The 1153433-nt window shown below is 38.3% G+C and overlaps 9 protein-coding genes across 14 annotated transcripts; 7 read left to right on the forward strand and 2 right to left on the reverse strand.

Annotated features, from left to right (window-relative positions):
- Nucleotides 1–39065: 39065 nt before the first annotated feature.
- LOC146003648 (dorsal-ventral patterning tolloid-like protein 1) lies at nucleotides 39066–635804 on the forward strand. Its single transcript, XM_083141997.1, has 16 exons — nucleotides 39066–39807; nucleotides 314623–314682; nucleotides 438274–438414; nucleotides 576287–576373; nucleotides 581784–581961; nucleotides 591752–591963; nucleotides 593701–593911; nucleotides 599576–599784; nucleotides 604264–604489; nucleotides 611204–611397; nucleotides 614255–614492; nucleotides 616201–616418; nucleotides 618023–618205; nucleotides 621297–621426; nucleotides 622638–622819; nucleotides 633553–635804. The coding sequence occupies exons 3-16, from the start codon at nucleotides 438291–438293 to the stop codon at nucleotides 633753–633755; spliced, it is 2595 nt and encodes an 864-aa protein (XP_082998123.1). The 5' UTR covers nucleotides 39066–39807; nucleotides 314623–314682; nucleotides 438274–438290; the 3' UTR covers nucleotides 633756–635804.
- Nucleotides 635805–660969: 25165 nt separating this feature from the next.
- Nucleotides 660970–740915, forward strand: LOC146003509 (uncharacterized). Of its 2 annotated transcripts, none has more exons than XM_083141796.1 (10): nucleotides 660970–661115; nucleotides 685231–685398; nucleotides 692158–692242; nucleotides 696023–696191; nucleotides 707572–707739; nucleotides 710330–710457; nucleotides 717501–717588; nucleotides 727532–727800; nucleotides 737508–737651; nucleotides 740621–740915. In XM_083141796.1, the coding sequence occupies exons 2-10, from the start codon at nucleotides 685292–685294 to the stop codon at nucleotides 740816–740818; spliced, it is 1356 nt and encodes a 451-aa protein (XP_082997922.1). In that variant the 5' UTR covers nucleotides 660970–661115; nucleotides 685231–685291; the 3' UTR covers nucleotides 740819–740915. The 2 variants fall into 2 exon arrangements, with proteins under 2 accessions (XP_082997922.1, XP_082997923.1); XM_083141797.1 differs by lacking the exon at nucleotides 660970–661115 and adding an exon at nucleotides 680563–680666.
- A 7252-nt stretch (nucleotides 740916–748167) lies between these two features.
- Nucleotides 748168–775126, reverse strand: LOC146003649 (uncharacterized). Of its 3 annotated transcripts, XM_083141998.1 has the most exons (4): nucleotides 774853–775126; nucleotides 770203–770361; nucleotides 752267–752631; nucleotides 748169–750064 (listed from the first exon to the last, which is right to left on the reverse strand). In XM_083141998.1, the coding sequence occupies exons 1-4, from the start codon at nucleotides 774985–774987 to the stop codon at nucleotides 749194–749196; spliced, it is 1530 nt and encodes a 509-aa protein (XP_082998124.1). In that variant the 5' UTR covers nucleotides 774988–775126; the 3' UTR covers nucleotides 748169–749193. The 3 variants fall into 3 exon arrangements, with proteins under 3 accessions (XP_082998125.1, XP_082998126.1, XP_082998124.1); XM_083141999.1 differs by lacking the exons at nucleotides 770203–770361; nucleotides 774853–775126 and adding an exon at nucleotides 757097–757394 and having other exon boundaries at nucleotides 748168–750064; XM_083142000.1 differs by lacking the exons at nucleotides 770203–770361; nucleotides 774853–775126 and adding an exon at nucleotides 756692–756849 and having other exon boundaries at nucleotides 748168–750064.
- A 41953-nt stretch (nucleotides 775127–817079) lies between these two features.
- LOC146003656 (uncharacterized) lies at nucleotides 817080–991086 on the forward strand. 3 transcript variants are annotated; one of them, XM_083142007.1, is made up of 4 exons: nucleotides 817080–817289; nucleotides 838027–838269; nucleotides 839454–839827; nucleotides 988550–991086. In XM_083142007.1, exons 1-4 carry the CDS (start codon nucleotides 817158–817160, stop codon nucleotides 990606–990608), a joined length of 2808 nt encoding a protein of 935 aa, XP_082998133.1. In that variant the 5' UTR covers nucleotides 817080–817157; the 3' UTR covers nucleotides 990609–991086. The 3 variants fall into 3 exon arrangements, with proteins under 3 accessions (XP_082998133.1, XP_082998136.1, XP_082998135.1); XM_083142010.1 differs by lacking the exon at nucleotides 988550–991086 and adding an exon at nucleotides 880412–882351; XM_083142009.1 differs by lacking the exon at nucleotides 988550–991086 and adding an exon at nucleotides 865422–870643.
- A 30658-nt stretch (nucleotides 991087–1021744) lies between these two features.
- On the forward strand, nucleotides 1021745–1023129 carry LOC146003658 (uncharacterized). Its single transcript, XM_083142012.1, has one exon. It carries the CDS (start codon nucleotides 1021815–1021817, stop codon nucleotides 1022967–1022969), a length of 1155 nt encoding a protein of 384 aa, XP_082998138.1. The 5' UTR covers nucleotides 1021745–1021814; the 3' UTR covers nucleotides 1022970–1023129.
- Nucleotides 1023130–1052397: 29268 nt separating this feature from the next.
- LOC146003781 (uncharacterized) lies at nucleotides 1052398–1053034 on the reverse strand. The gene is made up of 2 exons (XM_083142196.1): nucleotides 1052905–1053034; nucleotides 1052398–1052609 (listed from the first exon to the last, which is right to left on the reverse strand). The coding sequence occupies exons 1-2, from the start codon at nucleotides 1053032–1053034 to the stop codon at nucleotides 1052398–1052400; spliced, it is 342 nt and encodes a 113-aa protein (XP_082998322.1).
- An 855-nt stretch (nucleotides 1053035–1053889) lies between these two features.
- Nucleotides 1053890–1056873, forward strand: LOC146003782 (uncharacterized). Its single transcript, XM_083142197.1, has 2 exons — nucleotides 1053890–1053966; nucleotides 1055774–1056873. The coding sequence occupies exons 1-2, from the start codon at nucleotides 1053890–1053892 to the stop codon at nucleotides 1056753–1056755; spliced, it is 1059 nt and encodes a 352-aa protein (XP_082998323.1). The 3' UTR covers nucleotides 1056756–1056873.
- Nucleotides 1056874–1072761: 15888 nt separating this feature from the next.
- LOC146003510 (uncharacterized) lies at nucleotides 1072762–1076234 on the forward strand. Its single transcript, XM_083141798.1, has 2 exons — nucleotides 1072762–1072870; nucleotides 1074865–1076234. The coding sequence occupies exon 2, from the start codon at nucleotides 1074941–1074943 to the stop codon at nucleotides 1075910–1075912; it is 972 nt and encodes a 323-aa protein (XP_082997924.1). The 5' UTR covers nucleotides 1072762–1072870; nucleotides 1074865–1074940; the 3' UTR covers nucleotides 1075913–1076234.
- Nucleotides 1076235–1112623: 36389 nt separating this feature from the next.
- LOC146003783 (uncharacterized) lies at nucleotides 1112624–1115773 on the forward strand. The gene is made up of 2 exons (XM_083142198.1): nucleotides 1112624–1112732; nucleotides 1114726–1115773. The coding sequence occupies exon 2, from the start codon at nucleotides 1114802–1114804 to the stop codon at nucleotides 1115771–1115773; it is 972 nt and encodes a 323-aa protein (XP_082998324.1). The 5' UTR covers nucleotides 1112624–1112732; nucleotides 1114726–1114801.
- Nucleotides 1115774–1153433: the final 37660 nt, after the last annotated feature.

A 1153433-nucleotide genomic window follows, 5' to 3' on the forward strand; every position in this document is an offset into this window, starting at 1 on the left:
AAAACTGTCAATGTATTTTTAATAGATCCACGACATATAGCACACTTATCGAGTTGTGAGGCACAGGATCGACAACTGACAAAATGTCTGCACGGGAGAAACACTATATCGCAAACATTCAAAAAACAGATTTTACAAATCATTACAGAATCTACATTTTTTTCAATAACTTTTTTTGCAGAGTTTTCTCTATTAGCACAATATTTACATTCAACCTTATAATGTAGTAATGCAACACTTTGTATAAAACTACAATGGGGCACTGCTGCCAGATGTCTTATAACAGGACAATCTTCCGGTGTCCAATCACAAAATCCATAAAAACAATATGAACACAGTACTCTATCACCGTGGCCTGAATAGTAACATCCTGCAGTCACTAACTCTTCAGGTGTCTGTTGTAATCCTACAGGCCACTTTTCGTAAGTTTTGTATCGAGAATCGACTGATAGGTAGTTATTACAATGCCCCGAAAATCGGTAGCAGGGGTAACTGAACACTTCCATAAATCAGCCAAAGAAAAACAATCTGATACAATAGGTGATGGGGTTCCAGGTATTGGTGATAACGGTACCGGCACAGTATCTTCTACATCACTATCGAACAGGGCTCTGGAAAAACCAAGACGATTCGAAGATACCACTGGAAAACAGGGGTGTCCTTCTAATTTACGTAGTAGAGAACGGTTGCAGGTAGTACACCACAAAATAGTTTTGTTCACTAACACGGCAAGCCACTCTTTCACTCTTTGTTTTAAAGCTTCAGCAATCTCATCTTCATCCTTCCTCTGAATGAGTTCACACGAACATTTGTGACTGGGAAATCCTGTTCTCTCATCCGTAAACTTTTTTCTTTCCACTATCTCCTTCAACGTCTCGCAGGAATGATGGACTGCTTCTCCCGATCTATTGAACAGGTAACATCCGCACCATGGAGCTTCACGTAGTGCTACGTACATAAACGGGAACTGTTTCAACACTCGCTGTACAGCCCCACGATCGGTATCGATATCGCCGCAGGATTCTATGACTTCCCAAAACTCTTCGTAACTTATCTCGTAGAAATTCAGAGCTTTCTCCGGAAACGTTATGTAATACTCTGCCATTGTGACACACTCTCGTTCTTTTTATACCGTCTACATATATATACCCTTCTTCCTATTACGTCATTTTCCTTAAACATGTCCAAATAAATACTTTTTGTATTCTTAAATTAATACAACGATCATTGAATCAAATGAGTCAGCAACATTTTCCCGGCTTCTCAAAGACAGGTTGTTGACCTCTATACTGAATGCGTCATTAAATTCGTAAACCTAAATCAACCTCTGTACCGAAAAACAAACATAATAAAATAAAAAAACAACAACAGTAAAACATTCCCCATCCGTTATCTATAACCTTTTAACCTCTATCTCAAACTCCACACATTTTTGGAACCCTGCCAAATAATAACAATGTCTGCTTGTCCACTCGAACATTAACCCGAGCAGGGAATTTCCGGTCACGTGACTTTCACGTGATTTTGGCGGGAAATTCTCAGAATCGACCCGAATCAACAATTTCTTATCACGTGATTTTCACGTGATTCACACAGCATTTCCTAAACCTGAACCTCTTATCTATAACCTTTCACCTTTCTCAGACAACACTTTAATCATCATTCAACTGACTCAGTAATTTCCTGTTGAAATCAAGCTCGGGAATTTCCCGTTACGGGGTCAAAAAACTCTTCAACCAATCAAAACACAAAACACCTATGGCGTCATCATCTCCTCATCCAAACAACCAATCAAATCTCTCACCCATATCTCAAACCCCGCCCATTTCTGGCCGAACTCCAAAAACAAACAATGCTTGCTTGTCCACTGCCCTTTATCATCAATTGATCTTTCATCGATCTTTTCCAATCAATTGATTTATCGGACTATATCCGGGAACATAACTACTAACTTACTGTTAATTCGGAGAATGAGGTCATTTGCACCATCGTAATATGCTTCAAAGTGTCCGGAACTCCTATTTTCACCGGTAAAGTGTTAAGCCTAACTCTGTTAACAGTGACGCATTTACTTTGGGAAGGGCAAGGACTGTAACTGAAAAAACAAAACAATACATGTTGTACATGTTGTGGAAGTCTACAAACTACAAGAGTAAAGTTGTGCATATAGTATGATGCGTAAATATTACCGTGCAAATTTGTCTACTGCAATTTCCCTTAATTTTTCTCGTGTCTTTCTTTTTAAAGAATTGAATTGTACTCGTTCTTCGTTATTTGTTTCTTTTTGCTATTTGAAGACTAAAATTGGTAAACGCTGTAAGTGCCACAATAATTCAAACACCGTTTCCCATGTTAAACTGTGAAATGTGCCATGCTTTAAACGTGAAATATGGCTGGTAGCCCTCTAAGTAGTTCAAAGGGCGTGTAAAGAGGTCACTAGTGTGCACGTTTGTATGGGCTGATCAAGGGGTCCCGGGTTCGATACCCGGTGGAGGCACATAGTGGTTCGCAATTCGGATCCCATTTTAAACTGTAGGTCCAGTCCCGATTAGCCTTACTGTGCATAAAGTGGACTTAAAAACTCCAAATGAATCAATCAATCAATCGTACGGGCTGATGTGCGGAACGATGCGATTTCCTAACACTTTCGCTTTTGGCACTTACAACGTTTACCACTTTTAGTCCTCATTTAATTCATAGCATTACTGTTACTCATGGCCGCAATGCACGCTGGGAGAGAGATAAGCAAGCGAAATAAAATGCCAGCTCCCAATATCAACCTCATGCGCAGAGCATAGCCAGAGGCATAGCCGCTGGTTGCAAACTTGGAGCAAATGCACGTTTGCAGTTGTTTTTTCTTTTGTCTCTGGGAGGCACTCGCATGCAGAAGGTGTGTTCACTTGACCTGGAAATGCGATAAGCGGAGTTAAATACTCGCGGAGGAGGGAGGACTACCGCTTTCCTGCCTTTTCTTGCAGTCAGAAAGGGAAAACTGTAAATCAGCGTGTTTTTCTGCACCCAAACCATAACGACCGTGCAAATGAAGTCGTTGACAGATAACGCCCACTACACCGCGGCGTCAGTACCTTGGCAATGATATTCAAGGAAATCGGAAGGCATTTTTAAATACAAAAACCACAATCGTGAAAGCAGGCTTGCTAGGTCATAATCGCAAACTGCCACATATCGTACGGGCAGTGATGCCAACCGTAGGGACATGTCCCTACTCATAGGGAGTTTTCACTGAATTTCGCCCGCGTAGGGACAGATTTTGCCAAATGAGGGAAAACGTATGGACTTTTTTCAATCTTGGAAAATAACATTTTATTGTGCAAAGGTGCAAAGCTTACTCGCCAGTCAGTTGCACTTTCTTCGTGCTCGGTTTGGAATGAATGGATTAGTATATCTGGGTACTTTAGCGAGGAGGAGAAAAAATAACTAATCTCATCAGAATTTTGGAACATGTTATCGGTTACCAAGAACTTTCTTTTTTGAAAACATTTCCACTCTTGCGAAAATAGTGCTAACATTGCCACATTCTAACGTGGAAACGGAAATAATATATTCAATGTTAAGTGATACAAAAACAAAAAAGAGAAATAAAATGGGACCAGAATTGTTAAAGACTGCAGGAAATACAGCATCACCAACCAACATCTATCTCTTCACAGCAGCAGCATGTATGACTTCAAATAACATAATCAACAGTAAACGACTCAAAGTTATTCATTAATAATGTGGAAGCACCGAGCAGAAAGTAAATGTGTATATTTTATCTTCTGTTTTGCATGCTCATGAGGTGTTGTTTCTTTTAGTCGCTTTACTTGGCGTAGGGAGATTTGGCCAGTTGTAGGGACATTTTGATTACGTCTGTAGGGACATTGCCGAAAAATGGTTGGTAACACTGCGTGCGAGGGGGGGGGGGGGTTACATACTATAATATGTAATAGCCACCTTTACAAGAAAAAAAAGCATATGCTAGTAGGTGGCAGGGTGACAACTTGAAATTGTGATTCGCTCAAAAGTACATTTTAAAACCGTTTGTCAAAATAAAGTTCCACTACTCATACGAGGGGTCATCGTCGCATGAGGGCTAATGGGTAAATTTAATAAAATGAAAATAATTTCCCCCAAGTTCATTTCATTTTTATGGAATATGCGGATAAATATAACTGTTTTTCACTAAATTTTTAATAAGCATCATATACTTACATACAAAAAAGATAAAGTGAAGAAAATTCAAAGAAAATCTTTTTACTAGGGAAAAAATACGTCACGGATAGGATTCGTCAATAACAAATGTGCATACGTATAAATATTAAAAGTTTCTTCCTAGCTTTCTCAGCAAACGATAGCTAGCTTTGTGTTTTGCCGTTGAAACGCACAAGAAGGTTAGTGTAACAGTGATCGTTAAATTCATTGCTTGTTATAGGGTTACTGGAGCTAATTTCAAAAGGAACTATTTAAACGTAGCGTTACTTGAAAAAGTTACTCGTTAGTTCCAAACACTTCCCGGGTTCGAATCCCAAACTGAGCATGGGTGTTCTTTGTGAGCATCAATTTCATCATATCACTTATCCTCATCTACGCGATTAGCCAAAGGCCTATCGCAAATCGAACTCAGCCGGCTCCCGTGGCGGAGTGGTTAGCACAGTGCACTACGACGCCAGGGGTCCCGGGTTCGAATCCCGGCCTGGACATGTGTATTCGTTGTGAGTGCCCGTTTATCAATTTCATCATATCACTATAGTGGAACAACAAGCAAAACAACCTGCGCAGACCCGCGATTCTTGTGCACCGTACTCCCGCGAGGAGGGGAGGGGGAGAGTGGACCATGCTTCCTTATGGCCCGATCTGAACGGAAGAAAGCTGCGTCCAAGGGTTTTTCCTTGTGGTCGATCTATACTACATCTTATGGTATCGTCACAGTTAGCCAAAAGTGTCAGAAAAGTGAAGTAAAATAATCAAACACTTTGATAATTGCGAGATGAGTTGTTGTATTGTCGAACAAGGGCACCCGCAGAGGGCGGGGGGCTAAGGGGCTCTTGTCCCCCCTGAGCTATCTGGAAAGACTTCACATAATTCAAATTTTGAAATTGTAGCGTAAAAACATAGAGGGGTGTCTTGAATGACAACAGATTATTTGCCTATGCAAATTAGCATAGTGCTGTGGATAGTTTGAGAATTCCCTTAACTGGGGGAAAGCTGCAATCCACATTTCCCCATTTAAAGCACTGCTGCCTCCCACATCCTGAGAAAAATCCTGCACGCGGCCTTACTTTCGAACTTTCTCTTCTACGGTAAACAAAATCTTTTATATCCAATACTCTGTTTGTTGTTGCTCCACAAAGCCTTTCACCGGTTCTTTTACTTCAAATTTAAACTTACAAAACAGAAGTAGAGGTTTACGCTGTTCAAACCGCAGACAGATGTTGTTCCTTTCAGCTTCAAAGTTTTCTACAAGCTGTGCCACTCCCCACAAGCAGTACGTACACAAGTGTTGCCACTCGCTCGTGCAAAAATCCCACGAGCAACTTACAAAGTCCACCTACAGATGGAACCACAAGTCAAGGGGGCAACTTGCTCAATGTGTTTGGCACGGGCAGGTGGATAACAGGTGAGTCGATCGGAAGCGGTGGACGGGCATTAGATGGCAAGGAATGACGTCATGAAGCAAAGTCGTACAATGGTGCAATTTGTTTCCCAGAACACCATCACAAGGAAAATTAGTGATACGAGGGCTGCTCAAAAAGTTTCTGCAATCAATATGAAAAAAGACATATGAAATTCTGGGAATGTCTGTATTGTTTTTCAAAGTATTCACCCTTAAGATCGATACACTTTTGCATACGCTCAAACAAATTTTGAAAGCATTTTTTCCACTCTGAAGCTAATACCTCAGAAACCGCTGATCGGAATGCGTCAAGAGCTGCTTCAGGCGACACAAATCGCTCACCACCCATCTTATTTTTCATGTGTGGGAACAAAAACAAGTCATTATGTGATAAATCAGGTGATTACGGACAATGAGTCATTAATTCGACATTTTTACTGGACAAAAAATCAACAGTTTGGTGTGCTGGGTGGGAACTGGCGTTGTCGTGGTGAAGAATAATGCGATGATTTGGGTTTGTTTTACGCAATTTATTGATGACTTCTGGCAAACAAATTGTTGTATACCACTCAGCATTTACAGTCCTTCGATTTTTAAAGCTATTGTTGCCACATGTCCGGTATAACCGAAGAAACAAGCAATCATTTGCTTGGCAGCACTCCTCGAACGAAAAACTTTTGTTGGTTTCGGCTCACTTTGAAACACCCAAACAGTGGATTGCTGTTTAGTTTCGGGTTCGTATGAATAGATTCAACTTTCGTTCCCTGTAACGATGTAGTACACTAAATTTGGCTTGCCTCGGTTGAATTTTTTGAGCATTTCTTTACACCAATTTACACGAGCCTGTTTTTGAGCTTCGGTCAAGTTGTGTGGAATCCAACGGGTTGAAAGTTTCCGTACGTTTAGATGACCATGCAAAATCGTATGTACTGCTTTCATGTCAATGTTCAAGGATGCCTGAATCTCACGGTATGTGACATGCCGATCTCTCTCAATCATTTCACGCACAGCATCAACATTACTGGCAACAACAGACGTGGATGGACGACCTTCACGAAATTCATCACTGAGAAATGTGCGACCACGCTGGAAGTCGAAAACCAATTGTACACAGTCCTATTGGATGGTGCTTCATCGTCCCCAAAAGCCAAATGAAGTCGCTCGATGCATTGTTTCGGTGTTAAACTACATTTGAAATCATTAAAAAATCATTGCCCGAAAGTGTTCACGATAAATTTCCATTTCTCACACGAAACTACTTCTTCAAAGTGCTGTGAAAAATAAACGAATAGGCTTAAACAAACAAACAAAGATAATTTAAACATAAAAAAGGTCTATTCTTCCGATTTTTATAATAGCGGAACACTAGCGCCACTGTTGGTGGTAGTTTGCAAAATGTTTTCAAGCAGCCATCGTATAATCAAAATACGATTCAGAGGAAAATTACGGCTTTCGAAAAGTTATTATTTTTCTAAAGGGAGAAAGGATCAATGCATACCTACATGAAAATATATGACAAGAGAAGAATGGCTATTTACGGCCATATCTTATTTGTTACAACAATGGCGTATTTATTATTGAACTCGACAGGCTTCCCGTGTTATCTGTTTAACCGCCGGTAAACCAACGTTTTTCATATACATAGAAATTGTAAAATTTGAAGTTGTCGGACTTTTTTTGTATGTAATTAATACAGGGTGATTCGAAAAATGTTAACACTATATGGGGAAATGAAAAATGTACTACTCACCGTCTACGTTTACTTCTTTAATGTAACACCCATGTGTGCATAGACTGTCACACAATAAACATACAACTGTATAACACACCAAACACGAATAAAATCGTGTACTACAGCACAGGTTCCTCCTCTAAGCAAATTTTCTATTTCCCATGTAGTATTAATTTTTTTTAATCATCCTGTATATAATAAATATATACAATATATAAAAATTGTTGCACCAAATCAGGTCAAATTTACAGAATTTTAAATGATGCGGGAAAAAAGGTTCCTGGACCGAATTTAATATCATCCGGAAAGAAGGTTCCTGGACCGTATTTAAATTGATCGGGGAAAAAAAGGTTCTTGGACCGAATTGAAATACTTTACAGATAAAAAGGTTCTTTACGGTCCAGAACCCATTTACGCTTGCTGATTTTCTCTCCTCGACCGGAATTGAATTTATTTAAAATTCCTGGACGTTTAACAACCCTGGTCTCAGATTCGAATCCCGGCCTGGTCATGGATGTTTGTGAGTGTTCATTCATCAGTTTCATCATATCATCACTCATCCCCATCTTCGCAAATTAGCCAAAAGTGGCACAAAAGGCGACGTAAAATAAATCAAATCAATCAATCAATCAACAGACAATAAAGTTAAACTACTACCATTCCATGAAGAGAGTTTTATGTCTTAGGGGTATAACAGCTATAGTGGAACCACAAGCAAAAAAACCTGCGCAGAAGCACATCGCGCCGGCGGGTGCGGGAAAGGGCAGGGGGGAAGGAACATTCAGCTGGCTCACGTCAGCGTTGCCAGGGCTATTGATTTCTCGGGAGAAATCCTTAATAAACTATTGCTATGGAATCTCCAAAGGGCAGCTCAAAAACACGTTCGCTGCTCATCTTACTTGAACATGGAGGGAGATATGGAGTGGAACTCCACTCAGCCGTGAAAAGTGCTGTTTGAACTGTGGAATTATGTCAAACCCTACTCAATTGTGCTAGGACATTATTTTATTACTTTTACTACATTACTCTATTTCTATTTTAGTTATTTTACGTCGCTTTTGTACCTCTACCGGTAAGTACGACAATATGGATGAATGAAAAACTGATGAAATGGATGATGTGACACAAACACAGTGAAACGTCCTTGCCTTACAAGGTAGAAACACTGACTTTGTAGCGTGGGCAAATTATGTTATACATGTATGTGTTTGTGAGTGTGTGTGTATTTCTAGCATATGGGGAGGATGGGTGGCAGCCTAGCATAAGCGTTGCTATCTTGAATTATTGAGGAAGACATGCTGTCTAATTCACCAAATATATTTCACATACGTAATGCATTTTCTCATTATGGTGTAGGACGCGTACCCATTCCTATCGATAGCTGTACACCGAACACCAGCAGAAGGCAAATTGATTTGTTTTTGTTAGCATTCGACTTGAAAGATTGTGGAAAATCGCCGACAACGAAAGGCGGCACGTTCATCTGTGAACACAACTTTCTACCATTTCCTGTCATAAAAATTCCTCGCGAAAATAGAGGCATCGCAAACCTCTTGTGTCGGTGCTGAGAAAGGGCAAATTTGAGGGTGTTTTCCACGCACCCTCTAACCGGAAAATGCGGAAGAGATGAAAGATGTTGGTCGGTTCCCTCGGGCAGTTTACTTTCTTTTGTTTGAAACATGTTCACTTCTGAAATGGAGATCTTCGGAATATTTTCGCCAAACACAGGGTGCTGGGTTTAGCACCATTGTTACAAAAGTATCTGTGACGTTTACACCGTAAACAATGAGCGCCACTCCCCTTGCCCCCCCCCCCACCCCCGTGAGCACGACTATGCCGCCCCTCCGCCCCCAAGAACGTCGTTCATTCGCTAATATTAGATCATCGGATTTTGTAGCAGATCTTCTGGTTTTCCAAGGAACGATCTCCCGAATTTTTCAAATCTGACCTGGCAACACTGCCCCGAACACCGATAACGGCACGGAAGTTGCGCGAACGCTTTGGACGGAAGGTTTTTTTCCTTGTGGTCGAGCTATAGAACAATGCAGGCCCATGGGCGTGGCCAGAAAATTTTGTAAGGGGAAAGGGGGGCAGGTCATTGATAAAACTTTAATAGTACAAGTAATAACAATAATAATTATTATAAAATAATTACTATTGTGAACTAAGTAATTACAGGGTGGCTACTCACCGGGAATTCCTTGAATTCCGGGAATTGTGCGTGAATTCTACGTGAATGTTTCTCCGTAGACGTGAAAAATTATTTAATTCAAATCCCATTGAATTTATATATATTTATAAATGCCCTGAGGCACTTTTTCACCGTTTAGCTTTTATTTTTATCGAGGAAGAAAGAGATAGCTGTGTGGAAAACAAAACAGAATTATCTCAATCCGTTTACTCTGTAGTGTCCTTTCAAGAACAGTCTATCTGACAAAAGAAACATTGAAATTGATTATGTAAATTTGAGTTTGAAATTTTTATACAATTAACAATTTTTAGTAGATTAGTATATCCCGTTACATTTGTGACGTGTTTGCACATGTATTTCGAGTCTGAGCATGTGAAATGGCAAATGTAAATTTCGCACCTTAAATTAAATATTAAATATTAACACACACACACCGTTTAATTGAATTGAAGTAGATTTTTTGAATACATTGGAATCGCACACACCTTTTATATTGTTAATATATTTGTGTGTGTGTGTGTTTGCGCGTGTGGATGGCAAGAGGTGGTAATACGTAAGGTTGAAATGCAGAAAACATCTACTTGTAACCTTGCATTTTTAGAAAGTTTGCCTTGAAAACCGGGAATTACACTTAAATTTTATCATGGTCTTAGAATGGCCACCCTGAATTAGAATAAACTCATTTAATTCGGAATTATTATTATTATTATTATAAAATTGGGGAGAGACTTCTACTCGATGCACCACATTACATCCAGCAGAAATATTTTTCATGATTTTTTTTACATTTCACACATAGTGTAGTGAAATAGATAGTTAATCTATTTTGTTATTAAATTTTACATACGTGATGCAAGATAACGCTTTGAAAGTTATGGGGAAATTTTAGTCAAAATTATGTTGTGTGATCTCTCACATAAAAGTCTAGTTTTTGACATTTTGAAAACTGTGGAATAAAAAAGAAATCGTAACCTGGTTTCTGCATTTTACACTAATATTTTTTTCGTCATAACGCAGTGTTTAACTTTGGTTGTTCTGTTCGAATACTAACTTAGTTGTATTTATGTTACTAACAATAAAAATAACATTATTTCTTCATTTTTGTAACTTGAACGACGTCAATTTCTAGTGGGAGTTCGACCCCCCCCCCCCCCCGACGCCCATGTGTAGGGTCTGCGGCCAAGGATAAAATATGAAATCAAAGCTTAATGAAGTAAAATAAAGAAACTCCCAACAGTGGAAATCGTTTTGTTGCATTCATTCCCGCTCCCTAACCTATTTCCTCCTCCAAGCCATCCGTTTGTATCTTGAACCCGACGTGACGTCAGCCCTCATAGGGTTACCATGGTTACACAACCGTCCAGGGATCAGTCCCCGCTTGACCCCAAGTTTTACATGCTTCTCTCTCTCTCTCACGGCTCCATTCGAGTAAGTTTTCGTCAAAAGACAGTAGATCTTCATCTGTTTCCTCACCAAGGAGGCCTCCGAGTGCGGCGAGAGGGTGGTTAACTTCACTCAAGTGGCGGGGAAGGGGGGGGGGGGTTAGATAGTTGAAGAGAGTTGTTCGCGGGATTCAACCTCCTCAGTTGGTGACTGATAAGAAGTTAGGATTATCTTCAGTAGGGATGGCCAAATCCGAATAAAATTTTATCCGGATATCGGATATTCTGATATCCGGATTATCCGTTGCGTCCGAAACGGATATCAGATAATTTTAAATCCGGATATTCGTTATCCGGATTTTGTGTAGCTCCTCTCATCCTACATCCCAGTTTGGTGTCTAGGTTGAGGCGTGAATAAGGGTGTTGATCTGCTGCTCTTGTCTTCTTCTTCTGGTAAATATGACAGCTGTGTGGCGTTAGTCTTAAACCGCCATTTGGTGAATCAAGTCTGTAACCAAGGATGGCCGCACCCCTTTTATCAAAACCAATGTTCAACCGGATACATTAACTCTGGCAGTGCCATATTATACCATGCCGTCACGTTGAGCACCGACTGTTAGGTATTGAAGTGAGACAGCTGTTCTTTCCTCTCCCTGGTAAAAATCCTCCAGTTACTCGTGTACGTCATTGGCCTCCCTTGAACAAGCTGTTCTTTTCAAATTTCTGAACATGTCGTTGGTATGCTAAAATCAAGCAAAAATGAAACAAGTCGCAAGTATTCTATAGTTTCATTGGCATGTTATCATAGATACCTACTAAAATTGATTAGTATTTGATTTAATGGCTAAAACATGCATTTATGTTTCATGCTTTCTTAATTTTCAACACCGCACAATTTATGTAATTTTTGATGTTAATATATATTGTATATAATATGTATTAATGAAACCTTGAATACGTACACAATTTAGTGTCCACGTCGCTCCATGTTGCATATGTGTGAAACGTATATCGTGCATAAAAGTTAATGTTAATGTAAAAAAGAATATTATTTGGAATGCATTTATCAAGCATTTTCTGTCTTTCAAAAATAGTTTGTGTGCTTGTTTTCCATTATTAATGTGAAAACTTGAAAAAATCATTCAAATCGTTTGTTCGAACACAAATGCTATAGCACCAACTTCTACCCCCTTTTTGCATCATTTACGAGGATAACGTCTTTGATACTTCTACTACTACTACTACTACTACTACTACTAGTAATAACAATTATAATGTTGGTCCCGGGTTCGAATCCCGGCTTGGGCATGGATGTTTGTGAGTGTCCATTGATCAATTTCATCATATCATCACTCATCCCCATCTTCGCAAATTAGCCAAAACTGGCACAAAAGCTAAGTAAAATATAGGAAATCAATAATAACAATAAAAATGTTATAATAATAACATTATTATTATTGGTACGTTTATCCTGGCAATTGCCCCTCCCCCAGACAAAAATTCGTGGTTGCGCCTCTGGTATAATACATCCTAAAGTACTAGAATAGAAATACATGAGCAAATTTTATTGTACAAAATTATCAATGGATCAACGGAAAAGCAGGAAATTTAAAATTTATTGAAATTCAATGAAAACAAAAATAGGTTTGCTTTTGCAGTAAATTGTTCATTAGTCACGTCAATGGTAAAGGTATTGTAATATATAAAAGACTGTGTGAAACTGTGTAATCGATTTTCATTCTCTATAAGTACGGGGGAGGGGGGTGCTGTTTTGCTTATCGTACCCCTTGTTCACTAATCCTGAAACCGCCAGTGCTGTTGAGTAGCATCCATTTATACTCCCTCCCAGTAATCTGCGGAGCAAGCGAACGAAAACCTGTCCCCTGCGCAAGTAGTGACTCGAGAGGGCTCAACCAATGAACGCGCGAGAGGGGGAGGTGAGTCTGGGGCATGGAGGTAAGCCCTGCGCGCTGTTTCTGAAGCCGAGTCACGTGACAGAACCAGATAAGTCAGACCAAAGCATTCGAAGACGCCATAAGAAAGCATGTAATTCTGTGTACTTTCCAATAAGATTTACGAAGCAATGATGCCTGCTCAACACATGGCTGTACTACAGCGCCTAGAATAACGTAGTGTGGAAAACGGCATGGTTCTGCCGTCTCTCGCTGGTTCCACTCGAAAATGATCCGCTAGAGGCGCTGGTGTTGACCCCGGTGCTTGGTGTTCGACTGCTTATAATGGAAGTAAATGGGGATTTCGCTGCAACGTCTGATTCTTTCCCTTGTAACATTTCTTTGTATCAGAAAATTGTTATGATGTTTGGTACAGTAGTCGCGAAAATATTAAAGAATATTATGAACCGTCGATCATGACCTGTCCTTGAGTTTTTTATTAACAATACGGAAGAAAACATATGTATGGATTGTAACACGTAACATGGCAATTGCTGCGAGAATTAGTATTGTGTATGCATTATCCTGAAAGGTTCATTAATATTGTCATTGTCACAAATATTATTTTTATGGAATTTCACACAGACAATACTCGTTTATTTTTCAAAGATTGTTTTACATCCACTCGCGTGTTGTCAAACTTACCGCCCAAAAACTCGCAAGCGTGAAATATGGCACTTTTCGTTTCCCGCTTACTGGAAAAATGTAAACAACGCGTTGGTTGAGTTATATTTTCATTAATGTTCTACTTACCAATCGACACGAATGTAAAGCAATTTGTTGATAGAGATGACAAGGTACATCCTAATCGGCTATTTGAACTCCATGGAATATGAAATTAAATTCTTTCGAATACCTGCATTTCGGGAAAATGACTTCATAATATGTACGCCACGAAACATTTTTTCTCCTTCATGACACTATTTCAATTTTATTAGTATACAAAAATAAACTTGTGTACACAATCCAACATTTGACGTCCAGCCTCACATGCGATATGTTGATGCTCGTGTTGCGTTGCACATAAAACGTATTTATGTTACTTTTCTGTGTAAATTAATGCCATTTCGTGACTGCAAATCACTCCACAAATATAATTGTTTCCATCAATTCACTTACCGCCTTTCTAGAGAAACAAATCTACACAATATATTCCAAAATCTAACTAAGCCGCATTACTTTCATAACAAAATTAGCACCGGGGTCGATTTCACTGCCATCTACTTGTCATCGTCTCGGGGAACCAGTTTCTTGAGTCGTTTTCCACACTACGTTATTCAAGGCGCTGTAGCTGTACTAACAGAAGCGATAGGAAACCTGAAGGAATAATGTTCCATAAGCAAATAAAAATAGTTATAGTTTGTTTTGTAAAGCGTAAAGTAAACGTCGAGTTTGCGTTTGTAGTTGGAGACTACTTCCATGCTCCTTCCAGTCCGCGTGCGCTTGCAGCAGCCGATGCGATGTTCTTCTGTCTGTTAAGTCATTGGTTGAAGTAGATGCGGCCATCTTACGCCGACAAACTTAAGCTCCGCCCACTGGCTTCAAAACGAAAGCAAGGAGCGATACGAGACTGCAGGCACCTCCTGGTCTGGGGCAAATGCGGGGCAACGCGACTGCAGTTACCAGCCGATCGCACAAACTCGCACCGACACTCCCCTTCTCTACCGTTACGCGCGGCGTTGTTGCGCAGATTCGTGAAACAACGGCAGGGAATGAATTTTAAAACGTAGTTCTTGAGAAAGAAGTTGCAGGGGGATAGAAACTTCCATAGATTACGCCATAGAATTCGAACATAGTTTCCATTAAATGTATCGTGCATTCTCAAAATATTATTGCGCCTAAATTCTTCTCCCGTTCTTTGCGAAACTTTTCCTCTCGTGCGTTTCCTTCATAGTTCGGCGAGCTTCTCACGAGAGCCATCTGTTGAGCGATTCTGCAACGACACACACCGGCAATTCATTCTCCTCGCCCCCGCCCATCGGATAATTGAAACGCGATAATGCTGATGTAGATTACGTGAGATAATGCATGCAGCAGTTCCCTCCGCTCAGGAACGAACCGGATTGCAACCGTTATCTCTCTGATAGCTCCCACGGTCGCAGTTCGCGCGGCGAATCCTTGCGGGTTGCGATAAAACCTCGCCACACACCGCTCGGTGAACCCGTGGGAGTCGAATTACCATGAAAAAGAATCGCCCCCGAACTTTTGTTTATTTTTGTATTTTACGTCATGGTATGGGCGCTACCAGGAATTTGTATTGGGGGCGTCAGGCCTTGGATATGAAATTTAATACAACAGGGTGTTTACCAGTCAAGAAAAACTAAAGAAATCAACAAATAGGTGAAGAAGTCAATAAAAAGTCAAGAAATTATACTTGTGGTCAAGAATTTTTGCAATCACAATGACTGATTGATTTAGTTTATTTTACTTCACTTTTATGCCCCTTTGGCTAATCGCGAATATGAGGATGAATGGCGGCAACATGAGATGGATGAAGGGACAATCACAAACATACAAGGATGAGAACACGGGCCCCATATGAGATTGTACTGACTGTGAGTCCGGACGCCAGAGCCTCGCTAGTCTGCCAAATGCAGTCCAGGATGCATTAATAGATAAAACAAGCCTAGTTCTCTTGTTAAATACATCTCCAGTTTTCATCTTAACTGGCCTTTTGGTAGGGGTTTTTCATTTTCTTAATTGTTAATTTCCAACTTTACTTAAGTAGAGTTCTATAAAAAAGGTTAAGAAAAACGAAAAAAAGTCAAGAATTTTGGTAGACACTCTGTACAAACAATATAATAATAAAGTAATAATTATAAAGAATTATTATATAGGGTGTTCCGTATAGGACGCCGAATTAAATAAAAATAGGGAAAATATCATGAAAATAGTTACATTTCACATATATGTAAGCAGTAACATCTCCCATTTGCGTATGAAAGACAATGTCAGGCATATGTCCACCCCTACTAAGTCTGCATGCATTTATACACTCCACAAAATTATTGATGTCTGTCCTGATGCCTCCAATCACCCGTATGATTTCCGCCTTCAGTTCCAAAAGGGTTCGTGGTTTGTTGGCGTACACCTGCGATTTCACAAACCCCCATAAGAAGAAATCACAGGATGTAAGATCACACTCCACCTGCCAAAACCCACACCACACAGTCGTTCTCAGCGGATGGATGGATTTCACGCTCCTGGATTATTCGAGGATTTTCGGAAGGAAACCACAACAAACGAGTCAAAACAATTGAGGCTACATTAATCGGCATGACAACAGATGCCAACATTGGTAAGAACAGGCCTGCCAACCTCGAAACAAAACAATAGCACTCGATCCAAATTCGGCGTCCTATACAGAACACCCTTTATTTTCAATTATTGTTGTTATCGCTTTGTAATCAAGGGGTCTCAGGTTCTATCTCTACAGACATTATGTACATTAATGCCTGGTGGAAGAGTATACGATATTCCCAGTGACTTAATTGCACCTGCAAAAGTGTCACACAGGATGAGTGAGGAATTATATAGTTTCATGCAAATTCACTGTACGCCTGAAACAGAAAGTTTTTTTGATTGATAGATTGAAATATTTTTTTTGGGTGTGTCAAGACGGGTTATTTGCACCCGTCACATTATACAGAGTGTCCACAAAGTCCTCCTTGAACTTTGAATAGCTGTAAGTTGGTAACGAAATGTCGGAGATGAATACGACTTTAACACAGAGAGAATGGTCCTTTGGCATGTTTTTACGGTTAAAAGAAATACAGCACGTACCTGAAGAAACGCAGGAGGGGGAGGGGTATTGTGCAAGGGGGAGAAAAAAATGAACAAAAACTTCTCTCAATTCCTGGTTTACGACAACTTTCTCTGAACTTTTAGTCTTTACGTACACAGGAATGTCGAAAGAGGTTAATTTTTTTGGTTGCAATGTGTAGGGTGACAGAGAAATCAAATTTTATGACGTCAGCAGGAAAACCTACTTTTTGCACATTTTCACGGCACGGCAGTTTTCAAAGCTGCAAGCATCAAATTGCACGGCACGATGCATACTGGGTATCTACACAACATGGGTAGAAAAAGTACTGGCATTGACGAATACATATTTATTTTGAAAATCAAGGGGTCCTGGTTTCGATACCCGGTGGAGGCACATAGTGGTTCGGATCCCACTTTAGACTCTAGGTCCCGTCCCGATTAACCTTACTGTGCATAAAGTGGACTTAAAACACCAACTCAAACGAAAGTTAAAAATAAGTATATTCCAAAATCATGTACCAATTCAAGCTAAGAGATTACTGTTATTTTGATGTCATTATGTAGGTATTAAATAAACATAAACGTGTTTTTTTACAGAATTATAGTATTTTTAAAATAAGGGTATTATTTTTGCTCATTAAAACTGTAAATATACGAGGGTGGTTCAGCATGCTCCGCCCCTGACATAGAAGGAACCCTCGTAGGAAAACCAAATCACTGTCACTTTTCAACATAGTCACCTGCAACATTAACACACTTTTCCAATCGGCCTTCCAGTACCTCAATCCCAGCAGAAAAAAATTCCTTTGGTTGGTCCTGCAACCAAGCATTCACAACATCCATAACCTCGGAATCACTGGAAAAATGTTTTCCACAAAGGTGTTTCTTCATGTTCGGGGACAGGTGGTAGTCACTGGGGGCCACATCTGGAGAATAAGGGGCAGGCACGTATCCAGAGCGGGGGCTTAGGGGACTCGAGCCCCCCCGAAAGTTTTAGGTTTACACTAGATAAAATGAGGTTTTTGGTTTCTTGTGGTGTGAAATAAAATAATGTGACAATAATTTAAGGAGAGAAATAATTATCGAGGCAAGACTGAGAATGTCCCGTAACCCAGTTATTGATAATAGCACGTATCCAAGATGGGGCACAGGGGGCTCGACCCTCTCCCCAGGAAATTTTTCAGTTTCGTTAGATAAAATTAGGTTTTTGGCGTCTTGAATAATGTGAAAATAATGTAAGGAGAGAAATAATTATCGATGCAAGATGAAGCATGTTTTATACCCCCTGTTATTGTTAATAGCACGTATCCAAGGTGGGGGTAAGTTGGCTCGAGCCCCCCCCCCCCTCAGGAAATTTTTCAATTTGCACTAGATAAAATTCGATTTTTGGCGTCTTGAATAATGTGAAGACAATAAATTTATAAATCTGAGAGAAATAATTATCGAAACAAGACGGAGAGTCTTCTATAATCTTATTATTGTCAATAGCACGTATCCAAGGTGGGAATCAGCTCGAGCCCCCCTTCAGGAAGTTTTTCTGTTTACACTAGATAAAATTAGGTTTTTGGCTTCTTGAATAATGTGGTGATAATTTAAGGAGAGAAATAATTATCGAGGTAAGACGGAGAATGTTCTATAACCCTGTTGTTGATAATATTGCACGTAAACTTTTCTTGCGCTTTCGGTGTTGTCGCAGCGCACTTGAGCACTATGTAAGAAACTTGTCAGCATTTGGAAGCTGCACAACAAAGGTAGCGCCACACGTAGGACGATTTGTTGTAATTTATAATCTCTGGAAGGCGGGAGAGGGTACGTTCTTGAATGAGAGAATGAGTCAACTACTGGCAATATTAACGAATCGTTTTGCGTATCTGCGGAACGTTCTAGAATATGATGAGGATATAAATACGCGTATTCAATTTTTCGGTTGATCTGTACAAAGAATCGGTTAATGAGATTTTAGAGGTAAGTGACAATTCATACATTCGATTGGTGATCAGATCAGTCAGCGTCCTTTGGTTGCTTTATAAGATATAGTGATTCGAAAATGAAGACATTGACGACAGCAGAACTTCCGGGGCCTCAGTGTAGTGCTAGTTCGGTTCGAGGGCCGAAGAGATCAAGGTGTGTGTGTCTGTCTGTCTCTCTCTCTCTCTCTCTCTCTCTAAAGTGAATATTTCAGCAGCAACGGATATTGGAGTGGTTTATTAAAACAGAAATAAGCTGCATAGATCAACTGAAAATCCAAGTTTTGAGTGATGATGTAGTTTATCCAAAACTAAATTTCGTATATTAAATGACCGAATATGTAAATTAAGAATAAAAGGAAAATTCAACAATATGACCTTTGTATCTATATATGCACCAACTGAAGACACAAACAAAGAAGATATTGAACATTTCTATAGCGAACTGTCAGATGTATGTGATAGAGTACCAAAACATGATACACTAATTCTACTAGGCGATTTTAATGCGAAAATAGGTAATGAATCCAGCAGCAGCGGAGTGTCAGGCAGATTTTCCCTACACAAAGAAACAAGTGACAATGGAGAAAAGCTGATACAATTAGCACAATTACAAAATCTTGATATCAGTAGCACTAGATTTAAGCATAAAAAAATCCACAAAGGGACCTGGAAAATACCCGGTGAACAACGATGTAATCAAATTGATCATGTATTGATCAATAAGAGGAGAGCTACATTAATAATTGATGTCAAAACATATAGAGGACCTAGTTGCGATACGGATCATTATCTTGTTAGAACTAAAATAAGACAAAGAATTAGGATGGTTAATGAAGGAATATACAAGAAAACTAAAAAATGGAACATAGAAAAATTGAAGAAATCTTTTATACAAAACACATACAGACAAGAAATACAAACGAAACTTGATGAAATAGGAGAAGAAGATGATGTAGAAGTGGAGTGGGACAATTTAAGAAACATCATAGATAGTACTGCTAATCAGGTTTTAGGAACCAAAGCATATGAAAAAAATGAAGATTGGTATGATGAAGAATGTAAAAAGGTGGTTAAAGCAAAAAATGAAGCTAGAAATAGATGTTTTAATAGAACTACAAGAGCAAATAGAGAAAAATATGAAAATCTGAAAAAGCATGCTAAGAAAATGTGTAGAGAAAAGAAACGTCAAGCAGTAAAAACACAAATAGAAATGTTACAAGAACTAAACACCAAAAAAGAATATAGAAAATTCTATCGAACCCAGAAAGTTATAACACAACAGTATAAACCAAGAACTAGAAACCTAAAATCCAAAGATGGTCAAATCCTAACTGAACAAGCAGAAATAATGAACAGATGGAAAGAACACTTCCAGGGAGTTAAACACAACCAGGATTTAGAAGTGCCCTATAGGAATACGATGAATCAGCAGGATAATGAAAACATATTAGTTGATGCACCAACATACGAGGAAGTGGAGACAGTAATTAAAAACTTTAAAAAGATGAAAGCACCAGGAATTGACAATATGAATAGTGAACTTATACAAGCAGCCGGAAAAGAAATGTATCGTCGAATACATAAACTTATAATTAATATATGGATTCGAGAACAAATGCCAAATGATTGGAACATAGCACTAGTATGCCCTATACTTAAAAAAGGAGATAAAACAGTTTGTGAAAATTATAGAGGCATATCACTATTAAACAACCTATATAAAATACTTGCAGCAATAATTAACATCAGATTAACTGATTATGCTGAAGACATCATAGGAGAGTATCAAAGTGGATTTAGGAACAACAGAAGTACTACAGATAATATCCTGATGATGCGTTTGATTTTTGAGAAATGCTATGAATATGATATAGATTTGCATGTCTTGTTTATTGATTTCAAACAAGCTTTCGATTCAATATATAGACCAACAACACTACAAAGGCTACAAGAAATTGGAATACCAAATAAATTAGTAAGATTAATTCGAATGACAATTCAAAACACTAGAGCCTCAGTTAAAATTGAAAATGCAAGATCGGACTTTTTCGATGTCATGACAGGAGTGCGCCAAGGAGATCCTCTTTCAGCAACATTATTTAATTTAGTTTTGGACTCGGTGATTAAAAAATTAGATGTGAGAGGAGACATCAGTACGAGACTAAAACAAGTCACAGCATATGCTGATGATGTAGCTATTGTAGCAAGAACTAAGAAAGCTCTTTCAGAAACGTTTATAAGCCTAGTAGAGGAAGCTGCAAGAGTAGGACTCCAAATTAATGAAAAGAAAACTAAATACATGAATAATAATAGAACTAACATGAATAATAATAGATCAATATTAATAGATAATTACTCCTTTGAATGTGTTAGTAATTTTACATACCTTGGATCTATACTTAATGAAAACAATAAAATAGAATCTGAAATAGATGAAAGAATAAGGAAAGGTAATAAGGCCTATTATGCAAATGTATCCCTGCTAAAATCGAAACTTCTGAAACGAAATACAAAAATGAAGATATATCTTACTATGATAAGACCAGTGGTTACATATGCTGCTGAAACCTGGACCCTAACACAGAAGGATAGAAACAAACTAAGTATATTTGAGAGACAAATTTTAAGGAAGATCTTTGGCCCGGTACAGATAGAACATGATATATGGAGAATAAGAAATAATGTGGAACTAGAAAAATTAATCAATGGTGCAGACATTATACGACATATTAAAAGTCAAAGAATTAAATGGTTAGGCCACATACAAAGAATGGATAACATGAGAACTATAAAACGTATACTAGAATGGAAACCTATGGGAAGGCGACCAATTGGAAGACCTAGGATGAGATGGATTGAAGATGTATGCGAAGATTTAAAGATTCTCAAAGTTAGAAATTGGAAAGAAATGGCAAAGAAGAGGAAAGATTGGAATGATTTGTCTGAGAAAGCTAAAACCCACAAAGGGTTGTGATGCTAATGGAAGAAGAAGAATTTCGTATATGCAGTCCGAGAATATCATGGTATAGAAAAATACTTTTGTTTAAGCCTACTGGGTTCGAAAAACATTCAAACACTTAACTACCATAAAGAGTCAGCCGAAAATTTTATGATTGTCGAGAAGAGAAAGCAAGATGTTGCATATGTAGACATTTTAGGTGGAAATTGCAGGCTCTACCAGGACCCAAATCAGAGCTCTACAAACTGAGCCATCCTTGACTTCAACCGATTATTCGTTAAAATGTCTACATAGTACATGTCCTGTGTATATCAAATCGTAAGGTGTTGCCTGTATAGAACAAGCACAGAAAATATAGGAGAGACAAGAAAACTGAGGAGCATCCCCACCGGTTGAGGATAATTTTTTTCTGTGGTCAACAAGAGCTACTACTTCGAGGTGACAATGACAGTGGCCTAATAAGGGAGATTTCACACCGTGTCGCCTGAAGATTAGGTTTGTGCGGCCTTTTGTGTCGCTACGGTGTGAAACGTTGCTGTTGATTGGCCTATTCCAATCGACATGTATCGCGTGTCCCTTCGGTCTGAAACCTTCCTAAGTCTTGAAAATCCAAGTCACAAGGATGGAAAATTAGGGCCTTGCTAAGGTTAGGTGTGAAAGCAGGCAGACGACAGCATCCTAAAGAATCATATCTAAACCTGCAGGAAGAACGCATCTTACTTCAATATCCAATACGGAATGATAAAAACTTCTGGTGAGTTAATTTTAAAAAATGTGTCCGAGATAAAGAGAGGCGTGCCCAGGATTTTCGGAAGGGAGAGGGGTTACGCATACCTACTATTTTTGGTGGTCAGTCCTGATTTTGCCATTTTTTTCCTGTCTTTGACGTTCCTCATTTTTTTAAAAAAACGAATACTGGGTCAAATGGGGTTATGACCTCACCAACCCTCCCTTGGGCACGTGACTGGAGATAAATAAGTAAGCATTTGATCATACTGGGAGATGAAACATTAGATGTGTTGGGAACGGAAGGGTTTTCACTGTGCATTAATTGTTTCGTGATCCACCTGTATTCGAGAAGACTTCCTTTGTTTCGAGCCGATATATGACAAGACAGCGGAAGCTGTGACAGGCATTTTTGAACACTTGTGAGTGCTAAGGCCTGAATCTGAACAATTTGGTGGGTTTCGGCTTTTATAAGAGCTGCAAACATGGGAGGACAAGACATGTTAGTGGTGTTCAGGCTCGAATCGTAGAGAAATATTCGAGAACTGTCTGCGTCCAGTTCGCAGCCCACAATTTGAATCTCGCGTTGTCGATTGGATTGTCCATCCCGTGCATGTGTAACAGCTTCGTAAAAACACTCAAAGACACCATAGACATTTTTATGCCTGATGAGAAGAAATGGACAAACACACATACTGAGATGGTTCTGGTATAGAATGTTAATGCATGGAAACAGAGGAGTCGAGTGGTAAAAAATGTTCAGATTTCACGTTCTGATTAAAATGACAGCCTTACAGTGGCGACGATTTAAGGGATAGTTGCTCCCCATTTTTTATTTTCTTGCCTCAACATTATGGCCTCTTAATGTTAAGCCTTGTCTACCAAGAGAAAGTAAACTTTCCTTGCAACACCCTCCGCACCCCCCCCCCCTTCGTTTTGTTGGAACCCAATTGCCACCACTGGTCTTGAACATATAATTGTGAGGTTCTTACTATACCCCTTAAAAAATGGGGTTGAGCCCCCCCCCGAAAGGAATTCCTGGATACGTGCCTGATAAGGGGCATGAGGGACAATTTCGAACACTGCTGCATGAATTGCAGCCACCGCAACTTGGGAGGTGTGGGCGGGAGCATTGTCACAATGGAACAACAAACCACGGGCGAACATTCCGCGGCGTTTCTCCTTGATGGCAGTAAGTAATTCTTCAATTAGGTTTGCAGAATAAACACCTGTGATTGTCTTTCCCTGTTGGAGATAATCTATCAAAAGGATTCCTTCTGCATCCCAGAACACAGATGCCATCACTTTGCCCTTTGATGGTTGAACCTTGAATTTCTTTGGGGGTGGAGAATGGGGGTGTTTCCATTGCATGCTTTGACGTTTACTTTCGGGATCGAAGTGGTGAACCCACTTTTCATCCATTGTAACAAATCTCTTCAGAAACTTTGGCTTGTCAGCCTTTATTGTCCGCAACAGGTTCTGACTTGTCACACGAAGTGTCCTCTTTTTGTTGACCGTCAGCATTCTCGGGACCCAATGTGCAGAGATTTTTTTCATTAACAAATGATGATGAATAATTGAATGCATACTGCCAGTTGAGATGCCACATGTATCTGCTATATGGCGGACAGTCACTCGCCGGTCTGCCAAAATCATGTCATGCACTTTTGTAATCATTTCTGGTGTGGTTACCGTTCCAGATGGGCCACCACCATGCTCATCTTCACATGTCTGCCGACCACATTTAAATTCACGGCACCATCTCTTCACTAGATCATATGAAAGGCTAGAGTCTCCAAGAGTTCCCACCATATCTGCATGGATGTCTTCCCGTGTTAGATTTTTCTTGAGGAAATATTTTATCACTGCTCGGACCTCAGATTTTCCCATTGTTTCACATGTGGCTACACTTCTTACTGATCATCAACGTGTAACGAAAAGAGAAATTGTTGTAAATTCTTGAAACTTCGTGGATATTAGTCTAAAGAATGAACAATGTTACATATCAAATTACAGGTCTCTACTATTACTGGAAATGGGTCAGGGGCGGAGCATGCTGAACCACCCTCGTATAACATGGTTATGTTTTTTATTGGATAAGGGTTGAAAGTAGGAGAATGGAGGGGCTCAAAGTTTATCTGGAACCCACCCTTGTTGCATTTTACCGGGGTGTACTACCCCTTACACCCCATAGCAGAAAAGTATAGGCTTCTTACAATTTCTGAAATAACAATTTCTTCGACAATACACACGCTATATTAGAGCGTCTCAACCTCAAAAGTCAGTATGGGTTAAATGGAGCGTGGCGTTGCCAGATCAACAAACGCAGTCGCATCGAGTCGCTGTTAATCGCCAATGATTGCGACAAATTTACTTCCTTAATATCGTATAGGCAATCATCAAAATCTATGTATTTGATGCATTTTGATAAAAAAAACCTATAGTTACCTCAAGATTTTCATGTAAATGTTTATATTTCGACGTAACTATTTACCATTGTACATTTGCATTATACTGTATGTGTAATACAGGCAACTATTGTTACTTCTTTCGTTGAATGTTGTATCCTTTACATAAAGAGAATTAAATAAATGCAACAACAAACATTAAGATACATTTTTTATGGAAAATAAAGCACACTGCACTTCCTATGAACCGGGGCAAATGCCTGCAACTGAATTGTAACCTTCGTGGCGCGCAATGAATTTGATACGCGAGACAGAAACAAACTACGATTGCGGAATAAATAACGGTGCTGTGGAGTAACAATGCATTCTAAAAATAACTTCAAACAATGGTCAACACTTTTCTCGCTTGGTCTGCATGTGTATCGCTACAAACCGAAAAGTTTCTCTCTAACCAACTTTTTCGTGTTACGGTCTGATGACTAGGGATGGCCAGATCCGGATCCTGGCGGATCCGAAATCCGGATCCGGTTGGTTCCGGATCCTAAATTTTTTCGGATCCGGATCCGGAATGTACTTTCGGATCCGGATTCAGAACTTTCGGATCCGGATCCAGAACTTTCGGATCCGGATCCAGTACTGTCGGATCGGGATCCGGTACTTTTGGATCCGGATCCGGAATTTTCGGATCCGGATCCGTGTTGCCATCCCACATGCGCTTCTTTGGAAAGTAAGAATGTGTTTATAACATATTGTTACCTGCGTGCGCGATTTGTAATTAATTAATGCACATACAAGGGAGGTCTAAGTCTCCCCCTCCGATTTCCATGAAACTTGGCAGGTGTATAGATAGGCCCAAAGGAAGAAATAAGTGTTTTTGTGTTTCAGCTAAAAAACGGTTTTAGGGGGCAACCCCCCTGAAATGTCAAGATGAGGAGAAATTGAAGTGGGGATCTGACCCCGAAACTACGTAAATATGGCATAGGAAGAAACAGGGGGCATAGGGCCTCTCTATACACCTGTCAAATTCCATGGGAATCGGAGGGGGACACAGGGGTCAGATGATCCCCACGTCAATTTGTCCTCATCTTGACATTTGAGGGGGTTTGCCCCTAAAACAGTTTTCTAGCCGAAACAAAAAAAAACAACAAAAAAAACACGTATTTCTTCCTTTGAGTCCGTTTATACACACACCTGCCAAGTTTCATGCAAATCGGAGGGGGACACAGGGGTCAGATCCTCACTTCAATTTGTCCTCATCTTGACATTTGAGGGGGTTTTGCCCCCTAAAACAGTTTTTTTAGATGAAACAAAAAAATACGTATTTCTTTCTTTGGGCCCCATTATACACCTGCCAAGTTTCATGGAAATCGGAGGGGGACACTTAGATAACCTCCCTTGTTAGTCTTACACTTTGTAATTATATAACACTGCATATATTATAATGTTTTATTTTAATTTGTAAAACTGTAACTGTAGAACAATTGTATAATTTTTGTATAACATTTCTATCTTGTTAAATGTGTTAAAGGTTTCATCCTGAATGGAATGTCTCACATTTATGTGTGTTTTCATTTCCAATACATTCTAATGCATACATATTCGTTTCAATGGCATTTACAAAATCACCTCTGACATTTTATGTTAAACAAGTAAGATTATTTTTGTGCACCTGTGTGTTAGCCGATGCGTAGCAAAGTATTTTAGGAACAACACTTGAAAAAAATTCTTGTAGGACTTAGTAATGAAAAATTTCTTTGTAATCGAAAATCATAATACCTTTTAAGGTGTGGTAATATTATAATGGGATTGAGATACGAAACTCTCGGATCCGGATCCCGATTTTCGGATCCGGATCCAGATCCGAAACTTTCGGACCCGTAATTTTCCAGATCCGTAACTTTTGGATCCGGATCCGAACGGATCCTGATCCGTTTGGCCATCCCTACTGATGACCTATATATATAACTCTCCTAGTAAGCAAATTAATTCACTCAGGCGAAGAATATCATATCTACAAAAATCATAGATACCGTAGAAAAAAAAAATGGCGAAGTTGTTCAAGCGGTTTGATATTTATGGCTTTTGAAGTATTTACTAGAAAAAAAATAAGCGTTTTGCAAAATTGCATAATTATGAAAAAATCAGATCACATGAATTTATGACAGTTTATATAATGACGTCAGTAAATAGAGCATAAAAAACTCTACAGGATAATGATTTCACTGTTTGAAATTTTTTACTTTTACATTTTGTAAATTTTGTAACATCTCGCAACGCAGCGGTGGTAGAGAAGGACAGAGCTATTGGCAAAACTCATGCATTAGAGAAAGAGGGAAGTACTCCATTTACTTCCATACTGACTTTTAAGGTTGAGACACTCGATAGACGAACACAGTCTATCTTCACATTTACTTCTTCTTCTCAATACTTTTGTCAATTCCGATGAAGCCACTCAATGAAATTAATTTTCATGTTATGGTTATGACCAGCTTATTGCACGTCCTTTAAAATTATTCGAAGAAATATTGTCTTTCATTAGGACACAAGGCTTGCAATTAAAGTCGGTACATTAACCTAGCAGAAATATCATTCAAAAAAGGCAGTAAGAAGGTTTAAACCGCAAAATTGTAGGTTTAGAGGAATTATACATAAAAGGCTTGATTGTAAAGAGGTTTATTAAACATAATGCCTGAAGGGCTTGAGACTACATAAATGATAATAATAATAATAATATAAACCCCAATCTAAATTCAATAAGTAAGCAAGAAACAATTTTACAGAAATTAAATTATACAATTAAATCTTTAAATTAATATGTATTTCTAACTAAGACTTCCTAACACTTTAGTTAATGAAAAGGGATTATAGTAATTTCAATTAAATATCCAATTTTAATATTCACGTTTTCCCCAAGAGACCTATCTCATAATAGAACAAAGTGCTTTAACTAAAAAAAATGCCCAACTAAATACACTACATAAAACAACTTAAAATGCAAAACTACTACAAAAACCGCTACTCCCTGGACTTTGTTCCATTCCGAGTATGTCCCTTTTTACACTGGAAAGAACTCAACTTAACGTGCTCTAAACCTCAGCTAATAGGTGGGAAGTGAAGTTCCCACACGAGGATCGCTTTTCTCCGACATCCGGTATTTCTTAGCCACGCCCTTTTTTCAAAGCCATCTGGTGGCAAACTAACTACAGTCGGTCCGCGATAAGAAGCGGTGTGCAATCAGAACGAAGAACGGCAGAACGTGACCAAATTCTGTCTCCTCTTTGGCTGCCATGTGGCTGGGGGTTTTCTGCATTGCCACGTTCGCACAAACAGGCGGACAGACTAATCAGCTGTTGGCAAGCTCGGGAAAAAATAAAACGTCACGCGAAATTAAGCACGTACGTATCAGTATGCTAATATATGTTATATCCGTCGTAAAGTGATAAATTAACGAATCTAGAAGGTTCTTGTAGGTTAACGTTAACTTCCCATGTGAATTTTAATTTCTGGGAAGCGTGAAACATTTTCTCTTCCTGCTCTAAACAGGAACCGAAAACCTTCACTGAAAGAACCTTTGTTGTGTTTTTATTATGGTACATTGCAAGCATCAGCTACCAGCATCTTTTTACTCGTGTTGTATCGTATCACAATTACCAACAAAAGAAAATGCATCTTGTGTTATGAACAACTGTGGCAAATCTCTCTCCTTTGATTTCATGCCGCCTCTCTTTGCTTTCTTTGTCACGCCGCGATTGTTGAAGCTTCAGAACGTACAAATGAAATGTATTTCTTGAAAATTAGGGCGAATTACGTATAAACAAATTACGTACAACTTCGTTTCGTTAACACGTTTTTAAAATATATTTTGCGGAACGTACAAAAATTCACCTCTAAAACAGAATTTCACAGAACTGAGTTACTGTATTACGGAGAAGAATTTATCACGAACAAATCAATTGTGCGTGAATTGATTGATTGAGTTGGTGTTTTAAAGTCCACTTTATGCACACTACGGCTAATCTGGAATGGACCTACAGTTGGAAGTGGGATCCGAACCACTATGTGCCTCGACAGGGTATCGAACCCAGGACTCCTTGATTACAAGGCGACGAGGCTTACCCTACCACTGTACCATCGGGGAGGCACATGTGGGTGTGTGAAGTGAGTTAATTTTGGAAGCTACATGACAATACAGGCTCTGGCAATACAGAGTTCAATAAATTACAACGAAACGCTTGGCAATTGCTCGATTTCCTTAACATTAATGATACATTTGGTACATGTGTTATTAATGCTTCGAGCTACCTGTATGTAGAAACATAAAAATGAATGAAAGAACAGAAGTAGTATTTAAAGAATCAGTTGTTTTTGCTGAGAATGAGAACAATGGAAGTGTCCCGTTGTTGACTGTTTAACCAGATGTTTAATCCTACACGTGTCTCTGTGGGCTCTCGAAAATCCTGAAGTTGGTCGATCCAGCAACGGCGCATCACTACCAGGGCAGGTGGTTCCACGCCGGTTGCTAGCGCGTCCCGACTGTAAACATTTCTATTTTTTTTCACTCTAAGTGAATGGTTCAGGAACATATCATCCTTACCCAAAAGAAACAAGCAGTCATGAACATACTAGCGCTAGTAACAACGATCATGCCTTTAGAGTTTGGTCTCCCAGTATAGTTAACAGACGGAAAACAGTATCATCAACCGAGGTGCCTGTGTGTTCTTCACTTAAATTAAGCTAAGAACTTGGACCTGTGTAGTAAGTATTGAAGCCTCCACGTACCGTTGGCTTTACCCCAAAACACAGGCATTCCTAATTACCCGTGGTGCTCCGCACCCACCCTATGCAGACGACATTCTGTTGCGGCGGAAGGCTTAGCTCCATGTTTCTCATTAATCTTTTCCAGCGTATCACAGCACATAAAGCTTTGACTTCCCCCCGCCGCCCCTTTGGTCTTTCTCACAGGGGATGAGGGTGGGTGCACGCTGGCTGAAGCTAATTACATCCGCCGGTAGAGGGCAGGGATGTTGTTGGGTTTGAAGAGAAAAACGCTCGGAGTAATGTTAATTTTCGCACCATGAAGCTATCCCCCCCCTCTCTGGGAGACAATTACCAAGTTCACTTTTGTCCGTTTTGAAGCCTCAGGTCACCCTTTCATCCACCCCGCAATCTGTCAATTGATTACATATTTATTTTTTCCCCATTTATATGAACCTTGTAAATGTTCATTTACAATTGAAAGTCTGTTTCGCCGTCCTCCGTAGCGGAGTGGGACGCCATAGGTCCCTGGTTCGAATCCCGACCTGGGCATGTGTGTTCTTTGTGAATGTCCTTCATCAGTTTCATCATATCATCACTCATCACCTTGGCGATTAGACAAAAGTGGCAGAAAAGCGAAGTAAAATAAATTAAATCAATCAAAGTTTGTTTAAAGTCCCCTTCATGCTAAGATCACGACTGGATTTACATTTGGAGTCGAACTTGGCACCACGTGTCTATAGCTATGACGAGGGCGTGCGGATCGATAACCTAAAGAATTTCCCCAAAATTAACATAATACGATCTTGAAATAATAAGAAAATGACCTAAAAATTTTATAATGTGACCTATAGGGTAAAGTGCCCGAAATCCGTCCCCTGTCCTAAATTCGTCCCCCTCTTTAACTTGCATGGAAAGTGCTGCCATTTTGCGAGAGCAGCAGGAAAATCTTCAGAACTATTCGGTTGCCTACTGGCAGTGATGTAGTTGCTCTTTTCTGTTCATTCATGCTTCAATTTTTCAAAAATAGTTTGTGTGAAAGCTTGCTACAGTGTGAAATCAACTTGAAACAGTTATATTATCGCCTCGCGGTAAGTTTTTCATAATTTAGTGATTGATAATTATAGATTAGTACTTGAATATTGCGTTCTAGTTGTCACAGCCATGTAGCTGTAGTCGTTTGGTCAGGAGCAGTCGCCATTGTTGTTACAACTGGAGTCCTAAATCCGTCCCCTTTGAGATTCTCAAATCCGTCCCCGGGGACGGATCTAGGACCCACATTATGTATCTATCTTGTGATATATTTTATTTTTTTCCTGACCACTTAGACTAGTTTCGATTGATGTATGATCACTTGTCGACCTTTATATAGTGTGTTTAACACTTCTATGCCTTATTTTTTAAAATAAAATTAATGCGTATTAATAAAAAGTATATATTAAACTTAAAGGTCAGAGGGGGCATGTGCCTTCCTCCTCACTCAACAGACAAGCTACAGCCTTTGGATGTAGCATTTATGTTTCCTCTGAAAACTCTATACTGAAAGGCTATAGAGCAATGGTTGGCCTCTAACCCAAGCAGAATTGTGAGGAAACTACAAGTATCCATTTTGTTCTGCAATGCGTACCTTCGTGCTGCTACTCTTGAAACTGCCGTCAATGGATTTATGAAAACTGGAATTAGACAACTTGAAGAGCCAGAGGTGCCTGACAATGGAGGGAATGATGACAACCAGAATGCTCCAGCTCCACCTCAAGTGGTCAGTCCAAGAGACATCCAGGAAGTTCCAGTAATCCAGCCTTCCACATCTTCTAGAGCCGGGACCGCATTCTTGGTAACAGGAAGTCCACGTAAGATGTATCTAAAAGCCTCTATGGAAAAGAAACGAATGGCGGAAGAGCGTCAGAAGAAACAGTCCCAATCAAAGGCCAAGAAACGTCTCACCATAGAAGATAAAGATCAGCTTGGAACATCATCGACAAAACCTCCCCAAAAGAAGAAAAAGAAATGTGACTCAAGTTCAAGCGACTCTGAGGATGAAACACAAGTTCCACTGATGTCCACCGATGACGAGGATAGTTCAAGCGATGAAGATGTGTTATGTCCTATTTGTGGAAAGCGTTTTTCGCAAGACAAGCGAGGAGAGAAATGGGCAAAGTTTTCGAAATACTTCCAGTGGTGCCACGAGATGTGTTCATCTTCAACGAAAGTCAAAACCTTTGTTTGCGATTTTTGTCTGGATGGGTAAAAAGATGTAACTTAAGTATAAAAATGTATAAACATGTTTTCATCTCAATAAATTTATTACAAGAGATTTTAAAGCTGTTTTTATCAAATTTCCCATAAAATAAATGAGTAGAAATGAACTGGAAAGAGGGGACGGAATTAGGACACATTTTTTGAAAAATCAAAATTTGTGTTCCTTTCATTTATTTACTCTTTTTGGTTAAGAAAGAATTATTTAGTAGAATCAGACCAGCAACACTAGTAGGTATGGAAATGAGTTGCTTCAATCAGTTGTTGAATTATTTTCAACTTTAAACAAATTTTCAGAATTGACGATTTGGCTTAGGGGGACGGTATATGGGCACTTTACCTGAACGTTGCGAATCTTGAACTTTTCCTGCCGACCTTCCTGACGGAGTAGTTAGCACAGCACGTTACGATGTAAGGGGTAGCGGGTTCGAATCCCGGCTTCGGCATGGGTCATGGGCTTAACGCTGTGCCTACTTTTGAGGGGGCGGAATCGAACTTGGGACTTAACTTTGGAGGGGCAGGCTGAAAAAGTTTTTCATATCTCATAAAAATAGCATCCAGGATTAATTGCTAGATAACCGTAATGTTTGCGAAGACATAAGTATTATTCTTTATTTCTTAAATTCCAGGAGGTTAATAATTAATTAAAATAAATTTTAATAAACTTGAAAATTTTGGTGGGCAAGAACCCCTTTGCCCCCATCAAGTTACATCTATGACATGAGTGTTATTTTTGAGTGTCCCTTCATCAATGTCATCATATCATCACCGTTAACCAAAGGTGGCAGAAAAGTGAAGTAAAACAAATAAAATGAAGCAATTGAATTTTTCACAAATGACGTGAGAGTCCGCTACTTGTGAGATCATATGAATAATTCAACATAATCAGATGTTTGGGGGAGCCCGACCCTGTGGCCGAGTGGTTAGCACATCGCGCTGCGACGCCAAGGGTCCCGGGTTCGAATCCCGGTCGGGCTTGGATGTTTGTGAATGTCCATTCATCAATTTCATCATTTCATCACTCATCCCCATCTTCGCAAATTAGCCAAGAGGCACAAAACGCGAAGTAAAATAAACTAAATCAAAATCAAAAAAATCAGATGTTTGGGGTTGAACTAGTGAAACTAAGGGGAAAACAATTTGTATTTTTCTTATTTTAATTCCGACTTGATTTGTAAATGCCTGTCCTGTTCTCGCGTCGGTTTGGAAAGGCAAGTCTAGGCTCTTCTCGAGTGTCGAAATGCATAGCTATAGTACAATACTTTTCACGGTCGATTCGTCCGTGGAGCGGCACCTAGAGTACCGGGCACTGGCAGCGCGTCTGCCGGCTTTCAGACCCACAGCTGTACGCTGACCTTGCCGCTGGACGCGTCAGTGCTTCAGTATCCAGATGGCTGGTGTCCAGTTTGCACGTGTTTGTGAAGTGTTAACAAGTGTTTTAGTTTACGTATTACTGGTGCCTTTCTGCAGTCTAATAATGCCAGGCTGTCCGTACAATTTAAAACATTTTTTTTATGTACGACTCTGACGTCATTACGAATTCTTATATGGAAGTTAGAATTCGTTTTGCAGCACAATTCACAGATGTTTCTGTTCCACACAGAGGCAGTGTTTGGATACTTGCGAACAAATTTAGGGAAACAGTGTCTGTTCTTGATAAGAAGCGAAGGGTAAAACGCCGTGTGCTTACTTAGGAGAAACTTGACGACGTTGGAGCATACTCCTCAAAAATCCCTCCAGTGCCTTGCACAAGAAACATACATTTTCATGACGTCTGCGTGGCGAGCTACCAAGCTTTTAAACCAATTAAAAGAATTGGAAGAAAATATCAGGAAATAAATTAAAGCAATTTCAGAAGGGGAACTGATACGTGTTAGTGAAAATTTCCTAAAGAAGATGCCGTAAATGTGTGGATGAGGACAACATTTCCTCTTGTGGAGTCCAATTACTTTCGGAACATCTCCAGCAGACTGAGCGAGTCTGTCTAGCGAGCCTAGTGGGTGTGCAGAGATTGAGCAAGAGGCTTAGCGATAGGTTCTGGGTTGACATGACGTCAGCGGCTCGCTTGGTTGATTGGCTGCTTCCAGAGTTGTGACTCGTTCCGAAGTTTCAAATACATAACAGCCAAAGGTATTGCGGAAATAATCTTCCTCTAATAAGGTACGTGCTCATTATAATTGTAACTGTCAATTTAATTGTACGAGCTTATTTCATTACATAGCTAGCGGTTCCAGTTACGCGGATGTTGCATCCAGTTTACCGGCAGACGATCTCCCTTCCCGGCGCGCAAGTCGTCGCTCCACGGACGACTCAACCCTGAAAAGCACTGTCCTAGCAACATGCAGTTAACTACAGTTTTGCCTGGTACCATGTGGCAGTCAACTTTCGTGCTGTGGTGGAGACTGAAATTTCTCTGTCGATATGCTAAAAAAGGGGGAGCCAAGGAAGGGACGGATTCCTAGCGATATCCTGCAGTTTGCTCTTTTCATAATTAACGAAAAGTCGCCCTTGTTTGAGCAGGTTAGAAGGAAAAGGGGGGGGGGTGTAAAAGGGTGAGGGTGCGACAATAATTTGGTGGTAGATTCGGTCTGTTGGCTTTGTACCTCTGCTGATTACATTCTGAAACTTTTTCCCGTTCTCGTCGGAATCACAAAATGTTGGTCGGGTTCGATTTTTCGAGAGGCGTGTTTAATCGAAGTTTTAATTACTTCCGCCGGATCGAAGGCCGAATTGTCCACGAGGGCGAGAATGAATCCAGAAGCGTGTTTTCGAAGTTGGAGGACGAGATTTCTTTCCTCGAAGCTAGGAGGAAAACTATTGCGTTTGGAAGGTCGAATTGCGTAGGCGCGATGTGGGAATCCTTCTCTCCCCCCCACCCCTGGGAAAGAGCCGTGCCGGTAACTGAAGGTACACTCAGCAGCAAAAGTAATAGTAGGCGAATTGTCCTCCCCGATGGCGAAGTGTTAGCGTCGTTGCCTTGTAATCAAGGGGTCCCGGGTTCGATACCCGGTGGAGGCACATAGAGGTTCGGATTCCACTTTGAACTTTAGGTCCAGTCCCGATTAGCCTCACTGTGCACAAAGTGGACTTAAAACACCAATTCAATCAAACAATCAAATCAGTAGTAGGCGAATTGTCCGTTACAATTTTCTAGGGGTGTGCGGGACAGAATTTCTTTGGTCGAGACGGAAATTTTTTAAATTCCCGACGTTATGGACCGGAAAAATTCGCAACTTCCCGATTAAGTCTGGGAATTTTCGGTACGGAATATGTTCGAAATGTCCCGACGATCTGGAAATCTCTAATTCTACACGTCATTTTCACCTTAAGCGATTGTTTTTCCATTTCTGGAATAAAAACTAACAATTTCCGAGAAGTTTCAGACATTTACAATGGAGAAAACATCGAGAATTAACAACTTTCAAAAATTACCACTTTGAATTTCCCTAAGAAATCGGGATCGGGACGGGAAGTTTATTTTCCGATCCCGACTTTTCGGGATCCCACACACCCCTACAATTTTCATTCAGTTTGATTTGCACGATCTGATGATCACGAATTTAAATAAGAACATTCTAACTAGGGATCTTGATTTCTCGCAACACCGAAAAATGTTAAAATGTTAATTGTTACGAAGAAAGTGTTTATGCATGTACTGACTTATGTGTGTTGCCTAACCTCTAGGACTTCAATGGCAACTTTTCACTAGGAAGTTCGTCTATCGCCTCAGAGTTAGGCAACACGCATAACGCATTCCATGGAAACAAGTAATTTAGGTTCCACAGGTCCCATCTTTATTGACGGTGAATGTACAGTAACATGTTCTAAACACATTTTTCAGCATTCGAAATCGCGAAATAACGCGAATTTTGGCTTAATGTCCGAATTTCAACACATTTTGCGCTCAAAAAACAAGAAAATTATTGTTTTTAGGCTTTAAAAAATAAAATGTACCATGTTTATGGAAGTATAGCGTGCACATTTTCCCAAATTTTATCTCCCCCCTTCAAAAAACTATGGTGCGTGTTATACATGGATTAATTCTGACAGCTACACGAAACCATGTGTACATGGATGTTACCCACCCATCTTCTATCGGAACGTTTAGCGTTACCGAGCAAAGTAGCGCGATTTTGTCGGAGATCGAGTGTGCTCCGACCGTCACACGGGAACCGTAACGTCGGCATTTGTCGCGCGAGAAATAATGGAAAATATCTTATCCTAAAATCGTTCCCAGCGAATGAAACTGTAACGAACATGCATAGGGCATGTACACAAAATAAAATACTAGTTTAAAAGCACAATGAAGGAATGACTTCAGGTATATTTGGCAGAAAAGCGTGCTTAAGTACCTAAAAACACCAATTTAGGTAAATACTGTAACACCAAAATGTGAAAAAAAATGAACGCCGAAAAATTGGGGTCCCTCTAGAGACCGGATTTTAAAGGGAAGTCCTTTGTCATTTTTCAACACGGATCATGGAATAAATAACAACAGTGTTGTTATCTTCCACCAACAAGAATACTTGGTTTTGACTTCCCTTTTTCAGCCCACATTCCCATTGTTTTTCCTTTTTATGAAATATTTTATTTTCTGGTTCCTCTATTGACAAGTTTTTCAGCCCACATTTCATTTTTTAAAAACATTTCCTTGGTCCCTTTATTGATAAGATATCAAAAACTTTGTATGACTATTTTCCACAAACAAAACATTCAACAATTGTCTATCGCCTTCTACCCTACCATCGCTCCATGAGTGATGGGATTACGTTTGCAACGATTGTTGCAACAATGCGATCTGGGCTTAAGCAGTAATAAACGCGTTGTAAGGAGTCCGCCTGTTGAGTTGAAACTTGAATGTGTACTTTTCTGATAGATTTAGATTATTATTATTGGGAAGTTTTTAGAAAAGTGTTAACTTTACTGTGTGACAGTAAACGCGGTAAATTGTTTCAAGGAATATGTATCCCTTTTGTGTTGGTATATTTTGTGTTTTCGTTTAAACTGATAAAAAAGGTAAAGTTCTCCCCTGTGCATAGCACCACGCCATGAAGGCGTATAGAGGGTGTGGGGGTAACGCCCCACACTTTCTCGATCCGGTCGTGAGTGGGGGTGATGTGATCAGCATCACGCCCCTGACCGCCTTTACCCCCCAAGGTTTCCCCCAGGTACCCATGTTATTCGACGCTGGGTGGGCGCCGGGGCCGCTTCGATCGTTAGAAAAGTTCCCGGATTTGAACCGGCCGGGGATCGAACCCGGGACCTTTAGCATGGTAGTCAGACGCGTTACCGACTCAGCCACCGCGGCCAACCTTTAAACTGATAAACCGTAGTCATTTTTCATGTCCTTTTCTTGGCAATAATTTTCAATTTTTTTGGTCCTCTTGAGGATTACGCAACCGTACGTACCAGCGAAAAAACGTACCTACCACCTGACCGGCTACCTGCGAAGGGTCTTCTAATGAGTCCACATTTTTTCTTTTGTTTTATCTTTTCGTCTTTTTTCGATTTTCGTTTTAGTTATGTCAGTTCTAACCTAACCTAACCTAGCCTAACCTAACCTTTGTCGTGTAATTGGTAATAGGCGTGTCTTCCTCTCGAATCCTTTTCTTCGCCTCTTGCACACGCTTCTTCACATCTAACTGAGCATCATTCGGGACTCCACAAACGTGATCACTCGACGGGCCACTAACCACTTTATTCTCTTTTGATTTTAAGTTCAAGCGTTTTCCTTGAAGTGGTACGTTTTGTCGCGGAGTAAATATCTTGAAGGTAGGTGTTTATCTGAGTGGTACGTTTCGTCGCGAAAACCCAGGTTGTACGTTTTGTCTCTGGTACGTTCTGTCGGGACACCTCTCTTTAGAGTAAACTTTTTCCCTTTAAAATCCGGTCTCTAGTTATAACACTCTGCTCACAAATGAAGTGGTACTACTGGGTGACGTTGTGCTTAATCCTCATTGGTTGGCATGGTCGGTGACGAATCAACCATACCGAGTCTTGACTTGAGCACTGTTACCGATTTGCTTCGTTTTGGAACCAGATCTGGTTCTTTTGCACGCTCGGTTGACTCCTAAAAGTTTGAAATGCTCCAAGGAGCTTTTTAGCCCAACGAGCGTAAATTAGGTTCCAAATTTAGCCATTTTAGTATTATACTGTCAATAAATTAACGTATAGATCAGTTTGTCCAGTCGCGATTAGCCTTCCTGTTCATAAACTGAAACAAACTCATCCATCTCGTCTTATCATTTTTCTCCATCGTCGCGTAGCGTGAAAGAAAAGCAACATAAAATAACCTCAATCAAATCATCGTCGTTGAGTAACTCAAGAGGTAGAATAGGAGCGTAAATTTATCAAAATAAAAATCTGCGTATAAGTAAGAGGGATGATTTGTAATGATGATTGTTAATATCTTTCACGTTTGCCCCAAGTAATGATCCTATCAACGCCCCCCTGTGTGGACCTTTCATTATTGACGAATGTACGTTCTTGGCAGTTTCTTTCAGAGGGAAGATTACGGGGGTTGAAATCCGTGTGCATTACGCTAGACCACGCTACTATGCGGGCTCCCTCCCCCGCGTTTCGGCATAAATGAACTCACCCAGATCTGCAAACTCGGGAGATCGTCGGGTTTCAGGCGGTTCCCATTTCAGTGGTAGGAGTTGCGGGTGTAGGGTCAAGCGTAGGGCAGGGTTCGAAGAGAGTGGGGGAAGGAGAACACAAGAAATGTTGAATGGAAAGGAAGCCTTGGGATGGAGAATATCTCGCGAGATGCTCGCGCCAGTGACGGGAGAGTGGTCCAGAGTGTAACACGAGTTTCCTCCATGTGCGCGGTTTGATCATCGGGTACCCATCATCGGTTCTCCATCTTCCACCTACAACTTTCTTTCAACTCATAGACGTTTCGCGATAAACGTCAAGTGCTCAAGAACAAAAATAGATCGTCTAGAAGCTTTACGTTAAATAGAAGTTTATGCAACGAATAGCAGATATTCCTAGATCAACGCTGAGAAATTTGGTGCGAAAAACCGCTGTTTTTTACTGTGCTGCCATCTCGCGCTGATTCAAACAACGACCGTTACGTGCTTTGCCCCCTTCCCCTCCCGAAAAGGGGCCACAGTAATAGTGTTGTGTTTTTACATCGTAGTTTAGTCCATAAGTGTCCTGCGAGTTGTGAGAGAATATTTGTAGAATAGTTGTTTAGGCTAATCGACAACTCCAATTTAGTGACTGCCTCTTTTTTTAGCAAACACAAACACATACATGTAACAATAATTGTGACTTACTTAGTGTTTTCTTGTAGTTACTGACAATTCTTATTAACTTTTGGGCGTGTTTTGGTGCTCGGTTGTCAAACAACGAATCAGTGAAAGCAAGGTTGTTGGTTAAGTATCGCCAGAACGATTAGGAATGAGATTTTGAGCGTGTTTTTTTCGCAGCAGCGCCATCGCACGGATAGACACGGCGTGAGAACAAGCGACGATCGCAACCCGCAGTGGGAACCGAGCGAATATCGACTTTTCCCAGATGCTCGCCCCTCCCTTGGTTCGGATGTTGGTCCTGCGCTAAAGCCGAACTACCCTCGTCTCGACACGTGTGAACTATTTGGTGTCATGGGTGGGACTGCATGATAAGCCACAGTGTGCTACCGTCTTGTCTTATAGAGTAGTATCACCAACCACCCTCTCCCCTCTTCCAGTCTCTAAGGTCTAGCAGCATCCCCCCTTCTATCTTCCAGCATCTCTGGACCATTCTGGAGCGATCGACCGGCGTAAATCCCACGGATTTCCATGGTGGGGAAGGATACGAGTGTGGTGTTCAGAACGGTGGTGTGCTCGTAACACAGTGCTCTTTGGTGCGACAGAAATTTCACCACTTTTACTCCAAACATTGTCATAGCGCGGGGTCCGGCCCACGGCGGAACATGGCCGTCGATTTCTGAGCCGAGTGGGTGAAACCGAAAAGCGACAAGGACCGAATGGTACAATGGACCCGGTTCACGGTGACTTAGGGACAGGTCGCGATCGCACACGGCAAGCTGGAGAGGTGGTCTCGTACGAGAGAGTGATCCTGTGACCCTTCGCAACGAATTGACAAGGGGTGAGTACCCACAATCCTATTCTCTTTTCTGCATGCAGCCTTTCTCTACTGCGGTACACTTAACTACACGTATCTGCCTTTAAGATTCGGGTTACATAAGCTCGGCGCCCCTGTACCCCAGTACCTTTACGGTTAATGCCACAAGACAGTTAATTGACCTTTTGTGGGCTAAAACCGAAATCCAAACGTATTTTCGTTTCGCTCTTTCCATTGCCTGCAAAACCATCTTTACTCCCCACGGTCTAGTAATCAAGAGGTTACGAGTTCGATTCTCACCCTCTGATCACACTTCCATCACCAGGATCCTCTATACATCACTACCCCCATACTGATTACTCCTAATTGGGTCTTGGGAGAGGGGCGTCAATCTCCCTTCCACACAGTACACTCTGGACTGAATTTTACAGTCTAACGAAGTTCTGACGCCTGTAGCTGCAACCAGGATAATCCTCTGTGTGGAGCGTGTTTTGTTGTCCTTATATGTTTGTGATTGACCTTCATCCATATCAGCTTACCACCATTCATCCTCATCTTCGCGATTAGCAAAATGTGGCAGAGAAATGAAGTAAAACAAACCAATTAAATTTCGTTTTGGGACAGAATTCTATAAAATTAGTGGCGGCAATTAGAAGGTGGAAGTTGCCCCCCACTTTTTGCAGCTTTTTGCTCTCACACTACGCCCTCTTAATGCTATGCCTTGTTTACAAAGAAAAGGTAAACTGTCCTTCCCCTCCCCTTGTTTTGGTACCAAAACGCCGCTACTGTATAAAGCGAATTGTTGTTTCTTTATGTTTGTTCCCTCAGCCGGCTCATCAATCCATCCACATCGCCGCGATTAATCTAAAAATATAAAAAATCGCCATAAAATAAAACACAAACGATCGCGTACATACAGTGAACATGACTACCAACACATTATCACAATGATCTAACCTCAGTACGTATAAGAGCCACAAGATGGGGTGCTTAGCAATTGTATCGGTGAAAAGGGTTACTTCATAAGTTGTATCCACAGTTTACCGCTAACACACGTCAAGTTTCTTAAAGCCTCATTGGCTGCCGTGAGTATCCGGGAGGGGCGGGGCACAGGAAAATGTCTGCCGGAAATTGGGACAATGGACACACTTCTCGCGTAGAATCAGCAATATTATATACATACAAGTGTAAGCAGTGGCGGCGAATGGGTTCCAAAACTTGGGGGGGGGGGGTGGGGCAAGGACAGTATATTTTCCCTTGGTATATAAGGTTTAGCATCGTGTGGTGGCCAAAGTGGTAAAAAGTGGGGGGCATATGCCCTCCCCTCGCCCCCCCTAATCGCCGGCACTGAGTGAAAGCCGTTATCTATTTTTACATTTAGACGCTGCTTGTGTTGGTCTAGCGGTTAGCGCCCTGATGTCAGCGACCCTTGCTATGAATGTGTTGAAGGAAACGTAAAGGGCGGTGAGAATTTCAGAACTCGTCATATTTTTACATATTTGGAAAGTTTCATTTTAATAATAACAGCGAATGTGATATTTAAACGTATCTATTAAAAGAGAACACAGTACATATCATAAATATCAAGTGCCCGCTTCACAGTTTCGATTACTGGATTACCACGTGATCAGTAAAAACCCTGCAATATAATGATTTTATTTTTTACAGCAAAATTATTGATGAATAATAAGCCCCCCTCCTAAAGTGTACTGGTATCGCTGTCGCCTTGTTATCAATAGGTACCTTGTTCGATCCCCCGGTCGAGGCACATATCGGTTCATATCCCACTTTAACCTGTAGGTCCATTCCCAATTGACCTACCTGAGTATAAAGTGGACTTAAACTGGCTTGACTTGATGGGTTTTCAAATGTTATTGCCAAAATCTGCAATATATAGATACATGTAATATGGCCATGAAAGCTAAACACAATCATGTGTTTATTTACTGTTAGTACACATACAAGTAATGATTTGATTTAGTTTATTTTACTTGGCTTCTCTGCCACTTTTGGCTAATTGCGAAGATGGGGATGAGTGATGATATGTTGAAATTGATGAATGGACACTCACAAGACGCCCAGACCGGGATTCGAACCCGTTACCACTGGCGTATAAAAATATGTGGTGTACTTTCATTTTAATGTTAATATGCTGGTGTCAGCGATATGATATTCATGAGAAAAAGGGATAAATGCAGACAATAAGAAATGCTGGATATTAGGTGTTAAAAACAGCCAGCAATGTTTGGATTTCCTTATTTAATCCTAGTCCTGTATGTTCTAACAGCATGCTCAATGTATACTCCTGTTCAGTGGCACATTCTTCAACTGTCCAACCCTTTAAAGCGTCCCATTTTATGTGAACAGGAGTATACAAAAGCAATCACCAATGCTTTCATCTTTAATCTTCCTCTCACAAAGCAGCAACTTCCTTTTCAATTCTGATATCTTGTCCAATGTGTGCAGGATTCTCTTGTACCTTGTAGAGATACATTCAGAATGCTGTACAAAGGCACTATCAATTAGGTTTTCAGCATTATCATGGCTTTCTTCTATATGGTACAGTACGAGTGCAGTTTCTGTCTGAGTTAAAAAACACGAGACATGACATTACCCATGGACGAGCAACGCGAGTTGCAGTAATATCGTATCATTATCAGAGCTAGGAATTTTAGGTGCAAAAATTTGCCAATAAAGGTGCAAAAAAGGTGCCAATTTTTGTACAAAAAAGGTGCTAAAATAGGTGCTAATTTTCAGATGTAAAATTTATTGTGAGCAGTGCATACAAATATGATTAAACTTGTCTGGATAAACACATAGAATATTCTCTGGTTTTGAATTGTTTACTATAACTAAGCAAAGAAAATTATCTGATACATTAGAAAGCAACATAAAGGAAAACATGCTTCTTCTTACTTGCTTAGAATTAGTCATCTAGAAAATTGTTAAAATAGATTACATTCAAAATTTCTATGTTCTTCTGAGTGAGGCTACATCTGCGGTCACTATGCAGATACAAGTGATGCGTATTTCGTTTTCAACTGGTAATCCACATCCTTGTTGGTTGCGACTTCTTGAACATCAGGGTTTTTGGCTAAACTTTGTTCTAACTTCTCTTTCCCGACCCCTTGCAGCTCTCGTTGCACAGCCATCAAAACAGCCCACTGCTCCTCCAGTTTTGTGATTGCAGTAGTAAGGAAAGAGAAGCCATGTGCAATATAGAGTTCATCTTGCAATTCCTGTTTTAAGTGCAAGTTTTTTGGCTTTTTCTACAGCTGAGGAATCACTAGGCAAAGCATCTAAAAATTTCGATATTGTTTGGAAATGATTGCAAATAAACACTGCAGCTTTTAACCATGTACCCCATCTAGTGAGGATGGGAGAGGGAGTTTCGTAATTTCTACGTACATCTGTATTCTAGAAGGAGCCTTTTTCAGTATTTTCTTAATGCTAGAAACAAATTCGTTCACATATGTATATTCATCTTTAAGAGCTTCACAAACTCGATGCAAATCATGAACAATGCAGGTCACATGTTTTAAGTTAGGATACATATTCTTCAGATTAGAAGAATAAATGCAGCTAACATGTAAGATGCTTGGTTGAAGAACTAACCACACACTATCATATTTTACGCCCTCTGGCCACAATACAAAACATGCATCATTGAAACTTTGCATTACACTTGCATTATCTGTTTTTCCGAGAAAATAAGTTTTTAAAAGCATGGGTTTCACTTGATGTCCATTGAGAGGTGCTACTAAAATGTTCAAAATGTACCTGTTTTGTCTATCTGTGGCTTCATCTAGTATGAAATAGACTGGATGGTCAGCTACTACTTGCCTGATCTGCGAGATTTTAGCTTCATAAAGAGGTTGAAGGTAAGATTTCCTTAAGGTGCTCTCATCTGGAACTGACTTCCCAGTATATTTTTGCAAATATGATTTCATGACAGGATTGTTAAGTTTCGAAAGAGATATTCCACACGCTATAATTGTCCTTGCTGCCTCACTGAAAAATTCATTTGTATTTCCGGAACTCGAAGATGCAAGTGCCTCACCAATGAATTGCTGTCGCCTCCCACCTTTACCATCTCGTAGTTCTTTATTCCTGACGTTCTTCCCACTTTGTAGATGCTGCACAACCCAAGTGCGTTGGTGTTTGTCATCTACAACAATAGGAATATCACACACATCACACCTCAGAACAGATCCATCACTCTGAATGCCGTCACCGCTAAACTGTTTAACAATGTCCTGCAGTTTCCCAACATTTACTGTATGTTTTGGCATGGTGAACAAGCAAATCTGATGCATCGATCAGTCGATCACAGACTGCAGTTACCTTGCTAGCTGAGACGGGAGAAGGAAACAAAAACAAAACAGCTTTCCTACAACAATTCGTAAACAGTACAGCATAGGACAAAAAGAGCACAACTTCTAGCAATTGTAACGTGTCATTGTTGGCACTGTTTAAAGTCCGTGCGCTTACTACATTAACGTCCAAGAACTGAAGAAAGCCGATTCATTTTTGTGCGGTAAACAAGAATCGCGTGCCAAGAAGCCGTGCCTCGAATGTGGGTGGGGTTAAACAGCGCGCGAGTTGTATTTAAAAGAAATGATAAAGATTCAAAAAGGGCGAAAAGGTGCAAAAGGTTCTGAGATTGTGAAAAAGGTGCAAAAGGTTCTGAGATTGTGAAAAAGGTGCAAAAAGGTGCAACCGAAACATCATGAGTAGAGTTCAATACATGCTTATTTTGGGGATGAGTCACTTTTTTACCCATTTTTACACAAAAAAATTTAAGGTGCAGCACCTAAAATTCCTAGCTCTAATCATTATACAGAATGATGGAGATCAGAACCAGTCATTCCCATGATTAATTAATGGGTGATGTAACTTATTCATCCTTCATCCTCAATGATGAGAGCACTCGTCATTAACATGACAAGTTAAACGCTTGGCAGTGCGAAAGGCACAACTAAAACTAAACAGCTTAACAATTAGAAAAGACAATGGTCACTCATTGGGTATTATGAACCTTTGAACCTGAATCATGGCTGGGTTATGATAATTACCTGTCTATCTGAAGAGTGATGATTGATACAAAGTAACGTCGAATAAAATAAAACTAACAGCTCTCTAGGCGTCCTTGCTCGTTGACCAGGACTCTCCTTACTTTCCCTCAACTCCTTTCTCCAAGCTCCTCTCTCTCCTCAATCCAAATCAAAAGTCAGTCCCTTCTCCGTCTGTCTCACCTCTATATCACTCAGGCCATGGAGACCTTCCTCCATGCCGAATCGTGATTTTTACTACCTCTATTGCAAACAGCTGACTCTATAAAACTGATGGAACTTCCTATATCCTGAATACATCAGGAAGTTTGCAAAGCACAACACTGTACATTATTTACATACCACAGAGGTTGAGACAACTGAAGTAAACAAGTGAATGCCCTGGTCAACATGAAGCATCAGAGAGGCTTTAAATAAAATATAATCTTATGGATTGATACGATATAGAAGAAGAAATAGAAGTTTATTAACACATTTTAAACTTTCAGAAAAAATAAATACTTTTGCGGAAGTTTTCGCGCCTCCCCAGGAAGACGCGCCTCACAGTTTGAATACCACTGCATTATAAGGAAATAATGGTTTTAGAGAATGTTTCCTCAAGTGAGATAAAAAATTATTTCTCCAATTAGGATTGAATTTAGGAATGTAAAACTTGGGGGAGAGAGAGAACATCGAACCGCCACTGGGACCAAGCTACGTATATTTCCATAAAAATATTTAAAACGTGTAAAAATGGGGAGGAGTATCTTTCCACCTATGCATATGCACATAGAAGCTTAGAGAGTGAACAAATTTTCTGTTACAAACTACATATTCTCTTTGCTTCGTCTGGTACCGAGTCTCCATATTTCTTACGTGGCGATAAATTTTGATATCGACCCCAATCAGTGACGTAGGTGTTACCGTAACGTGCTAAGCTTATTAAGGGTTCGAATCCCAAGATAATTACTTCACGAATCGCGTTTTAGAACAATGTGCTGAAAGTAAAATTGTGTGGGGGAGAAGGCATTTTTCAATGTTTCGATCTTAGTCTATTTGAAATACAGTACAAAATGGACTTGATACAACACCATTGTCCCATATAACCCAAGAAGATACAGATTCAATATCAAATAAATTGTCTGCAACGTGCGTAAGTTTCTAACTCACTCACTCTCTCGCCTTCTTAAACCAGAAGGTTTGTGGCTGCAGCAACACAAGCCTTCCATCTGTCCCGATCTGGGCAAGATCAATCTTTTCCACTCTTACCAATTTTTTTAGGTCCATTTCAAAGTTATCCCTCCATCTTTGTCTTGACCTTCCTGCAGGTCTCTTACCATCAAGTTTCTCAACAAGAATCCTGTAAACTCTTCTTTCCCCATTCGTGCCACATGGCCTGCCCACCTAAGTCTTCTTGATTTAATGATTCTAATAATATCTAGACATGAATATGTAACCTTCTCCACTCACCTGTCTCCTCATCTCTTTTAGGTCCAAATATTTTCATAAGGATTTTTATTTTCGAATATTCTTAATTTATGTTCCTCTTTTAATGTAAGGGACCAAGTTTCATATCCATACAATACTACAGGCAAAATTACTGTTTTGTATATTTTAACCTTAAGTTTCTTAGATATTACACGAGACGATAAAAGTTTATGAAGAGAAAAGTAACACGCTTTTCCTGAATTCACTCTGCTCTTTATTTCCTTTTTAATATAATTTTAATTTGTTAGTATTACACCTAAGTACTTGAATTTAGAACCTGATTCATACAAATATATGTGTGTGTGTGAATTAAGATCTGCCCCCCCCCCCAAACACACACGTTTTCAGCAATTTCGCACCCTAATGCCACTAGAAAGCTATACCTTATTCTTCTCTTGTGCATTGATATACATGTGGATAGTGGATACACGCAAACGCTCTACATTGTTACGTTGGAAGGAACAACTGTTCGTTAAATAGGAAGTGTTCCGGTTTTTTTTTTGGTCAGTCACTCAGTGTTTCTCAAACTGTGGTACACGTACTCCCAGGGGTACATGAACGACTTGAAGGGTGTACGCGATCAGCTTGGAAGGGAAATGTCGAGAAAACCCACACGACAACATTTTCGCTGTAGGTGTGTAGAGCAGATTTCATAGCTTTAACACTGGAGAGGAAAATAAGGCTGATTTTGTCACTGACACACTTATCTTTGTTTCATATGTTTTGAAATAAAATACTCGTTCGAATTCGTTGGTGCCGAATCTCCGCTTGAAAGTTTCACAACCACACGTCAAGAAAGGCACATCCTTCTCACTAGAAACTCTGAGGATTTGCAATAAGAACTCCAAAATTATGCTTGACAGTTTGTTTACAAACTTATTTGTGTTCTTTCCTTTTTTCAACAACTCTGGAAAATTATATTAAAATTAAACTTCTTAGCATGTGTTTCACATTTTTATTTTTGTAACTTTTCATAAAGATTGTAAACGTAGGAACACCAAATATACGAGGGTTGGGGAGTAAGTCATGGCAACCCAGTAATAATTCGACAATCAAAGGATGTATTAAAAATTTGTTGTATACAACTGAAAGAGTATCTATTATGGATATTTTGTTGGTACGAATCATGATAGAAAACCCAAGCAACCCTGTGACATACACATGTGCACATGTTACAAAAACTTGTCTAATTACGTATGACAAACCTTCGAAATAATCTCCCGCATTGTCCACAGCACGCTGCCATCGATGTGGAAGAGTTCCTGCAGCGACATCTACGACGTGCCCTTAGGGAGAAGCGTCCAGATCTACTCCACGAAAATGCAAGGCACATAAGGCATAAGGCAGCTCGTGTACGGGACCTACTGCCCAGCGTGCTGTGGACAATGCGGGAGATTATTTCGAAGGTTTGTCATACGTAATTAGACAAGTTTTTGTAACATGTGCACATGTGTATGTCACAGGGTCAGACAGATTTTTGTAACTTGTACATTAATACATGTGTATGTCACGGGGTTGCTTGGGTTTTCTTTCATGATTCCTACCAACAAAATATCCATAATGGATACTCTTTCAGTTCTATATAACAAATTTTTAATACATCCTTCGATTGTCGAATTATTACTGGGTTGCCATGACTTATTCCCCAACCCTCGTTATAATAAACGTAGTATTCTAATGTTTATTTGTCTACCATCTTACCTTATACAGCCCGAATGCCATTTTGCTCAATTGCAGATACACGCCTCCAACATACCAGAAATGCCCCCACCAATTAGGCAGACGAAAGAAAATGCCAAAACACACTTATTCGGAGATACACCAGATGTTTAGTTACGACTACAGCGCCTAGAATAACGTAGTGTGGAAAACGGCATGCTTCTGCGCTCTCAGGCTGGTTCCACTCGAAAATGATCCGCTAGAGGCGCTGGTGTTGACACCGGTGCTTCGTGTTCGACTGCTTATAATGGAAGTAAATGGAGTTTTCGCTGCAACGTCTGATTCTTTTACATGAAGCATTTCTATGAATGTGATAATTGCTATGATATTTGGTACAGTGGTCGCGAAGATATTAACGAACATTCTAGACAGTCGACCACGTCCTGTTATCGTCATACTTTTGTTAATAATACGGGAGAAAAAATACGCGTGGAATGTTCTTAGCAACTAAATTTTTGTGTATGAATTAGGTTCATTATTCTTATCATCATCATCATTTCTTTTAAAGGTATACACACTGAAGCATTTGTATTTTTGATATTTACTGTCTCTTTTCTTCCGCTTTAAACTAATCGCGGCGATGATGATAATGATGATTGCATGAAACGACAAGGGGAAACCCCACAAAACTTTCTTAGTGCCATCGACATGAGTGTAAGGCAACTTTCAAACCAATGGGACAAGCGACACGGGATGTTCACACTGTCACACAAGTGACACACACTTCCAGACTGTAAAATAGCATTCATTGCACATGAGGGTCCAAACAGCAAACGACACGTTCATATGGCGTATTCGCGTGCTACTTGTTACTTTGGTCGGAAAGCTCCTTAAAGGAAGGGTGCTGAGACCGAAGCGACGCGCTACAGGGGGAGTTCCCAACTAAGTGACAAGCGACATGGTGCCTTCAGTCTATTAGCAAGCGTTGCTTGCGAACAACAGATAGGCGACACGATAAACCGCACAATACAACAACAGATCTAGGCGACACGATAAGCCACACGTGTCGCTTTGTCGCTTCTGCGTCGCTCAAACTGGGCCATTTCCTCAATAGCTTGCAACATGTTGCCGTGATTTGTTGTTCGCGCATACGCGATGCAATGAGTGTCTTGTTTAGTGAGATTGCGCACCAAAGCGACAAGCGCCACGCGACACTTATCGCTTGAGGATTTCACCAACCGAACGATGGCCTGTGCTTCCTGTCATGCCGCTACGATGTGAAATGTTGCTCTTGATTGGCTCCTTTCCAAGCAACATGTTACACTTCGGTATGAAAGTTGCCTTGGACCGAATGACCTGTGTCGCTTTGGTGTGAAATCCTCGTATCGTTTGTCGCGTGTCGCTTTGGTGTAAAATCTCCTTGAGGAAACGGTGCAGTCAGAGCTTTTGTCCCTACGGTTCGAAAGGCTGCATTGATTTCCGACTGCTCGCTTTCAAGCGACATTTGTGGTTTGTCGCCTCGGTATGAAATATCTCTCAGGATACTATTTATATTCTAATAACATAGAAAAATAAACTCTAATACACAGTCCAAGACCTGACGTCCGGAATCACATTACGATGTTTCTTCTTGTGTTACGCATGCTATTTATTTATTAATTTTATTTTACTTTTCTTTCCAAATTAATGCCATTTCGTGACTGCAAATCACTCAACAAATATAACTGTTTCCATCAATTCACTTACCGCCTTTCTAGAGAAACAAATCTACACAATATATTCCAAAAACTAACTAAGCCGCATTACTTTCATAACAAAATTAGCACCGGGGTCGATCGCACTGCCATCTACTTGTCATCGTCTCGGGGAACCAGTTTCTTGGGTCGTTTTCCACACTACGTTATTCAAGGCGCTGTAGTTACGACTGAAGGGTACAATGAGAAAAATGTTTGAGAACCGCTGCTCTAGATGAATGATTCTGTGCACATGTCATTCTTTTCCCATATCTCCTTCCACCGTTTGCCGTACACTTAAACGCCAGAGTTTGTTAGAATGTATTCTTGCAGACTGAAACGAGTCTCTGGCCTCTGGACTTACAGCCAGCACAATCTCCATCTGACTAGTGTTTTCTTGTCTATGTGTGTTTGTGACTGCCCCGTCATCCATATTATCTTATCCATTCGTCTCCATCCACGCCAAAAGTATCAGAAAAGCAACGTCAAATGGCTACAGCCGGATTGCGCACACTTTTCCGGTTTTATCAGTGGTATCTGATAAGCCGTTGACAAGCTGTCACAATGTACGGACAAAAAAATGAAGCGATGTTGTCAGATGTAAAATGTTCTCAAGCCGTTCTCACTTCTGTTGTGTTTGTTTGTGTGTGTGTGGATTTACACGTGTTTTTGCTGTGTTTTGCCTAACCTAAACTAACCTAACCTATCTTGACTTGCTACATTTACTGGTAAAATTATATTTTTTATTTAATCCTTAAGAGATTTACTATTTCGTTTCTAATTTCTCTCTCTCTTGTTGTCTAAAGGAGAAAACAGTTTTGCGCACAGACTAAAGCTATCAAAGTGGCAACGTTCGTCAAGATCTGTGCGCAAAACAGATCAGTGAGATTTGTGCGCAATCCTGGATCTAAAGTGTGCGCAATTCGGTTGCGGCGCGTCAAATGACCCAATTAAATCAATCGATCAACAGGGTAAGTCTTGAAGCTTTCCTAGCGACCAATGATGAAAAGTTTCTCTCGGGCTATCGACGTTAGCTGTCGAAAGCTTGGAATGCTTTCCATAACTCACCTGGTCGATAGTCCGAGAGAATCTTTTCATCCATAATACAGAGTGCCTGCCAGTCAAGAAAGTCAAGGAGAAATAAATAAATCAATAAAAGTCAAGAAATTAAACTAGTGGTCAAGAATTTTGGCTATCACAATGACTGTCTGTTTTAGTTCAGTTTTCTTCACTTTTCTGCCCCTTCGGCTCATCGCGAAGGTGAGGATGCATGGTGATAAACATGGAACGGGTTTATTTGTAAATACATATTTATCTACGAAGCTGAAATCAGTTATATTTTGTATTATCTTTGCGCATCATGACATGTAGGCTCAAAAAATGAAGTTTTTATATTCCATATTTTTACATACGAGTATATTAGGTTTTGGCTCATATTTTTGTTATTTTTATATATTATTTCCATATTTCAGAACATTTCTGAACATATACTCCATATTTGCGCAATAACTACATGTCCCGTGTGACCGAAAGAGCTGGGTGATTATCTTGCGAATATCTGACAAATTTGAAATACGCTCCCATTCTTGCGATATTGAAAACAGTTTCAGTCAATGTGGGGTGTAAGGGGTGACCTTCCACGTAGGCGCCCAAAAGTCAACCTCACTTCCACGTAGTGCACCCTGGACTAAAGACTAACGAGGCTCTGGCGACTGGCACTATGGCCAGTATAATTTTGTGTGTGTTGTCCTGTTTGTTGTCCTTGTGTGTGCTGAGTGCCCGTTTACGGCCTCAGCTTTTAACAGAAGTCAGAACATTTTAACATTTTTAGTTATGCAACGCTAGAGTTGTTATTTGTAATGATAAGGGGCTGGCCCCCGTATAATGTGACGGGAGAAAAATAGCCTAAGTGCTGACGCTCCCAAAATTTTAAATTCAAAATCAAATCAAAGTTTCAGTCAATGTAAATCCATTTTAAGAGACAACAGAAGGAAATTCACGTTCGAACACTTACGGGAAATGTTTTGTTTTTCATTGTTTTGGAAATAGAAAATGAAAACAAATTTTGTACTGTTTTACAATTAATGTCAATTTAAGTGTACTGTATTTTTTGTAGCTCGTGTAGTGTCTGATATTATTAAAATGTATTTTTTTTACAATTTGAAGTCAATATTTAACTTCATACTTTGATGAAAATAAGTAAATATGTATTTCCATATTTAGCACATTTTTACTACATATAAATCCGTTCTCTGCTGATATATACAAATATATAGGGTTGACCACATGAGCCCCACATAAGATTATACTGGCTGGCCAGAACCTTACTAGTCTGCCAAATGCAGTTCAGGATGCATTAATAGATAAAGCAAAGTCTAATTTCCCTTGTTAAATACAGCTTCAGTTTTCATCTTACCTGACCTCTTGGTAAGGGTTTCTCATTAAATAAAAAAAATATTTTCTTAACCGTTAATTCCCAACTTTACCTAAGTAGGGGCCGAATAAATAAAGGTTAAGAGGTCATGAAAATTCAAGAATTTTGGATTTGTTATTTCGGTGAACACCTTGTAATATCAGCACATAAAAACATTTTAACAAGATACCAAAGTATACAAAGTTACGAGAAAAAATAGACATTTCATCAAAATGGTTTCAACATATCCAGGATTTCAGACCTTTAATCGGGAAGGAGGAATCCACTTCTGATTTTCCACACATGAATAATTCGCTTCAAAGGAGAATTTTCAGTGACGTTCACTTCTGTCTTTTCAAAAGCACAGATATTTTAATGGATTAGTTTGCTTTTTGCATTGTTTTACTCTGTGTTGGGGTTGAGGAGGGGGAGGACAGTTGTACCCCGTTTTCTCCACAAAATGCGCCTACATATCCTTTTATTGAGAATATTGGTATTTTGATGTTATCATTTTTGGACACCTCTACTAGCCTCCTAAATTTTATACAGACAACGGCGATGAAAGATGTTAAAGTGTAGTTAATGTTAATTGTTAATTGGCTTACGTGGTTCAGAGGTTAGTGTTTAATAGTGACACTGTGCTTTGGGCTCCGACTGTGGGACGGCATGGGTTCGAGTCCGCCTGGGTTCAGTCTCTGGGTTCTCGGCCTGCGTATAGGACCGGTGGCAACCCACCATCGTGAGGAAATTGGGGAGCTACGACTGAGTAGCGTAACCCGGTCGCGGATATCTCCTATAGCGGCTGGGGATTCGACGTGCTGACCACAATTACCCATTGAAGAACTCCACGCCTCTTGGTAGGATTATGGGAGGGAGACTGGCAGTCGGGAGATTAGGCCAAGGCCCTTCGAGGGCTGTCGAGCCATGATTATAGTTCATTTATTTATATTGCCATCAGAGAGAAAAATCTTATTACGATGGTAATATAATATAAATGGAAAGTTAAATATAAATATGTTATACAATGCTATACTTACACGTATATATATACACACACGATTATTATACACACAGTATGATACAAAAATTATGTAATTAGGTTGTATACAATCATCCCTCCCAGCGTCGAACAACATGGGTACCTGGGGGAAACCCTGGGGGGTAAAGGCGGTCAGGAGCGTGATGCTGATCACATCACCCCCACTCACGACCGGATCAAGAAAGTGTGGGGCGTTACCCCCACACCCCCTATACGCCTTCATGGCTTTATCACTTTATCTTTACCTTTTTACAATCAGAATCATAATTAAACGCTGCAAGATGCTAACATATTAATATGAAACAGACAGTGTATGATTTGTAAGTATCAATGCATACACATCTAGTATTTATTGATTGATTTTGTTTATTTTACTTCGCTTTTCTGCCACCTTTGGCTAATTACGAAGATGAGGATGAGTGATGATATGACGAAATTGATGAATGGTCATTCACAAACAACCATGCTCAGACCGGGATTCGAACCCGGGACCCATGGCTTTGTAGCACGATGTGATAACCACTCCGTCACGGGGACCGACATCTAGTATTATTATAGACTATGGGACAGATATTTACAATTAGATGTATAGAGAGTTTAGATATTGGTTTCTGAAGATTATTAATTGACAGTGTAAAGTAGTTTTTTTTTTAGTATTTGATGATAGTATTTAAACCACTGATATAACCAGTGACGTGCACTGAGGAGTAGCTAGTCTAGCAGAGATAGATCAATCAATCTCACATCTCGAATTATATTCAAATCACAATATTTATTGTCTTGTTTAAACCACCACAGCTCATATGCAACATTTTCTTTTCCACGCGCTTCTCGTCCATCGGTGTTCTCCGCGGGCAAAGCTGGCTGGATACCCTAGCTCGCTCTTCTTCAGCCAGGCCAGTTTCCAGGTAGAAACGGCCGGCCCAAGGAAAAGGAAGATTTCGACCTCTACTTCCCTTGCCCCCACGCCCCCCGCTGCAATGGTTGAAAGCCCAGGCTTTCAGGTCCCCCAGTCTATCTCCTATAGGACAGATAGGGGATTGGTTTCTCATATTTTTTTTTGTAAATCCTCTAAAGAACACAGGGTAAAATTTTCTGCAGTACTTATGTTCTCTGTATTTACACAACCTTTTACACGTTGTGCATATGTGTGTATGTATAATATGGGATGTAGTTTTATTATTTATAAAATGGGAACGTGTTATGTGCAGACAATAATGTTTTTCAAATATGGAATATATAATGATTAAATTACAAATATGTGCTCAGGCTCTCTCTGACTCTCGTTTTAGTAGTGTTTTATTTAAATATACTAATATATTGGCCTGTAACAGTCATAAATACGGATGTATTTATTTGGGCAAGAGAACGCGTGTTCATATTGTGGTTGGTTTGGTTTATTTTACTTCGCTTTTCTGCCACATTTGGTTATCGCGAAAATGAGGATTGAGTGATGATATGATGAAATTGATCAAGGGACCTCATATGAACAATCCAGGCCAGGATCGGAATCCGTGATGAGTGCGCATTCTTGTCCTATGTGTTGCAGTGAATAATGAAATAATTTGGAATGAAAAATGTATCTCAGAACTCAAAAAGTCAAATGAATATCATTGAAGAAACTACAAAAAAGTGTGTTGTGTTTTGTTTCCTGTCACCAAATCAACCAAGCGCGGGGGAGTGGTTATCACAGCGCGCTACGACACCAGGCGTTCCGGATTCGAACCCCGACCCGGGCATGGGCGTTCCCTGTGCTAGTCCCTTCATCAGTTTCATCGTATCATCTTCACAATTAACCAAATGTGACAAAAAAGCGACGCTAAGTAACAAAAATGAAATCAAATCATTGATTGATTGCTCAAATTGGTTTATTTTACTTCGCTTTTCCGCCACCTTTGGTACAACAAAATAGATGAAGGAACACACACAAAGAACACAAATGGCCAATCCGAGATTCGAACCCAGGATCTCTGGCTTAGAGTCAAATCAAATAGTTTTTTTATTTTCGAATGTGGGTGGGGGTTACGTGTACTTTTTTCTAGTACTCATTCATAATTTTAAAATCTTTTCCTGTTATTGACATTCTTCTTTTTTGAAGAAATACTGGCCCTAAAGAGAGGAGGGGTGTGACTCACACGAACCCCCCCCCCCCTTGAGCACGCCACTGACTGCTACCCCAAGTGTCGACGTCACCGCACGTCACTGGATATAACCTCAGTGATGAGGATAAAAGACTACCCCAACCTTAAATTGGATGAAAGTTCTTAATCATTTTGTTCATTCATCGAACCAGTCTATCGTCGCGGATAGCCTAGTAGCAGATAATTATTATTCTTCTGAAGTGCTCATCCTTGCTCAAGATCTTCTTTACATTAGAGAATTTTACTCCCGCCTTCATCTCTGTGTTCACTTCATCTTTACGTCCTCCTATTCTTTGTTTTCTGAGCCTTAGTATTTACAGAAGGGAGCTGGGAACTTGTTTATATTATGTTCTTACTCTGTGCGTTTCTCCACTTGTTCCCGTCTTCCGCTGTAGCTTTCGCAATTCGCATGTTGAGCGATTTGTTTGATCTTGGATGAGTTTCTCTCTCCCGAGGCTTTGTAAGACGGAGATCCCTGAATTTTCTCCTTTTTGGGAAGGTTTCTTAACCCCATGCTGGGGTGGAAGATCTGGCGTTGAAATCTTGAACAATGGAGAGGTTTCGGCTTTGTACTCCATTCTGGGGTTGCCAATGTATTTTTCTTCTTCTAAGTATTCTTCGTTCAGTTAATAAGTTTCCCTTATTTCTCCATGTCTCACATAACACTTGTAACACCTCGTAATACTTTTTGCGAGACTCTGTCCTGACGTATTCAAGAATTCCCATTCCTCTGACCTCCAGAAGGTTCTTCTCACACTAACGCCCTCCAGTACCAAACTCTCCAACTGCGATACCAGTAAGACACCTTCTTTTTATGTTTATTCGCCTCGCAATCACTTATCTCTACACTTCTTTCTAGACCCTTTACAAACATTGTAATGCAGAACTTTGAACAGTTATAAATTAGCAACTAATATAGGCTTGTACAATACATATCACACCCCATTAGTAACTTTATATTAACCTTCAACCTCTAAACTAGTATCATTTATTTAATATCATATCCACAATACTCTTATTGACCTTAATTTTGCTAACTTGTCCTCTCTAACTTTAAGATCTAATGATTAATAAACTTTAGACAAGAATACTTCCAAACTTTAGTTTCGATTACGCAGTAACCAAGACTAAATGCAAAATTCTTAACCCTACTAACACTTTTATATGTAAACCAATGATGATTCTGGACACCGAATAATCATTGATCCTCGTTCTGGTATGATATTAAATCATACCATCATGTACAGGGTGGTCACAAAGTGGGCGTACCAAGTTGGATTACTTGATATGATTACTTGGATTATAAATCTATCTATCTTCTATATATATAAAAATTGATATATGTGTGTGTGTGTGGGTGTGTATATTTGTTTGTTCCGGCATAACTCTCGAACGCCTGGAGCAATTTCAACCAAACTTGGTACACGTATCACTTGCAATCTTGAAATAAATACTGTGGGGGTAAGACACCCCTGGCACCCCTAGGGGTGGGGTGGGAAGGGGTGACATGTAAAAATAATTGAGAACCACCCATATTAAATTCTGCACAAACAGACATCCGTGACTCTATGCAATCCACACAACGATAGTGTTTCTCGGGTTGTCTAACATTCAGGCTGTGTTTCGAATGGAATCCATAGTTTTCGTGACACTCCCAATGCGGTTCAACTCCAAGTTCATCACCTATCGGCATGGGAGGGGGAGGGGGGAAAGAGGGGGTGAAAAATAAAATGCCACAAATGACCTAGATTAGTGTCGAATCCATAATTTTCGGAGTCGCTAAGCTAATTGGTGACATTCACGATCACATTTAAAATTAGTTATTTTACAGTATAGTTAGAATTCATTATTTTCCTGTGTAATACAAGATTGGGATAAATATATACCTGGGCAACGCCGGGTATATCAGCTAGTAAAGGATAAAGAACAAAGAAAAATGTGGAATCCGGTAAATATCTCGCGTAACTGACGTTGCGGTATAATTTAAGGCACCGGGACAATAGCGCATACCCCCGAATGTATGCGGGTGGAGAGGGTATTTTTGGGAGTTCCCCTTTTTGTATGTCTCAGTATACTTATTTGTTGATTTCAACAGGTGCATACCTCATCACAGAATTGCAATTACATATATTTTACTTATGTTCCTGCAGGTTACTAATTGTTTCTTCTGGCAAAACTTTCCTTTGCCTGCATTATCCTACATGTGTTTTTTTCCTGCATCTTCCTTGGAGTTTGTTTGAAGTTCACTTTGTGCAAACATAGGCTAATCGGGACTGGACCTACAGTTTAAAGTGGGACCCGAACCGAGTATCGAACCCGGGACCCCTTCATTAAAGGCGACGACGTTACCAGTACGCCATCGGGAGGACCTCCAAGATAGCAAAATTCCTCCAATTCATTGATTCTATTCTGCCCTATCAAAATTCTTGCATAAAATCATCAATGGCAAATTAAAAACGAATTACTAATCAGTCAATTTCTTCTACGAGTACCCAATCGACCAACCCAGAACGTAAAGCTCTCACTACAAGGCTATCCCTCCTACAGCGGTCTCTTTTCTATAAGCTTCTCCGTTTATATAATAAACTGGCTCCAAATATTGATATTTTCTTGTCAAATCGCAATTTCCGACACTCGTTAAGAATATACGTGTAACTTGATTATTTTCTGTGCCATCTTGTATTGTTTTGTTTAGTTGTTGTTGTTTTCCTGTTGCTACAGCTTCAGTATGAACTGGTCTTTCAGTACCTATCTAAAACATTAAGTAAATAAATAAATATATGCTAGTACTTATCTGAATCATTAAGTAAATAAATAAATATCTGCTAGTACTTATCTGAAACATTAAGTAAATAAATAAATATCTGCTAGTACTTATCTGAAACATTAAGTAAATAAATAAATATCTGCTAGTACTTATCTGAATCATTAAGTAAATAAATAAATATCTGCTAGTACTTATCTGAAACATTAAGTAAATAAATAAATATCTGCTAGTACTTATCTGAATCATTAAGTAAATAAATAAATATCTGCTAGTACATATCTGAATCATTAAGTAAATAAATAAATATCTGCTAGTACTTATCTTAAAAAATAAGTAAATAAATAAATATCTGCTAGTACATATCTAAATCATTAAGTAAATAAATAAATATCTGCTAGTACTTATCTGAAACATTAAACGAATAAATAAATATCTGCTAGTACTTTTCTGAATCATTAAGTAAATAAATAAATATCTGCTAGTACTTTTCTGAATCATTAAGTAAATAAATATATGCTAGTACTTTTTTGAATCATTAAGTAAATAAATAATATCTGGTACTTATCTGAATCATTAAGTAAATAAATAAATATCTGCTAGTACTTATCTGAATCATTAAGTAAATAAATAAATATCTGCTAGTACTTATCTGAATCTTTAAGTAAATAAATAAATATCTGCTAGTTCTTATCTGAAATATTAAGTGAATAAATAAATATCTGCTAGTACTTATTTGAATCATTAAGTAAATAAATATCTGCTAGTACTTATCTTAAAAAATAAGTAAATAAATAAATATCTGCTAGTACATATCTAAATCATTAAGTAAATAAATAAATATCTGCTAGTACTTTTCTGAATCATTAAGTAAATAAATAAATATCTGCTAGTACTTTTCTGAATCATTAAGTAAATAAATATATGCTAGTACTTTTTTGAATCATTAAGTAAATAAATAGGCCGCGGTGGCTCAGTCGGTAACGCGTCTGACTACCATGCTAAAGGTCCCGGGTTCGATCCCCGGCCGGTTCAAATCCGGGAACTTTTCTAACGGTGGAAGCGGCCCCGGCGCCTACCCAGCGTCGAATAACATGGGTACCTGGGGGAAACCCTGGGGGGTAAAGGCGGTCAGGGGCGTGATGCTGATCACATCACCCCCACTCACGACCGGATCAAGAAAGTGTGGGGCGTTACCCCCACACCCCCTATACGCCTTCATGGCGTGGTGCTATGCACAGGGGAACACTTTACCTTTTTTTTTTTTTTTAAGTAAATAAATAATATCTGGTACTTATCTGAATCATTAAGTAAATAAATAATATCTGCTAGTACTTATCTGAATCATTAAGTAAATAAATAAATATCTGCTAGTACTTATCTGAATCATTAAGTAAATAAATAAATATCTGCTAGTACTTACCTGAATCTTTAAGTAAATAAATAAATATCTGCTAGTTCTTATCTGAAACATTAAGTGAATAAATAAATATCTGCTAGTACTTATTTGAATCATTAAGTAAATAAATAAATATCTGCTAGTACTTATCTGAATCTTTAAGTAAATAAATAAATATCTGCTAGTTCTTATCTGAAACATTAAGTGAATAAATAAATATCTGCTAGTACTTATTTGAATCATTAAGTAAATAAATAAATATCTGCTAGTACTTATTTGAATCATTAAGTAAATGAATAAATATCTGCTAGTTCTTATCTGAAACATTAAGTGAATAAATAAATATCTGCTAGTACTTATCTGAATCATTAAGTAAATAAATAAATATATGCTGCATACCATTATTGCTGACTTCCGTTATCATAGCTCGCTACGATGCCAGGGGTGTCAGGTTCGAATCCGGGTGTGGGTGTGGGCTTTTTTGTGAGTGCCCCTTCATCATATCATCACTCATCCGTGCGTTTATGTAATATGAACCAAACAGGCTGTAATGTGTATATGCTTCATCTTTAAGTCTTATTTCCAAGGACTACTATACACAAAGAAGAATATAAATATACTTGTAGTTATAAATTAAACAGATTTTGAAGAAACCAGGTCAAGCGAATTTATTGATTTATTTGATTGGTCTTAAAACGAGCAGATCCAGAACAGAGGAACTGTGTGAATTTTTGCAAGATTAATCAATTGTATTGGGGTCGCTTGACAGAGTAACTAACTGGAAATAGTGTTCAATGTTTTTTACGGTCTTAACATATTTCATACCGGAAAGTTCCTAAACATGACTTGCATATTGTCTTTAAACATGAAGATTGCAAGCAGCCGTAATTTACGCAGAACATTGTACTTCTTCATCAGTTGAGAATGTGTCCGGCCACATCTTAAGAACTGCATACGTTGGAGCTCTAAGTTTGCACACGGGAGGTGTCGGGACATCCCCTAATGTGCCCCCATAAATAAAAAATGTAGAAAGTACGATTAAAATAATGAAAATAATATCAGTGTTAAAAAAGTACGGAATTTCGTTTCATTTGACATGCACTGCTGTGTCTCTGCAAAACAGTTTGATACTGTTTACTTCAGGCAGTGTCCAAGACCGTACTTGAAGCGAGCATTCTCCGAGCATGGTCTTGCAGTGCGGTCTTCAAGTCGTGGACTGGAAGTGAATGTCTTTCGAATTGCACTTCGACTGCAGCGCCAAAAACGATCAGTAGATAAAACTGAGGACACGTGATTTCCCGTCGTTTTAAACACTTGTTTTTCACAATAGAAATCACATAGCATTTTCAAATGCTCGTACACATACATTTCCACACATTAGAAGAACTTCAACCAACAACTTGCTGGCCTAATCCTGTATTGCTGGCTTTCTACCTCCGTGATTTCAAACAAATGAACAACGAGTGCAGAAGCCACGTGATCAAGCCTGCAACGATCCGTGCTCCGAGCTGTGGTCTCGATTGCTCGTGTACTTGGAGCTTTCTTCTAACCTTTATTTTCCACATAAAAATGTCCTTCTGAACGTGTATCAACTCATTTACTTGTTTATTTTTTAGGAAGTTCTAGATGGAGAACACAGTGGTAATTTTACACTGTTACTTTAAATACTATTACAATGTTCTTGTTTAATAAACGGAGAAAGATCTTTAAAAATAGACATCTCCTAGCGAGAATCGAACCTGGGACCGCTTACAGTTCAGTCAAGAACTCTAACCACTACACCATGCCTTTAGCGTTTGCTGGAGCAACAATTTTCAATGTTCTATCTCCCTAATATGTAAATGTCGTTCGATAGACATTATTATAGGAAACATTTGAGAGGTTTCAACACTGCAGGACAATTTTATCTTTTTATGGTACTGTAAGGAAGAATTCACACCGAAGAGACAAGATGCACGCGACACACGGCAAGCGACACTGGTTTCTTTGCTCAGTTTGCATGATGGTACCGATATAATTGCATTAATCAGTTTATTAGTCACCAGAAAAAAAGTAACAAGAGACATTCTGACATGTAAATTGCGTTGTAAAATTTGTGCAAGTTATTGAAACTAGGGAGAGGCATGTTGTGCATGAGAAAACTAAGAAATAATAGTATGCTCTGACCTCAAACTATATACGCTAGACTTTTCAGCCTGAATAAAGCGAATACCTAAAAACTAGAGGAATGGTTCTCAACCTTCGTGAAACCATCTCACGGTATTTTTTTAAAGTCAATGCCCTTAGCCGAAGAATTTTCCTCGTAAATCTTTACAGTATTTAAAATTTTATGCATGAATGAACATGTACCTATGAAATTAAATATTGATAAATAAATTCTAGCATAATCATAAAGAGCAATAATAGTTTGATTAAGTGTAGGATTGTTGACAAATATAAAAATTTGGAAGACAAAGTGGTAACGTCGTCTCCTTGTAATTAAGTGATCCCGGGTTCGATAACCGGTGGAGGCACCGGGCAGATCCAGTTCTGTTTAGTCTATTTGTGGATAAAATGGACTTAAAAAACGAAAATTCACAACTCAAATATGATATTGGGATTATGATAGTTGTCAACCACTTTCAGTGGAACCTTTCGCAGCTCAGTATAGTTGATACCAGAGCACGGTATCGGGTCGCGGCCCAGCAGTTGAGAAGCAATGCACTAGAGTACTTTTACCATGTTGACTAATATATTTTGGACTAAAGTGCCTCCATAAGCTCACTTTTTCAAATATAAGCAGTCAGGTAAATGGCCAAAACACGGCGTCTTTACACTATCTTGATTGCAAATTACAGCCGATAAGTGTATCAAAAAACTTGTTAAAGCGAAAAGAACGCTGTGTTTAAATCTTAAAACATTGTACATATCGATACTTTATTATATCAGCAAATTAGAGGTTCAAATATGATCCCGGCTTGGCTATCTTCCAGAGTCTAAATATAGCTCGTTGGAGTGAAGCATTCACTGCGCATGCGCAAAAAACAAACTGAAGCAACAAGATGCACGGCATTGAGAAAACGGCACAGTCCGAGAGACACGTAAGCGACACGTGCATCTTACCGTGTCTCTTCGGTTCGAAAGGTTGCATTGATTACTGAGTGTTGGCTTCCAAGCGACACGTGTCTCCTGTCGCATGTCGCGTGTCTCTTCGGTGTGAATTCTCCCTTACAGGCGAAATGCATGTGTTTAGACGAAAGTCTCGTGTCCAGAAAATTATTATGAAATGTAGTTGTTACCTAAGAAAAATACATGCTTAGATAGCACCCCCAAATAAATTAGTCTGCATACGCCCATGTCCAAGGTACAGCCTCCCCAACCCCTTGCCTCTTATCGTGCCCTTCCACCCTCTTGTCTGCTACCCCTAGGCAACTGCAATTGGAGAACGATTGCTTTAACAGGTACTTAAAAAGGCCAGGCAAATCTTTCCGCGTAAACACATCTTCTCTTTGATCTCCCGCCGAGCAATTACCGGTCATTCGAACCGCGAGCCAGTCTCCAGCGCCCTCTGCAAATGGCTGTCGATACTCGCTTGTACACACTTAATGGACCAATCACGGGACCCATTGTGCAGCGCGGCTGGCAAGCGGCCTACCCTAACCGTTGAGTGCGAGTTTAAATTTAACCCATCGCAGGATCTTCGGAGGCGACGAGAGAAAAAAAAAGTTCTGAATGGCTTCGCGCGGGATAAACATGGCGGCGAAACGGAGCGATATTGGTTTTCAGAGAAGCGGTCGTTCGAGAGTCGAAGCGATGGCGTTTTATAACAGTTGATCGCCATTTTGGAGCTGATGTGGCTCCATGCAGAGGTGTCGTAATCACTTAACGCGTGCGATGAAGCCAACAAGTAATTTCCCGCCAATGGCGATCGGCCTGGTTGCCTCGAGACAGTTATTGGTTACGATGCGGGCGTTTTGTGTAATAACCATAGGATGTAGTAACTATCTACACAGGGTGAACCAGATCCACAACATTAAAACACAAGTGTGCATCTTTTTTGATAGACTCTATGACGTAAAGGGTTAGTGCCTGCAACCTAACCTAACCTCTTCTTCCACAGAATAGGATGTCCACAAAGTCCGGATAACGGATAACCGGATTTCAAATTATCCGATATCCGTTTCGGATGCAACGGATAATTCGGATATCCGGGTAGTACAGATTTGCTGAAGGGTTTGTAGATAATCCGTACAGTGAAATACAAACATGACGAATAAAAAAATACGCGGATAGTCCGTAAAACGAACGAACTTTGCAGATAATTCACACATTCGGATAATTCGAATATCTGGATATCGGATATTCGGATAATCCGAATATCCGATATCCGAAAATTTGAAATCCGGATAAAACAGGATATGGCATTGAGTGGGATGAAGCCAAGCAGATAGGAAGGGAGAGGAGAGTACTAGTAAAAAAAATTGAAGGAGGCCAAGGAAATAGAGAGGAAAGGGGAGAAGACACAATCAACTGGAATGGGGGACTGAAGATAAACAAAGAATGGAAGAAGGTATTAGAAAGAGTGGAAAAGGACAGGAGCGAAAGAGGAGAGAAGAAGGAAGAGAAATGAAGAAAGAAAGGATAAGGAAATAGAACGTGAGATAAAGAGACCAACCACTTTCCAGATGAAATATTCTTGTGCCTGGAGGTAGTGATTTCTGTGTATATATATATCCTCCTGTTTTGTACCTTGTTTCATTTGTACATGGTACAGAGTCTGAAGAAGACCTTGCTAAAAGGTTGAAACGTTACGTTTAGTTTATGTTTTAAAATAAAATAAATTCTACCTTGGTCAGCATATTTAGTTTTGCAAACCGCATGCCTTCCAAGTCTGATTTAAGCCTTCCAAACAGGTAGAAATCACTTGGGGCGAAATCGGAACTGTATGGCGGGTGTGGCAGAAGGTCCCATTTCAATTTGCTGAGGGTTGCCATAGTTGTTTTGGCTGTATGAGGCCGTGCATTGTTTTGAAGGAAGGCTAACCGCTCCCCCCCCCCCTTCCGCTTGGATCGGATCTGTTCCTTCACTTCCGTTGTCAGGAGTTCTGAGTAATAATCTGCAGTGACTGTTCTGGCATCTGTAAGAAAGTCTACCTGGGTAACGGGTGTGTGCGGCCGACGATCATGCGGTTCATTCTCCACGCGTTGTCTTCCCTCTCTGAAGTACTTACACTACTCAAACAAACAAACCACACTCTTCCCCACAGGCCCGTACCCAGGATTTTTTTGATGGGGGAGGGGGCAAGCCCGAAACCGTTGATTATTTATATGTATATATTTATATATACTGCTGGACAAAGAAAACCGGACACCTTATTTTGACATCTGAATTGCAATGACAGCTCGCAGGTATATTACAGAATGTTCGGCAGATCATGTAGTACCATATGCACCATTCATAGGCTCGGACTTTGTTTATGCATTCGTACTTAATTCAGTTTCTGCAACATTTAGTTAGCCTTCGAATCAGAGCTTTTATCGACCCATTGCGTTATCATAAAAAAAAATGCAAGTGTCCGGTTTATTTTGTCCAGCAGTGTGTGTGTGTGTGTGTGTGTGTGTGTGTGTGTGTAGTGCCTTTTATGGTCGAGGGGTCCGTGGAGCGGCTGCTAGCGTGGCGGGAAGTAAGATCGCATCTGCCGGCATTTAGACCCACAGCTGTACGCTGACCTTGGCACTGCACGCGTCAGTGCTTCAGTATCCAGTTAGCTGGTGTCCGGTTTGCACGTGTTTGTGAAGTGTTAAGGTGTTTACAAATGTTTTAGATTGTTTTGTGTTAGTTTGCCTATTACTGGCTCTTTTCTACAGTCTAATAATGCCACGCTATGCGTACAATTTGAAACAATCTATTTTTATGTAGGACTCTTACGTGATTACGAATTATTGTAGGGAAGTTGGAATTCCCAGATGTTCCTTTTTCACACAGATACAGTGTTCGGATACTTGTGATCAAACTTAAGTAATCGGGGTATGTTCTTGATAAGAAGCGAAGGGTAAAACGGGCGTGTGCTTAATGAGGAGAATCTAGAATCGAAAATCCCTCCGTTGGCCTTGCATTAGAAACATACATTTTTATGATGTCTGCGTAGCGAGTTACCAAGCTTTTAAACCTGAAGCCAGATATTAGAGTACAAATAATTGAACGAAAATATCAGGAGAGTAGTTGAAGCGATTTCGGAAGAGGAACTGATACGTATTAGTGAAAATTTCCTTTCAAAATGCCGTAAATGTGTGGATGCAGGAGGACATCATTTCCAACACCTCTTTTAACAGGGTACAGTCAACGGCAAAGATAATGGTAGGCAAATTGTCCACCGCTATTTTCACTACTTTATTATTCTACATCCTGTGTTGTTTTAAGGAATGAAACAATGTTCGTTGGAAGCAGGCATTGTTCTCTGCTTTTTGACGTCTTTATTTCAATTCATTGTCATCACATTGTGTAATTCAGACCGAATGAAAATGGTGGTGGACAATTCGCCTACTGTTTCTTACGCCGTTGTGTGTACATGCTTATTTCAATTGTAACTGTTAATGTAATTGTACGAGATTATTTCATTACGTAGCTAGCGGTTCCACTTACTTCTCACAGTTTGCCTGTAGACGCGATTATATTTCCCGCCGCACTAGCTGCCGACCATAAAAGGTAATGTGTGTGTGTGTTATATAAGTTATATTTAAAGAGTCATAGTTTGCATTTCTGATTTAAAATAGAAGTATACCATATTTAACAATTTTTCTAAGCTGTGAAGAACATTTTTTGAAACATGCGTTACTACTACTACGTAAATTCTAAATGTACGACACACATGTTGGACGACTACAACTTGAAATAAAATTTCTGTTTCATTTAGTTCGTGGTGATAACGAAATCTTTACGATGCCTCCTCGTAAATAACCATCATCAATAATTCATGAAATTTTCATATTGACTGGCTTCCTTTCGCACTTTAGAATGCAAAATTTAATATGCATTTTGAGGATATTCGAGTTCAATTTTCATAAACTCTCGCAGCTCTTAATACGAGGATTTTAGCTGCAGTAATATCTAATTCAAACATTTGATTAAGGAGTAATAGAACAGAGATATCGGCGTGTTTAATCTTAAATGTGGTAGTTCACTGAAGGCTATGAATGTTCTGGTATAGTCTATTCTGCTCTATTTATTTTCTAATGAACTTCATGTAAATCATCTATTAATTAAATAAATCATCTACCAATTACCCTGGGATTGCATGGATCTCTGAGATTCAAAGATGAAAATGCTGCCCACAGGGAGAATCAAGTGGGGGGGGGGGGGCACTTGCCGCCCTAGAATAACAAGAGATTACCTACTTTACTCTTCTTTCTCTCTCTATTTTTCTTGTAACTATTTTTCTCTACTTCTTTTCCTTGTATCTTCTTTCTAGTTTTCACCGGCCTCTGTTGCGGAGTGATTAGCACACTACACTACTACGCCAGAGGTCCCGGGTTCGAATCCCGTGTCCCTGCCGACCAATGGATGGTCGTCTGCTGCTCTCCTGTCACAGACTTCGTTTCGTAATAACTGCAAACACAAGTAGCACGTTGTTGAAATCTCCAATCCTCCATTGCGACTGACTGTATGGTCTCCTCTCTACCGTTCCCCTTCCCACCAGCCACGAAAGGTTATCGCGCCGGCGCAGTATCCATTTCATGTGATTTTATCAACTGTCGTTTTTTGTGTTTGTCAACACATGTGTATTGCATATTAATGTTGTGTAAATTAGTACAATAGTGCTGTTGATTGCAGGCACCTGTTGGATTTATTAATTATGTGTGTAAAATTGTAATTTGTATTTATTTGTTGCTTTAACTGTGCTGTGCAAATCTAGTATGAACGTCTTAAGGGAAAGAGGGGGGCCAACTATTGAAAGTAGCAATTTTGCAAGTCGCGAGATATGACTAGAATTTTTGGTTTTTGCCGCTATGTAAATTTTTTAAGTCTCCCCTTTTAAAAACAGACTTTGAGTTTGAATTGAGTTTTGAGTACACTTTTATGCACAGTTTAAAGTGGAATGAAAAGCACCATGTATCCCCACCGGTCGATATTGGTGAGATAGGGAAGTATGGAAGACATGTGAAATGGCTCAATTATGGATCTTACAGAAACCGAAGGAGTAGTATTTGTTAGAAATTCCAACTCATTTTCCATTAATTTTTATACAAAATTAATTAGACATTAAAATATTATATATTCTTCAATTCTTCGACATGGCATTGTCCATCTTATTTAAAAATCAAAAGAGGAGAATTTGTTTAAAATGAAGTGTTTTGCAAACTACTACGGAATTTAACATAATTATTGTAGAATATTTAACCCAACCAAATTTAAAAGTAATGTTTATGTCTTTCTCACATAGGTATTTTTTCTTTTTATTGAGGTACAATTGGGAGACTAAGTTGTTTCTCTTTTTTAAATGTTCTCATTAGTGGCGCAAATGAATCGAAGTTGTAAGGAAATATAACCTCTTCTGAAAATGCGTTTCGCTTTTCTATAAATGACAAGTGACTGGCCAATGTTGTGCCCTCGTAGTATGCAAAAGCACCACTCACTTGCACTCTTTATTACATCAGTTCATCAATCATCATCATTATGGCGATTAACTCAAGAGGCATAAAATCACCATAAGGCAACTGAAATTGCCTGAAGAACAAAAACCCAACCACACACTTTAAGTATTTATATCACATCAGCTAACAAAGGTATTACTGAATTTAAAAGTTTTGCTCATTACTGATAGAATTAACATTTTAATACTGCATTTGTACTGTAATTTATTTTAAATCAACTATATTAATACACGCTTCTAGTTTTTATTAATTATGTAAAACAGTCTTAGAAATCTGCTAATAATGTTTGGTTGGTCGTCTTTCACTGGATCTTGGTCCTCCTTGAAAGATTCTTCTTCTTGGCAAGGTTTTGCGTTTAGGCAAGTGTCCTGATGTGTTTCCAATAAGTCTGTCTTCACCTTTGAACGTTTTCGAGCCTCAAGCTTCTTCTTTGCTAGCAGTTTTTGTTTGTATCTGATGTTTATTTGCGTTCTTATTTTATTATAATCCTCTTCTGCCTCGTGAAGAAGCTTTTTGACTTCTCGACAAAGAAGTTCCTTTTCTTCCACTTTGTCCGACACCGTGTCTGTGATGGTGGCAGACTCCTTCATCAGTTCCGCGGCCGCTTCCTTCATCTTCTTCATTCTTGGCTCATTACTACGGTGGTCAGTGTGGAACTTCCGCAATATATCCAATTTTAATTCCTCCGTACCATGTAAGTTGGTCGCATTTTCCTTCATGCGTTGGAAGTATTTGCTCAGATCACTGTATTCAATGAAAAATGTCTCATCGGCCTGAGAGTCATCATGCTTCCGGTCTATATTCCATGTCTTGTGATCTCTCGGGCATTTTCCATCCTTTACTTCCTGCTGCCTATCAAAAGAGTACCTCCTCGCATCGGAAAATGTATCTTCTTCCTCAGCGTCATCATGCATCCTGTCTAATGGGTTTTCCCTTATATTCCATGTCTTGTGATCTTTCGGGCTATTTTCATTCTCTACTTCCTGCTGCCTATCAAAAGAGTGCCTCTTCGCATCGGAAAAGGCCTCATCCACCTGAGCTTCATCATGCTTTCGGTCTAATAGGTTTCCCCTTATTTTGCAAGACTTGTCATATTTCGGGCAATTTCCATCATTAACTTCTTGTTGCCTCTCTAATGAGTCTCCCTTAACCTTAGAACGTTTCTGAGCCTCAAGCCTTTTCTTTGCCAGAAGATTGTGTTTATATCTGTTGTTTATTTGCGTTCTTATTTCATTATAATCCTCTTCTGCCTCGTCAAGAAGCTTTTTGACTTTTCGACAAAGAATTTCCTTTTCTTCCACTTTGTCCGACACCGTGTCTGTGATGGTGGCAGACTCCTTGATCAGTATCGCGGCCGCTTCCTTCATCCTCTTCATTTTTGGCTCATTTCTACGGTGGTCAGTGTGGAACTTCCGCAATATATCCAATTGTAATTCCTCCGTACCATGTAAGTTGGTCGCATTTTCCTTCATGCGTTGGAAGTATTCGCTCAGATCACTGTATTCAATGAAAAATGTCTCATCGGCCTGAGAGTCATCATGCTTCCGGTCTATATTCCATGTCTTGTGATCTCTCGGGCATTTTCCATCCTTTACTTCCTGCTGCCTATCAAAAGAGTACCTCCTCGCATCGGAAAATGTATCTTCTTCCTCAGCGTCATCATGCATCCTGTCTAATGGGTTTTCCCTTATATTCCATGTCTTGTGATCCTTCGGGCTATTTTCATTCTCTACTTCCTGCTGCCTATGAAAAGAGTGCCTCTTCGCATCGGAAAAGACCTCATCCACCTGAGCTTCATCATGCTTTCGGTCTAATAGGTTTCCCCTTATTTTGCAAGACTTGTCATATTTCGGGCAATTTCCATCATTAACTTCTTGTTGCCTCTCTAATGAGTCTCCCTTAACCTTAGAACGTTTCTGAGCCTCAAGCCTTTTCTTTGCCAGAAGATTGTGTTTGTATCTGTTGTTTATTTGCGTTCTTATTTCATTATAATCCTCTTCTGCCTCGTCAAGAAGCTTTTTGACTTTTCGACAAAGAATTTCCTTTTCTTCCACTTTGTCCGACACCGTGTCTGTGATGGTGGCAGACTCCTTGATCAGTATCGCGGCCGCTTCCTTCATCCTCTTCATTTTTGGCTCATTTCTACGGTGGTCAGTGTGGAACTTCCGCAATATATCCAATTTTAATTCCTCCGTACCATGTAAGTTGGTCGCATTTTCCTTCATGCGTTGGAAGTATTCGCTCAGAGCACTGTATTCAATGAAAAATGTCTCATCGGCCTGAGAGTCATCATGCTTCCGGTCTATATTCCATGTCTTGTGATCTCTCGGGCATTTTCCATCCTTTACTTCCTGCTGCCTATCAAAAGAGTACCTCCTCGCATCGGAAAATGTATCTTCTTCCTCAGCGTCATCATGCATCCTGTCTAATGGGTTTTCCCTTATATTATTCCATGTCTTGTGATCTTTCGGGCTATTTTCATTCTCTACTTCCTGCTGCCTATCAAAAGAGTGCCTCTTCGCATCGGAAAAGGCCTCATCCACCTGAGCTTCATCATGCTTTCGGTCTAATAGGTTTCCCCTTATTTTGCAAGACTTGTCATATTTCGGGCAATTTCCATCATTAACTTCTTGTTGCCTCTCTAATGAGTCTCCCTTAACCTTAGAACGTTTCTGAGCCTCAAGCCTTTTCTTTGCCAGAAGATTGTGTTTATATCTGTTGTTTATTTGCGTTCTTATTTCATTATAATCCTCTTCTGCCTCGTCAAGAAGCTTTTTGACTTTTCGACAAAGAATTTCCTTTTCTTCCACTTTGTCCGACACCGTGTCTGTGATGGTGGCAGACTCCTTGATCAGTTTCGCGGCCGCTTCCTTCATCTTTTTCATTCTTGGCTCATTACTACGGTGGTCAGTGTGGAACTTCCGCAACATATCCAATTTTAATTCCTCCGTACTATATAAGTTGGTCGCATTTTCCTTCATGCCTTGGAAGTATTTGCTCAGATCACTGTATTCAATGAAAAATGTCTCATCGACCTGAGCGTCATCATGCTTCCGGTATAATGGGTTTCCCCTTATCTTGCAAGGCTTGTCATCTTTCGGACAATTTCCATCCTTTACTTCTTGCTGCCTCTCATATGAGTCTCTCTTAACCTTTGAACGTTTCTGAGCCTCAAGCTTTTTCTTTGCTAGCAGTTTTTGTTTGTATCTGATGTTTATTTGCGTTCTTATTTCATTGTAATCCTCTTCTGCCTCGTCAAGAAGCTTACTGACTTTTCGACAAAGAAGTTCCTTTTCTTTCACTTTGTCCGACGCGACCTTCTTGAATTTCAACACAACATTCTTTATAACGTTGTAGTACTGGTCTCGCACGTCGTACATTATTCTTAATTTTTCACCGGGCGTTATCTCATGGGCCTCAACTTTATTTACGCTGTCCTCCATATTCCTGAGCGTTCCTATGGTCCAGGTATAGAAGTCCCAAAGGTCATCTTGCGAAATATCTTCAGCCTGCACTGTCATATCTCTTTTTTCTCCTTCGGACTTGGGGTGGTAAAATAATGTCAGATCTTTGCGTATCTCCACAAAGCTTCGCGAGCGTTCAGAAATGTCTCTCTGGTGTTCGAGTCTAGAAAAATTCCACTTGAGCCCTTCATCGCCTGGAAGATCTGACCACCTCACATCTTCGGTGCTTTCTTCGATCTTTGCCCCAATCATGTGAAACTGATCTTCGACTATCTTCCCAAAAATTGTGACCGTGTCTTTGATGCTTTCAGACTCCCCGATCAGTTCCGCCGCCGCTTCCCTTATCTTCTTCAGTCTTGGCTCCTTACTCTGGTGTTCAGTATCCAATTTCTGCACCAGATCCCACCTTTCCTTAGATCCTAATTCCTCCGTAACATTTAAATTATGTGCCGTCTTTTTCATGCTTTTAAAGTTTGTGCTCAGGTAGTCACATTCTAAGAAAAATTTCTCTCGTTTTGTGAAGTCCGTTTGGGTAGTTATGTAGTTTGGAATGGGGATGTCTTCTTCTTCACTTCTGCAATCAGCTTTTCTTTCTTTCGTCATTGCATCCCACATTCCTGTACGTTCTAGTTCATCGTCTGCCTGATATTTGTCCTCGGATTCTCTATCAAGGCCTTTTAGCATGAAAGTATCCAATCTTTCGAATTCTCTTCTTTTACGATATTTGTTCTTAATGCTTGCCTCACATTTTCCCGAATTTATACTCAACTTCCTCTGCTGTCGTTCTCTGGAGTGGATAGCATTCGTTCCAAAATATTTCAACGCAGAGGTAAATTTTCCAATGAAATGGTCGATTGGGCTATACGACATTGCATACAGTTCTACATTGCAACTCGTTTCTCTGAGTTTTTGTGTTGAAGCTATCAAGTTCTGCTCTCGCACATATTGCATTTTGTCGGCTTTTTGGGAATACGAACGACGTTTGTTTTTTTGAGCTGTATGCCTAATAGGAAAATAACGAATCTTTCCTGTTGTTTCATCCTGCACGCAATATGCTCTTTGCTTACTAATACCTTGCTCGGGACACTTGAAAAAGTACATAACAAGTACTCCAACATACTTTAACTTATAAGTACCGTATGCTGGTAACATTTCTCTCATGTACCAGTGTGTCAACTTGCAGAAACTAAGACTGTGAAATCTTTTATCCAACTCCCTAAGATTTAAACGTTTCTCCACTAGTTTGTTTCGTCCAAATGTTCTCTGTGTAACTACTAACTGCTTCTCTACAATTTGTATTGGCTGAAGAAACTCATCACTTGAAATTTGAAGAAGTCTATCGCATGCTTCTTGCTCTGTCCACATAGTAAGATCCTGGCTCTCGGTGATACCAGTAATATCACCACCATGCGAGAGATAATACTCTGCTGCTAATTCTGCTATATCTAAAACTTTAATCCTGTACAACTGAAGACTGCACGAAGATTCATACGCCTCGATGAATATCATCCTACGCACTGATCTTCGTACGAGGGATCGAGGGGTTGTTCTCATAGCTTCCTGCATAACAGGGCTTAGCAGTCGTCCTCTCGTCATAGCTCGCAAGAGACCTGGGGTCTGCCTGCGTGCTGTCACTGGGCACTGCATTGTTGAATGGTGTTGTTTCTATTTAGAAAACTGCGATCGTTAAAAATCTAACTGTTCTGGATCTCAATCGAAAGCTTTCTGCGCTTTCACGCAACGTTACAACAGTGGAAGCATTGTTACTTGCACCTCGCATTGTTAGAAGTGATGCCTGATGCATCAACAAGAATGATTTATCAATGTTGATCAAGGATGGTCCCGTTCTTCGTCTTGTAAAGATTCAGAGGTATCCGTGTCATCGTTTCGATTTGAGCCTCTGGGCATCTCATTCCTACCCTCTTATTTTGTAATCCGGTTTAACATTCCGTTACATCAAACACAACTTATTTATAGAGATCTCTTTCCTTTGGCGGGTATGACTACCTCAGAACAGGATTCAATCTTGTACATTGAAAAAATAAAATTAAAGACACAATGAAATCAGTATACGAAAGACATTGAGTAACGCTGTCATTAGAAAACTTGAAATGTGTCCTTTCATCAATTTCATCGTATCATCACTCATCCTCATCTTCGCGATTAACCAAAAGTGGCAAAAGTAAAATACACCAAATCAATCAATCTTTCTAATCTCGACCTTTTCTATTTTAGTACTTTTTCGTTCTTTTTTACTTACTGTCTTCTTGAGCATTCCTTTTTTTATGTTTTCCCTACTATTTTCGGTCCCTTTCTTCTTTCTCTCCCTTATCTGATGTTCTTCTTTCTTCTCTGCTTCTTTCCACTGCCATGCTTCTCTCTCTCTCTCTCTCGCTTTTCTTTCTTTCTTTCCTTCTCTCTTGTCTCTCACTTGGCTATTTCTTTCTCATTCTCTATTTATTTCGTATTCTGTCTTTCTCTCTATCTTTCGCACCTCTATATCTTTCTCAAGCTTTTCTATTTTTCTTTCTCTCTCTCTCTTTTGCTTCTTTATTTCATTCTTATTCTCTGTCTCTCTCGCATCTCTTCTCTCTTCTTTCTCTATTTCTTTTGTATTTTCTTTTCCTGCTTCTCTATTTATTTAACTTTTCTCTCTGGTTTCTCCTTTTCTTTCTTACTCTATCTATGTATCTACCTCGCATCTCTATTTCTTCCTTTCTTTATCTCGTCTCTCTCGTTTGTATATTTTTAGTATTCTCTCTCTCTCTCTCTCTCTCTCTCTCTCTCTCTGTCTGTCTCACTTCTCTATTTCATTCTTTCTCCTTCTCGCCAATCTCTGTATCTGCATTCTTCCATCTATATCTCTACATACGTGATTTGCATTGTTTTTCCTATTTCATTTATTTCTCCCATCTCTCTCTGGCTGTGTGGTGTGTGTGTGTGTGTGTGTGTATATATATATATATTTCAATTATTAAATCATTAATTACTATCATTAAACATGTACAAATAAATAAATTTGGTACATATATAAACCAGCAAATTAATTCCTTTAACAACTGGCTCAAAATGCCAAGAAATTAGACAATAGGTGAAACGTTTTTAATAAGTGTTAGATTTTATTTAATTATTGCTTTCTATTAAAAATGATCAATAAAATTTGATACTTTTATTCTATTATGTTTCTATAATAGTGTAAATCTGTTAATGATCTCTCGAAAGGAAATATTTCCTTATCAGAGCTGTAGCTAAAGATTTCAGCACCCAGGACGAGAATAGTTTTTCGCACCCCCTCCCCTGCCTAGATGTAGCTCGCATACTTAGACATTGAAGAAATTTTATGTATATACTCTTTTCCGCTGAATCCGATGAAAGAAAACTTAGCATTCAAGAAATGTGGTTAATGAAAGGACAGTCGGTTGTGCATCCCACCTCATCTTCATTGAAGCAGTGTGTGTTATTGTTCACATCTGCAAATTGGGTTGCAAATTAACGATCTGATAACTAGGTGGAGGGGTAAAAAATAAGAGACTTCAAGAACACACTAGTTTCCTATTAAATTTAAGCGCTATATTTTATTTCCGACGAGAGGAGGTGAGAAATGGAGGAGAAATAGTAGGTCGGTTTAATTTCTGTGTTCCAGGGGTCCAGGGTGACTATAATGACAACCCCCTCCGCAGCTACGGCTCCGTTCAGTTAGTCCATTTTGAATAATTATAAAATCTTATCAATGACTATAGAAGTGCGTTTTAACCGCATGCTGTTACCAGCTGTAAAGAAGGAAACAGACAGACAGAGAGAGCAAGAGATGTATGCAACATTCACACACAGAAAGACATTTTTCTTTGCTATTCCTTCCTTGTATGTGTTTCTGATATTATTCTGAGTAAGGTATGTATGAAGTCAAAACAAATTCCTTATTTTAATTTTTATAACACAAACTCTTCACCTCGGAAAATTTTGATGGGGGGTGAATTTTAATAGAACAAGATTCTTGGTGGGAAGATGGGAGGGAGATCCCCCCTCCGCCATGGGGATTCGTACCCTGGACGTCATCACCATCGCTATGGTAGTATTGCAGCTGGATGTACAATTGTAGTGTTGCCATATCATGGACCAAAGTGACCGAAAAAATCAACGCCCTCTCATTCTCTTCCTGACCCGATAATCAACAGTACAGTCGCTTACAGAGAACGGCTGTCACATGGCGTACAGCTCTGTGCTTATTGCTTACATTTCATTCTCATTCGAATAATACAATATCCCCAAATTAACAATGTTTTCAATTTTCTTATACCATCACCATTGAACAGCCATGATTTGATTTGTAATAAAGATAATCTATGTTTACAAAGTAATATATTTATAAGTTAAATGACATATATTAGGAATGATTCTTATAATGAAGAACATGCCTGAATGTGAATTAACAAAATAACAGGACATTTTCTCATCAAGACTGCAGTTCAAAAAGAATCAGGACAGGGATTAAAAATAGTGATCTGTCCGTACGAAATTGAGCGGTTTGGTAACTTTACATCAACTAACTAACTAGCCTTCTTAAACCCGAAGGTTCATGGCTGCAGTAACACAGGCCTTCCATCTTTCCCTATCTTGAGCACGTTCTATATACTCTTTTCCATCCCTACCGATTTCCCTTAGGTCAATCTCAACGTTGTCCCTCCATCTTCGTCTTGGCCTTCCTACAGGTCTCTTACCATCAGGTTTCCCAACAAGAATCCTGTAAACTCCTCTTTCCTCTCCCATTCGTGCCACATGGCCTGCCCACCTAAGTCTTCTTGATTTAATTATTCTAATAATATCTGGACATGAATACAAATTATGTAGTTCTAAATTATGTAACCTTCTCCACTCACCTGTCTCCTCATCCCTTTTAGGTCCAAATATTTTCCTAAGGATCTTATTTTCAAATACTCTCAATTTATGTTCCTCTTTCAATGTAAGGGACCAAGTTTCACATCCATATATATACTACAGACAAAATTACTGTCTTGTATATTTTAACTTTTAGTTTCTTAGATATTAAACGAGAAGACAAAAGTTTATGAAGAGAGAAGTAACATGCATTTCCTGAATTAAGCCTACTTTTTATTTCCTCTTTAATATAATTTTCATTTGTTAATATTACTCCTAAGTATTTGAATTTGGAAACTGGTTCAAACGAGTTGTTATCAATAATTAGATTTTGATTATTACTTTACATCAATGGTCATAAAACTAAAATTGCTAAATATACTACACTGCAGATTTGTGGAGTCTGCCTCTCTCCATAAACAACCCATCCATTTATGCAAGAAGAAAATTGAAATTCTTTTGGAAAATCTGAAAAATCGTCCATATTATTTTTGTGGTATTTTTATAGGTTCGCATTGAAATATTTCATGGCTTGAGGGGGGGAGGGCATGGCCCCCTTGTCCCTCCTTGGGTACGGGCCTACCTCCCCATACTGTTGTTTGAGTGTCTGCAAAATTTCAGATGGCTGGACGTATTGTCTAACGAGAAATTTGATCACAATTCGTTGTTCAACGCTCCGCGGCATTTTCTGTTCGCTCATCACTCTAGCAACACTCAGACACCACTGAACAGGTTCTAACCTGCGCGGGAGGGAGGGTGGGGGTTGTGGCGCTATTCTCCCAAGGACCCACAACTGCTGTGCATGGCAGGTTGTTTGAAAAAAAAAAAAAAGTCCGGGTCATATTTGAATGACCTAGCATATATATTTAGGTGGCCGCGGTGGCTCAGTCGGTAACGCGTCTGACTACCATGCTAAAGGTCCCGGGTTCGATCCCCGGCCGGTTCAAATCCGGGAACTTTTCTAACGGTGAAAGCGGCCTCGGCGTCCACCCAGCGTCCGATAACATGGGTACCTGGGAGAAACCCTGGGGGGTAAAGGCGGTCAGGGGCGTGATGCTGATCACATCACTCCCACTCACGACCGGATCGAGAAAGTGTGGGGCGTTACCCCCACACCCCCTATACGCCTTCATGGCGTGGTGCTAAGCACAGGGGAACACTTTACCTTTACCTTTTATACATGTATTTAGTTATTATAATCAAAATACGGAATTTAATATGGACTTAACAATTGTAAAAGTGGGAATTTTCATTAGGAAAACGTCTCACCAAGCCAAATGGAGTGCACTGGGTTTATTTTACAGTTGCAATGGAAAATTCAAATACAAAATGTGTTTTATCTTGTGTTACCAAAACAATGGATTATCAAACTTTTTTGTGCTGAAACATGAATCCAAAAGCGCAACCACGATTTTTTGTCTGGGGAGGGCCAAGTACCAGGATAAGCGTACCAATAATAATAATAATAATGACATTATTATTATTATTAGCACAGGCAAGTTATTTGCCTGTTATTGTTATTAATATTATTATCAATAGTAGTAGTAGTAGTAGTACCAAAAACGTTATCCTCCTCGTAAATTACGCAAAAAGGGGATAGTAGTCTGTGCTAAAGCATTTGGTTGGAACAAACTATTTTAAATATTTTTTTCAAAACGTTCAATTTCACATTAACTAATAGTAATGGAAAACAGTCAGACAAACTGTATCTTTGAATGGCAGAAAATGCATGATAACAGCATTCCGATTATAATTATGATATGTGTAACGTTCATGTACAACATATGTTTTACACATATGCAACATGGAGTAACGTAAAATAAGCATACATATGCAACATGCTTAACACTAAATTGTGTACGCATTCAAAGTTTCTTTACTATACTATACTATACTATACTATACGAGTATATATTATGTAAATCATTGGCGTACGCAGGATTCTTTCGGGGGGGGGTGGACTTGAAGAATTGCATGACACATAACTGCGTTCAGTGACGCAGTGGTACAAAATTCAACCTACCCCTTCCCCCTTTCTCTCTCTCTCTCTCTCTATACACACACACACACACACACACACACACACACACACACACACACACACATATATATATATATATATATATATATATAATGCGACGGCATGAAAATTCAGTTTTAGAATAGCACTCACAGATTTCCTGTCTTTTAATAGAAAGTTTAAAAAAATAAATTTTATTTCTCAATTTTTAAGAATTTATAGTTATAGTTCCGAAACATATTATTATCATTAATAATAATTATCTTAATAGGGTTACAATTAAGTCATACAATATTTCATTTAATACAATATTAAGAGAAATAATGGATTTATGTCCTATACATAAAGTTCTGGATCTCCTGGGCTCATTTCGAATGTGATGGAATGGAAAATTAGAAGTTTGTCACGTGAAAATAGCGACTAAACGTGCATCTATTCATTGTTTAACAGAGTGCGATTTGAAGGGGGCATGGGAAGGATTTCTCCCTCTGTCTAGAACATCGTTTCTCAACCTATGGGGCGCGACCCACTGGTGGGTCCCGAGGAAGGTTTCGATGGGTCGACATTTTATTTACGGTGTCTTAAAAACCTATTTCATTTAAGTTACTAAGATATATTGTTTTAACAATTCAACGTAGTCCAAACTCTACTTATCTGTTATTCACGCTCTACCATTGCTTTTTACCGGCATGTTTAACCAAGGTAAATCGGATATTTCATTTTCGTTCCGGTCGCCGCAATAAGTTCTTAATAACCTGTGTGTGTGTTGTTCTGTAATTTGCTTACGCAAGCGTAAGACAGGGCTTCTTAAAGTGCTTGATGTTAGCATGGACCCGGATTTTGATGACAATTCATCTTTTAACTGGTGCAACGTAGACATTGCTAACTAGTACAGAAATCCTGAACACCCTCCTCAGGTTGAAGAAATGTAATTTTTTTCGGTCATTTTTTATTTGTCGGTCATTTTTAAAAATTATGCGTCATTTTTAGGTCATTTTAAAAAAAATTGCGTCAGTTTTAGGTCATTTTTTAAAAAAAAAAAAAAAAGCGTCATTTTTAGGTCATTTTTAAAATTATGCGTCATTTTAAGGCCATTTTCAAAAATTTTGCGTCTTTTTTAGGCCATTTTCAAAAATTTTGCGTCATTCTTAGGAATTTTTTTTTAAAAAAATGCGTCATTTTTAGGTCATTTTAAAAATTTTGAATCATTTTTAGTTCATTTTTTAAAAGTTTGCGTCATTTTTAGGTCATTTTTAAAAATTGTACGTCATTTTTAGGTCATTTTTTAAAATTTTGCGTCATTTTTAGGTCATTTTTAAAATTTTGCGTCATTTCTACGTCATTTTTCGGTATTTTTAGAAATTGTGCGTCATTTTTAGGTCTTTTTTAAAAAATGTTGCGTCATTTTTAGGTCATTTTTAAAAAGTTTGCGTCATTTTAAGGTCATTTTTTAAAAAAATTGTGTCATTGCATGCTGAAACATAAGAAGTTCAACAATCTCTGTTTTGCCTGAATGTTATCTTGCGGTACGTACTCTGTCTTTAACTAGCAGCGCAACAAAGCCTGTCTGAAAATCGCGAAATGCAACATTTCTTATTCACAGTCCGTATAGTACACGCGTTTACTTCATTAACGTCGAAGAACAAAGGAAAGCTGCCGCCACAAACGTGGGTGGGGATAAATAGCAGTTGAGTTGTTTTCGTCCAATGATACTCAACCTTCAGCCAATGGGCGCAGCTGTCATTGTGCTCGTCTACTCCACGTGGAGTCTCAGTCACATTGTTGGAGCTGGTGGGCGCGCTTCGTTGACTTCAAAGCCAGCCGGTCGTTAACGTAGCTAGCGCGTCGACTATACAACATACCAACGTGAAGAAGCAATCGTTAAATTGTTTGTCTTGGAATATATATATTATTTTCAATAAGCAGATTAAGTTTTGTACGAATTTTTGGGTCATTTTTCAAAGATTTTGGGTCATTTTACAGGACTTTTGTAGTCATTTTAATGGTCATTTTTTAAAGATTTTTATGTCATTAAAATCGGGGCCCCTATAAACTGGGTGCACACCCCTGCAAGTAATTCTGCCGGTGCCAACGCTTATGGGCCCCATTAAGTATAATACCGCAGATAAGGCTATACAGATATGGAAAGAGGCGGGAAAACCGATGCACCGACCTCCCGCTGAGAATCGCCACTCGCAATAAGTTTTGTTTCTTTTGCGAGCCAAGGAATTTCGAAAAGGAGGGTTACGTTTCCTATTTTTAATAGTCAACCTTCATTTTGTCATCTTTTCCTACCTTTGCGCTTCTTTTTTTGGGACTACTGGGCCAAAGGGGCTTATGACTCCAACCAACCCCTCTTGGGCACGCCACTGAACAGTTTCTGTCACTTCCTCGTATTTTGTGGGAGAGCATTTGCCCCTCAAATGCGTATGCTCGTACTGCCTATCCGAAACGTGCACTTATCGGCATATTTCGACCGTACATTGTTCACTTCAAAACCGAAATGTATTTTCTGCTTCATTTGGCACCGGCATTATCACGCGGAAGCGATTCGCAAATGGACTGGCGATTCTCAACGCAGTGTTGGCAAAACATGCCGGTTGAATACACTCACGGTGCATAAAAAAAAAAAATCACCATGCTCGCGCTCCATAATTCGGACGACACGACCAAAAAAAAATCTCTTCTCGCAGGATGAAAACGTGTTTGGAAATGCGAAATTGTCCAAACGAACGAGAGGTGGGAAGAAATACTGGCACACGTTTTTTTTTTCGTTCGAGTTTCAATCAATCTCCGCGTTGGCGCTGGTGTAGTTACATAACGCGCCATTCGGCTTCTTGGCCATGTCGGCACTTTCGGCATCGTCGGCTGCGAGAAATGGGTTATTAATGTCATTTTTCGATCTTTCCGTTCCGCCGGGCAGATGTATACAATGGTGTGAGCACACGCGGACATACATGCATAACGTGGAAATCGATTTTCGAGCACAGCGCTCTCAGCTCCATCTACACGGGATTAGCGGGAACTTGCTGAACGTCTACGATATCACGTTCCTGATATATACCTACGTATACTTCTCCCGGTACGTACACTTCACACTACACTTTGGAGCTGGTGTTGTCTCGGCTGAAGGTGTCATGTGTGAATCATGATTTTCTTTCGCCATTGTTGGTAATCATGGCTGCGACTAACCTAAATAGGGACAAGGCGACGGAAAAAGGTAAAGATTTATATTGTACCCAGCTGGAGACTGCAACACGTGAAGAAGACAATATAAGCGATCCAAGGTACTTTTGTACAGAGGCGGAACCAAGAAATTTTGTCTGCGGGGGGGGGGGCAAATACCAGGATAAACGTACCAATAATAATAATAATAATGACATTATTATTATTAGTGTAGTAGTACTTTCAAAGATGTTATTATCCTCATAAATTACGCAAATAGGAGGTAGAAGTTGGTGCTAAAGCATTTGTTTGGAACAAACTATTTGAAATATTTTTTAACACATTAGCTAATAATGGAAAACAAGGACACAAACTGTATATTTGAATAGCAGAAAATGAATGATAAATGTTTTCCGAAGGTATGTTTTACACACGCAATATGAAGCGACATAAAATAAGAAAATACATATGCAACGTGGCAACACTAAATTGTGTACGTATTCAAAAGTTTATTCAATACATATATAGAACACATATTATTTAAATACATTACAGAAAACATTTACATTGCGAGCGAAGCGAGAAAGAATTTAGATCCAATTTTTGCAACTCTTTACATTTAGGTCGCTCGGCGCCCATGGCCGACTCCCGCCGCCCCCTACTTACTACATCTCTGAACTTTGCAATACTGAGAAAATGAGGCATTGCGAGCGAAGCGCGCAAGAAAATTTTACATGTAATTTTATTTGCATAAAATTTGAATTACGGGGAGCAATTACTCCTCTGTGCCCTCCTGAGGTGCCCTTGGCCGTCAACGTTTGCCCGAATTGGCTTCCGTCGAAGGTTGGAGGCAATTCCCCCTGCCCCCCCCCCTGTAGTTGCGCCACTGCTTTTGCAACAGCCTGTAGAGATACGCAATAACAGAACGTTGTGGGGGAAGGGAGGGGCTGGGTATTGTCAGTTAATTTTTTTTCCGTAGGGGGGAATCGTCAATTATCTCAGATGAGCAACACACACAGTCCATCCACTCGTGTACCGTTTATTTATTTAGTTCATTTTGCGTCACTTTCCTGCATCGTTTTGATAATGAAGGGGATGAATGCTGATGGGATAATACCAATGAAGAGACAATCACAACTCGCCTATAATACGGTACAGAATCTGGTAAAAGTCCCCTTTATGCATTTCTGCGTGATTTTCACGCACCAAAAATTGCATCATTTGCAGTTTATGCACGTAAATGTGTTATTTCAGTCAACATTTGTCAATTTACACGTTTGTGGTTGTGTGTGTGTGTTTTTGAACAACTTTTGAAACGCAGGTTGAAAATGGTAATTGCGAAATATTTTATAGCGTATCACGCCCCTAAATACACCCCAGGTGTGTAATATTCACTGTTGAAATTCCAGCCCTTTCCGAGAAAACATCCTCCTCGGTACACTATTGGTGTAAACGCATGTTTTGGTGGGGCATCATATTCAATGTCCAGGTGAATTGTGTTCAAAAATATACTTATTCAATCGTTTGACATATTACAGGGTAGCGAATTCCGGGAATTTTTCTCCGTAGACGTGAAAAATTGTAACTTTTATTAATCCAAATCGCATTGAATTTATACACATTTATAAATGCCCATGAGGCCAGCTTTTCACAGTTTAGCATTTATTTGTATCGAGGAAGGAACATAAAGCTGCGTGGGAAATAAAACAGAATTCAATCCGTTTACTTTTTTAGTGTCCTTCGCAGAATAATACATTAGACAAACGAAAGATTATTGGAAGATAATCTTGAAGTTGATTTGTTAAATTTCAGAGTGAAATCCTTTTATATTAACAATTTTTCGTAGATTAGTATATTCCGTAACAATAATGACTTGTGATTGTAGAAGATTTCGAGCCTGAATATGTGAAATGGCAAATTTAACGTTACTTAAACACTCCGTACCTTAAATTAAATATATATATACACACAGTGTATACCGTTTAATTGAATTGAATTATTATTAGAATTTGCAATAGAATTGAAATCACAGAGATCCTATATGTTATTAATATATTTGTGTGTGTGTGGGGGGGGGGGGTTTAGAGGCGTTAATACCTAAGGCTTGAATAGAGAAAACGACAGCTTGTACCCTTAAATTCTTGGAAAGTTCGCCTTGAAAACCGGGAATTATACTTGAATTTTATCATGGTCCTAGAGTCACCACCCTGTATTAGTACTTTTGTTGTTGACAGCTCCCTTTGGTACTACTAGGGCGTGTCATGGGTGCTCCTTGTAACTGTTCCTTCATCAATTTCATCACGTCATCACTCATCCTCATCTTCGCGATTAACCAAATCAATAAACACCAACATAGGCTACACGAATGACACAAATCATTGACGCCTGTGGATCCAGATGGCATTTCACACTATACAATATTCGGCCTCCCCGATGGCGTAGTGGTATCATCGTTGCCTTGTAAGCAAGGAATCCCGTTTTCTATACCCGGTGGAGGCACATTGCACAGTGGTTCTGATCCCACTTTAAACTGTAGGTCCAGTCCCGATCAGCCTATATGTTGCATAAAGTGGACTTAAAAAACAACAGCAATAATTCAAACATTATGAAATACCGGGTGTTCCGTTCAAATCTCCCTAATTTCAATTAATCGTAGAAAAGAAAGTATGAATGATAGAGCAATGAAATTTCAGAGAATTAAAGAAAAACTCATAAATTTTATTTTTCACGCACTAATACACACTAATACACGTCCACATGTGCCCCATTGGTAGCGCGAACAATATCCGGTCTGTATTCAACTTCTTGCCATGTTCTCTCCAACATGTCGCCTGTTACTGTTGCAATCGTAACTCTGGGATGTTATTCACTGGAGTCGCAAACACACGATCGTTGACGTAACCCCAGAGGAAGAAGTTCAACAGAGTGAGGTCAGGTGAACGTGGCGGCCACCGTATCGGTCCATCGCGTCTGATCCAGCGATTAGGAAATGTCGAATTGGGAGACCTCCGAACATCCAGACTCCAGTGTGGGGGAGCACCATCTTGTTGGAAGATGATGTCCGGTTGTAGAGCAACTACCTGGGGGTACACAAACTGCACCAACATGTCCAAGTACACAGAGCCTGTTACTGTATCTTGATTGAAAACAAACGGACCGATTACCCTGTCCTTCATTAGACCACACCAAACATTCAATTATGGGCTATCGCGGACATGTTCTCTGTACACAAGTGGGATTTCAGATCCATAGATCCGTACGTTATGCCAGTTGACAATCCCCGACTCGTGAAACGTTGCTTTGTGTGAAAACAGGACGTTGTCAAGGAAGTGAGGATTCATGTCGATACGCTGCAGCATTTCCATTCCAAATTCTTTGCGGCGCGGCTTATCATCTGGCTTCAATTGTTGCACAATCTGCACTTTATACGGATCAACCAAAGCCGCTTGTGCAGAACAAGATGCATTGTTGTTGGAGGCACATTGAATTTCCTAGATGCCTGGCGGATGGATTTACTCGGGCTTCTCTGAAACCATAGTCTATGCTGAAACCCCGCTCGAATTTCTTCCACCTTTCCCTCCGACACACGGCGATCTCCACCAGATTGTTTTAGGACACTGCCGGTTGTTAGAAACTTACTAAACCACAGCCTAATTGATTTAGCATCAGGTGCAACTCCTCCGTACACTCGTCTGAAATTTCGTTGCGTTGCAATCACAGATTTTGTCTCAGCATACCACACCACTGCCTGCGCGCGTTGTTGAACAGTCGCCATATTTATTTATGCGACCGTGGCGCTGCGTAGTGAGCAAATGGACAACTTCAAGTCATGAAAACAAAACTTGGAGATCAGGCCTTTCATTTGGTGTTACAGTTATTTCACAATCCATCGTATTTCGTTCACAGTAATTAATTGAAATTAGGAAGATTTGAACGGAACACTCTGTATGTCGTAATTACCATTGTTAACCTTCGTTTTAAAAGTTGTCAATTAAAGGCGTGTTTGTATTTATTACTTTGTATCTTCTGAGTTCTTTATTGTTTCATTTGAAAGTGTTGATTTTCACAACATTTCTGGAGGGGCTATAGCCCCATCAGTTCCTCCCTGCGTACGCCAGTGTCTGTACTCAAATTCATTAAAATTTACTGCGTGATTGAGCTTCTACTTGCCTTTTACCAGCACCTACGCGTTAACCGCTCAGTGTATGATGTCATCTCTCGTCAGCCAATGGGCATTCGCTGCCAATCAATGACTAACCTGTTATCGAGCCACCTTATTGACAACTCACCCAAAGTTCCTACTCTGGATTTTTGAAAGAGAACGCTTCCCCGTGCATCGTACACTTGCAACATCCGAGGACTATTGGACATTATGTACAGCGGAAGCCGTCCTTTTTGCTTCCCCACGGAAACATAATTTCGCCAGGAATGACTTTTAGAACCGCTCTGAAGGAATTGCTTGGCGTTTTATTTTTGCCACCTAGTTCCGCCCACCCCCTCTGAAAAAAACAGCCTCCCCTCTCTGTCTCGCCGTGGGGACCCCTCCCCAACACGCACCAACACCTGGTCTTATTATAAATTTAAAAAGGCTTCGCGGAGTGGTATTATTCCTTACTTGAAGAACGGGGGAGGAAGGGGGATCCCCTGATAATCTCTTGATGGATGCTCCTGTGCGAAGACGGCCATCCTGGTGAGACAGGGTTGCCACCCCTTGAAACATCCGAGAGATGAGACGAGACAAAAAAATTTGAAAGTGTTGATTTTCACAATTTCTGAAGGGGCTGTAGCCCATCAGTTCCCCCCTGCGTACGCCAGTGTCTGTACTCAAATTCATTAAAATTTCCTGCGTGATTGAGCTTCTACTTGTCTTTTAGCAGCGGGGTTGCCACCCCTTGAAACATCCGAGAGTTGAGACAAACCAAAACATTTGAATAGACAGTACTCGAGCGTATGATGTCTATAAAGCCGTGTATTTCCGGGGGAAGTATCAAGGCAAGTGGGCGGGCAAAAAATTTTAAAATAAATAACACGTAATATGGCTGTCTTGTATTTTATTTTACGTCACTTTTCTGCCACTTTTGACCAATCGCGACGATAAGGTTCAGTGGTGATTAGATGAAATTGATGAAGCGGACGCTTACAGAGAACACCCATGTCCTGGCCGGGATTTGAACCCGGGACCCCTGGCATCGTAGGGTGCTGTGCTAACGAGGGATTGCTAAATCCGGATATCGGATAATTTTTTTCCGCATTTCAAATATCAGGATAGCGGATATACTGATATCAGGATATTGGATGATCGGGTTATCCGGATATCCGAATGTGTGCATTATCCGGACAGCGTTATCGTTTATCCGTTTTACGGCCTATCAACATATTCTTCTATTCGTCATTTTCGGGCTTCACTGTACGGATTTTCTTCAAATCGTTCATAAAATCTATTCTATCTGGACATTCGAATTATCCGAATATTCGGATTATCCGTTGCATGCAAAACCGATATCGGATAATTTGAAATCCGGATTTAGCGTAGTGGTAACGTGGTCGCTTTGTAATAAAGGGGCCCCGGGTTTGATATCCGGATTTTGTGACCATCCCTAGTGCTAACCACTCCGCCACGTAGGTCGGCTTCATGAATTTGCTGAGAAGTAACATTTAAATGCGTGGAATTTGCACAGAAACACAAAGTTCCATACAAAGCCGCAGAAACGTCAGGGCATTCTGGAAACCCAGACTTGCGGAGACGGGAGGGCACCATGTGTGGACTTCCTCCAGCTGGCGGTTGCATTCCTGGAGAGGTATCGGATCCGGGGACTCCCCGAGGAGAGGCCCACTGTGAATAATTCAGCGGGGAGGCAGTAACAGGCATCTGGGAGAGTCCTCCCACGAGGAGGAGGCAGAAATTCAATTTTTTTGGGAGGAACTGAGGCACATTTCTTGAGGAGACCATCATCCTTTAGACTCTATCCTTACAACCTGCCCAGTGGTACAGTCACGGGGAGACCTGGGGTGTAACGATCCCCTTGACCCGTGCATAAATGCCGCTTGTTTCACTCCATTTTCTCTATGATGACAGAAATAGTTCAATTGAATTGAATTGTTAAGTCCACTTTATTCACAGAAAGGTTAATCGGGACTGGGCCTGCAGTTTAAAGTGGGATTCGAACCACTGTGCAATGGGCCTCCACCGGGTAGCGAACCCGGGAACCTTTGATTACAAGGCGACGACGTTACCACTACGCCATCGGGAAGAAAGTTAATGAAACGGAGAATGAGAGAAATAAATAACGAACAAACAAATAGGAAAAGTACTATGTAAGGAAACAGCGAAATAGAGATGGAAAATGATAGAGAAATATAGAAAACATAAATGTAAGGGAAGAGATGGACAGAGGGAGAAAAATAAAAGATAAATTTAGGAAACGTAGGAAGAAGGCAAGGATAGACAGGGAGGGAGGCAGAGAAATAAACTAAAGAAAAGAAAGAGGGGAAGGAGCTATGTAAAGAGAAATAATGGAATGGCTGGCAATTACGAAAATAGAGAATTTCAAAGGAGAAGAGAGAGATAGAGAGAAGGAGAAGAGATCAAAGAGAGATTTAAGCAAACAGAGGAAGACCGAAATAAAGAGAAAAATTACTATTCAAAGAAACAACGAAAGCTGGGAAATGATGGGGAGATATGGAAAACATCAATATAAGTGATGAGAGGTAGAGAGTGAGTGAGAGAGAGAGAGAGAGAGAGAGAGAGAGAGAGAGAGAGAGAAATGAAAGAAAAATTAAAAAAAACACAGGAAGATGGCAAGAAAAGAACGAAAGAGAGAAAGAAATGAACAGAGAAGAAGAGTTATGCAAAGATACAAAAAATGAAAGTGATAGAATGCCAGTAGACAGAGAATTCCGAAGGAATGGAGAGAGAGAAAGAGACATGGCGGGAAGTGTTAATGAAGTAGAGGAAGAGAAGGAAGAAAAGAGGGAAAGAACTTTATAAAGAAGGAGCGAAGGAAGAATTTGAAATTGATAGATAAATGCATAGGAAGAGAATGGGAGAGAGAGAAAAAGAGAAAAATGATTGAAAACGAGGATGAAAGAAAGGAAAGAAATAAACTGAAAAATGTGAAAGAAGAGAATTAAAGTATTAGAGAAATAGAGGAAAACCAAGAAACTCATTAGACTCCTCTCAGCTGCTCTCAGAAATCCCTTTTTATGTACCATATAATAAGGTAAGACCACGGAAAGAGCTGTTTCAAGTACCGAGGGCTCAAACAAAGTCAGCCAATGCGGCATCCAGTCGGAGAATGTGTAGGTTATATAACGAAATTGCAAAGACATATGATAAGATAGACATCTTCCAAAGTTTTCGAAAATTCAAAAGGGAAACAGAAACTTATTTCCAAAGCCAGACTTAACTTTGTTTATTAGTTCAGTCTCTTTATGTACAGGCGTAGAGTCCATCCTATTTTTCTTTTTCTTTTGTGTTATTAACTAATTACTGTCATTACATCTATATATCATCGTTTTTAAATGTAAGGTGAAGTACATATGTTTTTCCTTGGTTATTTTCTTGGTTATCATGTGTAAGTTCTAACCCAAACTGTCAGGTTAATACTTTATACTTCTCTTTCATATCTAATCTTATATTAATTTTTATATTACTGTAACACAAATATTATCATATTATTGTACTTTTTGAATTCTTCTGATTGCATATTTTGTGTACCAAACAGTGTTATAATACAAGACACTGTAAATGGGCATTTGCCTGTAGTGTCATGTCTTTAGATAAATAAATAAAGAAGGAAATACAGGACCTGAAGAAAATAGAAGAGAAGGGAGAAAGATAGAAAGAAATATATTTTTAGCCAAGACCACCATAGCAAAACCAACGTGAATGTGTCTTCCTCGAGGTAACCCGAATGGTGTCTCACAACTGTCATTTCCTTACCTTAAAAATTAACTTCTGGTAATGAGCAATTAATCACGGGTAACAAGATTGACAGATTAATTTGGCATATTTTACTTAGCTTCTCTGTTACTTTTGGCTAATCGCGAAGATGATGATGAGATTGATGAAGAGACACTCACAAATAACACCCACTCCTAGTCCTGGGTGGGGCCAATGCCCCCCTCCATTCGAACGCTGATTATATTTACTTAAGACTGCTCACTAACGAAGCACCAGCGTCGCTAACATTCAGGAAAATACGTTTTCCAAGTGTGTGAAACGTAAGAGAAAGTTAGTCAGCTTCCCGCTTACCCTCTTGGTTCATCTCCGAATTTTTCCCCTATAATTATAACCCCTTCCGCCGGCGGCGAGTTGGAAACTAGATAAGAACACGGGTGCGAGTCTTCTGGGACTCGTGGTGTGGCCGCAGAGCCTACTTCTGTAATTCACCTCAATGGCTCTGCAGGGACGGGGAAACGAGATGAGGAGGAATCCGGGAGAGGATGGTCACCGGAACGAGATCCTCCGGGCAGGAATTCAGTTTTAAGGATGAGGATTTTTTGAATCTTAATAAAGAAAAACGATCGCACGGAGGGATTCCTTAATCAGGCGATTTATAATAACTGCGTTGCACAAAAGTTGTGCCGTAGATTGTTTCGCAAAGTAAATGCTGTACCAGATTGTTGTACAGCTAAAGTACGCTTTGTTTCAGGAAGGAAATAGCTGTTCCGATCGTTTTACAACGAAGGGATATATTGAATCACAAAGAAAATAGCAGTCTTGATTGTTTTACAGCGAAAGGACATATTGTTTCCCAAAGGTAATAGCAGTCCTGATTATTTTACAGTGAAAGGACAAATTGTTTCACAGAGGAAATAGTAGTCCTGATTGTTTTACAGCAAAAGTACATATTGTTACACAAAGGGAATAGGAGCCCTGGTTGTTTTACAGCGAAAGGACATATTGTTTCCCAAAGGTAATAGCAGTCCTGATTATTTTACAGTGAAAGGACAAATTGTTTCACAGAGGAAATAGTAGTCCTGATTGTTTTACAGCAAAAGTACATATTGTTACACAAAGGGAATAGGAGCCCTGGTTGTTTTACAGCGAAAGGACATATTGTTTCCCAAAGGTAATAGCAGTCCTGATTATTTTACAGTGAAAGGACAAATTGTTTCACAGAGGAAATAGTAGTCCTGATTGTTTTACAACAAAAGTACATATTGTTACACAAAGGGAATAGGAGCCCTGGTTGTTTTACAGCGAAAGGACATATTGTTTCCCAAAGGTAATAGCAGTCCTGATTATTTTACAGTGAAAGGACAAATTGTTTCACAGAGGAAATAGTAGTCCTGATTGTTTTACAGCAAAAGTACATATTGTTACACAAAGGGAATAGGAGCCCTGGTTGTTTTACAGCGAAAGGACATATTGTTTCCCAAAGGTAATAGCAGTCCTGATTATTTTACAGTGAAAGGACAAATTGTTTCACAGAGGAAATAGTAGTCCTGATTGTTTTACAGCAAAAGTACATATTGTTACACAAAGAGAATAGGAGCCCTGGTTGTTTTACAGCGAAAGGACATATTGTTTCCCAAAGGTAATAGCAGTCCTGATTATTTTACAGTGAAAGGACAAATTGTTTCACAGAGGAAATAGTAGTCCTGATTGTTTTACAGCAAAAGTACATATTGTTACACAAAGGGAATAGGAGCCCTGGTTGTTTTACAGCGAAAGGACATATTGTTTCCCAAAGGTAATAGCAGTCCTGATTATTTTACAGTGAAAGGACAAATTGTTTCACAGAGGAAATAGTAGTCCTGATTGTTTTACAGCAAAAGTACATATTGTTACACAAAGGGAATAGGAGCCCTGGTTGTTTTACAGCGAAAGGACATATTGTTTCCCAAAGGTAATAGCAGTCCTGATTATTTTACAGTGAAAGGACATATTGTTTCACAGAGGAAATAGTAGTCCTGATTGTTTTATAGTGAAAGTATGTATTGTTACACAGAGGAAATAGCAGTCCTGATTGTTTTACAGCGAAAGTTACTTTCACATTTTCCAATAAATTTAGTAGAATGCAGAATAATTAGATGGTATTAACATTTGATCTTTCTTTATGAAGATGAGCTTCCAAAATGAGATATATATATAACAGATATAACAATGTGTGTGTTGAAACGACGGATAATTTGTATTGTTTGAATATGGTATTCTCAGTACGTACGGCTTGATGCTGCTTATATGTTGAACCGATCCGTTACCTATCAATGATGACGTTTCATGTAGACAAGTGCACAGGCCTTATTACAAGAAGGCATTGGCAAGCGCGTACGCCCAGAATACAGTTCCACCTAGTCGTGTACTAATCTGACACATTTGGCATCCGTAACGAAACTGTGACGTAATTGCTAATGTATGGATACAATTAATGATACATTAATTGATACATAGATGATCAAATACAGTCACACTGTAGTCGAAGAAGGAATATATAGATTCGCTGACTGGATGATCGGCCGAGCTACAAGAAGAGTGTAATATAAGAGATTGCATTCACTAGAATATTCTATATCTGTACTTTGTGGTGGTGCTATAAAGATGGCCATGAAACTAGAGAAAGTGTCAAATTTATCCAGAGACTTCTTGTGTAGACAGAGAGTTCCAACTACCCATGATTTCTCAATGTCTTTCTCTTTTTCTCTCTCTTCCTCGGTTTCTCAGTATTTCTTTTATGTTGCTTTCTTTCTCTCTCCCTCGGTTCCCAATTCCTATCCTCCTCCTTCTTTCTTGCCTTCTGTCTCTCCCCCTGTTTCTAAATCATTATCTTTCTCTCTCTTCCTCCATTTCCAAATCCCTATCTTACCTTCTCTTTCTTTTTCTCTTTTCCTCCGTTTCTAAATGTCTTAAATCTCCTTCCTTCATTCTCCCTCTTTATCGGTTTCTTTCTTTTTCTTTCTATCTCTTCCTCCGTTTCTCAATCTCTTTATTCTTGATTTCATTCCCTCTCTTCCTCCGTTCCCTAATCTCTATCTTTGTTTCCTATCTTGCTTCTCCTCTTTTGCTCTGTTTCCTAATCTTTCTTTTCTTTCCTGCTATCCTTCTCTCTCTCTTTGTCCTTTCTGAATTCTCTCTTACTTGCTTTCCTTCTTTCCTTTCCTCCCTTTCGTAATCTCTACCTTCCTTTATCCTTCCTTCTCTCTCTTTTTCCTTTCTGAATCCTCTTTTATGCTTTCCTTCTTTCTTTTCCTCCCTTTCGTAATCTCTACCTTTCTTTATCCTTCCTTCTCTCTCTTTTTCCTTTCTCAATCCTCTTTTCTTTCACTTTCCTTCTTTCCCTTCCTCCCTTTCGCAATCTCTACCTTCCTTTATCCTTCCTTCTCTCTCTTTTTCCTTTCTGAATTCTCTTTTCTTTCACTTTCCTTCTTTACTTTCCTCCTTTTCGCAATCTCTACCTACATTTTTTCTTTCTTGCGTTTATTCTATCATTCTCACTCCATCTCCTTTCTGAATCCTTTCTTTCTTGCTTTCGTTTTTTCTTTTCCTCCCCAATCTCTACTTTCCATTTTCTTTCTTTGTCTCTGTCCCACTCGATCTTTCTATATATTTCACTCTCTGTCCCCCCTCCCTCTGTGTGTAGGTGAGCTTCTATCTCTACTACAAATGATAGCGAAGGTTTCTCACGTAGGCTGCTTCAGTGGGCGCTAAGACCATTTCACGGGGGCGCTTGAGCCCACCCTTGCCCACCCGTTGGCGCCACCCCCCACTCTAGGATCAATTTTGGCACTGAGCACTTTCGCTTTCTTTGGGAGTTCCCTCAGTGCAACAAGAATCGCCCCGTGGCGACACCATTTGGCGAAAGGTTTCGTGTCGTGCAGACGTTCCATGGTGTTTAAGAAGTCCGCACTTATTTATACGATGCAACTTTGGTGCGGGTTGGGGGTCATACCATTGATAGAACTTGAGGAGTATAAATTAATAACGAAAAAATATTGTTATCATAGTTGTGATCATTATTATACAATAATAAATATAATAAAATCAATTTTATCCCAAGTTTATATTATTATTATTATTATTATTATTATTATATTCTTGGAGAGACGTTTCAAGTGTAAACATTTCACTCAGTTAGTGTACTGAAATGCATAGTTATTCTGTTTTGTTATTAAGTTTTGCATACCTCGTTTAAGAGAACCTTACAAGTTAAGGTGAAATTTTAGTCGTAAAGTTCATGTTTTCTGACGTCTCACATAAACCTCTAACTTTTAGAATTTAGTAAACTGTGGAACCATTTATTTCATGAATTAAATTTAAATCATAGAATAAGATAAAAACATACTGATACTTATATTTTATACTCAAATTTTACGTTTACTAATGTAGTTAATCATTGACACAAAATAATTATGGTTTCTTTGCTATCCAGGTAAGTGTCCGATGAGGGTCGGAACGTCAATGTATGACAAGTTGCTTGTTAGGTGAGTGTGTGAAGGGGTTTAATTTATTTTTGCAACAAGGACTTGGCAACAAGATTCCTCGTGTTTTACTGATTTTATTGTAACACGTAATAATTCCCTAATAATACCCTACTATACATCCTGGCACCTTTTGTACCTTGTGTAAAAATTTTACGAAATGTGCGTTACCATTCGTCACGCCATCTCGAGATTTTTTTGTTTTAGAAATTTTAAATTGGAAGTACAGTATTCCACTGCATAATCGTCGTAGATTTTATGCCAAATATTTCTGCAAAAAGGTAAGGTGCGACAATTATGTGAAGCTTTTCTTTCTAGATGCTGGTATTAATGATACTTAAAAACTTTACTACTAAAGTGTCGTGGGGTGCAAGATTAGGATGCAAGGCAGCACCTTACGTGGGAAATGTTAGTATCTGTGGGGGCAATGAGACAATCGGGGGGATGCTTTGCAAAAATTTTGTTAGCTGGGTGGAATACCATCCCCCGAATCCCCCGCATCCCCCCTTACTTACAGCACTAATGTAAGGAATAGGCATGAATATAACCACGTCCAAATCGAAGCACATCATTTCTTCGTGATTGTTTTGCAAACATTTATATCGACTGAAAAAGAAGTTAACACATTAGTTCTTATTGATTTGTGCATTATGTGTCTTGCTATTGCAAAACTTTATAAGGAAGTGGAAATTGTTTAAATGAGTGCAAATCGACGGAATGAAACTCACAGTTTGTCTGTTCCTTAACTGTACATTGTTTTTAAACCTATTAAGAGCTATATAGTTACGTAACCTAGCGCGGCTTCCTTTGCAGTTTTCCATACAGACTGAAAATAGGGTTAGATGTAAACAGTTATTTAAACGCTAGAAGCTAGTGTTGGGCAATATATAGTCCAGGCGATATCTACTAGACGATATATCGTCACGATATTTGGCGATATAAATATATATCGTGGAGACGATAAATCGCCGATATCACGATACGGAAAAAAATATCGTGTATCGTTTGTGACGATATTATATTGACGATATATCGCGATATCAAATTTTCGGTAGCGTCCATCCCTACTAGAGACTCCTTCCTGCTACCTTCTTTTATAAAATAGGCAAGTCAAAGAACTTGGCATGTTGTTTCATTCCGCTATTTTCACAATATTAATGGTCTTTGTCACTCATTTTAGTGCGCCCCCTAGGCTATAGCCTAAGACAGCCTGGTGGCAACTCCCCCTCTGTCTGCGATAGCATGCTAGTTATGGTGAATAAAACGCGCGCTTTAAAGCGACCCGCCCCTCCTCATTTTGGCATTTGAAAAACCGTTGATGGAACGCTATATGCTTCGTTCCACTCGAATGATCTTCGGCGAGCCTATCGGCGGTTTGTTTGCACTGTATAATTGAGAAGTCGTTTGCGGGGGTGGAGACACAGTCCCCCGTTTCTCCAGGGGTCAAGTAACAGAGGGACGGTGAAATCCTATAATCTTTTAGTACAGGGTGGGGGAAGAAAAAGGTAACCACTGTCTCATTTCCATGTTTCGGATACCTTTTTTGGCCCCACTGTGTATACCTAACCCTTCATTCAAGTTTCCTCGTCAATAACTTTCCAATCGAAACGCAAGAGTCACAACGTGGGAGGCGAGTGTGAATTTTTTCACGTGGTACAGAGGTTGCTACATGTAGGGCGTTAGTGATGGTATTTACTATATTATAATATTCTCAAATAACCTGTACTTTCTTAGTTCTCTTTCCAGTTCAATATATTTTCTTTTCGTACTTAAAGGGCTTTGTAGGTTCTTTCACCATCTGGTACTAAGATCGTCAACTTCAGGTTTTCTACTCTCACGGCGGGCGGCCCTCATGCTGGCAAGGGAAGTGGGGGGCGGGTAATACGCAGCAGACCAACCAGACAACAGCTGTGGCGCCACGAGTTACGATGTCGCGGGAGGAGGTTCTACAGGCTGTTGTGTTTCTTATCGCTCTGGATTGTTAGCTTCCCCTCTCCTCACTTTCCTTGCCAGCATAGGCGTGCGCAGACCCTCTGATTAGGGGGGGGGCAAAAGCCTTCATGCAAGTTAATTCGGGAAAGATAAACCTCATTTTATCTCACTGTTTTAGTTTCATTGTGTGTGTATGTGTGTGTGTGTGTGTGTGTGTGTGTGTGTATACCGAGTGGTCCATTTATAATGATAGTATGGAATATCGCATACAGAATGCATCCAATCGAAAAATTGCACAGAATAAACGTTTGATACTATTGAGGGGGTAAGTCAATGCCGCAAAAATTTCGTCGCCGCCACACACCCCTTGGAGGAGGGCGTAAATTTGAAATTTCAAATGGAATACCCCCATTCGTTTTACATATTTGGATTCCGTGTTGAAAAAGAAGAATTTTTTGTTTGAAAAATTTTGTAAAAAAATTGCAAACTTCGAACATTTATAAACATTTGGTAGTTTCAGGTTCATTTTGTTCCCTTTATGTAATAACGGTTTTGGTTTCCGTTGAGAACATTGCATAAACGAATTTTATTAAAAAAATGTGTGCAAAGAATTCGGCAAAAGAAAATTGTTTGCAATTTATGTTTTTGTGTAACAATAAATAATATTAATTTGTTCCAACTCTTTCGTTTCAAGGAACAATTTCATATGAACAACACTACTCACTACTCTATTCAGGCTCGAGCCATGTTGAACACAAAGTTTCCTGGTCGATGGATAGGATGAGGACCCGTTTCTTGGCCAGCTCGTTCACCCGATCTCACGTCGCCTGATTTCTGCCTTTGGGGACTACTTAAAGAAAAGTGCTACCACGAAGTTCCAAAAACGCCAGAAAACATGAGGCAACGAATTATTGATTATTGTGCCTCTATCACTCCTGACATTTTGGGACGAACAGTGTGGAGCTTCAGCTGCTTGTTTCGCGAATAATTATACGTATGTTCAACGTGTCCAAAACAGAGCTCTCCGCATCATATATGCAGCGGATCGTTTCACCTCTACAGCGCAGATCCACGAAGATGCGAGAAAAAAACCAAGTTTTGGGCCATGCAGCCTCATCATCGTAACCCAACAATCCAGATGCTAGGACACATCCAACCGGCTAGAAGAACTCGCAAGCTGCCCCGTCTCCAGTAAGGGACTGGACTTTTTCAGCGATCTTCAAAGTCAAGTAGCGTTACTCTGGGACAGTACTTGGATGGGTGACCGTTTCGAAGGAGCGCGACGGCTCTTCCCTTCAGACCATCAAGAAGTGCAAAACCTTGGAAACCACTCCTCGCCTGCGACAGCTGCACGGCGTCAACAGAAGAACAATGTTAATAAGAACCTCCAGCTACAATACTAACGTAGACGCCCGGAGGCAAAGCTGTGAAGCTGAAACTCCACATCTAATATAAACCGCCATGATCCGCTACTCTTGTCCAATTATGTCCTTTTACGAATCGATTCTTGCCTTTTAAACAATTTTACAAGTGTCGTTCGTAACAGTTATTCAGGGTGTCTACCAGCCAAGAAAGTCAAGAAAAAAGTCAAGGAATTATGCTTGTGGTGAAGAATTTTTGCTAATTTTTTTTACAGTATAGTGAATTTACATTGTTATATACCTGTACTGGGATTTCATAAAATTGAATATTTGGAAATCTAAAATTGTATTGAGTTGTGGTTAAGATTTGTTCACTTTGTTCCTTAAGAATTACATTCTTGTATGCTGAAGTGTTGCAAAATTATTAAATAAAGTAATGTGGCCATTCCCCATCCAGGATGAAGTCTGAAGCATTAATTTTTACAAAGCAAGTCTAAATCTCTTCTTAAAGTACAGCTTCAGTTTTCATCTTATCCGGGCTTGTGGCGGGGGTTTTCATTAAAGGAATATACCGGGTGGTCCAAAAGTCCCGGAACGGTCACATATCGTGAGAAATACACATCGAATCGGAAAACGAAAAAATACGTGTTTAATAAGTGAAAGAAAGCTATTCAATGATATCACACTTGATTCCCCACCCCCGCCCCCTGGAGGTGGGGCGGGGGGCAACTGTGAAATTTTAAATGGAAACCCCATTTTGTATTGTAAAATTGGAAAGAGGACTTCATTCCGAGTCCAACGAGCTATCACCCATCTCTCTAGCTCAATTAGGAACGGAGATATGGCGATTCTAAATTTTCGGGGAAAAAAATCAAAGGGGCGCTCTCTGCCCCTAATTGAGCTAGAGTGAAAGCGATTGCAGATTCACTCTAGCTCAATTAGGGGCAGAGAGCGCCCCTTTGAATTTTTTTCCCCGAAAATTTTAAATGGCCATATCTCCGTTCCTAATTGAGCTAGGAGGATCGTTGATAGCTCGTTGGACTCGGAATGAAGTCCTCTTTCCGATTCTACATGGGGCGGGGGTGGGCTATTAAGTGTGATATCATTGAATAGCTTTCTTTCACTTATTAAACACGTATTTTTTCGTTTTCCGATTCGATCTGTATTTCTCACGATATGTGACCGTTCCGGGACTTTTGGACCACCCGGTATATACATTTTCTTAATTTTCAACTGTACCCAAGTGAGGGGCCATTAAATTGATGTTAAAGAAAAAAGGGGGAAAGTCAAGAAAAATGAAAGAATAGAAACGCCAAGAAAAAGTCAAGAATTTTGGATTTATTTTGGTAGACACCCTGTTATTGCTTCATGGACATTTTCATATGCTTTGTCCTACAACAGAAGTCTTGCTTGTACAGTCACGGACACGTCTGGGTTGTAGCAACGCTATTGACTTTCAATGGGATCATTACAACCCAGAAGTGACCGTGACTGTACCAAAAGACGGCGGCTGTAGAGGGGCTTCAAAATCATTCCTCGCGGGGACAACAATTTACCTCATATGTCAGGGATACCTAGGTATATTAGGTGGAGGGTCTTTGGCACCCCCCTGTAAATTTTCAACAATGTTCTCGATGTACAATGTCATCCTGTAGCAAGAAAGTTGACACCATAACACACAGCATGGCCTAGTGAGTAAAATGGGTATTTGGAGCGAATGCTACTGTTTTAGTTGTATTGAGGTGGGCTAGTTGGCGTATAACGTTCAATCTAATTGTTTGCTTTTCGACGAAACCTGCGTTTTGTTGTCCCGGCAGAAAGAGTCCTGTTTATTTATCCGCGTAGGGAAGGGGAAGGGGCGGGGGAGATTAATTACGCGACGAAGGCTGAAAATACTTGCATTGGAAAGTGCCCATCGTGATAATAGTGCAAATATGACGTGTTTTCTGATGGCACACCATCAACAGGTAGTAGGCTACTTGCAAAAATATATATACATGGTGTAAAAACTAAATATGCTGACCAAGGCAGAACTTTATTTTATTATAAAACATAAACTAAACGTAACGTTTCAACCTTCTAGCAATGTCTTCTTCAGACTCTGTACCAAGTACAAATGTAACCAGGTACACAACAGGACGATATATATATATACACAAAAATACTCCCCTCCAGTCTATTAGAAATTAGTTCTGGACCAATCTAGCAGGTGGTTTTCCCTTGTCAAATGTCCTTTCACCTGAAAGAGAATGTCGCTGGACTTTTTATCTCACGCTCTTTTTCCTTCATTCTTCTTCCTTCCGTATCGTACCCAAGGTATTGGGCAAGAAGTATAAAGTCTTAGCATAGCAGATATCAGAGAAAGGAATGCTGAATAAGTAATCAGGCAAAGGTCGGGTGATTGACTTGGAAGGCGTATGTGGCATGAGTATTGGAATTGTCAGGAGGTGTGATGAGTTGGCGAGAATAGGAGAGAGAGTAAGGACTACGGATTGTGAGAGAGGAGCAAAGTGGGGAACGACTATTGGACGATGGTGTGTGACAAGAGACAAGTGATAGTTGAGAGGACAAGCTAGGAACAATCTCCATATATTTGTAAGGCAAGTAATATCCTTTCCTTAACCAATCCATATCGGTTCAGTCACGGAGAGTATAAAACCCATATCTAATCTATGCTAATTTCTATCGCCATTCCTTTAAAAGGTAACCTCTTGCATTTGTCACATTTAGGCCAAGCGAGTGATAACCATCTGAGAGATGAATAACAAATAACTACATCACCCAATTAAATCTAGAGGTTCTACGTTCGATCCCAAACGCAGCATGGGAGTTGCGTTACGTGGTGGAGGCTGCTTAGGGCTTCTCATAAATTTTTTTGCAAATGGGATGCGAAAACACTGCAGTACGTGAAATACTGCGAGTTTCATCTAATTCATCCCGAAATATGATGAAAATAATAGAGCCTTCTACCTTTTCAAATTACGTACGTGCGATATGGCGCCGGAATTTTCACTTGTTAGCGCTTCACGTTGTGTTAATTATCAATTGTTACCAAAGATCAAGAAAAGAAAGCAAAAGGTAGGCCTAGCAATATGCTACGCGGTAAGGCGCAAATAAATAAGAGTAGAGTTTTAACTAGGTTATTCGGCGATTGGCTTGTGAAAACATGAGAATTGACATTAGGATGTTACATAAAGGTTGGTTAAATATTTTAAAGATGTGTTCGGTACTGTCGTCACTCTGTTACGCGATTGTTGAACCTAACTTATCAAATTTTTGGGAGAGTAAACAATTGAATTGCTGATAATGTCCTGTCAAAGCCACGGGGGGATGAGAAATGTAAACAAGCAACTTAGTGCTAATTTTAAGCTAATCAAGCATTTTTCCTGCGCATAGGCTAATCATAGAATCATGGCGCAATCTAGATTTATCCACCCCGACATTTTCAAAACTATCCAGTTTCAAGGTAACATTCACGAGGATGTATTAAAATTCATTGACAAATTTGAAAGTTTAGCTATTCTTAATGAGTGGAATGACTTAAAGAAAAGGCAAATGCTACCGGCATTTTTGAGTGATTCAGCATTGGAATGGTTCAATACTTGGAGTCGAACTCAGGAAGCACAGGATATAGATTTTGTAACTTTAAAAACTAAAATTGTGGAAGAATTTACGGAACCGGGGGACACTTTTCAATTAGAAGAACAAATCAGATTACGCTTCCATCAGGAAAATGAACCTGTTTCAAAATATGTGAGAGAAAAACAGTTATTGTTATTAAAATTAGATCCTGCCATGGACATTTGTGAGCAAATTAAGCAAATAAGCGGGGGTTTACAACCTAACTTTATGAAAGAAGTTTATAACAGGGAATATGATTCAGTGCATGAAATGTTACGAGACCTGAAACATGTTGAACAATTCAAATATCTTGTGAAAAGACGTAAAATTCTAGAAACTGAATGTGAGACAATGAAAGCTCTGTCATTTTCTGAATCGAGTCGAGCATACATGCCGACTCAGCAAGCTATCACGTTGCAGCGCACGGTCAATGGTCATGTTGACATAAGTTATTCTCAGGCTAATCGGGAGATCGAGGAAAGATTAAATGCACTACAACAAGACCTTGATCAATTACAGTCGAACGCGGGACTCCAGTCTCATGAGTCAGATTTAGTTTCGCAATTTCAGAATCTTGAGGCTAAAGTAAATGCACTTGCAGAACATCGGAAAAAACATTCATTCACTGAGTCATCATTCTCATATCCAGTTAGAGAATATGAACATAGAGATAGAAACAATAGAAGAACCTATTATCATAATAGTAATCATAGAGCTCAGAATAGAAATACATGGCATAATAACCACAATAATAATCTCGACACACAGTCGCAAAGCTCGCATCGGGGGCGATGGCGCAATGGCGGTAACCCTCGATTTCAGCGTTCGCATTTTTCATCTTCATCTCCGCGAACATTTTTGGAGCAACAACAGGGACGCGAAGATCCAAATAACCATACTAATCAGGTTGTAAATACAAATCATTCTACTTTTCGTCAGAACAGAAGCAATTTTAAACGAGTAAGACCTGCATATGACGGGGACCTAGGTGTAGGACCTTCGGGAAAAACTCTAACGGTCTCTACTTTTCCTTCTGAAGATCTGATTTACATCAATGTGAAAGTAGATGGGGAAATTCGACAGTTCATCCTGGATAGTGGAAGTCAAATTTCAGTAACGGGAGATAAGAACATACCAGTCAATGCCAAGCGATTTAATATAAATACTGCGATTAGAGGGGTCACTAATAGTCAACTGACGGTTAAGGAAATTGTGTTACTACCATTTTCTATACATAACCAAACATTTGTTCATCCATTTAGAATCGTTAAGGATTTTAATCAAGTTACTATATTAGGAAATGATTTCTTGAAGGGACAAAAGGCTAAGTTAGATTTTGAGGAAAATAAGCTTACATTGCATAGATTCGGCACACCTCCAAGAAACCAAATTAAAAATGAGAATAAGAAAGCTTTTGACGTGTCAATCAAAGTTTCCCATTTATTACAGCATGTTTTGCAACCAGAATTTGTAGCTGCTAAAAAGATAAAAGTGAAACCCAGGACGCATTTGTGCATTCCATTGAAATTGGCTAATTCATATGACAAGGATAGAACACTCTTGGAACCGGACCTACAGTTTCAAGAGAAAACGGGATTGATGGTTGCCAGAGCAATTATTAATCCGGATTCGAATCTCATTTGGATCACAAATCCTTTAAATTATAATGTTACAATTAAGAAAGGCACTATTATCGGGAAAGCTGAAACATGGGATAGGCCAATCATGAGTAACAATAATGATGAGAATAAGGATGAAATTGGTGAACAGGCACAGGTTTTTGCGACGGAAGAGTTAGGGAACGTCAGTGACGCACGGGCGGACCCTAGTCGGTTTGATGTGAATCCGAATTTAGAACCCCAGCAAAAGGAGCAACTTTTGGCTGTTTTAATGAAATATCCACATGTTTTTGCGTGGTCAAAGGATGATATAGGTAGAGCCACGAATTATAAACATAGAATTCAACTAAAAGATGACACAGAATTTCACTTAAAATCCTACCCAATTCCAGTTCACCTTCGTGATGAAATTAAAGATCAGATTGAGACTTTATTAAAGCAAGGTGTTATTTCTCCTACAAAATCACCCTTTAACTCTCCAGTTATCCTTGTAAAGAAGGCAAAGGGGGGTTATAGATTATGCCAGGATTATCGCAGATTGAATGTTTCGTCTGTATTTGACGCTCTGGGTGTGAATATCATCAATGAAATATTATACAATATGGGGGGCAAGAAATACTACTGTACGGCAGACTTGAAGAGCGGATTCTTTAATATTCCTCTCACCGAGGACAGTAAGAAATATACAGCATTTACAATACCAGGAATGTCACAGTATCAAATGAACGTCGTGCCACAGGGCCACGTCAGTTCATCAAGTGCGATGACTCGTTGCATTCACCTAGCGTGCTCAAACTTGGATCCCAATCACTTTGCCCATTATGTGGACGATTTGTTTTGCTTTGGAAATACCTTTGAAGAAATGCTCGTAACTCTGGAGAAAATGTTACAATGTTTACAGGCCGCGGGATTAAAACTTGCGATAGAAAAATGTCACTTCGGCTACACTGAGGTTATTGCTTTACGACATAAAATTTCAAAATTTGGCTATCGGATCAATGACAAAATCATTGATTCTATCAAGAAATATAAGACACCGACAACTGTGAAACAAGTTCGCACATTTCTCGGATTAACATCTTATGTCAGGAAGTTTTTAAAATCATATTCCGAGATGGCACTTCCCTTGCAAAAATTGATAGGAAAAAAGAAGAAATTTCTCTGGGGGGAAGAACAGCAAACTGCGTTTGAGAGGTTGAAAGAAGCTTTACTTACAGCTCCTGTATTAATGGCATATGATCCATCAAAAGAAGTAAGGGTATATACGGATGCAAGTAGTAAGGCTATTGGCGCGGTGATTTTACAACCGAATGCGAACGGTGATTTTCAGCCTATTTCCTATTGCAGTAGAGTTTTAAAAGACCATGAAACTCGACTTTCAACCATCGAGCAAGAATTGTTGGCAATCATATACGCATTTAAGTCATTCAGATTCTTTTTACTTGGGAGACATTTCGAATTATTTACCGACAACCAAGCAATCACATTCATTCGCTCCTCAACGCAACTTTCAAACAAATTATTTAGATGGTACACGTTGATGGCCGAGTTCGATTTTACGCCAATTCACTGCAAAACTACACAAAATATGGCGGATGCTATCAGCAGAGAAACAGAACATGATCCAAAGGATGAAGATGAGGAGCTTCCAGAGCCACGTACATTGTTATTGTTAGATGAGACAATTGATGTTGCTATACACCAACGAGAGGATTCTTTTTTTGGACATATCATCAATATTTTGGAAGGAAAAGAAGACGAGGGGGGCAACAACCCACCCAACCCCTCCCTGCAGAGGCAAGCTTGCTATTATGTTATGGAAAATGGACTTCTTTATAGACAACATAAACTGGGAGCTACGACTAAAAAATTATTATGTATACCGAAGTCACTTCGCAACACTGTTATTGAGACATTACATAGTTTACCAGCTGGAGGAGCGCATTACGGCTTCACAAAAACATACAAAAATGCACTGGATAGGATTTACTTTCCATTTATGAAGAACCATATTCAGAAAATGGTCAAGGAGTGTGTAATTTGTCAGCAGAATAAGCGCATAAAAGGAGCGCCATATGGAGAACTTTTAACGTTCAACTCACAGAAACCATTCGATAGAATCGCTTTAGATTTTAGCGTACCGTATCCACAAAGTGGTTTGGTCTGCCATAAATATATACTAAGTGCAATCGATCATGGTACTCGATTTTTAATTGCTCAATCAGTAGCAGATACTTCAAGTGAGACAGCAGCTAACTTCCTTTTTGAAAATGTAATTCTACGCTTTGGATGTCCTTCTCGTATAGATACGGACAGAGGTACTTCATTCACAGCTAGTTTATTTAAAGAACTATCGGAGAAATGTGGAATCCATCTGAAATTCGCTCCAGCAGCTAATCACAATTTAATTGGATTATTGGAACGATCACATGCTATTTTACAGGGACTTATGAAAAACTTCGTGAACTCAAAACACACAGATTGGCTTTTATACTTGCAATCGGCAGTATGGTCGTACAATGTTAATTACCAGGAGAATTTGAAGAACAGTCCATTTTTTCTTCTTCATGGATTTACGCCTAGATTAGTCTGGGAGAGCGGACTACATTTAACGCCCAGTGTGAATGTAAACAACGAGATGAGATTCAAGATTCTCGAAAAAGCACGAGAAGCATCTTATGAGTCTCTACAGAAACGCCACCGACAAGCAAAAAAGTACTACGATAAACGTCATCAGTCCATTGAATTTACACCAGGAGAATTGGTTCTAGTATACGATGGCAGTCATCGTGTACACACCGCTAAATGCTTTTCGGGAGTATATAAAGGACCTTGTAAAATTATAGCAAAAGAAAATCCCAATGTGTACAAAGTGGAATATAAGACAAAACGGGGACAGACAGTCGTAGACTCAATTTCGGTCCAGAGATTGAAGAAATACTATGCTTCGGAACACGGTAGCGGCGATGAGAATGTAAAGGGTGAAGATGAGACTGAAGAACAGGAACAGTCAGGAGTGAATGAGTGAGAACATACCTTTTACCCTGTACGTAACTTACTTTTCAGTACTCTGATGCACTAAATAAATTTTACGTCTTGCAAATATTTTTTTAAACGAACAAACACTAAAATTATGTGAAATATTATTGTTTAGCCCTTAATAATTGCACGGAAGTGTAAAACTAGTTATTACCACACTAAAATCATTAGTTATAACACGTAGACATCGAGGTTTCATAATAATGAACAACAAGTACAGTAACGCGCAATAATAATAATAATTAATATTATTGTATTCACGGATAGTGAACAAAGGGAATGGTGATGAATATAAATTGCGCGCAAGGAATTTTCCTCAGATTTTTGTAGGCCTGCAGAGAACTGATGGAAATAATCTTTTGTGAACTACAAAAGATAAATAGTGTAAGTCAATAATAGACTTTAGTATTTTTTTTATGAATAAAATGTGTTAAACACATTAGGTAAGGAAAATGAGAATTAAAATTCTCTATGATTTAGCGTGGTTAGTCAAAATAGGGTTTAAACAAGTACACATTTTAATATTTTAATCGTTAAATTTAAGTAATAATTACATTTATAATTTTAATAACTAGATAAATGACAGAAATATGAGATTATCAGTTTTATAAGATTTAAATAACGTTAAATAAAGAGAACAGTTATAATAAGAGCTGACTAGGCATACAGCCAGTAAATTATTCAATTAAACAAGTTACAGATCAATAATAACTAAATAAGAATTGCGATAATAAGAATTATAATATAGATAATAATAATAACGAAGATAATAGTAAACATATTGAGTTCTTTGATATTTACGACAGTCTTGAAGAAGTAAAGTATCTTTCATTAAACATGTACATTACATTGATCCATCTAATTTGGGATATTTCATTCTAAATATCACTCTACAATTATTGAATGTTATAATCAAGTTGCTTAGAGTACTTCCTAAGATATTTTCCCGTATTGTAAAATCCCACTACCATAAAATTTCCCTCACATGTATTTCACACTTCTCGAAGCGATATCCAAAGTCAACTTCAAATGCCTTCATGGTAAAATGTCTTTCGTCAGCAAAAGGATAAAGTTCAACTCGGATGCAACGGAAATCCTTCCTCCTTAAGCAATGGGGAAACTTGAGTTACATTCAGAGAGACCGAACAACTGAAGAAATATGCAAGTTAGGCATTCTATTCGTTTCTTGCGGCAACGATATCTACCTACATCGGCAGGAGCAACATTCTCTCTTGACATGAAGTAACCAACACGTTGCAAATTAAACAGCAGATATCTCACATTCCACATTAGCCGGCGAACTGAATAAACTGCCGACAGAGCATTCTTTCAACTCAGGCTACCGACTTCAAGGATACAAAAGAACATGCAACCTTACGTCCGTTCGGAACAATATTTCTTCATCTGGCAACATTTAGAATATAAATTGTAATTAAGTTTTCATTTTGTCATTTAATTTTAGGTGATTATATATATATAGTTAAACACTACCTATTGTCAACTTTCATTTTTTTTGTCTCCATATTTTTTTGTATACACAATTGTATATATATCTTTAATATTCTTAGACTGATAACAATATCATTAGGGGGGAAAGAGTCAATAATGGACAACGAGATTTCGAATTCTTAGAATATTATTTTACGTATTTCAATTTATGTGGACAATATTAGCAAGTGCACAGGATATTTTACAATTAATCTTTATTAATGACGTTATTTTTAACAATATTATACTAACAGAAGGACGATCGTTCGACACATTATTTTTTTAGGTAATATTTGAAGTATTTCATTTCATTCAATTGTTATTTATAGATATTTTCAGTTAATTTAAGAGTTCATATATTTTCAGAAATCAATTATACGTAATTTAAATTTGCAGTAGTATACAGTCAGTATACACTCATAACATCTTTAAGAGTATTTACAGCATTACATTCTATTCATATGTAAAGTTCAATTTGTTTTCAGTAATTATTAGTAGTTATATTTTTTTCTCTTTTCAAGATTCTAATTATATTTGGTGTGTAAAGGATGGCATTCATCAGAATTTGGGTAATTTATATTAAGAGTAAATGTTATGACTGAATCGGTACTCCTTTTCAAATTCCATTTCCTAAAATGTAACAACCCTCAACTACAAGATTTTTCATACTTGTAATATTTACAAGCACTATTTTTTAAAATAAGGGTGACTTAGAGGCGCCCTTGTCTCAACAAAACCTCTACACATACCGATATATTAAGTTCTCTCACACAAACAACATTACACTAACGATCAGGAGGAAATGCCTGTTCGGTATATGAAGCAAATTTCCTTTCCAAAACCTACCTGAATTGCCTCACAGATAACTCAAATTTTAACGGTGAAATGAACATTTTAACAATATTATGAAACCATGTTAACAGTCCTCAGTTCAGCTTTTTCACAGATGTCAAAGTCTAGAGATGGTCACCAGCTAAAAGCTTGGAGAAATAAGAAATCAACACGATTTACACCTGAAGGACGCAGAGAAATTATTTTGATCTACGAACATTTTTGATAATTTCTCAAGATTTTTATTTCTGAGATTTTTCTTTTATTTTTTCGACACGTGGAAACATGAATTACAATTAGACCTTTCATTAATTTTAATTACGCAGTTCAGCGAAATCAGTCGATAAGCACCAAATCGTTTAACACGGATCTCCCTTATTCTATTTTAATTAACTCCTACTGAAGTCAAGTAGTAGTGAGACCTGACATTCAACGCTGATAATACATACATCGATTTGAAGGAATATTTACATACAACTCAATACTTCACATTCACAATTCGACGATATGCAGTTCTCTACTATACGTTTTTCATCAATGACAATATTTGTAGCTGCAAAGTTAATGCATCAAAGTGGAAAACATTTTTCACGGCCACAAGGAACTAATATATACATATATACGTGGTTTGGTTCAAGAAGAAACTTCATTGCTATACGCAAAGACTATTATGTGACGATAACAAGAGTAAAATTATGGTATTTTACTTGAACTCTTTATGAGAATCAGGATAACTCAAGGATTATTTTATGGACAAATGTTAGTGCTGTGATTTTATCTATCGAACACTATTATATTCTTATTTTCAAATACATAAATTCATATACATATATTATTATTCAAGGACAGTTATTGATACAGTGTATATATTTTGATTAACTTCAAATTTTCTAACTAAATATTTATTGTGATAGTTCACATATATTATAAATAAAAACGACAGCGATCTTTAAATGATACAATAAAATAAGAGACGGTGAAATTTACATCGATAATGACATATGTGTGCAAGTGTAACTCGGATGAGTATCACAAACGTTGCTAATTTTGTAAATATTAACTTCCAAATACATAACAGTGTTGTACAGTGTCAGTGCTTGCAGGATCGATTACACTACTTCGCTAGTGTGTCATTGAGACATAAATTTTGACAAGATCCATTCTTGTGGAACAATGCTTTTATAATTTTCTCACGTGGTGTCAGAGTGTTGCATGCTTATGCACGGACTTCGCTACGTCATCATGTAGTATTGGAACTCAGATGTGTAGCGTAAGCCTCTCAATGAATACGCGCACGAGCAGATTGTCGAGTTAGCATAACAAACTCACGTGCCAGTGTTTACCTTTTATATGCTTTACGCAGACATGTATTTTATTTCTTCTCTTTTTTTTCTATCGAGACTTGTGATATATCTATATTTTCAGGACCTATATTATTCCATTTACATATATTCTGGGTAATGGTATGTTATTACAATATTTTTAGTATACTATATTTTATAATAAAAAAAAATCTCTCCATAGAAAGGATCGATATGGAATGCAACTTTAAATCTTTCATATTTAAGTGAAAATCGAAAGATTTTCTTTAGGGGGTAGAGGAGCGTATCGTACCCAAGGTATTGGGCAAGAAGTATAAAGTCTTAGCATAGCAGGTATCAGAGAAAGGAATGCTGAATAAGTAATCAGGCAAAGGTCGGGTGATTGACTTGGAAGGCGTATGTGGCATGAGTATTGGAATTGTCAGGAGGTGTGATGAGTTGGCGAGAATAGGAGAGAGAGTAAGGACTACGGATTGTGAGAGAGGAGCAAAGTGGGGAACGACTATTGGACGATGGTGTGTGACAAGAGACAAGTGATAGTTGAGAGGACAAGCTAGGAACAATCTCCATATATTTGTAAGGCAAGTAATATCCTTTCCTTAACCAATCCATATCGGTTCAGTCACGGAGAGTATAAAACCCATATCTAATCTATGCTAATTTCTATCGCCATTCCTTTAAAAGGTAACCTCTTGCATTTGTCACATTTAGGCCAAGCGAGTGATAACCATCTGAGAGATGAATAACAAATAACTACATCACCCAATTAAATCTAGAGGTTCTACGTTCGATCCCAAACGCAGCATGGGAGTTGCGTTACGCTTCTCTCCTTTTTCTCTCTTGTCCTTTCCACTCTTTCTAACATCTTCTTCCATTCTTTGTTTAACTTCAGTCCCCCATTCCAGTTCATTGTGTCTTCTTCACCTTTCTTCTCTATTTCCTTGGACTCCTTTCATTTTCTCACTAGTATTCTCTTCTCCCTTTCTATCTGCTTAGCCTCATCCCACTCTATGTCATGTCCTGTTTCTCTCATGTGTTTAAATATCGCATTTCTCTCTCTCTTAAGTCGTACATCATCCCTATGATGTTTGGAAGAAAGAATGGAAGAAGGTGTTAGAAAGAGTGGAAAGGACAAGAGAGAAAAAGGAGAGAAGAAGGAAGAAGAATGAAGGAAATAGAGCGTGAGATAAAGAGTCCAGCGACATTCTCTTTCAGGTGAAAGTACAGTTGACAAGGGAAAGCCACCTGCTAGATTGTTCCAGAACTACTTTCTAATAGTCTGGAGGGGAGTATTTGTGTGTGTATATATATATCGTCCTGTTGTGTACCTTGTTACATTTGTACTTGGTACAGAGTCTGAAGAAGACCTTGATAGAAGGTTGAAATGTTACGTTTAGTTCATGTTTTATAATAAAATAAATTTCTGCATTGGTCAGCATATTTAGTTTTTATATCATGGAAACAAGGCTTAATGGTGTTATATACAGGGTGATTCAGATTTCCTATTACACACTTCTAGGGGTTTTAGAGGGGTAGTCAACCCACATTGACGGAGGGCGACGTCTTCAGTCACCTGATGTCATGTGTGCTGCTTCCAACCTCCTCTGTTTACAATCCGGTGTGGTTTGACCTTCACGACAGTTGCTATCCAGTCGTTACGGAAGACAGTACAGTATGATTGAATACACGTTTGCCGAGAACACCGACATGTTGTTAATTTACAGCGAAGCTAGACGTAATGGTAGAGCTGCGCAACGTCTGTATGCAAAGTTTTTTTTCCGCATCGTGTCACTCCATCACATACCATTTTTGCCCGATTAGGTGATGATGGAGATGTGAAATTTTGTGATCTTGTCATCTGTGTAGTATCAAAACGGTACGTTTCCGGACATGGGTTCCTTATCAAAACTTGATCTACTAAGTCCTCTCTACAACCCCTAGAAGTGTGTAATAGGAATTCTGAATCACCCTGTATATATTTTAATTGGATGTCGGTAATCGATCTATTATTGGTTACCACGGTGAACTACGAGGCCAGGTGTACCGGGTTCGAGTGGGAAAGTCTTGGTTTGGAGTCCACAGGAAGGCTAATCGGAACTGGACGTACAGTTTGAAGTGGTAATCGAATCACTATGTGGTGCCTCCACCAGGTACGAGGCGACGACTTTACCTCTACGCCATCGGGGAGGCCCATACCTGGTTCGAATCCCTGCCTAGGTATGGGTGTTGTTCGTGAGTGTCTCTTCATCAATTTCATCACTCATCCTCATTGTCGAGAGTGGGATGAAAGGGGTGGCTGTTTCTACGGATACCCAAATGCCAACTTCCCTTCCAAGAATTACTGTACTAGCGGGGCTTTTGCGTCTCAACTCACGGCCAGTGTAATCCTATGTGGTGCTCTTGGTGTGTGCATGGGCGTCCGGAAGGGGGGGGGGGCAAGGGGAGGACCCGTGCGCCCCCCTGGAAAATGAAAGTCAACCAAACATTATATATTTTTGACATATAATTTCATTTCAGCCTCAACAATATTTATTAATTATTGTTTGAATATGATAAATTCAAATTTAAGCAATGTTTTTTGAGGGAACAATACTATTATTGGGGAAAATGTGCCTTGTTTGCCCCCCTGGAAAAAAATACCTTCCTTGCCCCTCCCTGGAAAAGATCCTGCAGACGTCCATGGGTGTGTACTGTCCTTGTGTCTTTGTGATTGTCCATTCATCCATTTCGTCTTATCACCAGTTATCCTGATCTTCGCGATTTGCCAAAACTGGCAGAAAGGTGAAGGTAACGTCAAGTTCCCCGTGCACATAGCACCGTGCCATGAAGGCACATTGAAGGGATATGGGACATTCTCGAGGTGATGTGACCAGCACCACGCTCCGGCCGCATTTACCCCCCCCCACACACACATTTGCCCACAGGTGCCTATTGATTTGAAGCTGGGTGAGCCCCAGAGTCGCTTTTCGCGGGGTGCCCTAACTTCCGACCTAAGATCATCCACCCAGGGAATCGAACCTGGGTCTCAGACGCCCTACCGACGCTTCTTATAAAGCGGCGCCATTGAATGTGTCAGAGGATCCTTGGAGAATGTGGTTGTTGATGAACTTTAATTAGGCAGGGTTGTTAAAGGACCAGGAATTTTAAATAAGTTCAATTCCGGTCCTGGAGAGAAGATCAGCAAATGTAAACGGGTTCTAGACCATAAAGAATCTTTCTATCTTTAAGGTATTCAATTCGGTCCAGGAACCTTTTTCCGGATCAGTTTAAATAGGGTCAAAGTTCGATATTGAAGTGAAACAATACGCAATTTGGACCGAATCTAAATTGTGCGAGATAAAAGGTGCCGGTCCCATGGGTTCCGGTTCTTTAGTAACCATGTATTTAGGTTCGAGATGACGATAACGCGAAATAAAGTTTTAAAATATGCATTTAATATCCTCCAAAATGGCTGTCTCTACTATTACTCCTCTCAAGAGTTTTAACACAACAGAGAGGCTGTGAGTTCCTCACCCCCTCCCCTGCTTGTGTCGGGCCACGTATCTAAAGCGTTAGTCACCCCCTTTCTCTTAGAAACAAGGAAGTGTAATTCCCACATTGATAGAGATCATGACGGGAAAATCTTTCCTGAAAATCTTCTTGATGCGAATATCAGTTCTTTCACCCCACTGTAAGTCGGGGGGTGGCGATAGGGATAATGGAATTATCCTGGATAACGGAGGGACCACAATCTGTTGATTTATACACATTTTCTACTGGCGAAATGCGTGTTCAACTTTGTCAGCCGCCGGAAGAATAATATATAGGGGCTGACTGAAGAACAACTGGCGCGCTTCTCACCAGATGACTCTGCCCGGCAAACCACACATCTTCGGTTAAAACAGCAACCGAAATCTTGTGCGATTTACAATGCAGGATGCTGCAGGAAATCCACCGTTCGCTGCAGGAATACGAAAGTAGGGACAAGAGGAGAGGAAGAGGTGAAAGACGAATCTCAAACAGAGAAGGAATATCTCTCGGAAACAATCCACAGAGTGGCTATTTCGTGAGGCAATATGGCGGACAGGAATCCTCGGCTAAGCTCTATGAGAATCGTGAAGCGCATGCGTAATAGAGCCAGATTTTGTGGATTCTTTTCCAGGGCTGCCTGTATATATCAAGGCACGTGGGCATGCTTGCAAATGAGACCTGTACGCATAATTTTCGCACATCGTTTCAGCCACATCTAGTGAATGTATTGTGTACATTTCCTGCAAGAGTGAACGTAACTGAACAAAATGGCGTATTGCCTGCATTTTCTTGTAACGGCAACTGAACAAAATGGCGGGATATGGAATATGTTTTGTATTTTGCGACACATTTTCACCTCTCTGGGTTATCCGCGACAATGCGCATGGTGAATTATGAAATCCACGGAGGAACAAACTCGGTTAAACTCCTAAGACTCGAATGTAGGATGTCAGTGGTAGATTCGATTTAGAAGGAAAACTTCTGTCTTGAAACTTTCCACTCATTTTTTCGGCAGTGGCCTGTTCTGGAAAATGTGTGTGGGTTACATCATAAAGTAGCCTAATATAAGGAACCTGAACCCAATATAGCGTACCTAAGGTTTGAGATTGTTTCTAATGGTGTACAAAGTCAGAAAGGTAAAACTAATCGCAGGATTCAAAAGAGGGAACATTTCTAGACGTTTACTAAAAATGGGAGCCAGTTAAAAATAATAATATAGACGCAGGAAAGATTTTTTAAAAAGTTACGTTTAGGCCATATGGAGTACATATGTACCCAATATGGCCTACTCATATATTTTGTTCTTCACACACTACGTGAACATAAGAGTAACGAATATCACATTTGCACTAAATTTTGCATGTCCTTCACGATATATTCCCATGTAGGCCATATTGAGTCTAACTTACACAGGGTTCTGTTTTCCTTCGTTATAAACAGGACTTTGGATTAAAGTCTGAACTAAGTATATTGTTATAAAGTACAAACTATGAGCTACCATAATATGTACTAGAGATATAAACACGTATCAGTTGGAAGATGTAAGTAATAACTTATCTATGCAATATTAGATCACGTAGAACACAATCACGAGGTCCATATATTTGCCTTCTTTGTCCTCAAGTTACAGCACTATTCTGTTCCGCAACACTCCACCCTTAGCGGGTCGCTTCTGGCAGGAAAAACCCAAATAAACAAGTGAATGGCTCGTAGTCCTGGGTTCCCATAGAGTTCCTCACCAGAGCGCTCGAAACCAAAGAATTAACCACAGGCATGAACTTACTGAATTAATGTTGCAGGGTGATTGCTGAAAACTCGCAGAAATGGGTTTTATACCAGGTTTGTTGAAGGTCCAGGAATTTTAAATAAATTCAATTCCGGTCCAGGAGAGAAAATCAGCAAGGACATGGACCGTAAAAAACCTTTTGTCTGTAAAGTATTTAAATTCGGTCCAGGAACTTTTTTTTGCCGATCAATTTAAATACGGTCCAGGGACCTTTTTTCAACGAAACAATTCGCAACTTGGACCGAATTTAAATTCTGCGAGAAAAATGGTTCCGGTTCTGCAACAGAACCCAATATAACCCATTAGAATTTATGGGTTCTAGGACCTTCAAGAACCCTGCTCTATATATTTATTTACATCAAACATGGCTCGGATTCTTCCATCAATTCTCTAATTTACATTAATTACATTTCTCTAATTTGAGCCCCACGGCGGAACCGCCTCGGGATGCTTTTTCTGATGGGAGGCCGCTGAAGACCGAAAGATCACTCTCCCTTCTGCTATCCGTTTCACACACACTGTGTCCTGCCCTCTGTCAAAGAGGCCATATTTATACTTCCTCCGTCGTCGCATGGGAGAGGGCTGAAAGTTCAAATCTTATTGGCTCTTTTAAACTACACTGAACCATGGAAGAAGCCCAAGCATACAGAATTATACACAAACACATAAGAAAACAAATACTGTTTGTAACAATAGGTAAAGCCAATAGGTTCAATCACGTCAGTCTAAATGACACTAACGCCATCTGTTGAAATAACCATGTAACTGCTTGGAAACATCAAATAGGCCATATTGGGTTCAGGTACCTTACAGGGTGTCCATAAAGGCTATTTACAACTTCTCAATGTAAGAAAATTACTTTCGATTGACATGGAAACTCAAGGTATTTTGTGTACAGTCAGCTTTGTCATGTGCTCCTTTCGTTGCATGTAGAGCATGTCAGTATGTCAGCATGTCGACACTGTATTGGCAGAGATAGTCAAATTACTTGACCTTAGCTATGTGGCGCGTAGCCACGTAACGCTCTAATTTTTCATCGCATTTCCGTAAAAATGGATGAAAAGTCCAAGGATCTCGCTACGTAACGTTCTACCCTGTAGAACTTGGGATCGAACCAATGGGGTTGTATCTCATTCCCCATTTAATAACACTCGCTTGCTGCGACAGCCCTAAAAGGCCCAGATGTGAGGTAACTAAGCTAATATTTAAGTAAATGACATGACATGTTTAAGTCCCAATACTTCTGACTGTGAATGGCAGATTACAGGAAAAGGGATAACTTACCCCGTTCGGTACGAATAGCCTCTCTCCTAGCAGTGTTACTCCTCTCAGCGATGGCAATCAAAAGAGTCCCTGGTTTTGTGCATGTTGCCCCGATCTTCATTCACCTTCCACCAGGTGAGCCACGGCCGCTTCCTGTGTAAAACCTCTTTCTCAACAAAATCTAGAAGCAGATTCTGACAAGTCTGGACAAGATTCTACTCGTACCGATGGGATATGTTACGACGTAAACTAACTTTTTTTTATGGGGCTACTTCGAAAGTTCACCACTGTTGGCAGGGCTGCATATCGACTGTGCAGAGAGTTGGAAATCTGATTAGATGCTGAATACGTGCCACCAAATGTGGCAATACAAAGTGGACTGTACACAAAATATCTTGTATTAGGTCGTAGGTATTTTTCTTTTCTTGGAGTGGGAGTGCTGCAATTGTAAAGGTGAATAGTACATAGCTGCTTTCTAAGGGAGCGAAATACTCAATGTTTTGTATATATATCTAAGAAACTAAAAGTTCAAATATACAAAACAGTAATTTTGCCTGTAGTATTATATGGATGTGAAACTTGGTCCCTTACATTGAAAGAGGAACATAAATTGAGAGTATTTGAAAATAAGATCCTTAGGAGAATCTTTGGACCTAAAAGGGATGAGGAGACAGGTGAGTGGAGAAGGTTACATAATTTAGAACTACATAATTTGTATTCATGTCCAGATATTATTAGAATGATTAAATCAAGAAGACTTAGGTGGGCAGGCCATGTGGCACGAATGGGAGAGGAAAGAGGAGTTCACAGGATCCTTGTTGGGAAACCTGATGGTAAGATACCTATAGGAAGGCCAAGACGAAGATGGAGGGACAACGTTGAGATGGATCTAAAGGAAATCGGTAGGGATGGAAAAGAGTATATAGATCTTGCTGAGGATAGGGAAAGATGGAAGGTCTGTGTTGCTGCAGCCATGAACCTTCGGGTTTAAGAAGGCTAGGGAGTTAGTTAGTTAGTTTTGTATATTTATAACTTTCCACCCTCAAAAATGCCAATCCGGGGTCATTTTAAGTGGGTTTGCATTTAAAACTCTGGTCTTGCACGAGTTCTTCACTGCTTTTATTTGAAAATGTTGATTTTCTCAATATTTCCGAGGAGGCTGTACTGTACGCCAATTAATATGAAGAGTTGAATTTTAGAAATGTGATATGTAGCTACTATGTATGAAGAAATAAAATGCTCGGTGATGGTGGCGTTGCAAGCAGAACTTCAAATATGAAAAATTTTAAGGTCACATCATTTCCACTTCAAGTTTATTTGAAACTGAGATATTCTCTTTTCTGGGAACTGCGTCCCAATAATGTATTCTATAAGGATCTCCGTGGGTGGCAGAAGGTAAAAAATTGTAGCTGTCTGGAAAACAACTACTTGAAAAAATAAGTGAGAAGAAATACGCGTCGCCAGTAGGGAAACAATTCGAAAACTTACATGGTAAGTAAATAAGTACCTACCAGTAGAAGTTGTAGGTGAGTGGTTAGTGTTACCGCTTCACATTCTGAAGGATGCGTGTTCGAGAGCGGTTACAGATTTTTTTTTTAGTTGCCAATGAGGCACCAAAATATGTGTGTTCGAATCCGCATTTAGACAGTGATTTTTTAAAATCTGTAACCACAGATTCTCGAATACATGGGATGTGGGAAGTGCATACCACATGCATTTTAAATCTATGATTTCACCTGCTAATTTCGAAAAGCACCTTAGATTTTCCCGTCTTAAATAAATAAATAATAAATAACCCATGGCGCGACAGACCTCGAAGGGCCTTGGCCTATCTCCCGACTGCCAGTCTCCCTTCCACAATCCTACCTAGAGGTGTGGAGAACTTTAACCGGTATTGGGGTGACATTGGGTCAGCACGTCGAACCCTCAGCCGTTATAGGAAATTTTCGAAACCGGCTTACGCTACTCACTCGTAGCTCCACAATTTCCTCACGATGGTGGGTTGCTACCGGTCCTATACACAGGCCGAGAACCCAGATATTGAGCCGACGCGGACTCGAACCCATGCCGTCCCTCAGTCGGATTCTTATATACAGCTACAGATTTTACAACACAATTATAATGTTAAGATCTGAACTAATTCTGTCGACTCATATAACCTAATATGTTCTTAGCTACTTTTCGTTTTAAAAATTGAAATTCTATTCAATAAAAGCTCCAATTTTTGACGTGGCTGCAAAGAATTTCCACATTAACGTTCCACTGTTTCTTGATCTGTATGGCTCCTTCACATGCATTTCCACATTTTGTAAGAAGATTAATATCGAGTAGTTACTCAGAAACGCATTACATTTTTATTAAAAAATAACGGTCGTGCCGATATGTCTAATTAATTCCATCGTAGGTATACACTAGTTGGCACTGCACTGTAAAAAAAAAAAATTGCCTTTGACGAGAGGCGAACCCAGGACCATTGATATGTTGGGAAGTTATCATACCGACTTAACCACAATGTCACGTTCACTGTATTTCATTTGTTCACTTTGGTTTCTGTAAAAATAAACTACAGGACGACTTTATATGTTATTCGACAATGAATGCTAGTTTAAGTATTTAAGGGAAGTAGGGATTATGCACAGAAAAGTCTATTTTGCCCGGGATGGAATTCACACAGGAAGTTAGTTCCTTGATCGCTCTGCAATGGGACGTTACCCAAAGGGTCGTGGAAGTGTGATCTCTGCCTCAATGTGTAGCATCCACGATAAGATATATGAATATATGACGTCACACCTTGGTTCAATCACGTGGATCCACAATCGAAACCTCCGTGCAGGAGAGAGACGAGTAATTTTGTAAGCAATGGTTGTTTTTGTCGGGCGAAGGGGGGGGGGGGGAGAATTGATATTCTTTCTATTTTTAAGAAAAGTTTGTATGTGGATAGGGAATGATGAATGCAGTGATACAAAGTCGATATCTTATTCGCTCACTGCATGCATACAATGCCTGAAACTACATAACTTTTCAAGGTATAAAACAACATAAATAATTTATTATTTTAATAGAAAGTGAAGAAATATAAATGGGAAATTACAAGAGACATCACTTTATGAAATGACAGCTTCCCACGAGGCTACTAACAATTACATAATTAACGTTAGCGTCAGTTTCAAAACTATTTGCAATTTCTATTAAAAATAAATACATTTGTCATCAAATACGCAAGAAATTTTTTTACAGGCTTGCATTAGTTGGCATTTAAAAAAACACTGCTCGAACCGGGGACCCTTCGTGTGATGAGCAGGTATCATAGTAACCGGACCACACCGTCCTTCTTGATTTATCGCTTATATGCTCCTACTCATGTGTTGAAACAATATTGCACTATTCTATCTGCTATTCATAAGAAAGTATATTACAATTAAATTAGTGTTCCTGGAAACTACGAAACATAATGTCTCCTTGTTAACTCTACATATTGTAAACGAGCACATTTAGAATTCGGTCATGTCGTGTATGATTCAACAGTCTACCTAAGCGAGCTGAGCATGCGCAGTTCTACGATTGGCAAGCTTCGTGATCTCTGTCTGAGCCCACAATTCACACAGTGAACGCGAAGGTTCTCAGCAGCATGACGTCATCCTTGGTGGTTGTTTTTCGGCGGGGTGCCCAAGAATTTGAAAAGGAGGTATATGCAATGGCGTATCAATGGGTGGGCGAGCGCCCGGCGCCTCGCGTCTCATGGGTTTAATACGAGAAATGTATTAAATAGAAGTGAGGAAAAAAAAGAAAAAGCTAATTTTTGTAGGGAATAAAATTAAAAATTTAAAATTATTGTCATATTTCTCATGTGTAACATTTTCGCAAAAATTCACGATAGCTCACGTGGACATTTTTACCCATTTATTCATTTCTCGAATAAAATAAATTTGTCTTTTATTTTCTTCTTTCGCTCGACCTTGCACTCCCGATTTTAATATGTTAACAATAAAGCACCTCCAACTGGCATGAAGCAAGTGCGAAGGCAATGGATAATATAAGCAGTTTTTATTTACTTCCTGCAGCTTTCATACTTTAGCTGTAGGAAATCAAAGAAAGACATTTTTAGGGTGAGTGAAATTATTAAATATTATTTTCTTCAATAATTTATTATTTAAATATGATAATTTGCTGACGTTTCTCTGAAGATCTTGTATCGATCCACGTTAAGATTTCAAATTTAAAAACGGATGGGGCCTCGCGATATGTTGCTACGCCACTGGGTATATGGGTTGTCATTGTTCTTCTATTTTATTTTAAAAAAAACAATCAACTTATATTTTACCTCACAGGGTGGGCCTCAAAGGGTTAAGATTTTCACCAATATCTCTCTGTCCACCCTATTGCCCCCTGTTAGAAGTAATTTACTATTGGAGAAACTACACGAAAAACACATCCTAAGTGGCATCGACAAGGAATTAGATTTATCGTATTTTGCTTCTGATAAATGTCGACAATACACTAATTCTACTTAATAAAAAAATAATCGGCTCTAAAAGAGATTCGAACCTGCGATCTTCAGACAACTAGACCAGGCCTTGACCACTTTCCCACTTTACCACTCCAACAAACTAACTTGTAATTTTGTCTTAAGAGTCGTCAGCAATCTTGCAAACTTTGTTCAGCTACACTAGTTTATTTTTACAAGCTGGAATAGACAAAGTCTGCAACTCAGAACTAGACTTCTGTGGCAACTTATTCTCTCCCGTCTACATTACTGTGACAAAACTCACGTAATGTAAATGTGAAGTGGCATTGTCACATGTTGCAAATAATTTATCACGCCAACGTTAGTTCCAGATTTGGCCACAGCCACCAAGCATTTACTATCTGGACATGTAATAGTACAACCAATCTCTCTCTCTCTTCTGTCAGTTGCGGAATTAATGTGTATAAGTGAATTATACTGTATAATTGATTGATTTAGTTTATTTTACATTGCTTTCCAGCCACTTTTAGCTAATCGCGAAGATGGATGAGTGATGATATTGATTGATGGATTCATTGGTTTGCTTTATTACTTAGCCTTTTGTGCCACTTTTGGCTAATTAGCGAAGATGGAAATGAATGATGATATGATGACATTGATGAATGGACACTCACAACTATCCATGTCCAGGCCAGGATTCGACCCCGGGACCCCTGGCGTCGTAGCGAGATGTGCTAACCACTTCGCCACGAAGGTTGGCAGTAATTTCTTTATATTGTGGAAAAATAACGATTACAAGAATGATCAGCCTTCAAAATCACATGGCTACTTTTTTCTGTTGAGGCTGAAACGATGTCTAAATGTTAATTATGTCGGCCGTTTCCTTTGAAATAATGCCCATAAGTAAATTTATGCCTCCCGTATCGCGGAAATGAAATAGATCCCGCTAATATCGCCAAGTTCTCCCCGTGCCTGTTCTTATTTGACCACGCCCAGACCCAATCGATACTCTCTCCAGTGCCACGAGGACCCAAAACGCACCGCCTCGCTCGGCGCTACGTGCGGGGGGCTGTTCCGAAACCGTTTGGCCCCCCTTTGGAGATGCCTCGTACTACGTTGCGCCACGGACGACAGGGTAAAATTATATTCTTCATGTTCATCTCAGGGATAATTTTCTAGGCAAGGACGCATTTAGGGAGGGGGGGGGGTTTCCAGGGGGTCAGGAACCTACCCGATAGACTTACCATTAAAATTAAATAACGAAAATATGCTTGTTTATCATTTATTGTATAATTGATGGTTATTAATTTCTTTTGAACTTATATTCGGATCATACGGCTTTGAAGAACAGTATCAAAAATGTATGCTTGCACACTACTTATAATAATATGCATAAAAGCACGAACTTTACTTTTCGCCAACTGGATCTAACATCCTTTTTTGTTATTCAATAAATATTGAATTCTGCATCTATTTCACATTAATTTCTTTGCCAGGGCACTTGTTTTAATGCAAATTTTGGTGATATTAACTAAAAGTATGTAGATAAAGAATACGTGCAGTTATATCTCCATTTATATACCGTCGTTTTACCTACTCAAGTAATAAAAATATATTAATTACTTATATATTTAATTAGTATTTATTATGTTATAATTATTTTAATTCTAACATTATTATTATTATTCCTAAGACATTTCGTTCGGACCCCCCCGAAATAAATTTCTAGATACGTGCTTGCTTCTAGCGGAAGCTTCTTCAGTTGTTAATTTTTTTAGAGAGAGTTTGTTTCGGGTACTTAATTTGTCGCCATTCCCCGTAACCCGTTCCGAAACCAGAGGATCCCGGCTCGAGCCCTGGTCAAGTACATAAGTTCCAGTCATTGTTCCGAAAGTTACTTCCTTAAAATAACCGAGTTCCAGTCAAGGTCTCCTGCAGGATTTTTTCTCAGGAGGGGCAGCGTAAGATTTCATATCTTGCCCTTCACTCATAGAAACTTTTTTTTTATCGTCATCATCATTATTATTATACCTGTGTAAAACAATAGTTCGTCCTTGGGGAATCTGTGGACAGAAAATTAACAAGCTTAACAGAGCAGGCCTCATCTCCAGGAAGGCATCAACTCGAGGAAAGGGTGTCGCGACAAAACGTACCACTTGGGTTTTCGCGACGAAACGTACCATTCAGATAAACAGCTACCTGTGAAGTTTCCACTAATAATTTCAAAATGTTTACTCCGCGACAAAACGTACCACTTCAAGGAAAACGCTTGATCTTGCCCTTGACATGTCAGACATTACAACATGGTGCACTATCCAGCACCCAGCTAGGATATTCGTTTTACCTCATTAGTCATTACGACTTTGATCTCTTAGGTTAGGTTAGGTTCGGTCGAGTATCGAGAGAATGAGGAATCCGCATGCGTGCCGCTCTGATGAATAGCTTGAAATACACTCTCAAGCCCCAGAATCAGCGAAGCTAACCCTTTTCTTTGATTATTTTGTAAAATAGTTGGTTGCAAAACGTGGAAATTCCAATAACAGTGTGGAACTGTCCAAAGCCTGGATTGAAATCAGCAAAACTAGAGAAAACCGTAATTTCGGTAAATGATTTTTGATGCCGTCCCATCAAGTGGTACGTTTTGTCGCATCGCAAATATTTTAAGACTTATTAGAAGACCCTTCGCAGGTAGCCGCCCAGGTGGTAGGTACGTTTTGTTGCGTATTCGAGGCAAGCCCCGGCACCTACCGACCTGTTGGGTGAGATTGGGTCAAGGCAAGGACTATATAAACCTTTTCCTGCTCCCCCCAAAATAGGCAATAGTTAGGATGACGAGTTCTGTGAACTATCCAATCTCTAACTGAGCACGAATATTTTGAACAGCAGGTAAAAACAGCGAATTGAAAATGATTCTAGAAGATTTACAAAAGAATAGCACAGAAATTACCAGCGGATGTTGATTTGCATCTAGCGAAAGGCTAGTCTTTGAAAAGGCAATATCGTTGATACTTTCGCTTCGAAAATGTTCCAGCAGGAACTTACCGCAAAAGAGGAAAGTTGTTTGACTTTTGCATGAAAGTATTTCGACCTCTGTCGGGCACATCTACATGCTTAGCTCCGTGAACGGCCATTCTTTGCTTAAAGCACCACATCCGCTGACTCCGGCTGAATAACAACCAGAGCTCCTCGTTCGAGGCGATCACGAAGGGGGTTTATCAGCTGCGCAGTACAAAGGACATTTATGGTTATTCTCCTCAGTTTTGTCTTTAAACTTAGCCTTCACTTGCATTCTGTTCGAGCCGCATGGAAGTGCGTTCGGTGAACAACTGAATGCAGATAGGTTTTAAGCCCGTTCAGGGGAGCCTTGTGTTAGAAACAAGAGAGGGTCGTGCTTGGTCGCGCTTGCATATCATTAACAGGAAGTATTGTCTACAAAGGCAAAACAAAGTGCATTATCGGCATTGGTAGCATTTCCGGAAATACAGCGTGGGTGTGGTGGTTAAAAGTTTAGGAATGTACAAGACACACAGAAAGTCCAATCATCATTATTCCACCAAATAATACAAGTCAGTCTCCGTGTGAAATCAACCAATGACCTGAACCTTGACATCTAAATAATTGATAATTTTTTGATACAATGGTAGTGCCCATAAAGTTGACATAAACTGTACAAATTCAGATTTTTTTGGGCTCTTAATTTTTGAGCTATTGACTTTAAAAAAAGGCAACAATCACAAATCTTTAGACAGTTGTAAATCAGAAACTATTTGACCTAGAGAGCTCAAATTGGTGTCATTCTTCTTCTTTTAATTAGCTTTAATTTTAAATGGAACACGACTGTGGTATTCGAATTTTGTAATTTTTCAGAAATTCCAAAATAAAGTTGTTGTTTTTTAAAAAATCTCAAAAACACCCCTTATAATTTTTTGAGAAAAATATGTCTCAAAGACGTCAATTGACTAGTTGTGTGGAAAATTTAGCGTACGGAATCGAGAGCTTCTTCGCTCGAACAAGCAAAACGATCGATATACGCTCGAAGCCCAGTAGTACACGTATAACCATAATTTGTCTGTGATAATGAAACCTAAACGAACCCAGGAATTTAAGTTTCCATTGCATTTTAAGCTTACCAGGCAAATGATCATAAAGGAAGAAAGACTTAGCGTTTTACGACAGTTAGTGACAGTCATCTTACTCTTGTCCTTGTCCTCTTTGGGGTCTGTCCCTCTCGAAGGCAATTTCGTCCGACGCCCTCTGGCTCCTCACACTTGATATGTGGTCAGGATGGAGGACAAAGAAGAGTTGAACCAACCAAGCAGAGAGACTAAGTGGAAAGTCTTCAGAACTTTCTTCTTCGGTTTGTGTTTCGTTATCTTAATTGGAAGAAAGTTGAAAAGTTTTGTAGGTTCACCACCGGACCGGCTCTTCTTCTAGCTGTAATCCTTAAGGGTCGACTCTCGGCCGGTGACTTAGTGGGAAGCTTAAGAGTGGCTCTTCTCAGTCCCCTCTGCTTTTCCGTGTCCTGGTTGGAATTCGGTTTGGAAGGAACAGTTTTTGACAGTGGTGTACCCTTTGGCCCAAAAATAACGTCAAAGGCATGAAAAGATGGCACAATGAGGACTGACTACTAGAAAAAGTATACGTAAACCCCTTTCGAAAATGTCGGGCATGCCACTGGTTCTCGACTGCATAATTCTGCCCCTTTCTGTCGGAAACTGATTTTATGCCTTTTCCGGGGCCTCGCTCCAACCTAACCTACTCCCACGCACATTTTCCACGTGAGAAATTACCTCCTGCTTGCTTGAGTAGGTTATACAGAGGTTAGGTGCTTTCAGCGTCTGGTTTCAGTCACACGCTACTTCATTTCTTTGTGTTTCGATTGCTATTGCAATCTTGTTATATATCTATAAATGTAAATAAACAAATAAGTTGCATTGTTGTTGTCGAGTTGTGGAGGCTGTTCCCGGGAGAAGGATAAGTGCCGATTTGTGGAGGAGATCTCTGCGATTTGTAAGTAAATATCATCTTTTGTACTACGTGATTACTAATTATTACAGTAAACAACATCACGTTGTTTTGGAGAAGAAGGAGGGTATCTCAAATGAAACGAAATTCCTAACCCCTTCAAGTCGATCAACTTTTATTTGAAACTCTTTTTGAAAACGCTTCGTTTGTCAGGTATTTCGAGTTATGAACTTAAATTGCCCGCCCTGCACTTATATATTATTTATTTTAGTTCGCTTTTCTGATACTTTTGATGAAGATGAGGATGAATGGTGATGAGATGGATCACTAACAGATATGGACGCCACAACATGCACCCCACTGAGGATTATTCTGGCCCGAGTTCCGACGCCACAGCCTCGCTAGTCTGCAAAATGCAGTTCAGGGTGTGCTACGTATATGGGAGGTTGGCATTTTGGTGTCATCCCCTCACACCCCATATATAAGGCCTCCCTGATGGCGTAGTGGCAACGTCGTCGCCTTGTAATCAAGGGATCCCGGGTTCGATACCCGGTCGAGGCACAGTGGTTCGTATCCCACTTTAAACTGTAGTCACGATTAGCCTTTCTGTGCATAAGGTGGACTTAAAGCAATAGTTCAATCAATATATATATACATACATGTATGTGTGTGTGTGTGTGTGTTGAGGCTTTTTCTCGATTTCCATCTGATAAGTCCTCTAAACCAATCGCTAGACAAGACTTCCAAGGCTCACAGAACAAATAAAATCTTGAAGAGAGCTGGTAGCTTTAGCACGGCATCCATATCTCTCCGTCAGTGCTATTAACCGACTTACTATAAATCCTCTCCAACATTTTCTTTCCTCCTCCCTCCTCCCAACCCCGAGCGCCACTTCTCTTCTGTCTTCTTTGAGTTTGCGACATTTTTCATTAGAACGGAGCAATTTCCGGAGGGTCGCAGCCCCCCTACTCATCATCTCCCCTCCCTCTGCGCCAGCGCCAAGTTCTAAATCGGCCACATCAAAGGGCCAGGGCTCTCATTGCGTCTTAAGACTTCCGCCGGAGAAATTACTTCCAAGTTGCCAGCTTTATTTAAACAAGTCAAGATGGAGGACGAAGAAACTTAGTCTGGTTTCCTTGGAGCGAAATCTTTAACTGCGAGTTTCAGAAAACCTTATTCTCGAGCGCTTTCCTCCGTGGCGGAGTGGTTATCGTATCGTGCTACGACGGTCGAATCACGGACTGCGCGTGGATGTCATAAGTGTCCAGAAGATTGACCTGGTTAGAGATCGCCTAGTTCATCGAACTCTCCAGCGTAACTATCGCCTATTTTTGGGGAGCAGGAAAAGGTTTTATAAGCTCTTGCCTTGACTCATCTCACCCACCAGGTCGGCACAAAAAATTCAAGTGTTAACCTTTAGTCCCCCGCCGTTCCATATGTGGAACAAAAAAAGTATGTCCCTGTCAGCCGCGGTTGCATATATGGAACAAACAGCTTTAGATACAATTATCGAGGGTTTGCCACACTTATATTTGTATATTGAGGTTGAAACACTGACAGTTCGGTTCGGGAACATGTGTTTACGAAAATTCCAAATCCCCCCCCCCTCCTTTCTCGGAATATGTCACGTGTTTGGGCTCACACTTGATAGACACAATGAATGCTTGGAATTTACGATGTTGTTTTCCTCCAAGCTTCCAACGCTGTGATTTAGTACTGATAAGGCACACATTCTTCTTTGTGTTTAGACCTGGTGATCCAAAAAAGCAAAAGTTCCGGTTTTTACCCAAAGTAGCTGGAGAAGAGGGGGCAAACTCCACATTTTATGTTTTTTCATTGAAATTCGGGGGATGCAGCTCCCGCCCGTAACCCCCCGCGGTTGGGGCATCCAAATTTTACATGGTTGCATGCACTGATGTTCTACCTGCAAAACAAAAGTTATCCGAAGTAGATTGGTCCCATAGTGTCCGAGTTATAACAATTTTATAAATAATATGCAAATTCGCTGTTTTGAGGAAAAAAACAGAGTTTTACGTTTTGCCTTATTATTCAGATTGTATTGCACCCACGAACATGAATCAAGTTTCATTCTGTTGTGGAAGGTCCATTCTTTGAAAAAAAGCAAAAGTTCCGGTTTTCTCCCCAAAGTAGTTGGAGAAGAGGGGGCAAACTCCTCATTTTTATGTTTTTTTCATTGAAATTCGGGGGATGCAGCACCCGCCCGTAACCCCCCCCCCCCCCGCGGTTGGGGCATCCAAAGTTTACATGGTTGCATGCACCGATGTATTACCTTCAAAACAAAAGTTATCCGAAGTAGATTGGTCTCATAGTGCCAGAGTTATTACGATTTTTCTCCATTATGTATACGAATTCAAATTTCGCGCTCAAAGCCTCGGCTACACTGGGCTTACTTTCGTCAGACCGCGCGGCGTACTAAAGGTACAAACTGCCTTCCCCCTAAGAAAAAATGTCAAAAAATGACATTTTGATCTATTAGGATACACAACTTTGACCTTAAAATGTATTATGAATGAATAATGTTGAGGATATACACAAATATAATTGTAGCCTATAATATGCTTAACATCACAGATTTTGTCTCATTGTCCTAGGACTTACCAGAGCTGAGATAAAAAAGTTGCCGCTGATGCTTACGAATGGAGAAAATGACGCGCGCCATGATAAAAAATCACCGCCATCTTCAAATCGGTGATAGTGAAAATAAAATAACAGTGGTTCTGAACTGTCAACATATGAGGCTAACACCACACAAAAAATATACTTTTTAAAAAATGGTCAAGCACATACCACTTCGTATGGATTGACCCGGATAAAACTTTTAGGTTATTACTCCCTTTGGAATTTTTTTGTAGGAGCGCCCAAGTCTTAAGCCATGCTGGTGGAAGGGGGAGTCAATACATAAACCAGAAGGGGCATTTTGAGAACTTTGTGCTATGGGATTTGCATAGGACTTTTCAAGAAGTCGACGGTTTTTTTGCACACTCCGTGATTTGATCTGGTTTCGCTCTTACCATTTTCACTACAGCCGTAACTTCTTCAGTTAAGCTCTATTCGATCGATATGTTTCCTCCTATGTTAATATTTTCAAGGTACCCAATTAATTACGAACAAAGCTTGTTATGCTGGCGACTTTATGCTCAGGTAGGCTGATGGGGCTGGACCAGTGCCTCCGACGGATATCCAACACTGGACCCCTAAATCACATGGCGACAACGTTACCACTCCGCCATGTCTGAGGTCCCTTACGGTTAAAAATTCGACGACAGTGCCAGAGGTTTTGGTCTACTTGGTTGAACGTATTCGTCATTTCTTTTCAGCAGCCATAGAGTTGGAGGATCGGCGAGGGTGTCCGACGACGGGTCTCACTTATAGCACACTTCTCAACCACCTTCTTGGTGAAGCCCCGCCCTTCGACTTGTGACGTAACAAAAATTAAGATTAAAATTTAAAAGAATGCTAAGAACCTAACATGTCTAACCGGGAGAGGGTTGATATTAATGATCCAACATTAAGATTCAAAAGAAATGACTTTTTAGTAGTTCAAGGTTTATACCAGGTGGCGCAAAAGTCAGTTTACCCATACACAAATTCAAGTTTATACACAAAATTCAAGTGTACATACAAAATACAAGTAGATACACAAAATTTCAGTTTCAGTGGTTTTGTTCAAAGTGTCCTCCATTGTTTGCAATGCATTGTGGGCAACGATCAACAACAGAATTGCAATACGATGCAGTAAACTTGTATCATTGTTGATGACATGAAACGCATTGATAATCGAGTCTTTCAGTGCATCCAAATCTGCCGGTGATGATGAGTATACCATATCCTTAACAATTCCCCACAAAGCCAAATCGCATGGCGTCAAATCACAAGAACGCGCGGGCCAATCAATGGGACCACGGCGTCCTATCCACTCTTCAAACGTGCCATCTAACAACAAACAACCACACTACAATTTCTTCTTCTTTTTCTGACCCTGCCAGACAAAACACGACTTTGGCCAACGTTCTTGTATTTGTAGTATGGGACAGTAGTAATCTGTGGTATGGGATTTCAGTTACACAACTTTTCCAGTTCCCGTGTAATACGAATACGATGCACGACAGATGACACTAATAAATCTTCATTTTTACACTTTTACATTCCATGTTCTGTTTATATTTCGATTTGACATTTTCGTGCGTATCCATATAAAATCCAAATAATTGGTATTGATAAATCAGATAAAAGAGAAAGTAAAGATATAAGAAATGGAATTTTAATCGTATCAGATTTTTATATAATATATTTCGTTGGTGATTGAATTGATCGCATTCCAAAAATAAATGTTGGGCATCTGGATTATCTTTACCACATGTACAATTTTGTTGATGTATAATACCTATTTTCGCTAAATGTGCTGGTGTACGTACGTGACCAGTTCGTAATCTATTAATAAAAATTATAACCTGTATTGGAAGAGGACACCTGTGGAACCATGGTTGACTTGCATCAAATTCCGCCAGCCATCTATATGTATGACCTACCATCGTCAATTGTTCCTTGCAGCAAATTATCCACACTACAACAAGCCAGAAACTCAACTGTCGACAAAAGAATAACGAGTGCACTGTTGCCAGTGTTACACGACAATGTTTCCAACCGTATACCTCAAAAATATTACTCTGCACAAGAAGCAAATACACTATCATAATACTATTATCAATGTGCTTTTTGAGTAAACTGACTTTTGCGCTACCCTGCATTTTGAAGTTTGGTTAAAAATTTTTCATCCTAGTCTATATGAGATGCTGAAGGGGCAGAATTGACAAATATGCACGTTAAACTGGCTTGTTTAGTAGAAGATTCACGCCTTGAAGTCTACTTAATTGGTATGAGACAGCTATGCTGTACGAATGTACAGATACAACACTGTTCCAGTTGATGCAAGTTTATTTACATAATGTGAAAGCACCACAAGCCTACATAGCAGTGGCAGCTGGCCAAGTGCAACAAGTGCAGATGTTTTCACCTAATTTTCAAATTAATATTGACATTTTTCATTTGCTTGTTAAATTAAACTATTTCCCAGCAGAACGCACACAATAATACTCAAATAACACGCCGCTCGGCGCTACGCACGTGAAGAGTTCGTCCCAACCCAAGAGCAAACACCGCCAGGTTGCGGAAAACTTAGCCGGTAGTCATGGCAACGGTGACGTCACCTAGCGTTGGCCTTGAACGGGTGTCGCCTTCTAGATGAAGCAGTTCTCTCGTCGGAGAAAACATTGCATCCAGTGGTTGTGGCAAAATCTTTGCGTTCTCGCGAGATCTTGTTCCGCGTGTGTGTTTCGCGTTTCCTATCGTGTGTTGTGTTCATGTGTTGAGCTGTGGTTTCTACAATCAACCCAGTAAATGACTTAGTGTGTAATTTGTTGCAGACACCATTTTCCAGATGGACGGATGAAGACAAAAAAGACGTTTTAAATTGGGGGGGGGGGGGGGCACTGGCACTTACTATTTGTTTTTCATTGCCTATAAATATACTTCTTCACCTGTTATTTTAGGCACGAGCCGCTACTGCTACATAGCTTTTAAGATAAACTCGCTGAAAGAAAAACATTTTCTCTTCTCAACTTGCCAGTTTGATTTCAACGAGACAAATAAACTAAACGGACCTCTCGCCTTTTAAATATAACTAAAACAACAATGATTCACTATTCTGTATTCTATTCACTGTATCTGAAACTTTAGGTAAAATAATTAAATAAATATTAAATCACTTCTCCGCGTAGTATGGAAGAGAAAGTTCATGAACTAAATATAATTATGTGAGCGTGCAGTATAGAATGAGCTTGGCCTTCTCCATATCGTGGATGCTCGGACACCTTAACAACGTGTCTACCTGGAGGAAATAGCACTTCCGCTTCCTGGGTCAGAATCCAAAATGCTCTGCCTGAAGGGCTGCGAGTTTGCACAGATGCTTCGTTATTACGTCATTGCCTAATCCATTTTATTGACCTCTGGTGGCAATATTAAATATTCCATCAAACTGCCAGAAATGAAAGCGAGATAAACAAAACGACGGTTCCGCGCGCACTACGGTCCATACAAAGATATCGACTCTTGAAATTCCTTAATGTTGTGATAATAGTAGAATAAAAGAACAAGTTCTTTCCTTCCTTATTTCATGAATGAATGTAGAAGGAAGGAGTTTCTAGAGTTTAAATAACTTCTTATAACATAACCCTATTTTCAGTACTGTATTTTGCCCGCCCTTGTGGCGGGGTGGTTAGCACATCGCGCTACGACGCATGGGGTCTCGGGTTCGAATCCTGGTCAGGTCATGGATGTTTGTGAGTGTATTTTCATAAATTTCATCATATCATCACTCATCCCCATCTTCCCAAATTAGCCAAAAGTGGCACAAAAGGCGAAGTAAAATAAAGCAAATCAAATCAGTACTGTATTTTAACCAGAGTGCAAGTCTGTGTAATAACGAAACTGTTAATAATAATAAAAGCCGGGCTTAAATTTTATAAATCCACCCTGTGCCTAACGTAACGAAGGCATGTAGTGTGATGTCAGAAGACAATGGGCGGTGCTTGATCATAAAGGTGATGGAGAAGCGTGCCGTCAGTTAAAGCCGTCTAACGACAGAGCAGGAAAGCAGGCAGCTACTCGCATCGTGAACTGGGAGGCAAAGAAAACGAAGTTCGTATTACACACGTTTTACTGTATTTATTCTCTCCGCTTAGAAATTCTCCGAGAGTTCCGTGCGCTTTTATCGCCTGGGAACACGCATTTGTCGGGCTATCAGGAAACAGTTCACTTTCCAGTCTTTAATTATCGACGGCGCGCTGGAAAAAAAAAAAGGGGCTCATTATTGCCTCGGAGTCTGCGTCAAAGGGGATGCAATTGGCGGGCGGCGTCCCAGGCGGAGACACGTAAATGACATCAAAGCCTTGCCGGCCGCAAGGGTCAGTACTTTGATTGCCGCGCTTCCGTCTCTTCCCTTGGAAATTTGCTTCGAATAAAACTCTCTCTCTCGAATTGAAGTGTGTGTGTGTGTGTGTACACAGTATTGGACCACTTTCGCTCGCTCAAACTCGTTCGAATTTCTCACGCTCGAGCGTGCCATGCTCGGTCATACTGCACTCGTAGTGGAATGATTGGCAACGTCCCGTATGCGTATTTACAAACCCTATAGTACTGCAGAACCTTCAGCGATATTTGGCTTCTGATTGGCTGCCATTCCGGAAGTTGATGCAGCGTTCCTTTGAGTTAACGCTAGATGGCAGGTTTCAAATTAACAGTGTAGATTTCAGATATCCATCCCAACAAGATAAGAAAACCATTTACACTAAGGTTTATTTGTTAGAACAATTATATAAATTAATGTTTTTCCCGTATTTCGGAGCCAAATAAGCAGCACTGTCACCTAAAACAGATACATGGAAGGAAAACACACTATGCAATTACAATTCTAAATCATAATTCCCTATATTATTAAGTAAGACTCAAATTTAACACACATGAAAGTATGCATTATTTACAGACGAAACGTGATATGGATACACATGCTGACAGGCCTGCTAAGCAATTACAAATATTGTATCACATTCCAAGAAGTACGTGCACATCATTGTTCACTTACCGAAAGGGATAATCATATTCTGCGATGCGACTATTGTATCAATAAAAAAATAATGAAATGCAAAATGCAATAATCGTACTGTTTTGCTTCTTTTAAAACTGACAACCAATATACTAATTAATATTTGTTTACTTAAGCGAGGAAATTTAACATTTTCAAATCTAAAAGGCCTAGAACTCAGTGTTTTTAAATTGTTGTTTTTCTAATTTCCGGGGGAAGGTCTCCGGACCCCTTATAAGCTAGGGGATATTCAACAACCCTGAGGTACATCATATGCTTCTCCCAGCGTCTGCCCACCCCCAAAGCAAAAGTTCAAACTTCGCCCATGACTCAATCCAACATCATTTCAATGTGACAGTAAGATAACATAAGAAAAACATAAAATGTTAGCCTAAGCAGTTTCAGCCCATAATCATCTATTTCATTTTCACATATCTCTGTAAGTTCACAAAACAGCATTTTAACACGGAGATGATGACTATGCTAACTTATTTTTCAATTTCACTTCGTCTTTTACTTCACGATGCATATTTGAGGCTCCACTACCATAGACAAATGATGGAAATTAACATACTAATAGGTTTCGAGAATTCGAGTGTATTTCGCTCGTTCGGTCGTTTTTCGCTCGGAGCAGTAGAGCTATCAATTCTGTGTGCCATCTATCGTTGCCCGTTCGAACTATTTGCCGCTCGAGCGAAAAAAGCTCATTGCAGCACCCAACTATACACACACACCAGGGTGTGAACCAGTCAGGGAAATTTTCTGTTTTTCTGGAAAATCAATATTTTTTGTCGGAGTGCCCTAGAAGTAAGAAGAAAAGCTCAAGCAAGCAATTTTAAATTTTTGAGTGATTTGCTTTATTTTACTTCGCTTTTGAGCCACTTTTGACTAACTGCGAAGATGGGGATGAGTGATGATATGATGAAATTGATGAATGAACATTCACAGACATCCATGTCCAGGCCGGGATTCGAACCAGGGACCCCTGACGTCGTAGCGCGATGTGCTAACCACTCCTCCACAGGGGTCACTTTTAAATTTGTTGTGGACAAAGGATAACTACAGTTTGATACACTGACTATTGCTGACGGTTACAGTGGAAATTGCATATTGAATACTGTAGGAAAGGGGCCATGTTTTACTAGAAATCTATTACAGTAAGTGGCTATTCGCATTTACTACTTTCTTGTTGCAATTTTTGGGTTGTGTTTGAATGATCTTTCTATTAATAGATATATTTTAAAAAAAAATTCTGTAATGTATTATTACTTATGCTATAACTGAATGATTTTTATAAAAAAATAATTATCTGTTTATCATTAGTCAATACGTGGCAAAAATTATGTAAAGCTCATCCCTGATGGCCATAATGAACAGTCATTTCTAGTTACTACGTTTAAGTTCATTTAGTGGATTTCTAAGTGTGGTGGGCCTTCACGATGGCGCAGGGGTAGCGTCGTCGCCTTGTAATCAAGGGATTGCGTGTTCGATACCCGGTGGAGGCACATAGTGGTTCGGATCCCACTTTAAACTGTAGGTCCAGTTCCAATTTGTCTTACTGTGCATAAAGTGGACTTCAAACACCAACTCAATTAATCAATCCATGTAAGTGTAGTGTTTAGCCCTTAGGACATTTTGGTGTCGGAGCATTTTTGTACTTACACTCTTCTTATTTACTTTACTGTATTAGTATATCATTCTAAAAATCATCAGGTTTTTCTGCCCCACCCTGTATTTGGGACTAGGGTAATTCGATGTCAAATCAACAAAGAAAAAATAAATTTTGGAATTTGATGTCATAGATTTGACTAATTTTTGATATACATACATGTTTCTTATCATCTGAAATATAGAAAATATTATTTTTTTCATGTTGCAGGTTTTTGAGTTATTGAAATTTGAAAATTGACAAAATTGCCCAAAAACCGCTCACCGCTGAAACTTTAAATACAATTTGCAAGAGACCTATTTCAACTACAGGGCTGGGCATGGTCTCATTTTGAAGCTTATGAAGAGGGCATGTTTGGTGTTTTGCGAAAACCAAATTTTGAAAATCCTTCAAAAATTTTATTTTACAATTACCATCTTGAAATTTTGTCTCAACCTTCAGTAGATGTGTAAAATTTTTGAAATTTTAGTTTTTTAGAAATTGTAAAATGAAACTTTGATAAGACTTTCAAAATTTGTTTTTCGCAAAACAAAAAGCCAAGCATGTTGTATATCAAATGAAAGCCCTCTTCATAAGCTTCAAAATGAGACCATGCCCAGCCCTGTAGTTGAAAAAGGTCTTTTGCAAATTTTATTTAAAGTTTCAGCAGTGAGCGTGTTTTGGGCAATTTTGTAAATTTTCAAATTTCATTAACTCAAAAACCTGCAACATGAAAAAAATATTTTCTATATTTCAGATGATAAGAAACATGTATATCAAAAATTATTCAAATCTATGACATGAAGGGTTTATGCACTGGTTGATTGGACATGGAATTACCCACTAACACTAGCCTAAAACTTAACATGACTTCTTCAAGATGGTTTCCGGATGGGACATTTAATGTTGCACCTACTTTATTTTATCAGCTGCATACAATGAATGAGCAGATACAGAGCTGGGTACTTCCAACGTTATACGTCTTGATGGCAAACATGTTATGGCAAACATAGGATATGATATACGTATATAATATTATAGGCAACCAAGTAGGTGGAATTTCTTCCTTCTAGCTCGTGAAAGTGAGGATTTCGACTTGTGAAAATGACTAATCTTTCGAACCATTTTGCAATCTTTTTTTAAAACGAAAAACCACGACAAAATCTCAATCCTTGTAAGGCGTGTAAAGGTAACCGCACCAAATGTTAAGCATCAAAATGCCCAGCCACCATAGAGTGTGGCACCTAAATTTCCTAGCACCACAAATTACTGGCACCAATACAGGGTTACTATAAATGATTCATTCGATTTGAAAACACTGTATTTTCCAAAGTATTGCACATACAGATATGAGTTGGCAGCACGAGTGCAGGGCCTGTACAAAATGGCGACAAACCGAGAGAAGAGTTTTTGTGTGTTGGAATATGCGAGATGTTCATCCGTGATTGCAGTGCAGCGTGCTTTCAGAAGAGAGTACAGAGAAGAACCACCATGTAAACAAAGCATTTTGTGATGGTATCGGCAGTTTATGGACTCTGGTTGTCTGTGTAAATGTGTCTGTAGAATTCGACTACAGCTTGGATGTGTATCGTGTGGCTAGGGGGCACACACAGAACATTTGCAGAATGTGAGGAAAACTTGGCGAGTTTATAGTTATTTTCATGTATCATTCATATCTGTATGAGCAATACTTTGGAAAGTACAATGCTTTCAAATCGAATGAATTATTTATAGTAGCCCTGTATTTCCTGACAACAAAATGTCCAAGCATCAAAATGTCATAAATGTCCTCTCACCAAAATACCCTAGCACCAAAATGCCCTGGCACCAAAATGTCATTGCACCAAAATACCCTAGCACCAAAATGCCCTGGCACCAAAATGTCCTGGCACAACAATATCCTAGCACCAAAATGTCCTAGTGTCATAGTCTCAAAATGTCCTGGAACGAAAATGCCCTAGCACCAAAATGTCCTGCATTAAAATGTCCTTGCATCAAAATGTCCTTGCACCAAAATGTCCTAGCACCAAAATGTCATTGCACCAAAATGCCCTGGTACCAAAATGTCCTGCATTAAAATGTCCTTGCATCAAAATGTCCTTGCACCAAAATGTCCTGGCACCAAAATGTCATTGCACCAAAATGTCCTGGCACCAAAATGTCCTAGTACCAAAATGTCCTAGTGTCAGCCTCAAAATGTCCTGGAACGAAAATGCCCTAGCACCAAACTGTCCTGGCACCAAAATGTCCTAGTACCAAAATGTCCTAGTACCAAAATGTCCTGGCATCAAAATGTCCTGGTATCAAAATGTCCTAGCACCAAAATGTCCTGCATTAAAATGTCCTTGCATCAAAATGTCCTTGCACCAAAATGTCCTAGCACCAAAATGTCCTGGCACCAAAATGCCCTGGTACCAAAATGTCCTGGCACAACAATATCCTAGCACCAAAATGTCCTAGTGTCAGCCTCAAAATGTCCTGGAACGAAAATGCCCTAGCACCAAACTGTCCTGGCACCAAAATGTCCTAGTACCAAAATGTCCTAGTACCAAAATGTCCTGCATTAAAATGTCCTTGCATCAAAATGTCCTTGCACCAAAATGTCCTGGCACCAAAATGTCATTGCACCAAAATGTCCTGGCACCAAAATGTCCTAGTACCAAAATGTCCTAGTGTCAGCCTCAAAATGTCCTGGAACGAAAATGCCCTAGCACCAAACTGTCCTGGCACCAAAATGTCCTAGTACCAAAATGTCCTAGTACCAAAATGTCCTGGCATCAAAATGTCCTGGTATCAAAATGTCCTAGCACCAAAATGTCCTGCATTAAAATGTCCTTGCATCAAAATGTCCTTGCACCAAAATGTCCTAGCACCAAAATGTCCTGGCACCAAAATGCCCTGGTACCAAAATGTCCTGGCACAACAATATCCTAGCACCAAAATGTCCTAGTGTCAGCCTCAAAATGTCCTGGAACGAAAATGCCCTAGCACCAAACTGTCCTGGCACCAAAATGTCCTGGTATCAAAATGTCCTAGCACCAAAATGTCCTGCATTAAAATGTCCTTGCATCAAAATGTCCTTGCACCAAAATGTCCTGGCACCAAAATGTCATTGCACCAAAATACCCTAGCACCAAAATGCCCTGGCACCAAAATGTCATTGCACCAAAATACCCTAGCACCAAAATGCCCTGGCACCAAAATGTCCTGGCACAACAATATCCTAGCACCAAAATGTCCTAGTGTCATAGTCTCAAAATGTCCTGGAACGAAAATGCCCTAGCACCAAAATGTCCTGCATTAAAATGTCCTTGCATCAAAATGTCCTGGCACCAAAATGTCCTAGTACCAAAATGTCCTAGTACCAAAATGTCCTGGCATCAAAATGTCCTGGTATCAAAATGTCCTAGCACAAAATGTCCTGCATTAAAATGTCCTTGCATCAAAATGTCCTTGCACCAAAATGTCCTGGCACCAAAATGCCCTGGTACCAAAATGTCCTGGCACAACAATATCCTAGCACCAAAATGTCCTAGTGTCAGCCTCAAAATGTCCTGGAACGAAAATGCCCTAGCACCAAACTGTCCTGGCACCAAAATGTCCTAGTACCAAAATGTCCTAGTACCAAAATGTCCTGGCATCAAAATGTCCTGGTATCAAAATGTCCTAGTACCAAAATGTCCTAGTACCAAAATGTCCTGGCATCAAAATGTCCTGGTATCAAAATGTCCTAGTACCAAAATGTCCTAGTACCAAAATGTCCTGGCATCAAAATGTCCTGGTATCAAAATGTCCTAGCACCAAAATGTCCTGCATTAAAATGTCCTTGCATCAAAATGTCCTTGCACCAAAATGTCCTGGCACCAAAATGCCCTGGTACCAAAATGTCCTGGCACAACAATATCCTAGCACCAAAATGTCCTAGTGTCAGCCTCAAAATGTCCTGGAACGAAAATGCCCTAGCACCAAACTGTCCTGGCACCAAAATGTCCTAGTACCAAAATGTCCTAGTACCAAAATGTCCTGGCATCAAAATGTCCTGGTATCAAAATGTCCTAGTACCAAAATGTCCTAGTACCAAAATGTCCTGGCATCAAAATGTCCTGGTATCAAAATGTCCTAGCACCAAAATGTCCTGCATTAAAATGTCCTTGCATCAAAATGTCCTTGCACCAAAATGTCCTGGCACCAAAATGCCCTGGTACCAAAATGTCCTGGCACAACAATATCCTAGCACCAAAATGTCCTAGTGTCAGCCTCAAAATGTCCTGGAACGAAAATGCCCTAGCACCAAACTGTCCTGGCACCAAAATGTCCTAGTACCAAAATGTCCTAGTACCAAAATGTCCTGGCATCAAAATGTCCTGGTATCAAAATGTCCTAGTACCAAAATGTCCTAGTACCAAAATGTCCTGGCATCAAAATGTCCTGGTATCAAAATGTCCTAGCACCAAAATGTCCTGCATTAAAATGTCCTTGCATCAAAATGTCCTTGCACCAAAATGTCCTGGCACCAAAATGCCCTGGTACCAAAATGTCCTGGCACAACAATATCCTAGCACCAAAATGTCCTAGTGTCAGCCTCAAAATGTCCTGGAACGAAAATGCCCTAGCACCAAACTGTCCTGGCACCAAAATGTCCTAGTACCAAAATGTCCTAGTACCAAAATGTCCTGGCATCAAAATGTCCTGGTATCAAAATGTCCTAGTACCAAAATGTCCTAGTACCAAAATGTCCTGGCATCAAAATGTCCTGGTATCAAAATGTCCTAGCACCAAAATGTCCTGCATTAAAATGTCCTTGCATCAAAATGTCCTTGCACCAAAATGTCCTGGCACCAAAATGCCCTGGTACCAAAATGTCCTGGCACAACAATATCCTAGCACCAAAATGTCCTAGTGTCAGCCTCAAAATGTCCTGGAACGAAAATGCCCTAGCACCAAACTGTCCTGGCACCAAAATGTCCTAGTACCAAAATGTCCTAGTACCAAAATGTCCTGGCATCAAAATGTCCTGGTATCAAAATGTCCTAGTACCAAAATGTCCTAGTACCAAAATGTCCTGGCATCAAAATGTCCTGGTATCAAAATGTCCTAGCACCAAAATGTCCTGCATTAAAATGTCCTTGCATCAAAATGTCCTTGCACCAAAATGTCCTGGCACCAAAATGCCCTGGTACCAAAATGTCCTGGCACAACAATATCCTAGCACCAAAATGTCCTAGTGTCAGCCTCAAAATGTCCTGGAACGAAAATGCCCTAGCACCAAACTGTCCTGGCACCAAAATGTCCTAGTACCAAAATGTCCTAGTACCAAAATGTCCTGGCATCAAAATGTCCTGGTATCAAAATGTCCTAGTACCAAAATGTCCTAGTACCAAAATGTCCTGGCATCAAAATGTCCTGGTATCAAAATGTCCTAGCACCAAAATGTCCTGCATTAAAATGTCCTTGCATCAAAATGTCCTTGCACCAAAATGTCCTGGCACCAAAATGCCCTGGTACCAAAATGTCCTGGCACAACAATATCCTAGCACCAAAATGTCCTAGTGTCAGCCTCAAAATGTCCTGGAACGAAAATGCCCTAGCACCAAACTGTCCTGGCACCAAAATGTCCTAGTACCAAAATGTCCTAGTACCAAAATGTCCTGGCATCAAAATGTCCTGGTATCAAAATGTCCTAGTACCAAAATGTCCTAGTACCAAAATGTCCTGGCATCTAAATGTCCTGGTATCAAAATGTCCTAGCACCAAAATGTCCTGCATTAAAATGTCCTTGCATCAAAATGTCCTTGCACCAAAATGTCCTGGCACCAAAATGCCCTGGTACCAAAATGTCCTGGCACAACAATATCCTAGCACCAAAATGTCCTAGTGTCAGCCTCAAAATGTCCTGGAACGAAAATGCCCTAGCACCAAACTGTCCTGGCACCAAAATGTCCTAGTACCAAAATGTCCTAGTACCAAAATGTCCTGGCATCAAAATGTCCTGGTATCAAAATGTCCTAGTACCAAAATGTCCTAGTACCAAAATGTCCTGGCATCAAAATGTCCTGGTATCAAAATGTCCTAGCACCAAAATGTCCTGCATTAAAATGTCCTTGCATCAAAATGTCCTTGCACCAAAATGTCCTGGCACCAAAATGCCCTGGTACCAAAATGTCCTGGCACAACAATATCCTAGCACCAAAATGTCCTAGTGTCAGCCTCAAAATGTCCTGGAACGAAAATGCCCTAGCACCAAACTGTCCTGGCACCAAAATGTCCTAGTACCAAAATGTCCTAGTACCAAAATGTCCTGGCATCAAAATGTCCTGGTATCAAAATGTCCTAGTACCAAAATGTCCTAGTACCAAAATGTCCTGGCATCAAAATGTCCTGGTATCAAAATGTCCTAGCACCAAAATGTCCTGCATTAAAATGTCCTTGCATCAAAATGTCCTTGCACCAAAATGTCCTGGCACCAAAATGCCCTGGTACCAAAATGTCCTGGCACAACAATATCCTAGCACCAAAATGTCCTAGTGTCAGCCTCAAAATGTCCTGGAACGAAAATGCCCTAGCACCAAACTGTCCTGGCACCAAAATGTCCTAGTACCAAAATGTCCTAGTACCAAAATGTCCTGGCATCAAAATGTCCTGGTATCAAAATGTCCTAGTACCAAAATGTCCTAGTACCAAAATGTCCTGGCATCAAAATGTCCTGGTATCAAAATGTCCTAGCACCAAAATGTCCTGCATTAAAATGTCCTTGCATCAAAATGTCCTTGCACCAAAATGTCCTGGCACCAAAATGCCCTGGTACCAAAATGTCCTGGCACAACAATATCCTAGCACCAAAATGTCCTAGTGTCAGCCTCAAAATGTCCTGGAACGAAAATGCCCTAGCACCAAACTGTCCTGGCACCAAAATGTCCTAGTACCAAAATGTCCTAGTACCAAAATGTCCTGGCATCAAAATGTCCTGGTATCAAAATGTCCTAGCACCAAAATGTCCTGCATTAAAATGTCCTTGCATCAAAATGTCCTTGCACCAAAATGTCCTGGCACCAAAATGTCATTGCACCAAAATACCCTAGCACCAAAATGCCCTGGCACCAAAATGTCCTGGCACAACAATATCCTAGCACCAAAATGTCCTAGTGTCATAGTCTCAAAATGTCCTGGAACGAAAATGCCCTAGCACCAAAATGTCCTGCATTAAAATGTCCTTGCATCAAAATGTCCTTGCACCAAAATGTCCTAGCACCAAAATGTCATTGCACCAAAATGCCCTTTTACCAAAATGTCCTGGCACAACAATATCCTAGCACCAAAATGTCCTAGTGTCAGCCTCAAAATGTCCTGGAACGAAAATGCCCTAGCACCAAACTGTCCTGGCACCAAAATGTCCTAGTACCAAAATGTCCTAGTACCAAAATGTCCTGGCATCAAAATGTCCTGGTATCAAAATGTCCTAGTACCAAAATGTCCTAGTACCAAAATGTCCTGGCATCAAAATGTCCTGGTATCAAAATGTCCTAGCACCAAAATGTCCTGCATTAAAATGTCCTTGCATCAAAATGTCCTTGCACCAAAATGTCCTGGCACCAAAATGCCCTGGTACCAAAATGTACTGGCACAACAATATCCTAGCACCAAAATGTCCTAGTGTCAGCCTCAAAATGTCCTGGAACGAAAATGCCCTAGCACCAAACTGTCCTGGCACCAAAATGTCCTAGTACCAAAATGTCCTAGTACCAAAATGTCCTGGCATCAAAATGTCCTGGTATCAAAATGTCCTAGCACCAAAATGTCCTGCATTAAAATGTCCTTGCATCAAAATGTCCTTGCACCAAAATGTCCTGGCACCAAAATGTCATTGCACCAAAATACCCTAGCACCAAAATGCCCTGGCACCAAAATGTCCTGGCACAACAATATCCTAGCACCAAAATGTCCTAGTGTCATAGTCTCAAAATGTCCTGGAACGAAAATGCCCTAGCACCAAAATGTCCTGCATTAAAATGTCCTTGCATCAAAATGTCCTTGCACCAAAATGTCCTAGCACCAAAATGTCATTGCACCAAAATGCCCTGGCACCAAAATGCCCTGGTACCAAAATGTCCTGGCACAACAATATCCTAGCACCAAAATGTCCTAGTGTCAGCCTCAAAATGTCCTGGAACGAAAATGCCCTAGCACCAAACTGTCCTGGCACCAAAATGTCCTAGTACCAAAATGTCCTAGTACCAAAATGTCCTGGCATCAAAATGTCCTGGTATCAAAATGTCCTAGTACCAAAATGTCCTAGTACCAAAATGTCCTGGCATCAAAATGTCCTGGTATCAAAATGTCCTAGCACCAAAATGTCCTGCATTAAAATGTCCTTGCATCAAAATGTCCTTGCACCAAAATGTCCTGGCACCAAAATGTCATTGCACCAAAATACCCTAGCACCAAAATGCCCTGGCACCAAAATGTCCTGGCACAACAATATCCTAGCACCAAAATGTCCTAGTGTCATAGTCTCAAAATGTCCTGGAACGAAAATGCCCTAGCACCAAAATGTCCTGCATTAAAATGTCCTTGCATCAAAATGTCCTTGCACCAAAATGTCCTAGCACCAAAATGTCATTGCACCAAAATGCCCTGGCACCAAAATGCCCTGGTACCAAAATGTCCTGGCACAACAATATCCTAGCACCAAAATGTCCTAGTGTCAGCCTCAAAATGTCCTGGAACGAAAATGCCCTAGCACCAAACTGTCCTGGTACCAAAATGTCCTAGTACCAAAATGTCCTAGTACCAAAATGTCCTGGCATCAAAATGTCCTGGTATCAAAATGTCCTAGTACCAAAATGTCCTAGTACCAAAATGTCCTGGCATCAAAATGTCCTGGTATCAAAATGTCCTAGTACCAAAATGTCCTAGTACCAAAATGTCCTGGCATCAAAATGCCCTGGCATCAAAATGTCCTGGTATCAAAATGTCCTAGTACCAAAATGTCCTAGTACCAAAATGTCCTGGCATCAAAATGTCCTGGTATCAAAATGTCCTAGTACCAAAATGTCCTAGTACCAAAATGTCCTGGCATCAAAATGTCCTGGTATCAAAATGTCCTAGTACCAAAATGTCCTAGTACCAAAATGTCCTGGCATCAAAATGTCCTGGTATCAAAATGTCCTAGCACCAAATTGTCCTGCATTAAAATGTCCTTGCATCAAAATGTCCTTGCACCAAAATGTCCTGGCACCAAAATGTCATTGCACCAAAATACCCTAGCACCAAAATGCCCTGGCACCAAAATGTCCTGGCACAACAATATCCTAGCACCAAAATGTCCTAGTGTCATAGTCTCAAAATGTCCTGGAACGAAAATGCCCTAGCACCAAAATGTCCTGCATTAAAATGTCCTTGCATCAAAATGTCCTTGCACCAAAATGTCCTAGCACCAAAATGTCATTGCACCAAAATGCCCTGGCACCAAAATGCCCTGGCACCAAAATGCCCTGGCACCAAAATGTCCTGGCACAACAATATCCTAGCACCAAAATGTCCTAGTGTCATAGTCTCAAAATGTCCTGGAACGAAAATGCCCTAGCACCAAAATGTCCTGCATTAAAATGTCCTTGCATCAAAATGTCCTTGCACCAAAATGTCCTAGCACCAAAATGTCATTGCACCAAAATGCCCTGGCACCAAAATGCCCTGGTACCAAAATGTCCTGGCACAACAATATCCTAGCACCAAAATGTCCTAGTGTCAGCCTCAAAATGTCCTGGAACGAAAATGCCCTAGCACCAAACTGTCCTGGCACCAAAATGTCCTAGTACCAAAATGTCCTAGTACCAAAATGTCCTGGCATCAAAATGTCCTGGTATCAAAATGTCCTAGTACCAAAATGTCCTAGTACCAAAATGTCCTGGCATCAAAATGTCCTGGTATCAAAATGTCCTAGTACCAAAATGTCCTAGTACCAAAATGTCCTGGCATCAAAATGTCCTGGTATCAAAATGTCCTAGTACCAAAATGTCCTAGTACCAAAATGTCCTGGCATCAAAATGTCCTGGTATCAAAATGTCCTAGCACCAAAATGTCCTGCATTAAAATGTCCTTGCATCAAAATGTCCTTGCACCAAAATGTCCTGGCACCAAAATGTCATTGCACCAAAATACCCTAGCACCAAAATGCCCTGGCACCAAAATGTCCTGGCACAACAATATCCTAGCACCAAAATGTCCTAGTGTCATAGTCTCAAAATGTCCTGGAACGAAAATGCCCTAGCACCAAAATGTCCTGCATTAAAATGTCCTTGCATCAAAATGTCCTTGCACCAAAATGTCCTAGCACCAAAATGTCATTGCACCAAAATGCCCTGGCACCAAAATGCCCTGGTACCAAAATGTCCTGGCACAACAATATCCTAGCACCAAAATGTCCTAGTGTCAGCCTCAAAATGTCCTGGAACGAAAATGCCCTAGCACCAAACTGTCCTGGCACCAAAATGTCCTAGTACCAAAATGTCCTAGTACCAAAATGTCCTGGCATCAAAATGTCCTGGTATCAAAATGTCCTAGTACCAAAATGTCCTAGTACCAAAATGTCCTGGCATCAAAATGTCCTGGTATCAAAATGTCCTAGTACCAAAATGTCCTAGTACCAAAATGTCCTGGCATCAAAATGTCCTAGTACCAAAATGTCCTAGTACCAAAATGCCCTGGCACCAAAACGCCCTGGTACCAAAATGTCCTGGCACAACAATATCCTAGCACCAAAATGTCCTAGTGTCAGCCTCAAAATGTCCTGGAACGAAAATGCCCTAGCACCAAAATGTCCTGCATTAAAATGTCCTTGCATCAAAATGTCCTTGCACCAAAATGTCCTAGCACCAAAATGTCATTGCACCAAAATGCCCTGGCACCAAAATGCCCTGGTACCAAAATGTCCTGGCACAACAATATCCTAGCACCAAAATGTCCTAGTGTCAGCCTCAAAATGTCCTGGAACGAAAATGCCCTAGCACCAAAATGTCCTGCATTAAAATGTCCTTGCACCAAAATGTCCTAGCACCAAAATGTCATTGCACCAAAATGCCCTGGCACCAAAATGCCCTGGTACCAAAATGTCCTGGCACAACAATATCCTAGCACCAAAATGTCCTAGTGTCAGCCTCAAAATGTCCTGGAACGAAAATGCCCTAGCACCAAAATGTCCTGCATTAAAATGTCCTTGCATCAAAATGTCCTTGCACCAAAATGTCCTAGCACCAAAATGTCATTGCACCAAAATGCCCTGGCACCAAAATGCCCTGGTACCAAAATGTCCTGGCACAACAATATCCTAGCACCAAAATGTCCTAGTGTCAGCCTCAAAATGTCCTGGAACGAAAATGCCCTAGCACCAAAATGTCCTGCATTAAAATGTCCTTGCACCAAAATGTCCTAGCACCAAAATGTCATTGCACCAAAATGCCCTGGCACCAAAATGCCCTGGTACCAAAATGTCCTGGCACAACAATATCCTAGCACCAAAATGTCCTAGTGTCAGCCTCAAAATGTCCTGGAACGAAAATGCCCTAGCACCAAAATGTCCTGCATTAAAATGTCCTTGCATCAAAATGTCCTTGCACCAAAATGTCCTAGCACCAAAATGTCATTGCACCAAAATGCCCTGGCACCAAAATGCCCTGGTACCAAAATGTCCTGGCACAACAATATCCTAGCACCAAAATGTCCTAGTGTCAGCCTCAAAATGTCCTGGAACGAAAATGCCCTAGCACCAAAATGTCCTGCATTAAAATGTCCTTGCACCAAAATGTCCTAGCACCAAAATGTCATTGCACCAAACTGCCCTGGCACCAAAATGCCCTGGTACCAAAATGTCCTGGCACAACAATATCCTAGCACCAAAATGTCCTAGTGTCAGCCTCAAAATGTCCTGGAACGAAAATGCCCTAGCACCAAAATGTCCTGCATTAAAATGTCCTTGCATCAAAATGTCCTTGCACCAAAATGTCCTAGCACCAAAATGTCATTGCACCAAAATGCCCTGGCACCAAAATGCCCTGGTACCAAAATGTCCTGGCACAACAATATCCTAGCACCAAAATGTCCTAGTGTCAGCCTCAAAATGTCCTGGAACGAAAATGCCCTAGCACCAAAATGTCCTGCATTAAAATGTCCTTGCACCAAAATGTCCTAGCACCAAAATGTCATTGCACCAAAATGCCCTGGCACCAAAATGCCCTGGTACCAAAACGTCCTGGCACAACAATATCCTAGCACCAAAATGTCCTAGTGTCAGCCTCAAAATGTCCTGGAACGAAAATGCCCTAGCACCAAACTGTCCTGGCACCAAAATGTCCTAGTACCAAAATGTCCTAGTACCAAAATGTCCTGGCATCAAAATGTCCTGGTATCAAAATGTCCTAGTACCAAAATGTCCTAGTACCAAAATGCCCTAGCACCAAACTGTCCTGGCACCAAAATGTCCTAGTACCAAAATGTCCTAGTACCAAACTGTCCTGGCACCAAAATGTCCTAGTACCAAAATGTCCTGGCACCTAAATGTTCTGGCGTCAAAATGTCCTGGCACCAAAATGTCCGATCATCAAAATTTCCTGGCACCAAAATGTCCGACTCCCACAAATGTATAAATACGTGAATTACCCTCATGACTTGTTTTATAAAAATCACGGATTTTTTTTTAATGAAACTGTAGACACCCTGACACACACATGCACACTAAAAAAAACATATGAAGGGCGCCCGGACTACATTTTTGAATAAAGGTTTTTAATCTTGATACCCCAAAAGTCATGAAATCGGCACCGCTAAATGAAACATGCAAAAGTGCAACAAAAAGTGAAACAGAAGTGTAAAGAATGAGCCTAGAAGACGGGTGGTTGAAGAAGTGTCCGTGTGGCGAGAAAGGGAAAGGAAAGAAGGAGATGGTGAGGAGCGGATGACAGCAAAGGAGTTGGCAAGAGTCCCTCTGGCGGTGAGGGCGATCAATAAGCCTCCGCCGAAGAAGTATAAAATCAAAATGTGGGTCAGTATTCCTCGCTGCGACGGGCAGGGAATGCGGTTTCCTTGTAGCAGGTGCCTCGTTGGGGGAGAGAAGCATTCTCCGCCACCACCTGCACCACGAGCAGATGCGTCCTCCGCGGGGGAGGCTAGATGAGAGAGAAGGGCGACACGCACACACAAGCACGTTTGCCCACTTCCGTGGCGGAATGGTTAGCATACCGCGCTACGACTTGGGACTCCTGGGTTGAAATCCCGGTGAAGGGATCAGTGATGTGCCGTAGACTATAAGTTTACGTCTACATGCGTTATCTACACGTAATCTACGCGTAGATTACATTGGGTTGAAGTTTACATAGACTACGTAGACAATCTAACGTGCATTAAAATTAATTTTCAAGGCTTTCATAAAAGGAAAGTGACATTTTCAACTATATTGGTTCCGAACGAAATGAAATAAATCCTATTTACAACAAAATGTATCTTCTAGAATTAAATAGTATGCAAAAACAACAACAGATGGCAGTCGTGAGCCAACAGTGGTCTTTTTCCCATAAAACACTAGAATATTTCCTATATTAGGTCTCTTCCTAGGTGAGAAATTGTTCGAATTTGGAAGCAAGAGTATGAAAATTTTTTTTGCAAATCAACAACTGATACGCAGTATACTTTTGTTTTACTTCCACGGCGCCCTTTGCTAAGTTATCACCTTTCGCCATGTTGTTTACATAGATTACGTAATCTACGTGTATAAAATAGTCTATGTGTAGAATGTAGACTATCGTTGTTTACGCGTAGACGCACATTACTGCAAGGCATGCGTGTTCTACGTGATTGCCCCTTCATCAATTTTATAATTCATCTTCATCGCAAAGGTTAGCCAAAAGTGGCAGAAAAGCGGCGCCAAATAACAAGTTAATAAAAAATCAAACGTACGAATTGGTGTTCTAAAACCACTTTATACACAGTAAGGCTAATCGGGACTGGACCTACAGTATAAAGTGGGATTCGAACCACTACGTGCATCCACAGAGTATCGAACCCGGGACCCCTTGATTACAAGGAGATGCCGCTACCACTGCACCACCGGGTACGTACGTACGAACGTACGAACATAATATGCTGTAAATTTGTGCACACCTCCACATAAATAGGGTTTGATTTGATATCTAGCGTCGCATCTCTGCTCCTTTTGGATCATCGCAACGATGAGGATGAGTGATGACGTGATGAAACTGATGAACGGACTGTCACAAAGAACACCCAGGCTGGGATTCGAACATGAGACTCCTGACGTCGCAGCGCGCTATGCTAACCATTCCGCCAAAGACATCGTTTCTTTTGTACAAAGATCCACTTTTCCAATGAAGTCTGGCAGTTTCTGCGATGTTTCTTCACGGAGCACAAAGTCCACCAACGAAGGAGATACCTTGGTAGGAAGACAAGTTAAACCAAAGTTCCCGTAGGAAGGTTTGTTTTCTCCCGGCTGAAGAAACAAATAAGATCCCTACAGTTATTTGAGCTGGTTTCCTCCTTCTCCCGTCATGCATTTCAATTTCCGGTGAGCTGGATATTTCCGCCCCCTCGCATCGCCAGGCTTCAAAGGGAGAGGACCTCCCCTCTGGGCAAACGTGGAGGTCTCTGATGAGTTCCCATGGAAACGGGGCACCGTTTGGTCCGCCAGTGACTCCTGCAATATCTCGCGAGTAAACAGACTCGCTTCTAAAGGTTTTCGAACTTCTCGAGGCGACGCATCCAGGGAACGGGACTTGAAACTTGAAGTTAGTTTTGCAATCGGCCGCTTCTTCCAGTCTGGCGCTAGCGTCGACCGTGACGTGGGCGTTTACAGCCAATCGTAGGAGTTACTGAGAGCGCATGCGTCGTTGCGCACCTGTCACAGCAGAGCACTCCTCTTGGGCGGGAAATTTGAGTATCTGTATCAATATTGTCTATATTTTAATTATTTCTGCGGCGTTTTCATCTTTAGATTAACTCTTGAAGTAGAAAGGATTGCAGAGCAGTAATACGCACACTGTAAGTACTTGACAGGAGAAATGACCGTGTGACTACTATCTCAGTTTTTAAAGTATTAACGACCATCTCATTGTAGACTTAATTAATGTAATTTTAGTGATTCAGTTGTTAAATGTGTACTTGGAAAGTGTACGATAAGTGAGACTCTTGCAAGATATAATATTGAAATTTATAAAAAAAAACTGTTACTTTTCAGTTTTTGTAAACCAACAGGCGGATGGTTATATCTTGATGGTAGAATGCAGTAAGTTTTATGCTAACTTCTAACAGTACACACATGTAGTAGCTTCAACAGTCATTACAGGGCCTCCGAGATAGCGTAGTGGTAACGTCGTGACCTTTTAATCAAATGGCCAGTGGCAGATCCAGATGTTATAGTTCGGATAGAAAAAATTCAGTCGGGTACTCATCTCACGGACAGTGGTGACTATTAGGAGGGACGTGGGAGGCAGTTGCCCCTTCCCCCTCCCCCCATGGTGTCTTAAAGATAAGCCTTGTCTACCAAGATAAATTAAACTTTACTTTCCCCTCCAGTTTTGGCAGCCAATCGCCGCTAGTGCACAGAGCTACGACAGCTTATTTGAGTCTTCAAAAATATTAAGTATAATCAGAGGTAGAAAAATATAGGGCGCCTGAAAATTTTTACCCGGCGCTTGAATTTTCAAATACAGTTCTAAAAAAAATGTTTTTTTTTAATATTTAGATTTCGATTTTCGAAATTTCCATTACTTTTTTTAAATAACAAGCACAGTGTTTTTTGATGTCTTTGTGTTTTCTGAATCACGTGTATAATCAAAGCACAATAATAAACTTGGTATTATAAATTTCTGCAATGTTGCTAGCCGCATTTCAAAATCTGCGGTGATGTGGTAGGGAAGACCACACCGACGCAAAGAATTAATTACATTTCATCCAAGCTTGTATTAATTAATAAATTATTTTTTTTTAGATACTAGCTGAATACCCGGCGTTGCCCGGGTATTTATTTATCCCAATCTTGTATTAGACAAGAAAATAATGGATTCTAACTATAGTGTAAAATGTAACTAATTTTAAATGTGATCGTGAATTAGCTTAGCGACTCCGAAAACTATGGATTCGACACCAATCTAGGTCATTTGTGGCATTTTATTTTTCACCCCCTCTCACCCCCCATGCCGATAGGTGATGAACGTGTACACATTGGGAGTATCACGAAAGCTATGGATTCCATTCGCAACACAGCCTGAATGTTAGACAACCCGAGAAACATTATCGTTGTGCGGATTGCATAGAGTCACGAATGACTGTTTGTGCGGAATTTAATATGGGTGGTTCTCGATTATTTTTACATGTCACCCCTTCCCACTCCACTCCTAGGGGTACCAGGGGTGTCTTACCCCCACAGTATTTCTTTCCAGATTGCAAGTGATACGTGTACCAAGTTTGGTTGAAATTGCTCCAGGCGTTCGAGAGTTATTGCTGAACAAACAAACACACACATACACCCATTTTGATATATATAGAGATTTCATAATATGTAGCTCTTTCTTAGTTGCATTTATGGCATTCTAACACCCTATTTGTACGAAAAAGGTGCTGCAGCCTGAATTATTTTAATTTCTTTTATAACCCTTGGCATAATAATATATCGAAGAAAGTAGCTGCTATTTCCACTGTAGAACCTCAAACCAGGATTCGAAGACGTTATTGCATTGGAAAACTGCTTATAGGTCTGTTATCCTATTCAATAGCAAATGTTCCTTCCTCGGGACCAACCAATAACCACTCGTGCATTAGAAGGTTATGTAAAGGGATAACTCTTCCGAGCATTATTCAAACAAAGGAGGGAAAGTATTTAGGGGAGATAAGGGATTGGAAGGAAGAGGGGCCTTTGTGTTCTCCGCAGAAGAGGAAAGGAAACGGAGAAACAAAGCTGAAGAAAATCTCCTCGCAGATGAATCCAAAACTTCTTATCTCGGACTTAATTTTCTGTCTCCGAAGCACAAATGCAAGCCTTGCTCCCCCTTCCCCCGCGTTAAGAAGCTTACAGCATAATATTAATACAAGTGTTGCGCGGGATTTTCTGAGGAACAAAGGGAGAATTTCCCTCCCTTTTCCCTTCGTGAGGGAAATTTTGACATGCAAAGAAAGGGTTCCGTAATTTTTTTCCCTTATGCAGAACGTACATTGATTTTTAGGAGCAGCATAGACGGACAAAGATGTTCTTATATGTCCCAGACTTATCTTTGTTGACGTCTAACAATAAACTCTATCAACAGTGAATTTAATTGTATTTATTAAAAGAGGGCCTCCCCGATGGCGCAGTGGTAGGTAGCATTGTCGCCTTGTAATCAGGGGTCTCGGGTTCATTCTCGGTGGAGGCACATAGTGGTTCGGATCCCACTTTAACCTGGAAGTCCAATCCCGATTAGCCTTACTGTGCGTAAAGTGGACTTAAAACACCAAATCAATCAGTTAATTAAAAGACTGAGATCAGGTCGTTTATGCACTAGGCAACATTTATGCAGAATTGGAATAACGAACAATAAAAGAGGTGCGAATGTGGCTGGGAAAGCGCAGACGCGCAACATGTAATACTGGGATGCTAAAAATATAATAGAGAGAAATATATTATATAAAACTTTATGTAACTTAAAGGTTTAGTTTCCAATAAATTTGTCAACTTGGTTGTCAATCCAGATGTTCGGATGTTAACATTTTTAAGAAAGTGTAACATACCATTGTAAAGGGGCACGTTTTTCTTTTTGAATCTATGTCTGTTAAATAGGGAGGAAAGACGTATATTTTTAATGTAAAGCAATTATGTATATTTTATATGTATATTATAATGGACAAAAAAGGATCGAGAGCTGTTAGGTCCAAAATAAAGGAATGAATGAGTGAATGCTTTTAAACTTCAGTTTGTTATCTATATCTTTCATTCGCATATGAGTTTTGAAAAGATGGATCGTTTAACGATAAGAAAAAGTTCCGCTACACTGTAAACAGCTGACTGGAGAAATGATGGTCTAAAACCGCCAATTTTAGTTACCATTCAGTAACCTCCTAACCCCCGTGAGGGCCAGGGCCTACCTACCTCACTCCCACAAAGAGTGGGAGATCATCCAACCTGTTAAGGAGTGACGTGTGGTCAGTACGATGAACCCCAAGTTGTTATTGTAGGTTTCCCATGACTGGGTTACGCTACTCACTCGTAGCTCCCCAATTTCCTCACGATGGTGGATGGCCACCGATCCCATACACTGGCCGAAATCTCAGCAGAAAAGTTGTTACGCTTCCCCCAGGAGACTCGAACCTGTGGGCGTCCCGTAACCGGAGTCCAGAGCATGACCGCACGGCTACTGCGGTACGTCACCTTCTAACAGTGCATGTGATATCAAAAATCAACATTGTAATGTAACGAGTGCACTCACGGTCCCCGAAATGGCGTGTCATTCATACCCCGGCACGGGGCTAAACGTCGTTGTGTGTACGGGAAACCGGTCGTGACTCTTACGGTCCAGGTTTTCAAGTTCGGTACTGAGACGGTCGTTTATTGTCGTACTATTGCGAGGCGGGGATAAATACCTTGAAATGTTACACTGCTTTGTTTACCTTTGATATGTAGATTCGAACAATCATAACTCACTAATAGCATAATATCAGATACCTGAAATACATGAAATAACAACACTGACGAACGGTAACAAGTGAATATATATTGTAACAACAAAAAAATATTGCAATCAACAACTGTTTACAAAGCCTCCTCAATCTCTCACTCATTCACTCTCTCTCTCTTTCACACATCTGAGGTATTTTTACATGTGAAGTATAGATACAAATCATGGATCTCATTAACATATCATTCCTTTTTAATTTTAAACCTTTATGTGAATTTAGGGTATTTGTCTGCCAGCTCCTGTACTCTTTTAAATTAATTTATGTGCCAGTCCTCAGAAAGCAGTTATCTAAAACAATTGGGTCGGCGTGGTCAAATCTTTCGTTCGAATGAACGTATGCATCCAGTAGTAAGCACGACATTTAACAAGTTTCTCGGACAGGGGTAATACACATAAGCCTCTCTCGTCCAATGAGAACAACTACACCATTACATAGTGCTGCAAAACTTAATCGGCTCCAGCTGCCGGAATACACAAATCAATCGTCGGCGCGAGCAAAAATTACATCAATAACCACTATGCAATAAATAATACTACTTCACGCGCACGACCTTGTAATATAAAATATGCTTTGCACAATTAAAAAGGACTCATCAGTCAACTATTGACAAATTAAATGGCGCGACGGGGCGGTCGGTTACACAAAAATGGAGCACACTTTGACAATTTACACTAAAAATTAAAGTAATGGAATGGAGCTTCTAACTCTGAATGCAGACAATTAAATTAGAACATCTGAACATGAAATTACCCTTTTTTATAACAATATCAAAAATTATCAGACACGGAAGTTAGGTTCGGGGTTCCTGAGTCACTTTGCAAGTAACTGAGACTTCGGCGTTAGCGTTACGGCGTTGATACAAACAATGCACGTTTACATGGACATATATCATCTGAAGAATACTCTACCGGACTCTGCTACATTGCGTGGTCATTCATCTCTCCTGAACGCGGGACTTGCACACGGTTCCTTTGTGGCGAAATTGTTCTCCGAGGTCGATCGCGACGAAGGTTGATTGCGACGATATGGTGTACTTGCACCTCATTAGCACTTCGGGCGTTCCTCTTGTCACTAGCGTCGGGTGTACGTGGTCACGCGCCGGTCCGGAATCTCTCTAGACTCGGGCATCAATTGGACGTCGATCTGGAATCATCTCTCTCTGGTAACGGGCTTCGATTGGACGTCGATCTGGGGTCGTCCTTCCCCCCCCCCCTCTCTCTCTCTCTCTCTCTGGTAACGGGCTTCAGTTAGACGTCGATCTGGAGTCATCCTAATCTCTCTCTCTCGGGTAACGGGCTTCGATTGGAACGTCGAACTGGAAATGTTCTTCGGGCTTTGGGCAGTGGTTGGCTTTGGCGTCGTTTTTGGCGCTGGCTGGCTGGCTTCGCCGGATGATGGCGATGCATCGTTGCAGGTGTCAGGGAAGTCGACGGACTCCCTTCTCTATCTCCTTTAGCCGCCCATTATTATGTAGTCCACACGTGGGAAAAACAAATCACCGCGTAATACTTCACCAAAATAAGGCGCACACTGGTAACTCTATCTGCAACTCGCTCACGGTACGTAAGAAAACGAAGTCCACGGACACAAAACAATAGCCACGCGAGAGTGTAGCGCGGAGATGCTCTCTCTATGAAATCCGGGTAAAAACTGTGTCTGGACTCGTAGTACTCTTGTTTTTATATCACTTTCGAATTTTGTCCGTTGAGAAGCACGCTAAAGTGGCTTGGCTTCGGTTTCCGAGGAGATGGAAATGACCTCTGTCCATTGTCTCGAAAAGCGGTCACCGGCGCGTCCTCGATTCTTGCAGGCTTGGGCTCCAGCTGATTTTCCTGGTCATCCGTGAAGAATGGGTTCGCCCACCCGCTGCGACTCCTAGCCCGGTCCTGACGAAAAAAATCCTTCCTTTTCTCCGTGTTGGTGCAAATATGCCATGTTGTAAGCAGCAATGACAGTTCGGCTGTCACTCAGGAAAAACCCGTCTCCCATCTCCCGACGTCTGGCTCGGATACAAGTTTATCCACAAAATAAATCAAACCTCACACTTTTATATTTGAACATAAAATGAATCAATAAACAAAAAATAATTTATATCGAACTGCGTTTCAAATGTCACTGGATACCGTGACAGTAATTTACCTACATTTCGTTTATTTACACTGTAATTCACCTAAAATTCATATAGAGGAAAGTCACCAAAACCGACATACCGTTTTGTTTTATAACCTTAACTCAGAGTAGAGAAGGAATTTTCTGAAGTAGAATACACCAATGTGAACATCAATTCCATGCCCAAGTATAAGCTGCGTAGCAAGATCTTATTACAAAAACATTTTGTTTCACAAAATAGTTTTTTCACGAAAGGTACAATCATGCCATCTGAGGAAATCGGTTTCTAAACCGACATACCTGTTTGAATAAGGAATTAAATTACAAAGCAACACAAACGAATGTATCTGATAATATTTTAATGGCTTCTATCAGACAATAAATCAATTCCTTTCATCAACATGAAAAGAAATGTAATTTTTTGGCCTATTTAATGGCGACACAAATAGTCTTTTTCAGAAATCACAGAGGACATGTCATATTCTGCACCTGCAGATTGAACATGATACACATTCACCTCAGAATCAAGTCCTTCACAAAAAATACATTTAGCATCTATGGCATTTTCATCTGGCGCAACGATTTAATTGTCAATTGTTGACGTTTGTCGGTTTAGGGAACGACGCCATCAACAACAATAACCTCAAAAGTCTACAAACACCACATCTTCACAACTAAAATAAATATATGATTGGAATCGTTATTCTATCTACAATAACGTGATTAAAACTATAAAACTTTTCTCATTCCTCCAGTATGAATAATACAGCACTATGGACAGACAAACAAAAATATTGAAATCACCCCAAAACAAAAAAAACTCTCCCTACACAAAGAAAATCGTCACGAACGTTTGTTTCGCTGGTTGCACAATATCTCGGCTGTGAAATAGGGGTGTGTCGGTTTAGGAGCTCTATGTCAGTTTTGGTGACTTTCCTCTACGTATACTGTAATTTACACAAGTTTCTGTTTTCTTGTTTTTTCAATTTTTAAACGTTAATCTCGGTCATTTCCATCCAGTTCAGCGCCAACTAGGGTATTCGTACTGGAAATCCAGTTCGGTGTGATTCGGCCTTAAGAATTGTCCCAGTTAGTATTTTATCAACGGAGGCAGAACCATTTTCTAAAACCTCCAACATATCCTCAACACCCTATAAAATTTTAACGAATGTCATTTTCGCTCTAAATGTACCCTTACATCCCTAGATGGGAAATTCTGGATAAACTTTGCTACCATCCCTATCTGATCCCCATATCAACTTTTACGACATTGTTTTGTTGTCTCTAGTCTCCTGCCTGTCCCAACAGGGGCAACACATCTCAATTCTTTCGCGAATTTTGAGTTATGTCCGCCTCTAAGTTTCTGTGTCACGTGACAAAACGCCGGAACCTGGCGGGGGACGATGTACATCCCCGCTTTCCCCATTACTCACCCTATTCCGCCCGACGTATAGACGTCACGTGAGTTACGGCGGCTTGTCAGACAGACAATCGGAGCGGAGAATGGCCGTAGCTCACGGTGGAAGCCGCAGGAAGCGGAGGAGACAAGCGGCTCAAAGAGATGATAAAGAGGCTGTAACCGTTTCAACGAGAGAAACGTACTTATTCCATAGCCAAGTACACTGAATTTATATTACACCGAATGCTGGAGCATTTTGTATTTTCCTTCACACTGCTAGACGCTGCCGTAAGATCTCCAACATTGATTGGTTGATTTTTACCAGGTCCAGGAACCCATCAATTCTATTGGCAACAGGACCGGAAACTTTTTTCTCCCACAATTTAAATTCGGTCCAAGTCGCGTATTGTTTCATTCCGTGTCAACGCAGAGAAAAAGCTCATTCGTTATTTTTACAAGAAGAGGACCACATTTCCAACCGGCACTAAGCCTTCATGGCAACAGGATTCCACCAGCGCAACGAGTCCGCTACCTGGGGTGTAGGAAGAAATTATGGTAAACCGAGGAAGGTTTGAAAATTTGAAACGGTTTTAGAGAATTCTTTGTTTACCCCCAACCTTCTACCGATTTCCTGCCATGAAATTTCCTCACGAACAAAATCTGGCAGGATAAAGAAAAGATAGAAGAGGATGGATCGTGGCATGGTTGTAAAAAGCGTGTCGCTGTGTAAGCATACTCCCGTTTATTTGAAACACTTCCGCTGGTGAAGTCAAAATAAGATTTGGACCTAATTTTACTTTTATTTCCTGAAAACATATTCCTTTGAATTAGATTTTCCCTCTCCCAGAGACTCACGTTTGCAGATTATGCTATATTTTACCATTATGCCAAAATAAATAGTGCTTTGTGCCAACAAAGATCAAACTGTGCTAGGTTTAGTACCATTTTGCTGGGGTTTGCATCACTGATTGAGGAAACCCTCGATTCTTCCTCGCTGGATGCCTTAAAACCCATCTGTTTGTAGTGCTACCTACGTGATTCCATCGGATTTGGGTTGCAGCTGGAGCGAGCGACAACAGTCAACTCTTGACAGTAGCTAACCTACGTACACTGAGCTCATAATTTTATACGGGAGAGTTGCCGAAATTGGACCAGTTGGCACTATTTTGCTTCTGCATCAAGAACAAGACACAGAAAAAGAACGAAATTGTAGGTATGGGAAGCACAAACTATTAGCTTTCACTTCATATATGTATTTCAACAAAAAAAATGCAGGAACCAATATAATAGCGTACATAAACGAAAGAAGTGACATCCGTCAATTATAGGCAACTGGTTTCGTAACTTGGACCACACGTTGCTTAGGTTGGACCGCTCACAAAAGGCATGTACGTATGTATGCCTACGGTATCTAGACACCTGCAGCACTCACTGCACACACACCATTGTGGTATTTACTCCACGTTCGCAGCTTGGAACAGCACCTACCTGTGAATTTCCTCTCTTTGCTACAATTTCTTGTGGACGTTTCTGGACTGTGGTGAAACCTGACTCATCCACGTTGAATATTCGGTCAGCTTTAAAACCAAAAAAAACATACCTTCTACTACACTCGCTCAAGCCATAGTCCCCATTATTGTATGCTGCTATAGCCATTTGCAATTCCATCTCTGTCCACAGCCCATACTTTCCACGGTCCAATTTGGGAAACACGTGGTGGTCCAACTTAGGCAATTATACCCCATTAATAAAAAAATGACGCTACACGAACATACGCAACTAAACCATAGATTTACCACATGTAGTTAGTGGTTTATGAATTGCACTTTTATAATACACTACAGGACATTTGATTACTTACCCCTAGTCTACACAAGAGCTTAAGATCCGAAGCACAATAATTGCAACACGAACAATGGAAACACAATAACAGTATTCCTACTTCCTCGAACGTCTCTAGTTGACTGACCGTTCAATCATTTGTACATGGCACTGACTACAACCAGTATTGCCAACTCACCTGTTTCAAATACTCGTCTATAGGCAAAAACAAAGTCGGTCCAACGTAGGCAAAGATCCTATTTCAGCAACTCTCCCCTAACACACATTATTATGAAACTCCTAAGATGTAGAGAACTGGAAGCAAGTATAAATGAACTGTAGGAAGTTCCTCACTTCCTACATGGAGGAATCGCCCTGCGTGGAGTCCTCTTCGACAGAAGCATGACCTTTGGAGATCACATGAAGGAACTTGCTGATGGAGGTAACAGATGCATCGGGCAACTTTCTTCCATCCTGAAGACTTCGGCGCTCACATGGAAGAATAGACTTAATATATACAGGCTGCCCATTCGGACACTGATCACCTATGCATGTATAATATGGATGCACAGTGCTCCAAGTCGTTTAAAAAGACTTCAGGTTGCACAAAATGCAACCGTTTTTTTTTATTACTTTAATTTCTTATTTAGACGTGACATTTTACTGTTGCTTTGAGTGTATTAACCTGATTCGGCTTGCGAGTTCTGTGTTTATAGTACCAGACAGAGGCGTCTCCTGAATGCATGCGGTGCATGCTACGCATGCGCCAATTGTGGGATAAAAGGACAGCTTCCTCTGCGACGACATTAATGAGCATTTCTACATTCAAATTTCTTCATATAGGAGAAGTATTTATTTTACACGATAGCGCTCAACTAAGATTATATTACATTTCTTGGATCTGAAGTGACGCATGCGTCTATTATGGGAAAAGAATTATTACTTTCTTTCACTTCAGATCCAAGAAATGTAATATAAGCTTAGTTGAGCGTTCTCGTGTAAATAAATACTTCTCGTATATGAAGAAATTAGAATGTAGAAATGCTCATTAATGTTGTCGCAGAGCAAGCTGTCCTTTTCCCCACAATTGACGCATGCGCAGCATGCACCGCATGCGTTCAGGAGACGCCTCTGGTACCAGACCGACTAGTCACTCGCAACTCTTTAGTTAGTTAAGTAGTGAACAATTAATAAGATTGACATCACAGTAGATTTTACACTATAAATCGTAGTATTTCCACTAACCAATATATACCTTTCTTCTTATGCTGCTCTCTTGTCTTCTTTCTTTGTCTGAGAGTATGGTGTGAAACTATAGTAGTCTACTTCCACTTGCGATTTACGCTACCGTCTAACTTATTTTCACGACGCCCGGATAAACTTTGGTCAACCGCGGGAATCTCGCAACGCGACGTCTTATGGCACTACTGCCAACCGAGGAAGTTGACGTTAAGCTTTTTGTGTCCCGAACTGAACTGTTCACGTCCTTTTTCACCACGCATCCCATTACAACTCCAAGACTATGATTGGTCTTAACACAATCACGCCATGCAATGTTCTCCAATGGCATTCAGTCTCTTACTCACCTGGATACAGCTCCTATTGCGACACTATGCAATCCATTGTCCTAGTTGTTTTTCTTTGCTAGGATCATGGCTCAGCACATGCAACTAAACACGCTCACTGAAGCCTAACACTCTTCCTACGCACACTTTCTGTTCCGCGATATCAAGTTCTTATCGAAACAAAACATCCTTTCGTCTTACGTGTAACTTGTTATACGTGACACAAAGTAATCGGTCACGAAACAAGAGTGAGGATTATTACTCCAAACGTTGAAATTAGAGATGCTCTTGGTGAGGAAACACTCGTGCGTCGAATCAAAGTAAAGTTCTTGTCAATTCAGCCACACCACTATAGCCCTGTGTAGAATTTTGACTTCTCTCTCGTTGAAAGTAAGAAAGGTTTGGTTAATCTAAAGGCCGATAGATGGCACAGTGCAGGTATTACGTCACTCAGTCTACCGATATCAGTGTAGGTATTCTGAATCACTTCACTCCACTTCCAGCTGGCACAACGTTTAGCTCCTAGTCGAACCGGACACCCGACGTGACGGAAAGGTTCAACAAGGGATTGGAATTAGATGCACGTAGTGGTGAAGGTTTAATTTCTTTAGAAGATAATTTGCTTAACACTATTTTGTTTAGTTTTTGGTAGAATTAGTATTATTACATTGATTTTACGTGTTGAGTTCTTACCCGAGTGATCACCAATTCAGACAAATGGGGTGGGGGAGGGGGAATCAACACAGGATAATCACAGATAATGCCTCATGCAATAAAGTACAGTGTGGATTGATAATGATAGCCTCTAAAATAATCAGCAGAGACAGAATCAATTGTTATTTAGAAACAATTTGATTGTCATTGTTACATGAATGTTCATGTTGCGTAAAGAAAGCATCAATTTAATTATTCTGGATGTTTATTGTAATTATTCAGTGACAGTATATATATATATATATATATATATATATATATATATATATATATATTAGGTCAGTCAAAAAGTAAATGCAATCATTTTTTTTTATTTGTCACAGCAACAATAGAAAACTTACAATGATATCATCTTCCAACATAGTCCCCCTGCACTTCAATGCACTTGGTCCAACGTTCCACAAGCTTTCCGATACCTGAGAAAAAAAGGTTTTCGGTTGAGCAGAAAGCCACGTGTGCACCGCTTCCTTCACCTGTTGATCTGTGTCAAATCGACGGCCTCTTAAAGCATCTTTAAGTGGACCGAACAGATGTTAATCCGACGGGGCGAGATCGGGACTGTATGCAGGATGCTCTAACACCTCGAAGCCCAGATTCTGAAGAGTTTGAGCGGTGTTGGCGGCGGCATGGGGACGCGCGTTGTCATGCAACAAAAGAATGCCTTCCGACAATCGACCTCGTCGTTTGTTTCGAATTGCAGTCTTCAACTTGTTCGAAAGCATATCACTGTATCGTTCACTGTTTATTGTTGTTCCCTTTTCCACATAATGTTCCATAATTACCCATTCTAAGTCCCAAAAAAGTGTGAGCATCACTTTTCCTGCAGAGTGTTGACGCTTGAGTTTTCTCTTCACTGGAGATTCAGGGTGTTTCCATTCCATGCTCTGGCGTTTGCTTTCACGTTCGAAGTGATGGATTCATGTTTCATCTCCAGTGATGATTCGTTTCAAAAAGGCTTCACCTTCGTTAGCATGTCTGTCCAATAATTGCTGACAGATTGTCACACGATTTCGCTTGTTCTCGTCAGTGAGATCTTTAGGGACCCATCTCGCACAGACTTTATGGAAGTTGAGCCTGTTATGGATAATTTCATATGCAGAACCATGACTAACGTGCATATGGTTTTCAACTTCATCAACAGTCTCGTCGGTTATTCAGAACCAGCTCACGGACTTGCTCAATGTTGTCATCAGTAGTGGATGTGGCTGGACGACCTGCTCTTTCCTCGTCCTTCACATTTGTTCGACCGCTTTTGAACTTTTCAATCAACTGGTAAACACTTCGCAGCGGTAAAACATTGTCACCGTATTGTGCTGAAAGACTTCTATGGATTTCAGCTCCTGGTACACCTTCAGATCACAAAAAAACGGATTACAGAACGCTGTTCTCCTGTGGTGCACACGGACAGTGGCGCAGCCATGTTTACTTGGCAACACTGCAGAGCGAACTGAAGTGATGACGCTGTAACCTGCCACAGGCGAAGACAACGACACTATCTATCGGCTTGCGAGCGCAGAAAGCTGTAGAGCCAACCTACGGAAGAAAAGAAAAACATTGCATTCACTTTTTGACTAACCTAATATATATATATATATATATATATATATATATATATATATATATATATATATATATATATAAAGTGCCAAAAGCGAAAGTGTTGGGAAATCGCATCGTTCCGCACATCATCCCGTAAGAACGTGCACACTAGTGACCTCTTTACACGCCCTTTGAACTACTTAGAGGGGTACCACGTTTACCACATTATAAAGCATGGCACATTTCACAGTTTAACGTGGAAAACGGTGTTTGAACTATTTTGGCACTTACAGCGTTTACCAATTGTACTCTTCAATTGATGAAATTAATTAATATACTTGTTAACTTAGTGTAACACGTACCTTTGGTATACCAGTTTCGCTGGTTCTTAGCTATCATTCACCTGTATTTTCGGAAGGGTACTTTCTAGCCCAATTAAAACTAAAATCTTAAGATGCAATTTCCGAATCAGAACAAGAACGGGAGGACTATACCACCCCAATCCGACCATTAGTGAAATTGAATTGCAAAGTCCACGGCGACACATATACAAGCCACCAAGGATGGATGACTAATAACAAAACATCTAGAACTGTCGAGATCCTGCCATTGGGAAGGGGGGGGGGGGAGCAAGGAAATCCAAACCGGGGGGGACTAAAATAACATAAAGAAAATCCTGCCATGTCGTCTTGCTAAGCCTATTCTTTGCTTTTGTCCGCTGTCGTCAGTGCAATGAATAGTCAGTCAGAGCCCAACAAGGGCTCACACTCCAAAGCAAACACAACCCGCCAAGATACTGACTTGACTTGATGTTCCTGGACCGAATTGAAATACTTGACAGATAAAAAGGTTCTTTACGGTCCAGAACCCATTTACGCTTGCTGAATTTCTCTCCTGGACCGGAATTAAATTTACTTATCCTGGACCTTTAACAAGCCTGGTTTTTATAGTATGACCAGGAGCGTTTATTCTAGGCTATCTGCGAAGCCTGAAGTCTAGAGAATAAAATTCATGAGAATAATCGATCAGAAATTGTAACTATTATCATTCATATTAGTGGGATGATGATGCTAATTCTGGAGTTGGCAACCTGATTTCCTATGAGTTGGCAACCTGATTTCCTATGGGTTGGCAACCTGATTTCTTATGAGTTGGCAACCTGATTTCTTATGAGTTGGCAACCTGATTTCCTATGAGTTGGCAACCTGATTTCCTATGAGTTGGCAACCTGATTTCCTATGGGTTGGCAACCTGATTTCTTATGAGTTGGCAACCTGCTTTCATATGAGTTGGCAACCTGATTTCGTATGAGTTGGCAACCTGATTTCTTAGAAGTTGGTAAATTTTCTATTCATAGCCTAGGACCAAGTACATAGTGAAATAGCCCAGATCTGGGACTCAGTATACGCTATTGAGTATGACATAGTATGTATCAGTACATATTTTTTGCCTGTCACACAAACAGGGATAAGCCCCTTAGCTAGACTGAAGACAGGGACTTCAGCCTTAAGTGGTACGAACGTTGATAATCACGAAACTATACTATGGAGGGTTCTATCAGGCCGCTGTTTTGATTTTGAACTGTAAATTAGCTGTTCTGTTATTTTGAATTTCTGACGCGTTTCACGTGACTTGACATGGCTATCATACTATTTTAATAACTACCATGTTCACTTGTTAACGGTACTGTGGTAGCAGAGGAAACTGACCGTCTTAGGGAGATTTCAGACCCAAGCGAGCCAATCAACAGCATTAGCAGACTAACGAGGCTCTGGCGTCTGGGCTCACGGACTCGTGTTGTGTTGCCCCTGTATGTTCATGATTGTTCCTTCGTCTACCGCATCTTATCACTAGGGAATGGATTTTAAGGTGCAGCACCCTTCCAAAATTATAGCTCTTTTCATGCCGATCGTTTGAGATATGTATTTTAGGACATGAAATCAAATAAAATGAACACACTTTGTTGCACCTTTTCGAGATATTAGCATAGTTATCCCCTTTTTACCCCTCTTTGATGCTTCAGCACCCTTTTCCTTTCTTTTCATTCTAGTTTTGTTAAAAAGAAATGAACAGAGAAATAAATGATTTTCACTCTTCTTGAGAAACTACATAAAATTGTATAGTCTCATTTTGTAGAGCAGAACGAGAGCTATAAAATGGTATAATATAATCATTGCAGCCCAAATAGTTCCCAAGATAATGTAGCAAAACCCGCGAGAGAAAACACAAACTTCAACAAAACCTATTCGTCAGATTCACAGTTCTCTCTGCGGTCCGCGCGCATTATATATAAAAGGCGCAGAATAAAGAGAGTATTTTATCAACACCATCTATTGAACCTTTTTGAAAACATTTTCAGAACATTTTTTTTCCTTTCCCGACCATAATTTTGCACCTTAAAATCCTTTCCCTACTTATCACTATTCATCCTCATCTTCGCGATTAGCCAAAAGTGGAAGAAAAGCGAAGTAAAATAAATCAAATAAATTAATCATTTACTTCCAGGGCTGCCCCCAAATTTTCTTTTATTGGAAGCCGAGTGAACCTCAGAGCCTCTTCCTCACGTAGCCTTACAGACTATTCTATCGCGTCTGTCTCTATCTCTCTACATACACACACACACGCACGCACATGTTTGCTCTTTGTTCTTTAACCTTGGCGTATCAACGTTTGTTCTTGTGTCAAAACAATGCCCCAACTGCACGCGTATATTTCTACTTGGAGTTTCTGTAGAAAGTATCGATTTCCAATCTGCGTGTATGTGCTTTCGATCACCCTGTGGAATGCGTTCGCATTGTTCATTCATACGCGACGTTTGTTTTCTTTGTGCTCCAATGGGAAAACGCGGCGCCAAAATTCCTTCCGCAAATTCCGGCTCTTTCCGAGCCTTTGGTGTTACCGGCGCTTGTTCTCGCACAATCACGGTGGCAGGGAGGTTTTCAAATCGGGCCGAATCCCCTAATATGACGATTCGACAGAATTCCTTGTTTAGAAAGAACTGTAAAAGGTAAAGGTAAAGTGTTCCCCTGTGCTTAGCACCACGCCATGAAGGCGTATAGGGGGTGTGGGGGTAACGCCCCACACTTTCTTGATCCGGTCGTGAGTAGGGGTGATGTGATCAGCATCACGCCCTTGACCGCCTTTACCCCCCAGGGTTTCCCCCAGGTACCCATGTTATTCGACGCTGGGTAGGCGCCGGGGCCGCTTCCACCGTTAGAAAAGTTCCCGGACTTGAACCGGCCGGGGATCGAACCCGGGACCTTTAGCATGGTAGTCAGACGCGTTACCGACTGAGCCACCGCGGCCACTGTATCTATGTTTAAATTGTTCTCATGAGGAAACTTGCGCCGTAAAGGACAATATTTTGTAATGCGCTGACTGCTATTAAACACTGTTCAAACTGGGTGCCTTCAGTTACGCTCAACGTTGGAGCAAAGCGCGGTTTTATGGCATTTCCTGCGGCGCATCGAGTATCTGAGCGCTGAGTAAGCAACGTGATCTAACATTTTGTAACAAATATTTATTTATTGAAATTTCCAGCACAGCAGATCCATTTTAAACCGGAAAGAAACAATAGTAAAACCGTACACTAGTGTTTAAAAAGAACACAAAAATATGATAAAATGAAATAAACAGAATAAACAAGCCAAAACCGTAGCAAGGTAAACAGATCAGTTTCACAATAGCGCTACTTATGTACAATTTTTTCTAAGTTGGTTATAAATGACATATATGAAGTATATATTTACTTGTTTGAGATGTTGTTCAACTGATCCGGTAACCTATGGAATAGTGAACGTTCAACGAGTGATAGTCTGGGAGTTGCAGTGTGGAAATTTTCCTTGCTCCGTGTTTTATGTCTGGGCACTCTGAGAGAGAGAGAGAGAGAGAGTTCGTGGAGTGGGATGCTGCATCTTAGGTTTCCATCAATGATCTTAGTAATTTCATATCTGCAATGTATCTACTAGATTCTGGAGTATTACTGTGTACGTTTACGAGGGCCTGCAGTCTATATCGAGCGATGGAGATTCTAACAATTAGTAACTTTACAAAAATGTAAAATATTATTGTTTCGTTCGACAATTGTTAAGGCTTTCAACTCTCAGTTATTTTCGTAAAATGTTACAAATACTATTTTTCTATTTTTTTAAACTAGATTTATTGATATTTTATTAAGTTTACACTATTTGGAGCATTTATGAGAAAAGAACGTGACGATGACAGGTGACAATTATATCAAATCAAAAAATATACAATATGTCGAACTATTTTCAAGATGGCGGCTGCCAGCGTGCAGATAGCGATTGGCTACTCGGCTTAAATTTTTTATAATGATATAACAATTATTCCTACCAAGTCTCTTGCTTTTATCAAAAAGTCAATGATTCGAGACAGCTCCCGGACTGTGGCTGTATTTATCATTAAAATACATCAAAACTTATATCGTTTTAAAGCTTATAAATTAGGTTACAACTTTTATTTCGAAGAATTTCCTGTCATTTAATTTATTCAAAAGTTCCAAGGCAAAAACTTAAAAAAGTAGTACAAAAGCTACATTTTTTAATTATTATGCTTTGAATTACGGTAAAATCACTGACATTAGTGGAGAATTAAAAATAACTTTTTTGTAGCCCATCTAATGAGGATTAAGACAAAGAAAGATTATCTGCCTACGACCGTTGGTTATGGAGATATAGGTCTTCAACTGAGAGTATACGAAATTAATGTTTTTATAGGGGGAAGGGACGGGGACTTTTGGGATTTTGCACTGCTGGTGGCTTTCTAACAACTGACCAAAATTCAGCTTTTATGGAATTAATCCCGACATTGAAAGTTTCTTGTCCTTCATTGACTGGGCTATTAGGAATCAGTAATGCTCCTGTGCCGCTATTTTAATCAAACAAGTGCGATTAATGCACCCAACATGGACAGTCTTTTGTTCATAACTTCAAAGTCGATTCATTGTGGTATTGTATTGAAGTGTACCCAATTAGTTCAATGGAGAATATGCTTCTTGGAATTCTCCTCCACCTCAGCTGTTGTACTTGCTTCTTTCTGCCTTTCCGACTTTGAGGACTTTCAAAGGTCTTCAGTCCGCCGAAGAGAGGTTGAGCCAGCGTCAGCCAGGGAGAGGGATTTAGGTGGATTTTGGCTTTCACCCTCGGATTAAATGCCGAGGATTGATTCTTCAACGTTACGCGTCATTGTACAATCCTCAGGACCATCTCTCACTCTGTCATTTATCACAGATTTTCCCATCTACGAGCTCGTACCAAAAGGGAAAGTCGATTTTTTAAAGTCCACTTTATTCTGAGGTAGATTCATCTGGACTGGACCTATTGTTTATAAGGGTCTCCACGGGGATCGAACCTGGGACCTCTTGATTGCATGGCAACAGCGTTACCACTAGGATTAGAGAGGCCATACGAGGTCATGTCAAAAATTAAGTTACTCCTTTATCCGTTTCATTGTTGTAATCGGAAGCGAGCATGTGGTGATGTCATACTGATTGAGTACAGGTCATCCAAACCTACAAAAATGGCTATAATCTCCCACCTCTGCTGAGGCATGTGGGACTTTTTTTTGTTTAAGTCCAGTTTATGCACAGGAAGGCTAATCGAGACTGGACCTGCAGTTTAATGTGGGATCCGAAACCCCTTTATTACAAGGCGAGACATGTGGGAGTCGAGGGGGACGCGCCTTAACAGTGTGGCTTTAGAGTTTTTGGATCCCCAGGAAACAGCCAAAAACCTTTGTAGTGTTGATATTTACATACGAAATAATATCCAAATAGGAAGAATATTTGGCTCGTTATTCTGTTTGTAGCCTTGAAATTGTGGAATTTCCACCTCAAAAACCTGGAGTCATATCTTGGTCTTAACCCTAGCTTACTTAAGAAATGTGATTACCTGAGCCCCACACATTTCTTATCACTAAAATTAAAGAAAACATTTGGTATTGAATCACTGCTTTCTTTGTTATTTATATAGGTGCAGTTATATAATTATTATAATAGTTACAAAAATTCAATATTAATAAAGAATAAGATCTAATTATTGCATTAATATCGCACACATATATTATTATTAAAACTAAAAAATATTAATATTGCATCAATGCTCTTTTTGTTTATGTAGGTTCAGCTATATCGTAATGATAATCATTATAAGAATTACCATAATTAAAAACTAATTGTACACTGTTACAGGCATGGATGACATGTCGGAACACATATCCCAAGGGTGGGGTGGAGGGGAGACAGGTGCACCACGTGAATTTTGTCTCATATGTGTGTTACCTTTATGATTTTATGAACAAAAGTAGTACAGAAACATTGAGAACATCCAGGGAAACACTGTAATTTATTTTCAGTTTTTATAAAAATGCTAACAGTTGAAAAATAGAAAAGTGGTGAGACCAACAGCTCCCCCTTGGGTAATCTAGGGTTCAGACAGCCATCCTGAGCACGCGATTTACAGTTTGTAGGTGTGGATAGACTAGAACGTTTCATTGGATTTGCTCTTAGCCCAACAGGAGGTGTTGTGGAGTCTCAAATTCCGTTTCCAGTTGAGAAGTTGTGGTTTGAGTTGGAAGTTGATTTCGTAACAATGACCTGCGCCACCTTGTTGACGTGCACAATGGCTGCGGTATAGCGAGGAAGCTGTCTCGCTGCGTGCGCACTTTTTCCTCAGCTGCATTTGTCTTTAACGCGTCTCACTTATCGCACAAGCCTCTACCAACCTGACCTTTTGTCGTCATATATATGCATCTGTACAGAGGGACCGTTTCCTGACTCGATCCCGCGACCTATCTATTTCCCACCTGGCATGCTCTCTTTTGTTTATTGAGTAATTTTCACACCTAAAGTACCCCTGAGGGGCATTGGTGGATGTACATTATTATATATATATGTTGACATCGCACATAATATACAGGGTGTCGCAAAACTCTTTCAACAACGCTTGGGTGCTGGTAGATATCATAAAAACAAGTAACCTTTCCCTATAAAGTTTACCTCGAAAGCGCTTAGTTTCTGCGCTATAAGCGCTTAAATTCTATCCTGTACGTATGCAACCCAACACAGCAAACGCTTGCTCTGACATAACTGCCAGGAGCGCGTGGCAGGGTTGCCACTAGCGTTCCTCGTTAAGAGAGACGACTTGAAACCAACAACTTTGGAGTCTTGCCTGAGCAAAATCCAAAACATTAATGATACTTGCGATGTTGTAAGAAGCATTGACAGTATTTATAAACTTACCAAGACAAATAATGGGCAGACTGAAATTAAAGATTACTTATTCTAAAATATCTCTATAATTGATTGATTGATTGATTTGATTTATTTTAATTCGCTTTTCTGCCACCTTTGGCTAATCGCGAAGATGAGGATGATATGATGAAATAACAAATGACACCAATGTCAGAAACTAAGCGCTTTCGAGGTAAACTTTATAGGGAAAAGTTACTTGTTTTTATGATATCTACCAGCACCCAAGCGTTGTTGAAAGAGTTTTGCGACACCCTGTATATTTGTTCATCAATTGGGCAACATGAGTAAAATCATACAATGACAAATTATATCTTTAAGTGGACTAGTGCTGCAAAAGTACAATATTATATAGTGTATACAATCTTAAATTTATTTTATAATGTTATTTAATTCCTGAAATTCTTTAACTGAATATAATGTATATTCCAATAGCAATTTTTCACCTTGCTTTTAAAGATCGTGGTTCTTTCAAACATTTTTGTAACTATTTGATAACATATTGTATAACTGGATGCCTGTGTAAAAAGGTCCTGTTTAGTACGCAGTTAGCCGAATTTTGGGAATGTGGAAGTTATATTTTTGTCTGGTATTGTAATTGTGAGTGTCTATGTTCTTTGGATACTTCGATTATGTTTCACGTATGAGAGTAAGTGTTTCAAGTATGTACAAGTATGTCGTTCTGGCTTAGTGGAACGCTTTCATTGTTAGGTTAAATGCCTTTGTTAGGTTAGGCTTGGTAGATTTAGTTCTCTTAGCATAAATAATACATTTTAAGTGTATTTTTGGTAAGAAATATAAACCTATCGTAGCAACGAAGACGCTGACGTCAGAAGCCGAGATTGCTAGATGCCTGTGCGAGACTTCAGGCCTTCTCTCTAACTCTTGTCTTCGTGTAATCTTCTCTCTGCTGTGTGGTCAATTTCTGCCCTGTTCATAGCCATGTAGGCACGAAGGGGTTGAGAAGTAGGGCTCAGCACATTCAAGATTTGAGTTAAATTAGATGTGATTTGATTAGCACCACGCTCTGATCGTCTTTACCCCAGAGCCGGTTATGTACGGACATGACTCCAAAGGAACAGATGAGATGACAGAAATGAACTCTCACGCTTCAAGAATAACCCAAAACAAATACTTATTCGCAGCGCTTTTTTCTGGGAAGAAAGGTTCAAGTACTCTTCAATTTGGTTTGTTCTTGTATTCATCATAAGATCTGCTCAAAATACTGTAGTATATTAGGGTGACTACTCACCGGGAATTCCTTGAATTGCGGGAATTCTGCGGGAATTTTTCTCCGTAGACGTGAAAAATTGCAACTTTTATTTATCCAAATCCTATTTAATTTACACGCATTTATAAATGGCCTGAGGCAAGTTTTTCACAGCTTAGCTTGGATGGATAACAAAGCTGCATGGAAAATAAAACAGAATTCTATCAATCTGTTTACTTTGTTAGTGTCGTTCGCAGAACAATCTTGACAGACGCAAGATTATTGCAAGATAAGATAGCTTGAAATTGATTAAGTAAATTTGAGTTTGATATTTTTATGCAATAAACAATTTTTCGTTTGTCTTTTACATTGAAAGAGGAACATAAATTGAGCGTATTTGAAAATAAGATCCTTTGGAAAATCTTTGGACCTAAAAGGGATGAGAAGACAGGTGAGTGGAGAAGGTTACATGATTTAGATCTACATAATTTGTATTCATATCCAGATATTATTAGAATAATTAGGTGGGCAGGCCATGTGGCACGAATGGGAGAGGAAAGAGGAGTTTACAGGATTCTTGTTGGGAAACCTGATGGTAAGAGACCTGAAGGAAGGCCAAGACGAAGATGGAGGGACAACGTTGAGATGGACCTAAGGGAAATCGGTAGGGATGGAAAAGAGTATATAGAACTTGCTCAAGATAGGGAAAGATGGAAGGCCTGTGTTGCTGCAGTCATGAACCTTCGGGTTTAAGAAGGCTAGGGAGTTAGTTAGTTAGTTAGTTAAACAATTTTTCGTAGATTAATATATCCAGTAACATTTGTGACGTGTTTGTAGACGTATTTCGAGTCTTGAGTATATGCAATGGAAAATGTTATCTCTGAACCTTAAATTAAAAAATTAAATACATGTACCGTTTAATTGAATTAAGATTTTTGGATACATTGGAATCTCACAGATCCTTTATATTGTTTTTTTTTTGTGTTTGGTGGTGAGAGGCGGGCAAGTTGAAATTGAAAAAAAATAATCTGCTTTTATACTCTTGAATTTTTAGAAAGTTCGCCTTGAAAATCGGGAATTATACGCACTTGAATTTTATCATCGTCCTAGAGTAGCCACCCTGTATATTCATAAGTGACCATATATGAAAATACCGTTGCGTACCACCAGCAAAAGAGCACTGCTTATTCGTAGTATTTAAATTTGCTAACTAACTTAATTGTCCGTTGAATTTTCTAGATTGTCTTTTCACTATGTGAATAATCCGTTCAGCCTTGTGGACATGCAACCCGGTTTATTTTAACGCATTGTAGGTGGCCTATGTGTTCAGGATCATGAAGCTTTATCGCCCTGCCTTACACCAAGGTAGATGATGATGCATGCGGGCGAGTCGAATAAAAGCAGTGGAACGGTCATTTGCTGACGAAATGATTTCACCTCGGAGTGTGTGGTAGAAAGAGCAGATCTTGGTGTTGCTATGATTGAAAGAACATATTTTCCACGCGTACAATAAATTAGGTTTTATAATACTATTGGGGAAAAATGGCAAGCGTAGGGGCATTAAAAGTGTTTCCTTGTTCGTTCAACCAAAGAGCATGCGTCTGAAATATTTGTATCAGCTGGAGACATACACACACACAACAGATTAATTGACTAAAAGGATACTTCATTTTAAAATCCCTACTTCAATGAAGCCATCAAAAGTGTTAAACAAGGGGATTATTTTCATGTCTCGCTCCACTACAGCTGTCGTCGCTTGTTGTTTCGGCCAGATTTCCCATACTGCCGATGACTTGAAAGACAGAGCGCGTCTTTGGGCTTCTCCTTCGTGTCTCACAATTCCACGTGCCAACGATTGACGTCATTCCTGTCAACGAATGACCGATGTCTAACTGACCAATCTGTATATATCCACTTTGGTCCCACCAAATATATTCCGTTACGTTGAGAAGGCCTTATGAACTGGGGATGATGAAATTATCCGATATCCGTTTCGGATGCAACGGTTAATCCGGATAGAACAGATTTTATGAAGGATTTGTGTAAAATACGTATAATGAAATACGAAAATGACAAATAAAAGAATACTTGGATAGCCTGTAAAACGGATAAACGATTAAACTGTCCGGATAATGTGCAAATTCGGATATACAGCCATTTCGGATAATCCGAACATGCGAATAATACGGATGTAAGAATAATGCGGGGAATTTGGATATCCATAAATCAGAATATCCGATATCCGGAATTCGGATAGAAAGTTATCTGATAACTAATAATAACCCGTGGCTCGACAGCCTTAGAATGGTCTTGGCCTATCACCCGACTGCCGGTCTCCCTCCCACAATCCTACCTAGAGGTGTGGAGTTCTTCAACCGGTAATGGGGTGACGTGGGGTCAGCACGTCGAACCCTCAGCCGTTATAGAATATTTCCCAGACCGGGTTACGCTACTCACTCGTAGCTCACCAATTTCCTCACGATGGTGGGTTGCCACCGCTCCTACACCCAGACCAAAAACCCAGAGACTGAACCCAGGCGGACTCGAACCTATGCCGTCCCGCAGTCTGAGTCTCCTTAGACCGCACGGCCACGGAGGAGGACAGAAAATTATCCGATATCCGGATAAAATATTATCCAGACTTGGCCCTCCGTAGTATGAACCCTCATGCATGTCAGACCGACAAAAGGCTGAATCAAGGATATTGGTACTTTGAGACACCCCTAAGAGTATTGGTATCGAATTTCGACTCTTGAAACTCCATCGAGAGATATCGACCACACCATCTTTCTTTGAGAAGCAGAAAAATCCTCCACCATACTCTTTCGAATCGGAGCTCTTTCTTCTGTCTATTTGCAGGGGCTCATGGAAGAAATCAATGTATAAAACTGCTTGTCTGTTCCCTCCACGATATCTTCCATTTTCTGTGAACTTTATCCGAAGTTTCCTGCAGTGGGAAGAAAGATTGTGGCTCTTCTTCTGGAGTCCTTGGTCGGCGGGATTTGAAACAGTTGCCAGAAGTTTTCGAATCGCATGCAATGGCGGATTTCATGGGGTAAACGGAATGCGATCGTTTGCACTTCGTAAGGTACGAGTACGACAAACAAATAAGCCCACTGCCGCTGACGTCATATTTAATATTATCCATTCCATGAACACTGAGTGCGTGCTTGGGCTTCTCCTTTCGTGCTTCATAATTTCACGTGCCAACGATTGACGTCATTTGTTTCAACGAATGACCGCTGTCTAATTGTAATTGACCACCCTGTAAATGTCAACCTTGATGTCATCAAATACAGTGTGTTCCGCTTAGAGGGATCGAGAAGTGATTGATAATTTGAAGTGTAAATAATGGTTTATTAACACACCTTCTTAACACCTTGATGTAGAAACTCTCCGAGTTTAGGAAAATGGTCAATGCAACTCGATGTGTGCCCCTTGAGTTGTCCTACAGACATCTAAACAGCTTTGAAGCTCCCTCCAAGTGTTGCGTGTCTGTTGCTCTACTGAATAGTGTCATTCCCGCAAATACCATATTTGCACTGAGACATGGAAATTTGCATTACCCCAGCCTTCTGTAAGTAAGAATCATTGAAAGCCCTGTTAGCTTTAATAACATTATCGAGAGTAATGATTTTGTCTTGAAATTACTTTTATTTTGTACTATTGTTTCTGGCAATACTTATTCAAGAATCACTGTTACATATTTTGGCGCCATCTGGAAGTCGGCGCCTCAGACGATTACTCAATTTGTTCAGCAACTGACGATAAATACGAGAATTATTTTTTTTTTTTAAAAAAAAGTGATTACTCACCAATACAATATGCCCATGATTGTTAGGAAAAATTAATCGTGGCTTTCTTTCCGCCTGTACACGTGCCAGGTAGTAGTTTCACAGATTGACGTGTGGAGGCAGCACTGCGCTGACTGTAGCCATATTGAGTAGTGCGCTCTAAAACAAACAATATTCTCGCGAAAGGAACAAATTGCGTTCATCAAAATTCAAGCTTCAAGTGCAAGTTGAACTTGTACAAGCTTGTAGCGATGGGACACTATCATTTCTAACAGTGTTTAAGTGCTTCCAGTGGCGGCGATTAGGGGACAATTGCCCCCCCCCCGCCCACTATTTGATCTCGCACTATGCTAAACATTATGTATAATGGGAAAGTAAACTGTTCTTGTCCCCCTCAGTTTTGGCACCTTGCCCCCTCCCTCCCCGTTTTGGAACCCAAGCGCCGCCATTGTGCTTCACCATACTGATTCGACAAGACCGCGAAAGTTCGAACAAGCACTCGGCAACATTAAAGTGTTTTGTTATCTGACGCACCGATGCGAAGATTACGAGATGAAAAGTTACAAACTAATTCTTGGACTGAAGAAATATGGTGCTACCATCACGCGGGGAAATACGGTACACATGAAATTGGGTCAATAATACTAGCACTATTACTTATTACAGTAAACTCTCGTTAACACGAATCCCAAGGGACCCAAAAATCAAGAGTTTGCGTTAAAAAAAAATCGTGCTTACCGGGGACTCAAATTTTATTGTTGCAATACAGTTCTTTCTACACATTAACCATTCACAATACGTATTATGTATGCCATCATAGAAAACATTACTACAGTAGAGGGAGATTATTTCCATAACATATTTGACTATTATGCATTTGAAGCTTCGAAACGAGTCACAACTCTCGAAGCAGCCAATCAACTAAGCAAGCCGCTGATGTCATCTCAACCCAGAGCATATCGCTAAGCCCCTTGCTCAAGCTCTACACGCCCAGTAGGCTCGCTAGACAGACTCGCTCAGTCCGCTGGAGATGTTCCAAAAGTAATTCAACTCTACTACAGTAATTAACTTTTAAAAAAGAACTCGCATATCATTTTCTGGTGAAAAATTCTTGTATATTGTGGTGTCGCAGACGGGAACGCAAATGCCTGGTAACTTCACGGCCAACTGTGCAAACTCGTACTACGATATAAAGAATAGAAAAACACATCTGAACACACAACTGAATATGTTGGTTAAATACGTATAAGCTCTTGTGATTGTGATTGTCGAGCAATTGCACCCAAGTTTTAATCTTGATGTTACTCGGACTGGCTATGTTTTAAAGAATACAAAAATTCATTTGAACACATTGTTGATCTGAATCTGTTGGTTACAACACTGTATAAGTTGATGGTTGACAAGATGATAGAGATTGTTGAGAGATTTCTTACATACCTAGCAATGGAAAGACAGAGGAACAAGAGAAAAGAAAATATGAAATACTTTGAAAGTTCGTGTTAAATGAGATCTAATGACGTAACGGACCAAAAAACAGTTCGTAATTCGTGGTAACCGAAATTCGCGTTAACCGATAAAACTTTCTATAAGATATAATACATCCCTGCCGGGACCAACATTTTGTTCATGTTAACCGAGTGTTCGTCTTAAGCGAGTTTGTGTTAACGACTGTTTACTGTAATATTACATGATTTCTTTAAATGAAGGGAACAGTTGGGCGAGGAAAATTTTGCCCTCAGGTTGTGGCAAAATGGGTGGTTGAGAAAACGCCTCAATTCGTACATCAAAGTTTACAACCCCAACAAACGTTACGTTACGCTTTATGGAATCGTCAATGTTTTATATGCGTCGTTCTAGAATTAAGGCCTCTTACATTTCACTTCGCGAGAGACAGCCATCGCAAGAAACGCTAGTAGGCAAATTGAAGATATAATTAGCCAATGCTTGAAGTTACGCATCACTTTATTAAATTTCAGGAACGGATGGGCCTAGGAGACGAATTCAAATCACGCTCCTAATCATTTTTCCATTAATGTACGGTGTCGACACCTGCTGCCATCTGTGGGCGTAATTTGCAGCTTTTATAGATTCCCCACAATCGACGCTGCAAATGTTCCCGTTCCAGAAACCGCTGTTTAGAGATAGCCGCCAAGTCCCCCCCCCCCCCCCGTTTTCATCTTCCCAGAAGTCGCTAATGGACAGATATTGATGATTCGCCACGGATATGTAGCCAGCCGAGAGGGGAATTCATTGGTGTTTGACGAGCGGGATAGTATTTTACAGCCCTAACGATTTTTTCTTACGGGAACTGTTAATCATTTTCCGATGGCTCATCTCTTCTGAGAACTTTGCGGTGCTTGGTGCGCATATTATTTTATCATTTTTTTAAAAACAAAAAATATCACGTGAAAGTAGTAACTCGTTGCCATGGACACGGAAGAGTGAGATCGTATTAAATTAATGGCATTGCACATGTACGAGGGTTGTTCATCTTTTAGAGGTTCCGATGCATGGGCATGACAAAAATCGGCCAGGACAGGGATATTGCGCCGGTTAGAAATTTAATGGCGAATGACGAATCCATATATGTAATTTCCGCATTCTAGTTACATTAATATAAACAGTTTAGGATCATTCCATAAGCGACAAACTTGTAATTTTAGTTTTATCTCCTGTTTTACCTGAAAAGATAATGGAAGAACATTCACGAGGGAACGCTCACCAAAAAACTCGTATCTTGAACCTTTAACCATTCAACACATACAGACTTCGCTAGACCTTGGGCAGACGCCAGCGAAACCGTTTTCAAAATTTCCTCTCCTTTCAAAAAACAGCTATTTTATTCCAAATTCTGATAAATTACATTACATTAAATTACATCTGCTTAACACTACTTCTAAAGTATTCCAGAGAATTTTCGTGTGGTATTTGCAATAGTGTTGTGACCTATTTTTCATCGCACAAAGAAAACCAGTTATCCGTTGTTTATAGAATAGAAGAATAAGGAAATCAAAAAGAAAAATGGTGTAAAAATTGCAGAAGGAAGGAATATTTAGTGCTTTTAAGACAGCGGTAACTGGCACAATTATTACTCTTCCATGCTGAATTAAATTACTTAAAAGAATTGTATTAACTGCGAAAATACTCTACAAATACACAGAACAAAATCAACATTGTAATAAATTTCGAACGCATACTATGGTTGCGCCCTCTCTCGAGAGAAATATTAAGGCGTCCCAGGCTAGAACATCGTTGACCATCATGGGCCTACTGAAGTGAGTGGTGGAGTCAGAACCCCCTCGGAATTAATTTCCTCGATGAAAATAGGACCCAAACTTTGAGTTGAGTTTATTTAAGTTCACGTTGTTCACAGATAGGCTAATCTGGACTGGATGTACAGATTAAATTGTTATACGAACCACTACGAGTCTTCACCGGGTATCGAACCCGGCACACCTTGATTACAACGCGACGACGTTACCTCAACGCCATCTGGGAGGCCACATCCAAAGTGTAAGTTGTGAAAATGTGGTAAATACTTACTTGATAAAATATATATTAATTTCGTACGAGTTTTAAAATACTTTTTAGCATGTTGGTAATGTTTTGTACACTTTTCTGCGCATGTATCAGCTGGTATCGGTAGATGAATTTCAACCGATATTTTCCGATGCCGATACAACTGGTATCGGCCGATACCGAAACATTGGCATCGGTATTGGTCAGCCCTAATGTAAACGATATATATATATATACGAGGGTTAAGTCATAAGTCATGGCAACTATTTTTTTTTCTCGCAAACAGGGGACAACAAGAAAAATTTAAGATGTACGTTTGAAAATGTATGGAATGTACCTTCGAATGAAGCTACCAGATGAAGTCTGGATGCAGGAGACTGTCGTAGGGAAGAGGCAGAACACAGGATATTGGACAACAGTGTTTTATTATGAGGCAGATCGGCAGTTGACACTCTGCCACGTTTGAAAGCCTCCACCCTCCTCGCCACTGTTTCTTAGGGCATGGCATGCACACCCAGAACTTCCCGTAGCTCTGTATTGCATTCCTGTGCATTTCAGCAGCGGAAAACTGCTATTTTAACGTACGAACGTTGCTCCAGCTTAATGACCTCCATTTTCGAACGCTGTCACTCACAGACTGAACTTGGGTGCTTGCTTACTACCCCACCGTTGTTCACATACACCATCTGGTGGCTTCTTTCGAAAGTACATTCCATACACTTTCGAACGTATATCTTAGATTTTTCATATTGTCCCCTGTTCGCGAGAAAAAAAAATAGTTGCCATGACTTATGATTTAACCCACGTGTGTGTGTGTGTGTCTGTGTCTGTGTGTGTGTGTGTGAGAGAGAGAGAGAGAGAGAGAGAGAAGTGACTGCTGACACGAGAACTGAACGCCCATATTAATGGAACTAATATTGACGTACTAATTCCAACTTGTTACGAAACGCAATTTTCATTCGGTGTAGGAACGTGGCCATCCATTTTTGATTAATGACTCATGAAAGTTATATCGTGGCACAATAATGCAAAATTCCCACCGTTGGAAATAACGTGAATTATTTCTCTGCCGCTACCCACGGATTGGAGCCACTGTTCCCATCACAAGGCTATCAATCATGCAAAATCCCGATGTCCAGCGAACAGCCTTGCTTCGTTCGTTCGCCCTGGCTGAAAACTCAGAGTGGCCAGACGGAGGGGGCCAGGACGATGAACTGACGTCTATTATTGAGCGGGAAATTGGCCCGCCTTAAGGGATATAAATGCTGGACTGATTGTAATTCTTCTCTAATTGGACTTTCCTTGACTTTTGCATGATTGAGATCCACACGTTGCTGTTTAGTTGCCCACTTTATGCTCTGGCAAAGGCTCCCGCAGGATTTTTCTCAGGGGGGGGGGGAGGGGGTAGATTAAGATATTTCACATCTTGCCTTTCGGTCATGCAAACTTATATTTTACCTTGTATTACCTACTCATTCGTAGCTTCCCCAATTTCATCACGACGGTGGATGGCCACCGGTCCCATACACAGGCCGAAATCTCAGGATAAAAGTTGTTACACCCCTTCCCCCCACACCCAACCAGGAGACTCGAACCTGCGCGCGCATTTTGAGGAGCAGGTTAAGTAGTCCCTGTTTGATCTGTGGACATCGTGAAAAAGTACAAAAAGAGTAAGATTTGATCATGAACAAAATGATAGATGTTTATGGAAAGAAAGGAAGGCGAATCCAGTTTCTATCTAAATAGTGGATTCAAGTCTAAACCTGTCAACAACACTAAAGCATTTTCAATTTAATTTCATAAAACTAAAATCTACTATGTAGATAGAAACTGGATTCGCTCCTTTTCTTTCGAGTCTCCTGGGGGGATGTGGGGGGGGGAGAGACCGTAACAACTTTTATCCTGAGATTTCGGCCTGTGTATGGGTCCCGGTGGCCACCTACCGTCGTGAGGAAATTGGGAGCTACGAATGAGTAGCGTAACTACAACAACGACAAGGGGTTCGTCGTGCTGACCACACGTCACCCAGTAACTAGTTGGATGATCTCCCACCTTTGGCGCGAGTGAGGCCGCCAATAGGTAGGTTGGCACTGGCTCTCACGGGCTGTTGCGCCACGGTATTTTTTTAAAGTATACATTACATAGTTCATTCCTAGATGTCGTTAAAAACTTTCACGCAAAACAAAACGCATATTTTTGTGGGATATGTTTTAAAAATAACATGTGATAAAAATAGTAATTTGTATTCTTAAAATAATCTTGTTCTTTTCTTTTTTCAGGTAAGTTGTATGAAAAGAAATGAAGGGTTTGCCACCGGAAGATCAGTAACCGTAAGTTATTTTACTATGAATGTTATATTAGTTACTTCTCTAGGCCAACTATAGTAATATGCATGCTATTACCCCTTTTTTACATTAGGTGGCAGATAGTAGTGTAACGCAACACCTAAATCAGTGCAAAAGATGTCTATACAGTAAATTATTGGTAATCGGATGGATGTTCCGTAATATCCAGGTTTCCATCTGATAGGAGTTCAGATAAGTAAGTTTGTGAGCAGAAACGATGCAACGTCCAGAAGTGTAAGATACCTGATCATTTATTTAAAGTATAAGTTCAAGATGTTTATCTATTGTTTTTCTGAACATTATTGTTATTACTGTACTGAGCAAAGTACTACGGGGTATCAAAAAGTAATGCCTCCTGCCATCGCAGATCTTTAATAATGCATCAATCAAGATAGCCTAAACTATACATCATAGTGAAGCCTGAAGCCTCCTCTACATATGCCTACTGTTCCACATGATCAGCGTTCAGTTCCATGCATCTACGCCAACGTTGAACCCAAGTGTCAAATCCATGTTGGCAAAACTCTGGAGTTTGTTGTCTGTCTGCACCATGTTATCACTTTCTGCGTTGATCTTGCAGACTTGAATTTTTTGGGACGTGGAGAACCGCTATGGCGCCATTGCATCGATTGCACTTTACTCTCTGAGTCATACATATACGCCCATGTTTCATCTCGAGTGACCCAATCTTTGAAAAAGTCGTTCTGATGTGCTTTAAACGCGGCCAGGAGCTCTTGCGACACTTCCTCACGCCTAGTGCGCATGTCTGCGGTCAGTTCTTTGGGAACCCACTTAGCACACACTTTGTGGTATCCTAAGTCACAAACTAAGGCCTGAGAAGACACGTTAAGTACGCCGATCCTGACGAATCAATTCATCTGCCGGGCGTTTCTTGTCCTCCGTCAGTGATGTTGATTGACGTCCGCTGCGCGGTTTTTTTGCAATAGCCTTCGTTGAACCTCTTCACCCAACTTCTGACATTGCTCACGTCCACTACAGTGTCCCCATAGACATTTGTTAACCTCCTATGAACCCTCTTTTGCCAAGAACTCAATCACAGCTCTTTGTTTATGCCTCAAATCCATGGCTTCTTTCAGTCAATCTGAAACATAAAGTACACAATATAATCCTCTACGTCTCTTGTTTCCCCTTTTATACTACAGAAGTGAGACGAGGATTGTCTTATCGGCGCAGTGGAACGTAATGATCATATATTAGGTACTTAAATTATACAATTTAAACTTAATATTCTTTAACACATATTCTTTATTACAAATAATATTATTACTTATACTTTCCAAATTTAGTTAACTCAACAGTAATTTCTATGGATTAACTCCCAGTTCAAATAATACAGTTCGTCCGATTTGATTGTCACCAGTCAGTAAGTAACGGCTACACGAGTCTGAGCCAACCGCAGCCCCGCCCAAAACCCCCACAGCCAACATGACCCGGAGCAATCCACCTAAAACAATTAAAACAAAAACAAATTCCTTTTCTTGCACTGTTAAGAACTCAAAATAACTCTATTATCTTTAGGTAAATTACACCCGGCCATGCAGGCCCCAAAAGGGTGATAGACGGTAATGCAGTATACTCAGCCTGTCCAGCCTGTGTCCAGTCCGTCCAAAGTCTCTCTCAGTCGGCAAGAATCTGCCACGCTAAACTTCTCGCTCGCCCAGCGCAGAAGCCCAGCCAATGGCATAACCTTCCTGAGTCACCTGTCTATTGAGTCTCAATACGTCATTCATGAGTAATATTACACTATGGGCTTACAACAAGTGTTAGTGAAGGTCTAATATAGCACATAGTAATAACACATCAACAACGCGCTACACATTACAAAAACATATACGAGGAGGCATTGCTTTTTGATTCCTCCACGTACAATATTAATAATAATACTGTATATCCCATTTTTCACATCCCGTAGTTTCTTTTTTATATTGGTTTCTTCAGTGGCGGCGATTGGGTTACAAAACTAGGGGGGTAAAGTGCCAAAACTGGGAGGGCAAGGACAGTTTAATTTCCCGTGGTAGAAAAAGTTTAGCATAGTGCGGGGGCAAAGTGGCAAGAAGTGGGGGGGGGGGGGGAGGCAACTGCCACCACTGGGTTTCTTTCTTTCGCCTTCTCCGATTTCCCCAAAAGTTATTCCGTATAGTCCGGGACTTTTGAGTTAATCTTTCCATCAGCACCAATGTTATGGACCTGAATTACATTGAACGTGAGTGATATGCAGGGGAGTCAGAAATACGGCTACACGTTTGAATTAAATGTAGCGTGTTACTTACTGTACGTACATTTTAGTAGCCACGATGGCGCTGAACATGCAGCAGCAAGTTACAGTTGCATATACCAGAATGAGACTGGCGAGACGTGATTTTAACGTCGACTGTGGGAAAGTGGAGAAAACGACTATGCTGTGCTCTAACGATCATTCTGGTATGCAATTGCTCACCTGAACCATAACTTTCTGCTGTATGTTCAACGCCTAATGATGTAAGCTCGGGAGAGTGACTCTCTTCTGAAATTTAAAGAATTGCGTCTCAAGTTTAATACACCATTCATCATTTCCCTCTACATTGTACAGTAACACACTTCATTTAATTCAAACATGTAGCAGTATTTCTAACTCGCCCTGTATGTTTCATATCGATCACATTATTTATGTGTGCGTTTGTTATCAATTGCAGCTTTTTTTAAATATCCATATTGCAACACTGTTAACTATATTATCCGTTGCTAAGTTCACGCACGGATTTTACGCTCTCCGATTACGTCATGCGCACAACGAACTAAAAGAGCCACTTTACTGCTCCTTGGACAGCGGCCCTTGCTTCAACGGAGGAACGAAGTGGTCCGGAACAACATGGAAGCGTAAAGTGCTGACGTGTCGATGCGAGGAGGACGTGCTCTTTGTGGGAGAGAGAGCGTTCTTCCGTCAGAGCGAGGAACGCCAATTCGGTGTCCGAGGTGGAAACCGTCGTCGGGAATGCCTAATGCCAAGTGCTCCGTGCGGTGGAGCTGAAGAGGCGGCGATTGTCTTAGACTGAGGCAAGAAGAAGCCACTTCATCGTTTCCAACACCATCTTGGCTGCCTTGGCCACTCCTGCATTGTTGCCAGATGCTGCGTTATTATCTCGAAAGCATGGCTGTTTCAGTGTGGTCAGGCACATTAAAAATATATTTCGGGAAGGATCGTCATAGACTTATGTTTTGCTTCTGGAATTGCAGATACGTATCACGATAGCATTTTATCGTTGTTCCTCTTAGACTCCGTGAATTAATTCAAGCATTTTTACAAGCAGGGTTGCCAAGCGGTTCAATATTAAAGGACAGTCCCTTATTTAAGTAATTTGTCCCGCGACAATCTCTTCGGGGACGCCAATTGTCCCGTATTTTAAATTCCCGGTTGTTGCCACGTTTCTGAACGCCTAGAATCATCAAATTTCTTTCTTGGGTGCATTATGAGACAGCTATTAATTCTATAAGGGTTGCCCAAATGAAAGTGAGACTCGGTTTTTTTTCTGTAATGATTTATTGGTTGCAATATATGAACATACAGGAAGTATAAGTGATCCATTGGTGACATATCCTCTACACATAGTCACCTTGTCTGTTCAAGCAAGTGTCTCAGTGCGTCACAAGAGTATGGACACCCTGAGCGATGAATGTCCGTGGTTGACTGCGGAACCAATCTTCAGCGGCGTCACGGACATCAGCATCCTTGCCTCCATTAACACCTTCGACGAGAAGGGCCCGTTGCTTTTGGATTGTCTGGACGCAGGCGGGACTGTCAACTCAACCACATACTGCGCTACCCTAAATAAACTGAAATCGGCCCTCAAGAGTAAGCGACCTGGCATGTTGTCCAATGGGGTTCTTCTGTTGCACGACAACGCATGCTGCACAGGTGTGCCGTGATCTACTGTGGCGGAAGTCCTCTACCATCCTCCCTATAGCCCCGATCTCTCGTCCTGCGACTACCACATCTTCGGGTCACTAAAAAAATCTGAAGGGCCGCCGGTTCGCCAACGATGCTGAGGTCCATGACGCAGTTGAAGATTGGTTCCGCAGTCAACCTCGGACGTTCTTCGCTTAGGGTATCCATACCCTTGTGACGCGCTGGAACACTTGCTTGAACAGACAAGGTGACTATGTGTAGAGAATATGTCACCCATGGATCACTTTTACTTCCTGTATGTTCATATATTGCAACCAATAAATCATTATAGAAAAAACCAAGAGTCTCACTTTCATTTCGGCAGCCCTTAAAAATAAACAAATCTGATTTAAAAAAATAATAATCATGGTTTTTATCCACCTTGGCCAAAAGTGACAGAAAATCTAAGTAAAATAAACCAACACAATCAACCAATCCGTCTTGCCATTTATGAAATACTCAAGATTAGATTACATTTTTATATATAATATTTTCAATTATTCCTGATTATTAATCTTCGACATATTTTTCAAAATTCAATCAAGCGTGACTGTCATATCCAACTCAAAATCATGATTTGCAAAAAAAAATCTCACTTTCATTGGTGATAATAGACTTACCGATTACGTCAAGGTAATTACAAGTAATACTTGTGTACACATGTATGAACTTGTAGGTGAAAAACCCAATTGACTTTACGTGTAGTAATCCATAACGTAACAACTTCTTAAGACCTCATTAAATGTTGCGAGAAATGCCGTGTAGAAGGGGAAATGTAGAACTGCGTCGAGAGTGCCATCTAGCGAGCATATCCAGAAGCTCCAGTTTGTTTGCTGCGAGAGGCACTGGCGAGGCGAGATAAACTGCTAAAGCTCTCGTTTGGAATTCCGGGCACGCTCCGGCAAGGAAAGGGGGCTTTGCTGGGAATCGAGAGAGCGGAGATGAAGATGAAGATGAAGTAGGGGGGAAGTTTGAAGAGGAGGGGGAACAGTGTCATGTGATCACCCGGCGACATAACATCAACTCAGCCGATACTCCGCAAGACGCTAATTTTCCACGACGCAGCAGGAGTTCCTCAAACAACGGCGTTGGCACATTTTCCTCGGCTCGGATGTTATATACGAGGGTAGATCAATAAGTTGGTGTGCTGCCAAGCACTTTGTGTTTATCTTTGCCACACCGTTGATGAATAAGTTAAGCCTTTAGAAATAAGAGTGTGTACTTACAACAGTGCAACGTATCCATGACCCCAATGGGTATATAATAGAAAATATACAATTATTTCTGTATTTCTTGTTATTTGAAGGAGTTTTTCTGCACTAATCGTGATTATAATCAAATAGATGGCAGCACCATTTCCCAGACCACCCCTCCAAAACGAGGTATTTTCTGGCCGTGTTTCGAACCCAGAATCCACTTACTTCTTTTCATGGTTGGGGCTACGAGGTTTTGTCTATTCGTTAATTATCGTTTTTACCTTTAATCCTTCCGCCTTTGTTCTCCATTTGTACTTCATTTCGTCATGTATAATTCACCTTCCCTTCGTTTTCTCTGCTATGTCACTTCGCTGCCAGTGGCATGCCCAAGGAAGGTTCTTGGGAGACATAATCCCTTCTTTGGCCCTTTATTCCTGAAGAAAATAAAGTCAAAGGCAGGAGAAGTTGGGAAAATGAGGGCTGACTACTAAAAAAGTATACGTAGCCCCCTTAGAAACTCCTGGGCACGCCACTGTTCGCTGCTGTTCTTTTCCTTTTGTTGATTCTTTTCGCTATTGTTCCTCTCCACTGTTGTTCTTTTTTGCTACAAGTTCCTTCTCGCTGTTCCTTTTCTCAGCTGTTCCCCTTGACATTTGTTCTATTTAATGTTAGTTTTCGTTGCTGTTCCTTCTAACTATATTTTCTTTCAGTTCTTTTTTCACTGTTCTTTTTCGTTTTATATTCTTTTCCGCCCGTGTTTCTTTGCATTTTTGATTCTTTTTCATTGTTGGTCCTTTTTGCTTGTTTCTTTTAATTTGATTCCTTTTCGTTGATTTTTAGTTTTTATTGTTATTTCTTTTTGCTGTTGTTGCTTTACACTTTCTGTTCGTATTCGTTAATTTGTATTTTTCTATATTGTTGCTTGTCGTTGATGTTTGCATTGCATTGTTGTTCCTCTTTTTTACTCTTATCATCTCATTTTATGTTCCTTTTCGTTGTTGCTGACAATTTATTGTTGTTTCTTTTTTCTGTTCCTTTTTGTCGATGACTTTTTTCGTTGTTCCTATTCGCCGATGTTTCCTTTCGTTGTTATTCTTTTTTACTGTTTCATTCCATTTTATGTTCCTCTTCGGCGATGATTCTTTTCGATGTTGTTCCTTTGTTCTGTTCCTTTTCGTCGATGGTTCTTTTCGTTGTTGATCCTTTTCGTCGATGATTATTTTCGTTGTTGTTCCTTCTTTCTGTTCCTTTTCGTTTTACGTTCCTTTATACCGATGCTTCGTTTGTTTGTTGTTCCTTTTCGCCGATGTTGCTTTTCGTTGTTATTCCGCCAAACGCCCTCTCCTCTGGAAGCGAGGCAGCTGCTAGCCCGTCATCTGTTTGTTTCGGGCGTCCACTTCCGGCGGGAATCCAATCTGCTATCGATTGCCAGCGACAAGGAGCTCTCCTCGGCACCATTTCCGGTCCATTACAGCCTCCCGCAAAGGAAAACTCTCTTCCCGAGAGAGGAAGGAAGTCGGGAACCGATACAGCTAATTCCGGTCTTCTGCAAAGAATAATTAACGGAAGGAGACGGGGCTTCCCCTTCGATTCCCTCCCAGCTCTCGAGTGCTAACCGCTACGTGAGGACGCGCGGTGTCACTTCAAAGCACCAGCCACTCAGGATGCTTCCCTACCTATTTACCTTCCTGGCATTGATTGCTCCTTCGAAAGCTTAGCTTAAGGCTCCTTGGGACTTGAGTCTGTGAGTAGGAGGTTCTTATTGGTAAATTAGTTCGGGCTGGTATGTACGAGGGTTGTTGCGTAAGTCGTGGCAACTACCATATTTCTCCGGATCTGAGACGCACCTTTATATCGGGTTTTGGATGTTTAAAATTTAGGTGAAAAAACCTTGGTTAGTTGGTTGATTTAGTGATTTAAGCCCACTTTATGCACAGTAAGGCTGATCGGGACTGGACCTACAGTTTAAAGTGGAATCCGAACCACTATGTGCCTCCTAGATTACAAGACGAAGGTGTGCCTTGGATTTGATGGCGTCTTGAATTCGAGTGTATATCTATAAATATTGATTGATTCATTTCTTTTATTTTACTTCGCTTTTAGTGCCACTTTTGGCTGATTTGCGAAGACGGGGATGAGTGATGGCATGATGAAATTGATGAATGGACACTCACAAACATCCATAATCAGGCCAGGATCCGAACCCGGGACCCCTGGCGTTGTAGCGCGATGTGCTAAACCACTTCGCAACGGGACCGGCATATGTATAAATATACCACAGCATTAGTGTTACATAGAATGGAGTTTTTGTCTTTCAAATCAGGCTTGTTCCTCCAAATACCAGAATTGATAAAAAACGCTCTTAACAAACTTTCTTATCGTAGTATTGTTAACGGTAAATGTAAAAACAATGTAAATGTTATACGGTGTTGTTCCAATAATGTACCGGTAGTAGGGATGGCCAGATCCGGATCCGGTTGGTTGCGGATCCTTAGGATCCGGATCCTAAAATTTTTCGGGTCCGGTTCCGCGGATCCGGAATTTTTTGTTCCGGGGATCCAGATCCGGATTTTTCGGATCCAGATCTGTTTGGTCATCCCACATGAGCGCTTGTCTGGGAAGTAAGAATGTGTTTATAACATTATATATATATATATATATATATATATATATATATATATAATAAACATACATACATATATGTTAATATACATACATACGTTAGTCTTACACTTTGTAATTATATAACACTGCATATATTATAATATATGGATGTGAAACTTGGTCCCTTACATTGAAAGAGGAACATAAATTGAGAGTATTTGAAAATAAGATCCTTAGGAAAAAAAATATTTGGACCTAAAAGGGATGAGGAGACAGGTGAGTGGAGAAGGTTACATAATTTAGAACTACATAATTTGTATTCATGTCCAGATATTATTAGAATAATTAGGTGGGCAGGCCATGTGGCACGAATGGGAGAGGAAAGAGGAGTTTACAGGATTCTTGTTGGGAAACCTGATGGTAAGAGACCTGAAGGAAGGCCAAGACGAAGATGGAGGGACAACGTTGAGATGGACCTAAGGGAAATCGGTAGGGATGGAAAAGAGTATATAGATTTTGCTCAAGATAGGGAAAGATGGAAGCCATGAACCTTCGGCTTTAAGAAGGCTAGAGAGTTAGTTAGTTATTAGTTATATATTATAATGTTTTATTTTATTTTAATTTGTAAAACTGTAGCTGTAGAACAATTCTATAATTTTTGTATAACATTTCTATCTTGTTAAATGTGTTAAAGGTTTCATCCTGGAATGGAATGTCTCACATTTATGTGTGTTTCCATTTCCAATACGTTCAAATGAATACATATTAGTTTCAATGGCATTTACAAAATCACCTCTGACATTTTATGTTAAACAAGTAAGATTATTTTTTGGGCACGAGTGTGTTAGCGGATGCGTATCAAAGTATTTAGGAACAACACTTGAAAAAAATCTTGAAGGACTAACTAATGAAAACTTTCTTTGTAATCGAAGATCATAATACGCGTACCTTTTAAGGTGTGGTAATATTATAATGGGATTGAGATACGAAACTCTCTGATCCCGATCTACATCCGGGACTTTTGGATCCAGATCCGGAATTTTGGGATCCGGATCCGTTTGGCCATCCCTAGTATGAACATCTTCCCCGCGAACGTGCCGTGCGAATTAATTAAAAGACGACAGAACTACACATTATATATATTTTTGATATTCAACAATTACGTCATTGGAAAGCAATCAGTTAAATCATGTAATCTTTCTTAGTAGGTAACATGTCCTTCATTCAGTTTTATAATTTGGAGTATAAGATTTGGCATGGATTCATAATCATGAAACCATGCTCGAGTTAGAGACTATCATGCGAGGTTTTATGAAACAGTCAAGTTTTATGAGTCTCATTTTCCAAATAGCCCACGTGCTTTCTATAGGATTAATGTCAGTGGAGTTCACTGGCTACTTTAGCACACGAATGTTATCACTGAAGAAGTTCATGACATATTTTTCAGGTTAAAAGTGAGTAGTATATTGAAATACTGGAAAGGAGAGTTGAGCAACTACCGCAGTGTGATCTACTTTTGTTCCTGTGCTTTCCGGCTTGTAAACACGTGTGACACGATTATATCTTTACGGATGTTTTGCTAGCTTCCCTATCCTACACCTGGTACACATTATCTGCATCGTTCATACATTCCACAGAACTGCTCGCTCGCTTCTATTTCTATATTTCTGATTTTCGTGTCGGTCCTGCATTCTCGCGAGAAAGAAACAGTTGCCATGACTTATGCGCCAGCCCTCGTACATACAATTTTTGGTATCAACAGTGCACTCCTCCCCTCTGCTTCATATGCAGCGAGGCTTTGTTAACGTGACGTCATGCGTGCATATGTTGAACGTGGCCTGCAGCAAGGAGGACGAAAGGAAAGGGAGCTGACGTCACTCACTGTCTGAGCCCGCGAGATGTAGAACAATGGCGCCACGGTTGGCTAATCGCGGCCGGAGAACAGCTGTCACGTGACATGGCGTTTGGAATCCCCCCGTGGAGTTCACGTTTCGCTCGCACTTTATGCAACCCGCTTGTGGCGTCGGCTGGAAGAGGACATGGCAGTCACAATTACCTCTTGCAGTAAAAACCTTTATTTTTGGTGTTACTTCACCTTGCTTCTCTCTGCCTTTCCCGTTTATCCTAAAGATGAAGATCTGTGACGAACTGATGAACGAGCCCAATGGTAACACTATTAGGTAAGAGTCGTTTCCATGTTTAATAAAGCACTCAAAATACAGACCAAAGCACAAGTACAAATGTAACAAGGTACAAAACAGGACGATATATATACACACAAACATTACTCCCCTCCAGACTATTAGAAAGTTGTTCTGGAACATTCTAGCAGGTGGCTAGAACTTTCTAATAGTCTGGAGGGGAGTAATGTTTGTGTATATATGTCGTCCTGTTATTGTACCTTGTTACATTTGTACTTGGTGCAGAGTTTGAAGACCTTGCTAGAAGGTTGAAACGTTACGTTTAGTTTATGTTTTTGAAATAAAATAAATTACTGCCTTGGTCAGCATATTGAGTTTTTCATCTAACAGGGTCTTGTTCAAACAAAAATTCAAACTAAAAGAAAATCACCTACGAGCAGGGGTGCCCATCCCCGAAAGGCCAATGACGCAATCCCCCCCAAATCATGTGGTAATCCACATGAATTATTTAGTTACGATAGCGTGTCTACTGGAAGTAACGTTTTTTAAGCTTTATTGAACACGATTCTTGATCTGTCCGTCCTCCTTAAACAGAGGTTTCCATCCCCCAGCTAGACCGTGGATGCATTACCCTCCAAAATATTGTGGGTGAATACGTAATAATTCATTTGTTTTAAATACAATAGCGTGTTTACTGTCTATATTTTTTAATGGTTCAAATTTTCGAAATAACTGTAAGCTAGCAATCTCAAGTGGCACAATTATATAAATATGTATTTAAACAGTGTTTGTGGTTGGAGAACAAGAATTTAATAACCCACAATTTGGGTATTTAACACAAAGTCTTACACAACTTAAGGTCGAGAATTACAGAACCCTAGCTAGAAATTCCTAAGGCTGGAACGAGAATATAATAAGGTTCCTCCTTCAAAGAACTCACCCCCTCTGCTTGGGGTAACTACAATTTTTTTAGTAATCCATACCAATAATTACATGGATTTCATCTTAAGTTCAAATGTCACTTGCTAAAGCAAAATTACCCTGCAACAATAAGTAAGAAATGCGAATTTGACACTATTAATTTTCCTGTTGTATCGAGTAATGTGCAAGGCGTTACTATGAAGTACACAGTTAGTACAACTATTGCAGAATAGCCTACAGGGAATCAATAATACAATAATATTGCTAATAGAACCGTATCATCAAAATGACTCACCTGCTTTAAATTAAGCAGTATACCGGCACTAAACATATTTTAAGAAATTATATTATTAATAAATATCGAGAATATTGTTTATGTCTTGTAATGCAGCTACAGTATAATTCTTCACAATCGTCTCATGACAATGCCAGACATGCATTTTTGTAACGCAATATTAGGAGCGAAGCGAGCAAGAAAAGGTTTATATCAATTTCTTTGCAGGCTTGCAAGAATATTAATTTAATGGGACGTCAATACTTTAATAGGATCCCTCGATATTTACTCTTTCCAGCTTCTCTTTTCCCACGGTTCGGCGCCGAAACGTGCGCATACCATATCGCTAAATATAGTTCTCAAATATAATGTTCTAACCCTAAAGAAATCCCTTGACAATCTAAGATTTTATACTTTATTAAGAGCTCCATATCTCCTCCCCTCAAATTTAATATTTAATAATCCAAACAAAATTTTGAACTTACTGTTGATATGGAAGAGTACCTAGATATTACCCTCTCCAAAAGAAACAATCTCCGTTCCCAAACCACATTTTCCGCTACAATTTCAGACGTAATATTAATAAACGAGAGTTGGATATCACCCCAAATTGAATGCTAAGCCCCCTAACTAGAATTCCCAGGATAATCTAAGATTTAACACTGATATTCAATAGTCGAATATTGCCCCCCTCCCCCAACGTTTAATCCTCAATCCCCCACCAGAATACACGTGTCGATTTAAGACCCAATGTGTAAGAGTTGGATATCCCCCTTCCTTAATAATAATATTACCCGTTACAATTTCCTTGGCAGTCTACAATTTGCTATTTATGTAATAGCAATGGATAGTTAATAACGTAATTCAACTTGTGCCACATGCTGTACTGCTTCACATGAAATTTCCATCACAAAAAATCGTCCACCCAAAATAAAATAAGTTGCTTGGACATAACGTGAGTCCACAAACCCACCTGTGGGCATCGCTACCTCTAAATACTTCATTTTCTTCATCTAATGTATTAAGTATGGTGTACCTAAGGCGTAAATGTCTTTACATTTATTTTGGAAAAATATATAAGTGTTGAATTTTATATTACATTATGGAAAAAATCCCCCCCAAAAAATTTCGATGGGCACCCTTGCCTACGCCCCATTTGCCTGCGAACTTGGTTCACGGTCGAACTCCCTCCTTCATTCTTAAACTTGTTGGTGTGGTAAGCATTCATACTGATTAGAGTGCTGCATGGGGGGAGTGCAGTCCACTAGCGCACGAAAATGTGAAAGTGTGCGCTCGTGGCATATGAAAGGTCCCACATGCGGACTGTGCAGAGGATGATTTAATTGCATAAAATTGAAATATCAAGAAATAAAATTAAAAAAGATAACTCATAATTATATATGAGTTTAAGGTTTTATCATATTTATAGTATATATAGGCCTACCTTGCTGTCTCCTCTATGTAGTTTTCCAGTACGTAATCCGAGAATATTTCCCCATCCGGATGTGGTGTGACAGACATCAGCGCAAGAAATGCATCCTGGACCTCAGAAGGTTAGGTTAGGTTAGGCCCAGCCGGGGTTTCTTGAAAGGAAAAAAACAGTTGACACAACATGGCAACATCACCATGGATTCTGTGCGCTCGTGGTATGCATTTTAACCACGAGGCACGCAACCTTTTGTTTGTGCGCTCCCGGCTTACGGCCGCATGGGGCCACTTTCGCTCGTTCAAACTCGTTCCAGTCTCCCACATGTAGTGCAATGAATGGCAACGTCCCGTATTTCAGTTCAGAGCCTCATAAGCAGCACTGTCACCGAAAACCCATATCATGGAAGGAAACCACTCTATGCAAGTACATTTCTAAATAATAATACCACATATTATTATGTAAGACTCAAATAAGAATGCAGACCGAAACGTAAAATCGATACACATGCTGACAGATCTACCTAAACAATTACAAATATCGTATCACAATGTAACAAATACGTGTACATCATTTTCACTTACCGAATAGGATAATCATATTCTGCGAATTAATAAAATGCAGTTCTTCTTCTTTATTTGGGTGACGGTTAGTTGCACCCCGAAAATACCTAAATGGGCGAGATGCACCGCTAAACCCTTCAGACCAAGGGGTAAGTTGCACCGCTTACCCTTTCTCCGCTAATTGTCCCTTCACACTTTTCACAGCCTTAGGACTGTCATGGCTAAAAGCTCATGGCGTGTTTAAAAATTTGCGGATGGATTTCCTTTGTCTAATATTACCTCTATGTTTCAATTTTATTTGTTCTTGTCCTTTTTTTTAACTGTAGTAGGAAATAGCTTTTAAGAAATCAAATCTTGTTAGTTCTTTATTCTTATATTTCTGCTTCATTTTCCCCATATTTTCCATTCTCTGTTTCAGAAATTTACTAAGTTTTTTTGTGACATCTGTATTATTTTCTAAAGCATATACATCAACATTAGTTGTTCGCTCTCCGTCTACTTTATCTGAAGCCCATAGTAGCTATTGGTGGACAATTGGCATCTTCCGAAATGTATGTATCTACCAAGTAATCAGTGAAATTTTCCAACTTTTCATCCTGAGGAATTTCCGACATGAAGCCCCTCTACAAAACAATCAGCAACGTCCTCATGATTGAAATATAGCAGACCGAATGACCAACGTAGCCACTTACCAATATCAGAATCCTTATCTTCATAATCAACCTAGTTCCTGGATATTTCTCCACCATGACTGAGATGCATGGAAACGACATCCTATAATGTTGCTTCTAGGCCAGATCTTCTTAATTGCTGAATGAATGCCAATTTCAAAATCAGCGACAACAGTCTTCGGATCGAATTTCAATTTTATAAATCCTTGCTAAGCAATTTCTTTTTAGGCATCTCCATTTAAGTCCTTCTTGCGTTTCATGCTGCCTGTAAAATTTATGACTACCGTGAACCATAAGCCTACGTCCTTTTTCGCTCATCATGAATTCCATTATTACTAAGAAACTTAAACAAACGATAAGACATTCGATACTAACTAACGTACCTTCAGACAACACACGTTACCACAGCACATGAAACGCCTGTTTGACTAGAAGAGAGGCGGACACTGGCTACGACGTCATGTATCCGGAACCGGTGCAACTCGCTTGTTTGGTCACGAGGAAGTCGGGTGCAATTCGCCCAGTCATTTGATTGACATGTTATGGTAGCGGTGCAATCGACCCTCGTCCCTTTATTTTTATGGCTCACACCGCGTTTGCAGTTTCTAGCCAAAGTTGCTGAGTTCAGGTCCTATTGTTAATATCTATGTTTCAAACTTTTTTTGAATATCATTCACTTTCTTCGAAACGCTGTCTTCCTGTTCTTATGGTATAACAGTTTTGTGAGGTTATTAATTTAAATTGTAGTGTGAATCATCGTGGTTGTTTAAATAGTAAACCTATGTTTTCTAGAGAAACTATAAAGAATCCAAATAACTGCAGTGCGAGGTTAAGATATTAGTATAGATAAGGATATCGGAAATGGCACCAGTGCATGTTGTAAGTTTTTATATAGATAGTCTCGGTATGGTTGTCTTAAGGAACATTCAAAAAATAAATGATTAAGTGTTTGATTAGCTTCGTATTGGCAGGAAGTTGATGGCACAAAATAAAAATGCAGTTATAACATCCAATCGAACATCATTTTAACGTGACAATAATCGTAGAAATATAAAATGGCAACATGGGTAGTTTCAGCCCATAATCATCTATTTCGTTTTCACATATCTCGGTAAGATATACAAAACTGCATTTTAACATGGGGATGATGATTATGTTTGCTTATTTTTCAATTTCACTTCATCTTTTACTTCACGATCCATATTTGAGTATCCATTCGAATAGACAAATAACGGAAATACGTATACTAATAGGGTTCGAGAGTTCGAGTGTATTCCGCTCGTTCGAGCTATCAATTCTGTGTGCCATCTTGTGTTGCCCGTGCGAACTATTTGCCGCTCGAGCGAGAAACGCTCATTGCAGCACTCTAATACTGATATTGAATTTTAATTTGGTGGAGAATTTCTGTTAGTTTGAGGCTTCCGGAGGACAAGAAACCACTGACTGCTCTTCACTGGTGCAAGTGAGTGGAGGAGACGCCATCTTTAAGTTGAAGGAAGTTTCAGTGTTGCAGCGCTCTGATGTCGTTTTCCACATAAAATTGGAGAAAAGTTGTTTTTGGTTTCTAGAATATAGAAGCAGCTTCGTTTAGTTCGCTGCACTTTTTGACAATAGGTGTGGTGCAGATGTCAGGCTGGCGAAAGGAAATGACGTGCAACCAATCAGACAGATAGCGGTGTTCAAGTTCTGAAGCACGTAGCTAGGGGGGACGAAGTGGGCGCCTGCCCGAGGCCTCGCGGCGGCTGAGACCTCGCGTGCCATACGCAAGATGTAATAAATAAAAGTGAGAAAAAATATGTAAGAGGTTAATTTCTGTGGGCAATAAAAATAAAATATTCTGTTTGTATCTGGCTTTAAATTCAAGTTGAAAGAATACATCAAATTAGGGGCGTAACATACAGACAGGCTAGAGCCTTAGGAGGACTCGAAATAAGTAAGAATTATTGTGGTATTTCTTATGTAAAACATTTACGCAAAAATTCACGATAATTGGACATTTTTACCCACTTACTTATTACTAGCTGAATACCCGGCGTTGCCCGGGTATTTACTTATTCCAATCTTGTATTAGACAGGAAAATAATGGATTCTAACTAAAGTGTAAAATGTAACTAATTTTAAACGTGATCGTGAATGTCACCAATTAGCTCAGCGACTCCGAAAACTATGGATTCGACACTAATCTAGGTCATTTGTGGCATTTTATTTTTCACCCCCTCTCACCCCTCATGCCGATAGGTGGTGAACTTGAAGTTGAACTGCATAGGGTTGGGAGCGTCACGAAAACTATGGATTCCATTCACAACACAGCCTGAATGTTAGACAACCCGAGAAACATTATCGTTGTGCGGGTTGCATAGAGTCACGGATGTCTGTCTTTGCGGAATTTAATATGGGTGGTTATCGATTATTTTTACATGTCACCCCTTCCCACTCCACCCCTAGGGGTGCCAGGGGTGTCTCACCCCCACAGTATTTATTTCGAGGTGATACGTGTACCACATTTGGTTGAAATCGCTCCAGGCGTTCGAGAGTTATTGCTGAACAAACATACATACATACATTTTTATATACAGGGTGTCGCTAAACTCTTTCAACAACGCTTGGGTGCTTGTAGATATCATAAAGACAAGTATCTTTTCCCTATAAAGTTTACCTCGAAAGCGCTTAGTTTCTGCGCTATAAGCGCTTAAAATCTATCCTGTACGTATGCAACCCATCACAGCAAATGCTTGCTCTGACATAACTACCAGGGCGCATGGCAGGGTTGCCACTAGCATTGCTCATTAAGAAAGACGACTTGAAAACAACAACTTGGGAGTCTTGCCTGAGCAAAATCCAAAACATTAATGATACTTGCGATGTTATAAGAAGCATTGACAGTATTTACAAACTGACCAAGACAAATAATGGGCAGTCTGAAATTCAAGATTACTCATTCTAAAATATCTCCATAATTGATTGATTGATTTGGTTTATTTTAATTCGCTTTTCTGCCACCTTTGGCTAATCACGAAGATGAGGATGATATGATGAAATAACAAATAACACCAATGTCTAGACCAGGATTTAAACCCGAGACAAGACTCCCAAGTTGTTGTTTTCAAGTCGTCTTTCTTAATGAGCAATGCTAGTGGCAACCCTGCCATGCGCCCTGGTAGTTATGTCAGATCAAGCTTTTGCTGTGATGGGTTGCATACGTACAGGATAGATTTTAAGCGCTTATAACGCGGAAACTAAGCGCTTTCGAGGTAAACTTTATAGGGAAAAGTTACTTGTTTTTATGATATCTACCAGCACCCAAGCGTTGTTGAAAGAGTTTTGCGACACCCTGTATATTGATGAAGTATAATGAGAAGAGGCTCGTTTAATGCTCACTTCCATTGTTCATTAACCTGCCACCTTCATCGATTGCCTCCAAGTTATCCCAGGAATGCGCTGCATTTCATATTGCTTCAATACTGAAGTCATACGGGAGGTTACGAAAGTAGCCTCGCCAATAGAGGAGTAACTACCTATAGTCCGGCATGAGCATAAATGCGAAGTCCGGAAGGACAACGCTCTCATTCGCTCACAGTTTTACTCTGAATCTACTTCGATACACTCAGCGCGGGATAACGGAGGACAAGTTGCTCAGAGTCGAAGTACGGACTCTGACACGATATGGACACGACATACATCTTCGTCTAGGACAAGACTCTACGAGAACTTCGGGCAGGTATGATAGTGTGGAGAGAGCATTATCACTCATCTATAACTCATCTTTTCCTTCATTGACCGACACATTCCTTCCTTTTGAATTAGTTATGAACCATAAACCTCTCGCTTTATAATTTGCTACATCCCGGTGACTCTCGATTTCCAAGGTTCAATAAGAGTCACACTTCAATATAGAGAAGAAATTTTGTTGAATAAAGGCACTTTGTCTTGTCTTTTCTTCTTCCTCTTGACCTTGCACTCCTAATTTTAATATGTTAATAATAAAGCACCTCCAACTCCCACGGAGCAAGGTGTGAGGTATTTCAATGCTTTTATTTTCAACTCAAGGAGCGCATGGATAATAATAGCAGTTCTTCCTTCCTTTCTACAGCTTCAGATTTCAGCTTCCTGAAAAATAAAGAAAGCCATTTTAGAAGGGGGGGGGGAATTTATTAAATATCATTTTCGACACTAATTTGTTGTTATTATTATTATTATTATTTAAATATGATATGCTGACGTATCCTTGAAGACTTTGTATCAAAATTGAGATTTCAAATTTCCAGAACGGGTGGGGCCTCGCATTCTAATATCGCCCAGGGCCTCGCGATACGTTGCTACGCCACTGTTCAGAATATTCAACAAATGCTGTCTGTTGCTTTAAACGTCCATTTGATTAGTTAGCACGCACCACGTGACCATACAGCATACATTACACCGCTCGAGAACATAGTGCAACCGGTGCAGACGCCAAGTACACTACTTGACACCAAATGAACGAAGTAGACAAGTTGGTGTTGCACCGTGTAACCAACTAGACGCAGTGAGCTAGACGGGGCTAGTGACACCTTGTATGAACAGACGGGATAGTTTTCTGCACCGTGGAACTTCCTGTTTGACGAAACACGTAGAAAAGAAAGCAAATTTGATTGTTTTACTGTTTCTGTGTCGCTTGTTTTTAGTTTGATACAACATTGTTCTCTAGACCGATTCAATTTTCAAGATTTTATTGATTATCCCTTGTAAAAAGGGGGGGTCAACTTGTGGTATGATTAGGGTTGCTTTACTTCTTAAGTGAAAATCTAGGACACTGCTGACCGGAAGCTTGTTGTGGAGGGAGGGGGGTGCTGGACCCAACAAAGTTGTGTGTATGTACTCGCCAAGTCACGCTACTGAGTATTGATACTTTTCTGTCCATCTTATGTCAAACAACTTGAGAATGTTACGATATTTACCTGGTTTTCTTGCACTGCGTTTTTATAAACTAGATTCCTTTAAGAAGACTCGAGGGAAAGAAATTACAAGTGATTTGACAGTCCCAATGCAGTCTCTTGTCGCAGACATTCCGAAACTATCAGGAAATTGCAGACATTTTGTCTACAGTCCCATCTGGTGTGTGGAATTACGTAATTTCCTTCCCATCCGTATCCCGTCCAATACGTCTTGAATTTTGGAGAAATTTTTATTAACAAGCGGATAGAACAGGTAATCTGGTAATTTTACTGAACCAAAAAGGAGGAGGGGGGTTGGCCCGTTGAACCCACCCCTCTTAAATACGTCCATGTCTTGTAGTACCAGTTTAGATTTTAATTTTTCTTGATTACTTGATTTGTTGTACAAATTGTACAACGAACATTCCATGTATATTTTTTTAATTTCGTGAACATGGCACTGCAAGCAAATGGAGTTGATTTGCTTCTACGTTCTGGAAACGATAAAAGGCCATTTTCACAAGTTGCAAGCAGTGAAGGGTGATCCAATAACACAATGTCTTCAAAGTTTCTTCCCCTCTTTTTTTTCCTTCCTCCGCCTTGTCTTCTCATCTCGCTTCCTTCCTTAATTAGATTTCTCCCGATGCAGGATTTGTGCGAATCCCTACCCATAATCCTCCACTGTCTGAAATCAAGACAAAGATCGCTTTCTCCGAATTAGCTCGCTTCGCAGGAAACACAAAACACACTGGCGGTGGTGGCTCTGCACACTATCTATCCTCCCTCGTTTCGGATTTCTTACCCCGTGTCTTCTTTCTCTTTTTGTAATTGTCGTGAAGGGGTGGGAGAGTTGGGGAAACTTTTGTCTAATTTGATCCACTGTCGTGCATCCTTAGATTTATATAGTCGGAGGACAGGGTCCAACATCTAGAGAGGATGTTACTAACCTCGGGCTACATCATTCTGTAAGGGATATCAGAATAAAAATATACTTTTTTCTAACTTTAGGTTTTATACGAGGGTTGACGCATAAGTCATGGCAACTATTTTTGCTCGAGAATCCGAAATACACAAATGGAAGGGGGCAGTGTATGGCATTGTGAAATGTATGAACAATGCAGATCATGTGGAACAGGTGTAGGATAGAGAAGCGAGGAAAACATTCTGAAGACTCGGCTGCCGGACCCTGTGGCCGAGTGGTTAGCACATCGCGCTGCGACGCCAAGGGTCTCGGGTTCGAATCCTGCTCGGGCTTGGTTGTTTGTGAATGCCCATTCATCAATTTTATCACTCATCCCCATCTTCGCAATCTAGCCAAGAGGCACAAAACGCGAAGTAAAATAAACTAAATCAATTAATCAATCAATCATACTCAGTGGAGTATACTGAGTCCAATATCTGGGGTATCTCACTATGTCACGTGGTCCTAGGCTATGAATAGAAAAAAAATTACCAACTCCTAAGAAATCAGGTTGCCAACTCATAAGAAATCAAGTTGCCAACCCATAAGAAATCAGGTTGCCAACCCATAAGAAATCAGGTTGCCAACTCATAGGAAATCAGGTTACCACCAGAATTAGCATCATCACTCAATCAATCAATTAAGACTCGGCTAAACCTTTGGCCGCGCCGTCATAGAAGCTTTTTAGAATTTTCTTCTCCTTTCGAAAAACCACTATGGTATTCCAAAATCCGAAAAATTACATCTGCTTAGAATTCCTTCTAGAGCATTGTCGCGAATCCTCGTGTGGTTTGATTGCGCTTTTGTCTAGATATTATCAAATTGTTTAATGGATTTACGTAGCCACGAAACTATTGCGAATATCTTGACAACAGTGAAAGCAAATCACATCAAAATTAACGTGAATGCTCTACAAGGAATTCTAAACAGATGTACGTTTTAGTATTTTCGAATATAACAGCGGTTTTTTGAAAGGGGAGAAAATTTTGAAAACATCTGTCGTGGCTGCGGCCAAAGGTTCAGCCTAGCCTTAAAGATAACATGTGGCGTATGTGTTTACAATCCAGAAACCATAGATTGGCATTGGAGGAACAAAATATGCTCGTACTACGATAGGACACCGTTCCCCATAGTTTCCACCAGCTCCCTGGGGCATTCTCTGGCATTTCTTCCCCGAAGAATGGCTATTTTGACACACGAACGCTGCTCACGCTGTGGCACGTCGGTTTACTCAATGAAGAAATACCACTGCCCTCTGCACTACAAATTGAAGACTTTGTTAGAACCAGAGACTGAAACATAGGTGTACAGTGTCTCTCAAAAGTTTTAGGACAACGACATTTTAAACTAGGCAACCCAATTTACACAAGCCGTTGGTGGGTTGCGTGCAGAGTTAGGCTCAATTTCAGGGTTGCCACATGCACAATATATATTTATAAAATACGCGAAAGAAATATAAACAAGTATTATTGTATAAAATTATTAAAAATATCACTATTATATCGCAAATGACAAAATTCTTTCTGAAAGAAAAAAATAGGTTTTCTAGTATTTCATCGCTGATGAGTCTACAGTAAGGAAAAGAGGTGAGAGGAAACGAAAGGTTACAAAGGAGAAAAGAAAGAGAAAGCGAAAGGAGAAGAGGAAAGGTAGAGGAGAGAAGAAAGATAGGATAGACGAGGAGAGGAGATGTAGTGAGGAGAATGGAAAAAGATTCGAGGAGAGATGAGGAAAAAAGAACAAAGAAGAGAAAATAGGAGGAAAACGAGAGGAGAGGAGAGGAGGGGACGAGAAGAGGGAAGTGGAGAGTAGAGTAAAGGAGCGAAAATAGAGAAGAACGAAAATAGAGAGTGCAGTGGAGTCGGAAATCTAAGACAGGAAAGGAGATAAGAGGAGTGGAGAAGAGTGGGATGGAGATACGATGCGAGAAAAGTAGGGAAGAGGATATGAGATAAAAGCAGAACAGAAAGAGGGGAGAGAAGAAGGAGAAGGAACTGGAGAGAAGAGGTAGTTGCAGAAAATATCGTCTGAGCGTCAAGAATGGATGCATTGGTCAAATTATCGACATGAAACATTCAATAACATTTTGAAATTTATTGGAGAATATATTAGATCGGTGCGAAATGCCTTTTGGCTGAGTTCAGAGCAATTTAAAATCTTCCATGTAAGATCCTTGATTTTACCTGCGATTACACCACTAAAAAAATGAACGTAATTTTTAATATTTATAAGAATTCTTCAATTTTTCTCCACTTCTCGGTTCGTTGAAATTGAGATTTTGTAATTCAATATTTCCCCTCACCCATCGTTAATTCCAAACTGAATCATTCCGTTTCAAATTGCGTGGACAATGAATACAATGGGATATGTTTAAAACTTACGAAAATTTTCTGCCACCGGAAGGGTTTGAACCTACGACCATCAGATTGACAATCCTGAACGGTAGCCACTACCCTACAAGCCTTCGCTCCTTAAGCCAGGTAGAAGGAGCTGACCAATGTGAAATGTAGATGTAACTCTCCTGCATGTAACGTGCAAACAAGTATTGTTTGTAACAAAGAAAACGAAAGTAGTACGACTCGGCGAAAACATTTAATGGAGAATTGCACATGGTGAGAACTTTTCATTCGATATTTGCGGAGGTATCCTTGCATTGAACTCAAGTGGGAAAAGGGGTAAAATTAGCATGTCCTGAATTGCCACACATATAAATAGTTATTTCATTAATATTTGTCAATGTCTTTGAAGCAGTACACAATTATCGTTAGAGTATCATAATTCACGATCTTATATATAAAAATATCCCGTTGAACGTGTGTCAATTCATTTATTATTATTTTTTTTATATAAATTCCATATGCAGAACAATGTAGCCACTATATACTGCTATTACAAATAATGTTACCATGCTCTTGTTTAATGGGAGGGATTATTTTTTAAGGAACATCTAGTATGGAGGGTCGAACGTGAGACCGAAATGCTTTCAAGAACTCTAACCAATACACTACGCCCTTTGTTTTCTTGGAGCTACAGTTCCTAATTACTCTGTCGCCTCAATATTGTAAACGTTATCTGCAAAAAAGAAGTTAAATACTCAGATATAGCTCTGTACTTCTAGAATTACTTTATACAAATGCATTTGAAATTTAACTCTGAATTTCTTTCTTGGTATTAGTATATCTAAGCTTGTGAATATATTTTATTTGTAATTTTATAACGGTTTCATGAACATCTACGAAATAGTTCCTTATAACTTGGAATATGGTGAATAGATATGAAATGTCTTGAAATTAATTTTCGACCACTAGATTTTGGCAAAGGAATTATATGGCATCCATTTCCAGTCATTTATTGCTTAAACAAACGTTTTAAAACTATGTGGAATTTTCATTCTGGGATAAGTTTCTTTACTTGCTACATGTATGCGAAATACACTCTCTCCCACTTATCTCTGGAGCAGGTGAACGAAAACAAGTATCTGAGAAGCGATGAACACGTGAGAGGAATGGGATTGCGTGGAGGGAGGAAATCCACTGCTGTTACCAGCCTTCCCAGCAGCGTGCACTGATTCGCTCTGTCCACTCGATCCCCTCTCCCTTCTCTCCACTTCTCTTCCGCTATGCGCGGCTTTGTTCCAGAGATGCTGGGGAGAATACAGTTAATTGTTTCTCAAAAGGTATCATCTATCTTTGTATGCCACACATTTAATTCTTACTCACATGGAAAAAAATGTCAATTTGTATTCAGGGGTAGTTTCAGAGTTACAAACTATTTTGGCCTTGATGAGAAGTTTAGTGTAAGTAGGCATTTTGTTTATAATTTTGAAATTGAGGTCGTCTAAGGTTGAAATCCTCATATTTAGGGCTTGAACTCGTCACCTAAGAGGTTGAAGATCGTCCTCTACTTTGTGCGTGACCTTCTTTATTTTTCTATTCATAATTCATCCTCATCGTCGCGATTAGCCAAAGGTAAAATAAGAAAAGTCCTCCTCCGTGACCGTGCGGTCAAAGGAGCTGTGCTTTGGACTCCGACTGCAGGACGGCATGGATTCGAGTCCGCTTATTCTCACTCTCTAGGTTCTCGGCCTGTGTATGGGACCGGTAGCAACCCACCATCGTGAAGAAATTGGGGAGCTAGGAGTGAGTAGCGCAACCCGGTCTCGGAAATCACATATGGGGCATGTTCCTGGGTAAACAAGAAATAATCGATCAGACAATTCGATTATCGAAGGCGATAAAATAACCTCCAAGTTGCCAATATAAATAAATGGAATACAGATTGTCTTCGAGCTTACATTGTTAAACAGGAGCGGATACACGTATTAATATCCCAATAATTAATCAATACGGTTTTTTTGTTTATCAGGAATTATCACTTAAACTATTGCATGTTGAGCTGGTGCCTACCTAGCCGCCTCTGATGAAATCTACCATTCTTCAGATTCTCTTTAAAATTCGACTCTGGTCACTTGTAACGTGCTGGGTGCAGACACTGTGCATCGAACCACAGTGTTTTGCGATAAGAAGCGGCCTTGAATAGCGTGAGTGAGTCACTTTGATCGCGAGCAAGCTAGACTACCAAGCTTGTCTGCCTTTGAAAACCAAGTCATTTTTTTCACGGTTTCCGAACGCTATTGCTATTGTAGAAGTATATATTCTCTCAAAAGAGCAAGAAAGGAAATTCGACCAATGTTCTCCCGTCGTATAAAACCAAATATTATCTATTAAACGAAAAGTTCACGATTGTCAATAAACGGTTTAACCTATCTGAGCATAAGGTGAATGTAAATACTAAATTTAATAGAAAGGTTCTCCAAAATTTCTCTTCCACTGTCTACGTAAGGTCAGTACCCAGGAGAGGGTCCATGTGGGCCATGCTCCCCCTTCGAACCCTAAAATATTTAAATGTGAACCTATAAATAAATATATACGAAAGTAACATCTTCGATTTTTGAAATGTGTAAAAATTTCAATTTTGCTCTTGTATAAATGAATCTGTTTCTTGCGCAAAAGTCTTCAAGCTGCAATACTGGGTGGTTTTAGTTTTATAATCATTGATGCAAGGCTACCAGACGTCCGATTCACCGATTTAGTCAGGACAGTGCGTTACTTTCAATCCCTGTCCCGACTTTTTCGAACTGCAATCGTGATGCGAAAATGTCTCTTTATTATTGTTTTTTTTGTTAACTCACAATTAGACATGTTCTTTATTGTATGAATAATTCTAAGTACGCAACATAGAATTATCATGACTTTTTAATGGCGCTCGCACTATTTGAACTATTTTGTAATATCTGTCTGTCTGTCTGTCTCTCTCTCTGGTCTACGTCAATGAAATGCAAGCAATATTCTTATTTATTTTTAACCCAATTAAAGGAAAGTGTAAGAATTTAAAAGAAATAAGAAAGATCATCACTGTTGCTCTTCCTTAGAAATTGTTGTTCTTCGAGGAAGAAAAATTAGAAGGATTTAGTCCAGCACCTTAACACAGTGTCCCACGAGTCTCTCTTGACTAATGCTCTCAAATGTGACATGATTTTATGAATAAAATTTTCGGCCTGTTTACGTATAACGTTGCACAGATTTGGTAGTTCGCACAAGGTGTAATTATTTCGTGTTACCTTACGCAACAGCAAATACATTTCATAAGACTGTTCTGGACACAAGACTTGCATCAGTAAACAAGCATTTTGTCTGTTACAGTATCACAAGAAAAGAACATCGTCCTGTAATGTTCAAGCTTCTAGATATTTTCCATTAGTAATGTCTAATCACAATAATAAGTTAGAAGAAATAACTCGCATTTTCACAACTACCAATATTCTTGTTTTTAATCACTTCGAAAATTATTTCTCGAAGATATCGGTTATACTAGAAGAAAGCAAATCAAAATTAAAGTAAAAGTTCAACTACACGTATACCAAACGACATTTACAATATTGGAGGGACAGAATACTTAAAAAAATTGTTGCTTCATTCGAAGGTAAAGGCGTGGTGTAGTGGTTCTTCTACCTGGTTTAAGCAGCGAAAGCTTGTAGGGTAGTGGCTACCGTTCAGGATTGTCAATCTGATGGTCGTAGGTTCAAACCCTTCCGGTGGCAGAAAATTTTCGTAAGTTTTAGACATATCCCATTGTATTCATTGTCCACGCAGTTTGAAACGGAATGATTCAGTTTGGAATTAACGATGGGTGAGGGGAAATATTGAATTACAAAATCTCAATTTCAACGAACCGAGAAGTGGAGAAAAATTGAAGAATTCTTATAAATATTAAAAATTACGTTCATTTTTTTAGTGGTGTAATCGCAGGTAAAATCAAGGATCTTACATGGAAGATTTTAAATTGCTCTGAACTCAGCCAAAAGGCATTTCGCACCGATCTAATATATTCTCCAATAAATTTCAAAATGTTATTGAATGTTTCATGTCGATAATTTGACCAATGCATCCATTCTTGACGCTCAGACGATATTTTCTGCAACTACCTCTTCTCTCCAGTTCCTTCTCCTTCTTCTCTCCCCTCTTTCTGTTCTGCTTTTATCTCATATCCTCTTCCCTACTTTTCTCGCATCTTATCTCCATCCCACTCTTCTCCACTCCTCTTATCTCCTTTCCTGTCTTAGATTTCCGACTCCACTGCACTCTCTTTTTTTCGTTCTTCTCTATTTTCTCTCCTTTACTCTACTCTCCACTTCCCTCTTCTCGTCCCCTCCTCTCCTCTCCTCTCGTTTTCCTCCTATTTTCTCTTCTTTGTTCTTTTTTCCTCATCTCTCCTCGAATCTTTTTCCATTCTCCTCACTACATCTCCTCTCCTCGTCTATCCTATCTTTCTTCTCTCCTCTACTTTTCCTCTTCTCCTTTCGCTTTCTCTTTCTTTTCTCCTTTGTAACCTTTCGTTTCCTCTCACCTCTTTTCCTTACTGTAGACTCATCAGCGATGAAATACTAGAAAACCTATTTTTTTCTTTCATAAAGAATTTTGTCATTTGCGATATAATAGTGATATTTTTAATAATTTTATACAATAATACTTGTTTATATTTCTTTCGCGTATTTTATAAATATATATAGTGCATGTGGCAACCCTGAAATTGAGCCTAACTCTGCACGCAACCCACCAACGGCTTGTGTAAATTGGGTTTCCTAGTTTAAAATGTCGTTGTCCTAAAACTTTTGAGAGACACTGTACAACAGCCTGTAATGAACCAAGGACAGTGGTTAAAGTTTCAAACGTAAGTCCGTAACCAGGTGTAGACTAGGGGGGCTGAGGCCTTTTTCCTGTCTTTTTCTTCTTAGAAAAAAAGGGTCAGAATATGCGATCGTGAAATGTACACTTGGTAGAGGTAAGTGGAGAAAATAACAACATACAAGGTGTTACTCGACCTTTGTTCCTATTGAAGATTTTTCAAGTGATGAAGTGACACCTGTAGATACTTCCTTGAGGGGGGTCGAGGGGTCACCACGTGAAAATAGATGTCACCATTGAACTCGGTACGTGACATGATCATGAGAGGTTAAATAATCTCTAAATATTGTCAGTTTAAGAGAGATTGTAAAAATGGTTGATTTTTATAATTGACAATTTTGAATAATTGAAAGCAAGAAAAGTTAAATTCTGATTATTTTGTATAAATGTATCGGTCGGGTTTTATAAACATTTTGTATATTTTTCTTAGAATAATGTGCGATACATAGTTTCAAGCAGAGTTGCATAATTTTAAATTACAATTCTTTCTACTGAGAACATACTGCACATTGTATTCTTTATTTTAATTATTATTCTTAACCTTGTCTTCTTTTGCTTATTGCCTTACATTCTGGTAACACACAACTGGAATTATCTCTTCCCCAAGTAGTAGTAATACCTTCACACACTAAGACATAACTGATAATATGGTAAACTTTTTAAAATCGGAAATGCAAACTACGAATCTTCAAACTAATTTTTTGAAGAGTTTTCTTTGTTTCTTCATTTCAAAATTTATATGATGTAAAAGTTCACAAACAATGGCATAAAAAGAAAATATTGATGTCGGTGCTTTGTAGTGGAGGGGGGCACACAATCCTGCCTAGGGCGACAAAATATCTAGCTACGAGGTTGTCTAAATAACTCAACATTGATCAAGCACGAAGATAGATTTAGTTCCGAACGTAACCTATGGTCCTTAACCAATAGAGGCACAGATACAAACCACGTGCTGTTGTTTACGAGGACCACATCCTATGAACAAATGGAGTAAAGGTCTTGGAGGACAACAGCGCTTGTTTTCCCGCACTGACGGCTGGTGAATGCAGCGGATGAAAAAGAAGCAGAGGCAGTGAGAACTAAAGGATGTTAAATGGAGAGAAAAACTGGAATCCAGCGGCTTGGGTTCTTCTTTTGTGTACAAATGGCTCTTCTTTCTTTTGGCTCCTGCCAGGTCGTTAGTTGGACGATCTGTCATCTCTCTGACACCGTGTAACTCTCAACTTCGTCTCTTACAACCTGGGTATTTTGCTCCGTGCGAAACGTCAACACAAAAGTCGAGACCGATTAGTCAGGATTCATGTGAAATAGAAATGTCTCTAATATAGAAAGCATTAAACGGCTTCAATCATATTACACGTCACAAAGGAGTGCAGAGGGATTAAAAGGGAATTACAAATTTTATTTCGTAAAATTAACACTGAATCATTCTAATTCTATTCTGTTACGTATGGAAACAGGCACTAGTTAATTATTTAATTTTTAAAAATCTTCTAGTTGCCCCACATATTTTTGGATCTCCCTGATTCATTTTTCATCTTTCCAATTTGTTTTGGGCCACTTGTGAAGCGAAATCATATTTTATTTACTTCCTTTCTGTCGTATCATCCTGCATGTTTCTTTCCATTCACTCTACCCAAGGTATCCCGGGTTCAAATCCCGGCCTGGACATGTGTGTTCTTTCTGAGTGTCCCTTTATCATTTTCATCACATCACACTCATCCTGATATTCGCGATTAGCCAAAAGTGACAGAAAAGCGAAATAAAATAAACCAAACAAATCAATCTTTCCATACACTGTCAGATGACAAATGCTTCATATCGTGGTAATGGGAATGAAAACAGTATCTCAATCAATTACAAACGTACGGACAGCACACACGCCACAAGTCACACAGGAAATTATACTGGCTGTGACTCCAGACACCAGAGCCTCATTAGCCTGCAAATTTCGGGGCAGGGCGTACTTTCAGTCGGTAAGCGCCAAGACTATACTTTGCAGGCTACCGAGGTTCTGGAGCCTAGAACCACTGCCAGCATAATCCTCTGTGTAACTTGTGTGTTTTTTTGTCTTTGCATCAATTTCATCTTTTTTATTATTCACCCCGTCTTCATGATTAACCAAAATTGGTTGGAAAGCGAAGTATGAAAATTCAGAGAGTCAATCAAAGCATTACAGTCACCAGAAGGATCAATCCCAAAATACATGACAGTTAAAAAAAATGTTGGAGAGATATAGGGATTCATAGTTAACATATTAAGACATAATGAGACACACACATACAAACCAAGGCTCATTAACATGCAGGAAACATACCTCTAAGCATTTTGAAGACGTGATTAAAAACTCTTTACTGTAATTTTCCTCTTTTCCGAACGTCTTCAGCTCGTTCACATGCGAATATAGTTTCATCTACTTACCAGACCTCCTACCTTCCTAACCGGAACAATACCATATCATTCCACTCACCTAGTTGTACACAAAGACCGCCTTTGATCCTTTCCTCTCGCCACGTAATCCCGAAGAACTCACAGATGCTTCTTCTCCGCTTCTTCTTTTTGTTCTTCCCAGCCAGGCCCCATTTTGCTCGAGTACTTTGTTTGTCTTCGTCATCTTTTATTCATCCTCACAAGCAGGAAAGAAGATATGAGGTTATCAAAGAAAACACCAGAGACAGTGACTTCCCGGCCAGACTGCAGCCTCTTGTCTCCCCGATTTATGCGGAAAATCCGGTTGATTCTCTCGATGTAATATGCACCACGGAAAATTTGCATGCGCCGGACTTCTATAGAAACCAGCGGCGCCATCTAGGATTCTTCAGAGTAAGCGCGTGCCTTCCACGAGTAGCTTACACGTGTAGCAGAATGATGGTGGGTCGTAGCATGTTCTATCTCTTAGCGCAATTCCTCTTTACCAACCAGCGTGCGGCCGACCTCTGTGATGTAGTTGTTAGCACAGTGCGTTACGACGACGTGTTCGAACCTTCACCAATTTCATCCATGAATAATCCGTGGCGCAACAGCCAGGTCTACCTACCTACCTACCGGCGGTAGGAGATGATCCAACCTGTTACGGGGTGACGTGTGATCAGCACGACGAACCCCCAGTAGTCATTTGTAGGTTTCCGTGACTGGGTTACGTTACTCTTTCGTTGCTCCCTAATTTCCTGGTGGGATCCCATACACTGGCCGAAATCTCAGGAGAACACGGTGCTGGATTCACCACATGATTACTCTCGCCCATTTTAACCGAACCAATCTATACCTTTCAATTTTCCTACAGTTAAAAATAGGAAAGATGTTGGCTTCAAATTCATTCTCACAATATTTATAATTTATTTATTTATACTTACATTACTGTACTATCAACATACTTTGTGATTAAAAATAATACATTTATAACACTATTTATGCGGTAGATAAATAAAATACATGAATTCTATTTTGAATTCAAGCCAATGAGCATCACGAACAGGTCTTACAGAACACTTGCCAATTATGCAATAAAAATTTTAGAAAGGAAAATAAACACAATTAATATTTCTGTAATTCCATCTGCCCTTGCTTTCCGAATCTCAAGAATATTCCTCACTGTTATGTTATATGATGATATCGAAACTTCAGTAGGCTTACCACCACTCTCTATTCATATTACATTGTCTTACTACAGGAAGTGGGTTGCTTCATCTATGATATAAACTTCATAGAACTTTCACCATCAATGGTGTTGGTTATGGGCATTTGCCGATGAGGTTCAAACAATGGCTATATTAAATATACGATATTTTTTGTCATAACACTGTACAATTAAGTGCGTATGTCCCGTCAAGTACATCGTCACATCTTTCTAAAGTTGCTCTTTTATATGCGAAACGAAACAGGCGACATCTTTTGGCGATCTGCGGATACAGCACTCTACACACGCCGTTTTTAGCAGTCTTCGAGAGGGAATTCGCGGAAGAAATAAGGAAAAGCTGAGACAATTAATCTTTTCTCTTAATTGGTTTAAAACCGCCACTCTCCTGACATGATAAATGAAAAAGTAATTATCGCTGACAGACGAAAACTAGAGGAAGGGGAAATTGAAGGATAGGAAATGATTGAAATCCTCGGAGTGAAAAAGACACAAGTAGAAATTTTCGACTGAAGAAATCCGATAAAGGCTTCCCAACGTTGCCAACCTCTGAGCACTTAAAAAAAAACATGCAAGCACGTTAAATTGCCTCCTGGACCATGGACACCAAGTACACTGTGAAATAGTCGTGACTCACATCTTGCTCACCTAAAGCTTGCATGAGCAATTTCCTAGAAAGATTCATTTGTCGAGTTAGAATTACACAGAAAAGGAGATAGATTCATGAAGCTAGAATAAGAAAGAAAATGGATAAATCTATAGAGAAAGAGATGAACGGAGACACAAAGAGAGGGAGGGAGGGAGGGAGAGAGAGAAATGGAATGAAAAAGAAAGAGATGTATAAAGTAGATAGCAAAGATACAGAAAGAAGGAGTTAGATAGAATTGAGAGAATGATACAGAAAGAGAGAAAGCTAGGAAAAAATAGAAAAAAATAGGAATAAATAAAACGAGATAGGGAAAGGGAAATGAGGAAATGGAAAAGGTAGATAAAGAGGGAAGAAATGAAAAATACATCTAAATATAGAAAAGAAAGAGGCAGACAGGAAAAGTAAAAGATAGAGAGAAACAGGTAGGAGTGGAAAGAGGGAAACAAGAGGACGTACAGAAAACATAGAGTGAATGATATCAATAGAGAAATGAATAGTGTAAGGAGAGAAACAGATGAAGAAATTGAGTTAGGAGGAGAGAAAGAAACAGGAAAAGTTAAAGAGGGGCGGGGAAAGGAAGAGAGAAACATAGAAAGGAGAAGGAGAGATAGAAATAGATAAATATGAGGAAGGATAGAGAGAAATAGGGAGAAAGAATGAGATAGAAACAGTAGAAATATAGAGAACGAGAGGAGGAGAAAAGAGAGAGAAACAGGAAAAATAGATAACAAAAGAGAAAGAATGAAACTGAGGAAGAAGTAGAGAGAGAGAGAGAGAGAGAGAGAGAGAGAGAGAGAGAGAGAGAGAGGTATAATAAGGATATAATATATATAAATATAAAGAAAGAAAGAAAGACAGAAACAGAAGAAGAGGAAGAAAGAGACAATGAGATGGAGAAAAGAAAGAAACAAACAACAAAAGTATAGAGTAACGATAAATGTAAGGAAATAAAGAGAAAGAGAAACAGGAGAAATAAATTTGAAAAGCGAAAGATAGAAACAGAGAATGGGAGAATAGAGAAACGAAGAAGTAAAGAAGGAAGATGAAACCAAGGATAACGGACAGAGGCATAACCACTGAATCAGTTCCCACCCAAACAAAATTCTCTGCGACGCAACCGAACGCTCATAATTCACAACTACAAACTTTGCACTACAAGCATGAGAGCAACTCAAGTCACAAGTTTCTTCAATAATGACCAGCCTGCCACTTATGGAGATGTAAAAACTCATTTCGTCCGCGCGTAATTTTCGCTTTGCTCGCTCCAGACGATTCATTATTTACAGATGCCTGCATCAGACCGTCGCTCGAGTGACACAAATTGGCTTGACCGCTCCGGTGATTGGTGGCGAAATCTAGAACATGACTGATGGGTTTCATCCCGGCAGCGAGAGATGGCGCGCGGATCGTTTTTTTTAGAGGGGACATCGAGATGAATTATGGAATGACGGACAAGTGGTCAGAAGTTGCGGGGATTTCCTATAATTCGCGATATGTTAATGTTGGCGTAAGTATCGTTTACATGTTCCCCGTTTCAGATATTTAATTGCGTCATTGCTGACACAACGCGAATGTCACGTTGCGGATGTCAGTTATTTTCAGTATTCAGTTTGAAATCTGCGTGTCGAGGGGGGAAGAGAAGCTGTGAGATTTGATAGTTACTGCTGTGATATGCTGCTAAAACGGTACGCAGCGCTTACAGCATTAAAGTTGCCTTTTAGAGAGTTGCTTGAATCGAAAGTTAAATATATAAGCGATTGTTATCTTTAGACCAGGCGCGTACCCAGCGGAGGGGCCATGACTCCCACTTCGAACCTATAAAAACACGAAAATAACATTGATGATTTTTTTCAGATTGTGCAATAATTTTCAATTTGCACTTGCACAATGAATGGGTTTGTTGTGGAGAGAGGCACGCTTCAGAAGTCTGAAGTCTGCAACAATGAGTAATTTTGTTTCATAGGCATTCATGCATGTCTGCCAGACAGCCCATTCTTTTTAAACCCTTCCCGACTTTTTTTAACTGCTGTAGTGTTGCGAAAATGTTTTTTGTTAACACATTTTGACACGTTTTTTATTTTAATAATCATAACACCATTAAGCCTTGTTTCTATGATATGAAAAACTCAATATGCTGACCAAGGCAGAAATTAATTTTATTATAAAACATAAACTAAACGTAACGTTTCAATCTTCTAGCAAGGTCTTCTTCAGACTCTGTACCAAGCACAAATGAAACAGGAAGATATGTATACACAAAAATCACTTTCCTCCAGACACAAGAGTATTAGAAAGTTCTTTTTTTTTGGAATATTCCAGCAGGTGGTCTTCCCTTGTCAACTGTACTTTCACCTAACAGACGATTTAGCTAAACATTTTCTTCCATCTGGAAAGTGGTTGGACTCTTTATCTCACGCTCTTTTTCCTTTCTTTCTTCATTCCTCTTCCTTCTCTCCTCTTTCTCTCTTGTCCTTTCCACTGTTTCTAACACCTTCTTCCATTCTTTGTTTATCTTCGGTCCCCCATTCCAGTTCATTGTGTCTTCTTCAACTTTCTTCTCTATTTCCTTGGCCTCCTTCCATTTTCTCACTAGTACTCTCTTCTCCCTTCCTATCTGCTTAGCCTCATCCCACTCTGTGTCATGTCCTGTTTCTCTCGTGTTCTTAAATATCGCATTTCTCTCTCTCTTAAGTCGTACATCATCCCTATGTTGTTTCAACCTGTCTTTCAGCCTGTTTTTCGTTTCTCCTATGTACACACACACTGACATTCTTTAAATTTCACTTCGTAGATAATCCCTTCCTCTTCCTCTTCTCTGTTTTCCTTTTTCTTGTTTGCATTCTTCACTATTCTTAAGATACTTCTCCCTATTCCTTATTCCAAACCTCCTCTCTTTTTCTTTCTCTTGCTCTTTTTCCTTCTCTTCCAATTCTCCCCTGCCACTTCTTCTGTTTATGTCCAGTCTATCCTTCTTCTCATAGCCATTCTTTTCCAGCTGTTTCCATAGGCTATTTATTTTGCCTTCTTTTTCACATTCTTTCGTGCATATTTTCTTGATTCTGTCGTCCATATTCTTTATAAAATTTCTTTTTGTCACCTCACTTACATTACTTCTTTTGTGGCAGAATACCCCTGCTTCATTTGTACTTGGTACAGAGTCTGAAGAAGACCTTGCTAGAAGGTTGAAATGTTAGGTTTAGTTTGTTTTATAATAAAATAAATTTCTGCCTTGGTCAGTAAATTCAATTTTTAATAATCATTACTAGGGCAAAGATTTTTATGACCTAAAAATCACCAAAATATGCAAAATAAAATATGCTCTTATGACCTAAAGTTTTACAAAATATGCCCTTAATAACTGGACTGTTTCGAACATCAATATCTAAATGCCGAGATATTTTCACATACGTACTAATTTTAGTTCATTTTATAGGCCCTGAGTTGCAATGCGCAATGAATACTTTCTCTAAATTTTCAAATAAAGATGGAAAAGATTTTGCTACAGTGCAACGAATCCACTTGGAAAATGACTGTATATTTCTTGAAAATGAAAAACATATGCTGAATATGACCGAAAATTCATCAAAATATGCTCTATCACGTAGAAATGGCCAAATATGCCAAAATATGCCTTTAAAAGGCACCTTAACTTAACTAGTTTCTTCACAATATGAATTTCTATATATTTAGGGAATACATCACCCTTACTCAAAAAAATATGCTGTCATGAAAATCCTAACCCTAATCATTACTAACACATATAATTTAATTTATAAATATATTATTTTCTAAACATGGAATTATCATGGCTGTTCAATGGTGATAGTATGATCACAGTATTATTCCAATACTTCTGAGAAGACAATGAGCACCGTGCGTTTACGCCGTTTGACAATCTTTGTCTACGAGCGACTGTGTTGCTGCTCTTGTGTCGGTGATACTTGATCTCTTTCCGTTCCATAACATTGCAACTCTCTAATTGCTTAGCTCTATAGAGCGTCTCAACCTTAAAAGTCAGTACGGGTTAACTGGAGCGCGGCGTTGCCAGATCAACAAACTGAGTCGCATCGAGTCGCTGTTAATCGCTAATGATTGCGACAAATTTACTTCCTTAATATCGTATAGCAAATCATCAAAATCTACGTATTTGATGCATTTTGGGAAAAACGATAGTTGCCTCAAGATTTGCATGTAAATGTTTATATTTCGACGTAACTATTTAGTACTATTTTACATTTGCATTATATGTGTAATACACGACGCAACTATTGTCACTTCTTTCGTTGAATGTTGTATCCTTTACATAAACAGAATTAAATAAATGCAAAAACAAACATTAAGATACATTTTTTACGGAAAATAAAGCACACTGCACTCCTACGAACCGGGGCACCTGCCTGCAACTGAATTGTAACCTTGGTGGCGCGCAATGAATTTGATACGCGAGACAGCCCGCATAAACAAGCTACGATTGTGGAATAAATAACGGTGCTGTGGAGTAACAATGCATTATAAAAATAACTTCAAACAATGACCAACACTTTTCTCGCTTGGTCTGCATGTGTATCGCGACAAACAGAAAAGTTTCTCGCTAACCAACTTTTTCGTGTTACGGTCTGATGATTTATACAAAATATCCAATGTATATATACTATATCTCTCTCTTCTCGTAAGCAAATTAATTCACTCAGGCGAAGAATATCATATTTACAAACATCATAGATCCCGTAGAAAAAAAAATTGGCGAAGTTGTTCAAGCGGTTTGGTATTTATGGCTTTTGAAGTATTTACTAGAAAAAAAATAAGCGTTTTGCAAAATTGCATAATTATGAAAAAATCAGATCACATGAATTTATGACAGGTTATATAATGACGTCAGTAAATAGAGCATTAAAAACTCTACAGGATAATGATTTCACTGTTTCAAATTTTTGACTTTTACATTTTGTAAATTTTGTAACATCTCGCAACGCAGCGGTGGTAGAGAAGGACAGAGCTCATGTATTAGAGAGAGAGAGAAGTACTGCATTTACTTCCATACTGACTTTTAAGGTCGAGACACACTATGGATGCAACACTACCATAGCGTAGATGGTTACATCTAATACTCCAACAACATTTCGCCAACCAACATGTCGGAGCGCTTAGTACAGCACCCTATGACGTCACGGCCCCAGACATGGGTGTTCTTTGGGAATGTCTCTTCATCAAACATCGACAGTTAGTATTTCTGAGACCTTCATTGATATCGACGGACACGTATTACAAGACCCACTTTTATTCACCCCACGTCTGATCCATAGGCGGAGTCCTGGAGGGGCCAGGGGGGCCCTGGCCCCCAACTTAAAAAATACTTAAAAATAACACATGATTAAGTTCAGTTACTACATTTTTGTTATGGAGCCATACCGCAAATCTTGACGTTTGGCATGATGGCATGTGCGGTAATTGTGCCGCAATAGCGGGTCTTAGGCGATTTGATTGATGTGTACAGTTTGAAGAAAGAAAATCGTGAAATGACTGTGTTGAGTCAACAGTTACTGCTGAGGCATCAAAAGAACTTCTCAATTTAATTTTTCTAAAATTTCTGAAGCTTACTATTGTACCGTAACTTTTTTTTAAAGTAATACGAGTATTGTATCAATAAAAAATTAATGAAATGCAATAATCGTAGTGTTTTGCTTCTTTTAAAACTGACAACCAATACACTAATTAATATTTGTTTAGGAAATTTAACATTTTCAAATCTAACAGGCATAAAACTCAGTGCTTTTAAGTTGTTTTTTTTTATATTTCCGGGGAAGGCCTCCGAACCCGTTATAAACTAGGGTATATTCAATACCTGAGGGTTATTGAATATCCCCTAGTTTATAATATCATATGCTTCTCCCAGAGTCTGCCCCCCCCCCCCCCAAAGCAAAAGCTCAAACTCCGACCATGGTCTGATCTCCTTGTTGTTTCTCGGAAACCATTTCGTTTTTTCAGATTTCGCAGGTCTGGAGATCGAGCGACTGTCTCCTGCAGAATTCCAAGTTTTCCAAGTGAGCGATCATTGGTTCATGCCTCGTCGCTCATATTTTTCTGCGCCGCTTGCCGTTACGTTACGTCTCCCTCCACCAATCCTTCCCCTCGCTCGTAGCGTAACGGCTATAACGTATGTAAGGCGTTAATGTGATCGACGATGCTGTGTTTGAAATCGTATATCTGCCGGAGAGCCTATCGCAAACCATTTCCTTCCCATTTATCCCATTAATCTGCAAAATATCTCGCCATCCGCTGATTCACTCGACCTGTCCGCGTTTCCTTGGTTACCGCTTTGGCAAGCGTAGCAATCTGGCAACGTCTCCCTAGCGACATCTTCGGTAAACCATTGGTCTCTGAGGAAGTACTACAACTGTACAGACGAAGATTGATGGACGGATAGAACTACCAATGCGGCATATATAAGCTCTGTCGGTTTCACCAAATTGATGTATGAACACTGACATCGTGCCACAGATTTATCTTCCTCTATGTACGAGGTGCATACCAAAAGTCCGTACCATTTTACCAAATCCCTCAAAGTTGTTAAGTTTGGAGTGATATCTTCCAGTTACTTTTCAACATAATTCCTGTCTAAGTCTACAACGCGCTGCAAAGAAAGCGCTTGGGGCAAGGTCAGGTGAGTAGGCAGGATGGGGAGCACTCCGATGTTTGATTGATTGCTTGACTGACTTGCTTTATTTTACTTCACTCTTCTGGCACTTTCGGCTAATCGCAAAGATGAGGATGACTACAGAAACAGTAGAAAGCGAAGAAATAAGGGGGAGCCCTGAAGACGCCCAACCTCCACCCTCATACATACAGGGATAGGCGCTTAGTGCCCTGGTGCCTTTAAAATAAACAAGGGCGTCAGATCCGCGGAATTTCGGTTTCCCCGTTTTTGTTTTCCTCCTTCTTTATTGATGCTTTCAATTATACATATTTGAGGCTATTGTGGACCAAGATTATTTCGGCGTACCAGAAACGAGCTTGGTTCACAGTTAAGATTTTCTTGCTAGTAGTGCAATAAAATAAAATGTATATATATTTATCAGTATGTTAGTAATACGAGGGTTGCTATTTATGTATCCAGAATAACAAACAAAAAAATATGTATAATTGAAAATGGTTTTATTGTTTTTCAAAATATTCTCCATGATGATCGATGCACTTTTGCATACGCTTGAACCAATTCTCATAGCACTTTGTCCATTGCAATTGAGTTATCTCGAAAACATGCATTTTGAACGCATCAATAGCTTCTTCTGGCGTCGAAAATCGTTGACCACGTAGCTTATTCTTCACGTACGGGAACAGGTGCTAAATCAGGGCTATACGGCGGATGACCTATCAATTCAATGTTTTCACCGGTCAAATAAAGAGTTGTTTCGACCGATGTGTGAGAACTCACATTGTCATGGTGAAGAATGATCCTGTGTCGCTAGTTGTTTTGTCTGATTTCCACAAATACTTCTGGCAATCAAATGGTTGTGTACCATTCAGAATTGACGGTTCTACGATTCTCTAGTGGCACTGTAGCCACATATCCATTTCCCCCCCAAAAAACAGGCGACCATTTGCTTCGTAGTGCTTCTTGCACGAACAACTTTCGTTGGGTTTGGCTCATCTTGGAACACCCACACCGTCGACTGCTGTTTGCTTTCGGGCTCATATGCATAGATCCGAGATTCGTCACCTGTGTAGATGTCATACACGGCTTTTGAAGCACCACGATTGTATTTTGTGAGTATTTCTTTGCACCAATCGACACGAGCCTTTTTTTTTTTAGCGATTGTCATTATGCGGGATCCAACGCGAACAAATCTTTTTCACGGCTAAATGTTCATGCAATATCTTATGTATGCTAATCATACTAATGCCCAGGGATGCCTCAATCTCACGATATGTCACATGACGATCTTGCATTATCAGTTCTCGCACTGCATCAATGTTTTCTGGCACAACAACCGATTTTGGACGGCCCTCTTTAGATTCGTCCGTCAGCGAACGACGGCCACGATTGAATTCACTAAACCAGTGATATACAGTGCTTTTAGATGGTGCTTCATCGCCAAAAGTCGAAGTGAGTTGATCGGTGCACTGTTGTTGAGATAATCCACGTCGAACGTCGTAGAAAATCATTGCTCGAAAATGTTCTCGAGTTAATTCCATTGTTGGAATTCCACTTGAATTTTCCTCAAGTCCCTGTAACAAACAGAAATAGCATCCGTAAGCACAACGTTCTGGGTACATATACCATAGAAATGTCCAACTTTACGATGGATACATTAGATGTTACCTACCAACATTAGTGTTGCCAGTTCCGGATACATAAATAGAAACCCTCGTAGAACAAGGAGTAATGTGTTGTTACAGGGGGAGTAGAACGAGAGTTATTTCTTGAAGGATATTTAAGGTTAGAGTCTCTGAAATAAGAGTTAGTAAATAATGAGGGTGACTGATCATATGTGGAAATTGATGAATACCCGGGACCTTTGGCTTCGTAGTGCGTGGTTCTAACGACTGCGGCAGGGCGAGCGCCTTTCGATGCTCTTATCCTGTAAGAAGCCCACCTCAGTTCCGGACGTGTGAAGCATTGCAGTAGCCCAATGGTGATACAACCTGATAATCAAAGGCAGTGGCGGTGATTGGGTTCCAAAAATGGGGTGGCAAGGGCAGTTTATTTCCTTTGTAGATAAGGTTTAGCATAGTGTGGGGGCACAAGTGGGCAGCCACGACTCCCCCCACGCCCCTTTCTAATCGCCGCCACTGATGAGAAGCTTGGCCGACGTTCCTACACTGCAGGAAGTAATAACTTATTCAGAATTCGGTTCGGCCCATTGATCGTTTGTTCCCTTTGTAAAGAATCAGCTAGAATTAGTTCCATTTTATCCCAGAAGATGGCGTAGGGAACTTTTTAATTAGATGGGACCTCGTAAAGTTTCTTATCAGAGAGTGAAAGAGGAGTGTTTTCACAATTTGGACTGTCTTTTTCTCTTGTATTGATGAGAGGAACAAATGTTTCATTCGTTGTGATCACTCTTTAGTAGTGTAGTTCCTTGTCAGAAAACTACAGGTAATTGTGAAAGTGAGGCCATCTTCCTTTCATCCATCTGTCTTGCAACCAATGTGAATTTACCTCACCCTTGTATTTCGTGAAAATTCTTTCGACAGCCATGGGAGAATGCTGAAAGGTTCCAGAAATTCTCAACAGATATCATTCTGTTATCTTTATGAGTAGGACCTCACCATAGGCATTGTTTTCTACGGTGGTAACATTAGTGGGGTGATCAGAACTTTATAAATCTTGAGCTGATTAAACCTTACCCCAAGCACATTGATGAACCCACTCGCGAACAGTACAGCCAGCAACAAAGCGTGGATGTTCTGAATTAGCATGCAACGAAGTGTACTTTCTGGCAGTAGGCGATTGCACAAAATCCTTTCACCTTAGCATCCAGAGAAGTCACATGGTTGGAAACTAGTTGCAAACTTAACAATACACCCACGTTACACAGTTTCAGTTGTAGATAACGTTACTTCAATTGCGATAGAAGTAACTACGTCACAGTTATAACTGCTTACTTCTAGTTATATGAAACAGGGCCTTAGGAAAGCCGAAACGAAGGGGACACAGTGTTGAAATGGATCTGAAGGCCATGATTGGGTTGAGTTGGTTGAATGGAAGGTTTATGTTGTTTCGGCGATGAACCTTCGGGTTTAAGAGTGACAGAGACTTGGTTTTAACAGAAGAATCGTGTATAGAAGATGGAAGTTGGTTTTTCACAATTTCCAAGTTCGACACACGAAGTCTTCGAGCAGCCGGAACGATTAGATTGAGGGAGGGGGTTCGGAAGCGTCGCCAGCACCATCTGGTGCGAAGAGCGCGAAGCACTCCCTGCCCGTCGAGGCAGAAACGAAATTAAACGGGGCCCCGCCTAAGGAACGCACGCATGGCTAACGAACTGGCAATGTTAGCGAAAGCAATAACGGGAGGTATTTTCTGAAAAGATGGTCGTCTTCCAAGGAGGGGCCGTGCAAACACTCTTTGACGGGAGGGAAAATCCTGATCACCAAAGAACGGCGTTTTTTTCTTTTGGAAGATTCTCTCTCTCTCTCCTCTCTCTCTCTCTCTCTCTCTCTCTCTCTCTCTCTTGCTCCCTTCCCACCTTGCTTTCGTTTTCTCGAATTTCACAGGACGCAGTATGGCAGAATCGCCTACGTTTTGCAATTGAGATATGTTGGCTCGAAGATGAGCCAGGGTTAATATTTACCGAGGCTAAGAACATGTGAGGGTGTATTATACATGGGCGTATTTAAGGGGGGGTTCAACGGGTCCAACCCCCCCCCCCCCTTAGGTTCAGTAAAATGAACAGAATACCTGTTCTATCCGCTATGCGCAGGGACTTGTTCGTAAACATTTCTTCAGACTTATGTTGTTCTCATAAATTACAAGCGTACAGAACAGGATACGCAAGGGAAATTAATTCCACACACCAGATGGGACTGCAAAGCAAATGTCTGCAATTTCCTGATAGTTTAGGACTTTATCTGGAAAATACTCAGAAAGCTCCTGACATTTAAAAAATTTTATAATACCACATGTAATTTCTGCCCGAAGCAGCTGCTTGTGAACTTATATTCGAACATTATAATTTCATTAGAAGTTCCCGATATGGTTTGTTACCATTCAAGATTTAAGTATTCCTCAGGTTCTAATTTTTTGATAATTTGAAATTTCCCAACTGTTTGATAATCCCGAAAGTCGATAAACCATTTTCCAAACTCTAGATCGGAATGGGAAACTTGTCCCTATTGGAGATTGTAACAGCATCTGGGTTAGCTTCAGCCATAGGCGCCGACTCCATGGGGCTTGGGTGGGGGGGGGGGCTCGAGCCACCCCCCAATGTTAACGATGTGAGGGCAGAGCCCCCAAATAATTTTGCTTTAGATGATCTAATGTATTATTTTGCTTCTCTTGTAAAGTTTACTGTGAATTGTGCCACACGAACTTAACTTTAAATACACATTTGAAATGTTCTACACCATCAATTTGGGGGTCTGAGGCCGCTAAACCATCAACTTTGGGGGGGAAATGACCAGAGACAGCAAAACACATGACTTATTACTCTAAACCATCAACTTTGGGGGGGAAATGACCAGAGACAGCAAAACACATGACTTATTACTGTATACTAAGTATGTAATTATGAGTATTGTTAAAATTTTTACTAAAAAGAGTTTCAAGAGACGATGTGTATGAACTAGGGTAGTGGATGGGACGTTTGGGCTACAAATGGCTCTAACGTGACATTCAGAACGAGATAATTGATATATTAGGGAGATCTGTTTTGCGCTCCGTGATAGCAGATATTAAAAGTCGGGAATATTTTGCTATTATGGTTGACGAAACTTGTGACATATCCATCCGTGGACTATTAATATTCTGCATTAGAACTGTGAATAAAAAAAATGATATTTTTGAGGAATTCGTGGGCTTTTATGAGATTCCGAACTCTGAGGCCAAAACTTTAAAAAGGGAGAGAATGAGTCATTCGTTAATTTATTTCAGTGATCAGAGCCCCCCCCCCCCCAATGACAAGTCGGCGCCCCTGGCTTCAGCTACTCTCTCTAGGTTGAGTGGGCGTGGATTTAGAAAAAAAAAATACTTAGTGAAGAATATGATGGTTCTGATGTAATGGGTGGTATAATTAAGGGGGTGAGATAGATAGATAATTTCAGAGAAGTGTACAGAAGCAATATTAGATTGCTCAGCACATATTTTAACCATGGCTATTGCCCATTTCTGTGGAATTTCTGCGATATTGAGACTGTCAAATCAGTTATAATTTTTCCCCTCGAGTCTTCTCAAAGGAGCATCCCCCGTGGTTAGCACATCGTGGGTCCCGGGTTCGAAACACGGAATGGTCATGGACGTTTGTGGATGTCCATTCATCAATTTCATCATGTCATCACTCATCCCGATCTTCGGAAATTAGCCAAAAATGGCACAAAAAGCGAAGTAAAATAATGCAAGTAAATCAATCAATCTTCTCAAAGTAATTTGGTTGTACAAAATGCAGTGCAAGATATCTAGGGAAGTTCTGTAACGTTCTCAAGTTGTTTGAAACAAGATGGACAGAAAATTATCAATACTCAGTAGGGTGACTTGTGAAATCGTATATACTAATAGTAGAAACTTTACTGTTGTCCATTTTTGAACGATTTTGTAGTAGAAATGAACCCACGTTTCTGTGAAAACAGTCAAGACATTGAAAAATTGCAACAACACTATTCCAATATGAAATGCCTATTCCTCATTCATTGGAACAGCGTAAGTAGTGTATATTAGTTGTTTCAACGCAGTACTTAGTAGGTATCCTCTTTTTTTACTAATTGAATATCACTTTTTGACATATTTTGACAATTTTTTGTCGATGTTTTAGCGTTTAGCGATGTTTTAGTACAAATTTTCACTATACTCATTTTTCCCCCACTCGTACTTGGTAGGTATATTATGATCTTACGTGATACAACTTAACCTATCCTTTTTTTTACGATTATTTAATTTTTTTTACGATCCTAAGTGATATAACTTAACCTATTATTTTTTTATTTATGCACTGTTTGAACGTCATCATTTGAGGATCATATTTTGTAGGTATTTTTTTTTTATCAATCGAATATAAGTTTTTGACATATTTTGACAATTTTTTGTCGATGTTATAGCGTTTAGCGATGTTTTAGTACAAATTTTCACTGCACTCATTTTTTTCCATTTATACTTGGTAGGTATATCACGATCTTACGTGATACAACTTAACCTATCCTTTTTTTTTACGATTTTTTAATTTTTTTTACGATCCTAAGTGATATAACTTAACCTATCATTTTTTTTATTTACGCACCGAACTAACCTACAAGGGACTCTGTTTGTTTTAATATTTCAGTATTATAAGGTTTTCACAAATTTTATATAACCTAAAATGTGTTGGATGTTGATTTTTAGTATGTGGCAATTTTTTATGAATTTTAAAACTGCTCTGTGACCCTCTCGTTCTTCACGTCGTAGGCGAAGGACTTCTCCGCAATCAGGATGACACTGCATAGGGTATCCTCGGGCAAGGCATCGTGGAACTCGCAAACACCCACTCTACAAAAATTCTACTATATGATCTTTCACTGGCTAAGCTAACCTACAAATAGGAATTGGCAGCACTGACTTATAAACCCACTGGGTCTTCTTGGCATGTTTTTTCATGATGTGTTGCCAGGCTATTGGGCATCTTGGCGTATACAATGTATATATTTTGAGAGGGGGGTTATAGCTTTTTATGCTGTACGAATACTAAAAACTTGACAGTGACAACCAACAGAGTAAATAAACCTACATGCAGAAACTAACAACACTAGTTTCTGACAGTGAATTTGAAATAAAATATTAAACAAAATACATGAGTAAGCACTGTGATTACAAATAATACCAGTGTTATGCCCCCCCCCCAACTCCAACTGGGCAACTGGGGAAAATAATTGTACAACAATTTGTACCTAATTGTACAATACTTGTACCTAATTGTACAACATATACACAGACATAAAAGAGAGAGCCTTCCCGTAACTTACTTCATGCACAATTTATATGATTTTACAACTGTGAAAAGAAAGCATATGTGTTCTGTATGCACACATTCATTCTTATTTTTCGAAGTTGAATGGAAGCACATGTTTTTACGCTCTCGTAATACTGACCTTGCCCCAGTGATTTTAAATTGCTTCCATCCGCTTTTTTTTTTCTGTGTTATTTCCGCATGCACGCAACATTCGCTTTCAATAGTTTAATGAAATACAGAAGGAGTGTTAGTATAGCAGGTTTTGAGTTTACAATTTATTAAATTAAACAATAATTTATGTAAGAATATACTTGTACTTACCGAACACAAAATAATAAAAAGCACATGTGAATCTTTGCGTGTGTTCATGTTATATGACGACTGAGTAAAAAAATAATGTTGACTCCCAGAAAGATAAAAGTTCCCGGTTCGACATCAGATGCATGCAAATTTTATGTTTTGCTCTCCAAAATCTTGATTTTTATGTTTGTGCTATTTGTCATACAGCAGAGGAGAAGAGGGGGGGAGGGGAGGGGAGGGGGTACTATTAGCGCCATCTATTAGCAAACAATAGAAATAAAAAAGTAGGGTCAAACTTTTTCAACACCCAAAAATTTTAAACGTCCTCGCGTAGTAATACGATCTAGCTGAAGATGTTTGAAGGAGTACTCTTAGTCGACGAAGCTAATTGCTAGGGCCCATATATTGCTAAAATGTTCTTTAATTTACATATTTCTCATACCGCCATATGTTGTTCTAGTTGACTTCTTCCAAAAAAATGCTAATTAGCGAGAGTTAATTAAGCCAGGCAAGTAAAAGAAGCAAATAGGACAATATGTAGCGGCGTGGAAATATGTAAAAATTCGACTCGATTCGAATTAAAATTGGGGGATATTTTGCATTTTTTCCTATAATGTACAAAACATTTACCGTACATAATCTTTTCCATTTACAACAGTATAAAATAAGAGGAATGTGTGACAATATCCATATTAATTAGGAAGGTATGTCGTATGCTAGGTTAGCTAATTGTGTCTTCTACAGCTTCACTGTTTAGAGGAAAGATGGAAAAAGAGAGCTCTACGGAAACTAACGCTCTTAACAATATTGTACGCCCCGTGAAAATTATATATAAATAAGGCATAAGCGTATTATCTACTTTCATGTCAGATTTTCCCAACCTGTGAGCTGTAGTGTTTAGGCGACAACCGACCCGCTCAAATATAATACTGTTGACAATATTGTACGCCCCGTGAAAATTATATATAAATAAGGCATAAGCGTATTATCTACTTTCATGTCAGATTTTCCCAACCTGTGAGCTGTAGTGTTTAGGCGACAACCGACCCGCTCAAATATAATACTGTTGACAATATTGTACGCCCCGTGAAAATTATATATAAATAAGGCATAAGCGTATTATCTGCTTTCATGTCAGATTTTCCCGACCTGTGAGCTGTAGTGTTTAGGCGACAAGCGACGCGCTCAAATATAATACTGTTGACAATATTGTACGCCCCGTGAAAATTATATATAAATAAGGCATAAGCGTATTATCTGCTTTCATGTCAGATTTTCCCGACCTGTGAGCTGTAGTGTTTAGGGGACAAGCGACCTGCTGAAATATAATACTGTTGACAATATTGTACGCCCCGTGAAAATTATATATAAATAAGGCATAAGCGTATTATCTGCTTTCATGTCAGATTTTCCCGACCTGTGAGCTGTAGTGTTTAGGCGACAAGCGACCTGCTGAAATATAATACTGTTGACAATATTGTACGTATATTGTATTGTATAGGAGACTAGAAGCATATAATTTGGCGAAAAAAAAAACCCAAAGTAAGGTCATAGAAAATAGTTAAAAAAAAAAGTGAGCAATTATATTTTGCATTGCACAGCATTTGGTATTAAATAACATACCCCCAAAAAATCTCTGCATTATGCGTTCTGAAAAAAATTGCCCTACGTGCCAAATTACTGTGTCAAGTAAACATTTTCAAAGGCACTGTCGTACTTGTGTGCCGGGAAAGCGAATATGTGCAACCAAACTGTGCTCTAAGTGTGGAAACAATTTTTCTATTGACTACTTCAAGCGACACCAGCTTACTTGCAAGAGCACTGGAACATCTCTACCGCAACCTTCCAAGCGAAAGGTAGAAGTAACCTCCCTCGATGCATCGCCACCTACCAAATGCGTCAAGCTGACGAAGAAAGCAGACCGAATTGCGTTTGAGCATTTATTAGAAGACTTTAACATAACATCAGACAGCTTCTGCGATGTGCGTAGTTTTCTGGAGAGCGAGCGAGCTAAGATAATATCCATCCTCAACGATGCATTGGCTACATACTCCACTAAATTCTATGCCGTGCTATGCTGCAAGTATAAGAAACCGTCTGATGAAATACCGGTCTTTTTTCACAATGGCTCGGGATATGATTTCCATCACTTGGTTACACATCTAGGGTACGACAATGCGAGAATCAATGTCCTGGCGCAGAACGAGGAGCGTTATATTAGCATCAGCAAGTGGGTGCCGATCCCCAACTCAAGCAACAGCATCGAGCTTCGGTTCCTCGACTCTCTGAGGTTCCTCCAGGCAAGCATCGATGCTCTTGCTGGGAAGCTCAGAGACGACCAACTAGCCATTACTACATCAAGTTTCCCGAACTTAGATGTCGCACTCATCAGACGTAAAGGGGTCTACCCCTACGAATACGTCACAGACCCTTCCAAGTTCGAAGAAGAGTTGCTGCCTCCCCAGGATAAGTTCTACAGCCAGTTGAGAGGTTCAGGTATTACCGACGAGGAGTACAAGCATGCTCAGTCTATGTGGGTCGAGTTGGGTTGCCGAACTTTCGGTGATTACCACGATGCATACCTGAAGCTTGATGTGACGCTTCTAGCATGTGCGACGTTTGTTGTGGTGGGATCATTGGGGGAAATGTGATTCTCCCAATATGTCATCTGACTTACTAGCATATGCGATACGAAGAACAGGTGTGTATGTGGCTTACTAGGATTAGGCTCATGGTAATGAGGTCCTAGTAGCTGAAACGTTGTCGGGGTATTTTGCAATTTTTTTTCAAATATGAACACGTTAAACTGGACTGTCTCGGATTTTGAGTTTTGTATTCGCCCCCGAGAAAATTCTATATAAAATAACATACCTGAAAATTATATTCACAGTAGATTCATTTTTTGAGTTTTGTAATTACCCCAAGAAATTCTATATAAAATAACATACCTGAAAATTGTATTTACAGTAGATTGAATTCTTGAGTTTTTGTATTCGCACACAAGAAATTCTATATAAATAACATACCTGAAATTCTATTTACAGTAGATTGAATTTTTGAGTTTTGTAATCACTCCAAGAAATTCTATATAAAATAACATACCTGAAAATTGTGTCGCTATATACTAGACTTTTTGATTTCTGTGATTTTGGAGAAAGCAATGGCATCCACCACCAGTTTCAATCGTAAAAATGATAAAACTGAATGTGTTACTTGTGGGACGCTAATCTCAAGGAACAATTTATCGGTACACAGGGCAAGATGTAGCGAAACAGGTTCGAGAATTAATCGTTCGTTACCTTCTAAGCCCTGTGCTCGATGCGGAAAGATGATCAGCATTACAAATTTAAGTAAACATCTCAAAATTTGCAAACCATCGACCGAACAAGGAACATCGAAAAGGAAAATCGATAATTTAGAAACGGAAGCTTCCACTTCCAAGCAAATTAAATTATCTAATAAACGCAAACCAATTAGATCTGCATTTAACGACCAACTCCAGGATTTTTCAATTAAGTCAGAACCAGGTCGTGACATCCTTAGTTTCTTGGATGAAACGAAAACATCTGTACTAAATATTTTAAAAGATAAACTTGAAAACAACTCTATAAAAGTATACGTTGTTCTGTTTTCTGAATACGAGAAAGTTGATGGCACAACGAGTATTTTTTATCATCGTACAAAAAACCAGACTCTTTATTTGGCGGACGTCGAAAATTTGGACAACTTCTATTATAAAGTTTCCAACGAGCTGGTTAAGAAACATGACGATTTCGAGGCTAAAGGGTCGGGATGGTCTCTATGTGGAAGTCCTCACACGTTAACTGTTTACGTGAACCAATTCTCGCCTCTTCGCGCTTCCAGCTACGTTCCTCTTCCACCGAACATTCAACACAAGAGGGCTGTGTTAAATATACAGAACAGCGATAAAAAGTGTTTCCTTTGGTGTATATTGGCTGCACTGCATCCTGTTCATTGGTCAAATCATCCAGAACAGGTTTCTAATTACAAACAATACGAGACCGACTTTCAAAGTGTAATGTCTGACATTGAATACCCGGTGACATTGTCGGATATAACAAAGTTCGAAAATCGTGCAGGAAAACGCATCGCTATTAATGTGTATTCCTTCACGTCAGATAAATATCTTGTGCATCCCGTCAGGATAAGCGATATCGACGATGATGATGCTCGTGTGATTAATCTCCTTCTCATTTCAAACGAGGATGTTCATCACTACACGCTAATTCGTTCACTATCACGTTTGGTCAGAAGTCAATCAACCAAGCACGCAAACAACATCGAAGTTTGTCCGAGATGCCTAACCACGTTCGACGATCAAAAACAACTCGATTATCGAAAATACACCGGACGTCAAATTGCTATCGAGAAACTTGCCGAACATAAAATTTACTGCGGCGACAACAGACCGGCTAGAATGTTGATGCCCGAAACGAACGAAGTCGAAGAATTCAAAATGCACAAGGCATTGTTGGAACATCCTGCAATCATCGTCGCAGATTTCGAGGCGTTCCTCAAACCACTCTCCTACTGCGAACCGGATCCCGAACTTTCCTCCACAACGCCGTACCAGCTTCATCAACCTAATAGTTTCGGCTATGTTGTTGTGCGACGTGATAAAATAAATGAGGCATATATATACCGCGGGCCAAATGTAATCGAACACTTCCTGGAAAAAATGGTGGAGGAGGTTGAGGTAATTGGTAGCGTACTGCTTACATCAAAACCGATGGCACCTTTAACTGAAAATGAACTTCAAAATTACAATTCCACTGAGGTGTGTCCGGTATGTGATCAAAGTTTCACTGATGAGAACAAAAAAATATTCCACCACGATCATTTCAGCGGAAACTACATAGGTGGAATTTGCAACACGTGCAATCTTAAAATCCAGAAACCTAAATTCATCCCCATATTCTTTCACAACGGAAGCGGATATGATTTTCACCACCTTGTGAGACATCTTGGCTACGATCCGAAACGTATAGGTGTCTTGGCCGAGAATGAAGAACGCTACATTAGTCTCAGCAAGCAAGTGTCGATTCCGGGAACGAAAAATACAATCGAGATGCGCTTCCTGGATTCGTATAGATTTCTCTCTGCAAGTCTGGATGCTTTAGCGAACAAACTCACCGACGATCAATTTAAAATAACTAGAGCTAGTTTTCCCAACGTAGACGTAGAACTCGTTAGACGTAAAGGGATTTATCCTTACGAATATGTCAGTGATGGTTCTAAATTTAACGACGACGCTCTTCCACTTCCAAGAGAATTTTACAGCAGACTCAGAGAGAAAAAAATCACGGACGAAGAATACCAACACGCGCAACTCATGTGGGAGAAATTAGAATGTAGGACACTCGGAGACTACCACGATGCCTACTTAAAATTAGACGTGACGATACTCGCGGATGTTTTTCAAGCGTTCAGGAAAACGGCAACGAATATTTATAAATTAGATCCAGCGTATTTCTACAGTCTACCGGGATTAGCGTGGTCGGCAATGTTATTCCAGACAAAGGTCAAGCTGGAACTGATATCGGACGTTGACATGTTGCTATTTATCGAAAGAGGGATACGAGGTGGAATGGTGCAATGCGTACAGAGACATGCAAAAGCTAATAACGTACACATGAAAGAAGATTACGATTCAAATCGAGCATCGAATTACATCTTCTACGCCGACGTTAATAATCTCTACGGACATGCCATGGTTCAGAAACTTCCTTACGGGGGATTCGAATGGTTAGATCCCACTTCGATAGACATTATTCATTTCGACGATAGCGAGTGTGGTTTCTTCGCAGAGGTAGATCTCCAATTCTCCGACCACCTGCACGACACGTTTTCGGATTTGCCTCCGACTCCCGAAATCAAATGTCCACCCGACTCGGTTCAAGACAAGCTTTTGTTAACATTGGACCCTAAACAGAGATACGTCGTCCACTACAAGAATCTCCGGTTTTTAATTGGGAAGGGTGTTCAGATAGTAAATGTTAGAAGAATACTAAAGTTTAAACATTCCACGTGGTTAAGACCTTACATAGAAACTAACACACAACATAGAACAGCTGCCACTTCCGATTTAGACAAGGATTTTTTTAAATTAATGAACAATGCGGTGTACGGAAAGACCATGGAGAATGTTAGAAAGCACGTAGACGTGAAATTAATTTCCGATAAGAATAAATGTCGGAAGTGGATAGCCGATCCTAGATTCAAGTCGAGAAAAATTTACAACGAGAATTTGGCACTTTTCAATCTACATATAAAATTGATGAAATTCAGAAAACCAATTTACGTTGGCGCAACGGTTCTCGACTTGTCGAAACTTTACATGTTCGAATTTCATTATGACGTGATGAAACCCTTCTACAATGATAAAATATCACTTTTGTACACGGACACCGACAGCTTCATTTACAGCATACAAACACCTAACCTATACGAAGACATAAAAAATCCTTCCATGCTTGAGTATTTCGATACTTCTGCGTACCCTCAACCCAACAGATTTGGAATTCCATCCCTCAACAAAAAAGTCCTAGGTAAACTGAAAGATGAATGTAACGGTGATATTATTGTCGAGTTCGCGGGTTTGCGTTCGAAGATGTATGCCATGAGAACAGAGAGTAGCGTCACGAAGAAAGCAAAAGGTGTGGGCAAAAATACGGTGGAGAACAAACTCACCTTCCACGATTACATCGATTGCCTTTACTCACAATCGACGATACTAAGCATAGAACAAAGAATCCAAAGTGTAGACCACGTGATTACAACAAACAAAGTTAGGAAAGTAGCATTAGATCCGCATGACGATAAAAGATGTATTTTGTCTTGTGGAATCCACACGTTGCCTTGGGGACACTATCGTTTAGAAATTAGTAAAAATTGTAGGCAATGCAAATGAAAAAAAAATGAACTTAAATAACTATAACTAAAATAAAAAAAATTAACTATCTCACATACACAATAAATAACTAGCAAGGACAATGAATCACTTTGGTTTCCGAAAGCAAACAATGGAGACTGTACACCGCACGGCAGATCATGAATTTCTACCTTCCATGTTATCTAAACTCAACGGTCTGTTGATCAATCAATTTTCGGAACGCTGACGATTTCGGATTCGCGACGATCGACGTGACGAGGAAACCCAACGACGGAAAATACAGAAACAAAATCAACGACTTTCTAAACGTTGCAACGTTGTGAGAATAAATAACCAGCATGCCTATGAATTTGTTCGGTTTCAAAAAACAGATCATTATGGAAACCATACCAGATCATGAAGTCTTACCTTCCGTGTTACCTAAACTCAACGGTCTGTTGATCATTCACCTCAACAGCATTTGGACGAAACTGAATGACGATGTGGGCAAGATGTTTTATGTTTTTAATAACAATTTACATTTCTACGAAATTCCGATCGACGGGAAACTTCAAATCACCGTGAATCCGGAAAACGCAGGCGAAATCAAAATTTCTACCGGCAAGAACATTTTTCGAATCAAGCACGACAAGATGCTTTCTAACATTACGTACGATGTGTCTGCAGGAGATTATTTTTACATGGAACTCCTCGGAGATTACGACAAACTTATTCCTCTCTTCGTAGAATTACGAATCGTCTATCCTATTATAAATAACCGTTAACCAAAAATGCCTAACGACATTTTCGGCAACACCAAGCGTGTAGACCACGCAGAAGAGATTCTCATGTTGGACATTCGAGTTAAGAAGTTGAGGACCGATTTGATCGCTTTGCAGGAAACCTTAAACAAAAGTTTAGAGTCGGAAATCGCTACGCTCCAAACGCAATGTCTCGACCCCATTCTGAAAATCGATTCCGAACTCAAAACGCTGATAAAAAATTATGTCGACGTACCTTCTTACGACAACGTTCAAAATATACAGTTGAGCGTGGATTCGCTTCAAAATGATTTGGCCAAATTACAGCAATTTCAATCGAAAAATGAAGATTTGGAAAAATTGAAACTCGAAATCGAAGAACGAACTTCCGCAATAGAAAAGAATTTCTCTGAACTTCAAACCGTCGTGAACGATATAGACGCAGAACGCTTGCATGTCGTCGTTTCCAAATTACAAGAAGAATTCACCAGCACGTTGGAAGAAATTAAATCCAAGTTGCAGACTTTGGAAGATACAATGACGAACCTACCATCGTCGGACGAACTGCAGGTCATCGGTAAAAGCGTCGCGAACATAAAAATTCAATTGGAGGCCTATCAAGATTTCGAACACATTCAAACCACCATCGCTACGCTTCAGGCGTCCTTGGAATTGATCAACGAAGAAATTAAAAATATTCACGCTGAAGCGAGAGCGTTGACGAGCATTCAAGACACGTTGAGCACGGTTCAGCAGAAGATCGAATATTTAGAAAATTTGAACGTCGAAACGAATCTCGCTCATTTTCATCACGTACTCGACAACATACAGGGTGACTTGGAATCGTTACGGACGAGCGTGCCTTCGAGCGAAGATTTGGAAAAATTGAAAACGGCGGTGACGGCACTATCCGAATCGAGCGACATCAAAAGTTCATTGAGCGATCTCGAGAGTAAAGTGACCAATCTCCCCACCTCCAAAGAATTGCACGCTTTGAAAAGAAACATATCTCGAATGTTGAAACGACTAGAAACGGAAACGGCGAACGTGGAACAGATTCGAGACGAAATTAGTTCGCTGGTGTCGACGCTGCCCACTTCGCAGAGCGTCGCCGACCTTCACACGCAGTTTACAGAGATGCGAAGCATCGTGAACGATCTTACCGAGAAGAGCTCGAAATTGAATCAAGTCGAGAACCTTCAGAACATTGTCGTCAACATCAGAGATCAAGTTGGAGTGCTGGAGTCCACGCAGGAATCGACGCTGGCCTCTTTCGGTGCCAAGTTGCAAGAACTCAACGAAAACTACAAGCAGTTGAACGTGGAAGTGAAAATCAAACCGTCGTTTTCTACCGTAACGGATACCATAGTCGAGCATTTGCTCCCCATCGAAAATAAACTCGGACAAGTTCACAGTAATCTGCTCGGCGTCGACACTAAATTCGCTAAACTGCATTTTCTGCAAGCCATCGAAATCAACAGCGTACCCAATCAACAGAGAATCTCCACGTTCGTCGAAGGTAACAAACTGTACATGTTGCATCCTTATCATCCGTACTACAAGTTTCTCCTCGATGGCACGATTCAGATAAACGAATTTTCGTACTGGTCTCATGGTAGAAAAGCTAGCGTTCCCACCATGACCTTGATATCGAATCGTGGTGTCCAGAAAGCAGGAAACATTCCTCTGGCGCGTTGGAACGAAACGCGCAACATATATGAAATACACGAAGACGAAGATCTTACCGTTTTCGACGTGAGTGCCGGCGATAAGCTGATCATTCAAAACACGAGCGAAGTGCCACCCTCTTTGAATCCCATCACGCTTGTGCTTCTCTTGAAACGTAATCTCTAAAAAAATGTCTAGGCAAGCCATCGTCGAAGAATTGCATAAACCTGCACGCCGTAACTACGAACGTTTGGCTGTGGTAACCAAGGGCATCGACGACCTCTGGCAAAGCGACCTCGTGGAGATGAGTAGCGGCAATTTGAAAAACGTGCATAAATTGAACAAGGGCAACAAGTACCTTCTCACCGTCATAGACACGTTTTCGAAATTCGCATGGGCTCTACCTTTGAAGGCGAAAACAGGAACATGCGTCACGGAAGCATTCAAATTAATTTTTCACGAAAGCGGCGGCAGACGACCACGGTTTCTGCAAACGGACAACGGTAAAGAATTTTACAACGCCGTATTCCAAAAGTTTATTCAAAAACACAAGATTCGACATTATTCGACCTTCAGTCACATCAAAGCCAGCATCGTGGAAAGATTCAATCGAACCTTGAAAACACACATGTGGAAACGATTCACGCTTCGGGGAAATTACAAATGGGTCGACATCCTGCCGGAACTCGTCGACACCTATAATCACACGGTGCACAGAACAATAGGCATGAAGCCAGCCGACGTTACCAAGTCCGACGAGCAGCGTTTAATTTCTACAGTTTACTGTCCAAAGTACACACCCACGACAAAAAAAGCTAAATACAAAATTGGAGACCAGGTGAGGATCAGCAAATTCAAACGCACCTTCGAGAAGGGATTCACAAAAAATTGGAGCACGGAACTCTTTACGATGGTTCGAGTTCTACCTGGAAACCGACACACGTATATAATAAAAGATAGTAGCGGCGAGATTTTGAAAGGAAGATTTTACGAAGAGGAACTCTCTAAAACGAAACACCCCGACACGTACCTCATCGAGAAAGTATTGCGTAGGAAAGGTGACAAACTTTTGGTCAAATGGCTGGGACTTCCGGAAAAGAGTTGGATCGACGCGGACGAAGTGATCTTGTGAGTACGTGGAACGTGGTGAAGCGTCTACCGGATCCGGAAAGTCAAACGAGAAAAAAAAAGAACGGCGAGTTGCTTCCCGACAGCATCCGCTGTCTGATCGTAGGTCCTTCGGGGTGTGGGAAAACGACACTGCTCGTGGACAATTTTCTCCTCGCACCGAATTGGTTAAATTGGAAGAACAGGCACCTGTACGTGTTCTCGAAAAGTTTGGAGCAATCCAAATACCAGCAACTGATGAAACTGTACGATGGTCTGGACATTGCAACATTCGCCTCGGAAATAAAACCACTCGACGATTGTCGTGAAAATTCAGTCGTTGTGTTCGACGACGCCATCCTGGAAAATCAAAATGAAATTCGCAACTTTTTCACGCAAGGTCGTCACAAAGGAATGGATTGTTTTTACCTGGCTCAAACGTTTTCCAAAATTCCAAAACAGTTAGTGCGCGACAACGCCAATTTCATATGTTTGTTTCGTCAAGATCACACCAACCTCAAGCACGCGTACGATGACTACGTAGGCGGAGACATGAACTACAATCAATTTTCGGAAGGCTGCTCTACTTGCTGGAACGGTGACGATTTCGGATTCGCGACGATCGACATGACGAGAAAACCCAACGACGGAAAATACAGAAACAAAATCAACGATTTTCTAAACGTTGCAACGTTGTGAGAAACGACGTATATAAATAACGTCATGACGAAACGAAAAATCGAAGACGAAAATCTCAAGCTTCGTGATTACCTCGCGAAACGCTTCAAAGGTTGGAAATCCGAGAATCGCGGATTCTACGAAGAGAAGAAACGTCAGGATCAACCCGTGATCGATGCCATCAGCAGTCTAGGTAAAGAAATTAAAAGTGTCACGGAACAAAATAAAAATTTGATTAATGAACTCGTACCGCTCGCAGCTAAAAGTTACGCCGTACCCACACCCATTTCGAGCATTCCTTCGACACCGTTCGAACTGAAGGATGCACCGGCACGACGTCGAGCCATAGGCAGCACGTCGTCTTCGGATAAAATCGAGTTGGGACCTTTGGCACGAGACTACCTGAGCACGGGGAAATTCGACAAGGATGAAGTGTTCGGATTGTATCCCAGCATGGAAACCAGCGAAGGCGGCGGTGTGGTGTGGAAGATTGGGAAATCGAAGGTGACCTTCGAAGGCAACGACATTAAAGTCAATTTAGGCGACAAGGATAGTTGGAACAGGTATCCGGGTACGGTGGGACTGTGGGAACTCGTCGCCAAAAAGCAGCCGAAAGATTACACCGACGAAGATTACCAAAGTTACAAGGAAATTCTGATCATGACGGATGCCTTGTACCAGAACAACGACGCCTCGCAGAATAGGGTGAAATCGAGCAGCGGCGAGAAGTACAGGAATCTCATCAAACCGATTTGGAACCAGGTCAAAACAGGCAGCGGCGTCAAACGCTACAACGCGTTACCCAAAGAATTCGTTTGGGTGGACGACGTTAGGAAACTCGTGGACCGATTGTTGGTGATAGCCGGCGAAGAGAATGCAGGCAACCGTAATTTCTACAACGAGAAGGTTGGCATCGTGGACATGATCAGCACGAAACTTTCCAACTTCATCGTGAACGACGACAAGGGCATAGGTTACCTGATCAAAATCATCAACACGCTGCCTCCGAAATTTTGGAACGTGGCCGAAGGAAAGGGACTCGTGAACGACATCATCAACAAGTTACCTTTCGAGATGCATCTACCTGGCTACCAGTACTGCGGGCCGGGTACCAAACTCGAGAAAAGATTGGAGAGAGGAGACAAGGGTGTGAATCCGTTGGACGCCGCATGCAAAGATCACGACATCGCTTACAACACTACGCAGACGGATCTGGATGCACGTCACGAAGCAGACAGAAAATTAGAGCACGCAGCTTTCGAAAGGTTCGTGAGTAGAGACGCATCGCTGGGTGAACGGGTCGCCGCACTGGGTACCACCATCGCCATGAACACGAAACAAAAATTGGGGTGGGGTATATAAATAACATACCGTAAAAAAAAAACTTGATATATAAATAACACACATCGTAAAAAAATAATCTTCGGTATATATAAATAACACACATCGTGAAAAAAAAGCAATTAAATTTCTCTCTAACACTCTGACAACTGAAAAAATGAGCGATCTCCAAGCATTAAAACAAATGCTAAATTTGTCAGTCGAGTATGTAAAAATTCAGGAATTGGAAGTCGACAAACCTTACACGATAACTTCCGGTTCAATCGTTTCTACCCAGTATGGTCCCAAGGTACGCCTGTTGCTCAACGCACAATACAGTCTATTTTTACCAGATCGATACGCTAACATGTTATCCGACGAGAAGCTATCTATTTTAATCGAGAACAAAACTCGAATCGTGTACAAGGGGACAAAGGAACTTCTTGGCAAGAAAACGAAGCACGTAATAGAATTTGTGTAACGACTGCGAGGCCTTGAAAATATATAAATAACATACCGTAAAAATACTACACAAAAAAAAATCTCAGAATATATATATAAATAACATACCGTGAAAATAACACATAGAGCATCAACATGAAGCCCAAGGGTGTCGTGTACCAGATACCATACTCCAATCTTAAAAATCTAGGTGCCCTCGATGGGTTACTCACCAAGAAACAACGCGAGAAGAAACGTTCTTGCTTGTCGAAAGGACATGGAATGAAATTGCTGCTCAGCACACCTCAATTGAAAAGATTGCAGCGTTCGCGGAAACAGCAAAAAATCGGAGGTTTCATATTCAGCATCCCGGCCATCCTGGCAGCATTGGGGGCCGTTGGAAGTTTGGCCGGCGGAAGTGCCGCCATCGCGAAAACCGTCATCGACTCGAAGAAGAACAAGGCGGAATTGGAAGAACAGAAACGTCACAACCTGGCCATGGAGAAGAAAAAGGGGAAGGGCGTGATGAGAAAGTTTAAAAAAAAGAAACAGAAGCACTCACCAACCGAGACATTGAATCTCTGATCGAACCGTTACAAATCAAACACTTCAGAGGAGTTTTCATGTCCGACTCGTTACCTTCAACCGTCAAAAGAAGAGAATGCGGAGTAGTCAACTTGGACGGTCAAGAAAATCCAGGCACGCATTGGATATGTTACCACAAAAATGATGATAAAGCATTCGTTTTCGATTCTTTCGGAGGTGTTCCACCTACAAATTTAGTCTATTATCTGAAAACGAACAAAACCTCCATATACTACAACGACGAACGCATTCAAGATTTCGGAGACGTGAACTGCGGTCATCTCTGCCTCTCCGTGCTCGCGTTTCTCTCTAAAATAAATAACCCTACGATCGAGGATTTCCAGAAAGCATTGTGGAACCTCAAACAGCATCACTAGGATGGGCGTGTTCCATCTCACGAGCGAATCTTCAATCTTGAAACTCACGCTGCACGACGACATCGTCTATCCTAAATCCGTGGCTCTGCGTGCATTCTACAGCATGTACCTCATACCTAACGTCACCCAGCACAACAACAAAATTAGCGTCGGAAGCGAACACATCGTCGTCACGCCAGGCCAATACAATCTTTCCACTTTGCAAGCTCAATTACCCAAAGGCACATACCTTTCTCAAAATTCGGTCACGCACAGAGTGGAAATCCTATCCGCGACGGAGACCGTGGACCTGGGCACCATGGGAGAACTTTTAGGTTTCGAGAACAACACCAAACTCGAAGCTGGCATCAAGCACGTAGCAACCAACATTCCTAAATTCTTGGCCATAGAGACTCTGAACGTACACTGTAACGTGGCCGAAGGTATGATCACGAAATCTTCGGACGGATTGTTAGGAAGTCACAAGCAGACGGGAATCATAGCCACTTTCAAACCAAGTTCCGAGTTCATGGAACCGATCATCTACACGCCCTCTTCGCCGATCTATTTTCCAGTATGTCGCAACCGCATAGACGACATAGAGTTGGTGGTGACGAACAAGAAAGGAGACGTGGTGGATTTCGCAGGTGCCACTACGACGGCCATCGTGGAGATCAACGTATAATAAATAACCATACATGTAAAATGGAGCAAATCGAAAGTTACGAATTGCAATCTTTCCCTCCCAACCGTCGCACGTTCGCCAATCTCAACGAGGCGAACAGGGAGATCGAATACGACGTGGACGTAGGCGATGGGTTCGTTCATCCTCACAGAGCAGACCTCTACCTTCAATTCGACGTGGTGAAGAAGGAAAGCGGAGACGCGTTTCCCGCAGCAGCAAACTTGATACTCGTGGACAACTTCGTGCCTCACCTGTTCTCGCAGGTGAAGGTGAGGAAACACAACACCGTCATCGACAGAATAGATTATCCAGGCATCACGTCGACGGCAGTGGGAACGTTGAAATTATCCAAAACGGACGCAGCGTACTACCAGGCCGGCGGATTCGAAGCCGGGACCAAAATATCGACGAAAAGTCACACGGTGCTCTTTCCCATGCGTCTGCTGCCTGGTTTCTTCTCGGACTACAAGGAGATCATGTGGAAGGGAGGACTGAGGGTCACGTTTCGAAGAGCGGCCAACGACAACGACGCACTGATGCGATACGCTACTTTGGGTCCGGACGGCACCACGCCGATAGCCAACACTTTACCCGAAGCGGCGAAATGCGTCATCCGGAGCATGGAATTGAGAATGCCGGTGGTGGAATACGAAACGAACTACGCCCTCAAGTACAAAGCGGAGATCTTGAAAAGTCCGCAGGTGTTGATTCACTTTCACGGTTACCAGTGCGTGCAGAAGATGGCGTTGGGAAGTCACATGGAATTCGACGTGACGACGCAGTTCAACAACATACAGTTCGACATGCCAGATTTCGTCGTAGTGCTTTTTCAGACCGGGCGCGATAACAATCAGGAGAAAGATTCCAGCAAGTTCGACGACTGCAAGATCAAGAACGTTTATCTGAAGAATGGACGTAACGAAGTGTTCCCGCGTGAGAATTACAACCTCGACGTGACCAAAGACGATTACCTCAAACTTTACGAAGCGTTTTCGGCTTACAAACGCGTGACCGAGGGAAGCGTGGACATGTACTACACGCCCAGCGAATTCAAAGCCCGGAGACCCATGACCGTCATCAACACATCTAAGAGGAAGAAGGTTGTGGTCAACGATCGAACCAACATCAAGGTCGTCTGCGAGTTCCACGATGCCTTGCCAGAGGATACCCTATGCAGTGTCATCCTGATTGCGGAGAAGTCCTTCGCCTACGACGTGAAGAACGAGAGGGTCACAGAGCAGTTTTAAAATTCATAAAAAATTGCCACATACTAAAAATCAACATCCAACACATTTTAGGTTATATAAAATTTGTGAAAACCTTATAATACTGAAATATTAAAACAAACAGAGTCCCTTGTAGGTTAGTTCGGTGCGTAAATAAAAAAAATGATAGGTTAAGTTATATCACTTAGGATCGTAAAAAAAATTAAAAAATCGTAAAAAAAAAGGATAGGTTAAGTTGTATCACGTAAGATCGTGATATACCTACCAAGTATAAATGGAAAAAAATGAGTGCAGTGAAAATTTGTACTAAAACATCGCTAAACGCTATAACATCGACAAAAAATTGTCAAAATATGTCAAAAACTTATATTCGATTGATAAAAAAAAAAATACCTACAAAATATGATCCTCAAATGATGACGTTCAAACAGTGCATAAATAAAAAAATAATAGGTTAAGTTATATCACTTAGGATCGTAAAAAAAATTAAATAATCGTAAAAAAAAAGGATAGGTTAAGTTGTATCACGTAAGATCATAATATACCTACCAAGTACGAGTGGGGGAAAAATGAGTATAGTGAAAATTTGTACTAAAACATCGCTAAACGCTAAAACATCGACAAAAAATTGTCAAAATATGTCAAAAAGTGATATTCAATTAGTAAAAAAAGAGGATACCTACTAAGTACTGCGTTGAAACAACTAATATGCACTACTAGCGTATCAAAATGTTGGATGGCCTGGTTGATATTTTTTACATTTTCAAATCTGAATGAAAAATGTGGCAAACAGTAATTGAAAAGACATGTCCAGGGTCTGCATCGTATGCAGTAGAAAATTGTGACAAGCTCCTGTACTCAAATATGCACAAATTGTTGGTGATCTTGGCTACACTGCCAGTTTCATCTTCAACACCCGAGAGGATGTGTTTAACATTAAGGAGATTGAAAAAATGTCCTCGCAATTCAACGGCAGATCCTCGACTAATGGACCTTGCACTGTTAAGTGTACATACATACGAATATTAAAATAACACGGATGATGTTACTTTCAATTTCGTAGCAAGGAGGAAAAGACTAATTCTAACATTGTAATTCTTTTTTAAAGAGAGCTGGGATTAGCTTTTTCAAAATCATTTTCTGCTCATTTTATGTAGAAAAGTTAGAGGTTCGTAGATAGACTTAATTTAATAAATGTGTGACCTTTCATGTGGTGGCAGAGTGGATTTTGATAGCCAGATCATACCTAGGGACGCTATACGTCCCGGATTTTCAGGGACAATCCCGGAATGGTATCATTTGACCCAGTGTTCCGAATAGTTTCTTCAGGATGCACAAATGTCCTGGAATCGGGTGGGAAAGAAAAAATGATTAAGACTATACTTTCCTGAACTTTTTCTTATATTTAAATGCGTGGTCGTAATTGTAAAATGCTCATTTTACAAAACAATCTAACTCTACATTGAACCATTCCCTCTCCATAATACAAAGTTAACGACATACAGAAGGTACTGCAAACATCTGCTAGCAGTGCTGAATTTCAGTTACGATTCCCTTCCATTGTATAGTAAGCTACTTACTATAAGAATTCCGTGCTAGGGTGCCTACTTTTCAGTCCGCAGTTCTCAAATAAAGTTCACACACAATGTGTGATGTAAATGACAATTACGTTGTACATACATACAACTTTATCGGGTCCAGCCATTGTTGAGAATCAAGGAGAACCTCGAGAACTGCTGGAATCTCCCGCCTATTTACCAGACTTATCCACCAGAAACTGAGGTGAGAGCAACCTTGCAGGAGGTTGCAAACGCTGCTTCCCCAACAGCTCTACCAGCAATGGGAAAAGTTAATCGTCGCCCAAGGAGATTATTTTGAAGGTGGTTGTGCGTCGCTGTTTTGAAGTGATCACGGTAAGGAACTGTGAGCCGAGTCCCCGAACTTTTGGGTTGTACCTCGAATTTTATTGTATATCTTACTCCCCCCTAGAACGCAACCCCCCCGGAAGAGTCCTGCGTACGCTAGTGGGCCTGTCCCGGACGGAACCCTCCCTACGCCTCTGTACAGGAGCTCTGTCGAGCATTTTGTTAAGCCCTGTAGGAATGTTCAAGTTGGCGCTGGACTGGCTACCCATCTGCTAGTTTTCGCCTCTCACGGTGCTTGTTCCCATAAGACATTGCGCAGAGCAGACAATCTACAAAGATGGACAAGCAATTTGTATGGACTATAAATTGGCTCGAAGGAAAGTATGGTAATCAATGCGAACTGAACAAGCTTTTTAATGAACTCTGGTATGCATGTTCATACATGACATTCGCAGGATTCAATCACAACAAATATTTTGTTCAACTAATATTTCAAACATTTAATACACTTGTAATAATAAGGATTGTCATTGTCGACTAATCATATTTGTCACGTGCAAATCTCACCTCTTTGCATAAATACCTAAATATTAATGGCTGCACACGAATTCACGTCATCTCTATACTTTTTCTTTAATCGAGGAGAAGTGAACAAAAACATACACTCGGAAACCACAGATAAAAAACCTTCCCTTCGCAAACTCGCAGATTATTTTCCCATGGCCAAACTTTGCTCTGATAGGCTGTTGCACAGAATCCAGTCGAGAAAAACCAGATGCAATTAGAACATGGCCTATTCCTCAAAACAAGTCAAGCAGCCAGCCAGGCAGCCAACACTTCCGGTCAGGTAGCCAGTTCAGCGCCAACTAACTGGAAATCCAGTTCCGTGTGATTCGGCCTTAAGTCACTAGACCCCGTACTAAGTGACAGGTGCAAATATCAAAGGATCCATAGTTTTGGTAAGCAATCAATCGAACAATGCACTTAGTTGAGATACTGTAGTTTAATGTGAATGGGGCTGTGTTTCGACGGTGCTGCGTACACAGTCTTGAGGGAATGAGACATCCACTTAGAAACCGCTTCGGAGAACTCCACTCCCTCCCCTTACCCCGAGGAACCGCGACTTGATTCGAATGACAAAGGAATTCCACTTAAAATGCAAATGGCGTCCCCTCACAACCAATGAGTGACTTCTGAACGTAAGTCCCCGGAATGAAGTCGCTTCCTGCGAGGATTTTGAGAGAGAAAAGGGGGAGACCTCCCCCCTTCTCCCCTCTGTCTTGCGCCTGAAGTGCTCGGATTAACTTCCAGCGACATCTGCCGATAAGAAAATTAATCTTCTCTTCCCAACAACCAAAGTCTTCCCGATCGAGGCTCTTTTGAGCCGAGAACAATCTCCCTCTCCCCCCACCTCCTTGGGGGAGACGCCCTTGCCAGCCCCATCAAGTTATTCATACCATTATTCCTGGATGTGCATTCAAGCGACAGAACAAGGATTTCTTATTTTGGACGGTTCTGTTAACTTTTGCCACAGATAAAAGTATTGATATTATCAACGTATCAACTCACTATATATTATAATTGCATTTCATTGTATTAGTATATTGTAATGTGAACACAAATTGACATGTCCAATATCACAGCATGTAAATGCAAACCATCTTATCTTAGCAGCGCCATCTCTTGTAAATAGTTTGATCAACAAGTGAAAGCAGGCGCCTTCAAGCGGGCGATACTGGAACTTCTTGCAGACGGTAATTTTAAAGCGCAGAAAGTTTGCTGCCTGAGTTCAATACCTGCGTATATTACGTTTATCTGTGCTGTCACATGTGTAGATTCGTAGAATTTTCGTCATCGTAGACCCTAGCGTCATCACGGGGTGTAAGGAGTGATTTTCTGGTGACGTACCTGAAAGTCAACCTCATTAGAATGTAATACGCCCCTGTAACGGCTCCTTGCAGGCCAGCGAGGCTCTGGCGACTGGACCCACAACCAGGATAATCGTCTGTTGAGTCGTGTTTGTTGATTGGTTCATTTGGTTTATTTTACTTCACTTTTCCGCCAAAATTCAGCCGCAATGGCAATAAATATATTTTAAGTTACAATTATATAGTACAGAATGTTTTATTTTCATTAGAAGAAAAGTTAAGTTTCATTAATACACTCAACAAACATTTCCATAGTAGGTTTATACAGTACCAGAAACAGAAAAATGTATAATTACATGTATTTTTTTTATTCTCTTTATTCAAACTGTTCAAATAGTTTACAGAAGAAGCCTTTCTACAAAAAAAAAACAACATATATCTGAGGGTGTCTCAGAAATATTTTCGTTTTTAAAACTATTAGAATAAATACTTAAATTTTTTGTATAAAGATAAATTCATTACCAAAAGAAAACTTAAACAGTAAATTTTTATTTGTGGAAAAGAGTATTGGACAAATGGTGAGCGTTCATGTTTTCACATTCAATTATTCTTGAAGCGCTCAGAAGTTACAGTTTGAGCATTACCATGATCATCTTAAAGAAACTAAGGGCCAATGATTCCTTGGCTTGATAGGGCAGCCCAGACGACAACTTTAGGTGAATGTAATGGCGTCTCATGAAGGTTTTTGGGGTTTTCCTCTGCCCAGTATCGGCAGTTCTGTTTATTAACATGCCCTTTTATGTGAAAATTTGATTAATCAGAAAACGATCATGGTAATGCTCAAACTGTAACTTCTGAGCGCTTCAAGAATAATTGAATGTGAAAACATGAACGGTCACCTTTTCTCCAATATTCTTTTCCACAAATAAAAATTTACTGTTTAAGTTTTATTTTGGTAATGAATTTATCTTTATACAAAAAATTTAAGTATTTATTTTAATAGTTTTAAAAACGAAAATATTTTTGAGACACCCTTTATATGTACGGTGCCAATGCAATTTTAAGCGCGATTTATTTAAAAATTAAATAATTGATTTAAATAAAAAAATCATAAAAAATGATTTTAAAATAAAAAGTCATGATTTTTATGCATCCTGGATTCCACTGAGACAGTGAGAAAATGTGAAACGTTTCACGCGCCTTCACTAAAATGAGACTTTATACGGACATTACCAGCGATAAAGTAATACTTTTACTTAATAAATTAACTTTTCGCTCGCTTAGCTAATAAAAAAAGGGCCCAAGTGTATTTTCCCTCCTTAGTACATTCTGAGATGTAAGGCAAACGAGCGATAAATGCAAGAGTAATAGAATAAAAGGGAATGTCAGTGACAAAAAGTAGACAGGGAAAAGATAAGAGAAAGTGAGAAAGAATGCAGAAGAAATCCGACTGCAGATAATTGTGAGTTGTCGTTGTGGATCCCACGAAGAAGTATGTGGTGGAAGAGATAATGAAACGGTTCACAAAATGGAAAGATGAAGAAATAACCCGAAACTCATCCACGTGGGGAAGAAAGAGGTGAGAGATAACATCGAGAATGATCAATGGCTGTTTCTTTATCCTCGAGGAGAACACTACCCCCCCTCCCTCGCCCCCCGTTTTTTTTCTGGCGAGGATAGACGCTATGAAGGTGACTTACGTTGGTAATATGGGGAAGCCTCGTAGCTAGATATCTTGGCAACCCCCGCACTACAAAGCAGCGGCATTTTATGTTCGTCCTTTGATATTTTCTTCTTATGCCATGGTTTCTGATATATACATGCTACAAATTTTGAAAAGAAACAATGGAAATTTCATTTTTTAAGATAATGTAGGTTATAATTAAAGGCTCGTGGTTTGCATTTCTGAATTACTAAAAATTAAGTTTAGCATATTTGAGAATTGTATCTTCGTTGATTGATTGATTTGCTTTATTTTACTTCGTTTCTTGTGCCACTTTTGCCAAATTTTCAAAGATGGGGATGAGTGATGACATGATGAAATTGATGATTAGACAATCACAAACATCCATGGCCAGGCCAGGATTCGAACCTGGGTCCCCTGGCGCCGTAGCGCGATGTGCTAACCCCTGCGCCTCGGGGGCCGGCGAAGTTGTCTTCGTGCCTCACGATCATACTTTAAAGCGTACAATTACTACTACTTTAGGAGACTAAGAATTTCAGCAGTGTGTTACCAGAATATGCGTCTGCCAATTGTAAATTTCTTGGTCGCAGATTCTGACTTTGCTGTTTTTCTTTTCAAAGCTTTGAACAGCGTCCTCCGTGTAAGGCGCCCTAGGCTTCAGCCCCCCCTCCTAGTCTACCCCTTGCTAGGGGCATGATATGGAGGCTGGTATGTTCCATTCTTCGGTGGCTTTAGTGGGTTATAGTTTTTTATAGAAAAGAAAAGAAACATACCAAACGTATCTCACCAAAACCAGACAGAATTGCACATACACACATCTAGAACTCTTCACTTACCCACTTCTCTTAAGTACTATTTTTCTGTCACCTTCATCTTTCACAACCTTGCTATCCTAACGAATCCCAGGATTAACCTCTCCTGGAGCTTCCAGAATAGTCAATAATGGCGTACTCTCAACATACCATTTCCCCCCATCTCAAGACACTCGCACAACGTGTATCCCACTCATACCTGACACTACTATCACACTTCATACTTAAGCCAAAGTCATTGTAACTTGCAGGAATGTATCTATATGTATTCTTTGAACCAAATAAAGCCACGAGGAAATGAAAACGGGGGAACCGATATTCCGTGGAAAAAACGTTCTGGCCCTTTTAAGTACCAGAACATAAGCGCATACCCTCGAATGTATGCGGATGGGAGCGGGAGTTCCTTCCTTTTCGGTTACGAAGGGATAAAACTAGGATGGAGGCATAACTGAAGCTTTTTATTTATTTATTAAATAAATTTTCAGTACAGCAGAGGTAATTTTAAACAGGATGGAAACAATATCAAAACAGTAGTTAAATAGTGTTATTCAAATCCAAAACAATAAGATTCAATAGTGTTCGGAGCTTTATCGTGAAGCCAAATATTAACTTTAGTAGTGAGTAGATTTATGTACAATTTTTCGTAGCTTGCTGCTGAACGATGAAAATTGCTTAAGATATCTATTTCTAAGAATTGTAGCTTTCCTGACGGCGTGATTATTTTGTTTTTGCTGCGTTACCAACCGCGAAAACTCACGTGGGTTCGATTTTTTATATAAAGAAAAAAACAATTTAATCCACAACTAAGAATATTACAACATGGATAACTCCATGCATGACAACTAAAACAACTGAACATTTATATTTAAGGATGATATAACATTATATATATGCTTAACAATCTACTATCTACTGCAGTTTTGTTTTATTTTACTTCGCTTTTCTGCCACGAATCGTGAAGATGAAGATGACTTATGATGAAATTGATGAAGTGATACTCACGAAGGACACTTATGCCCAGGCCGGAATTCGAACCAGAGATCCCAGGCGTTCTAACTAGGGATGTCCATTTTCTATCCGGATTCCATATATCCAAATATAGGATATTCTCATATGAGGATTATCCGTGTTTATACGTGTTTCACTAATAAATCCGTTTTTGATATCCACATGTCCGATTACCCGTTGCATTCAAAACGGATAATTTGAAATCGGATATCCGTTATTCGAATTTTGTGTCCATCCCCAATGCTAACCACTCCGCTAGGAGGCTCGGCGATTCGAACGCATGTTCTTGGGTTACCAGCCAGGTTAAGTCGGCGTTAGCTCGGCGTTAGCATGTTTCGAGCGCATGAGGGACTCACGTTGAGCACTAACCCTTATTCAACTTGGCTGGTAACCGGAGAACATTTGTTCGGCATCTCTTTTGGTTTTGAGCTAAAACTCTGGTAAATTGATGCTTAAAATTGGAGCGGAATCCTCCCCTTAATTTAATACAGGGGTGTGCACAAATTACACGACTAATTTAAAGCATTCTCAGGAATATATTTTGAACAATTCTGTTAAAATTTTCAAGCATCGGTGCCGGTATCGGTAAAAATCGGCAACATTATCGGCATCGGCTATTTCCTAATTTATGCATGAATGTGAGTATATGCCTCTGCAGTTTTTCTTTTACTTAATGCGTGTCTCAATGATTTTTTTCTCTGTTTTCAGGTGAGTCTCGTGTTTACCTCAACTTCTAACTCCTTGCTATGCTTTTGTGACGTCATCTGGTGTTTAAGGTAAGGGCTAATATAATTCACACTCAAGATCATTTATTTTGTAATTATGTTCTTAATTTCAGACATCATTCTTACCGAAAAAGTAAATGGCGATCTGAATACGCAGATTATATGAATACTCGGATATTAAGAATAACCGGATTATCAGTTGCACCTGAAACGGATATCGAATAATTTGAAATCAGAATAACCGTTATCCGCTTTTGTGGCCATTCCTAACTATACATGTATTTAGGGATACCGTAAGTCCCCTTATTGATAGTAATGAAGGACTTCGAGACGGATTTTCTTTTCAAGGTAAAAATATCATGGTTTGTCAAGTAGAGTAAAGCTCACACAAATCTTTACTCCTCCAAAAATTTTCATTGAGACACGCATTAAGTAAAAGAAAAACTGCATACACCATTTCTGAAAACAATCGAGTAATCCCAGACAAAATTCATTGCAGTCACTTATTTGTACATTAATTAAAGAGGTGTAAGTAAGATATAATTATGTTCTTCAAGGAGCGTTTGCAATTTTACGTTGTATGAGGAAATTATTGGTTATCAATATCAGTGAATGTTATGTTAATAATTTATCTATATCTGCAAGAAATCATTTCAGTGCACTTTCGGATACCAATAACAAATCAATTTCAAGTGCACACACTTAAGGACTACAGTTTTTGTGGAAGTGAAACATCTTTTCAACCTGCATTCTCTCTCAGGCTTCTTTTGTCTCAAATCGTCTCGGAAGGTTTTACCAAAGTCTCTTATGGAGGCCGCACACCGGACGAAAGTTTTGACTAATAGTCACCTTGCGACAAGTTGCGACGGTTTACGACAAAACGACAAAGGTCCTTGGAATTTGGTCTCGCGTGGAGCAGCTTGCGACGAAACGATCTGCGCATGCGCCAATCCATTCACTTCAAGCACAGACATCCAATCACAGACCGAAAACGGGAGCAACTTGACGCCAGCAATTGAATGTAGACATTAAGTGGTTAATATCGTATTTTCTAACCAACAACAATAAACTGATACGTCAATTCTACATAAACAATGATACATTGCTTCTGGTGTAAACTTTTATACTTAGTACTTAGTACTTATAAGAGTACTCTTAGTCGACGAAGCTAATTGCTAGAGCCCTTATATTACTAAAATATTCTCTCCCCAAATTATAAATGACAAACCTAGACTGCGTACATGGACAAACTTGGATGTCAGATTTTAGCCAACAAATTGACTCGTCTTACCGCGTCGCGTTGCGTCAGATCCGGTGTCCGGCAGGCCTTAGACGAATGGAAACTTTGTGTGAAAAATTTGAGAGGCATCGTGAAATAAAACACAAGGAAATATAAAATTGTTTAAGTGAAGAAACTCCTTAATGGAGAAAGAGCTTTTGAGATTTCTTCATCATCTTTCTTCTCGTATTTCTTAATTCCTTGCGAAGAGAATTTTGAAAATTCTTTCGGAAGTCTCTTTTCGGACAAGAGTCTCATCCCCACCACGTGGGGGCCGATGTTTCGGAAGCGTTGTCCAATATTTTAATCCATGCCTCCACCTCCTCTCTTCTCTCTGTTTTAAATTTCCTTCGTTCATGCTCTCATGAGCAAGCATTCGTTCATATTTTATTTCATTTTTTTCTTTATAACTTCACTTATTTTGCATCTCGTATTTCCTCTTAATGTGTAAGCTTACAGATATGTTGTTTGATATGTTGTTTTTTTAAGTCCACTTTATGCACAGTAAGGCTAATCGGGACTGGACCTACAGTTTAAAGTGGGATCCGAACCACTTGTGCCTCCACCGGGTATCGAACCCGCGACCCTTGATTACAAGGAGACGACGCAACCACTGCGCCATTGGGGAGGCCTGTAAGCTTACAGAGTAACTTCGGTCACGATTATGTCGAGAACCAGCCTACAGAAAATTTCCCAATCTTACCTGAGCACTGAGAAAGAATGTTTCTAGAGAACTCTATTTGATATTTTCATTTATTGAATCAATCCCCCGGAAATAATTTGGTTAATTTTACTCTTGAAATATCGTATTTGTTACATTTCTTTGACCATAATCGCCACTCATCCTGATTGTCGCGATTAGTCAAACGTGGCAGAAGAGTGACCACCTAACCACGGCTTTCAAAGACCTAGGCTGGTTCGATCTTTCAACACGCCGTCGCTTCCACGCTCTTACAGCGCTCTAAGTGCATTCAAGAGAACCTCCTTATATATAGTACACGCGTTTACTTCGTTAACGTCGAAGAACTTAAAAATCTGCCGCCACAAACGTGGGTGGCGATAAATAGCGGGCGTGTTGTTCTCGTCCAATGACACTCAACCTTCAGCCAATGGGCGCAGCTGTCATTCTGCTCGTCTACTCCGTGAAGTCCTTGAGCGAATGGGCGCAGCTGCCATTGTGCTCGTCTACTCCACGTGGAGTCTCAGTCACATGACTGCGGATACGCTGTTGCCGTACTTTGCAACTTCAATGTGGAGACCGTGGGAAGGCGGAGGGACAAGGTGGCGTAGAGTAGATGTGGAGAGTAGACGTGTGGCAACACTGTGCATTGAATGTGATTGTTGCAGCTGATGGGCGCGCTCCGTCGACTTCAAAGCCAGCCGATCGTTAACGTAGCTAGCGCGTCGACTATACCTACTTTCACGATTTCAACCCCTAAGCGCAGCACACACTTTTGCTACCCGTTCGCGAAACTACTTCCTGCTCACCATCCCCGACAACGTTTTACGGAAATTCCTTCACTGTCACTGCCACCAGAGCGTGGAACGACCTTCCTAATGACAAAAGAGACTCTTCTTCTCTCGGCCAATTCAAATCAAAATTAAGAAATCATCTTCTGGAGCCAACTTACCAGCACTGAAAGCAGGGAAAGACAGTGAAATGAAACCTTTCTTGATGTAAATTTGTAGGAACAAACACAGACTGATTTTTCTGTATCTTTGAGTATTTTTATTGTGTGTGTTCATGCTGTACGTGTATTTTTTACTTTTCTTACAGTGTGTGTTTTTCTGTTTGTTTTTCTTTTTTCGGTTTTATCTTTGCTTCTTTTTATTTTTTACTTTTTGGGATTTTGATGTTTTATATTTTCGCAAACTGTTAGATATTCAAATCAATTTGTAAAATGTGAAGTAGAGATGGTTAAGTGTAAGAAAAGGCTTGTGCCTTAACTTCGCCATCCAAAAGAAGAAATAAATAAATAAAATAAATTATTATAGAGTTGTGTGGAACTTTATTTACAGGTATCTATACGACGCACGCTTTTAGAAGCGATATCGGGCGGCGCCACGCAGAGGGTGTGCGTGGCGTTCAGCCAATGGCAGGAGTGCAGCGTTGTACAGTTAGGAGACTGCGGAGCGGAAGTTAAAAGCCATGTTCTGTATTTCTCTTGCGCGCAAGAAGTTTTCATAAAACTCGCCACTTTAAGGTTCATCATAAGATGGGGAAATACATTTTGAACTTGACTGTCCAAATCCCATGAATTTCCGTTGCCTACAGCCGGAGTTATCGTTCCTTTAAGAAACAAGGGAAACATCTTCTTCTTCTTCTTCTTCATGCCCCTCACCGCTTGTATGGTAGCAGGGAAACATCACCTTTCATTTCCTTCCGCCTGTTTTTTTCGTTGCCACCGTGTTGACGGAGCTGAGTTGTTGTGTTTAGGGAAAACTGTGGGTGTTAAATTCGCCTCGATATAAACAATGAACTTCATTGTTCTGGGCGTTCTCGAACATTGAAAGTCTGGGTGAGTTTGAGTTCAACGTTTTCGTAGCAAGGTAAAAAGGTAAAAAAAAAAGGTAAAGTGTTCCCCTGTGCATAGCACCACGCCGTGAAGGCGTGTAGGGGGTGTGGGGGTAACGCCCCACACTTTCTTGATCCGGTCGTGAGTGGGGGTGATGTGATCAGCATCACGCCCCTGACCGCCTTTACCCCCCAAGGTTTCCCCCAGGTACCCATGTTATTCGACGCTGGGTGTGCGCCGGGGCCGCTTCCACCGTTAGAAAAGTTCCCGGTTTGGGAACTCGTTAACTCGTACGCCACAAAGAACAGTTTGTGAAAAGATTAAATACAGCCCTTTCGTGCAATAGTGTGTGTTCCGTGTGTTATTTTTATTTTAAATAATGTCACTCTCGAAACCTAGCACCAGTAGTACAGGCACATAGGGTGCGAAATCTAAACATTAACCTCCAGGAGAGTGACTCGGGAATGAGTGAAATCAGTGACAAGGAGACCGAGGAAGACGACGAGAGCGGTGATGAATAAATACCTTCAAGCTTCTTTCAGGTATGGGTTTCTCGTACATGCTACAGTGATATGATATTATAATCCTGTGTAGAAATATTCACTATATTATTTCACTGTACTCATATATACTGTGCATGCATGCATTATCAAAATAATGGACACATCGCGAATCTTCTGTCCTTCCCTTCCGCCAGCAGTTAGTTTGGCAACAACGCAGTAGCACTGGCTGGGTATTGGCCGAACTCATGTTCCTTCTAAAAGCGTACGCCGTATAGAAGTCACGGAATTCCGTTTTGCAAAGCGAGTGTGAAACGTGAGTGAACCATGACATGCCAGTGTAAGCCCATGAGTGTCAATTTGACATTCTTGTTAGGACAACGCTTCAGAACCATCGCCCCCCCTAGTGGTGTGGATGAGCCACTCGTCCGGATGGGGACTTCCGAAATAATTTTCAAAATTCTCTTCGGAAGGATTTAGGAAAAACGAGGAGATGGAAGAATTGGCTTCTTTGCAACGTGGAGGAAACCTCAAAAGCTCTTTCTCCATTAAGGAGTTCTTGCCTTAAGCAATTCTATGTTTGTTTTGTTTGTTTTGTATTTCACGACGCCTCTAACTTATTTAACACAAAGTTCCCATTCGTCTCACTTATCGCACACTTCTCAAACACCTTTTATGTTAAGTCCCGCCCTTCGTTGTCTGACGCAAGCGCGGATTGCTTTTGTTGTTAGCTTAGACATATAAGGGCTCTTAGAATAATAGCAGCAGTTTTTTTAATTTTTTCTGGGCTTGGACCTAATAAGGTGTTTGAGAATTGTGCGATAAGTGACACCCGGTCAGGCCTCGAGAGCTTTCCCAGGGACGTCCCTGTTTGGAAGCAGAACCTTCTGTGAATTTCTCGTTTACTAATATTTAAGTTACAAGAACAGCATTTCTCCATAGATTTTGTGTCACCATATTCTGTGGGATAATCCTTTGCGGTGTTTACATTGACCTACGCCTGCTCAAATACCAAGCACGAACAACCAATAATCGATACGTGCGTCCCACTTTACGCATAGACTCAAGAGAAGATATTAAATTTACCGTCCTCGAGATATTACGGGGAGTGCCCTTTCCTTTAATCCCAAACCTTCGCACCGCTTCGTCGATGGTACCCACTGACCGCCGTCTGCCCCACTCGTATGATAGATGGCAATCCCTAACTCGATGCTATATTTCAATGGTGTATTAACATGTAACCGTGAGCAGAGGCACATTGGATTTAATTTACTACCTATATGGCCTCGGTACACACAGAGCGAAATGCATCATATCGAATGATGCACCATAATGCATCGATTGATGCACTAAAGTGTGTTTTGTAGCTTCTTCAAAGAATCAGATTCACATTTAATGCATTTTGGTGCATTTTTGTATGTTGTGAAAGAAACACCAAAGTGCATCGTTTGATTCAAGTGAGGATTTCTTTCAGTCGACATACCTATTAGGGCTGCCAAAAACGTCGGAGTCTGATGAAGATTTCCTGGAAATTCAGGAAGTATAGGTTCCTGGAAACGTCAGGAAAAGAAGATTGTGTAGTTGTGAATGGATTACAGTTTGACGTATAACGTAAAATAACGAAAATAAAGTAAAGAATCATATTGGATTCATTTCTCGAATCCCAATCCTGGATTGGAATCCTGAATCTCCAAATATTAGGTTGCGCCAATCCTTAGATGGTTGCCAGTTTGGGCTGCAAGTCGCTTCCGGCCCCGACTCGAGAACATTACCTCACAAATCATATCAACAAAGTCACAGAATACAAACCTCCTTTTTCAAGTCTGGCTTTCCTTCCTAGACCATTTAGCCATTTCTAATCGTGACACATTGTTCAAGGCAAAGGCCAGCAAACGTAACTTCAAAGTGTACAATAGGAAATAAGGTGAAAAACAATGTTCTTACTTTGAAAAAAATTGGAGCCTCATAGTTGAGTTATGGAAGTGAACCCGCGTTCCTTAACTTTGGTTTGATATCATCTGCACTTCGTAATCTCTCGCATGATTTAAGAGACTGAAATGGTTAGATAAGTCAGTTCGTTCCATGTAGCTACCTGCAGAACACGATCCTTTCACGATCCAATACGAAAATAAACCTCACGCTATATATCAGAGACTCTCGTCCATTTATCGATGTGCTATATACTCAACTTGACGTCATACAGGCGTGCGCAGCTTTATAGCTTTTCATCTATTGTTCAATTTCCAATTTAAAATTGGAATATGTGTGATAAATATTTGAGAGAAACTGACATAAATCAATTTGAAACCAAACAAGTTTTTACCTTGTTATTGTGCAGTAATCAAGGAACGGATTTTTATGTACTAAAATGTGTTGTATATGTAAAGATATATTTAGTTAGTTTAATCAAAATATGGAATTAAATATGGACGTACATTGTGCAATGCAATTTTCATCAAGCAAGTGGCTCACCTAGCTATATAAAATTCACTAGACTTACATGACATTAATTGTAATGCAAAATTCAATTACAAAATGGGATTTGTTTTCTGTTACCAAAAATATGAATTACCAAACCCTGTTTTAAGTGCTGAAACGTGATTCTCCTGTTGCCCATAAAAACAGATTTGTATTGATCGAAACTGCGTTCAATAACGCACAAAGTAATGGGAGTATATTTAAAATATGCAATTGGTTACATCATGAAAGCTTCGTATTGAATTATCCATTGTTGACAAGAAGAGTGGATGCATTGTCTATTGTCAAGATTTAAAATAGAGTACAGAATACAGATGAACGGGAAACCTTTGGGATTTAACACAAGAAAGGAAAATGTAGTAATAACATGAGTTTGGAATATACGAGGGGAGAGTGAAAAGTTTAGAGCCTCACATGGAAGGAGTGATCTTATGTAGTTAAAATTTTGGAGGATGTAAGGTTTGAGTTTTAGGACACTCTATGCGAACTTTTATGAAATGCACATCTTTTCTTCTATTTTTTTGTCAGGTTGAAACTGAATGAAGTGTCAGAGAATTGAGTGGCCGAGAGGGCCTTGATTCGGTACCTGTGTCGGCAACGCCTCACTGCACAGGCTGCTTAGGTCGAGTGGGGCTTCACCGCACTTCCCCATCCACCTTATTCCCCCCACCTGCCCAGTCAGATTTTCATCTTTTCCCTGCTATGAAGAATTCACGTCACTTCCACACGGACGAAGGCAGTCATTCAGTTGTGCGAGACTCGGGACAAATCATTCTACCAGATGACTGTAAACAAATGGCAGCACAGAATGCATAAGTCCATTGATCTGGCGAGTAATTATAGAGATTATGCGACACCCCTTCCCTGTGAGGCTCAAAACTTTTCACTCTCCCCTCGCATAACGGAAGATATTTGAAAATATGGATATTACATGTAAACTAAAATATGTGTTAAAATGTACGTACGTAAAAATATGGAAAATATAGCATTTTTGGAACTTACTTACTACAATTTGTAAAGATAATACACAATACCACTGATTGATTGAATAGGTTTATTTTACTTTGTTTTTCTGCCACTTTAGGCTAACCGCGGCGATGAGGAAGAGTGACGGAATGATGAAATTGATGAATGAACACACACACACACAAAGAACACCCACAGCCATGCCGGGATCCGAACCCAGAACCCTGGCGTCGTAGCGAAATGTAGCATTGATTTTAGCATCATATGAAGATATGTACAGTGGAACCTCGATTTTACGTTTTTCAGGGAACCAAGCTGAAAATAACTTGCAGGAACATGCAATATCGAGAAAAAATTCATATCATTTTGCTATGTTGGGATCATCAAAATTGAATTCTTAATGCGGGAAAATGTAAAATCCGGAAACGTGAAATCGGGGGTTCACTGTATTTACACATAAATTAGTTCTCGGTTGTATGAAAAGGAGGACTAGAGAAATAAAGGAAAATAAATATACAGAGGAAAAAAAAAAAGAAAATGAAGGATCAAACGGGTGAGTGAGAGAAGAGAGCAAGCAAGAAATATTGAACAATTAAAGACGAGTAGATCGGTGGAAGGGGGAGGGAAAGAACAGAGGAGGGATGCAAAGGATGAGAGGAGAAAGACAGGGAAGAGGACCGAAGATCGTTAAGAGTTCAATTTAAAAGGAAAACAATTCTCCATTCAGCATCACCATGGCAACAGAGGCTGATTTGCACATCTGCATTCCACGGAAACGCATCACGTTCAGCATGCTACCTACCTCTATTTGGTGCAAGGTGCATAAATCTTAATCTTAAACCTCAGCTAGCATATCATCAGGGTCGAGTTCTTTGTAGAAAACGAAACCAGACTGGATGCCTTCTAATGGATACGTTTAAACGAATATATTATTTAATCACAGGATACATGGAATCAGAATATTTACATGATAAGTTACGTTCTTCTATAATTCTTATTTACAGTCAATTTTCATTTCAATATGCTTTTTATTATTTATTTTGTTGATTTGTATATTGTTCTCTCTGGACTTCCTTCGTAAGGTACCATCTGGATCTCCTTCTTAATAGACGGTCTGGATCTGGTCTTCCTTCTCAATATGGAGGATCTGGACTTCCTTCTTAATAGATGTTCTGGATCTTGACTTCCTTCTTAATGAACGTTCTGGATCTGGACTTCCTTCTTGTCTTCTATGTGAACTTCCCTCTGGATTTCCATATATTTATGTTTTTGACGATTTAATGAATTCCTTTATCCTTTAAACTTTGGTTATTAAACTAATATCCCCCCTTGCGGCTGTGATTGAAACGCGCCAACACTAACTGGGTACAACAGTGTGTACTTGGTGCCAAACGACTGACACGCCCAACCAAGTAGGTGCTACTGTTGAAACGCACAACCAAAAGTGCTGTGGGACGTCGACTGGAACGCGCCGCCACTGATGTAAACAAAATTTCCGCTATGGGAATGGTAAATCAATCAGACAGATGCAATATTTGTTGAAAGACAGAAACTTGTATCAGTGCTTTGACTTCTTTAATTTTCGTATGGTCACTGATTTGATTTATCGAATATATATAAATTTATTTCTTTTATATTTATTCTTTATCTTCTTATAGTAGATTTTATTGTTTTTCATCTTTCCCATTCGTTTTATTCTTATTTATATAGTCATTCACATATATTATGTTAATTCTTAATCTTGCCCGCCTGGTGCTGCCACCTCTATTCCGCTTTTGAAAACTATTTACATTATTTGGTCCTATTGGGTACGAAACACAATATTCCCCCCGTTGGCCATAAAAAAATCATCGTATATATATATATATATATGTAGATACATTTTTTTTTCAAAATACAATATTTACAAGTCTAGTCCTTCTTCTTGACACTTTCCTTCTTCTCCTCTGTACAATTATATCTTCTAACGTTGTCTAAATTCTCTCCTCTTTCTACATCTGTTTCTATATGCTTTAGAAGGACTGTATTTCTGAAAGTACACATAACTTCATATGGGCCTTCATATATAAAAAATAGTTTTTTAGTAGCTTTCTCGGAAGCTTTGCTCACCGGATGGGTTTTACAAAAAAACAAATCACCTTTTTTGATATCTATTTTCTTAACCTTCTTCTTGTCCTTTGTCTTTCTTCTATTTCTCTTGTTGTACAGCTCTGATATCACTTTCTCTATCTCGCTCTTCTGCTCCATCATATTTGACCACTCCAATTCCTCAACAAGTATGGTTGCTCCGTGTATCCCAGAAATAATTCAGCAAGGCTTCTTCCTGTTTCTTCTGACAACGCGTTATTCAATAATTTAGTTATTTTGTTGATAAGGGTGGACCATCGGGTATGGTTATCATGACAGTGTCCTTAACAATCTGACTATTTCTCCATTGTATCGTTCTATGGGATATGAGCTGGGGTGATACTGTGTTACATTTATTACTTTAACTTCTTTGAATTGCATATATCCTATGAAATACTCCGATACAAACTGTGTACCATTGTCTGTCAATATCTTTCTAGAAATTCCATAGTGTTTAGTGAAACCATCTTCGAAACATTAAATTATTTCTTTGCTGTTGCTTTTCTTATGTTGTAGCACATTAAAAATTTACTACTTATGTCCACACAAGTAAGGATGTATTGGAATCCTTTTGATGTCGGCAGTGGTCCAATTAAGTATATAGATATTAAATCCAATGGTCTTCGAGCCACAACGTGTAGTTCTTCCTTTTTCAATTTCCATTTAGCTGGCTTAGTTTGGATGCACATAACACAGTTTCTAACTTGGTCCACAACATCCTTTTTTCAGAGTTTTCCAGAAATTGAAACGGCGTGCTAGTCTCAAAGTGTTGTCTGTCCCAAAATGTCCTGATTCTTCATGTACTATTGTTAAAAGTTTATCAATTATTGTTTTGGTGTGGATTTTCAGCATTCACTTTAAAAATCATGCCTTCTATAATCCTATAGTTCCCTCTGATTCTTGCTGTTCTGATCTTCCTCTCTCCCTCGACAATTTCTCCTTCCAATACTCTAAATATGGTACGAAGTTCTTCATCTTCTTTCATCTCTTTAACCCATTCTTCTTTTATTACATTTTTTATTACTTCCTCCAGAATCGCATTTATAGACAATCGAATTATTTCTTCTGACTCTTGTTGGGGTCTTATTGGAGCTCTGCTTAATGCATCGACAATTTTATTATCTCTGCCCTTTATATCAATTACTTCAAAGCTATATTCTTGGATTAATAAAGCCCATCTGGTCAGTCTAAGATTCCACTGCTTTGCCGAATTTAGCCAGATCAAGCTTTTATGATCGCAGAATACTTTAAAACTCCTTCCTTTGAGGTAGGGTCAAAACTTTTGTATTCCGAATGAAATGGCGAGGCATTCGAGTTCACTTATAGTATAGGATTTCTCAAAACTCTTAAAAGAACGGCTGGCATACCGGATGACTTTGTCCTCTCCATTCTCATCCTTTTGGAATAAATACGCCCCTAGTCCTATATTGGATGCATCGTTTCCCAAGTAAAATGTTTCTTCGAAATCAGGTTGACATATAGCGGGCGATGATATGAGATTGTTCTTCAGTACACTGAAAGCTTTATCTTTTTCTTCTCCCCAATTTCACTTGTTAGTTTTCTTTAATAGCTCATACAATGGTCTTGCCTTTTGTGCAAATCCTTAATAAACTTGCTTCTCCAATTACACATTGCAAGAAATCTCTATAATTGTTTCTTTGTAATTGGCTTAGGGAAAAGTCTTACCGCTTCATCCTTGTCTGTGCATAGCTTAATTTCTCCAGCGGATATAACATGGCCTAAAAACTTAACTTCCTTTCTGACAAAAGATCATTTTTCTAGTTTGACTGTTAATCCTGCTTTTCCTAATTTGCTCAATACCCAATCTATTCTTATTATATGTGAATCCCAATCTTTACTGTGTATGCACATGTCATCTACATATATGGCTAACCAATGCTTAGTTTCTATTCCAAATATCTTGTTCAACGCAGTCATAAATGCCGAAACAGATGAATTTAAACCATATGGCAATCTTCTGAATTGAAACAATCTTGAGCCATATCTGAATGCTGTATACTTTCTTGACGTCTTCTCTATCTCAACTTGAAAAAATCCCAAGGTCAAATCAAAAGAGGTAAAGTATCTGCTTCCTGCAAATGAGTGTAGCATCTCGTCTATTTTATCCTCCTGGTTTCTAGGAAGTAATACGTGTTTGTTTAGTCCTCTCAGGTCTAATACTGGTCTAACTCCTCCGTTGGGTTTGCCAACTACACGCATAGAGCTTATATATATGCTATTTGACTCTTCTATAATTCCCCATCTTAACCATTTCTGAAGTTCTTGCTCTACGGCCGTTATTTCGCAAAAGGTATCGGATACTGTCTAGATACTATAAGTCTTTCTGTATCTACTTCTATTTCGTAGGAATACCCTCTTGTGAGTCCTGTTTTTTTGGCTAAACAAATTCCTATGCTTTAACAAAACTTCTTGCAATTCCTCCCTCTCTTCTCTGGAGATATCTTTGCACTCATCAACCTTATTCATTATCTCTTCAACAGATGCAGTGTATTCACCATTTTCTTTATTCATTTCACTTTCAATTTCTTCACATATATTATTTGATACTGCCTTCATCTGTCTGTACATTAAATTGTCGCAGCGAAGCACACCAGGGCTGATCGTGAAGCCGAGGTTGCAAAGAGGGAATTTCTTCAACTTCGAGACATCGAAGGAACCCCCTGGAAAAGAAGACGGAACATTCAGTGAGCAACGAAGATTTGTGGATAACTAGTGTCGAGAGCTCTCGTGTGTTAAACCCCACAAGTCTAGTTCTGATAGAAAATCCCCTGTAAAGTTTGAAGAGTATAGCGTTAATCCGATCTAGAAGCCGGTGAGGTGTCCGTAAGTAGGCCTACAGGTTAATCTGTTGAATATTTTTATAAACAAATGAAACTTTAGATTTTTCCTTGTTTTCCTTTCGCAAGATAATTCAAAGTACTGGTGTTGACTTTTTGTATTGGGGTTTCTCATGTTAATCAAGAACCACTTGCGTATAAGGGAAAACCTATATTTTTTAGTGAAATTGTTTCATACTTTTCTACCGTAATTAAAAGTAATTAAAGATAACCTGTTATTGTTTTCTGTCATACATTAAAATTATAATAATACTAGATATTAGTTTCTCTTCGTCGAATAACATGGGTACCTGGGGAAAACCCTGGGGGCTAAAGGTCACATCACCCCAATCACGACCAGATCAAGAAAGTGTGGGGCTTTACCCCCACACCCCTATACGCTTTCATGGCGTGGTGCTAAGCACAGGGGAGCACTTTACCTTTTTTACCTTTTTATTAGTTTCTCTTGATCAAACTGTAATTAGAAGCAAAGCTAAGAATAATAAACTAACATCAATTTTTATCATTATAACGTTACTGCTACGCCATCGGGAGAATGTATTTGCGTTTGTTCCTTCATCCAGTTCACAAGTTCACCACTTATCCTCGGCGTCGCTATTAGCCCAAGATGTAGAACAGCGGCGTAAAATGAACAAAATAGAAATAGGCATTAGGCTTATATTCAAAGAACACTTTCTTCGTGGCGGGGTGGATATCACACCGCGCTACAACGCCAGAGGTCCCGGGTTCGAATCCAAGCCTGGACATGCGTGATCTTCGTGAGTGCCCTTCATCAATTTCATCATATCATCACTCGACTCGAAAAATATATACATGAATCCCCCCCCCCGCCCAAAAAAAAGTTCTGGCAAACACAAAACCCTTGTGTAGGTTTCAGAAAGGAAACTTCTGCAAATAGTTATCTCTGCCACTCATTAATTGTGTTCTTAACAAATACAACCAAATGATGTAGCTTGAAATTTTAACTGCAGTGAGGGCAGAATGCTTTGTAATGTAGGCCTATTAAGCACTTTTATTAATTAATGAAAATGTTATATCAACAAAACAAGTATTAGTATATTTTAATATCTGTAATAATAAAAGCATTCTAAAATATTCTTTGAGTTAGATTTATTAACCCTAACAGCACAGTTTTGTACATCAATAATTCATTACGCCTAGAGGGAGGGGCGTGGACTAATTTTCGAAGGCCAAAAAAGGTTGAGAACCCCTGGTCTAAGGCGTCTCGCTTTGGACGCGCGCAGGTTCGAGTCTCCTAGGGGAAGCGCAACAACTTTTCTCCCGAGATTTCGTCCTTTGCATGGGACCGGTAGCCACCCTCCATCGTGAGGAAATTGGGGAGCTACGAATGAATAGCGTAACACGATCATGGAAACCTACAACAACGACTGGGGGTTCGTTGTGCTGACCACACGTCACCCCGTAACCGGTCGAATATTCTCCCACCTCAGCAGGTGGGAGTAAGGCCTGCAGTTGGTAGGTACGCCCTGGCCCTTTACAGTAGTTCCGTCGCCTGTAGAAGAATATTTAAAACAAAAAAGCACTGATCCTCATATTTGCGATTAGCCAAAAGTGGCAGAAAAGCGAAGTAAAATAAACTAAATCAATCAGTCAATCAAAATTTACTCTATTTATTATCTTGTGTGTATGTATGTCCTCTACACTGTTTAATAAATGAATAGAACATGTAAGCTTTCCTGTAATTGGAGATTTCTCTCTGTTGGAGGCAAATAAGTAAATATTCGAAGCAGTGGAATTGCGAAGTAACGGCAAAGTATTATGTATGTTAAACTGGAATCTAGTATACTGTAATCTGAACAAATATTTAGTCCGATATCTTAAATTTTCCCTGAAATGTTGGTATTTTAATCAAAATTTCCCTTTTCGCTTTAAAATTAGGTCGGAATTGCCCTCCAAAAGGGAAATTTCCCTCATGTGGCAACACTGGGCAGTTTACCGGTCATCAAAAGTGGCGCCCATGGAGGACGGTCCAGAGGTTGCGTTCATCTCGCGAGATGCATTCCATTTCAGGTATCAAGGTTTTTTCTCCAACCGAGAAACTATCTTCTGAGCCATTAGCCAGGTGGCACCGTCCCCCCCCCTTCCCCCTTTTAATGTTCATTAGGGAAATTCCTTTGGCGGGCCACCGCAGATGGTTCCGAGGAATTTCATTCCTGGGCGAGGAATATGAAAGAATGTCCCTGAACGGAATTCGGACAGCGGATCCTTGGGAGATTGAATTTCCCCTGACGTGTTTGCCCAACCATGGAAATGTAATCTTAGGACGCAAGTAAGGAAGAGTTTCTTACCGAATTTCTTGTCTGATCTTACGGCGGGCGGCCTACATGCCGGCAGAACGAGGTGCGCGCAGCACTTCCTCCCGCGACGTCGTAACTCTCGGCGCCACCGCTGTTGCCTGGTTGGTCTGCGGCGTATTTTCCTACTTCCTACTTCCCTTGCCAGCATGTAGGGCGCCCGCCGTAAGACCAGACAAGAGCTTAGTCTTATCATGTCGGGTTTGTACATTGTTGAGTTTCAGTCTTTGCGGGACTATGCCTCAGTATATGTGATTTGTGTCTTCTTTTTCATGTCGGTTTATGCTGTAAATGTCGAGTGTCATGCCCTACAACTGTCGTAGAGTTTTTAGGTGTGGTGATATGTTGCCGATGAGGCGTAGAGGTGTTGTGGGTTTTCGAAGTTTGTGTTTGGATTTCCAGAGGGTGCGGTGGGTCATTATGTTATTCTATCCTAGGCATGTCGTGCAGGTTGAAGTGATGAGGAAGGAAAGCCCAAACTTTGGCCCGCATTCTTTGCATGAATTCAAATAACGTTTCAATATCCAAATCGTCATGTAGTTGCACGTTGGTGGTAAATCTGTCGACTCCAGCGATGACTCTTAGTGCTCTGTTCTGGACACTGCGTAATCTGCGCAAGGTGGTAGGAGCTGCGTGACCCCAAACTGCACACGTGTAGATTAGCATGGAGCGGATCACTATTTTATAGATGGAGACTCTAGTACTTAGAGGTAGCACTTGACTTTTAAAGATATTAAATAAGTTTCCTATTCGTTGCGACCCTGTAACGACCGCCATGTTAGGCAGATTTCAGTTGTATATTGGCATTTATGTTATTCGTATACTTTCAAGTTAAGAACTTGGATTAAATTATTTATACTTAATTGTTTTTATAATTCATGTACAACCTTGGTGACAATGAAGTTCGACCAGAAAGGAATACCTGATTAAATGCACAGAGGCATAGGCGGTGGAATGGGTGACCCGCAGAAGTGACGCATGTGTGTAAGAGGAGGCGTGTGAGCAGGCAAGAATCGTGATCCCAGCATGTTGCACCCAAGGTCACGTAAAGAACGAAAACGGGGAACAATACGCGTGACATTGAACTTCGACCAGGCACCAGACCCATACGGGAAATTCCAGATAGTGGCGCATTCGATGGAAGCATGACGTCACGGACACGACAAGGGAGTCCGCCGTATATAAGCGCGTGCTGTGCACCGAGGAACCGCAGTGCATCATCACTAGGGAACGGAACTTTATGTGCTAAAAAACTCAGAAATATTTATTTTTTATGTGTCATAAATGTTGAAAATATGTGATAAAAACAGGAAAATATGTGACAAAAATAAAAACATTTGGTAACAAAAACAAACTATAACATGCATTTTAAACACCTGAAATAAGTTTCTAAATGATTACCTCTTAGCGAGCAATTTTTTTGAAGAGTTGCAGTGGATCACCATATTTTTTTCCAAATTCTCCAGTGTAAATCTCTGACGATTATCTCTAAAAAGCATTTTATATTGTGAGAAAGATCGCTCCATGTCACAAGAAACAATTCTTGCATATTTGAAGCACGAAATGTCACTAACGCTTAAGTTTTCCAAAGCTTCCTCTTCCTCTACTTCACTTTCCAAAACACATGCAATTTGGCACAAAGTTTGAAAACCTTGGTTTTTCCCAAAAAATTCTGTACATTTAGACACTTAGATCCAGTGAGTTCTTGCAGTTTCGTTTCTACTATACGGACTTTACCAATGGAAGCTGCCAAAGGGTTCGCAGACGATTCAAGCTTTCATATGGAATTAGAGAGAATGGACAGGTTTGTTGAGATGTATGCCAATTCGACTTTTACGGAGGGCTCCATCAACAGTTATTGCAGAATTCTTCTTTGTCGAGATCATTTACAACAGATACAATTTTTTCAAAGTTCTGGGCATAACATCTGCATCCAACCAAGTGCCCCATCGCGTAACTACAGGTGTAGGGGGAAGGTTAACCTCAGGACATTTTTGTTTAAAAATGTCTATTCTTCTAGGCAACTTGATAACAACTTTCTTGCCATTTGAAACCAGTATATCGACATTGGGATAAAGAGCTCTTATCTTTTCACATATTCTATGCAACGCATGGCCCACACATTTAACGTGCACCATTTTGGGGTAGCTAACGGCAAGGCCTACTGCAGCTTTTTTCATGTAAGCTGCAGCATCTGTCACGAGGAGAAGAACATTGCCAAATTTTATGCCTTCCGGCCACAATAGCTGCATTGCTTCATTAAAAAGCCTTGCTATCGTTATGTGTAGCCAGCCCCAGCTACTTACAGCTATTTTCTCCCAATAGGATCGTAGGCGAGGTGCCAGAAGTCTGCCAGCGAGGGTGTTCAAAGACAAAACAAACCTAGCACTCTCGATATGAAAGAGGTGCAGAGTAGCCTATAAACATTTTTCCTTCGAGGATTTCGAGGTGGATGAAGTAACTGTGCGATTTTATGTATTTAAAATGAAAATTCGCAAAATATGTATTTACATACGGAAAACTGGAAAATATGTGTTTTTATGTAAAATAAAATTTGCTGTGTTGACATATAAGGCTATGATCAGAATTTTGGCAAAAATGAGGGTCTGTATCTTATCGCAGAAAAAACATTTAATTACCTAAAGTTCCTTTCCCTAATCATCACCATGGCCAGGGGCAAACCTATTGACAACACCGTGAGGAGAAGAGTGGTGGAGTTGCAACGGGATGGACTCAGTGAACGGGAAATAGGGCGCCAACTGAACTTACCCAAGTCAACCGTCCACTGCATCATCAAACACCACCAAAATACGGGTACTACAGAGCCAGGTAAGGCCCCCGGTCGAAAACGCCTGCTGAGCGTGCGTGACCTACGGATATTTAGGCGCTATATCCAGACCAACAATCATGTTTCTGTGGCCGAATTACGACTGTGGACTCGAGAACGCTTTCACATTGAAGTGTCAACCAGAACCATTCGCCGTTACCTACAGCGATGCGGTTACCGAGTGTACAAGGCGAAACGTAAAGCCTTCCTTTCCATGTTGAACAAAGGCAATCGACTACGGTGGGCACGAATGTACCGGGGATGGACATTTCGGCAGTGGAACAGGGTTTTGTGGACGGACGAATCCATTTTCAATGTTGTGTACGGGAAAATACGGAAAACAGTAATTTGTCGGAAGGAGGAACAGAATGAAGCAAAATCTTATGCACGTCGGGTACAGAAACCTGCGTTAGTGATGGTATGGGGATGCATGACGGCATCTGTGGTTGGCCCACTACACGTCTGTGAGGGCATTGTGAATGCACACGCCTATACACGCATACTGGAGCGGCATCTTCCCACGGTGCGAAGGCACCTGTTCCACAGGCGGCGTCTCATCTTTCAACACGACAATGCCAGGCGTCATACAGCGCGGCTGACAAGAGAATGGTTGACTCGCCATCACGTGCGAACTCTGCCATGGCCACCATCGAGTCCCGACCTCTCGCCCATTGAGAATGTGTGGCGTGTTCTTAAGCGACGTGTGCAACAGAGGGGACCCACGACAGTGGCTGCTCTTATCGCCTGCCTGCAGGAGGAATGGCACCGCATCGATGTGGAATACCTTGAACGACTCGTCCGCAGCATGCCCCGACGCATTGCCACAGTTATTCGCCGACGGGGCGGCGTCACACCATGGTAAACAGGATCCCCTCTAACAGTGGTCGAACTTCAATGTCACGTGTAGATGGACGAAAATGTTTTATTTTGTGTGGACACCGGACACCATACATTGCTGCGTTGCAGCGGAAATTTATGTTTTCCTTTGTTCCATGTAGCCTGCTGAATAAAATATGTTCAGCATATGCATGTGTTCTCCTTCTTTCACAACGCACTCCTATATTTGTGACTGGTCAACTTCATTGTCACTAAGGTTGTATATATTTACGTTTTATCTTATGTTATAATATTATTCGCGTATTTTTGCAACATTTATTCAGAATTTATAGGCTAATAATTATCCCAAATAATATATGCAACGTTTTCATTGTTTTTCAAGCACAAGTTAAATACATCTCTTCTTAATATCGATTTTTGTTCAACAATGTACAAGATTGAAGTAATTTATCTTCGTTATAAACTAAATCTTTATTTAATCATTTTTATGTGCAAGAGCAAATATGATTTACTTGATAAAATCAGTTTAGTTATTTCTATATAGTTTAACATTGTAATATTATAGCAAAGTATTTCTCCCTCGTTTTCAATAAAATATCGTTTTCCTATTGGCTGTTTATGTTAGGAGTGGGGGAACCACGCTTCGTGTTCTTGGCGATGTAAAAACTTCCACGTTGGCATTTTTAATTGTTGCCAACCTGAACTTTAGCTTACTATCGCTAATTAACATTGATGTGTTATATAAATTATCAGTTTTTCTTGTGTTATTTTATGTTATGAGTTTGTATTGTAAGTTAGAACAATTTGTTACGCTGCGCCTCGCGCTTGAGGTAGGCAGTTGAGGTCTTGCGATTAACTGTGAAGGCGGTGCGCGGACTCTCGTGTTAAATAAGTTGCTTATCACTGCCTGCGAGCGTGCATGAAACAACAAATTATAATTTTAACTTGTGCGAATCAGTATGTACGCGCGCGATTCGTGATTAAAGATTTTGGACATTTTAATTATAAAGTATTTGGAATTTTATTTACTGTCACGTGTCGCAATTCGATGGTTTCCTTCCTGGAGGAAGAGCAGATCGTCTTAATCCCGATCCCTGGGTGAGAAGTGGCGCTCCCAACTGACCAGCCGGAGCAAGGAGCGGTGTGTTGCCAATTCGGATCTCCATTCCCTGGAGTTACGAGTGGTGGCACGTTGCATTGCAACCCTTTATTGGCGGTATCAAGAATATGCTGGCGAAAGGTGAGGCCTTTATCGAGTAGAACTCCTACATATTTTGCGGAAGTTTGCAATGGAATGTTTCTCCGGTGGAGCCGTAGTTGAGGATGGAATCTCTCTAGCTTCTTGGTAAAAACGACTGCTGAAACTCTTCTCCGGGTTTACTTTTATCCTCCATTTGGAGGCCCAATCTTCGTACAGCTGGACGCCCATGGCTGAAAGATAGATATTAACAGCGTTGAATCATAGGCGCCGACTCCATGGGGCTTGGGGGGGCTCGAGCCCCCCAATGTTATCGATGTAGGTGCAGAGCCCCCCAAATAATTTTGCTTTAGAGAATGTAATGTATTATTTTGCTTCTCTTGTAAAGTTCACTCTGAATTATGCCACATGAACATAACTTTAAATACACATTTGAAATGTTCTAGACCATCAACTTTGGTGGGGGGGGGGGGCTATGACCAGAGACAGCAAAACACATGACTTATTACTATAAACTAAGTATATAATTATGAATATTGTTAACATTTTTACTAAAAAAAGTTTCAAAATAAGATGTGCATGAACTAGGAGAGTGGATGGGACGTTCGGGCTACAAATGGCTCTCGCATGACATTCAGAACGAGATCATTGATATATTAGGGAGATCTGTTTTGCGCTCCGTGGTAGCAGATATTAAAAGTCTGGAATATTTTGCTATTATGGTTGACGAAACTTGTGACATATTCATCCTTGAATAATTGACATTTTGCATTCGAACTGTGAATGAAAATATAAATATTTTTGAGGAATTCATTGGCTTTTACGAGATTCCGAACACTGAGGCCAAAACTTAAAAAAGGGAGTGAGTGAGTCATTCATTAATTTATTTCAGTGATCAGAGCCCCCCCCCCCCCCAATAATTTTAACAAGTCGGCGCCCTTGCGTTGAATACAGCAGTTTTGTTAATGTGCGTACCTGACATCGGCATCCACATTTTGCGAAAATGACTTCCGAATTTATTTTTACCTGCAATCCCGCGAATAGACAAACCAAACCTTGTTCTTGCGAAGAGAAAACTTTCTGCAACCTTTTCCGGTCCCGAGAGCGAGGCAGGGACAAAGGCTCAGAAGATGCCGTTTCCTAGGAAACTCCGTCGTCCCCGGGAGGAGGAATTCGCGTCCTTTGAAGTCGGTTCAAAGAATTCCGAGTCTTGCAATTTGCATACCTGAGAACTACCAGACTACACGGTTAAGAGCTGAGGAATTTCCGTATCAACTCTTCCGGACGAAGATGAAGAAAGAAGTGCGCAACCGAAGGAAAGTAAAGGGACACAAGACATCTTCATCGGCAAATATTTGTTCTTTGTGTACAGGTACAGGGTGCCTCAAAAGTACCCCGTCTAACTGATATTATTCATGTACTCTTTTTATATTTTTTAAGTAGGGATCGGATATATGAATTGTAACTTTCCTGGCGACGTAATTCGAACAGATGTTCTTCGGTTACCAGACAGGTTAAATCGGCGTTAGCTTCCAACGTTTCGAGCGCATACATTGATCTCATCTTCAGGGAATGTGAATCGGACATTCGCCTATTTTCATTTTTTATTTCTTGTATAGGTATTTTTCAACTACGTCGAAAGCTGCTGAATGTGGCTTCGAGTAGCCATGATGTAGGACAGTTCTTGTAAGCAGACGGAATTCAAGCGGGTGGGCGGGAGATTTTATCCTTGTTTACGATGGTACATTGTGTAGTATTCGCTTGTTCAAACAAAAGTTCGCGTTATTTCAAGATATTTCCTCGCACACGACAAAGAAAATTGGCCTAAAAAATGGCGGCTGTGCGTTTTAAATTCGTTTCATGTTGTTTCGAAATGCATTTCTATTGCGCCTAAAAATGTCTATTTAATTTTGGTTCCTATATGTTTAGTGCCTAAATTGCACACTTCAAAATGGCTTTTCTGAATTTTTTGTTTCTTATTTTTGCTTTCTTTCCCAATTTGGATCACTTAAGGCGAGGAAGGACAATTTGCCCTACATCTTTCTCGCTTGGGCAGCTGCCGATCACTGTTGCCTACTTCGCTCTTTTGGAGCCAGATCTGGTTCTTTCGTGCACTCGTCTGACTGTGACTGTGGTACCCGCCCTCTACCCCACCATGATGCCAGCACTGGCTCCGGCCCATAAGGACCAACCTTTGCCATGAGTGTACATTTTGCACGTGACTTGATATTCAAATATAGGCTGCGTCACCCACCCCGTCTTTCCTCCCCAGGTATTTTGTATATATAGCACAGTGGCTAAGGTGAAGATGAAAATATTATTATCCGGGAATCCTTTACTTTCGATTTCATATGAACATCATTGGATTATTGAGATGGATGATGCCGCCAAATCTAGGCGGTGAAAACTAAGAATAAATTGCCATAATTTTAAAGGTAACGGTAATAGCAGCGCCCCCACCCCTCTGACACCTAAAATTACCCTAGGATGCACTTTATGCAGCCTTCGTTAATCTAGCTCCTTGAAAGTCATCTTTTGCTCTATTAATGGTGAAATGTAGCTCTTTTATGCACATCAGGTTTGGCAACACTGCCAGGATGGCCGTATGAGGCAAGGAGAAATGCATTAGGTTTATGGGTCCATTATTTTATTCGTTCTCTCGGGAATATCAAACATCCAATGACGTTGAAGAGTACATGGACGGAAAAGGACACGTTGAACTATGTCATAGTAGAAGGAAAAGTCGAAACTCCCATTTGATTAGCCGTAACTTGAAGTTGAAGTTAATTTCCCATAAGGAATACATGGGATTTTGTAAATACTTATTAATCATATTTTTCGTACATCGTGTCTAGCTTACTAATCAACTTGAAAAACAGTTTCCACTTGAAACATGGAGAGAAATTCATACTCTCTCGCATACTAAACCCATTTTTAAATAGCAATGCCCAATCCGACGATATTGAAATAAATGCACAACTAGTGCGTAATTGTCCCTCCTCGCCTTAACGATACACTATGATGGTAATATCTTGTTTTGCGAGTGGCCTTTCATCAATTTCTGAATTTAAAAAAAGACCGGTCTTGAAAATTTTTGCCCCCTTTGGAATACGTCTGGGTACGCCCGTGGGATCTAAGAACAAGAAGGAGTATTCCGCGAGATGTGGCCCTACTCCATGTAAATAACGAAATAAATTAATCTTGAGATTATTAGTGTTTCAATTGCATGAAAGTTTAAATGTTTTTGAATGAATATGCATATTTCACCAACAAAAATTATTAGCATCTGTACCCTATATGCTTCATAGACAAATGAAGTCAAATTTTTCTACAGTTTTAAAGCATCACACACGTAACACACAAGCAGACTCTACAAAGTACTTCATAATTACATGAAATTACTTCATTATGGATATTTTAATCAAAATCTCATGTCTAGATCCTTAATTGTAAGGAAATGTTACACACGTAACGCTGGAATGCCCCCAAAGCAGGAATTTCCCTTTGCAAGGAAACGTTCGGAATGGATGTAGTGAAAAAACACTGCTACCGAGCTGGCAACACTTGATACAAAAATTTGACCTTGAACCGCCGATAATAAGGAAACAGGCTATAGTTGACCTACTTCGGTGCGGTTACGCCGGTACCGCCTGCATGTTAATCATGTAATCAAATTCTCGCCGGGCACGAAGTTTCAAAATTCACCGTTGGCGCATTTTCAAACCTCTCCACTCGCTAACGTAATTTATCTTCTTCCCTCCCTAACTGGGTTATTGCTGGAACTGGTAAAACTTCATCGCGAGAGAACACAGTAAGGGGGGAGGGGGGAGCCACAGGGAAACGTGACGTATGCGGGGAAAAAAGAGGAAACGTCAAAACCAAACACCACGCGGCGCTGTTCGATCTCGTAATGTTCTTCGCGACCGCGCCATCCTTGAGCAAGCAGTAATCTGTGGTTACTGGGAGTGGATTCTGGAGACTTGGATGTTGTTTTTTCTTCATCTTCGAGCTCTGGGAGAGACAGGAATAATTGGATCTGCATCTTTTCTTTATCCAGGATGATGAAGAGAGGATTTGGGAGGGGTGTCAGGGGTTCTTCTTCATGAGATGAACGGCTACCAGTTTCTGGATGTTCGAGCTGGGTTAACGGCAGCTTCTTTCGTACTAATCAATGGCCTCTTTGCTTTATGATCGTGGAGAGACTCGACTGTTCCAGACATTTCTCTACAAAGGATATGCATCGTGGCGGGCAGGGGCGTAACTAAAGCACTTAGGGCCCATATAAGTTATGAGGTGCAAAACTTCCTCTGCGTTTTAAAAAAACCAAAACAAAAACAAAAAACATATTACTTGTCCGTCTTGTTGCCAGATTGAAGGATGCAGCCTTAGAAATTTCCTCGTATATATATAAAAAAATCTTGTTACAGGATGTTCAAAAAGTAACGCATCATTATAAGAAAACCAGGAATATTTTCTTACGAATGGAGTACCTTGAAAGGTCTGAATGATTGTGTTTACTTCGCCTTTCTGTCACTTTTGGCTAATCGCGACGATGGCCTTGAGTTATTCATGAAATTGATGACAAGTCACTCACAAAGAACCCAGCCGACATCCGTGGCGGAGTGGTTAACACAGTGCGCCAAGACGCTAGGGGTTCCGGGTTCGAATCAAGGCGGTAGGCCTCCCCGATGACGCAGTGATAGCGTCGTCGCCTTGTAATCAAGGAGTTCGATACCCCGTGGAGGCATATAGTGGTGCGTATCCCACTTTAAACTGTAGGTCCAGTCCCGATTAGCCTTATTGTGCATAAAGTGGACTTAAATCACCAAGTCAATGAATCGTTTTCGCGCTGGCCAAAAGTGGATGAAAAGCGAAGTAAAATGAACTAAATCAATCAATCAATTCATTATACTTAACCATATATTTTGTGAGATGCACATGCCCTCGTGCCACTTCCGCTATATCCGCCGATGCTAGACGATGCAACGATATGTTTCCAATCACGAGAGCCACGGAAACGAACTCGTACCCGACGTAGCATGCGCTTTGATCATTAGCGCCTCTGCTCGCGTGAATGCATCATTCACCCAGACGCACGCGACCGAGATAAAGTTGTTGGCGGCGTAATTGTGTGAAGTGTCGGGGCCTGCCTCCCCATTCTTCCATGCTTTCATGAATCACGTTCGCGGCGATTCGTAAGAACACGAAGGTGGAGAGCGTAAATTGAGCTCCTCTGATCGTAGATAAGATAGGTGGGCGTTGGAAGAGAGCGCGCATTGCTGAGACTCAAATCGCAAGTAAACCTCTCAAGGGCAACGTCACGAAATACCTGGATCCTCCCAGATGGCGTAGTGGTAACGTCGTCGCCTTGTAATCAAGGGGTTCTGGGTTCGATACCCGGTGGAAGCACATTGCACAGTGGTTCGTATCCCACTTTAAACTGTAGGTCCCGCTTCCGTTGGCCTATCTGTGCACACTGGCGTACGCAGAATTTTTTGTTCGGGAAGGACTGGAATTATAAATGTGGATAGCACGTAGGGGGCGCCATACACAGTAAGATATTTCGTATATTAAAAACATTCCAGTCTCATAAAATGACAATTAGGAGTCATTTGAAGGGTTTGTATTTACCATTCTGGTTTTTCCCGAGTTCTTCTCTGGTTTTATTTGAAAATATTGATTTTATCAAAATTTTGGAAGGGGCCGTAGCCCCTTCAGCCCCCCTTTGCATACACCAGTGTCTGTGCATAAAATGGACTTAAAAGACGAAAGACCTGGGCTCGATGTCGGTCCTTGGGATAATATGTCACCCCCCCCCTTTTTCCTTCCATCCAATCATATATTTACAAGGGTTGGATAAAAAGTAATGGCAACACTGCTGTCCCGTGAAAGGGGCGAGTCACAGCGCCACAACCGCTTCGTGGTTGATAAAGGAATGTCAGACGAGGAAGTATAGTGAGTGGGGTGCGATTGTATGTTATTCAGTCAAAAACAGCAGTGCTCTGAAGCAGAGGACGAGAGTGCAAGCGCCCTAACAATATGTTTAGGCAAGAAGAACAACGTCTCTTAGGCAGACGGTCAACGCAGCCTACTACTGCACCTTCTTGCAACACCACCTTCGTCTCGCATTAAGAAGAAAGCGACGGCACATTCTGGCACGGTGTGCCATCATCCTGCTTGACAATGCAAAGTGTCACACTGCGAACACTGTGACGGCGCTCCTGCATAACTGGTAGTGGGAGGTACTGGAACATCCGCCGTATTCACCGGTATGAGACCGTGTGATTACGACATGTTTGCCAAAATGAAGGAACCACTGGGCGGGAAGCACTACGACACGCGCGAAGCCATCATACGTGCTATAGGGCGGTCACTGCGGGACATCGACAGAGATGGAGGCGCTGACGGTGTACGACGCCTTCCATACGTGTGGCAGAAGGTCGTAGAGATGGGGGGGATTACATTGAAGGAATGTAACACGTGCTCCTCTGCCAATACAGTCAAGTAGAAATTATACCAGTGTTGCCATTACTTTTTATCCAACCCTTGTATTTATTTAATGGGATGGAATTGAATGTTCAGTAGAGCAGAAGCCATTTTAAACTGGAAAAATAGATAACTGTAAAATTGCATACTAGTGGTAAAAAGTCAGTGTCAAGATGAACAGAGTTCTGTTTGACAATAGCATTACTTATGCACAACTTTTTGTGTGTTGGTTTTAAAAGACGACTTAGAGCTGGAAATACGTATCTATTTGGTTTGAGATGTTATACTGATTAAGTGTCCTTTGGAATCAGGAACGTTGTATGTGTGAGAAAAACCTGGGAGTTGCAGTGTTGAAAGTTTCCTTGTTCCGTGTTTTATGTCTGGGCACTCTGAGTGAGAGTTCGTGGAGTGGGATGCTGCATCTTAAGTTTCATTAATGATCTTCCATAGTCCTCCAACGTATCTACGAGGTTCTGGGGTATTAACGTGTAAGTTTGGAGCAAAGAATAGCAGAATAATAATGAAAGTAGATAGAGAGGAAGGGGAAACAAACAGAAAGAGATAAAGAGAGAGAATAATGGCATAGGTGGAGACAAAGGACAAAACACACACGCGCGCACACAGAGAAGCAGAAGAAGAAAAACGAAAGAACGAGAGAGAGATAGAGATAAAAACAGAAGATGGTGGTGGGGTGGGGGAGTAAGAATAAGGCGGAAGCAGAGCGACAGTGAGATAGAAAGAGTTAAAGAGAAGGAGAAAGAAAAAGAGTGATAGAGAGAGAGGCAATGAGGAAGATAGGGACAGAAACCCGGAGAGAAATTCACGGAGGACAGGGAAACAGAGAAGAGAGAGGCAGAGACGGAATCAGACACAGAAAGAGAATTGAATATAAAATCCTCTACTTCTCAAAAAATCCCATACATTGCGAAATACGAACTCCCTTATTAATACCACCAAATTTGAAATTCATAGTCACAGTGCAACGCAAGACCCCAAGGCTCATTCCATCCGGCCCTTTCATTGGAGACGTTTGTCATTTCCCCCTCTCTTCTGTTACGTTCTCGATAATTATGACAAACCTTCCCATCTACAGCATTTTCAATACAGACAAAAAACCACAATCATGGAATACAGAGAGATCTATATATACTCTCCGAGAGAGAGTACAAATATCATTGCAATCTCTGCGAATAGAAGTTGCATATGCATGGGACTAAAGGTCATGTCACGGTTACAAAATTAGCCATTCATGGACCAGAACTGCAGCTCATACGGATTGTTTTTCATTACGACTTGGTGCATTATTTCGTCCTCGTACTAGCGATGCTCCTGAGGATATCGCTCGCCAAGATGTATAATACAAACGGCGCCATCTATTGAGAACTTTTGTATGCACATATTAGCCCCGTCTAGTTCGCTCCACTTTTTGACACTGGCTGCAATGCAGGTGTATAATAGTGGTGTTCAAGTTCAGAAGATTCAACAAATGCCTGCCTGCTGCTTTAAACGTTCACTTGATTAGTTAGCACGCACCACGTGACCATACAGCATACATTACACAGCTCCAGAATATAGTGCAACCGGTGCAGACACCAAATGAACGAAGTAGACAAGTTGGTGTTGCACCGTGTAACCAACTTGACGCGTAAGTGCAGAGGGGCTATTTTCATGTTTTTGAGGTCCAACCCCCTCAAATAAAAGAGAGTGATTTCGGAATATCCCTTCCTTGTGGCTGCTTACGTCATATCAGGAAACTTTAATGTTTGAGGACTAAAAGTGGCAAACGTTGTAAGTGCCAAAGGTGAAAGTGTTGGGAAATCGCATCGTTCCGCACATCGGAATTTGACTGTCAATATATGAAAATAAATAGTCTAACATACCTTTTCTCATTAGGGATATTTCACACCGAAGCGACACGCGATATGTAAATTTCACACCGAAGCAACATGGGTCCTTACAGGAAGATTTCACACCGAAGTGAGCGAGATGTGAAACGTGTCGCTTGAGGACCATGGAAGGCAGGTTTGTGCGTCCTGTCATGACACTGTGGTGCGAATGTAGCCGCAGGTTGGCTGATTCCCAAGCGACACGTGCCGACCTGCGTGGCGGAGTGGTTATCTCAGCCCGCCACGACACCAGGGGTCCAGGGTTCGAATCCCAGCCTGTGAGTGCTCTTTCATGAATTCCTTCATATCATCACTCATCTTCATCGCAGCGATTAGCCAACAGTGGAAGCGACGCTAAATAACAAAAATCAGATTAACCAAGCGACGTATGTTACGTGTCGCTTTGGTCTGAAATTTTCTTGGGCGTTAAATTTCGGAAAATCTGGATACCACATCATGAGAGGAGGAAAATTTGTTTTTTTTTTTACCCCTTAGGGGTTGAATTTAGTAAAATCTCATCTTAGTGTGTGCTCATGTCATATGAAGAAGACACTTTTGAACTTTCAAGTTTCCAAGTGTTAATGAGGTTGAGGACACTCTTTTTTACATTTACGTTTATAGGCCAGTCAACAAGGGGGTTCAATAAGGAAAAAGATCCGAGAAGACGGGAGCAAATTGATTTTATTATCTTCGTAAATCATATTAACTTTGCACCCCTCTACCACCCCGGCTTAGGCCGCCACCTTTGAAAATGGCGTCCAAAATTAGTTTTTTGCAAATATCTCGTTTGGACAGCATTTTACAGCAAAATAGGTTATGACAACAAATAATCTACATAAAAGTCTCTACAAAATATGTTCTGTACATTTTTCTTGTAGGATGTACCGTTTAGGTGCTAGAGGAGCGAGAAATGTTGTTCGTATAACCTCAATAAAGGGTGACTTTACATATCACTCAGAGTACTCTCTTACTTCATGGATCATATTGTTGTATGATACAATGGGATGATTCAAGCATGGCTTGGTGTGTGCAATACACAGCTTGCAAATATAGTCAAGATTCTTTAAGATAGTAGTCCAAATTGTCGTTTCAAATTTCAAACTACAAAACTGTTAATAGCCTTCTGCATTTATGATACAACAGGGGAATACATAAGGAAGATATCTGCGCCATCTTTTAAGCGAGATTGATGTGTGTATATGAATAATTTTGATAACATCAATTCTTAGATATGTGAAATCAAAGTGTTAAGAATAATAGAACTACTGCATTCTATGATGTGTATTTGGTGCTGCCAACTGGTGGCTGAGTGTAGAACTTATCTATGTTGGTGAGTAGTATGTGTGGTACATCACGGAGTATTCTGTGTTATCAGTCTCGACTGCATGGACGTTGATTTTTCTTGTTCGTTTTTTTTCTGGCTGTAATATTCTTGTACGCTAAACACAATATATACTAGTGCTTGAAATTGATACTTTGACTATTTCTTCAAATAACTTGAACACAAAGTAAGAATGTCGCGTTATATTCTATTGCATTTTTGTTATTTATCATCGCTTTTCTGCCTTTTTGGGTGATGATTAAATGGAATTGAAGATACACTCACAAAGAACTCCTATGCCCAGATCGGGATTCGATCCTAGGAACTTCGGTGGCTAGTGTGAACACAAAGGGAAGACACAGTAAGAGATACAAGAAGAGAGAGGAGAGAATGTGAGAAGAACGGACACAAAGGGGAAAGAGACAAGAGGGAAGAAAAGAAGATAAAACAGAAAGTTGTGGAAGATAAAGAGTGGCATAGTGAGAGAGAAATTGAAATTAAGAGAGAAAGAGAGAGAGAGAAGATGAAAGGAGGAGGAAAGACGATAAAGGAAGAGAGAGAGAGAGAAGGTACGAAAGATGATGTTGCCAAGAGGCAACGCGCACGCACGCACGCACGCACACACAGATATTGATGATTGAAGTTTCAGTTACACTTATCCAAAATTTGTCGACTCCAGTAGCGAAGAAGACAGCATAACGCGCTACGAAGGCAGGGGTCCCGGGTTCGAATCCTGGCCTGGGAATGGGTGTTCTTTGTGAATGCCCTTTCCTTTTAGGAAAAAGCTCGTTTCGCGTCCCCCTGCCCCCTTGCTGACGGGCGAGTTGCGCTTAACGTAACGTTATGTATTTGCTTGTACAGTGTCTCTCAAAAGTTTTAGGACAACGACATTTTAAACTAGGCAACCCAATTTACACAAGGCGTTGGTGGGTTGCATGTAGAGTTAGGCTCAATTTCAGGGTTGCCACATGCACAATATATATTTATAAAATACGCGAACGAAATGAAAATAAGTATTATTGTATAAAATTATTAAAAATATCAATATTATATCGCAAATCACGAAACTCTTACTTAAAGAAAGAAACTAGGTTTTCTAGTTTTTCATCGCTGATGAGCCTAAGGAAAGGATAACAGGTTAGAGGAGACGAAAGGTGACAAAGGAGAGGAGAAAGAGAAAGCGAAAGGAGAAGACGGAAAGTAGAGGAGAGAAAAAGAGAGGATAGACGAGGAGAGGAGAAGTAGTGAGAAGAAAGGGAAAAAATCGAGGAGAGATGAGGAAAATGGAGCAAAGAAGATAGGAGAGGAGGGGAGGAGACGAGAGTAGAGTAAAAAGGAGTAAAAGGGAAGAATGAAAAGAAGAGGAGTGGAGTCGGAAATCTAGGACAGGAAAGGAGATAAGAATAGTGGAGAAGAGTGGGATGAGACAAGATGCGAGAAAAGTAGAGAAGCTGATATGAGATAAAAGCAGAGGAGAAGGAGGGGAGAGAAGAATAAGAAGGAGAAGAGAAAATAGAAGAGAATGGAAACGAAAGGAGAGAAGAGGTAGTTGGAGAAAATATCGTCTCTGCGTCAAGAATTGATGCATTGGTCAAATGATCGATATGAAACACTCAATAACTTTTTGAAATATATTGGAGAATGTATTAGATCGGTGCCAAATGCCTTTTGGTTGAGTTCAGAGCAAGATGAAATCTTTCACGTAAGATCATTGATTTTTCCTGCGATTATACCAATAAAAACATGAATGAAATTTTAATATTTATAAGAATTATCCAATTTTTCTCGACTCGTTGAAATGAAGATGTTGTAATTTAATATTTCCCCTCCCCCATCGTTAATTTCGAACTGAATCATTCCGTTTCACACAGCGTGGACAATGAATACAATGAGATATGTCTAAAACTTACGAAAATTTTCTGCCACCGGAGGGGTTTGAACCTACGACCATCAGGTTGACAATCCTTAACGATAGCCACTACCCTACAAGCTTTCGCTCCCGAAAACAGGAAGAAGGAGCTGACCAATGTGAAATGTAGATGCAACTCTCCTCCTACATGTAATTTGCAGAGAATACTTGTTTGTAACAAAGAAAACTAAAGTAGATCGAATCGGCGAAAATATTTAACGGAGAATTGCATATATTGAAAACTTTTCATTCGATATTTATGGAGGTATCCTTGCATTGATCTCGAGTGGGAAAAGGGGTAAAATTACTTGTGTATATCCTGAATTGCCACAAATATAGAGAGTTATTTCATTAATATTTGTCAATGTCTTTAAAGCAGTACAGAATTATCGTTAGAGTATCATAATTCAGGATCTTATACATGAAAATATCCCTTTGAACGTCTGTCAATTCATTTTTTATATTTTTATATATAAATTCCAGATGCAGAACAATGTAGTCACTTTACACTGCTTTTACAAATAATGCCACCATGCTATTGTTTAATAAATTGAGAATCGAAGAAAAGAGAACACCTGGTAGGGAGGATAGATCCTGGGACCTCTAGCAGCCCAATCGAGAACACTAGCCACTACACCTCGCTTTTTCCTTACGTTGAAACCTCAATTTTTAAGTATTCTGTCCTTCCAATATTGGGTATAAATGTAGTTAAACTTTTATTTTAATTTTGAATTGCTTTCTTGTAGTATAGCAGCTATCAGCCTCCCCGATGGCGCAGTGGTAGCGTTGTTGGAGCGAATTTACAATACCGGACCCCTCAGCGATTTTTGTAATATTTCGCATACTCGAGACCTCCTAATCACGAATTTGAAGTAAAAGTTTGGGGGTCACGTGTAGAAATTGCAAAATATGCGAAATTGAGTGGTCCGCGATCTGCACGATTGCTAATTATTTACCGGAAAATGTTGTTTCCAATACTAAGAAAAGAAATATAGCCTACATTCCTGATTTTACTACCACCCCAAATTTTAAATATACTTGCCTTGCCTAACCTAACCTAACCTTAACGAGAATGGTCAGTGGAGCTATCCGTGAATGGTTTTGCGCTAATTGAGAAAATGAACCAATAAAAAATCTTATTTTCGTAGCACTTAACGGCAAACGTTCATCATCGAAGACGCCATTTTCGTGTCCTGCCATTTTACGATCGATGCACTGTTGCCAAACTTACCTGCAATCAAATCAGTCCACATTCTACATCGTGATTTTCACTGTCACTGTCGTCTTCTTCGTCATCCTCGACGCATTTCCACGCTCTCCAAGTTTGAAATCAACAGTGTGGCAACGCTGTAGACAGCGTAACTAATTGCGAACGTCAATTGTTCATATCAACAAATATGGATACCATACCTGTATACGGAAAATAATTGCAAGAATTGAAAAGCTTATTTTACAACTACTACACGTTAATGAACAATTTCTTCACCTCACCCCAACATGTTGACCTGAGATAAATCATCGCGACTAATTATTTCGTGAGTATAAGCATAGAAATTACAGAAGAGTCCAGTATTGTAAATTCTTTCTGGGTTTTCTTGTAATCTAGGGGTCTCGGGTTCGATTCCCGGTGGAGTCACATAGTGGTTCGGATCCCATTTCAAACTGTAGGTCCACTAAATCAGTTAATCAATAGTAACTATCTTCGAGAAATAATTTGATGTGATGATGAAAAACGAGAATATTAGAAGTTGTGATAATACGAGTTATTTCTTCTAACTTATTATTGTGATTAGATATTATGAATTTGAATGGAAAATATCTAGAGGCTTGAACATTGCAGAACGATGCTCTCTTCCTGTGATACTGTAACAGAGGAAATGCTTGTTTACTGACGCAAGTCTCGTGTCCAGAACAGTCTTATGAAATGTATTTGCTGTTGCGCAAGTTAACACAAAATAATTACACCGTTTGCAAATATGTTTGCGAACTGCCAAATGTGAGAAACGTTATACGTAGACAGGCGAAAAATTTTATTCATGAAATCACATCACATTTGACAGTGTTTGTCAAGAGATAGTCGTGGGACACTGTGTTAAGGTGCTGGACTAAATGCTTCTTATTTTTCTTCCTCGAAGAACAACAATTTTTAAGGTAGAGCAACAGCAGTTCCGCTCTTTCTAATTTCTTTTAAATTCTTACACATTCCTTTAATTGGGTTAAAAATAAATAAAAATATTGCTTGCATTTCTGTCATTGGCGTAGACCAGGCACGTATCCAGGATTTCTTTGAGGAAGGGACCAGACCCAAAATTATATATATATATATATATATATGAGAGAGAGAGAGAGAGAGATATTACAAAACAGTTCAAATTGTGCGAGCGCCATTGAAAATTCATTATAATTCTATGTTTAGAAAACGACGGAAGAACATTGGTCGAATTTCCGTTCTTGCTCTTTTGAGAGAATATATACTTCTACAATAGCAATCGCGTTCGGAAACGGTGAAAAAAATGACTTTGTTTTCAAAGGCAGACAAGCTTGGTAGCGTAGTTTGCTGGCGTTCAAAGTGACTCACGCTATGTTCAAGGCCGCTTCTTATCGCAAAACACTGTGCGTCGATGCACAACGTCTACACCCAGCAAGTTACAAGTGTCCAGAGTCGAATTTTAAAGATAATCTGAAGAATGATAGATTTCATCAGAGGCGGCTAGGTGGGCACTAGCTCAACATGCAATAGTTTAAGTCATAATTACTGACAAACAAAAAGCTTATTAAATAAGAATTAGAATAGTAATACGTGCTTTATCCTGTAACATGTAAGATACTTACTGGGATTACAGCGTAGTAGTGGCAACAGATCCGTGAAAAACAAAATAAAACTGAATGGTTGCTTTATTATAGATAAAAATATATTTTTCTTCATTCCCTTTTTTATTATTTTAATAATAATAATAATAATAATAATAATAATCCATGGCTCCACAGTCCTGGAAGGGACTTGGTCTATCTCCCGACTGCCAGTCTCCCTCCAACAGTACTGCCTAGTGGTGTGGAGTTCTTCAACCGGTAATGGGGTGACGTGGGATCAGCACGTCGCGCCCCAGCCGTTATAGGAGATTTCCCAGACCAGATTACGCTACTCACTCGTACCTCCCCAATATTCTCACGATGGTGGGTTGCTACCGATGCTATATCCAGGCCGAGAACCCAAAGACTGAACACAGGCGAACTCGAACCCATGACGTTTCGCAGTCGGAGTCCAAAGCACAGCGCCTTAGACCACACAGTCAAGGAGGGGGACTTTTCTTATTTTACTTTTGGCTAATTGCGACGATGAGGATGAATAATGAATAGAGAAAGAAATAAAGGAGTTCATTCACAAAGAAGAAGACGAATCTTCAAACCTCTTACATTACGAGTTCAAGCCCTAAATATGAGGATTTTAACCTTAGACCTCAATTTAAAAATTATTAAAAAAATGCCTATTTATACTAAACTTCTGATCGAGGACTAAATAGTTTGTAACTGTGAAACTACCGCTGAATGCAAATTCACATTTGTTTTCATGTGAGTAAGAATTAAATGTGTGGCACACAGAGATACTTTTTGCGAAAGCAATTAATTCTGTCCTGTCCCAGCATCTCTGGAGCAAAACCACGCATAGCAGAAGAGAAGGAAAGAGAGAGAGAGAGAGAGAGAGAGAAAGGGGGAAGGGGGGATGGACTGGACAGAGCGAAACAATGCACGCTGCTGGGAAGGCTGGTCACTGCAGTGGCTTTCCCCCTCCACACAATCCCGTTCTTCTCTCTAGTTCATCGCTGCTCAGATACTTGTTTTCGTTCACCTGCTCCAGAGATAAGTGGGACAGAGTGTAGTTCGCATATATGTAGCAAGTAAACAAACTTATCTCAGAATGAAAATTCCACAGAGTTTTAAAACTTTGCTTCAGCAATGAATGACTGGAAACGGATCTCATATAATTCCCTTGCAAAAATTTAGTAGTCTAAAATTCATTTGAAGGCTTGAAAGTATCTATTTACTAGATTCCAAGTTGTAAGGAACTTTTTGGTAGATGTTCCTGTAACCTTTATAAAATTACAAATAAATTATTCACAAGCTTAGATATACTAATACGCAGAAAGACATTCAGAGTTAAATGCATCTGTATAAAGTAATTCTAGATGTACAGAGCTATATCAAAGTATTGAACTTTTCTTTTGCAGGATAACGTTTACAATATTGAGGCGAGAGAATGATTAAGAATTTTCGCTCCAAGGGAAACGAAGGGCGTAGTGTATTGGTTAGAGTTCTTGAAAGCATTGATTGTGGTCCCAGTCTCGATCCTCCATATTAGGAAACATATTTACCCTTCTATTAAACAAGAGCATGGTAACATTATTTGTAATAGCAGTGTAAAGTGGCTACATTTTTCTGCATCTGGAATTTATATATAAAAATATAAAAAATGAATTGACAGACGTTCAAAGGGATATTTTCATGTATAAGATCCTGAATTATGATACTCTAACGATAATTCTGTACTGCTTTAAAGACATTGACAAATATTAATGAAATAACTCTCTATATTTGTGGCAATTCAGGATATACACAAGTAATTTTACCCCTTTTCCCACTCGAGATCAATGCAAGGATACCTCCATAAATATCGAATGAAAAGTTTTCAATATATGCAATTCTCCGTTAAATATTTTCGCCGATTCGATCTACTTTAGTTTTCTTTGTTACAAACAAGTATTCTCTGCAAATTACATGTAGGAGGAGAGTTGCATCTACATTTCACATTGGTCAGCTCCTTCTTCCTGTTTTCGGGAGCGAAAGCTTGTGGGGTAGTGGCTATCGTAAAGGATTGTCAACCTGATGGTCGTAGGTTCAAACCCCTCCGGTGGCAGAATATTTTCATAAGTTTTAGACATATCTCATTGTATTCATTGTCCACGCTGTGTGAAACGGAATGATTCAGTTTGAAATTAACGATGGGGGAGGGGAAATATTAAATTACAACATCTTCATTTCAACGAATCGAGAAGTCGAGAAAAATTGGATAATTCTTATAAATATTAAAACTTCATTCATGTTTTTATTGGTATAATCGCAGGAAAAATCAATGATCTTACGTGAAAGATTTCATCTTGCTCTGAACTCAACCAAAAGGCATTTGGCACCGATCTAATACATTCTCCAATATATTTCAAAAAGTTAGTGAGTGTTTCATATCGATAATTTGACCAATGCATCAATTCTTGACGCCGAGACGATATTTTCTCCAACTACCTCTTCTCTCCTTTCGTTTCCATTCTCTTCTATTTTCTCTTCTCCTTCTTATTCTTCTCTCCCCTCCTTCTCCTCTGCTTTTATCTCATATCACCTTCTCTACTTTTCTCGCATCTTGTCTCATCCCACTCTTCTCCACTATTCTTATTTCCTTTCCTGTCTTAGATTTCCGACTCCACTCCTCTTCTTTTCATTCTTCCCTTTTACTCCTTTTTACTCTACTCTCGTCTCCTCCCCTCCTCTCCTCTCTTCTTTGCTCCATTTTCCTCATCTCTCCTCGATTTTTTCCCTTTCTTCTCACTACTTCTCCTCTCCTCGTCTATCCTCTCTTTTTCTCTCCTCTACTTTCCGTCTTCTCCTTTCGCTTTCTCTTTCTCCTCTCCTTTGTCACCTTTCGTCTCCTCTAACCTGTTATCCTTTCCTTAGGCTCATCAGCGATGAAAAACTAGAAAACCTAGTTTATTTCTTTAAGTAAGAGTTTCGTGATTTGCGATATAATATTGATATTTTTAATAATTTTATACAATAATACTTATTTTAATTTCTTTCGCGTATTTCACAAATATCTTTGTGCATGTGGCAACCCTGAAATTGAGCCTAACTCTACACGCAACCCACCAACGCTTTGTGTAAATTGGGTTGCCTAGTTTAAAATGTTGTTGTCCTAAAACTTTTGAGAGACACTGTACGTGCTCGTGTGTAAGAACGAGAATATGTGTGTAAGAAGGAGAAGGTGTGTGTGTGTGTGTGTGTGTGTGATGGTGTGTGTAATGTAAACTGTACTGCTTTTTTGTTTACGTGTGTGAAAGGGTGAGCATGTGCCTGTATTTTCGTTTATAAACGATATATTTTTCGTTGTATTCTTCTTTCATTCTTTATTTTCTTTCTTTTATATTTTATTTGTGAACAGATGTAAGCAGATGGTTAAGTGGAAGAAAAGGTATTAATTAAAGCCTTAACTTCGCCACGTATACAAAGAAGATAAATAAATGAATTTCATCACTCAATCTCATCTTCGCGATTAGCCAAAAGTGACAGGAAAGCTATGTAAAATACACGATTCAAACCGACTACTGATTAATCCCCGTTGCCGTGACCTCAGCCCCAACACTCCTTCACTTTAAAGTGACCGTGGCAGGTGTAGAGGGCGCCACTTCGTTTTCCTTCCCTGAAACTCCCTCCCTCCCTCGCTTGGCGTCGATCCCGCGGCGAAATGAAAGGAAAGGATCCCGATTGTGTTTCCCTTTCTGGGGAACCTCTCCTCCTCGATTGATGTCAATATTTTCGATTCCTCGCTTCAAAGCGAAGTACTCGGACGAGCGAGATTGCTTCCCAGATGAACTTTCGGAGCGATTGTTTGGCCGTCGTGAATAAGGGGATCGGGAGCGTTTCCTTTGATGCACCGCTGCTTGTTTCGATCTGTCGTGCAATATATTTTCCTCCCGGTCGTTGCAGACGTCAATGTTTTATGGTAATTCTTAACGGTTCGGTTGCATAACAACTTCAAAGGCAAATTCAAGAAGATATTTTGTTAAATGAGCGATATCTGTGTTCAAACACTCGCGAATAGTAGCTGCCGGGATCCGCGGTGGAGCGGTTAGCACGCCGCGCTACGACGCCAGGGATCCCGGGTACGAATCCCAGCCTGGGCACGTGTGTTTATGCGTGCCACTTCATCAATATCATCACTCATCCTCACCTTCGCGATTAACAAAAAGTAGCAAAAAAGCGAACCAAACCAATCAAATCTCACTTCTGATGGGTAACACTTTCATGTAGATGTGACGGATTTCTTACTTTTTACAGGATAAAGTAATTACGCAAATCATTTTCTGTAGCGTTGTGGAACTTCGTGAATGTAGTTTTGATCCATTTTAATGCGAATGCATGTTGTTTTCTGCGAAAATCTCTGTCCGACACGCTGTTGCTGCTACCGCCATTTGCTTTCTGCACGAGAACACAATGTTCCGTGTGTTAGATGATGTAAACCCCGTAGTCAGTGTTTCAAACCTCGCCGTGTTTTCACTATAACATGACGTGTCGAGTATTTTTAATTAAAAAAAAATTAAACTATGCTTGTCTAACCTAACCTAACCTTACGGTAAATGGTTTATGGGGCTAGCGTGAATGGTTTGCGAGGTATTAGCATAATTTCAAATCCGGGCACGAAAGTAGATATTTTTCGGTGAAAAAGGCTGCAACACTGCAAAAATCGACAAAACACTCGCACAACGCGCGATGAACCAGTACGCTATCGCCATAATGTGTGTTACAGAATCGAAATAACGAATAACAGTAAGTACTCGTAAATGTAAGAAATATACATTATTTCCGTTAGAAATTCATTATTTCACCTAAAGAAACGTTCCGCAATGCAGAATAGTACGTTAGCAATGCAAAGAAGTGCGAAATAAATTATTTATAGGTATCACACCTATATGAAAGTAGTACCCGAAGATGAGAATTAGTGATGATATGATGAAATTGATGAAGGGACACTCACAGAGAACACCCATACCCACGCCACTTCGGAACTAACCACTAAACTAAAATTTCTCATTTTCCCTCCTCACTGCCCCCCCCCCCCATCCCCGTTACATGAAGTTGCCAATCCCTCACTATATGTTGTACTAACTCGTTTGATTTTTGTTATTTAGCGTCGCTTTTCTGCCACTGTTGGCTAATCGCGAAGATTATGATGAGTGATGACACCCATGTGCATAGATTTACATGCCCCTCCCTCTAAATCGCCCAATACTATATTACATAAATAATAATAACAATAGTAATTGTCTTTATTAAAGCAGGCGTGCTTCGGCCTCATGGGCCTCTATTGCAACAATGTCTGTGTTCCAGCAATAGCTCTCACCTCTGAACCAACTTCCTAAAAACAATAATTTTCATTTTGCTTGTTTACTTTTCCTCTTACATGTTGCCAACCCTTGACGATATTTTGTTCTTTCTCGTATATTAAGAACATTTATATGTTTTTACATGATATTAATTTGTATTAGTCTTAACTATATCACCCCAGGCACAATTGTGTCAATTAATTTGTGTATTTGTTTTCAATATTTTTTCTTTTTTTTGAGTGTGTAAACGAGCCTTTGTTCTTTTTATGTCTTCCTTATGTTTCTTTCTTCATTCTTCTTTGTTTGTTACTTGTATATCAGCAGTGACGTGTCCAGGATTTTCAAAAGGGTGGGGTTACATATACTTTTTCTTGGTAGTCAGCCCTCATTTTGTCATATTTTACTACCTTTGACGTTCTTTTTTAGGAATACTGGGCCAAAGGGGGGGGGGGTTATAACCCCCACAAACCCCCCTTCGGCACGCCACTGCGTATATGTATCCATTGGGGTTAGGTGGCAGAACAGCCGCACGCTGAACCTCGCCCTTTAATAAAGGAGAAATTGAAATTGAAAATTGAAACCGAGCCTTGTCCATAGGAAAGTGATAAAGAGAAATTTAAAAAAATAAAATACTTGAAGAATGATATTATATGAGTGTGAAACTTGGTCCATTGAAAGAGGAACATAAATTGAGAGTATTTGAAAATAAGATCCTTAGGAAAATATTTGGGCCTAAAAAGGATGAGGAGACATGTGAGTGGAGAAGGTTACATAATTTAGAACTACATAATTTGTATTCATGTCCAGATATTATTAGAATGATTAAATCAAGAAGACATAGGTGGACAGGCCATGTGGCACGAATGGGAGAGGAAAGAGGAGTTTACAGGGTTCTTGTTGGGAAACCTGATGGTAAGAGACCTGTAGGAAGGCCAAGACGAAGATGGAGGGACAACGTTGAGATGGACCTAAGGGAAATCGGTAGGGATGGAAAAGAGTATATAGAACTTGCTCAAGATAGGGAAAGATGGAAGGCCTGTGTTGCTGTAGTCATGAACCTCCGGGTTTAAGAAGGCTAGAGAGTTTGTTAGTTAGTTTGAAGAATGATAATACATTTAGAAAATATATAACCATATACATACATACTCGTATATGTGTGTATGTGTGTACCTCCTCACAAAAACCTTGGAATATTGTTATTAGACAATAGGTAACAGACACGGCCTTGAAATGACACATGGCATCTGCCTGCGTTCTCGTCTTTTCGCCGACATATGCCACGCTCCTATTGCCTAATATAATAATATTCCAAAATTCTTGTGAGGAATGTATATACGAGGGGAGAGTGAAAAGTTTTGAGCCTCACAGGGAAGGGGTGTTTGAGCTACAGTTTATCATTATAATTTCTCTACATAACCACATAATCTCTATAATCAGCCCCAGATCAATGCACTTATGCATTCTGTGCTGCAATTTGTTTACAGTCATCTGGTAGAATGATTTGTCCTGAGGCTCGCACCACTGAATGACCGCCTTCGTCCGTGTGGATGTGACGTCCTCGACGCGAATTCTTCATAGCAGGTAAGAGATGAAAATCTGACAGCGCCAGGTCAGGGGTATAAGGGGGATGGGGAAGTGCGGTGAAGCCCCACTTGACCAAAGCAGCCTGTGCAGTGAGGCCTTGCCGACAGAGGTACCGAATCACGGCCCTGTCGGCCACTCTCTTCTCTGACACTTCATTCAGTTTCAACCTGACAAAAAAAATAGAAGAAAACATGTAAATTTCATGAACGTTCGCACAGTGTGTCCTAAACCTCAAACCTTATATCCTCCAAAATTTTAACTACATAGCATCACTCTTTCCATGTGAGGCTCAAAACTTTTCACTCTCCCTTCGTATATATTGGAGTTAATAAAAAGTGACAATAATATACACACATAGTAAATTACATTGATACTAATAGTGATATTGATATTTTTATGGTGAAATAATAATCATAATATTAAGGAGGAATAAAATGAGAGAAATAAAGTAAAAATACCAATACATGTAGGAAAAATGATAATACATAAAAAATACAGAACTAAGAAATGGTGACAATAATACAAGCATGAAAAAGTTACATGGTACAGAGTTTCAACTTTGACACACCTGATGCATAAATTAGTTTGAAACTCGTTTGCTACGTTGACGTACCTTGGAGTTCCTCTGTGAATTCATCTGCAATTTTCTTGCTCCTTCTGTTTGTCCCTTAATCTTCTCTTCGGTTTCTTGTTACGAACGATTTTCATTCAGTAATTTATGTTTATTCTAATTGCCCATTTTCGTCCTCTCGTTCCTTTTCATTTCGTTTCCCTTCTTTCGTTCCAAACTGTCTTACCGTTGTGTCGTTATATTCTTATTCCTATTTCAATTATTCTTTCCATTGTCTTAAATTTCCTCCTTACGTTTCTTCTTAATCTCGTATTTCCTCGGCGACATTTTTCTCTCCATTTTTTTTTTTGGTCAAAGTTTTCCGAGCATTTTCTCCTAATGCTTCCGTTTCCCTCACTTCCTGTTTCGTGATATTCTTTTGTTTCCTCATTCTCCTTTCGAAACTGTCTAGCTCATTTTTTTCTTTCTTACTTTTGCCCCCCCCCTTCCCACGTTTTCTTAGCGGCGAAAGAACGAAGGCTTCTTCTTGCAGCAGATAGATCTTGGTTGCCATGGCGACCGAATGGGCCGGGTCTGTATCCTCCGCCATCGATCAGCAGCCTCGGTGGGCGTGACCCTCGGGTCACGGGGCCAGTCACGTGACGCGGGAAGAAAAGTGCCCGAGAAGAAAAAAAAATGAAATATCGCCAATCGAGGCTAAATACGGATTGACCAGACGACGAATGGGGAATATTTGTTTCCGGAGGAAATGTCTCCCTCGACCCCCCTTCTCTCTACGCCCGTCGTGCTGGTTCAGAATTTTGAGTATTGGTTCCTATACGAACTTGCGATCAATGCTACAGATTAGGTTTACTAAATGGTTCGCCGGTTGTTCGATCTTTCAGGAACTAATACTGACATACAAATCTCTGTATTGTACACTCACCGGCAATAAAGATGGGACACCTACATCCTGAAGTACTGGCTTCTTTCAAGGCGTTATGTGTGTTGCCTAACTCTACGGCGGCGGTAGAAGTTTCCCTTGAAAATTTGCTATTTAAATCCACTTATCGCCATAAGGTTAGGCAACACACATAACTTGCCTTGCAGGAAAGCAAGTATTCCAGGATTTGTGTATCCATTTTTATTGTCGGTCACTATACATACGTATCTGCATTTCAGATTCCTTTAGAAATATGATGGACCAGTGGCGTTTCCAGGAAATGTCGTTCCGGGGTGAGTCAAGGAGGATGAATTATTTTCAGGTGAACTTTGCCTTCAAAGGAGCTGCTAACTAACTCACCCTCTATCCTTCTTAAACCCGGAGGTTCATGGCTGCAGCAACACGGGCTTTCCATCTGTCAAGATCTATATACTCTTTTCCATCCCTACCGATTTCCCTTAGGTCCATCTCAACGTTATCCTTCCATCTTCGTCTTCCTACAGGTCTCTTACCATCAGGTTTCCCAACAAGAATCCTGTGAACTCCTCTTTCCTCTCCCATTCGTGCCACATGGCCTGCCCACCTAAGTCTTCTTGATTTAATCATTCTAATAATATCTGGACATGGATACAAATTATGTAGTTCTAAATTATGTAACCTTCTCCACTCACCTGTCTCCTCATCCCTTTTAGGTCCAAAGATTTTCCTAAGGATCTTATTTTCAAATACTCTCAATTTATGTTCCTCTTTCAATGTAAGGGACCAAGTTTCACACCCATATATTACTACAGGCAAAATTACTGTTTTGTATATTTTAACTTTTAGTTTCTTAGATATTAAACGAGAAGACAAAAGTTTATGAAGAGAGAAGTAACATGCATTTCCTGGATTAAACCTGCTTTTTATTTCTTATTTAATTGGCAGCTAGAATTTTCTCTCTTATTTTGTTCTTTCTCTATTCACTCTTGTCTTTATTTCTATCTCTTTCTATCATTTTCTCTATGTATAACTTTCTATCTTGCTCCATGTATCTCAAATAATTTTTCAAATAATTCCCAGCTTGACGTTATACATCTGGACATTTCAAGAGCCTCGATAAGAGTTAATCAAAATCTTCTTCATAAATTACAATCCAGATACAACATCCATGGGAGATTTCTATCCTTACTACAAGACTATCTGAGTGCACGTGAGCAGCGTGTTATCCTTCCTGGCACCTCTTCCAGCTTTCTTCCTGTTTTGTCTGGAGTTCCCCAAGGGAGCGTCTTAGGCCCACTTTTGTTCCTTCTTTATATGGATAATATCCCCGTCTTCTCTTTCCATAAATGTACTTCTGTTTGCCGATGACTGCAAACTCTTCAAAGTAATCTCATGAGAGCACGATTCTTTAATCTTTCAGCAAGCTCTTAAGGAAACTACTTGTGCTTTTGAATTGAATCCAAAAAATTGCTCCTGTCTCACCATTTTCCTAAAAATATAACAAACTCAATACTGTTTTTATCTTGAACCCATCCAAAATGTTTCCTTTCCAAAAGATCTTTGAGTCATTCCATGCGAAATCTACGCAGCCCACAACCTGACCATCACCGATTTTTATGAAATTTGGGGAGTTGAAACAATGCATGGAACTAAGTAACTATGGACATTTTGAGTCTCGTTTGTCTTGTAATTGTTAAATTATTCAAGGTCAAAGTTCACATAAATTGCTCTTTTTTCGTTGAAAAAAAAGAAGCGTGAGCCGGAGCGTGATGTTGATCACATCACCTAAAGAAAGAAGAACGTGTGGATCACTACTTCCACATCCTCCCATATGTGCCTTAATGACATGGTACGAAGTACACGGGTAACTTTACCTTTTTCATACGGTTACTTGTACTTTAATCTACACCGAATGGTTTTATTGCTGTCTCTTTCGACAGATGGTGTATTGGGAATTAAGAGGCTGTTGGTTCATTTTTCCAGCGCGCTGACTCGCCAGTGATGTCATTCAGCGAGGGAGCAGCTCTGGGTTGGAGGCTTGGGTTCTAATTATCCCACCACTTCCTCCGGAGGCACGTAATAAGGTCCGTCATGGATTGGTGACAATTACAGGTCTCGAATATCGACGCATCCTCTTAATCTGGCGAGAGAGATGCCCATCTGGGAGGCTTCACCAGGGTTTATGGCACGGGGGGCGCCGGGGGTGGGCAGTAATGGGATATTTCTCCCCCCTCTCTCCCTGTCTCCCTTTTCACCCTGTCCTCCTCCTCTCTTCTTCTCCCACCTCTTCATCTCTCCCTCTTTCTCCATCTTTTTCTTCTTCCTTTCTCTCTCTTCTCCATTTTCTATATTTCTTCCTATTCTCCTCTCCCTCTTTTCTCTTACTTATTCTCTCTCCTTTCTTCATCTCTTATTTCTTATTATTCACCCCTATCTCTTCTTTCTCTCCTTATACATTATTTCTGTTTCCTCTTATTCTCCAATGTCTCTCCTTTTATTATATCTGTTTCTTCTTATTCTTCTCTATCTCTCCTTATTCTCTTTTTCTCCTTCTTTCCTCTCCTTTCTTTCCTTCTATTTATTCTTATTCCCCTCTATCTCTCCTTTCTTTCTCTCTATTTCTTCTTATTCCCCTCTATCTCTCTTTTCTTTCTCTCTATTTCTTCTTATTCCCCTCTATCTCTCCTTTTTTCTCTCTATTTCTTCTTATTCCCCTCTATCTAACTTTTCTTTCTATATATTTATTGTTATTCCCCTCTATCTTTCCTTTCTTTCTCTCTATTTCTTTTTATTCCCCTCTATCTCTCCTTTCTTTTTCTCTATTTCTTATTCCCCTCTATCTCTCCTCTCTTTCTCTATTTCTTCTTATTCCTCTCTAGCTCTCCTCTCTTTCTTTCTATTTCTTCTTATTCCCCTCTATCTCCCTTCCTTTCTCTCTATTTCTTCTTATTCCCCTCTATCTCTCCTTTCTTTTTCTCTATTTCTTCTTATTCCCCTCTATCTCTCCTTTCTTTCTCTCTATTTCTTCTTATTCCCCTCTATCTCTCCTTTCTTTCTCTCTATTTCTTCTTATTCCCCTCTATCTCTCCTCTCTTTCTCTCTATTTCTTCTTATTCCCCTCTATCTCTCCTCTCTTTCTCTCTATTTCTTCTTATTCCCTCTATCTCACCTTTCTTTCTCTCTATTTCTTCTTATTCCCCTCTATCTCTACTTTCTTTTTCTCTATTTCTTCTTATTCCCCTCTATCTCTCCTTTTTTCTCTCTATTTCTTCTTATTCCCCTCTATCTCTCCTATCGTTCTCTCTATTTCTTATTATTCCCCTCTAGCTCTCCTCTCTTTCTCTCTATATCTTCTTATTCCCCTCTGTCTCTCCTTTCTTTCTCTATATTTCTTCTTATTCCCCTCTCTCCCTCCTTTCTTTCTCTCTATTTCTTCTTATTCCCCTCCATCTCTCCTTTCTTTTTCTCTATTTCGCCGACCTCCGTGGCGGAGTGGTTAGCACAGAGCTCCAGGTCTCCCCTCATGTTACAAATTTCCAAGTTAGCAAATTTAATGTCGTAAAGTAACTGATAGTGTGGTCCTAGTTACAGTTAGAATTCCTCAAAAGAGAAACTGCGTTACAAGCAACTAAAGATAGCTCTTTTCAGTTCTTACGGCGGGCGCTCTAGAAGCTGGCAGGGGAAGTGGGGAGCGGGGATTACGCAACAGACCAACCAGACAACAGCAGTGGCGCCGAGACACACGACGCGGCCGGGAAAAGTACTACGTGAAACTCGTTCTACTGGCCGCTACGTTTCTTATCGTGCTGGATTGGTCGCTTTCCCCTTCCCCACTTCCCCAGCCAGCTTCAAGAGCGCCCGCCGTAAGAACTGAAAAGAGCTATAGTTACTTTTAAACCATGGTGAAGACTTATACTAAAGGAAGGCTAAATTGAAGGTAAAAAGCTAAACATTTGGAAATCAAGCTCAAGCGCAATATAATCTCTTAGGACCCTGACCTATAATGTGTTTGATGTCTTCAAGTTTTCCTCAAATTTTGCCATTTTTCCCTTTTCGCTTAATATTCGGTTAATATTTCCCTCGAAAAAGGGAAATTTCTCTTGAGGTGGCAACACTGGTGGAGACCACTTTTCCATCGAAGTCCGAGTTTCGAACCACCAATACTTTCCTTTCAACAATGAGACAGCTGTTTTGTATAGTTGGCCGCTAGGTGGCAGCTTCGGCGGTCTCCGCTTCCGGTGCCTTCAGATTGAACCCCCCCTCCCTCCCCTTCGCCCTTCCCTCGAGATCGTGTATCACGTTGCCATCGGTTCGGACGTGGCCCCCGGAAGTTCCGGAGCAGATGAGAACTAATTAGCCAGATCTGAGATGATGTAACGACATCGTTTCGACCACTGATTGGTCACGGCGATCCAGCCAATGGAATTGCCACTCTAAATTCAGGGTTGTAATTTGACGTTGGCCTGACTCCAGTGTTTCCACGTCTTGGTGTTCTTTCTTCATGTCAAGCCGAATTAAGCGCGTATTTAGAAAGGGGCGTTAGGGGGGCCGGACCCCTCCCGAAATTCTTGCAAAGTGCTAAAATTAAATAATCATAATGTCTTGGTTGTACACCCAACGGCAAAATAAAGATTTTCAAAGATCTGAAATTAAATAATCATAATGTCTTGGTTGTACACCCAACGGCAAGAGAAAAATTTTCAAAGTGCTAAAATTAAATAATCATAATGTTTTGGTTGTACACCCAACGGCAAAAGAAAAATTTGCAAAGTTCTAAAATTAAATAATCATAATGTCTTGGTTGTACACCCAACGGCAAGAGAAAGATTTTCAAAGTGTTAAAATGAAATAATCACAATGTCTTGGTTGTACACCCAACATCAAAACAAAGATTTTCAAAGTGCTAAAATTAAATAATCATAATGTCTTAGTTGTACACCCAACGGCAAGAGAAAGATTTTCAAAGTGCTAAAATTAAATAATCATAATGTTTTGGTTGTACACCCAACGGCAAAAAAAGATTTGCTAAGTTCTAAAAGTAAATAATGATAATGTCTTGGTTGTACACCCAACGGCAAGATATAGATTTTCAAAGTTCTAAAATTAAATAATCATAATGTCTTGGTTGTACACCCAACATCAAAACAAAGATTTTCAAAGTGCTAAAATTAAATAATCACAATGTCTTGGTTGGTACACGCAACGGCAAAATAAAGATTTTCAAAGTTCTAAAATTAAATAATCATAATGTCTTAGTTGTACATCCAACGGCAAGAGAAAGATTTTCAAAGTGCTAAAATTAAATAATCATAATGTTTTGGTTGTACACCCAACGGCAAAAAAAGGTTTGCAAAGTTGTAAAAGTAAATAATCATAATGTCTTGGTTGTACACCAAACGGCAAGATATAGATTTTCAAAGTTCTAAAATTAAATAATCATAATGTCTTGGTTGTACACCCAACGGCAAAAGAAAGATTTACAAAGTACTAAAATTAAATAATCATAATATCTTGTTTGTACAAAAAACGGCAAAAGAAATAGTAGGCGAAATGTTCATCAGCATCACCATTTTTATTCAGTCTGTATTCCACAATGCAGTGATCATGAATTGAAATGAAAACGTAAATAAGCAGAGAACAACATCTGTTTTGCTTCAACTCAATTTCACTTCTTAAAGAAACATATGATCTTTGCCGTTGAGTGTAAGAAGTTTACTAATTACTTACATGAATATGACGATTCGATTCGGTTGATTCGGATGCATCACTGCCTACTAAAATGAATACAGAAACAGGAAATTCACTTTTCGTCAGCTGAAAATACGCGTAACAACCAGAAAGATTGTAATCAACCAATCGTTGTCATTTTCTCTTTACATCTCTGGACCAAGGCCGCGCATAACGATAGAGAAGGGGAGAAAGCGAGTGTGCAGAGCGAAGCAGTACACGCTGCTGCAATGGCTGCAGTTCCCCCTCCACGCAATCCCTTTCCCTAGCACGTGTTCATGTGTCTATACCTCTCGAGTCACTACTTGCGCAGAGACTTGCTCCAGAGGTTGCCGGGACAGAGTATAGTTTCCTTCGTAGAGATTGACGTTATATTCTACAACTAAACTCTGTGGTAGAGTGGTTAGCACAGCGCGCTACGAGGTCAGGAGTCCCGGGATCGAACACTGGCCTGGGTACTTCGAGTTCTGTGTGTACACGGCACAATTTATCTTTTATCTCTTAGCTTTTTATCTTGACATAACATTGGATACTTTTCTACGGGTGACTTTGGGTCTCTCTCTCTCTCTCTCTCTCTCTCTCTTTCTCTCTCTCTCCTAATTTACATTGTAGGATTATGGAAGTAGCAAATACGACTGAAACGAAACACCGTGAAGTAGATAAATGTAAGTAACCTCCCCCCCCTCTCTCTCTCTCTCCCTCTTTCTCTCTCTCTCTCTCCCTCTCTCTCTCCCTCTCTACCTCTCTCTCTCTCCCTCTCTCTCCCTCTCTCTCTCCCCCTCCCTCTCTCTCTCTCCCTATCTCTCTAAAAAAGCAACCAAACTTAGGAAAAAATTAAAAATTATCGACAAATTAAAGTATTTATTTATATAGGTCTATATCCATAGCAAGCCATGACAAATATTTATTTTCGTTGAACAAACATTTATTAGACCAAAATACAAAAAAGAGCAATACTTTTCAGTTCTAATTGACTGTAAAGTGAATCGTATCAGAAAAAAAATGTCTTTTTATCAACTTCCGAGCCCCGAAATTCAAAAACGCTCCTTTGTTGTGAACATAAGCACATATCCTTAAGCAATATGCAACGTGCTCACTCGTTGTGTTTTTCTGGTTGCATACCTCTTGGTATCCAAACGTTGTCTCGTCCACGTTGCTTCGAGTACGCTGCACGCGGCTGTACACGCAAAGGCTGCCGGGAGGTCGCATTGTGGGCCGTTACGGCGGAATGCTTCTTGGATCGCTGCCCGAGTGGGGGCAATTCGTGCAATTTCCCCTTCCCGCATAAAGGTCTTATTTTTTTCATTAGTTCTCCTGGCAACTCGAGCTGACTGTTTTCTTTCTATCGAAGCGGATTCAGGGAGGCGGGCCGTAATGTGCTCCTTCGGCTTGAGCGTTACTGTCATGCCCTGGTTAGCCCTTCACATTGCAGGCCTCGTATCAAGTACTGGGTATCAGTGTTGCCAAACCTATGCTCATAAAAGAGCAAGGTTCGATAAACTGCTCTCTGGGGTAATTTTAGGTATCTAAGTGGGTGGGTTTGCTATTATCATTAATTTTAAGCTGGTGACAATTATTCTGAAGGAAGTAAAGTCCAGTTTAGGCATGTACTTACTTTTTTTGCTCGTAAGTTCGCAGCTATGAGTTAACAGTCTTAGCTATACTGTGGATACGAATTTATTGACAGCGTAATACTAAAAGGGCTAGATTTACCCTCAAGGAACTAAAAAGCTCCTGGAAGTATTCAAAATGTTAGGAGCCAAAAAGTGTGCAAGAGACCCAGATCTAGCTCCAAAAGATCTAAATTGGCAACAGTGCTGGACATGTTACAGGGAAAAAATACGTTGCAAGTAGCTTTCCTCGGATTTAGAAATGTGCCCCAATGATACTTCTTGAAAATTGGCGCATACGTTCAGTATCATGTGAACGTGGGCCCGATCTTCTCATGTGTGAGAGAGCTAACTCGAGACAAATGTTGAGGTGATAACTTCAGTGGCGACCATGCACGACTTTTATCACTTGTTTTCATTTGGTGACGTCACTATGTAATTGTGGACTCGCGGGTGGAGGAAATGTTCATCTTTCTCTCTCTCTCTTTTATTCGTTCTCTCCCCCTCTTCTTCCCTCTGTGCATTCTCTTTTTGTCTCTTTCTAATGTTTCCCTCTTTCACTGTCTCTCCATCTCTCTCTCTCTCCCTCTCTCTGTGCCTCTTGTTTCTGTCTCCCTTTCATTTTTCATTTTCTGTATCTCTCGCTCTCTGCCCTATCTCTCTATCTCCCTCCCTGTCCCCTCCCTCCCTCTATCTATCCCTTCCCCCTCCCTCCCCCTCCCTCCCTCCCCCCTCTATCTTTCCCCTCTCTCCGCCTTTTCCTCTGTGCCTAAATTTTTCCCTCTCCCTCCCGCTCTCTTCATTTCCCTCCCTTTTATTCTTTATTTTATTGTTCTCCCTCTGTTCCCTCTTTTTCCAAGAGCGGGCCTCTCCGATGGCGTAGTGGTAACGTCCTCGCCTTGTAATCAGGGGGTCCCGGGTTCGATACCCGGTGGAAGCACATAGTGTTTCGGATCGGAATTGAAACTGTAGGACCAGTCTCGAATAGCCTTTCCGTCCATAAAGCGAACTTAAGAAACAAAAACTCAAAAATGTGCGTGTGTGTTCCACGTTTGGACCAAACATACTTTTGACGACAACAGCCCGCTGACGACAGGCCCGGTCAGTGGCGGGAAGTGTACCCGAATAAGCCTCCTGCCCTGTAATAACACGTGGAACGAGGCAAGCTACAAGCTGCTCCCCCGAACGCGTTCCTAAGCGACGTGAATGACATCTCGAACCCTGGCTGCTTTCCCCTCTTTTCTTTATCGCTTCGGTAGCCGGAAACAGATCCGCTGTTTAGGTCGTATTGTGTCATGGCGGCGGAAAAGTTAAGAAAGTCGTAAAAATGTTTAAGGCCGGGGGAACTTCGTTGCGTTCCGTCATTCTGGCGACGAAACATGGCGGTTTACAACGGTCGTTCCCTTCGTTACGACGGAACAGGCTCTTCCGGAAAGCTCCCAAGTTTTGTCCTTGTAAATCAACGGTTGGTCAGGCATCGTAACTCCAACCTTCATTCGACTCCAGCGTTTATTCGCGGTGCTTTCTGGGAAGTGGCCCCCCGCTGCCCCCCTTTTCGGGAACCAATCACGACAGCTTAAAAAAGGTTTACGGTGGTAATTTCCAATCCAAAACACCACGTGACGTTGCGATTGTCTTTTTTCCAGAAGATCGTTGCTAGCCTCCCGGGTGGTGCGGTTAGCATAGTGGGCAAGAGTTTAAAGTTAAAGTCCTGATAAGAACGCCACTTTACTTCAAAGGAATTCCCGAAAGATCGCTTTCCCTCTGACCACCAAATGTCAAGTCCACGTGGAGTCCAGTAAATCCTCCCCTCAAACGTTCCCCACCAATACCGTCCGTTATAGGAACTGGCAGTACTTGTCAAGTCCACGTGGAGTAAATGAGACGTTGCCAATTCAGTTTCTTCAGATGTTTCATAACGTGAGGTCGCGATCCCTCTCTTTGCTAGGTTGTGTTATTATGTTTTGCTCTATTTTTTATACAAATTGGAAACCTTGGGAGTGTAAGAGTTGCAACAGCGCTTCTCATTAAAACAGGTGCTTGGTCGGAACCAGATACGCGTCGGCTCGTCTGTGTAGAACAGGGGTTTCCAACTGGCGGCCCGTGAAGCCAGTTAGCAAAATACATTTTTATTAAAATTAGTTCTATTTATGGACTTCCTTAAACAACTGGCGTTTCCAACAGATATCACAGGTCATCTGAACGAACTGAACTTGAATCTGCAGGGAAGAAACCAGCTGGTGTCACATTTAATGGGAAACATAAATGGGTTTCGTAATAAACTGAAGATTTCCAACGTTACTTTGGAGAGGAATAACCTCGTCCATTTTACAAGCTGTTGGCTGCTAGCAGGAGATGAAGAAACACTGGACTTTTCTGAATTCAGTGCAAATATTAAAGAAGTAATGAATGAGTTTGACTCAAGATTTAAAGATTTTAAAGAACTTAAAAGCAGCATTCAGCTATTTAGCAATCCTCTTGGCGTTAACATCGAAGAACAAGAAGCTTCTCTCCCCTTCAAACTATACGGCGCACGCTTTTAGAAGGAACATGAGTTCGGCCAATACCCAGCCAGTGCCAATGCGCTGTTGCCAAACTAACTGCTAGCGCAAGGGAAGGATAGAAAATTCGCGATGTGTCCATTATTTTGATAATGCATGCACAGTATATATGAGTACAGTGAAATAATATAGTGAATATTTCTATACAGGATTATAATATCATATCACTGTAGCATATACGAGAGACCCATACCTGAAAGAAGCTTGAAGGTATTTATTCATCACCGCTCTCGTCGTCTTCCTCGGTCTCCTTGTCACTGATTTCACTCATTCCCGAGTCACTCTCCTGGAGGTTAATGATTAGATTTTGCACCCTTGGTGCCTGTATCACTGGTGCTAGGTTTCGAGAGTGACATTATTTAAAATAAAAAGAACACACGGAACACACACTATTGCACGAAAGGGCTGTATTTAATCTTTTCACAAACTGTTCTTTGTGGCGCACGAGTTAACGAGTTCCCAAACCGGGAACTTTTCTAACGGTGGAAGCGGCCCCGGCGCACACCCAGCGTCGAATAACATGGGTACCTGGGGGAAACCCTGGGGGGTAAAGGCGGTCAGGGGCGTGATGCTGATCACATCACCCCCACTCACGACCGGATCAAGAAAGTGTGGGGCGTTACCCCCACACCCCCTACACGCCTTCACGGCGTGGTGCTATGCACAGGGGAACACTTTACCTTTTTTTTTTACCTTTTTACCTTGCTACGAAAACGTTGAACTCAAACTCACCCAGACTTTCAATGTTCGAGAACGCCCAGAACAATGAAGTTCATTGTTTATATCGAGGCGAATTTAACACCCACAGTTTTCCCTAAACACAACAACTCAGCGGCGTCAACACGGTGGCAACGAAGAAAACAGGCGGAAGGAAATGAAAGGTGACGTTTCCCTGCTACCATACAAGCGGTGAGGGGCATGAAGAAGAAGAAGAAGAAGATGTTTCCCTTGTTTCTTAAAGGAACGATAACTACGGCTGTAGGCAACGGAAATTCATGGGATTTGGACAGTCAAGTTCAAAATGTATTTCCCCATCTTATGATGAACCTTAAAGTGGCGAGTTTTATGAAAACTTCTTGCGCGCAAGAAAAATACAGAACATGGCTTTTAACTTCCGCGCCGCAGTCTCCTAACTGTACAACGTTGCACTCCTGCCATTGGCTGATCGCCACGCACACCCTGTGCATGGCCCCGCCCGATATCGCTTCTAAAAGCGTGCGTCGCTTTTTTTTTATAGGCAAGAAAAGGGGCCAGAGATTTTGAAATACCTTTCCAAACCTTCGTAGTTTTGAGCAAAGAATGACATCGATGTTCGACAGCACATACACGTGTGAAAGTGTTTTTTTCTTCAATGAAGTTCATCAATAACCGCTACAGAAGCCGACTGGCAGATTCTTCACTGCTTCACCTTCTGAGACTTTCAAATACAGAAATTGAAATGGACATTCCAACTTTAATAAAAGAAGAAGAACGGCCTCAATTTTCACATTGAACACTTAGTATGAAGGATTCTTATTTGTATGGTGTGTTTTTCATTTCTTTGAATTCATCCATAAGTATTGGGTTTTTGTGAAAAAAATTGTAGTTATGAAATTTTGATTTGTGATTCAATTGTTTTTATTGCCTCATTTAAAAAATTTAGGTCATGCGTAAGTGCTACATTTTTACTTACAATTTTTGTAATTTTTAATCCCCCCTCCCAAAAAAAAAGCAGCCCACCAATCAACTGCTGGATATAATCTTGGCCCTCGGACCTTTTGAAGTTGAAAACCACTGGTGTAGAAGATAACAGAGCTGACGTTCGAATCAGGAATTCAACTGTAACTCTTTCGACAAGAGTTATCCTGATGGACTTGACCAAACGAGGCCAGTTGGTTTTTTTACCCTCCCCAGAAAGTTAGTGCTGAAAAATTTCATTTGGTTTGATTAATTGGTAAATTTTGGTTTATTTTACTTCTCTTTTCTGCCTCCTTTTGCTAATCATAACGATGAGTGATGAGAAACGCGTACAAAATAACACCCATGCGTTGCGCGTTGTGCTAACCACTCCGCCACGGAGGTCGACAAAATTTAATTCGGTTGGTTCTGCTTTTTGCACTGGAATGGAGGGTTGTTAAAGGTCCAGGAATTTTAAATAAATTCAATTCCGGTCCAAGAGAGAAAATCAGTAAGCATAAATGGGTTCTGGACCGTAAAGAACCCTTTTATCTGTAAAGTATTTCAATTCGGTCCAGGAAGCTTTTTTCCGGATCAATTTAAATTCGGTCCAGGAAGCTTTTTTCCGGATCAATTTAAATTCGGTCCAGGAAGCTTTTTTCCGGATCAATTTAAATTCGGTCCAGGAAGCTTTTTTCCGGATCAATTTAAATTCGGTCCAGGAAGCTTTTTTCCGGATCAATTTAAATTCGGTCCAGGAAGCTTTTTTCCGGATCAATTTAAATTCGGTCCAGGAAGCTTTTTTCAATGAAAGGATACGCAACTTGGACCGAATTTAAATTGTGCGAGAAAAGAAGGTTCCAGTCCTACAGCGGGACCCAATAGAAACCGTTAGAAATAATGCGTTCTAGGACCTTTTAACAACCCTGCTGGTTATTATAGACTAATACATGTTAGTCCTCTTTCAAATAATTCAAAATTAGGCATTGGCACAATTTCGAAGCACATATTCTCTGCTTTCCCTGGGAAAGTGTTGCTTGCTATCTGGATAATGCCGACCTTCGTGGCGGAGTGGTTAGCACACAGCGCTACTATAAAAAAAAAAAAAAAAAAAAAAAGACTCTGCAATCCATTGTTTGCGCACCTCACATCACATTTCCCCACTCCATTGTCTGCAGCGACTTTGGTTCGCAGTGTTGCAACCTGGAGGGAGCGGAATCGTCTGAGAATTTTCAACGAAATTTGAATGTGAAAGGCATGAATTAGTATCCCCTCACCTACGCTACCTATTGATTACGATAAATTCTAAATACATTTTGATGTTTTCCCTTTAAACCTTAAATGAATTAAGTTATATTAGGGATATTTCTTACCAGCATAAGAAATGTATGAAATAAAACGATAGAAAAATGAAAAATATATAAACGATAGAACTGAGCTCACCTTCTAAATGTTTTCCAGTTCTCCTTCTTCAGTTTCACTTTCCCACTCATCCGAGTCTGCGTCTAACGATGAATCTGTGTCCGTGTCTGAGTCGGCTTCACCAAGTCTAATTCAGTTCATCTACACGCTCGTCCATAAGTCCATCTCTTGCAAAGTAAGAATCTTGCAGCCAAGAGTAAAGAGCAAGAAAATTTCAATGCTTTAGAAAAGAACACAGGCAAGCGTGTTATCAGATTGCCTTCTCGTAGTGATTGTTGTACGATAAACAAACGAACCACCACCCCACTCGGCTTTAAAAGAAAACAGGCCACTGCTCGATGTCGCATTCAGAAAATGAAGTCATTCGCCCTGTAGTTTCTCTTCGTTATAAACCTTAACGCACGTGCGTAATACTACAGTTTACGATCGGCGCACCGCACGCATTTTCAAAGGCCGGATTAAATAAAATGAACCACTGATATAATAGGAGCCTGCATGCACCGTCACGCTAAACAGTGAAAATCGTTTGTCATATTTGTTTTAGCTTAATTTTTTCTGAGTTGGCACCACTGGTACTCTCAACGCCAGACCAGTGAGTAGAAGAGTGGTGGGGAGGATGACGTAATAGGAAGTGCTCCTCGGCGATCTGCGCATATCGGGACTTAATTTGTCAGGCTATATACCAGGGGTCTGAGTTGGAATCCCGGCCTGGGCATGCGTCTTTTTTGTGAGTATCCCTTCGTCAATTCTCATCGTCAAGATTAGCGAAAAGTGGAAGATAAAGCAACGTAGAAGAACCTAATTCAATCAATCTTTAAATATAATATAATAAAGACAGAGTATGAGTATGAATTGAACTTTATATTTTTGAAATCATAATCTACAGCGCTTTTACAATCTATATTTTTCACACAATCAACCAACGGAATCAATCAAATGTGTAACATTTTATTTGTCGGATAGTATAAATGAAAAAGAGCGCCATCTTTCTCAGACAAATGAAGGATTCTTCTACCGCCACTATATTATAAAAAAAGGAATATCGATTGTTTCCTACGAGTTACATTTTCAAATAGCATTCATTACGAATTCAGCTGAGACAGTGGCGTGCCCAGGGGGAATAGGTGGGGGTCACAAGCCCCCTCTTTGGCCTAGTATTGCTTAAGAAGAACCTCAATGGAAGAAAAAGATGGCAAGATGAGGACTGAATACTAAAAAGGTACACGTAACCCCCCCCCCCACCAAATTCTGGACACGCCACTGAGCTGAAATAATCATGTTTTAAACTTGAAAATATTTGCTAAAATCTAATCATTGTGACTTGTCTCACATGACTTTATCTGACAAAAAAATGACAGTTTACTTGGTAGACATGGCTTATACTGGTCGCATTTTCAGTTGGAAGCTGACCTTCAAGGCTATTTTTGTCCCCCAAACCTCTTCGGGGGCGTGTGGCTCAATGGGTGTCGAACCCGGCACCCCTTGATTACAAGGCGGTGACGCTACTACTGCGCCATCGGGGAGGCATCCTCTGGTTTTAAAATACGTTTGGCAACATGTGGTGTATCCAACGCTCATTTGTTTCGTCCCACTAAGAGCTTTCGGTGCCTTGTGACACGAGGATGCCCGATGTCAGTCGAAGGGAATTCAACTGATCGTTGATTCGCTGTTTCCCAGCCGCCAGCTGGAAACGCGACCAGTATAGAGCTCATATTTCGGGAGCAAAATGTGGGGGGGGGGGGACTGCCAACCCTAATCGCCTCTACTGATCCAAGGAAAACATCTTGTCTGCTCTCAACAATAATGTGTACAATATAATTTAGTCAAAACTCCTCATTCACAACAATCTGTCTAACAATGGCTTCGTGTTCGCCAGGTGGAATCATCAGGAACACGAAAATTATTTTTCTCCAGTTGAATGTAAAATCCAATTATTGTCCGGGCAGGAAGCCTTAAATGTTTAGTTCCGTTTATTGTTGGTAAGAACAATTATCAATCTCTCCTTTTCATTCAAAGGAGAAATTTTAATGTTCCTCTTTTCACTCCTACGAAAAAGGAGATAAACGAGAAAGTTGAGGAGAGAGTTGGAGCGATAAGGAGGAGCAACAGTCCATTGTCACGAAAGCAATTTGCAAAGTGGAAGGCCTTCGTCTCCCGAGGTCCAAAGACTCTAAAAAGGGACGGGGGAGGTCGTGAATACATTAAAAAAGATCCTCGAAACAAAAACTAAGAGGAAAAATGAATCTAGATCAAAGAAGCTTTTGATTTCACCCTGCCTGTCCCGTACCTCCCTTAAAAAGCAGCATCTAACTAGCTTTACATTCTTCCCCCCTCGCGATTGTAAACACTTCTCTCCCAAGAGTAAATTTCAAAAAAGTTTGGAAAAAGAACAAAGGAAAACAATGAGAGAGAAAAATCGAGCCTCAGAGCCTATTGTGTCTAAGCAACTACCGACGACCCTGCGGTTGTGTTTAAAAATACAATGGGCGCTTTACTCTTCAAAGCGTGTGAATCTGTGGATTCTTATGCCCTTATTGTGGGAAAGCTATTCATGGAATAGGTAAAGGCATGTGCGACTAGTTTCCTTCCGTTTTGGTATCTATTTCTTCTTCTTGGAGGCTATTTTACTCGGTGTCTATTACTTTTGTCTTGGTCTTTCCATTTTTGCCACTGCCAATTTTCACTCTTTTGAGTGCCTCTTTTCGTCTTCTCACTGACAATAATCGCTCTTTAAGTGTCTTTTCCCTCTATCAGTGCCCATTTTTACTCTTTCAGCATCTCTTTTCCTTCTGTCAGTGACCATTTTCACTCTTTCTGCAACTCTTTTCCCTCTGTCAGTGACCATTTTCAGTCTTTCAGCATCTCTTTTCCTTCTGTCAGTGACCATTTTCACTCTTTCTGCAACTCTTTTCCCTCTGTCAGTGACCATTTTCACTCTTTCAGCATCTCTTTTCCTTCTGTCAGTGACCATTTTCACTCTTTCTGCAACTCTTTTCCCTCTGTCAGTGACCATTTTCACTCTTTCTGAATCTCTTTTCCTTCTGTCAGTGACCATTTTCACTCTTTCTGCAACTCTTTTCCCTCTGTCAGTGACCATTTTCACTCTTTCAGCATCTCTTTTCCTTCTGTCAGTGACCATTTTCACTCTTTCTGCAACTCTTTTCCTTCTGTCAGTGACCATTTTCACTCTTTCTGCACCTCTTCTTCTGTTAGTGCTGTATTCCTTCAGTTCCTGTTTCCCAACTGTCTATGGCTTTTTTTTCTCACTCTTTTAGCGCATCTTAGGGCACCTTCTTGATTCTTGTATATTTTATTGGTATTCAGAATATTGAGATTTCTAGTGCCCACACGTCAAACTTTTGTTCACGGGAAGCGTGCATAAATGAGGCAAGACGAGAATTCTTCAGTCAACCAGGCAGCATGGACTCTTAGCTACTTGAACCTCTCTCGCAACAGCCATTCTCCGAAGGAGAAAACAGCCTAATTCATATGGAGAAAGGATGCTGCGTCTCCATAGCAACTTTGCCTCGGCGACTCCTCCAAGCTGGTAGCAATCAGTCACCGCTGGAGGAAGATTAGGGCTGCCACTCAGAGCTTTGGCTGGACCCGCGGAGGGATATTATTCATCCCCTGACGTTTTTGGTCCACCTGATGTATTGGGGGCCGAGAACGGTGGTTCTTCAGAGGGTGCAAAAACACCCCCAAACGTCTCCGTCACAATATTTGCAAGTAAGGTAGACTCTTTGCAGGGGCAGGGAGTAATATTTCATCGAAGTAATTGTTCACTTACTTTAGTCCCCCAAAGTTTCGCACACTGGGAAAGAATTCCCCAGACCGTGAAATTATTTTATTCTTATTTATTTGTCCATCACAGAACCGAAGTACCATTTATGTTGAACATAATATACAAAAAAGATAACGTTAGTAATACACACAAATATTAATAATAATGTTAAAATAATGTTACAATTTTTAATAGTGCAACAACATACCGGGTGATCCGTTTGAGATGTCAGAAAAGTAAACCTTTATACACAAGAGGTTAATGTACGTATCTCCGAGCAACTTGTAATATAAGCAGAAAGGATGCAAGTTTCGAATGAGTGGAAGTTTACAGATTTCAGCCACATGGTGGCGCTAATGTGCATGGTAACAAAGGTGGTCATGGCACAACAGCGCACACAGTATGTCCACAGATAAAGATGTGTGTGTGTGTGTGTGTATATATATATATATATATATCCCTTATAGTATATCTTTGTCTGTGGTATGTCGTATGGTATGCGAAATTTTCGAGTATTCTATGCATGCTACTGCCGCCACCACGCAGCTGAAGTCAGTAAACCTCCACTCACTCGAAACTTGCATCCTTTTTGCTTATATTACAAGTTGCTCGGAGATACGTACATTAACCTCTTGTGTATAAAGGTTTACTTTTCTGACATCTCGAACGGATCACCCGGTATTATAAATACAGTCAAAACTAATTTACAGTCAAATCAAATAAAGTAGATAGTTTTACAGACTTTTACGCCTAATAACATTATATGAATAGAAAAATATGTCCAAATCGTCCACTAGAAATAACCCATTAAACGATTCCTGAAATCTTACTAGTGGAGAGTTTTTATGTACGTTTAACCTTGAGAATGGCGTGTAGAAAGGTGTTGTGTTCCTCGCTGTAAAAGATGTTCCATGGAAGTTTATTTTCTCTAACAGCTCAGAACAGCCGATCTTGTCTTACTAATTTACATAAAACATTAGATCATTAAAAAATATTCCGTCTTTCAAGGTATTGAGACCAAAAATGGCTACATAAAGGTACATAATTTCTATTATGATATTCAATATCGCTTTTAATACGCAAGCCGGCCCCCGTGGCGGATTGGTTAGCACATCGCACTTCGACGCCAGGGGACCCGGGTTCGAATCCCGGCCTAGGTATGGGTGTTTGTGAGTGTAAATTCATCAATTTCATCAATTTCATCATATCATCATTCATCCCTCATCTTCGCAATTAGCCAAAAGTGGCAGAAAAGCGAAGTAAAATAAACTAAATGAAATCAAAATTTTTAAAACACAACCAAGGAAGTGATATAATTTAAGGGGGTAGGGGGGCAATGGATTTAGAAGGATGGACACCCTGGCCGATAGGTTCATCCAGTGAGAATCTGCGTCTAATCAACTCCTCCGATTCCCAATCAAGAGCTCCCGGGTTCGATTCCCGAAGGAGGCTCTTTAAAAACACTGGTATGGTCCCGATTAGCAGTATGTACCTGGGTCTTCACTTTCATTTTTGCCCCGTCGGTTGTGGGCCCTGCCCTGTCCCCCCTTGGGATGCGAGGAGCGAGGTCATGGAAGGGCCGCAGCCACCAATGCTCTGCAAAAGCCGTGACGTCAGAAGCCTCTGACGTCATTCGCTCGGAGTGAACAACCTCGCAAACGGAACCAGCTGTTTTGAAATCGTTACTACGAGCCCTCTATTCGTCTTCATTTGAGCGCCCTGCAGCGGAGAATAAACGCAACCGAAAAGAAGGGGAGGAAGCGAGAGAAGAAAGCGGAAGTGAAAATAGCAGATGGCCTCATCAAGGAAACGGGATGTACTAATGTACAACATACACTAATAAAGAACTAGAAATAGCAAACAATCAACACTTGGATTTTAAAACCTTCGAACCTGAATCATACTAGGTGAAGTAGGATAATTACATGTCTAACGTGAAGTCTGATGATCAAAATGCAAGAACGAAGTGTAAGCCTGTACTGAGGGCTTGCTTGTCAGGCTAAGTCAGACTGACAAGGGAGGTTATGTAAGTGTTCCCCTCCGATTTCCATGAAACTTGGCAGGTGTACAGAGGGGCCCAAAGGAAGAAGTACGTGTTTTTTTCATGGAAATCGGAGGGGGACACACGGGTCAGATCCCCACGTTAATTTGTCCTCATCTTGACATTTGAGGCAGGTTTTGCCCCCTAAAACAGTTTATTTTAGCCAAAACAAAAAAACACGTATTTCTTCGTTTGGGCCCCTCTATATACCTGCCAAGTTTCATGGAAATCGGAGGGGGACACAGGGGTCAGATTACCACTTCAATTTGTCTTCATTTTTGACATTTGAGGGGGATTTGCCCCCTAAAACCATTTATTTTAGCTGAAACACAAAAACACGTATTTCTTCCTTTGGGCCCCTCTATACACCTGCCAAGTTTCATGGAAATCGGAGGGGGACACAGGGATCAGATTACCACTTCAATTTGTCATCTTGACATTTGAGGAGGGGGTTTGCCCCCTAAAACTGCTTTTTAGCCGAAACACAAAAACACGTATTTCTTCGTTTGGGCCCCTCTATACACCTGAAATCGGAGGGGGACACTTACATAACCTCCCTTGTCAGTCTGTTCGAAGAGAGAACGAAAAGTTGCTCCTGACTATTTCAAGTCAGTCAAAGAGTGCCTCATCTCCTCTATCCCAGTCGCAGTGGAAACTTGCTCCAATGCCGATTCATCAAGTTTTGACTTCCTATTCTCTTAGCAAAATTACTCCCTGTTTACCTGTCTGCTAGTTTGCTGCACCAATACTCCAGGAAGTCTGTTAACACTTGACTTTGCATATTTGAAATACCTAAGAGGAGTAGGCAGCTGGTAAAAGCAAGTGATTGACCCTTGGACAGGTTGAAGCTTCTTAGAAAATGTACAGGCTTACGCTTCGTTACGCAGCATTAAGTTTTCAGAAAACTAAAATTTACTTTAGTTCTCCATGTAACCCGAAGTAATCAAAGTAGTAGTAACCCGTGAGAGCTTAAAAAGGTAAAGGTAAAGTGCTCCCCTGTGCTTAGCACCACGCCATGTAGGCGTATAGGGAGTGTGGGGGTAACGCTCCACACTTTCTTGATCCGGTCGTGAGTGGGGGTGATGTGATCAGCATCACGCCCCTGACCGCCTTTACCCCCCAGGGTTTCCCCCAGGTACCCATGTTATTCGACGCTGGGTGGGCGCCGGGGCCGCGTCCAGCGTTAGAAAAGTTCCCGGATTTGAACCGGCCGGGGATTGAACCCGGGACCTTTAGCATGGTAGTCAGATGCGTTGCCGAATATTTATATATATATATACAGGGTGTCATTTTAATGGCGCCCACGGACCACGGAAACGTATAGAGGACATCAAAACAAACAACTTTTCTCAGTAACATTTTTCTCGTTGGTGCATCGTTTCGGCGCTACAGTCGTTCAAAAAAGCCCGTTTTGCCGCCTGAATGCTGGCAACCACACACAACTTTTGATTGAATTTGTGATGTCATATCCCGTCGTGAAGCGATGCGTTCCAGGGTTGCCATGAACACACATATTCTGTGAAAAATAACATTGCTATAATCAGCCAAATTATGTACCGTAAATCAAGACGAGAAAACACGTTCTGTAACCTAACAGGAAGTAAATAAACTATACGAAAAATTGGTAGAAAGAAAATAGAATTCATGGTCATATCGAATTTTGTCAGCTTACATGTCAAGTATTTGCAAATCTGCTCTAGTTACCAAGTTGACATCTACAATTTAGTCTATCCACTTCGTCCTTCTGATACTAGTTGTCTGTGGCACACTGAACAGATGATAAAATAGAAATGAAAGAACTCAAAATTCCAAAGGTAAGCAACACATAATATAATGTATATTCAGGGCATTATGAGGAAAGTGAGAAAAATGGTTGAAAATACAGGGATATAAGTAGTACTAATACAAGCTCTCAAACGACTGTGTTTATCTATGCACGGGATACACATGTAGTAATAGTTTTCAACTGTGAACAGCACAGTATATTCGCTAATGATTCGTCATTAGATGTTACTGCGGTTGTACGTGTTTTAGCCGTAATGTAACAATGTGAACCTCGGATACTTCCCTTATCAGCACAAAGTACCACAAGGCATCTGGACACAAACCTGTAGATATTAACCTTGCAACGAGATTTGCAAATATTTGACATGTAGCTGGGAGTAAACAGCCACATGTAAGCTGTAAGTCCAATAAAATGTATTGTTGTTGATATTTGACATGTAGGCTGAGACAAAATCAGATATTGACACTTCATTTTGAATACGTTTTTACCATTTCTCATATCGTTGGTTCACTTCCCCCTTCCCCTGAGATGACTGCTGATCTTCTGGCTGGTAGGCTATGATGTTCGGTGTACTGGACGCGTTTCTCGCTTCGTTTTACAGCTAATAATGTGTTGGTAGTTTGTCATTTTTTACAAAATGTGTGTATTCCTTGCAACCCTGCCGTGTGCTGTTTCGCCGCAGGAAATGACGTCACAGATACGATCAAATGTTGTGTTGGGTTGCCAGCATCCAGGCGGCAAAATGGTCTTCTTTGAACGGCTGTAGCGTCGAATCGACTCACCAACGAGAAAAATGTTACTGGGAAAAGTTAATTGTTTTGATGTCCTCTATACGAATCTGTGGTCCGTGGGCGCCATTAAAATGACACCCTGTATATATATATATAAAGGAAAGCCTCTAATCGTAATCTTTCCCCATCACACTTCATTTACTCATATCATTTCACTCAAATTTCTCGTTCAGTACTTTCAGGACAGACAATCACAAACATCCGATCCGGGATTTGAACCCGGGACCCCTGGCGTAGTAGCGCGATGTGCTAACCACTCCACCACGGGGGCCGACATTGAGCCACCGCGGCCACCGCGAGAGCTTAAAGATTTTTCAAATTCTAGCATAAAGCATCTCATTTATCCCAGTTGGTTAATTTTTTAGTAATCCCAACGAAAACGTTAGTTGCATGGATTTTAAGGTGCAGCATGTTTCGAAAAATATAGTGTTTTCATACCGATGGTTTGAGATATATATATTTTAGGACATGAAGTCAAGTAAAATGAACACACTTTGTTGCACCTTCTTATGAGATTAGCACATTTATTCCATTTTCCATGCTTCAGCACTTCTTCCTTCCTTTTCTTCCATGTTTTGTTAAAAAATTGGACAGAAAGTTCAATAATTTTAACTCTTCTTGAACAGCTACATAAAATCATATAACTCTTTTTGTAGAACACAACGAGAGCTCTAAAATCATTGCAGCCTCAATAGTTCCCAAGATAACGTAGCAAAACCCGCGAGTGAAAACAACTTCAACAACACCTATTCGGCAGATCCACAGTTCTCTCTGAGGTCCGCGCGAATTATATACAGAAGGCGCAGAACAAGAGAATGAAGGCATTTTATCAGCACCTTTTCTTGCATCTTTTTGAAAACATTTTCAGAACATTTTTTTTCCTTTCCCGACCATAATTTTGCACCTTAAAATCCTTTCCCTAGTAATATTAAAAAGCAACGTAACGAAACAGCTCAACTAAACTAATTTTATCATCCTCACCCAGACGTGTGTGTTCCTTCATCACATAAATCATTGCCATACACATTGGAGTGAGTGAAACACTCTAGCAACTGCACATTTGAGACAATAATCATCATAATCCTCGATTTTAACGTTCATGTTTGAAAATGATGTAAAATTACGTGTAGAAAATTGTTGTTTCCTTCTTTGGTGAATTATTATGTAAGGTGGCAACACTTGCATGTAGATGACTAATATTTGCAAATATTAATTTAGCAATCTTCTCTTCTTTTACAGCTGAGAATTCTCGAGGCCTTCCATTCTGATTGGGCTTCCTTTCCGGACGCCGACGATATGGTGAGTACACACACGTGTAAAATAGTCAGTGAAACAATCTCATGACACTGTTTCTTAACTTTTGGTGTATCGATGTAGTTAACTGGTAATATTTTCTTCTTCGCTTCTATATGCAAGAAAAACAACAACATTGTTTTCGTTGAGTACTAAGTATGGAGCAGAGGCCGCGCATAACGGTACAGAAGGGGAGAAAGCGAGTGGGCCGAGCGAAGCAGTGCGCGCTGCTATAAACGGTTGGTAGTTGCAGCCGCGTTTTCTTTCACTTCCCCTCTCGCCACTACTTGCGCAGAGACTTGTTCTTCGTTCGCTTGCTCCAGAGACACTCGGAACAGAGTGTAGAACGCAAACTGAAAGTTAAGGGGGGAGGACAGGGTGGTAAGTAGGGGGCGCCAAAATCCACCTCGCCCAAGTGAAAATTTTATCTTGAACCGCCCCTCTCCCGGCTACCATGGTAACCAGTGCGTTGCCAGAAATTTCTTAAAAGGGGTCATGCCTAAACGCACGGCCATGAAAATAGGCGGCTGGGCAGAATTGCGCTGGTGCCAAGTGTAGGAAAAGGAAAGCGAGAGCGGGACAAAAGTCGCTGACTCCCGCGCACTATGTGGCAACGTCGACCGGGCTGCGTTGCCTAGTTCGAGCGTCAGACCGACCTCTCTCGTGTTATTCCTGACCTTTCGAGCAAACACTGTGAGTTTGTATCACACTGATTACGAGGACCAATTCTACAACGAGATTTTTTATTATCTTAAACCTCCGAACACATGGGCTTGTGCTCCGACGTGGCAACAGCGCGAACTTCTGCCACCCGCCTCATTTCATGGCCGTGCTTTAGTTTAGCAGTCACAAATTTTGAAATCTTTCCATGTGTTTTTTGAAAAAGGTGTTGTGGGAATGGGCCAAAGAAGAGTTACGAAACTCACCCAACAATCCTCCACGCTCGCCACTGGCTACAGTTCAGTCGAATGCAATTTCCCGAAGATTTTGACGGGATCTGCTCCCCCAAGGGTGGTCCCCCACCCGCCCTTTTCATCAGCCCGGCCCTGCGGGTCCAAACAACGCCCTCTCGTAACGATCTCGGGAACGAGGAATGCCGATACCGAAATGTGCGGCCCGACCCGTTGCCATGGCGACCGGTTTGCTTAATGTGGCCCACGTGACCGAGGGCCGAGGAATGTGACGCGAACGGAGTCGACGTTGCCGTGGCGACGGGAAGCTGAGATGCGCCTCCTTCCTCCGGGCGGAGCGTTGCCAACTGCGCGAGAAATAAAAGCGCCAGGTTATGTTAGGCGTGTTTTTACGTTGTTCATATTGGGCATAGTTTTCTACCATTAAGTTAGAGCGACAGTGAAGATGGATGAAAATACAGACTTACCACTGACATAATATTGCTTGCAAAGTTAGGGAAAAGCCATTGAGAATTCGGGGAATTTGGGAAATTCATTCAGAGTGAAAACTGAGGGAAAACAAGTGTTTTTTTGTTACCAGGATTTCATGATATTCCATTTTTTCTTTGTTTTTTCTTTCACAAAGCCGCCCGACCCTGTGGCCGAGTGGTTTGCACATCACGCTGCGATGCCAAGGGTCCCGGGTTCGAATCCCGGTCGGGCTTGGTTGTTTGTGAATGTCCATTCATCAATTTCATCATTTCATCACTCATCCCCATCTTCGCAAATTAGCCAAGAGGCACAAAACGCGAAGTAAAATAAACTAAATCAAATCAAATCAAATTTTTTCTTTCACAAAGCCGACTGACCTCCGTGGCGGAGTGGTTAGCACAGGGCGGTACGGGTTCGAATCCAGGCCTAAGCATGAGTGTTGTTTGTGAATGTCCATGCATGAAATTCATCATATCGTAACTCATCCTCATCTTCGCGATTAAACAAAACTGTAAGAAAAGTGAAGTAAAATAAACAGGGGTGAAAACTAGTCAAGTCATCAAAATTACTGTTTTAACTGACCAAAAAAAGAAAAACTGAACAAATACAGGTTTTAAATTGGTGTATATTACAACCATTAATCTGTGTTATTGCAACACCAGCAATGATGAATTTTGACAAAATGCGCGATCTATATTAACGGCCATTTAGATTCGAGTTGCGTAGCACTTATATGTTAATGGTTAGGGACCGGATAGTTATGCACTTAAAATACATAAAATATGCAAGCAAATATGTACTAAAAAGGTGCCAAATATGCAAATAAATATGCACTTTGAACCGGGGTTGTTAAACGTCCAGGAACCCATGAATTCTAATGGGTTCTATTGGTTTCCGCTGCTGGACCGGAATCTTCTTTTCTCGCACAATTTAAATTCGGTCCAAGTTGCGTATTGTTTAATTAAAAAAACGTTCCTGGACCGAATTTAAATTGATCCGAAAAAAAAGGTTCCAGGACCGTATTTAAATTGATCTGGAAAAAAGGTACCTGGACCGAATTGAAATACTTTACAGGTAAGAAGTTCTTCACGGTCCAGAACCCGTTTACGCTTGCTGATTTTCTATCCTGGACCGGAATAGAATTTATTTAAAATTCCTGGACCATTAACAACCCGGCATTGAACAACTCCTGAACTTTTAAAACTGTTTTCTTTCAATTACCGCAAAAACGTCTTCAATAAATTTCGTCATATTTGAAACACATTTTTGTTCCTTACTGTTATGCGTGTTGGAAAAGTTGCAGGATTAAGTTAAATATCAAATCTGAGATATAGTTATTTTGGTTTGTCTAACTTGAGAAATTTGTTCCATGAAAACAGGATGGAAATGCTGGTAATATGTTTCTGATGTTATATATTTCTTACTTTTTGAATAGTTTCAGTACACATTTCTGTAGTTTTAATACATATGTATACGTATGTACAGTCAGCGGCAATATAAATACCCCAAAATACTCGCTTCCTTCCAAGGCGTTATGTGTGTTGCAACGGCGATAAGTGGATTTTAATAGCAATTCTCTTCAATGACAAGCTACCATCGCCGTAGAGTTATGCAACACACATAACGCTGTACAAGGAAGCGAGTATTTCAAAGTCTAGGTGCCCCATTTATATTGCCGGTGAGTGTACATATTTTACTGTTTTCTAGTACACTAATGTAGGTCATTTGTTGCATTTTATTTTTCACCCACTCTCACCCCCCCGCCGATCGGTGATGAACTTGGAGTTGAACCTCATTGGGAGTGTCACGAAAATAATGGATTCCATTCGCAACGCAGCCTGAATGTTAGACAACCCGAGAAACACTATCGTTGTGCGGGATTGCATATATTCACGGATTTCTGTTTGCACGGAATTTAATATCGGTGGTACTCGATTATTTTTACATGTCATCCCCTTCCCACCTCACCCCTAAGGATGCCAGGGGTGTCTTACCCCCATAGTATTGATTTCAGATTGCAAGTGATACGTGTACCAAGCTTGGTTGAAATTGCTCCAGGCGTTCGAGAGTAATGCCAGAACAACTAAATATACACACCCCCACCCCCACTCACACACACATCCATTGCTTATCCCCTATCAAACCACATGCCTCTTCTAGAATAACATTACTTTCATCTTCTTACAAGACCACCTATCCTCCGTTGTTCGCTGCCTGAGGATTTTGTCCTCTTTATCATGCATATCGTCCCTTTTGGTAATAACAACGAGACACTAGGTTTAGTAGCATTATGGTAGAGTTGGAATCACTGTAGCGAGGGCACAGAGGCTGTTTCCCAAGTTTCCCACGCGAGGGAGCTGGAGTCGCGTGATACAGAATGAAGAAATAGAACTTGCTGGTTCGAGACAAATTTGCAATACGGTTACACGAAGAGTTACAAACTTGTGTACCTTGTACGTTTCTCTTCAAGTACGACTGCAAACAATTTTCTACCAAACGCCAAACAGAATGAATGAAACATTCTCATGATTACTGGTAATTGAAAAATGTTCTTACTACTTGTGTCTCAGCCAGTGAAGTGCGTCTACGCGTATTCTACACACAGACTATTTTATACACGTAGATTACGTAATATATGTAAACAACATGGCGAAAGGTGATAACTTAGCAAAGGGCGTTGTGGAATTAAAATAAAATTATACTGCGTATCAGTTGCTAATGTGTAGGATAACTTTTCATACTCTTGCTTCCAAATTCGAACAATTTCTCACCTAGGAAGAAACCTAATATAGGAAATATTCTAGTGTTTTATGCGAAAACGACCACTCTTGCCTCACGACTGCCATCTGTTGTTATTTTTTGTATACTATTTAACTTCTTCCATAGTTGATAATAGACGAGACGAGAATTGTTGTAAATAGGGTTCTTTTCATTTCGTTAGGAAGCAATATAGTTGAAAATGTCACTTTCCTTTCATGAAACCCTTGAAAATTAATTTTAATGTACTTTAGATTTTATACGTAGTCTATGTAAACTACAATCCAATGTAACCTACGCGTAGATTACGTGTAGACAACGCATGTAGACGTAAACGTATAGTCTACGGCACATCACTGGCTCTCAGCATTGCCTCGTGTTTATTGTTTGTGTCGGTTTCAGGTTCACCCTCGTAAGTTCGTGTTAACCAATATTTACATACTTGTAAACAATATATACAGAGAGATCACAAAGTGGGCGCACTCCCTTTCATTTTCCACACTACGATAGTTCAAAACGAACAGAATGCAGATGAACGGAAAATCTTTGGTATTTAACACAAGGAAGGAAAATTTAGAAATAGCATTAAATATATATTGGGAAACGTTTAAAAGTGTGGAATTTAGTATATGTACGAAATAGCTAAAATATGTGCTGCAAGGTAATGCATGTAAAAATATGGAAAATAAAAGTAGCAATTTTCGAACTTGCATAAAACGATTCGAAAAGATAATACAAAACGACATTGGGCAGACCCCCGTGGCAGTGTTGTCGCGCTACGACGCCAGGTGCCTGGGTTCGAATCCCGGCCAGGGGATGGATGTTTGCGAGCGTCCATTCATCAATTTCATCATATCATCACTCCTCCCCCCCTCATCTTCGCAAATTAGCCAAAAGTGGCACAAAAAGCGGAGTAAAATGAAACAAATCAATCAATTAATCAAAATGACATTGATTTTCGTATCATATGAAGATATGTATTTACGAAGAAATGAAGGCTCAGTCGTTACCGATGACGATGTACCGCTATCGGCCGATACCAATGGTATTTGTTGGAATTTACTTTTCCGGTCTCTTGAAAAATGTCGCATGACACACGCACGGGGTCTATAGTTCTTGTCCAGTCTTACTGCGGGCGCCCTACATGCTGGCAAGAGAAGTGTAGGAAGACCAATCCAGCGCGATAAGAAACTCAGCAGCCTGCAGAACGAGGTGCGCGCAGCACATCCTCTCGCGACGTCGTAACTCTCGGCGCCACCGCCGTAGTCTGATTGGTCTGCGGCGTATTCCCCGCTCCCCACTTCCCTTGCAAGCATGTAGAGCGCTCGCCGTAAGACCAGAGAAGAACTATAATTAACGTGGAAATTTTGCAAAAATCGAACATCTTTAAAAATTTTCCACCAGTTTTGAGTGAAAAGGAACAGAATTTTGTGGTAACATGTAATTTACTATTCTGATATGATTGTCAAATATTTGAAAGTGAAAATGTTGGTAATGAAATTAACTTTTAGTTATTCCAGTTTTCAAGCGTCGGTATCGGTGAGAATATCGGTATCGGCTCAGCTCTAATAAAAATGCGTTCCCGTGCGACTTGTTACCTTAATCGACACCCATGCTTAGGACGAGACTCGAACCCAGAACTTTGGGTGTCGAGCAGGGTTCTTAAAGGTCCAGAAACCCACAAATTCTATTGGGTCCCGCTGCAGGACCGGAACATTTTTTCTCGCATAATTTAAATTCGGTCCAAGTTGCATATTGTTTAATTGAAAAAAGATTCCTGGACCGAATTTAAATTGAGCCGGAAAAAAATTCCTGGACCGAATTTAAATTGTCTGAAAGAAGGTTCATGTACCGTATTTAAATTCATCTTGAAAAAAGGTTCTTGGACCGAATTTAAATACTTTACAGATAAAAAGGTTCTTTACGCTTACTGATTTTCTCTACTGGACCGGAATTGAATTGATTTAAAATTCCTGGACCTTTAACAACCCTGGTGTCGAGATTATGAATCAACCCAGCCACGAGACGGCGCAGGTGTCATAAAATATACCTCACAGACCAGAAGGTTGCGTGGGGTTTGAGTTTTAGAAACAGGCGAGATCTTTGTGATCCCAGAGAGATGGAAAGCAGTGACCGCGGCGGATGCGAAATCAGCGCTCTCTGCCGGATGAAATCGATGACACGGAAACGCCAGGAGAAGGTCAAATCTCTCCCCCTCTCTCTCCGCTCCGAGAGCCATCTCCTGTTTGTTTATCTGTCAGGATGTCGGCGATAAAATAAGTGAACCTTGCGCTACGTAATCTGACAGCGGATCGAGTGCTTGCATCAGTGTTGCCAGGATAGGAAGTTAATTTGTCGCAAAAAAAGAACAAAAGTTGGGAACTAAACTGAACTTGTAACCTGCTCATTCCTGCATATTGTGAGTCGTCTCGACTCTAGCAATTGTAGCTGCTGAGATATGAACAAGTCCTAACTTGATATAACTTCTCTCACACTTAACTGGTATTTGAAAGTTTTTTTTTATTAAATTCCATTTTATCTTTGTATCTCTTGCACTATGTGTGTTGTTGATAAGGAATCCGCCCTGGGCATTGGTGTTCTTGGCGAGTGTTTATTCATCAATTTCGTTACTCATCTTCATCTTCACGAATATCCCAAGGCGGAGGAAAAGCAATGAACGAAATCAATTTATCAAAATCGATAAGGAAATGTGATTGATTCATTGATTGATTTTACTTCGCGAATTGTGCCTCTTGGCTAATTTGCGAAGATTGGGATGTGTGATGAAATGATGAAATTGATGAATGTACATTCACAAACAACCAAGCCCGAGCGGGACCCTTTGCGTCGCAGCGCGATGTGAAGGAATTGTGGTGACTGGACATCCGGCTATATAAGGTGACTTATATGAGTACGTTATGGCTTACGGATTCGAGTACTGACTTGGTTAGGATATTCCTACGCAAGTATAAATGGCAAAGCGCTACGACGCCAGGGGCCCCGGGTTCGAATCCCGATCTGGCTATAGATGTTCTGTGTGGGTGTCCCTTCATCAATGCAATCATTTGTAGCCCCTCCCAAACGCCCCTACGCTAGGTTTTCAGTTACATTATATTAATCCATATTTTATTTGTATCTCAGTATCGCACATGTAAGCTCTTTCATTAGTGTGAAACAATATGATTGGATATTTTGCAAATATTTCAACATTTGTAGCAGGGTGGATAAAAAAAACATGATTTTTATTTTAAAAAAACATTTTTGTTATTTTTTTTAATTTAAATCAGTTTTTTATTTAAATTATTTTTTTTAAAAAAAACATGCTTAAAATTGCTTGCATGGTTTTTGGCACAGAAAGGCTTTTTCTAGTAAAAATATACGTAGACACATTTTTCTGTTTTTGATACTGTAACTACTATGGAAATATTTGTTGAGTTTGTTAATGAAACTAATAATAATTTTAGTAACTTTTCTTCCGGTAAAACTAAAACATTCTGGATGTACTCTTTAATTGTACTTAAAATATTAACTTAAATATTTTTAGTCTTCTGACCTGAATTTTGGAGATTTTTTTAATGATAGTTCGAAAAATATCAGCTGCCATGTTTATTTAGTTTACTGATATTGACACTATTTATGGTTTACATAATTACTATTTTGTATATTTTTCTACACAAAATGTTTCCTATTCTTACCCATAAAATTATTGAATTTTAAATCAAGAGAAATCTGTGTTTACACTTCCTTTCGTATGAGCTTCACACCATCAGTGCATCCTTTATTTTCCTATCTTACAACCTAATAACCACCATCAAATGATTACGAGAGTACTTTCACCAGAAGTGTTTCTAATATCTACAAAATCCTAATGTACATTATTCTTTATTATTTAGAGTGATTTAAATCAAACTGATTTGAATCAATCCCCCCTGATATGTAGCATTGATTAGAAGAATGCGACCACAAGATCTAGCGATAAAGTGTGTGAGTTGGCAACCTTGTTCGGAGAGGAAGATCTTGCACGAAGACCTCTCCGCGGCCATCACCTTTCTGATAGGCGCAGACACTTCGATCCCCTCCCGAGAGACCTTAAGCCGCGACATCCTTGATGTTTCCGCTACGGGATTTATCCTATGTTGGTATTATCCCTTTTCTCACCTCCCCGCACAAGCGTCAGGACGGCTGAAGGAGCAGGAAGTGGAAGATGAAAGTAATGGAGGTCAGAGTGGCCCTGTCATAATAATCATCACTATAACAGCTATTATTAAGTTTGGGAGTACAAAATAGAGCAAGACAAATGACAAAATTTGAATCAAACTCGGTTTTATGTACAGGGTGCCTCTAGAAAGGTAACCGAAAATATTATGTACAGGGCGAAAGGCATAACTGTATCGCCTTCTCCTCAGTCCGTGCTGAGTCACGTGGTCGTTCTTGCCGATAGCCTTGCATCGCAGAAGCGCTTTCCACACTGCAAAAGTTCTTCGAGCAGTGAATTTTCCATTTGCTTTTGAACATTCACCACCATCTCTCCCGCTTCTGAACGTACTCTTCGGTGCCATATATCTCCGCCGCTGCGGCCCGTAGTTTTGGTGGCCCTGCTCTAAATCGTGGCTTGAAAAGCATAGGAAAGTAGAACTAGTAGCCTCACAGGGCATTGAATACCTAGGAGAGATCGGTAATGAGGAGCCTGTTTGAGGAGACGCTCCGGTTATGTGTACAGCAACAATGACGTCATCTTCCATACTTAAATCATCACTGTATACCTATCCAAACTGCATTTATTACCAATGGTTTTGGTGTTAAAAATCTTTTATATCTTGAAAATTAACGCTGTTACACTTATTCCAAAAGCATGCGTTCTTCTTGCACAACCCTGTACCTCGTAAAGATTTAACGTTCTTTTATCGATAAATACCCTCGCAGACCATCGATACAGATCCAAAATTTTTTGCAAACGACTTCACAGCTGTCTTTTATCCATGTTCGTTTTTACTTCGTACAAAACTTTTTTCTTTTTACATCTGGGTAAACATTTCTGCATACTGAACATTCATGTAGAGCATAATTTTCTTCTTTAATGTTCACAAAATATCCACATGGACAAAGTTGATACTCGGTGTTAAGTTTCATGTTAAAGTCTGTGACTTTTCCGACACCCAGTAGATGTCAGTTGTGAGACAGTGAGCAGAAGAACTTGCAAATTAGCGACCATTAATATACGTTTTAATACTATTACTCACAAGAATTCGGTGTATCTTTATTGTATTTTCCCCAAGTGCCTCCAAAGTGACGTCATCACGCCCACCAACGATTGATCACTATTTGTAATTGACCCACCCGTATACACCCGCCTTGCAAGAATCTCTTAGCACGTGGCGGTGGCTGCTTCACATAGTAACCGCGTGTAAAGAGAGCCTTAGAGATGGGCAACCTGAATTACACCACGGTGTGACGGGATTGCATAAACGCTAGGATGAAAATACTGTGATTTGATTGGAAATGTTCTTGTTTATATCGCCTTCGTCTTTGGTGGCTATTTCTGTTGAACAGGGTGTAACGTAAAAAGTAGGATACACTAGAAAACAGGGTGAAAAATTTAGTGTGGACATATGACATACTTACGTAGATGCAGCAGTAAATGAACTGACGGTATTAATGATAGTGTCCTGCCACGTTGTGGGACAACAACAGTATCCCGGGAATCTCTGGAGCAAGCGAACGCAGTGACTCGAGAGGGCTCGACCAATGAGCACGTGAGAAGGACAGTGATTGTATGGAGGGGAAAACGCGACCGCGGCTATCAGTCGTTTATACAGCAGCGGACGGCTATACTCTGTCCTATACTCTGGAGCAAGCGAACCAGCCTTGCCAGTAGCGTGTACTGCTTCGCTCCGTCCACTCACTTTCTCCCCTTATCTGTCAGTATGCGAGGGCTTGCTTCACTGTCTATACTCTATTCCGGGCATAGAGTTTATACAGTTATATACGATGCTCCTCCAAGGCGATGGAGGCGTCTTGTCCGCCATCTTTGGAATACATTGACGCTCTATTTTTAAAGTTTAGTTTCTCTTTGAACAACCCTCGTACATATATTTTTCTCCGGCTCAAGTTTTTTGACACACTGTATATGCATCACCGCTAACGTTAGTATAATAAGATACTGCATACGCTTCAGTGCGTTCAAACACTTGAAAGTTGCTTGAACTCCGAAAATCTCCCCCACTAAATACATCCCAGGTTGCATGAACAGAGACGATGAAAGAAACATTAGCCCCTCCGGCGCAGGCGGCACATTGCAGACTTTCAACACACTCTGAACTTCCTGTTAACGTACGCATGGCGCCGGAGAGGAGGGGGCGACGACCCCCAACCCTCCTCTGCAAAGGTTCCTCGGAGCGTTCACAGAAAATCCCCCACTTTCGCAACTTCCACGTACGGAAAAAGCGACAAAGATTGGGAAAATTTGAATTACAAAAAACCGCCTCCACGGGACACACAGTTCGGGTTTTCATGTCAAAACAGCACCCCCGTCCCTTAACTCCCCACCCCCTCGGTGGCGGCGCCGCGAGAAGGATTCTTTCTCATCAATTTTTCCCACTCTTCCAGTTGCCATGGAAACCATAGCACCTGTAGGACCACTGTCAAAGCAGACTTTGCACAGTATTGTCAAGAACCGTCGGGCGTGAACCGCGTACCAGAATGGAAACCCCGAAATCAATTAAGAGGTGGAATTGAAATTTGGGATTCTGGAAAATATTCCCTCCCTTCGGATGTCATTCTCCTTTCGGAAATCGGGAGGAGGGTTTTTTCTGTCTCTCTCTCTCGGCAATCTACGATTTCGTTCATGTGGAGTGAGCTTAGAGCATGTGTGATTTTCGGTTTGTCGCTGGTTATTGCTATTAAAAGGATAATAGACTTCGCACCTCGTAGGCGCCAGTGTTGCCAAATCGGAATATGAAAAAAGAGCTAAGTTGGACCCAAATCATTTTGAGAGTAAGGTGAAAGTGAAACGACCTGTGCCAGCGTCCTAAGTCTCATCCGGTTGTCAAATCTTGTTCTTGTTTTATTTGAGTTCTGTGTACAGCGATTCTTGATGGTGACGCCATTACTTGTAGACGGTGATTTACCTCTGTATCCAGGACAAAAAAAAATGAGAGTTGTGTATTCTTCTCTGTTAAAAGAAACACAAATCTTGATGTTAATACATACTGTTCTGTTCTCCTATCCTGATTAGTCGACCTTCGTGGCGGAGTGGTTAGCGCCAGGAGTCCCGGGTTTGAATCCCGTCCTGGGCATTGGTGCTTGTTGTGAATGTCCCTTCATCAATTTCATCTCATTCATCCTCATCGTCACGATTTGCCAAAAGTTAAGAAAAGCGACGCTAAGTGAGAACTCTTATCTGCTAAGATTGCTTGGTTGTTGTGCAGCAATCACCGTCTAGGCTTACTCATTTGAAATCAAGCGTAAGTAAAGTCGAGATAATGTTCAACAGTACTATGTGTTAAAGTTTTACGAACATTTTTGGGACACCCTGTACTTATCATGTATATACCGGGTGGCCAGGATTAATGTTGCCCTATTCAGAGTTCTCAGGAGCCCGTTTGAAGAATTAGTTTGGGGTGAAACTTTCGTAGAGAGGCTATGGAGATCATGAAGAAGTGAATGCTGATGAAAAAAAAATAGTTCTAATTTTCAACACCAGATTGAAATGTGGCGCTAAAATCTGGTGCACAGTGAACAATATCCCCGGAAACGTTTCGCGAGGCCATTGATAACGCTGTCTTACGCTTCACGTTGACGGGGCGTTTCTGCTGCACAGATAAATTACGGTTGTTTTTACTGCAGCGCCCCAGTGTCACCTGGTGGCGAAACTTTCAACTATTTTTTTCGTCAGCATTCGCTTCTCCATGGTTTCCATAGCGTCTCTACCAAGTTTCACCGCAATCTGATGCTTCGAATGGCCTCCAGAAGACTCAGAGCAGGGATATTCTAATTCGCGGCGCCACATTTCAAGCTAGTGGTGAAAATTTGAACTATTTTTTTCGTCAGCATTCGCTTCTCCATGATCTCCATAGCTCCTATACCAAGTTTCACCGTTGCAATGCAATGCTTGAAACGACTCCAGAGGGCTCTGAATTGGGCAATTTTAAATGTGGCCACCCTGTACATCGTTGCTTTCCCTGCTGTGAGATTACTACAGGTCACGTGCTTTGAAGGGCATCCATTGTGTCGGCGATCACACGTAGCGACATCTGTGGAGCTGTTAATCGTCTTCCTGCTTTTGCAAATTCTCTTAGTGTCCAATTTCTTGACATGTAACGCATGGTGCTCTATACGTGACGGGATCATCCCGTTTGCGCGTCTGGCGGACGGAAGTAATCAATATCATCCTTTCTCTGTCGTCATTCTCAGACTCTTTCATTTCCTTCCTTTTATTCAAATTTCCTTTCTTCTGTTCCGGGACGCCACCAGATTTCCCCGAACGAGCAAACGTAATGGGATTAGCGCGGGACGGAACGAGCGGACAAGACAAAAGGCAAGTCGTTCGTTTGTGTCCGCTCCAAAGGTGGATTTTCCCCGACTGGAGGAATTAGCATGGACCGCGGCGCCGACAAAGGAAGCGCTGTGTTTGACAAGGAGAGATTGTCGAGCGTCCCCCGCACGTGACGATGCTGCATCGGGGACTGCTTTGAAATTACACTCTGTGGACTTTCCATGCGGTTTTATGTTTCTTTACACGAAACGTTGGATCTCTGTTTACGTGATGTGGTTAAGGTGAGCAAACAAAGGTGTACCCTGTGCCCTCAGGTACCTACCTATTGACCAAAGATTGGGTGAGATCCAGATGCAGGTATATTAGCGGTCAAAATTTTCCCATCTGATTGATTGATTTGCTCTATTTTACTTCGCTTTAGTGTCACTCTTGGCTAATTGAGTGATAATATGATGAAATTTATGAATGGATACTCACAAACATCTATGCCCAGGCTGGGATTCGATTCCGGGACCTCTGGCGTCGTAGGGCGATGTTCCCCCATTCGAGATCACCCACTTGAGATATCGAACCCAGTCCTCCGACGGAAGTCAGACGCACCAGCGCGGTTCGGATCAAATGCTATTCCTCGTCTTACAGAGTACAGTGCTGCAAGAAGAGAATTTCGCTCGAGCGCCAAATAGTTCACACGGACGACGCTAGATAGCGTACGCTTCTCTGCTCGAGCGAGTAACGCTCGAACAGACAAAACGAGCGGTATACGCCCGAAGTTCACATATAACCTTAATTTGCCTGGGGATTGTGGGTCCTAAAATATGGATGGTGAAGTGAAGGACGCAGTGAAATTCAAGCTTAAAGTGAGTGAACAAAGTCATCATCTCCAGGTTAAAATGTAATTTAGTCCATTTGCGTAACGTTATTGAATCTCACCGCTCGGATATCTTCATGTGATCACGGCTTTTGTTATAAAATCTATTCAGTGCAACGCACACAAGAAACTCAATTCCAGTTACAGAAGCGCAATAAGATCTCTGCAAGAAAAGTGGTTGAGTTATCTTTTCGAATAATGCTATTCCACTTGTAATAAGTTCCTTATAATGTTGATGCTATTACGCATTTCAGATGTAAAATGTCGTTTATATTTTATCGTTGCTCGTGGTTCCACCTAGCGTCCGAGAGAGGCAACTAACGCAGCGGAATTACAGAGACTTGTAAAACTGGAAGCATCGTACATAAAGCTTGCACGATGTAATCCATCTTGAAGAGCCAGAGGGCTTAAATTATTCCGAATTTGGCCCCTCGCCACGGGCCCTTAGCAGGGCAGGAGAAATTATGTTATTAGAATAATTAGAGGCGCGCGTATTCGCAATTTACGATTCCGCAAAGGGAGTATTCGTCTTCCGAATTTACAAACCACCTAATGGCTGTTTTTATTCTCTGCTCGGGAGGAGCAGCTCAGGAAGGGGGGGGGGGGGCTGTGGGGCATTTCGTTCGAGATGTATCACTACTATTATATACAGCGGAAGGAAGAGGTTAGGTGTCCTGCTTTTTCAGGAAGTTCTTAAGCTTCAGAGATTGCAACCTTATTTCGCCTAGATCGTTATTTTCCGTCTCCGAAGTTAGTCGCGACTATGCGGATGATGACAGGGTTGTTAAAGGTTCAGGAATGTTAAGAATAAATTCAATTCCGGTCGAGGAGAGGAAACCAGCAAGTGTAAACGGGTTCTGGACCGTAAAGAACCTTTTTATCTATATCCTGTCCCGGCTAGCTGTGGAGCGAGACCGCGCATAGCCTCAGAGAAACGAGGGAAATCTGTTGGTCAGAGCGAAGCAGTACACGCTGCTGGGAAGACTGGTAACTTCGGTCGCTTTCCCCCCTCCACGCAATTCCGTTCCTCGCACGTGCTCGTTGGTGGTGCCGTCTCGCGTCACTACTTGCGCAGAGGCTTGTTTCCGTTTGCCTGCTCCACAGTTAGCTGGGACGGAGTATACAAAGTATTTCAATTCGATCGGGGAACCCTTTTCCTGGATCAATATAAATCCGGTGCAAGTTCCGTATTGAAATGAAACAATAAGCAACTTGGACCGAATTTAAATTCTGCGAGAAAAACTGTTCCGGTCCTGTGGCGTACCCAATAGAAACCGTGCGTTCCTGGATCTTTTACAAAGCTGGATGATGATAAGTTGTATCATGAGGCAAATACAACCAGTAGCGTACGCAGGATTTTATTAAGGGAGGGTTATTTCTAAAACTTTCTCCGAATTCACATTACCATTGTTTTATTGTACTTTATTTAATAATAATAATCACAATTAATTAATAATACTTATAATTAATTAATTAATTAGCTGAATTACTACTAATAATACTACTAATACCACTACTACTATTAAGTACTAGAGATCTACATAAATATAGTATTTACGAAAGCAAAAGAACAATATCACTTTCTAGTCATTCGATTTTCATCAAATTCTGGGAGCATTTTTTTGTTTCTTTGTTACGAAATAATTGTCTGGTCAACGAGGTGAGACGAGGTGAGACATTTTTAGTGTGAAGAAAATCCATAAAAACAAGAAAATATATTAAAATAAATTAAAATAATCAAAGTATGGAACTCATCCAAGGAGCTGCGGTAGTCTGGTCGGCAGAGCGTCTGACAATCACGCGGGAGATCCGTGTTCGATTCCCGGAATTGGTTGGATTTTTTCCGGCTTCTTCTCCTCATAAATGTCCCGATAATTCACATCTGGATTGTCTCTCTGTTCTTGCCAACAAAACATTTTACAATGGTTAAGCTTATTGTCGTTTGAATTATTGTCTAGTCAACAAGGTGAGACATTTTAAAAGAGAGACATTCAAACATGCTGCGGTAAACAATGTGAAGGTGGACTGGTGACTGTTCTTGTCCGCCTAGCCTTTGTCTATACATTACCCGCTTACAACGAACCAAGAACTTTCTTTAGTTAATTCTCATTGTTGACACAAAAAAATACATGTTCATTGAACGTAGAGGGGTGGCTGATGGGGTTACAGCCCCTACCAAAATTTTGAGAAAATCAGAATTTTGAAATAAAAATCCGTTAAGAACTTTAAAAAATCAAAATGTGTAAATGCGAAACCTCCTTTAAAGTGAATACCGATTACCATTTTTGTCTTTGAATACAATTTTAATAAACTGCAAAGCTCCAAAAATACGAAATATTTTATTATGCATCCTGCCCTCCAAAACGAAGGCATGTGCTATCCACATTTACTATTCCAGCCCATCCCGAAAAAAAATCCTGCGTACGCCAGTGTATTGAACATTGTTGCAACTGAGATACAAAACAAGCTTTCTCTCTTTTAAATCATAGTTGCCCTTATATTTTATTTTCAAGAATACATGTTAATTTTCAAGGCTTTCTCTCTGAAAGACGCATGTGTTTGGAATGCTGTGCTATTCTTCGTGCTGCCTGGAAATAATAATTCAAATTATTATTATTATTATTATTTTTATTATTATTATTATTATTATTATTAGTAGTAGTAGTAGTAGTAGTAGTAGTAATAGTATTGTCCTAGATCTTTGACTGTGGTAAGTTGGCCATTTAATTATTTTTCCACAGCATTTTCATAACATTTCACAAGCTCAAGGGGGGGTTTAAACTCCGTAACCCCCCCTTGCGTACGCTACTGAATACAACGACACATCCATTCCCCATATCTAGATATTTTTGCACCCTGGCAGCATTGTTGTTGTTTGGTGCTCCCTCTCCCCGCCCACTCTCAAGCACCAGCATTTTTTGTGCGTTCCTCAATATTTTCTTCTTACAACATGGTTTGTGCTACAAATTTTGAAATGAGGGAAAGAAGAAAAATTCATTAAAAATAATACAGGTTATTTTTAAAGATTCGTAGTTTGCATTTCTGATTAAAACAAGTTTAGCATATTTCAGAATATTTTAGTTGTCTTAGTGTCTACACTATTACTACTAGTTTGAGAAACATGAAATTCCAGCAGTGCGTTAGAAGAATATAAGCCAACAAGTGAAACAAAAGAGTTGCAATGTGCAATTTGTTCTCAGTACAAAAAAGTATAATTTAAAAATTTTCAAGTCTGCTTAAAAAAATATTTATTTATCCCAATCTTCTATTAGACAGGAAAATAATGAATTCTAACTATAGTGTAAAATGTAACTAATTTTATTTACAGATATTTAAAAATATAAGTACAGTATACAAATTATAAAGTAAAATATTTTTACAAATTCACTATAATATGAACTTAACTCAAAACTTGATTATAAACAATACTTTTAGTTTCACCTCCAGGAGCAAGAATAAATAAATTGAACGGCATTGGGAGAGTCACTAATCATCTTAGCGACCCCGAAAGCTATAGATTCCACAGTAATATCGGTCGTTTTTTGATTATTTTTACATGTCACCCCTTCCCACCCCTAGCGGTGCCAGGGGTGTCTTACCCCCATAGTATTTCTTTCCAGATTGTAAGTGATACGTGTACCAAGTTTGGTTGAAATTGCTCCAGGCGTTCGAGAGTTATGCGGGAACAAACATACACATCCATCCATTTTCATATAGAAGATTTCACATTATTGTAAGTAAAATTTACAAAATATTTATTTTTTGCCTTAAAAAAAATTGTACATGGCGCCTAAGGCTTCAGCCCCTCTAGCCTAGCCCTCGCTACGGGCTACTGCTCTCGGCAGTATTCAAACTGGGACGTCTGCTTGTTTTCGGCAAGCTAATTTACAGGGCCTCCCCGATGGCGTCGTGGAAACGTCGTCGCCTTGTAATCAAGGGGTCCCGGGTTCGATACCAGGTGGAGACACATGGCATAGTGGTTCGGATCCCACTTTAAACTGTAGGTCCAGGACTTAAAACAACAAATCAATCAATCAATCTAATTTACAGTCTCGTTCTCGTTTCGATCTCGAGTGGATCTCGATCATCGATATAATACGAGATACATAGATTCGAAAATGTAATGAGATGCTTACTAGAACTAAACATGAAACAATGCACATAATCAATAAGTCGCACAGAAGGACAGTTTTGATTCCAGCAAAAAAGATATCGTTCTCGTCTCAGTTTTTAAACATAAAAGTTTAAAAGTTACAAGTGTGTGTCGATGAAAGCTATTGAATTGTCGCAATCAAATTTCATGAACTGGCCTACAGTATGATAAATGCGTAAGCTGTCTTCTGAAGATCGCACTTCCAAGTGATTGGTCGCGGCATCTAAAAGCATATAGTACCCAGTCCCTCACTAATGCTCTTACCACCGTCTCTGATTTTGTGTCTTGATATTCTGTTGCTCCTTTTTCCTTTTGACGAGCTTATAGGCGTTTGAGAGACTAATTTCTGGTTCTGAGGGATTTATCTCCCCTTGCCTCCACCAAACTACGCCCATGCTCGGTGAATTCCTTTTGAAAATTCCTAGAAACATTTCGAAATAATAGACATTTAAGTTCCTCGTTTTGTAGGTGCGCGCTACGGCCGCTAGATAGCAGCACTGAGCTCCGTGTGTATAAATTTTACACACTTCCATCCCCTTTTTTACGGCCACACCGAAAACGACCCAGGAACCACAGTTCATGCTACGCTGCTTTAATAAATTATCTCCTGGCATTCGCAATGTCAGCGCTATTAGTCTTTTATCCTCTGGAAATCCTCTCGCATCCATTAGACTGGCGAGAAGAGCCACATAGCACAGAGCAGTGGCAGTGAGCGACTGGCGAGCCGGCACTCGTCAGTCAAAAAATTCACGTCCCGCCGCCTCCCCCTCCCCGCCACATCATTCTCCGCATACTGTAGCTCTCGTGAGGAGGATGCCGGGAAATTTTGGGCTTCGCGTAGCCCCATTAGATGATGACCGTTGCTTGAATACTAAGAGGAAGAAAAGCTCCTCCGTCTATTGTGCAAGAGGAAACCTCGATTTCTCTTCCTTCGGGTGTACCACGAAGAAGGATGTTGTGTGTTGCATTGCCTATTGATTCGTCTAGCATGCGGAATATCGATTTTTATCCTTAAAACGTGCGCTAGTGTGTATAGTGTAATCAAAATATTGGGTCCCAAGTTAGCGCACGTTTTAAGGAGGGTAAACGGTATATGTATGTATGTAGGGTGATTCAAAAGTCCCTCAACACCCCCATAAAATGTAAAGAAATTACGCTGGGTACAAATGATCATGGTGGAAACAGTTTAGGTCTAGGGGAAACCATGTTGGTGTGTTCCAAGCGAACGTCCGCCATATTGGTCGCCGCCATATTGAATTCAACTCAAAAATTTTAAATGGGAAGGGAGTGATGTGATATATCAAATCAGGCTAGAATTTCACGAGAAATGCAATGGTGAAGGTTTTTCCGACGTATCGTTTACCAGCAGGAAGTTATGACTGCATGAGTGTAGGAAATGTCTCATTTTCCAGGTGTGAGAAAACAGTGCCAGAATGGTCCTAAAGCGTGAGGAACGCATCGAGATCGTACTGCTGTCTGGGGAGAGAAGTTCGCGTGTCATTTCAAATGATTTTAATCAACGACACCCCCAACGATATATGTCCCATGTGACAGTTGCACAATTACTCCAAAAGTTCCGGGAGACAGGATTGGCGACAATCAGGACGTCCCAGGACTTCCGCCGACGAAGAAGTGGCTACAGAAGTCCTGGCTTCATTTGAAAAGTCCCCAAATCGTAGCACACGCCGATTATCACAAGTATGTTTTTTTATTCTACCATCAATCGTTCGGATCTTGCTGCTTGCAATGCTATCACACCTGCCTCGTTGCAAAATGTTCTGCGAACGTGGGAGAAACGCATATGAGTGCGCATTCAAGAACAACAACATATTGAGCAGATTTTGTAAGTGTCAGAAATGGTTAAAGATGCATCGAAAAAACCTTCACCATTGCATTTCCCGTGAAATTCTAGCCTGATCTGATATAACACATCACCCCCTTCCGATTTAAAAATTTTGAGTTGAATCCAATATGGCGGACGTTTGCTTGGAACACACCAATATGCGATTGAGAAATTATGACTAGTAGCCTCAGCTCAAAAGTTTTCAGGTCACGTGCGCGAGGGATTAAAAATAAACCACAGGAAGACTGTTCAAAAAAATGTAATTACACCCGCCAAGAAATGTGTGATTAAGATGAGCTATCGGTACGATTCTTGGATTGTTTTTCTCCCAGCACGAAAGAACGACGAAAGAGTGTAATTGGAAGGCCGTGAAGAAGATTAAAAGAACTGGAGATATTGCAACTTTCTCTTGAAGAACATATTTTCCGCCAAAAGAATGTCTTGAATTTTCTGCGAAACGCATTTAATTAAAAATGCCAGTCTGAAGAAAAATTGAGTTTCTGTTGTCTTCTCTTTTTCTCGGTTATTTTTGCTGAGAATTTTACGAACACATGCACACATATACAAGTATATATATATATATATTATTTTACTAATATTTATTTAATCATTCTATTTACGTGCCTACACCACCTTGATCTTTATGATTTAATGACATTTGTGATGTTTACATTCCGTATTATTTTGAATTCTTTAGCTCCGCCCACCCACCCAGTATCATCAGTTACTTTCAAAGATCGATATATTATTCTTCATATTTTTCTTTCAAATACAGTATTAGGAGTTTTTGTGTCTAAGTTTCACATGTACACCCAACGGCAAAAGAAACAGTAGGCGAATTGTCCACCACCATTTTCATTTGGTCTGAATTACACGATATGATGACAATTAATTGAAATAATGACTTCAATAAGCAGAGAACAATGCCTGCTTTGAACCAACATAGTTTAATTCCTTAAAACAACACATGTTGTAGAATAAAAAAAGGAGTGAAAATAGCGGTGGACAATTTGCATACCATTATCTTTGCAGTTGACTTACATGTGGTTCCAGGTCTTATTATAGTATGGTAAAGTTTAAAATATCTGATTCAGCTAAATTAACGGAAAAGGCTTTATTGGCCAATCAAGTTCAACTGTATTGTCTGCGTGTACACATTCGTTAATGTATACCTGAGTTCGAGACTGGAACCTCTGGCCTTGTGAACCACTTGGTACAGAGGTGAATTTATGGTGTACTTGCTCTGGCTGTTTCAACTATTCAGTGGTTTTGATCCTTCTCTGAGTCACAGTGTCTCCAAGGAAATCATTGGGTGTGGCTGATGGTGGCGCCCTGATTGACCTGTTACTCTTAACGCGTTGCTTTTAATGGTCGGTATGAATGAATGGATGAACTGAAAGTTTTGGGTTACATATGCACACATGCCGCTTTGCACCCTTCAATGTATTGGGGAAATCCCCTTATCTAAAATTCTTACCGGAGAGTTAAACAGGGGGTTAAAAACCCCTTGAGAAATGTTAAGAGCGCAATTTGTAAAGGGACACAGGCTGGATTCGCATATTTAGAACAAAAGTGTTCAAAAAACTTGTTTGATATGTTGAAAACACGATTTTCTCTTCATACAGGGTGTCTCAAAAGTAATAGCGCAAACTGACACAGGTGAAAGTACACGATAATAGAAGCAAAAAGTCTCAGTAAACATGGGTCCGCAAACGAGCCGTTTTCGAGATAATTGCGAATGTGTGGTTACAAGCAGCCACTGACTTCATTGTTTGTAAACGTCGTCCTAGTTGGTAAAATGCTAATAATACAGTAAGAAAAGTCATTGGAGATCGCATTGCTTTTATTGAACATTCTACTTACTTTAACAAGGAATACAGTACTACGTTAGTATGTTATGTTACAATTACTGTACACTCGTACCTGTTAAAGGAGGTGTTCAAAGTGTTCATACTCTTCGTTGCTGTACGGTTCAATTTTCACTACGCAGTACAGTACAACTGACGTGACTCTAACAGTACGATTAGACTGTGTACTGAGTGTATCCATCCTGTTTGATTACAACGACACCTCTCGGAAATGTTCTGTTTTGTAAAAAAAGAGCAAACCTCGGAAGGCGCAAGGAGTAAAGCACTCGGTGTTTACAAAATGCAATCAGTGGCGGCTTCCAACCACACATTCGCACACATTATTAGCATTTCACCAACTAGGACGACGTTTACAAACAATGAAGTCAGTGGCTGCTTGTAACCACACATTCGCAATTATCTCGAAAACGGCTCGTTTGCAGACCCATCTTTACTGAGACTTTTTTGCTTCTATTGTCGTGTACTTTCAAATGTTTCAGTTTGCGCTATTACTTATGATACACCCTGTACAAATGGGTAAGACATTTCAAACACAGTTTTTGAATATGTTTCTTTAAGACTTGTTTAAAACATACTTTGATACTTGATATTTAATAGTCTGTGGTTATTTACGTGTTTGGTAACTTTGTCTTTTTATTCAATGTGTGTTATTTAGTTTACTGTGCACAGAAATGTGTTCAGTGTCCGAAAATGAATATTCAGTTAACAGAGAAACATACGTTAATGAGTAACTGTGGGCCACGTTTACAACTTGGCTATGTTTCTTTTATAAGTGTTTAAAATACTTTTAAAATTGAATACTACATGAATGAAACAATTTTGTTCCGCACTTACCATAGTTGTTAATGTCGATATTTTGTTTAATTCTTCATAAAATGTCGTATTTCGGAAAACAGACTAGCTACCACGGGGACAGCGTGGGGCCTGGCAACTGTGGATTACTTTAACCTTCTCGAAGAATGTAGATGCGAGATTTAAGAGTAAGGTAAATAGGCATTCAAGTTATTCAAGTGTTTACTTTATAACTAGGAACACAGTCCTTCCTTAGATGATTAATATGTTCCTTATTAATCATTATTCGTAGAAAATAAGTCTACTTGGCATTATGTTTTAAACGTTTTATTTGTTTAAAACATGTATCTAGTTCTTCATAACGCTGTTTGAAACATCTCGTAGTAGAGTTACAGCGCTTTGAATAACGTAGTGTGGAAAACGGCACTGTTCTGGGCTCTCTGGCTGGTTCCACCCGAATATGATACCGCTAGAGGCGCTGGTGTCGGTACAGCTGCATGGTATTCGTCTGCTTATAATGTAAGTAAATTGATTTTTCGCTGCAACGTCAGGTTCTTTTACATGAAGCAGTTCTATGTATGTGATAATTGCTATGATATTTAGTACAGTGGTTGCGAAGATATTAACGAACGTTCTAGACAGTCGACCACGTCCTGTTATCGTCATACTTTCGTTAATAATACGGGAGAAAAAATACCTGTGGAATGCTCTTGGTAACTAATTTTTTGTGTACGAATTAGGTTCATTATCATCATCATCATCATCATTTGTTTTAAAGATATACACACTGAAGCATTTGTGAAAAGTTGCTCTTCATTGGCTCGTTTCCAAGCGACAAGTGTCGCTTCGGTATGAAAGTTGCTTTGGACAGAAGAACCCGTGTCGCTTTGGTGTGAAATCCCCGTATCGTTTGTCGCGTGACGCTTTGTGCTAAAATCTCCTTGAGGAAACTGTGCAGTCAGAGCTTGTGTCCATACGGTTCGAAAGGTTGCATTGATTACCAACTGTTCGCTTCAAAGCGATACTTGTGGTTTGTCGCCTCAGTATGAAATATCTCTCAGGATACTATTTGTATTCTAATGACACAGAGAAATAAACTCTAGTACACAATCCAACACCTGACGTCCGGAATCACATTGCGATGATTCTTCTTGTGTTACGAACGCTATTTATTTATTAATTTTATTTTACTTTTCTTTCCAAATTCATGCCGTTTCGTGACTGCAAATCACTCCACAAATATAACTGTTTCCATAAATTCACGTACCGCCTTTCAAGACAAACAAATTTACATAATATATTCCAAAAAAGTAACTAAGCCGAATTACTTTCATAAGAAAATTAGCACCGACATTGATCGCACTGCCATCTATGTTGTCATCCGTCTCGGTAATCAGCTTCTTGGGTCGTTTTCCACACTACGTTATTCAAGGCGCTGTAGTAGAGTACTACATGGTACCACTTTCGCTTATCGAACTCGTTCGAGTGTCTCACTCCCAATGGAATTTCATTTTAACGTGGCAAAATACCCGTCGTGGCAGTTTTAGCCAGTGATCAGAACGCTACATTTTAAAAGTAGCTTCGCTACAACTACAGCTATTCTTCCAAAATGTAGCTTCGCTACAGCTACAGCTACATTTACCAAAAAGTAGCTCGCTACGCTACTCCTGTTCGCTACTCGCTACTTCGCTACTTTTTGCGCTACTTATGCATAAAAAACACTTAAAAACAACGATATGGGTATTAAAAAAAATCCCCTACTACTGGTAAATAGATTCTGTTATTCATTATAATGATTCCAGTCATTTGATAATTTTGATAGCAATGTTACTTCAGTTACTTATTTTTACTATAGTTTTTGAGAATACCATACCTATGCAAGTGGCATATCAATTCAAATTTGATATATGAATATTGCAATTAGGGTGTTACCCAAATTACATAATTATTACAATTATACACAAATAAAATTTGGTAGAATTAAGTATTTATGTTCACATCAACATATTTTTCTTGAGAATAAATATTTCATTATCATTCTTCCTCGTTCTCACAATTAGCCGAAAGTGGCAGAAAGCAACTATAGATAAGAGAATAATTAAATAAACCATTCATCCTCATTGTCATGATTGAGAGAAGTGGAAGAATAGATGAGGAGGTAAACAAAGGAGGACAAATGAATGGTGGTGGACTATATCAAAGCGTTCGAAGATTAATATGGAATAGGGATGTACCTATGAAATGCAAGAAGGTAATATGTAACACATACTACAGGGTGGCTCAATAAGTCACTTAACAAACCCGTACAAGGCCACTGCGGCATGGAACGTGAAAATGGCGATGACCAATCGTTGCCTGGCCAAGGGGGAACCACATTGATGTAACCCGCATTGCCGGTGGCCATCTTGATGTCCGCCATCTAGAATTCAACTTCAGAATTTTAAATGGGAAGGGGGTGATATGATATATCAAATCAGGCTAGAATTTCACGAGAAATGCAATGGTGAAGGTTTTTTCGACGTACCTTTAACCAGTAAAAAGTTATGACTGAATTCTTGTATCAATTTGCTATTTTTTGTAGTGTTAGAAAAATGACTTAAAATTAGTTTAGCACATCGGTAATGCATTGAGATCAAAGTGACGTCTAGGGAGAGAAGTTCGCATACCATTGCACACGAATTTAATCGTATACATCCACGAAGAGCTGCGCGTTATGAATGGTTGTCGCGAACAATTTACAGTGTGACGCTTCCATTGAATTAAAAGTCCTTCACAGTGACAAGGCTAATGTTTATGTTTATAAGGAAGTTCATAAACAGAATATGCGACCCTTGTCATCTGATAACTAACTTTGGACAGAAAATGTTTCACAACGATCCCATAGTGTTCTGGTGTTCCTCCTTATTGAAATAAACTCTGTAAAAAGTACCTTCTTCCATAAGCAAGGATGAAAAACCTGTTTATTTAACAAATCCAAGTAGCCCTAAGCATTTAAGGTTCTGTTGATGGAAAATTGACTAACCAATCGTGTTCCACACAGCACGCCACACCATTAACTTACCAGCACTAACTATTCAGCTTTGATCTGTCAAAAATGGTTTATCAGATAAAAAGCATCGAATATTCTGTTTATGAACTTCCTTACGAACATAAACATTAGCCTTGTCACTGTGAAGGACTTTTAATTCAATGGAAGCGTCACACTGTAAATTGTTCGTGACAACCATTCATAATGCGCAGCTCTTCGTGGATGTATCCGATTAAAATCGTGTGCAATGGTATGCGAACTTCTCTCCCTAGACGTCACTTTGATCTCGATGCATTACCAATGTGCTAAACAAATTTTAAGGCATTTTTCTAACACTTCGAAAAGGAGAAAATTGGTACAATAATTCAGTCATAACATTTTACTGGTCTGGTTAAAGATACGTCGAAAAAACCTTCACCATTGCATTTCTCGTGAAATTCTAGCCTGATTTGATATATCATATCACCCCCTTCCCATTTAAAATTCTGAAGTTGAATTCAAGATGGCGGACATCAAGATGGCCGCCGACCGTGCGGGTGGCGTCAATTTGGTCTCCCCTTAGCCTGATAACGATTGGTTATCACCATTTCCATGTTGTGCACTGCAGTGGCATTGTACCGGGGGTGTTAAGTGACTTTTTGAGCCACCCTGCCAATAATTACGTATGGAGCAGAGACTTGGACAATGACATAGAGAGACAAAGAAAAGATGCAGGCAGTGGAGATTAATTTTTTAAGGAGTCTTGTGAGGAAGACTAGAAGGGATAGAATGAGAAATGAGGAGATTTGACAGACAGTGGATGTAGTGAAGCTTCAGGACAGAATAGATCAGGCACAGATGAGATGGTTCGGACACATGAAGAGGATGGATGCAGAAGACTACCAGTAAGAGCTTACAATGCACAAGGAGTGGGAATAAGGCCAAGGGGGAGACCAAGATGTCGGTGGAAAGAGCAGATAGTGGAGAGTGTTAGGAGACAAGATTGGAACACCTTGGAAAGAGAGGAGTTGTGAAAGACGAGGGAAAAAATGGAGAGGCTTGACTTCTATGCCGACCCAGCCAGAGGCAGGAAACAGCGAAGGATGATGATGATGATGTCATGATTAGCAAAAGTTACAGAAAAGTGACGCAAAAGTAGGAGAAATACAAAAATTTGAAAACTACGTATATTAACTAAAGAAAATTGTAGTTTCTGTAGGAAAGTCAATAACTTGTACATACTTTTTGCAATATGATGAAATTATTGAGGAAACTGTCGTGTAAACCTGAGTGTTCTAAACGTATTGTAATTTTAAAATTTGTGAACAAATACTATCTCGAAAATAACTGTAATTCCAGAAACTCTATCATTCTTGTAACAATAATTTCTTGCTGGTGAGATCTTATATACTGACGATGATCAATGCTGTTAACGTACTGAGCCATTTATTGCTGGCACTAATCCCTTGTCAGTGCAGTGAAAATTCCATTGCTCGTTTTTGCACTGCAAGTTGTGTTACACAGCAATTAATGACATTTTGGTGTCTCTTACACCATGAATATCCACAGGATTTGTTCCAGGGGTGACGCAAACGAGGCACTTTTTTCCAGTGGTGCAGCAAACGAGGCATGTTTCTCCCCAAAATAGCGATGTAGCTAAAAAAACGTAGCTGTTAGCAGGAATATATTCATATATGTCACTTAGTTATCTGGATATCTGAATTCTTCAGATACTAATTAAATAAATTACGCAGATATCTATAATCTACAATCTAGATAATCTGTATCTCCATGTAATAGACTGACTGTCTTTATGAACCTCCTGCAACATTAAGGGTTATTGTCGATTTTTTCTGACACTGTTGCCACATTCAAAATTCACCTCAAAATGTCAAGAAAAAATGTAGCTGTAGCGAAATTTTCGCTACAACTACAGGAATTTTCAAAATGTAGCGTCGCTACAGCTACAGCTACAAATTTTGTAGCTAGCTACAGTAGCGACGCTACAAGTAGCTCGCTACTTCTGACCACTGGTTTTAGCCCACAATCATCTGTTTCATTTACATAATATCACTGTATTAGTAAGATAGGCAAAAGTACATTTTAATATGAAGATGTTGACTATGTCACTACCACAGAAAATTTACCGTTATACGTTTACTACTGGGCTTCGAACGTATACCGCTCGTTTTGATCGTACCAGCATTATTTGCTCGAGCGAAGAAGTTCTAAATTCCATACACTATCTAGCGTCCTCTCCCTGCAACTCTCTACCTTGTAGCAAATGAAGCTAAAGAATATCTTGTCATCCAATCACAACGATACTTTCCTGAAGATTCTTCCCTCGAAAAATTTAAATTCTAGTCCATATGACAAAAAAAAAGTTGATTCCTTGCTTGACATGCGAATATTTCAGCTTATTTATTATTTCCACATTGAATTCCGAACTCGGATGAACATACGATTTGTTTTCCCGAGCGACCAAACCAAATCCAAAGTAGATATTTTGGGGATGAAATGAGATGTAATAGCATTTGTAATGTTGAGATATCGCTCGTTGAGTCCGCCTAATTGCAATGAAATTTTGTTTAATGCACTGCTGGAATCTAAATCGAGTTTTCTGCCTTGTTCCGCTTGTTTAGTCTTTGCCATTGTTGCTCATTCAGGCACAACAATTACATGCATTGTTGTTTGAAAATCCGCTTTAGATTTTCCAATCAGCGTTTGCTTCTTTCCGTTATCAGTTTTTATGTTCGATTTTGTTGTTGTTGTTTACAGTGCAGCCCTCTTTAATAATTAATTTAAGTTATAATGATTAAGTATGGTGAATGTGGATATTCATATTTTGAAATACCGTAACTTGAGGTACGGACTGATTGCATGGTGCAACCAAATCAAGCGCACCGTATATTTTTCCAAAGTTTTGATGCGATAGGTTAAATCAGCCATCAAAGTACGAGGGGAGGTCAGTAAATAGGTCACAAACTGATGTGGGATAGCTGAAAATAGCAGTGAGTAGTTTCTAAAGGTGTCATTAGGTGGCAGCACAATCCAGCTTGATCGTAATCAGTTAGCAGTCGCTAGATAGCAGACGCACGCATGGACAACTCAGTTTATAAATGGCGATCGTGCTCGAGAACTATATGTGGAGATGTTACGGGTCGAGGAGATAATTCGAGCCGGCAGGTAGACAGCGATAGACAGTATAGCAACTGCAATAGGTTTAGCCTGCAGCATAATATACGATCGTTTGAATTTCCGAAAAGTGCGCGCACGGCGGCGAGAAGAATTTCGTGGAATATCAAGATGTTGAACGTATGGTGCGACTGTGGATGGGACAGCAGCCCAAAGACTTTTATGCAACAGGTTTTGGAGAACTGATAAAGCGATGGGACAAGTGTATCAATGTTGGTGGAGATTATGTTGAAAAGTAAGAATGGTTTTCAAGTCAGTATTCACTTTTTATTTTTTAAATAAACGTTTGTGACCTACTTCCAGACAACCTATGTATATGGCTGCTGTGAAAATTCATGCTAAAATAAAGGGTTTCCCCGATGGCGCAGTGGTAGCGTCGCCGCCTTGTAATCAAGGGATCCCGGGTTCGATACCCGGTGGAGGCTCATAGTGGTTCGGATCCCACTTTAAACTGTAGGTCCAGTCCCGATTAGCCTTACTGTGCATAAAGTGGACTTAAAACACCAAACCAACAACAACATGCTAAAATATTCGTGTTACCGCACACGGCGTAGTCGCATTATTTGTGATTTGCCATCCCGTTTGAGCGCCCCCTCCCCGAAACAATATATTATATCCTACCAAGCTAAACCTATTGCAGTTGCTATACTGTCTATCGCTGTCTACCTGCCAGCTCGAATTATCCCCTCGACCCGTATCATCTCCACATATAACGTTAGTCCTCGAGCACGATCGCCATTTATAATGCTTAAATTTACCAAGGGACATGTTTCCTAGCCTTCCTGACCTATCGCTCGGATTTCGACTGCATTAATAGGAAATGCTTTTGCGACATTGGCGGTGATAGATCAAACACTCTAACAGAGAAGCGTATTGCTTCTCGCCTCTAAATTTGGACGTTGACGGACTGGCTGTCCTCTAGTTAGAGCCAGAAGGATGAAGCGACTTGCAGCCCGAACTGGCAAACGCCGGGAAGATGTTCTTCCTTGCGGGTTTCGACTCCGGTAACAGGAAATTCTTTGTGGACAGAGTGAACTAAAGCGCAATGTAATAAATAGCAAATGGAAAAAAAAAATTTTTTTTGTTATTTACCTTCACTTTTCTGCCACTTTCGACTAATCGCGACGATGAGGATAATGAAATTGCTGGACACTCACAAAAACACCCATGCCCAGGCAGGGATTCGAACCCGCAAGCCCTGGCGTCGTAGTGTGATGTCCTAACCACTCCGCCACTGTGATTGTCCGATGATGGACAGATAAGATGAATGGACAATAAAAACACACGTGGACAAGACAGAACACAACATCCGCAGTGGCAGTAAAGCGCAATGAAATAAATATAGAAAATAAATGGAAACTAATTGTAATATTAAAATATATATCCTTGAATAAACAAAACAATGCTATAAGATCATACACAGATATACATGCATGTATTTGTATATTATCTCAATGATCCTCTGTACCTTCCAGATGTACACCATTACCTCACAATTCATATAATCAAGAAGTCACAGAATATAAACGTCTTTCTTCCAATCTGGCCTCGTTTTCTTGAACATTTAGCCATCTTTAACATGCACAACATTGCACCACAAATAATATCGACAAAGTCACAGAATATAATCTTGTTAGTTTAAATCTGGCCTCGCTTTCTAGAACATTTAGCCAACTTTAAGCAACAAATTATAAGCATTGCATGGTATCGTAGCTGGAAATAATGTACAGAAAATTGTAAAAATGCGAAATTTAGTGGACTAACTGAGCATTTTTAAAGTTTTAAGTGCCAAGAATCATGCCTGAAAGCATTTTGCGTGACTAAAGTGTAGGAGCAGTGTAGATAAACCCAACCTTATCACATCGCATGGTAATTGCAGGGGATGGAGGGCACAAAACGTATAAAAAGAAGGGTGTTAGCTTCGAATGTTGGTTTTTATCGTGCCCTTGCTTGTGGGAGGTATGAACTTGTCTTTTTATCTACGAGCATTTATCTTTATGGTGCATCCCCCCCATCCCCCACCTCGACTCCCAGCTATCTTCGCTGGAAGATACTGCACGTATTTCCACACATATTTAGAGAAGCCTGCTTCGCGATAAATCGTTCTCGAAAGTTTAAACATCGTCGGTTCGTTTTGAAGCATCGTTCCTCAAGCTAACTCTCATGCAGCGCAAAATGAGGTTCGAAACTTCGCTGTAATTTGTGTGTACATTAAGAGGGTTGCCACTGGCTACGAAATATCCTGGAAAACCTGGAAAAAGTAACGGAATCAATCTACTAGTTGGAACATCAAGAAATGGAACAATCATCGAGAATCATATCTTTTTTCACAACTTAGGAGCGATTCAGAGGTCTAAAATCAAATAGCAACCCGCTGTAGAGGTGAGCTTTAACCTTTTTGATCCATATTTATCTCTCTCTCTCTCCCTCTCTCTCTCTCTCTCGGTGTATTTCTTGTCTGTATTTATCTCTCTCTCTCTTTTTGGGTGTGTATTTTTCTGTCTGTGTGTCTATTTTTCTGTCCGTATTCCTGCCATGTGCGTATTTTCCTATCTGTATCTCTCTCTGTCTGTGTGTGTAATTTATGTCTATATTTCTATCGCTGTGTATTTGCCTGTCTGTATCCCTCTGTCTCTGTGTGTATTCCTGTCTCTATTTCTATCCCTGTGTGTGAATTTTCCTGTCTGTGTTTCTATCTCTCTGTGTGTATTTTCCTGTCTGTATCTATCTGTCTGTGTGTGTTTATTTCTATCCCGGTGTGTGTATTTTTCTGTCTGAGTTTCTATCCCTGTGTGTGTGTATTGTATTTTTCTGTCTGTATTTCTATCCCTGTGTGTGTATTTTTATGTCTGTATCTCTCACTCTGTCTCTGTGTGTAATTAGTGTATGTATATTTATCCCTGTGTGTGTATTTTCCTGCCTGTATCTATCTGTCTGTATGTGTCTATTTCTATCCCTGTGCGTGTATTTTCCTGTCTGTGTTTCTGTCCCTATGCATGTATTGTATTTTTCTGTCTGTATTTCTATCGCTGTGTGTGTATTTTCCTGTCTGCATCTATCTGTCTGTGTGTGTTTATTTCTATCCCTGTGAGTGTATTTTCCTGTCTGCGTTTCTATCCCTGTGTGTATTGTAATTTTTGTCTGTATTTCTATCCCTGTGTGTGTATTTTTATGTCTGTATCTCTCACTCTGTCTCTGTGTGTAATTTATGTCTGTATATTTATCCCTGTGTGTGTATTTTCCTGTCTGTATCTATCAGTCTGTGTGTGTTTATTTCTATCTTTGTGCGTGTATTTTCCTGTCTGTGTTTCTGTCCCTGTGCATGTATTGTATTTTTCTGTCTGTATTTCTATCGCTGTGTGTATATTTTCCTGTCTTTATCTCTCTCACTGTTTATGTGTTATATTCTTACTCTACCTCAAATAATATTTTGCTATCAATGTATATCTATGTTTTTTTAACAGCTTGTATGCATCTCTCTTTTTCTCTGTGTTTGTCTCTCTCTTTGGCCTCCCGATGGCGTAGTGGTAATGCCGTCGCCTTGTAATCAAGGGGTCCAGGTTTCGATACCTCGATGTGGATTGGTTCGGATCGCATTTTAAACCGTAGGCTCCGTCCCGATTAGCCTATCTGTGCACAAATGGACTTAAAAACTCAATGAAACACATTATCTGTCTCTTTCTCTATCTTTCTCTTCCTTTGTCTGTATACATCTCCGTTTCCTTTTGTTCCCCTATCCGTATTTCCTTCCGTCGCCACATCGGCGTCTTGGAGATCCCGGAGTTTCGCAAGGACAGTTTGAATTCGCCGACGCCGTAACCTTTCAAAGGGCCTCCTGTCACCTCCAAGGCCGGGGATGAATAATTCAGTGGATGGATGCCACTGACACGGCTCGGGGGTCGGGTTGTTTGTGGAAGATGATCAGCCTCATACGCAGACAGGGAACGAAAGTTGTTACATGGAGGACTTTTGCGGCTGCTAGGAAATCATGCGCCATTTTCGTTTAACATCGTTTCTTTTTCTTTATTCATAAGTTTACTACACGGGAAGTGAAATGCGGTGTGTTGAGCAAGGGTGTCCGTAAGGGGGGGGGGAGGGCAGAGGGGGTACTTGCCCTTCTCCGAGATATTCTGTGATAGTTCATGAAATTGGAATGGTGAAATCGTAGCGATATTTTGGTGAGGTGGCAAGGATAGAGGAAGATAAATAGGGAACACACACGGATAGAGAGAGAGAGAGAGAGAGTGAGAGAGTGTGTGAATAGGAGAATCAGAGACAGGAAAGAAGTGAAGAAACAACATACACAGAGATAGATATAGAGAATCATGGGCGGAGTTTGAGCTTTTGCTTTTGGGGGGCCAGCATATGATGTACCTGAAGGTTGTTGAATATCCCATAGCTTATAAGGGGTCCGGAGACCTCCCCCCGGAAATAAAAAAACAACAACTTAAAAACACTGAGTTCTAGGCCTTTTAGATTTGAAAATGTTAAATTTCCTCGCTTAAGTAAACAAATATTAATTAGTATATTGGTTGCCGGTTTTAAAGGAAGCAAAACAGTACGATCATTGCATTTTGCACTTCATTAATTGAGGACTAAAAGTGGTAAACGTTGTAAGTGCCAAAAGCGAAAGTGTTGGGAAATCGCATCGTTCCGCACATCAGTCCGTACGAACGTTCACACTAGTGACCTCTTTACACGGCCTTTCAACTACTTAGAGGGCTACCAGCCACATTTCACGTTTACCACATTATAAAGCATGACACATTTCACAGTTTAAGGTGGAAAACGGTGTTTGAATTCTTGTGGCACTTACAGCGTTTACCAATTTTAGTCTTCAATTTTTTATTCATACAATACTCGTATTACTTTTGAAAAGTTACGGTACAATAGTAAGCTTCAGAAATTTTAGAAAAATTAAATTGAAAAGTTATTTTGATGCCTCAGCAGTAACTGTTGACTCAACACAAAGTCATTTTACGTTTTTCTTTCTTCAAACTGTACACATCAATCAAATCGTCTAAGTCCCGCTATTGCGGCGCAATTACCGCACATGCCATCATGCCAAACGTCAAGATTTGCGGTATGGCTCCATAACAAGAATGTAGTAACTGAACTTAATCGTGTTATTTTTTTAGTAATTTTTAAGTTGGGGGGCCAGGCCCCCCTGGACCTCCAGAACTCCGCCTATGAGAAACAGTGAAAGAAGTGTGTAAAAGGAAGGAACAGGGGAGAGAGGCGAACACATTCTATCGATCTCGTTCATTTCAGAGGCGATGTGATCAGCTACACGCTCCGGCAGCCTACATCCCTAGGCAGTGCCGGATTAAGGTGGGTGCTGTTGATGCTGCAGCATTAGGCCCATCCCTGAAAAACGCCTAGTGAAAACAGACGAGAATTTTCCGAAAGCTGAACAGTTTTCTTTTGCTATATTAACCTGCAAATAAATCTTACAATGAAATTTGTCGCCCCGATTTCGGACGCCTAGACACAGCGTTACTTATTATACAGCATCAGACCCAATTTCGTCTTAATCCTGCCCTGCCCCTATGGTTCCCCGCAGGTATCCATTCAATTGAGGCTGGGTGAGCCTCAGAGCCGCTTTATACAGGAACAAGACCGGAAAAATGTGGACCTTGGATCACCCACCCCAGGAATCGAACCGAGGTATCCCACGTGGCAGTCAGACACCTTACGTACTTTTTTTTTATTAAAGGAATACCTCTAGGCGGTAGTTTTCCCGTTGTCTTTTTTCTCGCAAATTTCACATTTCTAGGTTTTCTCAGTTTGGCAATCACAAACATCCATGTATTATCCGGGATTCAAACCCGGGACCCCTGGCGTGATAGCGTGTCGGAGTAGAAAAAGTTTAAATACGAACACCCCGTATGTGACACCAAAAAAGTTCACACTTGCTGTTATTAGTGTTCCTGCTATTTTGGGACACTCTGTAGAGACTTAGCAAATGAGACATAACAAGGAGGAGCTCTGTCTCGTCTCGTCTTGTCTCGTGAGTCAGATGTGGCGGCTGCATTTCCATATGCCCACGATCTTAAGGAGAGATCCAGCAACTTGTACAGCTCTCTCTCTCTCTCTCTCTCTGGCAAATTGAATTCTGAAGTGAGAGGCTGTCGCGCTCCGAAAGGGCGGAATCGAATTATTCCCGCGCTGTAAGGGAGAGGATGTCTTCCACGTACGGATAATTCACTTAAAAACTTTACCCGGCTCCTTCCCCCCGCCGCACAAACATGACACGTCTTCTTCGCGTGAAGTGTGTATCAGAATACGCGATGCTCTCCCGTAACCTCCCTCAGCAAAGGTTTCCGCGGCGATACCCAAAAGTTCGCGGAATTGTAAACAAAAAATTCTGTCGCACCATAGTAGAGGTTGAACGCGATAAGGCCGGTCGGTGTTTAATATTCGCAATTCATTTGCACGGGTGTTAATTAATTTGCACGTACTTAGAACTTATTTGCGCGTACTTAGAATTTATTTGCATGTACTTAGAATACTTTACATTTATGTATTTGCATGTTTATAACTTTTTATGAATATATAATTATTTATTTTATGAAAAATATGTATATAGAAGGTAATTAGAGGTACTAAACGGTATGCATATGGTTTTATATTCATTACTGCAAAGTATGTAATGTATAAATCGATAATAATTAATGTTTATAATATTGAAAATAAGTTTTCTATGGTTTATGAACCGCTATGAACGGTGGTAATGGGTGTAGGTACAGGTTCAATTACGATTGGGGACGGTCCCGGTACTCGAACCCGCGATATGTAATGTTATTAATTAGTACTATGTAATAATTTCATCATGTTATGAAATACGATGGTGCAACACGCTAGACAGAATACTGTCTCCGAATTTTGACTCCGCTCTGATGCCAGACAGAGAGAATGAATTAATATTCCGCGCAGGTAGAGAAGAAAGGAATTTTGGGGAAGCGCGCTCAAGGTCAAATGACGTCACAACGTCAGGACAAAGAAGGAATCTGATTGACCAATCAGAGAACGCGTCGGTAGGTTTTCAGAACCGGTTTTTTCAAGGTTAACCAGTACGCAATAACAGGGGAAAGCTATGCAATACTGTAGGGCAGGGGAGGGATTGAGCCAGACAACAAAGAATGTCTGAGAATGCGCAGCAAGGGTCAAATCTCTGAAGCTATGCGGTTTCCGCCGCCAATTAATATTCCGCTCAGGTTTGCCTCCAAGGCACAGGACGCTTTAGCGCAGGTTTTTTTTATCTGTACTATGAAGAAGGGAGATCTATTAGGGACGGGGCCTACAGTTTTCACCATTTGCTTTTATCACGGGGTAACGAACCTAGGACCCTTTGATTATTGATTTAGGTAGTAAATGTATGTTACTGTGTGCTATTTAACTTAATTTTGAGTTTATTTTTTACCAAACTTTGACTTTATGTCAAATCTTTTACAAGTTTTTATGTATTTTTACCAAAATAACACTATTTATACTATTCAGGCAACATTTTTTATTAAATGTTGGACTCGCAAAGACATTTTTTCAACTTTTAACTTATTATTTTACAATTTTATGTTAATTTTTTTTACCAAAATAACACTATTTATACTATTCAGGCAACATTTTTTATTAAATCTTGGACTCACAAAGACATTTTTTTCTACGTCTAACTTATTATTTTACAACTTTATATTAATTTTTTACCAAAACAACACTATTTGTACTAATCAGGCAATATTTTTTATTAAATTTTGGACTCGCAAAGATATTTTTTCAACTTTTAACTTATTATTTTACAACTTTATGTTAATTTTTTACCAAAATAACACTATTTGTACTATTCAAGCAACATTTTTTATTAAATTTTGCACTCACAAAAAACATTTTTACAACTTTTTAACTTATTATTTTACAACTTTATGTTAATTTTTTTACCAAAATAACACTATTTGTACTATTCAGGCAACATTTTTTATTAAATTTTGCACTCACAAAGACATTTTTTCAACTTTTAACTTATTATTTTACAACTTTAAGTTAATTTTTTACCAAAATAACACTATTTGTACTATTCAAGCAACATTTTTTATTAAATTTTGGACTCACAAAGACATTTTTTTCTACGTTTAACTTATTATTTCACAAGTTTATACCTATTTTTAACCTAAATAACACTATTTACACTATTCAGGAAAGACTTTTAGTTACATTTTCGACACACAGAGTGTGTGATCTCAACTTCTATCTGTTTATTTCACAAGTTTAGGCTTATTTTTACCAAAATAACACTATTTATACTATTCAGGAAAGACTTTTAGTTATATTTTCGACACACAAAGTGTGTGATCTCAACTGCTATCTGTTTATTTCACAAGTCTAGGCTTATTATTACCAAAATAACACAATTCAGTCTGTTCAGGAAAGACTTGTAGTTACATTTTCGACACACTAAGTGTGTGTTCTCAACTTCTATTTGTTTATTTCACAAGTTTAGCCTAATATTACTCAAATAACACAATTTAATCCAGTCAGGAAGGATTGGTTATTATATTTTGGATGCACAAAGAGATGTTTTCAACTTTTTTGCTGATTTTTTGCAGGGTATGTATTAATTTTTATTTATTTTGTTTTGTATTATATATACATTTACAAATTTTTAACTTAGAGTTTATTATTTATTTAAATTTTTTCGAAAACACTAAAGAAAAAGTACTTTTAGCTAAAATGTAAGCCACAGAATATATATTATTATTATTATTATTATTATTATTAGGGTTTACTGATTTTTACTATGCTATTTTTGGATCTGTATTTCTATATGTATTTATTTAGGTCAGGTTACGCCTGCTACGTAGGAAAGTTTGTTTATTTTAGAGTTTGCTGAGTATTTTGTTACTGTTGTACTAGGTAAAAGTTTTCTAAATATATCAGGTAGGGCTCCATTCATATACTTTTGTTTTTGCTATTTTGGAGATGATGCGATCAGCATCACTCTCCATCTGCTTTTTATTTTATGTACCCAATATTATTTTGAGGCTTAGTGAATTCTAGAGCCTATTTATGCAGGAGAGAGGGCTTGAAAATTCTGATCTCAGATAACCCACAACTTTTTGTCAGAGTATTTTAAAGGATATTTTATATTTATTATGTGCCACTAGAATATCAAAGCTTGCTTAATTTTTATGTCTGTAACGCTGTTATTGTATTTCTAGCTAAGATTTACTGGATAAAGTACACGAAATGTTTAACATTTCGACTATTTGCCAAATTTTTAGTGTAACAAAAATTATTGTGTGTCTATGAGGTCTGAAACCCCTTTACCGAGGGGTCCACAACTGGACGCTTACCAACATTGTTTATTTTCTTTTTAAATATAACCATTTATAAATATATTGACAATTCACAGACAAGACGAAGTTCACAGACGACTGACTATATGAACCATAGGTCCACTTGCTAAACTTTTTTTCTATGCTAGAAGAATAATTTAGCCTTATAGCCTTTTTCAAGGTATTTTTGAAGTATTTCTGGTTTTTTGGGTGCATCAACATTTGGGTTATTTCTATTTTGTTTATTACACGAGGCTACAATCACTATCTGAACACTGAAATTCTCTGATTGAAACTAAAACCTTAGGCTGTAACTAGGGACTTAGTATGTATATCGACAATTTATAGGACTACACGAACCTTACAAAGGATTGTAGGTGATGTAGGTCCACACGCCAGAGCTTTGTTAACCTGCAAGAAGCATTTACAGCTAATGCTACGAGGAAATGAGGTTGATTTTTTACTGTTTCACAAGAATGCTATGTTTTATACACCCAATATTTGCTTTTCAATTAACTACATGTACCAGAAGTACTTACAGGCCAACTCTAACTAGACTTCGACTTATTCTATATCAGGTGCTAAATTTATAAAGAACTATGATTGTGTATATTTCTGAGGAAGTACGCAAAAGCAGATTACCCGATTAAAGTATCTGAAAAACAGATTTTTCTATGTAAGTATATTTTTATTGACTGGATTATTTAACAGATCAAACAGGAAGACTGCAAAATTAATTAAATGTAGTTCTATAGTATAGGTGGTTTCAGAGATATAAAAATAACAAATATAAGATTTCGCTTTTTTTTTTTTTTTTTTTTTGCTTCTGAGGCTAATCGCGACGCTAAGGGTAAATGGCCAGGAAATGTAACGGAGGAAAAACAGTCCCAAAAGTTATGGGCTGCATGTAAGTTAATACCACAGAGATATTACAGTAGGTGTAGGTTCTACCACCAGAACTTTTCTATCATAATAACACTGGTTATGCTGTACTGTTAGCTAAAGATGCTGATATTTGAGAAATTTAAAAGCTTACTCACGACTTGCTGTTGCAAAAGATCCGATGACAAAATTTAAAAATTGTAATCGGTCAGACAGGGACTCGAACCCTGGACAGATAGGTTAAAATCCTTACGCTATACCAACTAAGCTATCTGGGCACAAGGTATTCTTTTCTTCAAAAGTTTGTTATGTTAAGAAATATATTGAAACAATTGAGAACACTGTTGGTCTGGTTCGACAGAGAAGGAGACAACATTTCTAAATTTTTACAGACTGGGTGTATTTTTCCACTATAGAGGCCTTCACTATATGTAATTCGAAACGCTAAAGTTCAGCTAGCTTCCAAAATTGAGGTAAAGATTGTGTTTGGCGAGATTAACAAGTTACAATTATATCCAGTTACGGACAAATAAAGCTAAAACTCTCAGATTTACTGTACTAGCCAAGTTTTAGTAATATTTTCTTCATTTTAGTACAAATACCAAAGAAATAGGTATATTTTATTTATAATTTGACAAAATGTACTAGTATTTAATTCACAAAGTTAGGTAAAAAGCAGTATTTTTTAAAAATATTGTTACTGCCTTCAAATTTTATGTTATTTAGCCACTAACAACTGATTTACACTATTTGGCATTTTTAAATAGGAAAAGAAGGAATTATTTGTTTATTATTTTTACTTTATATTTATATTTATTTAAGAAAACAATTCTACAGTTTAACTTAATTTTAACAAATTGTTACTAATTTATATATCAAAGTTATGTTATTTAGAGTGTATCAAGGCGTATAAAGTTAATATTTGTACTTATCAGTTCAACTAACAATTATATTTCACACACAAAAGATGATGTTTACAGTTAAATTACTTGAATCAGAGAATAATATTTTACAGTAATTGATTCATTCAGCACTAGTCAGTACTTTTATGCTTCAGAAAGTTTTCTTAATTTTCTATTACGCATGCTATTTTGGGCTATTTTTAAAATGTATTTCTAAGGCAAACTGGTTTAATTTTCTGCTTATAATGCAAAGTTGACATAGTTTTCGCACAATGCATTGTACATTTGTTATATTCTCTACTTACAATTCAAATATTATGCTTATTTAATGTATAACTAACTAACTCTCTAGCCTTCTTAAACCCGAAGGTTCATGGCTGCAGCAACACATGCCTTTCATCTGTCCCTGTTCTGAGCAAGATCTATATACTCCTTTCCTTCCCTACCAATTTCCTTTTGGTCCATCTCTACATTATCCCTCCATCTTTGTTTTGGTCTTTCTATTGGTCTTTTACCATCAGGTTTCCCAACAAGAATCCTGTATACTCTTCTTTCCTCTCCCATTTGTACCACAGGATCTACACACCTAAGTCTTTTTGATTTAATCATTCTAATAATATCTGGACATGAATACAAATTATGTACTTCCAAATTATGTAACCTTCTCCACTCATCTGTCTCCTCATCTGTTTTAGGTCCAAATATTTTCCTAAGGATTTTATTTTCAAATACTCTCAATTTATGTTCCTTTTTCAATGTAAGGGACCAAGTTTATTTACTGTATTTAACTTTTATTTTTTGTAATTAACAAAAATTAAAAGCTTATACAGTAGTTATTATATCTTTTTCTATCAGCTTATTTCGAAATTAATATTATTAGGTATAGTCTTTGATTTATAACTATATTGCTTTTTTTATCAATTTATCTAAGAGTACACGCAGACAAACACATGTGTTCACACTTTTATGTAAATAGATATGCCATTTTTCAATATTTTAGTATGAAGATTGCACTTTAGCTATTTAAGCAAGGGTAGGAAAGGTAGGATTTCTGAGAATTTGTTGCAGGATTTTGTTGTCCAAGTATAGATGAGAACTGAGCTGGGAGACTGTTTTGAACCTTTTCATGAGAGTTTGCATGTGAACTGTATGCAAATTGAGCACTATTGACTGTGCATGCTTCTAAGTTTTGCTGTTATTTTACATCAAGTCTGTGAGACTGTAGTCAGTTTTCCCATTTCAAGTAGTTTTTATTGATTGTATTTGTATATGTTGTGGGGACTTAGCAGTTTTATGTTATGAGTCAGTTTGTTGTAGAATATTTTTACATGATTGTTTTGAGATATTGAGTGTCTGCTGTTTTACTTGTAATTATTTTCCTTCTTGTGTTGTGTATTTGACTATATTTTGTCCAAGTTCGTAGTATTTAGAATAATTGTTATTGACTTGTAGATGTAGGGAGTAATAATCCTTTGCAAGATGCCCTATACTTTAGTCTGAATATTATTCTTAGTGTTCACTTTTGAAGCCTTAGTATTCCGGTAGTATTATTAATGTAGAGGTAAATTAGGCTGAAACGTAGGCATTTTTTCTGATAAATTATACTCACTTAGTTGTTTCAGCAGGTAGAAGTTGCATGATGGTTTACTGCTGATGATGTTCATTTGTTCTTCTTATGTACTACGTATGATGTAGCTTACTTGAGTAACTGGAATTTTCTACTGAAAAAAGGATTGCTTGTCTATTTTATTCCTATGTTGTTGAGTTTGTCCATAAGCAAGCCATGTTTTTTACTCTATCCTATGCCTTGGAAGAATCTAGATATATTGTGTTTGCAGTTTTATGCTTCTCTAAGGTTTCAGCTATGTAGTTTTTAAACTGTGCTATGGCTGTGACTATTGATTTCTTTTTCTGGATGCCATGTTGGTTCTGTGTATTCCTTTTGCTGCTTGAATTTGACTTAGGTTGTTTGCTTTTTTCTTAGATCTTTATTTGTTTATTTGTTCAGTATTTTTTATTTTTTTGAATTTTAATTACTTTAATTTTACATTAACTAACATATTTTACTTTAACAACAAAAGAATTTACTCTAGTATAAAAACTTCTTCTAACAAAAATGTACTATTATAACTTTTAATTTTAGAAAATTGTATTTTTAAAACTTTAACTTTGAAAAATTGATTTTTAATTACTTTAATTTTACATTAACTAACAAATTTTAAATTAACAACAAAATAATTTGCTATAGTATAAAAACTTCTACTAACAAAAATATACTATTATAACTTTTAATTTTAGAAAATTGTATTTTTAAAACTTTAACTTTGAAAAATTAAATTTTAACACACTTTGACTTTAACAATGTACTTTGAATTTTTTATGTAAAAAAATATTAAAAAATAAAAAATACTGAACAAATAAACAAATAAAGATCTAAGAAAAAAGCAAACAACCTAAGTCAAATTCAAGCAGCAAAAGGAATACACAGAACCAACATGGCATCCAGAAAAAGAAATCAATAGTCACAGCCATAGCACAGTTTAAAAACTACATAGCTGAAACCTTAGAGAAGCATAAAACTGCAAACACAATATATCTAGATTCTTCCAAGGCATAGGATAGAGTAAAAAACATGGCTTGCTTATGGACAAACTCAACAACATAGGAATAAAATAGACAAGCAATCCTTTTTTCAGTAGAAAATTCCAGTTACTCAAGTAAGCTACATCATACGTAGTACATAAGAAGAACAAATGAACATCATCAGCAGTAAACCATCATGCAACTTCTACCTGCTGAAACAACTAAGTGAGTATAATTTATCAGAAAAAATGCCTACGTTTCAGCCTAATTTACCTCTACATTAATAATACTACCGGAATACTAAGGCTTCAAAAGTGAACACTAAGAATAATATTCAGACTAAAGTATAGGGCATCTTGCAAAGGATTATTACTCCCTACATCTACAAGTCAATAACAATTATTCTAAATACTACGAACTTGGACAAAATATAGTCAAATACACAACACAAGAAGGAAAATAATTACAAGTAAAACAGCAGACACTCAATATCTCAAAACAATCATGTAAAAATATTCTACAACAAACTGACTCATAACATAAAACTGCTAAGTCCCCACAACATATACAAATACAATCAATAAAAACTACTTGAAATGGGAAAACTGACTACAGTCTCACAGACTTGATGTAAAATAACAGCAAAACTTAGAAGCATGCACAGTCAATAGTGCTCAATTTGCATACAGTTCACATGCAAACTCTCATGAAAAGGTTCAAAACAGTCTCCCAGCTCAGTTCTCATCTATACTTGGACAACAAAATCCTGCAACAAATTCTCAGAAATCCTACCTTTCCTACCCTTGCTTAAATAGCTAAAGTGCAATCTTCATACTAAAATATTGAAAAATGGCATATCTATTTACATAAAAGTGTGAACACATGTGTTTGTCTGCGTGTACTCTTAGATAAATTGATAAAAAAAGCAATATAGTTATAAATCAAAGACTATACCTAATAATATTAATTTCGAAATAAGCTGATAGAAAAAGATATAATAACTACTGTATAAGCTTTTAATTTTTGTTAATTACAAAAAATAAAAGTTAAATACAGTAAATAAACTTGGTCCCTTACATTGAAAAAGGAACATAAATTGAGAGTATTTGAAAATAAAATCCTTAGGAAAATATTTGGACCTAAAACAGATGAGGAGACAGATGAGTGGAGAAGGTTACATAATTTGGAAGTACATAATTTGTATTCATGTCCAGATATTATTAGAATGATTAAATCAAAAAGACTTAGGTGTGTAGATCCTGTGGTACAAATGGGAGAGGAAAGAAGAGTATACAGGATTCTTGTTGGGAAACCTGATGGTAAAAGACCAATAGAAAGACCAAAACAAAGATGGAGGGATAATGTAGAGATGGACCAAAAGGAAATTGGTAGGGAAGGAAAGGAGTATATAGATCTTGCTCAGAACAGGGACAGATGAAAGGCATGTGTTGCTGCAGCCATGAACCTTCGGGTTTAAGAAGGCTAGAGAGTTAGTTAGTTATACATTAAATAAGCATAATATTTGAATTGTAAGTAGAGAATATAACAAATGTACAATGCATTGTGCGAAAACTATGTCAACTTTGCATTATAAGCAGAAAATTAAACCAGTTTGCCTTAGAAATACATTTTAAAAATAGCCCAAAATAGCATGCGTAATAGAAAATTAAGAAAACTTTCTGAAGCATAAAAGTACTGACTAGTGCTGAATGAATCAATTACTGTAAAATATTATTCTCTGATTCAAGTAATTTAACTGTAAACATCATCTTTTGTGTGTGAAATATAATTGTTAGTTGAACTGATAAGTACAAATATTAACTTTATACGCCTTGATACACTCTAAATAACATAACTTTGATATATAAATTAGTAACAATTTGTTAAAATTAAGTTAAACTGTAGAATTGTTTTCTTAAATAAATATAAATATAAAGTAAAAATAATAAACAAATAATTCCTTCTTTTCCTATTTAAAAATGCCAAATAGTGTAAATCAGTTGTTAGTGGCTAAATAACATAAAATTTGAAGGCAGTAACAATATTTTTAAAAAATACTGCTTTTTACCTAACTTTGTGAATTAAATACTAGTACATTTTGTCAAATTATAAATAAAATATACCTATTTCTTTGGTATTTGTACTAAAATGAAGAAAATATTACTAAAACTTGGCTAGTACAGTAAATCTGAGAGTTTTAGCTTTATTTGTCCGTAACTGGATATAATTGTAACTTGTTAATCTCGCCAAACACAATCTTTACCTCAATTTTGGAAGCTAGCTGAACTTTAGCGTTTCGAATTACATATAGTGAAGGCCTCTATAGTGGAAAAATACACCCAGTCTGTAAAAATTTAGAAATGTTGTCTCCTTCTCTGTCGAACCAGACCAACAGTGTTCTCAATTGTTTCAATATATTTCTTAACATAACAAACTTTTGAAGAAAAGAATACCTTGTGCCCAGATAGCTTAGTTGGTATAGCGTAAGGATTTTAACCTATCTGTCCAGGGTTCGAGTCCCTGTCTGACCGATTACAATTTTTAAATTTTGTCATCGGATCTTTTGCAACAGCAAGTCGTGAGTAAGCTTTTAAATTTCTCAAATATCAGCATCTTTAGCTAACAGTACAGCATAACCAGTGTTATTATGATAGAAAAGTTCTGGTGGTAGAACCTACACCTACTGTAATATCTCTGTGGTATTAACTTACATGCAGCCCATAACTTTTGGGACTGTTTTTCCTCCGTTACATTTCCTGGCCATTTACCCTTAGCGTCGCGATTAGCCTCAGAAGCAAAAAAAAAAAAAAAAAAAAGCGAAATCTTATATTTGTTATTTTTATATCTCTGAAACCACCTATACTATAGAACTACATTTAATTAATTTTGCAGTCTTCCTGTTTGATCTGTTAAATAATCCAGTCAATAAAAATATACTTACATAGAAAAATCTGTTTTTCAGATACTTTAATCGGGTAATCTGCTTTTGCGTACTTCCTCAGAAATATACACAATCATAGTTCTTTATAAATTTAGCACCTGATATAGAATAAGTCGAAGTCTAGTTAGAGTTGGCCTGTAAGTACTTCTGGTACATGTAGTTAATTGAAAAGCAAATATTGGGTGTATAAAACATAGCATTCTTGTGAAACAGTAAAAAATCAACCTCATTTCCTCGTAGCATTAGCTGTAAATGCTTCTTGCAGGTTAACAAAGCTCTGGCGTGTGGACCTACATCACCTACAATCCTTTGTAAGGTTCGTGTAGTCCTATAAATTGTCGATATACATACTAAGTCCCTAGTTACAGCCTAAGGTTTTAGTTTCAATCAGAGAATTTCAGTGTTCAGATAGTGATTGTAGCCTCGTGTAATAAACAAAATAGAAATAACCCAAATGTTGATGCACCCAAAAAACCAGAAATACTTCAAAAATACCTTGAAAAAGGCTATAAGGCTAAATTATTCTTCTAGCATAGAAAAAAAGTTTAGCAAGTGGACCTATGGTTCATATAGTCAGTCGTCTGTGAACTTCGTCTTGTCTGTGAATTGTCAATATATTTATAAATGGTTATATTTAAAAAGAAAATAAACAATGTTGGTAAGCGTCCAGTTGTGGACCCCTCGGTAAAGGGGTTTCAGACCTCATAGACACACAATAATTTTTGTTACACTAAAAATTTGGCAAATAGTCGAAATGTTAAACATTTCGTGTACTTTATCCAGTAAATCTTAGCTAGAAATACAATAACAGCGTTACAGACATAAAAATTAAGCAAGCTTTGATATTCTAGTGGCACATAATAAATATAAAATATCCTTTAAAATACTCTGACAAAAAGTTGTGGGTTATCTGAGATCAGAATTTTCAAGCCCTCTCTCCTGCATAAATAGGCTCTAGAATTCACTAAGCCTCAAAATAATATTGGGTACATAAAATAAAAAGCAGATGGAGAGTGATGCTGATCGCATCATCTCCAAAATAGCAAAAACAAAAGTATATGAATGGAGCCCTACCTGATATATTTAGAAAACTTTTACCTAGTACAACAGTAACAAAATACTCAGCAAACTCTAAAATAAACAAACTTTCCTACGTAGCAGGCGTAACCTGACCTAAATAAATACATATAGAAATACAGATCCAAAAATAGCATAGTAAAAATCAGTAAACCCTAATAATAATAATAATAATAATAATAATATATATTCTGTGGCTTACATTTTAGCTAAAAGTACTTTTTCTTTAGTGTTTTCGAAAAAATTTAAATAAATAATAAACTCTAAGTTAAAAATTTGTAAATGTATATATAATACAAAACAAAATAAATAAAAATTAATACATACCCTGCAAAAAATCAGCAAAAAAGTTGAAAACATCTCTTTGTGCATCCAAAATATAATAACCAATCCTTCCTGACTGGATTAAATTGTGTTATTTGAGTAATATTAGGCTAAACTTGTGAAATAAACAAATAGAAGTTGAGAACACACACTTAGTGTGTCGAAAATGTAACTACAAGTCTTTCCTGAACAGACTGAATTGTGTTATTTTGGTAATAATAAGCCTAGACTTGTGAAATAAACAGATAGCAGTTGAGATCACACACTTTGTGTGTCGAAAATATAACTAAAAGTCTTTCCTGAATAGTATAAATAGTGTTATTTTGGTAAAAATAAGCCTAAACTTGTGAAATAAACAGATAGAAGTTGAGATCACACACTCTGTGTGTCGAAAATGTAACTAAAAGTCTTTCCTGAATAGTGTAAATAGTGTTATTTAGGTTAAAAATAGGTATAAACTTGTGAAATAATAAGTTAAACGTAGAAAAAAATGTCTTTGTGAGTCCAAAATTTAATAAAAAATGTTGCTTGAATAGTACAAATAGTGTTATTTTGGTAAAAAATTAACTTAAAGTTGTAAAATAATAAGTTAAAAGTTGAAAAAATGTCTTTGTGAGTGCAAAATTTAATAAAAAATGTTGCCTGAATAGTACAAATAGTGTTATTTTGGTAAAAAAATTAACATAAAGTTGTAAAATAATAAGTTAAAAAGTTGTAAAAATGTTTTTTGTGAGTGCAAAATTTAATAAAAAATGTTGCTTGAATAGTACAAATAGTGTTATTTTGGTAAAAAATTAACATAAAGTTGTAAAATAATAAGTTAAAAGTTGAAAAAATATCTTTGCGAGTCCAAAATTTAATAAAAAATATTGCCTGATTAGTACAAATAGTGTTGTTTTGGTAAAAAATTAATATAAAGTTGTAAAATAATAAGTTAGACGTAGAAAAAAAATGTCTTTGTGAGTCCAAGATTTAATAAAAAATGTTGCCTGAATAGTATAAATAGTGTTATTTTGGTAAAAAAAATTAACATAAAATTGTAAAATAATAAGTTAAAAGTTGAAAAAATGTCTTTGCGAGTCCAACATTTAATAAAAAATGTTGCCTGAATAGTATAAATAGTGTTATTTTGGTAAAAATACATAAAAACTTGTAAAAGATTTGACATAAAGTCAAAGTTTGGTAAAAAATAAACTCAAAATTAAGTTAAATAGCACACAGTAACATACATTTACTACCTAAATCAATAATCAAAGGGTCCTAGGTTCGTTACCCCGTGATAAAAGCAAATGGTGAAAACTGTAGGCCCCGTCCCTAATAGATCTCCCTTCTTCATAGTACAGATAAAAAAAACCTGCGCTAAAGCGTCCTGTGCCTTGGAGGCAAACCTGAGCGGAATATTAATTGGCGGCGGAAACCGCATAGCTTCAGAGATTTGACCCTTGCTGCGCATTCTCAGACATTCTTTGTTGTCTGGCTCAATCCCTCCCCTGCCCTACAGTATTGCATAGCTTTCCCCTGTTATTGCGTACTGGTTAACCTTGAAAAAACCGGTTCTGAAAACCTACCGACGCGTTCTCTGATTGGTCAATCAGATTCCTTCTTTGTCCTGACGTTGTGACGTCATTTGACCTTGAGCGCGCTTCCCCAAAATTCCTTTCTTCTCTACCTGCGCGGAATATTAATTCATTCTCTCTGTCTGGCATCAGAGCGGAGTCAAAATTCGGAGACAGTATTCTGTCTAGCGTGTTGCACCATCGTATTTCATAACATGATGAAATTATTACATAGTACTAATTAATAACATTACATATCGCGGGTTCGAGTACCGGGACCGTCCCCAATCGTAATTGAACCTGTACCTACACCCATTACCACCGTTCATAGCGGTTCATAAACCATAGAAAACTTATTTTCAATATTATAAACATTAATTATTATCGATTTATACATTACATACTTTGCAGTAATGAATATAAAACCATATGCATACCGTTTAGTACCTCTAATTACCTTCTATATACATATTTTTCATAAAATAAATAATTATATATTCATAAAAAGTTATAAACATGCAAATACATAAATGTAAAGTATTCTAAGTACATGCAAATAAATTCTAAGTACGCGCAAATAAGTTCTAAGTACGTGCAAATTAATTAACACCCGTGCAAATGAATTGCGAATATTAAACACCGACCGGCCTTATCGCGTTCAACCTCTACTCACCATGCTCATTTCTGCGTGCGTACTTAGTTGGTCTATCATTGCCATCTGTTCGCTGACATTTGTACTTGTACTTGGTGCAGAGTCTGAAGAAGACCTTGCTAGAAGGTTGAAACGTTACGTTTAGTTTATGTTTTATAATAAAATAAAATTTCTGCCTTGGTCAGCATATTGAGTTTTTCATATCATGGAAACAAGCCTTAATGGTGTTATAAAGGGAATGGAGAATATTATATAATCATGAACTGCATAAACTGTAAGATTTATTCTTTGTTGGAAGAAACAACGTTAAGAAATATTTGCAAATATAAAATGTTGTTGAAGCAGTTGTCTATACCCCCAAAAAGAGGACATTTCCCATTTTCCTAAGAACCCGCCCGGACCATTTTTAGGACCCGAAAAAGAAGACAGTCCGGGTAAAAGAGGACGCCTGGTTCGATTGATGTATCTTTCCAGATGGCTGCCAGCTCGGGCTGCAACTCGCAATCTTCACGAGAACCTCTCTCGGCCCGATATATCTAATCTAGAGTCCGGTACAGGGCCGCGGCCCGACGGTTGAGAAACAATGGTGTTCATGATTCTTGCCTTTTGTATTCACAATATCTCGACTACCGTGTCTTGGTAGTAGCATGCAGTCACTTTGATGAACGAGCTCGTTGATTGGTCGATGCACAGCTCACCACCAAAAGTTGCAGGTTGTAGTTCAGAACTTAGCGTGGACTTGTCGCGATTAGCCAAAAGAGGCAGAAAAGCGACGTAAATAACCTAATTCAAGCAATCAGACGAGCGACTATTCATTCCGAGTGTCCATCACTTTCATCATGTCATCAGCATCGTAGCGACAGAGAATCTAGGGCCTCGACGATGGCGTAGTGGTAAAGTCGTCGCCTTGTAATCAAGGGGTCTCAGGTTCGATACCCGGGGGAGGGCACATACACTTTAAACCGTAGGTCAAGTACCAATTAACCTTTCTGTGCATAAAAAAAATGTAATGTTCCCCGTGAAGGCACATTTAGGGACGGGGGCCCCACACATTCTCGATCTCTGCTATTTCGGAGGTGATGTGATCAGGATGCCCCGAGGTACCCATTAATTTGAGGCTGGGTGAGCCCCAGAGCCGGTGGGAACAAGGCCCCCGAGGTACCCATTGATTTGAGACTGGGTGAGCCCCAGAGCCGCTGTACTATGTGGGAACAAGGCCGGAAAAAGAATATGTCCTTAGATCCCCCACGCGGGAATTGAACCCGTGTCACCATTTTTAAAATATTATTAAAAGGAAGACCCCGAAGCAGCAGCGTTCCACATACATCAAACCCATATCAATTACTCTGAAGTGCCCTCCCCGATGGCGCAGTGGTAGCGTCGTCGCCTTGTAATCAAGTGTACCTGGGTTCGATACCCGGTGGAGGAACACACTGGTTCGGATCTCACTTTAAACTGTAGGTCCAGTCCCGATTAGCCTTACTGTGCATCAAATGGAGTTAACTCAATCAATCAATCAATTAATTTTAATTCTATTCTTCATTCAGGACAGACGAACGTAAACATCCATGTCCGAAGAAGTGGACGACTTGACAACGGCGTCTCTCTTTATGATAAAGCTGACTTGAAAACAAAACTCAACTGAACTAGCGACCAGTGTTGCCACAATCTGAGGGCACAATTTCCCTTTCCAAGGGGCAAAATTTCCCTTTTTGGACAATTTTTTCCCTTCACCTAAACAAATATAATAATAATAATAACACTGCTCTGCAGCAAAAATGAGGTTTTCAAATGTATGAGTGTTCCTAAATGGAATTTTCACGCTGAGTTCAACGGTGCAATCAGTATTTTTCTATCACGTCAGGTTTTCGAGAAAATCAGGAATTTGTGTTTCATAAAAGTCCCGTTTATATACCATACATAGGAGGGCATGGAGAGTATTTAGAGTTAAATTGTGAACGACCCGAACACTTTCTGTTACATATGTGGGAAGTACATGTTGTGTAAACAAAGACTAAAGATAACGCCATTCGTCAAAGAAGCCTACCTTGCATATGTTGGACTTGTGCTTGGCGATGAAAATAAACCATGGGCACCCCAGAAAGTATGTAAGACTTGTGTGGAAGGTTTGAGGTTCTGGATGAACGGACAAAGAGAAAATTCTATTTTGCTCTGCCAATGGTATGGAGGGAACAATTAAACCATACGGATGACTATTATTTTTGTCAAGTTCAAGTGCAAGGTTTCAGTGCCAAGAACAAAAGTGACATAGTGTATCCACATTTGCGATCTGCAATGAGACCAATCAAACATGACGAAAGTCTACCTATATTCCTTCTCGTCCATCTTCAAGCTGTCCATTGCCTCGAAAGGAAGTTGCAAGCGATTAAACGGACATCAGTGGATCAGTACAAGTGATAATACCCCACACTTATTTAGTCAGACCGCAGTGAATGACTTGGTACGTGATCTTGCGTTACCAAAGGAAAGTTCTGAACTGTTAGCTTCTGTACTGAAAGACAGACATTTATTGTTGCCTGGCACTAAAATTTCATGTTACAGATCCTGGGAAGAAGAAATAGTTTCTTTATTTTCAGAAGAAAAGTCTATGGTCTTCTGCAATGACATACCGAAACTTGTAACGTGGCTTGGTGTAAAGTATGTAACTTCTGAATGGAGGCTTTTCATAGATTCTTCTGTAACCAGCCTGAAAGGTTTTTTACTGCACAATGGCAATGTTCTTGGATTGCTTATTCTATTACTTTGAAAGAATCATATGAAAGTTCGCAGTTTCTATTGCAATGTGTGAAGTACTCCGAGTATGGGTGGGTTGTATGTGGTGACTTCAAAGTTATCAACCTTTTACTGGGACTACAAATGGGATACACAAAAATGCCCTGTTTCCTTTCCGATTGGAATAGTCGAGACAGACAAAATCACTGACAAAGGCGGGAGTAGCCAACCAGAGGACCCTTGACACCCGGAACAAAGAATGTTATGTTTCGTGGAACCCACGAAAGTTTTTCTCCCTCCTATACACATTAAATTGGGTATCATGAGCCAGTTTTTACGTGCCCTAGATAAGGACAGTGAGTGTTTTAAGCACATATGTAGTGTTTATCAGAGAATGACCCTAGATAAGCTGAAAGCAGGTGTTTTTACTGGACCTCAGATCAGGAAATTAATGTGTGACCCCAATTTTGAGGATACGATGAGCTAAACAGAAAAGCAAGCCTGGGAGAGCTACAAAGGTGTAAAAAACTTCCTAGGAAACAGAAGGAGTCCAGCTTACAAAACCATTGTGAACACCATGTTGGAAAATTTGAGAAAAGTAGGTTGTAACATGAGTTTGAAGTTACACTTCCTACATGCTCACGTTGACTATTTTCCAGATACCTGTCTTGGATTTTACGGGGAGGAACGGGGTGAACGTTTCCATCAGGATTTGAAAGAAAGAAGATACCATGGTGGTTGGACTGTGAACATGATGGCAGACTACTGTTGGTCCCTGAAGGGAAAGTACTTCTCATGCATATGGAGGAAGTTCAAAAAGACGAAAATTCCTGCCTGTAAAATAAGTGAGGTCACTGTAAATAATATCACTTGTTCGCAGTTCTTGTGAAGTGTAGGTACATTGTGTTTACAATTACATAATTATAATATACACCACGTTTTTAAGCATGGCAATGATCTTGTAGAAGGGTATAATATATGTCGGTAATGGTTCAATATGCAAATTTTGTTTTCATTTTTTTTCAACAATCTGGACGTGATGGAAGAAAAAGTTTACATATTTGGAATCAGCGCCCCTAAATTAGGGGGAAACAACATTCGAAACCAAAAGATAAAAATAAAAATTTCAAATTGCAGAGCGGTGTAATTATTATTATTAGCAGTGGTAGTAGCAGCAGCAAAATTTATGTTGGTCCACGTTCGTATGAATAAATACACAAATTTTTCACATACATGTCAGCTTCATTGGTGAGATGTCCCAGGTTAAAATCATGGTCAGGAATCCATTAAATCGTTAATTGTTATCGTTACAATTATCCGAAGATACAGAAAAGCGACGTACAATAAACTGTAATAATGTAAAGTCAGAAGTCTTAAAATGTCCCGGAAATTGTGATATTATTAATCGAAATTCCGTTTTGGCTAAAATTTCGGTCCGAATTTCCCTGCAAAAGGGAAATTTTCCTTGATGTGGCAACACTGCTAGCGACACTGAATGCAAAAACCAAAACTCTTCATCCCCACCCCGCCCATCGGTGTCTGACGCAAGCACCTTTCATCTTTCGGCGGTTCGTTAGTCCAATCAGCCCCCACCCCTTTCTAACTTTAATTTCATCCCGCACTGAGACCCCAGAAGAAAGTCCCTTCGCTTATTCGTTGGAATTTCCTGAGAGGGCGCTGGATTATTCATTCATTCCTTTCCAGAACCACACGCGAGTCTCTTGTCTTAATTGTGCTTCGCCGTTTCCTTGTAATTAGCCGTGATCCAGGCGGAATTTGGTTAGGGTCCTCACTGGAAAGTTACTTCTTGGAGTATTTGTTTTAGGAACTTTTCTTCTAGCAGGAAAATAAAATGTTTATTTGCGCCTACGAGGCATGTAAATTGAGATTTTTCTTGATTAAACCCTGCAACTTTTCTTAAAGTTTAAGGAATACAGGGTCTTCCAAAAGTCCTCCCCACATTTAAATTCATTATAACTTTGTAACACACAGAGATACTTCAGTGAAATAAAGTTTGTACTTCACAGCAGTCTCTAAAGTTTTTCCTGGCAACACTGCTTGTCTGTCGTTCTCATCGCTACACCTCCAACTGGGTACCTTTCAGTTTGATGCATTCCTGCAATCTAGTCCTGCTGAATCCGAAATGCCCGCAATAACCGCAGATCTCTTACCTTATCCGCGTACACTTCGTCCCCACATCAAAATGTCGCACGGAGTCAGGTCTGGAGACATTGCGGGCCATGATGTGGGCCCTCTGCAGCCAATCTACCTTCCTCCTGAATCGACGCCATCGTGCAATCACCTGATCGCACGGAGTCACGTGATCCTTTCAACGCGCAGTGTTGCCAGGTAAAACTTTAAAGACTGATGCGCACTACAAACTTTATTTCACTGAAATGTCCCTATTCGTTACAAAGTTTTAATGAATTTGAATGTGGGAAGGACTTTTGTAGAACCCTGTATTTACTTCTCCCAAAAGCTGTTCTGACTTCAGGATATTACGTAGGACCAAGAGTCGCGTATGTGACGTATGTGAAATGATTTGTACGATTTATTACGGGTTTATAGGACGCTGGTACTGGTGTTTTTTTCCTGGCTTGATTGATTGTTTTCATATACAGTAAAACCTCGTTAATCCGGACTAATGGGGGGATAAGTTGACCGGTTTAACGAAAGTCCGGATTAACTGAAATAACCTAAAAGAACAGTAGAAGTGCATTAAAACTCCGTTTATAGCAACAAAACACGTTTATTATGGTGTATTTAAAGGGCATAGGCCTAAATACACTATACAGTACAGTGAAATGTAAAGCAATACTGTGCATACAATGCAGTACGTACAGACGCGATATCCATATTATGATGCACCCGACGGACCTGGCTGTCCGGATTAAGCGAAGTCCGGCTTATCGGGGTCCGGATTAACGAGATTTTACTATACTTTAAAATATCCAAAATGACTGAAATCATATCCTAAACAAAGTAAAAAATCGAGTTCGAATATTCCAATCTGTAAACTATTCGTTAGTAACTATTATATTTTATTTCAAATTCAATGAAACGTAAACATAAGAGTTTGAGCTCACTGTTGTGCACATAGGCTAATTGGGACTGGACCTACAGTTTAAAGTGGAATCCGAACCACTATGTGCCTCCATCGAGTATCGAACCCCGGACCCCTTGATTACAAAGCGACGACGTTACTACTACTCCCTCGGAGAGGCATTATAAATAGAAGAGGATTGTGATAGAGAATGTTATTGGATATGCATAAAAATTGCTACTTTAATACATAAACGAATAGTTTGGCATTGAACACACCCAATTTTGTAATTACATATAATGACCCACACACCAATGGCGTTTCGGAAATGAGTTGGAACAAGTTTCAACATGTTCTGCTTATTGCCCTTCGGTAATAATACGAAATATATAAATTAACTATTTACTAATTGCAATAATGGTTATATTGTGATTCCTTAGAACACTAAAGATAAAAAAAATGTTTTTCGGACCTCTGAAGAAATTGGTCATTTTCTTCCTTTTCTTTTAATCTTTGCTCTTTTTCAGCTTCTTTCTCTATCTGTCTTCGCATCCCCTGTTCAGCTTCACGTTCCTCTAGCTTCTCGATCAAACGTGCAAACTTTTGGTCATTTTCTTCCTTTTCTTTTAATCTTTGCTCTTTTTCAGCTTCTTTCTCTATCTGTCTTCGCATCCCCTGTTCAGCTTCACGTTCCTCTAGCTTCTCGATCAAACGTGCAAATTTCTGATCATCTTCTTTCTTGTCTTTTAATCTCTGCTCTTTTTCTGTTTCTTTCTCTTTCTTAAAATCAGTCATAAAGGAGATCATCATTTCCCTCCAACTATCATCTGTTGGGGTTGGCGTAACTTGTTTTTCCACGCACTGTCTACATTTAACGTCTACCTCTGCTGCTACGTCAGACCCTGGGGTTTTATGTGCGCAACTTTCATGAACGTATCTGTTGCAGCTGGAGCATGGTAATAAGGTTTCCTCCTTCTTTTCTTCATTCGTACAGCAAACGAGCCTCTCCTTTTGCTGCCTGGTCAAAGGTCTCTGGGAACCTATCATCTTTGCTTCTTCTGTTGCTGGAAGAGGCTTCTTCTTCTGTTTCTGGAACAGGCTTCTTCTTCTGCTGCTGGGCCACGAAGATCCACAGGTGGTTGCTTCGATGGTCCTGTCACGGTCACCAAAAATCACTGACACGCACCTTCTGCCTTTAGGGCTTTATGTTAGTCAGTTACAACCCTTTTATCGGATTTCTCAAAGGCTTCTAAGGGTTAGTAGGACCAAGCCCTTGCGAGGTCTGTGGTGTAGGATTTATTTTTAATTATCACCTATGTAGGTTTGAAATAAAAGATCATTGAGATCTTTTACTCGAAGATTTATTTAAACTTCTGATGTTATACAAACACTTTTCCAAACAGACAATTCACCCGGTATAACTTGTAGGCCTAAACCTATTAGTTATACCGAAGTTTATAACCCTGGTCTTTTGATGATGCAGGAGAACACCTTATTCAGAGCTGGGTTTGTAGAATATCTGCCAAAATGGAGTACAAGTACACCAGCCAATCCGAAGATTGAAGCAAGATATTCCCCAACGTCCCCTGAACCATCAACCTTTCGGCAACCAGGAGAATGTCCCGTAGGCTTACAAAAGTCTAGATCTTTTACATATATTGTTGTTTACAATTTACCATGGTTACTACATAGTTGTTTTATATTTCTATAGTTTTAAGATTTTTTCCTGATTTAAGTTAAACAATTCATTTCCTATTGTAACATTAACAATAACACATTTTTAAAGAAAAGATTCCAACATAGATTAATAGTTTTTTGTTTTTTTTGCTTGAAAAAGCATGTGTTGACATGGGCGACACAACTTGCTGCTGCATGTTCAGCGCCATCTTGCCTAATGACGTAAGCTCGGGAGCGTGACTCCCTGAATTGAAAAGAAATGAAGTTTCAAGTTTAATATACCATTCACCATTTCCCTCTACATTGTACAGTATCACACTACATTTACTACAAACGTGTAGCCATATTTCTGACTTACCCTGTACATATTTCGCATGTTTTGGCTAAAATCCGTACCAGCTAACTGTAGACCAGGCGAACTAGAGCAAGTCTCTGCGCAAGTAGTGACGCGAGACGGCTCCACCAATGAACAGTGAGAGAGACGGGATTGTGTAATGGGCGACGGGAGTTACCCGATTTTCTCCTAAGCGTTGCCAACTTTTGAAAAGGTTAATACAGAACGCACATGGCAAACGGACCGTATTTTTGGCTCCAGGTTCGTACGATTGGTTTAAGAATTTCTTAGGAAAATATTAGGGATAAATCTGCAAGAGGAAATTTTGACAAGCCGTGCAATTAGCGTACGGACTAAGGTCTGGACCGTACGGTTGGCAACACTGCGCTTTCACCACTCAATTTTCCTCCTCCTCCTCTGCCGATATGCGCGGCTCTGCTCTACAGTTAGCTTGGACAGGGTATACATAAAAATCCGTGCGTCAGTTATAACTCATGGCTAACAACATGTTAAGAGATTTATTGTAACCAAAACACCTCGTAGAAGAATTGAAATGAGTGTGTAGCAAAACATAGGTGCTTCGCTTTCAGCGTCTATTGGAGATAAGGCTTTGACGGCCTCTGAAATGACCCGTAAAATCCTAACGTTTTGTACAGCCTTACGTTTATTCTCATCTCAAGAAGAGATTCCGGCGCGATGACTTGGTGTGTGAAGTTGGCACGTGAACCGACAATATGTTTCTCGTCTGCCAAGCGGAGACCAAAATCCACTTCGGCGAGTACAACAAGCATCTGCTGGGGCAGAAGTTTGCTCTGCTTGTCTCGTCTATAAGTAGTGTACTGATGCTTTGTCTGGTAAGGGTGCAAGTGCATATGCCTGTTCGGTGACATTCGGACACGAGCTGCCTATAACGAGGCAATAGTGTTTACCTGTTCAGTGACATTCGGACAAGAGCTGCCTGTAACGAGGCAAGAGTGTTTACCTGTTCGGTGACATTCGGACAAGAGCTGCCTGTAATGAGGCAAGAGTGTTTACCTGTTCGGTGACATTAGGACACGAGCTGCCTATAACGACGAAAGAGTGTTTACCTGTTCGGTGACATTCGGATACGAGCTGCATGTAACGGCACAAGAGTGTTTACCTGTTCAGTGACAATCGGACACGAGCTGCCTATAACGACGAAAGAGTGTTTACCTGTTCGGTGACATTCGGATACGAGCTGCATGTAACGGCGCAAGAGTGTTTACCTGTTCAGTGACATTCGGACACGAGCTGCCTATAACGACGAAAGAGTGTTTACCTGTTCGGTGACATTCGGACACGAGCTGCCTGTAACGAGGCAAGAGTGTTTACCTGTTCAGTGACATTCGGACACGAGCTGCCTATAACGACGAGAGAGTGTTTACCTGTTTTGTGACATCCGTACACGAGCTGCCTATAACGACGAGAGAGTGTTTACCTGTTTTGTGACATCCGTACACGAGCTGCCTGTAACGAGGCAAGAGTGTATACTTGTTCAGTGACATTCGGACACGAGCTGCCTATAACGAGGCAGACACGAGCTTCATGGAACTGGTGGTCTGGTAAGTGTCCACTGTCTGTTGGTAGCGCATGCGCAGTATTTCTGCGGACTGGGTGGGACCCTTGTCGCTTGTCACTTGGGTCTACACCGAAGTAACAAGCAACGTGGTGACTTTCACTCTATAGACAAGCATCCACTACGCATGTGAGAACTACCGACCGAGGCGACACGATGCAAGCCATTGAGAAAACGGCCAAGTCCGAGCGACACGTACAGCTTATCGTGCCGCTTTGGTAGCATTCATTACCGAAGGTTCGCTTTCAAGCGTCGGGTGTCGCTTTTTGCTTCGGTCTGAAAGCTCTCTCAGGGAGATGTCAGACAAAATTGACAGCGACACGTGTCGCTTGGGAAAGAGGCAATCAACAGCAACACATCACACCGTAGCGGCATGACAGGCTGCACAAGCCTGAGTCCGATTGGTGAAATCCCAGCGCGTGGCTTCGGTCTGTTGGTCGCGCATGCGCAGTAGCAGTATTTATACAGCGTTTATGAGGTCTGTTATTGCTTGTGAAACCCCTGTGTCGCTTGTCACTTCTGTCTGAAAGCTCTCTTAAGGCACAAGGTACAGTGAGTGCAGTGCCGTGCCCAAAGGGGTGTTGGTGGGAGTCATAACCCCGTTTGGCCCAGTATACCTAAAAAAAAAGAACGCCAAAGGCAGTAAAAACTGCAAAAAAAAAAAAAGAGCTGATCACTTAACAAAAAGTACACGAAATTACCTTCCTCCCCAGGATTGTTAAATATCTAGAAACCGATAAATTCTAATGGGTTCCGAAACAGAACCGGAAGTTTTTTTCTCGCATAATTTAAATTCTGTCCAAGTTGCGTTTTGTTTCATTGGAAAAGGTTCTTGGACTATATTTAAAATCATCCTGAAAAAAAAGTTCCCTGGACCGAATTTTAACTGATCCAGAAAAAGTTTCCTGAACCGTATTTAAATTCATCCGTAAAAAGGGTTCCTGGACCGAATTGAAATACTTTAAACATAAAAAGGTTGATTCCGGTCCAGAACCCATTTACACTTGCTGATTTTCTCTCCTGGGTCAGAATTGAGTTTATTTGAAATTCCTGGACCTGCCCCCTCCCCCCCCCCCGTTTCGATAATCCTGGGCAACACCCTGATTGGTTTTAGTGTTTAGCTCCAGTCGGCCGCCCTTTCACGAAACAAATAGCTTAATATCGACCTCATAGGGGAGTTCCCCGCGTTTCTTTCGCAGCTGCGATAAGAGGAGGCGGCCACTTTCTTCCTTCGGGCCGGGCGCAGATGTTTCCCCGCTCGGAGCGCCATTTGGACCGAGGCATATTGCTACCATTCGTCTTGCGTCGACTGACACTCACACTAAGTTTTTTGCTAGCTCCGGTCAGGGGAAGGAGGGCCTGAGTGATGAAGGGCGCACGCTGAACCCCAATTCGAAAGGGCCAAGAGGACATTTTACCGTGGAAGTGAAAAAAAAGAGCGCGGGAGGATTTGCAGAGAAAATTCGGACGTTGTACGACCGGTCTGAAACATGCGAATAAGATGTCAAAGCGGGACCGCTCTCAAAAAGCGGTATTTTTTCCCTAAAATGGTCATTTGTCTGGCAATTTTACAGACATTGACCATTCTCCGTGGGGAAAGTGGTCAGCGTTACGTGCTACGCAGCTACAGGTTCTAGGTTCGAAACCTACCTTGTTTTGAAGCTACCGTTAAAAACAAATTAACGTTCTCCTTCTTAATTTACAAAAACTGGTTGATTGATTTATTCAATTAGGTTATATGCAACCACGATCCACAAAATCCCGGCACCACTTCAAAATTGACGTGTGTGAAGGAGCCTGATTTTGAAACCTTCACCTATAAGCACGCTGAACCTTCACCAAACTCTGCGTGGAATGATATTCTAAAACACACCAACTACGTTCTTGTGGGGTCGCCATAACCACTTCAATCCGCACGCTGAACCTTCACCAAACTCTGCGTGGAATGATAAAACACACCAACACGTTCACCAAACTCTGCGTGTAATGATATTCTAAAACACACCAACTACGTTCTTAAATCTTCTGTAAAAACAACACAATTTTAAAGGAAGACATTCACATGTAACCTGCCTGCCTGCTAAATATCCAACAATTAACCCGCATCGTCCATTGTTGTCAGGAGTGAATATATTTCAGTTTCTATGTTTGATCTCGTTCATTGTTGTCCATTGCTGATATTGGTGTCCATTGTTGACATGCACAAAAATATTTGAGTTTTTCTTTCAAATGTCACCAATTTCATTTAAATACGATTATCCAAAGCGACGTAATACCACTTTAAAGTATGACAGTATATTTATGGACACGCTGTACAATGATGATCTTGAAAGGTCTGTTTTCAAACTTCAACCAATTCTTACAAATTACAAATTATAAGATGAAATTTTCGGAGGATAAAACAAAGTTAATGGCAATGGTAAAACAAAAACGATAATATAATTGAACAAGTAACAGACCATATTTGGGAAGCCTTATTTCACAATTCGAATATCAAAACGATGTTGGAGAAAATTTTAATAAAAAGTACAAAATTTAGTCTTCTAGTATATAAAAATGGATGTGTGTGTTATTGTTCCGGCATAACTGTCGAACGCCTGGAGCAATTTCAACCAAACTTGGTACACATATCACTTACAATCTGGAAAGAAATACTGTGGGGGTAAGACACCCCTAGCACCCGTGGGGGTGGTAAGGGGTGACATTTATGAATAATACAAAACGACCGATATTACTGTGGAATCCATAGTTTTCGGGGTCGTTAAGATGAATAATGACACTCCCAATGCCGTTCAACTCCAAGACACCCTTGGCACCTCTAGGGGGTGGGAAAGGAGTGACATGTAAAAATAATAGAAAACGACCGATATTAGTGTGTAATCCATAGTTTACGGGGTCGCTAAGATGAATAGTGACACTCTCAATGCCGTTCAACTCCAAGTTCATTTTACACTATAGTTAGGATTCATTATTTTCCTGTCTAATAGAAGATTGGGATAAATACCCGGGCAACGCCGGGCAATCAGCTACTTAAACATATATAAATAATACATTAAATGGACTTTTGAAAATAAATTTTGGAAAACAGGTGAGGAAAGAAATTCAAATTAGTTACCATAACATAATTGAAGGGTACAGGGGAGAAACAATCAATGTCCACTTTTGGTAAAAAATGAGATTATGATACCATGGTATTGTAGGGGCCGTGCATTACAAACTCACATGCCTAGTAAAAACACTCGTACTCCCGCACAAATCAGTATTGAAAAATGTATTTTCTGCTTCACTCTATGGCATTTACAACTTTCTAATTGCGTTCCTGTAAGAAGTTGAAAACTGGACTTTCATTGTTTTTCTCCTGAACCCTTCAATTTGAAAGAGGCCCTCTTTATATGGTAGCGAATGTTGGACTCTTCGTGAACTGTTGAAACTAGAGTAAATTGTTTACAAATGAGATTTTTGTGGTTTTTAAGTGGAGTAATTTTAGTGAAGAAAATTAGAAGTGAAGAAATCCAAAATAAATTAAAGGTCGTAGCAATTGTGGAAGAAATGGGGATGCCAGATATCCGTTTGCCTCGAAAATTATTAAATCGCAGGCCAAGAGGAGAAATAAATTCAGGCAGACCATATCGCCGATGAAATTATCAGTCTGCGTCGCAGAACGAGCTTTGGGTACCCAGACCTGCAAGAGGAAGAAGAAAGTTACTTTACGTCGCTTTTTTCCATATTTGACTAATCGCGACGATGAGAATGAGTGATGATGTGATGGCTTTGATGAAGGGACACCATTGACCAGGCCGTGATTAGAACCCGGGACCCTGTGCCTAAACGACTGGCTGTAATTAAAGTTTGAGTGAAGTCTACTTTAAGCACATATAGGCTAATTGGGACTTGTCTTACAGTTTAATGTGGGATCCGAACTAGTATGTGCCTCTCATCTCCACACTTCTTTCGATAGGTCGTCCAGCGAAAAGAATAGACTGTTGGGTATATGAGAACAGGGTTGCCGCTTGCCGCAGGTGGCAGTGAAAGTACAAGACCAAACAAATGTGCGTGGCGCTTGAATTGTGGGTACGTACACATTGAAGAAATAAGTTCACGGTTAGCTGTTATTAAACTCGCCTAAACTTCCTAATTTCTCTTAAATATTTATGACGAAGAGATGTTAAATCTTCTCTTTCCATTAACATGAATTTGTTGCCCCTTTTCTCATACGAGAAGCCCAGTTCTTTGAGAAAGACATGCAACGTTGATCTTTTAAAGTTCGGTAATGTGGAGTCTGAATTAACAGCAGCAAGAACCGATTTAAGTGTTGGGGGGTTTGTTTTTAAAAAAAAATAATTCGCGAACTTGACGTCGCACAGCACTTCTGACAAAATCATTATATTTTACATTTCTACTTGTAATTGGGTTTCTTTTCCTGGTGCGTTTCTGATCTGGTGTACAGTGGGATCCACTAAAATTGCTCGGCAAATTGTCCACGACTATTTTCATTAATGTTCCTTTTACATCCTATGAGTTTTTAAGCGATGGAGTTTTATGTATGCTGGTGCAGAAGTTGTCAACAGCTTGTCTTGAGTTTTATTTTAATTCTTGAAGCTCTTATTGGGTCAAATAAAGTGCAGGAACATGGTGATGGACACTTTGCACGGTAATACTCATGGATACCACTGTACCAAGTGGACCTTGAGAAACCTCACCCCGAATTAAACACAGTAGTCCGTGAAACTCCCGTTGCTTTCGCTTACACCGCGATCCGGATTTTTCTGTTTTAAATAAACAAAATTTTCATTACCTTTCTTTACTTTTGAGAACCTCACCACGACTTCTCTTCTTTACACTACTTTCGCTCATATTTCACTATTAAAACCAACTGTTTTTTGCAGAACAACACAACAGAACCCAACGCACTGATCCGCCACAGTCAATCCTCGTCAAAACCAACGGTCAGTCACCCTCCCCTTCCGAGAAATTTTGTCTACCGCCGTACTGGCTGAAGGAGGGGGTGGAAAGCAACCGACAACGCTGGGCTCGCCGTTCCCCTCCGTGCACGTGCCCCTGCAAAAATAAAGTTAAAAAAGCGCGCTGCTTGAAGGAAATTTTGCTGGTCTGAAAGCTTAACCAGCTCCAGAATAGCGTTTTGCATTCGAAAGAAAAGCAAATGTGTTCACCTTTGCGCTCAGTAGTGAAAACAATATTTAAGAGGGAGGATGTAGAGAAAGTAAAAGCTCATTTGAAGCAACAGTGTATTATTTTCGCTGGACAGCCTATAGAGTTTTACTGATTCGTAAAACACAACAGCGACAGCGGCGTCCGTACCGCGTAGAACACCGTAGCCTCCATTACGTCAAACACCAGACTTGGTGTTGTGAGTAACAGCAAGCGTGATGTTGGGATCGTATCGGGAGGGTGTTAGGTAGGCTTAGCTAGGACAATCCTGGTCAGTCCTGTTTTTTTAGTGCTGTCCGGGATTGCAAAATGTCCGGGGTTTTGAGAATCAGAACATGAAAATAGCTACCGGTATTGAATATTCACGACCAATTTTTAAGGTGTTTCAAAAGACTGATATTTCATGTACCAATATTTCTAAAATGCTTGAGTTTGCTATGTCTTTGCCTGGAACATCTGCTCCAGTTGAGAGAGTATTTTCAAATATGGGGAATATTTGGTCTGCAGAAAGAGGTAGACTTCTAGTATCCACTGTTAAACATCTGAATGTTAAAATTAATTCAGAACTTTCATGTTGTGAATTTTATAATGTTATTAAAACAAACAAGCCATTTCTGAAAAAAGTCATATCTAGTGAAAAGTTCAACTGAGTCAACTAACAGAACAGAGAGGCTTCCTAAACATCAGACAGTGTATTATTCAATTAAACATTTGAAAATTAATTGATTGATTTTAGAATATAATGATAATAATTTTTCTTGTACAATTTATAGTTTAATGTTTCAATAAAATGTTAAGGCTTTTAAGTAATTTCAATTTATTTTTGTAAAGAAAACTGAAATTCAGCAGTAACGAGTTGATCGCGAATATATCCTGGGTTGGACCCCAAAAAATATCGTAAGCCTAGTGTTAGCTCATAGGTACCTAGATAAGTGTTAATCTATACAACTCTCTAAATGAATGGCGACAAAGCATTTAGATTTTATGATCTCTAAGACTGAACCGGCAGGGACCACATCATTAGCGAAAGGAAATACCTGTCTCGTACTTGAAAAGATGATCAATAACGCCTCCAATGCTCACTCTCTCGAATCCCAAGGTCCGTAGACCGCTAGTTTCCTCTACTCTTGAAGGTCTGGTCATAACTCGCCTTTTTTCCAGTCCCCACGTTTACAGCCCCGGCAGGGTCTCTGTGACGTCGTCAGGATGAGACTTCTCCGAGTGTCTGCTATTTCCAACACTGTATAGCATTCAACCTCTTGTTTTTAAGAGAAAAAGACACATACTTAACACAACTTACACAGAATACATGTGATTGTGCTTAGAAAAAATATATGTAAGCACAATCACAAATTTCCTCACGGTTAGTGCTGGAAGGAATTGGAAAAAGATCAGCACTGGATCCATTGTTCTTGCTTCATGGTATTTTTCCTTTTAATTTTTGGATCCTGCGGTTCAAATATGCAATTCGGAAACAAATAATGTTCTTCCTTGACAAAACACGAAGTACTTTCTGTTGTTTTGTATTTACGATTTGTTTTTGTTTTGTATTGAACAGACGAATGATAAAACTAATCAAGATTTTTGTTCTCGATCAGACAGACACTCTTCCTAGCAATCTTACCTTCACACTAAGGATGGCCAAAAAAAATATCCGAATTCCGAAAAGTTTAAAATCTCGATTCGGAAACTTTACTATCTGAATTTCGGGGATAGAGGTTTATAACCACTTTCCATTTTTCAGGTCAGAATTTTTAACAAAGCTCTCAATGTGCTGTAGTTTAAGTATCGTCTTCCTAATTCTCGATCATATACTCCGTAAGTAAAAGTAAAGTGCTCCCAGGTGCTTTACACAACACCATGAAGGCGTACAGGGGGTGTTGAGTTAGGACTCCACACTATCTTGATCATGGCCGAAGGTGGGGGTGATATGATCAGCACCACGCCCCTGGCCGCTTTTATCCCCCAGAGTTTCCTCCAGGTACCCACTTTATACGATGCTGGCTGGGCGCCAGAGCTGCTTGAACATGTGCAAAAAATACCGGTTCTCCCCCACCGGGGATCGAACCTGAGTCTCCCGCATGGTAGTCAGATCATATACCCCGTAAAAAAAAAAAGTCCGCATTTGGCAATCCCAACTACACAAGTCTTGGAAGAACACTGTTATCGTCACTAAGCTAGTGTAACTGGGATTATCATTGTAGGAATGGTGCCTTTCTTCAGGCTGTTCTTTGCTGTAATTCCTACTAATTCGGATTTTAAATCACATTCGTAACACACTGGTATAAAAAGAAAAATGGCAACCTGAAATTTGTCTTTTAATAGCATTTGCTCGGAACTTCTCATCGGACGGAAATATAAGGTAAACAATATGGGAATTTTTCGTTTTCTTGATATATTCATGCGCTTGCGGCACAGTGAGACATTATTTATTGTCACCCAGACCCTACAATATGAATCGCATAAAAAAATACTGGAAATACACGAATACAAGCTCAAGGAAAGAACAGAGAAACAAGTTTCCCTTGCTAAAACTAGCGGATACCAAACTTTCCCCAGCGATCTGCCATCTCTATGACGTCACAGTTTTACAACCACCTCGGCTTGCTCAAAAGGGTCGTTATGAACAGACCTTCCAAAACAGGCGGCAAACAAGTCAACGGACCTTTCTCGAATCCCATCTTCCAACCCTCCAAGCCAAAACCTGGACGTCGAATCATCCCATTGCCTACTCCTCCAGGTTCAAACCGACCCCTCACTCTTGACACCCTCCCCCTCATTTTCCCCTACTTTCTTTCTACAACTCCTGCTATTCGCGATTAAAATTAACCGATATGCCATCTGGTGGGACTTTCAGGAACTAGTCTAAGTAGGATACGTTGTGTTGAAGTCGTTTAAAGCATGGGGAATATGCGAAAGAGTAAGGTCTACTGTTCAGGATTTTTAGTGCTTTAAATCGTTTTATGGGTCAGAACAAATTAAAAGTTTTCATGTATTTCCAACCCGTGGAATCAACAAAGTGAAATTTGTAAATAAATCAGGGGAAACGTAATTGACTGATAGAAGATTGGCATGGGCAATAACACTGTAATTCGGCAAGGAAATTACGAAGAATGCACGAGTCTATTCACTTTATTTTTCGAGAGACTGCCATGAAAGTAAAGTTTTAAATTGTACTTTATAAAAAAAAAATATATTTTTCGAAAAGTCATGAAGCGTCTTACCCAATGCATTCATGTATTATGTATGTGTGAAATTTGGAACAGGTGCAAGTCGAGAGAAGATGAAAATAGTTTGAGAATGAATTAATGTCAAATGTAACCAGAAAATTAAAATGGAAATGCTAATGTCGCTGCTTCATTCAGTACGATGTCCTTTTTCAGTGAGGATAGCCTGGTCATGAAATCGTTAATATTATCGAGAAAGAACTGCAACGACATGTTCGCAATTTTCTTCTTTCAGCATTTCAAGTATAGGTCAATTTCAATTTCTTTATTTTCAAATAATTTCCGAAAGTCCCAGTTACAACATGAGGTGCAGATGATACATTAGTTTCGTCTGCGTTTTCCCTGTTATTTTTGCCTATCATAATTAAATGCTTCGTTCTCATCACAGCTTCACCTTCGTTAGAGTTCCTGGAATTCAATTTAAACGTTTCTCCTCCATAGCAGCCATGACAACACGCTGCTGTTTCGTACTACTGCTGAATGTAAACAAAGAGTTATCCTACTTAGAGCGGCCATATTGGAAGCGACACTAGCGCTCAGGTGGTAATTTTAATCGCGAATAGTGGAACCACGAGGAAAGAAACCTGCGCAGAACCTCATCGCGCTGGCGGGCAGGGGGGAAAGGACAGGGCGAAGGAGTCTTCAGTGCGGCCACGTCAGTGTTGCCAGACCTATTGATTTCTCGGGAGAATTCCATAATAAGCTATTGCTATGTCACCTCCAATGGCCTGCTCAAAAACACGTTTCCTGCTCATCTTACTTGAACATGGAGGGGAGAGGTGGAGTGGAACTCCACTCAGCCATGAATAGTGCTGTTTGAACTGTGAAATTATGCTAAACGATACTCAATTGTGCTAGGACATTATTATTATTTTATTACTATTACTACATTACTATTTTTAGATGGTTGTATTTTATCCCACCCGAAAATCTATTTCTATTTGTTATTTTACGTCGCTTTTGTGCCTCTACGGGTAAGTACGACAATATGGATGAATGAAAAACTGATGAAATGGATGAAGTGACACAAACACAGTGAAACGTCCTTGCCTTAGTAGGTAGAAACACTGACTTCGTAGCGTGGGCAAATTATGTTATACAAGTATGTTTGTGTGTGTAGTTACGTATGTGTATATATATATATAACGTATATATATTGAATGCAGCAACATAGAGGCAGCATAACTGACGAAAGAAGCATGTAAGTGTTAAGAAATTTGCTAGAGAAACTTTCATCGGCTTGAAAATACTTTTCTACAAAATTATATAGCGGCATGGCCGTCCAGAACGAAGTGCAAGGATGGTCGCCACCCCTCCCTCCCCTTGTGGAAAACGAATGTTGACATAAAAGAACCTATTATTTCAGATATATGAGTTGATTTCAGTCACAGTAATTTACATCCATTATTATAATAGGGAAGTAGGAACGTGAAAATTTCAAACTCAAGTGGCTTTTTCTGAGAGGGCAACAGTGTTACGGGGTAATATGCCTCGTTTACCCGCCTGATAAAAATACATTGTTTCCCCCCTAGCTGGAAATATTCTTCGGACGTCCCCTTGCCCCCCAGTGCGCACGCCTATGCCGCCCTCGCCCCGATAACGTCGTTCATACGCTACTATTAGATCATCGGATTTTGTAGCAGATCTTCTGGTTTCCCAAGGAACAATCTCCCGATTTTTTCAAGTCTGACCTGGCAACACTGCCCCGAGCACCGATAACGGCAGGCAGGGACTGCGAACCGAATTTGAACTCGAACTGAAACATGCTCCAGTTCGACTTATAGTTCGCACTCGAACCTGAACTGAAATGTTTCGCTACATTCTGGTGCACCATAACCCTCCGTGTACTTTCAGTTTCAGTTCAGTTCCGGAATGAAACTTCATTGTGAACACTTTCGGTTCGCACTCGAACCTGAACTGAAATGTTTCGCTACATTCTGGTGCACCATAACCCTCCGTGTACTTTCAGTTTCAGTTTTGTTTCGGAATAAAACTTCGTAGTGAACAATTTGGTATTTTGGGGGCTGCCAGATCCGAATATTTGGAAATAGATAAGATCCGAAATGCCATTAAGGCAGTGTTTCTCATTTTTTTTTGCCTGAGAGTCCCCCTTGACATAATTGAATATTTCTGTGTACCCCCTGAATTCTCAATATTTTATATACCTAAACATTGTATGAAATAAGTGTGAAAAATGACACCAAACACGAACTCATTGCTTCCAATACGCTACATAATAATATGGATACGTAGTTATTACTTCTGAGTGGCAATATGTTTGTAATTCGTATATCTTGGTCGTGTTTGGTGTCATTTTTCATATTTTATAGCCCAGATTTCAATTATAACAAAATAAATGTAATATTGTTACAACATAAAAAAATAACATTGTTGATTCAAATAGTCAGTAGGTGACTCACTAGTCACTACGTCCGTCCGGTCCAGTTTCTATTGCGTCACCACCTGTAGGAAGGGAACAGGAAGTATGTATTTTCCAACAGTGCCTTACATCGCATTGCATTCCCGTTCCCAACCAATCACGTGGCCTCCTACCCGACTGCCATGCCATCAAACTGTTTAAATCCAGGTACTATAAATAACCCTGTTCATACAAGATATTAATCAAATCCACATTGGAATCGTGTTTTTCACCACAGCTGCAGCGCAATTCAAGAAACAATTCTCATATCGGCATTGTCCAAGAGTGGTGGTCATTGGTTCTGCGGTCACGAAAGAAGTTTGATCGACACACTGTCGGCTTAAACCACAATACATTTTCTTTCAATGGGTAACTGGGGAAGGCAAGTGCAATGCGCATTTTCCCCACATTTCATTGTGGTTACTCTTGAGAGGGCGCATTTTCCCACTTCTATTGCGAGAGCGCACTTTTCCCGGACGCATTTTTCCCGACACCGGTGGTTTTGGCTGCACCTGCCACCCAGGTAAGCGTGGAGCGGTTGTTCTCAAGTGTGAAGTTTGTAATGTCAGATTTGAGGTACAACCTTTCCTCTCCAGCACTTGATGATCTCATGGTCTTGCGGACGAATGCTTTATTCCAAAAGCGTTCTGATCAGCACTTGCCAACCTTAAACCAAGATGAAAATTCTTTCAGTTCCTCTATTAGCTCCAGTAGTGTTTACGAGTTCGTCGAGGAGGAAGGTCAATAGTCATTGTTTTTAATGCTCACATGTTTGCTGTCCTTTTTCATAATTCTCGTTTGGAAAGACATTTAAAAGATTAACATTGTAAGATTTATGTATGACCTAATTTCCTTTTTTATTCAAAATTTAAATAATAGCTGTTAAAGTGCAAATACGAGGTTACATACGAGGAGGAGGAACTCGTACTACAAAATTATGACATGTATCATTTACAATCAACCAAAGTTTGTGAAGCATATTTTTAAGTGATTTTTCTTTAATCCATGGTTATTTGTAGGTGTGAAAATATCCATCGAGGATAGATGCTTATTGCGTTTTTCATAAATTAACAGTTCATACACTATTTTATTTTAATTTTCTATTTTGAGGAATTCAGAAAACCAAACAAAATTATGTAATTACATACAAAAGAGTAATACAAAAGAGTAAATGCCATTTTCCATGAATTGGAAAATTTGCTGCCATAGGAAAATCTAATGTGTATTAATCTTATTGATGTAGTTTTGCGCGAAAATGGACACACTTATGAAGCTAGCCACAGCTCACATAGAATTGTATCTGTTTTATTAACTACAGTTTGGTTGCTGTACTGTGATGACATACGTTACTTTCATAAATGTATTTGTTTAACTACAATTTGGTTACTGTACTGTGATGTCATACGCTACTTTCAGAAATTAAAAAAGAACAAGAGTTTCCTTATCCTCTATTGTAAAAAAACAAATAACAACAAAGCTGGAACCTGCCATGGTTGCCAACCCATAAGAACTTGTTTGTTACATCTGCACATGTGTTTATGTGTGAACAAGTATGTTGAAAACTGAAAACTTTCATTCCGGGCCAAACTGGAAGTGAAAGTTCAGACCATCCATTTACAGTTCGGGTAGATATACTCCGGTTTCGTTCCAATTTTAGTTCGAGAACTAAAAGTGAACAGAAGGGTTTCATTCCGGGCCGAACTAGAAGTCCAACCTCAGATCATTCTAGTTACGGTTCGGATAGATATGCTCCGGTTTCATTCCAGTTTCAGTTCGAGAACTGAAAGTGAACCAAAAGGTTTCATTCTGGGCCGAACTGAAACTAAAATCCCAGATCATTTCAGTTACGGTTCGGATAGATATATTCTGGTTTCATTCCAGTTTCAGTTCAAGAACTGAAAGTGAACCGAAAGGTTTTATTCCGGGCCGAACTGAAACTATAACCTCAGATCATTCCAGTTACGGTTCGGACATATATATTCCGGTTCCATTCCAGTTCAGTTCGAGAACTGAAAATGAACCGAATGGTTTCATTCCGTGCCGAACTGGATGTAAAACATCAGATCATTCCAGTTCTGGTTCGGACATATATACTCCGGTTTCATTCCAGTTTCAGTTCGAGAACTGAAAGTGAACCGCAATGTTTCATTCCGAGCCGAACTGAAACTGAAACTGAAAGTAGGTTTCAACTGCAGTCCCTGACGGCAGGGAAGATGCGCGAACGCTTTGGACGGAAGGTTTTTTTTCCTTGTGGTCGAGCTATCCTGAAAGTACATACTGCTGTCATAAACGCATTCTTTGAATATTCTGTCTTCTACAAAGGTCATGGTAGCTCATGAATGCGAGATACACTTTGAATTCATGGTGATGAAGAACTTTTCACAGATAAAATTAACAACTAATAGAGGCTTTTAAACTTCCTACCATTCCCAGTTAGTAACTTTCTCACCTTTAAATCCCTAACCTAATAACTCTTTTATCCCATTTCATACACTTTACACTAGCATTAACCTTCCGATTACTAACCTGTTCTCTCTAACTTTAAGATCTTAATATCAATAACTGTAAATCTAACACAATAACATTATGACTCTGCTAACACTGTTATATGTAAACCAATGATTATTCAGGTCTCCGAATAATAATTGGCCCTTTTCTGGTATGATATTAAATCATACCATCATGTAAAAAAATGGAAATAACAAATGAAGGATAAAGAACCAAGATAAACGGGAGAATCCTGTAAATATTTCGCTTAACCGACGCTCCGGGACAATAGCGCATACCTCCGAATGTATGGGGTGGAGGAGGGCATTATCGTTCTCACGAAACCCGACCCTTTATGAAATACAATCCGCACTTTCTCCCTCGATTCCCAGCTCATTTTCCCAAATCCCCCCCCCCCGCGTTTATGTCCGAGGTGGTCCCACTCCCGCTATACTTCCCCAGGGACGGGAAACTTTGATTTTATTTAACGCCCTCCTCTAGAGTCGCCAGATACGATTCTTTCTCACCTGATGGCGCGCGGATAGCATTTTTCGAAGGCCACCACGTGAGCTACTTTCGCATTCTCTCTGAACTCTCAAATCAGAGAGAGCACTCGCCCAAGGCCCTGCGCTTCAGCGGGGGGCAGCGTTAAGATTAAAATAATTGTTTGTGTACGATTTATTACGTGCAGTTGCCCCCACTTTTTCCCCCGCGCTATGACATTTTAATGCTGAGCCTTGTCTAAAAAAAAACAAAAAAAAAACTGTCCTTGCCCTCCCTCCCGCAGTTTTGGCATCCAATCGCCGCTATTGGTTTCGACATACGTAAAAATTATTGAAATCACATTGTAAACTTGGTAGAACGTATAAGAATAGTGTTCAAATATTAATTCAAGAATGTAATTATGGAAGGAAAATATAATTTCTTGTGAATCCATATAAATTCATTCCAATGTCACTGAAAAACGCAATCGTCGCTACTGGTTTCCCTTGTGCTTAGATCATTTTTATGGCCTGAAATGGCAACACTATTCTTTTTACACGTGGTCATCGCCTCCTTGAAGGCGTGGCCATCGCTTTGTAATCAAACGGTCCTGGCTTCGATACCCGGTGGAGGCACATAGTGCTTCGGATGCCATTTTAAACTGTAGCTCCAGTGCCGATTGACCTTACTGTGCATAAAGTGAACATAAATACATAAAGACAAACTCAAGCGAACAGACAGTCACAGCTTAGTGACGCGATCTGTTGTGCTAGCTAGTAATGAAGTTACAATTTCTCTCCTCTCTTATGAAAGGAAAATGGACATTTATCTTAACTAAAGGATGAAAGATTTATCTACCTCCAATTTTGGTGCATTAAAAACAATACACCTTCCAACAAGGACTGGCCAAAAGATAAATGAGTGCTATTTGTATATTACCGTTGGCAGATTTTACCCAGAATCCATTGCGATGGGAATGCACAGGCTCTGGCAAGTGACAGTGGGGTAATACTGCACGTCGGGTAAGGCGATATTTCCCTGCTGACGTATTGGAAACGAGGCACAAATATTTTTCGTTCAACTCGATGTGTCCACTGTAATAAATGCTCTAATTGCACGGAAATGAGTCTAGAATGTGGCCACGAAAACAACAGGTAAATTACAAGATTGATGCGAGGGAAATCGGTAAATGCATGACAAACGGTTATGTAAGGTAGCAGTTTCGAAAGTTATCGGTAGATGGCAGCGAGAACACTCCTTCATAATAGGTTAGGTGGGAGACATTTGATGTTTTCTGCACATGCGCAGATCAGAATCAAAAATGAGGAAACGTGTAGGGTGTTTTTGTCAATAAACTGTACGTGTTCTTTTATTACACCAACATAGGTTATGGGCCCAGAACGCCCAGAACACCCAGAACACGTCTAATGCAGTTGTAATAAGGAAAACGAGGAAAGTAGAAGGGAAAATACTTTAGAGCTGTTTTCATCGATTATCTGTCATTTTTAATTATGATTAATGTTTTTTTATTCATTATCGAGGGGTGACGCTATTGTTATTTAATCTAGCGCCACGTGGCGACACGTGTCGGGGGTGGAGGAGGAGATGAGTCATCGATGACTCATGCACACGTGTGAGTTTGAAATTAATGGTTTTCCATTAGTGCACAAAAGATACTATTATGTATTCCGTTTTTGACCTAAGCTAACCTTTTGTTGTATATTATATATGCGTTTCTGCCGGATATGAGTCACAGATGATTTATACAGACGTTGGAGTTTGGAATTAATGGTTTCTCCATTAAGGTACAAAAGACACTATTATGGAGTTCGTTTTCGGACTATTCTAACACTATTGTTGTATATTATATATGCGTTTCTGCCGGATATGAGTCATGGGTGCTTTATGCACACGTGGGAACTTGGAATTAATGGTTTTTCCATTAATGTACAAAAGACATTTTCGGCCATTTTGGCGTCGGTGGTGAGTCATATTTGGTATAATTAAGGATCCGGATTTACCCGTATTCAACCGGTGCTGACGCGTTCGATCGGAGGTAGAAGATATTATAACACATGTTCGCTTTAAAGGCGAAGAAATTGAACGATGTATCCTATATGCAAACGAAGAATGCGAGCAGAAGATATGTTATTAATATTAACCTGTTACGGAAGAACCTGTTATGTGGTTGCATTCATCGGCACCCCCAAACCGCGCGCGTTCATGGATACGCGTGGGGGAAAAAAGGGTCGCCATTGTTACGGCCCCCTTCGCTTGGTCTTCTTCCGAAGTTGAATGGAAGTCAAGTGTCGCCAAATTTTTACACACGAGTATTGATTTTCTTTTAGGTTCCAATTTTATTTGGTGGAAGTAATCTACGCGGTATTTCTGCCGTCTTTTGTAACATTGCAAAGACTATTTGACCAAAACCGTAACGAATTTGGCTGAACTAGGAACATTCAGTTCCAGTATCTACAAGTTAAAGTGGATGCCAGCCACTATTTGCCCTTATTTCGGGGTTGCGAACCACGGACCATTTGATTATTGCCTTATATACATCAGGATTCACGTAAAATTGACCAGATGTTTTTACTGTTAGGGACAATATTTCGCATTTTTGTGTATTTTTACTCAGAAAACGCTATTTGAACGATTCAAGCAAGAGTTCGCATGGCAATTTAGACACACAAACTGTGTTTCTTCAACTTTAGCTGAAATTTAGGTTGTTTTTTACTCTATTATCACAATTTCTTCTATTCAGGCAACATTTTTTATTAAATTTTGGACTCACAAAGACATTTTTCAACTTTTAACTTGTTATTTTAAAAGTTTATTTCCATTTTTTACTCTAATATCACAATTTCTTCTATTCAGGCAACATTTTTTATTAAATTTTGGACTCACAAAGACATTTTTCAACTTTTAACTTGCTATTTTAAAAGTTTATTTCCATTTTTACTCTAATATCACAATTTCATCTATTCTGGCAGGAGTGTTTATTCCAGTTTAGACTTGCAAAGATAATTTTTTCAACTTCTTTTATTAATTTTTCTATTTATTGCCTTTTGTATCTTATATTTATTAATTCTTAACTTTGAGTTTTGTTCTTTATTTAAAAAATTTCTCTAATCACTAAGGAAGAAGTACTTTTAAGTAAAACTGTACCCACAAACTTTATTATTACTATTATTATTAGTATTATTATTATTGTTGTTGTTTTTGTTTTGATGTAGTTGTTGAATCTTGTTGTTGTTGTTAGGGTTTATTGACTTCCACTATGCTATTTTTGGTTTGCTTCGTAGGAAAGTTTGCTTATTTTAGAGTTTCCTAGGTATTTTCTTACTGTTAGGGTAGGTAAAGTTTCCTAAATATATGAGTAGGGTTCCATATATTCTTGTTCTTGCATGTTTTTCATATGATGTGATCACCACAACTCTCCAAGGGCTTTTACTGCATGTTTCCATTTTTATTGAGGCTTAGTGATTCCTAGAGCCACTTTATGCATGAGAGAAAGCTTGAAAATTTTGATCTCAGATAGCCGTCAACCTTATGTCAGAGTATTTTCGAGTATATTTTAGTCTTATTATGGCCCACTAGAATATCACGGCTTGTTTTTTTTTTAAGTATGTTGCGCAGTTATTGTATTTTTGCTTTTGCTTTCTAGATAAACTGTATGAAATGTTTAATATTTGTACTTTTTGCACTTATAAGAGGCCAAACTTTTACTGTAACTAAAATTATTATGTCTCTAGGCACTGAAACCCCTTTACCAAGAGTACTATAACTGCATGTTTATTAATATTGTTTCTTTCATCCCTCAAATATATCAATTTAACAATATAATGACTAATCACAGGACAAGTCGATGTTAGCAGATGACTACGTGGCTCTTAAGTCCACCTGCCAAACTTTTCTTACCATGCTATTTACCCTTATAGTCTTTTATTCGGGGTACGTTTCAAGTACTATTGAATTTTTGAGTGTTTGATTAACACCAGGGGTTATTTGTATCTGTTATGCTTTATTATTTGAGGCTTCTTTTTTTATTCTACAATCACTATATGTCCCTGAGAACTAAATTTCCACTGACTGAAGCTTAAAGCTTACGCTCTGCAGCATGTTGAATGGTTAAGCACTGGTCAATATGAATTTTACAGAGGCTAGTAGGAGGCATAGGAACACACGCCAGAGCATTATTAGCGTGCAAGAAGCACTTTCAGGGAGTACTACGAGGAAACGAAGTTGATTTTTTTGAGTGCTTTACCACTTACACAGCCAATATTTGCTATTTCAAGTAACTACATGTACCAGAACATTTTACAGCCCAACACTAACTAGACTTCAATTTATACTATATTAGGGGCTAAATGTAGCAAGAACACTGATTGTACATATTTTTGAGAATCCAACTATATCAGGATTTTTTCTATGTAAGTATATTTTTATTGATTACTAACTTTAACAGACCAATCAGGAAGACAACAAAATTCACTAAACTTAGTACTATAGTGTAGGTGATTGCATGAAAAGTAGAAATTATAACATCCACAAGATTTCGCTTTTTTTGCTTTTGTGACTAATCGTGACGCGGAGGATGAATGGATGGCCAAAAATCTTAAGGACTGGATGTATTTTACCACTACAGACGCCTATGTAGAAACACTAGAGTACTGTTAGCTTTCAAAATTGAGGATATACTGTACTGTTTCTTAAATATTTTGTACTTGGCACGTTACAGTTATATCCATTTCAGGACAAATATTGCTAAAACTCTCAAATTTACTGGTACAAGTTGATATTTCTGCTATCAGAGGAATTAACAACCCTATTTTACAAACAAATGGTATTGTTTACACTTTATTTACTTCAATCTGAGACTAATATTTTACAGTAATTGAATCATTCAGCCCTAGTCAATACTTTACTGCATCAGAAAGTTTGTTATTAATCTAATAAGTATGCTATTTTGGGATATTCTAATGCAAACGTTGTTTAATTCACTGGTTATAATGCAAACTTTTGCACAAATTCGATATATTCACTACCTTCAAACCAAACAATTGTACTTATTTAGCGCATTTCATTTATATTTCTTGTAATTAACTTATGTTTCTTATAATTAACAAACTAAACTAATTACTTTGGCATGTTAAAAACCTTATTTTTTACTATTTCCTATTCTATCAGGTTCTATATTGCTGTTTTTATCAATTATGTAAGACCACACTCTGGTAAATGCCTATATATTCTCTTTTATACACACGCACGCACGCTACACACACACACACACACACACACACATACATTTACACACTTATACGAACATACATCTGACGTTTTTCAATATTTTGCTATGAAGTTTGCATCCACGCTATTCAAACAAGGGCAGGCAATGTAGTATTTATGAGTATTAGTAATCCCAAAGTGGTGTTTTTGGTGTCCAAGTTCAGATGAGAGTCTGCTATGTGCCTTTTGCAGGGGATTGCATGTGAAGTGTATGCATATTGAGCATTATTGAGTGTGTAGGCTTCCAAGTTTTGCTGTTATTTTCCTATAATTCTGCGAGACTGTAGAGAGTTCTCCCTTTTCAACCAGTTTTCTTTCATTGATTGGATACTTTTTGGGAACTTAGCAGTTTTTTATGTTATGAAGCAGATTGTTGTAGAATATTTTGCATGGTCTTTTGTGATATTGAGTGCCTGCTGTAACGGAAGTAAGTATCTTTCCTTCTTGTGTTGATGTTCTCGTGTAGGTTTCCTATTTTCGGTCAAGTTGCAGTAGGGAACTTAACAGTTTTTTATGTTATGAAGCAGATTGTTGTAGAATATTTTGCATGGTCTTTTGTGATATTGAGTGGGTGCTGTAATGGTAGTAAGTATCTTTCCTTTTTGTGTTGATGTTCTTGTGTAGGTTTCCTATTTTCTGTCAAGTTGCAGTACTTAGAATAATCGCTATTGTCTTATTGATCTACGAAGCTCCTTTGAATAATCATTTGCATGTGACCCTATACTCCACGCTGTACTTTGTTCTGGGAGCTATCTTTTGAAGCCTTGGCATTCTGCTAGTACAGCATTATTATCGTAGAGGTAAATTAGTTCGTGAAAATATGTATTTTTCTGATTAACTATAATCGCTTAGTTGTTCTAGCAGGTATAAGTAGTTACTGCTGATGTTGTTAATTTTCTATTCGCAGGGGCTATGTATGATGTAGCGTATTTGTGTTGGCTGTCCCTTTTATTCCTATGTTGTTGAGTTTCTCCATAAGCATGTCCTGTTTTACTCTATTCTAGGCCTTGTTGCTGCTAGATATCTGAGGTATGTTGCTGGTTCATATCTGAGCTAGCTTGTTTGACTATCTATTATTTTTGCTATGGCTGTGGCTATTGATGTCCCTTTCTGAATTCCATGTTGGTTTCTGTTTATCCTTGTTGCTGCTTGTTATCTGAGTTAGGTTGTTTGACTTCAGGACTATCCTTTTTTAACTTTATTGTTGATTGCTGTTTTGTTTATTTCCTTATTTGTTTTTATTTGTTTACTGAATCTATTTGTTTTGTGTCTTGTAATATTATTTACTATAGTAACAAAATTATTTTTAAAAATTGATATTTATCACCATACTTGTATATTTCTTGTTCAGTATTTGTCAAAGTTTAATTTATTTTGTCCGCTATCTTTAGCAAATAACACTATTTTGAAATTAAATATATAAATTCCTGAAAATGTACTGTAATTTTATATCAACTAACATATTTATTTTAACAAAAATAACAAAATTGTACAAAAGTTCAAATAGCAGAAGAATTGTACTCTTAAATTATTAACTTTGAAAGAATAGTATTTTTAAAACATTAACTTTGTAAAAATTGTACTTTTAAAACATTCACTTTGTAAAAATTGTACTTTTAAAACATTAACTTTGTAAAAATTGTACTTTTAAAACATTCACTTTGAAAAATTGTACTTTTAAAACATTCACTTTGAAAAAAATGTACTTTACTCCAGAAATAATCAAATATATAGGAAAGAAGGAGAAGTTCTGTTGCTCAGAATAATAAATGTGGGATGGAAGGAAAATAATTTTGTTACTATAGTAAATAATATTACAAGACACAAAACAAATAGATTCAGTAAACAAATAAAAACAAATAAGGAAATAAACAAAACAGCAATCAACAATAAAGTTAAAAAAGGATAGTCCTGAAGTCAAACAACCTAACTCAGATAACAAGCAGCAACAAGGATAAACAGAAACCAACATGGAATTCAGAAAGGGACATCAATAGCCACAGCCATAGCAAAAATAATAGATAGTCAAACAAGCTAGCTCAGATATGAACCAGCAACATACCTCAGATATCTAGCAGCAACAAGGCCTAGAATAGAGTAAAACAGGACATGCTTATGGAGAAACTCAACAACATAGGAATAAAAGGGACAGCCAACACAAATACGCTACATCATACATAGCCCCTGCGAATAGAAAATTAACAACATCAGCAGTAACTACTTATACCTGCTAGAACAACTAAGCGATTATAGTTAATCAGAAAAATACATATTTTCACGAACTAATTTACCCCTACGATAATAATGCTGTACTAGCAGAATGCCAAGGCTTCAAAAGATAGCTCCCAGAACAAAGTACAGCGTGGAGTATAGGGTCACATGCAAATGATTATTCAAAGGAGCTTCGTAGATCAATAAGACAATAGCGATTATTCTAAGTACTGCAACTTGACAGAAAATAGGAAACCTACACAAGAACATCAACACAAAAAGGAAAGATACTTACTACCATTACAGCACCCACTCAATATCACAAAAGACCATGCAAAATATTCTACAACAATCTGCTTCATAACATAAAAAACTGTTAAGTTCCCTACTGCAACTTGACCGAAAATAGGAAACCTACACGAGAACATCAACACAAGAAGGAAAGATACTTACTTCCGTTACAGCAGGCACTCAATATCACAAAAGACCATGCAAAATATTCTACAACAATCTGCTTCATAACATAAAAAACTGCTAAGTTCCCAAAAAGTATCCAATCAATGAAAGAAAACTGGTTGAAAAGGGAGAACTCTCTACAGTCTCGCAGAATTATAGGAAAATAACAGCAAAACTTGGAAGCCTACACACTCAATAATGCTCAATATGCATACACTTCACATGCAATCCCCTGCAAAAGGCACATAGCAGACTCTCATCTGAACTTGGACACCAAAAACACCACTTTGGGATTACTAATACTCATAAATACTACATTGCCTGCCCTTGTTTGAATAGCGTGGATGCAAACTTCATAGCAAAATATTGAAAAACGTCAGATGTATGTTCGTATAAGTGTGTAAATGTATGTGTGTGTGTGTGTGTGTGTGTGTGTAGCGTGCGTGCGTGTGTATAAAAGAGAATATATAGGCATTTACCAGAGTGTGGTCTTACATAATTGATAAAAACAGCAATATAGAACCTGATAGAATAGGAAATAGTAAAAAATAAGGTTTTTAACATGCCAAAGTAATTAGTTTAGTTTGTTAATTATAAGAAACATAAGTTAATTACAAGAAATATAAATGAAATGCGCTAAATAAGTACAATTGTTTGGTTTGAAGGTAGTGAATATATCGAATTTGTGCAAAAGTTTGCATTATAACCAGTGAATTAAACAACGTTTGCATTAGAATATCCCAAAATAGCATACTTATTAGATTAATAACAAACTTTCTGATGCAGTAAAGTATTGACTAGGGCTGAATGATTCAATTACTGTAAAATATTAGTCTCAGATTGAAGTAAATAAAGTGTAAACAATACCATTTGTTTGTAAAATAGGGTTGTTAATTCCTCTGATAGCAGAAATATCAACTTGTACCAGTAAATTTGAGAGTTTTAGCAATATTTGTCCTGAAATGGATATAACTGTAACGTGCCAAGTACAAAATATTTAAGAAACAGTACAGTATATCCTCAATTTTGAAAGCTAACAGTACTCTAGTGTTTCTACATAGGCGTCTGTAGTGGTAAAATACATCCAGTCCTTAAGATTTTTGGCCATCCATTCATCCTCCGCGTCACGATTAGTCACAAAAGCAAAAAAAGCGAAATCTTGTGGATGTTATAATTTCTACTTTTCATGCAATCACCTACACTATAGTACTAAGTTTAGTGAATTTTGTTGTCTTCCTGATTGGTCTGTTAAAGTTAGTAATCAATAAAAATATACTTACATAGAAAAAATCCTGATATAGTTGGATTCTCAAAAATATGTACAATCAGTGTTCTTGCTACATTTAGCCCCTAATATAGTATAAATTGAAGTCTAGTTAGTGTTGGGCTGTAAAATGTTCTGGTACATGTAGTTACTTGAAATAGCAAATATTGGCTGTGTAAGTGGTAAAGCACTCAAAAAAATCAACTTCGTTTCCTCGTAGTACTCCCTGAAAGTGCTTCTTGCACGCTAATAATGCTCTGGCGTGTGTTCCTATGCCTCCTACTAGCCTCTGTAAAATTCATATTGACCAGTGCTTAACCATTCAACATGCTGCAGAGCGTAAGCTTTAAGCTTCAGTCAGTGGAAATTTAGTTCTCAGGGACATATAGTGATTGTAGAATAAAAAAAGAAGCCTCAAATAATAAAGCATAACAGATACAAATAACCCCTGGTGTTAATCAAACACTCAAAAATTCAATAGTACTTGAAACGTACCCCGAATAAAAGACTATAAGGGTAAATAGCATGGTAAGAAAAGTTTGGCAGGTGGACTTAAGAGCCACGTAGTCATCTGCTAACATCGACTTGTCCTGTGATTAGTCATTATATTGTTAAATTGATATATTTGAGGGATGAAAGAAACAATATTAATAAACATGCAGTTATAGTACTCTTGGTAAAGGGGTTTCAGTGCCTAGAGACATAATAATTTTAGTTACAGTAAAAGTTTGGCCTCTTATAAGTGCAAAAAGTACAAATATTAAACATTTCATACAGTTTATCTAGAAAGCAAAAGCAAAAATACAATAACTGCGCAACATACTTAAAAAAAAAACAAGCCGTGATATTCTAGTGGGCCATAATAAGACTAAAATATACTCGAAAATACTCTGACATAAGGTTGACGGCTATCTGAGATCAAAATTTTCAAGCTTTCTCTCATGCATAAAGTGGCTCTAGGAATCACTAAGCCTCAATAAAAATGGAAACATGCAGTAAAAGCCCTTGGAGAGTTGTGGTGATCACATCATATGAAAAACATGCAAGAACAAGAATATATGGAACCCTACTCATATATTTAGGAAACTTTACCTACCCTAACAGTAAGAAAATACCTAGGAAACTCTAAAATAAGCAAACTTTCCTACGAAGCAAACCAAAAATAGCATAGTGGAAGTCAATAAACCCTAACAACAACAACAAGATTCAACAACTACATCAAAACAAAAACAACAACAATAATAATAATACTAATAATAATAGTAATAATAAAGTTTGTGGGTACAGTTTTACTTAAAAGTACTTCTTCCTTAGTGATTAGAGAAATTTTTTAAATAAAGAACAAAACTCAAAGTTAAGAATTAATAAATATAAGATACAAAAGGCAATAAATAGAAAAATTAATAAAAGAAGTTGAAAAAATTATCTTTGCAAGTCTAAACTGGAATAAACACTCCTGCCAGAATAGATGAAATTGTGATATTAGAGTAAAAATGGAAATAAACTTTTAAAATAGCAAGTTAAAAGTTGAAAAATGTCTTTGTGAGTCCAAAATTTAATAAAAAATGTTGCCTGAATAGAAGAAATTGTGATATTAGAGTAAAAAATGGAAATAAACTTTTAAAATAACAAGTTAAAAGTTGAAAAATGTCTTTGTGAGTCCAAAATTTAATAAAAAATGTTGCCTGAATAGAAGAAATTGTGATAATAGAGTAAAAAACAACCTAAATTTCAGCTAAAGTTGAAGAAACACAGTTTGTGTGTCTAAATTGCCATGCGAACTCTTGCTTGAATCGTTCAAATAGCGTTTTCTGAGTAAAAATACACAAAAATGCGAAATATTGTCCCTAACAGTAAAAACATCTGGTCAATTTTACGTGAATCCTGATGTATATAAGGCAATAATCAAATGGTCCGTGGTTCGCAACCCCGAAATAAGGGCAAATAGTGGCTGGCATCCACTTTAACTTGTAGATACTGGAACTGAATGTTCCTAGTTCAGCCAAATTCGTTACGGTTTTGGTCAAATAGTCTTTGCAATGTTACAAAAGACGGCAGAAATACCGCGTAGATTACTTCCACCAAATAAAATTGGAACCTAAAAGAAAATCAATACTCGTGTGTAAAAATTTGGCGACACTTGACTTCCATTCAACTTCGGAAGAAGACCAAGCGAAGGGGGCCGTAACAATGGCGACCCTTTTTTCCCCCACGCGTATCCATGAACGCGCGCGGTTTGGGGGTGCCGATGAATGCAACCACATAACAGGTTCTTCCGTAACAGGTTAATATTAATAACATATCTTCTGCTCGCATTCTTCGTTTGCATATAGGATACATCGTTCAATTTCTTCGCCTTTAAAGCGAACATGTGTTATAATATCTTCTACCTCCGATCGAACGCGTCAGCACCGGTTGAATACGGGTAAATCCGGATCCTTAATTATACCAAATATGACTCACCACCGACGCCAAAATGGCCGAAAATGTCTTTTGTACATTAATGGAAAAACCATTAATTCCAAGTTCCCACGTGTGCATAAAGCACCCATGACTCATATCCGGCAGAAACGCATATATAATATACAACAATAGTGTTAGAATAGTCCGAAAACGAACTCCATAATAGTGTCTTTTGTACCTTAATGGAGAAACCATTAATTCCAAACTCCAACGTCTGTATAAATCATCTGTGACTCATATCCGGCAGAAACGCATATATAATATACAACAAAAGGTTAGCTTAGGTCAAAAACGGAATACATAATAGTATCTTTTGTGCACTAATGGAAAACCATTAATTTCAAACTCACACGTGTGCATGAGTCATCGATGACTCATCTCCTCCTCCACCCCCGACACGTGTCGCCACGTGGCGCTAGATTAAATAACAATAGCGTCACCCCTCGATAATGAATAAAAAAACATTAATCATAATTAAAAATGACAGATAATCGATGAAAACAGCTCTAAAGTATTTTCCCTTCTACTGAGGAAGTGCGTCTGTTCATGTTTGAATACGGACTGTGAAAATGGAGTCGGTGAAATCGACTATACAGAAGTTAAATAACAGGAACTATCAAACGTGGAAGTACAAATTGGAGTTACTACTTCTAAAGGAAGAATTGTTGGATGTAGTGACGGGTGTGCAGCCAAAAGAACCGGACGAGGAATGGAAGAAAAAAGACGGAAAAGCTAGGGCCACCATTGGACTTTTGCTGGAAGATGATCAACTCGTTCATGTAAGAAAGCAGGAAACAGCAAAAGGATATTGGGATTCTTTGAAACGGTATCATGAAAAATCAAGTCTCACAACTAAAGTGTATTTATTGAAGAAATTGTGCCGCTTACAGCTTAGTGAAAATGGCGACATGGAGCAGCACATTAATGCAATGTTGGATATTGTGGATCAACTTGCAGCTTTTGGTGAAAATTTAGCGGAACATTTGCAAGTAGCAATGTTGTTGTGTAGCCTGCCGGACAGTTACGAGACGATATATTACTGCACTGGAGACGAGACCGGAAGAAGACCTAACTTTAGAAATGGTGAAAGGGAAGCTCATACATGAATATAAGAGAAGAAAGGAAGCCAAAACTGACAGTGGTGTTTATTCAGAAAGTGCTCTTAAAGTGAAATCCGATAATGTGAAAAGTGTCTGTTTTTTTTGTAAAAAGCCAGGTCACTTTAAACGTGATTGTTTTAAGTACAAGGCACATAAAAGGAAAATTGTGTATAAAGCAAACCAGGTGAGTAACGTTGAAGAAAGTGAAAAAAGATATGATGAAAGTGGTTCTGATTGTGATAATGTTCATTTTCTGTGTTTTGAAGCAAGTGAAAAAGGTACAGGTAGAGACAAATGGTACATTGATTCAGCAGCCACATGTCATATGACCAGTGACAAGGAATTTTTTGCCACATTTAATCCAAGTATAGCAAATGAAATATACCTTGCAGATGGAAGTTGTTTGAAATCACAAGGAATGGGTGAAGGTGTAATACAATGTATACATGATAAAGGTATACAGAATGTATTAGTAAAATCTGTGTTGTATGTACCTGAGTTGCATGGTAGTTTACTATCAGTGAAATGTCTTACTGAAAAAGGTTTAAATGTTGAATTTCACAATAACACATGTATCATTAGTAAAGATGGAAAAACTGTTGCATCAGCAGATCTGACAAATAATTTATATAAGTTGAATACTATTTCAAATGTAGAATCTGTAAATCAATTGCACAAAGTAAGTCATGAAAATGACAGGAAATGTATTATAACGAGTCCATTCAGAGGCACTGTTATATGGTCATTAAATATGCTAAGATTGGAAATTTAAATCTTCATTTTTCAATGGGGGCTTTTATTTCATTAAATTACCCATAATAAATTACCACAGATTACGAAATGTCATCATTTTCGGAGATATATTTTAAAAGTTATTCAAAATTAAAATATGGTCACATATTTTATTTATTTTAATGCTCCCTTGTAAGCATTGCAAAGAACGGAAAATTTTGTGGCAGTAATTCTTGTATTTGTTAATATTTCTTTGCTAATAAGTACTCACATTTGTTTCACAGGGTTTTCCATACATTTGCAATAAAAAAGGGCACAATTTTTAGTTAATTTAACATTTTGATGAAATTTGTCAAAGAAAAATGCTTAATAGTGATTGATCTTAGTTCATGGCTATTTTGCAGTGTTGCTAAATCACTTTGTGGTAAGATCGAAAATATCACAATAATATAAGGACAATAAACATACAAAATATATTCAATTGAGATAGTAAATAATACAAAAATGTCTTAAAATTGTATGAAACATAATTTTATTACATATTTGAACTTGTAAAATAAGTTTACAGCAGTTTTTATCTGAAGGTACATTCGTGATGTACAAAAAAGTAGTGATTGAATAGTCTGTGTGTCCTTATCACAACTTGACAGTGAAGGATACCTGGTTCACGGCTTCGGAATAAAAAATGGCTTCCAAAAAGACGACAAGTTAAGCGTCGGGGCCAAAAAATGGATTTTAGGCTGTAATAAATCCAAATTAAACTTCATTATGGACAAAAAACGGAATACCAGTTGTTGAAAGAACAGTGAAATCACTTGATACCGAAAGATCTTCATAGCAGATGTGGTGTAGTGATCTTTAGACATAGAAATTTTAGAAACCAGATATATATTTTTAAAAGCCAGACCCAGGTAAGGGAGGCTGGACTTTTCTGTCAACATACAATATATCTTACAAAGAGCATATTTGATTAAGAAGATAGAACTTTTAAAATATACAAATATGGCCACCTAAGCTTGCCATTAGTATTGTCAAGGCTTGTTACATTTGTATCTTACTTCTAAGAGCATTGTATAAAAGAAAAGGCAATGTAAATGTACTCGTAGGCATGGCCATGCATTCCAAATATAAGTTTCTTAAATTGTGAAGAATATATAATTGTTCGAAAGTTTGATTTCTGGCTTATTTGTGAAAACATAATTTTAGAAGTATTGTTAGTTAGTTTATATTGACTGAATATTATTTTTTTTAAGAAATTGCAAATTGAATAGATTTCTAACATGTTTGAAGATTAAGTTTCTGTTCACAGCACGCCTTGACATTGGGAGTCACAACTCGCTACTTATTGCGCGAAATCTTTATCAATACTGAGGCGAGGAACATTCATTTTGGTGGTTGTAACCTCATACAAGATTTAGTAAACTCATTTTGGGCTCCTGAAGTTTCTTGTATAGTTCACCTTTATTATTTAAACCTCATACTAGATTATGAGGACTCAGTTGTGCTGCTAATGTCAGGTAAGTTGTGCACATTCACTTAACATATTATTTTGTCATTTGTGAGATTTCTGGTTTAACATAAAGCATTTGATCATGGAAAATGAAATCACATTGGCTGACCTCGCAAGTATGGTCAAGAATATGCACAGTGACGTAGATTCCAAATTAAGGGAACACTCTGAAACTTTGGCATCTCAATGTGTGAGCATAGCCAAAATGCAGGAGCAAATAAATGCTTCTGACACAGCTCATTCAAATGACATAAAGTCTTTGAAGGTTGACATAGTTCAATTCAGAAATGAGTGCATGTTACGCACAGAGAAAGTAGAGCATGATTTTGGTGATCTTGAAAAGAGAATGGATGATGAATTAGAAAGTAGGGTTTGTAAGTTACGTGATGAGGTTGATGAAAGGATGGGTAGCTTTACAAAGCATTTTGATGCTCAATTGGATGAATGCATTTCTGCTACTAGACAATGTACATTAGCAATTGATCAGTTGAAAACGGAATGGTCAAGAATGAAAGGTAGGAATAGTGATGATTTAGTTATGCTAGATGTAAGTGTACGGTCACAAGGAGTTCAATGCTCACCAACATGTTATGAAACAAACATTGATGGTGTTTATCTCAATGATGTTCATCCTTATCTGAATGTTATGCAAGGTATGGGTAGTGTAGACACAGATGAAAGGCACTCTAAAAAGGTTGAAACCAGAAACCACACCTTTGTCTCGCCCGTAAAGCAAGAGTTGTCAGAGGTAAATAAATCTTCATTAGAGACTACGATTAATGAGGCGTTATCAAAAATAAAAACAGGAATTTTGTCTGTGGTAGAGGATATTCCGTCACCCGTATGTAAACATTCTAAGTTAAGTTTAATGCACGATAGGAATATTGTTAGTAGTGAAATACCTATGACTTCGCATATCATGAACAAATCTTTGCATGTTCCTCAGTTTGAAGATAAAGCAGTGAATACTGACTCATCTTTTGGTAGTATTCATGTCAGTCCTTCAAGGAACATAAAAAAGAAACCAGAAGTTGTTGTAAACTCTGATTCCGAAGCCTCCGGACTTGTTGATTCGGATGGTGTTGGTGTTAAACATTCAAACAGTATGCCTTATAGTAGACACAAGTTAGATCATAGGAAGTATAAGCGTCGTAAACAGAATGGTGATGCACTTAATGATAACAATAAAGAAGTAAATGAAGTAAAAGTGTGTTCCGAGCCTGTATGTGGCGTTACACATACTGAAGTTGACCCTTCATTAGTAGTAAATGATTCTATTAGACGTGCTTTTATCAAGCCTCAAGAGCTACGTCATTTCCCTCACTTTGATGGTATATCAACAGATGTTGCACCATCTGAGTTCATGGAAAAGGTTGAAGAAAATCTAGATTTATATAATATAAAGGAATCTGAGTACATGCGTTACTTGCCAAAACTTTTGAACGATTGCGCGCGTAGTTGGTATGTGCAAAACAAAACCACTTTAACTACATACTCAGAATTTAAAAGAGCATTCTTGTCTCACTACGAGAACGATAGGTGGAAGACAGTAAAGTTGTCCAAGGTTCTCAGTAGTCCTTATTCAAATGTAACACACGGTAATTTGCTACAATATGTAAATAAAAACTACAAAACGTTGAAATCCGTACAGCCTCATGCAGAGGAGGCACATCTGATAGCACAGATTGCCACACTTTTACCACACAAGATACGAGAACATATCGTAATTAACAATATCAGTTCCTTGCAACAAATTTTGCTTGTAATAGAAAATTTTGAATCCTTGAAGGTTAATCCTCCAAGAACTAGTGAAAACAACTTTGATGCAAAAAACCGAAATTTTAAGGCAAGAGTTGCTACTGTTTCAGTTAGTAGCAAATGTGATAACAGTGAAGAATCTAACTGTCTAACTAAACAGAATGTTGCAACTGGTAAAGATAAAAGAAATTTTAGTATGCCTGTTAATAATGCTAGGACATTTACACGTAACTTTAGGCGAGTCAATCCTAGTAGTAAGGTGTATTCACAGCAGGAAAACGCTTAACTGCTTGTGTCAATGGAGGTGACAGAAGCAGTGATGTTGCAAATCCTCCTCAATTGAGTACAGAGTATAATAGTAAATATAGGAGTGATACTCATTTTAACAATGGTGGCTTTAGAAACCTAGTTCCAATGTTAGATGATGCCCAATTAGTAGGAGACAGTTTACTCCTTAGGTTAGCACAAAATATGCTAGGTTATAGATATTCTAAAGAGACAGGAGGTTCCAGATACATAGGTTTATGCGTTTCTGGACAAATGATTGACAATCTTCGCCAACGTGTTGAAGGTGGAGCCAAAGTAAATGATAAGCTTATTTTGTTAATTGGCACCAATGATTTGCTAAGAAGGAAATCACTAGAACAGATGATAGGATCTTTTACAAGGCTTCTTAATTTACTAAAAACTAAGACTAGGAAAATAATCATTCTCACTTTGCCTCCGGTAGCAAGGTTTGTGGCATCGGAAGATGAACCAATATGGAAAACTTGGGACAGATTTAATACTTATTTAATGACATTACATAATGATGATACTGTCAAAGTTTATAATATTGCACCTCTATTTTTTCAGGATAATGGTAGGGTAGATGAAAGTCTCTATGTAAAATTCTTTGGTGATCCAGCACACAATAGATTGGATATGGTTCATTGGAACAATGCAGGGATGAATAAAGTTATTCAGTTTTTAGCCAGCATGTCGGTATGTAAATTTAGGCATGACAACATTGTTCACAATGCCAACAGAAGTACAGTTGAAGCCACGGTACATTCCGTTAGCACTAGCAAGGTGAACGCTGATAATAAAGTACATATTAATCGAGGTGATGAAATTATTTCTAATTTTCAGGAAAACTAGATAGTGGCCTTTGCTCGTATGTAGGTGACAAAGGTACTCTCGTAAATCCTACAATATGCACAGAAAGGGTGGTGGATGGGAGTTTCTACTAGACTGTCGGTCTAGGGAGGTATATTAGACCGCAGTACTTTTCTTCTTCTTAACTTAAAATATATTTTAATACATAATTCATTTTCACATATATCCATACTACAAAGATAATTGGATGAGTTTATTCTAAACTGATGTTCTAGATGACCACAGAACACTCATTCTTCAATTTAGTTTATTTTAGAATATTTGACAATATTTTGTGCGTATGGACCTACACCATATACACGATGATTAGGGTAAAGAAAAGTTTTTTCTTCTTCCTAAGGTCAAGAAAATTAATGTTGATCTTTCTGTAGAAATTAATTTTCATCCAAAATAATTATTTTCTTTGTTTACAATTTTCCTTTCTCAATTCATAAACAAGCACTTGAAGAAATTTAATTCATGTTTACTGGAAGTGACTTATAGCTCTGACATGTTGAATGTTAGTAGACTATGCACCTAATATGACTTTAATACAATAACTGAACATAACATGTTATACCAAGTATAACCAGAATGCTACTTGTTCGTAAAGTGTACTGGCTGAATAGTAGTCCCAAAGCACATATTTGCTGGTGCTGAATACTGGTAACAAGTGTGTAAGGATACATAATATATATTTTTAAGCATGCATTGCACGTTAAACTAAAATCCCTATGGGTACATTGTATTTTTAAGTGCATTGCATTTTAAACTAAAATCCCTATGGGTACATTGTATTTTTAAGTATGCATTGCATGGTAAACTAAAATCCCAATGGGTACATTGTGAATCCAGTCTGCACTGCAGTTAAAAAAGAAATCCCAACGCACATATCTGCAGGTGCAAGTATATGACACAAAATATGTGTGGGTACAGTTGACAATGGTAACAATAAAATTATTATTATTGCTTGTGTAGCATTTTAGTGTACTGTGATTCCATGATGAGAATCATACACTCCAATATATATGTAGTTGACAAAAAGCACAGAGATCCAAGTGATGATCCAAGCTTGTCACTCGTATAGTTTTTTTTTTCTCCTAGGACATGCCAAAGTTGCATGAAGACTTTTAAGATGTGTTCACCAAGGGCAGAGATAGTTCCTGCCGTGACACTATAAAGTCAAGGAACATTTATATATAAGTATTATGTGTTAAATTTATGATGCACAAGTCAAAAAATGGTATAATTTCAATTTTAGGTCATAATGATAAACGTAAGTTGATAGTAAGGAATATTTTATTCTGCTATTCACCTATGACAATAATTGTTATGAATTCAATGCTCAAGAGTTAGCAAGAATTACATATTGATTAAACTAACATGTTACTGGATTAAAGAAACATTACCCAGTTAAACGAGGTAAAATACAAATTTAAGTTAACATACTGTTAAAGCACCTCCGTGATGGTTAATCGCATGTTAACTTACATCAATTGTTTTTAGGTACATTTTTAACAAGCAGGTACCAAGAAATAAATTTTTGAGATAAGCTATGTCTTTGCGGAACTAACACAACAAAAATGCATTTCATGGTTTAATTAACATTAAAGTCAATGACTTTATTTCCGAGATTATGCCAATGTTGATTAGTTTCCTTACAAACTGACATTATTCTTGAATTTTGAATATAGTTTTAATGATATGACAAGCTATAAGAAAAATCTAATATGACTGGTCAGGTTGAGATGTGACATATTATCATTATTGATATGTAAATATGTATGTGTATGCATGTTAAACATGGCACATTATCATATATTATGTAAAGACAGGATACTGATTGGTGTAGTGATTATTGCCGTTTCATTTAACTTACTTGTTTATGGCAATTTAATTTCACATTTAATAATCATAGGACATTCCTAAGAATGATATTAAATAATATGATTATAAATGACTTTGAACTTAAATTCAAACAACACACTTTTCAAAATCTCATATGTTTTACAAACATACTCTTGTGTGTTAAAACAAATTATTTAAGACACTCAATAAATAATATATCCTGAGTGGATTGACTGATACAATATTGCAGATGTTTGTAATTTGCAACAGGTTCCATGAAATAATGTTAAGTGTAAATACACACATTACTGGATTGATAAGTAACTTAATTTATTGTTCGTTACGATAGTAACATTTTTGTATTTATGGATATGTAATAACTTTATTATACATAAACTAGTTGCCTTGTGTGCAGGCACAAACTCTATTCATATTTTTAGCTTAAAATGTGTAATTTTTATCATACAATCTTATTTATTCTTTAGATGATAACATGTTGAAATTTTAACTTTTGGTATTAATATAATTTATGCTTCATGAATAAGATGGTATTATAGCCATAATTAGTTTTCATCAGTTGATACAAATAGTGGTACACATTAGAACTCTAATGTTGTTTACATACATATGGAACTTTATAAGGGTTTCACACATATTTTTCAAAATAATTTTTTGGCACTCAATATAATTGTGTTGCCTGTCATATATTAAAAATATTATTATTTATTTGATTTGGTATTCATTGTATGTACTTGTATGATATTTTGTTCACTATCATTCATGTGTATTGGAAACCAAAATGGCAGTTGCATATTTATATTATCTTGATTATTGTAATTTAATACATGACTGAATGTTCTTATTATTTTGGATAACGATATGTAAGTCAGATTAATGTTTATTTTAACATGTGCAACAGCACACTACAAATGATAATGGTCAAGCAATTTTCTATTCAAGACACACACATTATATATAAAGTGTTATCTCTTTAGGATGTTATCATAAAATTGTTCACGAATTATTATTTTATTTCGTCGAGCTTAAATTCATTGCTAATACATGTTTAGTATACACAACATTTTCTTTAAATGTATAAGTAAATTAGTTAGTCTTAAACTTAATTTTTGCGTGGGTTCGCCCTGTTGCGCGCCAAATATAACGAGTCCATTCAGAGGCACTGTTATATGGTCATTAAATATGCTAAGATTGGAAATTTAAATCTTCATTTTTCAATGGGGGCTTTTATTTCATTAAATTACCCATAATAAATTACCACAGATTACGAAATGTCATCATTTTCGGAGATATATTTTAAAAGTTATTCAAAATTAAAATATGGTCACATATTTTATTTATTTTAATGCTCCCTTGTAAGCATTGCAAAGAACGGAAAATTTTGTGGCAGTAATTCTTGTATTTGTTAATATTTCTTTGCTAATAAGTACTCACATTTGTTTCACAGGGTTTTCCATACATTTGCAATAAAAAAGGGCACAATTTTTAGTTAATTTAACATTTTGATGAAATTTGTCAAAGAAAAATGCTTAATAGTGATTGATCTTAGTTCATGGCTATTTTGCAGTGTTGCTAAATCACTTTGTGGTAAGATCGAAAATATCACAATAATATAAGGACAATAAACATACAAAATATATTCAATTGAGATAGTAAATAATACAAAAATGTCTTAAAATTGTATGAAACATAATTTTATTACATATTTGAACTTGTAAAATAAGTTTACAGCAGTTTTTATCTGAAGGTACATTCGTGATGTACAAAAAAGTAGTGATTGAATAGTCTGTGTGTCCTTATCACAACTTGACAGTGAAGGATACCTGGTTCACGGCTTCGGAATAAAAAATGGCTTCCAAAAAGACGACAAGTTAAGCGTCGGGGCCAAAAAATGGATTTTAGGCTGTAATAAATCCAAATTAAACTTCATTATGGACAAAAAACGGAATACCAGTTGTTGAAAGAACAGTGAAATCACTTGATACCGAAAGATCTTCATAGCAGATGTGGTGTAGTGATCTTTAGACATAGAAATTTTAGAAACCAGATATATATTTTTAAAAGCCAGTCCCAGGTAAGGGAGGCTGGACTTTTCTGTCAACATACAATATATCTTACAAAGAGCATATTTGATTAAGAAGATAGAACTTTTAAAATATACAAATATGGCCACCTAAGCTTGCCATTAGTATTGTCAAGGCTTGTTACATTTGTATCTTACTTCTAAGAGCATTGTATAAAAGAAAAGGCAATGTAAATGTACTCGTAGGCATGGCCATGCATTCCAAATATAAGTTTCTTAAATTGTGAAGAATATATAATTGTTCGAAAGTTTGATTTCTGGCTTATTTGTGAAAACATAATTTTAGAAGTATTGTTAGTTAGTTTATATTGACTGAATATTATTTTTTTTAAGAAATTGCAAATTGAATAGATTTCTAACATGTTTGAAGATTAAGTTTCTGTTCACAGCACGCCTTGACATTGGGAGTCACAACTCGCTACTTATTGCGCGAAATCTTTATCAATACTGAGGCGAGGAACATTCATTTTGGTGGTTGTAACCTCATACAAGATTTAGTAAACTCATTTTGGGCTCCTGAAGTTTCTTGTATAGTTCACCTTTATTATTTAAACCTCATAGTATTCATCTTTGGCATCGTAGGTTAGGACACAGAGATGCAACAATTGTTAAAAATCTTGGTAAAGGAAATTTAGTTAAAGGTGTTGATATTGATGCATGTAATGTAACTAAAGTTTGTGAGGAATGTATTCAAGGTAAAATTTCTCGTAAATCATTTCCAAAATTGAAAACTGAAAAATCAAAGGAATTATTAGATATAGTGCATTCAGATGTATGTGGTCCGATGGACGTTGAAACTCCTAGTGGGAACAAATATATACTTACATTTATAGATGATTTTAGTAGGTTTACTATGGTATATCTAATGAAGAAAAAGAGTGAAGTTGAAGATAAGTTACAGGAATTTGTACAGTATGTAAAAAACAAATTTAAAAGAAAACCTAAAGTAATCAGGACTGATAATGGAGGAGAGTATATGTCATTACAATTGAAAGATTTCTTCAAAAGGGAAGGAATAGAACATCAAACTACAGTACCATATACCCCACAACAGAACGGCGTTGCGGAAAGGAAAAACAGAAGCTTAGTTGAAATGGCTCGTTGCATGATAATTGATGCTGGCATGCACAAGAAGTACTGGGGTGAAGCTATAAATACAGCAAATTACTTACAGAACAGGTTACCCACAAAGATATTAGAGACTACTCCATATGAAAAATGGTACGGAAAGCAACCATACATGGGTCATGTGAAAGTGTTTGGCAGTGTTGGATATGCTATGATTCTAAGTCATCGACACAAGATGGACGTTAAAGGAAAGAAACTTGTCTTAGTTGGATATGAAGGATATAAAGGATATAGGTTACTAGATATGACATCTGATAAGATTTACATAAGCAGAGACTGTAAATTTATTGAAAACTCAAGTCATGTAATTTCAACTTTGAAACCTATCCAAAAATCTGAATCTAATCATAATACTGATTGTGAATTATCCGTGGACATTCTTGGAGAGGAACCAGAAATGCATTCACATTTTGGTAAAAAGGAAGTGAAGAGTGATTCAGAACTAATTTGTGATTCAAAAACTGATGAACATACAGATATCAAAGTAAAGAAAAGGACAACAGATGTTATCAGAAAATCTACTCGTACAACAAAAGGACAATTACCAGCTAGATATCTACAAAAGGTCATTGTGGAAAGAAAGTTACCAACATCTTTTGAAGAGGCAGTTACAGGACCTGATAATAATAAATGGGAGATGGCAATGAATGAAGAAATGAACTCATTAAAAGAAAATAAAACTTGGGAACTAGTTCAACCAGTAAATGGAAGAAATGTAATTGGTAGTAAATGGGTGTATACCATTAAAGAAGATGCACAAGGAAAAGTTACTCGTTACAAAGCCAGACTAGTTGCTCAAGGATATTCACAAATCTATGGTGATGATTACGATTTAGTGTTTGCACCAGTTGGAAAACAAGCAACATTCAGAGTTCTTTTAACAGTTGCAGGACAAATGAACATGGCAGTCAAGCATTTTGATGTAAAGACAGCATTTTTGTATGGTGATTTAGATGAAGAAATATACATGAAACAACCTGAGGGATATCATCAACCTGGAAAAGAAGAATATGTATGCAGATTGAAGAAAAGCATATATGGGTTAAAACAAGCCGCAAGATCATGGTATAATAAAATTGATGAATTTTTGGTTAACAATGGTTTCAAAAGAGGTGAGGCAGATCCGTGTCTTTATACAAAATCAGTTGATGGGAATATGATCTATATTCTAATGTATGTAGATGATCTTGTGATTGCATGTACAAATGTTGATTTAATTAATGATGTAGCAGTGTTAATGTCAAAGAAATTTCAGATTAATTGTCTTGGTGATATTAATTGTTATCTGGGAATTCAAGTTGAGAGAAGTAAGGATGGAATTTTTGCTCTTCATCAAAGTAATTACATAGGAAAGTTAATCAAACAATTTGGATTGGAAGATGCAAAGTCATCAAAAATTCCAATGGATCCTGGATACATTAAATATGCAGAAACTTCTGAACCATTACCAAGTAATGAGCAATACAGACAAGCTATTGGAGCATTATTGTACAGTGTCTCTCAAAAGTTTTAGGACAACGACATTTTAAAATAGGCAACCCAATTTACACAAGGCGTTGGAGGGTTGCGTGTAGAGTTAGGCTCAATTTCAGGGTTGCCACTTGCACAATAGATATTTATAAAATACGGGAAAGGAATAAAAATAAGTAATATTGAAAAAAATTATTAAAAATATCACTATTATATCGCAAGTGACAAAATTCTTTCTGAAAGAAAAAAAATAGGTTTCCTAGTATTTCATCGCTGACGAGTCTACAGAAAGGAAAGGAGGTGAGAAAAAACGAAAGGTGACAAAGAAGAGGAGAAAGGGAAAGCGAAAGAAGAAGAGGTAAAGTAGAGGAGAGAAGAAAGAGAGGATAGACGAGGAGAGGAGATGTAGTGAAGAGAATGGAAAAAGATTCTAGAAGAGATGAGGAAAATGGAGCAAAGAAGAGAGAAGAGGAGACGCGAAGAGGGGAGTGGAGTGTAAAGTAAAGGAGGGAAAATGAGAAGAACGAAAAGAAGAGGAGAGGAGTGCAGTGGAGTCGGAAATCTAAGACAGGAGAGGAGATACGTACGAGGAGTGGAGATGAGTGGGATGGAGATAAGATGCGAGAAAAGTAGGGAAGGCGATATGAGATAAAAGCAGAGCAGAAGGAGAGGAGAGAAGAAGGAGAATGAGAAGAGAAGAACAGAAGGGACTGAAGAGAAGAGGTAGTTGCAGAAAATATCGTCTCAGCGTCAAGAATTGATGCAGTGGTCAAATTATCGACATAAAACATTCAATAATATTTTGAAATGTATTGGAGAATGTATTAGATTGGTTCGAAATGCCTTTTGGCTTAATTCAGAGCAAGGTAAAATCTTCCATGTAAGATGTTTGATTTTACCTGCGATTATACCACTAAAAACATGAATGTAATTTGAATGTTTATAAGAATTATCCCATTTTTGTCCACTTCTCGGTTCGTTGAAATGGAGATTTTGTAATTTAATATTTCCCCTCCCCCCCATCGTTAATTCCAAACTGAATCATTCCGTTTCACACGGCGTGGACAATGAACACAATGGGATTGGTCTAAAACTTACGAAAATTTTCTGCCACCGGAAGGATTTGAACCTACGACCATCATATTTACAGTCCTGAACGGTAAACACTATCCTACAAGCTTTCGCTCCTGAAAGTAAGTAGAAGGAGCTGACCAATGTGAAATGTAGATGCAAAACTCCTCCTACGCATAATGTGCAAAGAATACTTGTTTGTAACAAAGGAAACGAAGGTAGTACGACTCGTCGAAAACATTTAATGGAGAATTGCGCATGATGAAAAATTTTCATTCGATATTTGCGGAGGTATCCTTGCATTGAACTCGAGTGGGAAAAGAGGTAAAATTAGTATGTCCTGAATTGCCACAAATATAAATAGTTATTTCATTAATATTTGTCAATGTCTTTGAAGCAGTACACAATTATCGTTAGAGTATCGCATTTAACGATCTTATACATGAAAATATCCTTTGAATATGTGTCAATTCATTTATTTGTTAATTTTTTATAAATTCAATATGCAGAACAATGTAGCCACTATACACTGCTATTACAAATAATGTTACCATGCTCTTGTTTATAATAAAAGGATAATTAAAGAAAACACCTAGTATGGAGGATCGAACCTGGACCGCTAGCAGCCCAATCGAGAACTCTAACCACTACACCACGCCCTTACATTCGATTGAAACAACAATTTTTAAGAATTCTCTCCCTCCAATATTGTAAATGTCGTTGGGCACATGTAGTTGAACTTTTACTTTAATTTTGAATTTCTTTCTTGTAGTATAGCAGATATCTTCGAGAAATAATTTTCGAAGTGATGAAGAAAAACGAGAATATTGGTAGTTGCGAAAATGCGAGTTATTTCTTCGAACTTATTATTGTGATAAGACATTATTAATGGAAAATATCTAGAGGCTTGAACATTGCAGGGAGATATTCTTTTCCTGTGATACTGCAACAGACGAAATGCTTGTTTTCTGACGCAAGTGTCGTGTTTAGAACAGTCTTATGAAATGTAGTTGCTGTTGCGTAAGGTAACACGAAATAATTACACCGTTTGCGAACTACCAAATCTGCGCAACGTTACACGTAAACAGGTGGAAAATTTTATTCATAAAATCACTTCACATTTGACAGTATTAGTCAAAAGAGACTCGTGGGACAATGTGTTAAAGTGCTGGAGTAAATACTTCTTATTTTTCTTCCTCGAAGAACAACAATTTTTAAAGTAGAGTAACAGTCGTTCTGCTCTTTCCTATTTCTTTTAAATTCTTCCACATGCCTTTAATTGGGTTAAAAATAAATTATAATATTGCTTGCATTTCTGTCATTGACGTTGACCAAGCCCATATGTAGGATTTCTTTGAGTGAGGAGCCAGACCCAAATATAAGAGAGGGGCTGTTGCGCAAAGGATATTATTATTATATATATAAGAGAGAGAGAGAGAGAGAGAGAGAGAGAGAGAGAGAGAGAGAAAGAGAGAGAGATATATATTACAAAATAGTTCAAATAGTGCGAGCGCCAATGAAAAGTCATGATAATTTTATGTTTAGAAAATAATATATATATATTTATAAATTAAATGTTGCGTACTGGTAATTATTATTAAAATAAAGAACATGTCTAATTGTGAGTTAAGAAAAAGCAATAATAAAGAGACATTCTCGCATCACGATTGCAGTTCGAAAAAGTCAGGACAGGGATTGAAAGTAACGCACTGTCCTGACTAAATCACTGAATCGGACGTCTGGTAGTCTTGTATCAATGATTATAAAACTAAAACTACCCAATATTGAAGCCTGAAGACTTTTGCGCAAGAAACAGATTTATTTATGTAAGAACAAAATTGAAATTTTTACACATTTCTAAAATCGACGATGTTATTTTCGTAAGTATTGATAGGTTCACATTTAAATATTTTTTCAGGGTTCGAGGGGGCCATGGCGCCCATGGTCCCCCCCCCCTCCTGGGTACTGGCCTGACGTAGACAGTGGGAGATAAATTTTGGAGAATCTTTCTATTAAATTTATTATTTACATCCACCTTATGCTCAGATAGGTTTATTGACAATCGTGAACTTTTGGTTTAATAGATAATATTTGGTTTTAAACGACGGGAGAATATTGGTCAAATTTCCTTTCGTGCTCTTTTGAGATAATATATACTTCTACAATAGCAATCGCGTTCGGAAACGCTGAAAAAAAAATGACTTGGTTTTCAAAGGCAGACAAGCTTGGTAGCGTAGCTTGCTCGCGTTAAAAGTGACTCACTCACGCTATTCAAGGCCGCTACTTATCGCAAAACAGTGTCTGCACCCAGCAAGTTACAAGTGACCAGAGTCGAATTTGAAAGAGATTCTGAAGAATGATAGATTTCATCAGAGGCGGCTAGGTGGACACTAGCTCAACATGCAATAGTTTAAGTCATAATTTCTGACAAACAAGAAATCTTATTGAATAAGTATTGGGATAGTATTAATACGTTTATCCGCTCCTTTTTAACAATGTAACTTCGAAGACAATCTGTATCCCATTTGTTTATATTGGCAAATTGGTCAACCGGAGTTTATTATAAGGAACTATTTCGTAGATGTTCATGTAACCGTTATAAAATTACAAATAAAGTATATTCATAAGCTTAGATATGCTAACAATGAAGAAATAAATTCAGAGTTAAATTTCAAATGCATGTGTATAGAGTAATTCTAGAAGTACAGAGCTATATCAGAGTATTGAACTTCTCTTTGCAGGATAACGTTTACAATATTCACGAGACAAACTAATTAAGAACTGTTGCTCCAAGGGAAACAAACAGCGTAGTGTATCGGTTAGAATTCTTGAAAGAATTGATTACGGTCCCAGGTTCGATCCTCCATACTAGGTGTTTTCTTTAATTATCCTTTTATTATAAACAAGAGCATGGTAACATTTTTTTGTAATAGCAGTGTATAGTGGCTACATTGTTCTGCATATGGAATTTATATAAAAACATTAAACAAATATATGAATTGACACACATTCAAAGGGATATTTTCATGTATAAGATCGTTAAATGCGATACTCTAACGATAATTTTGTACTGCTTCAAAGACATTGACAAATATTAATGAAATAACTATTTATATTTGTGGCAATTCAGGACATACTAATTTTACCTCTTTTCCCACTCGAGTTCAATGCAAGGATACCTCCGCAAATATCGAATGAAAAGTTTTCATCATGTGCAATTCTCCATTAAATGTTTTCGCCGAGTCGTACTACTTTCGTTTTCTTTGTTACAAACAAGTATTCTTTGCACATTATATGTAGGAGGAGTTTTGCATCTACATTTCACATTGGTCAGCTCCTTCTACTTACTTTCAGGAGCGAAAGCTTGTAGGATAGTGTTTACCGTTCAGGACTGTAAATATGATGGTCGTAGGTTCAAATCCTTCCGGTGGCAGAAAATTTTCGTAAGTTTTAGACCAATCCCATTGTGTTCATTGTCCACGCCGTGTGAAACGGAATGATTCAGTTTGGAATTAACGATGGGGGGGGAGGGGAAATATTAAATTACAAAATCTCCATTTCAACGAACCGAGAAGTGGACAAAAATGGGATAATTCTTATAAACATTCAAATTACATTCATGTTTTTAGTGGTATAATCGCAGGTAAAATCAAACATCTTACATGGAAGATTTTACCTTGCTCTGAATTAAGCCAAAAGGCATTTCGAACCAATCTAATACATTCTCCAATACATTTCAAAATGTTATTGAATGTTTTATGTCGATAATTTGACCACTGCATCAATTCTTGACGCTGAGACGATATTTTCTGCAACTACCTCTTCTCTTCAGTCCCTTCTGTTCTTCTCTTCTCATTCTCCTTCTTCTCTCCTCTCCTTCTGCTCTGCTTTTATCTCATATCGCCTTCCCTACTTTTCTCGCATCTTATCTCCATCCCACTCATCTCCACTCCTCGTACGTATCTCCTCTCCTGTCTTAGATTTCCGACTCCACTGCACTCTTCTCCTCTTCTTTTCGTTCTTCTCATTTTCTCTCCTTTACTTTACACTCCACTCCCCTCTTCTCGTCTCCTCTTCTCTCTTCTTTGCTCCATTTTCCTCATCTCTCCTAGAATCTTTTTTCATTCTTTTCACTACATCTCCTCTCCTCGTCTATCCTCTCTTTCTTCTCTCCTCTACTTTACCTCTTCTCCTTTCGCTTTCTCTTTCTCCTCTCCTTTGTCACCTTTCGTTTTCTCTCACCTCCTTTCCTTTCTGTAGACTCGTCAGCGATGAAATACTAGAAAACCTATTTTTTTTTCTTTCAGAAAGAATTTTGTCACTTGCGATATAATAGTGATATTTTTAATAATTTTTTACAATATTACTTATTTTTATTCCTTTCCCGTATTTTATAAATATCTATTGTGCAAGTGGCAACCCTGAAATTGAGCCTAACTCTACACACAACCCACCAACGCCTTGTGTAAATTGGGTTGCCTATTTTAAAATGTCGTTGTCCTAAAACTTTTGAGAGACACTGTACATAAGTATAAATACTAGACCAGACATATCGGCAAGTGTGTCAATTTTGAGTCAGAAGGTCAGTTGTCCTACTAAAGCTGATTGGATTGAAGTTAAAAGAATTTTTCGTTATTTAAAGGGAACTCAATCATATAAGTTAAAATTAGGAAACAAATTTGAATTTGAAAATGATTATTTGTTAGGTTACGCAGATGCTGATTGGGCTGGGGATGTGTCAACTAGAAAATCAAACAGTGGTTATGTATTTATGTATAAGGGAGGTATGATAAGCTGGGCTTGTAGAAAACAATCTTATGTTTCATTATCTTCCACTGAATCTGAGTATGTGGCAATTGCAGAAGCATGTAAGGAAGCAAAATGGATAAAATATGTGTTAAATGATATGGATAAAAAATGTGATTATCCAATTATCATAAATGAAGATAATCAAAGTTGTATCAAACTAATTAAAAATGAAAGGGTTAGTTTGAGAACTAAACATATTGATGTAAAATATCATTTTGTTCGTGATCTGTATTATAAAGGTGAAGTAACTTTTAAGTACTGTGCTTCAGACGACATGATTGCAGATACATTAACAAAACCACAAACAGGTATAAAGTTAAGAAGGAATTGTAACTTAATGAATATGATGAGTGAGTAATTATGATGATACACACTTTATTATTCATTGAAAAAAAGGGGGGTTATATGTAGGGTGTTTTTGTCAATAAACTGTACGTGTTCTTTTATTACACCAACAAAACGTGCTTGAAGAGTGCAGAATCGAAGAGCAGTGCCGAAAGAGTATTTTCTGTACAGGATATTGACAAAGAAATGCTTCTTGTTCACTCGTGAAAAGTGTTTTATCTGTATATTAGTCAATGCATTCTTTCTTAAAGTGTGTATGAACTGTACGCGTTAATTATACGGCGTACGCTTTTAGAAGGAACATGAGTTCAGTTCATACGCAGACAGTGTTATTGCGCTGTTGCCAAAGCTGAAGGGAAACAGAGAATATGCTGTGTCCAATATTCCTATTTTTTATACGTATATATACATGCACATTATATTTGAGTACAGTGAAATAATATAGTGAATATTTCTACACAGAATTATAATATCATATCAAATAGAAACTCGTACCTGAAAGAAGTTCTGAGAAAACACTGTTTCAGCACGCACTTCTTCCGACGCCAATTCATTGAAGTTAAGAATACACTTTCAAAATAAGATTTCTGTCCTGTGAACGTATTATTTCACCCTTGGTGCCTGTACTACTGGTGCTATGTTTCGAGAGCGACATTAAAGAACACTCACGGAACACACACTTTTGCACAACAATCGAATATAAGGGCTGTATAGCACAGTGCGCTTCGTCATCAGGGGCCTCTGGTTCGAATCCCAGCCCTGGGAATGGGTCATAGGCGCCGACTCCATGGGGCTTGGGGGGGACTCGAGCCCCCCCAATGTTAACGATGTGGGGGCAGAGCCCCCCAAATAATTTTGTTTTAGAGGATCTAATGTATTATTTTGTTTCTTTTGTAAAGTTTACTCTGAATTGTGCCACATGAACTTAACTTTAAATACACATTTGAAATGTTCTAGACCATCAATTTGGGGGGCTGAGACCGCTAAACCATCAACTTTAGGCGGGGCTATGACCAGAGACAGCAAAACACATGACTTATTACTATATACTAAGTATGTAATTATGAGTATTGTTAAAATTTTTACTAAAAAGAGTTTCAAAAGACGATGTGCATGAACTAGGGTAGTGGATGAGACTTTTGGGCTACAAATGGCTCTAACATGACATTCAGAATGAGATCATTGATATATTAGGGAGATCTGTTTTGCGCTCCGTGGTAGCAGATATTAAAAGTCTGGAATATTTTGCTATTATGGTTGACGAAACTTGTGAAATATCCATTCGTGGACAATATTAATATTCTGCATTAGAACTGTGAATAAAAATTTTGATATTTTTGAGGAATTCATGGGCTTTTACGTGATTCCGAACACTGAGATCAAAACTTTAAAAAGGGAGAGAGTGAGTCATTCATTAATTTATTTCAGTGATCAGAGGCCCCCCCCCAATAATTTTGACAAGTCGGCGGCCCTGGCATGGGTGTTTGTAAGTGTCTCTTCATCAATTTCATCGACCATCCTCATCTTCGCGATTAGACAAAAGTGGCAGAAAAGCAAAGTAAAATAAATCAAATCAATCAATAAGGACCTTATTGAATCCTCTCTTAACTGTTATTCGTGCTGTACGAGTAAAATTATCTTACACCGCCCTTGCTACGAAAACGCTGAACTCAAAATGTCTCAGACTCGCAATGTTCGTGAACGCCCACGACAATTCAGGGTCATTGTGTACTATATTCAGCCGAAATTAACATTCATAGCTTTCTCAAGACACAACCCAGCGGCGTCAACTCGGTGGCATCGAAATACAGACGGAAGGAAAATGAAAGTGTCATTGTGTGTGTGTGGTATTCCCGACTCTGAGAAAACCCTGTTTCAGCACGCACTTCTTCCGTGTTTCTTCAAGGAACGGTAACTCTCGCTGAATTTAAGGTACGTACCTTAAGATCCATTACCTGAGAGTGGGACTACTATCGCATTAAATATTATGAATAATAGAGTTTGGTCCCTTACATTGAAAGAGGAACATAAATTGAGAGTATTTGAAAATAAGATCCTTAGGAAAATATTTGGACCTAAAAGGGATGAGGGGACAGGTGAGTGGAGAAAGTTACATAATTTACAACTACATAATTTGTATTCATGTCCAGATATTATTAGAATGATTAAATCAAGAAGACTTAGGTGGGCAGGCCATGTGGCACGAATGGGAGAGGAAAGAGGAGTTTACAGGATTCTTGTTGGGAAACCTGATGGTAAGAGACATGTAGCAAGGCCAAGACGAAGATGGAGGGACAACGTTGAGATGGACCTAAGGGAAATCGGTAGGGATGGAAAAGAGTATATAGATCTTGCTCAAGATAGGGGCAGATGGAAGGCTTGTGTTGCTGCAGCCATGAACCTTCGGGTTTAGGAAGGCTGGGCTCCAATTTAAAAAAAAATACCAGTAGATGGGGGGGGGGCAAAATGAAAACTTGAGCCCCCCCCCCCAAGTTTCGGCGGCGTCCGTGAATGTATGTTAATTTCGGATTCTGTCATTCAAGTTCTGTAAGAGCTAAGAACAGTGGTGGCGATTAGGGGGGACGAGGGGGCAGTTGCCCCCCACTTTTATTCCACTCTATGCTTAATTTATCTACCAAGGGAAAGTAAAATTCTCCTTGTCCCCCAGTTTTGGAACCCAATGAACGACACTGGCTAAGAATGTTGGGCGTTTTTTTTTTAAACGTGAAATTTTGTGGGAATAACACCCTAAAATGTAAGAGCCTACCCATTGAATTAAACATCTTGTGTTCAAATATAAATTTCTATTTTCAATGCAGGGAATGCAATATAGGATTTCAGACTGCATGTACGTGTTAATGACGAATTATATCACTATGTATGGAGTAAAAGTATGTGGGTACTTAGAGTAAAACTTCAGATATAAACAAGTTTTGCTCGTATGTTGGGATAAGGAAATGGAGCTCACTGGTCAAATAACGTCGTCATTGAATATAGGATAGATATGCAAGAAAAGAAAGCAGTATCTAGAACATGAAGCATTGAATGTATCAAGTCATACACTGCCATCTACCGCCACTTTCTGCAGAATTCCCGTTCAGCTGTTCTCTAAGCATGTTTCATAATTGCCAGGTCGTTACCATGGATGCAGACCCTTTCAAAGTAATTCGTATTGATATATTTTAAAAGCATTCGTCATTCTGCCTGCCACCTCCCATGCTGATGTAATTGAAAGGCTTTTTATTCGATATTCAGACGCCGCGAAGCAAGATGGAACCTGTCATTTCGACGCCGCAGGGGTGCCAGAACCCACTTCAAATAAACACTGCTCCCCTCAGGAAAAGAAACGAATTGAGAATCTTCCCCCTTCTCAACGCGGCGTGTTTCTGAAGGGAAACTTTAGCTTGGCTGGATTGATTATCGAACGTTTTCTCCCCCTCATTGTGTTTCAGTTGAATTACACTTCGAAATGGTGCTTCATTTCAGCATAAGTACGACGTATATACAGTGCATAGCCGATTAGGGGAGGTGGGGGGGGAGCCTAGATGAAAATTCAGTCGGGAAATTGATTGATTTGCTTTATTTTAATTTGCTTCTTGCCACTTTTGGGTAATTTTCGAAGATGGGGATGAGTGTTGACCAGTGATGTGCCGTAGACTATAAGTTTACGTCTACATGCGTTGTCTACACGTAACCTACGCGTAGATTACATTGGGTTGTAGTTTACATAGACTTCGTAGACAATCTAAATTATATGAAAATTAATTTTCAAGGGTTTCATGAAAGGAAAGTGACATTTTTAACTATATTGGTTCCTAACTAAATTAAAAGAATCCTACATACAACAAAATTTCTCTTCTCTTCTATCATCAACTATGGAAGAAGATAAATAGTATGCAAAAAAGACAACAGATGGCAGTCGTGAGGCAAGAGTGGTCTTTCCCCCCCAAAAAAACACTAGAATATTTCTATTAGGTTTCTTCCTAGATGGGAAACTGTTCGAATTTGGAAGAAAGAGTATGAAAGGTTCCCTTCACACATCAGCAACTGATACGCAGTATAATTTTCCTTTAATTCCACGGCGTCCTTCGCTAAGTTATCACCTTTCGTAATGTTCTTTACATAGATTACGTAATCTACGTGTATAAATAGTCTACGTGTAGAATGTAGACTATCGTTGTTTACGCGCAGACGCACATCACTGGTGTTGACATGATGAAATTGATGAATGGACACTCACTAACATCCATGCCCAGGCCAGGATTCGAACCCGGGACCCCTGGCTTCGTAGCGCGATGTGCTAACCCCTCCACCACGGGGGCTTGCTTAGTCGGGAAAGAAAATCCTCATTGATAGGTATGGAACAGGGGCGTATACAGTGTGTGTCCTGACCTGCCGAAAATCACTGCACGTAGAGTCCGCGCTTTTATTATATCCCCAGCGGTTAACAAAGGGAGCGGTACTCTTTGTTAAAAGAAACACCCAAGCGGGCAGTTTTCTCTTGAAGTAGAAGCAAACAAACTTGAGTAGGAAAGCGATGTTGCCAAATTGAAGAAGAGATAAAGAGGAAAAGCAGAAGGAAATGGTAAAGAAAAAAGAAACAAAATTAAGGAATATGGAAAGAGAAAATAAATACAGATAAAGATTAAAAAGGAAGTGTTTAAGGGTATTATCGAAGGGGGGGAGAGAGAAATATCCAACTCTTACATATTAGGCCTTAATTGACAAGAGGGTTCTGGGGGAATCTGAATTAAACGTGGTGGGGGGGGGGCAGTATCCAACTCTAGGTCTTACATTATGGCTGGTGTTTTAGTTAGAGGGGGATTGAACATTAAATTTAAGAATTCCAACTTCCGTGGCAACAATATTCTCTGCTCCCCCTGCAATTCCCCTCTCTGTGACTCAGAGACTATTTTACACATAAACAGTAGATTCAAAACAACTACATATTGTTTATTCATTTCCAACAGTGACGGCGAGAAGGGGGCATGGGGGGCAGTAGTCTTCACTTTTACCTCCGCACTATGACCTCTTCTTCTACAAAGAAAAAGTAAACTATCCTTCCCCCCTCCCACTTTTGTCACCCAATCTCTGCTTCTGATTTCCAATGCATGGGTAATTTATTCTGCAGACACATAGATGTAACACATTTAACGAATAAAGTTTGTGGGAATGTTAATAACAATAAATTTTCGGTAACACTTTCATATAGGGGTGACGGATTTCTTACTTTTTACAGGAACGCAAATCATTTTCTGTAGCGTTGTAGAAGTTCGTGAATGTAGTTTTGATCCATTTTAATGCGAATACATGTTGTTTTCTGCGAAAATCTCTGTCCGACACGCTGTTTCTGCTGTCGCCATTTGCTTTCTGCACGAGAGCACAATGTTCCGTGTGTAGTTTTTTTTAGTAGATGACGTAAACCCCGTAGTCAGTGTTTCCAACTCGCCGTGTTTTCACTATAACATGACGTGTCGAGTATTTTTAATTATTTTTTTTTAACTATGCTTGCCTAACCTTACGGAAAATGTTTTGTGGGGCTAACGTGAATGGTTTTTGGAGCTCACGTGAATGGTTTGTGGGGCTAACGTCAATGGTTTGCGAGGTATTAGCATAATTTCAAATCCCGGCACGAAAGTAGGTATTTTCCGGTGAACAAGGTTGCAACACTGCATATATCGACAAAACACTCTCACAACGCGCGATGAAGCAGTACGCTATCGCCATAATGTGTGTTACAGAATCGAAATAACGAGTAACAGTAAGTATTCGTAAATGTAAGAAATATACATTATTTTCGTTACAAATTCATTATTTCACCTAAAGAAATGTTCCGCAATGCAGAATATTACGTTAGCAATGTAAAGAAGTGCGAAATAAATGATTTATAGGTATTACACCTATATGAAAGTAGTACCAAATTTTCTAACGAAGTCGGATAGTTCGATTTCATAGCAAGTAATGCACTCTCCTCCTACTAGTACTACTACTATTTATTATTATTATTATTATTATTATATATTATTTTTATTAGTTTATAAGGAACCGCGGTGGTCTAGAAGTCGACCTCCGTGCGGATGGGTTAGCACAGCGCGCTGCAATGTAAGGGGTCCCGGGTTCGAATCCCGGTTCGGACATGGATGTTTGTGTTTGTCCCAATGAGAGTACACAGAATATAGTGAAAATTGATATATGTGAAAAATTTAGAAAAACTGCGAATAATGCCGATTAGGGGTAGTATTCCTTTTTTACTAAAAATAAGTGTGATATAATTTCTTTTTTTCACTTTTTAAACACGTATTTTTTTCGTTTTCCGATCCGATGTGTATTTCTTACGATATGTGACCGTTCCGGGACTTTTGGACCACCCGGTATACACACACACACACACACACACACACACACACATCCACACACACACACACACACACACACACACACACACACACATATATATATATATATATATATATATATATATATATGAGAGGTTCGTATGCTGGCCTAGACCAACAGTACTAGTTCAAAAATGTATCTAGCTTGTCACTAGCATACATGACATGTTTCTCTAATTCCCTGCCTTTCTTGATTATATGAAAATTGCCACGCAAAAAATAGACTAATCTTGAATGCAATTATAACAATTAATTATGCGTGTTCTTGAAAATATATAAAAACAAAACTGATACGATTCTTTTTCCACCCTGTCACAGTCTCTTTAATCCCAGATTAGATGAAAACCGGACACCTTGACAGTGTCGAATCTACAAATTGAAACTAATAATTTCGCGCAACAAAGTACTTGGCTTATCATCAAAGGATAGACATATTCTTGTAATTAAACGCGTCCCTTAATCCCCTCGGATATGACGTTTCTTTCTAGAATTATACAAATGTCCACCGAAAACTAAGCGTTGGCTTGTCACCAAACCAGGCCCGTAGCCAGGCAGGGGCCAGGGGTGGCTCAGCCCTCCTGGAACTGCCGTCAGCCCCCCCTGGCACTGCCATCAGCCTCCCCTTTACGTTAGGTAAACTATTTTGCATAATTTGTTTGCAGTGAAGAGTCAAAATATAGACAACTCACAACTTTAAGAATAAATCCACAGAATAGAACAGCATCTATTACATTCGCTCATTTTGTTTATGAGCAGAAGTAGCTGCAAGTATTTAGAATATTCTCTAGACTTCAGAAAGTTCTTTCATAGGGGAGCTTCTTTATCTGTACCTTCACTGTCCCTGTTGCAACCTCCCGTTTAGACAGAAATCTGTGACTTTGATGTCATCATGCAAGTTCCCTCCGCATCTGCGTCAAAGGTCAACAACAGCTCCCAAGTTTTGGGAAGGAAGGGGAGTTTAATTGCTTCGGCCGGGGGTGGAATATACTGATTAAATATTGTGCGTTTTTTGTGTGTGATACATATCTGTATTATCTAAAATAGTATGGGGTGTGTAAGGGATAATTTCAGTATCAGTCAATTAACACTTCAAGAGATGTTTTAAAAGATGTAGAAAAATGTAGTATTTGTGTAGTATATGATATTTATAAATGAATGAGCGCCCCCCCAACACACATAATTTACCTTCATTTAATATTTTTTTAAAAAATGGACCTGGTTTACAAAGCCCCCCCTAATAACCCGTGAGCCCCCTTCCCCCTGGAGATCAATTCTAGCTACGGGCCTGCACCAAACGAATCAGGAAAAAATTGCGTGGACTTATCTATGTATTTCGATGAAAGCAAATGGTTGATCCGTGACTCCTAGCCATTTGACTAGCCCCGTCATTCTACCGGCACCGAAGAACCTTCCAAGGGTCTCCTTCTCCTGCCCCCCCCAAAAAAACGTAACAATGCCAACCCCCGTTGCTCAATCGATTCCCTTATATAGGCGATTCGAAAAAAAACTCCAGTAAACAGAACTTTTTCCAACACCCCTCAGGTTGAAAGGACAAGATCTTAAAACTACCCGCCTTCTGAAAGCTGGCTTTCACCGTCACGTAGGTCAGTCCTAGTAAGAAGTTACATTGGAAACTGCGTAACAAAGAAGCATAGCTGTCACTAAAAAAGATAACATTGAACATACATAAAAACTAATAATAAAAAGGATCTTGTAGTGATTCTATCATTACTAGGGAGCGGAAGTTGATGAAATGTCATCTTTTTTCTGACATCTCGGACACGATGACCATTAAATATACACAATATTAAACTTCGTCTAGAACCCAAAAAAGGTAATTTTAAAGTGCATTTTTTTTTGCATTTTTTTTTGCCAATTCTCAGGTTTTAGGTCATTTCCCTCGATTTTCCGTCATTTTCCGCAATATTCCGTGTATTCTTTCGTCATATTTTGTCACTTCCTTCATTTTGGTAATATTCTTGAGTCTTTCACCAAGGTGAACATAGGCATATATATATCGCAGAATTGCAATTTACGAACAACCAAAAATTGTCTTGCGTGGATCGTGATAATTTCTTTTTTTTCCAGTGCCACAGAAACACACCGCACTACATCACCAGGCAAAGATGTGGGAAATTAATGCATTTTACACCAATTCATTCAGTGTATACGACTTTTTCATTAAATTGTTTTAAATTATTCGGTCGTTTCCGTTGGAAATCCTTGTTGCATACTTTAATTGAATGTGCATGTGGTGCCTTTTTTTAAAAAGCAAGATTGAATTTTGTTTAATTTCCTTTTCGTTTCAATTTTTAATCTGAAACTCACAAATTTGATGGTCATTTATTTCATTTTTTCCGTCATTTTTTCCCATTTTTTAGGACAGTCTATAGGTCATATACCTATATTTTTTAGGTCATCAACTTCCGCTCCCTAATCATTACAGACTTAAATTATCAGTTGTCTGACCCCTCATTCAAACATTTATGACGACAGACACGAATGGCGGGTACCTTGGGAGTGAAGACAGCCTGGAGAATGGTGCTGCTCACATCACCGCTGCAAGTGCCCGAGTTCGCGAATGCATTTGTGGGGCCTCCCTCCACAAGTGATCGAAGTAACGGTGTAAGTGGAGAACCTTTTAGTCTTTTGTTTCCGTCGGGGGCGCTCGCTACCAATCAAGCAAATGGAAAGGCTTATTTGGGTGTGAAACGGCGCTCGTCGGAAAAGCCGCGTCCCGTCGTTAATTCCCTACCCACACGCACCGAGACCGACGCGTCCTCCTCCTCTGCGGTCGCCATGGAAACCGTCCGGAAAAGATGTCCTTCATCTGCGGACGACCTTCGCGAAAGGAAGCCTGCCAGAGGCCGTTTCCGTGGCTACAGGAGCAAGGAAATGATTCCCTATTGCTGACGATTGCCTGCTGTGGCTATTAGTGTGACATCATTGAGTGAGCTAAAGTCCAAACAAACTCGTCACGCGGTGTTCCTCTATAAAATCCATCGTAAGAGGTAACTTTTTAAAATTTTGACAGCTGTTATGAAACAAAATTATCATGTGTATCGTACACCTATGTACATTCTATCCAGGGAATGTCTGGATCAAGGCCTCGCATAACTTAGAGAAAGCGAGAGGACGGAGCGGTGCAAAGGCTGGTCACTGCAGTTGCTCTTCCCCTTCTAAGCAATCCCGTTCACTCGCACGAGTTCATAGGTTGAGCCCTCTCGAGTCGTTACTCGCTCCAGAGTTACTGGGACAGAGTATAGAGTTAAAATTTCGTAAAATTCGTTGATATATTACACATACCATACAAAGAATAAGGTAAATAACTGGAAAAAGGAAATCATGCATTTTTAAATAATTGAGACCCATTCCGGTTTCGAAGGAGGGGAGGGGGTTCACTTATCGCACACTTCTTGAACACCTTTTTTTATTTTGGTCAAACCCGCTTTGGTCTTTTGACATTAGCCTCAATGCTTTCGTTGTGAGGTTTGTTTGATTGATTGATTGATTTGCTTTATTTTACTTCGCCCTTTGTGCCACTTGTGGCTTATTTGCAAAGATGGGATGAGTGATAACATGATAAAATTGATGAGTGGACACTCACAAACATTCATGGCCAGGCCAGGATTCGAACCCGGAACCCTGGCGTCGTAGCGCGATGTTCTAACCACTCTGCCACGGTTAGGTAAGGCATGTTAAAGTCGGCGCCCTAGCTACGTTAACGAGTGGCTGGCTTTGAAGTCGACGGAGCGCGCCCACCAGCTCCAACAATACATTCACCGCACGGTTGAGACTCCACGTGGAATAGACGATCAAAATGACAGCTGTGCCCATTGGCTCAAGGACTCCACGTGTAGTAGATAAGCAGAATGACAGCTGCGCCCATTGGCTGAAGGTTTAGTGTGATTGGACGAAAACAACTCGCCCGCTGTTTATCCCCCACCCACGTTCGTGGCGGCATCTCGCTTCAGATCTTACAAGTTAACCAAGAAAACGCGTCAAATATACGTTTAAAGCTCTTAGCGTAAATAATACCTTTTCCGTGAGCCCAGAAAAAAAATGCTGTGTATATTTGCTGCGAGACCTAAACGCAGCATGCTTAACTTAACAACTAATGCAATCCTTAGTTACGTCAGAAGACGAAGGGCGGGGCTTCACCAAAAAAAGGTGTTTGAGAAGGGTGCGATAAGTGAGACCCTCGAAAGTACAGCTCAATCAAGATGAGAAACACCGGCAAACTCGCGAACTAAAGTGGACAGTCATATGTTTTCTCCTCTCGCTTCCGCTTGTGCCCTAATCAGTGATGTGCCGTAGACTATAAGTTTACGTCTACATGCGATGTAATCTACGCGTAGATTACATTGGGTTGTAGTTTACATAGACTACGTAGACAATCTAAAGTACATTAAAATTAATTTTCAAGGCTTTCATGAAAGGAAATTGACATTTTCAACTATATTGGTTCCTAACGAAATGAAAAGAATCCTATTTACAACAAAATTTCTCTTCTTTTCTATCATCAACTATGGAAGAAGATAAATAGTATGCAAAAAACAACAACAGATGGCAGTCGTGAGCCAAGAGTGGTCTTTTTCCCATAAAACACTAGAATATTTTCTATATTAGTTTTCTTCCTAGGTGAGAAATTGTTCGAATTTGGAAGAAAGAGTACGAAAAGTTCTATTCACACATCAGCAACTGATACGCAGTATAATTTTCTCTCAATTCCACGGCGCCCTTTGTTAAGTTATCACCTTTCGCTATGTTGTTTACATAGATTACCTAATCTACGTGTATAAAATAGTCTACGTGTAGAATGTAGACTATCGTTGTTTACGCGTAGACGCACATCACTGGCCCTAATGCACTGTGGTTGCATTCATGCAGCGCCGAAGATGTCCACACTCAGGAAGGCCTGTGGAGACAATCACCAAGGGACACGTGGTCAAGATGTCTGCTTTGCTGAAGAGACAATAGTTGATTGCAATCTGACAGAGTACTTGGAGTTGAGAAAAGTTTCAGTCCTGCCGAAACTTTTGACTGTAGATCAACAGGCAGTGAGGAACACAAAATCTCTCTCTTTGCAGCCAATCCAATAGATTTCGTTCGACAATTCGTGACAATTCGAGACCTGGGCACATCACTTTACCCCAAAGTCCTAGCAACAGTCAATGCAGCGGAACCACTCCAGTTGCTCACCTCGAAAGAAGTCCTAGGCTGCTCCTGTTGCACGGAAAGTGTTGGTGATTGTGTTTTGGAATTCTGAGGGTGTACTGCTTCCAGATTTCTTGGGAAAGGGCCACAACATAAAAGTGGAATGTCCCCATATTGTGTGAAGGATGCAATAGCCTATGTGCTAACGTGTCCGAAATATATGAGTATACACCAGTTCTCTGTACTTACTTACTTAGCCGCCTACGTCTGTGGCAATCGCTGCTCCGTAAGGATGCAGATATTAGTCTGTGTTGGGGGTCCCGGGTTCGAATCCCGGCATGGGTGTTCTTTGTGAGTGTCTCTTCATCAGTTTCATCACATCATCACTCATTCCCATCTTCGCGTTCCAGCCAGAAGTGAAAGAAACGCGACGTTAAATAAACCAAATCAAGAATGTTGTCAGTAGAGAGCTCTCTCTGATGCTAGTTTCCTCCCCTTTTCTCTGTTCGTTGCGTCTAACAATTATTCGACCTGCACTGAAGCATTCGAACGCATGCAATACGTTACACCCGTTGGATAGATTAGAGATGGACTTGCTACCTCACCTTCGGGACATGAATAGTTTTCAGGCATAACAACCTGGAGGTTTTCCCGATTGGATTTTTGATTTGGTTCGGGAGCAATCTACGACCGAGGAACATTGCATCATGTTTCGACACGCTGCTTTTCCCTGAAGGGACTCGTCCACATTTCGCAGGTTTGCTACGGCGGAAACAATGACTGCCAATTCTCGTACTAGAATAAGCAGTGGGACGACGCTGCTAGAGCAAGCGGCTTCGAATTTTTACGTTTTTGAGTCCACTTTATGCAGCGATAGGCTAATAGAATGTAGACCTACAGCTTTAAATTGGATCCAAACCACTGTGCTCCTCTACTGGGTCCTTTGAAGACATTGGCACTACACCATCGGATAGACTCGTCTTCGAATTTTGTCTTGTTTAATATTAATTTTAGTTCTTTTCTTAAGGTTTTGTCGCGAAGAATCACCTTATGTCTGGACGAAAATATTCATTGTCTTGCATCTAGTACCTAGATACATCCTCCATTTATTCACAGAATTTGGTGAATGTATTTTAGCTTTTAAAGGACAATTTACTACCGATCTGTCGCTGTGTCTGAAGAATGTTTTCTAGTATTAAATTCTCCTACGAGAGGAAATTTTCGAACAATGTATTCAAAATTTTGAATTACTAGATTTCCAACCCTGACATGCTATGCACATGTCTAAGAGCTAAAAGATGAAGTATTACATGGATAAGGCATGTACCTTAATTTAGAAGCACTTATAATGGACGCGAAGCTTAAATCGTTTTCCAAACAGCAAGCATGCTCATGAGGTTCGCGAGAACAATTGCTACAAACTTGGTCAATAGCTATATGAAAGGGTAATATGGTAAATGGTTCGTGATTTGACATGAAATTACAAAAAGAACATTCATCTGAAGACGGGGACATTTTGCATAACAATTACGATGTAAAGAGGGCATTGGATTATATTAAAACAAAATTACTACCTCACATTTAAACTCCACTCTATATTCTTCAATTTCTTTATATAGATTTTACCACACAATTGTATCAATTTCTTACGCTAGTATCCACACACGCGCGCGCTTACGTACTCACACATCCAATCACACACACATTCAGACACTCACTCACCACGATAAAATGAATTTGCTATCGTCTACTTGAATCAATACAAGCGCCAAGCCCAAGAAGTTCCAGGTTTCTCCGCTGGATGCCGCTGATGCTTAGATGGCAGTACGGCAGTGCCATCTCCCGTCGCTATCCGAAAACTACACGTGTTCTGCGTCTCCTTAAGTAATCCTCGGACAACCTGTATCATTATTAATGATATGTAACGGGATTCGGCTTGTCTCGGGCGGGGAACGTTGATTAACATATGGCAAACATTTCAGAGCTCAGAATCCGCGTAATTCTCCGAGTAACTGACTATTCTGATGGAAGCTCAAGGTGCTTAGCAGTCGACAGCAATGATCTTCACAAGCGGTGCTATTCACGAAATTCATGTAGTCTGATACAGTGTTGAATTCAGTCACTTTTCTCGGGGTGTATCAAACTTCACTGGGGGAATGCAAGAGGCATAAAATTATAGTACAGATAAAAACTTTACTAATATTTTAAAATTACCCTTTACCTTTGACATGTAATTAAATTAAGATGTCTTCCGTGACGGAGTGGTTAGCATACCGCTCTATGACGCCAGAGGTACCGAGTTCGAAGCCCTGCCTGGGCACGACCCGGGTTCGAATCCCGGGCAGGTGATCTGGACCATGATTTTTTCCCAGTCATTTCCCTGTTTCTGCGTGGCTCTGAGGTCCATCCAGCCTCGTATCAACGGGTACCTGAGGTCAACCGTGGGGAGGGGGGGTAAAGGCGGCCGGGCGCGATGCCTATCACATCATTCCAACTATGGCCGAGATCAGGAATATATGGAGCTCTACCTCCACATCACCCCATGTGCCTTCATGGCATGTGTGAACACGCACAAGGGTTCCTTTACATTTACCTGCACAAGAAGGTCACCACTATCCCACTGAATGACTAACCGTTATAGAGCGACCGCAAACAAAAGAACCTTTGGCGAAAAGTTACCGCGCAGCTTTCCCTTCCTCCATTCAGCTCGGGCCATAAGAAAGCATGCTCCACTCTGCCCCACCTTTCGTGCTTGTGGTTCCACTATAACTGCGAGAAGTTGAAATTCGTTACGAGAAGAGAACGTCACGTTACACCATTGTTGAGTTTCAGTGAAATGGAATTTTATTGCATGCTACTAGTTAGCAGTTATTAATACGGACAATAATTGAAATACGTTCATTATTTTGTGTTAAAGAGGACTGAATTAGTAGCAGTAGTCCCCAACTTTTATCCCCACACTATGCTAAACCACAGACAAAGGTAATAGGCAGACATTGATCTCAGGCAGCAAACTTCTGCATTCTTAAAAGAGCGCCTGCAAGAAGTTCGTATATCCTCCGCATGGAGGCGCCAACTTTCACTTCTGGTCAAACTCGCAAATTTCAAGCAATTGGGGAACGTGACGTCAAGGGAGGCAGGTGCACGAGACGTGTGTTTGCAAAGAAACTGTCCCACGGGCCATGGCATTGAAGAAAGAAAAACTCATCGGTAAGAGGTGACTATGATTACAGCGCCAGCAGTTGGGAAACAAAGGGATGACGCGTACATTTACGTTTAAACCGCCGGTGTCACCTTATGCTGACACAAAATGAGGCTCTTGTAGCCGTTAAGAAGAATTAGGTACAATTCCCATGCTATTTCCTCCTTGATACTTTTATATTGTGGTGGAAACACTAACAGGCTTTCTGGGAAAACTCTTCGTCATGGTTGGAGCACTTTTTCCCCCTTTCAACACGCCAAGGTCACGTGTTCAAGTCCTTGTTAACCTTGTTTTTCGAGCTGTGCATTCAGACTTCAACATATTGGCTCATATTACATTTTGTGTGCCAGCTAGAAACATGAAACAACTTTCATTTCATTACGGAAGGTCCGTACTATGAAAAGAAAGCTAAAGTGTGCGTCCTTTTCCCATAGGAGTGGGGAAAGATGGGGCAAAGTCCAGATTTTTATTATTATTTCATTGAAATTTGGGAGCCACGGCCCACCCCAGCCCGTATTTTTCACTTTGGCGTTCTGAGTTGTACACAGTTGCATGCCCTGGTGTCTTGGCTTCAAAACAAAACTTACCCGAAGCAGATTGATCCAATAGTCTACGAGTTGTGACGTTTTTCCGAAATAATTGTAAAAATTTAAAAATCGCGCGGAAAAGCTTCGGCGGAATAGGAGTTACTTCCGTAAACCCTCCCGGCAGTCTAAAGGATGTAAAGACGATATTCTGGAGAATACCTGCTTTTTTACTCGTTCCTCACAAATTCGAAGTTAGTGTGGCTAAACCTTATGTACCAAGGAAAAGTAAAGTGTCTTTGCCCCCAACTTTGGCACCTTGTCCCCCCCCCCCCAGTTTTTGAACCCGATCGCCACCACTGACGTTAAATTAGAATGAAAGTGAACTTGGTTGCCCAATTTCTTAGCCATTGTCCGAATGCTCTGCCAGGATTTTGAAATTTTCCGGGATGACTTTTTGGAGGGGATTTTCACCCCCGGGCCAACGTCTGAATTTCATCACTGGTCTGGTATGTTGTACACTAGTAAGGCTTTGAAATTGAATGAATATGTCAAATCAGGGTCGTGACATAGAGGTGGGCGTGCCCTAAGCCTAAGGGGCCAGAAGAAAAGTAAAATTTATTATTGTCGTGTTTCTCACGTGAAACATTTACGTAAAAATTCACGATAACTTGCTTGGAGTTGAACATTTTTACCGATTTATTCTTTTATTGAATTAAAATACTTTGTCTTGTATTTTCTTCTTCCTCTTGACCTTGCACTCCCAAATTTAATATGTTAACAATAAAGTACCTCCAACTCAGGCCCGTAGCTACAGTAGAATTGATCTCCAGGTGGGGGGGGGGCTCACGGGTTATCAGGGGGGGCTTTGTAAACCAAGTCCATTTAAAAAAAAAATATTAAATGAAGGTAAATTATGTGTGTGTGGGGGGGGGAGGCGCTCATTCATTTATAAATATCATATACTACACAAATACTACATTTTTCTACATCTTTTAAAACAACTCTTGAAGTGTTAATTGACTGATACTGAAATTATCCCTTACACACCCCATACTATTTTAGATGATACAGATATGTATATCACACACAAAAAACTCACAATATTTAACCACAGTGCCTACAGTATATTCCACCCCCCTCCGAAGCCATTAAACTCCTCTTCCTTCCCAAAACTTGGGAGCTGTCGTTGACCTTTGACGCAGATGCGGAGGGAACTTGCATGATGACATCAAAGTCACAGATTTCTGTCTAAACGGGAGGTTGCAACAGGGACAGTGAAGGTACAGATAAAGAAGCTCCCCTATGAAAGAAATTTCTGAAGTCTAGAGAATATTCTAAATACTTGCAGCTACTTCTGCTCATAAACAAAATGAGCGAATGTAATAGATACTGTTCATATTCTGTGGATTTATCCTTAAAGTTGTGAGTTGTCTACATTTTCACTCTTCACTGCAAACAAATTATGCAAAATAGTAAAGGGGGCTGATGGCAGTGCGAGGAGGGGCTGACGGCAGTTCCAGGGGGGCTGAGCCCCTCCCCCGGCCCCTGCCTGGCTACGGGCCTGTTCCAACTCCCACGGAGCAAGGTGTGAGGTATTTAAATGCTTTTATTTTCAAGTCAAGGAGCGCATGGATAATAATAGCAGTTCTTCCTTCCTTTCAGCTTCAGATTTCAGCTCCCAGAAAACAGAGAAATGCATTTTTAGGGTGAATGAAATTATTAAATATAATTTTCGTCAGTAATTTATTATTATTATTATTTAAATATGATAATTTCTTACGTATCCCTGAAGATATTGTATGGAATCACATCGAGATTATTAAATTTAAAGGAGGATGCGGATATCGTATTCTTATCTTGCCCAGGGTCTCGCGATATGATGCTAGCCAATGAGGGTGTGTATAATTGATATACACACGGCGTACGGCAGAAGTAATTTTAAAAGTTGTATCAAAATAGCTGATCTCCCACAAAAAATGCAAAACTCGGCCTGGTAGTAAGAGTGTAATTACTTGTGGAGCAACGAAGTAAGCAGATCGAAAATATAATACCGTTACTGTATGGGCATTTATTAAACGTATATACAGTAAAAAACTGCATATCCCGGAACCTATATAAGAAGTGCGCCGATGCACAGCTGTTACGTACAACAAGCAAATTAGAGAATTCAGGTCTATCTAACGTTGAGTTTTAAACGTCATGCATTATACCAGGACTAGGAGTAATATGCACTAACAAGTGGCTTTGTATGTGGCTACATACATATGGACTGAAAATTCGCAAAATATGAACTAACACATATATAAAATTACCAAAAATGCTGCACAGAAGACTTCTTCATACGATTCCTTATTTGAGTGACTTCAACAAAATAAAATAAAATATATTATTTTCCATTGCATTATTGCACTGGTGGCGTTCTAACTGTTCACTCCCAAAACCCGTATACACTGGTACGGAACTGCAACGGCAGATAATAACATGCCAACGTGTTAAACCGCGACAATTGGACCACAACACTCCGCCTCAAGCAGTATTATTATTTCCTCTCTGTGATCGGCGACAGTCGGTTGCCTTTGTTCTACATTTACAAACGATGCCGGCTTCCAAAACAATAACAACATATACTGCCACTCAGTAGCGTACGCAGGATTTCATCAAGGGGGGTGTTATTTCGAAAACTTTCTACAAATTCACATTACCATTGTTTTATTATATTTTAATTAATAATAATAATAATAAATTAATTAATAATTCTTATAATTAATTTATTTAATTACTACTAATAATTACTACTAATGCAGCTGCTATTTATAAAAGAAATAGAACAAAATTACATTTCTTTTGTTTCTTTGTTACAAAATAATTGTCTAGTCAACGGTTATTTGTATATGATAAGTGAGACATTTTAAGTGTGAAAAAAATCCATAAAAACAAGCAAATATATTAAATTTATTGAAATAATCGAAATATGAAACTAATTCAAGGAGCCGCGCTGTTCTAGTCTGACAACTTCGTGGGAGATCCGGGTTCGATTCCCGGAATTGGTTGGAATTTATCCAGCCTTGTCTCCGTACCCAGCCTCATAGCATTGGGTTCCTGAGAGCAACCCTGGGGGATGAAGGCTGCCAGAGCATGGTGCTGATCACATCACCTGCAAAATAGTTCGAGATCGAGAATCTTTGGGGCCCACCACACCACTACGTGTGCCTTCATGGCACGGGGCTATATGCACGGGGGAATTTAGATTACCTTTACCTATGGAACTGGCCCAGGATGATGATGAAGCGCGAGAATACATGTTGCTAAATTCCACTGAGTCTATGTTTTCGTTGAAAAGTAAGTTTATAGACATTCCAACACATTTATCACTTCTAGGTGATTCACAAAACACTTCTTCAACATTATTTAATGATGTGGATGTAGACTCAGCATCACTTGAGAGTTCACAAGGGGATGTGAAATCAGTACCGGGAAGAACGTTTGCAATAAGGACGAAGCAAGGAGTTTTCACAATTCTCGCGAGAGTCACTGAGCGACTTTTTGCAAAAAAAAATTGCAAAATTGAACTTTGCAGCCGCTTGGATTGTGTTTGGAATGTTGTGTTTTTCTTCATGCTGCATGGGAATAATAATTCAAATTATTATTATTATTATTATTATTATTATTATTATTATTATTATTATTATTACTGTCGCAGGTCTTTGACTGTGATAAACTAGCCATTTTTAATTTCTTTCTACAGCATTTTCCATAATATTTCAAAAGCTCAAGGGGGGGGTTTAAACCCGGTAACCCCCCCTTGCGTACGCCACTGCTGCCACTAGACGATAAGTTGCGCGGCTTTTTCTTTTGCTATGAACGAGGGCCGGCGCTAGTCATTTTGCCTCCCTGGGCGGTGGCGGCAGATACCGCTCCATTTCGACCCCCCCCCCCCCCCGGTCATTACGCAGGAATGGGAAATTGAAAATCAATATATTCCTAAGTAAAACATCAAAATATAAAATAAATGATGAGACTTCTTATGCTATTTCAATATTATTAAGCGCAAAAGAATATCTCGCTCGACCACAGTTTTCAATAGGTTTATTTTTTCTTCTCTTCAAATTTTGCCGCTCTGGGCGGTGGCACGGTTCGCCCTCCCCTTCCGCCGGCCCTGCTATGAACTTGGTCACCCATCAAAGCATGGCAATTTTAACACAGAAAACAATATGCATCGCATTAAGCAGCAAAAATGACAGCCTCCTCTATGCCATTTCTACAAGAACACGTGCCGGAGCCAAGAGTTCAAATGCTGTTGGAGCCACATAATTTATTTATTTTGAACAATTCCAATATTATGAAATATGAACAATTTGTAAATTAAACCTGTTGAAATATGTAAAATTAAGTATATTTTCCTTAAATATGTAAGAGTAGTATTTATTAAAGTTTGAAATATGGAAAAATATTGACAATAAAATGTACCTTAAATCACTACAAACATTACTATTCGCAAAGATATCACAAAATTTCAGCGATATTTCGTCAAACTAAAAGTATGTATTTACCTATAAATCCTAGCCCTGATTATAACCAGTAGATAACATTGAACACAGCTATGGGTTCGGTAAATTGTCTACAGTTCAGAAGTACTCGCACACAACGTCAAACCGGTCAAATACTTAGTATAAAATAAAAATATGGTGCTTCCAATCCAACAAAACTCACTGTCACTTTACCTGCCTTTCCCCTTCCGTGACAGAAATAGTGCTTCATTATTACAGTTGGCAACACTAGTTACTAGCTAGCCAATGAACATGCACTACATAAAAGAAGCAACCACTACGCCGTGCTATATTGCCACATTACCGTCCCTGCCGAACGGTGTGAACCGCGAGCTGGAGCTCTATTCAATTGTTTTCAATTATGTTTGCGCGAGTGTGTTCAGGAATGGAATGACAATATGGCAACAGTGACGAAGGTTGGCGAGCAGCGTAGCACACGTGATGCTAAGAGAGAGGGAGACGAAACGAAAATTGGTATGTGCGCAACGGCAAAGATATGTGTGTTGTACTCACGCATCTGTTGCCATTCGCTTATCGGTAACATTGTCGATATGAAAGAATGCGCTACAATACTCATAGCTGTTACGATTCCGTTTCTTTCTTTCATCTCTTACCCTCTTTCTCCACCTTTCTTTGTCTGTTTCTTCTCTGTTCTTTCGTCATCTTTCTATTTTTCTTGTTAATATCTCTCTTTGTTTCTTTCTTTCTCTTCACGTTTATCTCAATCTTTCTTCACCTCTCTTATTACACCTTTCAATCTTTCTCTTTCCCTCTATGCACATCGTGGTACGACGCCAGGGGTCCCGGGTTCGAAAAGATACATAAGTACGTACTGTACGTTCTTACAATACTGTAAAAAGTGTACCAACATGTTGTGTAGTTACATAATTGTAATCTCTGCTATGCTTATTGCGACTGTATTGCATTTTTATTCATGTACGTACATGTATTAGTACTCTACATTATAAGTAATGCGAAATGCAAATCTGTCTTTCCATTATTTCCTGCAGCGCTCTATACTGTATTTAAAGTCAACCCTGTATAAGAAGGAAAACTGTTAAGATGGAAAATTTTGTTCGGAACCATCATGTTCCGGGATAGACAGGTTTTACTGTATATAGCGGCATTACTTGGAGGTCAATTGGTTGTTATTTTTGCCAACTTAATATTAATATGTGTATTTCACTTTTAAATTTATTCATAAATAGCCCACTGAATATAATTATGTGTAACGAACTACTTCACAAACAATTTATAATGCCTTACACACAAGATTATTCCTTTAATTTTAATTTACTATTTGCAGGCAAGGCGTTTCCCACCATGGCCCCACATTGGTTCTGCTCAGGGATTCGGCGATCAGAGACACGTGGCGCCATCCGATGGAAAAACACGGTACTATCGCTGTCCTTCTGCCTCCTTACCTTTCCACTGCTCACCGTATCAGGTACGTAAGACCGCCAACAGATGGCTCTGACGTTCATTTATCTGAATTCCTGTCTCACGGTTTGCATGACTGTAAAGAAAACTGTTTTGCTGTTGGTGGAGTTTTGCAATTTCATTTTTCAGCTGGTTTCAGCCTGACGATTTACATTGTACGTACATGTAGTATGTAATGATATGGGTCAGTATGTGTGTGCATGTGTGTGTTTGTTTTTATGTTATATAGGTTCCAAATTGAATCGATAAGTATAATTTGTCCGTAACATTTCATCGTTTGCTGATATAAGGACTAACATTTGGAAAGACTTGTCCCGTTAACGATGTAATGTATTTTAATAAATTATCTATATTATATGCGAACGTACAAGGAAGCACGGTTTAAGAAGTGGCGCCGAATTTAAATAATTCGAGGAGCGTGGTGCTGATCGCATCACCTCTCAAGAATATGAATGTGTGGGGATCCCTACTTCCATCCCCTATGCCTTCTTTGTATGTTGCAGTTTGCAGAGATAGCCTTATAATATACAGGGTGGTCAGGAAAAAGATAACCAAAAGCGTTATCAAAGTACTTCAGTTACTTTTTTGAACCTCCTTGTATATTTATTTTACCCGTGGCGCAACAGTCCTTGAGAAGCAGGGCCTCCGTACTGACTGCCGGCCTCATTCCCACATGTCTCAGCAGAGGTAGGCGATCATCCAACCAGCTACGGGATGACGTGTGGTCAGCACGACAAACCCCCAGTCGTTGTTGTAGATTTCATTGATCGGGTTACCCTACTCGTTTGTAGCTTCCTAATTTCCTCACGATGGTGGGTGGCCACAGGTCCCATACACATGCCGAAATCTCAGGAGAAAAGTTGTTACGCTTCACCCAGGAGACTCAAACCTGCGCGCGTCCCGTAAACGGAGCCAATAGCCTGGTGCCTTAGACCGCGCGCGGCCACGGCGCGGGACATAATCATGCAATACATTTTAATACATGGCTGACTCTACCATATGGACAGGTTAAAATTACAGTGGTGTAAGTTATTTTTTTAAAAAAAAAGCATACTCTGCTAATCAACACAACAGCTGTTTCCTTTACCACTAGAAGTTCAACTGTCATCTGTTGTCAGTTGAATGCATCTCTGACTTACTTCACGTTTTCTGTTAACAGATTGACTTATCTCGATCTGGTTTCTGTGTCTAAGTCTTTTTCTTTACAATGTGACTTACACCACTGTAACTTTAACCCGCCCATTATAGCCGGAAATTTTAAAATTTGGTTAGCAATAGTCAAACAATCTATCATGGAATGTTTATTGTTCTGATTTAATGATACACGTGGTTGAGAAGACACACAGACATTAAAAAAACAGACTGTGCTCGTTATTTTTTTTTAAAAAGGTAATGTCAAATTCTATAAGCGAACTCGAATTATTAGAAACGTTAATATTTTTTAAGAACTGAATTAGAAAATTCAGGCGTTATGGTGGTCGGGCACGCCATGTATTTTTCTATCCCTGTGTGTACAGTCATGGAAAAAAGTTCTTCCACATAAGGCTTTAATAGGAGCAAGTAATGCAGGAGGGTAGGCAACACATATTGCACCCTTCGATGATCGGGTGATTTTGCCTGTCTTAACACCGAGAAATGTGTTCCACGCGAAGGTCAACATGACAGGAAAGCAAAGAGGGTCACGTGACTATTGGTTACGTGGAGTGTTGTGCTTCTCCACGTCCCCAGTTCTTGATCCACATTGCAGAAAAAGTAGAGCTGCATGCAATATATGAAAATAGGTTGTTTTCAACTACACGCTTAATTATGATTTTCCCAATTGTAAATCTATCAGACGTGTCTCCCGATTTAGTCGGGACAGTCTTTTACTTTGAATTCCTGTTTGTCATAGGCGTAACTTGACGGGAGCAGAAAGGGCATTTGTAACCCCCCCCCCAAAATCAGGTTTCTTAAAGCTGCTAAAACAGGAATTAAATACTATGATTTGACGCGTCCAAAAAAAGTATTATATTGAAAGATTGTTCCCAAATACGTAGATAGCAATTTAATACTTTGAAAGTGTCTCAGATTTGTTTATTATGTCACATCTTAGTGTGGCACAGATATACTACAAAAGTGAAATTTCGTAACAGAAATATGAACCCACTCCTTTTATTTCGTAGCCGATTTCATCTTGAAACTGAAATTAAGAATATTAGTTAACAATGTCATTGGTAAACAATAAAAAAATGTGTTAGACCCAATTCTTTAATACCTTATCATAATCTTTATAGCAAATTTAAATTTTGTTGTAAGTCCACTTTATGCAAAAAAAAAAAAAAAAGGTAAAGTCCTCACCTGTGCTTAGCGCTACGCCATGAAGTCGTATAGGGGGTGTGGGGGTAACGCCCCACACTTTCTTGATTCGTTCGTGAGTGGGGGTGATGTGATCAGCATCACGCCGCCCCACACTTTCTTGATTCGTTCGTGAGTGTGGGTGATGTGATCAGCATCACGCCCCTGACCGCCTTTACCCTCAGGGTTTCCCCCAGGTACCCATGTCATTCGACGCTGGGTGGGCGCCTGGGTCGCTTCCAACGTTAGAAAAGTTCCCGGGCTTGAACCGGCCGGGGATCGAACCCGGGGCCTATAGCATGGTAGTCAGACGCGTTACCGACTGAGTCACCGGCACAGAAAGACTAATCTGAAATGCATACAGTTTAAAGTGGGATCCGAACCACTATGTGCGATCACCTGGTATCGTACCCCAGACCCCTTGATTACAAGGCCTTACCACTACGCCATCAGTGAGGCGCACACAATCTTTGTATTTCGACCTTTTTAAACCTATATGTATCATATAACAGGTTGTTTAACGTTGCTATGCCCCTATAGATTATATTTAGCCAGTATTCGAGCACATAGCGTCAGGTTTCATAGAATGTAAGCTTCTCTTCCATGTTTATGGTTTCCTGTCTGCAGTAGAAAAACTGGCAGGTTCCCATAGCTTTTCTTTCAATAGTCTTCCAATGGTTGCATATCATATCACTCAAATTTGATTCATTCGTTTCGAACACAATCCCCGATGGCGGAGTGGGATCGTGGGCGCCTTGTAATTAAGGGATCCCGGGTTCGATACTCGGTGGAGGAACATAGTAGTTCGGATCCCCCTTTAAACTGTAGGTCCATTCACGATTAGCCTAACAGGACATAAAGTGGACTTAAGACACCAAATCAAGCAACCAACACAATCCCGTTATTGTCCAGATTATCGAATCCAGAACCTTCGTCGCGAATAACATAAGCAGGAAGACAACGTGAAATAACCGAACAGAAACAGAACCTATAACCTACATCGGATAGATTGGATTAAGTCGACGATACAGCACGGGTTCTGAAATGAAAAAGAATACGAAAGTTGAAGGACCTCTATACGCACCCACTTTTCCTCCACTCAATGGGGAAGATATCCTTCTAGCTGAGAAGCCTCTACGTAGGAGTGCCCTGAGGGAACTTCAAGGCCACGACGATAAAGTGTTCTACGTGCAATGACGGGACCAAAACATATGTCAGATAGCTGTGTTCCTCCTTATTTCGTACGCCATTGATAACTGGAACACGTGACCTCGTCTTTGGTAGAGCAGAAGCCTGCTTGCTTGCAACCACCCTTTAGTTCAGTGACCTTCGCCCGTAGTCAGCAAGAGTGAATGACTCACCATATACTTGTTGTCTGTGAGGCTACACAAGAATAGATATTTCGTTAGTGGCTGTAAGTATTGTTTCATCTGCAGTTATATCAGTTAACATTTCAATAGTTTCCTTCCTAATGGTTACGTTAGTGATAAACATGTAAATTAGTTCTCGGGAGTGAACGTTTTATCTATTTGAACGGGGGATTTTTATACAGCCTGCATGTATTATTTTTTCCTGAAACAAGAAGAAATTCGAAGACGCAAAAAGAGTTGTATAAGAGTAGTCAACAAAAGGAAAAAAGAAGAAGAAAACGAAAATGTAAATGCTGAAATAAATTATGGTAGAGATCGAGTGAATAACATTTTGTCATGGGGCCTCCTCGATGGCGTAGTGATAACGTCGTCGCCTTGTAATCAGTGGATCCCGGGTTTGATACACGGTGGATGCACATAGTGGTTAGTATCCCACTTTAAACTGAAGGTCGAGTCCAGATTAGCATATCTGTGCACCAAACCAAAACTAAGAAAGAAATTGTCACAGTGTAAGAAAATTTCATGTTCAACCAGATACGAAACAAAAGGGAATAATATATTGCAGGTTGGAGTTCACATCTGTAGCATCTAACCAGCACAATTATGAATCGCAACATATCGTATGAGATCCATTTTTATTATACATGTATGATAATATAAGGGAAGTAGAGGAAAGAGAAAACCAAGCGAAACACGGACGCCTTCTCCAGAATTTCAAATCTCGTTACGTATGGTTCTGGGTTGGAGTCCCGAACAGGCATGACTTTCTTGTTCTTGCCCTTTTATCTGCTTCATTTCATCATAATTCATCGTTATGGTTTACCTGCAGGGAAAGAATAATGACAATAATTGCCAATACAAAGCCAATGACAAACAGAACAACTCGATTACGCAGGTGCCAAGAAGAAACGAGACTTGACAGTTTCTCCGTCTCTCGGTTTGTCGAATTGAAAGTTGCTCTCCCGTTCTCGGTCTCGATTAGTTAAATATAGAAATCGAAAATGTATGTGAATGAATATACATGTATTTTATATATTCCGGTTTTGTAGGAGATTTCGTGAGAGATGAAGTAAGTACTCTTCCATCGTATTTATTTTTATAATTTTTATTCCCTGTTCGATGATCGCGACGATAAGGACGAGTGTCAATTACATGAAATTGATGACGAAATAGTCAAACACCCCCGACAAGGACGGTACTCAAACCCGGGAACTTTGGCGACGATATCGAATGTCAATCACTTAATGAGCTTGACCACCGAGCCTGCTTAATGTTGTTTCTGTCAGATAATTCGTAATAACTATCATTTGCTTCATAATTTATCTTATTGTTGTGATTAACCTGAATTCAAAGAATTAGTTGAAAGGCAAAAATGCAAGATTGAATGTCTCTGATGTTACTTCGTGCCGAATAATATGACGTGGTATTATGATATGAATTTATTAATCATATAATATGCCTATTCATTCCATTGATTGATCCCAATTGAGCACACAAAATATGCTATAATGTCCACTCCATGGAGGAGTGGTTAGCACAGCGCGCTACGATGCCATGGGTCCCTGGTTAGAATCTCGACTTGGGCGTGGGTGTCCTTGGTAAGTGTCCCTTCATCAATTTCATCACAGCATCACTCATCTTCATCGTCGCTATTTGCCGAAAGTGAAAGAATAGCAAATCTAAATAACAAACATCCAATCAAATCGAACATCTCTACCGATTTAATTCTATACGGTACCGAATTCCCACTTTATTACTGCATCTTAAGTCATTTTACAGAATCTCAATTGTTTTCCGATTCGAAAACATTTGTAATGTTGTTTTGTGCAGTTGATTGTGCATTGTTTCGTTGTTTGGATTGTTTAATTAACGTCGCATTAATTAGTTTTAGACCAATCGTGACGGGGGAAGCAAGAGCACAAAGGAAGCGAAAAACACAAGGAAGAGACCACGGCTTTCTTTAAAGATAGCATCCCGTGAATACAACTCAAGTGACTGCAGAATATTATGAATAAAATTTATTTCGCTTTTTCCTTTTATTTCTGTTTCAGTTATTTTACTTCGCTTTTCTTCTACCACTCGCGTTACTCGTGTCGGTGAGGAAGAATTATAAACTCGTGAAATGGACGATGGTACAAAAATATATATGCCTCTCCCACGGTTCGAAACTGTCAGTACAAAATATTGTCTTATTTTTTAAATTTACGGGCAAATATGGTTTGTCACGTAGCAATTTTCGCTTATCTCTTTCTCAAGGGGTTCCATTGCCTCTCTGATGTCGTAGTGGTAACGTCTTCGTCATGTAATGAAAGGCTTCCGAATTCAATACCAAATAGAGAGGCATTTGGTTCGGATCCCATTTTAATCTGTAGGTCCAGTGCATGAACTGGACTTAAACAATTAACGTGTGGCATGTGGTCTGTGATGAGAACCATCATTTCAGCGAACCTTCTTGACAATGACTCTAATATCACTTGAAAGAATAGTATTTCCTTACGAGTAGCTTCGTCAAGAAACCAGTTCCTGAAATTTTCTTCTGGAGGCATCGTAGCACCCAGCTGTTTGTTGTGGCTGGGGCACGAGTCATGTGACTCATGCTATCAAAGCTCAATCCTTCCCGAGAACTCAGAATCACCAGGCAAACTTAAGCGAATATTTTGTTATTTGGGTTGCATAAACAACAGGCTTAAGACGTTACGAAATTCTACGTCCCGTGGCCCAGGTATTTTTTTCTAAGACTGTACATGTGTGTGTGTGTTTCAAATACCATCCGCCGGTCCCCGTGGCGGAGTGGTTGGCACATTGCGCTGCGACGACAGGGGTCCCGGGTTCGAATCCTGGCCTGGGCATGGATGTTTGTGAATGTCCATTCATCAATTTCATCATATCATCACTCATCTTCGCAAATTAGCCAAAAAGTGGCACAAAACGCGAAGTGAAATAAATCAAATCAAATACCATTCTCCCCAAAGAAATGAGCTTAATTCCCTGAATGTTTACTATCAATCGTCAATCCTTTGCGAAGTGTGTGTGTGGGGGGGGGGGGTGAAAAGAGGAGGAATGTTCTACTTTGGAGGCGCGATTTCTTCCAGCTTTCTCATATTTCCCCTGTGACAATGGAAGCTTGATTGGAGAACATTTTCCCAGGAGACCTCGATTGGGATATCCCTCGGGAACGCCGAAGAAAGTTCCAGAATGACTACGGTCTTATGGACGGTGTAGCCTCGTGTTTTTTGTAGAAATTTGAATTCCAAATTCTTTAGTAGTCATTTCTCATTTTGCCATATTTTGCTGCGTTTGACGTTCTTTTTTTAGGAATTCTGTGCCAACGGGGGGGGGGGGTTTAAGGCCTCCCCCCTTTGGGCGCGCCACTGCAAGTACACCAACCCCCTTCCCCTGAGTGGGAGATGCTTCAACGGGGAATGCATCTTGTTCTGTGTTTGTGGAATGAACAGAGAACAAACACGAATGTGTTAGTGGTGAACGCAAGCATGAAAGCACACTAAATATTATGTTTCACAAACACACACATATGTACTTGGCGTGTTCGAACGTTCTGGTGGGTTCGAGTCCTGGTTTGCCCATGGATGTTCCTTGGTGGCTGCCACTTCATCAATTTCATCCCATCATTCCATCCTCATCGTCGCCGAAATTAGATCTTACTCTTCTGTTTCTCTGTTGCTCTAAATTTTATCTTTCGTCGTGTCTTTTTCTCTTTCTATGTTTCTCTACTTCTTCGTTCCTCTTTCTCTCTCTCTCTCTCTCTTTCTATTTTTTTTTTTTGCTTCCTATTTTCCATGTACATAATTTGTATTCATGTCCAGATATTATTAGAATAATTAAATCAAGAAGACTTAGGTGGGCAGGCCATGTGGCACGAATGGGAGAGGAAAGAGGAGTTTACAGGATTCTTGTTGGGAAACCTGATGGTAAGAGACTTGTAGGAAGACCAAGACGAAGATGGAGGGATAACGTTGAGATGGACCTAAAGGAAATCGGTAGGGATGGAAAAGAGTATATACATCTTGCTCAGGATAGGGACAGATGGAAGGCCCGTGTTGCTGCAGCCATGAACCTTCGGGTTTAAGAAGGCTAGAGAGTCAGTCAGTCAGTCAGTCCTATTTTTCATGTGTTCTGTTTTACTTCTCCCGTCTCTCTCCCTGTATGTGTAAGAGTTTCCTACGGAATTCCTATTTGTTCCGGATATATTTATTTTACGCTTCGAAGCTGGGAGAACTGCACCATTGTTGGAACGAAAGCTACAATGACCTCTCGCGGATTTAGGCGGGAGGGACACTGGGGGGTTACGTGCCCATTTCAAAATGGATCACTAAGTGGTGTAAAAAGTATTGGTAGCGTTGTATTACAACGAATAATGCTCGACGAATCCGGTAGTCACTGAAATAAATAGACACCGGAAATCAAATTCATGTTTTGTTGGTTACCAGGCAAAAACGTTAAACGATAGACACAAAGCAAGAGATCAGTATTTATCCATGCTTTTGGCAGTTTCACCTGATGAAGTGAATTCCCAAGCTTGTCCCTTTCTGTAATCATTGTCAATATAAATAACTAAGGACTATAAACATCTACTAAGGTTATCACCTTATAACCGAAAACCCCTTGGTTCGTTTCCTGGTGGACGTTCAGATTCAAGCCTTGTCATTGTCCTTACGTATATTCCGCTCGCGCACATACACATATGAGGCTGTGTTTACACGGAGAAAAATTTGCACATTATATTTGCAGTGTTACGATGTGTTGCTATCATGTACTTACAGCATAATCTGTGCCCCACCCAGAAAAAAAAAATAGATCATCCTATGACATTGGCGCCATAGCTGTCGATAGTACAGGGTGTCCCAGAAGACTTTCCATCATTACAAGCTTTATTCATATCCGCTGTATGTAAGGTAGAGATGTGAAAGTGGTGCCAAAATGTTGGAAAACTAACCAACGTGGCTGTAGTGTAGCAGTGTCAGTGCCCAGAAAACCGGAAATGTTCACAAATCAGGAAAAAGCTCAGCATGTCCTCTGGTATCACGAGTCCCGGTCACCAATAACAGTGCAGAGGAACTTTCAAATGAACAGAATTATTTCGTCTAGAATATCTGCCATCAATAAGTTGGTATTTAAAAAATGGAATTTATCTTCATTCCCAAATCCTGTCAAGTCCAAGTCGAAACATTGTATGGAAAGATGCCACCCGATGTCAAGAGCATTAATTCCGGATTCCTTGGCACTGACACTTCTACACTACAGTCACATTACTGAAACCTGCAACAAATAAACTTGGTTAGTTTTCCAACATTTTGGCACCACTTTCACATCTCTACATTGCATATAGCGGATATGAATAAAGTTTGTAATCAAGGAAAGAATTCTGGGACACACTTTATTTTTGCAGCTCCACAACAAAATAAGCGTGCTCATTGTCGAAAATTGAGACATTCTTTTTGTCAGGTAAATAATACTGTAAGTGATGTTATCAGCTATAACATTAAAATTAGCTATTATTCATAAACTTTTAAGGGGCAGGGAGCAGTTGCACTACATTTTTGTCACTTATTCCCCTCACTGTGTCCTTGTCTACGAAGAGAAAGTATAATGTCCTTCCCCCCGCCCCAGTTACCGCTGTCTGTCACCATTGGCTAATCGCGATTAAAAGTGTATGCTCTTCTCGGATTAATGATTTTATTATTATTATTATTATTATTATTATTATTATCTTCCTTGAGTATGTTATTTGAACATGTAACTCATAGAAAGTACATAATATTCCTTCTTATAATATAGTGAGGGTTATATATAGAATCTTGTACTTTTTTGTCTGACACAAATGTACCGATTTTTTATTTATAGAATCTGGCCATCCTGGGTGAGTGTGATTTTCTCTCTCTGCTCCAGATGATTCTGAAAATTTATCATATTTCGGCTGACAAGGCTAAGGCCAACCGTCACCCTTCTGGTGACTACAACAAAACTTGCCCGACAGTGCCATTACTATACTCATAGTTAATATTTGCGTTGGGGCTCAACAGGTGGCAGCAGAGTTGGCTCCTAAACGTTCAAATCGCGCATCGTTTCAGTGGGCGCTTTCGGAAAGCTAGCCGCCCGTGTTTTATTGACGAAGCGTGTTCTGCGCATGCGCACCAGCTTGGTCCCCCAGTCTCCTAACTGAGGAAGCAAATTCAGTCGTGTTCTCTCAGTAGGTGCGCTAGAGATAATCCTTCTTAGTTTAATTTCATTCAGAGCGCTTTCCTCCGACGTGCCCTCATGAGAAATGTGGATTTTTTTTTTGATCGGGGGAATCACCGCACCGGCTCCCCCTCGTTCCCCGCCATCTTCATTCCAATGCAGGGTTGCCAGGAACTCTGAATTTACCGATAATTCTTGGGACTCCTAAGAAACCCATGGCCAGATTACTAATATACGGGGGTGTAAAGCAGTTTTGAAATTTACGGTTTGGGTGACAGAAGTTGGCATTGAAATTTGTTTATTAAAATCCACTTTCGCCGTAGAGTTAGTTAACACACACAACGCCTTGCAGGGAAGCGAATATTTCAGGATGTAGATGTCCCACTTTTATTGTCGCTGAATGTACAAATGTACAATGACAAAAATGAACAGGACTGAAATTATACTCTCAGCATTGTAAATATTTCAATATTAATAAAATACGAGAGTGCATATTTAATGGTCGTTGATATTGTGAAGAAAAGATTATCAAAATGCGAACATGTGAATTCACGACAATATGTTACATATGAGAGACCGGTATGTAGACATGCGAGTAGCTATTATTATTGTAGAAATAATAACTGAATAGATTTAAAATGAACAGTGGGGCAGGTTTTTAGTGCCACGTGAGTGACACACGGAATTTGCCGAAAAAACAAAATAATTTATAAAGAAAGTGACATTTGTGTAGACAGTGAAAGTTTTTCAATACTAAGCAACGAAGCCTAAAATTTAAATCAATTGTTCCATTAATTATTATGCACTTCATTATTGCTAATTGAAAATAACCAATTTCTCAGCCTTACAAATTAGGATTTCTTAAGTTTTGAAGATCTTTTGAATTCGTTAATACGCTTCGTTACAGACCTCTCGAATTGTATTTTTCCAAGGCCAATAACTTCTCCAAGATTTTCAAACTTGGGTCATAATTGTAAATTTTGGCTCCAAATGTTTGTAAATATGAAGTTATTCAAGAATAAATGGATGATGGGGAAATTTAGAAGACAATTGTTGTGCTGGGAACGTGCTCATAGGTCACTGGCTGAAAAATGTGAATTTCGGTGTCAAATTTCATCTCGAGACGATATCAAAAGGCATTGTGGTCATGAACATCCTACCTCGCGGTCAAATAACCCTTCCCTGTACGGAATTTGTTACGTTACTAGTCTGGGATTCGAACCCAGAATCCTCACCGTGCCACCGCATTATATTAGCAGCTGCTACTCTCGTACAGTAGCCATTGAAGTAAAAATAAAATCGCGGAAAACATGACAAATTATATTTGTATCCTGGCAACCCTGCAGGTTCGTTTTTCTCCACCAACCTATTCCCCCGGAGACGTATCTTTTCAATGGCAAGACTGAGCTAACGTCTATTTTTAGATTCTCGCAGCGGAGTCGGGTGCGAATAACCTTTTCGCCCGGAGGACTTTCCAGCCTCCGAAAACTAACTTCCACAAGTCCAATTACGCGACGCCAGCTCCATCTAGATCCCGGTTCGGAGATAAAATTCTTTGCAACCGGAATCCACGCCTGCAATCACGTGATCACACGCGTAGCTTGACCACTTTAATCTTCTTGAGACGCGTAACAGGGCGACGCCAACATGCATCATCCACACACTATATATTGTCTGGTTGAGAAATGGTTTCCGAAAAAAAAATACGAGGGTTGTTCAAAAAGTCAGTTTTTTTTAAGTGAAGCTGAGTCGCGTTCCTTAGCCGTTGTGAAGCTTCATTCTAGCCAGGAGAGGTTGAGCACGCATGAGAAAAACACTAAATATCGAAGCTGTGTTTAATTTTGTAAATATGTTTACAAACGTGTACGTCCTTAAGTTTGATGGACACAGCGACAAGAATTTCTTTCAGTGCTGACTAAGATGCAGTTTTTCATACATCCACTTTTCTAGATGGGTTATTCCATGTCAAATCAACCAATAAAAAAATGTTTTTGAACCTTTAGGATTGAGATTTCTTGTTTATAAATTGTACCTATCAAAAGGACAAAAACTGCTCAATTTCAGATTTTTTGGGCAGTTGGTTTGTGAGTTACTGACTTTGAAAAAAGAAAAATCCCAAATTTGACGACATTTTGAAATCTTTAAACAGCTCTAGATCGAAAACTATTTGACCTAGAGAGTTCAAATTGGTGTCATTCTCTTCTTCTTTTGATCGGCTTTAATTCTAAATCCAACATGGCTGTGCTGTTTCAATTTTGTATTTTTTTTAAAAAAAACTCTACAAAAAGTTTATTTTGAAAATCTCAAGAACACCCCTTTGATTTTTTTTTAAAAAAAATATTTGTTTCGAAGACATCAATTGACTATTTGTGTGCAAACTTTCATAGTGGGACGACAATGGGTTTCTATGGAAATCAATTATTTTGTATTGTTATGTGCCTGAAATTTGCTATATTTGTTGAATATCATGTTAAAACCTTAACTATAAGTTAAATGGTTGATGTTGAAGTCTTTATATTAGTCCATTTTATATTTTTTTGGACTACACATGTTCGAGTTGGAGGGTCGTCCAATTGTGAAACTTATTTTTAAAATGTGAGGAAATTTTTAGTTTATCAGATGATATAGAATTCTGTTGAGTTAACATTCATAAAGCGACAGAAATGAAATATACTAATTACACTGTTTCTACCTTATATGATCATACAAACGAGAAGACTGCTGAAAGGTGGTATATTAACTATGCAACCATTGTTAAATGAATGTATCCCCCAATTTCCTTAACCACAGGCAGGAGAGGGTAGGATGCAAGTTTAATGAGGGGAGAATTTCGCTCATTCAATACAAATATGGGTCAAATGGATCAAATACATAAACAAAGTAGAAGAAGAACACGAAAATGTAAGGTTGGAAATAGGAAACTGAAACCAGTTTATGTACAATGACTTCTGTATGCTGATGACATAGCATTAATAACATCAACGAAACAGGAACTACAAAATACAGTAATAGAATGGGCCAGCTCAATACAAGATAGAGAAATGATAGTGAACCCAAAGAAGAGTAAAATAATGCATATATATCAAAGCATGGAAATGAAGAGAGATTGGAAATAAAATGGCAAGGAGAACAGCTAGAACAAGTGAATAGATATGAATACTTGGGAACAATAATAACAGCCGATGGAAAAGTAGAAGAAGAATTAAATAACAGGGTTCAAGAAACAAATAAAATATATGACCAAATAAGTAATACAATAGTAGGGACAAAGGTACAAGAAAATACTAAATTAAGGGTTTACAAAACCATAATTATACCAATAATGCTCTATGGTATAGAAAGCTTAACGCTCCAAAATGAGCATAAAAGTAGATTAAGAGCAACAGAGATGAAATACCTCAGAAGAGTCGTAGGAAAAACCAGACGAGATACAATCAGGAACGCTAAAATCAGGGAACAACTACAAGTAGAATCAATTGAAGAGATAATAGAGAGAAGAACACTGGGCTGGTATGGCCATGTCATGAGAATGGGAGAAGAAAGAAAACCGAAACAAGTAATGAAAGAGAGACCAGAGGGAAGGAGAGGAAGAGGAAGACCTCGGATAGAATGGGAGCAGAGATGGTTACTAAAAGAGGAAAGGCACTAATGGAAGTTAAGAGAATGGCACAAGATAGGAAGAGTTTTAGCAGATGGCTGAAGGACCCCGACGCCTAACAGCACGAAGGGGAAGAAGAAGTAAGTAAGCAATACAAATATTGATTGACTTTATAGCGTGGGTACATCAGCACATAGGCCCGTCACGTGATCCGGGAATAAGCCCCTTAACTAAAGTAAGATTGAGGACAGGCTCTCCTAATAATAAAATGTGTCTGTTAAAAACTTCCTTACTCTGGGTTGTTAATGATCCAGGAATCCATAAATTCTAATGGGTTGTATTGTGTTCTGTTGCTAGACCGGAACCGTTTCTCTCGCAGAATTTAAATTCGGTCCAAGTTGCGCATTGTTTAATTGAAAAAAGGTCCCTGGACCGTATTTAAATTGATCCAGAAAAATAGGTTGAGCCGGGAAAGAGGTTTGTGGACAGTATTTAAATTCATCCTGGAAAATAGATTCCTGGACCGAATTGAAATACTTTACAGATAAAAGAGTTGTTTACGGTCCAGAATCCATTTACGCTTATCGATTATCGATTTTCTCTCTTGGACCGGAATTGAATTTATTTATAATTCCTGGACCTTTAACAACCCTGTTCTTACTCAATTTTTAAAACCGACATATTAATAGCTGAGGCACACTCAAGGACAAAACCAAGACAGCACAGCCCCACAAGTGATTACTGCAAGAAGCAGTCACCGGGGTGTGCTACGTGGAAGTGAGGGTGTTTTTTGTGTGCCTTGTCAGAAGATCACCCTTTACACCTCCACTACAAATACCAAGGTGAGTATTCTCACGTGAAGTTCCATCTTTCTAATTTTCTTGGTCGCCGCGCGTCATGTGACGTGTGGAAACCGTCTGACAACTTTTCCTCTCAGAGGAGCGATTGTGTACTGTCTCCAAGAGGTGGAGATAAAGTTAACTCCGTAACTACGAAAGTTGCACGGTTTCGGCACAAGGGTTCAAATCCGACAGCTCGACGTGATAAACCTTTCCAGCGTCTTTCGGACCACCCCTCCTTAGCGACTCTTTTCCAGATAATGTGTTTAGAAGAGCTTCAAGACATCTAGAGTATATTGGTTGGTGCGAAACGTCACTCCTAATCCCATTGCATTAAAAGCTGTTGGTGAGGGATGACCCTCCTCGAAGACACCCAATTGTCTACTTCTCTTCCACGTAGTACACCCTGGACTGCATTTTTCAGGTTAACGAGGCTCTGGTGTCTGCACCCCTGTACTTTGCAACACGCCTAACACCTTAAAGTGACGATTCAGGATCTAGGTGTCTATTTTTTATTGCCGGTGACTATACAAGGAGTAGCTTATACTTTCATTAATAGATATCACTTTAATTCTTCCGAAGTTCTATGTAATATTATAAATAGCTACTAGGAAGATTTCCGAAATAGACAACATCATAATCTTATAGAGGAATCACGTCGTAAGATACTTTTAATTGTAAGAAAACACATTAACATCCGCCATATTTGTGATCCGTGGAACAGAATGGTGCTCCAAGAAACAAAATAATCGAATATTCAGTTGCAGTAAACTTTACGCCATCTGTCGTTGGTACTGAGAATTGAAATTCGTTAAAATTGGCCAAAGGTTAGAGTAACGAGTTACAGGTTACAAACTGTCTCAGGTTACATTAGTCATCTACGAGGGCCATCCGGAAAGTAGTACTCGTTCGCACCGTGTGGAGCGCTAGTGACGCGAATAGCCGCCGCTCAAGGTCAAACGACTTCAGTTGACTGCTCAGTGTGTGCGAAGTTTAGTAGCGCTGTCATTGTAGTTATTGTTTCTGTGAGTGTTTACAATGTTCGAACGAAATGAAAACGCCGCTGCTTGTGAAGTTGGGGCTGTGATCAGATTTCTCAACGCCAGGAATGTGCGACCATGTGATATTCACCGTCAATTAAAGGAGGTTTATGGAGGCAATGTTATTGATGAGTCGTCTGTTCGGCGCTGGTGTCGAAACTTTAACTCTGGGAGGGAGAACGTCCAGGATGACGAACGTTCCGGACGCCCGTCTGTCATTACAGACGAACTGAGTGCAGTTGACGAATTCATCAAGAAAGATCGGCGCGTCACACTGGATGAAATCAGTGAACAGTTCACTGATGTGTCAGGAACAATTCTTCATGAAATTGTGAAAATCATCTGAAGTATGGGCAAATTTGTGCAAGGTGCGTTCCTATCTTCCTTATACATTTCATAGTGTTGAGAAACTGAAAGAAGGGTGGCTACTTTTCTCAATGGACTGGCGGCAGATGGATATGAAGCTGTGTTACAAAAACTCGTCACACGTTATGACAAATGCTTAAATGTACATGGAGACTATGTAGAGAAGTAGTTTAAAGTTAGTTGTTAACAATTACAAAGTTTTTCAAAAAAATATTTGTTAGTTTTTGTTTTTTAATTAAAAAACGGGTACTACTTTCCGGATGGCCCTCGTAGAAATCAAATCTCGCAGGCGTTACGAGAAGTAAGAAGCAGCTATTTTCTGTAACGATTTTTTCCTCGGCTGGACAGACGAAATGTACACTACGAGAAATTTCGTATTTTCCTGTTTCTCTATCACCGTCGAGGTTTTCTACGAGACAGTTGTTGGTGTTTACTCAGCAAGTTGTGCAGGCAGTGGCGGCGAAAGGGGTGGGGCGTGGGGGTCACTTGCGTACACTCTTTGCCACTTCTGCCCCCGCACTATAGTCTCTTAATACTAAAAATTGTCTACTAAGAGACAGTAAACTGTTCTTGCCCCCTAGTTTTTTGACACCCAATCGCCGATACTGTCTGGAAGTGTTCTGTTGTGGATATTTTACTTTTGTACAGTTAGCCAGGATGAGTAATGATATGATGAAATTGGTGAAGGAACATGCGCAAAGAACAACTATGCTCAGGTAGGGATTCGAACCTGGGACCCCTGGCGTCTTAGCGCGCTGTGCTAACCACTTCACCACGCAGGCCGGCTTTACAGATGATTGCGAATACATGTCTCAAATCCCGAGGAATTAGTAACCTTTTCGTACAGAATGTGATATTTATATCCAGATACATATGTATAGAAAATTAAACCTCTTTCTACTTGTTTTCCTTCAACATTTCCTTATTTCAACATCACTTCTCCACTTCAGCGTTTGACGTTGAGCGATTTTGTTCTCGCGTGATGTAACTGGTTGGTTCCTTTTGAATCACGCTCTTTGAGGATCATTCTATGCGACAGATAAGTGGAACGATATTAGCTGAACATCAAAAACCACGTGTTGAACTTTCTTCAAGATACAGCCCTTAGGAGTTCTAAATGAATGGGTCCTCTTTGGTTAGAAACATTTTTACATGATGTATACTAGATTACTGCATAGAGCGACTTTTATTTCAAGTGTTTGCCATATTCTTATCGAATGTGCTGATGCTAAACCTCTTTTTTTAGACTATGCTTACCTTCTTTTAGTCCCGTAGCCAGGATTTTATTTCGGGGGGGGGGAAGGGTTCATCCCTTATCAGCACAGGCGTCGCCAGAAATATTTGGAGAGGGGGCCAGGCCACTGATAAAACTTCATTAGTAGAAATAATAATGACAATAATAATTGCGCGTATTACCACTGTTATAATTGTCATTTTACAATAATATCTATTTTTAAGTTATTAAAAAAACAATTTTAATTCCAAATGTATTGTTATTGTTATAATTGTTATTATTATTATTATTATTATTATTATTACTATTATATGCATGGAGATACTTTGATACTCGATCCACCGTATATGAGTGACATTATTTTTCTTACATTGTGTACAGTTGGTGTACTGAAATTCATAGCTATTTTATTTTGTTATTAACTTTTATACATTCCAGTAAAAGAAGGCTTTAAAAGTTAGGGCCAAATTTTGCTGATAAAGTTTGTATTGTGTGACCTCTCACAAAGAAAACTATACATTTTGAGAGCTGTGGATCCATTTATTCTTTGTATTAAATGGTAGAATAGAAAAATACTATAAACTGCTTCCTCTATTATACACTAAACATTTTTCGATGTAAGGTTTATTCCTGCCAAGGAAGTAAAATTAATTACCACTATACACTATTTAAATTAGATATTTTTAGGATTTTGGGAGGGGGCTTCAGCTCTCTTGCCCCCCCCCCCCCCTGGCTACGTGCCTGCCTTCTTTAATGTACGTCCTGTGCAGGCCCCTTTCGAGCTCTCTCAAAGGGCTCTTTACATCCCTTTTTTTGCCTTAAGGTAAGGGTTTTCGATAAGAGGATTTTTCCCTCGTACATTTTGAAGGGTGCAAAATGGCCGACGCACCCAAACATTATAACTCATTCATTCATTCGACCCTTGCATTCTGTGCGCACTTCTTTGTTGCCTGTTTAAACATTTGTTTGCTAACTCTCTAGCCTTCTTAAACCCGAAGGTTCATGGCTGCAGCAAAACAAGCCTTCCATCTGTCCCTATCCTTGGCAAAATCAATCCAATCTTTTCCATCCTTATCGATTTTCTTTAGCTTCAGCTTCATTTTGGCCTTCCTACGGGTCTCTTTCCATCAGTTTTCCCAACAAGAATCCTGCAAACTCTTCTTTCCTCTCCCATTCGTGCCACATGGCCTGCCCACCTAAGTCGTGTTGATTTAATTATTCTAATAATATCTGGACATGAATACAAATTATGTAGTTCTAAATTATGTAACCTTCTCCACTCACCTGTCTCCTCATCCCGTTTAGGTCCAAAATTTTTTCTAACTATTATTTTTATTTTTAGGATTATATATTTCTTTTGAGTGGATTTTAGTAATTTAAAAAAAATAAACTATTAAATATCCACATGCGTTGTCTGTTCAACAAAAATGCTTCTCCAGCAAGGAGGCAACCTGTCCTTGTTCGGTGAGAAGGAAAGACGATTCCCATATGTTCCTTTTATTCCCGCAAAGTCCCAGAAGGCTGCATTCCCGCAGGACCCGGGAGAGCACATATCCAGGGTCGTGTAGAGAGAACGGGGCTCGGCTAATGGACAAGTTAGACTCGCATTTGTCTTTTCCGTCGCTTCCCTTTCCTTGCGCTGGAGAAATCTTGGATCGCTTCTATTCCTTTGAGTTCTCTTACCGTTAGGCTCGCTTTAGACGAAAGCATTTTCCTTAACATTTCCGCCACGATCGAATTCTACCGTGTAAAGTGGAGGAATCTTGTAGCATTTTCATGCCATAGCCAAAGGGGGTGGGTGCAACACTTTTAAAATTTTCAACTTCAAAAAATTGTATAATTTTTGCTTTTCAACATACGTTCACGAAACTTTGTAGTTGAAAGGCGGGATACATTCCACTTGCACATAAAATTTGAGAACCTCGACACTCATGTACGTTTCTTGGAAATTTAAAATTTCCAAACACCTAACTTTTGTTGCAACACTTGGAAACATAAATGAAAGTAATAACGAAAATCTTAATTTATTTAACAAATTATACAAAAAACGATATGAATAGCTATTATGTTACAAACTGTTGAACATATGCTGGCATTGTAACAATATTTTAAACTTCAAGTAGGCCTAGACCTAATTTTAGCATATTGGTGGTTTATAAATGTACGCTAGATAAAGGCGTATACAAACAAAATAAACATTTTTTTAATCTGAGTAACAATGATGACAGACATAAAACGCATCTTCTTTCACACATTTCTTGAAATGTCCCCATCCGTCACAATCTATACACTACTCACTCCCTTCCACCTGTTGCAACTTACCCCTCACCTACTTTACTTAACAAAAAGACGAAAATGTCTTCAACATGAATCTCATTGTAATCATGGCTGTTATTCTTTTACAGGTGAAAGTACATGTGTATCATTAATAGCAACATAATCAACGACAGTTACTTGTCCTAGTCGCCAGTCACTTCAAAATAAATTATTCAAATTTTATTCACCTAGTCTCAAAACAACAATTCTTATTTCCTGTAACTGTTATCAGCTCGCGTGCACCAACAATCTAGAACGTTTCTTCCTCCACAAAATGCGCATGCGCAAAGGGCAAGTTCGTTCTCGTAACTCTTCACGTTGAGGAGATATTAACAGTGTTGCAACCTACCCCTGATGCAACTAGCCCCCGCTTCCCCTACTAAAACTAATTAGTGAAAATAATAAAATAACTAAAATTAAATAATGAAAATATACTTGTTGTTTAATCGAGGATATTTAAAACTTATTGGAAGGCAAGGATCATACGACTTTGAATGGCAGTACCAAAGATTTACGCAAGATTTATTACCACTTTTAATAATAAGCATAGAGCTGCTTTACTTTTCGTCGGCTGGATCTAAACCCTTTTTTGATATTCAATACATATTCAATTCTTTATGAATTTGACATTAACAGCTTTTTACAAATTTTGCCGACCTTGACTATACGGAAGCTAGATAATTAATACGTGCTGTTATATCACTATCCTTATACCGTCTCTTTACCTATTCACGTAATAAAAATATAATAATAATTAATTTGAATATTTTAATTAATACTATTTTAATTTAATATAATCATTTTAATTTAAACATTGTTATTATTATTTTGAGACACATGATTCGGACCCCCCCCGAAATGGATTTCCAGATACGTGACTGGCCATAGCATATTTCACAAATAGAATCGGTCCTATTTTCCCTTGCATTTCGCGTAGCATAACCACTGTGCGAATTAAGTTTTTTGCTTTGGGAGGAAGAGGGTGGGGATGACCACTCAGTGGCGTATTTTTTACTTCATTTTGCGAAGTATTGGGCGGTTCTAAGAACCTTAGAACGCTGGTTCCAACCTTGGTCATGAAATCTTATGATAACGTTTACACATAGTTGAGAAACACTATATTTACATTCTAAGAAAATCCAAACTCTTACACGAGAATAGCTATGGAACTAGTAGCACAGGAAGCCTCACCAAATAGCTATTGCCAGGTTCAAATTTAAGGCTCCTTCATACATTTGACGAAAGTCGAATCTGAGGAAGAAGAAGAAAAAAGGAGGGTCATGTGGGTTGGTTTTTGCGTGGCTTACTCTGTAACGTATCTCGGACGTAACCGAGTACGTCACGAGATTGGCAGTCTTCACAGTTTGCTTGGGTCTCAGATTCTACTTCCTCGTAGAGCTCCGACACAGTAAATAGTCCCTAACGAACCTACACAAGTTATGTTAAAGAAACAGCGAAATGATTTTAAAAAAGTATAAAAGATTACCTACACATGGAAACAGATCTTCATATGAGATCGTTGAAGGTAGGCATTTGCTGTTTACTGTTCACGGCTGACGGGAGAGCAGTTGGGGTGGGGTGGGGGTACCTGAGGGGAAACAAACACAATCGCTTGCAAGGGTGGAAGGACGAGAATTTGTTTGTTGTGAAGCAGTTGACAATCTGGCGCGCAGGCGAGCGAAGAAAGCAAACGTGAATTATCGTTCTTTTAACACGTAACGAATTTTTCATGGATAGTAAATCCGTAATTTGATGACAAAAGATTCTCAAACATTCATGAAATGGAATAGTTAACACAGCCGCGCTTTCATGTCTTGAATCTTGGCTATATCATTATGTGGGACAGGCAGGGAGGGGAAAAGGCACTTTCTCTCTCTCTCTTTCTTTTTAATCTTCCATAAAGAGCAATGAAAGAAAAATCGAAAACTGTTCCGATTTTGTACCTACAGTTCCTAAATAGAAATTACAATTTTTGTAACTATAATTGGCGTACGCAGAATTTTGTCGCGAGGTGTTTCAAGTTTGTTAAGATTTTAGTATTTATAGTAATAATAACAATACATTGTTTTTTGATCGATTGATTGATTTGCTTTATTTTACTTCGCCTTTTGTGCCACTTTTGGCTAATGTGGTGATGATATGATGAATGAACATTCACATACAGTGGCGCAGGAACGGGGGGGGGGGGGTGTACAGGGGTACATTGTACCCCCAAATTTTTAAAGGGGGTACTGTGCCCTAGTAAATCGAGTTGTAGCCCCTTTTGGTAATTTTACAGCAGAAGGAAGGTACTATTTCAATTCACCCAATAAAAAAGTGTATATTGTTTATAATTTATGAGCATTATCTTTCTTACCACAGAAATTCAATCCATTGCAAACTTATTCTACTACATTGTGCTTGCTACTAGTTAGTTCATTGACCTGTGTTCTTGGTAACCTCCTTAAGGAGATGAAAATTGTTTAAAATGTGTGTGGAACGATGGAACCATATTTGCTCTCAGAAAATCATGCTGCAGACGAATGCTAAAGAAGTGGTCTCGTCGATTCGAAGATAAGATACAAATCTTCATCAGAAGAGTATATGGCTGACTCCATTTTCTTTTGAATGTTTAAAATGTAATTTTTCGAAACGAAATATTTACACAAACGAGACGAGACACGACAGACCAACTTGGGGGGTACAATGTACTCCTGTACCTCACCCATATTTTTCATAACTTTGTAAGATGGTGTACGGAAAACTATACTTAAACCTATATTTTAAGATATTTTGTTGGAAATAGAGTCCCGATTAGCCTATTTGAGCATGAAGTGAATCTAGAATAAGTTTTAATAACTTCAGAGTGGAAACTGAAACAAAAATAAGCACAAACAAGAACGAGAAGGACCTCACCACACAGGAGATGAGATGAGGCTGTGACAATTCTCCACTCATCGCATAGCGATATCACTCCTAGGTGAAATTAAATTTTGCCTAGACATTTAAACAGGATGCAACTTTGCAAATAACTTTCCTTGTTTCCTCTGAGATCTGAAGGATTTCGGTTTTGTATATGTAATGATAAAGTGCTTGTAGAGTGTCATTAGGTACAGCTAATTGTAATTATATAAGAAATAAATGCTTTGTCAAATGTTTCACAAATATTTCAAACTTAGACTTCTTACGAGTTGATCGGGAAACATCTCAACTCGAGTTTTATTTTCTTTTTTAATACAACGCCCTGTAGGTGTCTGAGAAAATACCAAATACATGGCTTCTCAAAGGCATTGGATGTGGTACACATCTGCCATAAATTGTTTAAGATATTTTTATGCGTAGCTATGGCACTTTAAAATTAGAATGAAAAGAACTGAAGTGGAACTCCATAAGTATTATATATTTAATAATGTAATTTCTATATCCATTGGGTGGGAGATGATTATTTCTGGTTGGGGTGGCCCAAGATCCTCCTCATCCCCTTTAATCTCAACCTGCATTAAAATGAATAGATGTATCTTTGTTCGCAATTTTCACAGTTAAAACTACTGATTTTCCGTTCCGTTAAATTAAAACAAACCCCGAACGAGGTCCAGAGCTTTATATGTTTCAGAATTTTTATCTGGTTTTAAAATCTGTTTTTTTTTAAAATTCTAAGAAAACAAAGAAAAAAATATTTATGCAAAATATGCATTAAATAACACGAATGTGTGTGTTGTTCTAAAATATAATATTTCACATTATACTTAGATATCAAGGACGTATTTAACGGGGGGTTCCTGATCCCCCTCCCCGAAAGACTTAACAAGTAGTAAAAGTAAATAATCAAAATATTGTTTAGCTTTTGTTCGATGATTATTTCCGCTGAATTTATTGGAAGCAAGGAATTTGACGCATACAGCTTTGAAGGGTTCCAAACATTTATGGACACTACTAATATCATCCATAAAATATTAATCAGGAACTTTACTTTTCATTAATTGGATCCAACTCCTTTTTGGTTATTTAATAAATATTCAATTATTTTTCTATTTGACATTAAATTCCTTGCCAGGGCAGTTGTTTTTATGCAAATCTTGTCGATCTTAACTACACGTAAGCTAGATAATGAATACGTGCTGTTATATCTATATTATTTTACTATATTTTACCTATTCATGTAATAATAATAATAATTCATTATTAATTAATTTACATATTTAATTAATATTTTAATTTAATTAAATATAATAATTATTATTATTATTATTGTGACACTTGGTTTGAAGTAATATGTGTGTGTGCGTGTATATATTATATATATATATATATATATATATATATATATATATATATATATATATATATATATATGGGGGAGGGTGAATTTTGTACCCCCCCAAATGCAAAACGTTCCTGCGCCACTGCTCACATACAACGATACCCAGGCTAGGATTCGAACCCGGGACCCCTGGCGTCGTAGCGCGATGTGTTAACCACTCCGCCACGGGAGCCGGCAATACATTCTTTTTATTATAACATTTATTAACAATAGTAATCTAATACTATGAACTGTTTATATTTTCGTGTGATACTAGTTAGTTTAAAACAGAGCACGAATTAAACATTTCTTCAGTTTGCCCAGTCAGTGATCACAACAGGTTCATTGAATGGACAGTGTTCCATAAGATATACACATATCATTCTGATCATGTACAATTAACTACACGTATGCTAAAATTGTAGTTTTACAACTTTGCTTTTACAACGAACAACGCTCACACTGGAAGAGCAAAGTTGTGCGCTACTGAATTAGTAGGCTTTCTGTATTATTTTCTGCAGATAAAGTTTATTTCGTGGTGAAGAGTAATGAATGGGATGATGAGAACAGAGATTGCCATCTACATTGCAGGGAACGGAGTAGACTGGTTTTTCTCGAGGTACATTTATTTTTCTTGCTTAAGTAACAGTTTCTTATGTAGATATAACGGGTGGGCCAGACTCAATTAGGCAGCTTTTGATTAGATGTTATTTTTATTTTTTCTTCATTTTATTTTTATTGACAAATGTTAACAATTCCAACGGATACAAAATTGTTACAAAAATGGAATCACACACACATAAGTCATTGATTTTTAAGATAGTGGTCGACCTGGGCACCATCTAAGTCAACACAGACTTGTAGACGCAAAGCAACATTTTCACACGCCTTCCTACACATGTTAACCTGAACATTCTTGAACTCCTGAACAATTACCTCACGCATATGTTGCTCACTGTCAATGGGATTAGCGTACACCTTGTGTTTGAGGTAACCCCAATGGAAAAAGTCTGGTGGGTTGATGTCGGGTGATCGGGCTGGCCAGTCCACAGGCCCTCGACGGCCAATCCAGCGATCAACCTCGTTCACAGCATACCGTATGATGCAGCCATCTATTGACAAAAAATGTACTTTCCAATTTTTTCCGTATGCTGTTGGATTTATTGGTTACTAATGTTCGAAAACTGCCTAATTGAATCTGGCCCACCCTGTATACTATTCCAATCTTTGCTTATTTGAAGTACAAATAACAAGAAAAGAAAAAAAATCTGACAAACAGATAAAAAAATACTGGGCTACAAAAAATAAAGAAATCATACACGGACAGAAACAATGAGCTTCTTAAATATTCATGAACAGCAGTGCACGTAGATACACTATGTAATACAATAAGAACAAATACATGACAACGAAATTCTCACAATAATTGGAAAGCGCCCTGTGTTTCTGTACATTACGTTACATAAGCTAATAATACTTTGCGAACAATTTATATGACAAAATCAGTCTCAAAGGTAAACATATTCTCTGTTGCTATACAAAACGCCTCCTGTGCACTGCAATACATAAATAAGTTCAAATTCATGAAGAAATTAGCCTCTAAATAATTACTATAGTAAAATCTGTTGCTGTACGTTATGTGTAGGCCTCCCAGAAATAACTACTTCCAACTATGCCACAAACAGTGCATACGTTACCTACAAAGGTTACCTCGTTTAGAAAGATTCTCCTTCTTGATCAGTTTGCCGGTGTTTTTTTTATTCCCTTCTATTTTGGGCTTGGATTATTCTCGTTGGATTTCGGATCTGCATTGAACATGTGTGCCGTGGATAGACAAGTTTTGGTAGTAGACACTCAACATAGAATTGTTGTAGCTGCGTTTCCATATTCTTCTTCCAGAACTGATCATCTCTCTGGAGGTATTCTATTTTAACACCTTTCTGTGTCCACAGACCAAAGATACAGTACCTTATTCCGTGTAATAATTACTATTACCCTACACGTGGTAATAGTAATTATCTGTGGTGTTCATGATATTGGCGTTAAGCTCTTCGTCAAATTTCCAGAAAGTTACTTTCTTCGTCTTGATGGCATGTGCAGGTGTTACATGTTTGACAGAAAAGGGACACTTAATTTCGATAATTGCATAACGAAATAAATGTTAGATACAGTGAAGTTTCAGATAGATATTGTATACATATTGTTATGAGTTGTAGTAATATCATTCAAAGCCGTGCTATCCCAATATAATCCTTGCTTTCCAATAAGTTCAGTCTCTTCAGATAAAGCTAACAACCATCATATACAACAAATGCTAAACGAGTATTGTTATTATTTTATTACTTGGTAATCTTTTCGTTTGGGGGAGGGGGTCCAGACGCCCTAAATAAATCCTTTATGTCTTTCAAAGCCTTATGATGTCAATCCTAATCATTGCCTTCCAATATATTCAGAGTAAAAATAGTAGTACTTGATAAGTATTTCGGGTGCTATACTTCAAAGCCGTATTATATTTATAGCTATAATCCTTCCCTCCAATACGCGTTCAGAGGAAATTATCCATCGAATAGGCAAATATTGCTAAAGGAGTGTATTTACATTATTTAATTTTAGTACTTCATAATCCTTTCGGGGGGGTCCGGACCCCCAGCAAACTTGTTCTACGTATTATAGCGTAATATTTGCCAAGGACACCGGTTTAATTGAATTACTCAAAATAACGTTACTGGTTTACGTACGTACAATGTAAACGTCTAATGGAAACCGATAAATACTTCCCCATTTGATGATGTTGTAAACGGATAGGTATTATTTATATTTCATTCTGAACCCTTCCACAATACGTGAACGTCTGTGTAGTTATTTTGCCGGCGATTTTGTAGCGCTTGAAACTTCATTGTTCTCGGAGCCCACATCTTACGTCAAACACACTTGCTGCCGTCACCCATATTTTGCAATTGAACACGTCCAGTTGACGCACGCAGACTTCCCCCCTGTCTCTCGCGATCGTGTTTTGTCTTCGAGCTATTTTGTTGTATCCCTCCGCGTTCTACTGTGGGTGGAGTTTAGAACGCTTCTAACTATCTGCACGAGATGTCGCCACAGTGCAGGGACACTTTTGCGTATTGCAAGGGTTTCGTTTTCCTCAAACAGTCTCAAAATAGGAAAACTGACTTCTGGAGTGATGATGTTAATGTCAAGTACAATGAACATTGCATGGCCCCAACAAAACAGTTTTCCATAAGCTTGTGTGGTTAACGAGATAATTGCATGGGAAAATTACGGTTTTCCCCATTTTTATGCTCAATTTACTTATTAAGCAGGGTCTTTTTTAAGTTTCTGCTTTGTAGGAATTACGCAGCCATATTTTCTGAAGGATAGAAAACAAACCCCGAGGTCCTATCTTTGCTCGTAACTGAAAAATCTGTTTAAAACGGAACGTCTGCACTACGCGTTTTCGTCAATGTATGAAGGAGCCTTTTAATCGCCTTTCTTGCGAACGCTTGTAAGAGAACTTCAGTGGAAAACAGCCTTCTGTTGTCGCGGATCGGTGAGGCTGGTCAGTTGCAGAATTACTAGACCGTTAATGGACACGAATTATTTTTCAATTGCGTTTGTTACATGGCGTATAACGCAGCCGACCTTCAAAAGATGATGAATCAGCAGGCACGGGAGTTTAACAGTAAATACAGTAAAAACTGCATATCCCGGAACCTGTATACGAAGGAAACCTGTAAATACGGGGGAAAAAAGTCCCCAGAACGGACCGATTTTATACCTGAAAATGGCGGAAACCTCCTTAACGCGGAAACTGAACACCATTTAAAGACCAACGACATGTTTTTATTCTCAGTAAGATGGAAATTTCTTCCTTTATTTTTTTCATTCGCAAGAAAACAATGCAATACTGTAAGTGGAACACGCATTCTGTTACCACTCGCTTATCGGTAACATTGTCGATGCGCTACAATACTCATAGCTGTTACGATTCCGTTTCTTTCTTTCATCTCTTACCCTCTTCTCCACCTTCCTTTGTCTATTTCTCCTCTGTCCTTTCGTCATCTTTCTATTTTTCTTGTTATCTCTCTTTGTTTCTTTCTCTTTTCTTCACTTTTATCTCCATCTTTCTTCACCTCTCTTATTCCATCTTTCAATCTTTCTCTTTCCCTCTATGCACATCGCGCTACGACGCCAGGGGTCCCGGGTTCGAATCCTGGCATGGATGTTTGTGAGTGTCCATTTTACTTCGCTTTTTGTGCCACTTTTGGCTAATTTGCGAAGATGGGGATGAGTGATGATATGATGAAATTGATGAATGTATCGCATTTTTATTCATGTACGTACATGCATTAGTACTCTACAGTATAAGTAATGCGAAATGCAGATCTGTCTTTCCATTATTTCCTGCAGCGCTCTATACTGTACTTAAAGTCAACCATGTATAAGAAGGAAAACTGTTAAGACGGAAAATTTTGCTCGGAACCATCATGTTCCGGGATAGACAGGTTTTACTGTAGTAGGAAATAAAACAACAGTCATTATTAACTCGGAGAACAGTTGGGTACAGGATAGAAGATGCACAGATCGCGTGAAAAGATCTCGGGGCTAGATATAGTATCTTAAAGTACGGAGTCATAGTTCGATTATCGATTGTTACGCAAAAGAGTTAGTTACCGCGAGGAGTGGTGCGCCATCAGAGTTTAATTTCAGGGACCGTCTCTGCACAGGAGAACCGGCTGGACGATCTTCACGTCTAGAAACAGAGGTAGCGAACATACTTTTCTCTCACACCATGACCCTGCCAGTCCAGTCAAAGGAAGTGTTTTAAAGCGTAAATGTTGTAAGAGTTACCTTCATTTCTCAGGGGTGTTACCATGCTATGATAGTACCTCTCACATAAGCGAGTAGCTTTAGGTTGGCATAGCCTAGATCAAGATCCCTAACAACACTGCAGGGGTTTTATACGATAGTGAAGAAATGGTATAGCTACTGTATGCTTTGAGGGAGATAAATAAAAATATCCCTAGTCCGGATAAAAATAATTTTCATTTTCCGGAGATAATTTGTTGTGGGGAGGGGATCCCTCCCCCCGTTAATTCACACACTGAGCATAACCAATCAGAAGCGTGTACGTGTAATGGCGGCCGAGTGAGATGTAAACAATGTATCACTTCACATTTTTAAAAGCCGATAACTATTCAACCCAGAGGAAAAACCCTTCCTTCAAAACGTTTTTAGCTACAAAGCAATGGCGCTGTTTAAATGCATACTTTGTCTCGCATACAGTGCTCGGAGGGATTATTTCGGTTGAAAAATCCGTCTTCATATATTTATATTATTACAACAAAGTGATTGTTGATGACGCTACTTCTGTAGCCTTCTTAAACCCTAAGGTTCATGGCTGCAGCAACACAGGCCTTCCATCTGTCCCTTATCTGAACAAGATCTATATACTCTTTTCCATCCCTACCTTTTTCCCTTAGGTCCATCTCAACGTTGTCCCTCCATCTTCGTCTTGGCCTTCCTACAGGTCTCTTACCATCAGGTTTCCCAACAAGAATCCTATAAACTCCTCTTTCCTCTCCCATTCGCCCATCTAAGTCTTCTTGATTTAATTATTCTAATAATATCTGGACATGAATGCAAATTATGCAGTTCTAAATTATGTAACCTTCTCCACTCACCTGTCTCCTCATCACTTTCAGGTTGAAATATTTTCCTAAGGATCTTATTTTTAAATACTCTCAATGTTCCAGAATATACACTGTTACTTCTGTTACAGAAATTAACTAAGGTACGGATAATTGATTTTAGAAGTAAGTAGTAAGAACTCATCAAAAAGTAACTGTTATTTGTAGCTTCCAAACACTGTTAACGCATTAGACATACTGTGACTTCTCATTATATCTGCTCACTAAAAACTTCACGTTCTCATTGACTTCATGGAACTGAACTGTGACGTCAGGTACGATCGTGCCACGTCCAATCAGGGCGATCCCGTGGGAAACGAGGCACACCCTGCCTGTCATTGATCACGGTAGAGAATCTCAAAATACAGGATTGATTGATGCTCTCGATCTCTCACCGTGTCGGGGGAACAAGCTGAAGACCAAAGCTCGCGTGACTCCATATGGTCACACGATTCGGAATTTCAGGAATTCTGGGAAAGTCACGTGACATAATTTCCGCCTGGTGGTGGAGTTCGCTAACTTCCAAGTACTATCCATCCACCACCTGTCCCCAAATTCAAAGATTACTTCGCTTTTCTGCACCTTTTGGCTAATCGCGGAGCTGAGGATGAACGGTGGTAAGATAAGATGGTCGAAGGGACGACCAAACGAGCCCCACATAAGATTATACTGGCTGTGAGCCCAGAGGCCAGAGCCTCGCTAGTCTGCCAATGCAGTCCAGGATGCATTAATATATAAAGCAAGTCTAACTCTCTTGTTAAATACAGCTTCAGTTTTCATCTTAACTGGCCTTTTAGTATTGTTTTCTCATTAGATAAATATTATTTTCTTAATTGCTAATTTACAATTTTAGTTGCGCAGGGTTCGAATATATAAAGGTTACTATTTTGGTAGGCACCCTGTTATTTACTCTCTCTCTCTCTCTCTCTCTCTCTCTCTCGATATTCTCTTACTTCTATTCCTTCTCCTCTGTCTCAATATTCTTGACTCTTCCTTCCCCTTCTCTGTCGATATTGTTTCATTTCTCTTCCTTTTCTCTCTATAAATTATTTTATTTCCATATCTTCTCTCTCTCTGTCAGTATTCTTTTGTTTCTGTTCCTTCTCTCCTTTATTTCTATCCATTATTTTATCTATCTCTGTCAAGATTCTTTCATTTCTCTTTTATATTTTTTGTGTGAGACTTTTCATTTTCTATTATTTTCCACATGTTCTCATCCCCTCTATCACTTTTTTTCCCCACACATCTTCTTTTCGATATCCACTTTAATTTTTTTCATTCCGTTTGGGGAAAGTAGACAAGTTTTCGATCTTGACCCACCTGAAATGATTTTCTCCGGGCGTCCTAGATACTAATGCCTCACTTTAGCTCCTCCACTCCTAATTTTTGTTACGAAGACAAGTTCCTACTTTTCTGAGAGGAAGTTGAGCTCCTTGCAATTGACACGTTCTAACCTCTCCCACTTAGGTCTCCAGCAACATGGGAATTCACTTCTCGCGGACTGCTCGCCCGTGGTTTCACGTTGCAGCTGAATTGTGGCTGCGGTTTCTGTGTTCTTTCACCGAAGACAGTAACAATTTGATGCGTGGTGTCGATTGATCAGGGATTTCTGCCGGCCTCCGTGGTGAAGTGGTCAGCACCCCGCGCTGCGACTCCAGGGGTCCCTGCCTGGGCATGGATGTTCTTTGTGAGTGTCCCTTCATCACTCATCCTCATTTTCGCGATTAGCCAAAAGTGGCAAAATGAGAATTAAAATAAATCAAATCAATCAATCTTGTATTTCTCTTCTGCATGTATGCGTGTGTCTCTTGCTTCTTTTGCTATATATATATATATATATATATATATATATATATATATATACAGTGTGTCATAATTATGTTATCACTTATAGCGATGAGGCACGTGAAGTTCAATATCTGCAAGGAACAGAAAGACGGTTACATATGTCTTATACACTTGTTACCATGTGGTTCACATTCCATTCTGTCGTACAGGATGTATCACACTTAACCTCAAGCACCGCTACAGATAACAACAACAACAAATTACCCATTTAAGTGTTAACATAATTATGACTCACCCTGTATATCTTTCTCTATTCCACACTTTTTATTTCTTCCATCTTCTCTCTCATTCTCTCTCTCTCTCTCTCTCTCTCTCTCTGTGTGTGTGTGTGTGTGTGTCTGTGTGTCTGTGTGTCTGTGTGTCTTCTTTCTTTATTGTTTACTTTCCTCTCATGCATATTTCTCAATCTCTCCTTTTAAAACTTTTATTTATTATGATGACTCGTAAGAATGACTTCAATATCTGTCCCACTTGAAGAGTCATTTTTTTCAGTTCGTCCACGTTAGAATGTTATTACCTGATACCGAAGACTGCATCTACCTGTAGATCTAGTTATTTATAGATGATGGTTAGGAAGTAGAGTTCAAACTTCATAAAATCATAACAACCGGAATTCAGGGAAAATTGCCAGACACGTGAAAGTTAATTAATCAAATATATATTTCTCCCTTTTACTCAACCGAGCATAGCCGAACACGCTCTTTCTCTGTCATTTCTATGTTGATGCTTGACTCTCGTCTGTTTTCAACCTCCTCTCACACTATAATGTTTGTTCATCATCATTTATTACCCCATTATTGATTTCACCTGGATTCTTGGCAAGCAATCATACTCATTGGACGACATGTTTGCCAATAGATGTCTCTGTAATATAAAATACTTGTAATATGGAAACTAAAGAGACATGCTTAGTCAAGTCTATAAAATTAGATCTTCGTTTCGGAAGCAGTATTAACTGTAATTAAAGCACACTAGTTTATACGCATTTAATCCAAACGTACTAAGAAAGTAAACAAGAAATTGAGAATTCCGGTAAAAAGTACTTAGAAAACTTGGAGATTTGTCTTTTCCGAATAGGGCAATAGGTAAGGTGGGAAGTTAAGTTAACCAATCGTTATTATTAGCTTATTAACGATTAGTCTATTGAACTATCCTGCCTAGCTATCTGCCGACCTCTGTGGCGGAGTGCTTAGCACACCGCGTTCCGACCCCAGGGATCCATGGTTTGAGTCATGGGCATTGGTGTTCTCTATGAGTGTCCCTTCATCAATTTCATCATATCGTTACTCATCTTCGCGATTAGCAAAAAGTGCCAGCAGAGAAGTAAAGTAGACCAAATCAATCAATCTATTACCTCTTTTGAGTAATAGTCTTGGAATTCTTCGATTCCGTTCGATAAAAGTTACTTTCTTTAGCCTTCAAATATTTCCTGCTCATAATTCCATTGGAAGTTCAAATGATGGTGGATGCTTTCTCCAAATTCCTCGAATTCCCATGTAGGCCATTATTCGTAACGTGACCAACTTCGTGTCCCGGTTGTTACTATATCTGTCTGTGCTCCTTATTGATCCAAGACGGTTCCCGGAGCCTTCCCTGCTCGAAGCACAAACTCCGCGAGTCGCTGGATGAAGAGGAATTGGCCTGTCGGGGGTGCACGCCTCATAAATTTTTTCACGATTTGAATCATCGATTTTATTTTTGACACGACTTCGATATTTGTTACATTGGGCGTGCTGGGATGGTTCTTTAACCGCGTAAATTAATATATCTCCTTAGTTTAGCTTGGCCGCGATATTTGGATTTGTTGTTCATTTAGTGACCCGTCAGGTGCTACCAATAAGTTCCCGGACTGGTTGCAGTTGTTTGCCCGCTTTACCGACCTGAAAACAGGTACATTACCCCTTTTATGAATCAGATAAAAACACGGAACTGTAAAAGCCGAATGGATAGAGGTCACAGGTGGGAGACACTGCCTACATTTTTTATATTAATGTAACTATTATTTTGATAGTAAAGCATCATTTTTTATACAGTTTCTGTTCAATGAATTATGAAACAAAACACTGTTGATTAAGCATAAATATACTTAGAACACTTTCCCAGATTTATAGCTATGAGTTAACAATTTTGTGTCCGGGTGGGACAGAAAAAACACTGCCTCTTTACTTAATGAGGCTTTACTTTATGTTAATTTCTGTGAATTTTCAAATGATAAAAAATACATTATTTATGACAAAGATAGAAGGCAATTGACCTTTGAATATTGTTGTAGAGTTGAAGGAGAAATGTAACAGTTAAAGGAGAGATGAATTGCTTTTGATGTCACGGGTAGGACAGAATACGAAACAAAACTAAATCGAAAAGTTAACGAACAAAATGTAAAATACCTTCCACTTTCTAATTATATACGTATAATACTTGAATTTTTGTCTAAATGACACAAGTGTTAACTCTCGATACAGAATATAGTTTCAGCATTGCATTTAATTTTTAAAATTGAGATTCAGGTACACTTTCACATTTAATGCAGAACATAACATTTCAGTTGATCGATTAGTATTGTAATCGACCGAATCATATATGGTTCGATTCAATTGATCGATTCGTACAAACCGCAGAGTTTGATTCATTGATATGGGCAAGCGATCCTTACGAAAAATATAACTTATCTATCTAACGAAATTATACTTGATGCAATATTTCAACTCGTAATTCACGATACGAAGATGTTCCAGTATATTTATGATAATGGATGTCCGTAAAAAGCGAACAAGAGGGACAATTCAAGCCTGCCAATTTTTGATCGTAATATCAAAGGATTATAGTGCGTATTAACTTGCTTCTCCAGATAATATAGGGCCATAAAACGAAGGGTCTATATCAGTATTGTATCTCCTTCGTTTGCTTGGTTCAGAGCTGGTCGTAAATTTGTGAAATTATGATATATGAGGAGTAGAATATTTCCTTTTCTTACAGCTTAAATCTGATATTTGGATCTAGAGGATAGTATTTTTCGGAAGTCTGTTTTAGCGCCACAGTACGGCGCCACATTTCAACCTGGTGGCGGAAAATTGAACTATTTCTTTTTTATCGTCTTCCCCATGGTCTGCATAGTGGGTTCACCAAATTTCAGAGTTCTACGATGCCTCAAACAGGCTACAGAGTGTTCTGGGTTGGGTATCTTTAATTCTGACCACCCGGTATATCTTATTCTGATTTCCTATAATTGCGTTCGTTTTGGCTCTGAACCGAGATATCACGTGAACAACTTTGAACAACTGTTATAACACAGGTTAGTATTCGTTATGCAATATAAATAATTGTCTACATGCTAAAGATATGTGCGTAAATAAGCAAGACGTTACGGGACGAAAATGCCGGAAGCTGCCCCATGTCACGCGTTATCTCGGCCCAGAGCCAAAACGCACGCCCTGTAGTAACTTGAGTCTATAGTTATGAAAACTTTGCAACCTCGCAACCTAACGGTAGTGAACTCTGAATCTGCTGCCGTAACACAAGCTCCAACAGTTTTTATCGCTGACTTCACTCTTCTAAGAAGCTCAGCGTATTCGCGAAAATGGGACAAATATTCTTAAAAAAAAAAAGCAGTTATAAATTTAAATATACGGGCAGTTCGACCTGCCCCCACAGAAGCCCGAAGGAACGAGGAACAGACTTCTTGCCAGCTGTCTGGGACGTTTCTCGAAATAGAGCTATAAATGGGAACAATATATTCAGCAGCCCCATGACATCCATTTCATGTCATTTATTTAGAACGGCAGATGGCAGGGTTTGCTGCAAAGGGGATCCAAAATTGGTCAATAGATGGCAGTGCGAACGTCAAAGTATTTCATCTCAAGTAAAACATTATAAGAAAACCTTTAAGAGAAAATTCCGAGTAAAACAAACTATAGTTTCTTGTATTTCCTTATTTCTAGTTGCAAAATGCTACAATCTTATCTCCTTATGAGGTGGTTGGTGCATTTGAAACAAAGTCGCTCTGAAATAGTTTTTAGTCTTCCCTGGAAAAGCACAAACCGTTGTAGCTCATGATTCTTACATCCTCTACTTATTACTTTGACTAACATCTACCAACAAACGATATAGTCTAGACCCACTTCGGTAGCAGTAGAAGAATACCAGATCTTGATTAATTATCTACAACTACTTGGAGGACTAAGCCCGAATATGTTGGATAAAATTATATAAAAGTCACTGAAACTGCAGAAGTTATGCTTATTTTTGTAAGCAAATTTAGGGAAATGTTACCTGGTATGTTAGACCTTCTTAGTGTGAATCATTTTCTGAATGTATTGCGATATTTTTCATAAGGTATTACACTTAATTTCATGCATCCTCTTTTTAATGCTCGCTACGAAATGTTGCTTATCTTTGCATAGATATTTTCATACAGGTTCCAAGTGCCGGAAACATCAGTCAAAACAAACTACTAACTTATAAGCCACTTGATTTGCAAACATGTAAAATGTGAAATATTGTTATGGAAATGTGTATAACAATCCTGAAAATTTTGTTACAATAAACTTCGTGGAATAACCTAACTGATGTTATCAATAAAATTTTACTTCACCGTTCATAGCGTTGGCATGGAAATATAGGTGGGTTTCATGTGACGTCATGATGCGCACAGTCGCCATATTTGCGGCCAATTTTATTTGTCGTTACATCTGCATCAACTGCATGTTTCTTTTAAATCCGGAATGTCTGTGTTAGTATTCAGAATGCTTACAAGAACTGGCCTTAATCATGGCTGCTCGAAGCCACAATGCAACAGTTTGTGACGTAGATGAAACACACATGCAAAACATTTCCTAAAATTGCTGTTACATTAAACCTCATAGAACAAATCTTCTTAATAATACCAATATATATTTAATTATTTTCAACATTTTTATGGAAATATACAACACATTCCTGAAACTCCTGTGCAATAATCCTCCTGAAATAAATCTACTTAATAATGTATATAAAATTTTGCATTGTCATGGAAATATGTAAAACATTCCTGAAAATACTTTTACAGGAACCCCCATGGAATAAACCTGCTTAATAATTTTAATAACATTTTGCTTAATTATTCAAATTCAAATTAATTTTTCTGCACAGTCGAATCACGGATTTAAGCTTGTAGCGAAATCGCACCTGTTACCGTAAGCAGTGGTCCAACGCGTTCAAACTTATTTCACCGATATGAACGTCTGCCTACTTCTATAGAACTCTAGCTTCCTTCAGGACTCTAAGAGTTCGTTCCATCTCTCGTTTCTATTCACCGAAAGTTCCCTCGGGACATTTTGGATCGAATAGGGGAAGCACGTAGACTCGAGAGCGAAAGTAATCGAGGAAAGAAGATACGTGGAGTCTTTCGTCATCCACTTCGGGCTCTGCTAGTTCCCCATGACTCGTGCATTATCACCCACAGAGATGCTCCCTCGGAGAAAAATCAATTGTGTAGTAGCTGGAGGTGGCGTTTTGATGCGTTGATTATGTATTGGGATATTCTCAGGGTGGCTACTCATCGGCAATTCCTGGAATTCTACGTGAATTTTTCTCCGTAGACGTGTCAAATTGCAACTTTTATTAATCGAAATTAATTCATACATTTACAAATGCATGGCACGTGGCAGGAAGAGTAATTTTAACGCGGCTCCGAATCGGTCACAGTCGTCTAACATATTGTCACTTGCTGCAAGGACTGGACCCTCCGTTGTGCCGTACTTGCAACGTTGTTATAAGTGTTCGACACATTCTTCTCGAATGTGTCGATTTATATCACCTCAGACAGGGTTTTAACCTTCCAAAGGACTTGTCATCCATGTTTGGTGACGATGTCAGTGTTTTAGCCAACGTTCCTCTGTCTCTGACGTAGTTTTAAGCTTTCCTTACCTTTTTTAATGTATTTTCCTTGTCCGATGCAGCTCTGTTTACAACCTGCATTTTTTATCCTTTTTTGAAGGGCCTTTTACACCCCTTTTTCTTATCTTTTTAAATTTGACGTAAGGGTTTTAGATAAAGGGATCTTCCCTACATTCATTGAAGAGTGCAAAATGGCCTGATCTGCCGACGCACCCAAAAATGTTAATTAAATCAATCAATTAATTTACAAACCACCAGGGCAAGTTTTTCACAGTTTATATTTTATCTTTATCGGGAAGGAAAAAGGAAGTTGCGTGGAAAATAAGACAAAATTCTCGTAGAATTAAATAAGATCATTATGTCTCGTAACATTTGTGACTTGCGTTTGCAGATGTATTTCGAGTCTTGAGTATGTAAAATTGCAAATGTAATCTCGGAACCTTAAATTAAATATTTTAAATATATGTACCATGTAAGTGAATTGAATTAGAATTTTTGGATCACACAGACCCTTTATATTGTTAATATATTTGTGTGTGTGTGTATGTGTGTGGGTGGTGAGAGGCGATAATACGTAAGGTTGAAATAGAGAAAACATCTGCTTGTACCTTTGAATTTTTGGAAAGTTCGTCTTGAAAAGCGGGAATTACACTTGAATTTAATCATGGTCCTAGAGTAGCCACCCTGTGAAGTTTACAAAATCCACTTTATGCTCAGATAGGCCAACGGAGCCTGGACCTACAGTTTAAAGTGGGATCCGACACTAAAGTGTAAATCACCAACCCTGAGACCTGTAAACAAACAGTCTCACCGATTCGATGTATCACTGAACATGAAGACCTTCCCGCACGCATAGAACTCGCCATGTTGAAAGTGTTCACATGATTATTTTTAGAAAATAAGTACACAAATCTCTAAGCTAATTGAAAGTTACAATGCATATTACTACAAAATGTTCACACTAATCTTGCCTTGCCACGTCACCAAGTTATTTTACGAAGTGCAATATATTTGACGGAACAAAAATCGTTATTAGGATGCTTGTCAAAGTTTCGAACCGCAATAAATTTACGAACTTTCTTTGTCTTGTTTTGATCATCATCATCAATATATTTATTGGACTTGCAGCATTGCATATGGCTGTTTATGCCCATTATATATTTTATTTACTTAAGATACAATTTACATAAAATCTACAAACAAATTTCAAATACACTCCTATCTATATCAAACCTTAGAAATATACATTACCATGTTATATCATTTTGTCTAAAAAAATGCAAGTAAAATATATTCAATTCGGATGCAAGAAAGAAGCCAAATTTATGGGAAATGATTGCTGGTGCAAAGAGTTAACCATAAAGGTGAAGCAATAAGTACAAAAGAAAGATCATTGGGTTTAAAGTGAGACGTCATTTGCGACAGCGTATCCCATACTACAAATTTGCCATTGTTTTACCTTACGTAATGAATCCTGTAATAACGCTGGATTTTCGTGTGGATTATTTTACTTCCATGAGTTTGCAATGCTTTCTGCATGCAGGTGGTTTTGTTTACAGAAGGTCACAGGGTTGGTGATTTACACTTGGAAAATATTTGAATGAGTTGCCACCCAAAGTGATATAGCACCGCACCTGGTGTAACACAACGCCATTTCGCATTAACATCAATAAGAGTGTCTAATTGCCATCACTGTGTGCTTCCACCGAATATCAAAGCCGAGAAATCTTGATTTCAAGGCGTCAATGTTGCCACTACACCATACACAATTTGATTTTACACATGCAATATCCTGTGACCAGTGGAAAGGTCACTGCCAAAAGTCTACCACATGAATACCTAATGGTAACAATGACTTCTAGAAATTGACATTATACAAATTATATTTCCTTGCTTGCATTTGATATAATGCATCAGCAACAACAATGAACGTGTATTTATATAGTTGGTTACTTTACCATACTAGGTACTCTATCTCTTCGTTAATGAAGATGAACTGAGAATTTATTTGTATTTTTGTTGTTTAGCGTCGTATTTCTTCCACTATTGGTTAAGCGACGATGAGGATGAGTGATGATTGCGTCAAATTGAAGGGAAAATCATGAAGATCACCCAACCCTAGTCTGGGATTCGAACCTGTGACTCCTGGCGTCTTAGGGTTATACATGTATGTATATTCTGTGTCAGGGAAAAGTTCTAGATCCCGCCTATGGATATAGTTAGAACCACTTTGGAACACTGCTGTGCAGGCACGTATCCAAGGGGGGGCTTAGGAGACTCGAGCCCCCCCCCGAAAGTTTTAGGTTTACACTAGATAAATTGAGGTTTTTAGTTACTTGTGGTGTGAAATAAAATAATGTAACGATAATTTAAGGAGAGAAATAATTATCGAGGCAAGACTGAGAATATTCTGTAACCCTGTTCTTGATAAAAGCACGTATCCAAGGTAGGGTACAGCCCTCCCCCCGAATATTTTTCAGTTCACACTAGATATAATTAGATTTTTGGCTTCTTGAATAATGTGACGATAATTTAAGGAGAGAGATAATTATCGAGGAAAGACGGAGAATGTTCTATAAGCTTGTTATTGTTAATATCATGTATCCAAGGTGGGGATCAGAGGGCTCGAGCCTCCCCCCCCCCCACGGAAAATTTTCAGATTACGTTAGATAAAATTAGCTTTTTGGCTTCTTAAATAAGGTGTTGATAATCTGAGAGAACTAATTATCGAAACAAGATGGAGAATATTCTATAAGCATGTTATTGTTAATAGCGTGTATCAAAGGTGGGGATCAGGTGGCTCGAGCTCCCATCCACCGGCTTTTTTTTCTGTTTACACTAGATAAAATTAGGTTTTTGGCTTCTTGAATAATGTGAAGATAATTTAACAAGATAAATAATTATCGAGGCAAGACGGAGAATGTTCTATAACCCTGTTATTGTAAATAGCAGGTACCAAAAGTGGGGATTGAGGGGCTCTATCACCCAGAATTTTTTTCTGTTTACACTAGATAAAGTTAGGTTGATTGACTCGTTCCAAACGACATGTATCGCGTGCCCCTTCTGTCTTGATTTGATTGATTGATTTTGTGTTTTAAGTCCACTTTATGCACAGTAAGGCTAATTGGGACGGTTTAAAGTGGGATCCGAACCACTATGTGTCTCCACCGGGTATCGAACCAGGGACCCCTTGATTTCAAGGCGACGACGCTACCACTGCGCCATCGGGGAGGCCCCCCTTCTGTCTTGAAATCTTCCTAATTCTTGAAGATCCAAGTCACAAGAATGAAAAATTAGGGTTTTGCGAAGGTAGGCGACAGAATCCTAAAGGTTAATATCCAAACCTGCAGGAAGAACGCATCTTACTTCAGTCTCCAATACGAAATGATGAAAACTTTTGGTGAATTGATTTTAAAAAATATGTCAGAGATAAAGAGTGGTGTGCCCAGGATTTTCGAATGGGAGAGGGGTTACACATACTATTTTTGGTGGTCAGTCCTCATTTTGTTATCTTTACCTGTCTTTGACGTTTCTTTTTTTAAGAAGTTCTTGGTCAAATGGGGTTATGACCCCACGAACTGTTCCTTGGGCATATCACTGGAGATAACTGAGTAAGCATTTGATTATATTGTGAGACTAAACATTATAAGTGTTTCTAACGGAAGGGTTTTCAATGTACATGAATTGTTTTGCCATCCAGCTGTATTCTAGAAGACTTCTTTTGTCTCTTGCCGATATAAGACAAGACTGAGGAAACTGTGACAGACAATTTTGAACACATGCGAGTGCTTAGGCCTGAATATGAACAATTTGGTGGGTTTCGGCTTTTATAAGAGCTGAGCTGCAAACAGTTCGCAGCTCACAGTTTGAATCTCGAGTTGTCGGGTGCACGTGTAACAGCTTCGTATAAACACTCAAAGACACCATAGATGTTTTGATGCCTGATGAGAAGAAATGGAGAAATACACATACTGAGATGGTTCCGGCACACAATGTTATTGCATGGTAACAGAGGAGTCGAGTGGTAAAAAATTCCGATTTTACGTTCTGATTAAAATGGCAGCCTCAAACAATGGCGACGATTCATGGGATAGTTGCTCCACATTTTTTGCCTCCACGCTATGGCCTTCTAATGCTAAGCCTTGTATACCAAGAAAGAGAAAACTTTCCGTGCAACCCCCCCTCCCAAAATCGCCGCCACTGGCCTTAAACATACAATTGTGAGGTTCTATTTATACCCTTTAAAAAGAAGACTGTGTTTAGCCCCCCACGAAAGGAATTCCTGGATACGTGCCTGCTGCTGTGTATGTGTATATATTTATTTGAAGCAGAAGACTGCCTGGTCTTAACTCCGTTGCACTAAATTATGCAAAATAAGGATATTAACAATCCTTGATATAATCTTATAAATTCTAGCCGTGTTGGAGGTATAACATTTCCCGTGACTTATGCAGAAGTGACTCCATCTCTCCTGCCCTCTTGCGGCAGACAGCGTAATTTCCTGCTCGTCCCAAGAAACCCCGGAGCTTAAAACAAACGTCCCCTCCACCCGTCTTCCGTCCTGCTCGGACAGCTCCGTTGTTAAAAAAACATCCGGTCTGGAACAACGTGCAACGAAATGCATATTCCCTGTTTGCCGTATGAGTGATTCCAGCTTGCATTCGCTGAAGTCAAAGTGGCACTTTTTAGTGATGCCCTCGTGCTTATACGCACCTCGAGAGATTTCTTCCGAACTGCGTAGCACGCTGCACTATACTGAAGGACACGAAAATGCGAGTTTCAAGGTCAACCGTTTCAACACAAACAGGTGCAGTTCTTTTGCGTCAGGGATTCAGTAAAGTGTATAGTTGGTTCTCACTAATACCATGAATGATACTAAAACTGCTGATGATAATTAAAATATCCCTGAACCTTTGATTGCCAACTATAGTTTGTCCGGGCTACGACAAAACTGTGGAGCTTATTGCTACAGGATTGCCACATACTGAAGTAGCGAACAGAACTATGTATACATTGAATTTATGTTGTCGTGCATTCCAGAAAGCACTTTGGAAAGATAGGCGCCGTTGACATCCACACAATATCTAGTCCAGAATTTTATCTAATATTTCGTGAGCCATTCAATCTTTCCATTAGATGCATCAAGAGGTATACTCCTCTCCAAGTATCGGAAAATATAACAAACAAATCAGTGGCGTTACCAGGATTTTCGAAAGGGGTTTATTTATACTTTTTTTGTAGTCAGCCCTCATTTTGCCATTTTGTTAAGGAGTGGGTTATTACCCCCACTAAGCCCTCGCTGGGCACGCCACTGAAACGAATACATCTTCGTTAAGTGCTCTATTTTGTAACTGAACAAAGAAACTGAACAATGCGGTCCCTATATGAAACAGTGTTCCAGGCGCGGTTATCTGTATAGCGCAAATGTGCAGTGAACCCCCAGTAATATACAAAATAAACAATAACTGAGATGTTCATAAGCGTAGAGTGCCAAATTCTCTTAGTGAGAAGGAGAAACCGCGGGCCAGAGCCACTCAGCTCCCCTCTAGTTCGTTTCGTGCAAGGTCTCCGCTGAACCTCCGCAAGGCAACCCCTACCATGCTAAAAGCTTAGGACGGCTAGCAGAAGCTCGACGCGTACATATGGCGAAAATACATGCAGTCTGAGATTGGGGGAAGGCAGTCTCGTCAAAACGGACATGCGCAGTTCGTAGGATCACCAGCGAGCTGGAGTGAATCACGCTCTTCTCTCTTCCAGTGTTGCATTGTGTGTTTCAATTTGAATTCATTTGGCATTCTCTTTGTATTATTTATATTTTACAATACTTATTAGATTAATGAAGAGGGTGTAATATAAATGTAGAGGTAACACCGAACGAAAGCTAGAAGTAAAGATGATGGGACAAATAAGATAAATATGATAGAAAACAAGTTGCCTACACATTCAGAGTTTTCTTCTTTAAGATGGAAACACTTCAGGTGGAAGGAGCCGAAAAGTAAAAAATAGCGCAAGGGCGAGGGGTCGCTTATCGGACAAGACTTAAACAACCTTTTGGTCTTCTTACGTCAGACTAAATGCTTCCGTTGACATGTTAGGCTTTTTAGGTTTAGTTGTCTTAGAATATATACACTGCAATTTTCGGGGCTTTACCGTGCTTGACCAAAAATGTAGTATTTACTATTTATTCAAGCCTAACCCAACATTGAAGGCATTTCGCACTTACGTCAGAAGACGACCAAAAAGTTGTTTGAGTTTCGTGCGATCAGTTATACTCTAGCGCGAGAGGGTGTTCGAGGGGACGCGCGCGATTGACTTTGTTACGTGTCATTGTCTCCATACTTGTTAGTTTGTTTTGAAGTGCGTGGCTGGTGATTGAAATATATTTGGCGTGGTGATACGTTGAGTGGAGTGGGTGGATTGTGTATTGGAAGGAGTGTAGTTGTTGTTGTGTGAGAAGTTAGAAATAAGTTTATTGAAATGGCTAATGTTACGGTGAAAAGCCTAACGGAAACAAAATTTTCGTCACTGTCCCTTGAAAGGAAACTGGAGGTGAAGCGCGTTGGTCGGCCGACGCCCCCCTTGGACATTACCCAACGATCGAAAAGTAAGGACAAGGAAATCATAAGGAAATTTAACATGGATGTATATTCAAGAAATGAATGGATTTGTGGGTGCAGTGAAACTAACAGGTTATTCTGTTTCCCTTGTTTATTATTTAGTGTGGATGGCGAAGTATCATGGACGAAAACAGGAGTTGTTGACCTCAGTCACTTGTCCCAAAAAATCAAGAAACACGAAATTTCCAAGACTCACATGAATTCTGAGTTAGAGCTCAATCTTCTGGGGAAGCAAGACATACGACAGCAACTCGACAACGCATACAGACTTAATATTCAGAGACATAATGATCAGGTTCGTAAAAACAGGTACATTCTGTCAAAAATAGTTGACTGTGTAAAATTTTGTGGGGTGTTTGAATTAGCGCTCAGGGGGCATGATGAAACAAGTGAGTCACAAAATCCTGGAGTTTTTCGTGGCCTCGTTGATTTCAGTTCTGAACTTGACGTTGCCCTCAGGGACCACTTATCAAAAGCAACTGTTTTTAAGGGCACGTCAAAGGACATTCAAAATGATTTGCTATCGTGCATGCTTGAAATTTGCCACGAAAAGATAAAAGATGAAATAGCGAGTGTAGACTTCGTATCGGTAATTGCTGATGAAACAACAGACATTTCATCAATTTTTCAATTGGTTCTTGTTTTCAGGTATGTTTTGCCCAATGGAAACCCAGTCGAACGGTTTTGGGGCTTTTTCACTCCCCCCAACCATGATGCTAAAGCTCTATCGGCATGCCTCAGAGAAGCTTTAATGCAAATCGTTGGGGACCCGAATAAAGTTATTTCGCAAAGTTATGATGGTGCGAATGTCATGAGTGGTCGCCACTCAGGTGTTCAGACTTTACTCAGGGAAGATTTTCAATACGCGCATTACATACATTGTTATGCTCATATTTTAAATTTAATTTTGGCACAAGCAACCAGCCAAAATACAGATGTACGAGTGTTTTTTGCTGATCTGACCGAAATTCCCACTTTTTTCTCACATTACTCACAAAGAACTGCAGTTTTAAACGAAAATGTTTGGAAAAAAGTACCACGTGTTTCAAATACAAGATGGAACTTTAAATCTAGAACAGTCCAGGTTGTGCAAGAAAACAAGGAATCTTTAATTGAGTGTCTTGAGAAAATTGAAAGAACTACTCGTCAAACTTCCACCATAGCTCAGGCAAAAGGTCTTCGCTTAAAACTAGAAAATGAAACTTTTCAGTTTTGGTTGTCAGTATTCTACCTCATAATGCCCCATGTCGATATATTATATGAGCAATTACAGAACCGAAATATAGATCCTATACAGCTTAAAGATGCAATGCTGGGGTTCGAATTGGCAATTCAGAAAGTAAGAGACGTACATATTGAGAGAATTGAAGAATCATCCCAGGTATTTTCACAATCAGCAAAGCGAAGGTGTCGGGAATCGAACATATCAAAGAGTGTTGCTGCAAAAGAAGTTTGCGACGTTATAATCAGTCACACAAAGGAACGCTTTCAGTTTACCAACCATCTTCTTGCAGCAAATCTTTTTCTCTCAGATCAATTTGCCAGTTACGAAAAGAAATTTCCACATGTGTTCCTTCAAAAAACTCTAGAGGCTTACCCCTTTATTGAACAAAACAAAATTCGAACAGAACTGGAAATCCTTTACATGCGTCAAGACTTTCGGGAGGTGTCGGGAGCTTTAGCACTACTACAGTTCATGATGAGGAACAATTTATATACAACTTTCAGTCAGTGTATTAAGTTATTAAGAATATTAGTGACCATTCCTATGACAACCGCAGAGGCTGAACGGTGTTTCTCCACCCTTAAACGTGTGAAGACTTTTCTCCGGAGCACAATGACAGAAGAGAGGTTAACAGCTTTGGCCATGCTTTCGATAGAAAAGGAGTTCATCGGTAGCATCCAAGACTTCAACGAGGCTGTTATTGATAAATTTGCAAGAAGAAAGGAGAGGAGAATGGACTTTCTCTACAAACATGAACAGTAATGTAAGTAGGTGAACAATATATTTTGTTTTAATATTTCTTGTGCGCTTTGATTCTTGTTTAATTCTGTTCATCGCAAGAAAGAAACATATTGCATAGAATAGAATCGAATAGCTTTGATTTAGCGATATACTTTCGAATAGTTATGTAAGAATTATCTTGTAATCGAGGGGTCTTGGGTTCGATTACTGATAGATGCTCATTTTAGCAGGCAGAGATTTGTATGTTTAACTGTAGGGTCAGGATCCAGTTCCAATAATATAGTCTATTTGACAGTGGTGGGACCAGAAAAGAGTTGGCAAGAGTGGAAGAGGCAAAATTGAGGCGAGAATATTTTCTGAATTCTGAGATACCCCTAAATACAATACCATACGAAAATCTTAAATAAAAATGATCGCCCCCTACACACACACTCCTTGGTGCTGTCACTGTTATTTGAACATAGAGCAAATTAACTTTGTCAGTAATCTACCGGCCAAAATTTGATAATTTTCCCAGTACTATCTCTACGAACCAAAGCGTGTAGTATCTCAAAAGATTTAGATAAGTCCACTTTGCTTAATTTTGGTGACCCCCCAGGAAAATTATGCACGAGCCGCGCCTGCAGTGTTCATTTATTAATCTTCTAATGCTCATGTTAATGCTTTCTGACAAAATTATTTTTATTTGAGGCCTGTGATCAAAACAGTTAAACCACATGTTTTACAGAGTACTCTTAATCCCATATGAGTTATCGTAAGCTCCGGACAATTCTTCAATCGGAATATTTCTTTTTCTCGACTTGTGAATTTTGGGTAAATTTACACACCGACTCTCACTAACAATATGCTCCCAGATTGCATTTATGCTAAAGCTAATGATTTTAAAAGTTACAATGGGCGGGCCTTTATAATGCAAAAAAGTTGGTGTGAATGTCTTAACAGTTTTTGGTGTACATAATATATGCCATAAATCAAAGACCTTCCACAGCAAGAATGCCTTATGGCCCACATTCCGTCACGTACTTCCACCACAAGGCAATAAATCAATAAAATGAAGTTTTAGAGATTGTCAGAATAACAGAGAAAAGTTTCCGAACTTTTCCGTAACTCTAAGACGATTGTCCTGTCCCATCCCCATAGTCAGGTATCGCGAGTTGCTTATAATGCGGCTGGTAACATAATATTCTTGAATCGGAGCCGAGGGAAGACATACAGGTAGGTTCATAACCGGAAGTGAGTGCCAATTGGTTTACGAGAAATGACATCTGTGAGAAACACAAGATTCCTATATTCGTTAAAAATTGGGTGCGAGTTCTCTTCGTAGGGAGAGTATGTTAACCATGCCAATTGCTAAGAGGAGAAATAATAATATACATTTTATTATTTCACTATTTTGTGTAAACGTCGAAGGGAACATCACGACATTAAGCTCAAAATTCTTAGTAAGACATACATCGTTCGATGTGTGATTAAAATTTTGTATTTGACGTGAATATTTCTAACTTGCTTCTAGTGCAAAATAAATAATTCACACAAGATGAACAAAAGAAAGATGAGAATTGCGTTTCCCAAGGATGACTGAATGATTCAGGCACATAACCGGAAGTGAGTGCGAATTGGTTCCCGAGAAATGACGTAAAGTGTGATAAACACAAGCAGATTAAGATATTCGTTGAATTGGGTGCAAATTCTCTGAGTAAGGAATGACATTTGAAATGTACCCTTTCGATCCTGAAGTTTTACATTCGATCGCTCGTTGGAGATTTTTTTAATGCTTGAACTTTCTTATGTTCACTGCATCTCGCAAGCTAATACAGCTCTGTTGGTAAGTTAAATAGAGAAAATAATATTTTTACAAACGTGTAGAGACTACTGTTTAATCGCAGTGAGGTGAATAATTATTATATGAAACATAATAACCGTGCAATACCCATGCTCTGGACGGGAATCGAAAACAAAAATTTAGGCAACGACATAGTGAATCAGTCGCTCAATGTGATTGGCCACCGAGATGGAGATTATCGTCCAATTGCAATTTAAGTTAGCTACAAAAGGTACCCTGATGGTTATGCAACCTACATAACTGCATTGCTTGGTGTGTCACCAGGCAACAGGCGTTTAGACCAAGATATCTTGAATTGTCTTTCGGTTTACGTAACTGCTTGGGCGAAATTCTGAAAGAACGAAGAACATTCTCATCTCCAATTGAGCATGGACCAGGAGTAAAGAGGTTTGCAGACTACGATTATCTAGTCACATGATGTAGAGCATGTTTTCTTAACTCCATTGCTCTTTCGTTATCCATGGCATATTTTCAAACGATTGGTTTGTAATTTTCAGAACCCAAATGCCACCTCTGCCCTCGCTCAATATTTCGTCACCAATGGTCCTAGGTTCGAGTCCTGGTGTATATTTGGTCTTGTTGCAATTCATCTTGATCGTCGCGATCAAAGCAGAAAAAATACGTAAAATGACAGAATACTCAAAAATGAGCCTCTAATGGTGCAGTGGTTACTGTCGCTTTGTAATCAAGAAGTCTCAGGTTCGATACTGGATGGAGGCTGATTGAACAGTGGCACGAATCTCGCTTTTAACTGTAGGCTCAGTTAAAATGGATTTGATTGATTTTCTTTATTTTACTTCGCTTTTCTGCCACTTTTGGCTAATTGCGAAGATGAGGATGAGTGATGATATGATGAAGGGACAACAATGCCCAACCCGAGACCCCTGGCGTCGTAGCGCGCTGTGCTAATCACTCCTGCATGGAGGTCGGCTGTTTGGATATTTATCTTCTCCATACAGTAGCCATGCTAAGTAACATTTGAAACACGAAAACTTAAAATTTTCGCTAGTGTTGTTGAAACAGTGTTTCCAACTCTTAGCTAAGTTTTTTGTCCAAAGAACGATATTTTCCCAGCCTATACCGTAGCCCGCGGTCAACGGTGTTAAATTTTGAAAGGTCCGTATCGGGGTTTGGGGGGAGTTGGGGGGCTTTGCGTAAGAGTCTCGTTGCAGGCGTTCGGTCGGAGGCTTCTCAAAGCTTCCGAAGCTGCCCTGGCTGCTCGAAGCACTAAATCTTTCCATTTAATGGGGTCCTACGCCGGGGGCCCGTAGGGAAAACAAACACATCGATCGAGAGGCTGGTTTTTATGACGTTGCTCTGCGTTGAATCGCCTCCCGTGCCACGCTTTCTTAATAAACCAGAACGGACTTAATATAGAGGCGCAAAACTATGGAGAATGCTGAAATGGTGCTGATCTGGTTGTTGCTGGGTCCTAAACGAGCTCGCACGCAACATAAAGGGATTTTTTGGACCTTTCTACAGTCCTATCTACAGCTCATGGTTCTATCACCAGCACTTGCGGTCGGTTGCAAGTGCAATAGTGGACAAATTGTTCGTTGCTATATTTCTTTTTTAAATTCTTTCTAAGGGAAGGGATTTCTCTGCTTTTTATCTTTCTAATTTTGCGTCTCTTTCGGTTTCTTAAGGAAAGGATTGTACTGACTTCGTTACTGTTTTTCTTATTTTACGTCTCTTTAGGATTTATAAGTGAAGGATTCGCACTGATTTTGTTCGTATTTTTCTTATTTTACGTCTTTTACTATTTCTAAGGGAAGGATTCGTACTGATTTTGTTTGTATTTTTCTTATTTTACGTCTTTTAGTATTTCTAAGGGAAGGATTCGTACTGATTTTGTTTGTATTTTTCTTATTTTACGTCTTGTAGTATTTCTAAGGGAAGGATTCGTACTGATTTTGTTTGTATTTTTCTTATTTTACGTCTTTTAGTATTTCTAAGGGAAGGATTCGTACTGATTTTGTTTGTATTTTTCTTATTTTTCGTCTTTTAGTATTTCTAAGGGAAGGATTCGTACTGATTTTGTTTGTATTTTTCTTATTTTACGTCTTTTAGTATTTCTAAGGGAAGGATTCGTACTGATTTTGTTTGTATTTTTCTTATTTTACGTCTTTTAGTATTTCTAAGGGAAGGATTCGTACTGATTTTGTTTGTATTTTCCTTATTTTACGTCTTTTAGTATTTCTAAGGGAAGGATTCGTACTGATTTTGTTTGTATTTTTCTTATTTTACGTCTTTTAGTATTTCTAAGGGAAGGATTCGTACTGATTTAGTTTGTATTTTTCTTATTTTTCGTCTTTTAGTATTTCTAAGGGAAGGATTCGTACTGATTTTGTTTGTATTTTTCTTATTTTACGTCTTTTAGTATTTCTAAGGGAAGGATTCGTACTGATTTTGTTTGTATTTTTCTTATTTTTCGTCTTTTAGTATTTCAAAGGGAAGGATTCGTACTGATTTTGTACGTATTTTTTTTTTACGTCTTTTACTATTTCTAAGGGAAGGATTCGTACTGATTTTGTTTGTATTTTTCTTATTTTACGTCTTTTAGTATTTCTAAGCGAAGGATTCGTACTGATTTTGTTTGTATTTTTCTTATTTTACGTCTTTTAGTATTTCTAAGGGAAGGATTCGTACTGATTTTGTTTGTATTTTTCTTATTTTACGTCTTTTAGTATTTCTAAGGGAAGGATTCGTACTGATTTTGTTTGTATTTTTCTTATTTTTCGTCTTTTAGTATTTCTAAGGGAAAGATTCGTACTGATTTTGTTTGTATTTTTCTTATTTTACGTCTTTTAGTATTTCTAAGGGAAGGATTCGTACTGATTTTGTTTGTATTTTTCTTATTTTACGTCTTTTAGTATTTCTAAGGGAAGGATTCGTACTGATTTTGTTTGTATTTTTCTTATTTTACGTCTTTTAGTATTTCTAAGGGAAGGATTCGTACTGATTTTGTTTGTATTTTTCTTATTTTACGTCTTTTAGTATTTCTAAGGGAAGGATTCGTACTGATTTTGTTTGTATTTTTCTTATTTTTCGTCTTTTAGTATTTCTAAGGGAAGGATTCGTACTGATTTTGTTTGTATTTTTCTTATTTTTCGTCTTTTAGTATTTCTAAGGGAAGGATTCGTACTGATTTTGTTTGTATTTTTCTTATTTTTCGTCTTTTAGTATTTCTAAGGGAAGGATTCGTACTGATTTTGTTTGTATTTTTCTTATTTTACGTCTTTTAGTATTTCTAAGGGAAGGATTCGTACTGATTTTGTTTGTATTTTTCTTATTTTACGTCTTTTAGTATTTCTAACAGAAGGATTCGTACTGATTTTGTTTGTATTTTTCTTATTTTACGTCTTTTAGTATTTCTAAGGGAAGGATTCGTACTGATTTTGTTTGTATTTTTCTTATTTTACGTCTTTTAGTATTTCTAAGGGAAGGATTCGTACTGATTTTGTTTGTATTTTTCTTATTTTACGTCTTTTAGTATTTCTAAGGGAAGGATTCGTACTGATTTTGTTTGTATTTTTCTTATTTTACGTCTTTTAGTATTTCTAAGGGAAGGATTCGTACTGATTTTGTTTGTATTTTTCTTATTTTACGTCTTTTAGTATTTCTAAGGGAAGGATTCGTACTGATTTTGTTTGTATTTTTCTTATTTTACGTCTTTTAGTATTTCTAAGGGAAGGAAACGTACTGATTTTGTTTGTATTTTTCTTATTTTTCGTCTTTTAGTATTTCTAAGGGAAGGATTCGTACTGATTTTGTTTGTATTTTTCTTATTTTACGTCTTTTAGTATTTCTAAGGGAAGGATTCGTACTGATTTTGTTTGTACTTTTCTTATTTTTCGTCTTTTAGTATTTCTAAGGGAAGGATTCGTACTGATTTTGTTTGTATTTTTCTTATTTTACGTCTTTTAGTATTTCTAAGGGAAGGATTCGTACTGATTTTGTTTGTACTTTTCTTATTTTTCGTCTTTTAGTATTTCTAAGGGAAGGATTCGTACTGATTTTGTTTGTATTTTTCTTATTTTACGTCTTTTAGTATTTCTAAGGGAAGGATTCGTACTGATTTTGTTTGTTTTTTTCTTATTTTACGTCTTTTAGTATTTCTAAGGGAAGGATTCGTACTGATTTTGTTTGTATTTTTCTTATTTTACGTCTTTTAGTATTTCTAAGGGAACGATTCGTACTGATTTTGTTTGTATTTTTCTTATTTTTCGTCTTTTAGTATTTCTAAGGGAAGGATTCGTACTGATTTTGTTTGTATTTTTCTTATTTTACGTCTTTTAGTATTTCTAAGGGAAGGATTCGTACTGATTTTGTTTGTATTTTTCTTATTTTTCGTCTTTTAGTATTTCTAAGGGAAGGATTCGTACTGATTTTGTTTGTATTTCTTTTATTTTACGTCTTTTACTATTTCTAAGGGAAGGATTCGTACTGATTTTGTTTGTATTTTTCTTATTTTACGTCTTTTAGTATTTCTAAGGGAAGGATTCGTACTGATTTTGTTTGTATTTTTCTTATTTTACGTCTTTTAGTATTTCTAAGGGAAGGATTCGTACTGATTTTGTTTGTATTTTTCTTATTTTTCGTCTTTTAGTATTTCTAAGGGAAGGATTCGTACTGATTTTGTTTGTATTTTTCTTATTTTACGTCTTTTAGTATTTCTAAGGGAAGGATTCGTACTGATTTTGTTTGTATTTTTCTTATTTTTCGTCTTTTAGTATTTCTAAGGGAAGGATTCGTACTGATTTTGTTTGTATTTTTCTTATTTTACGTCTTTTAGTATTTCTAAGGGAAGGATTCGTACTGATTTTGTTTGTATTTTTCTTATTTTTCGTCTTTTAGTATTTCTAAGGGAAGGATTCGTACTGATTTTGTTTGTATTTTTCTTATTTTTCGTCTTTTACTATTTCTAAGGGAAGGATTCGTACTGATTTTGTTTGTATTTTTCTTATTTTACGTCTTTTAGTATTTCTAAGGGAAGGATTCGTACTGATTTTGTTTGTATTTTTCTTATTTTACGTCTTTTAGTATTTCTAAGGGAAGGATTCGTACTGATTTTGTTTGTATTTTTCTTATTTTACGTCTTTTAGTATTTCTAAGGGAAGGATTCGTACTGATTTTGTTTGTATTTTTCTTATTTTTCGTCTTTTAGTATTTCTAAGGGAAGGATTCGTACTGATTTTGTTTGTATTTTTCTTTTTTTACGTCTTTTAGTATTTCTAAGGGAAGGATTCGTACTGATTTTGTTTGTATTTTTCTTATTTTTCGTCTTTTAGTATTTCTAAGGGAAGGATTCGTACTGATTTTGTTTGTATTTTTCTTATTTTACGTCTTTTAGTATTTCTAAGGGAAGGATTCGTACTGATTTTGTTTGTATTTTTCTTATTTTACGTCTTTTAGTATTTCTAAGGGAAGGATTCGTACTGATTTTGTTTGTATTTTTCTTATTTTACGTCTTTTAGTATTTCTAAGGGAAGGATTCGTACTGATTTTGTTTGTATTTTTCTTATTTTACGTCTTTTAGTATTTCTAAGGGAAGGATTCGTACTGATTTTGTTTGTATTTTTCTTATTTTTCGTCTTTTAGTATTTCTAAGGGAAGGATTCGTACTGATTTTGTTTGTATTTTTCTTATTTTACGTCTTTTAGTATTTCTAAGGGAAGGATTCGTACTGATTTTGTTTGTATTTTTCTTATTTTTCGTCTTTTAGTATTTCTAAGGGAAGGATTCGTACTGATTTTGTTTGTATTTTTCTTATTTTACGTCTTTTAGTATTTCTAAGGGAAGGATTCGTACTGATTTTGTTTGTATTTTTCTTATTTTACGTCTTTTAGTATTTCTAAGGGAAGGATTCGTACTGATTTTGTTTGTATTTTTCTTATTTTACGTCTTTTAGTATTTCTAAGGGAAGGATTCGTACTGATTTTGTTTGTACTTTTCTTATTTTTCGTCTTTTTGTATTTCTAAGGGAAGGATTCGTACTGATTTTGTTTGTACTTTTCTTATTTTACGTCTTTTAGTATTTCTAAGGGAAGGATTCGTACTTATTTTGTTTGTATTTTTCTTATTTTTCGTCTTTTAGTATTTCTAAGGGAAGGATTCGTACTGATTTTGTTTGTATTTTTCTTATTTTACGTCTTTTAGTATTTCTAAGGGAAGGATTCGTACTGATTTTGTTTGTATTTTTCTTATTTTACGTCTTTTAGTATTTCTAAGGGAAGGATTCGTACTGATTTTGTTTGTATTTTTCTTATTTTACGTCTTTTAGTATTTCATAGGGAAGGATTCGTACTGATTTTGTTTGTATTTTTCTTATTTTACATCTTTTAGTATTTCATAGGGAAGGATTCGCACTGATTTTGTTTGTATTTTCTTACTATGCGTCTTTTTAAGATTTCGAACAAAAGGATTCGTACTGATTTTGTCGTATTTTTCTTATTTTAAATCTTTTAGGATTTCTAATAGAAGGAATTTGAGTTATTTCATGTCTCTTTAGGCTCTCTAAGGAAATGTACTGTAATCATTTTGTAGAAATTTCAGCGAAAATGCTGCTTGACCAGGAACCAACCCCTGTTTCTGGCTTATCGTGAGATTGCTATACAAACTGAGCTACCGGGCCAGCCCTGTTTTCACCTGATTTTTCGATGTCGCTGTTGTACCTGTGTTGCAATTCTCTCTGTTGCATTTTCTCTCAAATTTCTACGCAGATCTTCTACTCGAATTTCAATTGAGACCAAGACACTCTTATAATAAGGCCCATGTATAGACTGACTGATAAACACGTGACGTCACAATGGTAGGTTGTGAATCAAAACACGATATTGGATCTCTTTGAAGACGTAGTGACAGCCTCGTTATTTTGTAAACAATGAGTCTCGAGTTCGATACCCGGTTGAGGCACATAGTGGTTTTGATGTGACTTTAAACTATAAGTCCAGTTCCGATTAGCCTTTCAGTGCATAAAGTGAACTTAAAGAAGGATTCAGCAAACCCATTGACTCAACAACAGGATGTCATCATCACGGTAATGCGATATTACTTATATGGAAATATAATTTATCTTTATCTGCACCCATTATGTTGAAACTTTATTAGTTTGCGCTTATTCGATATGCATTTATGGCCGTGAAGCTTATATCGTGTTGCGATCCATGACCTACCAGTGATGATGTAAACAAGAGAGATTGCACCGGCCTTATTATAAGAAAGCACTGTTGAGACACGGGCATGTAATGACAACGGCGCTTGAGCGTAACAGGTGACTCCAGAAGCGTGCCGCCAAAGTTAAGCGCGCATGGAATTGTGGGAGGAAACTGGAGGCCGTAATGGCATCTCGCAAAACAATCCATCCACTCGCCTCGGACAGGGTGGCCTGATCGATACGTCCAACCCTCGGAGCCAAGCAGGGGGATGCACGGGTACACGGCGTGAGAGGGGGCTGGGAGAGGGGATCTCCCGCCATTTCCCACAATGCCTAGCGGAACGTGTGCTTATGCTCACTTATCGCACAAGCCTCTAGCAACCTGGCCTTCTGACGTCATCGCTAAATGCCTTCGTTGTTAGGTTTGGTTCCCTTAGCATAAATACACTGCAAGTATATTATTAAATACTATATATAATATAAATTTTATGCTAAGAGAACTATACCAAACAAGTAATGTGGATTGATTTAAATCAGGTGTTAAAAAAATTAACTAATTTAAATCACTTTAAACAAATAATTTATAGAATAATGTACACAATGATTTTATAGATATCAGAATAACTTTTTGTAAAAGTACACTAATCACGTAATCATTTAATGTTGTTTATTAGGCTCTAAGAAAAGAAACAAAATATATGTAATGATGGTGGGCAGCTCACATGAAAGAAATTGTAATATATAAATTGTAAACACACATTTCTCTTGATTTAAAATTCAATAATTTTTACAGGCAAAATGAGCAAACATTTTGTGTAGAACGATATACAAAATACTAATTAGGCTATGTAAAACTGTAAATCGTGTCATTATCATTAAACTGTAAATAAACATGGCAGCTGATATTTTGCAAACTATAATTTAAAAAAAATACCAAAATTGAGATACAAAGACTAAAAAATATTTAAATTTACAATTATATAGTACATCCAGAATGTTTTATTTTCACTTGAAAATCAGCAATCATTTCCATAGTAAGTTTATACATACGCAGTATCTGATACAGAAGAGCGTGTATTTATTACATTATTTTATTTGCTTTACTTAAACTATTCAAATATTTTACAGGATCGTTTATCCGATAAAGCATTTCTATAAGAGAACATATATCTGCGTGTATGGTGCCACTGTGTATCCACCCTGCTGACAAATCTAACATAACAACTAAGGCATTCCGCGCTGACGTCAGAAGGCGAGGTTGCTAGAGGCTTGTGCCATAACGAGACTCCCCTTAGCTCCGCCCAGCCCCGTGCGCCGCGCGATCGTCAACTTTTCGGTAGCTCGGATCGCAAGGCAGTAGTAGACCTCTGGCCAGAGCGACGGAAGCTGGATTACGTCATTTCCTCCAAGGCTCGCGGTTCCTTTTCTGTTTACCGTTTCGCGTGTGCAGTCGTTACCGCCACACATGCTCTACCCTCCGGGATAAACTTTCAATTCCAGCTCATCTCGTGCGCTTTGCGGTGTCGGGTTACGTATACACGCTGGCAACAGGTACTTCAAACATGGTCGCGGTGGCTATCGGCTGCATTCTGGTGCTCCTCACCGTGTTCATTCTACTGATCATATTCGTGGGACAGTCCATGACACCTCCATAGAGGGACAAGTAAGGGGAAGGTTTAAATTGCCACCCCTCTGGGCGGGGGGACAAACAATCTCATCAACCTCCGCCCAATTCTACGTTGACGTTGACTCAAGCTTCCCCTTCCGTTTCGCCAACAGGATATGCTTTTTTAGGTAAGTACAATTTGAGAAGACTACTTGGTGTTAGTACCGCCCATCTCATGGATATCTTCTGGATATCCAGGAATATCCAGCAGGCATTCCGTGGATATACATATGTCCGTTCATTCATAGGATATCAGCCGACCTCCGTGGCGGAGTGGTTAGCACAGCGCGATAGGACGCCAGAGGTCCCGGGTTTGAATCCTGGCCTGGTTTGTCCTTTGTGAGTGTCCCTTCTGCATCCTCTTCTTCGCGATTAACCAAAAATAGCAGAAAAGCGAAGTAAAACAAACCAAACCACGCAATTATAGGATATCCAGGAAGGGTATGTTTTGGACATTCTGTGGATCATTTTTGGAAATATTTTGGACATTCTGAACGGACACGCCACACAGCATGCGATGTAATGGTGTGACTGGTTATTTATGGATGGTACGTGTGTTGTTAATACGCACAAACGTGTGTTTTTAGGGGTGATCCTTTTTAAGGACATTCAAATGTCAACCCCTTTTCCACGTAGTACACCCTGGACTGCATTTTGAAGACTAATGAGGGTCTGGCGTGCTTGTGATTGTCCTTTTCATCAATTTGATCTTATCATCTCTTATCCTCATCTTCGCGATTGGCCAAAGTGCCAGATAAGCGAAGTAAAATAAAACAAATAAACCAATCAACATATGTTTAAGAAAGAATTTTCTTACATTTTCTTACCAATAAGTTGTGTCAAATTGTAAGTTATTTCAGTTTGAAAATTATGATGCTTCAGTCTTGAGAGTGTGTGTGCAAGTGAGGCTTCTTTGAATACGAAGTTCGACTCGTAATGATCGCTTAGTGTATTGGAATGCATTAGTTAAATATTTCCACCAATTAGGAAGCTGTGATATAAGTTATCGTCCACCCCAGTCAAAATAAATTTCATTGTCAATGGCTCCAAATAAAACTGTAATTTTTAATTGCATTTGTGTTAACACCTTCAGTGTCTTGAATTTTGTTCACAACTAAATTTCTACAAATTTTCATGATCATTTATTGTTGTAGCTTTATTTCTGCAGAGTTTAGTTCTCGGGTCAAATCATAGTCTCAGGTCTGCAGATTAACGAGGCTCTGGCGCCCGGAGCTGTGTTTTGTGTTGCCCATATGTGTTTGTCAGTGGCGTGTCCAGGATTTTCGAAAGGGGAGGGGTTTGCTTATACTTTTTAATTTGCCAAATTTTCCTGCTTTTGATGTTGATTTTTTTAGAACTTCTAGGCCAAAGGGGGTTATAACCCCGACCAATCTCCCCTTGGGCACGCCTATGGCGTTTGTTCCTGCATTTCTTTCATCCATGGCCGTATTTAGAGGGGGGTTTCTATGGTTCAAACCCCCCCGAAACTTCTGACATGTTGGATTAATGGAAGTTCAGATGCCAAAATCTGTAACAAATTTTCAATTTTTTTTTCGAAGCATCACAAAAATACAAGGAGACAACGTTGAAACGATCGAGCTAGAATTTTCATACATTTGGAATTCTGAATCTTGAGTGAAACAGGATTTATTCTCAGAATCGTAGCCCACCCGCGACCCCTCAATTTTCACTTCTGCTGTCATCTTTCCAGTGTTGCTCCTGCGTCACAAGGAATATAGACTGAAGATTCCCTTATGATTGTCCCAAAATTCCCTTTTCAGCTTTTAAATTCCCTGTCCGATAAAGTCGAAAATCCCCCTTGATAGGAGCCCCCTCAAGGATATAACAATAATATAATAATAATTATTATTAGTATTATTATTATGGAATAAAATTGTTTTATTATTATGAAATTTTAATTATTATTGTACAATTATTGTTATTATTTCTATTATTCAAATTTCTGGCGACGCCCATGGGAACAATTATGAATGAACCCCCCGAATTTTTTTCCTGCCTATGGCCATTTTTTCATCGTGTGGTCATTAATCCTCATCCTAGCAATGAACCAAAAGTGGCAAAACACGACCTAAAATAAATCAATTCATTCATTCATTCACTCGTAGTATCAGATGTTTGTGATCTTTTTTTCAAAGTGCATCAAAAGTGCAAATTTCAGTTTTTCGTGTCTATAGTTTCATTATTATTGGATATTAAAGAACTAAAACAGGGTGGCTATTCACCGGGAATTATGCGTGAATTTTACTTGAATTTTTCTCCGTAGACGTGAAAAATTACAACTTTTTCTAATTCAAATCCTATTCACATTTTATGCAAATAAAAGTTATTTTCGTAACATTTTCTTGATCGCTTCGCTCGCAATTCCTACTTTTCTTAGTCACCAAGTTTATAACCATAGCTAGGAGTCGGCCCTGGGCGCCGAACTATCTAAATGAAAAATGTTGTAAAATTGATTGATTGATTTGTGTTTTTTTAAGTTTATGCACAGAAAGGCTAATCTGGACTGGACCTACAGTTTGAAGTGGGATCCGAACTACTGTGCCGTGTGGAGAAAAAATAATTGAAATCGTTTGTTCGAACACAAATGCTTCAGCACCAACTTCTACCCCCTTTTTGCATAATTTAAGAGGAGGATAACGTCTTTGATACTACTACTACTACTACTAATAATAATAATAATAATAACAACAATGTTGGTCCCGGCGGGTTCGAATCCTGGCTTGGGCATGGATGTAACTGTCCATTCATCAATTTCATCATATCACTGATCCCCTTCTTAGCAAATTTGCCAAACGTGGCACAAGAAACGAAGTAAAACAAAACAATCAATAGTAATAATAATAATAATGTTATAATATTATTATTATTAACACTATTATTATTAATATTAGTACGTTAATCCTAGCACTTTCTCCCCGCCCGCTCAGACAAAAATTCGTGGTTCCGCCTCTTATTGTAAATAGAGACTCAGCATCTTAAATTAAATATCTTAATTATATTACGTATACCGTTTAATTGAATTATAATTTTTGGATGTTGGAATCACATAGACCCTTTACATTATTAAGATATTAGTGTGTGGATGTTGAGAGGCGGTAATACGTAAGGTTGAAATAGAGAAAACATCTGCTTGTACCCTTGAATTTTTGGAAAGTTCGCCTTGAAAACAGGGAATTATACTTTAATTTTATCATGGTCCTATAGAGTGGCCACCCTGTAAAACTATTTGCAAACATTTTCAAGGAATTAAAATTAGCTTTGAAACATTGTAACACCTTTTATCTAGGCTATTTTAAATAAAATATTAATATTTTTTGTATTTTCAAAAAACCCAAAAATATTTTTTTGACAAACTTAAAAACAGCAATTTTAATTTTTCCAAAGAATTATAAACATGTATTTTTCAGAGACTGAGTTTATGAATCTCAAGAAATCAATATTCAGGAAACACTAAAATTATTTTTTAAATGTCCACATGCTATCCACCTACCTAGGTATCAACATTCTCTAAATAATATAATTTAAATGTACTAAAGGATTTAAATATTAGTTTTGAATAAATGGATATTCCATTACTAACACCAATACTTATATTTGATCATTTTTAAATACTTCTACCGTTTCTTATTTACAGTAATCTCTAGCGCCATCTTCTGAGATAGCTTTGATTAGATGAATCATGGTATTTTCATTTCGACTGTTCCTCGTCCCATGGGCGAGATCTCCCCCTCGAAAAACTTGGGAATGACTTTTACATATGTGTGTGTGTGTGTGTGTGTGTGTGTGTGTGTGTGTGTGTGTGTTTGTGTATTTGTTTGGCTAATCTGTTTTATTTTACGTCGGTGTTCTGCCACTTGTGGCTAATCGCGAAGATGAGAATCAAAGGGCGATAGGATGAAATTGGTGAAAGGACAATCACAGATACACATGGACACGACACAACACAGTCTCACAGAGGATTGTACTGGCTGTGAGTCCAGACGCTGTTAGCCTGTATATACATATATGGGGGCATTGGTAATTTTCAGCACAGTACTTTTTGGAAAATATCAGATTCCTTCACGCACTGTTTCTTCCTGAAGTTATTTATTTTTACATTTCTGTAAATTCTCAATACATTTCCCACACTTATAGTGGAGATGATGAACTACGAGAATTAAATACTTTCGAAAACACACTCCTTCCAAATTTTCGGACTGTTCGGGATCCCGAAAATTGATAAATGTTATCCTGAAATCAGAATTGCGTCAGGATTTTTCCCCCGACCCTGGTACCGAAATTTAAGATACCGAACGCCCCTAGTGATTTGCAAAAACTTAAAAATTCCTTATGACACTTTCTTATGACTTGAGTGGGCTCAAAAGTTTAGGAAAGTTTTTATTACAACATAACAATTGCCGACTTTCATGGTGGAACGGTTAGCACAGCGCTCTGCTACGTCAGGAGTCCCGAGTTCGAACCACGGCAGGGGTGTTCCTTGTGAGTGTCTCTTCATTAATTTCATAATATCATCACTCAAAGTCATCGTCGCGAGTAGTATTGATCCCAGCCAACGTCTGTCGCTATTTAATATTCGCAATTCATTTGCACGTACTTATAACTAATTTGCACAGGTTTTAATTAATTCGCACGTACTTAGAATTCATTTGCAAGTACTTAGAGTACTTTACATTTATGTATTTGCATGTTTATAACTTTTTATGAATATATATTTATTTTATGAAAAATATGTATATAGAAGGTAATTAGAGGTACTAAACGCTATGCATATGGTTTTATATTCATTACTGCAAAGTATGTAATGTATAAAATGTTAATATTAATGTTTATAGTATTGAAAATAAGTTTTCTATGGTTTATGAACCGCTATGAACGGTGGTAATGGGTGTAGGTTCAGGTCCAATTACGAAAGAAGACGGTCCCGGTACTCGAACCCGCGATATGTAATATTATTAATTAGTACTATGCAGTAATTTCATCATGTTATGAAACACGATGATCTCAGACGCTAGACAGAATACTGTCTCCGAATCTCGACTCCGCTCTGATGCCAGACAGACAAGGGTGAACTCCGCGCAGGTAGACGAGAAAGGAATTTGGGGGAAGCGCGTTCAAGGTCAAATGACGTCAGAACGTCAGGACAAAGAACGAACCCGATTGACCAATCAGAACCGGTTTTTTCAAGGTTAACCAGTACGCAATAACAGGGAAAAGCTATGCAATACTGTAGGGCAGGGGAGGGGATTCAACCAGACAACAAAGAATGTCTGAGAATGCGCAGCAAGGGTCAAATCTCTGAAGCTATGCGTCGCTTGTAGAACCGGTTTCCGCCGCCAATTAATATTCCGCTCAGGTTTGCCTTCAAGGCACAGGACGCTTTAGCGCAGGGTTTTTTTATCTGTACTATGAAGAAGGGAGAGCTATTAGGGACGGGGCCTACAGTTTTCACCATTTGCTTTTATCACGGGGTAACGAACCTAGGACCCTTTGATTATTGATTTAGGTAGTAAATGTATGTTACTGTGTGCTATTTAACTTAATTTTGAGTTTATTTTTTACCAAACTTTGACTTTATGTCAAACATTTTCACAGCTTATCCTTATTTTTACAAAAATAACACTATTTGTACTATTCAGGCATCATTTTTATTAAATTTTGGACTCGCAAAGATATTTTTACAACTTTTTAACTTATTATTTTACAATTTTATGTTAATTTTTACCAAAATAACACTATTTGTACTATTCAAGCAACATTTTTTATTAAATTTTGGACTCACAAAGACATTTTTTTCTACGTTTAACTTATTATTTTACAACTTTAAGTTAATTTTTTACCAAAATAACACTATTTGTACTAATCAGGCAACATTTTTTATTAAATTTTGGACTCACAAAGACATTTTTTTCAACGTTTAACTTATTATTTTACAACTTTATATTAATTTTTTACCAAAATAACACTATTTGTACTAATCAGCAACATTTTTTATTAAATTTTGGACTCACAAAGACATTTTTTTCTACGTTTAACTTATTATTTTACAACTTTATATTAATTTTTTACCAAAATAACACTATTTGTACTAATCAGGCAACATTTTTTATTAAATTTTGGACTCACAAAGACATTTTTTCAACTTTTAACTTATTATTTTACAACTTTATATTAATTTTTTACCAAAATAACACTATTTGTACTATTCAGGCAACATTTTTTACTAAATTTTGTATTTACAAAGAGATTTTTTCAACTTTTAATTTATTATTTACAAGTTTATGCCTATTTTTTTACTCAAATAACACAATTCTATCTGTTCAGGAAAGACTTTTAGTTACATTTTCGACACACAAAGTGTGTGTTCTCAACTTCTATCTGTTTATTTCACAAGTTTAGGCTTATTATTACCAAAATAACACAATTCAATCTGTTCAGGAAAGACTTTTAGTTACATTTTCGACACACAAAGTGTATGTTCTCAACTTCTATCTGTTTATTTCACAAGTTTAGGCTTATTATTACCAAAATAATACAATTCAATATGTTCAGGAAAGACTTTTAGTCGCATTTTCGACACACAAAGTGTGTGTTCTCAACTTCTATCTGTTTATTTCACAAGTTTAGGCTTATTATTACTCAAATAACACAATTCTATCTGTTCAGGAAAGATTTTTAGTTACATTTTCGACACACAAAGTGTGTGTTCTCAACTTTTATTTGTTTATTTTACAAGTTGATTCTAATATTTACTCAAATGACACTATTTATATTATTCAGGCACCATTTTTATTACATTTTGGACACACACACACACACACACAGAGAGAGAGAGAGAGAGAGAGAGAGAGAGATTTTTTCCAAGTTTACAGGATTCTCCACGTTTACTCAAATAACACAATTTAGATGTGTTTTGAATTAAATTTTGTACACATGAAGTGTGTTTCGTCAAGTTTTACCCTTTTATTTTACAAGTTTAGGCTTAATATTACTCAAATAACACAATTTAATCCAGTCAGGAAGGATTTGTTATTATATTTTGGATGCACAAAGAGATGTTTTCAACTCTTTTACTGATTTTTTGCAGGGTATGTATTAATTTTTATTTATTTTGTTTTGTATCATATATACATTTACAAATTTTTAACTTAGAGTTTAGTATTTATTTAAATATTTTCAAAAACACTAAAGAAAAAGTACTTTTAGCTAAAATGTAAGCCACAGAATATATTATTATTATTATTATTATTATTATGGTTTACTGATTTCCACTATGCTATCTTTGGTTCTGTATTTCTATATGTATTTCTTTAGGTCAGGTTACGCCTGCTACGTAGGAAAGTTTGTTTATTTTAGAGTTTGCTGAGTATTTTGTTACTGTTGTACTAGGTAAAAGTTTTCTAAATATATCAGGTAGGGCTCCATTCATATACTTTTCTTTTTGCTATTTTGGAGATGATGCGATCAGCATCACTCTCCATCTGCTTTTTATTTTATGTACCCAATATTATTTTGAGGCTTAGTGAATTCTAGAGCCTATTTATGCAGGAGAGAGGGCTTGAAAATTCTGATCTCAGATAACCCACAACTTTTTGTCAGAGTATTTTAAAGGATATTTTATATTTATTATGTGCCACTAGAATATCAAAGCTTGCTTAATTTTTATGTCTGTAACGCTGTTATTGTATTTCTAGCTAAGGCTTACTGGATAAAGTACACGAAATGTTTAACATTTCGACTATTTGCCAATTTTTTAGTGTAACGAAAATTATTGTGTGTCTATAAAGACTGAATTTTTTTACCGATGGGTCCATAACTGGACGCTTACCAACATTGTTTTTTTTAAAAAATATAACCATTTATCAATATATTGTCAATTCATAGGACAAGACGAAGTTCACAGACGACTGACTATATGGACCATAGGTCCACTTTCCAAACTTTTTTACTATTCTAGAAGAATAATTTAGCCTTATAGCCTTTTTCAAGGTATTTTTGAAGTATTTCTGGTTTTTTGGGTTATTTCCATTTGGTTTATTATACGAGGCTACAATCACTATCTGAACACTGAAATCCTCTGATTGAAACTAAAAGCTTAGGCTGTAACTAGAGACTTAGTATGTATATCGACAATTTATAGGACAACACGAACCTTACAAAGGATTATAGGTGATGTAGGCCCACACGCCAGAGCTTTGTTAACCTGCAAGAAGCATTTACAGCTAATGCTACGAGAAAATGAGGTTGATTTTTTACTGTTTCACAAGAAAGCTATCTGTTATACACCCAATATTTGCTTTTTCAAGTAACTACATGTACCAGAAGTACTTATAGGCCAACTCTAACTAGACTTCGACTTATTCTATATCAGGTGCTAAATTTATAAAGAACTATGATTGTGTATATTTCTGAGGAAGTACGCAAAAGCAGATTACCTGATTAAAGTATCTGAAAAACAGATTTTTCTATGCAAGTATATTTTTATTGACTGGATTATTTAACAGATCAAACAGGAAGACTGCAAAATTCATTAAATGTAGTTCTATAGTATAGGTGGTTTCAGAGATATAAAAAGAACAAATATAAGATTTCGCTTTTTTTTGCTTCTGAGGCTAATCGCGACATTAAGGGTAAATGGCGAGGAAATGTAACGGAGGAGAAACAGTCCCAAAAGTTATGAGCTGCATGTAAATTAATATCACAGAGATATTACAGTAGGTGTAGGTTCTACCACCAGAACATTTCTATTATAATAATACTGGTTATGCTGTACTGTTAGCTAAAGATGCTGATATTTGAGAAACTTAAAAGCTTACTTACGACTTACTCTTGCAAAAGATCCGATGACAAAATTTAAAAATTGTTATCGCCCAGACAGGGACTCGAACCCTGGACAGATAGGTTAAAAGCCTAACGCTATACCAACTAAGCTATCTGGGCACAAGGTATTCTTTTTTTGAAAAGTTAGTTATGTTAAGAAATATATTGAAACACTTGAGAACACTTTTGGTCTGGTTCGACAGAGAAGGAGACAACATTTCTAAATTTTTACAGACTGGGTGTATTTTTCCACTATAGAGGCCTTCACTATATGTAATTCGAAACGCTAAAGTTCAGCTAGCTTCCAAAATTGAGGTAAATATTGTGTTTGGCGAGATTAACAAGTTACAATTATATCCAGTTACGGACAAATAAAGCTAAAACTCTCAGATTTACTGTACTAGCCAAGTTTTAGTAACATTTTCTTCACTTTAGTACAAATACCAAAGAAATAGGTATATTTTATTTATAATTTGACAAAATGTACTAGTATTTAATTCACAAAGTTGGGTAAAAACAGTATTTTTTAAAAAATATTGTTACTGCCTTCAAATTTTATGTTATTTAGCCACTAACAACTGGTTTACACTGTTTGGCATCCTTTAAATAGGAAAAGAAGGAATTATTTGTTTAGTATTTTTTACTACTTTTATATTTATTTAAGAAAACAATTCTACAGTTTAACTTAATTTTAACAAATTGTTACTAATTTATATATCAAAGTTATGTTATTTAGAGTGTATGAAGGCGTATAAAGTTAATATTTGTACTTATCAGTTCAACTAACAATTATATTTTACACACAAAAGATAATGTTTACAGTTAAATTACTTGAATCAGAGAATAATATTTTACAGTAATTGAGTCATTCAGCACTAGTCAGTACTTTTATGCATCAGAAAGTTTCTTAATTTTCTATTACGCATGCTATTTTGGGCTATTCTTAAAATGTATTTCTAGGGCAAACTGGTTTAAATTTCTGCTTATAATGCAAAGTTGACAGTTTTCGCACAATGCATTGTACATTTGTTATATTCTCTACTTACAATCCAAATATTATGCTTATTTAATGTATAACTAACTAACTCTCTAGCCTTCTTAAACCCGAATGTTCATGCCTGCAGCAACACATGCCTTTCATCTGTCCCTGTCCTGAGCAACATCTATATACTCCTTTCCTTCCCTACCAATTTCCTTTTGGTACATCTCTACATTATCCCTCCATCTTTGTTTTGGTCTTCCTATTGATCTTTTACCATCAGGTTTCCCAACAAGAATCCTGTATACTCTTCTTTCCTCTCCCATTCGTACCATATGATCTACACACCTAAGTCTTCTTGATTTAATCATTCTAATAATATCTGGACATGAATACAAATTATGTACTTCTAAATTATGTAATCTTCTCCACTCATCTGTCTCCTCATCTGTTTTAGGCCCAAATATTTTCCTAAGGATTTTATTTTCAAATACTCTCAATTTATGTTTCTTTTTCAATGTAAGGGACCAAGTTTATTTACTGTATTTAACTTTTATTTTTTTGTAATTAACAAAAATTAAAAGCTTATACTGTAGTTATTAGATCTTTTTTCTATCACCTTATTTTGAAATTAATATTATGAGGTATAGTCTTTGATTTATAACTATATTGCTTTTTTTATCAATTTATCTAAGAGTACACGCAGACAAACACATGTGTACACACTTTTCTGTAAATAGATATGCCTTTTTTCAATATTTTAGTATGAAGATTGCACTTTAGCTATTTAAGCAAGGGTAGGAAAGGTAGGATTTCTGAGAATTTGTTGTAGGATTTTGTTGTCCAAGTATAGATGAGAACTGAGCTGGGAGACTGTTTTGAACCTTTTCATGATAGTTTGCATGTGAACTGTATCCAAAATGGGCACTATTGACTGTGCATGCTTCTAAGTTTTGCTGTTATTTTACATCAACTCTGTGAGACTGTAGTCAGTTTTCCCTTTTCAAGTAGTTTTTATTGATTGTATTTGTATATGTTTTGGGGACTTAGCAGTTTTATGTTATGAGGCAGTTTGTTGTAGAATATTTTTACATGATTGTTTTGAGATATTGAGTGTCTGCTGTTTTACTTGTAATTATTTTCCTTCTTGTGTTGTGTATTTGACTATATTTTGTCCAAGTTCGTAGTATTTAGAATAATTGTTGTTAACTTGTAGATGTAGGGAGTAATAATCCTTTGCAAGATGCCCTATACTTTAGTCTGAACATTATTTTTAGTGTTCACTTTTGAAGCCTTAGTATCCTGGTAGTATTATTAATGTAGAGGTAAATTAGGCTGAAATGTAGGCATTTTTCTGATAAATTATACTCACTTAGTTGTTTCAGCAGGTAGAAGTTGCATGATGGTTTACTGCTGATGATGTTAATTTGCTCTTCTTATGTACTACGTATGATGTAGCTTACTTGAGTAATTGGAATTTTCTACTGAAAAAAGGATTGCTTGTCTATTTTATTCCTATGTTGTTGAGTTTGTCCATAAGCAAGCCATGTTTTTATTCTATCCTATGCCTTGGAAGAATCTAGATATATATTGTGTTTGCAGTTTTATGTTTCTCTAAGGTTTCAGCTATGTAGTTTTTTAAACTGTGCTATGGGTGTGACTACTGATTTTTCTTTCTGGATGCCATGTTGGTTTCTGTGTATTCCTCTTGCTGCTTGAATTTGACTTAGGTTGTTTGCTTTTTTTTCTTAGATCTTTATTTGTTTATTTGATAAGTATTTTTTATTTTTTTTGAATTTTAATTACTTACGGTAGGTACGCCTAGGCCCTTCATGGGCTGTTGCGCGACGGATTATTATTATTAATTTTACATTAACTAACATATTTTACTTTTACAACAAAAATATTTACTCTAGTATAAAAACTTCTACTAACAAAAATGAACTATTATAACTTTTAATTTTTGAAAATTGTATTTTTAAAACTTTAACTTTGAAAAATTGAATTTTAACACACTTTGACTTTAACAATTTACTTTGAATTTTTATATGTAAAAGAATATTAAAAAATAAAGATCTAAGAAAAAAAAAGCAAACAACCTAAGTCAAATTCAAGCAGCAAGAGGAATACACAGAAACCAACATGGCATCCAGAAAGAGAAATCAGTAGTCACACCCATAGCACAGTTTAAAAAACTACATAGCTGAAACCTTAGAGAAACATAAAACTGCAAACACAATATATCTAGATTCTTCCAAGGCATAGGATAGAGTAAAAACATGGCTTGCTTATGGACAAACTCAACAACATAGGAATAAAATAGACAAGCAATCCTTTTTTCAGTAGAAAATTCCAATTACTCAAGTAAGCTACATCATACGTAGTACATAAGAAGAGCAAATTAACATCATCAGCAGTAAACCATCATGCAACTTCTACCTGCTGAAACAACTAAGTGAGTATAATTTATCAGAAAAATGCCTACATTTCAGCCTAATTTACCTCTACATTAATAATACTACCAGGATACTAAGGCTTCAAAAGTGAACACTAAAAATAATGTTCAGACTAAAGTATAGGGCATCTTGCAAAGGATTATTACTCCCTACATCTACAAGTTAACAACAATTATTCTAAATACTACGAACTTGGACAAAATATAGTCAAATACACAACACAAGAAGGAAAATAATTACAAGTAAAACAGCAGACACTCAATATCTCAAAACAATCATGTAAAAATATTCTACAACAAACTGCCTCATAACATAAAACTGCTAAGTCCCCAAAACATATACAAATACAATCAATAAAAACTACTTGAAAAGGGAAAACTGACTACAGTCTCACAGAGTTGATGTAAAATAACAGCAAAACTTAGAAGCATGCACAGTCAATAGTGCCCATTTTGGATACAGTTCACATGCAAACTATCATGAAAAGGTTCAAAACAGTCTCCCAGCTCAGTTCTCATCTATACTTGGACAACAAAATCCTACAACAAATTCTCAGAAATCCTACCTTTCCTACCCTTGCTTAAATAGCTAAAGTGCAATCTTCATACTAAAATATTGAAAAAAGGCATATCTATTTACAGAAAAGTGTGTACACATGTGTTTGTCTGCGTGTACTCTTAGATAAATTGATAAAAAAAGCAATATAGTTATAAATCAAAGACTATACCTCATAATATTAATTTCAAAATAAGGTGATAGAAAAAAGATCTAATAACTACAGTATAAGCTTTTAATTTTTGTTAATTACAAAAAAATAAAAGTTAAATACAGTAAATAAACTTGGTCCCTTACATTGAAAAAGAAACATAAATTGAGAGTATTTGAAAATAAAATCCTTAGGAAAATATTTGGGCCTAAAACAGATGAGGAGACAGATGAGTGGAGAAGATTACATAATTTAGAAGTACATAATTTGTATTCATGTCCAGATATTATTAGAATGATTAAATCAAGAAGACTTAGGTGTGTAGATCATATGGTACGAATGGGAGAGGAAAGAAGAGTATACAGGATTCTTGTTGGGAAACCTGATGGTAAAAGATCAATAGGAAGACCAAAACAAAGATGGAGGGATAATGTAGAGATGTACCAAAAGGAAATTGGTAGGGAAGGAAAGGAGTATATAGATGTTGCTCAGGACAGGGACAGATGAAAGGCATGTGTTGCTGCAGGCATGAACATTCGGGTTTAAGAAGGCTAGAGAGTTAGTTAGTTATACATTAAATAAGCATAATATTTGGATTGTAAGTAGAGAATATAACAAATGTACAATGCATTGTGCGAAAACTGTCAACTTTGCATTATAAGCAGAAATTTAAACCAGTTTGCCCTAGAAATACATTTTAAGAATAGCCCAAAATAGCATGCGTAATAGAAAATTAAGAAAACTTTCTGATGCATAAAAGTACTGACTAGTGCTGAATGACTCAATTACTGTAAAATATTATTCTCTGATTCAAGTAATTTAACTGTAAACATTATCTTTTGTGTGTAAAATATAATTGTTAGTTGAACTGATAAGTACAAATATTAACTTTATACGCCTTCATACACTCTAAATAACATAACTTTGATATATAAATTAGTAACAATTTGTTAAAATTAAGTTAAACTGTAGAATTGTTTTCTTAAATAAATATAAAGTAGTAAAAAATACTAAACAAATAATTCCTTCTTTTCCTATTTAAAGGATGCCAAACAGTGTAAACCAGTTGTTAGTGGCTAAATAACATAAAATTTGAAGGCAGTAACAATATTTTTTAAAAAATACTGTTTTTACCCAACTTTGTGAATTAAATACTAGTACATTTTGTCAAATTATAAATAAAATATACCTATTTCTTTGGTATTTGTACTAAAGTGAAGAAAATGTTACTAAAACTTGGCTAGTACAGTAAATCTGAGAGTTTTAGCTTTATTTGTCCGTAACTGGATATAATTGTAACTTGTTAATCTCGCCAAACACAATATTTACCTCAATTTTGGAAGCTAGCTGAACTTTAGCGTTTCGAATTACATATAGTGAAGGCCTCTATAGTGGAAAAATACACCCAGTCTGTAAAAATTTAGAAATGTTGTCTCCTTCTCTGTCGAACCAGACCAAAAGTGTTCTCAAGTGTTTCAATATATTTCTTAACATAACTAACTTTTCAAAAAAAGAATACCTTGTGCCCAGATAGCTTAGTTGGTATAGCGTTAGGCTTTTAACCTATCTGTCCAGGGTTCGAGTCCCTGTCTGGGCGATAACAATTTTTAAATTTTGTCATCGGATCTTTTGCAAGAGTAAGTCGTAAGTAAGCTTTTAAGTTTCTCAAATATCAGCATCTTTAGCTAACAGTACAGCATAACCAGTATTATTATAATAGAAATGTTCTGGTGGTAGAACCTACACCTACTGTAATATCTCTGTGATATTAATTTACATGCAGCTCATAACTTTTGGGACTGTTTCTCCTCCGTTACATTTCCTCGCCATTTACCCTTAATGTCGCGATTAGCCTCAGAAGCAAAAAAAAGCGAAATCTTATATTTGTTCTTTTTATATCTCTGAAACCACCTATACTATAGAACTACATTTAATGAATTTTGCAGTCTTCCTGTTTGATCTGTTAAATAATCCAGTCAATAAAAATATACTTGCATAGAAAAATCTGTTTTTCAGATACTTTAATCAGGTAATCTGCTTTTGCGTACTTCCTCAGAAATATACACAATCATAGTTCTTTATAAATTTAGCACCTGATATAGAATAAGTCGAAGTCTAGTTAGAGTTGGCCTATAAGTACTTCTGGTACATGTAGTTACTTGAAAAAGCAAATATTGGGTGTATAACAGATAGCTTTCTTGTGAAACAGTAAAAAATCAACCTCATTTTCTCGTAGCATTAGCTGTAAATGCTTCTTGCAGGTTAACAAAGCTCTGGCGTGTGGGCCTACATCACCTATAATCCTTTGTAAGGTTCGTGTTGTCCTATAAATTGTCGATATACATACTAAGTCTCTAGTTACAGCCTAAGCTTTTAGTTTCAATCAGAGGATTTCAGTGTTCAGATAGTGATTGTAGCCTCGTATAATAAACCAAATGGAAATAACCCAAAAAACCAGAAATACTTCAAAAATACCTTGAAAAAGGCTATAAGGCTAAATTATTCTTCTAGAATAGTAAAAAAGTTTGGAAAGTGGACCTATGGTCCATATAGTCAGTCGTCTGTGAACTTCGTCTTGTCCTATGAATTGACAATATATTGATAAATGGTTATATTTTTTAAAAAAAACAATGTTGGTAAGCGTCCAGTTATGGACCCATCGGTAAAAAAATTCAGTCTTTATAGACACACAATAATTTTCGTTACACTAAAAAATTGGCAAATAGTCGAAATGTTAAACATTTCGTGTACTTTATCCAGTAAGCCTTAGCTAGAAATACAATAACAGCGTTACAGACATAAAAATTAAGCAAGCTTTGATATTCTAGTGGCACATAATAAATATAAAATATCCTTTAAAATACTCTGACAAAAAGTTGTGGGTTATCTGAGATCAGAATTTTCAAGCCCTCTCTCCTGCATAAATAGGCTCTAGAATTCACTAAGCCTCAAAATAATATTGGGTACATAAAATAAAAAGCAGATGGAGAGTGATGCTGATCGCATCATCTCCAAAATAGCAAAAAGAAAAGTATATGAATGGAGCCCTACCTGATATATTTAGAAAACTTTTACCTAGTACAACAGTAACAAAATACTCAGCAAACTCTAAAATAAACAAACTTTCCTACGTAGCAGGCGTAACCTGACCTAAAGAAATACATATAGAAATACAGAACCAAAGATAGCATAGTGGAAATCAGTAAACCATAATAATAATAATAATAATAATAATATATTCTGTGGCTTACATTTTAGCTAAAAGTACTTTTTCTTTAGTGTTTTTGAAAATATTTAAATAAATACTAAACTCTAAGTTAAAAATTTGTAAATGTATATATGATACAAAACAAAATAAATAAAAATTAATACATACCCTGCAAAAAATCAGTAAAAGAGTTGAAAACATCTCTTTGTGCATCCAAAATATAATAACAAATCCTTCCTGACTGGATTAAATTGTGTTATTTGAGTAATATTAAGCCTAAACTTGTAAAATAAAAGGGTAAAACTTGACGAAACACACTTCATGTGTACAAAATTTAATTCAAAACACATCTAAATAGTGTCATTTGAGTAAATATTAGAATCAACTTGTAAAATAAACAAATAAAAGTTGAGAACACACACTTTGTGTGTCGAAAATGTAACTAAAAATCTTTCCTGAACAGATAGAATTGTGTTATTTGAGTAATAATAAGCCTAAACTTGTGAAATAAACAGATAGAAGTTGAGAACACACACTTTGTGTGTCGAAAATGCGACTAAAAGTCTTTCCTGAACATATTGAATTGTATTATTTTGGTAATAATAAGCCTAAACTTGTGAAATAAACAGATAGAAGTTGAGAACATACACTTTGTGTGTCGAAAATGTAACTAAAAGTCTTTCCTGAACAGATTGAATTGTGTTATTTTGGTAATAATAAGCCTAAACTTGTGAAATAAACAGATAGAAGTTGAGAACACACACTTTGTGTGTCGAAAATGTAACTAAAAGTCTTTCCTGAACAGATAGAATTGTGTTATTTGAGTAAAAAAATAGGCATAAACTTGTAAATAATAAATTAAAAGTTGAAAAAATCTCTTTGTAAATACAAAATTTTGTAAAAAATGTTGCCTGAATAGTACAAATAGTGTTATTTTGGTAAAAAATTAATATAAAGTTGTAAAATAATAAGTTAAAAGTTGAAAAAATGTCTTTGTGAGTCCAAAATTTAATAAAAAATGTTGCCTGATTAGTACAAATAGTGTTATTTTGGTAAAAAATTAATATAAAGTTGTAAAATAATAAGTTAAACGTAGAAAAAAATGTCTTTGTGAGTCCAAAATTTAATAAAAAATGTTGCTGATTAGTACAAATAGTGTTATTTTGGTAAAAAATTAATATAAAGTTGTAAAATAATAAGTTAAACGTTGAAAAAAATGTCTTTGTGAGTCCAAAATTTAATAAAAAATGTTGCCTGATTAGTACAAATAGTGTTATTTTGGTAAAAAATTAACTTAAAGTTGTAAAATAATAAGTTAAACGTAGAAAAAAATGTCTTTGTGAGTCCAAAATTTAATAAAAAATGTTGCTTGAATAGTACAAATAGTGTTATTTTGGTAAAAATTAACATAAAATTGTAAAATAATAAGTTAAAAAGTTGTAAAAATATCTTTGCGAGTCCAAAATTTAATAAAAATGATGCCTGAATAGTACAAATAGTGTTATTTTTGTAAAAATAAGGATAAGCTGTGAAAATGTTTGACATAAAGTCAAAGTTTGGTAAAAAATAAACTCAAAATTAAGTTAAATAGCACACAGTAACATACATTTACTACCTAAATCAATAATCAAAGGGTCCTAGGTTCGTTACCCCGTGATAAAAGCAAATGGTGAAAACTGTAGGCCCCGTCCCTAATAGCTCTCCCTTCTTCATAGTACAGATAAAAAAACCCTGCGCTAAAGCGTCCTGTGCCTTGAAGGCAAACCTGAGCGGAATATTAATTGGCGGCGGAAACCGGTTCTACAAGCGACGCATAGCTTCAGAGATTTGACCCTTGCTGCGCATTCTCAGACATTCTTTGTTGTCTGGTTGAATCCCCTCCCCTGCCCTACAGTATTGCATAGCTTTTCCCTGTTATTGCGTACTGGTTAACCTTGAAAAAACCGGTTCTGATTGGTCAATCGGGTTCGTTCTTTGTCCTGACGTTCTGACGTCATTTGACCTTGAACGCGCTTCCCCCAAATTCCTTTCTCGTCTACCTGCGCGGAGTTCACCCTTGTCTGTCTGGCATCAGAGCGGAGTCGAGATTCGGAGACAGTATTCTGTCTAGCGTCTGAGATCATCGTGTTTCATAACATGATGAAATTACTGCATAGTACTAATTAATAATATTACATATCGCGGGTTCGAGTACCGGGACCGTCTTCTTTCGTAATTGGACCTGAACCTACACCCATTACCACCGTTCATAGCGGTTCATAAACCATAGAAAACTTATTTTCAATACTATAAACATTAATATTAACATTTTATACATTACATACTTTGCAGTAATGAATATAAAACCATATGCATAGCGTTTAGTACCTCTAATTACCTTCTATATACATATTTTTCATAAAATAAATATATATTCATAAAAAGTTATAAACATGCAAATACATAAATGTAAAGTACTCTAAGTACTTGCAAATGAATTCTAAGTACGTGCGAATTAATTAAAACCTGTGCAAATTAGTTATAAGTACGTGCAAATGAATTGCGAATATTAAATAGCGACAGACGTTGGCTGGGATCAATACTACTGTCGCGATTAGCTAAAAGTTGTAGAAAAGCGACGCTAAGTAATAAAATTCAAACATAACAAGTCTACTAAATCAGTAGGCAAGAAGTATCATCGTGATGAAAGTACTGCTTTGTAAAGGAGAGTACACAGTGCTAATTTTAAATCGGTTAATTTTAGTTGTACTTTTTTTTAAGGTATTTCGGGGATTGTGCCCCCAGACACCATTTCGGTACGCCCTTGCTTCGTGTGAAGTCGTAGGCGTATTGTTGCGTGTCAACTTGTCAGAGGATGAGAAGACAAAGTGGATGTGACAAGTTTCTTTTAGAAAGCGCTTCTCAGTACACCCTCTGAAATGTCTTGATGCAGTCGATAATCTTCGGTTTTCATTTTTGCTGTGGTCGTACCAGTGACGGTTTAGTGACCCCTTGAGCCCTTGGCAAGAAGGAGGTGCAGTCAACCCCCTTTTTCACAGACGGATCTAGATATTTTCCTGGGAGGAAAGTATATTGCGACGAAAAGCCACTTCAAAAATTTTAATGATAACCACTACTTACTGAAGGAACGAAATGTTTTCATTTTTTCACATAGTATTTCAGATACTTGCGGGAAGAGCATGTGATCTTTGTTTCACCACGAAATCTTCCATACTAGTCATAAAAGAAAAAAATGCACCGGTATTAACAATACTACCACTTCAGCGCCATCTGTACGCAGCAGTTTGAACATGACGGAGACCTTATATTTTCTGTTATTTACTTAAATCCCTTCAATCGTAACATAATTATAAGGTTCACATGTTCTAGTGAATAAAACAATCTTTTGTATCGTAAAATTTCTTCCTTACCGAATCTATATTAGTTGTACGATTATCCAAAGAAAATTGGGTCTATGCTTTAGCATGGCTTTAGAACCCCCTTAATATAAGGGTTCGTTTTAGACCAAGGTCAGATAAAACAATCGGAACTGGACCTTCAGAGTGGAAACTTTGCAATGTTTCTCCAACAGGAAACAAACCCAGGACCCTTTGATCACAAAGCGACAGCATTAGACAGAAATACTACTTTGTTATTTGTATTAACAGTGATTACAGAAAGGAATATGCCTGAGAATTAATTTTCTCAGGAGAAATTGTCACAAGCACAGGAAATATTTTACCTAAAACACTCTCGTTTTGAGTTTCCACTTAACCAGTTGACGTCATTGCTTAGTAATCAATAGATGGTCGGGAAAGGGAAAAAAAGGTTCTGAAAATGTTTTAAAAAAGGTGCTGATAAAATGCCTTTATTTTCCTTTTCTGCGCCTTCTGTATATAATGCGCGCGGACCGCGTAGAGAACTGTGGTTCTGCCGAATAGATCTTATTGACGTTTGTCTTTTCTCTCGCGGGTTTTGCTACATTATCTTGGGAACTACTGGGGCTGCAATGTTTATATTATACAATTTTGTAGCTCTCGTTCTGCTCTACAAAATGAGACTATACGATTTTATGTAGCTGTTCAAGAAGAGTGAAAATCATTTATTTTTCTGTCCAATTCTTTAACAAAACATGAAAGAAAAGGTAGGAAGAAGTACTGAAGCATCAAAGAGGGTGTAAAAAGAGGATAAATGTGCCAATCTCAGATAAAGTTGCAAAAAAGAGTGTTAATTTTACTTGATTTCATGTCCTAAAATACAATCTCAAACGATATTTTTGGAAAGGTGCTGTACCTTAAAATCCGTCCTCTTCTTGTAATCAACAAATCCAGAATTCGATCTCCGAGGTCGTCTTATTTAAGTGTCTAATAAATCTAGTCCCGTATTTGTGCTAGACTTTGTTTATTTTTTTCTACTTTGTTGGTTGTAATAATAATATACTGCTACATACATACATACATACATTAACATAAGTAAGCCCGCCTCCACGCGCATACATTATTGTCCTGGTTCCAAAAAAATATACCAGGACGTCAGTTGCTCCGAAATTAACGGTTCCCTCCGACTTTATTTTCTCTATTTATTACGATTTGGTTGCATTTTATAATAAGTAAAATAATATATTACAATACTAAAATACAAGAACCTGTGGCTCTACAGCCCTGGAAGGGCCTTGGTCTTTCAAATTATTATCCTCAAGATTGTGTTTTTTTTTCAAATCTAACTGTAGATGTCGCTTTAAAAAGAAATTATATATTCTGCAAAACTATACTCATAAGAAATTTCACACTATTATCCGAATTCTAGAAAAAGCAAGAGTTTAAAATCCACTTTTGTCTTGAATCTCGCTGAGATCTAATTGCATTCATTAAATATGTCAATTTGAAGATCCTATAAATATTTTTTCTTATTAAAAATTATTTCTTGGTTTTGAATGTGCATTTGAATGTGGAAGGCCACACACATGTATGGTTAAGACTTAGGTATTTTGCACAATTAATGAACTAAAAGTTAATTCATGAACAGTAAATATCATTACCAACATAAGATGATTAAATATACACACAAATACGTAAATAAGTAAATAAATGTGTGTGTGTGTGTGTGAACTTTTACTTCAATCCGCTACTTTTATCTTACCTTTCCAAAAATAGAACAATGAACACACATACTACACAATGTGTAGAGTACTTTACATTAAACTAACTATTCTACTGAGACAAGTAAGCCTTTAGGGGGCCCTCAGCCATTGGCATAGTAGAGGGTTCGTATATGCGTATGTAAAAAATAAACGTAGTTACTCAGGAGTACAGAAACGAATACAATATATACAGGTAAAGTTAAAGTTCCCTGCGCATATAGCACCTTGCTATGAAGGCACATTTAGAGTGATGTGATCAGCACCACGCTGTGGCCACCTTTACCCCCCACCCTTTCCCGGGTACCATTTTATTTCAGGCTGGGTGGACCCTAGAGCCGCTTTATACGGGGACATAGCCGGAATGATTCCTACCTTTGATAACCCACCCCTGGGTTTCCCGCGTTGCAGTAAGACTAGACTCAAATCAGGCTAGAATTTCACGAGAAATGCAGTGGTGGAGGTTTCATCAACCTATCTTTAATCAGGAAAAAGTTACGACTGCATGATTGTAACATATCAACAATATCAAAATCATTTTCCAAGTGTGAGAAAACAGTGCCATATATATGTCACATCACTCCCTTCCCATTTATAAAAATTGAGTTGAATTCAATGTAGTGGACGTCCGCCTGGAACACGCCAATGTGGTTCCCCCTAAACCTAACCTGTTTCTATCATGACTAATTGTACCCAGCCTAACCCCTTTACTTCTTATAGAGGGTGTTAAGGGACTCTTGAATCACCATCTAGGCCCTTATATGTGGCTTTGTCAACATGAGCTCAAGAATTACACACGCTCACGAGAAGATCCCCAAACGAGGGGTGACGGGGAGCGGGCATGAAGGGAAGGACAGGTCCATTTGCAGATTTTAGGGGTAGCAGAAAGCCTTCCGCTACGGTTTTTCGAAGTGCGTGGGAGTTGATTTGAGTCAATCACGCAGAGCGTCTCTCCGCATCAACAGTTTGCTGCTTTTCTTTCAGTGGCCAGAATACTTTTGTATTGCTTATCCTGCGCATTATTTAGACTCCATTTCAAAGAATTTTAAAAGAACATACGGCAACGATTTTAGGGTTACCAGATGGCGAACTCTAAAAAAGAAGGCATTTTTAGATTGCAAAATGTTGTTAACTTTAGACGAAGACACACGTTTTGTGCTTACTGGTGTTTTGGTGGGCTTATAGATCACACATCCCTGTAAAATAATTATACACCGTTTCCGTATACTTATAATAGGCCTCATTGTTTGAATATTCTAATATTTATTCACTATACTCCTAATATTATACGGTTGTGTAGCTTGGTCTCTTACTTTAAAAAAATAACATAAATTCACATTCTGCCTCGGAGTTTTTTCCTTCCAGGCCTAAAGTCAGGAAACCGTTTTTGTAAGACGTCACTAAAAACACATTTGCATTCTGGCATGGTTCAGATCTGCCATGTAATAACAACTAAGAGTACGGCAGTTAAAAAAAAAAAACTGTTTATTTCTGAATTCTGTCATGAAACTCAAATCAAAGTAAGCCGCAGCGAATTGCATATTCTTACCTATTGTCAGAAACTTGCTCCTCACCAAGAGCCTCACGCGGCGCAGCGGTGACAACAGAAGTGACTCAAAGGTCCAACAATTTTTCTTTGTTGCAAGAAAAGTTTATTTTCTTTGTGCTTGCAACTGGGAGTGTTGTATTTCTTCACTTTGAAATTGAAAACGGAAACAATATTAACAATTATTTTCAAATAACATTTTGTTACTAATCTTGAAGTTAAGCAGTTGTCTACACCCCAAAAAAATCGGATATTTTCTAATTTCCTTAAAAACCCGCCCGGAGCATTTTTAGTACCCGAAAAAACAGTATTTGTCCGGGTAAAAGCGAACTTCTGGTAACCCTAAACGAGTTGCGTCGCTGCACTGGTTACAGCGAGCCAACATGCCGCCTGCTGCTACGTCACTTCACTTCCGTCACGGATCTTCTCCTGAGCGGTCAGCTTGTACATTATATATGTGTGTGTGTGTGTGTGTGTGTGTAAAGTTAGGCTGGTAGAGGGGGCCTTTGGTAATACTTTTATAGATCCGGCACTGCTGTGCACTCCACCTTGTAAACCACAGAAGCCAACAATATCGTAGCGAGCGCCAACTACAGCCGAAGGAAGAGCGTACGTAGCAACAATGTGGCACGTCATTATCACGGCGCTACAATGCCACTCAGTGTTAAGGCCACACATTGTTATTTGTTACTCACCGTCAGATTACTTTATTCCCTTCCTTTCTCCAAGCGCAGACATGTTTCACATTGGTACGTTTTCAACGAGCTGAGATATTTGCACTTTCGCCGACTTCCATAGCGGACTAGTCAACACAACGCGCTACGACGCCGGGGGTTCCTGGTTCGAATCTCAGCCTGAACATGGGTGTTCTTTGTGCCTCTCCATCTTATCATCACTCATTCTCATCGTCGCGATTAGCCAAAAATGGCAGAATAGCGACTGTAAATAAGAAAAATCAAATCAAATTCGCACTTTCCAGGATCTTGCAGGGAAAGGATCTCCCGGTATGTTATTTCAAGAAACATTGCTCTTACTATAATGGAATTTGGCTGGAAAGAAAATACATTCATGTTTATCTTTCTGTTACAACTGTTTGGTAGTGTCGTCGTCTTGTGATCAAGGGGTCCCGGGCATAGGCGCCGACTCCATGGGGCTTGGGGGGTGGGGACTCGAGCCCCCCTCCCCAATGTTAACGATGTGAGGGCAGAGGCCCCCAAATAATTTGCTTAAGAGGATCTAATGTATTATTGTGCTTCTCTTGTAAAGTTTACTCTGAATTGTGCCACACGAACTTAACTTTAAATACACATTTGAAATGTTCTAGACCATCAATTTGGGAGCTGAGACGCTAAACCATCAACTTTGGGGGGGGGAGGTATGACCAGAGACAGCAAAACACACGACTTATTACTATATACTAACGTAAGTATATAACATATATTGTTAACATTTTTACTAAAGAGTTTCAAAAGGCGATGTGCATGAACTAGGGGAGTGGATGGGACATTCGGGCTACAAATGGCTCTCACATGACAATCAGAACGAGATCATTGATATATTAGGGAGATTTGTTTTGCGCTCCGTGCTAGCAGATATTAAAAGTTGGGAATGTGAACAATTGACATTCTGCATTCGAACTGTGAATGAAAATTTTGATATTTTTGAGGAATTCATGGATTTTTACGAGATTCCGAACACTGAGGTCAAAACTTAAAAAAGGGAGGGAGTGAGTCATTCATTAATTTATTTCAGTGATCAGAGCCCCCCAATAATTTTGACAAGTCGGCGCCCCTGGTCCCGGGTTCGATACACGGTGGAGGCACACATAGTGGTTCCGATCACACTTTAAGCTCTAGGTGCAGTCCTGATTAGCCCATCTGTGCATAAAGTGGACTTGAAACAAGAACCCAACTCAAATTGTTGAGTTCTAAACTTTAATTATTGATATAGCAGCTGTATTCCTGATCTAAACTGCCCTAACGTGTACAATACCTCTGTATTCTTCATGCAAGCTTTCGTGTAATTGAAATCAACGTTGTGGGACGACTCTTTTTTTTTTTTTAAAAAAAAAAAAGAAACGTTTTGTCCAATCTCAGCTAATATATATTTGTCGTTTGGAGAGAAACGTTTCTTATCAACGTGATTGGGAAATGTGTGTAGCCGTTATTGTAGTTCTGACAATGTTGCTTAATTGAGAAAATACGTCGCCTCTCTGTCGTACACGCCGTATCTTAACTGGATTAATTTAGTTTTAATTCAGGAATATAGAAGTAGAAACATATCGAATGGTTTTCCAATATCCTGTAATAGGACTTTGTCGAATTGTGTTCTAATCTGAATGTTTGACGCATACCTGCGAACAAGACTTGTTTCAATTCTCTTGGAAAGACAATAAACTCCAGTTTTTTCAATCCTATAATTTGAACAGGTTTGTAACTGATAGAACAATAAATTGAAACTCGCCCTCTCTTTCTCTCTCTCTCTATTCTTTTCTCTTTCTCCCTCTGTCTCTTCCTGGCCTCCCCGATGGCGCAGTGGTAGCGTCGTCGTCTTGTAATCAAGGGGTCCCGGGTTCAATATCTGGTGGAGGCACATGGCACAGTGGTTCGGATCCCACTTTAAACTGTAGCTCCAGTCCCGATTAGCCTTACTGTGCATAAAGTGGACTTAAAACACAAAATCAATAAAAATCTGTCTCTTCCTCTCTTTTTCTCTCTCCCCTACCTTCCTCTCTCCTCTCTTGTTTCTCTATCTTCCTCTTTTCTCTCTCTCTCTCTCCTATCTCTTTCTCTCTCGCCGGCCCCGTGGCAGAGTGGTTAGCACATCGCGCTACGACGCCAGGGGTCCCGGGTTCGAATCCTGGCCTGGGCACGGATGTTTGCGAGTGTCCATTCCTCAATTTCATCATGTCGTCACTCATCCTCATCTTCGCAAATTAGTCAAAAGTGGCAGAAGGAGCGAAGTAAATTAAAGCAATTCAATCAATCTTTCTCTCTCCTTCTCCCTGTGGTATAAGGGGTGATCCTTCCACGTAGTACACCCTGGACTTGATTTTGCAGACTAACGAGGCTCTGGCGTCTGGTCCCATGACGACTACAATCCTCTATAGGACTTGGTTGTGTTTTTCGACATGTGTTTGTTCCTTCATCTCCTTCATCTTATCTCCATTCTTCTTCATCTTTGGAATTAGATGAACTGGCACAAATGGGAAGGAAACTAAACTAAATCCATCGATCTCTCTCTCACACACACAGGCCCGTAGCGAGGGACAGGCTAGAGTGCTGAAGCTTAGGGCGTCAATCAAAGCTTTCTTTTTCCGTTTTGTTTTAAGAAAAGACAACAAAGTCAGTATACGTGACGCAGAAGTTTACCTTCGCAGAGGTAAGGTGCCGTAAACCTTTGACACCTTTTTAGGACTTTTTTGAAGATAATTCTGAGACTAATCCATATTTTAATGTCAGATAAATTTTAATATACCGACAATACCAAAATACAAGACGTAAGTTATGCAGAGACTTAAATTCGGATACAGTTTTTGAAAGCCGGGATTGGAGCTTCTTGGTCACAAGCGAAAAAAATTATTGGAAACTACCGGAAGATAGTGTCTGTGTACATTTGTTTTGTGTGTTTTTTAGCCAACCTATCGAATTTTGTTGAACAATAAAGGGATCTTTTAATGTTAGAAGCAAGACCTATGGATAGGTTGTTTCTCTGGATAAACGAATTCAAGTAACCCTCTCCAGGAATGTTATCTTTGAAAACCTTAACTGTTTTCCCCTGTTGTTAAAGATATTTTGAAATAACAGTTCTCACATCCAGCCTAGTTAGAGGCGAAACCGCAACTGGCGACAACACCAAGTGTCTCCGCTGTAGTGGCTTCCTCTTCGCTCGAAAAAACTGTTGGATGACCAACTGCTCTCAAATTCTTTCCAAGAACCTTCCTAACTAATATGGAGAGAGAGACTTTATATGTTTTTGCTGCGAGTTTTTTTGACATTCCAGCTTAAACCTCGTGTATGGCATTTTCCAGATTCTCGTCCTTGATAAGGCTTAGACCCGGGTGTTATTTTGTACTTGTGCACCATTTTTATTCAAAAGTTATCTGAAACAAAAGAGAACAATATGTAAAAACCGAAAGGAAAGGACAAGAACATTTAAACAAATAAAATAATAAACAATAAAATGGGTGACCAAGTAGCGCCGGGCTGTCCAAGTATCGACATACTTGGCAGTAGTGGACGAAGGGAAACGTACAAGGTGTTGCTCGACCTATCTTCCCACTGGGTTATTCCATGTCAAATCAACAAGGTCCTCAACCTTGCTCTTTTTTATTAATTTGAAATTGGGCAACACTGAAAGAGCCACCTGAGGTAGGAAAATATGCAAGGTTGCAGATCGATATCTTTTGTATTTCAGGAATTACAGTGTTGCAAACTGCGCGATTTTGACAATTTCTTCCAACATCTTGTTAACTTTAAATTGCAATGTTTCGGCAACCAGGGGACTTAAAGAAGTGATTCCGACGGCGTTGGAAAGGTCATGAAGGGTTCTTTCACACGAGATATTGCATATCCATGTCAGGGTAAAAAACAATTGAAGTTGATGTAAAGAAAATTTTAGTAGCCAATTTTCTCAAAAATGGGTCTTTTAATTTTTTAAAAAATAGTTTGTCATATACAGGGTGTTGCAAAATACCTGTTACAACGCTTGGGAGGTGGTTCGACAAGTAAAAACGAGGAAAAAATGTCATGTGAAAAAATGTCGAAATCGGCACCGTTTGCGAGTGACAGGCGTGCGAAAATCGCCTCACACCATGCGTAAAGTACAATAACTCAAGAAGGAAGAAAGATATCAATGTCGGAATAAAAGAATATAAACAAAATCGTGCCTGACGAATACAATGGTGCAGCAATTGAGGCCCAGTGTAAATTGCGCAAGGTGACTCTCAAAGAAAGTGGGGAATCCCGATGGAAAATATAGGAAATTTACTACTATTTTCTACATAATGTTGAGATCGGAATGTAGGCAGTAAAAAATGACGACGTATGTCCACATGTCCCACTACTGCTGGGACACCGTCCCACACTCGGGAAATAGGAAATTCACTCGAAAATGACGCTATGCCGTCAAATTACGCTCAGATTGATTTCAGCTAATTGGTACAGAAAGCTCCACTAGAGGCGCTGTGAGTGTAGGTCACCTGTTACGTATTAGTGTTGGTGGATACTACGTAGAGACTGTAGTCGACCGTTGTTTTTCCTGTCTTGTTCTGCGTCTCGCAGCGTGGAGTTTAGTCTGGCGTGTGTGTATGGTTGAATTGCGCTAAGGAATACTGTACGTAGAGTACGTATTCCCGTGTTCTTTCTCGGTTTGCAACAACTGCGTGGACACCTGTGTGACATTACGTGGGTGCTAATCACGGTAGTTGTGATCCGTCACTCGGAGGGAAAGTGCCCCTGTTTCTGGGCAGTTCTCGAACAAGACAATGGTGGAGTACTCTACCCACGAGCTTGCTGATATGCATCTCGTTTATGGAGAGGCAAACCGAAACAGCCGTGAAGCACGTCGTTTGTATCACGAACGTTTTCCCAATAGGCGATTACCAGCACATGCACTCTTTCAAAGACTTGATGCTCGACTGCGTGAAACTGGATCTCTACTACCCCGTAGGTGGGATTGTGGAAGACCCCGCACTGTGCTCACTGTGCAATTTGAAGAGGACGTGTTGGACGCGATACGAGACCGTCCTGACACCAGCACACGTGTCATTGCTCGTACTCAACAAACCCACCATAGCAATGTGTTCCGCGTTCTTCGAGAGGAGGGATTGCACCCATACAAATTGCATAAGGTGCACCACATACTGCCCACGGACTTTCCCCTACGCATGGATTTCTGCCAATGGTACGTGCAACAAACTCTTTCCATTCCAGAGTTCCCAACAATAGTTTTGTGGACCGATGAGGCAATGTTCACCAGGGACGGCATGTTCAATAGCCACAACAGCCACGTCTGGGATATGGACAATCCGCATGCAATCATTGTGCGCCATCATCAACATAGGTTCGCAGTGAATGTGTGGTGTGGCGTAGTAGGTGACCACTTGATAGGCCCGTACATTTTGCCATCTACTTTGTGTGGTGGGAATTATCGGGTGTTTCTACATGACGTATTACCTGAACTTTTGGAAAACGTGCCACTGGCAGGTAGACAACGTATCTGGTTTCAACACGACGGCGCCCCCGCACATTTCGACCGGGGAGCCAGAGCCTTACTCAACGATATTTTCGGCGATCGTTGGATTGGCAGGGGTGGACCTTTACCGTGGCCACCTCGTTCCCCCGACCTCACACCACTGGATTTCTTTGTGTGGGGAGAAATGAAAAGGCTCGTGTATGAAACCCCTGTGGAAAGTGCTGAGGATCTCGTTGCTCGTGTTAGTGCCGCTGCTGGGACAATTGGTGACATGCCAGAGGTATTTGCACGTACCAGACAATCAGTGCTTCGCCGATGCCATCTTTGTCTTGAAGTCAATGGCGGACATTTTCAACAACGTCTCTGAGTATACCGGTGTTTGTGTGAGCCCCTATCAGCACCACATAGTGTCCTTTAGTGAAAGGTACGAGTGAAGATGCTGGATATCGCTGTACTTCATACCGTCGATCTGCATGTGCGGAGGTTGTGCGCTTCTCAGTGGAATCCCTTCCAGATGTGCTGTGCCTGGAAATGTTACATGCCATTGTGTGCGTTTTCTCGCCATTCTCCGTCTTCATTCCTTCGAGGATTACCCACTTTCTTTGGGGAGCTCTCTTGTAGTATATGTACAGCCTAACGACATGTGGCCATTGTTTAACTTTTGTTTTTCGTACTGCAAAGTAGTGTGTCAACATTAAGGGATTGAAAACTTTTTTTTATGATTTTCCAGTATTTTTTTCCATTTGGGATGGTGTCCCAGCAGTAGTGAGACATGCGACAAATTGGTTTCTTTTCTTCGAACCGCAATGTGAACCGTGTACAACAGGAGATTTGCAGTTATTTTCCTATTTCCCGGGTGTGGGACGGTGTCCCAGCAGTAGTGGGACATGTGGACATACGTCGCCATTTTTTACTGGCTACATTCCGATCTCAACATTATGTAGAAGATAGTAGTAAATTTCTTGTATTTTCCATCAGGGGATTCCCCACTTTCTTTGAGAGTCCCCTTGCGCAATTTACACTGGGCCTCAATTGATGCACCATTGTATTCACCAGGTACGATTTTGTTTGTATTATTTTATTCCGACATTGATATATTTCTTCCTTCTTGAGTTATTGTACTTTACACATGGTGTGAGGCGATTTTCGCACGCCTGTCACTCGAAAACGGTGCCGATTTCGACATTTTTTCACATGACATTTTTTCCTTGTTTTTACTTGTAGAATCACCTCCCAAGCGTTGTAACAGGTATTTTGCAACACCCTGTATACACCATTACTCAATAAGTATACGCAGTTTAAAAATGGGATCTGGAGTTATGTTAGATTTAGGTTAGGTTAGGGCAGGTTATGGTATGTTAGGTAATGATTGGTTGGTTGATTTGGTGTTTTAAGTCCACTTTATGCACAGTAAGGCTAACCGGGACTGGACCACTAGAGGAGAAGGTCTAAATATGGGCGAAGGTTTAAATATGGGTTTTGGAGTTATCAGCGCTACCGGGTGTTGCAGCCTGGCTATTGGAACTGGTTATCTGTCAAGGACAAAGGTTTCGGCGCCAATTCGCAAGAGAAAGTAGTGGTTAGTTTCGGGCTTGGACGCTGTTATAGAATTGCGACCTCCGAAAACATTTTGCAGGTATGTTTTAACTCAGCGTTTTCTTTTCATCTGCTTTCAATAGGTTAGGCCTATGATATTAGCGGTACATAAAACAAATGATTTGTTTGTGAAATATGTACTACAGAGAGCGAAAATAAATTGAAGAAGGAAAGTAGCGTGATGGTCTAAATATGGGCTATGACATGAGGTCTAAGGTTGAGATCACATTTTCAACAAATATTTGGATGTTTTTCTTAATTTCGATTTTTACCATTCCGCGTGATTTTCAAAACCACAGATTATTCATAAATATGAATTGTATAATGTTTTAGCATTAAATGACTGTTTTTTTAAATTTTAATTGCATTTTGTGATATTGCCACTAGTAGCCCATATTTAGACCACAATTTTGAAATACATCATTTTATAAGTTTTTGTAAATTGCTTTTTTTTAAAAAAAAAATGGAGACCTTCTAATACTTTAGCATGCTGTTACATTTAAGTATATATTTCATAGATATGCATTTTAAAGGCAGGTGCTTGATATATTTTTTTCCTCCGAAAATGACAACATAAAAAGGGGGCCCATATTTAGACCTTTTCCTCTATATGTCTTCACCGGGTATCGAACCCGGGACCCCTTGATTACAGTTAGTTACAGATTTTGATAGACAAATTCCTAATATTCAAAAGTAAAAGTCTAACGGAAATCAAATACAATATTGTTTATATTAACGTATATTAATATGATGTTTAAATTCCCGTTTATTAGAAACACAGGGTGACTCAAAGGTCTGGTTCCATAGATAACTCCGTTATTAGAGCACATAGCGAGAAACGAAAAGAGAACAAAGTTGGTGGAAGTAGGTGAGTTTCAATCTAAAGTGATTGTATTTTCAACGTAGTATGCACCGTTCAGGATGTACACTGGTACGACCCTAATTGGTAACCAAAAATGCCCCATAACATGTGTATATATGACATATACTTGTTTGAAAAAAAAAATTAAAAGACCCATTTTTGAGAAAATGGCTACCAAAGTTTTGTTCAAACCACTTTCAATTGTTTTCTTTTAGCCCTGGTCATAGGCATGTTATATCTCATGTGGAAGAGTCCTTCATGGCCTGTCCAACGCCGTCCGAATTACTTCTACAGGTGCTCTGGTTGCCGAAATATTGCAATTTAAAGTAAACAATATGTTGGAGGAAATTGTCAAAATCGCACAGTTTGCAACACTGTAATTTCTGAAATACAAAAGATATGGATCTGCAACCTCAGGTGGCCCTTTCAGTATGACAAATTTCAAATGAATCAAAATATGTGAGGTTGAAAAGTGCCTGTTGACTTGTTGATTTCACATGGAATGCGCTCCGTGTCGGAGTATTTAATTCCAGGGCGCTAGGACGCCAGAGGTCCCGGCCTGTTCTTCGTGAGTGTCCCTTCATCCACATTATCACTCATTCTCATCTTCGCAGTTAGCCAAAAGTGGCAGAAAAGCGAGAAAATAACCAAATTCTTGCGTGTTATAGTATAAAGATCAGAACCTACTTTGGTTACTGTCTTCGGGGATTTTTCCAGGATCGTGGCAACACTGTCTCATATTGCTATGAGAATTGAAGCTTCCTGCCGTATACGTGGAAACTGTATTAAAAGTTTCCGGTTCGAGTCGACCTGTGCCCTTTTCCGGGCCGAAGCGAATGGGATTCATCTGCGGCAAACAAGGAGAGATGAAGACAACAGGGGAGGAGACGAACACCAATTCCCGCAAACTTTCCAGCGTTTTCTTCCGTAAGGCTAAGGGCGTGGGGAACAGGCTCTCATGAGAGTGTCTACGAGTCTGGAAAACCTGGAAAATAGTTATTTGAATGCTAGTGACAAAAACAGAAAAGCAGTTTCCAAAATCAATTACTTAGAAATAATACTGACAAATGAAAATTATATTAAAGAGGAAATAAAAAGCAATTAATTCAAATTATTTTTCTCTTAATGAACTTTTATCTTCTCGTATCATATCTAAGAAACTAAAAGTTAAAATATACAAAACAGTAAATTTGCCTGTAGTATTATATGGATGCGAAACTTGGTCCCTTACATTGAAAGAGCAACATACATGAAGCGTGATTGAAAATAAAATCCTCAGAAAAATATTTGGACCTAAAAGGGATGAGATAGGTGAGTGGAGAAGGTTACATAATTTAGAACTGAAAAATTTGTAATCATATCCATGTGTCTCTTAGAATAATTAAATCAAGAAAACTTAGGTGGGCAGGCCATGGGTCACGAATACAGGATTCTTGTTGGGAAACCTGATGGTAAGAGACCTGTAGGAAGACCAAGACAAAGATGGAGGGATAACGTTGAGATTGACCTAAAGGAAATCTGTAAGGATGGAAAAGATTGGATTGATCTTACCTAGGTTGGACACAGATGGAAGGTTTGTGTTGCTGCAGCTATAAACCTTCGGGTTTAAGAAGGCTAGAGAGAGAGAGAGAGAATGTTAGTGACAATGGTTCTACATTAGCATACAATGTTAGTTGGACACTATTCATGGTCTAGTGCTTTTTAAGCTATTCTTATTGTAACACTAGTTTCCAGAAAGCACCTCTTCTATCATCTTCAGGTGAAATTTGTTTTGCTGGTGGTAGGAATGGAACCTACGACAGACCTCTGGTTTTACGCCGATCGTAAACTGTAGTATTACGCACGTGCGTTAAGGTTTATAACAAAGAGAAACTACAGGACGAATGACTTCATTTTCTGAATGCGACATCGAGCAGTGGCCTGTTTTCTTTTAAAGCCGAGTGGGGGTGGTGGTTCGTTTGTTTATCGTACAATAATCACTACGAGAAGGCAATCTGATAACACGCTTGCCTGTGTTCTTTTCTAAAGCATTGAAATGTTCTTGCTCTTTACTCTTGGCTGCAAGATTCTTACTTTGAAAGAGATGGACTTATGGACGAGCGTGTAGATGAACTGACAATTAGACTTGGTGAAGCCAACTCAGACACGGACACAGATTCATCGGTAGACACAGACTCGGATGAGTGGGAGAGTGAAACTGAAGAAGGAGAACTGGAAAACATTTAGAAGGTGAGCTCAGTTCTATCGTTTATATATTTTTCATTTTTCTATCGTTTTATTTCATACATTTCTTATGCTGGTAAGAAATATCCCTAATATAACTTAATTCATTTAAGGTTTAAAGGGAAAACATCAAAATGTATTTAGAATTTAGCGTAATCAATAGGTAGCGTAGGTGAGGGGATACTACTTCATGGCTTTCACATTCAAATTTCGTTGAAAATTCTCAGACGATTCCGCTCCCTCCAGGTTGCAACACTGCGAACCAAAGTCACCGCAGACAATGGAGTGGGGAAATGTGATGTGAGGTGCGCAAACAATGGTTTGCAACGTCTTGTTTTTAAACTTGTCAAGTTATACAAATCCGGTTCTTTAACAAATTACTCCACGGCGTGAGTAGTTGGTTAATCTGCTAATGGTTTATTACGTGAGTTTGTGGTTATCTTTGCTAGTTTGTGTTATTGTGTTGTGCTATTTTTTTTATACAATGTGGAGATACAACGTCGCAGTGAAGGAATGGATGTTTAAACACTGCAGGTAAAAGTGGTCACAGAAAAACAGATGCCGCTACGAAACCATACGCATCCGGTCGAGCTGCGTCAAAAATAGCAAATTGGCGTTCGAATCAGGACTTGAACTATATATCATAAGCGCATATTTCCTCTTGTAGCTTCTCAAGAATTTCAAGAATGTATCTGTGCACCTGGAAACCCTGAAATTACGTCATAAGTCAAAATGATATAATCATATAACAAGCACCGATATACTTCAAATTGGGTTTCCTGTGATTGAAACATCTTTGTACGCTTTCGTTGTGGGAATCTCCCCGAAAAGTCAGTGCGTCGTGTCTTTCATCCTGGAAGTACAATGTTTCAACCCTCGCCTCTATTATATTCCCGACAAAGAGGCCAGTTTCCTTACGCTCCTGCCACGGCGTCTCTTCTGTTTACATTCCCGTCTGCGTTGCCAACCTCCCGATAAGAAAAAGCTCTGTTTAATCTGTGAAAGTACGCTAAATGCTGATATATTGTGCTAGGATCTACATAATAATGAATTATTACTATTATTGATAATTGGTAATAGTACTTTATTATTAAAATTATTTTTCGAATGATTGTAATTTTAAGTTATGCATCTACTTTCCGAGCAGAGTTCAACATTGAACTAGAGAAAGTTTAAGATGATTCGTCGACTACGAAGCGGAGCATTTGTTTTATTTGTGCCCCACAACTTTCTACCCATCTCTTGCCACGAAGTGTTCCTTACGAGGTAAACTGGGTAGAATAAAGACAAGTTGAAGAGGTTGGGAAAGCATGTCCCTGGACCGGAAATGAGATTTGGATATAATTGTATTTTTAATTTGTGGACAGAATTTGTCCCTCCCAGAGAAGGAAGGTTGCAAATTATGCTACAATTTTCAATTATGCAAACACAGGCAACGAAGCTCAAATTGTGCTAGGTTTAGCATCATTGTACTAGGGTTGGCAACGCTGTTTCAGCCATTGTCCATCGCCACATCACGTGTTCTCGTTTCAACGCCGAAATTAGGTTTCGACTCACTTCAGCCATCGATCATTTTGGCCTTTCTGCTCCTTTCCGCTACCTTTTTTTGGTGGTACGATAGTTTTATATTCAGCGGAACCTCTATTCAAAATGTCACTCACTACGTAATGGCTTTCCCCACGCGACACGAAATAAGTCTTTAACAGGTTGATCTTACTTGACTTTCAGGTGCAAACCCAGGGAAAGATTTCGATACAGCCAGCCCCGTAACTAATATTTTGGCGCCGTGGGGTAAGATTATGGTTTGGCTTCCTCCGCACTGCCAAGTTGTGAATGCACATTCTTCGATATTTTCTTCTTATGCTATGGTTTGTGCTTTTTATAACCTTTACATTTTGAAATATAGAAAAAAAGAAGACTCATTTAAAAGTATACGTTATAATTAAACATTGGCAGTTTGCACTTCAGATTCTTTTTAACAAAACGTTTAGTATAAATTAATATTCCAGTTATATCTTAGAGTCTGAAGAACATCTTTAAATTCGTACTATTATTACTACTGTTGGAACAGAATGTTCCAGCAGTGTGTTACCAGAATACATATGAGCCTACAAGTACCGTGCGTCCATTTCGATCTGCAGCCGAGAGATCGGGAGAAGCGTGGCGGGGGGCACTGACGGAGATGCCGACATTTGCGGCCTGAAATGCCCGCTTATTTTTATGGGCATATGCAGACATTTATATAAATATTGCAAAACGAGCACTAACCTGTGATATAAGAGTATGGTTTTAATTTTAGTAGCTTAGTGACTGTATGTGCCGATGATTTTGACACGCCCACCTCTTGTGAAACACGGCGTAGAGGTTTGTTTGGAGAACGTTCTAACGCTGCACCAATATCATCGAGTTTTGCTTCGGTTAGAATCCGTCGTTTTTGCTTAGGTGTTTTAAAATTTAACGATACAGTTTCTCGTAATTTAAGGACAAGATGTCTAACCGTATCTCTGTGTGGAGTTGAAACGCATGGGAATTTCTGTACAAATTACCTACACACGTCTCGACACGAGTTTGTTTTCACGTAGGTACGTGTCATACATAAAAAAATCTTTGTTCTAACGTGAATCTTGCGGCTGGCATTCCAATCGTCTCACTGACACGTCACACATACACACTACAATAACACAAACAAGTAACTGCAAGTAACCAAGAATAACACTCTTGCGCACAGTACGAAATTAACACGCTCTTGGTTTACATTGCTCGCCACTATATTTACAACTCTGTCTTCATCTAGTCGCGAAGGAACAAAAAACTCGAGCTCGGAGATTTCGGATTGCAAGGAAGCTCACGAACACTATTGACCTTTAACGGTTTCTTCTACAGCGTAATCTTGATACAGTGTTGCACATTCAAAACCTCCAAACGATCCCCATCGGCACAAAACTCTTTCAAGGATTTAAACTTAAGCAGGACGTTACTGGTCAAAACTATGATTAAAATGTTTTATTATCTGTGGCTCTTAACATCGTTTCTAAAGCGTATTTTTTTGTGTATATAAGAGCAGAACTTGGATGAATTACAGAAGAACTTTTGCGTGTTATAACACAGGTTAGTGATCGTTTTGCAATATTTATATAAATGTCTGCATATGTCTATAAAAAAAAGCGGGCATTACAGGCCGCAAATGTCGGCATCTCCGTCAGCGCCGCCCGCCACGCTTCTCCCGATCTCTCGGCTGCAGATCGAAATGAACGCACGGTAGAAGAAGAAAAGAAAAGGTTAAGAATATAAATTAAATACAGTGTGCAGTATGTTCTAAGTAGAAAGCTTGTAATTAAAATTTTGCATGAAAAATAGCATCTTTATAAACTATGTATTATACATTATTATATATAATATTTACAAAATGCCGGCCCCGTGGCGGAGTGGTTATCACATCGCGCTACGACGACAGGGGTGTCGGGTTCGAATCCTGGCCTGGGCATGGATGTTAGTGGGTGTCCATTCATCAATTTAGCCAAAAGTGGTACAATAAGCGAAGTGAAATAAAGCGAATGAATGAATCAATCAATATTTACAAAATATTTTAAAAAAACCGACTGATATCTGGAAAGAAAATAACTCGAATTTCACTTTTCTTGCTTTCAATGAATCAAAATCGCCAATTACCACTTCAAAATTGACCATTTTTGCAATTTCTTTTCCAATTGACAATTTTGAGAGGTTATTTAAGCTTCATGATCCATTGACAATCTCAGGTAGTTTTAATTATTTTTAGCTTGAACAGGCAACGTCATGGTGGCATCCGTTCTTACGTGGTGACTCCCTCCGAAGGAAGTGTGTGTGGGTCATTTCATCACTTGAAAATCTTCAATAGAAACAAGGGTCGAGCAGCACCTTGTATATTTTCCTTCTCCCCTTACCCCTCTGTCAAGTGAAAATTTCTCCGTCGCATATTCTGACTTTGTTGTCATAAAAAAATCTTTGAATGGCGTCCTACGCTTCCTTGCCAACGCTTTAAGTTCAAGGTCACTAAGCGCCACTGTTAGCAGCTTAGAAGCAGTCTTTTGTCGCTTGAACTACCTGTCGATTTACTCCTACAGTCGTAATATCATCTGCAAATATGTCACGTTGCACAACTACGACGTGTGAAATATCGCCTCTGTACTCGATTTGATACTCGAGGGAAAAAATTGCCGATATAGCAACAATTGCACAGAATTTTCTGACGTAATAGAATAGAAGGAAGCTGCCACAAACCTTGCAATCTCACGGCCATTCCGTTTCAAAGAATTGGCGAAATTACTCTGAGAATAAAGACTTGCTTTATGGAGAACAGCGAACTTTATTGGCCAGTAAAAAACTTTTACTGGATCTTCTCATGCCAGGACGCCCACAACACGAATACGCTGGTGGTAGAAACCAGAAGGCGAGAGACATTTGTGTCTCGCTATCGTAAGTCATGCAAGCCGACAATCTAGCAGAACTCTTAACTTGGGAGTTCTTTAAAAATGCTGGCCCTGTGGAAATTTCCAGGAAGAGATTTCTAGAAAGGCGAGACCATGGATTAGCAACAATGATTGGCTGATTTTTTATCTGCTTAAGGCATGGAGGATTTTTTGCAGGAAGATGCAAGCAAGTTTTCCGCGTGGGGGCAAATGAGACGTTTTCCCCCATAATAGTACGGGTCTGGTGCGGGACACACACAGCTTTTAACAAGCGCCAAAACTAAATGCTAAAAGCTCTAAACTTGCCCCTCCTAACATAACCACATTCACATTATTAGACCAGAGCGGTATTGTATGTGGGGAAGGGTTAGGTTAGAAAGACCTTAGAGTTGTTAACATTTGGTTTTGGCGTTTGTAGAAAGCTGGATGCGTCCCGCACCTGCATTTCCTCCTCAAACAACAACCCTTCCGTTTGAAACTATTATACTCTTACAATACTTTCGCAATAATTAAACTAATTACTGTGACTGAACTGAAATTATATGTGTCTAATATATAATTTGAAAGTGACATTCATTTTCCAGGGGGGCCATGTTCCCCCACCCCCTTCCTGACGTCCATGGCTTTTGGAGAAGTTAACGTTTTACAACTGCCTCCTGCCTTAGAGGCAGTCGTCAATGTTTTAGAGAATTTATATATTTTTTATTTTTAGTCCACTTTATCTACAGAAAGGCTAATCGGGACTGGACCTACAGTTTAAAGTATGATCCGAACCACTATGTGCCTCCACCGGGTATCGACCCCGGGATCCCTTGATTAAAAGGAAACGACGTTACCGCAACGCCATCTTGAAGGTCTCGAAAGGCATTCGTCAATCCGCCACTGTTTTTCATATACGAGGGTTAATCAAAAAGTAAAGGCAATTTTCACATAACATATTTATTTCCACACAAGAAGAAGAACTACACATATAACTATTCCACATACGGTCCCTGCACGTCAATGCACTTTTGGTATCGTGCAATCAGCTTCTGTATCCCGTCCGCGAAGAAGGTTTTCGGTTGCTCACGAAGCCACGTCTGCACCGCCTGCTGGACCTCGTCGTCTGACCTGAACCGACGACAACGCAGCGCCTCCTTCAAAGGGCTGATGATGTGGTAATCACATATACCTCTCGTCGATTTATGCTTGCTGCATACTGTGCTAACAGCCGACGGTGGATGTCTGCCTGTTTGACTTCCTCCGACCACAGAAAGCGCAATACAGCGCGCTGTAACTCGATGGTGCATTCGTGGAGTGGTGCGTCCATACGTGTGACCTTTTTGCTCCGCGACACTCGACTGAATGGGACAGTGATGGATACTCCTACTTCCTCGTCACTCCAAGTATACACGTGGTGACGTTATACTCACCGTCTTCGTTTATTCCTGCGAAAAAAAAATGGCCTTTAGTTTTTGATTTACCCTCGAATTTTTTCCACTTCGCAGACGAGTCGTGCAAGAAAAAAAATACTGCTCTTCCAGATAATTAGCCAGACAAAGGCAAGGGCAGGTACGTTGCCAGGGAGAGGCTTCGGGAGGCTGAAGCCCCTTCAGAAATTCTACGAATATGTAATTCGTCTGTCTGTTGGTTTTGCACCCTCATTACCCAAAATCCGGATAACAGCCCACTGCTTCTCTGCGGTACATATCTCCAAGGGAGCGGCCATCTGAATGTAGTTCCTGACGTCACATTTCCCATCAGACCACACGATCTGGTAAATACAACAGAAGAGTTATTTATATGTAATGTAAAACTATCTACTACATTCAGTACGTTGCCTCACTACCCAGTGTTGTAACCAAACAAACCCTTTCTTATTGCTGTATTAAGGTTACTTTTGGACTGCGTGGTAACTTCATTCTTTCTCCTTCACAATCGTTTCGTGCATTTTGCTTCTTTGCTTTTGTGCTAAACTGCGTTCTTTTTAGGAATTAATTGTTTTAAATCGCATAAATCTATCTGTTGCATCAAGTTGCATGCATCAAGAATGTGTTTCGCGAAATTTTCCAACTTTTCGTCCCTTGTTGCCACTAAAGAACACCAGATGGCGGGCTGTTCACGCTTCATGACAGCGAGTGATTTTTTAACTCAAACTTTCATGCTTCCCAATTCCCCCTTTCCCATTTTAACACCTTGCTTTATTACTTTTCCTCCAGATTCCTTCTCAAGGATATCCTGGCTCCTTTTATAGCCGCCGACCCGCTCTCTCAAAGACCCCGCAGACACTAACGTGACTTACAAGCAAAGTCTCTCCCGCCCCGTGACGTCAATGGTACGTCATCAATCCGACCCTGTACACATTGATCTTGGAAACGTGCGAACTTTTCTGCCTGGTGAGAGATTTGGCATTTCCAGAAACGCAAATGGATATCTGTGGTTCCGAAATAGTTTCCAGCTTTTTAGCGTCTCGGTGGAGGTCGCTAGGGCGATTCTGGATTTTGCGATTCGCTTCCGGTTTCTGGGTAACCTCGTTCGTTTGCTTACACAAGATTTTTTTATTTTCTCTTTTTATATAATTATATCTTTTCCTGCAGCCACATGCAAAACCAATGGCGACAACGTTTCATAACGCTTGGGGACCAACTCCACAAAGCCTTTCTTCTTGATACTACTTTCGGTGATGAATAAGTGCTAATTTGATTCGGTGCTTGAAATTAATATTCTGTGTTGCGTCTACACAGTATCGGCACTGTTATTTTGTGCATTTAGTTTCATTTAGTTTCATTTATTTCCTTTTGTCTCGGATTGTACGGAATATCGGATTATTGAGACTTTACTGTATATGATAATTATGATATCCTTATTTATTGACATGGCGGGTTTTTTGGTGTTAATTTTTCAAAAATTTCGTAAAAAATATAAAAAATATCGTGTTTATAGTTAAAAATATGGCAGTAATTTCGTGGTAAAGTGCCATGCACTTATACAAGATGTTACTAAATCAATGAATGATTTTATACAAGGCATAATTGCAACATTTATGGGAAAATAAGCTTAAAAATAGTAAATAATAAATTTCACCTTCTGAAAATCAGGCTTACTCAGTTATATTTATATTTTAGAAAAAGTGGAGTGTACAAAACAATCTGTGTCTCATTTATTTTCATTCATGAAACATCAACATACAACAAGTGACGACATTTTGCTCCCTCATACTTCTTCTCATATCTGACACTACAAGAGTGTACTGTGGAAAAAATCCGTTCGCTATCTGCGTTTGAAAGAGGTAATCACAATTACTTCCATTACTCTTGCAGCTAAAAACGAATGCATTTCTAAATAAATGGAATGTTCCAAAGGATCAGGAAAACTCACTCACCTGCACATAAAAAATAATAGACTTTCGGGATACTGTGCCTTTCCAAATGATTTCTCCTACCTTTGCAGCCAACATCGTCAAATCGAATATAAATTAAATCGAAATTTGTAAAAAATGTCATTTTTTCGTTTTATCGCAGAAACAGTCAATTTTCGCGAAAATTCGCGACAAAATTACAGCCGGATTATATCAGTCACATTTGTGCTGCATTTCTCAGTTCACCTGAAGCCTTTATCTTCGATAGTACGTCAACTCTTTGGCTATTTGCACCAGTCACGTAAACTTGGGCAAGTCCGTTATCAGAGGTAATTCTGTTCAATATTCATTGCACCGTACCATTTAGTTACATACGGAGATGTGTAAGTAGGGCAGCACACATTCTACATGTCGGGCTTATATTCTGTTTGTGGAATCTGTGGAGAAAGGCATAACGGAAGAAAAGGGAAGAACAAATAACAAATATATGGGGTTAGTATCTGCATTACAATATCGTGTACCTCAAATGAGAACCAGACCGAAACCCGGGTTGTTTAATGAACTAAAATCTACAACAAATTAACTTCGATGTGGAAAATGGGTACAACTTATAATGAAGCGGTAGCAAATGATCCGAGCGTTGATATAAACAATCTGTCACTTCAATCACTCAAAAGAGCCTTACTGGGTCAGTGGAGAAAGGAGTGAGGGGTTCGTCTGTATAGGAATTAGTGAAACAATTTATGTTATGCACAAATATACAGGGTGAGCATAAAGTATTTCCTTGATAACAAACTTTTATTGCTAAAGAACTATGCTAGATACAGATATGCGGTTTGTTGGAAATGGTAGCTTAACTCATAATGTTTTGTTATCAGTACACTTCAGTACACTTCGACATGTGCTCCCTTTGTTGCCCTTAGAACGTCTAGGCGATACTCAATTTCTCTCCATGTCTTTGCCAACATCTATTCCGTCACCGTCACTATAACATCCCGTATTCGTGTCTGAAGAGTTTGCATATCAGGAACTGGTGAAATAAACACTGTGTCCTTAACGTAACCCCATAAATAAAAGTCAAGAGGGGTTATGTCCGGCGAACGCGGTGGCCATGACATGGGACCGTCTCTACCGATCCATCTGTCTGGAAAGGTGTCATGCAAGAACTGGCGAACAGTTAACTCCCAGTGTGGCGGTGCACCATCTTGTTGAAACACTACCCATGGTTGAAATTCCTGTAACCGAGGCGCAACGTAAAAAAATCCTAATCAGGGAAAGACTTTGTGCTCACCCTGTATGCCTCAATGGAACAATGTTCTGTGGCATCATTTGCTTACTAAATAAATAAATAAAGTAAAATTACTAATGTAATGTAAGAAAGCGAATGGGCGGAGCAAAGCAGTACACCATTGTCTGGTAGCTGCACTCACTTACCCTCTCAAGCGTTCATTGGTCCAGCCCTCTCGAGTCACTACTTTCGCAGAGGACTTGTTTTCGTTCGCTTGCTCCAGAGATTCCCGGGACAGAGTGTAGTAGAGATGTGATCAGCACCACGCTTCAACCTCCTAGGGTTGTACCCAGATACCAACTGAAAGTAATCATTGCATCCAAGACGCTGCTTTGTATGGCTGCGTACGAAAACTTGAGAGGGTAAATTCGCAACAAATTATCGCTTCGGCTGCCAGCTTTTTTTCCGAAATGGAGGATCTGTTTTTATACCAATTGAAAATATATAAATGCACCCTTCATTTTATTTTATCGAATTTGAAGTTACCAGAATTAGCACACAGTGACGTAAAAAAAAAACAATTGAAACGTTCTGTTCAGATGACCGCTCACGTGACTTGAACTCGCGACCTCCCAAATGTACATAGCTCCACTATTTAATCGTAGCTAATCAGGATTCCTCGTACAGCTTCACCTCTGATACTTTCACGCTCCATCTTCATCGAGGACCAAATCTTCCCTAACACTCTTTTCCCTTGTTCTGTACCTGCCCCTGGGGGAAGGGGGGATGATGAATGATGGGAAGACAATTCCGGTCGACTAGCGCCAACCGCCAACCCCCCCCCCCCCCCCCCCCACCGCTCACCTCGAAAGAGCGATTTGACGGAAGCGCAGTCGACTCTGTAATTGTCTTCGCGTGGTGCTTTTCTGGGAAGACATTAATCTGGGTGGAGATAGTCATCAACAGAATTTCCTCCTGCATCCAGAGGAGCTTTGTCAGAATTAGCACGGTTTTCGATCCCTTCAACCCTGGAACCACCCTCCGGAATAATTTATCGATCATCCCCCGGGAACGGAATGTGGCAGCGCCATCGGATATTGGCTCAAAATATCTAAGGTGAAGGGTCCTATTTCAGGAAATATGCATGACCTAACGAAGGCTTTCTATTGTGTGGGACACGAAGCCTGATAAACAATTCTTAGAGTGAAGAAGGCGGATGTAGGACTAATATGAAGAATTTGTGCATGAATGAAGATGATGATGCAGAAACTCAAAGATGTTCCTAATCATCTTTTTTTCCATATCGTGTCGTGGTCCTAACGGCTCTGTATTCGCTCTCGCAAGTCCCCGAATGAAAGTCAGAATGAACAAAACTGAGTGTTTGATGAGAATGGGTAATGATGTGATGAAATTGATGGGCACTTACAAAGAACATCCATGCGCAGGCAGGGTTTCGAACCGCGGACCTCTGGCGTCGTAGCGCGGTTGTGCTAACCACTCCGCCACGGAAGACGAGGAAACCAATGAATCGAATCTGTTTTAATTCACCAGAAACGCATCAACTGATGCACCAAACTGTGTTTTTTTTGTCGTTTGTAAAGTTAGCGCCAAAGTGCATCACATGATACAAGCCCCTACCCAGAGGAGTGGCCAAGGGGGTCATGCCCCACTCCCTCGAGCCATGAAATTTTATAAAATGAACCTATAAAAAGTTACGAAAATAACATCGACGATTTTTCAAGCTTGTAAAAATTTCAATTTTGTCCTTGCGTAAATGAGTAGAGATGCAGTCTCCAGAAGTCTGCAGTCTGCGATATTGGGCACTTTTAGTTTTATAACCATTGATGCAAGGCTACCAGCAGTGGCGGCGATTGGAGGGATATTGGGGGCATTTGCCTCCCCCCCCAGTATTTCCACTTTTGCTTTTGCACTATGGCCTCTAAATGCTACGCCTTGTCTATCCTGACCCAGTAGAGGCACATACTGGTTCGAATCCCACTTTAAGCCGTAGGTCAAATCGCAATTAGTCTATCTGTGCATAATAGTGGACCTAGAACAAAATAACTCAAACTTGTCTACTAACACAAAGTAAATTGTCCTTGTCCCCCAGCTTTGGCACCCTATCGCCACTACTGGCTATCAGCTGAAAATGTCTCTCTCTCTCTCTCTCTCTCTCTCTCTTCGATTAACCATAGCCATACGAAGGATCGTTACCTCACATTTAGAATTATTGTAATAATCATAGCTAATGCGTATAATTTAATTTATAAATATATTACAGTAAAAACTGCATATCCCGGAACCTCTATAAGAAGGAAACCTGTAATTACGGAAAAAAGTCCCCAGAACGGACCGATTTTATACCTGGAAATGACCTGCTTAAGGCGGAAACGGAACACCATTTAAAGACCAACGAGATGTTTTTATTCTCAGTAAGACGGAAATTTCTTCCTTTATTTTTTCGCTCGCAAGAAAACAATGCAATACTGTAAGTGGAACGCGCCTCTGTTGCCACTCGCTTATCGGTAACATTGTCGATATGAAAGAAAGCGCTACAATACTCATAGATGTCACGATTCCGTTTCTTTCTTTCATCTCTTACCCTCTTTCTCCACCTTTCCTTGTCTATTTCTCTTCTGTTCTTTCGTCATCTTTCTATTTTTCTTATCTTTTTTTTTTCTTCACTTTTATCTCAATCTTTTTTCACCTCTCTTATTCCATCTTTCAATCTTTCTCTTTCCCTCTATGCACATCGCGCTACGACGACAGGTGTCCCGGGTTCGAATCCTGGCATGGATGTTTGTGAGTGTCCATTTTACTTCGCTTTTTGTGCCACTTTTGGCTAATTTGCGAAGGTGGGGATGAGTGATGATATGATGAAATTGATGAATGTATCGCATTTTTATTCATGTACGTACATGCATTAGTACTCTACATTATAAGTAATGTGAAATGTAAATCTGTCTTTCCATTATTTCCTGCAGCGCTCAACCCTGTATAAGAAGGAAAACTGTTAAGACGGAAAATTTTGCTCGGAACCATCATGTTCCGGGATAGACAGGTTTTACTGTATTTTCTAAACACATAATTATCGTGGTTGTTCAGTGGTTTTGGTATAAGAAAATAAAGGAAGTTTGAAAACATTTTTAATTTGCGAAAAATATCCTGTGTACGGGCCTCATACTCATATGATGCAAGTGAGTATTTATTTTTTCATCTTTCTCGATGATGAAATTAAACATTTAGTCTAGAAACAGACTTTATGATTATTTTTTTATTTCAACTGATGCGCAAGGGGAAAATCTTAAACCCTTGTACCTGGAAACATGAAAATACTTATATTATAAACGAACGTCACCAAGAGATGGCGCTGTGTGTATTGTACATCTCGATATGATTGTGTAACGCTGAGATCTATATAAATAAATTAATGACCGCGCGTAAAATGCAGTGGACTCTCTTTAATTCGAACAGAAGTTTATTCCCCTTAAAATCATATTTAATGATGCACGTGCTTGTTAATTCGAAATTTGGATAATTCGAACTTTTTTCTTTCCAGTTCGAGTTCGAAATAGAAAGTCTCCACTGTACAATACAAGGTGGCGCAGGCCGCGAGCTGGTCGCTGGTTTTTGATTTTTTGAAAAAAATATATCTGCCTTCGTTATCGGTTTTATTAGTTTATGTCTAGATATACAGGGTGTCTACAAATTATCTTTACAACTTCATATCTAATTAACTAAATAATGGAACGAGGTATCTCAAGAGAAACTCTCAAAGTTTTGTTTACTGTTTTCTCAGGTACATTGAGTAAGTGGAGAAGATGTGAGGTCACATTTCCACAAAATGACTACTCCACAGGAGAGGGCACAGTGTGTTTCCTTTTCTAATAAATGATTGAATAGGCATAACTGTCGAATTTGGGGGGGGGGTCTGAAAAACCTCACGAGGTTCGAGAAATCTACCGCCAAAGCCCAAAGGTACATGTGTGGTGTGGTCTTATGCACAATCAAATTATTGCCCCCTTTTTGATATCCTACGGGCAACAAGGGGGCACACATAGAGATGCATTGAGATGGTAAAAAAAGCTTTGAAAGTTCCTCTTTTAAATGAAAGAAACAGAAGTGAGATACCTTGTTCCATTATTTAGTTACTTAGATTTGAAGTTGTAAAGATAATTTGTGGACACCCTGTATTTCAGCGAACCGTAAGCTTAGTCTTTAAGGATGAGACGGATTTATCGGTATCGGGAGATATGTAACTTGGAAGGAAGTCTAGAGGAGCACTCGACTCGCAGAACGACGAAACGCAGGCCTCCGCAGGATATATCGTAGGCCCCAGAGCAGTGTTCGTCCGCAAGAACGGGTTTCCCAAGGTGAAGAAGATATTTCGTAATTGTGGCGATGTACAGTTGGATACATGAGAAGACGACTGACACGAGGGCAAAGATGCGTAACTCCGACGTCAAGGATCGCGGGTTCGAATCCCTCCTTGGGCATGGCTGTTCTTTGTGAGTGTCCCTGAAACTGCATCATATCGTCATCGTCGCGATTAGCCAAAAGAGGCAGAAAAGCGACGCTAAATAACAAAAAACATAATTCAATCAACAAGAATAATAATGGCAGAACCTGAGTAAGAAGCACAAAGTTAGTCACTAACAGAAAACGAGCGCCAGTGTTGCCATAACCAGTATGGACGTTATTTTCTAAATTACAAAGCACAAGAATTATGAATTTACACCTGTTGCTATGGACCTCGATGTTTTGCAAATGTAATAACACCGCAAAATGTTGATTTCTGCTGCAAGAAAGTGCATATGAATGTGCAGTGACTTGTTCTGAATATATTTTTCATCCACTCGAAATCGTGAAATAATGCAAATTTGTTATAAAATGCGAATTGTTATCTTCTTTGCAAATTTCAACTCATTGTTTAAAAAACTAAAAATTAGGCGAAAATCCATCATTGTCGTGTTTTAGGCTTAAAAAATAAAATCTACCATTTTTATGAATATATAACGCACACGTTTTTCAAAATTGCGTCCACAAGAAAACTATGGTGTGCGTGTTATACATGAAATAATTCCAACAACTACATGAAACCGCGTGTAAATGGATGTTTTCTCACAATTTTCCACTTTCAATGGGAAAGTTTTACATCACGGAGCAAAATGGCGGTGTTCTGACGGGAGATCGAGTGGACACTTGCCGTCACACGGGAGACGTAACATCGGTGATTGAAACGCGAGAAATAATGGAAAGCAAATTCCTCAAAAATAATTTCCAAGGCATGAAACTTTCACGAACAGGCGTAGGCCGTGTGACCTATTAGTTTAAAAGCACAATGAAGGTATAATTTAGGAATATTTGGCAGAAAAGTGTGCTTAAATAAAAACGCGAATTTGGGAGAAAATATCACCGGGAAGTTAAAAATATAAGACTGAAAAATTGAGGTTTTTATTGTTAGAAGCAAAGGATGGCCCCCTCCCCCCCAACGCCAAAGCTTCACCACATGATCCCTTACCTGATATCCAGTCCTTGTTCGTTTCGTGGGCGTAATGAACTTTGCCAACTTCAGCCGCTACTCCCTCTCTCCCTCTCTCTCTCTCTCTCTCTCTCTCTCTCTCTCTCTCTCTCTCTCAGAGACGAGGTCACTGGATCGATGCCCGACAGAAACTTCCCTGCCAACCCTCTCGACTCGACAAATGACGGAGCACACCGCGTAATAAATAATTGAACTTCTATCTACCAAATATTAAACGCTTTGTTTCAAGTCTATTACATCCAGTTAGCACATCTATTAATATATTGGTGAGGGTTGATCGGAAAGTAAGTTGCAACGGGAACGTAATGTTCCGTTGGAGAAACCAGGCTTAATCCAGCGTCTAAGTACGTGAACACTGTCGTGAAGGTGCGAAAGTATGCATGAAAATGTGGTTATAGTTTTAAATGCTGAGCAAAATTTAAGGCCAGTGGCGTATTTTGAGAGGCTATTGGGGCTTAAAAAAGTATCCATAATGCTCTCTATTAATATATTGATTACTAGAAGAAACATCCATTTCGCATTTTCTCGCGAAGGGTGCAAATTGTCCACCACTATTATAATTAATTTTTCTCTTACCTCCTATGTGTTTTTAAGCGATGGACTTTTTATCTATTCTGGTGCAGAAGTTGCCATGACCTTGTTTTGAGTTTTCTTTTAATTCTTGAAGCTTTTATTCAGTCAAATAGAGGGCTGTTCGGAAAGTTCTAAGAATAGGATAGAAAGAAACACTATATCAGAGTGATTGAGGGTTTTATTTTTCAACATAATCTCCTCGAAGGTTAATGCATTTCTGCCAACGGCCTTCCAATGCCTTGACACCAGCAGAATATGTTGATTCGTCCAGGTCTGCAAAATAGCCTTTCACAAGCGTCCTTGCCTTCTTTGGTGCCGGGGAATGTGCATGCTTCCACTGTTTGGACTGCTCTTTCGTCTCAGGCTTGTAGTGATGAACCCATGTTTCGTCCATAGGGACGTAACGCCGCAGAAACTCTTGAGGATTCCTCTGGAAAAGCGCCAAACATTCAGTGGAAGTCACTGCGATAACGCATTTTTGCTCCGGTGTGAGCAAGTGCTGCACCCATCTCGCCGAAAGCTTCCTCATGCCCAACTCTTCAGTGAGACTGTGGCGTACTCGCTCCACTGATATGCCCACTTCATGAGCCATCTCCCGCACTATTAATCTTCGGTCAGCTAACACCCTATCATGGACTTTATTGATTGTTTCTGGTGTGATGGCGGATGGCGGATGGCGGACGTCCACTGAGGTGGTCATCTTCAATGCTGTCCCGTCCAAGCTTGAACAGGTCGTCCACTTGCTAACAGTGGCAAATGATTTGGCAGAGTCTCCCAACACTGTGTCCAATTCGGCTTTGATGGCTGTCGCATTTAATCCCTTCTTCACCAGAAACTTGATGACCACACAAACTTCCTTTTGTTCCATGTTGTCACGTCACTTGCACTTTTGCTCCTTCACGTGCCTGTGGAAACCAGAGTATTGGAAGAGTGGTGATGAAATTTTCCCTGCACGTTCAGAACAGATGAGGCCTTCTAATGCACATGCTTTTGTTCCGATTGCAACGCCATCTCTGACCGATGTTAGAACTTTCCAAACAACTCTCGTAAAGTGCACGAACATGGTGATGGACAATTTGCACTGTAATATTCATGGATCCCACATATATCTTAATACGATTCTAAAACCCAATCTTATTTTCTATTATCTTTACGAAATATAAATATTTCTTCAGGGACAACAGGAGGAGATTCGCACAACCTAAAAATAAAGTTTTTCAATTCATTGTTTTGGTAACAGAAGATAAAATCACATTTTGAATTTGAATTGTGCATTTCAGTTAATGGCATGTAAATGCTTACTGAAAATTGCCATTTTTCCCAACTGTAAGTTCATATTTAATTCCATATTTTGAACAAAATATATATTTACATATCTAATAATTTTTTGATGCATAAAAATTCCTTCCTGCGTTGCGTGCAGGAGATGTTATTTAAATGTTTTAATGACGTCAGTGGTTAACAGTCAACCTGAATTCAACAGTCCTGCGCAAATAATGACATGCTGATTCCGTGAGATTTATCTCTAATTGCATGTTATCAACTCGGCAAGTAATCCTTATCGACACTATTATGCAAATTGACACACAAAGTAACAAAAATGTAATATATTATTATTTATTTGCTTACATTTTATGTATCGTGAAAAATCTCTCACTCCTACTTTCATCAAGGTATTTGTTCTATAAAGATTTTGATTGAACACGCATCGAGTTTCTGGCGCTTTGTATGCTCCAAAGTTAACATTCTAGCCTGAAAGGTACTAGGTTCGTTTCTAAGTTGGCACACTTATCGATCATCTTCAACCTGTATGGCTAGCATGTCAGTTCAAAGAACACGGGGGGAAAGCCTCAGCAATTCAAAACCGAAAACACGACGCCTACGAACATTCCACTCCCGTCACGATTTCTTCTCTTCTGCGCATCAGTGTCTCCAACCACTTGTATGAAGAAATTCTCTCTGTCTCTACATCAAGCAATATTTTATAACAAGTGTAAGTTTATGTGGCATAAAGAAAAAAGTTTTGAATCGTTTATGCGAAATTGTAATTGAAGTTTTCCTGCAGTTCTTGTGTGTCACACCAGGTTACTTCGCAGTTTCTAGATCGAACATTTCTCTCAACTTCAGGGAGCATTACCAGTGGTCTCGGGTTCGATACCCGGTGGAAGTAGAGTGGTTCGGATCACACTTTGAACTGTAGGTCCAGTCCCGATTATCCTTTCTGTGCATAAAGTGGGCTTAAAACAACAATTCAATCCAATTCAGAGAGCACAATCTCTATCTAATCTGGTTAAGGCTACCAGACGCCCAGTGGCGTGCCCAAGGGGTGTGGTGGGGGTCATAACTTACCCCCTTTGGCCCAGTATTCCTAAGAGAAAGAACATCAAAGGCAGGAAAAGATGGCAAAATGAAGGCTAACTACTAAAAAGAAATTATACTTAACCCCTCCTTTTGACATTCCTGGGCACGCCTCTATTTTAGCAGGGACAGTCCTTGCTTTTTTAAAGCCTGCTCCGGCTTTTTGTCTGATTGCAATCGGGACAACAAAGTTGTGAAAGGGAAATAGCCGTGCCCTTCGTCAAGGGTACCCAGCATCCTACCGCGGTCCCTTGATGGAGTAGTTATAGCCTCGTTGCTTTGGAGTCGAGGGTTCCCGGGTTCGATACCTTGTGGCACTGGCGTACGTAAAGGAGGACTGATGAGGCTACAGCTCCCTCCGAAATTTTGAGAAAATCAAAATATTCAACGCCAGCCTCCGTGGCGGAGTGGTTAGCGCACCGCGCTATGGGTCCGGGTTCGAATCCCAACCTGGGCATGGACATCCTTTGTATGGATTTCATCATATCATAACTCATCCTTATCTTAGCGATTAGCCCAAACTGGCATAAATGCAAAGTAAAATAAAGCAAATTAATCAATCAACATTTTCCAATAAAATGAGAGCAGAACTCGGGAAACACCAGAGTGGTCAATGCAAAACCATTGCCATTTATGAGAGTAGAAAGTTCTGAATATAGAAAATATCTTATCATGTATAACATATCCCCATAGAAAAGAACTAATCCATCTTTTCAATTCCAGCCCCTTGCGAAAAAAAGAAAAATCCTGCAAGTACTTTTACACATTGGTTCGGATCCCGTTTCAAACTGTAGGTCCAGTTCCGAATAGCCTATCATAGCATAAAGTGAACTTCAGGCAAACTTCAAGCTTCAAGAAGGCTATGGAATTTGGTAGCGCCAACTAAATTTGATTCCGTACTCCTAGCGAACGTGCTCGTAGCGAAAACGTGCTCTTAGCGAACACAGGAAGGAAAGGATTTGCAGGTGCGTGCTGTTAGCGAACACACAAATTTGCCCTGTCTTGTTTGACCTTGAAAATGGTCAACATGCAAGTGTTGCCAGTGATATCTTATAATCATTTTGTGTTTGGAATTAGCTAAGTGAAGGATCCTCAACAATTTAGGTTAACTACATGAAAGTTTTTGTTAAAATATTGATATGTTTCATCTTCCTTAAAAATTAAATTTTACATAGGAAATGTATAAATGTTAATCAACCTAAGTTACTTTTTGTACAAAGGACAACTTCCTAAGACATTTGTAAATGTTATCAATTTTCAGTTGTTCCAAAGCTGTTTTCATCCGGGTGTCGATGTTCATGTAAGTCTTCTTCCTTTTAGCGCTAGAGACTTCAAGTTCTCCCTGCCTAACTTGAAACATGGCTAAATGCCTACGTTGTTAGGTTAGGCTACCTATGTTTAGTTCTCTTAGCCTAAGTAATAATTTGTCATTGTATTTATGCTAATGGAACCTAACCTAACCTCGTAGGCATTCCTCGTCTGACGTCAGGACGCAAGGTAGCAAAACTGTTGTGCGATAAGGAAGAGCCGATTGAAGAATGATCAGGGGTGAGTCAGGTCAGGTCAAGAAGCACCAGCCACCGAGGTGTTTCTCCACGCAAGTTGGCTTTTCACTGGCAACACTTGCATGCTGACCAGATTGAAGGACAAATAAGACAGGACAAGTTTGCTTGTTCGCTAAAAGCACGCACCTGAAAATCCTTCCGTAACTATGTTCGCCAAGAGCACGTGTTCGATACGAGCACGTTCGCTAACAGCACGGCACCCTAAACTTGGTCCAAAACTACTACGATTGGAAACACTGACGAGCACCTGGTTTATTCCAGGTCGGTTGGTCCTAGGACTGTAGGAAAGGGTCGAACCAAGGACGCCGCGCCCCCAATTCGGCTCCCGCCTGATCGATAGCCCCGTAAGCGAGGACTTTCTGACCCCCTCCCCACCTTCGGCGGTTATTTGACTACATGAAACCAACAACTACACTGGACGGAAGCCTTTGCTAATGAGGTTGGGTTTCGCCCCATGATGCATCGCTCGATGACGTAATCACTGGATGCAAATTTATTTGATGGTCTCGCATTTTAGGGTCCCCAATCAGGAAAGCTGAAAAAAGTTTCTCTGTAAATCGTAGCGACCTCTTTGGCCAGCATTGATTTGGATCGGACCTCCGTGGTCTAGCGACTCGTGTAACCAGAGTTCTTTAATTCGAATTGTGTATTTACTCTTCAGTTTGTGTTTCTTTAACGTTGCGATCATGGACGTCCGCAGGTTTTTTCCAGGGAGGGGCAAGGAAGGTATTTTTTTCCAGGGGGGGAAACGAAGGCAAATTTTCCCCCCAAAATAGTGTTGTTCCCTAAAAAATATTGCTTAAATTTGAATTTATGGTGTTCATGCAATAATTAACACATATTATTGTGGCTAAAATGAAATTATATGTGTGAAATACATATTTTTTCGTTGACTTTCATTTTCCAGGGAGAGCCACGGCCCCCATTGCCCCCCCTTCCGGACGCCCATGGTTGCGATTAACCTAGATATGCGGAAACAAATGGGTCACGGGTGGGAAGCACAGACTACATGCTACTGATAGTCAAGCAAACATTTTTCTTACAGTTTCTGTGCAATGCATCATGAAACTTAACATTGTTGATTAAACATAACTACCCTTATAAACTTCCCCAGATTTATAGCTATAAGCGAAACTTTTGTGCCACTGGTGGGACAGACGAAACACTGCCCCTTTACTGAATAAGAAAGAAACAAAAGCTGGATTCAACTCGCTTCCTTTCCAGAAGCATATATCACTTTGTTAATGAACAATTATTTTTGTTTTGTACTTTTTCATGATGCACGGATATGCAACAGACACACCACTTAATGTGCTGTCTTTCATGACACCACTCATTCATCCGTGTTTTCACGCTACAATTTCACCATTCAAATAATATGAAGCTTTTCCGGATATCTAATGGGGGCAAGTGCCCCCTGACCCCTCTCTGCGAGCGCCCTTGGCTGTACTGCTAAAGAAACTCACTTATTGTCATTTTACGTCATAGTGAAAACTATATGGTGCTTCTTTCTTTGATTCGTATACGGCTATCCTGCGTTGCTATGCAATATGCCAATGTCCTGAGTGACGCGGGTTGGCTGAACACAAGGCGAATATTCTTGCCCACTTTTGATTGCGCTTGTATGAAGTCCTCCGAAAATCTGGTCCATTTGCCTCCAACTGTGCAACCACTGAAAGATCACCCAAGCGTTTCACAACCGCTTTGAGCGACGCAGATCGTTACTATGGTAACTAACAGGGAAATGAGATGTCCTGGCTCTGATCTGTACGAGAGAAATGCAGATTCTAATGACAGTCGTGCATTGATCTGCAATTCCCTCATTTACAAAGGTTGTTCCTTTCCATTTCGAGTTCTATCAATCACTTTAATATGTATCGTTGGCGACGCTGGGCTTAGGGTCGTACTTAATTTTTTTTAAAATATAGGGAATTGGAAGTTTATGTACCGTACATGAAGCTCAGTTATTCACTTAAACATCAAGTGCACAGCACTTATATTAATTGCAAATGCCAGTTTAGTTACTACAGCGCTCCTAGCGAAAGAATAGAGAATGAAAATACGTCACAAGACGAGCGGCTGGAGACAACTGTAGCAACTTGGAGATACACTGTCAGCAGTGACTTATAAGGGCACGTATTTGTCTCATGTGCAAAATGCGCTAATAGCACTATAGGTAACCCGCCTAACCTATTCACATGATATATTTCTGATATTAGATGCATACACGAGCAAGTTAGGCTCGTCAATTTTGGTGCTGTCATACTGGTTACCTTCTAGGTGGCCTTCATGGCTGTTCCCGTTCCCCAATTGTCTTCGGGGGCTGTGTGGCTCGATGGGCGGCAAGAAACTCAGTTGCGAACTAAAAGATGTAGGGGTAGCATCGCTCTCCCGAAGCAACGTTGCCAAGCGTTCTTCTGTTTTTACCAGTCGCATACCGACCTATGGGTGATCGTTTCGGAAACTTCATTGTGAAGGACCACGTGTGAACTTGTACCATTAACCCCCGTTGATTTCTGGTGCTGACGATATCGTTGTCGGAGAACTCTCTCGCTTTACGGTACGTATGGCAACACGTGGTGTATCCGACACTCATTTGTTTCATCCCACTAAGAACGTTGGCTACAGCCGGATTGCGCACACTTTTCCGGTTTTATCAGTGGTATCTGATAAGCCGTTGACAAGCTGTCACAATGTACAGAATTGCGCACAAAAAATGAGGCGATGTTGTCAGATGTAAAATGTTCTTAAGCTGTTCTCACTTCTGTTGTTTGGTTGTTTGTGTGTGTGGTCTTACACGTGTTTTTGCAGTCATTAACCTAACTTAACTTAACTTTTGAGTTTGAGTAAATTGGTATGATTTACTATTTTATTTCTAATTTCTCTCTCTCTCTCTTCTTGTCTAAAGAAAAAAACAGTTTTGCGCCCAGACTTTAAAGCTATCAAAGTGGCAACGTTCGATCAAAATCTGTGCGCAAAACAGGTCAGTGAGATTTGTGCTCAATCCTGGATCTAAAGTGTGCGCAAGTAGGTTGCGGCGAGAACGTTCGGTGCCTCGTGACTCGAAAATGCCCGATGACAGTCGAAGAAAATTAAACTGCTCGCTGATTCGCTGTTTCCCAGCCGCCAACTGAAAATGCGACCATTATAGCATGATGTATATCTCCAAGTTGGAGCTGTCTCTAGACGTTCGTCGTCACAAGAACTATGAGGGTATGAACATACTTGCATTTCCCCCTTATTGTGGATTACATCTTTTAGCAGTTTTAAATCAGATGAGTTAGTATCTGGCAACTCTACACTTTAGTTTCGTAGTTTCAAACAATTAAAACGATGATATGTTGTGTCATATCTTGTCATACCTTTTACTTTTCTCATTCAAGGAAAGCCATTGACATTTTTGTGACTAGATAACATGTTTTGAGATATCCCACAAAAACTCATTTTATGGAAGTTGAAAAACTTTTATATTTGGCCAGCATGCTTTGTGCTAAGCTGTGGAATGTGAAAGCATCAAATTCTGGCCTGATTTCTTCTTTTTTCCACCCTACATTTCCCTCGAACTAATTTTCTGTCGATTATTGTGTTTGGATAATTAACTAAAATTTATTTATTATATCCACTATTATAAATGCACACCCCTGTCCCCCTTGGAGGTTTCAGATATCCACAGTTCTCGCAGTGTGTGCTTGTTTGTTTCGCAACGTTTTGTGAAAATAACCATTAATTTTGCTTTAAAGTTGCCCAGAAGCTCATGTTTCATTTTGCATATTACATTAATTGAGCTTTGAAATTGCTGTGTATTCAAACGAAAAATTATTTTTGTATTAGGGTACGATACTGTTGTTCGGTTATCCACGTACAGTAGTACGTATCACCCGCAGATACGCACTACTGTATAAGATTTTGCATTTTTTTGATCCATCATTTGAAAAGTGTCCATTTTAAGTTGGGGGGACTGACCAGTTCAACCCCACAGCACGACGTTCATACATGTGCATAGGGAAAGCGTCGAAACGAGAGATTTTGCATGTCTCACCACACAAACTTGCACAGCGTATAGAGAACATTAAGGCAAACAACCTTTCTTAACTTTTTCTGAGCCCTCGAAAACAGAATAATGGCCTCCATGTATGCAATCACGAAGCACACGTTTGCAATTGCCACTAATGGTTGACTTCGTAATTACTACAAACATAATATATGACATATATCTAACTAATCAGGTAATGTTCACTTGTTATGTTTGCAGAAGTGGTAGAGTAAATTAAATTTGCTTTACGTAATTTTTTTAGTATCGTACCAAAGCGTGGAATGAGTCCGGACACTATTGGAGCTGACAGACAAAAGCGACACGTGTCGCTTGGATGCTAACTCTCAATTGTCAACTAAACCTTTCGAACAGAAGCGACACTTGTCGCTTGTCGCTTGCGCGTCACTCAGACTGGGCAGTTTACTCAGTGACGCGCATTGTGTCGGTTAGGTCTGTTGTTTGCACGTACACGGTGAATGCTTGCTTATAGACTGAAGGAGCTCGTTCCGCTTGTCACTTCGGTGCGAAACCCTCGCGTCACTTGTCGCTTGTCGCTTAGATCTGAAATCTCCATAAGTTACGGTCTCGTGTCGTTTTTATGAAGTCTGTCTCTCTCTGTCTCGCCTCGATGGCTCTGATCTCGTTCTCGATTCGTTTTGCACAAGGACATTAAGCAATTCATCACATGAATAAAGTGTGTTACTTGTAGTTCCAGTGTCATAATAATGATGACAAAATATCAGAAGTGCACTCAATTTAATATTATTTATAGAAGCATCAGATCCATAAAAGTATAGCAAATTTTGCCGTGTTTGTATTGAAATTTTGTTGTGACTTATGACTGAGTCTGTGAGCTTCCTAAAGGAAAACAGATATGACCAGGTAAAACTTCGATCGGATTTCAAGACACCGAGACGGGATTTGAAGGAGGTTTCATTGGGTACTTAATCATGCGTTCAGAAATAGCCTCGCCAAGGGATAAGGGAACTTCACTCCTTCGTGCTTGAGTTTTACTGCGCACTTAAACTCAATTTCATTCCTCCTTTGCTGTACTGTTCGTACCGAAAGAAGAAGAAAAGAAGTTTCTCCGTCTCCCGGGAACTGTTGCTGTTATACCCGTTTGTGTAAACAACAATTTCTTCCTGGTAAAAATCTTATTTCGATTCTTGTCTTCCAACAAGGTGCATATATACAGGGAGACCCATAAAGCATAGAAAAGACATTGGTTGGCTAGAAACGACGTCGTCTGTTACAATGGTTAGAATCGATTCCGATTATAGTCTTCCAACAAGGTGTATACATACATGTAGACCCATAAAACATGGTAAGAAATTATTGGTTGGCGAGAAACGACGTCATTTGGCGGTGTATGAGTTTATCGGAAGCATACGAATAAACACAATCACTATTTTCATGAAAATTAGAAGCATAAGGAGAAATAATAAAAATAATAATATCATCAAGATACACTTTTATTTCACTCTTTCAAAGGCAAGAAAGAAAGAAATAACAATAGAACATGTTTCATAGTTGTACAAAAACTTATTTTTGTTTTATTTGAAGTTCGCGTTATGCTCTGATAGGCTACTTGGCACTGGAGCTGTAGTTTTAAGTGAGATACGGAACGCTGTGCAACGTGTCACTGCTGAGAATAGAACCCTAGACCCCTTGGTTACAAGACGATGACGTTACTAAAATGACATTAAGGGGGCCCACAAAATTGCTACTATTGCAACACTTTAATGGTCTTGTGTTATAAATTTCTACATTTGAAGCTTGTCTTAAGCACACTTTTGGCACAGATAGGCTATTTGGGACTGTATTAGCATTTAAAAGTTGGGATCCGAACCACTATGTGCCTTAGCTGGGTATCGAAGTCGGGACCTTTTGATCAGAAGGCGACGACGTAACCACTAATTCACCGGGAAGACCATTTTCTACTTTTAATTTACGTGACAATGAAGATGAACGATGAACTCATGGTGGAACAAGCGCAATGATATATCCAGTTCTTGACCAGCGACCGTACCTGGTACCGTAGACCTGGAGGCTTGCGAATATTCATTGCTATCGACTGTCGTATACATATGGATGAACGTGTCGCGATTGGGTGATAGCAAAGTATTGATATGAAAACACAAGATGTTAATAAAATAAAGGAAAAATGGTTACTAAATTTATTGAGTTTGAATCTTTAAGTGCAATTTATGCACAGAAAGGCAAATCGGAACTGGATGTAGAGTTTAAAGTATCATCCGAACCACTGTGTGTCTCCACCGGGTATCGAACCCGGGACTTCTTGATTACAAGGCAATGACGTTACCACTACGCCACCGGAAATTTATTGCAAAGTGAGCTTTCAGACCAAAGTCACAACCCTATGTCGCGTGACGCCTATCGCTTGTCGCTTCGATCAGAAAGCTCTCTTGTAGTAACACTTTCCCTGCCGCTTCCTTTCTGTACAGCTTTCCCCTGCATTCAGGGGAGAATCAATCTCTCAACGTCCAAAAGAAACTGAGCCACGACTGCATATGCTTCATGCATGAAGCGAACTGTTTTCGAGAAACATCTCTTTCTTTGCCGTTGGAACAGACGAACTGTGCCACAGCGCTGGATAAATTCGCTTTTCCACGCGTCCATTGTCATGCTTTCCTTCACGGAACAGCCTCTATGAGAGAGTTCATTGACGCATGACATCTTCCTTCAGTTGACGCTCAAATATCTCACGAAGCATAAATATCTTGTTTGATATTTCTCAATTTTTCCGCTCGTGTGGGCATTTTGAAATAGAGAAATGCTGACATGACTGACTGATTTTAAAATTATGGTCGTGTCAGTACATAGGCTGTATGCCATCGTAAAAACGTGAACATGTGATGCGCATTACACCAAACGAAATGTTCAAAATAAGAACAAAAATAATAATTATAAGTGTAACCCTAATATTATTATGTTTATTTATATTAATAATAATAGACCCATTATTAACACCCTCAACACTACAAAATATAGATACATATACAACCTGAAGAAATACAGCCCCACTGCCAGGAATAAAATTATATAATGAATCCGCGCATTACCATCTCTTCCACAGACTACTAGAAAAGTCTAACAGGCAATTATTCAGTAATGGTGTATATATGACATAGTGGAAAGAATTAAAATACCCGTTTTTGAGAAAATTGCTACCAAAGTTATATTTACACCACCTTCAATTGTTTTTACCCTCACATAGGCATGAAATATCTCGTGTGAAAGAGCCCTTCAAGACATTTCCAACGCCATCCGAATCACTCCTATAGGTGCCCTGATTGCTATAATATTGCAATTTAAAGTTAACAACATGTTGGAAAAAATGGTCAAAATTGCAGTTTGCAACATTGTGATTTCGTAAATACAAATTATATGGATCTACAATACAATGCATGTTACTTCTCTCTTCATAAACCTTTGTCTTCTTGTTTAATATCTAAGAAACTAAAAGTTAAAATATACAAAACAGAAATTTTGCCTGTAGTATTATATGGGTGTGAAACTTGATCCCTTACATTGAAAGAGGAACATAAATTGAGAGTATTTGAAAATAAGATCCTTAGGAAAATATTTGGACCTAAAAGGGATGAGGAGACAGGTGAGTGGAGAAGATTACATAATTTGTATTCATGTCCAGATATTATTAGAATAATTAAATCAAGAAGACTTAGGTGGGCAGGCCATGTGGCACGAATGGGAGAGAAAAGAGGAGATTACAAAATTATTGTTGAGAAACCTGATGGTAAGAGACCTGTAGGAAGGCCGAAGATGAAGACGAAGATGGAGGGACAACGTTGAGATAGACCTAAAGGAAATCGGTAGGGATGGAAAGAGTATATAGATCTTGCACAATTGATTGATTGATTTAGTTTATTTTACTTCGCGTTTTGTGCCTCTTGGCTAATTTGCGAAGATGGGGATGAGTGATGAAATTATGAAATTGATGAATGGACATTCACAAACAACCAAGCCCGACCAGGATTCGAACCCGGGACCCTTGGAAGATCTTGCACAAGATAGGGACAGATGGAACGCCTGTGTTGCTTGTTAAACCTTTGGGTTTAAGAAGACTAGAGAGTTAGTTAGTTAGTTATGGATCTACAACTTTGCATATTTTCCTATCTCAGGTTGCCCTTTCAGTATGTCAAATTTCAAATGAATCAAAAAATGTAAGGTTGGGGACCTTGTCGATTTGACATGGAATGGCCTATTTTATTTTATTGTAAAAACAAAACAACAACGAATGCGAAGAAGAAATCAACTATCAGGAAGTTGATGTAAACTAATAATTGTTTTACTGAAAGGCCATCGAACTAAGATATTTTTCGTATGTCAATCGAAGCCTTCAAAAACAATGTTATGTATGATTACTTTTATGTATCGGAAGTCCAATAAAACTTGTTGTTGGTGGTGAAAGTTTCATTTGCGTGAGGCTAATGTTTAGGTTTGTAATTCGACACTAATGTTGTCAATATAAAGCAATAATATATTTATGGAATTTCCTAATTGTTAATTCAGCTTACACAAACGTAGGTTCTTGGCTCCACGAGAGGACCGGTCATTTGTCAAAAGCTCGGCCAATTATAACGTCCCTTTGAGCTTCCTGCATCAGACCCATTAAATACACGTACGTCATCTCCAAATGGAGTAATCAAATATGAAATATGTTCCCTGACGACAACTTAATTTGTTCTTGATAATACCACTAATAATTTTTCAAAAAGTCTAATTAGATTTTAACAATAATCAAGATACTATAAATCTCCGATTCAAATTTTGCAGAATTTTTTGGATCGTCGCCCAAGCGGGTGTCATATTTCATTAGAAATCTCAATGCTATCATTTTATCTTCGATTTGAAAATACTGGCTGTGATGTTACGAATAGGTAGGAAACAACATCGTCCGAAATAGTTTGCAAACAAGGTTTTAGATCCGATTGATTGATTTTACTTCGCTTTTCTGCTACTTTTGGTTAATTGCGGAGATGAGGATGAGTGATGATATGATGACATTGATGAAGGGACAAGCACAAAGGACACCCATGCCCAGGGTTCTCCGCCACGGAAGCCGGCTGTTCTAGACCCGAATAAACACTAAAAATATGAAAAAAGTATTATAAAAAATAAGAATCGACAGTTATCTTGGACCGCCAAAATACATAAATACAATCGTACATATTTTTTTGAAGCTTTCGATTGACATACCAAAAATATTTGAGTCCGATGTCCTTTCAGTGAGACAATTATTCTACAGTTTACATCAACTTCCTGATAGGTGATTTCTTCCCGCGCACGTTGTTTTGTTTTTACAATAACGTGAAATATATTTTCTTCTTGGTTGTCTCTTGTATAGGAACACGCATGCATATCTGTTAAAATTTGTTTTGCCCCTGGATATTATTTTCTCGTTAATTATTTTGTGCAGGAAACAGAATAGTCAGTCTATCTTACAGGCAGGCTCTGGTGTATAAAAACCTTTAATCGTAAACTATAAAGGAGTTTATATTACTTCTGGCGAAGAAAGTAAGTAACAAGATATGCTGTGTGTTTGCCTGTGACACTTTTTATAACGGCATTCTGCAAAACTACCACACTAATTTCCGTATGCTGTACACAGATTACATAATCAGAAAACAACATGCAATTCGTCCACTGAGATTGTAAATGTTCTATGTCCAATTTTTCATTTCTTCAGGAGAGTCTTATAAAATTTGACATGATATTTGTCAGCATTGCACTGAAAGTTTGTATCATTACAAAGTCTGATATACTGAAGCCTCTCTAAAAAGAAGTAGTTGTTTGGTTTGTGATTTAAGCTGTAATTAATTATTGAAATTTCATATACAACAATTTCACTAACTTTGATTTGAGATCTATCTCAAATCTATCAACCAGATAGGACACTGCATTTTAGAAATGAGATTAGGTAGTTGTTCTGTAATGAGGATGAAACAATTTCATTATAAATTTGTCATTCGGTAGCATAGTAAAATAAATAAATAAATTCAATCAACTACTTTGATTCCACTGTCATTCTTTTTTGTCTTGAAAACAAAAGAACCGAAGTCCATTCTATTACTTCTAAGCAGCTCTCACAAGTGACTGAGGTTAGAATGCAAGTGGTTTATCTCATACTCAGATGGTGCTCATGGTTGGTTGAGTGAGGGAAATTGCTGTAAGGCCTCATTGGCTGTTGGAGTTTGCATTCTTGTGGCTGCTCCCTACCAAATTTTGTAGATGAACCAAAAACATCCTCAAGATATCAATATTGGCAGACGATAGCATCCTAAATAGACCATAGCCAAAATATCTCAATTTGTTTACAGTTTAGAGATAGAACATTTACATTCTCGGTAAACAAATTATCAAAGATTCTGTACTTTGTTTAGTTAGGTAAAATAAATATTTGTTACATCTACGTTTAGACCTTGAAAGAAAGCAAATCTTACCTTCTGCATGTATTTGTTACAAACACTCCATTCAAAATTGATTCAAAAATGAAACTATTATTTTCTTCCTTCGGACATCAACCTTCCCAATCACTAACTTTTCGAAAGCTACAACAACCCTCGAACAAAATGGCAGGAGGTGAAAAGAGTTCAGGAACCTGATTAATATTGTAAACTAATCTATGGAAGGGTTCGAGTTTCACTGCTGAGATTGTGAGGTAATTACCAGAATTTAATGAGCTTCTTAATTGGTCGGGATTCGAACGTTTGATTGAGTTGCACGTCATCAAATACGGAAAGAAAATGGCCGAGAAAGCTTGGTAAACAATCTTGAAATTGTTCGAGTTTCTTTGTGTGCTTTTCCCTTGCCTTTGTTCAAAGAAGTTTTCGAGGTAGAATTTCTCTTTCGAAGTTGCTGCTTCCTTAGCCTTTACTCCGAGACACAAGTCTGAACGGTTGCAATATGCAGAACTGGTGTCGTGCTTTCTAATTCAATTTCTACAACCTTGAATCTAGTTTTATAAGTTCTATTCCATTTCTTCCATTCTACCTTCAGTCCTGAAAACTGATCTTCGTCAGTGTTGCCAAACCTGATGCTCATAAAAGAGCTAAATTTCAACTTAAATGGACTTTCAAGGAGCTAGATTTACAAAGTACTTACTATATTAATGTTATTTGTCAAAGGGGTGGGGCGCTGCTATTACCGTTAACTGTAAATTGATGACATTTTTATTCTTAGTTTTCACCATCTAGATCGAATATAAAGGATTCCCTGATAACAATATTATGCCGATTTCACGTCAACATAGCGCTATAAAAAAAGTAGCTGGGGATATAAGAGGGAGTGGGACAACGCAGCCAATTTAACAATATCACGTCACGTGCAAAATGTATAATCATGGCAAAAGTTTGGTCTATGTGGGCCGGAACCAGTGATGGCATCATAGTGTGGCACAGGGGCAAGCAGCCCAGTTAACAGCCAAACGAGTGCAGGAAAGAGCCAAATCTGGCCCCAAGAGAGCTAGGTTGGCAACACTGATCTTCGTTCTTCTTGGTCTTCCTAGCTTAGGTGTTTTCCTGCAGAACGAAAGCAAATATTCATGGATATGGTCTCCATAAGTGGTGCCAAGGTGGGTGCCAAGTTAAGTTTGAATTTGATTTCAAATCTACTTTATGCACAGGAAGGCTAATCAGGACTGGACCTACGGTTTAAAGTGGGATTCGAACCAGTGTGTCTCTCTACCGGATATCGTACCCGGGACCCCTTGATTACAAGTCGACGACGTTACCTGCTTCCGCACCCCAAGTTTCCATCTCAAGAGTAACAATAACAACAAAAATAAGTGAATGTTTATTAAGGAAAGTTTATCATTACAATGAAGCGATCTTCTCCATTTTCGGTGCCTATAGTTATGTCCAAAGTGTAATATGGTTGGGCCTATAACTAATTATGTAATATAACTATAGTTTTACATTAAGCATTTTTAAGTCACCCATTGGCAAAATAACTTACATTTTGCTTTTCCTGATTCTATTACAGTACAATCCCCCCCGGTACAAATTTTTTATCACATTTCATTTATATATTTTAAGGAAATGAGGAACTGATGCTTAGAATTTTAAATCTAATCTTGATCTTTCTGATTTTTAGACTGTCTAACGAAAACAGTAGAAGCAAATTTATACATGTTATCCTCGGCTTGAAAGGTCTTCATCGTTTCTAAGTCTCTTCGTGGCTTTGATAAATGTTTGGTACTCCATTAAGGTATTGTTCCTTGTCCAGCACTCTCTGTATTTCCTGTGTCCTTTTAATGTTAATCATTTCTCAGGATGTTAACAAATGAGGGTTGCACCGCTTGGAACCCTTTCATATCGTGTTCTTTGGACTCGCAAATGAAGATTAATGACATAATTTGTTTCAAGCGGCAGGAAACACGTCACAAGTTGCCGCTATGCAACAGCCAAGGAAGCAAAGGTCATTTTAGGGAGCTTGTGATAAAGCTCACAGGAGACATTTTATTGTGAAATTCTGTGATTGTTTCAGGCTACTACCATCATATCCGTCCATTAGTGCAAGAGTGCTTGTAATTGGGGATGACAAGCAGTGGTGCCATCTTATATGGGCCTGTGCGGCTCGAGCCTACCCAATAATAATGTACCTCGTATTGTTAATATACAGGGTGACTCAAAAGTAATAGCGCAAAATGACACAGGTGAAAGTACACCATAATAGAAGCAAAAAAGTCTCAGTAAACATGGGTCTGCAAACCAGCCGTTTTCGAGATAATCGCGAATGTGTGATTACAAGCCGCCACTGACTTCATTGTTTGTAAACGTCGTCCTAATGTGTTCGAATGTGTGTGGTTAGAAGCCGTCACTGATTGCATTTTGTAAACACCGAGTGATTTACTCCTTGCGCGTTCCGAGGTTTGTTCTTCGTTTACAAAACAGAACATTTCCGAGAGGTGGCGTTGTAATCAAACAGGATGGATACAATCAGTACACAGTCTAATCGTACTGTGGGAGTCACGTCAGTTGTTCTGTACTGCGTAGTGAAAATGGAACCTTACAGCAACAAAGAGTACATTTTACCAACTAGGACGACGTTTACAAACAATGAAGTCAGTGGCGGCTTGTAATCACACATTCGCGATTATCTCGAATACGGCTCGTTTGCAGACCCATGTTTACTGAGACTTTTTTGCTTCCATTTTCGTGTACTTTCACCTGTGTCAGTTTGCGCTATTACTTTTGAGTCACCCTGTATTTTAGAAATAAAGTCTCCGAGTTAAACAAAACAAACTGTTTCATAATTATGCAGTCAATTTGATACTTGTCAGTATTCTATATTATTTATACTATCCGTGGTCACATAGTTATTACCAAAGGAATGGAGGATAAGGGCTTACATGTGTTACGTAAGGGCTTATGTATAAATTTATACAAGACTTCTCTCGGTTCACTCCACACAATATTTTTCAGCAGTTGGCACCACTGATGGCAATCTTCTCTCGCAAGTTATGAGGAGTGATAAATCAGCTGCCAGTACTGAGGTATTTCTTGCTTCAACTCGACTGGAGTGGTTAGCACGCAAGGGGTCCCGGATTCGAATCCCGAGTAAGCATGGGTATTCTTAGTGAGTGTCCTTTTATAAATTCATCATATTATCCTGATCTTCGCGATTAGATAAAAGTGGCAGAATAAGCGAAGTATAATGAAACAAACCAAAATCGAATTACAATCCAGAAATGGGCATGACTGCACTACTACTACTACTACTACAGCAGAATAATAATATCGAGTACATTTGCATTAGTAGACTTGATATTTGAACTCTTATCATGATTTCTGTAAATTTTCCAGGTTTCATTGTGACGCATTAGGATTTTGAGCGTTGTTTCAAACATTTTAGTCATATACAAAGTGCAAGTCAATAACTAAGAATGCATTTTCAATAATAATAGCGACATGCATATTTCGTGCGGAATAAAGCCTTAAACACTAAATTATAGTTTATTTAACGACACAGCACTTTCTGAAGTCTAAATTATCCTGTGAGGTATGCAAAATCTCCGAGAAATGATTAATTCTGTTGTAAATATTTGATAAGCAAAAATAAGACTCCATTACACAGGAATAAACTTAATACTCTGACAACTAGATACATGTCCTACAAGAAGGGAAATGTTTATTTTGTTTAATAAGTAATTAACTCTCTAGCCTTCTTAAACCCGAAGGTTCATGGCTGCAGCAACACAGGCCTTCCATCTGTCCCTATCTTGAGCAAGATCTATATACTCTTTTCCATCCCTACAGATTTCCTTTAGGTTTATAAGTATAGTTTATATATTTATATATATGTTTAATAAGTATAGTTTTTAAATTAAATTTAGGGTTGGATTCACCATGTTGACACCGAAATGCCATTTTATATTCCAATTTTGATCCCGAAATGTTCCCACTTTTATTCACCATAAATATGTGGCCCTAATAATAGTTAATATCCCTCGGGGTAACGGTAATACGCCACTGCCGTTAACTGAACTCCAACTTCCTTCGCTATCAACAACCTACGCATCTTAAGGCCATATGGCACGCTCCAGGCACGTCACGGTTAAAGAAAGAATATCTAAAGCGAGAGATATATTCGCTGCTCGCATTGTGCACGTTTCCTGAAGTGGCGAAGAGGTGGCGGGGAAAGTTTTTAAGGAAATGCTGAGACGGCGAGGCATGACAAGTGCCCGGAATTTCTGCTGAGTCCAGAGACTTCCCTGCTTTCTTCTCTCTCTAGTCCCCGCGGGTGACATCTAGCGGCCACGAGAGGCGAGTGGATGACGTCATAGTTCAGTTCTGGGAAAGCACTCTAGAATTCATGATGAGTGCGGGAGCGTCTGTCTCTTGTTTCTACTCCTGAAAAGCGCCCGTTGCTGCCGTTATGCGAGGGGGGAAGGGGGGACATTTGATGGTCAATCGGAGGACTATGAACGATTCTCAATTGCTCAGTGAAACGATTATTTCTATCGCTCAAAATCTTCATTTCTAATTTCAGTGTCCAGAAAGTAGGGATGGACGATATCGGAAATATTGTCACGGACGATACGATATTTTTCCGTATCGTGATATCGGCGATATATCGTCTCTAAAATATCGTGACGATATATCGTCTAGTTGATATCGCCTGGACGATATTTTTTCAATATCGCGATATATCACCTGGACGATGTATCGCCCAACATTACCAGAAAGTTACTTTTTGAAAAATAACCGAGTTACGGTTACTTAGTTCCACGGGCGTCGCTACAAATTTTTGAAGGGGGCACTTGCCCCTCCCCAAGTTTCATGTTTATCAACATTTACAAGTTAAGAATATTTTTGTTTAACCCCGTGGCGGGCGGAGTGGTTATGAGAGCGCCAGAGATCCCGGGTTTCGAATACCGACCTGGACATGGGTGTGCTTTGTGAGTGATATTTCATCACATCATCACTCACCATCTTCGTCACGATTAGCCAAAAGCGGAAGTAGAAAAAACCAAATCAATCCTAGAATCAATATTTTTTTGTAATGCAATTTTTGATGCAATTTTTATGGAATTTAAAACTTTACAATTTGCCCCCCCCCCCCCTTAAAGTTAAGCCCCATATTCGATTCAGCCTCATCGTCTCAAAGTTTGGTCCAAAGTTACCACCATGGAGGTCAGGCCATTGATAAAACCTGTATGGTAGAAATAATCATTACTATTATACAATACAATGACAACTGGTAAACTAACTAACCTAACTCTCTAGCCTTGTTAAACCCGAAGGTTTAAGCCTTCCATCTGTCCCTATCCTGGGCAAGATCAATCCAATCTTCTTTAATCTTTACCGATTTCCTTCAGGTCCATCTCAACGTTATCATTCAATCTTCGTCTTGACCTTCTTACAGGTCTCCTACCATCAGGCTTCCCAACAAGAATCCTGTCCCATTCGTGCCATTCCACATTTATTATTATTGTATCCTTGGCGAGACTTTGCTCAAATTTCTGAGCTTTCCAAGTGTTCACAACACTGCTGAGATTGTAGTAGATATGCCTACAGAAATCTAGACGACTGACTCTGAGTCAGGATTGGAGAAACCAAATCTGCCTCTTCCATGTGGCGCCTGTTTACTCCTTTTCCAGTCCAGCAGAAGGGAGCTGGAATTCGTCGCGACTGGCTTTGGAGGCTCCAGACAAAGTGGTCATCCATCTGGAAGCAAACTGAAGCGAAAGAATAGAAACTTTCCATCAGCCGAAGATTGTATCATGCAATATTAATGGATCTCGCAGGATGCAAAGCTGACAAACATTCGGAAGCTGACCTGCGGGGGCGTTCATGCTTCGAGGCACCCCCTTTCATCAAGCTGACGTCCGATCTTTTGTTTCCCTTACGCAAATAAAATGCACGATGAGCAACGAACGACCTTTATGTCACACTGGGTCGATAGAGTGGCGATGAGTTCATAGGGTGATAATTAACAAAAGAGAAACGAACTAACCCTTCTGCTTACCTCTATGGATATCAACAACTATAATGGCTTGAGCCTGGATGGTCCTAAGTGGCTATTTTGTTCATATGATTGCATTCGTATTCTTTCAGTACAGAAGTAGGTTTCGGGGTATTACAATCCTTGTATTTGCAGTTTATAGTAATTACTAAAGAAACTATTTTAAGGTGCAAAATTATGGTCGGAAAAGGTAAAAAAAGGTTCTGAAAATGTTTTCAAAAAGGTGCAAGATAAGTGCTGATAAATTGCCTTTATTCTCTTTTTATGCGCCTTCTGTATATAATGCGCGCGGACCGCGTAGAGAACTGTGGTTCTAACTAATAGGATTTGTTGAAGTTTGTGCTTTCTCTCGCGGGTTTTGCTACATTATCTTGGGAACTATTTGGACTGCAATGATTATATTATACCATTCTATATCTCTCGTTCTGCTCTACAAAATGAGACCATAGGATATTATGTAGCTGCTCAAGAAGAGTGAAAAATAATTTATATATATATATAATATCTTCACTTGGGCTTACCTGATGCCATATTGGTTTCCTTGTAATAAAGGGGGCCCGGGTTCGATACCAGGTGGAGGCACAGTGGTTCGGATCCCACTTTAAACTGTAGGTCCAGTCCCGAATAGCCAAACTGAGCATAAGGTACCGTGTGCACTGATGTGGGAGTATAGAGCTGCACGTATTCTTGATCTCGGCAATACTTGGGATGATGTGATCAGCATAATGCACTGCCACCTTTACCCCAAGGGTTGCCCTCAGGTACATTGATACCCCAGAGCCGCGCAGAAACAATGAAATGGCTGGAAAATTCCCTGGTCTTCAGCATCGTAGCCAGATACTCTACACACTGAGCTTCCGCGGCTCAGAGCAAAAGGTGGACTTAAAAGACTTTGACTCTGCCTTGAAGTATCCCAGTACTGGAGACGGACCGTGATTAGCGTATTTATGTTCACACTCTTGCCGTAACAGCGCAGAATTCCCCGCTGGAAAATTCCCGCGGGAAACGTTTGGGCAGTCAACGCTCTGGCGCGTCGCAAATCAGTTTGTTCGGTCATTGTCAATCAACGCAAAATGTCCACGTTTGGAGAGCTGCTATCTGCCAGGCGGTAAACGACGATAGCCGGTCGATGAGCTTGCATCATCAGGGGGGCGAGCATGGAGGGAGCGCCGATACGGAAGGAAATTCAATCAGGCGACAGCGTTGTCACCGGTAGTTAGCCACGTCCCGACCAATTCCTTCAGTCTGTAATTTGATTACGTTGCAATCTGAGAGCGTCCCGTTTTTCCATAACAGGAAATAACAGGAACGTAATAGACGAGAGGAATTGGCAGTCAGGGTCGCCGGTGTTTTCGCTCTTCCGCGGGGCATGAAGGGATGAGTTATTTGAAGCATTTACCTGCTCGTATCCTATGCACGTATGCCTAGCGAGGCTAAATTTTGAAGCTGCAGAGCACACGCTGCCCATTCAAGGACATTCATGTTCAGGCACATGCCCAGATGACCAATATGCACGCATGCGCATACGCAGACGGCTACCATGAACCTTACTGCGCAGGCACATGCGCAGACGGTCACCATGCATCTTACTGCGCAGATGCATGCGCAGAAGGCTACAATGCACCCAACTAAGCATCATTGCATTGTAGTATGCATGCATAGGCTTATTGACCATCCCAAAGATTGAAATCTGAGCTTAAGCGAGATTTTATTTTACAAGAGCATGAGGTGAAAGTGTTTCAGAGCACGTTATTTCTTTTCTCTTCCCTAGTACTTCACCAGATCCACATCTAAATTCCTTACGTAACTGCTTCAGTGGCCACTGCAACTTGGTGCGTTACTTTATGCTATATCAGATTGGCTTCCGACCGGGTTCCGTTCCTCGTTGAACTATCTTTGCTAATTCGTTGAGTTTGTTAAGTTGCTTACAAGTAAGGATATGTTGGCACAATTTCAAACAGTGCATGTACTTCAGCTGACTTGCACGTATTTTATATATAAGTGTTGCTGTAGAGTGCGCAGCACAAGTATTACGAAGCAAAGTATCCATCACCATGTTCATTCCATTTGTTTTACACAATGAGAGCTTCAAGAATTCTAATAAAACACCAAACAAGCTTCTGTCCACTTTTGCTCCAGCATACCATGCATTCAAGTTCTCGTCCCGAAGGTTCTGGGTTCGAATCCTATTTCTTCGTGTATTTCATCTAATCATCATTCACCTTCAGTGTCGCGATTAACCTAAAAGATGAATAGGAACAAATATAAACGAACAACACTGACAACAACAGCATCTACCTCTTCAAATGGAGTTTAACTTCTTGAAACCTGCAGCACTGAAATGACTTTGAAATAGTCTATGTGGATGGCAGGTCCTTAATTCATGACTTTGCATCCGAACAGATCAAAGCGAGGAGATGAGATAAAGGCAGCCACGCAACGCCTCCTGGTGGTGATCGCGTGAGACGATAAATAGGACTGTCAATGTCAGGGATATTTTCATGCTCGTCACGGAGACAGCTCTTACAAACAATACGAGTATTTAGCCATTGTAACTTGAGTCGGTGTTGCAAGACATGCCTTCGCAAACGTTTCTCTGCGAGTTCAATCCCTCAAAACTTCGAAAACTACAAGGTGTTTCCAAAGTCCCTTGGTCTCTTTCCTGCCCTGTGTCTTTTCCTGGAGAGAATGATAGTGCCCGAGTTACCAATCTCTAAATGTTGGTGCTGGCCCCCGTTGCGGAGTGGTTATCACATCGCGCTACGACGCCAAGGGTCCCCGGGTTCGAATCCTGGCCTGGACATGTATGTTTGTGACTATTCATCAATTTCATCATATCATCACTCATCCTCATCTTCGCAAATTAGCTAAAAGTGACACAAGAAGCGAAGTAAAATAAAGCAAATCAATCAATCAATTAAACCTAAATGTTGGTACACATTGGGCCAGTATATCAAGGAGTGCCGGGTTCGAATCCCGGTGGAGGCACATTGCACAGCGATTCGGATCCCACTTTAAACTGTATGTCCGTCCCGATTAGCCTATATGTTGCAACGTCCCACCTACACACAATTACCACACTCTAAACACTTCAATTAGGAGGACGGCAAAAGTCTACCCATAAGTGCTAACTTCTTCCAGTCGTTGAACATAGATTCAAGTATCTCAGGGCTTGCTGGGTAAAACGTGAACAACAGCTTTATATGTATATATATGTTTATTATAAACTTATCGTAAGAAAGTCTGTTAGCACACTAGTCTTTAACCTTTATCACTTAAGTGCAATTACATTTACCATACACGTGCATTCACCACTTCTGGATTCAAAAGGGGGGAAGAGACCATTCAATTTATTCCTCGCAGTGAGGCGCCAGGGGGAGTGTAGGGACCTAATATTATTTAGGGCGCTGTTTGCGGCCGACGTCAAGGGCTCCCCTGTAAGAGAAAGTAGAATGTGCGCGGTACCCCCAACCACAGCTGGGAACTGACCGTAGCCAGCCGGCACCTCCGACAAGCGGGCGCTGGGTAAAGGATTAAAGGATGCCGCGACACCCCCGGCGCTAGCTAGGAATCGGCAAGCCGACCGGTGTCTCCTGTACAAGGGCGGCAGGTTAAGAAGGAGGTCCTGGTGCTCCCAGACAAGCCGGGCAGGTAGAACCTGGCACCTATCAGCCGAAGCGATTAGACCGGGTAGTAAGGTTGCTGCTAGGCTCTTCTTCTCCTTTCTTCCTCCTTCCTTCCTTTTGGGGTGGCTGCTAGGCTTCTGGCTGGTGGCCGGTTTTTCCCAGGATGTTTGCCAGTTGACATCCGGGAGCCAACTGAGCTCCGGTTTTTTTTTTTTTTTTTTGGGGGGGGGCCCTAAGTGGGTCCAGAAGTCTGCAGTTGAAGTAACCTGCATCTTGTTCATGTGACTCATTAACAGGTGTCGCTAATATTTTATTTACAACAATAAAGGGAGTTACAGTCATAATATACATTTTTTCCCTCTGCAACTGTCGCAAGAGGTAAGATATGCGAATGTTCCCAAAAAATCCCAAACATACATACAAAAGGACGGCACAGGACATTACGTGGTACCTTACGGCACCAGAGTGTTGACTAAATGGGTGATAACCCGGTGTCGAGACGAACGGTCCGGCGCCTGCCGAATCTGCTGCAATCCTTGAAGTAGGGTAATCAGCCCTGTCAGGATGTCTGGTTGTGCGAGTTGTTGAAGCAGATCCAGGAGGGTCGCTTGAGGATTGGTCGAAGGTTTTGGAGCTGCTGGGCTAGAAGCTGGTCGAGGTGCCGGAGTGCTGGGGCCTCTCCTGCTTGGTGGCGGCCGCTGATTGGCCGGTCTCGGAAGTGGTGCTGTTCTTGGAGCCGTGGCGATTGACGTCACTGGGACTTCCTGTCGAAGTGGCCGGGTTGGAGCTCGGCGTTGGTAGTCAGATGGGGTGTTTTTCCTCTCTGCTTTAATCTTTTTGAAGAGCGGACAGCCTCTATAGCTGGCGTAGTGTTGTTGATTGCAGTTCACGCATCTTGGAGGTGTAGCCCGGTCCTTTTCCGGGCAGTCAGCAAAGCGGTGAGCCCCCGCGCACTTGACGCAGCGGGGCGGTGCGAAGCAGTGCCGCTGGCCGTGCCCGACCCTCTGGCACGCGTGGCACTGTAGTATTTGTGTAGAGCGATATTTTTCAACCCTCAACGAATATTCTCCTAATTCATGTAGCTTGTAGATCTCATACGACTTCGGAACTTTCGGTAAGACGACCATTATCAAAGGTAATGGGCGTCTGGACGGAGTGGGACCAGGGGTGGCGTGGTCCACATCAGTAGCTGGTGGAGAGCGTCTAGATGAAGCTTGGAGGCGACTGGCACTGTGGACGGTAAATCCATGTGCCTTGGTCAAGAATGCTGCGACTTCCTCGGGGGCCAAATCGTCCGGGAGGTGTCGAAGGATAACCTTTAATTTTGCGGCGGCTGAAGAGCCGTAAGCATATCCAATCCTTCTGCTTTTCAGGAATTCACAAACTGTTGTGAAATCCCGTTGGTCTTCCGTTATAACTCTGCAGCACCCTCTTTTAAAGGTGAATTTGGCGCGTTTATTGACAGCTTTTCCAATGTAGAAGGAAAGTTCCTTACCAGTCGTGCTGAAAATAGATATGCAGGGAGGCCTGCGTGTCGAAGTTGGAGCTGTGGAAACTGGCTTGTTTCCTTGTCTCGAACTTGAGCTCCGGTCTCGCTGCGCTGGGTTTTATACTCGCGGTGGCGCAAAGGTGGTGAAAACTTTAACTACAAGTACGCGTTGCTAACTCATTTTTTTACATATTGCAAACTTCGTACTGAGAAATATCAAGGTTTTGACATTGAGAAATCACTAGTGGGAAAATCACTAGATGCACGTGACAATATAAACTAAAACTGTGTGCATTCAGACAATACAATTAATAATGAGCCTCGCAGGACTCTGCTAATCTAAACAACACGTTGAACAGTGTAAATGCCAATAATTGATAACATGAAAAAGAATATAGCGACCACGCAGGGTCTAATAATGAGTGAAGCTAGTAAACGTAGAGGTGGAACCGTTAACGTTTTCAGAATACATTTAAACTAAAAGCGTACGCCTGGCAGGGACATTCCGCTTAACTCTTTCATCAGATTAAAAAGAATATAGTGACCACGCAAGGTCTAATAATAATTAAATGGCGACCAAGCAGGGTCGTTACAATGTGCATAAAGTGAAGTGAAAAAGCAACAATTCAAACATTGGGCCAGTAGATTGAACAGTAGCATGAGCGAGCAGCTCGACTGTTTTCTAACCTCTTCTGGGGCGAGTGACTAAAGTGGCGTATGCTGGACTCAAAAACTGGGCTATGTCACCGTACCAAGTAGAATAGACAAAGTGCTTGAAGGGGGGCGGGGGGCGGAGATCATTCTCGTTCTTATTTGGAGATTTGTAAGTGGTGTGATTACAAATACATATCTCACAAATAATGCTGAAAACGTATCCTTAGAAACGTATGCTTACAAAAAATAGTAGCTATTTTAGTCGGATTTCAATCAGCTGAGCTCGAATTGGGGGGGAGTCGATAATTTCGGGGGGGGGCTTTTACATTTACGGGGCGATTTTTCTCCCGGCCCACTTCCTGAATTCAGCACTGGTATAATCTCCCAAAATCTCATTAACCAATGCCTAACTAACTACTCACTCTTTAGCCTTCTTAAACCCGAAGGTTTATGGCTTCAGCAACACAGGCCTTCCATCTATCCCTATCCTGGTCAAGACCAATCCAATCTTTTCCATCCTTACCGGTTTCCTTTAGGTCCATCTCAACGTAATCCTCCATCTTCGTTTTGGCCTTCCTACCATCAGGTTTCCCAACAAGAATCCTGTAAACTCTTCCATTCATGGCACAAGTCCTGCCAACCTAAGTCTTCTTGATTTAATCATTCTAATAATATCTGGCCATGAATACAATTTCTGCTGTTGTAAATCATGTAACATTCTCCACTCACCTATCTCCTCAACCATTTTAGGTCCCAATATTTCTCTAAGGATTCATTAACCCATGGCGTTCTCCTATACTTATTTTCAACAAAGGCTTTCCCAACAATAACATCTCGTCGGCCATTTGAATGCATTCTGTACCGTGCCGACCACATCGTCAGAGCGTCCGTCAGTCGAACGCGACGGAGCAGAAGTTCGGCCGAAACCAGATCCAACGTGATGAGAACCTAAGCGGCGTGAGGACACAACCAAAGCAACGAACTAGTTCGATTGTTCATTTAAGTGGACGGCTCATTGTGAACATTTCGTTCACGAACAACTCATTTCTAATTCAAGCCCCATGGACGCAGGAGGATTGCTGTGTGTCCCTCTATAATGCAGGATCTGGTTTCGGTCAATTACTGGCGCCACCGCAAGGCAGAAGAGGGACAGGAAACATCCGCCCTTGGACTGTGCAAACCTCACCGATGAACTTACCGCCGTGGCAGAATTTGGCTGTTCAGGAAAAGGTCCTCCACGGCTGCAAATGGCGACGGTGGTGACTGAGCTCTTGTCCGAAAGATGCAAGACCGTTCTTGAATCCACTGTGCGAATTAAGCTTCTTACTTAGGGAGAAATGTCCACTCAGGGTCTCCCTTATCGCACAACGCTAGGACAACATTGAACAATAAAATAAACAAAAAACATATATTTCCCAAAGAAATTGAAGAAAATCTATTTAAATTAGCGAAAATAATTTACAGTTATTAAAAAAATAGAAACTACAATATACAAAAATGAAAAGAAAATCATAAATACGGATGAGAACACGAAATAAAGAACATTGAATCCTAGTGGAAATTCGCATATTTATCCACGTTAAAAACTAAAGTTCGACCTGGCAATACTGTGTGTTTACAACAAGGATTTCGATACAGAAAAGTATACCCTGTCCCAGCTAACTGTAGAGCAGGGCCGCGCATATCGGCAGAGGAGAAGGAGGGAAATCGAGTGGTGAAAGCGCAGTGTTGCCAACCGTATGGTCCTGACGCTAAATGCACGGCTTGTCAAAATTTGCTCTTGCAGATTTACCCCTAATATTTCCCTAAGAAATTCTTAAACCAATCGTACGGACCTGGAAACAAGAATACGGTCCGTTTGCCATGTGCGTTCGGTATTATCGTTTTCAAAAGTTGGCAACGCTGAGGAGGAAATCGGGTAACTCCCGTCGCCAATTACACAATCCCTTCTCTCTCACTGTTCATTGGTGGAGCCGTCTCACACAGCTACTTGCGCAGAGACGTGTTCTCGTTCGCCTGGTCTACAGTTAGCTGGTACGGAGTTTAGCTATGGTAAGCAATGTAAGAAAGTTTATATTATTTCACAGAACAGGAACTTCTAAGTGAAAAATGCACAGTGCCAATTCGAAGCATGAATTAAGTACTACAAATGAACATATTTTCTTTTAACGCCGAAACGGTAAGACTAAAACACAAGGGTCTCTCATGATGCAGTATAGCGTCACTCAGTAACCTAACTATTGCCTTGAGAGCATTGATTCTAACCCAGATTATGAAATCTTATGAATCCATTTAAACGTAATTTAGAAATGCTTAGTATATTTAATGAAAGCCTAAACGAATACACATAAAATATCTATCGAACTAGTAACTACGTGAACCAAGTTCAAACTTGATGTCCATCTTTGAACGCTTTAATACAAGTAAAATATCAGCAGTAGCCATGAAACCTTAAGTGGAAAACAGTGGTTCGAATCTCCTGGTGGAAAGCGTAATAACTTGTCTCCAGAGATTTCGGGCTGTGCATGGAATCGGTGGCCAGCCATCATTATGAGGAAATTTGGGAAGCTACGAATGAGTGGCGTAACCCTGTCATGAAAACCTACAACGAGGTCGGGGGATTCTTTGTGCTGACCACACGTCACCCAGTAAATGGTTGGATGATCCTCCACCTCTCCTGAGGCATATGGGAGTGAGGTCGGCAGGTAAGCCCTTGCCCTCAAGGGCTGGTGCGCCATGGGTTATAATCATGTTATAATTTCCCGTATACATTGAAGGGTACGAAATGGCCATATGTGTCGACGCACCCAAAAATTGTAATTAAATACATCATATCGTTACTAAGAACATACAAAGTACAGTAAAACCTCGTTAATCCGAACTAATGGGGGGGATAAGTTGACCGGTTTAACGAAAGTCCGGATTAACTGAAATAACCTAAAAGAACAGAAGAAAGTGCATTAAACTCCGTTTATAGCAACAAAATACGTTTATTATGGTACATTTAAAGGGTATAGGCCAAAATTCACTATACAGTACAGTACAAGGTCTGCGGGAAACAGAATTTCATCAGTGGTTGACTGCCTTTTCTTTGGAAAGTTCTCTTGTTGACTTCTAGCCACATTAAAAAAATCTTGCATTCTGCTTTTTCTTCTTCTTTTTTGCCTGTCCGAATTAAGCGAAGTTCGGCTTAATGAGGTTTTACTGTACCATGAAAGACACCAGTTATGGACCGCCGAACCTCCGTGGCGGAGTGGTTATCACAGCGCGCTACGACGCCAGGTGTTCGGCTAAGGCCCACAAGCATACAAGCCCGAATCAGAAATATCCATTGCAAGAGCGATGGCTGTCGCTCGTTTCAATGCATAATTCATTGCGTGCGTTCAAACGCATTTCACCCCCCGCCTCCGCACCTAACAGCTCGCCCCTGCTTACAAGTGACGTCCTATCTACCCAACTCATCGCCAGCGGATTGGTTTAACCAAAGCAAACAAGCTCTCCGCTTTGGATAAACTCGGTCTCCATCGCCAACGTGTTTACTGCGGTGCAATTTTAATGAGTGTGACACGTGTTGCCATAAAGCACTGAATAATTACTCGCACGCGATTTAAATACTATCAGCAGCGGCTCCGCAAGTGACACTTGGCGTGATGGACGCTGAAATGCACTGGCGCTTGCTCCTTTGTGTGATTTATATTCCCTTGTAAAGATTTGTATTTAGATTTTGATTGACTGACTTGCCTTATTTTACTTCGCTCTTCTGCCACTTTTAGCTAATCGCGACGATGACGATGAGTGATGATATGAAATTGATGCAGGAATGCTCCCAAAGAACACCCATGCTCAGGTCTGGATTCGAATCCGGGACCCCTGGCGTCTTACGCCACTGACGTCGGCGGATTTAGACTTGCAATAGCACGTCACCTTTTATTGTATCGATGAGGATGAATGAAAGGCAAGGAAACAAGGGATCCTTCGTTTGAATCCTGGCCTGAAAATTGGTGCACTTTTCGATTGGCCCTTCATCAATGTCATCATAACATAACTCATCTTCATCGTCGCGATTAGCCAAAAGTGGAAGAAAAGCGGCGCTAAATAACAAAAAGATCAAATCAAATTAGTACGACCAGAATATCAGCTGAAGAGTTTTGCTCCCCTTGCGAGAATTTAATTTTGTGCCCCTTCCACCGAATTCGCCCCAATGGAACAAGTGTTTTTTCCTCTCCTTTTCTTTATTTTTACGATCAACTCCGTATGGAATCCATACCAAAAATTACATTCCTCTACAACAAAACTTTTGTCTTTTAAGTGTAGCGATTATTAGGTGACATGAACTAACTTATTCCCTGACATTTTACACTGGAAATTTTGATGTGCATATGTTAACAAAGTCTGTATGAAAAGTGTAAATGTGTTTGTAAGTTACTGCATGATATGTGTTGTACCAAACTTGTAATAAACTGTTGTAATATGTTAAATATACATACATATTTAAATTTCATTAATGTATTCTTTAGAATTTTCTCGTAGTGTGTGTGCAATTTCATTAGTAATTTGTGAAAGTTGTAATTTAGTATTTCAGTGTAGTGTAGTGTTAAGAAATATAGTGTGTAGTTGGATAATATAGTATATATTTTCATGTTGTAGTAGCAAATAACATTTATTTACATTTATTTTTGTAATAAGTAATAATTTCTTTCATATAATTTACTTTAATCTTTCTACAGACATTTAATTCACAATTGATGTCTTTGGTCGTGTATATTAATTGACCAGTCTGTATTCATTTGATTGATTACTTGTGATTTGCCGTAAAACAAACCATTTAATAATCATTGAAGAAATTATAGCTATATATATAATATACATATAGTGCACTTTGCTGAATACAAATAGATATGTCGTAATATTCGCTGTAGACTTCTCGATAAGTTCCTTATCATACTTTAACATTTAGTAATGAAACAGTGATTCTCCTAAACTACAGCAATCTGTACATGATGTACATGATTTATATATTTTTTCTACATAGCGAATACTGACACAAAGTAATATTAACATTAGTCTTTCAAGTTATATTCTTTAAGAAACGAAAGTAATCACTTCCTCGACATTTTTCAACCATACATTCAAGAAATAATCTGTTCTACACGTGCGTCTATTTGAGGTTCACTGAAAAGATATATTACCAGAAATCATATATTTTATAGACTAGTATGTAAGAGCATTGGAATAAAAGAGAAACCACGATTCGTCTGTTTAAGAGTAAACGAAGATACACATTTGTACACTGCAAGTACAAGAGATATAATGAGAACTCAGTGATGAAAGTGTTGTGGAAAATAAGAAACCATGAAAACTGTAGTCTTGTACGTTGTACATACACAAACTTTGAAATGTGAAACAATAGTTTCAATAATTACTATTACCCATTTAGTACATAATAATAATTCTTAACTATTCCTGTATTTGAATATGGTACAGTGCAAATAAACTGCAAACACTGGAAGTAAATGTTTTCCTAGATGTAAAACATTATGTACATTTCAAGTCAACCCTCGGAAATAAAAAAAATAAAAATAAAACTACTATTCATTGAACAGCTTAAAAAGTTTGATCTGCACTATAGTATTACTACATGGAGATTGTATCATCATAAATGTAAAATTAACGTAACTCGATCGCTCGCTACATAAATGAAAATGTCTTCAGATATTAACGCTCCGACGAAATAAAATTACAGATATCATCACTAGTTCTAAACTAATTGCATTTTAAAACTAGTTTTCAATCCATATGAGTATCAGAAACAGTTTGTTGTAGTGACATAGCTTCGTACCATTGTGTGAAATTGTCAACAATCGTGAAATATTTCATCGTACAAGTCATTACAATTAATTAACAATTCATCGAAACGTTTTATAAATTTGACAGCTGATACGAAAAAATAAAAACCTAATAATTGAAATTTATATTTGAATTTACGATTGTGAAGAGGCATGCATCTATTCTGTCTGCCAAACCATAGAAATATCATTAACTCTAATACGTGTAGTTAAAAAACATTTAAAATCTAAGATTATCTCTCAAATGTTAAATTAAGATGTTAAGAGATTCAATCATACTTCACGATAAATACTAATTATTAAACTTCTTTGAAGTCGAATTTAATATTATTAATTTTAAAATAATGTAAATGTTCCAATATTTATACTTAGAATAAGTATATATTTTCCAGATTAATCCTTTTTTAAAAACACGCGAAAGTGGAAATCGTTACAATGTAGAAATTTTTAACACTACTTCCAGATTTCATGTTACAGGATCTGTGCTGAGGACAAACAAAATCAAATATTCCGATGAAACGAATGATGCAAATTCAGTACACGATCATTCCATGGTCTAAACACGAAATTAACTTTGATATTTTTGTAGTTGCTGTTGTCTTTTTGTTTGATCTGTTACTGTTTTTTTCTGTATTGTGATTTCAAAAAACGTCTACTAACAGCTGTCGTCTTTTCTTTTTTTCTCTTTTATACTTCTGTCCCCCTGACCAGTTCCCGAGGCAGCGGACAGTGTAGAATCAGGAGGTGGGGGCGTGCCTCTTGTGGGAGACTTGTCTTCTTATCCTACCAAAGCTCCAAGTATGTTCTCGTGTGTTGCCTCCCAAAGTTCTGACCTACGTGTATTTTTTGCATTCATTGTTCATGGATTGCCATAGATTATAAAGAGTTTTTTTTATTGTTTTCAACAAGTTCACGTTTTTTTTTAATCTAAGCTTTCCTTAGCTTTAAATAAAAGATAAAAATTATATTCAGCGGGTCTCTGTTAAGCTGCTGTCCAGCGAGTCTACTGTCCGTAGCAAGAGCATTCGATTGGCGCTCTCGTGAGCTGACGTCAGTAACCTACGAGAACCACACGAAATGATAGGACAGTGACGAGAGGATGACTCGCTCTGAAGTTGATACACTGCATGGAAATAGTTCCCCTGTACAAGGAATTAGTTGTCAAATATTGCGGAAAAGCAACGACTTGTTAAGTATAAACCGTTTATACTTTCTGAAAAGAGCTTCAGATATTATAAGCCTTTTAGTAAGTACCTACACTTAAAACGAAAGGCATATTGGTGGCGTTTGGAATTTAATGAGCGAAATGAGTACTGAACTTGTTAGGACATTATGAGTTAAAAATACGTATTGTTATACGGTTACGTAACATGGTATAGATAAAATAAATATATTGATTACAACAATTTTAGTTTGAACGAGTAAAAAAAATGTAAAAATGAAAAGTTATTTACATTTATTAATCTTTTTACAGCAACAATATAAATGGTTGTATCATAGCATTCGTTTCGCAATTTAAATACATTTTTAATTGTTTTCTGTTTATAAAATTACTGAAATGTTGTGCACTTTTATTTGTAAATAAAAAACAACGTTCCTTCACTGATATTACTTTCCTATATTCGTGACTTTTCTATGCTACAAACGTACATGTTTATCAAGGGATATATTGGTTGTACATTAAAGCAATATGTAAATGCTTAAAAGCAATTATATAGTACAGAAAAGTTACACCACAAAGGAAACATTTCTTTTATATGCAAAATAAACGGCCATAAAATTAACACTGGGAACAGGGGAATTGAGAAAAATTGTATTCGTGAAATGCTTGACTTCCTTCTGAGCATTGCATATTTCGGAAACTAAATATTTTCGGTTTTGAACCACGAAAATCGTACTTTACTTATTTGCACGAACTGGCAATCCATGAACAATTGCACGTAGATGGATAGATCACTAGAGATTTTTCGTACCGCTTCATGAATAGTTTTGTTGCGGAACAAGCACTTTCACCAGCACTTTCAATCTATTTTGATATGCACATTGTTGTTTTTCTCGTGTTAAAAACAGCACAATATTATGTTCCTTCCCACCACTTTGCCTTTAATTTGGATCATTTTTTCTTTCTTTAGAAGCATGACATATCAGTAGTTAGCGTTTGTAGTTAGAGTAGCATAGCATTGTGTTGATATATCACTTATGTACAATCAGAAGTGCACATAGGTATGTTTTATGAAAAGTTGATTCCATGTCATAATGTGCTAAAACTAAATATTGTCTCAAATTCGTAAATTATTAAACCACGTTTAATAAATATGGCATTAGTTTTGCAAAATTGGTACTTGATTTTTTTCGCGCTTATTTATATAAAATTCATATTTTAAGCGATAATGGGATATCTAGGTCTATTGTTCAAATGCTGCCAAAACTAGATCTGTTTTAAATCATTATTTTTTGTAAAAAGAAACTGAAACTGTAATAGCCATTAAATCAGTTTAACAAATACATTGTGGTATTAGAATATAACATGTAATAAACCAAAAATAATTGTTAACTTTGTTACGAATTAAACCTAAATTAGTATTTAAAATCTTCAAGTAGTAAATTTATGTTGGCCAATTTGCTAATCACCGTTAAAGTTTGGAGTAGCATATTTATCTATATTTTCTCCATAAATATACACAAATTAAATACAGTATATGTGTGCGCAAGATTGTAAAAGACATGATTGTTACAGGTATATGTTTAATCTTGTATTTCTTCATGGTTATAACTTAGATAAATAATCTTGAACCTTTTCTTAATGAAGGTTTAATTTTAACATGCTTGCGATTAACTGAGTGTGTATAGTCAAGGATATTATTGTTCACGTTTCAGAGGGAATAATTCCACAATTTCTAATAATGTACTGTTTATTATTATTAAATTACATTAACAATAACTTTAATCTTTTTAAAAGTAAAGACAATCAGCGATCTAAAATTCTTGACAAGGAGAATTGCTATCTTTACCAGTGCATGATTTTTTTTTATTTCCTTACAATAAAAGGGTACCATTGAATACGGTTATTTGAAGTCTCGTTTAGAAACCGGAAACACGAAATAAGTAAACCACGGAGAAAACAAAACCTAGAAAAAAAGCAAAAAAAGATAATGTTGTGTTTCGACCAACTTGGGGATTGTGTGCCACTATTCACCAATCACCAACAGGCGGAAAAACATTCTTCACTATGCTTGCTTTCATGTTAAAAAGTTTTGCGAGTAGATATTGTATTCATCAAGTTTATGGTTATACCACGTCCATGCTAAAGGCAAAACCCAATTTGTCTTAAAATATATAACTGTGTTTACCTAGTATATATAATAATTCTCATGAAGAGGGGTATTTAGATTCAAATTGTTATCCATCATTCGCACATGTGTTTAGAACCTTGTAGCCAAAGCATGCAATGCACCTAAAGTATCACAAATTTTCAGGATTATCCACTCCAGGGTTTGCACTAGAGTGCTACAAAAGAGGATTTCGGTGGAGCGCCAAGTAGTTCGCACGGAAGACGCTAGATGGCGTACGCAATTGAGAGTTGCTTCGCTCGAGCGAATAACGCTCGAACAGGCAAAACGAGCGGTATACGATCGAAGCCCAGTAGTACACGTATAACCGTAATTTGTCTGGCGCGCCCTCAAGTATGGATCGTGAGGTGAAAGACTCAGTGGATTTGAAACTTAAGTGAACATAGTCATCATCTCCATGTTAAAATTGAGTTTAGTCTATCTTACCAATACACAGTGATATATGAAAATTATAGATATGATTGTGGGCTGAAAATGCCAGGACGGATAATTTACACATATGTGTCTACGATATTGTGACATTAAAATGATATTCCATTGTAAACGCTCGAGCGTGGGAAACTCGAACGAGTACAAGCGAGCAAAAATGGTACCATGTAGTACACTACAGCGCAGAAGAAATAGCTTGGCAGTGACGTCATCTCCCACCTTCACCTCTCCTTCCAGAAGCGAAGGCTCATTCGCTAGAGCGGACGACAAGGTGGCGTGCAAACCAATCGAAATCATTCCGAGAGGGGTGATGCAGGCGTGCAAACCCCCACACTGCTACATTAGTCTAACAAACCGCAGCTACGAGCGAGGGATTGCAGGCTATTTTGTTTCTTTGTTAGGGAGGGTTTTTTGGTTGGTTTTGTCATTGTTGTACAATGAGCAGTGGAGTAAAGAAAGGTAAGCCCTTGCACAGCGATACAAGAGAAATAGTTTTCAATGTGTATAAGTACTTTGATTGCGATGAAAACAAAACCACAGCTGTTCACAGAACGCGCGTGGCGACAGGTGTCAGTGAAAGATCTGTGTGGAGAATTTTGAAGAAGAAACACAAATGTGTTGCGATTGCGAGCGGGAAATCTTTTTCAACGGCGGGCAAGAACCGACCGAACGCCCAGCAACGTGTCACAAATCTGGATTTGATGAAGCAGTCGTGCGCCAAACAATCCATTGTTTAATACACGAAAGGCATTGTTGTCACCATACATAAACTGATGAAGGAACTGCAAGAAAATGTTAATTTTAAGGTTTCGCGTTGGTCGTTGCGTATGATCATAAGAAAATTAGGATTCAGATTTAAAAAAGCACAGCGTAAACAGCAGGAAGCTACTCCTTGAACGAAACAGCATCGTTGCGTTGCGGCGATCATTTTTGCGTGAAGTTAAAGAACTGCGCACAGAGCAAACCGCCGGTCTTTCATTTATATGGATGAAAGTTTCGTGAACACACACCACACTGTCCCCAAAGTGTGGCTGGATTCCAAAGATTCGGGGGGGGGGGGGGGTTAAAAGTGCCAACAGGAAAGGGTCCCAGGTTTATTATTGTGCATGCCGGTGGTGAAAGTGGATTTGTGGAGGGGCGAAGTTAGTGTTCCTTTCAAAAACAACTTCTTGTGACTATCATGGGGAGATGAACGCTAACCATTTTATGTTGTGGTTCGAAGAACAGCTTCTTTCCAATCTGCCCCCAAACTTGTTATTGTGTGTGACAATCCTCCATACCACAAGAAGTTACTGAAAAAAATCCCAACATCAAACAGCAGAAGGATGAAATGAGTCGTGGCTATCATCTCACAATATTCCGCATGCAGAAAGTTTGCTGAAAGCCGAATTATATGAAATAATTAAAATAAACAAACATAAAATAAACATCTAGCAGTGCTAACATTAAATTGAAGATTGGTAGTTTGCACCGCGATTCTTGCTGCTCGTACTCTTACTCGTGCTATGGTTCCTTTCATAGTAGTTGGCAACGCTGACTTAGCAGGGAGTGACGTTACTGCCAGGTTATTTCTTCCCGGCTGTAGTATGTACCTTGTGGCCAGAATTAAAGTTACCCAACTCAGAGCCCTCTGTAGCCTGTTTGAGGCATCGTAGAACTCTGAAATTTGATGAATTCACTATGCAGACCATAGGAAAGAGGATGGCAATAAAAAAGTTCAATTTTTCGCCACCAGGTTGAAATGTGGCGCTGTACTTCTATGATTGGTTGTACAAATAATCACGTTAAGTGATTTAGCTGAGTTATTAATTAGAAAGACATTTGTTAGTGGCTGGAAGTTGCGAGAAAATAATATCTCGTTTATTACAAGATTGCAAGGTAAAGGCAAATCCTTAACCAATTGGAGCAGTGAGCAGTTCACGTCATTATTACAACCCATCATGGAAGTACAGCGCCACATTTGAACCTGGTGGCGGAAAATTGAATTGTTTTTTATCGCCATCCTCTTCCCCATGGTCTGCATAGTGGTGGATTCACCAAATTTCAGAGTTCTACGATGCCTCAAACAGGCTACAGAGGGCTCTGAGTTGGGTAACTTTAATTCTGGCCATCCGGTATAATAACAAGCTTGCATATTGTATAAACAGGTCACAAAGCACATGCAGTGTTATGTTGGCTGTGGTGCCAGCCTATCGTTAGCCTGAGAGGAAGTCATCTCCGGGCTTTGCTACGTGAGGAAGAAGTTACATGTTAGGGCCTTCCAGGTCGCTTGTGACCCAACTACGTCACTAGCTCTCTACCCGTGGAATATATCTTGGTTGCTCACTGAAAACTTGCTTTCCTAACGAAAGTTTATTGTTCATACTGTGTGTTGTGAAACAATGTTTTTTCTGTTTATCAACTAACTTTTTCTTGTGTTCTTTCCGCAGAGTGCGACCAAACGTTTGTGAGTCGGGAGAGCGGGCCGCGCAACGGGACTTTCCACGCCCCTGAACTGCTCAATGAAGAAGGTCACTCCCGCCAATGCATCTACACCTTCGTGGCTCGCCAGCGGGAGAGAGTCCAGATCACCTTCACTTCCTTTGTCCTCAGGGGCACTCCTCCAGAGTGAGTAACTTTTCTATACGTCATCTACACTCTTGTCTCGGGAATCTGTGGAGCAAGCCCGGGCATAACGGTGGAGAAGGGGAGAAATCGAGTGGGCGGAGCCAAGCAGTACGCGGTGCTGCTAACAGCTGGTAGCTGCAGCCGCATTTTCCTCTTCGTTCGCTCACTTCCCCTCTCGCGTCACTACTTGCGCGGAAGACTTGTTTTCAGATTCCCTGGACAGAGCTTAGAAACATATTCCGGAACTGAACCGAACCAAGTATTTTACATGTTGCAATAATAATAAAGTTTATAATTAATCGACTAATAAGATTATTGTATATATGTATTAAAAGGTAAAAATATGAATAAGAATAGAGATATAACCGCACGTATTCATTATCTAGCTTATGTTTAGTTAACATGACTAAAATTTTTGTAAAGACAGCTATCCTCCAAAGAAATTAATGTCAATAATATTTTAATGGATTCTTTATTAAATACCGAAAAATTTGTTAGGTACAGTTAATGAATAGTAGTAAAGCCCCTGTATTTTCATATGTATCATTACTGGCAGTGGTAAACCTAACTTTCGTAGGCACTGTCAACGTAAATCTGTATAATCCCAATCTAAACCTTACCTTTATGTTGTGAGGAAATGAATCGACTTCATACGCGTATTATAGTACAACACCAAACAAGTTCTTTTGTTATTTCATTTTTTCGACTTTGTTATCTTTCGAGGGGGCTTGGACCCCCTGGGAACCTCCCCCCTTCTCTCCTCGGTCATTATCATCACCAAACTTTATTGGACCTACAGCTTTACGTTTGGCTCTTTTTGTTTAAATTTAATACATTTATACATGAATAGATACATGAAGAGATACTTTTTCATTAATACATGAAGAGATACTTTTGCTATACATTCTACACATAACATTCCCATACTTTCTTAAATAACATGCATATGGGACATTTCATGTGAAAGTGCCCTGAACCTAAATTTTTAAAATTAAATGCAATGCTGTAACTTTATCCTATCTTGTAAATGAACAACCTAAAATTAGGGCCTCCCCGATGGCGCAGTGGTAGAGTCGTTGCCTTGTAATCAAGGGGTCCCGTGTTCGACACCCGGCGGAGGCACAAGTGGTTCGGATCCCACTTTAAACTGTAGGTCCAGTCCCGATTATCCTTAATGTGCATAAAGTGGACTTTAAACACCAACTCAACTCAACAATCTATAATTGTTTGTTGGATGAAAATTCAATTATTATACATAATTAAGTTAGAAAGTAGAAGGTGTTTGCATATTATTCTTCCATTTTAACTTTTTGATTTAGTTGTACTTTGTATTGTCTCATACGTGACACCAATAGACTAATATCTCCTTTAACTGTTACAATTCCCCCTCAACTCCACTAGAATATTCAAAGGTCAATTACCTTCTCTCTTTGTTTTAAATAATTTATTTTTCATAATTTGAAAATTCACAGAAATTAAAATAAACTTCTTATTAAGTGAAGTGTTTCGTCTGTCCCACCAATGACACAAAATTGTTCACTTATAGCTACAAATCTGGGAAAGTATTTTGAGGGTAGTTATGTTCAACCAACAGTGTTAAGTTTCATATTTCATTGCACAGAAACTGTAAGAAAAATGTTGCTTAACTAATCAGTAGAAGAGAGAGTTACTTTAATATCAAAGAAATATAGTCCACGTGTCTCGCCGGTTACAATGGTATGCCCCATATACATTCACTCATTCACAATTCCGTATTAGCCTGTGTGAAAACAGCAAATACAATGCATCCAATGCGAATATCTGATGAGATTGCTCATACAACAATAGATCTCTGAGTCGTTACGATTGTTAAGGAGAATGTGTACTTGAGATCCCTCGCTCGATCTGGTGTCGATAGTCTGCGAATCGGAAATCACCGAAAATCTGTTTGAGAGATAAGCAAGGTCTGTTGAAGCAATTACCCCATAGAGAGGAGCTTCTCAGCTTACAATAACGGAAGCCATGTTTGACGGGACCGATTGCGAAGCACTTTGCAGCTGAAGCAGTGTGCACGTAACGCATTCCCTTTGTTAGTTTGCTACAATTAACCTCTGCAAATAGGCTTTGAAGTTAAGTGCCAGGGAAGAGATGCCCAAGGTCGGCCAGGAAGAGCACTTTGGAGTTTTAAGCCCTTACCGTTTCTTCGTGGTAGGGATTTGTCAGGTTGTGTCCTAATTGCGAACAGTCTTAATTGGGAACGGTGCCGAAATGGTCCTAATTGAGAACACATAAAAATTAGGGTAACAGTTAGATATAGTGAAAACAGATTTCTTCAAATTTACAGGAGAAATGACGGGAAAGTACTTACGGAATTGAGTTCATGTGGACTTTTGGAAGCTGGGAATAGTGTTTTTTCAATTCGTGCAACCACGCGGTAGTTTTACAAGATGATGTGTGAGCTGGTTTTTTTTTTTCAATTTAATTTTCTATGTTTGCCTAACCTAACTGAATCTAACCTAACCTTCCGTGAATGGTTTGTGGATCAATGTTAGCCTAAAAACCATAATTTTTCGGTTAATAAGTGTTAGTGTAGCGAATTAGCAACGACGCATATAAGGTAAGTACAAATGTAAATAATTCGGAAATAAACGAGTTAAATGTGTTTTCACTATATCTAACTGGTCCAAAATTAGAAATAGTTTTGGGCATTCCATTGTCACGGGTGGGATACGTGGACTACAGTTTTTATATTAAATTAAGTATTAGGGTGGATCAAATGAAAACGGAACGGGGGCCACAGAATGAAATCAACAAGGTTTATTTCAAACGTAATTTTCAAAGTTACACGAGCACTTGTCCCACTGTTTCACCAAGCGGCGAATAACCTGCTCGTAGAACTGCTTTTTTGGCTGAGATCAGAACCAGTTGCGAACATTGTCCATGACTTCATTGTCCGAGTGGAAGCGCTGACCCTTAAATGAATTTTTCAACGGACCGAAGATTTGGAAGTCGCATGGCGATAGATCAGGGCTATATGGTGGGTGTACCAACACTGTCCACCCAAACATCGCCAACTTGTTCTTTGTAACAGCTGACGTATGTGGACGCGCGTTGTCATGCAGCAAAACTACTCCAGAGAACAACAGGCCGGGTCGTTTGCTGCTCGGACGATACTGCTGCCCGACCGCCTATGCATAACATGTGCTCACGCGCGACTATCTAGGGCGAGTCCATTATGCAGTAGGGGTTTCCTTCCTTACCTCCCGCTCTACCTCCACACAGGGTTGTCGCCACACACAAACAACCAAATACATCCACTGTTCCGTTTTCATTTGATCCACCCTCATATTCTAGTGATAGTTAAGCAACATTTTTCTTACAGTTTCTGTGCAATCAAATATGAAACTTAACACTGTTAATTAAACAAAATACTTTCCCAGATTTATGTAAGTGAACAATTTTGTGTAACGGTGAGACAGACTAAACACGGCTTCTTTACGTAATAAGAAATTTAGTTTAATTGCTGTGAATTTTCCAATTATTTAAGACAAAGAAAGAAGGTAATGAATGACCTTTGAGGTCGAAATGTGACAGGAGAAATTGATTGTTTTTTGGTGTCACGGGTGGGACACAATAGAAAACAAAAGTACGTCAAAAAGTTAAAATAAACGTACAATATTAGATTGTTCACTCACAAGATTTGACACGAAATTCCCCGTTTATATCCTTTGACGTGGAATGCCCCTTTTATGTCCTAATTGCGAACAGATGAAACTGGAAAACCTGTTCTCAAAAACAAATAAGGGTAGTAACCCAGAGAGACAAAAGTAGCCAACCTGATTGACTTATCATGGTCTTCTGCTTTGTAAATCCCTCCAAGGTAATTTCACCCTAGTCTGTTGACGCAATCAGACTTTCATTCCTGTGTTAATGTCTCGAAAACACCTTAGTGCCAAAAGATAGTAGAACTGCTTCAAATGAATGCAATTGTGGAGCATGTGGAGTTGAGCAGTAGTACCCGTTTTGGGATATAAAAATAACGAACGTTAGTTTAACAAAACCTTTAATCTGAAAGTACAAACCTTATGCCAGGGTTGTTAAAGGTCCAGGAATTTTAAATAAATTTAATTCCGGTCCAGGAGAGAAAAGCAACAAGCGTAAATGAGTTCTGGACCGTAAAGAACCATTTTATCTGTAAAGTAGACTATTTCAATTTGGTCCGGGAACCTTTTTTCCGGATCAATTTAAATACGGTCCAATAACTTTTTTCCCGAGCAGAACCGTATTGAAATGAAGCAATACGCAACTAGGACCGAATTTAAATTGTGCTAGAAAGAAAGTTTCGGTCCTGTTGCGGAACCAAATAGAACCCATTAGAATTTATGCGTTCCTGATCCTGAACTATTTTTCTACATAGGCACCCGTGGCATTGAGGCATTTATCATACCAGGGAGATACGTTTTTGTCTACCCTCGTCGCACACCCCTGCCGCCGGTACATTGGCGGAAGGATACGCACCGCATCCAAAGTCACTCGGTATGAGTCAGTTGTGCGTGAGCTTTGGTGCAAGCTGCATCGCCGTAGTGGCTGTGTACGGGTTTGCATGGTCAGTCAAGGTTGACCAGAAAATCTAGAATCCTTCAACTACGAAGTGAGAGCTGTCATTCTGTTCTTGCACGCTAGAAAAACTCGACCTTCTCAAATGAAAGGAGTTTAGGGGTAAAATAAAAATAAACGCTTTGATGACAATGACAAGCTTCAGCAAACGGTAATTGCATTTCTCAATGGACTGACGGCAGAAGTGTAAGATCAGGGTACACAGAAACTCGTCTCCTGGTACGATATGTGCCTCGATGCCATGGGTACCTATGTTGGGAAATAGCTCAAGGTAGGATATGTACTTTCAGAGAAAAAAAAATGTTTGGAATGACTTAAGATGACCGGACCCCTCTCCGATTGTCTTCATATTTGGCATACTCACTAATTGAAGCCTCCTAATCACGAATCTGAAGTTAAAAGTTGTCGGAAACGTCTATATATTGCAAAATAAGTGAAAATAAGGCGTTAGTTTTCGGAATGGAAACCGTCGATTTTCGCGAAATTTTTTGTTTCACAAGGAAATATATATATTCCTGATACTACCACGACACCAAATTTTAACTATCTTTGCCTAACCTAACCGAAACTAACCTAACCACACGTCAATGGTTCGTGGGGCTAGCGTCAATGGTTCGCAATTATTTTGCAATTTCTAGACGTTTTCGACAAATTTTAACTTCAGATTCGTCATTAGCAGGCCTCAATCAGTAAGTTGCCAAATATGAAGAAAATCTGAGAGGAGTTCGATCATCTTAAGTCATACCCAAAACGGGTACTACTTTCCGGACATGCACAGTACCATACAGTTTTTCCAGCTCCATGTACAGCATTTCACTTATTTATTTATATAAGAAAAACATAACGCACAGTTATTCATATTTTGTGCATTTGTTTCAGTTATTATTTCTAGGCATGGACATAGTGAGGATGTCTAGCTTGTTAGTCAATCCTCCCTTGAATTGATATAGTTTGTTTGTAGAGAACAGCACAGATCTTATGTTTACGATGGCAGATAAAAGATATAAATTTTACTTTATTACTATTCCGGCAGAATGACTTAGTACATGAAGCATTAGCGGTACCCTTGACCCTCTGTACCCCCTAGAGGAAGTGAAATATCTTGCATGGTTTATGAAGATTTTGTTGTTTATAAACGTTTTCAGTTGATTTTTGCTCTCGGAAATGTTTTATTGTGAAGTAAAGTACGTCTGTTACCTTAGCGTGTTACTTTACCGTGTAGCAGAACAGCTCGAAGGCTTCGCGCAAGTGAATATAGCACCCAAAAGGACTTTCCACAACAGCAGCTATAATTTTACGTAGTTAGGTTAGGATTGTTAGCTTTGGTACTGATAGCTATTTTTGGCGTGTTCTTTCGCTATTTTAGTATACACACAAGCATTTGTTTACTAAAAAAAAAAACTCGACTGAACAAGAGAGTATGAATTTGTCCATGTTGAAAGTGGAAGCGGTTTCTTAAGGTGATTGTTAAGCTACACACAATGTTTGAAATATATGATGAATAAGTAATTATAGAATATCATGTATTCCTTATGGGGAATCAACTTCAAGTTACGAGTAATCAAATGGGAGTTTCGACTTCTTCTACGGCTAAGAAATTGTTCAACGTGTCCTCTTTCCGTCCATGTACTCTTCTACGGCATTGGATGTTTAGTATTCCCGAGAGAACGAATAAAATAATGGTCCCATAAACGTAATGCATGTATCTTTGCCTCCTGCGGCCATCTTGGCAGTGCTGCCAAACCTGATAAGCAAAAAAGAGCTAAATTTCACCTTAAATGGAGCTAAAGTTGACTTTCATGGAGCTAGATTTACGAAGGGTGGATAAAGTGCCTTCTAGGATAATTTTAGGTGTCAAAGGTTGGGGGCGCTGCTGTTACCACTAACTTTAAAGTGATGACAATGTGTTCTTAGTTTTCACCGTCTAGATCTGGCCGCATCACTCATCTCAATACTCCATCCACCGATGGTCGTATGAAATCGAAAACAAATTATTCCTGGATAACAATATTATGTCATCTTCACGTGAGCCATGGTACTATAAAGATGTAGCTGGGTAGGTAAGAGAGGATGGGGCGACGCAGCCCATATAACAATATCACGTCACGTGCAAGATGTATACTCATGGCAAAAGTTTGTCTGTATGAGCCGGATGCAGTGGTGACATAGTGTGGCACGTGGTCGGGCGCCCCAGTTCACAGCCAAACAAGTGCACGAAAGAGTCAGGTCTGGCTCCAAAAGAGCTAAGTTGGCAACGGTGCCGCGGAGGGAAGAGCCTCGCGAAAACTGTTCCTCATTCCCTTATCTTAGTTGGTTAAAAGTTGTAACAAATAAGGGAATGACTATGTATTTCTAAGGATTAATGTTTTGAAAATCTGAATAGTATACGGAGTTGTGCCAGATATTGGCATATCTGCTGTTTCGAGTGATTTATATTATTAGTTATATTATTTTGATAATATTATATTATTACGCAATCAGTGTTTATGTCGGCCTGACGTTAGCCTACAAAATTAATGCCGACACTCATGTTCCTAGTTTGAGGTAAAGCTCTGAAAATATGTTGTGGCTAAAAATAGTTCGTGGCGCTTCCGTCATCTGGAACAGTGTGGTGAGTCAGTTTCAATTCAGGCACGGTGTGGAAATCGAATAACTCTCTGTTTACTTTTTCGATTAGCTGTAGAGCAAACGAATTTTTTTTGGAGATAAGTTTAAATTACTACTAGCTGCAACATAGCCAATCTACTGCATTTTTATTTGCTTATATCGGAGAGTATTTACTAGTTTGGCTGTGCTTATGTCAAATGAATGTATAGCCAGTATTTGGAGCCCAAAAACACAGTTGAGTTTTTGAAATTTTGAGCGACGGATTTGTGATGTTTTCATGCATTTTTTTGTTGTTGTTATCATGAACATTATTATCATTCAATCCATGACACAACAGACCTCTGTGGTGGGTGTGGGTGGCGCACTAGGAGGCCGGAGATACCGGGTTGGAGTCACGGTCTGGTCATGGGTGTTCCTTCATCGGTTTCATATCATCACTCATCCTCATTGTCGTGCTTACTCAAATATGGCAAAAATGAAATATTATTAATCATTGAAAATATTGAGAAATATCTGGAAAAATATGTGCAGCGCTAAGGATTGAATGTTTCTCGTCCTGAAAAATGTGGCAATGTCACTTTCGATTCGAATTCTATCAGGAAATCGGATGATTTTGGTCCCGAAACCGGCTCTGAAATGTGTAGCCAGATCTTTATTCTGCATGCATGTTCAAGATGCAGTACGACCGACGTTCCTAGATTGTTTTCAAGTAGAATTTTATATTTCTTTGTGTAATTAGTTTTTAATTCTTGTTAGTGAAAATGGAAACATTTCTAATTATAGTAACTAAAAATTGTTGGACATGTGCAAAGGAAAGACAATAAAATAGTAATCGCATCAGAATGTATAGATGTTCCACAGATTTTTCATCAATTTTTCCCCGTTTTAAGCCCTCAAAAGGTTGTTGAATTAGGCAAAAGTAGACACTATAAATTTGTGTATTCCTTTCAGATGTGGCCTAAGACGGATTTTAAAATTTAAAACCCCACTCTTTTAGAGTCTCCCGATGGCGTAGTGCTAAGGTCGCTGCTTTGTAACCAGGGGTCCCGCGTTCGATACCGGCTAGAGGCATGTAGTGGTTCGGATTCCACTTTGAGCTGCAGATCCAGTCGCGATTAGCCTATCTGTGCATAAAGTGGACTTAAAGAAATCCAAACTGAAACAGGTTTTTAATATAGTAGATATTATTGTGCGATTCGCGCAGAATGTTCATCTAGGTATCGACATGTTTGATTTGGATATTATTAAATTGAAATATGTTATTGTAGAGACAAAGACTTACCTGCAGACCCCATTTTTTACCAGGGATAGATTCCCCTGTGTTGGAGAGAGAGACAGAAAAACATTAGCCTAAATCCAAAATTAAATCGCAAATACGCCACTGGAATTCGCCCACAGTGTCCCGCCAGCGGTTTCAAGGATAGGCCTTTTCCGCCAGCCAGGCCTGAATTCGTTAGACCGTCTTCGCTCCAATTAGTGGCTCTGAAGATTCCTGTTATCGAATTTCGGTTCTCCAGGGTCGCCGGGTTTTTTTTTTCTATTTATTGCGAACATCTTCTGAAGCCTCTAAAGCAGGTCACAGACATTTGATCACGAAGCTTCACGAACTCTGGCATCAGGTTTCAAACGCTTCATTACATTTTACGATTCAGTGGCGCTTAGTAGTAGCGTAATTTTCCGCTATCGGAACTCTTCTGCTTCACATTAGTGGAAGCATCCAGTGCACAATAACGTCAAATACTGTTATGGACTTGCAACAGTGTTAACGTTACATAGGAATGAGTAGTCTGTGTCGTGAGTATGGCGGTCTCGAGTCGTACATTGGGATCCTTGAGTATTACCGTGCAAATTGTCCATGACGATTTTCATTAATTTTTCTCTTACATCCTATGTGTTTTTAAGCTATGGATTTTTATCTATGCTGGTTCAGAAGTTGTCAACAGCTTGTATTGAGATTTCTTTTAATTTTTGAAGCTCTTATTTAGTCAAATAAAGTGTACAAATATGGTGATGGGCAATTTGCACTGCAATACTCATGGATCCCACTGTACATATGGATACTTTATTATATCAACAAATTAGAGGTTCAAACATCATGCCAGTTGGGCTCTCTTCCAAAGTCTAAATATAGCTCGTTGGAGTGAAGCATTCACTGCGCATACGCGAACAACAAACTGAAGCGACATGATACACGGTATTGAGAAAACGACCCAGTCCGAGAGACACGTAAGCGACATACGACACGTGCAGCTTGCCGTGTCTGTTCGATTCGAAAGGTTGCATTGATTACTGACTGAGGGTTCGCTTCCAAGCTACATGTGTCGCATGTCGAGTGTCTCTTCGGTGTGAATTCTCCCTTAGATGTTCAGTTTTACCAACAACTTTTTGAACAACAAAAAAAAACGTATAAATGTTGCAAACGCTTTAAATGTGTTTTTACTAAATAAGTTCACAATAATTTTGAATGTTAATTTTTCGAGTCACAAAGTAAAAACTTAAAAATGTTTTTGGGCTTGTGAAACCGTAGTTACAAAACAAGGCAAGCATACAAAAAAGAATTACGTATGAACCGTTTCTTCCTTTCCAGGTGTAATCACGAATATTTGGATGTGTACTCGGAGATCGCCGAACCGAACACCGCCGAGCTTATCAACTCCCCCTTCGGAGGGCGCTACTGCGGGAACATCCCTCCCCGGACTCGAATATCACTCTACAAAGTCCTAGCCATTGGATACTACACGGACAAGAATTTCACCACGCCCGAACTCTTCGAGGGAGTCTATTCCTTTATTAGCGACGGTGAGTATAGTGTAACTTACTTTCTGTTACCGTTACGTTACAATATAACTATAAGTTAAAGTAAGTCTTGAAGCTTTTCTGGCGTCAAATGACGAATAGATTATCTCGGGCTATCGATCAGGTGAATTCTAGAAAGGTTTCCAAGCTTTCAAGAGCTAACGTCATTCATCTTCAGGGTAGAAGTGACTGGAAATTTCCCCAAATAATGGAAAGTTTTTTGTAAACAGTGTGTGAAGAAGGAGCGGCTAGCGACAGACTTAGCAACTTGGGAAATATATTCTAACAGCACCAAACCTGACATGCCTAACCTGTCCACGTATGCATAAAATAGCTTAAATGAACAAAACTTAACTTACATGCTTATTTCCGCTATTATACGCCTACGTGGATAGGTTAGACAGGTCAGGTTTTGATGATGTTAGCATAGATTTCCCAACTTGCTAAGGCTGTCGCTTGAAGCTTGTGTGTGTGAAGAGTGTGTAGTTCTCATAAAGCATTCCAGGTGGCAGCACAAATGCAAAGTGTGTAAGATCTGCCAGAAGTGTTCTAACGTATGTGATAGGACCCATAGAGGGTCGGAAAACTACGTAGCCAGGAAATACAAGGAAAAGTAGGAATTTCAGCGGAAAATCAGGACTTGTACCAAATTATAAGGTAATATAGAAACTAGATACCGTCGACGTCTTCAGTGTTTCAAATGCAACAGATCTCGTTGCGATAGAACTGTCAGAGCAAATTGCACTTAAAACACCCGACAGCGAAAAATCAGACGAAATGAGGGCTGACTCGGTTGCTCAGTTGGTCGCCGGCCTACGTGGCGTAGTGGATAACAGTGTGGCCTGCGGCGTCAGGGGTCCCTGGTTCGAGTCCCTGGTAAAACATGGATGCTTGTGTTTGTCATGAATGAAAAATAGGAGTGTAACGGTTGGCGTTCTCATACACACCCAAAAGTCAACCTCACTTCCACTCCTTCGCGCAACAATGTCAGTTGTCCCGGGTTTGAATCCCGCTCTGGGCGTTCATTCTGAGTGTCCCTTCATCAATTTGAAGATATCATCACTCATCCTCATCTACCCAATTAGTCAAAAGTGTCAGAATTGCAAAGTAAAATAAAGAAATAAGTGAATGAAAAATTGAGAATTAAGTATAATTGATCTGAGAAAGAGAATGACAGGGAAACAAACACTTAGGGTTTTCCTTTTTATGAATAAAGTTGGGAAAGCGATGGCATGGTATGCAAGAGACTCAGGTTCAAGTCCTGAAAATTTCGCTGAAATTTATCCTACGTAGTACTTCTGTGTCTGCAAAATCATAAGACAAAATGAACTACATCACAATTATTTTGGCACTACTGAAGAACACTCGACTTGATACGTTCATCCTTCTGGATCTTTGTGTGTATACTGTCAGAAGTTATCTTAAAAAAAATACAATATTTTACCGTTAAAATTTAAGTCTTATCTGTTAATTTACGAAAATTGGACACAACCGCTTATTATTTAAATTTAAACATATTATTGTGTGTAAATACAGGTAATCATTATAAGTAGCAGTTAGGTGCAACATTATTTTTAAAACCTGACTCGTTAATTACAGTTAACTATGTAGTAGTGGCTTTAATACTTTTAAAACTGCCGTTGTTATTTTTATTACGATAGTTGGTTGGCAGCGGAATTTGACTGTCAACTTTTTACAGCGTGGCTACAAATGACGTGACCTGTTTTGTTTCCTTGGCAGAGATATATGAGATAGGAACCCCCGTACCCCACGCCACCTGCAACTTCACTATTTCCGCGACTGTCCAGAAGAGGCAAGGCAACATCCTGACGCCCACCTACCCGGGGGTCTACCCCAAAGACCTCGTCTGCAGCTACAAGTTACTGGGCACCAAGGGGCAGAGGATACGGCTCGAGTTCCGGGACTTCGATCTTTTCTATGGTGGACCTCAGTGAGTAGCACAATGTCCAGTCACCTGCAATGAAAATGGGACTCGTAACACCTTTTAGGGAAGCGAGCAGTGGCGGCGATTGGGTACCAAAACTGGGAAGGCAAAGGTGTCAAAACTTGGGGGGCAAAGACAGTATATTTCCGTTTGTAGATAAGATTTAGCATAGTGCGGGGGCAAAAGTGACTAAAACTGAGGGGCAACTGCCCCCCTCGCCCTCCCTAATCGTCGCCACTGGAAGCGAGTATTTCAGGATCTAGGTGTTCCATGTTTATTTTCGGTGACTGTGTATGTAAAACATTTTCCTACATATTGTTGTTAGTGTTAAAAATGATGAAGGCTTTAGTTATTTTTGCTGTTATAATAATAACGGTAAGTTTCTAGATAATTTGAAAAATAATCACATAAAAATTAATTGTGTATTGACTGCTTTGTAGACAATATTGTTGCCTTTAATCTTCTGTTACTGTGTGAAACTTGGTCCCTTACATTGAAAGAGGAACATAAATTGAGAGTATTTGAAAATAGGATCCTTAGGAAAATATTTGGACCTAAAAGGGATGAGGAGACTGGTGAGTGGAGAAGGTTACATAATTTAGAACTACATAATTTGTATTCATGTCCAGATATTATTAGAATAATTAAATCAAGAAGACTTAGGTGGGCAGGCCATGTGGCACGAATGAGAGAGGAAAGAGGAGTTTACAGGATTCTTGTTTGGAAACCTGATGGTAAGAGACCAGTAGGATGGCCAAGACGAAGATGGAGGGACAACGTCGAGATGGACCTAAGGGAAATCGGTAGGGATGGAAATGAGTATATAGATCTTGCTCAAGATAGGGACAGATGGAAGGCCTGTGTTGCTGCAGCCATGAACCTTCGGGTTTAAGAAGGCTAGAGAGTTAGTTAGTTAGTTACTGATAATAATTAGTTTTTCTTGTATGTACGCATTGCTTGCATTGTAGAATTATTTTCTTGTAGTTTAAGGTTATTCCAAGCATAAGAAAACAGTTTTTCGTTGTGACGTTTCAGGAGAACACACGTTACTATATTACAACAATGTAACATTGACAACATCCATTATATAACGGATTATTTTTGTTTAAAGAATTGCTAACCATTGTTATAACTGTATTTTTAGTCAAAATGAAAATAAATGTCTGATGAAGGGAGCGTGTGTTCTCCTGAAACGTCACAACGAAAAACTGTTTTCTTATGCTTGTAATAACCGTAAACTACAGGAAAATAATGATAATAATTAGATCACGGATTTTTAGGTTCTAAAAAGTGTGCTTTTAGGTTTCTAAAATAGGCTCTAAAAATCCTAAAATAGGTTCTAAAAATCATGAAGTAGGTTCAAAATTCCTGAATATACTGATTATTTGCAATCATTAAAAACAAAATTTCACAAGAACCGTAAGAAATTTTAATAGGTATATATATAGCAACCAAATAATAATTTTCTCACCAAATTTTAATTTCTTTACATCACTTTCAAAATTATCCACAAATTATTTGTAATACTATGTTTGCGCTGTTAGGAAAAGTTTCTTGATGATACGAAAATAATTTGCTGCACAATATCAGGGTGACTACTCACTTGGAATTCCTTGAATTCCGGGAATCATGCGTGAATTATTGGCTCTGGGAATTATGCGTGAATTTTGGTAAAACATGAAAAGAAGGTACAAGCAAATGTTTTCTCTATCCCATTTTTTTCCCGTGGACGTGAAAAATTGCAACTTTTATTAAGCGGGGTTTGGCAAGAACAGTTTCCTTTCTCTTAGGAGGCAAGGCTTAGCATTAAGAGTCCATAGTGCGGGGGCAAAAAGTAGGAGGAAAATGCCCCTATACTCGCCGCCACTGTGTTCATTTTGTTTTGATTAGGACCTCCCCATGGCGCAGTGGTAGCGTCATTGCCTTGTAATCAAGGGGTCCCGGGTTCGATACCCAGTGGAGGCACAAGTGGTTTGGATCCCACTTTAAACTGTAGGTCCAGTCCCGATTAGCCTTACTGTCCATTTTGTTTTGATTAGAGCTTTGAAAAACATCACAGACTCGGAGGAAGGGAAATGGACAGAATGCATGTTTCAAACACGCCAGTCATTGATTTGTTTCGTCACTAAACCGAGTAATACCTCTGTGAGATATAAAAATTCTGTAAAAGCTAAAAAAGTATGTAATAACCTAAAAAAAGATTTAATTTAGGCAGCTAAGTCTAAAATAGGTTCTAACAAGAAAAATAGGTTATTTTAGGCACTATAAAACTTCGTCAGTTGTTGCGTTTTTTAAAGAAACGCTGACATAACTTATTTTTTATTTACCTGCAAAGGAAAAAATAGCTTAGAAACCTAAAATCCGACGTCTACTGATAATAGAGAACTGCATAGATAAATTGAAGACCAATGATCACGTAAAAAATAATTGTGTACTGGCCTCTTTGTATTTAAATTCTTATAATGTTCTTTTCTATTACCTTTTGTTACTGATAATAGACCTATTGAAGAGCAATAATCATGTAAAAATTGATTGTGTATTGCCTGCTTTGTACGTTAATTCTTATTACCGTAGTTTTTCGAATCTAAGGCGCACCTGCATTTTCGCCTCATTAAAAAAAAAAATCTTCAAATTTAAGGCACGCGTACGTCAACGAAACCTGACCACCGGTTTGTACCGGGAAACATCAAGATTCTATCTCCCGCGCTTTCCCGATTACGAAACTGATAACAATTGAATGACTATTTGTTGTAAAATGTTCATTGTTGTCCTAATACAGCAAATTTAAAGGGGAAAATTTCGTTGAGCATTTTCTTATCAAGAAAACGAAATGTTGATTGTTGTATTGCAGCTACCGGTAATTTTAAGGAAAGTTAAGAAAAAATATTTACTCTTTGTAACTACCGGTATTAGAGACTACAGTAGATTCTATGTTGTACGTGCATGAAATACGTATCAATATACATCAAATCTAAGGCGCACCTGAATTTTGGACGTCTAAAATCTGACAAAAACCTGCGCCTTAGATTCGAAGAACTACGGTATATTGTTGCATTTAATCTTTGGTTATTGATAATAGAACTATATAGATAAACTGAAGAACAATAATCATATAAGCTTGCCCCCATGGCGGAGTGGTTAGCGCTACGACGCCAGGGGTCCCGGGTTCGAATCCTGGCCTGGGCATGGATGTTTGTGAGTGTCCATTCATCAATTTCATCATATCATCACTTATCCCTATCTTCGCAAATTAGCCAAAAAGTGGCACAAGAAGCGAAGTAAAATAAAGCAAATCAATCAATAATCATATAAAAATTGCGTACTGGCTGCTTTGTACGTCAACCCTAGCAATACCAAAAGGGGGGGGGGGGGCTCAGAGGCCCATGAATGAAAGTTCAATTGAACTGGACTGATGTGTGTTTTCTGTCATTTGTACACATAAGTTAACTAATTAGACACTACTTTCATGTTTTGTTATGGATTATACATGAAATATTTATATTTATAAATTACATAATAATTTTTAAGTAATTATAGTAAATCAATGTAACATTTATTAATTTTCTTCAATTACAATGTTGATACTTGGAACAATGCTTAAACTGTGCAAAATTCTAGCAAAGTTATCTTTTTTTTCTTTTTCTACTACCCATACGTTCATTATTTCAAATTGTTACTATAGTTTAGCAATTGAATATATATTCTGTCATGTATTGAAATACCTTTAAAACATAATTGCGATATCTTTCCTTAGAATTACCAACGGGTGGGCCTTTGAGGCCCATAAACAATATCAACAAAATAAAGTAACTTTTTAATGAACATTCTTGTGAAAAATCACGCTATGTCATTCTAAATATTGCAAAGAACAATTACTAATTTTTATGAATTTTTACATTGATGGATATACATGTAATACGCAAAAAATGAATCAGCGGGCCTGAGAAGCCCCCCCCCACCCCCCTTGGTATTGCTAGGGTTAAGTTATCACGATAATCGGTGGATGCACATGGTAGTTCGGATCCTACTTTAAACTGTAGGCCCAGTCTCGATTAGCCTATCTGTGCAAAAAGTAGACTTAGAAAACTCAAACTCAAATCAAACATTATTATAAGGAAAGAGCAAGTGAGAGATGGAAACAGATGACTGTTCAATTTAAGTTCCCTTATCGCCGTCAGCTTTGGACTGTAGGGTAAATTTAACGCGTTCCAAGCTCTTATACTGATCGCGGGCTCAACTGACGGCTGACCTACTTTTTGCTACCTGTCTATAGGGGTGTGTGCCTCCATGAGTGTCAAGAACCTCAGTTGCGAAAAGCTATAGGGGTAAGATCGCTCTCCCGTTAGAACGTTGCCAAGCACGTCTGTTTATGTCAGTTGTTTTCATTATCTTGTTTGTACAGTATTTGGGTATTTTGTGTACTAATTTTCCGTACTTTGTGTACTATTGTGCAACTTTTATCCAGTAACGACGCTGATCAACTTTTTCCCTCCCCCATTTTACAGTACATTTGGCAACGTGTTGCGTACCCGACGCTCATTTGTTTCGTCCGGCCAGCAACATTCGGTGTGACACGAAAATGCCCGATGTCAGTCGAAGAGAATTCAACTGAGAGCTGATTCGTTGTTTCTCAGCCGCCAGCTGGATCTTTCACTGTTGCACCTGGCGGTCAAAACACAAGGACGTTCGTTCGAAATAGAAAAACAGTGTCACGAAGTTAATAAATGGATTAAACCTTAACCTAGATAAGACCACGGGAATCAACTAGAAACTATGTCTCCAGCCCAGAACTCGGACAAAGTTCTGTCTGGCCACCCGGTACCAATTATTGAATTAGGAATAATATGACTACCGAAGGGAATTTTACCAATTAATCAAATCCATGCTACTTTGATAAATACAGTAATTTCATTAGCATCAGTAGACTAGCCTGAACATAGACTATTGGGAAAATATCATACACAAAGCACTCAAGCCTTAATAATATTAATTTTAGGAGTAGGTCTATATTTTACTATTTTCCTAGACTATGAATACTACGCATCACCATATTCATTTAGAATTTAATACTCCCTAATGCAAAAGGTACGATTATTAATAGCTCCTATTATAAAAATTATTATTGCATGTACAATCACTTGTTATAACCTATTATTTATCTTTAATATACATAACCAATATAAAATTCCTTTTCATATAATAATACATATCAACTAATCAACTAAATGAATAATTAGTAATTAATCCCTTGTCAAAACGCTCTGAATTGCACAGTTACTACTCACTGTAAATGAACATTAAAACTTTTTCGAAAGGCGAGTAATTTTCGATGGCGTCAGCCAAACGTCCACAGGGGTCTTCAGTCACCTATACTCTATCCCGGAAATCTCTGGAGTAAGACCGCTCATAAAGGTAGAGAGAGGGAGAAAGTAGGCGGAGCGAAGCAGTACAAGCTGCTGCAATGGCTGGTAACTTCAGCCGCTCTTTCCCCCTCCATGTAATCCCGTTCAATCCCACTTGTTCATTGGTCGAGCACTCTCGAGTCGCTACTTTCTCACAGACTTGATTTCGTGGGCTCGCTCCAGATATCCCCGGGACAGAGTATATTTTGTGGTAGACGAGTAAACTCGAATGTGGTGTTGACAGTATCTTTCTCTGTTCCCCCAACAGCTGCCCCTTCGACTACGTGAAGATCTACGATGGGCAAGACACGAGCGCCCCGGTGATAGGGACGTACTGCGGCCAGCAGAGGAACCTCGTCATCTACTCCAGCGAAAACAACATGCTCCTCACCTTCGCCACGCTACAACGAGCAGCCAACACGCAGAACAGGGGCTTCTCTGGGATGTACGAGTTCAGCGAGAGCTTCGTCAAGTTAGGTACGTCCCCTTTCTCAAAGATCTTGTAATTACCCAGGACAACACATGGCACTGATGGTATGGTTGAAGTCCCGATTCGAACGCCAGTTTGGTATCTTTGACACAGCTCGAGAGGAAGCCGCATCTGGTTTCGAACCAGCAGCTGTTTTTCTGAGAAGCGCTGTTGTCACTTTCACCTCAAGTGTTTAGACATCCGACACGAACTGCGACGTTACACTCCCAAGATCTCCACATTTCTTAAAACGGACGCTATTGGTGGGAAAGGTTTGAGAGGCTGGGCTCCACGTGGACTTGACACGTGTCGGAGGGAAACTGATCTTTCGTAACTTTCTTTGAAGTAAAGTGGCGTTCGAGTCAGGACTTCAAGCTACTCTTCCCGTGTAAACAACTGGGGAGAGCACTGGAGCGACTCGCTCCAGTAGTCAGGACAGTCCAGTGGCTGTCCACGGAGGACAGCGACTCGACCTGGTGAACGCTTTCTGAGGACAGCATAGAGGCCGTGTCCTAAAGGTGCAAGACCGTACTTGAAGCGAGCATCCTCCGAGTATGGTCTTGGAGTGCGGTCTTCAAGTCGTGTCTTTCGAATTGCACTTTGACTGCAGCGCCAAATACGATCAGTAGATAAAACTGAGTACTCGTTGTTTTCCTCATCATTTAAACACCTGTTTTTCACCATAGAAATCATGTTGCATTTTCAAATGTTCGTACACATACATTTCCACACATTAGAAGTACTTTAACCAACAACTTGCTGGCCCATAACGTATATTTATCCTGTGTCGCTGGCTTTCTACCTCCGCGATTTTAAACAAACGAACAACGAGTGTGGAAATCACGTGACCGAGTCAGCTTCCATCTGCACTGCGAGCTATGCACTTGCGTCCTCCTGTTCTTGGCGCTTTCGAACTGTACTAGGTGACGTCACTTCCGCCAAAACCATGCTTCAAGTACGTACTTTCGGACAGAGCCAGAGTCTGTGTTGTGTTGTGTCTGTGAGAGTCCATGGAATTTGTGTCGATTATAGGAATAAACAAAATAAGCTACGGGTGTATGAAGTCGAAGAGATGAGACTTGATGTATTTGGCGTAGGAGAATCATTCAACCAAGAATGATCGAAAATAGAAAAATGAAAGAATTTTTCTTTTTTCCCAGACATGTCCTTGTGCATTATTGTATTAATTTCTCGTGAAAAAAAAGTGTGTAAACCGTTTCAGAACTTTTTTTTTAAATCGACAACGACGTTGATGGGTTCATTCTGTGAAAAGAGCACCAAACAGCTGCAGCTACTATCCCACTTTGCTGGAGTCTAGTAGAAAGTGTGTAAACAGATACTCGCCATAGAAGGGTCGAGTCGAGCAGATAGGCCAGTAACTCGTCCCAGTAACTCTCCCGCACACTCGACCAATGTAATCCAGCCTTTAATGTGAAAATAATTGTAAAGACGTGTAAGTTAAATATCCGTCCTGGCATTTTCAGCCCACAATCATCTATTTCATTTTATATATCCCTGTATTGGTAAGACTAAACTACATTTTAACATGGAGATGATGACTGTGTTCACTTAAGTTTCAATTTCACTGCGTCTTTCATTTCACGATACATATTTGAGGGCCCACTAGCAGAGACAAAGTATGTGTACTACTGGGCTTCGAGCGTATACTGCTCGCTTTGCCTCTTCGAGCGTTATTCGCTCGAGCGAAAAAGATCTCGACTCCGAACGCTATCTAGCGTCATCCGGGCGAACTATTCGGAGCTCGAGCGAAATCCTTTCCCTACAGCACTCTAATACTCAAACCTCACTTCCACGCAGGTCAACGAGGATCTGGAGCCTGGACCAACGGCCAGGATCATAGACTTAACTTGGCGGGGGTAAAGGAGGCACTTACCCGCCAGCAATTTTCATTTTTTTTAATGTATCTCCAAGTTGAGGATATTTTATTAACATCATAGAGCAACAAATAAATATGGAGTAATTTCATGTTTTCTCAAATGCAATAGTTATTTATCAGAATAGTCCTGGACACTATTTTATGGGATGGAAAACATTTCGTTTCCCCCCTCCCCGAAACTTTGTCTCCAATTTACGCCCATCAAGGGGTCCCAGGTTCGATACCCGGTGGAGGCACATAGTGGTTCGGGTCCCACTTAAAGCTGTAGGTCCAGTCACAATTAGCCTTACTGTGCATAAAGTGGACTTAAAACACTAATTCAATCAATTCACGCCCATGGCCAGGGTAATCCATTGTGGGCTTACGTTGTTCTGTGTACTGAGTAAACCCTGTATGGCCTAAGCTTTTAGCCTAGGTAAGGAGATTTCTTGGCAAGTAATGAATGAATGAGTGAGTTTTAAAAATTGAGTAAAGAAGTTTAAAACAGATTTAATTTAAAACAACCTAGCTTTGAACCTGTGAAAATTCATCTTTAAATAAGGGCTGGATTGGTCTAGAAATCAGCGCACTTTTAAGTTGAGCGTAAGACCTCTGTCCTCTTGTGGGTCTCACCCAGGTGCGTCTATCGAACGCCACACGATATTGATTCCAGGCTTTGAGATAACAGTTTCTTCGAAGGACAAGGACTTCTTTTGTTTCACCCTCGTAAAAGTCCCCGACTTCCCCGCCACTCCAGAAGGGCCTCCGAACAAAGGACACCTCTTCTCCAAAGAGCAGAAGCTCGTCGGGATGAGTTGCCATGGCAACGGGATTTGCAAAAATATAATTTAACCCCCGGCGGCTGATCTATCTGAGCAGTTGGCCTTTGTATCGCCCTGGTATGCCTCTATTCATTCTTCGCCGAAACCCGAAACCAGGAAAGATAAGGAAGGGTTATAATATACATACTGTAGAATGGTCCAGATGCTATAGAGCCAATGCTCTCTTCTGGACAGTGTTGCCACACGAAGAGAAAATTCCCTTTTTGAAGGGAAATTCTGATCGAATTTTAAGCCGAAAGGGAAATTCTATGATGAAAAAATCAGAGATATTTCAAGGCACGAGACTCGGAATTAATTCAGATTACACAGGGTTATTACAAATGATCTTCTCGATTTCAGATACATGTAAATCACATTTAATCAAACTCGCATTCGAAAAAGGTTGTATGAATGTAAAGAGTAACTCATAAAGTTCTAGGTATATTTCATGACCTCACAAGTGTTCAATGTAAACCCTTTTGGTAAAACTTGCATGGATCGTTTACTGACGGGCGGTCAGTTGACTTTCTCTTGCAGATGCAACCCCTTTCTTTAAAATCACAGAACCATTTACGAATTAAATGCCCACTGGGTAGATCTGCACCAAACTTTGTGCGGAAATGTCTCTGCAACTAGTAACAGACTGGTGTACGTGGAACTCTAACACACAAAACGCTTTCCTATCTTCGCCGGCAGCCATTTTCTCTCGTAGTTATTATCCAGCAGTGTTACCAACCGTATCTGAAATGATATGAAATAATATATGAAAAATTGTATCCGAGTTTCATTAAACGTGATTTACGTGTGTGTGAAATCGGGAAGATCATTTATAATAACCCTGTATTTCTATTTCATTTTACGTCACTTTTCTACATATGTGTCTAATAGCAACTATATTTACGTTTTTCGGTAACAGTATGGTATAGGGAAAACACATTTCACTCGTTCATTTCGTCATTTTTTACGTTCGTGCTTACCTATTATGCATTGCGAAACATTGTTTTAGATGGGATTTCGCTTCTTTCACGAAAATAGCTTCTATTTTTTACATATCGAGTAATTATTGTTCGTTCCTCTCACACACAATATGGCGGAGAAATCTTGACTAGCGTTGTCGATTATCAGTGGGTTTGCAGTGTTGCAACCTTCTTCACCGAAAAAATACCTACTTTCGTGTTACTCATTTTGTATTTTTTTTCGGGTTCGAAGACCCGCCCCACGAACCATGCACGTGTAGCCCCACACACCATTCACGGATAGTCCCACGAACCATGCATGGATAGCCCCACAAACCATTTATAAATAGCCCCACGAACCATGCACGCATAGCCCCACACACCATTCACGGATAGCTCCACAAACCATTTTAATAGCCCCACGAACAATGCACGGATAGCCCCACAAACAATTCATAAATAGCCCCACGAACCATGCACGCAAGGTTAGGTTAGGTTCTGTGAGGTTAGGCAAATATAGATAAAATTGTCATGTTCTGGCAAAACAATGGCGAGTTTGGAAACGCTGACCGGGGGTTACGTCATTGAACGCACGGAAAATTTGGTTCACCTAGTCGAACTTAATGGAGGCAAGAGCTTTTGTGCATCGGAGAGACATTAATGTCGAAAAATACATGATTTACCGGTCGAATAAGTTGAACAAAGGGAGAAAACACTTCCACGAGCTTTCAAAAGTCTACAGAAAGTCAGTTCCGTAAGTACTTTCTCCTGTAAATTTGAAGAAATGTGTTTTCCCTATACCATACTGTTACTCGTTTTTCTTTCTGCTTCCAGATTTCATTTGCAAGAACGACAGCGAGCACATCCGGGGGTCAGAGTGCGACCAGAAGATCCTAAGCAAGAAGGAGTCGAGAGGCATGGTGTACAGTCCCAACTACCCCTTCCTCTACTTCCCGAAGATCGTCTGCAGGTACTTCATCTACGGGATGCAGGACATGCAACACCTGGAGAGGGTGAAGCTGGAGTTTGAGATGTTTGACATCCCGGAGAAGAACGCAGAGTGAGTACTCGAGATGTTTGTGGAAATTTTAACTATTCTGGATTAGGCTAAATTGTTCTTGGGATTGAAGGGTGATTGCCAAAGAATAATGGTGCCAGAAAGACGAGTAACTAGCGACGGCTGTAGCTCCTTTGAGATATACAGGGTGATTCAAAAATGTTAACATTATATGGGAAATGGAAAATTTGCATTTTAAAGGAGAAAACTTTGCTGCAATGACACGAATTTATTGTGTTATACAGTATGTTTAGTGTGTGACAGTCTATACAAACATGAGTGTTACAATAATATTCATTAAAGAAGTAGACGTAGATGGTGAATAGTACCTTTTCTATTTCACATATATGTTAACATTTTTTTAATCACCCGGTATATATAAATGCTAACAGCACCTAAGCTGACCTGCCTAACCTACTCACATATTCATCTAAGAGCAGAAATAAACATGTGAATAGGTGAGGCAGGTTAAGTTTTTCATTTTTTTTCTTCCTGCTATTAGATGCAGCTGCATAGTCTAATGTGCAAACTTTGGGCTCTGGCCATGGGACGCTTGCAGGTTTAAGTCTCCCAGGGGAAGCATAACAACTTTTCCTGAGATTTTGACCAGAGTATGGGACTGGTTGCCACCTACTATCGTGATTTAATTGGGAAACTAGGAATGAGTAGTGTAATCCGCTTATAGAAAACCTGCAACAACAACTGGGGGTTTGCCACGCTGGCCACACGTCACCCCCTAACTTGTTGGCGTATCCTGGACATGGCCGTAGGCAGGAAAACATTTCGGGGGGGGGTCATTCATAATTGTTCCCATGGGCGTCGCCAGAAATTTGAATAATAGAAATAATAACAATAATTGTACAATAATAATTAAAATTTCATAATAATAAAACAATTTTATTCCATAATAATAATACTAATAATTATTATTATATTATTGTTATATCCTTGAGGGGGCTTACTCAATCCAGCAGATGAGTGAATATCCAGCACAAGTTTCTTTTTGTTTTTTTTACGTTTCATACAGTGTGTACTGAAATGCACAATTATTATACTTCGTCATTAAACTTTAGATACCTTCAAGAGAAAAGCTTTAAAAGTTAGATGGAAATTTTAGTCATAAAGCTTTTGTTGTTTGACTTGAAAATTAAATTTTTGGAATTTTGAAAAGTGTTGAACCAATTTTTTTTTTAAAAACTTAGCTTGGTGCATGGATTGTAACCTCAATCGCGAACGTAATGCGCTACAAAACTGGAGATCCTAGGTTTGAACTCCTATCAAGGGGGATTTTCGACTTTATGGGACAGGGAATTTAAAAGCTGGAAAGGGAATTTTGGGACAATCATAAGGGAATCTTCAGTCTATATGCCTTGTGACGCAGGAGCAACACTGGAAAGATGACAGCAGAAGTGACAATGGAGGGGTCGCGGGTTGGTTACGATTCGGAGAATAAATCCTGTTTCACTCAAGTTTCAGAATTCCAAATGTATGAAAATTCTAGCTCGATCGTTTCAACATTGTCTCCTTGTATTTTTGTGATGCTTCGAAAAAAATAATTGAAATTTTGTTAGAAATTTTGGTTTCTGAACTTCCATTAATCCAACATGTCAGAAGTTTCGGGGAGGGGGTTTGAACCCTAGAAACCCCCCCTCTAAATACGGCCATGATCCTGGATTCTTATAAAGGGCATGCTGTACACAATTTTTTTAAAACATATATATTATGGATTGGATTGATTTGTTGTTTTAAGTCCACTTTATGCACAGTAAGGCTAATCGGGACTGGACCTACAGTTTAAAGTGGGATCCGAACCACTATGTGCCTCCACCGGGAATCGAACCTGGGACCCCTTGATTACAAGGCGACGACGCTACCACTGCGCCATCGGGGAGGCCATATATATTATGGAATGGGGGATAGCATTATACGTATTCAACAGTTGACAATTTGCACATTAACATTACTAAATATTGCATAACGTATAAAGTAATGAAATATGGATAATAAAAGTTTAAAACTCACCAGGTTTGATGTCTGATGTGGAAGTGGAAAATTTTAAAATCACTTGATATTTATAAACAGTTTATATTTACATTGGAGATTCACAATATGACCGAGAGATTTTTCATGTCTTAAAAGACAAACCAATAGTACGTTTAAATTGCTAAATCCATCCTTAGTCCACACACTCGTTCTATCAACACTAAACAATAGACAAGGCCAACAGAATAACCTCTCTGTAACATCACAACCTGCTAACCAGCTAGTTTTCTTGTATTGTGCAGTTTGAAAATGTCTTGCATACTCCTGTTTCTTATGATTACTACACAGGCTGGTTAAAGAAGGGCAAGGTCTATCATTTTTAACTATTTCTTGTTTTTCCGAGAAAGAGCGAAAGTTGAATGTTTTTTTTTAATTAGGTCCTGTATCACTTTCGGGAAAATAGAGCACTAAGTAACTTTGAAAGAGGCCCAGAAATAAAAATAACCCAAACTTTAAACTAAATGTGCATTGCACTGTACCTCCAAGGAGAAAAATCAATCACTGCCACTGCTCTTTGTTCAACGAAACAACAAACACACTCTTCTCTGTAGCTGTCACCTCACCGCATGCAGCCATATTCACGCATTGTGAGGGGGAAGAAGCAGAGAGGGGAGGGAAGAAGCACGCGAGCAGTGCTTGCTCACGTTAAAATCTTCCTTCACTGATGCGGTCCATCCGACAGTTTGCTCTGCAACAACGTTAATGAGCATTACTACATTCTAATTTCTTCATATAGGAGAAGTATTTATTTTACACGAGAGCGCTCAACTAAGCTTATATTACATTTATTGGATCTGAAGTGAAGGAAAGTAATAATTCTTTTCCCACACTTGACGCATGCGCCCAGAATATGCCTCTGGGTGGGAGTGACGCCGGCAGTTGGTAAGTAGGCACTGATCCTCGAGGGCTGTTACACCATGTGTTATTATTTTTTGATGCATAGGTGAGTGGGTTAGGCAGGTTAGCATATATCTCCAAGTTGCTGTAGTTGTTGCTAGCCACTTGTCTGGAAATCAGTGTTCAGAGAGTTACTTTTCAAGAGTTAGAGTTATGGGTACTCAATTTAAAAATTAACTCAGTTATAGTTACTGGTACTTGTGGACACGCACGTACACTGGTCCTCTAGGGCCTGGGAATGGTCACAACTAGGTTACCCAAATTGGACTTCTCAGTCAGGCTAATCAAGACCATCTTGATGTTCAGGCCACAGCGCTCAGTCAAGACGTCATCATCTGGAGGCGATCGTCTTAACGCTGTAAACTCCTTTTCGTAATTTTACCGTAGATAATTAAGGTATATTTATTTCTCTTATGAAGTTAAATTTTGACATTTACCCTCCCGACGAATATAGTTAGAAGAAAAATTTATAATATTGAATATTTACACCAAAATTTTCATTCAGGAAGTTACTATGGCCACCACAAAAATTCCTACCATAGCACAAAGAAAGAGTTGAAAACCGTTAAAAACTTCCTGGCGGAAAAATTTAAACATTGTATATCTTTGAAAAATTTTATCGGGAATATTGGTCAGCTACAATAAAACTCGTAACCGCTTTTGTATGAACTTTTGTATGTAAAATCAATTGATTAAATAAAACAAAAAACATGTTAGGTTGACCGTAAACTTTCCAAGTTACCTAATCAATTAAATTGTCTTTAAGTTTACCCAAAATTAATCAACCGGATAATGCAGATATTCTGTGTAGCTATACAATCTCAATACAAAACCTTAATTTCTATATTCTTGCAGCAAAAGCGAAAGAAATTGGTACAAGGGCAATGTTACATTTCCGTGATAAAGACTAAACCTAAATCATTTGTCACATTGTAATTTCGATCCTATTGACTTTATTGAACGAAAGATAATAAACAAATTGAATCTTTTCATTGTCGTTAGTAAGATCTGTGACTATAACTTAAGAGTTTCATTGAAGAAAAAAGCAGATTAATATTTCCATTTTAACGTTCACTTGGGAAATAAACATTTGGAATATTTCCTTACACTGTTTTTTACATTCTGTTAACAAAAATCGTGAAGAATGCTAATAAATTATGAAACAATAAACATTATCACTGATTTAATAATCAAAGTTACGAACATTGAAGCTTCACAAAGACAAAAAATAAAAAGCAGTTCATATGAAACAGTTTTAAAAATTTAATACATTTGTAGTTCATATTAACATAGCTAGGTAACAAAATGCTTTCTGTGTGAAAACATTTGTATTTGAAACATAAGTAATATATTATTGGATAGTTTTACACACGAATATTTCATCGAAGTTCTTGTTACACATCGCAACTTTGTATTTGAATGTACAACATATCTTTCATTATCCTCCGATTAGCGTAAAGAAGCATAACGCGGGATAAAATAAGAATAAATGTACATATGTATCAACTTTGCCCCGTTGTATAGCTTTCTTTCATTAAGCACATTTTGAAACTGAAAATTTGTGTAAATATGAATAATTTATCGAATGCTTGCATAAAATTTACACTAACAAATTGCTTTGGTAGACGTAATATTAACCAACGTTTGTAATTCAGGGTAAATTATTTGATATTTCTAAAAAAATGTTGACGTGTTGTCCACATTTACGAGTATATTTGATACCTATTCGGGACACATGAAATGTTTACATCATGAACTATTACTCTTATTTATTTTTTAGTATAAAACACTTAACTTGTATCTTTTCGTAGTGACTGAATCACATGGAATTGCCCTAAAAATTTATCATTTTTAACAACATCTTGAAGAAATGTGAACGTTACTCTTACCTTTTTCATTGTAATTGCCTCTGCAATTGAGTACACAAGACTTATACACCATACCTCTTCCACATTTAAGCATATTTACACGTCATGTAAACTCGATTACAGTTCTTAAATTTGCATTACAATTCCATATTCACTAAAAAGGTCCAACATTGATTCCGAAGAAGCAAATCAAACATGGCGGCTATCTCGCCTCCAGTTGATGACGCTTAGTCACGTGACCGGAGCAAGCCATGAGGCTTTCAGATTGAGAAGGTAATGGGCTAATAGGGTAAACAGATGACCAGCCCTGACTGGTCACTGGTGTCAGATTTATACCGAAATATATAGAAATCTGGTTCCCTTTTATACCGAATGGTTGTTTACAAAATACCAAGGAAACTTGGTCGATATTTACACATAACCATGGATCTCCATAATTACATCATGCAATTTAGGCTTTTACATTATTTACATAAAATCATTAAAGTTGTAAATCACATACCTTCCTAAAATATTTTTTCAATGCTGAAAAAGATCACATAATAATTAATTTTGTTATCTTAAAAAAAGTGCAGATTAATTCCAGAATGTTCGAATCTCGCGCAAGGCGCAGATAATGTATGCATATACATGTAGCAGATGTTGAGCTCCTGCTTTAGAAATGGAAGCATGACCAAATTCGAATGGGGCGACACACTTGAAAGCAACTGTTAGCTTTCTTTCTGCAGAAAATTTTCTTGCAAGCAAATTACATACAATCACTGATCAGTAATTGTAATAAAATAAATGTACAAGGACTTGCATTTGTTTATGTTTCTGGTATATCATATAAGTCGTATATTTATATTATTGCTAAAAATAAATTACTGAACAAGGAGTCTTTGCTTCAATGATCACTCATTCTATTTTATTCAACTACTACGTTCCAAATGAATCCAGAACAGGGAAGTCTTCATTCAATTTGAAATGATGAACTGCAATAAAGTCTGAATGTTCTCAATTTAGCATCAATGAAGAAATACACAGAGTTGGAAACAAACTTGTCAAATTTAGCTCATTCCTCATGTTAACAAATTTTTGAAGTTAACAATTTAAGCATTGTAAAGTAACTGTAAAAATAACTCTTGATAATGTTACTTTTATTACAAAGAAAAACTCCGTTATTGTTACAACTTTTAATAGTAGCTAGTTACAGTTAGAATTTCTTAAAAAGTAACTTTGCTTGTAACCTCATTATAAGTAGCCAGTTACTTCCAAACACCGAAGTAAGTTGATGCAGCAGATATACAAAGATCACAATCAAAAGTGTAAAATAGAAATTGCATCAGAGGTTTCAAGAAATATTAAAATTTCCGAAATGTGTGAAGCTAGAGAACTCATTCTGAGCTGATTTGAAAGTTAAAGAATAGGAAAAGTCAAATGAACCCATTTGTTACAGGGTTTTGAAAAATAGTCCTTTTCAAAATGTGCATAGTGTTTTGTTAGTTGAAGCATATAGAGTTTGCAAATTTAATAAAAAAATGAAGAAGGAGGCACAAATGAGAACCAATCATTTACTGATTCTCCCTTCTCCCTCTTCCTTTTGTGTGTGAGTGTGTGTGTGTGTGAGAGAGAGATTTTCGATTTTCATGTAAATTTTTGTAACCAGAAGCATTCCAGCAATACCGAACACCAACATATAACACCTGCAAGATTATGATAAGCATTGCTTTTTGTGTTATGGAAATGCTTTTGAAATTATCCATTTTGGTAGTTTTGTGCAAAATATATTTGCTTCCTGAATTTATGAGGTATTTGTGTTATCTATGATAAAGGAATTAGGTGTATCATACTTAAAAATCATAAACAATGAAATATTGTCACAGTACTACAGGCCAACTTCTAGAACTACATTTAACTCTCTCCACAGGTGCAACGATGGCTACCTGAAGATGTATCTACGAGGGCAGGACGAATCCTTTGCTTACGACAAGTATGACCATGAGTTCTGCGGCAAGACTCTTCCCCAGGAGTTGGTGTCCGAGGGCCCACGCCTTATGATGGTCTTCAGTGCTGGTGAGCTCCAAGGGACCGGGTTCAAGGCTAAATACACATTCGAAACTGGTGAGTGAACCTCATTACTTAAAATTCATGAATTCATACTTAGGAATGAATTGGAGAAGTTTCAACTTGTGTTTTCAGAAGAATTGGTAGCAATGTATCTCAAAAATCATTATGAAGAGGTTTTAAGTCCACTTTATGCACAGAAGGCTAATCGAGACTAGACGTACAGTTTAAAGTGGGTTCCGAACCACTATGTGCCTCCACCAGGTATCAAACCCAGAACCCCTTGATTTCAAGGTGGCGACGTTACCAGTACACTATCGGAAAGGCTATACAAATAATCCTGAAAAGTATTTGTCATTCATATTAACAATAACCAGTAATGTATTTTATGGAAAGGAAGGGTTTTGGTCAACTCTCTCTCACCAAATATGTAGTTGTCATTTGTAGTACAGTGGGATCCATAAGTATTAACAAGCAAATTGTTTATCACCACGTTTACTTCCTTTGTCTTATGCAATGAGAGCTTGAAGAACGGACACAAAACACCAAACAATCTACTTACAACCTCTGAACCAGTATACATAAAAATACAGACCTTAAAAATACATAGGATGAAGATAAAAACCAACAAAAATAGGCATGGGCAATTTTTCGGGCAATACTTATGGATCCCACTGTACATTGCAGTATTTTGCTAATTTGAGATTGAACCTGTTAAATGTTTTGGGGGTCCAGTCCTCTGGATTCCTCTCTCCCTCTAAATACGGCATTCCCTTGAACTACTATTTGATAGCTCTACCTATTCAGGACAGTTACTCTTTCTAGTTTTGGTGTTACTGAGATAGCAGTACTTTTCACAGATCGATGGGCAGACATAAGTGACATGTAAGGGTCCTTTTTTTTCACAATATTGCTGATTTGCACGTTAAAATTTGTTATTTGTGTTGGTTTAGTTGAGCTCGAGATTGAAGAATATTCTAGTGCATTCTAGGATTACTGTTGTTACTACTTTTAAAAATATTGTCAGGACTATCTGTCACCTATGACAGGGGTTCCCAAACTTTGGTTTGAGTTGCTGTTTTAAGTCCACTTTATGCACAGTAAGGCTAATTGGGACTGGACCTACAGTTTAAAGTGGGATCCGAACCACTTGTGCCTCCACCGGGTATCCAACCCGGGACACCTTGATTACAAGGCAATGACGCTACCACTGCGCCATGGGGGAGGCCCCCGGTTCCCAAACTTTTTTATCTAACGTTGCCCTTATCGTTTCAAGATTTTTCCGCGGCGCCCAAGTCAGAATGTAGGAATATCTAAGACTTGCAATGCTCAGTTAGTGTGGTTAGGTTGCTTGCCTTAAGTTAAAAAATAAACATGTATTTCGAATTCAGACACATTTTGTTACACATAAAAAGTAATAAATATAGCACATACATTGGAATAAGTGTCATTTCAGTGAAAATATTATAACATTTCATGGTGCCCCTGTGAGCCACCCAGGGCACCAAGGCACACACTTTGAGAACCACTGACCTATGGTGAGCACTTGAAGTGGAAAATACTAACTGAGGGGTTTTTGATTGAGCCATAAGGTTAGCTGGGGGATTCTCTTATTGTTTAACATGGTGGCAATGAGGCAGCTGGGGGATAATTTGTGACAATTTTGCCATCTGGGGGGGATACAATCACCTGCATCCCCCCTCACTTCAAGCACTGCCTATAGTATGGGTACAACTACCATGACGATACGAAGTTTCTTCCTAAGATTGCTACCAGCACTTGCAGTGTGTTGCTTACCATTCAAAAATCACTTAACACTTTTCAGTCAGGAATCGGAGGAGATGCGAACAGAGTAAAACACCCGTTCCGGTCGCCAATCTGCTAGGATACGATCGCCGTATTTCAGTTGCATTTAAATTTAGTTGCCCGAACCTTATGCGATTATTGTTGCACACGCTTGGAGATAGTTCAATGTTTCGCCACCAGAGAGCATCTTATGTTGATTGGGTAAAGGCTTACCGTTATTTCGTTTTTTTTTTATAACGTGCACAGTGCATGTTTATGCTGATTTATCAAAAATACAAAAACATACGTAATTTTTCAATAAATATTGCAATGTGTAAATTATAAAAATGTAACATCTAATTGAATTATCTATTATAACAGAATCTAAGCTTTCATTTGATATATAATACATTGTGATACCATTAATAGTGTATTTTTCTGTATTTTTTTAAAAATGCCCTAAAACGTCTGTCCACAGGTAAAAGACGCATGAAAACCGTCAGACCGGAAAGTGTTAAAACATCTCAGCAGTGGCTCTTCCAATCTAAAGGGTCTCCCAAAAGAAATGCAGGATTTAATTTAAGAAAAAAAAAAAACAACATTTTATTTATTTGTTAGTTGGCAAAATTATTAGATTATTTGAAAGGGTAAACATTGCCATTCAATGTGAAATAGGATATCTGACAATGTCCTCCATGACACATTTGACAATCTCGAATTCTTTTGACAAAATTCTGGATCACTTTTTCACATAACTGCAGCCTGTTTCCTTGCGAAGTGAACCTGTTTGTTCAAATTTTTCAACTAGTCTTTTCACAGTTGTTTCATTTGGGGCATTTCTCCTGCGGAAAATGTCATGTAATTTGCGCACAGTCTCAGCGAAACATTCTCCGTACTTGTAATGAATTTTAACGATCGTTACTTGCTCCTCTGTCATATAGCGCTCCACATTGACTAACCGCAACGTGTTTACTACAACATGTGACCTCACAGAATGCTGTTAACCCCAAATGGTGCACAATTTAAATCCTGCATTAATTTTGAGACACTTTATTATTTGGTGATTCATGTTCTAGACTAACCACCCTAAATTAATTAAATTTACAAATGTTCCAATTTTTCATTCCAGACTACAGGATACCTGGAACACCACCTCCCAACCGAACCATGGGCTGCACCTTCACCTACCGGAGCACCAGCAAGAAGTATGGGGAGTTCAACTCACCTCGCTTTCCTTCCAACTACCCTTCGAGAACGAACTGTACCTATCTGTTCTACCCCACACCCAACGAGCAGGTCAACTTAGTCTTCGATCAGTTCAAAGTGCGGTCCGATGAGCTCAATATTAGCGAAGGGGGTTATTATGGGTAAGTTCAGTTTCGAAGCAAGTTGTGGTTGTGTTAAAAGGTTTTATTGGAAAGTTTGTTGACCACTGTACAATCGTCAACGGAATGAAATAAATCATATCTTATCATATTTGTTTTAAGTCCATTCTATGCACAGATAGACTAATTGGGACTGGACCTACAGTTTAAAGTGGGATCCGAACCACTATGTGCCTCCACCAGATATCAAACCCAGAACCCCTTGATTACAAGGTAAAATTGCCACTATCCTGTCGGAGAGGTCATGTGACCTCTTGATTAGAAGGCAACAGCGTTACCATTATGCCATCAGGGAATCTCAAATTGTGTTCTCGGTTAGTAATCAAGATTGGTAGCAAACATGATAAGATTTCATGTTTTGAGAATAAAACATGATATTATTATCATCCATTGCTTCAAATTATTGAACCTCTACAAGTAAGTTTTATGGATAAAAATAATTCGCTTACGTCTAACAATTTTGATAAGATTATTTTCATTGTATCAAACAGGTCAGGTCATTACAAATTGTAAAATTAATTAAACACATAGGTATCTTTCAAAATAATGTTAACATGTTCAAACATAAAGAAACATGCTGGTCTCTTGCTACTAGTTTGGCAGTTCTTACTAGAATAAATTACAGGTATAAAATGTGGCATATCTGTTCTGGTAATGGATGAAACGTGTTAGTTCTGTACAGTGTGATATTTGAAATATTTCCAGTAAAAACGAGAATTCTAGTAAATATGCTTAAATCTCTGGGATAGTACATGAATTATTTATAGAGTCACCAAAAGCCAAAAATTGACAAGCAGAGGGATGATGCAGAAACCAGAGAGGGGAAATTCCCTCTCTTTCCCCTTTCCTGGTTCTGTATTTCATGCAGAAAATAGTGGGATGTTTTGATAATTCTAATAAATTGCATCAAGTTTGGACTATATCAATAACAACAACATAGGTATGTCATTCAAATATATCTTTGGTGTATAATCATGGGAGTAAATAATATTTTACAATAGGGCAATTATCATGTTTTTGCATTACAGTTGTGCCTTAGGAATACTGGCATTCAACAATATAAGTGTACTACAGTATTTGAGTAGAAATTTCTAAGAGAACATTTTGAGGGAGAAAAGTTAACACAAATAGCCACCCATAAATATGTAGTAATATTTTACAGTTTCACATTACAATTCAGATGTTTTTCTTGATGTTATTGTCATCCATTGCTTCTTGTTAATAAATCACTCGAACTGTTCTGTCAAGTGGTATAGCAGTCACAGGCTGAATTAAAAAAATTCTAAATTCTGTTAGTGATGTCCAATTATCTTGTTAGTTATGCAACATGCATGATTATATTTCATTTTGCACCAACATCATATGGCAAAAGTAAATTTCATAATTAAATGGTTAGATTATATCTTATTCATTAATAATTCCTTACTATTTTAAAGTTGAACTGGTGGATTGGTGTGGTATAATTTTAATGAAATATGTGCATTAACATTTATAGATATCCTGAACTCAATTCAAGCGTCTGTATTGGTAGTGAAGAGTATCAGCGGAATTGATGTCGGCAATTTTTACTCATTAAAAAAAATGGATTTTTCTAAAGTTGTTTAACTAGTCTATACATGTTATATTATAAATTTGTTGTATGTAAATATTACATTGTATTTAACTGATAAATATGTCAAAATTCTTGCAGGAAACTTTGTCAACAGGATTGGTTGGAGGTTTACAACATGTACAAAGATGGAACTGAAAAGCTTATAGGTAGATACTGCAGGCACACAGCTCCAGGGCCCATCGAATCATTCAGAGGGGCTGTTGGAGTGAAGGTCATTCTCCGAACAGATGACGAAGGGGTGTATAGTGGGTTCAAAGCCAGATACATGTTTGAGGTGGCAAAACCAATATTTGGAGGTAAGTTCTTGCAACATTTTCAAATATTTTGTAAGAGAAAAATGAAAATTGTCCATCATTTCTGATCTTGCCCTGCAGTTATTCTACTTTATGTAAAGATCCTTTCGGGCTATCGACCAGGTGAGTTGTGGAAAGGATTCCAAGCTTTTGAGAGCTAACGTCACTCTCAGCTTCAGGGTAGAAGTGCAGTGCTGAGCGTCAACCTTGTTTATGTGTGTTTGGAGATGGAGGTTCCTGGTGTAGATGGTGGACCAATCGGGAGCCATATCTTTTGTGTCCGTGCTGCTAGCAAGGCTGCTAGGGAGCCCCATGTTGCTATTAAGGTTAGTTTTTCACCATGAATGGCTATTGCTTCTTTGAAGGTGCAGTCCCAGTAATTTGATGATTTTGGCTATAATTTTTGTGCTGCTGAAATCTATTCTATGGCCCTCGTTGATTGAATGTTCCGCTAGTCCCAACGTTTCCTGTTGGAAATTCTTAATGTAACTTGGGTGTTCCTTGCAGTGCTGCTCTATTGTCCTGCCTGTCTACCCAATGTATGCTTTACCGCATTTGCAGATAATAAGGTAAACTCCTGCTGTTTTGAGTCCTAAATTGTCCTTGGTGTTACGTTTAGGCTTCTGATATCTGGTAGTGGTTTGTGAATCTGTTTTATATTGTGTTTCCTAAGAATTCGGCTTATAATTCTGAATTATAAAGCTTGAAAGCTTGGAATTCTTTCCACAACTCGCCTGGTTGAAAGCTCGAGAGAATCTTTTCATCATTCGTCACCAAAGAAGCTTCAAGACTTACTAGTTATTCTACTTGTCCACATTTTTTGTCCACAATGCTGATGACGCCATGGATAGGTAAAAAGGTAAAACTAACTCCTGAACATCGCAACATATCATGTATGTAAGGAGGAAGGGGGGAGGGGGCTCATACATTTACAATCTCTGTAATTTTACAGAGGTGATGTGATCAACACCATACACCTTTAACTCCTTTCTCCAGGGTTGTCCTCAGGTATCAATTTATTACAGGCTGAGTGAACCCCAGAACTGGTTGCAAGGACATTCCTGGAAAAATTCTAACCTGAGATTCAAACTCAGGTCTCCTGCATGACAACCCTACTGACTGGACGATCTCCAACACTTGCGATGATATGTATATGTTCCAAAACTCTCATACATTTATAGGGTTTCTTTATCTCCCCCCCCCCCTTCCCCAGCCCATATTAGGGCATTCCCGAGTACATGTGTGAAATTGAAACATAACACGTATGCTTCTAGATATGCAATTGGATTAATATTTTTATAATGAACTGATTTCATAGAATTATGAAGTACTTTGTGGTGTCTGGTAACAAATGAAAAAAAAAAAAAACAATTGAGTATGGTGACATAGCCAGAATGCATGAAATGCATTAATGAAAATGTGTTACGTGTGTGATGCTTTAAAACTGGAGCAAAGTTTGACTTCAGTATTGATGAAATATGCAAATTATATGCATTCACAAACTTTTAAAATGGAGTAGGACCACTTTTTGTCGAATGCACCTATTAAAGTTTTGCCTTCAATGTAAAATATTATAATATTTAAAATGTTGCATTTCTTTATTTCAGATTGTGGAGGTAACTTGAGTAGTGCAGAGTTTGGAATGATCTCCAGCCCCAACTGGCCCAACAACTATGACGGCCCCCCTAAGGGAATTGCCAGTAAGACATGCAACTGGTACATTAGTGTTAGGAACAAGCACAGGGTGCTCATAAACTTCGATTCGTTTTCTGTGGAAGGAGACCCTATGGGTAAGTATCAGGCACTACAATCTTTAAAAAACACATGCATCATACTCTGTACATTCCACCTAATCCCCATGTAGTTTATTTACACTTAGTAGCACAACCAGAAATTTTGAACAGGAATGGGTTCATATCTTATGGAAGTATATTATATCTTATGGAAGTATATTATGATTCCATGTAACTTGCCTAGCAATTTCAGTGAGTCTCTGTTACCACTGAAAGAAGGCTTTGATTGGTTTTCTATCTATTCTATGAGAACCATTTTTGCAAACGCACTGTCACAACCTGTCACTGACATTCCGCGCAGCACGTTGGACCATATCTTGTGGAATTGCCGCTATTTTCCTACGAATTGTGGATTTCAGTTATTCTGTAGTGCATGGTTTTCTAATTAAATGTTTCACTTTGAGGTAACCCCATGGAAAATAATCTCATGGTGATAGGTCCGGTGAGCGAGGTGGCCATGACATGTTGTCTCGTTGAGAGATAAGGTAGGAAACATTTGTTTGAGAACAGCCATCGATATCTTTGATGTATCTTGTTGTATCTTGTTGAAACCAAATTTGTGTGGGGTCAATTCGTCGTCTGCAAAATTCTGGCAAGAAAAAGTCTTGCAACATGGTAATGTAACATTTACTGTCACTGAATGTCCATCTTCTTCAAACACATATGGTCCACTTATGCCAAAATTTGCTCCTCTACACCATACAGTAACACGTTCGAATGTAGGGGTTGTTCATGGAGTTCTCATGGATTGTTAGGTGCCCAATATTGGATATTCTGTTTGTTAACACAACCAGACAGGTGAATGTGTGCTTCATCACTAAACAACATAACCACGTCATCATTTAACAGTTCAAGCATGTGTTCCAACTACAGATTCACCATTTTTTAAAAATTGTTCCACAACAACTGCTCCATGCCAACATAAATGGCATCACGTGTCTAGCGAAATTCCAGCTCCCGCGTGAAGTCTGACTCCACCTATTGGCAGTGTTGCCAAAAAAAAACATCAGATTTCCCTGCCGTACTCTGTACAATAGATTAAGTGTAACAATATGTGTGATCAATTTTACCCATAGTTGTCACTCTTGATTTCAAGTTGGTTCACTAGGTGTCATATGAGGTATTGCAGATATTAGGGGCAAAATCCCAAAATGCAAGTTGCAGGAATCTGCAGTTTTCCAAACATCTGTCCCATTCTGAAGTTCATGCACTGTCCTCTTCTACAGCAAATTTCAGAGTAATAGAGGCAAGGTAGACTCCTGTCAGACATTGCATGATTGATTGAGTTGATGTTTTAAGTCCACTTTATGCACTGGACCTACAGTTTAAAGTGGAATCCAAACCACTATGTGCATGAATCCAGGACCCCTTGATTACAAGGCGATGATGCTAAGACATTGCATGAATTCCTATAGTCTTCAATGTATATGATACAACAATAAATGAAGAAACGACATTTGTCAAGTTCGCCCCTAACATCCGCAATTCTTCATACATTCTTTTATTGCTAGTTTGTAATTTTCTCTAATATTGGTTACCGAAATTTGTGGGCAGCTTGCTTGTTGACAGCTCTACTAAATGTGTATATTATTTTTGTTGAGTGCTTTTTACATATACCAAACATCTAATAACAATTACTCGTTGTCATTAATAAGGTACATTGCAGTTATGATACAGGCTGTATTAAAAGTAGCAGGTCTGGGCAGGTGTACGTAGACCAAAGCACTTTCTGCCCCCCATAAATTCCTCAAGAAGTACATATATACATTATACATGAAAAGAATAATCTTGGCCCTCCAATATTTACATGAAGTTAGCACCTCTGACATAGACTTTGGGAAGAGTTAGAATTAAGTTTAGTGTTTGTCAATGGATAGCTGGATTTTTTACTAGATATTAGGGATGGGACCGATTAATCGGTACTCTATCGGTATCGGCCGATATAGGCATATCGGTGTATCAGTTTATCGGTAAAATTACCGATTATTTTACCGATCCGATATATCGATAAATATCTTATAATTTAGTGCAAAATTCTGCCATTTTGTTGTAATTTTTATGGCTAATCTCCATGCCATTGTTTCTAAAAAAGTAAATGCCTAAATATTCAACTTCTTTTGCACTGCAGTCACCTTGAAACACATATTTATTAAGGAGATCAATGATCATTTCAGGTTCTTCAAGAACCATTTCTAATTTTATATCGGATCAGTAGAATATCGGTTATCGGTATCGGTAAATTTTATATCGGTACTTTATCGGTATCGGCCAAAATTTCATATCGGCCCATCCCTACTAGATATTAATATTGCCAACTCATAACTGTATTTAGTGGGATGCTCTCATCAACCATCCTTCATTCTCCCTTCCATCAGGAAAGCTAAACCTCTTAAATAAACATTGAATAATATGTACTTTCCCAAGAACAATTTAATTCTTAGAATATTTTTTTGATTGATATTAAAGTACAGTAAAACCTCGTTAATCCGGACCCTGATAAGCCGGGCTTTGCTTAATCCGGACAGGCAAAAGGGAAAAAAAGAAAAGAAAAGCAGAATGCAAGAAGTCAACAAGAGAACTTCCCAAAGAAAAGGCAGTCAACCACTGATGAAATTCTGTTTCCTGCAGACCTTGTACTGTACTGTATAGTGAATTTAGGCCTATGCCCTTTAAATACACCATAATAAACGTGTTTTGTTGCTATAAACGAAGTTTTAATGCACTTTCTACTGTTCTTTTAGGTTATTTCAGTTAATCCAGACTTTCGTTAAACCGGTCAACTTATCCCCCCATTAGTCCGGATTAAGGAGGTTTTACTGTATTTCAAATACATTTTTGATCTAGCACCTTGATTAAAGCATGTTTTCAGAAATGTTTTGAAATGTGTCAAAAAGGCTCATATTTTTTAAATTTTCTCTTAAGTTTCCTACCCTCCTTGGACACACTGCTGAGGCTGGGGTAAGTGGCCCTATTGTCCCCTTTCCTGGAGCTGGTTCTGATGTATGATAGAGTTTCTAATAGACATTAAGTTTTGTATTGCATACAAATAATATTATATTCCCTAAGTTGTGATTACTGTGTGTTTCAGGTCGTGGGTGTTCAGCAGCGACCGTTCGTGTGTGGCCTTCAGCAGAGAAAACTCCTCTGGAACTTTGTGGGAGCGATTTGCCTGTTAATTTATCCCAGTTTACATCCGAGGGAAATACGATGAGGATAAGGTAAGTCGTACTCAAGTTATGACACAATAATAATTACATCGAAATGCTTTTTTTTCTTCATTCTTGCATTAAAATCCTAAAATAAGAAAATCATATGTAGGGAACCTAATCTCCTAAATTATACTCCATGGAGGAAATAATGTATTCTTAGGAATGTGTCTGTCTTAAAATATATCTGTGTGAGACAGTAAAATGAAAATTCCAAGCTGGCAGGAGGCTTTATGGAGATAATGCTGTAGTGGGAAGATGCTTATGAAAAGTATTCTAGCTGGGAGGAAGATTTATGAAAATTTTCTTAACTGAGGATGGCATCCCTCTCCCCCTTCCACTTTGAGCACTGGTGTGATGAATGACTTGTAATTCAGTTTGATATTATATTCTTAAAGTTATTGTTAATATTAATGTTCATTTATCTTTCACAAAAAATAAAGTGGATTTTCTTGCCTATAGGAATTTGTTTTTACGCAAATCTCTCAACCTGCAAGCAAAAAAATTGACTCTAACCCTGTAGATAAAGTAATTTAGCTGCAAATTTCGAAGTTTATATTACAGTTTCTATACTCTGTCTCTGAAATCAGTGGAGCAAGGTCACACATAATGGCAGAGAAGGGGAGAAAGCAAGTGGGTGGAGCAAAGCAGTGAGTGTTGCTGCAAACAGATGGTAGCTGCAGTTGTGTTTCGCCCCTATGTAATCTTATCCCCTCCCACGTGTTCATTGGTCGAGCTGTCCCAAGTCACTACTTGCTACATGTTTTCATTTGTTTGCTCCAGAGATTCCTGGAACAGTGTATAGTGTATTTGCTGTATCCATCAGCATTAAGAAGTCCCACGCCATGACCATGTTGTCTAAGGCATTATGCTTTGGGCCCTGGCTAGGGGACGCACGCAGGTTCGAGTCTCCTGGGATTTCAGCCTGTGTATGGGACTGGTTGCCACACTCTACCATGAAGTAATTGGGGAGCTACGAATGAGTAGTGTTACCCGGTCATGGTAAACCTACAATGACGACTGGGGGTCCGTCGTGGTGACCACACGTCACCCTGTACCGGTTGGATGATCTCCCACCTCGGGCAGGTGGGGGTGAGACCGGCAGTCTGTAGGTTGCACCACAGGTTATTATTATTATCAGCATTAAGAAATGTGCACCTGTGTTTCAGCTGTTGATATTCCTTGCACTTAATACAAGTTACCTGCACAATTTTTCTTTCCAGTTTCATCATAGCGGATAAAGCTGTCGGAGAGAAGGGCTTCAGAGCAGTTTGGACAGAAATAAAGGACGGTCCTGGTTGTGACGAATTCCATTGTGACAAGAATGAATTTTGTATATCAGAAAAGCTCAAATGCAACAAGGTAGCTAATTGTGGTTACGAAGACAGATCAGATGAGGCTAACTGTAAGTGGAACAAGGAAAACTAATTTTTCCTTTGCATCTTTAATTCAAGTGAACTTCTTCTTTTTTAAAAGAATTCTTTCACATGGCTTTCTTTACATTTACATGTATTTTCCTATATATTGTGCTTTTACCTATGCATCTTTTGGAAAAAGGTACAAAAGCTTCCATATTATGAGTATTATAAGATTCTTTTCTGTACTTTCAATCACTGTTCTCCCTGCCCTTGCATTATAACCACTGCTGAATGTTTCCTGTTTTCAGTTTATGTTCTCAGTTATGTTGTAATTTGTACCTTTAAAGAAATTATATTAATATATTGACCATTGCATGGAATCGGGCATACACAATATTAATGGCCATGCACTTGTTCGGAGAAATCTTGGACAATGTATCTGATTTATGACCAAAATTCTAAGAGTTGGCAACACTAAATTCCGTAAATGAATGCGTCAAATTATAAAACGTCATAGGAGCAAGACTTTCCTGGCAGTGATGGCGATTAGGGGGGGAGTTGCCCCCTACCCCCACTCTTTGCCCTCGCACTATGGCCTGTTAATGCTAAGCTTTCTCTACCAAGAATAAGTAAACTGTCCTGCCTCCTCCCCCTCCAGTTTTGGCACCCAATCGCAGCCACTGTTTCCAGACATCAACTTTTATCAGTGAAGTACAAAAGCTATATTGAATGTATCTGTTCTTCTTTTGTTTTTTACATTTTTAGAAATGTTCTGCATTTGGGTCTATCTTCTGTGCCTTGTGTGCCTTACAGCATGCAATGGTAAAATTACTAATATAATTTAGAAATCCGAAGTGTTTATTTGTTTTATGTATGTTACAAGACTTGTACCCATCCTTCACTTTCTTTCTTTTTCTTTTACTTCCGAACTTTCAGTTTTAATATAAGAATTCCAATAACTAAACAATCAAGCATGAATTAGTTTCCAACCAGTGTTTTTGTACATGCACTCAGTTTTCAAGACTTGCTTTGAAAAGATTAAGAATTCTCACCATAGCTTGCAGTTGATTTTCCTTGTACAAAGTAGAATTTTTTGTGTGTTAAGAAACCATTCTACATGTCAAATCCAGCTTAGATTGGCCACCAGTTCATCTTAATATTACTACATTGACGTAAATTATATTTGAAGAAAGCTATTCCAAGCAAATCAGGGGATATACACTTATTAAGATGGAAATATATATGAGGGATGTTAGTATGTGCTTTCTGCTACACACAAAACTTCCTGTCCCTAGTTTTAACTTTTTCTGTCTTTTTTCTCTGTTCTTCATAGGTGGTGCTATTGCCTCAACTGTGATGTTGCAAGTGTGCATAACAACTATTCGTCTATTGCTAGGCACTTGCTTTCTTCACATGTTATCATGAAAGTAACCAAAATCGGACCTTTCAGAAAAAAAAAAGTTGACCTCATGTTACCACTCCTTTTACCTTGTGTGAGTGACTTTGTATGTTTGAATGATCCGAATGCCAAAGAGAAGCACTTTCGTAGAAATCATTGGTGCCTTCAAAATTTTTAATAAAAATCATAATTTACTTTGAGTGTTTACATAAACAAATCGTTTAATCTGCAATTTGCGTTGCGCCTTGCAACGGGGGAAAGTGGTCTTACAGATAAGCAATAAAACATGTGTACACATGTGTACGGTATGCAATAAAGTGACCCTCGAATTTATGATTCTGAATAAAAATGAACAAGATTTAATTATTAAAAAGAAAAATGTTAGAGATAAGTGCTTCAAGAATGCAGAACGAAGTGTAGCCGCGATTGTGAACTGACCTATTGCAATTGTTTTCAACATTACTACACAGTTGATATTAGATTATTGCTGGCGAGTTATGTCGAAATTAAAAATGTAAAAATGTTTTCATGAAAAATATTTCATGGGGTATTGTTACCCTTTACTTTGCCATAAACGTTAAAAAAATAGAAATGGTGGATTTCACACCAAAAATAAAAGACACTTATAGTCAGAAAACAAACAAGCTCAAGAATACAGTGATATACAATGTGCCCTTATAGCAAATATTAAAAAAGAAAAAAAAAAGTCGTTTGTTATGTCTTTTTCTGGGCATGGTGGTTAAACCTTTATAGCAACCGTAGTTGTCACTTGTTAGATAATTTGTTATCATGAAATTACAAAAAACCTAGGAGTGAGTTGATCTTTGATGATTGGTTAAAACTGAACTGCAATATAATGAATGTCGTGTAATGTACAGTTGAAAAAATTATCGTTGGTGGATTCTGGTAGTGAATCCCAGTCTGTTTATGAATATGTATGAATGTGGGTGAACGTATGTATGTGAACGATTAATGGATACACCTCGGTGGACTATCAACGTATTAATTACAATAACCGAGGTAAGAAGATGAGAACAATATGTCTTGGTAACTTCACCTTCACAAGCTTAATGTCCAGTACAAGAAAGCATATATGTAGTGCTTGTGTGTCTTAACATATACAACAAGCGATTATCTGCATCAACTCTATGTTTCAGAGCGCATTAATTTTTTTCCAAAAATTCAATACATGGTTTTTATTTTGATTCAGATTGTAGTTAGATCTAGAATAGCTATAATTTTTCATGTAGTGTAGCATTTCTCTCAAGATTTTGCATTAAAAGAATTGAGACGATATTTGTTTATGACAAGTAGTATTTTTGTTGTTTTAGAAGGACTAGATCAGTTGTTTTCAGTAAGTAAAAATCTTAATTTTTTGTCACTATATTTTTCTTCATCGATTCATTTTTCTTATTTTCATTTTTTCAAATTTAATGTCACATCACCTTCATTATAACATAAAAATTTTTAGAGCATAAATGTGGAAGCCAAAATGCTCTGTCTATCTCTTGCTGAAACTAATGATATAATAATTAATATTCCAGTGAAGTATTCATAAACTTGTACTTTGTGTATGTACCTGTCCTGATATTAGCAGGTTAGTTGATTATCAAACAATAAATACAAAGGAAGTGAAAAATACACTATGATATAAAAAGTTACTGGAGTATTTAATAAGTAAGACATAATCAGATATTAACAAGTAAATCCATAATACTAAATAATGGGTTACTTCCCATGCTTTTATGCTCCACTAGATTTTCACTACTAACTTCATTTTAGATACGTAAATAAATAGATAATATTACAATGATTTTTCATCACAAATTAAATTTTTCATCCTGCAAAGTTCTTTTAATTAAATAAAATTTAGAGAATAGTCAGAGAATATGTCTTAATTGCCTATAACAATATGTGGTTAGAATATAATTTAGTCTTCAAGAAGTTCCTTAATATAGATCGTACAGATTTAAAATTTTAAAATAGATACATATTCATCTACATTCAGTTTTGAACCAAAATATTGTCACACTTGACAAATCTTTGCAATACTTATTGGCCATTTGTACTTTGAGTTTTAATTATCTTCTACAGGTTGCTACTATTTGCAAGCAAAATTATTAACAAGTTTTTGTAAAATTTTGTTTATGATATTTCCTTTCTTTTTTTTTTACAACTTTGGTGAATTATATTAAAAACCCTAACTTATTTATCCCAATCCCAAAAAGAAACTCATGCAAAATTAAATGAATAATTCTCCATTTACTCATCCACATGTGAATCTTCAAACTTTACATCAGCATTCGACAATATACATTATATTCTGTTATAAATTATTCTAAATTTTCTGTTTTCTATTATGGGCTTTTACTCTAATCATGTGCATTTAATTATTTAATTAACAATATTTTAACTAATGTATACATATAAATATTCAAATTGACGTATTACTGGGAATTTTCTAATGATTTCTAATGTTAAAAAATCCTAAAAACAAAATTAAATTATTTATAATACTTACCTTTATTTTGTCGTTTAATCTTGAAGTAGAAATATGCACTATAGGAGGGTTTCATGTCGAATAGTGCACTGTTACATTTGTGTGGCATTTTGTCAACACTATGGACTTGTGAATGGAGCTAGTTAGTCTGTAGTGTTTCATTTTCTTGATTGATTGATGATTGATTCGGTTTATTTTACATTGCATTTCTGCCACTTTTGGCTAATCATGAAGATGAGGATGAGTGATGATATGATGAAATTGATGAAGGGACACTCACAAAGAACACCCAGGCCAGGATTTGAACTCAGGATCCCTGGCGTCATAGCATGCTGTGACTTTATTGAAATATCCTTTATTACAAGAAAAGTGAATGTCTGCATATCGATTCTAGCCAACAACTGCTTCTTGGTGTATTTTGGCTTTTTGATATAGCAATTTGAATTTTGAAAAATACCTGTAACTATGCCAAAATGCTAATGTATTCCACTCTCACTCAGAAAATGTTTTGATAACATTTCTTTACCTGATAGGGAACATTCATTGCATACTTCATGATATTTGGTTTCTCATTGCTAACAGACAGAGAGAGAAGGGAAAGGGGTGTCTGATTGACAATTATTGAGTTGCCGGGAGGCTGAATTGGTGGCAAAGGATGTTGGGTGGTTCATTTTCAATCTTACCACTGAAGTCCCATGGTTCAAAACCCATTGTGGGCATAGGTGCTCTTTTTGAGTGTTCCTTCACCAATTTCATCATATCATCACTCATCCTCATCTTCATGATTAGGAAAAAGTGGCAGAAGAGCAAAACTAAATAATGATAATACTTATACAGATAATTGCCAGTATGAAAAAAAAAACCCTTACCTTAATTCACATAGAAATTACACCAGTGATTCGAATACTGGCATGGGTATGGATGATTGTGAGTGTCCGTTCATCAATTTCATCATGTCATCACTCATCTTCGCAAATTAGCCAAAAGAGCATAAAAAGTGATGTAAAATATAGCAAATCAATCAATCAATTCACTAGTGTAACTAGTCATCACAAATTTTATAATTTACAAATGAAACCTTTAATTTCTTAATGTCTTCTGTAACATCCTTACCACATAAGTGAAACTCTCCTATGACTTAACGAATAAACTAAAAAATATGTACTTTTAGCATTGCACATGTAAATGAAATACGCAATAACTTAACACAATGTATTAAAAGTATTATTTGACAGTGTATATAGAAGAATATGTGTTTTGTTTTACCATTCATTTCAACAAAATATTCTTGTAGATATTTCTACTTCATAAAACTTGGATGATATCCTTTAGATATATTTCATGAACCTTAGAGACTCCCTGGCGAATGTTATGTTAGAAAAACATGACATTGAATACTATGAAGAGGCGGTATTATTGCACAAGTAGGAAACATGGCATTGAATATTACAAATGGATGGTACTATTGAATAAGACTTGAAATTTAAAACAATTTCCATTCAATGGCATCTGGAATGGCTTGGCATAAGGTTTCAATACAACTCAGGTGGATGACCCAAGTTTCAAAGTATAACTATTAGTCAATTATGTGAATTTTATAATTTTTATTACATTGTAAAAAATCATAAAATATTTAACACTATTAAACTTACACCAATGTAAACATAAATGAGCTAGTGGTCAGAATAAATCTAAGCACATTTGATGTTATTTTTAATAGTGACCCCTCTCTATGTTATTTTGTTTCTTTTGTTACTTTCAAGCCTATTTCATAACATGGATAGAAATGTATGAGATTATATTTTTAATGAGATTTTAATGTATTCCAGCTTAGTAATCAGTTTTTACCATTTGATTTGCTTTTACTGTCTGTAAGTAAGCATGTAGCTTGCTAAGATTGCACTGCAACTTGTTCAATTGCTTTTGTTGGCGAGCAAATACTTGTGTGCTTAGTTTCACATTACATTCACGTAACTGGAATTTCAACAATTCTTTACAGTAATTGTAGAATAGATACCACTCTCTTTTTCTTTGCAATTTCAAAATTATATTTAGTATATTTCTTGTATAGGCAAGATTTTCTATTAGATTTATCTTGGCATGAGTCATCGTGATGTAGTCAGTCTGACAGCCACGTAGGAGACCTAGGTTCAATCCTAGGTGCTATAGATGTTCCTGCATAAGTATTTCTGGGGCTTACACATTCCCACCATGGCGGAGATTGAGAATATGTGGAATTCTACCTCGACAACTCCCTATGTACAGTTACAGACACTTCTGGGTTGTAACAATCTCACTGAAAGTAAACAGAATTGTTACAACTCAGAAGTGTCAGTGACTGTACCTTCACGTCACTGAACAACACGTGGCCATGCAGTCTATGGCGTAAGCTTTGGGCTCCAGCCATGGAACGCATGCACGTTCGAGCCTCCTGTGTAAAGCACAGCAGCTTTTCTCCTGAGATGTCAGCCTGTGTATGAGACCGGTGACCACCCATCAATGTGAGGAAATTGGGGAGCTACGAGTGAGTAGTGTAACCCAGTCATGGAAACCTACAAGCACAACTGGGGGTTCGTTGTGCTGACACACATCATTCCGTAACTGGTTGGATCTCCCATCTTAGATGTCAGAGTAAGGCCGGCACATACCATCATGGGTTGTTATGCCATAACTTTTTAGATATCCACATACAGAGATCCTTCCTAGTATTTTTATTAGATTGATGTACATTATGATGATGATGATGATCAGGGTGAGTGATGACAAGTTGAAATTAGGAAAGAACAGAAACAAATATACCCAGGCTGGGACTCAAGCTGAAAACCTTTTGGTGGCGAGATCCTAGGTTGAACACTTAACGTCATCCACTACCAAGACAACTATAGGATGATCATATTAAACAGTGGGAAATGTTAGCTACGTGGGTCGTTCAATATATAAGTTTCCGTATGCTGTAAACATTTTTATTTTTAAGATACATTAGAAAACTGTACATGCATGTGTAGGAGGATCCTTCCTCACTTCTCCACATAATCCCATAGAGATTCAGGCATTTGTCCCACCGTTGCACCAATTTGTCCATGCCCTTTGCAAGAAAATCAGGACTCTGGCTATTGAGCACTATTCTCACATTCCGCTTCACTTCATCTGTTTCAAAACAATAACCTTGCAATTCAGACTTTAACACCGGAAAAAGATGAAAATCACTCGGTGCTAAATTGGGGCTGTATGGAGGGTGGGGCAGCCATTCACACCCCAATTCTTCAATTTTTTGTTGTGTTTGCACTGCTGAGTGGGGCGAGCGTTATCGTCAAGAAGAATGACACCAGCTGACAGGAGACCTGGTCGCTTATGTCGAATTGCGTTTTTCAGTTTATCCAATGTTTGACAATAACGGTCAGCATTAATTGTTCTTCTTCATTCCAAAAAGTCCATAAGCAGAACGCCCTTAGCATCCATGCTTCTGAACTCCTTATGACGCGATCCCGCATTTTCTGAAGAAGCATTTACTTTTCGCCCTTGAGCGCATGCGCCTTCACGTCTGATAACGAATCGATTGTTGTTCCTTGTAGACGAAGAATTGCGCTTTTCAACAATGTGCTTCTTTTTAATGGCATTGCTTTATACAATATTTTATAGCACAGAGAAACTTATATATTGAACGTCCCTAGTATGGGGATGCTCCTGTGGTTTTGCATGGTGAAAATGGCAGTTGGGGTGGGAATGCTTTGCAAAAAAGTTGCTAGCAAGGGGGGGGGGCTCCCCATATCCCGGCATATCCCCTCACTTCGAGCACTGATATAAAACATGAGAATTTGTTCATCCTCATTCAATTGAGGAATAGAAATTACAGAATTTCAATCAATTGCATTTCCTATTTGATCAAGCAAGCAGGAATTCAAATTTAACTATTAAAAAAAAACTGAGAGAATATTGGTTTCCAATTCAAGCAAATAATATTAATAATAACCCATGGTACAACAGCCTGTAAAGGCCAGGGTCTACCTACCGACCTCACTCCCACCTGCCGAGTTGGAAGATCATCCAATCGGTTATGGGCTGACGTGTGCTCAGCATAACAAACCCTCAGTCATTGTTGTAGTTTTCCATTCATACTCATTCGTAGCTCCCCAATTTCCTCACAATGATGGCTCGCCACGGATACCAAAAACAGGCCGAAAAGTTGTATCGCTTCCCCAGGAGACTCGAACCTGCATGCATCCTGCAGCCAGAACCTAAATCTTGCACCTTAGACTGCACAGCCACAGTGCAGAACCATTATCTTATTATTAACATAAAATCCTTTTATTGTGTGCCAATAGGCTATTCTAATAGCTAAACCAGTTTCAGTAACCTTCAGTTGAAGAAAAGCAATTGTGCCAGTTCCATTTTTGACATTTTACAGAATGTTCTCAGTATGTATACCAAACACAGTTCCAAATTTATATTGTGTATGGTATCATATGCTTTAGGTATTGCTGCTGTTTGCTTCGAATTGCAATTTGTGTAAGTGAAGGTGATAATTCAATGCATGTACATATCAAGCATGTTTGTGTTTTTTGAATTGATGTATCGCTACTTTCTTTAAACCAAAGTGTTTTTGTCATGTAACAAGTACGTGTACTTTACATCTCATTTTTACGAGACCATATTGTTTTTTAACTATAGCTAACCAAAGTACAATAAGTATTATAAGTGCATAGAACACAATGCACTGTAAGTTAATATAAAGAAATTGAGAATTGGGAATTTTTTCAGTATAAAACTAAATCATTCAGCTGATGGTCATTTATTTCCTTAATTTCATTAGTTAATGGTCATATAATATATTAGCTTTTAATGTTGAATATTTTCAAAAAGCACTATCAGATTTCCTGATTATAAAATGAATGAACTCATGTTACAAATAATTACTTGCTTCACAAGGTTTACAATTCTACATAAGAATATTCAATTCAGTCTTAGATCTACTTGAACTGGTTTGTGGATTATTTTATTGAAAGAAAATGTTACAAATAGAATTTATGATTATTTAATTGATATGATGAAGTGTATTGTTTATAATGTTTACTGGCATAATGTAGAATGCTAAGCTTTCTTGTAAATATATAGAGATAGTTCTGACTAATCTGCAAACAAAAATCACCTCTAGGGTGACATTTTAACAGAAGCCTTCTTGATTTGTCAAGTAAAGAAAACTAAAACTCGTGCAATAAACACTGTCATCAATGAACAATGAATGCACTTTAAACAAATTGCCAATAGTTATTGAGCAAATATTAATTCAAAATTATGACACTGAAGTAACATGAAACAGCATTTTCTCGTCTAAATTGTGCAGATTGACCTATTAGACGTTAAGAGCATTCACTTAAATCATCTGTGGATTGCGTTTGCAGTTGTCTAGATTTATTTTCCTGTAGTTTATGGTTATTACAAGCATAAGAAAACAGTTTTTCGTTGTGACGTTTCAGGAGAACACACGCTCCCTTCATCAGACATTTATTTTCATTTTGACTAAAGACCTGATGAAGGGAGTGTGTGTTCTCCTGAAACGTCACGACGAAAAACTGTTTTCTTATGCTTGTAATAACCGTAAACTACAGGAAAATAATTCTACAATGCAAGCAATGCGTACATACAAGAAAAACTATTAGTTGTCTATAAAACTATCGCAAATATCTAGACAACAGTGACAGAAAACCACACGAAGTTTCACGTGAATGCTCTAGAAGGAATTCTAAACATGTGTAATTTTTCACATTCTGAAATATCATGGCTGTCGAAAGAAAAGGAAATTTCGAAAATGGCTTCACTGGCACAGGCCAATGGTCCAGCCGAGCCTTAACACTGAAATTTTGAAACTTCCTCCAAGAATCTAGTCCAGGACCACTCACACCAAGTGCCAGAGCTCTAACTATTAGTATGAATAGAAGCTTTACATATTGATACGAAGATCGTAATTTGTATGTACCAATTGTTGGTGATGTGTATCCAAATTGCCTCCATTACTTAACAGAACACATAACGATCAAATAATTCATAGTAGTTTTAATAGTATTTGGACAATGGTTGATTATGTACTATATTGACTGTCAATGCAGGTGGCGGATCATGGGGAGGGTGATAGGGAAATCCCAACTGGCACAATTTGGATATATTTTTATACCTAATATTTTTGAAGACTCAAATGTTCGGTCTTTTATTATCAAATTTAACAGGCTCGAGAACATTTCTTTAAAGCTTGATTAAAGTCAATTTTATGCTCATGACTGGCTGATCGGAACTGAACCTATATTTAAAATTTGGATCAGATCCAGGGTGCAATATGCCTCAGAAGGGAATCGAACATGACATCCCTTAAGAGAATATAGTTTGTCTCCACTTTTTCACTCTACTCATCTTGTTCACTTTACGATGACAATGGGAGAAATTATGATAACAGTATACAATAATAACCATCTATGTGTATCCAGCCCTGGACCCCAATTTTTGAAAAACAATACGTTAAAAGTCAGCTTTGTTCCTGTTTGCAGTACTGTATATTGTTCATATACAAGAGTACAAGTGTAGGTTGGAATTAATTGTCAGTGAAGTGAGATACCCTACTGAAATTCGTCCCTTGAAACTGTAACATCTGGATCCATGACTGTACCAATAACAATATTTTCAGTTCTGTAGGCATTGCTGACAATGTTCATTGCATTACTCTTTGCAGTTAATTGTCGACTTCATTACATTCTTAACAATACAAATCTATTTTGGTTATTTTGCAACCACTTTTGTATGTCTTTAGTGGATTTTCTGGTTGCAAATGATATGTCGTGCTTGAAAAACAATGTCATAATCAATACCTAATATTTTTTTTCTTTCATTTAAAGGCATGCAGGATCCTCAAATAAATCCTTTCATGCTCCTGGGCGTTGGCCTGGGCGTGGCATGGGTACTCTTCATTGGACTATGCATCTGGTGCCACCGGAAAAGGAAACGACGAAGGGAGGAAGCTGGACACGGACCAAGACACCGTCACGTCCACGTCTGCGATCATTCGGGCGAAAGGTTTGCTAGTGTCGACAGTGTATGAGGAAAGTTGTATTAATATAGTTCTCGCTTGATTAAACTCCAGAGTTGAATCGCTGATCCAGACATAGTTCTTAAATAAGCGACAATCCATGAACAGTACTTATATACCACGGCCACTGCATAGTTTCCTACAAAATCATGTCTTGACATGAAAATAAAAACTAGCTTCGTTCAGAAGCAGAGTGGTGTGATTTAGTTGTGGTGTTCTTTGTGAACTGTGTCACGTAAATTGTTGAGATAAATAGAAGAGGAGAATACTAATCCAGTAGTTAATAACTAGCCAATCAACCAACAAAGTTGTGGATGAATCTTTAGGTTTTGTTAACCCCAATTCACCCCCTTTAACACTGGTCATGACATCACAAGTGCTGGAATTTCTATAGCGTTGCAAGGGAACCAGTTATCAGTGTGCGTGAGTGTGAGGATTTAAGAAAAACAATACTCGTATGTATCATCAGGAATTTTTACATATTTTTCTTTTCCTTTTCATCTATGAAACCAAAACAAAAAGTGAGTAATGAAGATTTTTAAAAAAAAATCGCTTTTACTCAAAACCACTAGCGCCGTGTGAGTCAGTGACACTAGAATGAAATTAAACAACGTCACTAAATGTTTTAAATGAATAAGAAAAACGTTTTTACTGTAAATGGAACGAAGTGCTCACCCTTTTTTTCTCTCTCTCTCCCGTACAATGGACGGAGTGCCAAAAAACAACAGTATTTCTGGTATATTTTTTAATTTATACAATAACTTTCTTTAGTTGATTTCCTTTCATGTCTGTTATGAAGAACATCAGCATTCTGCAAACTGACTGTCAGCTATTAAACGAACAAAGTAGATTTTTAGAAAACATGAAATTTTGTCTCTAAAACTGAGAATCTACATGTTAAAAAAAAAGAATATTGTTTCTACGTAAAGTTGGTGGCAATCACTTTATTCTATTAAAAAAAAAAAGAAGTCTTGATGAAAATTAGATATACATATATACACACACATACATATATATATAAATATGAGTTTGTAAATTGTTGTTTTCTCTCTTTGACTATTGTTGATGGTGCTATGGAATAATAGGAATAAACTTTGTGATTGTTGCAAGCGGATCTTACATAGTAAGAGTATGGAGTATGTTATTAAATATTAATATCATTACTATATATACACACACAAATTATATTGCCACTGGGAGCAATATGTGTAAAAATAATATAAAAAAACGCTTGATTTTTTACTTAACTATAATTTTGAATTTGTTCTCAAAACAATATAACGAATGATGTTTGTTTAAAACTGTCCACGTATGCACTATGAATAGTTGTTATATTAGTTCTCAAGTTACTTCGAGGCGGTAACAGAGGAATGTTGTGATATACATATATATATATAAATATAATATGGGTTAAATATGTTCAGATTTATTGTGAAAAATAAGAAAAGCTGGTCTTCCTTTAGCTAGAATTGTATATATGTGTTCTAGAGCCTGTCAGCAGTCGTATGTTTTGTGTAATTCTGGTTAAACCAAAAAATAATAATATATAAGCAAAGGGTGAACAAAAATGCAAATAATAGTAGAATAATAAGGCAATGTTATGAAGCACTAAGAGTTTGTTATACTGTGTACTGCTCTTGATAAAAGAAGAAAAAAGGCATAATTGGTTTGTTAACATTTCTTCTTCCTGTGTCTTCTACGTAAATCCATGCAGTTCTAAATTAATTTATCAATGACGAGCAGTGGAAAGACAAATTTATGAAGATGAGCACCTAATGATGTTCTTTTGCACAGATAAACTTGAGCTTCTGTTGTATAACATGCTCAAACATTAAACATAATATAATAATAGTAATAATGATGATAAAGTGGTTTATCAGGACTCACAGTTTCCCCGGACGCACGGCACATGTAATACAGCAGATAATGTAGGTCCCCAAAACTTTGAGAATACATAGCTATGAAACCTGTGTTACTTTCACTTGTTATTAGCCTGAATTCTTTCATTTTTGTTCATCTTCTACGCGTTTGTGTCAAATGTTCTTGAAGATCAAGGAGAGTGAATTTTCAAGGGAGAGAAAGAAACGAAACTTCATTATTGAGGCCATAAAAATTAAGACACGATCAAGGTGAGTACATAGCAGGTGGAGCCATCATACATTGGAGGTCGTTTGGAGGTGGCTGTGTGGATTTTGAAAAATATATAAATAAAAACATAATGCTACATGTCAGATTATTGTTACCAGAAAGAAAGCCCATCCTTTTATCATTGTTAATTTGAAGCCAGACACATTATTCATTATTCTCATTTTATAAAATGTTATCCTAACCGATTATCAGATATGCTCCTAATTTATTATCGGTCAGGAGAATATCATACAAGATGCAGTTAAGTTGGTAAGGTAAAGTTTCCCATGTACAGGGTTTGTCCAATAAGTATCGGGATTGATTTTGTCCGGCCAATGAGAACGGATGGAGGGCAGTCTCTGTGGGTGGAATTGGTGTTGCGGGGTGTCATGTGAGCTAGGAGACCCAGCCCAGTTGCCTCCGAGCCTTGGGAGTCTGTAGGTCGCGCCTGAAGTGAAAGTGTGTTTAGTGCTCACGTCGAAAGTCAAGATGGAGGAAACCATCGAGCAGCGTTGTGCCATCAAATTTTGCGTTAAACTGAACAAATCTGCTACGGAGACTTTTGATATGATCCTTGAGGCTTACAAGGAAAGCCCTATCCAGAATGCGTGTTTTTAAGTGGCATAAAAAATTCAAAGATGGCCGGGAAGACGTCGAAGACGAACAACGCGCTAGACATTCAACATCGATCTGAAACGTTGAAAATGTGAGAACTTCTGAACAGTGATTGCCAGTTAAGTGTTCGTTTGAAAGCACAGGAGTTAAATTTACTGAAATCCACTGTGCATTCAATTGTGACCGATGATGATTAGGGTCCACTGCATCGCTGATTCCTGTCTGCTGCATCACAACAATGTGCCAAGTCACACGTCGCTAATTGTGAGGAAGGCACTGGCCAAACATTGTGCACAATTCCCTACAGTCCAGATATGGCTCCCCCCGATTTATTTTTGTTCCCTTGGATCAAAAGGAACCTGAAGGGACATCGTTTCGGGACAATTGAGGCGGTCGAAGTGGCTTCGACGGGGTGCCTGAGCAGCCTTGCGGTTGCCGACTTCCAGGGGGCGTATGAAGAGTGGAAAAAGTGCTGGCAGCGGTGTATTGATGAGGAGGGTCATATTTTGAATAATATTAACACACTGTACATATATCTTCAATAATTTCTATTTATTACTTCAGTCCCGATACTTATTGGACAAACCCTGTATATTGCACCGTGCCAGGAAGGCACATTTAGGGGATGGGATAGGGCCCCACACATTATCGATCTCAGTCATTTTGAAGCTGATGTGATCAGCACCATGCTTCAGCCACCTTTATCGTCAGGTACCCATTTCTTTCAGGCTAGTTGAACCTCGGAACTGCTTAACGCAGGGACAAGGTAGGGAAAATACTGACCTTGGAACACCCACCCTGGGAATCAAACTTGGGCCTCCCATTTGAAGTTTGTTATAAGTCCACTTTATGCAGATAGCCTAATCGGGACTGGACCTACAGTTTAAAGTGAGATCCGAACCACTATGTATGTCCCTCCACTGGGTATCAAACACTGATCTCTCATGTTACAGTCAGATGTCCTATTGTCTAGACCAGCACAGCACAAGATGCAATTAAGAACTCATTTTTATTGGAGTTTACTAAAATTATATTTCCAAAATTTATAGTTTTCATTTTTGTATTCAGTTTGTTTACAAATGCACACACATACTTTCCACGAAGTTAACAATAAATAATCAACATTTTGGATTGAAGGAATTTGAAGCAAACAAGGTGGTTTCTATGCAGAGATCAAACAACAGCAAATGTAGAACTAAGTATTTCCTCAGCACCTGAATGGCTAAATAATAATAGTGCAACCTAATATGTCAAATAAGTTTATTTATGTTTGAGTCCTTTTATACACAGATAGACTAATCAGGACTGAATTACAGTTTAAAGAGGACCCAAACAACTATTTGCAGCAGCGTAACTTTAGGCTAACTTTGGATTGGGCACAACATGACCTTCAGATTCCAGAATGTTAGATAAAATTGTCCACAACGTGCAAACTTAAAAAAAAAGAACTGGAAATTTAATTGGGGGCGAGTGTGCAGTTGCCCCCGCAAGGTTACATCTAAGACTATGTCTCCACCAGGTATCGAATTAGGGACCTCTTGATTACAAGACAGCACTACATCATGTGGGAGGCATAATATATAAAATCTAGCATTGCTAAACATATGGACAATTCCTGAGCATAGGGATTTTATTACTATTGTGTGTCTGCATATATAATTTTTGTAACTGCTTTATGAGACCAAAGTAAGATTAGAAGAAGGGAAATTTTCTAAGACACTTCTCGAGAACTCGATGTCACTGCCAGTCAACATAAATCTCCAAGAGAGATTTATTTTTAAAACATGTCCCCGCCCACTAAAATTACACCACTTCAATAATCACACCCCAAATCCAAGACAAGATTATAGTGTGATCACTACCAGGCCAGTGTAAAATTGATTTATCTCAAACAGTATTTATAGTGCAGTATGCAGAAAATTCCAGAGTACAACACTATTACACACACACTCATAATCAAATATTGCCAGACCCTGTGGCCGAGTGGTTAGCACATCACGCTGCAATGCCAAGGGTCCCGGGTACGAATCCCGCTCGGGCTTTGTTGTTTGTGAATGTCCATTCATCAATTTCATGACTCATCCCCATCTTCGCAAATTAGCTAAGAGGCACAAAACGTGAAGTAAAATAAACTAAATCAATCAATCAATCATAATCAAATATCATAAAGTAAAAGAGAAAATGAGCGTAAGAATAAAATACAAAATATTTGACAAGGACAAGAAAAATACAAAAATCTGGTCAGTAATATAAAATAGTCTAATCCTAGTCTAATCCTAAAGACATGTCATAGAACAGAAAATCCAAGCAAAATGTGTGTACATTCATTTTTCTTGGTGAAATTATATTGAGATATTATATTATGTAAAAATTATTTCTTCCCATTTTTCTTTATGCATTTCTGTTACTGCTCTATAAATTCTAACATCATATACTGGGATTTTTAGGTCTATCTTCATAAGAATATTGGGACAATATATTTTGCTATTAAAAATATTATCTATAAAGGTGATTTCAAGTTAACTTCTTCTATCTGATAATAACTTGAGGTTCAATCTATGTAATATATTTTCATAGTTATAATAAATAACCCGTGGCTCGACGGCCCTTGAAGGGCCTTGGCCTATCTCCCGACTGCCAGTCTCCCTCCCACAATCCTACATAGAGGTGTGGAGATCTTCAATCGATAATTGGGTCAGCACATCGAACCCTGAGTCGTTAAAGGAGAGTTCCGAGACTGGGTTACGCTACTCACTCAAAGCTCCCCAATTTCCTCACGATGGTGGGTTGCCACTGGTCCTATACACAGGCCAAGAAGCCAGAGACTGAACCCAGGTGGACTCGAACCCATGCCATCCTGAGAGACGAAATAATTTAAATTGAAAATAAATTAAACTAGCGTTTTCTGTACACACTCTAAGAGTTGGGTATTACCAGTGCAATTCTAGTTCAAAATAACAGTTGCAAATTCTAATATTGGTACTGTATAACGTTTAGTTTGAATAACATTACAATTAGAGATATGCACTTTAGATGTGACTATGTACCTATTACGTTCCTCAGAATAGCTCTAACTTTTTTAACAGCTTGTAAAACATGCAAGTTGAAATTGAGACAAGAGTCAAAAATATTACCCCTAAGTCTCTTGTATACTCAACCTTTTTGATTTCGAAATTATTTATAAAATATTTGGAAAACATCTGGTGAGATTTTCTAATGAACTTTAAATGCTAGTTTCAGAGGTGTTATGCTGCATGAAACATTTTTTCACCTGTGTCATCTGCATTAATTGAAGCATAAGAACCAAGGGCTCTTCTTCAATGTTCTACATCACAACTAACCATGTTTTCCATGTCACTTTCTTTCAGCATATTTTTTTCTACTGTTGATCCTCAGAAAGGTTTAATTAGTGCATTTAACAAAATTTAGTGCCAACAAACAAATTCGACCTTTGTCTTCCCCTGTGATGCACACGATAAAATACTGAACACACTTGTTTTGTGTATATTTCCAAAAAAAAAATATATATATATTGTTGCATTCTATACTAGACTTACATGTTTGTTTCAAAGTTGAGTTTTAAATCCACTTTTATGTGCAGATCGGCTAATTGGGACTGGACCTACAGTTTAAAGTGGGATCTGAACCACTGTGTTCCTCCACTGGGTATCGAACCCGGGATCTGGTTTCAAATTGTGGAACTTTCTTCTTTGTTTGAGTAAAAGCTGGCCTAATAGTTAAGGTTGTACTGAACCTTTGGTCTGATACAGCCAAGCCATATTAAAAGATTCCTGCCATTTCAAAAAATCGCTACGATATTCCAAATTCTGAATATTACGTCTGCCTAGAATTCCTTCTAGGGCATTCATGTGAATGTTTGTGTGTCTCGCTTCCTCTGTTGTCCAGATATCTGTGATGGAAAATAGGCTTGCGTAGCCAAAAAAAACTATTGTGAATATCTAGACAACCGAGAAGGCAAACCACACAAAGATTCATGTGAATGCTCTAGAACAGCGGTTCTTCAACTGTGATCCGAGGACCCAGGACTCTCAAGGGGTCCACGAAACCCTCCCAGTGTTCCACAAATGTTCGGAAAAATACTAAGACAAGAGCATTTACTCTTTAATGCTAAGAATGAATTATGCGAGAACAAAAATTATACAAATCTATGGTCTATCTACTGAGTGATCTCTGAAGGGGATCCACGGTCTAGGAAAGTTCAAGAACTGCTGCTCTAGAAGGAATTCTAAGATGTAATATTCAGAATTTGGAATATCATAGCGATTTTTTGAAATTCGAGGAAATATTGAAAATGGCGCTTCAAGGTCCCAGTGGAGCCTTTATAACAGTATAAATTGCTAGTAAATGAAAATTCACAAGTGAAATGAAACCCCCAAATCATATTAATGTGATCTGTCGTTTATTTGCCCAACAACCACCATGAAAATTCATTGTGTGTACTACATCATTACAAGGAGTGAGGCAATATGATGATGACAGCTACCAGATTCCTGTGTAGAAGATATGTATGTCCCAGGTGACCAACATTATCTGAAACTAACATGGAGCATTACGATGTATTTCTGTTGAAATAAAATGAAAAAGAAATGTGTTAGTTTCATGTGAATCACTCTGTGTATATATACTCTATATTGTTTTCTAATAGAATTTTTAGGAGCTGCTACAACGTGTTGGTCCCACGTTGCAAGGACAATTGAAGAGCTACTTATGAGAAATAGCAGACTCCAGTCTTGAAAGCGTGAAAACAGAAGACTGTTTTGCCAAGATGTTTGATAGAAGTTTTATGACCAACATTTTGTTATTTAAAAAATCGGTGTAGTAATGCTGTACATTCAACCAAATTTTAGAATTCAACTGTAAAATATCGTAACAAGTGTAGAAGGGGCAATGGCATAAGCAAGGGGGGGTTTACGGGGTTTAACCCCCCTTGAGCTTTTGAAATATTGTAAAAAATGCTGTGGAAAAAATAAAAGTGACCAATTTATCACTGTCAAGGACCTGCGACAATACTACTACTACTACTACTAATAATAATAATTTGAATTATTATTCCCATGCAGCACGGAGAAAAGCACAGCATTTCAAACATGCGTTGAATGCCTTGAAAATAATATATAACGGCAACTACTATGATTTTGAAGAGCAAACAAGTTGTTTTGTATCTCAGCTGCAACAATGTTCAATGAATATGTATTTTTTTGTGTGAACAATGAGCATTAACTAAAGAAAGTTCTAGGTTCATTAAAAGCAGCTAATGTATAGACAAAGGCTAGGCAGACACCAGTCCGCCTTCCTGCAGCATGTTTGAATTTCTGAATTGAAACGACAATAAGCTTAACTAGTAAAATGTTTTGTTGGTAACAACAGTGAGACAATCCAGATGTGAATTATCGGGGATATTTATGCATCGACAAAGCCGGAAAAATTGCAACCAAATCCAGGAATCGAATCCGGATCTCCCGCATGGTTGTCAGATGCCCTACTGACAAGACCACCACAGCTCCTTGGATGAGTTCGATACTTTGATTATTTCAATTTATTTTAATATAATTTCTTATTTTTATGGATTTTCTTCACACTAAAAATGTCTCACCTCCTTGAGTAGACAATTATTTCGTAAGAAAGAAACAAAATATGTCCCTAGAATTTGTTAAAAATTGAAATTTCGTTTTATTGCTTTCATCAATACTATATTTATGTAGATCTCTACTACTTAATAATAGTAGTGGTATTAGTAATATTATTAGTAGTAATTCAACTAATTAATTAATTATAAGTATTATTAATTAATTAAGATTATTATTGTTTATTTAAAGTATAATTAAACAATGGTAATGTGAATTTGAAGAAAGTTTTAGAAATAACCCCCCCCCCCTTGATGAAATCCTGCGTACGCTACTGGGAAGGGGTCTGTGACCAGAGATGTATGAGAGGGTGAGATCGAGTCATGGGGGTGAACCTTCTGGATGAGATACACAGCTAAAGGTAACAAAGAAAATCTTCATTGGAGGACACTGAATCACATTTGACTAGCAACACTGTCGTATCTTCATCAGCTACATGTTAGATGGCCTCTGTGGTGGAGTGATTATCACAACATGTTACGATGCCAGGGGTCCCAGGTTCAAATCCTGGCCTGGGCATAGGTGTTCTTTGTGAGTGTCCCTACATCTATTTAAAATCATCATGCATCCTATAACTTGACAAGTTTAAAAACAAGACACTGCAAATAGCTGTTGCGCAGCTCACACCACATTTCCCCACTCCATTCTCCGCAGTGACGTTGGTTCGCAGTGTTGCAACCTGGAGGGAGCGGAATGGTCTGAGGATTTTCAACGAAATTTGTATTCGCTTTTTCCTGGGCTGTTTTCTACCTGTCGGAGTACAGAACTTCAGCTCACCTTTCGCCAACGACTCTTTTCCTTCTTTTAAAACTTGAACTCCCTGATGGCGGAGTGGTAGCGTCGTCGCCTTGTAATCAAGGGATCCCGGGTTAGATTCCCGGTGGAGGCACATAGTGGTTCGGATCCCACTTTAAACTGTACGTCCAGTCTCGATTAGCCTTACTGTGCATAAAGTGGACTTAAAACAACAAATCAATCCAATCCAATTATTTTAAAACTTGAGAAACCATCCATTTAGATACTCCCATGGCGGCGCTTGTGGATTCGACAACATTATACTTAAGTTTATGTAACTCCTTCTGATTTCGCAAATATGTTGCAACATTGTAAACAATTTATCTGGTCTGTCCTCTAAGGGGCTTTCCAGAGCAGATTGTGGATTTCGTTGGACCCGACATGATTTGATTTTTGCATTTCAAAAATATGCAGCCAAGAGTAAAGAACAAGAACTTTTCAGTGCTTTAAAAAAGAAGACAGGCAAGCGTGTTATCAGATTGCCTACTCGTAGTGATTTTGTACGATAAACAAAGGAACCCCCACCCCACTTGGCTTAAAAAAAACAGGCCACTGCTCGATGTCGCATTCAGGAAATGAAGTCATTAGCCCAGTAGTTTCTCTTCTATATAAATGTTAACGTGCGTGCTTAATACTACAGTTTACGATCCGTACACCGCACGCATTTTCAAAGACCGGATTAAATCAAATGAACCACTGATAAACTGATATGAGCCGGCACCAACAATCTACACATTAAAAATAGTTTGTCATATTTGTTTTAGCTTAATTTTGCTGAGTTGGCACCATTCGTAGTCTCAAGGCCAGACCAGTAGCTACGTAGAAGAGTGGTGGGGAGGATGGCGTAATAGGAAGTGCTCCGCAACGATCTGCGCATATCGAGACTTTAATTGTCAGGCTATTCGCGATTAAAATTAACCGATATGCCATCTGCCGGGATTTTCAGGAAGTACTCTAAGTAGGATACGTTGTGTTGAAGTCGTTTAAAGCATGGTGAATATGCGAGAAAGTAAGGTCTACTGTTCAGTTTTTTTTTGTTTTTTTTCTCTAAATAGTTTTATGGGTCCGAACAAATTAAAAGTTTTCATGTGTTTCCACCCCGTGGAATCAACAAAATGAAATTTGTTAATAAATCAGGGAAAACGTAATTGACAGAAGATTGGTATGGGGGATATAACACTGTAATTCGGCAAGGAAATTACGAAGAATGCACGAGTCTGCTTACTTTATTTATCGAGAGATAAATATATATTTCCATGAAAGTAAAGTTTTTAATTGTACTTTATAAATAAAGCTTTTTTTCTGAAAAATCATGAAGCGTCTTAACCAATGCGTCCATGTATTACCGGTGTTACGTATGTGTGAAATTTGGAACAGGTGCAAGTCGATTAAGAGGGAAGATGAAAATAGTTTGAGAATGAATTAATGTCAAATGTAACCAGAAAAAAAGTGGATATGCTAATGTTACTGTTTCATTCAGTACGATGTCCTTTTTCAGTGAGTATAGCCTGGTCATGAAATCGTGAATATTATTATTAAACCAGCCTTTCTCTTTCGAGAAAGAACTGCAACGATATGTTCGCAATTTTCTCCTGTCCCACCTTTTCAAGTACAGGTCAATTTCAATTCCTTTATTTTCAAATAATTTCCGAGAACCCCAGTTACATGACGTGCAGATGATACAGCACTGCTTTGGACAACCAGTGCGTATACATAGTTTGGTCTGCATTTTCCGTGTTATTTTTGCCTATCATAATTAAATGCTTCGTTCTCAGTACAGCTTCACGTTTGTTAGAGTACCTGGAATTCACATCGCATTCGCAATATTTAAAAATAATGCGTAATTTAAACGTTTTCTACCATACCAGTCATGACAACACGCTGCTCTTTTGTACTACTGCTGAATGTAAACAAAGATCTATCCTACTTAGAGCGGCCATATTGGAAGCGACACTAGCGCTCAGGTGGTAATTTTAATCGCGAATAATTGTCGCGATTAGCCAGAAGTGGCAGAAAGCGATGATAAATAACAAAAATAAAAATAAGATTCAGTTGTTGCACTTGGAAGAGCCATACTGTTGTCGCAAGCCACAGGCATCATTATACATGGACAGATTGGGTACGATTATGTTTTCCATTTTTTCCTGGAATACTTATAGCCCAACACACATATTTCTGCTGTGGGATGCGCGACACAACTCAAGAAGCAGTGTTGCTAATGGAGCAGATAGAAAATTCGCTGGAGTGCGCCGATGCACAGCTGTTACGTACAACAAGAAAATTAGAGAATTTAGGTCTATCTAACGTTGAGTTTTAAACTTCATGTAACAGTTGGGCTGAAAAGTTCGTAGGCTAACATAGTAAAACATATTTTTTTGACAAAATTCGATTTTATTATTCAATATAGTTTCCTTCGAGGGCGATACAACGATTATAGCGGTCATACAATTTTTCGATGCCATTTTTATAGTACGATTTCTCTTTAGCCTCAAAATAGGCCTCAGTTTCGGCGATTACCTCTTCATCAGTGCTACATTTCTTTCCAGCGAGCATTCTTTTAAGGTCTGCAAACAGGAAAAAGTCACTGGGGGGCCAGATCTGGAGAATATGGTGGATGGGGAAGCAATTCGTAGTCTAATTCATAAAATTTTGCCATCGTTTTCATTGATTTGGAACACGGTGCATTGTCTTGATGAAACAGCACTTTTTTCTTCTTCAAATGGGACCGTTTTTTCGTGATTTCATCCTTTAAACGCTCCAACAACGCTATGTAATAATCTCAGCTATCTCGATCAACTTCACTTTACGATCATTTAAAATTATTTTGTGGACTTTTTTGATGTTTTCGTCGGTAACAGCCTCTTTGGGGCGTCCACTGCGTGCATCGTCTTCGATGCTCATTTCGCCTCGTTTAAATTTAGCAAACCACTTCTCAACGGTTGATTTTCCTGGTGCAGAGTCCGAATAATGTTTATCAAGCCAAGCCTTGGCTTCAACAGTATTTTTTTTTTGCCAAAAAGCAATGCTTTATTAACACACGAAATTCTTTTTTATCCATTTTTTCACAATAACAAAATCTGCTTCACTCACAATGCTATATCTCACGAACTAATTATCCGGCAGCTGTGAAATTTTTACACGTATCTTTTGAAGGTTAGTACTAAGTAAAAATCACATGGATTTAATTCTAGTAACGCCATCTATGAGTCAGCCTACGAACTTTTCAGCCCAACTGTTATTATATCAGGACTAGGATTATTAATATGTACTAACAAGTGGCTTTGTATGTAGTTACATACATATGGACTAAAAATTCGCAAAATATGGACTAACACATACGTAAAATTACCAAAAATGCTGCAAAGAAGACTTCTTCATAGTGATTCCCTATTTGAGTGATTTCAAACAAAATAAACACTTTATTATTTTCCATTGCATTAATGCACTGGTGGCGTTCTAACTGTTCACTCCCAAAACCAGTCTACACTGGTATGGAACTGCAACGACAGACAATACATGACCGACACTACCACTGCTTTGAGAACTAATCATAGGCGCCGACTCCATGGGGCTTGGGGTGGCTCGAGCCCCCCCCCAATGTTATTGATGTGGGGGCAGAGCCCCTCAAATAATTTTGCTTAAGAGGATCTAATGTAATTATTATTTTGCTTCTCTTGTAAAGTTTACTCTGAATTGTGCAACATGAACTTAACTTTAAATACACATTTGAAATGTTCTAGACCATCAAATTTGGGTGGCTGAGACCGCTAAACCATCAACTTTGGGGGGGGGGGGCTATGAACGGAGACAGCAAAACACATGACTTATTACTATATACTAAGTATATAAGTACGCAAGGAAAGCTTATGAAAAGTCTGTATTGCGAAAGCGGGAACGGCTATGATCAAAGGCATTATTGTTAAAGCACGGTGTGCTATGTGTTTATTTATTATTGCAAAATTAAATTTAAAAAGTAGAATATTGTAGCAAGAACAAAAAGTAAAACTATTTGCCTGCAATTTGTGTTAGCATTTATGTAAATAATTAAATAAAACTGTTAAATATTGTAAATATCCGCTATTTTTATGGGTACGTCAACACTAAGGTTCTTTCCACCCGTCACATGTCCTTTCTTTACAAGTCTGTTGCGGACATTAAAGCACACCCATGCCCTCGCCGGGACTCGTACCCGAGACCTCCGGATCAAAGCGAGTTGAGCCGACCACTTAAAACACGCTCGGCTACCGAGGCCGGCATAAAACTGTTATGTTGGTCTCTTAATGTAAATGCATAGCCTACTTTTAAATAAAAATGTTAATTGTTATCTAAAAAACAAATGAGCACACACGTTTTTCATGTTACATTTCATTTGCATGAGGAATATAATAGCTGCTTAAAAACTGCTATACGAAGACGTAATTTTTATTTTTAAAAAAGGAAGGGAGTGAGTCATTCATTCATTTATTTCAGTGATCAGAGCCCCCCCCCAATAATTTTGACAAGTCGACGCCCATGGAACAAATAACATGCGAAAGTGTTAAACCTCGACAATTAGACCACAACACTCCTCCTCAAGCAGTATTATTGCCTCTCTGTGATCTGCGACAGTCGGTTGCCTTTGTTGTACATTTACAAACGATGCCGGCTTCCACAGCAATAACAAGTACATATCTATACTGCCACTAAAGATTGTCCAGCGAAAAGAATAGACTGTTGCTTCAAATGGGCTTTTACTTTCCCTACATCCTCCCTCTTTTTAAATATTGTTTTCACTACTGAGCGCAAAGGTGAACACACTTGCTTTTCTTTCGAATGCAAAACGCTATTCTGGAACTGGTTAAGCTTTCAGACCAGCAAAAGTTCCTTCCAGCAGCGCGTGTTTTTAATTTTGTTTGTGCAGGGGCATGTGAACGGAGGGGAACGGCGAGCCCAGCGTTGTCGACTGCTTTCCACCCCACCCCCTCAGCCAGTACTGCGGTAGACAAAATTTCACCGAAGGAGAGGGTGACTGACCGTTGATTTCGACGAGGAATGACTGTGGCGGATCTGTGCGTTGGGTTGTGTTGTGTTGTGCTGTAAAAAACCGTTGGTTTAAATACTGAAATATGAGGGAAAATAGTGTAAAGATGAGAAGGCGTGGTGAGGTTCTCAAAAGTAAAGAAAGGCAAATAGTAATGAATATTTTTGTTTATTTAAAACAGAAAAATCCGGATCGCAGTTGGTTAGCCAGCGAGACGGCGAAAGCAACTGTAGTTTCTCGGGCTACTGTGTATAAAATTCGGGGCGAGGTTTCTCAAGGTCCTCTTGAAACACCAGGTAAGAAACGACCCAGGAAAAGATCGCCAATTACAAGTAGAAATGTAAAATATAATGATTTTGTCAGAAGTGCTGTGCGACGTAAAGTTCACGAATTCTTTTTTAAAAACAAACCCCCAACACTTAATTCTGTTCTTGTTGCTGTTAATTCTGACTCCACATTACCGAATTTTAAAAGATAAACGTTTGATGTCTTTCTCAAAGAACTTGGCTTTTCGTATGAGAAAAGGGGCAACAAATCCATGTTAATTGAAAGAGAAGATTTAATTTCTCTTCGCCATAAATATTTAAGAGAGATTAGGAAGTTTAGGCGTGAAAATAGAAATATTGTTTACACTGATGTATCCTGGGTGAACACCGAAAACTCAGTCAATTATGAATGTAAAGACAAGACAATTACAACTGCAAAACAAGCGTTTCTGGCAGGTCTTTCCACTGGTTTAAAAAAAAAAAAACATCTCCCGGAGCGCGATACACTTTAGTGCATGCGGGTAACGAACGCGGTTTTCTGCAAAACGCCCAACTTGTGTTTCAGTGCAAAAAGAATACAGCAGATGCCCATGATGAAATGGGTGGAGAAACGTATGAGATGTATTTTCGGGAACAGTTGCTCGCCAATCTCCCTCCGGGATCTGTTATTGTTGTCGACAATGCCTCTTATCGTAGCCGCAACCAAAAGCCAATGCCGACAACCTCGTGGAAGAAGAATGATTTAAGAGAATGGTTGAAATCTCATGGCATTCGTTATGATGACGACATGTTACGGAGAGATCTTCTGGAACTTACAAATATTCATAAAATTAAGTACGATAAGTATAAGATCGATGAGATGGCAAAACAGATGGAGCATACGGTGCTTCGTTTGCCCCCATATAATTGCGAACTGAACCCGATTGAACTTGTGTGGTCACAGGTTAAGCATTATGTGCGGTGTAACAACACTACATTCAAAACTAAAGACATTGAAAATTTAATCACTGAATCATTTAAGACAGTAACAGTTGAAAACTGGCAAAATTACGTAAAACATGTCATGGCCATGGAGAAGGAAATGTGGAATGCAGATGAATTGCAGGATGACGTTGATCAGATAATAATTCACTTGGGTGAAGATTCCAGCGAGAGTGATGATCTGACAGAAGAAAATGATTCTGGTGATTATTCTGCAATGGAAGGAATTAACCCCCCGGAGTGACATGTGAGAGAAAAGTAAGTTCATTAAGAATTATTCTTTCAGTTTATGTAATTTTGTGAATTTGTTTCTTGTTTTTAATAATAGCTCACCGTGAACTTATTTCTTCAATTTGTACGTACCCGCGATTCAAGCGCCACGCACGTTTGTTTGGTCTTGTACTTTCACTGCCAGCAGGTCCGTTACTCGCCCCTGCGGCAAGCGGCAACGCTGTTCTCATATACCCAACAGTCTATTCTTTTCGCTGGACAACCAATAGACGATAAGGTGCGCGTCTTGTTTTTTTTTGCTATGAACTTGTCACCCATCAAAGCATGGCAATTTTAACACAGAAAACGATATGCATCGCATTAAGCAGCAAAAATGACAGCCTCCTCTATGCAATTTCTACAAGAACACGTGCCGGAGCCTAGAGTTGAAATGCTCATGGAGCCACATAATTTATTTCTTTTGAACAATTCCAAAATTATAAAATATGAACAATTTGTGAATTTTCCGATCTTGGCTATGCAAAGTTTTTGATTTCAACTTTGACAGAACTGGAAGCATTATGGAATTTAACGTTCATTAAAAAACACACACTTTCACATACACACACGCAGGGGCACGCGGGGGCACTGGCCCCGGCAAACGTCCACGTGCCCCCGGGAAACTGTTCTGTATTTGCTGGAAATTTTACTTTGATGACAAATATTGCAAAATAATTCTTCAGTAAATTTTGCTTGCGGTTTGAAGCACTTCTTCAATTTTCAGTAGCACGAACCCAAGCAAGGCATTCCTTTCCTATTTCCCTTTTTTTCGCTTGTTGAACACAAACAGATGTATTGGGAGGGAATGCAGTTAATGGTTTTGTGGTCCGCTCCTGTCAGGGAAGTCTTGAGACCTATTGAAAATGCACTTTTCCTCCCTGCTGCACACCAGATCCAGGATCGCCCAAAACCCGCACTTTCTCTTCATCTGGCCCTGCACTGGTACCAAGGGCGTCAAAAGCTACGGGTGGCTAGAACTTTCTGGGTTATTTTCTGGTTCATAAAAGATATCCCCATGCGTTTCAAATTCCAAGAACAGAATTCTATTGCTTGTCCCTTTTTCGGCGCGGGAATGAATGACATAGCGGTTCTTCTCACATGCACTCAACCCTCCTGCTAATGACCTGCCCTGCAAAGGAGGGGAAAGGCCATTTTCTGAAAATTCGGAGAAACATCGAAGCGGTCAGTTCATCTGTCAGATAGTTTGAAGTAGGATTTGTGGTCCGAGCGGTGTAAACTTTTGTAAACGCGAGAAGATAGCATCACGAAGTGTTTGTGATCTCGTTTTCCTACATCGCGAGTAAAATGTCCAATGAGAAGCTGCCAGATTGTCTTCCTCTGGAAACAATGGATCAGGATCGACTGATCGACCAAATATCCAACATATTGGCATTCTAAAGAGAGTCTGACTACCACACAAGATTCTGGGTTCGATTCCCACGGTGGTTGATCTCATGTATAATGAAGAATAAACCACGTTTCAATTAAGGAAGGAAACTAGGTATGTAGCAATTGTTTTTACAGCCGTCTGCATGCTCTATAAGTATTATGTTACAAAATTAGTATATCTTTCTGACTTTCTGTGATTTTTCTTCATTTCGCCTCCACCCGCAAATGCGGAAGCTGCTGCTGCTTAGGTGGCTAGGTTGGCTAGACATACAAATATAATTAATCCCTAGTCATATATCGAATAATACTTATAATATAATTATGAGTTATTGAGAAGCAAATAACTTATCAAGCATTTTCTGTTTCTATTTGTTGTGCAGTGGTTAACAAGGTGCATTACGATGCCAGGGGTCCTGGTTCGAATCCCAGACTGGGCGTGTGTGTTCTTTATGATGGTCCTCTCATCAATTTCACATCACTCATTTTCATCTTCATCTTCACGATTAGCCAAAAAGTGTCAGAAAAGCGAAGTAAAATAAACAAAATCAATCATTTATATATTTCTATATTACGTCGCTTTCCTACCTCTTGGGTTAAATGGGACGATGAGGATGAATGATGAGCCGAAGGAATGGAGATGGGACAGACATGATACAACCATATCTGTCCAATGTCCGAACCTTGGACCTCTGGTTTCGTAGCGTGTTATACTCACGTCAGTGGAATTCTTAGGAAGAAAAACTGTAAAAGTAGGGTGAAAAGAAGCAAAGTTGTATGAAGCATAAAAAGCCATGTTTAGTTCTTCTAAAACCTTCCAATTATCGAGTTCGTGTTTTAAGTCCACTGTGTGCACAGTAAGGCTAATCGGGGATCCGATCCACTATGTGCCTCCACCGGGTATCGAACCGGGACCCCTTGATTACAAGGCGGCGACGCTACCACTGCGTCATCGAGGAGGCCGAGAAAAACTTACAATTAGTCAGTAAAATTAATATTGAGGGACAAGGCCTGCGAAGAGTTCTTTCATTCGGTTGCACGTGGTCATCACATCGAGTCCCATAGTTTCGACAACAGAATTTGCTTCCATATCGCTTTCAAGTACTTCCCAAATTGTCCTCACGATGTTGGAACAGCACAGAAATTTTGGAACTAATACTGGGTGAGTCTGTTAAAAGAGGCCCAGTGGAAAATGTGCTCCTTGCATGTAGGCAACCCTGGTACACCCAAGAGAAGAGCGGGGTAGAGAACAGTCCAGGATATCGGTGCCAAGCAGTTTAGACAACTTGACAAAAACGTAAATTAATGAAACATCTCTTCTGTGAATACAGTACAGTGTGACAACAACCTACCTAGAGGAGGTGCTGGAAGTGTCCTCCGTTGACCTCGAGGCACGTGTGCAGACGATACCACAAGCTCTGAAAAGCACGGGTGAGGACATCCTGCGAGATGGACTTCTCCGAGTGTGTGAGGGTTGTTGCTATACACCTGTCCCTTTAGAGCTCCCCACAAGAAGAAATCACAGGGTGATAAATCTGGAGAACGAGGTGGCCAAGGTTGGTTCGTGCCACGGCTGATGACGCGATTAGGCGGGAACACTGACTCTGTGCGCGTGATCGTTGCGCATGCTGTATGCGACGTGGCTCCATCCTGCTGAAAGTAAGCGTTCCTTCGCTCATCATCAGTCAGTTGTTCAACAAACACGTTGAATATGTTACTGATGTAACGAGCCGAGTTCACAGTCTCATAGAAGAACATGGGGATGATGCGGCGTGACGACACGGCACACCAGACACCGAGTTTCTGGGCGTGCAGTGGAACCTCCATGAACACGTGTGGATTGTCACCTGACCAGTGTCGCGTGTTCTGGGAGTTTATGTAGCCTGACAGATTGAACCATGCTTCATCGGAAATGAACAAGTAACCATCCTGCAGCACCTTTCGATTGATTGATTGATTAATTGAACTGCTGTTTTAAGTCCACTTTATGCACAGTAAGACAAATCGGGAGTGAACCAACAGTTTAAAGCGGGATCCGAACAACTATGTGCCTCCATCGGGAATCGAACCCGGGCAGGTTGTTGAACCTGCCGAACCAAAGACGAGAGCGTAATCATTTGAGCGTGTGGGAACTTTGTTTTATCCAGTGCCATCATATATTCAGTTTTCCACACACAAATAAGATTAATTTTAAGAAATTAGACGTGTGCATATAATTTCTTATCGTCATAATTTCCCAAGTGAACAATCAGATGCCATAGAAGACTCGAGCCCGCCCTTGAACTAAGAGATACCGGATTCGATTCCGGTATGAACTGTATACATGAGATGCCTAGCTTGAACTCATTACGCACACATTTCATATTTGCACTGTTGCCAATACTTGTAAACCTGGTTCCAGCACTTTATATCTAAAACCACGGAAAAGGGTTTTATCTACTTTTCAATTTTCTTCGAGCAAATTTACAAATCTAAAGACTAATAACATTGTTCTTGGTGTATAAGCCATTAAGCTAATGAGTTCATTCTGCATTTAGTTTCCCGAATAATGGCTGTGTATTTCGCGAGAGTATATCCGTAGACTGTTGGGGGCTACAGAAGAAAATGATGTTCCTTTCCAATTTATTGATTGATTGAGTTGGTGTTTTAAGTCCACTTTATACACAGTAAGGCTAATCGGGACTTGTTCTACAGTGTAAAGTGGGATCCGAACAACTATGAGCATCCACCGGGTATCGAACCCGGAACCCCTTGATTACAAGGCGACGATGCTACCATGCGCCACCGAGGAGACCCTTGCTCCTTTTCTTTACAAGACTGTATATATATATATATATATATATATAAACACAAACACATACATATATAATGTATGTATTCAGTATAGGCCTATATGGTGTATAAATAGTTTGATAAAAAAATCTTACGTTTGGGCCCCCCCAAACTGATCAACGTAGCTACGTCTCTGCACACACACGCAATTAACGCACACAACGTCAAACCGGTCAAATACTTAGTACAAAATAAAAATATAGTGTTTCGAATCCAACAAAACTTACCGTCACTTTAACTGCCTTTCTCCTTCAGTGACAGAAATAGTGCTTCATTATTACAGTTGGCAACAGTAGTTACTAGCTAGCCAATGAACATGTACTGCATAAAAGAAGCAACCACTTCGTCATGCTATATTGCCACATTACCGTCCCTGCCGAACGGTGTGAACCGCGAGCTGGAGCGCTATTCATTTGTTTTCAATGATGTTTGCGCGAGTGTGTCCAGGAATGGAATGACAATATGGCAACAATGGCGAAGGTTGACGAGCAGCGTAGAACACGTGATGTTAAGAGAGAGGGAGACAAAACGAAAATTGGTATGTGGGCAAAGGCAAAGGTATGTGTGATGCACTCTAAGAGACATTGCGGAGATGTTCACCAACAAGGGGGCAGACCTCACCCTCATCATCCGGAAGACAAGGAGGGTGTGGGAGGGTAAGGGTGCGAGATGTTGATTTCAAATGAACACCTGTGTCTGTGACTTGGCTTTGATGCGACCGCCTTCTTCCTCTTTATTTGGTTAGCTGATGTCTCACTTGTCTAAATTGTATCTTAATCGCAGCGATGAGGATAAGGCCGCTTTCAAAAGAGACACCAGCAAGTGATACGAGCCTCTCTTGTAGACTCTATTTCTATTTTGTAACAAACATTTTAATGACGAGACATTCTTGGGCGTCATTTTCGAAAATGACGTCCGAAAGACAAAAGATTCCCCTTTGCACTCAATCACATTTTATTGTGTCAAACCCAAGAAACGCCAATTACTTCTGATTCTTGTAAATTTTACTTTTTTTAAGTTTTCATTTTGTGGAATCATCGAACAGCCAGTGACACCAATATGAAAATGCATTATGGTAAGTATTATAAGTTGTAAGGAAAACGCTTTTTTTTTTCAAGTTTAGTTGTTCGTTGAAACGTAAACATATTTTAAAATAAACTACTTATTTAGTTTATTAGTACTATGTAGATTCATACACTAGCGTACGCAGATTTTTTTTTTGTCGTAAGGGGCTGGAATTGTAAATTGTGGATATTTTATAGCTGCGATTCTAGGAGGTAGGTATTCCCAGCATAAAATATTTCCCTCGTAATTTCCATTTTTAAGCTTAGTTTCAAAAGTTGTTCGAAGACACAAATGGTAATCAGGGCATTTTAAGGTGGCTTTGCATTTATCACTTCGGTTTTTTCCGAGTTCTGCACTGCTTTCATTTGAAAATTTTCTCAATTTCTGTAGGGGCTGTAACCCCATCAGCCCCCCTCCTGCGTATGTCGGTGGATCTATGCAGTAGTAAGACTAGAAAACTGACTGGGCTAAAAAATTAGTTTTCTGAGGAGAGTCCCGGGTTCGAATCCCGGTCGGGCTTGGTGGTTTGTGAATGTCCATTCATCAATTTCATCATTTCATCACTCATCCCCATCTTCGCAAATTAGCCAAGAGGCACAAAACGCGAAGTAAAATAAACTAAAACAAACTAAACTAGTTTTCTGAGGGCCTCGTCATAGCATATATTTCTCCGTGACGGAGTGGTTAGCGTGCTACGACGCCAGGAGTCCCGGGTTCGAATCCCGGTCTGCGCATGGGTGTTCTTTGAGAGAGTGTCTTCATCAATTTCAATATATCACTCATCCTCATCTTCGCGATTATCCGAAAGTGGCATAAATAAAATTTATCTAATCTATCACTCAAGAATATATTGCTCCAGTCATTCGATTTATAAAACGTCTGCAGTATGAGAACCAAGGTGAAAGGTTAGATTACATATAATCGTAACCGCTTTGTTACTTTTCTCGCTTGTTGGCAACACTATTTGCAGGTGGAACTGCGATAAGCGCCACCAGAGTGCACCACGACGTCCTATGCCCTATCTGTGAAAGTGGCTGTCCGTTTTAACTCCTAGTTCGAGACGGCTTTTAACACACTGAACTTTAATTTAAGTGCCTTGCTGTTTTGTTTAGCCTAAATTTGCTTGAAAAATGTGTTGGTTTACTTGTGAGCTATATCTGTATCGTAAATGACCATTTTGACGTTTGGGTGAAGAGCAACATGCACGCACATAGGACAGGCTTTCCTCTGCCTCAGTTTAGCCCAGGAGGTAAGTACATTCTATCCTTTCGATGTAGTAGCGAAAGTGTCTTCTCTGTTCGTTGTGTTGGTGTTCTTAAAACCGCGTCCAGAAATATGGAACTAATTGTTGATCGTCGGCAAGTTTGTCGAGGAAGGTGCAAAACAAATTGCTGCTGAATGATTAAAATACATAACTCCACAATGTTATGATTGGTTATGATGTTATTTAGTCCTTGCACAAAACTCTGCGGACAAATAAAGCATTACTGCTTGTGATTCGGAATAACCGTGGTTGCAGTGAAAACAAAATTTAAATATTTAACATATTAGTGATGCACCAATATGAATTCAACAAAGTTGTAAATGTTCTTAGAAGACCATAATGGATCATTAACAACCTTCATTAACTAGGTAACTGCAATGAATTTGTCTTAAAAAAAAGAATTGCATATTTATAAATTTACTTTACAAAAGCACGATACGAATTGTCAGCGTTTGAAGTAATGGTAAAGGTACCCCTGTGCATATGCACACATGCCAAGAAGGCATATGCATGGCGGAGTTCTGGAGGGGCCAGGGGGAGCCTGGCCCCCCAACTTAAAAAAATACTAAACAAATAACACATGATTATGTTCAGTTACTACATTTTTGTTATGAAGCTACACCGCAAATCTTGACGTTCTAAAAAGCCTGAAACCAAAGGCCTGCTTTCAGCTATAAAATCGTTGGATTTCATTGTATGCTTATCAGTATTTTCTGAATATCTCCCCCTCATAAATGTTTTCTCAGTCCCTTCAGAAAGTTGATACCTCAATAGCTCAAACTTCCAGTGTAGCCAACGGAGTGATTAAGGAGCTTGAGTCCCTGCGAAACGAAAACACTTGGGACAGAAAATGGAATGGAATAAAGGGTGTTGACAAAGAATTAGGTCTAAACATTTTTGAAAGTGGAGGTGAGATGAAAGAAGGCACAAATCCAGAACGGCCTAAACTGATATCAAACAAATGAGATGCTTATCTGGTTTGTTCTTTAGTTGGCCAGAGAACCAGAGAAGAGACATCTGCTGAAACACTTTCTACATTTCAAAATGAAGAAAACTGGAAGAAAAAATACAAGTGTGATTTTTTGTACCCATTGCTGGATATTTTGATTGGCGAACTTAAAAGAAGATTTAGTGGTGAAACTTTGGAAGTTGCTGAAGCCAGTGAAAGATTTATTCCTCTGAATGAAGAAGGAGCTACACGTTTCATTGAGATTTACTCCATTCCTGGTATTGACACAACAATGTTGATGTCAGGAATGACCATTTTAAGAAATGTAATGGAAAGTTCAGGTTTGAGTTTGATAAGTGCGCCTTTGAAGAATGTTGTTCTAAAGATAGTAGACACAGTTTTGAACAAACATACAGAAACAACTGGTTGTGTTGCACAATGGGTCAAGAGAGATTGAACAATTTAATGATCTTATACTCTGAATCAGATGTTGTTAAAAAATAACTTGATTGATGTGTACAGTTTGAAGAAAGAAAAAACGTAGAATGAGTTTGTGTTGAGTCAACAGTTACTGTTGAGGCATCAAAAGAACTGAAGCTTACTATTGTACCGTAACTTTTTTAAAGTAATACGAGTATTGTATCAATAAAAAAAAATAATGAAATGCAAAATGCAATAATCGTACTGTTTTGCTTCTTTTAAAACTGACAATCAATGTACTAATTAATATTTGTTTACTTAAGCGAAGAAATTTAACATTTTCAAATCTAAAAGGCCTAAAACTCAGTGTTTTTAAGTTGTTTTTTTTTTTTAATTTCCGGGGGAAGGCCTCCTTATAAACTACGGGATATTCAATAACCCTCAGGTACATCATATGCTTCTCCCAGAGTCTGCCCCCCCCCAAAGTAAAAGCTGAAACTCCGCCCATGGGCATATGGAGTATTGTGGAGGTAGAGCTCCATATATTCTTGATCTCGGCCATAGTTTGCTGGCATGATGTGATCAGCATCATGCCTGGCCGCCTTCAATCCGTAGGAACCTATTGATGGGAGGCTGGGTGGTCCTCAGAGCAGCGCAGAAACAGGGAAATGACTGAAAAAATTCCTGGCCCAGATCACCTGTTCCAGGGGCCTAGGAAGACAATGACAACCACCTTCGCAGCTACGGCTCCATTTCTTACCAGTCCAATTTGATATACGTGTAGAAGTACGTTTTTACCCCATGCTGTTACCACCCGTAAAAATAAAGAAACAAAGAGAGAGAGAGAGAGATAGAGAGATGCAACATTCACACGCCTGGCTGACATCATTCTTTCTTATTGCTTCTTTGTATGTGTTTCTTATGATGTTATTCTTAGTAAAGTATGTTTGAAGTTCAAACTAATTTCTTATCTTTGTTGTTATAACAAACTCTTACCCACGGCGCCAAGGGTCCAGGGTTCGAATCCCGCTCGGGCTTAGTTATTTGTGAATGTCCATTCATCAATTTCATCAGTCATCCCCATCTTCGCAAATTAGCCAAGAGGCACAAAACGCGAAGTAAAATAAACTCAATCAATCAATCAATCTTACCCACGGAAAATTTTAATAGAACATGATCGTTCTTGGGAAGATGGGAGATCCCCCTTCCACCATGGGAATTCATACCCTGAATGTGACCACCAACCCTATGGAATTATCCTTATAATGAAGAACATGTCTGAATGCGAATTAACCATAAAAAGATGACATTTTCTCATCAAGACTGCAGTTCGGAAAAAGTCAAAACAGGGAGTAAATATGGTGAACTGTCCCGACCAAATTGGAACATTTAGTCGCTTTGAACAAATGGTTATAAAACTAAAATTACTAAATATAGTGGATTGCAGACTTGTGGAGCCTGCCTCTCTCTCAGCAAAGAAGAAATCTAAGGTACGGGCCTGGTACACTGTATTAATACACAAAATCACATAAACCTGTGACAACCTGTTCTCACTTAAAGAAGTTCGTGATTTTTGTTTGCTTTTATTTTGGTTTATTCTTATACCATTAACAAAATCTTCAATTTCGTTTATTGCATGAAGCAAGTCATCACAAATGATTGTATGAGATTGCTTGACAACTGAGGGCAGATAAGACTTGCACGCATCATTGGCTAGTGAGAGAGGGCGTTCAAGGACAAACACCTGCTAAACTAAAGCTAAGGTAGTACAGTGGGATCCATGAGTATTTCCGTGCAAATTGTCCATGACTATTTTCATTAATTTTTCTTTTACATTCTATGTGATTTTAAGCGATGGATTTTTATGTATGCTGGTACAGAAGTTGTCAACAGCTTGATTTGAATTTTCTTTTAATTCTTGAAGTTTTTGTTGGGTCAAATAAAGTTCACGAACATGGTGATGGACAATTTGCACGGTAATACTCATGGATCCCACTGTACAATGACACTTTGTTGCATAGTTATATTATTGGGAGACTCTTGAGACAAAACTATTCTACCGCACTGACAAGGACATATTTGAGGGCGAGGCCCGAGGGTCCTCCGCCCCCCTTCTTCCAAAGACTTACCAAATACTAAAATTAAATAATGAAAATATACTTGTTTAGCATTTGCTGTATAATCGAGCATTATTTATTTTCGCCCAACTTTGAATGACAGTAAAAAAGATATTAATCTGAAACTTTAATTTTTGTCAACTGGATCTAACATTCTTTCTTGTTATTTAATTAATATTATTTTTTTTCTATTTGGCACTGATTTCCTTCTCAGGACAGTTGCTTTCATACAAGATTTTAGCGATCTTAACTACACCCTACACGTACGCTAGATAGTGAGCATTTATATCTCTATTCTTATGTCGCCTTTTTACCTATTCATGTAATAATAGCAATACAATATTATTTTATATATTTTAATTGAATACAATTATACCAATTATTATTTTAATTGAACACAATTATAACATAATTTGTTTAAATTTAAACGTTTATATTATTATTTCTGAGACACTTGGTTCGTACCCCCCCCCCGAAATAAATTCCTAAATACGTGTCGGATTACGGTCGCCGACATCCGTGGCAGAGTGGTTAGCACAGTGTGCTACGGCGCCAGGTGTCCCGGTCGGGCATGAGTGTTCTTTGTAAGTGTTCCTGAATTGCACATCTTCTTCCTCGCGATTAGACAAAAGTGGCAGAAAAGCGACGGTAAATAACAATAATCAAATCAAATTAGATTTAATGCATACAAACGTACGCATGGGCGTCCGGAAGGGGGGCAAGATGGGGTCACGGCCCCCCTGGAAAATGAAAGTCAATCACAGATTATATATGCCACACATATAATTTAATTTCAGTCACAATAATATATGTTAATTATTGCACGAACATGATAAATTCAAATTGAAACTATGTTTTATGAGAGGACAACACTATTATTGGGGAAAATATGCCTTGTTTGCCCCCTGAAAAAAAAATACCTTGCTTGCCCCTCCCTGGAAAAAATCTTGCGGACGTCCATGAGATTTTATGAAAAATATAGAAATTGACTGAAAATTTTAAATGTTTCGATTTTTGTTTTTGTTTTACTTCCATGCATTAGTGTTTTTATTTCTATTACATCTAATTATTCTAAACGGGATGTGTAATTAATGTATACAATAAATAAGAACTGTTGCGGTAAACCAGGTCAATTTTCAGAATACGCTATTGGTTGCTACTAAAATGGTGTGTGGCCTCCCCGATGGCGCAGTGGTAGCGTCGTTGCCTTGTAAATCAAGGAGTCCCGGGTTGGATACCCGGTGGAGGCAAATAGTGGTTCGGATCCCACTTTAAACTGTAGGTCCAGTCCCGATTAGCCTTACTGTGCATAAAGTGGACTTAAAACATCAATCAATCAATCAATAAAGTGGAGGGAAATTTGAAACTTCCCACCAGGTGGCTCTGTGAAACGCCACTGCACATACGTAGACCTACAAACTGCAGGTAGTTCACCATTCATTGGCAATGGCAATATTTTTCTCATCGACGTGAGATTATCGTAGTTCATGGTGACTTATTTTTCAGTTTCTTGTGGTCATTTATTCTCAGTCTACACGTCTAATTCTTAAGTATGTGTTTCTTTAGTCAGTTTTAAATGTTATGGCAAATTCTACGTTGCGTTAGAAAGTGTAGTCCAAGGTACGTAACGAACTATATTTATTAATTTTTACTCTCCATCAAATATAGTTCTATAATCGGAAGTTGAATAGTTCCAAGGTGGAATAACATAGAGATGGATCCGTTAAATACTGTTTTGTTCTACGGATCGTGAGCTGGAGGTTCTCGCAAGTTTGTACAAAGTGAAAGTTATCCAGTATATTTGTTTTTATTAAAGCTAACTCAACGTAACTTATCGCACATATTGGAAATCAATTCCGCCAAACTGTTACAAATACTACAATACCATTATTGTTCAGGAAATAAAGGTTATATAATCATGTTCGTTTAATATCCCGAACGGACACACCTGTAAAACTTGTAAATGCCATCTTTAGTTTCATTTTTTCTCTAAATCGTTTATTCTTAAACGAAGCAGATTATAAGGGAATTTGTCATGCCATAACACGCAAATGTGAAGCTATTCCATGTTGTACCTACAGCCGGGATTCCATTCTTGAAGACTAACGAAGCTCTGGCATCTAGACTTTTTTTCTTTATTTTCTTGTATGGTTGGCGCTTACCCCCGTGGTGTGGGCAGTCTCCGACACTACCCATCTCTGTATTTAGTTCTAATTGTTGAAATTGTGGGTGTCCGGGTATGTCCGAGTCTAAGGATAAACTTTTGTAAATTTAAATTTTGAATTTATGTTCACGGGCATAACTATAGAGGACCAACATTATATGGGGTGTGGGGATTTAAGAGGGTTGTAAATGAAAGTGGGAATGGAACTCCTGCTCTATGAAGGCTTTTGTGTAAGATACTTGCTATTTTTCTTCGCATTCACATAGGGGGAGTTTATCATGTTTATCCGTGACCAGTTTTAGGTGAAAACAATCACTGCTAGAGACAGTTTCAATTTGTACAGTGTCTCTCAAAAGTTTTAGGACAACGACATTTTAAACTAGGCAACCCAATTTACACAAGCCGTTGGTAGGTTGCGTGCAGAGTTAGGCTCAATTTCAGGGTTGCCACATGCACAATAGATATTTATAAAATACGCGAAAGAAATATAAACAAGTATTATTGTATAAAATTATTAAAAATATCACTATTATATCGCAAATGACAAAATTCTTTCTGAAAGAAAAAAATAGGTTTTCTAGTATTTCATCGCTGATGAGTCTACAGTAAGGAAAAGAGGTGAGAGGAAACGAAAGGTTACAAAGGAGAGGAGAAAGAGAAAGCGAAAGGAGAAGAGGAAAAGTAGAGGAGAGATGAAAGATAGGATAAACGAGGAGAGGAGATGTAGTGAGGAGAATGGAAAAAGATTCGAGGGGAGATGAGGAAACAAGAACAGAGAAGAGAAAAGAGGAGGAAAACGAGAGGAGAGGAGAGGAGACGAGGAGACGAGAAGAGGGAAGTGGAGAGTAGAGTAAAGGAGAGAAAAGAGAAGAACGAACAAAGAGAGAATAGTGCAGTGGAGTCGGAAATCTAATACAGGAAAGGAGATAAGAGGAGTGGAGAAGAGTGGGATGGAGATAAGATGCGAGAAAAGTAGGGAAGGCGATATGAGATAAAAGCAGAACGGAAAGAGGGGAGAGAAGAGGGAGAAGGAACTGGAGAGAAGAGGTAGTTGCAGAAAATATCGTCTGAGCGTCAAGAATGGATGCATTGGTCAAATTATCGACATGAAACATTCAATAACATTTTGAAATATATTGGAGAATATATTAGATCGGTGCGAAATGCCTTTTGGATGAGTTCAGAGCAAATTAAAATCTTCCAAAAATTAAAATCTTTCTTTGATTTTACCTGCGATTACACCACTAAAAAAAATTAACGTAATTTTTAAAAGAATTATTCAATTTTTCTCCACTTCTCGGTTTGTTGAAATGGAGATTTTGTAATTCAATTTTTCCCCTCCCCCCATCGTTAATTCCAAACTGAATCATTCCGTTTCACACGGCGTGGACAATGAACACAATGGGATCTGTCTAAAACTTACGAAAATTTTCTGCCACCGGAAGGGTTTGAACCTACGACCATCAGATTGACAATCCTGAACGGTAGCCACTACCCTACAAGCTTCAGCTCCTGAAACCAGGTAGAAGAACCACTACACCACGCATTTACCTTCGAATGAAATAACATTTTTTTTAAAGTATTCTGTCCCTCCAATATTGTAAATGTCGTTTGGTATACGTGTAGTTGAACTTTTACTTTAATTTTGATTTGCTTTCTTGTAGTATAACCGATATCTTCGAGAAATAATTTTCGAAGTGATTAAAAACGAGAATATTGGTAGTTGTGAAAATGCGAGTTATTTCTTCTAACTTATTATTGTGATTAGACATTACGTACTAATGGAAAATATCTAGAGGTAATGCTTTTTGGTGATTTTAACCTTTCCATCGATTGGAACACCCCCTCGTCTGATACTCCAAACTGCCCGGCTGATCAATGGTTCATGGAGACATTCGTGAATGGTATTGGTCTGAAGCAATTCAACATGCATAAGACACGCGGTAACAGCAACTTAGGTTACGTCCTAGCAACCCTGCCTGATCCAGAAATAACCCCGGAAAGAAACATTTTACCATCAGACCACGACTCGCTAGATGTCCTTGTGTACAGTCATGGAAAATAGTTCTTGGGCCACGAGACCTACGATATCGTAACATCTTAAAGCCTGTTGTCTATGCAACCCAAATAACAAAATTGTCGCTTGGGTTTGCCTGGCGGACCTGGATTCTCGGGAATGATTGAGTCTTGACAGCAGAGTGAGTCATACTCGCAGGCCCAGCCATAACAAACAACCACCAGAGTGAGACCACCAGAAAAAGTTTCAGGAATTGGTTTCTTTACAACAGCTATTCGTAAGAAAATGTTCTCTTTACTGATATTAGAGTCATTGTCAAGAAAGTTCACTGAAATGGTGGTTTTCGTCGAATCATCTTCGCGCAACACACATGCTGTCAACCCAGAAGTCCTTGAAAAAGGTTGGAGTTAAAAACAACGTCTTGACAAATGATAAGACGAATCGATATTCATTAGTCCCAACTTAGAATTTTGTGTAAGACATGGATCATCATGTCCTATCATCCATTTCATAACTTCATTAATCATCCTCATCGCCTTTGTTGACGCCAAGTGCTAGAAAAACAATATAAAATAAGCAAAATTAAGAAATTAATAAATTACATTTTCAGCGATTTCACGCAGCGACTCAGTTGCATGTAGACAAAGTTTCATTAATCGGGAACCAAGGGCCCCCTCGTTGTGCTTCATTGTCATTTTCCCTCCACTTTGCCGGCCGCGATTAACCTGATGTTGATTAATGCACAATCCACAAATTGCACCAAAGCGGCGCATATTATGAATAGGTAAACTATGTGATATTATGCTAATTTAGAATTTAGTAATAAAATGTGAATTTTGGGGGGTTCAGTTAAGTGGCTGCACATCCATTACGTAATCGCGATATCATCAAATTGTACGAAGCATGTCTACACCTACGTAAAGTGTCAGTCCCCGTCATAGGCGTGCACAGACCCTCTGATTAGGGGGGATAGCCTTGATGATAGTTCAGGCCGGAAAATAATAATGTAATTTCATCTCACTTGTTTAAATTTTATTGCATTGATGGGTGTGTTTATATATACACCCCTCCCCCGCCCCCCACACACATATAAATACATACATACATATATATATATATATACAACACACACACACACACACACACACACACACACACACACATATATACATATATACCAACAGTAAAAATCATATAAATTGTCTCTCAAATCTGCGCGTTCCATTTCCTCGAAACAATTGTTCATGCACTTAAGAGAAAACCTTTTAGAAGCAGTACTTCTCTCCTCGGTAATTTAAAATGCATTACAGAAAAGAAATTGCGAGCGAAGCGACCAATAAATTTTCAGATCCAATTTTTTGCAAAATGAAAACAATGTCGATTTAATATGGGGAAAAAATCATGGAGCGCCATATTATTGTCTTTTACATTTTTTTTCATTTAGATCGTTTGGCGTCCAGGGTTAACTCCCGTAGACCCCTAGCTACGGCTCTGAACTTGACTAGACTGCAAGAAAAGCAGATATTGCGAGCGAAGCGAGCAAGAACATTTTACAAAAGGTATTTATATTTGTATAAAATTTGAAATCAAGGGGGCAATTGCAGCTCTGTCCCTCCCCACCCCCACCGCAGGTGCTCTTGGCAGTCTGGAAGAAATAATGCAAGAAAGACGTGAAAACAAAATCCATCTTGAGTATCCTTTTGTCCTGCTACTCTTAGATTCTGCTACTCTTGCTTTCATTTACTTCCATGTTTGCCCCCTAAAATTGATTTCCGTTCAAGGTTGTGGGTGTGTGTGGTTTCGCCACTGCACCCCTTCCTCCGTAGTTGCTTTGAACTTTCATCGGCTTGAAAATACTTAATTTTCTTTAAGAGTATAATATAGTTTAATAACGGCGATAGGATTCATCTATCCTAAATTTCTAGGTGAAAATATAATAATATAGGGGCATAGATGTCTGGAAGGGGGGCAAGGATTGCCACATCTTCCCCTTAGAAAACGAATGTCAACCAAAAAGTACGTTTTCACATGTATAATTTGATTTCAGTCATAATAATTTACATTAATTATTATAATGAGGATGCAGGAATGCGATAATACAACACTATTATCGGGGTAACATGCCCCATGGAAAAATACCTTGCTTGTCTCTTCGTGGAAAATATCTGCAGACGTCCATGATTAGGGAGGCATTTGCCCTCCCCCTGGCCCCCTGGGCGCACTCCTATGATCCCCGTGATGGAATATGTAGCTCAAAGCCAGGGCTTTAAGATCAAATTTGTTTTGTTATTGTTTTTATTAGTAATTACCTCAGTTTTCTTCCTCTGAAGTTAAATTATTCATGACGACGATTTATGATTACATTAAAGACACGAATGAACATACACAATGAACCCATTTTGGTCGGAACTCGAACTCGGAACCTTGTTTGGCAATAAATACAAATATCCATAAGGCATGAGTGTTTCATTGGAGATGTTCCTCTACTTCCGTCATTTTATCACTAATATATTTCTTTAATATATAATAATAAATCACAACTACCCAAAAATTAAATATTATTTTGCATTTTCACATGCATATGTTTTTTTACGGTTAGAGTGTGAACTGGCACCTGTTTATTTAGATTGTTCTTTATGTTTCGTGTGTAGTTAAAGATAGGAAAAATGCTTGAGGAACGATTAGGGCTATAAGAATTCCGTCCGTGACAGAGTGGTTAGCACAGTGCGCTACGATGTCTGATGTCCTGAGTTCGAATCCCGTCGTGCGTATGGGTGTTCTTTGTGAGTGCCCCTTCATCAATTTCATCATATCACTCATCCTCGTCGTCGCGATTAGCAAGAGGTGAAAGAAAAACGAAGCTAAATAAGAAAATAAAAATACTTATAAGAATCATTCTTATTTCCGGACGTGTCCTACATTTTATAGTTATGTCTCGCCTCCGGAAGGAATTTGAAAGAAATCTCAAATGTCTTATACGTATTTTGGGCATCACGTAACTTCAAATTAGATGGAGAAACAGAAAATCTGAGGGGAGTCTGAGACAACTTCCTTGGAGAAGTATGCTTAAATCAAAGAGTGTGCATGGTTGCTACTGGATGTTCGGAAAAACAATTGCATTCCCAGCTCAGATATTACTTCCCGATTTTCTAGATCCGGAGAAGTCCGGATATATGTATAAAAATGCTTACTTTGTAAAGTTTTATCGATACTACAAGTGTCAATAATTTGTTCGAAGTAACAAGTTTCGTTCCAGAAATTACATAAACGGTCCTTATTGGAGAAATAAGGCACACAATTCTGTTTTTTCCCAGTGTATAGTAGTTTTTTACATATTAATAAACAAGAACTTCCAGACTTTGTTTACGACATTGTGAATTTTTTCCTTCCCGAATTCATGGATTGTTTTCTCTTTCTGGTCCACATCGACGAAAAACGTTCTGTCTTACATACACAAGTTGAAATCACATACAGCCGTGCTATTAATTAGCAGTTGAGGAATTTTGAACTCAACCGTTCACTTCAACATTAATTTTTCAAATGAAGATGTGTCATATTCTCGTTATATGCTAAGATGTCCTAGTAACCTATTATATTTACTGCAAATACGATCGTGTTCAACATTTTGAGACATTTTGTCCTACTTTCCGCTGACGAGTGATCTGATAGCCCTATGTGTGATGAGAACTGTTTTTACTCAATTTCTGATATAATTTATTCCAGCATTTCCTTCAACTTCTATTACCTTGTTATTACCTCCAATGCTTACACGACTTTTCCTTCGTGCCGACCTTTGGGTTCAGAAATGTTTACAACACCCCCATCTCCCGCGTGTAAATAGCAGGCAACAACACTCTGGAAGACCATAATGTATACAACTTGTTTACTACATATTTTACGAAAATATTAGAATGTTAGCTTGATATAACTGTGGATTGTAAGGAACGAAATTAAATACCTGTTTTATACGCAAACTGGAACGAGCGCAGGCCTGCTGTGAGTCACTCTGGCAGTGAAGGTCACTGATCGAAGCAGTTGGTGCTTCTTGCTTGCTACAAGCAGGCGCCTTATCTTTCCTCAAGGAAACACGGAAATCTTCGTTACTTTTTTTCGCCAGACTAATGGTGAACATTTACAGGAACGTAAGGAGTAGTATCGTATTCTATTGGAATTAGATTTCGTGGTGTTTAAAAGATATCATAACAATATGTAAATCTCTTTTGTGACCTACACTGAACTTATTTTAAAGTTTCATTGACATGTGAAAGCGGAAATTTCGAGATCCTTGTTCCTTACGATTTCTAAACAACCAAAGAGCGTGGTGAACGTGAAACTACTTATTGTTCGCCACAATGGTATGTATTATACAAATGGTCTCTAATCAAAAACCCTATTACATCACAGGAAGTGATATTTAAAACAATTCTACCACGTATCCAACGTAACCAATATTCAGATTGATTCCAAGCTTCTGTTTGGGTTATTTTGTGTCGCATTTTTACCTCTTGCGATAATCGCGACGATGAAGATGATGGGTAATGATACGAATGCAATGCTTCATCTATGCCTCAACAGGTTTCAAAAATGGATCCTCTGACTTTGTAGAGAGTTACGGTGATTTTTATTTTTATTTTCATTTGGTATTTTAAGTCCACTTTATGCACACAAAGGCTAATCGAGACTGCGTCTACAGTTTAAATTGGGATCCTAACCACTGTGTCTCCACCGGGTATCGAACCGGGGACTCCTTGATTACAAGGCGACTCCTCTACTACAGCGCCATCGGGAAGGATGAGAGAGAGAGAGAGAGAGAGAGAGAGAGAAAGAGAGAGAGAGGGAGAGAGTTACGGTGACTAAGATAATGAAGAATTGAAAGTAGCAGAACGACTAAGCTATTCTTTTGTCAATATTGGGATTGTTAATGAATGTTATGAATGTCAGTTCAAATTGAAAAAAAATAAACTAAAAAATTTCCAGAGTGCCGTTACAAATCGTTAATTTTTCTCTTTCCACACATTACTTTGCTACTATGTAGATATTTGCATGCTAAGACGTAGAAAGTGCTTCATTTTCAGTGTGTGGAATTGCGATTTATTTCTGAGAATGGAGTGGGTAGTGGGAAAAGGATCACCTCACATGTTTGGATTATACCACCTTCCCCTACACACACGCACACAAAATATATCGGCTGTTGTTCTTATAAGGAAATATAACATGTATGAATTGTGTCAAGAAATATTGGAGCCTATTCACATCCCTACGGAACTTGGAAGAAAGCCCACGTAGAGATTGGGAAGTTTTGTTACGACAAAATTGGGATGTATAGTAAATTAAAAAGCAAAGTCCTACTTTGTGCTTTGCACCGAGCCATAAAGGTGTATAGGGGGTGTGGAGTTAGGGCCCCACGCTTTCTTCATCAGGCCGAAGATGGGAATGATGTGATCAGCACCACGCCCCTGGCCGCCTTAACTCCCCCCACCCTTCCCCAGAGTTTCCTCCAGGTACCCACTTTATACGACGCTGGGTGGGCACCGAAGCAGCTTGAACAGGTGGACAAAATCCCGATTATCCCCCGTCGGGGATCGAACCCAGATCTCTCGCATGGTAATAAAACGCCCTAACGACTGTGCTACTGCGGCACATACAGTAATTAAGGCAAGAATTGTTTTAGCGTTTCGTTCAATGTTTTTAGGGGAATCATTTTTGGAGATATAATTTGTAGCTCTTGTCGGTTCTGCGACCTGGCTTGAGAAAAGGCGATTTTCTGACGAACAACATTCCACCTGACAAGTCACGTGACTTTCCTACATTTCCTGTGCCTGTTGGCTTTTGCATGAAAGACGAGTTGCTCTTGAGACAGACAGAATCACCCGATCACCTAATGGTGCAATGTGTGTTGTGGGAATTTCATCTGCCATTAAAGTCTTATGGGGAAGAACTTTTTTCCACCACTGTACCTGCCCCCCGTGGAGAAGAGAAAGTCTCGACCGCAAAAGCAGCCTTATCGCCTGTGGCGGAATGCACCCTGGGAGGACATTCGCCGAGCTCTTCATTTCTGGTGCAGGATGATGACGTCAACAAATCAGTGGAGATGTTTGTGGACGTACTGCACGCCGTGATTGATGACTTCGTGCCGGCCAGGAAACCGAAATCGACAAAATATTCGGTGTGGTTTGACAATGAAGTTCTCCTGGTGCTAAAAAACAAAAAAGAAGCATGGAACCTATGGAAACAAAGCCCCAATGTGCATACACACCAAACGTTCTGTAGTATTAGACGTCACTCCAAGTATTTACTTAAGAAAGAATATAAGGACTACGTAGACAACGTAACAGCACAGTGCCTTACCAACCCAAAGAAATTCTTTACTTTGTTAAATTCAAGAAAGCAAAAACCACGCGTCCCCATGGAAATCAAGTACAAATCGGAATCAGCCTGTGGAGATAAAAGAGTGCACTTATTCAACAGTTTCTTTCACGAAAACTTCACCTCGCTTGCTTCAACCAACCCACTCCCCGACGTGCAGTCGGTCTGTTCACACTCTCTGTCAACTATCAAAACCTCTTCTCATGAAGTTAAATCTCTCCTTGCCTCATTACCCATACACCGCTCTTTAGGACCAGATGAAATTCCCACGATTTTCCTCCGTAACACTGCCGACTTCTTGGCTCATCCTCTCTCTCTCTTGCTAAATAGGTGCTTCTCTGAAGGCGTGTTTCCTCGGATGTTCAAGGAAGCCAACGTTGTACCCATTCACAAATATGGAGACAAAAATAGTGCTACATCATACAGACCAATATCACTCCTGTCACCTCTGTCTATAATCTGTGAAAAAATCATTAAGGACAGATTATTCAGATTTACATCTCCGCATATCGGTACTCCCCAACACGGGTTTCTTCCAGGTAGCTCTTGCTTGACTAATCTTTCAGTTCTCCTTTCACATGCCACTAGGGCTATTTCCAAAAATTCCCAGCTAGATGTGATATACTTGGATATTTCAAAAGCCTTTGACAAAATAAACCATGCTCTTCTTATTCACAAATTACGAACTAGATTTAACATACATGGCAAATTTCTCTCCTTAATCCAGGATTATTTACACTCACGGACACAGCGAGTCACCCTTTCAGGCGCCTCTTCTGATTTTCTTCCTGTCCTGTCTGGGGTACCACAAGGGAGCGTCTTGGGCCCTCTCTTGTTCATCCTATACATGGACGATCTCCCTCAAAGACTTTCCTCATTTCCTGTCAATTTACTCATGTTTGCTGACGACTGTAAACTTTTCAAAGAAATCTCAACCACGCAAGATGCTGTGATTCTCCAGAATGCTCTTTCCGAACTTGTCACATGGTGTAACCTGTGGAATCTACAACTTAACCCACAGAAATGTTCCTCCCTCACAGTCTCTTTAAAAAAGAAAAAAATACATTCTCATTATGTTCTTGAAAACAATTATATTACTACAGTTGCGGCCCAAAAAGATCTAAGTGTTATCATAGATGAAAAGCTGAACTTTAAGGAACACATCGCAGCTACAACTAAAAGTGCAATGCGCCTCTTAGGCCTCCTGTACAGATTCACTGAAATTGATACTCCAATTTCTCTTAGCCTGTTTTTCAAGTCATTCATTTCTCCGATTCTCGAATACTGTTCTCCAGTCTGGGCCATGGCTTCCAATACAAATCTTTCTAGCATGGATTCCGTCCTCAGCTTCTTTACCGCCATTGTTCGTCATAGAATTCCTTCTTTGCGGCATCTTCAGAAACCTGACATCCTGACTACTTTGAACATTCAGTTACTGCAGACCCGACGCGATATGGCCGATATGAATTTTTTCTATAAAATCATCAATGGGAAATTAAGATCTGAATCTCTTCTTACAGAATTCAACTTCAGAGTTCCCTCTCGATCGACCCGAAACACTGAATTGTTCCACACCTCCACAGCTAGGCTTTCTCTTATACAGCGCGCTCTATTCCACACGCTGCCCCAGTTCTACAATAATTTACCCATAAACATAGACATTTTTGCCCCTGAAAGCATTTTCCTATCTTCCCTAAAAATGAATATGTAAATCTTTGTTTCCTTGTTTATGCCTTATGTTTATATTTAACTTTTCTTGTTTTTACCTTAAACCACCTTGACTTGTTCTTGTTATTTGTTAGAGTTTTCAGTGTAAAATGGCCTTAAAAGTGCTGTATCTGAAACTTTGAATAAATAAATAAACAAATAAATAAATGTTCTTTTCCTTTGATACTGTAACAGACAAAATGCTTGTTTACTGATGCAAGTCTTGTGTCCAGAACAGTCTTATGAAATGTATTTGCTGTTGCGTAAGATAACACGAAATAATTACACCGTGTGCGAACTACCAAATCTGTGCAACGTTATACGTAAACAGTAAACAGGCGGAAAATTTTATTCATAAAATCACTTCACATTTGACAGTGTTAGTCAAGAGAGACTCGTGGGACACTGTGTTAAGGTGCTGGACTAAATCCTTCTAATTTTTCTTCCTCGAAGAACAACAATTTCTAAGGAAGAGCAACATGATGCTTACACTTTCCTTTAATTGGGTTAAAAATAAATAAGAATGTTGCTTGCATTTCTGTCATTGACGTCGACCAGAGAGAGAGAGAGAGACAGACAGACAGATATTACAAAATAGTTCAAATAGTGCGAGCGCCATTAAAAAGTCATGATAATTCTATGTTGCGTACTTAAAATTATTCATACAATATAGAACATGTCTAATTGTGAGTTAACAAAAAAAAACAATAATAAAGAGACATTTTCGCATCACGATTGCAGTTCGAAAAAGTCGGGACAGGGATTGAAAGTAACGCACTGTCCTGACTAAATCGGTGAATCGGACGTCTGGTAGCCTTGCATCAATGATTATAAAACTAAAACCACCCAATATTGCAGCTTGAAGACTTTTGCGCAAGAAACAGATTCATTTATACAAAAGCAAAATTGAAATTTTTACACATCCTTGCATCCTTGCATTGAACTCAAGTGGGAAAAGGGGTAAAATTAGCATGTCCTGAATTTCCATACATATAAATAGTTATTTCATTAATATTTGTTAATGTCTTTGAAGCAGTACACAATTATCGTTAGAGTATCATAATTCATGATCTTATATATAAAAATATCCCGTTGAACGTGTGTCAATTCATTTATTTGTTTATTTTTTTTATAAATTCCATATGCAGACCGATGTAGCCACTATATACTGCTATTACAAATAATGTTACCATGCTCTTGTTTAATGGAAGGGATTCTTTTTTAAGGAACATCTAGTATGGAGGATCGAACGTGAGACCGCAATGCTTTCAAAACTTTAACCAATACACTACGCCCTTTGTTTTCTTGGAGCTACTGTTCCTAATTATTCTGTCGCCTCAATATTGTAAACGTTATCTGCAAAAAAGAAGTTAAATACTCAGATATAGCTCCGTACTTCTAGAATTACTTTATACACATGCATTTGAAATTTAACTCTGAATTTCTTTCTTCGTATTAGTATATCTAAGCTTGTGAATATATTTCATTTGTAATTTTATAACGGTTTCATGAACATCTACGAAATAGTTCCTTATAACTTGGAATATGGTGAATAGATATGAAATGTCTTGAAATTAATTTTCGACCACTAGATTTTGGCAAGGGAATTATGTGTGATCCGTTTCCAGTCATTCATTGCTTAAACAAACGTTTTAAAACTATGTGGAATTTTCATTCTGGGATAAGTTTCTTTACTTGCTACATGTATGCGAACTACACTCTGTCCCACTTATCTCTGGAGCAGGTGAACGAAAACAAGTATCTGAGCAGCGATGAACACGTGAGAGGAATGGGATTGCGTGGAGGGAGGAAAGCCACTGCAGTTACCAGCCTGCCCAGCAGCGTGCACTAATTCGCTCTGTCCACTCGATCCCCTCTCCCCTCTCTCCACTTCTCTTCCGCTATGCGCGGCTTTGCTCCAGAGATGTTGGGACAGGGTACAGTTAATTGTTTCTCAAAAGGTATCATCTATGTCTGTATGCCACACATTTAATTCTTACTCACATGGGAAAAAAATGTCAATTTGTATTCAGGGGGTAGTTTCACAGTTACAAACTATTTTGGCCTTGATGAGAAGTTTAGTGTAAGTAGGCATTTTGTTTATAATTTTGAAATTGAGGTCGTCTAAAGTTGAAATCCTCATATTTAGGGCTTGAACTCGTCACCTAAGTGGTTGAAGATCGTCCTCTACTTTGTGCGTGACCTTCTTTATTTTTCTATTCATTATTCATCCTCATCGTCGTGATTAGCCAAAGGTAAAATAAGAACCTCCGACTGCAGGACGGCATGGATTCGAGTCCGCCTATGCTCACTCTCTAGGTTCTCGGCCTGTGTATTGTAACGTTTGTCCCTTTTGCGTGTTTACAAACCTTACATAATTAAAAATTGCAAGTTCAATTTTTAGCCATCGAGGGCGTTACGCCTCACGATTGCTCTCTGGTGCTGCCCCTGGCGGCATATTTTTGCGGCTTACGCCCGCTCGTAAATTCCGCTGCACCAGGCAGTTCAGTTCGTCCTTCGTTCTCAACCTCGCACGCCCGCTTCGAACGGCTCACATCCAGTACGGTGCTCGTCATCTAGTCCTCGCCGGCAAGAGAGTACCCGAACCACGACCGGTAGAACTGACGTCTGCCACGCCGACCGCTGAATGGAGAGAAGGCCATGAAATGAGTACAGTGACTCTAATTGAAGGAAGGCATTGCAGCTCTACGTGATGTGAATACTCGTGGGGAGGTATGTACAGACAATCTCTAGACCGTGAAAGTGGGAATAAGATTATTTCCTTACCGTTCGCTGCGAAAGTTTTGGTTACAACGTTCTCACGGCATAACTTTTTGAAATAAGTGAAATTACGAGAAGATCCTTGTATTCTTCCCCCATTTATTTGTGCCCACGACTGGCCCACTTGTTTCTTCGACTATTAGCACGGTGAACCTTTTTTGTAGTGCCATAAATCGGCGTACGTTTTCGTGCTAGTGTGGACTTAGTATAACTTACGCGAACCAGCCTTTTTTTGTTAAATTGGCGTTTGTGAAAGTTACAAAGAAAGAACGTGGGAAAATTGTTAATGAACCCTTTTGGTAAAGTGCCATTGAGTAAAAATAGGAACTTGAACTTTTATAATGGAACTCGTTGTTCCAGGTGGGACTACCTTTGTTTCAAGCAACGTTAAATGCGGGCGCATTCACACCTGAATCAAATAAAATAAAAAGGACTTGGAATTTTCGCGATCCCCTGCCTGTTATATCCCAATAGCAATCCTGTCCGCGTAGAGGTAGCACTAATGATGCACTGAGAAATGGGGACACACTCAAAATAAAGTTCAGGGAGTTAGTTAAAAATAAAAGTCGTTTTGGCCTTTTGTTTGATTGAGTAAAGAAGAACGGGACGTTCTTACCCGAACATGCGATGTATACCTTTTGAGAGATTAAATGCTCCCGCATGTAAATTCATTGTATAGCGTTAGTTGGTAAAGAGACAAGATTGTTAAGTGGACGGTTACATTTAAATTTTTGCATGATTGTTAAAATGGAATGGGGTATTTATGTAATACGGTAAAATGGAGCGCCGGTCGCTCGAACTGTTAATTGATTAATGTGTTGTTGAATTACGCCCAGTATAAAATACCTTGGGATTGTTTGTCGTATTCATATAATGTATTTGGTAACAATCTTGAATACAATTGTGTTTATTAATTGAATTGTGTGGTATCTTAATTTCTGGTATCATGTTCTGAACAGCAAGAATTGCGCGATAAAGCAAGTGGTCACGAAACGATCCTAAAATTAACATAACAAAAAAAGGGCGAACGTACACGTGTTTAATTTTTGCATAAGTTACAGTAGCCAGAGGAACGAGAAAGGAGGTTGCGTTGGAGTAACACCATATTGATTTTGATTACAGTGAAGAAGGCTAACATTGCTATTCGCTGTTGAACCCTGTTTGAAACTTCTCGTGCACGTTATGTGGCGCACGTGAGTTTCTTTTGTTTTCAGGTCTCCTTCCTTTTTTTTTGTCTCGTGCTTCTTGTACTCGTCGCCCGTAAACTCCTGCGTCATTGTGCGGGAAGTACGACACAGAAAGGGGAGGAATATAACTTGTAACGTGAAGAGTGGGTCTCGAACCTATTGTACTTTGAAGGTGAGTTGCCGCTTGCCGCTTCCAGTTAATTACCGCGTGCAATCTCACTTAGCCCATCTCCCACGTCACAGTATGGGACCGGTGGCAACTCACCATCGTGAAGAAATTGGGGAGCTACGAGTGAGTAGCGTAACCCGGTCTCGGAAATCTCCTATGTTCCTGGGTAAACAAAAAATAATCGATCAGACAATTCGATTATCGAAGGCGATAAAATAACCTCCGGTTGACCAAGTTGCCAATATAAATAAATGGAATACAGATTGTCTTCGAGCTTACATTGTTAAAAAGGAGCGGATACACGTATTACTATCCCAATAATTATTCAATACGGTTTTTTGTTTGTCAGGAATTATCACTTAAACTATTGCATGTTGAGCTGGTGCCTACCTAGCCGCCTCTGATGAAATCTACCATTCTTCATATTCTCTTTAAAATTCGACTCTGGTCACTTGTAACGTGCTGGGTGCAGACGCTGTGCATCGAAGAACAGTGTTTTGCGATAAGAAGCGGCCTTGAATAGCGTGAGTGAGTCACTTTGATCGCGAGCAAGCTAGACTACCAAGCTTGTCTGCCTTTGAAAACCAAGTCATATTTTTCACGGTTTCCGAACGCGATTGCTATTGTAGAAGTATTATATTCTCTCAAACGAGCAAGAAAGGAAATTCGACCAATGTTCTACCGTCATTTAAAACCAAATATTATCTATTAAACGAAAAGTTCACGATTGTTAATAAACGGTTTAACCTACCTGAGCATAAGGTGAAGGTAAATACTAAATTTAATAGAAAGGTTCTCCAAAATTTCTCTTCCACTGTCTACGTAAGGTCAGTACCCAGGGGAGAGTCCATGTGGGCCATGCTTCCCCCTCGAACCCTAAAATATTTAAATGTGAACATATAAATAAATAAGTACGAAAATAACATCTTCGATTTTTGAAATGTGTAAAAATTTCAATTTTGCTTTTGTATAAATGAATCTGTTTCTTGCGCAAAAGTCTTCAAGCTGCAATATTGGGTGGTTTTAGTTTTATAATCATTGATGCAAGGCTACCAGACGTCCGATTCACCGATTTAGTCAGGACAGTGCGTTACTTTCAATCCCTGTCCCGACTTTTTCGAACTGCAATCGTGATGCGAAAATGTCTCTTTATTATTGTTTTTTTTTGTTAACTCACAATTAGACATGTTCTATATTGTATGAATAATTTTAAGTACGCAACATAGAATTATCATGACTTTTTAATGGCGCTCGCACTATTTGAACTATTTTGTAATATCTGTCTGTCTGTCTCTCTCTCTCTCTCTGGTCGACGTCAATGACAGAAATGCAAGCAACATTCTTATTTATTTTTAACCCAATTAAAGGAAAGTGTAAGCATCATGTTGCTCTTCCTTAGAAATTGTTGTTCTTCGAGGAAGAAAAATTAGAAGGATTTAGTCCAGCACCTTAACACAGTGTCCCACGAGTCTCTCTTGACTAACACTGTCAAATGTGAAGTGATTTTATGAATAAAATTTTCCGCCTGTTTACTGTTTACGTATAACGTTGCACAGATTTGGTAGTTCGCACACGGTGTAATTATTTCGTGTTATCTTACGCAACAGCAAATACATTTCATAAGACTGTTCTGGACACAAGACTTGCATCAGTAAACAAGCATTTTGTCTGTTACAGTATCAAAGGAAAAGAACATCGTCCTGTAATGTTCAAGCCTCTAGATATTTTCCATTAGTACGTAATGTCTAATCACAATAATAAGTTAGAAGAAATAACTCGCATTTTCACAACTACCAATATTCTCGTTTTTAATCACTTCGAAAATTATTTCTCGAAGATATCGGTTATACTACAAGAAAGCAAATCAAAATTAAAGTAAAAGTTCAACTACACGTATACCAAACGACATTTACAATATTGGAGGGACAGAATACTTTAAAAAAAATGTTATTTCATTCGAAGGTAAATGCGTGGTGTAGTGGTTCTTCTACCTGGTTTCAGGAGCTGAAGCTTGTAGGGTAGTGGCTACCGTTCAGGATTGTCAATCTGATGGTCGTAGGTTCAAACCCTTCCGGTGGCAGAACATTTTCGTAAGTTTTAGACAGATCCCATTGTGTTCATTGTCCACGCCGTGTGAAACGGAATGATTCAGTTTGGAATTAACGATGGGGGGAGGGGAAAAATTGAATTACAAAATCTCAATTTCAACGAACCGAGAAGTGGAGAAAAATTGAATAATTCTTTTAAAAATTACGTTAATTTTTTTTAGTGGTGTAATCGCAGGTAAAATCAAAGATCTTACATGGAAGATTTTAATTTGCTCTGAACTCATCCAAAAGGCATTTCGCACCGATCTAATATATTCTCCAATATATTTCAAAATGTTATTGAATGTTTCATGTCGATAATTTGACCAATGCATCCATTCTTGACGCTCAGACGATATTTTCTGCAACTACCTCTTCTCTCCAGTTCCTTCTCCCTCTTCTCTCCCCTCTTTCCGTTCTGCTTTTATCTCATATCGCCTTCCCTACTTTTCTCGCATCTTATCTCCATCCCACTCTTCTCCACTCCTCTTATCTCCTTTCCTGTATTAGATTTCCGACTCCACTGCACTATTCTCTCTTTGTTCGTTCTTCTCTTTTCTCTCCTTTACTCTACTCTCCACTTCCCTCTTCTTGTCTCCTCGTCTCCTCTCCTCTCCTCTCGTTTTCCTCCTCTTTTCTCTTTTTTGTTCTTGTTTCCTCATCTCATCACCGATGAAATACTAGAAAACCTATTTTTTTCTTTCAGAAAGAATTTTGTCATTTGCGATATAATAGTGATATTTTTAATAATTTTATACAATAATACTTGTTTATATTTCTTTCGCGTATTTTATAAATATCTATTGTGCATGTGGCAACCCTGAAATTGAGCCTAACTCTGCACGCAACCCACCAACGGCTTGTGTAAATTGGGTTGCCTAGTTTAAAATGTCGTTGTCCTAAAACTTTTGAGAGACACTGTACAACCAAGGTCGTCTGGCAGACATACTTATACCACCTATATGTTGTATTCTTTACATGATGTTTCCAGTGATCCCAATGTTGTTTTGTTCTTGACGCTTGTTATAAAATCTATGTAAAGCCTGGTCCACACGTAATGTTTTATCGCCAGTGTTGCATGATCATGCCAGACGGATCAAACAAAGCAAGTTTGACGTCTTGCTTTAACTGAAAGAGGTTTGACGACCGCTCGAAAGCTGGAGCTGAGTTTTCAGACAAAAGTCGTTGCATGTAGACGCACATGCCTCAATTGAGGTTACTAGCGACAATAATTTTCAGTAGGTGTCCATATCCATACGTAAATAATTCGCCAATCCTAATGTTCCTGCCGTAATTCTCGGAGCAAATTGAAAGGTCAGAATTTACCCCCTTCAGAAGCCACTTTCAATCTCTCCGCATGGACTGAAATTATATGGGCCATTACATTGTCACCGGTGCGACACGCGGACTACATTTTTATATCAAAGTAACTATTCTACTGATAGTTAAGCAACATTTTTCTTAGTTTCTGTGCAATGAAATATGAAACTTAACACTGTTGATTAAACATAACTATCCTTTAAAATACTTTCCCAGATTTACAGCTGCAAGTAAACAATTTTGTGTTACGAAACACTACCTCTTCACTTAATAACAAATTTATTTTAATTCCTGTGAATTGCTAAATGATGAAAAATATTTTTTTTTATGACAAAGAGAAAAGGTAATTGATGGAGTTGAGGGGAAAATGCAACAGTTAAAGGAGAAATTAATTGTTTCTTGGTGCCACGGGTGGGACACAATAGAAAACAAAAATAAATAAAAAAAGTTAAAATAAACAAATATATAAATATATATAAAGTATACACTACCCTCTAATTTAATTATGTATAATACTTTAACTTTTATGGAAATGACTATTTTAGATTGTTTACTCACAAGATAGGATAAAGTTACAGCATTGCATTTAATTTTAAAAATGAGGTTCACATGGAATGCCCCATATTTATCAATAGTGCTTCCTTCATCCATGGTGCCTTTGGAATGACTGACAGAAAGCATTAAGAGTGTAGCGGCGTGTTTTGCGTCAGTCTTATCTGTCAAACTTACCTGATCATGAAACACTAACGACAATACATTACGTGTGGACCAGGTTTAAGGTAGGCGTAAGGAAAAAGCTGGTTCCCTCTTCCGAGCTTGTTTGGCATACAGGTCAGCAAGAGTTTGTATCATTGTGCACCCGAATGTAGGTCAAGCTAACTTGCTGTTCATTGTTTTTAGTTGTACGGCTTTTTTCAATATGAGGCAGGGGGAAACTGAGACGGTATGCGTCTATCCCTGTTCGAGATAGCGTTTGTAGCACAAAGTTTGTAGGACTCTCAGGGCAGGCTTTAGTAAGAACAAGCGTTTTAGATACGTATTCCATTGCGGTGGGCAAAGATGAGCGCTTGATAAAGACAGTGCGCGAATTAACAGGAGGGGGAGAGTTGCCGGGGACCCCCCCCCCAAAAAAATATCCTGGCAAGAGAAAAATATTTGTATTCCTGCCAGGGATGTTTCTATCCCCCTCAAAGAAAATGGAATTTAAAGCATACAATATACAATTTCTTAACTGAAAAATAATCCGTGTCCATTATTGTCAAGTCATCCAAGATTTCCATGCCGAAGAGTATACACCCTTGTGGATTAAAGGCGGTCCATTCTGCAACTGACCAACCTCACCGAATATGTATTCAAGTGCTCACAAGAAACTTGTAGGTGGTTAAATCGTTTGAAATTTAGATGAGCTTTCGGTGTTACTAGTTTAATAGCTCTTTTTGTGTAAGAGTTTGGGTTTTCTTAGAATATAAGCACACTGTTTCTAAATCACATCATAATTAAGTATTAAGTAAGATTTAATGGCCTTGGTTACTCGTAGAACCAATATTCAAGGTACTTAGAACCGTAGGTAGAGCAATAGTTTAATTTACTGACTGGTAACATATATACAAATTTGTACACACAAAAAAAATACTTTCCAAAATGAAATCACAAATACGCCATTGAGTGGGTCAACGGCACCAAGAGGGGGAGGGGGTACTTGCTCCGCCCATGAGATATATGGAAAATGTTCATGTAATTCTAATGGTGAAATTGTAGCAATATTTTATTACAAATAATATTGTTTTCTACTATTTACAGGAGGTCAGTTACAGCAATTAACTGCCATGTTCAATCCAACAAAATAACGAAAGAACCTTTTCACGAGATACGTTCTTAGAATCATATTGGCTACCGTAACTAGGGGTGTGCAGGATGGAAAAAAAATAATCAGGATGGGATTGGGAAGGAAATATTGATAATTCTGATGTTCAGGACTGAAAAAAATTCTCAATTTCCCGGTCAGCTCGTAAATTTGTTAGGACGGGAAATTTTCAAAATTTCCCGATACGGTTTAAATCTTGAATTGTACGCAGGCGCGTACCCAAGGGGGGGGGGCATGCCCCCCCCCCCCTCGAGCCATGCAAATTTCTAATTTGAACGTGTAAAAACCTACAAAAATTATGTTGATGGTTTTTCAAATTTTGCATGAATTTCGATGTTGTCCTTGCACAAATGAATAGGTTGTTTCTGGACAGAGGCAGGCTCTAGAAGTCTGCAGTCTGCAATATTGGGCTATTTTAGTAGTACTATAACCATTGATGTAAGGCTATCAGACGTTCCGATTTAGTCGGGACAGTCCATTCCTTTTAATCCATGTCCCGACCTTTTCGCCTCTGCTCGGTCACAAATGTTTCACATAATTAGAATACGCTTTCCATTATGGAAGAAAGGTTCCTCAATGACTGCAATACAAAACCAACCATATAAAGGGCATTTAGCTCTCCACCCGCACCGCAAGGTCTGTGATCCCTTTCCGTCACCACTGAGCAGAAGGATAGAAAAACTTTTTGTTTTCTTTCTCCGATATCAGGGTTTTTCTGCACTCAATGGCTTAGGGTTAATTAATACGTATTATGTAAATAGGAGAATCCACTTCACAGCAGAATCATTGCTAGATTTTTGGAGCAAAAAATTGCCTGAAGTACTTTTAACATATATTGTCATTTGTCCAAAACACTCAAGAAATTAAGTACTTCGTTATTTTCGAAATTCTGTCCATCGGAATTTCCTGCAACTTTTCTTGTTTTCTACTTGTAATTGTCTTAAACATAAATACACAGTGATGAGACCGTACAACAGACAACTTTCACAGTATACAGAAGACATCAAGGCCAAAATATTTCTATGCTACGAGCTGTTGATAATGTCATTTTCTATCCCACATGTATGCATCCCCATTTAATAAATTCTTGGTTGCCACTGGCATTGTTTTTACTGTCGAATAAGATTCTAAAACCGAAAACACGCCATGGAAACAATATTATGCCAGCAGACACACTGCCAGGGTGAAGTCACTTATCTGTTTCCTTCAGATAATTTATTTTCAGGGTTCGCACTGACTCCAAAGTCCTGGACAACTGGAGGAATCAGGAAAACAAGGCTAGGACTGAGGTCATTGGAAACAAATTATTTTTTAAAAAAATCTTTCAAAAACTGGAAAAGTAAGGGGAATTAAATGATTTCTGCTTGGCAGAATTTGTAACTGGAAACACGTTTCGTTTTACCTTCCCAACAATCTTCTTTTTTGGGTAATATTGGTTATAAAAAGGTTCTTTCATTTAATTTTTAATTTATTTTCAAAAATGTTCAACAAACGTGATTCATTTGATTAACTTACAAAGTTGAAGTGTAACTCTTATTTTTAGCATGTTAAATCATTACACATTTATGTAAAATACCTGGAAAAGTCAGGGACTTTGCAAAATGGGTGTGAACATGGGCGTCCGGAAGGGGGGGCGTGGCCCCCCTGGAAAACGAAAGTCAACCAAAAATTACATATTTCACACATGTAATTTAATTTCAGCCATAATAATGTGTGTTAATTATTGCACGAACATGATAAATTCAAATATAAGCAATGTTTTTCAGGGATGAACACTATTATTGGGGAAAATATGCCATGTTGGCCCCTCTGGAAAAAATACCTTCCTTGCCCCTCCCTGGAAAAAATCCTGCGGACGTCCATGGGTGTGAACCCTCATCTATCAACCCCACATACGTATGTTGCTTGTCGTAGGTTATTTGAATTGTTTGCATTATGCACACATGTAGTCTACCCCTATCATACAATTTTTTTTCGCTCTCTGACAAACAAATGTCAGTGTCAACTGCAAATATTTGTCACGTGGTTGCGTACATATAGGTTAGAAAATTCTGTTCTTCAACGTTTCGTAACAAAATGAGCAAATTTCTCTACCCACCCTCTCCTATATACACCCCCTCCTCCCCCATACACACACACACACACACACACACACACACACACACACACACACACAGTGTATAATATGAGAGAACATTTTTTTAAAAATTCGCCTATGGGTCTGCCCCCCCCCCCCTCAAAAATTTCCTGGGTACGGGCCTGATTATATGCACTATTTCCTCTTCAAGTGATGTACTTCTGGAATAAAAACTGTTAATTTCAAGAATAACACCATTAAGCCTTGTTTCCATGATTATGAAAAACTAAATATGCTGACCAAGGCAGTAATTTATTTTATTAAAAACATAAACTAACGTAAAAGAGAGAAGGTTTGGAATAAGGAGTATGGGGAAGACCACAGAAAAGATATGCAAAGTGCTTAAGAAAGCGGGAATTAAAACTTACAGGAAGGGAGGGAGAAGCATCTTAGGAATAGCGAGGAATGCAAACAAGAAAAATGAAAACAGAGAAGAGGAAGAGGAAGGGATTATCTACGAAGTGAAATGTAAAGAATGTCAGAGTGTGTACATAGGAGAAACGAAAAAGAGGCTGAAAGACAGGTTGAAACAACATATGGATGATGTACGACTTAAGAGAGAAAGAAATGCAATATTTAAACACACGAGAGAAACAGGACATGACATAGAGTGGGATGAGGCTAAGCAGATAGGAAGGGAGAAGAGAATGCTAGTGAGAAAATGGAAGGAAGCCAAGGAAATAGAGAAGAAAGGTGAAGAAGACAAAATGAACTGGAATGGGGGATTGAAGTTAAACAAAGAATGGAAGAAGATGTTAGAAAGGGTGGAAAGGACAAGAGAGAAAGAGGAGAGGAGAAGGAAGAAAAATGAAGGAAAAAGAGCGTGAGATTAAAAGTCCAACTACATTCTATATGGAAGTAATTGTGTTTAGCCTTTTAGGTGAAAGTAAAGTTGGAAAGTGAAAGTCACCTGCTAGAAAGTTCCAAACAACTTTCTAAATAGTCTGGAGGGAGTAATGTTTGTCTATATATAAATGCCCTGTTTTTGTATCTTGTTACTTTTGTACTTGATACAGAGTCTGAAGAAGACCATGCTAGAAGGTTGAAACGTTACGTTTAGTTTATGTTTTTAATAAAATAAATTACTGCCTTGGTCAGCATATTTAGTTTTTCATAATTTCAAGAAATTTCAGACACTTACAGTGCAGAAAATATCAAGAATTAGCTTAGCCTCTTTTAAATAAGACCCTTTGGAATTTCTCGGCTGTTGGCGATTACGAAAAGTCTGGATCTGTTCTGACCTCGATAAATCACTCCCTGTCATTTTCAATTATTACCTTTTTTCTTTACCTTCCGCATGTGAAAACATGTATTAGGAGTAGCATGAAGCACAGTAGATTAAATGATATATATGCTTTTTGAAAAAGTACAAAATGACAAAGAATTGTTCATCAACAAAGTGATAAGATGTTTATCAAAAGGAAGGACAACGAATCCGGTTTCTATCTAGATAGCAGACAGAATTGTATGATTTGTAAAGTAGTAATAATAATACAGCAATAATAATATTATAATAGTAATAATAATAATAACAAAAAATCAGCAACAAGTTTCTGTGACTGAACGGCAAGATATGAAAATTTACTATGTCCGCCCCCAAGAAAAATCTTACTGGTGGCCTTGGAATGGGCATCCCCCCCCCCAAGCAAAAGGTTTAATACGCACAGTGAATAGATACGTGTAGCATAACATTCTGGCCTGGCGTCTGGACTCACGACCTCTGTGGGGGGGGGGGGCTAATGTTGTCACCCGTCCGTATTTGTGATTGTTCTTTCATCAAATTCATCTTTACAAAAGACTAAATGTTGCATTCCGAATCAGAAAACATTCGTAGTTTGATGCTTACACTGAATAAAATAAACAAAATGGCGGCAATTTCACGCCTATTTTGTTTCGTTAAAACTTAATTTTTATTCCAGACCCATTTTCTTTCTAGCTACTGCCAAGCAAAGTTTCATAACAGTACTTCAAAGGCAATGAAATAATCCACAGAAGCCATGGCGGACGATAAGGAAAAGAAGGCAGACAAGAAGAAGAAGGAGAAGAAGAAAATGCGGGAAATATTGGACGAGTTCATACCTGAAGAGTTCTTGCTACAGAAGCAGTAAGTTTGATTTTGATTTGAATTTAAAATTTTAGGTGCGTCAGCACTAAGGCTATTTTGCACCCGTCACATTATGCGAGGTGCAGCCCCTTATCGTTACACATAACAACTCTAACGTTGCACAACTAAAATCATAAAATATTAAAATCTTCTGACTTTCGTTAAAAGCTGAGGCTGTAAAGGAGCACTCAGCACAAATAAGGACAAAACACAGGACAACACAAACAAAATTATACTGGCCATGGGGCCAGTCGCCAGAGCCTCGTTAGTCTGCAGTCCAGGGTGTACTACGTGGAAGTGAGGTTGACTATTGGGTGCACTATGTGGAAGGAGCACCCCTTACACCCCAGAAGCAGTAATTTGTAGAGTGTTTCAACATAACATGAAATTTCATTCATTGACGTTCGAGGTACCTGGTAATTATATAAACTAACCATGTATACCTATTCATAATCCCCCAGATGGGAGATGGCAGGACCCAGAAGGCAGAAGGGGAAATTCCCCCCCCCCCATTTCCCCCTGAGATACCACTCTGATACGAATCTACAAAACAGGCCTCTTGAATTAGACAAGAAGAAAATTCACTTAACGACGTTAAATAAACCAGACACGAAATAAGCCAAATTCATTTTCGTTTCTAGAATCAGCCGCTCCGTAAATGCGCCTGCAACGTGGGGGCATGGTGGGAAGAAGGGCAATGGTTGGTGGGTCCGAATTAGGTGAAGAGCTATACTCCATGAGGCCTTAGCAAGTTCGCTTCGCGGGCTTGCAGCACACAACAATATGGGGGGGGGGGTGTCTGCGAGAACCAATGAGGTCCGCGAATGAGCGAGCCCGGTTGCCACAGCTAGCTCGCTGCACCCTTCTGGAAGGGTGAATGACCTCTGCCTCTTGCTACCTCGGCCATAGACAAACTACTAGGAGAGACTTGTTAACTCAATGTTAAAATCTGTGGCCTTAATACGTCACGGGCGAAACTAGCAACACCTATTGGCAGTGCACCCAACTACGTTGCCGATTTGCTTCTCTGTGGGCACGCTAGATGGCAGGCTGTGTAGAGGAGAGGGAGGGGAGGGGGTTGTACCAACAAATATATTTCAAATATTTTTCTAAGTTTCTCCTTTTTACCTTTTAAATATCCTACTGTTAATATCATCTTCTCTTCAATGAAAGCATGAGCGAAATAACTAATTTTGCAGCTATAGGTTACAATAACAGTGCATTAAACTACATCCACCCACTGCCGTTGCTAACGAGTCCAAAAAAAAGCATCCTCCATACATCACGCTGCACCTTCGACCCTTGTCTATCCACGTCCATTGTCCAACTGGCGGTGACGGCCGTTTCAAATTCAAAGCTGAGCTCGCGGGGGCTGGCGAACGTTGAATGAGTGTTGCTAACTCTACCCGCAGAAAATGAGCTGAGCACTGGATGACAGAAAAAAAATATTTGTGGAAATAAATATCAATGTGAAGCGCTATGTAATATAAGCTTCATATTACAAGCAGCAAATACCAAGGATTAGATATAATTCATAATTAATACTAATTAATAAATAATTAGTTCTAAGATGTCTACAGTATTCTTTGGGGACTCAGGGCCAGATTTCGAGTCTCTTATTCAAGGAAAGAAATTCAACACTGTATCCTTCATATGGGCTCTGTAATTAGGTATGTACCTGTTGAGTTCAATAAATAAATATATAAATAATGCACATGATGCATAAGACCATGTCGCATCCCGGATGGCGTAATGGTAACTTCGTTGCCATGTAATGAAGGTGTGTCGGGTTCGATATCACACTGGTGGAGACTGGAGAGTGTGTTCGAAATGGAAGTTTTTAGATGAGGGAATGTTTGCTCGAGCCGTGAGTTCAGTTGTTGAATGCTCGTATGTTCTCAAATAATAAATTATAAAATAGGACAGATGGGGATGCTTTGCGTAGATATTTCTACCTTGGAGATACTCCGCACATCGTTGTCCATTTCAAGCATTGGATGGTGTGATCCAATTTTAACCTGCTGGGCCAATCCCAACTAGCCTATCTGTGCATAAAACAAACTTAAAATTCAAAGACTTCTTCTGGAGATATCCCTGCGAGAACTTTCAAGTAGATGTCCTAAAAACGTTCAATGTAACTAGGATTAGCAAATGTATATTGTGTTTGGTTTCACTGTTAGTTGGCAATGGAGTGACATCTAGCGTAGAACTATGAAATACTTCGCGACTGAGAAGCGCATAACTTGGGTGCACTGCCAATAGATGTCGCTAACATCGCTGACGTCACGAAGACCACAGCTCGGGGCATTAGAGTTTCACCCCCGTGACCTCGGCCTGTTTGTTCGGCTGAGGAGCAGACGACACGAGAGTATCGGCAACAGTGTGCGAGCGACGTCTTTTGTTAGCCAGCGAAACGCTCTTTCTAAGGCCTCCTGCAGTATAGTAGCAAGAAAATGGGGTAATAGAAATGGAGCAAGCGTGCTCTTTCACAACCAAGACGAGGCCTTGGGCTAATCAGTGCTCCCCCCTTGTTTTAATTCTAACACTACAAGAAAGATCCGTTAGGATATACAAGACCCTTATATTTTGAAAGAAGTGAAAATTAGACACCTTCCATACCTCGTAAAATTCTACATTAAAAACATCATGATTATTGGCACTGCGTAGATATTACACCCCTCCCCTCGTCAGCACACGTACATTTCCCTGCATAACCTTTACAGCGCGCTGCGACGCCAGAGGTCCCGGGTTCGAATCACGGACTGGTCATGGGTGCCCCTTCATCAATTTCATCATATCTTTACTCATCGTCATCTTTACGATTGGCCAAAAGTGGCACAAAAGCGAAGTAAAATAAAGCAAATCAATCAATCCCTGTAGAACCATCGACGAAATTTGGCAGCGTGGAGAGCAGCGGCAGCTGCTGCTTACCTGGCAAAGTTGCGCAACCACCGCATATTTCTTGACTTACATAGATAATAATTATTAAAGTTATTTTGTAGATAATGTAACCATACGGGAAATTTCTTCCCGAGAATTTTCTGTTGCTTGCCTAGGCACGGGATGAGAACCTCCGTACTCTGCTTCTGCCACCTCAAGAGGGTGTTGATGGCCTTCCTATCCTTCTAAACGGGTTTCGAGCGCTATACCTGCCTTCCCCCTATCCCACTGTATAGGCGCCGGGGGTTTGCAGGCCAACTGCAACTGGCTACTACATTTTAACATGTAGATAATGTCTGTTTACTTAAGATTCAATTTCACTGTGTCTTTCACCTCACTACAGCAGACAAATTACGGTTATACGTGTTCTACGCGTTATTCGCTCGAGCGAAGCTCCTCTCAATTCCGTACGCCATCTAGCGTCGTCTGTGCGAACTATTTGGCGCTCGTGCGAAATCCTCTGCCGCACCGCTAAATAGAACAAAACTTGTCAACTAAATCTCCTGTAAATCAAAGTCGAAAGTTGAAAATCTCCCTTAACTTCGCGGCCAGATGTTGGTCACCCTACCCCAGGCACGTATCTAGAAATATGTTTCGGAGGGGGGGGGGGGTCCGAACCAAGTGTCTCAGGAATAATAATAATAATATTAATAACAATAATAGTTATATTAAAATAATTATAAAACAAATTAATACTAAATACAATACATAAATTAATATTAGATTATTATTACACAATTATGTAAAAATACTGTATAAGAATAGAGATATAACAGCGCATGTTCATTACGTAGCTTACCTGTAGTTAAGATCGGAATAATTTACATGAAAACAAGTGCCCTGGCAAATGAAATTATTGTCAAATAGATGAATACTTGAATATTTATCGAATAACAAAAATGATGTTACATGTACTTGGAGAAAAGTAAGATTCTGATTAAAATTTTATGCATATTATTTTGAGTAGTAGTGTACATAAATCTTCTCTGTAATGTCATGCAAAGCCGTAGGATCCCAATATAATCCTTGCCTTGTAAAAAGTTCAGAGGACATTAATAACTATCGATTATTATGCAACACGTGATAATATTTTCATTACTGGACCCTGGACCCCCGCCTTAAATACATCCTTCCTGTTCTTCAAAGCCGTGTGATCCCAATATAACCCTTGTCTTCCAATACGTTCAGAGGAAATTATACAACAACGGCTAAACGAATATATTTTTCATTATTTAATTTTAGTACTTGATACATCTTTTGGGGGTCCGGACCCCTGGACCCCCCTAAATACGTCCTTGCCCTACCCATAGGGGTTGGGAGCAGGGGCGGTCGCTCTTAAGGACGCCGCACTGTATAATCACAAGTGAACAAACACTACATAAAGCTTTATAAATTATAGCTTTCACATTCTCTGAATTGCAAATATTTCGTTGCTTGCAGATCGTTGGGTTGTCGGTTCTGTATTTATTCTTCCGCGACAATTGCGAAGTTTGCACGCCACTGCGAGGGAATACGAAACTGCTTTTACAGCGAGAGAAATCTGGCGGGGCACGGTCCTCCCACTTTACGTCTCCGTGACGAGACAAGGCCGCGAGGGGGGAGAGGCGAGGTAAATGGGGAGAAAACACGCGCAGGAGCTGTGTTCAAAACCCAACCACGTAGCCGAAGCTGGCTCTCCGGAGAACTGTAAACAATGAAAAGTTGCCAGAAGCAAGGACTTTTAACATAAGATAGATTTTGATTGTTATATTTATTTGCTTTATTTTACTTCGCTTTTTGTGCCATTTTTGGCTAATTTGGGAAGATGGGGATGAATGATGAAATTGAGGAATGGACATTCACAAACATCCATGCCCATCCCGGGATTCGAACACCGGACCCCTTGCGTCGTAGCGCGATGTGCTAACCACTCCGCCACGGGGGCCGGCTAACATAAGAAAATTACCAACTGTTGAAAAAACATTCTATATTCCATAATAGAGCAATATATAACATATTTTCCAATGAGAAAAAAATAATGATCGATAATCGAAAAAAATACAGACTTCTTGTTTGATTTTTGTTATTTAGCGTCGCTTTCGGCTTCTTGTGGCTAATCATGACGATGAGGATGAATGATGATATAATGGAATTGGAGGGACACTCACAAAGAATATCCATGCTCAGGCCAGGATTCGAACCAGGAACCCCTGGCTTTGTAATGCTGTATGCTAGCCACGGAAGTCGGCTACAGATTCTTGTTACCTGCTATGTTATCGCATGTATGCGTTGTACTTTTTCTGTGTTTAGGAGAAAGTACATTTGGATTACAAGATGTAGTTTACATCATGTAGGTTTAAATACACGTTTTGATTAACACGTTTCAAAAATTTCCTGATAATGTGGCAAAGTTGTCTGGTAACTTCTTTTCTGGATTTCTTTATTTCTGTTATCATTTTATTCTTCTCCCATTTTCATGATCTTCGTTTTACTAAGAGCATTCCGTGACATTCGCTACGAGACTCGCGCAAGCGGCCCTGCGATGACCGCCAGGCTGCTTGCCGCCGAGTCTCGTAGCGAATGTCACGGAATGCTCTGTATTAAGTAATAGTGCTAATCTAAAACATTATATTCGATAAAAACGAATAGATATCACAATTTATTTTCACGCCGGCTGTTTAGAAATTCGTCATCTAAACTCACCCCCAATTTGACTCACCTGAAAATTTGGCAAAATTGTCTGGCAAACCCGAGGCAATAAAACGACCAGATGGTAAAGACGATAGTGTTTCCAAGAATTGGCACTTGTTTCTTCGCTTTCCATGGAGTAAGTGAAGCTTTTCGGTAGTTGTGCGTTTGTCGCGATGAACAGTGTAGAGAACTTGTTGGCTGGATGAAAAATTTGTTGATATCACGGTTGCTAAAATCTGGAATGTCTTGGATGAATTTTCCCTACAAGCATGTCTGAAGAAGGTTTCTGGCAAGTTTGAAGTTTTTACTTATATTAGAGGTTCTTGTGCCCTATTTCACATATCAATTAGTCATGCTGGACAGGAACTTTTTCTGTGTTACTTTTTACTAGTAATTTTCACGTTAAATGCACGTAAATATTCGTTATTATGCTTATCAAGCTGTAGGCCTATATAAACTATTTCCCTTCTTGTGAATTATACCCTCTGTTAAGTTAAAAAAAAATGCTGCTATTCAATCTGTTAGAATTATATTTGTTCTTGGACCTTTCGTGATCTTCGTATTAGAGTGAGATTACTTTCGTAACATCTCTGGCTGTTTTGCACTGGCAGCTTTGGAGCGAGTCATAAGTCCCGGAGCAGCCAATCAACAAACGAGCCGCTGGCGTCATCTCTACCCAGCACCTATCGCTATCCCTGTTGCTCGCGCTCTGGACGGTTGGTAGGCTCACTAACTGGACTCGCGCGATCAGCTGGAGTTGTTATCAAAATAATCTGACTCTACATACTGTTGAATAATTATTAAATTTTTTATAATAGGTGCAAACGTGATATTCGGTAAACACGAATATATAAATTTCTTATCACGTTGTCTGTTGTACGAAATTCGTCATTTAAAGTCACATTACTAGTAGAGTAAATTTGTTACCTATCGCCCCTCCACTTTGGTTCACCAGGAGCCGCCACTGGTTGGAAGGTAGGGCCTCGCGAATTCTCATCTGACAACGTAGAGCTTACGTGACCAGCACCACTTGCCTGCCGCCGCCTTTATCTCCCACCCCCAGGAACTCGGTGATTTGAGGCTGGGTGAACCTCAGAGCCTCTGAATGCTTTGAAACTAATTCGGTGTTCTCTCAATTATATTTTTCAGAATTCAATGGAGACTGACAGAAATTGAGAAACTGGAGTATGAACTGATAAATCTTCGAGTGCTTTACCAAGACTGCATTTATAAGGTAATACATAATTATATATGTAAATACATTGGCGGATTTAGGGAGCGCGCGTGCTCCCCTTAGGGCAAAAGTTGTTACGCTTCCCCCAGGAGACTCCAACCCGAACCTCGTCCCGTATTCGGAGCCCAAAGATGACTAGTTTTATTATGGAAACTGAAAAGGAATGTATCTTTTTATCCTAACGAACAGAAAAAGTTCGAGTAACATAAAATATAATCCTTAAGTAATATCCTTTATCAGACTGTCAAACAATTCAAAGAAAATGTTTATTTATGAACAGCTTAATAGCTACTGAATCTATCTGAAATTGAAATTCGCCGCGAATGAAAATATTATCCAAGACATCTTCATTACAGGTCGGTAATGTTAATACACGAATAAAGTTAATATAAACCAGCAAGACCAGTGGCTGCGATACCACTTTGCCCCCTCCCCTGCAGAACTGATATTTTTCTTTGCAGTTTTCAGTTTGAATTAAAAACCGCGGGACCCTTCTCGAATTAGGACCGGAAGGATGAAGCGACTTGCAGCCCGGGCTGGCAACCACCTTGAAATATTACCTTTCGTTCCGGGTTCACCAGCGATAAGAGGAAATTCCTTCTCACCAGTGCTTGTGATCAATCAAAGCCGCTGAGAGAGGACCGGAAGGTGAAGCGACTTGCAGCCCGAGCTGGTAACCACCTGGAAAGATTACCTTTCGTTCGGGATTCACCAGCGATAAGAGGAGACTCCTTCTCACCAGTGCTTGTGATCAATCAAAGCCGCTGAGAGAGGACCGGAAGGTGAAGCGACTTGCAGCCCGAAGGTGAAGCGACTTGCAGCCCGAGCTGGTAACCACCTGGAAAGATTACCTTTCGTTCGGGATTCACCAGCGATAAGAGGAAACTCCTTCTCACCAGTGCTTGTGATCAATCAAAGCGTTTCAGAGGGGACCGGGAGGGTTAAGCGACTTGCAGCCCGAGCTGGTAACAACTTGGAATGATGTCATTTCGTTCGGGGTTCACCAGCGATAAATAAAATTCCTTCTCGCCAGTACTGGTAAGCAATCAAAGCGTTTCAGAGGGGACCGGGAGGGTGAAGCGACTTGCAGCCCGAGCTGGTAACAACTTGGAATGATGTCATTTCGTTCGGGGTTCACCAGCGATAAATAAAATTCCTTCTCGCCAGTACTGGTAAGCAATCAAAGCGTTTCAGAGGGGACCGGAAGGGTGAAGCGACTTGCAGCCCGAGCTGGCAACCACCTGGAAAGATGTCCTTTCGTTCGGATTTCGACTTGGATAACAGAAAATGCTTTGACGACAGTGGCGGTGCGCGATCAAACGTTTTATCCGGGGTCGCGTTGCTTCTCGCTTCCAAATTTGGAGGCTGACGGACGCGGGTATCAAAATCAATTTACTTTGCGCAGCGATTTTCATTTCCACTTCATATATTGAAGTGGGATGATTAATGGAAATTTTTCGGTGTCCGAAATGAAACATATCAATGAAAATCACCACTTGCCAAATTAATCTAATTATATTTTGCCAAAGGAAAATAAAGATTCAATTAGATCCAGTCATTGTCAAGTAATTTGAACAATTTTTTTATATTTCTCAACGAGCCTAATCGAACTTATACTCTCTCTATATATTTATACTCGTGTACTTTCGACGTGGCCTTTGGCCACGTCTTGTACGCTCGCATGCATGACATGCGGCCACGTTGTGGGCGCAATCATGTTATAGATGGGGTTCTTCATGACTTTGAAAATGTCTGCATGTTGTATTGGATGATGGGGAACATATGTATAACTTTGAAAAGTTTAGAAAGTAACTTTGTGTGTTGGGCTCTAATAAGGTACAAATATTCGAACTATTTTTGTCTATTTTCTTCATAATGAACTGAGTAAATAATAACCGTTTCAAGATAAGTAGTTGGATGTTTTGCATCAACGAAATGAATAGCGACTAAATTGAAAATGCAATATTTACGTATTTTGTTATTTTCACATTTTTGAACGTAATTGGGTAATAACTGTTTTCCGTCAAATCCCTACCTTGCCTCTGTAATAAATTCTGATGCTCGTATTTTGAAATTCGAAAAGTCTAGCATAATTCCCTTACAGTAGTTTCCGGGATGAAAATAAACTTTCTTTAAGTTCCCTAGCAACGTCCGTTTCTATGGACAACAACAGGCACGGCAAGCTCTAAGGAATTGCATGTCATTATACCCCCTAAACATTTAGTTAAAACAAGCACGATGTAGATATTTACGCATTGAGTATAACAATATATACGTAATCGTATCTGGGCTGAAACTCCTTATTATGTAGATGTCACCCTTATTTCAGGCACCTTTTCAAAACCATGAGTTCATTCATCTGTGTGCTATTGATCTGTGAGAAATATAATGTATCTCGACAATTAAGAATTCAAGGAAAAAATGTGTGCTGCAAAAAATGTCCGTGGCAACGGTTGCTAAGGACGTGAGAAAAGGGCATTTTCACCCTTAAGGAAGGGCTAATTGAGTGATTTTTGAATTTTCTCGGCCTTTTGGGACAATTTAATGGGGGGTCGTAATCGGGCATTTTCCGCCTCCGGGGCTTTCTTCATGGAGAACATTTATGTCAGTGAGTGGTGGGATTGGGGCTATATATATATTGGATTAGATTTCAAGGGTACATATTAATTAATGTATAAAGATTAATATATATATATATATATATATATATATAAAGCTACTTACGAGTAAAATTCTTAGGATTGAGACATCAACTTTAACAGTGGCGTATACTGAGTCAAAGGTCTGGGCTATCTCACTAAGAAATCAGGTTGCCAACTCATAGGAAATCAGGTTGCCAACTCACAAGAAATCAGGTTGCCAACTCCAGAATCACCATCATCCTCTCACTGATATGAATAATTTTATTTACAATTTCTGATCGATTTTTCTCCTGTATTATATTCTCTAGACTTCAGGCTTCGCAAATAGCCTAGCTACCCTAGAATATACGCTTCTGAACTTTTTATAATAAATAATTTACCAGGCTCAATAAGGTTGAGAACCACTGTGCTATAGCACGGTAACACATATTTAGCAGTCGCCACTGGTCTATGACAGATCAGTTGAAAACAGTTTATCAATTATTTAGAATTTTCAGCTTAAAATGCAGGCTCAACCAGGACTCTGCCAACTTATTTCAAATGGAAAAACCCCTAAGCAATAGTTTCCACCATCATTCCTTTTCTCTGTTTTCACATGTTTAACTTCTTACTCAATTCTAAGTGTTTCTCATTAAGGACAAACACAAACATCCATTTCTTACCCGGAATTCGAACCTAGATCAGTTGGCAGAGCCGTGGCATGGTATGCCAGAGATCCGGTTTCGAGTCCCGGACAAGCCTGCATTTTTCGCTGAAATTTCTGCAAAGTACATCTCCTGCGTGTGCCAAATCTTAAGGTAGTTTAACAATTGCTAAGAATATTACAAGCATTTATGGCAATTCAGTTTTATTAAATTTCACCCAAAATTATTAACTTATATTTGAAGGGCTCGGGTATAAAACATGGAAAGTGACATTTTGGTCATTTCTGAGTTCATTGCGATAAAAGATTATTAGAAGCTATACTGTAGATAAATTGTTTTCGTGTTGTATTTAAAAAATTCAGAAGGCTTCACTGAGTCCAATCCAAATTGAATGACGTGGCAATTTCACTCAAAAATTGAAGGATGACACATTTTACTTTGTAACTCAAAAATGGCCGAAATGTCACATTTCCATCTCAATTTTATTCCAACAGAAAGAGCTAGCCTATGAGAACTTGATCCGCACTGTTGCCACTGCTAAGAAAAAGTTCCTGGATTTTGACAAGGACTGCCAGGAAGAGGAGGCCTTTGTCTATCGCCAGGTGGAAGAAGAGAAGAAAAGGGTTGCTGAAGAGGTGGAGAAAGTTATATCAATAGTTAATAGTAAGTATATACAACCATGGACAGTGCTTTTTTGGGGGGAGGGGAAGTAAGGTTCCGGTACTGTTTAACTTGGTTTGTTATTGTGTTCATCATAAGAACTATTCCAAATATGTGGTATGTTCATAAATAATCGTACAGCCAAGTAATTACACAAACACAATTCTTTTGTTCAAATGAAATGTTATTCGTTTTATTCTCACCTATAAAATGGTGCCAGTATGGCGTACCATTGCTTACTGCCAGAGGAAAAGCACTGACCGTAGATGTCACATGTAATGCAAGTGTATGCCTTTCTGTGAACAGTGTAAATTATATTCTGTGATGGAAAGTCAATTGTTGAATACATGGGTGGGGGAATGAGCCAGTCCATTTACTCCCCTGGAAATTGGCATTGTCCATTTCAATTGATTGATTGATTGATTTATTTATTATTCACCTTAGGGATTACAATGATCCATGGTTTCATCAATTACATGATATCATATTACATTGCATATTACAATAGAGTACATTCTTGAGTGTTACACAGTGATCCAATGGATACATAATATATTTGAAGATTACGTAGATAATGAGGCTATACACATATATTCGTAACAATATAAAGTTTAACAGAGCAAACAGATATGTTTATCACTCTTTATATTCTATCAGTGGAGTTATTTATATTCATTTCGTTCCTTTATTTTTTCTAGGAATTCATTCACTTTGTAGTACATGTTTTCAAGTAACAGAGAAACAGAAAGCTTGTTACTTTATATTGTTGTAACAGAAATAAAGTTCAGTTAGTTGGTATTCGAGCAGAATAACAAAGTAAAAACAGTGTTACATCAAAAAATTGAGTTTAAAATACATTCTACCATTTAACGCAAAGAATAAATGGTTCCAAAATTTTCAAAATTCCAAAAATTAGTTCTCTGTTTATCACTGACTTTATGGCTAAAATTTTCCACTAACTTTTAAAGTTTTTTCTAGAACAAGGTGTGTTAAGTTAAAAACAAAATACAATAACTTGCATTTCAGTATCTCCTAATGTAATGAAAAATATCTGGTGGGACAAGTATCCCCAAGGATATAATAATAAATGTGAAATATATTAGTTTATTTTGATTATAATAGTTATTTTTGTGTTTTGTTCTGATACCCCTACAAAGATTTCTGTCTATCTGAGTCCCATGGGCAGTGACTAATCTACATAATATATGCTGCATTAAGTTGGTATTTTATAGGTCTTCAGTCTGTTAAATATACAGGGTGATTCAGAATTTCTATTACACACTTCTAGGGGTTGTAGAGGGGACTAAGATGAAGTTTTGACAAGGAACGCATGTCAGGAAACATACCGTTTTGGTACTACACAGATGAAAAGATCACATAATTTCACATCTCTCGCTTTACCTGCGTCACTACAAGAGCTGCTCGATGTGGCGACCCTGAAATTCGTTGCAAACAGTGTACCCCCAAAGCCCGAAGGATGTTTGCATGCACACTCTAAAAATACCTGGTGTGTGCTGAATCGTGTCTGCTGCAGCCAGAACTCGTGCAACCAGGTCTTCCTCCAACACTATATGAGTCTCATAAACAAGGCTCTTCATGTGGCCCCATACGAAAAAGTCGAGAGAAGTTAGATCCAGCGATCGTGGTGGCCAAGGAGTTGGTCCACCTCGACCTATCCACCTGTCCTCGTATGTTTGATTGAGATTATGTCAGACGTCATGACAAAAGTGTGCTGGTGCGTCATCATGTTGGAACCACTTGTGCTGTGTATACAGGGTGTTTCTAAAGGTCGTTTACAACGCTTGGGAGGTGATTCCTCACACGAAAACAAGCAAAAAGTCTAAGTTCCATTTTTACGACTGAGGCTTCGTTTCCGAGATAGGAGCCTCGCAAAAGGTGACAAAGTGAACGTCACACCTGACTGGGACGAATACTATAACAGATAGAGAGGCGGTTCCAAGGGAATCATAAAGGAATCGTATGTGCTCAGTCCGGAAGTCACTATGAAAAGTTCACTGCACGCATGCGCAATGGAGTCCTCAAAGGAATTGGGGATTTCCAGCAAGACCAATACATGGAAGGGGTATGTAACGAAGCAAGAAGGACCGTGACAATGAGAAATGAGTTCAAGACAACACATCCCGACCTCAAACATCAAAACATGAGCACTGAACACAAAATCCGAAAAGTTGAGCACGGTTGCATACCCCAGTTACACGCGAGGAATGAACGAATCATGTCATGTGGCATACGAGAGACACATTACTCCACCAGGAGGAGGGAAAGAAAAACACAATATCAGATGATTGCGACAACGTGTATTTTTACACGCGACAAATACGTAATATCCCCCCCCCACACACACATACACAACAAACAACAAATGCTACAATATCTTACGCACAGACAGTCCGTGTCACTGTACACCAACTGAAGATGTCACTTTCACCACACAAAGGGGGTGGGGAGCAATACCAAGAGTGTTCTCACTGAGATTTGCCGAGGGCAATAATCACAGACGGTTTTCAAAATGTCTGCCATTTACTTCTACGCAGAGATAACAGCGACGAATCAAGGATTGTCGAGTACGAGCAAACAAGCCAGGTGTATCTGCTACCGTCGCGGCGGCGACGTTGATCCGAGCAACGAGGTCCTCAGCTGATGTGACAGGTGTGTCATATACGAGGGTTTTCATTTCTCCCCAGAAGAAAAAATCGAGAGGGTTGAGATCTGGCGACCTCGGTGGCCAAGGCACAGGCTCATCCCTACCAATGAACCTATTTCGAAACACGTCATGCAGGAAATGTCGTACATCACAATCGAAATGAGCTCGTGCACCATCGTGTTGGTACCACATTTCTTGCCGCAGTGCCAAAGGTACGGTCACCAACAGTTCAGACAGAACCTCACTAAGAAATGCATGATACGTGCGACCATTCAGGCGAACAGGGAGAATGTATGGTCCAATTAAATGATCATGTACTATCCCGCACCACACATTCACTGAAAACCTGTGCTGGTGATGGGCCACAAAAAGTGCATGTGGGTTGTCAAAGTCCCATACATGACTGTTTCTACTATTGAAGACATCCATCCTGGTAAAAATGGCTTTATCTGTCCACAATACGTTTGCCCCGAAGTGAGGGTTTGTGTCCATATGATGCAATAACCATTGGCAAAACTCCATACGAGGGCGAAAGTCACGAGGTAACAGTTCTTGTACTTTCTGCAATTTAAAAGGGTGCATTCCTTCCTCTGACAACACTCGCCAAACATTCACATGAGACGTGTTTCGTGCCCGAGCGAGCACTTGCGTACTGGTGCCAGGATGTTCTGCGACCGCTGTTAACACATCTTCTGCAAACTGATGTGTGCGTACACTTCGGGGTCTTCCAACTTCTTGCCGCGGTGGTAACACTGGCCCTGTTTCACGCAGTCGACTGTCCACTACCTGAAAGAAGGTGTGAGACGGTAAACGTCTATGTGGAAAGCGTTTTCCATAAAGACGCCTTGCCTCACGGCTATTACCACGTGCCTCCCCATACATGAGATGCATGTCTGCTAGCTGCTGGGTGGTATACGCAGCCATCTGTGTAATAGGGAGCTGGAACTGCAAAGTATTGTTTTTGTTTAACACTGGCACACTGCACAAATTGGCCGTATCACCGTACGAACACCACAGACCAATTGTTGCGATACTTGACTTGCCCACTCCACCACGTCAACTTCTTTCAATACAACATACTAGTACTCTTCAATGCGTATGACAACCTAGACCGAACTGCTGATCATATCCCAGCACCTGCAACACGACTGGAACGACTGCCGGAGAGAACCAACCCTTCGAGCTCCTCTCGCGGGAACAGCAGTCATAAAGGTCAAACGTAGACTACGAGAGCCAGATTTGCGTGTGCAGCGCTTCCAAAACTGGTCTCTTTTACGTCACAATGATCGCGTGCGAACACTTTTGGTATTGCTCCCCACCCCCTTTGTGTGGTGAAAGTGACATCTTCAGTTGGTGTACAGTGACACGCGTAAGACATTGTAGCATTTGTTGTTTGTTGTGTGTGTGGGGGGGGGAGGATATTACGTAGTTGTCGCGTGTAAAAATACACGTTGTCGCAATCATCTGATATTGTGTTTTTCTTTCCCTACTGCTGGTGGAGTAATGTGTCTCTCGTATGCCACATGACATGATTCGTTCGTTTCTCGCGTGGAACTGGGGTATGCAACCGTGCTCAACTTTTCGGATTTTGTGTTCGGTGCTCATGTTTTGATGTTTGAGGTCGGGATGTGTTGTCTTTAACGCATTTCTCATTGTCACGGTCCTTCTTGCTGCGTTACATACCTTTTCCATGCATTGTTCTTGCTGGAAATCCCCAATTCCTTTGAGGACTCCATTGCGCATGCGTGCAGTGAACTTTTCATAGTGACTTCCGGACTGAGCACATACGATTCCTTTATGATTCCCTTGGAACCGCCTCTCTATCTGTTATAATATTCGTCCCAGTTAGGTGTGACGATCACTTTGTCACCTTTTGCGAGGCTCCTATCTCGGAAACGAAGCCTCAGTCGTAAAAATGGAACTTAGACTTTTTGCTTGTTTTCGTGTGAGGAATCACCTCCCAAGCGTTGTAAACGACCTTTAGAAACACTCTGTATAGAATGTAAACATAGGACGTTGGAAGCAGCACACATGACATTAGGTGAGTGAAGACGTCGCCCTCCATCAATGTGGGTTGCCTACTGTGAAGCGGGAGATGTGAAATTATGTGAGCTTGTCATCTGTAAGTTTACCAAAACAGTAATTTTCCGGACAACTAACTAACTCTCTCTCTAGCCTTCTTAAACCCGAAGGTTCATGGCTGCAGCAACACAGGCTTTCCATCTGTCCCTATCTTGAGCAAGATCGATATACTCTTTTTCATCCCTACCGATTTCCCTTAGGTCTATCTCAACGTTGTCCCTCCATCTTCGTCTTGGCCATCCTACAGGTCTCTTACCATCAGGTTTTCCAACAAGAATCCTGTAAACTCCTCTTTCCTCTCCCATTCGTGCCACATGGCCTGCCCACCTAAGTCTTCTTGATTTAATTATTCTAATAATATCTGGACATGAATACAAATTATGTACTTCTAAATTATGTAACCTTCTCCACTCACCTGTCTCCTCATCCCGTTTAGGTCCAAAGATTTTCCTAAGGATCTTATTTTCAAATACTCTCAATTTATGTTCCTCTTTCAATGTAAGGGACCAAGTTTCACATCCATATAATACTACAGGCAAAATTACTGTTTTGTATATTTTAACTTTTAGTTTCTTAGATATTAAACGAGAAGACAAAAGTTTATGAAGAGAGAAGTAACATGCATTTCCTGAATTAAGCCTACTTTTTATTTCCTCTTTAATATATTTTTCATTTGTTAATATTACTCCTAAGTGATTATGTCAGACGTCATGACAAAAGTGTGCTGGCCGCGGTGGCTCAGTCGGTAACGCGTCTGACTACCATGCTCAAGGTCCCGGGTTCGATCCCAGGCCGGTTCAAATCCGGGAACTTTTCTAACGGTGGAAGCGGCCCCGGCGCCTACCCAGCGTCGAATAACATGGGTACCTGGGGGAAACCCTGGGGGGTAAAGGCAGTCAGGGGCGTGATGCTGATCACATCACCCCCACTCACGACCGGATCAAGAAAGTGTGGGGCGTTACCCCCACACCCCCTATACGCCTTCATGGCGTGGTGCTATGCACAGGGGAACACTTTACCTTTTTTTTTACTCCTAAGTATTTGAATTTGGAAACTGGTTCAAACGAGTTGTTATCAATAATTAGATTTTGATTATTACCTAACACTTGGCTTCGGCCTGTAAGCATATATTTAGTTTTCTCTTTGTTAACTTCCAAACCTATCTCTTGAGCAGTTTTGAAAAATATTTTAGCATTATTCTTAATTGTATTCACATCATCCCCCAGTAAGTCTACATCATCTGCATATGCTAACAACTGAGTCACACCATTTAATTTTAGTCCTTCTTTAGTTTCTTTTACCTTCCTAACAGCATATTCTAAGGCAAAATTAAAGAGCAATGGAGATAATGCATCTCCTTGTTTTAACCCATCATGAATTGTAAATTTGTCAGACATATTAATACCCACACGAATTTTACTTTCTGTTTCACTGGTGCATATTTTTATCATACTAACAAGCTTCTTAGGTATTCCAAACTATACTAATATATTATATCATTTATCTCTTTTGACCGAATCATATGCTTTTTGAAATCAATGAATAGCTGATGGACATTTTGATTATATTCCCACTTTTTTTCAAGTGTGTGTCTGATGTGAAAAATTTGATCTGTAGTTGATCTGTTACATTTAAATCCACATTGATAATCACCTATAATTTCATTATCATATGGGGTTAGTCTTGTTAAAAGAATGTTAGATAATATTTTACATGTTGTTGAGAGTAGAGAAATTCCACGGTAATTATTGTAGTTCATTTTATCACCTTTTTTAAACACAGGAACAATTATGGATTCTTTCCACTGTTGAGGGATTTCTTCTTTATTCCATATTAAACAAATTAATTTATGAATTTGACATATTAATGAATTTCCACCATATTTAATTAACTCAGCTGGTATTAAATCAATGCCAGGTGCTTTGTTATTCTTTAGCCTTTTAATAGCATCTTTAACTTCAGTCAAGTTAGGTTCTGGAACTAAAGGTTCTGCTGTGTGGACTTCATTCAATTCTGATTTATCTCCTACATGAACATTTAAAAGGTCATTAAAGTAGTTCTTCCATCTATTTAGAATATCGCTTGGGTCAGCTAGAAAATCACCGTCTTTATCTTTTATCAAGTTTACTTTAGGTTGCCACCCCTTTCTAAACTCATTTACACCTTTATATAAATCTCTGATATTTTTATTTTTGCTGTTTGTTTCAATTTCGTTAATTTTGCTTTTTAAGTAATCTCTTTTTTTACTTCTAAACGTGCGGTTAACTTCTCACTTTATTCTATTATAATTGTTTAGATTTGTATCATCAGAGTTATTTAACCACCTAAGCCTAGCCTGATTTCTTATTTCTATTAGATTATGACATTCATTATCAAACCATGGCTTACTTTTTCTCGGTTTATGGTATCCTATACTTTCTTTAGCTGCTGATTCTATTGCATTATGTATGTGCTCCCAATTCTTATTTACGTCTGTTTCATTTATATTTTCATCATCATTTAAATCCTGCAAAATATCAAATCTATTTGACAGTTTAATTTGGTAATCTTTCTTAATTCTTTCATCAGTAAACTTTCCTGTATCAAATTTTATAACTTTTAGATTTTGTTGCTTATGATTTAACACTGAGAGTCTTTCTCTTAATTTAGCAATTACTAAATAATGGTCACTGGCACAGTCTGCACCTCTATGTGTACGAACGTCAATTATACTAGTATGTCTTCTCTTATCAATGAGAATATGATCTATCTGATTATGAGTTTTACCATCTGGAGAAGACCAGGTATATTTATGGATATCTTTATGTTTAAAAGTGGTACTTTTCACAATTAAATTCTTTGAGGTTGCAAAAGTAATCAATCTTATACCATTATCATTACTTAATTCATGAAGACTTTCTTTACCAATCGTGGGTTTAAATGTCTCTTCTTTGCCAATCTGTGCATTACAGTCACCTAACAGAATTTTCATGTCATACTGAGAAAATTTATCAAAGACCTGTTCTAACTCTGTATAAAAATCATCTTTAATATTATCATCATTATCTTCCATTGGTGCATGTATGTTTATTAAAATAATTTTACACCACCTACATGGGTTCCTTATTAAAACTTGATCTACTAAGTCCCCTCTACAACCCCTAGAAGTGTGTAATAGGAATTCTCAATCACCCTGTATGCCAGGGACGTCGTTAAGGGGGGGGCACGCGGGGGCACTGGCCCCGGGAAACTTCCACCTGGCCCCGGGAAACTGTTCTGTATTTGCTGGAAATTTTACTTTGATGACAAATATTACAAAATAATTCTTCAGTAAATTTTGCTTGCAGTTTGAAACACTTCTTCAATTTTCAGTAGCACGAACCCAAGCAAGGCATTTCTTTCTTATTTCCCTGTTTCTTGCTTGTTGAACACAAACAGATGTATTGGGAGGGGATGCAGTTAATGATTTTGTGGTCCGCCCCGGTCAGGAAAGTCTGAGACCTATTGAAAATGCACTTTACCTCCCTGCTTCACACCAGATCCAGAATCCCCCAAAACCCGCACTTTCCCTTCATCTGGCCCTGCACTGGCACCATGGGTGCCGAAAGGACGACACAAACAGGAAGATTTAGCTACGGGTGGCTAGAACTTTCTGGGTTAATTATTTTATGGTTCAGAAAAGATATCCCCATGCGTTTCAAATTCCAAGAACAGAATTCTATTGCTTATCCCTTTTTCGGTGCGGGAATGAATGACATAACGGTTCTTCTCACATGCACTCAACCCTCCTGCTAATGACCTGCCCTGCAAAGGAGGGGAAATACCACTTTCTGAAAAATCGGAGAAACATCGAAGCTGTCGATTCATCTGTTGATTTGGTGGACAATTGATATCTGTCAGATAGTTTGAAGTATGATTTGTGGTCCGAGCGGTGGTAAACTTCTGTAAACGTGAGAAGATAGAATCGCAAAGTGTTTGTGATCTCGTTTTCCTACATCGCGAGTGAAATGTCGAATGAGAAGCTGCCAGATTGTCTTCCTCTGGAAACAATGGATCAGGATCGACCAAATATCCAACATATTGACATTCTAAAAGAGAGTCTGACTACCACACAAGATTCTGGGTTCGATTCCCACGGTGGTTGATCTCATGTATAATGAAGAATAAACCACGTTTCAATTAAGGAAGGAAACTAGATATGTATAGCAAATGTTTTTACAGCCGTCTGCATGCTCTATAAGTATTATGTTACAAAATTTCTGACTTAGTCTTTCTGACTTTCTGTGTTTTTTCTTAATTTAGCTTCCACCCGCAAATGCGGAAGCTGCTGCTGCTTAGGTGGCTAGGTTGGCTAAACATACAAATATAATTAATCCCTAGTCATACAGCGAATATTACTTATAATATAATCATGAGTTATGGAGAAGCTAATAACTTATCAAGCATTTTCTGTTTCTATTTGTTGTGCAGTGGTTAACAAGGTGCATTACGATGCCAGGGGTCCTGGGTTCGAATCCCGGACTGGGAGTGTGTGTTCTTTATGATGGTCCTCTCATCAATTTCACATCACTCATTGTCAACTTCATCTTCACGATTAGCCAAAAAGTGTCAGAAAAGAGAATCCGGGACCCCTTGATTACAAGGCGGCGACGATACCACTGCGTCATCGAGGAGGGGCGAGCAAAACTTACAATTAGTCAGTAAAATTAATATTGAGGGACAAGGCCTGCGAAGAGTTCCTTCATTCGGTTGCGCGTGGTCATCACATCGAGTCCCATTGTTTCGAGAGCAGAATTTGCTTCCATATCGCTTTCAAGTATACTTCCCAAATTGTCATCACGATGTTGGAACAGCACAGAAATTTTGGAACTTATTACCCAGGGAAGGGGCTCGGGGGCTGCAGTCCTTTCCCGAAATCCTACAAATATCTGATTTGAATAATGTGTAGTAGTAATTAAATTTACTTCATTAACAGGATTAAACATCTTGTATATGGTTAGTTGCAATATACCAAGAAATTCATCTTCAGCGCATTTACCCTCCCCCCAAACTTTTTGCCTTTAGATGGTGGCTGCCGATAAGGGATAAGTCCCTTCCGAAATCAAATTCTGGCTACCGGCCTGACCACCAGGGATCGAAACTTGAACCTTTCAATTGATTGATTAATTGATCTGGTGTTCTAAGTCCACTTTATGCACAGTAAGGCTAATCGGGAGTGGACCTACAGTTTAAAGTGAGATCCGAACTAGTATGTGCCTCCATCGGGAATCGAACCCGGGACCCCTTGTTGAACCTGCCAAACCAAAGACGAGAGCGTAATCATTTGAGCATGTGAGAACTTAGTTTTATCCAGTGCCATCATATATTCAGTTATCCATACACAAAAAATATTAATTTTAAGAAATTAGACGTGTGCATAAAATTTCTTATCGTCACCATTCTCCAAGTGATCAATCAGATGCCATAGAAGACTCGGGCCCGCCCTATAGAATCGTGTTTAACGCGGTTGTCTTGAACTAAGAGATACCGGATTCGATTCCGGTATAAACTGTATACATGAGATGCCTAGCTTGAACTCACTACGCACACATTTCACATTTGCACTGTTGTCAATACTTGCAAACCTGGTTCCAGCACTTTATATCTAAAACCACGAAAAAGGGTTTTATCTACTTCTCAGTTTTCTTCCAGAAAATTTACAAATCTAAAGACTAATAAGTTAATAACATTGTTCTTGGTGTATCAGCCATTAAGCTAATGAGTTCATTCTGCATTTAGTTTCCCGAATAATGGTTGTGGATTTCGCAAGGTTATATCAGTAGACTGTTGGGGGCTACATAAGAAAATGGTGTTTTTTTCCAATTTATTGATTGATTGAGTTGGTATTTTAAGTCCACAAGGCTAATCGGGACTGGTTCTACAGTATAAAGTGTGATCCGAACCACTATGAGCATCCACCGAGTATCCACAAGGCGACGATGCTACCATGCGCCAACGAGGAGACCCTTGCTCCTTTTCTTTCAAGACTATATATATATATATATATATATATATATATATATATATATATATATATATATATATATATATACACACACATAATGTATGTATACAATATAGGCCTGTATGGTGTATAAATAGTTTGTTAATTTATAATAGTTTGATAGAAAAATCTTACGTTTGGGCCCCCCCATACTGATCAACCTAGCTACGTCCCTGCTGTATGCAGAATTCGTAAATTCTGAGATATCGATGTCTCATGTGATGTTAGTTACTGAAGATTTAAATAATTGTTAAATTGAGATAATTCTTGCCAAATTTTATCTTTCTGACTTCTGTAGATGCTGGGGTATTAATTAATAGCTGACATTATCTTGATTCTTGAATAAGTGTATTTTATTTTAACATTATTGATGAATGCAGTGGCATGACCAGGTTTTTAGAAAGGTTATTTTTTTGTCAGCTCTCGTTTCACCATCTTTTCCTGCCTTTAACATTCTTTTTTTAGGAATACTGAGCTAAGGGGTTGTGACCCCCACAAACCTTACCCCCTAGGGCATGTCATTGCATTAATACCATCAAATAAAAATACCCTCCTCGAACTGATAGAATTCATTCACCTTCATATAACTGTGCAGCGCATCTCTTTCTTTGTAGGCGTGCATGATAAGTTGACTGACCTGCTTAATCAGTTGGAGAAAAAGCAGGAAGTTGTCCAGTACTTCCAGCAGTTTGCTCAGGTTGGACAATACATGCTGGAATCCTTCATTAATGACCTGCAGGATAAAGTAGACAGATTGGTGCAAGACTTTGAAGAGAACAAAGGCAAGTCAGATGCAAGGAACTGTTGGAGAAGACTAGATAAATACATATTTATTCACCTTTCAAATGTGAACATTCATGGTTTTTTCTTACATAACATTACCTACTTTTCATATTTTCACTTGTGTGAATTACTCACTTTGGAATAAGTATTTTCAAAAATAAAAACTGTTTGTGACAGGTGTGACATTCAGACAAACATACATTCATTTTATTATTTTTTTCTCACACCTTCAAATATGTAACTATCAATTCATGTAATTTTATTTTCCTTGATGAAAGGTATTTAATTGCGGAATATTCCTCCCCATCTCAATTCTCAGCTACATAAAATACATTTTTTTGTACTTGTGGCAGGTGTGACACTTCTGAGACATGACTTTATGACCTTCCTCAGTCTTTCAGAAAACTCTGTGAAATATATCGGTTTGCTGACAATTTCATTATATTTTCACAAAACAAACTTTACTCGACATTTAGATGCTTTTAGTTTCTAAAAATATTACAACATACTTCTTTTTATAAACATTTTTTGCCTGTGACGGATGTGACATCATGCACATGTAGGAGTTTGGAACAATGCAAAGGCTATGAAAATTATCATAAATAGATTCTTCTAACTGGAAATCAAGTAGGATACTTCAGAGCTTAAGACATAGAAACAATGAATGAGAGAATCAGTGGCGTAGCGTTATAGTATGCCCATACGCCCGGCGTTCCCTGATTTAAATTTTAAAAAAAACGTAAATGCTGTAAATATAAAGTAAATCTTGACTAATTTCATATATATTTGACCTTCATGGCATTATAATAGCTATTTTTCACGATCCGCTTGCAACGCTCCACTAACAACACTCGTTCCAGCATTTTTTCCACATGCCTTTCCTGCCTGTACGCCGGGCAGGTTCGGCGTAAAGAACTCTATATTCCTTGCTGTCTTTCTGGAGGGAAAGCTTGGACAGACTTGGATCTCTACAGCATGCACGTAAATGCTCTCTCATACATCAGCGCATGGAGCAGAAGGCTACGTGATTGGTTCATGTGACCCTTCCTGCCTTCTAAAGCAGATGACAGTGGTAGAATTCCTACCCCGTTCTTCGCGCTCGTGCCACTCGTGCTGTGTGATGCTACAATACGCAATATTGACTGACGTAAATTTACCAAACTCAAATATACCATTTCTTAATGACCATTGCATTGTATAATTTATCGCATGAACAGCGATGTGTATTAAAAACTAAAAGATCAACACAGTTTTTGTCAAATAAGTTGGTGAAGTCCTCATGGTAGAAGTTCAGCCTGTGCCTGCTCTACCACTTAACCTGCAAAACTATTCTTTTTTTATTATTATTATTATTATTATTTCGTTAGTATCTAACTGCTTAATATTGTGTCAATGGAAATGTTTAGCATTCATTTGAAAACTCTTAACATCGAATGGTCTCTGGACAAAATTATTTTAAAATGTTTATCACCATTCCAAGATGCAATAAACAGTGGTCTGAATTACTAATCGGCACTGTTACGTCAGTAGAGTGTACAATAGTTGGATCATCCACCCACCTCCGTGTCAGAGTGTTTTGCACAGTGCGCCAAGACGACAGAGGTCCCTGGTTCGAATCCCGGCGTTAGCACAGGTGTTCTTTATGAGTGTCTCTTCATCAACTTCATAAATATCATCAGTCATATTCATATTCACGATTAACCAAAAGTGGTAGAAAAGTGAAGTAAAATAAACCAAATCAATCAGTAGTTGGATCGGCCACAACAATGACGTCTACTGTTGTTCAGAGGCACTTGTGATTCAGGTAGGTTTTCTAATGACTTGCGTCATACCAAAAAGTATAAAACACCAGAGTTCAAAACATTTGTGGCATAGTGAGGCATCTAATTGTCTAGCTAAAACATGCATGGATGATGTTTTATTGAAAACCCAGCTGACTTCAGGCAAATAAACAATACCTGTGGCGACTAATTCCATAAGTAAATTATTAAGCAAAAAAGGGCCGACCCTTCCTTCGAACTTGGCGTTCCCACCCGAAATGCCCATGCTACGCCACTGGAGAGAATTAGAACGAAATTTGATTTATTTTAGTTTCCTTATGGTATAATACTGTACCATAATGAAACTAAATTAAGTGGAAACTCCACACATAAAATCAAATTTTTACTATAAAAAGTAATTGGTTTGAAACAATGTTATTTAAAAGCTATGAAACTAATGTTCGTATTAATAATTCCAAATTCTGCGTAGTTTTGCCTTTAATTTTATTTCATACTTTTAATAATAATAAAATTAACCTTGTTTGTACACTTTCACATGGAATGACTTAGAGCCAAAAAGTGCTTATACTTTTCTGAACATATGATGCTAGGGGTCCCAGGTTCGAATCCCTTCCTGGGCATGGGTGTTACTTGTGAGTGTCCCTTCATCGATTTCGTCATATCATCACTCATCCTCATGATCGCAATTAGCCAAAAGTTGTAGTAAAGTGATGCTAAATATAAAAAATCCCAAGTATACCAGGGAGTACGTATTTCATTAAAGCAGTGGAATATGCCATAATTTATATATTTGTGTTTCTTACCACAGAATTTCTTAGGATTGCCACTCTTAGAAGCAGGAAGACTATATCTTCCCAACTCGCAGGCACCAAACAGAAGATTCAAACTATCACATTGGACTTCGGCATAGACACCATCCCGAAGAGTCAGCTGAAGGTATTGATTGTTGATTGATATCTATATTATGGACAATTCAGTGCACAGGCTATTTTTGCCCATACATGGATGAGGCCCACTAATCTGAGAACAGGCCCCTAAGAAGAAAATAAAAGATATGTGATTAAAACTTTGTAAATACATTTTTAAAATTATTCATTACTTAAAAAGAACTATTTTCCTGTAGTTTACGGTTATTACAAGCATAAGAAAACAGTTTTTTCTTTGTGACGTTTCAGGAGAACACCTTTAAAATTTAATGTAACAGAAAACATCAAGAGACTTTGTGAAAACAATGATGAATTTGAATTACCTGATAATATTTGGGATTCATAATTTTTAAAAAATCTGAAATAAAAATAAAACAGACTGCTTCTTTTCACAGTTAAGTTGCTATATTACAACAATGTAACATTGACAACATCCATTATATAACAGATTCTTTTTGTTTAAAAATTACTAACCATTGTTATAACTGTATCTTTAGTCAAAATGAAAATAAATGTCTGATGAAAGGAGCGTGTGTTCTCCTGAAACGTCACAAAGAAAAAACTGTTTTCTTATGCTTGTAATAACCTAAACTACAGGAAAATAATTCTATCATGCAAGCAATGCGTACATACAAGAAAAACTATTAAAAAGAACTGACTATACTGTCTCTGAGGCAGCAGATTCACCAGAATTATTCATCCAGGGGTGCGGAAAGAAATTTAGGGGGTGCGATTCTGAAAATAAGGAAAATATGAAACATGCATTCAACCTTTCTAAACAGGAGGAGCCAGGTGCCAAAATTGGGGGGGGGGGGGCAAGGACAGTTTACTTCCCCTTGGTAGATAAGGTTTAGCATAGTGCGGGGATAATTGCATCCCTAATCGCTGCCACTGATTAACATACATTACTGACTGTGTAAATTACAGTGTAAACATTCAGATACACATTGCAGTCTTATTCAGCTATGTAGTGAAATACAAAATTAAATCATCCTGCCCTTAAAATCACAATTTTTGAACCTTTTCAATGTATCCAATGAAGGCAAAAAATACATAGTACATTATACCTTTCGTCTGCCACAAGACAAAATGCAAAGAGCACAGTAACTGTGTCATCTCTAAAATCCCTTCTGCTGCACTATCCTCAACAACGAACTGTAAAATTTCTTCATGAACATTGGGCCTCTTCCTAACAGTTTTTGAAAAAGCTTGAAACGGTATGTATACTAGACATGTTACGTGGAACAAATACATAGAAGGTATTAAGATGAAAACTACCCTTCACATTACAACTCTCATTAAATAATTTTCCGAGCACGACCTGGTGATACCTTAAAAGCAGCTGAAATTTTTGCTCCACAAGTAGGCGGAAAATAAACCGTTTATCAACAATGCAAAAATGACAAAAACATAACCACGAACACACAACTTGGAGAAACAAAAGAAGAAAAAATTCATAACAACAATGCTGACGAAAGAAAAAAACTGCTGCTGATCTTTACACAGGCTGTGGCCAATAAAAAGGTAAAGTGCTCCCCTGTGCTTGGCACCACGCCATGAAGGTGTATAGGGGTTGTGAGGGTAATGCCCCACACTTTCTTGATCCGGTCGTGAGTGGGGGATGTGATCAGCATCATGCCCCTGACTGCCTTTACCCCCCAGGGTTTCTCCCAGGTACCCATGTCATTTGACGCTGGGTGGGCACCGGGGCTGCATCCGACGCTAGAAAAGTTCCTGGATTTGAACCGGCTGGGGATCGAACCTGGGACCTTTAGCATGGTAGTCAGACACGTTACCGACTGAGCCACCGCAGCCACCAATACAGAAAAGTATCGGTACCTCTTTCAGTGCTTGCTTGTTGCATAGAATAATAATGGTCTTACTTCAGTACCTATCATTCGGCGCTCAATATGACAAGATGACATAATATTACATATTAATGTTAGTGTTTTCAGTCGAACGTAGGGGGTGGTGAAGAACATTAAGGGTCATGCAAGCACCCCTTCATGACTCCCTGGCACCGCTCCTGCTCTGAGGACTAAAATCTCATTAGTTATTAAAAGCTGAGGCTGTAAAGGGACACTCAGCACACACAAGGACAACACAGCTCTACGGAGGGTTATACTAACCATGGGTCGAGGTACCACAGCCCCATTAATAATAATAATAATAATAATAAAATCGCCTTTATTGGAGCGGGCGTGTTTCGGCCTCTAGGGCCGTTCTTACAACAGACCCTTGTCTGAAAGATTAATGCAATGGAATAAAAAGTATATATTTAGAAAGAAAGAAAAAAACATGAAAAGGATTACATATCAATACAAATAAGAACAATTAAATATATAGGTATATACGCGTATATGTATAGATAATGAAAAAGAAAAACAGATTTACCTATAAAAAAAACAGATTTACCTATTGGCCTGCAAGAAGCAGTTTCTGGAATGTACTATGTGGAAGTGAAGTTATTTAAATGAGGTTTAAACATTGTAATTATTTATCATTAGAAAGCAAGAGTTTTGTATAAAATGCATACATGGTTTAGAGCTCAGATTACACCATAAGGATCCTTGCCATAGTGTATTTTCATACACAAAAGAGCGTGTGTAATGGATGACTCGAGAAGCCACCCAGAAGTTAACCTCACTTCCGTGTAGTACACTCTGGTAACTTCAGTAAGCCAACGAGGCTCTGGCACCTGGACCCAAGGCCAGGAAAATATAATCCTGTGTGGAGTCGTGTTACCCTGTGTTTGTCCTTGTGTGTGCCGAGTGCCCCTTTCCAACCTGTTTTTAACTAGGGTATGGAGATATTATCATCGAAGACAGTATAGTGTTAGTATTAAGAGTTTATGACAGTTTTAGTTTTAGAAATTAGGTTCCTGTCCTTAATTTTGTTAATCAGGGTGAGGCAATAGTCCAGCACTGCCCTTTTAATTTGAAAACGGCTTGACTGAGAATGATGAAACTTCAGACATGGACAATTGGGTGGGGGGTGCACCAGATGGGGCCAGTATCATTTAAGATGTGAGTTTTCTCAGAAACAAGAATATGCAGTTATTTCCCCTAACTTTATTTGGTGAGGATATTTTGACACTTGATGTCCACATTTGGCATCCTACAAGATGTGCTCTATGCCTTGCCCTTTCTGTGTCACACAAAATGCAAGATGTTTCTGCCAGTCCTCATGGACACGCAATGACACTGCAGGGTCCACAGTCACAAGCTTCCTGAATCCGGTGCTGGAAGATGTCGGAGATTGATTTTGTCTTGATAGATCACAGTAAGATGACCTCAAAGGTAAGGGGTCATAAGGTCCAGAGAATGGGATGAGCACTCAGTGGGTCCTGCGCTGCATTTGAATTTTGTAGGGGGTGCCACTTGTTCGAATGCAACACCTAGAGAATGGATCTCTGACTGACTCCTGACTCTGACATGAAATGTTCGGTATTGCGTTTCGGGCACTTGACGAAGGATGCCACAATTGCCGTTGCTTCTTCCTCGTCAGTAGCAGTCTTCAGCCATCCACTACATTCTCTCTCATGCACGGATCCTGTCTGTTTCAACTTCTGCAATACACGCAACACTTTGGTATGTGAGATGTTGTCTCTCTCTGGATGCTGAGCGTTGAAATCCTCTGTGACGACCCTGGCACTGTGCTCCGCACTTATCACAAAAATTTCAATCCGTTATTGGAGGGTTAGCACCATGTTATATCACTTGGAAAGAATAAATAACAACTCATTGTACCTATATTACATCAAATGTAAACTTCAACTGTCAAAATATCCTCACAAAATAAAGTTAAGGGAAAAATAACTGCATATTCTTATTTCTGAGAACTCACATCTTAAATGACATTGTCGCATGACCACGTTCCCATTTGAAAATCTGGAAGTAATTCTAAAATGTCGGCTTTCAAGATGGCCGCCATGATGCATACTGGCCCCATATGGTGTGCTCCCACCCCCATTACCCATTAAGTTTCATTGGTCTCCATCAAGCCGTTTTCAAATTAAACGGGTGGTGCTGGAATTTTGCCACAACCTGTAGTTAAGAGGCTTATCCCCATATTCTGTAATGGACAAAAATAGCCCATGTGCTTATGTGCTCACAGTAAAAAATAAATAAATATATCCAATCCTACACAAAAAATAATTACCAATTTTGGATTTACTTTACCATTACAGTGGAGAATGTATCTTTTTCTCCCTGGCGAATGAAATGTATGTACATGTACAAACTTACTCATTTCTAAACTACTGGCCAGCACTCATGGCAGAGTGGTTAGCACGTCATGCTATGGCACCAGGGATCCCGGGTTTGAATCCTGGCCTGGGCATGGATGTTTGTGAGGGTCCATTCATCAATTTCATCATATCATCACTCCTCCCATTCTTCACAAATTAGCCAAAAGTGGCACAAGAAGCGAGGTAAAATAAACCAAATCAATCAATTTCTAAACTACTTCTTCTTATGCCATTTTCATAAAAACAGGGGTCCAAGGGGTGATCCTTCCACATAGTACATCCAAATATCAACCTCACTTGCATGTAGTACATTCTGGTCTCGGTGGCGTGTGGTGACATTTTCTAATGCGGAAACAGATCCCGAAAAATTACATGGTACGTTATAATGGAAAAATGAGCACTCTACCTGGTACTGTTTCCATAACGTCTCTAAGGGAAAGATGAACGTCCTGGCGCAGTTGTTATTTTTTTTTAAATTTCAGTTGGTCTGTTGTCAAACGTATTTAATACAACAGATGATCGTGGATGATTGAAACAATTTTCAAGATTTTGGCACATTGCAATATTCACAAGTCCACTTTGCCACCACATAGTTCTTTCCATAGTAAATAGTAAACAATGCCAACACTAAAGTTTTTGAAGCAAAACATTTGAAATTCACCTGCCCGAAAAACTGTAACTGTTCATCTCGCAAAGCACTTGAAAAAGTGTGACTGCAGGCATAGAGTTTTACCAACTCCATTTGGCGGATGTGTCCATGGACACTTTGGCTCTCTTAATAAACCGAATGCTCAGAAACATTTATCTTCACATAGAATATGCCATCCGTATGTCGGCTATCATATTTTTGTGTTTTGAAACTTTATACGAGGTGCATCCAGAAAGTAAGTTTCCCTATTTTTTTCCCGTGAAAGTAAACATAATGAGCCATGTAAATTGCGCATGCGCAGCAGAGCTAAGACGTATCAATCATATGCCAGGCGGACAGATCCCGCCCGGCGCCAGTAGCGAGGCAGCAGTGGTCCGAAGTGGAAGCTCGTATTCCTTCTCCCGCCGCATGCCAGTAGCGAGGCAGCAGTGGTCCGAAATGGAAGCTCGTATTCCTTCTCCCGCCGCATGCGAGGTTTGGTCGGTGATAAAGTTTCTGAATGCACAAAGCATTGTGCCAATTGACATTCATAGTCAGCTCTGTGAGGTCTATGGGCCTAACATTATGAGTAAGCAGATGGTGCGTCGCTGGTGTCGGCAGTTTTAGGAAGGTCGTCAAAGTGTCCATGATGAAGAGCGCAGTGGGCATCCGTCCCTCATCACTGATGATCTGGTAGAGCTGGTGCGGCAGCACATCGTAGAGAACCGTCGCTTCACGATTACGGAGTTGAGTAGCCTTTTTCTGCAGATTTCGTGATCCGTGTTGCATGAGATTGTCACGCAGCCCCTGCTGTTCAAAAAATTGTGTGCCAGGTGGGTGCCGAAAAACCTGACACCCGAACACAAAATGAAACGTTCAGGAGCAGCACTGACATTCCTGCAACGGTACCATGATGACGGCGATGATTTCCTCGACAGGATCGTCACGGGCGATGAGACGTGGATTTCGCACTTCACCCCGGAAACCAAGCAGCAGTCAATGCATTGGCGGCATAGTGGATCTCCGGTCAAGAAGAAATTCAAACAGACGCTGTCGGTACAGAAAGTGATGTGCACCGTGTTTTGGGACAGGAAGGGCATTTTGCTAATTGATTTCCTCCCCAGAGGTGAAACGGTGAACGCTGACCATTACTGTGAAACACTAAGGAAATTGCGACGTGCCATTCAAAACAAGAGGCGTGGCATGCTTACTGCAGGTGTTGTGCTCCTCCATGACAATGCTGGTCCACATACGGCTCGGTGCACAGCAGCTGTTTTGACGGAATTTGGCTGGGAGTTGTTTGATCATCCACCTTACAGTCCTGATCTGGCTCCCAGCGATTTTCACGTTTTCTTGCACCTCAAGAAATTCCTGTCCTCCGGTGAGCGTTTTGGCAACGACGAAGAGCTGAAGACGTCTGTCACACGCTGGTTCCATTCACAGGCGGCAGAGTTCTACGACAGTGGGATCCAAAAGTTGATACCACGGTTGCTGTACCTGTTGCCAATAAATGGTTTCCTGAAACTGTGTTGGTTTTTTTTTTTTAAAAAAATAGGGAAACTTACTTTCTGGATGCACCTCGTAGTTTACTTATGAATATAAATTTTAACTAGCTTGGTGGATATGCTACATCGCTGACAGTATACAGTACACTTGGACACTTAATCATTCAGATTTCTCGGGCTCCTGGTGGCATTGTACTCAGGCTACAGGATGGCCAGGGTGATAATATGCAGATGTTTTGTCAACATGCCACGAGAGGGTGTTGATGGCCCCAAATTGGAAAAGGACGGACCTTGGAGGCTTGCAGGTTGATATTCTGTTGAGGCAACCTGGAAGAAATAATGAGAAACCAAAAGTTAAAGAATTAATTTGTATGCTGTGTGCCACCACTGCTGCCCTTGCTGTACCGGAGTGCACGCGCATGCCTGGTCCGCATTGTTGCAGACTAATGAGGCTCTGCAACGGGACTCGTGGTCAGTAGAATCCTCTGTGGGGCCTGTTTTTTGTGCTGTCCATTTGCGTTTGTGATTGTCTTTTCGTCAATTTCATCTTATCACAATTCATTCTCATCTTCGTGATTAGCCACAAGTGGCAGAAATGTGAAGTAAAATAAACCAAATCAATCACTTTCGTAAAAATAGAGTTCATAAGAGTTGCTTTCGTTTCTTTCCAGGCACTGGGAATGAGGCAAAAAGTACGGGATGAACTACTTATTCATACCATTCAGCTGAATAACTTTAGAAAGGATATTGAGATGTTATGTAAGTAATGAAGTCATATGTTTACAACTAACCTGGTGCAGTTGATGGGGAGTTATACACCTTGTCTTAGATTTAAGTAATCTAAGTACCCCAAGGATCAATCCTGGGGCCCCTGCTCTTTATCTTGTACATAAACAATGTACCAGAATACCCAAACACAAAAATTGTCACCTATGCCGATGACACAACTGTTCTTGCCAGAGGTATCGACCCTAGGAAGCTTGAAATAAACACTTTTATCACCATAAACCAACTGGCACAATACTTAACTTCACATGGATTAATAATAAATAACAATAAAAAAAAATTTATGATATTCAATACAATCCGAAACATGGATTTTGAGTTACAAACACTATGCATAGACAATGTGCTCATAGAAACTGTATCTTCAGTAAAGTTTTTGGGAATAACACTAGATCAAAAATTAACGTGGGAAGAACAAATTAACAACATCTGCAGTAAATTATCATCTAATCTATACCTGCTAAAACAAATGGCTGAATATAATTTAACAGAAATTAACAAATGCATATATTATGGACTAATTTACCCCTATGTTGAATATGGCATAATAGCTTGGGGTGGATCATTTTATAATAATACTGTCAGAATACTGAGACTTCAAAAGAGAGCACTTAGAATAATGTACAAACTAGGCTGTAGGGAATCTTGCAAAGAGTTATTCAGGGAAAAACAAATAATGACAATATACTCCCTATACATCTATAAGGCTATAATGTTTGTTCTAAATACTGGAAGCATGACTAAAAATAACCAATTACACAACCACAATACAAGGGGGAAAGATAATTATTACCAGAACCAACACAGACTCAATATCTCAAAACAATCACCAATGAATGCCGGAAAAATATTCTACAACCAGCTGCCTCATGACATAAAACTGATATCTCCAAAAGATAATCAAATACAAACAATAAAAAAATATTTGACAGAGAGAGCTCTCTACAGTATCGGAGAATTCATGGAACAAGACAATACAAGGCCAATGTACTAAAAAAGGTGTATTTTAATTGTATTCTTATTTCAATCATGCAACAATGATAATGTGTTTTTTTATTTTTATTGTAGTGTAATGAAGTGTATTTTTTCATTTTTACTTTGGTGTAGTGATGTAATGTACTACGCAATGTTTCTTCTTTTTGTTATGATGTACTTAACTAATTATTATTTCATTATGTATCTTGACGTTTTCCATGCCCTTTTAAACAAGGGTCAACGGAAGAAAAATAAAATTCAAATTCAAATTCAAATTAATACTAATAATTTTCAAAATTCAAAAACATGGAAAAATTTTGAACTCCACAAGTTTCAAAAGTACTTGGATCAATGAGTGTCAACAAGGATGTTCAGCTTTTATGATTCTACGGAGAAGAGAGATGTAATTTTAGATTTTTTTTTTTTTAATAAGTGCACCGTTTGCTTCATATTCTCTATTGTAGGTATATACAGCGAACAGGGTTTGAAATGGAAATTTTCACGAAACTGAACACTTTAATATCTTTAACATGGTGTTGTGGTTGTTGTTTCTGATTAATACAGCAGAGAGATTAATGACTAGTGAAATGGCATGCTGTGTTAAAAATAATAATATTTAATATTTACATAAACATCAAATAATGCAAAATACATTGGACAAGAGGCTTCTGGAATTCAGCTCGCCCTAAAGGGGAAACATGTTTGAATTAAATGTACATATCCTCAGTACTTCGTCTTACAAAAAAAAATCTAATTGTGCCTGTGAAAAATATTTCAATATTGTTATGTGTGTGATCAAGGATTGGATTTATTGTTTGACTGACTTAAAATTTTATTGTTGGGTTAATTGGGACAAAGAAGAGGATGGCAGAAAAGCACTGAAAAGAATAAATTGAATGAAGAAATTAAATACTGCAGATGATGTGCTGGCTGCAGTGCCTGTGCTTGTCTCCAACGTAGCCAACATAGATACCATTATACTCTGCTAAACTCCAACACATTTCCATGTATAGGGGAAGTTTATGTGGATGCTATGCACTATTAAAGAGTATTAACAATTTAGTTCAAACTGAAAACAAAAATGTAGTGACATTTCTAAAAAAAAAAAAATGAACATGAACAATCTGGTGGCATTTCTCACTAAACAAAATGAGAAGGTTCCAGATGTTCATGAACCAGAATGCTATTCTGATCTGCTCCTGTCCATTTCGAGCCCTGGGCACATATGCAGCATGTCCAAAAAGTAGTGCCCATTTGGTAATAAAAAAGAATGGAATCTTTTGAATCTGAAAGTTCGCCGGCCCCCGTGGCAGAGTAGTTAATCGTGTTACGATGCCAGAGGTCCCGGGTTCGAATCCCAGCCTGGGTATGGATGTCAGCACTCATCCCCATCTTTGCAAATTTGCCAAAAGTGGCACAAAAAGTGAAGTAAAATAAAGCAAACCAATCAATCAACGAATCTGAGCTATTCTTTTATATAGGCAGCCATGGCATTGAGGCATTTATCATACTGGTAGACAAGCTTTTGTATACCTTCATCAGGGTATACACTGGGATAACGTATAGGGTTTTGAATAGCATAGAATCCAGTGGAACAACATAACAGTACTATCCAAAGCAGTGGCGGATTCAGGCGTTACAGTTGGGAGGACGAAATTCACGTCCTTGAGAATCAATTCCAAGCTACACTTGCACTATTATATAGAAACAACATATAGCACTATAAACAGGAACCAAGTCGACTTTCATGTGTTAGAGATTATTGCTTTGAAAAATAGTGGCCCAGGGCTGGAATAGATGGGTTATTAACATATGTCGTTATAGTAATTCCTCCCATTGTCATGGAAAACTGAAAGACCAGATATGAGCAGTAAAGTGAATAAGCAAAGGGGATAAAAACATATTCTCTCAAGGGATCTTGGGTTCAATCCCGTGGTATATTGGATAGTGGTTCCGATTTCAACTGAAGATCCAGTTCTGATTAACCTATCATGAGTAGATAGTGGACTTACATAAAACTTTTGAAAATATTCTTGGGCCTGTTAAACTTGGTAATAAAAGACAGAACATTTGTGTCTTCAAGAATATTAGCATAATAATATATGGGTCATTCCACATCAGATCGACCAGGGCCTCCAGGTCATAGTTTTAGATTTGGATGAAATTTGGTATGATAGTTCAATCATGTCTGAAAGGTTTGTATTCCAAATATTAGGTCCCTCCGAGAAATAGTTCCAAAGTTATTGATTCCTGAAGGTAGCTCTGAGGCTCATTTCTCAGATTTGGGGTCACATTTTCTGTTGCACACCACCTTCTTCCACAGGCTATAAGTCTAGAACTATTTCTAGGGAGAACCTAATATTTGGAATACAAGCCTTCCAGACATGATTGAACCATCATGCCAAATTTAATCCAAATCCAAAACTATGACCTGGGAACTTTTCCGAAATAGGTCGATTTCACATGGAATGACCCATAACCAGTGATGTGCGTTTACACGTAAACAACGATAGTCTACATTCTACACGTATATGACAAAATCTATGCAAACAACATGGCGAAAGGTGATAACTTAGCAAAGAGCGCCGTGGAAGTAAAACAAAATTATACTGCATATTAGTTGCTGATGTGTGAGGAGAATTTTTCATACTCTCCCTTCCAAATTCGAACAATTTCTCACCCAGGAAAAAAATCTAACATAGGACATATTCTAGTGTTTTATGGGGAGATGACTAATTTTGCCTCACGACTGCCATCTTTTTTTTTTTTTTTGCATAGTATTTATCTTCTTCCATAGTTGAGGATAGAGGAGAAGAGAAATTTTGTTGTAAATAGGATAATTTTCAGTTCATTAGGAAGCAATATAGTTGAAAATGTCACTTTCCTTTCATGAAAGCCTTGAAAATTAATTTTTAATGCACTTTAGATTGTCTACGTAGTGTATGTAAATTACAACCAAACAGTGGCGCAGGAACGGGAGGGGGGGGGGGGTACAGGGGTACATTGTACCTCCCTAAATTTTTGAAGGGGGTACTGTACCCCCTAATCCCGTAAATCGAGTTGTACCCCCTGTACCCCCCTTTGGTAATTTGACAGCAGACGCAAGGTGCTACTGTTAAAAGAACCTATTTTAAATTCGCCCAATAAAAAAGTGAATATTTTTTATAACTTATAAGCATTATCTTTACCACAGAAATTCATACCATTGTAAACTGATTCTACTACATTGTGCTTGCTACTAGTTAGTTCATTGACCTATGTTCTTGGATACCTCTTTAAGGAGATGAAAATTGTTTAAAATGTGTGTGGAACGATGGAATGCATACAAATTCTCCTTTGCGTATGGTGGGTACACTTTTCTAAAGAAGTGGTCACGTCGATTCGAAGATGAAATACAAATCATCATCAGAAGAGTTTATGACTGACCCCATTTTCTTTTGAATATATAAAATGGAATTTTCTAAACGAAATACTTACACAAACGAGACGAGGCACGACAGACCAACTTGGGGGGTACAATACACTCCTGTACCTCACACATATTTTTCATAACTTTGTAAGAGGGTGTTTGGAAAACTATACTTAAACTTATATATTAAGAGATTTTTTTGTAAAATAGAGTCCAGACTAGCGTACCTGAGCATGAAGTGAATCTAGAATATGTTCTAACAACTTCAGAGTGGAATCCGAAACAAAAATAAGCACAAACAAGAACGAGAAGGACCTCACCACACAGGAGACAAGATGAAGCTGTGACAATTTTCGACTCATCGCATTGCGATATCATTCGTAGGTGAAATGAAATTTTTCCTAGACATTCAAACAGGGTGCAATCTGCGATTTTATCAGAGAGGGGACTTATTTTACCTATGTAACAGTTGGGCTGAAAAGTTCGTAGGCTGACTCATAGATGGCGTTACTAGAATTGAATCCATGTGATTTTTACTTAGTACTAACCTTCAAAAGATACGTGTATAAATTTCACAGCTGCCGGATAATTAGTTCGTGAGATATAGCATTGTGAGTGAAGCAGCTTTTGTTATTGTGAAAAAATGGATAAAAAAGAATTTCGTGTGTTAATAATGCATTGCTTTTTGGCGAAAAAAATACTGTTGAAGCCAAGGCTTGGCTTGATAAACATTATTCGGACTCTGCACCAGGAAAATCAACCGTTGAGAAGTGGTTTGCTAAATTTAAACGAGGCGAAATGAGCATCGAAGACGATGCACGCAGTGGACGCCCCAAAGAGGCTGTTACCGACGAAAACATCAAAAAAGTCCACAAAATAATTTTAAATGATCGTAAAGTGAAGTTGATCGAGATAGCTGAGACTGTAAAAATATCAAAGGAACGTGTTGGACATATTGTGCATGAATATTTGAACATGCGAAAGCTGTGTGCAAAATGGGTGCCGCGCATGCTCACAATCGATCAAAAGCAACAACGTTTTGATGATTCGGAGCAATGTTTAGCGATATTCAACCGTAATAAAATTGCTTCCCCATCCACCATATTCTCCAGATCTGGCCCCCAGTGACTTTTTCCTGTTTGCAGACCTTAAAAGAATGCTCGCTGGAAAGAAATTTAGCACTGATGAAGAGGTAATCGCCGAAACTGAGGCCTATTTTGAGGCTAAAGAGAAATCGTACTATAAAAATGGCATCGAAAAATTGTATGACCGCTATAATCGTTGTATCGCCCTCGAAGGCAACTATATTGAATAATAAAATAGAATTTTGTCAAAAAAATATTTTTTACTATGTTAGCCTACGAACTTTTCAGCCCAACTGTTATTAGGTATACTTATAATTGGACATTAATTGCTTAAAATCTGATTTTGATATCAAATGCAACACAAACACAACGCCAATTTAAGTTAAACACTAAAGTCAAACTGTAAGAAAATTACATTAGTCATATGAATGCACGAGATAAATGAGACTCACTGCAGGTTCTATTGATAGATTTTGGATTGGATTCGCTAGGTCTTTAGAGTGAGAGAGATATTAATGTTTGATTGATTTATTTGGTGTATTTTACTTCGCATTTCTGCCATGAGTGATGATATGATGGAATTGATGGACACTCACAAATAACACCCATGCCCAGGCCGAGTTTCGAACGTGGGACCTCTGGTGTCATAGCGCACTATGCTATAACCCTTCCGCCATGGAGGCCGGCGAGGCGGGAATGTGTTTTGGATTTTCTTTGTAGATTCAAAAATCTTTAACTATGACGCGCATGCTTTTGCTTACATTAAAGTTTACCTTTTCACATAAACAAGAAATTGACATGTCACCCTAAAACACTGCATTTAATACCACTCCATGCGAAAATAAACCTTGGCCAGCTCTTCATGTTGTCCACAAAAGATTGAAAACAAAACAAAAAAAAACTTTTGAGCGTATGGCTTTCCTTGCTTCCTCTGAGATCTGAAGCATTTAGGTTTTGTATATGTAATGATAGTACTTTCAGTGCTTGAAGAGTGTCATTAGGTACAGCTAAATATATAACAAATAAATGCTTTGTCAAATGTTTCACAAATATTTCAAAGTTAGATTCCTTACGAGTTGATCGGGAACCATCTCAACTGTTATTTTTTTCTTTTATAATACAACGCCTATAGATTCTAAAAGGCATTGGATGTGGTACACATCTGCCATAAATTGTTTAAATATATTCTTATGCTTAGCTATGTGTCTATAAAATTAGAATAAACTGATCTGAAGTAGAACACTATGAGTATGATATACGGATCCAGTGGGTGGAAGGTGATTATTCTTGGTTGGGGTGGCTTAAGATCCTCCTCACCACCTATAATCTGAACCTGTATTAAAATGAATAGATTTATCTTCGTTCGCAATTTTCACATTTCAAACTCCTGATTTTCCGTTCCGTTAAATCCAAGTAAGCCCAGAACGAGGTCCAGAGCTTTATATGTTTCACAATTATTATCAGGTTTTAAAAGCTATTAAAAAAAATCTAAGAAAAACAAAGAAAAAATATATTTATTAAAATTTTTAATTTAAATAACAGGACATTTGTGTGTTCTGTTCTAAAATAGAATGTTTCTCATGGCTTCACATTATACCTAGGTATCAAGGACGTATTTGGAGGGGGTACAAGAGATCCAGACCCACCCCCTAAAGACTTACCATGTAGTAAAAGTAAATAATCAAAATATAATTGTGTAGCATTAAATATATAATCGATGGCTATTTCCGCTCAACTTATTTGAAAGGAAATACATTTCGCTGATACGGCTTTGAAGGGTTCCAAATATTTATGCACAGTACTAATAATGATATCCATAAAATATTGATCAGCAACTTTACTTTTCGTTAATTGGATCTAACTCCTTTTTTCTTATTCAATAAATATTCAATTCTTTTTCTATTTGACATTAAATGCTTACCAAGGCAGTTGTTTTTATGCAAATCCTGGCGATCTTAACTACACGAAAGCTAGATAATGAGTATGTGCTGTTATACATATATTCTTTTACTATCTTTTACCTATTCATGTAATAAAAATTAACATTAATTAATTTACATATTTAATTAATATTTTAATTTAATTATTATTATGTATTATTATTGCGACACTTGGTTGGACCCCCAAAAATGTATTTTTACATACGTGTAGGAGTGTGTGTGTGTGTGTATATATATATATATATATATATATATATATGGGAGACTGAATTTTGTACCCCTCTAAATGTAAAACGTTCCTGCGCCACTGCAACCAAATGTCATCTACGCGTAGATTACGTGTAGACAACATATGTAGACGTAAACTTATAGTGTACAGCACATCACTGCCAATAACAAAAAATATGGCTGTTGTAATTGCTGATCGCCCTCCCCGTGGATTCACACATGATGCCAAGAACCAAATTGGAAACTAAGGAAGGTCAAAGAAGCAGACTTCATAGAAATTGCTCAAATCCCTATAAATCCCAGTGTAGAATTCAAGCAAATATGGTCTCTCATTAGAAATAGTAGCTTAAGAAGAGCAAAAATTAGTACAGAATTTCGGGGGTTGAAACAGAGTATTAGGTTAGCACAGTGGATTTGTTGTAAAATTCCAGGTTTGTTGCATGTTCAATCCCCACCACTGGCAAAAAGAAATGTCCTCCTGAAGACGAGACAACAGGTGCTCTCTCGAAATGTAGTGTTAGAATATGTATAGATGTGGAAGTGTCTTGAGCCTCAATTTTTAAAATTAAATGCAATGCTTTAACTTGATCCTATCTTGAGAGTGAGCAATCTAAAATTGTCATTTCCATAGAAATTCAATTATACATAATAAAATTGGAAGAAAGTAGGTATTTTACTCATTGTTAGTTTATTTTAACTTTTTCATTTACCTTCGTTTTGTATTGTGTCCCACCTGTGACACAAAAAACAGTTAATTTCTCCTTCAACTGTTACATTTCTCCTTCAACTCCACTACAATATTCAAAAGTCAATTACCTTCTCTCTTTGTCTTAAATAATTCATTTTTCATCATTTGACAATTCATAGAAATTAAAATAAATTTGTTATTAAGTGAGGAGGCAGTGTTTTGTCTGTCCCACCAGTGACACAAAATTATTCACTTATACGAGTGAATGGCAACCCAGTAATAATTCGACAATCGAAGGATGTATTAAAAATTTGTTGTATACAACTGAAATCGTATCTATCCATGGATATTTTGTTGGTAGGAATCATGAAAGAAAACGCAAGCAACCCTGTGACATACACATGTATTAATATACAAGTTACAAAAACCTGTCTGACCCTGTGACATACACATGTGCACACGTTACAAAAACTGGTCTGATTATAACAAACCTTTGAAATAATCTTCTGCATTGTCCACAGCATGTTGCCATCGATGTGGAAGACGTCGATTACCATTGGCAGCACCATTCTCTTCACCATGCCTGAAGAGGGAGATCTGTCGTCGCACAGCATTTTCAATGTCCATGCGGGTCGCATATAGTGTACCACACAGTGGTTCCTTTACCTAGGGGATGAGGTCAAAATCACACGGTGACAAATCCGGTGAGTATGCTGGGTACTCCAACTCTTCCCATCCACATCAGCACAGTAGGTCCCGTACACAAGCTGTCTTATGTGGCCTTGCATTATAGTGGAGTATGATTGCATTATGCAGTAGATCTGGATGCTTCTCCCTAACGACATGTCGTAAATCACAAAAACTTCAGGCATGGTGAAGAGGATGGTGCTGCCGATGGTATTCGACGTCTTCCACATCGATGGCAGCGTGCTGTGGACAATGTGGACAATGCGGGAGATTATTTCGAAGGTTTGTCATAAACAGACAAGTTTTTGTAACATGTGAACATGTGTATATCACAGGGTCATACAGGTTTTTGTAACTTGTACATTAATACATGTGTATGTCACAGGGTTGCTTGGGTTTTCATTCATGATTCCTACCAACAAAATATCCATAATGGATAGATACTCTTTCAGTTGTATATAACAAATTTTTAATACATCCTTCGATTGTCGAATTATTACTGGCAAATGACTTACTCCCCAACCCTCGTAGCTACAAATCTGGGAAAGTATTTTAAGTGTAGTTATGTTTAATCAACAGTTTTAAGTTTCATATTTCATTCCACAGAAACTGTAAGAAAAATGTTGCTTAACTATCACTAGAATAATTACTTTAATGTAAAAAATGTAGTCTGCGTATTCCATCTGGGCCAATGGAATGCTCCATAGTTAGAGGCACTAGACAATGGATGATGTTCGGTTAACATTGCATGTTATTGTACAGTATTATTGACTTAAGTCACTTATAATTAACGGCACCTCTTGAAAACTAAGAGATATCATAGTGGATAAAGATATATTTGATTATTTACTTATGAGGGAAACTTCTCAATAAAAGAATTAATCAAGTTATCCTTTTCTTACAGGCTCCCAAATAAAAACATTTGGCAGAACTTTGAATCTCATGAAGAACAATCAGTATGATCTTGTGCCGCTTCCTGTGTGGCCAATAAAGAAGTTACAGAAGGGCGAGATGTTTAACTTCCCGTCTCGAGACCTGGTTCTGATGACTGGGGATCCCAAGGAAAGCTTCATGCTGCTTCCCGCACCAGAGGTCACCAGCAGCTTGGATGAAAAGGCTGTTGTAGCTTTTGGGGGTGGCATAGAGAGTACACCGAATGCCCTCCAATCTCAGGTAAACTGTTAATTTGCGATCATATATTTCTTTCTCTCCTCAAAAAATATTCCATGTGATCAAATCTGTAAACCACTTGAAACAAATAACAAGTTGCCAGTAGCGGCGATTTGGTTCCAAAACTGGGGGGCAAAGACAGTATATTTTCCTTTGTATATAAGGTTTAGCATAGTGCGGGGGCAAAAGTGGCGAAAATTTGGGGGGGCAACTGCCCCCGCTAATCGCCGCCACTGCAAGTTGCACATGAACCTGACAAAAACATGGTGTATCCTTGTATGCATCCCCAAGATACTAAAGAAAATAGACAAATTCAGTTTCCACAAGCTCCCAGTCAATGATGCATATTCATCTTTCTCCACTGCAGTTACAAACTTGTAAATTATGCTCAACCATATCCTGACAGAACACATTAACTCAGTATAAAGATATTTGACACACTGCACTCTTCTCTACCTGCTTAAAACTTCCTTCCTGAACAAATAAATACTGAAATTGTTCAGTCTCTGGCTTTCATGATTATTGACTACTGTGACTGCTTGCATCTGCTTCATTTTTAATATAAAATATTCCAAATGCTTGGCATCAAACTATATGAAAGTTGAGTGGCTTCGTTTAAGTGATAAATATATTTACCACAACCAAGGGTGCCCCCAGAGGGGAAGGGGAATTCCCCCCCCTGAGATTTCTGGAAAGACTTCAGTTAATAATCAAGATTTTGAAAATGTAGCATGAAAATGTGGGCAAGGGGTGCCGTGAAAGACAGCAGATAAAGTACCTATGCAAATTATCCTTGTGCTGGGGATGCAGTATGAGAATTCTCTTAACTGGGGGAAAGCATCACCCCACCTTTCCTCCACTTTAAGCACAGCAGCCCACCTGAGAAAAAATCCTGCAGGCAGCCTTGACCACAACTTTTACAGAACCCTATAAATACGATCCAAAATACCTCTCCAGTAGTTTACAGTTACTCTCCGACTTCCACTGCCACAACAGCAGATCATATAAAAGGTATTTTTCCACAACACTAACCTCTATGCAGGCCCGTACCCAGGATTTTTTTGAGGTGGGGGCCAAGCCCGAAACCTTGGTTATATATATACATAATTGTCATTAAATGTATGTCAATTCTTAAATAATTAATTAATATCATTATTTATTTATTTATCTTTATAAACATATACAGAAAAACAAATTAATTTGCTACATTTATAAACTTCCAAATTAATTCCTTTAAAGACTGGTTCAGAATGTCAAGAAATTAGATGATAGGTGAAATGTTTTTTAATAAGTGTTGAAATGATTTTCACACCCCCTGCACTGACTTTGCAACCCCCTACCTACATGTAGCTGGCATACTTAGAAATTTTATGTATTTACTCTTTTCCCTTGAATCCGATGAAAAGAAACCTTGGCATTCAAGAAATGTGGCTAATAAAAGGACAGTGGGTTGTGCATTCCACACCATCTTCATTGAAGCAGTGTGTGTTATTGTTCGCATCTGCAAAATCGATTGCAAATTAAAGATAACTAGGTGGAGGGACAAAAAATGAGAAACTTTAAGAAGACATTAGTATCCTATTAAATTAACATGTAAGTGCTATGTTTTATTCCCGACGAAAGGAGGTGAGAAATGGAGGAGAAATGACAGGTCTGTCTAATTTCTATGTTCCAGGGGCCTAGGGTGACAACGACTAAGCTAAGGCTCTATTTCTTACTAGTCCAATTTGATATAATTTTAAAATTGACTGTAGAAGTACTTTTTTAACCCATGCTGTTACCAGCCCTAAAAAGAAAGAAAGAAAGAAAGAGAGAGAGAGAGAGAGAGAAAACAAAAGATGTATGCATCATTCACACACAGGCAGAGACAGGCACATATCCAAGGGAGCTTAGAGGTCTTGAGCCCCCCCCCCCCGAAAGTTTTCAGTTTACACTAGATAATTTTTTTTTTTTTGTTTCTTGTGGTGCTAAATAAAATAATGTGGCATTCATTTAAGAAGAGAAATAATTATTGAGGCAAGACTGAGAATATTCTATAACCCTGTTATTGGATACAAGCTTGTATCCAAGGTGGTAATCAGGGTTCTCAAGCACCCCCTTCAGAAAAATTTCAGTTTACGCTAGATAAAATTAGGTTTTTGGCTTCTTGAATAATGTGATGAATTAGAGGGAGAATTATCTAGGCAAGATGGAGAATGTTCTATAATCCTGTTATTGTTAATAGCACGTATCCAAGGTAGGGATTAGGTGTCTTGAGCCCCCCCCCCCCCCCAGCTCGTCCAGGGAATTTTTCAGTTTACAATGATAAAATTAGGTTTTTGACTTTGAATAATGTGATGATAATTTAAGGAGAGAAATCATTATCGAGGCAAGACTTTGAATGTTCTACAACCCTGTTATTGTTTATAGCGCGTATCCAAGGTGGTAATCAGGGGGCTCAAGCCCCCCCTTCAGAAAAATTTCAGTTTACGCTAGATAAAATTAGGTTTTTGGCTTCTTGAATAATGTGATGAATTTGAGAGAGAATTATGTAGGCAAGACAGAGAATGTTCTATAATCCTGTTATTGTTAATAGCACGTATCCAAGGTAGGGATTAGGTGTCTCGAACCCCCCCCCCCCCCCAGCTCGTCCAGGGAATTTTTCAGTTTACACTGATAAAATTAGGTTTTTGACTTCTTGAATAATGTGATGATAATTTAAGGAGAGAAATAATTATCGAGGCAAGACTGAGAATGTTCTATAACCCTGTTATTGTTTATAGTGCATATCCATGCTGGGGATCAGGTGACTCGTGCCCCCACCCCCAGGAAATGTTTCAGTTGTCACTAGATAAAATTAGGTTCTTGTCTTCTTGAATAATGTGACGATAATTTAAGGAGAGAAATACTTATCAAGGCAAGACTGAGAATGTTCTATAACCCTGTTGTTGATAATATTGGACGTAAACTTTTCTTATGCTTTCGGTGTTGTCGTAGCAAACTTGAACACTATGCAGGGACTTGTCTGCATTTGTAAGCTGCACAACAAAGGTAGCGCCACACGTAGGGCGATTCAGATTCATTGTAATTTTTTAATCTCTGGAAAGCGCGAGAGGGAACGTTCTTGAATAAGAGAAGGAGCCGAACTACTGGCAATATTTATGAATCGTTTTATCTGCGGAACGTTCTATAATATAATGAGGATATTAATATGCGGCTTCAATTTCCTGGTTGATCTGTACAACAGAATCGGTTTAGACTTCAGAGGTAAGTGTGACAATTCATACAGTCGATTAGTGATCAGTCAGTGTCTATTGGTTGCTTTATAAGATCTAGTGATTCAAAAATGAAAAGGACTAAATACCATAAAGTAATGAAGTCTACTACTAGTTCCAGTTTGGACCCAAAGCTAAAGACATTGACGACAGCGGAACTTCTGGAGCCTCAGTGTAGTGCTATGAGTAGTTCGGGTCGAAAGACGAAGAGATCGAAGGTCTCTCTCTCTAAAGTGAATATTTCGGCAGTATCGGGCCGGGCATTGGAGCGATTTATTAAAAAAGAAATAAGCTGCACAAATAAACTGAAAATCAAAGTTTTGAGTGATGATTTAGTTGTGCCAGGACCAAATTTTGTGTATCCAGTCCGAGAATTTCATGGCATAAAAAAATACTTTTGTTTAAGACTACTGGGTTTAACACACACTCAACAGAGAATTTTTGGACACTTGCGAGTGCTTAGACCTGAATATGAACAATTTGGTGGGTTTCGACTTTTAAAAGAGCTGCAAACATGGGAGGACAAGCCAGCACACAGTTTGAATCTCGCGTTGTCGAGTGGATTGTACATGCCGTGCATGTGTAACACCTTGGTAAAACACTTCTGGTACATAGATGTTTTTCAGCCCGATGAGAAGAAATTGACAAACACACATACTGAGTTGGTTCCGGCAATGTTGAAACAGAGTAGTTGAGTGGTAGAAAATGTTCCGATTAAAATGACAGCCTTAAACAGTGGCGACGATTTAGGAGATAGTTACTCTCCATTCTTTTGCCTCCACACTATCACACTATGGCCTCTTAATGCCAAGTCTTGTCTACCAAGAGGAAGTAAATTTTCTTTCCCCATTTTGGAATCCTATTGCCACCACTGGCCTTAAACATACAATTGTGTTACCCCTTTAAAAAAAAGTGTTGAGCCCCCCCCCCTTGCCGAAATGAATTCCTGGATACGTGCCTGGGCACAGTGATCAGAACGCTACATTTTAAAAGTAGCTCCGCTACAGCTACAGCTACCCTTCCAAAATGTAGCTTCGCTACAGCTACAGCTACAGCTACATTTACCAAAACGTAGCTCGCTACGCTACTCCTGTTCGCTACTCGCTACTTCACTACTTTTTGTGCTACTTCTGCATAAAAAAAATTAAAAACAACCATATGGGTATTTAAAAAATCCCCTACTATTGGTAAATAGATTCTGTTATTTATTATCATGATTCCAGTCATTCGATAATTTTGATAGCAGTGTTACTTCAGTTACTTATTTTTACTATAGTTTTTGAGAATACCAAACCTATGCAAGTGGCATATCAATTCAAATTTGATATATGAATATTGCAATTAGGGTGTTACCCAAATTAATTATTACAACTATACACAAATAAAATTTCGTAGGATTACGTATTTATGTTCACATCAACATATTTTTCTTGAGAATAAATATTTCATTTTTTATAGACTGATATGAAGTCAGCATTTTGAATGAAAAGTACCTGGAGCCCTATAACTACAAAAGGGCCCCAGGTTCGGTACCCAGTGGGGGCACATAGTGGTTAGGATCCAGTCTCGGTCAGCTTATATATGCATAAAATGGACTCAAAACAAAAACTAGGAAAGACGCCAAGTTGGGAGGATGAGATCCTCCATTCCCCACACTGCTCATCATTCATCATTCTTCCTCGTTCTCACAATTAGCCGAAAGTGGCAGAAAGTGACTATAGATAAGTGAATAATTAAATAAACCATTCATCCTCATTGTCATGATTGAGAGAAGTAGAAGAATAGATGAGGAGGTAAACATAAGAGGACAAATGGGTGGTGGACTATATCAAAGCGTTCAAAGATTAATATGGAACAGGGATGTACCTATGAAATGCAAGAAGGTAATATATAACACATACTATGTGCCAATAATTTCGTATGGAGTAGAGACTTGGACAATGACATAAAGAGACAAAGAAAAGATGCAGGCAGTGGAGATTAAATTTTTAAGGAGTCTTTTGAAGAAGACTAGAGGGGATAGAATAAGGAATGAGGAGATCCGACAGACAGTGGGTGTAGCAAAGGTTCAGGACAGATGAGATGGTTCGGACACGTGAAAAGGGTGGATGCAGAAAGACTACCAGTAAGAGCTTACAATGCACAAGGAGTGGGAATAAGGCCAAGGGGGAGAACAATATGTCTGTGGAAAGAGCAGATAGTGGAGAGTGTTAGGAGACAAGATTGGAACACCTTGGAAAGAGAGGAGTTGTGAAAGACCTGGAAAAGATGGAGAGGCTTGACTTCTATGCCGACCCAGCCAGAGGCAGGAAACTGCGAAGGATGATGATGATGTCATGATTAGCAAAAGTTACAGAAAAGTGACGCAAAAGTAGGAGAAATACATAAATTTGAACTAAAGAAAATTGTTGTTTCTGCAGGAAAGTTAATAACTCTTACATACTTTTTGCAATATGATAAAATTATTGAGGAAACTGTCGTGTAAACCTGGGTGTTCTAAACGTATTGTAATTTTAAAATTTGTGAACAAATACTATCGCGAAAATAATTGTAACAATAATTTGTTGCTGGTGAGATCCTATATACTGACTATGATCAGTGCTGTTAACGTACTGAGCCATTTATTGCTGGCACTATTCCCTTGTCAGTGCATTGGAAAATCCATCGCTCGTTTTTGCACTGCAAATTGTCTTACACAGTAATTAATGGCATTTTGGTGTCTTACACCATGTATCCACAGGATTTGTTCCGGGGGTGATGCAAACGAGGCACTTTTCTCCAGTGGTGCAGCAAACTAGGAATGTTTCTCCCCAAAATAGCGATGCAGCTAAAAAAAACATAGCTATTAGCAGGAATATATTCATATATGTCAGTTAGTTATCTGGATATCTGAATTCTTCAGATACTAATTAAATAAATTACACAGATATCTATAATCTACAATCTAGATAATCTGTATCTCCATGTAATAGACTGTCTTTATGAACCTCCTGCAAAATTGAGGGTTATTGTAGATTTTTCTGACGCTGTTGCCACATTCTAAATTCACTTCAAAATGCTGAGAAAAAATGTAGCTGTAGCGAGAAATTTGCTACAACTACAGGAATTTTGTAGCTTCGCTACCGCTACAACTACAATTTTCAAAATGTAGCGTCGCTACTGTAGCTAGCTACAAAATTTGTAGCTGTAGCTGTAGCGATGCTACATTTCGAAAATTGTAGTTGTAGCGGTAGCGAAGCTACAAAATTCCTGTAGTTGTAGCGAAAATTTCGCTACAGCTACATTTTTTCTCAGCATTTTGAGGTGAATTTTGAATGTGGCAACAGCATCAGAAAAATCGACAATAACCCTTAATTTTGCAGGAGGTTCATAAAGACAGTCTATTACATGGAGATACAGATTATCTAGATTGTAGATTATAGATGTCTGCGTAATTTATTTAATTAGTATCTGAATAATTCATATATCCAGATAACTAACTGACATACGTGTATATGAATATATTCTGGCTAACAGCTACGTTTCTTTAGCTGCATCGCTATTTTGGGGAGAAACATGCCTCGATTGCTGCACCACTGGAAAAAAGTGCCTCGTTTGCATCACCCTCGGAACAAATCCTGTAGATATTCATATCATTAATTGCTGTGTAAGACACAACTTGCAGTGCAAAAACGAGCGATGGATTTTCCACTGCACTGAAAAGGGAATAGTGCCAGCAATAAATGGCTCAGTACGTTAACAGCATTGATCATCGTCAGTATATAGGATCTCACCAGCAAGAAATTATTGTTACAAGAATAATAGAGTTTCTGTAATTACAATTATTTTGGGATAGTATTTTGTTCAAAAATTTTAAAATTACAATACATTTAGAACACTCAGGTTTACACGACAGTTTCCTCAATATTTTTTTTCATATTGCAAAAAGTATGTACGATTTATTGACTTTCCAGCAGAAACGACAATTTTCTTTAGTTAATATACATAGTTTTCAAATTTATGTATTTCTCCTACATTTACATCACTTTTCTGTAACTTTTGATAATCATGACATCATCATCATCATCCTTCGCTGTTTCCTGCCTCTGGCTGGGTCGGCATAGAAGTCAAGCCTCTCCATTTTTTCCTGGTCTTTCACCACTCCCCTCTTTTCAAGGAGATCCAATCTTGTCCTCTTCTCCTAACACTCTCCAGTATCTGCTCTTTCCACCGACATCTTGGTCTCCCCCTTGGCCTTATTCCCACTCTTTGTCCATTGTAAGCTCTTACTGGTAGTCTTTCTGCATCCATCCTCTTCATGTGTCCGAACCATCTCATCTGTGCCTGATCTATTCTGTCCTGAAGCTTCACTACACCCACTGCCTGTCGGATCTCCTCATTTCTTATTCTATCTCTTCTAGTCTTCCTCAAAAGACTCCTTAAAAATTTCATATCCACTGCCTGCATATTTTCTTTGTCTCTCTATGTCACTGTCCAAATCTCTACTCCATACGAAATTATTGGCACATAGTATGTGTTATATACTACCTTCTTGCATTTCATAGGTACATCCCTGTTCCGTATTAATCTTTGAATGCTTTGATAGAGTCTACCACCCATTTGTCTTCTGTTTACCTCCTCATCTATTCTTCCACTTCCTCAATCAAGACAATGAGGATGAATGGTTTATTTAATTATTCTCTTATCTATAGTCGCTTTCTGCCACTTTCGGCTAATTGTGAGAACGAGAAAGAATGATGAATGATGAGCAGTGCAGGAAATGGAGGAGCAGGAGGATCTCATCCTCCCAACTTGGCGTCTTTCCTAGTTTTTGTTTTTAGTCTATTTTATGCATAGATAAGCTGATCGAGACTGGATCCTAACCACTATGTGCCTCCGCTGGGTATCGAACCTGGGGCCCTTTTGTAGTCAAAGGGCTCCAGGTACTTTTCATTCAAAATGATGACTTCATATCAGTCTATAAAAAATTAAATATTTATTCTCAAGAAAAATATGTTGATGTGAACATAAATATGTAATCCTAAAAAAAATTATGTGTGCATAGTTGTAATAATTAAGTTGGGTAACACCTAATGCCTAATTGCAATATTCATATATCAAATTTGAATTGATATGCCACTTGCATAGGTTTGGTATTCTCACAAACTTTAGTAAAAATAAGTAACTGAAGTAACACTGCTATCAAAATTATGGAATGACTGGAATCATGATAATAAATAACAGAATCTACCTACCAGCAGTAGGGTATTTTTTAATACCCATATGGTTTTCATTTTTTTATGCAGAAGTAGCGCAAAAAGTAGCGAAGTAGCGAGTAGCGAACAGGAGTAACGTAGCAAGCTACTTTTAGGTAAATGTAGCTGTAGCTGTAGCGAAGCTACATTTTAGAAGAGTAGCTGTAGCTGTAGCGGAGATACTTTTAAAATGTAGAGTTCTGATCACTGGTATAGGGTGTTCCATATAGGATGCCGAATTAGAAAATTAAATAAAAATAAGAAAAATATCATGAAAATAGTTATATTTCACATATATGTAAGCAGTAACATCTCCCATTTACGTATGAAAGGCGATATCAGGCATATGTCGACCCCTACTGAGTCTGCATGCATTTATACGCTCCACAGAATTATTGATGACCCTCTCGCAGATGACCCGATGCCTCCAATCACCCGTATGATTTCCGCCTTCAGTTCCAAAAGGGTTCGTGGTTTGTTGGTGTACACCTGAGATTTCACAAACCCCCATAAGAAGAAATCACAGGGTGTAACATCACACTCCACTTGCCAAAATCCACACCACACAGTCGTTCTCAGCAGATGGATGGGTTTCACGCTCCTGGATTATTCGAGGATTTTAGGAAGGAAACCACAACAAACGAGTCAGGTTTCATTAATCGGCATGACAACAGATGCCAACATTGGTAAGAACAGGTCTGCCAACCTCGAAACAAAACAATGCCACTCAATTCAAATACGGAACACCCATTATGTGATTTTACTTTTCATTATATTAGAAGACAGAATGAATGAGAGATTGTAATTAATGATTAAGTGGAAAAGTGCATTACAGCCTTAACTTCGCCATATATACAAGGTTTTAGATAAATAAATAAAGATTGTGAGTCAAGCAGTAACGTGCCCAGGATTTTCGAAAGAGAAGGGTTATGTGTACTTTTTCTGTGTAGTCAGTCCTCATTTTGCCATATTTTCCTACTTTTGACATTCTTTTTTTAGAATTACTGAATGAAAAGGGAGGGGGGTATAACCCCCACCAACCCCCAACCCCCCCCTTCGGAACGCCACTGGAGTCAAGGATGCAATATGCTTTGCAACCAGCCCCCTTAAATTAACATGAAAAATGAGAAAATAATATTTTTTATTTCTATATTTGTACACTAAAATGATAAGGTCACTGCATGATTATAAAACTAATTGTATATTTTTATTTAATTGGCAGCGTTTTGACTCCTTGCAAGTCAATTTTTCCCAATCAAGGAAAGCTGAGATGTTGGAAAAGTACAGGTACATTCCTCCCATTGTGGCTTATGTGGACAAGACTGGGACAACAGAGAAGTTGGAGAGTTTCGAATACGGATTCAGGGTGAGTAGAACATTTTCATATTTTAAGCTCTTACATCTTAGAAAGTGACTATATAATAATATACACATTGGAAAATGTTGACTATTAGAAGCAGGGGCGTACCCAGGCCCTCTTGACACACCTTTCTTAAAAATAGGAAGAAGATCGATTATGTGAAAAGATTCATGGTTAAATACTTTAAAGATGTGTTATAACCTATCCACTGATATTATATCTTCTTTTATGAAATTTTGGGCACACCTGTGCTGATCTGAAAGAAAATCTTCTAAATATCTGATTAGAGTGTAAGTTTTTGAAAGAATGGACTTATCTCTTGAGAGGAATGAGAATATGCCCTTTGTAAATATATAAGAAATTTTGGACAGGACAACAGGTTCATCTGAAAAATGTGTAACATACTCATTTACCTTTTTTCGCTGCATTTATTTTCATATTTGTCTGACTACCATGAGAGAGACATGGGTTTGATCCCCAGTGGGAGAGAACCAGGATTTTTTCCACCTGTTCAAGTGGCTCCGGCGCCCACCCAGCACCGTATAAAGTGGGTACCTGGTTAAAACTCTGGGGGTTAAAGGTAGCCAGGGGAAGGGTGCTGATGACATCACCCCCATCTTCGGCCATGATCAAGAAAGTGTGGGGCCACTAACTTAAGGCCCTTGCATGCCTTCATGGGTGGTGTAAAGCACAGGGGAGAATTTTTCATATTACTTTCTCTTTGCCACCTTCCCTCCTCCTCGTGTAGTACAACTTTGTGTGAATCTAGTTTCTGTCCTGCACTCAATAGGAAAATCTAATTGTCTTAAGATCACTCAGCGTTAACCCTAGATCACCCATCCATATGAGAAACATACTTACCCGAGTGGTAAGTAAGTTTCTAGTTTTTTCCCCCCCTTGGTAAAGGTAAGGTAATGTTCCCCGTGCATACAGCACTGTGCCATTAAGGCACATTCCCGATCTCGGCCATGTTGGAGACGATGTCATGATCCAGCCACCTTTACCTTCCAGGGTTGCCCCCCCCAGGTACCCATTGATTTGAGGCTGGGTGAGCCGCTGGAAAAATTCTGAACTTTGATCACCCACCCCAGAAATCGAACCGGGTCTCCTGTGTGAAATTCAGATACACTACCAACTACAAGGGTTGGATAAAAAGTAATGGCAACACTGCTGTCCCGTGAAAGGGGTGAGTCACAGCGCCACAAGCATTTCGTGGCTGATAAAGGAATGTCAGACGAGGAAGTATAGTGAGTGGGAGCGATTGTATGTTATTCAGTCAAAAACAGCAGTGCTCTGAAGCAGAGGACGAGAATGCAAGCACCCTAACAATATGTTTAGGCAAGAAGAACAACGTCTCTCAGGCAGACGGTCAACGCAGCCTACTTCTGCACCTTCTTGCAACACCACCTTCGTCTCGCATTAAGAAGGAAGTGACGGCACGATGTCCCATCATCCTGCTTGACAAAGCAAGGTGTCACACTGCAAACAATGTGACGGCGCTCCTGCATAACTGGTAGTGGGAGGTACTGGAACATCCGCCGTATTCACCGGTATGAGACCGTGTGATTACGACCGTTTTGTCAAAATGAAGGAACCACTGGCCGGGATGCACTACGACACGCACGAAGCCATCATACGTGCTATAGGGCGGTCACTGCGGGACATCGACAGAGATGGACGCACTGACGGTGTACGACGCCTTCCATACGTGTGACAGAAGGTCGTAGAGATGAGGGGCGATTACTTTGAAGGAATGTAACACGTGCTCCTCTGCCAATACAGTCAAGTACCAATTATACCAGTGTTGCCATTACTTTTTATCCAACCCTTGTAGATCACTGCGACTCATTTTTCTTCACATTTGTTATTGAATCACCGCTCTTTTTGTTGTTCATGTATGTGCAGTTATATAGTAATTATAATAATTACAAAAATTACCATCATTTTCAACTAATTGTACTGTTACAGGCATGAGTGTCATGTCGGAACACACATCCCAGGGTGGAAGTAGGGCTGATAGGTTCATCCCGTGAATTTTGCCCTCTACGTACGTCACCTTTATGATTTTATGAACAAAAGTAATACAGAAAGATTGGGAACACCCTAAGAAACAATGTAGTTTATTTTCAATTTTTCTATAAAAATATTCAGTGAAAAATCTAGAAACAAGAGGTGATGGGCCTGGAAACGCCCACACAAGGGTATGCTAGGGTTAATAATCAATATGCATTCAGAAAAACTGTTCATACTCAATGAATCTCGGTTTAATACTGCCTGTATGGCTGGGTGCATTGGTTCTTCAATCTCCGATCTTGTTATCAAAGGTTCAAGATTCAAGTCCCATCCCTAGCTAGTGTCCCTCTTCTTCAGTTGAATGTAAACATCATTTATCCTTATTACAATAAGCCTAAAGAGGAAGTGAAATGATGCAAAAAAATTACTTGATTTAGGGAAGAAAATACAAGGATATCCTTTGTAGGTGTAGAAAAAAAGCAATTGAAAACATGGGTTGCAACATAACATATATCGTAAACAGGTGACTGCATTGTCCACACTCAGTCCTCTTATTTACAGTTCAAAATTTGATAACAGCAGCAAGGTTTTCCTTCTTGGTCAAGTTGTAGGTTGAATTTAAGCACACCATCACGTGTTTTGTGAAATTACAGCCTATTTTATGTCACACGACTAGTTCTTCATTTAAAAATGAAGTTGACTCGACTCCCAAGATGGTTGATCTCAAACTTGCTGCCATGTTGGTAACCTTTCATAACAAGTTCTTTCTTTAGCAGATTATGTTTAATGAGATTAGATTTAAAATTTCCCTGTCCGCATTCATTTTAAATGAGCAACAGAATGTTGTAGAGTTCCTCCTCCCTTAACATTTGCTTCAATACAAGCATTGCATTCACAAAAACAATTTAACAGCTCTTAGAATGGACAGAAGTTCAGTGTCTCATGTCAGTGCAATCTTTCAGGTCCCTCTGACCTTCCAAACAATTTTAAACAACTACAAAGTGCCATCAACGAAAGGTCCTTCCAAGGAAGTAGAGTTGCTGTCTCAAGTTGAGAATGCTGGCACAATGGGCGCCCTGTCGTGGGTAGATGAGAGACCGGTGGAGTGGCCTGTATCTGCAAAAGCTCTGTCAAAATTTGTGGATGACGGCAGCATTTAATGAATGTACTTGAAGAATAAGTGAAAATTATCAAAATTTGTTCTCCGAAACAACTCTAAACTTGTGGGTATTAAAGCTTGTATCTAATAAACTTTATTCTGAATATGCTAAAAATTACGATCAATTTTAGATTGCAAAGATTACTGTAGATGTAAAATAGTGGCAACATTGCAGTCATGTGACCGTGTATGTCAGATGGTGCCGTGTTCGGTAGCTGGTAGTGGATGCATGTGGGTGAACCTAGTGTTGACAGCTACATGTCACAAACATTGGGAACATTTCACATGAGATTGGTTTCTTGAAACGGCTCAATCATTATTGAAGGATCAGCGAAACATACTTGCTGTAGCGAACCGATTCAGTATCGTGGCAGACAAAAATGACAAAATGATTGCACTTGCACATCAATTCAACAAGAAAATGCACGCAGTGATAGTCAAATGGTCAGTATATTATTCCTTTCAATGTTGCTTTCAAAATATCACGAAAGCCAACCTCCATGGCAGAATGGTTATCACAGCACACTACGATGCCAGGGATCCCAGGTTCGACTCCCAGCCAGAGCATGGATGTTCTTTGTGAGTCTCTCTTCATCACTTATCCTCATCTTTGTGATTAGCCAAAAGTGGCAGGAAGCAAAGTAAAATAACCTAATAGCCATAAATTATCACTGAAAACTAACCTCAATTTGTTGCACGTAAACCCACGGGAGCATTCTACATGTTTAATGCTTTTTCTATCAACAATAAAAGTCCCACACTGTGGCCATGAGGTGCAAGCTTGTGGCTCTGGCTGTGGGTCGCACGCAGGTTCAAGTCTCCTGGAGGAAGAGTAACAACTTTTCTCCTGAGAATTTAGCCTGTGTATGTGACCGGTAGCGACCCCATCATGAGCAAATTGGGGAGCTACGAATGAGTAGCGTAACCTCAGGTGAGTGAGGCTGGGAGTCAGGTAGGTACTTGGCCTTCAATGGATGTTGCACTATAAGTTATTATATTATCGACAATAAGCAGCAGTGTATACACTCTTACTCTGATAATGATCGATTCTGTGTAGTCCTAAAGTATAATTAGTGTACTATTCACTACAAAATTCCATAAATTGTCATAACAGCTTCGTTGAAAAAAAAAATGCCTCCATTTGCTTAGCAGACAAAGCATCATGATGTGGGAGTGCATTATCTACAGAACATGTAAATGAGAGATGGCTATGTTCTTATTTGGGGACACATTGTTACTTTTCACTGTACATGTACATAACACTATAAATTTGGCCTTCCTGATGGCATAGTGGTAACGTCGTCCCCTTGTAATCAAGGGGTTCCATACCCTGTTAAAGCTCATAGTGGTACGGATCCTACTTGAAACTGTAGGTCTAGTCCCGATTAGCCTTTCTGTGCACAAAGTGGCCTTCAAAACAAAACCAAATAACACTATAAATCAACAAATAAGAACAGTGCTCTGGTAGTGCATTCAGTTTCTTGGTAAAGAAAACTAGAACAACCACATTATAATTTTATTACAAACATTTCTCAATTTTGTCTACATTTGTTATTTAAACATGCCTCCCTTCTTACAAGAAACTCAACTGATCAACAGCAGAAAATTTCTGATGTTTTTTTCAGGAAGCTGCATAGCTCTCGGTTTACAATCAACGTAAACAATTACACAATATGTCACTTTTCATTGTTCTGTCATAGTATTTATTTATATCACAACCAAGGGATACAAAGTGAAACACATTTATACATATTAATATCGCTGTTCGAAGGATAACATACCCATCATTATACAGATGGAATCTTCAAATGTCAAACGCTATCTATATTAGCATATATCAATGCATATTCACTAAGTAACACTGTATCAAAGCAGTACAACATTGACGTCAACGTACACAGTACACAACAAGGAAGCTCGTTACAAATACTACCATTTACATTTTAAAAAGGTGCATTAAATATCACTTGAGAATATATAGGAACATCTTTTGTGATGATCTTAAAATATACATAAAAGCAACACTTCTTCAGGAATGAAATAACCAAGAGTGCTGCAGACAATAATAGACAAACATCTTGCAATATTGACAGGAATTTATAATTTTGCAACAACAATTTCAATAAAAATTTACATGCTTAAGTAAAAATACCTTTAACTATGCAAACGTTTGCTCTTGTTTTTATGAATTCTGAATTAATATTACTACTTGGTGTACAGTAATAGCAACTTCACTAAATATGATCAAATAATACGGTGTTAAGGGGAAAATAATAGACAATATACAAACAAATATGATAACTTCCATTAATTGCACATGAAACTTGTCAATTGGTCATTCTTGAAACTATATTTCTACAATGACTTGGAAACAAGGTATAATGTTATGTGCTAATATAATAAAATCCTTTATTATTAGTGATTATCTATTAATACTTCTCTAGCATACACATAAAAAACTCACATATTTGTATTGAATGCCAATACTCCAACCATACACACACTCAGCTGCCTAGTGATGTCATAATATTTTTCACAAATGCGTAAAAGGACCTTACGGTGTCCACAAGTCGAACAGCATGTCATACCATGGTAGATGCAGGGTTGCCATTCCAATGACATGATATGGACCAAGTTGTTATTGACTTAACCTGTTCTGGATTTGAATTCCGGCCTAGGCATGAGTGTTCTTTCTTCATGAATTTCATCAAATCATCACTCATCCTCGTAATTATCCAACAAAAGTAGCAGAAAAGTTTGAATTTTTGTTTCAAATTTGCTTTATGCACAGACAGGCTAATAGGGACCTACAGTTTATAGTGGGACCCGAATCACTGTGCCTACACTGGGTAACAAACCTGGGACCCCTTGATTACAAGGTGGTAATGTTACCAATAAAACCCTAGTAACCATATAGCGCAATATTTGGCCAAGGCTTACCTACCGACTGCTGGCTTCCCTCCCACGTGTGCCACCAGGGGGCGTGGAGATCTGCAGCCCGACCAACCCCCAGCCGTTGTAGGACTTCACGACCGGATTATGCTCACTCACTCGGAGCTCCCCAATTTCCTCACGATGGTGGGTTGCCACCGGCCCTATACACAGGCCGAAAATTCCCAGGGACTGAACCCGGGATCGAACCTATGCCGTCCCGCAACCGCCACCCAAAGCATGATGCCTTGGACCGCACGGACACAGTACCAATACCCCATTACCCCATATAAATAACAACACGTGAGGCCTACAGCCTACCTAAAGACTGCCGGCCTCACTTCCAGAACAGGTGGAAGATCATCCGACCAGTTACGGAGTGAAGTGTGGTCAGCACAACTAAGCCCCAGTCGTTGTTGTAGGTTTTTGTATGACCAGGTTAAGCCACTCATTCCTAGCTCCCCATATTCCTCTAGTGGTGGGTGGCCACTGGTCCCATACACAGGCTGAAATCTTGGAACAAAAAGTTGTTATACTTCTTCCCCCAGAAGGCTCGAACCAGCATGCATCCCATAGTCAGAAACCCAAAGCTTGCACTTTAGACCACACAGTCACGATGCAGGACACCACTATGCCATAGAGGAGGCCATGCTTTAAGGAACTTTTAATATTTTTAACTCCCGGAAATGGGACTGAATTTTTTTTTATACTTATTTTTACTTTTCTGCCTTTTGACAAATTGTGATGAAGATTAGATGAAGCTGATGAAGGACACTTGCAAAAGAATGCCCGTGTCACGGCTTGAACCCGGGACCATCAGTGTTGAGATTGCGAATCCAGCACTCATTACACAAGACACTAAATTGACTGTAATGTTATGTTTATGGCCAAAATCAATGTGTGCTTGGACTTTATATCCTTCGAAAGAAATTATCAGTAATTGAAATTCGCATCTTGGCCAGATTTGTAAAATATGAATAGATTCCTTTCAATAATATTTGCCAGCCTCGTTCACTATTTTTTTTTTTTAGCCAGAAAACCTAAAGCTATATCCATTTTAATACTAAAGCTTTAATTTTTAATATACACACACACGGACACACACATGCACACTATGTACAAAATAAAAATAAAGCAAAATCTACTTGCACTGGAACATACTCCATTATCTTATGGATTACAAATTCTTCTCGCTTACATTTCACACTTCAGAAAGTGCAATGATCATATTTTTTATAAAGTTTTTCTGAGTATTTTGGCATATATATATAATTGTTTAAATTATTAAATATCTTTCAAAACAATATATTTGAATTGAAGACTGATATGAAACTCAGTACAAAAAATTATAAATCTAAAATTGTACAATATGAAAAAAAAATCTGAAAAATACAAAAGGTATAAAAATAAAAAAAATCAGGTACTGCTAAATCTATTTTGTAAAATCAGAAAGCATACTCAAAAACTGTTGATTAGTTGCTGTTGAAACTAAAGCAGTGATGCAATATACAGCTGTTCACTGACGTGTGGCCAGGAGGAAAAAAACTCCACACAGGCAAAAATAGTGAATAATACTGGAACAAAGGTTGCTTTGTGGATCACTGGTCAAGAATTAAGAATGGCCACAAAATTTGGATAACAGATATCAGTTTCGGATGCAATGTATAATTCAGATATCTGGATAATCCAAATATCCAGATAGAACAGATTCAATGGTTTGTAGAAAATCCAGACATTTTGGATAATATGAATATCCAGATAATCTGAATAATCCATACATCCAATATCCAGATTTGGCCATCCCTACCAAGAATACCAGATATCTAGGCCAAACCGTGATCGAACCAAATGTTCACTTCATTCCTACAATTAAAGCAGTAATGTTATGTATGAAGCACCTATTTGTATACACATACAAAATAATAGAAATATATCTAAAACAGATCACAATTTTTGAGTTGAAGTGATGTCAATGATATTTTCACGATTACTGACATCAGACTTTCAAAATATAATCATTGTTCATTACAATTGCACAAATCAGTACAGAAATTATAGAAATTTCAAAAGTAATCAAACTCTGTTGTCAAATTAATAAACTGGCAATTGAAATGAGTTATGGAACACCTTCTATATGTATATAGTTATGTATGTTTCCAGTATTTAAGGATAACACACACAACTTACAAAAAAAAAGTTTTGATTCACACATACAATCCACTTTTCACATTCCAATACATTAGCAACATATTAGACTCGTAGGATTTGTTAATATATTGGATAAAATGCTGAACTGAAGCTCGGCAAAATGCAATAAACTACAATTATGATTATTATTAATTATGTGAAATTACAACTCTTGTGTACATGCACGTGAGTGTAAATAAAAATATTTGTATCATAGGCATGATTGTAAGCAAGTATTACTTCTGTAACCTTAAATCAACATTATAAAACATTTATTTCAGTATGAAAAAAGTTCCAAGAAACCAGTTTTGATTGCAACAGCTTCTACCGCTTGACTAAAACCATAATTAACATACTTCTATAAGCAACTATAATATGCAATCCAATGTACAAGTGCAAGGCAGATGCAAAAAGAATCACTTGTAAGGAATATATATTCAATTCAATTACACCTAATTTGAAAAATGGTGACTCATATCCGGTAGCTATTAGTACAGTTACAGCAGTTTTCAACACTGAAAATTGAACGTACAGAGAACGCAAGGAACCAAATAACAGAAATTGTCAAGTATTCAAATAAAAGCAAACTGTTGGCACAATCATAAATACTGAAAGCACAATTGCAAATACATAATTGTATAGGCAAATACATTTTACATCAAACAATGCCCCACTTATTATAACATAAAAGTCTTACCTTACTATGAATTTCTTCAAGAGTTCTAACAATTTTATCTTCACCTTTTTGAAATTTTTGGTACAGGTGAACATGAATCTTTGAAATTAGAACTAATTAGAGTATTTTGGACTGGAGTTCAGGGTGGCCAATTAAGGAGCCCAAAACCATAGATTTAGCAAATCCTGGATAAAGGATTTAAATGTAACTCATTTTTGGGTAATTTATACACAGCAAGCCATCTCGATATATATATATATTCCTCCTCTGAAATGAAATGGCTAGTGCACGTGTCTGGTGCAATCAGTCATAGGTTTGTTCCCTGATAGGTTGTTTTTTAACAGTGTGAGGACAATTGGAAATGTACTTGAAGAGGAACAGTAGTATACGGTCTAGAAACTCACAAAATGGTGCTGATGACTTGGATAGGACTTGATCTCAGACCAGTAGTATTAATTTTCATGTGATTATTGCATGTGCATGTGGGATATAAGTGTGCATGTGGCCTTAGTTATTAATTATACAGCTCAACCATGAGAAGAACCTTGGCATAACTTCCAAACTAAAGTGGACAGTCACTTGATTTCTCTCACTTCCCCTTCGCTTGTACTGAAGTGACCAGTGTTGCCATATGCTCGAGGGGGAGAGCCGCCGTGCCATGGCACTACCCTCAGAAGAAATGCATACATAGCCCAAGTATTGTTAAATTAATACATTGATAGTTTACAGACAAGGAGATTAGAATCTTGCAACCGGCCAAGCTGACATAATGACCGCCCCAACCACAGACTAGATATGAACAGCCCCAACCTCCTCACTGCATCGCCAGCTGTTTCGTACCCTCGGCGAGTCAGCGGTCCGCACCACTCAAGAGCTGGCCTAACCAAGTTGAAACACGCGAGAAGTCTCAGCGAGTAACATTTCCACCATGAGCAGGGAAGAACGTGGCAGGGGGTGGTGTTAGCCAATGGGGTTAGCCCATAAGACACCACCCGTGCCCGTTTTCGCTTTAGCACAGCGAGGGAACTTTCGCAGTGTTGACACAGTTGCCATCTTCAGAGATAAGTCGCTAAATACAACGGACTTGTAAGATCTGTTGGGGAAGTAATTCTTGAAAAAGGTACTATCTACTTTTCTGCCAACTTTTGGAGAAACGAACCTAGTATTTTTCCAAAGTTAAATGAACATTTTGATAATAGATAGATGCACCTAGAGGGCCATCCAGACTTTTTAAAAATATAAAAGTAAAAAATCCTATGGTGATGCGAGTTTTCTTTGGCATTTCGACAATTTCTTTTTACATCAAATGTCTAGAATATTTTCAACATCCAGTTGGAATACGTGTGCATGGGGGAGGAGAAGCTGAGAAGATTTGTTTTCCCTTCCTCTTGTAATTGTGTTTTTAGTGAAGTGTCCTGTAGCGTATACAGATAGGTTAGTGAGTGAAGATGAATCGCATTAGTGTGTGTTATTACTTAAACCCACACTGTTTTCCACGTTACCAAACAAGGATAAACATCTTGGACAGTGGGGCAACCTCAAGGAGGGAGCATTGCAGAGGTTTTTCTTTTGTTTTGTTTTTTATTTCTTGATCACCTTGGCACTACCCATCATACTTGCCGCCGGCCGCCACTGGCCACATGTATAACTTCCCTGCCTTGGTTTGTTGAAGAAAACTTCAAAAACGTTAAATATTGTATATCTACTTTTGCTGGGAATCTTTTTTCCTTACATGATACTCAGTGGCATATTCTCCATGTTTACCAGCTCATATACGTATTTTAATTTTAAACATTTAGCTTTAATAATGGAAAATCACTTATTATATACTGAAATGAGGTTTTAAACACAAATTTAAGTAAATTATTTAAATGACTAAAAGAATGATTTATGTACACTCATAATCGTTCTCCATCACACCCTTCTGACGACCAAGTTTCCTTCCCGATTGTACACAGGGAGAGTGAGGGAGCCTAAGAAAAAGTGTGCGGTTGGATGGTTAAAAACACTTGGTTAATTCCACCACTGCAAACAGTGATGGCGGGAGAATGCTGTTTCTGTACTGCACATGGCAGAGGCAGTGTTGCTACATGAAGGTTCGAGGTCCAATTTTCAGGGAAAGGGGGGAAATTTTATGAAACATACTGAAATTGCCAGAAAATTTGAAGTTGTCGGACATCTGTATTTGTTTTAATTGCATGTCCGGATTGGAGTTTTATTTCTATTACATCTAATTGGGTGGGGGGGGGGGGGGGCAAATATTCAGAATACACCACTGTAAATACTTGCACCGACTAAAGGTGACTGCTGTGTCAAAGAATACCGTACATTTTGGCAATGTACAGGCAGGATTACATGGTAAACAGCTCATTGCATTGCCCTGTTCACGGTTGGACATTGCCAGAGGGATTTTCTCTTGTTGGTCATGATATACCTGTTTGCATAAGGCTTGTGAACTCGTCCCCAAACTCTCAAAGAAAAACCACAGTAACGTATGAATCTTATTTTGATTTCGTGTGCCTATGGAAACATAGACCTGTGCCAAGAAGCAACACTGTTATAAAATGAAAGCTTATGATGTTTTATGTACAAAGGCTAGAACTGTCTATCATGTTCCCAACCGCACTTCTTCCAAACATATCAACCGGAGGATGTGCATCCAAAGATCTTCCAATATCCGGAGGTTTGACATCAAAGTGATTTCTTACGTGGAACATGAATTCGGATTTGTTGTTAAAATCCTGCCTACACACGAGACAAAAATGCCTCTCTCCCATATATGGCTGCTGGGGCTGAGGGAAGTACGGTGGAGAACATAGTCCCATGTTAGTGTATCCCTCCATATTAGGACGTGAGCTATCCAAGGGCTTGCTACTCGATACGATACTACTGTTCGGCCTCGAGGCCATCATTTTCTCGTCGAGATGAGATTTCGCGTGCGTTATCCATTCCTCCCGATTGTCAAACAGCCTTCCGCAAAGTTCGCAGCTGAAGCTTTGCTGAGAGGTACTCGCACTTGGGAACTGATCCTTGCCGTTTTTATATTTTTTAGGTGGAGTTGCGATTTTCTCAGGTTTCTTAACGGGTGCCGTAGATCTGTGCTTGAGCTTGTTCATGTGAATCACTAGCTTGTCCCTCCGAGCGAATGCCTTCGAACATACCTCGCATACGTAAGGTTTCTCGCCAGTATGTATGCGCATGTGAATTACTAGCTTATCTTTCCTTGCCAACCCTTTTCCACAAACACCACACACGAAGCTCTTCTGGGCATTCTCTGACGTGCGGATGTAAGTGTTAGGGATTCCGGTCCCGGCACTCGGTGTCCTACCACGTCCCTTTGCTGAGGATGTTTTCTTCTGTCCGTAGCCTGATCCTGAATGGGAACTGTCACTGTAGGACGAATCCGAAAATGATGCAAGGCCAGATCTTGCTGAATTAGGATAGTCGGGAGACCTGTTAAAAATGGAATCATGAAACATGCGACACCAACATGATCACAAACTACATAAGATTGTGTGACAAGGAAGAAAATAATTGAATGTATGTATTTTTTTTTCAGTACTATTATTATCCATCACATTCCAAACCTAATTCATCACATTTACATCGTTTTCTCATTCACACTTTGTGCCCTTAAATCATTAGTAGTTTGAGATCTATTTCTAAGAGTCACATGTTCGTTCATTCATATTAACACAGATAAGCTAATTGGGACTGCACCTACAGTTTGAAGTGTGATTCAAACCACTGTGTAACTCCACTAGGGATCAAACCCAGAATCCATTGATTTGTCATTACCAACACAAAAGCTGCGAAAGCCACATATTGTTAAATCTGGAAATTATCGTGGTTTCATTACAATTATGATTATTTTACAAATATAAATAAAATTATATACGTTTTCATTACATATAAGCAACATTCTGTAGTGATTGAGGAATATGAAGACTGAGAACATCTCATCACATGTGTCAGTATTTTATAATACTTCCTGTATTTTAGTTACTACACTTCTTCCTCTAGGAACTTCATGTATTTAACAATTTATACATTTTCATGTTGGTGGATTTCACAATACCATTATCAATTTCCAAAGTGGAAGTAAAAATTTAGCATTTTCACAAAGATTACTTTCTCTAGGTGGTTTGAAACCAAGTTAAAAAGGCACAATAAGAATTTATATTATCATGTGTATTTATTTTGCATGTATTACATAACACTGGTTGCATAAGTAGAAAAATTACTTCTGGTTATGTTTCAAGACCTAATCATGGACGTCTGTAGGGTTTTTTGCAGGGAGGGGCAAGGAAGGTATTTTTTTCCATGGGGGGGGGCAAACAAGTCACATTTTCCCCCAAAAGAGTGAAGTTTTCTAAAAAAAACATTGCTTAAATTTGAATTTCTGGTGTTAATGCAATAATTAACACATATTATTGTGGCTAAAATGAAATTATATGTGTGAAATACATAATTTTTGGTTGACTTGCATTTTCCAGGGGGGGGGGGGCACGGCCCCTCCTTGCCCCCCCTTCCGGACGGACATGGACCTAATGCTCTCTCACTCTCTCTCACACACACACACACACATATTCAAAACATAAACAATGACTTGAGATTCATAAATGGTTAGCCAACAACCTTCCTGACATTGTTTGAAAGATACATAATTTTACTTTTTCTGAAACACAAATGGAAATTTTATGCAGCTATCTCTTAGTTCAACCAGGACATAAACATGCATTCAGCCATAACCTCCAGACTCAACCTACATCCCTTCCCCCTTCTGATCCAAGGCACATATTTCACACATTTTCCATCCCACTCATGCACCGTCCAGTGGACAGTTAAACACTTGTGAAAGCACCTTTCTATCTAACACCATCTTCTCCTATCGTCTGGCTACACTGAAGTATGACATGTGGCCAGGCCATAAAATTTGGGAACCTTCATTCTATGTTGTTAATGTTTACAGTTTCATTCCATTTATATGCTCCCACACTGCTTTCAGAAACATTTATTTTGGCACAACTGAAAGAGCATGGAAATACGAATTGCTGTAGCTCAGACCTCCATATTCTTAGGCCAGCAGCACACCGTATCAGACACAACCCGGTGAGTCATTTTGTTTGTTAGCACAAATCTGATTGCAGAATTTGTCCATGCACGCAATAGATGTAGGTTTGTAATTTATAATTTGGGAAGCAGGTAATGATGCATCATAATCATTGTGTATGTACAGTTAATGTATCAATTTATAAGTTTTGAATTGAATCTGTGTAATACTGTTCCTGCCCTTGCACTGTGGTGACCACAGGTGATATTAAAATAGGAATTTTTTTAGCCCCCTTTTCTGGTAATTCGAGGTATCTGGCTGAAGTGATTGGACTCCCGCATGTGCAAGTTGTTTTGACGCAAGCCGCTCAACGTGATATCAAATTCTGTTACATCCGTTGCTTTGTCGCAAACCATTGCAATGTAACTCAAGACAAATGTTTCAAATGTGGCCATCCATAAGAGACTAATGTTAAACCTTCCCTACAACGGTTTGCAACAAAAATGACCCATCGCGTTATTTTGAGTTGGATCTGGTACGTGGCTGGCCTTAGATATCGCAATGATTTAAAACAAAAAATTTCTAGATTCAAATCCACTTACCAAGTTCCAAGAGCTCTAAGAACTCTGATCCCATCGTCGAACCCCATTCCCTCGTCAGGAATCACAAACGTTGATTCCGGAGTGGACTTGAACGGTTCAACAGGAGGCTGTGGCACTTGGGGAACTTTCAACGGTGCCTGGTAGCCACTGCCGTTCTGGCATCGATCGCTGATCTGGCATGCTCCATCCTTGTAGGAACTGTCCGATCTTGCACTTCTGAACATTGCATCTGCTCGGTCTTTTATGTCTGCCTCTGCAGATGATTTACAAATGTTATTCTGGGCCATTGCAGCATGCATGCCCGATTGTGTGTCCATGAAATGGGCCCTGGGCTGTTCTGGCATCTTCTCTGATTTCACATTTCCCTGCAAATATATAAAATGTTTTACCATCATGTATGCTTAAACATGGTGACTCTTGATGAACAAAAAAGATTTCTGCTTGATGCACAGAATGTGGAAATTGTAACTTGACCATGCTCCCTAGCAGGAACATATCTAGAACTATATTTCCGGAAGGGTCTGCACCAAGTGTTTGACATGTAACAACAATAATAGCAACAACATTATAATTAATATGTCAATATATCTATTAATAATGTTACTAAAATAGGTCAATTACACCCCAGTCACGCTATCTCATGGCCCCAATTCACAACAGATATTTTGACAAAACCCTGTTTCCTTGCTGGTAACTTCAGGCAGGAGGAATTTGCCACTTCTTGTCCAAACAGATGGGCAGCAGTAGGCCTAATTGGCTGTTTGACCGTAAGTTTCTTCGAAGTTAAACGAGGCAACAACTGGTCACTGCCATAAAGGCAGTGATATCCACTAGGACTAGGACATAGTTTCTCAACCTATGGGTAGGTCTCCCCAATGGTGCATTGGTAGTGTCGTCGCCTTGTAATCAAGGGGTCCCAGTTTCGATACTCGGTGGAGACACATAGTGGTTCAGATCTCACTTTAAACTGTAGGTCCAGTCCCAATTAGCCTTACTGTGCATAAAGTGAACTTGAACACCAAATCAATCAATCAATCAACCTATGGGGCATGACCCAGCAGTAGGGTTACCAGACGTCTGGATTTTCCCGGACATATCCTACATTTTAGCCTTATGTCTGGCATCCGGGAGGAATTTGAAAAATATCATAAATGTCCTACATTTTGAGCGTCACATAATATTAATTAGGAAAGTAGGTAACAGAAAAAATCGTGCAAGTTACAAGTCTATGGACTGTGCTTCCAAACTCAATGGTGAAATTTATTTTGATTGTCATTGCTCAAAAAGAAACAAGTTAATCCTGCTATTAAAAATACGGAAAAATGGAAGCACTTAATGAACAAAGTTTTGGGACCACTTTCTGATAACGTCACTATTCAATGCCTGAGCAGAATCTCTTGCCTTAGGGATTATACTGATGGAACAAGGTGTTGTCATTTTTATTCAATATAATTTGATTGTAAAGAAGGGGTATAGAGAACAAAGTTATCCAGGGTGTCTACAAATCAAGAAAGTCATGGTAGTCAAGAAAAAGTAAAGATATCAACAAATAGGTCAAGAAGTCAATACAAAGGCAATAAATTATTCTTGCGGTCAAGAATTTTTGCTATCATAATGACTGATTGGTTGATTTAGTTTATTTTATTTAACTTTTTCTGTCCCTTTGGTTAATCGCGAAAATGATAATGAATGGCGGTAAGGTAAGATGGATGAAGGGACAGTCACAAACATGTAGGGACAACCGACACAAGCCCCACGTAAGATTATACTGGCTTGAGTCCAGATGCCAAAGCCTTGCTCGTTTGCCAAACACAGTTCAGGATGCATTAATACGAGAAAGCAGATCTAATTCTCTTCTTAAATTCAGCTTCAGTTTGGTAGGGGTTTCCAATAAATAAATATTTATTTTCTCAATTACTAATTTCCAATTTTACCTAAGTAGGGTTCAGATAAATAAACGTTAAGAAAGACTGGAAAAAGGTCTAGAAAAGTCAAGAATTCTGGATGTGTTACTTTGGTAGACACCCTGTTCTTGAACTAAAGACTACCCAAGATGAAACTTCTCAAATTTTAAATTACGGTAATTGCTGAATATTTGTTTAACATTACAGGTCATAATTCAAATGTTCAGAGAGTACTTTTATTACCATCAGCCCAACAGACTAACGAGAGAAATTATTTTTTCATAAGTCTGTAAAATGTCCGTTACTGGTCCCTATAATTTCAAAGAGTTTGACTGTCCACTCTAACATAAATATAGTTTGACTAAACCTGAAATTTTGATAAAAATTGTCTCCTCAGAGAAGTACCACTTAAATCATGTAGTAACAGGTGCATTGATTAGTATGATTGCAAGTCTTGAAATTTTGCATTTAAAAATTCATAAAGAATTCATTTTTTTAAAACTGAAAAGTGTAATTTTTCAACTATTTCCTAACGTGCTCTATAGAAATATGTATTGTTTATTGAGAATGTTTTGTGTCCTACATTTTGACTTAATGTCCTACATTTCCCTTACAGCGATCTGGTAACCCTACCCAGCAGGGGGGATTTGGTGGTTTGCGAAGTCGGGCTCGAAAATTTATTTACTGTCTCTTAAAAACCTATTACATTTACATTACTAAGATATATTGTTTTAACAATTTAAATTCAACTTGTGTTGTACATAGTCTAAACTCGACATTTCTGTTATTCGCGCTCTATCATTCCTTTTTACTGGCATCTCTCAATTTTAGTATGTGTGTTTAGTTAGATGTTAGACTAGAGTCAATTAGTGTTCTAAATTACAGATTTACTTTTCTAGTATGAAGTATGTGTAATTTGTTTAAATAAGCGTAAAAGAGTGCTTCTTAAAGTACTCGATGTAAACAAAAACATGATTACAAACTGGGTACAAGTGATTCTGCCGGCGTCTATGTTTATAGGTTCTATGAAGTGCAATATCCTTCAAGGTGGGTCACAGACTGAAAAAAGGTTCAGAACCGTTGCAGTAGGATAATCTGCATAGACACTTAATCTACTGTCTTTCACGGCACCCCTCGTCCATGTTTTCATGCAACACTTTCACCATTTAAATTATATGAAATTTTTCCAGATAACTCGGTGGAGAGGGGAGTGCCCCGACCCCCCCCCCCCCCTTCCTTCAGCATGCACCTTACTCACCACTAAGGAAGTAAAACTAGATACATAAATGTTCTATTAGCTCACAAAGGCACTTTTGTGTGGCATTTAAAGGTTATGAAATGAGACTTCCTCCCTCCCAAATTACAGACCATACTGGCACTCCTTCATTCCACTCCCACTATGATGCAAGTCCAATGTGAGTCGAAGCTCCAGGGTGTAAGGGGTGACTTTTTGATAAGGCACCCAAAAAGTCAACCTCACTCCCACACAGTGGTGGCGATTGGGTTCCAAAACCAGGGGGGGGGGGGGCAAAGACAGTATATTTCTCTTTGTAGATAAGGTTTAGCATAATGCAGGGGGCAAATGTGGCGAAAAGTTGGGGTGGACTGCTCTCCCTAATCACTGCCACTGCTCCCACACGCCACACACCAGTAACTGGTCTTGCAGACCAACGAGGCTCTGGTATCTGGAGCTAGTATAATCCTCTGTAGAACTGTGTGTTGTCCATATAGCCAGTGGCGGCGATTGGGTTCCAAAACTAGGGAGGGGGCAAAAGTGGCGAAAATGGGGGCAACTGCTCCCTCCCCCCTAAATGCCACCACTGCATATAGCTGTTTTGAGTGACCCTTTACAGCCACAGCTTTGAACATTGGTAAGGCGATTTTAGTCCTCAGACAAGTGTTGATTATAGTCACACTAACGGGCTAGGCCCCATATATTGTGACGGGTGCAAATAACTCAAGTGTTGACGCACCCAATTTTTTAAAATTTAAATTTGGAAGCCCCAAATAAATGACTAAAAACGTCCCAGTGTCGCATTTAGTGAGAAAGTAGTGAAAACTTATTTATGGAAATCCATTATCACTTTCAAAATGTTAGTTAAATTTCAAAAATATAAAACGGCCCTGAAAAAGGGCAGTTAAAGAAAAATCTCGCATATTATTAAGCTGGTTTAAATCGCCAGGGCCTCGATAGATATAATGTGTTGATAATAAAGAATGAACGTTAAAATCGCCTTGCTATTCCTGATAACAGGTGTCCTACATTGACAGAAGCACTCGTCAACACGTTATTATGAATTATTTGGGGAGAGAGGAACAATTTTTGGGGGGGACTCTTATTTCGATTGTGTCTTCTTTTATTGTACAATTGTACCATTAGACGGGATAAAACCTGCAACGAACACCAAGAAATAACGAAATATTGCAACAATTTAATTAAATTTTACAATGAAGTGTAAAAAAAAAAAGTCGAAAATGTTAGTCACAAGCACGAAAGAAAACATATAATGTTGTGACGAACATAAAGGTTAGTGCCCTTATATTTGGCCGTCATCTTGTAAAAATGGACATTCGCGTGCAATAACAATTGGACCGTATCAAAACACTGCAGTGAACGTGTTAGTCCGTTGGCCGCGTCAACTGTCGACAATCGTCGATTGAAGTACGCTTGAAATAATAATCTCGCCGATGACAAACGAACTCAAACACCAGCACTATCAGATACGCATTCCTGGCATTCGAAATAAAAAAATTGCACAGCTGTACACCAATGCGCACAAGCACCATATTTCGCCGACACTGCCCATTTTTTTCCGTTTGCGGAATCGTTGATCTTGCTCGCAGGAAGGCAAGATAAACAACGGAATTGCGCCACGGCATAACAAAACATCGACAGTAATCACAGCTGCACGACGAGAACACTTACACTGAAATTCGGGTACGAAGGATACATCGTGGTTTGGCCACCTCTGCTCACACCCGTTATTCTTTCTTTATCCAGGGTCGGGCTCCTGTCAAAATCAATAAATTTGGCATTCACAAACCCACATCGACCATCAACGCCTCGGAGGGGGGAAACGTACGATATACGTTTCGTATGACTCACTCTTAGCGGCATTTTACTTAGCGTGTTGTCGCACATTTCCACTGCCCGTTCTTGCGATTTTAACGAACCAGCGTGCAAAAATGGAACACAGGAATGTCCGGAGACCCAACATCCATGCTCAAGCGAAGGCTAATACGTATATACGAGGCGGTGTGAGAAATAGAGAGCATTTTTAAGCGTGCAAATTCGTAGCGAGATTTTCATCGTCGACGTAATGCAACAGTAGCGCCAACTTCAAATTAATTTATGTGTGTTTGGGGGATTGACATACATGGAATTATTACTGAGAAATGTTGGGGGAGAAAATTCATTTTCTCAACGCTCTCCGCCCCCAGTGTAATGGAAATAAAATCCGCATGTAGGGCAGACGGCGCCAGAAAAAAATAGTGGGGAGGCAGGGATTATTTTCTACCGCACTAAAATACATAATTGGGCGGAGCATTTATTTAGTTTTTCATCCTTGCTAAGCGGGGGGGGGGGGGGGGTCCTGGTGGCCAGGATTTTCGAATGGGAGGGGTGCTTATACTTTTTTAAGTAGTAAGCACTCACTTTGTCATCTTTTCCATTCTTTGATGGACTTTTTTTCTGGGTCAAAGTGGGCTTACGACTTCCACCAACCTCCCTCGGGCACGCCATTGCCCATCATTACTGTAAAGGAACTTCGAGTCGATTCATTGTGGGCCTCCCCATGGCGCAGTGGTAGCGTCGCAGCCTTGTAATCAAGGGGTCCCAGGCTCGATTCCCGGTGGAGGCACACAGTGGTTCGGATTCCACTTTAAACTGTAGGTCCAGTCCCGATTAGCCTTACTGTGCATAAAATGGGCTTAAAACACAAAATCAACCAATCAATCATTGTAAATACTGGCGTGTCCACAATTTCATAAAGAGAGGAAGAGAGTTATTATTTTAGTAGTAAGTGCCCTCTTTTCCTTCATTGGGCTTTTTATCAAAGCCAAGCCAAAAGGTTGCACGCTCATGATTATATAAGACTATAAGCTTTGGCTGTCAAATGACGAGACAATCCCTTGAGCAACGCCACTATGCCCACGGGGGGTTGGTGGGGCTTATAATCGAACCTTATGCCCAGTATTTAAAAAAAAAAAAAAAAAAAAGTGAAAGGCAGAAAAGATGACCAAATGAGGAATGACTATTAACAAAAAGTACACGTAATCCCCACCCTTTCGAAAATACTGGGCATGCCAATGTGCAAATTTAACTAACATGGGCTGGCCAACTGGAATGTATGTATGATGAATAGTGGAGTAGGAGAAATGGAATTATAGATGAGGATCAAAATGGTCCCATTGCAACTCTACTCACGTTGTAATATTTATCCTCACTTTTCTACCACTTTCGGTTAATCACAACAGTGAAGGACACTCACATGGGCATCAAAAGGGGGGTCGAATTGAAATAGTTTATTTCAAGTTACAAAACAGAAAGCTTGTCATTTTCATTGTTAATAATAGAAATAAGATCCAGTTACTTTGTACACAAATAGAATAACCAAAGCATTAACTGATTTAGATAGAAAAAAAATACTGCAAAATACAGAAACCAGGTTCTTTTTCCATATTCTGGCATTTACTTGAAAGAATAAATAGTTCCAAAAAAAAAAAAAGTAAAGTGCTCCCCTGTGCTTAGCACCACACCATTAAGGCATGTGGGGGTAACGCCCCACACTTTCTTGATCCAGTCGTGAGTGGGTGAAATGTGATCAGCATCACGCCCCTAACCGCCTTTAGTGTACTTCACACACACATGTATATCTAAGTAAAATGTGGGGGCATAGGAAATTCCATTTCAGACGTGAATATCTAGTTTTTAATTCAAAATTTGCATTAATATTATATATACCGGGTGTCCGAGAAGTGTTTGTATGAAAACAAGAATTAACTGTATCCGCTAAATGCAACATAGACATGAAAAAATAGTACCAAAATGTTCGGAAACTATTCAAGTTTTTTTTGTTTCAGATTTCTGTACCGTTGCAGTAGTGTAGCAGTGCCAGTGTCCAGCAAACCGGAAATGTACACAAATCAGAAAAAGGCTGAGTGTGTCCTGTGGTTTCACGAGAGCAGGTCACAAAAAAACAGTGCAGAGACTGTTTCAAACATCGTGCGTATCTGGGGTAAAGAGCCCCCTCATGAGGTGAGGAAGTCGACCATGGGCAACCCGAAGGTGAACGTTTGGTGCGCGCTGCTGCATGACAGAATAATCGAACCATTCTTTTTCTGTGAGGACACCGTAACATCTGGAGTGTATCTCGACATGTTGCAATTGTTTGCTGTTCCTCAATTGCTAGAATACCACCCAGATGTTATCTTTCAACAAGACGGTGCACTGCCACATTGGAGTCTGGAGGTTCGTTCCTACCTTGAACAGACATTTCCTGGAAAATGGATTGGTCGAGATGGACCGACGGCGTGGCCTGAACGATCTCTAGACATAACCCCTTTAGATTTTTTCTATGGAGTTATGTGAAAGACAATGTCTACAGAACTCCTGCATCCAATCTTGCAACTCTGCAACAACGGATAACCCAAGTCATCACATCAATCCCTCCTTTGATGTTGGCTAATGCATGGCGAAAAGTTGAATTTCGACTAGATGTACTCCGTGCTACCAAGGGTGCTCACGTGGAGATTTATTGATTTCTTTCCTATTGCCAATGAAACTTGAATAGTTTCCGAACATTTTGGTACCATTTTTTCATGTCTATGTTGCATATAGCGGATACAGATAATTTTTGTTTTCATACAAAGACTTCTCGGACACCCGGTACATTTTTTTAAGGCTGTCTTAAAAACAGGTTTCAAGACCATATAACAATTTCAAAACATATAAAACTCTTGACCTTGTTCTGAGCTCATTTTGAATTTAATGGAATGGAAAAATCAGGATTTTGTAATGTGAAAATTGCGACCAAGGATACATCTATTCATTTTAATGCATGTTGTGATTTAAAGGGGGTGAGGAGGATTCCCTCTTCTCTAACCTGTGTAATTCCAAATCAGGTATAATCATTTCCCACCCACTGAAAATCAAAATCATATTATAAAATATATTATATGTATAGAATTCCACTTCAGTTCATTTTAGAGCCCCATAGCTATATATAAAATATCATTAAATTAATTTATTGCAGATATGTACCCTGGACAGTGCCTTTTAGAAGTAATGTATTTGGTACTTCTCAGACTTCTAAAGGGTGTTTCAAAAGTACTTTCTATCGAACGAAAACTGTGCCCTGTCTTTGACATATATTGGGCCGCTTCGTCCTTAACACTTATCAAACCTTTCTTGACAGCTATAGCGTTGTGTTGTCTTTTAAAAATAATACTGAGATGGTAACCGATCAACTCGCAAGAGATCTAATTACAAGTATTTGTAAAACATTTGACATAGTAATTATTTGTAATGTAATAAGCTGATGCTCTTCAAACACTGACAGTACTACCATTGAACAATCAAATCCGAAATCCTTCAGATCTCATAGCAAGCAAAGTTAGAGGAAAATCACACGTGCGAAATATTATGTTTCAATCTTTGGTGGACAATATGAAGAGCCGGTTTGAAGAGTTTAGATTCTTTTCCGGATGTTGTCATATTAAATGCAGATATAGACATGTGTTTTGTGGTGACATGTTAATTTCTCATTTATACGAAAATGTGAACTTTAATGTAAGAGAGAGCATGTACGCATCACCAGTCGAATATATTCGCATCTACAAAGAAAATCCAAAACACATTCCCACCTCACTCAAAGACTTTGTGAATCCAATCCAAATTGTACCAATATCGAATAGAAAATACTAGGTTCTTTTAACAGTAGCACCTGTCAAATTATCTGAGGGGGTACAAAGGGTACAACTCGAATCTACGATTTAGGGGGTACAGTACCACCTTCAAAAATTTGGGGGGTACAATGTACCCCTGTAACCCCCCCCCCCTCCCTGCCCCACTGAATTGGGGCCTGGCCATTTGTGTTCTATGTGAGTGTTCCTTCATCAATTTCATTCCATCATCACTCATCTCATTGATTAGCCAAAAGTGGCAGAAAAGTAGTGCCAAGTAACAAAAATAAAATAAAATCCTTTTCAGAGCATGTGTGTACACACACAAACATACACATTGAAAAAGTTAATAACAGCAAAAGCTTTGACATGTACTTTCATAAGTATGTGTATGTATTTTATATAGAAGGGGCCTTTAGTAATAATTTGTGGGAGGGCCCAAAATTTGTAGATCCGGCACCGACTCCCCTAATGATCTCACTACTGGTTCACGTTATATGATAGGCATACAGTGTGATATTTAAGACAGAGACAACATGAGATAATGCTTATATATTGTTGTGTGACCTGATATAATATATATGTAATAATAATATATATACAGGGGGTGGACAAAAATATGGAAACACCACGACATCGGAACGGGTGATATCGACGCAATTTTTCCACTTGAAATCGGACACGGTGTGACATTATTTTGTTTTGCGCTGTGAGATAGGAACCTGTCGGACTGGTAGGAGTCGACAGTTACGCTGTAGATAGTGTGCAGTGCATCTGATACTGAATTATGTCTGAGCTGATAGGAGCTTCATTCCAGCTTTTCTTCGCAGGTGTTTCCATATTTTTGTCCATCCCTTGTATATATATATATAATGATTGGTTGATTTGGTGTTTTAAGTCCACCTGTTTTGCACAGTAAGGCTAATCGGGACTGGACCTAAAGTTTTAAATTGGGAACCGCACCACTCTGTGCCTCCACTGGGTATCGAACCCGGGACCCCTTTATTACAAGGTGACAATTTTAATTGGTAAATGGTGTCACTCCACACTTCGTTACTGAAGTTTTTATAAAAAAGATTTGAACAAAACATATTTTTAATCATTGATGAAAAATTGCCGATGTAAATTTGTATCTTGACAGAAAGAAATGGCCAAATCCACTTTATGATCAGAACAGCTAACCGGGACTTTGCCTACAGTTTTTAAAGTGACATTTTGACACCCACCGCCAAAAACTAGTCTTGGACCTAACGTTTGTGGATCTGAATCAAACTTGGGCATAGCTTTTGGGGGGAGGCAGAATCAAAAAGTTTTCTACCACATATAAATAGCGCCCAAGACTACTTTGCTAGATTACTGTTACATTTGCGAAATATAAAAATTACTCATTAACTTGCTTCTCAGGACCCAGGAGCTTAACACAAGTTCCATTAGCTTCTTAATTCTGAAAATTTGTTAGGTGGGCAATGAAAGGTAATGTATATGTAACTTTATCACTAGATACATCAAGCCATCCATGTCCACGTAATTTTACATTTGTTAAATCTTTCATGGGCAACAAAGAAACTCAACACATTACTACTACCTCCTTCTTGTGTAGATGCACTTGCAAATTTTCAAAACCGATCATTTGATCAACACAGCCTTCACTGCCACCATCTTTATCAGATTTCATTCATTTTGAATGCAGATTCCTGATATTGCAGAGTACAGAACTCGTAATGCTCACTTTTTCCACTAACATTGTAGCTTCACAAAGAAATCTAGCTCATTATTATTAAAAAAAAAAAAAGCACACCGTTGTTTAAAAAATGACTTCGTAAAGCGCTGTCACGCTTGCGTCAAAAATTCCATGTAGGCTATCTTCGTTTACTATTGTTCCACTCATACAAATAGAGACGTTCTGAGGTGACAAGTTCGAGTCACGTGACAACTAAATTGTAACTTTCACATGCACTTTCCTGCCAAATTCCATGGACAAAGAAAAGGAAAGAGGGGAGGTGATCTTCAACCCTGGCCATTTGTTTGACAGTTCCAGGAATAGAGCAGCACTTGAGGCCACACCTGCGTTCGCCAAATGGAGCTTCCAGTTGTCTGACAGAAAATGTTGCAATTGAGTGGCGAAGTAGGGAAAAGTAACTAAATTGACAATAATTTCTTGTCCCCCCCCCCCCCCAGGGATAAAATTTATGAAGCAGAGAAGGGGACACAAGTATCCAGAGGGGGGATTTCCCCCATCCCCCTACAAATACCACACTGTATGCATGGGTGTTCTTTTCTGAATGTCTCTTCATTAAATTCATATTAAATATCATTATCTGGCTAGCACAACAGGCAGACAACATGAGAGCATCAGCACAAGTGAAGTTGGACTCATTGGCAACTCCATCTTAAGATGGAGTACAACCTTGTATTTTTTTTGTAACAGGTGGCAGCAGTGGAAGGTTTGTAATTCATTATGCCATTCTGGCTATCTGGTCTGAAATGTGGTGAAGATTCCTGAACTAACGGGTGTCTCACTAGCTTTCGAACCCAAAAAAAAACGTTATAATTTCTGAACAAACATACATAGGAAAATGAAATTCACAATACATGTACCTTGTTTCATGCTGAACACGAGGCAGGGTTGAAAATAAACGCATGCGTCAAAACAAAGACGGTAGGTGGAACCAGGGGAAGTGATGCGTGTGGGTTAGTGTGATGCGCGAGTCCCTGCATCCCGAGGATGGATCGGTACACCATACCAGAACGCATGTTCATTGTAAAGAAATATTGGATATCGAGACCGTGTCAGACCATTCAACGTGAATTTGGATGCCATAAAGGACCATTGAAGGTGGGAGTTTGGTGTGCAATTTCTCGACAGCGTATCATTGGACCCATCTTCTTTGAAGATAAAGTAAACACACAAGTTTACTTACACATCTTCAGTGTATTTGTGAATCAGGTGGATGATGAATAAATGCATCGTTGTTATTTCCAACAAGACGGAGCAACAGGCCATACTTCCAACGTCTCCATGGCAGACATTGAGTCCTTTTTTGGCGACAGAATCATCTCCAAAGATAAGATAAGATTTATTTCCATCCACTTGATCATATGAGTACAAATAGCACTATGATATGAGATAGGTCAATTACATGTATAATTTTGAGTACAAAGAAATTAACACATACTTAAGCATATTAAAAAGTATAAAGAGTATAAAATAAAATTACATGTATGATTTTGAGTACAAAGGAATTAACACATACTTATGCATATTAAAAAGTGTAAGAGAGTATGGAATAACATAGAAAATAGAAGAAAAATCAAAGGTTATGACTATTAGTGAACATAAAAATACAAGAAAAGTCTAAGGTTATGTCTATTAATGAAAAATATGATCTAAGTACTAAATATGATCTAAGGATTGTGGCCGCCAAGATCCCCAGATTTGTCTTCTCTGGATTTTTTTTTATGGGGTTTCCTTAAAGGTTGTGTCTGCAGAAATAAACCACGATCACTGCAAGAGTTGTGAAACAACATCGAGAATGTGATTCACGAGATCACACCGGAGACTCTACATCGGACTTTTCCCAATATGGAACGCTGTGTATAAACATGTCTGGACATCCAGGAAAGATACTTGCAGCACCTGATGTGACGATCATGTATTCAGCATGAAACAAGGTATAAGTATTGTGAATTTCATTTTCCTATGTATGTTCGTTCGGAAATTATAACTTTTTTTTGGGTTCGAAAGCTAGTGGGACACCCTGTACATTGGGTTGGATTTTTGCATCATGATGTTGACATAAATGGAGAAAATGCAGCCAAAAAAACATGTAGCTGTTTTTAACAAACATTTATTTGTACACGTATGTTGTCCTCAAAGGTTATTTGAAAAAAATGCAACACAAAAATGAATCCCAAAATGCACCATGTCTCTCTACACTACACAAAAATTTCCGGATTTCACTTCACTGAGGTTATACGTTTTGATTTCAATGTTTTAAGCACACCAGCACATAAAAGTCCAAAAATACACCATTGTCAAGCAGAAAACTATTTTTAAAGCAATTTCACACAATATAGTCAATAAGCTTAATCATATCTGTAACTTGGAAGGGACAAGAGGGGCACTTGTCCCCCCCAAAAAAAGTTTCCAGTTTTTTTTCAACATGTCAGGGGTAATTTTAAAAAAAAATTGAAAGCATTATGAAACTACCAAGGTCAATAGCAGCTCGTGGTAGTTTCCAGTTATTTGTAGTAACTGACAAAAATAAATTCTAGAACCAACACTTCCTGTTCTCTCCAGATTTCACCAATGAGCACTAGAGCTTTAACAAAATAAAATCCATGACACAAAGCAATTGCAACGGCACCATTGCTCATAGTTATTGATATACATTAATATAAATACATATTTCATAAATTTTCTGGCCTTTCAAGTCAAGTTTGACGTTCAGTGTGAAAAACATTGAGAATCATCTTGTGATCCATCATTATCAGCTTGTTGTTCACTGCTGCTCAACTCTGCATCCAGGAAATGCCATAAAACATGCCCAACCTAGAAACTGCACTTTGCTCTAACCTTGAGCGTTCCTGGAGGTGCACATTGTTGATCAAATATTCGCAATTTGTATAATTTTAAAATTCAAATTAATTTTATTTGTGTACATATGTGTATTTTTCTCATGTAAAAGTCATAAAATATGTATGCAAATTGCCCATCGCTATTTTCATTATTATATTTCTACATCCTAAGTTGTTTTAAGTGCACGAGGAACAGTTTCCATATCCAGTCAGATGCCAGGACCCGAAACTACTCTCCTACCAAACTTTCCCCATTGCAAGCTGGAGAAAGAGAGGTCTGTGAGTGGGTGGTTGTGGGAGGGGTAGAAAACTTAGCATTATGTTTATGGGAGTATTATTTTGCTACTTATCTTGGGAATATCAAACTTCATATTTTTTACAAATTGTACCTACCTTAACCCATCCGCATACCATTTAAATGCCAATTTTTTTGCCATGAAATACCATTTAAATTTGGCTATCTCCCGTGAAGGTTGCACAGCAAGACAAGATGTCAAATATTGTGAAAACTATCCAAGCAATTTACGTGAAAATTTTATATATTGAAGTGGAAGTATAGTAATAAGTATGCACATATGCAGTTTACTTTGAAAGATAATTAGAAACTCACCTAATAAATTTGAACACACACATCTTTGCATTCCATTTCCATTCCTCAACCTTTTATATTTTTCCTGCCACAGCCACCTCTTCCTCACTTTCACTACATTCTTCAATTTCACTAATACAAAATGAACCCTCGTGTTCATCTCCACTTCCAAAATCCACATTTTCCTCTTCATCGCTATCGAAAAGCAACTTTTCAATCGCAGAATCTTCTACAACATTCTTATGCAACATGTTTGCAAGACGTAACAAATGAAGGTTTGTTTACATGAGAAATTACTGAACAAAACATGCTTGAAATGGTATGAAAAACTTAGCAGCACAAACATACACGTCATAGATTTGAAAGATAATACAACCTCTGCCATCTATTGAATGAAAAATAAACTACATGATGAAAATCGGGAACCCGTCGATTCGACGACTAGGTACGGGAAGGGAACGTCCAGCCAGGCCGTCGATTCGATGACTAGGTAAGCGGATGGGTTAATAATCAACTTTAAAAAAACACTTCCCCTTGCAACATTTGAAGAAATTGAAACTCTCTTGTACTATGTCTTTTTTTTCAGTAGCAGTGGCCATTCCTAAGATATTGAAATAAATACATGACTGGTGTGAAACTGTCACTCTTCACTTTAACAGATTTGTGCTGCTACTCAAGTTGATCTCTTCCTTTGCTCATTGAAGTTTTTATTTCAATTCATTACCCTCATATTACAGTGTGACTGAACATGGTGGAAAATTCACCTACTAGGGGAGACCGGGGTAATTAGAACATGGGGTTATTGGAACATGTTAATGTAGAATAATTTAAAACGAAAAGACTGGTGTAATAACATTTCATACCTATGTACCTACACTAAACCTACATGCAGAAAATTTGTTATTGGAAAAACTACACAAAAGTAAGTTTTATTTGACTTTTATTATACACCTGCAAAAATGATGTGACGCATGCTTGGTGTTTCTCTGCTTCTGCATATACTGGATGTGAATGAAAGAACCCTTTCAAAATTTTCTTCACCCCTATAATAAAACATAAGGGCACACATCATTTCATGTGAGTTTGGTTGTCTATGAGCAATTTGCCTGGTTTTTATAAGCAAAGTTCTTATTACCCAAAAAATTTCTGCAAATGGGTTATTAGAACATTGCGTAATTTGCTTGATTTCGCTTGGGTATACTAGATTGTACATGTAACTATTAGAAGTTTTTCTTTACTACATTGTAGAATGGCCTGTAACCTTTCAAATAAATCATAGAACAATGATTTTTATTCACACATATTTGCTTCACAGCTGGGAAATTGAACTTTATGAAAAAAAGACGTTAACTTGGGATTTTATTTAAACAAGCATTGATAACTCGGCCACGGTGGCTCAGTCGGTAACGCGTCTGACTACCATGCTCAAGGTCCCGGGTTCGATCCCCGGCCGGTTCAAATCCGGGAACTTTTCTAACGGTAAAAGCGGTCCCGGCGCCCACCCAGCGTCAAATAACATGGGTACCTGGGGGAAACCCTGGGGGGTAAAGGCGGTCAGGGGCATGATGCTGATCACATCACCCCCACTCACGACCGGATCAAGAAAGTGTGGGGCGTTACCCCCACACCCCCTATACGCCTTCATGGCGTGGTGCTATGCACAGGGGAACACTTTACCTTTTTTTTACCTTTTTGATAACTCCAGAAGAAGTAGAGCTATTGTGTTCAAATTTGCAGGGTAAATGGGACATTTATATATAATGTTTGTATTACCCCAAGAGCAATCTAAAGCTATTCAGTTGAAATTTCTAACTTATGTTCCATTTACCCCAAATGGGGTAATTGGAACAATTTTATGGTGTCATGACAATTTTTTTTTTTTTTTGGACGAGTATTTGCAATGCAGGTATGGTCATTATTTTTTTCAAAAATATGCAAAAGATGTCCTTTTAAATGGTAGAAATTTTTAAAAAATTCATCAGTAACTTTCTGAGTAATTTACAGTGGAACTTCTACAGGCTGTTTCCTGTTCTAATTACCCCGGTCTCCCCTATTGCTTTCACCATCAACAATGCATGTGTGAATGCAGAAACTGATAACAATTAGCAGAATTGCCAACACACGACATTTCGTCCTAATCTAAGCAATGAATTCTTAAGGCTAAGCCGGACCAATGCTGGAGTGGGACCACAGAAAAAGAACCTGCGGAGAACCATGTTGGGTGCATTGTACACAAAAGTGTAGGGTACGAGGAGAGTGGAGCAGGTTTTCCTGTGATCTGAGATGAATGGATGGAGGGGAAGATGTACGAAGGCTTCTGGCTGAAGGTTCTTTTCTTTGCGGTTCCTCAGTAGTGAATGCATTTTCAAAATTTCCTCTCCTTTCAAAAAACTGCTATGATATTCCAAATTATGAAGAAGAAAAAATCTGCTTAGAATTCCTTTTACAGCATTGATGTAAATCTTCCTGCAGTTTCTTCTCACCATTGTCTAGATATTTGTAATAGTTTTGTGGTCATGCAGACCTATTAAAACTATTGTTAGTATCTAGACAAGAGGAAAGCAAACTACTAGAAGAATCACATGACTGCTCTAGAAGAAATTCTAAGCAATGTAATTTTTCAGGTTTTGGAATATCATAGCAGTGTTTCGAAACGAGAGAAAATTTTGGCCTAAGTTTCGATTCTTTCATTCCGAATTTATTATGGTGCACAGTCATTTTTTACATGGTTTTGATTTCTAGTTATGTCTGTTAACACAGTTGTAGTGATTACTTACTGCACGTCTCTTGGAGAATGATTTTTTTCTTTCTGTATACTCCTATATGATCAGGGCTCGAAAAATCCCAGTCACCAGGTCGTCATGGCGACTAAAAGATTCAGCCTGGCGACTGTGATCTTTTGCTGTTAAGTAATATTGCCATTTTTTTAAGTTTGCATGTACGAAATTTTGAAGATTCTAAGTTCAAATTGCAGTACAGCGTAAGTTAGCAAATGATTTTTTTTATCAACGTTGTGAACAATAGAATCTGTAATTATTCCTTACTCTTTATCCCCCAACCCCTAATTTTCTGCTTTCCTACATGATTTAGCGATGTTTTGAATACGGTGATGCTCAACTTCTTATAGTATGCAGCACAATTGCTAGTAGGTGGTTTCCTGGCACCTGATTTTCAGAGCTGGCACCTAGCTCTGAAGAAGATTTTTCGAGCACTGTATATGATTCTTTGCTTGCAAGCAGCCATTCATTTACTGTCGCCTTGGATATGGACTGCTGCTGCCATGTACTTCACGTGAAGTGTGAAGAGGCATTTCGTCGCTAAATGCTGTCATTGTTAGGTTAGGCAAGTCAGGTTTAAGGGTCTCAGGATTAATATCACTAAATCCTTTTGTTGTTAGGTTAGGTGGGCCAAGTTTAGAACTCTTAGAATGAAAATAACGTCCCTAAATGTTTTAAACACCTGATAACATAATATCTGGTCTAAAGCACAAACCCCCGTCAAGCTTCGCATGAAAATCCACAAAACTCGTGTGCGAGTCAATGGGAAACCTAAAATGCCTGCCCCTGCAATCTACATTTCAAATCATAATTTCCGTGGTAACGAATAATTAATGAACTTTTAACTGTGCTAATTAGTTTCTCCAAGCTTCGAACTTACTCCAACAACCGCTTCCAGTATTCCAGTATTGCATCCTAATACTCCCATAAATCTTCAGAAACATCATTAAACATTCAGAACCATTACCGAAAATTTTAAAAATGCCTTAACTGCCATTGGGCAAAGACCCAGCTGAGCCTTAAAACATAGTAGTAATATGCATAAGGAATAATAATGAACAACTGAAAACTTTACAACAAGCAACATACTGATAATGTTTTCACATTAGTTGTTTAAAACTGAATCTTTTGGTACACTAACAAAAATTATTTTCCAACATAGATAAACAGAACAATCATACTTACTTGAAATGTTCCTGACGGTGAGACATATTTTATAGATTGCAAATAGTTTTTAAGAACGGCATCTGAATTTAAACAACTAACACGATATTCATAAAACATATCTAACTTGTATGCACACCTATGGCATATCTTTTTGGGAAGTGGGTCCTCCTTCGAAACCTGAAAAGATATGAAAGAGAATTATTATACACTTCAATCAATCATATGATTTCATTTGCACTCTTATCATTTACACACACATTAGCAGTGGCGTGCCCAAGGGGTACACACACACACACCTTTCGAAAATCCTGGGCATGCCACTGTGCATAACAAAGTATTAATATGAGTAAAACTTATATTATTTAGCTACGGCTGAATCTTGTGATGGTGCTATGGCAGCGGGGGGAGGGGGAGGGGAGGATATAGCAAATGAATAAAACAAGATGTGCAATCTTAACACCACCCACTAGCTGAAAATAGAATGCATAGAAATTTGGGTATATATTCAGAATACCGGAAGTATCTCTGATTACTTTCAAATTCGGCATACTCACTAATTTTGGCCTCGTAATCACGAATCTGCAGTTACAAATTGGTGGTCACATCTAGAAATTGCAAAATAAGCTTGTCAATTACCGCTATGCAATAACATGGAAATGATGTTTCTGATATGAAGAAGTCTTCCTTTCCACACAACGGTCTTGCTACCGTAGTCATTACACAATTATGCTCAAGTGTTGTGCAATAATTGAGACACATTGCATGAGACTCATTCCATGTGAGAAAATGGCATTTTGCGTAAAGTTGAAAAATATGTTTACCTCACGAACTATTCATGGTAAGGTTAGGTTAGACAAGCATAGTAAAAATTAAGGGTGATCGTAAACATAGTTTTCAAACGCTAATCATTGCAAGAAATAGTTGTTTTCTTCATAAATCAAAGGTGTTGATTCCGTTCACAGACCAACTTTTTTCGACTTATTTCGCAATTTCTAGACGTGACCGCCAAATTTTAACTGCAGATACGTGATTACGAGGTCAAAATTAGTAAGTATGCCCAATTTGAAAGCAATTGAAGATACGTCTGGTATTCTCTATTTGCTCTGAAATTTGTATGGCATAGAAGTGTTATTCTTGTTGTATTTCTGGGCATTGTAACAGTTTTGTTCAGTTGCGAGAGGGATATTGCTGGAAGTATACAAACATAGAAGCAAATCATCATGTTAAAATCCATATTTGGCTACCATACCGCACAGATAACATGACGGCATCAGCAAGAGCGCTCAAGTGGAACACAAACATGCCATTTGTTTTGGGGCATGTCTTAAATGTGACTTGCCCCTAGAAATTACCTATGACATCCCAATGCACACTCTTCCTTTCTTTTATTGTTATTTTCTGAACAAGACACCACTTTCAAGCAATATCAATGTTGATACTACAGTAAAAACTGCATATCCCGGAACCTCTATAAGAAGGAAACCTGTAAATATGGAAAAAAAAGTCCCCAGAACGGACCGATTTTATAACTGAAAATGACCTGCTTAAGGCGGAAACAGAACACCATTTAAAGACCAACGACATGTTTTTATTCTCAGTAAGATGGAAATTTCTTCCGTTATTTTTTTCGCTCTCAAGAAAGCAATGCAATACTGTAAGTGGAACACGCCTCTGTTGCCACTCGCTTATCGGTAACATTGTCGATATGAAAGAATGCGCTACAATACTCATAGCTGTTACGATTCCGTTTTTCTTTCATCTCTTACCCTCTTTCTCCACCTTTCCTTGTCTATTTCTCTTCTGTTCTTTCGTCATCTTTCTATTTTTCTTCTCTCTTTTTTTCTTCACTTTTATCTCAATCTTTTTTCACCTCTCTTATTCCATCTTTCAATCTTTCTCTTTCCCTCTATGCACATCGCGCTACGATGCCAGGGGTTCGAATCCTGGCATGGGCATGGATGTTTGTGAGTGTCCATTTTACTTCGCTTTTTGTGCCACTTTTGGCTAATTTGCGAAGATGAGGATGAGTGATGATATGGTGAAATTGATGAATGTATTGCATTCTTATTCATGTGCGTACATGCATTAGTACTCTACATTATAAGTAATGTGAAATGTAAATCTGTCTTTCCATTATTTCCTGCAGCACTCTATACTGCATTTAAAGTCAACCCTGTATACGAAGGAAAACTGTTAAGATGGAAAATTTTGCTCGGAACCATCATGTTCCGGGATAGACAGGTTTTACTGTATTTCTGTTGTCAAAAATGATACAAATACTTTAACAATTTAAATTTGTTCAGAAAAGTTATACACGTACTCCATATTAATCTACTTGATTTTGTTTTAGAATAATGAAAAATCCACGCATGTATGATGTCATCAAAACATTAAAATATTTCTGCAGATAATCACACAAAATACACTGTTGCCACACTATATCAGAACTCTGGACTGGAATTGTGCATTCTCAGTGGGATTATGGCCAGTTTGGGGTTGATTAAATTTAAACAAGTTGTTTGACACGCTGATAGAGCATATTGGTTCAGTACTACTTGTAATCAGCGGCTTTTCACAAGTTCTCAGTTCAGAGCAGAATAGATTAAACATGTACCAAATTTCCACTGACTTTGCCTTTGTACAATTTCAAATACATGTATATGTATACTTTATTATACTCTAAGAGAAACATGACTGCATATGATATGCCTTCCTTCTCAATACAAGGTACACAAAATATTAAACAAGTTGGTCATTCATACAGATTTTTGTGCAGATGGATTTTACAGGGAAAGGAGGCAGTTGAGTAAATAACAAAGAGTGGTAAAATTTGTCTTTCTAGTAACTTGAAAAACAGCCAGTCTCTGCTGTGTGTAGTATGGCAAGCTGTGAGGCCAGGAGGGTCCTATGTTAGAAGGGGAGCAAATTTACAATACCGGACCATTCCCCGATTTCGTCCATATTTTGCATACTTAATAATTTTGGGCTCCTAATCTCGAATCTGCAGGTAATATATGGGGGTCCGTGATCGCAAACGACAATGCACGATTGCTCATTATTTACCAGAAGATTTGTGCTTCCCAACGAAATTACAACCTCAAATTTTAACTGTTTGCCTAAGCTAAGCTAACCTAAACTAACCATGAATGGTTTTGGGGGCTGTGTGTGAATGGTGTGTGGATGCGTGAATGGTGTGTGTGGCCTGTGATCGCAACCGACAGCACGATTGCTCATAATTTACTAGAAGATTTCAACAAACATGGTTTCCATTCTCGTATGCAGAGAACGATTGCGGTAATTTAAAATTTTATTATACAACTTCTGCACGTCACCCCCAAATGTTAACCTCAGATACTTCATCGGAACTAAGTATTTTGTGAGTATAAGAAGTAGGATAGAAATTACAGCTGTGTCCGGTATTGTAAAATCTTACCGTTCGAAGGCATGCATGTCATAGTTGTTTTTTCATCTACTTCATCAACTGGCCATTCATCTTCGATGCAATGTGGAGTAAAAAGGGTAGGTTAAATAACCAAAACTACAAATTCTTAAAACTTTTTTGACACAAGGTGTACATATGAACAGTTGAACTGACTACTGTTTCATTGGTAACAGTTTCATACATCGACACATTTCTTCAATTTTACAGTAATGGTTCTGATTGTTTTATGATTTCTCCTAGCACAAAGACTAATTAACGTAGAATTTTGGAAATCATTGTCACACGAAATTTGAACCTTCCTTAAAGTAATGAGCACTGTTTGGACTCGAAAATAAGTTATTTAAGTTGAAAAAAACAACTTGAAAATTACCTTACGCACTTCTCATGGACAAGATATTCTCAGTCGACAAGTGACAGTAAATATCGTAGAAGCGTGGGAATTAATGTAGAAGTAAATCGGAACCTTAGTAGAATGCATTTAGGGTAAATGTTTACTATCCTTCAGACACCTGTGGGGCTATGCGTCAATTGTTCATGGGGCTATGCGAGAATGGTGTGTGGGGCTACGAATATATTATTTTCGAAACCAATTTTTAACTATTGTAACCTATGCATGGCCCTACCTAACCTAACCTTGCTGGAAATGGTTCGTGGGGCTATGTACGAAATCTGTCCGAAGGATAGTAAACAAGTACCTTGAACAAAACCTTAAGTAATCGCTAAAACTCCGCAGTATGTGTTAATAGACGTACATCGAAATCGAACCATGTAAAAATTGCATTCGTAGCATGATTAAATCGCAATAAAACAAAAGGAACTTGGGCCAAAAAAAAGCACTCGGAATGTGAAAAATTGCGTTTCTTTTCGTGTGAAAAGCATAATGGCACCTTGAACTATGTTCCACAATACACAATTGGTAAGTACGAACCATGCGAAACACAAAATATCCGATTTTAATGTGTCTCCGATCTATGAAACTGGTACAGTTTCTTTAGTAGTCATTCCACATTCAAAAACTTGTTGTACCAAGTCATTAGCATTTTTGTATTAATTGATTTACTTGCAATCTGCACTTGTCCCAAGACTGATAACGTTCCTATTCTTATGGAAGGTACTATACACTGGCATGTACAAACTTCAATTACAACATTCAAATACATCCACTTGAATAGTACTAATGGATTAAGTAATTAGTTTTAAACAAATCACATGGTGTATCAACTTACAATTATTGGGAGGCAAGTTCGAATCTTCAAAAGCAATTGGCGCTGTTCACCTTCTCTGTCAAATAAATGTACACGGATGCCACTCTTCAGAGCGCACAACCGGCATAGTTCTGAAAAGTTAAATTCTTCTGCCATTGTTCAAATATAATCCATTGAATCGAATGATGTTTACACAGAACTTGGAACATAAACATTCACTATCATTCTTGCCGGGTTTGTTTACATTATATGAAACATACAATGCTCATCAAACGCTTCGACTGACAATAATATATCAGAGTTGCCAACCCATTATGAGCAAAGTTCTCAAGTTTTGGGGTTTATCCAAAATTATCCATTTTTAACGGGACGGCCTCACCCAGATAATCGAAAATGAAGACAATGTGAAAACTTCAGCGTATTATCGCGAAAAATTTGCAGTGATGGGGGAAAAAATGCGTACATGAACTTGTTTTTCAAAAGCTTCGACGATTTCCTTCATCAGTAGCGCCAACTTCAAAGCAATTTTAGGCGCCAAGGGTGAGCGAGTGTGGGCAACGTCGTTTGGATTTACAATAGATTCAAGATTGTAGAGCTTTGCTTGTGAAAATCATAGTAAAACTAACCTAATGTCTAATGACAGTTTTTTTAATTAATGAGATATCGTGTCAGGTCCGTACCCAACGGAGGAGCCAATGGGGCATGGCACTACCTTGAACTGTGAAATTACATAATGTTAAACTATAAAAACCTATGAAAATAACATTGACGATATTCCAGATTTTTCGTTCTTGCATACAGGCCGGATCCAGGATTTTTTTGAGGCGGGAGGGCAGATTCATAGGCGGATCTAGATTTTTTTTCTGGAGAGCACAAGCATGTGTTGCAGTGGCGTCTCGTGGCCTCAAATTTGGCCGGAGCTTATTTTTTAAAGAATTTAAAATATAATGACAATTCACATGAATTACAAAAAAACGGGTATTTATCTTCTTCTAAACTACAAAACTGGACTTATTTTTTTTAAAGAATTTAAAATATAATGACAATTCACATGATTACAAAAGAAACAGGTATTGTTGTGAAACATACCTTTCTACGAACGTTGATTCCCGTTCTTCTGCTCAGCAAATTTTGTTATTACTTTTTCGTTGAAGCCCTCTATGTTTGAAATGTATTCTATCTCTATTGTAAGCAAGGGCCAAGGCATTTGGTCTGTCTTGTCCCATTGCATTTCTTAAGCAGGTTTTAATACGCTTCAATGTGCTGAAACATCGTTCAGATTCAGCTGTTGCCACTGGAGTTATTATATGTTTATCATTTTTACTGTTTCTGAAAAGGTACCCTCTAAATAATTTTAAATAAAAAATTAATGCAATCTACTGATAGAGTTTATGTTTTTCAACTCTTCACTACAATAAAGAACACGAAGTTCCCTTTAGTTTTCCCCCTTCTATGAAGGGATAATAAATCTGGGAAGATGCCTCTGTTTAAAGATTGTTCTCTTTCATTATGTCCTCGTAGAGCAAGTTCATGTCGACCACAGAAATTTATGCAATCGATAATTCTATTTAATATATGCCTATTTTTCCGGACAAATTCATTGTGTCTTGTAATTGACAGCATATGTCCTTCATCAATTTGTGTTCGAACATCAACCCTGCCAAACTCACTCAAACATAGCAAATGAAAGCCACCAAAACACTACGCAACGGAGCTGGCCCCGAATCAGCACTCAAATCCATTGCACTCTTCCCTCCTCTCTCTGCTAGCGTAGGTGGGTGTAGGCCACGCCTTCCTTTGCGACGTGCCCCGGAAAACGATAATTGACATCAATGCCGCTAGGAGCACTGTCGTATCCATTGCAACAGACGATGAATTTACGTGGGTAAGAATCGTCTTTTAAAAGACTGTGATAGTTATGCGTTATGGTGATTGATAATTACGTGAATACGTCCGTTTTTCTTTAGGGGCTAAGCCCCGGAAGCCCCAAGGGACGAGACGCCACTGAATACATAAACACAGAAAGGAGGGTGTGTAGAGGTGTAAATACATTACTGGAGACGTATTTCGTTTCAAACACCGTACCGGCGATTGGGCACCAAAACTGGGGGGAAACGACAGCTTACAACCTTTTGGTAGACAAGACTTGGCATTAAGAAGCCATAGTGCGGAGGTAAAAGTGGCAAAATATGGGGGCAACTGTCCCCCCCACCCTTCCACGCTCCCTATCGCCACCAATTACATATATTGATGCGATATAATCTTGTGCTGACTTCTGTATGTTTATGAACAATATTAACATACTCTATCACGTTTTACTAATTTCGATGCTACGAATCCTCGCACGTATAAGCAACCACAAGACAAAAATTCACTGTTGACAGGCACGTATTCAGGAATTCCTTTCGGGGGGGGCTCAACATCATTTTTTTAAGGGGTATAGTAAGAACCTCACAATTGTGTGTTTAAGACCAGAGGTGGCAATTGGGTTCCAAAACGGGGGGGGGGGGAGGGTGCGGAGGACGTTGGAAGGAAAGTTTACTTTCTCTTGGTAGCCAAGGCTTAACATTAAGAGGTCATAATGTTCAGGCAAAAAAATTAAAAATGGGGAGCAACTATCCCTTAAATCGTTGCCACTGTAAGGCTATCATTTTAATCAGAACGTGAAATCGGAACATTTTTTACCACTCGACTCCTCTGTGCCGGAACCATCTCAGTATGTGGGTTTGTCCATTTCTTCTCATCAGGCATAAAATCATCTATGGTGTCTTTGAGTGTTTTTACGAAGCTGTTACACATGCACGGAATGGACAATCCACTCGACAACGCGAGATTCAAATTGTGGGCTGCGAACTGGACGCAGACAGCTCTCGAATATTTCTCTCTGATTCGAGCCTGAACACCACTAACGTGTCTTGTCCTCCCATTTTTTCAGCTCTTATAAAAGCCGAAACCCAACAAATTGTTCAGATTCAGGCCTTAGCACTCTCAAGTGTTCAAAAATGCCTGTCACAGCTTCCGCTGTCTTGTCATATATCGGCACGAAACAAAGGAAGTCTTCTCGAATACAGGTGGATCACGAAACAATTAATGCACAGTGAAAACCCTTCCGTTCCCAACACATCTAATGTTTCGTCTCCCAGTATGATGAAATGCTTACTCATTTATCTCTAGTGATGTGCCCAAGGGAGGTTTGGTGAGGTAATAACCCCATTTGACCCAGTATTCTTTAAAAAAAAAAAAAAAAAAGGGAACGTCAAAGACAGGGAAAAAATGGCAAAATCAGGACAGATCACCAACAATAGTATGCGTAACCCCTCTCCCTTCCAAAAATCCTGGGCACGCCTCTCTTTATCTCGGACACATTTTTTAAAATCAACTCACCAGAAGTTTTTATCATCGTATTGGAGATTGAAGTAAGATGCGTTCTTCCTGCAGGTTTGGATATGATCCTTAAGGGTGCTGTCGTCTGTCTGCCTTCACACCTAACCTTAACAAGGCCCTAATTTTCCATCCTTGTGACTTGGATTTTCAAGACTTAGGAAGGTTTCAGACCGAAGGGACACGCGATACATGTCGATTGGAACGGGCCAATCAACAGCAACGTTTCACACCGTAGCGACACAAAAGGCCGCACAAACCTAATCTTCAGGCGACACGGTGTGAAATCTCCCTTATTAGGCCACTGTCATTGTCACCTCGAAGTAGTAGCTCTTGTTGACCACAGAAAAAAATTCTCCTCAACCGGTGGGAATGCTCCTCAGTTTTCTTCTCTCTCCTATATTTTCTGTGCTTGTTCACTATACAGGCAACACCTTACGATTTGATATACACAGGACATGTACTATGTAGACATTTTAACGAAAAATCGGTTGAAGTCAAGGATGGCTAGGTGGCTCAGTTGGTAGAGCCCTGATTTGGGTCCTGGCAGAGCATATACGAAATTTAGTTCTGGCAAAACTAAATCATCACTCAAAACTTTGCTATCAGTTGATCTATGCAGTTTATTTCTGTTTTAATAAACCACTCCAATATCCGGTACTGCTGAAATATTCACTTTAGAGAGAGACCTTTGATCTCTTCGGCCCTCGAACCGTGCTAGCGCTACACTGAGGCCCCGGAAGTTCTGCTGTCGTCAATGTCTTCATTTTCGAATCACTATATCTTATAAAGCAACCAGAGGACGCTGACTGATCTGATCATCAATCGACTGTGTGAATTGTCACACTTACCTCTGAAATCTCATTAACCGATTCTTTGTACAGATCAACCGAAAAATTGAATCCGCGTATTTACATCCTCATTATATTCTAGAACGTTCCGCAGATAAAACGATTCGTTAATATCGCCAGTAGTTGACTCCTTCTCTCATTCAAGAACGTACCCTCTCCCGCCTTCCAGAGATTAGAAATTACAACGAATCGCCCTACGTGTGGCGCTTCCTTTGTTGTGCAGCTTCCAAATGCTGACAAGTCTCTACATAGTGCTCCAGTGCGCTGCGACAACACCGAAAGCTCAAGAAAAGTGTACGTGCAACATTATCAACAACAGTTTTATAGAACATTCTCCGTCTTGCCTCGATAATTGTCTATCTCCTTAAATCATCGTCACATTATTCAAAAAGCCAAAAACCTTATTTTATCTAGTGTAAAATAAAAAAAAATCATGGGGGGGGGGATCGAGCCACCTCAACCCCAGCTTGGATACGTGCTATTAACAATGACAGGGTTATAGAACATTCTCCATCTTGTCTCGATAATTATTTCTCCCAAATTATCATCACATTATTCAAGAAGCCAAAATCCTAATTTTATCTAGTGTAAATAGAAAAAAATTCCTGAAGGGGGCTCGAGCCTCCTGATTCCCACCTTGGATACGTGCTATTGATAATAGTAGGGTTATAGAACACTCTCCGTTTTGTCTCGATAATTATTTCTCTCAGATTTATAAATTTATTATCTTCACATTATTCAAGACGCCAAAAATCTAATTTTATCTAGTGTAAATTGAAAAATTTCCTGAGGGAGGGGGGGGCTCGAGCCATTAACAATAACAGGGGTATAAAACATGCTCCGTCTTGGCTCGATAATTATTTCTCTTCTTACATTATTTTCAGATTATTTAAGAAGCCAAAAACCTAATTTTATCTAACGTAAAGTAAAAAATTTCCTGGGGAGGGTCGAGCCCCCTGTGCCCCATCTTGGATACGTGCTATTATCAATAACAGGGTTACGGAACATTCTCCGTCTTGCCTCGATAATTATTTCTCTCCTTAAATTATTGTCACATTATTTTATTTCACACCACAAGAAATAAAAAAACCTCATTTTATCTAGTGTAAACCTAAAACATTCGGGGGGGCTCGAGCCCCCTAAGCCCCCCCTCTGGATACGTGCCTGACTGTTGACATTGACATTTACTTCTGTCCAGGGACGATTCTTCCATGTAGGAAGTGAGGAACTTCCTACAGTTCATTTATACTTGCTTCCAGTTCTCTACTTTTTATGAAATTAATAATTATGCGCGTTATAAAATTATGAGCTCAATGTAAGTACATTTGACTAAGTTCGCTACTGTCAAGAGTTGACTGCTGTCGGTCGCTCGAGCCAAATGCAGCCTAAAGACGATGGACATACAGGCTTTGCTTTGCTGGTGGGTGAGAAGTGGAAAAGGGGCAGGGGGGAGGTTGCGGTTTTAAAGCATCCAGCGAGGAAGCATCGAGGGTTCCCTCAATCAGTGATGCAAACCCCAGCAACATGGTACTAAACCTAGCACAGTTTGATCTATGTTGGCACCTAGCACTATACTTTTGGCATAATGGTAAAATATAATCAGGGCCGCCGTTAGGGAACGCGAGGCGCTGTGCGAACTATATCCGCGAGGCCTTTGTGTAATGTAATGTTAAAATATCGATAACATCCGTTTCTCGTAAAATTCTTCTCTAGCGCCAACCTGGTTATTAGAATTGTGTAATTATTACCAGTGGCGTGCCCAAGGGGGGGTTGGTGGAGTTTATAACCCCCACACCCTTTGGCCCAGTATTCCTAAAAATAAAAGAACACCAAATGCAGGAAAAGGTGGCAAAATGAGGGCTGACTACTAAAAAATGTATACCTAACCCCCTCCTTTCGAGAATCCTGGGCACGCCACTGATTATTACCTATTGTTAAGTACTGCGCGCGTTCGCAGTATCCTGTGTGTTCGCAGCCATGTATTGTAAATTTACCCTTGTTGTTGATATGTATTATTTCTGCCAGAAAATGCACTATAAATAGGAAAGGGGATCATGGCAACAAGAGCCGGCCCCATGGTGTGGCAACTCGGGCGCTCAACCGTGGCCCCCCCCTCCAAGGGACACCGCGCTAGATAAAAATAATAGTTTGTGTGAGGTTTTTTTAAAAAAAAAATTATAGGATGCTGGTACTTCCAATTAAGTAACTAATCTGACTAATCGTATCTTATTTTGACATAATTAAACATATCCAAAATTACTGAAATCATAAACAAAGTAGCTACTACATAAAGATAGTGTTCCAAATATTTGTATCAAAAATACTTAGGCTAACATACGGGGTGTTTCCGGGCTGCTGATACGAACTTTCAGGGATGATGAAGAAGTGCACATGTATCAATTTGAGATAAGGAACCCTGGACCGGAAACGACTTAGTCGAAAGTTATAACCGAGAATCGGTGGATTAAGATGTAATACTTTTATTACTTGCACAAGTTTCACAAACTGCTACATTCACAACAGTTGTTCAAAGTGGCGTCCCCCAGCTTCGATGCAGTCATGACATCGTCGCACAAAGTTCTGGCGTACCCGCTGGAACAATCCCGGGGTCGTTCGAACAATGTCACAGGAAGAGAGACTGCAGACGATCTCCTCGCAAGAATTCTCGCTGCCTGGGTACGCCAAAATTTTGTGCGACGATGTCATGCCTGCAGCGAAGCTGGGGGACGCCACTTTGAACAACTGTTGTGAATGTAGCAGCTTGTGAAACTTGTGCAGGTAATAAAAGTATTACATCTTCATACAGCGATTTTCGCTTATAACTTTCGACTAAGTCGTTTCTGGACCAGGGAACCTTATCTCAAATTGATACATTTGCCCTTCTTCATCATCCCTGAAAGTTTGTATCAGCAGCCCGGAAACACCCTGTATATTGTTTGTTTACTTATGGAATGAAATAATAATTATTTTCTGGAAACAATGCAAATACACTAGTGTCAAAATTAAACGAATAGTAAAGAAAACAATTATGTTATTGGATATGATTAAATATTGCTACTTTTTTAGTTAAAGTAACAATATGATATTGAACATTCCCGGTTTTGCGATCAAATATGTACTAGAGGTACATGAGATTGATTTAGTGATCGATTTGTTGTTTTAAGTTCACTTTATGCCGATAGGCTAATCGGGATTGGACCTACAGTTTAAAGTGGGATCCGAACCACTGTGCCATTTGCCTCCACCTGGTATCAAACCCAGGACCCCTTGATTATAAGGCAACGACGTGCATCAGAATAAAAACGAAATGAACATGTAATACTGTTTACATTATGATTTTGTAGGACACCTGTACTTCAGATAAGGAACAAATATTGGGAAAAAAAATATTTATACTTCTCGCTAATATTTTATGACCCAGGTCCCGTAATGCAAGATTATGTTCTGCCAAATACTTACGGACATACAGTATTCGTTTGAAGACCTCACGCTAGTGCTACTTTTCCTGTGAAATCAACAGTCCCTGTTGCTCATCAATGGTTATGTTTTTCTGCAGTCTAAATTCACATTCGGTCCATTTTATAAGGCATTAAATATGACTTTCTGATATTTCGTGGTTTTGTAGTCGATAGCTTAAATGCCTTCAATCATCCCAGCCTTCATTTGCCAGCATGCGCCCACCCTTCTTCCCAAACAGCTTACAACAAAAACAGAAAATCTTATCTTTCCTCTTCGAGTACACCAACCACCTTCTGTCGACCGTTTCCCCATTTTGCATAACACGCTTGTTATAATGCCCAGGTGAAACGATTATCACTATTAATTGGGTAATCATGATTTATGATGCAAATAGGGCTATTTTGAATGACTGAATCAAATTCGGAACTGTTTAAAACTGATGGCCACTCACCTGGATCTAAAAACATAAGCGATCTGTCAACTGGCTCAGAAGATGAACATGAAACATATTCCTCCTCGCAATTAGTTCCTACATTTGGCACCTGGTTCACACACGAGCTACATTTAAGGTCACCGCCGCCACTGGTACATACTACTTGGACTATCGCGAACACACACAGTAACACCACCATCATCATCATCAACACTAACACTAAAACACTTGACCTGTAGTGTAGGCTATCTACATTTTTTCCGTCTATCGTGGCGAAATTTGAAATGGAAACTGTATTTACAGCCAGCAAGATTTTCTCGAAGACACTCTTCTGACTTTTTAAAAACTCGTTCTTTTTTCCTTTTTTTTTAGCCTTTTGGAATCCAGATTCAAATTTACGAAATGTGTCCCATTCCCTAGACATTTCTATAATCGCGATTCTACACACCCGCACGCACTACTTGCTGTGACAAACAAGAATGACTTGAAACTTGTTGACACTTCGGCGTGGTTGTAATATCTGGCAAAATCTGGAAACGTTCCTTCCCTGGGAGGGTTTGAGAGGAAATAAAAATAAAGTACTCATGTCTCCAGATCATTACTTCTATTTCATCTGCGTAAGCAATATGCCAACCCAAGGTCCTTTGACCTGTACACCGTTTGCCTTGAGAGGCCTGTTTCTGAAGCCCCTTTTTGGAAATGGATGAAGTTGTAAAGTTTGACGTCAGAGGGAGGGACGGCCTCGAAAGAAAACACGGTACACCCCTGATTAAAAAGTGAAATACCTTGTGTAATTTTTCTTGTATTCGTGTGTTCCTTATGATTTATTTTTGTAGGATTCTCATTTAATATCTAAGTTTGAGACATAAATACTGTCGTCAAGTAAAGTAAAACGCAATATTAAAAAACTGATTTTGTTTTTCATGTTTCCTTCCGACAAGGAGTTTCGAAACATTACTGAGAAGACAAATTTGACGTGGCAAATTTTAAATTTGCCGTTCATTTTATACAAGCGCTATTTACAATTTGAAGTACTTGTAATATCACCAAATAAGAGACAAAAGATTAACGTCAATCCTGTATTGCGAATTGTTTGCCTAAAAAATCGGGAAATTATTATACATGCAGAAAAGCTAAAATGAAAACGCAATGAAAATAAATTCTTGTAAACTGAGGTTTGCTTAAATTTCAGTGCATAAAAGTGACAGGCAAATTATTGATTGTGCCAGCAATGGGACTGTTCTCAAACTATATTTATGACTACATTTCTTATTTTACGTCACTTTTCTGCCTCTTTAGTTAAATCGTAATGATGAGCATGAATGACGCTTAGGCCTATATAGAATTGAAGAAGGGACACTCACAAAGGAACATCCAAGCCCACGTCAGGATTCGTGCGAGTTCATTTTTTGAGTATTATATATCTGAATAGTAGACATTTAAAAATGAGATATGAGTGAAGCAAAACAACTGAACTAATCTTTAATCTCGAAATTCTTCACAGTAATGCTGCTACAAACAACTCCGTGGCGCAAGAGCAGTCTTAGGGGCACAGCCTGCCAATCAGCTTTTCCTTGGGTGACCTGTGGTGAGCGCATCGAATCCCATCGCCGCTATTTTCTGGCTTTCGAGACTGGAGCCCCCTACTGCTTCTTTTCAAGTAGCTGCTTAATTGTTCTCACGATGCTGGGTTAACACCGAACCAAAATCTAGAGCGCTAACCAGTAGACTTCGTGGGAGCTCTCTTCACAGTAATAGGTACGCTTAAATTTATTTCTTTAATATAAAATAACATTCTCCTAATTTCATCTAATCACCATTTATCATCGTCGCCACGATCAGGCCACAAAACAGAGAAATGTATTTTTTTTATCCTTTGGGTGCCTATTTGATTCAGATGTTCTTGCTCACTACAAATCCGCACCTCTGTAACGAGTGCACTCACGGTCCCCGAAATGACGTGTCAATCATACCCCGGCACGGGGCCAAACGTCGTTATGTGTACGGGAAACCGGTCGTGAATCTCACGGTCCAGGTTTTCAAGTTCGGTACTGAGACGGTCGTTTATTGTCATACTATTGCGAGGCGGGGATAAATACCTTGAAATGTTACACTGCTTTGTTTACCTTTGATATGTAGATTCGAACAATCATAACACACTAATAGCATAATATCTGGTACCTGAAATACATCAAATAACAACACTGACGAACGGTAAAAAGTGAATATATATTGTAACAACAAAAAAATATTGCAATCAACAACTGTTTACAAAGCCTCCTCAAACGCTCACTCATTCACTCTCTTTCACACACTTGAGGTATTTTTACATGCGAAGTATAGATACAAATCATGGATCTCATTAACATATCATTCCTTTTTAGTTTTAAACCTTTATGTGAATTTAGGGCATTTGTCTGCCAGCTCCTGTGCTCTTTTAAATTAACTTAAGTGCCAGCCCTCGGAAAGCGGCTAACTAAGACAATTGGGTCGGCGTGGTTAAATCTTTCGTTCGAATGAACGTATGCATCCAGTCGTAAGCACGACATTATACAAGTTTCTCGGACGGGGGTAAAACACATAAGCCTCTCTCGTCCAATGAGAACAACTACACAATTACATAGGGATGCAAAAACTTAATTGGCTCCAGCTGCCGGAAATACACAAATCAATCGTCGGCGCGAGCAAAAATTACATCAAAAACCACTATGCAACAAATAATACTACTTCACGCGCACTACCTTGCAATAAAAAAAAACCTACGCTTTCCACAATTAAAAAGGACTCATCAGTCAAGTATTGACAAATTAAATGGCGCGACGGGGCGGTCGGTTACAAAAAAAAATGGAGCACACTAAATATTAAAGAAATGAAATGGAGCTTCTAACCCTGAATGCAGACAATTAAATTAGAACATATGAACATGAAATGACCCTTTTTTATAACAATATCAAAAATTACACAGGCATGCGATGAAAAAAATACAAGGGAAGTGATAGGTGAACTTTATGTATTTTGTGGTGCTGAGTTCAAAAAAAATAAAGAAAAATGTCTATCACGTCACGTTTTCTTGAAAAATTTAATTGTACTTGGATTTGTATGAACATTTACCATTAATATGTTGTTTAGGCATGGAATATCTTTCCTTCCTGCCTGACCATCATTCTACCGTGGTGAAACGTTACCCCTCGGTGACTCCCCCCATCGACGTCCCTCCCTCCCTGTCGCAATCGCTCTCGACCAATAGCGTCGCGCAAATCCTTATCTTGGTTCGCCGACTGTGCAGGAACGCTCGCTAAGCCAGCGTAATCGGCAGTCACCTTCCAATTGTGTCGAGCTTTATCTGGATTGATCCTGAACGTGTTATTCGTAAGACTGAATTCTCGCGACTTGTCTGGAGGCAGCAGAAACGATATAAAACAGATGTCCTCATGACGGACTCAGTTTATCGCTCTTTAACCCAGCAGATCATGTACTTACCATGTTCGTAGTAAGATAAAAGACGTGGAAATTTGTAGGTTCGTCTCAATTTGTCTTTCATGTGTAGTGTCGTGCGTGCGCTGATACAGTGACAAGTGGAAACTGCATCACAAAAACAATTGTAACTGGTGTTTTCCTCTGTGCGTTTCGTGAACCATGGCTTCGAGTTCGAGACGTTGTGAAAATGTGCCAGATGACTTTTGTTACATATGCGGCGAATATAGTGCTCTTAAACATCGCATGAGGAGCATTACAAACTATGTAAGAACACTTTATCTTTCGTATTTTGGCATGAAACTCGGAGACCAGGACAAATCGTGGGCTCCTCATAAAGTGTGTGTGCAGTGTCTCAATGATCTACGCTTATGGCTCAACGGAAAGAACACTGCTTTACGCTTTGGAATTCCTATGACATGGAGGGAGCCGAGGAACCACTGTGATGACTGTTACTTTTGTGCCTGCCATGTCCGTGGGTATAACCGAAAAAATCACAAGCTAATCTCTTATCCTGAGAACATTCTATCGGCCATACGCCCCGTTTCTCATGGACCTGATGTGCCAGTGCCTTTGCCTCCAACTGAATTACCAGTCATCTCTTCAGAGTCTTCAGACTCGGAACATCCAGACGGCCAAGGCTCCGATACCGAATATAAGCCCTCTGGAGGCGATTCACCTCAGCCCTTCTCTCAGGTTGAACTTAATGATCTGACTAGAGATCTGGGTCTTTCGAAAGAGGCTGCTGAATTGTTGGGCTCCAGATTGAAAGAAAAACATTTATTGGCCAAAGGAACCACGTTTTATTACTACAGGAATCGAGAAAAGGACTTTGTTCAGTACTTTGAGAAAGCGGAGAACCTGGTCTATTGTTCCGATGTTCCCGGATTGATGAGCAAATTTAATATCACCTACGATAAAGATCAATGGAGGCTGTTTATAGATTCATCGACAAGGAGCCTGAAAGCTGTCCTTCTTCATCACGGAAGCCAGTATGCATCTGTACCAGTTGCACACTCGGTACATTTACAAGAACGCTATGAAAACCTGGCTCTCGTCCTCAACAAAATAAAATATGCCGACCACAGTTGGACCATTTGCGGTGATTTGAAAGTTATCTCCATGCTTCTTGGTCAACAAGGTGGATATACAAAGTTCCCATGCTTCATTTGTGAGTGGGACAGCCGTGCAAAGACTCAACATTGGGTCAAGAAAGAATGGGCTAAAAGACAAAATCTTGAACCAGGCACCAAGAATGTGATTCGGAACAGCTTAGTTGACCCAAAAAAGTATTGTTACCCCCGTTGCATATCAAATTAGGTGTAATGAAGCAATTTGTCAAGGCTATTCCAAAAGATGGCGATTGTTTCAAATACCTGTGCAAAAAGTTTCCAGGTTTATCCGCAGCCAAGTTGACAGAGGGAATCTTTGTTGGTCCAGATATCCGCAAGCTCATGAAGGATAAAGACTTTGAGACTAGCATGACAACAAAGGAGAGAGAAGCTTGGGTTGCCTTCAAAGATGTGGTCAGTAAATTTCTGGGGAATTACAAGGATCCTGACTATAAAGCAATTGTTATGAATATGCTGGACAAATTTCAAGCGTTGGGTTGCTCCATGAGTGTTAAACTACATTTCCTTCACTCACATGTGGACTATTTCCCCGAAAATTTAGGAGCAGCGAAGAACAGGGTGAAAGGTTCCACCAAGATATTAAAGATATGGAGCGCAAATATCAAGGACGATGGGACAAGAATATGCCCGCCGACTACTGTTGGATGTTAACACGAGAGAGGCCTGAGATTGCATATAAAAGAAGAACGTCAAAAAGAAGTTTCAAAGGCAATAGGGTACTTACGTAAATATAAACTTTGTTTGTGTTTGGTTTTGTTGTTTGTTCAGTTTACAATTTGTGTCAAACGTTCATGTACACATACATTGCTCCTCGTGGTCAATCGTCTATTTTATGTACGTTACCTTAATAAACACAAATGAACATAATACGTTGGTGCTTTTTTTCTAGAAACTTCTCCATAATGGGATGTAAAAAGTGTAAACGCAAGGGAAGTTTGTGTTTTTCTCTCAACCAGAGCCGGCTCGTGCGATCTGGCAACAGTGGTTTTCTTCCATTTAAACCTATAAAAAATAAAATCAATTGCCAATAAATCAATTTGCATCACCAAGCATCGATTTTACATAGATTTAAATGGATCAAAACCACTGTTGCCAGATAGTGCATGCAAAATTGTTCGCGAAAATTCCTTTTCACATAGGATTTTAGCAAAAATATTGATATCGATTTTACAAAAAATCCTGACGTGATGGAAGAAAATGGAGGTCATTATCGAAATCAGCACACCCAATAACATAAAACTCAGCGAACACGTCTCTTGTATTTTTCAACAACTTCAATTTCGCAGGCCTGTGTTATCAGACACGGGGGTTAGGTTCGGAGTTTCCTGAGTCACTTTGCAAATAAGTGAGGCTTCGGCGTTAGCAGTACGGTGTTGATACTAGCAATGCACGTTTACATGGACATAGACCCTCTGAAGTATACTCTACCGGACTCTGCTACATTGCGTGGTCATTCATCTCTCCTGGACGCGGGACTTGCACACGGTTCCTTTGTGGCGAAATTGTTCTCGGAGGTCGGTCGCGACGAAGAATGATTGCGACGATATGGTGTACTTGCACCTCCTTAGCACTTCGGGCGATCCTCTTGTCACTAGTGTCGGGTGTACGTGGTCACGCGCCGGTCCGGAATCTCTCTAGTGTCGGGCATCAATTGGACGTCGATCTGGAATCCTCTCTCTCTCTGGTAACGTGCTTCGGTTGGAACGTCGATCTGGAAACGTCCTTCGGGCTTTGAGCAGTGGTTGGTTTTGGCGTCGTCTGGCTGGCTTCTGCATCGTTGCAGGCGTCAGGGGAGTCGACGGACTCCCTTCTCTATCTCCTTTAGCCGCCCATAATTATGTAGTCCACGCTTGGCAAAAACAAATCACCGCGTAACACTTTACCAAAATAAGGCGCACACTGGTAACTCTCTATCTGCAATTCGCTCACGGTACGTAAGAAAACGAAGTCCACGGACACGAAACAATAGTCACGCGAAAGTGTAGCGCGGAGATGCTCTCTCTATGAAATCCGGATCAAAACTGTCTCTGGAATCGTGGTACTCTTGTTTATATATCACTTTCGAATTTGTCCGTTGGGAAGGACGCTAAAGGTGGCTTCGCTTCGGTTTCCCAGGGGATGGAAATGACCTCTGTCCATTGTCTTGAAACGCGCGGTCGGCAGCGCGTCCTCGATCCTTGCAGGCTTGGGCTCCAGCTGGTTTTCTTGGTCATCCGTGAACATGGGTTCGCCCGCCCGCTGCGACTCAAGCCCGGTCTCGACGAAAATAATCTTTCCTTTTCTCCGTGTTGGTGCAAATATGTCATTTTCTAAGCGGCGGCTGTCACTCAGGAAAACCCCGTCTCCCAACTCCCGACGTCTGGCTCGGATACAAATTTATCCACAAAATAAAGAACCTCACACTTTTATATTTGAACTTACAATGAATCAATAAACAAAAAATAATTTATATCGAACTGCGTTTCACATGTCACTAGATACCGTGACACCCCTATCCATTATTCTCGAAAACAAGAGCGTTACATGCTTTGAACTAATGGAGTATTTATTAGACACTCTGTAAAGGGTTTCCTTTTGCCGCTGCGGTTGTAAACACGAGAGGTTGTAGTAAAGAACCCAGCTTCAAGGTTTTGATGGCGATTTTTGTTTTCGTCTTTTCGCGGAGCGGCACATCCTCAAATTTGTTGGACCTCAGGTTGCAGACAAATAATCATTTTATGATGCCTGTCCTCGGTCGAACATTAGGCAGTAAATCAGGGAAAATGTTGGCGTCACAAATGGGTCGTTGATTGTTGTCGGCGAATTTTCACTGGTGGCTTGACAAGAGGGAACATAGTTGTCCGTTACCAGAAATACAACTTTGTTATGACGCAATTTTTCTTTTCACATCAATTATATTTTTCTTCCTTCTATTCGAGTGGAATCGCGCTTGCACAGAATATGAGGAAATATCTGATTTGCAAGCGCGAGGCCCTGTGCGGTGGCACGCGTCGCACTCCCCTAACGGCGGCCCTGAATATAAGTAACATAATCTGCAAACGTGAGTCTCTGGGAGAGGGAAATCTAATTTAAAGGAACATGTTTTCAGGAAATAAAAGTAAAGTTAGGTCCAACCAAATCTTATTTTAACTTCACCAGCGGAAGTATTTCAAATAAAGGGGAGTATGCTTACACAGCGACAAGCTTTTTACAACCATGCCACGATCAATCCTCTTCTATCTCTTCTTTACCCTGCCAGATTTTGTTCGTGAGGAAATTTCATGGCAGGAAATCGGTAGAAGGTTGGGGGTAAACAAATAATTCTCTAAAACACTTTCATTTTTTTTTGGCTGAACCCATTTCGTACACATCGTACACAATTTTTCAAACCTTCCTCGGTGTACCATAATTTCTTCATACTCCCCCCAAAAGCCACGAATCGCCAGTGCTTCTGTCAGAGGGCGAAAATAACTGTAGTGTGATACGGATATAGAAATCTGTGCAGTGTAAATAATCTCTTACAAAACTTACGAATTCTTTTTTCATGCAATCTCATCAAATATCTGTAGCCTAGGATAAGTAACATGTGTGTGTGCGTGTACGGTGATAAGTGAGGTTCACATTTCAAAATCAAAATCATTTCAAAAAATGACTACTTGATTGTGATTTAACTTCCCATTAAATAAGTGTTACACTAATACTTATACCTTACCAGTTTATCAAATGAACCAGGTTTGTTGAATACTGTTGAAAATAAATGAAAAATAAAATAGCGTTTTTATATTCAATATTACCCCCCAAAGGAAGCGTGCCAGGAAGAAGAAACTAAATAAGTTTTCGGTTTCCAATCTTGGCAAACAAAATATAATTTAATTCTCCATGCTTTTCCAGGTTATGAACACTTTCAAAAATATTTCTCTGTTTTGAATTACCTTCTCACTCTTAGCCTAGAACTTTTCCAAGTACTCCAGGAATTTCAAGTCAGTGAATTATCTGAATGGAACTGGTAAGATAAGTGACTTCACCCTGGCCAGTGGCGTATCGGCCGCCCCCGCAATGCGGTGGCCTCCGAAGTGTAGGGGTCCACAATATTCTCTATCTGTGCTCCTGAATTTTTTTTATCATCCCAGAAGTTCAACAGATATTGTCGCTTATACATGAAAAATGGATTTACGAAAAAGAAATCAGGTTCCCAGTAACATATCATATGACGTCTGCGATAATAAGCAGTGGCTTATTGTATCTGCCAGAAGGGCCCAGGAAACTTGATAAATGGGTCCCTTCCGAAATGCAGATTAACTTACTTGCTCGCAGATGGCCATCGATAGGAAAATATCCCTCATCTCTAACCTTTATAGCTGCTCAGTTTTGTTGTAAACGTAGTGTAGTGTGTCAATTGTCTACAGTTATGAATCCAATAGAAAGATTCAGTTGCTCAACCAGTCGATACCTTATTGCTACTTTTACCACTAATATTAGTTTTACACGTGTTATTTAAAATATAACTTCCACCAAATATTTTCACGGGGACCCCAAGCCTTTTCCCACATTGACCACATATGTTACGTTTTACTTCAAAGGGCCCCAAAAATTCTGTCGAAGGTTGTAATGTTCAGATTGACCATTACTGGTTTGTGTTATTGTATTGATTAACTGCTGGCCAGCAACAAGGTGTAGGGTTAAGTAATATGTTTCCATGAGTATACTTTTATCAGAGCGTATAGAAGAGAAAGTGTGCGCACTTCGGTTTCTTCCCGTAAGCGAAGCACAGATTAATAAGATCGCTTACTTCCTATCTCTCCTTTGTAATCTGTGCGTATACCAAACCGGACATGTGGAGCCACCCTACGGCTGTTTCGAAACGTAAAGCGTTGTCATAGCAACCTCTCCGCCAATCATATCTTACTCTTGGCAGTGACAGTTGAATGCGTCTCAGCGCAATGATCCGCTCACCCCACCCTTCCATTCCTGCTTTTATTTTCTGCTAATAATTCGGGACATATCTCGTAATGTCGAATTAATTGTTTTATATAAGTGCATAAAAATGTTCTACAAGGAAAAATAACATTGTTCAGTTAATGCACGTTACGTTTGAATGATTTCTACATCTAAGTTACGAGATATACAGAATAAGTAGCCCAGAAGCACAACATACGAAAATAATTTCAAGTTCCTGAAATTCCAGGACGTAAATCATTCCGTTGTGCATGAAAAATGGTCCGTGTATTATCTGTGGTAATAAGTAATTTTATGTCGTATTCTCCCTATTATGCGTTGCTTTTCTGACAATTTGGGCAAATCGCGATTTTATCTTGTGTAAACTCTACAGCGATTACTTTGTTCGTAGATCAATGCGTTTTACCCCTCACTCGTCGTTGTTTATTTAGCGCCGCATTTTTCCAATTTTAGGCTAATCGCGACTATGCTATGAAAAATTGATGACACAAAGAAAGCTCTAACAGGGATTTGAACCCAGGACACCTGCTTTAACCGAACAATGGTATTTATCCTTGTAGAACATTTTTATGAACTTAAATAAAATAAATACTACGACCTTACGAGATATGTCCCGAATTATTAGAAGAAAATAAAAGCAGGAATGGAAGGGTGGGGTGAGCAGATCATTGCGCTACCCAAAGTGTTCTAAAGGACGCTCGAGCCATGTTGCAACATTTCCCAAATTATCTCTTTCTCTTCAAAATAATTGCTGCACAGTTTAACGTGGGTGGAAATCTGCAGAATACAGCACACTTAATACCAGCAACTGTTTCTGGTGCCGTCACTGTAATTTTCTCCCTTGTGTAGGCCTACCATATTCAATCGCAAGATGTAGACACTTCTGATTTGCAAACGTAGAAAATTCCATTCATATGTCTATGGCCTCATAAAACGAAAGACAAATGCATCCACTTTCTCTGCAATTGATATCAGTGGAGAACCCTGAGAGGGGGGAGGGGGGATTTGATGCTGAAAATGCCAGGGAAACAAAAGACAGGATTCGAAGGTTTTGTCTCAGGAAATAAGAATAAATCATAAAACGTATATTAAAAACTACTGATGGAACATTAACGCTATTCATCTAACGAAACCATTACAAATCGACTGGCGGCTTATGAAATATACTGGAATAAAAGATATATACATATAGTCAGTCAGTACTTGTTTTCCAAACTTAACCACCATCCTAAGAAAATTGGGGACCTACAAGTGAGTAGCGTAACCCAGTCTGGGAAATCTCCTATAACAGCTGAGGGTTCGATGTGCTGACCCTACGTCACCCTATTACTGGTTGAAGATCTCCACACCTCTAGGTAGGGTTGTGGGAGGCAGACTGGCAGTCAGTTGATAGGCCAAGGACCTTCCAGGGCTGTAGAGCAGTGGATCTCAACCTTTTTTAGTCGGGGACCCACCTTGAAGGATATTACACTTCATGGGACCCATAAGATGGGAACAAGCGGAATTACTTTGTAGGGGTGTGCACCTAGTCTATAATCATATATTTGCTCTTTTACAACAACAAGGCCTGAATTTAAATTGTTAAAACAATATATCTAAGTAATTTAAGGTAATAGGTTTTTAAGACCCAGTTAACAAAGTTTCGAACCCAACTTCCCGACCCACCAAATGTCCCCTCAGGACCCAGGAGTTGGTCGCACCCTATAGGTTGAGAAACTATTCTGTAGAACCATGGGTTATGTTATGCTGTAGATGAAAGTAAATATTTTACACTACAGTTAATTTCTATCACAACTTACATTCAGTGTTCTGTAGATGAAATAGTATTTTGGACAATATGACATAGAAACTAGTTCAGTGCCATCTGCCATGAGAGAACAGAATAAAATAATAGTTATGAGTGACACAGCTCATTGGGGAAGTTATCAAACAGAATAATTTCTGTAATAAAATTGTAATTGTTTTAATTCTATCAGTCTATTTCTCTGTAAAAACTACTATGATGGTGATAATGAATAGTTATAGGAAAATAGAGTAAGAAAAGGTCACACCTTACACAAGTTAACCTAGAATGCCTATAAAGCAACCACCTCATCTCGAAGTTGTACCTATATGGAGACGCATAGTGGTTCGGATCCCACTTTAAACTGTAGGTCCAGTCCCAATTGGCCTCACTGTGCACAAAGTTGACTTAGAACACCAAATCAATCAATCAATCGAAGTTGTATGGAATTTCACTTTTCTGGTTTGCATGAGAGTAATTTCAACCCATTTCTAAAAACGTGTGGATGTTTGTAAGATATATTATTAACTAATCACTGCATGCTTATTCATTTTAGTATTTGTCAAACATCCCTAATTTTTAAACTAGAATGGGAGTAGGAATATGTCATACAAGCGAGTTTTGTTCGAAGTTACTTACTGGAACCACTCTACATATTGACTACAATTTCATCATATGGCATTACATATTTCATAGTTACACAAAAATCTGGACTCGAAATATGAATGTCTTAGAATAAAAAACAAAGCAGTCATTGAGTATGTAGGATCAAGCTAGATAAGCACACTCCCAGCCCCCCACTCCTAAACACACACACAATGGAATTAAAAATACACCACTGAAAGATCTTATCCTGCACAGATATGTATTTTATATATTCATATACTTAATACAGTACTGAAGATGATACAATCTATGCATTCAGAATAAATATTGCACATGAATTTTTTAAAGCTAATTAAAAAACAAAAGAAATGTGAAAAATTCCAGCTGATGACAAAGAAACCAACAGTATTTTTTGCAATTTAGAGATATTTCACACCAAAGTGACATGTGACATATGCCACTTGGAAATGAACCAATGAACAGCAACATTTCACTCATAGTGGATGCCATATTAACAAAATCCCTGCTACTTCTAAATAATGTCACACATGTTTCTAGTCAGTCTAAAAGAAAGTGAACATAAAGAGTTAATAAATAATCATTCTTTCAAGCTTCACACTATCAGGTCGATCATTGGTGCATGTTTCTCATATCATCCCTTCCATCAAGAAGTAAATTTAACTTGACCTCGTATTGAACATAGGTGTCTCACTCATGATGATTTGCTGCAAGGGCTAGACCATCCCATGTGTCATGTCTAAATGTTAAGTGATTGGCTTATTCCTATCTAATGTGTAGATTATACTTTCCTCAAACTTTTGATCTTACCAATTATTGACCAGGTTGGGAGATAATGAAAGCACTTTAAGAAATGTCATTACCTTTTTGAGAAGAGCTGGTCTCTTATACTGTCTCTGAAGCAGTTCGTAGTTTTGTGCATATCCTTTGCAAGTCTTTATAACATTTCACTTTCAACCTTTCTCAAGGGGCTCTTCACACCCATTCTTTTACCCGGTGGAGACCCATAGTGTTTCGGATCCCACTTTAAATGGTAGGTTCAACCCAATTAACCTTTCTGTGCATAAAGTAGACCTAAAAGAACAGTTCAAACTCAAGTAAGGATATTAGATAAGAGGATTCTTCCTCACATACATTGAATGGCCCAATATGGTCATTATGCCTACAAGTCCCAAAATTTATTTCAAGCATCTTACTTCCAATTACACATATATATTATATTGTTAGCATTAAACATATGGAATATAAAGTAAAATACTATAAGAAATCCTTAAAACCCTACATCAAATAATTTCCACTGTATTGAATATTATCATAATATTGTTAATGAAATTCCATTAGACAAACCATTGTGTCATACTGATAGGTTTCTTGGTTGGACACTCACTATGCTGACATGTTATACTTCACCAAGAATGAATTTACATGTTGAAATACTCCAGAAGAAGAGAACAGTTTCAGAGTAAGTACATTACTCTTAATGATTTAATACTCATACTGTGGAAATGTAAGACATTATATTCTATTGCTAATAACAAATGTAAGGGAAAATAAACAAACACGTTGTTATTCAGGTATATATATATATTTATTGAATCACTAGTAATTAATATATTTTGCATAAGGTATGATAATCTCCTTGAGGTCCTACAGACTTTCACTGGAAAAAAAAGTTACTGAAATTATTAAAGCATCATTAACACACTCAACAAACATTTCCATAGTAGGTTCACATATGTACAGTCTCAAACAGAAAAATATGTGCATTTTATTTCCTTTAATCAAACTTTTCAAATATTTTACAGGACTGTTTAGCTGAAAATCATATCTTTTTCATCCATCCTGCTTGGAATATTTAGTGAAACATTAAATACATTTGTTTCTAACATCCTCAAGCAATGTATCGTGTTGTTAGGTGTTATGTACTTTAAGCAAAATTTATCTCTAAAGCATATATTTTTTTAATGCAGAAAATGGAAAATACAATTTCTTATGCATGAGCCACATAACTGATGACAATGTTATTCCATAAGAAATGCAATATACTTACTTGGTTCTACATCTGGGTATGCATCATGCACTAACTTATTTCTATTAGAATTCATAAACATTTTCTCTGAAAAATTGTCTTCACAAACTCTGTAATTTTTGTATTTTTGGTGCCTCAAGTCCTTTCGCCATATTTTCTCCAACTATATCTCAGTTCTACGAGAAAAATAAAAGACGAAAAATTATTTTAGAAACATATAACAATGCAAGACAAAGCATTCTGCATTTTATGTCACTCAAAAAAGATAAATTCCAAGATGCAAGAGTTGTTAGTGAGCTAAGGTCAAAGCGTGTCAACACAAAGAAAAGTTACTGAAAATGAATATGCATTAGATCACTATCTGTATCTGTTGAATAAAGTAGTGTCAAATGTATAAGGGTCCATTCTATGATAGCTCCTTCAACAATTGCGCAAAATCTTATGAGCTTGTCACCATTCAATTGATTTATTTTTACTCAATTTTCACATTATTTCTCATCGTAACTAATTCTTATGGCACCATACAGTGTGTGGCAATGCAAATAAAAATATATTATAGATATTGCACTAAACTTCCTAACATATGAAGCAAAGTTTTACCACATTATCTTTTAGAAAGAGTCCCTGAAGCTTACTGCCTAACCTACAACTGGCTAACAATGCAATTTTTGTCATTGAATGGATCATGGAATCTACTCCCAGGAGTGCTTTCAAGAAAAAATGTTATGACACAACATATTTCTGAAGAAGATACCAGGACAGGAAATATGTCAACAAATCAAAATCACCCATAACATCTAGTAGATCAAAGCCCATGACCAGCAACAAGAGCTATTACAGCAATAATATTAACTACAGGTATAATTAGATGATTCCATCAACAAAATATATTATTATTAATAATAGGAGTACAATCCATAATTCTGTAGGGTTGGATTAAAGCACATAGATTAAAATGCGATTTGAAACACAAAATCTTCCTCCCGTGGCACCAGTGAGAAAGGAATTTTCTTTACAGTAACACATGTGTAAATGTTCGTAAAATATTTTGCATAAATTGCACACGTAGGTTAGTTACACCCATTTCGTTTCCAAAACTAGTGATTACTTATGATTTGGTTCAATGTTTGCTTTCGTAGTTAGGTTAGGCAGGCCAGGTTTGGTTCTCTTAGCATTATAAATAAATTACCTAAATTCATTTTACTAAGGTTCCGATTTACTTCTACATTAATTCCCACTAGTCTACGATACTTACAGTCCCTTGTCAATGGAAAATACATTGTCCTTGGAAAGCGTGCAAGCTTGCGTAAGGTAATTTTTAAGTTGTTTTTTCAACATAAATATTCTTTTAAAAAAATCCATAGAGTGCTAATTACTTTAAGAAAGGTTTAAATTTCGTGTGACAATGATTGCTAAAATTGTACGATAATTAGTCTTCCTGGTAAGAGATTTTTTTAAAAAAAATCATAGAACGATAGGAACCGTTACCTTAGGTTTCATTGCTTTAATATTTACATGTTTTTTTTCATCTCCTGTACATGTTGACAAAGTTTTAAATGCTAGAAGAAATAAACTTCATGCAGAAGCGAATAGGAGCGCGATAACTTGCAACTTTCTGCATTATAACATGCACAAATGAGCTTTTCCGAACTTCAAACAAGCTTCAAGTCATTCCTACTATTCTCGTTGGCTTCCTATCCTCCTGTGTAACTTATAAATAACATTAAGTTACAAAATCGAACCTTTAATCTTTCAGACGTTTTATTTAACACATGTCCTTTTACTTAAATGAAGCAAAATACAGAATACGAAGACATGCTAGGAATTTATTCTCCGTGGAAACTAACTTTATGGAAATTATTTTTACATAAAGAGCGAACAGAATTCATAAATAACTAACCTTTCAGGATATGACAGAACACGAACACAGCTCTGGATTCCTCTTCTGACAGTTTTTACAATAAAAATCTGCACAATAAGGCATTGTTTTTATTTTTTGTTCTTCTACATCCTTATTAAAATAGTTAGTGTACGTCCATGACAGATCATATGAAAGGATGTTACGTCATGTAAAAGTATTGACTTTAAAAATACGATTTTTCTTATACATGTTTAAGAAGGGAAAGGCATTTAATAAAATATAAAATCACGTACAAGTGATCATCATTGATTAATAGATACATAAACTAAATTTTTTATGAGAAAATTAGGATTTAGCATCGATGGTGGTGCCGACTGGTAGCTGGTTAATTCATGCACGAACAAATGAATTCCGAAATTAACCTTATTCGGATTTTTGCACCAGTGCGGGAGGCCTGAGCGAAGTGAACAGAGCGGTGCCCCACCGAAACACTGGCAGCACCTTCGCTTGCGACGAGCGTCTTCTGCTTGCAGTGCGGCCGCGCTTTATGTAGAGCGTTGTGTTTTGTTGTGCTAGAATAACATTTTGTACTTTTATTAATGACAACGTTGTTACGTTATTGAGTTTAGTGTCGTTAGATTTGTGATTGATCCGTTGTGACTAGTTTGGGGTATAGACACTGTTTGCATCACGATTTGCCATGCCATCGACGTTATAACACATTTTTTTTAGTGAAAAGAATGAGAATGAGCGTAGCGGAATGCTGATTTTTGATGAAGTTAAACTTAGGGAAGCAATCCAGTTTAACTCGAATTCCTTAAAAATAGACGGCTTTGTTGATTTGGGAAATCTTACTCCAGACGAAAGCAAGAATCGATTAGTTAGCAAATCATGCTCTAGTTTTTATGTTTGTTCCTTTTCTGTATAATTGGATTCAACCCATAGCAGTATATGCTAGCAGGAATGCTTATGAATTTCCGGAAACAGAAACAATCTTAAGTGCTCTGATCCAGCTGACTCTAGTAGAAAGCTTTGGGCATTTCCACATTTGGATCCTAATTCATTCCAACGAATGAATGTAAGACTCGCACTGCAGCTGTTCAGCAGATCTGTGGCTAATGGAATAAAATTTTATCGGAGTATTAATGCAGAGGGGTTAGAAGGCAGTGAAACACGGAAAATTTCACAAGGGACCTGAACTGCCTGGTTGACGCATTAAATTCATTCACTCCTGCACAGGCACTATATAAAGGATCAGAAGCACATACAACTTTATTAAAATGGAATGCTGACCCTTAGAGATAATCGAAATTCCTTCGCTTCAGAAAAAAACGCTAGAGTCCTTAAGAGTGACTTTAGAAAGTACTTTAGAAGTGTCCGAATATTTGTGGAAGAACAATTACAAGTACGTTTTGACAGGAAAATTTAATCAAGATCCCCTAAAACGCCATTTTGGTATATTGCGGTCGTTCACTTGTGATGATCATCCCTCCACTGTGGATTTTCTGCACTTACATATGCTGCAATCAATTTACGTACAAGCAAAACTTGCTTTATTTTCGGGCGGAAACTGTGAATACAGGACTGAATCTCCTCTGACGTCTTTTGTTAATCAAATGGGAACTCTGGAAAGAGCAACCGAAAATAAAAATCTTTCGGTGAAGAATCAAGCTGAAAATAAAGTAAGGGGAAAAAATTTCCATTGTTGAAGATGAAATTCAAATACATGTCTGGGAAAACAACATACCGAACTTAAATGAACAAAGTGTTGGTAAAGAATACTTGGTGTATCATTTGGCAGTATACATAGTGCGGTATATTTCAAAAGTGAAAAGTCCAAGACTTTGGTTCGGGCGACGGCTATAAATACCTTACATATGTATCGACAAGCGTTTATGATGTGCTGTTACGAGTGATAGAAGTTGTTGCAGAAAAAATATCATGTGCTAATAGTTTATGGGGTGATATAATTTTTGAGTGTTTCGACAATTTAAATATAATTGCTGTAAAAACTTCTCAATTAGGATGCTGTGAATATCATGTGCTGCGTACGCTACCTAAACTCGTATTTCACTATCTGAAATGTCGATATTTTTCTTCCGCGCCAAGGAGATAAGAAAGGAATTAAGTGCCTCGAAGACAGCAAAATCATCTCGGAAATTCTCCAAACTATCCAGCTGCTGAGCTCTTCTCCAAACGTAAGTAACATGCATTTTTGTTTCTTATGTAGTTAGTTATGTAAGCAACGCGAGCATCTTCCGCGCCGTCTCAAACGTCACCACTGCCATCTAGGCGGTGGACCACGGCAACTCAGGGAGTGCACACACTATTCCTTCTATACGCTCTGCTTTTATGTTAATATTGCATGTAAGTGTATGTGCTTAATGGATTGTGCATTTACTTCATATTAGATTCCCCTGTTTTTTAGCTTCCCAGTTGGGGGAGCTGTCTTTCAAAAGACCGTTACTGTGGAAAATTCCAGTGCTACGGGATCCATGTTCACGGACGTTTACCTCGTACCTCGACTATAAAAAAGATCAGTTGGGCTTTAGAAGAAAACAGTGTTTCCCCATGCTTTCGACGACGAGGAACATTTCCTCGAGTTTAGTACACTTTTGGTGGCGAATGTAGCATTTGGTGTAAGCCAACCCCTGTTTGCTGTCCCAAGTCCCCTTTAGAAAAGCTTTGAATATTTGGATATTTCCGTATTGAATAATTGATGCGCAAAGGAAAGAGTAATGGCGTAAGGAAAGGCATTATAATGTACGGAATATCATTTCAGCTGAGGGTAGGCCCGCAGAGATAGTTTTGCTAACTCAGCGGTAAAGGAAGTGCCGATGGGGTAAGCCATAGGTGTGGAATTTTGTTAATTTAGAGTTTTGTTAATTTGGTCTATGCAATACACACATGGAAACGCTATGTAAATATGTATATATATAACAACGTAAAATAAACCCATATAATCCTACTCGAAATGTTCTGATTTAAGAATTAACTCTAAGAACTACAGTACTGTCTATTTTAAACCAGTTGTTTATTTACTTTATGTACATGTGTAACGAACCAAGGGACTAAAAATATAAATGTTAGTGAAACCATCCCCCTTTTGTAATTCCGGCGCAAATATGATCTGCTCGCTTGGCACCCAGGGTGAGGTGGAAGGAGAGATATGGAAGGATTTTACAAGGAAGTAATTAAGAAGGCCGGATTTAAACCAGGGTGTGGGGGCCGGCTCTCGCAAGGTGGAGCCCAAAGGCAATTATCCCTTTGCCCTTAGGGCCAGTACCCTCTCTTCTGCCAAGCAGGGTATGCAGCCTGTGAGTTAAATGTCATCTTTATTTTGGAGGATTTTGTGAAGTTTAGTTTTCTTACATGTTGAAATTTTCTGGGCATTTCTGTCGAATCAGTTCTTTTCCAATGTGGTACAATTTTGTGATTTACCAGTGGCGTGCATACAAGGTAAGCTATCGAAGCATTGCTTCGGAATACAATATGCAATAACGTAACAATATTATGTCATTATAATCACACAATTATTCAATAATATCTAGATAAAACCGTCACATAGAACATAAAACCAGTCCCTGCAGGGCTGCACTGAGGTTGAGCCGAAGCAATCTTCCTCTCGCATCTGTTAGTAGTGGCAGACAGTTGCGCGCGCTCCTCAAGGTCACGGGCCGTGTGCGTGTATTTCTTCTGCAACCGAAGCTAGCATCGGACAGGGAGTTCGGAGTTCGAGAGAGTATCGAAGTGTTTCAACTCGTATTGTTTTCGGTTTTCCTCAGTTTACGGGTTTGGTTTGCCGAATGAATATGAAAATATGTGAAGGTACCAGTTAGTATCTAGTAATATAGAACAATGTGTATTAAAAAAAAGCTTCTGTCCAAGCCGTTTTCTGCCCGTTCTTTCTCAGAAAAAAAATTACATAATTAAAAATGGATGGCCAACACCAGAACTACCGAACTTGGTTCAAAAGACCAGTAAATTCACTACACATTTTCAGTGTAATATGTATAACAAATGTGACTGGTTAGCCGGTAGCGCTGAGCTAAATGCGGTGTTTTGCTGGTATTGTCTGTTGTTTGGAAAGGATAGAAATGCTTCTTGGACCAAAACTGGGTACATGCATTTGGGAAATTTAGTGAAGTCAATAGCGGAGCACGGACTGTCTGTTAACCATCTACGATCGTCTGTAGCTATAGCTGCTTTTGGGGAAAACAGAATAGAAACTGCGCTTGATAACCAGCTTAAAAATTAAACGAACTATTACCAACTGTGATTTTTATCAAGGCAAGCTTGCCCCTTGATTTGCTATTGTTTACTTAAAAATTATATATTCAGTGCTTCGGCTATCTAAATGGTCACCGCACGCCACTGTAATTTACAGTGCTCGAAGTGGAAATTCCTAGCTGCGAATTTACTTGTTCGAGTTTCGGGAAAGAAGGAAGAAGGATCCTTGTATTAATCAACTTGAAGACAATTCAGTAGGTGGGGGAGGATGCTTATGCAAATTATCCTAGCTGTGGGGAATGCTTTATGGATTTTTTCTTAGCCCCGGGTGGGTGATGTAAGGTATGAATTCTTCCGACCTTGTCCCCGCATAAAGCTGGCCCGGGGCCCGCTCAGCCTCAAATCAATGGGTATCTGGAGACAACCCTGGGGTTAAAGGTGGCCGGAGCGTACTATTGATCACATCACCTCCAAAATGACAGAGATCGAAAATGTGTAGGGCCCTACCCCCATATCCCCTAAATGTTCCTTCGTGGGACAATGCTATAGTGTACGGGGGAGGATTGCATCCCTCTGCGTCTACTCCCACCCTCGCTCCACACACACACGCACATACACTTCGAGCACTGATGGTGATGACTAGGGCTCGGAAGTTGAAGACCTATAAATTGCCAAAAAAAGACCTAAAAATATGAAAAAAAAAGACCTTAAAACGGAATAAAGAACGTATAAATGTGATCCAAATTAATTAATAACGTCAGTTTTGGGTACATATTTAATGTATATGGTCGTATACACCATGCTGAAAGCTTCAAAGCAAGATAAAGTTGCTACTTACAGCGCGACCTTCCAGACAAGTTACGGTTAAAGGACCTTGTACCTTACCTGCTTCAGTCGTCCAAAAATGTTTTTCTCTCGTTTCAGGGCTGGTTCATATATATTTATTTTTTATTTTTTTATTTCTTTACTACAGAAAGGATGTTTAAGAGGTGATGGTGATGATTTGATGATGATTCGAATTGAGAATGGGCAGTAAAAACCTAGTCGAAAGAAGGTGAAGTTGCAAGAAAAGCCGTTAAGACCTAGAAAAAGGCTAAAAAAGGACCAATAAACCAAAAAACGCCGAAAAAGGCAAAAAAGGGCAAATAAAACCCACCTTTTTCTGGCCTACAATGACCTAAAATGAACATATATTATGTTGGGCCTCGTCTTCGGACACTAGGGAAAAGAAGGATATTTCTTCAACTTCCGAGCCCTAGTAATGATCTATTAATAAAGCTGTTCTTGTTTCATGAAAAAGTCTTTAAGACATTGGTCTATCGAAAAGAAATTGCATAGTTAAAATTATGTCCTTCCAATCGGCATTTCTCTAAAAGTGACAAATTTTCAGTAAATAAAGTTCCATCGCCGATTTATTATCTATCTCTCAAGATTGGAGTCTGCTGCTATTTCTTCGCAGAAGATTGCAATTGCCCTTGTGATGTCTAGAAGCCCAATTCAACGGCCATTACTGAAATGATAAGTTTGCTTGAGTATATTGTACACTATTAGTATTAGAAGCAGTGGCGAAGCAGCATATTGCGAAGCCCTGGACGAGATTAGAATGCGAGGTCTCCATCAGTTCCTTAAATATGAAATCTCAATGTGAATCGATACAAAATCTTCAGGGATAGGCTACGTCAGCAATTTATCACAACGAAAAAAGATATTTAATAATTTCACTCGCTACAGGTCCGTACTCAGCGAAGGGGCAATGCTCCCTCGAACTATGAAATATTGTAATGTGAAGATATAAGAACATACGAAAATAATATTAACGATTTTTCAGATTGTGCAGAAATTTCGATTTCGCTCTTGCATATATGAATGGGATGTTTGGGAAGAGAGGAAGGCTCCAGAAGTCTGCAGTCTGCAACATGGCCGGTTGTATAAACATCACTAACTGGAGATCAGATTTGACCTACGATCCGGTAGTGAACTAAGTTCAAGCTTCTATCATGTTGTATAAAGCTAACTGTCGATTTGTCGATCTTAGATCAAATCCTGATCTTGGGTCAAAGAAATACGTTTCGCAACGTGGCAAATCCAGACATGTCGCTAGTGTGCCTGTGATGTTGCCAATTGTCCAACACTGAACAGCAAACATTTTAAAGTCGGTTTCGATAAATGCATGTATTTAATATTTGAATAAAGAATAAATCTGAGGTGCTGGATGTAGTAAATATTCGAACATGTTGCAAATTTAGTAACATCACGTAAATTAGATACTAAACGGCCATTTAGGCTATTGCTTGTGCACATTCCACGTGGATGATTTGTCCTTGACATCGAAAGCAACTATCGGTTCTCGGTTGCAAAGGGGAGAAAATATGCTTGCATAAATATTTTTTTTAAATATGTATTTGTTTTTAATGCTAAAAAGAGATATAACAACTTTCTTATACTCGGATTTGGAGCTATTGTTCATGTAAGAAGATGTTTATTATATTTATTTTGTGATTACACGACAACATGTTACAGGTGGACCATTAGTTCCTGTAAGTACTAATATACGGAATTTTCTTTGCACTTGAATGGCCTACGTTGTGAAATGTAAAATGTGTTTGCGTTTTCCCGAATGGAAAGAAATATTGAAACAACAGTGACGCTTGTCCTCTCGGATGCAAATTATGCACAAAACAAATAATATTCGAAATAAAATATGTGTCATATATATATATATATATATATATATATATATACCATCTAAAATGCAACTTGCTCGGTTCATAAAGCAGTAGATATATACACTACAGCCAAAGTTACATGATCTGTTCCAGTCTGCGGACAACATTGAATTGCAATAACACTTGGCTGGATGCAGTAAAGCGAAATGGTACATTTTTATACTCCCTCTTCATCCCAACGCAAGTTTTACAATGTTATCATATCAACAAGAAAATGTAAGCGGGTCTATTTTCGGTTTGTATCAACATTTGATTGTTCTCAAGTTACTTTTCTCTGATCGTGCAATTAAACAATGTTTTATGCTCTTGCAGTCATTTAAGGCAAATTTAAAGAAAGAAATACATGGTATTTCAAACAGTAAATAACAATGACACATGATATATGGAAAGAAAGAAAAATGGAAGAAATATTTATCATTGTTCACCTCGTTGTACACGCTTCTTCTTTATTATTATGGAAACAGGATTTTATGAATTGATTCTCCCGTCTTGCCGCATACGTTCACTTGCAACACATTTTACAAGCAAATATTCGTTAGTACAGCCATGTTACAACAGCTGAACTACGGTCAATGTCTGCTGATCGGAGAAAAATCACGGATCAACTTTGATCGCAGTAGTGATGGGTCGTTCGTGAACGAACCGTTCCTTTTGAACTACTCCCTCTTGGGAACTGTGAAGTGCTCGCTCCTTCGGAGTGAACGAGCAGTTCCTCTGTGGTAGTTCCTTGTTTCAGGAGTCGTGAGCTTTGCGTGTATTGTTACTGCTGTGTATGTTCTCTGGTTTTCTTGTGGGAAGTCGAGTAGCAAGCGCAGTTCCCTCTCCCCTAATCCTTTTCACTCAAGTTAACTCCAGCAAGTCCTCCCCCACTCCCTTCACTTCAGCTGCACGAAACCAACATCGGGAGGAGTCGTTCGTTCGTTCCTTTGAATGGCTGCTTGAGTGAGCGAGCTCCGGTGAAGTGCTTCCCGAAAAGGAACTGCCATGACCCGTGGTACTTGATCGGAAGTTCTGAGCTTTGCTTGTATGTTGCCAACGCTCACAGTCGATGACTCACTCCTACGAACCATCGAGAGAGAGAGAGAGCGCGAGGTCCCGTCTTTTGTTGCCGATTGTTGATAGTGGCGGTTTTCCGCGTAGCTACTCTGTTTACAGTAATGCTGCAGAAGCTCAACAATGAGGGAGGGATGGGCAAGTAATTTACCTTTAACCCTTTTTGTGGCATGTTTTGGCAACTCGCATTGCAAGGAACTGTAGAAGAAACTTGATAGATATAAGATCATCATATCAAACTTACGACAACGTTCCGTTTCCGTGCTCTTCCATTATCTCAAAGGGGGCCGGGAGGCGGAAAGAGCTTGAAAAATACGAATGCTATTCTTCGTAGTTCAAAGGTTTAGCGTCCTCTCTTCCATTCTCTTACGGGTGTTGGTTTGACCGTGTAGTCATTTAATTGCATGAAAGTCTGAAAAGATGGGGAGGGGCAACGCCTACAATAGAAAATAAATGTCAACCTAAAATTTGTACATTTTACACATACGTATAATTTCATTTCAATCTCAATTTGTTAATTATTAGAAGGGCGTTACAGGTGCATGCTAACTTCAAACTGAAGTTTTTTTTTTAGATTATACTATTTTGGAAGAAAATATGCTTCGTTTGACACCTTGGAAAAATACCTTGTTTGCCCTTCCCTGGAAAAAATACAGCGAACGTCCATGTTTAAAATATTTACAATTATTTTTCCTCATCTATCACCAGGCGCTGTAATGCGCTGCGACAACAAGGGGTTGGAATTCATTTTTGGAAAGGAAGAGGGGAGAATATAACTTGTCCAACTTTTCCTTTCCGATGAGGACTTTTTGTCCGCTAAAGTTCAATTATCCATTAAAATGTATTTTCATTCACCCCCACCCTGAAAGCAGCTCCCGAACCTCGGTCGGTCAGTCGATACATTGTTTCCTATAGCTGTTTAATATGTGCGCGAAGGCGGATTCCTCCCCTCTAATTATTTTCACCCACTCCAGAAGCAGCCTCCCACATCCCCTCCTCCAACCAACGAAACCAACTTCGAGCTGTGTTGGTATGGTAGCTCCTCCTGTGAACGACTTCTTCAACGAAGAAGCTCCAGTGAACTGCCTTTCTAAAAGGAACTGCCTCGTCCGAGAGCAAAGCATGCTCCATGGCTTCGTAGTTCCTTTGAATGACTTCCAGTGAACGCTTCCTTTCGGTGAGCGAGCTCCGGTGAACTGCTTCCCGAAAAGGAACTGCCATGACCCATCACTAGATCGCAGGAACTGAATCTCACTTCAACTTTTATACAACACAAAATCAGAGTTCAGCGTGACTGCAGATCAATTTTACTGGCTAATCGAGGATCAACTGTTTTAAACAATCAGGCCCGAGTAATTTTTGTTTTATAACCGTTGATGCAAGTCTACATGATGCCCCGATTTAGTCGGGAGAGTCCATTCTTTTTAATCCCTGTCCTGCAGCCAAACTGTAGTCGTGTTGCGAAAATGTATCGTTTTCTTTTGGTTAACTCATATTTAGACATGTTCTTCATTTTAGTAATCATTGCTAATACGTATAATTTAATTCATAAATATATTATTTTCTAACCATATAATTATCATGGCTGTTCAATGGTGCTGGAACTAGAATTTTTTTTTAAAAAAAATAAACAATGTTAATTTGAAAAAACTGAGCAATTCGAAAACTTCTGAGAATTGAATGTAAAAAATAAGCACCAAGCTGTAAACTATACGCGTTTACTTCGTTGCGAGATGCCGCCACGAACGTGGGTGGGGATAAACAGCGGGCGAGTTGTTTTCGTCCAATCACACTCAACCTTCAGCCAATGGGCGCAGCTGTCATTCTGCTCGCCTAATCCACGTGGAGTCCTTGAGCCAATGGGCGCAGCTGTCATTTTGCTCGTCAAGTCCACGTGGAGTTTCAACCGTGCGGTGAATGTATTGTTGGAGCTGGTGGGCGCGCTCCGTCGACTTCAAAGCCAGCCGCTCGTTAACGTAGCTAGCGCGTCGACTATACGCCATGAAACAACCTTTGTCTGTAAGAGACTGTGTTGCTGATTGTCGGATCGGGAAGGGGGAGGGGGTTGTCTGTCGGTGGGCTGGTATTTTCCGCTACCATGGACCATAACATTCCAACTCTGCAATTGTACAGCCATTAGCAAAGATGATAATAGGCAAATTGTTCATCACAATTTTAATTCTGTTTTTACTCTACATATTGTGTTGTTCTTAGGGATGGAATTATGTTGATGCGAAGCTGATGTTGACTGACATCTGCTTAGTGGCCTTTTTCTTTCAACCTATTATCATCACACTGTGGAAAACAGGCTGAATAAAAATAGTAATGGAGTGGGCATATTACTTTTGCCGTTGGGTGTACACTTAGCACTAGCTGCAATACTACAATAACATTGGTGGCCACATCTAATACTCCAACACCGACCACCGTGAGGGAGTGTTGGCACAACGCGCTACGACGTCATTGGTTCCGGGTTCGAATCTCGGGCTGGGATGGGCATTGCTTGCTCCTTTCTTTCTCAATTTCATCATATTATCACCCATCCTCATGAACACGATTAGCCAAATGTGTCAGAAATCAACGTAAAATATTCTAGCTCAATCAATGCAATAGCTTTCGGCTCTTTCCTTTGTTCGACATTTTCAGATCCCCCCTAAAAATGCTGAGTATGGGCTTGCTATAGGAAGGAAGGAAACAACGCAAGCATTTAAATGAGTCACACTTGCTTCGTGGACGATGGAGGTACTTTATTGTTAACGTATTATAATCGGAAGTGTAAGGTCAAGAGAAATAAGAAAATACAAGACAGTGTGCTTTTTATTCAAGAAAAGAATAAATGAGTAAAAATGTCCAAGCAAGTTATCTTGAATTTTTGAGTAAGTTTTACATGAGACATTCGAGGACAATTTTTGACTTTTTTGTGGCTCCCATAGGCTTAGGACCCTGCCTGTATATTACGCCCCTGATTTGACTTATTCATTCCAATTATAACGTTTAACTAGAATTTAAAACCAAATAAAAACAGAATGTTTGAATTTTATTACCCACAAAAAATAACCTTTTCCATATTTTTTTCTCACTTCTACGTATTTATTACATTTTCGTATCAACCCCATGGGACGCGAGGCCCTTTTAGGGGCCTCAAAAAGGCAGAACATTCCCACCCGTTTATGCCGAATTAATTACTCAAATTATTTTTGTCAGACAAAATTTGCGAAAAAATATAATACCAGAGGTGCAAGCACAATTTTTTGTCTCGGGGGGACGGGGCAAGTACCAGGATAAACGTACCAATAATAATAACAATAACATTAATAATGGCTTTATTATTATTACTACTACTTCTATTAATACCAGTAGTAGTAGTAGTATCAAAGACGTTATTATCGTCATAAATTACGCAAAAGGGGGTAGAAATCGGTGCTAAAGCATTTGCTTGGAACAAACGATTTGAAATATTTTTTCAACACCGTCAATTTCACATTAGCTAATAATAGAAATCAAGCATACAAACTGTATTTTTGAATGGCAGAAAATGAATGATAAATGAATTCCGAAGATACATGTGTAACTTTCATGTACAACATATGTTTTACACATATGCAAGATGGAGCGTCATAAAATAGAAAATACATATGCAACAAGTTTACACTAAATTGTGTACGTATTGAAAGCTTATTCAATACAAATATACAACACATATTATTTAAATACATTACATTACAGAAAAGAAGGATAATGCGAGCGATGCGAGCAAGAAAATTTTTAGGTCAATTTTTTGCAATTGAAAACAATATTGATATAATTGGGCGCAAATAATTTCACTGGACTCTCTTTCTCTCTTTTACAACTTTTTTTTAGATCATTCGGCGCCCATGGCCGATTCCCGCCGCCTCTAGCTACAGCTCTGAACTTGAGGAAAACGAGAAAAGCAGATAATGCGAGCGAAGTAAGCAAGAAAATTTTACAAAATGAATTTTTATTTGCATAAAATTTGAAATCGAAGGGGGGTTATTGCTCCTCTGTGATCCCCTTGCTACCCTAGAATTGACTTCTGTCGAAGGTTGGGGGAGCAATGACTCCCCTGGCCCCCCTGTAGTTGTGTCACTGTATAATACAGACATATTTAAGCAATATATGTTTACTTTAGATGAAAAAATATAAATATGCTGACCAAGGCAGTAATTTATTTTATTAAAAACATTAACTAAACGTAACGTTTCAACCTTCTAGCAAGGTCTTCATCAGACTCTGTATCAAGTACAAAAGTTGCTGATGAAGACCTTGCTAGAAGGTTGAAACGTTACGTTTAGTTTATGTTTTTAATAAAATAAATTACTGCCTTGGTCAGCATATTTATATTTTTTCATAATAATGGAAACAAGGCTTAATGGTGTTACTTTAGATACTTTAGACTCACTACCATTGTTAGTCAACCTTATTCTGCACAGTTTGTCTGCTCCACTAACCTTGTATTAATGCCATCCAAACCGATTCTAAAGGCATAAGAGGTGGTGTTTCATTTCAACCCTATCGCCGCGATCAGCCACAGGTAGGTAGATATACTGAACATAATAACCAAAACTAAAAATTAGTAACAAGTCAATCAAACGATGCGATCCCCCCCATTTTTGTGTGAATATATATAGAATTGGTATAACATTTTGTCCCCTCCAAAAATTCCCATGACGCAGGGGCGTCATGAAACCCCCTGTGGGCACCCTTTGCGCGGCCCTGCTCTACAGTTAGCTGGGACACGATATAGTGAGTGGCGTAAAAACCGGCGCTGCAAGCGGTGCGTGGCGCTGAGGACCTGAGTGATCCGAAAGTGACTCTAGTGGATATAGGACCCGGGGCGTTTTGGTTATAAAAAATTGTTCTTATGTCTATTGGGGGGGGGGCTCTGATCACTGAAAGAAATTAATGAATGACACTCTCTCCCTTTTTTAAGTTTTGGCCTCAGTGTTCGGAATCTCATAAAAGCCCATGAATTCCTCAAAAATATCAAAATTTTTATTCACAGTTCTAATGCAGAATATTAATTGTCCACGGATGGATATGTCACAAGTTTCGTCAACCATAATAGCAAAATATTCCCGACTTTTAATATCTGCTACCACGGATCGCAAAACAGATCTCCCTTGGCGGCAAATGTGGAATACCGTTTTTGTTTTGAACTATAATTACTTTATTTGTGCACATTTTTATATGAAAGTTCAACAAAAAATACAATACACATTCCTTTTTCAAAAAAACACTCAGAATACTTGAAATAATTAATGTGCTTTTGAAGAAGAAAAACATTAGTGAATAAAGTGCGAAATATCAACAAAATGAAAGTGGGGGGTAATGTGGAATACAGTATTCCACATTACCCTCATAATTAGAGATTACACAACTTTGACACTTAGCCTTATTGTTCTGTACATTTATGTTAATTCGATATTCGTTATGCAGTTAAATGAAAAACTACAAATTTACTTGCAATAATCGCAAATAAACACATCTCCCTCTGATGCACTACAGAGCTCATGGGCCCACAATTCACACAATAAACACTGGATCCACTTACTGCCTGGACCATCAGTCGACCAATTCTCTCCACAGAACAAGCACTCAGTGTCTGGGTTCCTCGGACCTACACTTTCACCAATCACACTACAATGATCAGAGGTGATTCCATCACTTTCAATGGTCGATTCACTTGTTGTACTTGCAATGTCTTCCTGCTTCTTGCCACGCTGCGTTCTGGATTTTGCCATTTCATCTTTTCCTTTCCCTTCACACTGATTTGATTCTTTGAAGATACATCACTTGCACGAGTTGCTTTTCTTTGACTTCATCTTTTCTGATTCATGAAAAGAGTGTTGTAGAGAATGTTTATAAGGCGTTCGTGTGAGTACAGTTGACGAAGTGGTTCTGCTTCCCTTCTTGGATTGTGCATTACTTGTAGTTGGAACTGGAGATATATCCCATGGTGTTACTGCATGGTTGGGTTGAGTTGATCGGCGAGTGTAGACAGCATTTATAGACTTTTCACTTGGTGAAGTTGTTTCCTGTACAGGCGGTGTGGGATTTCAGTTGGCGAAGATGTGGATGGTTGTGGATTAACACTATCAGGAGGTAGAGAGACGTCATTACTGGCTGTGTTGGTAGCTCTAATGAAATCACTATCCCTAAAAACGTTTGGATTCATGGGGTGAATCCCTGTGCATTTGAATCCATTAACAGCAATCTCGCCCGACTGAGCACGTAAGTAAGCTCTGGAAAAGAGTTCTCCTACGTCGAAATGAGTTGCTCTTCTCCCATGGTTACGGAGAAACAATCTCAACTCTTCGTTGTAATATCTCTTCAGAGGGCCCAAGAATGTTCTATCAAGAGGTTGTAGCTTATGTGTCGAGTGTGGTGGCAAAGAAATTATAACAACAGATTCTTCCCGAGCTAGATCAATAACCTCAATATTCCTGGTGTGACTGTAGTGGCAATCAAGTATGAGGAGTACTGGGTCATCTTTGCTTGGCTTCACTTTACTGATGAAGTGACGAAACCAGTTAGTGAATATTGAGAGTTGAATCCAGCCTGAGGGATGGTACGCTACGATGGAACCTGGAGGTGCATATTTCATCAGTTGAACATTTTCATTTTTCCGTGGAATAATTAACATGGGAGGGAACCACCCGCACTCATACATGTTACTACAGTTATTAGTGATCCTCGCTCAGCGGATGTCAGAGTACCCACCTGTCTTTTCCCCTTTAATGCAATGATTTTGTCCTGTTTGGTTTGCGCCACAGTAAGTCCACTCTCATCTACGTTATACACACGGTCAGGGGGGAAATTGAACTTCTTGTAGGCATATTCCAAGTTGTTGAAAAATTTAGCCACGTTTTCGCGACTGAAGGCATTTACCCTCGCAAATGAGGTTCCAGTGGGATTTCGAAGAGTCACTACATCTTTATGTCTTTTCATAAACAATCTAAACCAGTCTTTACCAGCACATTCTCTTACCACAGAGAACGGATGCTTCATATTATTTTGAACAGCTAATTGATAAGCAACTGAACAAATGTCACGTTTTGTGAGTCCATAGTAACGAGATTCTATTTCTAAGACATAACTGACAATATCATTTTGCATGGTTGGAGAGAAGATTGGCTTTCGACCTACACGTATTCTTGCAGCGTCATCTGCAGATTTGTCAGAATGTTCTCTAACTAATCGAAATAATGTGGTCCGTGGAACATCATATGTTTTGCTGGCACGCAGAAATCCCATTTCTTTTTGCCTGACTGCTGTCACTGCCTGCGTTATTTTCTCTGGGTCCCACTTCTTCTGCTTTACCCCTCCTTTCGGCATTCTGGGAGGGTCTGTAAATCTTCAAAATATAAAAAGACCATTTTGAGCATTAAATATGCAGATTTAATATAGGATTTTTTGTCATAATACATTTACAGTAATTATTCTATCTTAACATGGGCACAATTTCAACTTTCTTTTCTGCAAGGGTTTAGGAAAATCTAATTTCGCAATAAAAACATTAATAAGGGCTGAAGAAGGAATGGCTGCCGCATAATAAGATCAATGTCGAGGCCCGACCCTGTGGCGAAGTGGTTAGCACATCGCGCTGCGACGCCAAGGGTCCCGGGTTCGAATCCCGGTCGGGCTTGGTTGTTTGTGAATGTCCATTCATCAATTTCATCATTTTATCACTCATCCCCATCTTCGCAAATTAGCCAAGAGGCACAAAACGCGAAGTAAAATAAACTAAATCAATCAATCAATCAATGTCGAGGGAATATTTGCCAAAAATGTTCTCATTAACGAGTTGCAGAAATTTTGAGGGTGTCTTGAACCCCCCCCCCCCCACAACATGATAAACATTCTCTGCCATTTAGCTGTACCTTATAACTGCATGCAGGAAGTCATAAAAATATGAAAATGTAATTTTAACAAATTGTATCAAGGGCTGAAAAAGAGAGGGTAATGTGGAATACTATTCCACATTAACCACCCTCACCTATTCCACATTACCCGCTAACTACTTTTCCTTTTTAATCTTAAATTAGATAATACCTGAAACTTCCAGGACACCTAATTGACAATGCTTATTTAGCTACGACATTGGTGAACAATGTCACATAGAACACTTGCAGAAATCTTACCTTGTGTTTGCTTTGTGTGTACGAAACGACGGTAACGAAAAAAAAGTCCGCTCCCTTCAAAACAGCTTTATGTGCTCTGTCAGCAAACATTCACACTGGATGGCGGGGGTTGCTTCAGTGCTGCCATCTGTACATACCGTGTGATGGTTCTAAACTACCCCGATAGATGGTAGACGTATGTAGTTGTAAATATCATGGTATTCCACTTTTGCCGACCATTCCACATTCGCCGCCTCTACTCTATCAATGATCTCGTTCTGAATGTCATGTTACAGCCATTTGTAGCCCAAACGTCCCATCCACTACCCTAGTTCATGCACATCGTCTTTTGAAACTCTTTTTAGTAAAAATTTTAACAATACTCATAATTACACACTTAGTATATAGTAATAAGTCATGTTTTGCTGTCTCTGGTCATAGCCCCCTCAAAGTTAATGGTTCAGCGGTCTCAAACCCCCAAATTGATGGGCTAGAACATTTCAAATGTATATTTAAAGTTAAGTTCATGTGGCACAATTCTGAGTAAACTTTACAAGAGAAGCAAAACAATACATTAGATCCTCTTAAGCAAAATTATTAGGGGGCCCTGCCCCACATCGTTAACATTGGGGGGGGGGGGGGCTCGAGCCCTCTCATGCCCCATGGAGTCGGCGCCTATGATTTAGTATTTTATGATCAGATAAGCCTCTCGGGACTAGACCTACGGTTTCAAGCTGAATCTGAACAACTGTGCAATGTGTCTCCACCAGTGATCAAACCTGGCTCCTGAGGCCAAGGGCAAGGGTTTATCCAGAACTTCCGTGCGGGGGGGAGGGGGGGGGTTGTAAGGGTAAATCTTAGGCAGTGTCTGCTGCCACGTTCTTTTTCTGCTGGAACCTCAAAAAAGATGCGCGTGGCAGCAGACTCGGTCTTTGTCTTATCGTGATTTCATCATGCTATGCATGCAATTACGTCTGTAACACATACTGTGAAGTTGTAGCGATTACTTTCACAAATTTTCTTTAAGATTTTGTTCCTTAGTATTATTCTAATATAAACCTAAATGCTCTCGTAGTTAGGTTAGGTTCTGTTAGCATTAAAATAATATCGCTAAAAGGTTTCTAAAGAAAAAGGGTCTACATTACCTGTACATTCATTCCCACTAATCATAAACTTGCATTTCTCTCGTCTCAATCTGTTCTTAAGATTTGTAACATCCCCTTAGCAGATGAATTACGTGGCAGGAGCAAATTTGAAGCTTATTCTTACTGCTGACACGTGCGTGGCAGCAGACTCGGCCAAAATCTTAACGCAAAATGACCATAACTTGGGCCTTTCTGAAAAATTTAGGGTGTGTTGAGGAAATTTGGGGTGTGGATAAATCACTTCCTGAGTCCCCTTGATTATAGGACGCCATCGTGGAGGTCCAAAATGAGCAAAACGTTATCAAGAAAAGTTGTTCGTCCTTATGCTATGCCTCTTTGATGCTATGCTTACAGCTTTTGCTGCGCCACCCCGAAAAAATGTTTTGCAAAAAGCGAGGGATTATTCTTAATAAAAGGGAAATTTTATGGAAACTTCGGAGTGTTCTCGCTTGAAGCAAAATTTCCCCCTGGGCAAGGAAATCCAGCTGGAATGAAAAATAAAACAATAACAGACAACATTCCATGTGAAAAATATTAAATTACATGGACATTTGAGTAAATTTTCCTCATATATTGATTCAATTTCTTTTGAAGTGTGAAATACATTTTTCACTTTCTTTCATCGCGTCATTTTTCACTGATGTAATGAATATTTTTAAATTTCGTTTGGGACAATCAATAATTTTCCATTATCAATTTTTTAAAATTATTTTTGTAGCAGAGTTAATGTTAAGGTGAGAATTTTCATATTTCATATGTTTCGCAATATATATGTGTACTATATGGTATCATTAATGTTTTTTTTAATCCTAGTATTTTTATACTTTTTTATATGAGCCAATACTCAATAGTAATAAAATGGAGGAATAAGACCAAAATTTTGTGAGATGAAGGGAAAATTTTGTATGAAAAAGGAAATTTATGTAGGAAAGGGAAATTGTACTCACTTAAATGTGGCAACATCGTTGAGTTCCCGGATGTTAGATCTTCTTTGTGTACTTGGGTGTGAATGTAAATGTCGAAGAAAAAACGTGGTGGTGTTAAAATCAAGGACTTATAATTGTAACAATGCCTCCGAAAAAAGTGGCGGAGTTGTGTCGATTGTGTTCTCTGGACAAGAGAGCAAAAATAGACATATTTGAAGGAGAAGGAGAAATTAGATTGCTCCATTCCAAAATTTCCTCTTGTTTACCAGTCAAGGTTAGTTTTCAACCGGTGCCATATTGTGTTACTGGCAAGCGTCTATCTTGCATTGGAACTTGATTGTAAAAAATCATTAATAATTTTAAAGTTAATTGCGAAAAGTGTTATTATTTTGAACCTACTTTATATTATTCTCTTTGTGCAGGTTTAGGAGACGATTTTTATGATGAAATGTTTGTAAATGAGTTCACCGGCTTTTGCCAAGATATACGTTGGCAGAAGCTTATTTGAAAAACTGGCAGTAATTTTATCTTACACCGTTTCTATACACACGTTTCTAGTTCATCTTTACAGTATAATGGTTGTAAAACTATTTTTGACCACTTCGTTTGTCATGTTGTGATTGCGATTGATAAACTATTGCACATATTGACTTACATCAAAACTTAAGCTCAAAAATTGGTAGACACAGTGAGCTTGATACGTTGTGTTATTCCAAAATTTGGTTATATTTAATTGGAGAACTATTAAATAACATCTTATAGGAGACCTATTTTCACGTTATAACAGTTTTAATATCTTAAGTGTGCAAGATGTTTTATTAATGCAGTTTCTAGATTTTTGTTCATACCCACGAATGCATGTTCAGGGTGGCTACTCACCGGGAATTATGCGTGAATTCTGCTTGAATTTTTCTCTGTAGACATGAAAAATTGCAACTGTTTTATCCAAATCCTATTGAATTTATACGTATTGATAAATGCCCTGAGGCGAGATCTTCAGTTGATTTTTTATTTTTATCGATGAAGGAAAATAATATTGTGTGAAAAATAAAACTGAATTCTCTCTATCTGTTTACTTTGTTACTGTCCTATGTAGAGCAATCTGACAGACTGAAGATTATTGCAAGATAAGATTTCTTGAAGATGATTAGTTAAATTTGAGTTTGAAATTCTTACACAGTGAACAATTTTTCGCAGGTTAGAATATATACCATAACATTTGCGTGACTTGTGTTTGTAGATGCATTTCGAGTCTGAATATGTAAAATAGCAAATGTAAACTAAGGACCACAAATTAAATGTTTTAAATATACTTACCATTAAATTAAATTAGAATTTTTTGGATACATTGGAATCACACAGACACTTCATATTGTTACTATATTTGTGTGTGCATATCAGTGGTGCAACCACAGTGGGGCAGGTGGGCATCACCCCCCTCCCCCAACCTTGAATGGAAATCAATTCTAAGGAGGGCAAGGGGGCAAACATTGATGGCCAAGGGCACCTCCAGAGGGGCAATTATCTCCCTCGGTTTCAAATTTTCTACAAATAAAAATATATTTTCATAAAATTTTCTCCGTCGCTTCGCTCTCAATACCTGCTTTTCTTAGTCTCGTCAAGTTCAGAGCCGTAACTAAGGAGTGGTGGGAGTCTGTACTGGATGCCGAACAATCTAAATGATAAAAGTTGTAAAAGAGAGAATGCCATGGTTCCTTGCAAAATTATTTGCACCCTATTAAATCAGATAGTGTTTTCAGTTTGCAAAAATAATGGGTTAAAAATTTTTGGAGCGATTTTACAATAGCGGACCCTTCTCCAATTTTGTTCATATTCTGCATACTCACTAATTTAAGGCTCCAAAACACGAATCTAAGTTCTAAGTTAAAATTTGGTGCTCACATGTTGAATTTGCAAAAAAAGGGGATTCGTGATCGCAACCGACAATGCACGATTGCTCATTATTTACGTGTTTCCAATACTGAAAGAACGAAATTACGACCCCAAATTGTATCTATGTTTGCCTAACCGAACCCAACCTAACCTTACCATGAATGGTGTGTGGGGCTATGCTGAATGGTGTGCGGGGCACCCTAAAAAAATCTGTTTTGTAGCACTTGAGCGACAAATTATAACTACAAAATCGTGATCGAGTGTCCTAAAATATTGAATACACGAAATATGAACGAATGGCCTGTATTATTAATATGTACCCACGTAAAATTTACTAAGAAAAATTTACGAAAGAAGGAACTTTATTTCCAACCTTCAAAGTCGCAATCTTCCTCACACCACACAGATTACCAACTTCCGCCATTCTTGCGTGAAGTGATTCGCAACAAACATGGTTTACATTATTGTATACCGAGAACGATCCCGGTAATTGAAAAGCTTATTTCACAACTTCTACACGTTAAATAACAATTTCAACACATTACCTTCACATGTTATTTTTCATCGGGACTACGTATTTTGCGAGTATAAGAAGTAGGATAGAAATTACATTTCTTTTTTTGAGTACTAGAAACAAAATCTTCCAGGGTAAATGTCTATTATATCGGAGACACATTTCTTCATTTTTACAGAAGAAACTACTTACGGAAATGAGTTTCTGTAGTATTTTGAAAGTTCTTGGAGGTATTTTCTCACCGTAGAATACTGCACAACAAGAAATAAGCACTTTTGATATAATAAAGTTGCATTTTATGCAAAGCGACAACATTATGCCGTCCATTATGTACCTGCAGATGGCGCAAGCGTTGAAAGTAATGTGGTCTCGCTAGTGTTTCCAAACATGCCTTTTTTACCAGAATTTTATTTATTTTATTTTTTAACTATGCTTACCTAACCTAACCCAACCTAACCTAACCTTGCCGGAAATAGTTCGTGGGGCTATCGTGAATGGTTTTTGGGTCTGTCGGGAATGGTTTGTGATGACATAATGAACACGAAAGTAGTTGTTTTTCTATTAAGAATGTTGACACACTGCATACCCCACTCCAAATCGACAAAACACAAGCACGACCCGCTATGATGCACATCTGTGCGCGCCATATTGTATGTTCCGCAACGGAAGAAAGGACCCAAAAGAATTACTCGTAATGTGAAAAATCGAAGTTATTTTCCTGTAAAAAGCATAATCGCACCTTCAACTATGTTCCGCAATACACAATTGGTAAGTGCGAACCATTTAAAACTGAAAATATTCGATAGAAATGTGTCTCCGATATAACAGACAATTACCTCTTCTGGTAAATAATGAGCAATCGTGCATTGTCGGTTGCGATCACGGACCCCCTTTTTTTCGAAATTCTAAACGTGACCACCAAATATTAACTGCAGATTCGTGATTAGGAGCCCAAAATCATTGAGTATACGAAATTGGAGAAGGGTCCGGTATTGTAAAATCATACCAAATTTCCTTGTTCGCTTCACGCACAATATGATTGTTTTCTGTAATGCACTGTAAATTACCAGAGAGAGAAATAAGACTTTTCTTAATGGATTTTGTCTTAAATGTATGACCAATTATTGGGAAGAAAAGGAGCGTGCACATTTGAGGCAATTTATATAATTTTTGCTGTTGGTTTGTTATGAGGTGGATGAATTGATTATGTAATGAATAATGTAAAATTGAACGTTTTTTTTAAAAAAATGTTTAAAATCGTTTGTTCCAACACAAATGCTTTAACACGAACTTCTATCCCCCTTTTTGTATAATTTACAAGGATGATAACGTCTTTTACACTACTACTACTAATAATAATAGTCATAATTGTCATTATTATTATTATTGGGACATTTATCCTGGTACCCCCCCCCCAGACATAAGTTTGTGATTTTGAGTGCATGTGTGTGGGTGTTGATAGGCGTTAATATGCAAGGTTGAAATAGAGAAAACATCTGCTTGTGGCCTTGAATTTTTTGAAAATTTGCCTTGAAAACCGGGAATTATACTTGAATTTTATCATGGTCTTAGTGTAGCCACCCTGATGTTCTGTACTTTTTTTAGGTGAGTCCTTGATGCATTCGTCAATCTTCATTTGTAGAAATGTGAATTGACATCACAACAAATCTCTTCAGGTGTATTTATTATTTATATTTGTTACGAAGTTTACGATTGGCTTGAATAAGTGGGGAAAGTGCAGACACTAGATGCAACCTTTCATTTATGAATCTGCTTCAAAAAGACCAACTAACCTAAAGTAATATTAAGGTGGGCAGCCTAAAATAATACGGAGTGACTATCTTCACCAGCTGGTGAATCTAGCTTTTGAGGTATTTTCACCAGATTTTAAAATGTGCATGATGTACTTTTTTTTTGCACGTGATAGAGTTTGAAAAATACCTCAAGTTCTGATATGTGCTGCTAATATGTCATGTGACATAAGTATGAAGGTTGTTACGTTCCTAAATGCTTTCGTCGTTAGGTTAGGCAGTTCATACATGCAAAACATACACTGGTCAAAAAATTAGGGGAGCAAGCAAGAAATCCCAAAACCAAAGTTGGTAAGTCAAAAGTAGCAATGTATTTTGATTAGGTGAGTGTGTCCTCAACCAGTACAATACATGTCTATTGAGTCATTAGCACAACAGAGTTCTAGGGGTGATTTCTGCAAGGTACTGCACAAAATCAGGAGAACAGCACGGTGATAAGACAAGAGAAATGGACAGATACGCAACAGATCCATACCTCTAATAAGGCGTATGGTCGCCATGAACTGCTATGACAGCTGCACATCTGTTTTGCATGGAACCAATAAGGTTATCAACGACAGCCTGCGGGATATTCACCCATTCCTCCAGAAGGGCCATTTCCAACTGTTGCAGAGTTGTAGGTGGCGCTGGCTGAGCAGCAATGCGTCTTCCGAGTGTGTCCCACACATGTTCAATGGAATTCAAGACTGGGGAGGATGCTGGCCATACCATTCGTTTGATACCCTCATCCCGTAGCATGGCGTCAACCAGACGTGCTCGGTGAGGTCGGGCATTATCGTCCACAAAAATGAAATGATCACCGATATCTGCAGCCATTGGGACAACATGAGGCCTGAGGATCTCATCCCGGTACCGTAAGGCTGTCAAAGTACCATTCCGGATAATGTGCAGGGGGGTACGTCGACCAACACTGATCCCTGCCCATACTATTAAGCCACCGCCACCATACTGAGACACTTCGCGCACATGTGCGGGATAATTGCGAGTCCCACGTTCCCTCCAGATGAGAATGCGTCGATTATCTGACTGGAGACTGAAACGCGACTCATCCGAGAAGAGAACTGAACTCCACTCTCCATGTCCCCACTCACGATGTTCCACAGCCCACTGTCTGCGGGCCCTATGGTGTTGGGCATTCAGAGGGACACACACCATTAGTATTCTTGCATAAAGACCCCTTTCCTGCAGGCGATTTTGTACAGTTTGGCCCGAGACTCTTCGTCCTGTTGCCAAAACAAGGCCGCGTTGCAAGTCAGTTGCAGTTTGCTGCCTATTCCTGCGAGCCGACAATGCTAAGTACCGGTCTTCCCTCACTGTTGTTGACGTGGGCGACCTTGCCCAGGCCTCCTTCGTACTGTACCTGTCTGTTGAAATCGTGTCCACAATCTGGAAATGACACTGCATGACACACCAAGGGCTGCAGCCACCTCACGTTGTGTTTGCCCTGCTTCCATCCTCCCAATGGCTCTCCATGCGCTAGATTCCCCTAAATCGTGTTGTTCTGCCATCATTCCTATTCAACACTACTCAACTGAATCCCACCTGCACTTACGGTCTGCCAGCACCAAACAACCGGTGTTCCCAAGTGACCTTGTGATGGTTCCTCATATCACAAATTCTGCCACGTGCCTTATGGTGTCACTAGAGAGCTCTTCATGCTGATGATTCATCACAAAGGAATTGTACTGGTTGAGGACACACTCACTTCATCAACATACATTGCTACTTTTGACTTTCCAACTTTGGTTTTGGGATTTCTTGCTTGCTCCAGTAATTGTTTTGACCAGTGTATATTCAACAGCAATGACAAACTTTAAAACAACATGTATGTAGTTGCAGGTGAAATGAGCCCTGTGCCATGCCAACACCTGGTGAAAATATCCCATTATGCTGTGTTCACAACATTTTGAAAGGATCATGCCCTTATTATTTTGGATGTGACTATTATCACCAGCCAAATTAAATCCTTGAATCAAACCATAACATTGTCTCATCTTAAATTATATTCATTGACAGTGTTGCTGAACTTACTACTTAAAAGTTATTTTAAATTAGAAATGCTACTATTGTCACCAGGCAGTGAGAATAGCAGAAAATGCTGAAGACCAGAAATTACATATAAGGCAGTGGCAAGTATTTACAGAAGTAATTTTAATGGTAATAGCCCTAAATCTGAACTGCCTAACCTAACGACGTGTTAATTTCTGCTTATAATTTTGATATGCATGCTTTTTTAAATTGAAAATATGTTAAAAATAGGAATATTTATTGAATGAAACAGCTGATCGAAGTAGGTAATGCATGTGCCGTAAGCTCATTTAATACCAAAAATATGTTATACAATAGAACCCATAAACTTTTCGTAGTAGTAGGGAGCTCTTCTTACAAACTTTTCTAATTATTTTTCACCTACTCCAAATAACAAAATGCAAAAAGAATATTCCTAGACTTATTTTTCAGAATGACAAACTGCTGCTTTTTTAAAATACTAAACAATGAACAAAATTTGATGAAGTTGAAACAAATGCATTAAATTCTTAAAATTTCTAGTGCAAGGGTGACATATCAAGAGTTTCTGTAAATGGTAAAATTCAAGTATCCCCGAAATGCATTTCTTCAAATTTACAGGAGAAATTACTTACCGAATGCAGTTTCTTTAGAATTGTGGAAGTTCTGGGAAGTGTTTTCTCGCATTGTTCATTCAATTTTGCCGGTAAATCATTTATTTCTTGATATAAATGTGAGACGGATGCACGAAAGCTCTTGCATCCATATACTTCCAGGTGGATGTAGCCTGTGTGTGATGACGTAATCCCAGTCAATCCCGGTCAGTGTTTCCAAACACGTGTTTTTGTAACTGAAGAAGGTACGTTTCCATAAATGGTTTGTGGGGCTGTGTCAATGGTTTGTGGGGCTGTGTCAATGGTTCGTGGGGCTGTGTGTCAATGGTTCGTGGGGCTGTGTGTCAATGGTTCGTTGGGCTATGCGAGAATGGTGTGTTGGGCTACGCATTTTTTTTCGAAACCAATTTTTAACTATTGTAACCTATACGTTACCCTACCTAACCTAAACTTACCGGAAAAGGTTCGTGAGGCTATGTATGAATGGTTCGTGGGGCTATGCGTCAATGGTTTGTGGGGCTACGTAGGTATTTTTTTGGTGGAGTGGGGTGGAAAGACTACATGCCGACTACGGTAGTGAAACTGTGACCGCCATTTAGTGTGTTACTTCATACATCGAAAATATAGATTATTTCCGTGAAAAAAATGAAATGTCACCTTCAAGAATCCTTAGGAATGCAGAATACGTAAGTACCAATGTGAAAAAGAAGAAAATAAAGGAAATTCAGGCATTTCGGGGATACTTAACATTTAATCTGTAAATATATGGAATGAGAAGCACAATTTTCTATTCTGCTCTTATGAATTGTCATTGGTTTTTGTTAATAATATGTTAATCTGCAACCACTTCTTCAGCGAATATCATTATTTTCAACGTTAACCATCTTATAGATTTCTTCTTTATTATAATGCAGCTTTTGTGCAAGGTTAATATTGAAAGTTGGCTGAGTAATAACGATGCAAATAAAAATTAATTCTTGGTATTCGAAACAAATTCGGAGAGCACAATAAAATAAAAAATAATCATTCGTTAATCAACGGTTCTATGTGTGAGGTTCATTTTGGGAATTACTATCATCTTAGCACAAAAGAAATAATCAAATTGTAATATGAAGTACTGTAGTATGTACGCGTGTTTCAATTTTAAAATGAAAAAAAAATTGTCCAAGCTGTATATATTTTCAGATATGTGGTTTCGTGCAAGGTTATATGCATTGCAAGTGCAGTGCAAGAATGTACATATTTGTTTACAACCCACACTAATATCCACCCGGAAAATATACCTTGTACATACGAACAAGCTGTTGTCCTTTTTTGGCCAGTAATTTTGAAAAATGAAATAAAAGATCATGTGTATTGCATGTCAATGTTAAGAAAGAGAAAAAAGCCTTCAGGGTTCACGTTTTATGCATCTTCAGTCATGCAGTTTCATGCAAGGTTATTACATTGGTGCATTTTCTTTGTATCTATGAAACATAACATCTTTCAGAAATTGTTCCTTGTACATACTTATCAAGGCTGTAAGGATACTGCGTAACCATGTAACTTCACTTGCCTTAAATTGTATTTCTTTGTTTTCCGACTTTCGACTGCATTCTTTTTAATTCCTGTCACAACTTTTTTTCAGACTGCAGTCATGTTACGAAAATGTTATTTTTTTTTTAAGGGGGGGGGTTATCTCACATTTAGACATTGGTCCATTCCATGTCAAGTAAACCAAATTTTGGTCAATTTTGAACGTGACCATCTCTGATTTTATTCATACTTAATTCTCATCAGGTACTACCTAAGGTAGGAAAAACTGCAAAATTTCAGATTTTTATTTGTTGTACTTTTCTAGTTAGAGCCCTCTAAAATATGAAAAATAGCACAATTTGCACAATAGCACAATCACAAAAAACTCATAAATCAAGCTAGAAGGTTGGGATGAAAACCAAATTGTTGCTTTTGGTATAAGCTTTAATTAGATATATCACATGACCAGGGCTCGAAATATTCCAGTCGCCAGGTCGCAATGGCGACTAAAAATTTCTAAGTTCAAATTGCAGTACAGCGTAAGTTAGCATTTTTTTTTTTTATCATCATCAACATTGTGAACATTCCATAGATTTAGTAACAATTTCATACCCTTTGTCCCTCAACACCCCATTTCCTGCTTTCTCAAATAATTTAGTGATGTTTTGAATACTGTGATGCTCAACATCTTATACAGAGTGTTACAAAAGTTGTACAACCCAAAACTTTGGAAATGTATATCATCAGGGTGGCGACAGACCTGGAAAACCTGGAAAACCGGGAAAAGTCAGGGAATTTGAGGTGTCAAAAAAATTCAGGGAAATGTCAGGGAATTTCGTCTTCATTGACCTTTTTTTAATTTTTTTTTATTATTTTTTATTTATTTAAAGTTATCGTTATGGAACTCTTCACGAGAACAGGAAATTTCGTTCGTAAATTTCGGCCTCAACTTTTAGGCCCCTTTTATGCGCAACACAACCACGGCGCCAGAAACCAGTGAAGTCAGGAGGAGAGAGAGAAATTTCTCTCGCCCGGGCTTCTCAGCGGGCATTTTAAATTCGAACACTCTTTGGAGGAAAATTGTTATAACTCGGGCACTATGGGAGCAATCTACTTCGGATAACTTCTGTTTTGCAGCTAAAACATCAGCGCATGCACCCTGTAGAATTCAGAACACCGTACCGAGGAAGGGGGGCATGGGGGGCACGTCCCCCGAATTTCAATGGAAAAACATAAAAATCTGGAGTTTGCCCCCTCTTTTCCTGCTATTTTTGGGAGAAGGCGCGAACTTTATTTTCAAAGAATGGACTCTCAAGAGAATGAAACATGTTTCATGTTCTTAGGTGCCATACAAGTTGAATAATAAGCCAAAATGTGATTTTTTTTATTTTTTATTTTTTTACGAAAAATAGGTAATTTGCATTTTTGGAGGAAAATTGTTATAACTGCTGGGGCACTATGAGAGCACTCTACTTCGGGTAAGTTTCGTTTTGCAGCTAGAAAATCATAGCATGCAACCGTGTACAACTCAGAACGCCGAACCGAGGAAGGGGGGTTTGGGGGCGCGACCACCGAATTTCAATGAAAAAAAAATAATCTGGAGTTTGCCCCCTCTTCTCCCGCTATTTTGGGGAGAAGGCGCAAACCTTAATATTCTCTTCAAAGAATGGACGTTTCCAAAGAGATTGAAACATGTTTCATGTTCCTGGGTGCCATACAAGTTGAATAATGAGCCAAAATGTGAAACTCTGTTCGGAAATGTGGCATGGATATGTTGCGGAGAGGGGGATGTTGGTCATCCATATGAATTTCCCAGGCTTGCTCCAGACCTGTGTCAGAGTTTCCACCCAAACATAAGAGTATGAAGGTCCAAAAAGCACATTCATTTCGTAATCACCACCATGATACCATATGGTATCATCAGGGGAGTAAAGGTTAAGCCTCTAAATATTACGTGGAAAATGCATTGAATTATCATTTTTTCTTGTCCGCATGGGAGCAGTAAGGGGACTTGTCAACAGATGGAGAGAATAAGAGCGGGTGGCGCCGTCTGATAGTTGTCGGACGTCGTAGTAAGGCATTTTGTTGGGCAAACTGAAGGAACATGGAAACAAATAGGCTCCATTGATACATACGATTTTTGTCGAATATCGCCACCTGACAAAGTATCTCTCTACAACATGCGACAGAAATTGCATGGACTGCAACATCCAACAAAAATCGCATGCATAAACAAGAAGAGCTTTAGACTGCAAATATGCTGCTGGAATTTTATTACTCTTCTGGCTCACTTCACATTATTTAATGTAGCAGTGCTTACGAAGGTTTTCCTTCATCATCCTGACGTATTACTGGTTTCGCACAAGTTAACATACGTTTACAATGACATTGCACTATTCTTAGATATCAAGAAGAATCCAACCAAACGTGATATATATTGAATACTATCACGAAAAAGTGAAACATAAATCTGCATTGGTGAATGTTATAAAAATTGGCAACCTCAAATTTACTGCAACACTAGTATTGCAATGAAGTTAATGCCACTCTCTGTCCTGTCCGTTTAAACTCGTGAGAGATGGTCATTAATCTCTCACTGAGTAAGGTTAATGTCCAATATTATGAAATAAAATACTAATAATAAATACGTAAATGTTTTTATATCATATTTACTCGATTCATTCAATCATAAAAGCAAATCACTTTCTTCAAGAATTGACTTTTCTCTGCCAGCCCTGCTAAATTTTCACTTTCCATCTACTGATTTATACGAGGGGTGGTCAGAAAGTAATTTCCGATTAGTAGGGACATTGATTTTTCGCAAACGCCAAAACCGTGAAAAATTGTAATTGCAATGAAGTTATGTTTAGGAATGTGCAGTGATGTCTGGACACATTTTTCGCCTTTTCGAAATATCGAAATAATGCGAATTTGGCATAAAATGCCAAATGTTGGCATTTTTAGCAATTTTTTTAAAAGAAATGTCCTAAAACAACGAAAAATTCCATGAAATCCAACATTCTTGTCTTTTCTAGTCCATGTTTGTGTACATAGAACATGCCAGTTTTCCAACATTTTACTCAAGAGTAAACTATAGAGTTATACGTACATGGAATAATTCCGACAGCCACATTAAATCATGTATTTCCCACGATTTTTTCAACTTCTATCAAAACCATTTGCATCACAGAGCAAAGTGGCAGGGTTCTAACAGGAGATCGAGTGCGTATCTACCGTCACACGGGAGCCACATCTTCAGTATTTGTCGCGCGAGATGTGTTTTGAATTACCAAGCTAAGTGCGCATCATCGGCATTTGTCGAGCGAGTAATAATGGAGCTGCAGTCGTTAGGGCATCTGACTACTATGCGAGAGACCCGGGGTCAATCCCCTGCGGAGGAGAACCGGGATGTTTCCCACCTATTCAAACTGCTCCGGCACCCACCCAGCATCATATGAAGCTGGTACCTTGAGGAAACTTTGAGGGATAAAGGTAGCCAGGAGCGTGGTGCTGATCACATCACCCCCACCTTCAGCCGTGATCAAGAAAGTGTGGGGCCCTAACTCCACACCCCTATACACCTTCATGGAAAAGTGCAGGGAATCACTTTACTTTTACTTCCTCAAAAATCTGTTCCAACATATCAAACTGTCACGAAAATACGTAGACCATGTGACCTACAATTTGAAATAATAGTTTAAAAGCACAATGGAGTATTAAGTTTCGGTATATTTGGCAGATAAATCTTCTAAAACATAAACGCGAATTTTGGGAAACGTAACACTAACAAGTCCAAAATAAGATAGTGCCAATTTTTGGTGCCATAATATATCGGTATCTGTCACGTGAGATTGATTGATTTTAATTTTTTGGGTGCGTCGCCACTTATGGTCATTATGCACCCTTCAGTGTATACGGGGAAAATTCTATTATCTAAAATCCTTACCTTAAAATTAAAAAAGGGGTATGGAAAATAACTTTCCCAAAATAACTTTCAAGATATCAAACTCTCACGAAGAGGCGTAAGCCATGTGACTTACAATTTGAAACAGTAGTTTAAAAACACCATGAAGGTATAATATCAGATTTTGCCAGAAAATGCGCTAAAATGAAAATGTGAATTTTGGGAAAAATAACACCGTATAGTAAAAAATAGAAAATAAGAAAATACACAATTTGAAAAAAATAACAAAATATCAAGGTCCCTACCGATTAGGCATAAATAAAACATGAATATCAGTTGTAATTTATTGCATTAGTAACAGTGAGTCCTAACCTAATTTTCGGCATAATCACCACCGTTGTTCTGGCATTTGTTGTAGCATGGCACTAAATTTTGTATGCCAATGGTATATGTGTCTGACAGCAAAGACTGGAACTATCTCTACCGCAGTGTAGCTGTCAAATCCTTGCCCTGCCAGAAACCTCTTCAGTTAAACAAAGAGATGAAAGTCGGTACATTCAAGGCCAGGGCTGTACAGGGAGTGGTCCAAGATATTTCACCTGAAGTGATGCAAAGGGCCCGTGTGTACTCAGCTGTATGGGGTTGTGCACATACGATTGGCCTTCCGTGAATTGTCTGCACCATCGTCTGACCATACTATCACTCACGACATCTGGTCTGCACACCTCACACAATTGCTGGTGGCTCTGTGCCAAATTCTGAGCGTGCAATGTAGGCTACATCGCAGTTGGTGGGAGACTGTTTGAGAGTTGCAATCTTTAACCTAGAACTGTCCTGAAACGGCTGCATTGCAAATGTACCAGATTACAGCTACATGCCACTTCTTCCTGCCTGCATGTGTGTGTGTCTATCTCTGACCACTAGTGCTGCATATAGGCACCATTGAACCTTTTTACAGGATGCCCCTCGTATATGAACGTTGAGAAGCTTTTATTATTAGTGTGTTCCTGTTTTAATGTGTGGTTAGCTAAATCAGGTACCTATACAATGCAATTCTATAAATTCCTTGCGTTAAATTTCTAATACCTACATACCCTTTTCGTCAGCATTAATGGTATAACTGCATGTTGTCAGTTTCACAGTACTTCACGTGGATATACTGTACTGAAGCAGAAATCCCATTGATAATGTAAGGAAATATGACACTTTATTTTGTTCGATTCAATTGTTTCACTTATATGCAAGAGTTAAGTTGTTTGCTTTACAGAGAAGAGAGAAGTAGCTTTATGCATTGAAAAATGAGTCTGCACTCATGGTTCTTGCAAGCAGAGGGTTCCAAACCTTAGTGGAAATATCAACATATAATACCGAGAATGTATAAGGAGACTGATAAATTGCAAATTGTATTTCTTAATCAATCACTCTTCACTTTTATCTCATTTAGTCGTAACTTTAAAAATAATCAAGTATTTTATTTTAAACTTACTGCGTATGACAAAATTCCGTAATCCTTCCCTAGCTTGTGGATTGTAATAACTTTCCAAATTCACAATTTTGCAGTTTGAATTCAAATCATAGAGAATACAGAAATTAAGTCAATTTCATAGAAGATAATATTGGTACTTAGCAAAACCATACGTGGATGTGTATGAGTTTATTATTTCCATTTGCAAAAACATCGATTTAGTTTAGTTTATAATTGTCAGGGAAAAATGTAAATTTTGTCCTGGAAAACCTGGAAAAGTCAGGGAATTTCATTTCTGCTTGTTTGTAGCCACCCTGATCATGCAAACTGTAAGAGATATTTACACCGTTTTTTCTGCATTATAAAGTCTTGTCCATTGAGATATTTTCCAATGCTTAAAATTATCAGTTCACTCCGTACAGAAAATTATATAAATTAATAACTGACCGAAAGCATCATTCAATTTTTTCCAGAAATGAACTTCTAGGTGAGAGAAATATGTAAGAAATTATCGAAGGGTCATAATTAGACATTTGATGACTGATGCCATGTCAGTCTTGTCATTTTGGATCATAACATTGCAACTACAATTGTATAGCCAATAGCAAAGATAATAGGCAAATTTCTCATCACTATTTTCATAATGTTTTTACTTCACATCTGGTGGTGTTCTAAGCGATTCAATTCTGTTGATGCGAAGCTGATGTTGACATCTGCTTAGTGGTCTTTTTATTTCAGTCCATTATCATCACATGTGGAAAACGGGAGTGAATGAAATAGTAATGGACATATTACTTTTGCCGTTGGCATTTTGCCGTAACAGTGTGTTAGCACAACGTGCTACACTGCCATGGATCCCGTGTTTGAATCCCAGGATGGGCACGGGTGCTCTTATGAGTGTTCCTTCATTATATCATCACTCATCGCCGCAATTAGCTATAGGTGTCAGAAAATAGACGTAAAATAACCTACCTAACTCAATAAATCCAACAGCTCATTTCAGATCTTCCCTCAAAAAATCCTGGGTGGGTAGGGTCCTGCTGTAGTAAGGAAGGAAACAACGCATTTAAATGACTCACACTTGCTTACCGGCAGTTGGATATGCTTTATTGTTGTTAACTTATTATAATCGGGAAGACAAGGTCAAGAGAAGTAAAAGAAAAGTACAAGGCAGATTGCTTTTTATTCAAGAGAAGATTATATGGGTAAAATATTCAAGCTAGTTATCGTGAATTTTTGGGTAAATGTTTCACATGAGACATACAACGATAATTTTTACTTTTTCGGCCTCCCGATTTGACTTATTTATTCAAATAATAATGTTCAATTAGAATTTTGAACCAGGTAGAAACAGAATTTTTAAAATTTTTTGCCTACAAAAATTAGCCTTTTCCATATTTTTTCTCACTTCTATTTATATTTTTCTTGCCAACCCCATTGGATGCGAGTCCCCGGTGGGTGGTCACCTACTTCACCCACCCTTTGCTATGCCACTGCTTGTACGTAGATGTCAACATCGTAAGGATACTTGTTAACAGTAAATATGTATCCTTTTGTTTTTTTTAGCCAGTTATGGAAGTTAACATACAAAATCACACACGTGCAAAAATATGTTTCTTTAAAGATTGATATTACGTCTTATGTACCATTAGGTATGTAGTTGCTTGCAAGGTTATTATTGTATGCATGTGTGTTTTTACAAAACACCACCATTTGGAAATTGTTCCTTGTACATACGTATGAACGTTAAGGGTACTGCTAAAAATTGTACGTGCATTCTTTTTTTCCAGTTATTATTCGGAAACAACACGTTACTTGTTTATTTGAAATGTTACATTCACACCATTGTGATGGAAGTAACTTGTAATAATATTACACGTGTTTTAATTTTAAAGATTACAAATTAGGATTGTGAAAAAGCAAGTTACGCATAGTGTACATTTTGTGTATTGTGTTGTTTGGTTGAAGAAATTTGTTATAGCAAACACACATTAATTTTTTTGGAACACCATTTTAATACAATTTTGCAAGCATCAAACACAATATTTTCTCCTGGAAGTCTGGAACCGTAGTTTTTTTTTATATATCTGTACCTGCATGCACTCAAATCCTACTTACGAAATTACAGTGAAACTGCTAATATACAACATTTTTGGAATTCACATGAAAATGACCACCTAATATTCATTTTTTACACATATGTTTATGATCATTGCATTATGTTTTGCCGTTCCTGCTGTTATTACGGTAATGCAAAACATGCAGCGAACTTTCGCAATTTACAACAGCTGATCAAGACTTCACCATATCGACTGTAAACACAGACTATACTAGGTACTGCAATATCTGATGGCTGCACAGTGTACTGCGTTTCCATATTTATGCTGCACTTAACATGTTAGGCTGAGCCCCAAGCACCACCTATGTTACACGGGACTTTTAAGTGCCACGTAATGTTAGATAGACATTGAACAACCTCAAAATGGTGGTTGAGATGATAAGTGGAGATGGTGCACTGGTTAAAAACCAGTGTACACATGTACACACATCAATCCAACACCAACCATGCAAATGAACAGTAAGCTCCCATTCTTGAATAGATTTTAGCTCATAAGAAAACCATGTCTGTGATATGTAAAGTAATGAATATGGTAACGAATACTTATAGATCTCTGAATAATTGTCACACAATACATTCAGTATCAATAAGCCTGTAAGTTTGCAACAGGCAAATGTTTTCAAAACGTCACACAAAATCGTGTAGGCCAGGTACTTGTGGTGTCTTAAAAAATTTAAGGGCTAGATTTTCAATGTGTGATTAAAATTAACTAGGGGTTATCGCAATTTTGGGGTTTTCCATCTGCGGTTAGCTCCTCAACTGGGTGTTAGTTGGCAGTGAACTAAATTTGGGCTTTATCTGGTGGTCAGCCATATGGCTGGTAGTTGCAAAAAACATGGCTGCCTCATCAGAAGATGGATCTTCACCAGACAATATCTCGTGCACATAGTGATAAATAATTTAAAGTTACATTGGCGTAAAAATAACTCAATATGCTTGGCAGAGTTGCACAGTAACAGGTAAAAGCAAAGGAATGGTCGCTAGATTTTGTTTTGTGTACTCGTACTGGAGGCATTTGCCTATCATGAAATTATACTGAACCAGACTCTATGATAAATGTATTACTCTCATGACTCCGTTATGCTAATATTAATGAAAGTACTCACTCAACAACATTTGCATTATGACTGGAATGGTAAACAAATATTCAGCAATTAACATAACTTGAAATGGTTCCAGAAGTTTTATTAGGCGTGGTTTTTTGTATCAGCTGCTTTACAATCAAATAATATTGAATAAGAATGGGAAACACCTTGTAGGTTCCATGCAGTGCTTGAAAAATCTTCATACCCAGGTGCCAGTGGTAAAAATCCATGACTAATGAAAATAAAATACATCATGTTCATGTATACATGTTTTGAGCTTAAAATTGCAATTTAAAAGGAACTTGCCTCTGTTTTGACGTATTAACTGTAGTTTATGAAATATGCCCAATGTATCAATTTTTTTGTTGGGTACACATGGAGTCACATATATTTTCACAGAGCATAGATAATTTTTCTGTTTATGCATTAAACTGGCATACTTTTGTTCTTACAGTTTGCTGATTATTTTTTTTAATACTCTAGTAAAAAGTGGGAAGGGGGACGAAGACAAGGAGTAAGAACTTGTTACTGTGCACAACGTTGAAAAAAAAATCATTTGCTAACTTACACTGTACTGCAATTTGTACTTCGAATCTTCAAAATTTCTTACATACAAGCCTCATTCAATGTATTACTGGAAATATGTTGTAACAAATATTTGTTACAAGCAACAAAAGAACTACAGAAATATGTTTCAACATAGTTCCCCCTCTAGTTCAAGGCACCTCTGCCAGCACTTGACAAGGGCACTGATTCCACAGGGAAATAAATATTTTGGACTCGTGCGTAACAACTCCTGCAGAGTTGACTGGACTTCGTCGTCATTCTGGAGCCTCGATCCACTTAGTGCATCTTTTAGTGGGCTAAAGTTGTGGAAATCTGAAGGTGCGAGATCGAGCGAATATGGAGGGTGGGGATAAGCACTCAAATTTTAGGTCCTCGATGGTAGACAATGTGACATTGGCAGTGTGTGGTCTTGCATTGCTATGGAGCAAAAACCCACCAGTGGACACCAGACCACGTCGTCTCCGCAAAATGGCTGGTTTCAGTTTTTCATGCAAAGGGTTGGAGTAGGCGGTACTGTTTACATTATCACCTCTGGGCATGTAATGTTCAAGAATTGGCCCCTTGTGGTCCCAAAACAAAGTTAACATGACCTATCAGGCACTCCGTTGACAGGGTAGCTGCTCACCGGGAATTCCTTGTATTCTGGGAATTATGCGTGAATTATTGGCTAAGGGAATTCTTGAATTTTTCTCCGTAGATGTGAAAAATTGCAACTTTCATTAATCCAAATCCGATTCAATTTATAATGTTTATAAATCTCTTGAGGCGAGTTTTCACAGTTTAGATTTTATCATTATCGAGGAAGGAAGAGAAAGCTGCATGGAAAATAAAACCGAATTCTCTCTATCAGTTTATTTTTTTAGTGTCCTTTGCAGAACAATAATCTATCTGACAGATGGAAGATTATTGCAAGATAAGATATCTTGAATTTGGTTAGGTAAATTTGAGTTTCAAATTTTTATACAATTAATTTTTCTAAGATGTGTTTGTAGATGTATTTCGAATCTGAGTATGTGAAATGTTTTTAAAATTATATGTCGTTTAATTTAACTGAATTTTTGGATACTTTGGTATCTTACAGATCCTTTATATTGTTAATATTTGTGTGAGGGTGGGTGATTGGTGAGAGGCGGTAACGTAAGGTTGAAATCGAGAAAATATCTGCTTGTAGCCTTGAATTTTTGGAAAGTTCGCCTTGAAAATCGGGAATTATGCTTAAATGTTATCATGGTCTTCAAGTGGCCACCCTGGTTGAGCACACGGTGACGGACGCGACCTGGACGCGGAGAATCTTCAACAAGCATTTTGGCCCTGTTTGAAGTTCTCAGCTCACTTGTGATGAAGTCATACAGTTGTCACCATACTGAACTGTCATGCGGCGATGAATTTCTATTGGTTTCATGCCTTCACTCAACAAAAATCTCACAACACTTCGCTGCTCCAGCTTGAGCACTCCTGCAAGGGTGCTGTCATCTTGTGTAACTGTTTCCCATCATCCCGTACGTGACGCAGGCGTGCCAGCGCCAGCTATGAATAGCATACAGGCCTTCACAAAATAACAAAACACATAACAATCACAATCTTATACAACTTTTCTGGTTATTTATTGAATGGTAAAAAGTTTAAAAAAAGGTAAAGTTTTCCCCTGTGCCTTGCACCACGCCATGAAGGCGTATAGGGGGTGTGGGGGTAACGCCCCACACTTTCTTGATCCGGTCGTGAGTGGGGGCGATGTGATCAGCACCACGCCCCTGACCGCCTTTACCCCCCAGGGTTTCCCCCAGGTACCCATGTTATTCGACGCTGGGTGGACGCCGGGGCCGCTTCCAACGTTAGAAAAGTTCCCGGATTTGAACTGGCCGGGGATCGAACCCGGGACCTTTAGCATGGTAGTCAGATGCGTTACCGACTGAGCCACCACGGTTATTGTTATTGTTATTGAATGCACCTTGTTCAAATTAAATAAATGCCAACATTACAGCAAAATATTTCACTTGTTCAAATCATGCTCATGCATGAATGTTTAACAGGAAATCTAGGAGTCAAGAAAAAGTAGAGAAGTCAACTAGAAGTCTCTGCGGCCACTCATCTACAGCATTACGCACTGTCTCCGTAGGGAAAGTCGCCACTGCCTTCACCAGGGACCGTTTCAGACTGTCAATATTGGCATGCCTCCTCGTACAGACCATGCCCTCAAGCACTGACCACAATTTGTAGTCTAACGGATTGAGGTCAGGGCTGCTAGCAGGCCAATCAGCTGGAGCAATGAAGTCCGGGGTCATTGCTCTTGAGCCACTCCTGGGTGGAGTGTGCATTATGGGCTGGTGTGGAATCCTGTTGGAAGTTCCAATGTTGGTTCCTGAACAAAGTGTCACTCAAAGGCTTCACAACAGAGTTCAACACAGTATTTTCGTACACTCTGGCTGACGTTTTCACAAAAATGCAGCTTGGTGGTGCCATCATACGCCACACCCCACCAAACCATGACTGAGGCCGGATGATGACCCCTCTGGATCTTCGGGGCTTTCTCCCGAGCTTCGTGGGATGTTGACGCATACACCCGGTCATTTTGGCGATTGAAAGTTTCCTCAATGTTGAATATCTTTTCATCTGTGAAAATAATTTTCCTGTGGCCATTGTTGGCGTAACGCTGGAGGAGGCATTTTGCTTTTATCACCCTCTGCTCTTTCAGACGTGCATTGAGGAAGTGACCTGTACTTCGCCGGTAAGCCTTCAACCCCAAGTCACTTCTTAACACACGAGACACTGACATTTTGGGAATGTTCAGCTCACGAGCAAGCACTGCCTGCTTTCGTACAGGATTTCTCAGAATACAGGCTGCCACTGCTTGCACTAACTTTTTGGTTTGTACGCTGCGTGGGCGGCCTTGCCTTGGGCGATCATCAACTGTCCCAGTCTCTGTGAATCGCTTGATAGTCCGATACACGAAAGATTTGCTGATATTCAACTTTTTAAGTGTTCTGAATATCATGGGGGCTGTTTGACCCACTTTATGAAGCGCTATTACTGCCACACGATTTTCGTAATCGCCCCACTCCATAGCTACACTTTTACGAACACACTTCCTCTATGACAGCTCAACTCACAATGGCCCACTCCAGCCTCTTGCACAGGAAGGTTGGCCGCGACCTTGAAAACCGGTTGTACACACTGCCTCAAACTTTCTGTCAGTATTTATGATACGACTAGGTAGTATTTATTTTCTTAATTGCTAATTTCCAACTTTAGTTACATAGGGGTGAAACATTAATAAAGGTTAAGAAAAACAAAACAAAAAAAAAGTGTCAAGAATTTTGGATTTGTTATTTTGGTAGGCACCCTGTATAATTTTTCCATCACTCATGTCATGTCTCGGTACAAAAGCAATGTAAAACAAATCAAAATAGAAATTGACATGGCTGCTTTGCTCATGGTGGCCTATTTAGAGTATTGAATTTGCAGAATGCCCCTAGGGGGATAAAAGAAACCTTCCTATGATTGTGCTTTTATTTTTCAGGTGTTAAGAAATGATAAACTTCCAAAAAGAATATGTGAAGACTGTATGTACAAAGTGGAAATGTTCAATGACTTCCGAGAAGCAACCCTTAAATCGGAGAAGGAACTGAATAAGTTTTTGGAAGAAGAGGAAAAGGCAGAGAATGAGGAGAAGGAGAGGATGGAGAGAGAAAACGCTGCGTCTGAAACTTCTGGGGACCAAGGAGATGGTTCGCCAGCGAAAGAGCCTATAGTTCCTGTAGATGTAAGTGTTGCAAAGTTCATTTTTCATGTCCAAATTCCTTCTTATTACCAAAGCATATGAATCGTTTATGAGCATTTTGAGCTTCGTGTATTTCGAACAAACCAAGGTATGATTTGCAGTTCCCCCATTTTTAGTTTCTTAGATATTAAATTGGATAATGACATCGGATGATTTATACGAGGTGTGTTTATTTTATAATATTTCTAATAGAGAATGTGAAGGAATTTACTGTACAAGTTCTGCAGAAACAAGGGGGAACCTTTTCTTTCATAATAGCCACTAACTGGCTTACTATTCCATTCGCAAATACAGTATTTTTAATCGCATGATAGTTTATTGAACATAATTATTTATTTGTAAATAATGTAAATTATCGTGTTTTTGCCCAACTTCTCCCTATTGCAACTTTGTTATCCATGGAAAATCAATCAATCTCAACATTTTTATGTGGGTACCTCTCGTAGAGTACTCTTATGCTATGAATGTCAAATTTTTGTTAGGTGTCCCCCACCAGACATATTGGCAGCCCAAATTTTGGAAGAAATTAAAAACTGGCATTTTCAAAGAGCTATAACTCAAAGAAGAAACCAGTAACAGAGCTCAAATATTTTCTACTAAAACTTTGGATGTATGTGTTTGCTCTGAAAAGTTATAGTTCTGATATGACATCACTTCCCTACTTAAACAAATCCTAACCTTTTATTTTTCTTCAAAATTGAATATTCAAGTTTTGGCCCTAAATTTCATCTATTTCATTAGTCTTGGTGAAAAAACATAAAATGTATCTTGAAGTGGAATGTTTTTTTACCACAACTTTCTAACATTTTTCTTAGCAGTTATAATTATCGCAATTGTCTGCAAAGGCCAAAAATTCAGCAGTCGTGAAAAAAAAAGTGGGCCCCATTTTCAAACGAAGTCAAGTTGTAGAAAATTAAAACCTGTTTTGAACTACCCTTGCATAGGGGTTACACCAACAAAAAATGTAAATTTTTAAAAATGTTTGAGTAACCTGTGCTGGACCATATGGTATTATTTGACCCACATCTTGTTATTATTTGAAACACAACGGCCATGTGCCCAGTTAGTGTTAAATATTGTAATTACTTGGTTACATAAAAGAAGACAAAAATTGTACTCATGTGATTATTATCCTATATATTAATGTAATTTTAAATTTATTTCAGGTTGTAATCAAGACAGAGACAGACGATGTTACTATGGATGAAGACGAGCACATCCTGGGCCTTTCAGATGCCTCAGATTCTGGGGGTGGTGATTCGAAAAAAGCAGAAGATATTAGCAAGGAGGAAGACATGATGAACAGTAGTGATGACAATAGTGGTGGTGACTTTATTAACAAAGAAGAAGACATTGACAGTGATTATGAATATCCGCAAAACATTCAAGCATCGACTTTTGTTAGTGTTGAAGTGGACAATGAACAACCTGGGCCTTCGGGCTTGTCTAGTGGAGTGCCATCAAATACTGATGCAGCTAGTTCCTCTGCAACAGCTAGTACTTCGGCCACCGAGCAGCCTTCGACCTCCTCCGAGAACCTGTAAGTACCATTTTTCACTTCTTCCGCAGTGACGTTACCATTGTATGTACATTTGGCACATTTACTGGTCGAGTTTATTGCTTAATTTCATAAATATGCATCCAAAATGTTTGTTCCTTCGTAATTTAGCTTTTTTCGTTCCTCATGACCTTTCAATGAGGATATTTTATTTTGTTATGCAGGCTTTGTTGTAGCTTTCGTATTCTGTACTCTTTTGGCAAATCATAACGGTGAACATAAACTTCTGATCTGCACTTGGGAAATGGTTCCAAATGTTTAATGCTTTTTGGCAAGTGTTACGAAGTGCTCACATTTCATAATGTGCTGTTCTTGATTTATGATTGTCGCAGACGCTGAGTTTCAGTGGATTTTCATGCGAGATTCGTGAAGTTGGTTTTGTGCTTGAAGTCAGATGTTACATGATCAGGCATTGGAAGCATTTAGGAACACAGAAAAAGTAAATACTACATATTTTTAGATTTACTGTTTGTATTGTGTCCGTAAAACAGTCTAGAAAGTTTAGCAACATTTAGGTTGCAATCATGAGAATGTGAATAGCTGAAGTTTGTTCAAGAAGTTTTATAGGATTACCAGACAATATTCTGCCGCTTCTCTTGCTTGTTAGGTTGAGAGAGACTACATTATTTTATTCAAATTCTATTTTCTTTCCTGGTAGAGGAATATGCATAAATCTTGTTCTTGTAAAACACTGTTCTCAGAATTTTTGCAAAGTAACGTTTTAGCCAGGAATCTCCCATAAGCATAATAGTACAGTTTCGCATTGCTTTAAAATTCTCAAGATTATTTTCTTTGTGATTGTCCTGATGAATGCATTCAAAATTAAAATTCATTAAAATATTTTTGAGAACATGCTTGATATGTAAGAAGCAAGCAAAGGTAGGTGATTTTATTGTTTTATGTATTTGTGATTTGTACATTAATTAGCGGGAACAGGTTCTGTAGCTTTTGATTCTGGGATTTATACAACGATCTAGTAACAAAGCAGTTATTGAAAATTACAAATGTGCCCAGTGTATTTGTTTGGTAACATCACTGTGTTTTGGCCACAGCTCAGATTACTTCATGAATGCATTACAAGATTTGTTGAATAATATCGGTGTAATTATTATGGTGCAAATACTTTTACACAGTGCTTTTTCCTTGTCTGACTTGTGGATGATTACACTGGGGAACAGTGAAATTGCGGCACAGTGTTTGAGAGCTAATTTAGGGCGATTTCATGCTGCTGAATAATGATATAATAATATATTTCCTGAATTGGCTCTAATTTATGAAATAAATGCAACTAAATCAAAATGGCGGAAACATCAGACATACATATAAATGAACTTCCAACAACAATTTAATATTTCTTTTTGTGATTACAATCATTAACATGATTTTTTGGTTCACTCCATGTCATGGGCACTCCAAATTTGAGTCCCTTTCGTCCGCTTTGGCCCCAATAACGAAGTGATTCCAAACAAGTTTTGCAAACTATATGTGGACCCATTTTTATTCTGTTGTCCCAGATTTTTGGCAAAATAAGCCTGATACAAATCTCTCACTACATCCGTGATATTTCTTCTCTGTGATGGTAGACAATATATTCCACATATATAGCAAAAAACATTTGGGTTATTGAAATACTTACTACGTGAAGTAAGAAGGGGGGGGGGGTGAGTTCAACTGATGAATGTGATTTTCTTACAGTTTGACTTAAAAAAGAGTTTAACTTAAAATGGCATTCTGTTTGTGTTGCATATCAAAATGAGATGTTAAGCAATTAATGTAGAATTCTAAGTTCACCTAATGCATAGGTAAAAAAAAAGTTCTCGCCCCCTTTGATAAAATCACAAATTGCACCCTGTCTTGTTCATTTCATTTCCCGGCCTGGACATGGATGTTTGTGAGTGTCCATTCATCAATTTCATCACTCATCCTCATCTTCAAAAATTAGTTAAAAGTGTCACAAAAAGCAAAGTAAAATCAATCAAAGCATTTCACCTAGGAATTATATTGCTATGAGACAAGTGAAGAACTGTCACAGCCTCATTTCGTCTCCGTGTAGTAAGGTCCTTCTCGTTCTTCTTAGTTATTTACCCACGAAATGTTTAATATAAGTAACATGTACATTGAATCACCACTCAATTTCACAACATATATAGCCATAAAAGGAAAAAAACTTTGGTTTACATTTTTCTCCTTTGCATCTTGTTTTGATGCTTCAAACCATCGAAATACAGAATTTTATCCTGAATAGATGAATCCGGAGAGCACAGGCTTGCAATTGTCACGAATGGATTAATTTTGCAATTACAGTAAACACAGTATACGATTTATTGACAAAATCAATAAGATATCCGCTTGGTATGTCTGAATAAGGCACATACATACTAATTTAAATTTATTTGGAACAATTTCTTCAAATAGAGTTTCGAACGAGATCATCTCGCTTTGATTTTTCAAATATTTATTTCAGTCTCATCTCGGAATTTGAGAGGAAACAAGAAACCTTTCTTGTCTCAGTACCATCTCTATTTTTGAAAAATCTCTTAATACGTAGGTTTAAATGTAGTTTTCAGAGCGTCCTCTTGCCAAGTTATGAAATTTATGGATGAGGTACAAGAGTGCATTGTACACCCATCTTGTTTGTGCAAGTATTTGGTTAAGGATAATGATTTTCTGAGAGTAAACTTTACCTGATTCCATTGTCCCACACAGATTTTGAACAGTTTCCATCTCCTTAAATGGGTTTCCAAGAACTCAGGTCATTGAAGTAACTAGCACATTGTGGTAGAATGAGATTACAATGGTTTGAATTTCTGTGGAAACAAAGATAATAGTTATATGTTCTAAACAATAGAAACTTTCTTATTAAGCGAATTGAAAATATTTTCTTTTAAAAGTAGCACCCTGCACGTGTCAAATTATGTAAGTGGGTACATTTGGATTTAAGGTGGTAAGGTTTGGGGGTGTATAATGTACCCCTGTACCCACCCGTTCCTGCGCCACTTTGGCATGGCAACCTTTGCCACAAAGTTCCTGAATTTGCAACCTTTGCCACAAAGTTCCTGAATTTGCAACCTTTGTCACAAAGTTTCTGGATTGGCAACCTTTGCCACAAAGTTCCTGAATTTGCAACCTTTGTCACAAAGTTCCTGAATTTGCAACCTTTGCCACAAAGTTCCTGAATTTGCAACCTTTGTCACAAAGTTTCTGGATTGGCAACCTTTGCCACAAAGTTCCTGAATTTGCAACCTTTGCCACAAAGTTCCTGAATTTGCAACCTTTGCCACAAAGTTCCTGAATTTGCAACCTTTGTCACAAAGTTTCTGGATTGGCAACCTTTGCCACAAAGTTCCTGAATTTGCAACCTTTGTCACAAAGTTTCTGGATTGGCAACCTTTGCCACAAAGTTCCTGGATTGCCAACCTTTGCCACGAAGTTCCTGGATTGCCAACCTTTGCCACGAAGTTCCTGGATTGCCAACCTTTGCCACGAAGTTCCTGGATTGCCAACCTTTGCCACAAAGTTCCTGAATTTGCAACCTTTGTCACAAAGTTTCTGGATTGGCAACCTTTGCCACAAAGTTCCTGGATTGCCAACCTTTGCCACGAAGTTCCTGGATTGCCAACCTTTGCCACGAAGTTCCTGGATTGCCAACCTTTGCCACGAAGTTCCTGGATTGCCAACCTTTGCCACAAAGTTCCTGGATTGGCAACCTTTGCCACAAAGTTTCTGGATTGGCAACCTTTGCCACAAAGTTCCTGGATTGGCAACCTTTGCCACAAAGTTCCTGGATTGGCAACCTTTGCCACAAAGTTCCTGGATTGGCAACCTTTGCCACAAAGTTCCTGGATTGCCAACCTTTGCCACGAAGTTCCTGGATTGCCAACCTTTGCCACGAAGTTCCTGGATTGCCAACCTTTGCCACAAAGTTCCTGGATTGGCAACCTTTGCCACAAAGTTCCTGGATTGCCAACCTTTGCCACGAAGTTCCTGGATTGCCAACCTTTGCCACGAAGTTCCTGGATTGCCAACCTTTGCCACAAAGTTCCTGAATTTGCAACCTTTGTCACAAAGTTTCTGGATTGGCAACCTTTGCCACAAAGTTCCTGGATTGCCAACCTTTGCCACGAAGTTCCTGGATTGCCAACCTTTGCCACGAAGTTCCTGGATTGCCAACCTTTGCCACGAAGTTCCTGGATTGCCAACCTTTGCCACAAAGTTCCTGGATTGGCAACCTTTGCCACAAAGTTTCTGGATTGGCAACCTTTGCCACAAAGTTCCTGGATTGGCAACCTTTGCCACAAAGTTCCTGGATTGGCAACCTTTGCCACAAAGTTCCTGGATTGGCAACCTTTGCCACAAAGTTCCTGGATTGGCAACCTTTGCCACAAAGTTCCTGGATTGCCAACCTTTGCCACGAAGTTCCTGGATTGCCAACCTTTGCCACGAAGTTCCTGGATTGCCAACCTTTGCCACGAAGTTCCTGGATTGCCAACCTTTGCCACTAAGTTCCTGGATTGCCAACCTTTGCCACAAAGTTCCTGGATTGCCAACCTTTGCCACAAAGTTCCTGGATTGCCAACCTTTGCCACAAAGTTCCTGGATTGGCAACCTTTGCCACAAAGTTCCTGCATTGGCAACCTTTGCCACAAAGTTCCTGGATTGGCAACCTTTGCCACAAAGTTCCTGGATTGGCAACCTTTGCCAAAATGTTCCTGATTTGGCAACCTTCGCCCAAAATGTTCCTGATTTGGCAACCTTTGCCAAAAAGTTCCTGATTTGGCTACACACTGGAGCAGGAAGGGTTTTCATTTGGGGCTGGGGTACAAAATTCAGCCTCCCATAAATATCTGTGTGTGTGTGTGTACACACACCACTTATAGCTAGATATAATGTGAAGGCATAGTAAATATTCTTGTTTTTTAATGCAAAATTTGTATAAATATTTTTTTTCTTAGAATTTATGGTTATTTTAAAACAGATTTTCAGACCAGATAACAATTCTGAAAAACACAAAGCTCTGGACCTTGTTCTGGCCTCATTTAGAATATAACAGGATGGAAAATCGGGAGTTTGAAATATGAAAATTGTGGACAATGATACATCTATTCATTTCAATGTATGGTGAGATTGAAGGGGTGAGTAGGATTCAGCCTACTATCCCAACCAGGAATAATCATCACCCACTGGGTATAGAAACCATACTATTGCAAATACCATTCTTATATAGTTCCACTCCAGTTCAGTTTATTTTAATAGTGAAGCTGGTAATTTCTCATACATCTAGAGGGTGTGGTATTAAAAAAATACTAAGTTGAAATGGTTCTCAATCAACTCGTAAGGGGTCTATCTTTGGAATGTAATTTAACAAAGCATGTATTTGTAATATAATTAGCTGTACCTAATGACGCTCTTTAAGCGCTGAAAGTAATATCATTCAGTACATATACAAAACCGAAATCCTTCATATCTCTTAAACAAAAATATGTTAACAGTATTAAATTTCATCTACTTACGTAAGTGACTATGTATTCGTTGTAAACTACGTTTCGGAAGCTTTACTGCTTCCTTCTTCAGGTGGTCGTATTTTAGGCTCGGAACAGGATACTAGGTAAAAGGTTTGGGTTAAAAACACTTCATGGCCCTTGACACATACAAATTTAAAACTACCTTTGTTAAAAACACCTAAAACTCACGAAAAATACATTCTAAAATCACCAACACTGAATGCTTGAGTGGCCGTTGAAATCCTTAGTTCCCTGCCAAGGTGAAGTGTGCGAGCAGCTGGTGCCACGCTACGGAGTTGTGGGGAACTTCCTTTCCTACGAGTGATCCCTCCCCTTCTTTCCATCACCAATCCAAGGAGAATTCGCATTCCACTTCGGCTGCTATCTTTACCTCCGCTGTGACATGGAACCCTAGCGGGGCATTTTTGTCATACATATTGTGCCACTTTTTAAAAAAGCTAATCCAAACATCATCCAAATTGCCGTCATCTCAGTTCAGTTTATTTCTGTTTCCCGCACAAATATATACATATACGCACGTAACCAATATGCTACCTTCATATTCAATTCAATTCAATTTTCCTTTATTAAAGGGAAAGCAAGGAACACCATATCCTTGAAAGTTTTTTCTTATCAATCTTTGTGGATAATTTGAAGAGCCAGCCAAGGTTTATTTTTGTATGTAGTGGTATAAAATGCAGATACATGCGTGTGTTTTAGGGTGACATGGCAATTCCTCGTTTTGTGAAAAGGTGAACTTTGATATAAGCAGAAGCATGTGCGAGTCAGAGTTAAAAATGTCCGCATGTACATAGAAAATCCAAAACACATTCCCACCTCACCACCCCCCTTGGCAGAGTGGTTAGCACAGCACACTATGATGCCAGAGGTTCGAGTTCATATCCAGGCGTGGGTGTTTCAGTCCCGTGCAAATTAATCTGAACACAGCAATAACATCCAAAAATTTACATTTGTTGTCTTACAACATAGAATACTTCAATTTTTTAAACACATTTGTACATATCAGTGGTGCTGGGTTAAGAACCTGGGCTATCGCACCATATCATAGTGTTCAAATGGACAAAAATTTGCTGGTGGGGGTGTTTTTGTTTTTTTAACTCATTTGGGGCGGTGGGTTGAAGTGATGTGACACTGTGATTACAAATATATACCTCATAAATAAAACATGGAAATGTACACTGTCAGCAAGGAAAGGATTTCAAGAATTTCATTCTTATTTGCATAAATGAAAGGACCATATTGTGAAATATTATGTAGGCCTAAATAAGAGAATAAAAATAAAATTTCAACCTACCTATTTTCACGATTTTAAGTTCGGGTACTCCTTGTTGGCGCAGTAATAACGTTGTTGCCTTGAAACTAAGGGGTCCCGGGTTCGATGCATGTTGGTTTAGATACCACTTTAACTGTAGGTCCGATCCCCATTAGCTTATCTGTTCATAAAGTAGACATAACAAGAAAAATCCACAACGATTTGGAGCTTATTGTAATTCGTAAGCCGGAAAGACAGCTTGTTATGTCCCTCATTTCAGTTCACTACACAACACACAGCACATCTCATTCACAAAATACAATCCACTCACTACTGTATTCACACGCTGCCTGTAAATAAATTCCACACACCAGGACCTCTCGACGCGATCTAGACTAGAACTGGTCCTTGTCATTTCGGTAAACCATTCCCGCTCAGCCAACAACTTTCTACTCCCCACTGTATCTAGTTGTTTGAACGTCAATGACATCTTTTTCAACTCCTCTGCAAGAGTTCAATTATGTTCTTGTCCCTGCCACATGACACTTTCCCCTTTCCCGTGATAATTTTGCTTCAAAATTCCCCATTCCTATGAAGATTACGTGCTGGAAAAAATTGGTTTGCAACATTTACCCAGACTGTTGAGGAAGTTCAGAGGGTTTTTTTCCTCCGCCATATGCAACCATGTTCTCTCTTCTGTAACAGTAACTCCACAATTCCCTGATCCTGGGGAAATTACATGGTGGAAAAAATTGGTTTGCAACATTGATCGGAGCCCTGTCAAGCTTACCCGTCACTCCCGTGGAGTTGCCCGCCAGCCATCTCGCGAATTCAAAGAAAGCGGGCAATGTTTCCAACTTCTACGAAATAGGGTCATCTTCTTATTGAAATGAAAAAATGGGTGCCCATTTTTTGATAGATATTTTTTCTTCATTTCTGGGCTTCGCAGATAGCCTAGATAGCCCCGAATATACGCCTCTGGTACATATATTCATTTTTCACATAAGGTACAAACAGATAATCATTTCTAATAGTTAATATGTCCTCCTTTTTGTTTTATAACTACCATTACACGTTTTGGCATAGATTCTACAAGCTTTGAACATATTGTATTAAGTTTATTGTCATGGAACCAAACACGAACAAGAGACTTAATCACTGCTTGCTTTGTGGAACAGTTCAGTTTTGATATTCGTCGTTTGCAAATAGCCCACAAATTCTGGATTGGATTGACATCCGGGGAGTTCCCTGGCCACTTTAACACTCGAATATTGTTCTCTCTCATAAAATTCTGTACTTTTTTGGCAGTGTGACAAGAAGCCAAATCTTGCTGGAAAATGCAGTCACCATTTGGAAACTTCTGGAGCACTGGAATAATTTTCCTTCTCAGAACATGTATGAAGAATCCCCAAAACATCTTCTTGTCAGGGTGTTTTATGGTCTGTTGCAGATGTGCTGACGTTACAGATTCATTACTCGACCGACGCACGTATTGAACCCTCTGTTCCTGGACCTCAAAATGTGTTTCATCTGAGAACACAACTTTCTTCCAATCGTCTTCTGTCCAATTTGGATGGGCACGGGGCCACGAGAGACTTTTGTTGTGCATTGCAGCCGAAAGAAATTGTTTTTCACTGGTTTCCTGGCTTTCCGTCCAGCTGCAAGAAGTCTACGTCCTACATTGGAAACGTCCAAATGCACTCCTTTGCCCCTCAATTCCTGTGTCAATTCCACTGGAGTTAGAGCCGGGTTTTGTTTACTTTTCCTGAGACTAAATCTGTCATCATATGGCGAGGTCTTCTTCTTCTTTATTAGGTGAAATGGGACCAGTTTGTCTGTACTGCTTGATAATTCGATTTACGGTAGCTACACCAACAGAGACATATTTTGCGATAAAGTCACAATCGCAGAACGTTTCCTAGGTGTCGTATCCATTGGCAGAATCTCACTTGACACCTACACCACAATTATCCTACTGATTATAGGGAACAAAATACACTTACGAACACATAGATATGTACACAAACGCAAAGGATCAACGCACGAGATGCCTGACCGTGTCAACAATGCTCAAGTTAATGCACAGAAAACGCAGGAGAGAAAAATAGCCACCGCATGTACATTTCTGCCACCTAGTGGGCAAGTGCTGACAATTCAGACAAGAAAGGAGCTTGATCTGATTAATTCGCATGGTACTGTATTTGCGAGTGTCCCTTTGTCAATTTCACCATGTCATCACTCATTCTCATCTTCGCGATTAGCCAAAAATGGCAGAAATGTGAAGTAAAATAAACCAAATCAATCAAATATTCCCATTTCACTCAAAGGCCTTATGAATCTAATCCAAATTCTACCAATATCTACAGCTGAATGTGCAAGCAGTTTGGTTCAATGTTACAAACCTAACCTTAACGAACTAGAGAAATCATTTAGCACGTTTAACGCTACTTTTCCTTTCCTTAGACCGCTATTGCATTCCTTTCACCCAAAAAAAAAGTAAGAAATTGTATCAAGTCTAAGCATCACAGTGCTCTTGACAAGCCAACTGGGAAATCATAGAACCTGCAGTGAATCTCATTTATCTCGTGAGTTCATCTGACTAATGTGATTTTCTTACAGTAGACTTCAATCCCCCCCTTTTCTCTGATAAAATCACAAATTGCAGTTGTTTTGTTCATTTCATTTCACCTGGAAATGATATTGCAATTAGATGATTCGAACATTGTCACAGCCTCCCTCATCTCATCTCCTGTTTGGTAAGGTCCTTGTCGTTCTTCTTTGTGCTTATTTTTGTTTCGGTTTCAACTCAGAAGTTATTGACCCACGAAATGTGTAATATAAGCAACATGCACGTTGAGTCAGCACTCAGTTCCATAACATATATCCCATAAAAGCAAAAACTTTTCTTAACATTTTTTTTCCTTTGCATCTTGTTTTGACGGTGCAACCCGACGAAATACGGAATTTTATTCTGAATAGATGAAACCGGGCAGCACAGGCTCACAATTGTCACTAATGGATTGACTTTGCAATTACAGTAAAGAAAATATATGATTTATTTGAAAAAATCAGTAAAATATACGCTTGATATGTCCCACAGTAATTTAAATGTATTTTGAACAATTTCTTTAAATATGATAACAGAGTTTCAAATGAGATTGTCTTGCTTTGATTTTGCAGATATTTATTTCAGTCTCATCTCGGAATTTGAGAGGAAACAAGAGGCTTCTCTTGTCTCAGTACCTTCTCTATTTTTGAAAAACCTCGTAATACTTAGGTTTAAGTGTAGTTTTTCGAACACTTTCTTACGAAGTTATGAAAATTATGTGTGGGGTACAGGAGTACATTGAACTCCCCCTCCTTTTGGTTAAGGATAATTCCATTTGAAAATTCAATAGAAAAGAAGGCCAGTCATATACCCATGTAATGAAGAAGATTTGTATCTTCGAATAGATGCGACCACGTCTTTAGAAAAGTGTACCCCACCCTTAAAGGTGTTTCCAAGAACACAGGTCAATGAACGAACTAGTATATAGTGACCACAAACAAAAAAACCTTCGACGAAAAGTTTCCGCACAGCTTTCCCTTCTTCTGTTCAGCTCAGGCCATAAGGAAGCATCCTCCACTCTGCGCCTCCCATAGAGTGCCTCCTAGGCTAATTTTATGTGTCAGAGGGGTGGGGGCACTGCTATTACCTTTAACTTTAAAGTGATGACAATTTATTCTTAGTTTTCACCATCTAGATCTGGCGGCATCACCCATCTCAATAATTCACCAATGGTTGCATGAAATGGGAAATAAATGAATCTCGGAGAACAATATTATATCATCTTCATGTCAGCTACGTCGCTATAAAAAAGAAGCTGAGGAGGTAAGAGAGGGTGGGGCGATGCATCCAATACAACAATATTACATCACGTGCAAAATATGTACTCATGGCAAAAGTTGGTGGTCTATGTGCGCCGGAGCCAGTAATAGTGGGCGAGGGGGCGGGTGCGACACTTCACAGCCAAACAAGTGCACAAAGGAGCCAGAAGGTGCTCCAAAAGAGCGAAGCTGACAACAGTGCTTGGCAGCTGCCGAGGAGAGACTGACCTAGGGAAAATTGTCCATCTCCCCCTTAAGATGATAGAAAGCTTGGAGTGTCATAATATCCATAGTTTAGAGTTAGGTTTGAGCATCATGGTGCCTATAAATAATTTTCACACCTCACACACTTTTGGGTACTCTCAGACCATACACCTACTGCCATTGGCAACCTGGTCACATTGAAACAATAACCTCCAAATATTTAGTGTGTGTGGATGCTAGAAATTAATGTTGATTGATGATATAATCAGAACTTCATTTTGAGTTGAGTTAAATCAGCAGATATACCTTCAGGTAATGGTTGTGACAGAGGTAACTGTTGTTCAACACTACTGCAACCAGGAGTAGAAAAATGCAGGGTTCTCCATGGCTATGCAACCTGAATTTTCAAACTCTTTATATCGAGCACAGTATTTTTTTAAATATGTTTTCTGTAGGATGTGTATCATTAAATCAGAACAATAAACATGCCATGTAAATTTTTAAACTATTGTTGTTAGCTAAATTTGTAAATCTCCATTGAAGTGGTACAGTCGGCCATATGTTAGAATGTATTGCATAGTTATTCATTCTGTTCGAAATTTAGCCTTCTTTGTGGAGGCCACTCAGCCGCAAGAATAAATTACTATTAAACCAATCTTTTCTTAATTAAATGCTTTAAGGTCATTGAGCTTTATCGTAGTTGGATTTGTGGCTTTCTTAGCCTGTATTTGAACAAAGAAAAATGAGCTGGCTTGTGAGAAAAGGGGTCTGGCCCCTGAATTAGTTTTGTCTACCGCTGACTTCAACTACAAATCTGAATTTTGCTACCCAATAATAATACAATTAAACATGATTGGACATCAGTCTCTGTCTGTCCAATGAGATGGAGAACAAGCGATAAACTTCAATTTCAGAAAGTGCTGTAGATGAAGGAATTCAGTACATAGTTTCATCAATGTATCAGAAAATGAAACATGTTATCGTCAACCATCAACATCACACTTGATTCAAAAAACTAAAAGTGCAACGTGATCCACAAAATTGATTATGATTTATTTACCAACTCCTTCCTTCACACCATAGCCCTCGGAAATGCTTGGCCTTCTTAAGATGTGTGAAATTTAGGCTGAACCTATATGGAATCCGAACCACTATGTGCCTCCACTGTGTATCAAACCTGGGAGCATTTGTTTACGAGAATGTTCCATTACAGAGGCTGCGAGCCGTCTGTAAGGCTTGACTGGACCTTTGGCAGCAGTAAGGGCGATTTTTTTTCAAATTTTCTTCTTCATTCGAAATGTGATATTCCAAAATTATATGAATTCCTTCTAGAGCATTGACGTGAATTTTCGTGTAGTTTGCTTTCGCTGTTATCTAGATATTCTCAAAAGTTTCATGATTGTGTGTAAGTCTATTAAATTATTGATAATATGTAGATAACAGTGGAAGCAAACTACACGAAAATTCAAGTCAATGCTCTAGAAGGAATTATAAGCGTATGAAATTATTCATATTTTGAAATGTACAAGAGGTTTTTTGAATGGAGAAGAAAATTTGAAAAAATTGCCCTTATGGCTGCCAATAGTCCATTCGAGCCGTAAGGTTTCCCACTCACTTTTCTCCACCTACCCCTCTGCATCCCTTAGGTTTATTGTTGTATTAACTATTTGGGGCACTGACATCTCCCAACTTAGAAACAGTTCTTGAACGTGCACCATAATTCGAATACTTGTTTTGAGTATATTAATCTACAGTCAACTCCACTTACAATGAACGCACATGCATTCAGACTATTGTTTCACTATTTCTAAAGTTCACTAAAACCGGAATGCTTTCCTTTAACCTGAATTGTTAGTGACAATCAAACGTTAAACATGTGTTTCATCACCATGATATAGCAATGCTAATAATGATAATGTTTCATTCTCACATCATTTTGTAGGTTCACTAGAACTGAAGTTGAAACTGTTTGTAACATATTGGGTTGAGACTAGTGTTTGCGGTTGACTTTAGCTGAATGCTCACTACATGCAGAGTTTCCATTCCTTGGAACATGGCTATTCGGAACATTTGGAAAACGATCTTAAAAATATTGTTCAAGTGCACCAAATACCTGTGCATTCGTATGTCTTAGAAGTACAAGGCTTTGTGGTAGTGACAGAATATCAAATTGCGAGTAATTGCAACTAGAAATTTACATGAGCTCTTATGGAAGTATTACTTTTTCAAATATTCTGGAGTGCACAAAGCACGTGAACAGAAAGAGGAAACCTTAAATAAAATCATGTTCTTATTAGTGAAAATATTATGGAGAGAGGGATACAGGGGAGTCTTAAAGATATTTTTTGGCATAATAATAATATGAAAGAACACGTTGCAATTGCCAAATGAGCGTAAATAGCTATATGTTCTAGAATCCAACAGACTTGATTTTGAATACCTGTTTGCATTTCAACAGCATTAAAATAAAATGCCACCTTTTGGAAATTTGTACCACATGTTGTGACGTAACAATTAAATACAAACTTTTTGAATCTTGCAATTTAATAAATAAAACACTTACCTGAAAATTTGATCCTAGTCTAATATTAACAGGCATGTGGAAAGTTCACTATGATTGGTGTGAACAAAAATATGCACTGAGAAATAAAGTTGATGTGACACTAGGGTAGCTCAGTTAGAAGAGCATTTACATAAAATTCTAGCTAGCATCGTACAGTTTAGTCCATGGTTACAGTTATAAGTCACGTTAAATGTTTTTCATAGTGTGTTGTGTTAAAGGTATTTGCACCATTACTCAGATCCATTTTTATCTAAATAAGCTTGTTGTAATGTGAGCTCTGTCTTTGGGATTTTGTATTGCATGTTTGCATGTGTATTTCATTGAATATTGTGTGTGAAAATGTAATATTTGCTGGTGGTGGTTCATTGCAGTCTGCACATCAACATTCAAAAATTCGACAAGTTTCAAACAGAATTTAGGATTACCTATGTATTGCTATGGTGGGCCTCGATTTTTGCAAAATTTTTGTGGGAAATTGTAACATCAAATTGTGAAGTACAATAATGTCACCAGATCGTTATTGTTAAGTACAATTATGTCAGTAAATGTATTTTTTCATTGACATTTTTTATCGCATTTCTTGTAGGGTGATACATATTATGTCCAGAAAAAGTCACTGTGATAGAGATATGGTTGTACATTTCCTACATGAGAAATTTGTAGTCACAGACAGTTCTGCATTTGAACAGTATAGTGGAACCACAAGCAAAAAAACCTGTGCAGACCCACAACTCCTGTGCACCATACTCTCGCATGGAGGTGAGGGGGAGAGTGGACCATGCTTCCTTATGGCCCGAGCTGAAAGGAAGAAGGGAAAGCTGCGTGGGGACTTTCCGTCCAAGGTTTTTCCTTGTGGTCACTGTATAACATCGAAAGTCAACGGGTTTGTTATAACTCAGAAGTATATATGACTACCAGGATACCTATTTTCTAACTATTTCTATCGACTCATTGAAGGTGACATCAATTTTCAATGATTCGAGAAATCTGCTTCACAGCATGAATAAAATGGTTTCATAACATAGTCCTTTTCTAATAGATAAGTAAGAGCAAAACATTGATCATAAAACCTAAAAGAAGATTTCAAGAAGTCTGATACCAGAAACTATGCAAGTCTGACAGTAAACTATGAGGTGAAATTCCACTTAAAATTTCTACAGATGATTTATTACCCAAAACTTTATACCATTGTATCATTGAATGGAGAAAATTTTATGTGTAGGAAGACAATGTTGATGTGTGGTCTGTAATGTGTAAGTATTTTTTTTATTATTGAGAAGTTTTCATGCTCCATATATACATTTATGGAAAAACTTGATGTGTTGAAGAATTTTTCTGGAGCATGTTGATTTTATGTAAAATGTATGCAGGTAAGGTTATAGTTTTAATGTCTATTGCTGATGCATATTTATGTAAAATGAAACATTAGAGTTTGCCATGCATTTAAAGAGATTATAACTTGGAGATGTAGGCTCATGAGATTCATTGCTTATGTCTGGATTTCTATCTGTATGAGTAGGGATTTTCTATGGTGGTTTGAGAAGAGATAGAAAGTGACGGAGATGTTTACATTGCTGTTGGCCCCCCTTTGTTTTGGTAGTCCTCAGATCAAAGAACTGACAATTTATTTTTAGAGTAAAGGTACAGTAAAACCTCGTTAATCCGGACTAATGGAAGGGACAAGTTGACAGGTTTAATGAAAGTCTGGGTTAACTGAAATAACCTAAAAGAACAGTAGAAAGTGCATTAAAACTCTGTTTATAGCAACAAAACACGTTTATTATGGTGTATTTAAAGGGCATAGGCCCAAATACACTATACAGTACAAAGTCTGCAGGAAACAGAATTTCATCAGTGGTTCACTGCCATTTCTTTGGAAAGTTCTCTTGTTGACTTCCACATTTAAAACCTTGAATTCTGTGCTTTTTTTTTTTTACCTGTCCTGATTAACCGAAGTCTGGCTTATTGTGGTCCGGAATAACGAGGTTTTACTCTATTGAAGCAAGCACTTGAGAAGGTGTGCTTGATTTTTTAACCAGTTTCTAGGGACTTTGAGGTAAAAATTATTGATAGTATCCGTATAGTTACACGATTTCTTACGTGAAAAATTAACCTCAACATACGGTTCTTTGAGGATAGACGAATACTTAATTATGCAATGAAATTTTAGTCAGTCATTTTGTTTCTAGTTTCAGCTCTATGATATATCTGTGATACAGAACAAACGTTTAAGGAATGGAAATTTGTAAATGGATGAACTGGTTTCATGAAGTATCTCATACGTTCGAAAAATTTCAATTGATACACTATTCAGATTGTCAAACCTAAGTTGAAAGTTTAATGTTTTGTAAGCTTTAGGTCCCAGTACTGTATATATTATGTTAACATCTTTAGTTCAATTTCATTTACCATTTCATCCATACTCAAATTTCAAACCAAATATATATAGCGTTGAAAAGTGGTGTATGAATCAATATTGTGATATATTTTAAACAATATGGGAAATTGCCTGTTGGGATATATGACGGATAAATGAAAATCCTTCGTTATTACTAGGCCTTAAATAGATTTAAAGAAATATATTAAGAACATTCAACTTCCTATTAGTACTTTATCCATTGGAGGTGTATACCACCATGTATGAACTTTTAACCCTAGAAAGCTAACTTATCGTAAAACCTACGATCCAAGATGACCATATTTCACCGAACACCCCGGTTCCGCTGACCACTTTGCCTTTTTTGTCGGTTTATGGCAGACTCAGTTGTCAACCGGCGGCGAGTATAGTTGTTTTCAGAATGCGCTCGTATGTTTTACGACATGTTAGCTTCTCCGCCTGGATTTTTGTGCGAACTTTTATTTTTTTTCATTATTGTGTATAGTTTGTGAAGTTTTTAGTGAGGGTTATGTTTTGATTGAATTAAAGTTCAAATTATTTATAAACACCAAAAATGAATCTACGAATCCAACCATGCATAATCTGCAGAATTTTTCCCATCGGCAAAGAGGAGGATGACGTCATTGTACTTCTGCTGCTGCAACAAGCTGACCTGTGGGGAGCATCGGGGAAAACGCTGTGTGCACTGCCCTGATGAACTGTAGAACAGTTTTCTTGTAACCAAAATGTTTGTCAAGGTGTATTCAAACGAGTCAGATTCATTATTTTTTTTTTTAACTTATTGGTTGTCATAGTTTTTTTAATCCCCTCGTAAATTTTACGATACATTAGCTTTAACAAAACTTTTCATACACGTTAGCTTTCTAGGGTTAAATAGTGTCAGCAGAATAATCACTGCACTGACATTTTGCGAACAGAGAGCAAGAAAATGGTTTACCAGATGATTTTGTGACCACTTTTGTCTTTTTGCTGTTGGCAAGAAATGTCGCCTAATTCATGGTGTAATATAATTTTGATCCACTGAAATGTCATAATCACAAACATAACATCCAATCACAAAACCATCCGATATTATGCCCTCCCTATGTCATGCGTTACAACATGCACCACAAAGGGAAGTGTAGGTCAGTGAAGGGGAAGTGAGATGTTCTGCTGCGATTTTATTTATCCTTTGGGTTTAAGATAAGAGCCAAGCAAGATGATGGATAAACCCTCCACTTGGCTTTGCATGAATTAAGTGTTGTCTACTTTGCACCCTGGGAATATAGTGTGTTATATTCATAATTTAAAGTGTATCATGCATACACAAGACACAGATAAAAATGCACCATCACTGCCTGTCAAAAAAGTTAGAGTATGATTTTTTTTTTTAAATTTTAGTAATTTTTAGTTGATGTTAATGCTGGCATAAGATGTTGCAATGTTAGGTTCTTTAATTAATGAAAACTTGAGTTTCTTTATGCCTTCGTAGAATAATTCCTTTGCATCAATTGGGTAGGTACCAGATTTTCCTTACTGACATAGGAAGAATAATTTTGCACATCACACCATGCTTTGAGATACTATCTGCTGCTCATTGTGAAATCTTAAAAATCTCTGTATTTATATTTGTGAAAATTATTTTACACTTCAGTAGCAAACAGTATTTATCTTTTAGACTCGTACAGTTTAACTTCTTTTATTCATAACACACTAGCCTACCCTATTTTGTTTTTAAACATTCTTTCCATTTACTTTCATAAGAATTGCATATTTGTTTTGCATCCCACCATTAGCAGAATACCATTGCATTATACCATGAGTGAATACATAATGGTACATATGTAAGAGTAGAGCTATAATTGTTTAGGCAATGCTTCTTCCAGAACTTGGCTTGGATGCTAATTTAATAGCTGCACACTGTTACATATAAAAGAGTATGCTAATTTTTATTAAAACTGATCATTGTTGAATAGAGATTGACAGAATTTGACATTTGCACAACAGAATGTTACACCTTTCATGGAAGCAATCTTTGTGTCTACCTTCAAAAGATTTATATTGAAGAAAATATTTAATTTCTATCTTTAATAGATAATATTGGAGTATTGCTTCAAATACTCAACTAATATATTTAGAGGTCGTTTTATTGTGTGAGGTGTCACTCTATATTAAATATAAGACATTTGATTGAATTCTAAAGTTCATGTGATTTAGCAACAGCACAGTACTATGCAGTTGTACAGTGTGTGTCAACAATGCTTCTCCTCACATTTAGGGAGAATTCATACCGAAGCAACAAGGGACAGGTGACGTGTGTTGCTTGAGGATTTCAATAGAACACAGGTTTGTTCTGCCTGTCATGCTGCTTCTGTGTGAAGCATTGCTGCTGATTGGCTCGTTTCCAAGTGACACATGTCGCCTGTTGCCTCTGCGTGAATTCTCCCTTAATGATCAAAAACTGCAGATGCACATGGCATTAATAAAAAGAAACAAGTGATTTATCAACCTGAGTGTTTTAAATCTTTTTCCCTTCTGAAATAAACATTCTGGGGAAAATATTCACTCACTGATTTGATGCATTAATGAATGACCAAAGTAGGAGTGTGTGACTTTTGAAACACACTGTATTAGAGTGGCTGTTGAATATGTATTTTTTACAAGAAATCTTATACAAGCTCCTATTAGTTGGATTTAATTCTGTAACAGCACTTAACGCGTGTGGCTAATAGCAATAGTACCATCCTTCCCAATTTTGTAAGGCTTATCGTGAAGAGGTTTTTTTGTAATACATTATGAGTATGGCATTGTACTTAATTTGATGTACTTAGTTGAGAGAATAAGTACTTACTTATATTGTTTTTTGGAACTTTTAGAGGATTTTGATTGTTTTTACTGATGTACGATTTAAGTGTACCATGCCTAATGTTCAAAAGCAGAAAACACTTCATATTACACAATGTAAAAAATGGAACGATAAAGAACCGTGAGTTCTTGATTTCATGAGATGTTCTAATCCAGACCTCTTATTCGGGTGGGCAAGTTTTTGATTGGCCATTACCTTTTAGATGTACACTTAAGCCATGTGCATTGCATTGTTATGTGTGTGTGAATTATTATTGGAATTCTCAAGGAAATACTTCTTTGAGTGCAACTGCCTTGTAACTATTCTAGAGTAAAGAGGAAATGGGTGGTATGTTAATGCCTGCATTCTGCAAAATTATCTTTTTCTCCTCCAACCAGCGAAGATTAGTAGCTTCCCCAGGCTGGGATTTGAACTCAAGATTCCTGGCATAGCGCACAGTACTAATTACTCAGCTACTAGGGCAGGTTAGCAGTTAGCTGTTCATACAAGATAGAGAATGTGCTCCAAAGGGTGAGAAGTGAGTGGTGCTCAGTTTTATTCATGTGACCCAGTATGTATGTCTCATCCTTTTCTTCATTCATTCGTATCGTCACATTTATCCCAAGCAAATTTGGGAACATAAATTAAATAATGACCATTGTCATTTGCTTGTTTGTCAGCAATGGTGTGGGTGTAAGGGGTGACCTTTTCTTAACACACCCAAATGTGGGCCTCCCTTCCATTTAGTACACCTGGACTGCATTTTGCAGACTAGTAAGGTTGTGGTATCTGCACCCAAAAGTACCTGTGTGGGCTCATGTTGTGTTGTGATATATATATAATATACGAAGGAGAGTGAAAATTTTGAGCCTCACAGGGAAGGGGTGTTTGAGCTACAGTTTCTCATTATGATTTCTCTACATAATCACATAATCTCTACAATCACCCCCCCCCCCCCCAATCAATGCACTTATGCATTCTGTGCTGCAATATCTTTACAGTCATCTGGTAGAATGATTTGTCCTGAGTCTTGCACCACTGAATGACCGTCTTCGTCCATGTGGAAATGACGTCCTCGAAGTGAATTCTTCATAGCAGGGAAAAGATGAAAATCTGACTGGGCAGGTTGGTGGAATAAGGTGGATGGGGAAGTGCGGTGAAGCCCCACTCGACCAAAGCAGCCTGTGCAGTGAGGCCTTGCCGACAGAGGTACCGAATCACGGCCCTTTCGGCCACTCTCTTCTCTGACACTTCATTCATTTTCAACCTGACAAAAAAATAGAAGAAAACATGTGCATTTCATAATAGTTCGTACAGAGTGTCCTAAGACTCAAACCTTACATCCTCCAAAATTTTAACTACCTAGCATTACTCCTTCCATGCGAGGCTCAAAACTTTTCATTCTCCCCTCGTATATATATCTGTGTGTGTGTGTGTGTGTGTGTGTGTGTGTGTGTGTGTGTGTGTGTGTGTGTGTGTGTGTGTGTGTGTGTGTGTGTGTGTGTGTGTGAGAGAGAGAGAGAGAGAGAGAGAGAGAGAGAGAGAGAGAGAGAGAGAGAGAGAGATAGATAGATAGATAGATAGATAGATATTGAGATTGATTGATTGATTGTCCCTTTGTTCATCTCCATCCGGTGGGGGAGACGTGGAGATTTGGAATCCACTTTAAACTGTAAGTCCAGTCCTGATTAGCCTTTCTGTGCATAAAGTGGACATCCATCTCATTTTGTCACCATTCATCCTCATCTTTGCAATTAGCCAAAAGTGGCAGAAGAGCAAAGTAAAATTAAGTCAGTCATACATTCTTATTGTTACCCATCTTAATTCCTCTTTGCTTTAGCAGTATACACTTTCGAGAAGCAATGCATTGCATATTAAGCTGGTAAAATTTTGTTTTAGGGAGTTTCAGACTGAAGTGACAAGCAACAGTGTCGCATGCCACTTGAAAGCAAATCATCAGTAATCAATGCAACATTTTTGAACTGAATATGCATGACAAGCTGCACATGTCCCTCGAACCATTTTCCCAATATGCTTATAGACTGAATTTGCCTGTATCCCCTGACCCTTCGGTCTGAAATCTCCCTTCTTCATGCTGTATTGGTACCCATTCAGTTTGAATCTGATATCTCTGAATTGACACACACACAGAGCATACCACACGGTAAATTTCAACTGAGTGAACGTCTCTACTGTACAAGCTAACTCCCAATATTCTACATAAAGCAATCTTGACAATTTTAACTTTTAGCACAGTAAAATATACTAAATAAGAATGTACACGAAACTAATGCCACAAGAATAAGATGTGTGATAAATTTATCCAAAATAATTTAACATTACGAATCGGAACATAATGAACAATCTGTTGGTGGAACATAAGAAGTTGATGAAATTTCTCATGGAAACTCAATTGGAATGGAGCGATAGACAAACATTTTCAGTTTTGGAAAAAGTCTTCAAATGAAATAGGTAGGTAGAGTTTTTATTTTTTTTAATTTGAGTTGTTTAGTGAAATGAAGTTCTCGCCAATCAATCCTTTTTTTTTTTTTTGTAGAACATTTGCTTGAAACTTTAAATGCTGGAGGAGGTCATTGTTCATATAAGTGAAATGGATGGTTTGATTCAGAAAAAAAAAGTGTCCCGATTTGAACATTTAATTCAATGTGCGGGAAATGTGATTATTTTTGTTTTGCGAAGATTGTTTGTAGTATTGCCATAAAGTCATGTACTTATGGAAGACACTTCACACTGGTAAAATTATTCAGAGCCAGTGGCGGTGATTTGGCCCCAAAAACTGGGGGCCAAGGTGCCAAAACTAGGGGTGCAAAGACAGTATATTTCCCTTTGTAGATAAGATTTAGAATAGTGCGGGGGCAAAAGTAGCAAAAATTGGGGGGCAGCTGACCCCCCCCCCCCAATCGCTGCCACTCTTCAGAGCCATACACACCCATACAAGAAATGTGTTCTAAAGTATTTGATCTTGATGGGATAACGCCTCTTCACATCTTTCCCTGCTTGAGTGAGATTTGAACTTGCGATTCAGGAACCTAGCTTTTTTAATTGAATAATAATGTAACTAAGAGTTTGGCACATAAAATGCATCCCAACATCCTATTTTTGACAAAGCTTTGTCTTCCATGTTGCATGATAGGTGCAAGGTACCCAAATATTCCTGGACCATAATTGTATTTCACCGTTCGTACAATCATGCACACTCATATTTTTGTTACATTACATTCTAAGCCGTATAAATTGAGCTACTGTTGTATTACTATAGATGTAATAGTATTATTATAGATGTTCTCCAAATGTTATGCCCAGATTAATTAACAGAATAAGTTTTACAAAAACAATTCAATAACTACTTGCATTACATGTTATTTTCCATAACGTGGTCTGAAAATTCATATTCTTCAAGTTCCTTTTCTAAGTAATATAGGCTATCGTTGCTAATAGTACACATTATGATTTTGCTGGTATTTGTGGCAGAGTGGTTAGCACTGTGTGTTATGATGCCAGAGGTGGGTGTTTGAATCCCAGCCTGGGATGGGTGTTATTTGTAAGTGTCCCTTCATGAATTTAATCAAATCATCACTCATCCTCATCTGCAATTAGCCAAAAAATGCAGAAAAGCAACGTAAAATAAAACCAAATCAATCATTTTATGATTTTTTGTCCCATGTTATCTACATGAAGAGACAAAAGTTTTATGTTAATCAATGTAATGTACGAGACATACTTTTTAAATCGTGTGATATTTATTACACCTCACTATGTTTACTTGATCTGGGAAAATAAGAAGTGTAACATGAAAAAGGAGCATTTCTCGAGAAACTGATCATTACTTGTTACTGGCAAAAAATGTTTTTCTTTATATTACAATGATATAGAGATCAACATAATTTTGTCACTACATAATGGACTTGTCGTGCTATTGTTTGAATGATTTGTCTGGATGCATGGCTGGAGAACGATATGAATGTGCAGTGAAGGATTTGATGTGTTAGGACTGAAACGGGAACTGTAGTTTTTTTTTGGTAAGTTATTAATAGCAGTGCATACATATTAGGGATAACCAAATCTGCATAAAACTTTAGCAGGATATCGGAATGGAGGTTTTCTGGTGATGATAACCAGGTGATTTTCAGATAGGCTTTTGAGAGCTAATGTCGCTCTCATCTTCAGGAATTGAAGCGAAGTGAATCTAACCCTAGTGAGGAGAATGATATTAGCTCTTGAAATCCTATCTTGGTTGATATCCCAAGCAAACCTATTCATCAACTTCTGTACTACTTTATGAAACACAATGTGAGTCTGCAGATTTCATTTACTCTTGTCAACACAAAATTGGCCCAAAGTTAGCTGCTTTGACAGCATGCTTTAAAACATTGATGGCGAGACTTTCTACAAATCAACCTATAACTTCCCTTTTCATGTGTTAGAATCATGAGTTACAAGGTATTTTGTGTTAGAATCATGAGTTACAAGGTATTTGAGTGCATCCCTTCAACCTGCAGACTTTTTATCTTGACAGTGTGAACATACCAGGCATGTTCAGTGATTGACTCAGAAGGGAGGTAATCTAAGTGCCCCCCTCCGATTTCCATGAAACTTGGCAGGTGTATAGAGGGGCCCAAAGCAAGAAATACCTGTTGTTTTTTTTCCGGCTAAACTGTTTTAGGGGGCAAAACCCCCCTCAAATGTCAAGCTGAGGACAAATTAACGTGGGGATATGACCCCTGTGTCCCCCTGCGAATTCCATGAAACTTAGCAGGTGCATAGAGGGGCCTAAAGGAAGAAATACATGTTTCTTTTGTTTCGGCTAAAAAAAAAAACTGTTTTAGGGGGCAAAACCCCCTCAAATGTGAAGATGATGACAAATTGACGTGGGGATCTGACCCCTGTGTCCCCCTCCGATTTCCATGAAACTTGGCAGGTGTATAGAGAGGCCCTATGCCCCTGTTTCTTCCTATGCCGTATTTACGTGGTTTCGGGGTCAGATCCTCACTTCAATTTCTCATCATCGTGACATTTGGGGGGGGTTTTGCCCCCTAAAACAGTTTTTTAGCTGAAACACAAACACATGCATTTCTTCCTTTGGGCACCTCTATACACCTGCCAAGTTGCATGGAAATCGGGGGGGGGGGGGACACTTAGATAACCTCCCTTGTCAGTGTCTCCATTGGAGGTTTGAGCCCAGGCCTCAGCATGTGTGTTGTGAATATCCCATCATCATCATTCATGCTCATTCTAGCAGTTAGGCTAAGGAAGTAGAGAAACTATGAGGAAATTGCATTTACTGGGCAATTTAACATAACAAGTTTTGAATTTTGATGAAGTTGTTGTGGTCATCTTTGGCAGCTGCCGGGGCGAATTTGTTCAAATTTTCCTCTCCATTCGAAAAACCACTGTGATATTCCAAAATCTGAAAAAGTACATCGCTTGACGGGTGCCAAAGAACCAGTTGAGCCTAAATGGACTGATTCATGAAGCAGTGCAACTGGATCACTCTACATGCATATCTGCACATTAGTTTGTTTTTATATTAAACTCTGTGTTCTGGTGATCAGTAGACCAAGATACCAATCTCACTGTGTAATCTGATTGCCTCATTATCTCCTTAGTAAATGAGGGATTTTGATATTAATGATGAAGATCCAGATAAAAATTCAAACATTATACTGTGTGTTTTGAATAGTGGATGTTTTTGACTACTTGCAATTTAATTTTCCCCATTGATCCATTTCTCGATTCTTAATGATAACCTGTATTGCTGCCAAAAACGTAAGTGGCTCAGGCCTGATGTTTCCTTGATATTCCAGTAATATTTGTCCACAACTGTGTGCATATTCTTCCTTGAAATTTGGAAACAAATATTGATTTGTGCAATGAATGTTAATAGTAAGAAATGTTAGAGCTATAGTTTATTTGGATAACTGCAAATTATGGAAGAACTTAAAAATATATGATGCAAAAACATTTTTTTATTATCTTTCAATCTTTCTAATTATGTTCAACACATATTTTTCACGTTGGCTCACGAATGAAGAACCAGGTTATCCTTCTCTTTGGGAAGAGCAGTATGAAACGTTTTGGTGAATTGGAGGAATGTACACCAAGTTGAGGAACTCTGCTATTGTGACTGTACATGTATCCGTGAAATTTCTCATGTGTGCCCTCTGAAAGGGGGTCATACATAGCCGGTTGTAATGAAGTGATAGCAAATTTTTTCCTTCAAATTTGTTGCAAGCTCTTGTTGAACACTTGTGTTTGTGACATATTTTAGACAGTGGGTCAAGCCGACTGAGTGAGGAATTATTTTGTTATTTGGAGGAAGGTATGAAGGGAAAGTCTTGATTTGACATCAAAATCAAAAATGAATCATTAACTTCTTAAATTGAACGTATTCCATGTGCTAGGAGTTTGTCTTCCATTCATCTGCAAATTTTAGATTATCAAAACCTGACCGTAATTGAAGGAAGTTCCTACATTTCAATATAAAGTGTACAAATAAAATACTGATTAAATCGTGATACTGCTCTGGAAGTACAGGAAGCACCTGCCTTTAAAAAAGAAAAAAAAATCAACAATAGTTAATGTAAGAAAATTATGTTCATGATAGACATCGAATCAACAAAAACAAAGAAGAATCATTATTCAAAAGATTTCGGAACCATGCAGTGTGTGTGAAGAATCTTAACAATACACACTGGAACTTCTATTAAACTGCTGTACCCAAATTGTCAATAGACAATGTTTGCGATAGAATTGATGGGAGTTGTTTCGTCACCACTACTGGAGAGAAGCATTTCTTAACATGCTTGAGGAATTATAAACGCGTGAGTAATACGAAGCATGCATTTTTTAGTTTTTCTGTATAGTTCCATCTTCTATTATAATGGGTTCTATACAGATGATTTATTCGCATTTTTTCTTTTTCTAGGTTTGTGGTGAATGTGCACTCAGACACAGCATGCTCAGGTTTAGAGTCAAACAGCAATTTATCAAATATGAACAATCGTCAATGTAATGAGCAGTTGTCTCCTAGTGCAACAGAAAGACAGTCCATGTCCAGCCCTCTCCCGGAAATGAATTATTACCTAAGGCTTTGCAGTGGAGAATTTTCTATGTTCCCGTTTGGTGGTCAAGTGCAGAATGTCCAGACTGCACCTGGTACAAATGCTTTACAAAGTGTAGTGTTGCAAAACGAGGCCCAGGATGGGGTTCAAACCCTTCTTGACGGAGGAGCTGAGGTTCACCTTCTCTCAAATGACTTAATGGCAGATTCGGGTACTCAGCAAGATGAGACTGCAGATCCTCCGTGTACAATTTCAACTGTGTTCACGTTACAGTCAGATGGTGCAAGTGCACATTCACAACAGGATGATGTTGAAATGATTACTGCAGATACGTGTACCGATGGTCCATTCTTTGGTCCGGATGGGATCGTAGCCCAGGAGCCACAGACATCTTCGGATTTTGATAAGGAAGAAGCTAGCTGTCAAATGACCGACCCGTTTCCTACATTGAAGATGGATTCCAGTGAAACAAACTTTGATGCACAGAGTATTGCAGATTTTATCGAGGGAAGTAGCACACAAGAACTGGCCGACAGTTCATCAAACTGCGACACTACAAGTATGGACATGCAGCAGCCTGTCATTTGTAACGTACAGGGATCCGTGAAAAGCAAACATATTGGCCTGAAATGCCCATTGTGCGATTTGTTCCTCAAATCTAAAACGTCCTTGTTGTCTCATCTTAAGGCACATTCGTCCAATCTAGACGATGCGGAGTATGTGTGTACGATTTGCCAGCAGACAATGAGCCCGATTTTGGATATCATAATAAAACACATAAAAAGTCATTTTGAATGGTTCAAGTGCAAGGTGTGCAGCAAAGCGTACCAGAATCCGAAAGCACTGTTAATACACGAGTGTTCTCATTCAACAGAATTACCGTTCTTTTGCGGCGTCTGTGGAAATCGGTCAAGAGATCTTGTAGACTTCACTATGCATCAAGGTATACATTCCGGCATGGACTTGGCGTGTAAAATCTGTGGACGTACATTCATGAGCCTAAGTGGATTCAACATTCATATGGAGAAGCATAAAGGAAGACAGTTTGAACTTAAGATATGTGCTCAGGAGTTCTTAATGACCCAACCCTTTGCCATGCACGTGGACCATAACACGAGTGCCACATACACATGCCCAGTATGCAGTAAGGTGTTCAACTCAAAAGTCAGTTTTGAGATACATAAAAGGTTCATGCACAGTGTGCAGACCAGAAAAGAACAATGCCCGTGTGAATTTTGCAATGTGTGCAATAAAATAGTAAATGTTAATAAGATGGATCAGCATAAGTTAATTCACACCCAAGACGGTGGCTTCTTATGCAATGCATGTCAAGAAACCTTCGCATGCAAGAAAGATTATGAAATACACGACAAGATAGTTCATCGGAAGGGAGAGGTATTTACGTGCAATGCATGTGATAAGCAATTTCTGCAAATGCATCATCTGAAAAGACACAGTACAAAACATACTGCTGAGAGAGAATATTGTTGCAACATGTGTGGGAAGAAATTTCTGCAAATGCATCATCTGAAAAGACACAGTACAAAACATACTGCCGAGAAAGAATATTGTTGCGACGTGTGTGGGGAGAAATTTCTGCAAATGCGTCATCTGAAAAAACACAGTAAGAAACATATTCCCGAGAAAGAATATTGTTGCGACGTGTGTGGGGAGAAATTTTCGAGAAGATCCTATTTGATTAGTCATAGTGTACTACAGCACACGGATGACTTACCGAATGTGTCAGAAGAAAATTGAAGAAATGCAAAGACATATTAGAATGAAACCAGATAAAGGAACAGTGCATTTAATTGTTTCAGAGTAGTGCATTATGAAAGTTGTGGCTCAATGGGTGACTGAACCTGGTTCCATGGCATTCATTGTACCACTAAGCTACCAAATGAGTGTGTGTCCCTGTAAATGAGTTGCATCATCTCCATATAATCCAGATTCTTCTCAAATGTGTGTAACAAGGCCTATGTAATTATACGGGCAATATCTCTCTTTATTAATGTATTCCAGATTCATGAAGTACATGTTTAAATTCTAGGCTCTTCAGGGAAAGCACGTCAGTCAAGCAATTTTACAGATAGTTTTTTTGTATGTTTATTCCTGTAACAGCAAATGTTGTAGACATGATGTACATGTTGCATCATCATGGTTTAGAGAGTCTTTACAAGTGTAAATATTACAAACTCCCCTCTCTCAAAGCGATCTGACCCCTTTTTCAATCCCTGCCGGCCCTTTTTGTCCTCGTATTTTGCAATTGCATTGCATTCACCCCGGCAGCGACCGGACATTTACCTGAGGAACTTCTGTGTCATCATCTTTGAGTTGCGAGACTCATACCTGCCCCGATAGACGTTCTATGACACTTCTTGAATTTCAGATCGAAACCTGGATAGACACTAGACATATGTGCATACATCATTTCTACTATTTTTACATGTGTGTTCCGTAAATGGTTCACGACTGAAGATACCTAGAATGCATTGTGCATTTTGTTACTCACATGATGCAAGTAATGTTACAAGTAGGTCACATATTCAATGATACAGTAATGGCAGGACCCATCCTCCCCGGAGTCACTCAATTTCTATGATTGAAAGTCTTCTGTACGTCCTAAAAATTAATGTAATGAGTAAATTACAATCTACTTGAAGTAGATATGACAGGCAATAAATATAAATTCATTTATGATAATTGAGCCTGGTTTTATGATTTTGCACGATATCTCGATAGCAATATATAATTTTAATCATGTGGTACCCATTGTCTGGTCACATGTCTCTATTTTTTTTTTTGCAGTACACTTTGTCTTGCACTATTTATTACGTATATGAATGCTGATAATTTCTGCTGCAAAAAGAATAAATCCAAAACTCTTTCAACATGAAGACTGTGCAATAAATGCCCAACCTTCACATTTTGCTAGGTTTCCAAAAAAACAGCATCTCCTTTGTGTGCCAGAACTGTTTTGTCAATACGATTTGGTCTAATGTACCATAAGTAGTTCCAATGAAATAGCATATTAAAATAATGAAATTTTGATGTCTTGCTTTGTTGAACCACTGTGCTTAATGTTTCATAAATTGGAGGGGGTGGGGAATCGAAGCATGATTAATACAGATTAGGAAGCATTATGAATATACTAGTGGTTTTTTAACTTGCCAAAAATTTCGGAATTGCATAACAATATATGAGTGGAAATATGGAAAAGTGAAGAAGAAATTTCTGATAGTGGTTGTGAACATTAGAGGAAGTTGATTCACTGTCCAATAGAGTAATTTACATGAAAATGTACAGGAGCATGTTTAACTCTTTCCATAAATGAAGAAAGTGCATTTCTGCTGTGAATGTTGAGTTGAATATTTTTGTCAAGAATGCTTTTTTGATAATTTAAGTGAGAGCGGCCAGTAGTATATTATTATTCATTTACGAATTGTGCTATCATTCACTACCAACTTCATACATTGCAGTTCTGTTAATCGTTTGTTGAAATGTTTGTTGCCACAAGAAGGCTTAGCAGTGTATGATATCATCCATATTGCCTTTTGTGCATTGTACTGCTAGTTTTTCTTTTTATTTGTTAATTGGTGTTATGTGTCATGTCTTGTGGATTAGCTGTACAAGTGTATACCAGGATATCCCTTATCAAAAAATACCAGGGATGGAAAAATATCATACAGTAAACAAACCAGGTTTCTTACATAGTATTCTTTTGTTACCTGGTACTTGACTGACGTACGTCATCACTAGAGCCCGGATTTATATGCACAATCAAACAGTAAAATAAGCAAGTTAATAAGCACAAAAAATGAAAAAAAAAGCACCAAAATAAGCATAAACAAATACAGTAAAATGTGAAAAAATATTTGTTTATTAGATCTCTTAACTTATTCAAAGCTGTTACAGTATGTAAGGAAAGTCATCCTGAGATTTTCTTGTGTGAAGAAGCTCCTGCGTCTTGTCAGTGAAGAATGATTTGTACAGTGAAAATGTTCTTTCCACGTAGCATGACATCACAGGTGCATGTGAAAAATACCACAGTTCTTCTTCGGTGAATTCCTCTTTAATATCTGTTTCTTCACCAGAAATATTTTTATAAATTTGGCACAGTGGTTTGTAACCGGGATTTTTCAGTAATTCCTGACTGAGCTTGTCGGACGCAATTTTACCAACACCGTGAGTTTCTGAAGACAACGTTACTGAAATTTCATCAATTAGAGAAAGCGAATGTTGCAATATATTATTTCGAGCTTTCAACTGTGTTATAATATCAGGTAATTTGGAAAAATGATTATGGATGCACTGTATCTTTTCTGGGATGCAGTTTCTCTCGTGCGGCTATTTAGAAGCATTGATCTCGTCATCCCGATGCCGTAGTGTGATTGAAATAGGATTGAAATATGACAGATTTGGGTAAAATATGCTATTTTAAACCAAAATCATAAAATAAACAAGCATAACTGTTTCTTGCATAAATAAGCATTTATAAGCACTTTCAACTTTAGTTAAATAGCTCATCAAGGTATGTAATACGAAATATAATATTTCTCCTTACCATTAGAAGTCTGGAAAAGAATATGCATTTCACTTATAAATCCGGTCTCTAGTCATCACTGACAAAAGAGAGTGCAAATATCAGCTTTCAGCTCAGTGATCATATAGTGGATACTTTATGATGGCAGCATTGCAAGTTGACGCATTGACACGTTGAGATTTTTCTTGTTACTGCACAGATGCCAGAATACAGTCCTAGCCAGCCTGTTTACTTCCTATATTTTCCATTACAATTGCTCTTTATAGTAAATGTGTGGAAGTTTTGTAATTTTTATGTCTGTTTTATACCAGTATTCAAAAAACCTTTTCCTTCTTTGGGAAGGTGGAAAGTGCCGAATATCTTGTACTAACTGTATTAAATATTACTAGAATATGTGACACGGTTCACAGAGCAGGAAAATAATAATATAGGTATACTTTGTTTTCATAAAGTGAGTAAGATTTGGATAAAAAAAAGTTGATTGCCGTTCTTGCACTGTATTTTGTTTTGTATATTGTACCAAATGTATAATATTTGAAATATATTCACAAATATGATATTTTAAAAACTGTTTTATTGACTTTTCAGAAATAGTATTTTACTTTTAGCAGGTGATTGATTTTTCAGTGCTTCTGTGTTGATATGGAGATAGAAATTACATAAAAGTTTAATGATTATATGCCTACCTGCAAGCAGATATCTCTATGTTTTGTGGTTACAAAAAAGACAAAACGTACATTTTGAGAAATGCATTTAAAAGGATAATTTGTATGTGTTTTACTTGTAAAGAAGAAACATGTTTACGATTTTAGAAAAATCATAATTTGTTGGTAATTTAGTAAATTGGAAATCCCTACTAGATGCCCAATTTTCTCGAGGTGTGAACAAGTTTTTTTTTTTCTTCATTATTGCATTTGAAACTAAAGCATATCAGCGAAAAGTGGTGGTTGAAGAGTAATGTAACATCAGATAATTTTTGTGGGTAATCATGTATTGTTTTTTCATTCCAGTATATCATACCTTTATTTGTATAGAAGAGAACAAAAAAAAAGACAACTGAGTTTACATATGTGGCTTTTGAATAAATTACATGGTGGTTTAGTTTGTAACGAACTGTCTGGAAGTACATAATTTGGGTCTTTTTTTCCAAATCTGGATAAGATTTTATCCGAATATCGGATAATTTTCTATCGCAATATTGGATATTTTAATATCCAGATTGTCCAGATTTGATGGATGTCTGAATTTACGTTATACTTACAGTTTTATCATTTATCAGTTTTATGGGCTATCCACATTTTCTTGTATTCATCATTTTCGTATTTCACTGAATGTATTTCCACAAATCTGTTCTATCTCAATATTAGGATATCAAAATTATCCAGATGTTCAAATATCTGGATTATCCATTGCATCCAATATGGATATTTGATAAATTTAAATCCGGGTGACCATCCCTGATCCTAATCCCCCCCCTCCCTCTCTTACCGAACGGGGCCTGTCTGTGGAGACTTATCCATTAACATCCTCTTTCTGTATCTTCGAAAAATAAATTTATTTTGTTTGATCAAGCCTCGTACATCAAAGGATATAACTACAAAAAAGGCAAGATAATTTAGAATGCCAAAGATTAACTTTAAAAATCTTAATTTGTACTACAGCATCTAGCACCTGTTAGTTTTATGCATCAGTTTTCCAGAGTTTGTATTTATAGCTTTCAGAGTGACACAGGTGGATGGAGAGAGACAAGAAGGTTCTTTTGATCAACTGTGTTTAATACCGTGAAATAGGAAGTTGACTATGGCCATCAGTGAACATGTGAGCAATCTGCATGCAAGAATGAGTTTTTAGTTACAAAGAAAGGCTCTCGAACTGGATGTTAGACAATGAATCTCTCTTTCATCTTTTTTAGATTGTCGCCGCCGGTAGTGAGACAAAGTGATGCATACGGGTATTAAGGGAATACAAGGATGTCATCAAAGAAAGTTGGAAAACCGTGCAAGTTTTGTGAGAGAATATACCTTAGTAGAGGACACATGATACATCATCTGATGAAACATCTAGAAGAAGGACAATCACATAAATGTGATACTTGTGCAGCAGCATTTGAATCTCAGGCTGCCTTGAAAGAACACATGAAAACAGATGTGAAATTTATGAATGTGTTCAATGTGGATGGACGTATAGTCAAAGCGACATATTCACGATGCACATGACAAGTCACGCTACTGGACGGACACCCACTTCCAGAGTTTGCAACAAAAGTTTTGCATATTTCTCAGAATGGATGATGCATGAGAAGAGACATTTCAATAAAAGAGATTACGAGAGCAAGTTGTGCGGTTGGGGTTATAGGGAGGGAGAATTGAACGAACGTATGAATATGCACACTGGACATAAACCTTAGGAATGCAAATTGTGCCATGCGAGGTACACTCTTGAAACAAGTATCCTGTGTCATGTAAACAACCATAGAGTCAAGGAATCTGCAAACATGGACATTGTTTGTGAGATATGTGGAAAGAAATTTTCAAGAAAGATAAACATGTCACTCCATATTGTAAGGAGACATTCATGCATCAGAAAATTAAGATGCGACACCTGTGGGAAGCAATGTGCATCAAGGCCTGCATTGGAATACCATTGCAAGGGGGTCATGGTGGCGACAGACCTGGGAAACCGGGAAAAGTCAGGGACTTTCATTTCTTCTTGTCTGTAGCCATCCTGAAGGGAGTACAAATGGGCGACAACCAATATAAGTGTGATTTATGCGAGAAGCCCTACAAAATACGGCGTTCCCTCGTAGAACATTAAAGAAAACACCATGGTGAGGAATGTCTTAAACTATATGTATGTAACGTATATGGCAAGTCTTGCACGAAAAAGAGTCTCCTTGAGGTGCTTATGAGAACACAACTGGCGAGAAATTTTATAAATTTGTCAAATGTGACAAAGTTTACAATCATTTCAGTGGTTTGAGCTATCACTGACGCTCTCATATCAAAGAGAACTCTTACAAATATCAGAAGTGTGACAAAACTTATAAATGTAGAGAAACTTTAACAGTTCACTCATCCATCTGTTGATGATGTTATGCTTACTTTACTGTTTGGCCACTTTGCTACATTTTTGGGGCAAGCATAATTTTTTGTATGTCCACAGAATATAAGGCATGTTGCTTTTATGTTAAAATTATATTTTTAAACTGTAATTTTATAAGGTGTTACCAATTATTTCTCCAAATTTGTGACAGCTTGTGTTACATCTTTGTGGCTGGAATGGATCCCACTTTATTGACAGAACCACCAGTTTTCACTTCATTTATGTCTGGAGATAGTTTTCTTATCTTGCTCATAGTTAGTATATGTTCTCATTCGCCATTACTCTGAATGAACAGTATTATAATTTACAGTGGAATCCCAGAACTAACATAAACTAATCTCACAATAAAGAATAATGCATAATTAGCAAGAACAGCATGCATTATGCACCAAAACCTTATTCACTTATTTTCACGCAAAGTACAGGGTAATTCAAAATGAATGGTCCAACTTTACACAGTTATTACGATGTAACTATTTGTGATAGAAAATCAAACGAGGCCTCAATATAAAGAAAAACTCTGGAAATTTTCTTCTCACTAAGTGGGCTTATGCTGCTTTGCCGCTGTTCCACCAGGATCACCAGTGTTGCACAATGGCTAGTGACCAGTATAAGGTGTATTGTATGTTGGAGCTATCAAGAACTGATTCACTCACAATGGTGTAAGGACATTTCCACATGCGTTTTGGTAGTAATGCACATTCTTGAAGCTTTCCTGGCGGCGAATATTGAGGTTTTCTCCGGAAATCACCTGGCTGATTGCCCAAGAAAACCTCTTCAAGTAATGCACATGTTTCATCCTTCCGAAAGGTTTGCCAAAGTTTCAACTGTAAATTGTTAGTGTCTTGAAAACCATGGACAATGGCTTGCTGTCTCGTGCATAGCATGTACTTGATTATCGTTTGGATGTTTACCGCATTACACATGGTTCCAATGTTGAATCTTCGTAATGCGAGTCATGTGAGTAAAACTTCCAGTTTTTTTCTTCAGGTTGATGCCTTGTCTGATTTTCTATCATAAATAGTAACATCATAATAACTGTGTAAAGTTGCACAATTTATTTTGAATTACCCTGTATATAAAGTTGCATTTAGACTGCCAAGTTTCCCCAACCCAAGTGCCAGCTGGTAGACTTAGCCCACTAGGTTCTCAGGTTCAAATCCTGTCATGGGTATTCCTTGAGTGTTCTTTCGTCAATTTTATTATATCATTACTCATCCTCACTGTCGTCATTAGCCAAATATGGAGAATTTAGTGACCAAATATCCAAAATACCAAGTGTTGTGCTTGGCAAGGGTCATGCCAATTTTGTATAATCAAAGAAACATCATCTCAGAATTGGTGAAAACTTTTGTTTAACTTCTATTCTTTCTCTTTCAGCAAATTTGCATCGCTTTTCCAAATTCATAAACGATTATTACATTCATTGTTGTTTAATTTTTGTTAATTATGGCAAAATTTCATTTTTATTCAAGAATGCTAATTTTCAGTATTATGGTTTAACAAATCAATATAGATCGCATTGCTTTTATTGAACATTCTACTTACTTTAACAAGGAATACAGTACTACCTATATATTTTTTTTTTATGATTTTGGAAAACCGGAAGTTGATGGAAACATGTTGCAATATTGTTTGACTTTTTTCCCCTAAATTGAAAAGGGGGGAGAAAAAAATTCACTCAAAATCAATTCTTATATTGTGTCTTCTTGATGGTGTGAATGTCATCCTCTAACCAAATCTATTTATGCTTGGCTCAGACCGAAGCTCCAAAGGTATACTTAGGACAAGAAGTCAGGAATGTTTACAGTGATGCTCTGCCAGTTGTTTTCCGGCTTTTTATGGATCAGCTTCGGATGAAAAGCAGGGATCCAAGAGCGAAACAAAGCACCAAACCGAACAGTCCCTTGCCTTGCACAGCTTGGGCAAATGCTTGTCAGTCTAAACCATTACCATCAGATATTTGTTGAAGAAGAAAGCTTACATGAAGAGAAGTGAACATAGTAAACATATAGTGTATCTCTTAAGAAATCCACATAGCATTGTGGATATTCAGAAGTTTGCTGAATTTTTGCATCTAACTGAAAAAAAAAAATGACCATTTTGTTACAGTGAGTGTGCAAACATTACAAGTACAATACAAGCTAAAATAACATACTAGTGCTCAAGGACAGAAAATAATGTTTTTCAGTGTCCATTCGTAAACCTACATTAAACAACATACAAATATGAAATGATACATGCTGCACACATGGATGTAAAAAAGAAAGCAATTTTTTTGTGCCACCTAAGACTTTTTAGGATGGGTAGAACATTTTTGGATTTTATATTTTAAAGAATGTTACAGATGGAAAAGATTTTTCGATGAGTAAATTCATTTTTAAACATATCTGCTTTTTTTTTTTGTTTATTTGCAATTCGTTACTTAAATCAGAATTTTTGTATTGTTGATTAGAATAAATGAAAGTTTTAGAATCCCTTCCCCCAGGTTATGTGAAAGTATTAAAATTTTGAATATCTGGATGACAATTAAGTTGACTTCCCTTTGTTGAATCATTTTTTGAAATCTGCAGTCATCATGTACATGCTTGATATTTATTCTTTTGTATTATACTGTTCATTCAAAATAGAACTAACGCAAACATGTGGAAGGGAAATCTCAAAGAACATTGTCTTTTTTAGTTAAATTGAGGTATGCAAAGTATGATATTAAGTGGTCGCCCTGTGAGGTTGCAAATAGATTGATGGTTCTGATTGATTTGAAGTGCATCTTAGCGAGTGCAGCCTTAGGAATATTGCACATATGATTTGTTCCTAGCTTTTCTTTGGAGTTTTGCATTTTCTCTGCAAAATAGAAGTACATGTTCTATTGATATGCAAAGTTTTTTACTTATAAACTGTATAAAATTTATTACATATTAGTTATATGAATTCCAACACAATGGTTTCCACAGTTCTTGTAGTAACTTTTGATATAGATGAATTTTCAAAACCTTCAGTTAAACAATATTAAGAAGTTTTGTTTCATTTCTGTACATTGAAGCCATCACTAGATTTTTTTTAAAGGATAAAATACTGTAGTGACTAGAATAGTTCATTTTTGTATTAGACATTTAAATATACACAATACAAAAATTATGAGGAGGACAAAACAGTCGTGTAACTGCAATATTCTGGTTTCTCTTTTAGATTGAGGATCAGTAGCGATATCAAACTAACGCCAGAGGAACTCATCAACCTGTGCTCCACAGTGGAGAAGGAACTGCCCCGACCTAAGACTCTAAGGCAAAAGAGAAAGTGTGTCGAAAAGGCATGCAAGTTTTGTGGGAAAACGTACATTCACGCTAAGTCACTGTTAAAACATCAATCACAGCATGCCGGAGAGTCAACATACAAATGTAAGACGTGCGAGACTACATTTCTGTCTCAATCGCAATTAAAATACCACACGAGGAAAGAGCACAGCTACAAAGGGTTTGCATGCAATATGTGCGATAAGAAGTTTGCAACGGAAGATAGTCTCGATGCACACACGCAAATTCATGAGAATGGAAAGAAGCCTTTTGCGTGTAATGTTTGTGGTCGACGGTACAGTCAGAGGCACACGCTCAATGCGCACCTCAGAACGCACTTTGAAGGCAAGAAGCACGTGTGTCCTGTGTGTAATAAGTCATTTATTCACTTGTCGGCATTGACACTTCATCAGAAGAGACACTTTAATATGACCGAATTCACGTGTGATCATTGCGGAAAAGGGTTTTACGATCGCTGCTCTTTGAAGGATCATGTCAATGTACATACCGGCGACAAGCCGTACGAATGTCACCTGTGTGATGCAAAGTATGCTCATTTAACGAGCTTCCAGTACCACATGGACACGCACAAATTTAACGAATCTACCGATAAGGCTATCATGTGCGAAATATGTGGGAAATCCTTTGTAAGAAAAGGCCAGCTCATCGTCCACTTGAGATCGCATTCCGGAGAGAAGAGATTCACGTGCGACATATGCGGAAGAAAGATCGCTACGAGCTCTGCATTCAAGTATCACTACAGAATACACACCGGCGAAAAACCATACACTTGCGGAATCTGTGGAAAGTCCTTCACGAGGGGAGATTTCCTTACTCAACACATGCGCACACATACAGGGGAGAAACCCCACAAATGCGATGTGTGCAATAAATCATTCAGTCAGACTACCACGTTGGTCATACACAAACGTTCTCATACGGGAGAGCGCCCATATTCCTGTAACTTATGCGAAAAGACTTTTACATGCAGAGCAAGCTTAACAATTCACAAGAAGTCTCACATAGCAAGTTAGCCAATTTGCATATTCTATCAAATAGACATTCTTAGCTTGTCTTGTCAGATTTTGCAATAACTTATTTCACATTATAGAGGACAGTTGTCCACTATTACGCTTTATATTTTCCCGTTCTTTCATATTATTTTTCCTTATCTTGGCTTCCATATTCAGTATATACAATTGTTACTTGCTTTTTAAAATGGATCAGGAAAAGAATTGTGTGTGTGAATAGGAAAATTATACTTTTGTAACTGTAATGAAAGTAGTGAAAATGAAATGCATGAAGTTTCTGTTATGAATATACACATAATATGTATAGGTTATGGTCTTGTTTTGCATTAATTTATCAAACTTTGAAGAAAGCTGAAGATCCGTGTTCAACATGAAGCTTCAAATCCACAGACTATATTTCAAGTTATAATTCAAATATAGAGAAGGCATCTCGTATGTTTTTTATGAAGTGAATTTAAGAACATTGTGTACCTGGAATTTTCAGATTATAACATTGTGTGCATGTATTCATGTTCAGCAGCTGCTAATATATATATCAAACTTCTTTGTTGCAAAATATTTAAACAAATCTTCTCCAATTACATGCAAGAAGGAATGTATCTTCTTCAAACTATAATGCCCGATGGCAATTCACAAATGTTGCTAGTTTGTAATTGACTACACTGGCAAGTTTGACCATTTTTATTGTAGCATGTAGGAATTGTGTTATTAAAAAAAAAGAAGAAAACCCATCTGTTTATGCCTCCAACTGCAAATCAAAATCTAGAATGTAAATAATAAAATGGCCTTTAAATTGCTGTATACTCTGTCATCACCATTGTCAATACCTAAGAATATTTTCTGAATTTAACTAAATAATCCATTGCTGTGTGACTTATTGTACATACTGGTTTCATTATGTACATTTTGTTGTTCTATTATGTAACATATTTAACTGGTAATAATATTATCACAATAGATGTTTGTTGCAGAGATGGGAATTTTATATGTTATTCTTACACTTATTCTATTGGTATTTTAAATAATATTTAAGGAGGGGAAAATCATTGTGAAAAAAGATTGCTTTAATGATAACATCACACTATATAATGGGAAATATAGATGCCCTGTGTATTTATTATTTACTTATTCATAGTATTATGTAATGGCAGCTGATGAAATAAATTATTATTTAGATGTTTGCTCACAGTTTTATTGACAAGAGGACTGACCAACTTCAATTTTGTGTTGTAGTGATTAATAGTTGAAAATTTTAAAAGTCATAGCTGAATAGAACAAGTAGTTGTTTCCTGTCTTTGCAGGTAATCTCTGAATTATTCTCAAATATCGGAGCTAAAGTTGCTGATGTACACTCGTGTTCAGATGAAGTAGCACATAATTCAACTGTATAACCTTTTAAAGTATGCCACTTTATGTGAACAGGGGTGTACATAAAATGTAGCATTATGAAACAAGCGTTTTCGTGTTACGATCCAAGTTAATTCAGCATTAGTATCCAACATTTTGAGTGCAAACATTGCCATCATCATCATTCCCTGACGTTAACTTGGCCAGGAATTACAATTCCTAATATCTATATTACTAGTAAACTGGTCTGAACACCATCTCATACACAGTAAATGTTCTTGCCAGGATTATATCTAGGCTGGTCGGGAAAAAGCACTTGTCAAAAATGTATTTTTTTCAAGACTGTTTTCTTTAGTTTATTATTTGAATAGCAAACATTACAGACTTGATATACATGTTGGATCATCACTGTTAAGAATCTTTTAGGCATGGACGAAATCGGAAATTTGATATTGCAAGAAAATATACTCACAGACGATACTATATTTTTCCATATCCTTATATTGGCGATTTATATCACCAAATGTCGTGACTATATATCACTGACAATATATATCACCAAAATGTCATGATGATATATGTATTGATATTGTCTGGACGGTATTTTTTCAATATTGCGATATATCGCCCAACACTAGAATCTTTACACATGACCAATATAAAATTAAAATATTTTCTTTTAATTGATTCAGTTTCAGTAAAAATTCCACACATTGTATTTGACAGAAATAGATAGGAAGACCAAATTATGTATTAAAATAGTAGATATTTAGAAAGAAAATTGTGTATAACTAAATGGAATCTGTAATCTTCACAGTATTTCAAACACTAAAATGTATAAAGACAGTACTTACAGTGGTAGCAACTTAACATCAACCATAGCCAGCATTTGAAGCCATCACTTGAGAACTGATATGTGATAAAATTACCACAGGAATTTCCTGATGAGGAAACCTGAGGAGTTTCAATCATAGTTTTTAGCGTTCATAGTATCACAGAACAATGTGCGTGTATGGAAAAAGTTTAAAAGCTTCTTGAGAGTTTACTTCAGTGGCAGAGTGGTTAGCACATCTCGCTACAATGCCAGCGATTCCATGTTCAAATTCTGGCCTCATCCTTATCGTAGCAATTAGTCAAAAGTGGCAGAAAAGCCACACTAAATTACAAATTCAAACAGCCAGTTTAGTGACATTTTCAGCAAGCAAAACTTTCACTTTGCGAAGCAAGTCCAGTGTGTATTTTGTACATGAAATTCCATTTTCCTGTCTTTTAAAAATGAGAACACGATTTTAAGAACATTAATTGGTAATTAACATTATTTCACATATTTCTTAGTGGTTACACAGGATGCAATATTGTTGACCAGGATCCTGAAGTATTAGTTTTTGCTACATTTAAGTGACTTCATTGCCAGAAGTGTTTAAAGTATATTGCTTTGGCTAAACGTTTTGTTAGCACACTTATGCATGCTAGTGTGTTTTATCTGAAGAGTTTATTAAACAGAGTGCATACATAGAATATTTTGTTTCTTTTTCTAGGATGGCGGATACTCGAGCAAAGCACTGGGACAAACATACCTTCCAATCAGTGTTAAGGTCCAATATAAATTTGCAAGAATCAGTCGGGACAAAACAGGGAGCTCAGAGTCCCCTGATAATTGCGCTAAATCCCACCTTACAGAAGCAAACTGTGCCACAGGTCTTTTCCTCATTTTCGCCGTTTCTGTGTGTGGTGCCATCAGTTCAGAATGTGCAGCAGACTCCATGCCAGATTCTCTTACAGCCGTTTCCTCAAAACGTGGTTCAGAATCAATCTTTGCAACAGGGTGGCGTTATTTTGCCTTCAAAAGTGCAGAAAATAGCTCCAAAACCTGCACAATTCAAAGCACAACAGTATTTACTTCTCCAACCTTCGAAGACGATCAGTCAGACCGAGCCTTTGGCTTGCAGTGCGAAGGAATCCGAGAGTGCATCTGTTGAAACCGATGTGCAGAAATCTCAGCATGCAGAAGCTTCATCAGTCAATCAGAATCCTGAAAGTGTTGATGGATCTGCAGTTGTTTCTGATTGTGGATCAGTGTCCGAGACGGAAACAGCAAGCAGTATTGGCAGTACCTCGGCGACTGCTTTTTTGGAGGAGAAAGAGAGCGAAAAAATGACGCAGCCATCCGAAACTGTTGTATCTGCCACTTCTTCCCCAAATGAGGAAGATGGGGAAAGGACTGCTGTATTTTACTGCAAAGTTGAATATGGCACCACGCAAGAGGCAAAGAGCAGTGGACCTCCTAACAGATCATGTGAATTTTGCCAAAAGACATTTAGAAGCAAAGGAGTTCTGGATGTGCACCGAAGATCCCACACCGGCGAGAAACCTTATGTGTGTATCAGTTGCAGTGAAGCATTTGCCTCAAAGAACCAAGTTGAGTACCATTACTACAAAATCCATGTTGGCAGGACATTCGAGTGCACCATCTGCTCCAAGTCATACATAACAAGAGGTCAGCTTTCCACCCACATGAAGGTTCACACTGCCGAGAGATCACATCAGTGTGATACATGCGGAAAGGGGTTTATAACCTTGTCAATGCTGAAAACACACAAACTGATCCATGAGGATGCTAACAAATTTGAATGTGATATATGCAACAGAAAGTTTAATACGAAATCTAACATGAAGACTCATCATAGACGACACACGAATTCTATTACATATCAGTGCAATACGTGTGGCAAAGGATATTATGACCGATCGTCATTGACTGAGCATATGAACACCCACACAGGTGAAAAACCGTTTCAGTGTGACGTTTGTAGTGCATCGTATTCAAATAGTTCGAGTTTCCAGTACCACATGCGGAAACACAAGAACGAGAATAGCGATGGCGCTTTCAAGTGTAACATTTGCTCGAAGACTTTTGCGATGGATTTTCTCCTACAGCGTCATATAGAGAGGCATACTAATAATAAAACATTCATTTGCGATATGTGTGGAAAGATAGTGACAACTAAAGCATCACTGATTGAACATCGTCGTTTACATACTGGCGAAAAGCCCTTCTGTTGCGAAACGTGTGCGAAGAGATTTACTACGAGAAATCTACTGGAAGTTCACAGACGAACGCATACTGGTGAAAAGCCTTACAGTTGCAATGTTTGCAACAAAAGGTTCACACAAAGATCAACTTTGGTCATACACAGACGCCTTCACACAGGTGAACTCCCTTATTCTTGCAGCATTTGTGGCAAAGGATTTCCATCAAAAACTGGCATGAACTCTCACAAGAAGAGTCACAAGTAATTCTGTTGCTTACTGGTAGGGTGCTGATTTATGCACATGTGCCTCTTTTATTCCTTTGTTTTAAACAAAACAAAAAAAAGACTAATGTTGCCTATTTTGCACAGTCTTGTACAAAAATGCCTTTTTTGTATTTTTGCTTGGTCCTGCTTTCTCTCTACTGTGGATTGTAATCTCTTATATCATGAGTGTCAGGGTGTCTACCAGTCTGGAAAACCTGGAAAAGTCGGGGAATTTTATTTTTCTTGAAAAGTCAGGGAAATTTACTATTTTTCTGGAAAAAATTGTATTTTTGTTTCTGGGCCATACCAAAGCTAGAGACTTGCAACTGGCATTTCAAGATGGTGTAAAATGTCTCAATTTGAGAAACATAGTGCAAATATCCATGGATCGACCAGCAGTTAACTGGAGGGCCTCCCCTACGGCGCAGTGGTAGCGTCATTGCCTTGTAATCAAGGGGTCCCGGGTTCGATGATACCCAGTGGAGGCACAAGTGCTTCGGATCCCACTTTAAACTGTAGGTCCAGTCCTGATTAGCCTTACTGTGCATAAAGTGGACTTTAAACACCAACTCAAACCAAAATCAAATCAAACCAAGTTAACTGGAAATGTATCACCTTTTTAAAGGAAAACATGCCTATTAATGAGCCAGAAAGTACAACTTTGCTGGAAATAGAAAGTTGCGGACTTCATGTTCTTCATGGTGCTTTCAAAACATCTGTTCAGAGTTCTGGTTGGAGCATAGTGGTATTCTTAAGAGCAGTGTACAATTTATTAAAAAATGTTCCAGCTCGGAGAGCAGATTTCACAAGAATTACAGGATCAAAAGTTTTTCCAAAGAAGTTTTGTCCAATACGGTGATTAGACGATGGAAGTGTAATGGGAAAAGCACAGTACCTTTTACCATTTCTGAAAACCTATGCTGACAAGAGTTTCTGGTAGCAAGGAATAACCAGGGTGTGAAAGCTTTAAAACTATTAAGTCACAGTGATCAATCCTCTGTTACTAATCGGATAGCTTTCTTTCAGACTATTGCAGCTGATATAGAACCCTTCTTGTCAGGTTTCAGTCTGATTCACCAATGGTGCCTTTCCTTTATGAACATTTGCTCAAGCTACTGAAATCCCTTATGTCCAAGTTTATAAAGAAGTCCATTCTGCTTGAAGCTGGGTCATTCCACAGAATGTCATCAGAAGGTGGTTGCTTGACCATTTTTGATTTTCTTCATATTTGGTATGTTGAACCCCTTAGAAAAGAGAAGTCAAAAACAGTTTTTAATTTTTTTTTATCTGTTGTGGTTTTTAAGTTACAGGGTGTCGAAAATCGCAAAATTGCGAATTTCACGAAACATCAGCTTTTGCAAAATATTTAATATCTTCATAACGAATGAAGATATTTTAAAAATTCTAAGTTTATTGGAATCTGCATATCCTGCAGTACTAAAAAAGTTACATGGTTAAGTTTTATAATAAAAAGCAACCTATGATCAGTGTATCAGAAATATCAGAACAAATTGTGTAAAATCGCTGAGTTTGTTTTGTTTTTATTATGAAAGGGGGACAGATAACATGTTAATTTTATTATTATGTTGTAATAGTTGTAATATATTTACCCTAAAAATAAGCAAGTTGTTAACTGCTCCCCTTTCTGAGATACAAGAGCTTAAATATCGGGAAATTAGCAAAAAACAGCTTTTTGACCCCCCTGTAACTCAAAAGGGGGAGCAGGTAGGATGACCAAATTTTGAAGATGCTTCATATGAGTGAGCATGTTAAAAATCTCAAAATTTGGTGTTGTTATTCAAACTACTTATGGAGATACAGGCATTTTCCTTTACATTTCAACGTCAATTCGTTACATCGCTAGAGAAATAAAACTCAAAAAAATTTGTTAAAAGTACAAATATTTTTATTTTTTATTCTGCTCTGACACAAAGAAAACTTATAATACAAATTTCATTAATATTTTAGGTGGTTTTTTTAATCAGCCAGTTCAATAAGCGCTCATACTCTACAACTTGGGGACTTATCTCAATTTAATAAAATAACCATTTTGTTAAACAAAAAAGAAAATGTATAATAGTGTTTTTTTTATTGATGAGTAGGTAGGATTAGTTGTGCAAATGTACAAAATTGTGATAAGCCATAACTAATGGTAAAAACAATGTATATTTCCTCATTAACAAAGTAGGGGGCTATTATTTCATGGTCTTGCATTTAAGCAACTCTCAATTGCTTCACTCATCTCTGGTTGGATGTTATGTACTCTTCCTGTAGGTGCTGTTACCTCTAATGGTGATAAATCCTTCAAAATGTTTTTTGATTTTACCCACACATAGTCATCCTTGAATAATTTGAAACTTGTATTTGGACCACAAGGATGAAAAAAGTGTACATGGAAGTCCTGTTCATGTTCACATATATCTTTGACGACTCCCAGCCACCACTTACCATCATAAATACATGCCACATGGCTGCCTATTTTAACAGACTCAAATAATACATTGCAACCACAGTCTTCCTTAATAGAAATTCTCATATCTTCGAAGTTTGCAGAAAATTATGTCTGACGGACTCTTGATAGTGGTCTTATTAACAGGGACAAAACTGTGAAAACCTCGAGTATGCTTTATTGTAATAGATGAATGAAATCTTTCAGCTAGGAATTCAGCTGTTCCTTCAACCTTTTCTTTAGTAACATATGAATATTTTACCCCTGGTATATTATCTCTGCAGAAAGTAAACATTTCTTTTGGTGTTGCAGAAGCTTGCGTTTGTTATATCGGCATCATTTTCCTTTTTAAAATACAGAACAAATGGATGAACTGTTGCCTGAGCATTTACCCAATGGTAAGATTGTATCTCATCCTGAAGGATGAAGGTGAAGTTCTTAGCGAAGTCTCCTTGTACTATGCATTCATGTGGTTTGAGATTACTTTTTCTGTCTTTTATGTACTGTGACTGACTCTTAGCAATATAATGATGCATTCTAAGTTTCATAATCTTGTTTATCCGACATAGACAGTAGCTCACAACGTTCGGTTGTGGTCCACTGTTTGTAGTTAACAGGTGAATCAAGCAGTTCATTGTCAACATCTATGGCTTCACGCAGGTACTGGTGGAACAACTCAGTCCCTGGACAATTAGGACAACCACGAAGCATACAGTCTTCATTCTCTATACTGCATTATCTTGTTATTGCTGCAGTTAATGTGAGTCAGTGTGTGATATTATTTCTTAAAAATCCATCCTCTAAGGTGTGAACATTATTTTTAGAATTTTTCCTGTTTCTTATACCAGGAGGCATATGACGAATTGACGTTGAAATGTAATAAAGGAAAATGCCTGTATCTCCATAAGTAGTTTGAATAACAACACCAAATTTTGAGATTTTGAACATGCTCACTCATATGAAGCATCTTCAAAATTTGGTAATCCTACCTGCTCCCCCTTTTGAGTTACAGGGGGGTCAAAAAACTGGTTTTTGCTAATTTTCCGATATTTAAGCTCTTGTATCTCAGAAAGGGGAGCAGTTAACAACTTGCTTATTTTTAGGGTAAATTAACCAACATACTATTACAACATAAAAATAAAATTAACATGTTATCTGTCCCCCTTTCATAATAAAAAAAACCAAAACTCAGCAATTTTACACAATTTGTTCTGATATTTCCGATACACTGATCATAGGTTGCTTTTTATTACAAAACTTAACCATGTAACTTTTTTAGTACTGCAAGATATGCAGATTCCAATATTCTTGGAATTTTTAAAATATCTTCATTCGTTATGAAGATATTAAATATTTTGCAAAAGCTGATTTTTCGTGAAATTGCGCAATTTTGCGATTATCAACACCCTGAAACTTAAAAACCATAACAGATAAAAAAAAATTGAAACCTCTTTTTGACTTCTCTTTTCCAAGGGGTTCAACATACCAAATATGAAGAAAATCAAAAATGGTCGAGCAACCATTTTTATTTTTTTGTGATGAAATTCTGTGGAATGACCCAGCTGTAAGTTCTGAAGATCTTTTAAAACTAAATCTAACTGATCCACAATGTGTGTGTTCTGCCGAAGAAGTTGACATTGGATTTGTAACCCAAGCAGCGTTTACGTAGATCTGTGAAACTATCTGACGTTCAGGTGTTATATTTTCGTGAAGATTGTCTGAAAATATTACAATGTTTGTGTAAGAAGATATGTATGAGATCACCATTGAAATATAGGCTCACATATGGTGCAGCATATATCTCTCCAGCATCTGTTTTGGATGGAAGAGTAGGCGAAGGCCAAGTAAATGTGGCATTACAAGTCCTAGTTGAAAAGCACCATTTTTCTGACCCTGCTGCAGATGATATAAAATGGTTCTATTCTGACTTATGTAGTAATGACAGTGTGATTGCAAGAATGAAAAATTTTAACATGGCTGTTCATCAGCAGGATCAGATGTGTATGACAGTTCTTGAAGACTGGAACAACAGTGCCTTTATACTATTTGTCCAGAAGATTTTAATGCTTTCACATGGAAATGCTTCTGTTGAGCGCAGTTTCTCTGTAAATAAGCAATGCCTTGTGGATAATCTTGATGACTCACTTATTGCCCAACGATGTATACATGATGTAATTGTAAGTTATGTAGGGGTTGACAAAGTCCCTATAACAACATCTTTAATCCATGTAGCAAGGAATGTAAATGGAAAGTGGAAGGAAGCACTGAAAACTAATCATGGTACAACACAAACTCAGAAGATTCATTTAGAAGAGAGGAAAAGAAGTAAGGCAGAACTGAAAGAATTGAGTACAAAGAAAGCTAAAATCCTCGAGAGATCTGCAAAGGAAATTGAAGAAGTTGATGAAAAGATGAAAGCATTAAAGAAGAAAATAGTGTAAGTTTACTTACGCATAAAAATGAATAGTAAGTTTATCAGAGTTAATTAGTGTAGTTGTGTTTTTTCGAGTAATGTGATCTTTTGAAACTTTCACATGTTAATGAGTACCAATTCTATATGTCAGAAAAACATTGCAAGTATTGCAAATTGTGCATTTATTTTAAAAGAAGAAAACTATTGTACAGAATTACATTCAGTTTATAAAGATAAATATTATTTTTCTTATGATTACTGAATTGTTATGGAAATAATTAACTCCAAAAAATTGGTAAAACAATTATTTTATAATGTGGGGTGGATCGGATGGCTATAAGGGATGAATGGAGGCCATCAATCATTTCACATAATGTGATAATGAAAGCTTGCTAGTATATTGGTAAATTCCCATAAATATACAGGTACAAGAAGATAAAGTATGCTTTGTGGTGAAAAGATTAATCTGATGTACTACAGTTTATGGTTTTAAACTTGAGTGTGACTAAGTGTGAATTTTCATCTAAGTGCTCTGATTTTCTTACATATATCACCTTTGACTGGGTGTCAAAACTTTGGGGTTGGGCCAAGGACAGTTAATTTTTTCTTTGTAGATAAGGGATAGCATTAAGAGATCATACTGGTGGGGCAAAAAGTAGGGGACAATCCCCCCCACTCCCCTAATCGCTGCTACTGTACATACATGTTCATCTACATTAATTGCCCTAATGACTTGGTCTGGAAAATTTTTGTTCTTGGTCTGGAAAACCTGAAAAATTCAGGGAATTTTGTTTTCACAAAATAGTAGACACCCTGAGTGTGTCTTCATCAGTCATTGATCGTCATCACTATTAGGTGAAAGTAAAGGTTATGCAAAAATAAGAAAGAGATAATAGAATACAAAAACATTTAAAGGAAAATTCATGTTCATGACCTATTTTGACACCCTTTTAAGAATTTTAATTTGTGAAATTACACATTTTCAATGCCTATAAATCCACACCCTACCAATTAGAGAATGTGGGAAGTGACTTCATTTTCTCCATCGAATCGTGCAAGTTGCACTGGAAGTTCGAAAATTGCTAGAAAAATTTGTCAAGAGATTAACTTCCAAAGTGCTTAATCTGAAACGTAATTGTTTTTAATGTTTGCAGCTAAGTATATTTACTGGTTCACTTATTACTTGTACCAGGTTCATGTGTGCCCAGCTTGTCTGTCCAGAAGCCGGGCTATTAAGTAGCAGTATTTCCAGGAGCTAGAACTAACATATTTTCTAAATGTACCGATTCACAACTTTGGCGACGCTGAGACATTAGGCATTTTAGAAAATTACTCCTCCCCCTGTTGTTGCGTCTGTTAAGGTTGCTAGTGTTGTACAAACTGTGTTAGTTATGGACCTTCCTTGATTGGTTCAAGAGTTATAAATCCAGGGCATGCTCTGTTCAGCATAGTACAGGGGTTCCCTTAGTGTTTTCAAGATTTTTCTGCTGTGCCCAAGTCAGAATTTAGGCCTATCTAACACTTGCAATGCTCAGTTAATGTGGTTAGGTTGCTTGCCTTATGTTAACAAACAAGCACATACTTCAAATTCATTAACATTTTATGTGTATAAAGTACTAAATAAGCACATATTTGGAATAAGTGTAATTTGAATGGAAATATTGGAAGATTTCGCAGCACCCCTGTAAGCCAGTCATGTCTTTGGTAACCACTGGCATAGTAACAACATCCTCTCTTGTCAGGAAATAAGGGTGCCTTTCAAGATAATCCTTATATATTCAAAAGTATTAATGTGTTTATTAGAGGTTTTATTGCTTTTGAATCTTGAAATAAAGTGCTTATTTTTTGCTTTTAGTTTAATTAGTAAATTATTGTCGGCTCTAAATACTCTCTCTAAATCTACTTGAGCACCAGAATAGAAGAAATTGTAGTGAAGTGACTCAACTTAAGGAGCATTTAGATTAATAGAGCTATCTAAGTGACAATTTTCCTCCCTCCTCCTAAATCTTGAAGCATCTTCAGCATTTGAATGAAAGTTTAATGCACAATCTTTAAAAATAGTGTTTTTTTAAAAAACAACAACACAAAAACACAATATGTGCATTTCACATTTCATACACAGAAAATGGACATCTAGTAACCATTCCAAAGTTATTGTTGCAGCCATGTGTATTTTTGTTATAATTTAAAATATTTTTGTATGAAGTAAAGTGGTGGTGTTTGAAACTTTTAACTGTCTTTTTTGTATATCATTCATTAAGTTGAGCAAGTAATATGAAGTAACCAGTGTTCGAAGCTGCACCTTGATATTTTGTTGCCAATCAGAAAGCACAGGTCTTCAAAATACACCTCAATTAATGAAGACCAAATAGTGATGTGTGAAAAATATATAATATTATTATTTTACTTTTACAGTGAATAAAAAGTTATATAAAACGTATAGTTCATTCAAGTATTATTTAAAAATCACAATTTTGAACACGGGAACTAACCACTACACTGTATGTAAATAATTTGTAATCAGTGCCGAATCTACAAGCCGCAAAACCCTGGAGTGAAGGGGGGCCAAGAGACAAGTAAGCCTTTAGGGGGCCTCAGCCATTGACATAGTAGAGAGTTCGCGTATGTAAAAAATAAACGTAGTTACTCGAGGGGTGCAGAAACGAATTCAATATATACAGGGAAAGGTAAAGTCCCCTGTGCACATAGCACCGTGCCATGAAGGCACAGTTAAAGTATGGGGGGGGGGGGGGGGTAGGGCCCTACGTATTTTCGATGTGATCAGCAGCATGCTCCGGTCGCCTTTATTCCCCCACTGGGTACAATTTGATTTGAGGCTGGAGACACTTTGTGCGGGTAAAAAGCCAGAAAAAATCTGACCTTAGATCACCCACCCCGGATGTTCATCGTGGCAGTCAGACTAGAATCAAATTAGGATAGAATTTCACGATAAATCCAGTGGTGAAGGTTGCTTCAACCTATATGTAATAAGAAAAAAGTTATGACTGCATGATTGTAACAAATGTATCATTTTCCAGGTGTGAGAAAACAGTGTCATATATCTATCAATCATCATGGGCGCTGAAACTGGGGGGGGGGGGACTTCAGTTATCGTTCCCCCCCCATAGGGGGTCCAATGTATAACTCTCAATATACTACATAACTCTTGCACTCAACAGGTGGGAAAATACGCAAGATTTTGCTCTGAAAAGGGCAGAATCAATAATGTGGGCCTATAACTCAGTTTGAGTGTCTTTCTTGTGCTTGTGCGTTTACTGTTTCAGTATTTCCATTCTCAAACCGACAATGAATTAAGGAAAACACAAGGTATGTTATGAATGAATATGTACAAGAATGGAGGAAGAAGCATGGGAATACTGTAGTCTTAATGCTCTTGAATGAGTCAGTCCATTGCAAAATAGGCACCTTTGTTTTCCTTCGGAAAAGTCAAGCAGAAGTTTAAAATATTCTGTTTTCAATATGCCACTGTTTTATGCAATCAAGATTTTTTTTTACATGTACCTGTAAACATGGATGCGCCACTGCATTGATGTGGCTGAAAGTTGCAGTGTTACATATTTATACCAATGCTTAACCAACGTAAAAAACAATGCTTGTGTGGGTGGCTTAAGGGCTTGGTGACTCAACCGATTACCCAGAGCACTGCCCTCGATGGCGCCAGGCCAGTGGTTCCCAATTTAGTAGAGCAAATCCTTATTTCTGATTACATAAATGTAGATATTTGTTTTAAAAAGAGTTTGATTTGTGTAGCGAAAACATAGTTGAAGTTACTTCTCAATGACAAATGTATATTGCAAAATTATGTATCAATTTAAACTAAGAGAGACTTGTTATTTTTATATCAACCTACAATATACGCGTTCTTTGTCAATAAGGTATAGAAAACAGAAGCCTATTATTTATTGTCGTTAAAACTGTAAATATAAAACTCTGTCATGTTTCTTTATTGGCCAAAGGTGGAAAGTAGTGGGATCAGGGTGGAAAGTTGAAGGGGGTGGGGGGGGGGGGGGTTGAACAAAAATTGACCTCACCTGTATGAAAATTTTATCTTGGCCCTGCCTTTTTTATGTAAATATGTGTGAAGATAAACTCCTGTTTAAAGGATTGTAGGAATAAGTATTATAAACCGAATATGATAATCAAATTCTCAGTCAAAAGTTACATGCAGAGTATTATGTTGTACAATTACATAATCACAGTAGAACAGTGAATTAATTTTTGTCCAGCTAATAAAGTTCGATGTACCCTGATATGATTTGTTGTCAAAACTATTTATTGTAATTACAATTTTTCAAAGGTTAACTCAAGTGTATTAGGTCCCAACTAACCCCTCTGCCCGCAAACAGAATGAAATCAGTATGTATGCTTTACTTAGTTCCCCCCCCCCCCCAAATTTCTGAAGAAATCAGCACCTATGCACATCACCCCCTTCCCATTTAAAAAAAAATGAGTTGAATTCAATATGGCGGACGTCTGCTTGGATCACACCAATGTGGTTCCCCCTAAGCCTAACCTGTTTCTATCAGGACCAATTGTACCCAGCCTAACTCATTAACTTTTATAGGCAGTGTTAAGGGAATCAGCCTATAGGCCCTTGTATGACTTGGTCAACGTGAGATCAAGAATTTTGCACACACACACACACACACAAATTTTGCAGGGGGGGCCCAAGATTTGTAGATCCGGCACTGTTTGTAATGTAGAAAATCTGTAAGTTGGTAAAACTTTGTAAGATTCAATGTTCACTTTCCTCTGAGAGTCTTGTAAGTAATTGTACGTTTTAGATCAAAATAAACTTTTTTTTTTGTAATAGCCTCATCTGTATTCAAATTTCCTGGAGTAAAAAAATAATTGAGAACCAATACTGTGTTTTACGTTCAGTTTAATTGGTCAACACATTTCCTCCCTTAACTACAACTTATGCTTTTTCAGTATTCTGTCAAATTTTTTGAATTCTAGTAATTCCACTTTGCTTGGTGTGAATTGTAGTAGAGACAGGCCCTCCAGTTTAATAGCTTATATTGTTTGTATGGCCAGACAATAGCAAAATACTGTGAATACTTCTTGGCTGGGTGTAAGTTTCATTTTGTTTCTTTCACACAATTGTACTTCAATTGTGGTTTCATTCACCTGTTTTAATTTTCCTGGAGAGTATTTTATTGTAAGAAATTTTACAATTTGAGGGAATTTTGTGGTTAACAAATATGAATTTATAATGACAAATATTTTTGACATACACAATATTTCTGAAGTAATTATTGCTTAATTTTTTATAGTACTATTTGTATTCTATTTTGTTCTTTTCTAGGATGGTAAATCAACAGACCATCAAACTACGTATTGAAACCCCAAATTTGAAATCTAATATCCTTGGATCGTCAAATATAATAGAGGATCTGAAGAGTAAAGTTGTTTACAAGAAGTGTGAAAATAGGCAAATCGCAAGCTTCCTACTGCTAGTTCCTCAAGTGAAAATGCAAGTGGCGCCATCGGCTGTGCTATTTCCACATAACATTGGTGTCCATTGTGCTGATTCATCCACTAGCAACACTCAGAGTAACGTCACGCCAAAGAAGGAAGTGAATGTGCCCTGCAAAAATTCCGAAATGCAATGTCTCAAGTGTGGAGAAACATTTGAATCCAGGAAGAAACTTTCATACCATTCTCGGCATCATCATACCGAAAGAAATCACCGATGTTCGATATGCGAAAGATCATTTGTGTCTGAGAACCTGGTGACTAAACACATGGTTTCGCACAGCACGGAGAGACCTTACCAATGTCAGATATGTGGTAATATGTACAAGCACAAAAGCACGTGGAAACAACATGTCGCTCTACATACTTCTGAGAAGCCATTCGAGTGCGATATTTGCCACAAGAGATGTAGTCAGAAATCTGCATTGGATCTTCACAGAAGTAGACATTTTAACGTGAGGAAGTTCCTTTGCGACACGTGTGGAAAAGGATTTAACCAGCGAAGTGCTTTAGCTGACCATATGAATTCACATACCGGTGATAAACCGTATAGTTGCGAAGTTTGCAGTGCAAGGTTTGCCCTGAGCACAAGCTACAGAACTCATATGGAGATCCACAAGAACCATACACAACCACCTGAGTGTAAGGAATGTAATAAGGTCTTTTCAACCACAAGATCTTTGCACAAGCACATGAAAGGTCACGATGGAACAAATACTTACATATGCGAAGTGTGTGGGAAGATGGTGACATCGCGTGCATCTTTGGTTAAACATTGCCGTATTCATACGGGCGAGAGACCTTTTATTTGTGACATGTGTGGAAAGTGTTTCACATCAAAGCAGCTGTTAACTGTACATCGAAGAGTACACACTGGCGAAAAACCACACCGATGCGAAATCTGTAACAAATCGTTTTCGCAGAGGTCAACATTAGTGGTGCATAATCGTTTACACACGGGTGAACGTCCATATTCTTGTGAAATTTGTGGCAAAGGGTTCCCTTCTAAGACAAGCATGGTGACTCACAAGAAATGCCATAGGGTTAAATAGATACATTCTATATTTTCCTTTTGAGAGAGAGTTTTTCTTGTTGAATTGTTTTGTGTAGTTCATCTTACTCCTGAATGAGGATGCATTGAAAGTTATGGAATTTGAAACTTGAGGCAGTGTCAGTATTTTCCTCTAAAGAGGTTGTAAGTCAGAGAAAAGATATTTGTTGAAGACAGTAAGACTCCTAATTAATAATTGCAGAAATTTCTAAAGTATTATTGCTGCAGAGACGACACACATGCCATTTTTACATTTGTCAACTACATATGTTTTATGTAGTTTCATGAGGATATATATCTTGCTTCTCTGAATACATTATTCTGAGAGAAATATGAAACTATTTATTCAAATGTTATTAGAGCAACCAGGAAAATGCAAGATGTTCCTAACAGAACCTATGTATGCTTGGGTACTGTTAAATTGTAACAATTGAGTTAATGGGACACGTAATTTATACTTTTTGCACTTGCCGCAGGATTTTTAATTCCATCGGTTCTTATGTAATACTGAACAGGTGAATTTATTCTGTGAAACGTATAACCTCGAGAGAATCATCATGGATTCAACTTGAAAGACAAGGTAGTCTTTAGAATGAGATTTGTGACATGTGAACATGCTACTAGGAACACCATGCTCACATACTCTTGTTTTCTTCTTTTCTAGGATGTTAGATCAACAGATCATCAACAAACCGCACATTCACAATACAAATTTTGTATTCAGTATACCTGATACTTCAAATACAATGCAGACGCAGAAGAATATAGTAATAAATCAGATGAGTGAAAATCTGCAGGTATCAAACTTTTTGCTGCTTGTTCCTGATGTGAAAATGCAAGTGTGCCAACCAACAATGCTGCTTACACATGACCCTAGTGTCAATTTAGTTGATCCATTATCCACTTGTAGACCTGAGATCAAGGTGGAAACACTGATGGAAACTAAGATGGCTGATACAGAAGGTAGTTTTGAGAATAATGTGGAAAGACAAAAGGAAGTTATGGTAACCGATAAAAAACCTAGACTTCAGCATTAAGTGGAAAAACAGGAGGTTATCGGTGAAGAACCTTATATGCAATGTGAGAAGTGTGGCCAAAAATTTGACACTGCAGGTAAATATCTTTATCATACAAAAAACCATCATTCAGAGAAGAGATATAGATGTTCAATATGTGCTAAACCTTTTATATCTAAGATTTTTCTCAGTGCTCACATGATATCACACAGCGAAGAAAAACCTCACAAGTGCCACATGTGTGGAAATTCATACAAATATAAGCGTTCGTTGAAGCACCATATTGACCGACACGCTGTTCCGAAGCCTTTCGAGTGTGATATTTGCAGTAATAGATTTGGTCAGAAATCTGCATTAGATAAGCACAGGAGTAGACATCTTAATCAGAAGAAGTTCAGTTGTGATGTTTGCGGAAAGGGATTTCACGACCGTAGCTCTTTAGCTGACCATATAAATTTACATACTGGCACCAAGCCTTACCATTCTGAATTTTGCAATGTACGTTATTCTTCGAGTTCAAGTTTCAGATGTCACAAGGAGCTGCACAGAAGACGTTCGCAACCTCTAGAGTGTAATATTTGTAAGAAGGTTTTCATGCTGAGGAGAACTCTGCTGAATCATTTAAAAGTCCATGAGGGAACAAACACTAATGTGTGTGATGTGTGTGGAAAGATACTGTTGTCAAAAAGATCTATGGTGAACCATCGTCGTCTTCACACTGGCGAGAAACCTTTTGTGTGCAATACATGTGGGAAATGTTTCCGTACATCACAGTTGCTGGTTGTTCACTGTAGAATACATACTGGCATAAAGCCTCACAAATGCAAAATCTGCAACAAGTCGTTCTCGCAGAGATCAACGTTAGTTGTACATATTCGTTTACACACTGGAGAATGTCCCTATTCATGTGAAGTTTGTGGCAAAGGTTTCCCAACAAAGGCAAGCATGGTGACTCACAAAAAGTGTCATAACGATAAGTAGATGTCCTTTTGAGAGAAATCATAGAGGACAGGAAGCTACAAATTATTTTCTGATTTATTTCTTCTAGGTGCATATAACCTAGTTCATCCTTGTGTCAAAAAAAAAAAAAAAAAAAAAAAAATGAAAATTCGAATCCTGGGACTTCATGTTTCATAACTTGACAACCATGAGGGGAAAAAGAAGCACCATTGTAGTTCAATTGTTGAAGCAAAATCTAAAGGGTGGCGCAAAAGTAATCATCCTATTTGAATTGACCTTTATTTTGACATCTTGTTGTTTATATCAGTAGTGTTTTGTCAGTTAAATAGAAGATACTCATGAAATTTATTGTGTGCGAAAATGAATAAGTATACCCCACAAGAATGTGGTTAAATTGTGTCAATTTAGCATGACACTTTTCCGGGCAGAGTAACATCCCGTTTTGGTGATTTGCCATGGTTGGCCAGGTCCCCCGATTTGACGGTTCCAGATTTTTTTTCCTTTGGGGATATTTGAAGTCAGTGGTTTATGTGAATAAGCCAGAGAAGTTAAACTAAAGGACAATATTCAGCATGAAATTGAAATGGAAAACATTTCCCCGCAGGTTTCCTACACCATGGAAAACGCAATAAAAAGAGCCCAAATTTGCATAAATTTGAATGGTGGTCATTTATTGGATGTTATCTTTAAAAATTGAGGACATAAAACTTACAAGCATCAATAAAAGTTTAACACAAAAAAAACTATTTTGTTTAATTTAAAACCCAAGCTATAGCCTAAGAAAATCAGGTGATTACTTTTGCGCCACCTTGTATAAGAAGAAATGTTTAGTGCTTTTACCATTGATTAAAGATTTAATCTTCAGTATTGACTCGGCATTGTGAGTAGTTGGGAGCTACTTGAATATAAAAAAGTAAATGTTTCTAGATTAGAATACCAGGGAGGCCCATAGTGCTTTGGATCCCATTTTAAACTGCAGCTCCAGTACTGATTACCCTATCTATGCATCAGGTGGATTCAAAACAAACTTCATTGCTGTGTATCATTCATCGCATGGCCCTGTGTAGCAGTCTTTTAGATTGGAAATCAGCCCTGTGCAGTTCTGAATTCTAGTGCCGGTCTAGTTTTTCTCCATTTGTCTACAAGAAGAGTATGTCCAGGGCAATTTGTAAATACTATACAGTGTTTCACAAGAACTTATCATGGTTTACCTAGATTTGACTGTATCATAAACGAGAGAGAGAGTGAGTGTCTGTTTAGCAATCCATTCTTATGTAAACTTTACCAAACCACAGTCTTGTGTGCATTATGTAATTAACTTGCCGAGTTTATGTTGCATTTCAGAAGCATGTGTAATTTTATCTATTCTGTACATAGATTGAGACAGAGAGAATGTGGAAATAATAAATTTATCTTCGTTTTTACTAGATGTATTAAACTAGCTTAAGTTGTGTTGTAATTTCCTGCATCAGTGAATGCTTGATATCTACATTGTTTGTAATTGTGTGTGGTTTATTTATTGTAAAGAAACATAATTGAAGATCTGTGGAGTTCATTATACTGTTCAAAGGATTGATGACAGTGAAATAAAAACTAAAAATTTGTGTCTGATCTTTCACTTTTCAAGTTGTGATCACTAGGAAACTGAACTTTATGTGCTAAAAAACTCAGAAATATTTATTTTTTTGTGTCATGAATGTTGAATATATGTGATAAAAACAGGAAAATATGTGACAAAAATAAAAAAAATCATTTGGTAACAAAAACAAAATATTACATGCATTTTAAACATCTGAAATCAGTTTCTAAATGCTTACCTCTTAGCGAGCTATTTTTTGGAAGAGTTGCAGTGGATCACCATAGTTTTTTTTTCCAAATTCTCCATTGTAAATCTGTGACGATTCATCTTATATTGTGAGAAAGATCGCTCCATGTCACAAGAAACAATTCTTGCATATTTGAAGCATGAAATGTCACTAACGCTGAAGTTTTCCAAAGCTTCCTCTTCCTCTACTTCACCTTCCGAAACATGTGCAATTTGGCACAAAGTTTGAAAACCTTGTTTTTCCCAAATATTTCTGTAGATTTAGACATTAGCACTTGTGCATTAGATCCCCCAATAGGATTGTAGGCGAGGTGCCAGAAGTCTGCCAGCGACCGTGTTCAAAGACAAAACAAACCTAACACACTCAATATGAAAGAGGTGCGGAGAATAAACATTTTTACTTCGAGGATTTCAAGGTAGCTGAAGTCAATGCGCGATTTTATGTATTTAACATGAAAATTCGCAAAATATGTATTTACATACGGAAAACTGGAAAATGTGTGTTTTTATGTAAAGTAAAATTTGCTGTGTTGACATATAAGGCTATGATCAGAATTTTGGCAAAAACAAGGGTGTCTATCTTATCGCAGAAAAAAACATTTATTTACATAAAGGTTCGTTCCCTAGTGATCACCTTAACCATCATTGAAAAGTAAATGCAAATTTGTTGAATGCTGCTCCAGAAATGTCTTTGTTTGTAAAACTGGTAACAATCATGTAGTTACAACTGGGTTGTTCTCTAGTTTCTGTTGCATACATGTGTATACTTCTATAAGAATATCATAGGTAATAGAAGCTAAATGCACGGCCATGAAATTACGCGGGTGGCAGAAGTTTGCGCTGTTGCTACGTCGGAGCACAGCCCCGTGTTTTTGGAGGTTTAAGAGAATGAAAGATCTCGTTGCAGAGTTGGTCTTTGCAATCCATGTGATACAAACTGACAGTATTTGCTCGAAAGGTCAGGGATGACACAAGAGAGTTCGGTCTGATGCTCAAACTAGACAATGCAGCCTGGTTGACGTTGCCACGGGAACCAGCGACTTTTTTCCTACTCTCGCTTTGCTTTTCCCCATATGTGGCAGGAGCGCAATTCTGCCCAGCCACCTGTTTCCATGGCCGTGCACTTATTTTCTGTTGCATACATGTGTATACTTCTATAAGAATACCATAGGTAATAGAAACTTAACAGTTCAGTTTCATTCTTAACTAGCATTTAGTCTTTCTATGGCTGTTCCACTAGTACAGAGTATAGTCTATGGAAGACCACTGATCTGCATCATGGTTCCAGTTCTACAAGTACATAGAACAGTGTTAATATGACAATAAAAGTTGTAGAGAATAAAAGATACCCTTTTGACATTTCTTATGTTAATGCGTTTATTGCTGGTATTAAAAAGGATAAATGTACAAGCTTCAAATTGCTTCATATTTGCTAATCTTGAATTGGTGGAGTAAAATCTCTCACATGAAGTCCATTTGTGTGTGAAATTTTCAGCAGGTGGTCTACACATTGGCAGATATTTTGTAAAAGGTGTATGGGGGAAAACTTGAGAAAGGCTGACCTACCAGGTGTGCCGGTTAATAATTCTTAATTGATCCGAAAAAAAAAAGAAGTGTTTCTGGGGAGAAAGGTAACAAATGCTTTATTCAAAGTATGCACCATAGCTAGCTATACATTTTGCCCATCTGTCCGTCAAATTGTGGATGCCCTACCAGAAAAATCGTTCACATTTTGAGGTGATCCAGTCAGCAAGCCATTGTTCGACATCTTCGTAATTGTTGAAGTGTTGCTGAAAAAGTGAGTGAGACATCGATGAAAACAAGTGGTAGTCCGAAGGGGCTAAGTCTGGTGCATATGGCGGGTGGGGCAAGAATTCCCAGCCAAGTGCAGAAATGGTGTGTCTGATGCCTTTTGCTGTGCGTGATGAGGCGTTGTCGTGCTGCAAAATCACTTTTCCGTGTCTTGTCGCCCAATCTGAATGTTTCCCATGGCATGAAGATGATCAGATATGGTTTGGCAACCAACATTTAACTTCTGCCAGTTGTTGTTGTGTTTGCGTATCGTCTTCGTCCAACAGTGCTTGCAATTCGGTGTCTTGGAATTTTTTCGGCTGGCCCCGACAATCTTTGTCTTTCAAGTCGAAATCACCACTTTTGAATCGTCGAAACCAACGCACACACGCATCTTGCGTTAGGACATTGTCACCATACGTTTCAACAAGGATACGTTGGCTTTCACTCACGTTTTTCTTTTGATTGAACAAGAAAAGCAGGATGTGCTCCTTATTTGGTTTGAAGGTCAACATGTTTACCACACAAACCCAATATCACGACCACTCGCACTCGGTTGCACATCCACGGCATTTTGACAGGCATAGTTGAAACTGTGCACCAACCCTTGCTTCCAGCGACGAAATTAAGAATTATTAACCGGCACACCTGGTAGCACAGCTACAATAGCATATTTCGGTAATTAGTGTTTTCCCCCCTCTCAAACCAGAAATAGTTAATATTTATATATTTGTAGTACTGAATCTTATTTTACAGTATGCGTCTATGAAGTATACACTGTAAGTACAAGAAACTTCTACATTTAGCCCACTCCACTTCATGAGTTGATAATGTACCCGTGTTCCTTACATGTTAATGCTGCATGTTCCGAAGCGACGTATCTAGTTTTCATATGACGTGAATTATCAACAATATTAAAATGTTGATGCAAATCTTATAGTGTATTCCATATCCACATAAATCAAATTTCAATGAACTCTCATGTGAAGTTAGTACAGATGGACATACAACAAAATAGTATTCAGCCAGCAATTTGATGACATGAATATTGTACAGTTGGCAGCTAGGATAATGACATAACATATTGTCATACACTATCTTGGTTAATTTTTTTCCTACATTCTACATAATGGACTTCTTGTACCCCTAGATGACATATTTATTTATTGTAACATATGTATTTGACTTTACATTATAATATAACTAGTTACCAGGATGACAATATAGAAAGTAAAAATTAGGGCAATTCAGCGCATGCCTGCATACATTGTAATAATATGAAACACTAAATTCGTAAATGTTCTAGGGCTTGTAATCAACAGATTGATTTAGTTCAGTACCAATTGTTCTGTGAATATAATATCACAGTTTTCAACACAGTCGCAACATGATGCATGCAAGTAGGGGTACGGGCACTTCTCAAGCATACAGTGCTGGAGCAGAGGTTGTGTGTGTTCTGTGTCTATTGATGTTCGTGCTTCAATTCTTGAACCTCATGTTACAGAAAGCAGAGTGATGAATATGCTGCTGATCAATTTGTCTCCCTTTTGTGTCATGGTCTACATGTACATACAGATGTATCGGAAAGTATCAGTTAGAATTTAATTACTGATATTGGACAATATTTTCCATTGTCCGGGTGTTCCGTGGATTCAGCAAAATTGCCACATGACACTTTATCCTGGAAGCTATGTAAAATGCACTGTCTCATTTATTTTTGCAACAAAATTATAGGGAGAAATGGATTTTAGTAAAACCCTAGCCGATTGCTGTGGCATAGCTCCAGTAGAAAACTTTCATATTACAATTACAAATACTATAAAGTACTTTGTTGTTACAAATTTCAAGTGTCGTTGGGGATCTGTAAGAGTACTGGCATGTTTTTGTCTCGGCCCTGCATAACACATCTATCTAGGCAACTGTTTCTCTTCACTTTTAACATTTGTTCTTCAATGTTTTTTTATAGTAGAATGCAAGAATGATTTGTATGTGAAATCAAGGAGAATATAGACATAATGTACTCACAGAAAACATATAAATAGTGTGTGTGTGTGCTGTTTGCTAGCTGTGTGGCATGTATAATCCTGAATACCTGAAATTATTTAACAAGAGGATCCCACCCATACAGGTACTGGACATAAAAATTAATTTTCTTTTATTTTTCACTAGTAAAATATTCTCATCGTGTTTAAGTGGAATAATTGTTAATATTACCATATTTCTTTGAATCTAGGGTGCTATTTTGAGATTTTGGATGTTGAAAAATTTAGGTGCACATTGGATTCCATGGCATGGATCCAAGGGTATATGTTTAAATATTCCATGGTATAAGTGTAATGTATACGTAGAGTAGAATATTCACCAAATTCAATAATCAAGTTTTATCCTAATGTTTTACCGAATTATCACTATTAATAAAAACCAGCCTTAAAGAAATTATCTGATGGTAGTATTGTTAACAGTACATGTAACAATAATATAAATGTAATACTACATAGTATTGTTCTTATAAAGTACCGGTATGTACTTCTCTGTTCCTTATGTTGGAAGTAATTTCCTTTTTTCAAAAGCGGAAGCAATAATTAATGTATTGAATTCGAAGAAATATGGTATATTCTACTGGTCTTTCAGTTAAATTTAGTGCATAACACTGAGCATAGGTTTACACTTAATAAATTTGATGGAAACGTAATTTCCGTAAACTTAAGCTTATACTGTGTATTTTCTTTTTCTAGGGTGTTAAAATGTCAAGGGACAAGCTTGCAGGATGATTCTAAATCAGCCAAGACGAATCACCATAAAGATCTTATGGCTGTGATTCCAAAGGGAGACACACAGGAATCACTTTCACAGAACCCTACATCATCTTTGTTCCTTATGTCTTTTGGAACACACTTTATGGCTGAGAAAAACACCGGTTTAGAGTGCAACATATGTGGGAAAAAGGTGTCGACAAATGCTTCGTTAATTATTCATTATCGTTGCCACACCGGGGAACGACCTTATAAATGTGACGAATGTGGAAAGTGTTTCACGAGGAAACAGATTCTTATTGATCACAAGAGAACTCATACCGGTGAAAGGCCACATGTTTGCGACATCTGCTTCAAGGCGTTCACGCAAAGGACTCCTCTTGTGGTGCATAAACGATTGCATACAGGTGAATGCCCGTACATTTGTTCTGTGTGTGGAAGAGGCTTTGCATCTAGGACAAGTATGCAGTCTCACAAGAAATCTCATTACAAATAAAATAGAGCTTGGAATAGGTTATGTGCACATGGCATTTTACTGATGTCAAAGACATGCAAGTTACGGTGTAAATGAGCAACAGGAGTGTGTACCATATAACAAAGCAACAACAAAACATATTCAGGATGTCTACCAACTGAAAGTTCTTGAATTCCAGGAATTATTTATTCTTCATGAAATTTATTTTTTATGTGACATGGTCATTACCAGAAATTTTGTAAGAAGAATAGGCTGTTGATATAAAATCGAATAGTAAAATAAATAATAAAAATTAATATTTTTTAAACTAATAATGAATTTGTTGTTATTGCTAATTTTTATATCAATGAAGGAAACTTGAGTGAATATCTGATGCAACTGTGTTTATTTGTTCATACTTCATGTCATTATTATAGTTATTCTCTTTGTTTTATACACATCATTCAAGAAATCATCTGTGAAAGCTAGAAAATTTTTAGTCTTAAAGCATAAATTGTGACACTTCTCAGAAAAATCTTGTTTTTTAGAATTTTGAAAATTCTTCAAACTATTTATTTTTGGATTAAGTGCTAGAATATTAAATTCTGACCTTATTTCTGCATTTTGCACTCAAAGTTTTTTGCTTTGTTTTTTCCTTCTGGAATAGTAAATAACTGAAATTTATTTCTGTTACCAATTGTCAAGAGAATGAATTTTTGTTGTGTTATAATTTGACATGAAAAATTGCGATTTTCAGTTGATGGATTGAAATATTGCCCGCTCCTCTCCAAATCCCATCTACGAAAAAACAATGAAACATTCACGAATGCAATTTTGTTTTGCTCCTTTTCAAAAAGCTTGTCTTTGCTATTGTCAGGGTTGCCAGGCAAGCACCAGACATAATCTCGTGTAGCAATCATATGAACTTGGAACGATAGTTATGATCAATATGTACACTGTGTGCAATGTAATATTCACACTGTGCTGATTAGATTGAACCAAAAGTAAAGTGTAAGAAGTGTGGTAAGACCGCATTGCTTTGGATGAAATCTGACAGATTAAACTGCTGAAATAAAAGGATGATAGTAAAATTGGAAAACACTTGCTAGTAAACGTGGAATTCCATATGAATATTGTCTTGCCTAAACACCCTCTTACTATTATGACTGATACACAAAGCATATTCACAAGATTTAGTGATTATCTTCATTTCTTCCCATGCTTTAGTGTGTCATTAAACATTTTTTTGTTTTTACTTCAGCAGAATTTTCATCAGAGAAAATGAATATTCGATATTTCTCAGCCTATGTAATCACATCCTTCCATCTAAGGTCAGGTTGCGACTGAGTCTGGTTGCTGTTTCGTGTCTAATTTACCATGTACTTGTACTTGTGTGAAGGAAAGAATGAAAATTCATCTGACAAAATTGTGAATGGATATTTAATGTTTTTATGGACTGGTGAATGTTTTCTTTAGATGTACCAAATAAGGATGTTACATATGAAGGGTCAGAGAAAAAAAGCAGTTAAGTCAATGCTGGTCCAACTCCAGAAAAATGAAATTTTAAGTGCAAAACGTCATTGGACCTGTAAAGGAAAAGGTACAAAAACATGTGATTTGACAAGATTCCAAAGAAAGTGTGGAATGTAATTTTCAAATAGTACGAAATGAAAAAAGCATGTTATAAAGTCCAGGATAGCATCCACATGGCAGGAAGTGACACCACTACCTTGCTTACGACAGAAAATTGACTTACGTGTTTTTTCTGCTGATCCTTCAAATACCTTTATATTGGAAAAATTTGCTGAACACGTTTATTTTTTACTCGTTTTGGACCGCATTTGTTCATTATTAGTCATATTCAATCCCTCTGAGTACCGTAAGCAGGCAATTAAATACTCCAGTGTAATCTTTCTAGTTTGTAATGTAAAGACCTTGAGATCTTTTTACGTGTGCCATTTGTGCACTTGAGGTGATGCAAGATCATAATATTTAACTGGTGCCATTCTACAGAGTGTCCGAAAAGTCACGCAACCCGGTGTTTACGACCGTATAATGGAATAACGAAACGGAATGAGAAGAAACGCTTTCTGCCAAGAGAATGCCCTGTATATTGGGAAAATTTAGAGAGACAAACATATGTAAGAACATGCATGTTTTAATAACAAATAAGCAAAGTGTTGCCAAAGGCGGAAAAAAAATATTTGCAAATCGTGTATATTGATGCACAGAACTCACTGAGGTAAATTATTGCAACATTTCACAATACCAACGAACAATCTGGATGGCCATCTAATGAATTTGACAGAAAAAGAACTTTGACGAAGTTTCAAAAACATTGCAGAAGGGAATAAATGGGCTGTTCCAAAAATCGATGTTTTCACAATATTACGAGGGACACTGGCAACACTGTTGGTGTCACGTGTCACTAACAGATGTGTTTCACCTCAGGCTATCACACTAAGGCACTTTTAATGACAAAGGAGAAAGTTTGTTATTCTCGAACATATACAATAAATTACATACACCTTGCAACCCTGAAATGTGGTTTCAATTGGATAGGTATGTCAACAGCCAAAATTCCAGGCATTGGTCGACAGAAAACCCACATCAGTTGCATGAACTACCCTTGCACTCTCCGAAAATCGGTGTATGGTGTGAAATATCGCGACGTCGTATTGTAGGACCGTTATTCTTTGAGACAACAGTGGATACTGCTGTGTACGGGGATCTCATAATGCAATTCGTTGCTCTCCTGGAAGAAGACGAACGTGATGTTTGGCTACAACAAGATGGAGCAACTTGCCATACATCTAATGAATCTCTTCGTATGCTGAGAGAATTTTTTGGTGATCGTCTAATATCCAAGGATTTGTGGCCCAGCCGCTCGCCCGATTTAACATCTGGAGATTTTTCTCTGTGGGGTTACTTAAAGGGGAAAGTATACCAAACGGGACCCAGAACATTGGAGGAGCTGAAACGAAACATTACACAGGAAATTGATAATATCGGTGCTGCAACCCTCAGGAAGGTATCTGAGAACATGATCAAGCGAACCAACTTATGTATCCAAAAAATGGTGGACACTTCAAACATTTGCTTTAATTTGTAGTGATATCCACATTTCAGGGTTGCAAGGTGTATGTAATTTATTGTATATGTTCGAGAATAACAAACTTTCTCCTTTGTCGTTAAAAGTGCCTTAGTGTGATAGCCTGAGGTGAAACACATCTGTTAGTGACACGTGACACCAACAGTGTTGCCAGTGTCCCTCGTAATATTGTGAAAACATCGATTTTTGGAACAGCCCATTTATTCCCTTCTGCAATGGTTTTGAAACTTCGTCAAAGTTCTTTTTCTGTCAAATTCAATAGATGGCCATCCAAATTGTTCGTTGGTATTGTGAAATGTTGCAATAATTTACCTCAGTGAGTTCTGTGCATCAATATACACGATTTGCAAATATTTTTTTTCCGCCTTTTGCAACACTTTGCTTATTTTTCATTAAAACATGCATGTTCTTACATATGTTTGTCTCTCTAAATTTTCCCAATATACAGGGCATTCTCTTGGCAGAAATTGTTTCTTCTCATTCCGTTTCGCTATTCCGTTATACGGTCATAAACACCGGGTTGCGTGACTTTTCGGACACTGTATAATGTGATATCATCCAGATATCTAACCCTGTTGCAAATAGAGCTTAGATTTTATACTTTTGCTCTTGTGTAACAATTTTAATATGAACAATATTTTTCTAGTCTTCTAAAATGTTTTACGTTGTTTTCTATTCATGTGAAATGTGTTTTGTCTGGAGCAATGCATGTTTCTAAGGACTAACCAATTAGGAATGATAGCATATGCATGAGAAATGAGACAAGCTGCAAAGGAATTACATATGTAGAAAATTCTAATATATTGTATGGAAGGAGTTTAACAAGGAGCTGCTGAAATGTTTCCTTGCACAATTTATTTTGTGTAAAGGTCTCAAGAGTATGGGACATTTTGAAACGTGAGGTACAGAGAAAAGAGAATAGTTGCATGAGATTTAATCATTATTTATTTATTGTTTTGGCTGACGAAGTTAAGGCACAAGCCTTTTCTTCCACGTAACCATCTCTACTTGAGATTTTACATATTGATTACAATACCTAATTGTTTGTGAAATATAGAAAAATTAAAAACATTAAAATACAACAGAGAAAAAACACACGAAAAATATAACCTACTCTGTAAGAAAAGTAAAGAATGTACTGGGTGATTTCCTAGCTGATCCTTAGACATGACCTGCTTGCTACATCTAACCGGGACCTGCCCGGTTTCCTGTGGACATTTGGAGCTAATCAGGATGTCCCTCGGTGACTGCAGAAATGATCACCATCTACTGGACATCACCTTCAAATCATGAACCTACCAATCTCTTCAGCAGCATGTAATGTGATAAGTGACATCCTTTGCACTATTCATATGATTAAATCTCATGCTACTCTTTGTTTCTTTCTTTTACCTCCGTTTCAAAATGTTCCCATCTTTTAGAGACACCCTTTATTTCCATAATTGTACTGAAAGAGAATGTTCTTCAATGTTACACGGTTTCAACAAATGACAATGTGAAACACTCGAATTTACATAATTATAATTATTCAATCTTCCACTGGCACTCTTACTAGCCTGTCAAAGCTAGTCAATTGAAAGCACAATTTTCTCTTTCAGTAGCAAAGCTTAAAACAACTGAGACTATTTTTCAGTATTATTAAAAAGTGTTTTAATAAATATCAATCTTCATGAAGTGCACAAAATGTTTTTATAATTTTTTGGTAATATTTAACATTGTCTTCTGCCACTTTTCGCTATTGTGATTATTAGAGTGAATTTTTAAATGAAGCAGCACTCAATACAAATCTCAAAGAAATGCCTGTGCCCACGCTGGGAATTGAATTCAATCACTCATTGCACTCACCTGCCGAGGTGGTCATAGCAATCAACTATTCTACATTGTACATTGCTGTTGGGAAATAGCCTATTTTTCTGGTATTGTAGATATTATGAAGAGCACTTTTACAGATAAAATAGTATGAAAGCCAAACTCTGTGAAAAAATCCATACTTTTGCATGCATGTGGAGAAAAAATGTTCTGTTGTATGGAAAATAACAATTATATCTGTAATAATTTTGTATCATATGATCATTTTGCATGTAAGTTTGTATAACTTCCCAGCATGCACCTGAATGTACTGTGGACAAATTGAAGAGCCAATTTCACTTTTGTGTTAATACATATATCCAAGTCTGTATGGTATGCTAATTCACTAAATATGAAAGCTACATGAACTGTTCTAAAAGATGCTGCTGTGTATATTTATTTCATAGATAATAAAAATTTTATTGTACAAATTAGAGTGAATTTGTTCCCATTCTTCAGTTGAATCTGTCTTAGATCATTTTGTAATTTTTCTGAGACATAAGAAGTAATAGAGCACATCTAGTCACAAGTTAAAAATTAAAACAAAAGTCAGGTTTAATGTTTTAAATTTCTACCAATTGTGACAAGAAGTTTGAAATAATTCGTATGTAGAATACAGTATATGGAAGGGGTTAAAGGGAAAGTAGTAAAAACAACTTAATATAAACTATTATTCAGAAATTAATATTAATGGAGGTAGATCTCTGTCTGACACACAGTAAAAATAATTAGAAAAAATAAGGCTGTAATACTGGACTGCATGTGCTGTGAGAACTGGAGGAATGTACAGCAATAGTTTTTTTTTCTAAATGTCCTCCGTTCTACCAATGGGAGAGAGAACCACAGCCATAAATTTAGTGGTGTATTACATACCGACAGAGAGAGAGAGATGGTAGTTCAGAGTTACCAACCTTCTTGCCTACCCCCCAGCTAAAACAGGGCAGGGAGAGATTTGGCATGGGTGATGTTCTTCCTTTGCTCCCTTGTGTGTTTTTGCGAGGGTTGTGAAAGATTGAGTGCAGTCCCTTGCTTTTTTAACCTTCCTGTCTTCATCCCTTCCCCGTATACATGCCGCTGGGCAATGCAGTGTCCTTGCCCAGAGAATGGCTGGCTGCGGCCAGATGAGAAGCGGTGAATAGATGTGGCAACACTTTTGACTATCAACCGTGGCACACACTGTAGTTCTGGCAAGAAGAGGGATGGGGTATTATTCGTGCACAAAGATTAACTCCAAAAATATAGTGTATGGTTTCATATCATACCTATTCACTTGGAAGACCTCTATTTGGTGTCAAGATCGATGTACCTCCTCCCCCCTCTCCCCCCAAAAAACAGGTAATTGAAGATATGAGAGACCACTTGACCAGGGTGACTACTCACTGGGAATTCCTGGAATTTTGCTTGAATTATTGGTCCCGGGAATTATACGTGAATTCTGCTTGAATTTTTCTCTGTAGGCATAAAAAAAATACAACTTTTATTAATCCAAACCCCATTAAATGTATACATATATACAGAGCATTCCCTGACATTCGCTACGAGACTCGGCGGCAAGCCAAGTATTACTTAGTATCAGTATTACTGCCATGAGGCAATTTCTTCATAATTTAGCTTTTATTTTTATCGAGGAAGGATAATAGAGTGGAAATATCTCTGTTTGTTTGCTTTGTTAGTATCCTATGTAGAACAATCTATCTGACATACGGAAAATTATTGCAAGATAAGGTATCTTGCAGTTGATTGGGTAAATTTGAAATTCCTATGTAATTAATAATTTTTCATTGAGTACTATATCTCGTAACATTTGTGGCTTGTGTTTTAGATATATTTTTAGTCTGAGTATTCGAAATGGCAAATGTAAACTCCACACCTTAAATTTTAGATACATATACTGTTCAATTGAATTCGAATTTTGGATACATTGGAATCGCTCAGACCCTTTATATTGTATATATTTGTGTGCGTGTGTGTGGGTGGTGAGAGGCGGTAATACGTAAGGTGGAAATAGATAAAACATCTGCTTGTACCCTTGAATTGTTGGAAAGTTCACCTTGAAAACAGGGAATTATACTTGAATTTTATCATGGTCCTAGAATGGCCACCATGTTTACCTCTGGAAAGAGATTGAGATATGAGGGAGAATCAAATGAAAACTGCAATTAATTTTTTTCCACTATTTTAATGAAGGAATAATGTTTGATTGTACATTATTTTTCTATATAGTCCCCTCCCCAGTTCAATGCACTTACGCCATCGGATAGGTAGTGCTTCGATACTGCGTGAGAAAAATTCTTTCGGTTGACTGTGTAGCCACTCTTGTACCGTCGATTGGACGTCTTCATCAGACTTGAACCTCTGCCCTCCAAGGTACTCCTTTAATGAACCAAAGATGTGGAAATCAGATGGTGCCAAATCTGGTGAGTATGGTGAATGTGGTAGGCACTTGAAACGTAGGTTATCGATGGTTTTCATGGTTGCACGAGCAGAATGAGGACGGGCGTTATCATGTTGAAGCAAAACACCTGCACTCAGCAATCCCCTTCGCTTTGTGCGTATCGCTGGCCTCAAATGGTTCTTGAGAAGGTCGGTGCAGGTGACACTAGTCGCTGTTGTACGTGGGGGCATGTAGTGTTCCAGAATAGGACCTGTCTTATCCCAGAATAAAGTCAACATGACATTCCCTGCAGAGGGCTGGCTTTCGAAACTTCTTTGGTTTCGGCAAAGACTAATGTCGCGATTCTTTCCTTGCACATTTCGTCTCCGATTGAAAATGGTGCACCCAACTTTCATCTCCGGTGACAATGTGAGCTAGAAAATCCTCACCCTCCTCTTCATAATGCCTCAGCAGCTCTTGACATGCATCAACCCGACAGACTTTCAGTTCCTGCGACTGCTGTCGAGGAACCCACCTGGCGGACACTTTTCTGTAGCGGAGTTCGTCATGCACTATGTGTTGTGCTGAATCGAAGCTCATATTCAGCAAGCAAGCCATTTCAGCCAGGGTGACATGCCGGTTTTCCTGAATAAGCTGATCTGCTGCGGCTATGGACTCCTCTGCCACAACTCGATGAGCCTGACCTGGATGGGGAGCATCAGTCAATAAAGTCGTACCTTGTGTAAATTTCTTGCACCAATCATAGACTTGCCGCTGTGACAGACAGGCATCCCCATGCTTTGTCTGCATTCTCCGATGAATATCAACCGTTTTCACACCTTCACTCCATAAAAATCGAATAACTCCACACCGTTCCTGCTTGGTGCAACTACGTAGTGGTGCCGCCATCTTGAATCAGCTGTTACTCACATCCAACCCCACCTATAGGCACTGCTTCGTACTACCAGCTCGGAAAGATGTCAAGGACTGTGTCTGCAAATTTCCAAATGCCTAGAAAGAAATAAGATTTTTAATGGCACTTTTGCGGTTTTCATTTGACTCTCCCTCATACGTCGATCTGATTCCAAAGTGATCTCTTCAAACACCGGGTGTTTGGAGTTACATTCCTCTTGTTTCTCACATGACAAGCAGTAATATCACATTGCATTAAGCGTAACTCGGTGAATACCACATTGCATTAAGTGTAACTCAGTGAATACCACATTGCATTAAGCGTAACTCAGTGAATACCACATTGCATTAAGCGTAACTCAGTGAATACCACATTGCATTAAGCGTTACTCAGTGACCTTCCTGCCACTGAATACTAGGTCATGTTTCATCATGTTGTCTGCTTCAGTACAGAGAACATTGGTGCAGCAAGCATTGGCACCATTTCTGTGACAAGTGACCCAACAGATTTATACCTCATTCTGTACAAGATTTTATACATGCAAGAGATTTTTTATAAACAAGAAAAGTGCTTTCATGAAATCTGAATTAGACTTTGTTCCTTGCAAGTGTATTCAATTACTGTTTTCTGCTGAAGATACATAAGCATCGATATTTTATCTGTGGTTTTCACATTCTATACAATGCAGTGAATCAATGTTTACCAGGTGTATAAGCTTAAATCTGCTGTTTTGTAGTCAGAAAAACACATGGTTTGTTCATAGAAAGCAACAATAAATTTATTCAAAGTACTTGCCCTCGCGAGCTACACATTTTGCCCATCTCTCGGGCAATTTGTGGATACCACGCCAAAAAAAGTCCTTCTCTTTCGAGGCAAACCACTCATCAAGCCATTTTCGGACGTCTGCATACGAATCGAAGTGCTGCTCAGCGAGGGCGTGGCCCATCGACGAAAACAGATGGTAGTCGGAAGGGGCCAGGTCTGGTGAATAGGCGGGATGGGGTAGCACCTCCCAGTTGCGTGTCTCCAAGTAGTTTTGGACCAGTCTTGACGTGTGTGATGGGGCGTTGTCGTGGAGGAAAATCAGCTTGTCGTGTCTTTCTTGATAATCCGGTCTTTTGTCACACAGAGCACGGTGCAATTTGATCAGTTGTTGGTGGTAGCGGTGGGCAGTGACAGTTTCACCAGGTTTCAACAGCTCAAAGTAGACGATGCCCTGTTGATCCCACCAAACACACAGCATCGTCTTCCGGCCGAAGCGATTTGGTCTCGAGGAAGATGTTGATGGTTGGCCGGGATCAACCCACGATTTCTTGCGTTTAGGATTCTCGAAATATATCCACTTTTCATCACCAGTCACAATCCGATGCAGGAAAGACTTTCTTTTTTGTCTGGCAAGCAAGATTTCGCATGTGTTTTGGCGTCTCTCCAGCTGCCGATCGGTCAATTCATGCGGCACCCATTTTCCGATCTTTTGAACCTTTCCCATGGCACGTAGACGCATGGAAATGGCTGCTTGAGTAACACCCAATTGCTCGGCAAGCATCTTTTGCGTTTGGGTATCGTCCTCGTCCAAAAGAGCCTGCAATTGATGGTCCTCAACCTTCCTGGGCCGATTTTCACGCTTCTTGTCGCTCAGGTCAAAATTGCCGTCTTTGAACCGACGAAACCAATCCCTGCACGTTGTTTCCGATACAGCACTGTCACCATAGGCCTCCACAAGCATTCGATGCGATTCGGCAGCCGATTTCTTCAAATGGAAGCAGAAAAGCAGAGCTTCCCGCATATGCTCTTTTTCTGGCACAAAACTAGACATGCTTACCACAGGAACACTGTCTGTTGTTGTCTGCACCTGCTAACGATGTGCACTGATTTGTGTTGGCAGATGTCCAACTCATAAAAACACCAGGTATGGCGTGCTCATGGTAGCTTCATACGCTCACTAACGCCATCTATGAGCAAACAGCAGATTTAAGCTTATACACCTGGTATATTGAGCTGAAAAGATGCTGTAGCTCTAGGGAGATTTAACACCAAAGTGACAGGTAACATTCTACTGTTTTGCATGGCATCTGAGTGACATGCCACTTTGAAACTAACCTTAAGAAATAAATGCATCATTCCACATCAGATTGATGTTACATCAATGCTCAGCAAATGTCTTTTTCGATCCAGAGGGGCATATTTTATGGTGACGTAACTTGTGACTTGTCGTCCTCCGTGGCCATGTCGTCTAAGGTGCTGTACTTTGGACTTTTGACTGTAGAACAGCATGGGTTCGAGTCTGCCTGGGTTCAGTCTGTGGCTTTTCGGCCTGTGTATAGGACCGGTGGCAACCCACCATCATGAGGAAATTGGGGAGCTATGAGTGAATAGCGTAACCTGGTCCCGGAACTCTCCTATAACGGCTGGGGGTCCGATGTGCTGACCCCACATCACCCCATTACCAGTTGAATATTACCTCACCTCTAGCTAAGATTGTGGAAGGGAGACTGGCAGTCGGGAGATAGGCCAAGGCCCTTCCAGGGCTGTCAAGCCACTGGTTATGTTATGTAACTTGTGACTTGTATCTCCCTTAGCAGGTCAAGATCTCCATTTTCAGCTTCACTGAGTCTCCATAGCTGATTTGGCAGTGTTACCATCTACACTTTCTAAAATTTTAACAGTACTATGTACTTTTACACTTCACAAACAATTAATTTTCTCTAACTTAACCATTACTTGATGAAAAAATCCTTTCGGGCTATCGACCACAGAAGGAAAAATTCACAACCTGGACGATAGCTCGAGAGAATCTTTTCATCATTCGTTGCCAGGAAAGCTTCAAGACTTACTTCTAATCATTACCTTCTTATAATGACATGAATAAGAACAATCAAAAGGAATCACTTAGACAAATTGGTTTGCAACACTGCAGTAGGTGATCTGTCTGGAGATAAAGGTTTCCACACAGTCATTATCTTGGCCTTCTTCGTGGAGGGGACATGATCAGCAGCATGCTTCAGCCACATTTACCCCCTCTAGTGTTGACCCCTGGTACTTACTGTATTATAGGCTACATGAACCCAAGGTCCAGTGTCTGCAGGGACAAGATAGAAAAATTCCCTCCCTGGGTCAGCCATCCTGGGAATCGAACCCAAGTCTGCAGCATGGACACCCTCTTGAAAGGACCACTGAGGCTCTGATTTGTATATGTATCAGTGGCATATTGTGAAAATTTGACCAGTTTTACAGCAACAATTCTTATTTATTGCATACATTTATTATATATTAAGTAAATGTAATAGAAGTAAAGCACTAATGCAGGAATGCAAGTAAAACAAAAATAGAAGTCTGAATGTAAATTTTTCATAGTTTAGCTTTTATTTTTATCGAGAAAGGAAGAGAGATCTGTGTAAAAAAAAAAAGGAAAAAAAAACAATTATTTTCATTTATTTACTCACAGTTTCAGATACAGTCTTATTTGGCCATTTTACACTGTCAATCAGTTTACTTTGTTAATGTCCTTTGCAAAACAATCTTTCTGACAGACGGAAGATTATCGCAAGATATCTTGAAGTTGATTTGGTAAATTTGAATTTTAAATTTTTCGTAGATTAGTATATCCCGTTTTGTAACTTGTGTTTGTTGATGTATTTTGAGTCTGAGTATATGAAATGGAAAACGTAAACTCTGCACCTTAAATATTTTAAATATGTACACCGTTAAGTGAATTAGAATTTTTTGGTATTTTGGAATCTCACAACCGCTTTACATTATTAGTATGAGGTGAGAGACAGTTATACATAAAGTTGAAATGGAGAGAACATCTGTTTGTATCCTTGAATTTTTGGAAAGTTCGCTTTGAAAACCGGGAATTATCCTTGAATTTTCTCATTATCCCAGAGTGGCCACCCTGAAAATGGAAGCATCACAGTGACACAGAATTTAAAATTAGTTCAGTGAAATAAAATTCAGTTTTTCTTATGTGCGATCCTATTTCATATCACTCTTATGACAATATTGGAATGCCCTTTTACATAAACGTTCCTGCTGTTTCTGTCCTTATTTTGATAGACTTGTCAAATCTGTTCATTTTATTGAATTCCCCTGTTCCTTCCCTGCCACCGAAGCAACTTGTGCTTAGTGTGAAACAAACTTTTTTTAGCTTTATCATATTAGTAAGTGACAAGTATGAGTCATCAAACTATAAGCTTATCTGACTTTGGTGTCCCCAAACAAAATTACTACAGAAGTATTAAAACTATATGTACACGCAGCTTTTAAGTTCATAATTAATAACAAATATAATGACAAAATATCCCCTGCATGTTGCAAAATTTGTTGATGTAATTTTTCAATAACCTGTACAAAACTACAGGGCATAGCCTAATGAAAAACAAGAGAGAATAAGTTAATTTCTTAAAACTTACATGGGGTATTTTGTTTCTTTTAGGACATTAAAGTACGAAGATGAAGAGTGCCAGGTTGATGTTAACCAAACACTTTCTTCAAACGAGACAAATCGTGTTGAAGGTAATGAACTTAATGTGGGTGGTGAAACAAACCCTGTACAAGAGAAGTCAGGTTTTCAAGCTCCTTTTGTGGGTAGTATATTGTCATCATTGTTGCGGTCTAGCCCTGAAGAAACAGTTGCTTTGAAAATGAAACTGACAGGAAATGTTCCCGTCGGTTCTAGCCCGTTACGCAAGAAGGTCCGACAAGCACCAAAAGTAATTTCAGAAGCTGAGAGAGCTGCAAAGCTAGAACAGGATTTGACATGTAAAACTTGTTCCATAAGATTTGCCACAAAGAGCCAGCATTATAATCACATATTAAAGATCCACCGTGGAAGGACACATCAGTGTACCATGTGCACGAAAGCATTTTTTACGTCAACGCATCTAGATAGACACATCTTGACGCACTCGAAAGAGAAACCTTATCAGTGCAGGATCTGTGCTAAGAGGTTCAAGTTACTCCAGACGCTGTTAATACACCAGAAGCTGCACAAAAAGGAAAGACCTTTTGAGTGTGAAATCTGCCATAAAAGATACGCCGTGAAGTCCACGCTGGATGGCCATCGTAGATATCATATGAACTTGCATCTGGTTTACTGTGACCACTGCGGAAAGAGTTTCACGAGCCGTTCGGCTTTAATCGATCACATAAATTTGCACACTGGCACCACTCCGTACCACTGTGAAATTTGTGGTGCAAAATATGCATCACACTCAAGTTATGAAGCTCATTTGAGATCGCACGAGAATGCCCAGAAAGATTTTCTGTGTGAAATTTGTGGGAAATATTTACCAGGTTTTATTGGAATAAAGAGGCATTTGAGAAAGCATAGAACTGACCACACATTTGTATGCGATCTCTGCGGTAAAAAATTAACATCTCATACCTCGTTAGTTAATCATTACCGTTGCCACACTGGCGAGAAGCCTTTCATGTGTGACGTATGTGGAAAATCTTTTAAAGGGAAAACATCTTTAGTAGTTCATGAAAGAACACACACGGGAGAAAAGCCATATAGTTGTGATGTATGCAAGAAAACATTTACTCAGAGGTCGACATTAGTTATTCACAATAGATTACATACAGGGGAACGCCCATATGCATGCGAAGTATGTGGAAAACGTTTCCCGTCAAAGACAAGTATGAAAAGTCACAAAAAAAGCCATCAAAAGTTTAAATAATTACATTGTTTTCCAATATGTACCATTCCACTTCTCATCACCACTTTCCACCAGGTCAGGATCGAGAATGTGTGGAGCCCTACCTCCACACCCATCTATATGCATTCATAGCATGGGAGTTAAGGCATTTGTGTTGAAAACGAGTAAAATGAAAGGATACATCAAACTATTTCAAACTGTTATATTAATAGTAACGAAGAGCTGCTCAAAAAGTTTTCATTGTAGGTTTTTGTTTGAATAAAGCCACTGCAGCAGAGTTTCCAACATATCAGCTTCCCATAGATTATCAACTTTTTTGATCACCTTGCAACATGCGTACATATGCATATATGTGAGTGTGTTGAAGTTAGCAAATGCTCACTGTCTGTACAGTTCTCAGCCTTCTTACACATGACATAGCAGGTAAGATAGTGTTGGGGGACAGATGTACACCATATGCCTATACATGGTACAGAAAATGATGTGCCTAACACAGGGTTAAGATAAATTATAAGAGAAAAATCACACATATAAGTTTGCATAGGAACTTGTTATATCTTGTGCGTAAGATCCTAAACATTGTCAGGCTACAATATTGTGAACCTTGCTCATCTTGTCTCCATCATTCTGGCTAATGTTCATCCAAAGACAAACAACCTAATTGACTTTTGACTTGAAACACTGCTGTCATCTGTGCTTGTGGCGACAGTGCTGTACAGGTTTGCACACTTGTCAAAATTCAGAATACGTACTATATACACTTGCATGCAAAGAAATAGACCCACCTCGCACTTTTGACATAAGATGTTTATTTGTTCTTACTTTTTCTTCCAACCGTTTGGAGGCACATAAAATGTTTATCCAAATGAGTGTCTAATCCTACTTATATGTAGATAAAGTTCAGTAATAAATACGTATGATGTTAATAAATTTAATAACATTTTATGTGAAAGTGCGAGGTGGGTCTACTTCTTTGCAGTGATGCTTTCAACATTAATTTTTGAACTTGGCAGTCTTGAAATTGTATAGCTTCTATGATCTTCTCACGGACCTTGGACCATACTACAATAAAGATGAGCAAGTATGTGCTCTGTGTGTTTTCTGCTGAAGTAATTGTACTAAACTTTATGCGTAAGATGCAGTTGCAATTTTCATTCTTAATGAAGTTTGATATTTTTTTGTTTAAGGATAGCAAAATCCTTTGATTTCTTATGTTTAACCTGACAACTTTAAATTATACTAATATTGTTCTAGTACCCTGTAAATACAAGTACTATCTCTTATGAAGATTTTCATTTTTGTGTCCATCATAATTTATTGTGTTTACAAGATATCAATTGTACATTTTCAATGTTGAAGTGAATGATATATTTGATGTATTCCTTTTTAATATCAAATAAATATAAAAAAGCCTCATGAATGTTTTATTTTATCTCCAAATAAAAGAATATCTTTAAAATACAAGAAGTGCACCCATGTCCACAATATGCTTCATGATGAAATAATTTTAAACCATTTTTTAATTACTAGCTGACCATTTAATGTATATTTAATTTCGTTGTTAATAATATTTTGTTTCCTTTCATCATTATTTTAATCCAGTCACTCACTGTCTCTATTAGCCAAAAATGGTAGAAATGCGATGCTAATTATCAAAGATGCAAAGTGGAAGTACAAAGTTTATTTTTCTGAATGTTAAGTAAAATCCTTTTGAGTCCCAAGGCCATTTTCACATGTAAGCCTCTCTGTCCCGAGCCGATTTTGAGCAAAATGCAGAGTTTCAATTAAATGAGTGTAGATCGGAGACTAATTGCCCTAGAGAGATGAGTGATATACCGTTGTACGCGGAATGAACCAGAGATTCAGACTATATGAAATTTATGCAAATTTGGCGTATATGTGGTGGTGGGGAGGGGGCTAACTCTCAAAATTCCAAAATTTCGGGAAAAAAATTTGGTTCCCCCACCCTCCCACCAAGAAAAAAGTACATGACAGTGTTGACATGCACATGGAAATGATCGCTGACATGTAAGGAACACAAAAATATTTGCATTATTATCATATGACCAATGTAACTTGAGTTGTACCCCCAAAATGAATGGTCGGAATGCCACTGATTCAAGCCTCAAAATGCAGTGGTACCTTGAAATGACTTTAGCTCAGAGACTATTTGCCCTGGAGATATGAACGATATACCGTTGTACGCAGAATGAATCACAGATTCAGACGATATATAATTTATGCACATTCGGCGTATATATGGAGGGGGGAAATCCCTGAAAATACTTTTTTTTTAAAAAATGGGGTTTCCCCCCCCCCCCCCCAAAGAAAAAGGATATGAAAAGTTCAAAATGCACATAGAAATTATCGCTGGCATGTAAGAAACAGAAAAATATTTGCATCATTGTCGTATGACCAATGTAACGCGAGTTGTACCCCTGAAACGAAAGGCTTGTATACCAATGTCTTAAGCTTCGGAATTGAGCGAACTGCAGAGTTACATTGAAATGACTATAGCTCAGAAACTAAATGCCCTAGAGATATGAAAGATATACCGTTGTACGCAGAATGAATCACAGATTCAGACTATATATAATTTATGTACATTCGGCATACATATGGAGGGGGAAAGGGGGGAAATCCCCTCAAAAATACTTTTCTTTAAAAAAAATGGTGTTTCCCCCTGCCCCCCGAAAAAAATGTCAAAATGCAAAATTTATGCAAATTTGGTGTATATATGGAGGGGGAAGGGAGAAAACCCCCAAAAATTATTTTAAAAAATTGGTCACTTCAGCCAAAAAATGTCCGCGCACTTGGGCACAAAATGACATCTACGCACAACATTCACGGACGAAAAGCTAGAACGCAGTGAAAAATGAGCGCCGATTCTTGCAGCTGCTTGAAATTCTATTTTTAGACAATGCAGGGTAACCCCTGTCGCAACTTGTGGACACTTGTGCTAAAAAAACAAAGGTTTCCTTCAGTGTGCTTCGAAATTCCATTCTCTCAATGCAGATTCAACAACCAGTCTTCCCCTTCCCCCACCCCCTGCTTGCACCCTCACGGAAAACTTTCATTTTGACATCGGATACTGATAAACAAGTTTCCTTCGAATACAGTTAACAGGTGGGAGTGAAAAAGCATTGCTTTAGAACAACAAAGCCCATCTTCCTTTGTCGGCGGCAAAAATTTGACCTTGAAAAGAGATGCAAAAGAGCAGTCCCTTTTCACGCCCTTTCACCTCCATTTTCATGAAGAAAAAAAAGGCGCAAGATACATTTCTGTTAAATACATGTGTTAGGAACAATATGTAAAAAAAATCGAAATTCTAGCCGAAAATAGAAAAGTTATAACGTAAAAACTACGACCTTGACACAGCATCTCGATTGAGACGCTTGGGACACAAAAGGTTAAATGCTTTTGTGCCACATATGTTTACATAATATTTGTTCACAAAAACTTGAGGGATAAGAAAACTATTCCCTCGTTGGATCATAATTTACATTACCAAAGTATTGTACTGCTATGTAAGTAAGATTTCACAAGCAAAGAATACGGTAAAGATACACCTGTGCATGTTCTTACATGCCATTAAAGCATGTGGGGGTAGAGAGCTCAACATATTCTTGATCTTGGTTATAGTTGGGATAATGTGATGAACATCACACCTGTCCACCTTTACCCCCCAGGTACCCATTTTTTGAGGCTGGGTGAGCCCCAGAGTCGCATTATGTGGGGACAAGGCCGGAAAAATTCCAATCTTAGAACACTCACCCTGGGAGTCGAACCCGGGTCTCCCACGTGGCAGTAAGATGCTCTATCAACTGAGCTAGCTCTCTAACAAGCAAAGAATATAGGATAATATTAATCATCTGTTACCATTATTTTACACTCCCCATCTGTAGAGGAAGTAGTCATGTGCTCTCCTTGGCGTTGGTAACCTATTTTAGGATGCTTCTGCAGTGATACATCAAGATCATTATAATAATGATCTTAATACATGCACCAATAAATAACATAATATATATGCAACAAAACTTCTTGTTAAGTAAAGGCATAATGCCGGCCCCTGTGGCAGAGTGGTTAGCGCATTGTGCTATGACGCCAAGGTTCCCACTATTGAATCCCAGCCTGGGCATGGATATTTGTGACTACCCATTCATCATATCATCACTCATGCCCATCTTCGCAAATTAGTCAAAAGTGGCAGAAAAGTGAAGTAAAATAACCAAATCAATCAAAAATCGTATGAAAATTGTACACTTTTGCCATTTCCAATTTTGGGAAGACACAAATCGTCTTCCACCATGATTTTATAGGCATGAGAACATAGCATAGATAATTAACTCAAAAATATTATTTGGTTCTTATCCACTAGAAAGTAAAAATTGAATTCCCATATTTTTTCCAGGATTGTGTGGAATGTCCTCCCTTCAGGAAGAATTTTACATATCGGAGGTGTGGAACAAGTGCTGTTACTTCAGGATCAACGGAAAAAGACAACAGATGTATGCATCCATAAATGCACAGTTTGCAATGAAGAATTCCCAACAGAACATGAACTGAAGTGTCATCTAGGTGAAGTTCACAGGGAAAGGGTGCACTCTTGTACGGAGTGCGAGAAATCATTCTTTTCTTTGAGGGTATTAAAAGTGCACAAATTCTTGCACAGGGAGAACAGGAATTTGCCATGTGAATTTTGTGGAAAGCATTTTAAAACGGTTGCCTATTTAAAAACTCATTTGAAATTGCATGACGAGAAAAACTATAAATATCCGTGTTCGTTTTGTGAGAAAACTTATGTGTTCAGGGCACAGCGTGATCATCATGTACTTACACATTCTCGTGAAATAAAGTTCAATTGTCAGTATTGTAACAGAGGCTATTCTACTGCTGTGGGCTTGAAAAAACACACGGATATGAGACACACAGGAGGAGTACCCTTTACGTGTAAAGAGTGTGGAGCTAAGTTCACTTCATGTTATACTTATTATGATCACATAAGGGCACATAATGTTAACAATCAGAGATACGTATGTGATACATGTGGGAGCACATATGCGAATAAAAGAGGAATATTGCGGCACGTGAAGTTCCATTGTCAGAATCCAGCAACTTTCATGTGTGACGTTTGTGGAAAGACCATGACGAGTGAGAAGTCATTCAAAGAACATAAGAGAATTCACACGGGGGAAAAGCCTTACGTATGTGAAATTTGTGGCCAACAGTTTCGCACGAGAGCAATATTTGTCACCCACGTTAGAACACATACGGGGGAGAGACCTTTTAAATGCACGATATGCAAGAAGACCTTCACGCAACGTGGCAGCCTAACTATTCACAAGAGATCACATTCTGGTGAATGTCCTTATAAATGCAGTGTGTGTGAAAGATCATATTCATCGCTATCTAGTTTAAAAGTGCACATGAAATCACACGAAAAAGGAACATGAAAGGTGGCAGGTGTTCACCTAATTTTCACTACTTCAAATACTTTATGAGCCGCTCAACCCTGTGGCCGAGTGGTTAGCACATCGCGCTGCGACGCCAAGGGTCCCGGGTTCGAATCCCAGTCGGGCTTGGTTGTTTGTGAATGTCCATTCATCAATTTCATCACTCATCCCCATCTTCGCAAATTAGCCAAGAGGCACAAAATGTGATGTAAAATAAACTAAATAAAAGAAAAAAAAAACTTATGAGCCTGCTATGTTGGAACAAATGTCGTCGTTGTTGAACGTTTAGTTACAGATGTTCCATTGCAACTATAGCGCAAGAATTGGACTCAAAATATTCATAGTTGCATGTGTGATAATTAAAATATGAAAATAGTTGTATTTTAAAGTGAAATGTTCTTTACCTTACCCTCTCTTCAAACAAGTGGAAATTTATTTTATTCTTTTGAGAAAGCTTCGATGAAGTTGAGTGACTTAATTGTGATTTTAAACCTTATGTGCCATCAAATAGGATAAAAGTAATCAGTTATTAGTATCATTAAATCATCTTGATTTCTTTTCAAACAAGACAAGGTGACCGATAAAATTGTAATATTGGATAAGTAATAAAGTTGCACTTTCTGGCAGGAAATAATTTGTGAACACATTTTTAAATCATGGTATTTCCCCAATTTTTTCATTTCCAGTTCTGTGTAGTTACAATAGTAGACATGAGAGTGCAGCATGTAGATGAATCAGCTGACGTTATGTAAGTTATCCATTGCAAAGTAAAAATGCAATTCCCATACCTTTTCCAGGACTCTTGAGAGGTAGCCTTCCTTCAGGAATAATTGTTCATTTCAAAAGAGAACAACAAACTCGGTTGCTTCAGGAACAACATACGGACACAGCAGATATATCCCTTTCTAAATGCACAATTTGCAGTGAGAAATTTCCAACAGAACGCAAACTATTGACCCCTCGGGAATGTTCACAGACAAAGGGTGTTCTCTTGTACACAGTGCAGAAAATAATTTTTTACATGGAAGACATTAAAATGGCATAAAGTTGCACACATAGATGATGACAACTTCCCATGTGAAATATGCGGAAAGCAGTTTAGAGCATCTTCATGCTTAAAAACTCACTAAAACTCACTTGAGAGGTCATGATGAGGAACAGTATAAATATTCGTGCTCACTTTGTGGGAAGAGATTTGTGTTCAGGTCAATACTTGATCAACATGTTAAAACACACTCTCGTGAAATTAACTTCAAATGTCAGTATAGTAGCAAGCGCTATTATAAGCGTGGAAGCTTGAGAGTTCACATTAAAATGATATACACAGAAGGATTAACCTTTACATGTAAAGTTTGTGGAGCCAAGTTCACTTCATATTTCCCTTATTGTAACCACATAAGGGAGCATAATGCTGACAACCAGAGATGTATGTGCAAACACACATAGAAGTAAAAAATCATTAAGAACGCATGTGACGTACCACTGAGAGAGTCCAGGATCTTTCATGTGTGAAGTGTGTGGAAAGACCATGACGAGTGGAAGGTCATTGGAAGAACACAAGAGTATCCACACGGGATATAAGCCTTTTGTATGTGAAATGTGTGGCCAACAGTATCATATGAAAGCAATATGTATCGCCCACGTTAGAACACACACGCGGAGAGACCTTTTGAATGCACAATATGCAAGAAGACTTTCACACAAGGTGGCAGCCTAACTATTCACAAGAGATCACATTCTGGTGAATGTCCTATAAATGCAATGTGTGTGCAAGATCATATTTGTCACTATCTAGTTTAAAAGTGCACATGAAATCACACAAAAAAGGAACTTAAAATGGAACCTGGTGTTCACCACGTAGATTTTCACTACTTCGTTCATTTCATGTACCTACCATGCAAGATCAAATGCCATTGCTAATTAATGTTGTAGTTACAGATGTTCCATCACAAATATACAACAAGAATTGGACTCAAAATATTCATAGTTGAACATAGAATAATTAAAATATGAAAATAATTATACTTTAATTTGTAATATTCATTTACCATGACATATTAATTTTGAATTAATGACAGTTTTTTGGTCCTTTACGTAGTGAACATGAACATGACATGCATGCCCCGTGGCATTACAGACTGTAATTTATTTCTTTAATTTTTGTAAGAACATTTAATCGTGTTTCAAAGTTTAAAAATATTATATATTGTGTGCGATATAAATTACATTTCTATTAGGGCTGAGCCGATGCCGATATATCTGAAAGTGTCAGTTGGAATTTATTTACCAATACCAACTGATAACTTTCTGGTATTTTGGTCTCTCATGAACTCTGCAAAAATGCCGGGAAATTATGCAAAATTCAAAGTTTCTTGTTTTTTGTACCACAAAATTAATTTTCCGATGACATAACATGTAATTTAATATTCAAATGTAATTCTTGTTCATTTTAAGCAATAATCTTAGTCAATTGATGCATATCATTAGCGTGGATTGCTTGCACACTATTATTAATGAATATTTGGAAGAACTTTTAATGATTACAATTTTCAAGTATCGGTATTGGCGGGAATCAATGAGAGTATCGTTATCAGCTCAGCCCTAATTTATATAAACACAAAATATTTTGAATATTTGAAACATGTAGTTTATATTGATAAACTATTCTCTGTTCCATGTTAATGTGTAATGGCAAGAGAACACTACAACTTAAAATTGAAATAATTTCTGTATCTAAATAGCTACCTGCTGCCATTGAACAGGAAAGAACTGAATATTTATTAGTGTCGTTAAATCATCAGGAACTATTTTTCCTAACAACACCAACTAACCTCCAAAATTTTGATATTAGACAGCTAATAAAATTGTCTCATAATTTTTCAAGATCATTCATACATATGAGAGTTTCCCAAAATCTTATTATATGAGCCTGGAAACAAAATATACATGACTGTTATTGGATGAAAACTAATGGACAGTGATTGAAATTTCAAGCACTAAATACTTTGTGAACAGGGCTTTTAATTCGGATACTATCGACTTGTATGAGAAGGCAGCATATTAATGAATTAGCTGAAAATATTTCGCAATTGTTATCCATTAGAAAGTAAAAATAGAATTCCAATTTCTTTCCAGGATTGTGAGAGGTACCCTGCCTTCAGGAAGTTTTGTTCACGAGGAAGAAGCGGAACAAACAAAGTTTCTTCAGGAACAACACAAGGAGACTTCAAATATACATCTATCTATATGCACAATTTGCCATCAAGAATTCCCAACGGAACACAAACTAAAGATTCATCTTGGGAAAGTTCACAAGGAAAGGGCATTCTCTTGTATGGAGTGTGGAAAATCATTTTTTGATTGGAAGGCATTAAAATGGCACATTAGATTAGTACATCCAGAAGGAAGGAAGTTCTCATGTCAAATATGCGGAAAGGATTACAAAACAAAATCCTATCTAAATATCCATTTGAAATTCCATGCTGAAAAATATGAGCACGTGTGTTCCATTTGTGGGAAAGAATTTGCCTTAAAGTCAAGTCTCGATATGCATGTAAAAACACACACGCAAATCAAAGAATTCACTTGCCAGTATTGCAGCAAGGGTTTTTACAGAGTATCAGAATTGAAACTCCATGAAAGAAAACATGTAGGAGGGATGCCTTACGCATGCAAACTTTGTGGAGATAAGTTTCTTTTATACTATCCATATCGTGATCATATGAAGGCACACAGTGTTGACAACCAGAGATTTGCTTGTGAAATATGTGGGAAAACATATGCACTGAGAAGAGGATTAGTGCAACATATGAAGAACCATAGTGCGAACCCAATCTCCTTCGTATGTGACATATGTGGAAAGAGCGTGACAACTTTACAGTCTTTGAAAGATCACAAGAGAATCCACACAGGTGAAAAACCTTTCATGTGTGAAGTTTGTGGTCAAGGGTTTCGCACAAAAGTGATTTATGAAACCCACATTAGAACCCATACAGGCGAGAGACCTTTTGAATGCAGTATGTGTAAGAAAACCTTCACTCAACGTTCCAGCCTAACTATTCACAAGAGATCACATTCTGGTGAACGTCCTTTTACATGCGACTTGTGTGGAAAATCCTACCGATCGCAGTCAAGTTTAACAGCTCACAAGAAGACTCACTGACGATGAAAGAACTGCTCAGCTGTTATAGTAGTATTAAAAACTTGTCAAGGAATCACACACACACACACACACACACACACAAAAGAGTTAAGTGGTCTTATTGTGGCAAGACTACATGCTGGTATGAGAATTGCACATGGAATATTTCATCAACTACTGTATGTGGGAATGAGATTTACTTCAATAATTGTTTTCTTGGTATGACTGTAAGATTGGAGTCATTACTTGCAGTTCACTGCAGAATGAAATAGACTTAATATTTGGTTAATAGATGATGTGGTTTATAATACTTACACTTAATTGTGTTATTTACTTTTTCCACAAAAATGAAGTAACTGATTTTTTTTCTATGGAAAAGTTAGTAACTCTCTTACATATAAAAAGTAGACCTGTTAATAAATGCAGAAGATATTGAAAAATGAAACTTCTATTTATTGGCTTGCATATTTACAATCTAAGTCAGCGGTCCCAAGGTTCGAATCCTGGCTTGGGCAAGGACGTTTGTTATGCATCATGTATATTCATCAATTTCATCTTATCATTACTCATCCTCATCTTTTATTCTTTTAAAGTAAGAGACCATGTTTCACAACCATATATTACGACATAGTGAATAAATATTAGAATATTCAGACATTTGCCTATAATGCACCGTATTATTAGTTATATGGAAACGGTATAAAATGATTTTAGAGGAGTGTGTGATCTATAAGCTCACCTAAACACCAGCAAGCTCAAAACGTGTGTTTGAAGTGCTGCTTCTTCGTCGAAAGTTAACAACATTTTGCAATCTTTAAAATGTTCTCTTTTTTAAAGTTTGTCATCTGGTAACCTGAGAGTCTCATTGCTGTTTATTCTTTTTGAAATTCTTTGAAATACAGTCTAAATAATGACAGGATAAGCAATACAAAAGTATTCTGGACACTGAAAAAGAAAGCAGCAACCTGTTCCCGCAGACACATGTTTTGTGTGATTGCCGCAAACCAACTCTTACGCACTTCCAAAAGGACACTAGACCACAGCGGAAAACTTTCTGCAACCCGTAAAATCTGCAAATGAACCGATCGTTCCCTTTACCCCTGCTCCCTGCCTCCCCCCATTTGGGGATCTTCTCGTGAGCTGACTGTTGCTCTCATTTTACTCTGCCCATCTTCAGGCACTCTGCTACTAAGTTGTGTGCTCCGAAGTCACCACACACTCCTCCCTCACACAAGTCACATGATTAGACTGCATTATTGCCAAGTGTCAGGTGCACTGCTAAACTACCATCAAGGACAGCACGTGGCTATACACTGGGAAAACAGTGCTGATTCTGACAGTGATATGCTTTTGTTACGTTCGTTGCTTGAAAGTACAAGAAAGCGGGCACATTATGTGAATTGGAAAAGAACCAAGTTTGGTAAATCTCGTAATTTGATAAAACAGTTATGTGAATATGAAGTCAGATTTAAAGATCATTTTCGAATGAATTCAAATCAGTTTGATCACCTTTTATCTCTCCAAGCACTTTTTTGATTAATTGGTTATGAAAAATGTTGCAGTGTTGGATTTTAGCTAACACATACTGTAGTGATTACTGAAGGAAAAGTAAAGATCTTATGTAGCAGACACTTGAGCAAGCTTGCCCATTGTGACATTCTCAAAGGATATCTGAAAATTGAACAGTCTTGGATGTAGCTAGAGTAGTGAACATAGTGCATGAAACTGTTGTGTGGTGATTCACATTGCCAAAAGAGGTAGCCTTATGCTTTGAATTATTTATCACTATCGCTAGTAGCACGTAACTTCTGGTATTACAAACTGAAATTTGTTTATTAATTTTTTATCCATTTGAGGAGCTCCAGTTATCTCGAGTATATTTTAATTTTAATTACTAACTCATTATATTTCTGTATCGGAATGTGGATAATGTTCATAATTTCATATTTTCTACCTGGTGTTATTAAATAGGAAACAGTGGACTATTTATTAGTATCACGAATGGTCTATTGAGTGTTTGAAGAGTACCAAAGTAATATCTGTGTAATGATTTAATTAGACAAACAATATTATCTAATCGCCGAACCCTGTGGCTGAGTGGTTAGCACATCACGCTGTGACGCCAAGGGTCCTGGGTTCGAATCCGGGTCGGGCTTGGTTGTTCGTGAATGTCCATCAATTTCATCACTCATCCCCATCTTCGCAAATTAGCCAAGAGGCACAAAACTCAAAGTAAAATTAACGAAATCAATCAATCAATCAATATTGTCTAATCATTCTCTCATCGGACATGAATATAAAAAATAAATTTTAAACAATATTGCAGATTCAAAACTTACAAAGCCTGCCACTTGGATTTGTTGAAAGTCAAAATAGTATTTAATAATAATTGAAGTTTCTGACAATTCAATATGAGAACAGCATTTTTTTAATTCAGGAATTTATGTCCATTTTCTTCACCTCCAGATTGCCAAGTTTCAACTTTATTATCTGAAAAACTTATGTAGTCCTTATTATCCATTGGAAAGTAAAAATTGAATTCCCATATCTTTTGCAGGGTTGTGATGGGTAACCCTCCTTCAGGAAGTTTTGTTCAGGAGGTAGCAGTGGGACAAATGCAGTTGCTTCAGGAACAATATAAGGAGACAACAGATAAGCACCTATTTAAATGCACAATATGCAGTGAAGCATTTCGTACAAAACAAAAACTAAAGATTCATCTCGGGAAAGTTCACCAGGAAAGAGCATTCCCCTGTATGGAGTGTGCAAGTTCATTTTTTACATTGAAGGCATTAAATTCTCATATTGAACGAGTACATCCACAAGGAAGGAATTTCTCATGTGAAATATGTGGAAAGGATTACAAGACGAAATGCTATTTAAATATTCATTTGAAATTGCATGCTGATAAATTTGAGCACGTGTGTTCCATTTGTGGGAAAGAATTTCCATTAAAGAGAGGTCTGGATGTGCATGTAAAAAATCACACACAGAAGAAAAAATTCAGTTGCCAGTATTGTAAGAAGAGTTATAACAGGCTATCGTACTTGAAACTTCACGAGAGAAAACACGACAACCAGAGATTTGCTTGTGATGTATGTGGGAAAACATATTCACTGAGAAGATCATTAGTGGAACATTTGAAAAATCACACTGAGAACCCCATCTTCTTCACATGTGACATATGTGGAAAGAGCGTGACAACTCGACAGTCTTTGAAAGAGCACAAGAGAATTCACACGGGTGAGAAACCTTTCATGTGTGAAGTTTGTGGTCGAGGATGTCGCACAAAAGTGATTTATGAAACCCACATTAGAACCCATACTGGGGAGAGGCCTTTTGAATGCAGTACGTGTAAGAAAACCTTCACTCAACCTTCCAGCCTAACAATTCACAAGAGATCACATTCTGGTGAACGTCCTTATATATGTGACTTGTGTGGAAAATCCTACACGTCCCATTCAAGTTTAGCATCACACAAGAAGACACACTGAATATGAAATAACTGCAGAAAGATTGTGTTTAAAACTTGCCAAGGAGAAACAAAAAAAAGTAAAGAAAAATGCTGTGTTTTCTTATTGTATTAAACTCCATTCTGATATGATAATTGCTCATGTTCCATTTCATCAACTATTGTATTTGAGAATGAGAGTTACTTTAATAATTGTATTCTTGATATGATTAATATTGTAGTCATCGCTTGGTGTTCACAGCACGATGAAATAGACCTTATTTTAGGGGAATTAAAGATGCAGTTTATAATACTTAAGACCAGTGGCGTGCGGTGCAAAATCAGGCAGGGGAACAGGTGACCTGCACTTGCCCCCTCCCCTCTAATACCTGTTATAATATAATACAGTAAACCAAGTAAAATTCAACCCTTGTTGAAATGAACCAAATAAACATACGAAACATATGTTAAAAATTTTCAGAAGTGACATACATGAAGCACGTTAAAATTATAAAAATACCAATGTTAAAGTAAATATGATATAATGTAAACAAATCATTAAAAACAAAATTGTTGATGCGCTTTGTTGCAATTAATAAAAGCAATTTATGATTGATCAGAAAAAAAAGTTTTGTCGAAACCGGTTTCGTCTCTCCATTTGTAGATTAAGTTGACATTTTTTTTCTAGAGTTGAGCATTATAATTCAAACGTCCTTAATGCAATAATGGCAATCAGATGGCCGAGTTTTTTTTATGACATCCGCTAGATTTGTAGAAATTGTGACAAAATCCGAACTGTTCCAAACTCCCTCTCGGGAACAAACAAGGACAACAAAAATTTGCCACTGGAAGAGTTGTAGTAACTTGTTTGAAAATGCCTTGTGTACCATTTCGTTTTAGTTTCTAAAGGTCAATGTACTAAAAGCTTTCGTCTTCAGCCGGTCGATCATACAACATTCGCTTTCTTATCCTGTGCTGCGCTTGTCTTGCTGGTGGAACAGGTGGATGCGAGCTGTTCCCTCGGAAGCTATTTCGCAGCGTTTAGCCAAGGCATTTAGCAGATGCTTAGACTCGAAGATTTTTCCAGTTCGTTATGACTGGCAGACGCAATTTTGCAATGAGATTAGGAAACTATAGACTTACTACACTCCAAACTATCACTACGACGCAATTAAACTTTAGCACATAGCAAAAACTCGAAGGAAAACGAATTCGCTATGTCTCTCGTAGGGAACAGTTTGAGAGTTCAGCTTCCACGGTGGAAGGAAGTGGCTCCATGAGGATCGTTTACCTTTCGCGCGTGGTCGGAAATACTCGGAGTCAGAGCAGAGGGTGGGACGACTAGGGTAGGTGAAGTAAACAAACTTCCAGTCAGGGTGAAAGTTTTTCTTCGGTGTGTTGATTTCGGAAGAAAGAAGTGTTCTTATTATGTTATTAAAGATAATTTAAATAGCTAAAAAGGGCGATAAGTAGAAGGGAACAGCCTGTTCCCTCTGTTCCATGGAGGGACCGCCACTGCTTAAGACATAAGTGACGCACTAAATTTTTACCCCCAAAATCGAGTAACTGACTCTTTTGATTCACTAATGAAGTTATGAACTCACTTTCGTCTAAAAAGTAGACTTGATAAATTCAGAAAATATTGAAAAATTATACTTCTATTTATTGGCTTGCATATTTACAATCTAAGTCAGCGGTCCCAGGTTCGAATCCTGGCTTGGGTATGGACGTTTGTGATTTATATTCATCAATTTCATCATATCATTACTCATCCTGATTCAAATTAGCCAAAAGTGGCACAAAAGGCGAAGTAAAATAAATAAAATCAAATGAAATTACAATCCAAGTGATTTTTAGCCCCTATTTTAAAAAAAATAATTAATAGGTCATTCAAGGTCAATATCTTATTATCTATGCTTTGGTAATCTAGGATATCAATACACTCATCATTTTAGATTTTCTAGTAGCTGGTCTGATTGCGAAGAACTTAAGCAGAAAGTAAGATATGAATTGCGATATCTCTTCCAGGAGTTTACAACTTAAGTTTCGTTTTAACTTTTTTACTCTGTCCGAAAGGTGCAAAGTACATACTTGAAGTATGGTTTTGACGGAAGTGACGTCACCTAGTACAGTTCGAAAGTGCCAAGAACAGAAGCACGCAGCTCTCAGCACAGATGCTTGGTGACAAGATCACTTGATATCCACACTCGTTGTTCAGTTGTTTTAAATTGCGGAGATAGAAAGCCAGCAACATGGGTTATATATGTGTTAGGGGCAGCAAGTTGTTGGTTAAAGTTGTTATAATGTGTGCAAATGTATGTGCACGAACATTTGAAAATGCTGTGTGATTTCTATGGTTATAAACAAGTGTTTAAAATGTGGGGAAACCACGTGTCCTCAGTTCTATCTACTGATCGTATTTGGTGCTGCAGTCGAAGTGCAATTCCACGACTTGAAGCCCACACTCCAAGACCATACTCAGAGGATGCTTGTTTCAAGTATGGTCTTCCACCTTTCGGACATGGCCTTTGGGTGGTATGAGACGAGTATCTATACATTTTTAATCCTGTACATTTTCATATTATATTTCTTATTGAGAACTGTGGATGTCTATTCCAATTGAGAAACACTTTTACAAGAACTTTTAGATAAAATATACCTTGAGCCGAACAGAAGGAAAACATTTAATTGAATTTTGAATTTCAAACAATGTAATAAATGGTAAAAGTGGGCACAAAATGTATAGTTGGTGCAAGATCATGCAGTGCATCCTAAACTATTTAAGGCGCAAATTAGTTTCCTTGAATAATTTGTGCACAAAAGTATTCTGTATTGAGCAACATAAGTTTTTCTGTGTGTAGTGGACATTTATGGTCTGTCCTTATGGACAAATATGTACTGCTCGCAATTGTCAGAATTAGCCAAAAGTTGGAATAAATGTCAAAGAACAACCAACATTTCTTTGTTACATTGCATGTCTAACATTGTAACCTTCCATTTGTCATGTGAGATATCAGTTTCCTCCATTGATATCCATTGCAAGAATTCAACACTGTGAACTATACTCCACCAGAGTGCTTTTGAGTAGTTGAAAGTACTTTCTTTCTCTTTGTTTTAAGCTCAGTTGCGCAGTTATACTGCACTTCTAAGCCTCGTAATATAAATTTAACGTCAGTTGTTAAATTTGTTACAGAGCGCATAGCAAATTCCAATGTTATACGGGAGTTGGTTAGTGAAGAATGGGGTGAGCTGTGTGTCAATAATAAACCATGGTGCAACCGCTTGTGAGAGCCAGGATCCACTTATCGACTTCTGGCTTCACTCCCACCTTCAGCGGTGGGACATAATCCAACCAGTTACTGGATGATGTGTGGTCAGCGAGATGAACCCATAGTAATTGTAGTTGGTTTCCATGACAGTGTTATGTTACTCATTTGTAGCTTCTCAATTTCCTTACAACGCTGGATGGCCATCTGTCCCACACACAGGCTGAAATTCCAGGAAGAAAGTTGTTACGCTTCCCCCAGTAAACTTGAACCTTCGTGCATCCCATATCCAGTGCGGGACAGGAGCTATGTGTTGATGAAAATAAAATGTGCTTTGTTTGTTACATATTTAAGCGGGTACGTGATGGGATGTTGAAAAGAACTAAGTTTGGTAAAATTCATAATTTGAGAAAATAGTTACATCAAGAGTAAGTCAAATTTGAAGACCTTGTTTGAATTAATACAAATCAGTTTGATCATCTTTTATCACTACAAGCACAGATACTTTTTAATTTTTTTAATTAACTGTTCGTGAGAATTTTTTGCCATGTGTTATTTCTGCAAACCAATGCTACAGCGACTACTGCATCAAGGTAAAGATGTTATGTGCGGTCACCTGAGTGAGCTCGTTCCTTGTGACATTCTTAAAAAATATATGAATATCGAGCACTTTTGGATGTAGCTAGGATAGTGAACACAGGACATGAAACTCCTGTGTGATAAGTCAGATTGCAAATGGAGGTAGCCTTTTGCTTGACATTTTTTTTATTATTATTATTAATAGTTAACATCGCATTCTGCATGACTTCTATATTACAAACTGAAATTTGTTTTATTTTAAATTTTTATTCATTTGGCGAAGCTCCAGTTATATTGGAGTATATATTAATTGTAATTAATAACTCATTATATGTCTGTAAAAAATGCGGATAGTGTTCATTATTTCACATTTTTTTGTGGTGTCATTAAATAGGAAACAGTGGACTATTTATTAGTATCGCTAATGGTCTGTTGAGTGTTTCCACAGAGATGGTGGCATCATACAAACAACATTGCTTTAATCACTATCTCATTGGACATGAATATAACAAATACATTTTAAACATTATTGTAGATTCAAAACTTACAAAGCCTGTGACTTCGATTTGTTGAAACATTAGAGAGTATTCAATATGAGAACAGGAATTCATACTCATTTTCTTCACCTCCAGCTAGCAGAGTTTCAACTATAGTATCTGAATAAGTTATGTAGTCGTTGTTATCCATTGGAAAGTAAAAATTGAATTCCCATATCTTTTGCAGGGTTGTGATGGGGATCCCCCCTTCAGGAAGTTTTGTTAATGAGGTAGGAGTGGAACAAATGCAGTTGCTTCAGGAACAACATAAGGAGACAACAGATAAGCACCTATTTAAATGCACAATTTGCAATGGAGAATTTCGTAAAGAACACAAACTAAAGATTCATCTTGGGAAAGTTCACCAGAAAAGAGCATTCCTTTGTATGGAGTGTGGAAGTTCATTTTTTACATTGAAGGCATTAAATTCTCATATTCGACGAGTACATCCAAAAGGAAGGAATTTCTCATGTGAAATATGCGGAAAGGATTACAAGACTAAATTCTATCTAAATTTTCATTTGAAATTGCATGCTGATAAATTTGAGCACGTGTGTGCAATTTGTGGGAAAGAATTTCCATTAAAGAGTTGTCTGAATATGCATGTAAAAAGACACACACAGAAGAGACAGGAGAAAGATTTCATTTGCCAGTATTGTAACCAGGGTTATTACAGAGCAGTAGACTTGAAACGTCATGAACGAAGGCATGTAGGAGGGGTGCCTTACACATGCAAACTTTGTGGGGATAAGTTTCTTTTATACAATCCATACCTTGATCATAGGAGGGCACACAGTGTTGACAACCAGAGATTTGCTTGTGATATATGTGGGAAAACATATTCACTGAGAAGATCATTAGTGCAACATATGAGGAACCACAGTGAGAACCCAAAGTTGTTCATATGTGACACATGTGGAAAGAGCATGACAACTCGACAGTCTTTAAAAGAACACAAGAGAATTCACACAGGCGAAAAACCTTTCATGTGTGAAGTTTGTGGTCGAAAATGTCGCACAAGAGTGATTTATGAAACCCACATTAGAACCCATACTGGGGAGAGGCCTTTTGAATGCAGTACGTGTAAGAAAACCTTCACTCAACCTTCCAGCCTAACAATTCACAAGAGATCACATTCTGGTGAACGTCCTTATATATGCGACTTGTGTGGAAAATCCTACACGTCCCATTCAAGTTTAGCATCACACAAGAAGACTCACTGAAGATGAAATAACTGCTGAAGGATTATGTTAAAAACTTGCCAAGGGAACACAAAAAAGTAAATAAAATGCTGTTTTCTTATTGTATTAAACTTCATTCTGATCAACTACTGTATTTGAGAATGAAAGTTACTTTAATAATTGTATTCTTGATATGACTAATATTGTTGTCATCACTTGGTGTTCACTTCACGATGAAATAGACTTTATGCAGTTTATAATACTTAAGACATAAGTGAGCCACTAAATAACAGATTTTTTTGATTCACTAATCAAGTTATTAACTCACGTCTAAATGTAGACTGTTAATAAATTCCGAAGATATTGAAAAATGAAACTTCTGTTGATTTGCTAGCATATTTACAATCCAAGTGATTTTTAGCCCCTTTTTTTTAAAGAAAATCAAATTCAAGGTAGGTCGTACAATGTCAAATATCTTATTATCTATGCTTTGGTAATTTTACGATATTAATACACTCATTATTTTATATTTTCTAGTAGCTAGTCTGATTGCGAAGGACTTAAGCTGATGTTTGTGCATCATCTTTGAAATTTTGTGCAACAACAGAACTGTATTTACTATCATTCATTAGATAGCAAAGAACGTTATTTGTCATTTTGATCCTGAGAATTTTTACCCTCTATTTATCGTGACACATGCATTAATGGAGTATGTGCAGTACCATGAGTTAGTGTATGAGTAGTGCTGGTTTGTCGAAGGAAGTTCATACCATATAGTAGAAAGTAAGATATGAACTGCGATATCTCTTCCAGGAGTTTAAGTTATGTTTCGCTTCAACTTTTGGATGGTATTTAATGAGTCTCTGGGGTACCAAGTTGAAATTTTGTACCTAATTTAGATATCTGTTCTTGTACATATTCATATTATATTTCTTATTGAGAACTGTGGAGGTCTATTCCAAGTGAGAAACCCATTTAGAGGAACTTTTAGATAAAATATACCTTGAATTGAACAGGAAGAAAGACATTTCATTAAATTTTGAATTTTAAACAACGTAATAAGTGTTGAAAGTGGGCACAAAATTTATAGTTGGTGCAAAATCATAAAGTCATCCTAAATTATTCAAGACACAAATTAGTTTTTCTTAAATAATTTGTGCATAAAAATATTCTGTATTGAGCACAGTAAGTTTTTCTGTGTGTAGTGGACATTTTATGGTGTGTCCTTATGGACAAATATGCACTGCTCGCAATTGTCACAATTAGCAAAAAGCAACCAACATTTCTTTGACCATGGAAGTACGTTGCATGCCTAACGTTTAACCTTCCATTTCTCATGGGAGATATCGGTGTCCTCCATTGCTATCCATTGCAAGAATTCAACACTGTGAACTATTCTCCACCGGAGTGCTTTTGAGTAGTTGAAAGTACTTTCTTGTCTTAGTTCTAAGCTCAGTTGCGCAGTTGTGCTGCACTTCTAAGCCTCGTAATATAAATTTAACGTCAGTTGTTAAATTTGTTACAGAGCGCATAGCAGATTGCAATGTTATATGGCAGTGGGTTAGTGAAGAAGGGGGTGAGCTATGTGTTGTTAATAAACCATGGTGCAACCACTTGTGAGAGCCAGGATCAACTTATCGGCTGCTGGCTTCACTCCCACCGCTGAAGGTGGGAGATAATCCAACCAGTTACTGGATGATGTGTGGTCAACGAGGCGAACCCATAGTAATTGTAGTTAGTTTCCATGACAGTGTTATGTTACTCATTTGAAGCTTCTCAATTTCCTCACGATGCTGGAGGGCCATCGGTCGCTATGGGACCCACGAAGGTTCAAGTTTTCTGGGGGAAGTGAAACAATTTTTCTCCTGAGATTTCGATCTCTGGTATTACAAACTGAAATTTGTTTATTTTTAATTTTTATTCATTTGGCAAACCTCCAGTTATCTTGCATATATTTTAATTATAATTACTAACTCATATTTCTGTATCAGAATGCAGAAAATGTTCATTATTTAACATTTTCTATGTGGTGTCATTAAATAGGAAACTGTGGACTATTTATTAGTATCGCTAATGGTTTGTTGAGTGTTTCCACAGAGATGGTGGCACCATACAAGAGACATTCCCTTAATCATTCTCTCATGTCTCATTAATATCACAATAAATAAATTTAAACATGATCTAAGATTCAAAAGTTACATAACTTAGGACATCCATTTGATGAAAGTGAAGAGATTGTGAAATAAATATTGAATTTTCTGACAGTACTAAATTTGGGAACAGCATTTTGTGATTTTGGAATTTATCATCCTCCTTTACCTCCAGCAAGTTGCGTTCCAACCTTTCAGGAGATGAATTAGCTGACAATGTTATGTAGTTGTTATCAACTGGAAAGTAAAAATTGAATTCCCATATCTTTTGCAGGGTTGTGATGGGTTTTTTGCCTTCAGGAAGTTTTGTTCACAAGATAGGAGTGGAAGAAGTGCACTTGCTTCAGGAACAACATAAGGAAACAACAGATACATATCCATCTATGTGCACAATTTGCAATGAACTCTTCTATACAGAACACAAACTGAACATTCATCTTTGGAAAGGTCAAAGGGAAAGGGTGTTCTTTTGTACGGAGTGTGGAAAATCATTTTTAACATGGAAGACATTGAGCGGGCATAGATATTTACATTTAGCAGAAAGTAATTACCCATGTGATATATGTGGATAAGATTACAAGACAAAATCCCATCTAAAGAAACATTTGAAAGTCCATGCCGAAAAATATGAGCATGTGTGTTCCGTTTGTGGGACAGAATTTGCATTGAAGGCAACTCTGGTTAGGCACCTAAATACACACACACAGAAGAAAGAATTCATTTGCCAGTATTGCAGCAAGGGTTTTTATAGAACAACAGACTTGAAATTTCATGAAAGAAAACATCTGGGAGAGGTGTCTTATACGTGCAAACTTTGTGAAGATACTTTTGTTTCGTACTATCCATACTATGATCATATGAAGGCACACAGTGTTGACAACCAGAAATTTTCTTGTGAAATTTGTGGGAAGATGTATTCACAGAGAAGAAGGTTAGTTCAACACATGAGCAACCATAGTGAGAATCCAATATCTTTCAGGTGTGGCACATGTGGAAAACGTTTGTCAAGTGGAACATCTTTGAAATAGCACAAGAGAATCCACATGGGTGAAAAACCTTTCATGTGTGAAGTTTCTGGTCGATAATTTCGCACAAACTGAATTTATGATATCCATATTAGAATCCATACTGGGGAGAGACCTTATAAATGCAGTACATGTAAGAAAACCTTCACACAACATTCAACCCTAACTGTTCACAAGAGAACACATTCTGGTGAACGTTCTTATAAATGCAACTTGTGTGAGAAATCCTATCCGTCCAAGACAAGTTTAACAACACACAAGAAGAAACACTGAAAAATCAAAGATTGGTCCAAGGTTATATTAATGTGACTAATTTGTCAAGGAACCAAAGAAAGTAAAAGTGTTCTAATTGTGACAGACTCCATTGTAGTGTGAGAATTACACATGGACTACTTCATGAAATACTGTATTTGGAAATGAGATTTACTTAGATAATTCTTTATATGTAAGATGTTATGACTTGCAGTTCAATTCATGACTTGTTAACAAATGCATTTTCCATTGCTATTCAGTAGAATGGATTGACTTGTGTTATTCATCAGCATCATGCTTTGCCATTTCCTGCCTCTGGCTGGGTCGGCACACAAGTCAAGCCTTTCCATTTTTTCGTGGTCTTCCACCACTCCTCTCTTTTCACGGAGTTCCAATCTTGTCCTCTACTTTTGTTATTTCAAACTGCAATTTATTTTTTATTCATCGGAGGAAGCTGCAGTGATTTTCAGTATCTTGTAATGTTAATTACAAACTCATTATATTTCTATATAAAAAGGCAGATAATGTCCATTATGTAACATGTTCTACCTGGTGTTATTAAATAGGAGAAATTGGAGTATTTATTAGTGTTGTTAATTATCTATTGAGTGTTTCAACAGAACCTAAGTAATCTCCCCAGAACGGTGCTATTAGAAAATCAATATTATGTAATCTTTTTCTCATGTTACATGTTTGTCAGAATATCACAAAAAAAAATTATAAGTGACCGTAGATTCAAAACCTTCATAATATGTGACTATCATTTGATGAAAACTGCCTGTCTGTAATATACTTACTGAAGATTCTGGCATTTTTATAGTTGAGAATTTGAATGTTATCCACTTTCTTTGCATCTCACACAGTTCAGACTTTTCAGCTCTAAGATAAATTATCTGAAAATGTTGAATTGACTTTATTGGTGGCCGTGGTTTAGCTGTTGCTGTTGTTATGTAGTTGTTATCCATTGGAAAGTAAAAATGGAATTCCCATATCTTTTTCAGGATTGTGATGGGTATCCCCCCATCAGGAAGTTTTGTTCAGGAGCTAGGAGTGGAACTAATGCAGTTTCTTCAAGAACAACAAAAGGAGAAAACAGATATGTACCCCTCTAAATGCACAATATGCAATGAAGAATTCCCAACAAAACAGAAACTAAAGATTCATCTTGGGAATGTTCACAGGGAAAGGGTGTTCTCTTGTGTGGAGTGTGGAAAATCATTTTTTACTTCAAAGACATTGAGATGGCATAGATTTGTACATACAGAGGAAAGGAGTGTCTCATGTGAAATATGCACAAAGGCTTTCAAAACGAGATCCCATCTAAATAAACATCTGAAATTGCATGCTGATAAACATGAGCACGTGTGTTCAATTTGTGGGAAAGAATTTGCATTGAAAGGGGGACTCACTATGCATGTAAAAATGATGCACACACAAATCAGAGAATTCACTTGCCAGTATTGTGAGAAGAGATTTTGTAGAATGGCAGACTTGAAATATCATGAAAAGAGACATTTAGGAGAGGTGTTGCACACCTGCAAACTTTGTGGAGATACTTTTTATTCAACTCGTCCATACTACGAACACATGAAGGCCCACACTGGTCACAACCAGAGACTTGATTGTGAAATATGTGGGAGAACATATTCAGGGAGAAACGAATTAAGGAAACACATGAGGAAGCATAGTGGTGAGAAACGAATCAGTTACATATGTGACATATGTGGAAAAAGTTTGTCAACTGGAGAATCTTTGAAAGATCACAAGAGGATCCACACAGGCGAGAAACCTTTTATGTGTGAAATTTGTGGTCGAGGGTTTCGCACAAGAGTGATTTACAATACCCATATTAGAACCCACACAGGGGAGAGACCTTATGAATGCACCACATGTAAGAAAACTTTCACTCAACGTGCCTGCCTAACTATTCACAAGAGATCACATTCTGGTGAGCGTCCTTATAAATGCAACATGTGTGAGAAATCGTACACGTCCCAGTCAAGTTTAACAGCACACAAGAAGACACACTAAAGAAGAAAGAGCTGTTACAAACTTGTCAAAGTGCATTTATTGCAGGAAACTTATTTCTGGTATGAGAATTGCTCATGGAGTAGTTTATCAACTACTGTATTTGGGAATGAAGTTTACTTAAAATAATTGTATTCTTATGACAGTTAAATAGAACTTCCTACGTGATGTCCATACAACATACTTGTTAAGAGACAACACAAAACACTTTCTCGTGCTGTTTGTGTGTTTTTTTGTTGTTTTTAACAAATTGCTTAATGCAGTTTCTATTTCTATTCATTAGAAGGGTTTCATTCGTGGTATTACATACAAACTGCAATTTATTTATTCATCTTAGGAAGTTCTAGTGATCATGAATATATTTTAATTGTACGAGTAATTACAGGCTTTTTGTAATCAAAACACAAATATTGTTCATGATTTCTCATTTTCTACCTGGTGTCAGGAACCAGTGGAATTTTTATTAATATCGCCAATGTTCTGTTGAGTGGTTTAACAGAACCAAAGTAATCTCTCCAAAATGGTGGTATTAGACAAACAATATTATCTAATCATTTTCTCATCTTTCATGTATGCCAGAATGTCACAAATAATCATAGAATAAAAACCTTCATAACATGTGACTCATTTGATGACAATGCACAAGACTATGAAATAATTATTTAAGTTTCAGACATCACACAATTTGAGATTTTGGATAATATCCACATTCTTTGCCTCTCGAAGTGTTCCAACTCTTCATCTCTAGATAAATTTGCTGAATATGTTGAATTGACTTTATTGGTGGGCAAAGTTCAGCTGTTGCTGTTGTGTAATTATCCATTGGAAAGTAAAAATTGAATTCCCATATCTTTTGCAGGGTTGTGATGGGTATCCCCCCTTCAGGAAGTTTTGTTCATGAGGTAGAGTGGAACAAGTGCAGTTGATTCAGGAACAACACAAGGTGACAACAGATCTGTACCCACCTAAAACACACAATTTGCAATATAGAATTCCCTACAGAAAACATACTAAAGATTCATCTCGGGAAAGTTCACAGGGAAAGGGTGTTCTCTTGTATGGAATGTGGAAAATAATTTTTTACTTCAAAAATATTGAAAGGGCATAGATTTGTTCACACAGAAGTAAGGAAGTTTTCATGTGAAATATGTAGAAAGGGTTACAAAACGACATCCGATCTAAATAAACATTTGAAAGTCCAAGAAGAATTTCAGAGAGGTGTTGCACACCTGCAAACTTTGTGGAGATACGTTTTATTCATCCTATCCGTACTATGAACACATGAAGGCACACAGTGGCCACAACCAGAAGTTTGATTGTAAAATATGTGGGAGAACATACTCAGTGAGAAGCGAATTAATAAAACACATGAGGAAGCATAGTGGTGACAACCCAATCACCTACATATGTGACATGTGTGGGAAAAGTGTGTCAAGTTTAACATCTTTGAAAGATCACAAGTGATGAACCTTTTATGTGTGAAGTTTGTGGTCGACGGTGTCGTATAAAGGTGATATACGATGCCCACATTAGAACTCATACAGGAGAGAAACCTTTTGAATGCAGTATATGTAAGAAAACCTTCACTGAATATTCCAGCCTTACTATTCACAAGAGATCACATTCTGGTATTCATCCTTAAAAATGTAACTTGTGTGAAAAATCCTACATCTCAAATCCAAGTTTAACAGCACACAAAAGAACTCGCTGAAAAATCAAAGTTGTCCAAGGTTATATTAATGTGACTAACTTGTCAAGGAATCGAAAAAAGTAAAAGTGTTCTAATTGTAGCAGTCCATTCTGGTATGATAATTGTAGATGGGCTACTTCATCAAATACTGTATTTGTGAATGAGATTTACTTGGATTATTCTTGATGAGGACTTTTTTTTTTTTTTTACAAATGTGATGACTTGTTAACAAATGCATTTTCTATTGCTATTCAGTAGAAGATATTGATGTGTGTTATTATAAATTGCAATTTATTTATTTTTTATTCATCTGAAGATGCTGCAGTGATCTTCGGTATCTTGTAATTTTAATTACAAACTATATACTTGATATATTTCTATATCAAAATGCAGATAATGTTCATTATGTAACACTTTCTACCTAGTGTCATTAAATAAGAAACATTGAAGTGTTTATGAAGTGTTGCTAATTATCTATTGAGTGTTTCAACAGAAGCAAAGTAATCTCCCCATAACGGTGGTATTAGATACAATATTATCTAATTATTTTCTCATCTTACGTGTATGTCAGAATATCACAAATAAATTCATATGTGATCATTGTATGTGGCTTCCATTTGATGAAATCTGCATAACTATGATACAATCAATGAAGTTTCTGATGTTATATACAATTTAAGATACTAGAAAATATCCACTTTCTTAACCTGAGTTCCAACTCTAGATTAATTAGCTGAAAATGTTGAATTGAATTGACTATTGGTGGATGAGGTTCGACTGCTGCTGTTGTTATGTGCTTATCCACTGGAAAGTAAAAATTGAATTCCCATATCTTTTTCAGGGTTGTGACGGGTATCCCCCCATCAGGAAGTTTTGCTCATGGGCTACTAAGACTGAAACTAATGCAGTTTCTTCAAGAACAACAAAAGGAGAAAACAGATATGTGCCCCACTAAATGCACAATATGCAGTGAAGAATTCCCAACAGAACAGAAACTGAAGATTCATCTTGGGAGAGTTCACAAGAAAAGAGTATTCTCTTGTGTGGAGTGTGGAAAGTCATTTTTTACTTCAAAGACATTGAGATCGCATGGATTTGTACATACAGAAGTAAGGAATTTCTCTTGTGAAATATGCACAAAAAAATTCAAAACGAGAACCCATCTAAATAAACATTTGAAATTCCATGCTGATAAATATGAGCATGTGTGTTCCTTTTGTGGGAGAGAATTTGCATTAAAGAAATATCTTGATGTGCATGCAAGAATACACATGCAAATCAAGGAATTCACTTGCCAGTATTGTAAGAAGGGTTTTCATAGAAAGGCAGACTTGAAATTTCATGAAAAAAGACATTTAGGAGAAGCTTTGCACACCTGCAAACTTTGTGGAGATATGTTTTTTACATCCTATTCATACTATGATCACATGAAGTCGCACAGTGATCACAATGAGAAGTTGGTTTGTGAAATGTGTGGGAGAACATATTCATGGAGAAACGACTTAATGAAGCATATGAAGAAGCATACTGGTGAGAAACGTATCACCTACACATGTGATGTGTGTGGAAAGAGTTTGTCAAGTGGAGAATCTTTGAAAGATCACAAGAGAATCCACACAGGTGAGAAACCTTTCATGTGCGAAGTTTGTGGTCGAGGGTTTCGCACAAGAGTGATTTACAATACCCATATTAGAACCCATACAGGGGAGAAACCTTTTGAATGCACCACATGTAAGAAAACCTTCACTCAACATGCCACTCTAACTATTTACAAGAGATCACATTCTGGTGAACGTCCTTATGTATGTGACTTGTGTGGAAAATCCTATCCATCCCAGTCAAGTCTAACAGCACACAAGAAGAAACACTGAAGAGAAGAAGAATGATCCAAGGTTATATGAATGTGACTAATTTGTCAAGGAATCGCAGGAAAGAATAGAAAATGCTGTGTGTTCTTGTAGGAAACTCCATTCTGGTGTGAGAATTGCACATGGACTACTTCATCAAATACTGTATTTGGGAATGAGATTTACTTAATTGTATTCCTGATATGACTAAGATTGCAGTTGAGTGCATGATGCTGATGTAGGTTTTGTTAATGCACTTTTTTTTCTATTCAGAAGAGCATGTCGACTCGTATTACAAACTGTAATTTATTTATTGTTTATTCATCTCTTCCGCTCTAGTGATCATGAGTATCGTTTAATTTTAATTGTAGTCTTGTAATCAAAATGCAGATAATGTTCATGATTTCTCAATTTCTATCTGATGTCATTAAGTACGAAACAGTTGACTATTTATTAGTATCACTAATGGGCTATTCAGTACTTCAACAGAACCAAAGTGATCTCTCTAATGGTGGAATTACACAAACAACATTGTTTGATCATTCTCTCATCTTAACATTATTTTTACAAATAAATTCAAATGTTATTATAGATCAGGGAGGCTACTCGCCGGGAATTCCTTGAATTCTGGGAATTCTGCTTGAATTATTGGGTCAGGGAATTCTGCTTGAATTCTACGTGAATTTTTCTCCATAGACAAGAAAAATTGTAACTTTTATTAATCCAAGTCCCATTAAATTTATAAATGCTCTGAGGCAAGTTTTTCACAGTATAGATTTTATTTTTATCGAGGAAGGAAAAGAAAGCTACGGGGAAGATAAAACTAAATTCTCTCAATCAGTTTATTTTTTTAGTGTATTTTACAGAACAGTCTATCTGACAGACGAAAGATTTCAGCAAGATAAGATATCATAAAGTTGGATAGACAAATTTGAGTTTAAAGTTATTGTACAATTAACAAATTTTCGTAGATTAGTATATCTCGTAACATCCTTTACTTGTGTTTGAAGATGTATTTCGAGTCTGAATATGTGGAATTGCAAATGTAAACTCTGTACCTTATATTAAATATTATCTACTGTTTAATTAAATTGATCTAGAATTTTTTGATACATTGGAATCACACAGACCCTTTTTTATAGAGGAAAAGGTCTAAATATAGGCCCCCCCTTTTTATCTAATCATTTTCGGAGGGAAAAAAATAAGTATATCAAGCACCTGACTTTAAAATGCATATCTATGAAGTATGTACTTAAATGTAATTGCATGCTAAATTATAGAAGGTCTCCATATTCTTTTTTTTTTTTTAAAAAAAAAGCAATTTCCAAAAAATGGTAGAATGATATATTTCAAAATTGTGGTCTAAATATGGGCTACTAGTGGCAATATCACAAAAAGCAATTAAATTTTTTTAAAAAAAGTCATTTATTCCTAAAACATTATAAAATTCATATTTATGAATAATCTTGTTTTGAAAATCATGCGGAATGAGAAAAATCGAAATTAAGAAAAGCATCCAAATATTTGTTGAAAATGTGATCTCAACATTAGACATCATGTCATAGCCCATATTTAGACCGTCACGCTATTTTTCTTCTTCAATTTATTTTCACTCTCTGTGGTACATACTTCACAAACAAATCACAGCATTATGAAAGCCCACATTTGTTTTAAGTACCACTAATATCATAACCTATACAAAGCAGATGAGAATTCAGAAAACGCTGAGTTAAAACATACCTGCTAAAAGTTTTCAGAGGTCGCGATTCTATAACAGCATTCAAGCCCAAAACTAAGGACCACTTTCTCTTGCGAATTAGCACCGCAACCTTTGCCCTTGAGAGATAACCCGTTCCAATAGCTTCTGCCAGGCTGCAGCACCTGGGAGCACTGATAACTCCAAAACCCATATTTAAACTTTCGAACATATTTAAACCTTCTCTTCTATTGTTAATAAATTTGTGTGTGCAGATGTGTTAATGGTGAGATTTGTAATACGTTGATGTATACATATGCTTGTATACCCTAGAATTTTTGGAAAGTTCGCCTTGAAATCCGGGAATTATACTTGAATTTTATCATGGTCTTAGAGTGGCCACCCTGTAGATACAAAACTTAGATAATTTGCAACTTCCATTTCATGAAAGACAAGTGAGTGCAGTATTCAGTATGAGAACAGCATTGTTGATTCAGGAATTTATCCACATTCCTTGCCTCCCACAGAGTTCCGACTCTTCATCTCTAGATGAATTATCTGAAAATGTTGAATTGACTTAATTCGTGCTCGAGGTTAACTGTTGCTGTTATGTAGTTGTTATCCATTGGAAAGTAAAAATGGAATTCCCATATCTTTTGCAGGGTTGTGATGGGTATCCCCCCTTCAGGAAGTTTTGCTCACGGGCTAGGAATGGAACTAATGCAGTTTCTTCAAGAACAACAAAAGGAGATAACAGATATGTACTCCTCTAAATGCACAATATGTAATGAAGAATTTTTCACAGAACAGAGACTAAAGATTCATCTCGGGAAAGTTCACAGGGAACGGGTGTTCTCTTGTAAGGAGTGTGGAAAATCATTTTTTACTTCAAAGACATTGAGATGGCATAGATTTGTACATACAGAGGTAAGGAATTTCTCATGTGAAATATGCACAAAGAATTTCAAAACGAGAGCCCATCTAAATAAACATTTGAAATTCCATGCTGATAAATATGAGCATGTGTGTTCCTTTTGTGGGAAAGAATTTGCATTAAAGAAAAATCTCGATGTGCATGCAAGAATACACATGCAAATCAAGGAATTCACTTGCCAGTATTGTAAGAAGGGTTTTTATAGAAAGGCAGACTTGAAATTTCATGAAAAAAGACATTTAGGAGAAGCTTTGCACATCTGCAAACTTTGTGGAGCTATGTTTTTTACATCCTATTCATACTATGATCACACGAGGGCACACAGTGGTCACAACCAGAAGTTTGCTTGTGATACGTGTGGAAGAACATACTCAGGGAGAGACGAATTGAGGAGGCATATGAAGAAGCATACTGGTGAGAAACGTATCACCTACACATGTGACACCTGTGGAAAGAGTTTGTCAAGTGGAGAATCTTTGAGAGATCACAAGAGGATCCACACAGGTGAGAAACCTTTCATGTGCGAAGTTTGTGGTCGAGTGTTTCGCACAAGAGTGATTTACAATACCCACATTAGAACCCATACAGGGGAGAGACCTTTTGAATGCACCACATGTAAAAAAACCTTCACTCAACATGCCACTCTAACTATTCACAAGAGATCACATTCTGGTGAACGTCCTTATGTATGTGACTTGTGTGGAAAATCTTACCCATCCCAGTCGGGTTTAACAGCACACAAGAAGAAACACTGAAGAGAATAAGAATGATCCAAGGTTATATTAATGTGACTAACTTGTCAAGGAAACTCAAGAAAGAATAGAAAATGTTGTGTGTTCTTGTAGGAAACTCCATTCTGGTGTGAGAATTTCACATGAACTACTTCCATCAAATACTGTATTTGGGAATGAGATTTACTTAATTATATTCTTGATATGACTAAGACTGGAGTCGTCGCTTGTAGTTCACTGTATGATGATGATGTAGAGCCTGTTAATAAATTTTCTATTTATATTCAGGAGAAAGGGTTGTTGATTTGTCGTATAAACTGCAATCTTTTTATTCATTTGAGAAAGCTCCAGTTGTTTTGAGTATATTTCAATTATAATTACTACCTCACTGTATCAAAATGCAGATAGTGTTCATTATTTTACATTTTCTATCTGATGTCATTATATGAGAAACTGTAAACTATTTATTAATATCGCTAATGATCTATTCGGTGTTTCAACAGAACTAAAGTATTCTCTCCAAAATGGTGGTATTAGACAATAGCTGAAAATTTTGAATTGACTTTATTGGTGGGCGAAGTTCAGCTGTTGCTGTTGTGTAATTATCCACTAGAAAGTAAAAAAATGAATTCCCATATCTTTTGCAGGATTGTGATGGGTATCTCCCCTTCAGGAAGTTTTGTTCACGAGGTAGGAGTGGAACAAATGCAGTTGCTTCAGGAACAACATAAGAAAACAACAGATACAAATCTATCTAAATGCACAATTTGCAATGAAGAATTCCCAACGGAACACAAACTGAAGATTCATCTTGGGAGAGTTCACAGGGAAAGGGTGTTCTCTTGTGTGGAGTGTGGAAAATCATTTTTCTCTTGGAAGACGTTAAAATCACATAAAGTTGTACACCTAGTAGATAGGAATTTCCCATGTGAAATATGTGGAAAGGATTACAAAACAAAATCCCATCTAAATGTTCACTTGAAATTCCATGCCGAGCAGTATGAGCACGTGTGTTCCATTTGTGGGAAACAATTTGCTTTAAAGGCAATTCTTGACGTGCATGTAAAAATGCACATGCAAAAGAAAGAATTCATTTGCCAGTATTGCAACAAGGGTTTTTATAGAACAACAGACTTGAAATTTCATGTAAGAAAACATCTAGGAGGGGTGTCTTACACGTGCAAACTTTGTGGAGATACTTTTGTTTCATACTATCCGTACTATGATCATATGAAGGCACATAGTGTTGACAACCAGAAATTTTCTTGTGAAATATGTGGGAAGATGTATTCACAGAGAAGAGGATTAGTGCAACATATGAGGAACCACGGTGAGAATCCAATTACCTTCATGTGTGACATATGTGGAAAGAGCGTGTCAAGTGGAACATCTTTGAAAGAGCACAAGAGAATCCACACTGGTGAAAAACCTTTCGTATGTGAAGTTTGTGGTCGAGGATGTCGCACAAAGCTGATTTACGATACTCATGTTAGAACCCATACTGGGGAGAGACCTTTTGAATGCACTACATGCAAGAAAACCTTCACTCAACGTGCTTCTCTAACTATTCACAAGAGATCACATTCTGGTGAGCGTCCTTATGTGTGCAACTTGTGTTCAAAATCCTACACGTCCCAGTCAAGTTTAACAGCACACAAGAAGGTGCACTGATGAAGAAAGATCTGCTGAAAGGTTGTGACTAAGTTTTCAAGGTGGGGAACAAAGCTAATTTAATAAAGAAATGTATTTTTGATGAGACATTTGGATTGGAGTCATCACTTGCAGTTATGATTCTGCTAAACAATAAGCAAATGTTGCTCGCAGTCAGAGAGACTGATAAATGAAACTTCCATTCATTTGTTTTAGTTTTAGTGTCTAACTTCTAACATCTTATTGATATTGTAACTTTCAAAATCTGGATGACGATAATCATCATTTCGGACTTTTTAATTGATGTCATTAGGTGATGTTAGTACAATTTGTTCAGTGAGATAGAACTAGATTAACTGAAAATCATTAGACAGCTAAACTTAAACTCTCTAACCAACAGCCCTGTGTGATCCAATGTCTACCATGAGTCATTTTGTTGTACAACACATGGCTGGCAAACCATTGAGTCCCATCACTGCTGTGTTTGGGCTTTTGTGACCAGAAGTCATAATTTGATAAGCTACATAATAACGTTTCATGATAACATTCTACTTGTCTTACAAATTTGATAATTTTGGGATGATACGAAAGTGGAATTTAGAAACATGAGACTATATCCATGTCCAGATGCACATTATTTTAAGCTCTTTACCATTCATTTTCAGATTTTTGTTTTAAGAATTGGATGATGTGATGGTACATTTATAGCATCACATTTGTGACAAATTCTACAAACATCAGATAATCACAGGAAATTAATTTTTGATTGTAAAGTGTAGAAGGGCTATTCCAGCGTTACGTGTGTGACATTTTACACACAAAATTTAACGTTCTATGCATGAGATTGAATTATAATATTAATAATAAACTGATTTCATGGAATTATGATGTAGCTTATAGTGTCTGCTAACAAATGAAACAAGTTGATTATGATGGCATTGGCTGAATGCATGAAAAGCATTAACAAAAGTGCATTACGTGTGTGACACTTTAAAAATGTAGTAAATTTGGACTTCATTTGTCTGTGAAACACACAGGCTGCAGATGCTATGACTTTTATTGGTGAAATGCGTAAATTATATGCATTCACAAACATCTAAACCTTAATGCAATTAAAAACAATAATAATTTCGCTATTAATTCATTTTGTTACTTACATGTAGTAGGACCACTTTCGTGGAACGGGCCAGAAACTACACACATTTTGTGAGCTTTGCTAGAATATAGTTTTTAGAACTATGGAGTGTGAGAATTGTTCTTTTTTTTTCTTCTGGTTGCGTGAACTGTTCTTTTTTTAAAACTATGATTTAGTATGCCTGACAACATAGTACAAACATGAGAAAATGTTATGTAGGCACAGGAAAGTAAACACATGAATTCCCATATATTTTTCAAGGGTGGTGAGGGGCATACTCCCTCGCAAGAAATATTATACATTAAGGAGGTGCAGACAAAAAGCAGTTATCACTAGAAGAGTCTATGGAGAGAGTAGACACAATCTTTCGTAAATGTGCAATTTGCAACAAAGAATTTCCTTCAGAACTCAGACTGAAGTATCACCTTAGGAAAGTTCACAGAGAAAGGGTGTTCTCTTGTAACGAGTGTGAAAAATCTTTTTCTTGCTTGGAAAATATTAAGAGCTCATAAATTGATTCACACAGAGCATGAGAATTTCCCATGCGAATTATGTGGAAAGCAGTTTAAATTAGCATCGAGTCTAAACTCGTTTGAAATATGTATCGTGATGAGATACAGTATAAATATGAGTGTTCGTTTTGCGAGAAAACATTTTGTTTCAGTTCACGCCATGATGAACATGTTCAAACATAGACGTGTGAAATTAGATTGAGTTGCAAGTACTGTAACACGGACTATTCTTCACTCACAAGCTTGAAAATTCACATTGAAAGGATACACATGGAAGGGGTGACTTTTACTTGTAAAGTTCGTAGATCTAAGTTTACTTCATGTGATCTGTACCGTGATCGTAAAAGATTGCACGTAGATGATGACCAAAGCTTTAGTTGTGAAACATGTGGGAAGATGTATTCGAGCGGAGAATGATTAATACGTCACATGAGCCACAAGAATGCAAGCAGCTTAATGTGTAACATGTGTGGAAAGACTGTAACAAGTGCAAAGTCATTAGAAGATCACAAGAGAATACACACTGGCAAAGGCCCTTTCGTATGTGAAATTTGTGGTCAAGTATTTCGTACAAGAGCCATATGTTTCGATTATCTTCTAACCCATACAGGGGAGAGACCTTTTGAATGCAGGATGTGCAAGAAAACCTTCACGCATCGTGCCAGCCTAACTATTCATAAGAGATCACATTCTGGTGAACGCCCTTACAAATGCAACTTGTGTGAAAAGTCATATTCGGTCCGATGTAGTTTAATACTTAACATGAAGTCACACTAAAGACTCCCATTTAGAAGACTGTGTATACAACGGAGAAAGAATCTATGGATTCACCAATTAGATTTCAAGGCTGCAATTGTTTATCGCATGTGCATGCTAGACATGAAAACTATACCATCTCAATGTACCAGAATATTCGAGGAATTATGTATGGGATAATGGACCATATTAGAGGTGATGTCACAGCAGACGACAGATTACGATTTGAGTCCAAACAATGCGACACGTGCTTTTCTCCTACTTAAAAGCATTGAATTTTCCATCAGAAGGGGTAGCTTTAATGATTGCGACAGCAGTTGTGAAACAAAATTGTGATGCGTATGATACATCCATGTAGATATGAGAATACGTCTCTACATTGTTTGGACTCAATCTTGCAGCATGTTGTCACTTTAATCTGGTCCATTCGAATGTAAAAATAGCTTTGATGTTAATGATTATTTTGCTACAGTATATAATATTGGCATAAATGACAAGTACATCTAACAGAAGAATTAAGTATTTGAAATTCCATTGGTGGGTGAGAAGTTGCATTAAAGATGATTCTTATTGTCATAATATTAGTGTGACAAAATCTATGTGCTGAATGAAGATGAAAAATGAAATATTACTACCAAAAAGTGTAATAACTATTTTGAAGTGCCTTTCCTGTAGCTGTTTAGTAGTTTACTATTCTGACCAAAGATTGCACAGAAGTTTGCTTACAAATTTTTCCATATTTTTCTTATCAAAATGTCCATAAGCAAAATTCCTTGAATCTTTAATTTTTGTATTTAATCAATGACTTGTTGATCCATCCAGAATGCGGTTGGTCCTTTTTGCCACTATTTTTTTTTCTTTTTCTTTTACAATGTTTTTTATTTAAAGATGCCTCTGCAGACTTATGAGTTTTTCTGTGCCACCTTTTGTGGAATGTTGTGAACCAAATCTCTTGGGAGGATTATTGTTATTATTAGTATATTGTATATTATTATTATTATTATTAGTAGTAGTAGTAGCAGTAGCTAGGCTCTTTGGATGAGAATTTTCATCCATAGTTTCTCATTGATGAATATTATTAAGTTTCATTTATATTTCTATAATAGGTTTTACATTAGATATATTATTTAACCAATAATTACCTCAAGCATTGAATGTTATTGCCAAGTGTACACATGTGCAATAGTGTGTAAGAGATGTGATTGATGGTTATTGTACAAACATGTCCCATCTATTTTAATGTTGCAAAACCAGTAATGTATTACTTATGATATTAAAGTTCCTAACTTTATAATATTTCATAGTGTTTTCATTCTAATTCTGAAAGTACACTTCAAAATGTTCTTGTCCATAATATGGTCAAGCATGGTATAAACTAGTCTTGATATACTGAATTCAAATAAGAAATTTCCATAATATAGAGTGAATTTTAAAAAAAATCCTAATGCTTTTTCTTAGTAAAAACCAGGGTTGTTAAAGATCCAGGAATTTTAAATACATTTATTCAATTCCCATCCAGGAGAGAGAATCAGCAAGCGTAAATGGGTTCTGGACCGTAATAACCTTTTTATCTAAAGTATTTCAATTCGGTCCAGGAACCTTTCTTTCAGATCAATTTAATTACTGTCCAGGAACCTTTTTTTTCCGGATGAGTTTAAATACAGTCCAAGTTCCATATTGAAATGAACCAATACACAACTTGGACCAAATTTAAATTGTGGGAGAAAAATTGTTCCGGTCATGTACGGAACCCAATAGAACCCATTAGAATTCATGTGTTCCTGAACCTTTAACAACCTTGCTAAAAACTACCCTTAGAGAACGTAGGTAATTTATTTCCAGAGCTCTGACAAAATCTCATCCTCCATATTCGGTGAGACTTGAAAGAGAATACAATCATCATCAGAAAAACAACACAAAGTAATCAACCTTTCAATAAATAAATAAAAGGAAGTAAAAATGTATATATTCGAGGTCTGCTTCTGTTCATTTTGCAAAACCATATTGTCTAAAAGCGCAATGTAGTTGCATGGATGGGACATTTAGTTCCTTAACAAATTACAATACAAGTGAGTGAGCTGCTTCAGAAGCCAAGAATGTTTTGTGCTGGACTCTCAATCTGCCCATCCACATTACCAGGTTTGAGTCCTGTCATGAACATGAGTGTTATGTGTGCCCTTCATCAGTTTCATCATATTGTTATTCTTCATCATATAGGGGCAGAAAATTGATGCAAAATAACAAAACTACATAAAATACAAGTGAGCTGTCACAATTGTTATAATTAATTACTATGTAATATATAGTTTCTGCATGCAAAGTGATGAAGCAATTTTTATTTTTTGACTGCCCACAATTGCCAATCCCTTCAAGCCATGCTGAAAGGTGCACGTGTAACCTTGAACATTTCATACAAAGAAAAGCAAGTGTTATATGGCAATGGTAAAAACCGGGTGCTTACTGACAGAAAATTGATGTGATTCTTGAGAATTGTGCAGGAAGCATTGGCACTAAGTAATGCATGTGAATTTTCTCTACAGAAAATACCCTCTTTTGTATTTAGCCACTATCATATGATCTTGCAATAGAATTTTATAGCATATAAGGTTGGATCATTTTAATAATATACCATTACAGCATTTATAGTTTCTTCTTTTTGAACATGAAAGGAAAGTTTTGTGAAGAGTTTTTCGCAATTCTCTTTTACATTTGTACTCTTTGGAGAAAATTTCTCAAAATGAAATGAACACTTGGGCATTTCATAAAATTGGAATCTTGAAAATGTGTGGGGAAACTTGTATTTATACTTGAATTGTTATTTTCGGACAACACACTTTAAATACAGGGCTGACATAAGTGATATTTCCAGACTCAAACATTCATTACTCGCATTTAGTAGAATACAAGTGCACACAATTGGTACACATTGAGAGATAATAAGTTTGTGTTGGTCCACCTCATAGACATATAGTATGCATTTGGGCTGAGCCGATACAGGGAAAATGGCTATCATGGGAGAGAGGAGAGCTTAATGCTTCATACAAATCCAGCTTGAAGTCAAATTGCAACATATCAAACATGACCTGTGGTAAAGGTGATTTTCACATGCAGGGTGAAGGTCAGCCTGTTAAAATTTTTGCACAGAGTATGAAATTCAGTGTATCATCTGCTGGGATGGATATGCAGCAAACTTGGTATTGAAATGTCTCACAAGAGTAACAGGTTTGTGAATGTGGAAAAAGCATTTGTGTCTTCGAAGGCAGCCATTATCTTTAACTTTTCCCCTGGCAGTGAACAGTCCATACCACTTGGCTGGTAGGTAGGCCTACATAAACTTTTTATCTTTCCACCTGTGTTCCATTAAACATAAGTAAGGAATATGTTAAATTGGGATCACCGTTTATGCCAGCCCTGTATTTAACCACCACCATCATAATAGAAAGATGCCAATAATGTCAAGTGTCTGTAGATTACGCAAACTGCTTACATTGAGAAAATCTCGAAACTGTTGTAAGTGTTTATTCCTGCATGATGTTATTTCTCCATACTTTGCCACTGTTATAATGCTTTGCATACAGTCATTAGCCAGAAGCCTTAATTTAACAATATATATATGTATTTTCTTCTAGGGATGCAAAAGGTGCAGTTCAAGAAAATCAGCCTATTGAAAATGATAAAGCACGAAGTGTCCGTCCTTGTCAATTTGGGTATGTAAGTATGACAGGATATTTGGTTCTGAATGAAGGTAAAGAACTGATACCCAGACATATAATGGTTCCGAAGGTGTCTCATACTAAAGTGAAAAGTTCTGATAAGGAACATTTGAAGTGCACTCACTGCGATGAAAGGTTTTCCGGAACACATGGATTGAAAGTTCACTTGGGAAAAGTTCACGACGAGAGGCCTTTTCCATGTGCTGAGTGCGGAAGGTGTTTCCGGAGCATAAAGTACCTTAATCGCCACATTGAAATCCACGGTGAGGAGAGGAAGTACTCATGCCCGATCTGCGGAAGGAAGTACAAAACGAATCCACAACTTCACGTTCACATGAAAAGCCACAAGGAAAATGCATACAAGTATAAGTGTTCTATTTGTGGGAAGGAATTCATGAACAGGTCAGAATATTTAGTACATGAGAGGCGGCACACTGGACAAACCCTCTTCCATTGCAAGCAGTGCAACAAAGGATTCTACTCGGCAAGCGAATTGCGAAAACACATGCTTACGCATGAGGATTTGGTGTATACGTGCGATACCTGTGGAGATAAATACACGTCACTGTCACGGTTCCAGTACCACGTGAAAGTGCATCGCGAATCTCAAGTAGATCTCCATTGTGATGTCTGCGGGAAGGTGTTTTACAGAAAGACCACGTTGACAACACACGTGAACAAGCACATAGAGCGGCCATCGTACATTTGCGAGGTATGTGGTAAAGTGATGTCGACAAGGGAATCGCTGAAAGCTCATCGTAGAATTCATACAGGCGAGAAGCCTTTTAAATGTGAGATTTGCGAGAAGCCATTTCGTACGAAGGCTTTCTACAGAACACATGTTAGAACACACAGTGGGGATAAGCCATTTCCGTGTGACATATGTGGAAAATCCTTTACACAGCGTAGCAGTCGTACGATTCACAGGAGATCTCACACTGGCGAGCGCCCTTATCAATGCGACCTGTGTGACAAGGCATTCAAATCTAGATCCATCTTGTCTGCCCACCAGAAAAGTCACGTTTAGTAACTGGTGATGCTATCTTGTGTCTGAAAAACAAAGCAGCTGGTAAGACTTTTGTAGATGAATGTTTCGTTCCGGTTGCATCTGCAGCTTCAGAATGGCTTGTGTAAATGTATGAACAGGTATACAGAATGGCTTGTTAAAGTAGCTAATTTACCATGCTTTTGATCTGGATTTTTGCTTCTAGAGTCAAGATAAGCTTTTCATTATTATGGGATTACTGAAACCTGCACTAAAATTTCCCAATAGGATATACTCTTTAATGTCCTACACCGTGGCCATGCTGTCTAAGGCATCATGCTTTGGGCTCCGGCTACTGGGTGCATGCAGGTTCGAGTCTCCTGGAGAAAGCATAACAACTTTTGTCTGAGATTTCGGCCTGTGTATGGGGCAGGTGGCCACCCACCATCATGAGGAAATTGGGGACCTACTAAAGGGTAGCGTAACCCAGTCATGGAGACCTACAACGATGACTGGGGGTTCCTCGTGCTGACCACACATCACCGTGTAACTGGTTGAATGATCTCCCATGTTGGCAGGTGGGAGTTAGCTTGGCAGTTGTTAGGTACGCCCTGGCCTTAAGGGGTTGTTGTGCCACGGGTTATTGTTATACCCTTAAATGAATGCAGTGGTTCCGAGAGTGTGTGCTGCAGCACACAAAATGTTCCAATATTTTCACTAAAATGACACTTACTTGTTAATATACACATGGTTTTAGATCTGATTGTTCCAAATATGTGCTTATTTACTTTTTAGATGTAGAATGTTTCTAAATTTGAAACATGTCTTTATTTTTTTAAGACTGAAGGCCTAACCTAACCACACTAACTGAGCATTGCAAATGTTAGAAAGGCCTACCTTCCGACTTCGGCACCGTGGGAAAAACCTTGAAACAAAAAAGTTTGGGAACCCCTGCTTTAATGGATGAGAACACATTACCACTTTATGGCCTTCGGTGCCAACATTTCCACTTCAATGCCTGACAGAACTCCAGTACTTTGAGAAAAATTAGGGAGTAATTGAAAAGTAGTAGTAGTGATCTCCCGTCTATCATCCAATGAAAAGGTGCTTGCCAGCCTTTGGTCCCCGAAAGTATTGTTGCGCCATGGTGTTTAGTTTTATTATCACTTGATTTTCTTTAATTTTTTCTTTATTTCTGAATACAGATAATCCATTTTTACATCACAGGAAATGAAACAAACAAATAATAAGATGCACGCACACAAGAAAATAACAACTAGAATAATACTAGCATCATTTACTCCTTAGTTGATTTATGCACGTCATTCTGAAAGTCTGTTTGGATAGATGACAGCCTGGAGTGTCTTTTAAAGAGTTGTAAATGGTTTGCAGCCAATAGAAAAGTGATCTTTGTTCCAAGGATAGTCTTGAAGATTTAGTGTAAAAGAAGTTGTTGCATTTGCTGCTGGTACCCAGGATATTAAGAAGTGGAAAGAGTTTGCTACTACTAGTAGTCCATTCATGATTCTGAAAAGAAATGTTAGATCTAAAACTTGACAGCAGAGAGAGAGAGAGAGAGGTCACGAATTTGAAGAATGGATAGAATTTTAGTGGTTGGAAAAGTTTGCAAGGGCAGGACATCTATGTTTAACTATGTGGATTGGCAGCTACTCAGGGCGATAAAAAATAAAAAAAAACTTTTAACATGTTTCGTAATGAATTCCATTAGAGAGCTTTCAGACCAAAGCTACATGTGACAAGCAACATTCATCACTTTTGATAACGAACCTTTAGAAGTAAATTCAACCTTTCATACTGAAGCAACATAAAAACTGCACATATCGCTGTAGTCTGTTGGTCATGTATGCCCAGTAAATGCTTTCTTACAGACTGGAGAGGTCCATGCTGCTTGTCATTTCGGTGTGAAACCCTCCATGTTGCCTTTCACTCTTCACTTCAGTCTTAGTGCCTAAAAATACTCATTTCACCTAACTGCAAGCAAATCTCTAAATTAAAAGCATGACATGCCTGCACTGAAAACATACTTCTAATCTCATGCCTAGTGTAATTAGTCCTGATATTTATCATGATAATTTTGATACTTTAGCATAATTGTAAAATATAAAGAATTATACTTGGTTTGTAAGATTTTGTGAACATGTGTTCCCTGTGTTATTCACATATAAATTTGATTCAAGATATGTAACCCCTAATTTTTTGTGGTACCTTTGTAGAAGACCAATTTCTTGAATAAATGATTTGTCTCTATAATTTCATGTGATTTGACATTTGTAGTCATCCTTTCCCCTTATTGCATGCTTTTCTTAATAAAATGTAATTGTACAGTTGTGGACAGACTTAAAGAAACTTGAACCTTCTCTTCATCACAAACTTTACAAGGCATGAACAGGCACCTCATGGATATGTGGTGACCATGTGTGTAATCAAGTTCTGACTTTCTTAAGTTCTTCTGGAACTAGAATGAATGGTTTCATAAAACTACAGGGTGGAGATAATGTGTAGAAGTCGGTTCTGGAATAATGAAACCTGAACAAAGCAGAGAATGGATTGTAAGCATTGAATGTGTGTTGACTAGAATGTGACTAGATATTTTTATGAGAATCTCCTAGCAAACTAGAATAAAATATCATCTTTTTAATGAACAACACTTTTAAATGTGAACTTTGGAATTATTTTGTCATAATTTGACACATTATCCTTTAGAACAACAGCATATAATGCACAGATCCTTTATTGTGTAATGTATTTGTTATTTTGCATCGCATTTCTGCCAGTTTTGGCTAATCACAATGACTAGGGTGAATGATGATTAGAAGGAATTAATGAAGGGACACACTCATTGAAAACCCATACCCAGGTCAGGACTCAAACTGACGAATCTTGGTTGTTAGATCGAAAGTCAACCACTAATTGTTATCAAATAACAAACAGTAATAGTGAATGTCATTTAAAATATTGTGACCAAGTAAAGATGCTTTTTTTATTTGAAATACATCTCTATGAGAAACAATTTACTTTCGAACAGAATATAAATTAACTACAAAATATAGTTCTAAGATTTGATAAACATGGATAATAATAATACTTTTTTTCTTCTTTTTTTTTGCTAGCAATTTATTTTGTTTGCAAAACACGCAAACATATATTCTAAAGATTGAAAAGCTGAGTTCAAATTTTATGTGTAACCGAAACGATTTCTTATTTGAAGAACCAAGTTTACCTGTTCTGCCATACGTTTCATAGTTCTGCACATGATTTTTAGTAGTTACTATTTATATTCACTGTGTATTAGCAACAGAGATCACAAATTTAAAGATCCTACAGTTCACAATTAGTTAATTACACCTTTTCGAATGAAGCCACAAAAAATTACAATGAAAGAAATTAGTAGTAATCCTCAAAAGTCATGCTTTTCCATACAATTATATGATTGTTATACAGGAAAAATTACAATTATTTTAAAGATTAAAATGTGTAGGTTTCATGTTTTACAAAATTATTGAATGGGATAATCTGATAATACACTGCAAGTGTTATATTTTGCAATAAAATATCTCCCTAGTTACTCTAAGAGTGTGGGCAAAAATTTGTGGTAATTCTGTATACCATGGGATGATCTAGAAGTGAAAGTAACGATTTCCGCGTGTCTAGTATGAGTGTAGTATACATTTTCATTTTTCTCTGTTGTCTATTCTTGTGAAGAGGTTTGTACAGAGTCTCATTTCTGCTTAAAATATGCAGTATATAGTACTTGGTTGTAATTGTTACTTATGTACTTTCTTATAGGACGAAGAGAGAATATGGCACTGGCGATATGGCTGCATACAACCGAGATATAAGGTTTGTCTCAGTAACACGTGATGCACCAACTGATAATGATTCATTAGATGAAAAAGCTATGGATATCTCCAATGAAAATTTAAGTCCTAAAGGTGATGATGATGAAAATGAAACTACCCAGGTGTATGGATTTATAGATGATTTTGGACAAATGATTTTCAGTGAAGAGAGTGACAGTGCTGCATCCAAATCAGATAAGCGTAATATGTTGGTCAGTGTACTTGATTATGTAGAACCACGCCAGGTTTCTTCTGTGGAGCAACCAAAATTATTTCGCTGTCAGAAGTGCAGAAACTTGATACCTCACCATATCTTCAGCGACCATGTGAGGAACAAATGCCAGGGGCGTATTTTTCAGTGTGGAGAGTGTGGAAAGAAATACACGCTGAACGATTCCGTGAAGCTTCATATGAAAGAGGAACACAAATCTGATCATACGTTCAGTTGCCCTGTTTGTTTGAAGGTGTTTGTATTGCAAGCCACGCTTAACGTGCACGTAAACGAGCATATACACGGAAAGCAACATCATTGTCAACTGTGCAATATGATGTTTCCCACTCGCTTTCAGCTACGCCGTCACGAAAGTGAGCACTCAGGAGACCGGGTTTACGTTTGCGAAACGTGCAATGCCAAGTTTGCAAGGTACTCTGAGTTGGCATCTCACAGGAATTCGCACAAAGCCAAGGAATGGCAGATGTGCAAGATATGCGACAAAAAAATTTTGAAGAGAAATTTACGTGCTCACGTCAAAACCCACATGGACAACTCCGCAAGCTTGTTCACTTGCGATGTGTGCGGAAAGGGCGTGAGAAGTAGCCACTCGTTGATGGAGCACAGAAGAATCCATACGGGAGAGAGACCTTACACGTGTGGGGTTTGCGGGAAGCAGTCGCGCACTAACTCATTGCATAATTTGCATTGCAGAAGTCATACCGGAGAAAGGAAATATGTATGCAATATTTGCAACAAAAGCTACACCCAACCCCATAACCTTAACTTTCATTTGAAATCTCATGGCAGAAAGAGCACATATCAGTGTGAGATTTGTAATAAAACATTCATGTCAGAAAAGACATTCACTGCACACTCAAAAACCCATCAATAGATGTTGTACCTTGTGTGTGTATTGTGTCCATTATTGTTTAGGAAGAGAGTTTGTGTGTTTTGTTCCAATCTGTAACTTGTATGGCTGATTAATTTGTTTGAGGACATATTATGTCAGGGTGTCGACCAGTCAAGCAACAGTAAAAGATATCAACAAGCAGGTCAAGAAGTTAATAAATGAAAAGCCGAAGAAATTATATTTGTGGTAAAAAAAAATTTGCTATCACAATGATTGATTGATTAGCTTTTTGTGCCACCTTTTGGCTAATTTGCAAAGATGGGAATGAGGGATGATATGATGAAATTGATGAATGGTCACTTGCAAACATCCACGCCCAGGCCAGGATTCAAGCCCGGGAGCCCTGGCATCATAGTGTGATGTGCTAACCACTCTGCAACTGGCTGAAAGTCCAGACCCCATGGCCTCGCTAGTCTCCCAATTGCAGTCCAGGATGCATTAATAGATGAGGCAAATCTAATTCTATTGTTAAATCCAGCTTCAGTTTTCTTAGCTGGGCTTGTGGTAGGGGTTCTTCATTACATAAATATCTATTTTATTAATTGCTAATTTCCAACTTTACCTAAGTAGGGGTAGGGGTCGAATAAATAAGAAAAAAAAGTTATGAAAAAGTCAAGAATTTTGAATTGTAATTTGGTAGACACACTGTATATATTAAGGTCCAAGGCATATCTGTTACATATGTTGGCCCCTAAGCAAACACAGAAGAAAAAGTCATGTGGAGACTTACTGAATGCCACATAATGCATTTCCAGGATATGAAGTAGATATCATGTTGCTGTAATCTGATTTAACCTTCCTCGAGTACTATCTTCTGCTACTCAAACTGCATTTTTCTCAAATTCAATAACCCAGTGCATGAATTTTTTATATACCAACAGGTGACAGAACAATGAAAGGTCCATCTATACCGGAATCAAGGGATATGCCAAAGGTGTTTTATGAAGTATGAATATAATAACATTTCATAATTGCCAATGTCCAATATTTAAGCCCTCATTCTAATACTTGGTGTTAGAATCAAAATTTGATCAAAAGAGGACATATTCAGACTTTTCAAGAAGGAGAACTTAACATATATAATTTCAAAGCTGTTTTATTGCTTTCAAATTTCATATACTTTATTTTTTCCTCATATATGTGAATAATTACCTCTGCACCACCATAAAATGTCTGTGGATTTTTTACAGTAATATTTGACTTGCTAAAAACCACTACGTGTTCCTCCTAATTAATCATGTATTGAAATAAGTTAAATAATTGCATTATTTCAAATAATTATTAGGGGGTACATTGAGATCTGTAAATTTGATTACTAATAGAAGCAATTTAGATAGATGACAAAAGTAAACAAAGAGTACATATGACAGGAGGCATATTCATCTTTGTTGACCCTGATATTCTGTTTACTAGATGAAAACAGTGTAGATACAGTATATTTGAGGATTTTCAATAAGATATATGTTGTTAAATATTTGTGTGATGTGTGAACTTAGGATCATGCAGACAACCTATGGGATGCCCAACCTGGGTTGGTGGGGGTTATAACCCCCCCTTGGCAAAGTATTCCTATAAAAAGATGATCAAAGGTAGGATAAGATTGCGAAATGAGGACTGACTACCAGAAAAAGTGTACTTAACCCCTCCCTTTCGAAAATCCTGGGCACGCCACTGCAGACAACAGCGTAAATGCCATTTTTTTTCCATGAAGAAAGATTAAGTTTTCATGTTGACAACATTATCATCTTTATTTGAAAATTATCATTCAGGTGTAATGCATGCACAATTTTGTAGAAATGAATTATGAGACTGGAAATGAGTTGGTAATTCTGTATCATATGCATAATATTGCATTCGATTTTTACACTGTAATAAAGATATATTAATTAAAAATTCGAGGTTAGTGTTTAATTCTGTCTCCTAAAAATTATTTATTCCTTATGAATATGAGAAATTTTTGTAAAGAACTGAGTTAAAATGTAAAACTGTGAAAGCCGGGAATCGGCTGTAACTCGTTTATTCTGTAAATGTTGACATTCCTACTTACTTATTCTGCATTGCGAAAGATTGTTTAACAAGGGTATCACTTTTTTTTTAACGAAATTAGTATCTATTGTCGACATATCGAGTAATTATTGTTCGTTCTTTTCTCGCTTTTTGAACACTCAAAATGGCGGGCAAATCTTGACTAGTGTTGTGTTACAAATGGCAAAGCAGTGTTTCAACGTTCTTAACAGAAAAATCCCCTCATAGCCCTGAAAACCATTCCCGCATAGCCCCAAAAACCATTCACGCATAGCCCAAAAAAACATTTGGTATAGTATGACCATCCACGAATAGCCCCAAAAACCATTCACGCATAGCCTCAAAAACCATTCTGGATCGTATAACCATCCATGAATAACCCCAAAAATCATTCACGATAGTCCCACACACCATCACGGTAAGGTTAGGTTGCTTTAGGTTGGGCAATATAGGGAAAAAACTGTGTGTTTGGAAACACTTACCTGGGATTACATCATCAGATGCTTGCAACATCCAGTTGAAGTACATGGATGGGAATGCAAGCAACAGCTTTCGGGCATAAAACGGACATTATTATAGAAAAATACATGAATTAGCGACCAAATAAATCGAAAAATGCGAGAAAACACTTCTACGGCCTTCCGAAATTACACAGAAACTCCATTCCGTAAGTACTTTCTCCTGTAAATTTGAAGAAATCCGATTCCCAGCTTTGACAGTTTTACCAGTTAAAATTCTTTGAAATAGAGCAATGTATTCACATCTTGCCAGTTGGTTTTTATTACATAAATATCGCAGCTTTGGCTATGTATGTTGTTTCTACTTCAACTGAGAAGCAAACATTATTAATATGGCAATGCAATTATTGAGTAATGTAATTTGATGCTGTTAGTGTCCAAGGGGCTCGAATTAGCAGCAAGGTCCACCTGCAGTGTCATGTTAATGTAGAAGTTCCTCCCCAAAATTCCCAAAGATATATGTATATCACTCACCAGATGCCAAATTTTTTCCACAGCAGGCTGCATCATCAGATGAAACTGTGCATACGGAAGTCTTTGTTAGACAGGAAAGATTGCCAGGTCATGAACATAAGATTGGTACAAAATAACATGGTTCCCTAGCTAAGCTTGTTGAAATGCGATAGTGGCATGGGGGTTTTTATTTTGACTGTGTAAGGCGAAGAGCATGTCAGGTGGAAATGTAGTAATATTTTATCAAAGATAATGATAGCTGTGCATGGGAGAAAAATAGCTGTAAATCCTGCAGTTGATTAATTTAATGTAGGGTTAATAGAGTAGAGACAAAAATTCATATTGATAAAGCTATTTTATCGCAGACATTATGATTAGCTGTAATGTAAGAATTATGTGATTGAACATTTTCTAATTATTTGTGTTCATTTTAGGGAAGAAAGAACGACTTCAACCGTATGTCCTAAACAAAGAAACAAGAAAGTACCAGGAGTTAATTTGTCAACTACCAACTCAAATATCTTGGATCACTCGGGTGAAGTCAGAAGGATTTCAATACGTAACAGAAAGGAGTTGAAGAACTCTCTAAAAGAACCAGTTACATCAGATGATGAATGTAGCAATGTAAAGAAACCAAGAGTTTATGCTGGAAGAAAAATATGTGAGAAGGTATACAAATGTGAAACATGTGGGAAAATTTGCAGTTCAAGTCGGACTTTACGATACCACAGGAGCTCGCATAACGATAATGTTTGCAATATTTGCGGAAAGAAATTCAAGGGAGCACCAAACATGATAACCCACATGAAACTTCATAGCAAAGAAAAGCCGTTCGTGTGCACCATCTGCAACGAGTCATTTGTAACTAAAACGAAGTTAAAATTGCACGAGAATAAGCACAAGGAATATTCTCCTTTCAGGTGCCTGTACTGCCAGAAACTTTATTCTACAAAATATGCTTTGAAATACCATGAAAACGTGCACACAAGAGAAAGCATGTACGTCTGTGAAATATGCAATGCAGAGTATGCATATTATTCTAGTCTCTGCTCGCACAAACAAACGCACACGCCGGAGAATCATTTGTGTGATTTGTGTGGGCAGTGCTTTAACTCGAAGTTGAAGTTTTCCAATCATCTCAGGAGGACACACAAAAGCGGAAGTAAATTGTTGTTGACATGTGGAACGTGCGGAAAGACTGTCACCAGTCGTAAATCTCTTATCGATCACAGCAGACTACATACAGGGGAAATGCCATATCTGTGTGATGTTTGCAAGAAACATTTCCGTACCCGTAGTTTGTTATTTGACCACATGAAAACTCATACGGGAGGTAGACGATATGCATGTAAAATCTGTAACAAAACATATTCTCGACTACATTACCTTGAGTCGCATCAAGCATTTCATGAATGAAATGTGAATGTTAGTATGAAACAAAAGGCAAAAATATGTTCCAATTCATGGACTTGTACATGAGTTCTGAGAATTCATTAGTTTCTTTTTGTATTAGTTGTACTATAAATGCAGAGTCAAGCTTCAAATATTTAAGTTTCAATGTATTACAATAATTTTGTAACAGATTTTGATACCAGTCTCTAACCTCTTGTGATGCACATTATTATTTAGTTTAAATGTAATGTCTATGAACATAAGGGAGTATTTTTTAAAAATCTGTTGGCATTTTATGCATATCATTAGAAAAAATAAGTGTGGAATTCTAGGAAATGTATTTATCTGGTTTTTTCAGTGAAGATGAAATTTGTCAGCTGCAAAATACATGAAAAGCAAAATATAAAGTTGTTTTTTTTAAAAAAAACTGCATACGGTATTACATTAAGCAGTAAGTGTATAGCAAGTGCCTTAAAGCAAACACCCAACACCCACAGTAACTTTCATGTGTACTGTATTAATGAGCTTTTGTACTGTATCTTATGTTGTAATCTACACGTATTAACAGAATAAGTTGTGAAAATAAATAAAGCACCTTTGCAAACAATGTGTTTTATTTAGATTTTTATATTTTCTTAAATGGGGATACACACCCACACACATATCAAGGTGAAGTTGTTTTGTGTTATTTCTCACATTGACATTTTTAAAATAATAAATTCATGTAGTCAAATTGCAACGTGACAAATTATTAAGAAAAAAGTATACATTGTGCAAGTTGATTCATCTGATTTATTTTGTTTCACTTTTTTGGCAGTTTTGGCTAAATTTCAAAGATGAGGATGAGTGATATGATGAAATTAAAGGGACAATTGCAAAAAATACCCATACACAGACAGAGATCTCTGACATCGTATCACAATGTTCTAACCAATTGGCCACAAATGCCAGCATGTTTAAGTTGATAAACATAAAGACAAGGATTTAAGATTATATGTTTCATTGTCAGAGATGTGATATGTAGAATTTGTTGCATTGACATTAGTTAACAAACAAAATGTTCTGTAATGATGTGGGAATATTCAGATAAATAATTAATAATAATATAGGAAAATCACAATAGGCTATTCAGAAAATAACGTCCAATACACAATGGTGAACCCTAGACAGCTTAATTACATTTGGGAGGCATTCTTTTCCTACATGTGTTACCTTCCATTGTGTGGATGCTTTCTATTGCAATGAACTCTTTTCTCTTGTTGATGGTTGAGGTCATCAATGTGATATTGCAATCTTGTCTTGCAACTTTGTTACCTCCCGCGGTCGTTTCTATAAACAATTCTTCATCATGTATCGGTACTGTGCTGCTCTATATGAGCATCATCTTGAATCATTTAAGGGTATCCGCCATGAGATTCTGGAAACTTGCCACCCCAACCCCCCACCCCACCCCAGTGGAAAATTCCAAATCCCTTTCCGAGGGTAGTCCGCCCATGTACTGCACCGAACATTTTCCATGCTCGGTAACAACAGGGCCAAGCATGACGCTTGCCAGAGCTAAATGAAGAAATGTGAAATTAGAAGAGAGAGCATTTGGAGACACGGCCAACTGACATTTTCTACCCTTGAAACTTGCAGACTTCTAGAACGGAAATTCCATGTGTTTTGCTGTAGTGGCTGTTTCACCATTCGATTCCAACAGAAGTTCTTTTGCTGCATTTCCCTGTGTCTCAGTGGACTTTAAGCTTTAGCACACTTTTAATTCTGTAAAATGATATCTTCTTGGCTGTGTGATTTTCCGATTGCCACTATTCTGTTCATGGCAATAGTCAGCACATCGTGTGTTAAACCATGTAGCTATCTTTCTGACTCACAATGCATATTTTGTGTATATATATATATATATATATATATATATATATATATATATATATATATGTGTGTGTGTGTGTGCGTGTGCGTGCGTGCGTGCGTGCGTGCGTGCGTGCATACAGCTGTTTTCTGAATTCACTAGGACCAGTATTTTTATGTAATTACAATTTTTGTTCATTTGTATGTAGGCAAGCAAACATTGCAAATGTAGGTGAATTACGCTGTAGTGAAGAACCATAACATGTTAATTTCATATTACATATTTTGAGGTTGATTACACGTGTCATTTATCTTGCATATTTTTACATAAAATACAGTATTTGGACCATCTTTCTGGTTTTTTGTAATTCATTGGTTTATTTTACTTCGTTTTTCTGCCAGTTTTGTCTAATTGCAAGAATAAAGATGAATGATGAAACAATGAATTGATAAAGACACACTTACAAAGGAACACCTATATCAAGGCTGGGATTCGAATTCGGAACCCTTTGTATTATACCTTATTGGCACTCTGCCAGTAAGGTCGGCTTTTCTGTTTTTTCGTTGAGTACAGAGCTATAATTGTGGAACAAACATTGAATCCTTGATTTCTAAAAAAGAAATTTTATATATATATATATATATATATATATATATATATATATATATATATATATATACAGGGTGTCATTTTAATGGCGCCCACGGACCACAGATTCGTATAGAGGACATCAAAACAAACAACTTTTCCTAGTAACATTTTTCTCGTTGGTGCGTCGATTCGACGCTACAGCCGTTCAAAAAAACAGTTTTGCCGCCTGGATGCTGGCAACCCAACACAACGTTTGATCGTACCTGTGACGTCATATCCTGCCGCGAAACAGCGCACGGCAGGGTTGCAAGGAACACACAAATTTTGCCACTTGCCTCATAATGCTCTGAATATAAATTATATTATCTGTTGCTTACCTTTTGGAATTTTGAGTTCTTTCATTTCTATTTTCTCATCTGTTCAGTGTGTCACAGACAACTAGTATCAGAAGAATGAAGTGGATAGACTAAATTGTAGATGGCAACTTTGTAACTAGATTTGCAAATATTTGGCATGTAAGCTGAGACAAAATTCAATATGACCACTTCCACTTGAATTCTATTTTCTTTCTACTATTTTTCGTATCGTTTGTTTACTTCCTGTTAGGTTACAGAATGTGTTTTCTCGTTTTGTGTTACGTTACATAATGTGGCTGATTGTAGCTATGTCATTTTTCACAGAGTATGTGTGTTCCTGGCAACCCTGGAACGCATCGCTTCACGACGGGATATGACGTCACCAATGAAATCAAATGTTGTGTGTGGTTGCCAGCATTCAGGCGGCAAAACGGGCTTTTTTGAACGACTGTAGCACCGAAACGACGCACCAACAAGAAAAATGTTACTGAGAAAAGTTGTTTGTTTTGATGTCCTCTATAAGTTTCCGTGGTCCGGGGCACCATTAAAATGACACCCTGTATATATATCGATTGTGGCACGTCTGTCACTTACTTTTGCTTAATGTCATTTAAGCCATGAAATTCATATTTCATATGACTTAGTTCTTCACTGCTCTGATTCTTGTCACTGTTCTCATTCACATTATCAATTTATGGGATTATGAACTTTCCAATGTAATTTAGCACATTACAATTCCATTATTTTAAGACAGCTTCTTATAATATTGAGAAATTAATTTAATATAATTACATTGCTTAGTGCCAGAGAACTAAGAAAAGCACAGAAAGCAGAAACAATATGCATATTAGGTATTTTAACATGCATACTTATTTTTTACATATATCTATCAGCGATTTTTTCTACATATTTATGTACAAAAATCCGGGATCTACTAAGAGCTGTACACTTTCCCTTTTAGGGTTACTGAATCAGGCATGAATGAAGAAGATACCAGTTTTGATTGTGATGTACAAACCAAGCATAAATCAAAGTCAATATTGTGGAATATAGTGAATTGTGTTCCAAAAAATGAAAATAGAGAATTGGAAGGCAATCAGGATTTGCTTCAAATACCTCAAAGTGAAGAATCTGCTTGCGTAGGCATGTCAATGGATCCTGCAAAGTTTCCAAGACCCAAAGTTGTTATGGTTGATGCCCAGATTCAAGTGATGCTCACAAAACAGAGTGAAAATAATTTCAATTGCATGGCTTGCAGAAAGGGCTACAGCTCACTGAAAGATTTACATCACCACTTGAAGGTTCACAACATAGAACCTAGTTTCGACTGCAAAGTGTGTTCCAAAGTATTTAAAACTAGAAAATCCCTGACTAATAACAAGAAAATCCACAACAAGGAAGCTCATTTGCCGTGTTGCTTGTGCAAGAGGTCGTTTATAAGCAGATCACAGTTAGAATGTCACCAGAGAAAACATTACAACGATCTTCGTTTTCAATGTCAATACTGTGAGAAACGATTCTTCACAAAGTTTAAACTGAAAACCCACGAGAACAGCCATACTAAAGGACATATATATTCTTGTTCAATCTGCAGCTCCTCATATACGTGCTACCAAAGCTTTCAGGCTCACATGCTTGGACACAGTGGGAAAGTTTATCTGTGTGAAATATGTGGGAAGACTTTTAAAAGGCACACAAACCTGCAAGCCCATAGGGCCAAGCAGCACATTAAGCCTAAGAAAATGTTTACGTGTGGAGAATGTGGCAAGGTCGTTAGAAGTCGTGAGATGCTTAAAATTCACTGCAGAATCCATACGGGGGAAAAGCCATACACGTGTGATGTGTGTGGGAAGCATACTCGCTCGAGCGCTTTACTCAAGGAACATCGTAGAACCCATACTGGTTAAAAGCCTTACGCTTGCAACATCTGCAACAAAAGGTTCACCCAGGCTCATAATTTAACATTCCACAAGAGAAGTCATCAATAACACTGCAATTACACTCTACACATGGTAAGACAAATGAAATCATAAGATAACCAACTAAATTTTGGGGCAGAATTAAATTCACAGAAACACAAGCAACCATCTGTAAGATAACTATTATTTCATTCAAGCAGAACATGTATTACTAAGGGCTTCTTGTATGTGGATCATAATAAAGTGGCTTGCTAGGACAATAATAATATTGCTACCAAAATTTCAAAAATGGCTTGAAGCCAGGATCGAAAAGTATTACTAGCAAGACCGTACAAAATTGCTGAAAATGAAGGGGAAGCTACGTGATGTATTCGCCGTGTTGTTCACAGCATATCAATATTAACATTGTTTGGCTGGACCCAAAAGTCGTATCTCCAAATACTGCACAATACCTAAAATTCAATTTGTACAAAAGGGATAGTACCGTATGCTTATGGGTTTTACGTCCAGCTGCAAAATAAGTGTCGCGACAAGAATTTCAAAATTGCGCATGCGTAATGTACTGTAATTCCTTACAACTAAATTTCATTTAGCACTGGTCACCAATTACGTATCTACACATGTATAAATATATGCACACATATAAAATTAGGCCACACGTAGTATTTGTTATGTAAGGTTAAATTACTGTTGTCGTGTTTCTCTTTTAACGTCAATAACAAGCTTATTCAAAAATGTATTATCTTTCAACAACAACATTATAATAGTAACGTGCACCTTGGAAACAATTACATTACTTCTTTTTACAAGCATCAATATTCTGATGCAAAACATGCATTCATATCATGAATTTCAGATTTGCGTTTTTTTTATGCTAACCAAGCAACAATTCTAGACTTTCCCTCTTGGCAAGTAACAATGTTAATGTTACAATCAACAATCTTCAATAAACCTAATGGAATACCTTTTTTGTATTAAACAATGCATCGTGTGTTCAATTAACAAATGCTATTTTTACAATTGTAAAAGTTGGTTAATTTCTTTCAGCGCACTTCAAAAACTTTAAGAACACAGCATCTTTAATTTTGCTTAAAACTAAATTGTATTCTCGCTCCGCAAGAAAATCCAATTAAACTCGCCAGTGGTCAACACTCGGCAATCTCGATACATAATTTAACATTAGTCCCTAACATGGCTTTAATTTATATTGCTCACTAACAACCTCGATGCTTTTATCACACAGCCTTAAAAGTTATCCCTTTTTTTTTTTTTTGTATATAAACAGCACAAGAATAACTATGCATTAAATTAGATGCTCTTTAGGAAAAATGGATGTAAAAGGGACAAATTACTTGCTTTGATATCGTACATGCATTAGCAATGCATTATGCACCTATTGTCACACGTCTCGATTAGACCAGTTGCATTTTTGCGATGATTCACTTGTTTTAATCAATTTGTGTCTAACACAACTTATTCGCAAGTTTTAAGGAAAATGCAATTCAACTTCCCAAATTGTACAGTATTTTTTTGGTCCAACTTTTTACTTTGCTCAGCGCAAGAATTGCAAATTACGTAATTTTCCTCGACAAGCAATGCTATCGCGATATATTCTCAATCATCAGGTTTGCATCAGAAAAAAAGGGTGGAGGAACTCTTGACATTGTTTTAACTGTATTTTGTGTAATGACCGTGCCAAGTACGTAAGAAAGGTATAGCACTGTTAAATTCGTAGTAAACCACTTGTAACACTAAGTATAATGGCCACACTTTTTTGACAAAAATAAGTTTCATACCTTTCTACTGTGTTCCTCGTAATTGCTTCAACGTTTCTCCTTCCTTCCGAAGCCAGAGCGAGTGACCTACTGTTGGTTCACCTGCACTGCTGATACGTCATCATCACTACTGGTGTGATACAAGAAACGGCCGAGAATAGCTGAACAGGTGCTGCCATCTATAGTGAATTTTTAGAACTACGCAAGTTTTAATGTATTACGTAAGCGTTTTATGCCAAGAACAAGAGAGATGAGACTTGTAGGATTTTTGGTAATTTTATATATAATAAACATAGTTATTTACCGGAAATCGCTACATCGTGTGTGAGTTTACATTTATGTTATGTAGTAAAACGTTTATTTCAAAATAAAAAATATCTTATATTTTATAATCAAAATTCTCTCCGTGCACAAGTGATGTTCATTTAAGTGTATTATTATTATTATTATTATTCCTTCATTCATTACATTAATGAATATAGTCTGTTCAAGTTTAATTATTGGGTGAATTGATTGAATATTGAGCTTGAATCCCAACCTGGGCGGATAAACACAAATGATGAAGGAGACAGTAAACACTTACCCCACAAAAATAAATAAGTTGATATTTTGCAGGATTTACCACATTTTCTTTCAATAAGAAAGAGGTAGCACAGTATCACATAGAACAGGTGCACAGAATGAGTATTTATTTTTGTGTGGTAAGTGTTTACTGTCTTCAGCATTTCTGTGTGTGTGTGTGTGTGTGAGAGAGAGAGAGAGAGAGAGAGCGAGAGAGAGATTGAGATATTGCTTTCCTAGGTTCATTATGCAGCAAGTCTTTTTGTAGTTAATTTTTAGGATGAAAGGAATTTGCGGTTCATCTATATGTAGGTGATTTCTTTTTATCAATGTCGCTGCAGGGAAGGAGTTAATATAGTGCATTAGTTCAGGGAAGACTTACATGTGTTAGAGGCAATAGTATGAGCTAGGCTCTTCTTATGGCAAGGGCGACAGTGCCCTAACGGGAGTAGTGTGCTGCAGTCAGGGGTGCACACTGAGATTTTGCCAGGTGTCCTTATAGGTCTGTCCGACCCTAATCTCCAATAGTTTCGTTCAGTATTGTTGCTCAGTACACAAGTCACGCATAGGAACTGAAAGTTTACAGGTGTGATCAAAGCTGTGTAATATGTTCCACAATTTTCATGTTATTAAAACAAATCCATTTATTTAAACAGTAAATATACACACACACACACACACACACATTCAATATACACCCATTTAATAGATTTACTAATTTTTCTATTATTTTTTTTTCTTTTAGGAAACTTGAATTAGGCAGCAAAGATGATACTTATCTTGATTTTGAAATGATGGCTGAACCTAAATCTGAATCAGTATTGTGGAATATTTTGAAATGTGATTCGAAATGTGAAGATATTCCAACTACACAGAGTGAATATGAAAGCAACGAAGGTTATCAAGTATCTGAAAGGAGGAAATCATCTTTTGTGTGTTTTCCCGCAAACCCACCAAAGAAACTGACTAAAATCAAGTGTGACAGTTGGATAAACGGTTCCAACTTGCAGACAGATTTACATCCGAAGATCAGGAATGTTCATGAAGTATATGCTTGTGCAGGTGTTCCGGTGGATCCACCAAAGATTCCAAAACCGAAAGTAATCACGACTGATGCTCCAATGCGAGCTGTTCTCGGGAAGGAGGCCGAATACAATTTCAAGTGTGAGACTTGTGGAAATGGTTACAACTCGCTGAAAAGTTTACGCCGTCACATCAGGTTTGTCCATCAAGAATTTGCTTGTGTAGGCGTACCAGTGGATCCACCAAAGATTCCAAAACCTACAGTAAGCACGACTGATGCTTGTGTACAAGTGATTCTCCCAAAACCGAGTGAAAAGAATTTCATGTGCGAGATTTGTGGAAAGAGCTACAACTCGCTGGACTATTTACGTCGGCATGCAAAAGTTCATGATGCAAATTCTTGCTTCACGTGTCAAGTTTGTACCAAGACATTTTGCACAAGAACATATCTGATGCAGCACTTTAAAGTCCACGACAAGGAAGCCCGTTTGCCATGCAGCATGTGCGAGAAATCATTTGTAAGCAAATGGAAGTTGGAATGTCACGAGAGGAAACACAGGAATGATCCTGCTTTTCAGTGCCAATATTGTGATCAGAAATTTTACACAAGGTTTCAAATGAAAGACCACGAGAATATCCACACAGGAGAACGTATATATGCTTGTTCAATCTGCAATGCCTCCTACACGTCCAATCAAAGTTTGCATAGTCATATGTCTACACATAGTAGAGAAACTTTCCTGTGCGACATTTGTGGAAAGATCTGTACAAGTAATGTGCAGTTACTCGCGCACAGAAACAAGCACCACATAAAACCTAAATCAACCTTTACCTGTAGCGAGTGTGGAAAGGTCCTCAGAAGCCGCAGTTCATTTGCGGTTCATTTCAGGATTCATACCGGAGAAAAACCATTTACATGTGAAATTTGCGGAAAGCAAACTCGCTCAAACACTTTACTTAAAGAGCACCTCAGAACCCACACTGGCGAAAAACCTTATGCTTGCACCATCTGCAATAAAGGATTCACCCAAGCTCACAATCTAAAATTTCACGTGAAGAGTCACAAATAGCACTGCATAGAGTGTACACTACACATATGAGAACGACACAGACATAACCTTAATTATTGTAACGTATTAATTGACAGGAACCTATATAAGGCATCCCTGTGCAAAGTGAAATGTTATTACTAGGGCCTGGGACTTTATGTTATATCATATCTAATGAAAATCAGCCGAAATAGACAAACTTGACAAAGCATATTTTGACATATTTTACCAATTTTGCATTTTTACAACATATTTCTTCAATTTTGTTGTAATAAGACATATTTCTGTATAATTTCGTAATTCTCTCGCACATAATTGGTTATTTCATTTTTTTTTTTCATAGCTTTAGCACAACGGATAGTTCATATTGTCGATGGCAGGATCTGGAAATTACGTAGAAAGAAAGATGCTGTGTTTTCTTAGTAAACAGCAATAATACCCCACTTTTTTTTTTTATCCCGCCGAAAATTGATAGCCATGCAATCATTATTGAGGAAAAATTTTCTCTCTCCTTGTTGCACGGGAAGTGAAGAAGTTTCATTCTTATTTCTTTGCCTTTTTCGCTTTTCACAAAAATCAGTCAAAAGTAAAAATAACATTCGGTACATTACAGCCCCTACTCCACATACTCTATCAGGTATGGGAGAAATTCGAGAGTACTGTTGTGCATATTTTTGGCATTACTGGGAATATTTCTGCCTTTTTCTGACATATTTGTAAATTTTCATGACATATTTTCCAATTTATATGACATAATTACATACTTATTTTGCAGTTGTATAGGACATCAAGTCCCTGGCCCTAGTTGTTACATACAGAAAATACATTTAAAGATGCTTCATGCAAAATATGAGACATTTTTGATACCTACATTGGTCATTTTCACAGGATTGATGTTAATCTTGAAAACAGGGAAATGTCTGGGAATTTTGCAGAGCATCTTGAATTTGAATAAAAATGTTGCAAAATAAATAATTCATTATTGCTTCCAGATTCAGTTCTTGTTATTCCACTCCCCAAAAAGAATCTGTTCTGAAACTTGTTCCTCTCATTCTTATGATTCTCAATCTGGTATGAAATTGTAGTTTCTTAGAATTTCGATTCTACATAGACTGATAGGTTAATATATTTATTTTCACTTCTTTATACTACGTTTTAGAAAGAATATGAAAGTAAGTTTTAGTCCAGCTATACTGATTGATAACTAAAGTAGGTTGAAAGTATGATCATAATTATCATTAGTTGGTGAAGAAGAGGTTATCGTCGATTATTTTACAGATCATGTTATTGTTGACAGTTACAATTTGGTATAGCAAGAAAAGAAATTTTGTTGGCAAGATTGTAGAATTTCACGTAATGAACATTAACCTGGCCGTTGTCTGTAGATTCTGCATAATAGTAGTAAGTACACGAATAGTGCAGAAAGTGAATATAGTGTCAGAAAATGCTGCATTTTTTGTTCACATTTATAAGTGTACAGCATCTGGAGAAATTTTTGTGGTGGTCTAGAGTTGATAGTGCATTTTGACTGCCATGTGCAAGACCCAGGTTTGATTCCTAGGGTGAGTGGGTGATGTAAGGTTGGAGTTTTTCCAGCCTTGTACTCACATTAAAAGCAGTGGTGTCCAGAGCTTGCCCAGCCTCAAATCTATGGGGGTACCTGTAGTCAACCCTGGAAAGGGGGGGGGGGGGGTTAAAGGTGGTCAGTGTATGTTGCTGATCACATCACCTTCAATATGTCCAAGATCGAGAATGTGTAGGTCCCTAACCCCCATTTCCCCTAAATGTGCCGTCATGGCACAGTGCCACATGCATGGGGAACTTTACCTTTTTTGTAGTTCATTGCACATATTGCATACATTTCCAAGCAAGGTCCATCAAAATGGATTGTTTGTAATCAGTGGGATAGTTTTAGTACAGGAATATATAGCAGATCTACCACATTCCGGAAATAGCCTGTGAAAGGGTCAATGGTTCAGGATGGCAATGTTCCATCACAGAATTGCTTGCATGACATGCATCTCACGTTTGCACTATGAATTTAGATGGCTCACATGTTGGATGTAACAAAAGTTATATGACTACATTTGTTGTTCAGTGGTGTCCTTAACCATGGTGATTGCTCCTGCTGTAGTTTAAAAGTATCTGAAACATAAACAAAATATTCATTCAGTAACAAACATTACTCACATGAGGAAAACCAGGGTGATTTCTGGACCACCATGTATTTCCAATTTGAAGTGCCTTTCCTTACATTGATAATGTGCAATGAAATGATTTATATAATTACAATTTTCATTTGGTAAACATTTGAAGACTGTTCATAAATTTTCACGGGCTGTAAAACTTCTGAATACTTTTATAGTGTGCTGGAATCAGGGTGGTGATACCTGGAATACCGGGAAAAGTCAGGGAATCTGAGAGGTCAAAAAAAGTCAGGGAATTTTGTCTTGATTGACTTTTTTTATGTGATGGAATGAATGTGCCAGGCGTTTGCTTTGAAAGATGTCATTGTGAAGTGTTGCATGGGGCCAGGAAATCTTGTTGTTAAGTCTGAGTATAAACTTTTAGATCCCTTTTATGCACAACACAATTACAGTGCCAGAAACTAGTGATGGGAGGGGAGAGAGAGAAATTTCCGGAGGGGCAGAGAAAATTGATAATTGATAAGCCTCTAAATATTATGTGGAAAATGCATTGAATTATCATTTTTTCTTGTCTGTATGGGAGCAGCAAGGGGACAGAACTGTCAAGAAATGGAGTAGTGGGGTGGGAGCAGACCACTGTGGCATCGTCCGATAGTTGTCGGATGTCGTAGTACGGCATTTTGACATTCTGAAGGAACATGGAAATAAATAAGGGCACTATGCAACCCTGTAATTTGTCTAATGTCGTGGTACAGCATTTGTCTGATGAACATTTTAGGCTCAATTGATGCATATGATTTTTGTCGGTTATCGCCGTCCAACTAACGTTGAACTTTGACAAAATCGCATGCATTGCACTTTTATGAAATTTATTGTTTTTGGATGTCTTCGGACTGCAACATCTGAAGAAAATGGCATAAGTAAACAGAGCCTTGTATATCCGAGTTTGTCTGCTGTGCTACCACATTTCATTGAACAAAATTTTGGCTCCGTAGCAGTTTGATATTTGTCATTCTGCGATATCCGACAAAAATTGCATGCATTGTGCTATTATGAATCTTATATTTCTTGGATGTTCTAGTATGACGTTTGTTGTCGTTTACGACATTTGTTGGATGTTCCATCCAACAAAAATCGCATGCATAATTGGAGCCTTAGTCTGCTACACCTCTGCAAATATGCTCCTGGAATTTTATTACTCTTCTTGGCTCACTTAACCTTATTTAATGTAGCAATCCTTATTTCTTTGCCATGGCGTAATACTGGTTTCGCACAAGTTGCCATGTGTTTACAATGACATTGAACTATTCATCGATATGAAGATGAATCCAACAAATCACAATATATGTTGAATAGTATCACAAAGAAAAGTGAAACAGAAATCTGAGTTGGTAAACATTATAAAAATTTGACAAGCACATGCTCATGAGAGATGAATATTAATCTGTCACTGTGAAGTTAATGTGCGATGTTATGAAATAAAATACTAATAATAAATACATAAATATTTTAATATTATAATTACACAAATCATTTAGTCCTAAAAGCGTATAACTTTCATCAGTTATTGACGTTTCTCTGCCAACCCTAAATTTTCACATTTCATGTACTGATTTGTACGAGGGGCATCCAGAAAGTAAGTTCCAATTATCAGGGACCTTGATTTTTCGCAAACGCGATGACAGTGTACAATGTTAATTGCTGCGAAGTAGTGTTTATTAATGTGCAGAGATGTCTGGACACATTTTTCACCCATTGAAAATAGTGAAATAACACGAATGTGGCATAAAATGCGAATATTTTGCATTTTTTTGCCAATTTTTAAAAAATGTACTTAACAACGAAAAATACCATGAAGTCTAACATTCTTGTATTTTTTTAGGCTTATAGAAACATATTTGTGTGTATAGAACGTGCAAGTTTTCCAACATTTTATCCAAGAGAAAACTATAATACATTATATACATGGAAAAATTCCAAAATCCACATTAAATCTCATACCAGGGTGTTCAAAGAAATGTATACACACTTTAAAATGGAATAGCTGCCATATTATTGTGACTATTACAACAATACAACACAAAAAGTTACTGTGCACTACGTCCTTGACAGTTATGCCTCCATTGTGGTTGCACTTCACAGACATTCTCGAACTTCCAATACCACTTCAGAATGTTTTTCGCACCTCAAATGACAGCCGTGTTTACGCCATCACTGCACTTTCTCAACTTATGGCATCGCATCGCGTCGCTGAACACAAACACTATCTGTCGCTGATTGTGAATGATAGTACTACTCGTTGAACCTGTAGCCAACGTGAATTGAAGTGTATTGCATGTATGACATGCTTTTAAAGTGTGTATACATTTTTTTTGAACACCCCGGTACATATTTCCCACAATTTTTTAACTTCTATCAGAACAATTTGCACCACAGAGCAAAGTGGCAGGAGATCGAGTGTGTATCTACTGTCACCCCGGAGCTGCATCATCAGTATTTGTCATGCGAGAAGTATTTTGAATCACCGAGCTCAGTGGTGCAATTTTTGCAGGGATTGAGTGCTCACCTACTGCCCCAGGGGAGTCGTAAAATCGGAATTTGTAGAGCGAGAAATAATGGAAAATAACTTCCTCAAAATTCTGTTCCAACATATCCAAAAACGTAGACAACATGACCTACAATTTAAAATAATAGTTTAAAAGCGCAATGGAAGTGTATGTTTTGGTATATTTGGCAGGAAAATGTTCTAAAATAAAAACACGAATTTCGGGAAATATAACACTAAAATATCAAGGAAAGATAATGCCAATTTTTGGTGCCATAATATATCAGTATCTGTCACATGAGATTGATTGATTGATTTAGAATTTGTGGGTGCCTTGCCACATATGGCCATTTTGCACCCTTCAGTATATAGGGGGGAAAAATCCCCTTATCTAAAACCCTTACCTTAAAATTAAAAAGGGTTCTTGGAAAATAACTTTCCCAAAATAACTTCCAAGGTATCAAACTCTCACAAAGAGGCATAAGCCATGTGACCTACAATTTAAAACAGTAATTTAAAAACACCATGAAAGTATAATTTTAGGTATAATCCCCAGAAAATGCACTAAAATAAAAATGTGAATTGGGGAGGGGGTTGGAGAATGTCACCATTTTAGAAAAAGAAGATGAAAAATCAAGATCCCTACCTATTAGGCATAAATAAAACAAGAATATCAGTAGTAATTTAGTTTATTTAGTTTATAATTATCAGGGGAAAATGTAAATTTTGTCCTGGAAAACCTGGAAAAGTCAGGGAATTTCATTTCTGCTTGTTTGTAGCCACCCTGCTGAGTGAGTCATAGATTATTCCAGATGCTTGAAGGAAACAAAATTTTGTTCGTGATTATAGGACGTCATTTAAAAAAAAGAATGCTATTAATGTGCACATTGTTTTCTGGATTATGTATGAAGAAATGTTTGTTAATTAGTGATTTGTTATGTTTTTCACATCTGATATCATTCCATCTTTGTAAAAGTTTGATGTATTCGAATATACATTAAATGTAAATAAAGCATATTGAATATATTTAAAATGTAATGATTGATTTACAATAATAACCTGTAGAGTAATAATTTAAGAACGAAGTGGTATTTTTTTTTTTTAACATAGTGATTGCATTTCATGATTGAATTTACGTAACACCTTCAAGATAAGAGAAATTTCTACTTGTTCATTAATTCTTTATGATTTATTTGATTTTATTGCTACGATGATTCTTAACAAGACAATGTACATATCTTCTTATGAAATACCAAGTTTCACGTGTGTACTGAATTTGTGTCGTTTTATCATGTTGTTACTCTAGAGGCATGTTTTTATTTTATTTTTTTATAATATTTTTGAAAAACGTCTATTTTTACAAAAAGAATCACCATTGAATAAATATCTGAGGAAAATTTTCAAAGTTTAATGTGTTGGATTTATGAGATACATTGGTAATATAGAGTGGCCCACGTAAAAGTAGCCTGGCATGATAATACCGGATACCAGCTGAAAGAACGGTAGGAATGAGTAGGAAAATGTGAACACTGGCTTACCTGCATGTTACATGAGATGCAGAAAGTGGCCCCTGTTAACGTCTACACACTTCTGCACACGTCACAGTGTATTGGCTGATACAGTCTGTAGCTCTTCACGGGTGATGCTCCGGATGGTGTTGGTAATGTTTTGCTGCAGTTTAGCCAGAGTATGGAGGTTGTTTGCATACATCTTCTGCTTTAAGCATCCCAGAGATAAAAATTACAGGAGGAGAAGTACGGGGAATGAGGGGGGCCACAACCCCTTGCTTACTGTGCGCTCTTCTGTAAACAGTTCATGCACCAACACCAGGGATTCGTTTGAAGTGTGGCATGTGGCTCCATCTTGTTGGAAGTAGGATTATAGTCTTTCTGCTGGTGTCAGTTCGTCGTAAAACGTTTGCAAGAAGCCACGATAAACTGCACTATTCATTGTTGATTCAAAGAACACTGGACCCACTATACGTGTTCCTGAAACTGCACACCAAACACCAATTTTTTGGTCATGGAGGAGTGTCTTAGTGCTCAGTATGCAGGATATGTGGATTCTCAGCAGACCAGTACATCATACTCAACTAAGACTATAATTATAAAAATAGAGATGACTCTGTACGACATTATACACATTCCTAGGCAGGAAGCATAACAACAGCATTATTTCGCACGTGGTTTTGTTCCTGGGTACCGTCCACACATATTTTTCCACTATCACAATTCGCTGCTGCAGGGAAAACACCATCTTCTCGACATGACTTTTTTAACAAGGCATTTGACAGATCCATGAGCAACTAACAATGCTTATGAACAATTAAATTAAAACATAAATGAGTATGTGTATTGCTTGTGTACATATTTCTATGTCTACTTAAATAACAGAGAGTAAAAAAAAGGTAAAGTGTTACCCTGTGCTTAGCACCACACCATGAAGGCGTGTAGGGGGTGTGGGGGTAACCCCCATCACTTTCTTGATCCGGTCTTGAGTGGGGCTGATGTGATCAGCATCACACCTCTGACTGACTGCCTTTACCCCCCCAGGGTTTTCCCCCAGGTACCATGTCATTCGACGCTGGATGGGTGCCGGGGCCGCTTCCAACATTAGAAAAGTTTCTGGATTTGAACCGGCCGGGGATCGAACCTGGGACCTTTAGCATGGTAGTCAGATGCGTTACCGACTGATCCACTGCAAGTTACACATACAATTATAGGCTTGTCTCTGCTATTACCCGGCCAGGCTACTTATATGTGGACCACCTGGTATAACACCTTACCTTTACAGTACACTCTTGTTTTCATAAAATGGCACATTTTACAGGGTTCAACAGTTGAATGTGCTACTTTATCTGAACAGGAGTATACAAGCTAAAGTGAATTGTCATCTTTTTAACATTAATACTGGAGATAATGAACAAATTTGGATGACATAATACGTTGATTTCAAATTGGCTGCTATCACTTTGAAAACAATGAATAATCTCCATGATGATGGATAGTCACTCACATAGAAAGGGGACGTACTTACAATTGAATGCAAAACGTATAATCAAGGTAAAAGTATCTGAAATTTGCAAGTACTCTCTCATACCTTAAGCAAGTTTTGTCACAAAATTTTAGTTCATCTGTGCTACTATTTATTGATGGGTCATATCTGAAATAATATGATTGACTGCTTGGTTATTTCATCATAGAACGTGTAGAAGACTACCAACTTTGATTATATATTCTGGAGTAGACAGTAGCTAAAAACTTAAAATGCGAAAAATTGGAAAAATCTGAAAATACGTCTAATATTATTTATTTGGTAAGTTATGAAATTCTTGTATGTTAGGAGTTATTTTATATATGTGGCAGTTTGGGGAAAACATTTTTTCCATAGTTTTTGATGTGGAAATTAAAACAATTTACTGTGTTTCAAAATATTTTTAAAATATTGGAACTGTATTAATCTACTACTACAATTTTGCTTTAAAATATTCACAGTTACTCATAATATAATTATTTATTCACAAAATCAATTTCATCCTGCAGTGCTGTTGCCAAAATGAAAGAAAAATATGCATTTTGCATAATTTATTTGATATCTAGACTGAAAATGTCTCTTGACATATTTGTGGACCCTGCAAGATTGTCCAATTTCGAAACAGGATCAGCTGATATCTGTTACTAAATCTGAACTGGTGCTTTCTCTTAACTGCTACCAACACATTCGGCCAACCTCTATGGTGAAGTGGCTAGCACAGCATATTACAATTGGTTGATTTATTCACCTTAAGGATTACATTGATCCATGGTTTTGTCAATTACAGGATGTCATGTCACAATAATAGAGTACACAGCTTATGATCCAATTTAGGAAACAATATATAATTGAACCTTACATAGATATTAAGTGTATGTACATATATTGATAGTGCTTTGATGCCAGAAGTCCCAGGTTTGAATCCCAGCCTAGGCATGGGTGCCCTTTCTGAGTGTACCTTCAGTTTCATCATATCATCACTCATCCTCATCTTCGTGATTAGCCAAAATTGGCAGAAAATCGAAGCAAAATAAATCAAGCATTAACAATGTAGAGATTAACATACCAGGCAGATAGATTTGTCACTGATTTTATTCTTTGAGTGCAGTATCTTCATCATATCATCACTCATCCTCTTCATTGTGATTAGCCAAGAGTGGCAGAAAAGCGATGCTAAATAACTAAAATTAAATCCAAGCAATCCACTGGCATCAGTATCAACTCCGCCCTAATCTAGAGAGGTCACAAACTGGGCGTACCAATATCAATTATTGCATTGAGAATTCTCTCCTAATATTTGGAAAGCTAATACTTCACAAACTAGATTCTCTGAGGGGGAGGGGGGGCTTTAGTAAAAACCTTACTTTTAACAACATGAGAAATTGAATTAGTCCATTGCACAGATTTATGCCTCGTTTTGCTACGATGCCAGGGTTCCCAGGTTTGAATCCTGGCCTAGGCATGAATGTCTGCGAGTGTCCATTCATCAATTTCATCGTATCATCACTCATCTCTATCTTCGCAAATTAGCCAAAAGTGGCACAAGAAGCGAAGTAAAACAAATGAAACGAATTATGCCTAGTTTTCTTTCAACACAACATGGAAGCAACAGGACAAAAGATAGACAAATACTATTTCTGAGTTTTTATTACTACTTCCCAAAGTTCTCTGGGAACTATTTGGAGATGGAGGATAAGCAAGTTAACTAGAGGTGTGGCAGATAAACGGGTTACCACTTCAATGCCCTTCTCTTGCCCAACTTCAAACTAGTTCCCTATTGATGACTTGAGGAAGTTGACAATTGAGGACTAGTTTTAGCATCTTTTTCGTCATGCTGTTTTTGTGGTATGTGGTGCATTTAACACAGTGGTGTTACCAGAACATAGCGTGAGATTTTTTTTTAATTGTCACAGCATCATAACTGTCAAAAGATAGAACGTTAAGGTGAACTAGCAATATAGTAACACTAGTTTTCACTTGTCTGTAGGTGACTAGTGGGAACAGGAATTTGCATAAAATGTTATGAAGGATCGTAAGAGTGAGGATGGTATTGTAATGCCAGAAGTTGGCTTGATAGCACGGTAGGAGAGAATTGGAATTCGTTTTTAAACTGTGATAGAGTTATGCTGGTATTTACAAATATTAATGTTTATTAATGGTGTAGGGAAATATGATTATTTAAACATTGATATTTAAGTGTTCAATAGAAGAATAACAATGACAACTTCTTTAATATTTCCATGTATTCTTTCTTCTAGGGAAATTTTAGCAAGGAGCATTGTTGCTGGATGCCTTCTAAAGTTCAGAGCTGTATGTAAATCTGAGACGAATGAAATGCCAGAGCTGGATATTACCATTCCAACCTTCAGTGCCGGAGATATAGCAGAGAGCCTAAGCAGTAATAATGCAGACCCACATATGCTACTCGAAAGTTCAGAAAAGGAAACTATGGCTGGAGAGGTCAAAACGCCTTTTGAATGTAATATGTGCGGCAAGAGTTATAGGCTAAAAGGCAGTTTGAACGCTCACATCAATGTTCATCATAAGAACAGGACATTGAAATGTGACGTATGTGAACAGACATACACGTCATACACTGGTCTAAAGAACCACAAACGATTCCACCACGAGGGACAAAACTTTCCTTGCCAAGTGTGCTCGAAGGTACTCAAGACGTCTGGCAGTTTCAAAGTTCACATGAGGCAGCATAACACGGAAGAGCAGCTTCCGTGCCAAACCTGCGGGAAGTTGTTCTCGAGCAAAACACAGTTGACGGCCCACGAGTTAAAGCATGGTAAGGATGCACCGTATAAGTGCCAGTTCTGTGAGAGGGAATTTTACTCGAGATTCCACTGGAAGGATCACGAGAATCAACACACGGCAGATCATTTCTACATCTGCCAAGTCTGTGATGCGCATTACACCTCTTACTCCAGCTACTACACGCACAAGCAAAAGCACATTCCCGGGAACTTCTCCTGCGAGCTGTGTGGAAAATGCTTCATTACGAAAAAGTTGATGTTTGAGCATGTGAAGAGGCACATTGAAGTTAGAGCATCATATCCATGCAGTGTGTGCGGAAAGGTCCTTGGAAGCCGTGAATCACTCAAAATACATCACAGAATACATACGGGTGAGAAGCCGTACACTTGCGAGATATGTGGAAAGCAAACTCGCTCGACAACTTTACTTCGAGAGCATCGTAGAACGCACACTGGGGAGAAACCTTATTCCTGTAAAATCTGTAAAAAGAGATTCACTCAAGCTCACAATCTAGCATTCCATAAGAAGAGCCATCAACAATAGTATTTACGTATTGATGTTTTAAGAATCCATCATTTCAATTAATTTTTCTAGAGTATACCATTTTAAACTAGAGAGTAATTTTCTCAATTTTAAGACTCCAGTTAAGTATACTGTAGAATGAATTGTTGAGATTATGAATAAAATGTGTACACGTTAACTAGTTCAGATGCATCACTTCTGTATTAAATGTTATTAAATATATTGTATTATTCTCACTTGGTAGAAATATGTGTTTAGTTAATAAAACAAGTTTGTATGTGTGTTCTGCTAGGTTAGATATTCATTCAAATGACATCACACTGCATTGAGAGGGAACTATAATCATGGGACTACTTCAAAAGTACAAAGTTTACATGGAATTTCTTCTTCTTACACTGAAAGGGGGTGAAGATCAGGACTACAATCATTAATCATTCAAATTGCTCTTTTATTTCAATTTTTTTTGGTACAAATTATTTCATAAACATACCTGAAATTGTATTATGCCTTTGGTGTATATTCAACTGCTTGCTAGGTGAAATTTCAAGTTCGTTTTCATGTACATGACTGGAGTTCAGTTTATAAATAAAGTCACGTTGAGAACTCCATAGATTGTGACAATACAGTGGAAAATGTCTTGAAATATTCCTATTTCTTATGCTTTGGATATGGTGTGACTACAATGACATGTTATGGATTTGTAGATAAATGGAATCCATGTTCATGCTGACGAAACATGTGTAGTGTTTACATGAAGCACAAACTTTCTTGTGAATAGTTTGGAGCACATGTTATTTTTACAAGCTTAAAGGAATTCATTACAAACTATGTTGTGTATTTGATTATTTAGTTTGTGTCTGATGCATGCTTGCCAGAAGTTAGTTTAGACCTGACTGTGTACATGTGCAGTTATAAGATTTTGTTTGGGAAAATAAATTCTTTTCCTCTGTGCCTCTTGAGATTTTTTTTTTTTACCTCTCAAAACGTGATGTCATGCATATACAGTGGAACCTGAATCGGTATTACTGTGAATTGACAGTGATATTGATACTCTTATTGATTTCCACCAGGACCAGTACTTGAGCATCACAGCCTTTTTGGTCATTAATAGTTGTCCAGAATATTATGTATGTCAAAGTATGGATATTCCATTAAATCAATCTGACAGAGTTTTGTTCTAAAATATTGGCTGTTTAGGAAAATGCAGTTTTACAGAAGACTGTTTATGTTTCTTCCTTTAATATTGAACCTTACAAACATGATATATACATGTTGGACCATTACTCAGTGTCTTTAGCCCAGTATAAAATAATAATATTTTCTGTAATTGATTCAGTGTGACTTAAATGAAATCAATAGGGAATCACAGATTGTGACTTAAGGGCCAAGCACCCTAGATATGAAGTAAATGTGATAGTCATATTATGGTAGGTATCATTTTCAGCTGTCGTTGTCACCTTGTAATCAAGGGGTTCTGGGTTTGATACCTGGTGGAGGCACATAGTGGTTCGGATCACACCTTAAACTGTAGGTCCAGTCCCGATTAGTATTACTGTGCATAAAGTGGACTTAAAACACCAAATCAATCAATCAATCATTTTCAGCTGTCTGTGATAGTCTCACAATCTTGCCACTGAAGGTTCTAGGTTTGAGTACTTATTTTGGCACGTCTGTTCCTTTCTGAGTGTCCTTCATCAATTTCATCCAATGCCAAATGTTTGTTTGCACTTGGGCGTTAAACAAAGAAAAATACAAATATGTAATATTCCACTGCAATAATCCACTTTGACTACATGATTTGGAGTTCAGATTTGTTTTGAATTGTGATTGTTCATACTTTCCAGCAGGGTTCTTAAAGGTCCAGGGATCTAAAAATTCTAATTTGGTCTATTTGGTTCCGCCGCAGGACCGGAACCTTTTCTCTCGCACAATTTAAATTCGGTCCAAGTTGCGTATTGTTTAATTGAAAAAAGGTTCTTAGACCATATTTAATCATTCCTGAAAAAAGGTTCTCGGACCAAATTTAAATTCTTCCAGGAAAGAAGGTTCCTGAACCAAATTTAAATTCCTTCTGGATAGGTTCCTAGACTGTATTTAAATTGATCCGGAAAAGAGGTTCCTGGACTCAATTGAAATGCTTTAAATATGAAAAGGTTCTACACTGTGTAGAACTAATTTACATTTGCTGATTTTCTCTCCCAGTCTGAGATAATTCCTGAACCAGTTGACCGATTAAAAGTTGCCTTCTAAAAATGTCCACGAGTACGTTTTACAATAGACTGTCACATTGCGGTTGTAGATACTGTAGAGCAGGGAATAAATCATAATGCTGTTGTTGAAATAGACAAAACATCTGCTTTATCCTTGAATATTTGGATAATTCGCCTTGAAAACCGGAAATTACACTTGAATTTTATCATGGTCCTAGAATGGCCACCCTGAATAGTCAACTGTGTTTCCACGTAAATTGTGGAGTTTTCAGTGCATAACATGCTGTATTGTATCAGATTACACACTTGATTTGATTTTAACCTGGGAAATGAATGCATGATGATTCAGTATCAGTGTTTTAAACCTATATTTAAAAAGCAACAGGTTCAAAAACAAATGAGATTGCCACTCGAAAAAGTTAATATTTGGACATTGATTTATTTCACTTGCAATGATCATAATTTAGGTAGTATATTTTTATGAGCATGTTAAATAATAATATATAATAATTCAGAATGACTTTTATTCTCCCTGTGGTGATTCCAAGATACCCATCTCAACATGCGTAGTAAAATTATTTATTTTTTATTTTTAAATTTCTCTAAGGAGTTAATGTGTACAGCAAATTATACTTTTTAAGACATTGTAGAGAGAGAAAAAGAGAATGAAAGTACAATAGAAAATATCTATTTAGTGCAGAGGAAGAAAGCGAGTTCTTAACCATGATTATTGTGGAGAAAGTGTACAGATATTAAGAAATGTATCAATAGCAAATGATTGTATGCATTCTAACGTAGCCAAGGATTTCATTTTAACTTTTCTTGTCTTTTAGGGAACTTATTGCAAGGAGCATCGTCTCTGGATGTTTCCAGTTGTTTAAAACAGTCGATAAACCTAAGAAGAAGTCACTACTTGCCTCGGAACAAGACAAAAGATGTGCTGTAGGACGTGATGATAAGTTAACGGGACGTGACTGCAAGAATTTGATGTATGGCACAGTACAAGGAGAGTTTGATGCGATTGGAGATGATGGTATCAATTTAAATGAACAGAACAACATGAAATCAATATATGACCCGATGCAAGAAGCAGGGTTTTATGCCACTGATGAATATATTGACGATATAGAAGGACACTACAGCAACTCAGTACAAAAAAGAAGATTTGATGTTTTGGTAAAGGATAGTGAGAAGTTAACGGAACAGAACAGCAAGAACTCAGCATGTGATGCTGGCAGTATAACACCATGCAACAGCAACAACTTTATGCATGACACAGTGCATGAAAGAGGAACCAGTGTTATTGGGGATGATGTAGATGACAATATATCACAGCTGAGCAAAAAGGAACCAGTGTATAACATAGTGCAAGAAAAGAAATTTGATGCTACTGCAGATGAGGCTAACAATGTAACTGGACACAGCAGCAGAAACTCAATGTATGATACAATGCAAGAAAAAGGAACCGTTACTGTTGGAGATCATACTGACAATGCAGCTGGCCATAGCAGCAAAAGTAGTGTAGATTTACAGCAACTAAGTGCAAATTCTAAGAAGAAAAGGAACACAAAAAGAAATTATAAAAAGCAAGAGAAAGTAATTGAAGTTCATGGAAATAATACTGACAATGTGGCTGGACACAGCAGCGAAAATAGTGTTGTAAATTTACAGCAACCAAGTGCAGATTCTAAGAAGAGAAAAACCAAAAAAATAAATTATAAGAAACAAGAAAAAGCAATTGAAGCTCATGGAAATAATACTGACAATGTGGCTGGACACAGCAGCGAAAATAGCGTATATTTACAGCAACCAAGTGCAGATTCTAAGAAGAAAAAGAACACAAAAATAAATTATAAAGAACGAGAGATAGTAATTGAAACTGAGGGAAATAATACTGACAATGTGGCTGGACACAGCAGCGAAAATAGCGTAAATTTACAGCAACCAAAGGCAGATTCTAAGAAGAAAAGGAGCACAAAAAGAAATTATAAAAAACGAGAAAAAGATACTCAAGTTCTGGGGGATCATACTGACAGTATATCTGGCCATAGCAGCATGCAAAGTGCAGATTCACAGCTAAATTCAATGATGAAGACCGAGAAGGACAATAAAGAAATACCAAGCAGAAGGAAGCGCAAAAATAGTTACCAATGTGAGATATGTGGACAGATGTACACAACACAAACTGGCTTAGTTTATCATAAACATATCCATAATGGAGAGCGTTGTTTTCCATGCAAATTTTGTTCAAAGATACTAGCAACCCCTTCAAGTCAAGCTGCTCACATGCTACGTCACGGTAAGGAACAAAATTTTCCATGCACAAAATGTCACAAATCATATTATGACAGATCATCATTGATGAATCATGAGAAAAAACACAATCAAGATCCACCATATAAATGCCAGTACTGCAGCAAAGGATTTTATTCTAAACATAGTTTTAGAGACCATGAAAACCAGCATACGGGGGAACGTGATTATCGTTGTAAAATCTGTGAAGTTAATTTTATATCTTGTTCTGCCTTTCGTCTTCATATGGAAACGCACAATCCTGAGGTATTCTCGTGTGACTTGTGTGGGAAAAGCTTTGAGAAGAGGAGACTTTTGTATAAACACGTGTTGAGGCACAACAGTGTGCCACAGTCATTTACATGCGAGGAGTGTGGAAAAGTGGTGAGAAGCCATCAATCACTTAAAGCACATCTAAGAATTCATACGGGAGAGAAGCCATTTACGTGTGAGATATGTGGAAAACAAATCCGCTCAAGAAATTTACTTAAGGAACATCTTAGAACCCATACAGGTGAAAAGCCATATGCCTGTGAGATATGTGACAAAAGATTCACTCAGGCTCACAATCTAACATTCCACAAGCGAACCCATAAGTAATAATGTACATGTTTTCTGCTGTAACTATAATTTTGATACTTGAAAAGAATTTATGTTAAGTTGGTAATGTGTATAACATACTTTGAGAAGTTTGTGCATCGTATCATTTCATCATGAAGAAATGTCAATCTTTACATTTACAATTCAATTCATATCGGTTTCAATTGAAACGCACATTTAGGATATTTTTTCAGCCTCTGTGCACTATCAAATTAATGATAGACACAAAAATGTGAAAATATACAATAGGGCTATTTTGGTTTAAGTCTTATTGTGGTTTAAAGATTATGAGGCACTTCAAAATTCTTAAACATCCTGTTGCACTGTAAAAACTTTGATGCAAAGAAATTATTGTCTCCTCATGTGGTGATGCACACCAGCATGCGGCAGTCATTTACATGTGGCAGGTGTGGAAAGATTCTTAGAAACCTTGAATCAGAATTCATATGGGGGCAAGGCCTTTCACATGTGGCATATATGGAACACTTTACTTCAAACCCCCACAGGAAACAAACCTTGCAACAAATGATTCACCAAGACTCAGTCTAACATTCCACAAGAAAATCACAAATAATATTGTTCTTTTTTGTTACATAACTGTTATTGACACCATGGAAATTTCTGGTATATATGTTGAAATTCATAATGTTAATTTCTTTGCAAGTAGTAATATTTGGAGTGCTGTAAGCAAGGAATATTTTGAAAAGTTGGAAGGTGATGAATCATTTTACCATCAAACAGTATCAATGTTATATTGCATTCATGTTGCTTAATTTGAAATTTTCTAAAACAAATTATAACATGCAGTGAATTTTTTTCTATTCATCTTGAAAAAATTAAATATGCTGACCAAGGCAGTAATTTATTTTATTAAAAAACATAAACTAAACGTAACGTTTCAACCTTCTAGCAAGGTCTTCTTCAGACTCTGTATCAAGTACAAAAGACTAATGACTAATTTTGTATATTTCAAATTGAGAAGAAATAGTTATTTTTAAAAATTATAAAATTTGGAATGTGGGAATTTCCTATAATTATGTTTTGTTTAATGTATTTTTATGTATGTTTCTTAAGTTTACTAATACCCATTATTTAAATAAATATCTATGCCTCACAACTGGCACAGCATTACTGCATTAATTCCTTCCTGATCCATGTGTAAATAAACTGTGAGTTCATGCTGTGGTAAACATATTTAACCATTTAAACGAATTTGGACATCGAAATCTACTACTTTCAAAATGTATCAGTTATTTAGAACTTATCTGATTATTGGACAGAACTTTCTAAAAATTGTTCGAATCTGTATTTAGTGTAGATCTGTATTTTTCAAATCTTGTTGTGCTATTTTTTTTTTGTTTAAAACATGTACAAAAGAAGAGCTAGACAAATATGAAAATGTTTTTTTTTAAGTGTATTTTGATTTTTAAGGCTTCGTTATTTTGAAAATAAACTTTTTTCTTTGTACACCCCAGAGATGTTTAATTTTTTCACTCACATTTGCAAACAAAAGGATTGTAGAAAGAAAAAGGAGAAGGATTCGATGCTAATAATATTTAAGAGGAAGTTGTAGTACACATTTTACTATATTCCTTTCCCGGATTCTCTGTAATAAGAGAACGCGTTCTCGGCGCATGTTGAAGGGTGTGCGCCTCGTCCAATGACCGTGCGGAGGGGAGGGGCATCCACGGGAGGGTGCGATTCGACTGCTCATTCTTGGTCCAGTAGTTCCGTAGTAAACATGTCAGCTCGGAAGTCTAGGGGAACTCTGCATTCAGGAGAGCGCCGCATAGTGTTGAATGTGTTCGAGAACCTATTTGAACGAAGTGGTAAAACAGTACATGAGTGTGTTTTGAGACAGAGAGTCCCAAAGCTGTTGGTACATATTAATCATCTATTAACATTATCGACCTGTAAATATCAAGTACATACAGTCCCTATTAGCCTATTTATGTTAAACTTATACAATATTCTAAATTCTTTGGCAATCTGGAAAGGTCATTATCGAAATATTGCTATTTGATGTTGCTCGAAGTTTTTTTTGTTTGTTTGTTTGTTTGTTGCAGTTTCTGTTACTTATCTCTTTTGGGGGAGGGGGCAAGTGCCTCTGTGTACCCTGCTATAGCTGCCAATGCGACACAATATATTAAAAATTTTTCCCCTCTAGGATTAACTTCACCCCCCCCCCCCCTTACATAAATTTTTTGACTACGGGCCTGACTGGCCATTGTTGAGAATAAGATAAGAAATTGGCAGCAGAAAGCGTTTAGCTTTAAGGCCGTTATACCGCGCAGCACTTCGTTGCTTTCATCCCGCACCCTTCCCCACTCTGTCTGGCCCCGCCCACAAGCTTACCCCTCTGCACGTCGCTACTCCAGAGAATCCGGAAAAGTAGTATAGTATTTAAAGTAGATCTGCCACCTACATGCAGATAGCTTGTAAAATTATCTTCTGAACATACATTTACCTGCACTTCATTTTAATTTCAACGTTTCCTGCTCCTACATTATAATAACACTAACCTCTGGCATAACAGCCCTTGAGGTCCAGGGTTTACTTATCGACCGCCAGCCTCATTCCCACATGCCTCAGCAGAGGTGGCTTATCGTTCAACTAGTTATGGGGTAATGTGTGGTTAGCAGGACGAACACCTAGTCATTGTAGGTTTCCACAACTATGTTGCGCTCTTCATTCATAGCTCCCCAATTTCCTCACGATGGTGGGTGGCCACTGGTGCCATACACTGTATGAAATGTCAAGAAAAAAGCTTTTCCCCAGAAGGCTCGAACCAGCTTGCGTTTCAGAGCCCAAACCCAAAGCCACAGTGCAGGATGCCCCTACGTCATGCTTTGTATTAATTTGATTGGTGTTTTTTCTGCTCGAATCAGTATTGCAATGTGCTGAAATTAGATTTTCCATATTTATAGTACAAAAAGAAGTACATGGTAATGTTTTTAAGGCATGTATGCTGCACATATAAAAAAATATATATGGAATATTAAAAAAATTCAGCCACCAATTTCATTTCAATTTTTCTTGTCTTTTAGGGAACTTATAGCAAGGAGTATCGTCTCTGGATGTTTCCACTTGTTCAGGACAGATGATAAACCAAATAAAAAATCACTACTTGACACAGTACCAGGAAGAGGATTTGATACAGAAAATTTAACTGGGGATGACTACAAGAATGCAGTATATGGCATGGTTGAAGAAGGAGGAAATGGTGCTATTAAAAGTGATTTTGATTGTATGATCGAATTTAATAGCAAGAACTCACTGTATGACATAGAGCAGGGAGAAGAATTTGATACTGTTGAAGATGATGGGGACAGTATAGCAAGTCACAACAGCAGCAGCATGGTTTTTGGCACAGTGCAAGAAGGAGAAGTAGTTGGTGTAGGAAATTATGAAAATATAGGTAGACATAACAGCAAGGGAAATGCGAACCTACAGGAACTGATAAAAAATGACAATCAATCATCAGATAGTGTTTCATACAAAAGAAATCACCAAGTTTGCCAGTGTGAGACATGTGGCAAAATGTATAAAACAAAGAAAGGATTACGTTTTCATAAACGTGTTCATGAAGGTATACCTAAGGCTCCATGTCAGATTTGCTTTAAAATGTTAGCACCTGGAAGCCTAGCCACACACATGGAAATTCACAGCACAAGTGAACAACGGTTTCCATGCGCAAGGTGTGGGAAGTCATTTTTAAGAAGACGCCATTTAAAGTTGCATGAAAAAATACACAATCAGGATGCATCATACAAATGCAAGTACTGCAATGAAGCATTTTATTCAAGAAATCTTTTTAGAGACCACGAGAACAAACATACGGGGGAACATACGTACCGTTGCAAAGTCTGTGAAGTTAGCTTTATATCTCGTTCTACTTTTTACACTCATATGAATACTCACAATCCTGAGGTATTCTCGTGTGACATGTGTGGGAAAACCTTCAACAACAAGAGAGCATTGTATAAACACATGTTGAGCCACAACAGTGTGCCACGATCATTTACATGCGAGGAGTGTGGAAAAGTGGTGAGAAGCCATCAATCGCTTAAAACACATGTAAGAATTCATACTGGAGAGAAGCCATTTACATGTGAGATATGTGGAAAACAAATCCGTTCAAGTAATTTACTTAAGGAACACCTTAGAACTCATACAGGTGAAAAGCCCTATGCCTGTGACATATGCGACAAAAGATTCACTCAGGGTCACAATCTAACATTCCACAAGCGAACACATAAGTGATATTTTATGTGTCTTTTGATGTAAATATTAATTTTCTTTGTACTTCAGGAGAATTTTTGACTTAAGTTGACAATGTTTAGCGTATTTTGAGAAATTTGTACATGATATATCTTTTCATCATAAAGTAATATTATTGTTTTCATTTACAACTCTGCATTCATATTGGTAAAAATAAGTTTTTCTCATTAGCTACCAACCATGAATACCTAATTTATTGATTATAATTATTTTCCATGATAATTTTACTGAGAAAAGCAGTCAAAGTGAAATAACTATTCTCAGGGTGACTTGCACTGAGATGTTCAAAATACCATAATAATAATAATTATAATCAGTTAACAGTATTCCATGGAGATATATTTTTTTATCGTTACTCATGAGAAGTACTTTAGCAATTCAACATTAACATTTCTCCCAATCATTTGAACATCAAATTTTCTTTAAATGCCTTAAATGTTTTGTTCATTCTCTTTGGATTGTGTATGTTGTTGTTTATTTCAAATTCAGGAAAAGGTTTTATTTTTGCAAGAATGTACAGAATTTGGAAGATGGAGATTTCCTATAACTTGGCTTTCATTTTATATTTATTACTTGAGGATACTAGTAAATATTATTCAGTTGCATTTCATATTTACACTTATCACTCCTTATTACTAGAATGCTACATTTCTGTTTTTCACCTAAATGAAATGAATTTTGTGCTTATCCCATTATAAAAATACAGGATGTAAGATTCGGATTAGTATAGATTTTTTTATATTCTTTTGTATTGTAGCATTTATGCCTAAAACATATTTTACGGAAGATGATATGTGATTGAACTTTCTTTGGGTGTTTACAATTCTGTGGTCATTGTATTTAAGTAAATAAACTATATTTTCTTTCCAGTCTTCGTATATGTTTTATTTTTGCATGGAAATCTGTATATGCAATGGACATTTCCACTTTGACATGAAAAACGTTTTAAATCCATTCATTTTACAGATAATGACATAAACATGAGTTGTGCAAAATATCTCGGCGATATTTGTTTCGGTTCTCGAGAAACACGCCTTCAAACACCGCTGAAATTCACCTACTACGTCACGGATTTGAAAACGTCCTCTCCACAGACAGGAGGTCCTCTGACGTCATCACTTAGAAATGCATGCAGGCGGGGCTTCTGCTCGTCCCGTCAACTTACCATGAGCCCCGGAAGCGACAGAAAATTCACTTGTTACTGTGTAAAACAAGTATCTTACAACTTCCAGTGCAAAAATCTGTGCTCCATTTCTTGGAGATGAATTATGCCCTAGCAGTATACTATATTTAGTATAATTCAGCCACTCGGTAGAGGGTTTTCCCATTAGGGTGACAAAGCAAACCTTGTAACAGTCAATGGCTGAACACGTGAACAGCCTTGTTCATTGCGAATACATAGGTTAGTTCTGACTGGCAAGAACTTAATGTTATAGGAATGCCTTTTCTGGAATTACAATTATTTTCGTCATAATATTTTCTTCACAAATGTTAAGATAATACTTTTAGAACACACTGGTTTACATGCCAATTTCTGCAATATAAGAGGTGATACGGTATAAAAAGGTACGGTGAGTTTTTAAATTTCCTGCAGTATATGACAGTTTTCTTCAGTTAATATATATATTGCAAATTTTTGTATTTAGCCTACTTTTACGTCGCTTGTCCGTTCACTTCTTTAACCGCAACGATGAGAACGCATGGTTAATTTATTATGTATCATCTCTAACATCACATTTCTTCCCACTTTTGGCTAATCGCTACAATGAAGATGAATAACTGCAAGCAGTATTCGAAGTCGGGGTGCACGAGTACACCCCCCCCCCCCCCCACACACACACACTACCACCAACTGCACAATCTAAGTATCACCCAACCTGCCATGATAAGAGACAAACTTTTTCTTCTGTCCCATCTCATTTCAAAAACATTCATTTGTCCCATCTCCTTTTATGAGACGAGACGGAACATGCCTCGTCTCGTGAGCAACACTAACATTAACAATAGAAGCATCCCCCTAGCTGTCCCCAAAGTCTCGAGCAAACATCCTCCCATGTAACAATTTCCAGTTCAATGAAATGTCACTCACAAGGAAACAGTCATGCTCAGGACGAGAGTCAAACCGGGAACATGCGACTTCCTCAGATAAATCATGAATTTTGTGTATAATAATTACAACGCCAGTTCATTCCTGATAATTCTGAATCTGCAGTTTGGTTTGCATTTATAAGCAGGATAATATTAGTTTTCGAGAGCTGTACCGTCGAAACGAGGAGTCAAAAAATATATATATATTAAGAAAGTTTTTTTTTTGTATTTATAATGATAAGCCTTTGCATACGTTGTTAATTCTATATTTTTGTAGACTTGAGACGAGAACGAGAATTGCCCTCCCAAACCGAGACGGATGTTTATAAATTGAGACGAGACTGTCAATGAGACATTTACAAATAAACATGAGACAGATATTTACAACTCTCAACGAGAACGAGACCAAGGCTGCCATGTCTCGTCTCGATAGGATCCTTAGTGGTGAAGTTGTGAACCAACCAATTAATGCGTTCGGGGTAACGAGATGAGACGGCTTTTTTCTCAGTACAAAATTCAAAATAATTATATCGTACCATTTCAGTATGGGATATTGTTATACACATGGGTGTATATATAGTTCACGGGGGGAGGGATGGATCAACTTTTGGTATGATTAGGGTTTCTTTATTTCGTAAGTGAAAATCCAGGACACTGCTGGCCGGAAGCTTGTTGGGGAGCATGGGGGGAGGGGGGGAGGGGAAGTTGGAGCCGACAAAGTTGTGTGTTTGTAGTCACGAAGTATTGATACTTTTCTGTTCATCTTGTGTCACTACGTTTTTAAGAACCAAATTTCTTTAATATGATTCGAGGGGGAAAAAAAGTGATTTGACAGTCTCAATGCAGTTTCTTATCGCAGAAATTCCCTTCCCATCCGTATCCCGTCCTATACGTCTCTAATTAGGAGAATGAAATAAGTCCGAAGGATTTTTTTATGAACAAGCGGATAGAACAAGGAAACTGGTAATTTTAGTGAACCTAAAAAAGAGGGGGGTTGGACCCGTTGAATCCCCCTTAAATACGCCCATGGTTATACACATTATTTCCTTGTAATAATTATACATAAACTAAGTATAGATATGTACTGTGCAACTACTGTAATCTTCTCAGTGCATTTTCTCTTAACTGCACAAAAATATTTGATCATAATTTGCGCAACAGAAATGGAACACAAACTGAAATTGCTTTATGGAAAAGAAAGTTAAATAGGCTTCATAAATAAAGTGAAGAATGTGAAAATTCCTATTTTGCACTACTTAGGTTACGGTAAATATCGATAAATATAAGTTTAAAAAATATTTTGGAGTGTCTGGTCAGCAACCAATTTTATAAGCAATATTTTTCGCATGGCCTGAGAACACACACGCAGCTGAACCCTTCCATTTACCTTGCACGTGAGCAGCACGGATATTTCATAGAAGAATGATCATTACAAAGCATAGCTTTCCTTTCTCCTGTCGCTCCTTCTTCCAGTATTTAAATCGGTACAGATTTGTAAAACTGCTGCACGTGTTCGCTCACCGTGGGCTACCAATCCGGAACTGGACGCTCGAAGCAGACGACAAACGAGCTCTCCCTAAAGAGTGACGTAGTAACATGGCGGCGGCGTGTTTTCAGCGCAACGCTAGCCTCGCAACTTTGGAAGTCTCGTTTCTGCCTTAAACTGGATGCAGAGAAAGGCGAGAACTTGCTGGGGTCATTTTTCCAGGGTGTAGTTTTTAAAATTGTTGTAAAAAAAATTGAGTGGAAATGTCCATTACAGAGGAAACACATCATTGTGTGAGATCCAGAGGGCCATAACCCCAATTTATCAAATGTACAGGAAAGAGGAAGTAATGTATTCTTAGCAGTATGTCTGACTCCTAAAAAGAGTCAGTAAATTGGAAATTCATTACTCCACCTTACTGCTAAGGATTAGAAGTGGAAATATGTAGATCTCACTCCAAATAGAGCTCTTCGGAGGAGCTTATTTAATCAAAACTGAAAACCGCATTTTGGGAGTTAACGTTCCTCTTGTTCTCATATAACAGACTTCTTTCTGGTGCATTATGAATTTGAGCCTTGGTGTAAATTAATTGTAATATAGCCAGATTTCAATGCAAATTGTTCGATAAACTGTAGTGGAATATTCAGGTAAGAAAAATAAGTAAGATAATTTAGAATAGCTGTATAGTAGCATGAGTTCTACCAGACAAAGGACATTTCTTTCTTTGTTATAGATGTTTATGATTTCAAATTTCAGGTACAGGAATTTGTTTATTTCAAATTCAAATTTGTGTAATCATAACAACAGGCAGGTGTTGCTAGAATTTTCTGTCTGGAAGATGAAAGTAAATCGCTGTATTTATAGGTGGGTTTCATGTGACATCATGATGTGCACAGCTGCCATGTTTGCAGCCAATTTTATTTGTCGTTTGCAAGGAAATACCCACCACGTAGATTACATTACATCTACACCAACTGCACGTTTCTTTCAAATCACGAATGTCTGTGCTAGTATCTTCCGCTCACCCACTTGAATTTCGTATGCTTACAAGAACTGGCCTCAATCATGGCTGCTCGAAGTCACAATGCAACAGTTTGTGACGTAGGTGAAACACGACTATTGAAGATAAATGGGTGCAATTTGACTTGTGTTCCTATTGATATAAAAGTGATAACTTGTGTGCCATTGTTTTAAATCTTTCTGCTCCATTTTTATAAATGCCAGTCTCGGTAGTTTTCAGTAACAACATATAAATAGTTTTGAATGGGGCACAGTTTATATTCATATTTGTTAAACTGTAACCTAGTCAGAAATTCATGCAAGACTTGGGGTTTCATGAAGTTATTATTACTGATGCTGTGTTGTTAAGAGAAACTAGCATTACTGCAGACTACCACAGTATCTCCGTTGGTAGAGCATCTGGCTATCATGTGGAAGACACAGGTTCAAATTCAGGGGCAGGTGATCTGGACCAGGAACTTTTCATTTCCCTGTTTCTGCACAGCTCGTGAGACCCTCCCAGACTCGTAAATGGGTACCTGAGGGGCAACCCTGCCAGTTAAAGTAAGCCAGGTGTGATGATGAACACATCACCCTAAATGTCTTCATGACATGACATTTGACATGTGTGACATGCGCAAGGACCTTTACCTTTACTGCAGACTCCCAAGTTTTCATAATTCTCTCATTATTACCGTGCACCTGCTAGGAGACAGTTTTCACAAAATGGCAGATGGTGTTATGCATGGAGATTGAGGAACTGCTTAGCGAGAGTAATAACTTTGTTCGGAAACTGATAATCATGGATTGGGCTACATACCTGGAAGGGTCAACACACACATTGTTCAAATGCAAGGCATGGAAAATCCACATGCGATTGTTGAAAATCATCAGAACTCCATCGAAGTCAATGTGTTTCATGCATTGACAAAGTGCACAAGTCTTGCATATGAAACTATTAACATTTTAACACGACTGCCACAATAGAAAAAAAATATTTGTCCCTGGGGCCATGATGGTTTATTACGAGAATATAATAAAAATGTTGAAAGCAATATATTTCTTGATGATTAGATGAAAAATTGTTATTTTAATTAATGTATTTTATTTCATGTGCGTGAGTCATATGCAACTCACATGGCACTAGAATCATTTATTATGCTGCGTGCCATGTGTGTTTTATTTGGCTCTCAGCATATTTATTGTTTTTTTTTCAAGCATTCTTATTTTTTTTCCAGATCATGTATGTTTCTGAACATTGATTCTTTTGTTATTTGTAACATGACTGCCGCATGCTATTGTATCACTATCGTTCAAGGAGCTGGCCAGCAAGAATTGAAGGCCAAGTGCACAAACAGTTCATGAGTGAAAATGTTTGTTTGTTTACTTGTCAGATTTAAATGAAACTTAAAGGCATAAATAAGTACGAAAAAGTTAATGTGCATCTATTTATTTGATCCACGCTTGTTTGTATTAAATGCAACAATAACAGCATCACTAAATAAGATTTTCACAATCCATCTGCATAATTTTTGTTCATGGGGTCACTCTTCACGTAACATGTATGTTTACGTTGTAGTACGGTAGCGTGAGTTGCCTGTGCACCCCCAGTCTCCCAAGGTAAAGAAACGTGCGAGGTAAATATGCTTCACAAGGACCTGGGCATAAAACTCTGGGAGTCACAATTGAATTCTTGCATATGCATAATAAAAAAAAATATATAAATAATCTGAACAATTAAGAATTGTTGCAATATTCAATCACCAGTTCAAAGTGGTAACTGCTTAATCCTATTATACATGCATTAAAGATTTAAGAAAATTCACTGCTATCTGTGTTAATGTTTGTGTACATTTGCCACAAGCATGCATCTAACTTGTATTTTTTCTTCTAGGGAACTCATGGCAATAGATATGAGTGTGACTGGGCACCAAGTTGGAAATAATACTACTTCCAGTGGCGACAAGAGAAAAAATGAAAATTATACAAAGAAATCATTATTTAATAGCAACTACAATAAACAAACATCAAAGCGTAAGAAGCGCAAACGATCTTACATGTGCGAGAAATGTGGAAACCATTACAAAACCTTAACTGGTTTGTCTTACCATTATGCAGTTCATAATAACGAACAGAATTTTCCATGCACAGTGTGTCCAAAGATTTTAAAATCAGCAACAAGTCTCAAAACCCACACAAGAATTCACTACAAGGAACAGCAGTTCCAGTGTACAAGCTGTGAGAAGTCGTTTGTGACAAGAGCAAAATTAGTTATTCACCAGAGGAAGCACAAACAAGATGCACTTTTCAGATGCCGGCACTGCAATAAGGAATTTTATTCAAGGTTTCATTTCAAAGATCATGAGAACCAGCATACAGGGGAGTTTGCATATAGTTGCAAGATATGTAACGCGAAGTTCACTTCATACTCTACTTTTTATAGTCACAAACAAACACACATTCCTGGGAATTACTCATGTGACTTGTGCAAGAAAGTGTTTCACATGAAAACTAATTTACAGAGACACATAAAGATACACATCAGTCCTAAAACTAAATTGTCATTTACCTGTGGAGAGTGTGGAAAAGTTGTTCTAAGCCGAGAATCACTTAAGGTTCATTGCAGAATTCACACAGGAGAAAAACCTTTTACATGTGAAATTTGTGGGAAACAATCCCGTTCAAATGTTTTGCACCAGCAACACTATAGAACACACACTGGAGAGAAACCTTTCGCCTGCAACATTTGTAACAAAAGATTCACTCAGTCCCACAGTCTAAAATACCACAAGAGAAGCCACGAGTAGTATTGAAATCTTTGAATTTTGGTGTGATTAAATTCACTACATATAGTGATTTTTGTATTAAATCTTGGTTCAGAAATATATGTAAAGATCATTGTCATTTGAAGTTTATTTATTATATTTTCATGTACAAGCTGTTTCATTGCATACAAATTCTTCGGGTCTGGAGGATCAAAATGTTTATTTCAGGCATGTGGTATTGTAATGTATTGCATCTGAAAAATATATGGAGTTTCATAACAAAATCTCAGTTTATCGCTTTATTTCCGCTATGATTGTGTTTAATAGCATGTGAGGACTGATCGGTGAGTTTTGATTCTAAACGCATGGCTATTAAATGAGGTGGGTGGCAGAAGTTTGTGCTGTCGGAACACAACCCCGTGTGTTTGGAGGTTTAAAAGCATGAACTATTTTGTTGTAGAGTTGATCTTTGAATTCCATGAGATACAAACTGACAGTATTTGCTTAGTACTGTAGCATGTGCTCCAACAAAGGACATTTATTTCATTGCTATACATGTTTATGGTAGCAAATTTCAGGTACAGGAGTTTGCAGATATCAAATTCAAATTTATGTAACCATAGCAACTACAGGCAGGTGTTAGATAGATATATTTTTCTGTCTGGAAGGTGGAAGTAAGTTGCCATATTTATTGAAGATAAACGGATGTTTATCTGCTCTTCATCGGGCATTTACCTGCTCTTCATAATTACAATGGATGCAATTAACGAAGAGGTGGGGAAGAAGATAGGAAGAGATGAAGGCCCTGTTGTTCGCTGATGACTTAGTAATATGGGGAAACAGGGAAGATGAAGGACAGAGACAGCTTGATAGTTGGAATGAAATTCAGTGCAGAAAAGATCAAGGTGCTAATAACAACAAGAAACAGATCCAGAAATGAACCCAAGAATAAAGATGGACAGGGAAGAGTTGAGGTAGTGGAGAGCTTCAAATATCTAGGAAGCATAATTGAGAGAAGTGGAAGAATAGATGAGGAGGTAAACAGAAGAGAATAAATGGGGGTGAACTCTATCAAAGCGTTTGAAGATTAATATGGAACAGGGATGTACCTATGAAATGCAAAAAGGTAATTTACAACACATACTGTGTGTCAATAATTACGTGCGGAGCAGAGACTTGGATAATGACAGACAGAGACAAAATATTGATGCAGGCAGTGGAGATGAAATTTTTAGGGAGTATATTGGGAAAAACTAGAAGGGATAGAATTAAGGAATGAGGAGATCTGACAGACAGTGGGTGTGGTGAAGCTTCAGGACAGGATAGATCAGGCACAGATGAGATGATTCGGACACATGAAGAGGGTGGATACAGAAAGACTACCAGTAAGAGCTTACAATGCACAAGGAGTGGGAGAAAGGTCAAGGGGGAGATCAAGATGTCTGTGGAAAGAGCAGATAGCAGAGAGTGTTAGGAGAAGAGGACAAGATTGGAACACCATGGATAGAGAGAAGTGGTGGAAGACCAGGAAAAAATGGAGAGGCTTGACTTCTATGCCGACCCAGCCAGAGTAAGAAAACGGCGAAGGATGATAATGTAACGGATGTACTTTGACTTGTGTTCCTGTTGTGGCATAGCCAATTTGCAGCCAATGGTCAGTTCCAACACATGTTTTCTATTTCTGGTATGATGTCTAAGTGACAACTTTTGTGCGATCATTTTCAATCTTAATGCTCCATTTTTCTAAAATGCCAGTCACTGTAATTTTGAGTGGCAGCAAATTAAAATAGGGAAACCCTTTATATTCATACACTCTAACATAGTCACAGAAATACAGGAAATGGCAAAAATATTAACTTGTTCCTTCGGCATTTTCCATGGTCTGTATAGCCTCTACACCAAGTTTCATCGCAATCTGTTGCTTCAAACAGGCTCCAGAGAGCTCTTGAGTAGGGGGATTTGAAATCTAATCACCCAGTACTTGTTCAGATTATTTATAAATGTTAATATGTAACTTTGAATCATTACAATATTCAACCGTCAGTTCAAAGTCGTAACAACTAAATCCTACAAGATGTGGCCTCGGCATGGGTGTTCTTTTTGAGATGCCTTTATTAATTTCATCGTGCTATCACTCATCCTCACCTTCATGAGTGGCAGAGGGACGAAGTAAAATAAACCAAATCAACAACAACAGCAGACATTAAAGATTTCATAAAATAGTAAAAATTGTGTTTGTGTGTGTATATTTGCAATAGCATGCATCTAACTTGTATTTTTTCTTCTGGGAAACTTATGGCACGGAAAATACTTACAGGCTATCTACAAAAGTATTAAACTTGTAAAAAATCAAAAGCAATTGATATCACTGAGCAACAAGTTGGAAATACTATAACTTCCAGAGTAGACAACAGAGAAATTGAGACTTGTGAAAAGAAATCAGTCAATAACTACAGTAAAGAATCAACGAAGAGTAACAAGCACAAAAGAACTTACATGTGCGAGAAATGTGGAAACTATTACAAACCATTATATGGTTCATAATAATGAACAGAATTTTCCTTGCACACTGTGTTCGAAGATATTAAAAACAGTATCAAGTCTTAAAACCCACACAAGAGTTCACTACAAGGAACAACAGTTTCAATGTACAAGCTGTGAGAGGTCATTTACAACAAAAGCACAATTAGTTATTCGCCAGAGGAAGCACAAACAAGATACACCTTTTAGATGCCAACTTTGCGATAAGGAATTCTATTCAAGATTTAATTTGAAAGATAATGAAAACCAGCATACAGAAGAATATGCATATAGTTGCAAGATATGTAATGCAAAGTTTACTACATACTCAACTTTTTATAGTCACAAACAAATACACATCCCTGGGAATTACTCATGTGACTTGTGCAAAAAAGTGTTTGACATGTAAAATAAATTACATGGTCACATATGGAAACATAGCAATCTTAGAACTAAATCATCATTTACCTGCGGAGAGTGTGGAAAGGTTCTTGTAAGCCGACAATCTCTCAAGGAACATTGCAGAATTCGTACAGGAGAAAAACCTTTTACATGTGAAATTTGTGGGAAACAATCCCGTTCAAATGTTTTGCACCAGCAACACTATAGAACACACACTGGAGAGAAACCTTTCGCCTGCAACATTTGTGACAAAAGATTCACTCAAGGTCACAATCTAAAATACCACAAGAGAAGCCACGAGTAGTATTGAAATTTTTGAATTCTGGTGCAATTAAATTGACATGTACTGATTTTTGTATAAAATCTTAGTTCAGAAATACATATATGAGGAGTGGTACTCTTACAACCATGAAAAAGAGAAATTTTGAAAAATTCATGAACACAGTTTTATTTGTATCATTGTTCTTTAAAGTTTATTTATTGTATCTTCAAATAATATGGAGTGCAAAAACACCGTAAATTCTTGTTCAGTTCTTTTTCATTGCATGCAATTCTTCGAGTTTGAGGATCAAATGTGGTGACATGATCATAATGCATGTTTTGTGCACATAGCATTGCATTGTATTGTATCTCAAAAATATATTCAGTTTCATAAGAATCTTAGTTTCTTCCTGTATTTATTGTATGATTGTGTTAAATACCATGTGTGAATTGACACATGATGGTAGTTACTTTTGTGACTGAGGTTCACTGCATTCAATAAATCAAAATCCCTTGATGAGTATGCAGTTCTTGTTTGAATACAAAATAGGGAAAAATTCTCCTCAAGCCAAAAATTACTGAAGTTGGTTATATTGGATCATTCGTTGTGTGAGAACCAGATGGACGTAACTCCAATTTATCAAATTTACAGTAGAGAGGAAATAGTTTCTCAAGTTATAGTTGGAACGGTGAAGCGGCTTGACGACACTCAATTTCTCTCCATGTGTTAGACAACAACTCCTGAGTCACTGTCGCTAACACTTCTGTGTTTCTGGCATTCGTCATTTCAACGTCTGGAACTTATGATCTGTACAATGTAGATGTTGGACCATCCCTCTCAATCCAGGTGTTCGGAAATGTGTTACTCAAGTACTAACAAACAACTAAACCCAAATCTGGAGATGCTGTCTTAACACATGGAGAGAAATTGTGTATCGTTTACACATTCTCCATGCATCAAATGGAACACATGTAGTTCGTGAATAAAACAAGAAACTTGTGATTTTGGGGGGACATTTCGAAAACACATGTCTGTGCCTAAAAATAGACAAAACTTTTGAGTGTTGCCATAATTTAAAGAAAAATACCTGCATGTCTCTGGCATAGCACACTTTTTGTATCGGAGAAGAACTTTATGCTCGGTTGGTATGTATAATCTGTTACTTTCTCTCAGCCTCCTTTGATCTTTCTTATTCATGTTTATTTTTCTAGTTTCATTGGTGGTTGACATGAATCCGACCTACTTAAATATTCAAAAATAAGTCTTCCTGCATTTTCAATATAAAAAAGGTAAAAAAAAAAAAAAAAGTGCTCCCCTGTGCTTAGCACTACGCCATGAAGGTGAAGAAAATATTAGTTCATTAACTGAATTTTGGGAACATGGTTGGTATATGTAATGTGAGTGTTTATTTATATAAAAATGAATTTGTCGTGAAATTAGTTAAGCGTGTCCTTTTTCTCTCTCTTTTAGGGAAATTGTAGCATGGGCCATTGTAGATGGACGTCTTCAAAAAGTCAGCATTGACGACAAATCATTTATGCGACCGGTACATGAAATGCCAAAAGAAACAATCCACATTGATGTAAATTCAAGAGCAAACATCAAGAATTGGAAAGATTTGGAGCTACCCAGCAATAGAAAAACAACAAAAGATCCACTTGAAACACGAGAGAATACATTTATGCAACCGGTACATGAAATGCCAAAAGAAACAATCCACATTGATGTAAATTCAAGAGCAAACATCAAGAATTGGAAAGATTTGGAGCTACCTAGCAATAGAAAAACAACAACAGATTCACTTGAAAAGCGAGAGAATAATGCAGCAGCAAACAAGAATCCCTTAAAATGTGAGCTATGTGAAAAAGTTTATAAAGATTCGAGTGGCTTTGCTTACCATAAAAGTACCCATACAAATGAAAGTTATGCATGTGAAGTGTGTATGAAGGTATTCAAAACACCCAAGTCTCTAAGGCAGCACAAGAAATTTCATAATAAAGCAGAACAGTTTCAATGCGGCAGTTGCGAAAAGTCATTCATAAGTAAAACACTCCTACGTTATCATGAAATGACGCATGGACAGCCTCCACCTTATGTATGTGATTACTGCAATAAGGGGTATTATGTAAAGTGCCAATTGAAAAATCATCTAAACCAGCATACCAAAGATCATTTATATATTTGCAAGGTTTGCAGTGCACATTATACCTGTTACTCCAGTTTCCAGGCTCACAGGATGACACACAAATGTGAGGAGCACTTATGTGATCAATGTGGAAAGTGCTTTAATAATAAAAGGAGATTAACTGATCATGTTAAAAGACATGCTAAGGTTCGACGAACATTCACATGTGGAGAGTGCGGCAAGATTCTAGGGAGTCGTGTTTCACTGACGGATCACCTCAGACTTCACACTGGAGAAAGGCCGTACACTTGTGAAATTTGTGGAAAACAATCCATTTCACAAAATTTACACACATTACACTCTAAAACCCATACTGGGGAGAAGCCTTATGCCTGTAAGATTTGTAACAAAAGTTTTACTCAATCCCATAATCTAAAAAATCACATGAAGAGCCATCCATCATGAATCAAATGAAGAACAAGACTGTATACCAAGGGATGATATTTGGCGAACAACTTCCCCCACAGTTCATTGGGTGAAATTATGCCTGCTGCTATATTTACAGCAAACCGATCATATCCTGTATTGAAAACATTCCGGTTAAGAATTGTGTGTATGATCTGTGGTAGAGTGATTCAAGATATGATTGCCATGTTCACATGAGGAATGTATGAATAAAATATCGCAAATTTTCATGCTGTAAGAAAACTTCTGTTGCACTTGCTTTAATACCAGCAAATCTGTTTGGTGGACTTTAACTGTTTCTTCCCAATGTGCACTGGGTGATGGCATCATTCAAGTGTTACGTTGATTGTACAAGGTGGTTATAATTAAAGTGACGGTGTTCAGAGTGTTATAGCATGGGCTGTAATGAGAGTAGCAGTCTGAAACTTCGTAGATATAATGAAGCAATGCGCTCACGAATTATGCAAAAAAAAAAAAAAGTTCCAATTCTCGCCACCAGGGTAAAAAATGGCGCTGTAAGCAGTCAAAACTTGGTATAGTTACAGGAAAAACACTATAAATCGCAGAAAACAATACTCTTTGTAATAAAATATCGCTACAATTTCACTATTCGAATTACATGAACATTACTAAAGGAAAAAGCAACAAGCGTAACCAACAACAACCAGGGAGCTCACACAATGGTTAGGCAATTTCACCGACTTTGACGTCAGAGTTATGGAAATTTCCACGTTTTGACTGCTTACAGCGCCGTTTTTTACCCTGGTGGCGAGAATTGGAACTTTTTTTGCATAATTCGCGAGCGCATTGCTTCATTATCATATCTACGAAGTTTCAGACTGCTACTCTCATTACAGCCCGTGCTGTACCACTCTGAACACCGTCACTTTAATTATAACCACCTGGTACAAACTGTGCTTGTAGTGAGATCATTGTTTTTCTCTATAAGTCCAAATAAGTGATTTGAGTTGTCAAGTAGAGCTTAAAATAAATGAGACATGTATCTTCTAATTTATATTTCTTTAGTTTTAAAACAATGATAAAAGATGTACAATTAATTCTTTGTAATATTTTATTTATTATCAACATTTTGAAATTCCAACTAAGCAGTTTGTATTGTTTTTAAGAACTTAATAAAGACTTAAATTTCATACTTGCAACTATTATTTTGTAATTTTTTGCTGTACCAAATCCAGAAGTGAAACGTGGTTTTATATGGAGATTCACTAAGGATTTGATTTGAAGGAATGCAATAGATGTTGGTTTCAGTCAGGCACTGTTCATATTTGAAGTTGAAAACCTAAGTATGTCTGGGAGAGAAATGTCAATCACAATTTAAAATCAAACATTTAAATTAAGGTTGATGGGTGGTTAATAGTTCTTGCTCTAGGAAGAAGAAAACAGTACCTTTTGACACCTCTGTGTCGTGAATTCATACATAAACTTTCACCTACATACTGTGTGTATATTAATTGGTGCCCAATTTATCAGCTTGGCTTTACTTGGTATCTACTGATTAAATCTTAAGCCTTCTGGTTCGTTTTTATAGCCCCTCCCCTCTTTCCAGGTACCTATTTGGGCTGAAATTATGGGTCCATCATATTTCCAAATCAACTTTAAATATTCCATTTCTGTTTTCATTTATATACCAATCTTCATACTTATGGAACTTAAACATAGTTTTCACAGTCACGCAGAAAGTAAATGAAATGACATGGTGCAATCCAAAAGTTTGGTGACTCAGCACATATTTCCTTACCTTGATGACTTCAAACACTGAATCACAACCACCTTCAAAGGAATCCCCTTGGGTAATTAATATAATTTTACGAGCACTGGTAAAGCTGTTGGAAGCAGTGTTTTGCATCCTTCCGTAATGCCTCCTGCGATGCTGCTTTCAACTCATTTTCTGATTCGAAACAATGCCCCTTTAAATGAACTTTCATGTGGGGGAAAAGATAGAAGTCACAGGGGACTAAGTCTGGTACATAGGCAGGATGTTGCAGCACAGACATTCCATGTGTGCCCATAAAATCAGCGAATGAGAATGGACCTGTGGGGAGGTGCATTATCTTGGAGAAGATACTATTGTTCACTTTACCATGTCTCGGGCTGTTTACATCAGATGGACTATCACAAATGACATGAAACTTCCACATAAAGCTCTTTGTTTAGTATCTATTCTGCCCTCCAGATTGAAATCTGAATTGACAATTCCTTGAGAATTTTCACGGTTGTAAAACTTCTGAATACTTTTATAGTATACTGGAATGTAACTGAGTGATTCATAAATGATTCCAGATGCTTGAAAGAAACAAAATTTTGTTTGTGAGTATATTCAGAGAAAAGGGATGCTAATCTATCGCACATTGTTTTCTGGATTATGTATGAAGAAGTGTTTATTTATTAGTTATGTTTTTCACATTTGATATCATTCCATCTTTGTAAAAATTTGATGAATTGGAATATAGATTAAATGTAAATAAAAGATATTGAATATTTTAAAATGTAATAATTGATTTGCAATAATAACCTGTAGAGTAATAATTTAAGAGTTGATGAAATGTTTCTTTTGTTTTTTTAACATAGTGATTGCATTTCATGATTGAAGTTACATAACTCCTTCAAGATAAGAGATATTTCTACTTGTTCATTAAATTCTTTATGATTTATTTCATTTTATTGCTACAATGATTCTTAACAAGATAATGTACATATCTTGTTGTTAAATACCAAGTTTCACGTGTTTACTGAATTTTTGTCATCTATCATGTGGTTACTCTAGAGGCATGTTTTTCTTTTATTGTTTTATAACATTTTTTAAAGACATCTGTTTTTACAAGAAGGATCACCATTGAATAATGTAACTACGACAGTACTGTTGCATAAATATCTGAAAAATTTTCAAAGTTTAATGTGTTGGATTTATGAGATACATTGTTAATATAACACCTTACCTTTACAGTACACTCTTGTTTTCATAAAATGACACATTTTATAGGGTTCAACAGTTGAATGTGCCACTTTATCTGAACAGGAGTATACAAGCTAAAGTCAAATGTCATCTTTTTAACATTAATACTGGAGATAGAAGTAATGAGTTTTTGTTACAAGTAGGTTTCGGGCGATTATTGATGGAAGTGGAATTGAGTGGATAGAGGATCTGTTAGTGTTTCTTGTGCTCTGTGATTAAAGTTAGGAATATATACATATAAACTGAGAGTTTAAAAAGTGTGCGAACGAAGTGAATTGATAGAGTAAGTGGAGATAAAGTGATTAATTTAATATAAGATATTAATATGGATTGATGCCAATAAACAAAATGAATACCCAAGTAAGTGACACAGACACTTCAGAATGTATGGAAGTTTGGGTTCCTGCTAGCGTAACTAGTGAAGACAAAAGTGATGTCTCCCAGAAAAAAATAAAAGTAAATACACATCAAGTTAAAATATCTAAAGATCATGAAACAATTAGATACAAAAATACCCAATTGATCCAATTGGGGCCTTACATATTTGTAAGAAGTGCAAATGAAATTAATGGAACAAATAGAGGTAATATTGGACAACTACATATACTAAAATTAGGAAAAAAAACTTCATGAAGGCAATACTGAAGGTATAAAGGTAAATATGCGATATAGCCCGAACGGATTTATTCAAATTTACAGGAGAAACTACTTACTGAAATTAGTTTCTGTAGCTTTGTCGAAGTTCATCGAGGTATTTTCTTTCGCGGAAACTGAAAACTTCACCATAGAATGCTGCAGAACAAGAAATAATCACTTTTTATGTAAGGAACTTGCATTTTCTGTAAAGCGACAACATTTTGCCATTGTTCCCATTATGTACCTGCAGATGTGTTTGTGTTTGTCTTGTGTAGTAGTTCCTCCATTCATATTGGGGGTTAGGCGTAGAGCTGACAACTCTGCACTGTAAAAAAGAAATGTCAAGAAACAGCAATATAAGGCCATGGATGTTCCCAAGGTAAAATATTCCGGAGGTAAAATAGTCCCCCGTTCGGATCTCCGGGTGGGGACTACTTTGGGAGGTCCCTGGACTAAGGATAAGATCTACGTTAGGAATAAGGATATTAAATTAGGCACCTGGAATGTTCTGAGCCTTTACCGGCCTGGGGCATTTCAGTGTACAGTTAATGAGATAGTGAAGTATAAATTAAATGTAGTAGCTGTCCAGGAAGTTAGGTGGCCAGGAGAAGGGAATTGTAAAACTAAAAATTATACTTTTTTCTATGGTGGTACTGAAAATCATAATTTTGGAACAGGCTTTTTCATAAATAATAGAATTATCTCTGCTCTTAAAACAGTAGAATTTATTAATGATAGGATATCATATGCAGTTTTACAGGGTAGGTGGTGTAAAATTATTTTAATAAACATACAGTGAGTCACATAATTATTCGGACAAACAGTAAATTTCTAACGTTTAAGAGCGGGAAGGGAGTGAAATCTGTGTACAGCGTTGAAGTTGATTTTCGTTTAAAAAATGTCATGTTTAGCACAAAATTGGACGATAAAAAGTTAAAAAACGAACATCAGCAACAATATAACGAAGGATGAATCCCTACCGTTGCAAAAATAGTGCCACAAAATTATTCAGACACATAGTAAATGTTAACGTAAGTTTGCGATACAGTGACAATTTCGATTTACGGATTGATTGATGTATGTATACTCTGTTCATATATATTAACTCTGGTTTCCTGTAGGTTTCTATAGCAATTACGATCGCGTTTTCTTTAAGAAAGTTGTGATATAAGAACATTTTCTATGTAGAAATGGGGCGAAGAGGAAAGGAAAGTTCATTTGAACAACGTCAGTTAGTGATATGGCACCACGCTAAGGGGAAAACTTACCGTGCAATTGCCTCAATGTTGAAAATGAAAAAAAGTACAGTTGCAGATATTATTAAGCGATTTAAAGATGAAGACAGGATCGAGTCCCACGGTCATACAGGGAGACCAAGAATTTTTTCCCCCAGAGAAGAGACAGTAATCGTGAGGAAAATTTAAAAAAACAAAACAAAGATGAGTGCTCCAATGGTGTGTGCTGAGGTAGCTGAGGAGTGTGGAAAGCATAGTCATCCTGAAACTATACGAAGAGTGCTCAGAAGGGCAAACTATCATGGCCGTGTAGCCAGGAGAAAGCCATTTGTAAGTAAGCCAAACAGGACACAAAGACTGGTGTTCGCAAAGGAACACTTACGAAAGGATCAGGCATGGTGGAATCGAGTAATTTTCACTGACGAGAGTAAATTCAATATTTGTGAGTCAGATGGGAGGGTATCAGTGTGGCGTAAACCGAATGAGGAGCTCCGAGGGAAAAATTTGCAAGCAACAGTGAAGCACGGGGGTGGTCACGTAATGGTTTGGGGCTGCATGTCGGCCCAAGGCGTTGGTAAATTGGCTTTCATCGAACAGACAATGGACAGGTACCGTTACCTTGCCATTCTGAAGTCAAATCTAAAGACTAGTGCTGAAATGATGGGCATTCTTTGTAACTTTATGTTTTATCAAGATAATGACCCGAAGCACACTTCCCGCATAGTGCAAGAATGGTTATTGTACAACTGCCCAAAAGTGCTCCATCCTCCACCGCAGTCTCCAGACTTGAACGTTATTGAGCACCTCTGGTGTAAGTTGGAAAAAGATGTGAGGAAAACACCTATAACCTCGAAGGCAGACCTCAAGGAGAGACTTCAACATGAATGGGCCAACATATCGCCAGTGTACACCAGAAAATTGGTAGAAAGTATGCCAAATCGTTTATCCGAGGTGTTAAAAATGAAAGGGATGCCTACCAGATACTGACATTTCTGTTCATTGCTTTTCAAGCGTGTTTTCCTGTTTCTCCTTCCATGTGTCCGAATAATTTTGTTTAACCCACAAAAAATGTTTGTTTTGTTTAATGAAAATATTTTACTAATATATTATATTAAACATAATTGAAGATAATTAACAGTGTGCTCATATTGTGTTTTGTTTGTTAAATAAATATTAAACATTTATCATCGTATTATATCACAACTACGTCAGTAAATATTCAGAAATCTTATCTGTCCGAATAATTATGTGACTCACCGTACATGCACCAACGGAAGATAAAGATGATAATACTAAAGATGATTTTTATACAGAGTTAGAACAGGTCTTTGATAAATTTTCTCAGTATGATATGAAAATTCTGTTAGGTGACTGTAATGCACAGATTGGCAAAGAAGAGACATTTAAACCCACGATTGGTAAAGAAAGTCTTCATGAATTAAGTAATGATAATGGTATAAGATTGATTACTTTTGCAACCTCAAAGAATTTAATTGTGAAAAGTACCACTTTTAAACATAAAGATATCCATAAATATACCTGGTCTTCTCCAGATGGTAAAACTCATAATCAGATAGATCATATTCTCATTGATAAGAGAAGGCATACTAGTATAATTGACGTTCGTACACATAGAGGTGCTGACTGTGCCAGTGACCATTATTTAGTAATTGCTAAATTAAGAGAAAGACTCTCAGTGATAAATCATAAGCAACAAAATCTAAAAGTTCTAAAATTTGATACAGGAAAGTTTACTGATGAAAGAATTAAGAAAGATTACCAAATTAAACTGTCAAATAGATTTGATGTTTTGCAGGATTTAAATGATGATGAAAATATAAATGAAACAGACGTAAATAAGAATTGGGAGCACATACGTAATGCAATAGAATCAGCAACTAAAGAAAGTATAGGATACCATAAACCGAGAAAAAGTAAGCCATGGTTTGATAATGAATGTCATAATCTAATAGAAATAAGAAATCAGGCTAGACTTAGGTGGTTAAATAACTCTGATGATACAAATCTAAACAATTATAATAGAATAAAGCGAGAAGTTAACCGCACGTTTAGAAGTAAAAAAAGAGATTACTTGAAAAGCAAAATTAACAAAATTGAAACAAACAGCAAAAATAAAAATATGAGAGATCTATATAAAGGTGTAAATGAGTTTAGAAAGGGGTGGCAACCTAAAGTAAACTTGATAAAAGATAAAGACGGTGATTTTCTAGCTGACCCAAGCGATATTCTAAATAGATGGAAGAACTACTTTAATGACCTTTTAAATGTCCATGTAGGAGATAAATCAGCAGTAAATGAAGTCCACACAGCAGAACCTTTAGTTCCAGAACCTAACTTGACTGAAGTTAAAGATGCTATTAAAAGGCTAAAGAATAACAAAGCACCTGGCATTGATTTAATACCAGCCGAGTTAATTAAATATGGTGGAAATTCATTAATATGTCAAATTCATAAATTAATTTGTTTAATATGGAATAAAGAAGAAATCCCTCAACAGTGGAAAGAATCCATAATTGTTCCTGTGTTTAAAAAAGGTGATAAAATGAACTGCAATAATTACCGTGGAATTTCTCTACTCTCAACAACATACAAAATATTGTCTAACATTCTTTTAACAAGACTAACCCCATATGATAATGAAATTATAGGTGATTATCAATGTGGATTTAAACGTAACAGATCAAATTTTTCACATCAGACAGACATTTGAAAAAAGTGGGAATATAATCAAAATGTCCATCAGCTATTCATTGATTTCAAAAAAGCATATGATTCGGTCAAAAGAGATAAATTATATAATATATTAGTAGAGTTTGGAATACCTAAGAAGCTTGTTAGTATGATAAAAATATGCACCAGTGAAACAGAAAGTAAAATTCATGTAGGTATTAATATGTCTGACAAATTTACAATTCATGATGGGTTAAAACAAGGAGATGCATTATCTCCATTGCTCTTTAATTTTGCCTTAGAATATGCTGTAAGGAAGGTAAAAGAAACTAAAGAAGGACTAAAATTAAATGGTGTGACTCAGTTGTTAGCATATGCAGATGATGTAGACTTACTGGGGGATGATGTGAATACAATTAAGAATAATGCTAAAATATTTTTCAAAACTGCTAAAGAGATAGGTTTGGAAGTTAACAAAGAGAAAACTAAATATATGCTTACAGGCCGAAACCAAGTGTTAGGTAATAATCAAAATCTAATTATTGATAACAACTTGTTTGAACCAGTTTCCAAATTCAAATACTTAGGAGTAATATTAACAAATGAAAATTATATTAAAGAGGAAATAAAAAGTAGGCTTAATTCAGGAAATGCATGTTACTTCTCTCTTCATAAACTTTTGTCTTCTCGTTTAATATCTAAGAAACTAAAAGTTAAAATATACAAAACAGTAATTTTGCCTGTAGTATTATATGGATGTGAAACTTGGTCCCTTACATTGAAAGAGGAACATAAATTGAGAGTATTTAAAAATAAGATCCTTAGGAAAATATTTGGACCTAAAAGGGATGAGGAGACGGGTGAGTGGAGAAGGTTACATAATTTAGAACTACATAATTTGTATTCATGTCCAGATATTATTAGAATAATTAAATCAAGAAGACTTAGGTGGGCAGGCCATGTGGCACGAATGGGAGAGGAAAGAGGAGTTTACAGGATTCTTGTTGGGAAACCTGATGGTAAGAGACCTGTAGGAAGGCCAAGACGAAGATGGAGGGACAACGTTGAGATGGACCTAAGGGAAATCGGTAGAGATGGAAAAGAGTATATAGAACTTGCTCAAGATAGGGAAAGATTGAAAGCTTGTGTTGCTGCAGCCATGAACCTTCGGGTTTAAGAAGGCTAGGGAGTTAGTTAGTTAGTTATGTACCTGCAGATGGAGCAAGCGTCGAGAGTCACACGGTCTCCCCAGTGTTTCCAAACGTGCCTTTTATTTACCAGAATTTTTTTTTTTAACTATGCTTACCTAACCTAACCTTGCCGGAAATGGTCCGTGGGGCTATCATGAATGGTTTTTGGGGCTATCCATCAATGGTTTGTGATGACATAATGAACACGAAAGTAGGAATTTTTCAGTTAAGAAGGTTGAAACACTGCATACCCACTCCAAATCGACAAAACACAAGCACGACGTGCCATGATTCATGACGAGTGCACGTCATATTGTCTGTTACCCAAGCGGAACAAGGAAGACAACGAATGACTCGTAATATGAAAAGTTGACACTATTTTATGGAAAAAGGCATAACTTCACCTCAAAGAATCTTCCGCAATGCAGAATAGGTAAGTATCAATGCTAAAATGAACGAAATAAGCGAGTGAGAGGTGTTCGCGCTATATCGCATAATTACCGGTATAGAGACAATTGAGACCATGGGGAAAAATCTGTCAAAATTAGAATTCAAATCTGCGAAAAATGCTAATAACTTTCTATCTCATCCAGTTCTAATAAACAACAATTGGGTTGCTTATGTACCAGCACATAAAGTAAGTGGAATGGATGTAATTAAAGGAATAGATACTTACTTTACAGATGATTAGTTATTAGAGAACATTAACCCAAATATTTTCACTGTATTCAAAGTGAGGTGAATAATGAAATACAAAATTGATGAAAATGGGGAAGTCGAATTGCTGAGCCAACGAGATCAATAATATTGACATTTGATGCCCAAACCTTACCACCATATGTAACTCTCTATTATTCAAAGTTTGATGTTGAGCCTTACATTCCCATGGTAAAACAGTGCACAAACTGCTACTAGTTTGGACATTTCAAATCTAACTGTAAGAGTAAATTGAAGTGTAAACGTTGTGGGCAAAATCATGAATCCTCAAGCTCTAATAATAATATCATATGCATTCACTGTTCACAAGAACACACGGCAACAGACAAGGACTGTCCAGAAAAACAGCGACAAAGGGATATAGTCAAGATTATGGTGCTTGAGGGCCTGTCTTATCATGAAGCGGTGACAAAATACCCAAAAGCTACTTTAAATACTATATCAGTTAACGTACTGAGTGAGAACAGAATATACAACATGTCCTATGCATCTACATGCAAGGAAACAACACAGACCCAATATAATATTAATCCAAATACTTATAAACAAGAAATCCAATACCAAACCTTTCATCACCAACAGCCTAACAAAAGAGCTTTTAGTTATGATCAACAGGAACCAGGAAGCAACAAAGTTATCGCAGGGAAAACGTCCAAAATCATCAGAAACATCTCGAAATCAGAACAAAAAAAAGACAGAAACCAGTGACAATTGACAAAACAAAACCACATTGGAAAGAAAAGCAGCAGAGTGGTTCAATGAACTCGTTATAGATCAAAAGAACAAATTAGTTCCGCTACTGCAGAAAATGCAAGCGAGTTCAGATTGTGAATCATCAATGAATGGACCCTTTTTAACAATTTTTTCTAAGTATCTAGCAGGAATATGCAGCTTCGCCAATATATGGGCATCACATAACATGAAACAGGATTGGTCTGTTGTAGCATCAAGTATAATAAATTATTTAATTCATCACTCAGAATGCCAGGCAGGATAAAGAGAATTATACAATAGAATATTAGAAGCATAATTCCAAATATACACAGTCTAGAAAATATTATTCACTTTTACCCAGCAGACATTATATTAATTCAAGAAACGTGGTTGAAACCCAAATCAAAAATTAAAGCCTATGGACACCACTGGATAAGACATGACAGAGATGACTGTTATGGTGGAGTGGCCATAGGGATTAAAAATAATTATAGGTATAAAGTAATACATTTAAAGAATATGCCTGATAATATTCAAATAGTTGTAGTAATATAGATAGTATTACATTTGTTACACTATATAATCCACCTTCGTCAAAATTACTGTATTCGTTCTGGTGTAATCTCATCCAACAACTTTCGGCAAATACTTCTCTTATAATCGGAGGGGTATTAACACATATCATCCATTGTGGGGTTGTTATGGTTCAGATATGCACAAAATTTTAGCTCATCTGTGCTACTATTTATTAATGGGTCATATCTGAAATAATATGATTGATTGCTTGGTTATTTCATCATAGGACATGTAGAAGCCTACCAACTTTGATTATATGTTCTGGAGTAGACAGTACCTAAAAACTTAAAATGCGAAAAATTGGAAAAATCGGAAAACCTATTATTATTTATTTGGTAAGTTATGAAATTCTTGTATGTTAGGAGTTATTTTATATATGTGGCAGTTTGGGGAAAACATTTCTTCCATAGTTTTTCATGTGGAAATTAAAACAATTTAGAGTATTTCAAAATGTTTTTAAAATATTTGAACTGTATCAATGTACTACTAGAATTTTGCTTTAAAATATTCACAATTTATCATAATATAATTATTTAATCACAAAATCAATTTGATCCTGCAGTGCTGTTGCCAAAAGAAAAGTGGCATATTTTGCATAATTTACAGGTTAGCTATGCCCCACGACAGGTTAACTTTGCAGCAGATGTTATGTATTAATCCACGCTAGAACAGCGCTCAGCATCTCCCATGCCAGTCTTGCTTAACCAGCGAGCTGTTCATATCACAGACAGTGAGAAAATCGGCAGTATTGCAGCGGAACTATATTCTGCGCGCACGTTTTGGGTCTATGTATGCGATAAGTTGCTGCAAAGTTAACCTGTCGCGGGGCTTAGACTCTTGAAAATGTGTCTTGACATATTTGTGGGCCCTGCAAGATTGTCCACTTTCGGAAAAGGGTCAGCTGATATGTTACTAAATCTGAACTGAAGCATCGCTTGGCGAGGAAGAAAATCCAAACCCATCACTACACTTTCCAGAAAGTAACTGCCATCATCTGTCGTTCAAAGAAAATTATTCCCCTGCCACATTCCTTGTGCCGAAACACAACTGCTGAAACCCAGTTATTCAGGTTGGGGAAAACAAAAGTCTAATGTTGGAAAGGAAAAGAGGATTAGCCCACGTATTGGAATTTCCAAGAATGTGCTATGTACTATATCTGAGACACGTTACCACTTTCATGGGAGATGACCTTTTTGACTGCGGGAGGTCTCAAGAATGAGATTTCTGCAAACACCCAAGATAGTGGAAGGATTAGCCACATGTGCATCGTTGACTTTCGGGACCTCAATGGGGGTTATTGTTACACGAGACTGCATCTGTACGAACAAATCCTGGTACACTTCGAAGATAACTGAACAGAAGCAGCGAACTCCTATGGGGATAATTTCATGTTACGCTTGATTTGCAAGATACTTGACTGTGAGTCTTATCTGCGTATGGATCTTTGTCACATACTTGCTGTTCCCGAAAACTTGAGTACAGGTTCATTTAATAAATGCACAACTAATTTTAATTTTTATTTTTTTTCAAAATCAAAGGTAAGTTGGAAAAGATTAACAAAACTTTGAAAGGAAAAAAATGGTTCTGGCGGCACCTATAGCGACTCAAAAGCAATGGTATCGGCTAGTATCGGTGCAAAAATATTGACCGTTACTTACCAATACTGATACATCTGTATCCGCTCAGCCTAGTTATGATGTCATGAAATTGATGAACAAACATTCACAAATAATGCCAGGCCAAGATTCGACCTCACTACCCCTGGTGTTGCAGCATGCTAACCACTCTACCATGAAGGTTAAATTTTTTTTTTACTCCTTATTTTTGGAATGTATGTGTGCATGTGCGCACATATCTTATTGTGTTATTTTTCATGTCACTGTTGAAATCCTGATAAGGAATTTGAAAATCAATAAGTAAATTAATGCAATATCAATTATTGCATTGAGAATTCTCTCCTAATATTTGAAAACCTAATACTTCACAAACCAGATTCTCTGATGAGGGGGCCTTTAGTAAAAACCTTACTTTTAAAAACATGAAAAATTAACTATTGCACAGATTTATGCCTCGTTTTGCTGGCCCCCGTGCAATGTGGTTAGCACATCGTGCTACGATGCCAGGGTTCCCGAATTCGAATCCTAGCCTGGGCATGGATGTTTGTAACTGTCCATTCATCACCTTCTCAAATTAGGCAAAAGTGGCACAAGAAGCGAAGTAAAATAAATGAAATCAATCAATCAATTATGCCTAGAACACAGAAACAACAGGACAAAAGAGACACAAATACTATTTCTGAGTTTTTATTACTACTACCCAAAGTTCTCTGGGAACTAGTTGGAGATGGAGGGCAAACCAAGTTAACTAGATGTGGCGGATAAACAAGCTACCACTTCAATGCCCTTCTCTTGCCCAGCTACGAACTAGATCCCTATTCGTGACTTGAGGAAGTTGACAACTAAGGGCCAGTGTTTTTTTTTTTTTGGGGGGGGGGTATGTGGTGCATTTAACACAGTGGTGTTACCAGAACATAGAGTGAGATTCTTTTTTAATTGTCACAGCATCATAACTGTCAAAAGATAGAACGTTAAAGTGAACTAGCAATATAGTAACACTAGTTTTTGCTTGTCTGTAAGTGACTAGTGGGAACAAGATGTTGCATAATGTAATGCCAGAAGTGGCTTGATAGCACAGAGGAAGAGAATTAGAATTCATATTTAGTTTTAAACTGTGATAGAGTTATGCTTGTATTTACAGATATTAATGGTTATTAAAGGTGTAGGGCGGTTTGAACCCGGTGGAGGCACATAGTGGTTCGGTTCCCACTTTAAACTGTAGGTCCAGTCCCGATTAGCCTTACTGTGCATAAAGTGGACTTAAACACCAAATCAATCAATCATAAAGGTGTAGGGCAAAATGATTATTTAAACATTGATATTTAAGTGTATAATAGAAGAATAACAATGACAACTTCTTTAATATTTCCATGTATTCTTTCTTCTAGGGAAATTTTAGCAAGGAGCATTGTTGCTGGATGCCTTCTAAAGTTCAGAACTGTATGTAAATCTGAGACAAATGAAATGCCAGAGTTGGATATTACCATTCCAACCTTCAGTGCTGGAGATATAGCAGAGAGCCTAAGCAGTAATAATGCAGACCCACATATGCTACTCGAAAGTTCAGAAAAGGAAACAATGGCTGCAGAGATCAAAACGCCTTTTCAATGTAATATGTGCAACAAGAGTTATAGGCTAAAAGGCAGTTTGAACGCTCACATCAATGTTCATCATAAGAACAGGACGTTGAAATGTAAATCTGAGACAAATGAAATGCCAGAGTTGGATATTACCATTCCAACCTTCAGTGCCGGAGATATAGCAGAGAGCCTAAGCAGTAATAATGCAGACCCACATATGCTACTCGAAAGTTCAGAAAAGGAAACTTCGGCTGCAGAGGTCAAAACTCCTTTTCAGTGTAATATGTGCAACAAGAGTTATAGGCTAAAAGGCAGTTTGAACGCTCACATCAATGTTCATCATAAGAACAGGACATTGAAATGTGACGTATGTGAACAGACATACACATCGTACGCTGGTCTAAAGAACCACAAACGGTTCCACCACGAGGAACAAAACTTTCCTTGCAAAGTGTGCTCGAAGATACTCAAGACGTCTGGCAGTTTCAAAGTTCACATGAGGCAGCATAACACGGAAGTGCAGCTTCCATGTCAAACCTGTGGGAAGTTGTTCTCAAGCAAAATGCAGTTGACGGCCCACAAGATAAAACATAGTAAGGATGCACCATATAAGTGCCGGTTCTGTGAGAGGAAATTTAAGTCGAGATTCAACTGGAAGGATCACGAGAACCATCACACGGCAGATCATTTCTACATTTGCCAAGTTTGCAATGCGCATTACACCTCTTACTCCAGCTACTACGCACACAAGCAAAAGCACATTCCCGGAAACTTCTCTTGCGAGCTGTGCGGAAAATGCTTCATTACAAAAAAGTTGATGTTTGAGCATGTGAAGAGGCACATTGAAGTTAGAGCATCGTATTCATGCAGTGTGTGCGGAAAAGTCCTTGGAAGCCGTAAATCGCTCAAAATACATCACAGAATACATACGGGGGAGAAGCCGTACACTTGTGAGATATGTGGAAAGCAATCTCGCTCAACAACTTTACTTCAGGAGCACCGTAGAAGGCACACTAGGGAGAAACCTTATTCGTGTTAATTCTGTAACAAGAGATTCACTCAAGCTCACAATCTAGCATTCCATAAGAAGAACCATCAACCGTAGTGTTTACATATTGATGTTTTAAGAGTCCATCACTTCAATTGATGTTTCTAGAGTATACTATTTTTAAACTAGAGTGTAATTTTCACAATTTTAAGATTCCAGTTAAATATACTGTAGAATGAATTGAGATTATGAATAAAATGTGTACACATTAACTAATTTAGATGCAATGTATCACTTTTGTATTAAATGTTATCATTAAATATATTGTATTTTCTCACTTGGTAGAAATATGTATTTAGTTAAGCCCTTAAGTGTGGATGGCATATATATACGCCCTCCACATTGTGCTGCTATAGTGCGAAGGTGTATATATATATGCTTTATGTTTGTTTCAACTATATTTGATTTACTGTGGCGTATATAGTCACACAGACGTGTGGTGAGACAGTTCTAGCTATAGTAGAAACAAAAAAATAGTAGCAAGAGAGGAAAAAGACGAAAGTGAAGAAGATGGGTATATATATATGCCCTCCGAATTGTGCTGTTTTACTGTGGAAGGCATGTGTATATATATGCTTTATGTTTGTTTCAACTATATTCGATTTACTGTGCCATATATAGTCACACAGACATTTGGTGAGATAGTTCTAGACGTAGTAGAAAAAAAGTATAGTAGCAAGAGAGGAAAAAGAAGACAAAACTAAAGTTTCCCTTCTTCTTCTTTTTTGTCTCTATCCTCTCTTGCTACTATTTTTTTGTTTCTACTACAGCTAGAACTATCTCACCAAACGTCTGTGTGACTATATACGCCACAGTAAATCAGATATAGTTGAAACAAACATAAAGCGTATATATACGCCTTCAGCACTACAGCAGCACAATGCAGAGGGTGTATACTGAATTTGACAAAAGACCTACATTTTCCAGTAGAGACTTGTTCAGCAAATTCCACATTTAAGGGGATAATGAAACAAGTTTGTATGTCTGTTCTGCTAGGTTAGATATTCATTCAAATGACATCACATTGCATTGAGAGGAACTATAATCAAGGTACTACTTCAGAAGTTTACATGGAATTTCTTCTTCTTATGCTGAAAGGTGGTGAAGATCAAGACTACAATCATTAATCATTCAAATTGCTATTTTATTTCAATTTTTTTTTTTTTTCAAATTATTTCATAAAAATACATGAAATTGTATTATGCTTTTGGTGTATATTCAACTGCTTGCTACGTGAAATTTCAAGTTTGTTTTCATGTACATGACTGGAGTTCAATTTCTAAATAAAGTCATGTTGAGAACTCTATAGATTGTGACAATACAGTGGAAAATGTCTTTTGAAATATTCCTATTTCTTATGGTTTGGATATGGTGTGACTACAATGACATCTTATGGATTTGTAGATAAATGGAATCCATGTTCATGCTGACGAAACATGTGTAGTGTTTAAATGAAGCACTAACTTTCTTGTGAATAGTTTGGAGCAAATGTTATTGTTAGATGCTTAACCTTTACTGGCCCGATGATACCATATGGTATCATGGTGCTGATTACGAAATGAATGTGTTTTTTGGACCTTCATACTCTTACGTTTGGGTGGAAACTCTGACACAGGACTGGAGCAAGCCTGGGAAATTCACATTGATGACCCCCCTCTCCCCCTCCCCTCCCCTGTCCGCAACATATCCATGCCACATTTTCGAACAGAGTTTCACATTTTGGCTCATTATTCAACTTGTATTGCACCCAGGAACATGAAACATGTTTCATTCTCTTTGGAAACGTCCATTCTTTAAAAACAATACTAAGGTTTGCGCCTTCTCCCCAAAATAGCGGGAAAAGAGGGAGCAAACTCCATATTTTTTTGTTTTTTTTTCATCGAAAATCGGGGGTCGCGCCCCCCAAACCCCCTTCCTCGGTTTGGCGTTCTGAATTCTACACTGTTACATGCTCTGATGTTTTAGCTACAAAACGAAACTTATCCGAAGTAGATTGTTCCCATGGTGCCCGAGTTATAACAATTTTCTGAGCAATATGCAAATTACCTATTTTTCGTAAAAAAACAGTTTCACATTTTGGCTTATTATTCAACTTCTATTGCACCCAGGAACATGAAACATGTTTCATTCTTTTTGGAAACGTCCATTCTTTGAAAAGAATACTGAGGTTTGCGCCTTCTCCCCAAAATAGCAGGAAAAGGGGGGCAAACTCCAGATTTTTATGTTTTTTCCATCAAAATTCGGGGTTCGCGCCCCCCAAACTCCCTTCCTCGGTTTGGCGTTCTGAATTCTACACTGTTACATGCTCTGATGTTTTAGCTACAAAACGAAACTTATCCGAAGTAGATTGCTCCCATAGTGTCTGAGTTATAACAATTTTCTGAGCAATATGCAAATTATCTATTTTTCATAAAAAACAGTTTCACATTTTGGCTTATTATTCAACTTGAATTGCACCCAGGAACATGAAACATGTTTCATTCTCATTTGGAAACATCCATTCTTTGAAAAGAATACTAAAGTTCGCACTCTCTCCCCAAAATAGTGGGAGAAGAGGGGGCAAACTCCAGATTTTTATTTTTTTCATTGAAATTCGGGGGTCGTGCTCTCCAAGCCCCCCATCCTCTGTATAATAATTTTCGAATTTAAAATTCCTGCCGAGAAGCCTGGGACAGAACGGGGTTACTTTCATAAACCTGCTCGCCCATTTAAAGGAATTCCTTACGAAGTATGTTTTGTCTTTGATTATTTAGTTTGTGTCTGATTCATGCTTGCCAGAAGTTAGTTTAGACTTGACTGTGTACAAGTGCAGTTATAAGATTTTGTTTGGGAAAATAAATTCTTTATCTCTGTGCCTCTGAGATTTTTTTTACCTCTCAAAACGTGATGTCATGCATATACAGTGGAACCTGAATCGGTATTACTGTGAATTGACAGTAATATTGATACTCTTATTGATTTCCACCAGGACCAGTACTTGAGCATCACAGCCTTTTTGGTCATTGTCCAGAATATTATGTATGTCAAAGTATGGATATTCCATTACAGCAATCTGACAGAGTTTTGTTCTAAAATATTGGCTGTTTAGGAAAAAGCAGTTAAGTTAAAAAATGCAGTTTTACAGAAGACTGTTTATGTTTCTTCCCTTAATAGCGAACCTTACAAACATGATATATACATGTTGGACCATTACTCAGAGTCTTTAGCCCAGTATAAAATTATAATATTTTCTGTAATTGATTCAGTGTGACTTAAATGAAATCAATAGGAAATCACAGATTGTGACTTAAGGGCCAAACACCCTAGATATGAAGTAACTATGATAGTAATATTATAGTATGTATCATTTTCAGCTGTCTGTGATTGACTCACAATCTTGACACTGAAGGTTTTAGGTTTGAGTCCTTATTTTGGCATGTGTGTTCCTTTGTGAGTACCCTTCATCTGATACCAAATTGGCACTGGGGCGTTAAACTAAGAAAATTACAAATATGTACCATTTTGAACGTATGATCCAGTAATCCACTTTGACTACATGATTTGGCGTTCAGATTAGTTTTGAATTGTGAGTGTTCATACTTTCCAGGCCATTTGAACTCCATGGATGTGTTGATCAATTTGTTTTGCCATGGAAACATAGCTGGTTTTAGTGATCAAGTCAATGCTTTCCAATAGCATTATCAGCCAACATTGATACATCTACTGTGTTCTATTATACATGTACTGTACGTCTTTGATACGTTTATATAATGCACGTTGTATTATTATACTATTAGTAAGAAGTTAATAATACTCAGCGGTGAACGATGAGACTCGGTGAAGCACACAGACTCCTCTCAGGTACAGGGATAGTGTTAGGCAAAGATAATTCTTTACAGCACAGAGAAATAAAACCACATTACTGCAGTAGATAAACTGAAAGGTTTTATTCTTTATTTATTGCAATTATAATGCAAATATACTTGAGACGAAGGTGAGGATTTCGCTTCAACTGTGTTTTGACTCAACTATAACACACAACCTCAATGCGTGCCTATTGGCGTACCTATGGTCGCATAGACCTAGCTTGCACCCCGAACTACCACACCAAGAGGTATGTAAATATAACTGAGCCAATATCTGCTTGTAACAATTTATTCAGAATTGGTCTTTGGGCTGACTTTATTAACAAACATAGAATGGTTGTAGTATTGTACAGTGGGATCCATTATTATTATTGTGCAAATTGTCCATCACCATGTTCGTACACTTTATTTGACCCGCCAAGAGCTTCAAGAATTAAAAGAAAACTCAAAACAAGCTGTTGACAACTTCTGCACCAGCATACATAAAAATCCATCGCTTAAAAACACATGGGATGTAAGGAAAAAGTTAATGAAAATAGTCGTGGACAATTTGCATGGTAATACTCATGGATCCCACTTTACATATCATCAATGCATGGCTATCGGCGTACCTATGGTTGCATAGGCCTAACTTGCACCTCGAACTACCATACCAAGATGTATGCACAAACACCGAGCAGTTCTTTTAAGTTTAAATTCTATCGACATTCTACGGCGAATGTGTGTTATTTCTTATGTGATATTCTCGCTTTTATACTATTTCAAGAACACAGATTCAAGTACAGATGAATCACTCACTATCTACAAAAACTGACATCTATGCATGTTTAGAAATACAAATTCACATAGTGCACTCTCTCAAACATAAAGATACATTGAATTACTAATAAAATACAATAAATATTTAACAAAAGATATACATTGTAAACAAGGTGCAATTTACATATACGTGTCCTTTCATAAAAAAAACAATATATCAGTGACATATTTTAAAGTTATGACGTCACAAAAATATGGATCATATCATCTTATTCCAATTTATAACAAGTTACGATACCAAGAGTCGCAGGTTCAAATGGAGTATCAATAGGGGCATGCATATTTCGTTTTTGACGAAAAAACGAAATTTGAAAAAACACATTCTAGTGTTAATTTTTCATGTTTTTGAAAGGTGTGAGATGCATTTTGTGACCATGTTTTGTCACGAAATAATGCGAAATTAACTGCAAAAAGCGAAATTAACTCTTAAACACGAAATTTAGGGTTTATTCACAGACGCGGCACCTTCTGAGGTCTGAATTATCCTGAGAGTTATGCAATTCCCGGGAATTTGATTAATTCTGCTGTTAATATTGGAGAAACAAAAATTGACTCCTTTACACAGAAATAAACTTAATACTCGGATAACTACATAAATGGGCTATTAGAAGTGAAATGTTGATTCTGTGGAATAAGTGTAGTTTTTAAATTAAATTTAGGATTATATTCACAATTTTAAAACCAAAATGTATTTTTATATACCACTTTTGATCCAATTTTTCACCGCTATAACACCGATATGTTATTTTATTTACCACTTTTGAACCCGAAATTGACTCGTTTTTATACCGAAATTTTGCTTTTTTATTTACCAAAAATATGTGCCTCTAAGTATCAATTATAATCAATCATGTTTTAACATTTACAGGACTGTGTTATTTCACCTTGTGCTACATGGACTTTTCAAAATTAATTTTTGATACCTGAGACTAAGCTAACTTGCAGATGTGAGACATAAGTTGGCCTCGTGCATTTGCAATAACAGGGTGGCTACTCACTGGGAATTGTGCATGAATTCTGCTTGCATTTTTCTCTGTAGATGTGTAAAAAATTGCAACTTTTATTAATTCTAACGGCAGTGAATGTATGCATACTTACAAATACCTTCAGGCAAGTGTTTCACAGTTTAGCTTTTATTTTTATTGAGGAAGGAAAAGAAAAGAAAAGAAAAAGGTGCGTGGAAAATAAAATGGAATTCTCTCAATCCGTTTGTTTTGTTTGTGCCATTTGCAGAACAATCTATCTGACAGACTGAAGATTATTACAAAATAAGATATTTTGAAGTTGATTAGATAAATTTGAAATCATATAAATAAAAAAATTGCCTGACAAATGAAGAGAACTGGTGCCTACCTGTGACAAAAGCTCCAAAATGTAGGCTTAAAATTACCCCACCCTCTTCCCTGGTGCAACAGCCCATGAGGGCCAGGACCTATCTACCAACTATCAGCTTCACTCCCACCTGCCAAGGTGGGTGCTCATTTAACCAGTTATGGGGTGACGTGTGGTCAGCATGTCAAACCCCCAGTCGTCATTGTAGACTTTTCATGAACGGTTACGCTACTCATCCGTAGCTCCCATATTCCCTCAAGATGGTGGGTGGGCCACCTTTCCCATACACAGGCAGAAATCTCAAGAATAAAGTTGTTACGCTTCCCTCCCCCACACAAGACTCTAACCTGCATGGCCAGGCTTTGGATGTTTCTTTAAAAACTATAGCGTTGATTAGAAATCCAATGTAGAAATTAAATATTGGTCCAATTTCAGGGCTTTGAAAACACTGTGCTTACAGTCTGTCCCACAAGTCTGGAGCAATTCCACACACAATGATAGAGAAGGGGAGAAAGTGAGTGGGCAGACCAAAGCAGTACACGCTAATGGCTAAATGGCTTGTAGCTGCTGTCTCGTTGCCCTCTCCAGTCAATGTATTTCTCTTCACAACGTGATGAGTTACTCTTTGCTGTAGGTTCTATTACAGTGAATCTCATGTTGTGTATGCAACTTGGAAATCAAATTGGGCAGGTCTTTTGTAGCAGCCCTGTATATTGCCACATACAATGTGTGTGATAAGGAAAGATAACTGGAAGTTATCAGATAGTAAGGAAATGGACCAAGCTCCATTGTCACAAAAGATCAACAGATCTTACACTTGAACTTTCCTTATTATTTGGTATTTCTTCATAAAATTATACTGATAAAGGAGCAACAACATGAGCTTCAGACAGTGTGTCACTTTGTGCACTCTCCCGGCACTTCATTTTTTCTATTCATTTGATTCATAAAATTTTCGTCATTTTTACTGATATACTATTATCAGCCAACACCAATGGAGTCTCAATAATCTTAATCCTATTTAAAATTTAGCAGTTTCTGAACTAGTTCAAGACACTTACTGAGATTATACTTAGTCATTTATGAAATTAGAAATTGTAGTGACAGTTTCACAAAAACTTTTTGGGTGTTTCATAGAAATAAAATGAAATATTGTTTTTTCATGAAATTAATAGAAACATTATTTCTCTTTTTTAGGGAAGTTGTAGCATGGACCATTGCTGACGGACGTCTTGAAAAATTCATAATTGATAACAGATCATTGACGCATCCATTATGCGACACAGCAAGGGAAACGATTCATAGTGATGTAACTTCTAGGGCAAGAATGAAGAATGATGATTCGGAACTTAGTAGAAGACGACGTATGAAAGATCCACATAAAACACTAAGCAATAAAAGAAGAAGAAATACAAAACCTTTAAAGTGTAAGCTGTGTGGAAAGGTTTATAAAGAGTGGAGCGGTTTTTGTTACCACAAGAAAACTCATAAGGATGAAACTCATATGTGTAAAGTGTGTTCTAAGGTATTCAAAACGCCCCAATGCCTAAGGCAGCACATGCAAATCCATAACGAAACAGAAAAATATGCTTGCAAGAGCTGCGACATGTCGTTCATAACAAAAGCACGACTACGTGTACATGCAACAAAACATAAGGAAGATGCTCCCTTCACTTGCAGATACTGCAGTAAGGGATTTTATACAAAATTCCAATGGAAAGATCACGAAAACCAGCACACTGCAGAACATTTGCACGTTTGCGAGGTTTGCAGTGCACATTACACATCTTACTCCAGTTTCTATGCCCACAAGATGACGCACAATACCGGCAACCACTTGTGCGAGTTGTGTGGAAAATGTTTCACTACGGCAAGAGGATTGGCTGCACACGTGTTAAGGCACACGAAAATTAGAGAAAAATTTACATGTGAACAGTGCGGGAAAAGTCTGGGGAGCCGTGAATCCCTTAGGGATCACAACAGAATCCACACGGGAGAAATGCCGTTCACGTGCGAGATATGTGGAAAACAATCCCGTTCAAGCAACTTGCACCGAGAACACTGTAGAACACATACTGGAGAAAAGCCGTATGCTTGCAACCTTTGCGACAAAAAATTCACTCAGGCTCATAATCTAAAGATCCACAGAAGGAGCCATCATTCATGATGCAAATAAAGATCAAGAATTGACCATCTGTGGTTTGATCTAGTGTTAAGGTCATTGTACAGGAGCAGTGCTTGTTGTGACTTACTTGCTTCGCTTGATTCCTTCGGTTCCTACAGGAATGTAGGGCATCCATGAAGCTGTTATACATGCTATCTTCTCATTTTTCCCTGTTGTTTTCCTCCCTCTTCAATGGTGTGCTTACATGAGTGTTTGGGCCTTTGCCTTTTCCTAGTGCCTTAGGGATTCCACTCAAGGGCTTGTTTATCGATTGCATTGTCTGCTTTCCTCAGTGTTGTCCCATGCTCTTGTACTTTCTTCTTTTTATCTTGTTTCCTGATGCCATGTCCATAGTTCTTTGTGATTATTTCTGGCCATTGTACGTTTAATATTCTTCTGGGACATCTATTAACGAAAACTTGTAATTTGGTTTGTTTCCTCTGGTTTCAATAATGGAGTTTATTGTTTGCAGGTTACCTGCCAACCAATCCTGGTAATAGGACTGATTCTACCTTAGCAAGATCCTTTTTCACAACAACCCATTGGTTCTCTATTACCAATTATCTTTGCAATGTTGATGGACTCCTTCATTGCCACATCTGACTTTGCTGTACCCTGGCTGTTCTGACAACAGATTCACATCATCAGCAAAATCTAGACCTTGCAATCTATCCACTCTTCTTCTTTTTTCCTTTTACTGTTTCCCTCATTACTATATTACCAGAAGAAGGAGGTAGCATGATACATCCCTGTCTTACTCCAGTTTCTGTTTCAAATGGTTATGTAACTTCTTCATAAATAATTTGGCTTTTACATTGTCAATATGATTCCTCAATTATCCTTATTTGCAATTTTTTATTGCTGTAATATTTTCCACATTCTTTTTCATGCTATAGAAGCAAAGCCCTTTTCAAAATCTACAATGATGGCATGTAGCCTAGTATTGCATTCCATACATTGCTCTGTACATGATCTGCTTGAATGTAATTCTCCTTGTTCTCTCCTAACCTTGACTTCTGTTTTATCTTGTGTATGATTTGGTATAACCATGATTCCTCTCCAGTTACTACAATTTGTCATGTACCCTTTCTTTGGAATTTTAATTAAGAGATATCTTTTCCAATCTTCTGGCATTTTGTCATTCTTCCATATGTCTGAACACTCCTCTAGGCTGGTCACCCTCTTCCACCTTTGAGTTGACCATCTTTTTCTGCCAGCTTGGGAGGCCCAACCATCAGTATAGCATAGCATATCTTCAGAGCACGCAAGCCCCACCACAAGATCATGCAACCACTAGATATGAGCCCCTTGTGACATAGTTGTTATGTTTCTGTATTAAGTCTGTCTTTGTTTTCAAGCATATCTTAGAAACATAACAGAACATTATATCAACTAATTTCTAGAGTATTATTGCATATTACTGTTAAACTAGAGAACCTTCCAAATTCACATATATTATATTTTTGTTTTTGATTTGTAGTTGTAAACCATGCCAATGTATTTCATTTTTTTATGTGGTTGATTAAAAGTATGTTGTATCACTAACAGCACTTAATAAATTGCTTACAATTAAAATTTACAAATATTATTTTGCATTAACCTTTTAGCCCATGTGAGGTTATAAAGCACATACTTTTCAAATGAACAAACATGGAAAAAAATATTTCTCTTGTAGTCTACTACGGTTATTACAAGCATAAAACGCAGTTTTTCTTTGTGACGTTTGAGGAGAACACACGCTCCCTTCATCAGACATTTATTTATAGTTTGAGTAAAGATACAGTTACAACAATGGTTAAAAATTTGAAACAAAAAGGAATCATAAATATGGAGAAACTAGTACTCACTTATCCACGAAACTGTTTTTTTCCCCCCCTTTGTTCTATCAATTTCAGTGGCCACTGCCACCATCCTCTTTGGGACTTGCTGTACTGTTGCTTGGCATGCATCTTTTCGCAGATAAGTGAGTACTAGTTTCTTCATATTTATATACTACCGCGACTCTCTTTTCCCAATTATGAAAAAGAAATCAGTTATACAGGGTGTCATTTTAATGGCGCCCACGGACCACGGAAACGTGTAGAGGACATCAAAACAAACAACTTTTCTCAGTAACATTTTTCTCGTTGGTGCATCGTTTCGGCGCTACAGTCGTTCAAAAAAGCTTGTTTTGCCACCTGAATGCTGGCAACCACAAACATCATTTGATTGCATTGGTGATGTCATATCCCATCGTGAAGCGATGCATTCCAGGGTTGCCAGGAACACACATATTCTGTGAAAAATGACATAGCTACAATCAGCCACATTATGTACCGTAAAACAAAACAAGAAAACACGTTCTGTAACCTAACAGGAAGTAAACAAACGATACGAAAAATGGTAGAATGAAAATCGAATTCAAGTGGAAGTGGTCATATCGAATTTAGTCTCAGCTTACATGTCAAATATTTGCAAATTTAGTTACCAAGTTAGCATCTACAATTTAGTCTTATCCACTTTGTCCTTCTGATACTAGTTGTCTGTGACACACTGAACAGATGACAAAATAAAAATGAAAGAACTCAAAATTCCAAAGGTAAGCAACACATAGGTTAATATAATGTATATTCAGGGCATTATGAGGCAAGTGGCAAAAATGATTGAAAATATAGGGATATAAGTAGTAGTAATACAAGCTCTCCGATGACTGTGTTTATCTATGCACCGGATACACATGTAATAGTTTGGAACAGTATATTCGCTACTGATTCATCATTAGATTGTTACTGTGGTTGTACGTGTTTTAGCCGTAATGTAACAACGTGAACCTCGGATACTTCCCTTATCAGCACAAAAGTACCACATGGCATCTGGACACAAACCTGTAGATATCAACCTTGCAACGAGATTTGCAAATATTTGACATGTAATTGGGCGTAAACAGCCACATGTATGTAAGCTGTATTCCAAGAAAATTTATTGTCGTTGATATTTGATATGTAGGCTGAGATAAAATCCGATATTGACACTTCATTTTGAATACGTATTTTTACCATTCTCATATCGTTAGTTCACTTCCCCCTTCACCGGAGATGACTGCTGATCTTCTGGCTGGTAGGTTTTGATGTTCGGTCTACTGGACGCGTTTCTTGCTTCGTTTTACAGCTAATAATGTGGTTGGTAGTTTGTCGTTTTTCACAAAATTTGCATGTTACTTGCAACCCTGCCATGTGCTGTTTCGCCGCAGGAAATGACGTCACATATACGATCAAATGTTGGGTTGGGTTGCCAGCATCCAGGCGGCAAAACGGTCTTTTTTGAATGGCTGTAGCGTCGAATCGACGCACCAACGAGAAAAATGTTACTGAGAAAAGTTGTTTCTTTTGATGTCCTCTATACGAATCTGTGGTCCGTGGGCCCCATTAAAATGACACCCTGTATAATGGATCCATTGATTAAAGATACAGTTATATCAAATGGTTAAAAATTTTCAACAAAATAGAATCAGTTATACAATGCATCATACAATGTATCACCTTGAAATTGCAGTTCAAAATTATATTCTTAACTATAAAGCCAAAATTAATGAGAGAGTTTAAAACTCCATTGTATAACTGAATGGATGTATACAATGGATCCAATGCAAGCAATGCATACATACAAGAAAAATTATGGGAAAAATCATCATAAGAAAAGAACTGTTTAGCATTTAAAAAAGTAATGCTGTCAGCAGTGTATTACACTATGCCATTTAGGCTATAGGAGGTGATGTGACCATCATCAAGCTCCAACTACTTTTACCTGCAATGTTGCCCCCAGGTACCTAGTGATTAGAAGCTGGGTGAGCCCCACAGCTGCTCTCTGCAGATACATTGGCAGAAAATTTCCCATCTGAGATTACCTATCATGAGAATCGAACCTGTGGGTTGTTTTATTTGTTTCCTTTTAAAGGATAAGTGGCCGCGGTGGCTCAGTCGGTAATGCGTCTGACTACCATGCTCAAGGTCCCGGGTTCGATCTCCGGCCGGTTCAAATCCGGGAACTTTTCTAACGGAAGCGGTCCCGGCACCCACCCAGCGTCGAATGACATGGGTACCTGGGGGAAACCCTGGGGGGTAAAGGCAGTCAGGGGCATGATGCTGATCACATCACCCCCACTCATGACCGGATCAAGAAAGTGTGGGGCATTACCCCCACACCCCCTATACGCCTTCATTGCGTGGTGCTAAGCACAGGGGAGCACTTTACCTTTTAAAGAATAAGGTTCTCATACAAGGTGAAATTTTGCAACCCCCTTCCTATAAGCACATTTAGAAGAAGGAAATGAAGAAAATTCACACAAAATTTATCCTATCGCAAGTTACTATGCCCCCACAATAAACCAAAGTGAACAGAAAAATTCCAAGATTATTCGGCCATTACTTACAGCCATGCAGATTCATTATTTGATGGAAATGTATTGTGCAATACTAAGAAGCTGATTAGCCACTCGCAGAAAGAGGATTCCAAAAAGTTGGTTTTACCATTTAGCCCATGTAAGGTAAGTACTTGATTTTTTCAAGAAATTAACAAAAAATATCACTTTTTGACATATTACTCCCATTGGAATTTTTTAAGGAAATACAATTTGGGTGAAATTTGGCCATCTCATACTTTTCCCTTTAGTTATCAAACAGAGATGAAAACAAATTGCATTATTACCACATATATGTATCTACAATCGAGCAAAATATATTTACTTAAAATATTAAACTTAAAAAAAGCAAAACCAGGCTCCCTAGAGCCAGGGAATGTAACATCAACCAGATAACTTTAATGGTGAGAGTAAATATAGGAAGCAAAGTGTTTTAGTATTATTCTTACCTTAGTTATACCTCAGTTACTGCTGTAAGGTTAGTAATTATTTGATGATAATTCAATGTCTTCTGTAGAAGATGAAAGTGTGCCTTTGCTTACAGTTCCCGAATCACCTCTTCTTTACACTACTAATCAAATTTTTCCAAATAATTCAGTGACATCATACACATACTACCACTACTGCCAACGTCTTATTTCGTTGTATGAGAACTGGAGGAACGTAACTAAAAAAAGTGTTGTTTTTTTTTTGTTTTTTTATGAGTCTCCTCTGAAAATCTCTATTTGGAGTCAGATATACTTGTAACCTTCAACAGTAAGGTGGAGTCATGTAATTCTGACTCTTTTTAAGAGTCAGACATATTCCTAAGAATGCACTATTTCCTCTCTCCTGTAAATTTCATAAATTGGAGCCACGTCCCTCTGGTTCTCACATGCCATTTTCTTATTTTGTATTTCTGCTACATTTGGCTAACCACGATGATGAGGACAATTAGATGAAATTGCTGAAGAGATGAAGGGACACCCCCATAGAATACCAATGGCCATGCTGGTATTCAAACATGAGAACTTCAATGAGGTTGAAAGTCTACTACTTTTCACCAATATATCAAAACAGACATCTACAGAAAAAACAATAATGGAAGGATTGCTCATGAATAGAGTCCGGAAGTTTGGCAAAATGCCTTTTTATCTACTGCATATATTGATAAAAATTTTCCGGATATACGTTTCTTATGTTGTTTCGAATGTTTTGGAAGCCTTTTCATTTTGCCTATTTGGGACCCCACTGCCTATTTTTAATTATAATGCCTTTTTTTGCCTTTTTCAATGAAATTTGACATTTTTTTTAAAAAAAATGTGTATATAAATTATTTTTCTCCCAAAAAACGTTTTTGGCATTTATTTTTCTTCCGTTTATTATGTGAATAATTTTCGCCTTATTTAAGTAACATTGAACTCACGCATGTTTCAACATTGCTGAAGGAGAAAAGTGTGAGAAAAAAGTATTTCATGCTGAGTCAGGATATTGCCTTTCGGTTAACATTTCTTGTGCATGATTGACTGCTGAAGTGGACAGGTTGATTTCGAACACAAAGAAAATATTTCTGAAATCTCCCTCTCGAACCTGAAAATTTCAGGAAGTTTCGATTGAGCTTAGTTTAACTCAGCAACCAGTCTTGACGAGATAGGGAACCTGGATATCAGCAGCTATATATTATGCTAACAACCTTCAAAAAATCAGTGAGGTGATCGATGCTCTTCCAGAAAATGAAGCGGCTTCAATTCGTGAAGTGAAAAAACTCCCGTGCTATTCAAGTTTACTTTTGCACATTATGGTGCATTGCCAGAGATAATTACAATTATAGCATCCATGAAAATCTTCGAGGAATCTATGCAGCAGATGATGGAAGTGCCAGGAGAAAAGGGGTGAGCTGTTGCGGAAAAGTGCTAATGGGTAGTGAGTGCAAATGAGGACTTGAAACAATTGAAAACAATTTGTGATATTCTAAAAGGTGAAAATGCTGTTACCAAAATGAGTCCAGCTACATTAGCTTGTTATATGTATGCTCCAATAACTTCTGTCGAAGTAGAAAGATCATTTTCTATTATGAAAAACATTCTCTCTGACAGACGACTATCAATGAATGTTTAGAACTTAAAAAGCACCTTGTAGTTATGTGCAATCAAGACGGAGAAAATTGAAATGCTCTTCCCAATTTAGATTTTAACATTTTGCCAGAAATTATAGATAAAAGTAAGCGACTTCTAAATGTGCCTTTTTTCGGTTTATTTTGCCTTTTTTCATTTTTAGTGCCTATTTACCACATAAATGCCTTTTTGCCTACCTATTTTAACAAAAATAAATGCCTGAACTTCCGGGCTCTACTCATGAAGTTTGGTTACAAGTGATGAAGGTTGTAGGCCTTTTGAATAAATAGCTGCCTAATCTGTTCACTATGTTGAATTTTCAAATAGCATCAACTGCCAAACAGGGCCTCCTCGATGGCGCAGTGGTAGAGTCGTTGCCTTGTAATCAAGGGATCACAGGTTTCATACCCGGTGGAGGCACATAGTGGTTCGGATCCCACTTTAAACTGTAGGTCCAGTCCTAATTAGTCTGCCTGTGCATAAAGTGGACTTAAAACACCAACTCAATGAATCAATCGAGTGCCAAACATTTCTTGGAAAGCTAACTATTTTTAACCATACTTTTAGGTCACATCGGCATTGGAGTTCCTGCATTCAGTGACACAGTGGAATAGCAGAAGCTAGAAGGCAACCATAAGGTAAAGTTCCTCATGCATGTAGCACCGTGCCATGGAGGCACATTTAGGGGATGTGGGGGTAGGCTGCCACACATTCTCATGCTCCGGCTGCCTTTACCCCAAAAGTTGCCCCCAGGTACCCATTGATTTGTATATGGGTGAGCCCCAGAGCCACTTTATGCGGGGACAAGGCTGAAAAAATTCTGACAGATCACCCACCCAGGTCCCCCATGTGGCATTCAGATGCCCTACAAAGTAGACCCACTTCCATTCATTCCCTAGTTTTGCATGTACACTCACCAGCATTAAAAATAGAACACCTAGATCCTGAAATAGTCACTATCCTCTAAGGCAAGGGTTCCCAAACGTTTTCGTTTCGCGGCACTCTTAGTGTTTCAAGATAGAGGGTGATTCATATAAAACTGACACATTTTATTATCAAAGCGTGAACAAAAATAAAGCTAGCAACAAGTTATTACATCTGAAATGTAGCATAGATATGGGAGTTTAATAACCTTTACACTACACGCTGTAACTCCCTCCCCCTTCTCTGTACATGTCGTTTCATGTTTCTGCCCTTTCATTGGAGTATGCTGTTGTCATTACTGGCCTCCAATTTATCCATTGTCCAAGGGCGTGCAGCATGCAGTTTTCCCTTGAGGTACCACCACAGAAAGAAGTCTGGGGTGTCAAATTGGGTACTCTCGGTGGGCAAAATTCCAGAATATTATCCGTCCTGATCAGCATCGCAGACTCATTTGATATATGGCACAAGGTGTCAACCTGCTGAAAATAACCTTTATGTAGCTCTGTGTCATTCAGTTGCTCAACAAACACCATGAAAATATGTAGCACGTACTGTATCCTTGCAATGACTAAGCCAGTTTCAGCGACGAAAGCTACCAAATGCTGCACAGCTGCGTACTCTCTTGAGGATGTATGAATCTCCCAGATTTCGTGCATCATGTAAAACTAACTTGGAGAATTGCGAGGTATTCTTGTTTCAATAAAACAGCAAAGAAATGTGTTAGTTTTGTATGTCTCACCCTGTATTTCCACGGGGACCCAAATGAGAATGTAGGCCTATCTAACACTTGCAATGCTCAGTCTGGTTAGGTTGCTTGCCTAATAAACACATATTTCAAATTCAGAAACATTTTATATGTAAAAAAGTACTAAATAAGCACACATTTGGAATAGGTGTATTTTCAGCCCCTGTAAGCCAGCCATGGTGCCCCAGTGCAACCATTGCTCTAAGGCATTGTGTGTATTGCTTAACTCTATGGGGCTGGTAGAAGTTGCCATTAAGAATTTACTGCCAAAATCCACTTATTGCCATAAAGTTAGGCAACACACACAACACCTTCCAGGGAAGCGAGTATTTCAGGATCTAGGTGTCCTATTCTTATTAGGGTAACTATACAGTGGGATTCATGAGTATTACCGTGCAAATTGTCCAGGACTATTTTCCATTATTTTTTGCTTACGTCCTATGTGTTTTTAAGCGATGGATTTTTATGTATGCTGGTGCAGAAGTTGTCAACAGCTTGTTTTGAGTTGTCTTTTAATTCTTGAAGTTCCTATTGGGTCAAATAAAATGCACAAACATGGTTATGGACAATTTGCATGACAATACTCATGGATCCCACTGTACATAACTTATAATTAGAATTTACTGCTATTTGCAGGAATATGGTGGCATGGTGCTTGACTCACTAGCTGATCATCCACCCCTAGGCAGGGTATATGGAGTGGTTGAAACTCTTCACAGATGTATACCACATAAGGTGGTATGAATTCTTAACAATAAACATGTATTGTTTGTATGCATGTTTGCATATTTATTTTCAATAAAGTTTACGTATCAATGTTAATTCTTTGTCACTTCTTTTTTATTTATCGAGAAACTTGTGTGTGAAGCTAGCAGGAGGCTAACTAAAACAGAAAGAAATAGTTTGTGATTGCTTTAAAAAAATGTTTCAATGGTAATTAAAGAAAAGAGGCTAATCAGGACTGGGCCACCAGTTTGTTCATGTTCATCCCCACCAGTGCCGGTGGAAGGAGGCGGGGGCAAACTGTGCCACCGCCCAGAACGGCAAATTTTCAGGGTGACAAAATTTGAAGAGAAGAAATAAATAAGCCTATTGAAAACTTGAAAGTTATAATATTATATTATATTATATAACTTGGAAGTTAATATATGCCAACCCACCATTTTGAAGGAACATATCAGTAGTCTCACTTAAAACCACTGAGTGCCACAAGGTGGGAAAGCAGATTTGATGCCTTAACTCCGTTGGGATATCAAGTGGAAGAGATCTATGATGCTCTCCTTTAAATAATTGGCGACAATAGAACTGTCCGAATGGTCGCATAAGAGCTCATGACTTTTTACTCCACGTAATGTAATGAGCAAATGTCTTCAAAACATTAATCTACAATGTGTTAGATGCTGTTAGATGATTTTTTGCAAACATATCAGCACTTTGGAAAAAGTAGGAGTGATGAAAAATTTCAAAGGTTCTTAGACCCCACTTGGGAGCCTGGCAGGGCCTCCCTCCCTCCACTCCTGGAGGCATCGGGGGGCAGCGACCTATGAATCCTGGTTAATGAGAAAGAATTGGCATCGAATTTTGATAATGATGATCCAAAGATAGGCAACACTGTACATGTCCGAAATCGAAAGAAGTTTCAGTATGATGAAACTGTTGAAGATTCACAAAAATGGTACAAAGTTGATTTTTATCACCAGATCCTAGACGATTATTTTAACTCTAAGAGAAAGATTTGAGCAGCTTAAACATCATAGTGATTTTTCAATTTCTTTTATGATATTAGTAAGCATAAAGACATGCCATCTGATCTTTTGTCTGAAAAGTGTAGAAAACTTGCCGGAATGTTAACACATGAAGGCTACTAAATTAAAATATGAACTAAAAGTGCTTTCGGCTCTAATGAAACAATTATACCAAAGGAGACCTTAAACTGATAAAGAGTCATGATTTTGCAACTAATGTGAGGGTAGAACTTAGAATTTATTAACTTTGTCGGTAACCATGGCAAGTGGCGCACAATTTTTTTCTTAAAAAAAAATTAAGTCTAATAAAAATACTATCTTCGGTCAATCATGTATAAAACATGCTTGTTTCCATTTTATGCAAGATAGCATTATACGAAAGAGAATATTACATGCAAAGGTCAAGTTTCCTGTGCATGTAGCACCATGTCATGAAGACACATTTAGGGGATGTGGGGGTAGCGCCACACACATTCTTGATCTCGGCCATTTGAGGTGATGTGTTCAGCACCACTCTCTGGCCGTTTAATCTCCTAGGGTTGCCCCCAGGTACCCATTAATTTGAGGCTGGGTGAACCCCAGAGCCGCTTTATGCGGGGACAACGCAGGAAAGAATTCAGAACTTAGATCACCCACGCGGGACATCCGGGAATATTATATATAATTATTTTCAAAATCCAATCATATATCACAGACCTAATATAAAATTAGTTTCGCATTTTTTAAAGTTTAACTGTGGTCGAGCAAGATATCCTTTTTTGTGCTTAATAGTATTGAAGTAGCATAACAAGTCTCATTATTTATTTTATTGCTTGATGTTTTACGTAGGAATACATTGATTTTCAATTTCCCGTTGCTGTGTAATGATTGGGGGGGGGGCGTTCGAAAGGGAGCGGCACACCCAGGGTGGCAAAATGACTAGCGCCGGCCCTGATCCCCACCAGAAATCTAACCATATCTCTTTGTAACTTTATTTCTTTTATTGAGACAAAATTGTGGGAGGGGGTGTAGAGTTCAACATAGTGAAGCACCTACTTAAATCACCTTTGTGCTTCTATGGTTAAGGGTGGTTGTTTTTTTTTTAAAAAAAAAAAAAAAATCAATTTTTTCCCTACATACAAACTCATTGACTGCATAGGAGTTTTTAGATTTGTGAGTCAACAACTGATAATGGATTTTTATTGGTTGATTTGGTTGTTTTTTTTACTTGGCTTTTCTGCCACTTTTGGCTGGTTATGAAGATAAGTGGTCATATGATGAAGGGACTGATACGCAGGCTGGGATTAAACCGTGGGGCCCTAACAGCTCTTTATTCTCTAACATTTTGCAGTTGGGGGATCAAAACCAATAGCTACCCTCCTGTCTCTTAAATACAACTGATTATCACGTGCTGTGTGGTTTTTATGCACACAGATGCAAAATGGAAAGTATATGTGTAAAAGTTTGGATATTTGTAAATGCTCTGGCCTAGGTTGCTTTTGCCCAGTAGCCAGGGAAGCCAGCGGTTGCTTTCCTCAACGGCTTTCCTGTTTGAAAGGTAACAATGAACATTGCACCGATGGTTGGGGGTGGGTCATTTGTTGGAGGTATAAATACTGGGTTCCGACTTGTTACGGTCTCTCATATCCTCAGACGCACATTCTCAGGCTCTCAGATCAGAAAGTGGCGGCCCCTCAATGGATTAAGACAGTTTTTTTATGGATGCATCGAGATACAGACAGAGTAAGTGCCGCAGACAGAGTAAGTGCCGTATGTGTAGCGACCTCTGTGTGATAAACTGCAGGGGTGGCTTAGCACTATGCTAAATAGTGCGCTTGTAGAGTGGTCTTGATAAGTGCATTTCTCTGTGTGTTGGGACAAAAGGCAACTTAGAATATGGGTTATTGGATATGTAATGGAAAGATGTATATAGGGAGTAGGGGAGGTATGTGTAAATAACACTGTACATAAAGAGAGAACTCCATGAGACGTTATTCTTGACAACACATGTCAGTTTTGCTATTTCTTTATTTCTCTTACGTTATGCTAAGTAAATGTGAATGTTCATTACAGTTGACACATACATTACAGCACTTTTTATGAACACACGCACATTAAATCTCAGTAAGACAGCTTGCGTCGTTTCTATGAAATGGATTGAAAAGATAAAAAAAGGAGAGATAAGAAGGTGTTTTAAAGTTGAGATTTGAACAGAAGTAGGAAGTCTATATAGAGAAACATGAGGTAAACTCAGACACCAACATAGTAATTTTTGCAACATTTATTAAATTTGTGTTACAGCAATTTTCCCCTCTTGTTCATATTCCATGACAAATTGTGCAACAACTTGTTTATTCAAAACTTTGTATGCTTGAAAATGACAGTAATTACACTGCTTACATTAATGTAATTTCATATCTTTTAAAGTCGGCAAGAAATGTGCACAATTCTTTAATTTCCTGTGTACTTTTTTCCAGGATGCCTGCTGTGACTATTGTTGCAAATAGTACCACAATCGAGAATGACCCGGAACTATTGGAAGGAAGCACTGATGGAGACTCTAGTGTAGAAAGTGAAAGTCACGTGGGATCCTTTCTCTGTGAAACATGTGGAAAAGTTTTCCGTGTTAATAGATTGTTAACTAAGCATAAAAGAAGGCACAACACCAGGAGATATCCATGTCCAATTTGCACTAAACTATTAAAAACTTGTGAGACTTTGAAAAATCACATTAAGCTTCATAACCAAGAGGTTAGATTTACTTGCGGTGTGTGTCAAAAATCATTCCCAACTAAATCAACCTTCAATATTCATATGAGGACACATAACAGCGAGGCCCCTTTTAAGTGCCAATACTGCCATAAAGAATTTTATTTCAAGTGCCACTTAGAAAGTCACGAAAACATGCATACAAGAGAAAAGTTGTATATTTGCGAGATCTGTAATGCACAGTATGCTTCACAAATTAGTTTACGCAGTCATAGAAAAATGCACGATAGAGACCAATTTTCCTGTGAAATATGTGGCAAAGAATTTGTTTGGAAGCAGCAGTTGTCCGTCCACATTTTAAAGCATATTGAAGATCCAAAATTCACATGTGCAACCTGTGGGAAAATTGTTCGAAGTCGTCAGTCGCTCTATGAGCACAATAGAATCCACACTGGGGAGAAGCCTTATGTTTGTGAAATATGTGGTAAATGCTCTCGCACAAACGTGATACATAAGCAGCATCAGTTCATTCATGCTGGTGTTAAGCGTTATACTTGCAATGTATGCGACAAGAGCTTCACCCAATCTCATAATCTTACTTTACACAGGAGAAGTCATGATACGTAAGAGAGAGAAAGGACTGTACATTCAACCTCTTCTCATATTTGAGGCGTGTGCGACTTACTCACGATGATATAATAAAAGTACATAAAAAATACTATAAAATGCACTACGTACGATTTGTGAGTATACGTTTTATAAAAAACGTTTCAAGACACAACTGGTCCCTACATCAGGTTCACAATCTTGGCGAGTGGAATCACTTCAAGGCCACGTCAATTAGAATAAAAGACAAGGAGTAAGGTAATGATAAAAATTATGGATAAAAAGGTATTTTGTAAAAACCGGCCCCTGTACACATCAAACTTCATATTCCCCTTGCAAGAACTTTGAAACTAAAAATAAACCATAAAAATTCATCACATTCACACGTTAAAACCCCACATCATGCCTCGCAGACCATATGGCAACTCCCTTCAATGCTCAATATGTGTTTGATAATCATTTTGCATGTTATTTTTACATGTAATCTGTATTATACATAAATTATGACAGAGAAAAGAACAAAATTGTGCATTGGTAGAAACTGCGAAATGAAATTCTACCTCTAGAGAAATAGGTATTTAATATTATGGAATTTCAAACCTCTAGCATGTTTGTTCAGTAACAGTGGTATTGTTGAAAATGTTCAAAGCCTTTCGTTAATTTAATGAGAAAAAGCTATTGCTTATAGTTTCTTACTAAATGCACACCCATGAAATTAGGCAGATTGCAGAAGTTCACGCTGTTGCCACGTCGGAGCACAACCCCGTCTGTTCGGAGGTTTAAGAGAATGAAAGATCTAATTGTAGAGTTGGTCTTTGTAATCCATGTGAATCAAACTGACAGTATTTTCTCGAAAGGTCAGGAATGACAAATGTATGACCCAGAGAGAGTTAAGTCTGGTGCTCAAAGTAGGCAACGCAGCTCGGTTGACATTGCCACACAGTGTGCAGAAAAGCGACTTCTGCCTCCTTCTCGTTTCGCTTTTCCCACATATGGAACCAGCGCAATTCAGCCCGACTATTTACATGGCTGTGCATGTAGACAGTGTATGATTAAGTTAGCAATCAAATGTGAAATGTACATTGTGAAACATTTTTCTTTATCCTTTTCTTATATACTGGGTGGGCACAAAGTTGCTTCCCCCAAAACTTGATTTCTTCGTTTATTGGGGAAAGAGACTTTGTGCCCACCCTGTATATACATAAGTTTTATACTAAATTCTTTCAAGTAACTTTGGTTTAGACATGCACCCTACAATGGGGTAAAAGGAGATTGTCATTTAATTTCTTAGTAGACATGGTTTAATGGAAGAATAAGTTACAAATGTTATGAGGACTCCCATCAATTGATGATTCAGTTTGGGGAGGTTTATGTTCAAAGGATATTATTAAAATCAATACATTTCTCTCTGTGTATGTATTACTTTATCTACTTATGATTGACATGTCTACAATTATGATTCTTATACTAGTTTTTGAAAATAGTTCATTAAAAATACATGAATTTACTTTGTTGTATGTGAAGAACTTGTAATTAGAAGCAAATCTGTTCTTGCAAAAATGAGCATTAAATTATCATTGCCTTACTTTCTTTGAACCAAGAAACCAAATTGGAGATCTTTATTTATATTTTTAAAAAGCTACTAGAAACAAAATTATTTGTTGTAAAGGAAGGAAATATTGCATAATCACCTGATTTGTAATACTTTTTGTTTTTCATACTTCAATGCTTATTACAGTCCAGTGTAAAATGAAGATATACTGTATTTGGCATACTGTTAAATAAAATAAAAATCCTGTATATTTGATATAGACTATATTATTATACACCTTGCCATATAACGTGGCCGACAGATGCAGTGTACACACACACACACGTGACTGCAACAGCAAATCCATGTTGCCTCTATTAAAACTTCTTCTTTTGAATACATGACCATCAGGAGTTATGTCAGTGTTGCTAACATCTGTTCTGCACTGTTTTTCTCTGTCTGCATATGGGCAAATTTCTGTTTGATGTGCCCCCGTAGCGCATTTATCACAAGATATCAGATTTGGACTTTGGGGTGGCCATTTTAGAGGTGCTGGTAAATTTGGCGATCCTCGTCCAATCCATTTGTCTCTGAACACACCATTGAGGTATTCTCTTAAAATGGCCACCTGAAATCCAGATCTGACATCCTATGTTACGGAGGATTTCACATCGCACCTGGAGGCGAATAATACTGTGCCATGAAAATGGTGGTGTGCACACAGATCCTCTGGAGTAAATGGTGGTCATTGGTCTGATTTAATGGTATACCATCCTCCCATCATACACATGCTGTTAAAATAACATTTTGCAGGTTTGTCTACAATTCAAAGGGGAGGGGGGGTAATGGGACATTTGGTACACCCTGTACATAAACTATGACAAAAAAAATAAGATTGTGCATTGGTAGAAACTAAACTCTACCTCTAGAGAAATAGGTATGTGATATTGGAATTTGAAACCTGCAGCATATTTCTTCAGTAAGAGTGGTATTGCTGAAAATGTTCTTGTAAAAAAAAAAAAAAAAAAAAAGGACACCTTGCACCTTGTGCGGTATGGAGCACAAATATACAAGTAAGATTCTTAAAGCAAATGTTGAAAATGGTGACCTTGTTCTTGAATACACATGTTAACACATTTTTCCCATATTTCTTGCAACATTATGAAGGACATCTACAGTTATACTTCTAATTTCTTCTAAGGTGTGTGGATTCTGCCTGTATATTTTTTGCTTCAAAACCCCCCACAAGTAGTAGTCCGGACTTGAAAGATCTGGGGATCTGGCGGGCCACAGTCCCTTTGAAATAATCTTGTGTCCAAAGAAATCTCTTAACATAGCCATAGTCTCATTGGAAGTATGCTGAGTTGCGCCGTCCTGCTGAAACCAGCACCGACGTTCCTCTTATTCCAACATTGCAACAAACTGCATTATAATGTTTTGGTTTCACTACCTATTGTGTTTTAAAAAAAAATGGGCCTACCACTCGCCGCCTGGATATGGCACACCAGACACCAACTTTCTGAGGGTGGAAGGGGGACTCCATGAAAAGATGGGGATTTTCAGAGCTCCATGTTCGATAATTTTGCGAAGACACGTAACCATCCAGGTGAAACCATGCTTCATCGGAAAAGAACACGTAGTCCAACTCAGTGATGTCATTCCCAATGAAGTCCTTCAACCATTGACAGTAGTGCACACGATTAGGGTAGTCAATTTGTTTTAATTCTTGAAAAACTTGAATTCGATATGGATATAATTTCAATATTTTCCTCACTGCTGTATGGGCTGATCCTACGAACATTTGCGTCTCCTGGCTTAGGCAACTGACAATGCGTCCGTCCCCTCCCTCCTCACCTCCCCTTCCCTCTCTTTCGCTACAATAAACTTTTCCTGTAGCAATGGGCATAACGGAACGGACGGAACATAATGGACAACAACAAAAACAAGACTCAAATATACCTTACGTACCGCTTTTAAATTGAACGCACTGTAGTTTACCAGAAAGTGTATGAATAAGATAGTGATAAAAGTAATCATGTACAGTTGAATGCATAAGTATTGCTCAGTAAATTATCCATGGCTACTTTCATTAATTTTTCTCTTGCATCCTATGATTTTAAGGAACAGATTTTTAGTTATGTTGATGTAGAGGTTGTCAGCAGCTTGTTTGGTGTTTTGTTTCAATTCTTGACACTCGTGGAGTAAAATAAAGTGCATTGACATCATGATGGACAATTTACATGGTAATACTTATGCATCCCACTGTACATTGTGAAACTCCTTTTTTTTTTTTGTCCTTTTCTTTATACACACACACACACACACACTTAAGTTATACTTTAAGTGACTTGGGGTTTAAACATGCACCAAACCATGGGGTAAGAAAAATTTGTTTACCTAATATCTTAGTAGACTTCAATTTTTTTCTAGTGTGTTTTAGTAAGGGTTTAATGAAGGCAAAAGTTATAAATGTTATGAGGGTTCCTACCAGTTGATGATTCAGTATGTGTGGAAGTTTATGTTCAAAGGATATTATTAAAATCAATACACCTCTCTCTGTTTCATGAAATTAAGCTGGACATTTTCGCTGAAAGCTCTATGTACCTCTCTCTATGTGTGTATTACTTTATCTAGTTATGATTTACATGTCTAAAATTATGATTTTGGTACTAGTTTTTTAAACTACAACCTGTGTTCAATAAATACGGTGAAAGATTGAATGAATGATTTCATGATTTATTTGCAGGAAAGGCGGTACATGTATGCAAGAATACAGCTTATTGTCCTTCAAAACAATCGCCTCCAATGGTAATGCACTTCTGAGAACGCGTGTAGAGGTCTTGCTGGTTGAGTTCAGCGTTCACATTGTGTTGGATGTCGGCAATGTCCGAAAACCGTTGTTCTTTATACAGGAATTAACTTAATATTCTGGTAATGATTTAATGTGCTATTAGAAGGGATATGTTTATTTACCAAAAATATGTGCATCTACGTATTGTTATTTTCAAATTTGTGAAGAAAATATTATGACAAAAATAATTGTAATTCCAGAAAAGCCATTCTTGTAACAATAATTTCTTGCCAGTCAGAACCTATGTATTGGTGTTGGCAATGAAAAAAGTTGATCATGTGTTACCAGTATACGTATTCTTTGTCAATCTAATGGAAAGACTAAGAGACTGAATACTGCTATATCATCATGATATAATTAATCTGAAAGAAATTGATCATACGATTTTGCACTGGAAGTTAAAAGTTACTTGTGTTTTACACAGTAATAATTAACTTTTTGCTGTCACTTTCACGACCCAAGCTAAGTTGACGGGATGAGCAGAAGCCCTGCGTGCATGCATTTCTAAGTGATGACGTACGACGAATTTCAGCAGTGTTTGAAGACATGTTTCTCGAGAACCAAAACAAATATCACCACGGTATTTTGCACATCTCATTTTTGTGTCATTATCCATAAAGTGAATGGATTTAAAATGCTTTTCATGTCATAGTGCAAATGTCCATTAATCTAAATAGGTAGAAAAGCAATGTAAAATAAATACAGCATAAAGAAATAAAAATTAACAAATAATGGCATGCTCTGCATTAACTAAAACTATGTTTCTGTTTAGCTTGCAACCTACTTTATAGTAAACTGCATAGAGTGGAAAAACAATTATAGTGGAACCACAAGCAAAAAAACCTGTGCAGAAGCACATCTTGCCGGCGGGTGCGGGAAAGGGCAGGGGGAAGCAACATTCGCGCTGGCTCACGTCAGCATTGCCAGGCCTATTGATTTCTCGGGAGAATTCCTTAATAAACTATTGCTATGGAACCTCCAACGGCCAGCTTAAAAACACGTTTCCTGCTCATCTTACTTGAACATGGAGGGGAGATGTGGACTGGAACTCCACTCAGCCATGAAAAGTGCTGTTTGAATTGTGAAATTATGTCAAACGCTACTCAATTGTGCTAGAACATTATTTTATTACTTTTACTACATTACTATTTTTAGATGGCTGTATTTTATTCCACCCTAAACTCTATTTCTATTTTAGTTATTTTACGTTGCTTTTGTGCCTCTACGGGTAAGTACAACAATATGGATGAATGAAAAACTGATGAAATGGATGAAGTGACACAAACACAGTGAAACGTCCTTGCCTTACTAGGTAGAAACACTGACTTCGTAGCGTGGGCAAATTATGTTATACATGTATGTGTTTGTGGGTGTGTGTGTGTATTTCTAGCAGATGGGGAGGATGGGTGGCACCCTAGCATAAGCGTTGCTATCTTGAATTATTGAGGAAGACATGCTGTCCAATTCACCAAATATATTTCACATACGTAATGCATTTTCTCATTATGGTGCAGGATGCATTCACACCCCCTAATGATACCTGTACACCGAACACCAGCAGAAGGCAAATTGATTTGTTATTGTTAGCATTCGACTTGAAAGATTGTGGAAAATCGCCGACAATGAAAGGTGGCACGTTAGCTTCATCTGTGAACACAACTTTCTACCATTTCCTGTCATAAAAATTCCTCGCGATAATAGAGGCATCGCAAACCCCTTGTGTCGGTGCTGAGAAAGGGCAAATTTGAGGGTGTTTTCCACGCACCCTCTAACCGGAAAATGCGGAAGAGATGAAAGATGTTGGTCGGTTCCCTCGGGCAGTTTATTTCTTTTGTTTGAAACATGTCCACTCCTGAAATGGAGATCGGTTTATTTTTGCCAAACACAGGGTGTTGGGTTTAGCACCATTGTTACAAAAGTATCTGTGACGTTTACACCGTAAACAATGCGTGCCATTCCCCTTGCCCACCCAATGCACACTCCTATGCCGCTCCTACGCCCCCAAGAACGTCGTTCATCTGCTACTATTAGATCATCGGATTTTATAGCAGATCTTCTGGTTTCCCAAGGAACAATCTCCCGAATTTTTCAAATCTGACCTGGCAACACTGCCCCGAACACCGATAACGGCAGGGAAGTTGCGCGAACGCTTTGGACGGAAGGGATTTTTTCCTTGAGGTCGAGCTATAGTATGCAGTACTCAATCATTTCGATGTTAAAATAGAATAAATTGTATTTTTGTTACCTATTGGAAAATAAAAACATCAACATAAATACCATTTTGTAATGAAAGTATAATTTGAATAACATTTACAAATACATTTCATCATTTCAATAGGTTTACATATAGATAACAGTAATCTCCGATTAATAAAGTACAATAATCAATTGATGATACACCTAACATCGAAAAGCACTAATTCAATGAAGCCTGTTAATATTGCAAAAAGTTAACGATTGTGTAATCAAATAAATTATTGTTATAACTGATATTAATGGAAAGAAAGCAGAATTTCACATCATTAGCATATCATTTTAATACTACCAAAATTAATTACTTTAAATATTTTGTTGCAACACTTGATAACATTAAAAATTTACTACCAAATCTTGATAATAATAAAATTTCTTGTTATAATTTTTGTTTTTTAATATTACACTTTTTCTTTCCCCCTCCAATGAAATTCATGGTACAGTATTGAAACAGCTTAAAAAATTGAGAAGACAATGGATTGAATACACTATAGTTTCTCTTGGTCTTGTGGAATGAGCTAGAGATTATATAGAACTCAAAATCAACCTTTTCTTATTTCTTTTAATCTAAATGCAACATACTTTCTTAGCAGTTTCGCTATGGTACTTAAATAAATATTAAAAAATCAGTTGCTTCCTGAAATTAATACTTTAGCAAAGTACAAAATATTTCAAAAAAGTGCATGTTATGCAGCAACATTAACTTGATGCAAAATTAAAAGATGTAACATTCAAGGTATCACATACATATGTCTATAACAGTTTTACTTGTAGAAAAAATATTTTCAATTTGTTTCATCTTTATGTATTTAAAATGCACACACTGTACAATAACAATCAGCTTATACACAAAAATAAACACTGTACATAACTTTTATCTAACAAGCAGTGCAGGTCTGATACTTGCGCGACCAGAAACTGGTCATTCGCACCTGGTCTGAAGTATACTGAAAGAGTTGTACCGACGCTGGACCGATATAATATCATGCCTTTTTTTATTTACAACACTACCAATATGGCAGAACTGTACACTTTTCAGTATAAGAATTGAATATGTTCTTTAATCCTTCCTATTATTTACCATAATATCAAAGAACAAGTACTGAGTGAATGTACTAACAATCATTTTTGTACCTCATATGATGCAGATTGAACAGAAATTCTTGTCCAATTTAAAAAAAGTAATTTTTCAATAACGGCTCTGGAAAAAGAATAACAAATGCACAAAAATATACTAAGAAACTTCTTTCCTTCACAATAAATCCCAACAACACATATGCTCAATGTCATGGTTTACATGACTTCTGGGGATATTTTGATTATGTTAACTATATTGCTCTCAGTCTAAGTGAAACATGATTCCCCCTCATGGCACCTTACTACTGAAAAAACTATCAACACTGTACAGATTCTACTATCAGTTGACACTATTGCCTTCTTCCTGCTGTGTCCTTTTCGGAACCTAAAGATTCAATGGCTTCTTCCTTATCTTTACCACCCAAATATTGGTAGTTGACGAAGCGAACCCCTTGTGTTACTTGAGCACATTCGTTGGTGAAGTGGCAGGCGAACAGCAGCATATTTTGTGGCTGGACTTTCCAAGCAAACCTCATGAATATTAATGAATACAAGCACAGGGCTGAAAGCAAACAAAAACAAAAAAATTACTCTACCTCTTGAAACTGAACGCTTACAAGGAGAGGCTACTGGTTCAGAAATTGAGTTTGGGATGAGACTTCTTGTGGGAGGTGCCAAGATGCTACCATGCACTAGCCAGTCATTTCTGAAGAAAAACTACAAAGATTAGAAGCTTTCGAAGCACACCTCACGACATGAAGATATTGTCTTTATTTCAATCAAGTATTAAATATAATGTAATAAATAGTTGCTAGAGGTAACAAGAAAAAAGTTTGCCAATCTAACAGGAAACGAACCTGGAACCTTCGGCATGTGAAATTGATACACTACCACCAGGCAACTATGCCACTTGGCAGTCTGACAATATTTTTCCTCCTCATGAGGTGTGGTTGGAAAGCTTCTAAACTTTGAAGTGAACACCAGCATCTTGGCTTATCAATTCCTATAAGGTACCCAAACTCAATTTTCCATGCTGAAGCCTCTCCTAGTTAGTTTCAAATATATGGAGATAGTATTTGCGCGTGTGTGTATAATGCGCACCGTGGTTTCTGATTGGGAAAAGTGACAAAAATTATATCTCTTATTTAATGAGCAGTATAATCCAGGTTCAAGAAATGGCTTTCTTAGTTGTACGTCATAAAGCTGCTGCTACCCCCGATCAAAAGTGAATGACATGCCATCCTACCTATTCAATTAGTCACCGGTTGCTATGTGGACCACGAGGAAAATATCCTCTTGTATAAACAAGAAGTCACCAACTCACACCACTTCCCCTGCTCTCCCTCCACTGTGATTAGCATTCAAAGCTTTCACTCTTTTAACTACCTTATTTATACAGTAATAGTAGAAAGCAAGATCAACATTACATTATGGATTTGCAGTGCTCAGGAAGTTATTTTCTATTCCCAACAAATACCGGCGATAGGCATCCCATGTAACAGAAGGTGCACGCTTGAATTCCGCCAGAAAGGCACTGGTTTTCTTGGTGTTGCAGAACATTACATCACAAAGTGAAATATCGTTGGAAATGGCATTTAAATTTTCTACGTGGTTTTGCCCATTCCCTCGTTACAGTTTTCTAAAAAAAACTTCAAAATGTATATATTTTCCATGACTAATGTAACATTTAATGTAACGTGTTCCTCCTAATTAATCATGTATTGAAATAAGTTAAATAATTGCATTATTTCAAATAATTATTAGGGGGTACATTGAGATCTGTAAATTTGATTACTAATAGAAGCAATTTAGATAGATGACAAAAGTAAAAAAATAGTACATATGACAGAGGAGGCATATTCATCTTTGTTGACCGTGATATTTTGTTTACTAGATGAAAACAGTAAAGATGATCAAAGGTAAGATAAGATTGCGAAATGAGGACTAACTACCAGAAAAAGTGTACTTAACCCCTCCCTTTCGAAAATCCTGGGCACGCCACTGCAGACAACAGCGTAAATGCCATTTTTTTTTTACATGAAGAAAGATTAAGTTTTCATGTGACAACATTATCATCTTTATTTGAAAATTATCATTCAGGTGTAATGCATGCACAATTTTGTAGAAATGAATTATGAGACTGGAAATGAGTTGGTAATTCTGTATTATATGCATAATATTGCATTTGATTTTTACACTGTAATAAAGATATATTAATTAAAAATTCGAGGTGAGTGTTTAATTCTGTCTCCTAAAAATTATTTATTCCTTATGAATATGAGAAATTGTTGTAAAGAACTGAGTTAAAAGGTAAAACTCTCAAAGCCGGGAATCGGCTGTAACTCGTTTATTCTGTAAATGTTGACATTCCTACTTACTTATTCTGCATTACGAAAGATTGTTTAACAAGGGTATCACTTTTTTTTTAACGAAATTAGTATCTATTGTCGACATATCGAGTAATTATTTTTCATTCTTTTCTCGCTTCCTGAACACTCAAAATGGCGGGCAAATCTTGACTAGTGTTGTGTTTCAAACAGCAAAGCAGTGTTTCAACCTTCTTAACAGAAAAATTCCCGCATAGCCCTGAAAATCATTCATGCATAGCCCCAAAAACCATTCCCGCATAGCCCCAAAAGCCATTCACGCATAGCCTCAAAAACCATTCTGGATTGTATAACCATCCATGAATAGCCTCAGAAACCATTCACAATAGTCTCACACACCATCGCGGTAAGGTTAGGTTAGGTTGCTTTAGGTTGGGCAATATAGTGAAAAAACTGTGTGTTTGGAAACACTTACCTGGGATTACATCATCAGATGCTCGCAACATCCGGTTGAAGTACATGGATGGGAATGCAAGCAACAGCTTTCGGGCATAAAACGGACATTATTATAGAAAAATACATGAATTAGGGGTGAAATACATTGAAAAATTCGAGAAAACACTTCTACGACCTTCCGAAATTACTCAGAAACTCCATTCCGTGAGTACTTTCTCCTGTAAATTTTGAAGAAATCCGATTCCCAGCTTTGACAGTTTTACCAGTTAAAATTCTTTGAAATAGAGCAATCTATTCACATCTTGCCAGTTGGTTTTTATTACATAAATATCGCAGCTTTGGCTATGTATGTTGTTTCGACTTCAACTGAGAAGCAAACATTATTAATATGGCAATGCAATTATTGAGTAATGTAATTTGATGCTGTTAGTGTCCAAGGGGCTCGAATTAGCAGCAAGGTCCACCTGCAGTGTCATGTTAATGTAGAAGTTCCTCCCCAAAATTCCCAAAGAGATATGTATATCACTCACCAGATGCCAAATTTTTTCCACAGCAGGCTGCATCATCAGATGAAACTGTGCATACGGAAGTCTTTGTTAGACAGGAAAGATTGCCAGGTCATGAACATAAGATTGGTACAAAATAACATGGTTCCCTAGCTAAGCTTGTTGAAATGCGATAGTGGCATGGGTTTTTTTATTTTGACTGTGTAAGGCGAAGAGCATGTCAGGTGGAAATGTAGTAATATTTTATCAAAGATAATGATAGCTGTGCATGGGAGAAAAATAGCTGTAAATCCTGCAGTTGATTCATTTAATGTAGGGTTAATAGAGTAGAGACAAAAATTCATATTGATAAAGCTATTTTATCGCAGACATTATGATTAGCTGTAATGTAAGAATTATGTGATTGAACATTTTCTAATTATTTGTGTTCATTTTAGGGAAGAAAGAACGACTTCAACAGTATGTCCTAAACAAAGAAACAAGAAAGTACCAGGAGTTAATTTGTCAACTACCAACTCAAATATCTTGGATCACTCGGGTGAAGTCAGAAGGATTTCAATACGTAACAGAAAGGAGTTGAAGAACTCTCTAAAAGAACCAGTTACATCAGATGATGAATGTAGCAATGTAAAGAAACCAAGAGTTTACGCTGGAAGAAAAATATGTGAGAAGGTATACAAATGTGAAACATGTGGGAAAATTTGCAGTTCAAGTCGGACTTTACGATACCACAGGAGCTCGCATAACGATAATGTTTGCAATATTTGCGGAAAGAAATTCAAGGGAGCACCAAACATGATAACCCACATGAAACTTCATAGCAAAGAAAAGCCGTTCGTGTGCACCATCTGCAACGAGTCATTTGTAACTAAAACGAAGTTAAAATTGCACGAGAATAAGCACAAGGAATATTCTCCTTTCAGGTGCCGGTACTGCCAGAAACTTTATTCTACAAAATATGCTTTGAAATACCATGAAAACGTGCACACAAGAGAAAGCATGTACGTCTGTGAAATATGCAATGCAGAGTATGCATATTATTCTAGTCTCTGCTCGCACAAACAAACGCACACGCCGGAGAATCATTTGTGTGATTTGTGTGGGCAGTGCTTTAACTCGAAGTTGAAGTTTTCCAATCATCTCAGGAGGACACACAAAAGCGGAAGTAAATTGTTGTTGACGTGTGGAACGTGCGGAAAGACTGTCACCAGTCGTAAATCTCTTATCGATCACAGCAGACTACATACAGGGGAAATGCCATATCTGTGTGATGTTTGCAAGAAACATTTCCGTACCCGTAGTTTGTTATTTGACCACATGAAAACTCATACGGGAGGTAGACGATATGCATGTAAAATCTGTAACAAAACATATTCTCGACTACATTACCTTGAGTCGCATCAAGCATTTCATGAATGAAATGTGAATGTTAGTATGAAACAAAAGGGCAAAAATATGTTCCAATTCATGGACTTGTACATGAGTTCTGAGAATTCATTAGTTTCTTTTTTGTATTAGTTGTACTATAAATGCAGAGTCAAGCTTCAAATATTTAAGTTTCAATGTATTACAATAATTTTGTAACAGATTTTGATACCAGTCTCTAACCTATTGTGATGCACATTATTATTTAGTTTAAATGTAATGTCTATGAACATAAGGGAGTATTTTTAAAAAATCTGTTGGCATTTTATGCATATCATTAGAAAAAAATAAGTGTGGAATTCTAAGAAATGTATTTATCTGGCTTTTTCAGTGAAGATGAAATTTGTCAGCTGCAAAATACATGAAAAGCAAAATATAAAGTTTTTTTTTAAAAAAAACTGCATACAGTATTACATTAAGCATTAAGTGTATAGCAAGTGCCTTAAAGCAAACACCCAACACCCACAGTAACTTTCATGTGTACTGTATTAATGAGCTTTTGTACTGTATCTTATGTTGTAATCTACACGTATTAACAGAATAAATTGTGAAAATAAATAAAGCACCTTTGTAAACAAATGTGTTTTATTTAGATTTTTATATTTTCTTAAATGGGGAAACACACCCACGCACATATCAAGGTGAAGTTGTTTTGTGCTATTTCTCACATTGACATTTTTTAAATAATAAATTCATGTAGTCAAATTGCAACGTGACAAATTATTTAAAAAAATGTATACATTGTGCAGGTTGATTCATCTGATTTATTTTGTTTAACTTTTTTGGCAGTTTTGGCTAAATTTCAAAGATGAGGATGAGTGATATGATGAAATTAAAGGAACAATCGCAAAAAATACCCATACACAGACAGAGATCTCTGACATCGTATCACAATGTTCTAACCATTTGGCCACAAATGCCAGCATGTTTAAGTTGATATACATAAAGACAAGGAATTAAGGTTATATGTTTCATTGTCAAGAGATGTGATATGTAGAATTTGTTGCATTGACATTAGTTAACAAACAAAATGTTCTGTAATGGTGTGGGAATATTCAGATAAATAATTAATAATAATATAGGAAAATCACAATAGGCTATTCAGAAAATAAGTTCCAATACACAATGGTGAACCCTAGACAGCTTAATTACATTTGGGAGGCCTTGTTTTCCTACATGTGTTAACTTTCATTGTGTGGATGCTTTCCATTGCAATGAACTCTTTTTCTCTTGTTTTCTGATGGTTGAGGTCATCAATGTGATATTGCAATCTTGTCTTGCAACTTTGCTACCTCCCGGTCGTTTCTATAAACAATTCATCCTGTATCGGTACTGTGCTGCTCTACACAAGCACCATCTTGAATCATTTAAGGTTATCCCCCTGAGATGCTGGAAACTTGCCACCCCCCCCCCCCCCAGTTGAAAATTCCAAATCCCTTTCTGAGGGTAGTCTGCCCATGTACTGCACCGAACATTTTCCATGCTCGGTAACAGCAGAGCCAAGCATGACGCTTGCCAGAGCTAAACGAAGAAATGTGAAATTAGAAGAGAGAGCATTTGGAGACACGGCCAACTGACATTTTCCACCCTTGAAACTTGCAGACTTCTAGAACGGAAATTCCATGTGTTTTGCTGTAGTGGCTGTTTCACCATTCGATTCCAACAGAAGTTCTGTTGCTGCATTTCCCTGTGTCTCAGTGGGCTTTAAGCTTTAGCACACTTGTAATTCTGTAAAATGATATCTATTGGCTGTGTGATTTTCTAATTGCCACTATTCTGTTCATGGCAATAGTCAGCACATCGTGTGTTAAACCATGTAGCTATCTTTCTGACTCACAATGCATATTTTGTATGTGTGTGTGTGTGTGTGTGCATACAGCTGTTTTCTGAATTCACTAGGACCAGTATTTTTATGTAATTACAATTTTTGTTCATTTGTATGTAGGCAAGCAAAAATTGCAAATGTAGGTGAATTACGCTGTAGTGAACCATAACATGTTAATTTCATATTACATATTTTGAGGTTGATTACACGTGTCATTTATCTTGCATATTTTTTACATGAAATACAGTATTTGGACCATCTTTCTGTTTTTTTGTAATTCATTGGTTTATTTTACTTCGTTTTTCTGCCAGTTTTGGCTAATTGCGTGAATAAAGATGAATGATGAAACAATGAATTGATAAAGACACACTTACAAAGGAACACCTGTATCAAGGCTGGGATTCGAATTCGAAATCCTTGGTATTATACCTTATTGGCACTCTGCCAGGGAGGTCGGCTTTTCTGTTTTTTCGTTGAGTACAGAGCTATAATTGTGGAACAAACATTGAATCCTTGATTTCTAAAAAAGAAATTTTATATATATATATCGATTGTGGCACGTTTGTCACTTACTTTTTCTTAATGTCGTCTAAGCCACGAAATTCATATTTCATATGACTTGGTTCTTCACTGCTCTGATTCTTGAAATAGTCACTGTTCTCATTCACATTATCAATTTATGGGATTATGTAATTTAGCACATTACAATTCCATTATTTTAAGACAGCTTCTTATAATATTGAGAAATTAATTTAATATAATTACATTGCTTAGTGCCAGAGAACTAAGAAAAGCACAGAAAGCAGAAACAATATGCATATTAGGTATTTTAACATGCATACTTATTTTTTACATATATCTATCAGCGATTTTTTCTACATATTTATGTACAAAAATCCGGGATCTACTAATAGCTGTACACTTTTGCTTTTAGGGTTACTGAATCAGGCATGAATGAAGAAGATACCAGTTTTGATTATGATGTACAAACCAAGCATAAATCAAAGTCAATATTGTGGAATATAGTGAATTGTGTTTCAAAAAATGAAAATAGAGAATTGGAAGGCAATCAGGATTTGCTTCAAATACCTCAAAGTGAAGAATCTGCTTGCGTAGGCATCTCAATGGATCCTCTAAAGTTTCCAAGACCCAAAGTTGTTATGGTTGATGCCCAGACTCAAGTGATGCTCACAAAACAGAGTGAAAACAATTTCAATTGCATGGCTTGCAGAAAGGGCTACAGCTTGCTGAAAGATTTACATCACCACTTGAAGGTTCACAACATAGATCCTAGTTTCGACTGCAAAGTTTGTTCCAAAGTATTTAAAACTAGAAAATCCCTGACTAATCACAAGAAAATCCACAACAAGGAAGCTCATTTACCGTGTTGCTTGTGCAAGAGGTCGTTTATAAGCAGATCACAGTTAGAATATCACCAGAGAAAACATTACAATGATCTTCGTTTTCAATGTCAATACTGTGAGAAACGATTCTTCACAAAGTTTGAACTGAAAACCCACGGGAACAGCCATACTAAAGAACATATATATTCTTGTTCAATCTGCAGCTCCTCATATACGTGCTACCAAAGCTTTCAGGCTCACATGCTTGGACACGGTGGGAAAGTTTATCTGTGTGAAATATGTGGGAAGACTTTCAAAAGGCCCACAAAGCTGCAAGCTCATAGGGCCAAGCAGCACATTAAGCCTAAGAAAATGTTTGTGTGGAGAATGTGGCAAGGTCGTTAGAAGTCGTGAGATGCTTAAAATTCACTGCAGAATCCATATGGGGGAAAAGCCATACACGTGTGATGTGTGTGGGAAGCATACTCGCTCGAGCGCTTTACTCAAGGAACATCGTAGAACCCATACTGGTTAAAAGCCTTACGCTTGCAACATCTGCAACAAAAGGTTCACCCAGGCTCATAATTTAACATTCCACAAGACTGCAATAACACTGCAATTACACTCTACACATGGTAAGACAAATGAAATCATAAGATAACCAACTAAATTTTGGGGCAGAATTAAATTCACAGAAACACAAGCAACCATCTGTAAGATAACTATTATTTCATTCAAGCAGAACATGTATTACTAAGGGCTTCTTGTATGTGGATCATAATAAAGTGGCTTGCTAGGACAATAATAATATTGCTAACAAAATTTCAAAAATGGCTTGAAGCTAGGATCGAAAAGTATTACTAGCAAGACCGTACAAAATTGCTGAAAATAAAGGGGAAGCTACGTGATGTATTCGCCGTGTTGTTCACAGCATATCAATATTAACATTGTTTGGCTGGACCCAAAAGTCGTATCTCCAAATACTGCACAATACCTAAAATTCAATTTGTACAAAAGGGATAGTACCGTATGCTTATGGGTTTTACGTCCAGCTGCAAAATAAGTGTCGCGACAAGAATTTCAAAATTGCGCATGCGTAATGTACTGTAATTCCTTACAACTAAATTTCATTTAGCACTGGTCACCAATTACGTATCTACACATGTATAAATATATGCACACATATAAAATTAGGCCACACGTAGTATTTGTTATGTAAGGTTAAATTACTGTTGTCGTGTTTCTCTTTTAACGTCAATAACAAGCTTATTCAAAAATGTATTATCTTTCAACAACAACATTATAATAGTAACGTGCACCTTGGAAACAATTACATTACTTCTTTTTACAAGCATCAATATTCTGATGCAAAACATGCATTCATATCATGAATTTCAGATTTGCGTTTTTTTTATGCTAACCAAGCAACAATTCTAGACTTTCCCTCTTGGCAAGTAACAATGTTAATGTTACAATCAACAAACCTAATGGAATACCATTTTTGTATTAAACAATGCATCGTGTGTTCAATTAATAAATGCTATTTTTACAATTGTAAAAGTTGGTTAATTTCTTTCAGCGCACTTCAAAAACTTTAAGAACACAGCATCTTTAATTTTGCTTAAAACTAAATTGTATTCTCGCTCCGCAAGAAAATCCAATTAAACTCGCCAGTGGTCAACACTCGGCAATCTCGATACATAATTTAACATTAGTCCCTAACATGGCTTTAATTTATATTGCTCACTAACAACCTCGATGCTTTTATCACACAGCCTTAAAAGTTACCCCTTTTTTTTTTTTGTATATAAACAGCACAAGAATAACTATGCATTAAATTAGATGCTCTTTAGGAAAAATGGATGTAAAAGGGACAAATTACTTGCTTTGATATCGTACATGCATTAGCAATGCATTATGCACCTATTGTCACACGTCTCGATTAGACCAGTTGCATTTTTGCGATGATTCACTTGTTTTAATCAATTTGTGTCTAACACAACTTATTCGCAAGTTTTAAGGAAAATGCAATTCAACTTCCCAAATTGTACAGTATTTTTTTGGTCCAACTTTTTACTTTGCTCAGCGCAAGAATTGCAAATTACGTAATTTTCCTCGACAAGCAATGCTATCGCGATATATTCTCAATCATCAGGTTTGCATCAGAAAAAAAGGGGGGAGGAACTCTTGACATTGTTTTAACTGTATTTTGTGTAATGACCGTGCCAAGTACGTAAGAAAGGTATAGCACTGTTAAATTCGTAGTAAACCACTTGTAACACTAAGTATAATGGCCACACTTTTTTGACAAAAATAAGTTTCATACCTTTCTACTGGGTTCCTCGTAATTGCTTCAACGTTTCTCCTTCCTTCCGAAGCCAGAGCGAGTGACCTACTGTTGGTTCACCTGCACTGCTGATACGTCATCGCCACTACTGGTGTGATACAAGAAGCGGCCGAGAATAGCTGAACAGGTGCTGCCATCTGTAGTGAATTTTTAGAACTACGCAAGTTTTAATGTATTACGTAAGCGTTTTATGCCAAGAACAAGAGAGATGAGACTTGTAGGATTTTTGGTAATTTTATATATAATAAACATAGTTATTTACCGGAAATCGCTACATCGTGTGTGAGTTTACATTTATGTTATGTAGTAAAACGTTTATTTCAAAATAAAAAATATCTTATATTTTATAATCAAAATTCTCTCCGTGCACAAGTGATGTTCATTTAAGTGTATTATTATTATTATTATTATTCCTTCATTCATTACATTAATGAATATAGTCTGTTCAAGTTTAATTATTGGGTGAATTGATTGAATATTGAGCTTGAATCCCAACCTGGGTGGATAAACACAAATGATGAAGGAGACAGGAAACACTTACCCCACAAAAATAAATAAGTTGATATTTTGCAGGATTTACCACATTTTCTTTCAAGAAGAAAGAGGTAGCACAGTATCACATAGAACAGGTGCACAGAATGAGTATTTATTTTTGTGTGGTAAGTGTTTACTGTCTTCAGCATTTGTGTGTGTGTGTGTGTGTGTGAGAGAGAGAGAGAGAGAGAGCGAGAGAGAGATTGAGATATTGCTTTCCTAGGTTCATTATGCAGCAAGTCTTTTTGTAGTTAATTTTTAGGATGAAAGGAATTTGCGGTTCATCTATATGTAGGTGATTTCTTTTTATCAATGTCGCTGCAGGGAAGGGGTTAATATAGTGCATTAGTTCAGGGAAGACTTACATGTGTTAGAGGCAATAGTATGAGCTAGGCTCTTCTTATGGCAAGGGCGACAGTGCCCTAACGGGAGTAGTGTGCTGCAGTCAGGGGTGCACACTGAGATTTTGCCAGGTGTCCTTATAGGTCTGTCCGACCCTAATCTCCAATAGTTTTGTTCAGTATTGTTGCTCAGTACACAAGTCATGCATAGGAACTGAAAGTTTACAGGTGTGATCAAAGCTGTGTAATATGTTCCACAATTTTCATGTTATTAAAACAAATCCATTTATTTAAACAGTAAATATACACACACACACACACATTCAATATACACCCATTTAATAGATTTACTAATTTTTCTATTATTTTTTTTTTCCTTTTAGGAAACTTGAATTAGGCAGCAAAGATGATACTTATCTTGATTTTGAAATGATGGCTGAACCTAAATCTGAATCAGTATTGTGGAATATTTTGAAATGTGATTCGAAATGTGAAGATATTCCAACTACACAGAGTGAATATGAAAGCAACGAAGGTTATCAAGTATCTGAAAGGAGGAAATCATCTTTTGTGTGTTTTCCCGCAAACCCACCAAAGAAACTGACTAAAATCAAGTGTGACAGTTGGATAAACGGTTCCAACTTGCAGACAGATTTACATCCGAAGATCAGGAATGTTCATGAAGTATATGCTTGTGCAGGTGTTCCGGTGGATCCACCAAAGATTCCAAAACCGAAAGTAATCACGACTGATGCTCCAATGCGAGCTGTTCTCGGGAAGGAGACCGAATACAATTTCAAGTGTGAGACTTGTGGAAATGGTTACAACTTGCTGAAAAGTTTACGCCGTCACATCAGGTTTGTCCATCAAGAATTTGCTTGTGTAGGCGTACCAGTGGATCCACCAAAGATTCCAAAACCTAAAGTAAGCACGACTGATGCTTGTGTACAAGTGATTCTCCCAAAACCGAGTGAAAAGAATTTCATGTGCGAGATTTGTGGAAAGAGCTACAACTCACTGGACTATTTACGTCGGCATGCAAAAGTTCATGATGCAAATTCTTGCTTCACGTGTCAAGTTTGTACCAAGACATTTTGCACAAGAACATATCTGATGCAGCACTTTAAAGTCCATGACAAGGAAGCCCGTTTGCCATGCAGCATGTGCGAGAAATCATTTGTAAGCAAATGGAAGTTGGAATGTCATGAGAGGAAACACAGGAATGATCCTGCTTTTCAGTGCCAATATTGTGATCAGAAATTTTACACAAGGTTTCAAATGAAAGACCATGAGAATATCCACACAGGAGAACGTATATATGCTTGTTCAATCTGCAATGCCTCCTACACGTCCAATCAAAGTTTGCATAGTCATATGTCTACACATAGTAGAGAAACTTTCCTGTGCAACATTTGTGGAAAGATCTGTACAAGTAATGTGCAGTTACTCGCGCACAGAAACAAGCAGCACATAAAACCTAAATCAACCTTTACCTGTAGCGAGTGTGGAAAGGTCCTCAGAAGCCGCAGTTCATTTGCGGCTCATTTCAGGATTCATACCGGAGAAAAACCATTTACATGTGAAATTTGCAGAAAGCAAACTCGCTCAAACACTTTACTTAAAGAGCACCTCAGAACCCACACTGGCGAAAAACCTTATGCTTGCACCATCTGCAATAAAGGATTCACCCAAGCTCACAATCTAAAATTTCACGTGAAGAGTCACAAATAGCACTGCATAGAGTGTACACTACACATATGAGAACGACACAGACACAACCTTAATTATTGTAACGTATTAATTGACAGGAACCTATATAAGGCATCCCTGTGCAAAGTGAAATGTTATTACTAGGGCCTGGGACTTTATGTTATAACATATCTGATGAAAATCAGCCGAAATAGACAAACTTGACAAAGCATATTTTGACATATTTTACCAATTTTGCATTTTTACAACATATTTCTTCAATTTTGTTGTAATAAGACATATTTCTGTATAATTTCGTAATTCTCTCGCACATAATTGGTTATTTCATATTTTTTTTTCATAGCTTTAGCACAACGGATAGTTCATATTGTCGATGGCAGGATCTGGAAATTACGTAGAAAGAAAGATTCTGTCTTTTCTTAGTAAACAGCAATAATACCCCACTTTTTTTTTTATCCTGCCGAAAATTGATAGCCATGCAATCATTATTGAGGAAAAATTTTCTCTCTCCTTGTTGCACGGGAAGTGAAGAAGTTTCATTCTTATTTCTTTGCCTTTTTCGCTTTTCACAAAAATCAGTCAAAAGTAAAAATAACATTCGGTACATTACAGCCCCTACTCCACATACTCTATCAGGTATGGGAGAAATTCGAGAGTACTGTTGTGCATATTTTTGGCTTTACTGGGAATATTTCTGCCTTTTTCTGACATATTTGTAAATTTTCATGACATATTTTCCAATTTATATGACATAATTACATACATATTTTGCAGTTGTATAGGACATCAAGTCCCTGGCCCTAGTTGTTACATACAGAAAATACATTTAAAGATGCTTCATGCAAAATATGAGACATTTTTGATACCTACATTGGTCAGTGACCACCAAGCTTCATGGAAATCATTGTATATTGTAGTTACAAACTTGGTCATTTTCACAGGATTGCTGTTAATCTTGAAAACAGGGAAATGTCTGGGAATTTTGCAGAGTATCTTGAATTTGAATAAAAACGTTGCAAAATAAATAATTCATTATTGCTTCCAGATTCAGTTCTTGTTATTCCACTCCCCAAAAATAATCTGTTCTGAAACTTGTTCCTCTCATTCTTATGATTCTCAATCTGGTATGAAATTGTAGTTTCTTAGAATTTCGATTCTACATAGACTGATAGGTTAATATATTTATTTTCACTTCTTTATACTACGTTTTAGAAAGAATATGAAAGTAAGTTTTAGTCCAGCTATACTGATTGATAACTAAAGTAGGTTGAAAGTATGATCATAATTATCATTAGTTGGTGAAGAAGAGGTTATCGTCGATTATTTTACAGATCATGTTATTGTTGACAGTTACAATTTGGTATAGCAAGAAAAGAAATTTTGTTGGCAAGATTGTAGAATTTCACGTAATGAACATTAAACATTAACCTGGCCGTTGTCTGTAGATTCTGCATAATAGTAGTAAGTACACGAATAGTGCAGAAAGTGAATATAGTGTCAGAAAATGCTGCATTTTTTGTTCACATTTATAAGTGTACAGCATCTGGAGAAATTTTTGTGGTGGTCTAGAGTTGATAGTGCATTTTGACTGCCATGTGCAAGACCCAGGTTTGATTCCTAGGGTGAGTGGGTGATGTAAGGTTGGAGTTTTTCCAGCCTTGTACTCCCATTAAAAGCAGTGGTGTCCAGAGCTTGCCCAGCCTCAAATCTACGGGGGTACCTGTAGTCAACCCTGGAAAAGGGGGGGGGGTTAAAGGTGGTCAGTGTATGTTGCTGATCACATCACCTTCAATATGTCCAAGATCGAGAATGTGTAGGTCCCTAACCCCCATTTCCCCTAAATGTGCCGTCATGGCACAGTGCCACATGCATGGGGAACTTTACCTTTTTTGTAGTTCATTGCACATATTGCATACATTTCCAAGCAAGGTCCATCAAAATGGATTGTTTGTAATCAGTGGGATAGTTTTAGTACAGGAATATATAGCAGATCTACCACATTCCGGAAATAGCCTGTGAAAGGGTCAATGGTTCAGGATGGCAATGTTCCATCACAGAATTGCTTGCATGACATGCATCTCACGTTTGCACTATGAATTTAGATGGCTCACATGTTGGATGTAACAAAAGTTATATGACTACATTTGTTGTTCAGTGGTGTCCTTAACCATGGTGATTGCTCCTGCTGTAGTTTAAAAGTATCTGAAACATAAACAAAATATTCATTCAGTAAGAAACATTACTCACATGAGGAAAACCAGGGTGATTTCTGGACCACCATGTATTTCCAATTTGAAGTGCCTTTTCTTACATTGATAATGTGCAATGAAATGATTTATATAATCACAATTTTCATTTGGTAAACATTTGAAGACTGTTCATAAATTTTCACGGGCTGTAAAACTTCTGAATACTTTTATAGTGTGCTGGAATCAGGGTGGTGATACCTGGAATACCGGGAAAAGTCAGGGAATCTGAGAGGTCAAAAAAAGTCAGGGAATTTTGTCTTGATTGACTTTTTTTATGTGATGGAATGAATGTGCCAGGCGTTTGCTTTGAAAGATGTCATTGTGAAGTGTTGCATGGGGCCAGGAAATCTTGTTGTTAAGTCTGAGTATAAACTTTTAGATCCCTTTTATGCACAACACAATTACAGTGCCAGAAACTAGTGATGGGAGGGGAGAGAGAGAAATTTCCGGAGGGGCAGAGAAAATTGATAATTGATAAGCCTCTAAATATTATGTGGAAAATGCATTGAATTATCATTTTTTCTTGTCTGTATGGGAGCAGCAAGGGGACAGAACTGTCAAGAAATGGAGTAGTGGGGTGGGAGCAGACCACTGTGGCATCGTCCGATAGTTGTCGGATGTCGTAGTACGGCATTTTGACATTCTGAAGGAACATGGAAATAAATAAGGGCACTATGCAACCCTGTAATTTGTCTAATGTCGTGGTACAGCATTTGTCTGATGAACATTTTTAGGCTCAATTGATGCATATGATTTTTGTCGGTTATCGCCGTCCAACTAACGTTGAACTTTGACAAAATCGCATGCATTGCACTTTTATGAAATTTATTGTTTTTGGATGTCTTCGGACTGCAACATCTGACGAAAATGGCATAAATAAACAGAGCCTTGTATATCCGAGTTTGTCTGCTGTGCTACCACATTTCATTGAACAAAATTTTGGCTCCGTAGCAGTTTGATATTTGTCATTCTGCGATATCCGACAAAAATTGCATGCATTGTGCTATTATGAATCTTATATTTCTTGGATGTTCTAGTATGACGTTTGTTGTCGTTTATGACATTTGTTGGATGTTCCATCCAACAAAAATCGCATGCATAATTGGAGCCTTAGTTTGCTACACCACTGCAAATATGCTGCTGGAATTTTATTACTCTTCTTGGCTCACTTAACCTTATTTAATGTAGCAATCCTTATTTCTTTGCCATGGCGTAATACTGGTTTCGCACAAGTTGCCATGTGTTTACAATGACATTGAACTATTCATCGATATGAAGATGAATCCAACAAGTCACAATATATGTTGAATAGTATCACAAAGAAAAGTGAAACAGAAATCTGAGTTGGTAAACATTATAAAAATTTGACAAGCACATGCTTATGAGAGATGAATATTAATCTGTCACTGTGAAGTTAATGTGCGATGTTATGAAATAAAATACTAATAATAAATACATAAATATTTTAATATTATAATTACACAAATCATTTAGTCCTAAAAGCGTATAACTTTCATCAGTTATTGACGTTTCTCTGCCAACCCTAAATTTTCACATTTCATGTACTGATTTGTACGAGGGGCATCCAGAAAGTAAGTTCCAATTATCAGGGACCTTGATTTTTCGCAAACGCGATGACAGTGTACAATGTTAATTGCTGCGAAGTAGTGTTTATTAATGTGCAGAGATGTCTGGACACATTTTTCACCCATTGAAAATAGTGAAATAACACGAATGTGGCATAAAATGCGAATATTTTGCATTTTTTTGCCAATTTTTAAAAAATGTACTTAACAACGAAAAATACCATGAAGTCTAACATTCTTGTATTTTTTTAGGCTTATAGAAACATATTTGTGTGTATAGAACGTGCAAGTTTTCCAACATTTTATCCAAGAGAAAACTATAATACATTATATACATGGAAAAATTCCAAAATCCACATTAAATCTCATACCAGGGTGTTCAAAGAAATGTATACACACTTTAAAATGGAATAGCTGCTATATTATTGTGACTATTACAACAATACAACACAAAAAGTTACTGTGCACTACGTCCTTGACAGTTATGCCTCCATTGTGGTTGCACTTCACAGACATTCTCGAACTTCCAATACCACTTCAGAATGTTTTTCGCACCTCAAATGACAGCCGTGTTTACGCCATCACTGCACTTTCTCAACTTATGGCATCGCATCGCGTCGCTGAACACAAACACTATCTGTAGCTGATTGTGAATTATAGTACTACTCGTTGAACCTGTAGCCAACGTGAATTGAAGTGTATTGCATGTATGACATGCTTTTAAAGTGTGTATACATTTTTTTGAACACTCCGGTACATATTTCCCACAATTTTTTAACTTCTATCAGAACAATTTGCACCACAGAGCAAAGTGGCAGGAGATCGAGTGTGTATCTACTGTCACCCCGGAGCTGCATCATCAGTATTTGTCACGCGAGAAGTATTTTGAATCACCGAGCTCAGTGGTGCAATTTTTGCAGGGATTGAGTGCTCACCTACTGCCCCAGGGGAGTCGTAAAATCGGAATTTGTAGAGCGAGAAATAATGGAAAATAACTTCCTCAAAATTCTGTTCCAACATATCCAAAAACGTAGACAACATGACCTACAATTTAAAATAATAGTTTAAAAGCACAATGGAAGTGTATGTTTTGGTATATTTGGCAGGAAAATGTTCTAAAATAAAAACACGAATTTCGGGAAATATACACTAAAATATCAAAGAAAGATAATGCCAATTTTTGGTGCCATAATATATCAGTATCTGTCACATGAGATTGATTGATTGATTTAGAATTTGTGGGTGCCTTGCCACATATGGCCATTTTGCACCCTTCAGTATATAGGGGGGAAAAATCCCCTTACCTTAAAATTAAAAAGGGTTATTGGAAAATAACTCCCAAAATAACTTCCAAGGTATCAAACTCTCACAAAGAGGCATAAGCCATGTGACCTACAATTTAAAACAGTAATTTAAAAACACCATGAAAGTATAATTTTAGGTATAATCCTCAGAAAAATGCACTAAAATAAAAATGTGAATTGGGGAGGGGTTGGAGAATGTCACCATTTTAGAAAAAGAAGGTGAAAGATCAAGATCCCTACCTATTAGGCATAAATAAAACAAGAATATCAGTAGTAATTTAGTTTATAATTGTCATGGAAAAATGTAAATTTTGTCCTGGGAAACCTGGAAAAGTCAGGGAATTTCATTTCTGCTTGTTTGTAGCCACCCTGCTGAATGATTCATAGATTATTCCAGATGCTTGAAGGAAACAAAATTTTGTTTGTGATTATGGGACGTCATTTAAAAAAAAAGAATGCTATTAATGTGCACATTGTTTTCTGGATTATGTATGAAGAAATGTTTGTTTATTAGTGATTTGTTATGTTTTTCACATCTGATATCATTCCATCTTTGTAAAAGTTTGATGTATTCGAATATACATTAAATGTAAATAAAGCATATTGAATATATTTAAAATATAATGATTGATTTACAATAAAAACCTGTAGAGTAATAATTTAAGAGTAGACGAAGTGGTATTTTTTTTTAACATAGTGATTGCATTTCATGATTGAATTTACGTAACACATTCAAGATAAGAGAAATTTCTACTTGTTCATTAATTCTTTATGATTTATTTTATTTTATTGCTACGATGATTCTTAACAAGACAATGTACGTATCTTCTTATTAAATACCAAGTTTCACGTGTGTACTGAATTTTTGTCGTCTTATCATGTTGTTACTCTAGAGGCATGTTTTTATTTTATTTTTTTATATTTTTGAAAAAAAGCATCTGTTTTTACAAAAAGAATCGCCATTGAATAAATATCTGAGGAAAATTTTCAAAGTTTAATGTGTTGGATTTATGAGATACATTGGTAATATAGAGTGGCCCACGTAAAAGTAGCCTGGCATGATAATACCGGATACCGGCTGAAAGAACGGTAGGAATGAGTAGGAAAATGTGAACACTGGCTTACCTGCATGTTACATGAGATGCAGAAAGTGGCCCCTGTTAACGTCGACACACTTCTGCACACGTCGCAGTGTATTGGCTGATACAGTCTGTAGCTCTTCACGGGTGATGCTCCGGTTGGTGTTGGTAATGTTTTGCTGCAGTTTAGCCAGAGTATGGAGGTTGTTTGCATACATCTTCTGCTTTAAGCATCCCAGAGATAAAAATTACAGGAGGACAAGTACGGGGAATGAGGGGGCCACAACCCCTTGCTTACTGTGCGCTCTTCTGTAAACAGTTCATGCACCAACAACAGGGATTTGTTTGAAGTGTGGCATGTGGCTCCATCTTGTTGGAAGTAGGATTATAGTCTTTCTGCTGGTGTCAGTTCGTCGTAAAACGTTTGCAAGAAGCCACGATAAACTGCACTATTCATTGTTGATTCAAAGAACACTGGACCCACTATACGTGTTCCTGAAACTGCACACCAAACACCAATTTTTTGGTCATGGAGGAGTGTCTTAGTGCTCAGTATGCAGGATATGTGGATTCTCAGCAGACCAGTACATCATACTCAACTAAGACTATAATTATAAAAATAGAGATGACTCTGTACGACATTATACACATTCCTAGGCAGGAAGCATAACAACAGCATTATTTCGCACGTGGTTTTGTTCCTGGGTACCGTCCGCACATATTTTTCCACTATCACAATTCGCTGCTGCAGGGAAAACACCATCTTCTCGACATGACTTTTTTAACAAGGCATTTGACAGATCCATGAGCAACTAACAATGCTTATGAACAATTAAATTAAAACATAAATGAGTACGTGTATTGCTTGTGTACATATTTCTATGTCTACTTAAATAACAGAGAGTAAAAAAAAGGTAAAGTGTTACCCTGTGCTTAGCACCACACCATGAAGGCGTATAGGGGGAGTGGGGGTGATGTGATCAGCATCACACCTCTGACTGACTGTCTTTACCCCCCCCCCCCCCCAGGGTTTTCCCCCCGGTACCATGTCATTCCACGCTGGATGGGTGCCAGGGCCGCTTCCAACATTAGAAAAGTTTCTGGATTTGAACCGGCCGGGGATCGAACCTGGGACCTTTAGCATGGTAGTCAGATGCGTTACCGACTGATCCACTGCAAGTTACACATACAATTATAGGCTTGTCTCTGCTATTACCCGGCCAGGCTACTTATATGTGGACCACCTGGTATAATACCTTACCTTTACAGTACACTCTTGTTTTCATAAAATGGCACATTTTACAGGGTTCAACAGTTGAATGTGCTACTTTATCTGAACAGGAGTATACAAGCTAAAGTGAATTGTCATCTTTTTAACATTAATACTGGAGATAATGAACAAATTTGGATGACATAATACGTTGATTTCAAATTGGCTGCTATCACTTTGAAAACAATGAATAATCTCCATGATGATGGATAGTCACTCACATAGAAAGGGGACGTACTTACAGTTGAATGCAAAACGTATAATCAAGGTAAAAGTATCTGAAATTTGCAAGTACTCTCTCATACCTTAAGCAAGTTTTGTCACAAAATTTTAGTTCATCTGTGCTACTATTTATTGATGGGTCATATCTGAAATAATATGATTGACTGCTTGGTTATTTCATCATAGAACGTGTAGAAGACTACCAACTTTGATTATATATTCTGGAGTAGACAGTAGCTAAAAACTTAAAATGCGAAAAATTGGAAAAATCTGAAAATACATCTAATATTATTTATTTGGTAAGTTATGAAATTCTTGTATGTTAGGAGTTATTTTATATATGTGGCAGTTTGGGGAAAACATTTTTTCCATAGTTTTTGATGTGGAAATTAAAACAATTTACTGTGTTTCAAAATATTTTTAAAATATTGGAACTGTATTAATCTACTACTACAATTTTGCTTTAAAATATTCACAGTTACTCATAATATAATTATTTATTCACAAAATCAATTTCATCCTGCAGTGCTGTTGCCAAAATGACAGAAAAATATGCATTTTGCATAATTTATTTGATATCTAGACTGAAAATGTCTCTTGACATATTTGTGGACCCTGCAAGATTGTCCAATTTCGAAACAGGATCAGCTGATATCTGTTACTAAATCTGAACTGGTGCTTTCTCTTAACTGGTACCAACACATTCGGCCAACCTCTATGGTGAAGTGGCTAGCACAGCATATTACAATTGGTTGATTTATTCACCTTAAGGATTACATTGATCCATGGTTTTGTCAATTACAGGATGTCATGTCACAATAATAGAGTACACAGCTTATGATCCAATTTAGGAAACAATATATAATTGAACCTTACATAGATATTAAGTGTATGTACATATATTGATAGTGCTTTGATGCCAGAAGTCCCAGGTTTGAATCCCAGCCTAGGCATGGGTACTCTTTGTGAGTGTACCTTCAGTTTCATCATATCATCACTCATCCTCATCTTCGTGATTAGCCAAAATTGGCAGAAAATCGAAGCAAAATAAATCAAGCATTAACAATGTAGAGATTAACATACCAGGCAGATAGATTTGTCACTGATTTTATTCTTTGAGTGCAGTATCTTCATCATATCATCACTCATCCTCTTCATTGCGATTAGCCAAGAGTGGCAGAAAAGCGATGCTAAATAACTAAAATTAAATCCAAACAATCCACTGGCATCAGTATCAACTCCGCCCTAATCTACAGAGAGGTCACAAACTGGGCGTACCAATATCAATTATTGCATTGAGAATTCTCTCCTAAAATTTGGAAAGCTAATACTTCACAAACTAGATTCTCTGAGGGGGAGGGGGGGGGCTTTAGTAAAAACCTTACTTTTAACAACATGAGAAATTGAATTAGTCCATTGCACAGATTTATGCCTCGTTTTGCCAGCCCCCGTGCTACGATGCCAGGGTTCCCAGGTTTGAATCCTGGCCTAGGCATGAATGTCTGCGAGTGTCCATTCATCAATTTCATCGTATCATCACTCATCTCTATCTTCGCAAATTAGCCAAAAGTGGCACAAGAAGCGAAGTAAAACAAATGAAACGAATTATGCCTAGTTTTCTTTCAACACAACATGGAAGCAACAGGACAAAAGATAGACAAATACTATTTCTGAGTTTTTATTACTACTTCCCAAAGTTCTCTGGGAACTATTTGGAGATGGAGGATAAGCAAGTTAACTAGAGGTGTGGCAGATAAACGGGTTACCACTTCAATGCCCTTCTCTTGCCCAACTTCAAACTAGTTCCCTATTGATGACTTGAGGAAGTTGACAATTGAGGACTAGTTTTAGCATCTTTTTCGTCATGCTGTTTTTGTGGTATGTGGTGCATTTAACACAGTGGTGTTACCAGAACATAGCGTGAGATTTTTTTTTTAATTGTCACAGCATCATAACTGTCAAAAGATAGAACGTTAAGGTGAACTAGCAATATAGTAACACTAGTTTTCACTTGTCTGTAGGTGACTAGTGGGAACAGGAATTTGCATAAAATGTTATGAAGGATCGTAAGGAGTGAGGATGGTATTGTAATGCCAGAAGTTGGCTTGATAGCACGGTAGGAGAGAATTGGAATTCGTTTTTAAACTGTGATAGAGTTATGCTGGTATTTAAAAATATTAATGTTTATTAATGGTGTAGGGAAATATGATTATTTAAACATTGATATTTAAGTGTTCAATAGAAGAATAACAATGACAACTTCTTTAATATTTCCATGTATTCTTTCTTCTAGGGAAATTTTAGCAAGGAGCATTGTTGCTGGATGCCTTCTAAAGTTCAGAGCTGTATGTAAATCTGAGACGAATGAAATGCCAGAGCTGGATATTACCATTTCAACCTTCAGTGCCGGAGATATAGCAGAGAGCCTAAGCAGTAATAATGCAGACCCACATATGCTACTCGAAAGTTCAGAAAAGGAAACTATGGCTGGAGAGGTCAAAACGCCTTTTGAATGTAATATGTGCGGCAAGAGTTATAGGCTAAAAGGCAGTTTGAACGCTCACATCAATGTTCATCATAAGAACAGGACATTGAAATGTGACGTATGTGAACAGACATACACGTCATACACTGGTCTAAAGAACCACAAACGGTTCCACCACGAGGGACAAAACTTTCCTTGCCAAGTGTGCTCGAAGGTACTCAAGACGTCTGGCAGTTTCAAAGTTCACATGAGGCAGCATAACACGGAAGAGCAGCTTCCGTGCCAAACCTGCGGGAAGTTGTTCTCGAGCAAAACACAGTTGACGGCCCACGAGTTAAAGCATGGAAAGGATGCACCATATAAGTGCCAGTTCTGTGAGAGGAAATTTAAGTCGAGATCCAACTGGAAGGATCACGAGAATCAACACACGGCAGATCATTTCTACATCTGCCAAGTCTGTGATGCGCATTACACCTCTTACTCCAGCTACTACACGCACAAGCAAAAGCACATTCCCGGGAACTTCTCCTGCGAGCTGTGTGGAAAATGCTTCATTACGAAAAAGTTGATGTTTGAGCATGTGAAGAGGCACATTGAAGTTAGAGCATCATATTCATGCAGTGTGTGCGGAAAGGTCCTTGGAAGCCGTGAATCACTCAAAATACATCACAGAATACATACGGGGGAGAAGCCGTACACTTGCGAGATATGTGGAAAGCAAACTCGCTCGACAACTTTACTTCGAGAGCATCGTAGAACGCACACTGGGGAGAAACCTTATTCCTGTAAAATCTGTAACAAGAGATTCACTCAAGCTCACAATCTAGCATTCCATAAGAAGAGCCATCAACAATAGTATTTACGTATTGATGTTTTAAGAATCCATCATTTCAATTAATTTTTCTAGAGTATACCATTTTAAACTAGAGAGTAATTTTCTCAATTTTAAGACTCCAGTTAAGTATACTGTAGAATGAATTGTTGAGATTATGAATAAAATGTGTACACGTTAACTAGTTCAGATGCATCACTTCTGTATTAAATGTTATTAAATATATTGTATTATTCTCACTTGGTAGAAATATGTGTTTAGTTAATAAAACAAGTTTGTATGTGTGTTCTGCTAGGTTAGATATTCATTCAAATGACATCACACTGCATTGAGAGGGAACTATAATCATGGGACTACTTCAAAAGCACAAAGTTTACATGGAATTTCTTCTTCTTACACTGAAAGGGGGTGAAGATCAGGACTACAATCATTAATCATTCAAATTGCTCTTTTATTTCAATTTTTTTTGGTACAAATTATTTCATAAACATACCTGAAATTGTATTATGCCTTTGGTGTATATTCAACTGCTTGCTAGGTGAAATTTCAAGTTCGTTTTCATGTACATGACTGGAGTTCAGTTTATAAATAAAGTCACGTTGAGAACTCCATAGATTGTGACAATACAGTGGAAAATGTCTTGAAATATTCCTATTTCTTATGCTTTGGATATGGTGTGACTACAATGACATGTTATGGATTTGTAGATAAATGGAATCCATGTTCATGCTGACGAAACATGTGTAGTGTTTCCATGAAGCACAAACTTTCTTGTGAATAGTTTGGAGCACATGTTATTTTTACAAGCTTAAAGGAATTCATTACAAACTATGTTGTGTATTTGATTATTTAGTTTGTGTCTGATGCATGCTTGCCAGAAGTTAGTTTAGACCTGACTGTGTACATGTGCAGTTATAAGATTTTGTTTGGGAAAATAAATTCTTTTCCTCTGTGCCTCTTGAGATTTTTTTTTTTTTACCTCTCAAAACGTGATGTCATGCATATACAGTGGAACCTGAATCGGTATTACTGTGAATTGACAGTAATATTGATACTCTTATTGATTTCCACCAGGACCAGTACTTGAGCATCACAGCCTTTTTGGTCATTAATAGTTGTCCAGAATATTATGTATGTCAAAGTATGGATATTCCATTAAATCAATCTGACAGAGTTTTGTTCTAAAATATTGGCTGTTTAGGAAAATGCAGTTTTACAGAAGACTGTTTATGTTTCTTCCTTTAATATTGAACCTTACAAACATGATATATATATGTTGGACCATTACTCAGAGTCTTTAGCCCAGTATAAAATAATAATATTTTCTGTAATTGATTCAGTGTGACTTAAATGAAATCAATAGGGAATCACAGATTGTGACTTAAGGGCCAAGCACCCTAGATATGAAGTAAATGTGATAGTCATATTATGGTAGGTATCATTTTCAGCTGTCGTTGTCACCTTGTAATCAAGGGGTTCTGGGTTTGATACCTGGTGGAGGCACATAGTGGTTCGGATCACACCTTAAACTGTAGGTCCAGTCCAGATTAGTATTACTGTGCATAAAGTGGACTTAAAACACCAAATCAATCAATCAATCATTTTCAGCTGTCTGTGATAGTCTCACAATCTTGCCACTGAAGGTTCTAGGTTTGAGTACTTATTTTGGCACGTCTGTTCCTTTCTGAGTGTCCTTCATCAATTTCATCCAATGCCAAATGTTTGTTTGCACTTGGGCGTTAAACAAAGAAAAATACAAATATGTAATATTCCACTGCAATAATCCACTTTGACTACATGATTTGGAGTTCAGATTTGTTTTGAATTGTGATTGTTCATACTTTCCAGCAGGGTTCTTAATGGTCCAGGAATCCATAAATTCTAATGGGTTCTATTTGGTTCCGCTGAAGGACCGGAACCTTTTTTCTCGCACAATTTAAATTCGGTCCAAGTTGCGTATTGTTTAATTGAAAAAAGGTTCTTAGACCATATTTAATCATTCCTGAAAAAAGGTTCTCGGACCGAATTTAAATTCTTCCAGGAAAGAAGGTTCCTGAACCAAATTTAAATTCCTTCTGGATAGGTTCCTAGACTGTATTTAAATTGATCCGGAAAAGAGGTTCCTGGACTCAATTGAAATGCTTTAAATATGAAAAGGTTCTACACTGTGTAGAACTAATTTACATTTGCTGATTTTCTCTCCCAGTCTGAGATAATTCCTGAACCAGTTGACCGATTAAAAGTTGCCTTCTAAAAATGTCCACGAGTACGTTTTACAATAGACTGTCACATTGCGGTTGTAGATACTGTAGAGCAGGGAATAAATCATAATGCTGTTGTTGAAATAGACAAAACATCTGCTTTATCCTTGAATATTTGGATAATTCGCCTTGAAAACCGGAAATTACACTTGAATTTTATCATGGTCCTAGAATGGCCACCCTGAATAGTCAACTGTGTTTCCACGTAAATTGTGGAGTTTTCAGTGCATAACATGCTGTATTGTATCAGATTACACACTTGATTTGATTTTAACCTGGGAAATGAGAGCATGATGATTCAGTATCAGTGTTTTAAACCTATATTTAAAAAGCAACAGGTTCAAAAACAAATGACATTACAATGAGATTGCCACTCGAAAAAGTTAATATTTGGACATTGATTTATTTCACTTGCAATGATCATAATTTAGGTAGTATATTTTTATGAGCATGTTAAATAATAATATATAATAATTCAGAATGACTTTTAATCTCCCTGTGGTGATTCCAAGATACCCATCTCAACATGCGTAGTAAAATTATTTATTTTTTATTTTTAAATTTCTCTAAGGAGTTAATGTGTACAGCAAATTATACTTTTTAAGACATTGTAGAGAGAGAAAAAGAGAATGAAAGTACAATAGAAAATATCTATTTAGTGCAGAGGAAGAAAGCGAGTTCTTAACCATGATTATTGTGGAGAAAGTGTACAGATATTAAGAAATGTATCAATAGCAAATGATTGTATGCATTCTAACGTAGCCAAGGATTTCATTTTAACTTTTCTTGTCTTTTAGGGAACTTATTGCAAGGAGCATCGTCTCTGGATGTTTCCAGTTGTTTAAAACAGTCGATAAACCTAAGAAGAAGTCACTACTTGCCTCAGAACAAGACAAAAGATGTGCTGTAGGACGTGATGATAAGTTAACGGGACGTGACTGCAAGAATTTGATGTATGGCACAGTACAAGGAGAGTTTGATGCGATTGGAGATGATGGTATCAATTTAAATGAACAGAACAACATGAAATCAATATATGACCCGATGCAAGAAGCAGGGTTTTATGCCACTGATGAATATATTGACGATATAGAAGGACACTACAGCAACTCAGTACAAAAAAGAAGATTTGATGTTTTGGTAAAGGATAGTGAGAAGTTAACGGAACAGAACAGCAAGAACTCAGCATGTGATGCTGGCAGTATAACACCATGCAACAGCAACAACTTTATGCATGACACAGTGCATGAAAGAGGAACCAGTGTTATTGGGGATGATGTAGATGACAATATATCACAGCTGAGCAAAAAGGAACCAGTGTATAACATAGTGCAAGAAAAGAAATTTGATGCTACTGCAGATGAGGCTAACAATGTAACTGGACACAGCAGCAGAAACTCAATGTATGATACAATGCAAGAAAAAGGAACCGTTACTGTTGGAGATCATACTGACAATGCAGCTGGCCATAGCAGCAAAAGTAGTGTAGATTTACAGCAACTAAGTGCAAATTCTAAGAAGAAAAGGAACACAAAAAGAAATTATAAAAAGCAAGAGAAAGTAATTGAAGTTCATGGAAATAATACTGACAATGTGGCTGGACACAGCAGCGAAAATAGTGTTGTAAATTTACAGCAACCAAGTGCAGATTCTAAGAAGAGAAAAACAAAAAAAATAAATTATAAGAAACAAGAAAAAGCAATTGAAGCTCATGGAAATAATACTGACAATGTGGCTGGACACAGCAGCGAAAATAGCGTATATTTACAGCAACCAAGTGCAGATTCTAAGAAGAAAAAGAACACAAAAATAAATTATAAAGAACGAGAGATAGTAATTGAAACTGAGGGAAATAATACTGACAATGTGGCTGGACACAGCAGCGAAAATAGCGTAAATTTATAGCAACCAAAGGCAGATTCTAAGAAGAAAAGGAGCACAAAAAGAAATTATAAAAAACGAGAAAAAGATACTCAAGTTCTGGGGTATCATACTGACAGTATATCTGGCCATAGCAGCATCCAAAGTGCAGATTCACAGCTAAATTCAATGATGAAGACCGAGAAGGACAATAAAGAAATACCAAGCAGAAGGAAGCGCAAAAATAGTTACCAATGTGAGATATGTGGACAGATGTACACAACACAAACTGGCTTAGTTTATCATAAACATATCCATAATGGAGAGCGTTGTTTTCCATGCAAATTTTGTTCAAAGATACTAGCAACCCCTTCAAGTCAAGCTGCTCACATGCTACGTCACGGTAAGGAACAAAATTTTCCATGCACAAAATGTCACAAATCATATTATGACAGATCATCATTGATGAATCATGAGAAAAAACACAATCAAGATCCACCATATAAATGCCAGTACTGCGGCAAAGGATTTTATTCTAAACATAGTTTTAGAGACCATGAAAACCAGCATACGGGGGAACGTGATTATCGTTGTAAAATCTGTGAAGTTAATTTTATATCTTGTTCTGCCTTTCGTCTTCATATGGAAACGCACAATCCTGAGGTATTCTCGTGTGACTTGTGTGGGAAAAGCTTTGAGAAGAGGAGACTTTTGTATAAACACGTGTTGAGGCACAACAGTGTGCCACAGTCATTTACATGCGAGGAGTGTGGAAAAGTGGTGAGAAGCCATCAATCACTTAAAGCACATCTAAGAATTCATACGGGAGAGAAGCCATTTACGTGTGAGATATGTGGAAAACAAATCCGCTCAAGAAATTTACTTAAGGAACATCTTAGAACCCATACAGGTGAAAAGCCATATGCCTGTGAGATATGTGACAAAAGATTCACTCAGGCTCACAATCTAACATTCCACAAGCGAACCCATAAGTAATAATGTACATGTTTTCTGCTGTAACTATAATTTTGATACTTGAAAAGAATTTATGTTAAGTTGGTAATGTGTATAACATACTTTGAGAAGTTTGTGCATCGTATCATTTCATCATGAAGAAATGTCAATGTTTACATTCACAATTCAATTCATATCGGTTTCAATTGAAACGCACATTTAGGATATTTTTTCAGCCTCTGTGCACTATCAAATTAATGATAGACACAAAAATGTGAAAATATACAATAGGGCTATTTTGGTTTAAGTCTTATTGTGGTTTAAAGATTATGAGGCACTTCAAAATTCTTAAACATCCTGTTGCACTGTAAAAACTTTGATGCAAAGAAATTATTGTCTCCTCATGTGGTGATGCACACCAGCATGCGGCAGTCATTTAACAGTTGGGCTGAAAAGTTCGTAGGCTAACATAGTAAAAATATTTTTTTGACAAAATTCGATTTTATTATTCAATATAGTTGCCTTCGAGGGCGATACAACGATTATAGCGGTCATACAATTTTTCGATGCCATTTTTATAGTACGATTTCTCTTTAGCCTCAAAATAGGCCTCAGTTTCGGCAATTACCTCTTCCATCAGTGCTAAATTTCTTTCCAGCGAGCATTCTTTTAAGGTCTGCAAACAGGAAAAAGTCACTGGGGGCCAGATCTGGAGAATATGGTGGATGGGGAAGCAATTCGTAGTCTAATTCATATAATTTTGCCATCGTTTTCATTGATTTGTGACACGGTGCATTGTCTTGATGAAACAGCACTTTTTTCTTCTTCAAATGGGGCCGTTTTTTCGTGATTTCATCCTTTAAACGCTCCAACAACGCTATGTAATAATCGCTGTTGATGGTCTGGCCCTTTTTGAGGTAATCGATGAATATAATACCGTGCGCATCCCAGAATACTGATGCCATAACCTTGCCAGCCGACTGTTGCGTCTTTCCACGCTTTGGATTCGGTTCATCACGTGCAGTCCACTCGGCTGACTGTCGATTGGACTCTGGAGTGTAGTTATGGAGCCATGTTTCATCCATTGTAATATATCGATGGAAAAATTCGTGTTTATTACGGTTGAATATCACTAAACATTGCTCCGAATCATCAAAACGTTGTTGCTTTTGATCGATTGTGAGCACGCGCGGCACCCATTTTGCACACAGCTTTCGCATGTTCAAATATTCATGCACAATATGTCCAACACGTTCCTTTGATATTTTTAAAGTCTCAGCTATCTCGATCAACTTCACTTTACGATCATTTAAAATTATTTTGTGGACTTTTTTGATGTTTCGTCGGTAACAGCCTCTTTGGGTCGTCCACTGCGTGCATCGTCTTCGATGCTCATTTCGCCTCGTTTAAATTTAGCAAACCACTTCTCAACGGTTGATTTTCCTGGTGCAGAGTCCGAATAATGTTTATCAAGCCAAGCCTTGGCTTCAACAGTATTTTTTTTCGCCAAAAAGCAATGCTTTATTAACACACGAAATTATTTTTTATCCATTTTTTCACAATAACAAAAGCTGCTTCACTCACAATGCTATATCTCACGAACTAATTATCCGGCAGCTGTGAAATTTATACACGTATCATTTGAAGGTTAGTACTAAGTAAAAATCACATGGATTTAATTCTAGTAACGCCATCTATGAGTCAGCCTACGAACTTTTCAGCTCAACTGTTACATGTGGCAGGTGTGGAAAGATTCTTAGAAACCTTGAATCAGAATTCATATGGGGGCAAGGCCTTTCACATGTGGCATATATGGAACACTTTACTTCAAACCCACACAGGAAACAAACCTTGCAACAAATGATTCACCAAGACTCAGTCTAACATTCCGCAAGAAAATCACAAATAATATTGTTCTTTTTTGTTACATAACTGTTATTGACACCATGGAAATTTCTGGTATATATGTTGAAATTCATAATGTTAATTTCTTTGCAAGTAGTAATATTTGGAGTGCTGTAAGCAAGAAATATTTTGAAAAGTTGGAAGGTGATGAATCATTTTACCATCAAACAGTATCAATGTTATATTGCATTCATGTTGCTTAATTTGAAATTTTCTAAAACAAATTATAACATGCAGTGAATTTTTTTCTATTCATCTTGAAAAAATTAAATATGCTGACCAAGGCAGTAATTTATTTTATTAAAAAACATAAACTAAACGTAATGTTTCAACCTTCTAGCAAGGTCTTCTTCAGACTCTGTATCAAGTACAAAAGACTAATGACTAATTTTGTATATTTCAAATTGAGAAGAAATAGTTATTTTTAAAAATTATAAAATTTGGAATGTGGGAATTTCCTATAATTATGTTTTGTTTAATGTATTTTTATGTATGTTTCTTAAGTTTACTAATACCCATTATTTAAATAAATATCTATGCCTCACAACTGGCACAGCATTACTGCATTAATTCCTTCCTGATCTATGTGTAAATAAACTGTGAGTTCATGCTGTGGTAAACATATTTAACCATTTAAACGAATTTGGACATCGAAATCTACTACTTTCAAAATGTATCAGACTTTTGTACTTGATACAGAGTCTGAAGAAGACCTTGCTAGAAGGTTGAAACGTTACGTTTAGTTTATGTTTTTTAATAAAATAAATTACTGCCTTGGTCAGCATATTTAATTTTTTCATAATCATGGAAACAAGGCTTAATGGTGTTATAACTATTCATCTTTGTCAAAAATGACTAATTTTGTATATTTCAAATTGAGAAGAAATAGTTATTTTTAAAAATTATAAAATTTGGAATGTGGGAATTTCCTATAATTATGTTTTGTTTAATGTATTTTTATGTATGTTTCTTAAGTTTACTAATACCCATTATTTAAATAAATATCTATGCCTCACAACTGGCACAGCATTACTGCATTAATTCCTTCCTGATCCATGTGTAAATAAACTGTGAGTTCATGCTGTGGTAAACATATTTAACCATTTAAACGAATTTGGACATCGAAATCTACTACTTTCAAAATGTATCAGTTATTTAGAACTTATCTGATTATTGGACAGAACTTTCTAAAAATTGTTCGAATCTGTATTTAGTGTAGATCTGTATTTTTCAAATCTTGTTGTGCTATTATTATTTTTTGTTTAAAACATGTACAAAAGAAGAGCTAGGCAAATATGAAAATGTTTTTTTTTTAAGTGTATTTTGATTTTTAAGGCTTCGTTATTTTGAAAATAAACTTTTTTCTTTGTACACCCCAGAGATGTTTAATTTTTTCACTCACATTTGCAAACAAAAGGATTGTAGAAAGAAAAAGGAGAAGGATTCGATGCTAATAATATTTAAGAGGAAGTTGTAGTACACATTTTACTATATTCCTTTCCCGGATTCTCTGGAGTAAGAGAACGCGTTCTCGGCGCATGTTGAAGGGTGTGTGCCTCGTCCAATGACCGCGCGGAGGGGAGGGGCATCCACGGGAGGGTGCGATTCAACTGCTCATTCTTGGTCCAGTAGTTCCGTAGTAAACATGTCAGCTCGGAAGTCTAGGGGAACTCTGCATTCAGGAGAGCGCCGCATAGTGTTGAATGTGTTCGAGAACTTATTTGAACGAAGTGGTAAAACAGTACATGAGTGTGTTTTGAGACAGAGAGTCCCAAAGCTGTTGGTACATATTAATCATCTATTAACATTATCGACCTGTAAATATCAAGTACATACAGTCCCTATTAGCCTATTTATGTTAAACTTATACAATATTCTAAATTCTTTGGCAATCTGGAAAGGTCATTATCGAAATATTGCTATTTGATGTTGCTCGAAGTTTTTTTTTGTTTGTTTGTTTGTTGCAGTTTCTGTTACTTATCTCTTTTGGGGGAGGGGGCAAGTGCCTCTGTGTACCCTGCTATAGCTGCCAATGCGACACAATATATTAAAAATTTTTCCCCTCTAGGATTAACTTCACCCCCCCCTTACATAAATTTTTTGACTACGGGCCAGACTGGCCATTGTTGAGAATAAGATAAGAAATTGGCAGCAGAAAGCGTTTAGCTTTAAGGCCGTTATACCGCGCAGCACTTCGTTGCTTTCATCCCGCACCCTTCCCCACTCTGTCTGGCCCCACCCACAAGCTTACCCCTCTGCACGTCGCTACTCCAGAGAATCCGGAAAAGTAGTATAGTATTTAAAGTAGATCTGCCACCTACATGCAGATAGCTTGTAAAATTATCTTCTGAACATACATTTACCTGCACTTCATTTTAATTTCAACGTTTCCTGCCCCTACATTATAATAACACTAACCTCTGGCATAACAGCCCTTGAGGTCCAGGGTTTACTTATCGACCGCCAGCCTCATTCCCACATGCCTCAGCAGAGGTGGCTTATCGTTCAACTAGTTATGGGGTAATGTGTGGTTAGCAGGATGAACACCTAGTCATTGTAGGTTTCCACAACTATGTTGCGCTCTTCATTCATAGCTCCCCAATTTCCTCACGATGGTGGGTGGCCACTGGTGACATACACTGTACGAAATGTCAAGAAAAAAGCTTTTCCCCAGAAGGCTCGAACCAGCTTGCGTTTCAGAGCCCAAACCCAAAGCCACAGTGCAGGATGCCCCTACGTCATGCTTTGTATTAATTTGATTGGTGTTTTTTCTGCTCGAATCAGTATTGCAATGTGCTGAAATTAGATTTTCCATATTTATAGTACAAATAGAAGTACATGGTAATGTTTTTAAGGCATGTATGCTGCACATATAAAAAAATATATATGGAATATTAAAAAAATTCAGCCACCAATTTCATTTCAATTTTTCTTGTCTTTTAGGGAACTTATAGCAAGGAGTATCGTCTCTGGATGTTTCCACTTGTTCAGAACAGATGATAAACCAAATAAAAAATCACTACTTGACACAATACCAGAAAAAGGATTTGATGCAGAAAATTTAACTGGGGATGACTACAAGAATGCAGTATATGGCATGGTTGAAGAAGGAGGAAATGGTGCTATTAAAAGTGATTTTGATTGTATGATCGAATTTAATAGCAAGAACTCACTGTATGACATAGAGCAGGGAGAAGAATTTGATACTGTTGAAGATGATGGGGACAGTATAGCAAGTCACAACAGCAGCAGCATGGTTTTTGGCACAGTGCAAGAAGGAGAAGTAGTTGGTGTAGGAAATTATGAAAATATAGGTAGACATAACAGCAAGGGAAATGCGAACCCACAGGAACTGATAAAAGATGACAATCAATCATCAGATAGTGTTTCATACAAAAGAAATCACCAAGTTTGCCAGTGTGAGACATGTGGCAAAATGTATAAAACAAAGAAAGGATTACGTTTTCATAAACGTGTTCATGAAGGTATACCTAAGGCTCCATGTCAGATTTGCTTTAAAATGTTAGCACCTGGAAGCCTAGCCACACACATGGAAATTCACAGCACAAGTGAACAACGGTTTCCATGCGCAAGGTGTGGGAAGTCATTTTTAAGAAGACGCCATTTAAAGTTGCATGAAAAAATACACAATCAGGATGCATCATACAAATGCAAGTACTGCAATGAAGCATTTTATTCAAGAAATGTTTTTAGAGACCACGAGAACAAACATACGGGGGAACATACGTACCGTTGCAAAGTCTGTGAAGTTAGCTTTATATCTCGTTCTACTTTTTACACTCATATGAATACTCACAATCCTGAGGTATTCTCGTGTGACATGTGTGGGAAAACCTTCAACAACAAGAGAGCATTGTATAAACACATGTTGAGCCACAACAGTGTGCCACGATCATTTACATGCGAGGAGTGTGGAAAATTGGTGAGAAGCCATCAATCGCTTAAAACACATGTAAGAATTCATACTGGAGAGAAGCCATTTACATGTGAGATATGTGGAAAACAAATCCGTTCAAGTAATTTACTTAAGGAACACCTTAGAACTCATACAGGTGAAAAGCCCTATGCCTGTGACATATGCGACAAAAGATTCACTCAGGGTCACAATCTAACATTCCACAAGCGAACACATAAGTGATATTTTATGTGTCTTTTGATGTAAATATTAATTTTCTTTGTACTTCAGGAGAATTTTTGACTTAAGTTGACAATGTTTAGCGTATTTTGAGAAATTTGTACATGATATATCTTTTCATCATAAAGTAATATTATTGTTTTCATTTACAACTCTGCATTCATATTGGTAAAAATAAGTTTTTCTCATTAGCTACCAACCATGAATACCTAATTTATTGATTATAATTATTTTCCATGATAATTTTACTGAGAAAAGCAGTCAAAGTGAAATAACTATTCTCAGGGTGACTTGCACTGAGATGTTCAAAATACCATAATAATAATAATTATAATCAGTTAACAGTATTCCATGGAGATATATTTTTTTATCGTTACTCATGAGAAGTACTTTAGCAATTCAACATTAACATTTCTCCCAATCATTTGAACATCAAATTTTCTTTAAATGCCTTAAATGTTTTGTTCATTCTCTTTGGATTGTGTATGTTGTTGTTTATTTCAAATTCAGGAAAAGGTTTTATTTTTGCAAGAATGTACAGAATTTGGAAGATGGAGATTTCCTATAACTTGGCTTTCATTTTATATTTATTACTTGAGGATACTAGTAAATATTATTCAGTTGCATTTCATATTTACACTTATCACTCCTTATTACTAGAATGCTACATTTCTGTTTTTCACCTAAATGAAATGAATTTTGTGCTTATCCCATTATAAAAATACAAGATGTAAGATTCGGATTAGTATAGATTTTTTTATATTCTTTTGTATTGTAGCATTTATGCCTAAAACATATTTTACGGAAGATGATATGTGATTGAACTTTCTTTGGGTGTTTACAATTCTGTGGTCATTGTATTTAAGTAAATAAACTATATTTTCTTTCCAGTCTTTGTATATGTTTTATTTTTGCATGGAAATCTGTATATGCAATGGACATTTCCACTTTGACATGAAAAACGTTTTAAATCCATTCATTTTACAGATAATGACATAAACATGAGTTGTGCAAAATATCTCGGCGATATTTGTTTTGGTTCTCGAGAAACACGCCTTGAAACACCGCTGAAATTCACCTACTACGTCACGGATTTGAAAACATCCTCTCCACAGACAGGAGGTCCTCTGACGTCATCACTTAGAAATGCGTGCAGGCGGGGCTTCTGCTCGTCCCGTCAACTTACCATGAGCCCCGGAAGCGACAGAAAATTCACTTGTTACTGTGTAAAACAAGTATCTTACAACTTCCAGTGCAAAAATCTGTGCTCCATTTCTTGGAGATGAATTATGCCCTAGCAGTATACTATATTTAGTATAATTCAGCCACTCGGTAGAGGGTTTTCCCATTAAGGTGACAAAGCAAACCTTGTAACAGTCAATGGCTGAACACGTAAACAGCCTTGTTCATTGCGAATACATAGGTTAGTTCTGACTGGCAAGAACTTAATGTTATAGGAATGCCTTTTCTGGAATTACAATTATTTTCGTCATAATATTGTTACGTACCCAATAGGACCAAGTAATGTAAATAGTTTGCCAAAGAAGAATAGAGATGGCAGCACCAGGCGTGCAAGGTTAAGAATTGGCATGATATATGTGAATAACTTTATAAATGAGAACAAAGCAAATTGGAAAGATGAAAAACAATAGAATATATTATAAGAAGACAAAGAATAAATATGAAAGAAGTAAATTAATATATATATTTTATAAATCAAATCAGTGATCACATGTAAGTTAATATGAAAATTAAGGAAGTCAAAGCACTGATACAAGTTTGTGTCTTTGAACAGATATTGCATCTGTATGATTGATTTACCATTCCTATAGGGGAAATTTTGTTTACATCAGTGGCGAGCGCGTTCCGATCGACGCCCCACAGCACTTTTTGGTTGCGCGGTTTAACCGTAGCACCTACTTTGATGCGCATATCAATCGGCGGCACCAAGTATACACTCTGTTGTACCTAGTTAGTGGTGGCGCGTTCCGATCGAAGCCCCAAGGGAGGATATTAGTATTATTCCCAAAGCTTAAAGGAAAAAGTTGGAAAAGGATAAAGGCATTCGTGAAATAGTCAAAACCTAAATAAATTGAAATCCAGAGGGAAGTTTACAAAGAAGATAAGAAGGAAGTCCCGATCCAGAACGTCCATTGAGAAGGAAGTCCATATCCTCCATATTAAGAAAGAAGTCTAGATCCAGACCGTCCATTGAGAAGGAAGTTCCGATCCAGGCCGTCCATCAAGAAGGAAGTCCCGACCCAGAACGTCCAATAAGAGGGAAGTCCAGACCGCCCATTGAGAAGGAAGTCCCGATCCAGATCTGCCCACTAAGAAGAAAGTACATATAGAAGAATATCCAAATAAAGAAAATAAATAATAAAAAGAATATTGAGATGAAAATTGACTGTAACGAGAAAATTATAGAAGAATGTAGCTTATCATGTAAAATTCTTACTCCATGTATCCTGTGTTTAAATAATATATTCGTTTAAACGTCTCCATTGGAAGGCATCCTGTCTGGTTTCGTTGTCTACAAAGAACCCTACCCTGTAGATAAGCTAGCTGAGTTTTAAGATTAAGGTTTATGTACCTTTGCACCAAATGAAGGTAGCATATTTTCTTCACAAATGTTAAGATAATACTTTTAGAACACACTGGTTTACATGCCAATTTCTGCAATATAAGAGGTGATACGGTATAAAAAGGTACGGTGAGTTTTTAAATTTCCTGCAGTATATGACAGTTTTCTTCAGTTAATATATATATTGCAAATTTTTGTATTTAGCCTACTTTTACGTCGCTTGTCCGTTCACTTCTTTAACCGCAACGATGAGAAGGCATGGTTAATTTATTATGTATCATCTCTAACATCACATTTCTTCCCACTTTTGGCTAATCGCTACAATGAAGATGAATAACTGCAAGCAGTATTCGAAGTCGGGGTGCACAAGTACACCCCCCCCCCCCCCCCACACACACACACTACCACCAACTGCACAATCTAAGTATCACCCAACCTGCCATGATAAGAGACGAACTTTTTCTTCTGTCCCATCTCATTTCAAAAACATTCATTTGTCCCATCTCCTTTTATGAGACGAGACGGAACATGCCTCGTCTCGTGAGCAACACTAACATTAACAATAGAAGCATCCCCCTAGCTGTCCCCAAAGTCTCGAGCAAACATCCTCCCATGTAACAATTTCCAGTTCAATGAAATGTCACTCACAAGGAAACAGTCATGCTCAGGACGAGAGTCAAACCGGGAACATGCGACTTCCTCAGATAAATCATGAATTTTGTGTATAATAATTACAACGCCAGTTCATTCCTGATAATTCTGAATCTGCAGTTTGGTTTGCATATATAAGCAGGATAATATTTAGTTTTCGAGAGCTGTACCGTCGAAACGAGGAGTCAAAATATATATATATATATTAAGAAAGTTTTTTTTTTGTATTTATAATGATAAGCCTTTGCATACGTTGTTAATTCTATATTTTTGTAGACTTGAGATGAGAACGAGAATTGCCCTCCCAAACCGAGACGGATGTTTATAAATTGAGACGAGACTGTCAATGAGACATTTACAAATAAACACGAGACAGATATTTACAACTCTCAACGAGAACGAGACCAAGGCTGCCATGTCTCGTCTCGATAGGATCCTTAGTGGTGAAGTTGTGAACCAACCAATTAATGCGTTCGGGGTATCGAGATGAGGCGGCTTTTTTCGCAGTATAGTTCACGGGGGGGAGGGGGGGGGTGGATCAACTTTTGGTATGATTAGGGTTGCTTTATTTCGTAAGTGAAAATCCAGGACACTGCTGGCCGGAAGCTTGTTGGGGAGCATGGGGGGGAGGGGATGTTGGAGCCGACAAAGTTGTGTGTTTGTAGTCACGAAGTATTGATACTTTTCTGTTCATCTTGTGTCACTACGTTTTTAAGAACCAAATTTCTTTAATATGATTCGAGGGGGAAAAAAGTGATTTGACAGTCTCAAATCAGTTTCTTATCGCAGAAATTCCCTTCCCATCCGTATCCCGTCCTATACGTCTCTAATTAGGAGAATGAAATAAGTCCGAAGGATTTTTTTATGAACAAGCGGATAGAACAAGGAAACTGGTAATTTTAGTGAACCTAAAAAAGAGGGGGGTTGGACCCGTTGAATCCCCCTTAAATACGCCCATGGTTATACACATTATTTCCTTGTAATAATTATACATAAACTAAGTATAGATATGTACTGTGCAACTACTGTAATTTTCTCAGTGCATTTTCTCTTAACTGCACAAAAATATTTGATCATAATTTGCGCAACAGAAATGGAACACAAACTGAAATTGCTTTATGGAAAAGAAAGTTAAATAGGCTTCATAAATAAAGTGAAGAATGTGAAAATTCCTATTTTGCACTACTTAGGTTACGGTAAATATCGATAAATATAAGTTTAAAAAATATTTTGGAGTGTCTGGTCAGCAACCAATTTTATAAGCAATATTTTTCGCATGGCCTGAGAACACACACGCAGCTGAACCCTTCCATTTACCTTGCACGTGAGCAGCACGGATATTTCATAGAAGAATGATCATTACAAAGCATAGCTTTCCTTTCTCCTGTCGCTCCTTCTTCCAGTATTTAAATCGGTACAGATTTGTAAAACTGCTGCACGTGTTCGCTCACCGTGGGCTACCAATCCGGAACTGGACGCTCGAAGCAGACGACAAACGAGCTCTCCCTAAAGAGTGACGTAGTAACATGGCGGCGGCGTGTTTTCAGCGCAACGCTAGCCTCGCAACTTTGGAAGTCTCGTTTCTGCCTTAAACTGGACGCAGAGAAAGGCGAGAACTTGCTGGGGTCATTTTTCCAGGGTGTAGTTTTTAAAATTGTTGTAAAAAAAATTGAGTGGAAATGTCCATTACAGAGGAAACACATCATTGTGTGAGATCCAGAGGGCCATAACCCCAATTTATCAAATGTACAGGAAAGAGGAAGTAATGTATTCTTAGCAGTATGTCTGACTCCTAAAAAGAATCAGTAAATTGGAAATTCATTACTCCACCTTACTGCTAAGGATTAGAAGTGGAAATATGTAGATCTCACTCCAAATAGAGCTCTTCGGAGGAGCTTATTTAATCAAAACTGAAAACCGCATTTTGGGACTTAACGTTCCTCTTGTTCTCATATAACAGACTTCTTTCTGGTGCATTATGAATTTGAGCCTTGGTGTAAATTAATTGTAATATAGCCAGTTTTCAATGCAAATTGTTCGATAAACTGTAGTGGAATATTTAGGTAAGAAAAATAAGTAAGATAATTTAGAATAGCTGTATAGTAGCATGAGTTCTACCAGACAAAGGACATTTCTTTCTTTGTTATAGATGTTTATGATTTCAAATTTCAGGTACAGGAATTTGTTTATTTCAAATTCAAATTTGTGTAATCATAACAACAGGCAGGTGTTGCTAGAATTTTCTGTCTGGAAAATGAAAGTAAATTGCTGTATTTATAGGTGGGTTTCATGTGACATCATGTTGTGCACAGCTGCCATGTTTGCAGCCAATTTTATTTGTCGTTTGCAAGGAAATACCCACCACGTAGATTACATTACATCTACACCAACTGGATCTTCCGCCCACCCACTTGAATTTCGTATGCTTACAAGAACTGGCCTCAATCATGGCTGCTCGAAGTCACAATGCAACAGTTTGTGACGTAGGTGAAACACGACTATTGAAGATAAATGGGTGCAATTTGACTTGTGTTCCTATTGATATAAAAGTGATAACTTGTGTGCCATTGTTTTAAATCTTTCTGCTCCATTTTTATAAATGCCAGTCTCGGTAGTTTTCAGTAACAACATATAAATAGTTTTGAATGGGGCACAGTTTATATTCATATTTGTTAAACTGTAACCTAGTCAGAAATTCATGCAAGACTTGGGGTTTCATGAAGTTATTATTACTGATGCTGTGTTGTTAAGAGAAACTGGCATTACTGCAGACTACCACAGTATCTCCGTTGGTAGAGCATCTGGCTATCATGTGGAAGACACAGGTTCAAATTCAGGGGCAGGTGATGTGGACCAGGAACTTTTCATTTCCCTGTTTCTGCACAGCTCGTGAGACCCTCCCAGACTCGTAAATGGGTACCTGAGGGGCAACCCTGCCAGTTAAAGTAAGCCAGGTGTGATGATGATCACATCACCCTAAATGTCTTCATGACATGACATTTGACATGTGTGACATGCACAAGGACCTTTACCTTTACTGCAGACTATCAAAAAAATGACTAAGTTTTCATAATTCTCTCATTATTACCGTGCACCTGCTAGGAGACAGTTTTCACAAAATGGCAGATGGTGTTATGCATGGAGATTGAACTGATAATCATGGATTGGGCTACATACCTGTAAAGGTCAACACACACATTGTTCAAATGCAAGGGATGGAAAATCCACATGCGATTGTTGAAAATCATCAGAACTCATCGAAGTCATGTTTCATGCATTGACAAAGTGCATGTCCCTGGGGCCATGATGTTTTATTACGAGAATATAATAAAAATGTTGAAAGCAATATATTTCTTGATGATTAGATGAAAAATTGTTATTTTAATTAATGTATTTTATTTCATGTGGGTGAGTCATATGCAACTCACATGGCACTAGAATCATTTATTATGCTGCATGCCATGTGAGTTTTATTTGGCTCACAGCATATTTTTTATTGTTTTTTTTTTTTTTTCAAGCATTCTCATTTTTTCCAGAGCATGTATGTTTCTGAACATAGATTCTTTTATTATTTGTAATATGACTGCCGCATGCTATTGTATCGCTATTGTTCGAGGAGCTGGCCAGCAAGAATTGAAGGCCAAGTGCACAAACAGTTCATGAGTGAAAATGTTTGTTTGTTTACTTGTCAGATTTAAATGAAACTTAAAGGCATAAATAAGTACGAAAAAAGTTAATGTGCATCTATTCATTTGATCCACGCTTGTTTGTATTAAATGCAACAATAACAGCATCACTAAATAAGATTTTCACAATCCATTTGCATAATTTTTGTTCATGGGGCCACTCTTCATGTAACATGTACGTTTACGTTGTAGCACGGTAGCGTGAGTTGCCTGTGCACCCCCAGTCTCCCAAGGTAAAGAGACGTTCGAGGTAAATATGCTTCACAAGGACCTGGACATAAAACTCTGGGAGTCACAATTGAATTCTTGTATATGCATAGTAAAAAAAAATTATAAATAATCTGAACAATTAAGAATTGTTGCAATATTCAATCACCAGTTCAAAGTGGTAACTGCTTAGTCCTATTATACATGCATTAAAGATTTAAGAAAATACACTGTTATCTGTATTAATGTTTGTGTACATTTGCCACAAGCATGCATCTAACTTGTATTTTTTCTTCTATGGAACTCATGGCAATAGATATGAGTGTGACAGAGCACCAAGTTGGAAATAATACTACTTCCAGTGGCAACAAGAGAGAAACTGAAAATTATACAAAGAAATCATTATTTAATAGCAACTACAATAAACAAACATCAAAGCGTAAGAAGCGCAAACGATTTTACATGTGCGAGAAATGTGGAAACCATTACAAAACCTTAACTGGTTTGTCTTACCATTATTCAGTTCATAATAACGAACAGAATTTTCCATGCGCAGTGTGTCCAAAGATTTTAAAATCAGCAACAAGTCTCAAAACCCACACAAGAATTCACTACAAGGAACAGCAGTTCCAGTGTACAAGCTGTGAGAAGTCGTTTGTGACAAGGGCAAAATTAGTTATTCACCAGAGGAAGCACAAACAAGATGCACTTTTCAGATGCCAGCACTGCAATAAGGAATTTTATTCAAGGTTTCATTTCAAAGATCATGAGAACCAGCATACAGGGGAGTTTGCATATAGTTGCAAGATATGTAACGCGAAGTTCACTTCATACTCTACTTTTTATAGTCACAAACAAACACACATCCCTGGGAATTACTCATGTGACTTGTGCAAAAAAGTGTTTCACATGAAAACTAATTTACAGAGACACATAAAGATACACATCAGTCCTAAAACTAAATTGTCATTTACCTGTGGAGAGTGTGGAAAAGTTGTTCTAAGCCGAGAATCACTTAAGGTTCATTGCAGAATTCACACAGGAGAAAAACCTTTTACATGTGAAATTTGTGGGAAACAGTCCCGTTCAAATGTTTTGCACCAGCAACACTATAGAACACACACACTGGAGAGAAACCTTTCGCCTGCAACATTTGTAACAAAAGATTCACTCAGTCCCACAGTCTAAAATACCACAAGAGAAGCCACGAGAAGTACTGAAATCTTTGAATTCTGGTGTGATTAAATTCACATACATATAGTGATTTTTGTATTAAATCTTGGTTGAGAAAAATATGTAAAGATCATTGTTATTTGAAGTTTATTTATTATATTTTCATGTAGAAGCTGTTTCATTGCATACAAATTATTCGGGTCTCGGAGGATCAAAATGTTTATTTCAGGCACGTGGTATTGTAATATATTGCATCTGAAAAATATATGGAGTTTCATAACAAAATCTCAGTTTATCATTTTATTTCCGCTATGATTGTGTTTAATAGCATGTGCTGACTGATCGGTGAGTTTTGATTCTAAGCGCATGGCTATTAAATTAGGCAGAAGTTTGCGCTGTCACCACGTCGTTGGAACACAACCCCACGTATTTGGAGGTTTATGAAAATGAAAGAGTTCGTTGTGGAGTTGGTCTTTGAATTCCATGAGATGCAAACTGACAGTATTTGCTAGAAAGGTCAGGGATGGCACAAAAGTGCCTCCGGAGAGAGGTCAGTCTGACGCAGCCCAGTTGCCAGACAGTGCAGTGGAACCAGCAACTTTTGTCCCCCTCTTATTTAGCTTTTGCTGTATGTGGCACCAGTGCAATTCAGCCCGGCTGTGTGTTTAGTTACTTCGGTGACATACCAACCACCCAATCAATGTTTTTAATGAGATTCACTGCATGAAATGTTGCATTTACATTTGCATGGTCATTTTATTAAGGTAAATACACATTTTCTTTTCTTTTCATCCTTCACATGTGCTTTATTTCTCCATTAAAATTTGAATAAACACTTACAGAGAAAAACACACATGCAGTTTTTACAAGTATAAAACAGACGTCCTTCTGTTTACACAATAAACTAGATCCCCAATGCAAATTAATTGTAATCTAATAATATTCCAGTTTAATCGTGTAAATTGTTTGATATTTGGGTAAGATAAATAATGTATTTTAGAATGGGAATACTGTAGCATGTGCTCCATCAAAGGACATTTATTTCATTGCTATACATGTTTATGATAGCAAATTTCAGGTACAGGAGTTTGCAGATATCAAATTCAAATTTATGTAACCATAGCAACTACAGGCAGGTGTTAGATAGATATATTTTTCTGTCTGGAAGGTGGAAGTAAGTTGCCATATTTGTTGAAGATAAACAGGTGTTCATCTGCTCTTCATAATTACAATCGATGCAATTAACAAAGAGGTGGGGAAGAAGATAGGAAGAGATGAAGGCCCTGTTGTTCGCTGATGGTAATATGGGGAAACAGGGAAGATGAAGTACAGAGACAGCTTGATAGTTGGAATGAAATTCAGTGCAGAAAAGAGCAAGGTGCTAATAACAATAAGAAACAGAGTGAGAAATGAACCAAGAATAAAGATGGACACGGAAGAGTTGAAGGTAGTGGAGAGCTTCAAATATCTAGGAAGCATAATTGAGAGAGGTGGAAGAATAGATGAGGAGGTAAACAGAAGAGGATAAATGGGGGGTGAACTCCATCAAAGTGTACGAAGATTAATATGGAACAGGGATGTACCTATGAAATGCAAAAAAGTAATTTACAACACATACTGTGTGCCAATAATTACGTAAGGAGCAGAGACTTGGACAATGACAGACAGAGACAAAAGAAAGATGCAGGCAGTGGAGATGAATTTTTTAAGGTGTATATTGGGGAAAACTAGAAGGGATAGAACAAGGAGTTCCGACAGGGAGTGGGTATGGTGAAGCTCCAGGACAGGATAGATCAGGCACAGATGAGATGGTTTCGACACATGAGAAGGGTGGGTGCAGAAAGACTACCAGTAAGAGCTTACAATGCACAAGGAGTGGGAGAAAGGTCAAGGGGGAGACCAAGATGTCGATGGAAAGAGCAGATAGCAGAGAGTGTTAGGAGAAGAGGACAAGATTGGAACACCATGGATAGAAAGGAGTGGTGGAAGTCCAGGAAAAAATGGAGAGGCTTGACTTCTATGCCGACCCAGTCAGAGTAAGAAAACGGCGAAGGATGATAATGTGACGGGTGTACTTTGACTTGTTTTCCTGTTGTGGCATAGACAATGTGTAGGCAATGGTCAGTTCCAAGACATGTTTTCTATTTCTGGTATGATGTCTAAGTGACAACTTTTGTGCGATCATTAATGCTCCATTTTTCTAAAATGCCAGTCACTGTAATTTTGACAATGAATTGATAAAGACACACTTACAAAGGAACACCTGTATCAAGGCTGGGATTCGAATTCGAAATCCTTGGTATTATACCTTATTGGCACTCTGCCAGGGAGGTCGGCTTTTCTGTTTTTTCGTTGAGTACAGAGCTATAATTGTGGAACAAACATTGAATCCTTGATTTCTAAAAAAGAAATTTTATATATATATATCGATTGTGGCACGTTTGTCACTTACTTTTTCTTAATGTCGTCTAAGCCACGAAATTCATATTTCATATGACTTGGTTCTTCACTGCTCTGATTCTTGAAATAGTCACTGTTCTCATTCACATTATCAATTTATGGGATTATGTAATTTAGCACATTACAATTCCATTATTTTAAGACAGCTTCTTATAATATTGAGAAATTAATTTAATATAATTACATTGCTTAGTGCTAGAGAACTAAGAAAAGCACAGAAAGCAGAAACAATATGCATATTAGGTATTTTAACATGCATACTTATTTTTTACATATATCTATCAGCGATTTTTTCTACATATTTATGTACAAAAATCCGGGATCTACTAATAGCTGTACACTTTTGCTTTTAGGGTTACTGAATCAGGCATGAATGAAGAAGATACCAGTTTTGATTATGATGTACAAACCAAGCATAAATCAAAGTCAATATTGTGGAATATAGTGAATTGTGTTTCAAAAAATGAAAATAGAGAATTGGAAGGCAATCAGGATTTGCTTCAAATACCTCAAAGTGAAGAATCTGCTTGCGTAGGCATCTCAATGGATCCTCTAAAGTTTCCAAGACCCAAAGTTGTTATGGTTGATGCCCAGACTCAAGTGATGCTCACAAAAAAGAGTGAAAACAATTTCAATTGCATGGCTTGCAGAAAGGGCTACAGCTTGCTGAAAGATTTACATCACCACTTGAAGGTTCACAACATAGATCCTAGTTTCGACTGCAAAGTTTGTTCCAAAGTATTTAAAACTAGAAAATCCCTGACTAATCACAAGAAAATCCACAACAAGGAAGCTCATTTACCGTGTTGCTTGTGCAAGAGGTCGTTTATAAGCAGATCACAGTTAGAATATCACCAGAGAAAACATTACAATGATCTTCGTTTTCAATGTCAATACTGTGAGAAACGATTCTTCACAAAGTTTGAACTGAAAACCCACGGGAACAGCCATACTAAAGAACATATATATTCTTGTTCAATCTGCAGCTCCTCATATACGTGCTACCAAAGCTTTCAGGCTCACATGCTTGGACACGGTGGGAAAGTTTATCTGTGTGAAATATGTGGGAAGACTTTCAAAAGGCCCACAAAGCTGCAAGCTCATAGGGCCAAGCAGCACATTAAGCCTAAGAAAATGTTTGTGTGGAGAATGTGGCAAGGTCGTTAGAAGTCGTGAGATGCTTAAAATTCACTGCAGAATCCATATGGGGGAAAAGCCATACACGTGTGATGTGTGTGGGAAGCATACTCGCTCGAGCGCTTTACTCAAGGAACATCGTAGAACCCATACTGGTTAAAAGCCTTACGCTTGCAACATCTGCAACAAAAGGTTCACCCAGGCTCATAATTTAACATTCCACAAGACTGCAATAACACTGCAATTACACTCTACACATGGTAAGACAAATGAAATCATAAGATAACCAACTAAATTTTGGGGCAGAATTAAATTCACAGAAACACAAGCAACCATCTGTAAGATAACTATTATTTCATTCAAGCAGAACATGTATTACTAAGGGCTTCTTGTATGTGGATCATAATAAAGTGGCTTGCTAGGACAATAATAATATTGCTAACAAAATTTCAAAAATGGCTTGAAGCTAGGATCGAAAAGTATTACTAGCAAGACCGTACAAAATTGCTGAAAATAAAGGGGAAGCTACGTGATGTATTCGCCGTGTTGTTCACAGCATATCAATATTAACATTGTTTGGCTGGACCCAAAAGTCGTATCTCCAAATACTGCACAATACCTAAAATTCAATTTGTACAAAAGGGATAGTACCGTATGCTTATGGGTTTTACGTCCAGCTGCAAAATAAGTGTCGCGACAAGAATTTCAAAATTGCGCATGCGTAATGTACTGTAATTCCTTACAACTAAATTTCATTTAGCACTGGTCACCAATTACGTATCTACACATGTATAAATATATGCACACATATAAAATTAGGCCACACGTAGTATTTGTTATGTAAGGTTAAATTACTGTTGTCGTGTTTCTCTTTTAACGTCAATAACAAGCTTATTCAAAAATGTATTATCTTTCAACAACAACATTATAATAGTAACGTGCACCTTGGAAACAATTACATTACTTCTTTTTACAAGCATCAATATTCTGATGCAAAACATGCATTCATATCATGAATTTCAGATTTGCGTTTTTTTTATGCTAACCAAGCAACAATTCTAGACTTTCCCTCTTGGCAAGTAACAATGTTAATGTTACAATCAACAAACCTAATGGAATACCATTTTTGTATTAAACAATGCATCGTGTGTTCAATTAATAAATGCTATTTTTACAATTGTAAAAGTTGGTTAATTTCTTTCAGCGCACTTCAAAAACTTTAAGAACACAGCATCTTTAATTTTGCTTAAAACTAAATTGTATTCTCGCTCCGCAAGAAAATCCAATTAAACTCGCCAGTGGTCAACACTCGGCAATCTCGATACATAATTTAACATTAGTCCCTAACATGGCTTTAATTTATATTGCTCACTAACAACCTCGATGCTTTTATCACACAGCCTTAAAAGTTACCCCTTTTTTTTTTTTGTATATAAACAGCACAAGAATAACTATGCATTAAATTAGATGCTCTTTAGGAAAAATGGATGTAAAAGGGACAAATTACTTGCTTTGATATCGTACATGCATTAGCAATGCATTATGCACCTATTGTCACACGTCTCGATTAGACCAGTTGCATTTTTGCGATGATTCACTTGTTTTAATCAATTTGTGTCTAACACAACTTATTCGCAAGTTTTAAGGAAAATGCAATTCAACTTCCCAAATTGTACAGTATTTTTTTGGTCCAACTTTTTACTTTGCTCAGCGCAAGAATTGCAAATTACGTAATTTTCCTCGACAAGCAATGCTATCGCGATATATTCTCAATCATCAGGTTTGCATCAGAAAAAAAGGGGGGAGGAACTCTTGACATTGTTTTAACTGTATTTTGTGTAATGACCGTGCCAAGTACGTAAGAAAGGTATAGCACTGTTAAATTCGTAGTAAACCACTTGTAACACTAAGTATAATGGCCACACTTTTTTGACAAAAATAAGTTTCATACCTTTCTACTGGGTTCCTCGTAATTGCTTCAACGTTTCTCCTTCCTTCCGAAGCCAGAGCGAGTGACCTACTGTTGGTTCACCTGCACTGCTGATACGTCATCGCCACTACTGGTGTGATACAAGAAGCGGCCGAGAATAGCTGAACAGGTGCTGCCATCTGTAGTGAATTTTTAGAACTACGCAAGTTTTAATGTATTACGTAAGCGTTTTATGCCAAGAACAAGAGAGATGAGACTTGTAGGATTTTTGGTAATTTTATATATAATAAACATAGTTATTTACCGGAAATCGCTACATCGTGTGTGAGTTTACATTTATGTTATGTAGTAAAACGTTTATTTCAAAATAAAAAATATCTTATATTTTATAATCAAAATTCTCTCCGTGCACAAGTGATGTTCATTTAAGTGTATTATTATTATTATTATTATTCCTTCATTCATTACATTAATGAATATAGTCTGTTCAAGTTTAATTATTGGGTGAATTGATTGAATATTGAGCTTGAATCCCAACCTGGGTGGATAAACACAAATGATGAAGGAGACAGGAAACACTTACCCCACAAAAATAAATAAGTTGATATTTTGCAGGATTTACCACATTTTCTTTCAAGAAGAAAGAGGTAGCACAGTATCACATAGAACAGGTGCACAGAATGAGTATTTATTTTTGTGTGGTAAGTGTTTACTGTCTTCAGCATTTGTGTGTGTGTGTGTGTGTGTGAGAGAGAGAGAGAGAGAGAGCGAGAGAGAGATTGAGATATTGCTTTCCTAGGTTCATTATGCAGCAAGTCTTTTTGTAGTTAATTTTTAGGATGAAAGGAATTTGCGGTTCATCTATATGTAGGTGATTTCTTTTTATCAATGTCGCTGCAGGGAAGGGGTTAATATAGTGCATTAGTTCAGGGAAGACTTACATGTGTTAGAGGCAATAGTATGAGCTAGGCTCTTCTTATGGCAAGGGCGACAGTGCCCTAACGGGAGTAGTGTGCTGCAGTCAGGGGTGCACACTGAGATTTTGCCAGGTGTCCTTATAGGTCTGTCCGACCCTAATCTCCAATAGTTTTGTTCAGTATTGTTGCTCAGTACACAAGTCATGCATAGGAACTGAAAGTTTACAGGTGTGATCAAAGCTGTGTAATATGTTCCACAATTTTCATGTTATTAAAACAAATCCATTTATTTAAACAGTAAATATATACACACACACACACATTCAATATACACCCATTTAATAGATTTACTAATTTTTCTATTATTTTTTTTTTCCTTTTAGGAAACTTGAATTAGGCAGCAAAGATGATACTTATCTTGATTTTGAAATGATGGCTGAACCTAAATCTGAATCAGTATTGTGGAATATTTTGAAATGTGATTCGAAATGTGAAGATATTCCAACTACACAGAGTGAATATGAAAGCAACGAAGGTTATCAAGTATCTGAAAGGAGGAAATCATCTTTTGTGTGTTTTCCCGCAAACCCACCAAAGAAACTGACTAAAATCAAGTGTGACAGTTGGATAAACGGTTCCAACTTGCAGACAGATTTACATCCGAAGATCAGGAATGTTCATGAAGTATATGCTTGTGCAGGTGTTCCGGTGGATCCACCAAAGATTCCAAAACCGAAAGTAATCACGACTGATGCTCCAATGCGAGCTGTTCTCGGGAAGGAGACCGAATACAATTTCAAGTGTGAGACTTGTGGAAATGGTTACAACTCGCTGAAAAGTTTACGCCGTCACATCAGGTTTGTCCATCAAGAATTTGCTTGTGTAGGCGTACCAGTGGATCCACCAAAGATTCCAAAACCTAAAGTAAGCACGACTGATGCTTGTGTACAAGTGATTCTCCCAAAACCGAGTGAAAAGAATTTCATGTGCGAGATTTGTGGAAAGAGCTACAACTCACTGGACTATTTACGTCGGCATGCAAAAGTTCATGATGCAAATTCTTGCTTCACGTGTCAAGTTTGTACCAAGACATTTTGCACAAGAACATATCTGATGCAGCACTTTAAAGTCCATGACAAGGAAGCCCGTTTGCCATGCAGCATGTGCGAGAAATCATTTGTAAGCAAATGGAAGTTGGAATGTCATGAGAGGAAACACAGGAATGATCCTGCTTTTCAGTGCCAATATTGTGATCAGAAATTTTACACAAGGTTTCAAATGAAAGACCATGAGAATATCCACACAGGAGAACGTATATATGCTTGTTCAATCTGCAATGCCTCCTACACGTCCAATCAAAGTTTGCATAGTCATATGTCTACACATAGTAGAGAAACTTTCCTGTGCAACATTTGTGGAAAGATCTGTACAAGTAATGTGCAGTTACTCGCGCACAGAAACAAGCAGCACATAAAACCTAAATCAACCTTTACCTGTAGCGAGTGTGGAAAGGTCCTCAGAAGCCGCAGTTCATTTGCGGCTCATTTCAGGATTCATACCGGAGAAAAACCATTTACATGTGAAATTTGCAGAAAGCAAACTCGCTCAAACACTTTACTTAAAGAGCACCTCAGAACCCACACTGGCGAAAAACCTTATGCTTGCACCATCTGCAATAAAGGATTCACCCAAGCTCACAATCTAAAATTTCACGTGAAGAGTCACAAATAGCACTGCATAGAGTGTACACTACACATATGAGAACGACACAGACACAACCTTAATTATTGTAACGTATTAATTGACAGGAACCTATATAAGGCATCCCTGTGCAAAGTGAAATGTTATTACTAGGGCCTGGGACTTTATGTTATAACATATCTGATGAAAATCAGCCGAAATAGACAAACTTGACAAAGCATATTTTGACATATTTTACCAATTTTGCATTTTTACAACATATTTCTTCAATTTTGTTGTAATAAGACATATTTCTGTATAATTTCGTAATTCTCTCGCACATAATTGGTTATTTCATATTTTTTTTTCATAGCTTTAGCACAACGGATAGTTCATATTGTCGATGGCAGGATCTGGAAATTACGTAGAAAGAAAGATGCTGTCTTTTCTTAGTAAACAGCAATAATACCCCACTTTTTTTTTTATCCTGCCGAAAATTGATAGCCATGCAATCATTATTGAGGAAAAATTTTCTCTCTCCTTGTTGCACGGGAAGTGAAGAAGTTTCATTCTTATTTCTTTGCCTTTTTCGCTTTTCACAAAAATCAGTCAAAAGTAAAAATAACATTCGGTACATTACAGCCCCTACTCCACATACTCTATCAGGTATGGGAGAAATTCGAGAGTACTGTTGTGCATATTTTTGGCTTTACTGGGAATATTTCTGCCTTTTTCTGACATATTTGTAAATTTTCATGACATATTTTCCAATTTATATGACATAATTACATACATATTTTGCAGTTGTATAGGACATCAAGTCCCTGGCCCTAGTTGTTACATACAGAAAATACATTTAAAGATGCTTCATGCAAAATATGAGACATTTTTGATACCTACATTGGTCAGTGACCACCAAGCTTCATGGAAATCATTGTATATTGTAGTTACAAACTTGGTCATTTTCACAGGATTGCTGTTAATCTTGAAAACAGGGAAATGTCTGGGAATTTTGCAGAGTATCTTGAATTTGAATAAAAACGTTGCAAAATAAATAATTCATTATTGCTTCCAGATTCAGTTCTTGTTATTCCACTCCCCAAAAATAATCTGTTCTGAAACTTGTTCCTCTCATTCTTATGATTCTCAATCTGGTATGAAATTGTAGTTTCTTAGAATTTCGATTCTACATAGACTGATAGGTTAATATATTTATTTTCACTTCTTTATACTACGTTTTAGAAAGAATATGAAAGTAAGTTTTAGTCCAGCTATACTGATTGATAACTAAAGTAGGTTGAAAGTATGATCATAATTATCATTAGTTGGTGAAGAAGAGGTTATCGTCGATTATTTTACAGATCATGTTATTGTTGACAGTTACAATTTGGTATAGCAAGAAAAGAAATTTTGTTGGCAAGATTGTAGAATTTCACGTAATGAACATTAAACATTAACCTGGCCGTTGTCTGTAGATTCTGCATAATAGTAGTAAGTACACGAATAGTGCAGAAAGTGAATATAGTGTCAGAAAATGCTGCATTTTTTGTTCACATTTATAAGTGTACAGCATCTGGAGAAATTTTTGTGGTGGTCTAGAGTTGATAGTGCATTTTGACTGCCATGTGCAAGACCAAGGTTTGATTCCTAGGGTGAGTGGGTGATGTAAGGTTGGAGTTTTTCCAGCCTTGTACTCCCATTAAAAGCAGTGGTGTCCAGAGCTTGCCCAGCCTCAAATCTATGGGGGTACCTGTAGTCAACCCTGGAAAAGGGGGGGGGGGGTTAAAGGTGGTCAGTGTATGTTGCTGATCACATCACCTTCAATATGTCCAAGATCGAGAATGTGTAGGTCCCTAACCCCCATTTCCCCTAAATGTGCCGTCATGGCACAGTGCCACATGCATGGGGAACTTTACCTTTTTTGTAGTTCATTGCACATATTGCATACATTTCCAAGCAAGGTCCATCAAAATGGATTGTTTGTAATCAGTGGGATAGTTTTAGTACAGGAATATATAGCAGATCTACCACATTCCGGAAATAGCCTGTGAAAGGGTCAATGGTTCAGGATGGCAATGTTCCATCACAGAATTGCTTGCATGACATGCATCTCACGTTTGCACTATGAATTTAGATGGCTCACATGTTGGATGTAACAAAAGTTATATGACTACATTTGTTGTTCAGTGGTGTCCTTAACCATGGTGATTGCTCCTGCTGTAGTTTAAAAGTATCTGAAACATAAACAAAATATTCATTCAGTAAGAAACATTACTCACATGAGGAAAACCAGGGTGATTTCTGGACCACCATGTATTTCCAATTTGAAGTGCCTTTCCTTACATTGATAATGTGCAATGAAATGATTTATATAATTACAATTTTCATTTGGTAAACATTTGAAGACTGTTCATAAATTTTCACGGGCTGTAAAACTTCTGAATACTTTTATAGTGTGCTGGAATCAGGGTGGTGATACCTGGAATACCGGGAAAAGTCAGGGAATCTGAGAGGTCAAAAAAAGTCAGGGAATTTTGTCTTGATTGACTTTTTTTATGTGATGGAATGAATGTGCCAGGCGTTTGCTTTGAAAGATGTCATTGTGAAGTGTTGCATGGGGCCAGGAAATCTTGTTGTTAAGTCTGAGTATAAACTTTTAGATCCCTTTTATGCACAACACAATTACAGTGCCAGAAACTAGTGATGGGAGGGGAGAGAGAGAAATTTCCGGAGGGGCAGAGAAAATTGATAATTGATAAGCCTCTAAATATTATGTGGAAAATGCATTGAATTATCATTTTTTCTTGTCTGTATGGGAGCAGCAAGGGGACAGAACTGTCAAGAAATGGAGTAGTGGGGTGGGAGCAGACCACTGTGGCATCGTCCGATAGTTGTCGGATGTCGTAGTACGGCATTTTGACATTCTGAAGGAACATGGAAATAAATAAGGGCACTATGCAACCCTGTAATTTGTCTAATGTCGTGGTACAGCATTTGTCTGATGAACATTTTTAGGCTCAATTGATGCATATGATTTTTGTCGGTTATCGCCGTCCAACTAACGTTGAACTTTGACAAAATCGCATGCATTGCACTTTTATGAAATTTATTGTTTTTGGATGTCTTCGGACTGCAACATCTGACGAAAATGGCATAAATAAACAGAGCCTTGTATATCCGAGTTTGTCTGCTGTGCTACCACATTTCATTGAACAAAATTTTGGCTCCGTAGCAGTTTGATATTTGTCATTCTGCGATATCCGACAAAAATTGCATGCATTGTGCTATTATGAATCTTATATTTCTTGGATGTTCTAGTATGACGTTTGTTGTCGTTTATGACATTTGTTGGATGTTCCATCCAACAAAAATCGCATGCATAATTGGAGCCTTAGTTTGCTACACCACTGCAAATATGCTGCTGGAATTTTATTACTCTTCTTGGCTCACTTAACCTTATTTAATGTAGCAATCCTTATTTCTTTGCCATGGCGTAATACTGGTTTCGCACAAGTTGCCATGTGTTTACAATGACATTGAACTATTCATCGATATGAAGATGAATCCAACAAGTCACAATATATGTTGAATAGTATCACAAAGAAAAGTGAAACAGAAATCTGAGTTGGTAAACATTATAAAAATTTGACAAGCACATGCTTATGAGAGATGAATATTAATCTGTCACTGTGAAGTTAATGTGCGATGTTATGAAATAAAATACTAATAATAAATACATAAATATTTTAATATTATAATTACACAAATCATTTAGTCCTAAAAGCGTATAACTTTCATCAGTTATTGACGTTTCTCTGCCAACCCTAAATTTTCACATTTCATGTACTGATTTGTACGAGGGGCATCCAGAAAGTAAGTTCCAATTATCGGGGACCTTGATTTTTCGCAAACGCGATGACAGTGTACAATGTTAATTGCTGCGAAGTAGTGTTTATTAATGTGCAGAGATGTCTGGACACATTTTTCACCCATTGAAAATAGTGAAATAACACGAATATGGCATAAAATGCGAATATTTTGCATTTTTTTGCCAATTTTTAAAAAATGTACTTAACAACGAAAAATACCATGAAGTCTAACATTCTTGTATTTTTTTAGGCTTATAGAAACATATTTGTGTGTATAGAACGTGCAAGTTTTCCAACATTTTATCCAAGAGAAAACTATAATACATTATATACATGGAAAAATTCCAAAATCCACATTAAATCTCATACCAGGGTGTTCAAAGAAATGTATACACACTTTAAAATGGAATAGCTGCTATATTATTGTGACTATTACAACAATACAACACAAAAAGTTACTGTGCACTACGTCCTTGACAGTTATGCCTCCATTGTGGTTGCACTTCACAGACATTCTCGAACTTCCAATACCACTTCAGAATGTTTTTCGCACCTCAAATGACAGCCGTGTTTACGCCATCACTGCACTTTCTCAACTTATGGCATCGCATCGCGTCGCTGAACACAAACACTATCTGTAGCTGATTGTGAATTATAGTACTACTCGTTGAACCTGTAGCCAACGTGAATTGAAGTGTATTGCATGTATGACATGCTTTTAAAGTGTGTATACATTTTTTTGAACACTCCGGTACATATTTCCCACAATTTTTTAACTTCTATCAGAACAATTTGCACCACAGAGCAAAGTGGCAGGAGATCGAGTGTGTATCTACTGTCACCCCGGAGCTGCATCATCAGTATTTGTCACGCGAGAAGTATTTTGAATCACCGAGCTCAGTGGTGCAATTTTTGCAGGGATTGAGTGCTCACCTACTGCCCCAGGGGAGTCGTAAAATCGGAATTTGTAGAGCGAGAAATAATGGAAAATAACTTCCTCAAAATTCTGTTCCAACATATCCAAAAACGTAGACAACATGACCTACAATTTAAAATAATAGTTTAAAAGCACAATGGAAGTGTATGTTTTGGTATATTTGGCAGGAAAATGTTCTAAAATAAAAACACGAATTTCGGGAAATATACACTAAAATATCAAAGAAAGATAATGCCAATTTTTGGTGCCATAATATATCAGTATCTGTCACATGAGATTGATTGATTGATTTAGAATTTGTGGGTGCCTTGCCACATATGGCCATTTTGCACCCTTCAGTATATAGGGGGGAAAAATCCCCTTACCTTAAAATTAAAAAGGGTTATTGGAAAATAACTCCCAAAATAACTTCCAAGGTATCAAACTCTCACAAAGAGGCATAAGCCATGTGACCTACAATTTAAAACAGTAATTTAAAAACACCATGAAAGTATAATTTTAGGTATAATCCTCAGAAAAATGCACTAAAATAAAAATGTGAATTGGGGAGGGGTTGGAGAATGTCACCATTTTAGAAAAAGAAGGTGAAAGATCAAGATCCCTACCTATTAGGCAGTGGCGATGCTACATAAAGGGCAACTAGGGCACTGCCCCACAACAATTTTAACATAAAAAGTTCATCTGAAGAGACGATCGGTATATACGCGTAAATATTTTTTTTGTTTTTTCCCTCAACCCCTACGTTGCTGCAACCAGACTTACAGGGCATGCACCCTGTGCGAGGTTAATATATTTTTCCGTCCTGTTAGAGAGAGTCCAATTTCGGCTCTGCCCTGGAGACGTGACGTCACTGACTGATCCAAACATTTACAGCATAGGCAAGGGACGGTCCCCTCACAATGGAAAAGCGCAAAATTCGTAGCCGTCTCTGGGCAGTAAACGAGGTGCCCTGCCCATTCATGTTTGCCTCGTTCAGTGTTTCCAACGCTTGGTATGCAGTTCATTCGTTCTTCCAGCCTGCAGCAATAAGATAGAAAAAAATCCCTCGAATGCTTTTCTTCGCGCTTGTTCCGGCGAACTGAAAAGTTGACAACACTTTTTATTGCACAAACTAGTCCCTCGTATTTTCAAAAAGATCCTCCTTTCCTCTTTTCTTCCCATTGTAATACGGATTTGGATTTGAGTTAGTGTGTGAGTTTGCGTTGCGTTCCGTCTGTGCGTATTGGTCGCTTATGAAATAATTAGTTTTTCGCGATTTTATAGTTACTGTACGTGTTTATTTATTTGTGTAATTGTGTCTGTGTTCCAGCAACTTGACATGCAGAATATCTTCGTAAGTATAAACAAACTTTTTGGGGGTACATGGTTAATGTAAAGTGTTGGAACTGAACTTAACGCTGCATCATCTTCCTACTTAGTCATTGATATTAGTGGATACTTGGTGAATATGACATTGAATCATGTAGAAACTTTAATATCTACGCCTTTCAATTCATTGACAATGGAAGAGAAACTGCAGTGTAACATTTTCCTAATCATTCCAGTTTCTAGCCAAAGTTTAGTTACTGCAAGCGACGTTAGTATTCGAGGTTTTTTTTTATTCATGTATTTTTGTTCCATATGTTGCTGATTTTTCGTATTCCTACGTAGTGAGTATTTAATGCTCTTTGGAGAGATATCTTGATCAGAATGTTAATTTTATTCCAAATTGTTCGAACAATTTACTTACTCCATATCAAGGAACTCCCCTCAAAAACCTTAAAGAGGAATATAGAGGCTAACTGCCCCCCTCCCCACCCAAAGAAAAATGTGCCCTGCCTGACTAAAAAGGCACGCGCCGCCCCTGCTATTAGGCATAAATAAAACAAGAATATCAGTAGTAATTTAGTTTATAATTGTCATGGAAAAATGTAAATTTTGTCCTGGGAAACCTGGAAAAGTCAGGGAATTTCATTTCTGCTTGTTTGTAGCCACCCTGCTGAATGATTCATAGATTATTCCAGATGCTTGAAGGAAACAAAATTTTGTTTGTGATTATGGGACGTCATTTAAAAAAAAAGAATGCTATTAATGTGCACATTGTTTTCTGGATTATGTATGAAGAAATGTTTGTTTATTAGTGATTTGTTATGTTTTTCACATCTGATATCATTCCATCTTTGTAAAAGTTTGATGTATTCGAATATACATTAAATGTAAATAAAGCATATTGAATATATTTAAAATATAATGATTGATTTACAATAAAAACCTGTAGAGTAATAATTTAAGAGTAGACGAAGTGGTATTTTTTTTTAACATAGTGATTGCATTTCATGATTGAATTTACGTAACACATTCAAGATAAGAGAAATTTCTACTTGTTCATTAATTCTTTATGATTTATTTTATTTTATTGCTACGATGATTCTTAACAAGACAATGTATGTATCTTCTTATTAAATACCAAGTTTCACGTGTGTACTGAATTTTTGACGTCTTATCATGTTGTTACTCTAGAGGCATGTTTTTATTTTATTTTTTTATATTTTTGAAAAAAACATCTGTTTTTACAAAAAGAATCGCCATTGAATAAATATCTGAGGAAAATTTTCAAAGTTTAATGTGTTGGATTTATGAGATACATTGGTAATATAGAGTGGCCCACGTAAAAGTAGCCTGGCATGATAATACCGGATACCGGCTGAAAGAACGGTAGGAATGAGTAGGAAAATGTGAACACTGGCTTACCTGCATGTTACATGAGATGCAGAAAGTGGCCCCTGTTAACGTCGACACACTTCTGCACACGTCGCAGTGTATTGGCTGATACAGTCTGTAGCTCTTCACGGGTGATGCTCCGGTTGGTGTTGGTAATGTTTTGCTGCAGTTTAGCCAGAGTATGGAGGTTGTTTGCATACATCTTCTGCTTTAAGCATCCCAGAGATAAAAATTACAGGAGGACAAGTACGGGGAATGAGGGGGCCACAACCCCTTGCTTACTGTGCGCTCTTCTGTAAACAGTTCATGCACCAACACCAGGGATTCGTTTGAAGTGTGGCATGTGGCTCCATCTTGTTGGAAGTAGGATTATAGTCTTTCTGCTGGTGTCAGTTCGTCGTAAAACGTTTGCAAGAAGCCACGATAAACTGCACTATTCATTGTTGATTCAAAGAACACTGGACCCACTATACGTGTTCCTGAAACTGCACACCAAACACCAATTTTTTGGTCATGGAGGAGTGTCTTAGTGCTCAGTATGCAGGATATGTGGATTCTCAGCAGACCAGTACATCATACTCAACTAAGACTATAATTATAAAAATAGAGATGACTCTGTACGACATTATACACATTCCTAGGCAGGAAGCATAACAACAGCATTATTTCGCACGTGGTTTTGTTCCTGGGTACCGTCCGCACATATTTTTCCACTATCACAATTCGCTGCTGCAGGGAAAACACCATCTTCTCGACATGACTTTTTTAACAAGGCATTTGACAGATCCATGAGCAACTAACAATGCTTATGAACAATTAAATTAAAACATAAATGAGTACGTGTATTGCTTGTGTACATATTTCTATGTCTACTTAAATAACAGAGAGTAAAAAAAAGGTAAAGTGTTACCCTGTGCTTAGCACCACACCATGAAGGCGTATAGGGGGAGTGGGGGTGATGTGATCAGCATCACACCTCTGACTGACTGTCTTTACCCCCCCCCCCCCCCCCAGGGTTTTCCCCCCGGTACCATGTCATTCCACGCTGGATGGGTGCCAGGGCCGCTTCCAACATTAGAAAAGTTTCTGGATTTGAACCGGCCGGGGATCGAACCTGGGACCTTTAGCATGGTAGTCAGATGCGTTACCGACTGATCCACTGCAAGTTACACATACAATTATAGGCTTGTCTCTGCTATTACCCGGCCAGGCTACTTATATGTGGACCACCTGGTATAATACCTTACCTTTACAGTACACTCTTGTTTTCATAAAATGGCACATTTTACAGGGTTCAACAGTTGAATGTGCTACTTTATCTGAACAGGAGTATACAAGCTAAAGTGAATTGTCATCTTTTTAACATTAATACTGGAGATAATGAACAAATTTGGATGACATAATACGTTGATTTCAAATTGGCTGCTATCACTTTGAAAACAATGAATAATCTCCATGATGATGGATAGTCACTCACATAGAAAGGGGACGTACTTACAGTTGAATGCAAAACGTATAATCAAGGTAAAAGTATCTGAAATTTGCAAGTACTCTCTCATACCTTAAGCAAGTTTTGTCACAAAATTTTAGTTCATCTGTGCTACTATTTATTGATGGGTCATATCTGAAATAATATGATTGACTGCTTGGTTATTTCATCATAGAACGTGTAGAAGACTACCAACTTTGATTATATATTCTGGAGTAGACAGTAGCTAAAAACTTAAAATGCGAAAAATTGGAAAAATCTGAAAATACATCTAATATTATTTATTTGGTAAGTTATGAAATTCTTGTATGTTAGGAGTTATTTTATATATGTGGCAGTTTGGGGAAAACATTTTTTCCATAGTTTTTGATGTGGAAATTAAAACAATTTACTGTGTTTCAAAATATTTTTAAAATATTGGAACTGTATTAATCTACTACTACAATTTTGCTTTAAAATATTCACAGTTACTCATAATATAATTATTTATTCACAAAATCAATTTCATCCTGCAGTGCTGTTGCCAAAATGACAGAAAAATATGCATTTTGCATAATTTATTTGATATCTAGACTGAAAATGTCTCTTGACATATTTGTGGACCCTGCAAGATTGTCCAATTTCGAAACAGGATCAGCTGATATCTGTTACTAAATCTGAACTGGTGCTTTCTCTTAACTGGTACCAACACATTCGGCCAACCTCTATGGTGAAGTGGCTAGCACAGCATATTACAATTGGTTGATTTATTCACCTTAAGGATTACATTGATCCATGGTTTTGTCAATTACAGGATGTCATGTCACAATAATAGAGTACACAGCTTATGATCCAATTTAGGAAACAATATATAATTGAACCTTACATAGATATTAAGTGTATGTACATATATTGATAGTGCTTTGATGCCAGAAGTCCCAGGTTTGAATCCCAGCCTAGGCATGGGTACTCTTTGTGAGTGTACCTTCAGTTTCATCATATCATCACTCATCCTCATCTTCGTGATTAGCCAAAATTGGCAGAAAATCGAAGCAAAATAAATTAAGCATTAACAATGTAGAGATTAACATACCAGGCAGATAGATTTGTCACTGATTTTATTCTTTGAGTGCAGTATCTTCATCATATCATCACTCATCCTCTTCATTGCGATTAGCCAAGAGTGGCAGAAAAGCGATGCTAAATAACTAAAATTAAATCCAAACAATCCACTGGCATCAGTATCAACTCCGCCCTAATCTACAGAGAGGTCACAAACTGGGCGTACCAATATCAATTATTGCATTGAGAATTCTCTCCTAATATTTGGAAAGCTAATACTTCACAAACTAGATTCTCTGAGGGGGAGGGGGGGGCTTTAGTAAAAACCTTACTTTTAACAACATGAGAAATTGAATTAGTCCATTGCACAGATTTATGCCTCGTTTTGCCAGCCCCCGTGCTACGATGCCAGGGTTCCCAGGTTTGAATCCTGGCCTAGGCATGAATGTCTGCGAGTGTCCATTCATCAATTTCATCGTATCATCACTCATCTCTATCTTCGCAAATTAGCCAAAAGTGGCACAAGAAGCGAAGTAAAACAAATGAAACGAATTATGCCTAGTTTTCTTTCAACACAACATGGAAGCAACAGGACAAAAGATAGACAAATACTATTTCTGAGTTTTTATTACTACTTCCCAAAGTTCTCTGGGAACTATTTGGAGATGGAGGATAAGCAAGTTAACTAGAGGTGTGGCAGATAAACGGGTTACCACTTCAATGCCCTTCTCTTGCCCAACTTCAAACTAGTTCCCTATTGATGACTTGAGGAAGTTGACAATTGAGGACTAGTTTTAGCATCTTTTTCGTCATGCTGTTTTTGTGGTATGTGGTGCATTTAACACAGTGGTGTTACCAGAACATAGCGTGAGATTTTTTTTTTAATTGTCACAGCATCATAACTGTCAAAAGATAGAACGTTAAGGTGAACTAGCAATATAGTAACACTAGTTTTCACTTGTCTGTAGGTGACTAGTGGGAACAGGAATTTGCATAAAATGTTATGAAGGATCGTAAGGAGTGAGGATGGTATTGTAATGCCAGAAGTTGGCTTGATAGCACGGTAGGAGAGAATTGGAATTCGTTTTTAAACTGTGATAGAGTTATGCTGGTATTTAAAAATATTAATGTTTATTAATGGTGTAGGGAAATATGATTATTTAAACATTGATATTTAAGTGTTCAATAGAAGAATAACAATGACAACTTCTTTAATATTTCCATGTATTCTTTCTTCTAGGGAAATTTTAGCAAGGAGCATTGTTGCTGGATGCCTTCTAAAGTTCAGAGCTGTATGTAAATCTGAGACGAATGAAATGCCAGAGCTGGATATTACCATTTCAACCTTCAGTGCCGGAGATATAGCAGAGAGCCTAAGCAGTAATAATGCAGACCCACATATGCTACTCGAAAGTTCAGAAAAGGAAACTATGGCTGGAGAGGTCAAAACGCCTTTTGAATGTAATATGTGCGGCAAGAGTTATAGGCTAAAAGGCAGTTTGAACGCTCACATCAATGTTCATCATAAGAACAGGACATTGAAATGTGACGTATGTGAACAGACATACACGTCATACACTGGTCTAAAGAACCACAAACGGTTCCACCACGAGGGACAAAACTTTCCTTGCCAAGTGTGCTCGAAGGTACTCAAGACGTCTGGCAGTTTCAAAGTTCACATGAGGCAGCATAACACGGAAGAGCAGCTTCCGTGCCAAACCTGCGGGAAGTTGTTCTCGAGCAAAACACAGTTGACGGCCCACGAGTTAAAGCATGGAAAGGATGCACCATATAAGTGCCAGTTCTGTGAGAGGAAATTTAAGTCGAGATCCAACTGGAAGGATCACGAGAATCAACACACGGCAGATCATTTCTACATCTGCCAAGTCTGTGATGCGCATTACACCTCTTACTCCAGCTACTACACGCACAAGCAAAAGCACATTCCCGGGAACTTCTCCTGCGAGCTGTGTGGAAAATGCTTCATTACGAAAAAGTTGATGTTTGAGCATGTGAAGAGGCACATTGAAGTTAGAGCATCATATTCATGCAGTGTGTGCGGAAAGGTCCTTGGAAGCCGTGAATCACTCAAAATACATCACAGAATACATACGGGGGAGAAGCCGTACACTTGCGAGATATGTGGAAAGCAAACTCGCTCGACAACTTTACTTCGAGAGCATCGTAGAACGCACACTGGGGAGAAACCTTATTCCTGTAAAATCTGTAACAAGAGATTCACTCTAGCTCACAATCTAGCATTCCATAAGAAGAGCCATCAACAATAGTATTTACGTATTGATGTTTTAAGAATCCATCATTTCAATTAATTTTTCTAGAGTATACCATTTTAAACTAGAGAGTAATTTTCTCAATTTTAAGACTCCAGTTAAGTATACTGTAGAATGAATTGTTGAGATTATGAATAAAATGTGTACACGTTAACTAGTTCAGATGCATCACTTCTGTATTAAATGTTATTAAATATATTGTATTATTCTCACTTGGTAGAAATATGTGTTTAGTTAATAAAACAAGTTTGTATGTGTGTTCTGCTAGGTTAGATATTCATTCAAATGACATCACACTGCATTGAGAGGGAACTATAATCATGGGACTACTTCAAAAGCACAAAGTTTACATGGAATTTCTTCTTCTTACACTGAAAGGGGGTGAAGATCAGGACTACAATCATTAATCATTCAAATTGCTCTTTTATTTCAATTTTTTTTGGTACAAATTATTTCATAAACATACCTGAAATTGTATTATGCCTTTGGTGTATATTCAACTGCTTGCTAGGTGAAATTTCAAGTTCGTTTTCATGTACATGACTGGAGTTCAGTTTATAAATAAAGTCACGTTGAGAACTCCATAGATTGTGACAATACAGTGGAAAATGTCTTGAAATATTCCTATTTCTTATGCTTTGGATATGGTGTGACTACAATGACATGTTATGGATTTGTAGATAAATGGAATCCATGTTCATGCTGACGAAACATGTGTAGTGTTTCCATGAAGCACAAACTTTCTTGTGAATAGTTTGGAGCACATGTTATTTTTACAAGCTTAAAGGAATTCATTACAAACTATGTTGTGTATTTGATTATTTAGTTTGTGTCTGATGCATGCTTGCCAGAAGTTAGTTTAGACCTGACTGTGTACATGTGCAGTTATAAGATTTTGTTTGGGAAAATAAATTCTTTTCCTCTGTGCCTCTTGAGATTTTTTTTTTTTTACCTCTCAAAACGTGATGTCATGCATATACAGTGGAACCTGAATCGGTATTACTGTGAATTGACAGTAATATTGATACTCTTATTGATTTCCACCAGGACCAGTACTTGAGCATCACAGCCTTTTTGGTCATTAATAGTTGTCCAGAATATTATGTATGTCAAAGTATGGATATTCCATTAAATCAATCTGACAGAGTTTTGTTCTAAAATATTGGCTGTTTAGGAAAATGCAGTTTTACAGAAGACTGTTTATGTTTCTTCCTTTAATATTGAACCTTACAAACATGATATATATATGTTGGACCATTACTCAGAGTCTTTAGCCCAGTATAAAATAATAATATTTTCTGTAATTGATTCAGTGTGACTTAAATGAAATCAATAGGGAATCACAGATTGTGACTTAAGGGCCAAGCACCCTAGATATGAAGTAAATGTGATAGTCATATTATGGTAGGTATCATTTTCAGCTGTCGTTGTCACCTTGTAATCAAGGGGTTCTGGGTTTGATACCTGGTGGAGGCACATAGTGGTTCGGATCACACCTTAAACTGTAGGTCCAGTCCAGATTAGTATTACTGTGCATAAAGTGGACTTAAAACACCAAATCAATCAATCAATCATTTTCAGCTGTCTGTGATAGTCTCACAATCTTGCCACTGAAGGTTCTAGGTTTGAGTACTTATTTTGGCACGTCTGTTCCTTTCTGAGTGTCCTTCATCAATTTCATCCAATGCCAAATGTTTGTTTGCACTTGGGCGTTAAACAAAGAAAAATACAAATATGTAATATTCCACTGCAATAATCCACTTTGACTACATGATTTGGAGTTCAGATTTGTTTTGAATTGTGATTGTTCATACTTTCCAGCAGGGTTCTTAATGGTCCAGGAATCCATAAATTCTAATGGGTTCTATTTGGTTCCGCTGAAGGACCGGAACCTTTTTTCTCGCACAATTTAAATTCGGTCCAAGTTGCGTATTGTTTAATTGAAAAAAGGTTCTTAGACCATATTTAATCATTCCTGAAAAAAGGTTCTCGGACCGAATTTAAATTCTTCCAGGAAAGAAGGTTCCTGAACCAAATTTAAATTCCTTCTGGATAGGTTCCTAGACTGTATTTAAATTGATCCGGAAAAGAGGTTCCTGGACTCAATTGAAATGCTTTAAATATGAAAAGGTTCTACACTGTGTAGAACTAATTTACATTTGCTGATTTTCTCTCCCAGTCTGAGATAATTCCTGAACCAGTTGACCGATTAAAAGTTGCCTTCTAAAAATGTCCACGAGTACGTTTTACAATAGACTGTCACATTGCGGTTGTAGATACTGTAGAGCAGGGAATAAATCATAATGCTGTTGTTGAAATAGACAAAACATCTGCTTTATCCTTGAATATTTGGATAATTCGCCTTGAAAACCGGAAATTACACTTGAATTTTATCATGGTCCTAGAATGGCCACCCTGAATAGTCAACTGTGTTTCCACGTAAATTGTGGAGTTTTCAGTGCATAACATGCTGTATTGTATCAGATTACACACTTGATTTGATTTTAACCTGGGAAATGAGAGCATGATGATTCAGTATCAGTGTTTTAAACCTATATTTAAAAAGCAACAGGTTCAAAAACAAATGACATTACAATGAGATTGCCACTCGAAAAAGTTAATATTTGGACATTGATTTATTTCACTTGCAATGATCATAATTTAGGTAGTATATTTTTATGAGCATGTTAAATAATAATATATAATAATTCAGAATGACTTTTAATCTCCCTGTGGTGATTCCAAGATACCCATCTCAACATGCGTAGTAAAATTATTTATTTTTTATTTTTAAATTTCTCTAAGGAGTTAATGTGTACAGCAAATTATACTTTTTAAGACATTGTAGAGAGAGAAAAAGAGAATGAAAGTACAATAGAAAATATCTATTTAGTGCAGAGGAAGAAAGCGAGTTCTTAACCATGATTATTGTGGAGAAAGTGTACAGATATTAAGAAATGTATCAATAGCAAATGATTGTATGCATTCTAACGTAGCCAAGGATTTCATTTTAACTTTTCTTGTCTTTTAGGGAACTTATTGCAAGGAGCATCGTCTCTGGATGTTTCCAGTTGTTTAAAACAGTCGATAAACCTAAGAAGAAGTCACTACTTGCCTCAGAACAAGACAAAAGATGTGCTGTAGGACGTGATGATAAGTTAACGGGACGTGACTGCAAGAATTTGATGTATGGCACAGTACAAGGAGAGTTTGATGCGATTGGAGATGATGGTATCAATTTAAATGAACAGAACAACATGAAATCAATATATGACCCGATGCAAGAAGCAGGGTTTTATGCCACTGATGAATATATTGACGATATAGAAGGACACTACAGCAACTCAGTACAAAAAAGAAGATTTGATGTTTTGGTAAAGGATAGTGAGAAGTTAACGGAACAGAACAGCAAGAACTCAGCATGTGATGCTGGCAGTATAACACCATGCAACAGCAACAACTTTATGCATGACACAGTGCATGAAAGAGGAACCAGTGTTATTGGGGATGATGTAGATGACAATATATCACAGCTGAGCAAAAAGGAACCAGTGTATAACATAGTGCAAGAAAAGAAATTTGATGCTACTGCAGATGAGGCTAACAATGTAACTGGACACAGCAGCAGAAACTCAATGTATGATACAATGCAAGAAAAAGGAACCGTTACTGTTGGAGATCATACTGACAATGCAGCTGGCCATAGCAGCAAAAGTAGTGTAGATTTACAGCAACTAAGTGCAAATTCTAAGAAGAAAAGGAACACAAAAAGAAATTATAAAAAGCAAGAGAAAGTAATTGAAGTTCATGGAAATAATACTGACAATGTGGCTGGACACAGCAGCGAAAATAGTGTTGTAAATTTACAGCAACCAAGTGCAGATTCTAAGAAGAGAAAAACAAAAAAAATAAATTATAAGAAACAAGAAAAAGCAATTGAAGCTCATGGAAATAATACTGACAATGTGGCTGGACACAGCAGCGAAAATAGCGTATATTTACAGCAACCAAGTGCAGATTCTAAGAAGAAAAAGAACACAAAAATAAATTATAAAGAACGAGAGATAGTAATTGAAACTGAGGGAAATAATACTGACAATGTGGCTGGACACAGCAGCGAAAATAGCGTAAATTTACAGCAACCAAAGGCAGATTCTAAGAAGAAAAGGAGCACAAAAAGAAATTATAAAAAACGAGAAAAAGATACTCAAGTTCTGGGGTATCATACTGACAGTATATCTGGCCATAGCAGCATCCAAAGTGCAGATTCACAGCTAAATTCAATGATGAAGACCGAGAAGGACAATAAAGAAATACCAAGCAGAAGGAAGCGCAAAAATAGTTACCAATGTGAGATATGTGGACAGATGTACACAACACAAACTGGCTTAGTTTATCATAAACATATCCATAATGGAGAGCGTTGTTTTCCATGCAAATTTTGTTCAAAGATACTAGCAACCCCTTCAAGTCAAGCTGCTCACATGCTACGTCACGGTAAGGAACAAAATTTTCCATGCACAAAATGTCACAAATCATATTATGACAGATCATCATTGATGAATCATGAGAAAAAACACAATCAAGATCCACCATATAAATGCCAGTACTGCGGCAAAGGATTTTATTCTAAACATAGTTTTAGAGACCATGAAAACCAGCATACGGGGGAACGTGATTATCGTTGTAAAATCTGTGAAGTTAATTTTATATCTTGTTCTGCCTTTCGTCTTCATATGGAAACGCACAATCCTGAGGTATTCTCGTGTGACTTGTGTGGGAAAAGCTTTGAGAAGAGGAGACTTTTGTATAAACACGTGTTGAGGCACAACAGTGTGCCACAGTCATTTACATGCGAGGAGTGTGGAAAAGTGGTGAGAAGCCATCAATCACTTAAAGCACATCTAAGAATTCATACGGGAGAGAAGCCATTTACGTGTGAGATATGTGGAAAACAAATCCGCTCAAGAAATTTACTTAAGGAACATCTTAGAACCCATACAGGTGAAAAGCCATATGCCTGTGAGATATGTGACAAAAGATTCACTCAGGCTCACAATCTAACATTCCACAAGCGAACCCATAAGTAATAATGTACATGTTTTCTGCTGTAACTATAATTTTGATACTTGAAAAGAATTTATGTTAAGTTGGTAATGTGTATAACATACTTTGAGAAGTTTGTGCATCGTATCATTTCATCATGAAGAAATGTCAATGTTTACATTCACAATTCAATTCATATCGGTTTCAATTGAAACGCACATTTAGGATATTTTTTCAGCCTCTGTGCACTATCAAATTAATGATAGACACAAAAATGTGAAAATATACAATAGGGCTATTTTGGTTTAAGTCTTATTGTGGTTTAAAGATTATGAGGCACTTCAAAATTCTTAAACATCCTGTTGCAGTGTAAAAACTTTGATGCAAAGAAATTATTGTCTCCTCATGTGGTGATGCACACCAGCATGCGGCAGTCATTTAACAGTTGGGCTGAAAAGTTCGTAGGCTAACATAGTAAAAAATATTTTTTTGACAAAATTCGATTTTATTATTCAATATAGTTGCCTTCGAGGGCGATACAACGATTATAGCGGTCATACAATTTTTCGATGCCATTTTTATAGTACGATTTCTCTTTAGCCTCAAAATAGGCCTCAGTTTCGGCGATTACCTCTTCCATCAGTGCTAAATTTCTTTCCAGCGAGCATTCTTTTAAGGTCTGCAAACAGGAAAAAGTCACTGGGGGCCAGATCTGGAGAATATGGTGGATGGGGAAGCAATTCGTAGTCTAATTCATATAATTTTGCCATCGTTTTCATTGATTTGTGACACGGTGCATTGTCTTGATGAAACAGCACTTTTTTCTTCTTCAAATGGGGCCGTTTTTTCGTGATTTCATCCTTTAAACGCTCCAACAACGCTATGTAATAATCGCTGTTGATGGTCTGGCCCTTTTTGAGGTAATCGATGAATATAATACCGTGCGCATCCCAGAATACTGATGCCATAACCTTGCCAGCCGACTGTTGCGTCTTTCCACGCTTTGGATTCGGTTCATCACGTGCAGTCCACTCGGCTGACTGTCGATTGGACTCTGGAGTGTAGTTATGGAGCCATGTTTCATCCATTGTAATATATCGATGGAAAAATTCGTGTTTATTACGGTTGAATATCACTAAACATTGCTCCGAATCATCAAAACGTTGTTGCTTTTGATCGATTGTGAGCACGCGCGGCACCCATTTTGCACACAGCTTTCGCATGTTCAAATATTCATGCACAATATGTCCAACACGTTCCTTTGATATTTTTAAAGTCTCAGCTATCTCGATCAACTTCACTTTACGATCATTTAAAATTATTTTGTGGACTTTTTTGATGTTTCGTCGGTAACAGCCTCTTTGGGTCGTCCACTGCGTGCATCGTCTTCGATGCTCATTTCGCCTCGTTTAAATTTAGCAAACCACTTCTCAACGGTTGATTTTCCTGGTGCAGAGTCCGAATAATGTTTATCAAGCCAAGCCTTGGCTTCAACAGTATTTTTTTCGCCAAAAAGCAATGCTTTATTAACACACGAAATTATTTTTTATCCATTTTTTCACAATAACAAAAGCTGCTTCACTCACAATGCTATATCTCACGAACTAATTATCCGGCAGCTGTGAAATTTATACACGTATCATTTGAAGGTTAGTACTAAGTAAAAATCACATGGATTTAATTCTAGTAACGCCATCTATGAGTCAGCCTACGAACTTTTCAGCTCAACTGTTACATGTGGCAGGTGTGGAAAGATTCTTAGAAACCTTGAATCAGAATTCATATGGGGGCAAGGCCTTTCACATGTGGCATATATGGAACACTTTACTTCAAACCCACACAGGAAACAAACCTTGCAACAAATGATTCACCAAGACTCAGTCTAACATTCCGCAAGAAAATCACAAATAATATTGTTCTTTTTTGTTACATAACTGTTATTGACACCATGGAAATTTCTGGTATATATGTTGAAATTCATAATGTTAATTTCTTTGCAAGTAGTAATATTTGGAGTGCTGTAAGCAAGAAATATTTTGAAAAGTTGGAAGGTGATGAATCATTTTACCATCAAACAGTATCAATGTTATATTGCATTCATGTTGCTTAATTTGAAATTTTCTAAAACAAATTATAACATGCAGTGAATTTTTTTCTATTCATCTTGAAAAAATTAAATATGCTGACCAAGGCAGTAATTTATTTTATTAAAAAACATAAACTAAACGTAATGTTTCAACCTTCTAGCAAGGTCTTCTTCAGACTCTGTATCAAGTACAAAAGACTAATGACTAATTTTGTATATTTCAAATTGAGAAGAAATAGTTATTTTTAAAAATTATAAAATTTGGAATGTGGGAATTTCCTATAATTATGTTTTGTTTAATGTATTTTTATGTATGTTTCTTAAGTTTACTAATACCCATTATTTAAATAAATATCTATGCCTCACAACTGGCACAGCATTACTGCATTAATTCCTTCCTGATCTATGTGTAAATAAACTGTGAGTTCATGCTGTGGTAAACATATTTAACCATTTAAACGAATTTGGACATCGAAATCTACTACTTTCAAAATGTATCAGACTTTTGTACTTGATACAGAGTCTGAAGAAGACCTTGCTAGAAGGTTGAAACGTTACGTTTAGTTTATGTTTTTTAATAAAATAAATTACTGCCTTGGTCAGCATATTTAATTTTTTCATAATCATGGAAACAAGGCTTAATGGTGTTATAACTATTCATCTTTGTCAAAAATGACTAATTTTGTATATTTCAAATTGAGAAGAAATAGTTATTTTTAAAAATTATAAAATTTGGAATGTGGGAATTTCCTATAATTATGTTTTGTTTAATGTATTTTTATGTATGTTTCTTAAGTTTACTAATACCCATTATTTAAATAAATATCTATGCCTCACAACTGGCACAGCATTACTGCATTAATTCCTTCCTGATCCATGTGTAAATAAACTGTGAGTTCATGCTGTGGTAAACATATTTAACCATTTAAACGAATTTGGACATCGAAATCTACTACTTTCAAAATGTATCAGTTATTTAGAACTTATCTGATTATTGGACAGAACTTTCTAAAAATTGTTCGAATCTGTATTTAGTGTAGATCTGTATTTTTCAAATCTTGTTGTGCTATTATTATTTTTTGTTTAAAACATGTACAAAAGAAGAGCTAGGCAAATATGAAAATGTTTTTTTTTTAAGTGTATTTTGATTTTTAAGGCTTCGTTATTTTGAAAATAAACTTTTTTCTTTGTACACCCCAGAGATGTTTAATTTTTTCACTCACATTTGCAAACAAAAGGATTGTAGAAAGAAAAAGGAGAAGGATTCGATGCTAATAATATTTAAGAGGAAGTTGTAGTACACATTTTACTATATTCCTTTCCCGGATTCTCTGGAGTAAGAGAACGCGTTCTCGGCGCATGTTGAAGGGTGTGTGCCTCGTCCAATGACCGCGCGGAGGGGAGGGGCATCCACGGGAGGGTGCGATTCAACTGCTCATTCTTGGTCCAGTAGTTCCGTAGTAAACATGTCAGCTCGGAAGTCTAGGGGAACTCTGCATTCAGGAGAGCGCCGCATAGTGTTGAATGTGTTCGAGAACCTATTTGAACGAAGTGGTAAAACAGTACATGAGTGTGTTTTGAGACAGAGAGTCCCAAAGCTGTTGGTACATATTAATCATCTATTAACATTATCGACCTGTAAATATCAAGTACATACAGTCCCTATTAGCCTATTTATGTTAAACTTATACAATATTCTAAATTCTTTGGCAATCTGGAAAGGTCATTATCGAAATATTGCTATTTGATGTTGCTCGAAGTTTTTTTTTGTTTGTTTGTTTGTTGCAGTTTCTGTTACTTATCTCTTTTGGGGGAGGGGGCAAGTGCCTCTGTGTACCCTGCTATAGCTGCCAATGCGACACAATATATTAAAAATTTTTCCCCTCTAGGATTAACTTCACCCCCCCCCCCTTACATAAATTTTTTGACTACGGGCCTGACTGGCCATTGTTGAGAATAAGATAAGAAATTGGCAGCAGAAAGCGTTTAGCTTTAAGGCCGTTATACCGCGCAGCACTTCGTTGCTTTCATCCTGCACCCTTCCCCACTCTGTCTGGCCCCGCCCACAAGCTTACCCCTCTGCACGTTGCTACTCCAGAGAATCCGGAAAAGTAGTATAGTATTTAAAGTAGATCTGCCACCTACATGCAGATAGCTTGTAAAATTATCTTCTGAACATACATTTACCTGCACTTCATTTTAATTTCAACGTTTCCTGCTCCTACATTATAATAACACTAACCTCTGGCATAACAGCCCTTGAGGTCCAGGGTTTACTTATCGACCGCCAGCCTCATTCCCACATGCCTCAGCAGAGGTGGCTTATCGTTCAACTAGTTATGGGGTAATGTGTGGTTAGCAGGACGAACACCTAGTCATTGTAGGTTTCCACAACTATGTTGCGCTCTTCATTCATGGTGACATACACTGTACGAAATGTCAAGAAAAAAGCTTTTCCCCAGAAGGCTCGAACCAGCTTGCGTTTCAGAGCCCAAACCCAAAGCCACAGTGCAGGATGCCCCTACGTCATGCTTTGTATTAATTTGATTGGTGTTTTTTCTGCTCGAATCAGTATTGCAATGTGCTGAAATTAGATTTTCCATATTTATAGTACAAAAAGAAGTACATGGTAATGTTTTTAAGGCATGTATGCTGCACATATAAAAAAATATATATGGAATATTAAAAAAATTCAGCCACCAATTTCATTTCAATTTTTCTTGTCTTTTAGGGAACTTATAGCAAGGAGTATCGTCTCTGGATGTTTCCACTTGTTCAGAACAGATGATAAACCAAATAAAAAATCACTACTTGACACAGTACCAGAAAAAGGATTTGATGCAGAAAATTTAACTGGAGATGACTACAAGAATGCAGTATATGGCATGGTTGAAGAAGGAGGAAATGGTGCTATTAAAAGTGATTTTGATTGTATGATCGAATTTAATAGCAAGAACTCACTGTATGACATAGAGCAGGGAGAAGAATTTGATACTGTTGAAGATGATGGGGACAGTATAGCAAGTCACAACAGCAGCAGCATGGTTTTTGGCACAGTGCAAGAAGGAGAAGTAGTTGGTGTAGGAAATTATGAAAATATAGGTAGACATAACAGCAAGGGAAATGCGAACCCACAGGAACTGATAAAAGATGACAATCAATCATCAGATAGTGTTTCATACAAAAGAAATCACCAAGTTTGCCAGTGTGAGACATGTGGCAAAATGTATAAAACAAAGAAAGGATTACGTTTTCATAAACGTGTTCATGAAGGTATACCTAAGGCTCCATGTCAGATTTGCTTTAAAATGTTAGCACCTGGAAGCCTAGCCACACACATGGAAATTCACAGCACAAGTGAACAACGGTTTCCATGCGCAAGGTGTGGGAAGTCATTTTTAAGAAGACGCCATTTAAAGTTGCATGAAAAAATACACAATCAGGATGCATCATACAAATGCAAGTACTGCAATGAAGCATTTTATTCAAGAAATGTTTTTAGAGACCACGAGAACAAACATACGGGGGAACATACGTACCGTTGCAAAGTCTGTGAAGTTAGCTTTATATCTCGTTCTACTTTTTACACTCATATGAATACTCACAATCCTGAGGTATTCTCGTGTGACATGTGTGGGAAAACCTTCAACAACAAGAGAGCATTGTATAAACACATGTTGAGCCACAACAGTGTGCCACGATCATTTACATGCGAGGAGTGTGGAAAATTGGTGAGAAGCCATCAATCGCTTAAAACACATGTAAGAATTCATACTGGAGAGAAGCCATTTACATGTGAGATATGTGGAAAACAAATCCGTTCAAGTAATTTACTTAAGGAACACCTTAGAACTCATACAGGTGAAAAGCCCTATGCCTGTGACATATGCGACAAAAGATTCACTCAGGGTCACAATCTAACATTCCACAAGCGAACACATAAGTGATATTTTATGTGTCTTTTGATGTAAATATTAATTTTCTTTGTACTTCAGGAGAATTTTTGACTTAAGTTGACAATGTTTAGCGTATTTTGAGAAATTTGTACATGATATATCTTTTCATCATAAAGTAATATTATTGTTTTCATTTACAACTCTGCATTCATATTGGTAAAAATAAGTTTTTCTCATTAGCTACCAACCATGAATACCTAATTTATTGATTATAATTATTTTCCATGATAATTTTACTGAGAAAAGCAGTCAAAGTGAAATAACTATTCTCAGGGTGACTTGCACTGAGATGTTCAAAATACCATAATAATAATAATTATAATCAGTTAACAGTATTCCATGGAGATATATTTTTTTATCGTTACTCATGAGAAGTACTTTAGCAATTCAACATTAACATTTCTCCCAATCATTTGAACATCAAATTTTCTTTAAATGCCTTAAATGTTTTGTTCATTCTCTTTGGATTGTGTATGTTGTTGTTTATTTCAAATTCAGGAAAAGGTTTTATTTTTGCAAGAATGTACAGAATTTGGAAGATGGAGATTTCCTATAACTTGGCTTTCATTTTATATTTATTACTTGAGGATACTAGTAAATATTATTCAGTTGCATTTCATATTTACACTTATCACTCCTTATTACTAGAATGCTACATTTCTGTTTTTCACCTAAATGAAATGAATTTTGTGCTTATCCCATTATAAAAATACAAGATGTAAGATTCGGATTAGTATAGATTTTTTTATATTCTTTTGTATTGTAGCATTTATGCCTAAAACATATTTTACGGAAGATGATATGTGATTGAACTTTCTTTGGGTGTTTACAATTCTGTGGTCATTGTATTTAAGTAAATAAACTATATTTTCTTTCCAGTCTTCGTATATGTTTTATTTTTGCATGGAAATCTGTATATGCAATGGACATTTCCACTTTGACATGAAAAACGTTTTAAATCCATTCATTTTACAGATAATGACATAAACATGAGTTGTGCAAAATATCTCGGCGATATTTGTTTCGGTTCTCGAGAAACACGCCTTCAAACACCGCTGAAATTCACCTACTACGTCACGGATTTGAAAACGTCCTCTCCACAGACAGGAGGTCCTCTGACGTCATCACTTAGAAATGCGTGCAGGCGGGGCTTCTGCTCGTCCCGTCAACTTACCATGAGCCCCGGAAGCGACAGAAAATTCACTTGTTACTGTGTAAAACAAGTATCTTACAACTTCCAGTGCAAAAATCTGTGCTCCATTTCTTGGAGATGAATTATGCCCTAGCAGTATACTATATTTAGTATAATTCAGCCACTCGGTAGAGGGTTTTCCCATTAGGGTGACAAAGCAAACCTTGTAACAGTCAATGGCTGAACACGTAAACAGCCTTGTTCATTGCGAATACATAGGTTAGTTCTGACTGGCAAGAACTTAATGTTATAGGAATGCCTTTTCTGGAATTACAATTATTTTCGTCATAATATTTTCTTCACAAATGTTAAGATAATACTTTTAGAACACACTGGTTTACACGCCAATTTCTGCAATATAAGAGGTGATACGGTATAAAAAGGTACGGTGAGTTTTTAAATTTCCTGCAGTATATGACAGTTTTCTTCAGTTAATATATATATTGCAAATTTTTGTATTTAGCCTACTTTTACGTCGCTTGTCCGTTCACTTCTTTAACCGCAACGATGAGAAGGCATGGTTAATTTATTATGTATCATCTCTAACATCACATTTCTTCCCACTTTTGGCTAATCGCTACAATGAAGATGAATAACTGCAAGCAGTATTCGAAGTCGGGGTGCACGAGTACACCCCCCCCACACACACACACTACCACCAACTGCACAATCTAAGTATCACCCAACCTGCCATGATAAGAGACGAACTTTTTCTTCTGTCCCATCTCATTTCAAAAACATTCATTTGTCCCATCTCCTTTTATGAGACGAGACGGAACATGCCTCGTCTCGTGAGCAACACTAACATTAACAATAGAAGCATCCCCCTAGCTGTCCCCAAAGTCTCGAGCAAACATCCTCCCATGTAACAATTTCCAGTTCAATGAAATGTCACTCACAAGGAAACAGTCATGCTCAGGACGAGAGTCAAACCGGGAACATGCGACTTCCTCAGATAAATCATGAATTTTGTGTATAATAATTACAACGCCAGTTCATTCCTGATAATTCTGAATCTGCAGTTTGGTTTGCATATATAAGCAGGATAATATTTAGTTTTCGAGAGCTGTACCGTCGAAACGAGGAGTCAAAATATATATATATATATTAAGATAGTTTTTTTTTGTATTTATAATGATAAGCCTTTGCATACGTTGTTAATTCTATATTTTTGTAGACTTGAGACGAGAACGAGAATTGCCCTCCCAAACCGAGACGGATGTTTATAAATTGAGACGAGACTGTCAATGAGACATTTACAAATAAACACGAGACAGATATTTACAACTCTCAACGAGAACGAGACCAAGGCTGCCATGTCTCGTCTCGATAGGATCCTTAGTGGTGAAGTTGTGAACCAACCAATTAATGCGTTCGGGGTATCGAGATGAGGCGGCTTTTTTCGCAGTACAAAATTCAAAATAATTATATCGTACTATTTCAGTATGGGATATTGTTATACACATGGGCGTATATATAGTTCACGGGGGGGGGGGGGGTGGATCAACTTTTGGTATGATTATGGTTGCTTTATTTCGTAAGTGAAAATCCAGGACATTGCTGGCCGGAAGCTTGTTGGGGAGCATGGGGGGGAGGGGATGTTGGAGCCGACAAAGTTGTGTGTTTGTAGTCACGAAGTATTGATACTTTTCTGTTCATCTTGTGTCACTACGTTTTTAAGAACCAAATTTCTTTAATATGATTCGAGGGGGAAAAAAAGTGATTTGACAGTCTCAAATCAGTTTCTTATCGCAGAAATTCCCTTCCCATCCGTATCCCGTCCTATACGTCTCTAATTAGGAGAATGAAATAAGTCCGAAGGATTTTTTTATGAACAAGCGGATAGAACAAGGAAACTGGTAATTTTAGTGAACCTAAAAAAGAGGGGGGTTGGACCCGTTGAATCCCCCTTAAATACGCCCATGGTTATACACATTATTTCCTTGTAATAATTATACATAAACTAAGTATAGATATGTACTGTGCAACTACTGTAATCTTCTCAGTGCATTTTCTCTTAACTGCACAAAAATATTTGATCATAATTTGCGCAACAGAAATGGAACACAAACTGAAATTGCTTTATGGAAAAGAAAGTTAAATAGGCTTCATAAATAAAGTGAAGAATGTGAAAATTCCTATTTTGCACTACTTAGGTTACGGTAAATATCGATAAATATAAGTTTAAAAAATATTTTGGAGTGTCTGGTCAGCAACCAATTTTATAAGCAATATTTTTCGCATGGCCTGAGAACACACACGCAGCTGAACCCTTCCATTTACCTTGCACGTGAGCAGCACGGATATTTCATAGAAGAATGATCATTACAAAGCATAGCTTTCCTTTCTCCTGTCGCTCCTTCTTCCAGTATTTAAATCGGTACAGATTTGTAAAACTGCTGCACGTGTTCGCTCACCGTGGGCTACCAATCCGGAACTGGACGCTCGAAGCAGACGACAAACGAGCTCTCCCTAAAGAGTGACGTAGTAACATGGCAGCGGCGTGTTTTCAGCGCAACGCTAGCCTCGCAACTTTGGAAGTCTCGTTTCTGCCTTAAACTGGACGCAGAGAAAGGCGAGAACTTGCTGGGGTCATTTTTCCAGGGTGTAGTTTTTAAAATTGTTGTAAAAAAAATTGAGTGGAAATGTCCATTACAGAGGAAACACATCATTGTGTGAGATCCAGAGGGCCATAACCCCAATTTATCAAATGTACAGGAAAGAGGAAGTAATGTATTCTTAGCAGTATGTCTGACTCCTAAAAAGAATCAGTAAATTGGAAATTCATTACTCCACCTTACTGCTAAGGATTAGAAGTGGAAATATGTAGATCTCACTCCAAATAGAGCTCTTCGGAGGAGCTTATTTAATCAAAACTGAAAACCGCATTTTGGGACTTAACGTTCCTCTTGTTCTCATATAACAGACTTCTTTCTGGTGCATTATGAATTTGAGCCTTGGTGTAAATTAATTGTAATATAGCCAGTTTTCAATGCAAATTGTTCGATAAACTGTAGTGGAATATTTAGGTAAGAAAAATAAGTAAGATAATTTAGAATAGCTGTATAGTAGCATGAGTTCTACCAGACAAAGGACATTTCTTTCTTTGTTATAGATGTTTATGATTTCAAATTTCAGGTACAGGAATTTGTTTATTTCAAATTCAAATTTGTGTAATCATAACAACAGGCAGGTGTTGCTAGAATTTTCTGTCTGGAAGATGAAAGTAAATTGCTGTATTTATAGGTGGGTTTCATGTGACATCATGATGTGCACAGCTGCCATGTTTGCAGCCAATTTTATTTGTCGTTTGCAAGGAAATACCCACCACGTAGATTACATTACATCTACACCAACTGCACGTTTCTTTCAAATCACGAATGTCTGTGCTAGTATCTTCCGCCCACCCACTTGAATTTCGTATGCTTACAAGAACTGGCCTCAATCATGGCTGCTCGAAGTCACAATGCAACAGTTTGTGACGTAGGTGAAACACGACTATTGAAGATAAATGGGTGCAATTTGACTTGTGTTCCTATTGATATAAAAGTGATAACTTGTGTGCCATTGTTTTAAATCTTTCTGCTCCATTTTTATAAATGCCAGTCTCGGTAGTTTTCAGTAACAACATATAAATAGTTTTGAATGGGGCACAGTTTATATTCATATTTGTTAAACTGTAACCTAGTCAGAAATTCATGCAAGACTTGGGGTTTCATGAAGTTATTATTACTGATGCTGTGTTGTTAAGAGAAACTGGCATTACTGCAGACTACCACAGTATCTCCGTTGGTAGAGCATCTGGCTATCATGTGGAAGACACAGGTTCAAATTCAGGGGCAGGTGATGTGGACCAGGAACTTTTCATTTCCCTGTTTCTGCACAGCTCGTGAGACCCTCCCAGACTCGTAAATGGGTACCTGAGGGGCAACCCTGCCAGTTAAAGTAAGCCAGGTGTGATGATGATCACATCACCCTAAATGTCTTCATGACATGACATTTGACATGTGTGACATGCACAAGGACCTTTACCTTTACTGCAGACTATCAAAAAAATGACTAAGTTTTCATAATTCTCTCATTATTACCGTGCACCTGCTAGGAGACAGTTTTCACAAAATGGCAGATGGTGTTATGCATGGAGATTGAACTGATAATCATGGATTGGGCTACATACCTGTAAAGGTCAACACACACATTGTTCAAATGCAAGGGATGGAAAATCCACATGCGATTGTTGAAAATCATCAGAACTCATCGAAGTCATGTTTCATGCATTGACAAAGTGCATGTCCCTGGGGCCATGATGTTTTATTACGAGAATATAATAAAAATGTTGAAAGCAATATATTTCTTGATGATTAGATGAAAAATTGTTATTTTAATTAATGTATTTTATTTCATGTGGGTGAGTCATATGCAACTCACATGGCACTAGAATCATTTATTATGCTGCATGCCATGTGAGTTTTATTTGGCTCACAGCATATTTTTTATTGTTGTTTTTTTTTTTTTCAAGCATTCTCATTTTTTCCAGAGCATGTATGTTTCTGAACATAGATTCTTTTATTATTTGTAATATGACTGCCGCATGCTATTGTATCGCTATTGTTCGAGGAGCTGGCCAGCAAGAATTGAAGGCCAAGTGCACAAACAGTTCATGAGTGAAAATGTTTGTTTGTTTACTTGTCAGATTTAAATGAAACTTAAAGGCATAAATAAGTACGAAAAAAGTTAATGTGCATCTATTCATTTGATCCACGCTTGTTTGTATTAAATGCAACAATAACAGCATCACTAAATAAGATTTTCACAATCCATTTGCATAATTTTTGTTCATGGGGCCACTCTTCATGTAACATGTACGTTTACGTTGTAGCACGGTAGCGTGAGTTGCCTGTGCACCCCCAGTCTCCCAAGGTAAAGAGACGTTCGAGGTAAATATGCTTCACAAGGACCTGGACATAAAACTCTGGGAGTCACAATTGAATTCTTGTATATGCATAGTAAAAAAAAATATAAATAATCTGAACAATTAAGAATTGTTGCAATATTCAATCACCAGTTCAAAGTGGTAACTGCTTAGTCCTATTATACATGCATTAAAGATTTAAGAAAATTCACTGTTATCTGTATTAATGTTTGTGTACATTTGCCACAAGCATGCATCTAACTTGTATTTTTTCTTCTAGGGAACTCATGGCAATAGATATGAGTGTGACAGAGCACCAAGTTGGAAATAATACTACTTCCAGTGGCAACAAGAGAGAAACTGAAAATTATACAAAGAAATCATTATTTAATAGCAACTACAATAAACAAACATCAAAGCGTAAGAAGCGCAAACGATTTTACATGTGCGAGAAATGTGGAAACCATTACAAAACCTTAACTGGTTTGTCTTACCATTATTCAGTTCATAATAACGAACAGAATTTTCCATGCACAGTGTGTCCAAAGATTTTAAAATCAGCAACAAGTCTCAAAACCCACACAAGAATTCACTACAAGGAACAGCAGTTCCAGTGTACAAGCTGTGAGAAGTCGTTTGTGACAAGGGCAAAATTAGTTATTCACCAGAGGAAGCACAAACAAGATGCACTTTTCAGATGCCAGCACTGCAATAAGGAATTTTATTCAAGGTTTCATTTCAAAGATCATGAGAACCAGCATACAGGGGAGTTTGCATATAGTTGCAAGATATGTAACGCGAAGTTCACTTCATACTCTACTTTTTATAGTCACAAACAAACACACATCCCTGGGAATTACTCATGTGACTTGTGCAAAAAAGTGTTTCACCTGAAAACTAATTTACAGAGACACATAAAGATACACATCAGTCCTAAAACTAAATTGTCATTTACCTGTGGAGAGTGTGGAAAAGTTGTTCTAAGCCGAGAATCACTTAAGGTTCATTGCAGAATTCACACAGGAGAAAAACCTTTTACATGTGAAATTTGTGGGAAACAGTCCCGTTCAAATGTTTTGCACCAGCAACACTATAGAACACACACTGGAGAGAAACCTTTCGCCTGCAACATTTGTAACAAAAGATTCACTCAGTCCCACAGTCTAAAATACCACAAGAGAAGCCACGAGAAGTACTGAAATCTTTGAATTCTGGTGTGATTAAATTCACATACATATAGTGATTTTTGTATTAAATCTTGGTTGAGAAAAATATGTAAAGATCATTGTTATTTGAAGTTTATTTATTATATTTTCATGTAGAAGCTGTTTCATTGCATACAAATTATTCGGGTCTCGGAGGATCAAAATGTTTATTTCAGGCACGTGGTATTGTAATATATTGCATCTGAAAAATATATGGAGTTTCATAACAAAATCTCAGTTTATCATTTTATTTCCGCTATGATTGTGTTTAATAGCATGTGCTGACTGATCGGTGAGTTTTGATTCTAAGCGCATGGCTATTAAATTAGGCAGAAGTTTGCGCTGTCACCACGTCGTTGGAACACAACCCCGCGTATTTGGAGGTTTATGAAAATGAAAGAGTTCGTTGTGGAGTTGGTCTTTGAATTCCATGAGATGCAAACTGACAGTATTTGCTAGAAAGGTCAGGGATGGCACAAAAGTGCCTCCGGAGAGAGGTCAGTCTGACGCAGCCCAGTTGCCAGACAGTGCAGTGGAACCAGCAACTTTTGTCCCCCTCTTATTTAGCTTTTGCTGTATGTGGCACCAGTGCAATTCAGCCCGGCTGTGTGTTTAGTTACTTCGGTGACATACCAACCACCCAATCAATGTTTTTAATGAGATTCACTGCATGAAATGTTGCATTTACATTTGCATGGTCATTTTATTAAGGTAAATACACATTTTCTTTTCTTTTCAGCCTTCACATGTGCTTTATTTCTCCATTAAAATTTAAATAAACACTTACAGAGAAAAACACACATGCAGTTTTTACAAGTATAAAACAGACGTCCTTCTGTTTACACAATAAACTAGAACCCCAATGCAAATTAATTGTAATCTAATAATATTCCAGTTTAATCGTGTAAATTGTTTGATATTTGGGTAAGATAAATAATGTATTTTAGAATGGGAATACTGTAGCATGTGCTCCAACAAAGGACATTTATTTCATTGCTATACATGTTTATGATAGCAAATTTCAGGTACAGGAGTTTGCAGATATCAAATTCAAATTTATGTAACCATAGCAACTACAGGCAGGTGTTAGATAGATATATTTTTCTGTCTGGAAGGTGGAAGTAAGTTGCCATATTTGTTGAAGATAAACAGGTGTTCATCTGCTCTTCATAATTACAATCGATGCAATTAACAAAGAGGTGGGGAAGAAGATAGGAAGAGATGAAGGCCCTGTTGTTCGCTGATGGTAATATGGGGAAACAGGGAAGATGAAGTACAGAGACAGCTTGATAGTTGGAATGAAATTCAGTGCAGAAAAGAGCAAGGTGCTAATAACAATAAGAAACAGAGTGAGAAATGAACCAAGAATAAAGATGGACACGGAAGAGTTGAAGGTAGTGGAGAGCTTCAAATATCTAGGAAGCATAATTGAGAGAGGTGGAAGAATAGATGAGGAGGTAAACAGAAGAGGATAAATGGGGGGTGAACTCCATCAAAGTGTACGAAGATTAATATGGAACAGGGATGTACCTATGAAATGCAAAAAGGTAATTTACAACACATACTGTGTGCCAATAATTACGTAAGGAGCAGAGACTTGGACAATGACAGACAGAGACAAAAGAAAGATGCAGGCAGTGGAGATGAATTTTTTAAGGTGTATATTGGGGAAAACTAGAAGGGATAGAACAAGGAGTTCCGACAGGGAGTGGGTATGGTGAAGCTCCAGGACAGGATAGATCAGGCACAGATGAGATGGTTTCGACACATGAGAAGGGTGGGTGCAGAAAGACTACCAGTAAGAGCTTACAATGCACAAGGAGTGGGAGAAAGGTCAAGGGGGAGACCAAGATGTCGATGGAAAGAGCAGATAGCAGAGAGTGTTAGGAGAAGAGGACAAGATTGGAACACCATGGATAGAAAGGAGTGGTGGAAGTCCAGGAAAAAATGGAGAGGCTTGACTTCTATGCCGACCCAGTCAGAGTAAGAAAACGGCGAAGGATGATAATGTGACGGGTGTACTTTGACTTGTGTTCCTGTTGTGGCATAGACAATGTGTAGGCAATGGTCAGTTCCAAGACATGTTTTCTATTTCTGGTATGATGTCTAAGTGACAACTTTTGTGCGATCATTAATGCTCCATTTTTCTAAAATGCCAGTCACTGTAATTTTGAGTGGCAGCAAATTAAAATAGGGAAACCCTTTATATTCATACACTCTAACATCGTCACAGGAAATGGCAAAAATATTAACTTTTTTCCTTCGGCATTTTCCATGGTCTGTATAGCCTCTACACCAAGTTTCATCACAATCTGTTCCTCCGAACAAGCTCCAGAGAGCTCTTGAGTAGGGGGATTTGAATTCTAATCACCCAGTACTTGTTCAGATTATTTATAAATGTTAATATGTAACTTTGAATCATTACAATATTCAACCGTCAGTTCAAAGTCGTAACAACTAAATCCTACAAGATGTGGTCTCGGCATGGGTGTTCTTTTTGAGGTGCCTTTATTAATTTCATCATGCTGTCACTCATCCTCACCTTCATGAGTGGCAGAGGGACGAAGTAAAATAAACCAAATCAACAACAACAGCAGACATTAAAGATTTCATAAAATAGTAAAAATTGTGTTTATGTGTGTATATTTACAATAGCATGCATCTAACTTGTATTTTTTCTTCTGGGGAACTTATGGCACGGAAAATACTTACAGGCTATCTACAAAAGTATTAAACTTGTAAAAAATCAAAAGCAATTGATATCACTGAGCAACAAGTTGGAAATACTATAACTTCCAGAGTAGACAACAGAGAAATTGAGACTTGTGAAAAGAAATCAGTCAATAACTGCAGTAAAGAATCAACGAAGAGTAACAAGCACAAAAGAACTTACATGTGCGAGAAATGTGGAAACTATTACAAACCATTATATGGTTCATAATAATGAACAGAATTTTCCTTGCACACTGTGTTCGAAGATATTAAAAACAGTATCAAGTCTTAAAACCCACACAAGAGTTCACTACAAGGAACAACAGTTTCAATGTACAAGCTGTGAGAGGTCATTTACAACAAAAGCACAACTAGTTATTCGCCAGAGGAAGCACAAACAAGATACACCTTTTAGATGCCAACTTTGCGATAAGGAATTCTATTCAAGATTTAATTTGAAAGATAATGAAAACCAGCATACAGAAGAATATGCACATAGTTGCAAGATATGTAATGCAAAGTTTACTACATACTCAACTTTTTATAGTCACAAACAAATACACATCCCTGGGAATTACTCATGTGACTTGTGCAAAAAAGTGTTTGACATGAAAAATAAATTACATGGTCACATATGGAAACATAGCAATCTTAGAACTAAATCATCATTTACCTGCGGAGAGTGTGGAAAGGTTCTTGTAAGCCGACAATCTCTCAAGGAACATTGCAGAATTCATACAGGAGAAAAACCTTTTACATGTGAAATTTGTGGGAAACAATCCCGTTCAAATGTTTTGCACCAGCAACACTATAGAACACACACTGGAGAGAAACCTTTCGCCTGCAACATTTGTGACAAAAGATTTACTCAAGGTCACAATCTAAAATACCACAAGAGAAGCCACGAGTAGTATTGAAATTTTTGAATTCTGGTGCAATTAAATTGACATGTAGTGATTTTTGTATAAAATCTTAGTTCAGAAATACATATATGAGGAGTGGTACTCTTACAACCATGAAAAAGAGAAATTTTGAAAAATTCATGAACACAGTTTTATTTGTATCATTGTTCTTTAAAGTTTATTTATTGTATCTTCAAATAATATGGAGTGCAAAAACACCGTAAATTCTTGTTCAGTTCTTTTTCATTGCATGCAATTCTTCGAGTTTGAGGATCAAATGTGGTGACATGATCATAATGCATGTTTTGTGCACATAGCATTGCATTGTATTGTATCTCAAAAATATATTCAGTTTCATAAGAATCTTAGTTTCTTCCTGTATTTATTGTATGATTGTGTTAAATACCATGTGTGAATTGACACATGATGGTAGTTACTTTTGTGACTGAGGTTCACTGCATTCAATAAATCAAAATCCCTTGATGAGTATGCAGTTCTTGTTTGAATACAAAATAGGGAAAAATTCTCCTCAAGCCAAAAATTACTGAAGTTGGTTATATTGGATCATTCGTTGTGTGAGAACCAGATGGACGTAACTCCAATTTATCAAATTTACAGTAGAGAGGAAATAGTTTCTCAAGTTATAGTTGGAACGGTGAAGCGGCTCGACGACACTCAATTTCTCTCCATGTGTTAGACAACAACTCCTGAGTCACTGTCGCTAACACTTCTGTGTTTCTGGCATTCGTCATTTCAACGTCTGGAACTTATGATCTGTACAATGTAGATGTTGGACCATCCCTCTCAATCCAGGTGTTCGGAAATGTGTTACTCAAGTACTAACAAACAACTAAACCCAAATCTGGAGATGCTGTCTTAACACATGGAGAGAAATTGTGTATCGTTTACACATTCTCCATGCATCAAATGGAACACATGTAGTTCGTGAATAAAACAAGAAACTTGTGATTTTGGGGGGACATTTCGAAAATACATGTCTGTGCCTAAAAATAGACAAAACTTTTGAGTGTTGCCGTAATTTAAAGAAAAATACCTGCATGTCTCTGGCATAGCACACTTTTTGTATCGGAGAAGAACTTTATGCTCGGTTGGTATGTATAATCTGTTACTTTCTCTCAGCCTCCTTTGATCTTTCTTATTCACGTTTATTTTTCTAGTTTCATTGGTGGTTGACATGAATCCGACCTACTTAAATATTCAAAAATAAGTCTTCCTGCATTTTCAATATAAAAAAGGTAAAAAAAAAAGTGCTCCCCTGTGCTTAGCACTACGCCATGAAGGTGAAGAAAATATTAGTTCATTAACTGAATTTTGGGAACATGGTTGGTATATGTAATGTGAGTGTTTATTTATATAAAAATGAATTTGTCGTGAAATTAGTTAAGCGTGTCCTTTTTCTCTCTCTTTTAGGGAAATTGTAGCATGGGGCATTGTAGATGGACGTCTTCAAAAAGTCAGCATTGACGACAAATCATTTATGCGACCGGTACATGAAATGCCAAAAGAAACAATCCACATTGATGTAAATTCAAGAGCAAACATCAAGAATTGGAAAGATTTGGAGCTACCCAGCAATAGAAAAACAACAAAAGATCCACTTGAAACACGAGAGAATACAATTATGCAACCGGTACATGAAATGCCAAAAGAAACAATCCACATTGATGTAAATTCAAGAGCAAACATCAAGAATTGGAAAGATTTGGAGCTACCCAGCAATAGAAAAACAACAAAAGATCCACTTGAAACACGAGAGAATACATTTATGCAACCGGTACATGAAATGCCAAAAGAAACAATCCACATTGATGTAAATTCAAGAGCAAACATCAAGATTTGGAAAGATTTGGAGCTACCTAGCAATAGAAAAACAACAACAGATTCACTTGAAAAACGAGAGAATAATGCAGCAGCAAACAAGAATCCCTTAAAATGTGAGCTATGTGAAAAAGTTTATAAACATTCGAGTGGCTTTGCTTACCATAAAAGTACCCATACAAATGAAAGTTATGCATGTGAAGTGTGTATGAAGGTATTCAAAACACCCAAGTCTCTAAGGCAGCACAAGAAATTTCATAATAAAGCAGAACAGTTTCAATGCGGCAGTTGCGAAAAGTCATTCATAAGTAAAACACTCCTACATTATCATGAAATGACGCATGGACAGCCTCCACCTTATGTATGTGATTACTGCAATAAGGGGTATTATGTAAAGTGCCAATTGAAAAATCATCTAAACCAGCATACCAAAGATCATTTATATATTTGCAAGGTTTGCAGTGCACATTATACCTGTTACTCCAGTTTCCAGGCTCACAGGATGACGCACAAATGTGAGGAGCACTTATGTGATCAATGTGGAAAGTGCTTTAATAATAAAAAGAGATTAACTGATCATGTTAAAAGACATGCTAAGTTTCGACGAACATTCACATGTGGAGAGTGCGGCAAGATTCTAGGGAGTCGTGTTTCACTGACGGATCACCTCAGACTTCACACTGGAGAAAGGCCGTACACTTGTGAAATTTGTGGAAAACAATCCATTTCACAAAATTTACACAAATTACACTCTAAAACCCATACTGGGGAGAAGCCTTATGCCTGTAAGATTTGTAACAAAAGTTTTACTCAATCCCATAATCTAAAAAATCACATGAAGAGCCATCCATCATGAATCAAATGAAGAACAAGACTGTATACCAAGGGATGATATTTGGCGAACAACTTCCCCCACAGTTCATTGGGTGAAATCATGCCTGCTGCTATATTTACAGCAAACCGATCATATCCTGTATTGAAAACATTCCAGTTAAGAATTGTGTGTATGATCTGTGGTAGAGTGATTCAAGATATGATTGCCATGATCACATGAGGAATGTATGAATAAAATATCGCAAATTTTCATGCTGTAAGAAAACTTCTGTTGCACTTGCTTTAATACCAGCAAATCTGTTTGGTGGACTTTAACTGTTTCTTCCCAATGTGCATGCACTGGGTGATGGCATCATTCAAGTGTTACGTTGATTGTACAAACTGTGCTTGTAGTGAGATCATTGTTTTTCTCTATAAGTCCAAATAAGTGATTTATTTTATTTATTTATTTATACATACTCCCCATAACAGAGCTATTGCTCCACTTACAACGGGGGCTTACAAGTAAATAAAACTATGGTACATAATATCCAGGCACGTATCCAGGAATTCCTTTCGGGGGGGGCTCAACACAATTTTTTTTAAGGGGTATAGTAAGAACCTCACAATTGTATGTTTAATACCAGTGGTGGAAATTGTGTTCCAAAACGGTGGGGGGGGGGGGGTGTCGGAGGGCGTTGCAAGGAAAGTTTACTTTCTCTTGGTAGCCAAGGATTAACATTAAGAGGTCATAATGTTGAGGCAAAAAAATAAAAAATGGGGAGCAACTATCCCTTAAATCGTTGCCACTGTAAGGCTATCATTTTAATCAGAACGCGAAATCGGAACATTTTTTACCATTCGACTCCTCTGTGCCGGAACCATCTCAGTATGTGGGTTTGTCCATTTCTTCTCATCAGGCATAAAATCATCTATGGTGTCTTTGAGTGTTTTTACGAAGCTGTTACACATGCACGGGATGGACAATCCACTCGACAACGCGAGATTCAAATTGTGGGCTGCGAACTGGACGCAGACAGCTCTCGAATATTTCTCTCTGATTCGAGCCTGAACACCACTAACGTGTCTCGTCCTCCCATTTTTTCAGCTCTTATAAAAGCCGAAACCCAACAAATTGTTCAGATTCAGGCCTTAGCACTCACAAGTGTTCAAAAATGCCTGTCACAGCTTCCGCTGTCTTGTCATATATCGGCACGAAACAAAGGAAGTATTCTCGAATACAGGTGGATCACGAAACAATGAATGCACAGGGAAAACCCTTCCGTTCCCAACACATCTAATGTTTCGTCTCCCAGTATGATGAAATGCTTACTCATTTATCTCTAGTGACGTGCCCAAGGGAGGTTTGGTGAGGTAATAACCCCATTTGACCCAGTATTCTTAAAAAAAAAGGAACGTCAAAGACAGGGAAAAAATGGCAAAACCACCAACAATAGTATGCGTAACCCCTCTCCCTTCCAAAAATCCTGGGCACGCCTCTCTTTATCTCCGACACATTTTTTTAAAATCAACTCACCAGAAGTTTTTATCATCGTATTGGAGATTGAAATAAGATGCGTTCTTCCTGCAGGTTTGGATATGATCCTTAAGGGTGCTGTCGTCTGTCTCCCTTCATACCTAACCTTAACAAGGCCCTAATTTTCCATCCTTGTGACTTGGATTTTCAAGACTTAGGAAGGTTTCAGACCGAAGGGACACGCGATACATGTCGATTGGAATGGGACAATCAACAGCAACGTTTCACACCGTAGCGACACAAAAGACCGCACAAACCTAATCTTCAGGCGACACGGTGTGAAATCTCCCTTATTAGGCCACTGTCATTGTCACCTCGAAGTAATAGCTCTTGTGGACCACAGAAAAAATTATCCTCAACCGGTGATAATGCTCCTCAGTTTTCTTCTCTCTCCTATATTTTCTGTGCTTGTTCACTATACAGGCAACACCTTACAATTTGATATACACAGGACATGTACTATGTAGACATTTTAACGAAAAATCGGTTGAAGTCAAGGATGGCTAGGTAGAGCTTTGATTCGGGTAGAGCCTGCAATTTCCGCCTAAAATGTCTACATATGCAACATCATCTTGCTTTCTCTTCTCGACATTCATAAAATTTTCGGCTGTCTCTTTATGGTAGATAAGTGTTTGAATGTGTTTCGAACCCAGTAGGCTTAAACAAAAGTATTTTTTTATTCCATGAAATTCTCGGACTGCATATACGAAATTTAGTTCTGGCAAAACTAAATCATCACGCAAAACTTCGACTTTCAGTTGATCTATGCAGCTTATTTCTGTTTTAATAAACCACTCCAATATCCGGTACTGCTGAAATATTCACTTCAGAGAGAGAGAGGCCTTGATCTCGTCGGCCCTCGAACCGAACTAGCACTACACTGAGGCCCCGGAAGTTCTGCTGTTGTCAATGTCTTCATTTTCGAATCACTATATCTTATAAAGCAACCAGAGGACGCTGACTGATATGATCACCAATCGACTGTATGAATTGTCTTACCTCTGAAATCTCATTAACAGATTCTTTGTACAGATCAACCGAAAAATTGAATCCGCGAATTTATATGCTCATTATATTCTAGAACGTTCCGCAGATAAAACGATTCGTTAATATTGCCAGTAGTTGACTCCTTCTCTCATTCAAGAACGTACTCTCCCGCCTTCCAGAGATTAGAAATTACAACGAATCGCCCTACGTTAGGCGCTACCTTTGTTGTGCACCTTCCAAATGCTGACAAGTTTCTACATAGTGCTCAAGTGCGCTGCGACAACACCGAAAGCTCAAGAAAAGTGTACGAGCAATATTATCAACAACAGTTTTATAGAACATTTTCCGTCTTGCCTCGATAATTGTCTATCTCCTTAAATCATCGTCACATTATTCAAAAAGCCAAAAACCTTATTTTATCAAGTGTAAAATAAAAAAAAAATCAGGGGGGCGGGGCTCGAGCCACCTCAACCCCAGCTTGGATACGTGCTATTAACAATGACAGGGTTACGGAACATTCTCCGTCTTGCCTCGATAATTATTTCTCCCAAATTATCATCACATTATTCAAGAAGCCAAAATCCTAATTTTATCTAGTGTAAACAGAAAAATTTCCTGAAGGGGGCTCGAGCCTACTGATTCCCACCTTGGATACGTGCTATTGACAATAATAGGGTTATAGAACACTCTCCGTTTTGTCTCGATAATTATTTCTCTCAGATTTATAAATTTATTATCTTCACATTATTCAAGACGCCAACAATTTTAATTTTATCTAGTGTAAATTGAAAAATTTCCTGAGGGAGGGGGGGGCTCGAGCCATTAACAATAACAGGGGTAGAAAACATGCTCCGTCTTGCCTCGATAATTATTTCTCTTCTTACATTATTTTCACATTATTTAAAAAGCCAAAAACCTAATTTTATCTAACGTAAACTGAAAACCCTGTGCGCCATCTTGGATACGTGCTATTATCAATAACAGGGTTACGGAACATTCTCCGTCTTGCCTCGATAATTATTTCTCTCCTTAAATTATTGTCACATTATTTTATTTCACACCACAAGAAATCAAAAACCTCATTTTATCTAATGTAAACCTAAAACTTTCGGGGGGGGCTCGAGCCCCCTAAGCCCCCCCTCTGGATACGTGCCTGATAATATCCATATACATAAACATGATATTAACATATACATAAACACAAATATTAACATATACAAACACATAAACCAATTGCATATACACAAATAATTAAATGATATTAATGCCTATTTTCAGTTTGTGTTATATTATATTGTATTATAAAATTATATTTAGCATTGATAAAATAACTTAAAATATAGAATTACAATTTTTTAGACAAAATACTAATTAAGAATAAATTGTTTAATGACAGATAAATATTTCTTGTAGGACATAGCAAAATCAATATTAACATTATTTTGTATTAGTACATTATGAGCTTTACATATTTGAACCATTACTGAATTCTGATGTACAATATTTTTAGAATTAACCAAAGAAAATGGCAAATAAGAACGCAACGTTCTAGGTTTAATTGTGAATCCTATCAACTGAAGACAATCTTGAGCATCAATTAAGTTATTTATAAATTTATAAAGTAAAATATGTTTGGCTAGTTCTCTTCTTGATTGTAATGAAGAGAACCCAAATTCAGATAAAATAGTATTATAGGATATTCTTTCTAAATATGAAGATCTTTTAAATTTTTTGTAATATAAATATCTTACGAACTTATTCTGAACATTTTCAATTAAATCACGGTAGCATTGAAAATAAGGATCCCAGATGACACTAACATACTCTAACTTACTTCTTAATATCGAATTGTATATTGAAGCAATAGCTTGAATATTATTAATTTCTCTGGTAGTTCTAAATATAAAGCCTAAAATTCTAAATGCATCCGATACTAATGTTTGTATGTGCTCTCTGTAAGTAAGCCTTGAGTCGAGTAAAAGTCCCAAATCCTTTATAAGTTTAACTCTATTTAAAACTATTCCATTCATAGTATAGTTATGAGTATAAGATAAGTTATGTCTGCTAAACGTAATAGTTCTGCATTTACTTATATTAAAATCTAACTTATTGGTGACACTCCACTGAAAGCAATTGTTTATATCTTTCTGTAATTGCGCTAAATCACTTATATTTGTAATGGATTTAAATATTTTTAGGTCATCAGCATAAAGCAGATAATTAGAATTTTTTATAACAGAGGATAAATCATTAATAAATATTATAAAAAGTAAGGGACCCAAGTTTGAGCCTTGCGGAACACCAGATGTAACATTATATAAAGGGGATGATTCAAAATTGTAGGTGACATAGAATTTCCTATTTTTTAAATACGATGCTATTAATTTTAACAGTGGAAACGAAAAACCGAAATTTGCTAACTTATATATTAATATATCATGATCTAACTTATCAAAAGCTTTAGCAAAATCTGTATAAATAGTATCAACAGAGTAACCATTGTTAAATGAGTCTGCCAAAAATTGGGTAAATGAGATAAGATTAGTTAAAGTTGATCTTTTGGATATAAAACCATGCTGATGGTGAGTTATATACGGTTTAACATGATAACAAATTCTATTATATAAAATGTGTTCAAAAATTTTTGCTGGTGTTGAAATTAAAGATATAGGCCTATAATTGATGATTTCCTTGGCATTACCAGATTTTGGTATAGGAGTTACTTTACTTATTTTCCACCTATCGGGGAAAATTTGGGTGGTTATAATCAAATTAAATATGGTGCATAGAGGAAACAATAAGCAATCAGTACATCCTTTAAATATGTAAACGGGTATACTATCTGAACCACTAGCTTTCTTCGATTTCAGTTTTCTAATAGAAGTTTTACATTCAGATTCAGTAATACTATCTAATACCAATGGTTGATTTACTATCATAGGTACTTCACTGGGAATTGAGTAAGTTGGAATAGAATCATTAAAAACGCTCTTAAAGAATTGCGCAAAACCATTAGCTATATCTTTGTTATTGTTAAGTGATACTCCATTATAGGTTAAACTACACTGATTATTAGTTGATTTCTTCTTACCTTTAATATAACTCCAAAAAGACCTAGGATTATTTTTTATGGATTCTTCAGAATTCTTTATGTAAATCTTGTAAGCTTTGGTTATCATAGATTTTGATTTTCTGCGTAATTCAACAAATTTCTTCTGGTTATATTCTGACAATTTACGTCTATGTCTATAATACTCTTTATATTTAAGTAATCTTATAATATCCAGTGTAAACCAAGGCGGGTACGATTTTCTCTTATTACGCTTCCTTATGGGTACATTATTACCAATAATTTTATCTAAAATTTCATAAAAGTAGTCCAATGCTACGTTGGGATTCTTAAATAATGTTAAAGGATGCCAATCAGTTTGATTAAGATTTCTATATATATTGAAAAAATCGGCATTACGGTAATCATATGTATAAATAGAACGTGACTTAACATTATGAATAGTTTTGTCATAAAAGCGGTGGACTTGAAGTAATAAGGGAGGATGATGAGCATCAGGGCTTAGAAGAGGGAAGGAGTTATGATTAACCACGACATTGTTAGACAAGTTGGTCAGTACCAAATCCAACGTTTTTCCGTTGTTATTTTTTACATTATTTATACTTTGTAATTCCAGTAAACTTAAAAATCTAAATAATGTTAAGGAAAGAGGACAACCATTTTCTAAGTCGTAATTAGAATCTACAATTTCTGGAATATTAAAATCTCCTACAATAATCAAACCACAAGAATGTATATTACATAGCTCTTCCATTCTGGTAAAAAACATATTGTAAATTTGTAATTTAGTATTAGGTGTGAAATAAACTGTAACCACTATAATGGAAGAAACACTAGTTATTATCTTAACACAAACAATCTGAATATTTTCTATAGTTATTTCAATGTTCTTGGTCCTCAGAGTACTCTTTACTGCAATTAATGCGCCACCACCTCTTCTATGTAACCGATCTTGCCTAAATACAGCATAGCGAGTATCAATAAATTCACAGTTGTTAATAACATTGGAAAGCCAAGTTTCTGTAAAAACAATTACATCATAGTTTTCATTTAGAATACTTAGATATACATCATTAAGCTTAGTATTAATACCTCTTACATTTTGATAGTATAAATTCAATTCATTATGTGATTCATTATAATCCATGACTCAACTCACCATGATTACATAATATTTTGTATATCTGTTTCAGTTTTTATTACAAAAACTTGCCTGTCATTTGGGGTCTTTCTTAAACGAATAGAACCAGAACTATCAATCCAAAGATAGGCATAGTTTTTTTCTCTTTGTAATTTCCTAGCTTGGCCGAAAATAGTTTTCCTATATGGAGTAAGGCTATGATTAATATATATTGGCTGATTATTCGTAAACCCCAGATGATTTGTATTTAAATTTCTTTTTACCTTGCGTTTTTCAATCATTTTATCCTTATCCACTCTTCTTACAAACTTTACAATTATACCCGGAGAATTATGATTGCTAGAATTCTTAAGCCTATGACATACGTCTATCATTTCCTCTTTAATTTCCAAATCAAGAGCCCTACCAACATCCATAACAGTTTGATAAACATTTTCGTTAGATTTTCCTGGAATACCAATAATTTCCAATGCATTCCTTCTGCTATATTGTTCCAATTCATCAAGTTGAACTTTAGTGTTTTTTAATTCTTGTTTCAACTCGGTATTCTCCTTTTTCAGTTCTTCGATGTGGGCGAGGCAGGCGTTGATTTTGTCCGACTGGGATTTTATTAGACTAGAATTATCATCCATTTTTACATGTAACATTTCTAATGATTTACCAAGTTCAATTTCCGTCTCCTTAGTTGTTTTTTTAACATTAATAAGTTCTTCCTTTAACTCTTTCACGGAATCGAAAATGTTTTGCAAAGAGGGAACACCTTCTACTAAAGGTTCTTCAGAATGCATAGATCGTCTTTTTTTAGAGTTGCATGATTTACACCTCCATGGTCGATTTTCAGATTTATAAAACTCCAGATCGGTTTCATTAATGTTCACACATTTAATATGCCATAGCTTGGAACAGTCAGTACATGCTATTTTGGCGTTAACATCATTCCGAGGAACTGGTTTATTACACTCACCACAATTGCTCATTCTTTACGTATTATTAGAACAAACACACAGCACAGTAAATGTCTATATGGACAGTAACTGAGCACCCACTAAAGCACAAGGAGGTGATAGTCTGTGAACTCCGATGCAAATGAGTTGGCAACACTGATAACAAGTGAATGTTTGTTTATCAAGACAGTTCAACGAAAAAATCAAGTTTTACGTTCATAGCTCATTGAATATGCACTTATATTGACTTTTAAGTAAATGTCAATAAACTTAGTATACTTACATAACAAGTCTCAGCAATATATAGTCTTCAGTTGCCTGTTGTAGTATTAAAATAGAATTTCATCGGAGCACACACCTTATTCACTTATCACATACTCGCCATATTGTATGGATATGATTTGAGTTGTCAAGTAGAGCTTAAAATAAATGAGACATGTATCTTCTAATTTATATTTCTTTAGTTTTAAAACAATGATAAAAGATGTACAATTAATTCTTTGTAATATTTTATTTATTATCAACATTTTGAAATTCCAACTAAGCAGTTTGTATTGTTTTTAAGAACTTAATAAAGACTTAAATTTCATACTTGCAATTATTATTTTGTAATTTTTTGCTGTACCAAATCCAGAAGTGAAACGTGTTTTTATATGGAGATTCACTAAGGATTTGATTTGAAGGAATGCAATAGATGTTGGTTTCAGTCAGGCACTGTTCATATTTGAAGTTGAAAACCTAAGTATGTCTGGGAGAGAAATGTCAATCACAATTTAAAATCAAACATTTAAATTAAGGTTGATGGGTGGTTAATAGTTCTTGCTCTAGGAAGAAGAAAACAGTACATTTTGACCACTGTGTGTCGTGAATTCATACATAAACTTTCACCTACATACTGTGTGTATATTAATTGGTGCCCAATTTATCAGCTTGGCTTTACTTGGTATCTACTGATTAAATGTTAAGCCTTCTGGTTCGTTTTTATAGCCCCTCCCCTCTTTCCAGGTACCTATTTGGGCTGAAATTATGGGTCCATAATATTTACATCATATTTCCAAATCAACTTTAAATATTCCATTTCTGTTTTCATTTATATACCCATCTTCATACTTATGGAACTTAAACATAGTTTTCACAGTCACGCAGAAAGTAAATGAAATGACATGGTGCAATCCAAAAGTTTGGTGACTCAGCACATATTTCCTTACCTTGATGACTTCAAACACTGAATCACAACCACCTTCAAAGGAATCCCCTTGGGTAATTAATATAATTTTACGAGCACTGGTAAAGCTGTTGGAAGCAGTGTTTTGCATCCTTCCGTAATGCCTCCTGCGATGCTGCTTTCACCTCATTTTCTGATTCGAAATAATGCCCCTTTAAATGAACTTTCATGTGGGGGAAAAGATAGAAGTCACAGGGGACTAAGTCTGGTACATAGGCAGGATGTTGCAGCACAGACATTCCATGTGTGCCCATAAAATCAGCGAATGAGAATGGACCTGTGGGGAGGTGCATTATCTTGGAGAAGATACTATTGTTCACTTTACCATGTCTCGGGCTGTTTACATCAGATGGACTATCACAAATGACATGAAACTTCCACATAAAGCTCTTTGTTTAGTATCTATTCTGCCCTCCAGATTGAAATCTGAATTGACAATTCCTTGAGAATTTTCACGGTTGTAAAACTTCTGAATACTTTTATAGTATACTGGAATGTAACTGAGTGATTCATAAATGATTCCAGATGCTTGAAGGAAACAAAATTTTGTTTGTGAGTATAGGATGTTATTCAGAGAAAAGGGATGCTAATCTATCGCACATTGTTTTATGGATTATGTATGAAGAAGTGTTTATTTATTAGTTATGTTTTTCACATTTGATATCATTCCATCTTTGTAAAAATTTGATGAATTGGAATATAGATTAAATGTAAATAAAAGATATTGAATATTTTAAAATGTAATAATTGATTTGCAATAATAACCTGTAGAGTAATAATTTAAGAGTTGATGAAATGTTTTTTTTGTTTTTTTAACATAGTGATTGCATTTCATGATTGAAGTTACATAACTCCTTCAAGATAAGAGATATTTCTACTTGTTCATTAAATTCTTTATGATTTATTTCATTTTATTGCTACAATGATTCTTAACAAGATAATGTACATATCTTGTTGTTAAATACCAAGTTTCACGTGTTTACTGAATTTTTGTCATCTATCATGTGGTTACTCTAGAGGCATGTTTTTCTTTTATTGTTTTATAACATTTTTTAAAGACATCTGTTTTTACAAGAAGGATCACCATTGAATAATGTAACTACAACAGTACTGTTGCATAAATATCTGAAAAATTTTCAAAGTTTAATGTGTTGGATTTATGAGATACATTGTTAATATAACACCTTACCTTTACAGTACACTCTTGTTTTCATAAAATGACACATTTTATAGGGTTCAACAGTTGAATGTGCCACTTTATCTGAACAGGAGTATACAAGCTAAAGTCAAATGTGATCTTTTTAACATTAATACTGGAGATAGAAGTAATGAGTTTTTGTTACAAGTAGGTTTCGGGCGATTATTGATGGAAGTGGAATTGAATGGATAGAGGATCTGTTAGTGTTTCTTGTGCTCTGTGATTAAAGTTAGGAATATATACATATAAACTGAGAGTTTAAAAAGTGTGCGAACGAAGTGAATTGATAGAGTAAGTGGAGATAAAGTGATTAATTTAATATAAGATATTAATATGGATTGATGCCAATAAACAAAATGAATACCCAAGTAAGTGACACAGACACTTCAGAATGTATGGAAGTTTGGGTTCCTGCTAGCGTAACTAGTGAAGACAAAAGTGATGTCTCCCAGAAAAAAATAAAAGTAAATACACATCAAGTTAAAATATCTAAAGATCATGAAACAATTAGATACAAAAATACCCAATTGATCCAATTGGGGCCTTACATATTTGTAAGAAGTGCAAATGAAATTAATGGAACAAATAGAGGTAATATTGGACAACTACATATACTAAAATTAGGAAAAAAACTTCATGAAGGCAATACTGAAGGTATAAAGGTAAATATGCGATATAGCCCGAACGGATTTATTCAAATTTACAGGAGAAACTACTTACTGAAATTAGTTTCTGTAGCTTTGTCGAAGTTCATCGAGGTATTTTCTTTCGCGGAAACTGAAAACTTCACCATAGAATGCTGCAGAACAAGAAATAATCACTTTTTATGTAAGGAACTTGCATTTTCTGTAAAGCGACAACATTTTGCCATTGTTCCCATTATGTACCTGCAGATGTGTTTGTGTTTGTCTTGTGTAGTAGTTCCTCCATTCATATTGGGGGTTAGGCGTAGAGCTGACAACTCTGCACTGTAAAAAAGAAATGTCAAGAAACAGCAATATAAGGCCATGGATGTTCCCAAGGTAAAATATTCCGGAGGTAAAATAGTCCCCCATTCGGATCTCCGGGTGGGGACTACTTTGGGAGGTCCCTGGACTAAGGATAAGATCTACGTTAGGAAGAAGGATATTAAATTAGGCACCTGGAATGTTCTGAGCCTTTACCGGCCTGGGGCATTTCAGTGTACAGTTAATGAGATAGTGAAGTATAAATTAGATGTAGTAGCTGTCCAGGAAGTTAGGTGGCCAGGAGAAGGGAATTGTAAAACTAAAAATTATACTTTTTTCTATGGTGGTACTGAAAATCATAATTTTGGAACAGGCTTTTTCATAAATAATAGAATTATCTCTGCTCTTAAAACAGTAGAATTTATTAATGATAGGATATCATATGCAGTTTTACAGGGTAGGTGGTGTAAAATTATTTTAATAAACATACATGCACCAACGGAAGATAAAGATGATAATAATAAAGATGATTTTTATACAGAGTTAGAACAGGTCTTTGATAAATTTTCTCAGTATGATATGAAAATTCTGTTAGGTGACTGTAATGCACAGATTGGCAAAGAAGAGACATTTAAACCCACGATTGGTAAAGAAAGTCTTCATGAATTAAGTAATGATAATGGTATAAGATTGATTACTTTTGCAACCTCAAAGAATTTAATTGTGAAAAGTACCACTTTTAAACATAAAGATATCCATAAATATACCTGGTCTTCTCCAGATGGTAAAACTCATAATCAGATAGATCATATTCTCATTGATAAGAGAAGGCATACTAGTATAATTGACGTTCGTACACATAGAGGTGCTGACTGTGCCAGTGACCATTATTTAGTAATTGCTAAATTAAGAGAAAGACTCTCAGTGATAAATCATAAGCAACAAAATCTAAAAGTTCTAAAATTTGATACAGGAAAGTTTACTGATGAAAGAATTAAGAAAGATTACCAAATTAAACTGTCAAATAGATTGATGTTTTGCAGGATTTAAATGATGATGAAAATATAAATGAAACAGATGTAAATAAGAATTGGGAGCACATGCGTAATGCAATAGAATCAGCAACTAAAGAAAGTATAGGATACCATAAACCGAGAAAAAGTAAGCCATGGTTTGATAATGAATGTCATAATCTAATAGAAATAAGAAATCAGGCTAGACTTAGGTGGTTAAATAACTCGGATGATACAAATCTAAACAATTATAATAGAATAAAGCGAGAAGTTAACCGCATGTTTAGAAGTACAAAAAGAGATTACTTGAAAAGCAAAATTAACAAAATTGAAACAAACAGCAAAAATAAAAATATGAGAGATCTATATAAAGGTGTAAATGAGTTTAGAAAGGGGTGGCAACCTAAAGTAAACTTGATAAAAGATAAAGACGGTGATGACATGATCATAATGCATGTTTTGTGCACATAGCATTGCATTGTATTGTATCTCAAAAATATATTCAGTTTCATAAGAATCTTAGTTTCTTCCTGTATTTATTGTATGATTGTGTTAAATACCATGTGTGAATTGACACATGATGGTAGTTACTTTTGTGACTGAGGTTCACTGCATTCAATAAATCAAAATCCCTTGATGAGTATGCAGTTCTTGTTTGAATACAAAATAGGGAAAAATTCTCCTCAAGCCAAAAATTACTGAAGTTGGTTATATTGGATCATTCGTTGTGTGAGAACCAGATGGACGTAACTCCAATTTATCAAATTTACAGTAGAGAGGAAATAGTTTCTCAAGTTATAGTTGGAACGGTGAAGCGGCTCGACGACACTCAATTTCTCTCCATGTGTTAGACAACAACTCCTGAGTCACTGTCGCTAACACTTCTGTGTTTCTGGCATTCGTCATTTCAACGTCTGGAACTTATGATCTGT

This window comes from Lepisma saccharinum, chromosome 20 (assembly GCF_977018435.1).
Source record: "Lepisma saccharinum chromosome 20, izLepSacc3.1, whole genome shotgun sequence".
Taxonomy (NCBI): Eukaryota; Metazoa; Arthropoda; class Insecta; order Zygentoma; family Lepismatidae; genus Lepisma; species Lepisma saccharinum.

Bases quoted from the DNA above. Each gene is read 5' to 3' on its own strand.
- LOC146003648 (XM_083141997.1), top strand. From the start codon at position 438,291: ATGGCCCCACATTGGTTCTGCTCAGGGATTCGGCGATCAGAGACACGT. The intron at 611,398-614,254 runs GTGAGTGAACCT...TTTTCATTCCAG, and splicing joins TAAATACACATTCGAAACTG to ACTACAGGATACCTGGAACA. The intron at 622,820-633,552 runs GTAAGTGGAACA...TTTCATTTAAAG, and splicing joins CAGATCAGATGAGGCTAACT to GCATGCAGGATCCTCAAATA.
- LOC146003509 (XM_083141796.1), top strand. From the start codon at position 685,292: ATGGCGGACGATAAGGAAAAGAAGGCAGACAAGAAGAAGAAGGAGAAG. The intron at 685,399-692,157 runs GTAAGTTTGATT...TATATTTTTCAG, and splicing joins GAGTTCTTGCTACAGAAGCA to AATTCAATGGAGACTGACAG. The intron at 710,458-717,500 runs GTATTGATTGTT...GTTTCTTTCCAG, and splicing joins TCCCGAAGAGTCAGCTGAAG to GCACTGGGAATGAGGCAAAA.
- LOC146003649 (XM_083141998.1), bottom strand. From the start codon at position 774,987: ATGGCAGAAGAATTTAACTTTTCAGAACTATGCCGGTTGTGCGCTCTG. The intron at 752,632-770,202 runs GTAAGTATGATT...ATATATTTGCAG, and splicing joins CACCGTCAGGAACATTTCAA to GGAAATGTGAAATCAGAGAA. The intron at 750,065-752,266 runs GTAAGTGGATTT...CATTTTTAACAG, and splicing joins CTTAGAGCTCTTGGAACTTG to GTCTCCCGACTATCCTAATT.
- LOC146003656 (XM_083142007.1), top strand. From the start codon at position 817,158: ATGCCTCCGAAAAAAGTGGCGGAGTTGTGTCGATTGTGTTCTCTGGAC. The intron at 838,270-839,453 runs GTAAGTGTTGCA...AATTTATTTCAG, and splicing joins AGCCTATAGTTCCTGTAGAT to GTTGTAATCAAGACAGAGAC. The intron at 839,828-988,549 runs GTAAGTACCATT...CTTGTCTTTTAG, and splicing joins TCGACCTCCTCCGAGAACCT to GGAACTTATTGCAAGGAGCA.
- LOC146003658 (XM_083142012.1), top strand. From the start codon at position 1,021,815: ATGCCAGAGTTGGATATTACCATTCCAACCTTCAGTGCTGGAGATATA.
- LOC146003781 (XM_083142196.1), bottom strand. From the start codon at position 1,053,034: ATGCTGGTGTTCACTTCAAAGTTTAGAAGCTTTCCAACCACACCTCAT. The intron at 1,052,610-1,052,904 runs GTTCGTTTCCTG...GTTTGCTTTCAG, and splicing joins TCACATGCCGAAGGTTCCAG to CCCTGTGCTTGTATTCATTA.
- LOC146003782 (XM_083142197.1), top strand. From the start codon at position 1,053,890: ATGACAGAGGAGGCATATTCATCTTTGTTGACCGTGATATTTTGTTTA. The intron at 1,053,967-1,055,773 runs GTAAGATAAGAT...TGTTCATTTTAG, and splicing joins AACAGTAAAGATGATCAAAG to GGAAGAAAGAACGACTTCAA.
- LOC146003510 (XM_083141798.1), top strand. From the start codon at position 1,074,941: ATGCCAGAGCTGGATATTACCATTTCAACCTTCAGTGCCGGAGATATA.
- LOC146003783 (XM_083142198.1), top strand. From the start codon at position 1,114,802: ATGCCAGAGCTGGATATTACCATTTCAACCTTCAGTGCCGGAGATATA.